This window comes from Symphalangus syndactylus, chromosome 13 (assembly GCF_028878055.3).
Source record: "Symphalangus syndactylus isolate Jambi chromosome 13, NHGRI_mSymSyn1-v2.1_pri, whole genome shotgun sequence".
NCBI lineage: Eukaryota > Metazoa > Chordata > Mammalia > Primates > Hylobatidae > Symphalangus > Symphalangus syndactylus.
The window spans coordinates 114875116-116028548 of NC_072435.2; the positions used below are offsets into that span (position 1 = coordinate 114875116).

At 45.3% G+C, this 1153433-nt stretch overlaps 14 protein-coding genes, 3 long non-coding RNA genes, 4 other non-coding genes and 1 pseudogene across 68 annotated transcripts; 11 read left to right on the plus strand and 11 right to left on the minus strand.

Annotated features, from left to right (window-relative positions):
- Window positions 1-4269: 4269 nt before the first annotated feature.
- On the plus strand, window positions 4270-20214 carry HSPB8 (heat shock protein family B (small) member 8). The gene is made up of 3 exons (XM_055238228.2): window positions 4270-5151; window positions 12494-12557; window positions 19172-20214. The coding sequence occupies exons 1-3, from the start codon at window positions 4785-4787 to the stop codon at window positions 19329-19331; spliced, it is 591 nt and encodes a 196-aa protein (XP_055094203.1). The 5' UTR covers window positions 4270-4784; the 3' UTR covers window positions 19332-20214.
- On the minus strand, window positions 7391-80425 carry LOC129460424 (uncharacterized). Of its 6 annotated transcripts, none has more exons than XR_010114986.1 (7): window positions 80326-80425; window positions 51346-51567; window positions 18265-18318; window positions 17115-17241; window positions 16789-16987; window positions 8368-8515; window positions 7391-7666 (listed from the first exon to the last, which is right to left on the minus strand). It is a non-coding gene; the product is annotated as an uncharacterized lncRNA (long non-coding RNA). The 6 variants fall into 6 exon arrangements; XR_008650219.2 differs by having other exon boundaries at window positions 7391-7689; XR_010114983.1 differs by having other exon boundaries at window positions 7391-8515.
- A 76260-nt stretch (window positions 80426-156685) lies between these two features.
- CCDC60 (coiled-coil domain containing 60) lies at window positions 156686-360771 on the plus strand. 6 transcript variants are annotated; one of them, XM_063614687.1, is made up of 14 exons: window positions 156686-157267; window positions 248638-248717; window positions 291704-291874; window positions 298770-298877; window positions 308117-308224; window positions 319402-319492; window positions 324401-324635; window positions 335685-335769; window positions 339132-339203; window positions 341954-342016; window positions 342708-342833; window positions 348054-348185; window positions 350281-350470; window positions 360339-360771. In XM_063614687.1, the coding sequence occupies exons 1-14, from the start codon at window positions 157178-157180 to the stop codon at window positions 360438-360440; spliced, it is 1653 nt and encodes a 550-aa protein (XP_063470757.1). In that variant the 5' UTR covers window positions 156686-157177; the 3' UTR covers window positions 360441-360771. The 6 variants fall into 6 exon arrangements, with proteins under 6 accessions (XP_063470757.1, XP_063470758.1, XP_055095748.1 ...); XM_063614688.1 differs by lacking the exon at window positions 348054-348185; XM_055239773.2 differs by lacking the exon at window positions 339132-339203.
- On the minus strand, window positions 221110-480987 carry LOC134732071 (uncharacterized). Of its 2 annotated transcripts, none has more exons than XR_010114997.1 (3): window positions 480788-480987; window positions 373344-373441; window positions 221110-221225 (listed from the first exon to the last, which is right to left on the minus strand). It is a non-coding gene; the product is annotated as an uncharacterized lncRNA (long non-coding RNA). The 2 variants fall into 2 exon arrangements; XR_010114998.1 differs by lacking the exon at window positions 480788-480987 and adding an exon at window positions 413800-414251 and having other exon boundaries at window positions 221190-221225.
- On the plus strand, window positions 413251-456485 carry TMEM233 (transmembrane protein 233). 2 transcript variants are annotated; one of them, XM_055239780.2, is made up of 3 exons: window positions 413251-413652; window positions 443120-443256; window positions 454108-456485. In XM_055239780.2, exons 1-3 carry the CDS (start codon window positions 413467-413469, stop codon window positions 454112-454114), a joined length of 330 nt encoding a protein of 109 aa, XP_055095755.1. In that variant the 5' UTR covers window positions 413251-413466; the 3' UTR covers window positions 454115-456485. The 2 variants fall into 2 exon arrangements, with proteins under 2 accessions (XP_055095755.1, XP_055095754.1); XM_055239779.2 differs by lacking the exon at window positions 443120-443256.
- On the plus strand, window positions 480701-493927 carry PRKAB1 (protein kinase AMP-activated non-catalytic subunit beta 1). The gene is made up of 7 exons (XM_055239778.2): window positions 480701-481260; window positions 485145-485308; window positions 486806-486899; window positions 487182-487296; window positions 489387-489520; window positions 492240-492308; window positions 492555-493927. The coding sequence occupies exons 1-7, from the start codon at window positions 481102-481104 to the stop codon at window positions 492630-492632; spliced, it is 813 nt and encodes a 270-aa protein (XP_055095753.1). The 5' UTR covers window positions 480701-481101; the 3' UTR covers window positions 492633-493927.
- A 4162-nt stretch (window positions 493928-498089) lies between these two features.
- CIT (citron rho-interacting serine/threonine kinase) lies at window positions 498090-689956 on the minus strand. Of its 17 annotated transcripts, none has more exons than XM_055239764.2 (49): window positions 689875-689956; window positions 688699-688807; window positions 681602-681743; window positions 670115-670290; window positions 662743-662844; window positions 646746-646888; window positions 645457-645550; window positions 637948-638151; window positions 635620-635773; window positions 615718-615901; window positions 597451-597556; window positions 596399-596542; window positions 595009-595128; window positions 589593-589763; window positions 589278-589328; window positions 588706-588759; window positions 585177-585317; window positions 583193-583318; window positions 579470-579565; window positions 573289-573405; window positions 570946-571055; window positions 569754-569928; window positions 564428-564625; window positions 554846-554899; window positions 547332-547529; window positions 546337-546530; window positions 542659-542794; window positions 540665-540769; window positions 533480-533620; window positions 532624-532731; window positions 530840-531002; window positions 530386-530550; window positions 526378-526515; window positions 525653-525833; window positions 525387-525478; window positions 524766-524870; window positions 524350-524519; window positions 523211-523255; window positions 522702-522782; window positions 522413-522548; window positions 520362-520501; window positions 516570-516662; window positions 514059-514167; window positions 513833-513961; window positions 512980-513060; window positions 510217-510295; window positions 509900-510079; window positions 502451-502754; window positions 498090-500549 (listed from the first exon to the last, which is right to left on the minus strand). In XM_055239764.2, exons 2-49 carry the CDS (start codon window positions 688792-688794, stop codon window positions 500526-500528), a joined length of 6255 nt encoding a protein of 2084 aa, XP_055095739.1. In that variant the 5' UTR covers window positions 688795-688807; window positions 689875-689956; the 3' UTR covers window positions 498090-500525. The 17 variants fall into 17 exon arrangements, with proteins under 17 accessions (XP_055095739.1, XP_063470680.1, XP_055095741.1 ...); XM_063614610.1 differs by having other exon boundaries at window positions 502451-502751; window positions 530840-530957; window positions 689875-689939; XM_055239766.1 differs by having other exon boundaries at window positions 530840-530957; window positions 689875-689939.
- A 55103-nt stretch (window positions 689957-745059) lies between these two features.
- On the plus strand, window positions 745060-780067 carry LOC129460075 (uncharacterized). The gene is made up of 5 exons (XR_008650156.1): window positions 745060-745128; window positions 764045-764126; window positions 773326-773386; window positions 774079-774156; window positions 779888-780067. It is a non-coding gene; the product is annotated as an uncharacterized lncRNA (long non-coding RNA).
- Window positions 780068-791258: 11191 nt separating this feature from the next.
- On the plus strand, window positions 791259-904650 carry BICDL1 (BICD family like cargo adaptor 1). Of its 3 annotated transcripts, XR_008649952.2 has the most exons (11): window positions 791265-792556; window positions 801370-801585; window positions 871743-871859; window positions 875061-875207; window positions 881943-882122; window positions 882841-883059; window positions 884751-884894; window positions 891203-891333; window positions 900102-900222; window positions 901061-901169; window positions 903152-903278. XR_008649952.2 is itself a non-coding variant. In XM_055235756.2 (10 exons), exons 1-10 carry the CDS (start codon window positions 792128-792130, stop codon window positions 903311-903313), a joined length of 1866 nt encoding a protein of 621 aa, XP_055091731.1. In that variant the 5' UTR covers window positions 791266-792127; the 3' UTR covers window positions 903314-904650. The 3 variants fall into 3 exon arrangements, 2 of the variants coding, with proteins under 2 accessions (XP_055091732.1, XP_055091731.1); XM_055235756.2 differs by lacking the exon at window positions 901061-901169 and having other exon boundaries at window positions 791266-792556; window positions 903152-904650; XM_055235757.2 differs by lacking the exons at window positions 884751-884894; window positions 901061-901169 and having other exon boundaries at window positions 791259-792556; window positions 903152-904650.
- Window positions 853820-853921, plus strand: LOC129461371 (small nucleolar RNA U13). Its single transcript, XR_008650519.1, has one exon. It is a non-coding gene; the product is annotated as a small nucleolar RNA U13 (small nucleolar RNA).
- A 597-nt stretch (window positions 904651-905247) lies between the features above and the next one.
- On the minus strand, window positions 905248-927024 carry RAB35 (RAB35, member RAS oncogene family). 2 transcript variants are annotated; one of them, XM_055235758.2, is made up of 6 exons: window positions 926764-927024; window positions 918542-918592; window positions 913967-914090; window positions 909184-909308; window positions 908963-909087; window positions 905248-907531 (listed from the first exon to the last, which is right to left on the minus strand). In XM_055235758.2, the coding sequence occupies exons 1-6, from the start codon at window positions 926813-926815 to the stop codon at window positions 907403-907405; spliced, it is 606 nt and encodes a 201-aa protein (XP_055091733.1). In that variant the 5' UTR covers window positions 926816-927024; the 3' UTR covers window positions 905248-907402. The 2 variants fall into 2 exon arrangements, with proteins under 2 accessions (XP_055091733.1, XP_055091734.1); XM_055235759.2 differs by lacking the exon at window positions 908963-909087.
- Window positions 927025-937703: 10679 nt separating this feature from the next.
- Window positions 937704-1006773, minus strand: GCN1 (GCN1 activator of EIF2AK4). The gene is made up of 58 exons (XM_055236055.2): window positions 1006492-1006773; window positions 1002087-1002189; window positions 994652-994715; window positions 993941-994072; window positions 993399-993507; window positions 989515-989613; window positions 989288-989422; window positions 988349-988417; window positions 988112-988220; window positions 986808-986882; window positions 986411-986539; window positions 985819-985869; window positions 984747-984845; window positions 984327-984500; window positions 980865-981017; window positions 978927-979019; window positions 975449-975524; window positions 975139-975298; window positions 973878-974067; window positions 973655-973779; window positions 972692-972870; window positions 972305-972398; window positions 970659-970772; window positions 970342-970540; window positions 968972-969127; window positions 968365-968546; window positions 967430-967510; window positions 966978-967121; window positions 966108-966235; window positions 965761-965950; window positions 965490-965560; window positions 964244-964409; window positions 963748-963942; window positions 961868-962114; window positions 960648-960769; window positions 960332-960446; window positions 958592-958771; window positions 957475-957695; window positions 955666-955734; window positions 955343-955481; window positions 955058-955254; window positions 954725-954867; window positions 953254-953371; window positions 952925-953140; window positions 951275-951439; window positions 949098-949259; window positions 948726-948818; window positions 948305-948448; window positions 947952-948221; window positions 947613-947726; window positions 946910-947140; window positions 944967-945160; window positions 944724-944838; window positions 942367-942463; window positions 941636-941784; window positions 941084-941191; window positions 939712-939930; window positions 937704-938404 (listed from the first exon to the last, which is right to left on the minus strand). The coding sequence occupies exons 1-58, from the start codon at window positions 1006507-1006509 to the stop codon at window positions 938279-938281; spliced, it is 8016 nt and encodes a 2671-aa protein (XP_055092030.1). The 5' UTR covers window positions 1006510-1006773; the 3' UTR covers window positions 937704-938278.
- Window positions 995136-1001634, plus strand: LOC134732090 (prostaglandin reductase 2-like). Its single transcript, XM_063614827.1, has 2 exons — window positions 995136-995152; window positions 1001407-1001634. Exons 1-2 carry the CDS (start codon window positions 995136-995138, stop codon window positions 1001621-1001623), a joined length of 234 nt encoding a protein of 77 aa, XP_063470897.1. The 3' UTR covers window positions 1001624-1001634.
- Window positions 1006774-1008521: 1748 nt separating the features above from the next.
- Window positions 1008522-1013319, minus strand: RPLP0 (ribosomal protein lateral stalk subunit P0). Its single transcript, XM_055237620.2, has 8 exons — window positions 1013270-1013319; window positions 1012917-1013018; window positions 1011457-1011632; window positions 1011265-1011352; window positions 1011001-1011147; window positions 1010701-1010886; window positions 1009130-1009270; window positions 1008522-1008754 (listed from the first exon to the last, which is right to left on the minus strand). The coding sequence occupies exons 2-8, from the start codon at window positions 1012968-1012970 to the stop codon at window positions 1008593-1008595; spliced, it is 954 nt and encodes a 317-aa protein (XP_055093595.1). The 5' UTR covers window positions 1012971-1013018; window positions 1013270-1013319; the 3' UTR covers window positions 1008522-1008592.
- Window positions 1013320-1021390: 8071 nt separating this feature from the next.
- PXN (paxillin) lies at window positions 1021391-1079216 on the minus strand. 12 transcript variants are annotated; one of them, XM_063614652.1, is made up of 15 exons: window positions 1079047-1079194; window positions 1034943-1035169; window positions 1034510-1034625; window positions 1033645-1033781; window positions 1033331-1033532; window positions 1032407-1032542; window positions 1029985-1030872; window positions 1027748-1028080; window positions 1027237-1027545; window positions 1026524-1026625; window positions 1026065-1026235; window positions 1025788-1025961; window positions 1025097-1025178; window positions 1024802-1024950; window positions 1021391-1023525 (listed from the first exon to the last, which is right to left on the minus strand). In XM_063614652.1, exons 1-15 carry the CDS (start codon window positions 1079057-1079059, stop codon window positions 1023259-1023261), a joined length of 3306 nt encoding a protein of 1101 aa, XP_063470722.1. In that variant the 5' UTR covers window positions 1079060-1079194; the 3' UTR covers window positions 1021391-1023258. The 12 variants fall into 12 exon arrangements, with proteins under 12 accessions (XP_063470722.1, XP_055093121.1, XP_055093123.1 ...); XM_055237146.2 differs by having other exon boundaries at window positions 1027805-1028080; window positions 1079047-1079181; XM_055237148.2 differs by lacking the exon at window positions 1027748-1028080 and having other exon boundaries at window positions 1026524-1026619; window positions 1079047-1079180.
- A 13572-nt stretch (window positions 1079217-1092788) lies between these two features.
- Window positions 1092789-1092964, plus strand: LOC129461392 (uncharacterized; annotated as a pseudogene).
- A 2328-nt stretch (window positions 1092965-1095292) lies between these two features.
- On the plus strand, window positions 1095293-1095944 carry LOC129460150 (nucleoside diphosphate kinase B-like). Of its 2 annotated transcripts, XM_063614745.1 has the most exons (2): window positions 1095293-1095554; window positions 1095668-1095944. In XM_063614745.1, the coding sequence occupies exons 1-2, from the start codon at window positions 1095327-1095329 to the stop codon at window positions 1095686-1095688; spliced, it is 249 nt and encodes an 82-aa protein (XP_063470815.1). In that variant the 5' UTR covers window positions 1095293-1095326; the 3' UTR covers window positions 1095689-1095944. The 2 variants fall into 2 exon arrangements, with proteins under 2 accessions (XP_063470815.1, XP_055093791.1); XM_055237816.2 differs by having other exon boundaries at window positions 1095293-1095944.
- Window positions 1095945-1102074: 6130 nt separating this feature from the next.
- Window positions 1102075-1102215, minus strand: LOC129461400 (U4 spliceosomal RNA). Its single transcript, XR_008650534.1, has one exon. It is a non-coding gene; the product is annotated as a U4 spliceosomal RNA (small nuclear RNA).
- A 1285-nt stretch (window positions 1102216-1103500) lies between these two features.
- Window positions 1103501-1129487, plus strand: SIRT4 (sirtuin 4). 5 transcript variants are annotated; one of them, XR_008650176.2, is made up of 5 exons: window positions 1103501-1103701; window positions 1114807-1115304; window positions 1123367-1123661; window positions 1123795-1124007; window positions 1129104-1129487. XR_008650176.2 is itself a non-coding variant. In XM_055237788.2 (4 exons), the coding sequence occupies exons 1-4, from the start codon at window positions 1103532-1103534 to the stop codon at window positions 1123945-1123947; spliced, it is 1116 nt and encodes a 371-aa protein (XP_055093763.1). In that variant the 5' UTR covers window positions 1103501-1103531; the 3' UTR covers window positions 1123948-1124159. The 5 variants fall into 5 exon arrangements, 2 of the variants coding, with proteins under 2 accessions (XP_055093763.1, XP_063470785.1); XR_008650175.2 differs by lacking the exon at window positions 1129104-1129487 and adding an exon at window positions 1124287-1125482; XR_010114973.1 differs by lacking the exons at window positions 1103501-1103701; window positions 1129104-1129487 and adding exons at window positions 1113017-1113062; window positions 1124287-1125482.
- On the minus strand, window positions 1103504-1103644 carry LOC129461402 (U4 spliceosomal RNA). The gene has a single exon (XR_008650535.1). It is a non-coding gene; the product is annotated as a U4 spliceosomal RNA (small nuclear RNA).
- LOC129461295 (U6 spliceosomal RNA) lies at window positions 1124148-1124251 on the minus strand. The gene has a single exon (XR_008650453.1). It is a non-coding gene; the product is annotated as a U6 spliceosomal RNA (small nuclear RNA).
- A 13243-nt stretch (window positions 1129488-1142730) lies between the features above and the next one.
- PLA2G1B (phospholipase A2 group IB) lies at window positions 1142731-1148891 on the minus strand. Its single transcript, XM_055237818.1, has 4 exons — window positions 1148829-1148891; window positions 1146791-1146950; window positions 1145855-1145982; window positions 1142731-1142933 (listed from the first exon to the last, which is right to left on the minus strand). The coding sequence occupies exons 1-4, from the start codon at window positions 1148860-1148862 to the stop codon at window positions 1142809-1142811; spliced, it is 447 nt and encodes a 148-aa protein (XP_055093793.1). The 5' UTR covers window positions 1148863-1148891; the 3' UTR covers window positions 1142731-1142808.
- Window positions 1148892-1153433: the final 4542 nt, after the last annotated feature.

Below are 1153433 nucleotides of genomic sequence, written 5' to 3' on the forward strand. Positions count from 1 at the left end.
AAAAAGAGCATGCTTGGGAAGCCTTGGTGCCCGGCATCTTCGATGGACTGCAGAAATTAGTTAATATTCTGATGTTGTTACTGCGTGTGGAGTCTACCCAGCAGGAGCTAGGCAATTCAGACCCAGGGTTGCTGATAGGACGTCATCTACTCGTCCAAGATATGCTGGGCTTCTACAGAGCAGCAGGCACCCTCTAGGCGCTGGGGATGCCGCTATGAACAGGACACCCAAGGGTCCTGCTTTCATGGAGCCAAGTGCGCTGGGAATTCCATTAGTGTCATTGTCCTACTTGGTCCCAGCACTACCTGTGTGGCTTCAGACCACCACCGTCCCCACCGGCTGGGCCCCAGTTTCGGGTGTGCAGGGTGATCTCCCCCTCCTCCTGGGCTGTTTTGAGAATTAATAGTGGTATGCCTCGTATGAAAGCTCTACAAGGATGGCAGCCAAGAGAAACGTTGCTCTGGTCCCCAGGATCTAACATCCTTCCCCTGTACCACAGTCCCCTCTAAGGTCTCTTCTTCCCTGGCAGAACCAGCTTGGAGGCCCCTTCTTCTCCTGAGCCTCCCCTGAGCCTAGCGTCATATTTTCTTTCACCTGACTGGTGACAGCCCATGGGGTTTAGTGACTGCTTTCCTCATGTGTTAGCGACTCCTCACCAGGTGGCCGAGTTAGCAGGAGCAGCTGCCTCTCTCCTCAGCTTCCTGAAATGAAGGGCTGGCCGGATCCGGAAATGCAGTGAGAGCCCAAGGGGGAACAGGACACCAGGCAGTGTGGAAGGATCGCTGGGCAAGGCTTGGCCAATATTGTCCCATAGTGGTTATTACCATGCACCCCAAGTGCCCCCTGGCTTGAATTCCAATCCTTGGTCAGCTGTGTGGTCCAGGGCAGGTGGCTTGACCTCTCTGAACCACAAGGATTCCATGAGGTCATGGATAAAACTGTTGACCACAGGGCCGGGTACATGGTTGGTGTTCAATAAATGTGAGCCATGACTTTGACTTCAGAGGCAGTGTAGCAGATGAGACAGGAACCAAACTGCCCAGGTTCGAATCCCAGCTCTGCCACTGACATAGGCATATCAGGTAATCTCCCTGTGCCTCAGTTTCCTCATCTCTAAAATGAGTTTAATAAAACATCCTTCCTGATGGGCATGGTGGCTCATGCCCGTAATCCCAGCACTTTGGGAGGCCGAGGTGGGTGGATCTCCTGAGGTCAGGAGTTTGAGACCAGCCTGACAAACAGGGTGAAAACCCATCTCTACTAAAAATACAAAAATTAGCCAGGCGTGGTGGCAGGTGCCTGTAATCCCAGCTACTCCGGAGGCTGAGGCATGAGAATCACTTGAACCCGGGAGGCAGAGGTTGCAGTGAGCCAAGATCATGCCATTGCACTCCAGCCTGGGCAACAAGAGTGAAACTCCATCTCAAAATAAATAAATAAAAATCCTTCCTAATAGGATTGTGGGGAGAAGTAAAAGAGTTTAGGCACATACACTTATAGTGCTCAGAACAGAAGCTGGCACGGGGCAAGTGCCCCATAAATGCTAGTGATTGTTATTTCTATTTTCCACCTTTGCATCCTCCCTTTCCTCCCCCTCATCCTTGAAATGAGAAGGTGGATTAGGTCATCACAGTTCAGTTCCCTGCTCCTTCGCCAGTCTTCCCCTCCTTCCAGGTCCCCTGGTCCCAACTGAGCCTCGTTTGAGGCAGACGGGTCCTCTAGGGGTTTGGGGATGGCCTGGGAAGGGAAAAGGAGGGGAGTTTCTTCCTGAACATAACCACCAGCAAACTCGCCGATAAACAAACACAGCGCCATCGGCGCTTAAACACACACTCACTCCTGCACCCACTCAAATCCACACACAAACTCATTCCACCCTGTCCCACCCACTCAGAAACCTCACCCCAACCCCTGCCCAGGTCCCAGGCAGGGCCAGGTTTCTCTAGCGCGTCATGCGGCATGCAGTGATTCTCCCCACAACTGATTTCCAACTCAGCCGGCCCCGCCCAGCTGTAATTACAGAGAGAGCTGAGGCTTCTGTGCCCAGCCATGACGTCAGCCTGAAGCTTCCAGCCTGATGAGCTCACCCCACATCCAGTGGGGGCCCAGTCACTCGGGACATGTCATGCTGTGGGGTCCCCACCATTCTTTCTCAGCTGGGGAGGAGGGCAGGAGTCTCTGTCTGTCAGTTAAGCACAGATCCGGGATTCAGAACAACCCAGGTTCCCACCCAGGCTCTGCCACTCCATATCTGTGTGCAAGGGCCAAGCCTCTGCCCCCTCATCATGGGGGTGATGATAATAGTGACGTTTAACTATCGAGTCAGGATTTAACTCAGTAATGTCTGAAATGTACTAACTCTAAAAGCAGATGCACAGGAGGCAATGGGCGACAGTGATTGTTTTTCTCCATATTATTATTTTTAGCAAACTGCCTCATGCACTCACTGTTTAATATCAAAACAATTTCTCAACCTATGACTCACTGAATTCCTTAATATCCTCAATTTACCCTCATCTGGTGAAGAAGGCAGGGCTGAGACCCGAAAGCCCACGGAGGGAAAACAACATGCCTAAAATTGTCTACCTGTTGCGGACAGATCAAAGATTAGAATCCAAGCCGAAGAGCCCTCCAGGCCAAAGGAGGATTTGTGAATTCATTCTTCCAGCTGCATGGGAAGAGCAGGAAAGTCTAGATTTGGGGCTTTGAGTTTCAGACAGACATCCTGCCTGAGTATAACATCTTTCAATAATTATCAGTATTAACAATAATAATAATAATAGAAGCTACTATTCATGAACACTTCTATGGTAGTTTTCTCATCTGTAAAATGGGATAATACTGGTACTCTTACCTTACAGGATTGCTGGTGAGGATTAAATGAATTCATATTTATAAAGCCCATAGAGCAGGGCCTGGCATATAGCAAACATTATGTAATTGATAACTCGAAATTGAAAATACAAAGAGAAAGAGAATTACCTCATGTATTCCTCATGGTACATCTGTGAGTTGGCTACTGTTATGTCCATTTATAAGGAGAAAAACTGACAACCTGGAGGTGCCTGGGAATAATGTTACTGCCTATAAAGATGCTTTGCTTGACCAAACATTCATCGGATTTCTGAATCTTCTCCTAAGCCCATCTGTGAGGTTCCTTATAAAAATTCAGTTTTGGGCCAGGCGAGGTGGCTCACGCCTGTAATCTCAGCACTTTGGGAGGTGGAGGCAGGTGGATCATGAGGTCAGGAGTTCAAGACCAGCCTGGCCAAGATGGTGAAACCCAACTCTACTAAAAAATACAAAAATTAGCCGGGCACGATGGCAGGCGCCTGTAATTCCAGCTACTTGGGAGGCTGAGGCAGGAGAATCGCTTGAACCTGGGAGGCGGAGGTTGCAGTGAGCCGAGATGGCGCAACTGCGCTCTAGCCTGGGGGACAGAGTGAGACTCCATCTCAAAAAAAAAAAGAAAGAAAAATTCAGTTTTGGCATGAACTCTGCTAAGTCTGTTTAGCAGCAATCACCCATCTTCGATTTCTGATCACCCTCGACATCTGATTAGTTTCCACATCCTCCACCGTCCCCCAGGTGATGTCTGAGCACCCTGGCCTGTCTTCAGCAAGAATCCTCTTAGGTTAGCTAAGCCCGAATCCCTCTGACCCCTGGACTTTCCTCCTAGTAAATTTCCATTCGCTGACCCCCCCACCCCACCTGCTTCTTGGCTACAAATTCACACTTACCCATGACCTGCTGGGAATCAAGTCTAATCTTTCTCCCTCACTGCAAAATCCTATTGCAGGGGTCCCCACATCTATGGAGAAAGTTTCCCTGCCCAGTAAAGTCTTGCTTATCATACTTTAACAAGCGTCATATGAATATATATATATATATACATTAAAAAATTTTTTTCTTTCCTTTACCACTCTCCCCTTAGGGCATTGAGGCTCTAGGAGCTTGGCCACCTTGTAAGTCGGGATTCCAACCCAGGGCCATCCTTCAAATCCACTGGGCTCCTGTTTCTCTCTTCCCTTTCTGCAGGTCCCCAGGGGGAAGGCAGGATACGACACGCTCTGGGGAAGGTATTTCCAGAGGATGACCTGAGCCCTCAGCCAGGCTCGGGGTTATTAATAGCCAGGCCTTAGTACCCCGCTCGGGGAGGGCGGCTCCAGCTCCCGGAGCAAGCGGAGGGCGGAGCTGAGCGGAGTGGCCAGGGGAGGAGAGAGTGTCCGGAGAGGCCGGCTGAACTTGCACGCGGCCCCTCCCAGCTCCCCCCACAGCCCAGCTGTTCCCTCAGCGGATTCTCCGGGGCTGGTTCATCACCTCCGAATATTCTTGTGACAGGAGACGCTTGCAAAACCCGCCTCCAGCCTCCAGCAGCAAATAAATAGAAGGCTTGCAGCCCAGGCGGAGCCAGAAGAAGTTTCTAGGCGCGCGTGCCCTGGGTTTATTAAGCTCCTGGCTCCGCTCTAGACCTCAGCGGCTCTGGCTGCCAGCCTGGACAGCCTGGAAGGACGGTGGCTTGCCGGTCTGTCGTGAGGCAGTTCGGACGGGGACCCTCTGGGATTCTGCTGGACCTGCCCGGGGGTTACCTTTGGGGGCTGGGACCCCAGCCGAGGGGACACAACCGTCCCTGGCAGTGGTTGGTTCTGCTTCTCCCTGCAGGAAAGCAGCATTTTCGGAAGCTGAAGAATAAGCTAGCCCAGCCACACCACCTTGTTGTGTGACCTTGGGCAGGTGGTTCTGTCTCTCTGAGCCTCTGTTTCCCTCTGAGCTCAGCAGCCACCATGGCTGATGGTCAGATGCCCTTCTCCTGCCACTACCCAAGCCGCCTGCGCCGAGACCCCTTCCGGGACTCTCCCCTCTCCTCTCGCCTGCTGGATGATGGCTTTGGCATGGACCCCTTCCCGGACGACTTGACGGCCTCTTGGCCCGACTGGGCTCTGCCTCGTCTCTCCTCCGCCTGGCCAGGCACCCTAAGGTCGGGCATGGTGCCCCGAGGCCCCACTACCACCGCCAGGTTTGGGGTGCCTGCTGAGGGCAGGACCCCCCCACCCTTCCCTGGGGAGCCCTGGAAAGTGTGTGTGAATGTGCACAGCTTCAAGCCAGAGGAGTTGATGGTGAAGACCAAAGATGGATACGTGGAGGTGTCTGGTAAGTCAGGGGCAGGACGGAGAGAGAATGGGGGGGCGGGGGTGTAGGCCTCAGCCCTGGGAATGGCCAGGAGAAAGTTTCCTGAGCGTAGACGCTGGGACAGTGTGACACAGGTGACCTCAGGGCTCAGGAATGCAGCCCGCAAAGTTATCTTTATGGAAAACTTCTCTCCCGGCTCCCAGCAGAGATCTTAACCTGCCTGACTCAGCTATCGGGGCCTCTGAGTGCTGATCAATCAGGGTACAGACAGGAAAATAGAAACCATGTTGGATATTTTGACAGAGGGCATTTAATATAAAGAATAGGTTAAGCAGATATCAAAGAATTAAAAAACAAAGAAGAAACGGGATTTTGTGCACTCCAGCATCACAACACAGAGTCTAGAAGTGCACGTTAAGGCTGAACAATGATAGTGTTAATAACCACAACTGGTTTCCAGTGAAACACCTCTCCTTGTCCTAGACGTGGAAACTGAGGCTTACCAGTAATTGTAATAACACTAACTGGTAACTCTGAATGCTAACTATTCGCTCAGCACTTTGCTAAATGCTGTTGCCTATAATATCTCCGCTAATACAACAACCAGAGGAGGTGGGTGCTGTTTATCTTCTTTTTTTCAGATGAGGAAACTGAAGCACGGAGAGATTAAAGTAACTTGTTCAAGGCCACCAAGGATTCAGACCCAGGCTGTCTGGGAATTAGGAGGCCAGAAAGAAGAAGTGATGATTTACTGAGCACCTACTAGGTGTCAAGGGCTGGGCTGACATTCTTATACGTCTTCTCCAAAAGAGAAGGTGTGTCTAGGCCCATCTTGCAGCTGAGGAGGCTGAGGCCTAGGTGGGACTCGTTCACAGTCATGGCATGAGTCAGCAATAGGAGTGGAGTAGGGACTGGGCCTATCCAGAGCTTTAGGCCTGGGGCTCTTACTGCCACATCCCCCCCTGGGAGAAATAAACATACTAGGGGGAAAAAATGAGAGAAGACAGGAAGCTCAGCCCCTGTTAAGCTGGGCAGTAGAAAAATCTTTCTTTTCCTTCCCTCCTGATTAACGCTCCATTAAAAAGAATGTGTTCCCGGCAGAGGCTTGCCTTCCAGAAAATCAGTCAAAGCCACTGCAAACACAGGCTGGGCAGGAACAAGCCCCAGCAGCGTTCAGGGGAGGTTTCAAGCCAGTCATGGTACAATTATAAACATCAGAGGCTCCAGCGGGTGTGGTGGGCCGGGAGACACACTGGGGCCACGTGCTGATGACAGGGTCAGCCAGATCTCTGAGTTGGCTAGGGGGCAGGGCACGAGTTCCAAAACTGGCTCCAACTCTAACCAGCAGGATGTGCAGATTACTTCACTTTGTGCTTCTGTTTTGTTTCCTCATCTGGAAATTAGGGTTCAAATGGTTGTACCATAAGGATTGTTGTTTTAAGTGAAGCGATGCTGTAAAATGTGTACACACCTGTGAACCCAGAAAATCTGAGACAGATCTCAGTTCATTTAGGAAGTTTATTTTGCCAAGGTTGAGGACATGCCCATGACACAGCCTCAGGAAGTCCTCCTGTCACATGTCCAAAGTGGTCTGGGCACAGCTGAATTTTATATATTTTAGAGAGACCTGAGACATCAATCAATATATGTAAGAAGTACACTGGTTCGATCTGGAAAGGCAGGACACCTTGAAGCAAAGGCAGTAAGACTTGAAGCAGGGAGGGGTTTTCCAGGCCACAGGTAGGTGAAAGACAAATGGTCACATTCTTTTGAGTTTCTGATTAGCCTTTCCAAAGAAGGCAAGCAGATATGCATCTATGTCAGTAAGCAGCGGGCTGACTTTGAATAGAATGGGGGGTAGGTTGGCCCTAAACAGTTCCCAGCTTGACTTTTCCCTTTAGCTTAGTGATTTGGGGGCCCCAAGATTTATTTTCCTTTCACATTTCTATGACCTGGAACACAAGGAATTAGTACTATTATTGCCGTCGTTGTTGTTACAGTGCCAGGCATCCAGGAAGGCCCCAATAAATAATGAATAATAGATGTTCTTTGAAACCTGGATTCAGATCCCAGCACTGCTGGTCACTAGCATGGTGGATGTGGACGAGAAAGTCTTTTCATCCCTCTGAGCCTCATTTCTCCTATTCGCAGAATGGGGACCATAATAATATCTGTCCTGCAAGAGTGTAGGAAAGATTAAACATATGCAGACTATCTATGATAATATATGCAGAGGGTCTATAAAATGGAGCTAATAATAGTGCTTGCCTGGCACTCTGTAAACAGAACGATTATCACCATTCCTTCTGTCCTCGTTTTAATTAGGGTCTTAGATGCTTCCAGCCCAAGTCCAAGGGTCTACCCCACCCTGTAGCCCGTCTAGGAGACCCTCTGTCCAGCCTGGAGGGCTTTTCACCATCCTCTTTTGTAGGTGCTTCATAACAGGTGGGGTCTGGCAGCTCTATGTTGAGATCTCAGCTAAGTATCTTACTAATCCAGAGGCTTTGGGTGAGTCACGCAGTCTCAATTTCCACGTCTGTAAAATGGGGTCATTGGGAGCTTAAATAAGACAAAGACAAAGCTTTTCAGATGTGCAATTAGTGACATCGGCTAGACAGAATCCAAATTCCCTGAGAGTCCATACAAGGGCTTTCATAAAAGGGGTTTAAAAATAAAATTGATATCAGGAGCTCTATTTAAGAAGGAACTTTCGGGCCGGGTGCGGTGGCTCATGCCTGTAATCCCAGCATTTTTGAGGGCCAAGGCGGGAGGATCACTTAAGGTCAGGAGTCTGAGACCCCCAGTCTGGCCAACATGGTGAAATCCCATCCTACTAAAAATACAAAAATTAGCCAGGCGTGGTGGCGAGTGCCTGTAATCCCAGCTACTCAGGAGTCTGAGGCAGGAGAATCGCTTGAACCCGGGAGGTGGAGGTTGCAGTGAGCTGAGACCGTGCCACTGCATTCCAATCTGGGCAACAAGAAAGAAATTCTGTCTCAAAAAAAATAAATAAATAAAAAATAAAAATAAAAAGCAATTTTCAAGGGAAGTTGGAAGTCAGATCCAATTTCCCACCCTATACCACAAAATGACAAATCCGTTCCTCCACAAGCACGTGCGAAAGGCCTACATGTGGTGTCTCAGTGGCTCCTCACAAGGACCTCCTAGGAAGTGTGGGTAGGTTTGTTAACCCCATTATACAGGTAAGGAAGCCGAGGCCCAGAGAAAGTAACTGACCTGAGATCACCCACTTCTCCCTGGCAGTGTCTGACATTCAATGTCAGGCCTCTCTGGCTGGTTCTGAGTCAGGATGGCTGGATCTACCTCTGGCGGTGTGGCCCTGAGCAAATCCCACAGCCTCTGGAACCTCAGTTTTACTGTTGGTCTTATGAAGAGGTAGACAAGATCAGAATTTACCAATGTACTTCAAGCTGTTACTAGGCATCTAGAAACAGGAGCAGGAGAGTTCAAGGTCTTGTATGGTACCAGTAAAAACAAAATTATAAACAGGTCTTCTCACTGCAGGACTTATCAGAGCCTTGAAGTCACTAATGTAGTTTATGAATCTCTAAGAGGCAGCTCTATCTTATCTGACCACGTATGAGTGTCTCATTCAAAGAAGTGTTTGGAAAATGCTGGACTAGACAATTTCCAGCAAGCCTCAGATTCCCCTGCCCCCATCCTGCAACCACCAGCCAAGAAATGTTCCCTTCATGGGCCACTGGGCCAGACCCTGGCTAAGATAGAGACTGGAAAGCCCCAAGGCCTTATTTCCACCCCTTCTCCTTAGTCCCAGGGCCTCTGCCTTCCCTGGAAACAGCACTTTCTTTCTTTAGCTGGGCCAATAGTGTTCCACCTACATTTCTCTGAGGCATGTTGAAAAAAGCATGTCTGCAAGGGGTCTCTGACTTCTCCTAGCCTCTGGATGTATTTCTAAAAATCATAATAATTACTTTTTTCAGTTTACGAAAATAAAATGTCTTCATGATAGAATATGTAGTTAGGAAAGCAAAATAAGAAATTACAAATCACTCATAATCCTTAAGCTGCCCCAATCTAAGTAGGCAAATGATAAGCAAATTGAGTTTCAAGATGATCCTCCTAGCAATACTCTCTTTAAGCGAGGTTAACCCCACCTCCAGGCCCCTCTTTTGGAAATCTTGGAGCTTTCCCTGCTCAGAGATCCTCCCTTCCCTCACCCTAATACCCTATTTTCAGAGCAGACAGAGGCACCTAGTTTCTGAGGAGCAGTCCTTTCCCCAAACATCAAAATAAACCACAAGTGTTTACCTTCACTTGGTACTTTTACAACTTCCAAAGCCATTCTGTGACTCGCTTTCATTTGCTTCCTACAGTAACCCAGTAAGATAGGTGTCATCATTCCCATTTCAGAGAAGAATAAACTGAGGCTCAGAGAAACTTAGAGATGTGCCAGGAAATGTCAGAGTAGAGACTTAAGTCCAAAACTCAGTATTCCAGAACCTGTCTGCCTGCTTTTGAATCTTTGCACCAGTCACTTCCAAGCTGTGTGACCTTGGGTACAGCACTTAACCTCTCTGAACTTCAGGTTTCCTATCTACAAAATGACAATAATGAAAGTGCCTGCTTATATTATTATTTTACTATTATTATTTAAGGTTGTTGCCAAAATTAAAGGAGTTGATATAGATAAGGTGCTTAGAACAGTGGCTGACACCAAGGAAGCACTATATTACTTTGCTATTATTATTTATATTATCAGTTTTTATTCCCAGACACCAGCATGCAGGAGGATTCTAGGATGCAAAAGGGCTGAGTCAGAGGCACTGGCCTGTCCCCAGGGGCAGCAGGTCTCCCGGCGCCCTGGCTATGGGGAGGGACCAAAGAACAGACAGTGCTCTTCTGGGCACAGGCCTGTGCTAGAGCCAGGCAGTTGGTGGACACGGAGTTGGCAGCACAGGACAGACTCTTTAAGCGGCCACACATTCACAGGAGAGCATGTTCTGGTTAGCCAGACACTCCAGTTTAAAATGAATTTCTTTTCCTGAGAGCAATTTAGCAATATAGATTAAGCCTTAGAAATTCTGGAAGTTGCATTAGTCCTCAGTTAATCCTAAAGAAGTCATAGGGCCTGGTGTGAAGCTCTAGGTACAAGAATGTTCAGGGCCGTGAAGTTCTCTCCAATGTTGGAAACTCTTCAGGGCCCCAAAGGAGGGGATTGGTTAAATTAGCTCTTATATATTCCTCGGTAGAACACTGCAGCCATTAAAAATTATGTTGTCAAAGAGTATTTGGTAATATGGAAAAGTAATTATAATGTGTTAGCGAGAGAGAAAAATAAGTTCCAAACATAATGCAGAGAACTATCCCATTTGATAGAATACCGATATACATGGATACTATGTAACATTTACACATTCTGAGAAACATAGAAAAGTCAGAAAATATAAAAGATATTATTAGTAGCTTCCTTGGGGTGACAAGATTATGGGTCGTTCTGATGGCTTTTTTCTTTTTTTTAATTTTTTCTTCTGTTATTGTTGTTTTTAAATTTAGAGACCAGATCTCACTCTGTTGCCCAGGCTGGAGTGCAGTGGTGCATTACAGCTTACTGTAACCTCAACTCCTGGGCTCAAGCAATCTTCCCACCACAGCCTCCCAAATAGCTGGGACTACAGGCATGCACCATCACACCTGGATAATAATAATCATAGTAATTATTATTATTATTTTGAGACAGAGTCTCACCCTGTTGCTGGGCTGGAGTGCAGTGGCGCGATCTCGCCTCACTGCAACCTCTACCTTCTGGGTTCAAGCAATTCTCCTGCCTCAGCCTCCCAAGTAGCTGGGACTATAGGCACGTGCCACCATGTCCAACTAAATTTTGTATTTTTAGTAGATAAGGAGTTTCATCATGTTGGCCAGGATGGTCTTGATCTCTTGACCTCATGATCCACCTGCCTCGGCCTCCCAAAGTGCTGGGATTACAGGCATAAGTCACCAGGCCCTGCCTATTATTATTTTTTTTTTTTAGAAACAGCGCCTCTCTATGTTGTCCAGGCTGGTCTCAAACTCCCGGCCTCGAGTGATCCTCCTGTCTCAGTCTCCCAAAGTGCAGACATTATAGGAGTGAGCCACTATGCCCAGCCTATTTTCTGCATTTTCTAACATACACATGCATTATCTTAAAGCACAAAAAAAAGCTATTAACAAGGAAATAATTAAAAGTAATTAGCTATAAGTTGTCAGTTTAAAAAAATTTGGACTGCTATATTCAACAAAGTTGTTTACATTCTAGATTTCAAGGCCCCTCAGAAGCACCTCCCTATGTAAATGAGAGTTCTTGCCTCCAGAAGGTGTCCCCACAAATGAGGAGTGAAAAGTAACAGCCAAATGGCCCCAGTGTTGTACTAATCTTGTTTGTTTAAAAAGAAACTACAGACACTCTCTTTATTAAAGAAAAAAAGAATGAGGAGCGGCCAAGAGAATCAGAATGTGCTATATACATTACAAGATCAAAACCAGTTTAGGCCCAAGTCTTCTTGTAATTTCATCTTTTTCCTCCCTAAGGGAGTTGGGAAGCCCTCTCTTACCACAGGTTAAGAGGCAAGAGGGCTGGTGGAATTTCACATCCACAGTGCCCTTAGGAAAAGCTGGGTGTTTTTGGCAGATTGAAGCATTCTTTTTCCAGGCTGTGCTTTCACTACTGGGTACAGATAACGTGGCTTAAAGAGCTAAGCGGGAGCTGGAACAGACAGGAATTCAAGAGCAGAGAGACATCAGGCCCTAGAACCTGGCCTAGACTCAGTGAGAGCTGATTCAAAGCTCAGAGCCACCAGGGACCTGCTAGGCGACCCTGGATCCAACACCAGGCCTCAGTTTCCATGTCGGAAACAAACAGAGAATGACGTCTGGGCCCAGAGTTAGGAAAGCTCTCTGTTAGCTATAAAGCAAGCTACATGGCAGAGTCGCCCTCAGCACGTGACCCTGCTTCAAGCCTGCCACCCAGTCTGGGACATCAGCCCCAGGGTTCTACTGGCAGGTTAGAGAAGAGGAGTCACGTGGGAGACTTGGAAGATTTGGTACAACACATGGCCCAGTTTCTGTGATTTCCTCAGACTAACCCTTAATTACCTGCAATCCACGGTCTACGCCTCCTTTCCATCAATTATCTTATTTCACCTTCATAGCCAGCCTTGGAAGTGGACTTAAGTGGGTCTGTATGGCAGACAAGGTCCTTGAGGCTCAGATAACTGGAGTCTCTAGGGTAGGCGTAAGCCACACAGCAAGGCAGGTCCAGGGCCAGGATTTGAACCCAAGCCTCAGTCCTGAAGGATGCCCAAGGAACATAGATGCTGACACGCCACACTTCTGTTCCTTCCAGGCAAACACGAAGAGAAACAGCAAGAAGGTGGCATCGTTTCTAAGAACTTCACAAAGAAAATCCAGTAAGTAACCTGGAGTCATGGAGTTCAGGGTGGGAGTGGAGGAGGGGGCACACCTGGGACCCATGATCTGGGGTTTCTCCCTCTTGAGCATCTCTCTTTTAAGACACCTCCTTAGGGCAGGGAATTGAACCCTCACACCTAACGAGGAGAAAATGTCCCAGCAGACCCGTAATAGGGTCCCGGAAGGGGGAGCACATAGATTGCATCATCTCATCTGCTCGGTGCCCTGTGAGGTGGGTATTAAAAACCCCATTTTATTTATTTATTATTTATTTATTTATCTCGAGACCGAGTCTTGCTCTGTCACCCAGTCTGGAGTGCAGTGACGTGATCCCAGCTCACTGCAACCTCCACCTCCTGGGTTCAAGCGATCCATGTGCCTCAGCCTCCCGAGTAGTTGGGATTACAGGCGTGTGCCACCATGTCCGGCTAATTTTTTGTATCTGTTTAACAGAGATGGGGTTTCACCATGTTGCCCACACTGGTCTTGATCTCCTGGGCTCAAGCGATCCACCCACCTCAGCCTCTCAAAGTGCTGGGATTAGAGGCTTGAGCCACTGCACCCGGGGAACAACCCCCTTTTATAGACTAAGCATCTGAGGGCAAGCAAAGCAAGACAATGACTTGTCCACAACCGCACAGCTCCTACCCACGGGGCATAGCTGAGGGAGGACCCCGTCACCATCCAGAAAGACCATCCCCTGATTCCCAAAATGCCCCAGCAGAATATCTTGCAAGCTGCTTGCTCAGCCTCTGCCCTGCCAGGAGAATGAGCACCTTCTCTAGAGCATCCACAAAAATGAAGTTGGAAAGTGTCCTGAGAGCGTGCATACTACCCAGAGAGGTTTGGAGGCTGAGACATTGGGACAGAGGAAGAGCTATTTTGCTGAGGGGAGGGAGTAGAGGGGATTCATGTTTAACAGGGAAAGGGAGCCTGGGGGAACCATGAGAGCAGCCAAAGACAATCAGGCTGAGGCCATGAACCAAAGCCACCAGTTACTACCTAACTGGCAGTACCTATAGGGAGAAGAGTTGCACAGTGTGGTCACGATGGCTGCACTTAAACAACTGCCAGGTGCTTCATACATACCTTCTCTCTAATCAGCAATCAGCATCACTCCACTATGTGCATTTCTGGCCCCTAAACTCTCTCTCTCTCTCTCTCTTTTTTTTTTTTTTTTTTTTTGAGATGGAGTCTCACTCTGTTGCCCAGGCTGGAGTGCAGTGGCACGATCTCAACTCACTGCAACCTCCGCCCCCTGGGTTCAAGCAATTCCTCTGCCTCAACCTCCCAAGTAGCTGGGATTACAGGTGCACACCACCATGCCTGGCTAATTTTTGTATTTTTAGTAGAGACAGGGTTTCACCATGTTTGGCCAGCCTGGTCTCCATCTCCTGACTTCAAGTGATCTATCCGCCTCTGCCTCCCAAAGTGCTAGGATTACAGGTGTGAGTCACTGCGCCTGGCCCCTAAACTCTTTTCCAAGCCATTGTTGCATTTAGCCTTTGCAGCAAAAGTGTGCATCGGGGAGAAGAGACATGACCCTCCTTGCAATACGGGGAAACTAAGTCTCCCACAGGTGAAGGGACATACCCAAGGTCTTTACAACTAGAAAAGGCCCAGAATAGATCCCTGACCTCTGAGTTCCACGCTTAGTCCTTGAGCAAGGAATGCTGTTTCCTCATCTGTGAAAGGGATGCTGATTCCAGCCTTGCAGAGTTCCTGGCTGAAAGTGACATGAGGTCATGGCCCAGCGTAGGTCCTCATAAGTGGCAGTTCATTATTACTATTGTTATTGTTGACTCAACTTTTCCATCAGCCTTTGCAAAGAAATTCTGTGTATGGAGAGATCCCACTAGCTGAATTCCGAGGCTTCTTCCAGCTTTGGGATTCTACATTCCTGTCTCTTCCCCCACGGGTCTGTCCCTGGCCCTCCCAGAGCCTCTGCAGTTCTTGGAAGCCTGTGGACACTTCCTGATAAGGCAAACGCCGAACCATTTGTTCTTCGTGTTCGCTGGCTTGCCTGGCATCTCCGTGCCCCACACCTCTCCCTGGTACAGCAAGCAGATTAAACATTGCTGAGGGAGAGGAAGGAAGGCAGCGGGGCGAAGCTGATGTCAAGGCTCAAAAGAGGTCTCAGGGTGGAGTCACAAGCAGAGCATAGCTGTAAAAGGGACTGAGTAAGAAAGAAGTGAATTAATCATCTTAAAAGGGGTGTGTGTGTGTGTGTGTGTGTGTGTGTGTGTGTGTGTGTTTCACATGCTCCAAGGCCTTAGGGAGATAGCTTGCTAGAGGTAACCTGATGAGAAATGCCTGAAATTGCTCCAGGCTGGTGCTTAGCTGCTGAGCTGGGCTAGTTGTTAAAATATTCAGCGGTCCCCAACCTTTTTGGCACCAGGGACCAGTTTCGTAGAAGGCAATTTTTCCATGGACTGAGGAATGAAACTGTTCCACCTCAGATCATCAGGCATTAGATTCTCATAAGAAGCATGCAACCTAGATCCCTCGCATGCACAGTTCACAATAGGGTTCAAGCTCCTATGAGAATCTAATGCCACTGCTGATCTGACAGGAGGCGGAGCTCAGGCAGTAATGCTGGCTGAACTGCTGCTCACCTCCTGATGTGAGGCCTGGTTCCTAACAGGCCACAGATGGGTGCCAGTCCATGATCTGGGGGATGGAGACCCCTGAATATTGGCTAGCTATTGACCTGAGCCCTCCCTAGCCAACCCCAGTCACTCTGATCCTCTAAACCTCTCCACCTTCCAACAACTAAAGGGTCCCAGGACCCTCCTCCATCACTATGACATGCACCCATCCCTTCTGAATGGTCAGTGCCCAGCTGCACCAGTTGTTAACTATTTTGAATCTCAGCTCCAGGTGCAGGCAGTCCTGACTCCATGAGAAAGTGAGTGGGTAACTTGGGGCAACTTGATTAACTGCTCTGACCTTCCATTCCCGCATCCCTGCATGGAGGGGTTGTGATGGGAGTGAGAGGATGTGTATAACGCATTAAGCGTGGAATACAGACTCAGGGCTTGGTCCATGGGAATTAATATTATGAAAAGGCTTCACAAGGCTGGACTCACACTCCAGCAGCTGGGACTCCTGGGAGCTCCTGGCTCTGCCCAGACTCTAGACACCAAGGAGTCGAACTGGAGCCTGGGACACCTCTGGACCAATCTCAGGAGGCCTCGTTGCCTCTCCCAGGGAAAACTCCAGTCATTAGAGGACAGGGAGATTCCTTCAGCGAGGCTGAGATCCTTGGAGATTTCCACCTAGGCAGGATGCTGCAGCTGTTTGCCTTAACCATGGCAAGGAAATTCATCCCAACACATCCATCTCTGTGTGACAAGCCCCATTTGGACTGAATAAGGAGGAGAAGGAGAGGTCTTGGGTCTCAGCTTTCAAAATCCATGATCTTCCTATTTGGTTAGGGGAAACCAAATTACAGTCATTTGCAATACCATCATTCACATCCTATCTTCACTATTTTTTGCCTTATATGCATACATTGCTGTACCATGATTTACTAAAGGTTTTTTTTTTCTTTTAGGTCATCTCATTTTTGATAAAGTTAAATTCTCATCACTAAAATGTTCACTGAGGAAGGCAATCATGAAATAAATCCAATGAAAGCAAACTGTGGTTAAATTCTAACTAGATAATATTGCCTGCCTAAGGGCCTCAGCTCTCTCATTGTTAAAAAGGGAAGGTAGCAAGTGATAGAGGCTACAGGTGTTAAAGGCATATTAGTACTTAGCAGAGACATTCCTTCAGATGTAAGTAGAAGCACTGAAAGATAATTGAAGAGGAATTACTTTCCCACCAAGTGGGTTCAACATGGAAGTCACCTGGTGAAAGACCTTGGACATGTGTGTCTCTCTGAGCCTCAGTTTCCCCATAAGTGTTATGACAGCATTGTCATAGACAATCAGGAAGATGCTTTGGGGCCCTGATACTCTGTGGTTCAATGATCCTGCAATTTGTATGATACTCCATCTTGCTGTCAAGATGCCAACATGTAAGGCCAAAGACTGCATCATAATTCTCACTCCACCCTAAGAGGTGGGTACTATTATTGCCCCCTTTTTTCTGCAAAGAAATAGGTTCAGAGAGGCAAGATCACCAGCCCCATGTTGTGTGGTCAGGAAGAGTCCGAATTTGAATGCAGGTCGGCCTGCCTGCAAAACTCATGCTCTAGGCCATAGCCACGCTGTCACACCGTACCTGGTGTGCATTGGGTTGGTGTGCACATGGTTAAACAGTCAGCCCATCCCCAGCATTTGGAGGGAGGTCTAAACTTTTGACTTTGTCTCCGCTTCAAAATCTTGACTTGGCAGCTTTCTAGTTCCCTCTTTTTCTTCCAAATGGGCTTCCCAGAAGCACCCTTGTTCATCTCCATGGTTTCAATTTGGCAAGAAATCTCCTGGGAAGATATGGCTCATGTGGCTACAGGTTGCTGTACCCACAAAAAAAGAAAGAAAGAAAGAAAAAAAAAAAAACTCCCCAGCCCCTCCAGAAAGAGTCCTGCCCATGATCAGGAACAGGCTTACCTCATGCCTTGGTTCTTTCATCAAGTCCCTTGTATTTATAGTAGGCAGAGCCAGCATGGACCAGTGGAAAGATTTTGATTGAACTTCCGGGCCTTCCTGCCATAGTCCTTCTTTCAAATGTCTGGTGCTGGGGGAGGCAGGAGAGCATCACGATCAGATACGCTGAGTTTGGAGACCAGGATTCTGATTCCAGTTCCTATCTGCCATTTGCCAGCTGAGTGACCTTGGGCAAAGCAGTTCACTTCTCTGAGCCTCAATTTCCTCATCTGTAAGATGGGGATAGCAATGGAATCTGCCTGGTGGGATTATTGTTAATACCAAAATGATATGACTCAGCTAAAGTACCTGGCACATAGAAAGTACTCAGAAGGCCATGGATTTCATGATTAAAAAAAAATAATGGCACCCCAATGAGACCACTAATATGTCCTCACAGTTTTAATAGTTTGTTGAAGAAACCAAATTCTCAATAGTCTCAGTCACCCAAAGCAATCCAAAAATCATAAAAATACCTTATTAGAATTTGGACCAGATTTAGGTTTAGAAATTCTATCTTCGATGCTTTCTCACTAAGCTTGTCACTTGATTTCCCCCAAGTCTCTGTTTAGTGATCTGTAAAATGGGCATATTAATTCTTACCTCTTAATCATCCTCTTATAATACTCCAACCAGGTATTATCTATAATTGAGTTTTAAGAACAAGATAATTGGCTGGGCTTGGTGGCTCACGCCTGTTATCTCAGCACTTTGGGAGGCCGAGGTGGGTGGATCATGAACGAGGTCAGGAGTCTGAGACCAGCCTGGCCAACATGGTGAAACCCCATCTCTACTAAAAGTACAAAAATTAGCCAGGCATGGTGGTGGGTGTCTGTAATCCAAGCTACTCAGGAGGCTGAGGCAGGAGGAGAATTGCTTGAACCTGGGAGGTGGAGCTTGCAGTGAGCTGAGATCATGCCACTGCATTCCAGCCTGGGTGACAGAGTGAGACTCTGTCTCAAAAAAAAAAAAGGAAGAAGAACAAGATAATAATGATCTGCTAAGTGATTGTATTAGTCTGTTTTCACACTGCTGATAAGGACATACCTGAGACTACGTAATTTATATATATATATATATATATATATATATATATGAGGTTTAATGGACTCACAGTTCCACGTGGCTGGGGAGGCCTGACAATCATGGCAGAAGGTGAAAGGCACGTCTTACATGGCAGCAGACAAGAGAGAAAATGAGAACCAAGCAAAAAATCTTATAAAACCATCAGATCTTGTGAGACTTATTCCCTACCATGAGAACAGTATGGAGGAAACGGCCTCCTACCCATGATTCAATTATCTCCCATCAGGCCCCTCCCACAACACATGGGAATTACAGGAGCTACAATTCAAGATGAGATCTGGGTGGACACAGCCAAACCACATCAGAGATACTTAGGGTATGAACAAAATCAAGGCTTATTTTGAATACCATCAAGTATGTTGCCATCTGAAATCTACATGTGGCCAGCTTGGCCCCTTTTATCCGCCCAGGTACCTAGTGCTTGCATCACCATTAATGCGTTTTGTAGTGAAGCACTCTCCAGCAAGCACATGTCAGATGAAAATGTGTTGCCTGCTATGCATAACACCTTACTTGTGCTCTATAAAGGGATGGTAATGGTGCCATTTCTGCTAGTAATTGTGGTCAGTAGTGGGTATTAAGGTGATGACTTCAACCTGGGACCAAATATGTGGGCCACAGCTCTCTTTTAAGTTAAGAACTGCTGTTCAAACAGCATTTTACCATTTGTAAAGCATACTCAGACTCTGAAGTTCAAATACTCTACAAGTTCGGTATTATTATCCTCATTTTGCAGATGAGAAAACAAGCTCAGAGCAATTGAATAATCTTCCCAAGACCACACAGCTAGAAAGGGGTAGAGCCAGGGTTCAAACCCAACATTGTATGTCCCCAAAGCCTAAGCTCTTATCAAAAATATTTCCTCTCAAGTGAATAAAAGAATGTTTAAGCTATATTAACAATAATAAATGAATAAAATCATCTGTTTCTCCTAGGCTTCCTGCAGAGGTGGATCCTGTGACAGTATTTGCCTCACTTTCCCCAGAGGGTCTGTTGATCATCGAAGCTCCCCAGGTCCCTCCTTACTCAACATTTGGAGAGAGCAGTTTCAACAATGAGCTTCCCCAGGACAGCCAGGAAGTCACCTGTACCTGAGATGCCAGTACTAGCCCATCCTTGTTTTGTCCCCAACCCTAGGGCTTCTCTGATTCCAGGATACATTACTTTAGCTGAACTCAGATTTAGTGCAAGTAAAATGTTAGGGGGTGCAGGGGTGGGGACTGACCACGGATTCCCTGGATAGTGTAGTGGTAGATTTGTCCACAAGATAGCGCAATTGGCAAATCATGCTTGGTTGCGTTAGGCCAAAATACTAGTTTTTCTTTCTTTACCTTTTCTATCTTGATGAAAATGTTGCACATTCTATAGTTGCAAAACACATAAAAGGGGACTTAACATTTCACATTGCATCTTACCTTGCAGCAAATGCAAGGGTTACTTTTCTCTGGGGACCTCCCCCATCACCCGGGTTCCTACTCTGGGCTCCCAATTCCCATGGCTCCCAAACCGTGCCGCATGGTTTGGTTAATGAAACCCAGTAGCTAACCCCACTGTGCTTCCACATGCCTGGCCTATAAAGGGTGATATACAAGTCTTATATCCCCATATGGAATTTATCCATCAACCACATAAAAACAAACAGTGCCTTCTGCCCTCTGCCCAGATGTTTCCAGCACGTTCCCAAGGTTTCCAAGTTAGCACTCCCTAAGGACTCTGGGAGCCTCTCAGTTTATGATCTGGCCAAGGTCCCCCCTTTCTTCTGTCCCCTATGTTTCAGTCGGGATTTTTACAGAGGGAGCTGTCTCCAGACAGCTCCATCAGGAACCAAGCAAAGGCCAGATAGCCTGACAGATAGGCTAGTGGTATCGTGTATATGGGCAGGACGTGTGTGTCATTGTTATTTGAGTTATGCTGTTGTTTAGGGGGAAATAACAGTAAATAATTAATAATAATAATAATAAAGGAGCTGATGTTCTTAGCCTTGTGTGGTTCTTTTAATGAGGAACTAAATGTAATACCACCTAGATATACAACATCAGTTAGCAATGCTGTGGCTTAAAGTAATGTTACTTGATGAATAGTGGCTTAAATGATATAAATAGCTGTTTTCTAACTTCACAAAAAGTTTACAGGTAAGTAGATACAGAGTTGTTTTTTTCAGCTGTTATGCCACCAAGAGCCCCAGATATTTCCATTTTTTTCTCTGCCATCTCTGACAAGTCACATAGTCACAATCTATCCTCATGGTTGCAAGATGGCTGCAGCAGCTCCAGGCATCTCATCCTCATATGACAATGTATGAGAATAGAAGGAAGTCATGAAAAGGTATTATCCCCTAGCTTCTTTTATCAGTGAGCAGAATATCTCCCAGAAGCTCCCAGCAGACTTCTGTTTCTATCTCATTGGCCAAAAGTGGGTCACATGCCTACCCTGAGACCAATTTCTGGCAAAAGGGAAAAGGATGGTCATGACAGGCTTGGATCAACATCTTCTGAGGCCAGGAACATTGCTGCCTGAACAAAACAAGGTTCTGTTAGGTAGGAGGAAAGAGGCCTAGCAGCTCTGAGGGCAGTTAACAGTGCTGTGGCTGTCACAGGTTAGGATGCTGCCAGGAACACAGATCCCTGACTGTAGGGCGGGAGGGAGAAGGGCTGCCGTGGTAAGTGCCAGGAGACCCAACTCAAACTAATTTAAGCCAAAAGGGGTATTTATTGGTGTACATAGCTGAGAAGTCTGGGATAAGAGCTGCTTGCTGGTACAGCTGGATTTGGGGCACTAATGATACCAACAGAATTGTTTCCCTCCATCTGACATGGCCCTGCAGTGGTGGCTTCATTCCTGCTCTCTCTGTTGCCCCTGCTTCCCACGCTCTCAGCCCTCCATGCCCCCATGTCCTCTCACTGGGGCCACAAGGTAGCTGCAGTCACTACAGCTCCACATCCACATTCCAGTCCTGAGGGAGAAAAGCCAGTCTTTTCCCACAGCATCTGCTATTTTGGATAGTCATTCTTTTTTTATTTATTTATTTTTTAGACAGAGTCTTACATTTTGTGGCCCACGCTGGAGTGCAATGGAGCTATCGCTGTTCACTGAAAGCTCTGCCTCCCAGATTTAAGCGATCGATTCTCCTGCCTCAGCCTCCCGAGTCGTTGGGACTACAAGCGCCCACTACCACACCCAGCTAATTTTTGCATTTTTAGTAGAGACGGGGTTTCACCATGTTGGCCAGGCTGGTCTCGAACTCCTGACCTCAAGTCATCCGCCTGCCTCGGCCTCCCAAAGTGCTGGGATTACAGGCATGAGCCACAGCACCCTGTGCCTTATTCCAGAGAGTCATTCTTATTGGACCAGCCTGATCATATGATCATCCCTGGGCCAAGGGCAGGTCAAGAAATCAGTACTTTGATTGGCCAGGCCTGGGTCACATGCTCCATCCCTGCAGCCAATCCCATTTAATCCCACAACATTCTGGGAAGTGGATGTTATTTTTGCAATGATAAAGCTTGAGGCCAAGAGAGAGGTGGCTTAAGTAAGTCACGTGATGACAGCAAAATTCGAACTTACATGTTTTCTTTTGGAAGGTCAATAAGGAGCTCCTGGGCTGCTTCTCAAGGGCACCTCCAAACCCCCAAAAGACAGCAAAATCAGTGACTGAACACCCACTGTGCTGGGGCCTGTATTGGGAGCCAAGGGCATAGCAAACCATGAGCCGCAATCCCAGCCTGCAAAGTGCTCTCAGTTCATTAACAGAGACAGGCAAATAAAGAGTGGCCCTCACTGAATCTTTGATTTGAGCAGACACCATGCTGGGTGCTTTATGTATATTTAATACATTTAATTGCACTACAATCATACGAGGTAGGTCCAATTTTCTTTTCTTTTCTCTCACTCTTTTTTTTTTTGAGAGGGAGTCTCACTCTGGCACCCAGGCTGGAAGGCAGCGGCACGATCTTAGCTCACTGCACCCTCCACCTCCCAGATTCAAGTGATTCTCATGCCTCAGCCTCCCCAGTAGCTGCGATTACAGGTGCCCCACCACGCCTAGCTAATTTTTATATTGTTAGTAGAGACAATATTTTCACCATGTTGGCCAGACTGGTCTGTAACTCCTGACCTCAAGTGATCCACCCGCCTTGGCCTCCCAAAGTGCTGGGATTACATGCGTGAGCCACTGCGCCCAGCCAAGGTAGGTCCAGCGTTTATCTCCATTTTTCAGATAAGCAAAAGTGCCCTGCCCCAAATCATATACCTGGTAAGCAACTGGCCCAGGCAGCCTGACTTCAGGACCTTCACTCTTCACTATTACTCTGTTCTGACTTTCTCCTAACAAAGCAAAGATGTGTGCCTTAAGGGAGTCCATCCAAATTGTGGGAAGAGAAGAGAGGTGTTTCAGATTGGGGCTTTGCGGAGCGCAGGGGGATCAGGGGTGTCTTCTTAGAGGAGGGTTCACTCGTGGCAGGCTTGAGGATCAAGCACAGATATAGGACTTGAGCAAGCAGGGTTTGGGGCACGGAGGTGCCTCGCAAGCAGAAGAAAACACATGAGCCAAGGCCAAAGGCATGTTCCTTTTAAAATCCTTTCATCGTTCCCCATTGTTTACAGGATTGAGTGCAGACTTCTTTGCAAGACTTATTAGGCTGCTGGATCAGTCCCTGGGTGACCTTTTTCCACTACAGCCCAAACCCCCACTCTCTCCCTCCTGCCCCACCTAACTTCCCTCTGTTCCTCCAACCAGACAGGCCCTTTCTTGCTACCGGGACTTTGAATACACTACTCTCTCTCTCTTCCAAGGATTACTGTCCCATCCTCTTCATTGGCTAATTCTTTGGGGTCTCTGCTGGGCCTCCTACCAGGCTGGCTAGAGCCCCCTCTCATTTATTCTTATCCCAACACAACACATCATACCGTAACAGCCTAGGCATTTGTGTAGCAGATAAATAATAGTAACAATAACAAAAATCAAAACTGATCCTAGCTACTCTGCTTTCAAGGAAGGGAGGAGGAATAATTTCAAGCCTAGGGGAAAATCCTTACCCATCTGATATTTGTTCAACAACATTTACTGGACACCTACCACGTGCAAGACACTGGGCTGGGTGTTAGATACTGTTTCTTCTCACTTTAAGAGCCTGGTGAAGGAGGAAAGAAAGATTGTTATTTCCAAGTTCTCTAGTTCTAGGCCACTGAATGGTGAGACCCCAAGCAGGTAGAGTAGAAGCCATCCATGAGAGGGTTCCCGAGCCAAGGGCATGGAAAACCACACAGATCCGCCCAAGCAAGTGAGCAAGGGCTCTAAAGCAAGGGGGCCCCTGGCAACGTGTTGGATGGCTGGACTGTAGTGATGTAACCGCCCAGTGGGTTCACCTGCTGCCTAGATAGAGGCGATTTATCAAGACAGGGGAATTGCAATAGTGAAAGAATAATTCACGCAGAGCCGGCTGTGAGGGAGAACTCAAATCAGTCTCTCTGAGCATTCGAGGATCAGAGTTTTTAAAGATAGTTTGGTGGGTAGGGACTTGGGTAGTGGGGAGTACTGATTGGTCAGGTTGGAAATGGAATCACAGGGTGTCGAAGTGAGGTTTTCTTTCCTTCCTTTCCTTCCTTCCTTCCTTCCTTCCTTCCTTCCTTCCTTCCTTCCTTCCTTCCTTCTTTCCTTCCTTCCTTCCTCCCTCCCTCCCTTCCTTTCTTCCTTCCTCCTTTTTTCCTTTCTTTCTTTCTTTTTTTAGAAGGACCCTCTCTCTGTCACCCAGGCTGGAGTGCAGGCACACTGCAACTTCCACCCCCCAGATTCAAGTGATTCTCCTGCCTCAGCCTCCTGAGTAGCTGGGATTACAGGCACCTGCCACTGCGCCCAGCTAATTTTTGTGTTTTTAGTAGAGGCGGGTTTCACCATGTTGGCCAGGCTGGTCTTTAACTCCTGACCTCGTGATCCACCTGCCTTGGCCTCCCAAAGTGCTGGGATTATAGGCGTGAGCCACCACACCCAGCCAAGGTTTTCTTAATGTCTTCTGTTCCTGGGTGGGATGGCAGAACTGGTTAGGCCAGATTACCATCTGGGTGATGTCAGCTGATCCATCCAGGGCAAGGCTTGCAAAATATCTCAAGCACTGATCTTAGGTTTTACGATAGTGATGTTACCCCCAGGAGCAATTTGGGGAGCTTCAGACTCTTGGAACCAGAGGCTGCATGACCCTAAACTGTAATTTCTCATCTTGTAACTAATTTGTTAGTCCTACAAAGGCAGACTGGTCCCCAAGCAAGAAGGGGGTCTTTTGAGGGAAGGGCTGTTGTCAATTTTGTTTCAGAGTCAAACCATGAACTGAATTCCTTCCCAAAGTTAGTTCGGCCTACGCCCAAGAATGAACAAGGGCAGCTTAAGGCTTAGAAGCAAGATAGAGTCAGTTAGGTCTGATTTCTTTCACTGTCACAATTTCCTCAGTTATAACTTTGCAAAGGCAGTTTCAGTGAGAGGTGATCAGTGAGAGGTGATCAGTGAGGAAGGCCAGGTGGTGGGGGGAATCAGAACCTAAAATACGGTGCACAATATTTAATTTTAAATTCTTTGCATTGTGGTATAAAACTCATATGCCAGTACAACTTTAGGGGAAGTCTTACACACCCATAGGGGCTTTGTATGAGTGGTCTTGCTGGGTGAGGATGGATCAAGGTCAAGGATAGTCCAGAGCAAGGTAAATGGAGAGAATTCTTCATGGGCAGGAACTTGGAGACGGAACCACAAGAACGGTCTCCTGAGAGGCTCTTGGAGAGGGTACTTGATAGGGGTATGAGTCATTTTTATTTAAATATCTCAAAAGAGTATGATTTTTCCCAGATACCCAGACAGTTGCCCTGGTAGACTACAGACAGAGAACACACTTTCTGTGCTTCTTTCCAGTATCCCTAACTCATAACACAGTGCCTGGTGCGGACGAAGCATTTCATACTTGCCAGATGGATACATGAATGGATTGATTGAACACATAAAATCCAAACTCCATTCTACTGCCTTCACAGTCCCACATGATCTGGCCCCTGTCCGGTCTCCAACTTTATCTCTTGGCCACCTTTCTGTTCCTCAGACACCGTGGTCCTTCTCACCCCAGGGCCTTTGCATTTTCCTTTCCTTAGGTTGTGAACACTCGGCCCCCAGCTCTTTGGCTGCCTTCTTCCTATCCTAATTTCCTCAGATCTCCCCTCCCCAACCCTACCCCTGCTTGCTCAGACCTCACAATCACCACCTCCAACCACTGACTATTACATAGATCACACTGCTTTATTTCCATCAAAGCACTTCTGAGAACTGTGCTTGCTTGGTTGGAAACACAGGTGCCTATTAAAATGTAAGCTACCCTCAACACTCATCACTTACATAGATACACCCTGGAGCGGAAGCTCCAAAAGAGTAGGCATTTTATTTGTCTGTCTTGTCCGCTACTGTCTTTTATGCTAAATGTAATGCTTGGCACATCAGAAACAATAAATATTTATTAAATGGATGGATGAACGAACAAATGGTGAGTGTGGGTCACCCTGGGAAATTAGGCTAAAGGCATAATTTCAAAACCCAGAAACCTGGCTCATTTCCATTCTGAGAGGTTCAAGCTCAAAGACACAAGACTTGGCATCAGAATAGATGACCTGACCCTTCCCTGGAGATCTTCAATCAAATGACAGAGAAGTATTGTTCCAGAGCTCCCACTTTGATGATACTGGGAGAGGAGATGCCCAGAACCTTCTTGCAGCCCCCTGCCCTGACCCAGCTCTGACAGAGCTTTATCCACAGCACACTTCCACCCCCTCCCAACTGCCTTCTAGCCAGCTGGCTGCCAATGGTGATGTATAGAGATGACTTGATTTGACCTTGAAGGGGAGAAACAAATTAATGTGTCTCAAAATAAATTCCGGGAATCAGTGGCTGGCTTCTCCTCCAACCCCTCCCTTCAGCGCTTCACGAGTAGTGCATCGTATGTGAAAATCAATACTGTCTCTTAAATGAGCCAACACCTGGAGCTGGCAGGATGTGGGGCTGCCTGGAGGTCCCCTCCCACCCAATGTCCTGGGCCCAGGAGTTGTTAGAAGCAGTGAGAGTCTCAAGGCCTGCTGTGGGCCCAGCTCTCAGGTTGCTGAAGGCTGGCTGAGCAAACCCACCTGTCCCATAGCTGGAAGGCCTCCCAGGTATAAGCAGATGTGGATTACCTGGTGGATCCCTTGGGAAGGAGGAAGGGCAGCCATGTGGAAGGGCATTGCCATTGCCATTCTCTAAGGATGACTTGGATATGGGGGAGCAGGGCAAGAGAGACTCCACGTCTCACTACCCAACTCAGCAATTCAATGTATATTTACTGAACACTTGTGCTTGGCACTAAATTCAACTGGTATGCCCAGGTATAGTATGCCAGTGTTCGAATAATGAAATACCTCATTACCGCTCGGTGAATAGCACTGCCTGAGCCTCTCAGGACCCCCAGGGTCCTGGCCTGTATTAAGCATGTTTTCTTATTCTGATGCTTTGGCATTTGGATCCTAGCTAACCCTGGAGGGACTGCCTGTCCCAGGGCCAGCCAATTTCTGGAGATAGAAAAGGACTCTCTGGGAGAGGAGCACATTTTTCATATGCAAACCAAACCCTCCAGAACCCAGACCCCCAACCACCTCCTTTATTGTGCTTTTCAGCCCTTGGGTCACTCTCCACCTGCCCTAATCACCCAGGGCCAGGAACCAGAGAAGCAGAGACAGCCCCTATGTCCCAGAGCCTGCTGCAATTATTCAAATGAGCCAATTCAAAACCTGCATGCCCTGCTTCACCCTTTCCTTCCGGCAGAAGCCATAATAAAGGCTCTTGCTCACATTTTCTTCTTACTCCCTCTGCCTCCTGAGGGACCCTGGAGTTTCCCTTTGTGGCTCCCCGTGGCGTGGGGTGCCCTCGCTTCTTAGAATCTTCGAGTATAACAAGCTATGTTTTCAATGGCAGTCTTCTCCTTTTCTGTTGTCCACATCTAAATAATGATAATACCCACAATTTCGTTTTTTCCTTTTTTTTTTTTTTTTTTGAGACAATCTCGCTCTGTTGCCCAGGCTGGAGTACAGTGGTATGATCTTGGCTCACTGCAACCTCCACCTCCCAGGTTCAAGCAATTCTCCTGCCTCAGCCTCCTGAGTAGCAGGGACTACAGATGCCCGCCAACACACCCGGCAAATTTTTCTCTTTTTAGTAGAGACAGGGTTTCATCATATTGGTCAGGCTGGTCTCGAACTCCTGACCTCAGGTGATCCACCCACCTTGACCTTCCAAAGTGCTGGGATTACAGGCATGAGCCACCGCGCCTGGCTACAATTTCAAATATAGCCACCGCCCCCATCACCTGCAACTCCCTCTAAGAATCAACAGCTGAAGTGTTAATATCTCTTCAGCAGGAGGCCTTTAGACCAGTGGCTGTTCTGAAAGATCAGTGCTGTGTCCTACCAGTTAAAGATTTTGAATATCACACGAACACACACACACACACACACACACACACACACACACACACACTGGCCTACTATGTGGCAGCTATAGCACTGGGCCTTTGGGGAACACACACATGGGCCTCTGCCTGCACCCAGCCTGGATGCGGTAGTTACTGGGGGCTTCTAGGAAGAAATGGAAGAAATGATGTCCAGTTGAAACCTGAAGGGGGAGTATTAATAATAATGTTATTGAATGTTATTAGCTGCAAGGCACTGTCTATGCTCTTCACACTCATTTAATCTGTAGTCAATCCTGGAAGGCAGTTGATCCAGAAATGTGCCCAAGATCCCACAGCCTGGAAGTGATGAGCCAGTTTTAAACTATAGCAGGCTTGTTCCAGACCAATGTGTTAGCTAGGCCAGGGAGTGGGGAGGGTGAAAAGAAGGGTTAAGAGTTTCTGGCAGAGGGAATGATAATGAGTGGATTTAGTAGGTGTGTGTATTTTAAAACAAAGGAAACCCTTAATTCTCACTCACAGCTTCAGTTTCTCTATCCGTAAAATGGGAATAATTAATAATCACTTTTAATATCCCCCAAAGAATTGCTGGGATGATCGCAAGTTTGTAAAATAAACAGGGCTATTGCTTAGTTATTATCACCATCCCAGCAGCTGAGAGAAGCAGAGAGAGCAGAGGAATGACAAGGACCAGCTGTCTTGGAAACGTTGCCTAGTGACCTGATATGGGACAATTTCATTTTTCCTGTGCCTGCATGACACACCAGCTTGTTCTGGATCTGACAGTGACAGCTTACAAAATCCACAGCAGACAAGATGACAGAGCTTACTGCCAATAGTCAGGCATGTACACACACACACACACACACACACACACACAGGCCCATGCACACCTCAGATCTAAGCCAGCACAGACACAGTTGTTGGAGAACAAAGAATGTCTTTGCCGAAGGGACAGAAATGGAGACTTTCTGGCTGTGTCCAAGATTTCATGCTAGATCAGCAATTCCTAGAGTGGATTCTATCAGCAGAAAAGGAGATGGGAAGAGTTCCGCAGTCAGATAAGTGTGGGAACTGCTAGGTTAGACAAAGTTAAATACTCCTCTTTAGTCTGGTGATGTGCATTGTGAACCTCCAAGAGGAAGATACAGCTGGTAGCTGTCATTGCATAAGAGATTACCCTAAAATTTAGTGACTTGAAACAGTTATGACTGCAGTTCTGAGGTTCAGGAATTCAGCTGAGGCTCAGCTGGGTGAGCCTGGTTTAAATGAGATTGCAGTCAAGATGTTAGCGGGGACTGCAGCCATCTGAAGGCTAGACCAGAGCTGGAGGGTCTGCCTTTAAGCTCATTCTTGTGGCTGTTGGCTGGAGGCCTCAGTTCCTTACCACGTGGGCCTCTCCATGGGGATGCATTAGAATCCTCATGATATGGCAGCTGACCTCCCTTAGAGCAAGTGAGCCAACAGAGCATGAGGTAGAAGCCCAATGTGTCTTTTGTGATCAATCCTCGAAAGTGGTATAGCATTATTCCTGCTATATGCTTTTGGACAGCACCACTATAAAGAAACCCTAGAGTGGATGTGAATTTGTTCCAACCTCAGGCAAGAGAGCTGGGCTTTAATGCTTCTGCACCCAATACCCATTGTCTAATGTCTGCCCTGGGGTGGAAGTGGGGCTGTAAACTCCCAGTCAGGACATACACATCACGTCCTTTGACCCTGTGCCTAAAATGGCTCTAGTAGCCCCAGGGAAGTCCTCCACAGAAGAGTCACAGGTGCAAACTCATGGAAACAAAAACACCCAGAGGCCAGGGGAGGCATATACAGAAACAGTAGAAGGGAGCTGGGGGATGCGGGCTGCTGTGTCCGCTGCTTTTATATGCGTGAATAAGTGGAAGTCAGAAGTGGTTCAACTGCAGGGCATCAGCTGGACAAATGGCCGAAACAGTATGCAACCACTAAATAACACGCTCCTGAAGATGATTTATTGTCACAGAAATAACATATGGGAAGAGCCAGCCTCAAATAATCGGTATGTATGATATTCCATTTAAAATAAATAAATATAACTTTGCATTTCTATTTTGTTTTAAAATACCACTATTTCTTGGCCGAGCACGGTGGCTGATGCCTGTAATTCCAGCACTTTGGGAGGCCGAGGCAGGCAAATCGCTTAAGGTCAGGAGTTCAAGACCAGCCTGGCAAACATGGGGAACCTCATCTCTACTAAAAGTACAAAAATTAGCCGGGCGCGGTGGCTCACACCTGTAATCCCAGCACTTTGGGAGGTCGAGGCAGGTGGATCAGGAGGTCAGGAGTTTAAGACAAGCCTGGCCAAGATGGTGAAACCCTGTCTCTGCTAAAAATACAAAAATTAACAGGGCACGGTGGCGGGTGCCTATAATCCCAGCTACTTGGGAGGCTGAGGCAGGAGAATCCCTTGAATCTGGGTGGCAGAGGTTGCAATGAGCCGAGATTATGCCACTGCACTCCAGCCTGGGTGACAGAGTGAGACTCTGTGTCAAAATAATAATAATAATAATTAGCCAGACGTGGTGGCAGGCGCCTGTAATCCCAGCTACTCGGGAGGCTGAGGCAGGAGAATCACTTGAACTCAGGAGGCAGAGGTTGCAGTGAGCCGAGATCGTGCCACTGCACTCCAGCCTAGACAACAAAGTGAGACTCTATTTCTAAAAAACTTTTAAAAATTAAAATGAATACAATTTTCCTTTCTATTTTGTTTTAAAATCCATTATTTCTTTAAAGAAGTTGAGTGTTCACATTACTTTTTCCTTTGTGCTTGTTATGGACTGTGTCTTTTCTGTCCCACCAAAAATCACACGTTGAAATCCTAACTCCCAATGTGATAGTTTTAGGAATTGGGTCTTTGGGAGGTGATTAGGCCATAACAATGGGGCCCTCGTGAATGGGATTAGCGCCTTTATAAAGGGGGCCCCAGAGAGCACTGTCATCCTCTTCCTGCTATGTGAGGGCACAACGAGACGCTGGCAGTGTACAACCTGAAGAGGGCCCTCACCACCACCGGACCATGCTGGCAGCCGGGCCGTGGGCTTCCAGCCTCCAGAACAGTGAGGAATAAATTTCTACTGTTTATAAACCACCCAGTCTGTGGTGCTTTATTATAACAGCTCGAACTAGGAGCAGTGCTTTTCTGTGTTTTTCAAGTATTCTTCATAGAGAACGGATTGCATTTCAAACAAGAAAAGTAAACGTAGCTGTTAGGTCTAAGAGATTCTCATAAGGAAATCTTTGATTTAATATATCACCTGATGCAAATTTTATTTCCTGTCCTAGAACAAGGCATTGGTGTAGCCGTGTGAGGTTATCCATACACACTCCAGAGCAAGATGGCCCTAGTTTGAATTCTGTGCTATCATGTATTAGCTGGGTGACCCTGAGCAGATTTCTTAACTTCTTTGTGCCTCAGGCTCCTTGGCAATAGCATAGGAGTGATGATGGAGTACCTTGTAGAGGTGCAGAAAGGAATAAATGAATTAAGATACGTAAAATACTTAGAGCAATTGCTGGCAAATAAAAAGCACTTTGGCAGCACAGACCTACCTTCCCCCACCCCTCCCTCATCTCTAATTAGTCTAAATGGCTAAGGCCTTTTTTTCCTCTCTTTTCCCTCTCATTAAAGCTATCCTGTTCCACCTTCTGTTGCATTCCTTGGGGATCCTGCCAGGTGTAAGTGGGTAGTGATGAATTAATCAGGTTGGCCAATCACATTCATCTGTGTTCAGGCCTTACCTCCTCCAGGGAATGCCCTCTAACCCAGTTTTGAAGGCTCCAGAGAGCCCTGTACAGGCCTGGGGTGGAGTGGGGGGTGGGTAGACACCTGTGGCTTCTGCCTGGCAGCATTTATGTGTCTTTACTCTGGTCATAGTCCCTCGATACCTCTTTGGGCCATCTTTCTCACCACTTTGTGCAGATTCACTGGGAATGTCCATCAAAGGACGTCAACCTTCCTTCACTAGGGGTGGGCACATGGCCCAAGCTAAGCCAAGCAGAGCCTCTCTCATGGAAATTTGAACCTCATGCAGAGAGACTTGAGGATGGGAAATAGTTGAAGCTGATGCATTCCAGAGACAGTGTCCTGAGATGTCCATTTTCCTTGCTCCAGATCCCCAGAGTGGCCCCATTCTGTCCTTCCTGACATCTAAATAGTGTTCAACTTTTCTTTTCAATTAAATGAACTATCCCACATCCCTTTCTCCCCAAATTACATAAAGTCTGTTTCTTTCACTTAAAAACAAAGAATACCAGCTGCTATGCTATAGTAAGTACACTAGGAGAGAGGGAATGAGAGAGAGAGAGAGAGATGTCAGGCTAGGCAGCATAGCATCTCCCATGCTACCTGTAAGGTGACACCTGAGTTCTAAACCAACCAAACTGCTCACCCCTTCTGTGACCCTGGCCAAGTCCTCTCGCCTCTCCCCATCTTCCCCCAACCCCCATTCTCCTTTGCAGAGTTCTCTTCCTAGAGGCGTCCAGTGAATGCAGTTGTGCTGGAGTCCCCTCCTAAGGCCCCCATGCATTTTCCTGGGAGTATCCCACACATTCCATAGCCTTCTCTAAGCTAACACACCCAAGTCCCTTCCAGATCAGCTCTCTGAGGCTTCAGGTGGCTCCTAGACATCACCACTCACAGGATTCTCAAACTGCACATCTCCAAAGGAGAATCCACTATCTCTCCCTGCAAACTGCTCCCTTCCCTTCCTTCCCCCAAGTTAGTACTCAGCACTAACACATTACCCGCAGAAACCCCAGAGCTCTTCGAGACTTCTCTCCTTGTCAGCCTGTCACCAACGTGCTGTCCACACGCTCTGATCTGTATCTGCCAATACTGTCCTCTGCCATATGAGTTCTCCTGTTGTCCAGCAATTGTCACTTTACAAAATCCAGTCATCCATTTATTACTTAACCCTTACAACAAGTCGAGGAGGTGGATGGATGGTATTATCTCAATTTAAGGAAACGGAGGATCAGAAAAGGAAAGCCATCTGCTCAGGGTCACACAGGAATTAGAAAGTAGAGCTGGGGTTTGAACCTAGAGCTGACTGAGCCTAAAACCATGCTGGTCCCTCCAGGACCTCCTCTGTCCATGGTGCCTGAATGCAGGAGGAGCAAGATCTGAGCCCGTCTCTCTCTGGCAGGTTACTAAGGTCCACGGCGCAAACAGCAACAGTGTTGTTCATGAGCTCATCTGCTCCATCTTGCTCCACCGGGTCCTAATCCAGGCTCGTGACCTGGGAATTCATCTCCCAGGCAACCAGAGTGATGCAACAAACAGAGGAGCTGCCCAGGCAGGATTGGTGCAAGCCCAGGACCGTGGCTGACGTTCAAGGGCTCCAGCCCAGAATGCCCCCTCTGTGGAATTAGCACCATGTGCCCCTGATGAGCCAGAGGAATCCAAAACCCAGTCCTGGCAAGAACAACAGAGGCTGGAAACATGGGGAGGCTTGTGACCTGCAGTCATCACAAAACACTCATTGTCCATCCTGGGATACGGGGGAGGGTTCAAGAGACCTACATTTTGTGTCTTGCCGCAAGAATTACTAACTCTGCATACAATTCATCAGGAAATCCTTCGCTGCCAAATGTATCCAGTGTCCAAACACTTCTCACCACCTCCCCTGCCTCCACCTTGATCCAAGCCTATGTTACAGCAAAGGTTGTTTCCACATTTCTCCCTACAGTCAATTTTTTTTTTTTTTTTTTTTGAGACGGAGTCTCGCTCTGTCACCCAGGCTGGAGTGCAGTGGCGCAATCTCGGCTCACTGCAAGCTCCGCCTCCCAGGCTCACGCCATTCTCCTGCCTCAGCCTCTCCGAGTAGCTGGGACTACAGGCGCCCGCCACCACGCCCAGCTAATTTTTTGTATTTTTAGTAAAGACGGGGTTTCACCATGGTCTCGATCTCCTGACCTCGTGATCCGCCCGCCTCGGCCTCCCAAAGTGCTGGGATTACAAGCGTGAGCCACCGTGCCTGGCAATTTTTTTTTTTTTTTTTTTTTCTGAGACAGAGTCTCGCTCTGTCACCCAGGCTGAAGGGCAGTTCAGGTCACTGCAGCCTCTGCCTTGCAGGCTCAAGTGATTCTCACGTCTAAACCTCCTGAATAGGGGGGACTACAGACATGCGCCACTGCACCCAGATAATTTTTTTGTATTTCTAGTAGAGATGGGGTTTCGCCATGTTGGTCAGGCTGGTCTTGAACACCTGGCCTCAAGTGATCTGCTCTCCTCGGCTTCCCAAAATGCTGGGATTACAGGCGTGAGCAACCATGCCTGGCCAATTTTTTTTTTTAATTTTTATTGTAGTAAAATACGTAACATGCAATACACCATTTAAATAATTTTCACAAGTGAACAACTCAGTGGCATTAATTACATTCAAAATGCTGTGCAACCACCACCACTGTGTTCCAAACTTTTCATCGACCAAAAAAAAAAAATAAAACTCTGTAAGCATTAAGCAACAACTTCCTCATTTCTCTCTGCACCCAGCCCCTGGGAACTTCTAATCTACTTTCTGTCTCTAAATTTGCCTACTCTAGACATTTCATATCAGTGAAATCATACCATATCTGTTCTTTTGTGTCAGGCTTCTTTCACTTAGCTTAATGTTTTCAAGGTTCTTTCATGTTATAGCATATATTGAAACACCGTTTCTTTTTATGACTGAGTAATATTCCACAGTAATATTTTATACAATAAAAAATATTCAATATATGCATGGCATATATTGAAACATCATTTCTTTTTATGACTGAGTAATATTCCACACTGTATGGATATGACATTGTATGGATATGACATGCTGTGCATACATGTATCTGTTGATATATACCCTGCAGTCAATTTGAACACTACAGCTGGATTGACCTTGTTAAAATATTACTCAGTACAAATATAACTCAGATCAAAGCCTCTTAAGGCTTCTGTGTTCAGCAAAATCTATAGTCCTTATCATGGTTACAAAGCCCTAAAAGATTCTCCCTACACACATACACACACACACGCATACACATACACAGGCACACACACACATGCACTCACGCACATATGCACACACACCCTTGCATGTACATCCTGTTCCCTTTGTGCCCCTTCAGCCTCATCACTTTCCCCCCTCCCCATCCCCACTCCACTCCTTGCTGCTCCGGAATGCCCCTGGCACACCACCACCCCAGGGTCTTCGAACATCCTGCATATGCCCTTCCTCAAGACGTCTGCATGGCTGAGCCCTTCATTTCCGTCAAATATTTGCTTAAATATAATCTCAGTGAGGCTCAGCCTGAACACCCCATTTGAAACTGTAGCTGTTCCCCTTTGTTCATCATTCCTGATATCCCTTATCAGATCTGTTTTTTTTTCATAGCACTTGCCACTTTCTGACATATTCTATAATTTATCTATTCATGACTCCATTCTTTGTTATCTCCCTCCACTTCTAAAACGCAAGCTCTACAAGCGCAGGGATTTTTTCACCTGTTCCATTCATCAACGTGTCTGAAGCACCGAAGACAATGGCTAATATCCAGGAGGCACTCAGTATAAATATTTGTTGAGTGAATAAATATAAGCTGGGATGAGTTGCTGCACTTCTGTGGGCCCCTGTATCTGTGAATTAGGGATTACAATCTGTCCCTGGAGCAGTGGGTGTTAGGGTGGGAATCATGTTAGATGACGATTGTTACCACCCACCCTTCATACATCATAAGGTATTATACAAGTAAGAGAGGGTGGAGGAAAACTGATCTTCCTTGAGTACCCTTGACGTCAGATACTTTCCATAATGTATCTCGTTTCATTATTGCCATTTTACAGATGAGGAGACTGAGGCTCAGAAAGGTGAAGTAACTTGTCCTGACATCACAGTGTGTAAGTGTGGGGTAGTCTGAGCTTCAACACAGCTTCTGGGATTTTTCTTCCTTTTTTTTTTTTTTTTTTGAGACGCAGTCTCGCTCTGTCACCCAGGCTGGAGTCCAGTGGTGAGATCTCAGCTCACTGCAAGCTCCACCTCCCGGGTTCACGCCATTCTCCTGCCTCAGCCTCCCGAGTAGCGGGGACTACAGGTGCCCGCCACCATGCCTGGCTAATTTTTTGTATTTTTAGTAAGTAGAGAAGGGTTTTCACCGTGTTAGCCAGGATGGTCTCAATCTCCTGACCTTGTGATCCATCCGCCTCGGCCTCCCAAAGTGCTGGGATTACAGGCGTGAGCCACCGTGCCCGGCCTAGGGCTTTTTCTGTAAGTTGAGTCCAGCTCTGGTATTTCATAAGCCTGAGAGCAAACTCCTTCTTCACCAGGGACCAGTGCTGGACCCAGGAGAATAATAAGAATGAAGCTATGAACAATAACCACCTTTTATTAAGAGCTTCATACATATGTCAGGCTCACTTTTCTAGGTGCCAGGTGCTTTCTATGTCTCCCCTCACAAGAAAGCAGGGAATAGGTATTATTACGATTCCCTCATAACAGATGATGGAGAACCTGAGGCTCAGAGAGGTCAGGCCATTGACTTGAGGCTACACAGCTAATAAATAGCAGAGACAGCATCTAAGCTCATAGCAATTTGATTCCAATGGCATCTTGAAACGGGAGATGATCATAGGAATATGGTTTCTCTAATGCTATGTATGTCCCCCACCTCCACGACCACCCCCAAGGACCTCCCCACCCAAAGCAGACCCAAGATGGTGCTTCTGTAGGCGGGAAGGTAAACGACACCAACCCTCATGCCTGTGCCCTCCATGTGAGCAGCAGGATGCGAAAGGAGAAGGCATGGGTGGGAGCTGGGATGGGGATCCCACGGGCCTGCATTGTCAGCCTAGATAAATGAATGAACCACTCAGCAAACCAGGGCACTTCCACCCCAGAGCAGAACTGTCACTGGTAAATAAATCACTGAAGCTCTACCCTGGACGTGCCAATTTCAGCGGGAGACGATGAGTGCATTTATCTGCTTGGCGACACACTGGATGTCTTCAGGCTGTGAGGGCTATGAAAATACTCCCCAGCATGCACTCCGCCCGAGGCTGGTTCCAGGGCATGGGTGGCGGGAGTGGGGAGAGGATCTCCTTCCAAGAACTGTGTGCATCTTAAACTTCCCACAGTTCCCCTGATTCAGGGGCCTGATGCTTTCTATGCCTTTTAAAATAATAATCATAACCATCATCATCATGATAAGTAGCATGTATTGAGTGCCTACTATGTGCTAGGCATTGTGATTTTAAAAAATATACATTATCTCCCTAACTGGCTAAAATGTTGAGTCTCTGCTGCATAGGAAAATGACTTCTTTGAGGTTGTCTATTCTTTACAATGATTCCCAAACATTGAGTGATGTCTGAGAGAGGTGGTCCAGCTCCAGGTCAGAGCTTACCTTCCAAGAACTTCCCCAACTTCCCACTATCACCAGCAGCGGTAACCACCACCACTCCAAGCCTCCTCTCTCTGGTTAGACTCCCAAAAGGAGACAGCAGAGGATAGTGAAAGGAGACCAGTGGGAGGTGGGAGAGAAGAAACTGGAACTGGAAAAGCCCAGCCCTTGGGGAGATAAAGAAAGTTGAAGCTCAGGAACTTAGGAACCAAGTTCTTGCCATTCAGAGGAACCTGATCACAATGTCCCACCACGTTCCGCTGTGCCCTGCCCCAAAATTATTGTCTTGGGAAGTAAAGCTATCAAAACTCTATTATCTTTGGGAGGGGTTGGCAGAACACTCCTGGTGTCTATGGAGACGTGTGTTAGATAAATGGAGTGAAGGAGGAGAAGAAGGAGATGCTGTCTAGGCATTAGCCTGCTTCTTTCAATCAATTCTTGAAATGACCCATTTGACAGAGGAGGGCACTTGGCTGATAGAGGGCTGTTATTTTGAAGTCCCAAATGTTTTCCATTAGAAGTTTCCAAGTTATTCCAAGCCCTCCTACATCCTGTGGAAAGACCCCTGGCCCTGCAGCCAATGGCCCAGTCAGCCACAAAACACTTCTCCACCTCTCACCTCTTTGAAAACAAGAAATAAATAACCAACAATCAGAAATCTGCAGTTGTAAAAATCAAGTTGTGAAATTATCTTTATTTATATCATCGCAATACATTGAAAAGATCAGCTTACAAAATAGCAGGTACAACAGGATACCACTTAAAAATTGCGTAAGAATGAAAGTGCTGGAAAGAAATATACCCAATATTAACAATGATTTTTTTTTTGGAGTAAGGGAGAGCAGATGTATTGGTGATTTTTATTTTATTAGTTTAGCTTATCTATAATTTTCTAATTTATCAGCAAGGTACATGTGGGGTGTGTCTTAACTGAATAATAAACAACAAAATAAAAGGTTGTTTTTTTCTCAAAAGAAAGAATGGAATAAATACTTTGGAACCCGTATAAAGTTGCTGCAGGGAAACGGTGTAAACATCTACACCAGTGGCCAGCCTTGTTCTTCCACAGTTCTTTGTGCTTATTTTTATTTATTTATTTATTTTATGTTTCAGGGAATCTAATACAACTGGATCTAAGCTTAAGCAAACACGTGATGAGGGAACAAGTAAATAGGCAGGTGGGTCATCAGGATTTCTATTGTGTTTGTTTCTACCAAACACAGAAAAAAGAAAGGGGCCTGTGCTTTTGACTCACAATTGCCTCCCCCTGCATCGCCTGGTTCCTCTAATGTCCAAATGGAAATCCTGTCAAGCCCCGTTAGAGCTACCCAGCTTCTTCACATCCAGCCCTCATCCATTCAGTTCCCACTAACCGGGCACCACCTCACCTTTCATTTCTTTTTTCATTGATTTGGTGACGTTCATATGCCAGAGTTCAAATCCTCGCTCTGCTTAGTTCAAATCTCCACTCTCCCTGAGTTCAAATATCTACTCTACCTGAATGCAAATCCCACTCTACCTGAGTTCAAATCCTCACTCTGCCAGAGTTCAAATCTCTGCTCTGCCTGAGTTCAAATCTCTATTCTGCCTGAGTGCAAATCTCTACTCTGCCTGAGTGCAAATCTCTACTCTGCCTGAGTTCAAATCCCCATTCTGCCTGAGTTCAAATCGCCACTCTGCCTGAGTTCAAATATCTACTCTACCTGAATGCAAATCCCCGCTCTACCTGAGTCCGAATCCCCACTCGGCCTTAGCACAAATCTCCACTCTCCCTGAGTTCAAATATCTACTCTACCTGAATGCAAATCCCACTCTACCTGAGTTCAAATCCTCACTCTGCCAGAGTTCAAATCTCTGCTCTGCCTGAGTTCAAATCTCTATTCTGCCTGAGTGCAAATCTCTACTCTGCCTGAGTGCAAATCTCTACTCTGCCTGAGTTCAAATCCCCATTCTGCCTGAGTTCAAATCGCCACTCTGCCTGAGTTCAAATATCTACTCTACCTGAATGCAAATCCCCGCTCTACCTGAGTCCGAATCCCCACTCGGCCTTAGCACAAATCTCCACTCTGCCTGAGTTCAAATCTACACTCAGCCTGAGTTCAAATCTACACTCTGCCTGGGTTGAAATCTCCACTCTGCCTGAGTTCAAATCTCCACTCGGCCTAAGTTCAACTCTCCACTCTGTCTGAATTCAAATGTCTACTCTGCCTGAATGCAAATCTCCACTCTGCCTGAGTTCACATCTCCACTCTGTCAGAGTCCAAATCGTTACCCTGCCTGAGTGTAATTTCCAACCCTGCCTGAGTGCAAATCCCCACTCTGTCCTCAACTAACTAGAGGATCTTAGGCAAGTCACTTCACCTATCCAAACCTCAGCGTCCTCATTAGTAAAGGGGTAATTTTCATTACCAACCCCTCGAGTTGACTAAGGGAGATAATGCTCACAGTGTCTTTGGGACATGGCAGTGAGTGGCAGGCAACATGAACCCCTCTCTCCCTTTTCTCTTCTGCTTTTTTGTTTCCTCTCATGAAGGTGCCCAAAGGGTCAAAATGGTGTTTGGGGACACAACAGTGCTTTCTTATCCTCTGAGGCTTCAAATGCAACTCATAGCCTTTGAATAGGGTTGTCATCTCATGACTCCCGTGGTGATTGCAGGATGCCTGGCCTCAGACTGGCTGAAAGCCAGACAGACCACCAGTCCACCAATTTCTGAATTTGCCAAAAATGTTCTTGAAGACTAGCCTTCCTGAATATATTCAATGAATATTAATATGGTCTTCTTAATATATTAGTCTTGAACATATTCAGAGAACATATCCTTCTCAGCAGCATTTTAAGCTTAATTTGTCTAACACTAAATGTCATGGGGGCTGTTTAGCTTTCTTATGACTATCTTCTAATGAAGAATAGATTATTGAATATCTTAAACAGAGTCTTGAATATGATTAAAATATCCTGGCTACATTTTTGGATAAGAGTATTCAAGAAGCATAAATTCACTGAGAATTACCATTGAACTGATTAAAAGAGCGTATTATGAGAATGTAGTCATTGACTATGTTCAAAAGCAGGATGTTCGTCTTCAGTAATTATATTTGGTAAGTGTTTTCCTTAAAATACGGTTTTGGAAAACTGGCAAATTTAACCGATTGGATCGATTGATATCAAGCATCTTGATTATTTTAGGGAACTGCTGATCATGGAGTTGATTTTTGATAAATTGGCCAAATTGACTGTGAACTGCTGGGGCAGACAAACAGAGTGCCCCCTGTGAGGTCTGCGGGGAGGTCCACAAAGATTCACCTCCAACTTCCTTTGAGCCCAACTTCGGCCAAAGCCCTAACCTTCCAGCTCTACTCCAACTCTCTGGAGCACCCCTACTCTCTCTGGGCACTGAAGGCCACCAACATTTTAAGAGGACCCTGTCCTCTTTATTAGCTTCCACATACAAGTATGTATTTTTTCTTTTTTTTTTTTTTGAGACGGAGTCTCGCTCTGTCGCCCAGGCTGGAGTGCAGTGGCGCAATCTCGGCTCACTGTAAGCTCCGCCTCCCGGGTTCACGCCATTCTTCTGCCTCAGCCTCTCCGAGTAGCTGGGACTACAGGCGCCCTCCACCACGCCCGGCTAATTTTGTGTATTTTTAGTAGAGACGGGGTTTCACCATGGTCTCAATCTCCTGACCTCATGATTCGCCCTCCTCGGCCTCCCAAAGTGCTGGGATTACAAGCATGAGCCACCGCGCCCGGCCGTATTTTTTCTTTTTGAGACAATGTCACTCTGTTGCCCAGGCTGGAGTACAGTGGTGCTATCTCGGCTTACTGCAACCTCTGCCTCCCGGGTTCAAGCCATTCTCCTGCCTCAACCTTCTGAGTAGCTGGGATTACAATCGCCCGCCACCATGCCCAGCTAACTTTTTGTGTTTTTAGTAGAGGTGGGGTTTCACCATGTTGGCCAGGTTAGTCTCGAACTCCTGACCTCAAATGATCTGCCCATCTCAGCCTCCCAAAGTGCCGGGATTACAGGCGTGAGCCACCACACCCGGCCCTCAAGTATGTATTTATGCTCCAGGAATGTGGACCATGGACTAAGAGCCAAAACTCAAACACGTAACTCTGAGTTTGAATCCTATTTCTGCTGCTGACTGGCTGTGTGATCTTAGGTAACTGACATAACCTCTCTGGGCTTTAGTTTCTTCTGTAAACCAAGGTGAAAATAGTTCCAATTCTAGAGAATTGCATCAAGGATTTCATGAGATCAGCACTTAAAGTGCTGAGCACAGTGCCTGGCACATAGTAAGAGCTCAATGCATGATAGCTCTCATTGTCATTATTGTTGTAATCTGACAAATTTGCTTCTAGTTTTAGGGAAATCCCTTCATGTCTCTAGTCTTTGGTTTCCTTCCCTGTAAAATTAAAATGGTAAAGACAGACTAGATCCGTCCTTCTCAAACAGAGATTAGAGGCTTCCAGAGGGCTCCCACTACACTTTCAGGAGGTCCACGAGATCAAAACTATTTTTTGTAACACTACTAAGGTGTTATTTGCCTTTTTCACTCTCATACTCTCACGAGTAGACAGAAGAATTTTGCAGAGTCGACATGACTGGTGATATCACAATAGAATGAAGGCAGGAGCAGCAATGAGAATCCAGTCATCATTGAATGTTGAACATCTGAGAGATTTGCAAAAATATAAAGCAATGTACTTCTTCTCGGTTTTTTGGAAAATATAGTTATTTTTCATAAAAATATGATATTTTTGTTAACATCACATGGGTTGCCTATTGTTTTTAAATGGATTTATAAATAAATATTTAAAAAATGTGTCCGTTTTAATTTCTAAAGTAGTAAATAATGATAGTTATATCTATACAAACACATTCTTTGGGGTCTTCAGTAATTTTTAAGAGTCTAAAGTGTTGTTACATGCCAGGCCCTCAATATATGTTGCTCATTCATCTTCATTCATTTATTCATTCTGCAACTGACATTTAAGGAGTACTTCCTATGTGCCAGGCACTTTGCAAGTTGCTGGAGGTATAATGGAGAAAAAGACACAGCTTCTGGTAGGGAATACATGAACATACTTGTTCATTGAGTGATACAGACACCCAAACCCTGTGATAGTCCTTATGAGGCAAGAGGAAGACAGGCTTGTGTGAGCTTAGAAGTAGGGTGGCAGGAGCAAGATGACACCACAGGCAAGGAGACCAGTGTTAGCAAAGAATGCTCAATCACATTTGCAGGAACGCGCTTGGAACTAAGAGGGAGACTTGGGCGAGGAATCAAGGTGGAGCTCAGAGGGGCACACAGGGGTTGAGGGTTCAAACATCTTGGACTGTGATTCAGGAATGATGACCTCTGTCTTTGAGCCAGGTGAGAACAGCACCTCAGAGAGAGACAGCCACAACGGACATGGGTTACCTAGGAGACATCTAATGCTCTGTCTTGCAGCTGTCCATATGTGTGCTTCTTTCTGCCTGCAACATTATGGCCTGTCCTCAGTTTTCTTCAGGTGGCCAATGCTCCTACCTTTAGCACTCTGCTTCTTCTGGCTGTCTCCTCTAATACCCGGGGCTCCCAAGACAGACTGCATAACCATCAATGCACCTGTCACTGGATCATCCACACCTACTTCCCTCCCTTACTAGACTGTACGTTTCTTTTTTTTCTTTCTTTCTTTTCTTTTTTTTTTTTTTTTTTAAGACAGAGTCTCTCTCTGTTGCCCAGGCTGGGGTGCAGTGGCACAGTCTCAGCTCACTGCAATCTCCACCTCCTGGGTTCAAGCAATTCTTGTGCCTCAGCCTCCTGAGTAGCTGGAATTACAGGCGTGCACCACAATGCCAGGCTAATTTTTGTATTTTTTGTAGAAAAAGGTTTTCACATGTTGGCCAGGCTGGTCTCAAATTCCTGACCTCGTGATCTGCCCTCCTCAGCCTCCCAAAGTGCTGGGATTACATGCATGATCCCCTACACCTGGCCCTTTAGACTGTAAGTTTCTTGAAGAATAAAATGGTGCTCTGTCCCCATCATACTTGCAGGGAATAGCTCAGAACTTGCATGCAATAAGTGTCTTCAGCAGCAGCAGCATTGCCATCATCATTATTAGAGCCATCATTTGGGTTCATGTATTTTTTTTTGCACTGTCACCACGTGCTAAACATTTTACAAATATGAACTCATAAAGCTTAACTCTTTTAGTCATTATCACAATACCCAGGTGGTATTAGGTCACACTCTATGAAACTGCCATTTTTTGTAGGTTAAAACAGTCCAATATTAACAGTTTCCTGTGGTTCGATCAAATGTCTTTTAGTGCCCCCATTTGACAGATGAGAAAAGTGAGGCACTAAAAGACAATTATTTGATGAGTAATGAATAAATGAATGAATATTGGGGGAAATTCACCCCCTGATATTTCACGTAGGTTCTTTTCTATTTTCCCTAAGTGTCGGCCGGTCTGAGAAATAAAGGGAAAGAGTACAGAAGAGAGAAATTTTAAAGCTGGGTGGCTGGGGGAGACATCACATGTTGGCAGGTTCCGTGATGCCCCCCAAGCTGCAAAACCAGCAAATTTTTATTAGTGATTTTCAAAAGGGAAGGAAGTGTACGAATAGGGTGTGGGTCACAGAGATCACATGCTTCACAAGGTAATAAAATATCACAAGGCAAATGGAGGCAGGGCGAGATAACAGGACCACAGGACTGGGGCGAAATTAAAATTGCTAATGAAGTTTTGGGCATGCATTGTCATTGATAACATCTTATCAGGAGACAGGGTTTGAGAGCAGACAACCGGTCTGACCAAATTTATTAGGCAGGAATTTCCTCATCCTAATAAGCCTGGGAGCGCTATGGGAGACCGGGGCTGATTGCATCCCTTATCTATGACCATAAAAGACAGCTGTCCCCAAAGCGGCCATTTCAGAGGCCTCCCCTTAGGGATGCATTCTCTTTCTCAGGGATGTTCCTTGCTGAGAAAAAGAATTCAGCGATATTTCTCCTATTTGCTTTTGAAAGAAGAGAAATATGGCTCTGTTCTGCCTGGCCCACAGGCAGCCAGAGTTTAAGGTTATCTCCCTTGTTCCCTGAACATTGCTGTTATCCTGTTCTTTTTTCAAGGTGCCCAGATTTCATATTGTTTAAACAATTTGTGCAGTTAACACAATTATCACAGGGTCCTGAGGCAACATTCATCCTCAGCTTATGAAGGTGACAGGATTAAGAGATTAAGGTAAAGACAGGCATAGGAAATCTCAAGAGTATTGATTGCAGAAGTGATAAGTGTCCATTAAATCTTTACAATTTATGTTCAGAGATTGCAGTAAAGACAGGTGTAAGAAATTATAAAAGTATTAATTTGGGGAACTAATAAATGTCCATGAAATCTTCACAATTTATGTTCTTCTGCCATGGCTTCAGCCAGTCCCTCCATTCGGGGTCCCTGACTTCCCGCAACACATGAATGAATGAATCCTTAGAAATGAGAAAACTGATCTATGGTGAGCCCCTACTGTGCACCAGGCCCTTTGCAGGCATTCTTTCATCTATGTAATGTGGCCTCATCCAAAGAGATTTTTAAGCAGGGCAATGATCAGTCAGATTGTGTGCAGATGCATTACTTCATTTAATTCTCACCATGTCCTGAGGAGGGAAATAGGCAACTGTTACCACTATTGGAAAGATGAGAAAACTGAGGCTCAGAGATGTGAAGGGGCTTTCCAAGATCACACAGCCAGGCAGTGACAGAGGTAGGATTTGAACCCAGGTCCATCTGATTCCCTTCTTCAAGTCAGACAACACATAAGGGGAGCTTCTCATTGTTGTGTAGCAGGTGGGAAGCTCAGAGCCCCTCATTATGGAGGGAGTCTGTATTAGTCAGCTCTGGCTGCCATAACAAAATTCTCCAAATGGTTTTGTTTAAACACAACTGAAATTTATTTTCTCACATTTCTGGAGCTGAAAGTCCAAGATCGAGGTACTGGGAAATTCAGCTTCTGGTGAGGGCTCCCTTCCTGGCTTGCAGACAGCCACCTTCTTGCTCTCAGAGGGAGGGAGAGAGAGAGAGAGAGAGAGAGACAGATTCTCTTCTTATAAGCCTACTAATCCCATTGGATCAGGGCCTCACACTCATGACTTCATCTAATCTTAATGACTTCTTTAGAGGTCCCATCTCCAAATACAGCCACATTAGCAGTTGAATTTTGGTGGGACACAAACACTCAGTCAGGGTCATTTCCAGTTACCCCCACCTCCCTGCTCTGAATTCTACAATCCACACCCCACTGAGAGAGAAACTGCTAGCGGTGAAAACAAAAGCCTCCTCACTCCTAAAGGGGAGAGAGAGTAAAGGCAAAAGAACGATTCACCCAAGCAGCAAATATTTACAAACTTGCCAAAACCCTCCCTGACTTCCCACACAAACGCAAACAGACACGGAGGCTTACTGCTGCTCAGTTTATTGTACTAAAAATATTTGCCAGCACAAGGTTTTTATTAGTAGTGTGATTAGGATTTTTTTTTTTCCACAGACAAAATCATTACTGGAGTAGGAGGCTGCGGACATCTGAAAAAATACCACAGAGGAAGCCTACACTGCCATCTTTTCTCACTTTTTCTGACAGATCTATATCAATTCCTTTTTTTTCCCTTCCTTAATTCTATTACTTTTAACTACATAAAACATTTTGTTACAGGAAAACCAGAAAACTCAGAAGAAAATGAAAATCATTCACATTCCCTCCTTTCAGAGAAGGCTATAACTATTACATTTTCATTGCTTTTTTCCCATCAACTTTCACATGCACCAACATATAGAGAGTATTGTTTTTAATATTATTTTACAGAAATGGTGTCAAACTTGGTGTATTTCCTTCTCTTTGTTAGTACATATCATGAATGTCTTTCCTTGCTAATAAATATAGATTGAGTTAATGTTTAATGGCTGCCTACTATGAAATTCTGTTGTATGGATGTCTTATAATTTATTTAAGAACAGTCCTATTGATGCACCTTTAGATTGTTTCTAAGTTTTCATTCTTATAAACCAAGCTGAGATAAGCATCCTGGCAGCTAAATATCTGTACTCATTCATGCTTTCTTTCTTAGGATAAATTCCTAGAAGTAGTATTTCCAAATAAATAGATATACATAGTTTTGCTGGTACTGTATTGTTGCATGCCCATAAAATATATATATATATATTACATATGTAATATATATATATATATACACATATATATCAAAATGGAGAGTTTTCATTTCTCCCTTTCCTTTTTCATTGTTGGGAAACATCTCTGAAAAGTCAGAAGTTTTTAAAAACATAATAACTGTATTAGTCTGTTATCATGATGCTAATAAAGACATACCTGAGACTGAGTAATTTATAAAGGAAAGGAGGTTTAATGGACTCACAGTTCCATGTGCCTGGGGAGGCCTCACAATCATGGTAGAAGACAAAGGAGGAGCAAAGACATGTCTTACATGGTGGCAGGCAAGACAGCATGTGCAGGGGAACTGCTCTTTATAAAACCATCAGATCTCATGAGACTCACTGTCACGAGAACAGCACAGGAAAACCTACCCCCATGATTCAATTACCTCCCACTGGGTCCCTCCCACGACACGTGGGGATTATGGGAGCTACAATTCAAGATGAGATTTGGGTGACAACACAGCCAAACCATATCAATGACATATCAACATTATACTATGAGAGTTAATTGATCATTAAATTGGAGTTGCATCGTGTATATTTAACTAACTTGAATTCAACTGTCTTTCACTAAATGTAAAACATCATCAACTTTAAGATACACTATTATTTTATGTAAAATTAAGAAAGAAAATTAAAAGCTCTTTCAATTAAACTATGACCCAATGCCTTCTAGTCCAGTGCCACACATTGATTGATCACAGCATTCCTCATTTGAAATTCTTTTCATCTATTCTAAAGGATCGCCTCTAGTTGCCTGGCTCAGTGTATAAAAAGAAACCCTTTTGCACATATTTCAGTGACATAATGTAACATAGCTTCATCTACTTGTGGTTTCTTCCTAGGGGTTCAGCAAAGATTTGGTTGTTGCTTTGCAGGAAAATATGAAACTGGAGTCATTCCCCCAAACACAAGAATGTGATTCACTAATATCAAATTTCCACACCACTGCTCTGTTTGGGGACCTTTCTGTATATACACAGGCTTTCCATTTCAGTGCCACATCATATCAGTATAATCTTTTTGAAGACATTTTAAGTGGCAATTAAAATCAACATGTGAAGTACTTGTAATGTGCATAACTCAGTTGAAGTGATGACAATGTGAGCAGCTAGGACTGAGTTTGCTTGGGCACAGGGAATGAAACTGTATCATGCCTGCTGGCTGGCTGATAGCAAATTGTAAAATACATCTCAATTTCAGGGATGTGAAAATTAGAAAAAATGTGCATATTAAAATTGATGAAATGTCATTAAGGAAGCTTCAAAAAGTTCAGATAAAAAAGGGAGGAATTTCAGTACAAATAGGTGGGCAATTATGCTTCCTTCTTCCACTTGGTAAATGTGTGTCCCATGACAGGCATGAGACAGGACAAATACGTCTGTCTAACTCTCAGCTGATGCCATTTCCCACTTGCAAAGAGAGGGCATCTCAGCCACATTGAGAGTGGTTCTAGAATTTAAAGATACAGTTACATATAACTATTTATTTATTTTCATTTTTTTTAGAGACTGGGTCTCACTCTGTCACCCAGACTGAGGTACAGTGGTACGATCACAGCTCACTGCAGCCTCAATCTCCTGGACTCAAGCAATCCTCCTGCCTCAACCTCCCGAGTAACTGGGACTCCAGGCATGTGCCACCACGCCCAGCTAATTTTTACTTTTTTAAGTTGAGAGAGGGTCTCGTTATGTTTCCCAGGCTGGTCTTGAACTTCTAGGCTTAGGCTATCCTCCCACCTCGGTCTCCCAAAGTGCTGGTATTACAGGTGTGAGCCACCATGCCCGGCCTATATACAAATATTTAGATAGACAGATGAGAGACAGAGAGAGAGAGAGAGCACACAATAGATATAACGCAACATGATCCCTAAACACAAACCCAAGAAACAGCCATCTGTTTTAATTCTGGAGAAAAACTTAGTGAGAGACAGTATATAATTGCCAAAAGTTAGACGCAATTAAGATGTCCTTTAACAGGTGAATGGATAAGTAAGTTGTGGTACATCCAGACAATGGAATATTATTCAGGGCTAAAAAGAAATGAGTTATTGAGCCCTAAAAAGACATGCAGGAACCTTAAATCTACATTGCTAAGAGAAAGGAGCCAATCTGAAAAGGTTACATGATTCTAATTACAATACATGACATTCTGGAAAAGACAAAACTATGGGGACAATAAAATGATCAGGGGTTGCCAGGGGTTGCAGGGAGAAAGGGATGAATAAGTAGAGCACAGAGGATGTTTTTTCTTGTTTTATTTTATTTCAATAGTTTTTGAGGGTACAGGCGGTTTTTGGTTACACGGCGAGTTCTTTAGTGGCAATTTCTGAGATTTTAGTCCACCCAATACCCAAACAGCGTGCACTGTACCCAATATGTAGTCTTTTATCTCTCACCCTCCTCCCCCTGCCCTGAGTCCCCAAGGTCCATTATATCATTTTGTATGACTTTGCATCGTCATAGCTTAGCTCCCACTTGTAAGTGAGAACATACGGTGTTTGATTTTCTATTCCTGTGTCACTTCACTTAGGATAATGGTCTCCAGCTCCATCTAAGTTGCTACAAAAGACATTTATTTTCCTTTATATGGCTAAGTAGTATTCCATGGTGTATCAAAGACTTAAATCTAAGACCTGAAACTATAAAAACTCTAGAAGATAACATCAGAAAAACTCTTCTGGACACTGGTGTAGGCAAATAATTCATGACTAGGATTTTTAGGGCGATGAAACTACTTTGTATGATGCTATAATGGGGGATACACATCCTTATACATTTGTCCAAACCCATAGAATATATAACTCTGAGAGTGAATCCAAATGTAAACTACAGGCTTTAGTTGATAATAATGTCCCAGTGTTGATTCATCCATTGTAATAAATGTACCACGTTAATGTGTGGGGAAACTGCATGGGGGTGGGGGTTGGGATGGGGAGTGGGGGCTCTGTATTTGCTGCTCAAGTTTTTCATAAACCTAACTGCTCAAAAATGGTCTATTCATTAAATACAAATATATACATCATATAAATAGGAATTAAAAAATATGTATGGATATATATCTTTTAAAAACCACTGCACAGAAATAATCACTATTTAGTGGTGAAACTTCTAGTCTTGTTTCCATGCAAATATATTCCTATTTAATTGAGAGCATCCTCAACAAGGCATGCACATTTTTAAGAGATTCAGTAAAAATACACAAATTTTCCTGCACAGAGGTATGGATTTCCATTACCCACATAAAGCACCAGTGCCCTTCTTCCTGCACCCTGACCAACACTGGAACCCCAGCCAGGTTCACACGCAACCACTTGGCTTCTTATGTTTGTTTTATTTCCCACGGCAGGTGAGGAGGTGCTCAGGGATGCCCCTCCGCTGTCCACCATACCTCGCTGTGCTGGGAAGGAGGAGATGGCATTTGCTTTGTCTGCCTGTCCGAGCCCCAGGACTTGCTGTCTCTGCTACAGAGAATGCAAGGAGTGGAGGCTGAAAGGCTCGTGAGGCAGGATGAGATCTGACTTTTTGCCAGGATGAGATCAATGAAGCTGTTGCAGTCTTGTCGGGATCAAGTCTCGTCCCCCTACGCCTGCCCCAAACTCTGGTTCTCTTGAGATAAAGCCAAAGTCAATTCTACAGAGCCTCACACTCGATTCCAGCCCAAGAACAAGACAGCCAGAGGTTAGGAGAGAGGCTGGGAGTCAGATTGACTCTGCTGGGGTTGCAGAACTAACTGTATATGACTATGGATAAATAATCTTCCCCAACTTGTACGGTTAGTAAATATAAGAAATCTAAAATACTGTAGGCTCTACTGCTGGCATTTAAATGCTTCCAACATTTAGTAGCTGTGTTATCTGGAGCAAGTTACTTAACCTCTCTGAGGCTCAGTTTCCTCAGTTATAAAATGGGCATAATAATGCTCACCTCAAAGGATTCTGGTAGGAATTAAAGGAGATAATTCATGTAGAGTGCTTAGCACATCAGAAGCCCTCCATAAAGAGCAGCTGTTGTGAATCTTCAAGGACCATCGAGTCCACCCCTCCTCCCTGCCAAACTGGCTTGTGTTTGGGGTGGCAAAGGCTCAGAAAGGAAATACCTTGCCCATAGTCACAAAGTGACTTGCTACTCATGTCTGGAAGCTCAGTTTTTGAAGCCTCAATCCAGTGCCTTTTTTGTTACCCAAGCAAGAGCCCCTCTTGCAGGACATAAAGTGCGGAGACCATGACCTCCTTTCACTTCCTTGGCTCTCGTCTGCCTCTTGAGGCGCTAATGAACCACCAGGCACGTGGAGTCAGGCTCTCAGACAGTAGCTCTCTAACAGGGATGTTATTTAGGACTTGAGTCAGTTCAGCATGAAATGTAATCACTGGATCAATATTGTGACACAGCTTGTCAGAGAGCCGGGGACTGGTCAGGAATACTCGGTTGCCAAGGATGCTTTTGTTTGGTTGGATTCTCCTTTGGATCTTAAAAAGCCAGTCCTGAAGTGTGGGGAGCAAAGAGGCTTCCATTCCCTGAGTAGGGCACCTTGTCTCCAACTAACAGCAAAACCCCTAAGCCCTCATTTGCACTCATCTCCCTCCAGTGAAGCCTGGCTCTCCATATTCTCTCACGATTACTTGTGTAATCTCACCTCTGCACCTTTGCCCACTAAGGTCCCCCAACCTTGAGGGTCATCCCTTGCTAGATCTTTCTAACTTGTCTCTCTGCTACCACTGTGAGCCCCTCCTTCCTTAATTCATAGAATGACACCAGTAGCGGATGATGGATGCATTGACCAAATCTTCCTTCAAGCATGAATAACTTATTTCCCAAGCTGACCTTTCCAAGGTCACATTCTCTTTCCAAGACAGGTTGTATAGAGACTGGTCATTGCAGAAGCAGAAAGGCCCAGTCTCCTTGCTCAATTTGGGATAACTCTGAAGGGCCATCCCAGGCTCCAAGCTTCCGGTGGCATTGGCTGAGCCCTTCCTTGCAATGCATCACATCCCGACTTCCTTCTGCTTAGTGCTGCTTCTTTCACTTACCTTCTACAAGTGTGGATCCCAAGAGCATCTCTCAATAAGCTTCCTGAAAAATGATCTCTATCTCAGAGCCTGCTTCTCAGGAACTCAACAGCAGAGTGATTCTTTTAGGCACGGATCCAAGTGTCTTACTTCTCCATTTAAAATCATCTGATGGCTTACCACTGCACTTGGAAGAAAATTCAGACTGCCCATGAGGATTGTAGGGCTCCAGGTCAAGGCTGCCTAATAGCAATACACATAGGTAGGTAGCACATTTAGAAAGTAAAAAAAAAAAAAAAAATCAGATGATATTAACTTCAATAACATGTTTTATTTAATATATAAATATATATTTTGTTTAACCCCAAAATCAAACATATTATCATTTTAAAATGTGTTCAGTATAAAATATGAATCTTTTACATTCTTTATTTTTCATTCTAGGTCTGTGCAATCTGGTGCATATTTACAATTACAGCACATCTCAATTGGGACTCCATGCATTTTTTTATTTTTTATTTTTTTTTGAGACAGAGTCTCATTCTGTCACCCAGGCTAGAGTGTAGTGCCGTGATCTCAGCTCACTGCAACCTCTGTCTCCTGGATTCAGCGATTGTCCTGCCTCAGCCTCCCCAGTAGCTGGGATTACAGGTGTGCGCCACCACGCCCGACTAATTTTGTATTTTTAGTAGAAACGGGGTTTCTCCATGTTGGTCAGGCTGGTCTCCAACTCCTGATCTCAGGTGATCTGCCCACCTCAGCCTCCCAAAGTGCTGGGATTACAGGCGTGAGCCCCGTGCCCAGCCAGGACTCAATGCATTTTAAGTGCTTGATGGCCACACGTGATTAATGGCTATGAAGGGGACAGGGAAGCTCTCAATGACCTGGTCCCTGCCTTCTTCTCACCCTCATCTCTATTACAGTCACTGCTGCTCTCTGTGCTTGAGGCTTCCTGCTTTTCTTTCAGTTCCTTGAATACCCCAATCCCATTGATGCCTCGGGGACTTTGCACCTGCTATTTCCTCCACCTGAAATACTATGTTCCCAGCACTTTGCACAGCTGGCTCCTTTGTATACTTAAGTCTCCACTCAAATGCAACCTCTTCCAAGAGGCTATTCCTGAAAACTCCATCTAAAGAAGTCCCCCTCCCCCAACATCATTCATCAAAGACTCATGCCAAGATACTGTCCACATAGCATGTATCACCTTCTGAAATGATCTTATTTACTATTTTTTCATGTATTTTATTGCCTGTCTTCCTCTACCAAAAAGTGAGCCCCAGAGATTTGAGTCTGTTTATTCATTCTGCATCTCTTTTTGGGCCGAGGACAGAGTTTGTCATTAGCACTATCTCTTATCTCTTAATACTTATTAATGCACAAAAAACTAAGAAAGCATACATTAAGAATAAAATACACATCTACAATATTTGCATATATAGGTTTGCTGGGGGAGAAATTTCTTTTTATAATCACAGATAATCTAGTGTCTGAAATACCAGGCATGTGCAGTCAGCTAACACAAGATTCAGTATTTACTGGGTATTCATCACAGATTTCACTCATTCTTACTTCCTCACAATATCACCTATAACCCGATGACTCCCACATACTTATCTCTAGCCACTGACTCTCACCTCCAGTTTCCAATTATCTACCGGATATATCAGTGTTGCCATCTTCTCTTCTAGTTATCTCTATTGTAGCACTTATCCAGGGCATAATAACTCCATATTCTCCTTTGCCTTTTACTACCAACTGCTGGATGGCTGATTTACCTCTATCTCCGTAGTATTTATGTTCTTGAGTCATACATTTGATGTTTTATTAATTAAATATAATACATTACCATGCTAAAGAACAAACTTCAGAGATAAAATTCCATAACTTTCTCCTGTGTGCTTTATTATAATCTTGCTTGATATATAATTATATATGACAGACTACTGTCATTAGGAGATTAACAGTTTGTGTACATACACATATATGTCCTATACACGTGTACACATGTGCACACACACGTATCCGACAGAAACCCTGCTTTCATGAAGCTTACCCTCTAATGGAGGAGAAGGACAATAAGTCGTATACACATACACGCACACGCACCCAGGCACGCAGACATATACACAGATGCTCCTTGATTTACAATAAATCCATCATAAGTTGAAAATATTGTAAGTCAAAAACGCATAAATAGGCTGGGCACAGTGGCTCACACCTGTAATCCCAGCATTTTGGGAGGCCAAGGCTGGCAGATGACCTGAGGTCAGGAATTCGAGACCAGCCTGGCCAACATGGTGAAACCCCATCTCTACTAAAAATACAAAAATTAACCAGACGTGGTGACAGGTGCCTGTAATCCCAGCTACTTGGGGGGCTGAGGCAGGAGAATCGCTTGACTCTGGGAGGCGGATGTTGCAGTGAGTTGAGATCACGCCACTGCACTGCAGCCTGGGCAACAAGAGGGAGACTCCATCTCAAAACAAAAAAAAACGAAAACAAAAAAAACCCGCATAAATACACCTAACTTACTGAACATCCTAGCTTAGCCTAGCCTAAATTTAACGTGCTCAGAGCATTTACTTAGCCTATAGTGGGGCAAAATCATCTAACACAAAGTCTATATTATAATAAAGGGTTGAATATCTGATGTATTTTATTGACTACTAATTATTACACCAAAATTGTATACATGTGCAAACATGTATACATATATAAACATGTATACCTATGTATATGTATATATGTTGGTAATATGTACTATGCAGAAAAATCAGGGGAAGGAAGTCAGAGAGTATCAGGGGGTGGAGTTGCCTTTTTAAATGGTTGGGGTCAGAGAAGGCCTGGATGAGAAGGTGGCATTTGAATAAAGACTTGAAGGAGGTGAGGAAATGACGGCTAACTGAGAAAGAGTGCTTCAGGAAGAAGGTTCAACAGTGCAAAATCCCTGAGGTAGGTAGATGCCCGACATGTTTGAGGAAGGCAAACAAGACAGTGTGGCTGGAGGGAATGAGCAAGGAGGTGAGTGGGAGGGGATGAGATTAGAACTGGGTGGTGGGTGGGGTCATGTGGGGCTTGATAAGCAGTTCCAAAGACATTGGCTTTTACTCCAAGAGCACACCAGAGGCCACTGGGGAGTTCTGAGGAGAGAATCACATTTTAGCAGCAGTATTGTTTTCAAAATACACTGATTAGACTGCAGGTTTGTCCAACCCCTAGCCCGTGGGCCACATGCAGCCCAGGACAGCTTTGAATGCAGCCCAACACAAATTCATAAACTTCCTTAAAACATTATGAGATTTTCTTTGGATTTCTTTTTTTTTCTTTTTTTTTTTTTTTTGCTCATCAGCTATCGTTAGTGTTAGTATATTTTATATTGTGTGGCCCAAGACAATTCCTGAAGCCAAAAGGTTGGACATCGCTGGATTAGAGCAAGGGTACAATTGACAGATTATTACAATAACCCAAGTGAGAGACTAGGTCCAAGACAACAATAAAAACCACCAGTTTTCCAACAAACTCCATTCTCTCTTTCTTCCATAGCGGTAAGTGAACCGTTGCTGCTCAACAGGGGACTACATTTCCCAGCCTCCCCTGGGGCAAGGTCGAATCATGTGACTAAGTTCTAACCAATGGAATATAAACAAAAGAGATGCTTGCAACACTGCCTCACTTGCTTGAAAAAAATGGTGGGTCGTGTTCTTTTGCCCCCTGCTCGTTTATACAAAGGCACAGGAATGTGCCTGGATGCAGCTGAATCATGCCCATGAGGACAACGGAAGGAAGCTGCGTCCCTGTGTGAAGGTGTGGAGCAAAGTCTAATATACTCCTAGGCTGTTCACCTCAGGACCATTTCATGAATAAGAAATAAATATCTGTCTTCTATAATCCACTGTATTTTGGCATTCTTTGTTACAGCAGCTTAACCTTTACCTCAATGAATACACAGAATTTTATGGAAGGTTTAGCAACATCAGAAGTGAATTACATCACAGTGTAGAATAGGAAACAACCTACAATGTAATACTCATCGCCTCTATCCTTAAAGCTCCTTAACCAAACCCTGCAGGGAATTTTTCAGACTGTCTTTTACTTTTCTGATACATGTATTTCTCCAACTTCCCAGGGCCTGGGGACATCCACAAAATTTTCTTTCATTTTATTAAGCAAATGAATATTTTCTGAATCTCTATCACAAACTCCAGGAACTTCCTTCGCATTACTCAAAAGATTTGGTGGTGCACCTAACCCAGGTGAACATCTTGACACGAATAATTATTGAAAGTAATGGCAAAAACCTCAGTTACATTTGTGCCACCTAATAGCAGAAACTTTGATATCAACAGTTTTCCTCTCATTTGCTTTACAGTAAACTTTTCAGCACTTCCTCGTTCCCTAAAAATACTCTCAAGAAGTAGAAGTGGAGAAGGAGGGGAAACATATATTCCTCTAACCTGACCAAACCTTAGCATTTGCTTCTGGGGTTTTAGATGATGCCTTCTCCCATTTACTCAGACCCAAATATTTATACGACAGGCACCCCACATATGCATCCACACGGTTCCTTCTTAGAGACACACACTCAGGCACACGCAGACACACAGACAGCTGAGTCATGCTGGAAGGTCCCTAGTTGTCCATTCTGTTCTTTTCTGCCTTCAAACACCAGCCTTCAACAACACTTCCCAAGACCGTGGCTCTGTGTCCTTCCCACTGGTTAATTCTTTGGGTTTCTCACCAAAATTTCACAGTGGGAACGTTATGCTGGCTCATTTCCTCCCTGCTTTTATGGTCTGTCCTATTCATTAGTAACACTATGAAGCAGCTTGTAAAATGCATCAGAAACAAGGTCTCCTCTGGAGGACCTGAGAAGCCAAGCCCAGGTGTGGCACAGTCAGGCTTTGCCCTCACGACAGAAGGGGTCATATTTCTCCCCTGAACAAGATGAGACATCTAATAGGGTTACCTACTCATGGGATAGCTGTGGCCGGCTGAGTATTCACACCACCAAGGAAGTACACGGGGACAGAGCTTCATGGGATCTTGGAGAATGTCCTCCAAGGCCCTGCTCAGGTGATCTGATCAGAATTAACCCCTTCTGCTGCCTCCCTGGGGTGTGGAGGGAGTCAGGGAGAATCAGTGAGGAATTAATCATATGTGGTTTCTTGTGTCCCTGTGTGGATAGATGTGTATGCGTATTGTGTGTTGACTCGATGAATTGTTAAGTGCGTGCAAGTCTGGATTGGCCATATATGTTAATGTCAGGGTGTTGATCTCGTTCTCTGTGGGTATGTATTCATATTTCATTGTTCCCTGCTTATTTCTCTAGCCCATCTCACACCGTTCTATCTTCTAAACATAGGCTCTTCTTGAATTCCTTACTTCTCTCCAATCACGCTGTCCCTCCCTCTGACACTGTCTTTGCATTTTTCTTTGACTCTGTTAGCTCCGTTCCTTTATCTCACCCGCCTTTCCCTCTTCCCTCTTCCCTCCTCCCCCTCCTTCTCCTTGTCATCTTCCTTCTTCTTCTCATTCTCCTCCTCCTTCTTCCTCCTTCTTTCTTCTTCTTCCTCCTCTCTATCCCTTTCCCTCCTCTCCCTCCTCCTCCTCATCCTCCTCCTTCTTCCTCCTCTTCCTCCCCCTTCTTCCTCTCCCCTCCCTGCCCTGTCACTTCCACACACTATTTTCTTTCCTCCTTCCACACTCACCTCACCTGACGAACCCCCCCTTCCCCCCTCAGCATGGCCATCACTTCTTCTGGCCTGAGCCCCTAGATGGTAACTCTTCCTGCTGGGTAAGCACCCACAAATGCCTCCCTTCCCCGTTTGGAACTCCAACTAACTGTACTGCCACTGCCTAGTTCACTGCGTCTTCCCTGGCCAGAGTGGCCTTGCATTGTGTCATCTTAGTTAAATTGAAAGCATTTCCCCAAATTCCCTTTCCTGCAGTGTTCTGTGTTAAAGTGGGCCGACCAACTTGGGTGAGCTTTGGAAAGTGGGTGTGAAGCAGCAGTTGTGTTTATGCTCCAGGGGTCAATGTGAGCTGAGGCTCTGCTGCATCTCACACTCATTGTCGTGGATTTGATGGCTCATCTTGTTGGGAGATTGCAGACAGCAGGCAGGGCTGGGGCTCCTCCATCTCCTGCCAATCTCCTCTTTTACTTTTTCTAACGTCTGTGCCAGATTTGGGTGCAGCTCCGTGGTCCTTCCAAAGCTCACTGCATCACTAAGATTAGAAGTCTGGAGGCACTGAGAGACTGACAGGTTCCAGGGAGGGACAGAGGCAGGTTCCAGTTTTCCTTGGTATGTTCCAGCTCATCCTCATGGGTTCCATGTTGTTCTTGCTCTCTCGCATTTCATGTCCGTAATCACTTACCAATGCACAGCCCTGCTGAATGCAGGTTCAGCATCCAATGCAGGCCAATAGGCTTACATAAGCAGCACCACCAACCGGCACAGTCACGTAAGGCCCAACCCTATCATGAACCCCTTATATCACTCATACTGTTTCTGCTTCTTTGACCTGATAAACAGCCTAAAACCTCCCAGAGGACAGGATTTCAACTCAACTCGCAAATTAACATGATTGTTTACTGTTGAATTCCCAGAATTGAGAATGCACCCACCACTTGGGAATAGCTCCATAAGAATGCCCTGCACTAAACCACAACATTGATGTACTCGCCTAGTGGTCTATGCGCATGTCTGCACGCCTAGGCATTTCTATAGTTCTTATGAGATCAGCTGTCATAAGAACTGGCAGTGGATCTCATATTGGCAGCCCTGGATCAAATATGTTCTACTTATAGGTTATCCTTGATCCAGAGGGCTTTTAAATTTTTGAATTAGTTGTAACATTTAGAAGTCAAATTTCACATACAAAATCCAGGTTTTAAATTTTTCTTTATAAAACTGGGCCAGGTGAGGTGGCTCACACCTGTGGTTCCAGCACTTTGGGAGGCTGAGGTGGGTGGATCGCTTGAGTCCAGGAGTTTGAGAGAAACCTGGGCAATATGCTGAGACCCCGTCTCTACAAAAGATACAAAAATTAACTGGGTGGGGTGGCACAAGCTTGTGGTATCAGCTACTCGGGGGGATGAGGTGGGAGAATAGCTTGAGACTGGCAGGCAGAGGTTGCAGTGAGTCATGACTGCACCACTGGACTCCAGCCTCAGTGACAGAGCAAGACCCTGTCTCAAAAAAAATTAATAGCTCAAGCAACATGGAGCCGACTTTCCCCATGGCAATAACTGTGTAAAGATGGAGAACTGATGTACCCTTTACATGGGACTTGTGCCCTCTGCTTCCCACCCCCACCCAGTCCCCTCATTTACATTCCTTTCTGTCCCCTCTAGAACACTGAGTTTGAAAAGTTCTCCCTCTGGCTTCTTTGTCATGGAAAAGAATAAGCTACTTGTGCTAGCCCATATTTCTATGTCTCTGTAACTTGCAGCAGAATATAATCCTAAGTGACAAAACCGGCATCATCGTATTACACTATTAAGAGTCCAAAAAGAGGGATATACAGTATTTGATCGAAATGTCTTCCCTTGCGTTAGTTGCGCACATGTTCTGAATCCAAATTAACATACGCAATGGTCTTTTTCCTTAAATTTAAGCCATGCATCTCCATTTGTACAGTCTCCCCAGGGCAGGGAGATGGGAGTGGTTGCTCCCCTTTGTTTAGCTTGTTCCCCAGCTCTCTAAAAGGCGTGAGAGCTTTATTCTAGACTCATCAGTTCCCCATCACCATCTTGGTGCTCTCTTGCTTGGCTCTCTCTCTCGCTCACTCTGTGTCCCTCTCTTCTCCCTGTAGCCGATGACATTGGTCCCTCACTACACACCTGCACATTGTCTCTGGCACTGCTCACAAGTGCTTGCGACTCACCACATGCTGCCTTTACTGTAGCTTGGCTTCTGGATGGAGCAAATTCAATATGACCGAGCCCACCACTCAGCCATGCTGTTAGCATGACAAGCCAGGGGTGTCCCGGCCTCTTTCTCTGCCTTGAGTTGTATTATTTGGTTAGTACAGCTTTATTAGATGCCCAACATAATTTCTATATGCACATTTATATGCATCTTCATTTCTATATGCAAGCTTAATTGTGTACACATATGCACTGGTGTTGCCTATAGCATATATATATATATGTATATATTCTGTCATTTTTTAATACATTGAGTATGTGTGCAGTGCTGTGCGTGAATACATTTATGAGAGAATATCTGTATATTCAAGTGTTTTCTGTAGATTTTGATCTCATTTAATTTATATAAACATCTTATAGATAGCATGATCTGCATTTATAATGAGATCATTCAGGCTTAGAGGGGAAAGTCCTTTGGCTACAGTGACACAGCTTTAAGTTATTTGTTGCAGATGCTCTTGGTGCCACCCCTTTCTCACCCTCACCCCCTTAGCAAGTGCACCTGTCACCTAACCACTGCAAATGGAGTCTGCTAACAGGTCACACCTGCACGCCTTGCTCACTGTCACCCGGAAGTTCACATCCCTTCGCGGGGGACACCCTGGGCTAATGTCTCCCTGATGTGGAGGCATAAGAGCCCACCAGTTCTTACCTTCCAGGAGAAGGTGAGAGAAACATGTTCAGGCAGAAGGAGGAGTTCGACTAATGGGATTTCAGGAGCAATCTAGTCTGAATCCCTGTCTTTGGCTCTGTCGTTTGGGAACCCGATCTAGACATCACTGCATCAGAATTGGAGCATGGGTTCTATCTAACTACAAAGCCCGGGGCGGTTCCTCCACACCACACTGCATCCTCCCTGGCTGTTTGTGTTACAATTCATGCTCATCCAAGATGATTTTCCTGTACCTTTCTCCAGAGGTAGCAATGAATAGGAATTGTTTGTTTGTCTAAATGCAAAGCGGAAGCTGTTTTAGACTGTGACGCTGCATAATGGACATTGTGCCTGTTACATTACATTTTATGGTTTTATAGCAATTACATTGCATTTTATGGTGTCATAACATATTACATTTTATGGCTTAATATCAGCTTTAATACAAGACACCATGGCCCAGAATTTTAACAAGCGAAAGCGTCTCCTGGTGAGATGGTAATGGGCTTTCTGCATGACCACATGCCTGCCAGCAGGAGGCCAGGGAAGATGAATCAGGGGACAGATTTCCCTCAAGCCTCCATAGCCACCCCACCCTGTGCCCCCTCAGTCAAGCCTGGCTTTCTTGCTAGGGGTCCTTGTGCAAACTAGTTGAACTGATGCTGCTCTAGGGGCGCAGCCCTTTGTCTCTCACTCAGCCCCATTTTCTTGTCCAGGTAACAGATAGGATATAATCCTCTTAAAGCGCAAAGCTACTCATGCCGTGACTCTGCTTGAAAGCTGTGTATAATTCCCATTGCTATTGGAGCCAAGTCCAAGCTAAGCCCATGGCTCACGGAAGGACTTTCATGTTCTTATCCTCAGGCTTGGCTCATTTATCACCCACCATGTACCCTATGCTAAAGCCACAGTGAGCTTCCTACCATTCTCAAATGTGCCGTGCCCTTTCGCTCCTCTGTGCCTTTGCACATGCTGTTCCTTCTGCCTGGAACCCCTTCCTGGATCTTTTTTTTTTCTATTCACTCATTCAGTAAATATTTATTGAGCACCTACAATGCTTGGCATTGTTCTGACAACTGGGAATCCAGCAGTAAATGAAACACACAAACCCTCTACTCTCGTGGAGCTCACTTTCTAGTGGAAAGAGGTGACATGGTTTTAGTCTTTCAAAACTCAACTCATGTCGCCTCCTCCAGGAAGGCTGCCCTGATGGGCCCAGGTAGTGAGATATGCATTCTATTCCATGCCTGTGTCATAACACTTATCACAGCAATTGTAGTCATCCATTCACTTCTATGTCTTCCCCAAGGGCAGGGACAATCCCTTACCCATTTTTACTTTTGTATTGCTATCACCAAGCAAGGTCCCTGGTTCAGCAAGTTGATCAAATAAACGAATGAACAAAGCAAGAGGAAAAAATGGTTAGTGTGCTTTAGGGGTGCCAGTGAGATTCCACTGCCACCAGGAAACATTTCCAGTACAAATGCAGCAAATCCTGCCACTAGAAATTCACCCCTTTGGGTTAAGCATTGCCTGTTCCCAGCAGCTCCTTTGAATTCCAATGGCCCTGGGAGTAAGATGTTTGCATGAATAATTCCATCAGAGTTCTTAGGAGCTGGCTGGAGAGAACAGGACTGAAGCAAGCTGCTCACCTGCACTGGAAGATAAAAAGAGGAGACAAGATAAAAAGAGGAGACAAAAAAGGAGGCTTTGCCCAGGGCTCTGGCCTGAGTTCTGGAAATTTGTTGCAGATGTTGACAAACACATTGGCCAAAAAGCCTTGGAAATCTCAGCTGTTAGAGGGGTGCTGTAGGAGAATGAAAAGAGCTTGGCATCAGGTTCCAGCCCTGGCTCTGCCACTGACCTGCTGTGTAATCGCTCTGCGAAACCCTCAATCTCTCTTGGCCTCAGTTTCATGAGCTATAAAACAATGAGACTGAATTAGATATAATCAGATACCTTCTCAGGAGTCAGCAGAGCTCAGTGCTTCAAATCCCAGTGCCGCAGTTATCAGCGGTGACCTTGGACAATCTACTTAACCCTATGTGCCTCAGTTTTCTCATCTATAAAATAGGGAGAGGTATAATATGTTATACATTCCTCAAAGGGTTGGTTTAAGGATTTAATAAGTTAATACAAATAAAGAATTAGCACAGAATCTGGGGTACTATAAATACTCGATAAAGGTTAGTGATTATTTAATAAACCAAAGTGTGAACATTAGAATCTCTGCAAACCACAGAAGGCCAAAGCTGGAAAAGACTAATACAAATAACAGCAGACCTGTATCGGGGCTCACCATGCACCAGACACTGTGCCAAGTGCTTTATAAGTAGTATCTCCTCGCAGTAATCCTATGATGTTAGTGTTGTTTTCCCTGATTTACCAATAAAGACCAGAGCAGGTGAATAATGTCCCCAAATTCACAGAGGTGGTAAATGGCATAGCCAGGGCTTAAACCAGGCTCTACCTGATGCCAAAGATTTTTATCTAATATGGGAATTTTCAGCCATTCTAGCCATTCTTTCTCTAGCTTTTTTTTTTGAAAGGGTCTTGGGTCTTGCTCTATCACCAGGCTGGAGTATAGTAGTGCAATCATAGCTCACTGCAGTCTCAACCTCCTGGGCTCAAGTGGTCCTCCCACCTCAGCATCCTGAGTAGCTGACACTACAGGCATGTGCCACCACACCTGTCTAATTTAAAAAAAAAATGTTTTTGTAGAGATGAGGTGTCGTCTCGCTATGTCACCCAGGCTGGTCTCAAACTGCTGGTCTCAAACTCCTTGTCTCAAGCCATCCTCCTGCCTTGGCCTCCCAAATTGCTGAGATTACAGGCATGAACCACTGTGCCCAGCTAAATATTTTTTTGATCCCACGACTGTCTCCTCTCCCTTGGTGACTTCAATTACACATACATTATTAATAGACTGCTTGAAGTTGTCCCACATCTCATTGATGCTCTATTCATTTAAAAAATATGTTTTCTTTGTGTGTTACACTTTGGATAGTTTCTATTACTAAGTCTTTGAGTTTTCTCATTTGTTCTTTGGAATATCTAATCTGCTGTTAATACACTTCTGTGTAGTTTTCATCTCACACATTGTAGTCTTCACCTCCAGAAGTTCAATTGGGTATTTTTTATGTCTTCTATAGTTCTACAGAACATTCTTTTAAACCTATGGAATATGGTTAGAATAACCGTTTTCATGTCCTTGTCAGTTAATTCTAACATCTGTGTCTGTTCTAGGCTGGTTTCAATGGGTTGATTTTACTCCTCCTTAGGAGTCATGTTTTCCTGCTTCTTCGCATGCTTGGTAATCTTTGATTTAATGCCAAACAGAGCTGGTCACATGACCTAATTCTGGCGAATGAAACACGGACCCAGGACAGTAACAGTTCTAGTCCGCTAGCCATCGATTGGCTTAGGAATGAACACGTCACCCAACTCTGCCGGGAGCTTTTTGGGAAAGGCTTCCTCAATCTTAGGAAAGAGATCGGTTCCACTGGATGTGGCCATTTCCTGATGAGACAACAGGGACTGGTGCATTTACTGAGCACTTGCTGTGTGCCTGGCCCTGTGCTAAATGCATTAAGTCATGTGATTCTCAACAGCAAGCTTTTGTAGTACATAGTATCGAGATGTCTATTTTACAGATAAGGAAACTGAGGTTCAGCATGGTGAGTGCCCTTTGCCAAGGTCACATGGGTAGCCAAGGGCAGAGGCAGGATGGGAAGCCAGGCCTTTCTTACTCCAGAGCCTGTGACCTTAAAACCCTCTTCTATACTTCCTCTGAAAAAAAAAAGCCTAACCCAGATGAGCCCCCTCATCCCACTGACCAATATTCCTGTTGCTCAGAACCAAGTAATTGGGGCTGACAAAGGGTGCCAAGAAGTCCCCCTAATGAGCTTGTTCAGCTCCTCTTCTAAACGGTGTTCCCTGCTGGGCCCGGGGGCCTCTTCTTTCAATATTGACGTCTGTCTGAGACACTCGGAACCTGCCACGGACGGAGGAACAGATGCTGCTAAGATTTAAAGAGAGAAAGGAAGAGAAAAAACACAAATCCCCTCAACAAAGCTACTACTCAGAACCGCAGGCCCAGCAAACCCCTGTACATCTGGAGACACTGCAGTAGAAGCAGCTAGATCAGAAGCCAGCAGACCTACAAGGTGCTTGGCTGGGCTCCTGAACCCAGGGTCTGCTCAGCAGCGCCCTGGAGAGCTTGCTAAGCTGGGCAAGTCTGCTCTGGCAAAGGGGACGATGCCTCCTTGCCAGGAGTGCTCCTGGGGGAGCTGAGATTCTAGATTTCTCAGCCTGCTCCCAGGTCCTGCCCAGCCCACAGCCCCTTAGAGGACTAGAGTCAAGCTCCAGGAAGGCATGTTTCTGGACAGTGATAAAGAGGTTGGGACAACAAAACTGTCCTTTTCGAGAAGGGCAATGCTATGTAAGGAGTCCTGGCTGTGGAGTCAGATAGTTCTGGGTTCAAATCCATAATAATAAATCTGTAATCATCCATAATAAGGGGGTTATCCTCTCTAGCAAATGGGGATTTCTGCACTCAACAAATGTTCATATGCCTGGAGATTACGACATACAGAGTCATAGGGATGCAAATAAAATGCCAAACATAGAGTCTGACGCATTAAATGTCCTTAAGAAGTACAGAAACTCCTGATGCATATGCAGGTGCCACCACCCCATAGCTGCCCTGTCCATAAAGACAGTGTTACATGGCTGTGTAAAATGGGCTTCGGTGACAGAGTTTATTCTCTAGCCTAGCTGCAAACGCGGTCATGCAATCTTGGGTAGTTAATCCATGTGAAGGGTAATTTTGTGTGTCAACTTGACTGGTCCACGGGGTACCCAGACATTTGGCCTAATATTATTCTTAATGGACCTGTGAAGATTATTTCTGGATAAGATTGACATTTTATTTATTTATTTTTTTTTTATTTTTTGAGACGGACTCTTGCTCGGACACCCAGGCTGGAGTGCAGTGTCGTGATCTCGGCTGACTGCAACCTCTCCCTCCTGGGTTCAAGCAATTCTCATGCCTCAGCCTCCTGAGTAGCTCGGCTTACAGGCACATGCCACCATGCCCGGCTAATTTTTTGTCTTTTAGCAGAGACAGGGTTTCACCATGTTGCCCAGGCTAGTCTCAAACTCCTGACCTCAGGCAATCTGCTAGCCTTGACCTCCCAAAGTGCTGGGATTACAGGCGTGAGCCACTGCGCCCTGCCTGAGATTAACATTTTCATTGGTAGATTGAGTAGAGTACACTCTCTAATATGGGTAAGTCTCATCCAATCAATTGGACCAATCCAATCCAACCCAATCCAGAAATTGAGGACCTGAATAGAACAAAAAGGCTGAGTAAGAGGGAACTTCTCCTCCATGACTGCTTGAGCTGGGCTATCCATCTTTTCTGGCTTTGAACTTGAACTGAAACATAGGCTCTTCTTGAGTCTCAAGCATGCTGGCTTTCAGACTGGAACTTACTCCATCAGCCCTCCCGGTTCGCAAACGTTTGGACTCAGACTGGAATAATGCTTCCGCTCTCTTTGGTCTCCAGCTTGCCAAGATCTTGGGACTTCTTGGCCTCCATAATCATGGGAGCGAATTCTTTGTAATTAATAAATCTTTTTCTCTCAGTGAGTTATGTTTCTCTGGAGTATTCTGACTAATACACTGTACTTTCCTAATTCTGTTTCCTCATCTGGAAACTGATGAGGATCTTTCTTACTTCACGGGTTGTTGTGAGGACAAGCAGTTACGGTATAAATTACAATATAGTTTGCAATGTGCTATGAAATGGGTAAGAATAGGGAGTTTGGGGCCCAAAGAAGCACGTGACTCAATCTTAAAGAATAGCTTCTTATAGAAGGAGAGCAGAAGGAGTGGTTGATGTCCAAAAGAGAGTATGGAAAGCGTGTTTCAGGAAGTGGGAAAAGCATATGCAAAGCCTTTGAGGCCAAATAGTGCATGGCCTCATCAGAAGGTTGAACGTAGCTCAGTATTTCCAGGGCCAAACCATGGAAACCTTGTAACCAAACCATGTAACCCTTTCTCATTACATTAATGGTTTGGTCTTTATCTCGAAGGAAATGGAAAGCTACTGAAAAAATTTTAGGCACAGCAGTGACGTGAATCTAGGGATTTTAAAGAATTTATTTTAAGCTCTCTGAATCTCAGTCTCTTTATGACTAACGTCAAAAAACAGTTCCACCTGCTTCACTGAGTTTTTGCGAAGACCAGCTGAAGTTATGTACCTTAAAGTGCTTTGCAAGTCATTGAGTGCTTGGCAAACAGAAGGCAGGGTTATTAACCAATAAGTCAACATTGTTATATCAACTTCAAGGCTTTCATCCCCAGAAGTTCCTCTAACCAAAGCCACAAGTCAAATAAGATATGGGGTAAGAACTTATTTGGCAAACTCTAAAACTTTTGATGAGAGTTAGAGATTTGCTAGTTGTCTTTCCAATATTTGTGTTAATTTGGGTCTTACAAGAAGCAGATGCCCAGATGAGGTTAAACATGCAAGAAGTTTATTAGGGGAAAATACCCGTGAGGGAAAATGGGAAGGGAGCCAGGGGAGAGGGGAGCTGGGACATTCACCAGCCCGATGCAGTTCTAATCCCAAGTGAGGGGTAGAGAGCGAGAAAGAAGAGTGGGTAGAGGCATCTTGGACTGCAATGCAAGGTTGTTCAGCAAGGCCAGTGGGGAGTCCTTGAGCCAAAGTCACCTGTCAGGGGAGTCGTGTCTCTCCAGAATGGAACTGCCTTAGTATTCCTGTTGCACTCAGCCACCGGCTGGAAGCAGCCCTGAGGGGACGTGTGGCCGTTGCATAAATGCAATGATGGATTTCAGAGCACAGCAGCTGAAGCCCTAGATCCATCATGCTCCCTGCAGCAGAGATCTGAGAGGTGCATGCTCACAGTTGCCACAGTACCCAATACCCTTCTTGATTTTTGTTTAGGAATCTGCTCCTTTCCTGCTCTCCATCCTCATACCCAGGCCTGAGCCAATCAGAGCATCACAGTGCCCTAGGTGCAGCCATTGGTGCATTCACAGACACATAACCTAAGCTGATCCAATCAGAGAGAATTCAGAGTTTTAAGAGGTGCATTGGGGAAAAGACGCTCCTATCTTTTCTCTGGATTTGAACCTGGAAGGATGAAATTCAGGAGTCTCCGGGCAGGGCAGCTCACGCCTGTAATCCCAGCAATTTGGGAGGCCGAGGCAGGCAGATCACTTGAGGTCAGGAGTTCGAAACCAGCCTGGCTAATATGGTGAACCCCCCTCTACTAAAAACATAAAAATTAGCCAGGCATGGTGGCGGGCACCTGTGGTCCCAGCTACTCCAGAGGCTGAGGCAGGAGGATCGCTTGAACCAGGGAGGTGGAAGTTGCAGTGAGTCGAGATCTCGCCACTGCACTCCAGAGGGAGACTCCATCTCAAAAAAAGAAAAAGAAAAAGAAAAGAAAAGAAAAAGAAATTCAGGAGTCGAGGCAGCGCCATTGATCACAGGAGGAGAGCTCCACAATCGGAGAAAGAGAAGTTGCACACCAACATATCATTTGACCTCTTTTTTCTCAGACATGCTTGAAGCCAGGATTACTCTCATGACACTTTAACTTTGAAAAATCTGTGTATTCCAACTTTTTCATTTAAAAAAATGTAAGAGCTTTATTGAGGTATAATATGCAACAAACAGCATAGACTTAAAGTGTGCAACTTGATGTTTTGACATATGTATACACCAGTAAAACCATCTCTACGATCAAGATAAAGAACATATCCATCACTTTCTGAGTTTCCTCCTGCCTCTTTTAATCCTTCTCTCTCAACCCCTGCCTTGGGCAATCTGATTTCTGTCACTGTGGATGTTTTCATTTCTAGAATTTCATATCAATGGAATCATACAGTATATACTTTTTTTGTCTGACTTCTCTCATTCAGCATAATTATTTTGAGATTCATCCCTGTTATGTGTATCAACAGTTCATTCATTTCTATTGTTAAGTAGTATTCCATCGGATGGATACGTCAGTTTGTTTATCCATTCACCTGTTGATGGACATTTGGGTTGTTTCCAGTTTGAGGCTATCACAAACAAGGCTGCTATAAGCATTGTGTGTAAGTCTTTACAGGAACACACGCTTTTATTTCTCTTTGGTATATATTTAGGAGCGGACAAGATGAATCTGATGGCAGATATAGTTTACTTTTTTTTTTTTGAGATGGAGTCTTGCTGTGTTGCCCAGCCTGGAGTGCCATGGCGAAATCTCAGCTCACTGCAACCTCCAAGGTTCAAGCTATTCTTCTGCCTCAGCCTCCCAAGTAGCTGGGATTACAGGTGCGTGCCACCATACCCGGCTAATTTATGTATTTTTAGTAGAGGCAGTATTTCAACATGTTGGCCAGGCTGGTCTCAAACTCCTGATCTCAGGCGATCTGCCGCCTTGGCCTCCCAAAGTGCTGGTATTACAGGTGTGAACCACTGCACCCAGCCTAGTTTACCTTTTTAAAGAAATGTCAAACTGGTTTCCAAAATAGTTCTACAATATTACATTTCTACCAGCAGCATGTAAGAGTGTCATTTCTCCCAGCCTGGTGCAGTGTCTCATGCCTGTAATCCCAGCACTTTGGGAGGCCAAGGCAGGCAGATTGCATGAGCCCAGGAGTTCAAGAGTAGCCTGGGAAACATGGTGAAACCTCATCTCTACTAAAATTAAAAAAAAAGAAATTAGCTTGGTGCAGTGGTGCATGCCTCTAGTCCCAGCTACTCAGGAGGCTGAGGTGGGAGGATGGCTTGAGCCTGGGAGGTTGAGGCTCCAGTGAGCTCTGATCACGCCACTGCACTCCAGCCCGGGTGACAGAGTGAGACTGTCTCAAAGAAAAAGAAAAAAGAGTTTCAGTTCTTCCACATCCTTGCCAACACTCAATATAATTTCTTTTAATTTTAGCCATTCTAAAATAGGTGTGTAGTGGTATCTCATTGTTGTTTTAGTTTGCATTTTCCTAATGACTAAGGAGATCGAGCACATTTTGATGTGCTTATTTGTCATCTTTATAGCTTCTTTGGCGAATTATCTGTTCAAATACTTTGCCCAGTTTTTTTTTTTTTTTTTTTTTTTTCTTGAGACGGAGTCTCGCTCTGTCGCCCAGGCTGGAGTGCAGTGGCGCAATCTCGGCTCACTGCAAGCTCCGCCTCCCAGGTTCACGCCATTCTCCTGCCTCAGCCTCTCCGAGTAGCTGGGACTACAGGTGCCCGCCACCGCACCCGGCTAATTTTTTGTATTTTTAGTAGAGACGGGGTTTCACCGTGGTCTCGATCTCCTGACCTCGTGATCCGCCCGCCTCGGCCTCCCAAAGTGCTGGGATTACAAGCGCGAGCCACCGTGCCTGGCCGCCCAGTTTTTAACTGGGTTATTTATTTACTTATTATTGAGTTTTGAGAGTTCTTTACATATTCTAGATGCAGATCCTTTGTGTATGATTTGCAAATTTTGTCTTCCAGCCCTTGGCTTGTCTTTTCATTTTCTTCACAATGTGTTTGAAGAGCAAAAAGTTTTAATTTTAATGAAGTTTAATTTGTCAATTTGTTCTTTTATAGATTGTACTTTAGGTGTCAGATCTAAGAAATGTTTGCCTATACCAAGATCACAAAAGTTTTCTTCTATATTTTTTTCTAGAACAGAGTTTCTCAACCTTGGTACTCTTGACAAATGGCTTTAGATAATTCTTTGCTGTTGGGGTCATTATGTGCATTATAAAATGTTTAGCAGTGCCTCTGGCCTCCACCCACTAGATGCCTATAGCATGCTCACTCCACTTATGACAACCAAAAATATCTCTAGACATTGCCACATATTTCCTGGGTGGTGGGGTAGGGGGTGTAAAATTGCCCCCATTAAGAACTACTATTCTAAGAATTTTATAGTTTTAAGTTTTGCATTTAGATCTATGATCCATTTTGAGTTAAATTTGCTTTCATACAAGGTATGGATCCAAGTGCTGTTTTGTTTTTTGTAGTGGTTTTTTTTGGCATCTAGATATCTAATTCTTCCAGCACCATTTGATGAGAGGGCTTCCTTTTACCACTGAATTATCTTTACACCTCTGTCAAGACTCGATTGTTTATATATGCATTTGTGTATTTCTGGACTCTCTATTCTGTCCCATCAGTGATGAATATGTTGGTCTATTTTTTTTTTTTTTTTTTTTTGCCAATGCCATACTATTTGGTTACTATAACTGTAAGAGTCTTGAACGTGATTCTTCTTTATCAAAGTTGTTTTGGCCATTGTAGATACTTTGCATTTCATATGAATTTTAGAATCAGTTTGACAATTTCTACCCAAAATAAAGCCAACTGGGATTTTGATTGGGATTGCATAGATCAATTTGGGGAGAACTGACATCTTATCAAAATTGAGGCTTCTCACATATAAACATGACATATTTTTCCGTTTATTTAAGTCTTCTTTAATTTTTTCTTTAAATGTTTTGTACCTTTCATTGTACAGTTCTTTCACCTTTTTTGGTCAGATTTATCCCTAAGTATTGAATTTGTTGTAAAGGGTATTTTAAATTTCAATTTCCAATTGTTTGTTGCTAGTGTATAGAAATAAAATTGATTTTTGTATATTGATCTTGTGTCCTGCAACTTTGCTAAACTCATTAATTAGATATGGTAGTTTTATGTAGATTACATAGGATTTTCTACATAGATAATCATGCTGTCTGCAAATAAAGATAGTTTTACTTTCCAATCTGGATGCCTTTTGTTTCTTTGTCTTGCCTTATTTCACCAACAAGGACCTCCAGCATATTGTTAAATAGAAGATGTGGTAGTATATCCTTGTCTTATTCTGATCTTAGGAGATAGTATCTAGTTTTTACCATTAAGTATATTGTTAACTGTGGGAATCCCTTTTAAGATTTGTTTAGTGTTCAGTCTAGGGATAATTATTCCCCACCAATGAGTGAGACCCGTCTGTAGTCTATTCAATGTCCTGAGATCCATGAGGTTTTCCAGTCTAGCAAATGGGAACAGACACTGTTCTTGGTCCTATGTAAATGCCAACACTGTTATTTCTAATCCTTTCTGATAATTCTTTCCCCAAACTTGGGTCATTTCCTCAAATGTGCAGGCTGATCCCTCCTGTCTTGAAAATCCAAGGATACTCTTTGGCCAATCTTTGGCTTTCTCCCTCTGTGCAACTCTCTTCTCTCCACTATTCCAATCTGGGTCCTCCAGACACCTTGGCCTCCCCAAACTTTCACTTCTGTCTCCTTAATTTAGGGAGTCTCCTCGAATCCTCCTCTTCAGGCTGTAGCGTGGAAAGTCTCTCAAAGCAGTATGCTGGAGCAAACCCAGGGCTCACTTTGTTTCCTGTCTTTCAAGGTTAACTGTCCTCTGTTTCCTGAGGTCCAAAGTTGGAAAACCATTGCATCATACATTGTATCTATTTTTTGGTTGTTTGAAGCAGGAGGAAAAAAATCTCATCCCTGCTACTCCCTTCTCATGAGGAGCAGAAGTTTGTTCAATTGTTGAACTAGTGTATTCCAAGTTTGTGTTGGGATTCCCATTGTTGCTTGCAAAAACATGCCAATTATTATAGTTACATAACCTGTCTGGCCTGGGAAAGATTGAGCCAGAGTCTTATCCTGCTCTAGATAAAATGCCAGAGAATGGCCAGAAGTGATGGTAATTCTTTTCAATTATTCCAAAATAAGGGGTTTGGACAGAAAGTGTTTGGGTGGTATTGAGAGGTGGTAAAGCCCACAGAATCTGGAATTACAAAAGACTTGGGTTTGAATTCTAACCCAGTGACCTTCTAGTCATGTGTGACCTGGGAAAAAGTTACTTACATTCCCTGATCTTCAGTTTCCTTATCTATGAGATGGGAATTAATTATAACCGTACCTAACTGATAATGAGATTGTTTGAAGAGTCATTAGAATGATATCTGTGAAGCTCAGTGCCTGGCAGGTAGTAAATTATATACTATTATATGAAAATTGATAGCTGTTATTATCATTAACATGCTATGTTATACTGATCCAATCCTTTTGACAATGATCTAACTTTGATTTTGCCTTGTCTGCATCTATAACCCTAATAAAGCTTAGATTTGTTATATATTTGAGTTGGATAGGCCTAATACCCTGTCCCCCAAAATTGTGTGAGCTGTGATGTCAGCCCCAAAATCAGTAAGAATCAACAGTGGCCTAATTTAGTTGATCAAAGCTGAGAACAAAGACTTGGGATCTGGTTCCCATGCAGATATTTGGGCGCTGAATTATTTAAATTATTTGATTGGACTGTTGTGCTGAAGATGTCTATCACTGGGACTGCCCAACCACAGAGCATCCTAAAGGGAAATGACCCACCTCCATGCCCTGGTTAAGATATGAGCCCAGTAACCCTTGACTCTGGCCCACTGCTGATTGGACCACACCTGATTGGATATGAGCCACCAGATCAGGTCTGATCCAGTCAGTGACATAGGCCTTGGCCTGGTAAAGAAGAGAGGAGTCTCTCTCTTCTGGAAATTTGGACTATGTGTAGTATATCCAGAGAACTAAATATACCCGGAGACCAAAATAGTTATACTTTGGCACTGAAGTAGCAAAGTCATGAGATTGACTTCTGGCTGGAGAGGCTCTGATAGACCAGAAGCAGGCAGAGGTTTGGAGGCAGCAGAACCATGGGTAAGCAATGAAAGGGTGCCCCCAAATCTCAGATTGAAAGGTAATCCCCAGTGTTGGAGGTGTGGCCTGGTGGGAGGTGAGTGGATCATGGGGGTGGACTTCTCATGAATGGTTTAACACCATCCCCTTGGTGCCTTCTTTGCGATAGTGAATGAGTTCTTGTGAGATCTGGTTGTTTAAAAGTGTGTGGCACCTCCCCTTGTTCTCTCGCTCCTGCTCTCACCACGTGATACATCCCCTTTCACCTTCTGCCATGATTGTAAGCTTCCTGAGGTCACCCAAAAGCTGAGCAGATGCCAGCCATGCTTCCTGTATGTACAGCCTGCAGAACTGTGAGCCAGTTAAACCTCTTTTCTTTGTAAGTTACTCAGATTCAGGTATTCCTTTATAGCAACCCAAGAATGGCCTAACACACCCAGTAAGTAGAGAGAGTAGAATGAACCCACAGAGGAAACATGGCAGGCTAGAGCCCAGCTAGTCCCCAAGCCTGCTGAATTCCCAACAGTTTCCATTTCATTTCTGGCTCCTGTTCACAGCTATCTCTTTTCAAAACAGCTTTTTCTGTTTTGAAAATAACAAGTAACACATTATCACTGGAAAAAAAAATCAGAAGAACCCCAGAGAAGAATCTAAATGTAACACAAATTCTCATCTTCCCAGAACAGTGCATTTCCTTCCTGTCTTTTTTCCATGCAATCACAGATATAAATTTTTTTTCAGAAAATTTAGATCATATTATTTATTAGGTATTTTATTTGTTTACTGTAACTTAACAATGTATCATTTCCTACCACTTTAGGAGGCCAAGGTGGTAGGATTACTTGAAGTTGGGAGTTCAAGACCAGCCTGACCAATATGGTGAAACCTCGCCTCCACTGAAAATACAAAAATTAGCTGGGCATGGTGGCAGGCACCTGTAATCCTAGCTACTGGCTGAGGCTGAGGCAGGAGAATCGCTTGAACCCAGGAGACGGAAGTTGCAGTGAGCCGAGATTGTGCCACTGCACTCCAGCCTGGGCAACATGGCGAGACTCCACCTCAAAAAAAAAAAAAGTATAATTAACTGTTCCCCATCTCAATAAATATTCTCTTCTAATATTCTTTTAAATGATTTTCTAGTATTCCATCCTAAGGATATGTCATCATGAATTTATATAATTCCTTGTCATTGAAAAATTAGGTTTTTCAATGATTTTTTTCTTTGCTTTTCTAAATAATGTTGCAATGAACACAGCTGCAGCTAAATCTTTGCACATATAAGTGATTATCCCCTTATCATAAATTATTAGTAGGCCAATTGTTGGGTCAATGGGCATGCACATCTCTTAAATCTCTTACACATATTGTTCAATTACACTCCAAGAAAGCTGTAAAAATTTATATTCCTACCAGTAGCGTGTGAATGAATCTCACCCAAGGAGGTTTCTGATTGATTCTGCCAGACCTTAGAGACCACATTTCTACTGTCTGCTATATGTCTGGTATACTGTAGGCACTCAATACCTGTTTGTTGACCCAAACTGAAGTGGTTAGGTGTCCTCCTTCTATCTCAAGGAGTGACTAGAGAGTTTTCTTTCTGTTGGGCTAAGTTGAGGGACCTGTGCTCCTTGCAGCCACCACAGCACCTAACACTTTTCCCTGCATGCTCTTCTTTGGGAAAATCATTTCTTTTTTTTTTCTTTTTTCTTTTTTTTTTTTTTTTTTTTTGAGATGGAGTCTCACTCTGTTGCCCAGGCTGGAGTGCAGTGGCATGATCTCAGCTCACTGCAACCTCCGCCTCCTGGGTTCAAGCGATTCTCCTGCCTCAGCCTCCTGAGTAGCTGGTACTACAGGGGTGTGCCACCAGTCATGGCTAATTTTTGTATTTTCAGTAGAGACAGGTTTTCACCATGTTGGCCAGGCTGGTCTCAAACTCGTGACCTCAAATGATCCATCTGCCTTGGCCTCCCAAAGTGCTGGTATTACAGGCATGAGCCACCATGCCGAGCCTGGGAAAATAATTTCTAATTTCACCAGGGAATGCAGAACCCCTGGGCAGCAGATCCAAGCCAGAGATCCTCCCCTCTTTCAATCTGTGACCTCCCAAGAGTGGAGTCTGTTCTTTTCTCTCACTAAAACCAGTTACTGAGTAGAGAAAGACAGAAGAAAATGAGACAGATGGAGAGCTCATTAAAACAATCAGTTATTTCAGTGCATTTGGACATGACAAAAGTACACCAGGGTGTGCGGATTTTTAATAATGCCGGTGCTGAGAGAGCAGCCGCGGGACCGACAGGCAAAGAATGAGACATTGCTTTCTAGAAGGCACCTACTGTGATAATGTTACCTGCCATTTATGCTGCGGCAGAAAATAGACACAGAATCAGAGAACATTAAATCTGAGATAATGGGTTTTTTAATTGTTTTCAAATTTTGGATGAGCATTTTAATTGAAGTGGTTTGGAGGTTAATACAACTTTTGTATTTGATTATCTGGCAAGAAGTGGGGGGGGGGCGGAATAAAAGAAAAGTGGGGGAAATTGAGGTAGTCTTAAAAAAAGCCTCTCATAATATGTAGCATGATAAATTCCATTTCTGTACAATCGTTTTCATTATATGTGTCAGAGGCAAAATGATTTCTGTACATAATTAGCGCCAAGATCAGAGAAATGCTGACACCCTGAGGTTCTAAGTTAACCCTCTGCAGGCTGAGAGGGAGAGAAATTTTTTACTCTTTCAATAAACTTTTATTAAGAGTTAGAAGGGATCTCATACTTTGGAGTTGCCCACACAATGCCAGGCACTTTTTATAATTCTTTTTCAATCTCACAACAACTCTATGAGAATTTTCTTTTTACTCTTGTTTCAAAGATGAGAGGACTAGGGCTCAGAAAGGGTAAATGACTTGCTCAAGGTCACACAGCCGGTTAGAAAAGGCTAAGTTTTGATCCAAACCTAATTGATTCTGAGGTCACTGTAGCAGAATGAAATCTTACATACCTGGGTTCAAATCCCCACTCTTACAATTTAGGAGCTCTGTGAGGCTGGGTGCAGTCACTCACGCCTGCAATCCTAGCACTTTCGGAGGCTGAGGCCTAAGGAACGCTGGAGCCCAAGAGTTCAAGACCAGCCTGAGAAACGTAGGAAGACCCTGTTGCTACAAAAAAAAAAAAAAAATTTAAATTAGCCAGGCATAGTGGTGCATGCCTGTAGTCCCAGCTACTTGGGAGGCCAAGGAGGGAAGATCACATAAACCCAGGAGATCTAGGCTCTGTTAGCCAAGATCGTGCCACTGCACTCCAGCCTGGGCAACAGAGCAAGATCCTGTCTTAAAGAAGAAAAAGTGAGCTCTGTGATTTTGAGCTTATTATTCAATGTCTTTGAGCCTCAATTTTATCTTCTGTAAAATGGTAATAAAAATCTTAAAAGAATAGATAGACAATAATAGCATAGTTGTCTATTCATCGCTGCTTTTTTGTCTTTTGAGAATTTACTAAGGTAATTATGAAACACTTATTGTGGTTCCTAGGATAGGGCAAGTACTCAATAAACATTAGCTGTTAGTATTCACAGCAATGTGCCCCCTGTATAAAGCTTCTTACTATTTCCAAGGTCCTATGGGGAAAAGATTTCCGAGGCATGATCCTCACCTTCAATAGAGCTTACAGTCTATTGAGATAATGGACCAAGATCTCCGAATTTCCAGGCAATCTAATAAGTGGACAAAAGGCTGGTGACCAAATATTCCTCCCCACTTTCCCAGGATTTCAAATATTATTTCAAATAATATTTTCAAATATTATCGAGGATCACTTGATGCCAGGAGTTCAAGACCAGCCTGGCCAACATGGTGAAACCCCAGCTCTACCCAAAATACAAACATTAGCTGGGCATGGTGGCACACAACTGTAATCCCAGCTACTTGGGAGGCTGAGGCAGGAGAATCACTTGAGCCTGGGAGGCGGAGGTTGCAGTGAGCTGAGATCGCACCACTGCACTCCAGCCTGGGTGACAGAGTGCGGGTCTGTCTCAAAAATAATAAAAATATAAAATGAAGAAATAAACCTCTCTCTGATCCTCTCTCATTCCTTGCACTTTATTCCCAACCCCGCTGACTCCCCACTTTGGCTTTCCCTGGGTCTCCTATCCTCACTCATCAGCTCCTACAGGCTCCTTGATTTTCCTCCCTTCCTGCTGCTCAGGGAAACAATCTAACTCAGCAGGCCCCTGGGACCCCAGCCTGCATCTCCACTGGGTCTCCCTGACTCCCTGGAAAAGCAAATCATCATGAATCACTTCCTCTCCGGACCAAAGACCAAAAGCATCCTTGGCAACGTGAGCTGGTTCTGGCTCCCGACAGACCTTTTCAGATGGGACAAGCTTCAAATCAATTCCTATTTCTTCCAGGTGAGAGAGATGGCTGTTTGGTGACCCAGGAGCCCCCATGAGTCTCCTCCAAGAAATCACTTTGACTTCTACTTTTCTGCTTAGATGAGCTGCCAGCTTCTCTGCAAACTCGGATCTTTCTCCAAATAATTCACAGAAATGATTTTCCCCAAAGGCAAAGACAGGCCCATCCCCTTGTGCTGGCATCCTGCAGCAGAGCGGCATTCAGTAATTAAAGTAAAAATAATAAAGGAATAATGCCAATAATAATAGCTAACCCTTATAAGCACATACTAGGTGCCAGACTCCAGACATATAGTAGCTTATTTGGCTCGCACCACAAACTTTTGCAGTACATAATATTCCCGACTTTGTCGATGAAGAAATGAGACACAGAAAATTGGAGTAACTTGCCTGAGGGTACACAGCTAGTGAGTGAAAGAAGCTAAGATTTCTACTCAGGCAGTCTGGCTTCAATTACCTCGAGCTGATTCTATGGCCAGGCACTGTGCTGGGTGCTGGGAATATAGGAAGGGACAGCAGAAGACACAGCCCCTGCCCTCAAAGACCTTATGGTCTATGGTAGATCAGGGAGAGAGGCATTCATTAAATGCACAAACAAATCTATAGCTACAGGTCGTGATGAGGCCAGGAAGGGAAGAGGGTATGAGATTATCCTCGGGCTCCCTCTTAGAATAAGAGGAGTTTATTTGGAATTTATCTTCAGGAGAACCCAGTGGTAGCTTTTAGACCCTAGAAGCCTAGGCTTAGATAAGCCCAATGGCTACTGTTTCTTGAATATCCACCAGGTACTAAATGGCATGATTTATGCGCAAACTTCTTTCCATCATTACGAAACAGTAATCATTCTTTGTCCCTTCTCACAGATGGAAAACTGAGACTCAGAAAGATTGAGGGACTTACTCAAGGTCTTCTGCCTGAGACAGAGAGAGCCAGGACTGAATCCAGTTAAGTCCAATTCTTTCTACCATACTCGAAATCAGATTTCTCATCCTCAACATTTACTGGCATTGTAGGCCAGATAACTCTTTGTAGCGAGTGGTGGGACTGTCCTGGACACTGCAGGATGCTGAGAAGCATCCCTGACTGATATGGTTTGGCTGTGCCCCCCCTGCCTCCCCCGCAAATCTCATCTTGGATTGTGGTTCCCATAATTCCCACGTGTTGTGGGAGGGACCCAGTGGGAGGTAACTGAATCATAGGGACGGCCTGTCTTTCCTCTGCTGTTCTTGTGACAGTGAATAAGTCTCACAAGATGTGATGGTTTTACAAAGGGCAGTTCCCCTGCCCATGCTCTCTTGTCTGCCACCATGTAAGATGTGTCTTGCTTCCCCTTCGCCTTCTACCATGATTGTGAGGCCTCCCCAGCCATGTGAAACTGTGAGTTAATTAAACGTATTCCCTTTATAAATTACCCCGTCCCAGGTATGTCTTTATTAACAGTGTGAGAACAGACTAATTCACTGACCTCCTCCCACTAAATGCCAGCAGCACCTACTCCTCTTGTGACAACCAAACATGTCTCCAGACATTGCCCAGTGTCCCCTTAGGGGTAAAAGGAAATCACTCCTATTTGAAAACCACTGTTGTAGATGCCAGCTCGCCTCCAGACTGTTTCTTATCTATCTTTGTGTACCTGGTACCCAGCACTGTAGCTCAACTAAAGTTTATTTAATAATAGAATGGAAGAAAGGAGGAAAGAAAAGAAAAGATACAGGAAAAGAAAGAAAAGGAGGGAGAAGGGGAGGGAAGAAGGCCTAAGTTCACCCAGTATGTATATTATGGAAAGCTTATAGATAAATCAACCTAAATGGATTTTGTAACCCAAATTCTATTTGAACTACCTGGAGTGGAAACCAGGGCTTTAGGGAATCATGTGATAAATTCGTACATTAAATGATCAGTCTTTCTGATATGAACACATACATCTGCACGTCTGCATGCACACACGCAAATGAACATGCCCTGTGGGGCCGGGTGCCGTGGCTCATGCCTGTCATCCCAGCACTTTGGGAGGCCGAGGTAGGTAGATCACTTGAGACCAGGAGTTCAAGACCAGCCTGGCCAACATGGTGAAACCTCATCTATACTAAAAATACAAAAATTAGCCAGGCATGATGGTGGGCACCTGTAATCCCAGCTACTCAGGAGGCTAAGGCAGAATCACTTGAGCACAGGAAGCAGAGGTTACAGTGAGCCAAGATGGAGCCACTGCACTCCAGCCTGGGCAACAGAGCAAGACTCTGTGGCAAAAACAAACAAACAAACAAACAAACAAAAGAACGAAAACAAAAATGCCTTGTGGGTTTGGCATTTCCACATTAAATTTACATTGAGACCACTCCCCAAAGTGGGGTGAACCAAGCCATCGTTGTTCCCTCCCAGCGGGGAATTCAATTACCCATTTGAAACAACACCCCAGAGGTCCTTCCAATCTTCTTCATGAAACAATATTTATCAGCAATTGTTATTATTACCAAGAGGACCCCCGCTGGCCTGGGATCTGCTCCTCCACCACCCAAGAGTTCTCCCATTTCCAGCTCTTCTGGGTGTGGCCAATAATACCACAATCTCTTCAGCTCAGAATTTCCCCCGGACTGGAAGACGGCTTTCCTGTGTGTACATTTCAATCAACAGAAGCACCGGCGTTTCCAAAGCAGATGTTTCCTGTCGCTACTTACTGTGTCCTGAGCAGGTGGCCCTGTTAAAGCTATATTGTCGGACAAGCCTTTCAATCAAGGCTTTCATTCCTGGATATGAGTGACGGGCGACAGGAAAGGGAGTTCTGCTGTCAAATTCAGGCCGCAGAGAATGGTGCAACCTACTGTCTTCCCCATGCTTCCACATGCGACCAAGGTGTGTTCTTCTTGCATGGGGCACCTGGTTAGCTTAGCAGCATGGCAGGTGAGAATCACAGACATGGACTGAAATCCCACCTGCAACATTTGCCAGTTGAGTGATTTTTGGAGGAGCAACTGTAGTTTTCTGAGTCAGTATCCTCATTCATAAAATAGAGATACTCATATTACCTACCTCATGGGGTGGCTGGGAAAAATAATTAAATCACCCGAAGCACATAAAATCCTTTTAGCACAAGGCTTCACACCCGGTAAGTTCTCAATAAATGATCGCTCTTGTTTTGACAACAATCTCACATCAAGGGCACAATCTGGTTGCCCCAGGAGATCCAGACTTGAAATGAATAAAATCCTCACAAAGCTTCAGTCTAGCTGGGGAGCTAGACCTCAGCACAGGCGATACTGTCCTGACACTGTCTCTCCCCAGCTGTGCAACTTGGGACGTGGAATCTCACCTCTCAGAGGCTCTCATCACCTTGGAAACAGTGAGGGCAATTCCTGGCTTAAATGGTTGGAAGAACTTTGGTATATGGCCAATAGCTCAGAGGAACTCAGGACATGCTGGTAGCTAGAGGTACTGTCGGCCAGTTCCAGGCATCATAGTAGGAGATGATTCTTATTAAAGTGAATTGGAATCTTGGGGAAAGCAGCACGACTGGGGAGGTCATCGTCATGGTGATTTGATTTGTGATGTGAGGAATGGACTTGCCTACTTTAAATCTCAACTTGACTTGGAAGGGTGTGGATCTGTGAAAAAATAACTGAGACTTGCTTCTGTCAAGCTACTTCCTGTGACAACATTAGAGGGAATTTCTTTCTTTTTTTTTTTTTTTTTGAGACAGGTTTTCACTCCCACAGCCCACGCAGGCTGCAATGGGCGCAATCTCAGCTCACTGCAACCTCTGCCTCCCAAACTCAAGTGATTCTCCCACGTCAGCCTCCCCAGTAGCTGGGACTACAGGCACACGCCACTGCACCTGGCTAATTTTTGTAGAGACAGGATTTTGTCATGTTGGCCAGGGTGGTCCTGAACTCTTGAGCTCAAGGGATCCGCCCACCTTGGCCTCCTAAAGTGCTGGGATTACAGGTGTGAGCCACAATGCCCGGAATTGGAGGGAATTTCTATGCATGAAGGAAAATGTCAACAAGTCTCACTTCCTCTATTATCTGGAGTTTGGGCTTTTGTGTCTTCAGTAGGCGTGGACAGGAATTTCCTGGCTCAGAATGATACCAGGGGTTTTCCAGTGCTTTTCTAAGAACAGAGATGGTAGATAAGTATGAGGATGGCGGGAAAATCCTTCAGTTTTCTAAGGAAGCCTCATGTTTATGGTAGAAGATTTGAGACAAAAAATTTATATTTTCATCCCACCAGTCATAATTCGTGTGACTTTGACATGTCTCTTAACCTTTCTGAACCACCGTGTGATGGAATATTGGGTTGTTCCCCCAGATCATTTCCCTCCTTCCTACCATGCACTTACGTTTCCTGTAGGTAACTACATTAATTAAGGATTTGATATAGGTTCCGTAGGTAACTACTCACCATCTTCAGCTCTGCTGTTTTCACTGAGATTGATCTCACCCCCAGCTCTAGAGCAGGTCCGGATTGGCTTAAGCCAATAAGTATCTACTATCCCTTGTTCACTGTAGTTTGGCTGAAGGATGGGCATCTGACCTAGTTCACACTAATGTGACATGCGAAAAGGTTTTCTGAAGTTTCTGGGACAGACAAGTGCTCCATCTTCCAAAAGACCTACCAGAAGCATCTGTCTGCTTTTTGCGCAGTATGATGTGAGGCTATGAGATTAAGAGGCCAGAAATATTGTACTATGGAAGAGTCAACCTGAAGAGGAAGCCAACAGGGCAGCTGAAAGAATCATCCAGGAACAAAGCCAGAGCCTTAATGGTAGCATGAACCCCTGGATCAAACCATTCCTGAATCAGAATATTACAGGGCAATTCAGTTATGTGAGCCAACAATCTTCTCATTGACCCCTCTCCCCATTTCTTTTTTCCTTACTATTTTAGGTTGGATTTTTCTGTTGCTTGCAACCAAAATATTCCTAACTAGTACACTGTTTTCTCTGCCCTCTCCAAACTTCTGGAAGAATAAAATAAGATAAAAAGGTATGTGAAAACAATACTGTTTTGCCTTGGGCAGGCCTATGCAAACCTACCCCAAAGCCTGAGGAAGCTGAGAAGCTGAAGAAACAGGCTGAAAAACCCAGTTTCTTAGGAAGAAATATTTAATAGGGGCTTAGGAACAGAAACCATGCCTGTGTCTTGAGTGGTGGCAAGACAAGATGGTGGATCCCTGCAGCACTAATAGCCTCCAGACCCAGAGATTATATAGTCTAGGGGAGAGGCACACATGTTTCACAGAGAATAGGTAGGAAATTGCCCTGAGGGCAGGATTTGCAGGAAGTACAGTCCTCTTACACAACCAACAACAGATAAACTGGAAATCTCAGAGGCCTTCCCAGAACGGGTTAATCAGAAGCTAACATGGCAGATTAGCATCCAAGATGGAGTTGATTCGACCTTCACAGATATGTAAACTGTAAATCACAGTACCAATTAGATGTGAGGATTATCAGAACCATTATTATCACCACCTCAAAGACTTCCTAGCTCAGAATAATCCAGTTTACAGATGTGTAATATTTCCTTCCATTCCTCTGAAATGTATCAGTTTCATTATGTTGAAACTATTAGATCATGCATTGATAATGGTGCTTAATGAAGCTAACAGTATTATTCTCCTGTAAACAGAAATGTATATAATTAATAACTCTCTTAAGGCTTTTGGTATTCACTGGTACTAATTACATTCCAGTCCTCATCAGTGAGAGTCCAATCAGAGTAGGCTGAGTGAAAACAGACACTCAGTCCTCAAGGAGAGAAATACGAGGTCTCAGTATCTGCCTTGACGGTCAGTTGGCCGCACTTTTGTGGAGAAGAGAGCACTAGTCTGTGTTCCAGCTCTGCCACTGAGTCTCTTTGTGACCTTGGACATGTCACTTAACTGCTGTGTGCCTCAGTTTCCCCATCTATAAAATGAGGAGGATAGACTTGCCAGATTCTTAATTTTTGTTGAATGCCTGTGAGAATCTGCTGAAAACTCTGCATCTTCTCCAGAGAGGTCCATTTCTCTATATAATCTATGTCTATAGATATAGATATGTATCTTTGGGATGGAGTCTCGCTCTGTGGACCGGGCTAGAGTGCAGTGCCACAATCTCAGCTCACTGCAATCTCCACCTCCTGGATTCAAGCGATTTTCCTGCCTCAGCTTCCTGAGGACCTGGGATTACAGGCACCCACCACCACTCCCAGCTAATTTTTGTGTTTTTAGTAGAGACGGGATTTCGCCATGTTGGCCAGGCTGGTCTCGAACTCCTGACTTCAAGTGATCCTCCCACCTCAGCCTCTGAAAGTGCTAGGCTTACAGGTGTGAGCCACTGTGCACAGCCTTCTGTATTTTATATATTGAATAATTTATATACAATCACAAGAGGCCCATGGAAAACTCCATTTGCCTTTTTTTTTTAATCAAGCCAAACCAACAAGTAAGAAATTCAAAATTAAATGACCTTTAGGGGCCCTGTAAGCTCTACATTTTCAGTGCCCATAATTCCATGATTCCCCTAGAAGTAGCAGTCATAAATGAGTTCTAGAATGTCTTTTTAACTAAAAGGTAGAAATTCTTTGAGCATGGGCATTGGTGGGGAGGGGCTTGAAAGCCGAGGGACAGTAAGGAGGTTCTTACAATCACCCCAGCAAAAGATGATGTGGCTCAGACAAGGATAAAAGAAGGAGATGTACTGAAGAGATAGCCAGAATGCAGAACTTTGTATAAGAGTAGATTTAGGGGAGGATTCCCAGAATCCTATCACTTAGGATTTGTTTCAGCTGTGAGGAACAAGAAATCCAATTATAATGACTTAAATAGCAAGAAGAATTTGTTTTTCCTCAGGTGAAAGTCATCTGATGGTAGATAGTCCAAGCCTGTTTAGAAGCTGTTCAATACTTGGTTCTATCTATTAACTACTCTGCCTCATTTGTTCTATCCTCAGGGTCCAAGGTGGCTGCAGGAGTTCCAGCCATCACACCTGTGTTTCAGGGTATAAGAAAGAGAATAAGTGGAAGTGCAAAATGGAGCTCCTTTAAAGAGCTCTCCTGGAAGCAAAGCTTCCACTTACATCTCATCAGCTAGAACTCAGTCACTTCCAGCTGTGGGACAGTCTGGGAAATGTGGAAATGTAGTGTTTTGCTAGGCATATTACCCAAGATTCTATTACTAAGGAGAAGGAAGAGGCAACTAGCAGTTTCTGCTACAGTTTCCATTTAAAAGAAATACAGTGTGGAGGGGACAGTGGAGGAGAGTCAGGTTTGGGGAGGAAGATCAAGAGTTCAGTTTGATACATGCTGGGTTTGAGTGCTTGGGAAAAAATCGTGAGAGTTGTCCTATAGACAGTTGAATATACATGTATGAAACTTGGAATAACGGTGTGAGCCAGAGCTAAAGATGTGAGAGCCACCAGGATACAAAGGACACATGGAACCCTGGAACTTTTCTCCACAAGAATGATCTCAAAACACCAACCTGACGATCTCAAGCCTCTTTGTCATTTTTAAAATAGTTCAAGGTCTTCTTACAGCTCTCAAGATAAAGATGAAAATCCCTAATGTGAACTACACTGATTTTCATTATTTTGACCCCAGATTACTCGTTTCATCTAAACTCACTATTACCTTTGCCATCTCACTTCAAGGCCTTTGCAGGTGCTGGCCAATCTCCCCTCTCCATCTCCACCTCCAGCTCTGCATTCTGCAATATGATCTCTGTTGGCCTTTAAAAGCTTTAGAATGTTGGAAAATTGGAATCTTCACCCCAGTTTTATAGATGGGCATGACATCAGCTCAAACAGTAAAGGCACTTCTCTAAGGTTACACAACTACAGTAAGAGGCAGAGTAGAAATCAAAGCCAACGTCTTCTAGCAGCTGGTACCTTCTCTCCACTCAGCACAGCAGGCTGCTACTTTTGGGTGGCTCTCCATGCCCTCACAAGAAAGGATAGACAAGAAGAAAGAGGGAACAAAAAAAAACCCAGACGTTCAGAGCTGACTTCATGGAAGGGCTTATTCAATCAGTCTAGACAAAAGCCTGCCCCATTACTCCTTTCTTCCCTCCCTCCCACCTTTTCTCCCCACTTCCCAGAGGAACTTGATTAATCCATTAGGTTTAACCTCCATTTAACTTCCTGATTAGTTACATTTATAAACTCCATTTGTTTTTGCTTTCTCATCAAGCCAAACCAACAACCCCAGAAAAAAAAAAAAAAAAAGGCCAATTTTCAGTGACACTGATTTACTGCAATTTCTGAAAATCAGACCGAACTGAGGAGAAACATGACTAGAATTTCAACTCCCCCTTTTCACATTGCAGGTATCTTTGCGAATGGAAGAGAAGCTCTAACAGAGAGGGAGAAAACTCAGTGATGGCAAGATCCCAAATCTGGCCAAAGTGGCAAAATACCAAGTCTGTTAATGAAGCAGATTAATAAATTCTGTAATTTCCATCTCCTAGTTGAGTAACAAAGCTACAAAGTACAACAAAAAAGTAAAAGCTGAAGCTAAGGGATTATATGTTTTTATCAGCAAAGTGAAATACTCAAGATACTTCCTTGCTTCCATTTTCTCCCTGTAGTCTGTGATGTAGGATATTTAAACTTTTAAATAATTTTATTTTAACAAGACTAATACATGTACATAGTGAGAAGCTATGTACATGTATTTGTTTTTTCTGGGGGTGTTGGTTTGGCTTGATGAGAAAGCAAAAACAAATGGAGTTTATAAATGTAACTAATCAGGAAGTTAAAGAGAGATGAAACCTAATGGATTAATCGAGTTCCTCTGGGAAGTGGGGAGAAAAGGTGGGAGGGAGGGAAGAAGGGAGTAATGGGGCAAGCTTTTGTCTAGACTGATTGCAATTTTGTTATAAAACTTGTAACAGGCTGGGTGCAGTGGCTCACACCCGTAATCCCAGCACTTTCAGAGGCCGAGGTGGGCAGATCATGAGGTCAAGAGATCGAGACTATCCTGGCCAACATGGTGAAACCCCGTCTCTACTGAAAATACAAAAATTAGCTGGATGTGGTGGTGCACGCCTGTAGTCCCAGCTACTCAGGAGGCTGAGGCAGGAGAATCCCTTGAACCTGGGAGGCGGAGGTTGCAGTGAGCTGAGATTGCACCACTGCACTCCAGCCTGGTGACCAAGCATGACTCCGTCTCAAAGAAAAAAAAAAAAGTATAACAAAATTTCAGCAATCTCATGTATGTCCCTATGCAACATCAGCCCCTAATCTTGCTCCGCAGAGGCAACCACATTTAGTATTTTAGGCTGCCTTTTCTGGTATTCATTTCCACATTTTAAGTAACACACTGATACTACTATTTATTGAGTTATCAACTGTAAGCATCAACTATTATATTTTCTATTTTTCTATGGAAGAAAAATTTTAATTATTTTACATCATGATCCCTCAGTCACATAATCTACCTCTGTCTCTCTTTCTCTCCCCCACCCCCAATTCTTCCTCATAATATCTCAATTTTTGTTTAAACTAGTATATAGTGTTATATTACAATCATGTAAATAATGTTAATTCCTTAGGTAAGTATTGTACTATGACTACATGTCTTTTCTTGTCTTTTGTTTGTTTTTTCTAGAGATAATAATTGCCTCAAAACCACAACAAGATACCATCTCATGCCAGTCAGAATGGCTAGCATTAAAAACTAAAAAAGTAACAGATGTTGATGAGGTTGCAGAGAAAAGAGAAGGCTTATCGGAGAGTTCTCAAAGGACTAAAAACAGAATTACCATTCAACCCAGCAATCCCATTACTGAGTATATACCCAAAGGAAAATAAACTATTCTACCAAAAAGACACCCGTACCCATATGTTTATCATGGCACTATTCACAACAGCAAAGACATGAAATCAATCCAGGTGCCCATCAATGATTGATTGAATAAAGAAAATGTGGCACATATACACCATGGAATACTATGCAGCCACAAAATAAGAATGAAATCATGTCGTTTGCAGCAACATGGGTACAGCTGGAGGCCATTGTCCTAAGCAAATTCACAGAAGACCAAATGCCACATGTTCTCACTTAAAAATGGAAGCTACACATTGGGTACACACAGACACAAAGATGGGAACAATAAACCCTGGGGATGCCAAAAGTGGGGAGGCAGAGAGGGAGGCAAGGGTCAAAAAAACTACCTATTGGGCACTATGTTCACTATGTGGATGCTGGGATCATTAGAAGCCCAAACTTTAGCATTGCACGATGTACTCTTGTAATAAACCTGCACATGTACTCCCTGAATCTAAAACAACAATAATAATGTCCTCTTGCTTTTATTTACTATGTACTTATTATTAGTTACTCCTAAAATCTATAACGCAAAAATCTTAATACTATTTTTCTACCTGCTCAAAGCATCATAAAATCTACCAGCTCCTACTTTCCTCTCTCCCTTCTTGCCATCCTTCCTTCCTTTCTCTTCACCCTGCCCCATCCTCTTCTCTCTTCCTCCCTTTCTCACATCCTCCCTACCTCTTTGTCTTTCTTTCCTCATTCTTCTTCTTTCCTTTTCTTTTTTCCTTTCTCCTCCTCTTCCTCCTTCTCCTCAATGTCCCCTGTTCCTCTTGCTCTCCTTCTCTTTTCCTGGACTCTCCATTCTCCTGCTTCAAAATGAACTGGTTTCATTTAAGGCCTGAAGCATGACTACTGTCTTGGGATTTTCCTTTGTAATTGTCCTGAGGCTTTCACTTCTCTGCTGGATCTCCTATCCAAATATCCTGTCACTTTTTTGGATTTCCCACTTGTTTTCCTGGAACAGTTCCTTTAGCAACGTTTTGAGAAAGGTACTTAGGAAATATTGGATACTTTGCAGATCTGAAAATATCCTTCTTCCATCCTTGAACTCGACAGACAGTTTCCCTAGATATGTAATTGAACATTGAAAATAACATTTACTATGAATCCTGAAAGCATTGATGCATTTACTTCAGTCTTTGAGTACTACTGTTGGTTGACTGATGCCAGTAAAATTTTTATTCTCACATACCAAGGTGATACGGTTTGGCTCTGTGTCCCCACCCAAGTCTCGTGTTGAATTATAATCACCAATGTTGGGGGCAGGACCTGATGGGAAGTGATCACGGGGGCAGATTTCACCCTTGCTGTTCTCATGACAGTGAGTTCTCATGAGATCTGGTTTTGAAAGTGTGTAGCTCTTCCCCCCTTCACTTCCACTCTCTCCTTCTGGCCATGTGCTTGCTGCTTCTAATAGCATATGCTCATATGTGTTCACAAAGAGATGGTCTGAAATTGGAACTTATATTTAAATGGGAAGAAGAATATAAAAGTTTGGCAAATTTGCAGCCTGACCATGTGGTAGAAAAGAAAAAACCATTTTCTGGGGAGGAGTTCAAGGCTGCATAAATTTGCATAAGTAAAGAGAAGCCACATGCTAATAGTCAAGACAATGGGGAAAATGCCAACAAGGCCTTTCAGAGACCTTCATGGCAGCCCCTCCCATCACAGGCCTGGAGGCCTAGGAGGGAAAAATAGTTTCATGGGCTGGGCTCAGGGCCCCTCTGCTCTGTGCCGCCTCAGGTCAGGATGCTCTGCATCCCAGCTGCTCCAGCTCCAGCTGTGTCTAAAAGGAGTCAAGGTACAGCTCAGGCCCTTGCTTCAGAGGGTGCAAGCCCCAAGCCTTGGCAGCTTCCATGTGGTGTTGGGCCTGCAGGTGCAGAGAAGGCAAGAGTTGAGGCTTGGGAGAGTCTGCCTAGATTTCAGAGGATGTATAGAAATGCCTGGATGTTCAGGCAGAAGTCTGCTGCAGGGGCAGAGCCTTCATGGAGAACATCTACTAGGGCAGTGCAGTGGGGAAATGTGGGGTTGGAGCACCTACACAGAGTCCTTACTGGGGCACTGTCTAGTGGAGCTGTGGAAAGAGGGTCACCATCCTTCAGATCCCGGAATGGTAGATTCACCAACAGCTTGCACTGTGCACCTGTTAAAGCCACAGGTACTCAATGCCAGCCCATGAAAGCAGCCATGGGGATTGCACCCTGCAGAGCCACAGGGCAGATCTGCCCAGGGACTTGGGAGTCCACCCCTTGCATCAGCATGCCCTGGATGTGAGACACGAAGTCAAAGGAGATGATTTCAGAGCTTTGAGGCTTAATGACAGCCCTGCTGGGTTTTGGACTTGCATGGGGCCTGTAGCTGCTTGGTTTTGGCCAACTATTCCCTTTGGAACAGGAGTATTCACTCAATCCCTGTACCCCTGTTGTATATTGGAAGTAACTAACTTGTTTTTGATTTTATAGGCTCATAGGTGGAAGGGACTTGCCTTGTCTCAGATGAGACTTTGGACTTCGACATTTGACCTAAGGCCGAAATGAGTTAAGACTTTGGGGGACTGTTGGGAAAGCATGATTGTGTTTTAAAATATGAGAAAGGCAGGAGATTGATTTGGGAGGGGCCAGGAGTGGAATGATATGATTTGGCTCTGTGTTCCCACCCAAATCTCATGTTGAATTATAATCCCTAATGTTGGGGGAAGGACCTGGTGGGAGGTGACTGGATCATGTGGGCAGATTTCCCCCTTGCTGTTCTCACAATAGTGAATGAGTTCTCATGAGATCTGGTTGTTTTGAAAGTGTGTAGCACTTCCCCCCTTCACGTTCTCTCTCTCCTGCTGGCCATGTGAATATGTGCTTGCTTCCGATTTGCCCTTTTGTCATGATTGTAAGTTCCTGAGGCCTCTCCAATCATGCTTCCTGTACAGCCTGTGGAACTGTGAGTCAATTAAATCTCTTTTCTTTACAAATTACCCAGTTTAAAGTAGTTCTTTATAGCAGTGTGAGAATAGACTAACACACAATGTATGTGACCTATGCTATTTTAAAATTTCATTTCTGGTCACCTTTTTTTGTTTCTTTTTGAGACAGGGTCTCATTCTGTCACCCAGGCTGAAGTGCAGTGACATGATAATGGCTCACTACAGCCTCAACTTCCTGGGCTCAAGCGATCCTCTGCCTCAGCCTCCTGAGCAACTGGGACTACAGGTGCATGCCACCACAACTGGCTAATGTTTAATTTTTTATAGAGATGGGGGTCTCACTATGCTGCCCAGGCTGGTCCCATACTCCTGGCCTCATGCGATCCTCTTGCTTCAGCCTCCCAAAGTGCTGACCTTATAGGCATGTGCCACCATGCCTGGCCTCTAGTCACTTTTAAGATTTTCCTTTTATCCCCTCTGTTTTAAAAATATCATAATGATGTGCCTTTGTGCAGGTATTTTTTCCCCTTTAGGATGCAGATTATTCAGTAGACCCTCCTAATCTGTAGTCTCATATGCTGTAGTTCTTGGATATTCTCTTGTACTTTGATTATCTCATTCTCTCCACTTCATTTTTCTGTTTTCTAACTCTGTGACTCACTTACTCCTGTTTTGAATCTCAGACTAAGTCTCTAATTTTCTTACTTCTTCCCCTTTATTTTCCAGCTCTTCATTTTTTGTTCTACTTTATGGGAGATTTCTTCAACTTTACAACCTTTCTATTGATTTTTTTAGCAGTATAATTCATTTTATTCTACTTTTAATCATTGTAGGTTGTAAACATCGTATAGAAAAGTGCACAGAACAAATATGTAAACTGAATTATTTAGAGTAAAACAAACATTCATGTTCTTTTAAATTATTTCAATAACTCATTCTTAACTCTCATTGCTCCTTTTGGTGACATTCTTTTCTTATTTCATGGATGTAATATCTTCTCTTAACTCTACAAGGATATTAAGTATTTCTTTTGTTTCTATTTTACTTTATTTTCTGTTCCTATGTCATCTCTGTTTTCTCCAAGTTTCTCATTTCTGTTTGTTAACTTTGGTATCTGTATTTTCATCTTACAACTTTACTTAAGTCTTGTCCAGTCCTAATATGTCAAGACATATGAATAGATTTAAAAACTAGAAAGCTAATTGGAATTTTTTACCTACAAGCAGGATACTTCAACCAATGGATCTCTTAATTAAGGGTGACTAGATAGGAATCTGTCCCATCTTCTTTGGTGGGTCACCCAAAGGTCAGCACCAAAGAGTATATAGTTGATTCTCCACAATTATTTACTGAATGACTGATATTTAATGCCATGTTGTTTATACAGTGGAAAATTGAAACTCTGTAGCCTATTTTCTAACTTTGTATTCATGAAAATCTCAAACACAAAAAAGTATGGTCTCATGTACCCATCATATTTGGTCAAGCTTGCTTTGTCTATATCCCACTCTTGAGGGTATTTTAAAGTAAATCTCTGACAGTAGATCACTCCATCAAAAAGGAAGCCCATTTTAGCCAGCCATGGTGCTCATGCCTGTAATCCCAGCACTTCAGGAGGCCAAGGTGGGAGGATCACCTTAGACCAGGAGGTCAAGGTTGCAGTGAGCCATGATCAGGTCACTGCAGTCTAGCCTGGGCAACAGAGTGAGATCTGTCTCAAAAAAAAAAAAGAAAAAGAAAAAAAGAAAAAGAAAGCCCGTTTTGACCTCTTGCCTTTGCATATGAAAGGAGTATCTCTGGTTGGAACGCAAGACTGCAGTGACTTTTATTCTTCAGTTACCCCTTGTATTAGTCCATTTTCACACTGCTAATGAAGACATACCCGAGACTGGGCAATTTACAAAGAAAGAGGTTTAATGGACTTACAGTTCCACATGGCTGGGAAGGCCTTGCAATCATGGTGGAAAGCAAGGAGAAGCAGTCATGTCTTACATGGATGGCAGGAGGCAAAAAAAGAGAGCTTGTGCAGGGAAACTCCCCTTTATAAAACCACCAGATCTTGTGAGACTTATTCACTGTCACAAGAACAGCATGGGAAAGATGTGCCCCCATGATTCAATTATCTCCCACTTGGTCCCTCCCACAACATGTGGGAATTCAAGATGAGATTTGGGGTGGACACAGCCAAACCATATCACCCCTGGTTCCACGAGTAGCTCTTAGTCTTTCTCTATAATGCTGCCTGCAGTGATTTCAGGCCTGACCATGGAATGTTCTTGGAAATATTAGTCCCGAGGAAATAATAATCAGTTTCAGAAGAATCGGGACCTATTCTCACCAGGTATGGATATTAAGGACAAGTGCAATCCTGGTAGCAAAAACTTTCAAAAACTTTATAGTCCTCATGAAAATCTCTGGTATCAGGACAACTGTCAATGAGATGTTTCAAGCTAAACTCCCAGGAAGAAACTTAAACCAAGTTTTGTGAAGCTTAATCTACAAGGCCACTTTGCACAATCCCCATTACCTCTTTTGTCATGATAGCAACCCATATTCCATAATAAGTAGTAAAGGCATTATCAGAAGAGACAAGAGGCTGACAAATGTAGACTTCACCCCTAGTCACTCTCAATCCTTATATGTTTTCTTCTTCTCATAGTTACTTGGCATCTTGTGATCTGTAATAATCACCTGTTAGTGTTTGGAAGCATCTCCAGATAAATCAGGATGCTCATAATATCTTGACATCAGGCCAATTCACACCCAAATTTCTCAATGAACCCAGTAGTCATGCATAATGACTAATCCAAGGAATTTAGTTCAGACTTTCTATCTACATCCCAATCACAAAAGCCTAAGATAAAAGTGAGTGGAAGCAGGGCACAGTGGTTCACGCCTGTAATTCCAACACTTTGGGAGGCCAAGGAGGGTGGATTGCTTGAGCTCAGGGGTTTGAGAGCAGCCTGGGCAACATGGTGAAATCCCATCTCTACAAAAAATTAAAAAATTAGCCAGGCATGGTGGCGGGCACCTGTGATCCCAGCTAATTGGGAGGCTGAGGTGGGAGGATCACCTGAGCCTGGGAGGCCAAGGCTGCAGTAAGCCCTGATCACACCACTGCACTCCAACCTTGGGTGACAGAGCGAGACCCTGTCTCAAAAAAAAAAAAGTGAATGGAAAATAGATTATTAGGAACAAACAGCCTCTCAGTTCTTCGATTCTTTAATCATAAAATAGGAGTGATATCATCTCCCTTACCTCTATCTACAGCTCAAGAAATTTCCTATGAAAGAGTGACCACTAATCAGGCACTAGTCTGTACAGCAACCTGAGTGTTAGTTCCATTTTACAGAGGAGAAAACTGAGGCTCCAACACTCCTAGTACTTTATCCTAGTACTTTATGGCACAGCTAGAAAATGTTGGAAGTAAGGTTTGAACCTGAGTCTCTCTTATTCCAAAGCCTTCACTTTTAATCTTCGTGCAGAGAGACTGGATGGGCGGGCTATCATGATTTCCATTTGTAATTGAAATGATCAATTTCTCACCAATGTAGCTATTATTACTATTTTCAGCTCTTCTTTCAACCAGACATACCTTATCCCCATTCCAGCTGAACATAGAAACCAATCTTCTAACAGTGGACAATCTGTAAGATGCAGCTTCTACACCTGCACTTCTCAAATTATCTATTGTGAAAGACTAATTTTTTCCCGTGCTTCATAAGCCAATGCTTGTGGTCTAAACCCTGTTCAACAAGATGAGTCCACTCATCACACACTTGGATGTTGTACAAATATTGAACTTCTCACAAAGTTTCTAAATGCTTACTCTCAATTACTCTTCTCATCTCATCCTGGAAAATAACAAATGGTTCATGAACCAGCATGGCCTCTATCAATGCCAGCTGTCATTCATGGATGGAGTGGCATCCATCACATGTTCACGCTTTCTAGCATCTATTCCCTCCCCTCCCAACTTAACCTTCCTAACAGCTCTCAATTCCCATCTGAGAACTCATGTTACTCTGGGGAAGATGGTACCATCCCTGGTTGCAGGCATGGGACATGTGACCCAGGAGAAACCAATCAACGGTTTCATCCCTCTCAGTGATTGGTTCTGGGGTTGACATGTGACCCAAAATGGTCCAGTTGGAGTGAATGTCAAAACAATTCCTTGGAATATTGGAGACAAGATGCTCTCTACCCCTGGATTTGTGGTGTCTGGGAATGAGATCTCAGCACCTATTTTTTCTACCATGATGCAGATCTTCCCCAGAGGACAAGGACACAAAGAATGGCAGATCTGAGAAGACTAGAGAAATGAAGTCACAGCCAAGATCATATCATACACCTCTGGACCAATGCTACAACCCCCCTTACCCCTGAACATTTCTCTGTCTTTTTGCTGTTGTTAAGCCAATTTGAGTTGGATTTTCTGTCAACAACAACTGAAAACTTCCTTTTTTATTACTTGGCTGCATATATTTCTTCAACAAGCACCTATTAAGTGCCTACTTTGTATCAAGTACTGGGTTAGGTATAGGTATAGTGCTTCTCACAACAGGTATTGTAAAATGAGTCAGAGGAGGGATGAGTGCTTAATAGAGCTGAAAGCATTTAGACATGTCAACTGGCTCACTTTAAGAGAGTCCTGTGTAATTTTAAGGTAATATTTAAAGCATAGATATTTGCAATTTATTTACAAATTATTAACTTTGCAAGTAAAAAAAAAATACAGTGATTTTAAGATTATCCCTGGAAGAAGGACAACCTGACTTCCTTGCATCACAGTATCTGCTAATGTCATAATCTTCACCATTTTTACATACTACCTGCTCATTTTTATGTAATATTATCAAATTGATTGACTTACAGAACTTACATAGATGTATTTCAAGACAAAATTTCTATAATACCACTAAAATGGAAAACTAGTACCACTTTACACGAATAGAAGGCAATCATAAAATAAGTACAATGAAATTATAGAATGTTACTAACTACTGAGAATGGTGACCTGACAAAAGCCCCTGACCCTGTGGACTGCTCTGTCTTTTGCCAAAAGGGAAATTAGCAAGTGTCCAAAAGGTGTTAAAGACATGTTAGCACCCCAACTGAGACTTTGTCCTTGTTATGTTTGGAGGGACTAAAAGAAAATTGAAAAAAGGGATCAATTCCTCACCAAGTATTTCATTGTTATTTAATGCCGCCTCTGCACACAACGACAAATTACCTCCTTTGCACAAAACGTACTGCCCTTACCACTCTTTGAGAAACACTATTTTAACCAAATCTCATTTGATAGCTGAGCAAACCGAAGCCTGGAGAGATAATGGGACTCTCCTAAGGCTTCCTGATTTCCAGCCTGCTCAACTCCCCCGTATTCAATAATATTTTATTACTTTCATTGGATTTATTTTGTGATTACCTTCTAATTAAGGCGAGTGACTCTGGGTTTTTTTAATTTATGGTAATGATATCAAGTTTCCTTTTTAAGTAAGCTTTGGTTGCTTTTAAACCATCCCATTGTTGAGAACAATTTGAAATAAGGCCCTTAGCAACCCTAATGGCCCTGTGTTCCCACCACTGATATGGCAGTTGGGGCAGGGAAGTGCTGGGTAAAGAAGAGCAGGGTCCCTGGCAAAGGATTCACCCTTGGGCCTGTGCCCACGGACCTGGGTGAGGACAGGCACTCCTGTTTTCGCGCCCAAATGGTGCATTTTCCAAGACCACTCTGACCTGCCACACACCCCATCCTGTGCCTATAAAAACCCCGAGACCCTAGCAGACACAGACACAAACAGTTGGAGGTCGAGAGGAACACGCCGGCAGAAGCACACACCAGCAGACACCAGTAGACGCCGGCAGGCCATCTACGGTGGGACAATGCAGAATTCAGTTGTGGGCGGTCGGAGTAGAGTCCAGCTGCTGAGCATTCTGACTCCAGGGGAAGACCACCTTTCCACACCACCCCCTGCTGGCTCTCCATCCATCTGCTGAGAGCTACCTTCACCCAATAAAACCTTGCACCCATCATCCAAGCCCACGTGTGATCTGATTTTTCCAGGACACTGGGGCAAGAACCTAGGATAAAGAAAGCCCTCTGTCCTTGTGATAAGGCAGAGGGTCTAATTGAGCTGATTAACACAAGCCACCTGTGGACGGCTAAGCTGAAAGAGCACACTGTACCACCCACCCACTGGGGCTTCGGGAGCTATAAACACTCAACCCTAGATGCTGCTGTAGGGTCAGAGCCCGCGCTCCCCACGACCTGCACATCTGCATGCTCCCTCTAGGGGTTTAAGCTGTGGGGCACTCAAGAAGAGAGCCACACCCCCATCCCACACCCTGAGAGGGGTAAGGGAACTTTTCCCGTTTCACCACTACCACTTTACCCCCAAGCAAAGGCAGGCACAGGGATTTATACCATCCTCTACTGCCCCATGCTGGAATCCCCAGATATGCCCCCTGATTCAGATCCTTCCCTCCCCAAGCCTAGGGGGATAAATAGAAGCTAGGATAAGTGATTCCTCTAAAGCAGGGTTTCTCAATCTCAGCACTATTGACCTTTGGGACGAGATAATCTAGCTGCTCTGTGGATGTTGAGCAGCATCCCTGGCCTCTACTCATGAGATGCCAGTAACACACCCCCCCACACACAAGTTGTAACAACCAGAAATTTCTCTAGACATTGTCAAGTGTCCCCCGGAAGCAAAATCACCCCTGGTCGAAAACCATGGGCTTACTCATGGCTGGCAGGTTCCTATCCCAGCCCTCCAAATTTTCACAATAAACTTTAAATACAGAGCAGTCCTTCGCCACTACAGTTGAGGTAATTTGAGATCACTTTTTTTTTCTAAGACCAGAATATTTTCTAAGAAAAAAGGAAATAATATGAACTCTCCACCAGCCATAAAGTTTACTCTTTTTAGACAATTCATGTACACTCTCCCAGGCAAAGGAAGCTTAAGCGATAGCACCTTCAATGCGTCCCTTACATTTGCCCACTGCTGGGTGCTGTCTTAATATTACTGAGCAGAGCCAATAGGTGGTACCTGCTGAAGTGGGCATTCCATTTTCTCATAACCCCTTGCACCTTGACTTTGGACATTTAAAACCAGGTGCATTTCCATGCCTCATTTTGATATTTGGGGTCCATGCATAGCAATAGTGTCACTGACTAAATGCTGTGCCTGAACAAGTTTGAGCAGGACTTAGTGCCCCAGAAAGCAAATGTGCCATTCTTAAAGGAATCGTTGATGTTAAAAAGTCAAGTAACAAGGGATAGCATCAATGAATGAGTGAACGAAAACCTGTGTGTATTTTTTTTTTTTTTTTTTGAGATGGAGTCTCGCTCTGTCACCCAGGCTGGAGTGCGGTGGCACGATCTCGGCTCACTGCAAGCTCCGCCTCCTGGGTTCACGCCATTCTCCTGCCTCAGCCTCTCGAATAGCTGGGAATAATTTTTTTTGTATTTTTAGTAGAGATGAGGTTTCACCTGTGTTAGCCAGGATGGTCTCAATCTCCTGACCTCGTGATCCACCTGCCTCTGCCTCCCAAAGTGCTGGGATTACAGGCATGAGCCACCACACCCAGCCAACATGTGTGTATTTATCCATTTATCCATGAGTACGAAATTATAGTAAAATGCTACTGTCTTAGTTCGGGTACCTTTAAAAACAGACTCTGAGACAAGGATTTGGGTTCAAAGAGGTTTTTTGGGAGTGATCCCAGGAAGCACTGTGAAGGAGTGGGGAAGTCAGACAGAGAAGGGAAGACGGCAATCCAGGATATCTCAATGAGCTGGTCACTCCCCCTGGACTGCTGGGGTTTAATCCTTCAGGATACTTCTAGTAGACAATGTAGAATATGCTTCAGAATTGTCCCTCCAAGGGTCAAGGAGGCTGGGGTATTTGTCCTCACGGGTTGAGGAACACTCATGTGGTGTCACTCCTCCGGTGCCTCCTACCTGCTCTGAGAGGTTCCAAGCATACTACCATGGCCTAAGGACACCCTTAGGCTGAGAGACACTGGAAAGCATCACAGCGTACTGGAAGTCATCAGCACATCCAATAACTGCCGCAGGCAATTGAGGCCTAGGCAGTGCAGGTTGGGTACCAACTGCACCTCCCAACAGCATCTGCCTGGAGTAGGCATATGTGGCTGCACAAACCTTGGGGGGATGAAGGAAAGCTCCCACCCCCTAGTTCAGGCTGCAGGTCTCTGGAATTATTTTAACAGCCTTCTAATAGTCTCCCTGTTCCCCTTTGTCTGCTCTCCACTTGGCAGCCAAAGTGAGCTTCCTGAAACACAAATCTGATTATTCCACCCTTAAAACTCCTCAGTGCCTGCAAGATAAAGTTCAAACCTTTCAATGCTCTAACTTTACTTACCTCTGTGGACTTATTTCTCAGCATTCCCATGCCTTCTCAACTGAACCTGAAGTTCCCAAACAGAGGACCTACTAACTCTCAGAACTATGCCAAACATGGGGGATGAGAAGACAATATGATACGATATACTCCTGCCTTCAGTGATGTCATTGAGAGCTATGATGTGGTCTATCGGGGTCAGGGAGTGGAGGGTGTGCAGGAAGAACAAGATGGAAACGAAGAATTCCAGTCCTGTGTATACCCAGGAAGCTACCATGGAAGGCACACATTACATAGCTGTCATCCACATACAGAGATTTGGTTATTTTAAGATTAACCCTTTCATGTCTGGAGTTAGCTAACAGAAAGTCATGGATGGGAGACAAGGCTGCTAACTTTGGAAAACGAATGTCTCCGTGATGTGTGCAACAGGTAGCACAGGGCACTGGGAACAGGAGGAGGTACTGGAGGGAACCAAGAGGGAAAAATCGAAGTTGCAGGACTATGTGTTTTTCTCAGCAGCCTTTACAGCCCCAGATGACAGCCTCTGCAGTCAGTGTCTGTGGCCCCTCTACAGCCTTCTTGGAACCTTCAGAGCTCAGCAGATGCATAGACCTTCAGCTGATTAGCCTCAGAGGTGGCTGGGCGGCTCCAAGAGGCTAGAAGCAAAGAAAGAGCAGGGAGCGTGGAGGTGGACGGGTCTAATTATGCAGGAGCCATTTTCTGTTTACATAAAAATACCTTAAGTAATCAGCGGTGATGAGCAAGAGGAGGAAAGAGACTGCCTGAGAGTCTGAGGATGTTACGATCAATTAACTACCATCTTTCCAAATGTTTGCAGGGGGGAATTTTAAGGTGGAACTGATTTTAATTTGACAAAGAAAACCTGAAGCGCTTTTCCTTGGGGCTCCAAAATGCATGCATATTGGCCTAGCCTGTGTCACTTGCTTCACTAAGAGTATATATTCCCTTCATGTTATCACTCCTGTATTTTCAGGATGACTAAACAAAACAGAAGAAACCCTCTTTAAATGATGAGTGCCTACTCTGTGCCAAGTGTTTTGCAAATATTACTTCTAACCTTTGAAAACCCCATAAAAGTGGGTGTTACTATTAACTCCACTTTGTGAGCAAGGAAACTGAGACAGCAAGAGGGGAAGCGACTTGCAAAATGGAGGTCTAGAGTCAGTTTCACAGCTACGTAAAGTTGGTATGACTTCCATGTATCTATTTCCAAAGTCAGAGGCAGGGATGGGGATCACTACTATCCCACAGGACAGAAGCAGAGCTTGGAGCAAGGCTAAGAAGGTCCTGGACTCTGCCTCCAACTTCACTGTAAGGTTAGGCTGGACTAGATGATAAAAAGCCCCTCAAAACTCCTGCAATCTTTGCTTATCGGTGGGTTTGGCCATGGCCCCGTTGCTTATGAGAAGTAGACACTCCTGGCAATAGAGCAAGGTGGAGAGTATGTGCATTTTGGAATCAGACAGGTCCCACTTGCAAGCTGGGTGGCCTTGAGCAAGTTGTTCAACCTCTCTGAGCTCCAATTTTCACACGTATGAATGGGAGGTAATTTTTTTTCTGAATAATTAGTGCAAGATTCAGTGTGATGATGTCCATTAAGTGTCTGGCACAGAGTGGGTATTTATGAAAGTTATGCACCTTCCTGTTTCCTCCATCATTCTCCTCAGGTCAACCCCATGCTTGAAGTCCTAATCATGCAGTAATACCTGCCTCATGGAGCTGCACTGTGTTCAGAATGGGTGCAGGTCTGTGAGCCTAGCATAGACACATACAGAGCTCATAGAGCACAATGAATAGTAACACCTATAATAAGAATTATTCCAATTATCATTGTTTAAAAATATACCCCTATCATCCAAAGATAATCCCTGTTAACATTTTCCAATATATCCTTGCAGATATACTGAGCGAGAGATATCATGTTACACATATTCTCTTCCTTACTTCATCCACTTAGTTTGCATTGTGAATTTCTTCCTGTGTATAAATATGCAGCTACATCGTTGCTTTAAGAAATCCTGGCTGGGTGCAGTGGCTCACACCTGTAATCCCAGCACTTTGGGAGGCCGAGGTGGGCAGATCATTTGAAGTCAGGAGTTCAAGACCATCCTGGCCAACATGGCGAAATCTGTCTCTACTAATTACAAAAAAATTAGCCAGTCGTGGTGGCGTGTGCCTGTAATCCCAGCTACTTGGGAGGCTGAGGCAGGAGAATCTCTTGAACCTGGGAGATGGAGGTTACAGTGAGCCAAGATCGTGCCATTGCACTCCAGCCTGGGCGACAAGAGCGAAAATCCGTCCCCCCCCACAAGAAAATAAAAAGCAACTCTATAGTATTCTGGTGTATTTACAAATCCAAACCTTTGCTGTTGGATATTTAGGTTTATATTCTTTTTGCTCTTGTAAAGAAAGCTGCAGTAAACACCCCTGTAGCTAAGCACATTTTTCTTTGTATTCATCAGAGATACTGCTTTAATGCCCAGAATGCAGGAATGTCATAATTTATTTATTTATCTATTCATTTATTTAAACCAGTGTCCTACTGCTGGATATTTAGATTATAAACAATTTTTTGGCTTTGATAAATAATAATATGAATGCCTAGATACCACACCTTTACATCTTATCTGATTATTTTCTTGGGATAAATTCTTAAGAAGGGGAAAGAATGGGATCAGAAAAAATTTACATTTTTAAGACTCTTGACACTCTTAGTAAAATCACTCCTGGAAAGGATTACGGGAGTTTATTCACTCACCATCTTACCCAGTCACTTGCATTCATTCAACAAACATTTTCTTTGTTAGGAGGGGCTTCTAACCTTCTTTCTCCTCAGCACAGTCATGCAATGACAACTGGGACCCAGCTAGATCTGTACTGGGGGGTCTGGCTCTGCTCCTCTTTAGCCTGTGTGATTTTTGGCAGTCACTTCACTTCCCTGAGACCCTGCTACTACCAGCTCACCAGCTTCCAGGTTTGTTGTGATGGTCACATGAGACACTAGATTTGAGAGGGCTTTAAGGGCTGAACAAACAGAAGAGACTTACTGCTAACACAAAGCAAATTTCTCATGCAGTATTCTCATTATTTTGTTTTTGCACAGAACTTCAGGTTTGCCTTGAGACTTTTTATTAGGTTTCCTTAACTGTCCCCTGCTGTGGTTACCAAGACACAGATCGAACATAATTTCTTAAGGAGGAAACAGGTCCAGAGAGACTTGGTGGCTTTCTCTAGGCGCCGTGAGCCTCAGGACTGCTACCGAGCCCTTCGTCAGACTGCTGTCTGGGCCATATTTCCTTTTTCTATATCAGCAACATAAAAATGGCTATTACCCCAAAAAGATGCGGTTGTATTCATAATGAATCTGATGGTGCCAGCAATTCAAAACATAGAGGCAATTTACCATTTAGTGCTTTGTAACCAAATAAAATGCAGTGACTATTTCTTTCTCTTTCCAGAAGATTTGGAATCTTCTCTGAGGGATGATAAAGAGGAGAGGGAGGAAACAAGATTGTTGATTCCTTGAGCATTCAGATCACTACTTACTTCTGTATGCAGCCGAGCACCTAGCACAGAATGAGGCCCTCTCCAGAGGCAGCAACTGAGCCATAGAATAGGCATTCATCTCAAAGCTTGAAACCTAGGCTTGCATCACAGTAGGTCACTTACTATCTGATCGATTAACACATAACTTATTAGTTGCCTACTAGATGTCAGACTTTGCACTAGGTGCTGTGCAGCTTTGAGTAAATTAGTTCACCTCTCTGAGCCTTTGTTTCTTCTCCTGGATAATTACCGGAGAATCTGGAGAAAGGCCTGGTCACACGGTAGAGGTTCAATGACAAATGACACAGCAACACTTCTTTGTTCAAATGTGTAATTGTGCATGATTTATAGAGACACCCATGAGATGCACCCCAAAAACTTCGACAAAGGGAAGTGTGATTGCCCTCCCAGAGTAACTCTTCGAATCATATAAATAAGGCAGAGTCAATAATTCATGTCCACATGCCTCTGTCATCCTTCCCTCACCTACAGCAGACATTGCTAATCAAACATGTCGATCTTTGCTGAAATCCGTCTAAAGGAATTCCAGCCAGTTAAAACCAACAGAACAGGGTTGACTAATTTGATGACTAGCCAATCCCAGATTTAGCCCATCAGAGCACATTTATGTTCAATAATTATCCTCAGGTAATTTTCTTCCTGTAGTTGCTAAAACACAATGCCCCTTTAAAGACAATGTTATAGAAGTACCATTTCCTCTGCACTGAAGGTCATCAAAACCACCCATCTAAAAGTGACCTTGTAACCCATGGGCTGCAGAAGTAGCTTCTTATACATATCAGGAAATGCCACATACCCCTCAAGCTGGAAATCACCCAAAATTGGGTTTAGAAAGGACAGGGGTTTGGTTTCAGCTCAATCCAAGTGTCCTTATGTTCTGCCCTTCCTCTCCTCCTCTAGAAAATGTGTTCAGTCTTATGTGAAATTCGCCTTTTCTACTAGATGTTTGACCTTAGACAAGTTGCTTAACCTCTGTGCCTCAGTTTCCTCAACTGTAAAATGGAGCAATTAACAGTACCTGCCTCATAGGGTTGATAAGAACACCAGATGAGATATTATGTGGAAAGCACTGGCCCATGGCATCTGCTCAGTAAGCTCTAATTATTAGCTATTATTATTAAGCACTTACCAAGTGCTACGCTTCATTGAGCATTAATTCTGTCTTGAAAACAATCCTATGAGGTAGGTTTTGTGTTATTAAAATTTTTAAACCAATTGTTGTTGATTGATTTGCACAAGCATATGGTGTTTGTTGATAGAAAAGCATTTAATGATAAGTTGGCTTCGTTCATGCCCACATGATCTGGAAGTCACAGACCAGTGATAGAAGAATATTACATGGTAAATATGACAACGTTAATTGCACATGGCTTTAAACAGGTGGTGCAACAATTACATGGCAGAGTCAAGATTTAAACTTGTTTCGGTTCCATGCACCATGAGGCCTCCTCTGGTCCCTTTTTCACTACTCTCCCCCTCCACCCACCCCCTCGACACTTTATTAGGAAACAAAGACACAAACAAACATAAGATAAACAAAGCCAGCATGTGTGCTGTTATTGTGTGCCAGGTAATCTCTTATATGTTTACTTCCCTGACTTATGTGATTGTCACAGCAGCCCTGTGAGATAGGCGTTGTTAGTATTCCCATTTTCCAGGAATCCTAGAGGCACTCCGAGGACTAAACGAAATAATGGCACCTGAAAACAGCATTTTTGGCTTAAAGCCCCTCCTGCCACTCACTAGCTGTGGAAACGTAGGTTAGTTACAGAACCTCTGTTTCTTTATCTTGAAGAGTAGTCAGCTCCACCTCACACGATTGTCATTCATTCATTTGTTCACGAAACATTTATTGAATGGGCATCACGGCCAGACATGGTGGCTCATCCCTGTAATCCCAGCACTTTGGGAGGCCAAAGTGGGAGGATCACTTGAGCCCAGGATTTTGAGACCAGCCTGGGCAACATAGTGAAGCCCCAGCTCCATAAAATATAAAAAATTAGCCAGGTGGCTGGGCGTGGTGGCTCACGCCTGTAATCTCAGCAATTTGGGAGGCCGAGGCAGGTGGATCATCTGAGGTCAGGAGTTTGAGACCAGCCTGACCAACATGGAGAAACCCCATCTGTACTAAAAATACAAAATTAGCTTGACATGGTAGTGCACGCCTGTAATCCCAGCTACTTGGGAGCCTGAGGCAGGAGAATCGCTCGCACCCGGGAGGCAGAGGTTAGAGCCGAAATCCCACCATTGCACTCCAGCCAGGGCAACAAGAAAGAAACTCCATCTCAAAAATAAATAAATAAATAAATAAATAAATAAAATAAACAATAAATAAAAAAAGTAGCCAGGTATGGTGGCACACACCTCTAATCTCAGCTACTCGAGAGGCTGATGCAGGAGGATCGCTTGAGCCTGGGAGGTCAAGGCTGCAGTGAGCCATGATCACACTACTGCAATCCAGTCTGGACAACAGAACAAAACCTTGTCTCAAAAATTAAAAATAAAAAAAACCAAGCATCACCCCTGATCTGAGGGAGCTTCCTGTCTAGGAGTAAATGAGATTTTTTCTATATAAAACTCACAGCACAGGGCCTGGCAAACAAAATATGCTCAATACAAGTTAACATTATTATTAGTATTATTTCTATGGCCCAGTTGGGATTTGAACAAAAGTCTTTTTGACTCCAAAATCTTTTCCATAAAGATAGCGTTTTGTAGGGGGCCCGCTGAGATAGGAATAGAAGGGAACTTGAGGATGGTCAGAACAGACTTCAAATGCTAGATTTTTAATACATAGAGCAGCAAGCTACTGTATATATTATACTTCCAAAGCATTCTTAGATCTTCTCGTTCTCTTTCTCATCATCCATCCCTGCCTGATGTGCACATGTCTTTACATTTCCATAAACACACTCCTCTCCATGGGAATAAATTTATTTCTCCCTTGAATGTGGACCCCGTGTGTTTGATTTGCTTGGAAAGGTGTGGAAACCACCCAGACACAGTGCTAATGGGATGTGACAGAACTCACAGCTTCTCCAGGCCTGGAAGGAAGAATGTTGACAAAGGGGAGCTTAATGAGCTTCCACCCACATTTCAATTATCCCAACAAGCTGCCAGAGGAATCCTTGTTTGCTGTACTGCATTCTGGAAAGTTTTGACAAGCCCAGGAGGAATCTATCCAGGCTGAAGCTGAGGGTGCCTAAAGAAAAGAAAAACAGTCTTCCTCCAGAAGGGATGTGCCTGGATGACAAGGCCAAGCCAGCAGTCAGCTTTGTCACCTGATATTTGAGAGGGTCCTCTGCTCAAAAAACACTTCCTCATTAGCTACCCAGTACAGTGTATCAGTTACCATAATGCTGCATAACAAACAACCACAAAGCCTCAGTAGCATACGGTAACAATCAATTATTTTCACTCGCAAGTCAGTGGGTCAGCTGGGCAGTTCTGATCATCTGAGCTGAGCTTGGTGGGGTTTGCATATGTCTCTGTGGTCAGGCTAGGTGGCTCTGTCAATCTTGGTGGGGCTTTCTCGCATATCTGGGACAACTGAGCTGATTCTGCTCTTATTCACATGGTCTGTCATTCTACCCACGGGTTTATTCACAGGACAGCAGGAGAACTCCAAGAGACAGGCCAAAATCATTCAGGTTCTCTTGTTCCCAGGCGCAGAAAAGGTATAATGTTCCTTCTGCCACATTCTGTTGGTCAAAGCAATCACAAGACTAGCCCAAATCCAAAGATTGGGAAATAGACTTCAACCCTTGATGAGAGGGGCTAACAAGCCATGGCAAAGAGTGTGGATACCATTGATGAGGTCCATCAGTGCAGTAAATCTCCCACAACAAAGTAAAAGTTACAAAGCACCATGGATTGAAAAGCAACTGTATGCATATAACAGGATGCTAAAATGGAATATTTGGGTCTTGGTTTCAGCTGAGGCTCCATGGGCCAAAAACAAATGAAATGTTCAAATACCTGACATTTCCAACCTTGCAAAGGGTCTAAATGGAAATAGTTTTCTGACTCTTGGTCCAACGGCCATCTCTGAAAAGGCTGAAGTTGGAAACTCAGGAGAGGATTTTTCTGGAGAAAGTAGTCCAGTATGAAGTTAGTCTCAGTCCCCTTGGAAGAGGAGAGAGGCAGTGACTCCTGACCACAGCCTTGCCTGGTGAGAGGAACTTACAGGAACTATCTCTAGTTTGCTGTGAATTCCCTGAAGTCTGGGTAGACTAGCGTCTGACTGAGACCTGAAAAATGTATAGATTAGTCAGACCGTGGCTGGAGCCTATCAAGATCTCAGGATGAGGATTGAGGATAGCACTAGAAGCAGGACTTACCCTGATCCAGGTGCCAAGGATGCATGAGCTTCCCATGAGTCAAGCAGATATGCAGAAACTGGAATGGAGGCGTCTTAGAGGCATCCCACCCAAAAGGAGTAGAAAGAGGTACTCACAGCTACCACCTGGCATGGGATCTGGGAAGGAGGCACCACAAGAAGGGAACTGAAGAATCCCCACTTGAACACAGTTCTCAGGTGAACAACTGGGGGACTGTGCAGTGTGGATGCCACTAACAGGGACTTCAAAGAATCCACAATACACCTCAAAGAATTGACTCAGCTTTGATCACTTGCCAAACCTGAAGGAACTTTAAATACCTCCCAGGCAGAGAGCACCAATGCCAAACTGTGACACTACTGGTCAAGAGAGCCCTTATCTGCCCTCACCTCTCCTCCTTCTGCTCCCTTGGGCCTTTGGCTAGCAATCAGAGAAAAGGTGAGGACCTAGGAAAGCCAACCAAAAACCCCTTCCCCAACATCTGAGCTGAGAGAGGGGTGACCAGGGCTACTGCCCTGAACTAGAAAAAAAAGTGCCCCCTCCAAGAACTTTACCTCCATTTATCTGAAGTTTGTCATTATATAATCTATTTGTTATCTATTACTGCATAACAAACTTCCCCAAAACTTGGTAGTTTAAAACATTTATTATCTGACAGTTTCTATGGGTCAGGAATCCAGGCACAGCTGAGCTGAGTCCACTGGCTCAGGATCTCTCACCAGGTGGCAATCATGGTATTGGCAGGGCTGCAGTCTCAGCTGAAGGTTTGAATGGGGAATAATCCTCTTCCAAGCTCATGCGAGTGGTTTTTGGAAAGATTCAATCACTCCAGGGCTGTTGGCCAGTGGTCATGCTGTCATTTCCTTAATGTGTGTCTCTCCACAGAGTAATTCACAACAAGGCAGCTTGTTTCTTCAGAATAAGCAAGAGAGAAAAGCTGGAGAGAGATAGTGCCAGACAAAAGATAGTATTTTATAATCTAATATTGGAAGTGGCATTCCGTCATTTTTACTGTATTCTATTCATCAGAACAAAGTCACTAGGTCCAGCCCCAAGGGGGTGTGATTACATAGGATGTGAATACCAGGAAGAGAAGATAATTAGAGGGTTATCACAGAAGTTTATCTACCAGTATAATAAAATGCTGATTTTATTAAAGCAACAGACCACTGCCATCCACCAAAGAACTGTTATAATAAACACATAGATTGACAATGTATATTAAATAAACAATACCCACTAGACTTTTGTGCTATACAACCTGCCAATTATGTAAGGTTGTTTAGGAAAGATGCTTTAAAATCTTTTTCAAACTTTTATTGTAAAGTTTTCAAGCACTTATAAAAGTAGGGGATAGGATAACAAAAAATAATAAGATAAATATGATCGTTCTTGTTTCACTTATAACCCAACCCTTTACCCCCAAACCACTAGTTATTGAAAAGCAAATCTCAGACACCACCTTACTTCATCTTTAGTAATTCAGTGTAAATATCCACATATCATATGTACCATTACTCAATTAAGAATACCTTAATTTCATCTACTATTCAGTTACTGTTCAAATTTCTCCAATTATTTCAGAAATGTCTTTAAAAAAAAGCAGTTGGTTTGTTTGAAAGAAGCTTTAACTTTAAATGAAACTCAGAGTTTTAACCATTACTTAAAAGCAGGCATTTTAATTACTGACACAGAACTATTCTGTGAGAAAAATGACTTCAGGACATTTTATTATCCAGGAGTAACCAGCAAAGTGATGGGGGCTGCTCAAAATTTTACCCACGGGCAGAGAAAGCTTCAACTCATCAAGGCGTTGCCAATGGACAGTGGAGAAAACAGTGAGGGTGTCTTCTCACACTCTACCATGTCCCGCTTATTCACCAGGTGAGTGATACACAGGCTATCTCTAAGCCTCACTACAGTCCTTCGGTGGGTGTTATAATCCTCATTTTAACAGACGAAAAACTTAAACACAGGAGAATTAACTCGTCTAAAGTCACACAGCTATTACTGGGTAGAACCTATATTCCAACTCAGGTCTGTCTGACCTCTCCAAGGGGCTCTGGAAGTCACCTACCAAGTAACATCGTCGTAGTCTTAGGACATTAAGACACTGTGAAAGCCTTTTTTACAGTTGTGACAGAAGTTAGCAAGAACCAAACCACGTCTTCTATTCATTTCTGTTTCGTGGGACTTGACACAGAACTGGGTACACAGTAGGTGCCTAATAAATATAAAGCCTCGAAGCCACCATAGCACAGAACCTTATTTAAAGAAACGTCCATTATGGCAGCCAGACAGTCAGTCTGAAAAGCAATTTCCGCCCGCTGCCCCATCTACCATCAGCTTTGTCCCAACTTGTTTTCTTGACAATAGTGGCAGGGGTAGAATCAGCTGCAGAGGTTGGGAGCAAGACAGATTCAGGCCCACATTACAGGAACTCACCTGAGAATATTCAATTTCATTGAAACTAGAAACTAGATATTGAGAAGAGTCTGGTGGAGAAGTTCACAGCATTGTTACTTTTGATGGGACAGCTTTGGCCAATAAACTGGATTCTTTCATTCCATGAATCCCTCTAAAAAGCCACTACCTGTGTCTGAAACTGTCCGTACTCCCCACCCGCGTCTCTTTGCCTGACAAACTCCTAATCCTTCAGAGTTCAACAGAAATCTCATTTGCTCAGTGAAGGCTTCTCTGCCTTCCTAGATGAAGTTCCATCCTTCTCATATGTGTACCTGTCATGTATTCAGTCCTCTTTCCCTTGGAACGACATGCCAGATAAGGAAAAGATTGCATCTGTCTTGTACCTGGAACTTAGTAGGCATTCAATAAATATTTTTTGACTGATTGATTTTTTTTAAGCAAGTTTAAAACTGCAATTACAGCCGGGCGCGGTGGCTCAAGCCTGTAATCCCAGCACTTTGGGAGGCTGAGGTGGGTGGATCACGAGACCAGGAGTTCAAGACCAGCCTGACCAACATGGTGAAACCCCATCTCTACTAAAAATACAAAAATTAGCTGGCCATGATGGTGCGTGCCTGTAATCCCAGCTACTCAGGATGCTGAGGTAGGAGAATCGCTTGAACCCGGGAGGTGGAGGATGCAGTGAGCCAAGATTGCACCACTGCACTCTAGCCTGGACAGCGGAGTGAGACTCCATCTAAAAACAAAAACAAAAACAAAAAACTGCAATTACTGAAGTCTCTTAAAAAATATCACAGAGCACAGAGGCATTCCATTCATACAGTAGAGCAAAGCTTGAAATGCACTTCCTTCTTCTCATTGTGTTCCCCACAAAACGCTCCACTACATTCTTCTCTTCTCTTTTATAAACTCCCTAAAATCTCCGAACCTAGCCGTGCCCCCTGGCTTGTGTTCCCTAGTCTTCTCTTTCTATGCAGCAATTTATCCTATGAATCTACTGAGCCTTTCTGTCTCTTCTGAGTTTTCACATGTATCCATTATCCAGATTCTAGAAAGCAAAGAAAGCCTTGAAACTGACCCAATAATCTTCCCTCCTTGGAAAGTGAGACAGGACCGTAAACTCCTAAAGGCATGGATTTATGCCCATTTTCGTTCCCTGCTGTGTTCTCAGTCTTTAACTGATGCTCGATCAAGATTTACTAGTTGAACAATATAGTTCTCTTAAGCTTATCATGTATTTTTGTTGTTGATGATGAATAAGTAACAAGAGGTGTTGCCGGAGTGAAAGGAGGAAAGGAAAAGTTTAATAAGGAATTGTTTCTCTATTTGGAGGTCTAAGATGGGAAGTCTGCTTGAAGAACCATACCAAGTGGGACACAGCCCCTGGTCATTCCCAGACTAGACGAGCCGCCGTGTGCTGCTGAATTAGCAGGAAACAGCACGGGGTGCATGAGCGAGTTACAGCTCGGCAGCATGGCAGCAATTTGGCTGACAATTTCCTTCTATGTTTCAGCATAATTGAATTAGCATCCATGGAGACTGTCTCCCAGACATCGGCAAATGCAATACTGTGGAGCAGGCGCTGCAATTCATTTGGCATTATGAGGCATTGAATTGCCATCCAATCCCGCACCTCTCCTTGTTGCTTTGTGTGTGCTCGTTAGAGAAAATTATGTGGATGCGACAAGCCTGGGAACAATTAAAATCTTCCCACTTAGCCAATTCCCAGCAGTGGTGTCCAAGTTTTCCTGATAGGCACTCGGCTTGCTCAGCTAGTATGTGCAACTTCCTGGATGTGCTTTCAAATTTTAAGCAATGGATAAAAATTCATTTTGCTCCAGCTGAGGACAGGAATTGTTAGGGCATAGAGGGACAGCCATGGTATGAACCAACCAGAACATCATCCATAGTGGATAGTATCAAGACCAGGAGTCCTGGAACTCAGTCCAACTAGGAAGAGTATTTCTCAAGACAAGTCTAGGGCAATGGAGCTGGATGGTGAGTCAAAGTCAAGGGCCAGGGAGACAGCATCCAGCGTTGCATCCAGAGGGCTAACAGAAACTAGATGTTGGGGGTATTAAAAGCAGGATGCAACGGACAGTGAGGAATAGCATTGAGCAAATGATTCAGAACCAAGGTTCTGAACGTCAAGAAAGTGCTAGATTAAACAGAGGCTATGGGTGGCCAATTAAAGAATCGTATTCTGCTGGCTGGAGGGAATGGCTTACAACTGCTAGGGAGCGGAGTGGTGTGAGGAAAAGAGCATATTTTTGGAATCATATAGATCTTCTGCTTCCTCATTGGAGAAAAAAAGAAACCCATCTTGAAGAGTTAGGAAAGGATTAGAGATGTGCTAGGAATAAAGGTATTATCTGAATAACAGGGCTTTGTCTTAGTTTGAGTTCCACCAGAAAGGGATTGTGTTCATCCATTCTCACACTGCTAGGAAGAAATACCCAAGACTGGGTAATTCATAAAGGAAAGAGGTTTAATTGACTCACAGTCCCTCATGGCTGGAAAGGCCTCAGGGAACTTACAATCGTGGCAGAAGGTGAAACGAGCATGTCTTACATGGTGGCAGGTAAGAGACGTGAGTGTCGTGCAAAGGGGGAAGCCCCTTATAAAGCCATCAGATCTTGTGAGAACTCACTCACTGTCCTGAGAACAGTATGAGGGTAACCACCCCATGACGCAATTACCTCCCACCAGTTCCCTCCCATGACATGTGGGGATTATGGGAGCTGCAATTCAAGATGAGATTTGGGTGGGGACACAGCCAGACCATATCAGGGATCCTGAGATCAGGATTTGAGTACAAGTACTTTATTTGGGAGGGGAGTGAGATGTATTAGTCTGTTTTCACGTTGCTGATAAAGACATACCCGAGACTGGGAAGAAAAATAGGTTTAATGGACTCATAGTTCCACATGGCTGGGGAGGCCTCACAATCATGGCGGAAGGCAAAAGGCACTTCTTACATGGTGGCAGCAAGAGAAAATGAGGCAGAACTGAAAGCGGAAACCCCTTATAAAACCATCAGATCTCATGAGACTTATTCCCTACCATGAGAACAGTATGGGGGAGTCCCCATGATTCAGTAATCTCCCACCGGGTCCCTCCCACAACACATGGGAGTTACAAGAGTACAATTCAAGATGAGATCTGGGTGGGGACACAGAGCCAAACCATATCATGGGGGAAAAGAGTCAGGGAAGAGAAAAAGAACCTATACAAGGTTCTTAAAATCAAGCCAACTATCATTTTGGTGGGCATCAAAAATAACTTCCTAGGAACTCTGGGAAACTATGCAGAATACATGCCTCAATGTGCTTCCAACTCAACAGTGAGGGATCTCAGAGCCTTATATACCAACTCCCATCAGTCATTGGCTGATGGCATCTCCTGGTGGATGTTAATTCCCTGGCACTTCTGGTCTCCTTGGGAATGGGCATACTGGTCTTCCTCATCTTCAGAGAAAGCCCCCAAGCACAGAGATGGCGATACTGAGAGATGACATTGGCCTTTCAGGGTTGCTATGATAAATTCTGATGGGGCACTGGCCACTTCTACTGCCAGTTTTGGGAGAGAACATGTCACAGAACTCCATCAATTCTATCTAAAAAATCTCCCTTCCAATTTCCTCCCCTCTCCACACTTCAACATGAACCCTCTTTTGCCCTCAAATTAGAGGAAAGGCTAAAGGGACATGAAACAAGTTCTGGCCACCTCCTTTGCTGGTCATGTTGACAGTCCTGGACCTCACTTTGGAGCATTGGGTGGGTTGGCATTTACTGTTTTGTTCTTGGCTTTCTTAGAGCAGGGGTCCCCAAGCCCTAGGTCACACTCTGGTAATGGTCCATGGCCTGTTAGGAACAGGGCCACATAGCAGGAGGTGGGCAGGGGGGGAGCGAGCAAAGCTTCATCTGTATTTACAGCTGCTCCACATCCCTCTCATTCCTGCCTGAGCTCCACCTCCTGTCAGATCAGCAGCAGCATTAGATTCTCATAGAAGCACAAACCCTATTGTGAACTGCGCATGCGAGGGATCTAGGTTGTGTGCTCCTTATGAGAATCTAGTGCCGGATGATCTGTCACTGTCTCCCATCACCCCCAGATCAGACCGTCTAGTTGTAGGAAAACAAACATTCTGGTGAGTCATATAATAATTTCATTATATATTAAAATGTAATAATAGAACTAAAGTGCATGATAAATGTAATGTGCTTGAATCATCCCGAAACCATCCCCTGACCCGGTCTGTGGAAAAATTGTCTTCCATGAAACCAGTCCCTGGTGCCAAAAAGTCTGGGGATGGCTGTGTTACAGGACTCAGTCCAAACTGAGACAATGTGTCCCATTTTAATACCAGTAGTAGAAGTGTTCAGTGCCCCATCAGGATTCATCATATCAGTGCAGAAAGGCCAATGTCATCTCTCGGGGAGAGAAGAGGTGCAATCCTCCCACCTGAAGCCTAATGAAAGGGGCTTTGCAGAGAGGCCTTGGAGAGCTTGATTTCTGTCCCCTAATGATCGGGGAACCCTGTGGACTGGAGTCTGACTTGTACCTGAGAAATCTAAGGGGCCCAGGGATAGCTGAAGAGGGCTTCAATTTGGCAAGCAGCTGCACTTGCACCAAAGGCCAGTGTTTTCTGTGGGGGGCAGGGGATAGACAGGGGGCATGCACAAGCAAGCTGACCTAGGGATATTTGAAAGATGTTTTGCCTGATCTTCTCAGGTATGATGAGCCTCTGTGAAGGGGATGTCATGCATGACTGGACAATAGGAACGTGAAGCTCGTGCAGCTCCAGTGCCGGAGAACTACAGGTAAGAGATGTGCCTACAAGGTCCTGAAGATGAACGTGTCGTCAGTGCACTGAACAAAAGCTCTCGCTCAAGAGTGTTGCAGACATCCAGCCATGTTCTGCTCTTAGGATGTACATACCCATGCGGGCTTGCAGAAACCTAGAAAAACGGAAAGACTTTTTCTTTTTTTTTTCTTTTTTTTTTTTTGAGACGGAGTCTCCCTCTGTCGCCCAGGCTGGAGTGCAGTGGCGTGATCTCGGCTCACTGCAAGCTCCGCCTCCCGGGTTTGCGCCATTCTCCTGCCTCAGACTCCCGAGTAGCTGGGACTACAGGCGCCCGCCACTGCGCCCAGCTAATTTTTTGTATTTTTAGTAGAGACGGGGTTTCACCGTGTTAGCCAGGATGGTCTCCATCTCCTGACCTCGTGATCCGCCCGCCTCGGCCTCCCAAAGTGCTGGGATTACAGGCATTAGCCACCGCGCCCGACCGGGAAAGGCTTTTTCTAACTTGCACAAGACAACATCCATTTGCCAAGCTGAGCATACATGAGGCTGTGTCTGATCCCTTTTTTCTAATCCCTACGAAGACCTTGTGTTTCGAAGCCAATGGAGATGGAGTTTCAAAGTTCACACGAACTCCCCAGGAGAGAGTGGCATCCTGTAGGACCCAGCTCACAGCAGCAGTCCCAGTTAAGCGAGACCTTTTTCTACCCATTGTCTCTTCCCACTGTGTCCTCACCAACCTTAAAGGGTCAAGGGCAGCCTGGCTGAGGAAGAGATTGGAGGGCAAAATTACCACTCTTTTAGAGAAAACTCACGAAGCTGACGGTTCCCATTTCCCACTGCAGCTTCTGCCTGCAGCAAGTCTGAGAAAATGAAGTCAGAGGCGTGACCCTGCACTGGACTGGACACATTAATCACTGAACTAAAGTGGTTTGGGGGACCACAGATGCCAATGACATTTTTATTACCTACACATAACAAATTTGTAGCAAAGTGGCCTGGCTGACATTCATTCGGAGGCAGAGAGGACAGGTCCTGAGATACACAACAATAGGGGAGGGGGCAACAAAAGTAGCTTTATGATTGTATCCCACAGCCCTGCTCTTTCAGCATACAGGCTCTTTAGAGAAAGCATACAATAAGCCTCCGAAAGACACTCAGTAAGTGGTTGCTCTTGTTATTATGAGCTGCTTGTGCAGGTGAAGGTTAAACCAGACTTTCAGAGCTAAATGCCAAGGGGGTTGCACTTGATTATCAGCCCGGTGCTGGACAGTCCAGGAGGAGGAAATGAGTGGCTGAGAGCAAGGTCTACATACCAGAGTGGAGCATGAGGGGCCCCTCCACGCCACCACTGCTGGGTCATCAGCCACAAGAAAACTATGTATGTTGTGATCACGATGCTGGCTCCTGGGAGAGCATCTTTCTAGTCCCTGTTGGACAGCAATTCGAGAGGGAGATCTGCTAATTTGTCTTTCTGAAGCTAAACATCAGGGTGGGTTGGGGAGGGAAGTTGGGATGGGAGCCAAGACTGTCTGCTGCCTGCACCAGCATCATAATGCAAAGAGGACTGCTCACCCAGAGCTCAGGTCCCAGGCACAGTACAGATACAGGTAGAACTTCCGTTCCTTTGGGGTTTAGGGAAAGTGCCCTGGAATGCCTCATGCAGATGATAAAAAAAATAAAATCAGAACTAAGACGAAGGGATATCCACACACAACCTATGCATTCACTGGTTTCTTTCTTTACTGAAGGGCAATGGAGATGAGCTGTTATATTTATACCTGATTCACATTTCAACAGGGAACTCTAGCTGAGCTAGCTCCTTTTCCTGTAAAACACAGAAGCTACTTGAGAGCAGGGACTGTGTCTCAACTCATCTTTGAATCCCTAGGACCTAACCCAAGGCCTGAGTAATATAACAGAAGGTGAGTGGGCTTTAAGCTCATACAAATTAGGGTTTGAATTGCAGCTCTGTCGCTTACTAGCTGTGTGACCTCAGGCACGTCGCTTCACCTCTCTGAAGTTCAATTTCCTCATCTGAAACATGGAAATAAAAATATCTACCTTCAAGTTTTGGAGAAGCAGAACTACATTTAAATTAAATATGCTGATTATGATAACTGGCCCCCAGAAAAATAGTAATTATCACCATCATCATCATTATTTTCCTTTGACATCCTCTCAATTCCTCAGTTATGTTCAGACAGCTCTGGTCCTCTTACAGAATTTACTGCAAACATTGCCAGATCATTTATATACTGAAGACACCTCTGAATTTTGGCACAAATCCTTAGTTACACAGTCTGTAAACACAGTCAGAGCTGAAAATACTTTTTCATTATCAGATAAGAAGATTCCTTTCTCGTCCTTTCTGCTGTCTCCTCATGCTCCAGTTCTGCCCCCAGTGGGTCCTGAGAAAGGTAATCTTGCGTGACATGTGAGCTTTATATCTGAAATCAAATTTGGCATCCCAGTTCCCAACGGGGCAAGTGTAGCATTTTCACACATTTCCAAAATGTCAAAGAGAATAGCTGCCCCTTTTGTTTCATGCCAGTTTCCTCCAAATCAGTTTTCTACTCAGTAATTCATCTGAGATTCAGTTGCTCAATCTGCAAAATGGATCTGTAAAGTGATCTAAAAACACTATTCTCACACATAGGAATGCTCTGAAGATGGATGAGTGGCCAGAGAACTCAGCTTACTTACTCGGCCACTTTCATCCATCCCCACTGTACCAGTGGAGGAAATCAGTGGGTCTGTCCTTCCCGGCGGCTGGCCAACATTATATCCAGGCTGAGCTTGATCAGACTTGCTCTGCTGAGCAAAAGGAACCAACTCTAGGACACTTTTCATGAATTCTAATCAAATGCCCCACCCAGTGTAGCTACGGGGTCTTGCTGTGTTCTTACTGTTTAACCGTTTTGGAACTCTGTAAGTTACAGAAGGCATAGGAGAGGAGAGTGTTTTGGCGGGGGAATGGAGGGACCTGTCACAGGGTTTGTGAGTGGCCGTGGTTAGAGACAAGGCTGAAAGGAAGCAAGACAGGACTGTGAGGGTGAAGAAGCTGCAAGTGGAGGTGTCTAAATATCATGCCTTAGGCATCAGGATGGGGGCAGGAATCAGAACAGAAAACAGTATCTTTCTCGTCTGACTCCATCAAGTGACCACACATGGAAAACTGGATTTCTGGTGTGGAAAGTCCCCAAAAAAGGAAAAAGGAGAGGTGAGCGGGAACAACCATTGCAGATATCACTTACTGAGCACTGTGCTAGGCACCTTACATAGAGTATATATTTAATCCTTCCCGTAACCCAAGAGGTTGGTATTATTATTACGCTTTTTATACAGAGATGGTAACTGAGTCCCAGAGAAGTGCCTTCCTCGACATTCCCCAGCTCACTCTATCTGCCAGGCCTATTAATGTTTCCATCATTAATTCAATCTTCAACCGTCACCGACTGAGTGTTAGGCTCTGTGCCAGGCACTAGAAGGGTTCCAGTCAGGTAAGCAGAGAGAAGAGAGGAAAATAATTTCAGATAAAGGGTAAAGGGGTGAACAAAGCACAAAGCCAGAACGCAGGAGAGTGTTGGAATTCAGCAGGTTCTTAGCATGCCAGGGAAGCAAGTGGGTCAGGCCCACCTAGAACGTTCCTCAGGGAAATCTTCCCCGTAGTCCCACCTTCTCCCCAGTTCTATTGTCAGAGCAACAACAGAAGCCTGTGGGGTTATGGAGCAGCTTTTGTTTTTTTCCAAAGTCCCAGGAACAATGGTGCCAGCAACCCGTGCCCCAGTCAATCAGAAACAGAAACAGAGCCACAGTCCCTGGGGGGAGCAGGCGTCACCTAATCCCACCAGGAAGATACAAGTCTCCCTAAATCATGGTTTTCCAGAAACAGTCATGGTGACAACAGCCAGTAACACTTACTGAGCAATTTACCTTGTCATGAGCTCTTATATGCATTTCACACACATGAGCCCATTTAACCCTCACTCCATGAGGTAAATAGGTTAATGATCCCCCATTTCACAGATGAGCTAGACGAGGTTCGGGACTTGGAAGTGGCAGAGTCAAGATTCAGATGCAGATTTATCAAACTCTGAAGGCTTTTTCTGAACCCCTGTGCTAGGCCATCCCTCCCACCGTCCTGCAACTGTGAGCTCACCCCACTTCTCTATGGACATGGGTTGGCCTACTCCTAAGACGGCTATGGCAGGAAAACCAGCATGGTAGCCCTGCCCCTTATGAGCTAGGTGACCTTGGGCAAGTGACTTCACCTCCCAGAGCCTCAGTCTCCTCATCTGTACAATAGGAACTATATCCTAGAGTTCTTGTGAGCACTTTACACAGGACTTTGTGCATAGGAAATGTGCACACTGGAGATGATGCATCCCTCTTAGGAGTCTCCAACACCACCCTCACTGTTCCATTGGAAAAACAAAGCCGAGCAGACCCTGGAATGGTAAAGAAAAGGCCACAACTGTTTGCAACACCCAGAGAGTGAGACCTAGCAGCCAAGGTTGGATTTTGCTCACCTTTTTTTTCCCAGAAGGCTGGTCACATGACCACAGGCATTGAATAAATATTTCTTCTGAAAACATACACACACACACACACACACACACACACACACACATACAGCAGAAAGGAAATACATCAGCATGTTCTCCCTGGTTATCTCCAAGCTGTGGAACTTTATCTTTCCATTTGCTTATCTGAATTTTCTGATTTTTCTATGTTGAGCATGTATTATTTGTGGCACTGAGATCTTGAAAGACACACATCTCACTATAGATTACCTCTGGGAAGTGAAAATGGGAAAAACTAATTAATTAGGAGGGCTTTTTTAAAGCTTTGTGTTCTTTCTTCATTTTCGTGTTACTTTTGAAATTTTTTACACTTTCTTTTTAGTTCAAATTTATTTCCTTCTTTTTCTATTCCACCAAAAAGTGTTCCTCTGGATGGAATATTCACCAAGACCCTCTCCCCAGCCCCAAAAGATTACGAGGAAGTGAGCTTCATTCCAGATATGACAGTGGAGTCCAGCTAATCTTTTCTTGTGTCTTTGGGAATTTGCTTACCGTTTAACCCAGATGCTCTACACATGCTCATAAAAACCTTCTGTCAAACTTCATTAGCCATTTAGGCTGCTGTGGTGCTATTCTGAGTACCTCATCTTCTGGCATTAATTTGAAGCAACATTATCTTACCTCTGTAGGCATGCTTCCATGAGTTAGAGGCTTAAAAACTAGACTGCAATGGATTTTGTCAAAAATTGCCGAAAATCAAAATGTCTGGTTTCATCTCCTATTTCATTTCCAAATGATTAGTAGCAACTGCCTGTAGCAGTTAGTAGGAAGGACCCTGAGACCATTCCCAGGTAGAGCAAGAATTTAAAAACACCTGCCAGGCACGGTGGCTCGCCTGTAGTCCCAGCACTTTGGGAGGCCAAAGTGGGTGGATCATTTAAGGTCAGGAGTTCAAGACCAGCCTGGCCAACGTGGTGAAATCCTGTCTTTACTAAAAATACAAAAATCAGCTGGGCATGGTGGCATGTGCCTGTAATCCCAGCTACTCGGGAGTCTGAGGCAGGAGAATCGCTTGAATCGGGAGGCAAAGCTTGCAGTGAGCCGAGATTGCCCCACTGCACTCCCACCTGGGCCACAGAGCAAGACTGTCTCAAAAAAAAAAAAAAAAAACCACACCCCATAGCCTTTATGAATTAATGTTTTCTGCCAATGGATTACTGATGTCCGCCATGGCATGAAATCAAGGGCTATTGGCATATCTGATATCCCAAATCTAATGAAACACGTCCTCCTTTCACTCCAAAGAAGCAAACTGGTGGGATTCCCATGTGGTACAGTGTGGCAATAATACAGCTATTATTTGTGGAGTGCCACTTTGATATTTTATTTTATTTTATTTTATTTTAATTATTTTATTTTATTTTATTGAGACAGAGTCTTGCTGTGTCATCCCAGGCTGGAGTGCAGTGGTGCAATCTCGGCTCACTGCAACCTCTGCCTACTGGGTTCAAGTGATTCTCCTGCCTCAGCCTCCCAAGTAGCCTGGATTACAGGCACCTGCCACCAGGCCCAGTTGTTTTTTTCATATTGGAGTGCCCACTTTGAGCAAAGGATTTTCACACCTAATACATCTTATAGCAACTCCCCAGTTATCAGGACAGTTTTGGTTACAAGTGTCGACAGCCAACTCACACTAGCTCAAGCAAAAAGGGTGTGTTTGGGCTCATGTAACTGAGAGGAGAACTGAGTTAGAGCTTAAAATCACAGGAAGAGCTTTAGGACTGACATTAGTGACGGGTTCCAGAAAAGACTTCTCTTTATCTTATCTCTGTTTGTATTTGCATGTTGATCTCTCATTTCCTCTTTGCTATGGTTTGAAGGTGTCCCCCAAAGTTCCTGTGTTGGAAACTTGATCTCAAATGCAGCAATGTTGGGAGGTCGGGCCTAATAAGAGGTAATTGGGTCATGAGGGCTCTGGCCTCATGAATGGATTAAGGTTGTTATTTCAAGAGTGGCTTTGTCTTTTTGGTTTGTTTGTTTTTGTTTCTTGTGACGGAGTCTCGCTCTGTCACCCAGGCTGGAGTGCAGTGTTGCAATCTCAGCTCACTGCAACCTCTGCCTCCCAGGTTCGAGTGATTCTCCTGCCTCAGGCTCCCAAGTAGCTGGGACTACAGGCAAGCGCCACCATGCCCAGCTAATTTTTGTATTTTTAGTGCAGACAGGGTTTGACCATGTTAGCCAGGATGGTCTTGATCTCTTGACTTCGTGATCTGCCCGCCTTGGACTCCCAAAGTGCTGGGATGACAGGCATGAGCCACTGTGCCCGGCCGAGAGTGGCTTTATTATAGCAAGTTCCAGACCCTCTTGCTCTTGCACTTAATTACCCTTCTTTCATGGGATGACACAGCACAAAGGCCCTTGACAGATGTAGGCCCCACTACTTTGGACTTCTCAGCCTCCAGAACTGTAAGAAATACGTTTCTTTTCTTTATAAATTACCTGGTCTGTGGTATTGTTATAGCAACACAAAACAGATTAAGACACTTGTACTACAAACAGGCCTCTCCCATGTGAAGAGGAACATGGTTGCTGTTTTCCCAGGGCATAGAGTGCTAACTTTTCCCAACATGTGTTTATCAGTCCCAGGGGAAAACTCTGATTGGACTGTTTGCGTCATATGGCCATTCTTTGGGCCAATCACTGTTTGTTGTCACATAATTTGGTCAGAATTCAGCTATATTCCCATCTTTTTTGGCCAAGGGGTCTGTGTCTACCAATAAAACAAAGGTTTAAAAAGCTTAACAGTCAGTTAAAAATCAGGGCCACTGTGAACAGTTGCGCAGGTTGCATGCTGCACAAGAAACAGCACCACCAGCTGAGTGGACAAGGAAGGGATAAAAATCCTGCCTGTGCCCTGCTTATGGAGCAAGCCATAAACTCTGGCCCCAGGTACATCTGCTAGAATTGTTCTAATTCATAACATGGTGTCATGCAGGCTAGCATTAGCCCAAGGAAAAAAGGCAACAGCTACTGCAAGACACTGCAGTCCCTAGGAAGTAAATAATGCTTATCCCATTTTTAAGATGAGGAAACAGAGCCCACAGGGGCCAAGTGAATCACCCAAGGCTTTACAAGAGTCTCTCCTTATTCCGAACCCCCAGTGCATGCCTGAAACCATGGATAATACTGAACCCTACATACATACATATTTTTTCCTACAACACAAGCCTATGATAAAGTTTAATTTATAAATTAGGCACAGTAACTAATAATAAAATAGAACAATTATAACAATGTATTGCAATAAGTTATGTGAATGTGGTCTATCTCTCTTCTAAATATCTCACTGTACTGTACTCATCTCTGTTCAGACAGCAGCGGACCACAGGTAACTGAAACTGGGAAAAGTAAAACCGCAAATAAGGGGGAACTACTGTACAGCAGGAAACAGAGTCAGGATTCGAACCCAGGTCTATGTAGCTCCAAAGCCTATGTTTTGCCTATCATAACCCACTCAACAACTGTAAGAGAAATGGGACCCAGCAGGCTCCTAACGGCATGAAGAAGAAGTGAGAGAAGTGGGTTCTTGTGCCTCTTCTCTCTGAAAACCCAGTTAACCCCACAGAAACAAACAATCCACTTAAGAAAGCCAACCCAAGCCCAAGACGGAACACTCCAAAGAAAAAAAAACTGTGTTTGCAAACAGCTTGCAAGTCATGGTGTTCCACTTAAAAAGGTAATTTCTTGCTTGGAACAGTGAGAAATTAGATGCAATCTGTTTTGATTTCTTCGCAATTTAGGACACGCTTTAGTGACCAATCTGCAGACACGCCAGCATCCTTCTGTCCTGAGGGTGTGTTGGCTTGGTTTGTGTCTCTGTTCATAAAGGAAGTCTAAATCATCCCACAGGAAAAGTGGCCTAGAATTTATACCACAGGCATGGAGACAGGCTGAGCAGCCTCTTCCTCGATATTATTAATAATAAGAATAAGAATATTTACCACTTACTGGGCTTTTACTGTGTGTCAGGTCTGGTGCTGAAAACATCCATCACCACAAAACCTTATTGGGATGGGGTTGGGGGCATATTTCTGGGTACTCAGCCTCTGAACACGCTTCCTCTGTAGGAAGAGAATCCCCCGCTGGGCAGTTCTTGGTAGGAGCTGGACCTGTCTCCCTCCATGGGAGCAAAAGAGGCCAGAAATCCACGAGCTCCCCATGATCCTTTCAATATATTTCATTGCTAAAAAATAGACTTTATTGTTTAGAGCAGTTTTAAATTCACAACAAAATTGAGAGGAAGATACAGATTCCCCATATATCCCCTTCCCCCAACATCCTCCCCCACTGTCAACATCCCCCACCGGAGTGGTCCATTTGTTACAACTGATGAAACTACATTGACACATCATCACCCAAAGTCCGTAATAACATGTTGCCCACCAGCACAGTCTCATGCAGAGTCGTTTTGCTGCCCTGAAAATCCCACCTACTCATCCCTTCCTCCGCCCTAACACCTGGCAACCCCTAATCCTTTTACTGTCCCCATCGTTTTGCCTTTTGCAAAATGTCACATCACTGAAATCATACCACGTGTGGCCTTTTCAGTTGGCTTCTTCCTCTTAGCAATATGCATTTCATTAAGTTTCCTCCACATCTTTTCATGGCTTCATGGCTCATTTCTACATTCTATTTTTCTTACATTAACCAAAGTCTATTTCTGTTGTTGGCATCCAAGCACCCTGCTACAAAAAAAGTGTTGTTATCCCCATTTTACAGATTAAAACAAAACAAAACAAAACAAAACCCTGAGACTCAGAGAGACAAGACTAGGTGGAAGAGTAGAAAAGCTACAAAGGGCAGAGGAAAACTGCAGGAGGCACGATGCAGGCGGCACGATGCAGGAGGCATGATGCAGGCGGCACGATGCAGGTGGCATGATGCAGGTGGCATGATGCAGGTGGCACGATGCAGGTGGCATGATGCAGGAGGCACAATGCAGTCGACGTAAGTGCAGTTTTATAGTCAGGAACTCGGATATGAGGGCCGGCTTCATCACTTACCTGCCGGCGAGGGGACCTCTGGAAAGTTGCTTAACTTCTGTCCATTTCTTCATCCACAGAGAAATGGGTCTCCATTTCTTCATCCACAGAGAAATGGGTCTCCATTTCTCCACCCATAAAATTCAGGCTACTGTGCCTGCAACAAAAAATTCTTGAGAGTATTAAAAGAAATCATGTATCGGCCAGGTGTGGTGGCTCACACCCATAATCCCAGCACTTTGGGAGGCCAAGGTGGGTGGATCACTTGAGGCCATGAGTTCAAGACCAGCCTGGCCAACATAGTGAAACCCTGTCTCTACTAAAAATACAAAAATTAGCTGGGCATGGTAGCATGTGCCTGTAGTCCCAGCTACTCAGAAGGCTGAGGCAGGAGAATAACTTGAACCTGGAGGCGGAGGTTGCAGTGGGCCGAGATCTTGCCACTGTACTCCAGCCTAGGCAACAGAGCAAGACCCTGTCTAAAAAAAAAAAAAAAAAGAAAGAAAGAAAGAAAGGAAGGAAGGAAAGAAAGAAATCATGTATATATTGCACTTAACACAGTGCCTGGCTCAACATGTGTTAGCTGTGGTATCTGTTATTGTTATTATTTGTGTTCTGTGTTCATTAACCTAATTCTATCATACCCTGTTATAAGGCAGGATTATCTGGCCATCTGGAAGGATTCTGTGTGCTCTATTTTGTCCTCTCCTCAACCCCCAGAGTCGCAGGTGCGGGAAAGGAGAGGATGAGTGACCCTTCTGCCTGGAGATTCTTGACATGAGGTAACTTCTGAAACCAGACATTCCGTCTGCTTGTTTCCATATCTCAGGGGAACCCTAGCACAAGGCAGTCGGGGCTCAGCCTGTGCTCATTGATTACGCTAATGATGATGGATTTCCTCCCCTTTGGCACTTGATCAACAGCTGCCCAGTGTTTTATCACCATTTCCCAGGGCAGAGCAGGCCACCCCAACCCCTGCTCACAAGGGCCTATTCTTTCTTACTCCATGTGACCCAGAACAGAGCCCATTAAAGAACTCACTCATTTCTCTACCCTCCACCCCTTTAATTACAAACAGTGCTGAGAGTTGAATAACGCAGAACAAAAGACAGATTTATTTAGCCCAGGACATAAACAAGATTATCAGAAACAGGCATTCAGAAGCCCTTAGCTCCTGGGAGAATTTTAATTTGCTGACCCCTGGCTTACAGAAATCTTAGGTCTTTTCACATAATTATAAAACCCGGAGAGTTTTGCCTGCTTGAGTTATTTATTGGCACGCAGCCCCAACCCGGCTGCTGGCTCTCATTGGCCAGTTACAGGCATCTCCACTGGGGCTTTAAACCGGGCTCTTTTGAGACAATGCAGGAAGGCTGAAAGAAATTCTCTTTTCGTTGGCGAAGTTGTCCTACTGGCGGCTTCCTGGAATGACCGAGGTACAAAAACAGGAGGGAGGAGGAGGCATAATTACATTCATTAGAACACTTTGGGTTACAAATCACTTAACCCCACATCGAACTGGCATTAAACCAAAAAGGGACTGTGTATACTAACTGAAAAGTCCACCATTAAAGTTACCTTCAGGCACAGCTCAATTCAGGGGCTATTACCATGCCAGTGGGTTCAGTCTCACTCTACATCTCTCACCTGTTTGCCTCTAGGTGGTTGGCTTCTTTCTCATGGGAAAAATGGTCCCCAGCCCTCCTAAGCTTCCAACTTATCGGCTCCTACAATTAAGTCTCATTGGTTCAGCTTTGGTCATGTGCCCAGAGGGAACCAATCACTGTGGCTGGAGGATGAAATATGCTGATTGGCTAGACCTGGGTCATACGCCCAATTTTTTTTTTTTTTTTTTTTTTGAGATGGAGTCCCACTCTGTCACCCAGGCAGGAGGGCAGTGGCAGGATCATGGCTCACTGCAACCTCCACCTCCAGGGTTCAAGTGATCCTCCCATCTCAGCCTCCCGAGTAGCTGTGATTACAGGTGCCTGCACCATCACCCTGGCTAATGTTTTTGTATTTTTAGTAAAGAAGAGTCTCACCAAGTTGGCCAGATTGGTCTGGATCTCCTGACCTCAAGTGATCCACCCCCTAGGCCTCCCAAAGTGTTGGGATTACAGGCGTGAGCCACCATGCCCAGCAAGCATACCCTATCTTGTATCTGGGGTGGGACCAATTCTATCTGAACCATATGGGCTAAGGGCATCACGGGGTGAATCCTCAAAGAAAAGTCAGGGTGTGTACCCAGGAAAACAGAGACGATGCTGAGCAGATAAAAGCAATGAAATGCTTTGCTTTTATCTATCCATCATAGTATTCCTCTGGGTTAGGGGTTACAGGACACCCCACACTCTTCCTGGAGTAGCTTGGAAGTGGCCACTTTAGCATCTGTTAGGGGATAAATTGTTTTCTCCCCCTAAATGTATAGCTTGACATCGTAACCCACAGTACTTCAGAGTGTGACTGTGATGGTTAATTTTAGGTGATGTGGAGGGGAAAACTCTCCTCAAACTGCGTTTTCCCTTTACTCTCACACTATGGCAATCTTCAACACAGAAGGCTTCTGTGACCAATGTAGGGGGCGGTTTCCCCACATACCAAGCAGCGGACACCAGCTGGGTGTCCTCTAATTCAGTTCTGACACCATCTACCTGGAGATAGTATCATATCCCACAGGTTGAGGGCTCAGTCCCCAAGACTGCCTTTCTACATACACACACCAGTTGCAAGTTTGGAAATTCTGTCAGACCGGCTTCAAGTTGGGGTTCCCCCAACCCCCACTTTGGATTTGATTAATCTGCTGGAGTGGCTCACAAAACTCAGGGAAACACTTACTTACATTTACCAATTTATTATAAAGGATATTGCGAAGGATTTAGATGAAAAGCTGTATAGGGCGAGGTAGGGGTAGAGGTGCAGAGCTTCCATGCCCTCCCTGGGCACCACCCTCTGGGAGCCTCCATGTGTTTGCGAACCCCGAAAATTTGAGACAGGTGCTAGTTAATTTAGAAAGTGTATTTTGCCAAGATTGAGGACTCGCGCCTGTGACACAGCCTCAGGAGGTCCTGACAGCATGTGCCCAAGGTGGTCAGAGCACAGTTTGGTTTATACATTTTAGGGAGACATGAAACATCAATCAACATATGTCGTGAGATGAACATTGCTTCCTTCTGGAAAGGTGGGACAACTCGAAGGTGGGGGAGGCTTCCAGATCATAGGTAGATAAGAGACAAATGGTCTCATTCTTTTAGGTTTCTGATGAGCCTCTCCAAAGGAGGCCATCAGATATATATTTATTTCAGTAAGCAGAGGGGTGACTTTTAATAGAACGGGAGGCAGGTTTGCTGTAAGCAGTTCCCAGCTTGACTTTTCCCTTTAGCTTAGTGGTTTTGGGGGGTCCAGGATATTTTCTTTTCACATGTTCAACTACCTGGAAGCTCCCCAAACCCTGTCCCTCTTGGGTTTTTCTGGAAACTTCATGATATCACCATTCCTTCCCCTAGGTTATAGGGTGGGACCCTTTAGTGGAAGAGTCTTAAGATCGACGGTCAGAAAGATGGGGAAACATTAGAGTGAAAAGAGGACAGGAGAAAGTCAGAGGCCCATCCACGAGGCCACCCACAAGGCCGATACCCACCATTCTTAAAACAGCCTATAACAAGGGCTGTGGGAGTTATGAGCCAGGAACCATGGACGAAAACCAGTGCATATCATAACACCACAGAGGTCAACTTGGCTGCATTAAGGAATAACTAGAAACCTGGTGAAGCATTACTTTGGGGTATGTCTGTGAAGATATTTCCAGAAGAAATTACCATGTGAGTCAGTGTGAACTAGATGGGGAAGAGCCATCCTCAGTGTGGGCAGGCACCATCCACTCTGCTGGGGGCCCAGAGAGAAAAAACCAGAGAAAGGCAAATATGTCTGTCTGTCTGCTGGACTTGTATCCACTCCTTTTCTCCTGTTTTTGGGCAACTCTAAGTTCCCCAGCCTTTGGACTCTGGGACTTAAACCAGCACCCCTCCCCTCGGGCCCCAGGTTCTCAAGCCTTTGACCTCAGACTGTGAGTCACACAATCGGCTTCCCTGGTTCTGAGACCTTCAGACTTGGACTGAGCCATGCTACCAGAATCCCAGGGTCTCCAGCTTGCAGACGGCTTGTCGTGAGACCTTTCAGTCTCCATAATTGTGTGAGCCAATTCCCCTAATAAATTCCCTCTCATCTATCTATCTATCTATCTATCTATCTATCTATCTATCTATCCATCCATCCATCCTATTGGTTCTGTCTCTCTGAAGAACTCTGACAAATACAGTGACCCTTAGGTCTTTTAAGAGAGAATCAAGTTAAGTCCTGGTGCGGTGGCTCACACCAATTATCTCAGCACTTTGGGAGGCTGAGGCAGGCAGACCTCTTGAGCCCAGGAGTTCGAGACCAGCCTGGCCAACATGGCAAAACTCCATCTCTACTCAAAACGCAAAAATTAGCTGGGCATGGTGGCACATGCCTGTAATCTCAGGCATTTGGGAGGCTGAGGCAGAAGGATCACTTGAACCTGGGAGGTATAGGTTGCAGTGATCCAAGATTGTGCCACTGCACTCCAGCCTGGGCAACAGAATGAGACTCTATTTCAAAAAAAAAAAAAGATAATCAAGTTAAAATAAGGTCATTAGAATAGGTCCTAATCCAATATGACTGGTGTCTGTTTAAGAAGGGGGTATTTGAACACAGATATGCATACAGGGAAAATGTCATGTGAACATGACAGTGGCCTTCTACAAGCCAAGTAGACAAGCCTGAAACAGGTTATTCCCTCACAGCTCTCAGAAGGAACCAACCCTACCAACACCTTGATCTTGGACTTCAAGCCTCCAGAACTGTGAGACAGTAAGTTTCTGTTGCGTAAGCTATCCAGTTGTGTGGTATTTGGTTAGCCAAGCAGCCCAAAGTAATACGGCATCCTTTGAGGAAGAAGTGAGGTGAAGTGTTCAGGTTCCCCGAGCGCCTGGCTCAAGCCTCACTCCATGCTCTAGGAGATTCCAAAGCGCTACGGGGATTCCTGTAAATCCCTGGGGGGTTGTGCCACCATGGTCCTTCCTGGTTACAGCCTCCTGTTTCCATGTGGGTTTTCTCTATTAATCACCATTGATTTGGATATGATATTCAGCCCTTTCCTGTAACTGCCACCCAGAAAACGAATCCATTCATCCAAGACATGTCTGTGCACTTTGCTGAAGTCTCTCGAATTAGGGAGAGAAGGAGGTTAAATGGCAAGTTCACATGAAGCTACGAAATTGAACGATAAGAATCATGTTCATTCATTCATTCATAAAAAAGTATGTATTTATTTATGTATTTATTTATTTATGTATCTATCTGAGACAGGGTCTTGCTCTGTTACCCGGTCTGGGGCATAGTGGTGCGATCATTGCTCACTGCAGCCTCAAACTCCCAGGCTCAGGTGATACTCCTGCCTTAGCCTCCTGAGTAGCTGGGACTGCAGGAGCATGCCACCATGCCCAGCTAATTTTTTTTTTTGAGACGGAACCTCGCTCTGTCGCCCAGGCTGGAGTGCAGTGGCGCAATCTCCGCCCACTGCAAGCTCCGCCTCCCGGGTTCACGCCATTCTCCTGCCTCAGCTTTTCCGAGTAGCTGGGACTACAGGCGCCCGCCACCACGCCCGGCTAATTTTTAGTATTTTTTAGTAGAGACGGGGTTTCACCGTGGTCTCGATCTCCTGACCTCGTGATCCCCCCGCCTCGGCCTCCCAAAGTGCTGGGATTACAAGCGTGAGCCACCGCGCCCGGCCCCAACTAATTTTTGTATTTTTTGTAGAGACGGGGTTTTGCCATGTTGTCCAAGCTGGCAAAAAAAAAAAAAAAATGTTTATTGAAACCCACTTTGTGCCATCACTGAGGCATGAGAAGACACAGTGAAGAACAAAATAGACAAGACCCCTGTCCTCACAGAACTTATATTTTAGTTGGGAACACAGATGATAAACAGGAAAAATAAGCAAGAGCATTCCAGACTGTACTAAGTGTCATGAAGAAAATAGCACGGTTGGGGGCCAGGCATGCTGGCTCATGCCTATAACCCCAGCACTTTGGGAGGCCCAAGGGGGTGGATCACTTGAGGTGAGGAGTTCGAGACCAGCCTGGCCAACATGGTGAAACCTCTTCTCTACTAAAAATACAAAAAAAAAAATTTAGCCAGGCATGGTGGCAGGGTCCTGTAATCCCAGCTACTCAGGAGGCTGAGGCAAGAGGTTTGCTTGAACGCAGGAGGCGGAGGTTGCAGTGAGCCGAGATGGCACCACTGCACTCCAGCCTGGGTGACAGAGTGAGATTCTCCATCTCAAACAAAGGAAAAAGAAAATAGCAGGGTCGGATGGTGGCAGTTATATGGGAATGAGCACTTTGGACATGACATTTTTTAGCAAGGGTGAGGGAGTCAGAAAATGACTCTTGGAGGAAAAGAAAGTGGGGGTGACTCTAAAAAAAAAAGAGAAGAGTGAGCCATGTGCCAGTGATGAGAAGCTGGGCTCAGATTACAAATGAGGCTGTGATGGTTAATTTCCTGTGTCAGTTTAACTGGGCCACAAGGTGCCCAGATATTTGGTTGAACATTATTGTTGGGTGTGTCTGTGAGAGTGTTTCTGAATGAGCGTAACATTTGAATCAGCAGACTGAGTAAGAAAGCCCTCCCCAATGTGGGTGGGCTTTCTCTAATCCACCGAAGGCCTGAATAGAATAAAAGGCTGAGGCCCAGTGTGGTGGCTCACACCTGTAATCCCAAAACTTTGGAAGGCTGAGGTGGGAGGATAACTTGAGCTGAGAAATTTGAGATCAATGTGGGCATCATAAAGAGACCTTGTCTCTACAAAAAAATTTTAAAATCAGCCAAGCGTGGTGATGTGCACCTGTAGTCCCAGCTACATGGTAAGCTGAGGCAGGAGGATCACTTGAGCCAGGGAGGTAGAGGCTGCAGTGAGCCATAATTTTGTCACTGCACTCCAGCCTGGGCAACAAAGTCAGACCCCATCTCAAATAAATAAATAAATAAGAATAAAGGTTTTTAAAACAGAAAAGGCTGAGAAAGAAAGAACTCTCTCTCTCTCTCTCTCTCTCTTTCTCTCCCCTTCCCTCATTGTCTCTAAGCTGGGACATCAGTTTTCTTCTGCCTTCGAACTGGGATGTAGACTGGAACTTATACCATCAGCTCTCCTGGTACTCAGTCCTTTGGACTCAGACTGGAACTATGGGATTATACCATCAGTTTTTCTGAGTCTGGACTTCTCAGCTTCATAATCACGTAAGCCAATTCCTTATTATAAATCTACATATGGAGATACACACACACACACACACACACACACATATATATATAGAGAGAGAGAGACTGCATATCTTCCGTTTCTCTGAAAAACCCTGACTAATACAAAGGGCCCCAGGGCAGCATACCCCCTGACAATAGGGCCAGATTTTTCCCGAAGGGAGTGGAAATTTCCACTGCCAGCACTCTGGAATGAGGTCAGACAATGGGGCTGCAGAGAGGCAGACCTTCCACTGGGCAGGCCTTCGACTAGGCCGTGGTGGGCATGGGCTCCAAGAAATTCGTTGCCCTGACCAGCCAGGCGCATGCCCTGTGAACGTGTGTGCCCAGTGAGGGCCCTGGGCTCTAAGCACGTTGCCTCCAGGAGTAGTTGGGAGCAGCACTTCATGCCTCCTTCCCTTCTATCATCCTGGAACTTTCAGTAGACTCAGCATAAAAGCTGCGGCCTGTTCTTTGCTGGTGCTGTAGACAATGAGGAGAGGGTCTGTTCTGGATCCAAGGGGAGGGGAAGGTGCACCTGGTGGAGCAGCAGTAGCTGGAGGCAGAAGGAGGGGAGCTGAAGCACGAAGAGAGCCGCGCCTCGTGGGAAATGTGAGGCAGTGGTCCAGAGAGCGCAGCTGGCTGCAGTGACAGGCAAGATGGATCTGCGGAGCACGCCGGTGCTCCCCAGCGAGGGAAACCAGGTCGCACAAAGGAAAGTGAAAAGGAGGAAAAAACAAAAACCAGAACAAAACAAAAAAAGCAAAAGGAAATGAAGAAAGGGAAAGGGGAATGGAGAGAATCTTCTGGAAATCCAGTGGGATGGGAGCCTGAACATCACAATTAAGGTCTTAAAAAAGAGAGCAGGCTGGGCGCCGTGGATCACGCCTGTAATCCCAGCATTATGGAAGGCGAAGGCAGGAGAATCGCTTGAGCTCAGGAGTTTGAGACCAGCTTGGGCAACATGGCGAAACCCCATCTCTTCAAAAAATGCAAACATTAGTCAGGTGTGTGTGGTGGTGCACCCCTATAGTCCCAGCTATTAGGGAGGCCGAAGTGGGAGGATGGCTTGAGCCCAGGAGGCAGAGGTTGCAGTGAGCCACTGCACTCCAGCCTGGGCAACAGAGCCAGACCTTGTCCCAAAAAAAAAAAAAAAGAGAGAGAGAGAGCAGCACCACAGATGGGTAAAATTTGAGGTCTACTGATAAATAGTAAAAATAAATAAATAAATAAATAAATAAATAAAATAAGAATAAAAACCATTTGCCCAGGTACTGGACTGAGTCCTCTCCATGGCTCAATTAATTTGTACCTTGTAACATCACTGAGCCCAGTATGAATACTTCATGATATACATGCGGATATTGAGGCTCAGAGAGTTGACATAAATAGCCCCAGGTCACATAGCTAGGAGTTGGTACCCTCAAGAGTTAGACTTGGTTGTGTGTGACTCCAACCCTGGGCCCGAGCTTCTTAAGAGGTGTTCTGCAGAACACCAAACCCAAAAGGTCTCTGTATTAAAAAAGCAGGGGATGGGGAGAAAAGGAGATGAGGATCTTTCACCTCCCTTTCTCCTCATTTCAATTCCAAATAGAATTGGAATATGAAGCATATTACTAGCCACTTGGAAAGTGGCGACACACACGGCAGCTGTGAGAAGCTGTCTTGGTTACCTGCTACTGCATAACCAACCGGCCTGCAAGGGTTAATTTCATGTCAACTTGGCTAGACCATGGTACTCAGATATTTGGTCAAACATTAGTCTAGATGTTGCTCTCAGGTATCTTTTTAAATGAGGTTAACACTTAAATCCGTAGACTTTGAGTAAAGTAGATTATTCTCCATAATGTGGGTGGGCCTTATCCAATCAGTTGAAGGCCCACAGAGGAAAAAGACTGACCTCTCCGGAAGAAGAGGGAATTCTGCCTGCAGTCTGCCTTCAGACTCAAGCTACTGCCAGCCTCCAGAATTGCGTGAGCCAGTTCCTTAAAATAAATCTTTCTATATGGTGGGGTGGAAGGGATTCTCCAAAGAAAGAGACCAATAGGAGATACATATATTCTATTGAATATGTATATCCTGTAGAGATTCCATATATAGACGGAATTTGATATAGCTCTATATCAAATTTTACATAGATTGATATCTGTAGACCTATATCAAATTACGTATAGATCTATAGATCTATATATAGATCCATAATCTATATACATATAGATACAGATATAGATGATATCCTATCGGTCTGCTTCATTGGTGAACCCTGATAAATTGACAGCCTTAACTTAGTGGCTTAAAACAATATCATTTTATGATGTTCATTAATTCTATGGCTCAGGACTCAAGGAAGGCACTGTAGAGGCCTCTTGCCTTTGTTCTAGGATATCTGGAATTTCAGCTGGGAAGCCTCAAATGTCTGGGTTCAGAAAGGCTGGGCTGAAGGGTTCATTCAAGTCCCTGGTATTATAACTTGTTAATTTTTTATTCTTATTTATTTATTATTTATTTGTTTTTTGAGGCAGGGTCTCACTCTGTTGCCCAGGCTAGAGTGCAATGGAGTGATCACAGCTCACTGCAGCCTCAACCTCCCTGGGCTCCAGCGATCCTCCCACCTCAGCCTCCAGAGTAGCTGGGATTACAGACACACACCACAATGCCTGGCTAATTTTTGTATTTTTTGTGGAGACAGAGTTTCACCATGTTGTTCAGGCTGGTCTCAAACTCCTGAGCTCAAGCGATCCTCCCACCTCAGCCTCCTAAAGTGCTGTGATTACAGGCGTGAGCCACCATGCCTGGCTAGGTAGCTTTTTTTTTTCTTTTCACCCACGATGGAGTGCATGATACCATCTCTGCTCACTGCAACCTCCGCCTCCCAGGTTCAAGTGATTCTCCTGCCTCAGCCTCCTGAGTAGCTGGGATTACAGGCACCACCACCATGCCCGGCTAATTTTTGTGTTTTTAGAAGAGACAAGGTTTCACCATGTTGGCCAGGCTGGTCTTGAACTGCTGACCTCAAGTGATTGTCCCACCTTGGCCTCCCAAAGTGTTGGAATTACAGGCGTGAGCCACTGCACGTGGCTCAGCTAGGTAGCTTTTTAACTCACCTGTCTGGCACTTTGGCAGGATAGCTGAAGGGCTGGGCTTAGCTGAGACTGCAGGCTAGAGACTTTACATGTGCCTCTCAGGGGGATGGCCTCTTGGTATTCAAATTTCTTATATGACAGCTCAATGTTCCAGCAAACAAGGCAGAAGTGGAATAGCTTTTTAGGACCCAGCCTTAAAAGTCACATAGCCTCATTTCCACCATATTCTATCAGTCCCAGGTTCAAGGGAGGGGACAGAGACCCCATCTCTCAATCGGAAGAGTGTAACAGATTTGTAGCCACATGGTAAAACTGCCACAGAGGCCCTGAAGTAAAGAAATCTGTTGAATTTTGCTTAACTCAGCTTTTCTCAAGATTTCGCTTAGGTGTTGTTATGGGTTGAATTGTGTCCCCTCTCAAAATCCATATGTTAAAGGCTTAACCCACGGTAACTCAGAACATAAGCTATTTTGGAAATTGGGTGGTCACAGATTAAATAGTTAAGGTGAGGTCGCACTAGAGTGGAGTGGGGACCTCAATCAATATGACGGTGTCCTTCTAGAACGGGGAAATTTAAACAGACATGCCCACCGGAAAGACACCATAAGAAGAGAAGGCAGAGATTGGGTTTATGCTTTTACCAGTCAAGGTACACCAGAGATTGCCAGCAAATCCCCAGATGCAAGGAGAAAGGCTTGGAACAAATCCTTCCCTCTCAGCCCTCAAAAGAAACCAACCCTACCAACACCTTAATCTTAGATTTCTGGCCTCTAGAACTGTAAGACAATACATTTCTGTTGTTTAAGCTACCTAGTTAGTGGTACCTTGTTGCAGCAGCCTAAGCAACTGAATACAAGTTGTCAAACTAAATAATAAACAGAAAGAGGCTCTCTAAAAGAAAAGATGTTTACCTGGGAATATAGCACAGCAAAAGGAATACATATATCATAGTAAACTATGTGCATATTCAGGGAGGTAAAAGAAGAGAAAGGCTTTTTAAATGAAGAGGATCACATAACTGTTTAGAAATGATTATCCTTGGCCAGTGTGGTGGTTTATACCTATAATCTCAGCATTCTGGGAGGCCTAGGTGGGAGGATCATTTCAACCCAGGAGTTCGAGATCAGCCTGGGCAACATGGCGAAACCTCATCTCTACAAAAAAAATACAAAAATTAGCCAGACATGGTGGTGTGTGCCTGTAGTCCCAGCTACTAGGGAGGCTGAGGTGGAAGGATCACTTAAGCTAGGGAGGTTGAAGCTACAGTGAGCTGTGATTGTGTCACTGCACTCCAACCTGGGTGACAGAGCGAGAACTTAAAAAAAAAAAGAGAGAGAGAGGAGGGAAGGAAGGAAGGAAGGGAGGAAGGGAGGGAGAGAGAGAAAGAGAAAAAAGAAAGAAAGAAAAAGAAAGAAAGAAAGAAAGAAAGAAAGAAAGAAAGAAAGAAAGAAAGAAAGAAGAAAGAAAGAGAAAGAGAGAAAGAAGGAAGGAAAGAAAGAAAAGAAAGAAAGAAAGAAAGAAAGAAAGAAAGAAAGAAAGAAAGAAAGAAAGAAAGAAAGAAAAAGAAAGAAAGAAAGTAATTGTCTTTGGCTACAAAGTCCAAGGTTGGACAAGTAATGGCTGAGCAGATGTCCTTTCAAAATATTTTTTTGTGTAAGGTTGCAGTGGCTTTTGTATGAGGTTGTGGTTTTTACAGTCTTTTGTGATGGTTTTTGTTATCAGGCATACACGCTTGAGAACTCTCTCTTCATGGCCTTCCTGGGCTCCATTTGTCAGGATTTTCTTAACACTAGTGACTCCCTGTTGATTCTGACAATTTTCACAAGGTGTTAGCTTCCTTCATTTGTTCATTCACTCACTCATTCAGCCAAATTCAAGGCCCTTCACAGCACGGCCTCTGCCAATCCCCACTTTCACCTCCAACTCCCTTTCTTTCCCCTCACTGAGCTACTTTGTGTTCCCTGAAACTAAAATTTTTGTAAAGATTAAATAAAATATACAAAAGCCTGGTAAGTAGGAACTCAGCAATAAATACCCATCCCTTTTCTTAGCTGTTTATTCTCTCTCAAATTGTTCCTTCTTATTCTGCTGTTCTCGCCCTTGGGTTTTCTTCTCTTGCTGCATTCTGGGCCTCTCTTCCAGACACCTGAGATTCTAGTCTCCTAAAAAGGCTGGAGTCTGACCCCTCCATGCCCATGCAAGCTCCTCCTTCTGGCTCCGTGCAGAGCTCCCAGGCAGCCCCATGGATAGGACGAAGGGCTTGCAAGGGCAAGTTCAGGGAAAGAAGACTTTGGATGTTTCCAGGTTTCATAGAAGCGGCAGAAGAAAGGGAATGCTACCTGAGCCAGGCAGAGAAAACTGCTGAGACGTGGGCAAGACGTGGGCAAGACATGGTGTTCAGTCCTGGCTCTAATAATAATTAGCTGTGTGACTGTAGGCAGAGCTCAGAACCTCTTTAGGCCTCGGTTCACCCATTTAAGCAGCCCAGATAGCCACAGGGATCCTCTTTCCCTTAAGATCTAGATAAAATGGATAGATACACTTCGTATAAATCATAGAAAATCTGGCACCTTCGGCAAGAATTCTGTGCACTCCCAGCTTTACAGCTCTTCTTTTGGTCTTACTTCTATTTAGGGATCATCTTTCTGTCTCATCCGTGGGGTCCGATTCTGCATTGGGGAAGGCAGAGGAGGAATCCAGTTTCTTTCTTAATCTCCACCAAGCTAACCACTCGCATGAGGTATCTGTGTGAATGAGCGTGTTGCAGTCACATACTGTGCGTGCTGCCCACCATTGAGTCTCCTTATGTGAACCCACTTTTCCAGTAACCACTCCTTCCTTGCCCACTTCAATCCAAGTGGAGATGGAGGTGACTCCGTGGTTAATTCCAAAGGTGAACACATGCTACACTCCTGGCCAAGCAGAGCATTCCATCCCCCTGGCCACAATGATTGGCTCAAAGATAGTCATGTGATCCTAGGCAATCAAACGACAATTAGTACTGGTCTTTCTGGAAAGAAAGTATGTATTGGGGCTGGGCGCGGTGGCTCACGCCTGTAATCCCAGCACTTTGGGAAGCCGAGACGGGCGGATCACGAGGTCAGAAGATTGAGACCATCCTGGCTAACACGGTGAAACCCCGTCTCTACTAAAAATACAAAAAAATTAGCTGGGCGCGGTGGCAGGCGCCTGTAGTCCCAGCTACTCGGGAGGCTGAGGCAGGAGAATGGCGTGAACCCGGGAGGCGGAGCTTGCAGTGAGCCGAGGTCGCGCCACTGCACTCCAGCCCGGGCAACAGAGCAAGACTCCGTCTCAAAAAAAAAAAAAAAAAAAAAGAAAGTATGTATTGGGAATCAATACAAAGCGAAGTCAAAATAGAAGATATATAAAGTGGCCAGACATAGTGTCTCACACCTATAATCCTAACACTTTGAGAGGCCGAGGGGTGTGGATCAACTGAGGTCGGGCGTTGGCGACCAGCCTGGCCAACATGGCGAAACCCAGTCTCTACTAAAAATAGAAAAATTAGCTGGACGTGGTGGCACGTGCCTGTAATCCCAGTTACACAGGAGGCTGAGGCACGAGAATTGCTTGAACCCAGGAGGCAGAGGTTGCAGTGAGCCGAGATGCACCACTACACTCCAGCCTGGGCAACAGTTAGACGGTCTCAAAAAAAAAAAAAAGAAGAAGAAGAAGAAGCCATATAAAGAGACATAAAGTTTCTTTTTGTGTGTGTGTATTTTGTTTATTTATTTATTTTTAAATAATTTTAACTTCTGGATTCAGGGACACGTGCAGGTTTGTCACTTGGGTATATTGCATGATGCTGAGGTTTGTGGTACCAATGATCCCATCCCCAGGTACTGAGCATAGTACCCAATAGTTAGTTTTTCAGTCCTTGCCCCTCTTCCTCCCTCCCCCACCTAACAGTCCGCAATGTCTATTGTTGCCATCTTTATGTCCATGTGTACCCAACATTTTACTCCCACTTATATGTGAGAACGTGAGATATTTGACTTTCTGTTCCTGTGTTAATTTACTTTGGATAATGGCCTCCAGCTGCATCCATGTTGCTGCAAAGGACATGATTTTGTTCTTTTTTATGGCTGTATAGTATCCCATTGTATATGTACCACATTTCCTATCCACCATTGATGGGCACCTGGGTTGATTCTTTATCTTCGCTATTGTGAATAGTGTGCTGTGATGAGGCACACTAAGTTTCTATGGCATTAATTGAGGCGTTGGATCCAGTCATCCCTGTTGTACTCAATTTCACAAGCAAACAAACATTCCTAACTTTTTTGTTCTTAATCCAATTTGAGTTGTTTTTCTATCACTTGCTCCTGAAAGAGACCTCACTAAATGTTAAACCTTACTGAAAACTACTGAAAATTCAGTGGACAGATACATTTACAGCACAGCAAATAATATAAATTCAATATTACATATTCTTGTTTATAAAGTCCTTTGTCTTAACTCAGGTTCTGCCCTCCCTCTGTGCTACTTGGCTCAATGCTGTCTATTCCAAATTCCTGTTTATTCCTTGTATAGCTTAGTTCAATTACTCACTCCTCAGCAGCACCCCTTTCAATAAGCATTTATGAAGGTATTTCCCTAAACAAAGAAAATTCCCTCTCTGCAGGGAATTCCCATACCAGCTATTGCTAAAGTTAAATTTTCACTTCTCTGCATATAAAATGAAGAGGCCTGGACAAGACCTCCTCTGTGACTCCATACAACTTCAAAACTCTGGAGTTCAAAATATAATAAAGCCATTAAAATTGTGACATAGGAGAATGTTTTCCAGAATGCAAGTCACAATCCATTAATGGGTCTTGAAATCAATTTACTGGGTCATAACCAGCATTTTTTTTAAATGAAAGAGAATAAAATAGAAAATAACAGAGTATATCACACATAATGGAAGTGAGAATTGGTTTGTGAAACTTTTATCTTGGTTATAAATATATATGCAGCATACATACACTGTACTGGATCATAGTTTAAAATGTATTTCTCACAGTGTGTACAACAATTTTGAAAGCCAATGAGGTAAATCAGCACTCACTGAAGGAAAGATGTCATTAAGTTAAAGAGTAATATACTTAATATGATGCAAGTTTTGTTTAAAAAAAAAAAACAGAAAGACTAAGCTATACATTAGATATAGAAATATCTGAAAAAATATGGAATTATATATAACAAAAAGCTAAATTATTATGCCGTCAGGAGGAGGGGTATTTTTCCTATTCGTACGAATATTTTTGGGTTTATCTAATTTTTTTTTTTGGAAAGATGGCGGGGTTTTGCCATGTTGCCCAGGATGGTCTCCAACTTGTGAGCTCAGGTGATCCACTTGCCTCAGCCTCCCAAAGTGCTGGGATTACAGGCGTGAGCCACTGCACCTTGCCAATCTAATTTTTTTAAAGACACATTTTACTTCTACAGTCAAAAAACATTTAAAGCTTGTTTTCATTTTGAAAGATAAGTATTTAGTCACGTATTGTTTAATGACAGGAACGCATTCTGGGAAATGTGTCCTTATGTAATTTAATCATTGTGTGAACATCATAGAGTATACTGACATAAGCCTAAACGCATAGGCCACTCCATATAGAATATATAGCACAGCCCATTACTCCTGGGCTACAAACCTGCATACAGCATGTTATTGTGCTGGATACTATAGGCAATTGGAACACAAAGGTAAGTATTTGTGTATCTACACGTAGGAAATATGGTATAAAACATAAAAACAGTACACCTGCATAGGATACTCACCATGTATGGAACTGGCGGGACTAGAGTTGCTCTGGGTGAGTCAGTGAGTGGTGAGTGAATGTGAAGGCCTCGGACATTCGTGTATGCTACTAAAACTTTATAAACGCTGTGTGCTTATTTTTTCTTCAATAATAAATTAGGTTTATCTTATCGTAACTTTTTAACTTTATAAGCTATTAATTTTTTCACTCTTGTAATAACATTTAACTTAAAACAAATAACTTTTACCTCTGTACAACCTATTTCACTATACAAAAATATTTACTTTCTTTATATCCTTATTCTGTAGGCTTTTTTAAGCTTAAAAATTTTTGATTTTTACTTTTTAAACCTTTTTTTTTTTTTTGAGATGGAGTCTCGCTCTGTCGCTCAGGCTGGAGTGCAATGGCGTGATCTCGGCTCACTGCAACCTCTGCCTCCTAAGTTCAAGCTATTCTCCTGCCTCAGTCTCCCAAGCAGCTGAGATTACAGGCGTGTGCCACCATGCCTGGCTAATTTTTTTTATTTTTAGTAGAGACAGGGTTTCATTGTGTTAGCCAGGATGGTCTTGATCTCCTGACCTCGCGATCCCACCCACCTTGGCCTCCCAAAGTGCTGGGATTGCAGGCGTGAGCCACTGCACCCGGCCTACTTTTTAAACCTTTTTCGTTAAAAACTAAGGTGCAAACACACACATTAGGCTAGGCCTCCACAGGGTCAGGCTCCTCAACATCACTGTCTCCCACCTCCACATCTCATCCCATTGGGAGGTCTTCAGGGGCAATGACATGTGTGGAGCTGTCATCTCCTGTGATGACAATGCTTTCTTCTGGATACCTCCTGAAAGACCTGCCTGAGGCTGTTTTACCGGTAACGTTTTTTTTATAATAAAATATATTATAGTAAACATATAAACCAGTAACATAGTCATTTATTACCATTATCAAGTATTATGTACTGTACATAGTTGTATGTACTATACTTTTATATGAATGGCAATGATATTGTTTACACTGACATCACCACAAACATGTGAGCAATGCCTTGTGCTGAAACATTTGATGACTACGACATCACTAGGTGATAGGAATTTTTCAGCTTCATTCTAATCTTAGGAGACCACTGTGGAATATATGGTTTATTATGGATGAAACATCATTTGCAGCGCATGACTACACTTCTAAAAACCATCTAAGAAGAGCATCTGAAAGAAATATACACAAACATTAACAGTGCCAATTTTTAGATGTTTTTTATTTTTGTATTTTTCTCTTTTGTTAACTCTTTGTATTTTCTACATTTCTCACGATAAACAAGTGTTATTGTAAAAGTAACAGGGGGAAAAGTGTGTTTTGTTTTAATTCCAAGATTCTTCAGTAGGAGAAAGAGGTTTGCAAACAAATCTTGAAACTTCAGAAATCAGGCTGGGCGTGGTGGCTCACACCTGTAATCCCAACACTTTGGGAGGCCAAGGTGGGCAGATCATCTGAAGTCAGGAGTTCAAGACCAGCCTGGCCAACATGGCAAAACCCCGTCTCCACAAAAATACAAAAAAATTAGCTGGGCATGATGGTGGGTGCCTGTAATCCCAGCTATTTGGGAGGCTGAGGCAGAAGAATCACTTGAACCAGGAGGAGGAGGAGGAGGTTGCAGTGAGCCGAGATCACACCATTGCACTCCTGCCTGGGTGGCAGCGTGAGACTTCATCTCAAAAAAAAAAAAAAAAAAAAGGAAAATTCAGAAAACACAGTGAAGGGGAAGAAAGGCTGGGTGGAGCTGGGTGGGAAGGGCGGGGTAGGAGGATATGCAAATACTTTGCATTGATTTTCCACATCAGTGAGTTCCTTTTCTCCCTTTAGCTACTATCTGATGAAGGTATATGTGACAATGTACTATTATATATTCCAAATGTCATGTTCCTCAACATCTGTTTGAAAGAGCATAATTTATTGAGAAAGAAGTGTCACTGAAGCTCAGAGAAAGACAGTTTCTACCCAAGCGCCCCAAGTCTGGTGACAGCTAGGCTGGAAACACTGGTGTGCCTCTGAGACTGTCCTTGAGCAGAATCCAGACAGCGACAGAGGACGAACCAAAAGAGGGGGCAGAGAGAGGCACTCCAAGGAAGATATGTCAGGAAATTGAAAAATGGCACCACCCCATCCAGATTATCTCAACAATGGTGCCTGAAACAAGGTGAAAGTGAAAGTGTTGCCACCCCAATAGTTCATCCAATTGTTGAGTTCAAAATCGTAAGTTATAAAAATAAATTAGAAGGAAAAAACAGGAGGGAGAGAGAAAGAAGGGAGAGAGATAAAAAGAAACCAATAGTCGTAAACTAAATTCTTGCCTGTCATGTTTTCAGAAGAGCAGGTCAAAGAAAAGAGATGCATTTGGGAGAGAAACACACAAATGTAAACACTCCAACCTTGTCTTGGTGATCAATACAGCAGCCTCACATAGAACACTTAGCCCTCTGGGGAAGAAACGGTTGTGCCCAAGCTTTGTGCCTGGACTAAGTCATTTGTTCTTACCTCTTCATCTCTGAGGATAACACTTTGCTCTTTGCTTCTGTGTGCAAAATGAATAGAACTGACATTTATTTTTATTTGAGTATTTTTAAAATAATGCACACATGTGGGTTAGAAAAAAAACCAAACAGTATGAAAGGCAACTAGTTTAAAGTAAGTTATATTCTATGCTAGACATTTTCCACTTGCTCTCAGATCTACTTTCTACCTCCATGGCACCAACCAGGCTCACATGCCCCCTGGCTTCTATGGGGGTTGAGTCAATAGGAGGCACTGGCAGGAGATTAGAGGAAAGGATCAGGATGTGTCCTGGGCATTTATTTCTTTGGCATTCTTCCTGCAGCTTTGCCTCAGACCAGCTGAATCCTTCAACTAGAGATTACTGCTTCTCTCCAGGAGCCCTCACGTGATCTTCCTCCTGCATGGTGTTGGTAGCCACTCTCTCTCCTTGTCCCATGAGGATTAGGGACAGCTTCATTGAGTCTATCTCCAGGTTACTTCACTGTCTGCTGTGTTCCACTGCACCCATACTTGTGTAAATGGCCCCTTTGTAAATGATCCCTCCTCATATCATCTCAATATGAGTCTGATATTTGTGTCCTGCTGGGGCCCTGACCGACATACCCCCCCATTCCTCATCCTTCCTCAGTGTGACTGTTCCCCACTTTAAGGTAACCACTGGTACAATTTCTTGTGTATCCTTCTATCCTTCGAGATCTCTCTCTCTCCCTCTAATGTTAATGTATGATATACTTTATTTATATCTTTTTTTTTTTTTTTTTGAGACAGAGTTTCACTCTTTTGCCCAGGCTGGAGTGAAGTGGTGTGATCTCGGCTCAATGCAACCTCTGCCCCCTGGGTTCCAGCCATTCTCCTACCTCAGCCTCCCAAGTAGCTGGGATTATAGGTGCCCGCCACCATGCCTGGCTAATTTTTGTGTTTTTAGTGGAGACCGGATTTCACCATGTTGGCCAGGCTCATCTCAAACTCCTGACCTCAGGTGATCCACCCGCCTTGACCTCCCAAAGTGCTGGAATTACAGGTGTGAGCCACCGCACCTGGCCTGTTTATATCCTCTTTTAAGAAAAACTTGATATATCTTGCAGATTGTGCTGAATACTTTTTGCATACCTATTTGCACAACTTCTGCCCAATCCACTCACCACTTTTCTCCACCTTGCTCTGTGTTTCTGGAGGCTGACCCGTATGGACTTTGTCACTGGAATCCCTTGCCCTGTGGCATCTAGTTGGGCTTTGATGATTGGAGGCCCATTGGCAAGGGAAGGAACTCACAATAGACAAGAAGTCAGGAGAAAAGTGAGCCTGGGTTGTGGATTTCTTCTCCCTCCCTGCCAGGTGGTCATGGATGGCTGCTTTCCTCTTCAGAAGGCTCCTGCTTCTGTTGGCAGCTTTATTCTACAGGTTCTCATTCTGCTAACTCTTCCTTTCCTTTGTCCCTTCAGGTCTAGGAGTGGTAACAGCTTCCCACCATCGCCAGCCTTGAAATACTGCCCAATCTGTTCATTCTGCCTACACCTTTGTAAGTAACCCATCACTTAAACTCTCTTCAATTATTTCTTTATGACTACATCATGTCTCCTTCTGGTGCCCTGACTGACATCTAGATAATCTCATAGCCATACATAGAGCATGACTTCATGATAATTTTAACAACTGAGTGGTATTCTCTTGTAAGACTATAACACAATTTATTTAACCAGTTCTCTATTAATGGATATTTCAAGTTGGAAGGAGTACTTTTTCACAACCTACTAAGTGCCAGGCGTATTTTTACATAAAATACCTCATTTGGCCCTCACATCCAGGCTGTGGGATAGGTAATACCATTATATCCATTTATGAGAAGAGGGAACTGAGGTTCAGCAAGGCGATGAAAGGGCTCAAGGTTATATATGTAGTAAATGTAGACGCAGGATTTAAACCCAGCATTTGATTCAAGCAGACCAGAATCCAAAGCCCGTGGGATACTGGATCCTGGTATAAATCTTAAGATTTGCCCTCAATAACAAATATTGCCATTTGTTTTATTTTTATAGCTTTAATGTATTTTAAAATAAACTTAATTGTTAAAGTGTCACATACATATGTACAGAAAAGTACACGAATCAGAATCTACAACATTTAATGTTCACAAAATGAGCACACTCATAGAATCACCACCCCAAGCAAGAGATAGAACATTATCAGCAGCACAGACACTCCTAGGGTCCCCTTCTCAGTTACCGTTGCCCGCTTTCCCAAAGGTCATATCTATTCTCTTTTCTTCTTGGTTTAATATAATGTTACATCTATCTACCGAGTACTTAAATTTAGTTATTACACTATATAATTATAGACTTTCTGGCCTGGATGGAGTAATAGAGAGTGAATGTACCCTTCTGCCCAAAATACTAAAAAATCAAACAATATTTACATTAAATAAGAGTTTTTAGCCAGGCGTGGTGGCTCATGCCTATAATCCCAGCATTTTGGGAGGCTGTGGCAGGTGGATCACCTGAGGTCAAGAGTTTGAGACCAGTCTGACCAACATGGTGAAACCCCATCTGTACTGAAAATACAAAAATTAGCTGGGTGTGGTGGTGCACACCTGTAATCCCAGCTACCCAGGAGGCTGAAGCAGGAGAATCGCTTGGACCTGGGAGGCAGAGGTTGCAGTGAGCCAATATTGCACCACGGCACTTCAGCCTGGGCAATAAATAGAGACTCTGTCTCAAAAAAAAAAAAAAAAAAAGAGTTTTTAAGGCATTGGACATTAGCCAGTGAAGGGCAGTAATCTCTGAGAGACAGAAAACAAACAAGCACAGCGAGCCCTGCAGTTTCTCTGGTTTAGAGGCTGGAGGGTTTCCAGACTGCAGCGCAGGAAGAGAGAACGACAGTCTCTGGGCTGAGGAGATGAAGCTGGCAGTTCAGGGAGGCCAAGACCTCTAGAATTTGAAGGAAAAAGTACTAAAGAGGATAGGGCTGCACAGCAAAAGGCAATCCTCAGAAGGTTCCTCTTGAGTCTCCAGCTACGTACTGACCAGCGCATGCATGTGAGCAAACTAACGGCGGCCACAGAAGAGCCATCCACAGAGATTACAGAGAGCAATATCCAGATCTCATGTAGGCCCAGGAGGAGTGTCTGTTCCAGCTCTCCAGACTGGAAAAGCTCACAACTTATGAGGCATCATAAAGGCTTGTCTCAATAACGGGGCAAGATGAGTCCTAAGTTAAATCTGCCTGAAAGGGCTTAAAAGCAAGACTTGAAAGGATCAAACTTAACTATGTCCCAGAATAAAGCTCATAAGCATACAAAAATGTCCAGCACCTAACAAGGTAAAAGTTTCAATGTCTGGCATATGATAAAAAATTACCAGGCATACAAAAAAAATAGGAAAATATAATCCACAAAAATATAAAAGTCAAACAATGAAAACTGACTCTGAAATGACAGCTGTTAATAGATGAGTATGTTAAAACTGTTAAGTAGCTAGAAGAAAGATTGAACATGTTAAGTAGAGTCATGCAAGATAAAAAGAAGACTCAAATCGCACCTCTAGAGAGAAAACTACAGCATCTGAGATAAAAATACACTGAATGGGATTGATAAATATTAAAGAGGGAAAGATTAATGAACTTGATGACATAGAAATATCTATTTTCTTGAATATGTTAGCCCCAGTTATTTTAAAGTCTGTGCCTGATAACTCTAATACCTGGATCTTTGGGGATTTGTTTCTATTGTTTCTTATTGCTCTTGATTTTCTGTTATCTGGGCCTATCTCCTAGCATACTGGTAATTTTTTACTGACTGCCAGACAATGTGCATGAAAAAATATATATATTTATTTTGAAGCTCTGTATAGTATTATCACCTTTCATAGAGGAATAATTTTGATTTCTGACAGTCAGTTATGGAAGAGAGGATCACCTTAATTTAGTCAGGGATTGAGTTGAATTAAAGTTGAGTTTTAGTCTTTGCAAAGGCTGATCTATTCCCTGTTTACCTTCGTTCTTAGAGTAGAGCCCATCAGTGGATTCTAACTGGAAGGAAAGAAGGAAGGGAGGGAAGGAGGAAGGGAGGCACTTCTGGAGGACAAAGGACTTGGAAACTAATAATGATAGCTACAATTTATTTGTACCTATTTTATGTTATGTTTTATACCTAATACATGTATTAACATATTTTATGTGTAATCTATGTTTTAATATATGTTTTATATCTAATGTATGTAGATGATAGAGACAGGTATACAGACAGATAGATAGATAATGTCATTTAACCCCCCAGTGGCCCTACAAGTTTGGTGGAAATTTTGATTTTTAGTCTTCATAATGGAGAGATTGAAGCTTGTATAAGTTAAGAAATTTACCCAAGGTAACAGGGACAACGTATGTGACGAAAAAGCAGAATTTGAACTCAATTCTGTTTGGCTTAAATCCCAGGCTTTTCCTCCCCACACCCATAGTGCCTTTCAGCCTAATGCACGCACACCCTCAAGTCCAGCTCTCTTGAGTCTACAGTCAAGGTGGCCTACCTCTTATGTGAGAGTCTATTTTAAAATCCCAAATAGGATTTTCAGAGTCTGGGGTGGGAAACTGGGTAGAAAAGAGTTAAGCTAGTCAACTGTTTCCAATGCAGATGACAAAAATTTCAACTCAAATTAATTGAAGGAGGACAGTAAAACCAACCACAGCTGCAACAATAACAAAATGGTGTTCATGGCCTCACATAAATACAATTTGGGGATAGCACTAGCCTCAAGCCCACCTGAATTCAGGCACACAAACACATTTCATTAGAATTCAATCTCTCTCTTCAATCTGCTTTCTCTCTAACAGAAAGGCTTCTCTTTGTGGCACACACACAGAATGCCCTCAGGCAGAGCATATCTTTCTAGTTCCATGACCCGAAAGGAAGTCCCCTTTCCTCGAATGTCTGACAAAAAAATACTCTGGAAGACAATTCTGATAGACCCAATTTGGGTGACATTCTTACTCCTGATCCAGTCACTGTAGTCAGGAGGAAATAGGGTTTTCTAGTCTATGGGCTTAGATGATGAGCTCATTCCTGTGAACCTCACAAGAATCCCAGGATAGGAGTAGAATGGGACCAGTTCCCCAGTGGAAGTGTAGATTCTGAAGAGCAAAAGTGGTCAATGACAACTACATGAGGTCTTGCCTATATGTGCTGGCACTAGGCACCCACGATATCCACAGGTGTAGACATTGAGCTAAAGTCTAACTCAACGCTCCAAAACCAACAAAATATCACCATACCTTCAAGATACTGCCCAGTTGTAGAGTCGAGATAAAAACACACCATTTCCTGTCCAGTAATAAGAAGCCAGTTGAACAAGCTGTCGGACAGTCATAAACTGGAACTCCATTCTAGCAAGCATTCATTTAAGAGCCAAAGGTAAAATACATCTATAGAAATGGAAGGTGTTTTTATCTTATTATGTGAAAAAGCAGGTTACAAACAGCATGTTTGACAAAGGTGCTTACCCCTACCTGTGTGTTAGACTCCCCCAGGAACTTTATTTTTATGTCATTGAAAATCCAGTGATGCCTAATATCTAATTTTAAGTTACTGACTCTGCAGAGCTGTGCTGCAGTTTTCCTCTGTTATCCCAAACCTCCACTAAAGTCCTACTATACACCGCCCTTGGAAAATAGCATTTTGAGGGCATAAATAAATTGGGGTGGACAGGGAAATGAAGCTGCAGCCAAGAGGGGTGTTGTATTAGTTTCTTGGAGCTGTTGTAACAAATTGGCACAAACGATGTGGATTAAAAAAACAGATATTTCTTGTCTCGGTTCTGAAGCTAGAAATCCAAAATCAAGACATCAGCTGGGCCATACTCTCTCTCTCTGAAGGCTCTAGGGAAGGATTCCTTTGCCTCTTCCTTGCTTTTAGTATTTCTTGGCAATCTTTGGTGGGGTTTTGTTACTGTTTTTTGTTCATTTGTTTGTTTATTATTATTATTTTTTTTTTTTGAGACAGAATCTCGCTCTGTCGCCCAGGTTGGAGTGCAGTGGCACAATCTCAGTTCACTGCAATCTCTGCCTCCCAGTTTCAGGTGATTACTCCCACCTCACTCTAATGAGTAGCTGGGACTACAGGCACACACCACCACACCCAGCTAATTTTTGTATTTTTAGTAGAGATGGGGTTTCACCATGTTGGCAAGGCTGGTCTCAAACTCCTGACCTCAAGTGACCTGCTCACCTTGGCCTCCCAAAGTGCTGGAATTACAGGTGTGAGCCAGTGTGCCCAGCCTGTTACTATTTTTTGCTAGTGTTGTTTTATTTGCTTGTTTGTTGGCTTGTAGATGTATCACTCCAATCTCTGCCTCCACCATCACTTGGCATTCTCCTTGTGTGTCTTCTGTCTCTATGTCTAAATTTCCCTCTCCTTATAAAGACATAAGTCATTGGGCTGGGGGCCATCTTAATCCAGGATAACGTCATCTTAACTGGATCATCTGCAAAAATCCTATTTCCAAATAAGGTCACATGCACAGATCCTGGGGCTGAAGACTCAAACATATCTTTTACAGGGTGATATCATTCTACCTATGCAGTTAGAAAACTGGCTGGAGGGTATACTGAACAAGAAATTGTGAGCTACTTGGAAATTCATGGGAATACTTGGAGGGAAGTGCCTTCCTACCTGGGACTGGGACTTGAGGTGTCTTATTTGGATGTTAAAGTCAAGACTTCCTCCAAAAAGCTGTAGAAGATCATCTTCCAGATGGCTTGGAAATCCCAATTGTCTTTGTTTCTTGGTTACTTGCAGAAGTAACCTCAGATTGTTCTGCTGAACAATACACACACACACACACACACACACACACAAATACACACTCACCTTTAAATAAAAGAACATTAAGACAGTGTGACAGAATGCTGAAATAAATCACTACGTTTGGAATTGAAAAAACAGGTTCTTGGACAACCTCCACCACTAACAAATTACTACATGCCAGAGCTTGCTTCAATGTCTACATTTGTGAAATGGGATTAATAGTGCCATAAATCCAATCTGGCCTACCTCCCAGGACACTGTGGCAAGAAACATATACAGATGGAAAACATCACTCATGGAGGTAGCTTGGATCCCATCCTAGGACTCCAATAGGACTCCATATTCACTAAGAATATTCCTGGAGCCACACTTCTTCCTCTGCTACTAGGCCAGGTGATATGGTTTGGATCTGTGTCCCCACCCACATCTCGTGTCGCATTAGAATCCCCACAGTTGGAGATGGGGCCTAGTGGGAGGTGATTGGATCATGGGGGTGGTTTTTCATGGTTTAACACCATCCCTTCTTGGTGCTGTCATCGCATCGCAATAGTGAGTTCTCATGAGACCTGGTTGTTTAAAGGTGTGTGGCACCACCCCCCACCTTGGTCCTCCTCCCACCATGTAAGACACTCCCTCCCACTTTGCCTTCCACCAGGAGTAAAAGCTTCCTGAGGCCTCCCCAGAAGCAGATGCTGCCAAGCTTCCTGTACAGCCTGCAGAACTGTGAGGCAATTAAACAAACCTCTTCTTATTTTTAATGTAAATTACCCAGTCTCAGGTATTTCTTTATAGCAGTGTGAGAACTGACTAATACACTGGACATACCAAAGTTAAAAAGAAAGTAGAGTAGAAGCAGGTTAACATTACATTTTCTTCTCTTCGTTCTCAAAGATCCAAATTCACCTCTCACCTGGGGCTGTGGTTTGGAGGATAGAGTAGGAATGGGATGTTGTAGGGCCAGAGACCCTACAGGGGCACTGTAGCATTTGGTAATTCTTTAATCTAACGAAGGACAGGAATCCACGAGGTGGTACAAATACACATTATCCAGTGGTATTTCAACCTGGAAACAATTCTTCAATAGATTGCCAGCTACCAGATGTCAAGGGAGCCCCAAGTTTTACTCTTGCCCTGGGCCCCATAATTTGTAAATCTAGTGCTGACATTTCAGTAAAAATACCCAGGAGTTTTCTGGGTGCTAGATGCAACACACAAAAAAAGCATATTAAAGATATTCCAAAAATGATGACTTTTCCAATAGGTTTTTAATGCCAAACATATGTATTACTGACTGAAATTCAAGTGTTTACCAGATTTCAAGCTTTCTCTTCAGCTACCCCAGCTGGCGTCTGACACATTCCAAAATTTTTCTTCTGCTTGATATGTCTATTTTTAATCCCTTCAGATACTTTTCTTTTTGGCAAATCAGGAGGAGAGAATGCCTGTCGTTTCACGTCCTTCAGTTAATATTTTGCATAAATCAATCAGGAATTAAGCATTAAACAATCACTTCGTATCTCGGTTGTCAAATATTTCACCGTTGGGGGATGTATTTACGTATCTGAAAACATGTTGGCCTCTCCGTGTTTAAGGGAGGTGGAAAATATCAAGAAACTCTTTATGATAAACTTGAGAGCAATGGTAAGAAGGAGATTCGGGGACAAGGTGATCAAAGGAGGTAGGAACCCCATGTAATGAGATGAGGGAGAGGAAAAAATTCAGGTGTCCTGACAACGCACTATGGCTCAGTGTCAGAGCCTGATTCAAGTCTGACCTCCCTGGATTATTTCAGTCAACACTAACCTAGGTTGGTTCCCCAGGAGCAGACCCAGGGAAACAGCTTGGATATAAGTAGTTTATTGGGAGGCTATCCAGGAAGTACCAGAAGGGGAGTGGGAAAATGAGACGGAGAAAGGAAAAAAGCCAGTGTGGGTTGTTTGGGTGGAGCAGGCAGTGACCGTAGGCAGTGGTGTTTCCTATAAGTCAGTCCTGCAGGGGACCACTGGGGGCAGTGTAGACCATACTCCAGACTTGTCCTACCCAAGGGGTGAGGAGGCAGAGTATTTATCCACTAACTCCCATTAGTTGTTGCTTTATGGCTATTCCCATGGGTGTTAACTTCTTGCACTTCCAGCCTGCTCTACTCAAAGGCAGAATGGATCAGGTGCTGTGGCTCAAGCCTGTAATCCCAGCACTTTGGGAGGCCAAGGTGGGCGGATCACAAGGTCAGGAGATTGAGACCACCCTGGCTAACACGGTGAAACCCCTTCTCTACTAAAAATACAAAAAATTAGCCGGGCATGGTGGCATGTGCCTGAAATCCCAGCTACTCGGGAGGCTGAGGCAGGAGAATCACTTGAGCCCAGGAGGTGGAGGTTGCAGTGAACCAAGATGGTGCCACTGCACTCCAGCTTGGTTGACACAGCAAGACTCCATCTAAAAGAAAAAAAAAAAAAGGCAGAATGCATTACTATAGCCCTGTGGTTCCCAAACTGTGTACCAAGGTGCCCGAGAGTGCCACAGCAAATTCATAGAAGAGGCTACATGTATTTTTAATTTTTAAGGGAAACACAGCAACATCTATTGAATGCCATATGAACTACTAGTGACACATAGTTCAATGTTGAGGGCTACACTGTGCCCCTCTAAGATTTATGTGTTGAAGTTCTAACCCCTAATACCTCAGAAGGTGGCCTTATTTGGAGACAGGGTCTTTACAGATGTCATGACATTAAAACGAGATCATGAGGTGGGCCCTCATCTGGGCTCTGCAGGGTGAGAGGTCCAGGTTCCCAAAGTGGGTACACTCTCGCCAGGGGACACAGCATGGATTGTATTAACTCTTAGCTACAGCTGCCACAAGACACTTTGAGCTCCTTGTGTCCAGGAACCAGCAGGTGAGAAGAGGAGTCACAATTTTGACAAGGACAATTGACCCTGATCAGCAGTTACACAGATAGGAGCAGGAAGGAACACATATGGAACCTGAGTGATCCACTTGGGTGCTTCCTAGTAAGTACTCTCTTGATCAGGACTGGAGTCCTTAAAAGAAGGGGAGATTTGGACACAGATGGGTGCGGAGGAAAGACCATGTGAAGACGCAGGGAGAAGGCTGCTGTCTGCAAGCCAAGGAGAGAGGCCTGAGAAGGAGCCAAGCCTGCTGATACCTTGATCCCAAACTTCTGCCACAAAACTGTAAGAAAATAAATGCCCATTGTTTAAGCCTCCCCATCTGCAGTGCTTTGTTACTGCAGCCTGAGCCGACTAGTACACTCAGTTTCAACAGTAGATTCCACGACATTCCTTTCATGAAATATCTTTGAAAAAGCTGGATTTGGGGCAGTTGCTGTGACAAAAAGTGAGAACTGCACAAAAATTAACGTCCTACAGAAAATGAAGGTGATTGTGTCCAAAATGATTCCAAGGTTTGAGAAGCTGCACAGTCGCCACCAGGGGCACATGCCACACTGGTAAGCAATGGCGGCTATTTAAGAAGCAAATACTGTGCTCACTTCAGCAGCACATATACTAAAAATGGAAGAATCAAATACAAATACTGTTTTCTTTCTACTTGTATGTGTTAGTTTTCACGTGATTAGGATGTAAATACTAAGTTGTGCAGGCCTAAGGACTTCATAAATGGGATTCTCAACATGTTTCTTTTAGCTTAGAGGTGGCGTGAAAAATATTACTGGGAAGTAAAGGGTACCAAGAGCCACAAAAGTTTGGGAATTTCTGCTGTAGCCAGAGAGGAAGGTCTCAGGCAAAATGGCAGCAAGGAGCTGTCCTTAGGAACTGTGGGTGTCAAGGGAGCATGGGCTGGGTCTGACAATGTCTGCCACCATCACTGCCCCTCTATGCCCATGGAAACCCTAGGAACTAGAAACCACCTTCACAGTGGTCATGGGATCCAGCAGTATCACATACCACCCCACCCAGAAGCAGCTGGTGTCACAGAGTTCTAGATCAGTCTACTGAAGCAAGAATGGGCTATCCTATAGTTTGAAGCATATGCATCAAATCAGACTTCTGTACAACTTTGTGTTCCCAATGGGAATGAAGATCCAGGAACCCCAGAGATCCAGGATCCAATAAGTGGAACCAGGAGTGGTTCCCACTGCCCTCATGCCCAATGAGGCACTGAGGGAGTGCGTTCTTTCCATTTCTGCAACTCTGCAGCTATGCAGGGTGAGAGGTCCAGGTTCCCAAAGTGGGTAGACTCTTGCCAGGGGACACAGCACGGATTGTATTAACTCTTAGCTATAGCTGCCACCAGACACTTTGTGTCCAGGAACCAGCAGGTGAGAAGAGGAGTCATAATTTTGGCAAGGACAATTGACCCTGATCAGTGATTATACAGATAGGGGCAGGAAGGAACATATATGGAACATGAGTGATCCACTTGGGTGCCTCCTAGTAAGTACTCTCTTGATCAGTTTTAACTAGGAATGGATACATGCAGCAACCCTGAGACAATGAGGAGAGTAGATTTACTTAAAGGCTCAGAATTCTCAGGAATAAAGATTTTGGTCACTCCACTACATAAGCCTAGACCTAGAGAGGGAAGAGCTAAGCGTGAGGGGGAATTTAGAATGTATAGTGAAGGAGGAAAAGAACAAACACCAATTTCAGCCCCCAATGCCAGTTGCAGTGATGGAGGCTATAGTTGGTCCCATTAATTTCCCTTTTCTAAGTTTTCTGTCAGGAAAGGATGTCCACAGGAGCCAGGAGGGAGGTACTGTTCCTTGGGCATGCATTCTAAAGTGAATCTGTGCAGCTTAAAAATGACCTGGTAAGGCCATGGAGGTCTCCAGCTCAGATGCCTCACCAAGAAAATGCTGCAGGGAGCATAGTTGACTGACAGATGCTGCATCTTTGAATCTACTGTGTACATCCCACACCCAGCTGTTCCTCGTTAATCACTGAGCAGAATAGGCGTCCTAGAACCAGGACTTTCCTGTGCAGTGGGAGATTCATCCATTGGGCAACTTTGGCTCAGGGTCTCCCTGTCAGCCTGGCTGAGACTTTCTCAGAGCTGTGTCTCAGTGCATGGCTTTTCCTACCCAATCCTTTCTTCCTTCTCCTCTTCAACAGACTCTCCTTATGTACTCCTTCTTCCTTCCCCTTTATCCTTCACGACCATTTTCCTCTATAAATCCCTAGCACATCTAATCTTATTCTGGCATCTTCTTGGAGGATCCCAATCAACACCTTATATACTGTTTCATTGTGTGTGTGTGTGTGTGTGTGTGTGTGTGTGTGTGTGTGTGTGTGAGAGAGAGAGAGAGAGAGAGAGAGATTCTTCTCCACCCAGCTACAGCTAGATTGGGAGATGCCATAAGACCAAAGAGCTTTTCTTACTAATTCTAGTTGGCCCCCCAAAGCACTAAATCATTCTAGAAAATATTTTTGTTCATACGATTGAAAAAAAAAAACAGCTAGCATTTATTGAGCATTTATTATGTGCCAACTGTACTAAATGTTTTATGTGCATGATATCATTTTCACGAATGTACTATTATCTTCACTCTGTAATGAGAAAACCAAAGCTTTGAGCAGATAAGTTACTTAGTTAAAGTCACACAGCTGGTAAATGGCTGAGTTGGGATTTAGACAGTGGCTCAACTCGTACTCCATATAGTCTCTCAATCTCGGTTTGGAAAGAGCCTTAAATATCATCTAGTCTGACACCCCCAAGTGATCAAAAATCCAAGAAGCCATATAGCATTTAGTTGAACACCTCTAGTGCTGGGTAGTTCATTCTCTCTCTAAGGAATATACCCCTTCCTAGACAGAGAAGGGAAATTCATTATTTTGCTTCATCCTCCTGGTAGCAGGTATAAAACAGGCATAACCATTCACTACACATGAGTTTTATACACGTGAAAAATTGAAGCTTGGAGAAGTGAACTTGACCCAGGTCTTATTGGTAACAAATGGCAGAGCCAGGAATTGAACGCATGTCTTTTCAGTTCTAGAGCCCTTCCTATTTCCAGTTCTTACATGGCTCTGACAGGTGAGTATTATAAAAACAAAAAGGGAATAAGGGCTAATATTTATTGAGCACCTCCTCTGTGCTAGGCATTGTGCTTTGCATGAGATATCCCATTTGGTTTTCGTCACAGTCCTATGAGAATAATTATCACTGAAGCTGCTCAGTGGCTAATTCAGTTGGACCCCAGAGGTCACACCTTTTAAAATTATGTTCTGCTGTGTACACATTTCTTCCTATTCAGCCCAAAGCTCCTCCTATTCTTTGAGTTAATACAGAACTAGCTGAGTTCCTCTTTGCCAAGCCTGTTCTACAAAACCATATGAAGACAGCTTTTGTCTGTTCTGCTCAGGGCTGAACATTTCCCATCCTGCCTTGTTTTCTCATCCCCCTCATCCCCAGCCCTATCTCCCAGACATGATTCCCTTTATCTGCCTCATTCTGAAAGTGTCTGCTGATTGCTTAATGCTGCCCACAAAGGAAGCCAGAGAACCAAAACTTCCTGTGAAAGGGAAGGCCAGGGTCAGTCTTTAGGCAATGGTGAGAAAATAATGACTTTCAGGCATCAGCATCTAGAGTTACATGGCTAGGTATTTTGCATCTGTAGAGTGTCATCTTGCAGTAGATGCCTTCTACAGAGAAGATGAGCTGGGCGCCATGGCTCACACCTATAATCCCAGCAGATCACTTGAGTTCAGGAGTTTGAGACCAGCCTGGCCAACATGGTGAAACCTTGTCTCTACTAAAAATACAAAAATTAGCCTGGCCTGCCTGGTGGCATGCCCCTGTAATCCCAGCTACTCAGGAGGCTGACGCAGGTGAATAGCTTGAACCCGGGAGGCGGAGGGTGCAGTGAGCCGAGATCATGCCACTGCACTCCAGCCTGGGCAACACAGCAAGACTCTGCCTCAAAAAAAAAAAAAAGGAAGAGAAGATGCAGCCATAATGATATCATAATCCCCAGCAGCTCAAGGTTGAGGGATAAAACATGAATCAGATCGATCCAGTGTGAAACAATGCCAAGGATAAGGCATTCAAATCCAAACATACGAAATAAACCTGCTGCAGGCTGGGAACCTACCCCATAGGGTTATTGGAAGGATTAAATGAATTAATGTATGCGAAGTGCTTAGTACAGTACCTAGCACAGAGCAAGTGATCAATAAATATCATTTAGTACTAACATCTGCTGTGAAATGAACCCAGCACGGTGAGAATGCCTGATTCTTCCTCGGGAAGTGATGTCAGGGAATAATAATAGTACCACTTCGCTAGGACTCCCCATGGGCTCAGCCTTCATATGCACCATCCACTTCAATTCTTAACAACCTGTGGCAAAGCTATTATCCCCATTTTAAAGACATAGAAGCCAAACTCAGCAAAGTTAGGCATCTAAGTGGTTAAAAGCTTGCTCTTTAGACTCAAACAGTTCTGGCTTTGAATTTCAGCTGCAGCACATGTATGACTTTAAACTTGTCATTTAATGTCTCTGTGCTTCAGTTGCTTAGGCTGTAAAATGGGGTAATAAAACACCTTCTTTAAAGAGGTGCTGTATGGATTGAGTCAATATGTGACACTTAGAACAGCGTCTAGCACATCCTAAGCACTCAATAAATGTCATATGCATACATGCCCACACACACAAATACGTATATACACACACATATACATGTCTATATATGTATATTTATATGTGTATATGTATGTGTGTGCATATATCTATATCTATGTACAGCTGTCCCTTTTCTTTGCACCCACAATACCCTATGATACTTCCCCAGCACATCATAAATCATCCTGCCTTATAACAATGTTTCTTATCTTTTGCTCCGCATCCCAAACATACACACTATATAGATTGTGAAATCCTGAAGGTCTCATTTTTTTAATTTCATTTTTACTTTATTTTATTTTAGCAGAGTCAATAAATCTTTGCCAAATAAATGGAATAACAATACTTCATTTTATGAAATGAAGGGCTTTGAAGGATGAGCAGGAGTTTGTCAGGTGGAAAAACGGGAGAAATAGGCACCTCAGGTTAAGAATTGCAGGACTACAGGCCACCCACCCCAAGGCACAAAAAATTACTAGTGGGTTAGCAGCAGGACAGAGCAGAGTTTGAAAGGAAGGACTCGCTTGTAGTTAGGCAGAGAGAAAGGGTATGGTCCTCAGGCCTAAAAAGAGAAACCAATTTGTTTAGAGAATGCAGCTCCCGTGGCAGCCGGCTGCTCTGAGCCGGCGTCCCAGCAACCTAGGAGAGTTCACGACCCCCGCGACCCCGCCCCCACCAATTCCAGCCAATGAGGAAGCCCTCCTCGGCGTCCCGTTGCCAAGCAACCGGTTCTCCCCACCCCCACATCGCCCAGGGGTTAGCAGTTGCCTACTTTCGCCACAGTGCGATAAACCCCTCGTTGAGGCCACCTTAGTTCTCGGCCGCTCTTGAAGGATGGAGATCTGGGAGCCCCTCCATGGGACCCCTCTCACACTTTGTCACTGGAATTTTATTTATTTTTTAGTTCATATTTTATTTTGCTTATAGAAGAGAAAGATATCCCTTCCGAAGAGGAGGACGCTTACAGAAGTTTATAACCTTTCAAAAAGTAAATAAGTCCAGGCTCGCCTGATTCTGCCCTACCCGGACTTCCTTATCCAGTCTGTGGGAGACCCAGGTGCTTTCTCATTACTCCTCAGAAGGAAAACCGCTTTGGAATTCGTGTAATTGGGACTTGGGGATCAGGGAGAAGTTGCCGAAACCTCTCATACCAGTGACTACTGAAGTAGAAGATTCTGGAAAAATCCTTGCCTTGGGGGCACAGGCTAAAACCTGAAGGATTTTTAAGATGACCAAGGTTCCAGCCACCAAGAAGCTTCAGAGTTCCCCCAACGAGGGGGCTGTCCGGCCCTTTTATGCCTCGGAGAACCTAAGGCAGGTAAGTCTCCCCTCTGCTGAAACCAATCATGTTTTCGAGAACAAGTGAAATAGGAATTAGCCTCGAAACCAACAAGGGAGAGGGAGAGAGAGGAGAGTCATGGTGTAATTAAATTGTCGAGACACATCCCTGTTGCTATCAATGGTTGGTTTCTCTTAAAGAATGAAAACGTGAACCAGAGCAGTGAGCTGGGCCATCCTATTAGCCAGTAATTCCAAAATGATGGAATAAATCAGCAGTGACACTGTAGAACATCAGAAAAAAATTAAGATGAATTGTAGGTTTGCCGTCTGCAGGACTTACTCTCAGAGATCTGCTGGTCTCCAGAAACAGGCATATCCCCTCTCTCTATGGAGAGGCTGCAGAGGGTCAACTTTTGGGGTTCAAAGGCTAGGTTTGCCATGCACCAGCTGTGTGACTTTAGATAGATTAATTGCTTAGCATCTCTGAGGCTTTATTTCCTTGTATCTATGAATTTAGAACAGGAACATCAACTAGGCAGAAGCAGTGTGAGGACTAAATGGAATAAGCTATGAAAATTGTCCACTGTGATGTTAATGCTGGATAATGTGTTTATGGGACATGAAACAGTGTTGTTGATTTGAAAAACAAAGAAAAATCGATACATACTGAATGACTGGAGTTAATGGTTCCTGTTTTTAAATGATCATAACTGGATGAGCACAACTGTAAGTGTGCATTTGTTATTGTATCCTCAAATCCCACTTTGCATGGATTGGCCAAGGTCAGCAATGCTTGTCCACTCTGGTGCATCCACAAGGCACATTTGTGGCTCACAGTCATGCCCCAGGAAGGAGGGCCTGGCAGGCGGTCAGTCCGTGAAGGAGAGCTTAAAACTCACAAGGGCTCTCCATGTAGTCCAAAATGTTCCCAAGCTGCTCTTCTCTAAGGCTTAACCTATCTCTGTGCACTCCTCATTACTCAGCCCTCTTAGCAAGACCACTCTGCAAGATACAGCATTTTTCCATCTCCTTTCATCTCAAAATACCACACAGAAGGATGTTCAATCCAGAACAGCCCCCTCTGGGACTGAACTTCCCAGCATAGCGGTAGGAGAATGAATGAGGGAAAGAATGAAGAGGGAAATGAACACTTTAATAGCGAGGGTGAGCATCAGAGCGGGAGCAGCAGACAGAATAACCCTGGGTTTGGATCTGCCTCTTCGCACCCCTGTGGCCTTGGGCAAGCTGCGGAACTGCTCCGCTTCAGTGCTGCCATCTGCAAATCGGGAATGTCTTAGAGCTTCCTCATGGGATTGCTGTGAGCATTAAATGAGTTAATGTACACCAAAAGCTACGAGCACAGTTCCTGACATATAGTAAGCACTTTAGGTTTTAGTTCTATTGTTATTTCATTTATTTAGTAAAGATTTATTGAACCCCTGTTAGGTGCTAAACACTTGTTCTAGTTAAAAATGAGACTCGCCTTCAAGAATCTCACAATCTATAGTGTGTATGCTTGGGATGGGGAGTAAAAGAGATAAGAAACATTGTTATAATGCAGGTTGATTAATGATTTGTTGAGGAAGTATCAGAGGGTGTTGTGGGAGCAAAGAAAAGGGACAGCTAATTTAGATTCGTGCGTGTGTGTGTGTGTGTGTGTGTGTGTCTGTGTGTTGGATTTTGGGAAGAAACAAGCCATGTACTCAAATAGATGCAATAGAGTTTTTCATCCTACCAGAGAGAGATGTAGAGGGTGGAGGAAGATGTAGAAGATGAAATGATCATCTCTTTCTCGGGAGGAGGGTAGTGGGACTCAGGGAGGTCAAGCGATGGGAAGAAGGCTTCCGGGGAACTGTTGGATAGACCAAGACTTCTGGCCCAAAAGCCTCATTGAAATCCTTCTGCACCCCTCTGTACTTTCTAGGAAATAATGAAGACCCCAGGGGGTTCCTAGCTCACATTCAAAAGATCATGCCCTTAGGAATTTCAAGGTTTTAGAGCTATAGTAAAGCATTAATTAACCTAATCTAAGGTCAATAGAAAGTGACAAGCCACAAGGAAATATGTAGAGATCAGGATTGATGTGTGGGGTAAATCAAACGAATAATAATTGCAGTCATGATCATGATCATGATGATAGTTGGCATGTATTGAGTATGCATGCATCATGTGCCATGTATTGAACTCAAAAAACTCTTAAGTGTGATATTTTCAGAACCTTCTACAATCCTTCAAGCTATGAACTGTTACCTCTTCATGAGATGGCAACACTGAGGCTCAGAGAGGACAGGTCCCTTACCCAAGGGCACCCAATGGGCAAGGAACAGAACTGAGATTTGAATTCATATCTGTCTGGCTCTGAGCGCAAGTCCTCTCCATCTCACCATTCTAGTCAAGCTGTGATAAATGGTTGTTCTGTTCAATGTGCGCAGCACCACAGGGGCTACAAAAATAAGGTGTAAGACACAATCATTGGCTTCAAATAGCTTCCAGGTTTGTTTGGAGGAGGAAAGGGAACGACACCTAAAAGTAGAATCACAAAATGCCAGGCGGCCTGGTAAGTGTCCAATGAGGAGGAATATGAGGAGTGGCCTCTGCTGGGGGAAGGTATGGCCGCACTGGCTGCGTGGTAATATTAAGAGTCCCCTGCATACTAGTATAATGAATGACTGTTGGAAAAAACTTCAAAAGGGTCTTGAAGCCCTCTGAACTGGCCGTTTTCCTTTCTCACAGGGTTGGAGATTGCTATATCCTAACGAATGTTCCACTGGCAACTGCCTTGTACAGGCTCTTCATGGTTTTTTTTTTTTTTTTAAACTGACGGAATATAAATAACATATGCAAATCCTCTGTTTGAAAGTCTTTTGTTAAAGAAACAGTCTAGCTTGCTCTTATGTTGGGTTCCCTAATCTGCTTAGGGAGTCCGTTTTCCCTTTGTTTCCCAAGGAAGCAGAAGAAGTCTAATGGGATCAGACGTGGGGGAGGGGAGAAGCAGATTGTGTGTAGGATTACCACGGACCCACGATTTCTGCCTTGGAAAAGGCTGAAAAAGAGAGGTGCTTAGAACATCCCCCTTTATGTTCTAGAATGAGAACTCAAAAGTAGCATTTGGCAAAAACTGTAAAGGTTTGCAATCCTTTATACAAGCTCTGTCTCTTAGTGTCTGAACTTTCCACCTCGTTGTCATTAAAAACCCAGAGAGAAAAGCAGCATCCCTAATTTGGGCAGATCCTGAAACTTCCAGGAACCATTCTGGGTGCCTTGCTCATATCCTAGCTTTTAGTGATTATAGGAGCAGATTCTGCCAGGCACAGTGGCTCACGCCTATAATCTTTGGGGGGCCGAGGCAGGAGGATCACTTGAGCCCAGGAGTTTGAGACAAGCCTGGGCACTCGAGTGAGACCCCATCTCCACAGAAAGTAAAAAAAAAAAAAAAAAAAAAAAAAAACTAGCCAGGTGTGGTGGCATATGCCTATGGTCGCAGCTTCTCGGGAGGCTGAGGCAAGAGGCTTGCTTGAGCCCAGGAGGTCAAGGCTGCAGTGAGCTGTGATTGTGCCACTGTACTCCAGCCAGGGTGACAGAGCGAGATCATGTCTCAGTAAATCAACCAACCAATAAAAGAGCAGATTCTTCACAAACTCTGTGCTCCAGCTGGGGTGACAGAGCGAGATCCTGTCTCAGTAAATCAACCAACCAATAAAAGAGCAGATTCTTCAGCAAACTCTGTGGGTTCGAACCCCAACACTGCCACTTACTAGGTTGTGTGATCTTGGGCTACTCAGTTCCTCCCTGTGCCTCAGTTTGCTGCTCTGTGAAACAAGTGTATCACGTTTTATCTAATTCAAGAAACCTTCCATTTCCAGATGCATCACCATTTTCTTGTGCTGCTAAAAAAGAAAACTCAACAAATTAAACTATCACCTGTTTCAATTATGTGTCCCAGTTTCAGAGGTATTAAAATGCAGAAAGAAAAGGTGCATCTTAGAATAGATGAAATACATGTAAAAATGCTTCCCCGTCAAAGGGGTGTTGTGGGAATTAGATGAGTTAATGTGGGTAATGCTGTTAGAACAAAGCCTGGCATAGAGTAAATACCATTAAATGGTAGCCACCATTACGGCGTTGTTTAATCCTTTCAACAACTCTATAATAGAGGTATTGCTAATAAGCTTTAGTACCTAGGTAGACTGGGGCTTGAAGATCCCTAGGGTCTAGTTCTCTGCTGAGAGGTAAGTTGGAAGGTACCTGAAGAAGGGGGCAAACCCAGGTATGGAAAAGACCTGGGCCTGACGGTCTCCATCCTTCCTGCCGCCTCACCCCCTGCCCCCACCACCAAGTGATGAGGATGGATGTCTCCAGAGACAGCCTTGGAAGCCCAATCCAGCATACACCCAGCTGGGCTGCCTGGAGTCGGAAAAGGAGAACCAACATATTTGAGAAACATTTTCCCCAACAAGAGAAACCTGGACTCCCAGCACAATACGTTTCCACGGCAAACATAAAACGATTTTCCTCCTTGTCCACATAGAAGAAATTGTGACCTGAAGAGATAAATGGCGGGCTGTAGTGAGTCATTGGTTTTTGTTAAAGGTGACGTCAGCGCTCAGTGATCTCTCTGGCCTCTAATCACTGAGACCACGCCGCCTGCATGGAATCACTGATTACCCTGAAAATATAAAACAAAATAAAATATCTAACAACCACTTGAGATTCCATTCTAAAGAATCTCAGCTGGCTGTACCTCCATTTTTATATTGCTCATGACTTAAGCCAGGAAAAGAGCAATGAGGGAGAAGGGACTCTTTTCTCTCTCCAAGGGGTTCTTCTAGCTCCATTGCTACTGCATGAGATAAATTGCAGAATTCATGGTTTTTGTTTAGGTGGTTTGTTTGTTTTTTTGTTTTGTTTTGTTATCTTTGTGGCCTAATGCTTTGGACAGGCAATGCTTGCCTTAGCGAATCTTGCTGTGTCTAATTGCATGGGCATGTGACAGTCGGCTCCTTTCCATGATAAATCAGGATGCAGGGAAGGAGTGTGTTCATTACCTCCTGAAATGGGAAGAGCGATCAGCACTCTTCATGCTGGACAAAATGAAGCAGGCTATTTGTCCCATCTACAAAGAGGCAGCTGCTCTGTAGGGGGAGGGGAGGGTGGGAGAGGAGTGAAGAAATGATCCAAGAGTCTTGTTGATGGGATAATAATCTTTGTAATTAGTTAGAAGCTCTGCCTTTGAAGTCAGGCAAAGGTGGGTTCAAATCCTCTTTTTGACACTCTAGTGTGAGTTTCTGGTAAATGGGGTTGAAGAACAATAAGATCTATGGCATAGATGTTTTGGAAGGATTAAATAAAATAATGCATGTGAAATACTGAGCACGATACCCAGTTAGCCTCCACTAAGTGGTGACAGTGGTCATTATTGTTACTTGTGCTCCTCTCCCTTCTCTGATTGGACATGAGTGCTACCATGACTGTTTTGAAGATACGGCCAACCCAGAGATGAAGTCTAGAGGAAACTGAGTATTAACTGTAAAGTCACATAGTGAGGTCCATCATTAATGAGGCCAGGCCTCAGCTTAAGGGTAGAAGGGAAGAAGCAGGTCCAAAGATATTTTTAGAGTTGGTATGAGAATATATTTGCATGAGAGATGCAATGTGTTAGTTGTAGAGAAGGGGGTGCTCCTGAACATGGTTTGAGTTCCTTGGATTTACCTCTCAGCTCAGTCCCATTATTCATCTTTTAATCCCATAGAGAGCCAAAGGGTAGTGAGGAAAAATAAAAGGAAAACACCGTATATCAATTAGGGTTGTTTTTGGCTGCAAGTAAGAGAGAAACTGAAAAGCAGTGAAGTAAACAAATAGGAATTTATTTTTCTCATGTGAGAAGTCTGGAGGTGGATAGCTGTTGGCATTGGCTCGAGAGCTCACTAGTGTCAGGCTGGCAAAGCCTTTTCCCTCATGGTCACAAAATGGCTATCCCAGATCCAGGCATCACATCCATATTCCAGCAGAAAGAGGAAAATGCAGAGAGGAAAAGCTATGTTTGTCCCTTTTATGAGGGAAACAGAAGTTTTCCAAGAAGCTTCCTGACCTATTTTCTCTATTTCTAATTTTCCAGAACAGTGTCACCTCTCTTTTCGAGCAGTAAGAGTGGCTGGGAAAGTCTGCATCTAACATGAATATAGAAAGCAGGGGCAGGGAAGCAATGGTGATATTGAAGATGAGTACTTGATTGACTATTCAGCAGTGACTTGCACAGATGATTTCACAAAAACTCAAATAATAGGGATCCCAAGCCATGCATTGACAGAGGGTAACCCAAACAAGAGAGTCATCCCTATCCCCTACCCTACACAACAACTGCTTGGGAATCTCAAGGGCACTTGTCCATAGTTGTACCCATCAAAGAGCTGCAGGGGTGAGGGAAAAAGTAGACTTCCCCCAGTGGGAACATTTATTCACTCAACTAACATGTACTGAGTTCCAAGTACGTGCCAAGGGTGGTTATAGGTGGTGGGGACACAGAAGTGAATAAAGAAAATCAAATGAGACACTCTGGACACTCTGAAAAACAGGGAGAATAACAGGAGCATGGATCTAAACTAATGGAATGTGTGCCATCTTTATTCCTGTGACCCCCATCTGTTTCCACTGTTTGGTGAGGCTTAAGGAAATTCTGGTTAGATAAGCCTTTGCACAACTGTGGAAAGAAACTTATTCTTGACTTCCTTTCAACATCCCCACAGCCTCCAAAGACTCAGCCATCAGCTGTTAAATTCAAAAGCTGCAAAAATTCATATGGGGTTCAGTGGCAAATAGCACTTACATAAAATCTGACAGAAGCCAATTAAACCTTTCTTGGACTGAATAAACCAACATATTTTTTCTCAAAGATATTTCTGACAGCTAAATTCAAAACCATAATCATCATAATGGGATACCTTCTATCGTGAGATGGTGGCATTTTCCCTTCTGAATTCCTGTTTTCAAACTCTGCTGAGAAAATTTCTTGCGGGGCTCAATTTTGATCTAATGTATTTCTGCCTAAATTGGAATTTATGCAATCGGTAGTTTTATTTAATAACTTGAAAATTAGCCGCGTCTGGCAATCGGCTTGCAAGCCTGGAAATGCCTTGGGGTTTCTGGATTTCACAAAGCGGGGAGATTATACAACTGGGACAGATTCTGGGGTAGGTTCAGCATTGTCAGTGGTTTTGTAGTGGGCTGTAGATCAGGGGCAAAACAGACAGAGACTATCCCCCACTGCAGCCTGGTACATGATCAGGGTCATCTTTTGAGGTATATATTGAGCACCTCCCATGTGACAGATGTTTTGAGGGTGCTAAAATGCAGCAGACTTGTGGTCTTCTCCCAAGGAACCCACAGTGCTGTTGGAAAGAACATTTATAAATAACTATGAATCAAGATGGTGAATAACAAGTACCAAAAGAAAGGCAAACTGTATATATATATAAGCTTGAGGTAGAAACAAGTTCTATCGTGGAAAGACAGGTGCAGTGAAGCTATCTGAATCTTGAACGTTGGCTTGATATAGACCTGGGGTGGTACTAGACACTGAGCCAAACCTAGAACCCATTTTCTAATACATCAGGGAGGAAGGGAGGGGGCGTATTACCATTCTCCTGCAAAAAAACCAGTCCTTTCTTGGTATCCTGTCTGACAAAATGCTCCCTCACAGCTCCAGCAGATCACTCTTTTCATACTCTCCCTCTCCATACCCAAAGTTACCCAAGTTTCTGTCCCAAAGGGTTGTCAAATTACGGAGGACTTTGCCCCATGAACTCCCACTAAAGCTTTAAATAATTGGAAATATCTAGTGTGTTACTTCTTTCCAGGCTTTACGTTTCAGCAGAGTTTCTCAAATTTGGCACTATTGAATATTTGAGGCCAGACAGCCTGTCCCTTGCATTGCAGGGTGTGAAGCAGCATTCCTGGCCTCTCCCTATTAGATGACAGTTGCAGCCTCGCCATGGTGACAACCAAAAACTTCTCAATATTGCCAAATGTCCTCAGGGGGCAAGACCATCCACAGCTGAGAATCACCAGCAGGAGGATACTAAAGTCTTGACTACCCTTCCCCAGTCGAATGCCTATCTGATGGTAAAACCTTCCCAGTCTAAATAAATGATGCCATCGTGTACCCAGTTGTTCAAGTAGAAACCCAAGCTTCATCTATGACCTCTTCCTCTTCATCACCCCATATATCCAATTAACTACCATAGGATGGGTGTTCAGTGGATGCTGCCTCCTTCCCCAAGGTTACCACCTGGTCCACAGCACCATTATTTCTTGCCTGGACCATCCCATTGGCCCCATAACTGTACTTTTTATCTTCCATCTGACCCATTGTCTTTCAATGCAAGTGTGATACTGTCATTCCCCTTGTTAAAACAATTCAGTGACCCTCTATTGTCCTCAAAATGAAGATGAATATCTTTAATGAAGTTTAAAAGTCTCTGCACGATCTGGCCCATGGCAGGTTCTTCAGCCTCATCTTTCTTCACTTGGTCACCACTAAGGAGCCACACTAGTTTTGGAATTTCTGCCTTATATCTTCTTCCTCCTCTTAGAACATTGTCTCCCTCCCTCTCTCTCTCTCTGTCTCTCTCTCTCACACACACACACACACATACACACACACAATCTCTCCTACTTCTTTCAATGTCAGATTAAATGTCATTTCTTTTGACAAGCCTTCCCTGGCCACCACCTCCCCATCCAGGTCACATGCTTCTTTTGCACCGTAAAATTCCCCTTTGTAATACTATCTTCCCTAGGAAACTGTAAGCTCCTCCAGAGCAAGAAACATGGTAGCTTTTTTGTTGCTACCACTTTGGCATCCCACAGGACCTGCCACATGGTAGATGTACAATTAAGACTTAGATGAGTAGGATCTTTCTAGTGCTCTCTTGTCTCATAAGCATAACATTAAAGCCAAACCAACCCTGCTTAAGACAGAAAAAGGAGGCTGGGCATGGTGGCTCATGCCTGTAATCTCAGCACTTTGGGAAGCCAAGGCAGGTGGATCATGAGGTCAGGAGTTCGAGACCAGCCTGATCAACATGGTGAAAACCTGTCTTTACTAAAAATACAAAAATTAGCCAGGCTTGGTGGCATGTGCCTATAATCCCAGCTACTCAGGAGGCTGAGGCAGGAGAATTGCTTGAACCCGGGAGGCGGAGGTTGCAGTAAGCCCAGATCGTGCCACTGCACTCCAGCCTGGGCGACAGAGTGAGACTCTGTCTCAAAAAAAAAAAAGAGAGAGAGAGAGACAGCAAATGGGGCCTGCAGTTTAGATGGGACATAGAAAGGAAGGTACCTCTCAAGACCTCTCCTCAAACAGTCAGTTTAGATGGGACATAGAAACGGAGCTGCCTCTCAAGACCTCCCCTCAAACAGCCAAATCCTTATGGTTTTTCATGGCAATACCTTTCCAGAAATTTGAATGGTGGTGGAGCAGGCATAGCCCTTACCTGGAATTAAGAGGCCTGGTTCCCAGCTCTCTCACTATCTGGCTGTATGACTTTTGTTTTTGTTTGTTTTTTGTTGTTGTTTGTTTGTTTGTTTGTTTTGAGACAGTCTCACTCTGTCACCCTGGCTGGAGTGCAGTGGCACGATCTCAGCTCAATTCAATCTCCACCCCCTCGGTTCAAGGGATTCTTTTCTCAGCCTCCCAAATAGCTGGGTTTACAGGCACATGCCACCATACCTGGCTGATTTTTTTTTTTTTTTTTTTTAGTAGAGATGGGATTTTGCCATATTGCCCGGGCTGGTCCCGAACTTCTGGGCTCAAGAGATCTACCCACCTTGGCCTCCCAAAGTGCTGGGATTACAGGTGTGAGCCACTGCACCTGGCTTGGCTGCATGACTTTGGACAAATCACTTAACCTCTTTGATTTCTTTGTCTTCATCTGAAGAAACAGGGAATCTTAACCTGGGAATTGCTAGGCTCCCTTGATGGCACATGAAAAAAAAATGGCTACCACTTACTGAGCATCTATTTTGCACCAATTTCTTTGCCTATATTATTAAAATGAACTCTTCAATCCAGTGTGGCAGATGCTATCATGACATGTAACCTCTACTTGTAGAGACAAGGAAACTGAGGCTTGAAGAAGTTTTGCAACCTGTCCGGAGACACCAGAGAAACAGGTGATGGAGTTAGGATTTGAATCAGAACCAAATAACTACAGAAAGCCTGTGCTCTTAAGATGAGCCTGGTAGGTTGCAATAAGAAGGGGCAAGTATCTCTCTAAAAGGGGCATCTATTGGTGCAATTTTTAAAGAATATATTTTAAAAGTCTCTGGAAGAAAGGGGAAAGTGCCAATTTTAGCTGTAGGCAATGCAAACAAGAATGTGACTGTGCCCGTGACCACAGACAAGGATATTTGCATTTTCTTGAGCTTTTGCTAAAATATGCTAGCAGGTTTCTGCCAGAAAAAAACACAGCTAAGGATGAGAAGAAGAGGGGGAAAAAAACCTGCATGTGGCTTAGACTCATCTGTCTTTCTTTCTTTCTTTCTTTCTTTTTTTTAGACGCAGTCTTGCTCTGTCACCGAGACTGGAGTGCAATGGCATGATCTGGGCTCACTGCAGCCTCTGGGTTCTGCCTCCTGGGTTCAAGCAATTCTCTTGCCTCAGCCTCCTGAATAGCTGGGGTTACAGGCGCACCCCACCATGCCCAGCTAATTTTTGTATTTTTAGTAGAGATGGGGTTTCACCACGTTGGTCAAGCTGGTCTCGAACTCCTGACCTCGTGATCCACCCACCTTGGCCTCTCAAAGTACTGGGATTACAGGCATAAGCCACCGTGCCCAGCCAAGACTCATCTTTCTAAATAATGTTCATTTCAATGAAGATTTATAAGCCATTTCTAATTAGAGTCACATTTCTAAGAAAGGCATATTTTGATACGGGGTCAATATACTGCCAAGAACTGCTAGAAAAAATGGAGAGGAAGACAGGCCCAATTAATGAGAGATGAGGCTCTGGGGTGTGTGTGGCTGAAATGTTGATAATCATAAACAGCTTAATTGGGTTGAATACTTTGAGTAAATAATCAAGTTAAATGGATTCACTCTGAATCCAAGCTCTGACCCACTGAAATTTTTATTTTCTCCAAAAAAATTCTGTATCATAATTGCCTGTTTATTTTTCTAATCTCATCACTAGGCTTGTAGCTCCTTGAGGAAGGTGACACCATGCATTGCTCATGATTCTATCCTAGAGCGTAGCACAGGGGCTGATACTGGCAAAATGTTCAATATTCTCTAGTCTCTCTTCTCAGGACCAAGGATAGCTCCACATAGTGAGGCAACACATTCCTTAGGCAACTGGAAATTCCATCTGGACAAGGCCTACAAATGTTTTATTACTGTATTCCCAGTACATGCTGGGTTCTCCATATATATATGAATACCATTCTAATACTTGCTATGTAACCTTGGGCAAGTTACTCTCTATGCCTCAGTTTCCCTCTCTTCCATACAAAAATAATAACAGTTCCTGCCTCATTGGGTTGTTGGGAGGATCAGGGACAGCCCCAGGCACGTAGTCAGTGCTCACAAAATGTTATCTCTTAATATCCTCCTTCAAAATCGAAGCCAATGGCTCGCAAATATCAAGAATTAAAACATTTAAATACTGACATTTCCAGAGATGACGATTCTTATGCTGATCATTTTTATGCATTCAGGAAAAGGCAGCAAAAAGGATAACATGACTAAAATGTTTCACTTCTAAGAGCCCTTGAAGAAAATGCCCAAAAGGCAATTAGCACATAACTGTCACCCGTGTTGCTATTACTTATTAGCTGATCCCATCCTCTGCTAATCAAACTGCTTCTTTGATATTTTTAGACCTCTTAAAAGAGGCTCCTCAAAACTCAGGAAGCAATGCTTGTTGGCAGGTACCAAAAAATTTGAGACATCATGAATATGGCATTCTCATAGGGAATGTGAGAATGGTGAGAGCCTTCTGCAGGGTCTTTTAGAACCAGAGTAAGCAGTTTGGATGCTTCTTTAACCCTAACTAGCTTCCTCACCTTTTCACTTCCTGCCCCAACCGACAAACAGCCCTCCCAGTCCCCTTTTTCTTATGTTCTATGGTTCAGGATTTAAATTGCCCCAGTAAAAGCACATTTGAGTTTCCTTCACTAAATAAGCTCTAGCCAGAGCTGATTGAGTTAGCACCTGGGTCATGGGCTCATTCTAGGTTTTGAGTCCCAATTCTGATACTGTTTGCCTGCTCTGTGACCTTACACTACCCTTTCCACTTCTCTAATGCTGAAAGCTCTCACCTGTAATTGAATCTCGTGAAGATTCAAGATAATATTCATAAGGACTGAGTCCAAAATAATAGCTAAGGTTGACTTGTGATTGACATTTTTCAATGCTCTTGATGTTTTATGTACATCCCAGCCATCTCCATGTTCTGGTGTATGTAATGCCAAATTGGCTCTTTTGTCCAGAAAAAGATGGCATCGTATTGAGAATAGAAATCTCCTCCTGATGAATCATCATTCTCTCAAGGTCGTCCTAGAGGTATGTTTTTGTACTGTCCATGAGGTTAAAAATGATGTCGATGTTTTAAGAATAAGTAAATAGTACATTATATAGCCATGATCATGATAATAGAAGTAACTGATGTTATTGGCTGAGTACTTAATTGTGTGCCTTGTGCCATGCAAACCCCTTATGTGAGTTATGCAATTCCATGCACTCTACAGTGCTGAGGCAGGCATTATTAATTCCATGTTACAGATGAGAAAGCCTGTCAACAAGGGTCATACAGCTGCTGGTTAGTGGACCATCCATCATTTTTAACCATTATGCTGTATTTCTTAACAAGGTAAACTTGACTTTTCCCTAGGGGTGGGTGGGTTGAGAGAAAATATGCCCCCACTCTCAAAAGAAGAGCAGAAGGAAGGAAAACCACCCACTTTGAGAAGGTTTGGGGGATAGAAAGAACATTGACTGCATCTTATAACTGTTCACTTCTGGCTTCTCTTCACCCACCAAGGCCAAGGTCCAGGGCGTGTTCCTTTTTTTTTTTTTTGAGACAGAGTCTCTCTCTGTTGCCCAGGCTAGAGTGCAGTGGTGCAATCTGGGCTCACTGCAACCTCTGCCTCCCAGGTTCAAGCAATTCTCATGTCTCAGCCTCCTGAATAGCTGGGATTACAGGTGTGTGCCACCTAATTTTTTTGTATTTTTAGTAGGGACGGGGTTTCACCGCATTGGCCAGGCTGGTCTCAAACTCCTGACCTCAGATGATCCGCCCATCTCAGCCTCCCAAAGTGCTTGGATTATAGGTGTGAGCCACTGCGCCTGGCCCAGGGCGTGTTTCAAGGACACCCTATTCACCCCAGTAGTCCCTGAAGTTGACAACGGACAGACATTCCACAGGACTCTCAATCCACTCCATCTCCTCCAAGAACCCCGCGAAGTCTCCATCCCATCTTTTGTAATGTCAGTAATCATGAATATACCCTGTTCATTGAATGAAGCCTGGGATTATCTAATCAACACAACTTTATCTTTGCCTCTCATTACTCCCTTCAGATATTTTCAGTGCAGGAAGCTCTTCTCTGGAGCCTGCATAAAACTGGTGTACCCAGTGCCTTTTCTGCTCACCCTTGGGTGACAGCCACTCTTGTAGTCTCTTTAAGTCAAAACACAGCCACAATTCAAAAACCAAAAGCATTGACGTAAGATACTAAGCAACATTTCAACCTTCCCTCAAGGAGAAGAGTGGTCCTGTTCTCTTCCCTATTAAGGATGGTTTCAGGCAGGCCACCCAGGAGGGAGATGTGGGGTGTGTCCCTATCTTGAACCAGGGAGATCCCTAGCTCTTCTTTGCTTTATTATTTATTTATTTATTTTTATTTTTATTTTTTTTTTGAGACAGAGTCTCACTCTGTCACCCAGGCTGGAGTACAGTAGCATGATCTCGGCTCACTGCAACCACCGCCTCCTGGGTTCAAACATTTCTTTCGCCTCAGCCTCCCAAGTAGCTGGGACTATAGGCACATACCACAACACCCAGCTAATTTTTTTGTATTTTTAGTAGACACACAGTTTCACCATGCTGTATTTTTAGTAGAGACAGGGTTTTTCAATGTTGGCCAGGCTGGTCTCAAACTCCTTACCTCAAGTGATCTGCCTGCCTCGGCCTCCCAAAGTGCTGGGATTACATATGTGAGCCACCATGCCCAGCCTTTCCTTTGCCTTCTAACTGTATTGGCTGGAAAAGAAAATAGGAGACATGGGAAAGCTCTTATCAGCACTGCCATAAAATGGTTCTATTCTCTCTGGGTCCAGCACATGCCTAAAATTGGCTCATTCTGAAGGTAATTTTGTTGGCTTTTTCAAAGTTCTCTACTACAGTGCTGTGGTTCCTGCTCTCAACATATTTTCTACCAGCTGTGCACTCCCCTCAGATCCTAGTTTTTCAGAAGTCCACCCCATTCAGACTAATGATATTGGGGTGTCCTGCATTACTAGTAGGAGTCATTATGGGCAGGATCCCAGGTTGCTGTTTCTGCCTTTGGTGTCACATCTGATCCCCAGGTTTCACACACCCCTGACACACCACTGAAGACAAGCACCACTTCCTGATGCAGCAGCTATTCTCCATCTCTCTACCTTCCTTGCCCCAGAAGCACTTCCTAGCCTGCCTCTGTTCTCTGGATTTTCCAGGAGGGTGTCAGAGACCAGCCCACCAGTCACCAGCTGCAGGGATCTCATCTTCAACTCTTGAGCAATCCCAATGGTGGCCTCTCCCTCATTCATTTGGAGGTGAAGGATAAAGCATCCTCTTGCCTTTGGGGTCAGGATTCAAAGCATCACAGAAGCTGTTGATGAAATTGCTTCACAAGTGCCTCTCTCCCTTTCCACTCTCTAGTTTTCTATTCTCAAAGTGGGTAAGAATTGAGAGATCCGTTCTCCCATAGCTACCTTGAAGATGCCTTCAGGGTGGTCTTTCTCACTTTTACTTGGTGTCTGATGCCTGTATTGAGCCCTCAGTCTATATTATCTGTATTAGTTCATTCTCACATTGCTTTAAAAAAAGAACCTGAGACTGGGTAACTTATAAAGACAAGAGGTTTAATTGGCTCATGGCTCTGCAGGCTGCACAGGAAAGATGGCAGCATCTGCTTCTGGAGAGGCCTCAGGAAACTTTTACTCATGATGGAAGGCAAAGCGGGAGTAAGAGCCTTACATGGCAGGAGCAAGACCCAGAGAGAGAGGGGGAGATGCTACAGACCTTTAAATAACCAGATCTTGTAAGAACTTTATTTTGAGAACAGCACCAAAAAGTTAGTGCTAAACCATTCATGAAGGAACCACTCTTTGCTAAAGCATAGCAAGAGTGACCTTTACTCCAGTTCCCAGTAAGTTCCTTGTTTCCATCTGAGACCACCTCAGCCTGGACTTCATTGTCCATATTACTATCAGCATTTTGGTCAAAACCATTCAGGAAATCTCTAGGAAGTTCCAAACTTTCCCTCATCTTTCTGTCTTGTTCTGAGCCCTCAAAACTGTTCCAAACTCTGCCTATTACCCAGTTCCAAAGTCACCTCCATATTTTCAGGTATCTTTATAGCAATGCCTCATTCCCAGTATCAATTTTCTGTATTAGTCAGTTCTCACACCGCTATGAAGAACTACCTGAGATTAATTTATGAAGAAAAGAGATTTAATTGACTCTCAGGAAGCATGGTTGGGGAGGCCTCAGGAGACTTACAATCATGGCAAAAGGGCAAAGGGGAAGCAAGCACATCTTCACATGGCCAGCAGGAGAGAAAGAAAGTGAAGGGGGAAAGAGCTACGCACTTTCAAAACAACTAGAGATCATGAGAATTCATTCACTATTGTGAGAACAGCAAGGGAGAAATCCACCCACATTATCCAATCGCCTCCTACCAGACCCCACCTCCAACATGGGATTACAACTCAACCTGAGATTTGAATGGGGACCTGGGTCCAAACCATATCACTATCCTGCCTGTTAGTCTATCCTGTTATCCTACCATTTACTAAGGGTTCACTGTGTGCCAGGTGATTTACAAACAGTGTTTAGAAACCTGAGGACAACTTTGTGAGGAAGGTGTTATCACCTTCTTTTTACAGATAAGAAAACCAAGGCTCAGAATTTAAATATACTTATAAGATGTTGCACTGCTAATGGATAGAGAAGCTAACCCTGAAAACCAGCCCAGTCTGGCCCAAAAGTCCCAACATTTCCCTCTGCAGGATGACCAGAGCTGCTAATAATTGTTGGGATGGAGTCTTGGCTTCATTCTCAAGTTTCTCAAAATTCACTTCCCAGCCAGACGTGGTGGCTCATGCTCATGCCTGTAATCCCAGCACTTTGGGAGGCCGAAACAGGTGGATCACTGAAGGTCAGGAATTCGAGACCAGCCTGGCCAACATGGTGAAACCCCGTCTCTACTAAAAATACAAAAATTAGCCGGATGTGATGGTGGTAGGTACCTGTGATCCAAGCTACTTGGGAGGCTAAGGCAGGAGAATCACTTGAACCAGGGAGGCGGAGGTTATATTGAGCCGAGATTGTGCCACTGTACTCCAGCCTGGGTGACAGAGTGAGACTCTGTCTCAATAATTAAAATTAAAATTAAAAAATAAATAAATAAATTCACTTCCAGATGATGCTCATACAGCCTGTATGAGCCCTCCTTGCTACCAAAGACTCTTAAGCTCAGGAGAAGTTACAGGAGCATTTGAGAGGGTGGAGTGTGGGTGAGGGGGTTATGACACTGTTCACATCAGATGCAGCTGTCTCAGGGTCACTCACAAAACAAAGTGTCCCTTTTCTCCTTTTTTTTTTTTTTTGATATAAGAACATGGACCTCCTGCAAATTGACTTGAAAGGAAGCCAGATTCCACTGTTCCTTGTCTGCCTGTGAAGGAAGATAGCCTCTTTCAGCACTTAAAGGACCTTAATCCATGATAGGGGACTTCATGAAATGGCTGGGGATGTTGATCAGAGGTCAGATGGCCCCTAAGTAGCCAACCCAGATCCAAAGGAAATCAAATAATGTCACTCCCCAGAAAGCAGTTTTTATTTCACCAAAGGTTTGGAAACTGTGCATTAAACAAATCTCTCAAAATCTCTGTCTCTCTCTCTCTCTCACTCTCTGTCCATCTCTCTCTGCCTCTGTCTCTCTCTCTGTGTCTGTATTTCTCTCTCGCTCTGTCTCTCGTTCTTTGTCTCTCTATGTTTCTCTCCTTCTCTCTCCCTTCTCTCCTCCTCCTCCTTCTTCTTTTTTTTTTTTTTTTTTTTTTTTTCCGATACAGAGTTTCACTCTTGTTACCCAGGCTGGAGTGCAGAGGTACAATCTCAGCTTACTGCAACCTCTGCCTCCGGCGTTCAAGCAATTCTCCTGCCTCAGCCTCCCAAGTAACTGGGATTACAGGTGCCCACCACCACTCTTAGAAGGTGAGATAAAGGGGTGTGGCTGGGTGCAGTGGCTTACGCCTGTAATCCCAGCACTTTGGTACTCCAAGGCGAGTGGATCACCTGAGGTCAGGAGTTTGAGACCAGCCTGGCCAACATTGTGAAACCTCGCCTCTACTAAAAATACAAAAAATTAGCTGAGTGTGGTGCTCACCCTCTTCCTTGCTATCAGCTCTCTCTCTCCCTGCTCTCTCGCTCTCCTCTTTCTCACTCTCTCTCACCCTCTTTCTAGCTATCTGCTCACTCCCTGCTCGCTCGCTCTCATTCTCTCTCTCTCTCTCTCTCGTCTCTCTCCTTCCTCTTTCCCTTCTTCTCTACTTCTCTCTCTCTCTTTCTCTGTCTACCCTCCATCATGATACCTAACAATATTTCTTAGTTCTTCCTATGCTTCCTTTTAGCTTTTTAAATAATTGTAACAATTTTATCTGTTTAAAAAGTGAACAGAAAAACCCTAGACAGCCTGTTCATTTGGACATCAAGGAAAGCAGACTTTCAGACCAATTGCTAGGCAATCCAATCCCACAGACTCCTCGTTTCATTAATGTGCTTTCGTCTGCCTGGATTGTAATGGGTGTCTGTCTGTAATTGTGTACTTTAGGTAAATAGATCATTAGATAAGACTGATAACAGAGTGGCTTAGGTAATGTTTTAAACCAAAAGCAGAAAATCATCAGGGTGTCTCCAGCTGCAAATGACAGGACCACAATTCATACAGCTTCAGTTAAGAGTCTGTCAGGGTTTTTCAGCATAAATCGCCATTTTCTGAAGGTTCACCTTTCTGCTTTAACTAAGAAACGGGACGACTTTCTTCCCAGCTACAGCACAGTGCATGGGGCTCCAGGCAAGTGGATGTGGGTTTGTTTGGATAAAGAACTTGCTCTCTAGTTACTGCTCATTCATGTAGACCACAAAATATTTTTACAAATAATTTCTTCATTTTGCAAAGGCTGGTTCTCAGCCTTTGCTGCTGCTTCAACCAGGGTCACAGAGCACTCAGACACTGTCTTTGTGTTCAAGTAGCAGTAGAATTCAGGCCAACAGAGACCAAGCCAGAGAAATCTCTTCTTGGGTTAAAGAGGCAGAACAATCCAAACCAATAGATTCTCCCAGTTCTGAAGATGGGGCCTCATCATCTAGAGCCACAGAGTCATAGAGTAACCTTGCAGGGCATCTAACCAGCTTCCTATCCAAAATGGGAGGATATGTAATGTTTCTGGCTGTCAGGCACGGTATGAGCCACGGCTCTGCTATTTCCTTGCTGTATGACCCTTGGACAAATCACCTCTCATGCCAAGCCTCAGTTACCTTATCCACAAAATGGAGATAAAGACAGTGCCTACTTTTAAAAGTCTTGAAACTTGGGTAACCAGGGTAACTTGGTCTCTCTAAGAGAGGGCTGGCCTGAGGTGGGCACAGTACTAACAGGTGGTCTGATCTTCTATATTGTCTTCCTATGTGTTGGTAAAATTGTTGGCCTGGGTTCAGGCACATACTCAGAGCTCATTAAAACCAGACAGATTAGGAAGTTCCTGCCTTTAAGAAGCTTTCTCTAACTCTGTCCTTGTTTTCTTCCTCCCTAACTCTGTGGGGCTCCACAGTCATAGCCTTCATCATGCAACTGCTGATACATCTGTATCACCACCAGCAGCAGATTCATCAGAGTAGGAACAGCTATTAATGATCTTTGAATTCATTCATTTATTCAAAAACTATTTGCAGCACACCTACTATGTACTGACTCAGGGCAGACGAGCCTCAAAATTGGGGCTTAGCCCGGGAGGGTTCTTGGCTTTACCCAGGAAAGAATTCAAGGTCAAGCCAGTAATGTTAGACAACAATTTTTATTGAAGTGGCAGTGTACAGCAGCAGCAGAACTGCTGCTCCTTGCAGAGCAGGGCTGCCCCATAGGCAGTGTGCCATGAGTAGCAGCTCAGAAAAAACTGCTTCTGCCTTGTCCCTGTTTTAGCTAGTCCTCAATTTAGTCCAGTGTCCAAGTCCCACCTCCTCAGTCAAGTCCTGCCTCCTACCTCAGTACCAGTTAAGCCCCATGGGAAAAAACATAATAAATATTTGTTGAACTAATTAATGCAACATCTTCCCCAAATAGTGGACCTATTATCTCCTTGTACAGCTACTTGCTCTAAACAGTACAAACTCTATTTAAAATGTATTGTTCTTTTTAAGTTTCCACTCATTCTTAACTTTAGATTTTCTGGATAATTCCAGAATATTCTAGAGGGCTATTTACTCCTGGAACCAGCCATCTTCAGTGAAATCTCTTTGAATATCTGAGATGAGGTGTTCTGTGGAAATCAAGATTCCCTAGGTACTGCACCTTTTGCTTTGTTATTAGAATGATATAGTTATCCGTTTCATTTTATTTCATTCATTTCATTTATATTCATATTCATTCATTCACTCATATTTATTTCATTTTCTAGAGTTCCTCACCCATCTAATGCCATATTTCTTTCTAGAGACTTTAGCAAAGAACTCATGTCAATCTTTTATGAGATTGTTCAGACCATTTCCCTCCAAAATCTAGTGCAGAATATGACCAGAATTATCTCCTTCCCAATACAATATCAGTCCCCAGATACAGGCACTGCGGTGAACTTTCCCCAAAGTTTCCATCCAATTTTCTTCCTTTATTGGCTCTTGGTCCATTTTTCACTTTATTCCTGTGTTTGTCCAAAGATAAAATTCCTAGCAATGCAAATGAGAAATATATCAGATGTTTCACTTCAGGTTTGCAACAAAGGCCTGAAAAATTGGCCTTTCATCATTGCAGTATCTTGCATCAGGACCAATTTTGCAATGTCTTGCATTTCTCTCTGTGTTCTGAAGTTCTTTTCCACTAGTAGAATTTTTCTAAATTATTTTATTCTCACCCAAATGCTTTAAAAAACAATTTTATTAAAGTATAACATACATAGAGAAAAGCACACAAATATAAGTACATAGTTTTATAAGTTTTTACACAGTGAAAATATCCATGCAACCTCTTCACCAAAATCAAGATACAGACCATTACCAGTGCTGTTGTTTCAACCTTTGTCCTCTCCAAAACTCATGTTGAAATTTAATTGCCATTGTAACACTATTAAGAGATGGGGGCCTTTTTTACTGAAATGTAATATTTGTAAATATGTCAATAGGTACAGGTGATATTTTGCTACACACATTGTATGTGTAATGATCAAGTGAGGGTACTTAGGATACCTGTCACTAGGACCATTTATCATTTCTGTTTTGAGAACATTTCAAGTCCTCACTTCAAGCTGTTTTTAAATGTACAACACATTGTTGATAACTATTATTGAACTACTCTGCTATCCAACATTAGAACTTATTTCTTCCATCTAACTATATGTTTATACCCATTTACCAACCTCTCTCCATTCCCAACACCCACACCCATATCTTTCCCAGCCTCTGCTATCATTCTATTCTCTACTTCATGATCAGCTTTTTTTTTTTTTCAGATGGAGTTTCACTCTTGTTGCCCAGGTTGGAGTGCAATAGCATTATATTGGCTCACTGCAACCTCTGCCTCTCAAGTTTAAGCGATTCTCCTGCCTCAGCCTCCCAAGTAGCTGGGATTACAGGCATGTGCCACCACGCCTGGCTAATTTTGTATTTTTAGTAGATACGGCTTTTCTCCATGTTGGTCAGGCTGGTCTCGAACTCCCGACCTAGGTGATCCACCCACCTCAGCCTCCCAAAGTGCTGGGATTACAGGGGTGAGCCACCATGCCTGGCCGAGATCAGCTTTTTTAGATCCCAAATATGTGTGATAGATATATTAGTCCTTTCTCACATTGCTATAAAGAAATACCTGAGACTGAATAATTTACAAAGGAAAATGGTTTAATTTGCTCATGGTTCTGCAAGCTGTACAGGAAGCATTATGCTGGCATCTGCTCAGCTTCTGGGGAGACCTCAGGAAACTTACAATCATGGCTAAAGGTGAAGAGGAAGCAGGCATGTCTTACATAGCAGAAGCAAGAACAAAAGAAAGTAGCAGGCAAGGCGAGCTACACACTTCTAAACAACCAGATCTCATGAGCACTCACTATCATGAGGACAGTACCAAGGGGGATGGTGCTAGACTATTCTTGGAGGATCCACCTCCACAATCCAATCACCTCCCACCAGGCCCCACCTCCAACACTGGGGATTACAATTCGACATGAGATTTGGGTGAGACACAGATCCAAACCATGTCAGGTGGTTACATGCAATATTTGTCTTCCTGTGGCTGGCTTATTTAACTTACTGTAATGACCTCTAGTTCCCTATAAGGTGATTAGACCAGGAAGGCTCCACCCTCATGGATGGGATTATTGCTATTATAAAAGGGTGAGTTTTGTCGTTTCTCACCCCTCTCTTGCCCTTCCGCTTTCCACCATGGGATGACACAGCAAGAAGTTTCCCACAAGATGCCAGCCCCTCAATCTTGGACTTCCCAGTCTCCAGTATTTTGAGCCAATACATTTCTGTTCATTATAAATCACCCAGTCTCAAGTAGTCTGTTATAACAGCACAAAACAGACTAAGACAACCAGAACCCAAAAAACCCCCTCAAACATCCTCCCAGACATAGTCCTCCTTCTCCCCAATGGTAACCACCATCCTGACCTCTATCACCATCAATTATTTTTGCCTGTTTCTTGAATATCATATAAATGAATAATATGGGGTATACTCTTTTGGATCTGGATTCATTTGCACAATGTTATGTTTATGGGATTCACTTATATTTTTGTGCATAACTGTCATTTGTTCATTATCATTGCTATATAGTATTCTACAATATGAATGTACCACAATTTATCTGTTTACTTCTTGAAGGACTTTTGGGTTGTGTTTTTTTTTCAGGGATAAGATGGGAGTGGAGCTATTACAAAATGCTATGAATGTTTTTTGTACAATGCCTTTTGGTGAATAAATGTAGATTTCCCATGAGTGGAATTGCTGGCCAGAGGAAATGCATATGTTCAGCCTTATAAGCTTTATATGCTGCCAAACATTTATCCATAGGGGTGGTTCAATTTATACTACCACCAGCAGTGAAGTAAATTTCCAGTTGCCCCACATCCTCAACAATCTTGGTATTGTGAGTGTTTTTAATGTCAGCTATTCTGGTGGGTGCTTAGTAGTATCATATTGTGGAAATGCTTTAATTTGCATTTCCTTAATGCCTAATTAGGTTGAGCACGTTTTGATAGGTTTATTGGCCATTTGGATATATTCTTTCATGAAATGCCAGTTCAAGTCTCTTGTTCATTTTTCCGTTGTTATACACATCTCAGATCTACTTCCAGATGTGGGAAAACAAGCACTGGTGCAGGTGAGAGTGAAAATCTGTACATTCTTGGAACATGGTTTTAAATACACCATGACCCTTTATGTAGGCATTTCACTTTTAGGTGTTGATTGCATGGAAATATTCCTAATAAGTACTGTCCTCAAGAATAAATATTGAGAATATTGAGTACTTATACATATATTTTTAAATATATAGATAGATGCTTATCACAGGTCTATTTTATCAAAAATCTTTTAGTTGCAAGTAACAGAAAACCCTCTCAAATTTACACAAGCAAAAAATATTGGAATCAGAGGTTCACATTACAGAAACTCTGAGGTTTCAGGCATAGCTAGATCCAAGAGTTTAGACAAAGTTGTCAAGAATCTGCCTATATTCATTGTCTCTATTTCCATTTGTGATGGTTTCATTCTCAAGCAAGAGCTCTTTATTGAGTGTCAAAATGGCCACCAGCAGCTCCAGGTTTAAATTCTTCTGGCTTAGGAACAGCAGGGAAAAAAAAAAAAAAAAGCTTCTCTTTCTGTAAAGAAACATCAAGGGTCCCAAAAGAATCACCCCTGAGTTATTCACTTGGAGCCCAGAGACCAGGTTTAACCACATTTGAGCAACATGTACTGAGGATGGAGAAGGGATAAGTCTCGAGATGAAAATCCAGGTGCTTTGATAAAAAGAAGGCAGCCCAACTGTTGACAAGACAAAAACAGTTAGTGTCTATTCCATCAGCATTAATCATATTTTCAAAAAACTGGCAACAGCCCAAAATGTGCACCAATAAGAGAATCAAATAATAAGTCATGTCCATGCATACTGTAGAATATTATGCAACCACTAAAATGAGCAAGGTTAAGTCCATACATATAAACATGGAAAGATGGCCATTGTGCATAGTTTAATGAGGGCAGTGATTATTATATGTATAGTATAATGAATATGGCCATATAATTTATTGCCCAACTTGGACACTTTTCAGAGTAAAATGAGGTGCATAATCAGTTATCCTGGAAAAATACATATAAATTAAGATTGTCCTGGACAAACACATATGTATTGTGGCCAGAATTCTAATCCCATTTTTATTTAAACATCTATCTTATATCCATAGCTGTGTCTATATCTATCTATTTACCTACTTGTATGTATTTATAATTTGGTTTTATTTAAGACTTGGAGGTTGATCCTAGGACGCATGAGAAGGGGCTTAGGGGAGACTCAGCCCCTTTTAAATTAAATTTGAGGTGTAAATTACATGCCGTAAAATGTTTAAAACTTAAGTTACAGCTCAATTAAATTTTACATATCTATATACCTGTTAACGATGACCTTAATAAATATATAAAACATTCCAGAAGATTCTCTCATCTCTTCCTAATCAATACTGCACCCACTTCTCCCTGCAATAAATAAATAAATAAATAAATAAATAAATAAATAAATACTACAACCACCACAGAGGTAACCAGTATTCTAACTTACAATAGATGAGTTGTGTCCATTCTTGCTCATCATGTAATGAAATCATAGGGTATATTCTCTTTTACCTCTGGCTTCTTTTGCTCACCATTACATCTGGGTGATTTAATCCACAGTGTTGCATGTATCAGTAGTTTATTATTTTTCATTGGTAAATAGTATTTTCTTGTATGAATATACCATAATTTATTTCTTTACCCTCTCATTGATAGACATATGGAGTGTTTCCTATTTAGGACTATTATGAGTAAATCTTCTTGGACATTCTTTTACATGTCTTTTGGGTGAACATATACACTAGGTTTTCTTAGCTGGGTCATAGAATAGGAATATGTTTAATTTAATCAGAAACTGGCCCACAAGGTAGCTCAGGCCTATAATCCCAGCACTTTGGGAGGCCTAGGTGGGCAGATCAGTTGAGGCCAGGAGTTCGAGACCAGCTTGGCCAACATGGCAAAACCCCATCTCTATTAAAAATATAAAAATTAGCGGGTGTGGTGGCACACGCCTGTAATCCCAGCAACTCGGGAGGCTGGGGCAGGAGAATCGCTTGAATGCAGAAGGCAGAGGTTGCAGTGAGCTGAGACTGCACCACTGCACCCCAGCCTGGGCGAGACAGCCAGTCTCCGTCTCAAAAAATAAAAATAAAAATAAAAATAAAAAAATAAGAAGAAATTGGCAGGATTCCAGTATTCCAAGGTGTCAGCCATGTATGAGAGCTCCAGTTGCTCCATATCCTCATCAAAATTTAGTCTTCCTTATTTTAGCCTCTCTGGTGAGTGTATAGTGATACCTCATTGTGCTTTTAACCTGAATTTTCCTGATAAGTAATGATGTTGAACAGCTTTTCATGTTGTTACGGATCGTTTGGATTCCTCTTTTGTGAATGCCTGTTTGAGTCTTCTGTTGCAAAATTTTGTCCTTTATTATTGATTTGTAAGAGTTCTTTATATAGTCTAGGTATGAGTCCTCTGTGTGTGTGTGTGTGTGTTCACGAAGTGCCTTTTTATTCCTTTAACGGTGCCTTCTATAAGCAGAAATTCTTAAATTTAACAAAGTCAAATTTATCCATTCTCTTTATTATAGTTGGAGCTTTTTTTCTATATTTATTAGAAAGCCACAAGACACAGCTATTAATATTGTTTTAAACAGTCAGTATTCTATCCAGGCATTCACACATTTGCTCCATCTGGTCTCTTTGTTCTATTCTGTGGGTACCTGTTTCCATCTGGGATTAACTTCCTGCAGCCTGGAGAGCTGCTTTAGTATTTCTTGTAGTGTAGACCTGCTGGTGGTGAGGAATTTCCTGAGCTTTTGTAGGTGCGAAAATACCTTTATTTTGCTACCATTTTTGAAAAATACTTTTATTGGAGACAGAATTGTAGGTGAGCAGGTTCTTGGGTTTTGGTGTTTGGTTGGTTGTTTGGGGTTTGGGGTTTTCATTGTTTAGCACTTTAAGTATGTCATTCTGTTGTTTTATGTCTTTCATAATTTCTAAGCAGCACTCTTCACTCTGAAATTTTAGTTCTTCTTTTGCTTCCATGGCTCTCCAGTGCCTTCGAAAATATGATCCTTGTAATCTTGTTGTTGCAATGAAAACAATAGGCTTTCACTAAGTGCCACAACCTACTCAGAAATTGAAAACAAGCTTTAATTTGGGGCAGTTTCGAGCTAAGATACTTGCTTCCCTTCCTTCTTCTCTCCTTTCTTCCTTCTTTGTCTTGACTTTGATATACTCATTTATTTTTAATCAACTTTTTGAGGTGTAATTTACATACAATCAAATGCACACATTTTAAGTCTACAGTTCAATGAGATTTGACGATTGTATGCACCCATGCAACCACCATCCTAATCAAGATATAGAGCATTTTTATAGTCCCCAAAAGACCTCTCATACCCATTTGAAGTCAATCCCCTCCTCCTACCCTAAAACCCAGGCAACCCTTCATCTATATTCTATCACTATAAGTTAATTTCTTTGTTTCTGTTTTCTAATTTCCTATAAATTGAATCACATAGTATATGCTCTTCTGCGTCTAGCTTCTTTCATCCAACATGTTTTTGAGACTTATCATGTTGCTGGGCATATCAGTGGCCTGCTCTCTTTTATTACTGAATAATAATATGAATCATATGAATATAACAGAGTTTATCCATTCACCTGTTGATGCACAGTTGGGTCAGTTCCAATTTTTCTTCCTTTTAAAAATCTGAGAAGATAAAAGTAATTTGCCAGTGCATCTTACAATTGTTGCCCACACTGTTAACAGCACAGACTCCACTGGTAACAGGGCACAGAGGAGATCCACGGGGCGATCTCCCTTTGGACAACCGGAAGCATGATGAGAAAGGCAAGCACAGGCTGTCACAGGAGCAAATAGCAGGAAGACCTCATTTTGTCCAGGGATTCAGGAAAAGCTCCCTGAAAAAGCATTTGAGATGAGAGCCAAAGATGACGGAGTGAATGATGTGAAGATTGAGACAGGCTCTGAGATGTATAGAAAACTCAGTGGACATGGAAGGCAGATGGAAATTAGTACATCATCGAACATCTACACAGTGAGGCAGATGTTATGATAGACATTTCTTAAAAATATTGTTCCATTTAATCCTCAGAACACCTGTGAGAAGTATACTAAGCTCCATTTTATGAACGATGAAGCAGATTCAAGGAAATGAGATAACGTGTCCCAGGTGACAGCATTAGTGGTCATAGCAGGATTCGAACCCAGCTCTCGCTGGCCTCAAAACTCATGCTTCCTCCCTGTCCTGAGACCAACCCTGGTTAGACTGATTGCAAAGGAGATGGAACAAAAGGGACAGATTCAAGAAGGATCAACATGTTCCTGGCAGTAGTGAACACTAAAAAAAGTTCTATTTATTGAATGAATAAATGTCCGTGGAAAGGAAATCCTTTAGCATATTTTCTATGTTTTCTCATTTGTATTTAGTTCATTGTTTAAATTAAAAATAAAGACACTGATGACTGACAAATTTATTAAATCCTATGCAGTCTACCCTGAAATTGTCACATTATACAAATATAGACTTTTGTGTGTATGTGTTTTTTGTTTTGTTTTGCGGTCAGAGGCAAGGGCTAAAAGAAAGCAAGATCAGAGAAATACCAAGAGGTGTTTACTGACTAAAGGGCAAAGGGATCTATCAGTTAACCAAAGCAAGATAAATAGAACTGCCAATTAACTTTATATTCTCAGAAGCAGTGCGCAAAGAACGCTGCCTGAACAATGAAAGTGTTGCTGCAAGCTTTCATATTTGGTGTTGTCTGCATGTAATTTGTTTCCTTTTACATAGAAATATGTGGTATTAACGGAAGAATGTGATTAGAATACCAGCGGAAGCTCTCTTTGATAGGAGACACACAGGCAGGCGCCTAACAGCCTATGGAGATCAGGACAGTTTCTCTCCAGTAAACTCACAAATTGTGGGGACCATGATCTGCTTAATAAGTAAAAGGGCAATGGGGTCAAGATTACAATGTTGAAAACATCCAGGCTTCCCACCTGGAGTCCTGGCCTCACAGTAATAATAAGAATAAAGATGTATTGAGATATATCTAGAGCTAACTATATAAATAGACAGGTAGATATACACACATACACACACGGCGCTAAGATGCTTCATGTGAACTCCCTCATTTCAACCTCAAACAACCATAGGGTAGATGATTTATCCCCATTTTAGAGATAAGAAAACTCCAATTAGTACGTCACTGAAGATCTACACAGTGACGTAGATGTTGCGATAGACGTTTCTTAAAAATATTCCATTTAATCCTCAGAACACCTGTGAGAAGTATACTAAGCTCCATTTTGTGAATGAGGAATCAGAGTCAAGGAGATGAGATAACATGTCCCAGGTGACCGTATTAGCAGTCATAGCAGGATTCGAGCCCAGCTCTGTCTGTCTTCAAAACTCATGTTTAGGAGACTCTCTGCTTTCCACCAAAGCCCTTGATTTTAACCTTTGCTGTCTCCTGAATCCACACTTCTCCTGAAGGAGGAGCAAGGTGGAGATGGGATAGGGCACAGGATGACTGACTTGCAGACTGGAGGGCCTGAGAAACCCCACTTTCACACACACACAGAAAACTGTGCCCTGGGTGGGGGTGGGGGGCTCCATGAGAAAATCAAGTAGCAAGAGAGAGTCTTAACATGCTTAGATGGCACGTGCCTGTTCTCCTGACTTAATGGATGAGAAAACTGAGATCCAGGGCAAGGGCAGTGAGACAGTGAGGGTCTCTGAGAATGAGTACAGCCTTCAGGGACCCACCCCATATACCCATGGGATCAAGACGAGCCAGAGGACACCTCCTAGGTAAGAACAGAAGGAACAGAAAACACTTAGGGAGGTCTGAGTCCCAGGTTTGCCCTTAGCTGTGACCTGGGGTAAGCTTAGTACAATGTAGAGGTCAACATGACAGATCTGCCCAAAAGTCCATGAAGTGACAAACAGATAAACAAGATATAGCACATCCATACAGTGGAATATTATTCAGCCGTGAGAAGGAATGAAATACTAATACAACCTGCAACATGGAAGAACCTTGAAAATGTTATGCAAAATGAAAGAAGCTGGTCACAAAAGGATCCATATGACATGAACCATTTTTATTAAACTACAAACCAGGGAACTCTATAGAGACAGAAAGTAGATTTGGGGTTTCCAGGGGCTCAGAAGGCTGGGAGGATAATGGAGTAATATATAAAGGGATTTTTTTTTGAGCTGATGAAAAAGTTCTAAAATTGATCATGGTGATGGTTGCACATATCTGTGAGTCTATTAAAAACTGTTGAACTGTACACTTTAAATGGGTGAATTGTATTGTGTGTGAATTATATGTCAATAAATCTGTTTTTTCTGAAGAAAAAAAGAACAAGAAGGAGGAGGAGGAGGGGGGAGAAGGAGGAGGAAAGAAGGAAGAAGGAAGGAGAGGGAAGAAGAAGGAGGAGGAGGGGGAGGAGGAGAAGAAGGAGGGGGGGGCAGGAGGAGGAGGGGGAGGAGGAGGGAGAGGAGGAGGAGGGGGAGGAGGAGGAGGGGGGGAGGAGGAGGAGGGGGAGGAGGAGGAGGAGGGGGAGGAGGAGGAGGAGGGGGGGAGGAGGAGGAGGGGGAGGAGGAGGGGGAGGGGGAGGAGGAGGGGGAGGAGGAGGAGGGGGAGGAGGAGGAGGAGGGGGAGGAGAAGGAAGAAAAGAAGAAGACGGCTCTGATAAAAGAATTCCTGGGTTCAAGCCCCAGAGCTGCCATTTTATAGCTGTACAACCTTGAGCAAAGGTTGTACAGCTGTAAAACCTCATTTTTCTTGTCTAATAAATATTAGCTGAGAATGATAGTAAATGATATTAAAATGTTTAGCAATCAATATGGCTAGGACACCGGACCCGCCATTAACCTTTTGTTGCTGGATCGTGTGAAAGTCCAAGGAGCTTGCTGGAGAGGGACTGGAGTGGTCAGGGGAACACAAGGCGGTACTCTCAGCCTCACAATAACGAATTACGCCTTCCGACTTCTGAGCTGAGAATTTGCAACCATAGGGGAAACCATCTGAAATTGGGTTTGTCATCAGCAGCTTCTAAAGGTTGTACCAATGGCCTCAACTTTCAAATACATGCCCTCTTGCCCTTAGCACCATTTTGCAGTGCAGCTATTTCCATGTAATTAACACAAGTTCATAAATGTGCCCACCTTGGGTTGCCATGACAATCCCTGCTCGTAATTAACGTGGCCCGGTTGCATCTCTGTGCTTCGGTTCAGGCCAACCTCCACTTAGTCACCACTCTATTTGTAATACCCCAAATTTAATTGGTGCTAATTATTTCTCTTTCTATGCTGGTGATAACCTGATCGTTTCGTAGTTCTTTTACCCCTTTCCTCTTGCTTTTCTGAACTAACATCTAAAGAGGATGAAGAAGGAGGAGTTGGTGGGGAGAGACAATGCCTATTCTCTTTGGTGACAGAGGAAGAATTGTGGAAAGATAAGAGTCTCAATATCCCACCACACAGTGAGGTCTCAGCTGGTAGAACTCAAGGGTGCAGAACTAGGGATACAGGAGGTAAAAGCAGGCAGGCAGGTTGGTACAAGAGAAGAAAATAACACAAGCATGACCTTACACGAGGCCTTCCTTGCCTGTGCTGGAGGAATGAACGCTAAATCCAGGCCTGAGAAGTAGCCATATTTGGAGGGAAAGACGCTTGCAATGTAGGTTTTAAAAAGATTTACAACGCGCAAAGCACCAAGCTCATCTCCAAGGAAGTCTCCCCTTTCAGCCCAGAAAAGGGTAAACACTGCAAGTGGAGAGCTGACAAACAGCATTCCTGGGGGATGGGGGAAGCTTTCTAGTTTTATTGCGTTAGAAAAAACACTTGTATTGCATTAAATTTCTTAAATCTGCAGAGTGCCAGAGATTCAGAGGGCTGCAGAACTTTAAAGCCCACTGAATCCTTGAAAGCTAACGTAAGCTTCCTGGAAATCATCTTGCCAGAGAAACAGTGATGCATAGTGGTTAAGAACATGGACTTGCTCGCTAGCTGTGCATCCATAGGCAAGTTACTTTGCCTCTCTGAGCCCCACAGTCTCCATCTACAAATGGAGAAAATAATAGTACTTAGCTCGTGGGGTTGCTAGGAGGATGTAATTAGCTCGTGGGGTTGTTAGGAGGTTAATGTGTTGAAGCAGCATTCCATATGTTGTGTTTGTTAATTACTATTGCCTGCTGCCTCCCAGTACCTAGCACAGGGCCTGGCATGGAGCAGGTGCCAGTAAATGGTTGTTGAATGAATGAATATGGTGAAATGGGGGTTCAGAGGCTTGCCAAGGGCATCAGTAAGTGCCTCAATTATTCAGAATTTTGCCTTTCAGTCCACCACCTGAAGTCAGGGATTTCAAATGTAAATGTCTTCAAGACCCAGGCAGGAAATACAAATGAGTAAATTCAGCCTGGGGATAAGGACGTATACCTCCCTACCAAACACAAGAAGAGACCAGGCCAGACCAGCTTTGAGGCCACTTCAGGAAAGGTGGCCACTTAACATGTTCCAACGTGCCTGAACCTGTCCAATGCCTGATTCAGTCCCATAAGCCCAACCCTGCACTTAGATAATTCCAAACAACACAATCCGTTTTTAAAGTTCAATTTCTCTCCAACCCACAGAATCCATAATGAATTAAGGAAAGTATATCAAGTATAATCATGCACTATTGTTAAGTTCTTGGCAAAGTTGCCAAGTGTCAGGCAGTGTGCCCCGTGGTGCATTCCACATCCGGGACTATGGCTTAAGTTGTCGTGATAATGAATTGCCATGCTCACTTAGGCTTGGGAATAGATCCAGAATATCATGTCGAGTTGAGAAAAGAAGTGCCTCGCAAAGGTGACACCTTATACCTCATTTGCAAGGCAACAATCCCAAACACACATCACAGGTATGGATGGATGAGAGAAGGTTATTTTCAACACAGTTCTTTAAAACTGTTCTTGAGGGCCTGAAGTCTACGTGAAGGGGTCAAGTGGATGGAGCAGTCCACTCCCTGCTCATCTCAGGAACAGCTCTGACATCTCACCAACAACCTAGGCCTTGAAGGCTGAAATGCAGAAGTTCAGTAATAATTTAAGCCTGGAAATGGTGGGGGCATTCATCAAAAACACTTACTCTTCAACAGTTTGGTTTAGAATATGAGGCAGGCATAGCGGCTCATGCCTGTAATCTCAACACTTTGGGAAGCTGAGGCAGGAGGATCACTTGAGCCCAGGAGTTTGAGACCAGCCTGGGCAACATAGACCCCATCTCTACAAAATATTTTCAAAAAACTTAGCCAGGTATAGTGGCATACCCCTGTAGTCCCAGGTACTTAAGAGGCTGAGGTGAGAGGATCCTTTGAGCCCAGGAGGTTGAGGCTGCAGTGAGCCATGACCATAGCACTGCACTCCAGCCTGGGTAACAAAGTGAGACACTGTCTCTATTTTAAAAAAAACAAAATAAAATAGTAGCTTTTTAATCACCCTAGGCCTTGGACCCTAATGCCTCAGCGATTGGATGGGTTGGTTCTCTCTACCTGATTCCATTTCTTGAGACAGCCTTGTATTTCTTCATTAAACCACCACCACTGGGGACTTGATTCCTTCTGTAGGAGAACAAGATCAGATCATGATGTTGTGTCTCCATCAGCAAAATAGATACTTGAGATAATTAATAAAAAATGCAAGACATTGCCCCCACCCCAAGTGGTACCCATGTCCAATAGGAGAGGGGGAGGAAGGGCTTAAAGCCAGAAAATTCCAAGGATTTTTCTCCAGAGCCCAAATCTCATAGTTCCCAACCTATTCCCAAGGCCTGGATAGAGCAGTGGCTCAATAAATAGTTATGGAATGAATGAGTGAATGAATGACTCAGTCTGCTTTGTGTCAGAAAAAAACAACTACCCTTATAGTCAGAGCTGGGTTAGAATCCCATGTCTACTGCTTAAAGGCCATCAAATCTTGGTCAAGACCCTTCTCTTTTCTGAGCCTGAAGTTTTCCCATTGGTGGAATCTCAGAAGCACTCCCAAGTTGCTGTTTTGATTTTCTAAAACAAACCACAGCATCCATCCAGTTCTCCAGGCAGCTGTGTTTCCTAACCCCAGAGTTGTTCATTTCTTTAGGAATAGGCTTTTCTCCAGGCTTCGAGAAGCAAACCAGCTTGGAATTCTTCCTGCAGAGCCTGGCCAGGAATTCCCCTCCCTGGCTCTGGGAAGAGCCCATCCAATACAGCCTACATCCATTATTAAAAGGGGCTTGTGCTGAGTCCCAGTGATGATCCCACCCAAGGACTCTCTCAATCTGGTGATCCCAGGTGGGAGGTGGCATTAGGACAGAGCTTAGAATGGCAGGTAAGCACAATCTTAGGCCGGGCGTGGTGGCTCACCCCTATAATCCCAGCACTTTGGGAGGCCAAGGCGGGTGGATCGCTTGTTGTCAGGAGTTTGAGACCAGCTGGGTCAACATGGTGAAACCCCGTCTCTACTAAAAATACAAAAAAATTAGCCGGGCGTGGTGGATCGTGCCTGAATTCCCAGCTACTCGGGAGGCTGAGGCAGGAGAATTGCTTAAGCCCAGGAGGCAGAGGTTGCAGTGAGCTAAGATCGCACCACCACACTCCAGCCTGGGTGACAGAGCAAAACTGTGTCTCAAAAATAAAAAATAAGCCACCGAGAATGGCGTGAACCCGGGAGGCGGAGCTTGCAGTGAGCCGAGATTGTGCCACTGCACTCCAGCCTGGGCGACAGAGCGAGACTCCATCTCAAAAAAAAAAATAAAATAAAATAAAATAAATAAAAAAAATAAAGAATGGCAGGTAAGCATGATCTTTAAGAGTTAGGCTAGCCTGGGCTTGAAGCTAGGCTCCTCTACTTAATGGCTGTGCCACTTTGCCTCTCTGAGCTCTCACCTGCAAAACTGGGGCATAATGTCAATCTTTCAAGAGACTGTGAGGTTTAGAACTGATGCATAGAACCCTGGTAGCTAGGAACCACCCTCCCATAGCAAGGCCTCCAGGGTCCCAGGGTAACATAAATCAAGACAGAGACAATCACTGGGCAAAATGTCAGAGATTTGATTGACACATAAAGAATCCCCCACATTGTGGAAGTCAGGCAGTGCCGTAGTCCAGAGCTGCTTCTGGAAAATGCTTCAGTGTTCAGCCTCCACCTATGAATCCCCACTCAGAGAGATATCTTGGTACTTGAGTCCCCCCACCTTATCAGCAGGCATGACATAGATTTCACACAACACCTGGGCCCTAGAGATGGTTGCACAACCCACTAAACAAGCCACAATGCCTGGGCCTTAGACGTTGCTACACACGCCATGGTGACATGCAGGGTAATTTTAAACGGACAGCCGCTTTTACTCTTCATTGTTTATGACGTGTTAATTTCAATAGTGCATTAGGAAAACTCTAACAAGCACTTTCAAAAGCATAATGTCGTGGATATTATTGCTTAGGAGAGAACTAAAGTAGATACTTAAGATTGTTTGTTTAATGTTACTGTAAAGAAAAATATTAATAGTAAAAGGGGCAGTGCATGAGTACCACAATAGATTATGATGATTGTAAGTGAAAGTTTGAATTTTGGAAAATGTGGAATCAAGAGGAGGGGGAAATGTCAGGTTTAAGCTGCAGAGTGGGTGGTGTCTCCTTTACAAAGTACTGAAATGCAGTCAAGGTGGCTGACGACGATCTAACCCTGGAGCAACTTTAACTTCCTGATGCTAAATGGGCAACTCAGAATATAATTCCAATTCCCTTACAGTCATAAAATGCCTAGCACATAGCATTTACTCAATAAATAATCTGTGATTCTTTTGGTGGTGCTTAAGAGAACACTGATTGACCTAAAGAAAAGCTGGCTCCAATCACTCTAAACCCCACCGGCAGCTGTGTGACTCTGAGCCAGTTACTTAACCTGTCTGAGCCTCAGTTTCCTCATTTGCAAATAGGAGTTTTCATCAGTCCAACCCTGCTTATCACAATTGAGGCACTGTCAATAGAAGCTTTCTGCCAAACCACTTACTACGTGCCTCTGAGTGTGGGACCGTGGCTGGCACCGTGCTGAGCAATTTCAGCAAAGGGGAGCAGTATGGTGGACTTGAAACCGCACTGGTGAAAGTTTATGCTTTACTTTTGCCACCAAAAATCTGTGCAAACTTAGGCAAGATACTTTCTCTCTGGGGGGGTCTCAGTTCCCTTATCTGTAAAATAAATTGGGGGGCGTCCCCTTCATTTTCACAAGTTCTCATTAATAGAAGCTTGGCTTAGCCTCTTTTCTAGCCATCCAGATGTTTCTAAAATATACCAGTTCTGACATGGCAGAGACCAAACATGTGAATGATTGACTACATTTTTCACGTTTCATTTGTCATCTAGACAGGCTTTAAGTACATGGATAATGAACCTGGAATTTCAAATGAACTTAAGCCAATTCCTTTCTCACTCTCTCTTTGAGGCAAGAAAGGTTTCTTTGAAGGAAATGAAGAGAACTTTATCTTTTTATTTTTCTGCTCCTAACAGAACACCAGCTCTTGCTCAGGGGCTGAGTAGTAGGAAGCCCACTTGCCAGAGGGAGAAAACCTATGCTGAAGAGGCAGTTTTCTGTGCTGGTTAGATACACAGACTTTGAAATTCCAAAAGCTCTGGGTTCTAATCCCAGCTCTGCCACTTAATGGCTGTTAGACTTTCATCTAGAGACTTAAGATCTGAGGGCCTTCCCGTCCTTATATGGATAATAATACCTTTGTCACTGGGTTATTGTGAGGATTAAATAGATTAAAATATTAAATATAATGTATTACACCATTCCTCCATGGCAGCCATGAAGAAACTACCTATAAGGGTCAATGCTATTACTCTCCTCCATTTTACGGATGAGAAAACTAAGGCACAGAGAAGTTAACTGACTTGTCCAACTTCAGAGGTAATAAGTATGGAGCCAGGAAAGGAAACCTTATAGAAATAATAAAGACAAATACATAGAAAGTTACAATCTGGACGGGAAAGGGTATGATGAGAAATGCTATAGAGGGGTGGTAGTGTTCCTGGAAAGGGGTCTTCATCGAGACCCCAAGAGAGGATTCTTGGACTGCACATAAGAAAGAATTCGGGGCAAGTCCATAGAGTAAAGTGAAACCAAGTTTATTAGAGAAGTAAAAAAACAAAAGAATGGCTACTCCATAGGCAGAGCAGCGGCATGGGCTTCTTAACTGAGTGTACTTATAGTTAGTTCTTGATTATATGCTAAACATATATTTCATGAGTTTTCTGGGAAAGGGGCAGGCAATTCCCAGAACTGATGGTTCCTCCTCCTTTTAGACCATATAAGGGTCATTTCTGGTTGTTGCCCTGGCATTTGTAAACTGTCCTGGCACTGGTGGGAGTGTCTTTTAGCATGCTAATACATTATAATTAATGTAAAATGAGCAGTGAGGACGGCCAGAGGTTACTTTCATTGCCATCTTGGTTTTGGTGGGTTTTGGCTGGCTTCTTTACTGCATCCTGTTTTATCAGCAGGGTCTTTGTGACCCATATCTTGTGATACCAGTCCTGCCAACTGCCTATCTCATTCTGTGACTGGGAATGCCTAATCTCCTGGGAATGCAGCCCACTTGGTCTCAGCCTCATTTTACCCAGTCCCTATTCAAAATAGAGTCGCTCTGGTTCCAGCGCCTCTGACAGTGGGGTTTAGGGTCAACGTGTCTTAAGAATGTATCTACATGGACAGAAACTTTTGCCCCAGTGATGTGCTGGTAAATGTTTAACAACCGGCTTTCTGGGAAAAACAAACAAGCAAGCAAAAAACCCTAATTTGTAATGTTTGTTTGCCAATTTCTGCGGTGTAAATATTCCCACTGTGGCCAATTTCAAGCTATTGATCACTGAACAAAGAATTGAGAAGCAGATGCATACAATCAGCTCTCACGCAATCACTCTCACCAGCTAGTACACCATTGCTTTCTCCCCACTGGACTTGAAAGATCCCCCTGAGCTGTCTTTGCTGGGCCACATCCCTCCACCCTAGCTACTGACCTGTCAGAGAATGTCCCCATACAAATAAAATGGGTCCATGAGCCCCTCCCCCCAACTATCTCTCTATGAATAGCTCACTGACGGCTGTGTTTTATTTAATCAATCAAAATAATGGGGTGTGGAGTCAGGAACTGAGAGACCAGAGTCCTTCCTCCACCTAAACTGCTCCCTGTATATGACAAAGACAGTTTTCAGCAGAATGAACAGAAATAGAGCCCTGGAGGGAAGTGGCTTGGATGTCATGAAAATTTCATGTGTTTCTGATGCATGCAGGATGCAATGTGGGGAAGTGGGTGAGCCAGAAGGCCCCAGGGCCAGTTTTCAAAATGACTCAAGTCCTCAGCTTCTTCCTGCAACAACCAGCCCCTCCCTCGAAGCTCCTAGTATAAAGTCTGACAAACGTGGAGCCACCTGTCAACTTGCCCGTTGTCTCTTTAAAAGACCTCCTCTCCGGACTTTCCTCTGGTGAAAAGAGCAGAGTGGTAATCAGACAGAAAGGTCACATTATACCAAGAAATGTGGCTGTTGGAAGAGAGCCCGCACACCCACGCCCATCCGGATTTGTGTGTTGGACACGTTTTCTCCCTGTATTTCATTAATAACAAAGAAAGCATGGCCACCTTCAGAAAAACCCACTTGCTAATACCCCAGTGAAGCTTAGCCCACTCAGTTGGAACAGCAGAGTCACCCCTCTCTGAGCTGAAGATTGGGGTTTGCCAAAAACTGCCTTACACTACAAGGCTCTTCCTTGATCACTTTGACCCCTCCTGTCCTACCTTTCCAGGAATACCTGCAGGTATCCAATTAACCAGAATGAAGAAACAGGGCCAAGGGCGGTGGCTCCTGCCTGTAATCGCAGCACTTTGGGAAGCTGAGGCGGGCAGATCGCTTGAGTCCAGGAGTTTGAAACCAGCCTGGGAAATATGGTGAAACCCTGTCTCTACAAAAAATACAAAAATTTGCCGGGCATGGTGGCACACACCTGTAGTCTCAGCTACTTGGGAAGCTGAGGTGGGAGGATTGCTTGAACCTAGGAAATGGAGGTTGCAGTGTGCCAAAATTGAGCCACAGCACTCCAGGCTGGGCAACAGAGTAAGACTTTGTCTCAAAAAAATAAAATAAAATAAAATAAAACTCAGGGGATGGTCCTAAGTACACAGCAGTAATCTCAGGATGCTGGCTTCATCTGGTTCATTCCCAAACCTCTCTTAGGCTCCTGTTCTTTAAACAGTGTGCCCCTGTATATTTCCAACAGTATGGCTAATTTATAGGCAATGGTATAAGTAGTTGGGGCTGGGGTCATTTACCCATTTTGGAATATTGGGGGATGTTCTGTAGCTGCAGGGATTTAGGGCTAGAGAAAGGCCTTGTGTTTCTCTGGGCTGGGTAGTATTTGCAAGCTGCCACCAGACTATGTGGATGGAGGCTAAGCCTTCAATATTCAAACCCAGGCCAGACACAGTAGCTCACACCTGTAAACCCAGCACTTTGGGAGGCCAAGGCAGGCAGATTACTTGAGGCCAGGAGTTCGAGACCAGCCTGGCCAACATGGTGAAATCCCATCTCTACTAAAAATACAAAACTTAGCTGGGTGTGGTGGCACGTGCCTGTAATCCCAGCTACTTGGGAGGCTGAAGCATTAGAATCGCTTGAGCTTGGGAGGCAGAGGTTGCAGTGAGCTGAGATTGTGCAACTGCACTCCAGTCTGGGTGACAGAGCAACACCCCATCTCAAAAAAAAGAAAAAAAACAGAAAGAAAGAAAGAAAGAAGAAAGAAAGAAAGAAAGAAGAAAGAAGAAAGAAAGAAAGAAAGAAAGAAAGAAAGAAAGAAAGAAAGAAAGAAAGAAAGAAAGAAAGAAAAAGATTCCAACCCAAGTCTCAAGAGACGGAGAAGTAAAATAAGAAATATCTTCCAATTGTCGTAAAGCCTTGTCTCTGTGATCACAGAAATCTAGTAAATTCAAATAATCAGTTCTGTTTTCTTTTTATTCTCAGTGTTTACATGCACAAGTAATAACATCACTACATTAACTCTGTAAAGAGTTACAATATTATAAATAAGGTTAAAAGTATCATTCGCCATCATCCCAAACCAGTTTTACTCCAGAAGTAATAACTGGTCACTATATAGTTATTAACTAAACTAACTAGTTAATAACTAGATAGTTAATGACTAACAAAATAGTTACAAAATAGTTATTAACTATTTAGTGTGAGTCCTTCCATATCCCCACTTCTACACACAACTAGTAAATGAAAAAATTTGGAATCAAACCCAGGAAAATTTGGTTTCAAAGTCTTTTCATTTTACCTCTACACATTTTTTTCTACACCAAATTTAACCGCTGTGTGAACACAGGCTCTTAAACCCTTTGCTGAGGAGCATAAGGAAGTGCTTGCGGTATGCCAGGCACAGACGTGGCATCGTTGTCTGGGGTAAATACTCGAGGTTCGCTGTCTCACGCCAGGGAAATCGAGGACGCAGACACACAAGAAGTGAGTTTAAGAGCGGAGATTTCATAGGCGAAAGAAAGAGAAAAGAGAATAGCTCTCTCTCCTGCAGAGAGAGAGGACGTCCTGAGTGGGACTTCCAGCTCCATGGTGAAATGCACGGGGTTTTATAGAAGAGCTTGGGGAGGCGGTGTCTGATTCACATAGAGCCCGAGAGATCAGTCGGGCCAGGTATGACGTTTGCATAGTATGCAAAGAAGCAGGTCATCCCACCCTAATCTCTTACTAGCAGATGGGTTCTCTACCTGGCGGGTGCCATGTTGTCTGTTCCTTACTGTACACGTGGTTGACAAAGAAAAGGGAAGATGGAGCCGCCATGTTGAACATGCCTGGCCCTCAGGTAGCCATTTCTTATTGACACAGCTGCTGGCATTCACCCGTGCAAGCTTCTAGCTTGCCTTTCTATGTCTGCAGCTTGATTTTACAGGCTGCTCTTTGTTAGAAAGGAAATGCTTTGGGGGCTGCCTTTTATTAAAAGGGAAACCTTACCAAGGACTCTCTTACCCTCACTATCTGCCTAAATAATTTCTTTCTAGCTCCTGTATCAGCACTATACCAAGAACCTCAATTAATCTTTACAGCAACATCATGAGGGCAAGTGCAATTGGTCCCATTTTTGCAGGTCCACAGACTGAGGCCCAAGAAAATTAGATAACTGGTCATAGAGCTAATGAGCATCAGGGATAGGATTGGAACCCAGATCTGTCCACGCTCTTAACAAACATGGCACCTGCCTCCCCAGACACAGCTGAAATTTGCTGTCCCTCCAACAGTTGTAAGTGGATTGCTGAAATTGCTTTTGTTTTTGTGAAGATCCTTAAGGCACAAGCCTACATAATATCACAGGCAAAGCCCTAAGCACAGGCCAAGATTGACACAGGCTTGTCAAGACAGCAGGCAGTGAGCCTGTTGGACATGTGCAGAGAGCCAGACCCATAGACGAATCTTCCCTCTGTACATGGTGGGTAAGCCACCCGTCTAAGATGTTGATAACAATCAATGCTCAGGCCAGAGCCAACACATTCTGGTGGGTCTGGGACAAGAGGGCATCAGCTGTCATACAGCTGTCATCAGATGACAGCTTCATTCAGCAGTTCTCCACTCATTCTGGAAGCCCCCAGCTCGGCCTGGCTTGGTTGTACCAGACAGAGGCCAATTCCAGCACTGAAGGGGAGAAGAAAAAAAGAAAACACTAGGAGCTCATGCCAGACCTTTGCTAGGAAGCTAAAAATAGTTGTTGCTGCGGATGGCCACAGATCATGAAACACATACACCAACATAATAACCGTGTATAAAATCACCCCATGTGGAGTGTCCTCCAAACTACTCACAATTAGGCTTAAGCAATGATATATAGAACATCATTTTCCAGGTGGAGGACACTCAAATGTTTTGTGGCCTGGACACCCAGGAGATGTTGAATGGGCTGGGCTGGACTGGACTGAAGACCAGCCAGGACTTGCATCTGGAGCCATAGGCAGCCTTACTGCCATGCATGAATGTTGACTGGGGACCCACGAGGTCCACAACACTGTTCTGCACTTTGTTAAGTTACAGGAACAAAAAGGAAGCATGCCATGGCATGGCAGAGGTGGGTAAGCTTCTTATCTAATCCTCATAGCAACTTTGAAATAGACACTCTAATAATCATATAGTGCCTGGCACATAATGGGTCTCAATGCAATGTTACTTAGACCCAGGGTTTTCTTGAAAGTATGTATGGTGAAATGTGCAAACAGATCAGATGAAGATTTAATTGCCATAGTCATACACAGTAATTCACCTGCAGATGGTAATTGATATGCGGGAGATGCTAAATATGGAAAGGTGATGACTGGTTTGAACTGATCCAGGGAAGCTACTGGAGGTAGGGTAGCCCTTTGGCCATGACTTAAAAGTTAAGTAAGCAGAAGCCTGAACACCCTGCTTGGATATAAAGCAAAGCTACCATTGAGAATACCCAGCAGGCGAAATGCAGATGTTAATTAAATATAGATGTGCATATACATACAGATGTGTACAGTGGACAATTGAAGGTCAAGCCCAACTCAGTGGTTACTGAAGTGTTTGTGTGGAGGTGTAGGCAAGAAAGTATCTCAATGCCTCTATCTCTGAAATGGCCACAAATGGAATCAGATTGTGGAGCGGGACTGCAAGAAGTCTTCTAGTTCATCCCTCACACACACATTCTCTAGGAGATGGCCAAGTGTCTCAGAGGGTTTTTCAAGATTTTTCAGTATTAGATATAAATCCCTTGAATGCAGTTTTGTTTTATATTCTTAAGAGGACAACCACAGTTGGGTGGGAACAGTCATGTGTGCTAGAAGCAGCTCATACTGAACCTATTGTATTCATCTCCTTCCAACTCTTGGTCGGAAGTTGGTGATCTCATATTGGTAGAGTAAAATCAACCATGATGGGAATATTTACACCATGGGAATTGGCAAACATTGTAAATCAGGGCCTTTCCTTCTCCTCTGGAGAGCAGATTGTTAAGCATTTGCCAGTGTTTGGTGGGAAATGAATATCAAGAAAGTATAGTGAGAACCTGATGTCATAATATCTCAGAGTTGGAAGGGATTTTAGATCTTCTCTTACCTAACCTCAGATTTGGTGCTAGAATTCTTCTCTCAGGAGTTTCTCTGAGGATGGAGCAGTTACTAACGGCAGATGGTGAAATGATTTTTCAGTGTTACATAGACGTTAACACGAAATCGCATAGCAGAAAAGGTACTTGTTTTTAAATTCTCTTTTGTCCTTTTTTATTATGCGAAGGAGAAAGTCTCAATTTAGTGCTATTCAATCTTTAACGCCTCTCTAAGGACTTGTTGCTCTCCCTTTTAACAGAAAGGGCAGGCCTCAGGCTCAGAGCCTTGTGAAGATTAGTGCCTAGCTGTAATTGAATAGCTTGTTTTATTTTTATTGTATTTACTTTTATGTTACTTTCTATTTGTGACATGCAGAAATGGCTTTCTTCCTAATGTGATAGCAGTAAGTTTTCTTTTTATCATGTTTCTAAAATGAGCTCACTTAGAGACAAATATTAAGTAAATTATAATAAAAGTAGTGTAGAGAGATGGCAAATATCCTGAAGGTGGTTTGTGAATGAACAACGCGTCCGGAACACAGATGTACCCTAGATCAGGCAGACTTTGCCTGAATATGCCCAGTGACAGAGAGGTCACCACTCGGTAAGGCACTTCTGTTACGGTAATCAGTGAAACACTTCATTTGAATTAACAGGGACTTTTGTTTCTTCCTCCCCACGACCACTGCCATATTTAAATTAAGTGTATTTCCTACAATATTCTCATATTGGGCCCAAACTACTCAGTCCGCAAGGTTTCCAGTTTCTATTCTTGGTTTGCCTTTGGCTCAAGATCTCCATTAATTGTCATGGGCTTAGGGTCTTTATGATGAACTGAGCCATGATGACCTTGAAAGTCGAATTCTATCCTTGGTGTGTCAACATTTCTCCAGTTGAAGCTGTTCTCCCTATACAGGAGGAATTGGAGTCTGTGGTTGCCAAGCAAAAGTGGCAGGATAATTTGTTTCTGTGCCTTAAATCTCTGGAATTACCGTCTCTAGCTCCCTATCTTTGTCCTTCGGGAAACCAGATCCTCAGTGTGATACCCTGATACTCAGACTCAGTGGTAGTAATCACTGCTCCCTACTGTGGCCTTCCTGTGCACCAGGCACCAAGCTGACAGCTTCCCATGCATTCTGTCACCTGCTATTGCCACCCCATTCTAAGGATGAGGAAGCTGGAGCTCAGAGAGTTGAAGTCACTCAAGGTCTCCTGGCCAGCAAGCAGTGGAGTCTGGACTCTTAGATCTGTGGCCCCAAAGTCAGTGCTCCAAACTCATGAGAAGGATTTCTTATCTCAGGCCCTAAGATCTACAATGGAAAGTTGAAGCAGATGACACGGGGAGGTGCCTGTGCTACAACCAGAGACCCTTTACGAAAAATTCTTGTTTTCTAAAGTCAGAAGAATGTGCAGTAAGTGAGCACAAAGCAGGCTGGCTCTTTGCAGGCATCTGACACCTTCTCATGACCTTCCTATCTTTATCGTTAGTGTTTGAGAGAGAGAGATAAGGCAGGGCAGGGGCAGAGCCAGGGAGAAACCCTATTTGACCCCATCCAGGCAAATGCACACCTCTCTTCTCCTTCCACAAACATGAAGCTGATTTTCATGTGCTGTAGCCACAAAACTTTTAGCCACAAAAACTCTTTCCCTTGTCAATGTTCAGTAATTAAAATTTTCTCAAAACCTGCAAATGAGCTTCATAGCGATCTTTAGCGTTTTGCCATGAGGCAGAGATTTGTCTTCCAGGCCTTTTTTTTGACATTAATCCATTCAGCAGACTTGGCCTGATGCTCGGCTGTGTGACAGCCAGCGCACTGGTCACTGAGGGTACAGGGAAGCAAGATGAGCACTATTTCTGCCCTCTGTCTTCATCCCAATAAGTCCTGACACAGAAGGGGAACAGGGTACAAAGTTCTGTGGGAGCACCTAACTGATGAAGGGGTGGAGGGAAAAGTGTTCGTAACAGGGGGAGGAGCATCTGTGAAGGCCCTGAGGCATGAGACAGCAGGAGCTCAAGGAGGCCCAGTATGGCCTGTACTACTGGGCTGGCCCATCACAGGCATTCAGAACAGAGGGAATGAATGAATGAATGAGCAGAGTGTAATGGGGCACACTGGGAGATGAGGATGGAGATGTACACTTAGGCTGATTCATGAAGTCTTTGAAGTCTGTTATGAGGAATTTTGACCTTGAGTCTAACTGTGAGGGGAGGCCACGGACGCATTCTACACAATAGTGATGTGATTATATTTCATGTTTCCCCAAACATGCCGGGCCACCAAGCTGTGACTATCTCACCACCCACCCATCCCAACACACTCAATGTGAATACAAAGCTTTACTTCTCCCCTTTGCTCCCAAAGAGAAGAGGTGCTGAAAATGCAGCACACCCAGGATAATTGGAGCTCTACTGATGGGGGAACCTCTTTGTGCTTGCCTGTTAGCCATGCTCTTGAAGCTGGTCTTGCAGGCATAACCCTGGGTGGGCACTGCACTAGAAATTAAATTAATTAAAGAAATTAAATGATTGATCAAAGGTCTGGAAGTGATTGGATGAATAGAGATTTAAATCCAGATCTGGGATGGCTCAGTGGCCCACACCTATAATGCCAGCACTTTGGGAGGCCAAGGCAGGAGAATTGCTTAAGCCCAGGAGTTCAAGACCAACCTGGGCAACATAGTGAGATTCTATCTCTACAAAAATAAAATAAAAAATATATTATCCAGATCTGCTTTTGCCTCTATAGCATCTCTTTCTGGATGTTCTAGAGAAGTCTTCTGGCCCCACCCATATTTCCTATTTCAGAGACAGGAAGCTATATAGACCACATGGTCCCACCCTCCAGGCTACAGATGACTGGACCAAAGGGAAACACCTGATACAAGCTGAACCAATCAGATTTCCTTATCTGGAACTTGGACTTTGGACACTGAAAGATGGATCCAGATAGCCACAGAGTATGGAGATGAGGGCCCCATAAACTCTAGGGCCAGGGCAGCTATGATGGGCTGTGTGGGAGAGCAGAAGGAACAGGATAAAGAAAGAAAGAATAAAGAAACGGGCCGGGCGTGGTGGCTCACGCTTGTAATCCCAGCACTTTGGGAGGCCGAGGCGGGTGGATCACGAGGTCAGGAGATCGAGACCGCGGTGAAACCCCGTCTCTACTAAAAATACAAAAAATTAGCCGGGCGTGGTGGCGGGCGCCTGTAGTCCCAGCTACTCGGAGAGGCTGAGGCAGGAGAATGGCGTGAACCCGGGAGGTGGAGCTTGCAGTGAGCCGAGATTGCGCCACTGCACTCCAGCCTGGGTGCCCGGGTGACACAGCGAGACTCCGTCTCAAAAAAAAAAAAAAAAAGAAACGGGTGTGCAGAAAATAGCATATCTGAGCATCTGTGCCGTTTTCAGAGCTCAAGAGACACAGCAAATAGTTGAGCCTTCCTGTCATTGGATACCATGAGATTTCCTACATTTTTAAAAACTTGAGCTGAAAAAACCTGTTTGTTTCTGCCCACCACAGATCCCTGATAAAACGCAACCTAGACAACACAAGAGACCTTCAAGAGGGAATGTTCATGAGATGGGTGAGCATGTTATAAGCAGATGAAAAGATTTGGGGTGTCCATGGGTTTCTTTGTAATATCTCTGCCTAGCCACTTTAAAGAGACAGAGCTAGGCCGGGCACAGTGGCTCACACCTGTAATCCCAGCACTTTGGGAGGCCGAGGTGGGCAGATCACGAGGTCAGGAGATCGAGACCATCCTGGCTAACATGGTGAAACCCCATCTCTACTAAAAATACAAAAAATTAGCTGGGCGTGGTGGCGGGCGCCTGTAGTCCCAGCTACTTGGGAGGCTGAGGCAGAAGAATGGCATGAACCCAGGAGGCGGAGCTTGCAGTGAGCTGACATCGCGCCACTGCGCTCCAGCCTGGGGGACAGAGCAAGACTCCATCTCAAAAAAAAAAAAAAAAGACAGTGCTAAGATATTGTGCAGCCAAGGGAGAGTGAAGGCAGAAAGGTGTCAAAGCACAGGGCTGCAAAATGAAACATGCTTCATTAGGGGTGGGTTTGGCATCTACTTCTTAAGAAAAGAAGAGGAGCACAGCTCAGGCCTTCTTCCTCCCCGCAGCTTCACCACCAATAAAGGCAGCTGGGTGATGAGTTTCTGTATCTGGCAAATCTACTTCATTTTTCGTCCCTCTGTCGACTGCAATGTAAGACAGCTCAAGAAGAAATTAATACTCGGAGTCAGTGTCAGCCCCACTGACAGCAGATCAAGGCTGAAAGACAAATTGCTCATCACAGTTCAGGGAGCCGGAGCTGGGAGAAGACAGACCTGCCATTCCCTGCGAGCTCCGGGCAGCTCCCACTGGTGGCTAACTTTACAAGGGACCCATTCTGGCTTCTGCCTACCTGTGAAGTTTGCAGGGAGCTGCAAGGGGCTGGTCCTGAGAGAGCAGCTTTTTGGACATCCTTGGGGCCCTTTAATGACCCTGTGTTTGCAGCATGTCACCATGTCACTGGTATGACCAAGCCTAATGCCCTAGAAAAGCTATTTCTGTGCATCACCTGTCACCGGCTCATTCCAAGTCATGGATTCTCAATTTTCTTTATGACACCTTGACCACTTGGCCATGAAGGATATTGTGTTTTGTGGGTGGAGTTCTGCACAAGCTCCTGACCAAACATTGAGTGGGGGGCTGATATTCAGCCCTTGCTTCACTGGCTAAACCATGTGCCCTGGCACAGGGCTGCATCCATTTGGAGAGAGGGTGGCTTTTTCTAATTTGCACAGAGGTGCTGCTTAGATTAATGAACTGCTGGCAACATTGTATTGTAGAGCTATGGGCTTATTTGTTTATGATCTGTGTCCCATAGGTAGAATATTGACTCCTTGGGAACAAGGACTGTGCTGGAAATATTCCGTTTGCCTCTCCAGAGCCACTTGCCACCCTTCTCCTCCCTGCTCTGTGCCCCAGGAGAATGACAACTTAATGACCTCCCTTGCTCTCCAGCCTCCAGTTGGATTGAGTCAATAGAAAGCACTGCTAGGAGATCAAAGGTGATATGGTTTGGCTGTGTCCCCACCCACATCTCATCTTGAATTGTAGCTCCCATAATTCCTATATGTGGTGGGAGGGACTTGATGGAAGATAATTGAATCATGGGGGCAGTTTCCCCCATACTGTTCTTGTGGTAGCGAGTAAGTCTCACGAGATCTGATGGTTTTATAAAGGGTTTCCCCCTTTCACTTGGCTCGCATTCTCTCTTGCCTGCTGCCACGTAAGACGTGCCTTTTGCCTTCCACCATGATTGTGAGGCCCAGCCATGTGGAACTATGAGTCTATTAAACCTCTTTTTTAAAAAATAAATTACCTAGTTTCAGGTATGTCTTTATCAATAGCCTGAAAACAGACTAATACAAAAGGGCAGGGGGATAGAAAGGTTGGAGTCTCTGTTCCCAGTCTCATTTCTGCTACATGGACTTGGTTGTTTGTGATTCTCTGGTCCTGGCTCCTGTCACACGGCGTCTCCCTACCACTAACCTCTTCACTGCCAGTCGCTGCTCCCCCTCTATGCCCCTTCAGGGTGGTAACAGCTCCCTGCTGTTGCTAGCCCCAGGGGACTGCACCATCCCTTGTAGGGGGATCTATGCAAACAGTCTGTACAAATAGTCCCTTTATTCAACTCCTCCTCCAATTCCCAATTTGAGTGCACCATCTCTTTCCTACTCAGAGCCCAGTTAAGATATAGAGACGTTGCTTGGTTCATTGCTGTGTCCCCAGCTCCTAGAAGAATGTCCAGCACAGAGCAACCACTAACCATTCAATCATTTATTTGTTGAATGAATAAATTATGATCCCTGAAGGCAGCAAGACTTGGTTTTTCGTTGTTTTGTTAAGGACTTACTGGCATCCTCTTTATTCAGCCTTGCAGCTCGGCTGTTAGAAATCAGTCATGAAGACCATTCCTCCCACCTCATCTGTCCCTGTTCAGCAGTCCTCAAACCTCCCTGTTTTCATTTATTTCAGACAACAATTAGACCCTGTTGGAAAAATTTTTCTTCTGCTCTTGCCCTGGGTAGGTTGCGGGGGTGGAGGGAAAAATAAGTAACCCTTAGAGAAGCATCCTTTTTGATTTCTGAAAACCAATATTTTTCCTGCCATTCTTCTTTTCTTTACACCCATTTGTCAGACTCAGTCTCCTAAATTAGTGCTAGAGGGTGCTTGCTGACCAGGGTAATTCCACTCTAAAAAAACAAAAACAAAAACAAAAAAAAAATAACGTGAACCAGTAACAGTGAGCTGTTTGGTCTGGGGAGCCATGGTGCAGTCGCCCCAAAGGTGCACATCTTTAGGGGTAGCTGTCTGAGGGCTGCTGGGCATAATGACCAGGTGGCAGCATTCCAGTCCCAGAAAATGTGTAGTACTTTCTCTCCAGGGTTTTGCAGAAATGACGCTGTCAGAGAAAACAATGATTTAATGGCCACATGACAGGAGCCTTGAGACTAATGGTACCCAACTCAGAAAAATGTAGGAGACAACTGGAAGGCAATTACGAAACAGTCCGTGCCTACAACTCGGTCATTACCAACCGAGCATTGCGAGGAAGGCTCTCTCCTTTGGAAGGTCAAATTCTTATGGTTCCAAGTGGTTGGGAGCAGAGCCGGTGCTGGAAAACACAGGGTGAATATTTCTATGGAGAATTCTCCAGAATCGTGTACATCACACAGAGCACTCCATCCTCCTCCCCTCTTCCCCCTCAACTCTCTCTCTCTCTCCCTCCCTCCCCCTCTGCCTCTCTCTCTCTCTCACACACACACACTCCAATTTAAATGCTTCCTCTTCCACTTTCCAAACCCAGTCCTCACAAATCTTTGTTTACGCAGACTAGGCAAAGTGACATTGCCTACTTGACAAGTAGCTTTTGATTAAAAACACTGAACTCTGCCCAAGTAATTGTGCCACACACATGAAAATCATTTGAGGATCTGAAGAGAAGTTCCTCTTTGCCCCCAGGAAACCTGAAATAGTGTGTTTTTCTAAACAACAACAACAACAAACCTCTGTCTTGCATGGTTTGAACACAACTTACATCTGTGCATTCTAGTATTTGCTAGATTTTTCTATAATGAGCATGTGGGCTATTTTCCAAACATTATCTTTTTATGACAAAGCCCTAAATTCACTCATTTGTGTTGCTAAAAGGACAAATGTCATACATAAAAAAGCACAAGTTTCTCTTAACTCTCACCCCCTGCCCACCTCCCAGCTCCAGAGGTAAATGCTTTTATGTATATGATGTGATTCCTCCCACCCCCCTTTTTCTATAGGTATGAATGTGTATATATATGAATCTTTACACATTTTATTTTAAGGATTATTTTGTTTTTCATAAATGGGATTATACCATATGTATTTGTTTCACAACTTCTTAAAACTTAAATGTCTTAGCGATCTTGGAGATGTTGGGATCAGCACATAAAAATTTACCTAATTGCTTTTAACGGCTGCCTCAAATTCCATAGTGTTACTGAATCACAGTTTATTTCCCTAGGTCCCCTCTGATGCACATTTCAGGTTACTCTTAATGTCTCACGATTACATGCAATGCTATAATAAAATACTTGTACATTGCCTATTTGGACACATAAGCCCCCATTTCTATATGGGAGAGATAATTATATCAGTTAAGATACTTTTGGCTGCAAATAAAAGAAGATCCCAGTGGCTAAGCAATAAGGGTTTTATTTTCTCATGTGAAGGTGAACTCTGAAGGTTAGAGTAGCACAAAGATGGTTAATTCAACGGCTCAATGTTATCATCCTGGAGCCAGGCGCTTTCTTTCCATCTTTCTTGGTCTGCTTCTCTCAGAGAGTTGGGAATGCCTCCCCCAGGGATCACATGATGGCTGGAGATGTTCTAGGTGACATGTGCAGACATGCCTTTTCAGCAGTCCTTGGATCCCCTTGGGCAGGATTAAGCTGCAAACTCACACATACACCTGCCACTGGCAAGAGGAATGAGATGACCATGACTGTCATGGACCAATTGTGATTCTTGGAAGAAGACTCTTGTTCTTGGAAGAAGAAAGTGAGAGGAAACAGATTTTATTAATCAAATAAACCTCCAGAAAATTTGTACCAAATCACGTCCTACTTGAATATCCAAGTACCAGTCACTTCGCATCTTCATCCACCCTTTAATAAGGCATTGCCAGTGTGATGGGCAAAGAGGACATGTTGTTGTTTTCTTGTACTTACCTGATTGTCAGGATTGAGGATCATCTATATATTCATTGTTTATTTATATTTTCTCTTTGGAGAATTACCTTATTTGTATTATTTGCCTTATTTTCTACTAGGTAGTTTGCTGCCTTTTCATTGATTTGCAAAGTTTCTATATGTACATCTTGGAAACACATATAATCAAGACATTTTAAAAGGTTCTTAAGAATAAACACTTAAATTATGTATCTTTGTTCTTACTTTGATTCTCAAGTGCTTCTGTAACAGTTTGGGGAGCAGAAGAAAATCCATTTCATGGAATAGGTTATGGTGACATGCTTTCTAAATGGTGTGCTTCAGAATAAAAGTTCCTAGACAGATGTTAAAATGCAATTGGAAAACACTGCATAAAATTTCCTACTTTTAGAGTGTCACCATGTACAAACAGCACAGGGATCAGCTCTGTTTTGATCATGCCACTACCTTCCTTGTGACCTCATACCATCATTTGCCCTCTCTGAGTCTTACTTCACTCATTGTAAAATAGTCCCCCGTCTTGGTTCTTCCCATGCTCATGCACATTCATAGCTTCCCACAGTAGCACCTGTGGCTCTCTGTCTGTGGTCTGGGGCAGTTCAGAAGGGACAAGAAGGCATGTGTTAAGGAGCATCCCTCTACCAATGGCAGACAAATGATAACATAAGTACCTCAGTTGCCTTGCCTTCAGATGCAACAACTCTGAGACATCTTCTATATCAAGAGTCAACAAACTACAGTTCACCAGCCAAATCTGGCCCACTGCTTGTTTTTATAAATAAAGTTATATTGGAACACAGCCATGCCCATTTCTTTACATATGGTCTACGGTTGCCTTCATACTACAAGGGCAGAGTTGTACAAGAGACTGTATATCCCCAAAAGCCTAGTATTTATGGTGTGGCCCTTTCTAGACAAGTTTGCTGATTCCAACTCTATATTATTCCCCTGTGGTGCCAGCAGGGTTGAGCCCCAAGTTGCCCACAGTGGTCACCTGCTTGCTCATTAACACACCTTCCTCTCCTTGTCCCACTCTCCTATGGGGGTTTCCCAGGATCACCTCCCAAATACACTACTTGTGCTCACAAAGCTGTAACATACTAGACAGGCTTAGAAAAGAAGCAAGTAGAGTGGGAAATGGCAGGGGATTGTAGATCATGGTGAGTCTTAGCCCCTGAGCCCCAGACCCAAGGCATCTTTAGGGTTAGCCCCCCTACCCACCTCCCATCACTTCCACAAATCACCACCAACACACAGGCATGCACACACACACACACACACATACACAGAGCAAGCTTGCCATTCATTTGGGTAGTGGCTTTGCACACATTACCGTTAGCGGCTGATGAATTGAAAACTAAATGGAAAATGCAAATGGAAGACAAAGATGACTTTCTCTTCTCTGCATCAAGGAAAACACCCCGACTCCTGGTCGGTGTGTGGCCACATGAAAGAAGTAGACTTTCTGCAGAGGGAACTATGTCTGTTTAGGCTGTAATGATGCATATTTTCATATATAAAATAAATAGATCATCAAATATCTCTCCTAAGGAGAGAAGGGCTCCTAACATCTCCCTATTAGATGTAATGCTACCATAATGCCATTCTCAAATCATAGAGGACAAGGCTTCAATATACCTCACATCTTCCCACCTCCAGGCATGTGCACAGGCTATTCCTGCTGCCCAGAACATTCCCTTAATAAACACACTTTTGTCCTTCTTTGGGTCTGTTTAGATACCACTTCCCCAAAGACACTTTCCCTAATCCTCCCTGCAGGTGCTCCCTGTCAGTAAGCAGATCAGGGCCCTATAACACTGTGTTTGTTGTTCTTACTAAATTTATCTATCCTGCTACTTACTATAATAACTAAATAAATGTTTGTTTAATGTCTTTCTCTCCCACCATTCTATACATCACATCTCTCCTGTTTACAGTCATAGCCCCAGTGCCTGACATTTAGTGGATAATCAATATATTTTTTAAATAGATGAATCAGTGAATGGGTGAATGAATGAATGAATGGACAAATGAATGAATGTGGATGGACCCCTCAGAGAATCCAGTGGCCATTCTTTCAGTATAATGACGCCAAGAAGAGTTCTTTGATGACCGAAAGAAGCTCTCTGCTTCTCAAATTCTAATCTGCAAGAGGAATCACTTGGAGAGCCTTGTGGAAATGCAGATTTGAATTCAGCAGCTCAGAGTAGGGCTGAGACTTGCTTTTCTGACAAGCCCCCAGGTGACACAGATGCTTCTAGTTCCCGAGCCACACTTTGAGTAGCAATGAGTTAGATGATCTTAAGCAAGAACAGTGGCAGGTGCATTTATTTTTAAAGAGCTCATTCCTTTTTGCCCTCACTGACATTTATTTTTACAAAAGTTCTAAAAAGCAGCAGTGCTTCCAGGTGGGGCAGCCATGCCACTTGGCTTAATTTCCTGCTGTTTAACCTCAGGCCAACTAGTCAGACCTCAATACACATTCAGGATTTTGTGTGATGCCATTTCTCATTTTGGATTAGGTCTTAACCACGTTCCTCAATGAAGCACCCAGTTCTGCATGACTTTACTTTTTATAAAATGTGAGGGGAGGATTTGAGGATGCTGAGATGAACCAAATTCAAGAAGCATCAGAAAATGCACTGTTACCCACACGTCCCTCTGGCTATTCTGAGCTCCTCTAAGCCACAGTAGGACCAGCAGCACCTACTGTCACCATTCATGCCAGTGTGACTTCTTTTTCCAAGTATGTGTGTACATGTATGTGTGTGTGTGTCTTTTCTTAAAATGTCATCCACGTCTGGGTGTTTCAGGACTTACAGAGGACATTCTGAGCTGCAGATCCTGAGGACTTCAACAATAACCATCGAATTGCTGAAATACCAGACAATGCCTTAATGTCTTAGGCATGGATATAATGTTAGAACTTGAGCTCTAGCCTCAGACTGATCTGGATTGGAGAGTCACCACCCATACCTCATAGCCATGTGCCTTTGGGCAAGTTACTTGGCCCTCTTGGGCCTCAGTTTCTGCCTCTGCACAATGACAGCAATAATAACCTCTACTTGAAAGGGCTGTTGTGGATGTCAAACAGAAAAGTGCATGTAATTTGCATGCTGCAGAGTAATGTGCATGTCGTGTGATGCTGCGGTGTCTGGCACCTACCAAATGAGAGCTATCGTTAGCGCTGTTATTACTGTTGTTGTTGGTACCCATAGAGAAAGCTAAAAGAATTTTGTTGTGTAGGTTGACAGGGCTTTTCTGTATTAGGATTAGCGAAGGTCCAGTATCTTTTTCTTCTTTCTGAGCCCGGCAGAAATGCTTGGTCTGAAGTGGCCACCTTCTGGAAGCTTTCTGCAGTGGGGTCCCGCAGCATACCAGTGAGTTGTGTGGCATGTCTGAGTGCTCGAGACAGCTGTGCATTCTACTGCTTTACTCCAGTGTGCAATTCGGTGTGCAATATTGCAGAGGTCAGGGGCCAAAATCCAGGACAGGGCTCTGGAAGTATTCAGCAATCTGTGATTATAAGACCAGCTAATTCAGGCCCCCTCAATCATTAGTAACATAAACCCTTTCAGAGATCAAGAGAGGGGGATTTATTCTAGAGACAAGGGGTGTCCTGTGGCATTCAGAGGTAGGAGATGCTGTGGGACCTCCCAGTGCAGTGGTCCCAAGACCTAGGATATCACTGGTCTAGGATATCCATCATTTCATCTTTCCCCAAATCCACCCTCTGCAGCCCAGCAGACATGGAAGAAGGCAGCTATTCACAGAGACCCTGTTTGTCTGAGAACTGCCTCCTATTGGACTGTAGCCAGCTTTGAACTAAGTGACACAGCTCCACTCTCTTCACCTCTGCTGTGAGGAGAAGTGGACACTTGACCCAAGCTAGGCCAATAAGGTTCTTCCTGAGAGTTTGGAATTATGGCTGAATTAGTCCTGGCTGGTTTTCTCATCTGTAAAATGGTGATAATAATAGTAACATTTGCCTAGTAGAGTTGTGGTGGAGATCAAATGAGAGATGCCACGCCAAGTTCTCACCCAACACAGGGTGCATAATAAGCACTCAATAAAATGACTGTTATGATCATTGTTATCCCCAATACCAAACATCATAGCATAAGGCCTAGCACAAAGTGGTGCTCAGTAAATATTTACGGGATGAATGAATCAATCAATCAGGGAATGCCATAGGCTGCAATCAGCCATGCTAGCTGATGCTCAATCATAGCAATGCATGAACCACATGTTCGTATAAAACCTCTCTCTGGAGAACAGAGGACTTTGCCTCCCAAACGAAACCAAGTTGAACATCCTGACCCTGGGTCTCGTGTTTGTGAGGTGCAAGTGCTATATAACAGTTTTGTGGCCAGGTGCAGTGGCTCACGCCTGCAATCCCAGCACTTTGGGAAGCCAAAGCAGGAGGACTGCTTGAGACAAGGAGTTTGAGACCACCCTGGGCAACATGGCAAGAATCCATCACTACAAAAATACAAAAAAATTAAAAATATCAGACAGTCATGGTGGCACACGCCTATGGTCCTAGTTACTTAGGAGGCTAAGGTGAGAGAATCACCTGAGCCCATGAGGTTGAGGCTGCAGTGAGTTGTAATTGCACCACTGCACTCCAGCCTGGGTGACAGAGCAAGATCTTGTCACAAAAAAGAAAGAATTCTGAGGGTTGCCTGGTACTCACCATACATTTTACAGCTCATTAAATCTCTAATTAGACAAACTCAATCATGTGTTTTTGTTAAAATGAGATTTGGGCCATTTCAAAGATTTCATCGTGCAGGAAATATGGTTTAAGTTTTCCTTTGAAGGGGAGGAGGGGGAAAATGCATTTCATAATAGCATCCAAGAGTTCCAAAGCGTATTTCTGATTTTATACTTCCTGCAGTCATTCTCTCTTTCACAAATGATTCCTTGTTTTGCTTTCGCTGCTCCTGAATAGTATTTATTTTGTCTGCATCTCCACCTACTCCCTAGGCTCAAAAATACACATCCTGGAGATTTGTACCTGCATTAAACAGGAAGCATGTTTATATTTTTAAAATGTAGCTGCAGTAAACAACTTTTGAAATGTACATGGAATAAATGCAGACAAACATGCTTAATCAACTCGCCCTTGGAGAGCAAGACACAGGGAAAGCTTTGCAAATGAAATTTTCTCCCAGTGGCTTAGAAAAGAGCCTTCAAAGTGGCAACTCGTCCCCACACCTGGATAGGCTTCAAGAGGAAAGAAATACCAGTCTGGAGCCTCCTGCTTTTGTGTGACATTTTCAGTGAAGGGATAGAGCAAGGAAATAAGGATTCATTTAATAAATGACACAAGGTCAGATGACCTTTTCTGGTGCAACAGGGCTACAATGAAGCCATCAGACTTTAACCAGCACCTTCAGGAAGTGAGCACTTAACACACGCCATCTCTGGTGTTGTAAAACAGTGTTTAACAGCTCTGATCATCTTGAGTTTAAGCATTTTAGAGTTTCAAGATGCTGGAACTATGACAGGCCCTTAATAGGCCCCCAGAAAACATTTGTGGAACTAATAATCATCATGCTAGATAAAAAATGAGATTCCATTTACCAATAGCTTGCTACATGCCAGGCATTCTGTGTTCACTAAGTTTAATTGTTACAACTGTACCGCAAAGCAAGTATTGTTATAAGCACCTTCACCATGGTAGAAATGAGAACACAGAGGCTCAGAGAAGATAAAGGACTTGTCCAAGGCCACTCCACTGGGAAGCAGAAGCTTGAGGATTTGAAACCTATGTCTGTCTGATACTAAAATCCACATTATTGTCTCTTGTCTCGCCAACATCTCTCCTTTTTCTTCTTAAAAGCATTTTCCCTAGTTCCTTCTACCTGTTACAAAGGAAACGGGGGGTAATTTCATGCTTCAAGGGATCTACATGCTTAGCATCCACCCACCATGTGGTAGTCCAGGCAGGGACATACTCCGGGCCTCTGGCAAAGCCCAAGGAGACCTCTCACTACCCGCCAGGCACCCCCTAAAAGCACAATTGCACTTTCTAGTTACTCCCAGAATGAATACCCCCGTGGATGCACAGAAAACAGTAATTCTCATGGGTGACTGAGGCACGGCATGCACGACCATACGGGCAACTGGTCTCCCCAAGACTGAATGGGAAAATTGAATATCTTTGTCCTTCATGTCCTTTTTGTCCTTGCCACCTTCCAGCTATTGCATCTCCTGTTAAATAATGTCATTTTCCTCCAACTTTCATTTAGCCAAGCAACAAACACTCATTGATCCCTTACAAGGTCAGCTCTAATCTCAGGATCAGACTCCTACCTGAATAGGGGCAGATGCATAAAACAAGTAACTTTAGTGCATGAGCTCAGTGTTCCAAGAAGAGAGACTTGATCAATATGCTCTGGAAACACAGAAAAGCATGACTAATTCAGCCAGTGGAGGGAGAACTGAAGAAGAGGGTGCTTACGAAGGCTTCATAATGGTGATGATATTTAAGTTGGGTCTTGAAGGATGAGTAGTTTTCCAAGTGAGAGAAGAGAGAAACAGCATTGCCTACAGAAGGTATAATGTGTTTCCAGGAGTTCAGTGTGTTTCAGAAGTATTCAGAGTGGCTGCAGAAAAGAACGTATCTGGGCAGAGGTGCAACCAACAGATGCAAAGTCATGAATGACTCTATAGAACACCCTGAAGAATTGAGGCTTTCCTTTGTGATCCATGGAAGCCACTAAAGGGTCTTGAGCAACAGCATGTGTATTAGTGCATTCTTGCACCACTATAAAGAAATACCTAAGACTGGGTAATTTACAAAGAAAGGAGGTTTAACTGGCTCACAGTTCCACAGGCTGTACAGGAAGCATGATGCTGGCTTCTAGGGAGGCCTCAGGAAACTTATAACCATGGCAGAAGGCAAAGGGGAAGCAGGCCCGTCTTACCAAAGGGGGAAGAGAGAGAAAGAGGGGAAGTGCCACACACTTTTAAAAGACCAGATCTTGCGGTAACTCACTATAACGAGAATGGCACCAAAGGAGAAATCCACCCTCATGAACCAATCACCTCCCACTAGGACCCACCAACATTGAGGATTACAATTTGACATGAAATTTGGGCAGGGACGAAGACCCAAACCATATCAGCACAGTAATCAGTTTCACTCTATACAAAGATGGTACATTAGTTTTCAGGGCTGCCATAACCAATGATCACAAATGGGTGGTTCAAAACAACAAACATTTATTCTCTCCCAGCTCAGGAGGTGAGAAGTCCAAAACCAAGATGTCAGCAGGGTTAGTTCCTTCTGGAAGCTCTCATGGTCCATGCCTCTCTCCCAGCTTCTGGTGGCTCCTGCAATCCTTGGTGTTTGTTGGCTTGTAGCCTCATCACTCCAGTCTCCACTTCCATCTTCACATGGCATTCTCCTCCATCATGCATCCTTTTCTTTTTTTTTTTCTTTTTTTAGATGGAGTCTCGCTCTGTTGCCCAGGCTGAAGTGCAGTGGCTTGATCTCAGCTCACTGCAACCTCTCCCTCCCAGGTTCAAGCGATTCCTCTGCCTCAGCCTCCCAAGTAGCTGGGATTACAGGCACGCACCACCTTGCCTGGCTAATTTTTGTATTTTTAGTAGAGACCGAGTCTCACCATGTTGGCCAGGCTGGTGTCGAACTCCTGACCTCAAGTGATTCCCCCACCTCAGCCTCCTAAAATGCTAGGACTACAAGCGTGCACCACCACACCTGGCCTTATCCTCTCCTTTTCTTATAAAGACACCAGCCATTGGACTTAGGGCCTAAGTTAGTATGACTTTATCTTGCCTAATTACATCTGCAAAGGTAACATATAAGGTCCCATTCTGGGTGGATGTGAGTTTCAAAAGAACACTATTCAACCCACTCCAGATTGTATAGAGGTGAGAGTGGCGGTGAGAACCTAGGAGACCAGCCAGAAAGCCAGTCCCACAGAGGGGGAATGGGTCATGGATGCAGCAGTGGAACAGGGACCCACTATCACACCAAGGGCTTTGGTGTGTGCCCTTTCCCAGAAAGAAGGGGGTCATAATGACACAGTGAATCCCATTAGAAGAGACCTCAAAGATCAAATTGGGCCAGACACGGGAGCTGATGCCTGTAATCCCAGCACTTTGAGAGGCCAAGGCAAGAGGATCACTTGAGGCCAAGAGTTCAAGACCAGCCTAGGCAATATAGCAAGACCCAGTCTCTACAAAAAAATGTAAATAATTAGCCAGGTGTCTGATGTGTGCCTGTGGTCCTAGCTACTCAAGAAGCTGAGGTGGAAGGAACACTTGAGCCCAGGAGTTTCAGGCTGCAGTGAGCTGTGATAACACTGTGTACAGAATTGGCAGGTTCTTGGTCTCACTGACTTCAAAAATGAAGCTGTGGACACTCGCAGCGAGTGTTACAGTTCTTAAAGATGGTGTGTCCGGAATTTCTTCCTTCAGATGTTCAGATGTGTCCAGAGTTTCTTCTTTCTAGTGGTTTGTGGTCTCGCTGGCTTCAGGAGTGAAGCTGCAGACCTTACAGTGAGTGTTACAGCTCTTAAAGTCAGTGTGTCTGGAGTTGTTCGTACTTCCCATCCAGAGTTGTTCATTCCTCCCTGTGGGTTCATGCTCTCGCTGGCTTCACGAGTAAAGCTGCAGACCTTCATGGTGAGTGTGACAGCTCATAAACGTGGTGCAAACCCAAAAAGTGAGCAGCAGCAAGATTTATTGCCAAGAGCGAAAGAACAAAGCTTCCATAACGCGAAAATGGACCTGAGCAGGTTGCCATTACTGGCTCCCGCAGCCTGCTTTTATTCCCTTATTTGGCCCCACCCACACCCTGCTGATTGGCCCATTTTACAGAGAGCTGATTGGTCTGTTTTACAAAGAGCTGATTGGTCCGTTTTGATAGAGTGCTGATTGGTGCGTTTACAATCCCTGAGCTAGACACAGAGTGCTGATTGGTGCATTTGCAATCCTCTGGCTAGACATAAAAGTTCTCCAAGTCTCCACCAGATTAGCTAGATACAGAGTGCTGATTGGTGCATGCATGAACCCCGTGGTAGACACAGAGTGCTGACTGTTGCATATACAATCTTCCAGCTAGACGTAAAAGTTCTCCAAGTCCCCACTCAACTCAGGAGCCCAGCTGGCTTGCCTGGTGGATCCCGCAAGTGGGGCAGGAGCGGAGCTGCCTGCCAGTCCCCGTGCACCTGCACTCCTCAGCCCTTGGGCGGTCAATGGGACCGGGCACCAGGGAGCAGGGGGCAGAGCCCGTCAGGGAGGCTGGGGCAGCAGGGAGGGGGGCGCGGGGTTGGGGAGGAAAGGGGGAGGGGAGTTGGAGGGCAGGGGGGCAGAAAGTGGGGCAGAGAGGAAGGGGGCGGGGTGGGGAGGAAGGGGGTGCAGCAGGGGAGGAAGGAAGGGGACAGCATGGGAGGGGGCGGAAGGGGGCGGCGGGGGTGGGGAGGAAGCGGAGGGGGGCTCAGGCATGGCAGGCTGCAGGTCCCAGCCCTGCCCCACGGGGAGGCGGCTGAGGCCTGGCGAGAATTCCAGTGTGGTGCAGGCAGGCCGGCAGTGCTGGGGGACCCAGCACACCCTCCGCAGCTCCTGGCCCGGATGCTAAGCCCATCACTGCCAGGCACTGGCGCTGGCCAGCCGCTCCTAGTGCGTGGCCCTCCGAGCTCGCACCCACCCAGAACTCACGCTGGCCCGCGAGCATGGCACACAGCCTTGGTTCCCACCCGTGCCTCTCCCTCCACACCTCCCCGCAAGCAGAGGGAGCCACCTCCAGCCTCGGCCAGCCCTGAGAGGGGCTCCCACAGTGTAGCTCAGGCTGAAGGGCTCCTCAAGCGCCACCAGAGTGGGTGCCAAGGCCAAGGAGGCGCCGAGAGCGAGGGCTGCTAGCATGTTGTCACCTCTCAGCACCACTGCCCTCTAGCCTGGGCAGCAGAGCAAGACTCCATTCCTTTAAAAAAATCAAATTGCTCACTTTTCCTTTTCGCTGATAAAAGTGGTCATGGACACTATTAAGTGGTGAAACTGGCATTTTACAATTAGATAATCTATCTTGAGGATCCCTTTATAGTCTTAAGATTGTTTATGCATACTGACTCTTTGTAGTAAGGTTTAGTTTAGGCCTTCAAGAGCTAAGGAGTTTATTGGCAGAGCCCGGAATTGTCTTAATAGACAACATTTATTAAGCACACACTAAATGCCAGGTACTATGCGAGGTACCTAGAATTCATTAGCTGTAATTCTCACATATCTAAAAAGAAAGGCAATATTATGAATGTCTTTTTACAGATGAGGAAATTGATGCATGGGGAGGTTCTAACTTGCCCAGAGTCACACAGTAATGACACTGACGTGCAATTTAGGGCCATGCAATGCCAAAGGAAGTTTTTCAAACAAACAAAAACTATGGAGAGAAAAATATAGGATGAAGGGCAGTGGGATATGAATATTTCTTCAATTCAAGAGGCCCCAATTTATCTTGATCCCAAGGAAGAAGTCTTTGTGTCCCTGACTTAGGATAAAGAACCAGCTCTGGAAGCCTGGATGACAAACTGGGGTCACCCTCTTAGTTCATGGGGTGCTCAAAAGGAGATGCACCCAGGACCCAGATGGGCATCCTCCTGTTGAAAGAGGGACCTGGGATCCAACTTAATTAATCTTCTTCTCACTGCCAGCATTTCCCTTGCCCTCCCATCTGTTCTTTTCTCCAGGGATTAAGGGACCTTTACAGTTCCAGCTCATTCAGAATAAAGTTCCTTCAAATGAGCGGCCAATTTCTTTTTTTCCTTTGAGCCTGACATGCAGAGCCAGCTGTTGACTTAGGAAACTCTGCCAACACCGCATGTCGGGTGCAGACCTCATCTGGTGTCTACTTGGGATTTTCCTTTTAATTATAATTATACTTCAAAGGGAATCTGGAACTTGCAGAGCCAAAGATCAAAGCCTCAAGAGGGGCTACGTTCTCCCTAACAGTCCCCAACAGGGCTCTGAAGACAGGGGGGAAGGGAAGGATGTAGGTGATGCCATCAGCCTGGCTAGCCTCAGCCCTCCCACATCGCACCTTGTGTTCATGTGGCTGCCACTGGGCATCCAGCTTAGCCAACTAGCCCCTTCAGTGTGGCCAGAGTAGGAAATTACCTATGGGGTATGATCTGAGGATGGAGCAGCATAGTCCATACTAAAACATATGCCTACACACCAAAACTTGCTATATGCCTAATATTACACCACTTGCCAAACATCCTTTTAGATTAAGTATCATGCACTCCATGCTCTCCATTTTCAAAGTGAAAATGCTACTAAGCTAGTGATGCCATGTGTCACTCCCACCTTAGTATAAATTAGCCTACGGGTTGGTTTCCTTTTTTTTTTTTTTTTTTTTGAGATGGAGTCTCGCTCTGTCGCTCAGGCTGGAGTGCAGTAGCGCAATCTCGGCTCACTGCAACCTCCGCCTCCCCAGTTCACGCCATTCTCCTGCCTCAGCCGCCCAAGTAGCTGGGACTACAGGTGCCCGCCACTGCGCCCAGCTAATTTTTTGTATTTTTAGTAGAGACAGGGTTTCACCGTATTAGCCAGGATGGTCTCGATCTCTTGACCTCATGATCCACCACCTCGGCCTCCCAAAGTGCCAGGATTACATGCGTGAGCCACTGCGCCCAGCCCGGTTGGTTTCCATAGGTCAGAGCAGCATGAGGATATTTAGCACGGGATGGAGGAAGATAATTGATGGAGAAGAGTAAATATTTCAATATGGCTAAAAAGGGAAAGAAATGAAGGAAGCCAACATGTATTAAGCACCTACTGTGTGATAGTCTTTTACATATGTGATATTATTTGTTTTCTTAGCAACCCTCTAAAGTTGGCATTATCACCTGTATTTTGTAGTTGTCCCTCCCCTCCCAGTTGAGTTTAATCCAGTGGTTCTCAGACTTTAACAGCCATAGGAAGGCCTGAAAGTGAAGATTCCTTGGTCCACACCAGAGGTTCTGATTCACCTGGTCAGAATGTAGTCCATGAATTTGCAGGCGTAATAAGCTCCCAAGTGATGCTGCTGGCGTTGGTTCATGGACCATGGCTTGAGCCGCACTGGACTTGGCCAGTCATAGCTATCTTATTTGCTTAGCCAACAACTGGTTCGAATGATGGCCATCCCGGAGCCCATTTGGGCTAATGGGTGCAGGAAAGAAGCCTTGACCCTGGTTGCTGCCAGAAGCCACTTTACAACCATGAGGGAAAGATGTCTAAAGATGAGGCTGATTCTGTGGGCAATTCACTCTGTGCAGAGCTCAGCGACATGACAGACCTTCAGAGTCAACCCTGAAATCCCAAATCCTACTCTGTACTTCTTCTTACGTGGAGTAATAAATTTCCTTATGTGTAAGCAAGAGTGAGTGGAGTTTCCTGCTACTTTTGGCTCAAAGACATTATCAACATTCTCAGATGAAGAAAGAGGGGCTTGGTCCAAGGCCCATGGTCACAGAGCTGGTTACCCAGGTCTGTGTGATGCCAAGTGTCCTTCCAATTTACCACACTGCCTCAGTGGTTTTCTCTCCAAATACCTGATGTGACTCCCCATCTACTTTGGCACAAGCATTTGAGACCAGACCCATCTAATCTCCTATCACCAAGAGGTTCAGGATCCCATTGATCCATCCAACTGTCCATCCAACTGTCCATCCATCTGTCCATCCATCCATCCTTTCATTCATCAAGCATTTATCCAGCACTTGCCATGTATCAAATCCTGTACTCAAGGCTGGGGATCTACTGCAAGACAAGATGCAATCTTAGCCCTGAAGGAGCTCAGATTTAGAGGAAGAGACAGCCCAACAATCTCAGCATCTGTTTCTACGTTCAAGACATGGGCATTGAGATCAGCCTATGGATGTCCAGATGTCCAGTTGTTGTGGGTTTCTAAGGTGTTGGCAGATAATAAAAGCCCAGTCTTCTTTTGTTTGACTCAGATAGATTTATCCACTTTTGGAAGGTTGAATTTATTTTAACATCAGTAAAGCAATTCAAGATATCCTCAATAATGGATATCATATAAATATTCAACCATCACATTTCTCTGTTTATAGAGCATCAAAGTGCAAAGCACATTGTAAAGCTGCTAATTATTTCTTGTAACGCCCTGGTGTCAAGAGTAAAAGGAGGATGATAACCCTATTTTACCAGTGGGACCAATGGCTGCTGTAATTCAGCAACTAGCCTGTGGTCATGTGGCAGATCACCTGCATTTCATACCTTCATTAACAGCACAGCTTATTAATTGTAACAATTACATTCACAATTAACATTTATTGAGAGCCCCCATAAACCTGACTCTGTCCTGAGAACTTTATACACACATCACCTCCATCACAGGAGGTGCAGCCTCATGTTCCTTCCTCAGACTCATGAAAAAATAAGATCCTCCCTGCAGCCAGGGAGGTGGAATATTCTGATTGGCTGGGCCTGCATGTGATGTTGTGTTGATTCTCCATCACAAGCCTATGAAGTAGGCTCTGTGATTATTCTCACCTTGCACACAAGGAAACTGAGGCTCAAAGAGTAATCTTATCTGCCAAAGACCCTGGCTGGTGAACTCAGGTCTGTATAACTCCAAATCCCATACTCTGCCCTTTGACTTATTGCACCTGCTGGGTGACATGTTGGAAGGAGAGGATCGTGTATTCTTGTCCTGAGTCTTCCATTCCTTTGCTGTGTGACGTTAGGAAAATTCTCCAGCTTCTCTGAGTCTTGGATTGCACATCTGTTGGTGAAGCAGAGAGAGTAAAAGTTTTGGAGCCAAAGTGCGGTTTGTGTTTGAACCCCACCTCTGTTCCTTACTCTGTCGTGTAACTGGAAAGTAACCTCTCTGGACCTCTGTTTTCTCATCAATAAAATGAAGATAATAGCAGTCCTATTCCACAAAATATATTGCAAGGGTAAATAGAATTAATATGTGTAAAACTAAGTGGGTAGCACATAGTATGCACTTAGTAAGACACTTAGTAGGTAAACGGAAGCTGTTTTCAGTGTGTCTGTTATGTGATGGAGGTGTTGTGTTGGGCAATCTCTCAACGCTGATGATCTCTGATAATTTCAAAATGAAAGATCTCCCATGGATTTTGGTTTAGCCACAGGGAACTAGTGTAACTCTCCAGAGGTGTAGTTTGGGGTTGTCTTGACAAAAATATTTGCAATATGCTAACAAAATTATGGTCAAATCAAGATCCTGCGAGTTGCAAATGATAGAAAACCCCAATTCAATATGGTCTACACCAAAGAGAAAACTAATTATCTAAGATTAACAAAAAGTCCACAAATAAACCTAGCTTTAGGAATAATGAGTTCCAAGTATTCAAACATTATCTCCAGATACATACTCTTCTTTCTTCTGTGTTGCCTTCATTCTCAGGCAGGCTTTACCAAGTTGATGGCCAAGATAGTCGCCAAGAGCTGTAGGCTCACATTCTTCCATGGGAGCAACCCCAGCAGAAAGAGATCTTCTCTTTCCCAAGAGCAGCAGCAAATGTCCTGAGACTAAATACCTTGGTTTTTCTTTGGGTCTCAGACTCATGAAGAAGTAAGATCCTCCCTGCGGCCAGGGAGGTGGTTATTCTGATTGGCTGGGCCTGCATCCCGTGTTCACCTCTGAAGCCACATGGATGGAAGGTGAGAGAGGAAGGCTCCCATGGGGATGACTGGAGCATCTATGCCTGGGAGGAGACTAGTACAGTCTAGCTGCCAGTCTGCAGATTTCCTGGGCTTGCAGTCTAAGAGCATAACATTGGGCTTTATTCACCCAGCTACAAATTGGTGTCCCACTCCCAATCACAGTGGCCTGAGGAGAGTCCCAGCAGCCACACTCAAACCCCTCAGCCCCATCTTCCCCCTGTTCCCTCGGCATAAAATCCCAGATCCCAGCTGTCGTCGCGTTCATGATTTGGCCCTTCCTACAGCTCCCTCGTTCCTCACCCCTCCCCTCCACCAACCCTCTTGGTATGCTCCAGCTGGACTGAGCCACCTTCGCTATCAAGTTCTCACTCATGTCCATCCCAATCTTTGCAAATCCTGTCCCCTCTGCCTGGCACATCTTCCTCCTTCCTCTTCTTTTATTTATTTTTTAAATTGAAAAATGAAAAATTATATATATTTATGGCATACAACATGATGTTTTCATGTATGTATACATTGTGGGATGATTGAATCAAGCTAATTAACATATCCATCACCTCACATACCAATCATTCCTCATCCTTCAGAACTCTGCTAAGACTTAGAAGTCATTTCCTTTAGGCCGGGCACAGTGGCTCATGCCTAGAATCCCAGCACTTTTGGAGGCCAAGGTGGGCAGATCACTTGAGGTCAGGAGTTCGAGAACAGCCTGGCCAACATGGCGAAACTCCGTCTCTACTAAAAATACAAAAAAGTTAGCTGGGCATGGTTGCACATGCCTGTAATCTCAGCTACTTGGGAGGCTGAGGCAGGAGAATCACTTGAACCCGGGAGGCTGAGGTTGCAGTGATCTGAGATCATGCCACTGCACTCCAGCCTGGATGACAGAGTGAGACTCTGTCTCCAAAAAAAAAAAAAAAGAGTCATTTTGTTTATCCTTCTGACTGTCCCTCTACTCTTGCTGGGTCAGTTGTGTGCTCACACCCCCAGCTCCCTCACTCCCACCACAGCTACATCATATGGTATCATAACTGCTTAATTATCTGCCTACCTCCCCCCCACCACCCTGCCATCAATGAGACTCTGAGAGGGAGTTTTGGGGCAGGTGTGTGTTTCCTAGCTCTGAGCTGGGACCCCCAGAGGGGCTCAGGAAGACCTTTTTGAATGGAGAAATATCTGGACAGTGAGGATGATTTATTGACAAGTCCTCAGGTCAAAAGAGCAAGGAACAAGGCACCAAGTGTGAGATGGACTTGAGAAGGTCCTGGTTAGTTGCCAAGAGACCCCAACAGGGATGAGGACAGGTAGGTCTGTCAGAAGTTAGGCAGATAGGGCACTCTTGAATCTCAGCTCTAGATAAGATCTTAACTCAGCTCCAAAACCGTGAGAGATCTAGAAGGTTCTGCCCAGCAGGGCCCCTTAGAGACAAAGATCCTCACCACTCCCTCCCCAAAGGCACATGGAGATGGTTTGAAAGAAATCTTTGCAGTTCCCACAAAAAGCTTGTGCTCTGCAAACAAAAATGCTCCCTCACCTACCTTTGTGGCATTTGGCTCACCTCCTTCTAATTTGCATGATGAACCTGCTTGGGTCTCTGATTAGCCCCAGGAAAGCATGAAAATGAGCATTTGACATCATCAAGGGCATCCATGCTTGCACCTCTTTGGAGAAAGGAGCTCCTCTATTCAGGCTTTCACGTTTGAAAATAATAAGCAAGTTCAGCTCATTTCTCCACCCCAGGCTGCAAACTGCAGTCTTCTGTCTCCGCGCACACGCCCAGGAACCTTGTTTGCTAACGATGAAGAGGAAGGTGTTCTGCTTTTCAAACAAGCCTGAACCCCAATTAGTTTCTCAGCGACTTGATCCTCATTGGTGGCAACTGTGGTTCCTCATCCAGCATTGTTATTGATTTGGTCCGAAGTAATTAAGGAGATAATTCTTACTCAATTACATTTCCCTGAATTTCCTGAGGTTGCTAACTCTGTTCCCCGGCTGTATTTTCTTTTCCAAATTAATTTTGTCTTGACTCTGAAATGAGCATGGATATTACAAGGCTTGTTGTGTTTGTTGATTTTCACAGGAACAAAGTAGGGCTCTGTATTTTAACTCCAACTAGGCTCTCAAACTCTCTTAGTTTTTAGAAAATTAATGTAAAACATACACAGATTAAAAAAAAAACAAAAATCTTCTACTGTAAAGCAGGAGTCCCTCTTCCCTGCCCTCTTCTCATCCTTGATGCCATCCCTCAGGGAAGCCATGTCTAACACTTTTTGCTACTTCTTCCAATGACCTGCGCCTCTAAATTATATAAGTTTTACCTGTATTTCTTAGTTTATGCATTTAAGACTTGAATAATTTTCTGCTGTGAAAGATGAGGATCTAGTTCCCGCATCCCCACACCACTCCCCACCCCTAATTCCCACCCTCCAAAAGTAGCCTTACCTTCAGCTACCCTAGTGGTTAATTCTGTAATTAAAAAACATAGATGAGGCCGGGTGTGGTGGCTCACGGCTGTAATCCCAGCACTTTGGGAGGCCAAGGCGGGTGGATCACCTGAAATGGGGAGTTTGAGACCAGCCTGACCAACAAGGAGAAACTCCACCTCTACTAAAAATACAAAATTAGCTGGGAATGGTGGCACATGCCTGTAATCCCAGCTACTCAGGAGGCTGAGGCAGGAGAATTGCTTGAACCCGGAAGGTGGAGACTGCGGTGAGCAGAGATCGCGACATTGCACTCCAGCCTGGGCAACAAGAGGGGAATTCTGTCTCAAAAAAAAAAAAAATATATATATATATATATATATATAGAGAGAGAGAGAGAGACAGAATATATATATATAGAGAGAATATATATACATATATATAAAGAGAGAATATATATATATATAGAGAGAATATATATATATAGAAAGAATATATATATAGAGAATATATATATAGAGAGAGAATATATATATATATATAGAGAGAGAGAATATATATATAGAGAGAGAGAATATATAGAGAGAGAGAGTATATATATATATATATATAGAGAGAGAGAGAGAGAGAGAGAGAGAGAGTTGGGAGTTGGGGTCTTCTTGCCTCATTCACCCTAGAGAGTGTCTTTGACTCCTTACTTTGTGGAAGAGATGAGGATCTCATCAGCTCCCCTTGCGTCTTTACTACTATTTTTATGTTGTCAAGATCAATAGCATTCACATTCCATACACATAATTCAGTTCCCAGGCTTTGTCTCTGAGTTGTCTAAAAGTTGAAAAATCAACACATATTGAAGTTTTATTTTCATCCCTTCATCCACCCACTGAACAAATAACTGCCAAGAAGCCACTCTTTGTTTGGCATTGTGCCTGAAACCAAAAACACAATGTGACAAGGTCATACTCCTTGCACACATTGCAATGCTAGAATCCAGAGGAGGAGAGAGAAAACAGCATTTACAATGTAAGAGAAATAGCTGCTTAAGTCAGTGGTTTTGAATATGTTTAAAATATGAATACAAAACATAATAAAAAGGTAAGCTGAATATAGCAAAAAAAAAAAAAGGTTTTAAATTGGATCTGCTTGGTTTTCGTTTTACTTCATGAATATAAGCCAAGTCTTGGTGCTCCAGCCTCACCCACTTACCTACATACCCCCACTGATCCTCAGGCTGAAGCCGGAGCACCAGAGGATGCAATACACTAGGGTTTCTGTACTTCCTCCAGGGACTGAGAGATGGTGACAGGCATCACGGCTGCATTTTGGTTTCATGTTTGTAAAGTTCCTTCATCAGCAGTGAGTCTTTACAGCATTCAATATTCATAACACACTGGCTGGAAATATCACTTTAAGGACAGCTAAGGACAAATATCTTCTTGTCATGAGAGGTGCCAGAACAGTCACCACAATGCCAGTGGGGTCAGCAGAGATCACCGAGGGGACATCCAGGGCCATAGAGGGGTATATTCTGACTGCCCTTGGCATGAAATGTCCCATCCAAGTGGGGTGTGTGTACATAAATGGAGCATAACAACACTAGAAGCCAGGTGACCAAGTGCAGTGGGAAAATTAAAATTATTATCTGGCCAGGCACTGTGGCTCACACCTATAATCCCAGCACTTTGGGAGGCCAAGGCAGGACAATTACTTGATGCTAGGAGTTCAACATCAGCCTCGGCAACATAGTGACAAGTCACCTCTCCAAAAAAAAAAGAAGAAAAAAGAAAAGAAAAGAAAGAAATTTAATTAGGCAGGCATGGTGGCACATGCCTGTGGTCCCAGCTACTTGGGAGGCTCAGGAAGGAGGATCACTTGAGCCCAAGAGTGCGAGACTGCAGTGAGCTAGGATCATGCCACTGCACTCCAGTCTGGGTGACACAGCAAGACCCTGTCTCAAAAATAAATTAATTAATTACTAAAAATATGTTGTATCTATCCAAGCACACATGCATGCATATGTACCAATTAAGAAAGCCCGAGATTGTTGTTCTACTTCTTTACCTTGCAAACCACCCAGTAGTTTCTTTACTTAACAATCGCCACTGGGTTCATTTCCTGACTCTGTAGTTATATGCAGTCACTCTGCCCCTCCATGCCTTGGTAGTGACTTTTTTTTAACCTATAAAATGGGCACTCCAGAAGGTGTATTTCTTATGGCTCTTGCCCAAACTAACAGTTAGCAAATGGCAGAGCTGGGATTTAAAACCAAGTCTGTCTGATTAAGTCTGTGCTTTTCAATACGACAATCTACTGTCTCCTGTGGTAGTTCAGTTATGGAATGATCTTGTTTACAACCAAGTCATGCCCAGGCCGTGGACAAAAAATTAAATTAAAAATAAAAAGGTTTTCTATGCTTTGTTTTATTAAAAATAAAAAGGTTTTTTTTTTAATGCATATGGGAGCCAGATAATGGCTCACACCCTGAAACAGACCAACGCATTTTTCTTGCCAGTAGGGGAGACTGATATAATCAAAGAAGAGCTATTAATTTTGTGACTAGCCCCTAAAGAGAAAGTAAATGAGTTTATGTAACCCAAATCATCAACTGTTTTTGTGAGGAGTTTATTCCTGTATAGCTGTATTTCAGTTACATATTTCTATGCGACAAATTACTCTAAACCTTAGCAGCTTAAGGCAACAAACATTGATTATCTCACAATCTCTGTGGGTCGGGAATCTAGGCATGGCTTAGCTGGGAGCCTCTGGTTCAGGATCTCCTGAGGCCACACTGAAGATGGCAGCTGGGCCTACAGTTATTTCAAGACTCAACAGGGAGACGGCTCACTCCTGAGCTAACACACTTGGCTATTGGCTGGTATCAGGTGCTTTCTGGCTGTAGGCTAGAGATGTATTAGGCTGGGGCAAACGTAATTGTGGTTTCTGCCATTTAAAAGTAATAGCAAGGGCCAGGTGCGGTGGCTCACACCTGTAATCCCAGCACTTTGGGAGGCCAAGGCGGGTGGATCACGAGGTCAGGAGATTGAGACCATCCTGGCTAACACGGTGAAACCCCGTCTCTACTAAAATAAATACAAAAAATTAGCTGGGCGTGGTGGCAGGCACCTGTAGTCCCAGCTACTCGGGAGGCTGAGGCAGGAGAATGGCGTGAACCTGGGAGGCAGAGCTTGCAGTGAGCCAAGATCACACCACTGCACTCCAGCCTAGGCGACAAAGCGAGACTCCATCTCAAAAAAAAAAAGAAAAAAAGAAAAAAAAAGAGTAATAGCAATAACCGCAATGACACTGGCACCAACCTAATAAGTTTCTTGCTATGTGGACCTCTCCCAAAGAGAGGACCTCTCCCAAGGAGAAGCTCACAACTTGAAAGCTAGTTTTCCTCAGATCAAGAGCAGGTACCCAAGACAAAAGCCATGTTTATCCTGTAATCTCATCTCAGAAGGGACATTGCATCACTTTTGCCATATTCTAGTCATTAGAAGTGAGTTACTAGGTTCAGCCCAACCTCCAGGGGAGGGGATTACACAAGAGTACCAGGAGGTGGGTATCATGGGGGATATCTTAGAGGCTGCCTACCACAGACTGCGGTGTAGGGGAAAGCAAAACCTAGATCCTGATCATCACCAACCTAGGTGCTGGGTGCCCTGGGATCTCCAGGCGAAATAAAAACACAGCACTTGTCTTAGCAACCGTGTTGCTCAACCTCAGCACTCTTGACAGTTTGGAGCTGATAGAGCTTTGTGGGGGAAGAAGGACTGTCCTGTATATTGTAGGATGTTTAGCAGCATCATGGGCATCTACTTACTAGATGCACCACACACCCCCTCCCCCCCCAAGCAAGTTATGACAGCCAAAAAGAACTTCTATAACACCTTAGGAAGTTGCCTGGTTATCTACTGAAGGTCTCCCTTGCAGTGAGGAAGAGGAGGCATTGCAGCTACTAGGCAGCAGCAAGCCCTTAATGAATGACATCTTTATTGTCCCCAAAATGTGCTGCAGCCCTCGCACCAACAAACAATTAAGAAATGCAAAAAGATAAATGATTTGAGATTTTGCAAACATAGAAGACTGGGATTTCACTCAATATCCATTTTCTGTGTTCCAATAAAACTTTATTTACAGAAACAGGCAGGCTTTTTTGTATCTTCTTGGTCCTCTGTGTTCCTTGACAGTTTCCCCCTGTGTCTTTGGCCTTCTAATCTTCATAATCTTAGTATCCTCTTCTCCCCTCCTCCAGAGCCCCCCTCTCTGCCTCTGTCTGCCTCTCTCTGTGTGTCTCCCTCTCACTCTTTCTCTCTCTCTGCCTGCTTTCCCCACCTCCCTCTCTGACAGTTAATTCAACACTCCCTACCTTAACTTCCAATTCCATCCTCTTCTCAGAGCTCCAATCCATGCATTAATGACAGCCTCTTAGCCACCACTCTTGTTCCCAGATTCAGCTCCAAAGACTCAAGAGTTTGGCATCAACCTGCTCCAGCCTCCTTATAGTCCCGCGATATTCAATACCCTGACACTCTCCAAGATAACATTGTTACGTAGGGGGAAATCAGGGCGCAAACAGTGCTACCATGTGTATTTGTGTGAAACGTAGATGCTAGTGTTGGAAAGAGTGTGTGTGTGTGTGTGTGTCAGTGTGTGGTTTCCAAATCTCTCTGGAAGGATACACAAGAACTTGATAACACTAGTCATTTCCAGGGAGGGAAATGAATGGTTTGAGGACAAGGTGGAAGTAATACATTTTAAAAAGTGACGTACCTTTTGATATGTTTTTTAAACCATTTGAAAATACTACTTGCTTTAAAAAAACTAAAGTAATAAAAAATGAAAAAAATGCAATGCTTCATCTTCAGTCCTTCACTGGGCCCTCACCCCTAAGCTGATTTTGCTGAAATGGCTTCTCAACAGCATTAGCAGCTTCAGGAGTGTTCTCTCCTGCGTGGTGACATCAGGAAAACCTTCATCACCACTCCCCAGTACACACACACACACACACCCCATACTCTGCATTCCAACCATTCCAGCTCCTTCTGGTTCCTTCTGTCTGAAACACCTATAGGGCAGAAAAAGTAAAACCCTTTACCTCACCCATCACAGTTCTTGGATGACATCCCCATAACAAAAGACATATTCATGAGAGAAAAGCATAACATTTTTTTTTGAGACGGAGTCTCGCTCTGTCACTCGGGCTGCAGTGCGGTGGTGCGATCTTGGCTCACTGCAGCCTCCGCCTCCCTGGTTCAAGCAATTCTTCTGCCTCAGCTTCCTGAGTAGCTGGGGCTACAGGTGCGCGCCACTACACTCAGCTAATTTTTGTATTTTTTTTAGTAGAGACAGGATTTTGCCATGTTGGCCAGGCTGGCCTCAAGTGATCTGCCCACCTCAGCCTCCCAAAGTGCTGGAATTACTGGCGTGAGCCACTGCATCCAGCCAAATTTATTTTTTTAACCAAAATTTTACATAACATGGGAACCTTCAGAAATGGAGGCCCAAAGACCTAGGGAAAACTGTGTGTTTTTTGTTTGTTTGTTTGTTTGTTTTTTGAGACGGAGTCTCGCTCTGTCACCCAGGCTGGAGTGCAGTGGCGCAATCTCGGCTCACTGCAAGCTCCACCTCCCGGGTTCACACCATTCTCCTGCCTCAACCTCTCCGAGTAACTGGGACTACAGGTGCCCGCCACCACGCCCGGCTAATTTTTTGTATTTTTTAGTAGAGACGGGGTTTCACCGTGGTCTCGATCTCCTGACCTCGTGATCCGCCCGCCTCAGCCTCCCAAAGTGCTGGGATTACAAGCGTGAGCCACCGCGCCCGGCCGAAAACTGTGTGTTTTTATGCTAAGTCTGATGAGAAGGGCAGATAGTGGTAGAGAAACATGATTGAACAAAAAGGGGTGTGATCTAAAGGTAGTAAACCTAAGGGGAGGTGCGCTTAGGAAGGCCTGTTTGTTCAGATTCTTTTCTGTGTCTCTATAAGACATTTGTTCCTCCAGGTATGGGACCAGAAACATGTCACATAGAACCATCAGGGTGGAAGGGAGAAGGCCAGACAGTAGCCTTTCTAGGTTTTATGGCTTGCTTTGGGAGAGCGAAATTCTTTTTTTTTTTTTTTTTTTTTTTTTTTTTGAGACAGAGTCTCACTCTGTAGCCCAGGCTGGAGTGCAGTGGTGTGATCGCGGCTCACTGCAAGCTCCACCTCCTGGGTTCACGCCATTCTCCTGCCTCAGCCTCCTGAGTAGCTGGGACTACAGGCACCCGCCACCACGCCTGGCTAATTTTTTGTGTATTTTTAGTAGAAACGGGGTTTCACCATGTTAGCCAGGATGGTCTCGATCTCCTGACCTCATGATCCGCCCAACTCAGCCTCCCAAAGTGCTGGGATTACAGGCGTGAGCCACCATGCCCGGCGGGAGAGCGAAGTTCTAGTTTCTATGAGCCACCTTGGGGGTGAGAAGCCTCGTTCATGTTCTGAACCCGGGAGGCGGAGGCTGCAGTGAGCTGAGATCACACCACTGGACTCCAGCCTGGGCGACAGAGCGAGACTCCATCTCAGAAAAAAGAAAATTGTTATGCTTTTCTCTCATTAATATGTCTTTTGTTATGGGGATGTCATCCAAGACCCTCGTGATGGGTGAGGTAAATGGTTTTACTTTTTCTGCTCTATAGGTGTTTCAGACAGAAGGAACCAGAAGAAGCTGGTTCTCACCTTGTGGGTGAGAAATTCCAGTTTCTATGACCTTCTCGGGAGAGAAAGAGGAGAGATGGAAAGAAAGTCAGAGAGACCTTGTTTCTGAGCCCCTCCCCATCTCTTTCTATCCAAAATACTTAGCATGCCAAGGCACCATGTTTTGGGGTATCATGTTCTGAGCCCTGACACACCCTCTCCCCCAAGTTTTGTGTTCAGCACAGTCTGAATCGCTGCCAACAACCCTTCCAGCCCCCACACTGTTTGGTGCCTGCACGTTCCTACATTGTAGTTAAGTGTCTCCTACTAGATCACCAGATCCCTGAGGAAAGGATGGTCCCTTGTTCAGCACCATAACCTCAGACATTTTCTAACTCTTAATAGATATTTAAGAAATAAGTGAGCTGCTCTTGCCCCTCACTGAGCCTCAAAAGGTAATCCAAGTAAATTTCCATTGAATGGCATCCAGGGGACAGCATCGTAGAATTCATATCCCAGCATCCCAGGTGTCACACTAAAGCTCAGCCCAAGAGTCAAGCCTCATCCAGCCCCGACCAGCTCTCCTGAATCTTGGCTCTTTTCTCTTTCACCAGTGGCTTAAGCTCAGCTCTGCTTCTGCTCTTCACATTAAAAAAAAAAAAAAGACGTTAAAAGTTATTAGCCAGTGGGAGGCTGTGTTTCTTTGGACCTTCAGGGGGTTCACTTGATTGTTGCAGAGATGTCAACTTTATCTTCTTCCAGGGAGAGAGAAAACGGATGGAAGACACATGGGGGCTTAACCACCAACACACATTCTTCTTATCAGGACATTGGCAATGTGAAAGGATACTTTCTTAGGTCACTCTTTGTTTCATTTATCCAGGATGAATTGCCAAATAAATTTTTTCATTTCCAAGAAAGGAAGCAAACTGTGGTGTAATATGCAATAAAGGGAGCCCTGCAGCCAACAGGATACGTTCGAACTTCTGGTTCTAGCCCCTACTCACTCGTTGGGTGACCGCTGGCAAGTTACTTAACTTCTCTGGGTCTCGGTTCTATTAATCAGAAAATAGAGATAATAATAATCACACTACCAACTTTTGGAGTGGCTGTGAATATTTAATGAGAAAAGACAGGTAAAGCCCCCCCATGCAGGAATGGCAATGGGGCATCATTGATGCTGCTGTTCCTTACTGGGTCTGTGGCAGACATGCTAATCAATCACAGATATTTCTTCTGATAAGACTGGACTGGAGGACACTCCAGACAGAATGACTACTCACGGGTAGATTGAAGCTGGCCCTCAGATTGGAGCCCATTTGCCATCTCAAGCCTCCCGCATTTCCAGACACGCCATTTGCAAGGTTCAAGATACAGAATAGAGTGGTTGTCACATCCCGGGGCTTCTGTTTCCTGAAGCTCCTCCAGGACTTTGAACAGCAGTCCCTAGCCCATCATACAGATTCCCATTAGCTCCCGGGGTCTGACAGCTGGACTGCTGGCCCCTCATACCTAGTCTTTCAGAAGAGCTTATGAGATTAATGCATTTGATTAATTTTTTTAACTGGGTGGATAACACATTGGCTGTTAGCATGCCAGCTCAGTCCCAGGGCTGCTGGGGGCTCATTGATGCTGGCAGCCAATTTCCATTTCAATCAAGTCAGAGAAGAGGGAGGCAGAGAAAGAGATTGAAAGAAACCAGGACATGATTGAAAGCTATGGCATCTAGCGCCACCTACTGTTGTATCGCTGCATCGCTACTTTTGCTGACCATCGGGTCACAGTCATACTTGGCCCTTAAGGCATTGTGGGGGGAAAATTTTCGTAATCTCACACAAGTTATATTTTTCATTCATAGCTCATAATTGATTCAATGTGTATAAACTACAGGTACTCCTGGTATAGTGAGAGCAATAGTGACATTTCCTTGGTTTGTTTTGGTTCACAAAGCGCTGTGTACCAAGCGGGCCTCTTAGCATCCTCACGGCCCTTGCATGAAGATTAGGCAGTGCCAGGTGGGAGCCCGGAGGTACAGAAGAGATGACTTTCCTGGGGTCACGCAGGTGTGGTGCATGGAGAGGGGATTCCGACTCCACATTCTTTTCTCCTGAATCTGTCCCTTGTCCACCTCTGCTCCCCCAGCCCACCTTGGGGCCTGGCTCATCAAGCCCCTCAAAGCGCAGTCCCCACTCCGTATGTGCCAGCGCATAACGGGGATTTTACTGAAGGGTTCACAGAAGAGAGGGGGAAGGTTACATTGCACCTCACACAGGAAAAAACAATAATACAGTCCTTTAGCAGCTTGTGGGTTCTTTTCTGGATGTCAGTTTCCCCCTCCCTCACCTCTTCTCCCAGGCCCCCTCCTAACCCTGCACTGTCTATCACTCTGGTTTGCTTTTTTTAAGATGGTATCTTGCTCTGTCACCCAGGCTGGAGTGAAGTGGTGCGATCTTGGCTAACTGCAACCCCTGCCTCCTGGGTTCAAGCGATTCTTCTCCCTCAGCCTCCCAAGTAGCTGGGATTACAGGCATGCACCACCACACCCAGCTACATTTTTTCTTTGTAGAAGAGACGAGATTTCACCGTGTTGGCCAAACTGGTCTCTAACTCCTGACCTCAAGAGATCTGCCCGCCTTGGCCTCCCAAAGTGCTGGAATTACAGGTGTGAGCCACCACACCTGGCCACTCTTGTCTTTATTAGCTGGAGTCATTCATCCTCACTGTGTGTCTCCCTCAACCCTCTTCATACTCACCTTCCTTCTCAGCGAACCCTTCTTTAAAAACAGGGAGGAGTTAAGCAACAAAATAGTGGAATAATGTCTTTCCTTTGAGTTCAAAGGATGGGAAGACTGAATTTTCAGGGAGGCTTAATGGCTGAGGACTCAAGTTTTTTGTCTTGTTTTGGTTTTTGTTTTTATTTCATTTTGTTTTGTTTTTAGAGACAGGGTTTTACTCTGTTGCACAGTCTGGAGTGCAATGGTGCAATCATAGCTCACCACAACCTCAAACTCTCAGGCTTAAGTGATCCTCCTGCCTCAGCCTCCTGAGTAGCAAGGGTTACAGGTGCATGCCACCATGTCCAGCTAATTGTTTTGTTTTTCTGTAGAGAGGGAGGTCTCACTATGTTGCCCAGGCTGGTCTCAAACTCCTGGCCTCAACGGATCCTCCCATCTTGCCCTCCCAAAGTGCTGGGATTACAGGCATGAGCCACCACACCTGGCCTGAAACCTAGTTTTAAATGCAGGAAGACCAGGGTTCTCATCCTGGTTCTGACCACTGACTAATTGTGTAACTTTGGACAACTTCATCTATTCTTCCATTTCTCCTTCTCTAAAAGGGACAGTTATTTTTTAATAACCATCTCATTGGTTTGTTGGAAGAAGTAAATGAGATTGATAATGCAAAATGCTTAGCACGGTGCTGATGTGTAGCAATTCTTCAATAATTTGTCAATTTCAGTGACTTAGACTCACCTTTTTTTCCACTCACTGATTAAAGGGAGATTCCATTCACTTAAACTAAAATGCAAATAGTGTATCTCTCCAGAGTTGTGCAGTGTCCAACCTGCACATCCTTATATGACAGCCTGCCAGGCTTAGAGAGAGCAAGGAATGCATCCCAGCAAAGAGTTAAAGGATAAACCACAGCTAACAAATTGAAAGTGAAGGGATAGCACAAAAGCATTCCAGGAAAAGAGAGCAGCAGGTGCAAAGACCTGTGATCAGAATGAGCAGGACACTTAAGGGAGGCTCCTTGGCTAGACCATAGAGATCAGGACAGGGGAGCAATGCAAGAGCACACTGAAGGCAGGAGCTAGATCACACAGAGCTGTGTAGTTCCCAGCAAGGATATTGGACTTTAGTCTAAAAACAATAAGGAAAATTTTAGGCAATGGAGTCATGGGATTGGGTGTGCATTTCGGAAGGGTCAGCTATGTGGACAATGGACAAGGAAAACAAGAATGGAGGAGAGAGGTCATCGGAGGCTGTGTCTGTTGCCCAGGTGGCTTGCAGCAGCGTGGGAATGACACTGGTGGGAAGACAATGGAGAGAAGAGATTGGAGAGCTCTCTAGGAAGCAAAGTCAATGACTTGGTAAATTAGCTCAGGGCTTAGTAAACTTTTTCTGGAAAGGGCCAGATAGTAAACATTCTAGGCTGGGCAGGCTGTGCAGCCTCTGAAATAACTACTAAACTCGCTGTTATAACAGGAAAGCATCCACAGACAATAATAAGCACACGGGTATGACTGTGCCCAATAAAACTATAATATACAAAAGCCAGCCGCAGGCTGTAGTTTGCTGATCCCTGGATTAGATAAGGGTAGGGGAGGGTATCAAGGATTGGAGGGTGCTGAGCTCTCCCACTTCCTATCTCTGTGACCTTGAATAATTGACTTAACCTCTCAGACACTGGGTTTCCTTTCCAGGAAAACAGGAACAACGATTCCTCATAGGGTTGGCGTGAGGATTAAATAAGGCAGTGTTGGCCAGGCGTGGTGGCTCACGCCTGTAATCCCAGCATTCTGGGAGGGCGAGGCGGGCAGATCACCTGAGGTCAGGAGTTTGAGACCAGTCTGACCAACATGGAGAAACCCCATCTCTACTAAAAATACAAATTAGCCTGGCGAGGTGTTGCATGCCTGTAATCCCAGCTACTCAGGAGGCTGAGGCAAGAGAATTGCTTGAACCCAGGAGGCAGAGGTTATGGTGAGCCGAGATCACGCCATTGCACTCCAGCCTGGGCAACAACAGCGAGACTCTGTCTCAAAATAATAATAACAACAATAATAATAATAATAATAATAATAAGGCAGTGTCTGCTGTGGGACAAACAGCGAGGTCTCATTCACAAACACACTCCAGTGAGGAATACCCAGCTACGTTCAAAATGGCCATCGAGGGTAGAAAATGAAGTTCTTTATTACTGAGGCCCCTACACAAAGAACAAATAGAAGTTACACAGAAAAATCGGAATCTTTAGGAAGGGGAAAAAAATCCCTGCTGATTACAACTTTCCTCACACAGCTCAACAGATTTTTTTTTACTTCAAAACAGCTCTCTAGGTGGGAAGAGGGCTCCAGCCTGAAGCAGGACTGAAGAACAGATAAATTGCATGGCATTAAATAGAATGCTTATTTTGCTGTTTATCTTTTTCTTTCAGGTGCCCTGAGTTTTTTCAAAAATTTCCCCACAAATCAAGGTTTGGGCCAGGATTTAGAATGGAGTCTTTATAAAGAGATTCCCGGCTGGTCGACGTAGCTCATGCCTGTAATCCCAGCACTTTGGGATGCCGAGATGGGAAGATCACCTGAGGTCAGGAGTTTGAGACCAGCCTGACCAACATGGTGGAACCCCATCTATACAAAAAATACAAAATTAGTCGGGCGTGGTGGCACATGCCTGTAATCCCAGCTACTTGGGAGGCTGAGGCAGGAGAATTGCTTAAACCTGGAGGCAGAGGTTGCAGTGAGCCAATGTTGTGCCATTGCACTCCAGCCTGGGCAACAAGAGTGAAACTCTGTCTAAAAAAAAAAAAAGGGGGGGAGATTCCCACCCCTCCCTTCATCAAAGTTTAACTCAGTAGTGTTCTCAATTGAGGGTGATTCTGCTTCCCAGAGGACACTTGGCAATGTCTGGAGACATTTTGATTGTTGTAACTTGCAGGAGAAATGCTACATTGTATGATGTACAAGAAAATCCCCATCAAGCTACCAATGACTTTCTTCACAGAATTGGAAAAAACTACTTTAAAGTTCATATGGAACCAAAAAAGAGCCTGCATCACCAAGTCAATCCTAAGCCAAAAGAACAAAGCTGGAGGCATCACGCTACCTGACTTCAAACTATACTACAAGGCTACAGTAACCAAAACAGCATGGTACTGGTACCACAACAGAGACATAGATCAATGGAACAAAACAGAGCCCTCAGAAATAATGCTGCATATCTACAACTATCTGATCTTTGACAAACCTGACAAAAACAAGCAATGGGGAAAGGATTCCCTATTTAATAAATGGTGCTGGGAAAACTGGCTAGCCATATGTAGAAAGCTGAAACTGGATCCCTTCCTTACACCTTATACAAAAATCAATTCAAGATGGATTAAAGACTTACATGTTAGACCTAAAACCATAAAAACTCTAGAAGAAAGCCTAGGCAATACCATTCAAGACATAGGCATGGGCAAGGACTTCATGTCTAAAACACCAAAAGCAATGGCAACAAAAGCCAAAATTGACAAATGGGATCTAATTAAACTAAAGAGCTTCTGCACAGCAAAAGAAACGACCATCAGAGTGAACAGGCAACCTATAGAATGGGAGAAAATTTTTGCAACCTACTCATCTGACAAAGGGCTAATATCCAGAATCTACAAAGAACTCAAACAAATTTACAAGAAAAAAACAAACAATCCCATCAAAAAGTGGGCAAAGGACATGAACAGACACTTCTCAAAAGAAGACATTTATGCAGCCAAAAAACACACGAAAAAATGCTCATCATCACTGGCCATCAGAGAAATGCAAATAAAAACCACAATGAGATACCATCTCACACCAGTTAGAATGGCCATCATTAAAAAGTCAGGAAACAACAGGTGCTGGAGAGGATGTGGAGAAATAGGAACACTTTTACACTGTTGGTGGGACTGTAAACTAGTTCAACCATTGTGGAAGTCAGTGTGGCGATTCCTCAGGGATCTAGAACTGGAAATACCATTTGACCCAGCCATCCCATTACTGGGTATATACCCAAAGGACTATAAATCATGCTGCTATAAAGACACATGCACACGTATGTTTATTGCAGCACTATTCACAATAGCAAAGACTTGGAACCAACCCAAATGTCCAACAACGATAGACTGGATTAAGAAAATGTGGCACATATACACCATGGAATACTATGCAGCCATAAAAATGATGAGTTCATGTCCTTTGTAGGGACATGGATGAAACTGGAAAACACCATTCTCAGTAAACTATCGCAAGGACAAAAAACCAAACACCACATGTTCTCACTCATAGGTGGGAATTGAACAATGAGAACTCATGGACACAGGAAGGGGAACATCACATTCCAGGAACTGTTGTGGGTTGGGGGAAGGGGGGAGGGACAGCATTAGGAGATATACCTAATGCTAAATGACGAGTTAATGGGTGCAGCAAACCAACATGGCACATGGATACATATGTAACAAACCTGCACATTGTGCACATGTACCCTAAAACCTAAAGTATAATAATAAAAAAAAATAAAATAAAATAAATTTACATGAACTAGAAATAAAAAAAAAAAGAAAGAAAAGAAAATCCCCTACAACAAATAGCGATTTGGTCCCAAACTTCAGTCACCCTGAGGAAGAGAGATCTTGTTAACCAGCCTGGGATGTTGCCTGGAGGAGGAAACAGTTTATCTTTACTTTTTGGAATACATCAGCAAGATTTTTCTTTCTACCCCTCTTTTCCTTTTGCTCTTACTTTGTCTCTTTTATTGGCTTTTGGCTGACAGGCATACAATCCTCCTTCCTAGAGCACCCACTTTCCTTTTATGGAGTTACTTCTGCTCTATTAGATACAATCAGGCTCTGTCCTCCTAGTTATTTAACTAACACCTGGGCCTGAGCAGGTGCATAGTGGCCCCAGAGAGCCCAGTAAAGGAAGTGGTTAAGGTGTGACCTTAATTAAGTCCTCGAGAAGAGGGACTGACTTATCTAGCCAGGGCCTCAACACTTAGCCAAAACAAACAAATCAACCACAAAACTATGTGTCAGGTGGTCACTTGTATGCTTTGCTGGGCCACAATTTCTCCAGCCTCAGGGGCATGGGTCCTACCTTTGTTTCCCAACTTCATCCAAGCTCCCACCCTGAATGTCAGCAAGAAGCCCAGACCTTTCCTTTATTCCCAAAGCATGGCTTCCATAAGGCAGTCCTGCTTCACTAACATTTATGGAAGACCCAAGCAAATTAATTGCAGCAAAGGAAAACCTGAAACTGGGGTTTCAGTCACTTCATATTTTTTCCCCAACTTGTAAAAGATTGTAGAAGATTTCAAACCTACGGAAAGTTTGCAAAAATAGTACAATAGGCAGTCAAATACCCTTATCTTAAATTCACAATGTTATCTTTTTGCCATGTTTTTAACATGTTGCCATATTTTTCATATGTATGTATGTGTGCATACGTGTGTATATATGTATATATGTACTACAAACATAATATGTGTGTATACTTACAATTTTTTAAGCTGAGCCCTTTGAAAGTCAGTTGCAGACACTTCACACCTAAACACTTCAGCATGTATTACCGAAGGACATTCTCCTTCATAGTCACAATACAGTTAACACAGAAATCTCACATTAACTCAATGCTATTATCTTTTTCTTTCTTTTTTCTTTCCTTTTTTTTTTCTTTTTTTGAGATGGGGTCTCACTCTGTTCCCCAGGCTGGAGTGCAGTGGCGCAATCTCGGTTCACTGCAGCCTCTGCCTCCTGGGTTCAAGTGATTCTCCTGCCTCAGCCTCCTGAGTAGCTGGGACTACAGGTGCACGCCACCACACCCAGCTAATTTTTGTATTTTTAGTAGAGATGGGATTTCACCATGTTGGTCAGGCTAGTCTCCAACTCCTGACCTCAGGTGATCCACCTACCTCAACCTCCCAAAGTGCTGGGATTACAGGCGTGAGCCCCAATGCTATTATCTAACATAAAGTTCATGTGCAGATGTCCCTAGTTATCCCAGTCATGCCCTTTATAGCCTTGTCTCCAGTCCAGCATTCAATCAAGGGACCATGAAATGCATTTAGTTGTTGTGTCCCCTTGGTGTCCTAAAGAAACAGATCTTCTGCCTTCTTCCTCTTTTATGACATTGTTAGAAGACAAAGAGGTGTATCCCTTGGATTTCTCTCCAAGAAAAAACTTGCCAGCAGGCGGCACGGGTAGCTGAGAGTCTCCAGCTGTTGACACTGCCAGCATCCACAGCAGCTTTCATGCAGCGGAAGTCAGAAGCTTCCCCAGAAATTCCCCATCAGTGGGCACCGGCCATTTCTGCCTTGTGCTTGGGCTCAATCAAGCGATCTTTGCTCTGGATCTCCCTGTTGCATTGGCTGGACTCTGTCAGATCTGCATCATGGTCTAGGGATCCCCTGCCAAATCCCACTTCCTCCCCCTTTTCTCTTTCATGGGCTTACCCGCAATGAGCACTTTGTACTCCTTTCTCCATGTCTGCTTCCCAGAGGCCCCAGTGGACACAGACATTGACATCTTTTAAGAGTCCAGGTCACCTATTTCGTAAAATGACCTTCACTTTTTATTTTTCTGATTGCTGCTTTCTCATGATTAGATTCAGATTGGACCTCTGGGGCAGGACATGTATGTAGGTGAAGTAACCATGTAGGCGATGCTGTGCCCTTCCCAGTGCATCACTTCAGGTTCACCTGATAAGAGTTTGCCCTGTCATTGGTGATGCTAAACATAGCCGTGATGGTTAAAGTGGTGTCCGCCAGACCTCACCGTTATATGGGAACCTCGTTTCCTTTGTAACGAATCATTAACCTGTGGGGTTAAACCTTGAGACTGTGATGTATTCATCTTCTCATTCATTCAGCAATGACAGAAAGAATGCAGAGCCAGGCCCTGTACCAGGCACTGAGTATCAGAAGCTTCCTTCCCAGGGACCATTGTTCCTTCTCCTCTTCTTCCCAGAGGACTTCTGCTGCTTTGTCTCCCCTAAGTTCTCAGTAGAGGACTTGCTCGTCTCCCCAGATGACAGTCTCTTCTTCCACCACCTCTCCCTGACAATCCACAGACCCCCAACTTCTTTTTCTCCTGGGTCCGTAAGAAGATCGGGGGGAAAGGAGGTTGAATCAAAATATCCTATAAAAGATGCAACCTGTCTTCAACAAGGAGAGCTGTTAAAGAATTCTTTTTTTTTTTTTTTTTTTTTTTTTTTTTTTTGCGACGGAGTCTCGCTCTGTTGCCCCAGGCTGGAGCACAGTGGCACGATCTCGGCTTATTGCAACCTCCACCTCCCAGGTTCACGCCATTCTCCTGCCTCAGCCTCCCGAGTAGCTGGGACTACAGGTGCCCACCACCATGCCCAGCTAATTTTTTGTATTTTTAGTAGAGATGGGGTTTCACCATGTTAGCCAGGATGGTCTCTATCTCCTGACCTCATTATCCACCCGCCTCGGCCTCCCAAAGTGCTGGGATTACAGGCGTGAGCCACTGCGCCCGGCCTGTTAAAGAATTCTATAGTATATTTCCTATTTCAATTTGAAGGATCTGTGTGTGGATGAGGTCACTAATTCTGGGTATCTCTGTGTAGGCAGGTACACATCTTACATTCTTATGACAAAAAAAACACCTCACTCTACCCAAAAGGAACTGCCCATCATCACCATAAAACCACCAAAACAGAGTATTATTCAGCTCAGCTACAAAAAAAAAAGAATGAGCTCCAGTTATTTGCAACAACACGGATGGAACTGGAGATCATTATGTTAAGTGTGTTAAGTGAAACAAGGCAGACACAGAAAGACAAACATCACATGTTCTCACTTATTTGTGGGACCTAAAAATCAAAACAATTGAACTAATGGACATAGAGAGTAGAAGGATGGTTACCAGAGGCTGGGAAGGATAGTGGGGGATGGGGGGCAGAAGGTGGGAATGGTTAATGGGTACAAAAAAATAGAAAGAATGAATAAGGCCTGCTATTTGATAGCACAACAGGTTGACTATAGTCAATAATAACTTACTTTTTAAATAACTAAGAGTATAATTGGATTGTTTATAACTCAAAGGATAAATGCTTGAGGGGATAGATACCCCATTCTCCATGATACGCTTATTTCACATTGCATGCCTGTTTCAAAACATCTCATGTAGTCCATAAATATATGCACTTACTATGTACCCACAAAAATAAAAAATAAAATATTATAACCACCAAAAACTTAAACATCCATGTGCAAGCTAAGGTCTCTGGGTTCATGTGTGTACTCCTGCCATGATCCCGCCTACTCTGTTCTTTACAGCTTCTCCATAATGAGTCTGAAATTCGTTAATCAGCGTGCTTGCTTCTCAGTCTCCCTTCCCCCTCACCCCTCAACAGAGCATCCCAGCTGTTTCCCTGATGTCTGTATCAGCCCGGGCACATTTAACAGGAATTCATTTCCATTTTAATCTTATTCTAGGAAGTAGATCATATTTTAAGGAATAACAAAGATGAGTTCAGAACATTCTTTCATAAAACACAGAGAACAACACATATTTAGAAAATTGGCTTTCCGGCCGTGACCTTCAACAAATCATTCTGATTTTCTGCCATATTAAATTCTTTATGATGAAATCTAACAAAATTCAGTGGAAGAGTTTTGGAGGTAGTATCTGTAAGTCAATAGCTAGCAAATGCTACCCCTCAGGTAGTTCCCACTATGCAAAATAGGGCAAGGTGGGATGGGGATGCAGAATGGAGTAGTGAATAAGAACACAGGCTTCAATGTCACTTGAACACGAGTTCAAATCCAGGCTTTGCCACTTAATAGCAAGTCAGTTTCACCTTTTTAAGCCTCCACTTGCTGTCCTATAGAATGGGAATAATAATATGGCAAGGACTCAATGGACTCATCTATTTCATATAAGAACGCACTTGGGACAGTGCAGAGCACATAGGAGATTGGCATTAGTTCCATTTCACAGACAGGGATTGGCAGTAGTTCTGGTAGGATTGGCTTTAGTTCCATTTCACAGACGGGGAAACTGAGATTGGGGAGTAAAGGTACCTCACTCAAGGTCACTGAACTTCTGAGTGACAGGGCCAGGACTCAAACCTAGTTCTTTCTGACAACAAACGTCTTTCCATCCATTCTTGCCACACTTCACTTCTCAGCTGTCAGGTTAAACCACATCACTTCCGGATGTTACTATTTAAACAGCCCCAGCACATGAATATTAAATGTGAGTATACCTGCCAAGAAAACCATCCCTATCTAAGAGTCCACTGTGAGTCCGTGCGTGCTCCACCCCTCCCAGACCCCCACCTCTTCTTCCCTTAATTCCTCCAGCCCTGGAGATGGTAGAGGTTTCCTTTTGCTAATCTCTAGCTTGCCTCATCATTCCTTATGTGACTTTTGAGCTCTTCCAACACCTTTGTAACCGCTCCCCTGTATTAAATTCCCTTTGTTGAACTACCTGTCATGAGCTCTGATTTCCTGCCTAGACCCTGCCTGATCCAGTATGTTAAAATAAACTATTAGCTTATATCATTCCAGACTCTTAGATGACTCAATTTAAATTGGCATTAAACATTTCTACTTTGCCTGCCTTGAGAGAATTAGTCAAAATTGCTTTACAAACATGAAAAACGCTATTATTTTATTAAAATTAATCTATGTGAATTGTAGAAAAATTAGGAAAAAAGATAACCAAAACAAAAATTATTGTTTAATTGCCTATAATTCAAATGCCCTGAGATAACACCTCTATTAACAATTTATTGTATTTACTTCCAGCTTGTTATATTAGTACATATATGCCTTGTCATATGTCAATACTTTAAAACCTAATTTGTATCAGATGACATACATTTCTGGAAATTTCTATAGATTTTATAAGCATAAATCTTAGAGCTTCTCTATGATCTACTATCTTTACGTTTTGTAGCATGCATTTTCATCTGAAATTACATTCCATTACCACCTTTCCACATTAGTAAATAAACAGCCATAGCAGCACTAAGTGGTAGCACCAAGACTCAAATGCATCACATACCACTGCAATGCCTATGGTGGGACATTTAGGTATTTTTCACTATTATTCACACTGCTGTGATAAATATCCTCGGGGATAAATCTCTTCACCCTGGCGACATAATTTCCTTGGCTGGGGCAAGAGGATATGTATTTCTAAAGCTTGTAACACATATGTCTAAATTGCCCTCTAGAAAGGTTGTAGAGAGAGTGATTTTTGAATGTTTTATAAACTTTTTAATCTATTTAACTTATTTAACTTATTAACTTATTAACTTTTAATTTAACTTATTTTTTCATTTAATATCAAATGATGTTTGTAAATGTCCTGAGAACTAGTTATTTCTGCTGGCTTATTATAATTTTAATTAAACTATAATTATAAAGTTATAATCATAAACTTACCTTACCTTTATAATTATAAAATTACACTTTGACAAAAATGGTTTCCTGAGAATCCATTGAAATGCTGACATAGTTGTGAGGCTTGGGGGGGCGTGCATCTCATGCTTCTAAAGTAGGTGTCAAGTTGAGGACACAGTTCAGTACCAATCCCAGTCAATACAAATCCACTCTTACACAATGATGTGAATTCCTGGTGCACAGGCAACTATCACTAGGTGACATTTGAAAAAAAAAATGCTTGAATGTTGGAATGCTTGAATTATCATAGTTGTTTCATGAAGAAGGTGAAATTTAAGATGTTTAGGAGAGTGGTAAAGACATGACCGTGGCATAAAACAGGGTTTCAATCATGTGTTTTCAAATTATCTGGCAGGAAAATTTCTGATGTGCTTATTTTTCCTTCATTTATAAACATGCGTAGTTCACAGCATCTTTTTGGAAAGTTACCTTCGGCCTGCAGGAAATATATAATGAGGTTCTCCAAAATAAGTGGGATTAGAAAGACAGGCAACCTCATTTTCAAATATTTGATCTCAACATGGCCAATCTCATTACTTTCACTGTAAAATACACCAGAATGGGGGTCATCTGATCTTGATACCTCAAAAGCAGTGTTGGGAAAGGAAGAAGAACTAGTTAAAAGAAGTCTCAGTCTCAGCTGTTTTGCCACTCCCAAGAGAGGGATGTATTTCAGATAGAATTTTGTGGCTGCAGGTAACAGAAAACCTAATTTAAGCTGTTATAAATAATAAGGGAAATGTTCATGAAGAGTCAAGATTCCAGTGAAGCTTGATCAGTTCAACAATGCACCGTGGGACGAGTTTTTCTCCGACTCTTCTCTGCCTTTCCTCCATATCATCTTTGCCCAAGGCTGGCTACCCTCATGGGCACGAAATGGCTGTGAGCAACTCCCAGGGGTTATCTGCTTCCCCATTTCTAGTCAGTAAGGAAAGAGAACATCTCTGCCTGTGCTTCCCAGAAGCCCCTAGAGAATGCTTGCATCTCATTTGCCCAAACTGGACCACATGACCATCCGTAAACCAACCACTTTGACGGGATGGTTTGTGCTGTTTGGCTTCAGTCATTCAGGGCCTCCCCTGCTGCTGGTGCCATGAGCATCTCCCAAGATGCAAGTGCCGAGCGAAGGAAAGGCAAAGCGCCTAACCAGGGAACTAACTGGTATCAACAGGGAGGGTGAACAGATGTTGGATGTGTGAGACAAACGAATGTTCATTATGAAAAAGCTTGGGAAAGTACTCCTGGAGTTCCTTGCATGCCTCGTCAGAGGGTGGTCTCTCCACCTGCTTCACCCATCCCTCAAGATGAACACTGATGGGTCTGCCATCAATTTCCAGCCAAGGGGTTGAGGCCCCCTGGTATACTGAAATGAGCAAGATAAAGTACCTGTAATTTACTACTAAGAATAGCCAAAGAGACAAAGTTTTTAAATGATTTCATTGGCCAGGCACGGTGGCTCACGCTTGTAATCCCAACATTTTGGGAGGCCAAGGTGGGCAGATCACTAGGTCAGGAGATCGAGACCACGGTGAAACCCCGTCTCTACTAAAAATACAAAAAATTAGCTGGGTGTGGTGGTGGGCGCCTGTAGTCCCAGCTACTCGGAGAGGCTGAGTCAGGAGAATGGCGTGAACCCGGGAGGCGGAGCTTGCAGTGAGCCAAGATGCGCCACTGCACTCCAGCCTGGGTGACAGAGCGAGACTCCGTCTCAAAAAAAAAAAAAAAACGATTTCATTGTTTCCTATCCAATTGGCCTGATTCAAGGCCATCCATATGTTTTGTTTTGTTTTGCATCCTTTATACTTTGCTTTGTTTTTCTTTTCTTTCTTTTTTTTTTTTGTTTTTAGTTTGTTTGTTTGTTTGTTTTTTAGACAGGGTCTCACTCTGTCACCCAGGCTGGACTGCGGTGGCGCAATCTCAGGTCACAGCAGCCTTGACCTCTTGGGCTCAAGCGATCCTCCCACCTCAGCTTCCTGAGCAGCTGGGATTACAGGCATGCACCACCATACGCTTGGCTAATTTTTTTGTATTTTTTGTAGAGACAAGGTTTTGTCATGTTGCCCAGTCTGGTCTCGAATTCCTGAGCTCAAGCCATCCTCCTGCCTCAGCCTCCCAAAATCCTAGGATTACAGGCATGAGCCACCGTGCCTGGCCCCACTTTGTCAAGTGGGCAAGTAATAGCTGCAGTTACAAATACTCTGTGGAATTGCCATAGACTCTTCACCCTTCATCTGTGCTGCCTTACGTGGTAACGTGTATTGGCCAACCCAGGAGAAAAATGGAATCAAGCAGGCCAGAAGCAGTTCCTTCTTCCACTTCATCTCCCACTCTGACTCCCACCCAACTCTTCCACAAGCATCATTCAACTTTGAAACAACTACGCTTCTCAACTTTCACTTTACACTTCAAAGCCCCAGAGCAGTAGGCACCATAGCCCAATTTCACTGATGGTGACTGCAGAGAAAACACTTTGCCTCCTCCCACACATCGACATTGGGATTTCTGTTAGTGAGCAGCCAACCTGTTCTCACCCTGCCTTCAAAAAACACTCTCAGTACAGTACTACCAACCAGGCTTTGTCAAATTTCACTTTGCCGTTTACTTTTTAAATCTTTTCTCTTTCCTTATGTAACTAATTAATATTTATTGCAAAGTTATAGGAAATGCACATCAGCTAAGAAAAAGAAATGAAACCTGCCATAATCTCACCCCTAGAGAAAATCACTGCATTTTGGAGCTATGTCATTTCATATCTTTGATATGTGTATATCCACATAGATCATTTTTCAAAAACCAAAATAGAATCATGCTATAAATATTACTTTGTAACATGTCTTTTGACTCAAAAAAATCAAACATCTTTATATACCAATAAACATACTTACATTATGTTGCCATTATACTTAATTGCTGCATTGTATTCCATTGTGTAGATGCACCATAATTATTTAACCTGTCTTCTATTGTGAGATGTAAAGTTGTTTTCCAATAGTTTGCTATTACAAGCAGCATGCTGGTGAACAGTTTTGTTGATGAGTCTCTATGTCCATGAAAGGATATTTCCTTAGGATTCTTGACAGCAGAGTTGTTGGATCTAAGGACATGCTCATTTCTAAAGCATCTGGTATGCATTGAGAATTGCCCTTCTGAAATGCCAGCACAAAGTATTTACCAGCTTTATCTGAGAGCACCCATTTTCCCATAATTTCTAAGTATTTTTTTATTTAAAAAAAATCCTAAGGTGCAGGAAAATTTCAAGACAAGATAATCCAGGTAATATTCTGATTATTGTTTCTCCAAACTGCGGGTTGAGAAAAATGACTTTTACACTTGATCTTAGCCAAAAGGCCGAGAAGCGATGAGAAAAATGACTTTTATACTAAAATATAATTTGCCAAGTATGATGGCTTGAACCTGTAATCCTAGCCTTACTTGGGAGACTGAAGCAAGAGGATCACTTGGGCCGAGGAGCTCGAGGCTGCAGTGAGCTGCACTCCAGCCTCAGTGACAGTGTGATCCTGTCTCTAAAAAAATAAAAAAAAATAAAAATATAATATAGTTAATTTATCCCTCTTCTTTATATTGAGCATGTATCAACTTCTGAGTAATGCGAGGTTTCCCCTAGGTATAGACAAGGCAAATTAATAGGGAGAAAGAAAAACCCACGAACAATTATCTGGATAATTCATTCATAAACCTCCGCTATGGGGGCAGGAAGAGAGGCAGCGTACATTTGCATCTTTACATTCACAAGATTCAGCTCTCCAAATCAGCTGCTAAAACCACCAATAATAATTATCTTTAATGCCTCATTTTTTGCTCTAAAGTGTAATGCTAATAGTAGTAGCTTCCATTTATCTAATGCTTGCTATCAGTGAGGAATTTAGCAATATTTAATTCTCAAAACAGAGTAGGAGTTATTCCCGATTCTACTGAAGAAATTGAAGCCTAAATTCTTCAGAGAGGTTGAGTAATTTGTTCAAGGTCACACAGCTGGTCACCAGACAGAACCAGGGTCAGGGCTCAGGTCCACTTGTCTCCAAAGCCCTTACCATGTCCACTGTGTCGCACAGCAGCCCCCTCTTTGATGTCAAGGTAGACTCTGTGCTGCCCAGGACCCCTTAAACCTAGCCATACATCTCAGATAAACCCATGAGCCTCCTATCCCTATCTCCATTTGGAAGCATTGTATTAACACTCCTTTTATTTTCACCCCTTGTCGTCTCATCAGGTCCCAGACAAGCCAATGAAGAGCATCAAGTATATGGACAAGGAAATAATAAACCTCAAAAAGGACCTTATACGAAGCCGGTGAGTGAGCCCAGCAGGGAATGATCCATAGACAACCCAACAGGCATGAGCAGGCTATGGGGTGTTGCCTACAAGACCTTGCCCAGTCCCAGCATCCCCCAATTCTGAACACTGAGCAGAAGACTTACAGGAGGGTAACCCTGGGAGGAGCAGAGGGTAGGATCGCTTTCTCGGCTGGACTTTCCAGGAAGTACCCATGCCATGCCAGCCTCCAGCCGCCTGCCTAGAATTCCCTCTGCTTTTCTTCCTGGACCTGAATCCAACTCAAGAGAGTTCCCCCATGCTCCAGAAAACCTTCTCTTTTTTACTCCAGACACACATGACGATACCGTGGAGTCAGAGTCGTTCTCAAATTCTGGTCCTGTTACCTGCTAGCTGGGATGCTGGAGGAGTTATTTAAACTCTCTGGGACTCTTTTTCCCTATCTGTAAAATGAGAATAATAGGAGGTTGTTAGAAGAACCGAGGGAAATAAAGCAGATAAAGTGTCCCTCATATGGCCTTGAATACAGGGCTGCTCCTATCTTTCCTCTCCTCACTCCCCATTCCTTCCCTCCCTGATGGTTGAGGCCCAGGACCATGTTTCGGCCATCTCTGTCTGGTGAGATGGAATTTTTTTCCCTTACCTCTTAACTGTTTCCTGAGACCTGGAACATCCCAAGGTAGGATCCTAAAATGAGACTTTTGGTAAAGCAACTCAAGACAGAGTAAGAGATGAAGACTCTTTCAGCACAAAATACATAAGACGTGTGCTGAGAGGGGTAATCTAGGCAGTGGGGAAGTTCTATTGATCTTAGACATCTCCCACTCTGAGCCAGATGCAGTGAGAGGCAAAGTGAGACACCTTCTCCCTTCACCTCCATCTTCTGAAAGCCACCCTTCTCCACCGCTACCGGAATCTCCACCCTGCCCCCTCCAGAAGCACAACTTCATGTAACTGATGACTGAGCCCAAGAGGACTCCTGGGAGGTGGAGGAAGGGAAAGGAGTTAAAGGGCATAGGGGAGAGGTGAAGAGAGGGCCCCACTGACTGCAGGGGGTGGCTGTGTCAGCTATTGGAGGGTCTCTAGACACTGTCTAGTGAAATATAATTTGAGCCTTGTGTATAATTTTAAGCTTCTGAGTATCCACACTAGGAAAAGTAAATAGAAACAGGTGAAAGTAATTCTAATAATATTTTTAACTCAGTACCTCCAAAATATTATCATTCAACATGTAATCAGTATTAAAAATAGATTGATGAGATGCTTTTCATTATGTTTTTTTAATACATGATGAAAAGTAATGAAGGGATGAAAAATAATGAATGATGAAAGATCTGGGATGTATTTCATACTTAGAACACATGTCAATTTGGACCAGTAACATTTCAAGTGCCCAGTAATTGTCATGGACTAAATTGTGCCCCTGCCCCCTCGCCCCCGCCCCACACACACACAGACACGTTAATATGTTGAAATCCTAAGCCCCAGTGTAATTTTTTTGGAGATACAACCGTTAAAGAAACAAGTAAGGCTAAAAGAAGTCAAAGGGTGGAGCCTTAATCCAATGTGATTGGTGAAAGAGGAAGCGACATCAGGCATAAGCACACAGAGAAAAGGTCACATGAGGCCGCACGCGGTGGCTCAAGCCTGTAATCCCAGCACTTTGGGAGGCCAAGGCGGGCAGATCACGAGGTCAGGAGATCGAGACCATCCTGGCTAACATGGTGCAACCCTGTCTTTACTAAAAATATAAAAAAATTAGCCAGGCATGGTGGCGGGTGCCTGTAGTCCCAGCTACTCGAGAGGCTGAGGCAGGCGAATGGCATGAACCTGGGAGGCAGAGCTTGCTTTGAGCCGAGATCACGCCACTGCACTCCAGCCTGGGCAACAGAGCAAGACTCTGTCTCCAAAAAAAAAAAAAAAAAAAAGTCACATGCGGGAAATAGCAGGAATACAGCCGTCTGCAAGCCTAGGAGAGAGACCTCAGGAGAAACCGACCCTGCTGGCACCTTCAGCTTCCAGCCTCTAGAACTGTGAGAAAATAAATATCTGTTGTTTAAGCTGCTCGGGGTGTAGTATTCTGTTAGGGCGGCTCCAGCAGACTAATACATAAGAGTCAATACAGAAGAGTCAATGCTGAGATGTTCTTGCAGAGAATGATCCAGCTCAAAGAGGCCAGCGGGGCTCAGTCTCATATTCCTTTGCAGAGCTGAGCTCAAAGGCAGCTTTTAACTTGGATCTCCAAATTAAGGGCTTAGAGCCACAAGGATCCTCTGTTAGTTTCAAACAATACTGGCCTCTCTGTAACTGCCCAGTGGATTCACCTTACCTGAATTTGTAACTGCCCAGTGGGTTCACCTTGCCTGCTGCCTAGACAGAGCCAATTTATCAAGACAGGGGAATTGCAATAGAGAAAGAGTAATTCACACAGAGCCGACTGTGTGAGAGATTAAAGTTTTATTATTACTAAAATCAGTATCCCCGAGCATAAGGGAATCAGAGTTTTTAAGGATAATTTGGAGGGTGGAGGAAGGCCAGTGAGTCAGGAGTGCTGATTGGCTGGGTTAGAGATGAAGTTAGAAATGAAGACATAGGGAACTGAAGTTATTCTCTTATGCTGAGTCAGTTCTTGGGTGGGGACCACAAGACTAGATGAGCCAGTTTATCCATCTGCGTAGTGCCAGCTGATCCATCAAGTACAGGGTCTGAAAAATATCTCAAGCACTGATCCTAGGAGCAGTTTAGGGAGGGTCAGAATCTTGTAGTCTCCAGCTGAATGACTCCTAAACCATAATTTCTAATCTTCTGGCTAATTTTTTAGTCCTACAAAGGCAATCTAGTCCCCAGGCAAAAAGGAGGTTTGTTCTGAGAGAGGGCTGTTATCATCGTCATTTTTTGTTTTTCTATTTTTTTTTGTTTGTTTGTTTTAGTTTTGTTTTGTTTTGTTTTGTTTTTTTGTTTTGAGACAGAGTCTCGCTCTGTCGCCCCGGCTGGAGTACAGTGGCAGTCTCAGCTCACTGCAACCTCCGCCTCCCGGGTTCGTGCCATTCTCCTGCCTCAGCCTGCTGAGTAGCTGGGACTGCAGGCGACCGCCACCATGCCTGGCTGATTTTTTTGTATTTTTCGCAGAGACGGGGTTTCACCATGTTAGCCAGGATGATCTCGATCTCCTGACCTCATGATCCACCCGCCTCAGCCTCCCAAAGTGCTGGGATTACAGGTGTAAGCCACCATGCCCGGCCCTTTGTTTTTAAACCATAAATTAAGTTCCTCCAAAGTTAGTTCAGCTTATGCCCAGGAATGAACAAGGACAGCTTGGAGGTTAGAAGAAAGATGGAGTTTGTTAAGTCAGATATCTTTCATTGTCTGTTACAATTTTGTAATGACAGTTTCATCTACAGTGTTTGAACCCAAGTTAGAGGGCTTTTAAGGCTGATGCCTTGGGAAACTTGGAGCCCCAGGGACTGGTGACACGTAGGATCAAGAAGCCAAGAGCCATCTGAGTAGGGACAGCAGCTGTGGCAGGCAGCTGAGAAATAAGATGGCATGGCGGGGGATGAGCCTCCCAAAAGGGAATTGCACTCTGTTCCACAGCTTTGCCCGGAGGATGTTCCAGGCTTCACAAGGAATGGTGCAGCAGGGACGTTGGATCAGAAGAGAGGTTCCAAATACAGAATTTCATGGGCACCAATCAGTCATAACAGACACTGGCCATACCCAACCATTATGACCATGTTAGTTCTCACTAGCTGAATATTATCAGCCTCCAGGTAGATGAGGCCAACCAAGAGCCCCAGATGCAAAGACATGTCAGAATCTCTAGAGCCTGAGGAATGAGGGTCTCCACAAGAATCTGTACACTGTAGACAAATGGCTGTTGATGAAATAGACCCCAATAGATGCCTTGACCTAGACTTGACTCAGCTAAGGAGGGCGACAAAGTAGTGGTGTGCCAGCTTGTAACTAGAGCCCACTGCTAAATTTTCAGTGGAAAATTATTGAACCAATTATTAAACACAGCTATTGTTAAAGATTAATTATATAAATGTATATCTATAATTGCGAACTGATCGTTAAACACAGCTATTATTAGAAAATTAATTACATGAATTTATAATTAAATACAATTAAATAAGTTATATTAAAGCACAAGTAATAAATACTTAGAACTCATCCCTTCCTAATTGTTTTATACAGTTTGCTAATATCTATGCTCTAGAGGCTATCAATGGTTGTAGTATCTATGTGGTGGAAATAGTATATAAGGAGTGCTACAACAAATCTTTTCCCAGCTCTGTGTTCACTGACGTCACCACTTTGGTAGCTCGAAAGCAACTGGTGGGAATATCTGCACCGTGGTGACAATATTTGCACCGTGGAAATCAGCAAACACTAGAAATCAGGGCTCACGTCCCCCGACAGAGAGCCGGTTGTTAAACATTCACCAGCACACCACGGGGGACGTGCCCCAAGAACGACAAAGGTTCCACCTCCCACTAACCCGTAGAATAGAGGGGATTAATTATTAATAAAAGGTGATACAGGCAACAGTTGTTCTGCCACTCTTCAGTTGGCCAGCTGAGTCTGTCACTCCCAACAGACGCATTAAACGTTAAAGCTGAGTTTAACGTTCTCCTCGGACATGCTTAGCCTGTCCCACTGCTGGACACAAAGGAGAATGGGGAAAAGGCCAGACAGAAGAGCCCCAAGCAAGCAAGAAGGAAACGACAATGAGATGTTCCATCTGGCCACCCCTCTGGATCCCACCAACATTAAGGAAGGAATCAGGATTCCCTTTCAGAAGGAAATACCGTGTTTTCCAAAGGAAGTCATCTCTCCAAGTGGCGCAAACTCCCTGACCCTATATCCCAGTATTAAATGAGGCGAATTGTTAACAAAGATGATGTTGACTTTTCCATCCATTGTTTCTTAACTGTTTCCCCTCTTGTTAGAGACTAGCCCACCTTGAGCCAAACTACTTTACTGTCTCCTGGATTTTTATGTAATATTTTAGCCCTCTTGTAATTCAATGGCACCATCCCTGGTTTCATGGCCAATTTAACCTGATGCTAAAAAGAATACGATTCTAACTGCTTTCCTCCTTGCCTGTTCCGTCAGATGTTCAGTGGCACTAAGCAGCACCCTACGCACAAACTTGCTGAATTTCTAGCGGAAGTTGACAATCAGGGTCTCTTTGCATGTGCCCAGTTCTTGGTTGACTCTTTGAAGTGAGATAACATACCTTCCTGCAAAGGTGCCAGCGCTTTTTATTGTGAATGTTTTCAGGAAAATAAACATCTCTGCAATGAAAACAACTGCAATGTTGAACATGAAGCCGTGATTAACCCTTGGCAAAGTTTAGTTAGGTCCAGGCAATTGCAAATAAACAATGATGAATTATCCACTCTCCCCTACCCCCAGCAGAGTCCAGGTGATACACATGTTTACGAGGTCTGAGACTTTGCTTTCCAGCTGCGTTTGGTAGACAGCTGAAGCAAAGTAATTAGAAATAACAAAGGTGGAATTTGGGGCAGAGAAAGAAGCTGTTCTTTTTTTTTTTTAATTGGGTTAGGCACTTCTTCTTTGTACCTATTTAGCCCTCTGTACTCATTCATTTTTTTTCGGCAAATATTTATTGAGTATGAGATATCACCAGGTGTACACCAGGCATTGCTGTATATATTGGAGATGAACAAAACAGACAAGACTCCTGTCTTTGATGAATAAGGGATGATGACTTGCATTATAATGAGGTAAAAACAACAATCAAATTAACAAGTAAATAAGCAGAATTTGAAGGTGGGGATCTAAAACCGGGTGATATATAAATAGTGGTGATGAAGAAGCTGCTGCTTTAGCTACAGCCATCAGAGAAGAGTTGTTTATAAAGGGAACCCTGGGCCCAATACCTGAATGGTGAGAAAGAACCATCCCAATAAAGACATAGCAGGGTGAAAGATGGTGTATTTCAGAGAACAACAAAAGAATGGGTACCAATGTCAGAACAAGCTGGAAATGCTGTAAGAACTGAGGTGAGCTGGGTGGCCAGAGCAGAGTGAGAGAGGATAAGAGAGACAAGAGATAAAATTGAAGAGCTGGGTAAGGGCTGGCCCACACACTGCCTTGTAGGCTGCGATGAAAAGTATGGGTTTTAGTCTAAGTGCCACAAGAACCATAGGAGCATTCTGAGCAAGAGATGGATATAATCTGATTTTTTAAAAGAGCATCCCATCCACTGCATAGAGGCTATGGTGAAAGATGACAATGGCTTCAGTAAGGGAAATGGCAGTGAACTGGGAAGAAGTGGATGGATTCAGGATTCCTTTGGAGATAGAGCCACAGGACTGGCTAATGGACTGGATGTGGGAGCCTAAGGAAAATGCTGCATTGTGCATTCACATTCTACAATGACCTGTTTCCATCTCTCACACTAGCATGTGAGCGATCTCACAGTAGGCACCATGTCGTGTCCACTGTCATGGTCCCAAGAAAGTGTTTATTGATGGGATGAATTAATTATCTTGTCCATCTCTAGAATTTATCAGTTGAAATAAGGGGGAAGGCTTATTAACTTAGGGAAAGTGAATAAGTGAGGGGGCTTATAAATTAATTTGTGGGTTAATCAAGAGATGAGATAGCTAGCCCATTGCTTTAGGCCTTCCAGGTGAGCCTGATAACTTCTCCCTTTTCCATTGCCATTCAAACAGGAGTGTCCACTTTGACTTATCGATGACTGGTCTATGGCTGGAAGGAGGAGGTAGTAATGTTGCCCTACAAAAGAATTAACCTGTCTTGCAAATCCCCAGGATCTAGCTCAGTGCTTGGCATAGAGTGGGCACTAAGTAAATATTCTGAAGTTTATATTTACATAGCATCTTACAATCTTCCCTGAGGCAGGCAGGAAAAGTCTTGTTGATTAATTCCTCAAATGAGAAAACCAAGATTCAGAGAAGTTCAGAGATCTACTCAAAGTCATTGTATCGGTCAGCTATTGCTGCATAACAAACTACCCCCAAAACTCAGTAACTTAAAACAATGAGCATTTATTAGTGATTATGAGGCTATGGTTCCACTGGGAGGTTCTCCAGCCTCAGATGGGCTCCCTTGTGCACCTGTAATCAGCTGAGGGTCAGGGAGATGGTTTTGCTGATCTTGGCTGGATTCTCTCATATTTGGAGATCAGCTGGCTCTAGGCAGGTCTAGGATAGTCTTGGGCAGAACAACATGGTCTCTTGCTCTCAAGTAGGTCAGCTAGGACTTGTAGTCCTAAGAAAGAATGAAAGTATGTGAGACCTCTTGAGCTTTAAGTTAGGAAATGGCAAAACATCACTTCTGCCATATTCTTGTGGCCAAAGCAAGTCACAAATCCAGACCAAGTTAAAGGTGGAAAAATAGATGCTACTTCTCAGTGGGAACAGCCGCAAAGTCACACTACAAATGATGGAGATTTGGGGCCATTTTTTCAGTCTACCACAATCATACAGCTAATTCTGCACTGGCCTTGGAGATATGAGCTGGCATCATTAGATAATCTGTACAAATCAGAGTCTCACTCTTGGGAATGTAAAGTGGAAAGCACATCATTTAAGCAGACAGCAGTGGGAACAGAGGTTGAAACACTAAGAGGAAGGGAGGCCAGAGGGTCCATGGCGAGCTGTTTGGAGCCAGAGGTTCCAGGGAACAATGACTATAGGTGAGCAGATGTTTTAAATTAAGGAAAGATGGAGAAGAAGCCAACTAGGAAATTAGAGAACACAGCAAGCAAAGGGAAGCAAACGAGTCCCCTTGAGTGATGCCAATACTTTTTTTTTTTTTTTTTTTTGAGACAGAATTTCTCTCTTGTTGCCCAGGCTGGAGTGCAATGGCATGATCTCGGCTCACTGCAACCTCCGCCTCCCGGGTTCAAGCGATTCTCCTGCCTCAGCCTCCTGAGTAGCTGGGATTACAGGTGTGCACCACCTTGCCCAGCTAATTTTTTGTATTTTTAGTAGAGACGGGGTTTCACCATGTAGGCCAGGCTGGTCTTGAACTCCTGACCTCAGGTGATCTGCCTGCCTCCGCCTCCCAGAGTGCTGGGATTACAGGCGTGAGCCACTGTGCCCGGCTGAGTGATGCCAATACTTTCAGCTGCATTACTCAGGTCCCTGAAGCTATCTTCTATAGAAAATCTCCAGTTCTTCTCTCTGTGAATTTCTGATCTTGGATTTCCATGAGACCTTTCATATCCCTTATGACTCCAACATGTACTCTTAAAATAATCACCTCTCCAGTAGGCTAGTTCGCCAACCAAGGAGCCCAACAAAAATGATTTCCTTGTTCATAAAGTGCAGAGAAATCAGGAGGACATGTGGCACTTTTATCATCCCACCAGCCCTATTTCTCAGGCTTCTTTTCGCATTAATAGTGTTTAATAGTGTTAATCATGGTCACTTTGAGATATGGTTTGTGTCTTGGCTGGCAGGTAGGGTGAGCTTCTCCTAACTTTTTTTTGAAATAAGAAGGGATAAAACTAATAATTGCGTCGAAACAATGCAAGTTCGATGACAGTTATGTGGCACATGTACCCCACTTTTCTCTCCTCTTCCCAGGGCAGACATCACTAATGGATCACAGCACTCTTTTATTCGAACCCAGATTTCCTAAAAACCTCAGCCTAGCATTCCAGGCAGCTACCACCATGGAGTAGAATGATTACACGGGATTTAATTTGTTTGTCATCTCTAAATTAGAAATCTCAAAAGGAAACTTTGATATCTATAATGGCATCTTATTAACTCAAATTGAGGCTTGGAGTATGAGGGACCAGCAGGAGGAACAGACCTCACCCAAATCCCTTTATGAATGAGGCTGCCTTTAAGTGAATTTAAGTAGTTGGAAAAATTATTGTTGATCTCAGGCATTTACTGACTGCTCTCGGTCGCTTCTGCATCTCATCGTTCAACACTCAGGATCCCCACATCCATAGCCAGTAGCCTAGAACTTCATTTAGAAATTCAACCCTGGTTCTTCCCACCATTCCCTCTCCTAGACTTGAGACCTTGCCTCAAAGCCCCGGGATTGTTTAAGATCATGGATTTATATGTTGTTCAATATCTTGGAAGCAGGCATGGTTAAGGCTTCTGAAATGTATCTTGTGAATCATTCAAAGAAGACCTTAATCCTCCTGAGTCACGTCTCCCTCACACCCTGCAGACAGCAAGTGGCCATTAACGAGTCACTAGTTTGTCCCATAAGGACAAACACTTGACCTCATGTTCTTAGCCCAGAACTGGTAAACACAACTGCACACACCACAGGTAGGTTGCTGCTATGGGTTGGAGGGACCTGTCTCAAGTTAATTGCGGTTTTATCATCTTGGATGTGACCCAGAGGCCCTACCCATTTTTCTCTGTTTCTAGTATCTTCATGTATCTTTGACACCTGTAGTTAACCATAGTTTTAGGGTGAGTTTTTTTCTCCGCTTTTCTTATGCTACTCTCTCCTGAGGATAAATATCTTTTTTATTCCTTTCTTTGTGTCAAAGTCTGCCTTGGAAGACCCCAGTAAAGGAGAATTTAACTAGAGGACCATGCTTTAAAATTTAACCATCAAAAACATTTTGAACTTCTGAACCTTTTGTTACACAGGGCTTTGCACAAAACTTTGTTTTCCAAAATTCTTTTCCAAATGACAAGAAATGTGCTCAGTTTTATAGCCAGGCTTGGCAGGCTCACAGAGCATAGTCAAAAGTCTTCTGGCATTGGAGTCAGCTGTGTGTTCAAATCCTAACTCTACCAGTTATTAGCTGGGTGGCTGTACACAAATGAATTCACTTCTCTAGACCTCAGTTACTTTATCTATGTTATGGGAGAGAGACATAACAAGATCTATTCCACACTACTGTTGGGACTTTTGAGAACAATATGGATGAGGAATATATGACTAGACCAATAAAAGGAAGTCACTGTCTTTTTTATGCCAGCTGTCTTGAAAGTATCTGAAAATATTCATGGGTGGCAACAAAGAACATGAGCTATGCAGACAGAGAGACCCAACCAGACTCCTGTCAGCTGGGTGACCTTGGGCTGGTCATTTCACCTCTCTGAGCCTTAGTTTCTCCTCTTGGGATAGGACTGTGCCTTCCTACAGGGATTTTTGTGTATGAATAAGGACAGAATGAGATGATGTACATAAAAACCCCTGTTCTGCTTCCCTTTCTTAGATCCTACAATGCCTGGAGAACAGAGATGAGGCCAAGGAATTCAGAGCCCAGTAGCCCCACCTATCTTTAATTAACTAGAGGACATCACTCCAGCATCTTCTGCTCTCTAGGCTTCCATGGTCCTGGACCATGAGAATACATGCTCCTCATCATTGAAGATGCAGGATGAGATCTTACTCTGTAGAGCACAAACAGTATATACATCCCTCTTCTGGGCAAAAAAAAAAAAAAAAGAGTTAGCTCAGTCCCTGCATTGCCCTAGGAAACATTTAGCTATATGGGTCCTTAGGTGAATTTATTCTGTTGATCAAACTTGTGTGTGTGTGTGTGCACATGCATGCACACACATGTGAGAGAGAGAGAGAGTGTGTGTTATCCAAAGTAGACTCCACACTATATGTAACTCCCCTAGACCTGGAGGGGAGAAGGGGGTACCCAGGTCAGAATTTGATTCATTTACATCCTTAATTCACCAGCGGGAGAGTCCAGATCAGCTACAGTCAGAAAGGAAATGTCAGGAGATAAAATGCTGACAGCGAATGGCAATTATCCCTCTTCTATCATTTTCAATATTGTTGCAACAATGCTGGCCTCTGTTCTCCCAAGTCATGAACAGAGAGAGCCAACGACTTAAAGAGACCAATTAGATTTTAGCTCCATAAGCAAACAGGTCATCTTGCTCAAAGTTTCCCAGTGTATACAGAGCAGGGCACCCATCCTACAAAATGCACTGTGAAGAAAAGTGTTCTGTAGTCACAGATGCTTAAGAAATGCCGTGAACTGCACCCCCATCCCAGAGACTCTTAATGCACAGTGATATTTTCAAGCTCAGTAAAGTCCAATAGTAAAGAAGCCTACTTAAATTAAATATAGGTAGTCCAGCATTCCCTGGTCATGAAGGCATGACATCCATTTCTGGCCATATAGCTGACTAGATACCTTGTATGATTCTCCCAATTAGGGAAAAATAACTACAGGGACATGGATGAAGCTGGAAGCCATCATTCTCAGCAAACTAACAAGGAACAGAAAGCCAAACACTGCATGTTCTCACTCATAAGTGGGAGTTGAACAATGAGAACACACGGACACAGGGAAGGGAACATCACACACCAGGGCCTGTCGGATGGTCGGGGGCCAGGGGATGGAGAGCATTAGGACAAATACCTGACGCATGCAGGACTTAAAACCTAGATGATGGGTTGATAGGTGCAGCAAACCACCATGGCACATGTATACCTATGTAAGAAACCTGCACGTTCTGCACATGTATCCCAGAACTTAAAGTAAAATTAAAATAAAAAATAAAATCTGGATATAAAATCCATTGACATTTAGTATGTGTTGTAGGATGGGTTCCCAGGGAAACAGCATCTGAGATGGAAGTTTGTGTGCAGGGGTTTACCGGGAAGTAGTCTCAGGATCGACACCTGTGAGGGAGTGGGAATACAGAGTGGGGCAGAAGGAGAAGGTGAACTGTGATGGAGCCAAAGAGACCTTGGCCAATCCCAAGGGCAGCTCTGAAGCTGGACTGCCCTTTAAAGGTGTACCACACTGAGACACAGCGATGAAAAAGCTGCCTAATTTCTCTGATCTCCAAAGTGGAGATTGCAAAGTACTCTCTCTCCCAAGGCTGTGATGAGGATTAAATAAACTAATACATGCAAAGCACTTGGAACAATGCCTGACACACGGTAAGCGCTTGGTAAATGGCGGCTGCGTGTATTACATCATTCATGTTCCCTGAATGGCTGCAACTATTTTACAATATGATCATGATCTCATGAATTTCTCCCTGACCCCAGCTGTGGGGCTACAGGCAGAGCTCAGCACCAGATCCGGTGTATTCACCAGATACCCCATATTCCGAAACTTGGAGGTCCATGTTTTAGGGACAGCTAGAGCAAACATGATACGGGGTGGGGCAAGTCAGGATGTTCATAAGCAGAGGCCGTGCAAATGCAGCCGTTCATCCAGGATTTCCATATTTAATTTTAAATCTCTTCCTGTTGGGATTGTTGAACAAGCCATTACACTAATGGATGTAACCACAGGCTTGCACAGTAAAGCACCAGTTCACCACTTAGCGTGGACACTACACGCAATAAGCTCTATAATTTTTTTGAACTTTTAATTGAAATATAACAAAATGCAGGAAAGCACACAAATCATTCAGCATCCAGCCCAATAAATTTTCATGAAGCAAACACACCCATGTAACCCACATCAGCGTCAGGAGAAGGAACATTACCAAGGCCTCCCAGGCAACCTCCTCACGTCCCCTTCCAGTCTCTAACACGCCAAAGAAAATCACTCTCCTGACTTCTAACATTTAGATTTGTTCCTCTTGTCTTGATCTTTAAATCAATGGAATTATTCAGTTAGCACTCTTATTGTACCTGGTTTCTTTCACTCAATATTGTCTTTCTGAGATTTATCCATATTGTCTCTATTACTTGGAGTCTGTTCTCTCTCAGTGTCTGCGTAGTATTTATTGCATGAGGATAGCACAACTTATCCACTCTAGTATTGATGGACATTTGGGTCCTTTCCACTTTAAAGCCATTATGAATAAAGCTGTTATGAACACTGTTATACATTTTTTTGCTGAATATATATACATCCTTCTTTTCAGAAGATACCTAAAAGTGAAATAATTGGCTCATAGAGTTTGCATATGCTCAGCTTTAGAAGATACTGCCAGTTTCCCAAGCCCAGTTTTTTTTAAACGTTTAAAATGTACAAATAATACAATCTAGAAAAGCTAGAAAATATCTATTACTATGTATGAATAAGTAATAAAACTATCCATAATTACCCCATGCAGGAATAGCCCCTATTTTGGCATCTCAACTTTCAACAATTTTCTATGCATTCATGGATCCACATGTATTTTTTACAGAAAAAAAAATCATTCCGTATAGACTACTTGATTTTTTATTTAGCAAAAGATTATGAGCATCTTTCACAACCTCAATAAATGTATAGCTATGTGTGACTTCATTTCTTTCAATTTTTTAGTATAAAAATGTTCAAATATCTATGAAGGCAGACAGAATAATACAACAAATGGGCCAGGTGCGGTGGCTCATGCCTATAATCCCAGCACCTTGGGAGGCAGAGGGGGGTGGATTGCTTGAGCTCAGAAGTTCGAGACCAGCCTGGGCAACATGGCAAAACCACATCTCTATGAAAAAGAATAATATAACAAACTCCTATGCACCCATTGCTCAGATCAATAATCATATCATAGCCAATCTGATTTCATTTATGCATTATCCTCTCTCCCATTATTTTGAAGCATTATATCATTTTATCTGTAAATATTTTAAACAACTATTTAGAGAAGATAAGGACTGTTTAAAACTATCACCACAATAACATTATTATATCTAAAAAAATTCTTTACTATCCAATATCCACACAAACATAATAACTATCTTTGCATGGATGCATTCTATTTCATTGTAAGAATGTAGCATTATTTATCTAACCAGTTTAAATTTTAAAGCATGCAGCTTTAAGACTCTCAATACTTAACTGAAGTTGTCTAAATTTACAGTGCTTCCATTGCTGACAACTTCATAAATGCCTGAAACAAAATAAACTTTTCTCATAAGAAATGAAAGAAAAGCCAGAAATACGGTGTAAAGAGGTTGAAAGTACTTCAGACACGACTTTTCGCTCTTCTGACTTTAGCATAGTCATCAGCAGCAAATAAGCAGTTTATGGAAAGCAAAATGAAAAGAGACAGTGTTCATGAAAGTAACTCTCCCCCTAAATTTACTGGCAATGCCCAGCTGAGCCACACAGACAGTGCCAACGTGCATCAGGAATATCACTTTCTACCTGTAGGATTCTTTACGTAAAGTCTTTGTCCTACTCAGTAACATCCCAGGCTCAGCCTTTTCTTTAATACCAGCACCTTCATTAATGATTGCTCTGATGGTTTTTACTCCATTGAGCTAATTGCCAATATCTCCAATCTATTTGCCTTTTTCAATGCGGGTGGAAACTTCTATTTTTCCTGAAAAGACTGTAGCCTTTGAATACTTCCTTGTCTGGGTCTTCTCTGTCATATTAACTGGTATTTTGCAGTCACGATTTTGCTTAAAAGTAAAATAAAACAAAGTTATATTAAAAAGCCAGAAATCTCACAAGCTCACCAAGCTAACCTCAGAATACCTGTATAGTTCTCAGGAGTAACAACTGGGATGCTAGATGGGAAATGGCCTTGCAGCTCACTGTGGGGAAAGGGACGCATCTGTCACTTTTCCATCCCACAACCTACAAGAGTTCAAAGTCATGATAATAACAATAATAAAATAGCAGGCAGTTTAAACCCGTTGTTCCCAAATTATTGCTTACAAATATATTTCAACAGGTATTAATTTCCTCATGGCTCTATTCCAAAGTGCATGAAAACAAAAACTGTCTTTAAAACCAGCCTCCCAACCACCTACCTGATCTAATGTATTCACGGGCAATAGAACAAATCATGGCTTTTGGAGCCAGCATGAATCCTGACTGTACCACCTACTAGCTTTCTGAATATGGATGAGTTACCTAATCTCTGAGTCTCACTGACCTCATCTATGAAATGGGGATAATAATAAAGGCTGCCTCACAGGGTTGTGAATTAAATGAGTTAAGATGCACATACCTGGCACATAGATGACATAAGTGTTACACACAGGCACACATACACACACGCATACACCAAGAACAGACAATATCTCTGAAGGCTGGTGTTTACACCTCAATTCCAGCTGCTTAACTATGCCATCAGGACTCTGTCCACTCTGCAAGTGAGATTTTCTTATTATCTGTGCAGGGACCCAAAGTTGTCTCATTCCTGTCTGATGGGAAAATCAGATGCCAGAAAGCATACAGCTAAGAAACTTAAGGTTCTATAGTTTGTTCTTTGCCTTGAAAGACAAACAGCTAGATACTTTTCAGACATCATTTTCAGGATAACGTTAGTTAACACAATGAAAGCGTTTAGAATAGAGTTGTCACAGTACGTGTTGGCTCTTGTCATTATCAGAGTTCCTCTTATTACTATTTATTGGAAGTAGAGCCAATGGCTTGAATCAATGGGAAGAGAGAAAGCTAGATAAGAGTTAATTCCTTTCCTTTCTCATAGTCTCGTCACTGGGAGAAAAGTGAGTAAGAACATCATAAGGGCCATTTCTTTTGTAACATGAACTGACCTACAAATTCAAGTCTCGCTTCTTTTATTTTTCCAGTTAGCCATAGGCCATTGTGTGAATTATTCATGGGAAGTCTAGAGTCTCCCTCTAGGAGCCTCATCTTTCCCTTGAATTGTCTAATGAGCTGAATTTTTTTGTCCCACAGAAAGTTGGCGCTGTGTCCTCCACTGCCATTGCTTCTAATGGCCACAAGGTGGCGCTGTAAAAAAAAAAAAGCAGGTCCTCCAAGGTCTTAGAGACCACGCTGGCCACTCTTCTCTAACATCTCGCTGATCCACACCATCATGGCTCTCAGAACCCAGAGGGTTTGATTAAATACCTTCCCCCAGACAACCAGGCTACCTGGACAAGGGAGGCTACCTTTAGGAGCCCCGGGATACCTTATCCCTGCTCGAACTAAGGGAAGTTGCTCTAATGTCTAACCAAAGAGATTTTCTGGCCCTTTCTTGCAGAAAAACTTACAGGAAGAGCAAAATGGCTCTTTTTTTTTCTATTAGGTGCCCCGATATAGTACATAAAGCATTTTAATAGATGAACAGTGATGTGGAAGGCAATGTTTCCCCAAAGTGAAAATACCCTCAACGTCACCACAGCTGCACTTTACCATACAACTGGAATAGAAAGATCTCTTAAAAATATACCTGAACTTTATCTTCCCCAAATTTCCCATGAAAATGAGAACAAAGTCAATAAGAATGCCCTGAGGCCAGGCACGGTGGCTCACGCCTCTAATCCCAGCACTTTGGGAGGCCGAGGCGGGTGGATCACTTGAGTCCAGGAGTTTGAGACCAGCCTGGTCAACATGGTGAAACTCCGTCTCTACTAAAAATACAAAAATTAGCCAGGTATGGTGGCACATGCCTGTAGTCCCAGCTACTCAGGAGGCTAAGGTGGGAGAATCGCTTGAACCCGGGAGGCAGAGGTTGCAGTGAGCAGAGATCACACCACTGCACTCCAGCCTGAGTGACAGAGCGAGACTCCATCTCAAAAAAAAAAAAAAAAAGAATGCTCTGAGAAGCATTTTTCTGCCCTGAGCTAAAAAAAAAAAAATGCAGGACAACCAAATCAAACAGCCTGCAAAGTGTTGAGAACAATTCTTCAACAAGCTCCCTTAGGTTGCATCTGAGGCAGACAGAGTTTGGGGGTCAGGAAATTCTGATGTCATCGTGCCTTCTGCGTCCCATTTTTAAAAAGTGAATGGCCCGACCCTTCAGCACCTATGACTATGTGTTAAGCTTTAGAAATTATTCAGGGTTGGATTAGCTTCAAAAGAGTGTTTCCTGGAATACTACTCAGCCATAAAAAGGAATGAATTAGTGGCATTTGCAGCAACCTGGATGAGATTTGGGACTATTCTTCTAAGCGGAGTAACTCGGAAATGGAAAACCAAATATCGTATGTTCTCAAGCTAAGCTATGAGGACGCAAAAGCATAAGAATGATACAATGCACTTTGGGGACTTGGGGGGATGGGGAGAGAGGGGTGAGGAACAAAAGACTACAAATATGGTGCAGTGTATACTGCTCAGGTGATGGATGCACCAAAATCTCACAAATCACCACTAAAGAACTTACTCATGTAACCTAATACCACCTGTACCCTAATAACTTATGGAAAAATTTAAAAATAATAAACAAATAGTGTTTCCTGGCAGAATATGGGTGCAAAGTTAAAGAAACCAAATAGAGCACTGTTTTGCAAGACAGTCTCAAAAAAATAAAAGCTTATGTAGGAGTCCATTAAATAAAGCCATATCTAAACAACTAGTTAAAACAGGAATCTGAATCTCCATCCTTGCTCTGAGACAGCTCAAAATGCACATTAACTGAAAAGAAATTCCTAAATCTCATGAACTTTTCCTGAAGGTCTACTATTACACAAGCACAAGGATTGGGTGGAGATGGGAGCAGTATATGTTCAGGGCAAGACTGCCCTTTTGCACAATTCCAGGGGGCGTCATTCACAATATAAACTCAAGGGTGAATGTCGCCACAATTTGTAGAGTACAATGTCAATGGTGCCTCTGGGGCCGTACAACTGAACAGCCCTTTATTGGTAGTTATACAAAGATAAAAATAAAAGCTTAAAGAGCTGGGTTGGGGGGGTCACAGAAGGATGTGGGAGGAAGGATATAGGAAGAAAAAAAGGGAGAGGGAGAGGGAAGGTGGGAGACAGAGAGAATGAATCACAGGCCAAATTATGAGTCAGAGTGTCTCTGATGGTTCACTAGATACAGCTTTAAAAGCTGTGTGTGCCCGTGTGAACGTGTGTGTTTGGGCTCATTTACCTTTTACCTGCATGGCCCCTGTAAGTTTTTTTTTTTTAATTTGTACCCTTTGGATATTTTTGGTCTAGAAAAGATAATAGGTAATAATCAGATTTTTTAAAAGTCACAGGGAGTTGGGGGAGATATCACAGACAGAGAAAGCAATCTGCACATGATCACAGGCAAGGACCTGGAAGGCTGGGTGCCTTCTACTAAGCTCCTGCTGTGAGTCAGGCACTGGGCTAGGATTGATGTAAGGTCATCTCAAATGTGAGAAGAAGATGAGAGACGATAGCTCAATCCTGGGGATCAGGCAGTTAAGGGAATAGCTTTCATACTGACACAGCTCAGCAAACTCTGGAAGACGGGGAGAGAGCTGGCCCGTGGTCCTGGAAGGAGGTTTTACAACTGCTGGGATCCCTCTGAATATATCGCAGCGAGGACGAGTTTCAGGTAACCACCCCATGTCCAGGAGGCAATCAAAAGCCCTCTTTGCACAGTGACAGGCAAGACTCAAGTTGTAAACTCAAAAGGGAAGCTTTGACAACACCTCCTCACAACTGCATTGCGCCTCAGACCCCTCCCACTTCCCCTTGTACTGATGCTTAGTGAAGGAGCCATTGCGAATTCCTAAGGAGTTGTGGGTCTCCAGCGAGCAGTCCCTGCCATCAATCAGGCAGAAGAACACTGATCGAACCATCACAGGCTGGTGGTCTTTTGCCTTATTCCATTGTCTGTTGTTTGTCCTGAAATTACAAACCAGGGGGTGATTTGGAAATTGTTGGTGTGCCCTGGAAAAAGCCTCTCTCCCTGCTGATGCATTTTTCTATATCCACAATGGCAGGTCCACAAAAGCAATCCCTCCCATTCCATTTAGTCATTAAGCACAATAGGTAATAACAGGGATGGCAGGGTGGAGTTTGCATTCTCAAAAAAAACATATTGAACCGGTTTATCTCAGAACTGAAAACTGACTGCTGAACCACCGCTATGCACAATACTTTGCTTCTGTTTTCTCAGGTAGGGTAGCTGCCTGGGTGCTGACAGGTGGCAGGAAGGCACAGTGGCTAAGAAACTGGCTCCTGAGAATTGCTTGAACCCGGGAGGAGGAGGTTGCAGTGAGCCGAGATCATGCCATTGCACTCCAGCCTGGGCAACAAGAGTGAAACTCCATCTCAAAAAAAAAGAAAAAAGAAAGAAAGAAAAGAAAGTGGCCACTGAGTCTAATAGAGGCAAACAGGCAAACTCATCGAGACAGAGAGTATAAGAATTGTTGCCAGGGGTGGGGCGGGGGAGGGATGGAGTGGAATGGGGACATGTTTGTCAAGGGTACACATTTTCACTTATGCAAGATGAATAAGTTCTGGGGCTCTAATATACAGCATGGTGCCTATAGTAACAATACTCTACTGTATACTTGACATTTGCTTAGCAGGTAGATCCTATGTGCTCTTATCACCAAAAAAAGGTAACAATGAGAGGTGATGGATATATTAATTATCTTGATTGTGGTGATAATTTCACAATGTATACATATATGAAATCATCAAGTAGCATATCTTAAATATAAACAAATTTATTTTAAAGAGGCGATGACTCCAGGATTCAGACAGACCAGAATCCAAATCCTGGCATTGCCACCTTCTCATAGTGTGACTTTGGGCAAGTGGCTTCGATCCGTGAGCCTCAGTTTCTCCATCTTTGAAATGATAGTACCTAGCTGTAGGGCTCTTGTAGGAATGAAATGATGCAACCCATGTGAGGCTTCAGGGACTTGCCTGACACACAGAGAGTGATCTAGAAACAATAACTACTGAAAGCATGATTTTCCAAGCCTGAGCCTTCCCCAGGGCTTTTGCCCTCGAAGATATTTAGCTTCTTCTACACCCCTCCAAGACGTAATTTGCTTCTAAATATGATGGGGTAAATAGACAAGAATGGGGGTGGGGAGAGGAGGGGGACAGGAAGAGGCACATTAGGTTCCTTAACAAGGCAGACTGAGATTTGGCAATATTCTCTTTCCAGTGAGGTTCAGAACTCCTAATAGCAGTTGCCTAGAAACCAGAGCTGTGGTGGGCTTCTGCTGCCTTCCAGAAATCATCCTAATTGGGATGCATATAGAACTGTTTGTTGACACTTGGCAGGTTTTTATCCCTCTTCTTCCAGAAGAAATGCAGTCCTCTTACACAGCGTTACACAAACGCTGACTCACATTAATTAAACAGAAGCCCTGAGCCAAGGCACCTTTTAACCACATAGAAGTCAGGTGGTGAGGATTGCAGCCTGGTCAGCATCCTCTAATCCACTGGCCATTTTAGGTTGCTGTCACTGTGTTCCCAAGGTATGGGGTGACTTTTTTGGAGCAGGCAGGATGCAGTGTGGCCTGAGGGTCTATGTGTATGTGTGTGTCTATGTGAACAGGTCACAAAAGCTTGCCAAGTCCATGAGATTCTACCGTCAATCAAAGTACAACATGCACACACTTGTGTAACTTGATATTAAATGCCAGATCTGCCTTCCCTTTGTGGGGTTTATACACCACTCCTAGTCATGTGGCATAAGGTAGGTCAGAGACTGCATTACAAATGAAAGAAATAAGTTCCCTGAGAGGCATGTAGGGAGCTTGTTTCATTTGATCACTTCTTCCAGAACACGGCTATATTCTAGTTCCCAGTTGGAAAAAATATATATATATTTCAAAGGCATCCATTTATCTCTATCCTGTTTGGATCATTCAGCTTCTGCACATACAGTTCTATAACCTGCTCCATCCAAAGAAAATGCGAATATACCACATCAGTGTAAGAAGGTGCCATTATTACATGCCAAAAAACAGGCGTGTATTTCATGAGCATTAAATTCAAGAATTTCAAATGGTTTAGTTATTCATGCAATAGATATTTTTTAAGTAGTCTCTATGTGCTAGTCACTGTGCCAGGGTCTGAGGACACAGGAAAGACTGAGAAATTGCCCTGCATTTAAGGAGGTCAGTCTAGTGGTGGGTGTGGGAGGGGAGGGTGCATGGCCAGACAGGTCAATCAGCAGGTTCATGGGAGAGACCAGGGGTGTCTAACCTAGTCCGGGAAAAGCAGAAGTAACTTCTGGTGGCAGGGGCGGGCGAGTAAGCCTCATACCTAATCAAGTTCTAAAGGATGAATTGGGAAGAACTAAAAATAGATCTACCATTCAATCCAGCAATCCCACTACTGGGTATACACCCAAAGAAAAATAAATCATTATTTTAAAAAGATACCTGCACTCATATGTTTATTGCAGCACTATTCCCAATAGCAAAGTCAAGGAATCAACCTAGTGTCCATCAACAGATGATTGGGCCAAGAAAATGTGGTATACTACTTAGCCATAAAAAAGAATGGAATCATGTCTTTTGATGCAACATGAATGGAACTGGAGGCCATCATCTTAAGTGAAATAACTCAGAAACAGAAAGTGAATTATTGCATGTTCTTATTTATATTAAGCTAAATAATGTGCACACATGTACATAGAAAGCAGAATAATGGGCATTGGAGACCAGGAAGGGTGGGAGGGAGGGAGGAGGTTTAGGGATGAGCAATTACTGGGTACAATGTGCACTATTCAGTGATGGCTACATTAAAAGCCCAGACTTCATGGATATATATGCAATACACCCATGTAACCAAATGACACTTCTACCCCCTAAATCCATTACAATTTTAAAAAAAAAATTAAAAATAAAGGATGAGTAGAAGTTTGCCAGGTGGAGAAGAGCAGAGCATTCTAGGCAGGACAAGCAAAGGCACTGAGATGAAGAAGAGCATGGCTGTGCAGCAGACTATCTGGTACTGCTAGAGCATCAAGAGGTTAAAGAGATGAGAGGCCAGGCGCGGTGGCTCACACGTGTAATCCCAGCACTTTGGGAGGCCAAGGTGGGCGGATCACAAGGTCAAGAGATGGAGACCATCTTGGACAACATGGTGAAACCCCGTCTCTACTAAAAATACAAAAATTAGCTAGGCTTGGTGGTGCGTGCCTGTAGTCCCAGCTACTTGGGAGGCTGAAGCAGGAGAATCACTTGAACCTGGGAGGCAGAGGTTGCAGTGAGCTGAGATCACGCTACTGCACTCCAGCCTGGCGACAGAGCAAGACTCCATCTCAAAAAAAAAAAAAAAAAAAAAGAGAGAGAGAGAAGACAAATCCAGCTCTCACAGAGCCCTGCAGGCTGGACTGCAGTCTGGAAAGGGCGTGTACTATATAGGGAAGCATCATTGGGAGAAAGAGGTCTGAGGCAGGGGGACCAATTAAGAGGGAATGGCCCTTATGCAGGGGAGAGATGATGACAGCTTGATTTTCAAGCAAGGCAACCTGAATTGAAAACTTTTGTTACTCAGCCCCACTGGGGGCAGACTCCTGAAACAAAGCAAGATCCAGCCAACATAAAGGGAAGGGAACCATTGAAGGACTTAAAACAGGGATGCATTTTTTCACCAGATGTACATCTGCACCTTTAGGGAGATAATTGGTGCAAGGTGGAAGAGCAAAAAACATTTTGGTCATTACACTGCCAAGAGTTTTGAATTCCAAAGCCCCAGCTAAATATATCATGCTGTTCAGTTCCTTGAGTGGTGTGTAGGGTGATAGGGGGTTTAGAACAAAGTGCCTTGCACTGCGAATCCAGAGACCCCCACCCAGCCGCACCCCAACCCCTGCACCATTATTGTCCTAGGTCTGCCTGTAATTTGTCATGTGATATGTCACCTCTCTGGGCCTCAGTTTCCCCATCTGCAAAATGGGGGCTTGGGGCTTTCCCCAAGGGTCTTTTCACTCCAAAATGCTCAGTCTAGCTTCTGACTCAGGTCAGAACAATAATCCCTAATGCCAAGCCATGGACACCAGAAGTGGAAGTCTCTGGCCTTCAGATGCTATCTGGAATGTAGATTCTTTGGCGGCAAAGTCCAAATCCTCTCAATTTTTGTATCCTCAGCATGGCACAGCACCTTATACACAGTCAGTGTCCAGTAAAGATATCAGGAAGGAAGGAATTAAATGAATTGCATTCAAAATTAGGCAGAACACATGGAAATGGGATTGGCAAGCAGTGAAGAGATTTAGATTAGATAAATACTTACTGAGAGTACATTTGTGAATCATGAGAAATGTTGCCTGAAGATGTTGGTCCCTAAGTTTAGAGATAGATAAGAATAGAACCAGCCCTCACCAAGAGATCAAATTACCAACATCATCTTTTCTTCTTCACTGAATCAACTAGCCATTTGATCAAAAATAACATTAGGTCCCCACGATGTGCCAAAGGGATGAGGAGAGGGGTGGAAGAATGAGTATAATATGGTGTCTGCCTCCAAGGAATTTAATTTCTAGAGATTCGTTTAGCCAAAACTCTGAAGCTGCTTTGCATAGAGATATAGCTTTTTTGCATCTTAATTTCACTCATCACCTACTCATCTATGGGCATATCCTACACTGATAAGAGGGCTTGCTTTTCTAATTGTGTCCGTGACAATTAGTAATAATGTGATTAGGTGAAAAGAACCAGTCCTCCCTCTTTATAAAGCAGTTTTTAATATCCAATTTAGAATCATACTTTCTCTTTGCACGACATGTTTTAAGACCTTCCAAAGTGCTTTTGCATCTATTTTCTGATTTTTTGTCTTTCACAACTACTCAGTTAAGACAATATTGTCTTGAAGAATGGTTGAGCGAGACAGGCTTAGGCCCAAGAACCAGTCCAGACTCCGCTCCACCCAGACTGGGTATCTCTGCATTGATCAAGTCACTGAACCTCTTGGCATTTCAGTTTCCACACAATAAAATGAGGCTAGCAACACTATTGAGGGTTGCCTTGAAGGATTGTTTTCAGAAGTTAAAGAAATCAGTAGCTGCAAAAGCTTTCTCACAGTTACTGGCACACGGTAATGAGTCATATTCTAGTTGTGATGATGGTGGTGGAAATGGCGATAGTGGTGGTGATGGTGGAGATGGTAGTGGTAATAGTTATTCATTCCTAGATAACAGAACAGAGAGGTTCATGAATCTGTCTAAATCCCACAGCAATTTTTTGGTAGAGTTAGAGTTAGAATTTGGCTTGTTTTTTTTGTTTTTTGTTTTTTGTTTTTTTTTTTTTTGCGATGGACCCTCACTCTGTCACCCAGGCTGGAGTCCAGTGACATGATCTCGGCTCACTGCAACCTCCACCTCCCTGGTTCAAGCAATTCCCCTGCCTCAACCTCCAGAGTAGCTGGGATTACAGGCATGCACCACCATGCCCAGCTAATTTTATTTTGTATTTTTAGTAGAGACAGGGTTTCACCATGTTGGCCAGACTGGTCTCGAACTCCTGACCTCAGGCAATCTGCCCACCTCAGCCTCCCAAAGTTTTGGGATTACAGGCGTGAGCCACCACACCCAGCCAGAACTTGGCTTTTTAACTGACATTAATGTATATCCCACTTTGGCCTAAACCCTTAGATTTGATTGTAATTTACTGTTATCAGCAATGTCTTCCTGTGAAACATCCTGTGTGTTCACAGGCTGTGATATGGGATCTTCAGATTCTTCTTTCCATTTCTTTGTCCTCCCCTCTCCCCTCCTCCTCCTTTTCTTCCATCGTCATTTTCTTTAATGAATATCTGAGATAGAGATTAAATCAAAGAAGAATTAAGAAAAGAAAACCATTTAAAATAATTAGAAGGTTTCTGCCTCTCATTTCTTATCCAGCAAAGCAGAGGTTAATTCCTGGGCCCCTTAGCTTAATACATTTCATTACTTAACATGATAACCAAGCATTTGTCCTACCACCACTAGGCACAGTGGACTCACAGACCTTTGTGAATTACTTCATAATGCAATTTACTAAATCCCCAAATAATTGTAATCTAATTAGACTGTTCTTGCCATCACCCCCAGAGAAGAGAACCTCCTAGGCTCACCACTTGAACTAAGTGCCACTTCCCAGAAGCCTGTGGGGCTTACAGCCAAACCACCATCCTGGTCATGTGCAAAGCAAGAAAGTTGTACCAGAAGGCATTCATGGTGATGACTACAATGAAGAAGAAGAAAGAAGAATGAGAAAGAGGAGAGGGAAGAGGAGAGGAGGAGGAGGAGGAGAAGGGAAAGGGGAAGAAGGAGAAGGAGAAGTCGATGATGATAATTTGATATTGTTATGATGATGATGATGATGATGATGATGATGATGATGATGATGATGAAAAATGAGAAGAAAAAAATGATGATGTTACCATGTATTGAATGGCTCCAGTGTACTAGGCACCATACTAATTGCCTCTCATATATGATTTTCAACAATGTCCCAGGATGGGTATTAATGTATCCAAATTTTAAAGGTGAGGAAAGGGCATCTCAAAGAGGTAAGATGACTCACAGACATTGAGTGATAAGGAAATCATGGCCAGTTAAACCTAGAACAGACCATTTCCAAAACCAGTGTATTTTTCTCATGTAATACTTTGGAATTAGCCTGCCTGTGTTTAAATTTCAGTGCCATCTCTTATTAACCCTATGGTCAGACTATTTGACTTCTTTGAGCCTTAGTTTCCTCATCAGCAAAATGGGGATAATAGTACTTACTTCTATAGGATGTTGTGAGAGTTTGATGAAATAATGCATATAAAGTGCTTAGCTCAGTGCCTCACTCAAGCCATCACTATAGAGAGAAACCTCCTGTTTCTCTCTAACTGCAACCACCCCCTCCTGTCCCAGCCCTCATTTCTTACAGGCTCAGACTCACCTGTTGCCTATTTACCAGCTGCCCTGGACACCCTCAGTGGAGACTCTCCCAGGCCAAATTCTCTTGACGGAGTTTCATGTTTCTAAGTTTCCTTGTTACTATCCAATTATCTAAACCAGCCTCTCCCAATATCTTTTTCTGGCCCACGGCCATTGATTTAGCCAAGGACAATAGCATTTTAAATGTGTGAATTGTGATAGTTTGGTCAAGAAAAAAGAAAGAGGCAGAGAAAGAGATACTGTCTCTTGGAACTGTATTCTGCTGCATGGTAGCAGAGCCCTGAAATCACTATGGCTTAAACAAAATAAAGAATTACCTCCCTCACATAAAAAGGGTTTACATTTGGACAAAGGTGATCTAGTACTGGTATGGCAGCTTCCTGGTCATCCAGTACCTGGGTTCCTTCTAGGTTTTATCCACCATCCTCCGTATTTGCTTCCATCTGCCAGAATTCCTCATGCTCAGAAAATGGCTGCTGGAGCAGCAACCATTATAGCCAAGCTTCAGGCAACAGGAAGGAACTGAAAAGGGGGCTAATGGGCATATGTCACCCAGCTTGCCAATTTCCTTTAAAGAATTTTCCCAGAAGCCTCTTTAAATGACTTCCACTTGTACCTCATTGGCCTAGCCTATGTGGAAAGGCAGCTGGGAAATACAGTTTTTGTTTGTGGTGGTGGTTGTTTGATTTTGCTTTGCTTTGCTGGTTGTTAATCTAGGCATATTGATGCCCAAGATAATGTGGTCTATTACTAAAGAAGCTAGGCAAGTTGATACTTGGTAGGCAACTGGCATTTTCTGTCATTGGGAGCAATAGAGAGAAGTAGGGAAGGAAAACCAAGTGCTGACAGCCTTCTACATGCCAGATTCTGTCTTCAAGGAGCCCACAGACAGTAGGAAAGGCAGACAAGTCAATCAGCAATCACCATGTAGTGTGCTGAGTGCAATAATAGGAAGTACATAGATACAAGGAGCTGTGGGTGCACTTGACCTAGCCTGGAACTGAGAGGAGAGAAGGGAAGAGGTATTGAATGACCAATAGTTGATAGTTTTACCCAAACCTTGAAGGACAAATAGAAATCAAGCCAAGTGAAGACAATGGAGAAGATGCTGCAGAGAGAAAGAAAAGCATATGCAGGCGGGGCACAGTGGTTCATGCTTATAATCCTAAATTTTTGGGAGGCCAAGGAAGGAGGATCACTTGAGCTCAGGAGTTTGAGGCTGCAGTGAGCTATGATGGCACCACTGCACTCCAGTATGGACAACAGGGCAAGACCCTGTCTCTGAAAAAGAAAGAAAGAAGGAAAGAAAAGAAAGAGTGAAAGAAAGAAAAAGAAGAAAAACAGAAGAAGAAGAAGAACAAGAACAAGAAGAAGAAGAGGAGGAAGGAGAAGAAGAAGAGGAAGGAAGGAAGGAAGGAAGGAAGGAAGGAAGGAAGGAAGGAGAAGGGAGGGAGGGAAGGAAGGAGAAGAAAGAAAGAGAGAAGGAGGGAGGAAGGAAGGAGGAAAGAAAGAGAGAAAAAGAAAGAAAGAGAGAGAGAAAGGAAGGAAGGAGGGAGGGGAAGGGGGAGGGAGGGAGAGAGAGAGAAAGAAAAAGAAAGAAAAGAAAGAGAAAGAAAGAAAGAAAGAAAGAAAGAAAGAAAGAAAGAAAAAGAAAAGCATGTGCAATTTCAAGGGGTTAGAGAGATGCAAAGGAATGGCAGGGTGAATGGTTAGAAATAAATTCCAGATCTTAGATGACATTGCTAGGAGGAGAAGGAGGGACCCAGGACTTCATCCTGAGAACAGTAGGAAGCCATTAGAGGATTTTGAGCATTAAGACAGGAATGATGAGATTTGCCTTTTCAAAAAAGCCCTGGGGCAGCCAGGTGGCCAATAGGAAGGAAAAGACCTGGTGGGAAACTACCTAAAGTAAATGATGGTTTCTGGCTAGGTTAAGGAAGGGAGTCAACTAATATTCAGAAAATAGAGTTGACATCACTTCATGATCAATTAACTGGATATGAAAGGGGTCAAAAGACACAAGTGTTAGAGGACCCCAACACTTACTGGGGGTTTCTGTACTATAGTCCCTTCATGGTCACTAGAAAGATGTTACGTGAAAGGGGTCCCGATCCAGACCCCAAGAGAGGGTTCTCGGATCTTGCACAAGAAAGAATTCAGGGCAAGTCCATAGTGTAAAGTGAAAGCAAGTTTATTAATAAAGTAAAGGAATAAAAGTAAAGCCCCAAGGGCTAATGGTTGCCCATTTTTATGGTTATTTCCTGATGATATGCTAAACAAGGGGTGGATTATTGATGCCTCCCCTTTTTAGACCATGTAGGGTAACTTCCTGACATTGCCATGGCATTGGTAAACTGTCGTGGCGCTGATGGGAGTGTAGCAGTGAGGATGACCAGAGGTCACTCTTGTTGCCATCTTGGTTTTGGTGAGATTTAGCTAGCTTCGTTACTGCAACCTGTTTTATCAGCAAGGTCTTTGTGACCTGCATTTTGTGCCTACCTCCTATCTCATCCAGTGACTTAGAATGCTTTAACCGTCTGGGAATGCAGCCCAGGAGGCCTCAGCATCATTTTACCTAGCCCCATTCAAGATGGAGTTGCTCTGGTTTATACACCTCTGACACAATCTTTCTGTTCTACATTTGGAACGAACTCGTTTTTGCCACCCTAGAGTGATTTCTAAACAGCACACTTACCCTTAACCAAAGAAACACTCTAGGTTCTTCCAACTCAAACAGAAGTCTGCTAGGTGCATGTGCGCACTTTGCTCAGACCCAAGAATTTTGCAAAAGTGCCAGAGAGAATAAAACTGAAGCAACTAAAGGAACTTCTCCTCCATTGAGAGTCAAATTTTCTGGGCCATTATAAAAGTCCCAGTAGCATCTTTCTTCCATCCAATTTATGATCAAAAAGAACCCATTAACGGGTCTTTCTCTTTGGGCTGAGTCATTCAGAAAGGAGAGAAATCCATCTGAAACCTGATAGAGAGGTGAAATCCTGACTCAGCAAATTTCCCATTGTTGGGCATTACAATTAGCAAATGACCCAGGGATGGCAAGGAGATGTTTGGATGTGATTTAATAAGAATGTGGTTGCAATAAACACTCAGAATATGTTTGCAATCAATTTGCTGTATACACAATATGCTACCAGAGCAATCTTTTGTGTATGTAGTTGACCTTTATCTCTGGCAATATTGTCCTATAAAGAAGAGTGAAATCCTCCATTGCAAATCATTAGCACTCAGGAAATAGCTTTAATTTGCATGCTGACAAAGATATTAACTTGGTGGTGGGCGGGGGGAGAATAATACAACACGTCCTTTTGTCTGAAAGGCAGTTCAAAATCTGTGTTGTGACTACAGTTGACTGAAGTTCAATTACTGTAATAAATGTATTCCAAATTTCATCTCAATTGCATTTGCATTTTAATGAATGATTCTCACCTTCTTGTCAATTTGGCAGCCAGGCTAGATTTATTAAGTTATTGTATAAACAGGGCATTCTAATGCAAGAATTTAAATGCAAAATATTTGCTTGGTGCTTTTGAACTGGGGCTGCATTATTAATTTGCCTCTATGGGTTGCCTGAAAATTCAAGAACTTAAGGAGGTGTTTCAGATCCCTTCGTTCCATCATTTTTGCCCTCTCTTCCTCTGAAATCAATATGTCTGGGTGGGCTGACAAAGCAAGGCCTGAGCCAGCCAGATGAAGTGGGCTCCCCAAGCCTCCAGCCTCAACCAACTGGGAATAAACTGACTTAATTGCTATTATTTGAAAACAGTAAAATTTGTTAAATGAAAATTTCCCATGTAGGCAATTCCCTTCGGCAAGAGCAGGACATCCCTGAAATCGGATTGCCAAGAGTGTTTGTTCATCTTAATGTCATTCTGCCTTTCCCGTCAAAGCACTCCTGGCTTTATAGCCCCATATTTCTTGTAGGCAGAGACGGAAAATGTAAGTGAAAACCAGCTGGATGTAGAGCCATAATACCATTAAAAGTTTTTGTGTTTTTTTTTTAAGTACATCTGGGCTGTTAGTTTTTAACACAGTGATTTGTGGTAGTTAATCCCATGCCCCCCATAATAGAAAGGTTGAACATGAGTTTCCCTCACCGCCTCCCAAATCTTCAATACTCTGCAGCTTCTTGTGAGGTTCCTGAGAAGAGGGCTGGGAAGGTCTGTTTTAGATGATGTTCAATCCTAGTTTTATTTAGGGCCCTTGGGAGGGAGGTCAATTCAGGTCATGGGAAATGTATTCAGGCAGAGTGCCCTCAAGATAAGAATGTCCAATAGAGAGATTCTTTTTTTTTTTTTTTTTTTTTTTTTGAGACGGACTCTCACTCTGTCGCCCAGACTGGAGTGCAATGGCATGATCTCGGCTCACAGTAACCTCCGCCTCCTGGGTTCAAGAGATTCTCTTGCCTCAGCCCCCCGAGTAGCTGGAATTAAAGGCGCCCACCGCCATGCCCGGCTAATTTTTTGTATTTTTAGTAGAGACAGAGTTTCACCATGTTGGTCAGGCTGGTCTCGAATTCCTGACCTCAGGTAATCCACCCCCTTGGCCTCCCAAAGTCTTGGGATTACAGGCGTGAACAACCATGCCCAGCCGAGAGATTCTTAGAGAACTTCCAAGATTGATTGATTGCTAGCATGTGGCAGAGTTTTAGTTCAGACTTGCAGGAAGCGGGCTAGCCTTCTGGTAAAGCCAACTGGAAGATTTTTTTTCTGGAAAGAGTTCCTTTCAATAGGGGGGAAAAGGTATCCAGACAAGTGCATCTCAAACTTCAATGTGTATATGAATTACCCGAGGATCCTGTTAAAATGCAGATTCAGATTCAAGAGGTCTGGGGTGGGGCCCAAGATTCTGCAATTCTAACCCAAACCGCCTTTCCAAAAATTATAACAGTGAGAAAAATCTGACATAGGAAAATTATGACAATAAAAGAAATCTGACCTAACTGATTCCATCTTGCTTCTAACCTCCAAGATGCCCTTGTTCATTCCTGGGCATAGATCTAGGCAACCATAGTAGGAATTTAGTTTAACTTTAATACAAAGATGATTTGGAAAACTAGCAAATTAGCCACAAGATTAGAAATTATGGCTCCGGAGTCATGCAGCCAGAGAGCACAATATTCCTAACCGCCGCCATTGCTTCTATAGATAACGACTCTATTGTAAAACCTAAGACAGGTGTTCAAGGCATTTTACAGACCCTGCATTCTGATGGCCCTGCTTGCGTTACCCAGACCAGTAAACTGGTTCATCTGGTCTTGTGCCCCCCAACCAGGAACTGACTCAGTGCAAGAAGATAAGCTTCAACTCCCTATGGTTTCATCTTGGACCCCACCAATTAGCATTCCCCATTCTTTAGCCCCTGCCCACCAAGCTATCATTAAGAAATCCTTGACTCTGAATTTTCAGGGAGGCTGATTTGAATAATAATAAATTACTGTGCTGTCCTTCCACTTAGCTGATTACATTTATACAACCTTTTCTCTATTGCAATAATGCTATCTCAGCAAAGTGGCTTTATCTGTGCAGCAGGTAAGATGAACCCGTGGGGCAATTACATAACAAGCTCTCACATGATGCTGATGCTGCTGGACCACACTTTGATTAGTAAGGAACTAGATAGCATCACCTGAAGTAGGAGTGGTTAGTTAAAAGTTAATAGCCTTGTTGTTAATAACCAGCACCATGGGTAAATCCAATGCTCCAGAAAAGACTCTTAATCTCACAGAGAATATCAGAAAATTGCTCAGATATTTTATCACATTTGCTAGATACTTCTCAGAAGGAGCTGTTAATTACATCATGCTCCAGGTCCTACTCCAGGCCATCTTTCTTAGGTCTGAGGCAACTTCTTTCTTAATACTATATTTTATCATGTCTAAGAAGCACATTTTCTGCACATTTTATTATCTCTGAACTTGGAATGCAATGTACAATCATGTCTTAATTTAATCGACATGTGTTTTTGTGTTTTCTTCTTTGCGGTTCATAAAATAATGGTGCATTTTACGATGGATGATGCACCAGTCAGCTATTTTCATCATGATGCTGTGTAACAAGCTGCCCCCAAACTCAATGACTTTTGACACATATTTCTTTCTTGCTCCAGCCTTGGTTGAGCTAGGCTAGAATTGCTGGATTCAGAAAGGTCTGTTCCATGACTTTCTCACTCTTCTGGGTCCATCGTGGATTTTGTTCACATGGACCCAGCTGAGAAAGCTCATTTTATGTGTTCGTTCAATTCATATCTGCTAATATCCCATCGACCAAAGGAGACACATGTCCAAGTCCAAATTCTGGACACTGAGAAAATACATCCCAACCCTGAATGTAGGGGATGGGAGAGGAAGAGAGTATTTGCCCAATAATGACCTAATCTGCCACAGATGGTGCTTTGGATTGGGTAAAAACATGGTCTAAAGGGGGAAAAGGTAAGCCACTTGTTTCTATTCTACAGACCTGGAGATGAAATCTGCAAAACAAAAAGCCCAGAGGTACATAAACTCAAAGCCTTAAAGCTTTCTACTGAACATACCTATGGTTGGAGCATGCAATTAGAGAGAGAGAAATTCTGGAATCAACCCTACTGGCTTCTAATCTCTGCTTGGCCGTATTCCAGCTGTTATGACCATCATTTACCTAAACTTTTCTCTGTTTTCTCATCTGTAAATCACTCCAACCTCTCCGGACTGTTAAGCAAGTTGTCGATAATAACAACAGCTTCCCATTATGGAGCCCTATGTACTAGGCACTACAGTAAACTCATTATCTTTACTGTCTCATTTAATCCTCCCAGTAGCCCTTTGAGGAAGGAACTAATATTTTCCCCATTTGAAGATGAAGGGGTTGTGATTCAGAGAGGTTTAAAACCACCCTAAGTGAGTGAAAAAGTAGAGTCCATCCAGAGGCAGTCCCCTCTAACACCTTCCCATTGCCCACACTGCTCCTTAAGTCCAAAGGTGCTTAGAAATGGAACCTGGGCTTCCTTCCCTCTGTCCCTTTGGTCTGTCTCGGGCGAGCCCTGCTGAGAATACTCCTATTGCTGCAGTAAGCATCCTGCTCTCATCAGCTCACACAGACTCCCATAGAGAGAACATATGTCCCTTAATAATAACAACCCACCCTCTCCCATGCACTGGTTGAGAAGAAATTGTATTGGATAGAGAAAACTTTCCATTTTATAATCCGCTTTTTCCTCCACTTGCCTGATGCAGTTAATTATTTTACTCCCCATCGTTCCTCTCGTGATGTTAGTCAGGGGAGTTTTACATCGCACAAAGCAGTGAGCAGGAGGCCCCGGGTGAGTGGATTTAAAGGCGAAAACTGCTCTTCCCTGCAAATAGCTCCCTTCACACAAATAGCCTGGTAATCAGCAATAATGATGAAGAAAATGTAGGGAACACACAGGGAATTAAATGAGAATTTGCTAAAATATTAAGCGTCTTTAAATGGGCCTCCGCGGTATCAAGGGAGCACTTCCCAAGCTCGTTGAGTGAACATCCTGCAGCCTGAAGTTCCCAGAATAGACTGGTGTGTCTGACATGAAGGCCCAGACCCTCCCCTTAACCACATTCATCTGTCACTCGGGCCTTTCCAGAAGATCTGGCAGCTGGACATCTGACTGCCTTGCCTGAAGAGGGGCTGAAATTCCACCAGAAAATACGCTTGCTAGGTTTCTCAGATTGTCCAACAGTGACTGCCCTGTCTTTCTGTGGAGTTAATTGATGAGACAAGCATTTATCACTCTATTTGTATCTAGGGGTTTGCGACAGACTTGGCTTTTTACAGTATGCTCCCTGTACAGCTCCTTGAAAGAAGTCTTTTCCTAGTAGCAGCACCAGGAACAGCCCAGCATCTCCTAAACAGCTTTTTAAAAATCTTCAGCCATTAGGAATCACATTAGGATTGTGTTTCCCTCTTTGCCTCAGCCACTAGGATGCTCAGGGCCAAATTTATGTACCAGATTATGTGGCATGGGTTTTGTTACGTGTCTTACCTGATTTCGTTTTCTTGTTTTTTTTTTCTGCCTTCTGCCCGTCTCACTTAAAAAAAAATTTTTTTTGTTTCTAATTCTTTTTAGAATAAGAGCATGAATAAGTTGAAAAAAATCTCTTACCAACTTGTTAATTACTACAAAAAAGTAAATGACTGAAATGCAGAGGTAAAGACTGAGAATTTTTTTAGAGACAGGATTTCACTGTCACCCAGGCTGGAATGCAATGGCACAGTCATAGCTTACTGCATCCTCAAACTCCTGGGCTTAAGTGATCCTCCTGCCTCAGCCTTTCAAGTAGCTAGGACCATTGGCATATGCTACCATGCCCAACTAACTTTATTTATTTATTTATTTATTTATTTATTTATTTATTTATTTATTTATTTTTGAGACAGAGTCTTGCTCTGTTGCCCAGGCTGTAGTGCAGTGATGCAGTCTCAGCTCTCTGCAACCTCTGCCTCCCAGGTTCAAGTGATTCTCATGCCTCAGCCTCCTGAGTAGCTGGTACTACAGGCGCATGCCACCACGCTCAGCTAATATTTGTATTTTTAATAGAGACAGGGTTTCGCCATGCTGGCCAGGCTGGTCTTGAACTCCTGACCTCAAGTGATCCACACGCCTTGGCCTCCCAAAATGCTGGGATTACGGGCGTGAGCCGCCACGACTAGCCTCGGTGCCTGTTCTGTTCTCTGCCCCTACAGACCACAGTCTGTCTCGGGACCCAACAAGTCACTCTGACAGCCTTCCAATCCATGAGAGAATCGGGACAACAGCAAACCCCTGGCACCTACCAGTCAGTGATAAACCACCCAAGTTAGTCCTGGACCCAGTGGCTCATGGAAACTTCAAGATCAAGGCCCATGCTGGTGGGACTTCCAAATGGACAGGGTGATCAGCCACATCCAGAAACATCCTGACCATCTACCAATCAGCGCAGTGCACAGCTGAGCTCTACAGTGAACTCACCACTTGGGTTCGGACCTCAGCTCTGCTTCTTTCCAGCTCTGCGACCTTGTCTTTCCTGACCACAGTTTCCTTATCTTCAAATGGAAGTGATAATAATAGCACCTATAACATAGAGTCATTGTGAGGACAAATACGTTATGTGCCCAAGAATGGAGAGATTAGGAGAGTGAGGCACAAAACTGCTGGTAAGAAGCACTAAGGTCTACCACAGACGCGAAATCCCAACAGTGCCTAGTTCACCTTCAAAAGGGCTCTTATGTGAATGCTTTGCAGCATCTCAAGTGTACACTGGAAACATTTGCGAAGTCTCATTGAAGTCCAGTGGCAGAGAGGGACCTCTACAGCTCTGTTCCTAAGGCCCTGCACGTGAAGATGTTAGACTGAGTTATTAGAAATGAGCTTCTTGGCCGGGCATGGTGGTTCACGTCTGTAATCCCAGCACTTTGGGAGGCCGAGGCATGTGGATCACGAGGTCAGGAGATCGAGACCATCCTAGCTAACATGATGAAACCCCATCTCTACTAAAAATACAAAAAATTAGCCGGGTGTGGTGGCGGGCGCCTGTAGTCCCAGATACTCGGGAGGCTGAGGCAGGAGAATGGCGTGAACCTGGGAGGCGGAGCTTGCAGTGAGCAGAGATTGCGCCACTGCACTCCAGCCTGGGTGACAGAGCGAGACTCCATCTCAAAAAAAAAAAAAAAAAGAAAGAAAGAAAGAAATGAGCTTCTTAATTCGAATGGTAAAGTCTATGGCCTCCTGGAGTAGGACCCTGGAGTAAAGGAGTCGAGAGGCAGGTGCCCAGACCATCATTGTTACCTGATTCTCCCTACCTTTCCAGCTTAGGACACAGCCCACCCTTCCTTCTTTCCTCTCTTCCTTTCTTTTTTCCTCCCTCCCTTCCTTACTTCCTCTTTCCTTCCTTCTTCCTTTTTTCTTCCCTCCCTCCCTTTTTCCCTTCCTTCCTCCTTCCTTCCCTCCCCTTTCTTCTTCCTCCCTCCCTCCTTTCCATCTTTCCTTCCTTCCTTTTCCAGAGAAGAACCTTTCTGTCAAACAAAAGTCTTAAGTAGAACACTGTAAACTAAAAATAAAATCCTAAGCCCCCTCCAACCAGCTGAGTAGATCCCCTCTTGGCCAAGGGAACCCCAGAAAAACCTTAAAAACTGACTTCTTGGCCATGACAAGATGGGAGGTCAGACACACTTCATTATATTCCATCCCTTTTGGAATTTAGCCACAACAGCTGCCCAGCATTAATGTTAAAATAGAGATCAGAAGACTGATGAAACTGACTGTTTGTGACAATAAGATACCAAATTATAAACAGGACCTAAAGCTACACTGGACAAGGATTAAGTCATGCAGAACTACAGGTCACTCCAACCCAATGTATTATGTCTTGCTTTTGCAACCCAACTCTGGCAAAATATTACATGATGATGTGCAGAAACTGCAACCTACTGGATCCTGAAATGTGTGTGCCATGGATTCAATTGTGTCCTCTCCAAATTCATACATTGAAGTCCAACCCCCAGGAATTTCAACTTTCCTTTCTGCTGACTCCAAGTGTTTGAATAAAGTTCTTGCTCCTTTAACCAATTACGAATTAAATAAATCTCTAGGCCAGGCGCGGTGGCTTATGCCTGTAATCCCAACACTTTGGGAGGCCAAGGCGGGTGGATCATGAGGTCAGGAGATTGAGACCATCCTGGCTAACATGGTGAAACCCCCTCTCTACTAAAAATACAAAAAAAATTAGCCGGATGTGGTGGCGGGCGCCTGTAGTCCCAGCTAGTCGGCAGGCTGAGGCAGGAGAATGGCGTGGAACCCAGGAGGCAGAGGTTGCAGTGAGCCTAGATCACGCCACTGCACTCCAGCCTGGGCGACAGAGTGAGACTCCATCTCAAAAAAATAAAAATAAAAAAATAAATCTCTGAACCCACCTATGACCTATAAGCCTCACCTTCAAGATATCCCACCTTTTTTTGGGCCAAACCAATGTAAAACCTCTATTGATTTATGACTTTGACTGTAACTTCTACTTCTTTAAAATGTATAAAACAGACTGGACGATGTGGCTCACATCTGTAATCCCAGCACTCTGGGAGGCTGAGGCAGGTGTATCACCTGAGGTCAAGAGTTCAAGACCAGCCTGGCTAACATGGTGAAACCCCGTCTCTACTAAAAATATAAAAACTAGCCAGGCGTGGTGGTGGGCGCCTGTAATCCCAGCTACTTGGGAGGCTGAGGCAGGAGAATTGCTTGAACCCAGGAGATGGAGGTTGCAGTGAGCTGACACGGTGCCACTGCACTCCAGCCTCGGTGACAGAGTGAGACTTCATCTCAAAAAAAAAATGTATAAAACAGAGCTGCATTCTGACTGCCTCTGGGCCACTTACTCAAGGCTCCTTGGGCTTGTGTTTTCTCCAGGCCATGGCCACTCATATTGGCATAAACCTCTTTGGAATATTTTACAGAGTTTGGTTTTATTTCCATCAACAACACCAATTTCTAAAACATGCAAAGCCAATATTTTGGTAGCACACATCGTATTATATGATGTCATATAACATTTTATTCAGTGGAAACTAAACTTTTCTTAATTTAAAATTGTACTTGCTCAGAGCCTTTGCATATGCTGTTCCCGCTACTGGAATGCTCTTCCCCCTGCAAGTATGTGCATGGTTTACTCCCTTACCTCCTTCACATCTTTCTGCAAACATCACCTTCTGAGTGAGGGTTTCACTGATCATCGTTTTCTACATGCACTGACACCCCTCATCCCTGGCAGTCACTCTTCCCACTTGCCTGCTCTGTTCCTCCATAGCAGTTGGCATTTTGGGTACCATTTACTTCTTAGTTTTGAATCTGTCTCCACCCTCTGGAATACGAGCTTCACGAGGGCCAGAACTCTGCAGCTATTTTGTCTACTGCTGCATCCTCAACACATAGTGCTTGGCACGTAATAAGAATTCACCAAATATTTGTTGAATGTTTTCATTGAATGGTTGATAATGGCGCAGTTATTTAGGCAAACACACAAATTGGAAATTGGGATTAATCCATGTAATAAAGAATCTGACTCTATTCTTGATATTTGACTACTGATGGATTTCAAGCTCCAACACTCTATCTTCACCCCCTACACCATTCCCTTCTGCCCTATATCTGGGCAAGTTGATAAGAAAGCCCAGTTGCACCCTCCTTTGATGCTGGTGGGAAGTTCAAATCATCCCCAAATGTAGAACCACTACCTCACCCCCTAACCACCATAAAACCCCAAGCCACTGGCCCCTTCCTGCTCTCTCAGGCAGTTTCAAGACCTGCTTGGGAGAATTCCCCGCTCCCCCCAGAAAATCTAGTTATGTGAGAAATAACCCATTTCATATTCTCTCGGTGTGTGCATTGTGTTGAGGTAGGAGGTGGGACTCAATACCAGAGGTGGGCCTTGGACACTGGACCAAAGTGAGGACTAGCTAAAACAGGGACAGGGCAGAAGCACCTTTCCATAAGATATGTCCATCAGTTTACCATTACCATGGCAACACTCTGGGAGTTACTGCCCCTTTCTATGGCAATGACACAATGACCCAAAAGTTACCACCTTTTCCCTAGAAATTTCTGCATAAACAACCCCTTATCCTACATGTAATTAAAAGTGGATATAAATATGACTGCAAAACTGCCCTGAGCTGCTGCTCCCAGCACATTGCCTGTGGGGTGGCCCTGCTCTGCAGGTGCAGTCATGGAGCAGTAACACCGCCTCTTCAATAAAGCTGTTTTCTTCTACCACCAGCTCACCCTTGACTCTTTCCTGGGTGAAGCCAAGCACCCTCCCAGGCTAAGCCCCAATTTTGGGCATGCCTGCCCTGCATCAGTATCAGACTTGACTTCTGAACCAAATTTTCAGTGAAGGGTCTGTTACAGATTGAATATTTGTGTCCTCCCACCAAATTCATATGTTGAAATCCTTATCCACCTCCCAATATGATATTAGGAGTTGAGGCCTTTGGGAGGTGATTAGCCTCCACCTTCATGAGTGTGATTACTGCCCCTATAAAAGAGACTCTGGAGGGCTCTCTAGCTCTCTTCCCTCCATGTGAGGCTTCAGTGAGAAAATGGCAATCTCCAACCTGGAAGAGGGACCTCACCAGAACCCAATCATGCTGGCACCCTGATCTTGGGCTTCCAGCCTCCAGAACTGTGAGAAATAAATTTCTGTCATTTAAGCTACCCAATCTATGGTATTTCTGTAACAGCAGCCAAAGCAGACTGAAACAGAGTCCATCCCATCTCTGTAAAGTGGCATGACAATGAAAAGCCGTTGCTGTCACATCAGTCTCACCTCCCAGGTTATCTCTGCATTTGCTTTGTTTGTGCTACACAGAGAAAAATCCTCATGTGTGAAGTTAAGAGGTTGTAAATGCTAACGGTTTTCTTTTTATCAAGTTCCCTTGCAGCTTCAGGACTCTCGCTGATTCAGAAGCTCGAAAGCAAAATGGAAGCATATTTTTGTTTCAAACATGAATTCCACCTCATATTAACTTGCTCACATTCCTAAACTTAAAAATAAAGTCAGGCAGCCGGGCGTGGTGGCTCATGCCCGTAATCCCAGCACTTTGGGAGGCCAAGGTGGGTGGATCACAAGATCAGGAGTTCGAGACTAGCCTGGCCAATATAGTGAAACCTCGTCTCTACTAAAAATAAAAATAAATAAATAAATAATTAAATTAGCTGGGCGTGGTGGCACATGCCACCCACGTAATCCCAGCTACTCGGGAGAGTGAGGCAGGAGAATTGCTTGAACCCAGGAGGTGGAGATTGCAGTGAGCCGAGATCGCACCACTACACTCCAGCCTGGGCTATAGAGCAAGACGCTGTCTCAAAAAATAAAAATTAAAAAAAAAAAGCCAGGCAAAAGCACCTATAACTGACAATGTGGCATTGCTAAGTGATAACAGGTTACCCACCCATTTGCTTTTGCACAATTTTATACATAAGGAAACTGAGAGATTATTTTGCAATGACAAGAACATGAGCTGAGCAGATATGACTGATCCTTGCCTGCAACTGACTGTCTGGGATGGATATATGACATGTGGCACAAACATTCAAAAAATTTTACATGAGCTGAGAAGCAAGATTTAAATTTAGAAAACATTCAGTGGTAATCTTCCAGGAGCACATTCATAAAGAGCAAAAATACTGCATTTTATTGAGTCTAAATCACCATCAAATCTAAGATATGCCACTAAAAAAAAAAATTAAACAATGAAAAGAATTTTTTATTTAAAAAATTTAACCTAACAAAACAAAAACACTGCCAATTAACATAAGATGGGTCTTTCTTATCACTTAGAATTTTTAGTTTGTAAAAATATTTTAGGCCAGGTGCAGTGGCCCATGCTTGTAATCCCAGCATTTTGGGAGGCTGAGGCAAGAGGATCACTTGAGGCCAGGAATGTGAGACCAGCTTGGGCAACATAGTGAGACCCCCATCTCTACAAAAATTAAAATTTTTTTAAAAATTAAAAAATATATATATTATTTCCTAATTTTTAAGAAAAGCTCCTTTTTTACCTACTTAAATAATTTTTTAATATTCCATTTATATTTGTATATTCTGTTCAAACCAAAAGGAAAACACATGTAAAATACATTAGTTATGGTATTCCTCAAACTTCTTCACATTCAAAGCCCAACTCTTCAGAATCACTCTTCCACTCAGAGTCAACAATGTGCTATGGAACATTTCTTAAGAGGATGCTCCTCTGTTATCTCCAAGATTTCTTCCCAGCTGCGGACCCAAGTCTGAAAGTTTTAATAATGGCACTTTCTTGCTTTTTCAAAAAATTTTTTGAGATGGAGTCTCACTCTGTCACTCAGGCTGGAGTGCAGTGGCGTGATCTCAGCTAACTGCAACCTCCGCCTCCCTGCAAACTCCGCCTCCTGGGTTCCAGTGATTCTCCCTCAGCCTCCCAAGTAGCTGCGATTATAGGCACCCGCCGCCACCACCCTGGCTAATTTTTGTATTTTCAGTAGAGACGGGGTTTCATCATGTGGGCCAGGTTGGTCTCAAACTCCTGACCTCAAGTGATCCACCCGCCCCGGCCCCTCAAAGTGCTGAGATTATAGGCATGAGCCACCGCACCAAGCCTACTTTCTTGATTTTATAAGAATATGTCAAAGAAAAAGACTTTTCAGACTTCAAACTCCTGGCCCAGTGATTTATTGCCTAGCGGGGGCAATTGTGCAGTCAGGCTACCAGGAGTAACAACCAAATTTAAACCTATAGAGGCCACGACAACTGCAAGGCGACTGCCACGTGGCTGGTAGTGATTGTGAATGGCCAATGATTGTAAGACACGGTTTCACGTCAAGGACGTTGAGATGTGAAAAAATGGGCCTTTCAGAATTGGTGAATGCAGGCCGATGCAATAGAAATGTACAAAATGAATTGATCTGGTATATAACAGGATGTTTTGTGTTGTGGGTGTTGTTAATAGCTTTAAAAGCTGTTAATGAAAACTCAGACCTTTGCAGATTCCTGAAGCATTTTTACGTACAGTCCAAGCAATTCCCAAATCCAGGCTCACTTAAGAACCCAAGGCCCTGTGCCATGTTTCCTGCCTGCGCTGTTGGCTTTAGCTCTAGCCACTCTTCTGTGCTCCAGTGTTTTAAAGATGGTTATAGTTCCCTAAAGAGGCCATCATCAGACTCACCTTTTTGCATTTACACCTGATATTCCATCTACTGGTATGACATGTCCCACTTTGTTCTACTGGTGAATTCCTACTTAGCCTAAATACTGCCTCCTCCAGAAAGCCTTCCAAGATTTCTCTAGGTTCCTATAGCCCTTTGGTACATTAGATTGAGAGTATCTGTTTGTGGGTGTTCTTCCTCCATTATACTGTGAACTCCTTGGGGGGCAAATGTTTTGTCTTATTGCTTTGTGCAGCCCCAGTCCCCTGAACTGGTCCCTGGAATAGCAGGTTCTCAGCCAAGGTCAGCCAGAGGAATGAATGAATGAAATGTTATCACTTAGCTGCCACCCGTGTGATGTGATTTGAAAAATGCTGGAAAATCCCCACCTCCCGCCTCCCAGCATATTCCCAATGGACATTTGTAAGAGTCCCCCGATGAAATGAAATGCCCTTAATAACACCTTAACTCGTCCTAGCAAAGAAGCAGGGGTCAACTAATCATATGAGTCTGGCCATGACAGCTGGCTGGAAATATTCCCATGCAAAATTGAGCACGAGAGAGACACCAGAGGAGAGGAAGAGGCCACCTTCAAAGAGGGAAAGAAAATACTACTTTCTCCAGGAAGAGGTCTCCAGCCTCCCCCTAGTCTCAGTTAGGTGCCCCCTTCCCCAAAGCCCAGAGTCCTGCCTCTCCCATTACCCTGTGCTATTATTGACTTCATGTATCTCTCTCTCTCTCTCTCTCCCCTACTGAACCATGACCCCTGAGGGACCCAATGTCTTGTTCATCACCGTATCCCCAACAGTCAGTACGATACCCAACACACATTCGTTGCTTACTAGGAATTTGGAGAACAAATAAAATTGATGGTTGCTTTTTAGGAATTTGGAGAACAAATAAAACTGAATTTGAGAACCAACATTTACATCTAGGAACAAAGTGGGCAGACAGGCAGAAAGAAACATGTAGACACCTCTGCATCACTCCTTCTCCACCACAGGGCTGCTAACTCCAACCCTAAGGTGAAGACTGGCAAAGCTCAGGGAGGTATGGGCTGAGAATGCCTTCACATCAAGCCGGCATCAAGACATCTGATTAGGAAATAGTGGTTGAGTTGGCATGAAAAGAATAATGAAGTCCCAACATATGTTACTTGACACAGCAAGAACCCACACATTAGTACTTGAACTTCTGTAGCAGTCATGCTCACAGATGTGAGCATTTAGGCAAATCAAAGAGAGGGCAGACTTAGCCAGGAGCCTAGGCCCTTTAGTGCCTGCCATGCCATTGATTTTCATGGAAGAGCCCATCTTCTGTGCCAGGCACTTCACTGCTGACCCCTTCCCATGCATGATGGTATCCAATCCTGCGGGCTGTGAATTGTTATGTTCACTCCATAGCACCTAGCAGAGTGCCTGGTGCTGTAAGTGGGCACTCCATAAATATTTGTTGAGTGATGGGATGATGAAGGAAATGAGGCTCAGAGAGATTCAAGGACTTGGCCAAGGTCTTCAGTACAAGGTGGATCCAGAATTCAAACTCAGGTCTGGCTGAGTCTGGAAATCTGCAGGTGGGAAAGCTCCTGCCCTGCAGACATGAGTGCACGCTCAGGGATTATTGGTCCCAAGACAATAAGGGTCAACTCATCTTTTTCTTGATTTGTGTCTCCCTCTCCTCCCTCCCTCCCTCTCTCCCTCTTTCCCTCCCTCTCCCTCTCTCTCACTTTCTCTATTTCTACCTGTTTCTTTCTCTTTATCCCTCTTTATCTCTCTTTTCTCTTTTCTCTCTCTTTTTCTTTCTCTCCTTTTTTCTTTTTATTTCTCTCCTTCTCTTTCCTTCTCTCTCTCTCTCTCACCCTGCTCCCACCTTCCCCCCTCTCTCCTTCCCTGCATGTCTCCAGCTTTTTGATCCAGTCTGTGAAGATAGGCCATGGATATTTTGCTATTCTGAGGGAAGAGACTGCAAAGAAAAAGAAGAAACAACAACTTCAGAAACTGAAAGAGGAGGAAAGAAATAAATTCCAGCCAGCCGAAAAGATCTCAGAAATCCACTCTGGGGACATCTTATTGAGGTAAGTGGGTGCAGTAGCTGTGGCACTGAAGGTTTTGGGAATGACCACCGAGAGTGAACCCTGCCTGGTTAGGTCAAGCGAGGGCAGCTATCTCAGAGCAGGTGCCCATCTAACACCTTCTTTAGTGTGGTCCAACCAACCTTGATAGCCTCGCTTTCTGGTATTCACTGGAATATCTTCCACTTATAACTAACCACCCAGCTTAAATGCTGCCCTCTCCCAGTACTTCCTAGATTTCAGTCCAACCACCTCCTGCACCCATTTGCACTCCAGGTCCCCATAATACGTGTTTATATGCTAGTTTGTTTTATTCCACATCAGTATCTGTTCCATACCTTCAGCTGCAGCCCCAGGGCCTGGCTCATTGTCCACAGAAAGCAGGTGCACAAAAAATGCGTTTTGTTTTTTTTTGAGATAGAGTCTAGCTCTGTTGCCCAGGCTGGAGTGCAGTGGCATGATCTCGGCTCACTGCAACCTCTGCCTCCCAGGTTCAAGCGATTCTCCTGCCTCAGCTTCCCAAGTAGCTGGGATTACAGGTGCCCACCACCATGCCTGGCTAATTTTTTTGTATTTTTAGTAGAGATGGGGTTTCACTGTGTTGGTCAGGCTGGTCTCGAACTCCTGACCTTGTGATCTGCCCGCCTCAGCCTCCCAAAGTGCTGGGATTACAAGCGTGAACCACCGCACCAGGCCTCCTTTTTTTGTAAAGGACTTTCCCCTGGTTGGAAAAGGACTATCAACAGACTGTTCCATTATGAAATGCCCATGCATATAATAATAGCAATAACCACAATAAAAATAAATACAACCATGATGATGATGTTTACTGTGTGCTTTATGTGCACCTATTCGGCTAAATTTCAAAACATTCCTGAGATAGGCGCTATCATTGGCCCCATTTTAGAGATGGAGAAATGAGGCTTAGAAGTTAACTAGTCTCCCCCAAGGTCAGTAGTTAGAAAGCAGCTCTGAGTCCCAAACTCAGTGGCACCAAAATCCATCGACTGCATCATTTGGCGTGGACAAAATCCTGGGATACTTTGAGCTTGTGCAGACTGAATGAGGCACAAACCAAGGATGAAAAGGAAGTGCCAAGGCAGCCAGGGAGGAAATGCAGGGTAGAAAAATGGCCTGCAGCTGTAGCCACCCTCCCGTGAGAGCAGCTATTGCAACCCTAGCTACACATTAGAATCATCTGGCAAGTTTTTCAAAACACCACTGTCCAGGCCAGTTACATTAGGCTTTCTAATGTACATTAGCTGTTCATAGATTAAATTATTTTTTATTTCAATAGTTTTTGGGGAACAGGTGGTGTTTGGTTACATGAATAAGTTCTCCAGTGGTGATTTCTGAGATTATGATGCACCCATCACCCGAGCAGTGTGCACTGTACCCAGTGTGTAGTCTTTTATCCCTCACCCTCCTCCCACCCTTCCCCCAGGAGTCCCCAGAGTCCATTATATCATTCTTGTGTCTTTGCATCCTCATAGCTCAGCTCCCACTTATAAATGAGAATACACGATGTTTGGTTTTCCATTCCTCAGTTACTTCACTTAGAATAATGGTCTCCAACTCCATCCAGATTGCTGAAAATGCCATTATTTTGTTTCTTTTTATGGCTGAGTAGTATTCCATGGTGTATATGTATGTATGTATATATATACCACATTTTCTTTATCCACTCATTGATTGATGGGCATTTGGACTGGTTCTATATTTTTGCAATTGTGAATTGTGCTGCTATAAACATGCATGTGCAAGTGTCTTTTTCAGACAATGACTTCTTTTTCTCTGAGTAGATACTGAGTAGTAGGATTACGGGATCAAATGATAGTTCTACTTTTAGTTCTTTAAGGAAACTCCATACTGTTTTCTACAGTGGTTGTACTAGTTGACATTCCTGAAAAAAAGTGCTCAACATCGCTAATTATCAGGGAAATGCAAATCAAAACCACAACGCAATACCACCTTACTCCTTCAAAGAACAGCCATAATATAAAAAGGAATAGATGTTGGCTTGGATATTCATAGAATTTTTTTAAATTCCTCTAAGTGAGTCCAGTGTGAAGCCGCGGTTGAGAGCCGTTATGCTAAGGCTGCCTTCAGGAATCCAAACTGCCAGGTCATTTGCTGAAAATGAAATGGAAGCCACGACAGATACCCACTTGCCTCTGCACCATTTCCCAAATTCTGTTCTTCAGAATGTTAATTTGGAGAATGTGAATATGTGCTTCTTATAAACAAGGGTCCTGTCAATGGAATCATATAATATGTAACTCTTCTGTGTCTGGCTTCTTTCACTTATAGTGCATTTGAGGTTCATCCTAGACAGAGAACAGATTGGTGGTTGCCAGAGGCTGGGGGCAGGGGGAATGGGAAGTGACCACATGGGTCTGGAGTCCCCTTTTGGGAGTGATGAAAATGTTTTGTAACAACAGGTGATGGTTGTACAACATGGTGCAATGTACTAAATACCACTACATTCTACTCTTTAAAACAGTTAATTTTATGTTCTGTGACTTTCACCTTAATAAACTTTTTCTTCAGGCCAGGCGTGGTGGCTCACACCTGTAATCCCAGCACTTAGGGAGGCTGAGGCAGGAAGATCACTTGAGCCCAGGAGTTCAAGACCAGCCTGGGCAACATAGAGAGACTCCATCTCTCTTTAAGGAAAAAAAAGAAAAAGATATATAATTTTTTCAAGTAGAACAAGGGTTCTTGTCTGTGAGGCCTGGGGTATCGAGTCAGAGGAGAACAGGACCTCTTTAAAGCCAAGGGTTCCAGGTGATGGATGAGAACCCAGACTGCAAGACCTCATGGAGCTGGTATATTTCCAGTCACCTCCCCCAGAATCATGGCTGTTGGGATCCCAGAATATTGTGGAAATGGTCTCCTCTTTGATTCCTCATTGGTGTAGACCCTGGGATCAGCACAAATTGTGCCTTCCTGACCAAACTCAATGGCACCCATAGATTCTGATACTCCTAGTGACAGACTGGCAGCCTTTCCCTGGAATAAAGAGAAGGCATGAACTCATGGCTCTTTTTTCAGGAGCTATGCTCAGATTGACAGGCAAACCCAACAAGCACTGGGGAAAGGGGGTGTCTATGAAAGACACTCCTGTGCCTGTTTAAATGGCTCAGGTGTAATGTTCCACTTGTTTGGATGGAGTTTTTTATCCATGGTCATAGAACACAATTCTCCCCTCTCCAATCCATGTTTCAGTGTGTGAGACATGATTTATTTAAAGTTTAATAAGTTTAAATATGCATGACATCGCTCCTCTTGTAGACTTTCGTCTGGTTATGTCTTATCTGGTAGGTTCTATGAGCTGTACAAGGCTGGTTATTAAAATAAAACTGGAAGTCATTACAGCAATGTAGCCATCAAATGCATGCGTGGGAGGGTGTTATAAAACAGCATTAGGGATTGTCTACACCCAGACAGGGTAGTGGTGGGGAAGTACACAAGCCTTGGAACCAGTTAGGACTTCCCCCATACAACTGTTTAACTTCGAACAAATACCTGTACCTCTCTGAGTCTCCTTTTCTTCACGTACATAAATAAATGGTACCAAACTCCCAAGCTTATTATGAGGATTAAATGAAATGATACTTAGCCTAGAGTCTACGTGTAAGACATGCTCAGTAATTGTTCCTATTATGATGGAATAAAGCGAGTTTGAGCTCTCTGAGCCTCAGTTACCTAAAATCCTTAAATGTATGGCTAAAAATCTTAATTTCCATGAAAGCTGAAAAGCATCTCACATCTAACAGCAATGCTTCTATAGATAAAATTCCAATCACAAAAGTATAAAAAACACGTTTCATTTATAAATACTTTTTAAACAAAGTATTTGATCTTGTGCATCATAAAAGTGAAAGGAATTATTTTCTCCTCTCTGGATCTAAGACCATAGAATACATTCTTTTAGACAAAAATTTTAAGTCTGACAAACTATGCAGGGAAAAAAAAAATCAAGCACATCCCCAAACATTTCTGCCTGCAAGCAGTCTTTCCCACTGTGCTCAGTGACCTCATTTTTCAGCTGCAGATTCAGCTGAAAAGGTGGAAAAAAAAGCGACGGGTAAAATTTGTTTTATCATTGTGGTTGAGAGAAGACATAAAACCAGAGATTAGGGATGTAAAAGCTGGGTTAATTTCCACATATCCTAAACCACTGGAAGCATGGTTGAGCCAGTAAGAAAAGGTCACAGCAAGGTATTTGCTCGTGGTTTTCTCAGCTCTAGGGTTGAATAAAGAGTCAGTGGAAGTGAACATTGGAGGACCTAGATTCTGGTCCTAATTTTTGTTAACTCTGTGATTCCAGAATTATCCTCCAATTCCCAGGAGGAAGGTAAACCCCTAACTTGTGTCCCAGCATCATCTCCACTGGCCCCCTCCATCCCATTCCCCACACTAAGCCTCAAGCTAAGTGATCTTTTCAAAATATAAATTGCGCACAGCCTAACACCCTCCATGGTTGCCATTCCTCACAGGGTAAACACAAAAGTCTGAGCAGGGGTTCCAAGTCCCTGGATGGTCTAGCCTGTGGCTTGCCTCTCCAGCCCCAGCTCACAGCCTCCTTTTACTCCCTCTACCCCAGCCACACTCTCCTACTTTCTTACTCATGACATGGCCTCCTCTACAGAGTCTTTACACATGCTGTTCTCTCTGACTAGAAGGTCTTTCCCTCCTCCATTTACCCAGCTAATTTCCATTCAACCTTCAGATTTCAGCTCAATATTTACTTCTGCTACAGTTACTATTGCCATGAACACCCACTCTAAAATTTAACTCAAGATAATCAGAACTTCTTTCTCTCATAAATCTGCAATTTGAGTAAGGCTCAGAGGGGCAGCTCAAAGGACCCATTTCCAAGACAGCTCACTCACATGGGTGGCAAGTTGTATTTGGCTGTCAGTTCGTGAGCTTGGTTCCTTTCCCTGTGGGCCTCCTCACAGGCTGCCAGCTTCCCCACAGCATGGCAGCTGAATGCTAAGTGAGCATCCCAGGACACAGGAAGGAGAGGTTGCCAGTTCCTGATGCCTGGAATCACATGACTTCTGACATATTCTATTAGGTCAGCTGGTCACAGAGCCAAATGAACATAGACCTACCTCTCGACTGGAGAAGTTTCAAAGAATTTGGGGGACATGTTTTGAAATTTCCACAATTTCCTCAAGGAAGTACAGTATTCCCTGGCTTCCATTTCAGTCAAATTTACTATTCTAGGCTATTAAAGCACTTTCTCTTGGAACACTTATCACAACTGTGTGTTTGGTTGTACCCATCTCCCCCACTAGACTCAGCTTCGGAAGAGGAGCAGCTGCATCTGTTTCATACATTGCTGTATTGGCAGCCCCCAGCTCAGAGAAGAGGTTCAATAATTATTGGTAGAAATGAATGAATCAGGGAAACTGTCAATGATCCAATCAATGAAAGTACTTACACCATGGCTCAGAAAAACTAAAAGGCCTTCAGGTAACAGGCAGATGGCATGAATTAGAAAGAAAGGCAGAGAGTGAGAACAGGGATGCTTGTGTTTGGGGTAACTGAAGAAGCACACACGTCATTCAAAGCAGTCTATGACCCATCATTCTTGTGCAGAAACACAGGCCCCGAATGGCTAGAGCTTTCAATTTTTTGAAGGCCAAAGTTTTTTCATTTTTATGTGACATCTCCCAATTTTAAAATACAGACAATTGATTCAATTATGCACACGCACACACACACAGAGAGAGAGAGACAGAGAGAGAGTGAGTGAGAGAGAATTAATTAAAATATGTCTGTGGGCTGAATTTGGCCATGGACAAAAAAATATATACCCTACAACCAGGTGTGATGTCTCACGCCTATAATCCCAGCACTTTGGGAAGCCAAGGCAGGTGGATCACTTGAGGACAGGAGTTCAAGACCAGCCTGGCCAACATAGCAAAGCCCCATCTCTACTTAAAATACAAAAAAGTAGCCAGGCGTGGTGGCACATGCCTGTAATCCCAGCTACTCGGGAGGCTGAGGCAAGAGAATTGCTTGAACCTAGGAGGCAGAGGCTGCAGTGAGCCAAGATCACACCACTACACTCCAGCCTGGGTGACAGTGAGATTCTGTCTCAAACAAACAAACAATATATATCATATGACTCAAGCATGACAACAACCACCGCCCCCCAAAAAAAATCCTATTTTCTATAATGGAAATTATTTGCTCTGCTGTAACGGTGAAAGAAAAAACACCTAAATATGGTATTAAATTGCTGTTTCCAGAACACAGCTGAAGGTATACCTTGTCTGGCCCTTGAAGCAAACATTTCCAACCCTAGTATAATATACTAGTATACCGCATGATTTATCTTGTTTATTCTCTTGGCTCTTCTAGCAGATTATATACTCCATGAGGCAGGGACTTTTTTGTTTGTTTGTCTGAGACGGAGTCTCACTCTGTCACCCAGGCTGGAGTGCAATGGCACGATCTCAGCTCACTGCAACCTCCGCCTCCTGGGTTCAAGAGATTCTCCTGCCTTAGCCTCCCGAGTAGCTGGGACTACAGGCATGTGCCACCACGCCCAGCTGTCTTTGTATTTTTAGTAGAGACAGGGTTTCACTGTCTCAAGGTCAAGGATGGTCTTGATCTACTGACCTTGTGATCCACCCACCTCAGCCTCCCAAAGTGCTGGGATTACAGGCATGAGCCACCGCACCTGACTGAGGGCAGGGACTTTTATATGCTCTATTAAGGAACTGCATCTGAAACCCTCATCCCTCCAGCAGAAATTATTTGCCTGATACATAGTAAGTGCCCAGTCATATCTGCCAAATAGACCGTGGTAAGAGAAGAAGGTGTTCAAAGCTACTGCTCATTGTTCACATTGTTTCTCTGTCTGCTTGTCCTTCAGCACATATGATGATGAGAAGTTGAAGACGCTGGGAGCTAGAGTCACACGTCGCCCATTCACTCCCATCCACAGCTGCATCATTTCTCCCTCGCTACCCGAGGCTCACGTGTAAGTAGTCTCACCTCCGGCTCATTTGCCTTGCTAGCTTATAAATTGAAGCTGAACTGAAATGACTCAACGAGCTGTCATGTCAGGAGCTGTTCCTTTGTCCTCTTGAAAGGGACATGGAGCCTGGAGCTGGCAAAGCTATTTGGCATATAAAAATAACAGAAAGTAGACACAGTGGTTTACAGCTAAGTGGCAAATCAGCTGGGACTGAGTCATTTCATTTCTTACCAAGCCAGACGCTCTAATGTCAAATAGTTTGCAAAGCCTGATAAAATCTGTCTACAGCCCTCGTCGAGTATGTGCGAGAACATCTCAGCCTGTGCTCAGGGGGCACGTTTTCCCCAAGACTCAAGGAGCTGTTTCCCAGAGAAGCCCCTCCAGTTTTCTGACCTGAGGCATGAACTCATCATTGCGTGGTGCAATAGGAACTAATCAACCTTCCAAAGAACACTCTTGCTTTCTAAAGTCCTGACATCTTGTTCCCCTTGTGTCTATTCCAAATCTCAAGCCCAACTTTTTCTTTTTCACCAGTTAGCACTTTTCAGCTGGAAGATTTCAGGCACAGAGATACAAGCTTTGCCTTTAGGACAGGGTTTTTCAGCCTTGACACCGCTGACATTTTGAGAGAAATAATTAATTCTTTGTTGTGAAAGGCTGTCCTGTGTATTGTAGGATGTTTAGCCGCATCCATGGCCTCTACCCACTAGATAACAGTGTTGACAACCAAAAATGTCTCCAGACATTACAAAATGTCCCCTGGAAGCAAAAGTGCATGAGCCCCCACCCCACATCATACACACACACACACACACACACACACACACACGCCACATTGAGAACCACTGCTTTAGGGCAATGGATTCATTTAGAGATGTGATACAATGATTCCAGACTTCTCTGTCTGCTCATTTGTCAAATATTTATTAGGCTCCTACAGTGTTCGCAGTGATAATGGCCACTCCTTATCACTCTGTAGCATTATCTCACTCAGTCCTCTCAGCCTCCCTGTTGTGTAGGTGTATCATTATCCCCTCTCTGCAGATGGGAAAGCAGAAGCTCAGAGACATATACTCACCTATTCAGGGTCACAGAGGTCAGTGTGTTGCTGAGTCAGGTCGGTCTGACTGCAAAGCCCAAGCTTTCATCACCACACACTACATAGAACATATATCCCAAAGCCTTGTCTTTAAGAGCTCATAATATATTTGGCATCCAAGTTTCCTATACATGAAGAGTAAAAGAATGCAAGAGTGAAATCATAGGATAAGATGGCAAACAAAAGAAAATCACTAATAAGAGTACTTAATTCATGAATGAAAGATGCAAAAACCATCACCAACACCATCATCACCATCATCCTCACCACCATCATCATCATCACCATCATCCTCACCACCATCATCCTCACCACCATCATCCTCACCACCATCATCCTCATCACCATCATCCTCACCACCATCATCCTCACCACCATCATCCTCACCACTATCATCATCATCACCATCATCATCATCACCATCATCATCACCACTATCATCATCATCACCATCATCATCACCACCATCATCATCATCACCATCATCCTCATCACCATCATCCTCACCACCATCATCCTCATCACCATCATCCTCATCACCATCATCCTCACCACCATCATCCTCACCACTATCATCATCATCACCATCATCATCATCACCATCATCATCACCACCATCATCATCATCACCATCATCCTCATCACCATCATCCTCACCACCATCATCATCATCACCATCATCATCATCACATTGTGTTGGACACATCCTTATCCCTCCCTAATATTTCAGTCATTAATGAGCCCTATCCCACTCCATCCCATCCCACTGTCACCCTACCTCTCTTTGATTGGTATTATGATTATAATATTCCAGCCAGCAGCCTAAGCTTGATGTTCTTAAAGCATCTCCTTGCAAAAATAGGCCTTGCAATTTCTCATGATGTCTTTTGAATACACTTGCACTTCTGCCCATCTCTCCTATGGACAAGACTTCTGAAACCAATTCGTATAGAACCAGTGGGCTTTCACTTGCATCTGAATCATCTGGGGGTGGGGGAGAGCAGGGAGGAAATGTTTCCGAGAATGCATATCCCTGAGCCCCAACCACAATTTATTTGGCCTGAGCCATTGAGGCTTACTTAAATCAGCTATGAAGTAATGGAGAGAGTTTCTTACCCATCTTCTGTCAATGTCAGATGGGAAAACTAAAGCCCAGAAAGGGGTAAGAAACTGCCAAAAGTCTCACAACAGGAATCTTTTTTTTCTAAATTTTTTATTTCCATAGATTATTGGGGAACAGGTGGTGTTTGGTTACATAAGTTCTTTAGTGGTGATTTGTGAGATTTTGGTGCACCCATCACCTGGGCCATATACACTGCACCCAGTTTGTAGTCTTTTATCCCTCACCTCCTTCCCACCCCTTCCCCTTGAGTCCCCAAAGTCCACTGTGTCATTCTTATGCCTTTGCATCATCATACCTTAGCTCTACTTATGAGTGAGAACATACTATGTTTGGTTTTCCATTCCTGAGTTACTTCACTTAAAATAATAGTCTTCAACCTCATCCAAATTGCTGCAAATACCATAAATTTACTCCTTTTTATGGATGAGTAGTAGTCCATCATATATATATATATATATATGCCACAGCTTCTTTATTCACTCATTGATGGCCATTTGGGTTGGTTCCACATTTTTGCAATTGCAAATTCACAACAGGAATCTTGATCTCCTCACAGCTAAGTCAGATCTTTACACCAGGTTTGTTACATAGGCTATTACTATTATTATTATTATTATTATTATTATTATTATCACAGTGGATGTGGTTTATATTTGTATTGGACAGGGGTCAGCAAACTTTTCCTTAAAGGGCCAGACAGTAAAAATTTTAGGCTTTGCTGACCAGGTGGTCTCCCTTGCAACCACTTAACTTAGCTGTTGCAGCATGAAAACTACAACAATGGATGTGGCTATGTTCCAATAAAGTTTTATTTACAAAACCAAAGTGGCAGACCCACAGGCTGTAGTTTGCTGTAGTCCCTGTCCAGCACTGAAGGCTGCCTTTTCTTATCCTCAGCTGTTCAAAGGCTCTGGCTGCATTTGATGACTTTATTAGTAAGCTATGGCTGTATTACAGATCACCTCAACATGGAGTGGCTTAAAACAACGACCTAGTATTGCTCCTAAGTCTACATGTCAGCGGGGTGGTTCTGCTGTCAGGTTGGCTTGGCTGATCTTGGCTGAGTGTGCTTATGTGTGTACACCCAGCTGATGGGTGAGCTGGAGGTTGGCTGATCTCGAATGGCCTCATTCACAAGTCTGTTGGTTGGTTGGTTGGTGGCCAGGGTGACATGGGTGAGATGCTGAATGTCTCTCAATACCCAGCAAGCAAACTCAGACTTGTTCACATGGCAAGCAGAAAGGGTTCCAAGAACAAGATCCTAAGTACCCAAAGCCCCTTGAGGGCAATGACGGTGATGATGATGGTGCTGGTGATGATTATTGCATTTTCCATCTGTGAGCTAGGCTCAGATGAACACAGTTACCCTCTCACCACATTCCACTGGCCAAAGCAAGTCACCAGGCCAGCCTGGATACAAGGAGTATGGGGAAAGACTTCCCTTCTTGATGGGGGGAAGCAGCAAAGTCACATCCCAAAGTGTGCAAAGCAGAGGGATGGCATTGTTGTAATCAGTCTACCAAAAGGCACCAGGGCTGGCCCTGCCTGGTAATTCCTGAATTTTCAGTTGTCACATCAGCCAGTGTGGATCAGAGCCTGGTCAGTCCCTTCAATCCCTGTGTGATCGATCCCAAAAGTGGCTGATAATTCCAAATCGACTGTGTAGGGATCAATTCAATCATGTAACAAGAGACTGATCTTTATCTTTAAAAAGGGAAGGGAGTGGTCTCTAGGAATGAGAAGGAGCCCCTCGTTTTTCCCTCTTAGATGACTGGGCTGTGCCCCACAGCTTTTAATGAGTGATTGGGCAGCAAGTGCAATGCCTGCAACCTGTGTCCAGATTTGCCCTTGGCAATCAGCACGGGGTGCTTGGAATGGCTTTGAATGCATTTTCCCATTTCTCTTGTAAAAGAAAAAAAATGCTTTCTTCTCAGAGATGTTTATGCCCACTGGGATTCTGGTTGGTACAGCAGTTTTAATAGAGTGAGCTATTCAGGTGCGCTGACCGCTGGCACTCGCCCAGGGTTCTGAGCTCAGGGACTTCAGAAGCAGGCTTTGTGTATCCCTGTTCAGCATTTTCACCTCTTATTCCCTGCATTTAAAAAAATAAATGTTCCCTCTTTTAATTTGATAAAATCCAAGATACTATGCTCTGACCTGACACATGATCATTATGAGAAAAGACCGATTTCTACCAAGAATGCTTCTGGGGACTTTTTTTTTTTTTTAAGTTTGTTTCACTGCAGATTAGATGAGCAATCATCAGGTTTAGGGCACTTTTTATAAACAGAGAAAAAGGACCAGATCTATCAGATGAAACCCTATTCTGATGAAAAGGGAGTCTCTACCCTATAACAAGAGACAACATCCACATTGCCATTAAGAGCACGAATTCGGAAGTCAGACTGCCTGGGCTCACATTCCAACTCTGCCATTTGCTGTCTTTTGTGACCTTGGACAAGTCACATGGCCCTTTATGCCTCAGTTTCCTCATCTGCAAAATGGGGATAATAATAGTACCTTCTTCACAGGATTTTATAAGAATGAAATTAGTTAATGGATATTGGGCACTTAGAACAGTGTCTGGCATAGATTAAGGACTCTTATGGGAAGTATTTACCATTACTATTACTTTGTTGTTCTGTTGTTGTTGTTTTTGATACTACTCTTTATTATCTCGATGGTTCTGTATATAAGAATTGTGCTCAAGTACACGTGCAGTGGCTCATGTCTGTAATCCCAGCACTTTGGGAAACTGAGGCCGGTGGATCGCTTGAGCCCAGGAGTTTGAGACCAGCCTGGGCAACATGGCAAAACCCCATCTCTACAAAATACAAAAACTATCTGGGCAGGTGTCACATGCCCGTAGTCCCAGCTACTCAGGAGACTGAAGTAGGAGGATCGCTTGTGCCCAGGAGGCAGAGGCTGCAGTGAGCCAAGATCATGCCACTGCACTCCATCCTGGGCAACAGGGTGAGACCCTGTCACAAAAAAAAAGAATTGTGCTCAAGTTATCAGTTCAGAAAAATATCAGATCTGAACCAATTCATTCCCACCATTTTCCATCAGTAACTGGAAATCTATTGAGCCGACCCTGTGCAGAGCACAGAGCATCCTGTGGTGGACAAGACTCTGTAGGTTGTAGGCTCAAGGGCTGGAAAGTCAAGTAAACAGGTAGTTACAGTAGAGCAGGAGCCCAAAGGTGAGGACAGGGAGGACACACTGTAGGGATGGGGATGCTTTAGAACCTCCTTAGAGTGAGCCCAGCCCAGACCTAGAGCAATTAAGGCTTCCGGATGGAGATAAGAGCTGAAGCCCAATCACTGAGAGTCAAGAAGGAAGAGGAACAGGAATATGTATCAGGAGCAGGGAGCAGTGCTAAGCACGTCACCTCACCCTCACTCTCACCTTTTAAGAGAGGTACTGCAATTACCACTATTTTACAGATAAGAAAACTGAGGCTCAAAGAAGTTAAGTAATTTGGCCAAGGCCACAGGGCCAGTAGATGGCAAAGCTAGAAGTTTAACATGGATGGTGCAAAGAGCGAGCATGGTGAGCTTGAGTGACTGAGTGGATTTTTCCCAGGCTGCAGGTGGTAGCACAAGGAACAGACAGGACAACTCCAGGCTGGAGAGGCAGACGGGGCCTCATGTGTGTCAGTGCATTAGTTTGCTGGGGCTGCCACAGTAAACTCTACTCGACTGGGTGGCTTAAAGAACAGAAATGTATTTTCTCACAGTTCTGAAGGCTGAAAGCCCAGGATCAAGGTGCTGTCAGGGTTGGTCTCTCCCAACCCTCTCGAGGTTAGAGGATCGCTCTCTCCCTGTCTTCTCTGTGTCCTCACATGGTCTTTTTCTCAGTGCTCGCAGCCCTGGCGTCTCTTTAGGCGTCCAAATTTCCTCCTCTTATAAGGACACCAGTCAGATTAGATTAGGGACCACCATAATGGCTTCATTTTTAAGTGAATCCACTCTTTAAAGGTCCCATCTCTGAACACAGTCACACCCTGAGGTACAGGGGTTAGAACTTCAACAAATGAATCTGGTATGTCCACAATTCAGCCAATTACAAATTATTTAGGAAGTTTGAAGATTTTAAGCAAGAGAGGGAGAGGGTCAGGTTTGCATCTGTTGTTGTCATCTGCAGAAATGAATCTGATGCTCACATGCCCCACATCCCCTCCACCACCTTGTGACCAAGCAGACCCCATCTCACCAATTCACTTCCTTTGTTCATTTCCCTCCCCACCCCACATATCCCAAAGCCCAGGCCTGCAGGGGCTCCAAGTTGCAAAACAGAAGAACCCACAGGCCTCTCCCCCGGCCTCTCGCAACCTCCTGGGTTATGGGGAGGGTATAGTGAGGTGCTCATGGCCCAGTGCCAAGCATGTGGCACAGCTAGCTGCTGCTATTGCTAAATGCTGGACATGGCCTATGTGTCCAGACCTACCAAAATGCTGTCACCTGTAGGGCCCAAGAAGGTGTTATGGGAGAAGAAAGAGACAATAATTGAAAAGGGGTCAGGTGCAATAGCTCATACCTATAATCCCAGAGCTTTGGGAGGCCAAGGCAGGAGGATCGCTGGAGGCCAGGAGTTTGACACTAGCCTGGGCAACATAGGAAGACCCCATCTCTACAAAAAAAAACACTAAAACTTAGCTGGGCATGGTGATGCGTGTCTGTAGTCCCAGCTACTCTGGAAACTGAGGCAGGAGGATCACTTGAGCCCAGGAGTTGGAGGCTGCAGCCTGGTGACAGAATGAGAGCCTGTCTCTTAAAAAAAAGTTTTATTTAATAAAAAAATTGAAAAGGCTGTGGTCTTACAAGTCCTTTAAATTAGAAGTAAAGGAATAGTAGGCGCTTAGTGAATAATTTGTAGAAGGAAAAGACTCCAGGGAAGAAAGGAAAGAGAGTTTCTCACCGTAGTTTTCCAAAGACCTGGTGGATACAGCCACCCTTGTACAGAGAGGTGAGGGGATGGGGTAGGGCAGGGCTGTTCCCCTTCAAGCTAAGAAAATGCATGCCTCTCAGGGGATTAGCCGGGATAACCCTGGGCCAGCTCCACACTTGAGCCCAGGGACTGGGTATCACCTTCTGAAGTGGTGCCTTCCTGGAAACAGAGAGTACAGATACCTTCCTGCCCCTGAAAACACCAGGCCTAGGAACCCTGGGGAGTGTTGATGAGGGCAAGATGCAGTTTCAGAGAAGAGCAATTACACAGGTTCTTAATGGAGGCATCTGGCCCATTAGTGTAAGAGGAGAAATCTTGCGGGGAGGGGGGTGGCTGGCCAGGACTCCACCTTGTTTCCAGGAAAAAGGCAGGCAGCAGGTTAACTCTCTCCTGACCTCGCTCTTGGGTTGACCACTGCATCGGCTTCATCAGCACCTCCTCAGAGCCCAGGCCCGTGAAAGCACAGACATGGAGTTAAATTGACACTGGTTCAAATTCTCACTAATCCTAGCAGTGTGACCTCAAGTCACTCATTGCCCCTCCCTGAGCCTCCCATCCCCCATTGTAAAGAGGAGGTGGGAGTGGTATATTACCTAAAGGGTTGTTCTGAGCTTTCTTTTTTTTTTTTCCAAGATGAAGTCTTGCTCTTTTGCCCAGGCTGAAGTGCAGTGGCATGATCTCGGCTCACTGCCACCCCCGCCTCCCAGGCTCAAGCAATTCTCCTGCCTTAGCCTCCCGAGTAGCTGGGATTACAGGGGCCTGCCACCACACACAGCTAATTTTTGTATTTTAAATAGAGACGGGGGTTTCACCACGTTGGCCAGGCTGGTCTTGAACTCCTGACCTAGTAATCTGCCTGCCTCAGCTTCCCAAAGTGCTGGGATTACAAGAGTGAGCCACCGTGCCCGGCCTCGTTGTGAGCTTTAAATGAGATACTGAGAACCATCTCAGTCACCAACAAGCTCTGTGACCTTAAGCAAAGTGATTGCACCTCTCTGAGCTTCAGTTTCCCCTTCTCTAAAATATGCATAATAATTCATACTCCAGGAGGTTGTTGGAAGAATAAAATGATGTGTATAAAGTGCCCCCGTCAATATCTGCCTCCTTGTAGGTGTTTAATACAAAGTGTCCAAAAATTCAGAAAATGTAGGTGAGACATATGTGGTTGTTGTTGTTTAAGACAGTCTCACTCTGTCACCCAGACTGGCATGCAGTGGCGTGACCTTGGCTCACTACAGCCTTGACCTCCCTGGCTCAAGCGATCCTCTTATCCCAGCCTCCCGAGTAGCAGGGATCACAGGTGCATGCCACCACACCCAGCTCATTTTTGTATTTTTTTGTAGGCTGGTCTCAAACTCCTGAGCTCAAGCAACCCACCCGCCTCAGGCTCTCAAAGTGTTGGGATTACACGCATGTGCCATCATTCCCAACCTGAGACATATTTTTAAACAGTGTTTTAGTGAACATTTTCAAGTAATATGCTCTTTGTGTTTTTCTTCAAAACCCAGCTACATTTTCAGGCAAAGGACTCATAAATGTAAAGCAATGCATCCAATTTTTAATCCGGGGGGGAAGAACAATTAATACACTAGTTTCCCTGTATTTCCAGACTTTTTACACACTCTTAGTTTATTTATTGTACTTTTATCAGATTAACAATTGGATATACATAGGATGCTGGTTTCCTTGAAGCCTTTCATTTGCCTGAGTCAAGACTTCCAGCTGGGGGACCCCTCCTTGTTTCTCTCCCTGCTATATACACAAATTCTCAGCAACTGGCAGTGGATAATCTCATTTCAAATGGGCTCTACCACCTACTGGTCTGGTGACCTGGCACAATTTCCTTAAGTCCTGTGAGCCTCTGATTCCTCATCGGTAAAATGGGCTAAAGAATATCTCATGGGCCCACTGCAAAGGCCAAATGAGATGATACAGGCAAAATACACATGTCTGGAGCATGGTGCCCGTTCCCTCACTGGGAGCAAGTACCACTACTATTTCTGTGGCTATTTTTGCGAAGAAACTTGTTCTAAAAGGATCCCACTGTGTTCCCTCTCTCTGTCTTTGCAGCGAGCCCCTCTTCCGCCAGCTCTGTGCTCTCCACTGGCTTCTGGAGGCCCTGACTATCGACCACACCCACCACACCATGAAGCCTGTGATCACCTGCTGGAACCCAAAGTACACCTCAGCCCTTCAACTTGTCTTAGACTAGCAGTAGGCTGGGCAGTGGGGAAGAGATTCCTGTATGTTCTTCTACTCCCTCTGCTGTTTTTGGTGGGTGGGCTGTTTTAGGAGCTCTTCTACGTGCTTTGTGGGATCTGAACAGGGGAGAACTAGAGACAGCTTATGCAGATTCCTGGGAGCCGGTTGTGTGCATCTCCTTCCCACATCTCTTCCCAACTCCACATTCACTGACATCACATGCGTAGCTTGAAATCAGCCAGCCACATGGGAGTATTTACACCACAGAAATTGGCAAGCTATGGAAGCACATCACTGGATCCACAGCTCGACTGCTCTCCAACTCTCTTCTTGGACTGTGTCTCCCTAACACTATTCTTTATTCTTCTTCCTTTTCCTCCTCCTTTCCCTCCCTTTTAATCTTTCTTTTCTTTTTGTTTTTGTTTTTATCCTTTCTTTCAAGGTTGTGTTTTGTTTTGCTTTGGTCTTTTTGTTACTTAATATACATTGGTGGCTACTTCTCCACTTGGACCCAAGGGAATATTTGGTATTCGGTTCCCTGGAGCAGCTGGGTTTGTACAGGCAGAAGCTCCAGAACATGTTATCTAGGTCAAGAGAAGCATTAGGTGTCCCCACCAGAGGAGAGAGCTCACGCAAAAGCTTGGAGGCCACTGTTGCAGGAACAGCATTGACACAGGGCAGAACAAAGAACAGACAGGCATGTAAAGGCATTGGTTCTTTAAGAAGAGTCAGGTTGTTTGCAGGAAGAGGACAAACACAAGTAAAGAACCCTGACTTGAAGAATCAGATTTTCACTGGGAAAATCACAGGCTGAGTTAAATAAAATAGTTCCCCACCCCCGGTGCTAACCCATGCCCTCTCATAGTCCTGCCTCCCAAGCGGATCCAGTCTTCCGCTTCCCAAAACCTGAGTCTTTTTTTTTTAGACAGAGTCTCACTCTGTCACCAGGCCAGAGTACAGTGACGCAATCTCAGCTCACTGCAACCTCGGTCTCCCGGGTTCAAGCGATTCTCCTTTCTCAGCCTCCTGAGTAGCTGGGACTACAGGTGTGCGCCACCATGCCCAGCTAATTTTTGTATTTTTAGTAGAGACCGGCTTTCACCATGTTGGCCAGGATAGTCTCAATCTCTTGACCTCGTGATCTGTCTGCCTCGGCCTCCCAAAATATTGGGATTAAAGGCGTGAGCCACCGCGCCCGGCCAAACGTTAAGTCTCTAATTAACTCCTTCCTCTTGAAGACATTTATTACCCATCCCCTAGATTTCCTCCACCCCCAAGTCACCTCTTACACCAGGACCCAGAGAAACTAACCTCAAATGCAACCAGCAATATAAATCATGCATCCATTCATAGATCAGTAGCTCCAATCAATTCAGTGTTTTTGGTTGGGATAATTTTAAAACTATAGTCTCTTTTGATACAAGTGGTTGACAGAATTTATTTTTTTAAGCAGCAGACACTCACTTTTAAAAAATAGAAGCCCCTATAATGTAAAACAGACTTTTCTAAATGGAACTTCTTCATGAAGCAAGAGGTTTGGGAGCCTGGGAGACCTGGGACCCCTCCAACTTACTTCTATCCCCACCACGGCACCCTAGTTATTTCCAAAATGTCTTTGTGGCTTCCAGAATTTCTTTGAAAACCACAGCCTTAAAACATTTTTCATGCCTTCTTTTTTTTTTTTTTTTTTTTAAAGAGATGAGGGCTTGCTCTGTTGCCCAGGCTAGAGTACAGTGGCACAATCATGGCTTACCACAGTCTTGAACTCCTGGGCTCAAGCAATCTTCCTACCTCAGCCTCCCAGATAGCAAGTACTATAGGTGAATGCCACCACACCTGCCATCATACCTGGCTAATTGTTTTTTAAGTTTTTGAGAGATGGTGTCTTGCTATGTTGCCCAGGCTGGTGTCTAGCTCATGGCCTCAAGCAATCCTCCTGCCTCAGCATCCCAAGTAGCTGGGATTATAGGCTATTTATTTTTCTCTAAAATAAAACTGCTCAAGTAATAAGTGAATACAATTTATGCTTATGGAAATCTTTCAAAAAATGTATAAGTATATAAAGTATGAAAGCCTTTATTCCTTCCCTGAAATCCCCTTCTTAAAGAAAACTCCTTTTAAAAGTCTACGATATGTCCTTCCAAATCTTTCTAATGCCTTCCTTTTATAAACATACACAGTCACACTTTTTAACAGAAATAGGATTATATCTGCATATTGTTCTCTACATGATTTTCCTCTTTACAATAACTAATGGGCATTTTTCCATGATGGTATACACAGGTTTACACATTCTTTCAATGGCAGCAGAATATTCTATCATATGGATGGAGTATACACCATTTCTTTATTAACAGACACTAAGGTCATTTCCAAATTTTTGACATTTCAAGTAGTACTGCGTGGAAGATCCTTACACATCTCTGTTTGTTTGTTTGTCTGTTTGTTTGTTTTTGTTTTTGTTTTTGAGATGGAGTCGCGCTCTGTCGCCCAGGCTGGAGTACAGTGGTGCGATCTCGACTCACTGCAACCTCCGCCTCCTGGGTTCACACCATTCTCCTGCCTCAGCCTCCTGAGCAGCTGGGACTACAGGTGCCTGCCACCACGCCCGGCTAATTTTTTGTATTTTTAGTGGAGATGAGGTTTCACCACGTTAGCCAGGATGGTCTCGATCTCCTGACCTCATGATCTGCCCACCTTGGCCTCCCAAAGTGCTGGGATTACAGGCATGAGCCACTGTGCCCGGCCCCTTATACATATCTTTTATGCCCAGTTACAAGTGTTTCTGTTAGCTGGATTCCGGGAAGGAGAATTGCTAGGTAAAAGCAATATCTTTTTTTTTTTTTCCTTTCTTGATTGCTTACATTCTAAGAAAAAGGCCTCTGAGCCAGAGGGCTCCTGACAGCATTTCATCTCCCTAAACAAACCACCGACAGCAACATTTTCCTCCTACATGCGGGCACCCATTCTCCAAAACTGAGAAAAGAACATCATGTAGAATTTGAATTGAGAAGAGAAAAAGGGCCATGTTTCTTTCCTTTGGTTGGTTTTAGAGATATGCTCAGAACGTGACCAAAAATTGTTAACTGCAGTAAAAAGACATAGTGGTCACACTGAGAGTAGCAGATGTTCTACCATGACTTGTAGTGGCAGAATTCTATCAGCGCTCTGAGGATGCCCAGCTCTGTAAAATCAGAACCTGAACCAGACCTAGCCGCCTGAGGTGAAAAATGCAGTCCAGGAAGATTCACATAGGAAGTCACAGTATTTGTTGGGGTTTGTTATTTCTAGTTGACCATTTCTTCCTGGTGGGCATTTTAGTTTATGGTCAATGACAATGCTGGTAAATGTTTTAACAACCAGTTCTCTAGGAAGTGAACCAAAATTTGTGACAATGTCAATTTCCATGGTGTAAATACTCCCACTGTGGCTGATTTCAATCTTACCAACATGATGTCACTGAACTTGGAGTTGGGAAGATATGTACAGAATCCATTCTTGTGAGCCAGTATGAGCCAGCTCCAGCACACCACTGTTCGGGATTCATTTTTAAAAATTATGAATCTGGGGGGCAGTTTAAGTTCCCTATCAAGTGTAAGAAAACACCTTTTTAGTTATAAGAAAGCAGAAAGAGCTCTTCTCTTCAACGCTTAATCCCTATTTATGACGTTTCACCCTTATGCAGCAGTGTGAATTTCCTCAAATCTTCAAGTGCATTTTTTTAAACCCAGAGGGATTAGAGTGATTAAGAGCAAAGGGTTTAGCATCAGATGAACCCAGATGAGTCAAAGCTCTGCCACTTAATAGCTGTGTGACCTTGGGCAAGTCATTTGACATCTCTGGCCCTCTGTTTCTTCATCTGTTAAATGTGTTCCTGCCTCAGAAGTTATTGTAAGAATTAAGCAAAATCAAGTCCATAGAGCATTTAGCCTAATATCTGGGAATACAATGAATGTCCATTAAATAAGAGGTATAAAAGGTAAAAATCCCTATTTTAAAGAGAAGTTAGGTGTATGATTACCAGTACCATTGAGACTGAAGGCTAGGAAAGAAAGGAACTTCTGAGCAGAATTTTACCAACAGGTGAGATCTATGTTCACTGGGTGAACAGACAAGTATGCAAACAGGGAAAAAAGGCTACACAATGTCGCCCAAAACCTAGTTGCAAAGATAAACAACCCAGGTAATGAGCCCAAGAAGGTAATACCAAATCTCCAGTTCTCCTGACTGTGCTTTTCTGAGTCTCCATCATCAAGCAACCAGTATCTCCTGTTCCTAAAGCATTTTGACACTTAAACCCTGAGCCCTGACACCCACCATGCATTTTCCAAAAGGAGATATCCATCCTTGGGGACCTGTAGATCCCAGAGGCTCCATTTCGATTAGGCATAATGACAGCTATAGACCCAATTCCTCCCCCTTATGGATTTTATAGCAAGAAAGTCAGGGTGGTTCGATACCTCAATGAGGGCTTTCTACAGGCAGCAAAATTTCACTAACTGGCAGTTACTGTGCTGCAAGCAGAAGAACAATCTGTGTTAGTGGCAGGATGATCTCATATTTGGATGGATTGGTGGATGTTTGGGTGAATGGACAGATGACAGATTTTAGGATGTCATTATGAGTTGCATCTGAGTCTCTGCTTTGTGGAGAAAAAAAAAAACTCCTCAACTTCCCAATTTCATCATGTGGCAATTTAAACACATTATCATTATCATTTCTCAGCATCCTTGTTAATTCCACTGCTAACAAGAGAGTTTATTTCAATTGACAAGATGATCGGGTCCACAATAGAAATTGAAACCAACCCTTCAATAATGAATGTGCCAATTACGTTTCTCCAAGAGATATAAGCCTCTTTTTAGGCAAAGTAGGATCTGATTTTTTTCATGAATGCCCGTAAGTATTTATTCAAACCCTTAGGGCCAACTGCATTTCAGAATTCTGAGGGTTTTTTTGTTTTGTTTTGTTTTGTTTTTTCGCATTTTAAAAAGGAAATATGATACATGTGCCATACAGAACATCACACTCCCAGAGGGGCCTGTCACCAAACACAATATTTCTGCAGAAAACAAATAAGTGAATATTTATCTTAAGTGCATAACAAAGGTCAACAAAAGGCCACTAACAGCCTCCCATCAGTTTTTGTCATGCTTTGCTACCAAATAAGCTATTTAAATTGTTTTGGTTTAAAGACTCTTTGGATTTTGGAACTGGTTAAGTGGTTGTGAACCTGTATTGATTTTATTCTTATTAGAGACCAAATTTCCAAGAAGCAACCAGAAGACCTACCTAGAAATAAGTAGACTTTTACAGAGTCACAGAGCCTCCCCTACCCCAGTGGCCATCTTCCCTAGTTACAGTGGGGAAGAAACAGGCCAGACCCCTGGCCAAAGAAGGGAGTGAAGAGTTACCTACTAACCTTCCAGCAGGTACAGCACACACCTCAAAGGAGTTGTTCCAACAGGCTCGAGTCCCCAGAGTCTTGTGCTCTCCCCGGTGCCACAGAGGCAGTACAGTTGTCTACGTCTTATTGCTTCAGGCTGTCCAGAGAGACACCACTGGGCCCACTATTTAGTGGGAAGACCAAGTGGGTGTAATCCCTACACTTACAATCCTGATTCTTATAATCCTGACTCTTGTAATCCTTACTCTTAAGAGACGCCAGACATTCAAGGGCTGGGCTGTCCAGGCACAAAAAAAATCCACCCTTCCTTTAGAAATACACATATGAGTAAAAGGCAACCAACCGCACTTCGAGGTTTCAAATACGACACAAACATCGGCCAGGTGTGGTGGCTCACGCCTGTAATCCCAGCACTTTGGGAGGCCGAGGTGGGTGGATCACCTGAGGTCAGGAGTTCGAGACCAGCCTGACCCACACGGAGAAACCCCATCTCTACTAAAAATACAAAATTAGCCAGGCTTGGTGGTGCGTGCCTATAATCCCAGCTACTTGGGAAGGCTGAAGCAAAAGAATCGCTTGAACCTGGGAGGTGGAGGTTGCGGTGAGCCAAGATCACACCATTGCACTCCAGCCTGGGCAACAAGAGCAAAACATCAAACTCCATCTACTGTTTTATGATGAAAATGGCTGGCACTTGAGTGCTTTCTATGTCAAGCACTGCTCTGGGTGTATTACCTCATTTAAGCCTCATTCCAACTTACCAATAAGGAAACTGAGGCATAGAAAATTAATTTGCTCAAAGTTGCATAGCTAGCAAAAGGTAAGGCAGGATTTGAACCCAAGTAGCCTTGCTACAAAGTATGGGTGCTTCACCCCCAAATGGTTGTTTCTCTGTAGGTAAATCCCAAAGTCTTTAATCAATTTAGAGAATAATCTGATGCCCCGCTTCTAAGAAAAGAAGATCTTATTACAATGTAGTACTTTCTGGGAGGCCCCAGGATACAAAAGGGACTCGACTTACCGAGATGTTATCATATATAAACTGCAATTTTCTTTTATAAATAATTTCAAGTGCCATTTTGCACATACTGTTTTGAAACTAAATTTTTGCTGTTTGCCTTAATATATAAGGAGCATCTCTCCAGATCTGAACCTCTGCTGTGGAGCTGATCAGCATATGAATGTACTGAAACATATTTAACCAATATTCCAAGACCTTTAAGTCTTTTCCAAGTTTTTGCTTCCATGAAATACTGTCGCAATCGTTCTGAGCAACACTCATAATAGCATTTTTAAAATTTAAATTGTTTATATTTAAATTAATTTCCCCTTGTCTTGTGGTACTCCTCCCCCCACAACCAAGAAAATCTCATTTTCCTCAAACCCGCCTTTTCCAGGCACTAGTGGGAATACTGCCATGAAGAAAACAGACAACACCCGGCTCTCAGGAGCTTCCGTTCTACAAGGGGTGAGGGAAGCAACAGATGATAAACATGCAGTAATCAAGATACTCTGAGATAGCAATGTGTCATGAAGAAATTGATGGGTGATGTGCTAGTGATGGGCAGGGGAGTTTTAAATTGGATCATCAAGGAAAGACTCACTCAGATGGTGACATGTGAGTGAAGTCTCTGATTTCCCCTGCTCTCCTCTTTGCACTGATTTAATCACATGGCTCCTCCACTGTGGTACTCCAGTGGACATCTCTGTGGAGTGGGAGAATGTGGCAGGAGGATCAGATCATCACTCAGGAGGTAGGATGGAACCACCTGGTCCAGGAAGTCCCCAGAGCTTTGACCTCTGCCCTCTCCCTGGTGCAGAATCAGCAGCTCTTCCCCTCCATCATGGACACATGAGCACGTCCTAACCTAGCCTACAGCTTTCCACCCTGGGAAGCAGATGTTTTACCCCAGATGGGAGTTCAGAAAGAGAGCACGAAGTATTTGAGAAAATTACTCTGAATTGCCACTCTGGATAGACATCTTCAAGTGACTGCCTGGAACAAAATGTGCTTGGCGGATACCGTTAAAAGAGATTTGACAGTGTTCAGCACCCTAGTCCCTTGATTTCTGGCAAATAGGATCCCCTAGGAAGCTTCAGCAGGGGGAAATTACGGTCTGAAAGTTATAGCTACATCTCCCCCAAGGATCTACCCTAGTACCCTGTTGTCTACCATCAGCTCCTCCTCTAAGCCACAGTAAATCTCTGTTGAAAAGAGAAGGTTATTGTTGTTAATAGCTGAACTGTATTCAGCTCTCCGTACACAGCACCCATGAAGCCCTTCACAAGCCCCATTTCTTTTCATCTTCACAGCAATCCTTTGTCATAGCTGCTATTATTCCCCCATTTTACAGATGAGGACAGTGAGGCTCAGAGAGACTAAATTACTTATACCAAGTCACACATGTAGGAAGCAGTCAGGAAGACAGAGGACTTGAACAGCTGGTCCAACCTATTGTTAAATTCACTCTTAACCACTAAGATAACACTTTTCTGGTCCTGATACTCGGAGACTTGCCCGAGGTCACACAGACAGTAAATCACAAGGATATTAAATGGGTGAGCTAAGTAAGTTAGGCTGCCATAATGAACAACCCCCAAATCTCAGCAGTTTAAGGCAAAAGAAGCTTGTTCCTTGGCTCACCTTTCAAGTCCAACAGGGAGGCTCTACTCTCTGTAGTTACTCAGGGACTCATGCTGATAGAAGCTTCCACCATCAACGAGGCGGAAAAAAGGAATCTGATGACTTCAGGACTAGCTATTAAATCATCTACCCAAAGTCCCACATGTCACTTTCACTCATGTATTTTTGAACAAAGCAAGTCACAGTGCTACACTTGCCTTCAGAGAGCAGAGAAGGCCTGGAACTATTTGGTGGATGGCACTAATGCTTACCCCACCAGGCCAGGGGGAAGGACCACCAACCCACTTTGCCCTCCTCCACAAGGTATGCAATGGATGATGCAGCTTAGGTGGTTTTATTTTTTTCTTCCTTCCCCTATTGATCTTCCTTTTTGGGTTATTCGCTACTGAAAATGAAACATCAGAAAGACCGATTCTGTCTAACCAGGCCTTTTCTTTATCAATGGGTTTGCAAGAGCAAGGGCTCCGAGCTTTTTAAGGTCTGTGGGAATCTTGCTGCATTTTGAACTCGTTTAGCCTGCTGCTTGAAGCCGCAACAGATTTCAGGTCATCTTGGAAGTCAGCATTAGTGGAAAACTTCCATCTTCCCGATTGGACCTGAATATTTAAGATTTTGAAAGCTTTGCTGGGACCAGATTTAATTTTAAAAGGGGAAAGGGGGTTGCTTTTGAACTTCAAGAAGAAGGCTGGAGGCTCAGCAGGGGCTGCGTTAGCAAAGGGAAATGCGAAAAGCCCTGTGGTCTTGAAAGAAACGCTCCAAAGTGAAAAAAAAAAAAAAAAAAAAAAAACCCACTAAAGCTTCCATTGGGTGAACCTTAAATCAGACTTCAAAAGCACTGCTAGTTTAAATATTGTTTATAGGACTGAAGAATTGCTCCTTCCTCTGGCTGGATTTTAAATATCCCCTAATTTGATTACTCCGGGGAAAGGCAGGCAGAACCAACTTCAATGAGCTTCACTGTTAATTATTCAGAGGGCTTTTTATTGTGTAATCAAACATAAAGTCTTACGAAAAGCTTAGAGGCACATTCTCACCCCCTCTCCTCAGCCCGACTTCCACTTTGGGTCTGTGTGCGTTTCTGATGTGGTGGCTGCTCACTGGTAGATCTTCAGCAAAGTCCCACTGGTGAAGAGAGGACACCCCCAGCTCCTTATCTGGACTGGGAAAAGCCTTTGATTCTGCTACTCAGCTCTCCATGCCATGAGAAGTCAGCCTTGAGTTAGGTTTATCTTGATCACCTTTTGCCTTCTATATCTGAGCAGCTCCCTTCTACCCACAACCACCAGCACTCAGCAGCCCCTAACAAGCCTAGACCGCTGTCATTGTCTCCCTAAACCAAAGCAGTTCTGTTCGTCCTCTTTTTTTTATCTTTTTCTTTCTTTTTTTTTTTTTTTTTTTTTTTGAGACGGAGTTTCACTCTTGTCCCCCAGGCTGGAGTGCAATGGTGTGACCTCGGCTCACTGCAACCTCTGCCTCCCGGGTTCAAGCGATTCTGCTGCCTCAGCCTCCAGAGCAGCTGGGATTACAGGCATGCACCACCATACCTGGCTAATTTTTTTGGTATTTTTAGTAGAGACAGGGTTTCACCATGTTGGCCAGGCTGGTCTCGAACTCCTCACCTTAGTTGATCCGCCTGCCTCGGCCTCCCAAAGTGCTGGGATTACAGGCATGAGCCCGGCTCGTCTTCTCATTTCAAGTTCCTGCTCTCTGCTAGGTGAGAGCTAGACAAATAATTAAAAGGATCCTTGTGATATAAAATTCTTTCTGCAAAGAAAAAGGGGATAAAGAAAGAGATAGGTGGATGGATGAATGGATGAAAAGATATATATGGACAGTGAGATTGATAGACCAATCAGTCGATCAATAGATATGTAAAGGTAGTTGAGAGTCCCTGCTTTCTTATCAGTAGAGACCCACTGCCCCATAGCCACAAGCCCAAAATCCGCAAGCTCTGAAAACTCGGTTTTTTCATAACTCATTTGGCAGCAAAATCTGACATGAAGCAATCGAAGTTGGCAGCGAAATTTGACTTGAAGCTACTTCTGGTCTTTATTTCTACCACCTAGTGTAAATATCCATGTGTTTCATTGCAGAAATATTCATGTATGCTGTCCCCTTAGCTCCCTCAGAGGGATTACGTTAACCTATAGTATATGCAGCATGTTTCCTTTCCAAAATGCCAAAATTATTAATTTGGCAACACATCTGGTCCCACAGATTTCATACAAGGGATTATGGGTGTGTCACCAACAGAACCTACTGGGCTTCAGTCTCCTATCCAGAAAATTCCCAACCCATCAGAGGAGGATCCAGGTTTTGTGGAGCCTGAAGCTTATTTAACTGGGGAGAGGGCACTTTAAAAAAAAAAAAGTACAAAATTACAATACAAAATTAGGTACAGGATCCTGGAAGAGGGACCCACACAAGTGAGGAGCCCTGAAGCTTTAGCTTCATTCGTTTCACCGTAAGTAAGTGACTTAAACTCCCTTAGTTTGTTTTCTCATCTGAAAATGGGATGACAATGACTACATCACAAGGTTATAGTGATTGAGATGATACAGCGAGAAGGCACAGAAAGGTGTTGCACATAGCGTCATAGAGAACTTTTGCCCAGTCAACCTCCAATCAGTAATTTTCATTGTGCAATCCACCCCCATCAGCCCCACCCTCGATCCCACCCAGTAATATTCTCTGTGGGTCTCTCAGAAATGTCCCTGATGGTGGACTCCTTGGGCAACAGAAAAAGCAAAGATTCAGAAATGAACGTGCTTTTCAATTCACCCCCCAGGAGTAATCGCAGACCTGCCCAGGATTCTAGGAGAGGACCGAGTCTAAAATACAAATAGATACAAAAAACATGCAAATATATACCACCTCCCTCCTCCACCCAGTAAGCAAAAGTCTCTCCAAACCTCGATTTCACTCAAAAGAGCCAGCTATGGAGAACTATCCCTCCCATTTCTTCACAAGTACAGGAGTGGGGGCGGAAATCCTAACAGAGCCCAGCCACCATTCCTCCTCTATTTATTGCATTTCTTAAAAGAACTTGTAATAAACCGAGGCTCTGGAAACGGAAAACTCATTAAGCTGTTTCTCACTCAGGGACCCGGGTGGAAGCAAGAGCACCGTTAAAAAAATCAATAAGGACAAGTCCATGGGACAGAAATGGGAGCATTTCGTCACAGCGCCAAAGGTAACCAACCACACGCGACTCAACCCTTTAGCTCCTAGGTCCCAGCTTGTGTTGAGGAGTATTTTTGCCAGTCTTTTCTCTGATGGGAATTTTTTTTTCCTAGTTGGTTCTCAGAGTGAAGGGAAGTCGGAGCCACATGCTGTTGGATGGTTTTTGTAAATTTTAATTAAAACAGTTATCTAGGGATTATAGGAGAAATGACATTTGGCTGGACGCTACATAATGGAGACAGGAGGGGGTGCTAAGCAGCTGCTTAACAAGATGTCACCAGAAGGAAATGGACTCACCTCACTGTATCTTCTAAATCAATAACAGTCATTTCTTTCTCCTTCTCCCTCCCTCCCTCACTTCCTCCCTCCCCCTTCTCTCCCTCTCCTCCTTAACCCAGTCAGAAAATAAAAGCCAGGCACACTAGCTCATGCTTGTAATCCCAAAGGATTGGGAGGCCAAGGCAGGAGGATCGCTTGAGCCCAGGAGTTTGAGACCAGCCTGGGCAACGTAGCAAGACCCCGTCTTGACAAAAAAATTAAAAATTAGCTGGGCATAGTGGTGTGCACCTGTAGTCCCAGGTATTAGGGAGGCTGAAGTGAGAGGATCATTTAAGCCTGGGAATTGGAGGCTGCAGTGAGCTATGATCCCACCACTGCACTCCAGCCTCCCACCTGGGCAAGAGAGTGAGATCCTGTCTCTAAGAAAAAGAAAAGACAAAGTGAGTGATTCAACGGACAAGATTTTCTACAAACTAGAACGTGCAGTTATTAAGAGGACACCAAGATACAGATTCTTTTCACCCAAGGGTATTCCTAACCCAGGACCTCCCAAACTCATCTACTCAATAAACAAGCCTAATAATAATAATAATAATAATAATAATGGCAAAAGGTAATATTGAGATAGGTAAAGGTAATAGAGCACACAACTAGAGCGTTTGCTGAACCTGTCCCCTAACCCATGAAACGGTTATAATGCCCTTTCTTGCCTACCTCACTTTAGTGAAGAATCCCAGGAAGTAAATATAAGGCAAACACACTTTGAAAATGTGAGAATGCTTAGCATTACTGGGGTTATGTAAATTTTAGAGGCCACTGTTCAACATAATTGTAAATGGGCTAGGTTCTGTGCTAAGGAAGCTTCTGTAGGAATATTATCCAGTTATGCCCTCTTAATAACCCTATGGGACACTATTCTTACCCCCAGGTGAGAGAGGAGGAATTTGGGGGCTCAGAGAGGTTAAGTGACTTACGTAAGGTTACCTAGCTGGGTAATGGCAGAGCCAGAAGTTAATTCTGGGTCTGTTTATTAAACATAGTTTATTAAACATATAAACATCAATATGTTTATTAAACATATAAACATCCAATGCCTGGTCTTCCTGACCCCATAATTATAGTTGCCCCTCATGAAGAATTTTACTATTTTCTTACTCTTTCATCAGGGTGCTCCCAGATTTAAGAAGAGCCTTGGATTTTATGGCAGAAAGTTGCTATGGAGATACAGTGTGCATCCGTCTTCAGAAATGCACAGAAAAAGCAGCGGGAGCTACAAACCTTTTAAAAAAATCCTTCAGGGATATTCACCACTAAAATTGGAGGAGGGGAGGGGGAGAATGAATAGCTGTGCTTGAACTCTTTCAAAACTGAATTCAAGTTTGTGGGTCAAATCCTGGGCTGCAGCACGTTCCACTCTGGGCATGGGGGAGAACTCAATTAGGCTGCAGAAGACCTGGCTCAGCCATGGTGACTCAGTTCACTGTGTGACCTCAGACAAGTCCTTTCCCCTGTCCTGGGCCTCAGTCTGTCTACCTATAAAATGAGGACTTTGAAGGAGGGAATCTAACCAGCTCCCACAATACTCTTCTTTTCCCCTGATACTCTTCTGTATGTCTAGACAGTGTTCACAGGGGACCAGGCAAATTGTGTTATTAATAAAAGAAAAGATCAGGCTGAGTGTGATACAGTAGGGAGTGGTGGGGTCTGTGGCAAACTGGAGCACTCCTGCACAGCTGAAGGGAAGAATCTCTGTGCAGCTTTAGCTCATTTTGCCTTGTGAGAATGGGAGCCCAGAGCTTATCATTTTCAAAAGAAACAAAGAACTTACATTTTTATATAAAAGTCTCCCAATCTGTAAAATCCTGGGTAGCTAAACATGTCTCCCCATGGGCCACCAGTCTGCAACCCCTACTTCATAGAAAGTGTGAGGAACCTTTCAGCAAATTCTCTTCCTCCGTTGCCAAAAATCAATCCCTACTGAGATGGAACATAGCAACTGGTTAACACCACTGCTGAGTGAAATATAAAAAATAGGGAAGCAGCATTTAGGGATTTAAGTCCATTCAAAGAGGTTCAGTTCAATAAAAGGCAAGCCAGTGCCTGTCACATCTTCCCCCTACATTTTATTTTTCTGCCAGTTTCAATTAATCACAAGTGTCAGCCCTTCACTTTGGATTTCCTGGCTAGGATGGTTAATTAAATTTTAATTAATGGCAACTTTGGGAGCATGAGATGAAATCCTAGCTCAAGGAAGATACCCCTGGATATGGAAGGCTCTTCTGAGATTGTCCTAGGCTATCCCCTAGGTTTTATAAATGAGGAAACTGAGGCAGGGCAGAGTGACGTATTCAAGGCCCCCCTGAGGTCCCCTGATTCTGACTCCAGTGCTCACTGCAAGATTCCAAGCTGCCTCATGCCACCATCTGTCCACCCTTCAAAAATTACATTGATCTTACTAGGCACAGTGGCTTACACCTATAATCCCAGCACTTTGGGAGACCAAGGCGGGCAGATTGCTTGAGCTCAGGAGTTCAAGACCAGCCTGGGCAACATGGCGAAACCCCGTCTCTACCAAAAATAACAACAACAACAACAAATTGTCCAGGCATGATGGTAGGTGCCTGTAATACCAGCTACTTGGGAGGCTGAGGCAGGAGAATAGCTCAAACCTAGGAGGCAGAGGTTGCAGTCATCCAAGATTGCGCCACTGCACTCCAGCCTGGGCAACAGAGTGAGACCCTGTCAAATAAAAATAAAAATAAAAAAATTACGTTGATCTGAAAAGCCTGGTTTCTAGAGTCAGGAATTCATATTGTTCTAGATAAAATGGAAAGAGGCAACTTCTACATGTTTCATCCCTGAGCTCTGATATCATCTTTCCCCAGAATGACAAAGAGTAAAGGGGACTTCTGTCAGTTTTGCAAGCTCTTGACCAGTTGCAGTGTCAGGACAACAGGATCATTGTACCAAGCTCCTAATTTGTCAAAGGAAAGGACATGCCTGCTTTGGGTGCTTGGCTTTTCTTGATCAGTAATTTTGTAACTTGCATGGCCTCTTGAAGATCTGGTTAAATCCAGTTCAAATTCCATTTCTCCAGTCTATCATATTCTGAAGCATTCTGTCATTTGTATAGAATTTCACTGAAGATTTGAGAGAGATGAGGCAGGCACAGGGAGAGATCATATGTTAAGGCCCACAGCCTCTCCCTCCTCTTCTCCAACCTTCTCCCTCTCCTGTGCAACCAAGAAATCCCTCCCCTCTTCTAGTGCAAGAAGGCTCCACCCATATTCAGTGCCCTACAAGGTAGCCATTCAAAATATTGCTTCTGATCACATACAGTGGACTCCCTGAAATGAATTCTGCTGAATACAATTCTCTCCACCCTGCGCAATGTATATTAAATGTTGGTGTGGTCTTCAATGCTGTCTCTTCTCCCTGTCACCTTTCCCAGGGTATCAAACGCTATGAGTTTCATCTAAAGAAAACACCAGTCTGCCCATCAAGAGCTTTCATTGTAAATGTGCTCAGATAAAATTATTTCTATTAAGTGAATATAAACTATAGTTCACTCTGTGTTGAGCTCTTTCTCTGGGGCATCTGAGGGCCTATTCTTCCCCCGTATAAACCTGGCATTTTAAATGCCATAAAGAATCATCAGCACGGGATAAAGGGCATTTTCGATGCCACTGAAAAAAAAACTTCTGAAGTATTTTGAAGCCAGGCATAGTAATGAGCTTTGGCATTAACCTGACTTAGGTCTGAATTCTGGCTCTTCTATTTTCTTGCTGTGACCTTGAGGAGGTTAGGAAGCCTCGCTGAAACTTGGATCAAGAGTTATACGAGGACATAACCCCAAACAGTGCATTCTGAAGTGACAGCAATCTCACAGGAAGGTACACACAGACACGCACACAGACAGTATGTGTGTACTCTTTCTTACTCTTTTCCTTCTATAAATCCACAGGACTTTCCCTACCTACCTCTCAGTTCCTTCCAGAACTTATCATCCAATTCTCCTAGCCCACTACAACCATGGCTCCTCCCCCAAGAATGCCACTGCACCAGACAAATCTGCTTCCTCCCACTCACATCCTAAATGTCAGGCCTAGAATTTCCCTATTCTGTGTTCTTTAGAAAACCTCCATGATTACAAATTATTCTTTGAGGCCCAGGTGTCAACTGGGGGACTAGGAAGTGTATACATGGAATTTGGAGCCAAAACCAAGATGTGGTTAAAAAATTAAATCCATCCTCATATACAGTTTGAAAATCAACTCCAATAGTTATTACAAAAGAAAAGTCAAAACCTGTTCTGGACCTTGACATCATCATGGAAAACACATTTGGCTTCCTCTGGTGACTTCTTGGGCAACCATGAGTTCATTCAATAGAATACACTCCGCCACATTTGCTTCAAATAATACACATTTTAACATTATCTCGATTTGTGACAAAAGGTCACTCCAGATCCAGAATATATCTCATGGTGTTTGGAAAGAGCCAGAAGGAATTCACAGTCAGACCCAGGCTTTGCTTTTGTCTGCTGTCCCTCCCCACCTCCCTCCTTCCCTCCTTTCTTTCTTTTTTCCATCTTTTTCCCCCTCCTTCCTGAAACCTCTCTTTCTTCTCTTTCCTTTAGACCAAGAAATTCAAAATTCCCACAATGCGAGTCACCAACCGCAAACCAAGCCGGCGAGGCTCCACGCTCAGTCTGAGTCGGGCCAGTGGGGGATCCTCTCCCCAGAGCAGCATGATCTCTGTGAACCCTGGCTCAGATGAGCCCCCGAGTGTGAACACCCAGGTGACCAGCAGCAAGGACATTGAGGACAATGAGTCATCTTCAACCAAGCCAGATGAAGAACCTCTGTATATGAGTAAGTCCTGCCTGAGATCTGACTCATCTACTCTGACCCTTTGCCTTTAAGCCAGACATCAAGAAACCCTCCTGCCTCAAGTCCACCTCCACTTATTTAAAGGTGACATGGGATCCCGCATCCTTGTTCAATTTCCTTGGACCTCTTTGTTTTCCCCAGTGGAGATCAGAAATATACTCTATAACTTGGGTTGCCCTGAGCCATTTCTCCTACAGAGACAGCCTGTGGTCACCAACTGCCCTTTTCTAATTTTAAAAATATTTTTATTTAGTCCAGGCACTGTGGCTCATGCCTGTAATCCCAGCACTTTGGGAAGCTGAGGCAGGCAGATCATTTGAGGTCAGGAGTTTGAGACCAGCCTGGCCAACATGATGAAACCCTGTCTCTACTGCAAATACAAAAATCAGCTGGGCGTGATGGCACACACCTGTAATCCAAGCTACTTGGAAGGCTGAGGCAGGAGAATCACTTTAACCTGGGAGGCAGAGGTTGCAGTGAGCTGAGATCATGCCACTGCACTCCAGCCTGGGCCACAGAGGAAGACTCCATCTCAAAAAAAGCATTTTTTAAAATTTAGCCCAGTTTATACAGAACATTATCATTTCAATGTGTAACCAATGTAAAAATTATTAATGAGATATTTTATATCCTCTTTTATACTAAGTCTTTGAAATGCAGTGTCTACTTTCTTAAACAGCTTTATTATTGAGATATAATTTACATACCATAAAATTCTCTTATTTTAAATGTGCAATTCAGTGATTTTTAGTAAACTTGGAGTTGTGTAACCGTCACCACAATCTAATTTCAGAACATTTCCAACCACCCGAAAGAAAACCTTCTGCCCTTCTTACCCAGAGCCCCCAGGCAACCAAAAACTTGCTTTCTGTCTCTACTGATGTCTTTTCTGAACATTTCATAGATGGAAGTTGTATCACTCTGTGATCTTCACCCTGAAAAAGTATTTTCAGTGGCTCAAAATATGAAGGAGACAAGTCCCTTAAGAAATATCCAATTAGGCCAGGCATGGTGGCTCATGTCTGTAATCCCAGAACTTAGGGAGATGGAGGTGGGCAGATTGCTTGAGTTCAGGCGTTTGAGATCAGCTTGGGCAACGTGGTAAAACCTCATCTCTCAAAAAAAAAAAAAAAAAAAAATTAGCCATGCATGGTGGTGCGTGCCTGTGGTTCCAACTACTCAGGAGGCTGAGGTGGGAGGATTGCTTGAGCCTAGGAGGTAGGGGCTGACGTGAGCTGTGATTTGCTTCTTCACTCCAGCCTGGGCAATGGTGCAAGACCCTGTCTCAAAAAGAGAAAAGAAGAGAAGAAGGGAAGGGGGAAGGGAGAAGGGAAGGAAAATAGGAAAATTCATTGAAAGCTATGAGCCCTCACACAAGAAAAAAATTCAAACACACACATATACACAAGTTTGCACAATATTTTGAGTGGGGTGCTATGGACCTCTACTAGATAGAATCATGACTGGATTCCATAAGTCATATAAAACATTCATTTTCAGAACTTTCTGGCTTGAGCTTGTATAGTAAAAGGAGATAGGAAAAGCAAGAGAAGGATCCAGAAGGATTCACACAGAAAGATGGAGAAGGTAGAAAGAAGAGAGGGTAAGAGAGGGACATGAAGGAGGAATGGCCCACCACAAAATTCTTGACTCTGATGCATGGGACAACTTCCTGCTTTCTCCTCATCTGCTGTGTCCCCTCAGCGGTGTCCAGAGACAGAACTGAGACAGCACTGGTGGCCAGTGTTCTCTCTCACACCATCTGGAATGCCTGTAGCAGCTGAGGCTGGGCTGAGTGACAAGGATTGTGTGTCGCATAGATTCAAGGAGGCGAAAAAGGAGGTCAAGGCAGACCAAGAATCTGTGTGGGGCCCTGACAGTCAAAGACAGAAGTGAGCAGAAGTGCAAAAGTCCACTGGGTGGTCAGGGTTCAGAGTAAGGGAAAGGTCCCAAGCCCCGAAAAGCTGTTTTCCGAACAGAAGAAGTAGTATCTGAGATGGGAAGAAACTGAGATAGACCATCAGCAGATATGTGATTCTTATATATTTCCTTTCTTTTTTTTTTCTAGAGACAGGGTCTCACTCTGTTGCCCAGGCTGGAATGCAGTGGCACAATCATGGCTCACTGCAGCCTCAAACTCCTGGGTTCAAACAACCCTCCCACCTCAGCTTCCTGGCCACTTACGGAATTCTTGATTCTTCTTTCATTTAACACATACTTTTTGAGCACCTACTGTGTGCCCAAAACTGAGTTACTTGAGTACCTGCCCTTCCCAAACTTACATTTTAGAAGAGACAAATGATAAGTAAGAAATCCCTCAGCTGGGTACAGTGGCTCATGCCTGTCATTCCAATATTTTGGGAGGCCAAGGCAGGAGGATGGCTTGAGTCCAGGAATTTGAGACCAGTCTGGGCAAAATAGTGAGACCCCATCTCTACATGGAAAATTTTAAAAATTAGCCAGGCATGGTGGCACATGCCTGTAGTCCTAGCTACTTGGGAGGCTGAGGTAGGGGGATCACTTGAGTCCGGGATTTCAAGATTGCAGTGAACTATGGTTGTGCCACTGCACTCCAGCCTGGGCAACAGAGTGAGACCATGTCTATAAAAATAAAGTAATAAAAAAGAAAGTCATGGCATGGCATGGTGGCTCACACCTGTAATCCCAGCACTTTGGGAGTCTGAGGTGGGTGTATCACAAGGTCAAGAGATCGAGACAATCCTGGCCAACATGGTGAAATCCCGTCTCTACTAAAAATACAAAAATTAGCTGGGCATGGTGGCATGTGCCTGTAGTCCCAGCTACTCAGGAGGCTGAGGCAGGAGAATCGCTTGAACCCTGGAGGCAGAGGTTGTAGTGAGCTGAAATCACACCACTGCACTCCAGCCTGGCAACAAAGCAAGACTCCGTCTTGAAAAAAAAAAAAAAAAAAAAAAGGAAGTTGTAACTAGCAAGGCAGTTGCATATAGTATGAGCTCGGAAGAGAACAAAACAGAATGCTGGGATAGAGAGAGCCTATTGGTGAGCATGGAGCTAAATTAGCAAGGGTGATCAAGGGAGCCTCTCTCAGGTCTGATGTTTGAACTGAGACCTGAAGACCTGAAGCTGGGGAGGGAGGCAGGGGCCAGAGCATGCAGGGCCTTTGTGGAGCAAGTAAGACTTCAGAATTATTCCAGGTGCCAGAGGAAGTATCTGGAAAGTTTTCAGTACCGGAGGGACTAGACCTGATTTACTTTTCCAAGGTGTTTTTGTGGTTATTGGTGTTATATCCATGTCTTCATTTTTTTTTCAACTCTAAAAGTTTTGCTCTTAAATAAGAAGAGTAGAGCGATAGCCCAGCTTCAAGGCCCCACCCCAGTCCCAGAGCTTGCCCATGGTTCTCCTGGGGCAAACAGAGCACTGGCACTGGTGGCAGAAGGGAGTAGCAGAGGAAGGAGACTTTGCAATGAGGGGAGGGGTAAATGGAGCATCTCTCTAGGCACCTGCAACACCGCAGGCCTGTCCCCAGTGGCCACCTTCCTCTAACATCCAATCACTCACCTGCTCCGATCAGTGCTGTCTCCTAAAACTCCCTCACACCCTACCCTCTTCACACCTATTGCTTTTGTCTTGAAGATAGAAAACTAGGGGCACATACGGAGATCCTGACGCTTATGTTTTGTTTAGCATACACAAAAATTTGTGTTTTTTTGGAAAGTAGCTGTGACTTTTAAAGATTAAGATGTTTTACCTAAAACATCTGACTTTTTACAAACAAAACACTCTTGGCCAGATATGGCAGCTCACACTTGTAATCCTGGCACTCTGAGAGGTCAAGGCAGGAGGACCACTTGAGGCCAGGAGTTCGAGATTAGCCTGGCTGACATAGCCAGACCCCATCTCTAAAAATAAAATAAATTACTCCTTGTGGTAACAGTGGGCCTGCAACCCTGAATGACAACAATCAACTGGAGCTTGGTCCCTTTAAGTGGGGTTTGTGTTCTCCAGTTTTCCACAGTCTTCATCACTCCCTATTGCCCCACTCATTGCTCTAGTTGGCTGAGTGTGTGACCATTTATTATCACATTTGCCCTATTGTTTTCTTTAGAATGATAATGATGATGATGATAGTGATGATAAAACTATAACTAACACTTAAAAGTATTTTTGTATCAGCTCCTTTGTATGTATATTAATTCATTTAATCCTCACAAGAACTTCTTCATGCCTATTCTGCTGATAAGAACATTGGGGCACAGAGAGGTTAAGTTATTTGCCCTAAGTCACAAAGCTAGTGAGTGATGAAGGCATAATTTGAACCCAGGAAATCTGGCCCTCAAGTCAAACTTGATTGCTCTGCTTTACCCAAGTCTTCAGGAAAAAATAAAAAATAAAGGATAGACCAAGAGAGCAAATTGTTTTTTTTTTACGTCAACTTGTGTCACTCATTTTTGGTACCTGGCCCCCGAGTTTTGGACCTCTGGTCTAGAATCTCTTCACTTCTCACCTAGAAAACAACAACAGCCTCCTAACTAGTTTCTCTGCTGCTTGTCCTGCCTTTACCCACTTACTTTTCTCCATGTTGAGTCAGAAGGGACTTTCTAAATGAAAAATCTGATATAGCTCTCTCTAGCTCAACATTTTTCAATGACTCTGCCTTTTCTCTAATACATTACCTCTGATCTTGCCCCAGGCTGCCCAGGTCAGCTGTTACTAGTTCACACCTTAAGTGGGGCACTCCAACCTCATCAAAACACTTTCTTCTTTTTAAACAATGCACACTCTTGTATGACTTTCTCTACTTGAAATGCCTGTTCATCCTTGACCCTTCAGTCTGGTGGACTCCTGCTGAACCTTCAAGACCCAGTTCAAATGTTCCCTCCTCTGTGAAGCCTTCTCTGATTCACCCAGGTTTCCCCTTCTCTTGTCTCTTAGTAGTTGGTATTTGCTTTTATTGAATTATTAATTTTAACTTAAAATGCATCTCACTGTATCCAGTAGGACCTTCTTATGGCTCAGTACAGAGACCTAAAAAACAGTGGCTTAAAAAAAGATAAAAGCTTATTTTTTGTACAGATTAAAGAAGATCAGTCCAGGGCTGATAAGGTGGCTTCCACAGATTATCAGGGATCCTACCTCCCCCTCTTTCTTCTGTGTCATCCTTAACATGACTTCAGAATCCACTATGGCTGCCAGAACTCCAGCCATCAGACTCACATTCTAGGATGGAAGAAAAAGGAAGTAAGCAAAGTACGAAAGTGCCCATTCCCAGCTGAGTTTAAGCAATCCTCTCAGGAGCCCCATACCACACTTCTACTAAAATCTCATTGCCCAGAACTTAGCCACAGTTGCAGAGGTTGCAGAGTCACAGTTGCAGAGCTGCCCAGAACTTGCCCAGCTGCAAAGGATGTTGAAAAAATGAGCTAGCAAATGCTTCCCCTTATATGCATAGAAGGAATCACAGTTCAATTACTAAGAAAGAAGGGGAAAAGGAATGTGAGCTCCCTGCAAGTGTGCAACAGTAACATCTTATTTACCTTCATCCTAGCACACAGTAGGAACACAAAAATAACTGAAAAAAAAATGAATTTCCTCTGGGAGGAAAAGTTTGCTACTTTAGCCTCCCAAACCTTTTCCTCCATTTATATCTTAACCTCCCTCCAATTTGTCACAGCCTTGACAAAAGTAGATTAATTTCCCAGCCTCTCTTGCTTTCTAAAACCTCCTGAAATTGATTCTGAATTCATGAGTCCTATTCTGAGAGACACACTATTTGACCAAGGTCTAATTTCCAAGGCTTCTGCATAATGAACTCTTTGTGGATGCAAATCACTGGAGACAGCAGGTTGCAGCCTCTCTGTGGAATGATCCCCTCCCCAAATCAATGGCAGGGAGATTCCCAAGAAACAAAAGCCCAGGCTATTCCTCCTGCTGGTCTTGAAGCTCTGAGTCTTGGAACTATTAGAAGAGAAACTCACTTAAATAACAACTCAAAAATATGAGTCCTATGCCATCTCATGTTTCCCTTCAAACCAGCCCCATACAACAAGAAGACCTCCTCTATCTCCCTCCCCAAAAAGAAGAAATGGGTTTAGGCATTCAAGGGTAAGATTCTTAGACAGGCTGGGCATAGAAGATGGAGAAAGGAAGTCAGGATTTTTTCTCTGGGGATATAATTTGACATTTGGTGCTCTAGAAGGGCTGCTTGATGTGCCAGGTCACTGTGGTCATTTGCTGACATCCATATCCACCCACCCTTAGGCTGGTTTGCTTATGAGTTGGGGGTAGGAGTGGTGGGGCAGTCAGATGTTGCTGCTTGGTTCCAAAGAGAAGGGAAGAAACTAGGAGAACCAATCACAGCTCCCTTGCTAATAGGCTTCTGGACACACTCCAAGGATTCTAGGATCTGTGGCTCTAGGGAAGGTGGGCATGACAAGACAAAAATAAAGGTCAAGTTCAGGTTAAATGGAATCATGCCCACAAATTGAGAGCTGGAGTAGAAAATGGCTTAATGCTGACATTTATCACAGCCTAGATGGCTCCAAAGTCACTAAGGAAAGGCATTCTTTCCCTAGCATCCAGTAATTGTGTTAATATGCAAAGCTGGATGTACATAACACACAAATGGTCTTGGGAAGCACTGGACTTCACGCCTCCCTTCCAGGTATGGCTTTTGACACCTGAGCTTGAGCCAGCTGCAGGTACCCACTAAGGAATGAGGTGTCTTCACTGGTATTGTCATTGTTCATCGATATCCAAATCTAACTCATAGTCCCAAATCCTTCCCTCTATTTCCTCCCTAGTTGTTCACTTTTATGTTTAGCAACTATTGACTGAGACCCCACTTGCTAAGCATGCTGCCAGGTGCTATCAATAAAAAGACAAATAAAATGTGGCCCCTGACGTCAAGGAACTCACAGCCTGAGGAGAAGACCTGCAAGTGAACAGAAAATGGCTATCACATGAAATCAATGCTGTGACGGGGGTCAGAAGGACAGTGTGCTTCAGGAGTCCACAGGTGGGCACCCTACCAGGTGCAGTGGATGGAGATGGGAAGACAGCATTCTTCCAGAACCCCAGAGGAGGGAGGAAAATGTGATATATCTATCAAAAGTGCATTAAACGAACATCAGCCACACTGCTCTCTGTTCTGAGATGGTGCAAGCCACCAATATTTCCCACAAAGACAGAAAATAAAAATCAAAAATTATTTTATCCAGTGGAGACAGCCATCTAGCATATTTGTTCATTTTGAGATGCAATCAGGTTGCACCACTAAGAATATGTGTTTAAGGCTCTCCCTTTGGTTGCTCAAGTTCCAGTAGTTGGCTGTCATAGTTTTCTTCTTAGTTCCTGGAATTATTTAAAAACCATCTCAAAAGTCTCCTCTCTTTTATTTCTTGATATGTCTCTGATCTCCAATGGCTCTCTGTCTATTTTCTCCTCTTCTCACTCCAAGTCCCTTCTTCCCTCTTCTTGTTCATAAATCTGGGGAGAAATTCTGTTGTAGTCACAGTCATCAAGGGAAAACCTCACACTGTGATGTTTCAGCACCGTGGACAGCTACAAACATTAGGAAAAAGCAGTCAAAGCTCATGGTTTTGTATCAAAGCAGATTCCATGCTAGGGAGTGGAAATAATTGAGATATCCAGGGATTTGCAAATATGTATCCACATAAGACAGGACCATTCACTTCCACTGTCCCACTTTTCTTGAGGCACGTAGCTTACTCCATCTCTATTTCATTTTCCAACTTTTTGGAGTGTCAGTGTGTTCGTTTCCTACAGCTGCTGTAAAATTTCTGACAACAGAAACTTATTATCTCATAGTTCTGGATACTAAACATCCATACCAACATGTCCATAGGGCCATGCATCTTCCGAAATCCATAGGAGAGAATAGTTCCTTGACTTTTCTGGTGGGTGCTGGCAATACTTGGCATTCCTTGGTTCATAAATGCATCACTTGAATTTACAGCCCGTGTCATCACATAGCCACCTTTTTCCTATGTATCTCTCTTTCCTATTTATAAGGACACTAGTCATTGGATAGAGGGTTCATCATACCCCAATATGACGTCACCTTGACGTGTCACATAACAATGTTTCGGTCAACAATGGACCACATATACAACAGTGGTCCCATAAGATTAGAGTGAAGCCTATTGCCTAATATATCTTAGCCATCATGATATCATAGCACACTATGTTACTCACAGGTCTGTAATGATGCTGGTGTCAATAAACCTACTGCATTTTATACTGCATATAAAAGTATAACACAATTATGTACAGTACACAGTACTGTACTTGATAATGATAAAATGACTATGGTACTGGTTTATGTAAGTACTACACTTTATTTTCTATTGTAATTTTAGAGTGTATTCCTTCTACTTATAAAAAGAAAGTGAATTGTAAAACAGCCCTAGGTAGATCCTTCAGGAGATATGCCAGAAGAAGGCATTGTTATCATGGGAGATGACAGCTCCATGTGTGTTACTTGTTATTGCCTCTGAAGACCTTACAGGGGACAAGATGTAGAGGTGAAAGACAGCAATATTGATAATCCTGACCCTGTGTAGGCCTAGGCTAATGTGTGTGTTTGTGGCTGAGTTTCCTTTTCTTTTTTTTTTTTTTTTCCTGAGATGAAGTTTAGCTCATGTTGCCCAGGCTGGAGTGCAGTGGTGCAATCTCGGTCCACTGCAATCTCCACCTCCCAGGTTTAGGCGATTTTCCTGCCTCAGCCTCCCAAGCAGCTGGGATTACAGGCACCTGCCACCACATCTGGCTAATTTTTGTTTTTTGGATTTTTAGTAGAGACAGGGTTTCACCATGTTGGCCAGGCTGCTCTTGAACTCCCATCATCAGGTGATCCACCCACCTCGGCCTCCCAAAGTGCTGGGATTACAGGCATGAGTCACAGCATCTGCCCTTAGTTTTTAACAAAAATATTTTAAAAGTAAAAAATTTAAAAAATAGAAAAATGCTTATAGAATAAGGATATTAAAAAAGAAAGCATTCTACAGACATACAATGTGTTTGTTTTATGCTAAGTGTTATTACAAAAGAGTCAAGAAATTTAAAAAATGTAAAGCTTATAAAGTAAAAAAGTACAGTAAGCTAAGTTTAATTTATTATTGAAGAAAGAAAAATATTTTTAGTAAATTTAGTGTAGCCTAAGTGTACAGTGTTTATAAAGTTGACAGTAATGTCCTAGGCCTTCGAATTCACTCACCACTCACCTAGAGCAATTTTCAGTCCTGGAAGCTCCATTTATGGTGAGTACCCTACATAGGTGTACTATTTTTTATCTCTTATAGCCTATTTTGGCTGTACCTTTTCTGTTATCCCTAGATACACAAATACTTAACATTGTGTTATAATTGCCTTCAGTATTCAGTACAGTAACATGCTGTACAGGTTTGTGGCCTGGGAACAATAAGCTGTATATACCGGGTGTATAGTAAGCTATGCCCAGGTGTATAGTAAGCTATGCCATCTAGGTTTGTGTGAGTGCACTCTATAATGTTCACACAATGACAAAATCACCTAATGATGCATTTCTCAAGATGGGTCACCATTGTTAAATGACACAACAGTCATTACATCTGCAGTGACCCTATTTCCAAATAAGGTCAGCGACTGAGGTCCTGGTGATTAGGACTTCAGCATATCTTGGCAGAGAGGGTCACACAATTCAACCCATAACAGTCAGGTATGAATAAATATTTCTATACTATACAAAAATCAACAATATTCTTTTATTCTGAGACAGAGTCTCACTCTGTCTTCCAGGCTGGAGTGCAGTGGTGTGATCTTGGCTCACTGCAGCCTTGACTTCCCAGGCTCAGGTGATTCTCCCACCTCAGCCTCCTGAATAGCTGGGAATACAGGTGCACCCCACCATGCCTAGCTAATCTTTTTATATTTTTGTTTTAGTAGAAATGGTGGTTTCTCCATGTTGCCCAGGCTGGCCTCGAACTCCTGAACTCAAGCAATCCTCCCACCCCGGCCTCCTGAAGTGCTGAGATTATAGGTGTGAGCCACTGTACCCGGCCAAAATCAATACTAAATATGAAAATAAAAGTTAGGCCAAGGCAAGGAGGAGTGGTGCGAGTGTGGGGAGCTGGAGAGCACTCACCTATCTAAAGGCATGTCCAGCATGCAGCAGGAATGGAGGCAGCATAGTCCCATCCCAGACTCCTTTCTAGGGAAGCTGAAGGTCTGGATTTTCATGTGAAATCTTCCAGTGTTAAAAGGTTGGCATCCACATGGAATCAAATAAAACCCTTTTGTAAGCTGAATTCAGCCTGTGGATTGCTGGTTTAAAAATTCAGGCCTATGGAGATCAGAGAGGGTTTCCTGAGCAAGATGATTTATTCTCAGCTTTGGAAACAGTTCTCTCTGGCTGCAGTAGAGTTTAAGGTGGGGAAGGGAAGGGAGATAAAACCGGGGATAAAAAGAGCAGCTGGATCCTGGCAGGCCTCACAGGCCGTGTTGAAAGAATTTAATGTTTTAGTTTTTATTTTATTATTATTGTTATTATTTTGATTCAGAGTCTAACTGTATCACCCAGGCTGGAGTGCAGTGGCACGATCTCGGCTCACTGCAACCTCTGCCTCTCAGGTTCAAGCAATTTTCATGCCTCAGCCCGCCGAGAAGCTGAGATTACAGATACCCACCACCACACCCAGCTAATTTTTGTAGTTTTTGTAGAGGTAGGGTTTCACCATGTTGGCCAGGCTGGTTTCAAACTCCTGGCCTCAAGCGATCCACCTGCCTTGACCTCTCAAAGTACTGGCATTACAGGCATTAGCCAAACGTAACACAGAGAACCACTGATGGGTTTTAAGCAGGGGCGTGGCATGGTCAGATTTGCAACATGCCCAACACTATGAGCCACCTCTTCTGGACCCCAGTGGAATCCCTCTCCAGATCCCCAACCCTCAGGAGCAGAGGTGACCCCAGTTTGGGGGCTGCACCCTGTCCTGCACAATCCTGTCTCAGGGGTGGCTTCTGGTTAAGAGTGACCTCTCATATTCTCATCAGATCTGCAGAAGCTCCTGGAGATGGTTCGGGAAGATGCCCGGAGGACAGTCACAATAGAAAATGGGATGCAAAGAAAAGCACCCAGGTATGTGCTCTTGACTTCTGGGGCAAATAAAGCTTAGAATAATAGCAATCACATTAACAGTAGTAGTTGCCAACTGTTGAGCATTTTCTCTGTGACAGGCACTGAGCTGTGTTGTTTATGTGTATCACCTCTCTGAGTTCTTACAATAATCCTACAAGGTAGGTACTATTATCTTTATTTTACAAATCAGGAAATGAGGCTCAGAGAGCCTATGTGACTAGTTCAAGGTCACTCAGCTAGTGATTGATAAGGCCATGAGTCTAATCTAGACCTTTCTTACCAATTTATTTTTGTCTCTGAGACAGAGTCTCGCTCTGTTGCCCAAGCTGAAGTGCAGTGGCACAATCATAGCTCACTGCAGCCTCCAACTCCTGGGCTCAAGTGATCCTCCCAACTCAGCCTACTACGTAGGTGGGACTACAGGCACACACCACCACATCTGGCTAATTTTTTATTATTTTGTAGAGACAGGGTCTCGCTATACTGCCTGGGCTGGTCTCGAAGTCCTGGCTCAAGCAATCCTCCCACCTCAGCCTCCCAAAATGCTGGGATTACAGGTGTGAATCACCATACCTGGCAAATCCAGACATTTCTAATTCCAGAAACCATTCTCTCTGCCATTCTGCCACACTGCCTCTCAGGAATCTTCTGGTTATTCATTCCTCCTTTGAGTGAATACTTATGAACATGTATGGGCTGTGTACTCTTTATTATTGTGAGAAGTGTCCATTAAAGGAAAGCTTGAAACTGTGAGAACAAATAATAATGGCATTTGACCTAGCCTGAGTTGGGGATGGGGATCAGAGAAGTTTCCTTCAAGGAAGAAGCTTTAAGCTGAGATTTGGATAAAGCATGTAAATGAGCCAGCCTGATGAGGCTGGCATGGGTGGGTAGGGAGGTGGGGAAGACAGTATTATAGGCAGCACATGTGCAAACGTGGTCAAAATGGACCACAACACCTTCAAGGAACTGAAATGCAGCCAAAAAGGGATGAAACTCAAGGATTCTGGTTTTTATTCTAAGAGCAGCAGGAATCCTTTGAAGTTTCAAGCCGGCAACCGATATGATTAGCTCATAAGGAGGTACTATCAGACTTGAACCTAAGACATTCTCTTTCTGGTGGGAAGCCTCGTCCACAGACTTCTGACCTCTAAAAGCCCCAGAGAGCACACAGCCTAGAGCCAGAGTTCCCTTCCCAAGTGTGGATTCCTCTGAGTAAGCAAATTCCTTCCTGAAAATAAATGAGGCACTAGAAGAGGTTCATCATCGCCTTCAGCCCACTGGGATGCCACCTATGACTTATTGGTTATTGTTATTACCATAATTACAGTTCACTGCACACTTTCACATGCATCACACCTCCTCTCTGCTTGTGAATGATGAATTCGCTGGCTGCTGCCTCGACTCTCATTGGGGCTGCTCTTGGAAGGTGGCACTTGGAGGCACTCAGAGACAACGTTGACCCATAAGGCCCCCACTGCTGTGCCTGATTTATAAGCATTAGAGACAGACAATAATAATGAAGCATCAGCTCAATAAGGCTCCTTCCTTTGTGAGAACTCACAGCACAAGCACTGGCTTTGGAGTCAGACTGATGTGGATCCAAAACCTGTTGCCCTTGGACAAGTCACCTAGCCTTTCTCTAAACCTCTGTTTTCTCATCTACAGAATGAGATTGTGTCGCATCAAAGCTTGGCTTTGGAATCAGACAGACTAAGATCAGGCTCCACGGCCATGACTGATTGCCGGGTGATGTTGGGCAAGCTGCTTCACCTCTCTGAGTCTGATTCTCATTCTGTAAAATGAGGCTCACTAGCAGCCCATCCCAAAGGGTTGTAGTGAGAATTAGATAATATCATCCCTGTAAAATATTACTAATGTTATGGAAATAACATCTACTTCAATGAAACATTTTAAGCATTTAATCAGATAATGCATTTATTTAACACATTAGCATGTGCCCAGCATAGCATAAGTATTCAATAAATGGCAGTGAGGTTGGTGGTGGGGATGGTGGTGAGGACGGTTGTTACTTTTATCTCACACATGTTGCCCCACGGAATCTTCTCCTGCTGAGACAGGTACATTCACCATTACCATCACCCCATCTCATAGATGTCAAAGAGCAACAAGCAGTGACTTCCATAAGGTCTTCAAAGACAAAACCACTCTAGAACCTGGTTCTCATGAGACCCATCACATGGCATCTGCTTTCAATTTAATGATAAAATAACCATGGTTACAGGGCAAGAATGTGTTGAAGTTTCCCTTCCTCATTAAGTCCTCTGGGAAAAAAATCTCCCTAATCTTTTGCTAAGGCAGCAGACATTGAAGCTTCAGTGCAGAGCTACAGAGAGACGGTTATAGGAAAAGCTGCAGATTCTCTTTTGCCCCTCACTTTAGAAGCTGGATTCCTTTCTCACTTTAGATCCCAAATCTGCTCCCATCAAGGCTGACATCGAACTGTGGGGCCTTCAGAAATCCCTACAAGCCAACACATCCAGCCCCCAGCATCAAGGCCGGGCTGCCCCCTAGCCATCTAAAAATACAGCCTTTTCTTAAAATCTGGTAGCAGTGTCCCTGAAGATCAGAAGCAGTTGGGGTACTAGTGAAAAATACAAATTTCTATGCCTCTTCATCCCAGAACCCACTGAATCAGAATATCCAGAGGTAGTGATATATATATATATATATATTTTTTTTTTTTTTTTTTTGACAGAGTCATGCTCTGTTACCCAGGCTGGAGTGCAGTGGTGCGATTTCGGCTCACTGCAACCTCCGCCTCCCTGGTTCAAGCGATTCTCCTACCTCAGCCTCCCGAGTAGCTAGGATTACAGGCCTGCACCACCACACTCGGCTAATTTTTGTATTTTTAGTAGAGACGGGGTTTCACAATGTTGGCCAAACTGTTCTGGAACTCCTGACCTCAAGTGATCCACTCGCCTTGGCCTCCCAAAGTGCTGGGATCACAGGTATGAACCACGACGCCTGGCCAGTAGCTGTATTTTTTTAACAAGCACTTCAGGTGGGCATTATTTCACAGTATTTTGCTGTATGGCGGGGAATTTTAGGAGAGAGAGAGAGAGAGAGTGTGTGTGTGTGTGCATGTGTGTGTGTGTGTACCTGTGTGTGTGATCTAAATGCAGCTTCTGGGGCCCCCCTCCAGGCCCAATGTATTCAAGTCCCAGGAAATGTGGCCGAGGAATCTGTATTCTTAGCAAACTCCCCAGGTGAGTGCTGTGCTCAATAGAGTCTGAAGATTCTTGCTCTAGAGAGAGAACTCCCCCTCCTCCCACACGTAGTTACTGCACAAAATCTTCATGAATTCAGCGCCTTGTTAAAGGACTCATTTTGCCTTACAGCATCTTGTCAGTGCTGAAACAAAACAAGAGTAATTCTGCCTATAATGAAATGCAGACCACCCGCAAATCAAGGTAGGAAAGCCTGGAGCGAGCCTGCAGCAGGTGCCTCCGAACGCAGCCCACACTTACAGGGGCCACTGCAGGGACGCCGCTCCTCCCCAGACCATGGAAAGTGGGACAGGAAAGAGGGAACTTTTTCCTTCTTATGACCTAACTAGAAACAAGCCCCTTTACTGCAGGGCCAGGGGTGAGAATTCAGGTATTTCTCCCCAACAATTATATACCATCAAGTTAAAATCTTCTAGTCATGGAGAAGTGAGGTAAGGAGGACGTGGCACAAGACTACGTCTCTTTCTCTCTACTTGGGTAATTTATAATGGAGGAGGTGGCGATCTTACCCCAATTTATTTGTTCACTTAGAGAATATTCTTTTTTTTTTTTTTTTTTTTTTTGGGATGGAGTCTCATTCTGTCACCCAGGCTGGAGTGTAGTGGTGTGATCTCGGCTGACTGCAACCTCCACTTCCTGGGTTCAAGTGATTCTCCTGCCTCAGCCTCCCAGGCAGCTGGGATTACAGGCAGGCACAACCATGCCCTGCTAATTTTTGTATTTTTAGTAGAGACAGGGTTTCACCATGTTGGCCAGGCTGGTCTCGAACTCCTGACCTCAAGTGATCCGCCTCCCTCAGCCTTCTAAAGTGCTGGAATTACAGGCATGAGCCCAGCCCATTTAGAGAACATTCTTAGATTCCCCATCTGTGCCAGTAACTGTGCTAGGTTTGGGGGATTCAGCAGCAAATGAAACAAACACAAACACAGCCTGCCCTCATGGATCTCTGTGTCTGGGCTGGGGTTATAACCTTTTATGTGCCATAGACTCCTTGGAAGTCTGAGAAAACCTATGGACTCCTTTAAGAAAAATGTTTTTAAATGCATACTATACATTACAAAAGATCACTAAGAAATTTATAGTAATCTAGATTGCAATATTACAATCAAATTTGGAATATGGTAATCTATGCATGTCTTTCACAATGCATTATATAACAAGACTTAACTCCTGTAATTTTGGATTAGAGTTGAGTATAAATGATTTTTCAAATTATCTCTCAATTGTAATGTGATAGGCAAATACCTGCAATTTCCGTTTTGGTTGAAAGTTAGTTCAACTAAAGATGCAACTTTTTTCCCATCTGCATTCATGGACCCCTTGAATTCTACCCATGCTTAAGAATTGCCGATCTAATGGGAGAGTCAAGCATTTCTCAGATAATCCTACAGCTAGCCGTAACATCATGACTGAACTGTTCTGAAAAAGAAGTAGGGGTGTTGGGTGCTAACCAACACTGAGTCTGATGTTTAAGCTGAGAACTTAAGGACAAAGGAGAATTGACTAGGCTATGAGGTGGAAAAGGTGGGAATGCTGTTCCAAGCAGGGGGAATAGTGTATGCAAAGGTCCTGGGGGAGGAGGAAGCTTAGGCTCAGGGGCACCAAGCAAAGACCAGTGCAGCTGAAACTCAAAGAGGGCCAGGCGGGGGGCACAGAGTGAGACAGGCAGAAGGGTTTTTTGTTGCTTATTTCTGTCTCTTGCTTATCACTCCCTAATAACACCACTTTCTTTACCTCCCACCTCCTCCCTGAATCACTGTCAAAGCTCTTGAAGAGAAGAGAGCCATCTACAGAAGGAAGGTCAGGGCCACCATGCTCCCCCAAAGGATTCATCTGCAGGGATTAGGGCAGCTGGTTGGAATCCAAAATCAAGGCTTTCTGGATATTGTTAATGGGGGTCTGCTTCTTACCCAAGTAGGATGAGGATTTGCCTACTAGGCCTAAGACCTCCAGGTCTAGTCCTGTGAGCTTCTGGGGAAACTAGCAAAGGCCAGGACCTTTTCTATGGGGAGGGGTCTGGAAAATGGCCAGGCCTGCCTGCCTAAAGAAGTTCCAAATGCCACAGGGCTAGAAGCAAAGGGTTACCCACACATCATATTAAAAAGGAAAACAGTCTTACCACCCCCTCCCCCAGAGCCACAGATAAAGTGGTCAGACAGTTTTCCAAGCATTTGGAAGAAAGAAGGGGAAACAGGGTCAGAGAGAAGGTGTTAGACAATGGTGCTGAAAGCCCAAGTCCCTAAACAAGGATCCTGGAGAAAGGCATGGGGGGGTGGTGGGCAGGGGTAGGGGCTCTTCATCCCCCTCTAGGAAGCTTACCCAGGCAGAGTCACAGGAGGGGGTATCCATACGAGGATTCAATCATCCACACCTAGAAATGGTTGGATGGCATGATGAGTTGATGGGTCACAGATGAGGAAACTGATCATCCAGAAGGGAGCTGCTTGCTCACAGACTGACAAGGGGTAAAATGGATGTTGGGCTTCACTAAATCTGCACCTGGTCCAGTGTTAAGTGTTGGGCATGGAGAGGAGTGTGGAAAGGTCCTAAGACAATTCACCCTCCAGACGAAGAGAACAGTTTTACACAAATGAAACTGAGATCCAGAAAAGACGTAATCCCGACAATATGCAGAGGCGGAAGGTCAAAGTCAGACAGGAGAGTTCAGATATACAGGACTTGCTGTGGACCATAAGGCAGGGTAGGATTTAAGTAGGTAGAAAAGAAACAAAGAGGACACTCCAGGAAGGGATATGGCAGGAGGAAAGGTCAAGAGGTGGGAAGAAATTCATAGAGTTCTGTGACTGGTGCTTGATTAGAGCCACGTCCCCTGCCTGAATCCTGGAAGCTAGCAGGTGCCATGGAGGACTGGGGGCACTCTTTTCTTGAAAAGCAGACTCTGAGCAACTTGAAACCATCCTTTTGTGTTTCAGTGAGAGATCCAGCAGTACAAGTGCAGAAAGCCACATCCAACCAGTCCAGAAGAAGTCTAAAAAGTAAGCCAGGAGGGCAATGGAAGGAGCCACGCAAGAGGGAATGTCGTGACCACACCCTCTATCTTCCCGGGGGTGTAGAAATGACCCAATGCAGACTAGACTCCCTAAAGCCATAGAAGATGCTGAAGGACAAGGGATCCCCCAGGTTTAGGGACTCATAGTCAAGCAGCTGAGCAGCAATGCAGACAACGGCAAGAAACTCCTCCACTGTGCCAGGCACCATGAAAAGCATTCTGTCTTCATTACCTGGCTTGTTCCTCAAAACCAATCCTATGAGGCAGGAGCACTATCGCATCTTATAAAGGAGCAGGCTGAAACCTGGCCACGTGAAATGTCTTGCCCGAGGCCACACAGATAAGAAGTGGTGAAGCTGGACTTTGAGCCTGAATCTCTGAGCTCCAAATTCCATCTCCCGTCCTTAACATTTGCTGGGCTCCAGTGACCAGTTGTCCCACTGTGGGCTCATTTAATCAGGTCTGAACAACCATCCTGATGCTATTGGGAAGATCTGTCCTTTCTACATCCAGGGAGATTCTTAGGGAGGCTCCAGGTGAGGGCAGAGAACCCAGGTGGCTACAGGGAGTCCTCCATGCAGAGCACCTTGGGGCCAAGGGGGGCCAGAGTGGAACCCAGGTTACTAGGGGACATCCCTGGGCTCCATCCCCCAAGCCCTTCTTATCTGTGTCCACAGCCGCACTAATTGTGACATCAACATCCGCTACAAGAGTGGGGTGTGTAACACCATGAGGGCCAAGTTTTACAGCGTAGCCCAGGAGGCTGGCTTCTGCCTGCAGGACAAGATGGAAATCCTCATGAAGTAAGGGCACATATATATCCATTCATTCAAACAGCATTCACTGGGTGCCTACTATACGCCTGCCAGGTGCCAGGTGCTGGGGCTATATCACAAACAAGAAGAATTTGTTCTCTGTCCTCAGGGAGCTCACAGTCTCCTGGAAAATATGGGCAGAAACAAAATAACTGCATCCATAAATATATAGGTACAAATTCTAATCATTGTCCTACAGTAAGAGAACAGGGTGCTATGAGACAGAGAGATAGAGAGCATAGGTACCTAATCTAGATTGGGAAATCTGGGAAGACCTCTCTGAGTAGGTGACTTTTAGGTGAGTCCTGAATGATGAGGAAGAGCCAGCAGTGTGATGAGAAGGTGGAATGACATTCCAGGTAGAAGGAAAAGTGCGATAGTTTACTGAGAATGATGATTTCCAGTTTCATCCATGTCCCTACAAAGGACATGAACTCATCATTTTTTATGGCTGCATAGTATTCCATGGTGTATATGTCATTCTCAGTAAACTATCGCAAGGACAAAAAACCAAACACCGCATGTTCTCACTCATAGGTGGGAATTGAACAATGAGAACACATGGACACAGGAAGGGGAACATTACACTCGGGGGACTGTTGTGGGGTGGGGGGAGGGGGGAGGGATAGCATTAGGAGATATACCTAATGCTAAATGACAAGTTAATGGGTGCAGCACACCAACATGGCACATGTATACATATGTAACAAACCTGCACGTTGTGCACATGTACCCTAAAACTTAAAGTATAATAATAATAAAATAAAAAAAGAAGAAAATAAAAATGGCTAAAAAATTCTAAAAAAAAAAAAGAAGAAGAAGAAGAAGGAAAAGTACATGCAAAGTCCCAAGTCTAGAATGGACATGGAGAATTTGAAGAGGACGGACAAGTGGTAGATGAGGGCTGCATCATGCAAGCCACAAATGCCAGAGTTATGATGTGGGATTTGATTTTAAGAGCACCAGAAAGCCACTGAAAGTTTTTCTTCCCTGTTCTGACAACCCAATGACTTCTGCCCTTTCTAGCCTACTCCTTGACTCCAGAGACCATCCATCCTGACGAATGCATCTATACAACAAAGTTTGCATGATGGCCCATTGCACTCTCATTCTCACAGCACTGATGGGCTGAATGCTCTGGGGCTAGGGTTTGGAGAAGACTAATCCTTGCCCTTTCCTTCTGGGAGCTAACAGTCCAGTAGGGAAGACAGAAAAGTAAACAGGAAATTAGCACACAGGGGTCTGGAGGTTGTGGGAGGAAGCAGCCTGAACACAAAAGGGATGCCCCACCTGGCCCAGGACAGCCCTTAGAAAGATCTCCTTGGAGGAACAGCAGTTTCTTTTCTTTTTTTGTGTTTCTTTTTTTTTTTTTTTTTTTTTTTTGTGAGACAGGGTTTTGCTCTGTTACCCAGGCTGGAGTTCAGTGGCATGATCGTACCTTACTGCAGCCTTGAGTGCTAAGTTTTTTGGTTTTTGGTTTTTGGGGCTTTTTTACAGGTAGGGTCTTGCTATATTGCTCAGGCTGGTGTCAAACTCCTGGCCTCAAGCAGTTCTCTCACCTTGGCCTCCCAAAAGGCCAATGGGTTTGCAAGCATGAGCCACCACACACAGCTGCAAACAATATTTTCAGTTTAATAAACATAGATGATATTTCCAGGGCACTTACTATGTACCAGTCATGGATGTAAGAGCTTTGTATTTATGTATCATTTAATGCTCACAACAATCCTATGAGATAGGTGCTATCATTAGACTTATTTTGTAGATGATAAAAGTGAGCTCACAGATGCCTCTTGTCAAAGTTTCTCCAATGGCTAAGTAGTAAAGCTAGAATTCAAACCCAAAGAGTCATGCTGAACAAACTTGGAAAATATATTTCAGGATGTCATCCATGAAAACTTATTCAACCTTGCTAGAGAAGCCAGTAGTCAAATTCAGGAAATACAGACAACTCCTGCAAGATTCTACACAAGAAGATCATCCCCAAGACACATAATCATCAGATTTTCCAAGGTCAAAATGAAGAATGTTAAAGGCAGCTAGAGAGAAAAGGCAGATCACCAAAAAAGGGATCCCCATATGGCTAACAGCAGACCTCTCAGCTGAAACCCTATAAGCCAGAAGAGATTAGGGGGCTATATTCAACATTCTTAGAGAAAAAAATCTTCAACCAAGAATTTCATATCCAGACAAACTAAGCTTCCTACGTGAAAGAGAAATAAGATCCTTTTCAGATAAGCAAATGTTGAGGGACTTAATCATCACCAAAAGTGCCTTCCAAGAAATCTTGAAAGGAGCACTAAATGTAGAAAGGAAAGACTGCTATCAGCTAATACAAATACACACAAAAATACCTAGGGAAGTGAAAGATCTCTACAATGAGAATTACAAAACACTGCTCAAAGAAATCAAAGACACAAACAAATGGAAAAACATCCCATGCTCATGAGTAGGAAGAATCAATATCACTAAAATGGCTATACTGCCCAAAGCAATTTATAGATTCAATTATATTCCTATCAAACTACCAAAAAGACACTCTTCACAGAACTAGAAAAAATTATTTTAAAAATTATATGGAACCAAAAAAGAGCCTGAATAACCAAGGCAATCTTAAGCAAAAAGAACAAAACTGGAGGAATCACGTCACCTGACCTCAAACTATACTACAAGGTGACAGTGATCAAAACAGCATGACACTGGTACAAAAACAGGCACATAGACTGATAGAACAGAACAGAGAGCCCAGAGTAAGGCTGCACATCTATGGCCATCTGATCTTTGACAAAGGTGACAAAAACAAGCAATGGGGAAAACACTCTCTATTCAATAAATGGTGCTGGGATAACTGGCTAGCCATATGCAAAAGATTGAAGCTGGACCCCTCCCTTACACCATACATAAAAATCAACTCAAGATGGATTAAAGACTTAAATGTAAAACCCAAAACTGTAAAATCCCTGGAAAAAACCTAGGCAATGCCATCCTGGACCTAGGAATGGGCAAAGATTTTATGACAAAGACACCAAAAGCAATTGCAACAAAAGCAAAAATTGACAAATGGGATCTAATTGAACTTAAGAGCTTCCGCCCAGCAAAAGCTATCAACCGAGTAAACTGACACCCCACAGAATGGAAGAAAATATTTGCAAACTACGCATCTGACAAAGGTCTAATATCCAGCATCTATAAGGAACTTAAAGAAATTTACAAAAGAAAAACAACCCATTGAAAAGTGGGCAAAGGACATGAACAGACACTTTCTTAAAAGAAGGCATACGTGTGGCCGAGAAGCATATTTTAAAAAGCTCAACATCACTGATCGTTAGAGAAATGCAAATCAAAACCACAATGAGATACCATCTCACACCAGTCAGAATGACTATTATTAAAAAGTCAAAAAATAACAGATGCTGGCAAGGTCATGGAGAAAAAGGAATCCTTATACACTGTTGGTGGGAGTGTAAATTAGTTCAACCATTGTGGAAAGCAGTATGGCTATTCCTTAAAGAGCTAAAAGCAGAACTACCATTTAATCCAGCAATCCCATTACTGGGTATATACTACCATTACTGGGTACATTCTACCATAAAGACACATGCATGTGAATGTTCACTGCAGCACTATTCACAATGGCAAGGACACAGAACCAATCTAAATGCCCATCAATGACAGACTGGATAAAAATTTGTGGTACATATACACCACGGAATATTATGCAGCCATAAAAAAGAAGGAGATCATGTATTTTTTGGGAACGTAGATGGAGCTGAAGGCTATGATCCTAGCAAACTAACACAGGAACAGAAAACCAAATACCACATGTTCTCACTTATAAGTGGGAGCTAAATGATAAGAATTTATGAACACAAAGAAGGAAACAACAGACACTGGAGTTTACTTTGAGGGGGGATGGTGGGAGGAGGGGGAGGAGCAGAAAAAATAACTATTGGGTACAGAGCTTAATACCTGGGTGATGTAGTAATAGGTACAACAAACCCCTGTGACACATGTTTATCTATGTAACAAATCTTCACATGTAGCCCCAAATCTAAAACAATTTTTTAAAAAGTCATGCTGGAAAAGTAGGGTGGAAGGGAGTTTCAAGGAAAAGCAACAGCTAGGTCCCAGAAGTCAGAGGGGCACAGAGAGCCAGGGAACTGCCAGTAGTCAGGTGTGGCTGGGGCATACGGTGTTTGCAAGGTGATCAGAGAGCTAGACAAGCCAGATTATAAAAGGCTGTGATAGCCCAGCTGTGGAGGTAGAGCTTTATCTCAGAGACTTTGTTTTTCTTTCTTTTCTTTGAGACGGAGTCTCACTCTGTCGCCCAGGCTGGATGCAGTGGCGCGATCTCGGCTCACTGCAAGCTCCGCCTCCCGGGTTCACACCATTCTCCTGCCTCAGTCTCCCGAGTAGCTGGGACTACAGGCGCCCACCACCACGCCCGGCTAATTTTTTTTTGTATTTTTTTAGTAGAGACGGGGTTTCACCGTGTTAGCCAGGATGGTCTCGATCTCCTGACCTCAGCCTCCCAAAGTGCTGGGATTACAGGCATGAGCCACCACGCCTGGCATCTCAGAGACTTTGATCATGACCAAAAGGATAAAATTCTGGAAAAGAAGGGATGGAAAGGATGAGGATAAAGCTGGAAAATGTGGGGGCTGAATAATTTAGAGTCTTGGAGAAGAATTTATTCTGAGTAAACTGAAAAGCCATTGAAAGCTGTATGCAGTGGGGTGACATGGTGATATTTATAATATAAAGTCTCATTGGAGAGACAGAACATAGGCACAAGATGATAAAGGGAGTGGGGAAGAGAGGAACCAGCACGAGTTAACACCTACTGTGTGTCTGGCATGAATCTCAACAGTTTACACCCATTATATCATTTAATCCTCACCTCTGGCAAATAGGAATCATCATTATTCCCCATCTTAGAGACTGAAAAGCTATGTAAATACAATCAGAATTAGGAAGAGAATGAAAGCTAATAAAAAGTGACTAGATTTAACTGTGCTTAAACAGTGCTTCAGGACCTTGGAGAGAGCTGTATCCTCTTGTGGCAAAAGCCAGAACCTAAGTTAAAGACTAGCTGACAGGGTTAAGAAAAGCCTCATGAATGTTTAAGTCAGATCTCAAAGGGCAGCTAAGATGGTTACAGGAGGAGGGGATCTTATTCTTCTCTCTCTTTCTCATACAACCTTGTAGGCGCCAAGAAGACAGAGGTATCCAGAAGTTCCGTGCTTTTGTCCTTGTCTCAAATTTTCAAAAGGACATAGCAAAAATGAGACATCACATATCTGTAGTAAAAGGAGATGCAGAAGAAACTGCAGACCACTGGTAAATACACTAAGAACCACATAAGATGGTCCCTGGAAGAGGACAGGGTGTTGTTATTACAAGATCACTATTGATTCCACTGTCCTTCAAAGCATAGACAGGCATTACTCCAAAACTGTCACTGGCCACCAATAGGATCCCCCACCCCCCAGACACACTAAATCCAGAGCACAATCAGGCCCAAAGCTCCTGGTTTCTGAAATCACAGATAATCCAACCCATTGTTTTCTCCATATTTACCTGCTGTTTGATTCAGACTTGCAAATAAGGACAACCTTGCCAGGCCCTGTGGGACAGGCAGATGAGGCATATCAACCTGAAAATTTCTACAGATTCTGAGGTCTATGGGGTGATCACTGCATCCCCCCAAGTAACATAATCCCTAAAAAATGCAAAATCGGGCAGTCATATCCTAGAAACACTGTGCCACAGCATAAGGGTGATGATAAGTAACAACAAAAAAAGCAACATGAATTGAGTGATTACTGGATGGCAGTCACTACATAAGCAATTTTCATAAATTGTCTATTTTATCCCCCCCAACAAAATAATACATATTAACCCGCATTTCACAAACAAGGAAACAGAGACTCAGAGGGGTAAATTCACTTGTCCAAGGTCACACCATCAGTTAACTGGTGAATTTAAGATTCAAACTCCTGTCTAACCTCAGTCTGTATGCTCATTTGCAATACAGAATTGGAATCTACTGAACTGTGGTGTCCTGAACCCCATCCTAGCAGGGTGAATACATTAATATTTAAGAGTAAGATGAGAAAGTAAAAAATGTACCCAGAATCCCTTCCATGAGTTTTATAATGTGAAACGGGAACTTACGAGCAGGTTCCTGGAGTCTTTGCAGAGGTGTTGGAACTTCTACACCTCCTCACATCCCAGAACATCACTCTCACAAGCAATGTCTGGCCCTGAAGATACTTGAGTCTTCTAAGAGGGACCCTCTTATGAAAGGGAGTAAAGGGTCTTCTGCAAACCCTCTTCCCTCTGTGGGAGGGAAGTTGGGAGGAGGAGGAAGGGTGTTATGATCTAACTCACATAAAGGTATTACAGAAGGAAATTAATGCTGGTCCTCCCACAGTGAGATTCAGCCCACAAATCTAATGGTGGAATTTCTGTCATTATTATGGGGGAAGTAATTGCCCTCCATAGTATTGTTAAAATCAAGTCAAACAGACCACAGCCTAGTAAGGACGATGCTGAGTTGTAGTTGTTCATGCATCCAATTACTCATTCAGTCTTTCAAATGATAGTTATTGAGCACCTACTATGAGTTAGGCAGTATTCTAGCAATCTGAATACTGAATAACTCAGACAAGTTTCCTCTTCTCCTCAACGAGACTTTATTCTAAACAAGGAGGCAGGAATCAATATAATAAATATATATCCTAGAATATAAAGCAGTATGAGAAGCCCAAAATATAAAATGGATGATCAACTTCATCTTCAAAATTTTCCACAACGGGCACATATATAGCAAGGGGTGAGGGAGTTTTTAAGAGATCTACCAGCCTTAAGACCTGATCACATCTGAACCATCTCCTTAGGTTAGACCTAAGGTAGATGAGACCAAGTAGGTTCTTCAAGGATGGATTCCAAAACTACTCTCACATTCACATAACACTGAAATACACAAAGCTTTGACCCAACCTTGCTCATTAATCAAAGAGATAGAAAATACACACACACCATCTTGTGTGTGAGCGCATCCTGCATCCTAGTAGACATCCCACAGATGTGTGTACATCCACTCCGACCTGATTAACCCTCAGAAGTTTCAGATCCCAAAGTCCATTTCTTTCTTCTAACATTTCACATTGTCTGATAGAAAAATTACAAATACATCCCTTGAAATCGTACCTTTGTTTTATTTTTTAAGGAAATGCAAGTCATTCTCCATCTTTTCCTACACCTAAAAGTAAAGAAGTGCCTGATCTGTGGGTCACAGAGGAAAGGTCCCTAGATAAAGAATCCTGCTGCCCTGGAGACATCACAGAGAGCAGAAAGTGCAGGTGGATGGCCAGAGGTGCTCAGATCTTCCAGCAGCTGCCTAACTTGTCCTCTCCTTTTGGAATTGAAGGTACTTTGATCTGTTGTCCAAACTGCCAGAGGATCTAAAGAACTTCCGCCCCGCCAAAAAGATCCTGGTGAAACTGCAGAAGTTTGGAGAAAACCTGGACTTGCGGATTCGACCCCATGTCCTCCTGAAGGTGCTGCAGGATCTGAGGATTTGGGAACTGTGCTCCCCTGACATCGCTGTGGCTATTGAGGTAAACACCACCTCCTTCCCCTCCACAGTGTTTCAGGTGTCCTCATTCAATCACCTCTCAACATTCAGGCACTGTTTAAGTGCTGGGGACACAAAGGCCCCTCATTTATGGAGCTCATATTCTAATAGTAGAGGGATTGTCCCATTACCTGGTTGCCCAACTCCAATTGCAAGGGACATTATATTCTATATAAATGGTACCCCCTGGAAACTCAGAGGCTTCGGGGTGGCATAAAAAATGGGCAGTAATAAGGAGTCCTTTATCTTGCTACTAAAAGTGTAGTCCATGGATCAGCAGCATGGGCCTCACCTGGGTGCTTGTTAGAAATGCAGAACTGCAGGTTTCAAGTCAATCTGCCAACTCCAAGTTTACATTTGAATGGGATTCCGGGTGTCTATGCACGATATAGTTTGAGGAGCCCCGTATGTAAGTTTGAGGGATCTACCTTAACTCAGGCAACTGGAAAGGTGAATTTAAGGCAAGACCGGAACCATGAGAAGACGGCACCATGAAGAGAAAGGGAAAGAGCAGATGAAGAAGAGAAGACAGTGTGTGCAAAGATCGCAAAGCAGCACACGACTTGTTGGAAGAACTCACTGGCAGTCAGTGAGTGTGAAAGGAAGCAGGCAAGGAGTGCATAGTTCCCAGGGGATTGGAGAGGTCAATCTGTGCAGACCTTTGAAGGTCAAGATAAAAATTTAGGAGCCACTAAACAGTTTTCCGTAGTCATTCACCATCATCACCAGAAGAAGTTCCTGGTGCTTTGTCAAAATGTATCAGCAATACAAGGACTCCACAGTAAGGTGTTAGCAGAGGTTAATGAAGTCACTTCTTTAATTTTATCAGATGGCATACGTGCATTTTAACAGGGCCTTCAATGCCTCCCTCCTGGTAAAGAAGTGACTCAAAAGGTCAAATTCCCAGGCCTTGACAGGCTATGGAGCGTTTGACATTTTCATACCAGGCAGGCCCTTCCACAGAATCACCTGGGTGTGTTAATGAGGGCAAGGTTAGGAGTGGAAGGAGGGGGATGACCTTGTAGACAAATTCAAATGCCAAGACTCTACTCCCCCTGACCTGTGAGGCTCCTTCAGGAAAGATTCTAGCAGGTTAGGCCAAAACCAACTCTAGGGCACTTCCACCTTCTACTTACCAGTTATGGGGTCCAACTTCCACTTGAAGTTATGGAGGACTTGGAAAAGCTAGTCCCTGCATGGGTAAGAAGAGGGAGTACTAGGGGCTCCTCTTTTATTTGAGGTGAGTTCTCAGCCCTGACTAATAAAATTTAGCAAGCTCTTTTCCTAGAGAGAACATCACAGAACTTATTATTATTATTATTATTATTATTATTATTATTATACTGTAAGTTCTGGGATACATGTGTATAACGTGAAGGTTTGTTACATAGGTATACATGTGTCATGGTGGTTTTCTGCACTCATCAACCTGTCATCTACCTTAGGTATTTCTCCTAATGCTATCCCTCCCCTAGCCCCCCATCCCCTGACAAGCCTCAGCTTGTGATGTTCCCCTTCCTGTGTCCATATGTTCTCATTGTTCAACTCCCACTTATGAGTGAGAACATGTGTTTGGTTTTCTGTTCCTGTGTTAATTTGCTGAGAATGATGATTTCCAACTTCATCTATGTCCCTGCAAAGGACATGAACTCATCCTTTTTATGGCTGCATAGTATTCCATGGTGTATATGTGCAACATTTTCTTTATCCAGTGTATAACTGATGGGCTTTTGGGTTGGTTCCAACTCTTTGCTATTGTGAATAGTGCTGCAGTAAACATATATGTGCATGTGTCTTTATAGTAGAAAGATTTATAATCCTTTGGGTATACATCCAGTAATGGGATTGCTGGATCAAATGGTATTTCTGGTTCTAGATCCTTGAGGAATCACCACACTGTCTTGCACAATGGTTGAACTAATTTACACTCCCATCAACAGTGTAAAAACATTCCTATTTCTCCACATCCTCTCCAGCATTTGTTGTTTCCTGACTTTTTAATGATCGCCATTCTAACTGGCATGAGATGGTATCTCATTGTGGTTTTGATTTGCAATTCTCTAATGACCAATGAGGATGAGCTTTTTTTCATTTGTTTGTTGGCTACATAAATGTCTTCTTTTGAGAAATGTCTATTCATAACCTTCACCTACTTTTTGATGGGGTTGTTTATTTTTTTCTTGTAAATTTGTTTAAGTTCCTTGTAGATTCTAAATATTAGCCCTTTGTCAGATGGGTAGATTGCAAAAATTTTCTCCCATTCTGTAGGTTGCCTGTTCACTATGATGGTAGTTTCTTTTGCTATGCAGAAGCTCTTTAGTTTAATCAGATCCCACTTATCTATTTTGGCTTTTGTTGCCATTACTTTTTGTGTTTTAGTCATGAAGTCTTTGCCCATGCCTATATCCTGAATGGTACTGCCTAGGTTTTCTTCTAGGGATTTTATGGTTTTAGGTCTAGCATTTAAGTCTTTAATCTATCTTGAATTAATTTTTGTATAAGGTGTAAGGAAGGGATCCAGTTTCAGCTTTCTACCTAAGACTAGCCAGTTTTCCCATCACCATTTATTAAACAGGGAATCTTTTCCCCATTGCTCGTTTTGGTCAGGTTTGTCAAAGATCAGATGGTTGTAGATGTGTGGTGTTATTTCTGAGGCCTCTGTTCTGTTCCATTGGTCTATAATTCTGTTTTGGTACCAGTACCACGCAGTTTTGATTACTGTAGCCTTGTGGTATAGTTTGAAGTCAGGTAGTGTGATGCCTCCAGCTTTGTTCTTTTTGCTTAGGATTGACTTGACAATGTGGGCTCTTTTTTGGTTCCATATGAATTTTAAAGTAGTTTTTTTCCAATTTTGTGAAGAAAGTCATTGGTAGCTTGATGGGGATAGCATTGAATCGATAAATTACCTTGGGCAGTGTGGCCATTTTCACGATATTGATTCTTCCTATCCATGAGCATGGAATGTTTTTCCATTTGTTTGTGTCCTCTTTTATTTCGTTGGGCAGTGGTTTGTAGTTCTCCTTGAAGAGGTCCTTCACATCCCTTGTAAGTTGGTTTCCTAGGTATTTTATTCTCTTTGTAGCAATTGTGAATGGGAGTTCACTCATGATTTGGCTCTCTGTCTGTTATTGGTGTATAGGAATGCTTGTGATTTTCCACATTGATTTTGTATCCCGAGACTTTGCTGAAGTTGCTAATCAGCTTAAGGAGATTTTGGGCTGAGACAATGGGGTTTTCTAAATATACAATCATGTCATCTGCAAACAGGGACATTTTGACTTCCTCTTTTCCTAATTGAATACCCTTTATTTCTTTCTCTTGCCTGATTGCCCTGGCCAGAACTTCCAACAGTATGTTGAATAGGAGTGGTGAGAGATGGCATCCCTGTCTTGTGCCAGTTTTCAAAGGGAATGCTTCTCGTTTTTGCCCATTCAGTATGATGTTGGCTGTGGGTTTGTCACAAATAGCTCTCATTATTTTGAGATATATTCCATCAATATAGTTTATTGAGAGTTTTTAGCATGAAGGGCTGTTGAATTTTGTCAAAGGCCTTTTCTGCATCTATTGAGATAATCATGTGGTTTTTGTCGATCGTTCTGTTTATGTGATGGATTATGTTTATTGATTTGCATATGTTGAACCAGCCTTGCATCCCAGGGATGAAGCTGACTTGATCGTGGTGGATAAGCTTTTGAATTTGCTGCTGGATTCAGTTTGCCAGTATTTTATTGAGGACTTTCACATCGATGTTCATCAGGGATATTGGTCTAAAAATTCCCTTTTTTTGTTGTGTCTCTGTCAGGCTTTGGTATCAGGATGATGTTGGCCTCATAAAATGAGTTAGGGAGGATTCCCTCTTTTTCTATTGATTGGAATGGTTTCAGAAGGAATGGTACCAGCCCCTCTTTGTACCTCTGGTAGAATTTGGCTGTGAATCCATCTGGTCCTGGACTTTTTTTGGTTGGTAGGCTATCAATTACTGCCTCAATTTCAGAGCCTGTTATCAGTCTATTCAGATTCAATTTCTTCCTGGTTTAGTGTTGACAGGGTGTATGTGTCCAGGAATTTATCCATTTCTTCTAGATCTTCTAGTTTATTTGTGTAGAGGTGTTTATAGTATTCTCTGATGGCAGTTTGTATTTCTGTGGGATCGGTGGTGATGTTCCCTTTATCATTTTTTATTGCGTCTATTTGATTCTTCTCTCTTTTCTTATTAGTCTTGCTAGCGGTCTATCAATTTTGTTGATCTTTTCAAAAAACCAGCTCCTGGATTCATTGATTTTTTGAAGAGTTTTTTGTGTCTCTATCTCCTTCAGTTCTGCTCTAATCTTAGTTATTTCTTGTCTTCTGCTAGCTTTTGAATTTGTTTTCTCTTGCTTCTCTAGTTCTTTTCATTGTGATGTTAGGGTGTTGATTTTAGATCTTTCTTGCTTTCTCTTGTGGGCATTTAGTGCTATAAATTTCCCTCTACACACTGCTTTAAATGTGTCCCAGAGATTCTGGTGCGTTGTGTCTTTGTTTTCATTGGTTTCAAAGAACATCTTTATTTCTGCCTTCATTTCATTATGTACCCACCCAGTAGTCATTCAGGAGCAAGATGTTCAGTTTCCATGTAGTTGTGCAGTTTTGAGTGAGTTTCTTAATCCTGAGTTCTAATTTGATTGCACTGTGGTCTGAGAGACAGTTTGTTGTGATTTTTATTCTTTTACATTTTCTGAGGAGTGCTTTACTTCCAACTATGTGGTCAGTTTTGGAATAAGTGCGATGTGGTGCTAAGAAGAATGTCTATTCTGTTGATTTGGGGTGGAAAGTTCTGTAGATGTCTATTAGGTCTGCTTGGTGCAGAGCTGAGTTCCAGTCCCGGATATCCTTGTTAAACTTCTGTCTCCTTGATCTGTCTAATATTGACAGTGGGGTGTTAAAGTCTCCCATTATTATTGTGTGGGAGTCTAAGTCTCTTTGTAGGTCTCTAACACCTTGCTTTTTGAATCTGGGTGCTCCTGTATTCAGTGCATCTATATTTAAGATAGTTAGCTCTTCTTGTTGAATTGATCCCTTTACCATTATGTAATGGCCTTCTTTGTCTCTTTTGATCTTTGTTGATTTAAAGTCTGTTTTATCAGAGACTAGGATTGCAACCCCTCCTTTTTTTGCTTTCCATTTGCTTGATACATCTTCCTCCATCCCTGTATTTTGAGCCTTTGTGTGTCTCTGCACATGAGATGGGTCTCCTGAATACAGCATAGTGATGGGTCTTGACTCTTTATCCAATTTGCCAGTCTGTGACTTTTAATTGGGGCATTTAGCCCATTTACATTTAAGGTTAATATTGCTATGTGTGAATTTGATCCTGTCATTATGATGTTAGCTGGTTATTTTGCCCATTAGTTGATATAGTTTCTTCCTAGCATTGATGGTCTTTACAATTTGGCACGTTTTTGCTGTGTCTGGTACTGGTTGTTCCTTTTTATGTTTAGTGATTTCTTCAGGCACTGCTGTAAGGCAGGCCTGGTGGTGACAAAAATCTCTCAGCATTTGCTTGTCTGTAAAGGATTTTATTTCTCCTTCACTTATGAAGCTTAGTTTGGCTGGATATGAAATTCTGGGTTGAAAATCCTTTTCTTTAAGAATGTTGAATATTGGCCCCTACTCTCTTCTGGCTTGTAGAGTTTCTGCTGAGAGATCCACTGTTAGTCTGATGGGCTTCCCTTTGTGGGTAACCTGCCCTTTCTGGCTGCCCTTAACATTTTTTCCTTCATTTCAACCTTGGTAAATCTGACAATTCAGTGTCTTGGGTTTGCTCTTCTCGAGGAGTATCTTTGTGGTGTTCTCTGTATTTTGTGAATTTGAATGTTGGCCTGCCTTGCTAGGTTGGGGAAGTTCTCCTGGATAATATACTGCAGAGTGTTTTCCAACTTGGTTCCATTCTCTCCATCACTTTCAGGTACGCCAATCAAACATAGCTTTGGTCTTTTCACATAGTCCCATATTTCTTGGAGGCTTTGTTCATTTATTTTTACTCTTGTTTCTCTAAACTTCTCTTCTCACTTTATTTCATTAATTTGATCTTCAACCACTGATACCCTTTCTTCCACTTGATTGAATCAGCTATTGAAGCTTGTGAATTCTTCACGTAGTTCTTCTGCCTTGGTTTTCAGCTCCGTCAGGTCATTTAAGGTCTTCTCTTCACTGTTTATTCTAGTTCGCCATTCGTCTAATCTTTTTTAAGGTTTTTAGCTTCCTTGCAATGGGTTCAAACATCCTCCTTTAGCTTGGAGAAGTTTGTTATTACCGACCTTCTAAAACCTACTTCTGTCAGCTCGTCAAAGTCATTCTGCATCCAGCTTTGTTCCATTGCTGGCAAGAAGTTGCGATCCTTTGGAGGAGAAGAGGTGCTCCAGTTTTTAGAATTTTCAGCTTTTCTGCTCTGGTTTCTCCCCACCTTTGTGGTTTTGTCTACCTTTGGTCATTGTTGTTGGTGACCTACAGATAGGGTTTTGGTGTGGATATTCTTTTTGTTGATGTTGATGCTATTCCTTTCTGTTTGTTAGTTTTCCTTCTCACAGTCAGGTCTCTCAGCTGCAGGTCTGTTGGAGTTTTCTGGAGGTCCACTCCAGACCCTTTTTGCCTGGGTATCACCAGTGGAGGCTGTAGAACAGCAAATATTGCAGAACAGCAAATATTGCAGAACAGCAAATATTGCTGCTAGATCCTTCCTCTGGAAGCTTCGTCCCAAAGGGGCACCCACCTGTATGAGGTGTCAGTCGGTCCCTACTGGGAGGTATCTCCCAGTTAAGCTACATGGGGGTCAGGGACCCACTTGAGGAGGCAGTCTGTCTGTTCCCAGAGCTCAAACACCATGCTGGGAGAATCAGTACTCTCTTCAGAGCTGTCAGACAGAGACGTTTAAGTCTGCAGAAGTTTCTGCTGCCTTTTGTTCAGCTATGCCCTGCCACCGGAGGTGGAATCTACAGAGGCAACAGGCCTTGCTGAGCTGTGGTGGACTCCGCCCAGTTCAAGCTTCCACGGCCACTTTGTTTACCTACTCAAGCCTCAGCAATGGCGGATGCCCCTCCCCCTGCCAGGCTGCTGCCTCACAGGTTGGTCTCAGACTGCTGCCATAGCAGTGAGCAATGCTCCATGGGCATGGGACCTGCCAAGCCAGGCACACGATATAATCTCCTGGTGTGCCATTTGTTAAGACCATTGGAAAAGCACAGTATTTGGGAAGAAGTTTCCTGATTTTCCAGGTACAGTCTGTCCCAGCTTCCCTTGGCTAGGAAAGGGAAATCCCCCAACCCCTTGTGCTTCCTGGGTGAGGTGATGCCCTGCCCTGTTTCCGCTTGCCCTCCATGGGCTGCACCCACTTCCCAACCAGTCCCAATGAGATGAACCAGGTACCTCAGTTGGAAATGCAGAAATCACCTGTCTTCTGCATCAATCATGCTGGGAGCTACAGACTGGAGCTGTTCCTATTCAGCCATCTTGGAACAGACTCCTAAACTGGTTATTCTAGTTAGCAATTCCTCTAACCTTTTTTAAAGGTTCTTAGCTTCCTTGCATTGGGTTAGAACATGCTCCTTTAGCTCAGAGGAGTTTGTTATCACCCATCTTCTGAAGCCTACTTCTGTCAATTTGTCAAACTCATTCTCTGCCCAGTTTTGTTCCCTTGCTGGTGAGGAGTTGTGATCCTTTGGAGGAGAAGCAGCATTCTGGTTTTGGGAATTTTCAGGCTTTTTGTGCTGGCTTTTCCTCATCTTCATGGATTTATCTGCTTTTGGTCTCTGATGTTGGTGACCGTCAAATGGGTTTTTTGTGTGGATGTCCTTTTTGTTGATGTTGATGCTATTCCTTTCTGTTTGTTAGTTTTCCTTCTAACAGTCAGCCCCCTCTGCTGCAGGTCTGCTGGAGTTTGCTGGAGGTCCACTCCAGACCCTGTTTTCCTGGTATCACCAGTGGAGGCTGCAGAACAGCAAAGATTGCTGCCTGTTCCTTCCTCTGGAAGCTTCATCCCAGAGGGGCACCAGCCTGATGCCAGACAGAGCTCTCCTGTATGAGGTGTCTGTCGACCCCTGCTGGGAGGTGTCTCCCAGTCAGGAGACACGGGGGTCAGGGACCCACTTGAGGCAGTCTGTCCTTTAGCAGAGCTTGAGCGCTGTGCTGGGAGATCCACTGCTCTCTTCAGAGCCAGCAGGCAGGAACATTTAAGTCTGCTGAAGCTGCACCCACAACCACCCCTTCTCCCAGGTGCTCTGTCCCAGGCAGATGGGAGTTTTATCTATAAGCCCCTGACTGGGGCTGCTGCCTTTCTTTCAGAGATGCCCTGCCCAAAAAGGAGGAATCTAGAGAGGCAGTTTGGCTACAGTGGCTTTGCTGCGGGCTCTGCCCAGTTTGAACTTTCCGGTGGCTTTATTTACACCGTGAGGGGAAAACTGCCTACCCAAGCCTCCGTAATGGCAGACGCCCCTCCCCCCCCACCAAATTCCAACATCCCAGGTCGACTTCAGACTGCTGTGCTGGTAGTGGGAATTTCAAGCCAGTGGATCTTAGTTTGCTGGGCTCCGTGGAAGTGGGATCCAATGAGCTAGACCACTTGGCTCCCTGGCTTCAGCCCCCTTTCCAGGGGAGTGGCAGTTCTCTCTCACTGGCATTCCAGGTGCCACTGGTGTATGAGAAAAAAACTCCCGCAGCTAGCTTGGTGTCTGCCCAAATGGCCACCCAGTTTTGTGCTTAAAACCCAGGGTCCTGGTTGTGTAGGCACCCGAGGGAATCTCCTGGTCTGCGGGTTGCAGAGACCATGGGAAAAGCATAGTATCTGGGCCAGAATGCACTGCTCCTCACAGTACAGTCCCTCACGGCTTCCCTTGGCTAGGGGAGAGAATTATCTGACCCCTTGTGCTTCCTGGGTGAGGCAACACCCCACACTGCTTCAGCTTGCCCTCTGTGCTGCACCCACTGTCTAATCAGTCCCAATGAAATGAGCCAGGTACCTCAGTTGGAGATGCAGAAATCACCCACCTTCTGTGTTGATCTCGCTGGGAGCTGCAGACTGGAGCTGTTCCTATTCAGCCATCTTGCTAGCCACCCAACATCACAGAATTTCTAATAACCTGGATGTGGGGGTCTACATGAAACTCTTAGGCCTTTTGTGTGTCTTAAACCCTTTCCAGGAAAGCAAGCCCATAGCTGTCATCAATTCTGAAAGGGATTTACAAACCAAAAATGTTTTTTTTTTTTTTGAGTCTCACTCTGTCGCCCAGGCTGGAGTGCAGTGGAGCAATCTCGGCTCACTGCAAGCTCCGCCTCCCAGGTTCACACCATTCTCCTGCCTCAGCCTCTCCGAGTAGCTGGGACTACAGGCGCCCGCCACCACGCCCGGCTAATTTTTTGTATTTTTAGTAGAGACGGGGTTTCACCGTGGTCTCGATCTCCTGACCTCGTGATCCGCCCGCCTCGGCCTACCAAAGTGCTGGGATTACAAGTGTGAGCCACCGCGCCCAGCCAACAAACCAAAAATGTTTAAAGACAAATGATTGTTTGAAAAGATATTAAGGAGTAGAAAAGAAAGAAAAATGCAGATAGCTGGGACTTCCTGTCCTCCCCAAATTTCCTTGCATCAACAGCAACAAGAAGGGGCTTAACATTAGCCTGCTGAGCTAGGAAGCTGGAAAGGGGTCCTCTTCACCAAAGAACCACCCCAATCTGATGCTCCAAGATTATGAATGCCTGAATGGTATTCCTGGGGCCACCAGTCTCAATCACAAATCTTCCAGGATCTTGAGGGGAGGGAGAGAAGGTGGAGTCTACTTTTCAGACCAAATTCTGAGATTCCCACTGTGTCTACCTCACAGTTTGTACGAGAACATATCATCCATATGCCTCAAGAGGATTACATCAGCTGGCTGCAGAGTCGGATCAACATACCCATTGGGCCCTACAGTGCCCTGAGGTAGGCTGGGCCTGGGTTGACCAGCTGTCTCAGTGGAGGAGTGTTTGCCTATATCATGTTCCTGTATCCTGCCTGTGTTCCTGCCTCCTGACTACCCTCATGGATGCTCTTTATGGATGACCCTTTACAGTAGGGTCATCTGGAGACTGACTTCCAGCAACATTTTTAGAGGGGGATGGTCCCAGGTGGCCCTCCCCTCAATTCCACACCTCAGACACAACCTACCAGTCTCTGTTCTTCAATGATCCAGCCTGACTCTACCTACTTCCTCTTTGGATTCCTTCACCCTATTTACCTCCCTCAAATACTGGAGAATAAAATTGAACTGAATGTTTGATGTCTGTCTGGGAAAGAGCTGGGGCCATGGAATTCAGGTGTGGTATTTAGATCCTAATAACAACAGTTACCATTTATTGAGCTTCTGTTATGCAATAGATCCAGTGCTGAGTGCTTTACCTAGATAATATTATTTCAATCTCATGATAACTTAGTTAAGTAGGCACTGATACTAACTTAATTTCACACTGATTAAGCTACAGCATATTTCTCAATATTATATATATTGCTTTGGATGGATGATTGGGTGGGTGGGTGGGTGGGTGATGGATGGGCAGATGGGTGGATGGGTGGGTGGGCAGATGTATGTATGTATGTATGTATGGATGGATGGATGGATGGTTTGTATAGTTGCATGGTTGGATGGTTGCCTGGTTGGATGGATGGATGGATGGATGGATGGATGGATGGATGGATGGATGAATGGATGGTGGATGGATGGATGGATGGATGGATGGATGGTTGGATGGATGAATGATGGATGGATGGATGGATGGATGGACAGATGGCACATTCCCCAACAAGGCAATGGTATGCAAAAAAATTTTAGCCTTGAATCCTCGTATATTTTCTGTTGGTCTTAGTTATAGAAGGAAGCTTATCTTCCTGTCATCTCAAAATGTGTGTAGACTCATAACCTCTTCTCTCATATCGGTCTTATGCTCACCTACATTCTCACTAAGTTATAAGAACTGTAGGCATTTTAACTCCCTTAGTGATGGCCACGCTGAATTAACAATTGGACAACTGGACTTGATTTGCTCTTGTGCCTGGATTAACAGAGCATTTATGTAGACTAGGCTTGAATCTCTCCGTCTGGCAATCTAAAAGTGGGGAGGAGAGTTAAATTCGAATTATTCTTTAGTCTAAGCAATCTCACACTCATACATTCACCTATTCAGTCATTTATTCATTTAATGAATATTTATTGAGAGCCCAGTATACACCAACCAAGTTCTAGGTGTTAAGGATACAGCAATGAACAAGGCAGACAAGGTCTCTGTTCTCTGGGAGTTTGTCATTTTTTTAAATTTCTTCTTTTTTGACACATGGTCCAAGATGAGATCATGGAGTTCACATAAAAACAGAGAAGTCAATAAAATGCGACAGGGAGGCAGAGGCATTATGTAACATCCCATGTCCCTCCACAGAGATACCCTATGTTTAACAGTAAACCTTGAAAAGCTATTTGGGGTGCAAATGTAAGATACACTCTACAGAGAAACTATGAAATTAAGATACCCTACAGGTCTGTGTATTAAATAGGAATTTGAGTGAGGGAGGAGCAGAAAAGAAAGAGGGAGCAGCTAATAAAGGAGAAGAAAAAGGACAAAGGAGGTAGAGGAAGAAAAGGGAGCTGAGTAACAGGAGAGTGAGAAGGGACTTCAGGAGAAAATCAACTGGGGGGAAAAAACAGGGCAGGGCTGGCTGGTGGATCCCTAAGAACTACAATGCAAACCAACCCTCTTCATCCCTCTGGACCTTTAGTAGTTTCGGTTACATACCCAACTGTCTTCTGTGAGCAATGCTTTGAAGAAATAAAGAAAAGGTGCTGTGTTCTATATCTGGGTTGCTGGCGGCAAAAAAAAAAAGGCCTTGAGGTACTCAGACCCTTAACGCAATAAAGAGTTCAGGGCCTGGCAAGGTGGCTCAGGCCTGTAATGCCAGTGTTTTGGGAGGCCAAAGTGAGAGAATCCTTTGAGGCCAGGAATTCAACACCAGCCTGGGCAACATAGTGAGACCCCATTTCTACAGAATATAATTGTTCTTAAAGTTAGCTGGTGGAGTTTGAGACCAGCCTGGCCTATACGGTGAAACCCTGTCTCTACTAAAAATATAAATAATTAGCCAGGCATGGTGGCACGCCCCTGTAGTCCCAGCTACTCAGGAGGCTGAGGCAGGAGAATCGCTTGAACCTGGAGGCGGAGGTTGCAGTGAGCCAAGATTGCACCACTGTACTCCGGCCTGGGCGACAAAACGAGACTCCATCTCAAAAAAAAAAAAAAAATTAGCTGGTGGTACCACCTGTAGTCCCAGCTACTCAGAAGGCTGAGGCAGGAACATCCCTTGAGCCCAGGAGGTCAAGACTGCAGTGAGCCGTGATCATGCCACTGTACCCCAGCCTGAGCAACAGAGCGAGATCCTGTCTCAAAAATAAAAGAGTATAGTAGGAACAGGAAGTCAAAGTTATTACATGAGATCTCTACGTTTGTAGAAATCTTAAATGGACATTTGGCTTCTCACTAGACATGGGACAGGAACCCAGCCAAATTATATCTCAAATGTCAGGTGACCATCACAGCTGACATTTAATTACACAAGATAATCAGTGCAATGGTGCCAAATTAAAGCAAGCACAAAAAGATCCCAGTGGACACGAGGGAGGGGAGCACTAACTCATACCTGAGATGTCAGGAAAGGCTTTGAGAAGAGGTGATTGATACCTGTAAGTTGAGCTAGAATTAGCCAGAGAGAGATGGGTGGGCAGATAAGGAGGGAAGAAAGAATGTTCCAGGCAAAAGGAACAGCATGTGTAAAGGCCGAGAGGCAAAAAAGAAGCTTAATTTGTCATTTGAGGACCTAAACGTAAGTCCAGCTGGGCCATATTTCAAATTGGGAGTGCAGGACAGAGAAAGGGAGGAGGGGGGTTGGGGAGGGAAGTAGAAGCCAGATCTTTCAGATGCCTTATAAGCCGTGTTAGGAAGTTTGGGCTTTATCTGCCTGGAAATAGGAATCCATGGAACGATTTTGAGGAAGGGAATAATTGCACTTGCTTTCAAGGGAGAAAAATGGCACTCACAAGGAACAAGGAGCTAAGATGAGGCTGTGGCGATGATTGTGGGGAGAACAATGGTGGTGGAGACGGGGTGAAGACACTCATTGGAAAGATATTTAAACAGAAGAATCAACAGAACTTGGTGTGACAGATTATAAGTAAGGGGTGGGAGGGCAGGAATATCAGGAATCACGAGTGGAAGGTGATGCCTTAAATGTACCAGTAGAACAGGAAGAAAAGAAATTCATAATGAGAAGGTGAGGAGTTATGTTTTAAGCATATTGAGTTGGAGATGCCTGAGGGGACAGTCAGGTGGGGGGATGCATAACTCAGGAAAGGAGGCTGCACCGGAGACAGAAACATAGCAGCAACATCCCATAGGTCAAGATGGTCACAGGAAGAAATCAGAAGAGAGGCAAGAAGAGGAGAGGAGAGAGAGAGTCTTGAGGACAGAATAACAAAAAGCATAAAGAAGCCTACTCACAAAATAACATTTACTGACTGGACGCAGTGGCTCAAGCTTGTGATCCCAGCATTTTGGGAGGCCGAGGTGGGCAGATCACCTAATGTCAGGAGTTCAAGACCAGCCTGACCAACATGGTGAAACCCAGTCTCTATTAAAAATACAAAAATTAGCCAGGTGTGGTAGTGCATGCCTGTAATCTCAGGTACTCAGGAGGCTGAGGCAGGAGAATCGCTTGAACCCGGGAGGTGGAGGTTACAGTGAGCCGAAATCATGGCATTGCACTCCAGCCTGGGTGACAGCGTGAGACTCTGGCTCAAAGGAAAAAAAAAAAAAATTTTAAATAACATTTACTGAAGGGCTGCTTAGTTTCAGACCTCGTGCAAAATGCTTGGCATATATGATCTCATTCCATCTTCACAAGCCTGCAAAGAAGGGCTCTTGTATCCTTCCTGTTTTGCAGATGATGAAATAGAGGCTCTGAGAAGTGTTTTGTACGCATGTCCAGCTGACTACGAACCCCCTCCCCATTCCTGCCCTCCGACCTCCAGCCCCCTCTGCTATGAAACAAGGAGGTCACGAGAGTTATTGCGCTTTTGGAATTGAGCTCATCTAATGAGGAGGCTTTCATGAATTGTATTAGCTACATTTGTACTGTATTCCATTGTTTCCAGAGTGCCTTCTCCAGTATTATCTTATTCGATGCTCACAGCATCCCTCTGAGGTGGGCATTATTATAATCCCCATTTTGCGAAGAAGGATATCGAGACTTAAGATTGTCCAATAGTCACATAGCAGGTAAGTGGCAGAGCCAAGTCTAAATTGAAGTCTGTCTGTCCCAATCAGGGGCAATCTGAAATTGGAAGACTCACTCAGCCCTCCCGCTTGGCAGTTTCTGAGCCTGTTTCTCAGAGCTGTAGCTCCATCTAGTGGCCATTATTAGCATTACTCTCCCACCCTGCCCTCCAGCAGAATGTCACTTTCCTGCCAAAAAAAGAAGACAAGTATTAAACAGCAGCAACAAGACCTCTTCTGCTTAGACAAAGAGTGTTTACTCAAAGAAAGACCTTTTACTACTAAAATAGATTGGGGACCAGGACGAGGCAACACATCCCCTGCCAGCTTCCATGTTCTAAGAAGAGCCACAGGAAGAAATTCTTTTGCTTGTTAGCCTCTCCATCATAATCTTAATTGAGCACCTACTAGGTGTTGGGTCCCCAGGAGTCACTGTCCCACAGCTCTGACCAAGCCATCTAAGTGGTTAACATGAGAGCTTTTTAAACTACATGTGCGCTAGAGAAGCTTTTTTCTGTAAAGGACTGGATATTAAATATCTGTTGCATGTTCTTTTTATTTATATAGTCCTTTAAAGGTGTAAAAACTGTTTTTTTACACCTTTAAACTTTTAACTGTAAATTAGAGGTCACACAAAAAGAGACCATCGACCAGATTGGGGCCATCAGTCATCATTTGCTGACCCCGCTTGAGGATAAATTTAAGAGTGAAGAGGAATGTTCTAGTCTTCCCCAAAAAACAGAGACAGGGAGGGCTGGTGAATGTAATATGGTAAATATGCAGATGAACGGGGGGGTTGGCACTACTCAGAATAGTTTTTGTTATTTTTGTGGAAAAGGAATGTATGCACAGGATAAAAATCCTGCAGTGCAAAAGGATATCCACTAAGTAGTGAGTATTCCTCCCCCTCCAACTCTCAGACCCCCATTCCAGTTTACAGAGGCACTCACACTATACCCAGTAACTTGTATTACTTTCCAGGGATATTATTTGCATGTATAAGCAAAACATTTTTAATTAATTAACTAAAATGAAGCATTCATTGTGTGCTTACCGTATACCATGCATTGTTCTAAGTACTTTGCATTCAATTATAGTTTATCCTCACAACAGCTCTATGAGGTAGATATCACTCTGACCCCCACTTTATTGTGGAGGAAACTGGTGTGTAGACAGCTGAGAAACCTGCCCAAAGCTACATAATTGGGGTAGGTAACTTTTTTCTTTTTAACAGACATAGCGAGCTTAGTATACAAACTTCTGCATTAATTTGCTATGAAGGTGGTCATTTCACTTCCTATCTTCCTACTTTATATGAAGGAGGAAAGAGGCTGAAGGTTCACACCGGTGCATTAAAACCAATATCCAGACTGTTGTCACCACCCTGCCTCAGCATTTCATTTAAAGGTTCTCAGGTAAGGGGGGACCTGGACCAAAAGCTATGACCAATTGTAAAGAACGATATCAAAATAAAAGTGCAAGCTAATGTTAAAACAACGCCTGCATCACTTCCTCTTTACCCAATACTGCTCATTTCAGTCCCTGAGCTTCACCTGCATGGCTGAGGTTGAGTGTCCTTCCCTGTTTTGGGATCTGGAGGTAGCCAGGGGAAGTCAGATAAAGATAATGTAGAGTAAGAATTTAATAAATATGAAACTTTTCTAAGTGCCTTATGCTAACCACTATGTAATTCATATGCATTTGCTGGTTGATTCCTTGTAATTATCCTGTGAAGCTAGCATTATTATGCTTATTCACATTTACAGATGACAGAAAATTGAAGCTAAAGGCGGTGAAGTGGCTTGTCCAAGTCACATGCCTTCAAGCAATTAATCAAGAGTTCAAATCGTGGTCGTCTTGAAATTTTGCAATATTGTTTTAACCACATTACACTGCCTCTCTACTGAAAGGATCTTGTCTTGGGGTTCAAATTGGTCATCTTTTGGGGGGGAATCAGAGCTCGAGCTTTAGTGATAATAAAATTTAGAAACCATTTACATTTTTGGAGGGCGTTCACATCCATTAGCACCATGTGATCTTCAAAGCAATCCTCTGAGATGTGCAAAGCAAATCTCACCCACATTTTGAAGACATGACACACCAAGTAATTTGAGATTTGGGCCTGGCTATTTAACTCTGTAGCTTTCTCCAACACACTACTCTGGGGCAAAGGAACCACACTAGTGAAAAGTGGAGAGGGGACAAATTCCTTTCTGGCCTAGTCTCAAAACAGCTCTGAATTTTTTTGTTTGTTTGTTTACTTATTATCTGTCTTCCCAACTAGATTTATCCTTCATGAGGGCAAGGACTACATCTGCTTTATTTGTTATTGTATTCCCAGAACATCTCATAACATTTCTGGCATCAGCTGAATGGATGGATGGATGGATGGATGGATGGATGGATGGATGGATGGATGCATGGATGGACGGATGGAAAAATGGTTAAGTGGATGGATGGATGGATGGATGGATGGATGGATGGATGGATGGATGCATGGATGGATGGATGCACGGATGCATGGATGGACGGATGCATGGATGGATGGATGCATGGATGGATGAAAAGTTGAGTGGATAAATGGATGAATACTTGAGTGGATGGATGGATGGATGGGTGGATGGATGGATGGATGGATGACTGAGAGAAACTAAAAGAAGCCATCATCAGGGTTAGACTCATCAGGATTCCCCAGATCCCCACTGCCTTCTAGGAAATAGAGATGTCCAGGAGGCTGGCTTAGATGTGAGACTGCCCATCCTGGCAAAGGTGGAGCCTGATAGTATAAGAAATAAGCTCACAGCTCAGTGTCCTAAGGCAAGGCCAGCACAAACAGTTCCCTCAATGACCCAACAGGTTGGCGAGAACAGAGCTGAATCATTCCTTTGACCTTAGACTTTTAAAAATAAAAAGTCTACTTTCAGAGCTTGGGGCAGGTTTTCTATTAAACATCACAGAGCTAGTCCCTTCCATCACATGCCTTAAGCCAGAAATACCCCCATCCTTTGTCCCAATTAACTTCTAATGTTCTGATGAAAAGTCTCTCCCACTTGCCTATTGGGATTATATCTATCACCACGGATGCTATTCAACAGCCATTTCCCATTCTTCTTTTGCTAGGAGTCCTGATTTTGTTCAAGTGTCCACTCCTTCCCATGTGAATCAGGATAAATCTTGATTGGTCTAAATCTATATTGGCAATTCCATTCCCCAAGCTAGGGTTGATTTATAGGTGGTCATGTGACCCCAGGTTTGCAAGAGGAGGCTCCTGAGAAAGGTTTGTTTCTTCTTAAAAACAAACACAGAGGAGGCCAGGCATGGTGGCTCACGCAATCACTTAATCCCAGCACTTTGGGAGCCAAGGCAGGTGGATCACCTGAGGTCAGGAGTTCAAGACCAGCCTGGCCAACCTGGTGAAACCCCATCTCTACTAAAAATACAAAAATTAGCTGGGCATGGTGCTGGGAGCCTGTAGTCTCAGATACTCGGGAGGCTGAGGCAGGAGAATCACTTGAACCTGGGAGGCGGAGGTTGCAGTGAGCCGAGATCATGCCATTGCACTTCAGCCTGGGTGACAGAACAAGACTCCATCTCAAAAAAAAAAAAAAAAAAACACACAGAGCACAGAGGAAAACAGTCCTTTCCCGGAAGTTATCATGTCTTCACTAAATTGTGCAGGCACCTTGCTGCCAACAAGGGGTAGACTCAAGAGAATCACCTTGGTTGGAACATTTTGAAGTGAGTTGATACAACCTTCATTGCCCAAAGCAGTTGAGTCTGGATTTTCTGCTGCTCAAAGCTGAAAATACTCAGTTGCATAAACCAATAATAATATCATTCTCACGCCTCGCCCTTAACTAACATCTGCTCTTTTGATAGCTGTTTGAATGATAACTCCCTAGTCTGCAAATCTCAGAGAAAGCCTTTGACTCTTTCAAGCAAGATGTCATCATGCCAAAGAGAACCCAGATTTGTTATACTTGGGACTCCACAAAAAGGCTGCAGTGTGTCTTGCAAATGGCAACATTAACTCTGCTAAAACCTTCCCAAAGATGTGAAACTCAGGGGTCACCAAGGAGCTGGGGGTAAGGCAGAGAACATATGACACAGTACAAAGCCCTTCACGAGGCAGAGACATCTTCATCCCCAAAGTCAAAATAATCTAGGAACACGGGTGAAAATGAAAAACTGGTGACTGGGGAAGATTTTCAACATTCATTTTAAGGTGTTCACGGGAACAGGGGTGTGAAGGAGGTGAAGAATAGTTTATATTGATTAGATGGTAAGTCCTGGAGGTAACAAGTGGGAGAAGGGGGCTGAAAGAAGAAGGGCTACAGTTTGACGGGTGGAGGTAGGAAACTCATAGACTGTTTGAGCCAGGTGAGACCTTGTCATCTACCTGAGCTTGCATATCATTGAGTACCTACAATGCTCCAGGCTATTTGAGAGATGCCAGAGGTATAAAGAGAGCCTGTGTCCTCCAAAGGTTAAATAGTGGTGTTATAGTGTGATGGTTAAAACAGAATGTTCAGGTGTCAGCCTGAGAAAGTTCAGATCCTAGTTGTGTTCCCATTGGCTGTATGACCTTAAGAGGTATCTTCACTTCTATATATCTCATCTGTAAAATGAGAACACCACTAAAGAGTCAATGAGATAGCCTGGGCCAGGCTTGGTGGCTCACGCCTGTAATCCCAACACTACGGGAGGCCAAGGTGGGCAGATCACTTGAGGTCAGGAGTTCAAGACCACCAGCCTGGCCAACATGGAGAAACCCTTCTCTACTAAAAATATAAAAATTAGCCAGGAGTGGTGGCAGGCACCTATTATCCCAGCTACTCTGGAGGCTGAGGCAGAAGAATCGCTTGAACCCAGGAGGCAGAGGTTGTAGTGAGCCAAGATCGCACCACTGCACTCCCGCCTAGATGACAGAGTGAGACTCCATCTCAAAAAAAATAAAAATAAAAAAAAATTCAGTGAGATAGGCTGTGTAAAGCATCCAGCTTAGAGTAAAGACTCAATACACCTTTGCTATGACAACAATGGCAGAGAAAGATGGAGCACACAGAAAGCCACCACCCGAGTCTGGCAAGTCAAAAAAGGTACATCAGCCAATGTCTTTATATGCAAGCAATAGAATCTGATTCTGGCTAATTTAACTGTGAGCCTCTGAAAACATAAAAATCCGATTGCAAAGCCTAAGTCATATGATCATATCCTAGTTGACAAAAAAAGCTGAGAAAGCAAGTATCTGGATTTTTTGACTTTCATAATAGGAGAAATATTAATCTCATAGAGTGAAAGTTTCCCAAGAAAAGGAAAAGGACTCAGATGCTACTCACAAAAAAACAAAAGTGTCCTCTAGAGAAGGCTTCCTGGAAGAAGTAACAGCTGAGTTGAAACCAATGCACATCCTACATTTACCAATGAAGAAACTGAGACACAGAGAGGTGGACTCTTCCAAAGTCACTAGCTTTGGGAGGAAAAGAAAGAAGGGCTTAGAATAGGGGACAGTAGGGTTCAGGAGGAGACCCCAAAGGAGACCTCTGATGGGCTAAGGAAGAGGCTGAAAGCCTCGGCCAGAGTTGGTGTTGGGTCCAGAAGTGGTGTCAGCAGAGGAGACAGTGAATATTGGACAGTGTTAGTTTCCAGGCCTGGGAAGAAGTTGGGATTCAGCATAGAGGAGTGGCGTATCATAAGGAATTGGTTTGGTCTTTATCTCCAGTTTCTGGGAGGGAGCCTCTAAACCCTTAGAAGTTCCCGAGTGAGAAGAGTTTCTTTGTTATTCATGGTGGGCCCCACAGATCACCCCTGAGTTTATGCTAATGAGGCGATCCACAGTGGGTCCCTAGATAGTTTTTGGCTGGAAGCTGGTCATGCCAGAAAGACCAACAATGTGATTAGAGGGTTGGGGTTTTGAACCACGTTATATCCTTTCATCCTCCTGTGCTCTGGGGACAGGAGGAGGGCTGGAGATGGGGTTCAATCACATGGCCATTGATTCAACCAAGCATGTCTACATGATGAAGCCCTAATAAAAACTCTGAACATCTGACATTCCAGTGAGTTTCCCTATTCGATAATCATACATCAATATCCTGAAGACATGGAAATGCCACATCTTGGACTCTCCCACACTTCACTCTGTGTTACTCTTAATTTGGATCATTTTGATTTATATCCTTTATAATAAAATTGTAATCATCCATATCATATTTTGTTGAATTCTGTGGGTTGTTCTGTCTTATAAACAGATAAGAACTCAACAAAGTATGATATATATGATAGCGAATTAATGGACCAGATGGGCTAGTGGGAACCCTCAAATTGTAGCCAGCTGGTCAGAAGTATAGGTGGCCTGGGACCACTATGAATGGTGTCTTAATTGAAGACATTCTTGTGTACCCTTAATCTGAAAGTTTTGACCTGCCTCCAGATAGTTGGCATCACAATTGCATAGCAAAATGAAAGCTGTAATTCAGGCAAAGGACTGTATCGTACCCTGTGGTTGAGCCTCTGTCAAGGAAAGTCCTCACTCAAAGGTGGAACACATGTGTAGCTTGTGTCTACCCACTCCCTCTTCTTTAGGCAGCAACCCCTTCCTCCTGACTCTCATTCATTGTGGATTGAGCAGTGCTTCAATCCAGTGCCAGGTGTGGGCATGTGACCAAGACCTGGATAATGCAAGCATGACATTTCCCTAATCATAGCAAATGGCTCAGGATGGACACCCAAAGTATCCAATAAAGCTCAATTCCCGGACTTCTGTTGGAACTGGAAGAGAGAACAAGAAGCCCTCTTTCTTCTGGAACTGTTGACACTAAGGATAAAACAAGCCTACTGCTTCTGGGAACCAACACACAGAGAGAAATTGCCAACAAAGGGAGGAAAACAAAGCCAAGAAATGCAGCAAAAGAGAGATCAAATATTGGTCACATCATTCGGGCCCCTGGCTCTCTAGCCAGATCTTTGAACTTCTGGTTAGGTGGCTAACAGCTTCTCTTTCTGTGGAAGCCAGATTTAATTTGACTTCCTTCACTTGCAACAAACTGATTCCCAATTAATGCAGCAGGAGAAAGAAAAGAGATCTGTATATAAGCATAGTCAAATTCTAGACACCTCTTCCTCTAAGAGGGCGAGTGAGGTCATAGAGAAAGGCACTGCTATGGGATGTATCATGCAGGTAATGCTAAGACGAAATCCTGAGTTAAATTCACAACATCAATTAACAGAAAAGGGAACGACTAAGAACACAGATGTTTTATCACTCCGTTTTACAGCAGGTGTGAAAGTGCCAATTTGGATTTAAAAGAGCATGAAACAAATGCAAGGTGGGGACTGTTATCAGAGCCAATCCTCATGTCTCTAGCACTGTGAAAAGAGGTGCTGGGTAAGTAAATTTCCTAGCTCAATGGTCTTCAAAGTGGAAGGGTTGCACAAGATGATCCATTAGGGAGCAGAAAAAAATATTAGAACTTATATTTATAGCTATCTTAGCAAAAGTCTATTTGAAGTTTTACAAGTAGTTTGGGTGTGGATTGACCCTGGCACCCTCATTCAGTCTATACTGAGAAAGAGACCATGTGTCTGGTGTCAGGCAAGCCAAGAAACCCAGGAGAAGCTGGGCATTCCGCAATATGAAAGGGATAATAGTGGCATTCTTGTCTTCTCATCCCCAGTGTTACTTCTGATAAGCTTCTAATGCCTCTTCTTTAAATCTCCTAATATTAATTCTAGAGCATCAAGGGTACCTTGATGGCATTCCTCTCTCTGTACCCCGGTGATGCTCTCAGATACTGAAAGATTAGTTATCTTCCCTTGCATTAAATGACCCCAGGCAACTGATATCCTAATTAACCCTTCCTCTATCTCCTCCTTGGTTCTGTAGCTTCTCTCCCAACAAAAGTGAGTTTGCCAAGAGAAACAGTGCACCTAACTTGTGCATAAAAACAACTTTACATACATGTTAAAAACATTTACATGTTTTTTTAAACATGCAATTTCCAGTTTAATGGGAGTCAAATGGCCAAGTGCCTAAATCAAGGAGCATGAAATAATGCTCTGCAATGTTCTTTAGTTCACCCCACAAACTGGCTGTTTTGAGCACATTCTAAATATCTCTCTCTCCCTTTCTCCCCACCCCGACCCCATGATAAAAAAGAGAGCTGAGGCTTCAAGCGATCAAAGAAACAGATCATCCACCCCAAACCATTTTTACTTGGGGTGACACAGAAACATCGCCATCCAAGTTTGCTAAAACAGCAGCTGGATCTCACTTGTCAAGCAGTTCCAACAGGGGAGGAAAGGGATACAAATTTACGAAGACAATAAATTTAACACCCTTTTCTCATTATACCAGAACTTGTAAGAGGATTGCATTACAGGTCTAGCAACTCTAGGGCATCTGAAATGCAGTCTCATTTACAAACATTTTATTTACACTTTATGATTTCATGAGCCACTGATTGCATAAAGCAGGCCAACTGGCCTCCTCCTCTCTTCTGCAATTTAATGCCATTTTACATTTGCAGAAAACTCACCAGTGAAGAACAGCAGATAGGTGAACAGGCTAGCCAGGAAGTGGGTCAGATGGTAATACATTTAGTCTTCTTTTCCTCTAGGGCTTCAGTTTCCCCATCTGTAAAATCAGAGAGCTAGATTATGAGGGTCCCAAATCAACATTTCAACCAAGACTAGGCAAGTAATACAAATTAATGGAGGGAATGGGGTCTAATATTATGTGTCGAATATTTGACAGGCACTGAGAGAGAAAGGTACTGGGAGCAGAAAGGGAGACAAGCCATGATCCTTGCTCTGGTGAAGCACTTGGCCTTGTGAGAGATGTGAGCACATAGGCAGCTACCAACAAATATGATAAAAGCTGCATTCAAGGTTCCATATGAATGCACAGGACAGTTGGACTAATCCATCCCAGATGAAGCCTTGAAGACTTTTTAAACAAATGAGAAGGCATTTGAGGGGAAGAGGAGTGTTGTAGGTGAAGAAGTGGAAAGAACAAGAGAATAGGAATGATCTTTCAGGTGGAGAAAACCGCCTGTGCAAAGTCACAGTGACCTGAAAAACAATTATGTATTTGGGGAGAAAAATGAAGTTTGATAGGGCTGGAAGGTCCCTACGTGAAGTTACGGAAAAATAGCCTAAAAGGGTAGGTTGGAAATAAATCACAAAGAACCTTGAGGAATTTGTCTTGAGAGTAATAGGAAGCCAAGGATATGTTCTAAACTGTTGAGAAAACTGGTGATATTTACATTTTAGAAAGTTTGCTCTGTCTGCAGTGTGGGGAATGGGTTAGAGCTGCACCATCCAATATGGCGGTCATTAGACACGTGTGGCTATTGAGCACTGAACACATGGCCAGCCCAAATTGAGATGTGCTATGTAAAATAAAAATAAAATCTTAAGCCCCCTGCCCCACTGACAGAACAGACCCCCTCTTGGCCAAAGAGACCCCCAGAAAAACCTTAAAAACTGAGTTCACGGCCGTGATAAGAACCGGAGGTCCGACACACCTCGTTATACCCCCTCTTTTGTGTAGTTTACACACAACTGACCAGTGTTAGTGTTAAAATAGAGATCACAAGACCGACAAAATGAACTCTGTAGCAATAAGATACTAAGTTATAAACAGGGCCTAAGGCCATGCCAGGAAAGGGTTAAATCACACACTCCTTCACTTAAAGAATAAACTATATTCTAACTGCCACAAGGTTTTTCTTTTTCTCTAGCAGCTAAACAAGCACTGGCCTTGAGATAAGCAGTGTTAAAGCAACTGCAACAAACCAACCACCAGACACTGACTAACTGATCCTCCCCCGCACTGTTCCCTTTCCACCAGCCATAACTACAGCTTTGATTAGGCAAGAGACTGATTTCAATAACTTTCTCCTAATAAAAAAGACCACCAACCATGGACTGATTCCGGCCAGTTTACAGAGGCTGTGCACATGAATGCCTTTGTCCTAAAAAGACCTTTTGACATATCGGATCTAATTATAATACATTTAAATATCAAGCCCCACCCCAAGGTAGGGTGATATGTCACATGTCACATGCATATTTGTTCAATACACGTGTCATAACTGCCTTCATAAATATTTATAACTCCTCTCGTAACCTGTTGAATATGTATACTTGGCCACCCCAGTGAGCTAAAATTCCTGTCCAACCCCTCCTCCTCCTGGCCGGGCCCAGTGGCTCACACCTGTAATCCCAGCACTTTGGGAGGCCAAGGTGGGTGGATCACGAGGTCAGGAGATCAAGGCCATCCTGGCCAACAAGGCGAAACCCCGTCTCTACTAAAAATACAAAAATTAGCCAGGCGTGGTGGCGGGCACCTGTAGTCCCAGCTATTAGGGAGGCTGAGGCAGGAGAATGGCATGAACCCGGGAGGCAAAGCTTGCAGTGAGCTGAGATCGCGCCACTACACTTCAGCCTGGGCAGCAAAGCGAGACTCCATCTCAAAAAAAAAAAAAAAACCAACCCCTCCTCCTTCAAAATGCCTGCTAATGACTTTGGCCAGAAGTACGGTTCCCAGCCTGTGGGATGGCCACCTTGTAGACTGTAACCCTTTTTAAAAAAATAAAGTCTCTTTATCTAAATGCATAGATTTTTTGTGATTTTTCAACAACTATAAGTATAAAATACACACGGGACTTTGAACATTGAGTATGAAAAAAGGAATGTAGACTATCTCGTTAATATTGTTTAATATTGATTATGTGTCAAAAGGATATTTGGAATATATTGGGTTAAATAAAAGATGGTATTAAAATTAATTTATCCTGCTTCTTTTTACTTTTTTAATGTAGCCAGTGGAAAATTTAAAATTACATATGTGGTTCCCATTATAATTCCATTGGACAGAGCTGAGTTAGAGAGCCTGAGACTCAAGAAAGAAGACCAATGAGGAGACTTCAAAATGTCCAGGAGACATCATGAGAGCATGGGAGTTTGAACAAGATAGTGGGATGCGTACAGAGAATAAGAATAAGAGAATATGCAGGCTTCTCAATGACAGATTGGATAAAGAAAATGTGGTACATATACACCACGGCATACTATGCCATCATAAAAAAGAATGAGATCATGTTTTGCAGGAACATAGATGGAGCTGGAGGCTCATTACCCTTGGCAAACTAACATAGGAACAGAAAACCAAATACTGCAAGTTCTCACTGATAAGTGGGAGCTGAATGACAAGAACTCGTAGACACAAAGAAAAGAACCACAGACACTGGAGCCTACCTGAGGGTGGAGGGTGGGAGGAGGGAGAGGAGCAGAAAAAATAGCTATTGGGTACTTAATACCTGGGTGATGAAATAACCTGTACCACAAACCCCCGAGACACAAGTTTACCTATTAATGTACAACAGACCTGCACATGTACCCCTGAATCTAAAATAATAATTAAAAAAAAAATAAAATTTGGGAAATAGTAGGAAAAAAATTAAAACCAGAAGACTACATATAATAGCATGATCTCATTTTTATAAAACAAGAATAAGCAAGAGTAAAACACATGCTGTGTAGGTATACATACAAATATGACTTTCTATATGCAAAGCAGTGATACACTCTCAAACTCAGGATAACGATGACCTCTGTGGAGGGGACCTGGGGCCCTGGACTGGGAAAGAGCATCAGGTGTATGCCTTATTGGCAATGCTCTAGTTCTTTGGTTGATGGGGCCACAGATTTTCATTATACAATTAATCTGTATAACGTAAACACATCTGCAGGATGTGTGTGTGTGTGTGTGTGTGTGTAAACAAATACTTTCAAGATAAATTTTTCAAATAAAAAGAATATGCAGGCTTCTGGTTATAGGTTTTGGTGATTAAAGGCATGAACTCTGGGACCATACAGCCTGGTTCAACACATGGCTCTGACATCTGTCAGCTGTGTGACCTTGGGCAAGTCACTTACTTAACCTGTCTGTTGTGCCTGAGTTTCCTCTCTTATGCAACATGAGTAGTAGCAGCACCTGCTTTATAAGGTGTTATGAAGATTAAATGGGTTCATTCCCTGATTCTCACAGTTGACTACATATGTGAGTCACCTGGGGAGTGTTTAAAACTCTCAATTTAAGAGAGTCTGATTTCATTGGTGTAGGGTGTGGCCTGAGCATCAGGACTATTTTAAATTACCCATGTGATTCTAATGTGCAGGAGAGTTCGTGAACCACTGCATTAGTATATGTAGATACTTGAAAGAGTGTCTGACACAGTGTAACCATGATTTAAGTATTTGAAGTTATTATATTTTAGTATCTTTAAAATGCATAATATATTTAAAATCCACAATTGAGAGTCTACTATGTGCCACTAAATTCCACTGCAGGGACAGAATATTTCTTAAATGAATTCACAGAGCTCACAGGGAAGGTTTCAACATGTCCTCTCCAGTGAGCACAGGTGGGCCAATTGGAGATCAAGTTCGGATCTGGCAGCTCATTCAGCAATTCCAACTTTTTGAAGTCTCGGTTGGTGAAATATTACAGACAATTTCCCAAAACACTTAACTCCAACAACAAGGTTTTAGTGTTTGGCAACATACAAGCAGAATGCAATTAAGTCTTGGAACTGTGTACTGAGTGTCTATCAGCTGGAGCCAAAGGGGAATGTAGTGAGGCGAGGCGCCTTTCAGAGTATGGAACAAGCCCATCTGTGTCTCAGGCCCCCAGAGTGGAGACACCTTAATGAGAACTGGCTAACGGTGGTGAGAACTCCTTGTCATCAATGAAGGCGGCATGTCTGGGCCTTACAAGGACATAAAGCAAAGAGGTACTAAAATCATGAAAAAAAAATGGCCCTTCTCTCTTGGACAGAGCTTAAAGGAAAATCAGAGCCATCTCTATCCTTATTTGATAGACTTACATTCTCATTCACATCGTCTCCAGGCACTATGAATGCTAATTCAAATAGTAATCATTGTTAACATTTATTGGGTGTGTATTATGTGCCAGGAACCATCATAAGCATTTCATATGCATCAAATTTTTAAAATATGAGGAAGGGGTCATTATCAATACTTTATAATGAGGAAACTGAGGCCCAGAGAGGTGCAGCAATTTGGTTGCAAGTGAGAGTCTAAACTCTAACTTAGACTAAACGGGAATTTGTTGCCTTGAGGAATACAATGAAGTGTTGAAACATCAAGCTCTGAAAGGGACAAAGATACAGATGGATCTTTGATGCAACTGGCACCAGGGGTTTTTTCTCTCTGCTCCTCTTCTCTCTGTGCATCAGCCACATCCTATTTGGCTGCATGCCAGCTTCTAACACAGGTGGCAATGTGACTTCTCAACTCCCCAGGCTCTCCTCTCTGTTCTGGTTTCAAAAAACCTAGGGCAAAGCTCTGATTGGTCCAGCTTGGGTCAGGTGTTCACCTTGAACCAATCAACAGTAACCAAGAGAGCAAGATCATGTGAAAACATAGAATTTCACTCAAATCACATGGGTTGGAGTCAGGGAAGAAGAAAGAAAATGATTTCCCAAAAAGAAGAATAATATGTTCCCAGAAGAAAGAAAAAACTACCTATCATAGTCCACCACTTCCAAGAATGAGAGCCAACAAGACTATTAAGTAGGGAGGAAACTGACTCCTCCTTAAGGTTACACACTCTCAAAATCCTCCGAAAACTTGAGGTCCAGACCACATATGGCATGCCAACTCAATTGAGCATTAATTGACTTTTTACAGTGTACTGGCATTATATTCCAGGCTACCACATAGTATGGCCTCAGTAAATATTTGTTGGATGAATAATGCAAAGATGAATAAGGCAAGGTCCCTCTACTCAAAGAACTTACAGCCCAGTAAGGGTTGAAGGCAAAGAGCGAGCCCCAAAGGGGCATGGAGCATAGTCTGAGAGCTCAAACAAATGGAAGATCACATTGGTTTGAGAACACATAGGGAGACAGTAAGTCAGAAAAGTCATCAAGGAAGGAGGTCCTATTTGAGATCAGCCTTGAAAACAGAATGAGATTTCAATAGGCAAAAATGTAAGAAAAGTGTTCCCCAGCAAGAACAAAGCCATGTGAGCAAAGGCATGGAGGCAGGGATGGACATATCATCCAGGTTTTTTTTTAATTGTACCAAAATATACATAACATAAAATTTGCCATTTTAATCATTTTTAAGTTGACAATTCAATGGCATTAATTACATTCACATTGCTGTACCACTATCATCACTATCTTGAAACTCTTCCATCTTCCAAAACTCTTCCATCACCCTCGCAGAAACTCTGTACCCATTAAGCAATAACTCCCCATTCCCAGGAACATGGTAATCTCTAATCTACTTTCTATCTCCTTAAATTTACCTAATCTATATATTTCATGTAAGTGGAATTATACAACATTGATCATTTTGTGTTTGGCTTATATCACTTAGCATAATGCCTTCAAGTTTCATCCATGTTGAGGGATGTACTGTATCTTCATTCCTTTGTACACCTAAATAATATCCCATCATATGAATATTCCGCATTCCCTTTATCATTTCATTGGTGGATGGACATTTGGTTTGTTTCCACCTTTTGGCTATTGTGACTAATGCTGCAGTGAACACTGATGAGCAAGTATCTGTTCAAGTCCTTGTTTTCCTTATTTTCGGTCATCTATCTAGAAGTGAAATTGCTGGGTTGTATAGTAATTCTGTTTAGCTTTTTGAGGAACTATCGTATTGTCTTCTGTAGCGGCTGCAGCATTTTACATTCCCACCAGCAATGTACAAGGGTTTCAATTTCTCTGCATCCTTGCCAACACTTGTTATATTCCATTGTTGTTATTGTTATTTTTAACAGCCATTCTAATAAAGGTGAAGTAGTATCTCATTGTGGTTTCGATTTGCATTTTTTGTAATGACTAAGGGTATTTAGCATCTTTTCACATGCTTATTCAAGCCATTCAGTTTTACGAGTGCACAACCAACCATCATAAATCCAAGATGTTTAGGTTTCATTGTGTAGGCAGTAGGGAGCCAATGATAGTTTGGAAGCCGAAGAGTGGCATGACCAGAAATATAAAATCTTGGCAGAGGAGTATAAAATGAAGCCAGAGGACTAGTTAAGAGGCTACTTCAATGGTCCAAGCAAGGGACTGCCACCTCCGAAGCTTGAGCCAGGGAGGTGGTAGTGGCAATGTAAGGAAAGGGACAGTTTCCAGACACATCATCTTTTCAACACAATGGAAGCAACCTATGTGCAATCATAAAGGACTGGTTATGTAAGTATGGTATAGCCTATGTGATGAATTGCTCTGCATCTGCAAAAATAATGATGCCAATGAATGAAACAGAAAGATGTTTCCAAGTAAATGAAAAAAATAAAGTTACAACACAGAGTGTACATCATGATCCCATTTTAGATAGGTGATGCATAATTAGATCAGAATGCAAAGAGGACAGACACTAAAGGTAAAAAAGACCCTGAACACCACACACGCAAATGTGAACAAGGATCACCTCTTGCTAAACTAACCTCCCACCAAGATACTTGTATGTTCTCTTTTATTTTCTTCCTTGCCTTTATCACTATCTGAAAATATCTTATTCATTTGTTCATCTGTTCATAAATTCCAGGAAGGAGGGAGGGTGTCTGTTTTGTTCTCTCTCTATTCCCAGAACCTGGAATCTAGCCACAGGTGAAGCTCCATGGATATTTTTTGATGAAATCTTTTAGTGATGGGATCCATTTTTATTCTCTTACGTATATTTTTTAAATGTAAAAAAGGAATCTATGACTTTTATCATAAAAAAGTAGCAAAAAAAAGAGACATAAACAGGCATTATTCTCACCACCATCACAATGGCACTGGTTCTTTGATCACAGCTGTTACCCCCAAAAGAACCTCAAAGCCAGATTCTAACACCAGACCCCACTAGCACATCAAAGTACTTTTCTCAGCCTGTGAACCCACTCACTGCCTCCCTTCCCTTCCTCCAGCTTCCTGGGTATCCACTTCCTCCACCTGTGCCCACTCAGCACAGGATGTTATTAACACCATCGCACCCCCACAGACTTAGGAGCCTAGAATAACCCGCTACCGGTAGGGCAGATACTTGGAAGACTCTTCCAGGAAGAGGAGGTCATCGATCAATGCCCACACTTGTCCCATCCTCTCTTCTCACCTCCCTTGCCCCCAGTCCTGGGGACTGTGGAGATCATTTTTAAACACTAGAGCTGGCTAACATTGGAGGAGGATACCAGGCTGTGGGCATGGAAAAGTATGAGTGAAGCCAAGAAGCCCAATCAGAAATTCATCTCATAATTTCAGGCATCAGCACCTGGCTGTTAGGCCCAGCATTTCTTAACCAGAGATTAACCAAGGCTGGGTCTGGATCCCTATGAAGAAAGACATGAGCCACTAATAATAAAGTATCAATGTTTTTAGGTAATTTAATATATTATTTTATTTATTTATTTATTTTTTGAGACAGAGTCTCGCTCTGTCATTCAGGCTGGAGTACAGTGGCACAATCATAGCTCACTGCAGCCTCCAGCTCCTGGGCTCAAGCAATCCTCTTGCCTCAGTCTCCCAAGCAACCAGGACCACAGGTGTGCACCCCTACACCTGGCTAACTTTTTAAAATGTTTTGTAGAGACAGGGTCTCCCTATGTTGCCCAGGCTGGTCTTGAACTTCAGGCCTCAAGTGATCCTCCCGCCTTGTCCTCCCAAAGCACTGGGATTGCAGGCATGAGCCACCATGCCTGACCCTATAGTATTTTACTGTATGATATACTATATAGAGAAAAGTACATATATTCATATACTACATATATGTGCTATATAAAATTATACAGAGCATTGTATTTACCATATACATATATATATATGTAGATAGAGGAGGTTCATTCATTTATTCATTTGTACTGTGAAACTGAACTCTGATATTTTCTACTATCTTATAGGCTCAAAGTGGGAGACAAACAGGTATTTTAAAGCCACCAGCACCTTTTTCAGCTACTCGTCAGACAGAGGTTGAGTTCATCACAGTGGGTCTGAAGAGAAGAGGAAGGAAAATTTCCGTTCTGTTTTGGGAGAACGCTCTTGGACTCCTGGAGGCATTTCAGTTAAGCGAAGGGGAAAGAATCTCCTCTTTTTTTTTTTTTTTTTTTTTTTTTGATTTGGAGTCTCGCTCTGTCACCCAGGCTGAAGTACAGTGGCTCAATCTCAGCTCACTGCAACCTCCACCTCCCAGCTCAAGTGATTCTCGTGTCTCAGCCTCCTGAGTAGCTAGGATTATAGGTGCTCACCATCATGCCTGGCTTAATTTTTGTATTTTTACTAGAGATGGGGTTTCGCCATGCTGGCTAGGCTGGTCTTGAACTCCTGACCTCAAGTGATCGGCCTACCTCAGCCTCCCAAAGTGCTGGGATTACAGGTGTGAGCCACCGCATCTGGCCGCAATCTCCTCTTCTGAAAAGGTCATGGAGGGAAGAAATGCATCTCTCTAAAGAATACTTTGTGTGACAGAGAGGAAAGGCTTCTCCTTCTCTCTCTCTGGAACCAAGTGGAAGTTGGGATTTGGAGGAGAGATAGTCAAAGACACCGACAAGGGAAACAGGATGAGCCCACGACATCATGGCAGGAGAAAAAGGTTCACCAGTTGGGGTGATCATGAGCACAATGCATGAGCTCTAAAATATATGAAGTCTGGGATTTAGGGTCCAGATTTTCCTATGACGTTTTTCTGCTCTCACCTCCAGGTCTCCAGTAAAAGAAGTGGGGCTAATTAGGGCAATGAAAGATGTCCAGCAGAGAACTTAGGAGGAGGCTCCAGAGGAATACTCTTAAAACAGATATGGGAATGGAATGGAAGCATTCCTCAAGGACCCCCAGAAATGCCTGGGGAGGACTGCATGGTACAAAACTGCAATTTTTTTGGATCAATGCAAAACAGAGCTCAAACAATTATATAACAACTGTAATGGAAGATGACCCATGAAAGCTGGAAAATCCCAAGACATCTGGGTTACAATGAACTCCACAGAAATGACTGAGATTAATTATGTATTCAGAAATAGAAAGACAATGGTGAGCCGGGCGCAGTGACTCATGCCTGTAATCCCAGCACTTTGGGAGGCCAAGGCAGGTGGATCACAAGGTCAGGAGTTTAAGACCAGCCTGGCCAACATGGTGAAACCCCATCTCTATTAAAAATACAAAAATTAGCCGGGCATGGTGGTGGACGCCTGAAATCCCAGCTACTGGGAAGGCTGAGGCAGAAGAATTGCTTGAAACCGGAAGGCAGAGGTTGCAGTGAGCCAAGATCGCCCACTGCACTCCAGCATGGGCAAAAGAGCGAAACTCCATCTAAAAAAAAGAAAGAAATAAAGAAAGAAAAAGATAATGGTGAGCAAGATGGACATGGTCTTGAACCTCACAGATAAAACAAATATTCAACAGGTATGTACTTGTGGATTCCAATGGATGTGACAGTCTAGTAAGAGTTTTGGCAAACTTTTTCTGTAAAGGAACAGAAAATAAATATTTGAGACTTTGTGGGTCATATGGTCTCCGCTGCAACTACTCAACTCGGCCATGGTGGTGTGAAAGCAGTCACAGACAATGCATAAACAAATAGGCAATGCTGTGTTCCAATTAAGCTTTATTTAAGGATACTGAAATTTGAATTTCATACAATTTTCACATGTCAGAGACTATTATTCTCTTTTTTAGCTACTTAAAAATGCAAAAATTATTCTTAGCTCTCAGGTCATACAAAACCAGGTGGCAGGATGGATTTGCACCACGGGGTGTGGTTTGGCTACTCCTGGTTGAAAGTTAGGCCTAAAATATACATAATAATAATTAATTGAAAATAGGCTGGGCGCAGTGATTCACACCTGTAATCCCAGCACTTTAGGAGGCTGAGGTGGGTGAATCACCTAAGGTCAGGAGTTCGAGACCAACATGGCGAAACCCCGTCTCTACTAAAAATACAAAAATTAGCTGGGCGTGGTGACGGGTACCTGTAATCCCAGCTACTTGGGAGGCTGAGGCAGAGAATCACTTGAACCAGAGAGGCAGAGAGTGCAGTGAGCCGAGATCGCACCACTGCACTCTAGCCTGGGTGACAGAGCAAGACTCTATCTCAAAAATAATAACAATAATAATAATAATAATAATAATAATAATAATAAAATAAAAATAGCTTATGGTCTTCAGCACAAGTCTAAGTGCCAGGTGCTATGCCAACTATGCTTTGCTATAATGATATTACACTTATAATTTGGATTTTTTTTAGAGCTCTGTCACTCAGGCTGGAGTGCAATGGCACAATCAGAGCTCATTGTAACCTTGAACTCCTGGGCTCAAGCGATCCTCCCACCTCAGCCTCATAAGTAGCTGGGGCTACTGGCAGATGCCACCATACCCAGCTGATTTGTTTAAATTTTTTGTAGAGATGAGGTCTATGTTGCCCAGGCTGGTCTTGAACTCCTGACCTCAAGCAATCCTCCCACCTCAGACTTCCAAAGCACTGAGATTACAGGCATGAGCTACTGCACCCAGCCTATAATTTGGCTTTCTTCTGGACTTTCTGGAGTGAGAAAGAAGAGAGGGGTATTGCACTAATTTTCCAAGAATTTAGCATAACTGGATAGTGTCATCCTGTCTCTTCAAAGAAAATGTCAAAATGACTGCCCTAGGCACCTCCTCTCAAGCTCCCCAAATGCCAAGCAAGAAAGGATCATTGGGTCCAATCTTGCCACTCTCTCTACATATGTTTTAAAAACTATTTAGTGGCTGGGCACGGTGGATCACACCTGTAACCCCTGCACTTTGGGAGGCTGAGGCAGGCAGATCACCTGAGGTCCAGAGTTGGAGACCAGTCTGGCCAACATGGTGAAACCCAGTCTCTACTAAAAATACAAAAATTAGCCAGGCATGGTGGTGTGTACCTGTAATTCCAGCTACTCGGGAGGCTGAGGCAGGAGAATAGCTTGAACCCAGGAGGTGGAGGTTCCAGTGAGCTGAGATCGCGCCACTGCACTCCAGCCTTGGAGACAGAGTGAGACTCCATCTCAAAAAAAATAAAAATAAATAAATATATCTATATCTATATCTATAGCTATATATCTATATAGACATAGATAGATAGATACATGTGTTTTTAAAAACCTGTTTAGACAGAATTAATGGAAAATGCACCCAAACATAGCAACCATCCTGCCACCTCTGGTGACTCCATTTACCACCACTTCCCCTCGCCCCAGTGACCATCTAACTTCTGATCACAAATTGGCAAAAAGGATCACAGAAAACCAAGTGGCCTTGGGTCACCAGACCATCCTGCCCAACAAGGCAATCTTTGCTAAGAGTGACTCACTGTGGCGGAGAGGCAAGTTTAACAGGCATCTGGGCAGGAAGCACTGCCCTGTTTATTGATGGCAAACTGTTTGCCAGAGTAAGAGCTCTTTGGGGACTTCTGAAGATGTTTGGCAAGCCCCAGTCCCGAAGGCTACTGTGTGCTAAGAAAGGACCTGTGGGCCTCTGAAAACTTAGCCGCTAAAAGGTCACCTCCTCAGAAGCCTGTTAAGGGAAGAGCATGAAAAGTTCTCCATCCCAGAAGGATGCATGGGAGCGAGCTACCATGTCTCTCTCTCTCTCTTGTTTTTTTGAGACGGAGTTTCGCTCTTGTTGCCCAGGCTAGAGTGCAGTGCTGTGATCTCAGCTCACTGCAACCTCCGCCTCCTAGGTTCAAGCGATTCTCCTGCCTCAGCCTTCCTGAGTAGCTGGGATTATAGGCATGCACCACCATGCATGGCTAATTTTGTATTTTTAGTAGAGATGGTGTTTCTCCGTGTTGGCCAGGCTGGTCTCGAACTTCCAGCCTCAGATGATCCACCCGCCTCAGCCTCCCAAAGTGCTGAGATTACAGGCGTGAGCAACCAAGCCCGGCCTACCATGTCTCTCTTTAAGAGATGCTCCTCCTCTAGGAGTAAGTCACGCCCTCCACCCCATTCCCTGTAACTTCTCCCTTGGAGAAGTTCTCCCTTAGAGCAATTTGCAAAACTGTAATTCAGTATGTGTGTATATTTTATACCCACACCGCTTCAAGTTCTGTAAGTGTGTTTGCTGTGCTGTAATCCACTTAGCACAGTGCCAGAAGCATGATAAAAACTTGTTGACCACATGAGATATCACCTCACACCCATGAGGATGGCTATAGTCAAAAGAAATTGAAAATAACAAATATTAGTGATGATAGGGAGAAACTGGAACCCTTGTGCACCATTAGTGAGAATGTAAAATACTGTAGCTGTTACAGAAAACAGTATGGCAGTTCTTCAAAACATTAAAAAGAGAGTTGAAAGCAGGGTCTCAAAAAGAGACTTGTATACCTATTTTCATAGCATTATTCACAACAGCCAAAAGGTGGAAGCAACCCAACTGTCCACTGACAGACATTTAGTTTTGTGGAACAAAACCCAATCCAAGCCCACTCAAGCAAAAAAACAAAAATTCATTGGCTCAAATGAAAAAAATGAAATCCAAAGATAGATGTTTCAGCCATAACAGGATCCAGGTGTTCAAAATGAAAGATTTCAACACATACCTTGCAGTAACTAAGTCTTTGAACAACACAATTTAAAAATTTGATTTAATAGATATATACAGAACCCAGTACCCAACAATTAGAGAACACACATTCTTCTCAATTACATATGAAACAGTTACAAAAATTGACCACATTTCAGGCAGTAAAGTGTTTCAACAACTTTCAAAGAATCAATGTCATATAGATTATGATCTCTGATCACAACATAATGGAGTCAATAACAAAAAGAAAACAAAAAATGTTGACCTTAGAGAATGTGCTTCTCAATTTTAAAAAGAACATGCTTCTGTATAACATGAATCCAAGAAAAATCATAATAAAAATGTACAAATACTTACAATTGAAAATAATGAAAATGCTATAAATTAAAGTTTATGGGATGCACCTAGGGAAGTACTTCAAAAAATGTATATTCTTACATTTTTACATTAAAAATAAAGGCTAAAAATTAGTGAACTAAGTATCCAGGTTAGGAAGTTATAAATATAACAAAGTAAGCTCAAAGAAAGAAGGAAGGCAATAGTAATAGTAAAAAGAATATAAATTAATAGGACAGGTGCAGCGGCTCATGCCTGTAATCCCAGCACTTTGGGAGGCCAAGGCAGGTGGATCACCTGAGATCAGGAGTTCGAGACCAACCTGGCCCACCTGGTGAAACCCTGTCTCTACTAAAAATACAAAACATTGGCCAGGCATGGTGGCGCACACCTGTAATCCTAGCTACTCGGGAGCCTGAGTCAGGAGAATTGCTTGAACCCGGGAGGTGGAGGTTGTGGCGAGCCAAGATCATGCCATTGCACTCCAGTCTGGGCGACAAGAGCAAAAACTCCGTCTCAAAAAAAAAAAAAAAAAAAAATACACATATATATATATATATATATATATATATATATGAAAGAGAAATTATTTTTTAAAAAACCAAATGTTGGTTCTTCAAGAAAAAATAATAATAGATGCAGGTCTCTGGTGAGATTGATATAGTAAAAAGAGAGAAAAAGCACAAATGGGGAATATGTCTAAAAATACCTAAAAGAGAGATTTTAAAAGATAATGAAATACTACGAAAAACTTTATGACAATAAATTTGACAGTTTAGACTACATGGAAAATTATATATGGAAAATTACATATTTTACAAAACTGGCTCAGAAAGAAATGGAAAACAAGAATAGTTCTAAAACGAAAAAAATGTGTCAGTAATTTAAAATATTTCCTCAAAGGAAAGAAAAAGATCTAGTTAGAATTGTAAAAAACTTACAGCAAATTTTCAAGAAACAGATAATTCCAATTTTATACAAGCACTTCCGAAGAATTCCTGAGAGGAAATGTACCTGTTAATCTAACATAATTCCGATACCAAAACCAGACAGAAAATGAAAAAGGAAAGTTACAGGATAATCTTGCAAATAAATATATGTGCAAAATTCCTAAATATAGGAAAGCAAAACCTAGCTATATGTTCATGAAATATATCACTCATATGTCATATCATAAACTATATCATATAATAAAATCCATCATGGCCAATTTGGCTTATACCAGGAAAGTAAGATTAGCTTGACCTTTAAAAATCCTTTAATGTAAATTGTCACATTTTCAGATCAAAGGAAAAAACTATATGATCTTGTCAATGGATGAAGAAAAGGCATTGGATAGAATTCAACATTCATTTGTAATTTGTTTTAAAAAACAGAGAACACTTAGCAAACAAGGAATAGGAGAAAAAAATAGTTAACTTGATAAACGTATCTACCTAAAACCTGTAACAGAAATCATAATTGCAGGTGAAATTTAGAAGTATTCCCTTTAAAGGAGGGAACAAAAGAAGGGTGCTCATTCTCACTTCTTCCATTCAAAATTGTACTGGATACCCCAGCCAATGCAATAATATGAGATGAATTAAACCAAGTTAGAATGATTAAAATATGGCAACAAAATGAATTATTTGCAATGAATGTGATTATTCACATAGAAACTGCAAAGACTCTATAAATTATTAGAATAAATTAGACAATTTAGCAAGGTAATTGAATATAATAGTGATATAACACTTAGCTGTATTTCTCTGCATCAACAACAAACAGAAATATAACATTTAAAATACCGAACAGGCCAGGCACAGTGGCTCACGTCTGTAATCCCAGTACTTTGGGAGGCCAAGGTGGGCGGATCACTTGAGGTCAGCAGTTCGAGACCAGCCTGGCCAACACAGCGAAACCTCAGCTCTGCTAAAAATACAAAAATTAGCTGGGCTTGAACCCAGGAGGCGGAGGTTGCAGCGAGCCGAGATCATGCCATGCACTCCAGCCTGGGTGACAGAGCAAGACTCCTTCTTAAAAAATAATAAATAATAAAATAAAATACTCAACAATGATGGCAAAATAAACTGGTAGCCAGAAATACAGATATTTTAAAAATAAGCAGAGCCTCAAGTGGAAAATTATACAACTATACAACTCCCTTGAAAGACATTAAAGACATATTTATATCAAGAAAGATATTTCTCCCCAAATTGATTATATAAATATTCAGGCAATTTCAAATGAAACTCTAATAAAGTGTTTTGTGAAACTTGAAAAGCTAATTCCAAAAGAGAAAAAAGCCAAAGACAGCCACGACATTTTTCGGAAAACAAAAAGAAATCAAGACTTATCTTAGAAAACTATAGCAATTAAGATAGTACTTTATTGGTGCAAAAAAATTAAAAATAGTTTAAAGAAACAGAGTAGAGAGTACAGACACAGTACTACACATACGACAAAAGAAATATCACAGGTCACTAGGAAAATATACACCTAGTCTATAAACACCACTAGGACAATAAGCTATCTGTAAAAAAAAATTTTTTAATTTGATTTCTACTTCACACTATTAAAAAAACAGCTCCACTTGCAGTGAGCCGAGATTGCGCCACTGCACTCCAGCCCGGGCGACAGAGCGAGACTCCGTCTCAAAAAAAAAAAAAAAAAAAAAAAAAAAAAAAAAAAAAACAGCTCCAAATGGATTAAAGACTTAAATGTGAGACCAGGCATGGTGGCTCATGCCTGTAATCCCAGCATTTTGAGAGGCTGAGGCAGGTGGATCACTTGAGGTCAGGAGTTCAAGACCAGCCTGGCCAACATGGCCAAACCCCATCTCTACTAAAAATACAAAAATTAGCTGGGCTTGGTGGTGTGCGCCTGTAATCCCAGCTACTCAGGAGACTGAAGCAGAAGAATCACTTGAACTCGGGAGGCGGAGGATGTAGTGAGCCGAGATCACCCCACTGCACTCCAGCCTGGGTGACAAGACTCCATCTCAAAAAAAAAAAAAAAGACTTAAATGTGAAAATAAAAGTCTAAATTTTTGAAGAAAATATGAATGACCTTGAGTTTAAGAAAGGATTTCTAAACAAGTTTTCATAAAGGAAAACTGAGTTCTATGCTCAGACATATTTGGCAATATAAAAATTACTTACAACATCACAAATAGGGGACTTCACTTCTGGTTCTGATGAACTAGCCTGTATCAGAATGTTCCTGGCAAAAGCGATTTGAAAAGATTAATAAATGCCCAAAAAATCTATCTGAAGGCATTGCAAAGATATTAAGGCAGCTAGGGCTTAAGAGGTTAATGTTCTCTGCGCCCGCTGAGGTTAGTCTGACATTCTGTGCCATTTTCTGCCAATTTGTCAATAGCACCAAGCTAAGAAACTGAGAAGAAAGTGGATATAAGAGGTTGAGAAGTTTAGCAAAGCTTTCCACCATCACAACAGGACTGGAGAAGCAATATAAGAGCTCAGGATCTAACAAGGAAAAAGCTCACCCGTTGTATTAGTCTGTTTTCACGCTGCTGTAAAGAACTACCCGAGACTGGGTAATTTATAAAGGAAAGAGATTTAACTGGCTCACAGTTCCGACTGGCTGGGGAGGCCTCAGGAAACTTACAATCTTGGTAGAAGGTAAAGGAGAAGCAAAGGCACATCTTACGTGGCAGCAGGAGAGAGAAGTGAGAGAGAGCAAAGGAAAAACTGCTGCTTTTAAAACCATCAGATCTTATGAGAACTTCCTCACTATCAAAAGAACAGCATGGGGGAAACCGCCCCGTAATCCAATCACTTCCCCTCCTCCATACATGAGGATTACAGTTCGAGATGGGATTTGGGTGGGGACACAGAGCCAAACCATATCACAGGAAAACACACCCAGGCTTTCACTTGAATTTCAATGAAAGGGCTGTCCCTTTCACTGAAAAGGGCTATATGCCAAGAGTGAGGGCAAACCAGAAATAAGACAACCCTTGTGAAGACTGAACCCAGTGATGTGCCAGAGCTGGCTCATATCAACTTCTGAGGAGCCAGTTGTTAAATTTACATTAATTCTGTGAACTACCTGTTAAATATAGCCATTATTTAAAATGATTATATGAACTTACAATTAAATAAATTATATTTAAAACAAAGATGATGGCCAGGCACTATGGCTCCCGCCTGTAATCCCAGCACCTTGGGAGGTGAACGTGGGTGGATCGCTTGAGTTCTAGACCAGCCTGGCTGACATGGTGAAACTCTCTCTCTACTAAAAATACAAAAATTAACCAAGTGTGGTGACGCATACCTGTAATCCCAGCTACTCCGGAAGCTGAGGTGGGAGGATCACTTGAGCCTCGGAGGCAGAGGTCGCAGTGAGCTAAGATTGTGCCACTGCACTCCAGCCTGGGCAACAGAGTGAGACTCCGACTCAAAAATAAATAAATAAATAAATAAATATATAAATAAATAAAACAAAGATAATAAAAATTCAATGTTTTCTAATTATTTTATAATATTTTATTATTATTGATGCTTTGAGGTTATTTCTGTCTATAGCATATACATGATAGAAATACTATATAATGGTGTGCTAACTATACATCTCTTTCCAACATCACACTTAGTGACCTCAGGTTGGTGAGAATATTTGCACCAGAGAAACTGGTAACATTACAAATAATACTTTGATTATTATTACAAATAATACCTTGATTAACTGTTTTGTTGATTGTCTAAGCCAGGGACCAGCAAATTGTTTCTGTAAAGAACCAGACAATACATATTTGCAGTTTTGTAAGCCACACAGTCTCTGTCACAACTATACAACTCTGCCATTGCAGTACAAAAGCAGCCATAAACAATATGTAAACAAATGGGTGCAGGCAGATTTGACCCACAGCTGTAATTTGCCAACCCAGATCTAGACTTTTAAGAGTGATACATAAAATATTAACAATGTAGATTAAACTTAAAAGGAGTCATCACATTATGAATAACAAAAAAGAAGAAATACTCTTCCAGTATTGAAACTATTATCCAATTTAGCAAAAAAGTTGCTCATATCATTGACAAATAAGTGAAATTCCCATGTCTTCATTGTTTCATTTTTGCCTTTCTCATTAACCTAAACAAAAATATCAACTAACATTCATGTCAAAACTACACTCATTCATCAACGCAACCCTAGGCTGGCTAAAGATATAAGAATTTGACAAAAATCAATAAGAATTCTGTGAGAACTGGATATTTGAAACTTACTACTAAAATATTGTGTATTTTTAATTATTTGTAAGTTGAATGTTACACATCCTTTATATCAGGAAATTTATAATAAATATATATGTAATTTATAATATATGCATGTATGTGTGTGGAGATATGCATATATAATATATATTTATATATTAATAATACATGTATATCACTACCCAGAGAAACCACTACAAAAACTATACAGAGAGATATTGAAAAATACTAGAAATAAATCAAAATGGAATCTCAGAAAGTATTCAAGTAACCTATAGGAAGGCAAGTAAAGAAAAACAGAGGCAGCTGGGCGCAGTGGCTCACGCCTGTAATCCCAGCACTTTGGGAGGCTGAAGTGGGTGGATCACCTGAGGTCAGGAGTTCTAGACCAGCCTGGCCAACATGGTAAAACCCTATCTCTATCAAAAATACAAAAATTAGCTGGGCATGGTGGCGGGTGCCTGCAATCCCAGCTACTCGGGGGGCCGAGGCAGGAGAATTGCTTGAACCCGGGAGGCAGAGGTTGCAGTGAGCTGAAATCATGCCATCGCACTCCAGCCTGGGGGACAAGAGCAAGACTGGAAAGGAGAGGAGAGGAGAGGAGGGGAAGGGAGGGGAGGGGAGGGGAGGGGAGAGGAAGAAGGAAGGAAGGAAAGAAGGAAGGAAGGGAAGAGAAGAGGAAACAAACAAAACAAATAATAAAATGGCAGACTTAAGTTCTAGCATAGCAATAGATTAGGGCCGATCCCACTGACCTCATTTGAATGTAATTCCCTATTTCAGGGCCCTATCTCCAAATATAGTCACATTCTGGGATACAGAGACTAGGACTCCTACATACAAATTTTGGGGAGAGACAGTTCAGCCCATAACGTAGGCATTAGATGACTATATGCTAAATAATTGAGTGAATGAATGAATGAGTGAATGGTTGAAGCCTCCATTATAACATGTCTTTTGTGAAAGGAGATGTGAATCTCAGATGCCTGAGATGAGGATACATGGGCTTTTTTTATTGTCCTGAACTCCTCCCATTAAACCAGTGAAGCAAAGTGTAGGGTATGGCCATTCCCAGTGGGACACCAGGGAGCCAAGCTAAGTGCTAATACAATCTACTTATTGCTAGTGCTCTGGTATCTTCAATCTTCTAGCACTAAACATTGAGGTCAATTCTCCAAGCGCCAAGGAGGCTCCTCCAGTCAAATTCAGTCACCTTTTGAAACTAACCCTTACTGATCCCTAAATGTCAGAGAATGATCCCTAAATGTCATTTAAACACAGACAACCACCACCCTAATGAAGGTTTTTATTGTTGGGATATGTTGTAGAAAGAGAGTTTATCTGGTCCAAAACCTGTGGCCATTTATTCTCAATTTTTCCATGTCAGTACAACCACTGTGGCCAGAGTCCTAATTTCAAATATGTAGTTCCCTTGTCTTCCTGTGTACCCTTGCCCAAATCTGGACACCAGAATACTAAGCCCGGCCCCAATCTCTAAAAATGCCATTACCTATAGGCTGGGCGCAGTGGCTCACACCTGTAATCCCAGCACTTTGGGAGGCCGAGGCGGGTGGATCATGAGGTCAGGGGATTGAGACCATCCTGGCTAACATGGTGAAACCCCGTCTCTACTAAAAATACAAAAAAATCAGCCGGGCATGGTGGCGGGTGCCTGTAGTCGCAACTACTCGGGAGGCTGAGGCAGGGGAATGGCGTGAACCCAGGAGGCGGAACTTACAGTGAGCCGAGATTGCACCACTGCACTCCAGCCTGGGAGACAGAGCAAGACTCCACCTCAAAAAAAAAAAAAAAAAAAAAAAAAAAATGCCATTACCATAAAAAAAAGAATGCTTTGAGGTTAATCATCTTAATGGTTCCTTCAAGTCCTAAGACTGCTTGTCTTTAGACACCCTGATTTCTTAATAAACAATTATGTCTTTGACATTTATATGTCACTTTATTCATTCACTCACTGATTTGCTTGATATTAAGTGGATGTTTACTACATGCCAGGCACTGTTCTAATTCCTGGGATACAATAGTAAAGGAAGGTTTCTGCTTTGTGAGGCTTATATATTAGTGAGGAAGACAGACGCTGGGTAAATAATAGTAGTGATGATGATGATGATGATGATGATGATTGTTGATGAGGAGGAGGATAATAGTTGGAAAAGATTATTTCAAACAATATTAAGTGCCTGGGAGGGAGATGATGTGATAGTGACTTAGTGGCTACATTAGCTCATGTGCTAACAGGAGGCTTAGCTGAGCAGGCAACATGGGAGCTGAGGCCTGAATATCAAAAAGGAGCCAACCACATAAAGATCAGAAGGATCATATTCCAGATGGTGGAAAGAGCATATGCAAAGGCCCTGTGGTGGCAACAAGGGTATTTAGATGAACAGAAGGAAAAAAAAAAAAAAAAGACCAGTATGTCTCCCAGTATCAAAAGTTCACTAAGTGTCCAGAATAATATTTTCTGTCTCATAGTTTAAGCTGAATTCTCCCAAGTGTTTGGGAATTAGGAAAGGGCGTTCATTCTTGTAAACACATAACACCTTCTCCATTATTCTTTTCATGAGTTCAGATTTTGATAGCAACTATTCTCAAGTTTCCACCTTCTAATTTGAAGCATCCCGATGGCTTTGGCTTACCTCATGCCACCTCAAATCCTCTTGATAAAAGTCACTTTGTCCTTTTAAAGCCTCCAACAACTAAGACTTACTGAGTACTTATCACGTGCCAGGCACTGTGATAAGCACTTTACATGCACTGTCTCCTTTAATCATCACAACAACTGCATTAGGGTTGGCATTATTGTCCCCATTTTATAGGCAAGAAAACCGAGGCTCTCACAGATTGACTTGTCCAAGGTCACCCAAATGAGAAGCGAGGGGACAGGGATTTGACTTATCCAGGCATGTGCTCTGCCATTTTTGGCTGCACTATATCAGCTACCATTATGCCAGACATGAGTATGTGACCTTTGACCTAAGTTAGTTTCTAAAATCATGGAGGATCTCAGGGAGTCCTCAGGCCTTTCTAAGGTAACTTACAGTTCTGCTGATACTGTTCCTAAAAGCCATTTGGGACCAGACCCAGATTGGCTCCATCTGAATCTCAAGGGAGGATTCTAATAAACAAAGATCCTAGGATTAGAACCCAGGGCTAAAAATACATCTTCCCCTTTTGAAAAGCTCCCCCAGGTGACTTTGGTGAGCAGCCAGGAAGAACACTGGCCCATCTAACCCAACCTCCCTAGCCTACACAACATCTTCAGAAAAACTTTCAGAGACCGGGAATTCATCACATTCCAATTTTAGCCTTAATATTGGAAACTTCTTTCTTCATTGCCTGAACTCTGCTCTTCTCAAACTTGGGCTGCCTGAAAAGAAACAGAAGTCATCCAAGGCCATAAGATTGAAAATTCTTATAACTATAAACAATTTCACATCCTATTTCCCGAAACTGATGTTTTGTTTTGGTTTTTGTAAGGAACACAAACCAACCAACCCAGCACCTCAGAGTGTGAGTCATTAAGAAACACATGTGTTGTCCCTCATCAGATTCACTGTGCAAAAAGATCAAAGAGACAGAAAGAACAGAGATGTGAAAAGGGAGGCTGGAGAAGGAGGCAGTTGACTATGATACAAAGAGAAATGAGAGGGAGAATAGGATCTGTGGCTCTTTTAAAAACCCACTTTCAATCTTTCACAAAAGAACAACAGAAAGAATCATCCCTTAGAAAATCATGTCGAACCTTCCTTGGCCAAAAAGATGCAGGAAAGTTTTAATTCTTAATGTACAAAAATTCCCTAGGAGCCCAAGAAGAGCTTTCTTGCTGGATTGTGATAGAAAGCCCACTCCTTCATGTATAATTGAAGACATTTAGGATGACATTACAACCCTTCCTGCTTATACACGGATCTGCCTCCCATCCCTGGCTAATGTGCAGTGCTCCCAGGAAGCTCTCTTAAGCAATTAAAAATGGTCAATTCTGCTGCCGAGCAAGAGTCTGAGCTCATCCCAGCCTCTGTGTGATCGCCACAACACATTTAGGAATCATTCACTTCAAGCATGCTCATTCTTCAAACTGTTCCCAAACCACATTTGCTAAATATGTAGGTTAGGGTCATCTTTTTTTCCAAACAACACAAATAACAAAATGATTGTTTTTGATAAGCATTTCCTCTTAATTTGTCCAGTTGGTTTCTAATTTACCAAGTATAGGAAATAAAACTAGATTATGTGTGGTCCCTACCCTTTGGGAACAATTTGCTTCTGAAAGTTTAATTCTGGAATCCCCATCTTCCACGTAGGAAACCTAATTTAATTCATAGCAAATACTGCACTGGAGTGTTATTTTGCATTACAGCTGTGATATACGCTGTCTCCAAAAAATGGGGAAGTGGGGAGGGAAGGCAGGAACAGTTACCTTTTTAGGTTGTATAGTTTAAAGTAGTTATTCAAAGTGTGGTCCACAGACCATTGGCACCTGAGAGCTTGCAGAAATACAAAATGCTGCTTTAGAGCAGTGATGCCCAACAAGGGTGATTTTGCCCCTTAGGGGACATTGGGCAATGTCTGGAGACATATTTGGTTGTCTCAACTGAGGATGGGGGTGCTACTGGCATGAAGTGGGTAGAGGCCAGGAATGCCGCTCAGCCTCCTACAAGGCACAAGACAGGCCCCCACAACAAATAATTCTCCTGCCCCCAAATGTCAACAGTCTTGAGGTAGAGAAATCCTGATTTAGAGGAAAGTGAATGGGAAATCGTGGGGTGTGAGGGAAAGTGAATGGGAAATAGTGGGTTGGGAGTAGGGAGAGTAAAAAGAAATTGCTTCAACCTGCTAAATAATAGAAGTAATAGCGAGTCATGGAATTGGGCTGTGATCATGGAGGTTGTGTACCCATAAGGAAGTCACTTACCCATTCTTGATTTCATTTTACACATTTATAAAATGAAGGGGAAAAATAAAATTGAGCCAAAAAGAATTACTATCTACAAGGTTCTTTTCAGGATAGATGCATTATAATTTAGGTAGTCTTTTGCAAACTTGAGTAATCTATAGATCACCTTCACTATGTTTTCCATATCTGAGTGCCATCTCTGTTAGTTAAGGTTTTACTTTAACTATTTTGTGTTTTTAAATTGTATTTTAAGAGAAAATTTTATGTCATTGCCATTAGTTTAAAGCCACTTCTACTTCACAAAACTGGAAGTAAACATAATTAATAGACATCCATGTTATTAAATTCTAGCTAAGTAACATTGTCTCCCAAGACTTTGAGACTCAGGCCAGCCCCCTCTTGATCAAAAGGAGATGAATGAAGGTTAGAAGGTTAAAGGTATATTTGCACCAACTTAAGACTTTCTGTACCACCTTAAATGGTCTTACATTCCATCAGTGGGATGCACCTACCCTTTGGAAAATCATGGTATGGAGACTGAGTGCGCAAACTTTGGAACAGATCCATTTGGGTCCGAGACTCAGCTCCACCATTCACTGGCTGTTGGATATTAGGCAAGGGATTTAACCTTGGTAAGCCCCAGTTTCTCACTGGGAGTTAGTAACAGGACAGCCACTGAGATGGCCCCAGTGATCCCCACCTTCAGACATTCATGCCCTTGCATAATCCCCTCCCCTTGAGTCCCCTTGAGTCCCCTTGAGGGTGTGCTGGACTTAGCACTTACTGATTTGCTTGTAACCAATAGAATACAGCAATAATGATGAGATGTCACTTCTGAAGTTAGGTTGCAAAAGTCTCTCTCTTTCACTCCCTCTCTCTCTTTCTCTCTGCTCTGGTTCTGCAAAAACAAGCTGCCATGCCGTGAGTACCCTTATAGAGGCCCACATAGCAAGGAATTAAAGTCTCCAGCCAAAAGTCACCAAGAACATGAGGCCAACCATAGCTAGGTGAGTAAGCTTGGACATGGATCTGCCACCCACACCACCCAATCAAGCTTTGCAATGGCTGCAGCTCCAGCCTTGTGAGAGATCCTGAGTCAGAGATATCGATCTAAGCTGTGCCCAGATTTCTGACTCACAGAAACTATGAGATATTACCTACATGTGAGATGATACATATTTGTTATTTCAAGCTGCTACGTTTGGGGATAATTGGTTATGCAGCAGTATATAACTAATGTAGCTATTGTGAAGGTTATACAAGATAATGGCCTCCCATTCAAAGGAGAAGTCATACTGGAAACACTATTATACAATGTGGAGAAAATCCACAATGGCTGCTAGTATTAACCAATGAATTCCACTATGAATATGAATGGACAACCAAGCATCCTCAGACATTTGTGAACTAAGATGAACAAATAACACAACTGAACTTTAACCAAAAAAAGAGAAGGTATAAAAGAAAAAAACAATGTTTTTCTTTGAGACAGGGTCTCACCCTGCTGCCCAGGCTGGAGTACAGTGGTTCAATCACGGCTCATGATAGCCTCAACCTCATGGGCTCAACTGATCCTCCCATCTCAGCCTCCCAAGTAGCTGGGACTGCAGCTGCACCACCATGCCCAGCTAATTTTTAATTTTTTTGTAGAGATGGGGTCTCACTATGCTGCCCAAGCTGGTCTTAAACTCCTGGGATCAAGTGATCATCTCACCTCACCCTCCCAAAGTGCTGGGATTACAGGCATGAGCCACCACACCCGGCCAAGAAAATTTTTTTAAGTTATAGTTAGTAGTATCTTCAGAGAGATCCAAGAAGATATTCTTCTTTTTTGTTGTTTTTGTTTTTGTTTTTGTTTTTCAGACGGAGTCTCATTCTGTCATTCTGTTGCTGAGGCTGGAGTGCAGTGGTGTGATCTCAGCTCACTGCAAGCTCCACCTCCCAGGTTGACGCCATTCTCCTGCCTCAGCCTCTCGAATAGCTAGGACTACAGGCACCCGCCACCACACCTGGCTAATTTTTTTGTATTTTTAGTAGAGACGGGGTTTCACCGTGTTAGCCAGAATTGTCTCGATCTCCTGACCTCGTGATCGGCCTGCCTCAGCCTCCCAAAGTGCTGGGATTACAGGCATGAGCCACTGCGCCCGGCCAAGATACTCATTTTAAAATAATAATTAGTGTTGACAATTATAAGCTCTACTGAAAAGACATTATCAGAAAATAGGAAGGAGCTCTAAAAAATTAAAAGTTATACTACCTAAATTTTTAATTTGGTGCACAGCCTGGAAAATTGTCAAGAACCTAAGGGGAAAAGACATGCAAAATATAAACACTATGAGACACAAAAGACAATCCAGCAGATTCAAAATTTATTTAATAAGAGACCCAGAAAAAGAGGAACAGAAAATAAAAGTGATAAAAATAATTACCGAATAATAGAATAATTCTCAACTCATGCAGAAAAGATAACAAAATCCAACAGTTATAAATAATTCTTACATTAATAAGCTAATGGAAACTTTCTTAATATGATTTTTAAAGAGCCAAAACAACTACAACAACTGATTATAAGACCTCACTCTGAATCACCTAGGTTTACTTATGTCGATTCTGGCCAAATGTGAATGATATTCATGTAAAGCTATATTTTAAAATTATAACAAAACTTCAATTAAAAAGTAAATTAACATTTTCTTTAAAAATCTATCACAAATAGATTTACTGGTGAAACTCTAGAAGCATCCCCATTAAAGTCAGTAACAAGAAAATAATATTTGCTTAACATTATAAAAATTATAATTAAGAAGAATAAATGATGTTTAAGAATAGGAAAAGAAGCTTCTTCAACCAATATGATTAGCTATACAGAAAATGTAAGAGAATCTGTAGAAAAACTGTTAGAACCAATAAGAGTATCCAGAATAACAACATACAAATATCAGTATAATTTCTACATTCTAAGAACTACCAGTTAGAAAATGTAATAGAAAAAAAATCCCACTTAAACAGCAAGAAAAACTATAATGACTATAATTATGAAGAAAATGATAAAACATTATTGAAATACACAGATGAAGCCTTGAATAAATACAGACAAATTTGAGAAGACTTAATAACTTTTCCATTTTTTTCCATCCATGGAATACACGTTTGTGCTTCACGAAACTTATTTAAAGACAATATGAATTGTCTATGCTAGTTTTTTAAATAAAAGCAATGGGGAACAACACACACTGGGGCCTAGCGGTGGGGATGGGAGGGTGGGGGTTTTGGGGTGGGGGAGGGAGAGCATCAGGAAGAATAGCTAATACACACTGGGCTTAATACCTAGGCCATGGGTTGATCTGTGCAGCAAACCACCGTGACACACGTTTACCTATGTAACAAACCTGCACATCCTGCACATGTACCCCTAAACTTAAAAGTTGAAGAAGAAAAGCAGGGTTCACCCTATCAGATATTAATACATCATACAAATGCATGGCAATAAAAAAACATGCAGTAGTGGTGTGGGAAGTGGCTACTAGAGCCATGTATAATCATGGATGGTTTGGAGGAAACTATTAGGTTGGTTCAAAAGTAATTGTGGTTTTTGCCATTGAAGGTAATGCGAAACTGCAATTACTTTTGTTCCAACCTAATAACTCATTGTTTGAACAAAACTGAAAGTGGATCCCTGACTCACACCTTTACAAAGATGAGCTCCAAATTCCTTGAGGATGTAAATGTAAAATGTGAAACCAGAAATCTAATAGAAGCAATTGTCAGGGAATATTTTTGTGACTTCTAAATGAAGAATGGCTTATTAAATAAAATTTAAAACCTATACCATAGGTGGAAAACTGGTGGTACATCAAAATTAAGTTTCCCTGTTTAAAGAAATATCACATAGTTAACAGATAAATGATAGCCTGAAAGAAGGTATTTGCAACATATAAAAAACCACACATTCTGCACATGTAACCCAGAACTTAAAGTATAACAAAAAATAAAAATAAAAAAACAAGAAATTAACATCTAGAAAATAAAAGAAACACAATTAACAAGAAAAGAAGAAAGCCCCAATAGAAATAGAAAAAAATCAGAAGAATATATTGACAGAGAATTTACATATAGGGAAATCTGAATGGCTGAAAAGTAAATGAATAAATGTTCAATCTCACTAGTAATCAAAGAAATGCAAATTAAAACAATTAGATACCGATTTACTCCCATAAGACTGGCAAAAGCTGGAAAGTAAGCTAATAACAGGAATCTCCATGCATTCTGATGGGCATGTAAACAAGTACAGTCATTCTAGAAAACAATCCAGCAATAGTTAGTGAAAGAAAATCTGTGTATACCCTAGGACTTAGCAACGCTGCCCCGAACGTATGTACTCTATAGAAACTCTCACACAGAACTCTAACTGGCATTTATAAGAATGTGAATTGCAACAATGTTTGTGCTGTAGGGAGCTAAAGACCACTAGATGTCCATTACTGGAGAAATGTAACAGTAAGTTGTAATAGATGCATGCTTTGAAATAATATGCAACTGTTAAAAGGAATTAACTAGATGTACATATAGCAGCAAAAATACATCTGAAAATCATATTGCTTTTAAAAGGTAAGAAACAATGGTCTCTTACAAAATATTGTTTTTATCATTTAAGCACATATACACGTAAAATAATGTATTGTGATACACATGTATCCAGATACATACGCCAAAGACATTTAAGTGGGTGCCTGAGATTGGGGTATGGAGGGGATAAAAAGAATCAAGCAAAACAAGGCCAGAGCCTTGAATGGACCAATGACAGTATGTAAAATGAAGTGAGGAATACCATTAACTAGCCCTTTGCACCTGAGATTAAAAAAAAAAAAAAATGCATGTCCCAAAGAAGAACAAAGGGCCAAGAATAGCCAAAAGGATATGAAGAAAGAAAGCATGGGGTTGGATTTGTCCTATCAAATGTCAAGGCTTTTAATAAAGCTATAGAAATTCAGACAGGAGTGCAATAAAATCAAGTCTCAGGATGACACGTATGCAGTGGGCATGAGAAACAAATGGTCTAAATTAGATCATAATTTTAGAGAACTCTAAAAACAAAACAGATAAATTATATATTTACAAATAATCTAGATTAACTTGATGAAATTGAATGGCATATAATAGAAATAACAATAGCTGTATGGTTACAGTATGCTGTATCCTCTTGATATGGTTTGGCTGTGTCCCCACCCAAATCTCATCTTGAATTGTAGCTCCCATAATCCCCATGTGTGTGGGAGGGACCTGGTGGGAGTTAACTGAATCACGGGGGCAGTTTCCCCCATAACGTTCTTGTGGTAGTGAATAAGTCTCACGAGATCTGATGGCTTTATAAGGGGTTTCCCCTCTTACTTGGCTCTCATTCTGTCTTGTATGTCACCATGTAAGATGTGGCTTTCGCCTTCCACCATGATTGTGAGGCCTCCCCAGCCACATGGAACTGTGAGTCCATTAAACCTGTTTTTCTTTATAAATCAGCCAGTCTCAGGTATGTCTTTATCAGCAGCATGAAAATGAACTAATACACTTCTGCCCTCCCAATGATCCTTTCTTCCTTCCAATTTTTATTAATTATATTCTCCTCTGAAGGACTCAACTGTAATGAAATAGGATTAGGTCCCTCTCTATAAATTCAGTCATGCTACTTGATTCTGCAGTAAATCATACTTGGGTAACACTATTGAAACTATCCACTGACGATACCACCTTTGGACAAAGCCCTAAAGAATTACATTCTCTATATCATAGAAAACAAAATTTACATGTTGTAAACCTTGACAACGCACGAATAATGTCAAAGAACAATTAGGGGGTAAAGAGATTTGGGTGTCGTATTTAGAGGAGCAGATGACAGGTGTATAAGGCACAAGCTCTGAGAGGAAAGTTGATGCTTTATGGAAAGTGCCCATCATCATTTTGACCAGTGGAAGATGGTGTAAGAAATTAGAGGCAAAGAGAGAGGGCAGAAAGGAGAGGCTTCAGGGAACCAAAGAGCAAAGCCAGCCGGAAAGGATGAAAGACTGCGCTCTTCCCTGTGGTTACAGGATAGCAGACATCCAGCCCAAAAGCGCTCCTCGACTTCATATGACCCTAAGATTAGGTGCTTTTGCTCTGAAATCTTTCAGAAACAGTAAGAGTGAGTGTGGGAAGAAAAAAGTTCCACCTTCCTCAACTCTGAAGCACTAAAATCCGTTGTGAAAGCCCATTTTTAGGGTTACTGCAATTTAGTCATTCACAAGGCAACTCACTTTACAGTTAGTCTACTTGAGGTTCTGAATTAAAGGATGCCACAGCCATTTCCAGAAATGCCTGTGGAATTACACATTTTGGAGGGGATATGTCTAGTTCACATCAGTTCCACTTTCCCTAAGATATATGTGCATGTCTTATGCGTCGTTAAGCACTTTCTCACTTCAAATCCTCGGGTCATTCTATTCCTCCTGCCTAACAGGCTTAAATCCCTACTTTTCACATGCCTTCTTCTTTTCATGCTACAGATCTCTGCTTAAACGTTAACATCCTAGTGAGGTCTTCCCTTAACATTCTATCTAAGTACCTTGCTACTATCGTCTGTCTCAGGCTGTCAGTCCACTAATCTTAGCTGAACACCTACTATGTGCCAGGCACTGTTCAGTCTTAGGACATACAACTGTGACCAGATAAAAGCCCCGCTCTCGAGGAGCATTTTGAATTTACTTGTTTGTACATCTTGAAATAACTTAATTTTTGTTTGCTTTTTTTTTTTTTTTGAGGGAGGGACTCACTTACCCCTAGAATATAAGCTCCACAAAGAGCATGAGCAAGGTGTGTTTTGTTCATCATCTTAAGCATCCCCAGCACCTAGTACAAGGCATGCATTCACACAGCGTTTGTGAACAAATCAAGGAATAGATGATCCCTTCACTTCGCATGCTGACTACCAATTGATTGGAATCCAAGGGACACTAGACTTGAGTTTGGAGTTTGATCTACAGACACAGATTAGTGATTGGGAGCCAGATGAGAAGAGATGAACTTTTATGGTGAGGTTCCCACATCTGCCCTGTCTCATTCCTGCCTGTCCCAGTGCCTAGTAGTCTAACTCTTCTAGGAGCTGATGAAATAAAGCTTCCTTCCCATAAATTTCTCGAGGTCAGTTTTAATTACTCTCTATATCTGACAATTGATTAATGCAACTGATTAGCAAAAAAGAACATTAATCAGCTCACATCCGAATCTGGTTTAAAATGCTTCAAGGGCAGGTGCAATGGCACATGCCTGTAATCACAGCTACTTGGGAGGCTGATTTGGGAGGATTGCTTGAAGCCAAGAGTTCAAGACCAGCCTGAGCAACATAGTGAGACTCTAAAAAAAATTTTTTAATAAACAAATTAAAATAAAATGTTTCCACGTTTCCTGTTCTTAGAATAAAATCCAGACTCTTTACTGGTGCTGGAAAGGCCCTACATGGCCTGGTTGTACTTACCTCTTCTATCTTATCTCCTACTCTCAATGGCTTTCTGTTTCTTAAGCACTCTGAGTTCTTTTCCACCCCAGAGCCTTTGCACATCCCATTCCCATTGCCTGGAATGCTATTTCCTCAGCTCTTCAAATGTCTGGCTTCTCCTTAGTTACCAGATCTCTGCTCAAACATTACATCCCCAAGGAGGCATTCTCAATCAGTCTTGCACCCAGCAGGATTCAGTCAGCACATTCACAACAGGAACATTAGAGGAAGGACTATTTACAAAAGCATGGGGAACCATAAGGGATAGTGAAGCACCCCAGGAGCAAGAGAGGGGCTGTTACCCCTGTTAGGCCTGAAGCAAAGAGGGCAGGAGCATTCCAGAATACAAAGGAGAGCTCTATGAAGACAGCTGCCCTTAGAGGACGTGTGGCCTTCAACCCAGTGATTCACCCAGCTCAAGGCAACTCAGAAAGGAGGGGGGCCAAGGAGGAAAGCACCCTGACATCACTCTCCACCCTCCCTCCATTCTTCTCCATTCTCGAGGACTCTGCGTTGGCCAAACCCATCTGACACTAGAAGGCAAGAAAGCTTGTTGATGCAGAATAGGGGTTGACAAATGTTTTCTAGTAAGTATTTTCAGCTTTTCAAGTCATGCAGTCTCTGTCATAACTACTCAATTCTGCCATCGTAGCGTAGACCATACATAAATAAATGAGTATAGCTGTGTTCCGATAAAACTTTATTTACAAAAACAGGCAGCAGGCCATCATTTGCTGGTCCGTGATGTAGAACATTCATGATGGTCTTCTGGGGCAGAGGACAAGGTAGAGAAAGGTGGAGCATAGCCCTCGGGTTAAACAGAATTTGTCTAGCATCCCTTGCCTGGGCATCCCAAGTCACTATCACATTATCCCTTTTTTTTTTTTTTTGAGACGGAGTTTTGCTCTGTCACCCAGGCTGGAGTGCAATGGTGTGATCTTGGCTCACTGCAACCTCTGCCTCCCGGGTTCCAGCAATTCTTCTGCCTCAGCCTCCCGAGTAGCTGGGACTACAGGCACATGCCACCATGCCTGGCTAATTTTTGTATTTTTAGTAAAGACAGGGTTTCACCATGTTTGTCGGGCTGGTCTTGAACTCCTGACCTCGTGAGCCACCTACCTCAGCCTCCCAAAGTGCTGGGATTACAGGCGTGAACCACCACGCCAGGCCATTATCCTATTTTATTTCCTTCATCACAAATTATCTTATTTGTTTGTCCATAAGGGTAGGAATCATGGCTTTCTGGCTTATCATGCTATCTCTGGCACCCAACCCAAATACTTCCTGACACGGGGTAGCCAAATACATTTGTTTTTTGTCTTTGTTTTTGTTTCTGTTTTGAGATGGAGTCTTGCTTTGTCACCCAGGCTGGAGTGCAGTGGCACGATCTCGGCTTACTGCAACCTCTGCCTCCCAGGTTCCAGCGGTTCTCCTGTCTCAGTCTCCCGAGTAGCTGGGACTACAGGCACATGCCACTACACCTGGATAATTTTTGTAGTTTTTAGTAAAGACCATATTGGCCAGGCTGGTCTCGAACTCCTGACATTGTGATCCACCTGCCTCGGCCTCCCAAAGTGCTGGGATTACAGGCATGAGCCACTGCGCCTGGCCCCAAATAAATATTTTTTAATGAATAATAACGTAACTAATAAAGTACGATACAAGCTGACAAAAAATCCAGAGTATCTATTCTCCTTAAGTTAGGTGCACCAAATAGTGTGCTCCAAACAGGAACTCTGTTCTCCCTCTCTAGGCCACACCAAAGTGCAGTTCTCGTCTACTCCCTCGCAGTCTTCCGAGCACCCTCTCCAGACCAACTCTGCTCATCCACCACTCCCAGTGCCTCCACCATCCATCACTCTGGTCGCAATTCCCTGCCCAACTTTCAGTCCTTCAAGCCCTAAGTGGTTTGGAGTTCAGAGTCTTTGGAACTAATTCTGCTTCATGAGACCTCTCCCCCAACCTCCCAGCAAAGACAGACTTGCTTTGAGTGTCTCCATTTCATCTGATGAGGCCACAGTACCTTCCTGGGTAGGTGGTGAGGGAAGAGAGAAAGGAAATAGGGCTTAGAAGCCTCTCTAAAATTCCTGCTCTGTGTGTGTGTGTGTGTGTGTGTGTGTGTGTGTGTGTATGTATGTATGAAGGTCTCACTCTGTCACCCAGGCTGGAGTGCAGTGGCACAAACATGGCTCACTGCAGCCTCAACCTCATGGACACAATCAATTCTCCCACCTTAGCCTCCTGACTGGCTAGGACTACAGGCACACACCACCAAGCCCAGTTAATTTTGTTGGTATTTTCTGTAGAAACGGGGTTTTGCCATGTTGCTCAGGCTGGTCGCAAACTCCTGGGCTCAAGCAATCCTCCCACCTCGGCCTCCCAAAGTGCTGGGATTACAGGCATGAGCCACCGTGCCCAGCCATGCTTTCTTATTTTTAATACAAAAGATGACAGATTCCCCAAAAGCATCCAACAAAAGGAAAACAATTATATTATCATACAATTTTTAAAGCGATCAGAAATGATTATCATCAATTTTTAAAGCAATCAAAAAGAATCACAATTTGCAAAGGATTTAGTATAGAGCATTAAGTTTTAAAAAAATCAAGATACCAAATTGTGTGTGTACTTTTATTGCAAGCATATGAAAATTGCACCTGGATCCAAGGACTAGAAGAGTATGAGGAATGTCAATGCTAGTATATTAGAGTATAGGTGATTTCCCTCTGATTTCCATTACCACTGCTATATTTGCTAATTATTATGAGCAGCTCATCCATGAGCTACAGAGTATGGTCCAATACACAGCATTTTGTATCATCAATTCAGCAAGAAGAGTGACAGGTGGACGCTTTCTTAGTATCTGGTACAATGAAAGACAAATAGGGCAAGAATTGCACTTTAAGCCTGAAAGGCTGAGTTTTATTTAATATGGTCCTCTGTCCAGAAATAGTTTCATTAAAAAGTATGGCTTAAGAAATTAACGAGACCAAGTGTGGTGGCTCATGCCTGTAATCACAACACTTTGGTAGGCCAAGGCAGGTGGATCACCTGAAGTCAGGAGTTCAAGACCAGCCTGGCCAACATGGCAGAACCCCATCTCTACTGAAAATACAAAAATTAGCCGGGCATGGTGGCAGGCGCCTGTAATACCAGATACTCAGGAGGCTGAGGCAGGAGAATCACTTGAGCCCAGGAGGAGGAGGCTGCAGTGAGCCGAGATCACACCACTGTACTCCAGCCTGGGCAATTCTGACTCAAAAAAAAAAAAGGAAGGAAGGAAGGAAGGAAGGAAGGAAGGAAGGAAGGAAGGAAGGAAGGAAGGAAGGAAACCAAATCTGTTTCCCCCTATACTTCCTCTCCTCTGTTTTTCCTTTTTTTTTTTTTTTTGTAAGAGGACCAAAGTTGTTGCAAAGTGGAAAGGTAAATGGTTTTCTAATAATATTAGCCAAAAAGACACTGTTATTTTGTAGCAAACCCCTGAGACCACAGCAGTTACTTTATGACTTTATGACTACTAAAGGCTGGCACTTGAGACTAATGCGAAATTTGGCAGCCAATGCTTTCGACCTCTTACCATTTCCTGAAGATCTGGACTCTTTCTCTTACATTCTCACAGATCAGCAGAATCTCTCTCTCTCTCTCTCTCCCTCCCTCCCTCCCCTACCCCCCACCCCTCCACCCCAGCCCACTTTTATTTTGGCCACCCTTCCACCCCAGCCCACTTTTATTTTGGAATCCTAGACATAGCTAACATCAAATGCATAGATTTCCGGCACACATTCATAGATTCAACACCAATCCATTGCCATTGAATGTTACAAATTCGGGGATCCATTTGGCATTGGGAAGTTGTTCTTTGAATCCATCTCATTTCATCTCTTATGAAGCATCTCATGTCTGTAGTCTATTGAATCTATAGTTGTTTCCTTGGCCTAAATTTTAATTTTACCTTTCGTACATATCTTATGATACAACTTCTCAACTAGCCAATCTGAATTTTTTCTCTGCTCTTTCAAAGACTGATATCTACCCTGTAAGATCACAATTCACAAAGAAAAGATCACGAATGCAGACACTCAGATACAAAAGAGATTCATCACAGCAATTTTTAAAATAACAGTGTATAAACACTAAAAATAACTTCAATATTTAGTGATAGGGCATGGTGACATAAATAATAATTCATTTAATCAATGGGAAATTACTCAGACCATGAAAATATCTGCAAAGGATGTTAACTGTCATATAATGTTGAGTGAGAAAAAGAGGAAACAAAACTCTATATAATTCCATTTTAGTGGAAAATAATATATACATATAGAAAGAAGACCAGAAGGAAATAGTTCCTTCTGTTTGTAGTGGTTACTTGGATGATACCTCTTTCTGTTTATGTTTTTCTTCATTTTCTCAATTTTCTTAAATAAATACGTATTACTTTTCCATTTGGAAATAAACTTGTTTCAAAGATCAAAAAGGCAAGTTGCTACACTAGAATCCAGAAAGTTACAGTAAGCCTTTCCCCTATCCTAGGCTGGCTATTAGAAAGTTGCTTTCTCCTCTGTCTCTTTTAAAGAGGGTAGGTATTGCCACATTATTAAGCAATCAGCCAGTGGGGTTCATCCAAGAACAATAAACTGACCTCTTAAGAGAAAATTAGTGAAGCTCAGGAAATTAGAGCTGGAAACCCCCACTGAGTGATCTAATGCATCCCTCAAGAATCAGCGCCATATACATTACACTTTCTGGTGTAGGCACTTTCTTTTCAATTTAATTTGAAAAGTTTCAAGTGATGGCAATTTCACTGCTACATCTTAGACCAGTCAACAAGCTATTAATCCATCTTCCCTGAGCAGAGCATAATAACTCCAATGAACTTCAGAGATATCCGTTTAACTTTCTGGCCCGGACCTGCCAGCTGAACAAATATCCCAGACCGAGTTCAAATTCTGGCACCTCCTCTTAGCCAGAAGACTTTACACAAGTCCCTTTACCTATCTGTTCCTAGGTTTCCTCATTTGGGAAAAAGAAAACCTCATCACCTCCCTCAGAAAATTTGCTGTAGGAATTAAATGAGATGATACACACAAGGAATGCACTTAGTGCAACAGTGGTGCTCGGTCAACGTTTGGCGATTCTAGAGTGCTCGGCTCATGTTAAGCAGTTGTTTTCCTGGCAGAAGAAACAGTCTACAATGAGTCAACAATCCCTTCTTTTGGCTTTCCCTAGATGACACTAGTGGGTTACAGTGAACAATATAGTTCAAAACTTTGAAAAGCAAAATTGCATTTGGTACCCAAACCTTGGGCTACTGGCACCATCGAAATTAACCAGCCTCATCAACACCTGTGAAAAGAAGGGGGAAAAATAAAAATAAAAATACTTTAAAAATAAATTAGGCTCAGATCACGAATATGGTTCAGAGAGCACTTTTTCATTGTGAATAAGAGCCAGAATTGGAAGGCCAGGAGGATGGGAAAAAGAAGACATGGAACGAAGAGTCACATTTGAGAATGAATCAATAGTTTGATGAACAGTTCATGGAGAGGCTGAAGGAAAGAGAAGAAGAATGCTGCCAGGTGCCTAACTTGGAGGACTAAATTCACAATTTATTCATTCAATGAATTATCTGTTGAGCACCTACTAAGGGCCAGGCACAGTTCTGGGTGTTTGGGATAACACAGCAAACAAAATGGAAAAAAGTATCTGCCCTTGTGGGGCTTCCTTTCTAGTGGGAAAGACAGTAAATAAGAAGACAAATAAATAAAAAAAGACTATGTCTGACATAGAAAATAAACAAGGCAATGGGACGGAGAATAAGAGGATGGGGTCCACTTTAGATATGATGGTCAGGGAAGGCCTCTGTCAGGCGGTAACATGTGAGTTAGTGGGTCCTGGAAGATGAGAAGGAACCAATAGTTAGAGGGGAGAGGAAGCATTCCAGGAGGAAGGAACAGTAGGTACAGAGACTTTGGGGTGGGAAAAGGTTAGGTATGTTAGAGAAACGGGGGAATATGTCTATGTAATTGAAGTGCAGTAAGAAAGGAGAGAATTCTGGGCATGGTGGTGCATGCCTGTAATCCCAGCACTTTGGGAGGCTGAGGCGGGAGGATCGCTTGAGGCCAGGAGCTGGAGGATGTAGTGAGCTATGATTGCACAACTGCACTCCAGCCTGGGTGACAGAGCAAGACTGTCTCTAAAAAATAAATGGTAAATAAATAAATAAATAAGAAAGGAGATACTTGGCAGAAGAGATTGGAAAAGTGAGCAGGGTTCATTGACCAAGGACCAAGCCTTGAGAAGCAAGTTCTTAGGAAAGACAATGAGTTCCTCTTTGACACACTGAGTTTGGGACACCTGAGAGGATCTCCAAGCGAAAGATCCTGCACTGTGTCCTAAGAATTAGAGACAGAACTGGGATCTGAGAAATTGCTCAGTTGCATCAGAATCACCATGGAGTATTCTAAAAATACAGTTTTCTCAGGCATTAAAAGTACAGATTTCTGGCCAGGCGTGGTGGCTCATGCCTGTAATCCCAGCACTTTGGGAGGCCGAGGCAGGCAGATCACAAGGTCAGGAGATGGAGACCATCCTGGCTAACACAGTGAAACCCCGTCTCTACTAAAAATACAAAAAAATTAGCCAGGCGTGGTGGTGGGTCCTGTAGTCCCAGCTACTCGGGAGGCTGAGGCAGGAGAATGGCGTGAACCCAGGAGGTGGAGTCTGCAGTGAGCCGAGATCGCACCACTGCACTCCAGCCTGGGTGACAGAGCAAGACTGTATCTAAAAAAAAAAAAAAAAAGTACAGATTTCTGGGGTGCTACCTGAGAAATTCTAATCCAAGTAGGTCTTGATCAAGACCTGAAAATCATTTTTTTCAATACATCCGGCTAATTTTCGTCAATTCATTCATTGGACAGGTTATAGTCTAGAGAAAGAACAGATAATGAACAAGTAAAGAAATAAATTACAATTGCGACACACATTACACACATACAAAATAATAAACTGGCAAGTATAAAATAAGGATGGAGACCTACGCTAGATAATCTACAAGGAAGACCTCTCTTTGAGGAAGTGACTTGAGCTGTCACCTGAGGAATAAGAAGGAGGAGCCTCCCAGCACTTCGGGAGGCCAAAGCAGGTGGATCATGAGGTCAGGAGTTTAAGACCAGCCTGGCCAAGATGGTGAAACCCCATCTCTACTAAAAATACAAAAATTAGCTGGGCGTGGTGGCAGACACCTGTAACCCCAGCTACTTGGGAGGCTGAGGCAGAGAATTGCTTGAACCCGGGAGGTGGAGGTTGCAGTGAGCCGAGATCATGCCACTGCACTCCAGCCTGGGCAACAGAGTGAGACTCCATCTCAAAGTAAAAAAAAAAAAAAAAAAAAAGGAGGAGCCATGTGACAGCCAGGGAAAAGCAGCCGAGGCAGAGGGAACAGCCAAAGCAAAGACTTGGTTGAGAATTCAGTAAATGAATCTAATCTTTTAGTTATTCCCATTTCATTAACCCATCAAAATGAGAAAGAAGGCATGGCGGAGAATGTACTATTTCATCTTTGTGTGTTTACCCAGCAAGCTATACTAAGCACATCCCTTGTACCAGGAACTGTGCCAGATGCTGACACAAAGATGAGCCAGATGACCCCTTTTCTCGGGGAGTGTGCAGTCCAATGAGGGAGGCAGATAACAAAATAAGTATGGCTCATGAGATAAGTGAGAATCTCCCAGGCAATCAGCTTATATTCTGAGAAAGCCAAGAAGATGATTAATAGTTTCGAGTATGATGATGTGAGCAATTGCTTTTGACACTGCTTGATCAAATTATTTTCATTTCTTTGTGGTCCTGCAGCTCAGAATACCTGATTTTTGGTGAAATCTTTGCAAGGGATATCAGGTTTAGGATACTGTATAATGCACTACATGTTTCAGAATATAAGGAGAAATAATATGCTAATAATAGCTAATATTTATTGAGCACATGGATTGACCTGGATAATGTACCATCTCACAGAAGAGTCACTATGACTTTATGAGGCAGGGACTATTATTATTTCCCCTTTTTCAGATGGAGAAATAGGGGCTTAGCAAGATGAAGGGGCTTTCCTGAAGTGACAATTTCCGAGTTCTGTCTGGATTCAAGCCTCAGTTCTGGTCCATACGGCCCTCTCATGAATAGCTTAGACACTGATACAATTGCTTTTCTCACTCTAGTCCCCAAAGTGGATACCTTGTTCTTCTCCCCAGCCCACTCATCCATCTAGGTTGCCTAGGCCAGCCTGATCTATCTGCATTTCTCCCCAGGGGTCCTGCAGGTGGAAAAGTGGAAAGAAGAATTCCTTGTTTCCACACTGGGGAGGGCACCTGGATGGGCATGGACCAGGCAGTGCCCACTGACTGACTATACTGGACTCCAGTCTCTTGAGCCCCAAGTAGAATGTGAAAAGCTTTGAGGCCAAAGCTGGGCTCCTGGTTCCCACCCCACCTGGGGGAGGGGGTTGGGGGGAGGAGAAATTCATGGGGCTCAGTGTTCAAGGTCTGAGGCATAGGAGACAAATCAAATGCCCAGGCACCAGTTAAGGTAAAACGTTGAAGTCAAGTGGAAGTAGTGAGTCTGTTGCCAACTGGATAGGGTTGGTCCTGTCCCATCTAAATGTATTAGAATTAAGTGGCTTTTAAAAATGAGCTGGTCATCTCCAGTCCGCAGGCTGGCCAATTTGGAACTTAATGGGCCTTTGCGTCCTTCCCTGAGCCTCCTTTTATTCCAGACTTCTCAGCGTGAGTCTGTGCGTCCTCCGACGATCTCAGGGAGTGGGGTGCCTTCATCTGCCTGTTCCCTGTTTCTCAGGCTGACGTTCCCGCTGTCCTCCCCGCCTCCCCTCACTCCTTTTCTCCCTCCCTTCCTCCTTGTGGGGAGGCTCTTGGCCCGGGTCCCTGAGCCCGGGCGGGTGCTGGCAGAGGACGCAGAAGGGGTGAGGTCACGTCTCCCTTGAGCCCCGAGCCACTGGCTTTTCAGAGCCTCGCCACAAGCCGGTGGCCAGAGCCCCAGACCACACAGACCGTGCATTCCTCCACCCTCCCCGCGCCGCCGGCCTCGCCCATGTCTCAGTACGCCCCCAGCCCGGACTTCAAGAGGGCTTTGGACAGCAGTCCCGAGGCCAACACTGAAGATGACAAGACCGAGGAGGACGTGCCCATGCCCAAGAACTACCTGTGGCTCACCATCGTCTCGTGTTTTTGCCCTGCGTACCCCATCAACATCGTGGCTTTGGTCTTTTCCATCATGGTGAGTGAATCACGGCCAGAGGCAGCCTGGGAGGAGAGACCCGGGCGGCTTTGAGCCCCTGCAGGGGAGTCCGCGCGCTCCCTGCGGCTCCCTTCCTTACGGCCCCGCCCGCGCTAGGTGTTCTTTGTCCTCGCACCTTCTCCTCACCTTTTTCGGGCTCTCAGAGCTCTCCCCGCAATCATCAGCACCTCCTCTGCACTCCTCGTGGTACTCAGAGCCCTGATCAAGCTTCCCCCAGGCTAGCTTTCCTCTTCTTTCCAGCTCCCAGGGTGCGTTTCCTCTCCAACCCGGGGAAGTTGTTCCGTGGACTTGGCTGACTCCTCTGACCTTCCTAGGCACTTGCCCGGGGCTTCTCAACCCTCTTTTCTAGAGCCCCAATGCGCGCCACCCTAGCGAGCGGCAGTAAGCTCATTCCCCGAGCGCGCAGGCTCTACGTTCCTTTCCCTGCCGCGCCGGGGGCTCCTGCTCTCTAGCGCCCAGGACTGTCTCTGTCTTAGCCTGTGCTCCCTTCTCTGTTTGCTGCGCCCAAGGGCACCGCTTCCGCCAGTCTCCAGGGGGTCCCCAGGCGATTCCTGATGCCCCCTCCTTGATCCCCTGTTTCCGCGCTTTGGCACGGCACGCTCTGTCCAGGCAACAGTTTCCTCTCGCTTCTTCCTACACCCAACTTCCTCTCCTTGCCTCCCTCTGGCACCCCTTTTTAACGCGCCCGAGGCTGGCTCACACCCGCTACCTCTTTAGGCCTTTCTTGGGCTCCCCGTGTGCCCCCCTCACCAGCAAAGTGGGTGCGCCTCTCTTACTCTTTCTACCCAGCGCGTCGTAGTTCCTCCCTGTTTGCCGCGCACTGGCCCTAACCTCGCTTCTCTTGGTGTCCCCCAGGGCTCCCAGGCGCCCCTCCACCGCTCTGTCCTGCGCCCGGGGCTCTCCTGGGAATGAACTGGGGGATTCCACGCAACGTGCGGCTCCGCCCGCCCCCTGCGCTCAGGCCTCCCGAGCTGCCCGCCTCTCTAGGAGTGGCCGCTGGGGCCTCTAGTCCGCCCTTCCGGAGCTCAGCTCCCTAGCCCTCTTCAACCCTGGTAGGAACACCCGAGCGAACCCCACCAGGAGTGCGACGAGCGAGCGCCTGCTAGGCCCCCGCCTTATTGACTGCAGCAGCTGGCCCGGGGGTGGCGGCGGGGTGAGGTTCGCACCGGCACTGTCCCGGGACAACCCTTGTGGTTGCGCTCCCTCCCCCACCGGCTCACCTCGCCTGTAGCTGGGCCACGGAACTCCCCGGCCACAGACGCAGAGCCCTGATTCAGCGCGGTGAAAATCGCGAGCCACCCGTCCCCCGTCAAGTCCGCCCACACTTGCCCACGGGTGGTGGCACCATATTCGATTCGTGGGCACGTGCAAGGCTCCATTTGCACCCGTAACTTGCCCTTTCCCAAACCCGGATTGTGGACGGCGTCTGCACCAATATGAAAGCGCGCAGCCGCTGCAAGTTCAGACAGGTCTGTATTCAAATCCCAATTCTCCCACTTTCTAGCAGTGTGATCTCTGAAGTCACTGCATCTCTGAACCTCAGTCTCTTTGTAAAACCGGAATAATCATAGCCATGTTTCTTGGGGTTGTTGGGAGCATTCATGACATAATAATTGTAAAGTGCTTAGAACAGTGACCAGCATGGTATCTTTACAAAATCTTTACTCAAATGTCACTTCATGAGGCCTTCTGTGATTACTGTTTAAAATCAGGACTCCCACCCACCCACCCCGCGCAAGCTCTGTTCTTCCTTCCCTGCTACCTTTTGACCAAATTACTTCTCTCCATCTGATACAGTATTTTAATTATTTGTATGTTTACAGTCTGTGTCCCTCTCATTAGAATATAAGCTCCATGAGGGCAGGAATATTTGTTGGTTCCTGTATCTTCAGCATCTAGAAGAAAATCTGGCACGTGGTAGATGCTTAATAAGTATTATGAAATGAATGCATGCATGAATGAATGGTGTGGATGAATCATTGACCTTTTTTTCCCATCCTGGAGGCCCAGAAACCGTCGCATCCGGTTCCTTCCCACCAACCAGCCAATTTCCTCCCTTCCTTCCTCTCCCCATATATCCGGTCTTGACTTTTTTTGCCGAGAGTCTGGAAACGATGCTGCAGCCAAATTCTCCAGGCAGCAGCAGACTGTCTGGCTGGCACTGGTGCCCACATTCTATCCTGGTTTATTAATGAAGCAGCCAATTCACTCCTTTCCCAGTGCCACTTAGAAAACTGCCTGCAAAGGCTTTTTCCCTCATTGGTCTGAAATGAGCTGGCACTCCACCTGGTAGTGACAGGTCAGATATTAATGATGCTGCTTGGTATGCCCTGGGAGATGAGGTTTGCACATGCTTTGAATTGAAACTTCGTTTTCTAATCCCCTCTTCCCCATTCCCTCCCCCACTGGAGATAGTTTACTATGGACAAGTTTGTATCTCTTTTTTTTTTTTTTTTTTTGAGACGGAGTCTTGCTCTGTCACCCAGGCTGGAGTGCAGTGGCACAATCTCGGCTCACTGCAACCTCCACCTCCCGGGTTCAAGCGATCCTTCCACCCCAGCCACCCCAACCAGCTGGGACTACAGACGCGGGCCACCACGCCCGACTAATTTTTGTATTTTTAGTAGAGACAGGGTTTCACCATGTTGCCCAGGCTGATCTCAAACTCCTGACCTCAAGTGATCCGCCCGCCTCAGCCTCCCAGAGTGCTGAGATTACGTGGGTGAGCCACTGCACCCAGCCAAGTTTTGTACCTTTTTAAACCCTTGGTTTCTTCATCTATAAAATGGGAATGTGAAAGCTGTTTTAAGTTGAGCAAAACTGTTGTAAGGATGAAACAAAACAAAGCATTCTAGCTCTTAGCACTATGCTAGGTACATGCAATAGTTGTCAGACAGATGTATAGATTTGGAACCTGGAGATATCATGTTACATATGAAAACAAACAGAAATTCTAAACGGTGTGTCCTACACCCTTCCTGTTGCACTGGAAGTCTTTTCCCATTGATATAGTGCAGCTCTGGGCTTGATCAGTTTCATCACAAGGACTCCAAAGGACAAAGGACAAAGAGGAAGAGGAAGGATGTGCAGTAGGAAGGTGGGAGACCAATTCTGCCAGGCGTTTGTTTCCCCTAGGGTCTCTTGTGATGTTTAGTCCTGGCAATTTTCAACTCTCACTTCTCTGTAATTTATGATTTGTGGTGCTCTCAATGATTTGGGGTGTTACTGGCATTTGGTGGAAAGAGCCAAAGTACTAATGTCTGCCATGCTAGGGGCTGTCCCCCAATGAAGAATGGACACATGCCCAATACCAAGACCATCCCAATGAAGAAGCACTGTAGGATGATGCAAATTGATATAAACATGGATGTGAGGAACATATTGACAAGGCTCAAAATAATTAGTTTCCAGAATGGTAAAAAAAAGAGCCAACAATCTCAAAACAATCAATACTTAAATATTTATTACAACAAGCCTGAGAAGCTTTCTATAAAATCACCAAATTAGAGTAGGTGCTGGCAAAGAAAACTACTTTGGAAAAATACACATTCAAGAAGAGTGTTCTTCGAGTTGTGGATTTCTGTGTTCTTTCTACCACCCCATGTAGATCGAGAGGAGTCCTGGGGTCCTGGGGGTTAGGAGATGGCACACTACAGATGAGCTCTAGTCCAACATGTCGTGTGGTATTGGATGTTGATGGGTCAAGCATTGTCAAGGACACAGAAGTGTTTCTTCCTCTATGTATTGTAAGTCTATTTATTGAAAGCATACTTAACTTCAATTTGAGGGATGCACGTCTCAAGAATTTCCCCCTAGACTGGGTTCCTAGTAGCTCATATTGCATCTTTGTGCGAATTTGAATATGGCACATTTTCTCCATGCAGACACAGCCCTCCACCAGGGCACATAGCTTGGTGAGGTGCACAAGCTGGCTTTCAGGCCTCACTCATCATGATCCCACCCATCCCTGGCTATCTGTTTATTCCATGTGAAAGAACCCTATAATTTCCTAATGTGGCCCTCGACCTTGGAGAAAGAATGTTTATTTGTTATTCAGCATGTATTTATTGAGCATCTATTATGTGCCAGGCTCTATTCCAGCTATTCCTTTATCAAGTGGCAAATAAGATCAGCAAGGTCTCTGCCCTCCTGGATCTCAAAGAAGTGGGGCTCTAGGCAAGTTGCAAGAGTGTTGGCAAATTTAGGGTTAGTTCACTCTCAGGTAGCTGGAATTTGCTACCTGACTCAGAAGACGAGTTTGTGCCAACCCTCAATTCTTGATGACATCATGATGTAATCATTTGCAAAACTGAACCAACTGGTCACTCTAATCATGGATACAAAATAACCAATGACTTTTGACTGGGTGGCTTATGAGCTTTTCATTAGCGTGTCTGTCTCACACCTACCAATAGGTGTGTGGGGATTTGCCCATTCTTCATTGGCGGACAATTCATAGCATGGCAGGACAGCAGTACTTTGAGTCTTTCCACCAAATGCCAGTAGCACCCCCAAATCATTGAGACCACCACAGATGCTCCCACATTTCTAAATGCCTTCATGGGGAATGGTGCAACCCCTAGTCGAGATTTTCAAGCACACCATTGCCTGAGATGTCTTACACACATCCCTGTCTAGAGACCAACCATTAAGGTTCAAATCCTTTTCTTTGATGTGCTTATGATTTTATGCAAGTGCCTCGATCTTTCTGAAGCCTGGCTTTTCCACCTTGTAAAATGGGGGTTGTGACAGTATTTACCCAAGTGCAATTGTGGAGACTAGATAATAAAAGTTAAAAGTTTTCAGGTCACTGCTTAGAACGCAGCTAGAATTCAATAAGTATTGATGTTGATGATGGTGATGTAGATGATGGAAGATGTGTCTATTCTAGAGATACAAGCCATTATCTTTCCAGTTTTTCTGTTTTTACTGAGACTAGCAAATTTGATAAGAATAAAAACAATGACCAGTAGTAGACATGTCACTGGAATAAAAATTTGTTGCAGCATAAAGGTAAATATTGTTGCCAAACGGAAACACATACAAATAAGCAAAGAGGACTTTTGGTTAATCGTGAAATATTGAACATACCTGTTTTGCTCCCACCCCTTCTGAGATCACTTAAAATGATAGTAAGTGCTATTTGGTAGCACAATAGGGTGACTATAGTCAATAATAACTTAATTGTAATTTTTAAATAACTTAAAAAGTGTACTTGCATTGTCTGTAACGTAAAGGATAAATGCTTGAGGGGATGGATACCCCATTCTCCATGATGTGCTTATTTCACATTGCATGCCTGTATCAAAACATCTCATGTACCCCGTAAATGTATATACCTACTATGTACCCAGAATTTAAAAAAGAAGTGGTAGTAAATGAATTTAAAAGGATACAAACACTCAAGGACAAATTAGGAAAACAGAAGAAGAAATGAGATGGTGACAAAATCTTAGATGATGGAAAACAGCTGGTTGGGCATCAACTAATTTTACGTAGTAGATGACACTGAAATCTAAATCCTGCACAAATAGTAGCCAACAAGAAGAAAGTCAATTTTCTCTGCAAAACTCTAGGAAAGCTCAGAAATTGGAGGTACTAGCTGAAGATACTGCCTTTGATGTCAGGAATAAAAGGTAGGGAAAATCTTTGAAAGTCTGTTTATGAAGTCGTGGAACTGCCAGAGATCACCTACCACCCCACACAGCCAGGCCCCCACTTCCTCACCAACTCAGACAGAAGATTAGAGATTTTCTCTCTGGTAAGATTAAACAGAATGACTCTAGACACCAGGCACAGCTGAGAGAAGGGTTTAGGTGCCAAGCTGAAAACGAGATTAATGGAAAGCTGCAATGTTGAACAAGGACGCTCCTTCCCCAACTTGGTTTCCTGGACAGAAATCGGAGAATTTCTCTCCAAGGATGTGACCAGTCCAAAAGTAAAAATCTTTAGGAGTCCTCCAGAGAGAGGATGCAATCCACCCACCCATTAACAAGCTCCATCCTCATGCGAAAAACTCCCAAGCAGCTTTTCAGTGTCTCACTTTCAAATATGATGAGTCAACTAAAGATCATCAGACATATGAAAAACTCTTCTGAAATAAAAGACCTGCGGTTTACAAAAAAAAAAAAAAAAAAAAAAAAATGAAGTATAAGGTAACAAATAATACAAGATGTAGAAGAAAACTTCAAGAATAGGTGAGTAGCATCCCCAGAGAATAAGAAACTATATTGTGTCCACAAGACAAGAACAGGCTGAAAAAAATAAAACAGCCAGAGAAGCAAAACAGAGCTCTTGGGAATTAAAAAATATGTGGGTAGATTTAAAAAAAAAAAAAAAAAAGTAGAAGCTCCTTTGAGCTGGAGCTGAAAAAATAAAATAAAAATAGAGAAAGATTGCAAGTTAATGTCGAGGGAGCCTGAAGAAGTAATGCGAAAATCAAAAAGACGGAAAATATGGAAGTCACCCAAGTGTCCATCAATGGATGAATAGGTAAACAAAATGTGTTATATACATAAAATTGAATATTATTCAGTCTTTAAAAGGAAAGAAATTCTGACATGGGCTACAACCTGGATGAACCTTGAAAATACTAGGCTAAATACAAGAAGCCAGTCACAAAAGGGCAAATATATGATTCCACTTATATGAAATACCTAGAGTGGTCTAATTCTTGGGACAGAAAGTAGAATGGTGGTTGCCAGAGACTATGGGGAGAGGGAAATGGGGAGTTACTGTTTAATGGGTACGTAGTTTCAATTCTGAAGATAGGAAAGTTCTGGGAATGGATGGTGGTGATGGTTGTACAACAATGTGAATGTATTTAATGCCATTGAACTGTATACTTAAAAACAGTTAAAATGGTAAATTTTGTTATGCATATTTTACCACAATAAAAAATAAAGGAGGGAAATATTCTCCAAAAAAGATAAAAATAGTCAAAAATATATATAATAAAATTTGATACTCATTCCCAGAAATCTAACATCTAAAAGGAAAGTTCCACAAAAAGGAAAGAATAAAGAGAATTAAAGAGAGGAAATTATCAAATAAGTAATATAGAAAAAATTCCCAGAACTGAACGCATGAATTTCCAGATTAAAAGAATCCCCCAATACTCAATAAAGTGAATGAAGCAAGACATACCAAGGCACATCTTGGTGAAATTTCAGAGGTTCAAGGGTAAAATTTCTCTCCAATTCTGTAAACTTTGAAAGAAAGGGAACATTATTAATCCACATATGGATTAATAATGGCTTCAGAATTCTTATCAGGAATGCTGAAGGCTAAACAACAGTGAAAAGATGACTTCAAAAATCCTGAAAGAAAATTATTACTTCAATTCTAGACCCATCTAAATAATCATTCAAGGGAGAGAGAAGAATAAAGACATTTAAGATCTCAAATAAATTGCCTAGCATACATCTTTTCTCAGAAAGTCATGGGCGAATGTGCCTCCCAAAAAGAAGGGAGTAAGTCAAGAAAAAGATATGGGATCCCAAAAAGGGATTCAACACAGAAAAGAGACAGAGAAATGCTCCTGAAAAAAAGGCAACCAGTCTCACCCCCACAGAAGATGCAGTTGATAATGGATGGTTGGCCTGAAGGCTTTGTCACAACCCATTATCTGGTTGTGGGCTGGCACCGTAAGCCACAGCCATGCCCCAAGTCTGACCATACCTGCTGTGGATGATAAGGTCAGTGGTCAGTAAATACTCACAGGATGAAAAGCAAACCAAACCACATGTTTTTTCCATCTGACCCAAGCTCCACCAGAGCTTGAAACATAGTTTTGACTGCTCACCCATCAAAACTGCTTCAGGTGGACTTCAGCTAGGTGTAGGGTGAAGATCATGTGTGTCTGTGAACTTGGAAATAGCAGGTCTTGGTGCAGGCAACTGATCTAGTGGGCTTGACGCTGCCCACTAGTTGGAGCACCGAATGCTGATTCATTGGATCTCTCCCTGTCACTTCTCCCAATGTTCTCTGGCTCTTTCCACAGCTGAGATTGTCACCTGAGAAATGGGGTATTAAAATTACAGACCCCTGTGACTTATTTCTTGTGAATTTCTTGCTTGAAGCTCTGAAGAGCATTCAGATGGTTCCAGATGATGAAGACCCTGTCTGAAGTGTATCATCATGGGAAGGCCGCGTTCCAGATACCCATAGATTTTGCAAATATGCACATTTCCCCCAGCAGCCCTGCCTCATCGGTTACTTTCATAAGTTTTGCCACTTGGTGGCCACTGACATTTGGTATTTGGGAACCTAGAATTTAAACTGTTTTTAGAGTCCTTTCAGATCATTAGCAGTACAGACTATGTCTATTTCAAGATGTAAATCTGTGTGCTCCTAATTTTAAAAAATACATTTTAAGAGCCATTTAAATTTACTGATGACGTGCTGTAACGGCTGGGTTTGTTGTAACATAATATGTGGGGATAGAGATAAAACAAGATTGGCCACTAATGCATGACAGTGGAAGCTGGGTTATGGGAACGTGGGGATTTATTATATTACCCTGTCAAACTGCGTATACATTTAAAACTTTCCATAATAAAAAGTAAAAAGAGGGCCAGGCACGGTAGCTCACGCCTGTAATCCCAGCACTTTAGGAGGCTGAGACGGGTGGACCACCTGAGCACAGAAGCTCGAGACAAGCCTGGGCAACATGATAAAACCCCGTCTCTACAAAAAGAAAAAATTAGCCGGACACAGTAGTGAGTGCCTGTAATCCAAGCTACCCAAAAGGCAGAGGCAGGAAAATCACTTGAGCCCAGGAGGCAGAGGTTGCAGGGAGCCAAGATCACGCCACTGCACTCTAGCCTGGGCAACAGAAGGAGACCCTGTCTGAAAACAAACAAACAAACAAAGTAAAAAGAAAGAAATTCAGATAGAACCTCCCCTCCTAAGTCATTATCTGCCCAGATGAGTGGCAGATAAGGCAACAAGACAGGAGCTATTAAATGAGTTGGCCAAAAAGGCCGTGGTTGAGATAGAGCTTGTCGTTAATTAGTAAGAAAACTGTTTCTGGCTTATGTGTGAATGTCAATGACAACTTTGAAGAATATCTTCAAATAATCATCAAAGGGAGCCCAGGTAGGACTCACATCCTAGAATTTTAATCACCTAAGGATCTTGTTAAAATGCAGACTCCACTCCTCTTTCAAGGCTCAGCTAGAAAATCACCTCCTCCATGAAGCCTTTTTTGATTGCCTCCTCTCTTTCACTCAAGATTGTGCCCTCTTTACTCTGAACAGATTTCCTCTTGGATCATCTTTACTTCCTTGCACTGATTTGTGTATGTGAGCCCCTTAAGATTACACTGTTAGCCCCAGCACCTAGCACAATGTCAAGCATAAAGTCCACATGTAACGAACATTTGATGAATGAAGAAATGAATTAATGAATGAATGACTACATAGGCCAAAGTCTGCTCCTACCTTTATCTCTGAGGGTTTGCTTCCCTTCCCCAACTGTGCTCTGCATTCCTGCCAAAACCTTTTTTGGAAAACATCCAGGAGACTCAGGGTCACTGAGAGGTTGGCCAAGGCTTGGTTCACAAGGATAATTTTCCTGGCTGGTCCAGAGCTCACCAATATGCTCACACTGCAGACAAGTTGGTCCACATTTAGAAGTGTGTCTTTATTCTCAGCTTGTTAGTTCAGGGCAGGACACTCTTCAGCTCGAAGCCCCTCATCCAAAAATGTAAGCCTGAACATACCTGAGAATGTCCAGGTCTGCAAGTTCAAGAATTAAGCCAGACTTTCCAACATGGTGCTTCTCAGAAAACTAGTTGTGTGTGGTGGTAACAAATTTTACCAAAAAAGGTACAGGTGCAGGAGAGGATTAAATTGAGAAACCAGGCCGGGCGCGGTGGCTCACGCCTGTAATCCCAGCACTTTGGGAGGCCGAGGCGGGCGGATCACGAGGTCAGGAGATCGAGACCATCCTGGCTAACACGGTGAAACCCCGTCTCCACTAAAAATACAAAAAATTAGCCAGGCGAGGTGGTGGGCACCTGTAGTCCCAGCTACACGGGAGGCTGAGGCAGGAGAATGGCGTGAACCCCGGGGGCGCGGAGCCTGCAGTGAGCCGAGATTGCACCACTGCACTCCAGCCTGGGTGAAAGAGCGAGACTCCGTCTCAAAAAAAAAAAAAAAAAAAAAAATTGAGAAACCAAATGCTGAGTTGAGCAAAAGTTAAGTCTTTGCTTTCCTTTGGAGCGTTTGACAAACCCCTGTGCATTATGGCTCTTTAATGGAATAATATAGTATGGGGCATTTACTAAGCATTTTCCCGGATTCTTGGATCATAAGGCTAATATGCCACAGCATACATTTTGGGAAATACTGTTCTTAACAATACCTTGGTTCTCACTTTAATGAGTACAGCTGCTATTGATATGGGAAGATTGCATGGTACTCCATCCTTAACATTCTTGCATTGTAGAGCCACCTCTCCCCCTTTCCTCCAACTTGCTTGTTTTTTGGTTTGGTTGGTTTTTGTTGTTTTTTGTTTTGTTTTTGTTTTTGAGACAGGGTCTTACTCTGTCACCCAGACTGGAGTGCAATGGTGCAATCATGGCTCACTGCAGCCTCAATCTCTGGCTCAAGTGATCCTCACACTTCAGTCTCCAAAGTGCTGGAATTACAGACATGAGCCACTATGCCTGGCTAATTTTTTGATTATTTTTTAGAAACAGGGTCTCCCTGTGTTGCCCAAGCTGGTCTCTAACTCCTGGCCTCAAGTAATCTTCCCGCCTCAGCCTCCAAAGTGCTGGGATTACAGGCATGAGCCACCATGCCTGACTAAGTTGGGTGTTTTTAATGAGTCTCCCTAGCCAAACTTTTGCTAATTTCCTTCTTCCCTCAATCTCTTTTTTTTGCCATGGGTGAAATTCAGAAACTTGTCTTTCTGTTTCCTTTACCCTTTGTATCATATCTTCTATTCCCCAAACTAAAGGAGACTTTCTCTATTTTACTCCTTCTTTTGATAACTTTATTTGTTCTTTGCTGTGGGTAATTTTTATAGTAGTTTAGTATTTCTATTACTACTGTTATTATAACATTTATACATTTGTCTTTACTTTTTAAAGCATTTCATATTGACACAATTTCACTTGTTCCTTGCAAAAATCCCAGCAAGGGACATAAGAAAGCTCTCCTCCTTATTTATCCTTAAGAAAACTGAGGCTCAGAAATGTGGTAAGCCTCTCCAACAAAATCAACCATGACAGTCCTTACCCCCATGAAGCATTATAATCAGACAGCTATGCCTTTCCTTTTTTTTTTTTTTTTTTTGAGACAGGGTCTCACTCTGTTGCACAGGCTGGAGTGCAGTGGTACAACCACAGGTCACTGCAGCCTTGACCTCCCCAGGCTCAGTCGATCCTCCCGGTTCAGCCTCCTAGGCAGCTGGAACTATAAGCACGCACCACCATGCCCAGCTAAACTTTTTTTGTATTTATTGTATAGATGGTTCACCATGTTGCCCAGGCTGGTCTTGAACTCCTGTGCTCAAGAGATCTATCCCCCTCAGCCTCCCGAAGTGCTGGGATTAGACACATGAGCCACCACGTCTGGCCCTGCCTTACCCTTTGATAAGAAACAGCTTTGATTGTTCTGGAAGCTTTCTCTTTTAACAGATTTACCCCCATCAATATAAGAAGCATCATACAATACTCTCAATCAAGCCTGGCAGAATTCCTCCCTAGCTTTTGGCTCTAACGATAGACAGCCGAAAGGACAATTCTCACTTGTCCTGAAAATATTTATGGAGAGAAAAAGCCCAAAAGCCCAAGAAGAAGAGAGACGAGCATGAATGAATGAACGGCGCTGAAGAGGAAATGCACCTTGTAGTCTGGAAGCCCAGTCTCAGAATGCCCAGCACGACTTTTAGGTGTAGAAACAGGAGCAAGCAAAATCTAAGCTAGAAATCCCAAAGTCATCCAAAAACTCAGATGTTATTCCTAAAAATATTTACTAAGTGCCCACATACATCAAGCTATTTTGATGGGAGCCTGCTATCTAGGAGTTTGGAATTTAAAACAATATTGATCTACTTAAAAAGAGTTTCTTGCACCTGGAAAACAGTATCAGACTATGTTCAGAAATTTATGTAAGTCTACAGATGGAGGGGAGTATAAGGAGGGGACACTGGGAAAGAAAGACAGAGACAGAGACAGAGAAAGGGAGAAAACTCACTTCTCACTAACCAAGTACGTACCAGAGATAAAGGAATGAAGATGATGAGGATGGTTTTGAAAGAGAGAAGACATGGTTTGAAGAATAAAAAACATGTTCTAAAAAAAAAGATGTTCTAAAATTTGAAGAATTAGAAGACGTGGTTTGAAGAAAAAAAAAGTTCTAAAAAAAAAACATGTTCTAAAATTAGGATTTCAGTATTGACTGAACTCAACAGATCAGAATATTGGCATTAGCAATAGCAAACAAAATTTAAATTTCCCGAAAAAATTTAGGAAACACACAAGGTTTATACAAAGAAAGCCTCACCAAGAGACTAAAATGAAAAACCATGAGCTAAAAGGAGCATAGTATTTACATATTAGATGTTCATCCAGCATTAGTTATGAAATAAATTATAAAATGAGTTCCTAAACATGAAGCATGGTGCCTAGCACGGAGTAACTGCTTAATATTCATTATTGTTGCTATAAATGTAAAAGAGACATAAATATTGATTGCAAAATAGGAGATTGGCAAACCAAATAATAATCCATCTATTTATAACATAGAGTGTTACAGCACAGTTAGGATAGTGCTTTTGAAGAATTTTTATGATACAGGGAAATGCTTGGGTGAAGGGCCAAGTGGAAAAACAGGACAAAATACAAAATTGTCTGTGCAATGAGATCCTTCATTCTTTATCAATTAAAAGTAGCCATATACCCATACATGCACCCTCAAAAGTATGAACGTGCATGGGGGAAGAAAAGGCTGGAAAGTATTTCAAACTGTCTACAATGATTTCCTCTAAGTAGCAGGATTCTGGACAGTTACAGTATAAAGAGTTATAATATGTAGAGCACAAACTCTATCATCAGACCCACCAGAGTTTGAATCTTGGCACTACTGTTTATTGTTAGGTGACATTCATTGAATTATTTAACCTCTCTGAGTCTCTATTTCCTCATCTGTAAATTGGAAACAATATCACCTACCTCCAAGGGATTGTTGTCTGAATTAAATGGGATAATATATGCAAAGTTCTTGACAAATCTTGCCTATTATCATTTCAAATATTCCTATCCAAAGTTTTAATATTTTCCAAAGTTTCTGTAAAAGGTATGTAGATCTCATTTCTACTCTGAAATGAGCATTTTTCTAAAGATAAAAAGGAATTCAACAAGGAGAACAAGGTTAGTAATTAGATGCAATTTTTTTTTTTTTTTTTGAGACAGAGTCTCGCTTTGTCACGCTGGCTCCCAGGCTCAAGTGCAGTGGTGCAAACGTGGTTCACTGCAGTCCCCACCTCCCGGGCCCAAGCGACCCTCCTGCCCCATCCTCAGGCCCCCAAGTCCCCAAGTAGCTGGGACTACAGGCATGCATCACCACACCCGACTAATCTTTATATTTCTTGCTGGTCTCCAAACTCCTGAGCTCAGGAGATTCTCCCACCTCAGCCTCTGAAAGTGCGGGGATTACAGGCATGAACCACCATGCCCAACTTGTAATTAGATGCATTCTTATCCACCCCAAAAGGTGATTCTTGCTCTAAATCATATATCATTCCAGAGCTGAAATGGTCAGCTCTCTAGTTAACTTCAGAAAAATGCTTTTATTCTGATATTTTATTCTAGTCTTGAAGATCATTGAGGACAGAGAAACTACAGCTTAGCACAGCTCCTGCCCCAAAGTTAATGCTTGGAGAGTTAACAGAAGTTTTGCTCTTGTTTTTGTTTTGTTCCAATTCCAGTGGGGTTTTTTAGCCTGAAATGGTAAGAAGTAGCTCTTTCTCTACCCAAGTAGAAGCTCACTCTAATATAAGCCCACTTTTTGGATCTATCTCCCAGCCAGAGAGAGGGCACCTGATGCTCCTGAGATAAATTCTTTATGTTTTTGAAAGACATGTGGCCCATGATCTTTTCCCTTGAAAAGATTCCCTTTACTCACTATTCTGTAGAAAGTATCTACCAAAAGGAGGAAATGGCAGACAGCAGCAAGAATGTCTCCATCACTTCAAACATCTCCCCAAATTGCTTGTCCACCTTCATATTTGATTATAGCAAAGTCCAAGGCTCATTTTCAATGAGAAGGAAAATGAAGGAGGCTGAAGGAGTGGCAAATAGAAATCTGCAAGGCCAAAGATGGAGAAAGCCTGGGCCTCCAGCCTTCTCTTCCAATGATGGCCATCTCTAGCCCCTGCCGCCATGGTTAAGAAGCTGGTTGGGGTGACAGTTGACTCTTATATTTAAAGAGCAAAGCTGGGAGAGGGAATTCAGATGAGGGGGAAGAGCTTAAAGTCAACATGAAGAAGCGTCACTTGAGTGTGCAACAGGGTGCTTGGTCCCCAGAGAAGGTTCCACAGCATCTGGGAAACTTTCTACTGCCATCCTTCAAGGGTGAAAATCAGGGAGGGACGTTCTCCCACATTCATTTATTCATTCAAAAATGTTTGAATACCTGCTATATGCCAAGCACTATGGCAGTCCTGGAGATAAATGCCAGCCTTTCTTGGGTATTTCTTCATAGCAGCATGAGAATGAATTAATAGAGTAAAATTGGTACTGAGGGAGTGGGGCGCTGCTATAAGGATATGCAAAAATGTGGAAGCAACTTTGGAACAGGGTAACAGGCAGAGGTTGGAACAGTTTGGAGGTCTCATAAGAAGACAGGAAAATGTGGGAAAGTTTGGAACGTCCTAGAGACTTGCTGAATGACCAAAATGCTGATAGTGATATGAACAATAAGGTCCAGGCTGAGGTGGTCTCAGATGGAGATGAGGAACTTTTTGGGAACTGGAGTAAAGGTCACTCTTGCTATGCAAAGAGACTGGATGCATTTTACCTCTGCCCTAGAGATCTGTGGAACTTTGAACTTGAGAGAGATGATTTAGGGTATCTGGCAGAAGAAATTTCTAAGCAGTAAAGCATTCAGAAGGAAGTAGAGCATAAAAGTTTGGAAAATTTGCAGCCCGGCAATGCAATAGAAAAGGGAAAGCTATTTTCTGGGGAGAAATTCAAGCCGGCTACAAAAATTTGCATAAGTAACCAGGAGCCAAATGTTAATCACCAAGACAATGAGCAAAATGTCTCCAGGGCATATCAGAGACCTTCAAGGCAGCCCCTCTTATCACAAGCCTGGAGGCCTAGGAGGGAAAAATGGTTTTATGGGCCCAGGTGTGCAGCCTCAGACATGATGCCCTGAATCCCAGCTGCTTCAGCTCCAGCCATGACCAAAAGGGGCCAAAGTATAGCTTGGGCCATTGCTTCAGAGGATGCAAGCCTCAAGCCTTGGGGACTCCCACATCATGTTAGGCCTGAGAGTGCACAGAAGTCAAGAATTGAGGTTTGGGAACCTCTGCCTAGATTTCAGAGAATATATGGAAATGCCTGGATGTCCAGGCAGAAGTTTGCTGCAGGCGTGGAGCCCTCGTGAAGAACCTCTGCTAGGGCAGTGTGGAAGGGAAATGTGGGGTCAGAGCCCCCCACAGAGTCCCCATGGGGGCACTGCCGAGTGGAGCTATGAGAAGAGGGCCACCATCCTCTAGACCCCAGAATGGTAGATCCACCAATAGCTTGCACCATGCACTTGGTGCAACCCACAGACACTCAACACCAGCCATGGAAGCAGCCAGGGTGGGGGCTATACCCTGCAAAGCCACAGAGGCAGAGCTGCCCAAGGCTATGGGAGCCCACCTCTTGCATCAGCGTGACCTGGATGTGAGACATGGAGTCAAAGGAGATTATTTTGAAACTTTAAGGTTTAATGACTGCCCTATTGGATTTTGGACTTACATCCTTTGTTTTGGTCAATTTCTCCCATTTAGAATGGGTGTATTTACCCAGTGCCTGTACTCCCATTGTAACAAGGAAGTGACTTACTTGCTTTTGATTTTACAGGCTCATAGGCAGAAGGGACTTGCCTTGTCTTCGATGAGACTTTGGATCTGGACTTTGGGGTTAATGCTGGATGAGTTAAGACTTTGGGTGACTGTTGGAAGGGCATGATTTTTGTGTCTTGAAATGTGAGGACATGAGATTTGGGAGGGGCCATGGATGGAATGTTGTGGTTTAGCTGTGTCCTTACCCAAATCTTATCTTGAATTGCAGTTTCCATAAGCCTCACCTGTCATGGGAGGGACCTCGTGGGAGGTAATGAATCATGGGGGGTGATTTCCCCCATGCTGTTCTCATGATAGTGAGTTCTCACAACATATGATGGTTTTATAAGGGGCTCTTCCCCAATTCACTCGGCACTCATTCTCTCTCCTGCTGCCCTGTGAAGAGGTGCTTTCCACCATGATTTTAAGTTTCCTGAGGCTTCCCCAGTCATGTGGAGCTGTGAGTCAATTAAACTTCTTTTCTTATAAATTAACCAGTCTCAAGTATTTCTTTATAGCAGCATGAGAATGGACTAATACAACTCATTAGTAGTCACTACTCATCCCCACAACCCCTGGCAATCTCTAATCTACTGTCTATCTCTATGGATATTTCTTATAAATGGAATCATACAATATGTGATCTTTCATATATGTCCTCTTTCGCTTAGCATCCTGTTTTCAGGGTTTATCCATGTTGTAGCATTAATCAGTACTTCCTTCTTTTTAAGGCTGAATAATATTCTGTTGTATGGATATTCTATATTGTGTTTTTCTATTCATTCATTGATGGACATTGGATTGATTCCATTTTTGGCTTTTAAAAATATGCTGCTATGAATATTCATGCACAACTTTTTTGTATGAACTTATGTTTTCAATTTTCTTTGGTGTAGCGCTAGGAGTGGAATTGTTGGGTGGTATGATAATGATATGTTTAACTTGTTGAGGAACTGCTAGACCATTTCCAAAACACCCACACAATTTTGCAATCCCACCAGCCCTGTACAAGGGTTCCAGTTTCTCTATATCCTCAATAACACATGTTATTATCTTTTTTGCTGTGGCTATCCCAGTAGGTGCAAAGTGGTATCTTTCTGAGGTTTTGATTTGCATTTCCCTAGTGACTAATGATGTTGAGCATTTCCTGTGCTTACTGGCAATTTGTATATCTTCTTCAAAGAAATGTCCATTCAGAGACTTTGCCCTCTTTAACTGGGTTGTTTGTCTTTTTATGGTTGAGTTTAAGATATATATATGTGTGTATATATCTTAAACTCAATATGTGTATATATCTTAAACTCAATAAATATACATATATATTTATTGTTGAGTTTAAGATATATATATATATATATTCTAGATACAAATACTTCATCAGATATGTGATTTGCAAATATTTTCTCTCCTTTTTGTGGGTTTTCTGGCCCTTGCTTCTTTCACTGCTTTGTGAACCTTTTTTGAGAGGTCTGTTTATGTATCCCAGAGTTTTTCACAAAACTGCTTTCCATTTTTGCTTGTATCTTCTCCTTTGGCTCCCAACGTGAACACTGGGCGGGAGTACAGATTCAAAGGCAAACATCATGTTGGGCCAGGCTCTGAACTCAACTCCTAAGTCTGAATCCCAGCTCTGCTCTTATCCTAGCTTCTCTGAGACTAGGTTTTCCCACCTATACAATGGAAACATTAATGTCAACCTCTCTTTCAGTTTTCAAAATTAAGTGAGATAATGCTGGGCCCCTTTTACCACCATCATCTCATTTAAGCCCTCACAACCAACCTGTGCACAGATATTCTTTTTTTTTTTTTTTTTTTTTGAGACAGAGTCTCGCTGTGTCACCCAGGCTGGAGTGCGGTGGTGTGGTCTCGACTCACTGCAACCTCCACCTCCCGGGTTCAAGTGACTCTCCTGCATCAGCCTCCTGAGTAGCTGGGACTACAGGCACGTGCCACCATGCCCGGCTAATTTTTTGCATTTTTAGTATAGATGAGGTTTCACCTTGTTAGTCAGGATAGTCTCAGTCTCCTGACCCTGTGATTCCCCCACCTCGGACTCCCAAAGTGCTGGGATTACAGGTGTGAGCCACCATGCCCAGCCCTGTGCATAGATATTCTTATCTCTATTTTACAAATGAGGAGGCCAGGTGCAGTGGCTCACACCTGTAATCCCAGCACTTTGGGAGGCCAAGGCAGGTAGATTGCTTGAGCTCAGGAGTTCCAGACCAGCCTGGGCAACATGATAAAACCCCGTTTTCAAAAAATACAAAAAATTGGCCAGGCGCGGTGGCTCACGCCCATCATCCCAGCACTTTGGTAGGCCGAGGGGGGCGGATCACGAGGTCAGGAGATCAAGACCATCCTGGCTAACACGGTGAAACCCCGTCTCTACTAAAAATACAGAAACAAAATTAGCCGGGCGTGGTGGTGGGTGCCTGTAGTCCCAGCTACATGGGAGGCTGAGGCGGGAGAATGGTGTGAACCAGGAGGCGGAGGTTGCAGTGAGCCGAGATCACACCACTGCACTCCAGCCTGGGCGACAGAGCGAGACTCCATCTCAAAAAAAAAAAAAAAATTAGCCAGGCGTGGTGTTGTGCGCCTGTAGTCCCAGCTACTTAGGAGACTGAGGTGGGAGGATCACTAAAGCACAGGAGGTCAAGGCTGCAGTGAGCCGTGATTGCACCACTGCATTCCAGGTGATGTAATGAGACCCTGTCTCAAAAAAAAAAAAAGAAAAAGAGGAAAACTAAGGTTTTCTTTGTTTTTGTTTTTTTATTATTATACTTTAAGTTCTAGGGTACATGTGCACAACGTGCAAGCTTGTTATATAGGTATACATGTGCCATGTTGGTTTGCTGCACCCATCAACTCGTCATTTACATTAGGTATTTCTCCTAATGCTATGCCTCCCCTAGCCCCCCAATTGTTAGGTCAACCAAGCATTATTTTTACATACCAGTAATCATCAACTGTCCAAATGGCTAGATATTTGGGCAAATTCCTAAGAAGCCTGTTTCAAAAAAAAAAAAATTAGGGCTAAAGGTTGGAAAATGAAAACCTGGCTGTATTAATTTTTTCTTTTTTATTAGGAATATATATTAAGGGAATGCTAGGTGTCAGACCCTCCATTAGGCACTGGAGCAATGAATACAATGAGATATGGTCTGTGCCTTCACGAAGCTCACAGTCAGGTGGCAGAACAAACACTCAAAAGTCAACAGGCCACTGAATCAAACGACTGTGACTTGCATCAAGAGCACAAAGGAAATAAAACAGGAGCTGAGTCAGAACCCACTGACCATGGTCACAGGGCATACTTAAGATGTGGGGACCTGGCTGAGTACAGTGGCTCATGCCTGTAATCCCAGCACTTTCGGAGGCTGAGGCAGGATGATCACTTGAGCACAAGAGTCTGAGTTCAGCCTGGGCAACATAGCAAGACCCTGTCTCTACCAGAAAATGAAAAAATTAGTCTGGCGTGGTGGCATGTACCTGTGGTCCCAGCTACTCTGGAGGCTGAGGCTGGAGAATCGCTTGAGCCCAAGAGTTTGAGGCTGCAGTGAGCTATGATTGCACCACTGGGCAACAGAGTAAAACCTTGTCTCAAAAAATAAAAAATGAAGAGATGAGGAGGCCTGAGAAGGCTGCCCTGAAGGTGCCAACATGTCAGCCAAGACCAGAATGAGCAGATGCTGGCCACATGAGACAGAGAGAGAAGAGGGCCACAAGTAGAGAGGAGATGACCTGGACACAGACGGGGGCAGGAAACGGGGAGACAGCGAGCAAGGGAAAAGGCTCCAAACGAGATAGGAGAGGCTGCAGGGGCCACTCCTGCAGGGTTGGGAAGGGCAGAATGAAGAATGTGAGCTTCTCCCAGGGAAATAGGGAGCCATGGAGGGCTTTAGCGCTGAGGAAGCACAATGTTCCAATCCCATATACCCACCAGTAATCCCAGCAGGGATTACTTTGGGAGGCTGAGGCAGGCGGATCACCTGAGGTCAGGAGTTCAAGACCAGCCTGGCCAACATGTGAAAGCCCATCTCTAATAAAAATACAAAAATTAGCTGGGTATGGTGGCATGCATCTGTAATCCCAGCTACTTGGGAGGCTGTAACCTCAAACTCCTGAGCTCACTCAATCCTCTCACCTCAGCTTCCTGAGTAGCTGGGACTACAGGTACATGCCACCATACCTGGCTTTTTTGTCTTTTTTCTGAAACAGGGTCTTGCTCTGTCACTCAGGCTGGAGTGCAGTGGCACAATCATAGCTCACTGCAGCCTTGAACACTGGGACTCAAGCAATCCTCCCACCTCAGCATCCCCAAGTAGCTGGGACTACAAGCACGTGCCACCACGCCAGCTAATTTTTTGTAGATAGAGGGTCTCCCTATCTTGCCCAGGTTGGTCTTGAACTCCTGGACTCAAGTGATCCTCCTGCCTTGGCCTCCCAAAGCGTTGGGATTACAGGCATGAATCACTGCACCTGGCATCCAGCTAATTTTTAAAATTGTTTTGTAGAGACAAGGGTCTTGCTATGTTGCCCAGGCTGGTCTTGAACTCCTGGACTCAAGTGATCCTCCTGCCTCAGCCTCCCAAAGTGCTGGGATTACAGGTATGAGCTGCTGCACCTGGCCTATTCATATGCTTAGAACAAAGAGAGAAAAAAAAAAAACACAAACTCCTGTGTGTCTGTGCCTGTGTGTGTGTGTACAATCACTGTACCAAACTAGCCATGTGACTACGGACAAATTGCTTTGACTTCTTTGTGCTTCAGTTTTCCCATCTGTAAAATGGAAACCGCAAAGCACCTAGCTCATAGTGTTGTGAGGACCAATACAATAATCTTGAAAAACATTCAACACAGTGCCCGGCATATACTAAATGCCTCATAAATAGTATCTGTTATCATTGTTATTTTGTCAAAGAAAGACTTAAGGCCAAAACATTTAGAAAAGAAAAGATTTTACTTCAAAAGAAATGCAAGATAATCCACCTTCAAAAAGACCAGCTAGCCAAAGCAAAACACAAGTATTTAAAAGAAAACAGATGCATAGTTGTCAAGGTGACCGAGTTGTTTTATATTAATCTGTTCTTGGAAAACAAAACAGTATCTTTCTGAAGATATTACACTATCTACAAAGGAAGTAACCTGTGTTTAGACATCATAGTTGCAAAAGGTAGTGATGAAGTTGTCTTTGCCAAGATTTATGGGAAGTACTCAAGGTTTTAATATTTGAGGGATCAGGACTAGACAGACTGACTGTTATTCTTAGTTTATCTCAGGGTGAAAATTGCTGTTTCTTTCTCCTGACTATGATACATGATGTGCTTAGTCATAATGGAAGCAGGAGAAAGTGTCAGTTTTCTTTTCATATTATTCATGCGGGGAAAAATCTAGAATCAGATGCACCAAACTGCTAATAAGGGTTATCTCTGGGAAATAAGATTAGGGAAAGAGCTTTACTATCGACTGTATGCGCTTCTGTAGCATTCAAATGTTTTACATGTTCACAAATTGCATTAGTAATTTTTAAAAGAACAAATAAGATCATATAAATTTTGAGTATCTAAAGCTGCCCCGTTTCTTCCTAGTTCTTCCACTCCAGATGGAATAGTTTACATTCTAAGCTCTTCAGAAAAAGATTTATAAACCATGCGTTTTCTCTAAAATCCATTTCCACCGCTTCAGTCTGTCACATCTGCCAGGAGAACCTCAATATAAAATTCCAATTAAAAGAGGAAAAGAATTACAGTGACATGTTGGGGAGGCAGGGAAAGAATTCTTTCTGCTTCATTGTTAGTTCTGTACCCTTAAGCCCGAGACCCCCCAGCCATGGAAATCCTTCACAGTGAAATCTCAGAGTTGGAGTCTCCCACTCTCGTCCCTCCCCACATCTTCTTACTTTTACCCAGCAGATCTACCCGTGGGCAGCCCTTTTCCCAAGTACCAGGGGAGAAAATGGATTCAGGAAAGGATTTGTGGGGAGAGGAAAGTCCACACTTAATACTGAAAGAGGCTTTTCATCTGTTTTTCAAGCCAACAGCAGCCCCATTCCTAGATTCACTCAAGGTCTCCCTTACATGTCCCTGGAAAGATGGTGGTTTGCAAAGAGAGGAGGGTCACATACAAGATGCCAGAGTGGCAGCAGGTGATGAAGGCGGGGCAGGATTCATCTGTGGCTTGCACTCAAATCCCCTTCAGCCAGGTCACCAAGCACAGCCTCTCTGCCTTGTATCAAATAACTCAAATGGCCAGGGACCCTCATTTCAGACTGTGCTCATGGGCAATGCACAGGTGATAGATGTACCCTTCTACATGACAGACTGGCTGTTCTTCCCATTTTTTTGGTCACTGCTACTGAGAACATGAAACTGTTCTTTCATCCAAACAGCCTGGAGTTGCCATTTAGAAAAGAGAGGGGACTTCATTATTTTTCCTATGGTTACAGCAACATGAATGCATCACCACAGCTATCATCTCAGAACTGTGTTTTCCAAGGCAGCACAATAGGTCGGTTTGGGAAAGTCCGAATTTATATAATTCTAAACTGGATTATGAGCTCAGAATTTAGGGTTCTAATATTCTATGCAGTGATTTTGATTGTAAAGCCTCTAAAACAGCTTCTCAGCACTTTGGGAAGCTGAGGCAGGTGGATTGCTTGAGGTCAGGAGTTTGAAACCAGCCTGGACAACATGGCAAAACCCCATCTCTACCAAAAATACAAAAAAAAAAAAAAATTAGCTGGGTGTGTTGCTATGCACCTGTAGTCCTAGCTACTCAGGAGGCTGAAGTGGAAGGATTACTTGAGCCCAGGAGGTTGAGGCTGCAGTGAACCAAGATTGTGCCACTCCACTCCAACCTGGGTGACAGAATGAGACCTCGTCTCAAAAAAAAATTTTTTTTAATGATAATAATAATGCAAGAGCAACCCAAGCATCTATCAATAGCTGAAGGGATAAACAAAATGCAATGTATCCCTACAATGGAATATTGTATATATCCCTACAATGGAGTATTGTTTATCCTTAAAAGGGGGAAAAATTCTGACACATGCTATAACATGGATGAACTTTGAAGACATTATTATGTCTAAGTAAAAGAATCCAGTCCCCCCAGAAAACAAATACTGCATAATTTCACTTGTATGAGGTACCTGGAATAGTCAAATTTATAGAGTCAGAAGGAATTGTGGTTGTCATGGGCTGGGGAGAGGGTGAATGGGAGTGAGTATTTTACAGGTATGGAGTTTCCACTGGGGAAGATGAAAATTCCAGAGATAGATGGTGGGTCATGGTTGCACAGCAATGCGAATGTACATAATGCCACTGAACAGTATACTTAAAAATGGTTAAAAGATTAAATTGTAGGCATATTTTATCACAACAAAAAAATCACACACAAAAACATGTGCCGCCTGGTACCCACATCAGCTAAATCAGAATCTCTCCATGATAGCGCCTGGTTCTCTGTATTTTTTTTTACTACCCAGGTGATTCTAATGAACACCCAAGATGGAGAACTCCAGAATTCACGACTTAGAATTCAGGAACTCCCCTTGCTGGAAGTCCCTAACATTGTTTTTAGTTCTCGCTCTCTCATTCACACAAGAGGCCTGAAAGCAATTCCTCTTCATTGTTGAGTCTTCCTGCCTGTTGCTGACTAAGGTGGCCCAGATCCAAGAATTAATGGAAGGTTCCGGAAGCAGAAAGCTCTGTGGTATACTGGGTATTTCTCTGGCTTGTAATTATCTGCATATGTTTAATCCCCCTTAATAGTCCAGGAAGAGGAGCAATTATTACTGAAGTGCTGTGATTTCAGAATCAAGGAAGAGGTTCTTAGTGAAATCTGTAATTCACAGCACCGATGGAGTCCTTCTGTACATAACTTCTTCCTTTTTTTTTTTTCTTTGATACAAGGTCTCACTCTGTCATCCAGGTTGGAGTGCAGTGGCACGATCATAGCTCACTGCAGCCTCAAACTCGTGGGCTCAGGTGATCCTGCCACCTCAGCCTCCCGAGTATCTTAGACTACAGGTGTGCGTGTACATAACTTTTAAATACATATTTCCAGTCTTCTTTGGGCTATAGCACAACTGTTGGGTGACTCTTAGCCATGGGATGATAAAGAGAGCTTATTTTTCAAAACCGTGTGTTCCTTTTATTTTGAAAAATTGCAGGCCTCAAATATAAGTGAGCAAATAATATAATGACCTATATAATCACCAAAATGCATCAATAGTTAACATTTTTTGCCATTTTTATTATTATTTTGCTGAAAATTTAGGTACAGGTTGCAATAATATCAGTTCTAGATAATGCAGCCTATATCTTCTGTAGAAAAAATAATTCTGTTGTGTAACTAAAATACAAATATCACACTCAAGAAATTTAACATTATTATTATCTAACATTTACTCTACATTCAAATTTCCCCAATTATCCTGAAGATATCTGTAATTGCTACTTATTTATTAATCCTAGACACGATCAAGGATCATACATTGCATATAATTATTAGGTTCACCTAGTTTTCTTTAATCTAGGAGACTCTCCTGATGTGTGTGGGTGGGTGGGTGTGCATGTCTTTCACGACACTGACTTTTTAAAAATAATTTCAAGCCATTTGTCTTGCAGAAAATTGCTCAAATAGAATTTACCCTATTATTCCCTCTTAATTAAAAAAAGCTAGGTATATTGAGAAAACTACATAGGGCCAGGTGCAGTGGCTCATGCCTGTAATCCCAACACTCTGAGAGGTCGAGGCAAGTGGATTGCTTGAGGCCGGAAGTTCGAGACCAGCCTGGCCAACATGGTGAAACTCTATCTCTGCTAAAAATACAAAAATTTGCCACGCATGGTAGCAGGCAGCTTTAGTCTCAGCTACTCAGGAGGCTGAGGCAGGAGAATGACTTGAACCCAGGAGGCAGAAGTTGCAGTGAGCTGAGATCACGTCACTGCACTCCAGCCTGGGCAACAAAGCAAGACTCTGTCTCAGGAAAAAAAAAAAAAAGAAGAAGAAGGAGGAGGAGGACGAGAAGGGAGAAGAAAAGAGAAAGAAGAGAAGAGAAGAGAAGAGAAAAAAGAAAAGAAAAGAAAAGAAAAAACTGCACAGGTAAAATGTCCTTGCCAGGGTATTTTATCAGAAGGCACATGATGTCATTTGGTCATGATTCTCTTATTATTAAAGGGAGAAGAACAGTATCTGGCCTTCATCTCAGCAGCAAGCAGTCTCTGAATACCTCTTCTTTGCCTGGCAGTGTGCTATGTCCTGCAGACCTCAAAGATGCCCTCAAAAACTTCACATTCTGTGGGGAAACAGACATATTCATGCTCTCATTCAGTCAATAACATATTTCTTGAGCTCCAACAATGTGCCAGACACCACTCTAAGTACTAGAAACAAGGATGATATTTAAATATTTAACAAGTTTGGCATGAGCACAGAATCAGAGAAGATGCTCTGCTGAGCCCGATAACCCTTAAGTTGCTGGATCATGGGAAAACGGGAAAATGCAGAGAAGAAGTGGGATGGCTGGGATATTGGGGAAGGCAGACAAGATTCAGAGTAGCTGCTATTTATCAATGAGTACAGAGTATTTCAACATTTTAACAGCTGGGAATGAGAGCCATGGTTTGGCCATGGAAATGAAAAATTCAGCCAAGGTCCGTGACCTCATGGATTGATCTTCTAGTGCAGGAGTGGACAAACTTCTTTGGTAAATGACCAAATAGTAAATATTTTTGGCCTTGCAGGTCCTACATTCTCTGGACAGAGAGACAAAGTCCCAACTACCCAACTCTGTCTTTGTAGCACAAAAGTAGTGTGTCAGTCTGTTTTGCACTGCTATAAAGAATTACCTAACACTGAATGATTTATGAAGAAAGGAGGTTCGTTTGGTGCATGGTTCTGCAGACTAAACAAACATGGCGCCAATATCTTCTTCCGGTGAGGACTCAGGAAGCCTTTACTCATCGTGGAAAGCAAGGAGGAAACAACTGTGTCACGTGGTGAGACAGACAGAGCAAGAGAACGATGCCAGGCTCTTTTAAACAACCAGCTCTCACATGAACTAACAGAGTGAGAACTCATTACTGCAGGGAGGGCACCAAGCCATTAATGAGGGTCTGCCCCCTGACCACAACATCTTCCACCAGGCCCCACCTCCAACATTGGGGATCACATTTCCACATGAGATTTGGAGGGGACAAACATCCAAACTGAGGTAGGAGGTGGGACTTGACTCCAGACCAGATTGAAGACTGGCTGAAACAGGGGAAATGCACTCAAAACTCCTCTCCATAAGACATGCTCACCAGTGCCATGACAGTTTATCATTGCTATGGCAACACCCAGAAGTTACCACCCCTTTCCAGGGCAATGACCCAGAAGTTGTCACTCTTTTCAGGGCCACACCCAGAAGTTACCACCCCTTATCTAAAAATTTCTTAACAACCTGCCCCTTAATTTACATAGTTAAAAGTGAGTATGAATCTGACTGCAACACTGCCCTGAGCTGCTGCTCTCAACACACTGCCTATGGGGTAGCCTTGCTCTGCAGGAGTAGTCATGGAACTGAAACTCAGCCAGGGCTCTAACGCTGCTGCCTCAATCAAGCTGCATTTTTTTTTTTTTTTTTTTTTTTTTTTGAGACGGAGTTTCACTCTTGTTGCCCAGGCTGGAGTGCAATGGCAAAAATATCGGCTCACTGCAACCTCTGCCTCCCAGGTTCAAGCAATTCTCCTGCCTCAGTTTCCCGAGTAGCTGGGATTTACAGGTGCCTGCCATCATGCCCGGCTAATTTTTTGTATTTTTAGTAGAGACAGTTTCATCATGTTGGCCAGGATGGTCTCGAACTCCTGACCTCAGGTGATCCACCTGCCTTGACCTCCCAAAGTGCTGGGATTACAGGCGTGAGCCACCACATGCCCGGCCTAAAGCTGCTTTCTTCTACCGCCAGCTCATGCTTTTTTTTTTTTTTTTTTTTTTGAGACGGAGTCTTGCTCCATCACCCAGGCTGGAGTGCAGTGGCACGATCTCGGCTCACTGCAAGCTCCACCTCCCAGGTTCACGCCATTCTCCTGCCTCAGCCTCCCGAGTAGCTGGGACTATAGGCACCCACCACCACACCCGGCTAATTTTTTTGTATTTTTAGTAGAGACAGGGTTTCACTGTGTTAGCCAGAATGGTCTCGATCTCCTGACCTCGTGATCTGCCTGTCTCGTCCTCCCAAAGTGCTGGGATTACAGGCATGAGCCACTGCACCCGGCCCACCAGCTCACTCTTAAATTCTTTCCTAAGAGAGGTCAAAAAACTTCCCAGGCAAAAAACACATGAAAAAATGCTCATCATCACTGGCCACCAGAGAAATGCAAATCAAAACTACAATGAGATACCATCTCACACCAGTTAGAATGGCCATCATTAAAAAGTCAGGAAACAACAGGTGCTGGAGAGGATGTGGAGAAATAGGAACACTTTTACACTGTTGGTGGAACTGTAAACTAGTTCAACCATTGTGGAAGTCAGTGTGGCGATTCCTCAGGGATCTAGAACTAGAAACACCATTTGACCCAGCCATCCCATTACTGGGTATATACCCAAAGGACTATAAATCATGCTGCTATAAAGACACATGCACACGTATGTTTATTGCAGCACTATTCACAATAACAAAGACTTGGAACCAACCCAAATGTCCAACAATGATAGACTGGATTAAGAAAATGTGGCACATATACACCATGGAATACTATGCAGCCATAAAAAATGATGAGTTCATGTCCTTTGTAGGGACATGGATGAAACTGGAAAACATAATTCTCAGTAAACTATCGCAAGGACAAAAAACCAAACACCACATGTTCTCACTCATAGGTGGGAATTGAACAATGAGAACTCATGGACACAGGAAGGGGAACATCACACTCTGGGGACTGTTGTGGAGTGGGGGTAGGGGGGAGGGACAGCATTAGGAGATATACCTAATGCTAAATTACGAGTTAATGGGTGCAGCAAACCAACATGGCACATGGATACATATGTAACAAACCTGCACATTGTGCACATGTACCCTAAAACCTAAAGTATAATAATAAAATAAAATAAAATAATAATAAAATAAAATTTGGCAAGTAAATTAAAAAAAAAAGAATACCAGTGATTTCTTAATCCAGTTTTGCAAGTACAAACAATGACTGTGTATTATAAAAAGGGCTATTCAGATTTAGATTTCTTCATAGTTCCAATAAGGCAAAGATCAAATTTTAATGTCAAAAAAAAAAAAAAAAGACAAGCAGACAATGAGTGAGAATGTTCTAAATACTTTAGGGACGGTTTAACTGCTTTTTGGTTATGTTGTTTCAGACTGTAATTCTTACGAATGTAAAGTCAATTTGCAAAATTGAGTTAAAATATAATAGTTATAAATGTTTTTACTCTCTCATGTTAATCTAAAATAAAATAAAGCCTATGCTTTTTTGAAAAAAAAAAAAACTTCCCAGGCTAGGCCCCAATTCTGGGGCTCACCTGCCCTATAACAAAACTATATCAAATAGCCACAGACAATAGTAAACAAATGAGTGTGACTATGTTCCAAATAAGCTTTATTTACAAAAAGAGGCAGCAGGCTGGATTTGGCCCATGGGCCATGATTTGCAAACCCTTGTTCCAGTGAACAAGACAGACATACTCATTTGTCCTTTTACGCTACAAATACTTATCCAGCATCTTCTACATAGCAAGTATTGCACTGGACACTGCTATGCCGAACAAGACAGATGGCTGGGCCTGGTGGCTCATGCCTGTAATCCCAGCACTCTGGGAGACCAAAGTGGGTGGATCACTTGAGGTCAGGAGTTCAAGACCAGCCTGGCCAATGTGGAAAAACCCTGTCTTTACTAAAAATACAAAAATTAGCCAGGCGTAGTGGCAGACACCTGTAATCCAAGCTACTTGGGAGGCTGAGGCAGGAGAATTGCTTGAACCCAGGAGGCGGAGGTTGCAATGAGCCAAGATTGTGCCACTGCACTCCAGCCTAGGCGACAGAGCGAGACTCCATCTCAAAAAAAAAAAAAAGAAAAAAGACAGACGATGACCCCTGCCCATGTTGCACTTACATGCTGGTGAGAGAGACAAAATCTTGTTATGTAAATGCTAAGACAAAAGTCATCAGGAAATATAGAGGGGGCAGTTAACTCATCCTTAGAGTTTAGGGAAGGATTCCTGGAGGAGGGGATGACTGTGTTGTTTGCTTAGCAGCCTGTCAGTGAGATGAGCAAAGTCACCAGAGAGCTCTTGGAGCCTTTTCATCAGGACAGCCTGAGGACCTCCATCCCTTTCCCTGTGGGTTATCTGTCATCACCAGCTCTTCCCTTGTGTCCCCCAGTCTCTGAACAGCTACAACGACGGAGACTACGAAGGAGCCAGGCGGCTTGGGCGGAATGCTAAGTGGGTAGCCATCGCCTCCATCATCATTGGCCTTCTCATCATCGGCATTTCTTGTGCAGTTCACTTCACAAGGAAGTAAGTAGGCTTTTTGAATCCCTCCCCGTGTCAAATGCCCTTTCTCGAATGCCCGTTGGAATCTGTTAGGATAGGTTAGATTATGCTCCAGTAACAACCCCAAGCCAAAGGGTTTTCATGTTTTCTTCTCAGAACAAATTTGTCCCAGTCCAGAGGGACACATCAACAGTGTGGATCTTCTAGTGCAGGAGTGGGTGAATGTCTTTGGTAAATGACCAAATAGAAAATATTTTTGGCCTTACAGGCCCTACATCCTCTGGACAGAGTGACATAGTCCCAACTACTCAACTCAGTCTTTGTAGCACAAAAGTAGTGTGTTAGTCCATTCTGCATTGCTATAAAGAAATACCTCAGACTGAGTGATTTAATAAAGAAAGAAGGTTTGGATCCTTCTTTGGATCAGATCAACAACATGGATCCATTACATAGATCACATAGGTCAGTGGAAGGTCTCTCCTCCACAAAGTCATGCAGGGTCCAATGCTATACAAAGCTCCACCATCTTGTAGCTGCTCTATCTAGAACAGAAGTCAACAAACTTTGTCTGTAAAGGGCCAGATAGTAAATCTTGTAAGCCTTGCAGGCCATATGGTCCCGATCATGGTCTCTGGCACAGCTACTTAGCTCTGCCATTTTAGCACAAAAGCAGCCATAGACAATATAGAAATGAACAGGCGTGGCTGTGTTCCAATAAAACTTTATTTACAAAAACAGGCATCTGTCTGTGGGCTGTAGTTTGCCAACTTCAGATCTAGAACATGAGGTGTCCTCAGGCAAAGGCGGGGGAGAGGAAGACTGGAGAATCCCACATGGGCTTTTTACTGCCTGGCGACAAATGTCGCTTAGGCTCACATTGACTGAAATCAGTCACGTAATCCCACCTAACTGTAAGAGGGTGGGAAATGTGGGAGAGTAAATGGGATATTTAGGATTGCTATTTGCTCTGCCCTAGCACATCATCTGCTAAATAAACTCCTACTTGCATCAAACTAGCATAACTGATTTAGTTTAAGGGCAGAAGGGTCACCACATATTTTTGGTATTGACAATGAGCTCTCATCTCATAAAGAGATGGATGCTGTTGATGTGTTGTCCCTCTGGACTGGGACAAATTTATTCTGATTTCTCTCACCAGCTCAGATGGGCTCCATCTGCTAGACTCAATAACACTTTCCATCAGAGGTTTGACAGACAGCAAGGTCACGTGACAGGCAACCCAGACTGGGAAATGACAAGTCTAGATCCATCTCTGTCTTGCTATGTAATTTCTGGTAAGACAGATAAGAATGCTGAGAAATTCTTTTACTTTTCTACCAGAGCGGCATGGCTACTCCTATACCCTTGACCAAAGTCCTACACCCATCGAGCTGAGAAGGTCAACTTCTTTCTCTTGGTTGACAAAGGAGGCTCACCCAGATGGGTGAGGGAGGAAGGAGACCTCTTTTGACATTCCAGATCAGCCAACCCAACCTTGGCAACCAAGATAGTAGCAGATGTCACGGTAGATCCACTTCCTATCAGACAAGGCAGACCCAGGAACAACCAGTGGCAGCTGGGTAGAGGGGAAGATGTCAAAACAGAAGTGTCACAAAAGAAAATTAAATGGCTTTGGCCAAATGAAAGAGAAAAGGACACTCAAACATGAAAGGAAGCTCAAGGTTTCTTGCCTGCAGGATGGCAAATTTGATGTTGGCCTATGAAGAGGAAGATGGTTGGAGAATGCATGTGAATGAACTTGACTATATTCTTAAGAGAAGGTGTAAGGTGCTTGTGAACTTGTGAGCAGGGGAGCCACAGAGTGTGTGTTTAATGGTGCAGTTTTGGCACCTGACTGCATGGACCCAGGTCCCAGCCACCACTTATTCACTGTGAGACCTTCAGCCAATTGTTTAACATTCCTAAACCTCAGTTTCCTCACCTGTAAAATGAGAATAATAGTAGTACTGATTTCATAAAGCTATTGTAAAGGTTAATTGGATGACCCACAGAATGTGTAGGTTGGTGTCTCTGTTCTTTAGTAGGTGCACAAAAATGTAAATCATTTATTAATCTCATTATTACTATTATTATCAATGTTACTGGGAAAGGACCTCAGAATTCAAGATGCCATTAAATAGAATTCAAGGCTTTATACTTACGAGCCAAACAAAGGACAGTGTTCTAAGGGAATGAAGCCAAGCCTTGGCTTGACTCCTGGGAACTTGGGAAAATGCATACTGCCTAGATTAGTGTTTGACCTAAGTGGGTTATAATAATAGCAGCTGACACTAACATAGACCTTGATATATGCCGGGTACTGTTATAAGCTCTTACCTTAATTAATCCTCACTGAGTCTTCACAGCAACCCAAAAAGGTAGATAGGTATTATTATCCCTATTTTGCAGATGAGGAAACCGAGACTCAGAGAGGTAAAGTGACTTGCCCAAAGCCTCACAGCTAGTTAGTGGAAAAGGTAGGATTTAAAACCAGGATAGTGTCACTCTTCAGACTGTGTTCTTAGCCAAACTCCACACTGCCTCTAAGTCAATATGTTCCTGCTAGTACACCCAGTAACAAAGGCCAGTAAGTGGTACTTGCTTTGTGGCTAACTCCAGGATTGATTTACAGGGGAATGGTATGGTGAGGTTTCATCCTACAGAAATGTGTGATGAGTCAGGGCCAAGGTTCACAAAATCAAAGGAGTACAGGGGTCAGGGAAAGGACATACATGAGGCAGCCTGGTTATAGGACAATAGGAAGTGGTGGGGACCATGGTAATTTTAAAAGCACAGTTTAAAGGAAGCAGCCGCCACTCTGCTCCAATTGTAACCACTTAGCATGCAGGCCTCATGGGGCTCATTTTTTCAAGAGATGTCGGAAATCTGGGATTTTATGTAAAATCTCCTGATTTTTAGATGTTGACAACCAATTCACATTACTAAAACACACGGTGAGCAATTCACATTACTAAAACACACGGTGAGCAATTCACATTACTAAAACACAAAAACAATATTTGCAGCCTAGACACTATCTACTTTGCAGTCTCTAGTGGACAGTTTGCTTTCAAAGATCCGTTTGCTCATGACAACTCCATCCAAGAAGTGTTGGAAGGGATCTAGAAGCATTCATATGTAGACTTTCTCCAGGCTTAATATAAGTGTTTTTTTCTGGGGATGAAGTGTTGATGTCTCTGCTTGTGACTGAAGCTTTGTTAGGAATAAAAGGTATGAGAAGGAGTTGCCTCTTTGATCCTTCTTCCTAGAAGGCATTGTTCACAACAGTTAGAGCCTATGATTTAATATCAGCTTTATCAGGATTCAGATCCTACTTCTACCACACAGGCTATCTGGGCAAATTATTAAACTCTCTGTGCCTCAATTTCCCTAACTATAAAATGAGAATTGAATTATTTCCCCATCTGTAAGGTCAAATTCCTTCTAGATGCCTTTCCCTCTGTTATTAAAGAAAACAGGCCAGGTACAGTGGCTCATGCCTATAATCCTAGCACTTTGGGAGGCAAAGATGGGAGGATCTCTTGAGGCCAGGAGCTCCTTGACCAGCCTGGGCAACATAGCTAGACCCCATCTCTACAAAAAAAAATTTTTTTTTAATTAGCTGGGCGTGGTGGCACACACCTGTATTCCCAGCTATTTGGAAGGCTGAGATGGGAGGATCACTTGAGTCCAGGAATTCAAGGCTGCAGTGAGCTATGGTCACACCATCGCACTCTAGCCTACGTGACAGAGTGAGACCCTGTCTCAAAAAATAAATAAATACATAAATTTTAAAAGAGACTCAAATTTAAAGCCTTTGTCATATGCATGTATGGGCAAGAGAGAGAAAGAGACAGAGAGACAGAGAGAAAGAAGGAAGGAGGCAGAAAAGAACTAGCCATTAGAGAATGAAATCAATTCTCTCTTCCAAGTAACATGGCCAATTTCTCAGTAATCCTTTGAAATTAAATCTCCCAGCCCTCATTTATGGGAGTAACTAAATGGCAATGTGAAACTTCTAAGGCAAAAGTGCCCAAGCTTTAGACTCCATAACAGTTACCTGGAGAGGTTTTTAAAAAGTTAGCATCCGAGCCTCACCTCAAATGATTCCAACCTGCTAGATCAGAAGTGGGGTTCAAGAACATCTGCATCTTTCAGCTGCCCCTGCTCCCAACCTGATGATTCAGATGCAGGTGGCAGGCAGAACGGTCTTTGCCAAACCTTGGCAAATATCCTGCCACCAAAGTCCACAAGGAAGAACGTGCGGATGGTGGCCATTCATGGACTTGTCAGTTTTCATTTATAGCAGACTCATCATCCTAATCTGCTATGTCTAACCGAATGCTAGGAAGGGGAATGAAATTGCCACCTAGCAGGTCTACCCACAGGAAGCCTCCTTTGTAACAATCTATTTCCACAGAGGGGCTGGAAAAATCTGACATTAGAGGAGTCAAAGCCTGAAGATGAGCCCAAAACCCATGAATCTGTGAGTTTTCTGAATTTATTCATTCCAAAATGCTGTCTGGGGGCCGGGTGTGGTAGCTCACACCTGTAATCCAATACCTTGGGCTGAGGTGAGAGGATCTCTTGAGGCCAGGAGTTTAGGACCAGCCCGGGCAACATAGCAAGACCCTGTCGCTCCAAAAAATATTTATTTTAAATTAGCTGGGTTTGGTGGTGCACACCTGTCATCCTAGCTATTTGGGAGGTGGAAGCAGGAGGATCTTTTGAGCCCAGGAGATTGAGGCTGCAGTGAGCTATGATCACACCACTGCACTCTAGCCTGAGCAACAGAGGGAGACCCTGTCAAAAAAAAAAAAAAAAAAAAAAAAAAAAAAAAAAAAAAAAACCTGTCTGAAGTAAACTACTGCCTTTTAAAAATTGTAAATTCCCTGTCTCTTTAAAAAAATCATTCTTTGTCCTTATCAAGAAAGCTGTAACGAATGTGTTAGAGAACAGATTGAAATCTCAAATGGTTGAAATCCCGGGTAGTTTACTTCCTTGGCATAGTCTCAGATCATGATAGTCTTTACCCAAACTCATAAAAAGCTCTCATTCATCCTATTTTACAGGATATCTACGTAAGCCACATGGTGGGGCAATGAAACACGGGATTTCATGACATCAAATTCCTAAGAGCTGGGAATTATTCAACTGAAGTATTAAACCATTTTGGATAGAATCCTGCATTGACAGCAGGGAATTGTTCTTGTCCAGACAGAATCATGAACTTGCAGTCTTTCAAAGTCAGAAAACTCTCCGCCCTCAAGTTGCTAGGGAAAGTGAAGAAATAAATCACATAGGTGAAATGTTTAAATATAGTAGCTGTCCATTTATCAATCCTAGTAATTCAAACCCCTAGTCAAAACCAACCTATTTGCAGGCTTTTGCTTCCTGCTAATACCTTGAGGACTCAAGCAAGGTTAGGTTGTTGTAGTGATGTTTCTCAAAGCACAAATCTCAGAGCCACCTACGACAGATTCATCTGGGATGTTTATAAAAATGCAAGTTCCTGGACCCCATTTCCTGAGTAGCCTGGAAATATGACAAGCCACCTTCCCTCAAAAATGATTCTAAATATTCTGAAGTTGCAGAACTACTATCCTAGGGCCTTGCATTTAATGAAGAACATTCTTGCCTGTGTGGACATGTGCCAACAAACAAGACTTTTTTGCATCCCTAAGATAAAAGATAAACAGTTTTTCTTCTCTTACACACTCAACACAACACACAGCTGTGACCAGGTGTGTTTTGTTTTCCCCACACACCAAGCAATTGTCCAGTGACTACCAACTGGGTATTCTATAATTTAGCTCAATTATGACACCATCTACCGGGAATTAGAGTCAGATCCCACAGGTTAATAGTTTGGTCCCCCAAGACTGCCTCCCATTTCAGATGCTAATTGCAAGCCCCAGGTTGTGACCTGTGCTTCTGACTGGCTGGCTCTTAGTTGGAGATTTTCACGACCCTCTTCTCAGTTTCTATTAATGTGCTAAAGTGGCTCACAGAACTCAAGGCAACACTTGCTTATGTTTACCCATCTATTACAAAGGATATTACAAAGGATACAGATGAACAGTCAGATGGAAGAGATGCATAGGGCAAGGTATATAGGAAGGGGCGTGGTGTTTCCATTTATGCCACCTTCCAGGTCCCACCACACATTCAGCAATCTAGAAGCTCTCCCAACCCTGTCCTTTTGGGTTTGCATGGGGGCTTCATTACATAGGCATGAACAATTACATCATTGGCCATTGGTGCCCAACTCAAACTCAACCTTCAGGCCATTTCTCCCCCCTGGAGTCCAGGGGATGGGACTGGAAGTTCCAACCTTCTAATTACATGGCTGGTTCCCCTGGCAACCCACCCCCAACCTGTGGCTATCCAGGAGACCACCAAGAGTTGCCTCATTAGAACAAATATAGTCCTATCACCCAGGAAATTCCAAGGAATTGGGGAGCTCTGTGTCAGAAACTGGAGTCAAAGACAAAACATCAAAAGATTCTCCTAGTACCCAGTCTACAAGGGTGTTAGGAGCTCTGTCTCAGGAACCAGATGCAGGGATCAAATATTTCTTATTCTTATTATATCACAATATCACACCTAAGGTACCTGGTAGAAGCTTCAGTTATTGCTGCTTCCCTGGAAAGTTTACACACCTCCCAAATTTTCTCTTCCTCCCTCCCTTTTGTTTTTGGTTTTTATTTTTGAGACAGGGGTCTCATTATGTTGCCCAGGCTGGTCTTGAACCCCCAGCCTCAAGTGATCCTCCCACCTCAGCCTCCTGAGTTAGCTGGGATTACAGGGTTGAGCCACCACACCCAGCTCTTTTCGTCTCTCCTTGAGATTAGGCTCGTGGTCACTTATCTGACACTCTGTGGAATTTGGCGGAACGTCCTTAGCAGCAGAAACAGTTGACCATGACAACGTTTGGGTATGAGACAAATGTCCTCTGTGACAAATATGACATTCTCGGATGACCCTGCTAATACAGTGGAGCTTCATGTTACTCAGGAGTAAGGTTCTCATGTCAGGGCACAAGGTGAGCTTTGAGTATAATCAAACTTAATCTTGGAAGTATCCAAGGAGGGCACCCTACTGGAGACTCACACACGGTATCTTGATCAGCCCAGCATAGCCAGTGAATGTTTCCAGTGTTGGAAGAGGTGACTGTTCCTTGGGCTGAGAGCCCGCTGAAGTATGTGGCTGGGTTTAGGGTTCATGGCATCTGTTTCAAAACTGGAACCACACTCTGGGCTCACATAGAAAGAATAGACATGACATCCCCATTCGTGCTCATGATCATTGAGCAGGGCGGCAGTCAGAAACTCCAGCTCTATTTAAACTGTTGCTTTTTTTCTTTTTGAGGAACATAAATAGTTGATCTGCCATATGTTAAATGCACATGCAATGTAACTCCCCTGAAGGTACATCTCTGAGTGGTCTTTTGAGGTATAAACAGCCAGGTACACACCTGTGTGTTAAAAATGCTTGTTTGCCATTCTTAACAAAAACAGCCTTTGTGCTCCAAGGTTTTCCTTAAGGACAAACTTACCTCTAAACAGGGGTAAGAGTCCCATGACTGTGTCTCATTAGCAGGCACAGAGTTAGAAGATCTTGACCCATTCTGTACTGGGAAAGCGTCTCTCTCATAAGCAAATTGAAATGAATCCTTTCCTGGTCTCAAAATATCCTTCAATTGCATCAGAATTGGAAGGAGACATACATATCAAGGTGGACATGAGCAGGAACTTGACCTTTTTGCAAAAGCTTAAAAGCAAATCCCTCTTCTTTTCTATATTGTTGGCTGGGGAAAGGCTTTCTGGGAATTGTTTTGATCAGAGAATTTTTGTGATTCCATAATGAAAAATGGGAATCATTACCTATTTCTAGAAGGGTCTTTCTCTGTTGGTTCAGATAAGTTCAGGTAAAGACAAATCAGACCTAAGTTGCCAGCAACAATGGAAGGATTTTTGCTTTGAAAAGGATATAAGCTAACAGCACATTGATGAAGAAATCAGAATGAACATTAAAAAGATGTTCAACCTCACTGGTAATCAAGAAAGCACAAATTAAAGCAACAACAAAAAAAACCTACATATTTTTGTCTGGCAGATTGCAACAATTAAAAAGATGGGTAATATCAAGGTTGGCCAGGATGTGAAAAATTGGACAGTATACTGGTGGTGAAAGAGAAAATTGGGACAGTCTTTTGGAAAGTCAATTTGGATGTATCTAATATAAAATCCAGGCACCCACCAACCCAGCAATTCCACTGCTCAGTATCTCCCTTAGAGACAGGTGCACAAAAATGCATGTAACACAGTAATGCTTCACCCTAGCTACGTGTTAGAATCACCTGGGGAGCTTTAAACATATGCCAGTGCTGCTGGGCACTGTGGTTCATGCCTGAAATCCCAGCACTTTGGGAGGCAGAAACAGGAGGATCACTAGAGCTCAGGAGTTGGAGGCCAGCCTGGGCAACATAGCAAGATCTCATCTCTACTAAAAATTAAAAATATATATATCTGGGTTTGGTGGCATGCACCTGTAGTCCCAGCTACTTGGGAGGCTCAAGTGTGAGGCCAGCTTGAGCCCAAGAGGTCGAGGCTGCAGTCTGCTATAATTGTGCCACTCCAGCCTGAGTGACAGAGCAAGACCCTGTCTCAAAAAATTAAAATAAAAAAATTTTTAAAAACAATGCCCAGGGCCCACCCTGGACCAATTAAATTAGAATCTCCAGTAATAGGGCCAGGAATTGGTAGACTGTAGGGCTCTCCAGGTAACTCTAATGTGCAGCCAGGGTTGGGAACCACGGACGTGCAATGATGTTCATTGCAGCTTTGTTTGCAATAGGAGAAAGCTTGGAACAACCTAAATGTCCATCAGTAGGCAGGTTAAATTAGGAGTGATGTATTCATACGATGGGGTACCACACTGCAGTTTAAACATGAAGACAGGGCCAGGTGCCCTGGTTCATACCTGTAATCCCAGCATTTTGGGAGGCCGAGGTAGGAGGATCACTTGAGCCCAGGAGTTCAAGACCAGCCTGGGCAATATAGTGAGATCCTGTCTCTATTTTTTTTAAAAGTATACACGTGGAGACATCCTTCTTACTATGACTTTACAATGATCTGGCTGCCGCCTCCCCATCCTCATCTCCTGTCCCGCATCCTCATCTCCCCTCTCTCTCCCTTTCACTCCCTCCACTTCAGCCACATCAGAGTCTTCTCTCTGAGCAATGCAAGCATATTCCTGCCTCAGGGCCTTTGCACTTGCTGTTCCCTCTGCCTGGAACTCTCTTCCTTCTAAAAGCCAAACAGCTGGTTCCCATCTCTCCTTCTGGCACTTGTTCATATATTATGTTAGCAAAGAGACTATCCCTTTAGCCAGTTTTACTTCTCTTTCTTATCACTCCCTGACTAATTATATATCTATGGTCTGTTTCCCCCCTACCGGCATGAGAACTCCAGGGACATTTTCGTTTCTGTTATTGCCCATAATAATAGAACATGGCCCTTAAGAGTGCCTATTTATGGCCGGGCACGGTGGCTCACACCTGTAATCCCAGCACTTTGGGAGGCCGAGGCGGGTGGATCACAAGGTCAGGAGATACAGACCAGCCTGGCTAACACGGTGAAACCTCGTCTCTACTAAAAATACAAAAAAAAAATTAGCCGGGCATGGTGGTGGGCGCCTGTAGTCCCAGCTACTTGAGAGGCTGAGGCAGGAGAATGGCGCGAACCTGGGAGGTGGAGCTTGTAGTGAGCCGAGATCACACCACTGCACTCCAGTCTGGGCGACAGAGCGAGACTCTGTCTCAAAAAAAAAAAAAAGACCTATTTACAAGCTAGACTGTTGCAGTTCCAATCCAGGTCCTTCCTCTAAGTAGCTCTGTGCCATTATATCTTTTAAGCAGTCTGTACCTCTGTTTTCTGGTACATAAAATGGGGATAATAACAATGCCTATCTCACAGGGCTGGGAGGGTTAAATTGCACAAACTACAGGGCCTGGCACACGGTACTCACTAGGTAACTGTTGGGTATTATTACTATCATCAGCACCTAGAGCAGTGCCCAGCATGTAAATACGCATTGAATAAATGAGTAAAACAAAAAAAGAAATTGCAGCACGATCACATTATGTAAACACGATGAGTATATAATTTCTACATGCTTATTGATCAGTTTCAATGCAGAGAAAAACGCCTGGAGAACTTACACCAAACTGCTAACAGCGCTACTATACTAACCCTTGGGGAGGAGAGTGAGGTTCAGAAATGCTCAAGAGGCATTTTTCCATATCTACATTATTCGTTGTTTTGTTGTTGTTGTTGTTGTTGTTTGAGACGGAGTCTTGCTCAGTCGCCCAGGCTGGAGCGCAGTGGTGCAATCTCGGCTCACTGCAAGCTCCGCCTCCCGGGTTCACACCATTCTCCTGCCTCGGCCTCCCAAGTAGCTGGGACTACAGGCGCCCGCCACCACGCCCAGCTAATTTTTTTTGTATTTTTAGTAGAGATGGGGTTTCACTGTGTTAGCCAGGATGGTCTCAATCTCCTGACCTTGTGATCCACCCGCCTTGGCCTCCCAAAGTGCTGGGATTACAGGCATGAGCCACCATGCCCGGCCTGTTTTTGTTTTTGTTTTTTTGCATGTACCACATGTAAGATAAAATAAGTTTTACAAATAGAATATGTTTCTCAAAAAGAAGCCCTTGCTTAGAGTCAAAAGTGTGCATGCGGGCTGGTACGTTTCAGCATGTGTTTAACCAGAGTCATCGTCATCAAATAAGGAAGGCATCGAGCTGGGAAAGCCAACCACAGAAGCTCAGCCCACGGTCTTTCTCTCTTTCTCTCTGTCTGTACCACACAGTGCCTGAGGAACCAGCGGTCAGTGGGCTGTGAGCATGGAGGATGGACCTCATCCACACACACCCCAAAGGAGTTTCTAAGGAATGGATCCTTGACTTCAGACTGTGAGATCTTTTCCTCCAGGACTCTCCAGAGGCAGGTCCCTGGCAAATGAACGAGAAAAAAAAAAAAAAAAGTCCAAAATTTAGGCAATCCAAGCTGCACAGCCGGATCAGCCAAAGTCATTGATTTGTAAAAATGAAAAGAAAACAGAAAAAAGAAAAATGAAGTCTCACTGTCTCAGTTTAGCGAATCCCGTTGTCCACTCCTCCAGAGGCGAGCCTCAGGAAATCACATAACTTTTCACCGAGGGGAGCCAGGGGGTCTCCATATAGGGGGAGATGGAGGTTTGTAGGAAGAGCAGCGGGTGCTGGTATTTACGATGCTGAGCACAAACATTTGCAGCATGTTTAAAATTGTCTAGTAGAGTTCAAGTTGTGGATTTGCTTTTCCTTTTATTCTTACAACCTTCAGTAACTCCTCCTCTGGGAGTCAGCACTCCCATGCCCAGAGTTCACCCATCTGGTCATCAAACACTCAAAGAAGGGGCTTTTCTGACCTTTTGTCTTGATCCTTACGTTTCCAAATAGGCCCCCTCCCTTGCTTGCATCCACGTTGGTCAACTTGACCAAAACCTCACTCTTCGCTCAAACAGGCTCTGAGAATGGACTTAGTGGCCAATTCTAGGTACATGAGCACTTCCTGTATCCCAGTTTTGGGAATAAACTGGCTGTATTTATAGAATGTGCTTTTTTTTCAATTTCTCGCTCTCTCTCCTCTCTCTAGCAAGTCTCAGGCAAGAGCTTTGATTTTCCTGGATGCCACCTGGAAATGCCACCCATTGTATTTCTTTGCTGTCAAATGTAAACCCTTTAGATGTGAATGTACTGGTTTAATGATGCCATTATTCTGCCTGCCAGAGCACAGTAGCCCAGTGTCTCACAGAGCACAAGGGGTGTGCCACTGGTGGCACACAAGATAATTTTTAAGTAGTTTCTAGGAACAATGTTAAGTAATACCAAATCACAAAGAATGTTTCCCCTTTTCTATTCTTTTTTCATCCTGATTACAGCAAGGAAAAAGTCTCTGTTTAGTGCTAGCAGGTCCTTTACACCTTTCAGACACTATGGCTCTTCTCTTTAACAAAGAAAGAGCAGGCCTTAGGTTCAGCGTCTTCTGTCTAGATAGAATTTAATGATATTGTTTTATGTCGTGGTATTTATTGTATTTATTACCTTCCATTTACAGCTTCCCACAGTGGGGAATGTGATATATTGTTTCTGTTCAAATAAATTAAGAAAAATAAGAGAACTCAAGAAAATATCAAGTAATTAACACACCAGATATGTATATGTGGCAAAAGTCACTTCAAAGAATTAATGTCAAAAACATGGTGATAATGAAGCAAAAGAAAGGCAGATTATGCTGGCCAGGCATGGTGACTCACGCCTATAATCCCAGCAATTTGAGAGGCTGAGGTGGGCGGATCACTTGAGGTCAGGAGTTTGAGACCAGCCTGACCAACATGGTGAAACACCATCTCTACTAAAAATACAAAAATTAGCCGGGCATGGTGGTGCATGCCTGTAATCCCAGCTACTAGGGAGGCTGAGGCAGGAGAATCACTTGAATCCGGAAGGCGGAGGTTGCCATGAGCTGAGACTGTGCCACTACACTCCAGCCCGGGTGACAGAGCAAGACTCTATCTCAAAAAAAAAAAAAAGAAAAGAAAACGAAAGAAAAAGAAAAAAGAAAGATTTTTCTAATTGAATGAATAAGAGGCTGAGAGTCAATACCTGACTTCCAATGCCATTTTGTTTTGCAGGGTTTTTATTGGCCACTAACTAGCTATGAAAGCTGATTTTAGGCAAGTTTCTTAGACTCTCTGTGCCTAAAATTCCTTCACCTGCAACACGGGGATAAGAATGCCTGCCTACTTACCTCACAGTGCTGTTATGAGAATTGTTGTAATAGTTGTGACTAACCATTGGCGGGGAGAATTCTAAGTACTATACCAATACAAATTTCAGCATTTTTTCATATACTGAACCCTAGCAAAAAAAAAAAAAAAAAAGAAGGCTGATGAACATCAGATTCTACCTGTCATTTTACCCGGATGTTGTGATGAGCCAGCACTTGTCCCAGGAGGACGTTGAATCAGGGACACGAAATCTCAGCACACAGAGATTCTAGCATCATTCCAATAGATTGGATCCTGACTTCTGTTTCTGACATCCTGTTTTTTGTTTGTGCGTGTTTGGGTCCCTGGTCTTTTACCCAAATCAAATGAAAAGTGTTGCTGAGAGGCAGAATAAAAATGGTTTTAAGTAAGCCTGTGTACCACAGTGTGCAAATTGTGTTTTCTTGGGGTTCCCCACCTTCCAGAGATTTCCGTAACCAAAATAAGCTCATCTAGTCCAGCCTCAGTCCCCAGGGAAGAGCCCAGAGAGGCCAGAGGTGGCGCTAGAGAGGCATCACTCTGAACTAATTTATGGCCAGAAATGTCCCTCTGTGAGGCACTAAAAATGTTTGTCCCATTAAAGTAAAAAAATAAAATAAGAAAAATCTTTTCATTAAATGTGCTCCTTGGGGTCAAGAGGGCCACTGATTTTTGTTGGGCGTCCCCCAGGTCCTAAGCTCTAAGAACGACAAAGTGGTCTTTGTTGGAATGATGGGCTTGTCCAGAGCTTCCTCCAAAGCTAAGATTGCCCCTGCTCCACTCGCAAAAGCACAGTTTAAAAGGGGATTGGTGGCTGGGCGCGGTGGCTCACGCCCGTAATCCCAGCACTTCGGGAGGCCGAGGCAGGCGGATCATAAGGTCAGGCTAGTGAGACCATCCTGGCTAACACAGTGAAACCCAGTCTCTACTAAAAATACAAAAAATTAACCGGGCGTGGTGGCGGGCACCTGTAGTCCCAGCTACTCGGGAGGCTGAGGCAGGAGAATCGCTTGAATCCAGGAGGCAGAGGTTGCAGTGAGCCGAGATCATGCCACTGCACTCCAGCCTGGGCAACAAAGTGAGATTCCGTATCAAAAAAAAAAAAGAATTGGTGTATTATCAACCAAGAGACTCCTTCATCAGCCAGTTACAAAAACTGGCTAAATAGAGCAGAAAAAGTAGAGTTTACCCTCACAAGACGGAAAATTCCAGGGATAGCTTCAGAGGCCGCTGGATCCTGGTGCGCAGGGTTTTTGGAAACGTGTCCCTTTCCATGTCTCAGCCCCAACTTGCTGAGTTCATTTTAGTTTAATAGAGACAAGACAGCCAACAGCTTTGGACGTTTTCCTACCAGCTTAGCAATGCCTGTGGAAAGACAGTGCTTCTCCCCAATAGCTCCGGTGGCGGGGGGCGGGTGAGGGGGGGAATGGTTCAATTCAATATAATGAACAATTGATACAAAACAGAAACTGACCTATCAAAATGGATACCAGTCATTAACAAACAGGTGTGGCCACTGTACCAACACAAATGGATGCTGTGGCCAGGGGCATGTGGTGCCCTCATTGGCCAGGCTTGAAGTCAGGATTCAATCACTGGAACTGAATGTGAGGTCAGCTCCACTCAGACTTTATAGATTGAGGGTGCGGGAAGGGTGATTCCCCAAAGGAAAACCAAAGTGCTTTTACCAGAAAAAGGAGAGAGATTTGCTAGGCAAAAAAAAAAAAAAAAACAGTGTCCACATTAAGCATACTGCTTCTTACTATACCTTCCATATTGTCCATATGCAGGGCAAAGTAATGTAATAGCTTTTCCTTTTTTTTTTTTTTTTTTTGAGATGGAGTTTCACTCTTATTGCCCAGGCTGGAGTACAACCTCTAACTTTAGCAGAGTTAGTGCTCTGCTAACTGCAACCTCCACCTCCCAGATTCAAGAGATTCTCCTGCTTCGGCTTCCCAAGTAGTTGGGATTACAGGTGTGCACCACCACGCCTGGCTAATTTTTTGTATTTTTAGTAGAGACAGGGTTTCACCATGTTGGCCAGGCTGGTCTCGAACTCCTGACCTCAGGTGATCCACACACCTCGGCCTCCCAAAGTGCTGGGATTACAGGTGTGAGCCACCACGCCCAGCCCCCTCATAGCTTTTCAATTTCCCTGTGGTGTTGTCACTCTCATCCAGCTCCTTCTCTGACCAATATTTATAGAGCACCTGCTCAACCACAGAAACTGGGCTGGTCTTTGGAAATTCCAGTATGTTTAAGAGAGACCCCTGAGAAGGTGGCAGTAGTCTAGTGGGGGGAACAGACACACACAAACAATGAGAAGGAAACATGAGAGTGCCCAGACAGAGGCATGAACAAAGTATTATGCCGTCACTTTGCAGGTGAACACACTGGCTGTACTGAAGGGAAGGAAGGCTCAGTCCCTGTCCTACCATTCTTTGCGCTGCTGAGGCTGATAGACTCTTGAAGTTGCCCTGTCTCTGCCCACAAGTTATAGGCAGAAACAGATGCAGACATAAAATCGCTGGCCTCAGCTCCTGGATCAGCAAATTACCTTTGGCCTACAGCAGGACAGCTGCATTCAGCAAAACAGCATGATGCATGTATCTTGATATGTAACCCTAGATTCAGACTTCTAAATATAAGAGACAGTTCTGGGCCACCAATTACCAAAAAGCAAAAAATCTTGTAAGATAACGTTCATACTCATGGGTTACAACCAATTCTTAAAAAATACTCATGAATATTGAATATTTAAGTCTGGGGAATTGCCCTATAAACATAGGTCCCTCCACCAAGACACTTCGAATTCTGGTTTGGAAAAGCACAGAGAGGCATAAAGACGACTCAGGCATCACTTACACTTGCTGGAGAAGCCACAGAAAGAAGGAATTCCCTTTCCAGTACATTCATTCATTCATTCCAGTAGATATCTATTTATCAGGGGTCAGTAGAGGGAAGTGCAAAGTTGCCTCTGTGCATTGCCTGCATGAGGCATCAGAGAGTTTCATCTCGAGTACCTGTTCCAAACCTCGGGTGAGCACCCAGTCAAACCTGCAATGACCCGGTCATGGCGTTCATCTCTCTTCCTGTTCCAGTGTAGACTTTCCCAGTTTGCACCCACACTGGTTCACTGATGCATCCAAGCTGTCTGCTCCTGGCACTGTGACCAAGTATTTACTCCCCCAGGTCACGTGGAATCCCATGCATGGGGACTAGTTGTACTTTGGAGCGAAAGTATTGGGAGGAACTCATAAAAGGCCAAATTCTGCCTATGTAGAAATGGCCTGATCACCCCCAAGAAGGAGGACCTAACGCACGCCTAGGAGGGAAGGTAAATAAGTATTTCTTGAGCCATTACCAAAGCTCATCTAAACAATTACAGTAGCTTTTTTTTTTCTTTGAGACAGAGTCTTGCTCTGTTGCACAGGCTAGAGTACAGTGGCATGATCTTGGCTCACTGCAACCTCTGCCTCCCAGTTTCAAGCAATTCTTCTGCCTCAGCCTCCCGAGTAGCTGGGACTACAGGCGTGCACCACCATGCCCAGCTAATTTTTTGTATTTTTAGTAGAGACGGAGTTTTGCCATGTTGGCCAGGCTGGTCTCGAACTCCTGGCCTCAAGTGATCCGCCCACCTCGGCTTCCCAAAGTGCTGGGATTAAAGGCATGAGCCACTGCGCCAGTCCTACAGTAGCTTTCTTACAGGGCTCTCTGGTATAACAACTATTACAAACTTAGTGACTTAAAACAACCAAATTTATTATCTTGCAGTTCTGGAGGTCAGAAGTCTAAAATGGGTCTTGCTGGACCAAAATCAAGATGGCAGCAGGGTTGGATTCCTTTCTGGAAGCTCATAGAAAGAATCCTTTTTCTTGCCTTTTCCACCTTCTAGAAGCTATCTACATGCCTTGACTCAGGGCCCCCTTCCATCTTCAAAGGCAGCAAAGTCACCATTTATTTATTTATTATCTTCTTTATTACCTGTCTCCTCCCCTTAAGATGCCTTTTTCATGCTGCATCTCTTTTGTTCTGACTCCTTTTCCTCTCTCTTCCCCACTTAGGGACCCTTGTCATTACTTTGGGTCCACCTGGATGATCCAGGATAATCTCCTTAAGGTCAGCTGATTAGCAACCTTAATTCCATCTGCTCCCTTAATTCCTCTTTACTATGTAACCCAACATATTCACAATTTCCAGGTGTTTGTATGGGGATATCTTTTGGGGAGCATTATTCTGTCTACTGCATCTTGCTTTCACATCCATTCACTTAAAAAACACACACAGCAGCCAGGGTTATCTCAAAACCTAGACTTAATCACATCATTCCTCTGCTGAAACCCAACTCACACACCCAGTGACTGTCCATGGAATTAAAACTCAAACTTTTTTTTTTTTTTTGGAAGACATGGGAGTCTTGCTATGTGGCCCAGGCTAGTCTCAAACTTCTGGCCTCAAGCAATCCTCCCACGTCTGCCTCCAAAAGTGCTGGGATTATAAGTGTAAGCCACTATACCCAGCCTTTAAAATCCAAACTTTTTTTGTGCGTCCTTAAAAAGGTCTTTATTATTAAAAGCTGGAAGGTCAGTCTTTAACCCCCAATCACAAAATGCTACTTTGCCTCGACAAGCAGGCTTTTTAGTTGAGTTGGTGTTTCTTTTGTAGTTAAGACAAGCATTTGCCCTCATTGACCAGTGATCAGGAACCCGTTCTTGTAATTTTGCCCTTTCATCCTTGATAGGTGAAACCAGTACATTTTCCACAACTTTGTTTATTCTTCATTTTTTTGTCTTCGGAATAAAAGACCAAGGGACATTAACGAGCTGATGGTCCCCTAGATATGGGCTCTGGTGCCAGCAAGTCTGTTCTCTTCTTCAGTGTCAAAAGGACTGCTCATTCTGGAGCATCTACTCTTCTGGACTAAAATCCAAACTTTTTTTATTTTTTAACTTTAAGTTCTGGGATACATGTGCAGAATGTGCAGGTTTGTTACATAGGTATGTGTGTGTCATGGTGGTTTGCTGCACCTATCAACCCATCACCTAGGTTTTAAGTCCTGCATCCATTAAGTATTTATCCTAATGCTCTCCCTCCCCTTGCCCCCGCCCCAACAGGCCCCAGTGTGTGATGTTCCCCTCCCCGTGTCCATGTGTTCTCATTGTTCAACTCCCACTTACGAGTGAGAACATGTGGTGTTTTAAAATCCAAACTTTCAGTGATGCCCCGCCAAGCCCTACATGATCAGACCCTTGGCTGCCTCTCAGATCTCATCTACCTCGCCCCCACCCTACTCAGCTGCAGCCACACACTGGCCCCAAACATGACAAGATCATTCTGGTCTCAAGGCCCTGTGTGTGCTGTTTCCTCCATTCATAACACCATTCTCCAGGTTTTCACATAGCTGGTCCTTTCTTCCCCATGCCCTAGGTCACAGCTGCTCAGAGAAGACCAACCTAACCCCATCCCTAAGGCAGCCACCCCACCCCTCATCACTTGCTATCACACCACCCTGTTTTACTTCCTCCATGGGGTTTGCCACCACTAACAATATTTTTGTTTATTTAACTGTTTACTTATTTATTATCTTCTTTATTATCTATCTCCTCCCCCTAGGATGTTGACCTTGTGAGGGCAGAGACCTTGTCCGTTCTGTTCACTGATGTGTCCCCAGCATCTAGGCTAGGGCTTGGCCCATGGCAGATACGCTATAGCTATTTGTTGAATGAGTGAAAGGTTCTTTTCCCCATGTGCCCTTCCTCCTGGCTAATGTCCACTCCTTTATCTCAGATTAAGTGCCTCTTGTTCAGAGGTGCCTTCTCTGATATGCCAACTTTTCAAGAACACGAGGGTCTCCCTTTTGCACGCTCACACTTCCCCATGGTTTCACTCAAGGTCATATCACAATGGTAGTTAGATACAGTTTGCACAATTACCGTTTAATATCTGTCTTTCCCAGCAGATCATGAGCCCCCATGAGGGCAGGGACCATGTTCATCTTGTTCTCCTCTGTCTTCCTGGTCCCTAGCTTGGTACCTGGCACATAAGTTTCCAATAGTTATTTAATGAATGAATGAACGAATGAATGAATGAGGGTGTAAAGGTAGAGAGAAATGGAAGAAGAAAACTGAGTCAAAGCTTCCTCCATCATCATAGCTTTATTTTTCCAGTGTTATCTGACAAGATTTAAACTTGAATTTTAAAGCAAGATGAAGCTAACCAAGGTATTGGCTGTAAATCCTGTCTCAAAACTTTCTCACATATTCCTTATCGTGATCGTTTAGAAAAAGGAAGAAATGAAAATCGACTTATACCAAAAAATAATTTCAAGAAGATAGAGACCCGGCTGGGCGCGGTGGCTCATGCCTGTAATCCCAGCACTTTGGGAGGCCGAGGTAGGAGGATCACCTGAGGTCAGAACTTCGAGAACAGCCTGGCCAACATGGCGAAACCCCATGTCTACTAAAAATACAAAAATTAGCCGAGCGTGGTGGTGCATGCTTGTAATCTCAGCTACTCAGGAAGCTGAGGCAGGAGAATCGCCTGAACCCAGGGGGTGGAGGTTGCAGTGAGCCAAGATCGTGCCACTGCACTCCAGTGTGGGCCACAAGAGCAAAACTCTGTCTCAAAAAACAAAAGAAAAGAAAAAGAAAGAGAAAAGGAGAAGAGAAAAAGAAAAGATAGAGACCCAAATGAACCCCAGCCTCCTTTGTGCCTGGGATGCCCCCTAGTGGGAAAAATGGTGAAAGACAATTTAGAGTGTTCCCTAACAAATCGACAAATACCATATTTCTTTCCTTTTATACTCTCTGAGTTAGTGTAGGATCCAGAAACAAACTGGAAGAAAATCACACAGCTTTGATGAAGCAAAGAAGCAAGATGTTCTAGAGTAATAAACTTTCAGTAAAACAAAAACTGAGCAACTGTTGCTTTGGAACCAGATTTTTGGCTGATCTCTGATGGTAATTTTTGGGCTATCTCACTCTAAGACTTATTTCTGATCAGGAACTTTTCAAAAATGATGTAGATTCAATTAGTCACACCTCTGTTCCTTAGAAATTCAAGGTGGATAAGATCATCAAATGCCAACACTGGCTCAGTGGGGCTTGTTCTTCAGTCTCTATATTCTACAATTCTAAACTTAGCTCTTCTGCCCCAAAGTAGTTGTTTAACTATTAAAAAAAAAAGAGGGGGGGCTGGGTGTGGTGGCTCACGCCTGTAATCCCAGCACTTTGGGAGGCCGAGGTGGGTGGATCACGAGGTCAGGAGATTGAGACCATCCTGGCTAACATGGTGAAACCCCATCTCTACTAAAAATACAAAAAATTAGCCGGGCGTGGTGGCGGGTGCCTGTACTCCCAGCTACTCAGGAGGCTGAGGCAAGAGAATGGCGTGAACCCAGCAGGCGGAGTTTGCAGTGAGCAGAGATCACGCCACTGCACTCCAGCCTGGGCAATAGAGCAAGACTCTGTCTCAAAAAAAAAAAAAATAAGTGGGTAACTATAATAACAAACATTATGGATAACTATAAAACAAACATTATTATAATAACAAACATTATGGCTTTTTGCCAGGCATTCTGCTAAAACTTTGACATAATCTCTCATTTGATCATTATTAACAACCCTAGATATAAATACCATTAACTTCTCTTTGCATCTGAGGAAACTCAGTCATGGAAGAGTTAAATAATTTGTCTGAGGTCACACAACTGCTGAATGTTGGGCCATTTGATTCCAAAATCCATGATCTTAATCATTACACTCAATTAACTCCCATAAATGATAAACTAACTCTCATAGTTCATAACTAAGCAAAAATAACAGAACTACTTTCTACACATAACAGTATGCAATGACCTAATAGTCTATTACCCATTGTCCCTAATTTGTTGCAAGCTTGACATAAATTTCTGTGAGATGAACTTTTACAGCAGATTTGCATTAATTATAACACATTCCTTTTGGGATTGCTTATTTGATCTGTTGTTGTTGTTGTTGTTGTTGTTGTTTTTGAGACGGAGTCTCACTCTGTTGCCCAGGCTGGAATGCAATGGCACAATCTCAGCTCACTGCAACCTTCACCCCCTAGATTCAAGTGATTCTCCTGCCTCAGCCTTCCCAGTAGCTGGGATTACAGGCATGAGCCACCACGCCCAGCTAATTTTTGTATTTTTAGTAGCCACCGGGTTTTGCCATGTTGGCCAGGCTGGTCTTGAACTCCTGAACTCAAGTGATCTCCCCACTTTGACTTCCTAAAGTGCTGGGATTACAGGCACGAGCCACTGCTCCCAGCCTGCTTATTCGATATTTAAGAAGCTCTGAGGTCTCACTTCAATGTCTAAGATATATTTTCTATGCACAATAATTAATATACACAGGAAAGAAAAGAAAAAACAGCTACATTTCTACTGTTGAAGAATATGAGTCCATCCGAGTATATGATTTAGGACGCTTTGGGTTGTAAGCAACAGAAAATCCAAATCACTTTAATAAGGGCAGTTACCAGTTCTCACAATGGAAAATTTCAAATAGAAGACAAACTTCAAGGTTGGTTTGATTCAGCACATCACAAATTCAATAGGCTATGGCTCTGTTTCCCTTTGATTTTCTCAGCTTTGTCCACTTTGTGTATTCTTTGACCTCAAAGTGGCTTCTCTCATGGGAGTAGCTCTTGAGGCTACAAACTTCCTCATCAATGTCCCGAGAGAAGGAGGTCCTCTCTACCCTAAACCTTCAGACAAAAGCCCCACTGTATTCTCACTATAACAGTTAGTTCATACAACCATTCCTGAACCCAGTGCTCCAGTCTGGGTTATGTGCCCATTCCGAAAAAAACTGCAGCAAGAAGGGTAGGATTGTCCAGTCAGGACCTGCCTTAAGAATTGCTCAGTAGGCCAGGTGCGGTGGCTCACACCTATAATCCCAGCACTTTGGGAGGCAGAGGTGGGTGGATCATGAGGTCAGGCAGTCAAGACCATCCTGGCCAACATGGTGAAACCCCATCTCTACTAATTATACAAAAAAAAAAATTGGCTGGATGTGGTGGCACGTGCCTGTAATCCCAGCTACTCAGGAGGCTGAGGCAGGAAAATCACTTGAACCAGGGAGTCGGAGGTTGCAGTGAGCTGAGATCATGCCACTGCACTCCAGCCTGGTGACAGAGTGAGACTCCGTCTCAAAAAAAAAAAAAAAAAAAAAACTGCTCAGTAAACAGTAGCTCTCAGAAATTTTTATTCTAATAAATGAAAATTTCTGTACCCAAGTAAAGTATAAGTAGAATGACTAATAATGAAAAGTTAGTCCACCTCACTCATAAATCAACAAAAGCATAGGAAACCAATGGCATACAATTTTTATTAATCAGACTACCAAAAAAATTTTAAAATTAATACTGCTTAGTGTTGAGGAGGATGTGAGAAACAGATATCACAAACATCACTGCCGCAACACTTTTGGAGATAAATTTGACAATTTCTAGCAAAAGCGTAAAGGTATGTACCCTTGGACCTAGTGATTCCATATTAGAAATTATTCCCATTATTTTACTCAGAAAACTATGATATGTGAGCTAGGATATGTGAATCAGTCACATTGTATGGATATACCAAGGCAGTGTTATTTGCCAAAGTTCGAAATGAGAAGCAAAAATGTCCATCAATAGAAACTAATTAGATTTCTGGATTTTAGTAGTGGAGGAGTAACTTATATTGGGCGAATTCCACCGCCTAGTGCAGCTACAAACTCTGAACAAAACATTTTTACAAATTGAAGACACTTGAGAACAACTAAAAACTAGAGAGGCAATAAGAATCCTCATAAAATGGGAATCATCCACATTTACCCAGCTTTTCCTCTGAAGGGTCACCCAGTCTGTATAGCACACAGAGAACAGAGCTCAAGCCGAAAGCAATAGTCTTATTAGGCTGCAGAATCACAGGTTAGAGTTTGGGGCCCCCATGGTGGCTGGAATTTGATGAGAGAAATCCCAGAAATGATAGAGCCACAGAAAAGGGACCTAAAAAATCTGTATATAAACTCCCCTCAAATCCTTGGCTGACTCTTAAACTGTATTTGTGAAGCCCAACAGAAAACAAAACAGAACAAAAAGGCTGGAGGAGAATGCAAATAACTGCACTGATCAGTGCTGGGGAGGCAGAGTTTGGAGCTCAAGTTCTATCAAATTAGAGGAGCTTAAACTCCTCAGTCTGTCTGTTAAAACCCAGAGGGGTCACAAATTAGTCAGAAAGACCACATCCAAGAACTAGTATGTAGAAGGCACAAAACCAAAATGGACCCACCCAAAAGAAGCCCCAAACCATGCCTTCGTAACATAAGAACGAGTCACTAGTAATTTCACTACCAGTTAAAACAAAACTCAACACTTTTCTGAGAAAGATAATAGAATCCAGAGCCTCTGCTTTGTTATCTACAATGTGCAGTATAAAATTTTAAAATCACTGGGCCAGGCGCGGTGGCTTACACCTGTAATCTCAGCACTTTGGGAGGCCGAGGTGGATGGATCATGAGGTCAGGAGATGGAGACCATCTGGCTAACACGGAAAAACCCCATCTCTACTAAAAGTACAAAAAGTTAGCCAGGCAAGGTGGTGAGCGTCTGTAGTCCCAGCTGCTTGGGAGGCTGAGGCAGGAAAATGGTGTGAACCCAGGAAGCAGAGGTTGCAGTGAGCCGAGATCACACTATTGCACTCCAGCCTGGGTGACAGAGCAAGACTCCGTCTCAAAAAAAAAATAAATTTTATTCACTAAACATGTGAATGAGCAGGAAACTGTGATAGTCAAGAGAAAAAATAGTTAATAGAAACAGACCCAAAGACAATGCAGATGTTGAAATGAGTAGGCAAATATTTTACAATAACTCCAATATGTATGTTAAAGAATCTAGAGGAATAGATTAATATAATAGGTGAAGAGGTGGTGAGTTTCATGAAGCTATGGAATGTAAAAAAAAATTTTAAAAATTTTAAAAACCCCTGGAAATCCTAGAACTAAGAAAACAAATCCTGAAATAAATTATTTGCATGGGATTAAACATACAGAAGAAAGGAGCAATGATCTTGAAGACAGGTAAATAAAAATTATCCAAACTGAAGCAGCAGCAAGAAAAAAGATTTAAAGAAAAAAATAAGCAGAGCTTCAGTGATTTGCAGAAAAGTGTCAAGCATTCTACCATATATGTAATTAGAGTCCTAAAAATAAATGGAGAGAAAGAATGGAGCATTTTAAAAGTTTAAGAAAAATTGATTTAAATGTTTCCAAATTGTATTAAAAATATCAACCTACATATCCAAGAAGCTAGAAAAAAAAACAATCAGGATAAATTCAAAGGAAAACATACCTAGGCAAATTACTGGAAAAAGAAAAAATCTAAAAGGCAGCCAGAGGGCAAAATGATACATCACATACATGGAAACAAAGGCAAAAATGATTATTGACTTCTCTTTTTTTTCAAGTCTTGGAATCAAGATAATTGGCTTCTCATCAGAAACAATTAAATACGGAATAGAGTAGAATGACAACTTTAAAATGCTGAAAGAAAAAAGGTGTCAAGCTCTAGTGAAAATATTCTTCAACAACAAAAGCAAAATAAAGATATTTTTAGTTAAAAACTTAGAGACTTTGTTGCCAGCAGATCTGCATTACAAGAAATGCTAAAGGAAGTCCTTTGGCCTATAGGGAAATGAAACCAGATGGGAATTAGTATTTAAAGGAAAAAAAATGAAAAGTAGTAGGAATATTAAATTTGTGAATTAATATTAAAGACCATAATTCTATGGTCTAATCAAAATCTCAGCAAGACTTTTTGCAGAAACTAACAAGTGGGGTCTAAAATTTATATAGAAAGGCAAAAGAACTGGAATTGCTGAAATAATATTGACAAAGAAAAGCAAAGTTGGAGAAGTCACACTGCCTGATTTCAAGACTTGCCATAAAATTACAGTAATTAAGACAGTGTGAGGCTGGGCACAGTGACTCACACCTATAAGTTTTGGGAGGCTGAGGTGGGAGGATCATATGAGGCCAGGAGTTTAAGACCAGCCTAGGCAACATAGCAAGACTCCATCTCCACAATTTTCTTTAATTAGCCAGACATAGTGGTACATGAATATAGTCTTAGCCACTTAGGAGGCTAGAGCCTAGGAGTTCAAGGTTACAGTGAACTATGATCATGCACTGCACTCCAGCATGGGTGACAGAGCGAGACCCTGTCTCCAGAAAAAAAAAAAAAGACAGTGTGGTATTGATAAGACAGACACATAGATGAATGAAACAAAATAGAGACTTCACAAATAGACCTACACATATATGGTTAATTGTTTTTGCTTTGTTTTGTTTTGTTTTTGAGACAGAGTCTCCCTATGTTGCCCAGGCTGGTCTGAACTCCTGGCCTCAAGTGATCCTCCCACCTCAGCCTCTCAGGTAGCTGGGACAAGTATGAGCCACCACTAGACTAAGTCAATTGATTTTGTTTTTGTTTTTGTTTTTGTTTTTGAGACAGGGTGTCTCTCTGTCTCCCAGCTGGAGTGCAGTGCGATCATGGCTCATGGAAGCCTCCACCACCTGGGCTCACACAATCCTCCTGCCTCAGCCCCACAAGTAGCTGGGGCCACAGGTGCATGCCACCATGTCTAGCTAATTTTTTTACTTTTTGTAGAGATGGGGTATCACTGTGTTGCTCAGGGCTGGTCTCAAACTCTTGGGCTCAAGCAATCCTCCCACCTCGACCTCCCAAAGTGCTGGGATTACAGGCATAAGCCAAGGCACCTGGCTGTAAATTGATTTTTGGCAAAGGTGCAAAGGTCATCCAATGGAGAAAGAATAGTGTTTTTAACAAATGATGCTGGGATAACTGGACATCCATATGCCCACAGATGAACTTCAACCCATAGCTCACACCATACATAAAAATTGATTCAAAATAGATCATAGAGCTAAATGTAAAACCTAAAATGATACAATTTCTGAAGAAAATATAGGAGGATATGGAGAGACTGGAACTCTTGTGTACTGTTAGTGGGAAATGGTACAGTGGCTATGAAAAACAGTATGGCAATTCCCCAAAAATTAAAAATAGAATTACCATAGGATCTGGCAATTCCATTTCTGTATACCCAAAACAATTCAAAGGGACATGAAGAAATATTTGTATACCTGTTTTCTTAGAAGCATTATTCACAATAGCCAAAAGGTAGAAGCAACCCAACTGTCCATCAATAGACGAATGGATAAACAAGCTGTGGTGTATACATACAATAAAATATGATTCAGCCTTAAAAAGGAAGGAAATTCTGATACATGCTACAACATAGATCAAACTCAAAGACATTATGCTAAGTGAAATAAGCCAGTTACAGAAGGACAAATACTGTTTGATTCCATACATCTGAGATACTTGCAGTAGCAAAATTTATACAGACAGAAAGTAAAATGGTGGTTGCTGGGGTCAAGGGTAAGATGGAATGAGGAGTTACTGTTTAATGGGCATAAAGTATCAGTTTTGCAAAATGAAAAAACTTCTGTGGATGGATAGTGATGATGGCTGCAAAACAATGGAAATGTACTTAATGTCACTGAACTGTACACTTTAAAATGGATAAAATAATAAAGTTTATGCTATGTATATGTATTAATCACATTTTTCATTCTTTATATCTTATGAGGCTTGACATCTTGGGGACTCACCAACCTGAAAGAGACTGTCTGTCCCAGGGTTAGCTCATTCCGAGAGATAGCAGATGATCTTCCTGCAATACGTAGTCCAACCAATTCAGAGCTCATACTCTGAACAACCTCCTCTCTCTGGCTTTTCCACTCGGAGAGGCAAGTTTCCTCTGCCCTAATCATCCCAGGGTCAGGTGTCAGACAGTTAGGGACTACCCCTATAGCCTACAGCTGGCCTGAATTATTCAAACTATCCAATCCTAAGCCCTAATCATCCCAGGGTCAGGTGTCAGACAGTTAGGGACTACCCCTATAGCCCACAGCTGGCCTGCATTATTCAAACTATCCAATCCTAAGCCCTAATCATCCCAGGGTCAGGTGTCAGACAGTTAAGGACTACCCCTATAGCCCACAGCTGGCCTGAATTATTCAAACTATCCAATCCTAAGCCTGTTCAGCTGCTTACCTTGCCTCGCCCATTCCTCCTGGCAAAAACCACAATAAAGGCCTTTTCCTAGGCTTTCTTCTCATCCTCTCTGGCTGTGACCACCCTCAAAGTTCTCTCCTGTGGTTCTGCATGGCATGGCGTGCTCCTGCCCCTTGGGAACTGTATTAGACTGTTCTCACACTGCTATGAAGAAATACCTGAGACTGGGTAATCTATAAAGAAAAGGAGTTTAATTGACTCACAGTTCCCCATGGCTGGGAAGCCCCAGGAAACACAATCATGGCAGAAGGAGAAGCAAACAAATCCTTCTTCATAAGGAGGCAGGAGAGAGAAGTGCCAAGCACAAGGGGAAAAGCCCCTTATAAAACCATCAGATCTCATAAGAACTCACTATCAGGAGAAGTGCATAGAGGTAATTGGCTCCATGATTCAATGACCAAATTCCCACGACACGTGGGAATTATGGGACCTACACTTCGAGACGAGATTTGGGTGGGGACACAGCCAAAGCATATCAGGAACTGTAAGCAATAAAACTATATTTTTAATGGCAATGGTCTTCCGATCCATTGGCCTTACCATACATGAATAAACCCAAAGTCCCAGGTACATTCTAGAACAGTATATCCTATGACATTTTAAAAAATACATTAAGGAAATGATAGATTCAGTACATTAAGGCAGCAGTCCCCAATTGCCAGGCCACGGACCAGTACCACGGCCCATTAGGAACCAGGCTGCACAGCAGGAGGTGAGCAGTAGGTGAGCAAGTAAGGCTTCATCTGTATTTACAGCTGCTCCCCATCGCTCACATTACTGCCTGAGCTCTGCCTCCTGTCAGATCAGTGGTGGCATTAGATTCTCATAGGAACACGAACCGTACTGTGAAGTGCGCAAGCGAGGGATCTAGGTTGCATGCTCCTCATGGGAATCTAATGCCTGATGATCTGTCATTGTCTCCCATCACACACAGATGGAACCATCTAGCTGCAGGAAAACAAGCTCAGGGCTCCCACTGTTTCTACATAATAGTGAGCTGTATAATTATTTCATTATATATCACAATGCAATAATAATAGAAAAGTACACAATAAATATAATGTGTCTGAATCATCCCAAAACCATCCCCCCAACCCTGGTCCATGGAAAAATTGTCTTTCACGAAACCTGTCCCTGGTGCCAAAAACATTGGGGACCATTGCAATATAGTACATCTATGCAGCAATAGTTTTGCATGGTGGCTAAGAGCATAGACTCAAGAGTTAAATTTCCTGTATCTAAATCCTGGCTTCACCACTTACTAGCTTTGTGCCATTGGACAAGTTACTTCTCTACTTGTGCCTTAGTTTTTTCTTATGTAAAGTTGGGATGATAACAAAATGCACCTCTTAAAGCTTTATAAGAATTAAATGGCTTAAAGCAAGGAAAGTGCTTAGGCAAGTATACAGTAAGAACTCTGTAAATGGAACTCTTCTTGTTATGAAATCTGCAGCCATTACAAAACTGAGGTGGCAGGACATGGTGGCACACGCCTGTAGTCCCAGCTACTCAGGAGGCTGAGGCAGGAGGATCACTTGAGCCCAGGACTTTGAGGCTGCAGTGAGCCATGATTGCACCTGTGACTAGCCACTGCACTCCAGCCTGGGCAGTATAGCAAGACCCTGTCTCTTTTAATAAATTTTTTGTTTACTTAAAAATTTTTTTAATTAAAATTTTAAAATGAGGTGGAGCTGTATATGCTGATATGGAAAGATATGCTAAGGGAAAAAGTACTAATTGCTTCCATTTTTAAAGAAGAGTGATGTAAGTACTTTTTATATAGTTATAATTATAGGAAATTATAATTATAATAATTATAACAAAATATACCCCCAAAAAGTATACAAGAAATTCTCAACAGGTTATTTGAGGGGAAAGGAATTAATGATGTAGGAGAAGGTGTGAGGGAGACTTTTGTTTTTGATTCTGTACCCCCTCCCATACTGCTTGAAGTTTTTAACCATGTTCATCCATACTTTAAAATACATACATTTAATTTTTTGAAAGGCCATAGGAATAATCTTTGTTGCTCTTTATTGCCACCTAGGGGATGCTAGGGGCATTGCCTGCCATGATCACTGTCATTGCTGTTAACCCTATTGACTATTTAATAATTGATTCCACCTTCTCGATCAGTACGTTACACCAAGCAAGTCATGGCTTCCAACTTTCAGATTTTTATTGAGTTTTGTAACAATAAGAAACATGGTTGAGAAATTGATGCTCTTTTGAAAAAAGAAACAAACATGGATTCGTAGTTAGAAAATTTTTCATTTTTTTAATTTTTATTTTTTAAAATATAATAAAGATGGGATCTCGCCAGGTTGCTCAGGCTGGTCTTAAACTCCTGGACTCAAGCTATCCTCCCGCCTCAGCCTCCCAAGCTGCTGAGAGCCACTGCATCTAGCCTAGAAAATTCAATAGATGTTAAAACAATTGAACACCTAGTTTGATCTCCTTCTCTGAATGACCATTCCAGCTTTATACTTATAATCTAGATCAGCCTGATCCATTGACCTGCCCAAAATGATTTCATCCCTCACTCAATGATCTGTCCATGGTGCCTAAAATGTTGACATCTGTCTGGTTGCCTGCATTTGAATGCTGGTTTCGTGACTTTCTAGTTGTGTGACCTTGAGCAAGTCACTTCATCTCTCTGAGCCTCATTTTCTCCTGAAAAATGCAAGTGGTAATAATAGTAGATCTCTCAAAGGACTGTTGGTGGCACTACATGAGTTCATACATCAAACACAATGCCAGGTGCATAATAAAGGTTGATAAACAACTTTCACTTTAACACCTACGATCTTCAAATCTCAACTTGATTGTCACTTCCTTCAGCAAGCCTCCTCTGACCTCAGGACTTGGTCACATCCTTCTCACTAGGTCACGCTTCTCCTTCATAGCATTTGTCACAGAAGACTGTTGGATGATTGTTCGATTAATGTGTCTCTTCCCTACTAGATCATAAACACTCAGGAGAGAGCCTGGGTTTCATTTTGCCCACAATTCTCTCCCCAGTGTCTACCACAGTGCCTGGTGGATAGAAGTTTTTGCCATAAAAAAATTATTGATAAAGAAATGAATTAATGCAGTTAGAAAACTGAAGACCTCTGAAAAAATAAATGTTAACTAGAACAAGTGCCATGAACTAGTTAGGCTCTGATGGGCTAGATGACATGAGTCATGAGACACTTACAGGGAAGGACAGGGTGGGGAGAGGTTTATTTTGTAAGACAGTTGCAAAAAATTAATTGGAGAAAAGATAAACCGTACACCTCTACCACTTGTTCTGGGACCAACCCTATTTTCTTTGAGGTGAAATTCATACAACATAACTGTTAATTTTAAAGTAGACATTTTTAAATAAACAATTCATAGACATTTAGTACATTCACAATGTTGTGCAACCACCATCTATGCCAAGTCTTAAAACATTTTCCTCATTCCAAAAGAAAGCCCTCATTCCCTCTTCCGCCAAGCCCATGGTCACCGCCAATCTGCTTTCTATTGACATGGATATACCTATTCCGTATATTTCATGTAAATGGAATCATACAATATATGACCTTTTGTGTCTGGCTTATTTCACTTAGCATAATGTTAATATTTTTGAGGTCATCCACATTGTAACATGTAACAGTACTTTATTCCTTTTTGTGATAGAAGAATATTCCACTGTATGAACATACCACAATTTGTTTATACATTCATTTTGTTATTGTTGTTGTTGTTACAGAGTCTTTCTCTGCTGCCCAGGCTGGGGTGCAGTGGCACAATCTCAGCTCTCTGCAACCTTTGCCTCCCAGGCTGAAGCAAGTCTTATGCCTCAGCCTCCCAATAAACTGGGATTACAGGTTTGCGCCACTACAACCAGCTAATTTTTTGTATTTTTAGTACAGACGGAGTTTCACCATGTTAGCCAGGCCGGTCTCGAACTCCTGGCTGCAAGTTGATCTACCCACCTCGGCCTCCCAAAGTGCTGGGATTACAGGTATGAGCCACTGTGCCAGCCTACAAACTCAGCTCTTGGTGGACATTTGGATTCTTTCCACCTTCTATTATGATAATGCTGCCGATCCCTGTTTTTTAAAAGTCTCCATGGTTCATCATATCATGAAGAATGATAATCTCACAGTACCCTGGACCAGAAACCAAGACACAAGATCCAAATTGTGATCTATGACCACTAACATTTTATATAATTCAGCAAGCTATTGTCCCTCCTCGTCTGTAACCTATGTAGTTGAACTAGGATTTTCATGCAAGTAGTTTATCTTGGGAGGTGTTTCTGAGTATTTATTTTGGAAGATGCTCCTAAAAAGAGATAAAGAAAAGGAAAGGAAGATAATCAATGAATTCCTTGATCCAGTAACTGCTGTGGACATCTAGGGTGCATTTCCACTGGGGACCTCTGAGACACTGTAGGGAATATATCTTAGTTATACGAGAGCTAAAAAGAAATTATTTAGACAGTTAGTGAGGGTAAGAGAGTCCTCAGTAAGGTTTTTCTTTTAATAAAAAAGCAGCCTCCAAATCATTTCTTTTTTAACAAAAAGCAGCCTGAAAAATCAAGCTACAAGAACAGATAAGCAGGCTAGAGGCTTGCATAGGTGAATACCAGCAGCTGTGCCAACAGAAAACAGATCGCTGGAAACCAGGTATATTCAACATGGAGGTTCCCTCTTCCCTTTTCTTTGTTGCCACGTGTGCAGATAACATGGCACCAGCCAGGTTTTTTAAAATCCCATTTGCATAATAAAAGATTAGAGTGGGATGGCCAGCCTCTTCATGGGCTATGTAAACGGCACATCTGGTCCAACCAATCCACTACGCCCCATGTAAATCATACACCGTCTCCTCACACTCATCCATAAAACCAACCGCGTCTTGCCCCAAACCAGGGAAACCCACTCAGGACCCCTTCCTCTGCACGAGGAAGCTCTCTTCTTCTTTTGTCTATTTAACTTTCCACTCTTAAACCCACTCCTTGCATGTCCGTGTCTTCAATTTCCTTAGCGTGAGACATCGAACCTCGGGTATTACCCCAGACAAATGATGCTGCTTCATTAGAGTTAGCACATCCAAGGGGCAAGGGAACTGGCTCCTCTGTCATTGGCTGAGGGCTTCTCTCAGGGTGTCTGCTCTGGTCCCCTTGGGTTCCCACATGTGTCAACCAAGCTTTCTCTAGAAGGCCCTCAGGGTTGCACCTGCTCACAGTTAGGAAGTTTGGGGCATGCACAGAAGGGCACATGCAGATGGGGTATGATGGTCCCAACAGCATATGTTAAAGTGATTATGAAACTTTGATCTTCGAATCCCTGGGAGCTTACATTTTAAAGAGATGAGACAGAGACAGACTTCCTCTCATTGTTTTCACCTCCGTTGGATCTTTGCCCGGATACTGCTTTAGTTTGTCAGTTATCCTCTAGAAAAGGGGTAGAAAGTATACATCCTTTTCTCCTCCATTCCTTCAAAGCTCTTAAAAGAGGATAGAGAGGCCAGGTGCAGTGGCTCACACCTGTAATCCCTAAGCACTTTGGGAGGCCGAGGAGGGCGGATCACCTGAGGTCAGGAGTTTGAGACCAGCCTGGCCAACATGGTGAAACCCCGTCTCTACTAAAAATACAAAAAGTACCCAGGCATGGTAGGGTGTGCCTGTGGTCCCAGCTACTTGGGAGGCTGAAGCAGAAGAATCACTTGAACCCGGGAGGCGGAGGTTGCCGTGAGCTGAGATCGCACCACTGCACTCCGGCCTGAGAGACAAGAGTGAAACTCCATCTCAAAAAAAAAAAAAAAAAGAGGATAGACTTGAGGTGAACTTTATTAAGAATACTATGTTACCTTGAACTGGGCACTTCTCCCTTCTAGGTCTCAGCTTACCCTGTAAGTGAAGCTATTTATTTAAAAAAATCTTTATTGAAAATAAAATAAAGATACAGGAAACTACACAAAAGAAATGTATGGCTTAGTAAGTTACTACAAGGCAAACATGTTAATAACTACCAACCTAGGTCAAGAAACAGAATTTTCTCAGACAACCTAAAAGTCATAAAATGAGGCTATTTGCCAATTAAGGTTGTGGACCAAATGCTGTAGAATGAACTTCTTTTACTTCTATGTTGATGACTCTCTGTCACAAAATTTGCATCTCAGTGAGAGACGAGAACACAAGAATGCCTAGCAAGAAAAGATAGACAAGTCTCTCAAACATTGGCAGTGTTACTTACATTGGCTAGGCAAAATTCAGGCCTGGTGGAAATCTGGTTAAGCCCTAAAAGTGAGCTTGTAATTCTATCCTAGCAGCCCACACACACTTGAGTCTGTCTTAGTCAGCTCAGACTGCTATAATAAATCATCAACTGGGTGGCTTAAACAACAGAGATTTATCTCTCCCAGGTCTGAAAGCTGGAAGTCTAATATCAGTGATATAATGTGGATAATTTTCCCCCTAAATCTTACACTGAAATGTAATTCCATGTTGGAGGTGAGGCCTCCAACATGATGGGAGGTGACTGCATCATGGAGGTGGACTTCTCATGAATAGTGTAGCACCATCGTCTTGGTGCTGCCATCACAAGATCTGGTTGTTTAAAAGTGTGCGGCACCTCCTCCTCCTTTTTTTCTTGCTCCCACTCTTGCCATGTGATACATCAATACATCGGCTCCCCTTGGCTTCCTGAGGCCTCACCAGAAACCAAGCAGATACCCAGAGCCATGCTTCCTGTACAGCCTGCAGAACCATAAGCCAAGTAAACCTCTTTATAACTTACTCAACCTCAAATATTTCTTTATAGCAATACAAGAATGGCCTAATACAATCAGGGTGCCAGGATGGTTGATGTGTGGTGAGGGCTCTTTCCCTGAGTTGCAGATGGCCGCCTTCTTGCTTTGTCATCACATGGCCTTTCCATTGAGCATGGGCATGAATAGACAGCATGCGAGCAAGCTCTCCAGCGTCTCTTCCTCCCATAAGCACCCTGATCTCATCATGGGGGCCCCACCCTCATGAGCTCATCTAACTCTAATTACCCCTTGAAGGCCCCACCTCCAAACATTATCAAATTGGGAGTGGGAGTGCCAATGTATGAATTTTGGGGGATACAATTTAGTCTACAGCATAGTCCAAATGTGAAATTTCTTCCTCCAGCTACCGATGTTTAGTGAGAACACTGCATGTTCTCACAACATGTGCATATGTGTGTGGACTCTTTCCTCTGGAGGGCAAGAACTTGGTTTTATTCACTGTTGTAACCAAGAGTGTGCAACAGTGCCTGGCTCATAATTGGCACTCAATATTGCCATTGAGTTATTTGTGATCAGAGCCCTGGCTGTTCTTAGATGGGTAGGGTTCTTCAGAACAGTACAAATGTTTGTAGACAGGCCAGCTGGGGAACCAAAGGTCTTTTTGATGAGGTGCCATGACCATGATGTAGTGGGGAGTGGCCAGGTGATCCAGAGTTCAGTCTCAGTATGAACTATGACCATCTGAGTGACCTCAGGCAAAACTGTTTGATCTCTGGGCCTTAGACTCTTCCTTATATAAAACAAATGGGTTGGTCAGTTCAGAAGTGCTACACTGATTCTAATCCATCCTATGGAGGAGGCCCCAAAACATTATCCCTAACCCTTTAATCATAAATTTAAGGATAAATGAGATTTTTATCTCACTCTGGGTGACTTTTAAGGACTTGAAAACCTATTTCTTTTTGTGCTTGGAGCTGGAGTGAATTTGAAGTCAGGGTTGCGGGGGTGAGGGAGGGGTGTTCCTGGCTGTGGCTGTGTTAAAATTGCCCTGGTTTGTTTAGGGGAGAATCTAGGGTATTTGTCATTTGTCTTTGCCGTGGTGCCAGACAGACAGCAGTGAGTAGATGATGCCTCTTACACAGCAATGTGCTAACAGTTGTACTTCCTGGCACACCTCCAGCCCCCAAGATGGAATGATCTGACATCCATATCAGCAGAGAATCAGAGAAAGATGAGACGCTCTGATGCTTGGGAAAGTCACAAACCATTGTTACATAGATAAGTAACACAAAATGACCCATGAGAGACACAGCTGGGACCCAAGTAGACACTTGTAATTGGAGAGTCTACCCTACTCATGATTTTCAATATGGGGTCAATAGCTGATAGATACCAATGTTAGTTTCTTTGTCATGAAATCTTGATACAATGTGGTAAGACTTTCCAATCAGCAGTTGGCAGCATCCTCAGGATATTGTTGATTGTATTTGACATCAAGGGCCACCCATGCTTTCGCTGTTATCATATTCAAGCTAGAGCAGATGTCTTAAAACTTTCTTCGTGCATCAAAGCATCTGCATAGCTCAGATAAAGAATCCACAGCTCATGTGTTCTTTCTTATCTCTCCAGCTGTTTGGGAGAGATTTCAAAACTCAACACCCCACTGTCTCATGTAACCAAGTCAGGGCCACTATTAGAAAAGCAGCTCAAAGAAGATATCCTGGGTCATCCACAGTATCTTAGCTTATTTAATTCAGCAAGCACATTCAACATTTCTGATTATATTGAATACATTCAAATTCTCAGTCATCAGCTCCAGGAAGACCCTCCTGGCTCCAATCCCTTTTCCTAGCCTGGCTTAAGTCCCTTCTGGGCTCCCACAGAATCCCTTACCTATCTATATTATTGCCTTTCTGTGGGTCTGTGCCAGCCTTTACTGTATTAATTCCTTTGGGGCTGGAACCATATCTTATTTTTTTAAATTAAAAAGTAGTACATCCTCACAATAGAAAAATTTTCAAATACAGACCTATATAAATGAAAAAGTGAAAGTCCCTTTTCCATCTGCTCCTATTTGCAATCTCCCTCCTCTCCCCAGAGAAGACCACTATAAACAATGTGTTGTATACCCTTCCAGAACTTTCCATTTGCAAGCCTATAAATAATAAAAATAAAAGTGTTAACAAATAATAAAAATAATAAATAATAAAAATAAAAATAAAAAAATAAAAGCATTAACAGTTATTGAGTGTTTACTAAGAGTCAAGTGCTATGCTAAGCATTTTTATGCACATTCCTGATTAATTCACAAAACAAGCCTATGAAGTAGGTGTTATTTTTATTCCCATTTCACAAAAGAAGAGACTAAGGTGACAGTTACTAAATGGTAAAGCCAGAATCTGAACCCGGCCAGGCTGAATTCAGAGCTCCTGCCCTTGAACATGTTCTCTCACTTGCTTCCGGACCTTGCAATATCATAGACACTTCCCCATAGTGACCTAAAAATTGTTTCTCCCTTTTTAAAAATTGCTTGGTATTCTACAAAATGAATATATTCCGTTCATTTTGCCATTCTCCTACTGAACAACTTTTAGGATTTTGTAGTTTTTCATTTCCTTATTTCACCAAGTGTAAGATTCCATTATTGTAAAAAGCATCCAATTTCAGAAATTAAAATATATGGGGGTATGGGGGGTGACAAGTGCATCTTAGAATATATTTTTGCATGTAAATATTTTGTAAATAATGCTTGTAAATAATTTTCATGTGTGTATTTCTGCACAAGTTTCCTAGGAGTAAAATTGTGTCAAAATGAAGGTGCATTTTTAAATTTTTGATGCATACTGCCGAATTCCCTCCAGGAAACCTTATCTTAGTCATCTTGTGTTCCTCATTTCCTTAGCACAATGTCTGGTACTTTTTTAGGTACTAAATAAATGTTCAGTGGGTGAAATGCATGACCTGACCCGGCAAATGCAAAGTATTTTGAGATACTCACACACCAAAAAACCCACAAAATATGACAATGGCTGACAGTGAGAAGATGAGAATATTTCACTACCATATTTGTATGCACTTCTTGTTGAAGCACTGACCAGAATAAATGACAAACGCTAATGCATCTTATGCAGAGGATGTTTCCGAAGTGATTACAAGATATCTTGCAAAATTACCTATCAAAAGATTGCACACTCAATAAAAATACACTAATAACTCCAGCATTTTACAACCCTCAACCTACTAGACATAAGAAATTTCCAGAGATCTTATGGTCTGCCATTTTCTCAAATACCTGCAAGACTGCCTGCACCCCCACCCTAATCTTCAGAAATCGTGATTCTGCATGTCTGCAGTGGGGGATGCATTTAACAAGCGCTCCAGGTTAACCTTAATGCACTGTAAAGCGTGAGAACACGTGCATTAAAAGGGCTTTAAGAAGAGGAGTTTCTGAATCAGATTTGCATTTTAGAAAGATCCCTCTGGCTGCTGAGTGTAGAATCAACTAGAAGTGAGCAAAGATAGCTAAATGGCATTATTCAGCCCAGCACGTAAACGGCTCAGATTGCCCGCGCGCTGGGGTGCCCCCTGCCGGCCCTCAGCAGCGCCTAGTCCTGGGCCGGGCCCTGGGCGGCCGGCTGCCGACTGCGACTGCGCGCTCCGAGGCCTGCGGAGAAGCCCCGGGGCACCTGTTACAGCACCGCTCAAGACCGGAAGCGGAAATGGAATCGAGATAGCCTCGCGCGTTTAGCAGGCCGCCGCCACCTCCACGCCCTAGGCCGGGCCGACTTACGGAGTCGCCGGAAGCGGAAGTCGCTGAGAGGTCGTGGAGCGGTTGGGAAAGTGTGGGTTTATCTTCGCGCGCCTTGCGTTCTTGCTGCGGCTTGCCTGGGCGGGTAAAGCGCGATTGCGAGAGGTCGGCAGCGCTGCCGACTCGGCCAGAACCGGCTCCCGGCCCGAACCTTCGCCCGAGGGGCGTGGTATCCTGGTGCTCCGACTCCTTCCGCAGGCTCCCTGGGACCCGCGGTTCCGGGAGTCCCTTGCCCAGGGTCCCTTTCCTGCAGTGAGGCTCCATCCGGCTTCCCTGTGTCCCCGCAGACCCCTATCATGGGCAATACTAGCAGTGAGCGCGCCGCGCTGGAGCGGCATGGTGGCCATAAGACGCCCCGGAGGGACAGCTCGGGGAGCACCAAGGACGGGGACAGGCCCAAGATCCTGATGGACAGCCCCGAAGACGCCGACCTCTTCCACTCCGAGGAAATCAAGGTGCGAGCGGTGTGGAGGAATCCGATTCCCCTTGACTAATGTTGAGGAGAGGAGTCCTCCACTAGATTCCCGTCACATCCTTTCGAAAACCAGAACGGGGAGGGAGGTGGTACATTACCCGGTGCACTTAAAAGCCAGACGGTCCTGTAAGAGTCCTCTTAGCGGTCCAAGGACCTGTGTCTAATTACCAATATGAGAAAGTCACCCTGAGGGAGGAGGCACTCACTTCGTTTAACATCATTAAGGAGAAAGCAGCTCTGGGACAGAGTTTCAAATTCTTAATTAATTCAGAGTCGAGCTAACAGTAATTGAGCCCCAGCTTCTGCTTTTCTCTTAGGTGTAATTAATTGCACTGCTTTGAGACAAATTCCCTCACCTTTACACAAACTGGAGCTTTTGTAAAAGTTAGTTTGGGAGTTTATCCATTTTGGAGGCAATATATACAAGCTGAAAGTAGAGCGGAACAGCTGACGGCAGTTGCCAGAAGTGTTTAGTTCTGCCCAATACTTTTGATTCATCCTACTTATTTTTTAAAAGACGGTGGTCTCACTAATTAGCCGGGCTTGGTGGCGGGCGCCTGTAGTCCCAGCTACCCGGGAGGCTGAGGCAGGAGAATGGCGTGAACCCGGGAGGCGGAGCTTGCAGTGGGCCGAGATCGCGCCACTGCACTCCAGCCTGGGTAACAGAGCAAGACTCCTGTCTCAAAAAAAAAAAAAAAAAAGACGGTGGTCTCACTATGTTCTCCAGGCTGGTCTCCCGGGTTCAAGCAATCCTCATGCCTCGGCCTCCCAAAGTACTGGGATCGCAGGCGTGAGCTACGGTGCTGGCCGGTTCAGCCTACTTTTTTTTTTTTTTTTTTTTGGAGACCGAGTCTCGCTCTGTCGCCCAGGCCGGAGTGCAGTGGCGCGATCTCTGCTCACTGCAAGCTCCGCCTCCCGGATTCACGCTATTCTCCTGCCTCAGCCTTCCGTGTAGCTGAGACTACAGGTGCCCGCCACCACGCCTGGCTAATTTTTTGTATTTTTAGTAGAGACGGGGTTTCACCATGTTAGCCAGGATGGTCTCGATCTCCTGACCTCGTGATCCGCCCGCCTCAGCCTCCCAAAGTGCTGGGATTACAGGCGTGAGCCACCGCGCCCGGTTTACTTTTTTTTCTTCTTCTTCTTCTTCTTTGAGATAGAGTCTGGTTCTGTTGCCCAGGCTGGAGGGCAGTAGCACCATCTCGACGCACTGCAACCTTTGTCTCCCAGGCTCAAACCATCCTGCCTCAGCCTCCCGAGTAGCTGGGACTACAGGCGTGCGCCACCATGCCCGGCTAATTTTGTGTATTTTTGGTAGAGGTGGGGTTTCGCCATGTTACCCAGGTTGGTCTTGAACTCCTGACCTCAAGCGATCCGCCCGCCTGGGCCGCCCAAAGTGCTGAGATTACAGGCATGAGCCGCCACTCCCAGCCTCACCCTGCTTTTTTTTTAAAGCGTACTTAGAAAAGTCTTTCGACTTCTAGAGGTCAGTGGGCAGTGAGGGTCTGTCTGAAGGAGGCAGCCAGCAGCTACTGAACTTCTCTCTAGTGTTGTTTAAATATGACTTAATCACACTTAAGCAGGCCAGTGCAAACATTTTTCTTCCTGCTGCAGCCTGTTTAAATTCAAAAACTCAGGTGACTTAACTCCTGCTTCAACCACACTCCTGGTAACCACCTTCATATGGTGGATATTTCCAGCCGCAGGGCTCAGTCCAAGGACACTTAGTGATTCTGGCAGCTGGTATTTATGTGTTATGTCCAAAAGGAACTAATTGTTTCAAGGAACAAAGTAGGTTTAGGAAAGATAAAGCTGCCTTCTGCCCAACATACCCTGTTAGTATCCAATTTCATGTTAATCATCATCCATTTAATTGCCTGGCAACTCATTCCATCTGTGTTTGTCCTCATGTTGAGCGAGGTGATCACATCTCACACCTTCTTTTGGATCTCAGTTTTGAGCCTAACTACAAAGAGCCTGCTTTTATGTGGCCCTACAACCTGTGGTTTGAACTTGCTTTCTGAATTTGTTGCATTCTTGAAGAGCTGTGTGCAAAGTGAACTTTAGAATCATGTTTCTCTTGATGTCCTTTCCCTAGGAGGTAATTTTGGTCCCTGGTCCCAAGAAGGCTATTTAAGACACCAAAAGAATCAAAACTACTTTCTTAAGAAGTATTTGTTCTGTTACTATTCCAAAACTCCTCCAGGAGATGTTGAGCACACACATAATCTATGGGGAATGATTTCAAGCAGCGTCCATTCTCACTTCATTAGAAGTTACTGAAATCCCCAGATACCAAAAAAGTCGTGAATTCTTTTAACTACACTAGTGTGCTATTTTGGGTATAATTAGTTATCCTTAGTGTGAAGTGATTCCAGTCTGTTATTTAATATGTAGATCTTGTTAGAATTCAAAGAATGCAGGCATTATTTGGATAAGCTGAGGTCAGTATTTGAAATGAAGGTGCTAGAAGCCTGCTTAACTCCCTAAAGAGTCTTTTCCAGCCTGAACCTCCTGCTCTTTTTAAGTCTTTGGCTTCTGACTGGGAAAAAATCTAAAAGGTGCGTGACTACATATGTCATCCAGATAGAGCTGGATGACTTTATTTCTTATTCTGGAATACCTCACTTATACGGAGCTTACCACACTGGAGGTTATCATTTATCCTAATGAGGGTTCAGTCTTTGTCTTGCTTTATTCCCCAGTCCCTAGACAGAACTTTGTGAGTGGTTTTTCCCTTCCTCAAAATCTGGATTTGCCCATTTTCAAGTTGACAGTTCTAGAATTGTTCCTCTTAAATTTTCATGTACAGTCATACATCACTTAACGACAGGGACATGTTCTGAGAAATACATCATTAGGTGATTTTATCATTGCGTGAACATCATAGAGTGTACTTACACAAACCTAGTCTGCTAGTCCGTTCTCATGCTACTAAGTAGAAATACCCGAGACTGGGTAATTTATAAAGAAAATAGGTTTAATTGACTCAGTTCTGCATGGCTGGGGAGGCCTTAGGAAACTTACAATCATGGTAAAAGGCACCTCTTCACAGGGCAGCAGAAGAGAGAATGAGAGCAAGCAGGGGAAATGCCAGACGCTTATAAAACCATCAGATCTCATGAGACTCACTCACTGTCAGAGAACAGCATGGGGGAAACCGCCCCCATGATCAATTACCTCTACCTGGTCCTGCTCTTGACACGTGGGGATTATGGGGATTACAATTCAAGGTGAGACTTGGGTGGGGACGCAGAGCCAAACCGTATCACCTAGTGTATATGTTGTAACCTGTTGCTCATGGGCTATAAACCTGTACAGCATGTTATTCTACTGAATACTGTAGACACTTATTCCACAAGTGTATTTAAGGATTTGTGTATTTAAATATATCTAAACATAGAAAAGATACAATAAAAATATGGTATAATCTTATGGGACCACCATATACACAGTCCATCGTTGACTAAGACCTCGTGCACATGACTGTACTTCAAATCTTGCCTGATTAAGGGAGGAACATGACATTAAGCTAGTCTTGGATTGGTAGTAGCCCCTTCCAAGTGTGTTTTATAGCTTCTTCTAGAATTTTGATGTCAACTTCTTTAATGACAACAACAGCTAATAATTAGCACTCACTGTGGCAGACACTATGCAGAGCACTTACATGGACTGTCTCAGTCTTCACAACTTTCAAAAATATATTTCTATTTTGCGGGCAGGGAAACTGAGGCACCACTGGTGAGTTTCCGATCCTAACCATGAACCAAGATAGTAACAGCTGCCTCTTTAGAATGAATTGTCAATATTGTCTGTTGTAGGGAGCTCGCTTATGGCTTTCTGAGTAAACTGCTCTGCTTCTAGGCACCAGAGAAGGAGGAATTCCTGGCCTGGCAGCATGATCTAGAAGTGAATGATAAAGCTCCCGCCCAGGCTCGGCCAACAGTGTTTCGATGGACGGGGGGCGGAAAGGAAGTTTACTTATCTGGGTCCTTCAACAACTGGAGTAAACTTCCCCTCACCAGAAGGTAATTGCCTGGGGAGTGGTCACATATTTGTCTTAACATAAATTCTCTTCTTTCTAAAACATCTCTGTGAGAGAACAGAAAATGGATGTTTCTATAAGATGGATGCCTAGTGGAAAGATAATTGTGCTTAATAAGTCTTAGGGTTCAAATGTTAAACCTTAGTGGTCTATAGGTTTAGAGTACAGAAGAAAGAGAATATTTCTGTGTCACAGACATCTTTCACTTCAGATCCTCAGCTATCTGTTCAGTCAGGACTTTTCCACAGAAACACAAAAACCTATTCTTAATGCAGTAAGGGGGCACTGGGCTGGGAATCTTAGAAACCCACATTTGAGCCCACATTGGCCATGCTGTCAGTCTGCTAACACCTGAGCCTCAGCGTTCCTTTCTGTAAAGAGGGAACATTGGACCAGATGGTCTCTGAGGTTTCATCTAACTTTGACTCTGCATAATACTTTGTTTGAAAAGTACATGTTGGCTGGGCCTGAGGGTTCATGCCTGTGATCTCAGCACTTTTGGGGGCTGAGGCAGGAGGATTGCTTGAGGCTAGGAGTTCAAGACCAGCCTGGGCGACATAGTGAGACCCCCATCTCTACAAAAAAATTAAAAATTAGCTGGGCATGGTGGTGCACACCTGTAGCGCCAGCTACTCGGGAGGCTGAGATGGGAGGATTGTTTGAGCCTGAGAGGTCAATGGTGTAGTGAGCAGTGATTACACCACTGCACTCCAGCCTGGGCAACAGAGCAAGACTTTGTCTCCAAAAAGAAAAGAAAAATAAGAAAAATACATACTATGTAGGTGTCATTAGCAAGGATTATAATAAGACATTTTATCAGGAACCCCAGCATGGACTTCTGACTTAAGTTGTCAGTGAGAGAACACCTTTAGTGAGTATTCTTGATAAAATGAGGGAGAAAGTGTCAGGCCTGTTGTCAGGGGCTGCCTGCTTTCCAGCGGTTCCATTGGAGAAGGAGCCACTCAGCACAGCAGTCACAGGTCAGTTCCAGTCAGGGGACAAAACAGCCCAATGAAAGGGCTCTTCCAGAGTTTGGTTTTTCAGTCGTTAGGCAAGTTTCTTTAGAGAACGTTTGAGCTTCCTATTCAATTGATCCCTTCTCCTGCCCGAGGCAAAGTGACAAAGGGTAAAACGAGGCAGCTTGCTGTTTATCGTGTGTTGTCATCCTCCTTGGCATCCAGGAGCCTTGCAAACTTGAGAAGCACAAATGCCCGACTGTTGACCTTTTAACATTAGGGATGTGGTTTCCTGGTATTTGAGCAAGGTGAGTTTTCAGGAAACTGTCACACTGCTGCTTCCTTATAGCCTTTGCAGATTGAGATCATTATGCTGAATTGTCTAAATGGGCTAAAAATGTTTGTTCTCCTGCAGCTGAACTCTTGGTTTTATGTGGAAACGTTTTGTTCTGTAGCTGGTTTGGCAAGTAAGCTCGGGGGGCAGCCTACCCCACTGAAATCCTCTGCTTCCTTTTTCCTCGCAGCCACAATAACTTTGTAGCCATCCTGGATCTGCCAGAAGGAGAGCATCAGTACAAGTTCTTTGTGGATGGTCAGTGGACCCACGACCCTTCCGAGGTACTCTTCCTCCCACCTCTGGTCCTCTGGGTGCCTGCATATTCCAAACAAATCACCTTCCCAAGAGATTGCCGCCAGGTCCCTTTGCCCAGCTAGTAAAAGTGCCCGTGTGTGGCAGAGCTGGATAGCAGCACTAACTGTCAGACAGTTGGCATACTTGACCAAGATGAGCAGGGTGGCTAGCCAGGAGATGAGGCCTTCCAGCCAGGAATTCCAAGTCCTCTGAAGAATAACTCCGCAGACCTTCCACGTTATGATTTCTGCCTGTCTGTCTCTTCCCAGCCCATAGTAACCAGCCAGCTTGGCACAGTTAACAACATCATTCAAGTGAAGAAAACTGACTTTGAAGTATTTGATGCTTTAATGGTGGATTCCCAAAAGTGCTCCGATGTGTCTGGTATGAACACAGTTATTTTATACCACATGCGTGCAGGTGGGGGCTGTACAGTCTAGAAATACTCTTGTTTCTCTTGCCTCTCTTGAGCTGAAGCTGCCCAGTCAGATAGGCATTTATAGCCCCCACTTAAAGGCCACAGAACTTAATTCCTAACTGTCAGGTTGTTGAAATTTAGCCCCAAGGGAGCTACAAGTCATTTCCCTGGTCATCTCAGGTATTCAGTAGGTCTGCTTGGCCACAGAACGCAGACAGCAGAAATGGAACCATAGCTTGATCTCGTGCCAAGGGCAGAGCTGAAGAGGCCCTGGAGGGTCACACTGAGTCAGTGACAGCCCAGCACTGGGGAAGCCTATGTCTCATCCCACTTGTGGTGCCTGCAGAATTTCAGCCTGACAGGTGTAAATGGACACCTCAGTGACCTTAGCGGTCACTTGTGTGGTACATTAGCACCTTGTCAGAATCCCTTTGGGGAGGATGTGGCTCCCCACGGGAAACAGCCTGCACAGCGCAACTCTCCTTGATGGGAAGCTATTTGGTACAGAAATACAGACCCAGTAAAACTTCTCCATCTTGTAAGAGCCTTTCAAGCATTGAGGTTTCAATAAATTGCTTTCCATCCAAGCCCCACAGGAAGAAACTACCTGGAACATGATTCGTACAGTGCAGGGGGAAGAGGGTTACAATCTAAAGTGTTCCCCTTCTTGGAGGCGGGGGCTTAACAATTCCTGGACTCTGAGGGAGGCAGTGGAAAGATGCCCCAGGAGAATATCTGGCGCACTGAGAAAACAGATTCCGTTCGTTGACAGGACAGTTCTTCATCATTGTCTAGTTGGGCCTGGAAGTTCTGCCACCAGGATTTCTTGTTACTAGTTCAGAAATCACAGCGGTAAAATGATCACAATGGGCTCACTGTGGTTGACAGTTTGTTGAGCAGGACTTGGAAATCCAAAATCAGTGTGCTTTGATCTGGGTAATTAGTCTTTTAGAGATATCATCTAGTTTTTTTACAGATAGTTGAGAATCAGGGAATGGAGGAAGTGTGCCCAAATATCCTCCAAAATATATAACTTACTGATACATATAATTTTAAGCCACTTACAAGCTTTTTAGTCAAGTTTCCACCTAGGGAAAGAAAACGGACCCCTCACTGATAAGAAGCTAATTCCACGTTCTCTACAGACTTCTGTTTCGACACTTACTTCCTCACAATGTTGTTTACTCCTTATGGCTCAGTTTTCTGCACTTAATGCTTTTCTCAGTTTCTTGCTGTGATATGGTTGGGTCACATAAACAGGGCTTGTCCCTAAAACATGACATCGAGGGAATTGGCAGAGCTGGGGCATAGCAGATTTTCTCTGGACCAGCCCCAGGATCTGGCGACCAGAACCATCCCACGCGTTCTTTGGATGATGGCTTGGTACCTTCTGGCTGGCCAAATGTCACTATCCAGCTGTTCTAGCATTATGAAATCCTGCTCTTGTAGCAGCTTCTCAGTGTATCTGAATAATCCAGATACTCAGGCAAGAGTTTGGAAGGAACTTGAGTGTAATGGAGTTAAACAGCCTTTAGATACTGGGCTTTCAATTTTCCCCCCCATTTTGAAATGTGCCTCATTTAGCCTGTTTCCTCCACTGCCTCTGTGTAAACAGACTGCCTTATCTTCTGTTGTATTGCGGCTGGGGGTGCCCATAACTTGGACTTAGCTACTTAATCCTCACTTAGCCTCCAGCTTCTTTGTGGTTTTGCCAGCCCAGCCTGAAGGGAGAAGGAAGTCTTATTCTGCCGTGCATGTGGGATTAAGTTATCGAGAACAGCCTCCTTATGATCTGACCCAGACTCACTGGCTAGGCCGTGTCTTCCACCAGGGCATCTGAGTTGACTACTGAGTTGTATGCTAGTCACCCAGATTCCAAAAGGGTTTTCTCCTCTCCTCTGTTCTGCACTCTTGGAACCAGTGCATCCTTCAAGAGAATGTAAATCTGCATTGAGGGAACAAGAGACAAGGAAAATGAGATGATGACAACAAAAGTAAGGCTGCTCCTAGAATGCCTGATTTTCAAAGTAAATGTCCTGTTACCATCTCCCAACAGAGCTGTCCAGTTCTCCCCCAGGACCCTACCATCAGGAGCCCTACGTCTGCAAACCCGAAGAGCACTTTCGGGCGCCCCCCATTCTCCCCCCACATCTCCTCCAGGTGATCCTGAACAAGGACACGGGGATTTCCGTAAGTACGTGGGCATCTGCCCGGACCGTCCTCCGTGGGTCATGTTCAGTTGCTTTCTTTCCTGTGTCCCCCTCTTGCAAAGCAGCTGGTGAGCAAGCTCAGTGTCACCCCCTAGTGTGCACTGTGCCATTCACCTCTGCCGTGGGGATGGGCTGATAGCAAGAGGTTCCCGGTGTGGACACCGCCGCCTCGTCTTGGAAAGCCTTTCTGCACTTCTCTTCCTTGTCTTTCACGCCTGCCTCAGCCTGAGCCCTGTTCAATTTAAATTTCATGACAAACTCTATCACCATCCCTTCTTCGTAAGCTACATATTGGAACTCATGCTCTGGCCTCCACATTTTAGAATCTAGTTTTAATCATTCAATTGCTTTTAGAAATATCAGTACTCCTGGATCGAAATGTGGGATATCTAGGTAACACACGTTTCTCCTCCAGGAAATTATTACATGCAGAAAAGAAGTGTGTGTCCTCCTGGATCCTGAAGAACAGCCAGTTCTGTTGTGATTCTGTTTTCTGTTCCATCTAACCTGGATTGCCTGCCCAGTCCACCTAGCTCTGGGATGCATGGCACAGCCATAAATCTTGGGAATCCAGGAATTCAGCTTGGTCCAAGCTACCTCTTAAGAGGCATTGTTTATGAGGTGCTTAAAGTGACCATGCTGCTACTGAACACCCCACCCTGAAGTGGAGGGCGTGTGTGCTGAGACGAGGAATGAACGTGTACACATGCAGGTGTCCCTACGGCGGTCCCTGCCGGGCTGCCAGGACAGGGTCTCAGTGCTTGTTACCCTACTCCCAACAGGGCTTGCCTTTCTCAGGTCACCTCCTGTGCTGGGAGTGCCCCTGCAGCTGGGTAGCCATCCTGGTATAGGCCCAGAAGAGGCCAGTGGTAAGGACAGCACGCCTCAGCTGGCAGGGCCCACCATCTTTCCAGCACTGAGTTGGCAACAGTCTCAAATAGGTCACAGGTGAAGAGTTGCAAGGACACGTAGCTTCTGCTTTAGAAGCACTTAGTTGACACTGCTTCCCTTAGCTCTAACTTTACAAAGGTTGGTGGGTAAGATGACTTTCAGTGCCCTCCTAAGCTAGTAAGGGTTTTTTTTTGTTTTTTTTTTTGAGACGGAGTCTCACTCTGTTGCCCAGGCTGGAGTGCAGTGGTGCGATCTCGGCTCACTGCAAGCTCCGCCTCCCGGGTTCACACCATTCTCCTGCCTCAGTCTCCCGAGTAGCTGGGACTACAGGTGCCCGCCACAACGCCCGGCTAATTTTTTGTATTTTTAGTAGAGATGGAGTTTCACCATGTTAGCCAAGATGGTCTTGATCTCCTGACCTTGTGATGCACCTGCCTTGGCCTCCCAAAGTGCTGGGATTACAGGCGTGAGCCACCGTGCATGGCCAGGTTTTGTTTTTTCTAGAAAAGGGAGGCATCATAGCCATCTTCTCTGATGGAGACTGCTGCTGGGAATAGACCAGCTGAGAGTGGCCCAGGGGGGCGGGAATATGAGAATGTCAGGACCCCTCTGTCCAAGGTAGCACCAAGCTCTAATGTAAGAGATACACCTACATTGATTCCACGTCTTGGCTATTATGAATAGAGCTGCAGTGAACGTGGGAGTACAGATATCTCGACATGCTGATTTCATTTCCTTGGAGTATCTACCCTGTAGTGGGATTGCTAGATCATGTGGTAATTTTAGTTATAATTTTTTAGGAACCTTCATGCCATTTTCCATAATGGTTGTACTAATTTACATGCCCATCAGCAGTGCACTAAAAGTAGCTTTTAAGTGTTCTCACCACAAAAAAAAAATGGTAAGCATGTTATGCGTGTGTTAATGAGCTTGATTTAGCCATTCCACAATGTATCCATATTTCAAAACAACATATTGTACATGGTAAATATACATAATTTTATCTGTCAGTCTTTGAAATTGATTAATTTTTTAGAAACACCTCTTAGGCTCACGCAGTAACTGGCTGAGCCAGCAGTCACATCAGGCTTGGCTGGTGCCAGATCCTTGGTAGTTGGTGCTCTCAGCAGCCACCCTGAATGGCCTCCCAGTGGGAACTTGCTGAGTATTTGCCGACACAATGATTGGCCCAGGCTCTGGGATCCTAAGCCTACAGCAGTTGTTCTACACTTTATTCCATTTGAATTGCATTTATAAAAGTTGGGGGTAAACAATGAAAAAATAAATCCCCATTTCTGGCTTCTCTTAAAACTTAGGAAGGCGCGGCGGGCAGCTCTGAGTGCAGCCCGGTGGGAGCTTTTCCAGAGTAGTGGTGTCTTGCCCAGGTATCCGTTTCATTCTTCAGGTTCATTGAGTCTTACAAGTTTCAAATCCATTGCTCAGGAGTGTTTAGTGCAGACGGTCTCTTCCTGTGTTCCCTGAAAGTGCTTTTAATAGCCGCTTTCTTCCTGCCCCTCCCTCCGTAAGAGGACAGGGCCACGGCCCACACTTGAAAGAGGCCGGGGCAAATGCCTGGCCAGAGACACACACCGATGCCTCCAGCCGCATGCAGGGAGCTCCCTTCAGGTCAGAAGGCATGACCTTCATCTCACCTGTCGTCTTGGACACGCCCTTGCGCTGCCTGATTTGGGAAGAGAGGTCGGCCTGAGCACTGCCTCCTGTCCTTTGATATCTGGTGCTGTGAAGTAAAGGGGAGAATCTTGGTTTCCAAATCCCAAATGCTCACCGCTGCCTTTGTTCCCTCACAGTGTGATCCAGCTTTGCTTCCTGAGCCCAATCACGTCATGCTGAACCACCTATACGCTCTGTCTATCAAGGTAATGACATGTCTGTCCCCGTGAGAGCTGTGTTGCCCAGTGTGTGCTCTGAGGACCCCCAGCAGTGGAATGACCTGGGGGGACTGACTTAAAGGGCAGCTTCCAGGGTCTGACACAAGCCATCAGGCTCAGGTTCTGAAGTTGGCTCGGGAATTTGTGGTTTTATGAAGCCCTTAATGATTCTCATGTACTCTGAGGCTTGAGCCCCTTAGTCCAGCCTTTGATCATTTCCACCTTGTTCCTTAGGATGGAGTGATGGTGCTCAGCGCAACCCACCGGTACAAGAAGAAGTACGTCACCACCTTGTTATACAAGCCCATATGAAGAGCGGGGGCCGATGGTGACCCAGGAGACAGCACACCACCAGGCTCCACGCGTGCATGCTTTCCCCAAGAGGGAATGGACTGTACATTGCTCATTTCACACTCTTCAGAAGACATTTCATACCTGCCCTGGTCCTGCTTAAAGGTTTGTCCAGGCAGAGCAGCTCCTGCAGCGCCTCGGTCTGTGACAGTCCTCCTAGCACCCCCATGGCTTTGAGCCTCGGGGACTCATCAAGTCCAAGAAAAGAGGGAGGGGTGGTAGAGGATCTGCAGCTCTGGCCCCGTGATGCAAGAGGCCGGGTGTAGTTCTAAACCCACATTCTCAGTTCTTCTTCAACCAAAAATGAATGCTAACTCCTTTGCCAGTAAAATTCTGGGAAACGGACTGAGGCCACACATCATTTCCAGTCATGTGTGTGTGGTTTTAAGGCCAGCCACTTGTCCCTGTTGAGGCCTGGCTGTGGAACGAAATACAGTGTTGGTCTTGCCTCTCCAAAATCAGCAATAGATTGTCTCTCGGCTCCAGGGAGGTGTCATTTCTATAGAAATTAGAAGCTTTCTGATTTCTAGTTGAAGTTTTACAATTGTTTCTTACAGTCACGTGCACTAAGTACTCTTTTTGTAACCAGAGGTGGCTGGCTCTGCAGCCTTAAGACCATTTTTTAAGTCACCACGACTAGAAGTCACATGAACTCTGCTCAGCAATAATCTGTTCTCAGAACAGACTTTTCAACCTGCTGCCGGATTTCTCCATTCAGCTGGATGATCCTGAGGACTGACCAGTTAGCTGGCAGGTCGTCCAGCTTTTTATTCCAGTCATAATAGGTGACAGTTAACCGTGAACACTTGAGAGACACTCCACCCTTCTCCCTATAAAATCACACAGTGTGATTTTACAAGGTCCCGTGGCACCTTGCTCAGGACCTCTGCCCCTAGTTGGCAAGACTGCAGCAGTTGCTGTTGCTTATTCTGAAAGGAATGTAGAACTTGACAGCAGCCTTCTGAGTTTGGGTCAGGAAGATGTCCTTTGGACCAAAGCAGACTTCTTTACACGCAGCTCAGTTTCCCGGGAATCGCCACAGATGTGCCCACTAGCCCAGGTTCCTGTGAGTCAGCGGAAGCTCCCGTTACGCCCTTTGCTCCTGGTGGGAGAGGGAGGAGTGAGCTCCCTGGGTTCCAGTATTTACTTGGTATACCTGAGTTCGGGGGTACCCTTTTTTGTTACTGTTTTCAAAACAGTGAATTACTGTCACCTGGATGTACAAGTTTCAATAAAACTTTGTAAAAATAATTGGACATGTGCCTGGAGGAGCTCTGATTTTATTCAGTCCCTTGGAGAAGAGACTGGAACTCTTCGAGAGTTGCAGTTCAGTACCATTCTTGTGATTCTGAGCAGACAGGGCTACTCCAGCTGCCCAGGCCTGAGGACCATTCCTGTGACTCACCCATTCACACAGTTTGGAAGCCTGTTAAGGGACCCCTAAAACAGCCCCTCTGAACAGCTCAAGTCACAAGGGGAAGCTGAAGAGGGGTAACAGCAGAGGCTCCTGGCTTTGGCAAGTTGGTGGTGTCCCCAGGCCAGAGGATTTGTTTCCTTTTGCTCCTAAAGCCCCATGGGACAGCCCGGCATCGTGACCCTGGTGTGTGAGATAGCAGGACATTTGTGGAGTCAGAGCTGTTTTCATCCACTAAAAGAGGCTATGTCCCTCCTCCAAAAAGGTGGAAGGTTATGGGTGTCCCTTTAAGCCTTTTCTTCTCAGGTATCAGGAAACATTTTAAATTCAGCAGAAAAGCACGCTAGTGAGCTCTACCCACTGGTGCAGAAAACCCAAGCTGAAAATGCTATGTAAAATAAGACTAGTTTACTGGAGCCAGTCACCCCATGAGTTCTCCAAGCCCTGGGGCCACAAGGGACTTCCAGGTGAAGTCACTGCTGAGATGGAGGAGACACAAAACAAGAGGACATGGTCAGAGAGAACACATCTCTGTGCATATTCAAAGGATTTCATTTTCTTTAAAAAGCACATTATAGTCGGAAAGCCTGCCCACCAAGTGAAAGCCTCCATACCCAAGAAGCTAAAGGTTAATGGTGATTTTACAAAGGTGGAAAAGGAGACCTTGTTTTGCCCAAATCGCAGGGGCAAAGCCATATGTCAAATCGTGTCCTATGACCAAGTAATCCTTTCTTCATGAGCATTTCCTTTATGGGTGAGGACTTACAGTTAGTTAAAGCTTAACTCAAATTGCTTTTCAATGAAGATATATTTTTCCCTCTAGAAGCTGATATACAGGTGAATTTATAGAGCCAAATTAAAGCCTAACAATTACTAAAATGTAAATCAGTATTGCAGGGCTAAGGCCACAAACAGGAAGTCAAAAGGCCAGACGAGAAAATTGTGCCTGCACCTCAACTAGCTCAATTAGGAAATCTCCAAGGCTCCTAAGGCTGAGAGAAAAAACCTGGAACATCATGATACGATCTATGGCTGAGGTCAGAGACTGAACGAGCCAGTCTAGGAAAGAACAAAATTTCATTTTAATTCAGTTCCTTTTGTATGAGCACAATTTCACTTTCAAGCATTTACTTCCCATATCTGATTCTCCTCTGCTATTGTGTCACCTTCAAAATTCAAATGTCCCCAGTGCGATAGTATTAAGAGGTAGGGCCTTTAAGAAGAGATTAGGTCATGAGAGCCCCTCCTCTCATGAATGAAATTGAGGTTCTTACCAAAGAGGCTTCAGGCAGCATTCAGCTCATGTGCCCTGGAACCTTCTGCCACATGAGGACACACAGCTTTTCTCCCTTCCAGAAGACCCAAGCACAAGGCGCCATCTTGGAAGCAGAGAGCAGCCCTCACTAGACAAGCAAACCTGCCCACGCCTTAATCTTGGACTTCCCAGCCTCTAGAACTGTGAGAAAATGAATTTTTGTTCTTTATAAATTACCCATTCTCAGGTATTTTGTTAAAGCGGCACTAAATGGGCTAAGACATCCACCAATGTTTACAAATGGTTTGAATGAATTGATGAAGACCCAAGACATAGACCACTCATCAAATCATAAAGTTTCTGAGGAATAAAAGCTTCAGCACTTCTCTTGACCAGCAAATTAGTGGAGAAACAAACTAGAGCCTTTTGCCCCAGTATGCCAACTGTAATTGTCTTCAGGAGAAAACACAGAAGTTGTAGATATGTATACATTTCTTCTAAAACCCCAGTCATCCCTATTAATTGTAAAAACATCCACAGGGTCCTCCTAAGAGTCATCATCACTATAGTGAGTCAGACATTTGGAGAAGATCCCAAAAGCTGGAGCAGCAGCCTGAGCCCCATCTCTGGGACCCCAGCCACTGGCTCTAGGACGAGCCACTGGGCTCTGCCCTCAGGGTTGGCTCCCACAACTACATTGTCGTCTTGTCTTTCACACAACTAAAGGACCTTTCCCCAGATGAGGATGCCAGCTCTTACTGCTACCTCCCCCTAGAGTGAATTCACCCGTCCCATCTGAAATACTCAATGGCCAGTGAGAACAGGCCAAGATGTGTATACCCTTGGTCGATTTTATGTTTTCTTTTTTGTGGCTCTCTGAAAGACAGCCTGAGTTATGCAGAGTAATAAAGTCATTTTCAAGGTTCTTTCATCTACCTCTAACAATCTCTCTAGGGCAAATAGAGTTCCGTTCATCATTAATAGACTCAAGGGAAAACAAAGTGATCAACACTGGACTCTATTTCCACTACCCCCACCCTCCCCAGCTTCAGGAAACAGCTTCAGCATTTGAGTGGGCAAATAAGAAACTATTTTTCTCATATAACACTGTAGGCCTAGAGCCACAGTCTACATGCTTTAGACATCACTAGCAGTATTTAAATTGCCAAGGAAGACATGGGACTAAAACTAGAACAGACCAAGGTTTCTCAACCTTGGCACTATTGAGGCTTTGGGCCAGATAATGCTTTACAGTGGGGCCGTCCTTTGCATTGTAGGATGTTGAGCAGCATCTCTGACCTCCACCCACTGGATACCAGTAGTACTCCCGAGTTGTGACAACCAAAAATGTCTCCAGACATTGTCAAATGTCCTCTGGGAGGAGGGAAGCAAAATCTCCCCATGGCTTAGAACCAGTGGAACAAGCCAGTGTAACCACTGTATTCTGAGAATGGAATCTGAGCTGGCCCCCACAAATGCTTTCTATAGCAAATCCCATTCAAGAGGTCCAATTCTGAAGACAGTCCTATTAAGCAAATTCTCTTTTGGCCTAACCCTCCAAATCCTAAAGTTCCATGGTTATGGAATTTGCTATGCAATCAACCTCTTTAGTCTGGTGACAAGTTGTAAGTGCAGAAAACATGACATCTAATTTTGTGCTTATGAAACAGGAGTGGCCAGCATGAAGGGTTAGGCCTCATTTTATGGTGTGGCTGTGGAATTGGTTGGTTGGTTTCTTTCAGGCTATTCCTTAGGGTTCAAACACTCTTCCTTGGCACTTCCTTTTGAAACCAAACTATGTTGACTTAGCTTTGAAGTTTTCTGTGACCTCTCACAATCCTCTGGACAATCACTGAAATGCTTGGTTGATATTTAACAGACATTTTTCTAATGCTACGAGGAAAGAAAGGTTCCACATTTCACTTCTTCATCTTCTGAATTATTTTCATTCTTACAACTATGACCTTGTGGCAGATTTTCATGCCCAACAGTAACATCGAAAAGAACAGAATTGCATCTGTGGTTCCCATCACAAGCAACGAATGACGGATACGACTCTGCGAGTCCAATTTTGACCATGGTCAGACAACTTCATTGGAAAATAAAAATTCAAAGACTACAACCCACAGGAACCATGAAAACAAAACATCACCATTTGCCAAAACCCTTGTTTGTCTGGATCGAGCAAGTTTATACTAACAAACTAAAGAACGAGAAAAAATTTATCTTGCAGACTGTAAAAGTTCATCTAGTTAAAAATGGAAGTATTTTCATTTTTAATTACCTTTGATTTGAATTCTTCTCTACAAAGAAATCTACATTATTAAATTGTAGTTGGCCTTTTAATAGATGAAAGAAATCTTGAGGTGACCTGTTCCTGGTTAGCTGATTATAGAACTGGGTAATCCATTCTTGAGTAATCCTTTCCAAATGGCCTGTGTGACTGCTTGAAGAGCTTTCCAGCTCTGCAGTCCTATAAAATGACCTTAATAGCCAATTCATGGTTCACTGGAAGTACTGACCAAATTTCCACAGTCACACTCTTGGCAGAGAATGTCACCAATCGCTTAATTCCAGGATAGCAGTGTGCCCTAACCACCACGTGGCTTCCTCTATCCCACTCCAGAGGAAAACCCTCCCCACAACGTAAAGAAGTTCCCATCCATGATAATACACCTACACTGACACGCTGGTGATAGTTTTTCTTTCACAGTCTCTCAAAAAAAGAAGAGGTCATTGCACTAAAGCACACATTTTTAGATCATTGCTTTATTTCACTAATTGTTCAACAACAAAGTTCATTCCTCTCAAGGTGGATCTTGAATCATTCCTTGTGTTCTCTTCCTCGTTCTGAATAAAAAAGGTAATGAAGAAAAAGCCTGTACTTTTGGAGACCTAGAATCTTGATTGATGCTAATAAGCTTTTGACAGCAATTTCATGTTAACGGTATTTCCTGCTGGCATCTTGGTGGTCACACGGGGCTCCCCACCCTCCAGTGAAGATGGCTGTCCACAACTACCACCATTGAAACCAAAAGTAAGTGTTGAAAAATGCACCTTTTACAATAAAAAAGTAGAAACCAATTCAATTTCCTCTTTTTTTTTTTTTACGAATATAAAGTTTCTTGTAAATATGTACAGTCTTTTGAGCTAGTTCTATATAGCAGGAAGCAGTTCACAGATGAGACACACAATATACATTTTCAGGGCTCAAGAAGCCCACTTCTCATGGAGATCCTAAATGAAATGCCAAGACTGAAAGACCAATTTTCAGTGACCTTTCCAAATACTGTGGACCAAGAGACAAAAACTTCAGCAAATCTGCCCTGGGGACGGGAGGGGAGGGAGTACAACCCCACAGACTCCAAGCAACACATAAAACGCCACAGCAGGACATTTGCCAAAGGAGCTACCACATGGAGGTTTGTAGGCGTTTCAAACAAGAAAGCACTTAGGTTAAGACACGAGCAGGAAGGAGCTGGGATGCAGGCCAGGTTGCGATCTGGAAAGGGATCTGAACTGTGGACACAGTTGAAAACACGGTCATGTTCACCTGCTGCGGTGGAAACAGGTCTACCTTTGAGCCTACCTAGGAGGTGCCTGGGTTGTTGAGGCGGGCCTAAGAGTCATGGAGGACCCAAAGCAACAGATGCCTTGTGGGAGATTAAAGGCAGAAATAAGGCCGCGAGTTAGCTTGCCAACTGCAAAGCCTCTAGGTTGGTTCTATACCAGTTGCCAGGAATTTCGTACTCTTAATAGGAGGGTCCACAGACCCAGTGGGAGCCGCACTGCACCTAAGGACTTCCCAACCCGGGCGGAGCTGGAAGAGTTGAGCTGCGGCTGCTTTCTCAAACTTCCTGGTCTTAGGTCTAGCCCTAGGGAAAGGCTCATTTGGAAAGTCACAGTTTCAGGGGGTAGAACCGCGCTGGATTGGCTGTGAACAGAGTCATCCTCTGCAGGCAGGGAAGTGTGAAGTTTGGAGGGGACACTGAGTGGGAGGTGGTGGTTTGCTGAAATCCTTCTCTGGTCGTAAGGCTTGAGCGTTTTGTTTTTTGTTTGTTCAGTGCTACAGACTGCAGCTTGTGGTGGCCAGTTAGTCGGCAAGTCGTCAGAGGGTCTCGATTCGGCAGGAGCTATGGGTTGGTATTAATACATTGGCAGAGCAACCCAAGGGGGCAGCACATGCAGTGAACCGCCATGCAGAACTCCCGACGGGCCTCTTCCCCATCCCAGAGTGGGGAACAACACGCCGTCACAGACAAGAGGTGGGTGCCCCCGTCCCCTCCCTGACCCCGAGACCCAGGAGTGCTGGGCTCCGAGCAAGTCTATTGCATGCTTTCCTGGCCAAAGCTACATGGAAAGCGGGAACAGCAGGCTGGGGAGATGACGCTGAGGGGTGGGGAAGGAAAGCATCTCGAGGTCCCTTGGCCCCAAGTCACTGCCTCCTAGCTGAGGCCCCGATGACCTCCATACATTCTCAGCTGGTGGGAGGGGAAGTCGTCAAGGCCATAAAAGGCAATGAAAACAGTAAACATTTGGCTACGATGTCACCCTGGGGAAAGCAGGGCCATCTATGAGAATGAACAGGAACAAGGATGAACCTACTTGGCTGAGGGAGGTTGGCCAACTGACCGGGGACTCTTCTACACTACGCCTCGGTAGCAAAGACCTGATGATGTGATCTAGCTAAAAATGACTACAACAGGAAATACGTTGCTATTCAAATCTATTAAGAATTCTGTGTCTTTAAAAAAAAAAAAAAAAGGAAAGAAAGAAACAAAGGAAAAAAAAAAGAAAAACCAACCAATCCTAGGATCTTAAAGTAGCTAATTAGGATTCTAACCATGTTGTAGTTAGCATCCCGGTTGGTTTCCTTTGATGAACTAACTGGTACAGGCTAGAGCTAGGTACAAAAGTTTGTGAATGCTTTGAAAGAGTAACAAAGTGCAAAGAGATGACTGCAGGGAGGTGCCCAGGGCAGGCACCGGGCGCTGACAGCTCCGAAGAGCTTCCGCCACCTGCCCCTCCTGGAGACAGGGGTGTCCGTGCCGAGGTGGGTCTGGGCCCCGCTGAGCCAGAGGGTGGCTGAGCACGTGGGCGCTTGGGTCCCCATCAGCAGAGTTCCATAGTATGTTCGGTGTTTTCCTGCAGATCAAGATGAGGAGTTGGTTTTTCTGGCTGAGATTTATACTGAAGACTGGTCCCAGACCTAGGAGTGAAATAAGGAGGAGGAGTGTTAGCCATCCGAGGCCAGAAGTTGCTGTGCTCACCTTGCATGATGCAAATGGGAATCTGCAGCCCGTGGGCTATCCCCTTCAGCAGCTAGCAGTGAGTGCTCGGCAGGGCAGCACCCGCTCCAGAGCCTGGGGAAGCCAGGGAGTGAAACTCACTGGAAAATCCCAAAGCCGTGTGTGTACCTGCGATGCTGTAAGCATGTTACACACACACATGCACATACACAGTTTCATCGGTCAATCGGGGGGGATAAGAAGCCATATGGATGGTGTTTCCTTCTTTCTTTACCAGCAGGTGAACTGCAGGTGGCATCAGAAGGAGAATGCCACCCAGAAAATCAGCCCCATTGGCAGAAAGGTGGCTCCTTGGCTTACTTAGCTTGCTAAGGAGGCACCAAGCGCTTGAGCCATGCCCTGCCTGGGGGAGCCCCTGGTCTTCAACACCCATCCCTCTCCTCGATCACGAAGCTAAAAATTACACAGATCATTCATGCACATGATTTAAACATTTCCAAAAGTTCAAAGTTCTTCTGGAAGGCAACCACTGTGAACACTTTCTGTGTAGCCTTCCAGAAAAACAATTTATATATACACATGTGTGGGCTGAGCGTGGTGACTCACGCCTGTAATCCCAGCATTTTGGGAGGCCAAGGTGGGAGGATTGCTTAAGCCTAGGAGTTCAAGACCAGCCTGGGCAACATAGCAACATTCTGTCTCTAAAAAAAATAAAAAGGGCGGGGGGTGGGGGTGGGAATTAGACAGATGGTGGCTTGAGCCTGTAGCCGCAGCTATTCAGGAGGCTGAGGCTGAAGGATCACTTGAGCCCAGGAGTTCAGGGCCATGGTAAGCTGCATGGCCTTGAACCACTGCACTCCAGCCTGGGCAACATAGTAAGACCCTGTCTCTAAAACAAAACAAAACAAACAAACAAAAAGTGGGGGAAAAAGTTAGCCAGACACGGTAGCTACAGCCCATATTCCCAGCTACTCAGGAGGCTGCCGTGAGAGGATCGCTTGAGCCCAGGAGTTTGAGGCTGCCATGAGCTATAATCATGCCACTGCACTCCAGCCTGGGTAACAGAGCAAGACGCTCTCTCAAAAAAAAAAAAAAAAAAAAAAAGCATATGTGTGTATGTGTGTGAATCTATATGTATGTATGTTTGAAAAAAGCATGGAACATTTCATATAGGATGCTATCATTTGGGTTTTAAAAGGAGAGCACGCATATATATTTGCTGGTATGCACAGAATATCTCTAGAAACTACTACCACTTGCCTCTGGAGAAGGGAAAGCATTTTTTGGTAGCTATTATATTTTGAGTTATACACATACATATTTTCCTTTTTAATTACACACACGTTATCCATTTGCTTAGGAAGCTCTTTTTTTTTATTTTTTATTTTTATTTTATTTTTTTTTTTGGAGTTGGAGTCTCGCTCTGTCCCCCAGGCTGGAGTGCACTGGCGCGATCTCAGCTCACTGCAAGCTCTGCCTCCCGGGTTCACACCATTCTCCTGCCTCACAGCCTCCCAAGTAGCTGGGACTACAGGCGCCCGCCACCACACCCAGCTAATTTTTTGTATTTTAGTAGAGACGGGGTTTCACTGTGTTAGCCAGGATGGTCTCGATCTCCTGACCTCGTGATCTGCCCGCCTCGGCCTCCCAAAGTGCTGGGATTACAGACGTGAGCCACTGTGCCCGGCCAGGAAGCTATTTCTTAACGTACATTTTCTTCCTAAACTCCTGTGTCTCAGAAAGTCTGAATTACAGTCATGGAGTTCCTTTTTTAAACAACAGTGGCCCCGTGGGGGCCCCAGTTCCCCAAGTCACTCCTCGTCTCCGCAATAGACACACAGACCTCGGAAGGTTGCCTCACCTTGTTCACCTGGGACAGCGGGGTCCTCACGGCTCCCGCAGGCAGCCGGCCCCTGCTGCTGTCTTCAAACAGCCTCCCGGGGGACCGCTCTCTCCGCGTGCTGAGCATCCGGCCCGGGGACTTCTCTCGCTCCAGGGGGCGGCCAGGAGATTTGTCCCTGCGCAGCTCGGTCCGCCCCTCGCGGTAGCGGTGGGGTGTGCTTGGCTCTCGCGGGTGGCTGGGGCCTTCGGGCGGCGCTGGGCTGGAGGCCACGCGCTTGGTGATGTGCTCGTTGTACGTGGGCGGGCCTCGCTTGTTGGGGCTGCTGGCGACATAAGAGGAACGTAGGGAAATGCGAGGCCACAACCCCAGAGGGGCATTTTCCTTCTTCCCTGAGCAACTCCCTCCTTGACCCAGCCTCACCACTGATTATCAAGAGATTAGACCTGGAGTTCTTTGGACTTTGCCGGCATTTGATTTTGGCAGCAAAGACAGGGAAGACAGCAAAGATGGCAACAAAAGACAACCCACCTTCCTCAGTGCAGGCTTTCATTTACTGAGCACCTACTGTGTGCCAGGCCTGTGCTAAGCTCTTCACGTGCCATCTCTCACTATCTCATTAAATCATCACAGCAGCTCTTGAGCTACGAACAAGCATGACCCTCACTGTACAGGCAAGAACATGGGGACAGACAGGAGTTAGGTGACTTGCCTGAGCTAATGAGTGGTAGAGCTGGGATTCCAATAAAGACCAGTTTGATAGGCCGGGTTCAGTGGCACACACCTGTAATCCCAACACTTTGGGAGGCCGAGGCAGGTGGATCACGAGGTCAGGAGATCGAGACCAGCCTGGCCAACATGGTGAAACCCCGTCTCTACTAAAAATACAAAAATTAGCCGGGCGTGGTGGCGTGCGCCTGTAGTCCCAGCTACTCAGGAGGCTGAGGCAGGAGAATTGCTTGAACCCGGGAGGCGGAGGTTGCAGTGAGCCGAGATCACATCACTGCCCTCCAGCCTAAGTTACAGAGCGAGGCTCCGTCTCAAATGATAAAAACTGACCTACTATTTCCCAGAGCCTAGAAGGCACAGAAGGAAGTCTTCAACTAGGAGTTCAGCCTGCTAAGACCCAGAAGTCAGGGACCCACAAAGACCCTCAGTGCAAGGAAGCAGTTTGGAGAAACCCTGTACTGATCACTGTTAACCACCACGTCTGTCCCACTCCTGGGCCTGGTGTTTGGTCACCTCTGCCCCCATGCGGTTTTTCCAAGAGTCTCTGACACCTGATGCGAATGCAGATGCTCAGAAGGTTGATGGTTCTCAGTCATGGCAATAAGACGACTGAGAGGTGTAGGGATCAGGCCTGATAGAGTCAGGAAACTGCGCAGGGCAGACAAAAACAGTAGAGCGGGCTGAGAAAACGTCCCAGGCCTCAGAGGTTGATCATTCGTAACCAAACAGTTGAAAACACTGGGGCCTTTTTGTACAACCCAACCCAATCCTCCACGCACTCCTGGCCTGGATGTTTCAAATGAAGATTTCGGCAGACCCAGGGCCCAAACTCCCTCTCTGAAGATGTAGTAAGACCTAGAAACAGAGAGAACTGAAATGTGGCCTTCTGAGTCAAGTCTTTCCCACCCTTGATCAGCTCTAAAAGTACTAGAGTCCCTGTTATCTCAGCATAATTTGTGCTTGGAAAAGGCCCTACTTAAAATGGGGAAAAAAAATTATAGTGAATATTACTTGAAAACATATTTTGTTTGATTGAGGCTTTATCTTGGAATATAAACTTATTTTATGCTAGATATTTTTAGTATTTAAATTACAATGCAATTACATGCTGATTCCAAAAATGAACCAAGTATGAATCACAGAATGATTTGTTTTGTGCTAATTGTCTCAACAAAATTGTTGCTAACATGCTCTGACATCAACGTTGGACACATTGGACTTTTGCAGTGAGATCCTAAAGAAGGCTCTTCAAAGATATTTGAAAAAGCCGGGCACAGTGATGCACGCCTGTAGTCCCAGCTATTAGGAAGGCTAAGGAAGGAGAATTGCTTGAGCCCAGGAGTTCAAGACCAGCCTGGGCAATATGGCAAGACCTCACTTCTAAAAAACTAAAAACTAAAAAAAGAAAAGTGTTTTCCCAAAGGACTATCTTAATGCTTGATATTTAAATCCTTCTTGTTGGAAGAGGCTATCATTTTATCAATTTGTTCATTTCTTTCTTCAATTATTGGTCTAACTGTATCAGAACCTCCACTGTCAATGTCCATAATTGAGAGGCGACAGCAAAGACAGTGTTTATTGTGAAAGGAGAGACTCTAGAACAGGCTTGAGGGCCAAATCCGGAAGATGCTTGTTTTTATAAATAAAGTTTTATTGGAATGAAGCCATGCCTATCTGGTTATGCATTGTCTTACAGCTGCTTCCGTATGACACAACAGGGTTGGGCAGCTGAGACAGAGACCATATGGCTCACAAAGCCGAAAATATTTACCATCCAAACCTGGGCAGAAAAAGTTTGCCAATTCCTCCTCTACAATATAACAGAGAAGTTGGTGTGCAGAAATAATTTCATAAGGGCTCAGTTCATAGTGAATAGTTTCATGCCATGCTCTTGCTTTCCCATGTAACTGTAACGTTTGGAGATTCAGACAGCAAATGCTCAGAAGGTCAGAACCCCTGTCTCTGCAGCAGTAAGATTTAAGATAACTCAGATTTCAACATCTTGAAATCAAGGTTTATATTCATCTCTAGCCATATGGCTTTGAAATCTGGAAGACAAATAAAAAAATAAATTCCAAATAGGAGAACTACATTAAGCCTACTTGTAATGGAAAAGAAATGATAAGATGTGTCCACAGGGAACTATCATAAAACAAATGAGAGGGTGCTCACTGCCCAGGGGAAGAAGGATTGCTCAAGGGAAGGCCATTCAGGACGTCAGCTGAGATTAACGGGAGGAAGGAACACACCCATCATTCCAAGCCAAGTGGGCAGTCTTCCATCTCCTTATCCATTAATGACCCATAATCTACCACATCAATTTTATGGTTTTTTGGCAAGGAGTTACGTTTCCTGCTCTGCTAAACAGACCAGGGCAACGAAGCCTGCAGTGCATCAGACCCAGAAAGCCAACCTTCTACATTCTCAACTGCCCAAAGAAGTCAGCGACCAAAAGATCGTTCTGTAAGCCAAGAGATAACCAACTACTGATTTTCCAGACATGCCACAGGAAAGCAAACACTTTTCTGCCCCTCATTCACAGGAACTGGAACTGTTTTGATCACACAGTAAGCAACTCCTTTAAGAGACTATATAGTCTCAAAAGCAAGGTACCTGGCCACCTATCTAGTGAGGCAATGGAGGAAAAAAATCTAATTACAATACTTCAATGTGTTTCTGGCATGACTTGGGAACTACTTAAAGAAGACCTAGACATTTTCAGGGGAGGACTGTGGCGCACTAAGCAGTCACTCTTGAAGCAGGGCCAAGCCAAGAGTTAGGAGCATTTAATTATTGGCACTTCTGGTTTTTCAGTAAGTTCCTCAGGTTAAAACCACACTAACCAAATATTTCAGATTAATTAACTCCTATATATCAACAAAAGAGAGACTATTCATTAGGACAGTCTTGCCCAAGATCTTGGTATTTTGTAATATTAGTTGTGGTTCTTCCACCAAATTATGGGCCCCTGGAATATAAGAACAATGCTTTCTACATCTCTGTGTCCCCAGCCATAGACATTATGTCAGGCACATGGTATGGAGTCCACATAACTATTTATAAGGTAGACACACGGGGCTGGTAAACCAGTCCACAAGATTATCTTAGGTCATTTATTCCCTGGGTTAAATAATCTCAGACCTTCTTTGCAGGCCAAGGTTTCAAACTTCCTACACCTCGAGCTGGATCTAGCTCCTAGCACTGTGTCAAGACGAGGCCAGTCCCACTTCCACATGCAGCTGGTGGGATTGCAAATGGGAGAAGCCTTCAGGGCAGAAAACTCCACACTGTCCATCAGATTTACAAATGCACATCAGCCGTCACCCATTCACTCCTTTTCTAAGAATTTATCCTACAGATAGATTGCTCAGCATGTAAAATGACGTAAGGAGAAAGTCATTTACTGCAGCAACAGACTGGAGACAACTCAAACAGCCATTGATGAAGAAGCAGTTAAACGAATTAAGGTACAGCCCTGATAAGGAAGGTTGTGCAGGCATCTGGGGAGAAATGAATGAAGAACTACTTCTCACACCAACATGGCGCAATCGCCAAGACACATCAAGGTACAGGAGGGTATGCAGAATGTGCTGCCACTTGTATTAAAAAGGAGGGGTGGTTGCGTGCAGTGGTTCACACCTGTAATCCCAGCACTTTGGGAGGCCAGGGCGGGCAAATTGCTTGAGCCCAGGAGTTCAAGACCAGCCTGGGCAACGTGGTAAAACCCTGTCTCTACAAAAAATACAAAAATTAGCCAGGTGTGGTGGCGGGCGCCTGTAGTCCCAGCTACTCGGGGGGAGGCTGAAGTCGGGGGCTCTCTTGAGCCCAGGAGGCGGAGGTTGCAGTGAGCTGAGATCACGCCACTGTACTTCAGCCTGGGCAACACAGTGAGACCCTACCTCAAAAAAAAAAAACAAGAAGGGGAAGGGCACTTCCAGAATGCCAGACTAGGGACCTCTGACAACCTGTTTCTCCATAAAAGCAACAAGATCACTGGCAATTGTCAAAATCAACTTTTCAGAGCTCTGGAAATTAACCCTAGCCCTCTGCACGGCCACTCTTGAGGAAGGGTCAAACCAAAAGAGTCAGGAGCACGTGGGTATTTGGCACCTCTGCTTTTCCAGCAAGTTCCTGGGATCAAAACCACACTGAACACGCATGTTGCAAAAAAGGCCTGCAACAATTCAGAGTGTTTATGCAAGAAAAACAAAGGAATCTCAACAAGAACCGAATGGTTTGTGACATTTTAACTTGCCCTATACCTACTCCCCTCTCCCCAGATCTGCGGAAGAGTTGAAACCAATGTCCTTGGAACCACAGTAGCTGTGAAAAACAGCAGTCTAGTAGCCACTGGAGGGAGCAGATCAGGATTGAAGCTCCCCAAAAAGCCCCATCCCCAGAAAACTGTCGCTATCTGACCTGCCTAGCTACGCTCCGTGGAAAAGACCCATTCTCAGGGCAGTGGATCTGACTCTGTACATTTGGTTGTACAGTTGTCCCTTGGTGGCCTGGGGGACTGCTTCCAGGACTTCCTGTGGATACCAAAATCTATGGATGCTCACATCTCTTATATTAAATGGTGTAGGGCCAGATGCAGTGCTTCATGCCTATAAACCTAGCACTTTGGGAGGCCAAGGCAGGCAGATCACTTGAGCCCAGGAGTTTGAGACCAGCCTGGGCAACGTGGTAAAACTCCATCTGTACAAAGAATACAAAAATTAGCCGAGTGCGGTGGCGCACACCTGTAATCCCAGCTACTCAGCAGGCTGAGGTGGGAGGACCACCTGAGCCCAGGGAGGTCGAGGCTGCAGTGAGCTGTGATGGTACCACTGCATTCCAGCCTAGACGACAAGAGACCCTGTCCCAAAAAAAAAAAAAGTAGGGGGAATGTATTTGCATATAACCTACACACATCCTGTTGTACACTTTAAATCATCTCTAGATTACTTATAACACCTAATACAATGTAAATGCTCTGTAAATAGCTGTTATACTGTATTGTTTAGGGAATAATGACTATTTGTAAAAGCCTGAAATGTGCAGTACAAACACAATTATTTTTTCAAATATTTTCAATCCATGGTTTATTAAATCTACAGAGGCATAACCTATAGACAGAGAGGGCTGGCTGTATCGGCATAAAGGATCCCTAAACGGAAACACAAAAACTTCAAAAAATTGGTTCCTTCCCAGGTGGGGACCTGGGGAGAGGGAGTGAGGAGAGTTAGGAGGCAAGAGAGACCCAGAAGAGAGGCTCTGTACTGTACATCTTTATCCTTTGAATTCTGTGCCCTGTGATTAGATTATCAATTCAAAAAGAAGTAAAATTTAAAAAATAAAATTTAAAAAGAATGCCTTTTAAGAAGAAGCCTTTTTTTGCAACATGCTTGTTCAATGTGGTTTTGATCCCAGGAACTTGCTGGAAAAGCAGAGGTGCCAAATAACCATGTGCTTCTGACTCTTTTGGTTTGACCCTGCCTCGAGAGTGACCACTCAAAGGGCTAGGGTTAATTTCCAGAGCTCTAAAAAGTTGATTTTGATAATTGCCAGTGGTCCCGTTGCTTTTATGGAGAAACAGGTTATCAGAGATCCTTACTCTGGCATTCTGGAAGTGCCCTTCCCCTCCTTTTTTGGTTCTGAGTTAGGGTCTCACTCTGTGCCCAGGCTGGAGTATAGGGGCGTGATCTCGGCTCACTGCAACCTCCACCTCCGGGCTCAAGCAATCCCCGCCACCTCAGCCTCCAGAGTAGCTGGGATTACAGGCACACACCACCACACCTGGCTAGTTTTTGTATTTTTAGTAGAGACGGGGTTTTACCACGTTGCCCAGGCTGGTCTTGAACTCCTGGGCTCAAGTGATCTGCCGGCCCTGGCCTCCCAAAGTGCTGGGATTACAGGCGTGAGCCACCGCACCACCTCTCTCCTTTTTAATACAAGTGGCAGCATATTCTGCATACTCTCCTGTACCTTGATGTGTCTTGGCGATTGCTCCATATCATTGCGAGTTCTTCATTCATTTTTCCCCAGATGCCTGCACAACATTCCTTCCCAGGGCTGTACTTTAATTTATTTAACTGCTTCTTTATCAATGGCTGTCTGAGTCCAATCCTGTTCAGGAGGTCTCGCATTCCAGGGAAGGCACCAGGCTGGCCAGGAGTCCCTGACCCGCTCTCACGACCTCACACCTCTGGACCTCCAGGCATGGCTTGCCTTCCCTCCTGCCTGAGCACCCCTCACTGGTCCCCCTGCCCCCACCTCACATCTGATGGGAAATCCTCCCTCACCTCCACGTCCAGGCTTTAAACCACCCCACCAGGGCCTCATCCTTCCATGCTCTAATCTCTGATTGCCGGCATCTCTCCCACTGGGCTGTGAGTGCCATCAGGGAGGGGCTACGTCTGCTTTATTCACCATTCTCCCTCCCCCACAAGCCCAACAACTAGCACCGCTAAAGCAATAAATGCCTAATTTGTGCTCCATTTCTCACCAGCCAATGAAAATACCCAGGAGAGAAAGATCAGACCTCTCCCCTCTGACTTTTACAAGGTGGTATTTTCTAATTCTCCTGATGCCCATAAAGGTCTGTGTCATTTCAATGCTGCAGATCGCAAACAAATGAGTGGTTTGAGCTTAAGGACAAAGTGAAGATTGGGAAACATTCTACTGGTTTAGTATCATTTCCTTCTGCCTTGCAGAAAAGCACGTTGCCCCTGGTACGGAGGAAGAGGACAAGCTGGTTACCTGCGGGAGGTGGATGGGCCCCGGTGGTGTTCAGTGCCGGACTCCTTCACGAGGTTTCCCTTGCAGCAAATGACCCTTAATTTATCCTGGTATGAGGACGCCAAGTAAATCGCTCCCGAGGAAATGGCAGGGCCCAGGTAGCGCGGGTTCGGGATGTCCAGGTACGCTCGGGCAGGGGTCCTGCAGAGTCCCAGAGTTCCAGTTACCTTCAGTGCAGGCTACCTCCATTGCTAGGCAGGTTAGGAAGGAACACGCAGCCGGCCCCAACACCTACCCCAAGAGCTGAGGTTTTCCACGCATGGGAGGACAATGCTTACCCTGCCGAGGAGCGTGCCTGGATCTCAATTACTTCGAGTGAGTTGAAGTGGGTCACAAACAGATAGGGTTCTCTGTAGGCTGTGTAATCACCATGCAGGCACAGTGTGGGCCAAAGAATGGTGAAAAGAGGGAAAATCAAAATCTGGCCGCAATGCATTCTTTGACCCAGCAATCCTGCGTAAAGCAACTCACCCAACAAATACATATCTATGCGCCAGAATAGTCATGCATGTTCGAGGATATTCACTGCCATGTGGTTTGTTACAGCAGAAGATGGAAAACAACTCAAGTGTACAGTGTAGGGATCGGCTAAATAAGTTATAATACATCTGGCTGGGCGTGGTGGCTCACGCCTGTAATCCCAGCACTTCGGGAGGCCGAGGCGGGTGGATCACTTGAAGTCAGGAGTTCAAGACCAGCCTGGCCAACATGGTGAAACCCCATCTCTACTAAAAATACAAAAATTAGCCAGGCATGGTGGTGTACACCTGTAATCCCAGCTACTCAGGAGGCTGAGGCAGGAGAATCACTTGAACCCAAGAGGCAGAGGTTGCAGTGAGCTGAGATGGCACCACTGTACTCCAACCTGGGCAACAGAGGGAGACTCCATCTCAAAAAAAAAAAAAATTATAATACATCTATGGAATTCTGTGCAGTTGTAAACATGCATGAAAAGGCTCTCTTTGTACAGATATGAAAGAATGCCCAAGGTACACTGCTCAGTGCAAAAAGCAAGGTTCAGAATCATGTGGGAAGTATTCTGCCTTACTGATTTTTAAAAAGCTGGGAAAAAGAATATATATATTTTACGTGCTAGTATTTGCATAAAGTACTGGAAGGACAAGAAATTCATATGAGCTTTTTTTTCTTTGGAGGAATAGGGATGGAGAATTTGGGAGATGGACTCTCTGGGTGAGACTTTTCATTGTATACCTTTTAAAACTGATTGTAAACATCTTCAAAGAATTCGATTTTAAAAAAGACTGGGTTCGGGCTGGGCGCGGTGGCTCATGCCTATAATCCCAGCACTTCGGGAGGCTGAGGTGGGTGGATCACCTGAGATCAGGAGTTTGAGACCAGCCTGGCCAACATGGTGAAACCCTGTCTCTACTAAAAATACAAAAAATTAGCCGGGTGTGGTGACAGGCGCCTGTAATCCCAGCTACTTGGGAGGCTGAGGCAGGAGAATCACTTGAACCCGGGAGGTAGAGGTTGCAGTGAGCTGAGATTGCGCCATTGCACTCCAGCCTGGGCAACAAGAGCGAAAATCCAACTCAAAAAAAAAAAAAAAAAAAAGACTGGGTTCTATTTTTAAAAAAAGACTGGGTTCACAGATATTTAGACATTGCTGGTCTTCTTAATACTCTATCTCTGTATGACAGTGTCACTGAAACTAGAGCAGACAGGACTGGAAATGTTTTCTGCCTTAAAGGGAAAAAGCACTATTATTCCTTGTGGCAAGACTTGGTATTAGACTTTTAAAGTCATGGGTTCTGGTATGCGTGCCCTGGTGCAGTTCCCTGGCCTTGAATCTGGGCTGACTCTGCGGTCTGCTCTAACCAGTAGAGCGTGGTGGAAGTGAGCAGGCTTGCCAGCTTCTGCTTCTATATTCTTGGAAGAAGCCAGCGTGGAAAGCAACAAGGCCTCTAGCCACCAGCCGCAGCTGAGCGCCCACATTATGGCCAGCACTCATTGCGCGCCATGTTTGTGAGCCTGTCTTGGGCTTTCTAGTTGTCCCAGTGGCCCTGCTGACACCACATGAAGCAGAACTGTCCAGTCAAGCCACGGAGTTGGGGCCAATGATAAGCTGTCGTTTGAAGTCACTAAGCTTTCAGATGGCTTGTTATGCAGCAAGAGAGAAACAAAATAGCCTCGAAGGGTATTTGGGCCAGGACAGCATTTCAGAACATTCACACAGATATGTATGTACATATTTGTATGTATGTGTGTGTTTAGTCTTTGATCCAACAGTTCCACTTTTAGGAGCTTATAATCAGGGGGTGCTATCTAACAAGTGCAAAAAGATTAGTACAAGGATGTTCATCGCAGTGTTGTTTACACTTACAAACAAAACAGGCATGGCCTTACCGCTTTGCCTAATTAGAACCGGTTAAGTGAACAGGTGTTCAGCTATGCCATGGGACACTCTGCAGCCTTTGGAAATGACTGAAATAAATCCACAGGGAATTGGGCTCCTTTCTATCATGAGAGCCTAGCAAATATTTCCCAGGGCTGGGACTGTGGGCTGGTGAATCTGGCGTAGGCAGCTCTTCATCGAGCCTCAGAATCTTTCCATGAACAGTTCTCCGGGTGACTGTTACACATGGCACTTGGCATCTAATGGAATTCACACGCACAGTGCTTAGGCCAAAAAAAAAAATTTCCACTTGCAATTGCGGTTTTTTTTTTTGTTTTTTTGAGACAGAGTCTCGCTTTGTCACCCAGGCTGGAGTGCAGTGGCGTGATCTCGGCTCACTGCAACCTCCGCCTCCTGGGTTCAAGCGATTCTCCTGCCTCAGCTTCCTGAGTAGCTGGGACTACAGGCACACGCCACCACGCCTGGCTAATTTTTGTATTTTTAGTAGAAACGGGGTTTCACCATGTTGGTCAGGCTGGTCTCAAACTCCTGACCTCATGATCCACCCGCCTCGGCCTCCCAAAGTGTTGGGATTACAGGTGTGAGCCACCGCACCCGGATGCAATTCTTTTCCAGGACACCAGCTGCTGGCAAAAGAGAAGCCCCCACACTGAGCCTCACGTACCAAAGGCCAAAGGTAAGCGACTCCACTTGAGATCATCTGTGCGGCTACGTCTTCCGTAAGAATCCACAAACACTCCAAATTCTGCAAGGTGTCAAGAGCACGCTGGCATTAGCACAGACAAGAGCAGGGGCATCAGCGACACACATGGTGATGGAAGAACGAGGAGCAGAGCCCAGGGACCCCTGGCCAGATGGGACTGAGTGTAAAAACCAGAGGCCCTCTGCTGAGCCAGCTCTCAGCTTTATTAAAAATGAGGGACTTTTAAAATTTAATTTATTTTAATTTATTAAATTTTATTAAAGAAAGAGAACTCAAGTGAAAAGAAGGAAAGGAATAAGAGGAGGAGAGGGAAAGAGAAAGAGACAGAGAGAGGGGAATGAAGCGATCAGGAGGAAGGAGGACAGACAGGGAAAGACGGAAAGACTCAGGAAAGAAGGGGAGGGGAGGGGAGGGGAGAGAAGGGGAGGGGAGGGGGAGGACCCAAGAAAGAAAGAATGAAACAAAAAGACAGATAGAAGGATGGGAAGGGATGGGAACGGAGGGGAAGGGAGGGGAGGACGAAATGAGGACAGAGTAAGAGAAAGGAAAGGGAGAGAAAGAAAGAAAGAGCAAGGGATGGATGAGGAAAAAACTGCCTGCTCTTTGGAGAGAATGTGATAGAGTTAGACCACGCTAGTATCTGGTGGTGGAGAGGAGCATCACCAAGGGGACTTGGTGGTGCTGGAAGGACATTCTCTGTACCCCCAGTCAAACCTGTTCTGCCCCAAAGCTCCACGTACCCTCCCTCCAACCCCTCATGGGTCCCTAGTGTCCATGAGGACCCAAAAGGGCAGTGGGCGCAGCCGTGACTCACCGTGGAAACACAGCAAGTACTCCTCTCGCTGCCCTGCGCTGTTCACCTGCACAATCGAGACAGGGAAGCTGTTGGAAGAGGCGGCAAACACAGCAGGTGCCAAGGAATGGTCATTCTTATCCAGGAATTCTGTAAAGGCAGACGAGAAGTGGGGCTTCAGGAGTGAGTTCTGAGTCTCAGCGCGGCCTGAGCCATGGGTGGGTGGGGAAGAGGGGGTGGGTCCTACCCTCGAGCGTGTACTGCTTCATGTCGATTTCGTAGAATTTATTGGTTCCAATGAGGATACTGTAATTGGTGAAGTGGATACAGCTGCAGGGCTCTGAGGTCTCTATCTCCTGAGACATGAGAGCAGAAGAGAAGGATGTGAGAGGTAACACAGGGCAGCCAAGGTCCACAGCTGTTCTGCTTCTGCCTACAGCATCTAGCCAAGCCCTGGAGAACACTGTCACCAAGCTTGTTCACATTGTCATAGAAAGCCATTCATCTTTTTTTTTGGAGACAAGGTCTCGCTCAGTTGCCTAGGTTAGAGTGCAGTGGTGCAATCATAGCTCACTGCAGCCTCAAACTCTGGGGCTCAAGCAATCCTCCCACCTCAGCCTCCCAAAGCATTAGAATTACAAGCTTGAGTCACTGCACATGCCCCGTTCACCTTTCATGCCTCTCAGGATGAACAGTGATCCATTTGCTATCTCTTCCTGTTGTTCCATGCAACCCAAAACTAAGAAAACAAGGTCAAATTGCAGCCAAAAAAAGGCGGGGTCAGAAACACCATTCCAGGCTGGGCGCAGTAGCTCACACCTGTAATCCCAGCACTTTGGGAGGCTAAGGTGGGTGGATCACCTGAGGTCAGGAGTTCGAGACCGGCGTGGCCAACACGGTGAAACCCCGTCTCTACTAAAAATACAAAAAATTAGCCAGGTGTGGTCGTGTGCACCTGTGATCCCAGCTACTCAGGAGGCTGAGGCAGGAGAATCGCTCAAACCCGGGAGGCAGAGGTTGCAGTGGGCTGAGATAGTGCCATTGCACTACAGCCTGGGCGACAAGAGCAAAACTCCGTCTCAAAAAAAAAAAAAAAAAAAAGAAAGAAAGAAATAGCATTCCAATGAAGAAACAGAACTTGAACAATACAACATTCTTATCAGAGGAAAAAAAAAGACAGGAAAAATACACCAACTATTAACAGTGGTGGTCAGCAGCAATGGTTTTGGTTTCCTTCTTTTCGCTAGCTTCTAAGTTTCTAGTTTGAACCTATATTACCTATGCAGTCATCATCATGATCATCATTATTGTCATCTTAATTATCTGCTTCCTGATTATTTTTAGTTGTTTTTAGGCCAATCCTAATGTTATCAAAAAACCAGGCACACCTATTCAAAATGTGTGGCCAGGAATCATAAAGAAGCAATGATTTCTGAGAATTTTCCGGAAGCTAACAGTTCAAATTCTAGTGAGCATTATCATCATCACTGAATATTTCTTGGTCACCTACTAAGTATGGGAAAACTTTGAGGAAGCATGATATAGTGAAATGGTAGAAAAAAAAATCAAACTTCAGTTTTGGTCTCAACTTTGTAACTGAGGATTTTCTGCCAGCTTCAGTTGTCTTACCTGAAAATTGGGAATAACCATCTCTGCTTTTCAGAACTGCGATGAAAGGTGCTTGTAAAACAGCCAGTTCAGTCCCTGATAGGGTGGGCACTCAAAGAACACACCAACTAAACTAACACCACCCTGCTCAGAATGGAACAGTCTCTCTAACAGGTAATGACCCTTATATATTATTCACCCTTCATTTCACTTTTTTTTTTTTTTTTTTTTTTGAGATGGAGTCTTGCTCTGTTGCCCAGGCTGGAGTGCAGTAGTGCAATCTCGGTTCGCTGCAATTTCCACCTCCCACGTTTATGCAATTCTCCTGCCTCTGCCTCCCAAGTAGCTGGGATAACAAGCATCCGCCACCATGCCCGGCTAATTTTTGTATTTTTAGTAGAGACAGGGTTTCACCATGTTAGCCAGGCTGGTCTCAAACTCCTGACCTCAAGTGATCCACCCTCCTCGGCCTCCCAAAGTTCTGGGATTATAGGCGTGAGCCAACGTGCCCAGCCTCATTTCATTTTTGAGACTAATCATGAAAGCACCAGAAATATATCAGGCTTAGGAGGAGTGGGACACTCCTAGGTAGGGACATCAGACAGCATTCTCCAGAAGCCAGGCAGATTTAAGGATCTAACACACATCTCGTCCACACTGCAGTCATCATCACAGCTCACTCTGCTCTGAGGAGAGGCAGCTCCCTAATTACATATCAAAATAGTGCTAGCACTGGTTATTCCAGAAGTTATATTAATAGACACCTCTAGAATTTGAGAAAGATTCTGGTAAGTGCTACCTGGGACTGCTAGCGTCTTAGAAAGAGCCCACCCTTTTTTTTTCCACTGGTTTTTCCTATCAGTCAACTTTCTCTTCTAACAAAAGGCTGAATTCACTGGGCTGGATGGGGAGGCAGTTTGCAAATGTGAGAAGAAAAGCAGGAGGGAAACCGCAGCTCCTAGTGGCCCTGGAGGATCCTCCACAAAGGAAGGATCTCGCTCACGACAGAGGTCACCCCAGGCTAAAGGCCTGCAGGGTGGAAGGAACCCAGTACAGGCTGTGTCCCAGGACAATGCACTTTCCATACTGGCTCGCTGAGAGAGTAGGACTGGCTTTCCCACGTTCAACCAAGGCAAGGCCCAGGACTTACTTTCCGGATGCAGTATTTGCTGAGGTTTTCGTTGTAGCGGAGAATGACGACTTTGCTGGGCATGGCTGCACAGATGCAGAGCCCGTTCTCAATCTGAAAAGCAACCAAGAAAAGAAAAAGACTGTCACCAGTGTGATAACGGCTGTGGGGCAAAACTAGGAAAAGCTCTCAAGCTCAGCGCTATTGATGATTCAGACCACATCATTTTGTGTGGTGGGGGGAGGGCTGTCCTGGGCATCGCAAGATATGAGCAGTATCCCTGGCCTTGAACCACTAGATGCCTGCAGCACTTCAATCTGTGACAATCAAAAACGTCTCGAGCCATTACCAAATGTCCCCTGGTAAGGCAGAATTACCCCTGGTCGAGAACCAAGGCTTCACCTGGGATCCAGAGAAGGCCTCAGGGAGGCACCTGACACCACACACCTTTCCCACATATGTGCCTTCTGCTGGAGACAGAATCTTTTGACAAGCTTACCTTGTGAGGAGGGGGAGGAGACAGAATGAGGGAGGGGAGAGGAAAGGTGGTAGAGACTGCTAAACAAATTTAGAGAAAATTTCTTTTTTTTGAGACGGAGTCTCACTCTGTTGCCCAGGCTGAAGTGCACTGGCATGATCTCAGCTCACTGCAGCCTCCACCTCCCGGTTTCAAGCGATTCTCCCACCTCAGCCTCCCAAGTAGCTGGGACTACAGGCACACACCACCATGCCTGGCCGGTTTTTGTATTTTAAGTACAGATGGGGTTTCATCATGTTGGCCAGGCTGGTCTCGAACTCCTGGCCTCAAGTGATCCACCTGCCTCGGCCTCCCAAAGTGCTGGGATTACAAGTGCGAACTACCACACCTGGCCCAAATTTAGAGAAAATTTCAATCCAAAAGGAAAAGTTCTTAGCTAAGAACTCATACACGTGCAGAGTTCTACATCAAAATGCTCTTTTTCTAGAACTGAAACCCTTTTACTTCTCCTGCTACAACCAGATGTTTATCATTCACCAAATGAGGCTTACTGCTCAAATCAGTCCTGGCATGAAGGTCAGCAGCTGGTACAGTGGGTAAATGAAGATGGGCCGGGATAAGGGAGGAACACACAGGAAACAGGAGGAAATTGTTAGCAATGTTCTATTTCTTGGACTGGGTAGTGAGTGTGTGGATGCTTATGACATTATTAGGCTTTATGATTTACATCTATGTTCAATACATTTTTTGAACAGTTCAGATATTAGAATGAAAATAATTTCTAATTTAAAAAGCAAATTTTTATTAGCTGGGCATGGTGGTGCACGCCTGTAATCCCAGTTGCTCAGGAGGCTGAGGCAGGAGAATCACTTGAACCCGGGAGGCAGAGGCTGCAGTGAGCCAAGATCGCACCACTGCACTCCAGCCTGGGTGACAGAGTGAGACTCTGTCTAAAAAAAAAAAAAAAAAAATTTTGGCCAGGTGCAGTGGCTCATGCCTGTAATCCCAACATTTTGGGAGGCCGAGGTGGGTGGATCACTTGAGGCCAGGAGTTCGAGACTAGCCTGGCCAACATGGTCAAACCCCATCTCTACTAAAAATACAAAAATTGGCCTGCCATGATGGTGCGTGCCTGTAGTCCCAGCTACTTAGGAGGCTGAAGCAGGCGAATCGCTTAAAGCCGGGAGATGGAGGCTATAGTGAACCAAGATCGTGCCGCTGTGCTCCAGCCTGGGTGACAGAGCAAGACTGTGTCAAAAAAAAAAAAAAAAAAATGTTGATTGACCGGCTGAATGAACAAATGTGCAGTGTGCTCTCTTCTGAGGGGCAAAATGTGATGGTTTTCAACAGCAGAATGCCGGTAGCCTCAGGGGGTCTATAAACACCTGATTTAGACTTAATTAAAGTTATACATGTACATGTATATAAACCCGCAAACACTCTTTTTTATTATTTTCTACTTTAACTTTTAAGTTCATGGGCACATGTGCAGGTTTGTTGTATCAATAAACTCATGTCATGGGGGTTTGTTGTACAGGTTATTTCATCACCTGCGTATTAAGCCTAGTATCCATTAGTTATTCTTCCAGATCCCCTCCCTCCTCCCACCCTCCACCCTCTGATGGGCCCCAGTATGCGTTGTTCCCCTCTATGTGTCCATGTGTTCTCATCATTCAGCTCCCACTTATAAGTGAAAACATGTGGTATTTGCTTTTCTGTTCCTGCGTTAGTTTGCTTAGGATGATGGGCTACAGCTCCATCCATGTTCCTGCAAAGGACATGATCTCATTCTTTTTTAGAGCTGCATAATATTCCATGGTATATATGTACCATATTTTCTTTATCCAGTCTACCATTGATGGGCATTTAGGTTGATTCCATGTCTTTGCTATTATGAGTAGGCTGCAATGAACATACACATGCATGTGACTTTATAATAGAATGATTTATATTCCTTTGGGTATATACCCAGTAATGGGATTGCTGGGTTGAATGGTATTTCCGCTTTTAGGTCTTTAAAGATCCCCACACTGTCTTCCACAATGGTTGAATTAATTTATACTCCCATCAACAGTGTATAAGTGTTCCTTTTTCTCTATGACCTCACCAGCATGTGTTATTTTTTGACTTTTTGATTAAAGAAGCAAACAAAGGTATTTTATGTGCCACTTTTCAATATGCCAGAAGCTACAAATGAATTAACTTGAGTTTGTTATGTAAATGTCATAAATTTGAATTTTTAAATTTCTAGTAATTAAACATACTTTCATCTAGTTCAGACATGGAGATCCACATTAGATTTTTTTTAAGGTTCATCTCTCTCTCACAGACACAGCAGACACACACACGCACATGCACACACACTTATTTTTAAATTATGGATCATCCTTCTAGTTTTGTTAATTTTATTCCCATTTTGCTCTCAGACATTTATTTTAGATTCAAAACCTGTACAAATTTCATGGCTACACAAATTATTTCACGTGCCTAAAGGAGGCAACAGAAATTTAACCTAGTCTGAGGATGTACAATTGTGAAAGTTGTCAGAATCAAAATGGAGTCGCCAATGTTAACAAAACCCTGACATTAGAGCAGGAGGAGGCCATGAAGAGAGGGTTCTCACACTTGTGTGCCTGAAAAAAAAAGAGACTCGACGAAAACCACAAAGGCCATTGCAATCTGTTTTTTTTTTCCCTGTCACCAGGCTGGAGTGCGGTGGCGCAGTCTCGGCTCACTGCAACCTCCGCCTCCTGGGTTCAAGTCATTCTCCTCCCTCAGCCTCCCAAGTAGCTGGGATTACAAGCGCCCGCCACCGTGCCCGGCTAATTTTTGTATTTTTAGTAGAGACAGGGTTTCACCATGTTGGCCAGGATGGTCTTGATCTCTTGACCTCGTGATCCACCCGCCTCAGCCTCCCAAAGTGCTGGGATTATAGGCATGAGCCACCGCGCCCAGCCAGGCCATTGCAATCTTACACAAAAAATACTTCTGCAAGGACATCCGCCCAGTGACTACCTGTCCAACCTCAGACAAGCGTCAGTCTTGTTATTAATCTTTGCAGCCAAGGATAATTATTTCAAAAAGATTATGGAATCCTCACTTATAAACCTCTGTCTTCCTTTATCTCCCTAGATACCCACATAGTTTACAATGGCACATGTATTCCCATTGCAAAGCCCTGTTCCCAAATCAATCTCTTTTCTTTCAGAGAGCCCCTCTCTGTTTGTTATTTAAGTTGACATTATCTTGAAGGTCAAATCAACGAGCTCTGTGGGAAGAGAGGTAGTGTCAATTTCCAGAACATTCCACCAGCTAGGACTCTGAGGGGAGCTTACCTTGCCTGCCCCAAACAAGTGGCAGCCCTTGACAGCTTCAAAAATGTTGGGTGAGATGTCGGGCTGGGCGGGCAGGTGGGACTGCGCCAGGGACTGTTTCACTTTCTTCACATCCACAAGACACAGTGCCCGCTCTTCTCCTGAACAGGAAAAGGAACAACCTTTCTTCAGCGTGAAGCCGTCAAGTAAAGGTACAGGATGGTGGTTCTAGTTCTAGTCACAAGTAAAAGTCACAAGAGGCCACACAGATGATCTGAGTTTTCCACAAATCCATATAAACACATTTGAGGTCCATGATTTTTTTTTTTTTTTTTTAATTTTTGAGACAGAGTCTTGCTCTGTTGCCCACACTGGAGTGCAATGGTGCGATCTCGGCTCACTACAACCTCTGCCTCCCGGGTTCAAGTGATTCTCCTGCCTCAGCCTCCTGAGTAGCTGGGATTACAGGTGCATGCCACCACGCCTGGCTAATTTTTTTTTTTTTTTTGTATTTTTAGTAGAGACGGGGTTTCACCATGTTGGTCAGGCCGGTCTCGAACTCCTGACCTCGTGATCCACCCGCCTCGGCCTCCCAAAGTGCTGGGATTACAGGCGTGAGCCACCATGCCCAGCCCAGGTCCATCATTTAAATCTAAGACAATAACATTTGGCCTTTTAGTCAAGATTCTGAGGAGGGTGGAATTCTGCAGACATAAAATTGGAGAATGTGAACTGTACTTTCAAACATGCTCCGCAGCAAAGTAAAGAAAGAATGTGTGAGGGAGGAATGAGGGGGCATTCTATGAAAAAACAGACTTAGACTATCCAAATATGTGGATGTCAGGAGAGACAAAAGGCTGAGGAACCATTCAGATTAAAGGAGACTAGAGAGGCATGATTAAATGCAATGCAAATTCTGGGACATTATAGAAGCCACAGGTAAAATCCAACTATGGGTAGCATAGTGGATACTTGTATTATAGTCAGGGTAAATTTCCTAAATGCAAAAAGTATAGTATGTGAAACTATTCTATATGATACTCTATGTGTGGTTACATGTCATTATACATTTTTCAAAACCCATAGAATGTATACCCCCAAGAGAGAACTCTACAATGTCAACTATAGACTTGGGGTGACAATGATATGTCACTGTCAATGTGTCAATGTAGGTTCACTGACTCTAACAAATGTATCACTCTGGTGGGGGATGTTGGTAGTGGGGGAGGCTATGCATATATGAGAACGGGGGTATATGGGAACTCTCTGTACCTTTCAATTTTGCTGTGAATCTAAAACTGCTCTAAAGAATAAAATAAGGAAGCGAGGAAGAGAGGGAGGAAAAAGAGCTGAGATTAAGAAAGGCCAGTTCTTGTCCACAGTATGTCAGTCCCTGGATCCAGCCATGCCTGAAACAAGTCTAACTGTTGATGTTTTAAACACTGAATCGATATATTACTGTTTTCCCCCTTTAAAAATAATGTCACTAACACAGACAGAGAGAAATAAATTGTGCCCTGGTTATGTGACAGAATGCCTTCAATCCTTAGGTTGATATACTGAAGAACTTGGCATCATACCTGCAACTAACTCTCAAATGGTTCAGGAAAGAGTGAGTGAGTGTGTGTGTGTGTGTGTGTGTGTGTGTGTGTGTGTGTGTGTGTTTTGAGAGAAAAAAAATTATGACAAAATATTAGCAAATGGTGACTTGAGAGAGATCACAGAGTAACAGAGCAAGCAAGCTCTCAGAAGGTCAGGGCCCACCGTGGTTTCGTTGCAATCAGGACAAAGAGTTTGGCTTTAGAGAGTCTTTGAGGCTTAGCACTCTTCACTTGGCCTAACAGTGGGATGTTCTTTGGGAATGCCAGACTGTGTTAAACTGGATACTGGAAGGGAACTGAATCTGGACAGAGGGGGTCCATTAGCTGAGGCTTGGGCATCTATGGGGACACAGAGATAAGAGCTACAACGGCTCCCCTCTACTATTTTGTGTTTTACGAGCATGAAACGTGGCTTCAACATATTGGCTCCCTTGAAAGTAAAGAAAAAGCACCGTGTCCTTGGCCTCACACCTGCTATCATGAGTAGCTTCTCCAGGTCCTTGATTATATAAATTTGGAAGACTGCTCCAATTCCTGGGACATGAGTTAGGGAGTTTTTCAAGACATTCAGGGCGTAGAGCCCTTCCTCGGTGCCCACCAACACCACCTGCAAGGGCAGAAGTCCGAAGGCAGAACATAAGCACGGTCACGTCACCAGAACAACCTCTAGTAAGAGCAACAAGGCCTCCACAGCCCTTTCTTTCTTGATGGGGTGTGGCTGTAACCAGATACCAGTTGGCCGTGCCCACGCAAGCATTACCTGGTCACTGAAGGGCAGTGTGCAGTTCATGTCTAGACGGTCATCACCTTCCAGTTTCAGCAGGGAGTTTCCAAGCAATTTCTTTTCATAGATGAAAGAAAAGAAAAACAGAAGACATCGCGAGGCTGATCTGTTTATGACCAAACCATCCAGAGAGACCAAGAGAAGGTTAAGGCAAAGTTATTCCTGGAAATGCTCAGAAACGCACATATGCTCTTAGCTCAGCCCATATTTTGATCTGAGCTCCAAATGCAAAATGCAAGTGCTATTGGTATCTCTGGGGCAGCTGTTGATTAGCATGTGAGTTATAACTTGGCTGGGATGCAGAAATAAGGGAGCATAGTAGACATGGAAAGCTATTCTGTGATAAGAAATAAGCTGAAGCTAAGGAGATTTCACCTGCGCAGGGTTAATAAGACACATGAAAGACTCCTTCCCCGATAAGGCTGCAGCAGAAGTGCAAAGGCGCCATGTTAGCAGCGAGCCAGCACGCCTCTGCATCTCTTTACCTGAACCCAGGCAGGCAGAAGCTCGTGAGATACACAGTCTCGGGCCTATTGTACACATATTAACAAGGATTTCAGTAAAAGACTCACGTGTGTAACAACAAACAAGTCATCCAAACAGGTCTAACCACTGAGTAGAGCCCTTTTCAGGAGGCTTGTGGTTAAGAATCTGCCAGTTGCTAACACATAAAGTGTTTATTAGGAGTGAAGAGTCTGAAAAGAGCTGTTTGGTCTTTGCTGGAGCAAACGTCAATGAGCAATGAGCACTGTTTGTATCCTGGAACATTTTAGGTGGGGTGATGCCAATCACAGCACACCTACGTTTCTAACAGCTTAAGGGTAAGTAGGACTCCAAACCTGCCTACGGAAGAGCAAATACTGCAAAAACAACTGAGATGCTTATGAAAAGCCTTCCTGGAGGGGACGCAGCTGCCGGCAGCCTATTGTGCTGCTTCGTGGCCAAAGTGCTTCTAACTCAAGCCTTCAAACCAGACAAACTCATTTGAGTAAACAGGAGAGAAGATTTCCTTATAAGTACATTTGCTGTTGCATCGCCACAACCAAGGTCTACAATGCCACCAGAGTAGGCTACTGATGCCGATTCCCCCATTCTTTTTCCTTTGTTTTGTTTTTACAGTCCATGCCTTGCTCTGTTGCCCAGGCTGGGGTACAGTGGCACAATCGTAACTCACTGCAGCCTCAAACTCCTGGGTGATCTGCCAGCCTCAGCCTCCCCACTAGCTGGAACTACAGGTGCATGTCACCACACCTGGCTAACTTTCTTTCTTTCTTTTCCTTTTTTTAAGAGATAGGATCTTGCTATCTTGCCCAGTCTGGTTTCAAACTCCTGGGCTCAAGTGATCCTCCTGCCTTGGCCTCCTGGGTCACTGGGACCACAGGCATGAGCCACCGCATCCCTGATTCCCACATTCTAAATGGCTCATGATGCCACACAAGCTACCTTGGTGCTTGTGCCTTCATCACCACCAGACTCCTGGCCACGACACAGTCTAGAGCCATCAGCCCTCAGAGAGAGAGCCCGAGGGGAATCAAGATGGCCAATGGGATTCTCGCCGTTAACACCAGTTACCAAGTCAGCCCCCTCTACAAAGACAACCTCCAGGGCCCGTTTTCATACTCACAGCATCAGCTTCTGCTTTTTCCCTAGAAACTCTCCCACCTGCGACAACTGATTCTAAGGCGGTGACCCAGCGCTGTTTGTCAGGGAAGCTGGGAGCTAGCAAGTAGAGGGTTCTCCCGGGCCAGCAGGTGGTGTGAGGGTGAGATTCCATCTTCAGTATGTATGGGACATCTAGGAGATTTCACAGAGAGCACAAGATTGGGTGTGGATTTCCCTCGTTCCCACTGGGAGGGACGGGCCTGAGAGATCAAAGAATGCCCACCAAACCACGCAAATCCCAGTTACCGCCAAGGCGGGGAGTGGAGGAAGACGGGCCTCCTTTGCAGAGCCAATCTTCCCTGTACCACCCCTTCTGTCCCTGCTGATTGGCCAAGCCCGGCCCACCTCCAGGGCGGGGCTCCTCCGGCTCCTCCTCACCTGCTTTGGCCGTATTTGCGAGTTCGGAAGCACCAACGGCACCATGAATAGATACATCCCCGTCGGGAAGGCACAGCTCAAATTCTTCCACCGGCCTCTGTCCAGCTTGGTGCAAAGAGGAAGGGCAGAAAGAAAAACAAAAGAACAGGAACAAGAACAAGGGGAGAAGAGAGGAGAAGAGAGAACGAGAGAGACAGCAAGGGAGAGAGAGACAGGGTACGTGTGTAAAGAGAGGCGCACGAGAACAAGGAAGGGACAGAGGTGTGCAGAGAAGGCAGAGAGGGAAGATAAAAAAAAATAAATGTGTCAGATGAGTAGCACAGTCAAATTTCTGATGACGATGCGGATTTATGGGTTAGTTGACTGAGGCAGAAGTTCTCGGAAGGTGTATTAGCAGGTGGAATCTTCAGGGCAGCGCCCTGCGGGTTCTTCAGGGGGGAGACCTATAGATGTGAGTATCGCACCAATAACCTTTAGAGAAGTCATTTGGTTTGTAAGTTTCAAAAATGGAAAAGCGTAGAAGGCTTGCAAGGCAGTCCAAAAAACAAAGCCTTCGCGCCAGCACTGGGGAGACCTGGGTTAGCCACGTGCAACGACCTTCCCCCCGAATTATTAATTTACCTTCTCTGGCTTCATTGTCATAAATAAGGACTTTTGATCCCTCCAGGACAATGTACTTCCTGTCCCAGCCTTGCTGTCCTCGTTTGTTATTCCTGGGGAAAGAAAGATGGAAAAGAAAAATGTCTGAACTCAGAAGAAACATCAGGCTGGAGGATAGGATGAGGGGGTGGCAGAGTTCCTAGAAAAGACACTTCTCTAAAAAACATCAGGGACAGAAGTGGCTTGTGTCAGCACCTGCTCCAGCCCAAGCCACCTTGCCACGGTACCTGGGCACCTTCATCCACCCTTCCAGGTGCAAGCTGCTGCTGGGCTCCTTGGTCTGGAGACCTGGGGAGTTCATTTTGTCACGGCAGAAGGCCTCAGTGAAGTGTGTGGCGTATTCAGCAGGCAAGCCGCAGGTGGCTGGCAAGCACGTGGAGCACTTGGGGTGACACATCACCTGACATTCTAGGGAAGAACAGTGAGCAACCTGAGGGCATGCTCAGCCAACCCCGGACCCTTCCCTTCCTCTGCCAGCCAACTCCTGGGCTTCTCTACCCCAGCCAGGCCCAGAGAGTCTGGCCCTGACTTGCAGGTAGTCTCCTGAGCTTCCCCTGGTGCCAGGCCCCTGCAGAAAGGGAAAACAAAAGTGCCAAGTGCTCTTGACCCAGTTTTCCAGGCTTCAATCCAGGCCACCCACAAACAGGTGTGTAAAGAACACGTTTGCATGTTTCAGTTGGAGTCAGCGGAAAGGGAGAGACCAGCCTGACAAAAAGGGGCTGGAAATTAGCAAAGCCTAAGGTACTTTGAGCAGCAGGCTGGAGTCATGAGCTGCAGACATATATAAACTCACAGCTTCAACAGGGGAAAAATAGCATCCTCCTACTGAAATAAGAAGCTCGAAAATGAATGCACTATATGATGAGTTAGAAAAAAATTACCTCCACCTGACAGACTTTTTTAGCTGGAAATGCACAGGTGCCCAGCACAGATGCACAACTACTGATCTTACCGAGACATTTGGATGCCTGGCGTCCAAAGTGCACGGTATCCAGACACACAGCACACTTTGTGGCTCGCATGTTCAGTCCTACGTTGAATCGGTGAGGAATATTGTGGTGCATGCGTTCCTTAAGACGCCGACTAAATTCTGGAGGAAAATGTTTTAAAAAATCATTAGAGTACTGCAAACGATCCCATCAGGAAAGTGAAAAGACAACCCACAGAAAGGGAAAAAATACTTGCAAATCAAATCTCTGATAAGGGACTCGTATCTAGAATATATAAAGAACTCTCACAACTCAATAATAAAAAGACAACCCAATTTTAAAATGGGCCAAGAATTTAAACAGACACCTCCCCGAAGAGGAAAAATGGCCAACGAGCACATGAAAAGATGCTCAACATTATTAGTCATTAGAGAGATGCGAATCAAAACCCCAAGTAGACACCACTTCACAACCACTAGGATGTCTACAGTCTAAAAAAAGGCAGATAAGTGTTGATGAGGATGTGGAGAAACTGGAACCCTCACACATTCCTGGTGAGAATGTAAAAATGGTGCAGCCACTTTGGAACTCAGTCTGGTAGTTGCGTAAAAGGTTAAACATAGTTACCCCACGACCCAGCAATTCCACTCCTAGCTATATACCCAAGGGGACTGAAAACATATGTACCCACAAAAACCTGTACATAAATGTTCACAGCAGCATAATTTATGACAGCTAAAAAGTGGAAACAACACAAATGTCCATCAATGGTGATATGGTTTGGCTGCGTCCCCACCCAAATCTCATCTTGAATTGCAGCTGCCATAATTCCCATGTGTTGTGAGGGACCTGGTGGGACATAACTGAATCATGTGGGCGGTTTCCCCCATACTGTTCTTGTGGTAGTGAATAAGATCTGATAGTTTTATAAGGGGAAACCCCTCTCGCTTGGTTCTTATTCTCTTTTGTCACCACCACATGAGACATGCCTTTTGCCTTCCACCATGATTGTGAGGCCTCCCCAGCCACATGGAACTATGAGTCTATTACACCTCTTTTTCTTTATAAATTACCCAGTCTTGGGTATGTCTTTATCAGCAGTGTGAAAATGGACTAATGAAAATGGATTAATGGATAATCGGATGTGCCATCTACACAATGCAGTATTATTCAGCCATGAAAGGAATGAAGTTCTGATACATGCTATAACATGGGTGAACCTTGAAAACATTACATGAAAGAAGCCAGACACAAAAGGCCACACGCAGTATGATTCATCTATATGAAATGTCTAAGAGAATCAGATCGACAGAGACAGAAAGTAGATTGGTGGTTGCCAAGAGGAACATTAGTGGAAGGAGAATGGGGGAGACTGATAATGTGTACGGAGTATTTTTTGGGTTGGGGGGTGCCAAAATTGTTCAAAAATTAGAATGTGATGAGGGTTACACGATCCTGTAAACTTACTGAAAAAGACTGAATTGTACATTTTTAATGAGTGAATTGTACGGTATGCCAATTACATCTCAATAAAACTGTTAAAACCATTAGAACAGGTTAGTTACAGATTTTGAAACTATTAACACTAACAGATGCATCTAGATTTATAAGACTCAACTTAAAATCTCCATTATCCAGTGATTAGGAATCAGGTTTTAAGAACATGTTACTGGTAGGAGACTGACTGCCTATATGGTAGGCTCTCCTTACAACACCACCCCCCTTCCTTTCTTGGAAAGATGCGAGGAATAAATAACAGGAATGCACTTTGAAACTGTTTGGTGCAGTATACACGAAGGAGCAATATACTGTAGTATTATCACTATTCAGGGAAGTTTCAGTGGACACCACAGCCAGAAGCAATGCTTTCCTCTATCTTGTCATCACCATTTTAATGACTTTAAGAGTAAAGCTCTTTGGCTGGGCACAGTGGCTCAAACCTGTAATGCCAGCACTTTGGGAGGCCAAGGCAAGTAGATCGATTGAGGTCAGGAGTTCAAGACCAGCCTGGCCGACATGGTGAAACCCTGACTCTACTAAAAACACAAAAATATTAGCCGGGTATGGTGGCGCATGCCTATAATCCCAGCTACTCAGGAGGCTGAGGCATGAGAATCGCTTGAGCCTGGGAGGCAGAGGACAGAGCGAGACTGTCTCAAAAAAAAAAAAAAGTAAAGCTCTTTGATTCAAGGAGTTATATAAACACAGGAGGAAGAAAATGACTTCAGGCTAAAGAAAAACAACAGCAACAAGAAAACACCATCTGGTTTACAACCAAAACAAGTTTGATTACAATGCCATGATGCTAAACCACAGCTCTACCCTAGTGTTCCTAAGACATTCCAAACAGCTTCCTTGGCCTTTTCTTAAGTCCTTTTAATCTCTAGGTAAACGGAGTACATTTGAGACCAGAAAGAAAACTCCTCACACTGTTGGTAGAAATATACATTGGCACAAACTACCAACACTCAAAATGTACATGACCTTTAACCCAGTGATTCATTTCCCACAAATTTCTCCAGGCACAACACCCACAGAGGCATAAGATGTCCTCTGCAAGGTGTTTACAGTAACAGGGGATTGGAAACAACCTAAATGGCCATCAACAGGAGCCTGGCTTAACAGGTGAACTGCATGCTCACACCACAGAATACTGTGTGGTTCTCTGAAAGAATGGGTTAGGTCCTTATGTACTAATGTCAAACCTCTAAGATACCACTTTAATGAAATGAAGGTGTCTTGCAGTGTATACTATAGTGTGCTATGATATTTATAAGAGAAAAAAGGCCTGAGAGATGTGCTTATTTTTTCTTGTTTTTGTTTTTGAGACAGGGTTTCAGTCTTGTTGCCCAGACTGGAGTGCAATAGCTTGATCTCGACTCACTGCAACCTCTACCTCCCAGGTTCAAGCAGTTCTCCTGCCTCAGCCTCCCAGGTAACTGGGATTACAGGCATGTGCCACCACGCCCGGCTAATTTTGTATTCTTAGTAGAGACAGGGTTTCTCCATGTTGGTCAGTCTGGTCTCAAACTCCCGACCTCAGGTGATCCGCCCACCTCAGCCTCCCAAAGTGCTGGGATTACAGGCGTGAGCCACCACTATAATATTTATAAAAGAAAAAAAGGCCTGAAAGAGAGATGTGCTTATTTTTTCATATTCTTTTTTCTTTTCTTTTTTTTTTTTTTTTTTTTTTTGAGATGGAGTCTCACTTTATCACCCAGGCTGGAGTGCAGTGGGGTGATCTCGGCGCACTGCAACCTCCACCTCCTGGATTCAAATGATTCTACTGCCTTAGCCTCCCAAGTAGCTGGGACTTCAGGAGCATGCTACCACACCCAGCTAATTTTTGTATTTTTAGTAGAAACAAGGTTTCACCATGTTGGCCAGGCTAGTCTCAAACTCCTGACCTCAGGTGATCCACCTGCCTCAGCGTCCCAAAGTGCTGGGATTACTGGCATGAGCCATCACACCCAGCCTATTTTCTCATATTCTTTAAATATAATCACACAATGTAAGATACATGAATGATATAGACACGTGGTCACATACATGAACCAACACTGGAAGGATATAATGGCTGAAAGCAATGGTTGACTCTGGTAAGGGATCTAAGGATGGGGAGCCAGGAGACTGACTTTTTTTTTTTTTTTTTTTTTTTGAGATGGAGTTTCACTCTTGTTGCCCAGGCTGGAGTGCAATGGCGCGATCTTGGCTCACCGCAACCTCTGCCTCCCAGGTTCAAGCGATTCTCCTGCCTCAGCCTCCCGAGTAGCTGGGATTACTACCCAGCTAATTTTGCATTTTTAGTAGAGAAGGGGCTTCTCCATGTTGATCAGGCTGGTCTTGAACTCCCAACCTCAGGTTATCTGCCCACCTCGGCCTCCCAAAGTGCTGGGATTACAGGTGCGAGCCACCATGCCCGGCCAAGACTGACTTCCTAATCTTTATCCCCCAGTATTACTTGTAATTTTTACCATATGCCTGCATGTCTTAGTCGACTGAAAAGAAATTTCCATACAACTCCAACGTACCCTCTGGAGTTGAAGACTCCTTTCTGCGGCTGGATGGCGGGGCCAGCAGGCTCATGGCACTGGGCTGGTGCTCTGGCGACCGCACGATGGCAGACATGGCGATCTGCTGCCTCGCGGTGGCTGGCGTGGATGGGTGTGCGTGGTCCGTCGCTTTGCGGTGGGCAGCTGCAGAGAGACCAGGACAATGCCTTTTGGTTAGCTGGGTCGCCTAGAGGACCAAACTAAGCGGACTGTCCCTGGGCTGTCTTTCAAGGACCCAAGACCAAAAGAATATGCATCACATCAACTTGGCAACGCACAGGGGCCATACGTTTTTCAGACACGGGATGTCTGGTCTGAAAGCGTATGGGCCATAAACAAAGACACTGAGCTAGTTAGTCTTGGCTGATCTCACTGAGATCAATCCTTTGCCTTTTCCACAGCCTTGAGCACTTTGGAGAGAGTGAGCCCCTACCTTCCTCCCGGGCGGACCGGAGCTCGATGCGGGTCTTCTGAAGGGCTTCCTCTAGCTCTGCACAGCGAGCTTTCTCCTTCTCCAGGGCCAGCTTCAGCTCATTGTACTGCAGAGGAACCTGTGTGGGCAAAGCAGGGTCCTCTTTCCGTCGACTAAATAAACCCTAGCAATGGAAACAGAGATATCTCCTAACTCCTGGAAACTGGCACTTGAAACTAGCTAAAGGAAATCTGACTCGGGAGGAGCAAACCACAAAAGCCAGGAGCATACTCACTGTAAGTGTATTTAGTAAAAATGGCATGTGAAGGGGGGGAAGGGTAGGCTGAGCCACAGCCCGTTCCAGCCAGCTGAAAAAAATAGGGGTGCGGAAGTTTTCACCAAGAGGATTAAAGATGCTTGAATGGCCACCACCTCTTCCTCTAGCATTGCCAAGACAGGAGAGTCATGTCCTGAGTCTTTCCCATTCAAAAAATGGAATCAGGAGAGTATGGAGTATGGAGTCAGGAGAGATGGTTCAGAGGTCACTCTTGCCTTGGAATATGTCTCATGATGCTCAGTTACAAGACACAGAGATGAGTGTTTTGTAAAAGGAAGCAAAATTTTAAAAGGAATGCTAAAATGAGGTCAAAACAAGGGGCTTACTCAAAAAAAAAGCAAATGAAAATATTTACTATACATGGAAAAAAAGGAAAACGGAATAATGCAACTTAAAAAAAAAAGTTAACTAAAAAAAATAACAAATGGAAACACCCTAACTAAATCAAGTGACATAACCAGATAACAGTTCACTGCTAAAATAAAAAAGATTAAATATCATAAGCATAACAACCATATATAGTCACGCAGCATGCAAGAAAATCCTTCCCGTGCAGCCAACGTCTAGTGGGAGGCGGCCTCTGAATGTTGTGCTCATCCCCTTACAGCGAAGATGGCACCGGAAATATTGAGGCAACTGTCGACTTCAGCCCTCCACTCCTTCCTCCTAGGTATTCTAAGTCATCAAGGCCTCTCCTGCAAAATCACTGCCACTGCCGCTATGGTATGCTTCTGCATTTGGAAGGAAACTGCAAGCTTCTTCAAGACTTTTCTGGAACTGAGAACACCTGGCCAAACCTAGTATGAAGGCTTTAGTGGTTTGGGAAAGCATGTATAGATCAGGCTTACGAAAAACAATCTTCTCATGTGCAATATGTATAACCCTGCCCCTAGTTTGTAATTTGTTTCCTGCAATCTAAAAGGGATGTTCAGTACTTGGCAGAGGGGAGAAGTGTCCAGTCAGACACTTCAGGCAGGTCACCCCAGCTCCCTGAGTTCTAGTCTCTTTGTGAGCCAATCAAAAGGACTGGACTAGATCACCGTTAAAGTCCTTTCTGGAGTATGGTACGAGAGACCTGAACTGCTGAAGCCCCATACTTGTGACTTGCTAACTCCCTCTAGAGCCATGTATGCATGACTTAGGTATAAATCTTTCTCTCTGCATACACCCCCTCTGCCCCAGCTGCTATGTGTGTGGGCTGGGGAGGGATTACTTCTTTAACAGAGAAACATACTACGATTTGAATGGTCATAAACAAAAAATAGTTTGTTAGACTTGATCACTGATATCTTTCAGTAAGACCTATTATAATTATCTCAAAATCTATTTTTCAACCCAAAATAAAACAAAAAAAAAGTGTACTTTGTTTTCTTCTGTGTTCCTATGATTATATATCACAATGGTGTCCACTGAGCCATGAATGATGAATGAAACTGACAATTCCCACCTTTCAAACACTTTGACTCACCTTTTTCTTTTTAGCAGGTTGGTCCATTTTGGCTTGCAGAAAATCAATGAGTTTGGTTTGTTGAGAAATAGTGCCTTCCATTTTCACCTTTTCATGAGAATAGAGAACCTAAAATTCAAGAAAACAAACTAACCTCAAACCCAGACAGAAGTATAATTTTAAAGTTGATACTTTAAGAAACTAAAAAGTGAAGTTGTTAGGATACTAACATATGAAAATCCAACACAAACAGTACTGAGTATTTATTTAGTCCCAATTTTACTGCAAAAGGAAAAAAGATGTATTTATAGACATATATGTGAAAAAGTAAAAATAGCAACAGGTTCCTTGTAGGTCATGGTCACTATAGAAATCTTCCAACTTCTCTGAATGTTTGAAATCTTTGAAAATAAAATCTTGGGGAAAATACACACAATATGCAGCACAAAGATACTGACCATTTTACCAGATGACTGTACCATCGTGCTTTGCCTCTGCAGACCACTTTATTTATTTATTTATTTATTTATTTATTTATTTATTTATTTTCTTGAGACAGAGTCTTGCTCTGTTGCCCAGGCTGGAGTGCAATGGCGTGATTTGAGCCCACTGCAACCTCCACCTCCCGGGTTTCAAGCCATTCTCCTTCCTCAGTCTCCCGAGTAGCTGGGACTACAGGCACCTGCCACCACGCCAGGCTAATTTTTGTATTTTTAGTAGAGATGGGGTTTCACCATGTTGGCCAGGCTGGTCTCGAACTCCTGACCTCAAGTGATCTGCCCACCTCAGCCTCCCAAAGTGCTGGGATTACAGGCATGAGCCACTGCGCCCAGCCGTGCAGACCATTTTTAAGCAGATTCTCTCTGCCAGTCCTCACCTGAATGTTTTCCAGCTGATACTCCAGGTCACTTCTTTCTGTCTTCAGCAGATCAGCCCGATCTAGAGCTTCTTGTAGTCCTTGAGTCAGACGGAAAATGTGATTTTTCTGCAGGTCCATCTGCTGCTGTAATTTGGCTTGCTAGTGGGGAGAAGGGCCAGGGAAATGCTTGATACTGCACACAATACAATTTGTTCCCCTGCTGTTCCTATTTCAAACTAATTTCAGGCATGGCACCAGAAGTACAGCTTTTGAAATCATCTCAATTCAGAATTACCAATTGTCATCTATTCCAAAAGGATGCAAGCACAGTTAAAATGAATTTGCACAGAAACCTCTGCTGGCCAACAAGTCCCAGGATCTCTACCGTCGCAGGAAGTCCAGGCTGCAGGGATGGCCTTCCCAGACAGAGTTCCAATTGAGGATATTTTGGTACATTAAGGTGAAGATATTTTGGATGGCATGAGCCATCCGAGTTGACATCTAAGGCAGTTCGACTCAGTGCTATAACAACTAAGTTCCAATGTGTCTTTATTTTCTGTTTTCAAGATCTTAATTGTTGCTATGAGAAATTACTCCATGCAGGCAGTGTGGGATACACAAAGAGAAATCATATCATCCCTTACTTAATAAGGGTCCCATCAGGGTGAGAGACCCCAACAAGTACATGAATAACCACAATCATGAGAGATATTTCTACAACGTTGGGGGAAAAGAAGAAGATCCCAGTTACAGTAAAGAGTGTTGGTAAAACCCAGAAAAGAAATTCAATTGAGTATATTGAAAATAGTTTTGTGCTGCAAATCTCGCTCCGATTTTTATAATGGAAGTTAGCCAGAAAATAGGACAGGCTATAAAGACGCTGGTTTTGTGGTTCTTTTTCCTAAAATGCATCCATTTCTATAAAAGCAGGAGAGAGCAGACATCCTGATGAGACAGTGCTTGATTTTATCCAAACCCTGGATTATAGCTTAACTACACTTACTATGGCCCAAATAATCTCTTCCCTGGTAGCCTGGGTCCTCTGCAGACTTAGGGACAGAGAGCTACTCAAAGCAATAAACATCACCACTGGAGATTCCAAAAGGCCTATGGCAGCCCCCAAACTCCTCCATCCCAGCAGGCCCAGAGCCACTGATAATCTGAGCATTTCTGGCCCTCTCTGTCTCTTTGCTTCTCTCTACCTCTGTTTTTCTTTCCATTTATATTCCTCACCTGCCCTTCCTCTTAACAGGTAGCTGATTCCCTAAGGCATCATGTTGCAGTAGAAAGACCTGGATGCTGGATTCTTACAGACCCTGGTTTAAATCCTGACTTTCACACTTATCATATCACTGATACCTGTTAAAGTCTGTATTTATCACCTCTCAGAGCCTCAGTTTCTTCATCTGAAAGTGGGTATACTAGCTTGCCTCACTGGATGACATATTAAACACAGTGCCCAGTATACAGTAGGTGCTTATTGAATGTTTGTCCTATCTCCTTTGTCCTTCTTTCTTCCCTCCATTCAGTTAAGGTGCTCCCTCTCATCCTCCCATCTGCCTTTCCCTAACAGTACTGCCACAAAGGAAGAGCTACCAACTAAAGATCACTTGGGGCCGGGCACAGTGGCTTACACCTGAAATCCCAGGACTCTGGGAGGCTGAGGTGGGAGGATCGCTTGAGCCCATGAGTTCGAAGTGGCAATGAGCTACGATTATGCCACTACATTCCAGCCTGGGTGACAGAGCAAGACCCTGTCTCTAAAAAAATAAAAACGAAAATTAAAAAAAAAATCATTTGGACCGTGTGCGTAATCTGGAATTTCTCAGTCAAACCACAGAGCCCCCTAAAATACAGGAAAAAAGGAAAGAAACAGCTAAGATACCCTCCTCCGCAGCATGAGTGATTTCTTCTGCAAATTACCCTCTTTAGTTTCTTCCCACTATTTTAGGACAACATTAATTACTAGGCAGAAACCAGAGAAACAAGTGCTGGGGATGAGAATCTGTTTGGTGACAGCCGAGCCCAAAATATTTTTCTAGAATAAACGCATCAACCGTCCATTAGCTTTCCAAGAAATAAGCTGGTTATTCCCTATAAAAAAAAAAAAAAAAAAAAGTAAGGGGCATTTGTACTCTATGAAATGTTTTTCAGAAGCATTTACTGCTTCCCAGAAAGAAGCAAACAGAGGTATATTCGTGGGCCAGTGTTAGACTGAAAGGGGGGTCTTAGCTGTGTGTTTAGACCTGTCCAACAATTTCACAAGGAAACCGTGAGGAAAAAAGACAGGAAACTGGGAGGAAAAAGAAAAGGCCTGGATGATAGAACAAGAGCATGAAACAACCCCAGGGGACTGGAAGAATGGATCAAGACCAACAAGAAAAACTTCAGTAGGATGGTATTTTTTAAATTGTCAGTGGAATAAATCTAGAACATAAAGATGTTTTTAAGAAAAAGCAAACTTGTGGAAGGGTAGGTAGTGATTTAACAGACCAATGGTGTCAATGATGTGATCAAAACTACCCAAAGAGCACAGGTAATTGGTAGAGGTTTAGAGCCCAGTATGGAGACGGAAAGATCTCAATGTATTCAGTGCTATTCAGACCACATGGACTTGTAAAAACTCTCTGTGGAAAGACAAATCTACCAGAAAAGAACATCCAAAGCTTGAGGGGATCTAAAATGTTTCACTTAAAAAAGAGAAGGTGGCCGAGTGCAGTGGCTCACTCTTGTAATCCCAGCATTTTGGAAGGCCAAGGCAGGAGGATCACTTGAGCCCAGGAGTTTGAGGGCAACATAGGGAGACACCGTCTCTACAAAAATACTTGAAAAAATAAAAGAGAAGGCAATTTGGAGTGGGAGAGCTATTTGGATCTCTAGTTGACTGTCATAGAGATAATAAAACTAGTTATCTCCCAGGAACGTTACAAGGACCGTAAGAGTTAATTCATGTACTCAGAGAGTCAGTCACATGGTAAGTGCTAATTAAACATTAGTTATTTTAATTATTAATCAAGTAATCTGACTATTAATCAATATTAATCTCCCATTTTGGTTGGAGATATCAGACTACTTTCTAATTTCATGTGTTTCAACGTAATAGAACCAATGGGTAAAAGTGGAAGGTTTTTAGTTCAAAATAAGAATGTTCTAAGAATGAGAGTTGCTGAAAAATGGGTTGGGATGTCCAAAGTCATTGTAAGTATTTAGGCCAAGGTTCAATGGGGCCTACCTATGAGGACTGTTGGGGAAGGGATCTTCTACCTTGGATGAGAGATGAATTTGACCAGGACTAGCAAATGGACTTTGATCACTGATATTACTTCCAGTGAACAGATAGTGGCTATAAAGTGTCATGTTGGCCAGACGCAGTGGCTCACACCTGTAATCCCAGCACTTTGGGAGGCCAAGGTGGGTGGATCACAAGGTCAAGAGATCGAGACCATCCTGGCCAACATGGTGAAACCCTGTCTCTACTAAAAATACAAAAAATTAGCCAGGCGTGGTAGCGGGCACCTATAGTCCCAGCTACTCGGGAGACTGAGGCAGAATGGCGTGAACCCGGGAGGCGGAGCTTGCAGTGAGCCGAGATCACTGCACTCCATCCTTGGTGACAGAGCGAGACTACGTCTCAAAAAAAAAAAAAAAAAAAAAGTGTCATGTTGAGAAAGCTTCTGAAGCCATTTTGGGCCCAGGAGGAAAAATGTGAAAGAAAGATCCATTAGTAAAGTTTGTCAGGAGCAAGGATAAAGGGAATAGTGCTGGAAATTCAGACTGGATGGTATAAAAATTCTTTCAATTCTGAGATTTTGATTCTGGCTCCATTTAAAAGTCTCCTTATAGGCCAGGCATGGTGGCTCATGCTATAATCCTAGCACATTGGGAGGCTGAGGTGGGCGGATCATTTGAGGCCAGGAGTTCGAGACAAGCCAGGCCAACATCGTGAAACCTCGTCTCTACCAAAAATACAAAAAAATTTAGCCAGGAGTGGTGGTGTATACCTGTAATCTCAGCTACACAGGAGGCTGAGGCAAGAGAACTGCTTGACCCTCGGAGGTGGAGGTTGCAGTGAGCCGAGATCATGCCACTGCACTCCAGCCTGGGCGACAGAGCAAGACTCCGTCTCAAAAAAAATAAAAATGAAAATAAAAAATAAAAGTCTCCGTACCTACGAAGAGGACACTTAGGTGGAAGCCTTGGGCACATATGCTTATACAGCACACACCAACCAGGAGGCCCAATCACAACGTGGACAATAAACAGCATTCTTTGTTCCAGAATGGCTTCAACTGCTGCTGAAATCTGCCTCCGGCTCAATGTCAGCCAGATGTCTGTGCTCAAAAATCTTTCTGTGGGGAACATCCTGAGAAACTGGAAATGTTCTCATGTAGGTTAGAAGTGAGAAGGAGGGAACTGAATTGGGATCCCGGCACTCTATTCCTAGAGTCGTCACTGACTCACCACATAACCTTGGACCAAAGTACTGCGCTGTCAGGGCCAACTCGCCCTCTCAGAAGGAAAATAGGACAGGCAAGAGCATCGATTATTCCTGTTCTTTCTGTTTCCAGGATGTGCCTAAAGTGGGAACACTGTCTATTCATCTCAGATAAAAGACCCTAATTCTCTATTTGACCACGAGGTACATTTAACATTTCCATTGTAGTGTTGTTCTTAAAGCCACAGGGTGAATTCCTATGTGTGTTCACCAAATAAACGTGTGTGTGTGTGTGTGTGTGTGTGTGTGTTTAGTATTAATTTTATTTTTTAAATTGTTTACAGAGGCAAAATACACATGACATAAAATTTACCATTTTAACCATTTTTAAGTGTATAGTTCAGTGGCGTTAAGTACACTGATATTATTGTGTAACCACCACCACCATCCATTTCTAGAACTTTCCCAAACTCCCACCCATATTTTTCATTTTAATTTTTAATTTTTATTTTGAGACAGGCTCTCACTCTGTCACCCAGGCTACAGTGCAGTGGTACCATCAGAGCTCAATGCAGCCTCAAACACCTGGGCTCAAGTGATCCTCCCACCTCAGCCTCCTGAGTAGCTGGGACTAGAAGTGCACACCACCACACTTGGCTAATTTTTTTTTTTTTTTTTTTTGTAGAGATGGGGTCTCACTGTGTTGCCTAGACTGGTCTCAAACTCTCGGCCTCAAGCAATCCTCACGCCTCAGCCACCCATATTTTTTAAAGTATCATTCAATAAAATATTTTATACTCACCCGCAAAAATTTCACTATACTTTTCAAACTTAACAGCATAACAATATTATTTCTATCAGCAAAGTGCCTCAGGAGCTATGGGTATCATGGGACAAAACCTCATCAGCCAGAACAGGGCATTCTGGTTAATTAAACTGTCAGGCTCACTAAGAGTTAAACAGAATACTCTTTGGAGTCCAATTTTTCATTATAAAGTGCATTTGTTCTTGCACGTCAATCCTAAAGAAGAAAGCAGAATCATCAGTGATTCAACACAAAGGGCTCTGGTTGGGGAGTGGGAGATAGTTATCAATTTAAATAGCCATTCTCAGAGTTCTGTGAAAAGGTACCAGCCATCACGTAAGGGATGGGTTTAGAAGATCGGTCTGAGCTTGTCTATTATGCTTCAAAAGCAGGGCACACATTATTTTTAACTAAATTACCCAATGTTCAAAAACCTTCATGAAATTTGGTACTCAGAATAATCTGATAAAATTCCGCCCTGTGCAGGAAGCTAATTTGCACGGATGTCCTATCGGCATGACACTTAATATACTTTGGATATTAGCTCTAAAGAACAATTTAACTCAATATTCATTTACCCATGTATTTAATAAACTTCTATTTGGCACACACTTACTATGTGCTTGACACTCTATTAAGCATCACATAGAAGGATAAAAATGACACAGACCCTCTGGCCTTCATGACATAGTCTTTTAATGTGTTAAATACCTTAAGACAAGTATTATATGACCCCCATACTCTTACTTGAAAATTCTAATTTCAAAATGTCTAATTTGGATCTGACAAATTGTCACTTTCAAAATTCCACCTGGAACGGAAAGCTAACTACTGCACGTTCTCACTTACAAGTGGGAGCTAAGCTATGAGTATGAAGGCATACAAGTGGTATAATAGACACTGCAGATTCAGAAGGGGGAAGGCGAGGAGGGGAGTGAGGGATGCAAAATTACCTATCGGGTACGATATACACTATTTGCGTGACAGGTACACGAAAAGCCCAGACTTCACCATCACACAATTCACCCATGTCACCAAAAAAACACTTGTACCCCTAAAGCTATTGAAATTAAAAAATCTTTTAAAGAAATTTGTTTACAAGTCCAGGCAGGGCATGGGGACTCATGCCTGTAACCCCAACACTTTGGGAGGCCAAGACAAGTAGATCACTTGAGCCCAAGGGTTTGAAACCAGCCAGCCTGAGCAACATGGGCAAACCCAATCTCTACAAAACAATACAAAAATTAGTCAAACATGGTGGCATATACCTGTAGTCCCAGCTACTCAGGAGGCTGAGGTGGGAGGATGACCTGAACCCAGGAAGTCAAGGCTGCAGTGAGTAGTAATTGCACCACTGCATTCTAGCCTGGGCAACAGAGCAAGACCAAAAAAAAAAAGACTCCAGAGAGAAATGAGCTACCAGCCATGAAAAGACATGGAGGAAACCTGGATGCATACGACTAAGTGAAAGCAGCTGATCTGAAAGGCTACATACTGTGTGATTCCAGATATGCAACATTCTGGAAAAGGGAAAACTATGGAGACAGCAAAAAGATCAGTGGCTGCCAGGAGTTGAGGGTGGGGAGGAATGAACAGGCAGAGTACAGAGGGTTTTTAGGGCAGTGAAACTGTCCTGTATGATACGGTAAAGGTGGATAACTGTCTTTACACATTTGAAAAAACCCATAGAACGTACAACACCAAGAGCAAACCTAATTTAAACTATGCATTTGGGGTGATGACGATGTGTCAGTGCAGGCCCATTGACTGTAACAAATGGACACTCTGGTACAGGGTGTTGATAGTTGGGGACACTGTGGGAGGAGGAGACAGGGAGTATGTGGGAACTCTCTGTGCTTTCTGCTCAATTTTGCTGTGAACCTAAAGCTGCTCCAAAAAAATAAAGCCTATTAAAAGAAAAAAAAAATCCACTTGGCCCTTCTCCCAGGTGTTTCACACTCACCTCTTCCAGAAGCCTCTGTTTGAGCTCTCGTTCAGTCTCCAGCTTCTGCTGTAAGCTTCGGGCATTCATTTCAAGCATAGCATGCTTCTTCTCCAGGTCATTGAGCTAGACATTTGGAAAGATTGGCATAATGCCACATTTAGGAATGTTAGATGCTGACAATGTTTATGAATGTCCAAGAACCTTCACGAAGAAAGAATATTGAGTTCTAAAGGTCAGAACATAAAGGTTGCTTTTTTCTAAATACAGAAGTCTATGTCACTGGTGAGTCTTCCATAGGTTATTATATGAGGATGGAAATTATTTCTAAGGGATGGCTCTTAAATATGGCCGTGACAAGTTCTAGGAGGATGACTGCTCAAGGACTTATTTACCTGACATGCTTTGGCTGAATTTAATTAAATAATCATATGCTGAATGCTTACTACCCGCATTATAGCTTTTAGGATGAAGGGATAACCAAGCTCTCAAGGATCTTATAGCAAGTCAGAAAGGCCCATAACTAGACATGTACTCAAATAATGACTGCTTTGTCAGATTAAAAGTTTGATAAGAAAGGCTTGGGAAAGAAATTCATCCCAATTAGGAGAAGATCAAGACAATAAGGTATTGCAAAGTCTGGAGCTTTAAAAGATATGAAGGACTTTGCTGCTTAACATTTTAAGAACAGTCAACTAGAAAAAAATATTTTTCACATTAAACATAAGAGGCCTCACATAGCGCTAATAAATCTAGTTTCCTCATGCTTAAAAAAAAATGGTAACCCAGTTTCAGGGAACTCAGGAGTGTTCCTGACTAGAGAGCTCTGGCCTTAAATCTAATAATTCTGCTTCTATTAATATAAGTATCTGGTAAGAAAATAATCATGGATGCCCACAAAGATTCATGTTTATCATATTATTATTTATATGCCAAAATACAGGAAGCTCAAATTTCCAATACAAGTATAATGATTAAAGTAGGTACTTCCATGCAATATATTTTTTTTAGAATCACATATTCAAAAAATATTCAACTCAGAAAAAACCTGCAGTGAAATGATTTTTAATAAAAACACGTAGAGCTGTATACATAATGAAAATCCAATTTATAAAAATACATACGTATGTCTATGTATGTGTGTGTATGCATAAACATAAGCACAGAGACTGCAAATAAATACACCAATGAAACAACAGCGATGGGTGACCCGCCATTATTTCCTTTACTTTTCTGTGGTTTCTGTATTTTCCACAATGACCCAAATAATTATTTTTCTATCATGAAATAACAAAGTTATAGAGAATATAAAATCAGATTGTTATTTTATTTTGTGTGTGTGTGTGCATGAAAAAGAGTGTCTATATATGCATCTGTGTGTTCATACATAAAATTTCTCTGATCTTCACTTTGGTGATCTGTAACACTGAAGCGCCTATTCTGTATCTCTCTCAAGATTATTAGCTAAAATCTCCAAAACATCGTTTATGACCATAAATGTAATATGGAGAGGCACATGGATGGAACACGTGTATTTCCGATGTGAAATACTGAGAACCGGCATGCATCATCAGACCCTATCATGACCCTGAACTTGGAACACGGAAAAGCTGAGCTGCCTATTACTGCAGCAATGGGATGAGCATTAGTCACTGCCACCAAGAACTTCCCAAAGATGCACAGCATTCAATCCATAAAGCCTTCTGGAAATAAGATGCCAGACAACCAGAGAGTAGAACACCCAGATCAAAATTCGAACTTCAAGGGCCTAGGCACACAGATTTTAAAAAGTCACTGGCCAACTGTGATCACTGGGTACCCACCGCACCCACCCACGCTACTGCCAACCAAAAATGTCCCATGGTAAGGCAAAACCATGGGACATTTTTAGAGTGCATGAACATATGTTTATGAAATATGTTTGCCATGGATTGCATTTGAATTTTTATCAAGCGTGCCTTTAAAAGAAGGAAACGAAAATGTTTTCCTAAAAAGCAGAAGGGGTGGGCGCTGACCTTGTCAGAAAGGCTCTCGGCCTTCAGCTTCTGCTCTTTGAGAGCCTGCTGCAGAGCGAGAATCTCGGCCTTGTGCTCCTTCACTGCCAGCTCCACCACCTGGCGAGACTCGGTGATCCGCTGATCGGCTCTCGCCCTGCCAGAAAAACACAGGTCAGCTTTTGGTAGCCCCCCAACAGCTGACCTGCGGAAAGAAGGCTGGTCCGTCTCTAATCCTGACGAGCAACTAAACACGCTGCAGGCCAGAGAGATGCCCAACCTTGACTCTTAGTTCCAAACTGTCTTCCTTTCCAACAGCTTACCAAGCAAAGATTTGACCCATGTTAGGCTTGGGTAAGGAAAAACAAAACAGGCCAGACGCGGTGGCTCACGCCTGTAATCCCAGCAGTTTGGGAGGCCAAGGTGGGTGGATTACCTGAGGTCAGGAGTTCAAGACCAGCCTGGCCAACATGGTGAAATCCTGTCTTTACTAAAAATACAAAATTAGCTGGGTGTGGTGGCGTGAGCCCCTAATCCCAGCTACTCGGGAGGCTGAGGCAGAAGAATCACTTGAACCCAGGAAGTGGAAGTTGCAGTGAGCCGAGATCACACCACTGCACTCCAGCCTGGGCGACAGAGCAAAATTCCGTCTCAAAACAAAACAAAAACAAAAACAAAAAAAAAGTTAAATGTTTTTGGGTACTCATCAAGAAACTGAAACTTGAGGCTGGGTGCGGTGGCTCACACCTGTAATCCCAACACTTTGGGAGGCTGAGGTGGGCGGATCACCTGAGGTCAAGAGTTCGAGACCAACCTGGCCAACATGGCGAAACCCCATCTCTACAAAAGATACAAAAAATTAGCCAGGCATAGTGGCGCATGCCTGTAATCCTAGCTACTCAGGAGGCTGAGGCAGGAGAATTGCTTGAACTCGGGAGGCAAAGGTTGCAGTGAGCCGAGATGGCGCCACCGCACTCCAGCCTGGGCAACAAAGCAAGACTCCATTCTCAAAAAAAAAAAAAAAAAAGAAAAAACGAAAGTGAAACTTGAACCTGATGAGTGTCTCCATAAATAATGCTAAACAATAGAAAAACCAGAAGCAAAATGGGAAAAAAAATCACTTCCCTTTCCCCATTTAGGTATCATGTTTCCTACTTCTACACTTTGGCTTATACAGTCTCCTCCACTGGCCATCCCCTCCTTTGCTACTCTGCAAACTCAAATCTTACTCAGCCTTCAAGGATAAATTCAAATGCTATGATCTCCATAAAACTATTCCCACTTTCTCTTCTCAGGAGCAACCTCACCTTGTTCTGTAACCAAAGCATAACTGTATTTCTCTCCTAAATATATATATATATATATATATTTTTTTTTTTTTGAGATGGAGTCCCACTCTGTTGCCCAGGCTAGAGTTCAGTGGCGCGATCTCAGCTCACTGCAACCTCCACCTCCAAGATTCAAGCGATTCTCCTGCCTCAGCCTCCCAAGTAGCTTAGACTACAGGCACGTGCCATCAAACCCGGCTAATTTTTATATTTTTTGTAAAGACAGGATTTCGCCATGTTGGCCAGGATGGTCTCAAACTCCTGACCTCAAGTGGTCCACCCACTTCGGCCTCCCCATCTCTCCTAAATATCTGAATCCATATCTCCTCCAGTAGACTCTTAGGCTCTTGAGGACAAAGATTAACAATTATATTTTACTCATCTCAGTATCCCATATAATACCAAAACAGAAAAAAGAAAAAAAAAAGGAAAAGAAAGGCACGATCTTCCACAATTGCCCTGAAAGCAGACATGAAATGAAAGCAGACTAATGCTAGTCTTCCTGAGAACAGTTCATAATTATACCTTCCATGTATGGTCGTGTATTTCTTGATGCTGAAGCCAGATCCTACCCCAAAAATGATCTCCGTAGGTCCCTAGAAACAGCTAGGATAGGAGCTGGACTTGAGGGTGGGAGGGAAGGGGTCTGTGGGAAAACAACCAGAACTTACAATGAGGATGGGGGAGTCTAAGGATTCAGAAGGAAGCTGGAATAGGAGACTTAAACAGCAGTCCCTCACATCAACAAATATCCTGAGTGGGGAAGCTGGGAGGATCTACAAAAAGGAACCATTTCTACCATTTCTTTTGAAATGTAAGGGTTCTCATCTTTTACCGCCAACCTTTCGGAGTTCAACTGAACTTTGCATAATCCATCTGACATATTTAGTTGAGCTTACTATGGCCAAGCAAATGTGAGAGATACCCAAGTGAGTGTGATACAGACTAATTCATTGATCGATATTTCTATGGATAGCTAATCTTGCTTAAGGAGTTCAGAGAATCACAGGAAGGTCAGTTTCAGAGGAAGGTGACATGAGCAAGTTTATGAAAAATGGATCCAATTCAGCTGCGCAGACAGGAAGTCACGGGGCACACACTAGCCCATATCGTGCATTTGTACAAACTGGAAAGCGGCACCCGTCCTTCTAGACCATTTCTTTCCATCTGTGAAATGTCATAACGTACCAATTTTGTCAGAAAGAAAACACTTTTCTGCCATGAGCTGTGTAAAACTGTCATAACAACTCTTCCAGTCTATGACATCTTTAATGTGACCAGCAACCCTTAGCGCTATGGAGTACGCAATTGTGCCACTGTGGCCCCGCAGGAAGGGAAATCTATACTAGGGGAACTGTGGAAACAAAAGGGAGAAAGCAGAGGAACGATACTGCCTGAACCGATTATTATCATTTCCTACTAAGAAAGGAAAAAAAAAAAACCAGCCAGGTGTGGTGGCTCATGCCTGTAATCCCAGCTCTCTAGGAGACCAAGGCAGGTGGATCACTTGAGGTCAGGAGTTTGAGACCAGCCTGGCCAACACGGTGAAACCCCATCTCTACTAAAAATACAAAAAAAAATCAGCCAAGCATAGTGGCGCGCACCTGTATTCCCAGCTACTTGGGAGGCTGAAGAAGGAGAACTCCTCCCACCCTGGAGGTGGAGGTTGCAGTGAACTGCGATGGTGCCACTGCACTCCAGCCTGGGTGACAGAGACTCTGTCACAGAAAAAAAAAAAAAAAAAAAAAAACACTAAACTATTCTTGTACAGCAGTGGTTCTCAACTGGGGACAATGGAGACACAGGAGATATTGGGGGCAATGCCTAGAGACATATTTGTTGTCACAACGTGGGAAAGGGGTTGTTGGTGGCATCTAGTGAGTAGAGACTAGGGATGCTGTCCTGTCCCACAATGCACAGGACAGCCCCCATAACAAAGAATGACCCAGCCTGACATGTCAATAGTGCCAAGGTTGAGGAACCCTGGGGTGGAGGGAAGACCAGGATTAAAATGACCAGGATTAAAATGGTAATTTTAAAATGGTCTTGCTATGGTCACTCTGACAAGAAACCTCATGTGAGTGTTTCTGCACAGAAAACAGAGGTATTTCCCCTGATGCCGAGGCCTCTGCATGGGGAAAACAGATACCAGTCATAGCCACAGAATCCAACTCACACTATCTACGTTTACAACTAGGGTGACCACCCTATCCTGGTTTGCCAAGAGTCTCCTGGTTTTTGGCACCAGGAGGCTTGTGACCCAGGAAACTTCTCAGTGTCAGTGGGAAGAGCTGATCACCCTGTCCACAACTCTCAGGCCGATCCTCCTGTAGTCACCTGTCATGAGCTTTCCACAAACACAAAGCCCCACCTGCTCTGTTTCTCGGTGTCCAGCATCCTCTGCAGCTCTCGAACCCGACACTCAAACTGGGATTTCTCATCACCCAGGACGCTCCTCCAGGCCTCCCACTGCCGCTCTTTTTCTAGCAGCTCATCGTTTAGGGCCTCCAAATCCATGACCTGTTCCTCCAGCATGGTGCACGTGGTCTTCAGAGCCTCCATCGTCTGCAAATCAGTACCACTGATTTGTGCCTTGTCTTTAAACAAGGATTTCCTGGAGATTACTTTGGTCGGGTCAGTTTCAGAAAAGCACAAGTTTCTAACTACAGTTCGAAATGCAGTTTGTCTTTTTCTTCTGCAGCCCAAGGGGACCAGGCAAGAATGGATGAAGGGCCAGTTCTGCAGCCACCTTAGAGGCAGAACCCAAAGCAAAGCCAGGGGAAGTGACCAAGCTTAAAATCAAGCCATTTACATTGATCCCCCAAAGCATTTGATTTTGTTTTTATCTACCTTTATTTTTTCGAGACAGGGTCCAGCTCTGTCACCCAGGCTGGAGTACAGTGGCATGATCACAGTTCACTGCAGCCTCGAGCCCCTGGGTTCAAGCATTCCTCCCACCTCAGCTTCCTGAAAAGCTGGAACTACTGGCATGCACCACCAAGCCCAGCTTATTTTCATCTTTTTTATTTTTTTTTTTAGAGATGGGGTCTCACTATATTGCCCAGACCGATCCTGAACTCCTGGGCTCAAGTGATCCTTCCGCCTCAGCCTCCCAAAGTACTGGGATGACAGGGAAGAGCCACCACACTGGCCCTATTTTTTAAAATCAAAATTAATAAGAACTACACACTTTTAAAAGCCATTTTTAAAACCCTAAAGACTTGGAAACAAGACATGATTTTAAAAAGAGCTCAATTACTGTATGAGGTTCAGTGTTGGAACCCTTGGGAGAATGCACCAAGCGCTCCTCCTAAAATCCTTCTAAAAGTCCTCTAGGGATCTCACGACCTTGTTAACCCTCCTTACTTGCTTCTGGCTGGTAAGTTGCATCTCTCGTTCCGTGATCTCCCGGCGGAGATGGTCCACTTCACTTCGCAGTTGTACAATCTCATCGTTGGCGCCAGAAGCCTCATCGAGTTGTTTGGACAAGTAGAAGTTTTGGTTGTTGAGTTCAGCATTGTCCTCGGTCAGCTGGTTTAGCTGCTCCTCCAGGTCTGTGATTACCTAAAAGAGGAAAGGAATCCAGTTACACGCCAAGCACATTCATTTCAAATAAGAAATTGCTTCTAGGGCTATGAAGTTCTGAACCCATGTGACACTGGCAATCAACGTGCCGCTCGTGAGTTTGCCCACCTGACCTTGAGAGCCATGTCCAAGCTCCTATGCACACCCACTTAACTCTAAACACCAGCAGTGGAAGAAAAAGACTCAGTTTCTCTCTAATTCAGGACACATCTAAAAAATATGGCAAAAGCAATCAAAAGTAATCACTGCATGAAACGGACGACTTCTAATGAGATCAAGTTGGAGGAAATAATATAATGTGGAAAGAAAATGCAAATTAAGAATAGACTGGTATCACCATCCACTAATTAAACTAAAAATGCCCATGACACTATCTCTAGGACCTTATTATTGGAGATGGCCATAGTCCTAGAAAGCAAAATGAAGTTCTTATCAAGGAAGACCGACAGGGAAAGACACCAGGAGTTATTTCAATAATATCACAAGCAATAAATTTAATTTCATACAACAAAGGAAAAAAACTTAAGAAAAACTCTGAAAATACAATACACTGTACTATAGCATGACTTTAATGGATTTTACTACACAGTTGCCTATCAGACAATGGGAAGCCATGTATATGAAATTGTTATTTTATTGAGAGAGATTTAATCGGGGTTTGCTAAATTACTCTCCTGCTCAGTAGCAGAATGACTTCAATTTCAGAACATTTAGCTTTCCTATTCTCTTTGCTGAGATTTAGTATTACGGCTTGCAGAGAGCTTTCATGTATAATACTTTGGAAGTTTAAGGGCAATTTTCTAATAATAGTTGGACTGAGGCACACAGGCAGTAAATTAAATTTTATGTAACAAAAAGAAGGAAATTAAAAGGAAATGCCGTTAAGCCTACAGTTATTAATTGTTTCCAATTTTCAAACCTAGAGTCGATTTCGTTTATGAAATGTTGCCATTGCTTTCATGACTAATTCCCTATTTTAACCCTCTTTGATTATCAATTTAAAAAAAAAAAATCTTCCCAGGCACATGAAATTAAAGAACATCAATTAAGTACACTTGTCCACAAATGTGCTCAGAGGAGATACAACTTTTCATTTTGTTAACTGAGCTGATAACCTTTTAGTGTATGGTCTAATGGTCTAGTAATTTGTTTTTTAATGTCAAAAGCCACATTAATTCCTAATGTACTATTTTGAGGTACACTGTCAGCTACAAGAGGGGGAATAAAAGTTATCTGGTCAGGTTCTTAGCTCAGATACCTTCTTTATCAAGGAAGACAAATAAGGAAAATCTGTACATTTGCCATTCCTAGCAGACACTTATGACTTACAGGGTCCCTGCCTTTCCCTTTGTGTGGCATGTTAAATCTCCTAAAACCAGAAACAATGAATAAACAATGCCCACTAGTTCAACTGGTCTCCTTCCTGCACATAGTAAACCCATTCCTTAAGATGTTTTTCTTTTTTTTTTTTTTTTTTTTTTTGAGACAGAGTCTCGCTCTGTCGCCCAGGCTGGAGTGCAGTGGCGCGATCTCGGCTCACTGCAAGCTCCGCCTCCCGGGTTCCCGCCATTCTCCCGCCTCAGCCTCTCCGAGCAGCTGGGACTACAGGCGCCCGCCACCACGCCCGGCTAATTTTTTTGTATTTTTAGTAGAGACGGGGTTTCACCGTGGTCTATCTCCTGACCTCGTGATCCACCCGCCTCGGCCTCCCAAAGTGCTGGGATTACAAGCGCGAGCCACCGCGCCCGGCCAAGATGTTTTTCATAATGTCTCCATTTAACTACTAATGCTTCCCCCTACCTCTTTCCCAAAGAAAAATAAGACAGGCAAGCTGGCTTGGAAGATATAAAATGGATTCTGGAACCCCAAATAAGCCATTTGACCTTTGCTGGGTTAGTTTCTCCATCTGTGACATGGGAGTGAACACTGTATTTACTCATCTGCTTTTACTTTTTTAACTTTTTGAATTTTCTTGCATGCTATTTGACCTTAATGTATCATGTGAACATGAGGTCAGGAGATCAAGACTATCCTGGCTAACACGGTGAAACCCCATCTCTACTAAAAATACAAAAAATTAACTGGGCATGGTGGCGGGCGCCTGTAGTCCCAGCTACTCGGGAGGCTGAGGCAGGAGAATGGCGTGAACCCAGGAGGCGGAGCTTGCAGTGAGCCACAATTGCGCCACTGGACTCCAGCCTGGGTGACAGAGCGAGACTCCATCTCAAAAAAAAAAAAAAAAAAAAAAACCTCTTGGGGAATAAACAGACTAGACTATAGAAAGTCTACTCACATGAAAATACATCATTGCCAAAATAATTTACTTGCCATTCAAGGACGTATTTAAGACTTTGGGTACCTGCTTTCTTTGATTAACGAAAAAATGCAATTCATCATTTGTGATGGTAGCCCATTTCTGCCACCTCTTCTTTTTCTCCCAAAGTTATATTATAAAATGCTAAAGAAGAAACACTTGAAAAAGGGCAATTTGGTATCACTCAATTGAGATGGGCCCATTGGAATAAGAAGGGTCTTTTTATTTCCCTGTCGTTATCCAGTTTTCGAGGGTTCTCATGCCTCCGATTATATTTCTGGTTTGTGACTGCTGGTTCTATGTTTGGTCATCATCTCTATTTTGCCCATTTGACAAGAGAAGTGTTACATGTTTTTGTAAAGTACCCATGCCGAGATTTAAGGCATTTTAATTGATTTGGACTTTTTATACACATATTCTATCTACCCAAGTCATAACACATTTAGCTTGTGACCTTGTTTCAAGTTGCTGGAGTCATGATATTAAATGTTGGACACACCCACACACACACACACATATGTTACTGAGTTTACAGATATTAAACTGACTTATGACATAGGCAGTAAATTAATGGTCTCTGTGGGTTTTTTTTAAAAAAAAGCATAATAACATGCAATGTTCACTGCTGTCCTTTGAAGTAGGTATTATTTTACTTCTATTTTATAGATGGGGAAATTGGGGCAACAGAGATGCTAGGTAACTTGCCCAAGGTCACTGCTAGTAAATAACAAAGCCAGAATTTGAACCCAACATTAAAACTCAAGAATCTACATTCTTGCCCCCTGAACTATACTGCCTGTCTAAAATAGGGATAGAAGTGTTTATTCACTTTTTTATTCAGATCTTTGAAAACTGAAATGATGGAGGTAAGATATATTGACCATTCAGGACAACTCTTCTTGATTTTGATCCAGGGAATGTGCAAGGAAAATTGTTAGGTCTACTTTCTGGTCCTGGGTATATTCTCTACCCACCAAGCACAAATGATTTGTTTACTATGAGTCTGTTAACCTTTTAACCCCAAAGATAGAAGGTAAAAAAGAGAAACTGAAAGGCTGATTCCATCTTAGCAGTAAAAAAATTTGAGCAAGATATCTTCACAACGCAGGGGCCAGCAGAGCTTTCTTATATGCTGTTTTTACAGATGAGAGGTCTTGGCACAGTTCTAAGAGAGAAGAGAAGATATAAAAAAAATGATCTAAGCTGGATGTGGTGGCTCACACCTGTAATCCCAGCACTTTGGGAGGCTGAGCCGGGTGGATCACCTGAGGTTGACAGTTCAAGGCCAGCCTGACCAACATGGAGAAATCCCATCTCTACTAAAAATACAAAATTAGCTGGGCATGGTGGCACATGCCTGTAATCCCATCTACCCAGGAGGCTGAGGCAGGAGAATCACTTGAACCCAGGAGGTGGAGGTTATGGTGAGCCAAGATCGCGCCATTGCACCCTGGCCTGCAACAAGAGCAAAACTCCATCTCCCAAAAAAAAAAAAGACCTACTCTCAGTGTCAAAAAGAAAAAAGAGAACTCTGTTTGGGCTTATCTGTTGTTTTTCAACGCTACCATGGTTCTGAGAAGAAGATGTGAACCTCTCACACCTAACTGGAAGACCAGTTAAGGGGTGAAGAAACCAGTCAGACAATGAGCATCAGGCTAAACAGACACAGGACTGAAATCCTATTTTAATGCCTGGTTCTCTTCTGAAGGCAGCTATTTGCATATTATTTATTTTTAATCTTATAGCTGACAGATTGATTCATAATTAAAACTGTGTCATATGTTTGCCCACCAACTCCCCTCTAAAACAGACTTAGGTAGGGTTTTAGGTGCCAGATTGAATCAAATCCTTTTTAAATGTCTTCAAAATATAGAAATGGTCTGAGCTTGAAAATCTTACTGTGCATGAGCTTTTTGAAAGCTGAAGAGAGCTCCTATCAATTGAGTTATTATGGGAGTTGTGGGAACTCCCATAATAACTCATTTTTAAATGACAAAGATGACATTTCCTAGCGGAGACAATCTTGGGCAATGCCAAAAAAGAAAGGAACCTCCAACACACTCCTCTGAAGTGTCTTTAAAGCGGTCTTGAACTTGCAAAAGTATAATTGAGACCTACTATTGTGGCCAAATGTTGTTCTAAAGTAGTGGTTTTCAAACTTTTTAAAGTAGCAGCAGAGCCATTTTCCAAACAAAATATTATATTATAAGCCCAGGAGAATAAAATAATAATAGTAACCAATGTTGTTTGGTACTTTCTATGGATCAGGCCCTGTGCAAGCAGTTTGCAAGTATCTCATTTAATTCTCGCAGCAACCTTATGAGGGAGGTACTACTACCAAATCCCATGACTCAGTGTTCCATAAGTTGTACTGTTTCTGAAATGTGGATACGTGGTATACTGGAACCAGCAGCTCTCTCTCTTCCCTCACCCAGCCCCCAAAGAGCAGTTATTAAATAAATTATGCATCCTACAATCAATGAGTGTATTGATTGGAACTGAAGGTATACAATGTTATCTCCATTTTACAGACAAAGAAACAGAGGCTTAGTAGGATAATACACATAAGTTACTAAGAGGCCAATTTATAATCTGAACTCTATCTGATTCCAGAGCCCATGGCTTAGACTACTAAATTACACAGCTCCTCTGGCTGAAATGTGGGTGAAGGGCATCTCTCTCAGGTTCACACACGCACACTTGGGAAGGCCCCCATAGGCTTCGCCACAGAACACAGAGGTAAATGAAGCAAAGATTAGAAGTCACCGTTCAGAAAATGCAAATTTGGAGAGCATTAGAGTTACATGAGAAAGTAATCAAATGCATTCTACATACTAGCGTATTCCACTAAAACTAAACTTTCAATTTTTAAAATGGGGGACAAGATGAATTACAAAAGGGTACAAGGAAACTTTTGAGGGTCATGAATACAATAAATATTTTGTTTTTATCGCTCAAGAATAAAATTTGGATAATCTTATTATCCAAAATAATAATAAAATTCATCATTTTGATTGTTTTGCTGTTTCACAGTTATATACACATTTTAAAATGCATCAGATTATAGTACACCAATTATACCTCAATAAAACTGTAAAAAAAAATGTTTTTTAGAAAGTTCTTATGCCAAAAGACTAAAAAGGGAAAAATGAACTCCAGATGAATGGAACAGGATTACTAATGCACACATTTTTTAAAATCCAAGCTTATATAAGGAAAAAATAGTAATATAAAAAATTCCAGCCATAAAATGATCTACATTTTATTCAGTGATCATTCACGCACATGTATGTAATATAAGCAAATAACTCTTGTGTAAAATAAGAAATGAAGACAACAAGAAACTAAAATCCTAGGACAGAAAACTACCAGAATGTCACCCCACAACTCCTCAAGGAAGGGAGGAGGGATGGAGGAAATCCACAGACATTTTAAGGCAGGCCCATCCCAATCCACCATCACATCAGAAAATACAGACCAAAAAACTGGTCTGTCAGTTCCCTACTAAAGTCAAACAGAGGCAAATCTCATGACCTAGTAATTCTTGGGGATATGTTCACCAGAAGTAAGTGCTCACAGCCACCAAAGGCCTTGTGTAACGGGGTTTCCTAACAGCTTAATCCATTACGGAAACAATCCAAACTTCTACCAACAAGGAGAATGGATAAACAAACTTAGTTCTATTCATACACCAGAAACACCACACAGTGATAAAAAAAAAAAAAAAAAAAAGAACAAATTATTGATAGGTACAGCAACATGGAGGAACCTCACAAACCATTTAAGCGAAAAAACAGCTAAGCCCCAGAGAGCATATCCTCTGTGATTCCATTTACATGACGTTCAAGAACAGGCAAGACTAAACTATGGTATCAGAGGTCAGCATAGTGGTTACCCTTTGGGTGAAGGATGATGATGGGAAGGGGACATGAGGGAGCCTTCGGGGACTGAGAAAGTTCTGTATCTTGATCTACATTGGGGTTACCCAGTTGTCTATCTGTGCAAAACTTTTATTGAGCTGTATACTTAAAATTACTACATTTTTATGTGCTTTACTAGATACATTTTATATCTAAATTAAGAAAAAAATACCATTAGGACTTAATATTTCATTTACAGTAGCTAAAGAGGAAAGAAAGAGCTCATAATAAGAAAATAAAATGTGTATGTGTGTGGAGGCTGGGAGGTGTTTCTGGAAATTCACAAATGCAAATAATACAAACAAGGACAAGATCACTGAGGACTAAGAAGGTAATAAAGTGACAAAAAGGCCAAAGAAAAGAGAGGGCACATGAATAAGGAGAACATCCCCATCTTCTGAAAGGGGCCTATTTCAGTCCCTCACTCTGATCAAAAATAGACTGAATTCCCACTGACCCTACTCTATTATATAACCTATGGAAGATGCTTATCCACTCATAGAATTTACTTCTCTCAATATAAATAACATCTCCCAAAGAGTCCTAGATTTTGAATTTGCATGTTAGAAAGCCAAATTTTGCCTGGTAGAAAGTTACAATTTCTAGGTCTCCAGGAGAAGAGCTCATTGGTCTTTCCTCTGCAGGGGCAGCAATCTGGAGAAGTCTCACAGATACAACTGCCCTGGTGACAGGAAAGTCTCTGACCCGGGCTAGCCATGGCACCTTCTACATTGGGGCAGGAGGGGGAGCTGCCTGGGGATTTTTGTTGCAGCTGCTGAAACCTATTAGTTGTTCCACTAATAGTGAGAATTATTTTGACCCTTCCAACTATCCTCTTCCCCCAAACATGAAGAATGGTTTCAGTTTTTGAAAACTGGAAGAACCCCCAAAAACAGGTTATCTAGGGCTCAAAAACTCCAAATAAGGTTGATTGCATTATCTTCTTCAAGCTGCAAGTTCATATCAAAACTCAGTCACCAATATTTTAAAGAGATTTCCCCTTTTCCTTCTCTGTTTTAGTTTCATGTTATTTTAATCGTCTTTGGTTAATTAATACTCACAGTACAGCTGTTACGAAGAGCATCAAATTTGCGCTGGATTTCATCTCTATGTGCCTAAAAGGTAAGAAGTTGATTATAAATTTTTCATAGGGTAGAATACAATTCTACATGCTACGGGTCAAATATAGAGAATAGCAATTTTCCTGGAAAGCCGAGAATGTGGCACCAGCATCTGTTTTCAAAGAACTAATTAATCAAATCATCCCCAACACCAGAAATAAGTTACAGGAATACACAATGCTGTGTTAATAACAATTAACTCTTTAGACCACACATGCACACCCTGTACAAATATTTTTAACATTTATATTAACACCTAGAGACTATTAGGTGAACAGGGAAAAAAAGCAATAAAGGATGAAGTTTTACTCTCCTTCATTTGTCCTATTCCCATTCTGAAAAGATGAGTATTTTCCCTCTTCCCTCCAACTGACTCCTCCCCAGCCTACCCCCTGACACACACATACACACAGAAACACACACACAGGACAATAGCCAAGACAAAGGGACTTTATGTGTGTGTTGTTTTTTCATTAAAAGCTGCAGACATTCAGAAAACTCTACATCAGCCTTGAAATAAATATATATAGGCTTTCTCCAGGACAAAGCTGCCTTAAACCAGCAGCATCTTTTCCGTTGACAAGGACTTTTTTAGTGCATACTATATGCTTGACACCGTGGAAGGATATAGACATCCATGACCCATGCCTTCATTCTGGTGAGGGAAGATCGGAAATGATTAAGTGTGTGATTACAGACTGGGACAAATGTTATAAAGAAAACAAATAGGGACCATTTAAAAAAAAAAAAAAGAATAAGAAAGGTAGGTAGAAACTTACTTAGATGGGATGGTCAAGGAGGGCTTCTCTGAGGAGGTGGCATGTAAGCTGAAACCTATAGGATGATGAGGAGCCAGCCATGCAATGGACAGGAGACGGCAGAGGGAGCAGCATTTGGAAAGACCCTGAGGCAGGAAAGGGTCTGGTGCATTTGATGAACAACAACAACCAATAAAACTGAGTGGCTACAGCAGAGTTTTTCAAACTGCAAGCTGTGACCCAATAGCAAGCATGGCAAGTGGGGTTTTTTGGTTTGTTGTATCCAATAAAGTAGAATAAAAAAGATAGAATTGAAAACATCAGAATGTGCCTTGAGTAATAAACATGAGGTCTGTTACAGGAAACTTCTGCTTTAGGTACTATAACTCATCAAATTTAAGGTACTTTCCATTGTAAAACCTATGACTATTTTATGTAACATTAAGAAAGAAAAAGTGCTGTTGAACTATGACATGTTTATGTCTGTATATGACTGTAATATGCACCTTGATTTCAGATACCTTAGAATCAGTGAAATACAGTATATATACTCCCTTCTATTGGATTGCAAGTAAAATGTATTCTGTGGGTTGTGGTCAACTTTTGAAAAAGCACAGCAAGGACGAAAAAAAGTAGCCCAAGATGACGATAGGGACCAAGGCAGAGACCAAGAATCTTGAAGGTCCAATAAAGAATTTAGGTTTCATTCAAAATTCAATTAATTGAAAACCAATGGAAAATTTTAAGAAAGAAAGTGACAGATTTTACGGTTGTTTTAAGATCACTGTAGACGTCATAGGGAGAAGAGGATCAAAATAGAACAAAGGTAGAACGTAGCAGGGAAACCACTAAAGGTATTGTTACTGTCATTCAAGCAAGAGATGATGGTGGCTTGGAGAAGGATGGTAGCAAAAACAAACAAACAAACAAACCAAACAGAGAAAGTGGATGCAACTGAGATCTCCTTTGAAAACATAAGGAAAAGGACTTACCGATAGATGTGTGGCCAAGAGGAAAGAGGAGTCAAAGATGCCCTAACAGACTTTTCACTTGATAGACAAAGTGGATATGGTCCCATTTGCTTATGTATGAAAACCCAAATAAGAACCCAGAACCCAGTTTAGGGCAGATGTAAGAGTGATCCTTCTATTTAATTATAAAAAAAAAAAAAGTCTCCATAAGAAGGTCTATAAGAGGCCAGGCACAGTGGCTCATGCCTGTAATCCCAGCACTTTGGGAAGCCAAGGCAGGCGGATCATGAGGTGAGGAGATTAAGACCATCCTGGCTAACAGGATGTTCTCTACTAAAAAAATACAAAAAATTAGCCAGGTGTGGTGGCAGGTGCCTGTAGTCCCAACTACTCAAGAGGCTGAGGCAGGACAATGGTGTGAACCCGGGAGGCAGAGCTTGCAGTGAGCCGAGATCACGCCACTGCACTCTAGCCTGGGCAACAGGGCGAGACTCTGTCTCAAAAAAAAAAAAAAAGTCCATAAGATAACTGAGTCAGAAATTTTAGAGCTGTGATGTTTTTTTCTAATATGTCTATTTTTCCATAAACACTATTGTAAGTTTATAACGGCAGATTAGATACTTTAGAAGAAAAGATTAGTGAACTTGAAGACAAGCAGAAACAAATAAGTAGAAGACAAGAAGTAGAAACCAAAATGAAACACAATGAGAAAAGAAAAAGGCATTTTCAAAAAATGCAGAGCATCAGGGAGTTGTGGACAACTTCAAGTAGCCTAACATACATGAATTAGAGTCCCAGAAGGAGTACAGGAGACAGAGAAAATATTTCAAGAAATAATGGCCACAAATTTTCCAAAGTTGATGAAAGCCATAAACCCACAGATACAAAATATTCAAAAAGTCCCAAGCATAAGAAATGTGAAGAAAATTAACCTAAAGCACACTATAATGAAACTGTTTAAATCCAATAATAAAAAGAAAATCTTAAAAAAAAAAAAAAACAGCCGGAGAAAAATACATGTTACATTAAGAGAAACAAAAATGAGAAAGACAGATTTCTCACCAAGATGGGGAGAAGGAGTGGGCATGAAAAGCTAGAACACAGTAAAGCAATATCTTCAAAGTGCTGAAATAAAAAAATAAAAGAAACAAGCAAAAAACAAAAAACAAACAAAAACTGTCCACATAGAATTCTATACCCAGCAAAAATACCTTTTAAAAAATGAAGGTAATATAAAAACTTTTTCAAACATACAAAAGTTGAAGGAATTTGACACCAGCAGACCTGTGCTATAAGAAATGTTAAAGAAAGTCCTTCCGACAGATGGAAAATGGCAACCAGACATTTGGATCTACACAAATGAATGAAGAGCCCTGGAGAGATGGTAAAACAAAACAAACCAAAACTAGATTAGTTGCTGAAAATAGCCAGAAGAGAATTATAATGTTCCCAATATAAAGAAAAGATAAATCTTTGAGGTGATGGATATCCCAATTACCCTGATTTGATCATTACACATTGTAGGCATGTATCAAAATGTCACATGTATCTCAAATATATGTACGACTGTGATATATCAATTAAAAAATATATAAAATACCAAAAAATAGATAGTTGCATAGACAGAATCACAGACAAATTTGTAAATAAAAAGTTATTTTAGAATTGACTTCCTAAATAACTAGCCTATATTCTATGGACTAATTTAACAGATCTTAATTTTTTTTCTAAAAATCTATCTGCTTTTTGCCCAGCAATAATGAGAGATTTATTCCTTTGTTAAGATAAGAATACTGCGTATCCAAAGTAAGACTGTGGCTATCTGCACTATGTCAAAATCTCATCTGTGACCAAGCAGCAGCCTAGACCCAAGGACCACACAACCCCCTTTACTGTCTTCCATGATCACCAAAAACCAAAGGCAAGGATTCTTCCTAGAGAAAGAATAAGGCCCTTATGTTAACAGACTCTTGGTCAGGAATCAGCAAATTTTTTCCTTAAAATGCCAGATAAGAAAATTTCCTTAAAATTTCCAGAGCATCCAGTCTTGGTTAGAACTACTTAACTCTACCCTTCTAGAGCAAAAGCAGCCACAAACGATAGGTAAACAAACGGACATGTTTGTTTCTAATGTGTTCTAATAAAACTTTATATTTACAGAAAACAGGTGACAGACTAAAATTTGGCCTGTAATTTGCCAGTCTCGGCTCTAAGTGACCATTTGGTGTGAAATCTCTCAAAAACAGAAACAGGAAGCTGAGAGTGGAGTTAGCTCCTTCAAAGCATAAGTGGTGACCATAAAAAAGCTCACTGGCTTATCCACAGGGACAGAAGCCCTATTCCACTTTCTTATTAATAGCAAAGTTTCAAATAACACAGCACCATTAAAAACTCATTTAACTCTCCCACTGGAGTCTGAAATTTCAGTCATTAATACTGATCCATTTCCATTAAAATTAACCATTATGGGGCCTTTGGATCATGTCAAGCAATCCTCTCTGAAGGTTAATATAATGAACCACAGTCATTATGGCTTTTGATTTATTACTGTTTATGAAATATAAACACAAAATGTAGAACTGACCCTGCTGTGGTTGCTAGACATACTGTAAGCATTTAACTACTGAACTAGTCACAGTAAGAAAATGGTAAGTCATATGTTTTATGTTTTTTTGAAATAAGTTATAAAACAAATACACAAAAAGGCAAAAGCTCATGGAATAGAATATATACATAAAGACAGCAAAACACAAAAGACAAGCTTTGGATGCTCTCAATGAAATGTGTGAGTGTTAATTAGATATTAGGTGCTACAGAGAATAAATATCTACACTCTTAAAAATTACTGAGGACCCCAAAGAGCTCTTGTTTATGTAGTATTCACCTACACTTGCAGCATTAGAAATTAAGACTGAGATGGCCAGGGGCAGTGGCTCACGCCTGTAATTCCAGCACTTTGGGAGGCTGAAGCAGGTGGATCACGAGATCAGGAGTTTGAGACCAGCCTGACCAACACGGTGAAAACCCTTCTCTACTAAAAATTTAAAAATTAGCTGGGAGTGGTGGCGTGTGCCTGTAATCCCAGCTACTCAGGAGGCTGAGGCAGGAAAATCGCTTGAACCCAGGAGGTGGAGGTTGCAGTGAGCCGAGATCGCGCCATTGCACTCCAGCCTGGGTGACAGAGGGAGACTCCATCTCAAAAAAAAAAAAAAAAAAATTAGGCCGGGCGCGGTGGCTCAAGCCTGTAATCCCAGCACTTTGGGAGGCAGATGCAGGTGGATCATGAGGTCAAGAGATCGAGACCATCCTGGCCAACACGGTGAAACCCCGACTCTACTAAAAATACAAAAATTAACTGGGCTTGGTGGGCGAGCACCTGTAGTCCCAGCTACTCGGGAGGCTGAGGCAGGAGAATCGCCTGAACCCAGGAGGCGGAAGTTGCAGTGAGCCGAGATCACACCACTGCACTCCAGCCTGGCAAGAGAGTGAGACTCTGTCTCAAAAAAAAAAAAAAAAATTAAGACATAGTTTTCAAATATTTATTTTTTATTTCTTTTAAAATAACACTAACATTGCTTTTGCACCATCACTGCAAATATTAACACAGTGAAAAGTGTCAAATGACATCTTAGTATTGTTATGGAAACAGTCTGACAGCCAGGCATAATGGCTCATATCTGTAATCCCAGCACTTTGAGAGACCAAGGCAGGAGAATTGCTTGAGCCCAGGAGTTCAAGACCAGCCTGGGAAACATGGTGAAACCTCTTCTTTACAAAAAAATACAAGTTAACCAGGTGTGTGGCATGCACCTATAGTCCCAGCTACTTGGGAGGCTGAGGTGGGAGTATCACTCTTGAGCCTGGGAGTCAAGGCTGCAGTGTGCTGACATTGCACCACTGCACTCCAGCCTGGGTGACAGAGTGACACCCTGTCTCAAAAAAAAAAGGGAAAAAACCATCTGATCTTGGGAAACCCAGGAGTCCACAGATCCACTTTGGGAACCACTAACCTAGGAGTTGGGTGGCAAAAATGTGGACAGACAGGCTGCAGCCAGTCTGCCCCTAAGACCAGAGAGATACTTTCTTCTGGAAGTATTTATGTCTTAATTTTCAGGAAAGTTACAAGAAGAAGAAAGAAAAGTAAACTACAATGTAGCCTTGAGGGAGCAAAATATCTGCAGAACTAAAGAAAGGAAACAAGCGTGTAGATGTCTGACCACCTTCTGGGATCCATGGTCAGGATTCTAGAACGCTTAGGCTTCTGTGCACCCACCCCCTTTCTGGGTGAAGGCAGGCACCAGGCAAGAATGTCACCTTACGTGCCCCTATTTCACATCTTGGCTATCATGCCGATGGCTTACTAATTAATTAAACAGAGGGCTTGATATTTATGTATGAGAATGAGAACGTGCACTGACTCATGATTTTAACAAATCAAAGAGGATGACTTTGGGATCCCATCATCACGCTATGCAGGGAGAAGGATTCCTGTCGTTAGTGCCTCTAGCTTTCAACTCTTGATTATTCAACATTAGTCACTTGACAGAATCAGTAAAAGAACAGAGGGGCGAAAACACAAAATGTGTTCGTGAGGCCTGGCCGGTGTACACGGAGCATACAGCACGCCTCTTGCCTGGTGGTCCTCTTCAGAGTGATGCTTATACCACATCACGCATCATGTGCTATAAGGTGTACATACTCAAATTCTCCCCCTTGAGATGGAGTCTTAAATATCAAGTTCAGGCGGAAATGTCTCTTTTCCAGCAATAAGTATGGAAGTATCTTAAAAGCATGTTTCTGTTTAAATTTGATAGGATGCATGAAGTGAAAGTGGAGAAAAGGCAAGCATTAGAAAGGGCAACAAAGGCCTCCCACCTGCACCGCCAAGACCCTTCAATGGAGAGCTTTAATTTAACTGTGCTCCATCTAATTTGGCCCAGGGATGGAGGCCAAACATCCTCTTACGGCTGCCTCTTACAATTAAACAATAATAGCACATTTGACTATTCCCTTTTATTGATAAAACAGCCTGCTGTGAAACTCACAAATCTCCTAGGCGATCATTTTAGATCCAGCTGACTTAATTTGACTGATGCTTGTGCAGGGTCTCAACTTGGGTCTCAAACAATGAGAAAGTTGGAAAGTATGGCATTTTGGGACCATTTTCTCTTTTTCTTGGAAAAGATATACTTTTGAGAACAAATTCAACTAATCCATTCAGGCAACAAACACATGCTGTCCATAACCAGGTTTATGGAACATAATCAAGAGAAGGGGGAAGGAAAAGCCCACAGCCTTGAAACTGAACGGAAGCAAATGGAAATGGAGTTTGGATTCCGTATGATGGGTTTGCAAACAGCTGTTGGAGGAAGGCACTTCTGCCATCATTTGAAGAAGCCCTGTTTTTTCCACAGCATCTTCATCTGCAAGAGCAACAGAGCCCTAGTTTCTAAACCAAGGGAGGTTTGTTTCTTTATTTTTTAAGAAGATGCTTTGAGGCAGTGATCTCATCTAACTAAATTAAGTCGTGACTTGCTGCTGTGCTCAGATTCCAGCAGCCATCAGACACAGCACATTCCAACCAGCAGCAAGAAAGGATTTAAAGGACTAATTTCCCCATAGATAAAGAGCAATGACACGTACTCTGTTTTATGCCCTCTTCCTTCCAAACAGGGCCAGGATAAGATACACAGTCACCCCTCCTTCCCAATTCCAACAGAGCAGCAAGATAAATGTGTCCTTCTCAGCTGCTCCGAAAAAAACGGATTTGAGGAATTACAGACCAATCCCCTGGGGAGAAAAGGCTAAAGACACAGCACTGGGCCCATAGCAAGGGCTTATTAAATATGGATTAAATTGCTGATGTCTCTTTTTCTTTCAGAGGTTGGGTATAGGTACAGGAGGAAAATATTAATATACAATGCATTAAATATAATAGTGGTTGAAATTTAGGTGCCTCCCTTTAAAAGCTAAGAAATGTTATCTGTCTCTCTCTCTCCGCCCACCCAACTCCCAACTCCAGCAAGTCTATAAGCCTTCTTGGCATGAACTCTTATATATCAACTTCATTCCTAGCTCCATTTTTTCTTCTACAGACTTATTTTCTCTTTGCCTTTTGTTTCTTATTTTGTTCTGTTTTACTGTGTTGCATCTTTCCAAGTGGTTTTCAGTCCACTGTGAAACAAGACAGTATACACAAAGACATACTGTGGTTATTTTTTGCCAAAGCAAATTTTGGGGGCATGATGTGGCATTATTTAATGAGTGTTCTCATAGAGACTACGGAACCTAAATGTGCAGTCAATATCTGAACTTGGTGTAAGTCCTAGAAAATCTAGGATGCACAAACATACTGGAAGCCACTAAACTTTGGACTGGTCCTATACAGACCCTGGCACTGTCAGATTACATTCCCAGTTTGGTTCAGATACTGGGATCCCCAAACCCAACAATGGGCAATAACTTCTAAGAATGAAACTACATTAAATATATATAGATACAGATAGATAGATAGATAGATAGATAGATAGATAGATAGATAGATAGAGATGTACATGTGCATTACATCTAGGTAAATTGTAAGCAATGAATGTACATGGCCACTCATTCCACGGAAGTAACCCCAATCAAAGAGAGGTTTAGAGATGTTCACTGACGGAAATGGGGACAGCATCCAAGTTGAGTCAGAATGAATAAGGTACCTATTTAGGTGGCTTATTAAAAAAACACTAAACCCAATCAGCTGTATTGTGTCCAGCCCACAGGAGAGGGCACCCTGACCAGCAGGCAGGTGTGTGCCTGTCTGCTTGGCAGGTACAGTATGATACTATGAGAAATTATGAGCTTGGTTGACACCAGCCATTAAAACTCATTTGGCCTTCTATGCTCACAATCTAGGTCCTCCAGGGAGCCTTCCAAGATTAATGGGATTTTCTAAGTATACTTCCCTGAATGGGAAAAAGAAAATGTGAAGATTGGCCACCCAGAGTACCCTAGTCAACTTGGCAGTTGCATTTCCCCCTTCAAGTTAAGTCGGCATTTCACATATCAGATTTTTGTGAGTCTTGTTATTCTGGGTCAGTCTCTGTGGGAATGATCAAATGTGGGGAAAATGGCCCCACAAAAAATCCATTTCAGACTTCTAAAAAGAACTAAGGTTTAAATCCAGTAACACCCCCGCTCCAAGTTCTACCTCCTGAGAATACTCTTCAGCTAAGTAAACTAGTCTCTCAGGAAGAGCAAGGAAGCCAGGTCCCTTTTAGAGAAAGAATCTTTCATTCAGTAGACTTTTTCCCATCCAGATCATACCAGATGCATACAAAAGACAGGAAGCAGAATCTACAGCATGAAAAAAAAAAAAAAAAAAAGAAGTAACACAAGTGAGGTTAACCCAAACAAAAAATAAAAATATGGTAGAAAGACTACTATAAGATATAAGATTATTATTATTATTTTAAATGATTACTGAAAACTAAAGTAGAAGGCCAAGGTAAACAGACTTTGGCTGAAACCAAACTTTAAAATATAATGATGATTTTTTTAAAAGAAGGAAAATACATAAATAAAGGAAGAACTTTTCAAGATACTAAGAAAAGTTTGAATATAACCAACCAAGCTCATCTATCAGTTCCAATGAAGAAGCAGCCTATGTAAGCCAATTTCCTGGCCATTGAATATCCTTGTGGATCACGTTTTCCCTCCTGGAATTTCTAAGAGTGAGCCAGTATCCTCAGTGCCACACTCATCCTAGCTGAGGCCTTTAGCAACCTGAAGATGTTGCTCCCCAGACCTACCGTGAGCGCCTGGATCTCCTCTTCGGCTTCTGCTGTGGTCTCTTCCAGCTCTGTCTTCGCCTGGCGAAGCTGGCTCTCCAGGGCCGCCCGGGCAGCCTGCAGGGCTGTCAACTGTGACTCGCGCTCCTGCAGGGAGAGCTGTAGCTCTGTGAGCTGGCGCTTGAGCTCCAGTTTCTGCTCCTCATGCTCTAGACTGACCTGAGAGAGAGAGAGAGACAGAGAGAGATAAATCCTTGGTTGGTCTGAACAAAAGAGAAAATGAAGACATGACCTGCTACTCAACCTGCAGCTGAAACTGGTCTTGGAACCATCTTCTTGGCACTCGATAGAGGAGAGGAAAATGCAACAAAATGGGCCTGACTTCCATGCATCTCCGAATTCAACAGGAGTAAGAACAGGTAAGGGCTATATCTCCTAACCACCCCTTACTTACATATATTCAAATGCCTGGGAAGACTTTAAAAGGAAAAGCCACACATTAAGAATCACGAATGAAAATGATGACAATTACTCTTATTAGAAAAACATTTAAAGCTAAGCAGATATAAATAACATCATATTAGTAACAAGGACATCTTTTCAACTTGACTGTAAATGAAACAACAGACTGAATTCTATTTATTTTAAACACGCTTTCTCTGATGTGTCCTCATTAGGTAATCCGCTTTAATGTCACATTAGAAATTAATCATTCTTCCCTCTATCTGCTCATCCATCCAACTATCTATTCAATCTTTCATCATTCATGTAACAAAAATTTACTCAGCAATTTCTGTGGAAAATGGAATATGGAGATGAAAGACAGTCTCTGCCTTCAAGTGGGGAGAAAAATGAAAACCAACCATGACCATATATCATGGTCAAGTGCAACGGTCAGGACATGTAGGGATGTTGCAGGAATACAGCAGGGGGGTAGAGGAGCTAACTCTGGATCTGTTAAATTCTGTTGAAGAATATGCAGGAGTCAAACAAGCAGGTAAGAGGTGAAAGAAAATTCCAGGCAGGGGAAGCAAGACATCCAAAGGAAGGGGGTGAGGGAGACCATGGCACATCTATTGACCTGACAAACATGGACAGTGTGGTCCTAAAGATCAATGTAAAGCAACTCAGAGATGCTTGCTGCCCTCAGAGAACCCACTGTCTAAGGGGACTGCCAAGAAGAACACACTGTGATGAGCTGTGCCCTGAAAGCCATGGGGATAAAAAGGAGACCTCCAACCCAGCTTCAGAGGGTCGGAGAAGGCTCCCTAGGAAAGGTGGTACCCACATCCCAAAGCCCATAGGGGTGAAGAGAAGAAACACTTGCAAAAGACGTAACCTGGAAAACCAACAGGATTTAGTGGTTAATTTGATGTGGGGCAGAGAACAAAGGAAAGAAGTGAGTCAAAGATGACTCCTGGCTGGGTGCAATGACTCACACCTGTAATCCCAGCACTTTGGGAGGCCGAGGTGGGCAGATCACGAGGTCAGGAGTTCGAGACCAGTCTGCCCAGCATGATGAAACCCCGTCTCTACTAAAAATAACAAAAAATTAGCTGGGCGTGGTGGCACATGCCTGTAGTCCCAGCTATAGGCTGAAAGGCTGAGGCAGAAGAATCACTTGAACTTGGCAGGCAGAGGTTGCAGTGGGGCAAGATTGCACCATTGTACTCCAGCCTGGGCGACAGACCGAGACTCTGTCTCAAAAAAAAAAAAAAAAAAAAGAAAAAAAAGATGACTCCCACATTTCTGGACAGGTGAATTACACAAAGAGTGAGACCACTGCTATGACGGAATAGGAGAGAAAGGGCCAGTATGAGGCAAAAGATAAGAAATTCAGTCTTAACATGCTGAACTTGAGCCCTGTGGGAGACATCCAAGTGGAGATGTCTAATGTCTACTAATAAGTAGTCTACTAGTAAGACAGTGGGTCAGAAAATCAAAAGAAAGGTCTGGATTGGCAACCTGGATCCGGGAGGCCTTAACAAATCAGTGACAGCTGAAGCCATGGCTATTATCTCTCTCTGGTGATGGTGGTGATGACGACGATATCACAGCAGCAAATACGGTCCTTACAACACACTGGGCCCTGAATTAACTCATTTCATTTTCAGAACAACTCACTGAGGGAGGTACTACTACTACCTCCATTTTACAGATAAGCAAACTGTGGCACTGAGAGATTAGGTAACTGAGCAAATGTCACACAGCTATAAAAATCTTTTTAAAAGGCTGGACTGGCATTCAAAGCCAGAAAGTCTGGCTCAAGAGTTCATGTAACATGTTGCTGTTTTCCTGCAACATCCCTACGTGGACTGACCATTGCACTTGACCATGTACAGGGTAAATACTGTAGCCTTCAGTCTTACTAAAACACCAGCAGTCACAGCAGGGTGGGCCTCTACTAGCAAGCCTGAAAATGCTTCTGACGCCATTTGGCAAAACCAAGAGAGGTAGGTGACAGTGACTCAAGGGGAGGAGCGGGAGCCGGAGGCTATACAATGAAGGAAGAACCTGGGAGCCTGCATCTTTGTGACTCCACATACCTGGCTAGAGAAGAGCTAACGCTGCACACACAAAGTTGGGGGAAGGCCCAGGTCCTTTAAGGCAGATCAAACTCCAGGTGGAGGCCTCTGCCCTCAATCTCAGTAGCAGCATGTGGCCAAAAGAAGAGGGACTGATCTGGTTATATTTAGAGCTGAACTGCAAAACTCCCAGGGAGAATATAGAGCCTGAACCTCTCATGAAACGTTTGAAGTTTCTCTTACCAAATCCTTGAGGGGCTGGCTCTACTGATTCAAGTGAAAAGCAACAGCTTCCCTGGGACACTTTAATAGCCCAGATGAGCTACAGCAGCAGGGCAGGCTCCTAAGAGGAACATTTGTGCAAAGGGAAGGCAAGAGACAGCCAGTCAAGGGCCCCAAGCTAGAGAAGTCCATCTGGATTGTTTAGACTCACAAAGTTAAAGGCGAGTCTCCCGTGATCTTGCCGTTAAACGTACAGAAGAGTGAAAGTATAGCCTGGATAATAAAAGTTAAACCATCGCCTAAGGCTTAAGGCTCATGCCTGTAATCCTAGCACTTTGGAGGCCAAGGAGGGAGGACTGCTTAAAGCCAGGCGTCCTCCTTCTGAGAAATCCTGACCTAAGAAATAATAAAAGAAAAATAAATAAATAAATAAGTAAAGCCAGGAGCTCAAGACCAGCCTGGGCAACATAGCAAGACCCCATTGCTAGAAAAAATGAAAAATAAAACCAGACACTCCAGGTGACCCTAATGGAGCAGTCCACCCTAAAAAACATGAGATAACACATTGTTACTGTCCCTTGGAGAAATGACTTCATTTTAATACTCCAAGACAAATAAAGACATGCATAAACATGAGTATTATCCAAGGCTTAGACCTCAGACTGCTGTCTGCTTAACAGGACCTTCCTTAAGAAAGATCATCTGCTTTTTGAAGAATTCCATCACAAATATTTGAGCAACTATTTTACATGAGACACTGTGTCTTCCCTTCCAGCCTGGGTGTCCAGCTTCCAACAACCACTATCCTGAACTCCAGTTGTGCCTCTGCTGGTGCCAGCGAACACTGCTGCTAGGCTAAAAGCCCTCGTGTCAGGAACAGGTCTGTCTTGTCACCACTGTAGACCCAGGCTACAAATCGGCACACAGCAGGCATTTGACAAATATACAGTGACTACACAAATGTAACCTTATGGCTTCAATCAACCTCAACATGTCTACAACCCAATTTGTTGTGTTTTCCTCCCCAAAACCTGGCCACTCTTCCCAGCTTCCTTGTGTTTTTGAAGAGAGCTACCTTTCATCAATCACACCTAAGTTTGGTTTTGTCTTTTAATCTCCCACTGTCATTATAAGACAGACCTCTGCCACCAGCACTGGGCCACCACGGCTAAGTTCTGACTAGGTCACTGGGCTGTCATTACATCTTGATAAAGGAGGAATTGCTCTGCTCCCATTTGACAGATGCACAAATTGACACACTCCCCACAGGACCCTATAAAGGAGATACATTATCACTGACATTTTACAGATGAAGAAACTGAAGCCCAGCAGAGAGATGAGGCAGCTTGCAAAACTAGTAAGAGGTCATAAAACCAGTAAGGAGTGGAGGTGGAATTCTAACCCAGAACCCCATGGCCCAGTCTGTTACCAGAAGGAGGGCCTGGGGTCTAAGTTGTCTATTTTGAACAAAGAATTGGACAAAATGCACAAAGTAACAAAGGAACAAAACACAGGAATGAAGCAGCGAAAGCAGGGATCTATCAAAGCAAGAAAGCACTCCGCAGGGTGGGAGTGGCCCCGGCAAGTGGCTCAAGGGCCCAGTTACAAAGTTTTCTGGGTTTTAAGTACTCCTTTTGGGGTTCCTATTGGTTACTCCTTATCTGAATAAAGGATTTGGTTTGTGGCTAATTAAAGGCTGAGGTGAACTGACGCCCTATGCAGACGAAGGGATAGTCCCTCCTTGGCCCGCGGCCCATTCAAGCTGCTCTCCCTTTCCATCTGAGCAACGGTGGAAGGTGGGGGCAGGGGGTTGCAGGGAGAGTAGCCTTCCATCTTTTGGAGCTTTGCAGGGAGAGTAGCCTCTTCCATCTTTTGCTACTGGGGCGTGGGAAGATGAGGATTTTCCCTTTGGTTCAGCTTTAGGAAGTTTGCGTTAATTGGCCTCAGGTTCCCTGCCCCCAAGCCCCAGGTGTTTTCCTTTTGATCCAGCTCTGGGAAGCCCACAGGAACGGGCCTCAGGTTCCCTGCCCGCAGACCCTGATGTTTTCTCTTTTAGAAAGCTAGCACAAATTGGCCAGGCATGGTGGCTCACGCCTGTAACCCCAGCACTTTGGGAAGCTGAGGCGGGCCGACCATTTGAGCTCAGGAGTTCAAGACCAGCCTGGCCAACATGGCAGAACCCTGTCTCTACAAAAATTGGCCGGGTGTGGTGCCAGGCGCCTGTAGTCCCAGCTACTCGAGAAGCTGAGGCATGAGAATCGCTTGAACCCGGGAGGCAGAGGCTGCGGTGAACCAAGATCGCACCACTGCACTCCAGCCTGGACGACAGAGCAAGACACTCTCTCCAAATTAAAAAAAAAAAGAGGTTAGCACAAGGGCCTCAGATTCCCTGCCCCTAAACCTTGGTGTTTTTCCTTGATTCAGCATGAATTGGCCTTAGCTTCCTTGCCTCCAGACCCTTTTCTCCTGCCTCAAGTCTGCCCCCTTAACCACCAAGCACAATGTCTCTTGTATAGATACTGATTTGTGCTCGAAAGCTGGCTTGTTCAGAGCCTGAATCGCCCAGCAAATCCTCCCAGGAGATCACCCCTCGCTCTCACCTCCCGCAATCTTGTCTCCAGTTCCAGCAGCCGATTCTTGTCACTGTGGTCTTGGTGGCTGATCTTCTCCAGCTGCTCCTCCAGCTTTCGGTTCTGGGCCTCCAACTTTCCAGCCTGTGTCTCCAGGTAAAATTTCTGTTGCCTGAGTTCAGAAATCATCTCTTCTTGGGCCTTCCTGGTGGGGGTGGTGGGAGGATCCAAACAAAATCACAGTCTCGTTAGAGTTGAGCCCGTTTCCACGGAAGGTAGACGGACAGGGAGTGAGACATGTGTCCTCACTAAGTGGACTAGGGCCATTCCTGGGTTAGCTGTCTCCTGATCTGACCTCATAAGCATGATCCCGGCATGACGAATGTGGGGACCATTTACTCATCACCACTGGAGGGATGCAAGAGATACTAACATTTCATTCCTTTGACAGGCCTGTTTATTTCTTCTTTGAGTCTGTGTATCTGTGTAGGGGCAGAAGGGGGCCTCCTTAGATTACTGTACAAGGGCACCCCAGTAACTCATGAAGGCAGGCCCTGGAGAAAAAGGAGCAACAAGGAGAAAGAATGGTATTCCTTCTAGTTCTCTGTAGATCTTCCTCACCTCTCCAGCAAACTGCTTAGAAGTATCAAAAACCAGAACGACTCAAAGACCCAAAACACAGCCTACTAAGCTGGTTTAGATTAAGATGGGACTGTTTTGGGAGATCTCTGAAGAGAGAAACCTGAGGGGGAAAAAACAATCCTGGAGATTGTAATTCTCTGGGGGAAAAGATTCAGATCAAAGTGCTCCTGGAACACAGTCCTTGCTGAACCCCAAACTTCCTTCCCTAGGGTCTAACCTAGTGACAACTAAATGGATGGCCCGACTGGGCACACACAATTTCACCTCTTACTAATTACAGGACGCAAGTCTGGGGAACAAGAACTGCAGCTTTCCGCAAGCAAATTATAAATAGCCTCATTAGAGAGAGCAAAACACTCTGTAATGTGATGGTAATTGAAGATATTTAAGAAAACCCGACTCAAAAGTGGCAGAGTGAGACCACTTAAGACAGGGCAAAATGACGTAAGTATCCGAGGGCTGGGCTGAGCTACAGAAGTCATTCAATCCATTCCACCTCTGTCAGACAGAAGCGAGTTTATGCCGCAGGAGAAAAGACCAAAGTGTAATAATGTAGGGCAGTTAGAATTTGGATACTTACATGTTCCTTTGGGTAAAAAGACTGCTATTTGCTGCAAGTTTATTGGCTTCAGACAGTTCCACAATCCTCTGTTCCAGGGATCTGATCTTGGAATCCATAGCATTGATCATCTGAAACACAGGGCACCTATGAAACCTCACACAGTTATACCAGAACAGAAGTAATAGGGGCAGTGCAGGCCAGGGTAAAAGTTTCATCTGAAATGACGGCAATTTGGCTAGAGGTAACAAGGCACTCAACTAGTCTGTACTCTGAGGACCACAGATGGTACCACTCAAATGGATGGTACTTGGTTGTTTTTTCAGTGATGAAATCTCCCCACACTGGCTAAGTGGCTTGCATTTAAAACAGACATAAGGACCTATTCAGGAACCTAACATCCTGTGAGTAATCAGGCCTTGTTAAACCCCATCTCATCTGCATGTGACCCGGGCCTGCAAGAGTCTCTTCACTCGAATATGCACATTCGCATTTATCACCACCCCGAGGGTTGTCATTTTCTGAGTGATTCCTTCTCACCCAGCCACTATTGCTCTAGAATCCACAGCAGGGGTCTCCAACCCCAGGGCCACAGAGCAGTACCCTATTACCAGTCTGCCACCTGTTATGAACCAGGCCGCACAGCAGGAGGTGAGTGGCCTGCGAGCGAGCATTACTGCCTGAGCTCTACCTCCCATGGGATCAGTGGCATTAGATTCTCCTCAGAGTGTGAAACCCATCATGACCTGTGCAAGCGAGGGATCAAAGTCGTGTGCTCCTAATGAGAATCAAATGCCGCGGGCCGGGCGCAGTGGCTTAGCCTGTAATCCCAACACTTTGGGAGGCCAAGGCAGGCGGGTCACCTGAGGTCAGGAATTCGAGACCAGCCTGGCCAACATGAAGAAACGCTGTCTTTACTAAAAATACAAAAATTAGCTGGGTGCAGTGTCACATGCCTGTAATCCCAGCTACTCGGGAGGCTGAGGCAGGAGAGGCACTTGAACTTGGGAGGTGGAGGTTGCAGTGAGCTGATATTGCGCCACTGCACTCCAGCCTGTGTGACAGAGCAAGACTCTGTCTCAAAAACAAAACAAAACAAAAAGAATCTAATGCCTTAATGCCTGATAGTCTGAGGTGGTACAGTTTTATCTTGAAACCATCCCCCCACCTCTGTGGAAAAACTGTCTTCCACAAAACCGGTCCCTGGTGCTAAAAAGGTTGGGGACAGGCATGTCTCTACAGCAAAGTTTCCCCAACTTAATGAATCATAAGAATTGGAGTGTGGGGGTACTAACTAAAAATTTAATTTCCCAGGATCTCCCCTCAGAGATCCTGATGTGAGGTCGGGTGCGGTGGCTCACACCTGTAATCCCAGCACTTTGGGAGGCCAAGGTGGGCAGATCACTTGAGGTCAAGAGTTCGAGACTGGTCTGGCCAACATAGTGAAACCCCGTCTCTACTAAAAATACAAAAATTAGCTGGGCGCGGTGACACAATGCCTGTAATCCCAGCTACTCGGGAGGCTGAGGCAAGAGAATCACTTGAACCTGGGAGGCGGAGGTTGCAGTGAGCTGAAATCATGCCACTAAACTCCAGCCTGGGTGAAAGAGTGAGACTCCATCTCAAAAAAAAAAGAGATTCTGATATGGTAAGTCTTGGTGGGGTGCAGATAAATAAGCACCACAGGTAAACCTTAGGAGCAACAAGTTTCTGAAACAACTGCCTATGTGGATTAGAAAAGAGACAAACAGGCAAGTAAAAAGAAGTGAAGGGCCAGGAGTGGTGGCCTGTAATCCCAGCACTTTGGGAGACCAAGATGGGAGGATTGCTTGAGGCCAGAAGTTTGAGACCAGCCTGAGCAACATAGCAAGATCTCGTCTCTACAGAAAACTTAAAAATTAGCTGAGCATGGGGGCACGCACCTGTAGTCTCAGCTACTTGGGAGGCTTAGGTGGAAGGATCACTTGAGCCCAGGAGTTGCAGGCTGCAGTGAGCCATGATTGCACCACCACATTGCAGCCTGGGCTTCAGAGCAAAACCCCGCCTCAAAAAAAAAAAAAAAAAAAAAGCAGGAAGACCAAGAGCCACTGGCCATTTTGTCAGGGGCATTTAGAAGGACAGTATTTTAGCAGATAGCAGAACAGCATGAGTTCTTGAAAAACACAAAACTGGCCATCCAGAGCCACCACCTCAGTTGCTTTTAGGAAAGGAAACAGTTTCAGAGAAAGCATCCTATTACCAACAACTCCACAGGATTCAACAGAAGGAATTTCGCCAGGTGAAATAGTCTTATCAGGGGTGTGATTCTGGGCATATTTCAAAAACCCTCCTTTGAACACTGGCTTGGCAACTCCTTCTACCTACCGCCTTCTGTTCGCTGAGAATTTTGCCCTTCTCATGGGCCTCCTCCTCGTGTCTCTGCATCATGTTCTCCAGCGTCTCCTTGTCGGCCAGGTCTTTCTTTATCTGATTGTCCAACACCTACAAAAACAAAAGCAGCAGCAAATGTTCTCAGGAGCCAAGCTGAGGAGGGAAGACTAAACGGGGACACTTGAGAAAATCTAGGAAAGAGGAGAAAAGCAGGGGAGAGGCCCGAGGTCTCCAAATTCTGGGGCAAAGAGAAGGCAAAAACTGGGAGTCCGCTTATCAATCAGGATAAGATTAAAAAGTCAAATATTACCATCCAATGGCAAGTAACAGGTTGACTTGAACCAAGAACTTATTTTAAAATCAGCAGCCCAAAGACCAGAGAGATATATTCAAAATGAGGCAGACTCCAGAATGAGAAGGGAGGAGGAAACAAGATTGCTTTAGATCCAGACCTAGAGAATAAATTTCTTATAATCTGCAGATATTACCTGGGGACAACTTTTTCTTCGCCAGTGCACCCGTAGTTTTCAGAATATTCCTCACTCCTAATTTATACAAATTAATTCTAGATACTCCTGGGCTGTGTGCAAGAGGGAGAGAAGCCGAAGACAGAGGAAGTCTATGTGACCAAGGATGATGCTCGGAAACAACCAGGGACAAGAGGATTTTGGCCACCAATAACGTAGGTGGATGGTCAACAGATTAAAAAGACAACATAAAAGAAAGAAAAAAATGCCTCTTTCCCTGGTTCTTTCCTCTGATCCAACTAGGGGGAGGAAAAAAAAGTCACTGGGAAAAGAAACCTTTCCCAGGGGAAGAGAGATCATGTGTTCTCAGTGCTCAGAATGCCACTGTAAGCACCTACTGTTCCCAAGAGGAAACATAAAACAGTAATGGTATCACCAATCGCCAGCTTGATCTAATGTTCTTTGGGGCACACACAGCCCTACGAGTTGCCAAAACAACAAGCAAAAGGGAAGGAAAAAAGAAGACAACATCATAACATGCCCGAGCCTTTGACCACAACCCTACGTTTCTCACCACAGAGGCTCCATTCTGCTTTTCCAAAGAACACCAACAACATCAAGGAGGACAACAGGATCCTGGGAATAAAGCTGAAAGAGCTGGGGTGACAGATAGGGCTAAAATCTGCCTTTCCCACAATGTCTATTGTGAAAGGACCGTCACAGCTTATGGGGACATCGTCCGTAAAAAGAGCCAGTCAGCGGGGAGGGAGTCCACAGGAGAAAGAAAGGAAAGAACAGATTTCAAAGAGGTCTTTAAACTAGAACTGACTGATGAAAAAAAATAGAATGGAAGTTGGAAGAGAAGACCAAAAGGTGGGAATAGGGTCATGAGAGAAAGGAACAAGCTCAAAAGGATGAGAAATGGCCCACTCTCTTGGATGTCTGAGCATGATTCTAAAATTACAAGCAAGAACAGGGTAGAATCGAGGGTATGATCATAATTATTACTAAAATGGCCTGATAGAGGCTGGAACAGGAAACACAAAGCAGAACAGGCTAAAAAGAAATGGTTTCTTAAAGATTCCAGTAGGGAAGAAAGACAGATCTTTCCCTGACATTCCTCGGGATCTATAAAACAAATTTCTTTCCATCTAGCAGTTAGCAGAGACCACATAATATCTAGACCACATACGCTCTTTATTTTTATGAGGTGCTAAAGCAATGAAATACATTTTCAGGATGCCTCTGCTCAAAATAAGACCTCAACTTTGGTCAAGAAGGATACCGATAAGAGGTAAGTATGAGCTAGAAGGGATAAGCTTCTATCAAGAATGTATGCATTAGGCCAGGCATGGTGGCTCATGCCTGTAACCCCAGCACTTCGGGAGGCTGACACGGGTGGACATCGCTTGGGGACAGAAGTTTGAGACCAGCCTGGGCAAAACAGCAAGACTGCATTTCCACAAGAAGTATAAAAAATAGTAATTAGCTGGGCATGGCGTTGTGCACCTGTAATCCCAGCTACTCAGGAGGTTAAGATGGGAGGATTGCTTGAGCCCAGGAGTTCGAAGCCTCACTGAGCTATGATCACACTACCACATTCTACCCTGGGTGATGGAGCAAGAACCTGTCTCAAAACAATAAACAGATAAATAAAAGAACATATGGGTCTCTCTTAGCTTTCGTAGGGTTCAACTGGCAAAAAGATGAACAAGATGTATGGGGGAGAAGGGGAGCAAAATGTTTATTTGAAATAAGAGATTCTACTAAAGACATCTGAATCAATTTAAGATAGAATATGGCTTTTGATAGGAACATCAATATAATCACCAAATCACAGAATATGTTTCACAAAGGGTTACTTTCATCATGCAAAGGTGCCAGTGGACTACTGTATACATTCTCATAATTTTCTAAAAATTGAAGTACCAGGAGTCACAGGAGAACACTTTGAGGTCATTTCTGGGTTGTTTTCCCATATGTCTTTCCACGGATCACTGCAGCCTCAACCTCCTGATTACAAGTGATCCTCCCACCTCAGCCTCCCAAGTAGCTGGGACTACAGGTGTGTGCCACCTGCCTGGCTAATTTTTGTATTTTTTGTAGACAAGATGAGAAGGATGTCTCACTTTGTTACACAGACTGGTCTTGAATTGCTGGACTCAAGCGATCTGCCCACCTTGGCCCCGCAAAGTGCTGAAATTACAGATGTGAACCACTGTGCCCAGCTTCCTATATTTCTTTTACTGAAAAACAACCAAAAATAACACCAGCGGTAAAAGATGCCAGGGTGGTGATGGTGATGATGCTGTGTGAGCATGTACGTGTTAGATTCTCCAAGAAAGGACCACTCAATTCTTTGAGAATACCAACCAAATCAATAACAAGATTATCACAAAAATTGAAATCCCCCTTCAATGTCTGGTTGGAAAGGGGAAGCGACAATATTCAAGATATAATAAACAGCATCTGATTCTCAAGAACATAAGAATGAATTAAAGGCTTGATCCAAATAATAATGAAAATGTGATGTGATTTTAAAAGGAAATTGATAGAGTGGCAGCCATTTCTAATAGTATAGTGGGCTACGTGTCAGGCCAGCCCTTCTCTTGAAAATGATTTAAAATGCTAGATAAAATATAAAAAACATTTTCCCCAAAGCACCTACAAGTTGACAAGAGAGTAAGAAATTACCAAAAGCTAAGTAAAACAGAAGCAGGGAGAGGTAAGAAGGGTTTAACCTGAGGTATTTACTGAAACAAATTAACTTGAGTTTCAGTTTTTATAGCCTCAGTGGTCAAGAAAAGGTAGAAATGAAAGCCCCCGATCACCCACCAAGGTGGGCACACATTTCATCCAAGACCTCAAAGAATTTCCATTAATAATTCTCCAAGGAAAATAAAACAGTCACCATGACAAAGAATCAAGAGAAACAACCGAGCACAAACAGACCTTCAAATACTTCACATAGTGGAGTTGTCAGGTACAGATAATAAAATAACTATGCTCAATACATCTAAAGAAAGAAAAGTTAGGCTTGAAAATGAATGCGCAGAACAGAAGATGACTGTCTTAAATAATCTAGCAAACTTGGGAATGACCCAAATAGAATGTCTAGAAGTAAAAAATATAACAACCGAAATTAAAACTCAACAGAAAATTTAAAAATTACCCAGGCGTGGTGGCATGCACCTATAGTCCCAGCTACTCAGGAGGCTGAGGTAGGAGGATTGCTTAAGCCCAGGTTGCAGTGAGCTATGACTGCACCACTGCACTCCAGCCTGGGTGACAGAGTGAGATCCTGTCTCAAAAAAAAAAGAAAAGAAAAAACTCAATGGAACAGCAGATTAGACACAGCTAAGAAAGAATTTGCAAATTGGAAAATATGTCAGAAGAACGTACCCAAAATATTGCACAAAGAAACAAAGAAATAGAAAATATTTTAAAAGGCTAAATTGGAGCTGATCTAACTGATGCCCAATCAAATTCTTTTTTTTTTTTTCTTTTTTGAGACAGAGTCTCACTCTGTCACCTAGGCTGGAGTGCAGTGGTGAAATCTTGGCTCACTGCAACCTCTGCTCACTGGGTTCAAGAGATTCTCGTGTCTCAGCCTCCCAAGTAGCTGGGACTACAGGTGCACGCCACCACGCCTGGCTCATTTTTTTGTATTTTTAGTAGAGGCGGGGTTTCACCATGTTGGCCAGGCTGGTCTTGAACTCCTGACCTCAGGTGATCCACCCACCTCTGCCACCCAACTGCTGGGATTACAGGTATGAACCACCATGCCCAGCCCCAATCAAATTCTTAAAAGGAAAAGAGAGAAGGAGGAAAGAGACAATATTTGAGATATAATTACCACTAACTTTCTAGAATAAATAAAAAGATATGAATCTATTCAAAAGCCTGGGAGACCCCATTTCTAGAAAAAACATTTTTTAAATATCCAGGTATGGTGTCATGTGCCTATAGTCCCAGCTACTTGGGTGGCTGAGGAGCCTACTGCACTGAGCAAGACCATGTCTCTAAATATATGTATATATATTTAGCCCAGTAAATCTCAAGCAGAGTAAGATAAGTAAAAAGAAATGGACTTTTTTTTTTTTTTTTTTGAGACAGGGTCTCTCTCTGTCACCCAGGCCGGAGTGAAGTGGTGCAATCTCGGCTCACTGCAACCTCCACCTCCCAGGTTCAAGCAATTCTCCCAACCCAGCCTCCTGAGTAGCTGAGACAACAGGTGCATGCCACCACACCCAGCTAATTTTTGTATTTTTTGTAGAGGCGGGGGTCTCGTCAAGTTGCCTAGGCTAGTCTTCAATTCCTAGACTCAAGTGATTCACCCATCTCGGCCTCCCAAAGTGCTAGGATTATAGGCATGAGCCACCACACCTAGCCAAGAAATCCACATTTAGACACAATACAGTAAGCCTCAGAAAAATTAAAGGCAAAGTAAAACTGTAAAGAAAAAGCCAAAGAAAAATCGAGTTATCACATGATCCAGCAATCCCACTGCTGGAAAGGAAAGAAAAGGAAATCAGTATATCAAAGAGATATCTGCACTCCCATGTTTGCTGCAGTACTATTTACAATAGCTAAGATTTGGAAACGACCCAAGTGTCCATCAGTGGATGAATGGATAAAGAAAATGCGGTATATGGACACATGGCAGGGAACAACACAAACCCTGTCAGTGGGGGTGGGGTGGGGGGAGCATCAGGAAGACAGGAAGAATAGCTAATGCATGCTGGGCTTAAGACCTAGGTGATGGGTTGATCTGTGCAGCCAATCACCATGGCACACGTTGTTTACCTATGTAACAAACCTGCACATCCTGCACATGTACCCCAGAACTTAAACGTTGAAGGGAAGAAAAAAGAAAGAAAATGTGGTACAGATACAACAATGGAGTACTATTCAACCATAAAACGGAATGAGATCCAGTCATGTGCAACAACGTATGATGGAACTAGAGATCATTATATTAACCGAAATAAGCCAGGCACAGAAAGACAAACATCACATATTCTCATTTATTTATGGGATCTAAAAATCAACTTAATTAAACTCATGGACATAGAGTATAGAAAGATGGTTAGCAGAGGTTGGGAAGCGTAGAAGGGGTTGTAGGGAAGGTGGGGATGGCTAATGGCTGCAAAAAAATAGAATGAACAAGACCTAGTATTTGAGAGTACAATAGGGTGACTATAGTCAATAGTAATTTAATTGTGTATTTTTAAATTGGATTATTTGTAACTCAAAGGATAAATGCTTGAGGGGATGGATACCCCATTCTCTATGATGTGCTTATTTCACATTGCTTGCCTGTATCAAAACATCTCATGTACCCCATAAATATAAACACCTATGTACCCACAAAAATTAAAAATTTTTTTAAATTAAAATTAAAAATTAAAAGGATTATAGAAATGATCATGGATTCAATGACAATGAGTTTAAAAAATCAATTTAAAGATGAAATTGAGATCAATGATGACCACATTTAAAAAAAAAAAAAAAGTTTTTTTTGGAACTTCAGATTTCCAATCCTTCACATAAGTAACACCCTGAAATCTCCCACCATGGAATAAGGACATTATTCACCCCAAACAGTACTTTGGTCCAGCAAGAAGTGGCCACAAGGGCCCAGGCAGAGATGGGAGCTACATGGTATTATAGGAGCAAGGCCAGGGAGGATCATAAAATGTCTTTACTTTAATCTTTTCCTCGTAGTGCTGCTCTTTCTGTTTCAGGTGCACTTCTAGGTGCTGGGCTGAGACTTGGGCCTCCCGATGTTTCTCTTCGAGCTCCTAGACACAAAAGAAAAGACAGTCAGGTGTGCAGTGGGCAGGACACTGCCAATGCACGTTAGACATTCACAGGAAACATGACTTTGGTACAGGTACCACAGGTCCTCCATTACTAGCCTAAGGCTCTTGGGAAGGAAACCACCACCGTGCCTTGGCCCTGGGTTTTCCAAGTCCAAGTATTCGCACACACATACACACATAGCTGGTGGGCTGTAAGGCCTGAGACCACAAATACGTCAGTGTGACAGGTCAAACAAAGGCAGCTCTTCATCTTTGCACAGAGAAATAAGAGTAACAAGGCAACATTGGAAAGTTTAGTACATGACAAAGCCCTGACCACTATCTTGAACCTCAGGCCATTTTCACTGTGATGATAGCCTTAAATGAGAAAAGTCATTTTAATATATGATTATGATTTTAAAAAATACTTTGTATTTTCCTCATTAACAGAATTATTGCTCAAGAACCCTAGCTAAAAAGGAAAACTAATGTTACGATCCAAGCACTTCAAGTTTTGAATGATTTTAACTGACTGGTAAGTGGCATATGTGACTATCTGTAGATGTGCATGTGATATAATGTTCATATGATACAATGCAAATGGGGACAAAGACAAACATATAATACACTGATAATAATGACATAAAAATGTACACAGACATATTAAAGATTAGAAGAGAATCTGGAGTAATATAAATACCCTACATTTAATGTCTTCTTAATTCTTTTATTGTTAAGTTTCCAGCTTTTTTTTTTTTTAGACGGAGTTTCACTCTTGTTGCCCAGGCTGGAGTGCACTGGCGCGATCTAGGCTCACTGCAACCTTCGCCTCCCGGGTTCAAGCAATTCTCATGTCTCAGTCTCCCGAGTAGCTGGGATTATAGGCATGCGCCACCATGCCCGGCTAATTTTTGTATTTTTAGTAGAGGCAGGGTTTCACCATGTCAGTCGGGCTGGTTTCAAACTCCTGACCTCAGGTGATCCACCTGCCTCGGCCTCCCAAAGTGCTGGGATTACAGGCATGAGCCACCAAGCCTGGCCAAGTTTCTAGCTTTTAAACAAAATTGTAATTCACTTGAAAATGACAGCAGTTCATTTGCCAGTGTTTTATAAACTGACCTTATAAAAGGCAGCATTCAATTCACTAAAACATTCTGTAAATGCACAGATAGCTGCATCTATATTAATTCTTATGAATCTGGACCCATCAGTTAATTACTAATATCAAGTCATTACTCCAAGTTTTCAACTCTTTATACTATTATGAAATTTTTCTTTGAAGTGGAAGCAATTATGAGGGTTTTGAAGAATGAGGAAATTATATAGGATATGTTCATAAAATGGGGGTGAAAAAGTACTTTGAGATTCACATGCACTTAAAATATTAGTGATTAAGCTTTTGAAACTCTAAAGTCTACAAGCATTGGCTTTGCTTTGCGGGCAATTAAAATTCAATCTTAACACCAGGTGCACAAGATCTACTGCAATTCAACAGATGTGATCTTGAAGAGTTGAAAATAAACAGGATTAATAAAAGCATATTTTAAAATGTTCTGTATGTACTTGGCTAAAGGATCTCTTGCAGTAACTTCTTTTATTAAGGCCACAGACTCTACTATACTGAGTGTACCATTATCTGTTTTGAAAGTTCTTATCAGAATAGCAAATATTTTAAAGCCGATGACATTTGGCGATCTATGTTCAGGCATCATCATTACATAATGGTACTAAGGACCACTCTTTGCCCACATCCTAGATACTTTGCAGCCTAAGCACAGGGTTCTTGAGCAAAAGGCACCTTCTAATAAATGAAGTCACAACCACAAAGGTACTCCGGCAGGTGGCAAGATACACTCTGATAAAGAAATCCGCTTATTTTTCCTTTATGTTAGAAATCATTTGATAATCATCTTTTTTTTTCCCCCCCAGTTTCGGTCTTCATAAGATAACACAGGAATGGAAATCAGAATCTAAAATTAGATAAAAAAAAAAAACCCCCAGGTATCTGAGACTGACAACTTTAAGACCAAATTTCTGGTCTATTTGTGAATGGGAGTTTATAACACATAATCGAAGAATGCAGAACTCTCTACTCCTCCATTTTAATTGTAAGTGAACCTTAGGAAGAGCAGATATTCTAAAAATATGACTCCTTGGTGGTTTGGCATTTTTTGTTGTTGTTGTCATTTTTTAAACAGGTATTTTCTAGATGTATTGGATCAACTCTTCAGTCCTCTTATGCAAATACTGTTGTTTGCTGCTAAATTTCCAGCTCCTAGAACAGTGCCTGGCACATAGTAGAAGCTCATTAAATATTTGTTGAATGAATGAATGAACACATCACCATTAAACAGAGAAACACTTTGCAACCACAAGAGAGTTAACCACTTCATTTATACCAAGCAAGGGACAGCAGCGGTGGGATCTCAGTGGGATCTAATTTTATACTCACGATAAAATTCAAACACTTAACAATAGCCAAGAGAAACTTCGATGACGGAACAAGAGAACAGAAAGGGCAGACTAACAGTCACATTTGTCTTTGTGTGCAGACATATATACAAAGACTGGGTGTCTTAGCAAAACAATTTAACCCATTTTTCTTTTACCTGTTGATTCGAGAACATCCATATATTTATAAATATACACAAACAGAAATGTAAAGTTGTAAACAGTTTGATTTGGTATTAAGTATAGACCTATAAGTTGGCCACTCTGGAATTCCAATAGTTGCTGGTGACTCATTTCCCAGAAGTGATGTGAAGAGAGAGAGATGAAGTGCCCTGCTCACCACCTTGCCTCCTTAGGGTGGAGAGGAATGACCAATGACTTCAGAGACTCTCCCCAGGTGGGATAGGAATGGACTCCAAGTCATCCTTGAGTCTCAAACATGATGTCAAATTTCTGGCTGTGGGACTGAGGTCCAAGGAGAGCCCTTCAAAGGTGCTGTCTTCCACCCTGGCAGGGGCAAAAAGTCAACACATCTGCAAATACCACCCAAGCCTTCCTTGATCAAGTTAATTTGGTGATCAGAGCCTGAGACAGAATCAGGATGACTACAGACCCTAAAAAAAGACCTGCTATATCTAAGGAAATTGAAAAAATAATAATAACAATAACCAACTGTAGCAGAGAAAGTGAGTGGGTGAACACAGATCTATGACAAATACTACTCCTAGCAAAACAATTCTGTATGACTAATTGCTTCCTTCTCTAAAAGCAAGAATCTGAATTTCGGTCTTAAAGGTCTAAACCCCTACAGCTTTTTAAATTGGCGTTGCAAAGTTGACAGCTATCCAAAGCTCTGCTGATAGTAGTATGTCAACACGCCTTTAAAAATGTATTGAAAATGATAGATGCACGTTCTACTAAAAAAAAAAAAAAAAAGCCAGGCTGTAGCAAACAGAGCAAAAAATGATATTTACGAATCTGTTACCAGTGCTGAAATGTCTGTTATTTGGTTATTCATACTACTCTACGATGTGGTATATGCTGAAACCACCTCACTTAATTCATCTACTTGGAGATACCTCCCTTATTGTTGTGGTTAATTCTTCTTCTTACCCCCTTCCCTTTGCAAACTCTAACCTGTTATCTTTTAACTTTGCGACTTTCATTCCTGCTCACCAGAATTTTATCAGCCATCTGCTGGATCTGTTGGGATTTTGTCTGGATGTCATCCTTCAGTCTGTTTTCTCTACGCTCCATGGTCTCTAGTCTCTTTACCTTGTTCTCCAGAGAATGGCGGCGTTCCTGTAGATCATGAATCAATCAGAGAGTTTTAATGGAGTAACCGCTATGGGCATAACACCTGCACCGAGGGAAAGAGCCCTCAAGAAGCATACACTCGAGTCAGGAAGAAAAGTGTCAAGCACCCGAAGCAACAGCAGAGAAAATAAGACTCTATAATCCAGGTACTCAGTTGTGTAGGTTACAAGAGTGCATTCATTCATTCAAATATTTACCAAGCACCTACTATCTGCAAAGTGCCACCTAGGCATCACGGAAAATACAGAGGAAGATGGCATCATTCCTGCCCTTGGAGGAGATAAGATAAACACAAATAATCGTAATATAGGTTAAGAGGAGGAAGAACCATAAAGCAAAGAGGTACAAAGTGCTGCAGGAGGTTGCAGGCAGGAAAGAGGACTTTTAATTGGACAGTTGAGCAGAGACATCAGAGAGGCGTGAGCTCTGGAGGGGGGTGGTATATGGTGTTTTGCAGGAGGAAGGACAGGAGAGGAGGGGGAAGATGTTTCAGACAAAAGGAGACACACTAGCAGAAACAGGAGTAGTCAAGAGCCAGTCTGGGCCCCAAGGGAAGCCTGGAATGGCTATAGCACAGCACATGTTAAGGGGAAGGGCAGGTGAAAAGCAGAAAGGTCAAAGGTTGAGGGTTTCAGACACCAGGCTCAGGGGTACACCTGAGCATTATGGAACCCCTGAAAGGTTTGGGATGGGGCAGGGAATGCTGAGAACTCTGGTCCTTGAGGTCCATGAATCTTTCACTGTGTGAACTAGCTGGAAGGAAGGAGAAGCTGGAGGCAGATGGCCAAGAAATTATTAGATTTGCTCAGCTAAGAGGAGTGGGCTTGGACTACAAGGAGGGCTACAGAAATGGGAAGCAGGAGATGAACAGGGGATGTATGGCTGCATTTATAGGATGGAGGGACTCACTGAATGGTGGGGTCCAGAGAAAACGAAATGACACCAAGGTTTCAAGCCTGGAATGACCAGATGAATGATGGTGGCCCTGCCTGGCATGAGGAGAGTGAGAAGGGAAACCAGCTTGCCGGGGAAGAGACAGCTCATTCTAAATCTGATGCACCATTCAGACACCCAGTTGGAATTTAGGGGAGCTGGGGGAAATGCAGACGAATGTGGGTGAGGATGGCCCAAAAGAGACATGTACCAGGAGGTTCACACCAAGAATGTGACAGGAAAAATCAAAAGATCCAGCAATAGGAGGAGGGTGAAATCGACTATGGCACACCCCTTCTGTGGGACAAACACCAAGGGGCAGAGGAGGCAGATACGAGTAAAGGAGAAGAATTGCTTTTTATCCTATATTCTTCTGTACTGTTTTAAGTTTTTTGCAATGAAAAGGCATTCATGTGGTTCTGGTAAAATTATACAAATGATTTCAACAACAACAACAACAAAGAATTTGAAGTAGAGAAGAGGCCCAAAAATATAGATCTGAGAGTCATTGACACGCAGGTAATAGGTGAAGCCTTGAAAATTAATATGCTATTAATATCGTGGAGGGGAAAGGCAAGGAAAAAACAGAGGGAAGAGAAAGAAAAAACCAGTGATGGAGCTTCGGTTAACCTATAAAAATCAAAATTCTCCCAGATTAGTGAGTAGGTCAGAGGAAAATAAACAGAAAGAAAAAGCTTCTATGAAGACATCTTTCTACTTGAAGCTGCTATGGCAAATCTTTCTTTCCCCTGGGGGGAAATGATTCCCAGCCTCTCAGCTTTCAAATTGATCTTCAAAAGGGAAAGCAGCTTTGGTCAAACATAAGCAAGTGATGGTCTGGCAGTTTCTTTCCTTGGCCACAGCCAAAGGCCGAGGCCGCTGGGGCCTGGGCTGGAGGTTCCTGGCTCACCTCAGCTTCCACCAGCTTCTTTCTGATGCCTTCAGAAGAATCCTCTCGGTTCTGCAGCTTCTCCAGCTCCCTCTCGGCTCGCTCCTTTGCCTGGCGGATATTCTGCAGCAGCTCGGTGGCCTCCGTGCTGGCTTTTACAGCCTAGGAAGAGAGGAGGAAAAGGAGATAGGTGGCCAAATTTATTCATATAAAAAGATGGTGGCCGGGTGCGGTGGCTCACGCCTGTAATCCCAGCACCTTGGGAGGCCAAGGCGGGCAGATCACGAGGTCAGGAGATCGAGACCATCCTGGCTAACACAGTGAAACCCCGTCTCTACTAAAAAAATACAAAAAATTAGCTGGGCACGGTGGCGAGCGCCTGTAGTCCCAGCTACTCGGGAGGCTGAGGCAGGAAAATGGCGTGAACCCAGGAGGCAGAGCTTGCAGTGAGCCGAGATAGCGCCACTGCACTCCGGCCTGGGCAAAAGAGCGAGATTCTGTCTCAAAAAAAAAAAAAGATGGTGACAGTATGTTCTGCGCACGTGTATCCCAGAACTTAAAGTATAATCTTAAAAAAAAAAAAAAAGATAGTGACAGTGTCCTAAATAAAAAAAGCAGGTAATACTGAATTTACCATTTGTCAAAACAAATACACAATCATTTAATTCTGTATTTCATTATTCTTAGGTGAACTTTTTTTAACATCACTGAATTTGAAATCTATCCTACAATTAAAATTGATGTAATTTTCTTTCTTGGGGTATATAAGAAAATGGTGTATCTGACAATCATTAGCATCTTCAATTCCTTCAATTCGATGCAACGTAGTGAATGAAAATAGAACTAAATGGATTGATCTACCCAGTTATCAATGTATTTGCCTCTAAGCATTAATTTTCTCCTTATTTTAATTATCTCATTTTTTTTTTATTTTTTTATTTTTTTATTTTTTTGAGACAGAGTCTCGCTCTGTCGCCCAGGCTAGAGTGCAGTGGCGCAATCTCGGCTCACTGCAAGCTCCGCCTCCCGGGTTCACGCCATTCTCCTGCCTCAGCCTCTCCGAGTAGCTGGGACTACAGGCGCCCGCCACCACGCCCGGCTAATTTTTTGTATTTTTAGTAGAGACGGGGTTCCACTGTGGTCTTGATCTCCTTTGTTAATTTTCCTATGGGAAATATTGAGATATACTGGGTTAAAACAAATATATCATTCAAATGACTTCACCTGTTTTGCTTTTTTTTTTTTTTTTTTTTTTTGATACGGAGTTTTGCTCTTCTTGCCCAGGCTGGAGTGCAACGGCGCAATCTCAGCTCACTGCAACCTCCGCCTCCCGAGGTTCAAGTGATTCTCCTGCCTCAGCATCCCGAGTAGCTAGGATTACAGGCATGCGCCACCATGTCCAGCTAATTTTGTATTTTTAGGAAAGACGGGGTTTCACCATGTTGGTCAGGCTGGTCTCGAACTCCTGACCTCAGGAGTTCGCCTCAGCCTCCCAAAGTGCTGGGATTATAGGCATGAGCCACCATGCCAGGCCTGTGTTTGCTGTTTTTAAATGTGGCTACTAGAAAATTTTAAATTACATCTGTGAGTAATATTTGTGGCTCCCTCACACTTTGATTGGAGAGCAGAGTTCTAGATGGAGACATGCGTCCTCTCATAAGCTTTCAGCTAAAGAGGGCCATGAGGGCTTTCATTAGAGAGCTCAAGAATAAGGAAGCAGGGAGCAAATAGTGGATAAGCAAAATGCAGTATATCTATAAAATGGAATATGATTCCACCTTAAGCAGGAAGGAAATTCTGATACATGCTACAACATGAATGCAACTTTAGGACATTATGCTAAATGAAATAAGCCAGTCATAAAAGGACAAACACTATGATTCCAGTTATATGAGGTATATAATGTAGTCAAAATCATAGACACAGAAAGTAGAAAGGTAGGGGGATGAGAGGAATTCCTATTTGGTGGTTATAGAGTTTCAGTGTAACAAGACAAAAACGTTCGAGAGATCCATTGCCCAGTAATGGGAATAAACTTAGCACAACTGAACTGTACACTTAAAAATGGTTAAGATGGTAATTTAATGTTACGTGGTTTTTTTTTACCACAATTTTAAAAAAGAAGAAGGAGGAGGAGGAAGAGCTCTATTAAACCAAGCCAGCAAACACATTCACAAACATTCTCGATGCCAAAGGTACGTCCCACAACCACATTCATTCTGGCCCTTCCATTAAGCATTTCCAGTGTTCAACTAAAGAAAGGGCTTGAAAATTGCTCTTAAATGTTCTCATCACAAAAAATTTAAGAAGAATGTGAGGTGACAGATCTGTTAGCTGGCTTGACTTAATCATTTCACGATATGTGTGTGTGTGTGTATATACATCACATTGCATACTATAAGTATATGCAGTTATTATTTGCCAATTATACCTTAATGAAGCTAAGGAAAAAATTAATAAAAATTTTAAAAACAAGATAAAATGGTCAGGTACAGTGGCTCATGCCTGTAATCCCAGCATCTTGGGAAGCAATGGCAGGTGGAACACTTGAGTCCAGGTGTTTGAGACCAGCCTGGGCAACATGGCAAAATCCTATCTCTACAGAAAATACAGAAAATCAGCTGGGCGTAGTGGTGCACACCTGTAGTCCCAGCTACTCAGGAGGCGGAGGTGGGAGGATCACCTGAGCCTATGAAGTCAAGGCTGCAGTGAGCCATGATCATGCCCTGCACTCCAGCCTGGATGACAGAGTGAGACCCTGCCCCCAAAAAGTTAAATAAGTTGGCCAGGAGCAGTGGCTCATGCCTGTAATCCCAGCACTTTGGGAGGTCAGGAGTTCAAGACCAGCCTGACCAACATGGTGAAACCCCGTGTCTATTAAAAATACAAAAATTAGCCGGGCGTGGTGGCACACGCCTGTAATCCCAGCTATTCCGGGGGCTGAGGCAGGAGAATCGCTTGAACCCAGGAGGCAGAGGTTGCAGTGAGCCAAGATCGCACCACTGCACTCCAGCCTGGACAACAGAGCAAGACTCCATCTCAAAAAAAATTTTTCTTAATTAAATAATTAATGAAATAAAAGGGCCATTAGCACAAACTTTGCAGGATGCTATAAACCAAACCCACGTCCCTTCCCAGTCACGTGACAACCCCATGGCTCCTCCAGCCTTCTGCAGGGCAGGCCTCCTGCTGGCAGAAAGCAGTCTGGGTGGGGAACTGCTTCTCTTACAAATGTGCATAAATGAGGTGCCAGGCCCCCTGAGGCGAGAGATGCAGGCCTCTTGGGTTCTGTCGTAGTATAATTAGAACTTTTACTTGAGAGTCTCACACAGCTTGGTTTTTAAAAATAAACACTGCTGACATGTCTCAAAAGGAAAAACTATATTCAGAACTCTGATATTTTCAGGTAATCGCTCACTCCCCCTTCATTTTCCTCAGCGCTGGGTGACTAATTCTGTTTCTTTCATCTTTTGTGCTCTGGGACAAGAAAGATGTTTGGAAAGGAGGTGTGGTGGGGGGGTAAGTTCCTGAAAAATCACCTTGGGCTTACCTTCTCCAGTTTCTCTTGGAGCTCCTGAATTTTGAGCTGCTGCTCAGCATTGATCTATAATTAAAATCCCAGGAAATAAAGCAAAAGGCAAATCAGCATTAACATCTTGCTACATTTATTGCAGTCCTATTCTCTTGAGGTTTCTATGGGGTCTTTTTCTTTGGGTTTCCAGAACCTACTAAGGGAGAGGAAGAACAATGGCCTCTCAGGGAAGACTTTGTCCCAGTGCAAAGCTCCAAGTTGATGATGCATGTAGGACCAGCAACATACAAATGGCAAAAAGAGAAAGTCGCTCAGTCCTTTAAGACAATAACAGTTTTCATATATGTTTTACTAAGTGTCTGGGTTTGTTGCTGTGGGCAGGCATGACAAAAATGAGCTGTCTTTTACCTCTTTTAGAGCCATAAAGTGAAATGTGGTCACCCAAACGTGGACTATCAAAATAAGCCTCGAAGAGAGGTCTCTATTCATTGACGAAGAATACTCTTCATCAATGATGGGCCACTGATAATAACATGAAAAAAGTTATCTACCCAAAATATTAGTAGCAAAACCAGTCATGGAAAGTATACCTTCTCCAGTTTCGCATATTCTCCCACTTCAGGCTTCCCTTGATCTTTAGCCTGTAATTAAAAAGATACAACATATTGGGAAATTTCAACAACCGAAAAAAAGTCGTGTAGACTACTTTCTTGGTCTCTGTGACCAAGATAATAATAGTAAATAAGAATAATGTTATCTTCTGTAAATAAAGACCAAGAGTTTTCCAAGGTATCCTACTATTTCTCAAACTAGGTTGTTTCTCATTAAACTAGGTTCTCCTTTTTCTTGCTAAGATCATGTACGATTTTACCCAAAAAGCACCCTCCTGGAGGGTGGCTGACTACCTTCAACAGTTTATGCTGACATTCTGTTGCTTTCCGCTTGAATTCTTCAGCAGCAAGCCGAGACTCTCTCAGCTCAGATTCGTAGAGATCACTCCGTCTTCTTGCTGAGACAAGGTCCTCTTCCAACTGATTCATCATCAACCTCATTTCTTCCACTTGAGCCTGGTACTCCTAAAGAGCAGGCAATGGAATAAAAGAGAACTTTAGAACTCCAAAAGGAATAGACAGGCAGTGAGGATGGAAGAGTATTAACCACACAGGGAAGATGCACAGTGAAGAGAGATTGGCAAAGAAAAGACCTGGCCGGGTGCAGTGGCTCACACCTGTAATCCCAGCACTTTGGGAGGCCAAGGCGGGTGGATCACCTGAGGTCAGGAGTTCAAGACGAGCCTGGCCAACATGGTGAAACACTGTCTCTACTAAAAATACAAAAATTAGCTGGGTGTGGTGGTGCGGGCCTATAGTCCCAGCTACTTGGGAGACTGAGGCAGGAGAATCGCTTGAACCCGGGAGGCAGAGGTTGCAGTGAGCCGAGATCATGCCACTGCACTCCAGCCTGGGCGACAGAGCATGACTCTGTCTCAAAAAAAAAAAAAAAAAACACTATTTTAATGTAAAGCATATGTCATTAGCAAAACCACTGGGAACACACAGGCAAATCACACCATACAATATGCATATAACCTTAAGGCATAACACAGGAGAGCCGAAAGGGATGTTCTTTAAACAACAAGGATAAACTGCTTACGTGTAGTTTTCCGCCAAGGGTAATCATTTATATAGATTTGTTCTTTAGAAGTCATGTGCTCCTAACACAAATTAGATATGGTACTAGTTTTAAAATTAACCTTTCAGACAGCACAAGAGGGTAATTGAAAATCTCAGTGGAAAGAATTCTGGAAGGTGAAACTCATCATGTCAGTTTCTCACCATTAATTTTTCTGGGCCCAAAACTGAATGATGACCATAACGTCGCTCCTGCAATGCAAGTCACCCTGAAATCTGGAAGAGGCACAAAACACTGGCTTCGGTCAAAATAACTTGTGAGAAAAATTCCAAGGAAAGAACCCTCCTGTTCCCTTGAGCAAACCCTTTAAGTGATCCAAACAGCCCAACCTTTTCCAAAATGCATTTCTAAAAGCAAAACATTTATACTGAAGTTCCTCAGAACTGAGCTCACCAGAAGAAATCGCCGGTGATTTTGAAAACTTTTGGACAAAGTATAAAAACATTCTGCGTTAGCAAAAATCAAGGCTAAGTATAAGGATTATGAATGAGCATTTATGTAATCCAAGGTGACTTGTGGGGTGAGGACGAGAGAGATACGAAATGAAATGAACAAGGAATTGAATCAAGAATGTCTTTGAAAATCACAATATTCAGTAACATCTCTGAGATCCATTCTCCCAAGTAATAATTGGTGAGGAATATTTGAATATTTCTCCCAAGAAATAATCGATTGAGCAAGGATATTCTTTTAACTGATAAATTGCAATTTTTGAATAACAGGGTATAAAGGAAACCTTTTATCCCATTGTAGTAGGCGACCCCCCCAGAGCGTATTAAAGGGGATGTGCTGCTCTTATGAAAATTGGATGGTTTCCATGCAAGCACACCTCTCCCTCTATTATCTGTAAACGGGAAAGGGAAAAACAGCCCAAAATGGAACACGGGTCTCATTTCACTCTCTCCCACCCAAAACCATACTGTTATTGAAGGTCAATCCTCAGAATCATGGGGCACACAGGTTTCCTGGGTCATGCATACTAAGCAGGCGATGCTGGATTATATAACTAAAGGTCTTTATAACCTGTTCACAATTATCTAAACTCACAGGGCAGGCCAGGCACGGTGGTTCATGCCTGTAATCCCAGCACTTTGGGAGCCCGAGGCGGCAGATCACTTGAGCTTAGGAGTTTGAGACCAGCCTGGCCAACATAGTGAAACCCCATCTCTACAAAATATACAAAAATTAGCCAGACATGGTGGTGGGCACCTGTAATCCCAGCTACTTGGAAGGCTGAGACAGAAGAATTGCTTGAACCCGGGAGGCAGAGGTTGCAGTGAGCTGAGATTACGCCACTGCCCTCCAGCCTGGGTGACAGAGCAAGACTCTATCTCAAATTAATTCATTAATTAATTCACAGGCCAGAACATGAGCTGTATGTGAAATGGAACATTGGTTTTTCTGGACTCCCTCAACCAGAGCCATATTTGGCTTTCATAGCTGTGGGCACTGAGCCTGTCTTGCCTTCCTCCATAAAAATTAAAATTAAAAATTACATTTTACAGTTGTGCTCCTATAAATACAAAAATATTAACATCATCTATGAAAACAGTGTCTTTGACCTAAGCCCAACTTTTTTCTTCTGATGAAAAAATTAAAACATTTTGTGAGACCCTAAAAGTAAAGTGGTCCCTAGATACTGTGCCTGCTAGAGCTTATGGGAAAGCCAGTCCTGGCTACAGGCATCGACACCAAATCTTGAGCATCTTTTGTCCTCAAGCTCACTTTTCTTTCTTGAATTTATGTCGGCAAGAAGGGAATGTAATTTTTGTGTTTTGTCAAGAGCCAGGACAGAGTGTCTGTTCCTTCCCCCCAACATCTCTCTTCCCTGAGCTGTCAGCACATAAGAGGGAGGAAGGCAGGAACCAGGCAACCACTCTGTCAGCTCTCCAACCTCTCGGGGCACCCAGTCTGCTACAAGCATCAAAAGAAAATTCTAACTCATTTGTGGATCCTTTGATATTGTGCTGGATACTTCAAGGAAATCCTATAAATCTAGCAGCTAACCAAATCCCTGCTTCAGGAAAAACCTGAGAGGTGATCATCGGGTCTGTTTGCAAGATCAGCTGAGAGAGAGCTGTGGTATCTCAGGATGGAATGAAAGACTGGTAGGTGTGAGTCAGGTCAGGATGGGGAACTGCAGACAGGTTTCAAGGCCCGCCTAACGCAAGCCTTCTGAATGGAGCTTCAGAATTTTGTGGGGAGGAAGGATCAGGTATGATCCAATTCACTCAGAAACCATGGAACACAAGTGACTTCTGTGTTACCCACACTTTTGTCTCCTTTCCTGAGTAGGGGAGCAAGGAAGAAGCTGAAATTGCTAGCAGTGATCTAGGAATCACATTTCACATGAGTCTTTGAAGTGTTTTTCTTTTAAACCAAATCTAAATATTCTAGAGGGGGTAGCTAGGTGGAAGTAAAATATTTTTTTAAAAAATGAAGAGCCGGCCAGGTGCAGTGGCTCATGCCTGTAATCTCAGCACTTTGGGAGGCCAAGGTGGGCAGATCACGAGGTCAGGAGTTCGAGACCAGCCTGACAAACATGGTGAAACCCCGTCTCTACTAAAAATACAAAAATTAGCTGGGTGTGGTGGCGTGCACCTGTAGTCCCAGCTACTCAGGAGGCTGAAGCAGGAGAATCACTTGAACCCAGCCGGTGGAGGCTGAAGTGAGCCGAAACTGCACCACTGTACTCCAGCCTGGGTGACAGAGCGAGACTCCATCTCAAAAAAATAAAGAGCCATATAGAAAGTTAGATCTTTAAGAGAAAGATCAGGGAATAAATCCCAAGTCTAGAAAAAACCAATATGCCACAAACCAAATACTGAAAGTTTGCTGCAAGCATTAAAAGCTTTCTCCCGGTCTACAAACATCCTGCTCTCACAAAACTTACCAAAAGTCATAAAATAAATCGTTGTTCCGATGAAAAATCAAATCTGAAACCACGTTTCTTCCCCACAATGGAACTTTTAGCAGTCATTAAATCTAAGACTCCACATGCATGCCAACTGTCGTATGAATCATAAAAGACACGTCTTTGAACTCGGCCACCAACATACACCTTTTCAAAACGTCCTGATAATTCCGTTTCTAAGGAATCTGTGGACACCAGCTGCTCCCTCTGGTGGCCAAACACAGCTTTCATTTCCCCAGGATGTCACCAAAAGTAAATTTCCAGGTATGTTGAACTAATGGGAGAAAATGATTCCTACCTCTTGAAACTTTTGGGATGAAAAACTATGTTGATAAAAGGAGCATGAGTCAACTGTCAAAGCAGATTTCTCAAAGCCAATGTGCAGCCTTCAAAACCTCTAAGACTGCATTATTCAGAGATCTGATAATCCTTTACAGGGTTTCCTTCCTATGCACATTTATTTATAATGTTTTTATCAAGCAACAGAATATTAACCGATCACAACTTTAAAATATTCAGATGATAAATATATTATGCCAACAAAACTCCAAAGACAGTAATTCTTTTTTTAAAGAGTAATTAATGGATAGAGTTATTTGCAGAAGTTTCTTGCATTAGCTCCAGCCAGATGGCTAAGTTTGTGCTACCCAGAGATAGAAATGTTCATTTCTATCAATGTTTCCATTAGATTTTCTGAAGTGAATGAGAGTTGCCTGGCAGCTGATAGTTCAGCTCTCCAATTGCTCACTGCCATCTCTTCATTAAAGTCTCTATTTACAGTTTTTCAAGACACAAAAACCCATGCTAAAAAGGAAACAATGAGGCAATACAAAAATGAGCCATTTAGAAAGAAAACCCATTTAGAAAGAAAAAAAAAGAGTGGGCTTTTTAAAGGTCTCGATTCTCCTTTCTGAAAACACAGAGGACAGCCTTCTGCACTCAGATATGCAGTGTTAATCCTGACTTGACCTTGACCAGAATGGTTCAAACTTCCCTTCTAGAATATTTCTTTATATAAGTAAAACTATGAATTAGCCTGGCTTCACTCAAAAACTTAAAGTGCATCTGAGAAGCTATTAAAACATTTAATTGTTTTTAACCATCTAAAGCAGGGATTGGCAAACTTTTATTGTAAAAAGCCAGATAGTAAGTAGTTTCAGCTTTGCAGGCCACATGGTCTCTGTAACAACCACTCACCTCTGACTTTGTAGCCTGAAAGCAGCCAGGGCCGATATGCAAATTACCAAGCATGGCTGTGTTCCAAAAAAAAATACTTTATTTATGGAGACTGAAATTTGAATTTCATATAAATTTCAAATGTCATGAAATATTGTTTTTCTTTTGATTTTTTTTCCAACTGTTTAAAAACGTAACCCCATTCTTAGCTTGTGGGCCATAGAAAATAGGTGTTGGACCAGCTTTGCCCCACAGGCTGAAGTTTGCCCACTCTTGCTCTAAATCTACATCTTTATTTTTAAAAGCAGACATTATGGGGTATCAGCTTCAAAAGGAGCTGGAACAAGCATTCTATGATGTATATAAATTATGAGAAATCTGAAGTTTCTGAATGACCTACATACCTGTCTCTCTTCCACTCTGCCCCCACCCTTTCTCTCTCTCCCTTTCTTCCTGTTTCTCTCTCAAACATGCCTCTCCTGAAATTAGAGGTCCAAGCGAGCCGAGATGCCGCTGTGATCCCAGGCAAGCAGGCCTACCTGCTCTTTGATTTCTTGGAGCTTCCGGCTCTGCTCTCTGATATCATGGAGAAGCTGCAGTGCTTTGTCATCCTCCTGGGACACCTCCATCCGTGCTTGCTCCAAACTTCGCTTTAAGCTCTGCAGAAAGCAAAAATTTTAATAGGGATGCCCTGTGGATCCTGCTTTGTTTGAAAAGACTCATTAAGAGAGCTGCAAGCTGCTTCGCAGACATCAGGACGGTTTCAAGTGACGGACCACAGTTCACAATTTCCAGTTGGTTGCCGATTCCGGTTTCCATCCTGTAAAACCCCTTGGTTCAAGAAACATCATCTCAACCTGGTGACCTTAGGGATCCAGCTGGAAACTGCATCAGCCTGTCTCCTGCCACCATTTACCTGTCCTAGGAGATACTTACTTGCATGTTCAGGACTAAAACCTATTAAGACCCAGTAGCTATTACAGCCACCATGTGGATGGCTACAAAGTGTTTTCTACAGTTATTTGTGGGCCCTAAAGTACATATGCCTCTTTCAGAGTAGCAATGACTTCATATCCTCTGCCCAGTTGTCGTTTAAGACTCCAAGTGGTCTATTTCTACCTCCTGGCTTATTTTTCCTGGACACCTTTCATCCATAAGAATCCCTTAATGCTTCAATGGCACTGAAATCTATATCTGAAATACATAGCTGAATAACTTCACCCACCACTGAAAGGCAGCCAAGTCTGGAATGGAAACATAGCAGTTATTCTTAATCAGCCACGTTCTATAGATTTCCTCTCCCTTGTGAAAAAAACTTTAGAAATGTGTGATTCAACTTCTTAAGACTGTTTAATTGGGCACATTAAAAAAACACCTGAATGAAAAATTTCACAAGACAATGGAGAAGAAGACAGTCTGCTCTTGTGAAGGAAAGAAAAAACGAAAGTCACATGGTAAATAATGACAGAGGGTCTGAGTTTTCAAGGCTATTTTCTTGTCACTACACTAGTTCTGGCCAATGGAAAATTTGATGTCAGGAAGATTGAAAGTAAGTTTTCTTGTACATAGTTGGGAGTCTGGTTCTCAAGGCTGCTCATGTCACACACAACGCAGACCAGAGAGGCTGGGATGGGAGATGTTAAGATCTTCTGCAACTTGCGGCAAAGATGGATTACTCCCATCTCCAGACTCCGTGTATCAGCAGTCTACCTGCACTTTCTGCTGGAAATGAGTCCCATCTCATTTCTTGGGGACCTTACACCTGGCTCTCACTACTCTGCAAAACACAGATCTTGCTTTTGTGCTCTCCCTCTCTCTACTCTCTGCCATTGGCTGTGATGTGCCTCATGGAGCCATCATGAAACAGGATGAGACACACACAACAGGAAGTGCCACCTTCAAGGGAAGGGGGCTTCAGGGAAGGCTCACACTGCATTCTGTGATGTAGGTAGCAAGGTCCTGCTCCAGGAGGGATCTCTGAGTCTCAGAGGCCTTCAGCTCCACCTCCTTCTGACTAAGCACAGCCTCCACCTCTGACACTCTCCGATGTAACCGGGTCATTTCCTGCTCCATCTGAAATAAACACATCGACAGGTTAAAAAGGCCCGTGGAGGTTCATTAGGAGCAATCACATCTCAAGTAGCCTCCGAAACCACCTGGTGGTCTGGGCTAAGGCTAATTCACCAAAAGTTAAGTTGGGATGGAAATACCATTGTTTCTTCGCCCAGGAGCGCACAGTTCTTCGTTAAGGACAGTCACCAAATGCTAAGTCACTCCTCTCATTCAAGTCCCGGTTCACACTTGATCACTTCTCTAACCCAGTTAGCAAGGAAGCCACAATCATCATTTTTCACCTGTTTGCTTTTGTTTTTGTTTTGTTTTTGCAGACGTCACTTTAATTTTATCCCAAATCCATCTTGATCCCCCCCCATCTCCTTGCAAAGATCTAGAGGACAAATCCAGGACAGGGCAAGGAGATATTTACTCGTCTGCACTCTTAGGAGTCCCAGGCAAGCAGTGACTTATTAGTTTCCAGAGCGTTGCCTCTGGGCAGGAACAGTGAATGTTAAGAGACGTTGAGCGTAATCAACACAGTGGCCGCAGTGACATAAGCAGGAGTTTTAAAAGACTAGGAAGAGAGACTTCGCAACACTCAAAGCAGATGGGATGTATCTCAGCCACAGGTGAGGACCCAGGCCACCTGCCGGAAGAAGCAGACATCTGGCTGGGTCATGCTGAGAAACGGACTGTTTAAATCCAGGGCCTCCTCTGGTTTACATTTAAATGATTTACAGCAACGGCAAGGCCCGAATTCATCTCCCTCTGAGCTGCTGGAGGCGCGACTTCAGCGAGGGCAGGAGCGCCTCACTCTCTACGGATCAGGCGGCTCAGAGCCAGCAGCGGCCCCGGGCGGATCCCTTGGCATATACGGATGGGAGGATCCTGGAGCAAGGAAGGAGGCCGGCTGCGGAAATAAATACCTTGTGACACTTGTCCTGAGAGTCTTGTAGCTCTTTGCTTTTGATGAGAAGTTTCTTTTCCATGGAGCTAGTCTTGGCAGGGGAGTCCAGACCCGACACAACAGACCTAGGTAGAGAAAAACCAGTGTCAAGGGGGCCAGCAGGTGGGCCTAAGAAGCTGCATTAGGAAGGTGCAACATTTGTTTCATTTTACAAAAACATCTCATGCTCTTGGTGTTAGGTCAAATAATGCCCCCTTCCGTTTCCCAAAGATGCCCATGTCCTAATCTCTGGAAGCTGTGAATATATTACCACACATGGCAAAAGGGACTTTGCAGATGGGATTTAAGTTATGGATCTTGGCATGGAAAGATTCTCCTGGGATATCTGGATGGGTACAATGAAATCACAAGGTTCCTTATAAGATGGAAGCAAAGATCAGAGTCACAGAGACCTGAAGATGTTACACCAATGGCTTTGAACACGGAGGAAGGGGCCACAAGCCAAGGAATGCAGGCAACCTCTAGAAGCTGGAAAAGGCAAGGAAACAGATTCTGCCCTAGAGCCTCCAGAGAGAGTGCAGCCTTGTCTACACTGATCTCAGCCCAGTAAAACTCATCCCGGACTTTTTTTTTTTTTTTTTTTGGAAACAGGGTCGCGTTCTGTTGCCCAGGCTGGAGTGCAGTGGTGCAACCTCGGCTCACTGCAACCTCCACCTCCTGGGCTCAAGCAATTCTCCTGCCTCAGCCTCCTGAGTAGTTGGGATTACAGGTGCTCGTGACCATGCCTGACTAATTTTTGTATTTTTAGTAGAGATGGGGTTTTACCATGTTGGCTAGGCTGGTCTGGAACTCCTGACCTCAAGTGATCCTGCCACCTCAGCCTCCCAAAGTGCTGGGATTACAGGCTTGAGCCACCACACCTGGCATCATCTTAGACTTCTGACCTCCAGAACTGTAAAATAATAAATGTGTGTTGTTTTAAGCCACTAAGTTTGTGGTCATTTGTTACAGTGGCCATGGGAAACTCATACACCTATTGGGCACTGGCTGCATACCTGGTTCTATTTGAATGCTAGATATATTTGAACTCTTTTTATTTTTGTTTTTTTTTCTTTTTTCCTTCACCGACAGACACATTTGAACTCTCTACTCCCCACAGCAACTCTATGAGGCAGATACAATTTATTATCCTCATTTTATATGAGGAAATTGAGGCCCAGAGAGGTTACGTAAACTGCCAGTTGATAAATGGTTTCTGCTGGTCTCAAGAGGGAGCTGGGGTAGACAAGTTGGCTGGATGCACTTGCTATATAACTCTTAGGAAAATATCACAAAAATAACATAGGATGCCCTCCTGAGAGTGGACAAAAAGGATGCTCCCCCCACAGAAAGGGCAAACTTACCCACACTCATCTATGTAACTCATGCACTGTGCCCAGAAGCAGTTAATTATGGGCAGAGATGAGAGAGAGATTCCAGGACAGCTGCCCTCAGTGGTTGGTACACTGGATATGAACACTGGGATTGGTGAAAGACAAGGCCAGAGCAACAGTGGCCAAAGGTTCTTATGCACAGAGAGATGTGGCAGAGCCCAACACTACCCCCAGGCCCATCTTTGTTGCCCTGGTAACGGGGTTGCGGAGCTGGTTGTCAGTGACCACTCAGATCTTACCAGCAGGTGTAAGTTCTGCTTTCTGCTGCCCCAAACTGCTTCCCTGACTAAAAGAGGTCAGTTCCCTGCAGCAATGCAAAACACCTCTCTCCCCGCAGCTCCTGGCAATGACAAGGGCTGGCTTGATAGTGCTGACTTGCTGTACTCCAGTGACAGCTTTCCACACTCACATTGTAGGACAGCCAAATGAGTCAACGCCCAGAGTCATGCTCCTCTGTTCAAAATCTCAGGCTGGGCACGGTGGCACATGCCTATAATCTCAACACTTTGGGAGGCTGAGGCAGAAGGATCACTTGAGGCCAGAAGTTCAAGACGGGCCTGGGCAACACAGCAATACCCTGTCTCTATTTTAAAAATAAATAAATAAATAAATAAATTATTTTTTGAAAGACAGTCTCACTCCGATGCCCAGGCTGGAGTGCGGTGGTCCCAGGTCACTGCAGCCTCGACTTCCCAGACTCAAGTGATTCTCCTACCTCAGTCTCCCAAGTAACTGGAACTATAGGCACGCACCACCACACCCAGCTGATTTTTGTATTTTTTGTAGACACGGGGTTTCTCCATGTTGTCCAGGCTGGTCTCGAATTCCTGGGCTCAAGCAATCCGCCCGCCTCAGCCTCCCAAAATGCTGGGATTACAGGTACCACACCCAGCCGTCTCTATAAAAAATGTTTAAAAATGAGTCGGGCATAGTGGCTCATGCCTCTAGTCCCAGCTACGTGGGAGGCTGGGGTGGGAGGATCGCTGGAGCCCAAGAGTTCAAGGCTACAGTGAGCTACGATTGTACCACTGCACTCCAGTCTGGGTAACACAGCAAGACCTTGTCTCTTAAAAAAAAAAACAAATAGGCCGGGCGCGGTGGCTCACGCCTGTAAGCCCAGCACTTTGGGAGGCCGAGGCGAGTGGATCACTAGGTCAGGAGATCCAGACCATCCTGGCTAACACGGTGAAACCCCATCTCTACTAAAAATACAAAAAATTAGCCAGGCGTGATGGCAGGCGCCTGTAGTCCCAGCTACTCGGGAGGCTGAGGCAGGAGAATGGCGTGAACCCGGGAGGCGGAGCTTGCAGTGAGCCAAGATGGCGCCACAGCACTCCAGCCTGGGCAACAGAGCAAGACTCTGTCTCAAAAAAAAAAAAAAAGCAAATAAATTGTAAAAAAGAAAAATCTGACCCCACTACTGACTAGTTATTTGACATCTCCAAACCTCAGTTTCCTCAATTGTAAAATGGGCATAATTACCAACCTACTTCAAAGAGTTCTTGGAAGGATTAAATGAAATAATGCATGTAATGCCCTCAGCACAGTGCCTGGCACACTGCAAGTGTTTGATAAATGTCACCTGTTACTACTGTCACTGTTGTTTTTTCCATTACTACCCATGCAGCTTCATAAACAGTACATGCCTCACAGGCCTAAAGCAATTGCTTAAAATGGTAAAACTCAGGGGGCTGAATTTGCTCTGTGCTATTATTCACGTTAAAACAAATGGTGATTATTCATAGAAATGGGCAACAGGGATTGGATCCAGAAATAAATCTTTTTAAAAATCTTACTTTTGGCTAGAAATTTTAACCAAGTTCTACGCTTCTCACCAGCCTGTTTTCTACCTAAATCTAGCCAACACACACACACACTCTCTCTCTCTTTTCCTTTTCATGTAAGATGAAATGCTTGGCATGGCCTTGAGCAAAATTCCTTTGCTATTTCCTTTATTCCTAATTGCACCTGGCTGGGTGGGCTAGAGAACAAGACCCAAACCACCCACGGAGAGAGTGATGATCCACAGACTGGGTCCCTGGTCCTTCAGAGATCAAAAGTCACCCACATGTCACGAAGTCACATGCATGACATGCATCAGGGATGACAACACAGGTCACAGCTCCTTCTGCTTAAGCAAAAAACTGGCACCCTTTAAAAGAACGATGACATGGGTGCATGATGATAGGTAGGATGTGGCTTGAAAAACTTAATGACACACAGAAGGCTGGCCCCAGTGGGGCTTCCTGTTTAAAGTGCACTGCTATGGGTACAAAACAGATTGCTTTTTCACCCCCCACCAAAAAAAAAGAAAGGCACTTTTAGGTCACTTATCAATGGGCCCAGAAGTGAGGAGATGTGCAGCCCCCACCCGCCGGCACTCGAAGGAGACCATGCGACAGCCCTCCTCACCCGAGGTCCAACCCCTTCATTCTGCTATTCTATGTTTGACAAATGCTCACTGTTTAGAAGTTCTAAGTACAGCAATTAAGAGCTCTTCAGAATAAAGGTGCTAAAGAAATCTTTTTCTTTAAGAATAAATAAAAATCGCATCTAAAAAAAAAAGCTAGAGTAAGAATGCTATGACTAAGCTGCGTGTGTAGCAACAATCCCATAAACAATCATGGGATTAGAGGACGAGGCTGGAGAGTAAAGGTTATCAGGCTTCCTACACCTTCCCTGGTGCTCAATGCAGGTACACATTAGAATCACTTGGAGACCTTTTAAAAAACACCTGATGTGTAGGCCCCATTCAGACGAATTAAATCAGAGAGTCAGACAGATTTGGGGTGTGGCCCCCGGAAGCAACATTTGTATTAAGCCACTGAGTGATTGTAATGTACAGACAGGATTAAGAACCATGGTGCTAATTCGAAGAAAGTGCTTCTGATTTAGGGTCTAGCCACTTAAAACTCATTGTATGACCATCCCCAGCATTTAGTTCCATGTGGTATTTTGGCCAGACCATTTGATACTGGTGTCTTTTCGTCACTCTTTAAGAACCCAATTTTGAAATTAATGGCAGTGGGCTATGAATTGCAAAACAATATACAGGTATTAGATAATGATTAAAGCCTATTCTCCCCAGTGTTAATAATTCAGTTAAAATATACCATTTCCATGAATTTCTATAAAAGAAATATAATACAGATAGACATGGCTTAATTTAAAATGTTTATATTCTATTCATTTTTCATGTAGACATGGGGCAATTCAATCTCTAGCATCAATGGTAAGTTCTCAGTATGTATTTCTTGAGCACATATATCCTCCCCAACAAATATTCTGAAATATTACAATTTATTTCCTTTTTCTAAGATTTTCTTTTTTTGTTTTTGTTTTTGAGACGGAGTCTCACTCCGTCACCAGGCTGGAGTGCAGTGGCACAATCTCGGCTCACTGCAACCTCCACCTCCCAGGTTCAAGCGATTCCCCTGCCGCAGTTCCCGAGTAGCTGGGACTACAGGCCCACGTCAGCACTCCCAGCTAATGTGTTTTTTTTTTTTTTTTTGTATTCTAGTACAGATGGGGTTTCACCACGTTGGCCAGGATGGTCTCAATCTCCTGACCTCGTGATCCACCCGCCTCAGCCTCCCAAAGTGCTGGGATTACAGGCATGAGCCACCACGCCCAGACTGTTTTCTTTTTCTAAGATTTTTATTAGCCATCTTTCTGACTTTCAAAGCAACAGCAAGTGATTGCTGATAATTGCATTATGCTAACATTGACCATAATGTAAATCATAGCTTGAGAGGTTCTATCAAAGACTGGCGTCAGAGCCACCAGTTACACCAAATATTATTGTATATTACATGATAATAATATTACATACATATTATCACATATATATAATTACCAAATATAGCCCTGTCCTCTTCAAGCAGCAAGTCTGCTGGTCTAAAATTATGCCGAAAAGTACCACTTCATCAAGCATAGTATTATTTAAAGAGCTGATACTATCACTGCTTTAAGGAAAGTTTGCAAGAAAATCCTCTAACTGGTTGGAACTCTAAAATCATGGGCAATGGGGTGCAGAGTTGCAGTAAACAAACTATCCAATTATGAAGTTCTGTTGACCATGGACTGGGACAGAGTCTATCTGTTCATTAAAATGCCTTCCAAAATTTTTCCTTTGTTCTCAAAATTCTCAAACTTCAACAAATTTTTTTTAAACCACCTTCTCTGAGCCTGTGTGTGAGAGAGAGAGACACCCAGAGAGGGAGATGAGAGAGAGACAGAGAAGAGAATATAAAAGCCCTGCAATCCCCAAGAGAGATACCTGCAGACCAGTGGTTCTCACCCGGGGCAATTTGGCAATGTCTAGACATTTTATTTTCATGACTAGGGGTGCTATTAATATGTAGTGAGTAGAGGCCAAAGATGCTGCTCAACATCCTACAATCCACAGGACAGCTCCCACAACAAGAATTATCCAGCCCAAAATGTCAATAGTGCCAAGTTGAGAAACTCTGCTGTAGAGGCTATTAAGGAAGCCACAATTCCTGTCCTCAAGGAAGTAACAATCTAGGAGACAGAATTAATGCCACAACCTTTGTCATCAGTACAAGTGCTCATTTATTGAGCACACACTCTGTGTCAGGCATGTGTTTAGTGCTTCATGGGTTACTTCACCGAATCCTCCCCGCAATCCTATAAGATGGGTATTATTAATGGCACTAAGGAGGGGCTTACCCTATACCTCTACGTTCTCCTACCACGTTACCATGATTTGTGCAGGGGTGCCAGGCAGTAGAACCCCAGTTCAAAGCTGAGGCTCTGTCACCGAATAGTCATGGCTTCAAATCCCAGTTCTGCTACTTCTTGGCTAGATGGCCTTGGACACACTCAAGAAAGTGCTACAGAGGCTCAGAGGGGCAAGGTCATGGAGGAAAGGGAGAATGGAACATGTGAGATACGGTGACCTCTATCCATGACTGGCTGCATTCGGTGCTAAGAAGCTGACTCCAGGCCTGAGTCCAGGACAGCTCTGGATACCCAAGAACATCCACATGCCAGGTTGGTTCACAGCCACCCCAGGGAAAACTCACCCCACAAGAGCAACTCTCCCTCCCTCACTTTAGGGTTCAGGGGAGTAATTAGGTGGGAAGCAGGGTAGATATTAGAAACCCAGGCCAGTTCATGCTCTGGGCTCGACGAGATGCAGTACAATGAAGAGGCTAATAAAAGAACATGCAGCCTGCCCACACGTTGCTTGCCTACTCCTGGCCACATCTCGGATACACAGCCAGTTATCCCCATGGAGAGAAGAGGCACTTCTGAGCAGCGGGTGCACGCAGCCACCCGCCCACACACAGCAGTGCTGTCTCTTCGAACACGAAGCCAAGTTTGGGTTTTCCTTTTTTTCCAGCTTCTATTTTCTAGAAAAACTTACTCTGAAATCAACATCTCTCCCTGATATACACATCTGCTTTATAATTATAGAAGCCCAAAGAGTATTAATAGGGATAATGGTATATGACACAGAAGAAAGAGCAGGCTTGGTCATTACCGCTCTAACAGGAAGACAAGTTTTCTTAAAATGTATTAGATGTGACCTAAAAATTGCTTTACATGTAACCTCAAAATTTAAGTGAAAATTATAAAATACAGTTTTCCCAATGATGTGCCTGTAAATAATCCACATAACTTTGTTTAAAAACATTACTTAATAGGGCTATGAATAGAATATTGCATATCAAAAGAGAATACAACGTGTACTCCTTCCTACAAGCAAGTGTGTGTGTTGAATACTCTCTAATCACTACTGTGATGATTAAGCTCGTGCTTAAGCATCAAGCCATCCATTTATTCCCTTAGGAATAGGACCCTGTGCCTGCAAAATACGACACCAAACCACAGATAACACAGATCACAAATCCCACATATTCTTGGGAAAACCAAGAATGAGTATACTTGAAGCCAAAATGAGGGGACTCAAAATTAGCTCAGCTGAGGGCCCCACCTTTAGTGCTGGCCAACAGCACTAAAAATACATGAAACTGCAAGATGTAATATGCTGCAAAAAATAAAAAACTCATCAGCATTCCGTTTCCAAAAATATACTGGCTTTTAAGATTGAACACTCTGAAATTTGTGAACTTATTTTATTTATTTATTTATTTATTTAGAGATGGAGTCTTGCTCTGTCACCAGGCTGGAGTGCAGTGGTGTGATCTCAGCTCACTGCAACCTCCACCTCCCAGGTTCAAGCAATTCTCCTGCCTCGTCCTCTGGAGTAGTTGGGACTACAGGCACGCACCACCATACCCAGCTAAGTTTTTGTATTTTTAGTAGAGACGGGGTCACCACGTTGGCAAGGATGGTCTCGGTCTCCCGACCTCGTGATCCACCCGCCTCGGCCTCCCAAAGTGCTGGGATTACAGGCGTGGGCCACCGCATCTGGCCTCTGAACTAATTTTATAAGCGCACTTTAAAATACACAATGGTGGCCGGGTGTGGTGGCACGCGCCTGTAGTTCTAGCTACTCGGGAGGCTGAGGCAGGAGAATTGCTTGAACCTGGGAGGTGGAGGTTGTCGTGAGCCGAGATCGCGCCACTGCACTCCAGCCTGGTGACGGAGTGAGACTCCATCTCAAAAATAAAATAAAAATAAAATAAAATATTCAATGGTGCCCATCAGGAACACCTGGAAATATCAAAAACACTATTCCCCTAAAGACAGTCAGAGTCTGTCTAGCTTTGGGGCACCCCTCTCCCTGACAACACACACACAATATATATATATATATATATCACACACACACATACGTACTGACACACACCACACATACTCATATACATACACACATATGCACTCACACACACAACCAGCAGTGGTCTCTAGTTACATTAGAGCACTTGCTTTGAAATGATTAATATGTAGCTCCAGAATAATTTATCAAAAATCATGCTATTAATAAAAGAATAGCTACTCCCATGATTTGTAATTCAGTTCCCACCTCTAAGCCAGTGCCTCACTTTGCAGGTTAATTTTGTTGCCTCTCACCTGGATGACTGCAATAACCACACTTATGTCCCTGGATCCAACTCTTGTCCCTCGCTATCCACCCTCCACACAATGGTCAGAGGCACCCTTTGTGATATAACACCCAGATATTCCACATCCCTATTCAAAATCCTGCAAAAGCTTCCTACTCAGTGCAATTTAGAGCAAAGTCCACACCTAAAGGCCCTGATGACCTCAACTCAGACCACGTTCCTTGTGTATCCTTAAGTTCCCCCTACCCAAACATGCCTTTTGTTCACTGAGCACCCATAGGTTAGTGGCAGCCTCAGGGCCTTTGCCCTTTTTTCCTCTCTGGAATACTCTTCCCACTTATTTTTGCTAACCGACTCCTTATTGACATTCTGGAAGAATGCACTCCGTGTGGGCAGGGATGCTTGCTCCTTTGCATTCACTGTTACTTCTTCAGTGCCTAGAAAGTGCTTGGCACATAGTAGGCTCTCAAATAGCTGAATGAAATAATGAATGAATGAACAAATAAATGAATATGAATCTGCCCCCATCATGTAAGCTCCATGAAGACAGGGATTTTTGTCTCATAGTCAGTGCTATATCCCAGGTTCTCGAACAGCCCCTAGGACCTCAGAGCTGCTCAGTGTGGGCTTAAAAGCTGTGTCACCTTGGGATGCAACTCAACCTTCTTGAATAAATACTCATGCTCAGCTCAGAGAACCTTTCCTTGGGGACCCAGTCTAAAGTGGCCACCCCCAGGCAGTCTCAATCCCAATTCTGCAGACCACCATCTGCAATTGCCTCACATGTGCACAGTAGTTATTTCTCCTTTGTTTCTCCCCACCAAATGCTAGCTTCTTGAGAGTAAAGACCTTACCTGTCTTGCTCAGAGTTGTGCCTTAAGGACTAGAAGAATATATTTGTTGAGTGAATAAATGAATGAATGAATGAATGAATGAATGAATAAATAAATCAATGGTGTGCCAGTACTTCTGTGCCCACAGGCAGCCAGTTTAAAGGTCACCGTGGGATAAAGGAATCCAAAATGAGAAGTGTGCTGCATGTACGCTGGCATGAAAAAGCTTTCCAGTACCTGCAAGTAGAGATGCCCAGCATTGGTTCTGAGACAGGAATGGCACAATGACACACAGACTTACCCATCCAGGGGATACCCAAGTGCTTCCAGGGTGGGTGGGAGCATGTGACATCTAGGCTGGGAACATGCACACTTCCCACTGGCACTGGATCCTACCAGAAGCCTGGAGAGCATTTTATAGAAAGTGCAGGTTGAAGTGATACATCACAGACTCCATTCAGAGTAAAAAATTGGATGGAGATATTAGGACATCTGTCAGGCCCCCCACGTGGAGCTGGATTCTCTCAATGGGCAGAAACCAGCAAGATGTCTTTATAAGGTGGAAGCAGGGAGAAAAAGAGAGTCAAAAGCACCCCATACCCGTCCTCGGACCTAAATAACAGTAACAAATATGAAATGAACACTCACTCTGCTCATGGCACCAACACTAAGTGCGCTTCATGTCCCCATGGCAAACCTATAAGATAGGCGACCTTACACCTTCCACTTTATAGATGAGGGAATTGAGGCTGAAAGCAGTGAAATGTCTCATTCACACAACAGGCAAGGGGTGAAACCCAGAGTTCAGCCCACGTCTGTCTGATTCCAAAACCTGGACTTTGAACAGGTATGCTACAGTCAGTCCCAAAAAAATAGACATGTTTTTATCAGTTCTAAAGTTAAAAGTTGAGCCAGGTGTGGTGGCTCACATCTGTAATCACAACACTTTGGGAGGCCAAGGCTGTCAGATCACTTGAGGTCAGGAGTTCAAGACAAGCCTGGCCAACATGGTGAAACCCAGCCTCTACTAAAAATACAAAAACAAAATTAGCTGGGCGTGGTGGCAGGCACCTGTAATCCCAGCTACACGGGAGGCTGAGGTACAAGAATCTCTTGAACCTGGGAGGCAGAGGTTGCAATAAGCTGAGACTGGGCCACCGTACTCCAGCGTGGGCAACAGAATGAGACTCTGTCTCAAAATAAATAAATAAATAAGTTAAAACTTGGAAAAGTTGACCACCCTCTGCCAGGTGTGAGCTGAGTGAACCTAAGAAGTAACCCAAGCATCATGATCATCATTTTCTTTATCTGTAAAATAATGAGTTATTGCTGGGGCTACATGAGAATGCTTGTCAGGCACTCACAATAGTACCTGGAAGAGTAGATTCTCAGTAAAACCAATTCTTTTACCTTTATTATTAGACAAGTCCATAACTCCTGCATAATCTAGCAAAGTCATGACTCTTAGAGGCAGGGTAGATAGTACAGTGGTCTAGAAGCAACCAGATATTGCTCCAAGTCTTAGATGTGTTTCTACCTTCAGAACCTCAGGAAAATAATCTAATCTTCTTGAATCAGTGTCTTCATTTGTAAAATGGGGATAATACCAGCTACCTCATAGAGTTACAGTGAGATTGTGAGGATTTAATGAGATAATGCACATAAAGTACTCACATAGTTCTGGGAACACAAGAAGTGCTCTACAGAAAACAGGTTCCATTAGCAGTTGTCTACACTGTGCAGACGGAATTGGTATAATCCCTGGCCATTTTAGTCTAATTCAATTCGACAAATGTTCACTGAAGGCCTGCCAGGGGCAAGGCACTGTTTCAGGCAAAAGAAGGAAGACCTGGTCCTGTCCTTAATGAGCCTTGAACAGCTTGGCCAGACAACACTATTGAAGTGATTCAGTAGGGGACAAGAAGGAGACACAAATGAGCGGGCAGGCTGGGGTCTTGGCATACCAAGACTAAATACCAAGTTCAGGAGCAGCCATTAATTCTGAGCACACTGGGATGCTGTTGAAGGTGTAAGCCAGCGAATGACATCATCCAACCTATGCTTTGGAAGAATTCCACCCTTTGTGGAGAATGGATTACAGCTAGGAAAACCAGAGGCAAGAGAATCAGTGAGGAGGCTACTGCAATAGTCTAAGCAAGAGTCCATGATGGGTGTCAGTGAGGACAGAAAGATGGGCATGGATGCAAGTGTCATCCTAGAGGCACCACTTAGAGAAATTGGCAACTGATGGGATGGCGGGGGAGGCAGAAAAGAATTTACGATGACTCAGCTTTCTTGCCTGGAAGGGTAGGGAAGGTGGTAGTTTCTTACATAAAATGAGAACGCCAAAACTAGCACCTAGTGGCTTACTGAGCGAGCGAGTGGGTCTGTCTATGTAGGAAGGGAACAGAGGATGGGATGGTGAGAAACTGGTAAAACATCCTGGTGATGAGGAACACAGTGTACAATGGGAGGAGGCCATGGGGAGGTGAGAACTAAAGTCAAGGAACTGAATGAGATCACCAAGAACCAACTAGAAAGATAACTGAGGATGGAACTTGAGGAGATGGTACGTACATTGCAAGAGCCTGATGGCAGCCACAAAAGAGTGAGAATGACAGTCAGAGAGGTAGGAGGGAAACCAAGTGTCCATAATACAGAAGAGAAGAAAGTAGAAGGTTGTCCCAAAGAAATGTAGTATTAATGGTATCACATGGTGAGATGGAACTCACCAGATTTGGTGGTTAGGTATAATCAACAGCTTCTGAGACAGTCATTTCAGTATTGTTGAAAAGGTGGAAAAAAAGAGGTGTTGAGTGCAGGCTCTTTTTTTCAGGAAGTTTGTCGGAGAGAGGTCAGGAGATGAACAGCAAGCAAAGCAAAAAGAACTGAGAGAAATTCACGTAGGCAAAGGAAGAGTTGCCAGACTGGCGCAGAGCTTGGGAACATGTAGCGCCATTTAGTCAATGACTGTCTTCTTAAGGGATCCCAGGCAACCATGCAAATTAGCATGTGTAGGCCAGCAAAAAACACACTTGACAGATCTTCTGGAGCCTAATCTTCAGGACTGGGCTAGGATCATCTGGATTAGATTTCCTAAAGGTATCTTTAAGACAAATGAGAAGGCGGTGGAATGGTCCTGCCAGGGCTGCAAGGCAGGCACGCACAGTCTAAATAGAGAACAGAATAAGGCAAGTAGGAGAACAAGCTGTGCTTGGCTAAGAGAAGGAAGAAATTGAATGAGCAAGAGGAGAGGAGAAAATCCAACACAACACACAGAGGCGAATGTTAAACATCTAATCCAGATAATGAGGGGATGGGAACAACACAAGGCACTTGAGAGCAATAACTATGGGCAGAAGCTAGTTAAGGTTTTTGAACTTGTCTGGGAAATACAGCAGATGCATGCCTTCGTGTAGCAGAGAAGACTCTGTTATTGCTGCTATTTAAAAAATCAAATTGCAGGCAAGACTCTTTCCAATAGGGATCTAGGTAGCAAGCACAAAGACCAAGAGCCTTTGGCTGGATGTAGAAAGGAAAACACTTTTTAAGGGAAGATCCTCCAACCTCCAAGTATTTCATAAAAAGGAAACAGGACTGATTGGAGAGTTCAGGTTGTCTTCCACTGGAATCAGCCATCCCAGGACACACGGGAGGCAAACAAAAGTACAAAATGTAGATGTGAATAGACATAGATAGTAGAGTCATCAACAAAATGAGAGTTGCGGCCATAAGAATGATTTAGATGGATTAACCAAATGCTTATTAAGCAACTTGTGTATGATCAGCCTGAAGATATGGTGGAGAGTAAGGTCAGTGCAGTTTCCTCTCTTTGCCAGGCTTAAGCTTTAGCAAATAAGAACATTCAGGGAAAGAGTATATACGCGTGGGTTTATGTATGTGTGCGGGCACACACACACCAGATAAGAGTCTCTAAATGAAAAGAGGAAAAAATCTGAGAAACTCAAGAGCTATACAGTCTACCTACTCAATAAACACAGAGACTGAAAACGAATCCCAGCATTTAGACCTGCCTGTCAGCTCCCATCACACCCTGCCCCAACCTCATCATTCATGATTCTCTACAAATGGCTTCCGCTTCTGACAAGCACATGAACCTGAATACCCCACACAAATTTCCTAACTTTTCCCGTCTGTGGAGTCTATACCCACAGGGTTCAAATCTCAGCTAAGCCACTCAAAGCTACATAACTTTAGGCAAGTTGCTTGATCTCCCCATGCCTCAGTTTCCTCACATGTAAAATGAGAATAATAATGGTACCTTCCTCTTGGGCTGGCTGTGCAATTTAAATGAGTTAATCTGTGTAAAGTGGTTGGAACGGAGCCTAGAGCCTAGAACGGAGTTGGTGCCCTGTAAGGATGGGCTGTTGTTAGCACCCTGCCCACCTGAAATTCCCTCTACCTTCCTCTCCATTGATCCAAATCCACTGTCTTTTTAAAAAGCCAACCCAAATATTTTACTTTCCATTAGTATGCTTATAAGCCCAGTCCCAGCACAAGTATTTACTGCTCCAGGAAAACCAGGATGAATAAGACCCAGCCTTGCCTTGAGATCACAGTCTACTTGGGGGAATGGACAGACATTCCAAGGAAGATCAGCAATGTAATTTAACAAGAATTGTGAATTGGCATTACCCATTAAGTGTCCCTCATTGGATTTTGCCTTACTCTGCTAACTCCCAAAGATGTCCAATTTGTAACCATGATATTCTGCAGCAATGGTGTTTGCTTTACTTTCTCCAATTGTCTCAACACAACCTGCTTTGACTTGTTCAACTTGATGGGAAGGTACCCATTCTGGGACCGGACCTTCTAATTCTGTTCCCCAATCCACTCCTCCCCAACATCCACCTTTTATCAACAGGTATTTGGTAACTGCATATTAACCCTTTGTAGTTGGTCAGAACCGTGAAGTGTCTCTAGCAGAAAAGCCCCAGGGCCTGGGAAGCTTGGTTTCCAATCTGGTATGACTTTGGACTACCTAATCATTGCTGAATCCTTTCCATAGTCTCTTGGTGTGTATAGGAGGACACTATACATACATGGACTAGTGTATTAGTAATAACAAAAATAACAACAGTGTATGTTTATCAAGGCTTTTCCATGTGCCAGGTACTAGACCAAGTGCTCTACGTATTTCATCCATCCCCCTAAAAGTCCTGTAAGAAAAGTATCGCTGTCCTTCCACTTCGCAGTTGAAGAAACTGACATGCAGAGAAGCCCCAGTAGAGCCAGGAAGAGGCACCAAAAACTGGTTCCCCGAAAATTTGGGAAGCAATGGCAACAGCCACTCTTCCTTCCTCCATGGTGTTTGAATGGCTGGATCCATCGCTGTGTTTTCAGAACCACCCAAAAAGAAAGGAAAAATCTTTGAATCAAAAGGAAGAGAGTGTCCCTTCCTAAAAACAGCCTACCCAGACACCATCTTCCCACAAATTCCAACCCCATCAAGATCCCATTACCCTCGGTGTTCTCCAACTCTTCCCAAAGCATACAACCAGCATGTTTAAAACAAAAACATAAAACCAACTGATTTTTACCTTCTACAGCAAGCTTGTCCAACCCACGGCCCCAGGGGGCTGCATGCAGCCCAGGATGGCTTTTAATGTGGCTCAGAACTTACAAGCTTGTAAGCTTTCTTAAAACTTGATGAGTTTTTTTTTTTTTTTTTTTTTTTTTTTAGCTCATCAGCTATCATTAGTGTATTTTATGTGTGCCTCAAGACAATTCTTCTTCTTCCAATGTGGCCCAAGGAAGCCAAAAGATTGGACACCCCTGTTCTAGAGTTTATACTTATGGTTTGCAGAAATGCACGGCTTCACCAAGAACTTAAACGAGGTATTGCCTCAATCTAGAAGGAAAAACCTAAAGAAATGTACCCCTTTTTAACGGGAAGGAAAAGAACTGAGATCTATTTTATTTTTAAAACTTTAACATGCTGTTTCCTGTTACTACCCTACTATAGTCAAGTTCAAGCAAAGAAAGGCTCAGAGGAACAGCCAGGCATTCAGAGCTTGGGGATTCAGTTTGAGTTCTTGCTGGTTAAAAAGGAAAAGAAGCATCAGACTCACTCTCCAAGACTAACTTCACCATAACTCCACCCCAAAGACAACCAAACCTAGTTCTGTAGAAACTCTCCGGCTCCCACCAACTCAAGCTGCAAGGAACTCCCACTACGTCTCAGCCATTGAAACGCTGTCATCAAGATTCTTGCTCAGCCTAAAATAATGATGCACTCAATGGCTTAAAAATAGTCTGGGGTCCCAAAATAAGGATCCCAAAAAACGAGGAGCTATCACAGAATTTAAATCATTCTCACTGCCAATTTCTCCATGAAAACTCCTCGTTCATTCAGCTCCACCTCTGAACATTTCATTCAATTCACTGGTAACAAATCTGAGGTCAATTTACCTAGCACAGTACAGCAGCATCTGCAATTTCCTCAGTGGTGTGAAGAATGAGTAACAGCACAGGTAATCAATGTGTGTAAATAAAAACCTGTGATGCTGAAAACGGTGAGAAAAGAAAAAGAAACTCAAGAAGAAACACAGGGTCGCTCGTGGCAAAGGTGGTACCCCCAGAAAATGTCTCCCCCTCTCTCCAAGTAAATTTTGTCAATAAAACTGCAGGAGATGCTAAGTAATTTCATCACTGCCTCTCTTTTATTATATTTCTAATTAATCACAATCTGATATGTCCAGGGTCATCTATATCCAACAGGTGGATGAATTTCTAAAATGATGCTTGTAGGTATCACTCACAGGGCTGCCTACAGCAGAGTAGTCAAGTCCAATAGCAACATCACATAACAAGACACAAGATGAAAGAAAATCTTTCTGATTCCAACCCCGTTGCCAAGCTTTGAAAAAACGTTAAAGTTCCCCAACGATAGGAATACTCTGATGCCATCGTCCAAATAAGAAACACACAGTTTTATCTGCATGGACCTTTTTTGAAATAAGAATCTTATTAAACATTCTGTTGGGTCAGGAACAGTAGCTCGTTTTGTGCTCTAAGGATATAGTTTAAACTACCAGAGGTGAGATAGCACATCTTCAAATACAATAAGCAATATAAACACTTCTGGAGGAAAGGATCATAAGCAAATTATATCAACAAATATTTATCGAGTGCCTCAGCCTTAATACTGAGAGAGCTCCCGAAACTGAGCTTTCTGTGAGAAACAGAAAGATGTCATTCGAGTCTTCCTGAAAAATAAGCAATTAATCACACACTGCTTCAGATTAATTGCAATGCCTAAGATCTCCCATATCATTCTGCCTCTTCCCCTGAAATCTAACTCCCTCGAATCCTCCCTGGTCTTTCAGATCACTGACTAACACCCTAAGCAAGCTTGCATTCTGACCCAGCCAGCCCACTGCTAACCAGAACTAGAACTCTCCACACATGTCCTTCCAGTCCGACGTGTGACCTTCAGTATGCTGCATGTGTCAAGGTTATGCTGCCCACTAACCATGCATCTCTCAACATCAGGCCTCCACTTCTGCCCTGCTCTTTGATGCCAATGGCAAAACCTCCCAATCCTGCTGAGCCATTTCAAACCCATCTGACGGCACATTCAACAGCTAGTTAGCTCTCTGCCTCTCCCACCACCATCCAGATTGCTTTGGGGTTGTGGAGCAAATCAGACAGAGAGGCACATCTAACACTACCAAAATCCAACCCGAATTTGAAACCCAGCCCCCAGAGAGGGGATCAAGAAAGACCACTTCAACATCTTGCAACATAAAAACCTCTCTCACATTCAATCACAGCCCACGACCTTATTTCGTATCAAATGCCCAATTCCCCACAATACTCTGAAATCTTTTCAGGAACATTACTGTCAAAATAGCACCCATGGGGAGACACCATCCAGGAAGCAACATAACATCCATATAAATCGATATCTAAGCTACAAATACCACAAAGAGGGAAAGATGCTGCCAAGAAGAATATCAAATTCTGCTCGTCTCCTAAGTGGGCAGCAACTAACCCAACATTACCCTCTGAGAACCTGAAAGTGCAGGGACCAGGGTGGCTGGCAAATAACACCATCAGTCCAAGATCTTCTGGGGAACTCATTCCTCTGAAAACAGAATGTCATTGTATCATGAGAGAATGAGGCAAGATACTGACCTCCCACATCCACAGAAGCTACTGCATTTTACAGAAATTCCAGGAGGCTCCTGGAAGCCTGGACCCTCTAATTCCAAGTGCTATGTTAATGCATTTTTCAATAGCTTTTATGAGAATGGAGAAAGACCTACCAGGTCAAGAGGTTTACAGTGATATTTATATTTCCATTTTCTAGTCTCCTGGTTTTTTTCCCCCTATGAAGCCCAGTTTCTTGAATCAATGACTCCCTCCTGGTGGCTCACAGTAACGGGGCTTTCTCTGGCCGCCAGCGCTCCACCAGCTCAGAGAGGCTCAGCTGCCAGATCCCTGATCTTGCAGCATACTTGGAGAGGAGCCGAGCACCATCTCTCTGTTAGAGCTCTGGTTCAGCCACTTGCAGCTCAGTTAAACCCATCAGGAAACCTCTAGCTTATGAGACAAGGTTTTTAGGATTCTTCCAATACAGCCAAGATAGCAACCCCCATCCACCCACTTGAGAGACAGATACATAGATGGTTAGATAGATGGGCAGCTCATCTTAACTCCTGCACATTTCTCCTTTGACTGGGGATCTGCACTGCTGGAAATCTCCCACTCTCTCCCCTCTAAAGAAGACTAAAGATTGGAAAACTAACCCAAAGTACCCAACTGACAATTATGATACCACAGACAGGAACAGGTACCTTACACACTGCAAAATGAGAATATTAACAGGCTACCCCCGCAAAGCCCTAACAGGTAGACTGCTTTCCCAATGCAGGCGACTAGCAGCTTCCCTCCACTGCACTCCCCCCACCTATTCCCCCACCCCGCCACCACCACCTTTGGCTCCAAAAGCCTTGCATCAATGCAGGTCCCTTTAGAAAGTCAAATTTTCACTTACTCAGATCTACCAAGAATCCCCAGTGCCTTGCTGTACGAAAACCCCACAAACGGCAGTTCTTCACCCGAGAAACCTGAGGGGCTCAGCTGGCACGGAGAGGATGAAACCCACGAATTCTTCTCTGGTTCATCAAAATTGGAGGTGTCATCGTCAGACTTGAGGGTGGGAACGAAGGGGGGAGGAGCTGGTTAAAGAAAAACAAGAAAGGAGGGGGGAGGAAAAAAATTTCAGCCGGATTCAACACTGTTGCGGAGAAGATCGTCTTACTCCTTAGGCGCTGGCGATGGCACTGCAGCGCCTGCTTTCAATCTAGCTCGCAACCTCGGCTCCTACAGCAACAAGAGATTAACCCCTTCTCTGCCAACATGGCCACCAACCCGCAGACAGGCTGCCTTCCCGCCTGGGGTAAACTGAAGAGCAAACTCAAACAGGTCACTTGGGCCAACGAAAGCACTTGGGCCAACGAAAGCACTTGGGGAACTCGTGGGGAAGCCGCTCCTTCCGGCTGTTTCCAGAAGGCTCCTACAGAGCAGCTGCTGGCTAGTGCCAGGATGCTAGGAGACCTAAACATATGGATTCCCTTCTCCAGACAGGTCTAAATTATTAATGATTAGCACTAATCGTTGAAATAAGATGGAACTTCTACATTTTGTGGATTAACCGGGATGAGAGGAAGGACCAGGAAAAGCGATGTGTGAGCTTCTGGAACTCCTGTTAGGATACCACTGCAGTCTACTTCATTCATACCCGGACAAGTCCACTCCGAGATCTTATTAACCACTTTTTTTTTTTTTAGTTCATTATGCATCTTCCCCAGCGCAATCATGCCCATCAAATCCACTGCAGTTTAATCAGCATAATGAAGCACCAGCCAAATAAAGTTCCCACCGGTGATCTACAGCACCCCTGCGCGCTGACGGTGGGAATGCACGGATGGACATATGCGGTTCCTACCTCCTTAGGGCTTCACTCCCGGCTGGGGGCGTGTTACATCCTCTCCACTTCCTGCCGACCTACTAAGCGCTCTCGGTCAGGGAGGTGGACACTCGTCCATCAGTCACCAGGAGGCTGCCCATCGCGGTGGGCTCCCGGGGGTGTCCCCAGCCAGAAGCGTTACCATGGTTGCAAGCTGAGGCGTCCGTGGCGGGCCAGCCAGGCGAGTTGGAGAGCCGAGCATCACATCCCCCGCAGTGCAGGCTGCATGCTACCGGCTCCGTGTGTGCGTGCTCTGGCTATAACCCCACCTGGCTGCCGCCTGCGTGCCAGGGGCCAGTGCTGATCCCAGTGACAGAGCAGCATGAGTCACTGCCCGCCAGGGCTCGCTAGAGCTCCCCCTAGGACAGTTGTCACAGCCCTTCGCAGCCCAGACTTCTTTTTAACTCCTCGTTTTCTGGACAAAGCTGGGTGCCAAATATGAGCAGCAAGCAGTCTGTTTTCTGCTTACAGACTCCAAAAAAATCTGGCTGTTTCCAAAATTCCCCGATGACAACAACATCCGAAGTGGCGCTAGGAAGTAATTGGAGCAGGAAAGGGATGTAGAGGGGAGAGGAGATGAAGCCAGAGGTCTGGCTGTTCCTGAGAAGTACAAAAGAACATTCTCAGAGCTTCGGGTACATTGAGATGAGGTGGGAGAGTGAGGAAGATTTAAGATGTAAAATGTGCACTACCAGAAAATTATTTAACACCTCCAGCCTCTCAAGAGAATTTAAATCTTCCCTGTTAGTGTCAGAATCTACTTGCTTAATACTTTAAAAATTAGCTGATGGAAAGAAAAATTAGATTGAACGCTTCAGCCCACATCCCATGTGTACTTCCATCAACAGAGGCTCAAATCCAATCTGATTTCAATTATCCAGTACATTTTTTAATAGCAAAAAAAAGTTTTAATGGAAATTGTATTTCATAAGGATCAAAAAGAGAAGTTTTCCTTCCTGAAATAAGGAAACTCAGATAAAGACTGAGGAAATTTATGGAGAGAGATTTGCAGATGATACTAATATGGAAGCAAAGTGGTTAATGGCAATTGTTCTGGAATCTCAGTTTAAATCCCAGCTCCACCACTTACTAGTTCTGTGACACTGGGTAAGTCACTTAACCTCTCTGAACCTCAGTTTTCAACATGGCAATATCTATTTCAATGGACTATTAGGAGGTTTAAATAAAATAATCCATATAAAAGTGTTTAGCACAGTTCTTAGCGTACAGTAATCACTCCACAAAGATGACCTGCTATTATTGCTACTGCTCACCGGAGTTGCATGTTTAGGAGAGAGCCTGCAGGTCTTGAAGGCTACTGACATACAGCAGAATCTGTACTGAATGTTCTTCCTTCCTGCGCAGGGCACAGACACATCCATGTGGATGTTTGTGTTAATCATATCATTTAATTCCTAGTAGAACTTCAATTCCTTTCCACTATTTACTAATTTATCTTTAGCAGACCAAAATAGAATTCCATTTCTGAGTGAGAAGTATAATTAATGGAGGGTAAAAGCCACCCTCAGTGAAATAAGTATGATTTTGAAATCCGGTACTATAAAATAAGATTCATCTATAAAACTCTTGCCACGCCCAAAGCCAGCTTAATGTGGTTGAGATTAGAAAAAGGGACAGATAATCTTCAAGTTAAAAGGAAGAAGTAGGCCAGGCACAGTGGCTCATGCCTGTAATCCCAGCACCTTGGGAGGGCGAGGCAGGTGGATCACCTGAGGTCAGAAGTTCAAGGCCAGCCTGGCCAACATGGTAAAACCCCATCTCTATTAAAAATACAAAAAAATTAGCCAGATGTGGTGGCGCATGCCTGTAGTCCCAGCTACTTGGGAGGCTGAGGCAAGAGAATCGCTTGAACCTGGGAGGTGGAGGTTGCAGTGAGCCAAGATCGTGCCATTGCACTCCAGCCTGGGGAACAAGAGTGAAACTCCATCTCAAAAAAAAAAAAAAAAAAAAAAGGAAAGAGAAGTCAATGTGAAATATACTAGCTGGTAACAGGTAAGATATTCACAGCAAAGATTAAAAGCTAGGGATATAAACCTCTAGACAGCTAGTCGGTCAAGTACAACAGGAAAGTTTGAAAAGAAGGGCTTCTTAGGGCCACATTCAGGCAGAGGAAAAAGCCACAGCCTTAAGCCAAAAAGAAGTGGGGGAACTGGAAATATTCTGCCCTCCAGAAAGTGATGAGATGTTTACCCTTGTCCAGATGTTCCCTTCAGTGGGAAAGAAATAAAGCAGATAGGAAGAAGCAGCAACCTCAGGTAGAGTGTCCACATTTACAGTATCCTGTTACAATTCAAGAAATTAACACAAATACTGGTCCAGGACCACTGAGCCCTTGGAGCGCTGGCAGATACAAGTGGAGAACTTGTAGGGGCGTTTTTGCAACCCAGGGCACACAAGATTTTCTCCCCACCCCACCCCCACCCCAACACCCTCCTTCCGATCCCTACCAGAAATAAATTCACAATTAAAAAGTAAAAATCAACAACTACACTTTACGGGTGCAACAACAGATACAAGAAATGGGAGAATTAGCCCTCCAAAAACTGCAGATAAAAGAACAATCTAAAATGAGCCATAAAATTTTTATTATCAAGGTAAATTAGTAGAAATTCGTATCAAAGAACATGACACTTTGAAAAAGAACCAGGTACATTTGAAAGGAACCAAACTGAACTTCCAGAAATAAAAAGTCTTGTTCTTGAATTTAAGGTTAAAAATTCACTGAATATGTTAAATGGCAGACTAGATACAGCTGAAGAGAAACTTAGTGAACTAGCAGTTAGATCTGAGGGAATCACATAGAACCTTGATACTTAAACTATGGTCTGTACACTGGCATTATCACCATCACTCAGAAGCTGGTTAGAATTTAATTCTCTAAGAATCTCAGGCCCTGCCCCATACCCACGGAATCAGAACCTACATTGTAACAAGGTCCCCAGGTGATTCATGGGCACACCACAGTTCAAGAAGCACTTGTGTACAATGCAACACACAGAGACAAAGAGACAGAAAACGTGAGAGGTCAGAAGACAAAGACAGAATGAGAAGATCCAATATACATCTAATGGGGCACAGAAAGGGAGATTAGAGAACTACTTTAAAATCTGGATGCTGCATTTTTTAAGGATAGTGTAAAATCTGGTCATGTCCAAAAACTAACAAGTATGTGATCACATATAACTTGGGGATATAATTCTTCTATTTCTTGTACCTTATATAAAATGTCTCTTTTTTGATCCTTACAAAATGTGATTTTTTTTTTGCTTCAATAAAGGTATTTTTAGTTCACTGAAATCATATTGATCTTGAGTCTATGTTGATGGAGGTACACATGGCACCTCAGTACACAGGACAGTGCCAGGTACCTAGTAGGTGCACAGTAAATATTTGCTAAGCAAATACATAATTAAATGGCAAGAAAATAGGTCTTGTAAAGAGAGCACCTGACATAACACAGGCCACAAACAGGGTACTTGATGTTGAATTAAATGAAGAGGTTTTAAAAGTCGAGATTGTTCTGTCTGAGAAATATGTTAATGAGTACCTACACTAATCATTTCTGATACAGTATTATGAAATCAGCAGCTCCCCCCACTGCCACACCACATTCACTAATGACAAATAAGAAATCATATAGTAAGATCTATTGTCCACTGGGAAAAGCCACTAAAAAAAATAGAAAAAAATGTTTCCATATATATATATTTTTAAATATTTTAATAAATCAGCCTGTTTGAGGTAACATCAGAACACAGTCTCCTTAGTGGCAGAGGCTATACAAGTAACTTCTTGGGTTTTTTTCTTTTTTCAGTTATAAGATAGATAGCAGAATCAAGGCTTTCAGAAACAAAGAGCTATTTTAGGAGCTATAGTTAATTTCTCTTCTATAAATTCTCTCTCTCTCTTTTTTAATCCTAACATTCATTAAAACCTTTTGGGGGAAAAAATTATCATCCTCAAAAATATTTAAAAAAAAACAAGGAAAGAAGAACCAAATGGATTTGTCCTCTTGGGACTCCTTCTAACATGCTCCTTTGAGCTCCAGCTGCCTCATTCCCACCTTTGATTTTTTAGCATAGCCCACTAACACCTCAAACAATACCTGGCTGTCCTTATTCAATGTTTAATATCTATTTTTTAAGAGAATGAATGAAAAACAAGAACCTTACGTGGGGGATAATTATTTAGACCTAATGCGCCATTCCACGCAACATACCACTTCAGGAAACCCAGGAAATGATATGCTTCAGAGTACCCAATGTATTCATGAAGAACTAGCATATTAAAAAAAAAAATACTGAGCCTAGTAAAACTCCTAAGACTTTTAATCATCACCATGGATTGCAGAAATGGAAGATGAATAAGAGCCAGCACTGTGTCATAAAGGATGAAGGCACACAAATAATTATTGTGTGATGATATAATGAATCAGGACTGTGCCTAGAATACAGTGGGCACGCGCTAATATTCAACCAAAAACACGTTCAACTTCATTCTCTCTACCATGATGTCCCTCACCCTTTTAAAAAAATGTTAATTGACTACTTAGACGCTATGTTCAAACTTAAAGGAAGAGTACCAAAAAATAGCTATCTTCCAGTTGCTTAAAATCTAGAGCACTAATGTGATCATACTTATCAATGTTATGAAGACAGAACTGTGAAATAAATGAAGAGGAGAATACGTGTGTTGTTTAGAGGTCAAGATATGGGTGTGAAAAGCAGAGAATACATAAAATGGCTGATGGCAAGTTTTGCCAGGGGCGAATGCAGTACTTTTTTGCAAGTTCCTGCAGGAAAGTGTCACGGAGGGGATTTAATCTCAAGAGCTGGTTAAAAGGTACCTTCATGGGCTGGAGTGGGGAAAAGTGCTACTTTAGAAAAGCCCCAGAAGCCAGAGCAATGGCCCAACAGCATAGTGAATAATGAGGCAGGAAAGAAAGTGAAAGTGAAGTCTTGGTGGATTGACAGATGTAAAACCAGAGTGCTGGGTTAGTGTCAGTACTAAGACGGATACAATCATTTCAATAGTGATGGGTGGAAGAGGCTAGTGCTAGAAACTCTAAAAGACAAGTCTACAATAGCCAACATGACAAATTCTACACTAAGGAAATGATAACAGAAACACAGAGGATGGGATTAACAGGAGACAGGTTTGAAATATTATGAGATATATATATATATACATATATAGGTTTTCGTCCACGGTTCCTGGCTCATGACTCCCATAGTCTTTTTTACAATCTTTTGTTATTTAGGGGCGCTTTAGGCTTTAGAAGCAGGCCTTGAAAAACAGAATCTCTCTGTCTCTCTCTGACCTCCTCCTGCCCTCCTTTCATCTGCTCAAGGCGGGACTCTAATCTTCCCCCACCTTTCTGACTTGGAGCTGGCCATAAAGAAATTTCCTCTGCCTTGTCTGATTATAGGTCAGAAGACCCCATTTCAGAAGGGGTCCTGCCCCATAACCTGGAGGAATGAATGCTACAGAGAGGCCAAGAAGGATCTGAACAAACAGGCCTTGCTGGGATTCCCCACTCAGCCTATGAGGATTAGATCATAGCCTTTTTGTGCAATCCCATTCTACATGGTTGTTGATGATGCCTATCCAATGGCGTCTCCATGAAAGGCCCCAAGAGGACAGGGTTTGGTGAGCTTCCAGATAGCTGAACACGTGGAGGTTCCTGAAGGGTGACCAGGGAGGGCGTGGAAGCTTGCAACCCTTCCCCCATACCTATGCATTTCTTCATCTTTATCCTCTGCAATGTCCTTTAGAATAAAACGGTAAATGTGTTTTCCCAAGTTCTGTGAGCAGCTCTAGCCAATTAATTGAACTCAAAGAGGGGGTTGCAGGAACCCCAATTTGAAGCCAGTCAGCGAGAAGTTCCAGAGGCCTGGACTGGCAACTGGTGCCTGAAGAGGGGACATTCTTGGGGACTGAGCTCTCCGCCTGTGGGATTGAGCCCTATCTCCAGGCGGATAGTGCCGGAACTGAACTGGAGGACGCCTAGTGGTGTTCACTGCAGAACTGACTGCTTGCTTGGTGGTGGGGAGAAAGCCCCCACACGTTTGGTCACAGAAGTCTTCTGTGGTGTTGACAGTTGTGGTGTGAGTGGAGGAAAGACAGTTTGAGCTTTTCCACATTCAGGTTATAGAAAGAAGTTGCAAAATGTGGCTGGGCATAGTGGCTCACACCTGTAATCCCAAGGCAGAGACAGGCAGATCATTTAAGGTCAGGAGTTCGAGACCAAACTGGCCAACATGGTGAAAGCCCATCTCTACTAAAAAAAATATAAAAACTAGCCTGGAGTGGTGGCGTGCTCCTGTAATCTCAGCTACTCGGGAGGCTGAGGCAGGAGAATCCCTTGAACCCGGGAGACAGAGGTTGCAATGAGCCGAGATGGTGGCACTGCCTCCAGCCTGGGCAACAGAGTGAGATTCCATCATCTCAAAAAAAAAAAAAAAAAAAAAAGAGTGGCACAATCTGACAACTGATGTTAGAGCAGAGATTTTGATGGGAGCCTTATCATGGGAACAACTCTGAGAGAAAAGGCTGCAATGGGAAGAAGAGGAAGATATCCCATATCGAAGTCTCATGGGAATGAACGAAGAGAACAGATTAGGGGATCAGCAAATAGAGCTGGCTACTAAATATACATAAGTAATTGATCCCAAGAGAAGAGATTACATTGCCTAAAGCCTCAGGCAAGCCCCCTAGTTTCTCCCCTCCCACTAGGAAGTGGTCAGGCATGACTTGCCCACATAACACACTGTATATACGAAGTTCAAGACCGGGCCTCGTGGCTAACACTTGTAATCCCAGCATTTTAGGAGGCCAAAGCAGGTGGATCACTTGAGTCTAGGAGTTCAAGACCAGCCTGGGCAACATGGCAAAACCGGGTCTCTACAAAAAATACAAAAAATTAGCCGTGTGTGGTGATGCACATCTGTAGTCCCAGCTACCGGGGAGACTGAGATGGAAGGATCACTGGAGCCTGGGAGGTCAAGGCTGCAGTCAGCTGTGACTGCGTCACTGCATTCTAGTCTAGGTAACAAAGCAAGATTCTCTCTCAAAAAAACAAAAAAGGTAGTTCAAAAAGAAGACAAAGGAAATCCAGTTTGCAATAGACTTAAATAAATTAAAAATTATCCCATCTATTTGCCTCCCCAAAAAGTCATAAAAATACTTCAGGGTAACATTGATTTGGGCTGGTGATCAATTTTTACAGTGCTGTCTTTAAAGTCAATGAATAAGGAAGCCAGCATTCCCAAAGTAGTCTTCCATCAATCAGTCTAAACAATGCCAGGGTCTGGCTGCCAACACCTAAGCAGATAACCTCTCTGGTGGTGGATTCCAATGGAGATGTGAGCTCTAGCTGCCTCTCGCCATACCCAAAAGCCATGTTCCTATGAGGCTGCTTAATATTAAGTTTTTGGTAATCAACTTATGTTTCCCTACAGATTCATACTTTAGAGATGCTTTCCCCGACTTCTGGATTGCACTTTAACCAGACTTCTTAACATTTTAGCTTTACTTTGTTTTTTTCTCTCCCTCTCAGTCTAGGTACTCAGCAATCTGTGAAACACCTACATAGGCTAGAAATACTCAGAAGAGGAACGTTTCAAATTGCAACTAGTCATGAGTGCATTTCTTTGCAAAGCTGAATTTGGATATACCCAGTTTTTCACCCTGGTGGATATCCCCCAGGAAATTTTTTTTTTTTTTTTTTTTTTTTTTTTTTGAGACTGAGTCTCGCTTTTTTGCCCAGGCTGGAGTGCAGTGGCGTGATCTCGGCTCACTGTAACCTCTGCCTCCCGGGTTCAAGGAATTCTCATGCTTCAGCCTCCCAAGTAGCTGGGATTACAAGCACCTGCCACCATGCCCAGATACCTTTTTTGTATTTTTAGTAGAGACGGGGTTTTACCATGTTGGCCAGGCTAGTCTCGAACTCCTGACCTCAAGTGATCCATCCAACTTGGCCTCCCAAAGTGCTGGGATTACAGGTGTAAGCTACCAAATCCGGCCCAATCAGGACACATTTAAATAATAGCAAAGGAGCTAGTTCATCAGCACCTGCTTGCTGTAGGCCCAGGCAACCTTCCCTTTCAGCACCTTCCCCCGTGAATTACCTACACCCAATAACACATCAGACTAGATTCATTCTTTGCTGCCTTCCCGATCTCTTTAGTATCCTTTTCTCCAACTTTCTTCTTTTAGAGACAGAGTCTCACTCTGACGCCCAGGAGAGAGTGCAGGGGTACAATCATAGCTCACTATAAGCTTGAACTCCTGGGCTCAAGCAATCCTCCCACCTCAGCCTCCCAAGTAGCTGGGATTACAGGTGCACACCACCATACCCAGCTAGCTTTTTTAATTATTATTTTTTGGTAGAGACACGGGTCTTCCTATGTTGCCCAGGCTAGTCTCGAACGCCTGGCCTCAAGTGATCCTCTCACCTCAGCCTCTCAAAACTTTTCTCCAACAGTGAAAAGATTTATTCTTAATTTTTTTTTTTTTTTTTTTTGAGACAGAGTCTCGCTCTTTCGCCCAGGCTGGAGCCATCGCACCCAGCTAGTCTCACCCTTCTACTCACTCCTCCAGTAAGGAAGAAGGAGATTATCTGGCTCATGAAAAGTAGACATTTATTTGGCCATGTTTTACTAGAAGGCAGAATTACTATGTCTTGAAAGTAAGGGCCAAATTTAAAACTTCCCCTTTTACTACCTAGGCACAGGCGTAGCAGGCACTCAACCAACTGAACACTCTTGTCCTCCTTATTTCCATCAGGCCCCCTGTTGTGGCAAGGGCCCCCCCGCCAGCCTCCACCCCGTTCATGAGGGAGGGCCACCATTCTTCTCTGTCGGTAGGATGGGCAAATTTACCAGAGTCTCGCATCAGAGCTTACTGGGTGCTTGCCCTGCCAAGAATAAAGTGGGTATTTTGGTCTCTATCTGGCTATCTGTTCTTTGTGTGTGTCCTTTATAAGTCAGAATTTTGAAGTGCTGAAAGGGTGGTCTTAGATCCCAAACTGCCAGTGCTGTAGTTGAATGTTCCATCACCACGGATGAACAGAGTTGGCTATATTTATTTTCTCTGAAGTGAGACACCAGAAATCATTTCCAAACTCTCAGTTATGAACCACCTGGGCCTCTAACTCTTTGTCCTGAGGCTTTCATCTCTTTTGATTCCTGCCAACCGCCCTTTTTAGTTCTATCCAAACTTCGCCCTCAGAAAATGAGCATAACTGCAATCACCACACTCATAGAATTGATTAGAAAGTTGGCTGCTGAATATAGTCCCAGATGTTTAATATAATTTTGAATCTTTGGCCAAATCATTTCCACGTTTGCTTGGTTGTGAAAGGTTTTCCCGCAAGTGAGAATTTAAGGGTTGAAGACTCCAATTTATGGGCTCTCCAACAAACCCACTCTGTTTCCCATCTTCCCCCAAAAAAGGCATTAATTTATCTCACTTAGAATTGATTTACCAAACTTGGATTTGGCATTGCACTGCTGGCTTGCACTAAGAGGCCCAGAAGGAAGCAGTCCTATGGAAATGCCAGGGTACGTTTCCGAGGGATGGGGCCCGCCAGGTCACAGGGGGTCTCATTTATGGGAAACCCAATGGTGAAATTCCTCAGGGATCAGTATTCAGAAAATAGGTCTCCTCTGAGCAGAGCATTCTGGACTTTTTTCTCATGGAACTGGGGCTCTTGTAACTGTTCATATTCTCCTTTCTGCTTTGGTCACTGGGAGACTGAGAGTCCCAAATCATTCTTCCTTTGGCAACTTAACAGGAACTTCCTTGTTTTTACTTTTAACCCTGACTTTATTTCCCTATCCTCATACTCCTTTCATCTGGATTTCTCTATTTATTCATTGTTAATTTTTAATATTGCAATTATCTCTAGAATAAGTTGCCCTCAATTTATCTTGGAATAAAGTAGAATATTACATATTTTTGACATCTCTGGAAGTAGCTTCTAAATTCAGACTAGAGGGGGAAAATCCTATAATCCTAATTCATAAGCATTTAGCTCTTTTTGGACTATTTTTTCTTATCAATAATTTACCTTCTAAAAACAGAACAGCCCCCAAGAGACACATAAATATTTGTCTACATATCCCATAAGAGATTATAAGACTATATCTTATATTACTGACTAGATCTCTTTATTGACTGACTAGATCTCTTTATTGACTGACTAGATCTCTTTATTATTCCTTTTTTGTTTTAGTAGGTGGCGCCCACACGCTCCTGGTCTAGTAAGTTGAATTTCTACCATCACTACTTTACCATCCCACCCCTCTTGCTCCCCTTCCCGCCCACGCTGATACTCCAAACACCCAACTCCTCTTCCTCACTTCCTCCTGCCCCTGAAGTAAATGAGTGTCCAAAAGGAAGATACATTTAAGGGCCAACCAAGTCTAACAGAGAAGCATATCTACCATCCTCATGAAACTAGCTTAGAAAACAAAACATGACCAGATAACCCTTCAAATGACAGGAAGCCCCAAACAAGAAGAACGTTAAAAGGCCCCAAACAAATGAATACACAAAGGAGATGAACTTTAAAAGGCCCAAAACATCACGCCTGTAATCCCAGCACTTTGGGAGGCCGAGGCGGGCGGATTACCTGAGGTCAGGAGTTCGATACCAGCCTGGCCAACGTGGTGAAACCCCGTCTCTACTAAAAATACAAAAAAATTAGCCAGGCGTGGTGGTGCATGCCTGTAATCCCAGCTACTTGGGAGGCTGAGGCAGGAGAATTGCTTGAGCCCACGAGGCGGAGGTTGCAGTGAGCCGAGATCGTGCCACTGCACTCCAGCCTGGCTGACAGAGGAAGACTCTGTCTCAAAAAAAAAAAAAAAAAAAAGGCCCAAAACAAATACGTGCATGCTCACATACCACACACACACACACACTAAATGCACAAGCCATTGAGATAATGCAATTCTAAAGGCAGGACACTAAATAAAATAAATGAAAAAATAATGTCAAAACCATGATATTAGCTGTGGCCTTGTTAAAAAAAAAAAAAAAAAGCCATAAGGGGTTTTCATTTGAGAAGAGCGCTGCTTATCAGAAACCAATGGCTACGTGGCAGATTCGAAGGATTAGCATGGTAGGGCCATGCTTAAATGAATGAAGTATAAAGATTGCTTCATTCATTTCAATGATGCAAAAAAATAACCTGCCAATAAAAATTACTGAATTTGGCCGGGTGCAGTGGTTCACGCCTGTAATCTCAACACTTTGGGAGGCTGAGGTGGGTGGATTACCTGAGGTTGGAAGTTCAAGACCAGCCTGACCAACATGGAGAAACCCCATCTCTACTAAAAATACAAAATTAGCCAAGCGTAGTGGCACATGCCTGTAATCCCAGCTACTCGGGGCTGAGGCAGGAGAATCACTTGAATGCGGGAGGCAGAGGTTGCGATGAGCCGAGATCACGCCATTGCACTCCAGCCTGGGCAATAAGAGCAAAACTCCATCTCAAAAAAAAAAAAAATTACTGATTTCTTGGGAGGCAGCATAAAGATGTTGTTAAGAGGATAGGTTGGCTGGGTGCGGTGGCTCACGCTTGTAATCCCAGCACTTTGGGAGGCCGAGGCGGGTGGATCACGAGGTCAGGAGATCGAGACCATGGTGAAACCCCGTCTCTACTAAAAATACAAAAACAATTAGCCGGGCGTGGTGGTGGGCGCCTGTAGTCCCAGCTACTCAGAGAGGCTGAGGCAGGAGAATGGCGTGAACCCAAGAGGCGGAGCTTGCAGTGAGCCGAGATCGCGCCACTGCACTCCAGCCTGGGCAACACAGCGAGACTCCGTCTCAAAAAAAAAAAAAAAAAAAAAAAAGAGGATAGGTTGTGCTAGTGTTATAGGAGCATAGAATATTCTGGAAAGTTCTATGAGAAACTGACAATAGTGTTTTGCTTGAGGGAGAGGAGTTGGACGTAGGGTGGGAAGGAGGCATTTTTCACCGTATAACCTTCTGTATAATGTGAATTTTCTGCTACAGGCTATACCACTTTTTCAAAACAACAAAGGCAAAGAGAATTTAGAGTCAGAGAGACCTGAGTTTGATTCCTACCACTGCCAACTTCGGGCTCCATGACCTCATATGTATTGTGGACTAGTGATAGGACCTGACTCACAGAGGTTTGGGGAAGAATAAATGGAACAATAATAAGAATAAAGCACTTTGCAGAGCTCCTGACACATAGTAGGCACACAATAAATGGCATGGTAATATCATACATGTATAAACATGCTAGTGAAGAACACTTATTCATTCCTTAATTAAAATCCAATATGGGACAACAGTAAAGTGGGGTTCAGGGAGTCAAGGAAATGTCTTTTTGCTATCAGAAGGCAAAGATTAGGTCAAACCACCATTTTGAAGTATATGAAGGATGTAATGTCCATCTAAGAGAAAAGCTTTAAATTCCTCAAAGCAAGGCCTAAAACCCAGCAGTTCTAAGCAGTCCCATTCACCCATAGGAGTCCTGAGCCAAAAAATGGCCTCCCCATACCTTAAGCCCGAAGACAAAACGAGGAAGACTCACAAAGATAAGCAAGAAATTCTGAGGCTAGCATCTAATTTCTTCCTTTTGCTGGGTTCCCAACTCGAATATGCACAGAAATCCCCTGGGGATCCTTATTAAAATGCAGCTTCTGACTCAGCAGGCCTGAGTCTCTGGAGCTCTAACAAGCTCCTAGGTGATGCCGATGCTGCCGGTCCATGGTCCACACTCTGAGTAGCAAGGTCCTACTGCCTCCACGTAATAGTTTTGCTGTTTGTTAACAGTAACAGTGGCAGAATTGAGAGATTCACATTACTGTGATGTTCCCTCTCCTGATAATAACCTGGCCAATTCTTCTAAATCAATGGTTCTCAACTGAAGGTGACTGTAGCCCCCAAGGGGAGACTGGGCAATGTCTAGAGTCGTTTTTGGTTGTTGCAACTGCAGGGGGAGGATGCTACTGGTATCCATGGAGAAAGCACAGCGATGCTGTTCAACATCCTGCAATTCACAAAACAGCCCCCACAGCAAAGAATTATCTGGCCCCAAATGTCAACAGTGCCAAGGCTGAGAAACCCTATTCTAAATAAACAGAAAACAGGACACATCCTGAGTCTTCTCAATTCATCTTGAGACTAGAAATCCCAAGATTAGAAGTGGGCCATGGATCCAACACTGTCCTTTCCCAGGCTAGATCTGAGACATGGGGAGAGTTATAGGTTAGCAGGATGCTGTACGTGGAGAAGGGATCACCAGGTCACAGCCTATGGTCTGTATTTTGCTTAAAATCAAGCACATGTGGGGCCGGGCACGGTGGCTCATGCCCGTAATCCCAGCACTTTGGGAAGCCGAGGCAGGTGGATCACGAGGTCAGGAGATCGAGACCATCCTGGCTAACATAGTAAAACCCTGTCTCTACTAAAAATACAAAAAAATTAGCCAGGCATGGTGGCAGGCACCTGTAGTCCCAGCTACTCGGGAGGCTGAGGCAGGAGAATGGCATGAACCTGGGAGGCGGAGCTTGCAGTGAGCCGAGATCATGCCACTGCACTCCAGCCTGGGCAACAGAGTGAGACTCCGTCTCAAAAAAAAAAAAAAAATCAAGCACATGTGGTTCAGTAAACTAGTGAGGGGAGGCCTACGAAGCATTAAACTTCCCACCATTTGGAGGTACAGCAATTTAACAGTACTACAGCTCTATTCAAGCAAAAGACCAGTTAGGCTCTTAGACTCTAAATTCAATGAAGGTAGGGCCATACCCAAATGTGTTCATCAATGAAGCCATAGCACCTGACATTGCACTTAACATACTGTAGAAATTCAAATACCAGAATGAATCATCAATTCAAAAATTCCTGCAATTCTAGGCTGGGCATGGTGGCTCATGCCTGTAATCCCATCACTTTGGGAGGCAGAGGGAGGATGATCACTTGAGCCCACAAGTTTGAGACAAGCCTGGGCAGAGATGGCAAGACTCCATCACTTAAAAAAAAAAAAAATTCAATTCCTGCAATTCCAAATGTTCTTAAATAGACCTAGAGATTAAATCACTCTCTAGTGTGACATGGTTTATTATTTGCCATCATCACAAATATTATTACTAATAACAATAACTTATGCAAAGGCATATACGGTATTGTAGAAAGAGGATGGGCTTTGGAATCACACAGACCTCCACCCAAATCCAGAATCCCTTATTCACTTGCCATATAACCTTGGCCAAGTTACCACGGTATCCACATCTGTAAAACGGGTATAATAATCCTTATATTTGACAGAAGTGTTTTGAAGGAGCTTAGTGTAACGTACTTGAATGCCTGGTGGTTAGCACAGAATAGGCACTCCCTAAACAATATTGCCGACCACACTAAAGGACTAGGAAAAAAAAAACCCAAGGAGGTACATGGTGCTTATTTCTACACACAAAAATTTGTAAGACTTTCACCTGAAGCTAAGTAGGCACAGAATCCCTATCCCCCAAACCAAAGACTGTCTTCCCTCAGGATTATTGAGCAACCATATTATACACCTGAGGTTTCATTGGCACTATTCAGGGCCAGTTAGCAAATAAGCAGCAACAATCAAAACGATACCTATTTGGAAGAAGACTATCTCAGCGTTTCATCAGCATGGGACCACCACTGAGTTACTGCCGGATGGAAACAAAATGTACTTTCTGCTAACAAATGCTGAGGACCTGAAAAATCAGGATCATTTGGCAAGAATTGTTCCTTTCTGAGAATAGCAAAAGAAAGACAACTCAAGAGAAAAAGCCCATGTCAGATGCAACAGACCATCCAAGTTCTCCAGCGCATTAGCCATAAATGTCCTAGGAAATAATCCGTGATCACCACTTCCATTATGCATTTCTCACCGTTGAGACATGGCAGTCTTGGATAAAAGGTACAAGTGTGCTGGTTCCGTTGACGTCACGATGCCTTGGGGGAAGATATCTTAAAAGATGTTGATAGAAGACAGTACCAGACGGCAAAACTTTCCCATGGATGGGAGCAGGTACACGATGCCAGGCAAGGTAAGCATAATCCCGAAGGCATGAAAGAGGAGCTCTGACTGGCTTCAGCTTTCCTGAAGCCCAGAAAGATCAGGCTGGGTACAGCCAGAATCCGGCCCAGCATCTGAAACATCGCCGGAATTGCACAGCCAGGGCAGCTGGTACGCTTAGGAAACCCCCCACTGAAACTTGGAAAGCAGCCTTGAAATAATGATAATAATAAATAAGCAGCTGAAAAACCAATCTTGTGGGAGGCTGGAAATGAAACAGAATAATGAGAGCCTGGTGACCCATAAGCATGGCAGTCACTCATCACAGAGTGTTCGACTTGCTGGAAGAATAAGTATCCTGGAACTGGGTCAGATGCCTGGTTCATGGGGTGCTGCCTGCAGCAACCCCAAGGGGCAGGACCCAGAAGGGTACAGAAGCTACACCTGACCTCAGTGTCAAAGCAAAGGCGCATCCTAGTTTCTCTCAGTAGCCACTCCCAGTTCTGTCATTCATAAATTTGCCAAGACCTGTCTTAAATTGCGTTTATATATCCTGCCAGGACCACCTCTTGAGATAATGAGTTTTAGAAGATTATTACCTGCTGTGTTAAGCAGTACTTTCTTTCACTGGTTACAACAAGAAAAAGAAGAATTGGGGGTGAAACTGCACAAAGGCTAATGTTGCTTTTAACAAGGGACAATCTCTTATTGCAGAAGGCGGAAATATTCGACAGCCTGGAACCATCAGGCATTTAAGCAGCAACCATGAACTTGGGAAACTTAATGATTCGAAGTATTTTGGTTGATGAAAATCACTCAACATGTGTTTATGAAAAACAGTACTAGATAAAAGCATAATTTATGTCACAGTTACCTAGTCAGAAAATAGCTTAAAGAGCATGGAGTCAAGCAATGTTTTCAATCACAAATCTCTGAGTTGATTACAAATAACGCAGGGATCAGAGGTTGGTGAAAAACAGGAAAATTTGCTAGGAGACACTGAAGTTAATACCATGCCTCTCTGCATAGTCGGAAATGCCATAAAACCACCAGGAAAACGCACTACCAATCCTCGGTGGGCATGAAGATCCCACCTGCTGGCTGAGCTACACTAAGTATCTAAACTAGGACTAGTCCCATCAAATACAAATACCCTAACTGGAATATGGTACCACGGATTGATTGCTGAAACAGAAACGGGACATGAGTGGGAGAATTGGTAAAATTCAAAAAAAGTCTGAAGTGTAGTTAACAGTAATGTACCAATATTAGTTTTGACAAATAGTTTTTCAAACACTTAGTTTGACAGTGACACTGTTATGTAAGAGTTAACACTGGGGGCTGGGTGCGGTGGCTCACGTCTGTAATCCCAGCACTTTGGGAGGCTGAGGTAGGCGGATCACCTGAGGTCAGGAGCTTGAGATCAGCCTGACCAACATGGTGAAACCCTGTCTCTACTGAAAATACAAAAAGTAGCCGGGCATGGTGGTGCACGCCTGTGGTCCCAGCTACTCGGAGGCTGAGGCAGAAGAATCGCTTGAACCCAGGAGGCGGAGGTTGCAGTGAGCCGAGATGGTGCCACCACACTCCAGCCTGGGCAACGGGGAGACTGTGTCTCAAAAAATAAATAGATAAATATAAAAAAGAGTTAACGTTGGGGAAAACTGGGTGAAGGGCATGTGGGAACTCTTCCATACTATCTTTGCAACTTTTCTATAAATCTAATATTATTCCAAAATAAAAGATTTATTAAAATTAGGGCTGGGTGCAATGGCTCATGCCTGTAATCCCAGTATTTTGGGAGGCCAAAGCAGGAGGATCACTTGAGCTCAGGAGATCAAGACCAGCCTGGGCAACCTGGTGAAACCGCATCTCTACAAATACAAAAAAATTAGCAGAGTGTGATGGCACACGCCTGTGGTCCTAGCTACTTAGGAGGCTGAGGTGGGAGGACTGCTTGAGCATGGGAGGTCAAGGCTGCAGTGAGCCGTGATCATGCCACTGCACTCTTGCCTGGCCCACAGAGTGAGACTCTGCCTCAAAAGTAAATAAATAAAGATTTATTTCAATTAAAAGAATTTTTTGGCCAGGCGTGGTGGCTCACACCTGTAATCCCAGCACTTTGGAAGGCTGAGGCGGGCAGATCACCTGAGGTCAGGAGTTCAAGACCAGCCTGACCAACATGGAGAAACTCTATTTCTACGAAAAATAGAAAATTAGCCGGGCGTGGTGGTGCATGCCTATAATCCCAGCTACTTGGGAGGCTGAGGCAGGAGAATCGCTTGAACCCAAGAGGTGGAGGTTGCAGTGAGCTGAGATCGCACCACTGCACTCCAGCCTGGGCAACAAGAGCAAAACTCCGTCTCAAAAAAAAAAAGAATTTTTTAAAGCAAATACATTTGTGAGTCTTCAGAGTCACTACACTGGGAGCTGGGAGTCAAATATATTATGCCTAATTTATAAGTTAAGCTTTATATAATATAGGTATGTATGCACAGGAAAAAAGGTAGATGGGTTTCAGTACTATCATCAGTTTCACACATCCACTGGGAGACTTGGAACATACGCGCCACAGATAGGAGGGTTGGGGGACTACTTTAACTTTACTCAGGTAATCACCATTCACTGACTTACTTAAGTGGAGATACATTCTTAGGCAAGTTCATGAATAAAAAAAAATTAACTGCTTATTCAAGAAAATTACAGAGATAAAAAGGCAAGACAAGAAAAGATTAAGTACTTGAACAGCATCTAAAAGAAAGTCTATAACATCTTTCTAAAAGCATAAAAGGAAGAATGCCCTGAAAATATATTACTGACTAAAAGGTCTGAACCTTGGAGATTTGGGGGGAGATGCCTATTTATTTAGAAAAATAAAGCAATGTGGCCACCCAAATAATAAAAACATTTGCCAAGAAAGATTTATGGAAATGCGACCTACTTAAATATTTCAGCAGAAGGTTAGAGAAACCATCAAAATGGTTTACAACTGGACAATACTGATTTTTTACCATACTATGTCCTAGCTGAAGGTGCAAGCAATTATAATTATAACACATCTCCAATCAGAAGCCTGGTTTTGACACCTAGAAACAGGTTCCATTTCCCAACCTCCCTCCATCACCAAAAACAAAACACATACTCAAACAGCACAACTGCTTTCCTACTGGCTCTAATCTGTGCTGATCATTCGGTAGAACACATTCAATCAACAACACATCCAAGAATTAAAAAGATTTTTAAAAGATCACCAACTGGTAAAAGAAAAAAGAGCATTGCGTGGTTTCTGTTGATAATAAACCAGGTCTTTGTTTTTAATGAATTCATTCAGTTTGCACTAACTGATTATAAAAAGTGATGTATGAATGAATCTACTGTGCATATACATTATAGGTTTTACATGCTTGTGAGCAAAGACAAATATTATCGAGCGAAACAAATGAATAAACACAGGGAGGTGTTTATGGTTTTTGTTTAAACTCAGCCATTAGCAGAACAACCTGGGCATGTTGCCTAATCTGAGTCTTTTTCCTGATCTGTGAATGAAATACCTAGATCCACTTTTTTTGGAAGAAACTGGCAAACCAAGTGACAACCTTTAAACTCCATTAATCTGTGCCTCTAACTTACTGAGGGATAATATTCTAAAGGCCACATAAACACAGAGTTTGATAAATGACCCAGTTCTACACAAATAATTTTAAAGCAGAATTATTACTCAAAGACAGCTATATCATTAGCCTTTACTACTCCTGTAGATAATTAAAGCCTTTATTTATGTAATTTACAGAAGCTTCTTTGGACCAGAATAATCTCAGATCTCTCTTGCGTGTTTCATAATCCCAACATCCCGAATTAAGGAAAACAGCCCTACTTACAGTTACGAATGTTATTCCACTCGATTTTAGAGAAGAAAGGATGGCAGCAAAGACCTTCAAACTTCAGTCTCTCTTTCTGGCCACACAACAAGCTTTGAATCAGATCAAGAAAGTCACTGCTCACTTTGGGGTCATCTGGAAACTTCAAAAACCGCTGTTCCAAAAAAAAATAAGAGAATTATTTCCTTAGCAGGGATTCCGTTTCTCATGCCCCAAAGTGAAGAAAGTATTTCTCATATATGCAAGTTTCTCTTTTTTGTTTTTTAGAGAAGGAAGTTTCGTGCCCTCTTCCCTTTGGACCAAAGGCATGTTCCCAAAATAAGTGGCCTGTTCACATCAATAGGCTTAGTTCCTTTGTAGGGGTTCAGCGTCCTCCATGGCTTGACCCCGGCTCCCCTTCCCATCTCATCTCGCCACGCTCCCCATCTCTCCCTTTGCTGTCCAACAATGATGAGCTATTTAAAGCTCCCTGAACAAATCATGCTGTTCTCACTGCTTTCCTTGGCTACCTTTTCTATCCTATAACTCCTTTCTGCATGTTCCCTCTGCACTCTACTTTTGCACATACACAATGCACTGCGATTTCAGTGTGATGAAAAAGAAAGAAGGCAGAGAGGGCCTGCTTCTTCTGCTCATCCCTGTAAACCTGGTACCTAACAGTGCCTGGTATGATAATGCACTTGTTATTGAATGATTGAATGAGTGAGTGAGCTAAAGGGAAGGAAATAAATTAGCTCCAAGAGTCATCTAAGGGGAAATTTTCACTCAAGAGGAGGCTCAAGAATAACAAATAATAGATGTACATAAAAATATGTATTAAGCATTCCAGAAAGATGAAAATTAGGTGAGATACAAAAACCTAGGAAATACGTTCCTTTTCCTTTTGGTTGAAACTAAAAAATATACATTTTTCAGAGCCTTAAGAAATGAGCTTCATGGGCCGGGCACAGTGGCTCATGCCTGTAATCCCAATACTTTGGGAGGCTGAGGCAGGCGGATCACCTGAGGTCAAGAGTTCAAGACCAGCCTAGCCAACATGGTGAAACCCCATCTCTACTAAAAATACAAAAATTAGCCAGGCATGGTGGTGGGCACCTGTGATCCCAGCTACTCAGGAGGCTGAGGCAGGAGAATCGCTTGAACCCAGGAGTTAGGGGTTGCAGTGAGCCAATATTGTGCCACTGCACTCCAGCCTGGGTAAGAGAGCGAGACTCCATCTCAAAAAAAAAAAAAAAAAAATAGGCTTAATGTAGTAGAAAGTACAGTTATTAGAAAATAGTTTTACTGTATATATATATATAGTAAAACACATATCTATATGTTAATTGTATTTCTAATTCATTTCCTCATTCAATTTTAATACCATATTCAATAGTTAGTACTAAGGAGTATATCGAAAAATCAAGAGCACGGACTTCAGGGCCAGACTGCCTGTGTTATTTAGTGCCAGTTACTTCACCTTCAGTGCTTTGGTTTCCTCATCTATAAATGAAAATAATAATACTTACCTCGCAGGGTTGTTTGAAGATTAACTAACTGACTAAACTATATCTCCTCAATTCTAAGACTCACAGTTATTCACAGTTAACAGCACTGAAATCAAGATGCATTTATTTTATAATCAATAAAAATATTATAGACTCACTGGCAGCAGTTTTTCTTTCTTAGCAGTACATAAAATAATGGTGTAGTCTTATCATTACTGGCAGCTGAGATTCCACGAAATACAATTAATAAAATGTTTAGAATAGCCTTTGGCACAGAGTTAAGTGCCATATAAGTATTTGCTATTATTATTTTCCAGCACTGCTGAAACACTCATTCACACAATTTTTAAATAACATCTAACATTCTATAAACATTCATTCACACGATACGTATAAAATATTCATGCACACAATTTTTAAACAACATTCTATAAACATTCATTCACACAAATTTTTGTTTTTTTGTCTTGTTTTGTTTTGTTTTGTTTTTTAGACAGAGTCTCACTCTGCTGCCCAGGCTGCTGGAGTACAGTGGCGCAATCTTGGCTCACTGCAAGCTCTGCCTCCTGGGTTCATGCCATTCTCCTGCCTCAGCCTCCAGAGTAGCTGGGACTACAGACGCCCACCACCACAACTGGCTAATTTTTTTGTATTTTTTAGTAGAGATGGGGATTCACTGTGTTAGCCAGGATGGTCTCGATCTCCTGACCTCGTGATCCACCCGCCTCGGCCTCCCAAAGTGCTGGGATTACAGGCGTGAGCCACCACGCCCAGCCTCATTCGCACAATTTTTAAATAATGTTTCTCAATATGACTTCGAAATCTTCTAAGGACTCTTTACCTGGAAATTCATGATGTTATTGAAGGTTCTGGCAGAGGTTCCCTCTGCGAAGGGGGATCTCCCATAAATCATCTCATAGGCAATCACGCCCACTGACCACCAGTCACAGTCCAGGCCGTAGGTGCCTTTTCCGTCCCCGTTCATCACAGTCAGCACTTCAGGAGCCATGTAATCTGGGGTCCCAATCGGGAGTTTGGCATTCACCTAGAATCCCATCAATAAAACGAATACAGCAAACTTTCAATTATCCTCAAGTAGACTGCCAACAGCCACATTTCAGACACAAGCTGATTTGCCACTGATTACTATTCTCCCAGGCACTTAAACCAGCTGTCAAGTGGCACACTGTCAGGAAACGCAAACGCTTTACTAATTAAAAAAAAAAAAAAAAAAGCACACAGCATATAACGCAATTCAAGGGCAAAAGGGCAAGAGTTGTTGATGATATACATACACCCTTTGGTTATACGAATGAGAGTTGGATATACCGGGAATGGAAAATGTCTTTCCTAATACAAGTTATTGATATGATAGAACTTCTCTTATGATAACAGCAAAATGATAATAAATTCTAAAAATGAATCTAAAAGATCAACCTAACCACTACTAGAAAACTGGTGGTTGGCCAGGTGGCCCATGCCTGTAATCCCAACACTTTGGGAGGCCAAGGTGGGTGGATCATTTGAGGCCAGGAGTTTGAGACCAGCATGGCCAACATGGTGAAGCCCCATCTCTACTAAAAATACAAAAATTAGTCAGGCATGGTGGTGCAAACCTGTGGTCCCAGCTACTCGGGAGGCTGAGGCACAAGAATCGCTTGAACCTGGGAGGTGGAGGTTGCAGTGAGCCAAGATTGTGTCATCACACTCCAGCCTGGGTGACAGCGAGACTGTAAGAAAAGAAAAGAAGAAAGAGAAGAGAAGAGAAGAGGAGAGAAGAGAAGAGAAGAGAAGAGAAGAGAAGAGAAGAGAAGAGAACAGAACAGAACAGAATTGGTGGCTAACTGGCAATATAATATTACAAATCTCAAGTTCAAAAATTTGGAAAACTGCCTTTGGAATTAACGTTCCTACTTCAACCCACCCGCAGGGCAAGACATGATAATTAACTTCCACCCAGGGCCCAAGGTTAATGAGTTCCTTTTCCTCACCCCTAACCCTTGTTCCTGTGATTCCCTCCCACACTGTTCAGAAACCCAGGGGCTTATAATCCAATGGCACCCAAGCACTTGACCTTGGCAAAGAAAGATTAGGACAATACAGGAGGGCATTTTATAAAGCTAAATGTAACCCATTTAAAGGACTGTCCTTTTTTTCTGAGAATTTGTCCTTCTGACTTTTTTAGTGTTTAAATGTCCTTTGTTTCTTGATATGCTATTGATGAAAGAAGTAGGCTTTCTTCCCCTCATACCCACCCCTGTCTAGGCAGCCTAGTAAGCTGGCAACCCCTTTGGTCTTCAAAATTATTTTGACGTTGTACTGAGCCATGAAATTTGAAGTCTAAAGATTCCTTCTCTAATTTTTCTCCCCATCAAAACAGAGAGGCCCTGATTTTAGTTATATAGTGTGTTGACCAGCTGTCCCATAACTCTATATCATAATGGGCTTCTCTCAGGTCAGCAGTTATATGGTACAAAAGAACTTTTTCCTCACTAAACGATGGTAAATGCCCCTGAGTAAGGCAAGCGATTTTGTGGGTAAGTCCACATACCTTGAAGGCTGGGCTTTACATCAAGAAAGTAAATTTGCTTTGCTTTAACTGGGTGTGGAGAGGAAAGTGAATGTTTAGTGAGGACATGATGAGGTCTCCTCTCCCCGGGGCTGATTCTGGATGAAGCTCTTCCAGCCTGTAACTTGAATCTCATCCATTCCTCTGCCATGAGACTTTCTCATTATATGAAACAGACCTATTCTTCCCTCTCCTCTCTTTTCACCCCTTCCCTTGGGCCCACACTCTGATATAGGTTTTTCCAAGCCCTAAACCCAGAAAGCAGTGTCATACAATCATTCCTGACATGGACTGTCCACTGGTTTGGGCAATAAAACTTCCACTGTAAGTGCCCCTTCAAGAAAGCCAGATGGTCACACCATCCAAAACCCACAGGCAGGCTTGGCTTGATGGACAGAAGGGGAGACAAAGGGGAAAATATTTGACCTAAGACAAAACCACAGGGTTACTTAAGCTTGAAGAACTGAAAGTAGCTTAAGTCAAGGAGAAGCCTTAATATGTTGGGAAATCTGGGCTGATTCTGTTTTTTAATATGTATGTAAATATTAAAGAGCTCAGCACAGGTTAGAATTAAACTAAAGGGTTTTAGTTAAAATGCACTGACAATAACCAATAGATTTTTTTTTTTTCTAGATGGAGTCTCGCTCTGTCGCCAGGCTGGAGTGCAGTGGTGCGATCTCAGCTCACTGCAACCTCCATCTCCCAGGTTCAAGCAATTCTCTTGCCTCAGCCTCTCGAGTAGCTGGGACTACAGGTGCGTGCCACCACACCCAGATAATTTTTGTATTTTTAGTAGAGACGGGGTTTCACTATGTTTGGCCAGGATGGTCTCGATCTCTTGACCTCGTGATCCACCCATCTCAGCCTCCCAAAGTGCTAGGATTACAAGTGTGAGCCACGGAGCCTGGCCGCAGTAGATATTTTTTAGATAACAAAACAAGAGAAGGAAAACCGTACCATCTTGATTTGACTAGGTAATGAAAATGCTACTATATTATTGATTAAATACTTATCCTTTATGTCTAATTACCTTGCAGGACCTAACTACACAATTGTTGAATACGTACCATTTGCACTTACTGGATTTTGTTTTATTGCCACAGACTGTTCGGGAATATTCAGTTCTCCTTATTTGCAGCTCACAGGGCACAGTCACTTGTTCACAACCAAAGAGTTGCAAAAACAGAATTGACTGGGGCGTGTTTCTCAGGATGACCCAGCCAAACAGTATGAATTGCCAATGCCTCATTTTCAAACTAATGATAAGACTTATCAAAGAAAGATAATTCCCCAACTAATTTTTGCCCCCTAACAGATACATGATTATACACATTTATGCACAATCATTTTCTAAATTTTATTAATTTGTACTAGAAAGCTATGAAGGGAAAAATACCAACTGGCTTCCTCTTAAGTGCATAATAGTGATTAGCAAAGGCATTATTCTTTGTTAATTAACAAATCTCTAAGTGCATAATAGTAATTAACAAAGGTTTTCAATGACAGTTAATGACTGCTAAGTTCCCATTAGTCACTGACCCCAAGCACATTAAACCTGTTCAACACATAATCTCACATGTCCTGATTATGATTTTGCAATATGCTTTCACTCTCCTCTGGTGGCAATTCAGCCAGCTAATCTGGGTGAGATATTAAAAGTGAACCTGTAGTAGGGGCCCAGCCTGCCTGCAGGAGGACACTATCTGATAGGGCCCAAGTACTACTTAACTTAGTTAATTTTTTTTGTTTGTTTTAAAGACTGTTGCTCTGTTGCCCAGGCTAGAGAGCAGTGGCGCGATCTTAGCTCACTGCAACCTCCACCCACTGGGTTCAAGCAATTCTCCTGCCTCAGCCTCCTGAATAGCTGGGACTACAGGTGTGCACCACCACACCCAGCTAATTTTAAAAATTTTTTTTTAGTAGAGACAGGGTTTCACCATGTTGGCCAGGCTGGTCTCAAACTCCTGACCTCAGGTGATCCGCTCGCCTCGGCCTCCCAAAGTGCTGGGATTACAGGCATGTGCCACCACTCCTGGCCAACTTAGTTAATTTTTACTGTATTAACAGGGAAGAAAATAAACAAGTTCAGAAGACTATATGAGAATGACTAGGGGACAGAAGAGTCTGCCATATTTTGGGAGAAAGGGGGAGAAGGAAAAGGAAGGAAGGAAGGAAGGAAGGAAGGAAGGAAGGAAGGAAGGAAGGAAGGAAGGAAGGAAAGAAGGGGAGAAGAACTGAAAGAGGCAGAGAGGGAGGGAGAAAGAAAAGAGTTAGCTTAGCAGATTCTTTTACTAACAAAAAGCAGATGAGGAAGAAAGAAAACCAATGTCTTCCTCCTCCTAACCCCTTTCCATAAAATGCTTCAACATGGTGAAACCCCATCTCTACTAAAATACAAAAATTAGCCAGGCATGGTTGCGGGCACCTGTAATCCCAGCTACTCGGGGAGCTGAGGCAAGAGAAACTCTTGAACCCAGGAGGCGGACGTTGCAGTGAGCCAAGGTCGCCCACTGCACTCCAGCCTGGGTGACAGAGCAAGACTCTGTCTTGAAAGAAAAGAAAGAAAGGAAGGAAGGGAAGGGGAGGGGAGGGGAAGGAAGGAAGGAAGGGAAGGGAAGGGAAGGGAAGGGAAGGGAAGGGAAGGGAAGGGAAGGGAAGGGAAGGGAAGGGAAGGGAAGGGAAGGGAAGGGAAGGGAAGGGAAGGGAAGGGAAGGGAAGGGAAGGGAAGGGAAGGGAAGGGAAGGGAAGGGAAGGGAAGGGCTTACACATAAAACTATTTAAACCTAACTTTACCCATCAAGTTGCCTAGGGCATGAGTATATACCTGCAGAAGCAGGGGGAAAAGGAGTTCTTACTATGTTGTTCCTCTTGTGGAAAATAAAGCTTTTCACTCCTACATAAATCTAAAAAAGGGCTATCTCTTGTGGGGTTGCAACTGCCAAATGGGGTTGATTATCACTTACTATGCTATATAATGTGGTTTATCTACAATCTCCTTACGACTGTTTTCATGAGAGCCGAATGAGACAGATTGGAACTCAGCTGTTCACCATTCTTTGAGATTCTAATAAAGTGAAGTGGGTGACCTAAGTCACACAGCAGGTCCTAGAGTCACTTGGCCCTGTGTTTACTAACAGAAAATACTCCAAAGCAACATTCTGAATGAGAAGCTTGAAATAAGACAATGGATAATGGAAAACTGAACAGATCTAAGATTCACAGGTATCCAAAATACGAAGATATTATGTGGGGGTGATAGGGAAGGGATTGATTGATTTGGGGTAAGTAATATACGGCAGTTCCAGTAAATGTGGATTATATTTTATATGGTATACTATGAGTACAGGCAACATTTAGAACCTACTTTAGGCCTACAGACATTTCATTTAAAGGAAATATGTTTAGCCCAACACCACTATTAAAAATATCCCCCCAAAAATTATAATTTTATATCCACACTTGACTTGATCTAGTGTGCAGATTATTGCTCTTCTATAACAAAAAGGACTTTGCACTTAATGCAAAAAATTCCTTCTTATCTGCTTGTCACGTTCCAACCCAAAAAGCTCAAGAGAAAAAGAGAGGCAATATTCTCAAGTGTGTAGTATTGAGTGTCATATCTCCTTGACCAAAATAATCAGAGATTGAGCCTTGTTGTGAAGGTTGTTACAATTATAACTGAAAAGGGCAGTTTGAGGCACTAAAAAATAGAAACTGGGAACCCTGTCTCTCCACCAAGAGCTCCGAAGAGAATGACCCCAGACACAGATAGGGTCTTATTCTTAATTCCTATTTATTTACCAAGCAGTAACTTTAGAACTTGATTAGTTTGCTGCAAACACATATTCCTGTCTAATTAATTAGCTTTCTGATGCTTCTCAACCTACTGCAGGCATGATCAACTAAGGGTTCTCAAACCCCACTTCCCCCAACCCTCCCATTCCAGGCACATCTGGCAATGTCTAGAGACATTTTTGGTTATCACAGCTGGAGCGGAGGGTGCTAATGGCATCTAGGAGGTAGGAGTCAGGGATGCAGCTAAACATCTTATACAGCGCATCCCCCACAACAAAGAATTATTCAGATCGAAATGTCCGTTGTGCTGAGGTTACACTGTCAATGTACCTATGCTTCAATTTATTTCTAAATCCATGATTTTTTTTTTAATTTCACGAATGCAGCATATAAATTTGTTTTAAGACAGGGTCTTGTTCTGTCACCCAGGCTGGAATGCAATGGTGCAAACATGGCTCATTGCAGCCTCAACCTCCTTGGCTCCAGTGATCCTCCTGTCTTGGTCTCCCATGTGGCTGGGACTACAAGCATGTACCACCATGTCTGGCTAATTTTTTGATTTTTTGTAGAGACTAGGTCTCATTTTGTTGCCCAGGCTGGTCTCGAACTCAAGCAATCCTCCCGCCTCGACCTCCCAACGTGCTGGGATTACAGGTGTGAGGCACTGCACCTGGCCCATATAAGTGTTTTAATCCTAAGTGATAAAACTGCATTATTTTAACTTTTTTTCTGTGCTTTATTCCACTAAATTTAATACCTAAGTTTTCATGCCTGTTTCTAAATTGTATATAATTTTTAAAACATAAAATGCTGTGTAGTTATAGCAATATAATCTAATTCTTAATGTAATGATCAAGTGAACAGATTACAAGAAAATAACCTGAAAAAAAGAATAGAGCTGAGGATGAGAAACTTTGACACGGGACAACATAGGGAACTTATTTTTCCAAGGGCCTGAACACCAAGAAAATTATCTCAAGGAGGTCTCAGGTCTGCAGAACAGACAGGCCAGATGCTAGAGAGCAAAAAGTTAATGCAACTCCAAGCCTTTTCTTAACATCAACCTAATAATATCCACTTTTCTGGAGGCAGTTTAAGAAAAAAAGAAAATTTTACATATTGTCCTTTATATAAAGGATTTAACTCTCAGACTGGGGGAGGCATTTTGAAGAGCAGCTTCTCTAACCTCTTAAATTATGCATTTTAACTAGCATCAGTTTTTTCTAGAGAAAGTATAAAAGACAAAGTTCCCAAGGATTTGTCTAGGTCACCAAGTGGCTCAGTTGTAAAATCAGCCTTAAAACCTAAGTCGATTTTCTCTTAGACCTATCCTTTTTTGCAGAGTTGACTTCCAAATTCATATTTTAGCACATACCAACTTTATTAGAAGATTTTTAAACTCTAATCTTTTTTTTACTTTGTCATCTTTTTCCTAAAGTAGTCTCACTTTTGATCTCAGTAGCTACCCTCCTGCCGTCCTACTTAGCATGTGGAATACAGTTTAATTTCTACCAAAGATCCAAGACTTAAAAATGATATTTTGAGCACTTGGTTCTTAACACTTAAGGGTATTTGGTTCAAATGCTCCAGTGATTAATTTCAATTTTGCTGCACAGGAAATAGAGGATTTGACATACAGGAGTTTCCATTTCATTGAAATATTTTAAAGCAAAAAAGATAATATAACAAAAGACAGTCTATAACAGGCAAGAAAAATGAAGAGAGAAACAAAATTAGCATTTTCCTTTATTTCTAACCAAACTATAAGAATGCTCCTAAAAATGTCCTGTAGGGTATTAACAGGCACTATACATAAAAAGGTGGCACTGTCTGGGAAATAGTTCTGTGTCCCTGTCCCCATCCCCATACACTGCCAAAGGCTCCAAAACATTGTTCACCATTTTATCCCAACACTTCCCAAACTTAGGAGGACCAAGAATACTTTTTAGTATAAACTCTATTAAGCTATCTTATTCCATTTTTTACCATCTTGTTTGAGTTCATTTTCGCGGCGGATCCAAAATCCACCAGCTTGATGTGTCCTGTGCGGTCAATGAGAATGTTCTCAGGCTTGATGTCTCTGTAAGAAAATCAGGACCATGAATTGCCTCCTCCATCCCAATCAGCAAGCAACTGCTAACCTAGAATCTCAATTGAGCCAAAAATCTTTGTTTATGTATTCTGTTATATAGACCTCCTCTATTGGTGGATATAAATGATTAGCATATATTTTGCAAAACGAATTTAACCAAAAGGAAGGAAGAGAGGGATGGAGGGAGGGGGAAAGAGAAAGAGGGAGAGAGGGAGAGAGGAAGGATAGGAGGAAAAGAAAAGAAAGAGAAATGAAACACATATTATTCAATGGATTATTTCTCCTAGAGACACACATTTCACATTAGGAAAACTAAGGCCAAAAGGAGCTATGAAATTTTCCCAAGGTCATGTAGCTAGCCAATGGAAAAGCTGAGACTCTATCTCAAATTTTGTGATTCCTGGCCTAACAATCATTGTATTCCCACAACATTCTCAGATGTATACAAAACATCAGATGAATGAAGACATGAAGAATCACTAATCAACTGAGGATTTTGTAAGCCAGGCATGGTGACTCATGCCTGTAATCCCAGAACTTTGGGAGGCCAAGGTGGGTGGATCACATGGTCAGGAGATCGAGATCATCCTGGCCAACCTGGTGAAACCCCGTCTCTACTAAAAATACAAAAATTAACTGGGCGTGGGGGCACATGCCTGTAATCCCAGCTACTTGGGAGGCTGAGGCAGGAGAATCACTTGAACCCAGGAGGCAGAGGTTGCAGTGAGCCAAGATGGTGCCATTGCACTCCAGCCTGGCAACAGAGCTAGACTGTGTCTCAAAAAAGAAAAAAAAAATTGTAAATTCTAACGGGCACAGTTAGAGAAGTACATACACTACTATGTGGTATGACATTTCCTTCTGCAAACCAAATTCAGTTCTTTTATCATATAACCCAAAGAACCCATGCAAGAGTTCCCAGTCTTATTTAGCTACACTAACAGATCTTACTAGCTAACTTGAGCACATTACAATCCTAGATCTATTGCACTGCTGGATAGGCAAGCTGAAATGTCCTCCATTTTGGAAAGTTTGCTTTCAGCCAGTTATTGGTAGACTGACTAAAAATTGGATGGGGCATTATCTTGATCCTGAAATCATTCATCCACTCATTTCCATGCAGGAACTCTTATGCGACACAGGAAAATCCTCAGCATAAAAATGCTACCAGAGTCTCACTTACCGATGCACGTATCCCATCAGATGAACGCTGTGAACAGCCAAAATCAGCTCAGCTAGGTAAAACTGAATCAGATTCTCATCTAACTGGTCCTCATATCTATTCAAAAGTGACAGCAAGTCCCCTCCAGGCTGATATTCCATGACCTGTATAGAATGCCAAAGTTATTAATTCTTCACACACCCAAAAATAGGGAATGCCTCAATTAGATCCTCAAAGATCACCTGATGTGTTATAATAACAAGGTCTCCACAAAGCAAAGAAGATGTGTAATGCACACTGTAAGTCACATAGGATGAAGTCCCTGCCCTAAGGAAATTACATCTGTAACCCAGGGGCATCAATATAATGAAAGACTAGTCCCAGACACCATGCACAGTGTTTGCAAGGCAAGCTTGAAAAGTTGAATTAAATCCACCCACTTCCCCACCCACAAGCTGACACCCCAGACATTCCCTAGGATTAGGTACAGTGTAGACGGATATTCCTAGAGGGCAACCACTCTCTTATATCCTTTCTGTATTCCCCTCAGCACCCAGCAGAATACAGAAGGCTTGCAATAAATGTGATACAATCTTTTCCTTTTATAGTCAGCGTGGAAGGCAACTGACAGCCTCTATTCAAAATTTAAATGTGAAAATATCCCCTTTGACCTAGTAATTCCACTTCTAACAATTTACTTTACAGGTACTTACAATAGTTTGCAGATAAATAGAAAGATAAATAGATTCTTTGCAGTATTGTTTGTAACAGGGGAAAAAACCATGGAAATCATTCAGCTATCCATCAGTTAGAGACTGGCTAAAATATGACATATGCAAACAATGGGATAAGACAAAGATATTAAAAACAAACAGATTCCATTTATTCATACTGCCATGGAAAATTGTCCACGACAATATAAAGTGAAATCTTATAAAGAATAAAGTACAACCCCTTTTTTGTAATAAATAAGGAATTATTACATGTGTTGGTACATACACAGGAAAAAAATCTTGAAGAAGAATATGAAGCCTCAAGTAAAATGTTTTATTAGCAAAAAGAAAGTCTTCTACCCCAAGGAACTGAAATCCTTTCTCCTTTTGATGATAAACAGGTGTGATATTCCTGAGTCCCTAGGTGGCCATAAGGCCAGTTAGCCTTGGTGGCTTCAGCCTCCTGCTGGTGACTTCACCTCTCTGCCTTTCAGTTTCATCCTCTCTAAAACAGGGATAAGACTAATCCCCTTGCAGTGCTGTGTGAGGATTAAGTAAGACAAGGTCCTCGGAGGGCCTGGCACAGTGCCTGGCACCAACAAGAAGTCTTCACCTACCATTCAATTCCCATCCTTCCCCCCCCCCCACTTTACTGCATGATCCTTTCTGCTCTGGCCAGCAAAAAGAACCCATTTAGACAATCGCTGTAGCCATGTTAACCCTTATTGAGTTCTCCTGTCCTTCGCCCTGATTTCCCATTTTATTAGCCATGCTATAAATGTCTTGGAAGTTGTCTCATATGCTTTCTGGGAAAAAGGCAAGATCTGAATATACTTCTTAAAAAAAACACTAAATCTCACAAACTACTGCATTCCAAAAGCCAACTCGGGGATGTGAATTCTCACCATCATCCTCCAAACTCCTGCTTGCTTTTAGTCCAGAATTAGAAGAAAGCTCTAGACAAGTCAGAAGTAGAGCATCTGCACAGAGCCCCAAAGGCCTCAGGCTGGTCCAGTAAAATCTCCAGGAAGCGTGTCCAGCACCAAGGCAACCCCAAACCAGAGACCCCTGGAGAAGCCAGTGACTCGCGCATCCTCCCCGGGGGCTCCTTCTAACCTGAGAATCTACTCCATTCACATGGTTTCTGACAACAGCAGACATTAAGCCAGACACTGGACAATTGCATTTGAAGAGTAAGGTTCCATTTGTACAACAATTGCTGAAAAAATTTTTATTTATGGGCCGGGCACAGTGGCTTATGCCTGTAATCCCAGCACTTTGGGAGGCCGAGGAGGGCAGACCACGAGGTCAAGAGATCGAGACCACCCTCGCCAACATGGTGAAGCCCTGTCTTTACTAAAAATACAAAAATTAGCTGGGCATGGTGGTGCATGCCTGTAGTCCCAGCTACTCGGGAGGCTGAGGCAGGAGAATCCCTTGAACCCGGGAGGCAAAGGTTGCAGTGAGCCAAGATCACGCCACTGCACTCCAGCCTGGCAACAGAGCAAGACTCCATCTCAAAAAAAAAAAAAAAAAAAAGATTTATGAACAAGAGGAACACTTAGAAGGGGGCAGCACCTAACATACACACTTTCTTTCCCCCAAGTTCCTAGCAGACATTAGTTACTCACCCCAGTCCTCGAGGAGCCCACAGGAGCCACCTGGCTGCCTGTAGCTCACCCACTCATCCCAACCTGGTTCTCCACAGGCCCTGGGTATGTGGGTGAATGCTAATTTATGTCTGTTTTAAATATATATTTTAAAATATATATTGACATTAAAAAGGTCTTAAATATCCAAAAAAAGAAAAAGGAAAGAAATTCACAGATAATAACAGAAGTACTTATACTTTTAGTACTGAAATGTCTTAAAATAAGAACAATGCATATTTATGACGACACATCACAGTTATAAATTTCCTATGGCTGTATTAAAGATGTGAAAAAAAACAGTATGGCTTGTAAGTTTAAGGCTGAGAAAGTCATATGCATAGCAGGGCAGCCACCGGCAACTCAGTGACAAACTGAACACAACTTAGTATTTGGCAGCTACTCCAGACATTCCATTTGCAATGACCAGTAAAATAGTTCAGAAAACAAGAGCCACCTTGTAAAGTGGCAAAAAGACATGTATTCTTTGCTTCCATTCAGAAGATCCAACTTCCTGAACTGAAAATCCCCTCCCAAATCAGATCAGTCTAAGAGTGGAACAACTTCCCATTTCTTCAAAACCAGGGTTGATTGAGAAAACAAGCAACAAAAATTACAACAGCTGCTACACAGCATGCTTCACACGAGGCCAAAACAGACACACTCAATGACAAACCTCTAAATAGACTGGGTTCTTATCAAAGATGCTAATCAAACTTGACCCACCAACACTATTCCAGGTTACCACACCAAAGATTCCAACAGTGCACCATTAGGAGAATGTAATCCAGACATTTACTGAGTAAATGTGGCTATCCCAAGATGTTACCCATATCCCAAAACTATACTACTGGGGTATAGCTGCTCATTCTAGTATGAATGGAGCCCATGGGGAAGATGGCTTGTGTGTGGCCAACCAAGGCTTATTCAATCATCATGCTGTTATAGCTTAAAGATACAATAAAGACCCAGGACTTGAGTGCTTTCAGAAAATACGTTTGGATTGTTAAAATGGTACCAAGAGGTTCCAAAAGCATCATCTAAAGTAACAAACTGGGAGTCTTCGAGTCTTCTTATCAGGTGACTTGCTGTGAACCAAAGAACAGGGTGAGCAGAAAACGATGAAGAAGTTAAGGACCAAGTCGCCATCCAGGTTGTGACCGAGAGTCCATTCACAGCATCTGGTTTTGTCCAAAAATGTAACTCTGTCCCTGACTTTTACTCTTCAGGGATGCCCAGTAAGGCACTGATTCTAAAAACCAGGATAGCCTTGGCTTCTACCCCAAGACAACTGTAGGTCCTCTAGGTTAGAACTTCCCAAGCCTGATTGTCCATCAGAATCACCAGAAGTGCTTCTTAAAAATAAGACAAGCCAGGCATGATGGCTCATGCCTATCCTAGCCCTTTGGGAGGCTGAGGCAGTACAATCGCTTGAGGCCAGGAGTTTTGAGACCAGCTTGGGCAACAAAGTGAGACCCCACCTGTAATAAAAATTAAAAATTTAAAAGAAAATAAAATAGACTCATCTTAATCAATATTTGAGTGCCTATCATGTGCCAGCCACTATTCTAGATATTAGGGAAACAGCAGTGAATAAAACAGAAAAAATCCCTGCCTCCATACAGCTGACGTTCTGGTATAATGAAAAATAGTTTTGTTTTTTGGGTTTTTTTTTTCTTGAGACGGAGTCTCACTCTGTTGCTCAGGCTGGAGTGCAGTGCCATGATCTCGGCTCACTGCACCTCTGCCTCCTGGGTTCAAGCGATTCTCCTGCCTCAGCTTCCCGAGTAGCTGGGACTACAGGCACATGCCACCACGCCCAGCTAATTTTTGTATTTTTAGTAGAGACGGGATTTCATCATGTTGGCCAGGCTGGTCTCGAACTCCTGACCTCAAGTGATCCACCCGCCTCCATCTCCCAATGTGCTGGGATTACAGGTGTGAGCCACTGCGCCCAGCAAGAATTTTAAAATAATAATAATAAGCAGTATAGTAAGGTAAAGCATATCTCTTTCCTATCCCAACCACTTAGGGAGCTTAAAGGATTCCAGGGAATAACCCCAGACTTCATGGATCACATTCCATGGGCGGGACCCAGGAATCTACAGTTTTAAGGAGCTACTGGAGTGATTCAGATGCAGCTAGCCCAGCACTGTGTTGGGACCCACTGCTGAGGAGGCTGTGGAACCAATATGGCTCCCTACTCCAAGTGAATTAAAAGTTTCCATAGCAGCAATGCCCTTGATGAAACATGGCTTTCATAGAGCCATCACCTCTGCTGCGTATATGTTTTTCAGTGGCTACCTGGAGCCTTTCTGCATATCAAGACAAGATCACTGACAACAAAGGGCTAGAAAATAACCAGTCCATCAGCACTGAAGCCAATGATCTTCCCTCCTTGCAAGAACTGGAGATGTCTCCTGAACACACAATGAGCAGCTGCAGGTCACCCAAATGAGGATCACCAAGGCATAGTAATCAAACCCTGGGGGCACAGGAGGAGGAAAGAATCCTAGAGTGAAACAGCCCAAAACAATGTGGCAACCCCGCTGATGGCAGAAAAAGCACAGCAGCTGACAGACGAGCCTGGTTTGGAGCTATAATGGACTTGCTCTTTTAAAGCAAAGACTTTCAGGCCAACAGAGACAGACCCTTCTGATGGCAGCAGCTGCAGATGCTAATTAAAGGGCAAATCTCACATGTGTTCAGTTTGGAAGTAGCGGCTGCTTCTCTGTTGGTGTTTGCATCCATACCCCAGTACTAGGAAGGCAATTTCCATCCATTGTGTTGCATTTGAAATGAAGGACAAATGTGTGTGTGCACACGTGCACACACACATATACAATGAACCCACGTGCATGCTTGCCTATGTGGGGATGGGGTGAATATTGAACAGTTCTTTATACTCTATTCCAATTCACATAGGGCATTAGAGGCATGCTGTGCTAGCCACCTCTTAGAAATGTCTCCTTGAAATGTTTGCACGCTCAGCACAACTGAAAGTGCCATGAAAATGTAATGACGCTGGCGACATCATTATCCGCTTTGCCCAATGTTCCTGATCTTTGGCATGAGGGAGGAGAGAACGGGTCCTCAAAGCAGAGTGGCCTCTGAGCAGAGTGGCCCCGATACTATTCTTCTTGAGAATAAAAACTCTGTTATTTTCTTCTTGGTCAAAGTGACCAAGAGAAAAAGAGAGAAGCCCCTTTATCTTAGAAAACATGAAACCCAGCCTGTTTCATCCATCTATGCGAAAATCCTCTTTGAGTACTGAATCATCCAGAGTCTTGCCAAGAAACAGACAGGACACGCAAACCAGGGAATTGAGGACATTCATTAGGGAAGGGGTTATTTACAAAGGTTCGGGTTAGGAGAAGAAAAATAAACTTGGGATGATGAAGCACCCCAGGGCTAGCAACAGAAGGGGACCAGATACCATGCCTGGGCCTGAAAGAGAAAGGACAGGGATTTCAGATGTGTATACTATCACTGAAGGGACAAAAGGAAGAAGCTATAACGAGCAACTAACTATAGCTACAGCTATAGGACAATGGTTCTCAAAATGAGGTCCCTACACCAGCAGCAGCATTACCTGGAAACTAGTTAGAAATGCAAAGTCTTGGCCAAGTGCAGTGGCTCATGCCAGGAATGCCGGCATTTGGGGAGGCTGAAGCAGGAGGATCGCTTCAGCCCAGGAATTCAAGACCAGCCTGAGCAACACAGTGAGACCCCCATCTTTAAAAAAATTAAAAAGGTGGTAGGGCATGGTAGTATATGCCCTGGGAGGTGGGAGGACGGCTTGAGCCCGGGAGTTTGAGGCTACAGTGAGCTACGATCGTGCCACTGCACTCCAGCTTGGATGACACAGTAAGACTCTGTCTCGAAAAAAGAAGAAGAAATGCAAATTATTGGGCCCCACCACAGACCTACTGAATCAGAAACTCTGGGGATGGGGCCAAGCAAGCTGGGACAACATAATTAAATTGTGGCTCCTAAAATGGTAAAAGTGTAAATGCACTCACTTGAAACATGCCTCAAAACACCAGAATAAAAAAAAAACAACTATTTCAAAGGCACAGAAAACTCAAAGAACCTCCCAAAGGCAACAATACACTCAGCAATTGAATTGAAGTCAATAAGAGGAATTAATATCTCATTTCACCAATAAGAAAATTGAAGCCGAAAAGGCCAGTGACTCTGGAGAGACCAAACAAGGAAAGGTAATAAAACAAGAACCAATATTCTAAGTCACAGCCTCATTCTGATGGGCAGCTGGTTTCCAAACCCTGGCTTCAGAAGCAGCAGCATGTGAACAGGCCTGGTGAGTTTTGAGACATGCCTGAAAAATCAGATAATCTTAGCTGAGAGATCAAAACAGCACATGTCTCACTGTCAAAACTATCATAAGCTGCCACATTTCACTAAAGTAAACAATGAAGTTGTGTTCATTAACTCCCTCCAGATTCCCAATGACAGCATAGGCTGCTATTCATGAAAGCCTAGAAACAGCCCACTTTCAAATTGTTCCTATATAGGAAACAAACGCTGCCCATAAAATTACACAGGTGTGGGTTGAAAGCAAGATAAGAAATATAAAGAACTCATCCCAAGCAGGGCATCCTAGTAGCAGTGGTTTCAGATCCAGAAGTATAATGCCTTGAGTAAGAATATGGAAGGTGAAACTACAGGCCTGGCTTCAAAGCTTAGCTGTACCTTGTATCACCTACAAAAGCAGCTGTTTATTTAGCTTTTTTTTTTTTTTTTTGAGATGGAGTCTTGCTCTGTCGCCCAGGCTGGAGTGCAGTGGCGCCATCTTGGCTCACTGCAACCTCTGCCTTCCAGGTTCAAGCAATTCTCCTGCCTCAACCTCTGGAGTAGCTCGGATTACAGGTGCCCGCCACAATGCCTGGCTAATTTCTGTATTTTTAGCAGAGACAGGGCTTCACCATGTTGGCCAGGCTGGTCTCGAACTCCTGATCTCAAGTGATCCACTAGCCTCGGCCTCCCAAAGTGCTGAAATTACATGTATGAGCCACCGTGCCCAGCCAAAAGCAGCTGTTTTAGCCTCTGTGACAGATTATTAATTGTGCCCCAAATCCATCCTTCCCCAAATCCATCCTTCCCATTCTTCCAGTAATAAGAATTTTAGCTTGACAGAGGCTACACCGCCGACAGTAAATTCCCAGTCTCCTGAGCAGCTAGATGTGCAGTCACATGACTGCGTTCTGGCCCAGAAAATGTGAGAGGAAATGATGTGTCCAACTTCCACATCCATCTATAGAAAAAGAATTTGCTTACTCTGAATTTCTGTTCTTTTTTCCTACCAGCCAGCTGGAACAGAGACAGGAAATGGCCCAACTTCAGCCATGTAAATGAAGACAACATCCTAAGGAAGGGGGGAGTCACAACATGGAAGGAACCTGGGTCCCTGAATTAACACATACAGCAGAGCTGCTCTACCAGCCTGGGTTGTACATTAGAGTCTCTTTGATACAGCAGCTAAGCATGTACCTTAGCTAATACATCTCTACATGCAACCAGGGAAAAACATTTGGAGTGAACACAAGGAAGTCATTGTAAGGTTACAGCATGGAAAAGAAGTTCATGAGTCAATTGCAGGCTCAGAGCAAGGGTAATCTGAAGAAAACCACAGTAGGAAAAACATCAGCACAAATAATTTAGACAAAACAATACTGGCAGGGCGCAGTGATTCATGCCTGTAATCCCAACACTTTGAGACGCCAAGACAGGCGGATTATGAGGTCAAGGGTTTGAGACCAGCCTGACCAATATGGTGAAACCCTGTCTCTACTAAAAATACAAAAATTAGCCAGGCGTGGTGGCATGCACCTGTAATCCCAGCTACTCAGGAGGCTGAGGCAGCAGAATCACTTGAACCCAGGAGGTAGAGGTTGCACTGAGCTGAGATCATGCCACTGCACTCCAGCCTGGGTGACAGAGCGAGACTCCATCTCAAAAAAAAAAAAAAAAAAAAAAAAAAAAAAAAAATACTACAAGTAGTGGGATGCAAAACTATGTGCTCTTTGTGAAGATCAGCTCCTTCATGGAAGGACACTGATGAAGGCATCTGTTATGCAGAATTGAACAGATTTCTTCACGAACCAGGTCAACAGAGCACTGTTTCCATGAGCCACATGCAGAATACAGGACTAGCTTTGTTATATAGAACCAGACATTATGACAGTTTGCGACAATTTTCTATAGACCAGAGAAGAGTAAGCCACATTCACTGGTATGTCACCACAAATGGGAAATTTTTAACCATCAAAATGCAAAAGAACTCAAGTTCAATTTCCTTGCACTGCATTCCAAATTTTGAAAATCCCACTGAGTCTATTTTGAATTACACACGTTAAAGAAAATAACTCCACTGAGAATATAATGCAAGTTCTGTAATACAATAAGTAAATTTGAATGTACATCAAATTTCTATGAAATTAATCACACATTCATCCAATAAATATTGCTTAAGCATTGACTTGGTAAAGCTCTACTCTCCCTTTATGGATGAAGTAGCCTAGTGGGACAGACCAGCACCCACTCATGAAGGAGAAGTACAGGGTGCAATGAGCATACAGTCAAAAGGCACCATTCCAGAAGTATAGGGTCTAGGAGGGGCTTCTGGAAGAAGTGAAATCTGATCCAACCCAGAAAGAGAAAGAGGAGTTAGCAAGGTGAACAGGGAAAGAGTGAACAGCATGGAAAAAGGTCAGAGGCAAGGTCAAAGAACGAAAGGAAGTTCAGGATGGATGTAAGGAAGAAAGAGAGAAACAGTAAGTGACAAGGCTGGGGGCGAGTGCAAGAAAGGCCGGGTAAGTCATGTGGAAGAGTCTGGACTTCATCCAGAGGACAGCAGGGAGTCTTGAAGGGTTTCAATAGCGGGCTGACTTGGCTGCAGTATGTGGAAGACCTGGGAGGAGGGCCAGACAGATGGCAGGGAGAATACTTCAGAGGTTATCACAGTAATTCAGGGTAGAGAAGATGGATGCCTGAAACCCACACAGCAGAGGCAAGACTGGAGAGAAGAGACAGCCAGGAGGGATATAACCATAGGAGGTAGAATCCTGTTGTTTTTTTCATTGATTTAAAATGTATCTTCAGGGCCAGGCACGGTGGCTCACGCCTGTAATTCCAGCACTTTGGGAGGCCAAGGAGGGCGGATCACAAGGTCAGGAGTTCGAGAACAGCCTGGTCAACATAGTGAAACCCCGTCTCTACTAAAAAGACAAAAATTAGCTGGGCATGGTGGTGCACGCCTGTAATCCCAGCTACTCAGGAGGCTGAGGCAGAAGAATTGCTTGAACCCAGGAGGCAGAGGTTGCAGTGAGCTGAGATCGCGCCACTGCACTCCAGCCTGGGCAAAGCAAGACTCTGTCTCAAAAAAAATTAATGTTCAACTGCCAGGGGAGCATGATATGTTAAGTTTCTCCAAACTTCAAAGGTTTGTTGATATAAAAGTGGCCAATAGATAGGATGGAATTTCAGGACTGTACGGAACCGATATAAATCTAGGATCCCTTTATCTTGAAGCAGAATGGGCTTCCAGATTCAGAATTTTTCAGATTTTAGAAAGGTAAAGGTAAAGTGGTACATACACTTTTTTTTTTTTTTTTTTTTTGAGACAGATTCTTGCTCTGTCGCTCAGGCTGGAGTGCAGTGGCATGACCTTGGCTCATTGCAACCTCCACCTCCTGGGTTCAAGTGATTCTCCTGCCTCAGCCTAAGGAGTAGCTGGGATTACAGGTGCCCACCATCACGCCTGGCTAATTTTTGTATTCTTAGTAGAGATGGGGTTTCACCATGTTGGCCAGGCTGGGCTTGAACTCCTGAACTCAGGTTATCCGCTTGTCTCGGCCTCCCAAAGTGCCGGGGTTACAGGTGTGAGCCACCGCGCCCAGCCATACCTACACTTTATATTATGTAACACCCTCAGTAGGGTCTGGGACATCACCTTGTAATCAAACACACTCATAATTTTATAGCAAAATGGGAAGTCACACTAAAGGTAATGAATAAAGACTAAAAAGAGCCTTAAGAGAGCTTGGATCAAGTTTTGCCAAAAACGGAGTTCAAATCAGGTTTTGCTGATAAACAAGTAACAAAAGAATTTGAGGTCATTCAGAACTCTAGGTATTTCAGAATTACAGATAAGGGATGGGAGACATATGATCATATCTTAATTTCCATGCTAAGTTTGAGCTTTTATATGAAAACTATACCCTTAGCAAGCATGTTACTCTAAAGCAACAAAGTACTTGAGAAGAAAATGGAGACAAGAAAATATTAATAATTACAAAATCCCATCAGTAATACCCAACTGAGCTACAAAACAAGGGAGTAAAATGTCATTGACCCAAGTAGCAATGTGCTGAGGCAACCAGAACTCCAAAAAACAGCTGCATTAAGAACCCTCCTAGGCTGGGCATGGTGGCTCACGCCTGTAATCCCAGCACTTTGGAAGTCCGAAGCAGGCAGATCATGAGGTCAGAAGATCAAGACCATCCTGGCTAACACGGTGAAACCCTGTCTCTACTAAAAATACAAAAAATTAAACGAACATGGTGGCACATGCCTGTAATCTCAGCTACTCCAGAGGCTGAGGCAGAAGAATCACTTGAACCCAGGAGGTGGAGGTTGCACTGAGCCGAGATTGCACCACTGGCGACAGAGCGAGACTCCGTCTCAAAAAAAAAAACAAAAAACAAAAACAAAAACAAAACAACCTTCCATCTTGCAAGACGGCGGATGGAAAAGCTGAGTAGAAGCTAAGGATGCCAATGCCAGTGGTGAGATCATCGGGGAAGCCCCCTACATCTGGGAGCCTGTCCTAGCACAGAAACCCACAGACAGTCCCAATCCAAGAGGTACTCCAGGAAGGCTATGCCCAAGCAGATGTCCACAGCAGTTAAATCCACAATTAGGAAAACAAAGGTAGCCAGGCGCGGTGGCTCATGCCTGTAATCCCAGCACTTTGGGAGGCTGAGGTGGGTGGATCACCTGGGGTCAGGAGTTAGAAACCAGCCTGGCCAACATGGTGAAACCCTGTCTCTACTAAAAATACAAAAATTTGCCGGACATGGTGGTGGACACCTGTAATCCCAGCTACTCAGGAGGCTGAGGCAGAAGAATTGCTTGAACCTAGGAGGTGGAGGCTGCAGTGAGCCAAGATCCCGCCACTGCACTCCAGCCTGGGCAACAGAGCAAGACTCTTGTCTCAAAAAAAAAAAAAAAAAAAAAAAAGGCCAGGCGCGGTGGCTCACGCCTGCAATCCCAGCACTTTGGGAGGTCAGGGTGGGCGGATCACGAGGTCAGGAGTTCAAGACCAGCCTGGCCAACATGGTGAAACCCCATCTCTACTAAACATACAAAAATGAGCCGGGCGTGGTGGCACGCGCCTGTAATCCCAACTACTCGGGAGGCTGAGGCAGGAGAACCTAGGAGGCAGAGGTTGCAGTGAGCCGAGAACACGCCATTGCACTACAGCCTGGGCGACAGGGCAAGACTCCATCTCAAAACACACACACACACACACACACACACACACACACACACACACACAGAGAGAGAAAAAGGGAAGTTATTTCTACTATGACAAAACTAGGTGGTGGTAATAAGAACGGTGACATCAAAGTGAGAAATTATCAAAGTGCCCAGATAGTATCCTCCTGAAGATGTGATTTGAGAACTGTTTAGGCATGAAACAAAGCACTCCCATCAACATGTAAGAAAACTACATTTGGGCATTCCTGCTGGGACTCCTCTGATCATCCTCACTGGCCACGAGGGAGGCAAGCAGTGGTTTCCCTGAAGCTACTGAGCAGTAGCCTGCCACATGGACCACTAAGTCCTCAACTGAGTTCCTTTACATGGAACACTCAAAACTTGTCAATGCCTCTACCAAAATGGACCTTGGTGGTGTGAAAATCGCAAAGCATTTCAATAATGCTTACTTTTAAGAATAAGCTGCCTGAGACTAGACACCAAGAAGGGGAGCTCTTCAGCTCAGAGAAAAGAAATATGAGTTTACGGAGCAGTGCAACGTAGACCAGAAAACTGTGGACTCAACTTTGGTCCAAAAAATCAAAGCCCTTCCTAATTCCAGGACCGCTTAGATTCTGTGTGGCCTTGAAAATGAACTTTATCTTCACAAGCTAGTGTTCTAAACCTCTTGTAGAGCTCGAATTAAAATATCTAAAACAGGCTGGGTGTGGTGGTTCACGCCTGTGATCCCAACAATTTGGGAAGCCAAGGCAGGAGGATGACTTGGGGCCAGGAGTTCGAAACCAGCCTAGGCAACATAGTGAGACCCCAGTCTCCATGAGAAATTTAAAAATTAGCTAGGCATGGTGGTTTGTACCTGTTGTCCCAGCTAATCAGGAAGATGAAGCAGGAGAATCACTTGAGCCCTGCAATTTGAGGTTACAGTGAGCTACGCCACTGCAACAGAGACATCATCACTTAAAAGAAAAAAATGCATATCTAAAACAACAATAACAAATAAACATGAACCAAAACAAACAAAAGCCCTATTGTTTCAAGGGTACTTCTTTTCTTTTTTTTTTTTTCTTGAGACGGAGCCTCGCTCTGTCACCCAGGCTGAAGTGCAGTGGCGCAATCTCGGCTCACCGCAAGCTCTGCCTCCCGGGTTCACACCATTCTCCTCCCTGAGCCTCCTGAGTAGCTGGGACTACAGGTGCCCGCCACCATGCCCGGCTAATTTTTTATATTTTTAGTAGAGACGAGGTTTCACCATGTTAGCCAGGATGGTCTCGATCTCCTGACCTCGTGATCCGCCCCACCTCAGCCTCCCAAAGTGCTGGGATTACAGGGCGGATCACGAGGTCAGGAGTTCAAGACCAGCCTAACCCACATGGCAAGACCCCGTCTCTACTAAAAATACAAAAATTAGCTGGGCATGGTGGCATGCGCCTGTAGTCCCAGCTACACAGGAGGCTAAGACAGGAGAATCACTTCAACCCAAGAGGTGGAGGTTGCAGTGAGCCAAGATTGCATGACTGTACTCCAGCCTGGGTGACAGAGAAAGACTCCATCTCAGAAAAAAAACGAAAAGAAAAGAAAAGGCGCAGTGGCTCACGCCTGTAATCCCAGCACTTTGGGAGGGTGGGGGGGGGCGGATCATCTGAGGTCAGGAGTTTGAGACCAGCCCCACCAACATGGCGAAACCCCGTCTCTAATAAAAATACAAAAATTAGCAGGGCATGGTGTCATGCACCTGTAATCCCAGCTACTCGGGAGACTGAGGCAAGAGAATCGCTTGAACCCAGGAGGTGGAGGTTGCAGTGAGCTGAGATTGAGCCATTGCACTCCAGCCTGGGTGACACCAGTCTGGGTGACAGAGTGAGACTTTGTCTCAAAAATAAAAAACATAAAAAATAAAAAGTCTGTTAATACATTCAAACATGAGAAGCTGCTTAAGATGCAGAGAGCACAAGCTAAGTACTGCATCTGCAACAAATGTCCTGGAACACCAGCAACCCTAGAAACACACCAAGGTCATCTGTGAAGGTAAGGGTTCCATGCCCCACATCTCAAGGAAGGAAAGCTTCTAAGGCAATATTTAAGGAAAGGGTGTTTCAGGCCATAAACCTAAGAGCTGTGGCATTGGTTCCAAAGGCACGTGTGGTCAGTCAAAGCCAGTCTGCCAAAAGATTCATATGTGAATGTCCTCACTCAGAGGATAGGGAAAACTTCTCTCCAGGCACTGAGTTCTCAACAAATATGAAACCAAGACAAATAAACTTATTTATTTTAGGTCAGAAATAAAAGCAGCAAATTCCCCAAAAACTGGCCAGTAGAAGTTTAAGATAAGTGGGAGTTCATCTCTCTTACCCTTTTCTCTTACGTGAGCCTGTTTATCTCCATTCAGGGTAACATGATAGTCTTCTTTTAAGGGCTGAATCAGGAACAAAAATTGTTTCTAGGATACACTTTTTAAATTTAAGAATTTAATCCCTCAAGAACCTAAACAAGACCCCAAAATGAATTTTAGCATTCTCTAACTTATGATATATACACATCAGGGAAAATTATGCCACTGTTCAAAGAATAAAGTAGACCTGCGTTACTGACAAGGAAGAAAGGATGTCTAGGATACACTGGTGAAAGGCAACAGCAAGCTGGAGAGCCAAGCACAGAGTAACATACCATTTTTATAAAGCAAACTATACACATGAGGATACAGAAATATCCCCCACTGGGGCTGGGCATGGTGGCTCACACCTGTAATCCCAGCACTTTGGAAGGCCAAGGCAGGGAGATCGCTCGAGCTCAGGACTTCGAAATCAGCCTGGGAAACATGGCAAAACCCCGTCTCTACTAAAAATACAAAAATTAGCCAGGCGCAGTGGTGTATGCCCGGGAGGCTGAGGTGGGAGGACTGCTGGAGGCCAGGAAGTCGAGGCTGCAGTGAGCCATGTTCATGCCACTGAACTCCAGCCTGGGTGGCAGAGCGAGACCTGGTCTAGAAAAAAGAAGAAAAGAAAAGAAATATTCCCCACCACGCTCCCACAGAGCACAGTTAAGGGTCAGAAAGGAAAAGCTTCTGTAACCATTTAACATTTCTTCCCCTAGGGAGGAGGATTAGAAAATAAAACGGAGGGGCCGGGCACAGTGGCTCACTCCTGTAATCCCAACACTTTGGGAGGCCGAGGCAGGTGGATCATTTGAGGTCAGGAGTTTGCAGCCAGCCCAGCCAACGTGGTAAAACCCTGTCTCTACTAAAAACACAAAAATTAGTTGGGCATGGTGACACATGCCTGTAATCCCAGCTACTTGGGAAGCTGAGGCAGAAGAATCTCTTGAACCTGGGAGGCAGAGATTGCAGTGAGCTGAGATGGTGCCACCGCACTCCAGGCTGGGTGACAAAGCGAGACTCTGTCTCAAAAAAAAGAAAAGGAAAAGAAAACGGGGGGCTTTCCCTTCAACTTCATGCATGTCTGCAGTGTTTGCATTTTCTTATAACAACCACGCATTATTATCATTTTTTTAATCCTAAGCAAGCTAACACAGGAAGTTTTTAAAAATTAAAGCAAGATTATCTTATACATAATGACAGACTATTCCCCAATAAATGATTTCCTATTATTGCCTTAAAGCCACAGCTATAATATCCAACAGTCAATGGGGCTGTTTCTTTTTTTTTTTTGAGACACAGTCTCACTCTGTCACCCAGGCTGGAGTGCAGTGGCGCAATCCTGGCTCACCGCAAGCTCCGCTTCCCCAGTTCAAGCGATTCTCCTGCCTCAGCCTCCCGAGTAGCTGGGACTACAGGCACCCGACACCACGCCCGGCTAATTTTTTTGTACTTTTAGTAGAGACGGGGTTTCACCGTGTTAGCCAGGATGATCTCAATCTCCTGACCTCGTGATCCACCCGTCTCATCCTCCCAAAGTACTGGGATTACAGGCGTGAGCCACCACGTCGAGCCCAATGAGGCTGTTTCTAAATGGGTTCGCTCTTGATCTTTATAATGAGGAAACCAGGAAGACACCTGTAAGGCAAGAAAGTCTTTGAATGAATGAGACCACATGGGCAAGAACCACATTCAGTTCTACCACCGGTATCTGAGTGTCACAGTGCTAGGCTAATTCCAGAGAGACAGATGGAAAGACTCACCAGATAAAGGTGATTTTTGTCCTGAAAGGCATACTGTAATTGGGGGATCCATGGGCTTGTGCTTCGAGATAATATGTTCCGCTCTTCCTCAAAAAATGAAACCTAGGGAAAAAAGAAACTGCTTAGACAATTATAAAGAACTGTGAGAGGAAAAAGAAGCCTTTTCCTCTGTCTTTATGCCTAAACTGATGTTTCTAGCTTTAAAAAAAAAAAAAAAAAAAAAAAGCAAAGGAAAGAAGGGAAAAGAAAAAGGAAGGAAGGAAGGAAGGGGAGGGAAAGGGAAGGAAAGGGAAGGGAAGGGGAAGGGAAGGGAAGGGGAAGGGGAAGGGAAGGGGCTGTCACTTAGCCCAGAATTGCATAAATCTCAATCATTCACCTACTTTGGTCACAATTTTTGCCAGCTCCGTATATTACCTGCTCAATTATTTACCTAACATATTTCTTTAAACTCCCTTTCTTTAAATATAAATATTTTTCTCTTCCTCTTCTCTTCCTGAAGCCATTCGCTGGTATGGAACAAGGTAAGCATCCACGCTGGTTATGAGAAGAGTCATGGTGGTCCAGGACACGGTGCCAGTCCCAAGCAATGTGAGGAGGGCAGCACCCATGTGTGGGGGCAGCCCAGTATCACAGGCCCACACAGGGTGAGGAAGACATCCACATGAAAGGGCAACCCAGAGCAGATTATCTGGACCCACCAAGGGGAGGTGGGATACCAACAAAGACAGTAGATTGGATGCACACAGAAACATAAAATAAGTAAACACATTAAGGGTATAATATCAGAGAAGAGAATTACAAACATGGAAAGGGTGAAAACGAAAATGAACCCTGTGAAGTTGGATTGGAACTGGGGGCACTGGTGTGAACTTATGGTTTTCCCGTTTTATTTTTGTAGAGACAGAGTCTCTCTGTTTCCCAAGCTGGTCTTGAACTCCTGGCTTCAAGCGATCCTCTTGCCTCAGCCTCCCAAAATGCTGAGATTAAAGGCATGAGCCACTGTGCCCAGCCACAGTTTTCAATATATAGACATAGATACATAAATATAGATGTAAATGTATATGTGTGTGTGTGTGCACGAATGCGCATGTGTGTGCACGAATGTGCATGTGTAGGTGGATATATTGTATATACATATGTGTATTCCTTAGTGCTGTCCACTGAAAGGGATCTGGGAGTAGTGACACCCCAGTAGCAATGAAAACACCCAATGTCCAGATCTTGGCCTCTAAACACCATTGTCCACTGAAAGGAACAGGGCTTCTCTGAGAAATGACTGATGCCAGAGCCAGGGCACAGAAAGTAAAAGTACCAAAAGAACCCGAACATCTTGCTATACCAGAAAGCAGGAAAGTATTCAATGAATCTTGGAGATATGTGAAAAGGACACAAAAGCTAACCTAAAAAGGTTCTCAGTGGCCAAGTTGGGAACAATTTAAGTATAAAACTAGTGACAGAAATGGATTATAACTCACTGACTGAAATAGGAAAATGCAAGTCCACATAGATATAAAATATTTCCATCATTTGAAAGTAACTGCCCATAAAATACTTTTTTAATTACAAAGGAGGCTGGGTGCAGTGGCTCATGCCTGTAATCCCAGCACTTTGAGAGGCCAAGGTAGGAAGACTGCTTGAGGCCAGGAGTTACAGACCAGCCTGGACAACATAGTGAGACCCCATCTCTACAATACAAAAGGTAGCTAGGTGTGGTGGTGTTCGCTTATAGTCCCAGTTACTCAGGAGGCTGTGGCAGGTGGATTACTTGAGCCCAGGAGTTCTAGGCTGCAGTGAGCCAAGATCCTACCACTGCACTCCAGCTTGAGCAATCAAGCAAGACCCTGTCTCTAAGAAAAATAAAATAAATAAAATTACAAAGGAGGAAGGAGTAACCCCACAAGTAGAAAAGCATAACTGGCACCACCTTAATCAAGTGATCAAAGTGAGCATCAATATAAATGTGATCAACTGAAACGGAGAGTCACCTGCTCTGATGCAATAAGAACAGAGCATCTTGTCTGAAACATTCCAGGCAAAGATCAAGACCCTGAATCTAAACATGAGCAACATCAGACAAATTCAAATTTTATAAAATAACTGGCCTATAATCATCAGACCTGTCAGGGTCATGAGAGTCCAGGAAAAATCAAAGAACTGCTCCAGATTGAAGGAGACTAAAGAGACAGGACAATTAAGTGTCACGTGTGATCCTCAACTCGATCGTTTTATTCTAAAAGACATTATGGGAGCCAGGCGTGGTGGCTCACGCCTGAAATCCCGGCACTTTGGGAGGCCAAGGCAGGCGGATCACTTGAGTTCAGGAGTTTGAGACCAGCCTGGCCAACATGATGAAACCTCGTTTCTACTAAAAAAAATACAAAAATTAGCTGGGTGTGGTGGCGTGCTACTTGTGGGGCTGAGGCAGGAGAATCACTGGAACCCGGGAGGCGGAGGTTGCAGTGAGCTGAGATCTCGCCACTGCACTCTAGCCTGGGTGACAGAGCGAGACTCTGTCTCAAAAAAACAAAAACAAAAACTGTGTAAATCAACTGCTTAAAATAAATAAATTATATATATGCATATATATGTAAATATATTCTGTGCATGTGTACATATATATTTCTGTGTATATATGTTCTGTATGCAACATATATTCTATGTGTATATACATTCTGTGTGTGTATATATATATTCTATGTATATATTCAGTGTGTGTGTATCTATCAAATGGTTCAAGAAAAAAGTTGTTAATACTGTATGTGACGGAGTCTTATGTGTCAACTTATAATCCTAGGAGATGATTATATATCTATCTCCTACTGGTTCCATTTCTCTTAAGAACCCTGATACGGTACTTGCAACTTTTCTATAAATTTGTGATTGTTGGCCAGGCACAATGGCTCATGCCTGTAATCCCAGCACTTTGGGAGGCCAAGGCGGGTGGATCACTTGAGGTCAGGAGTTCAAGACTAGCCTAGCCAACATGGTGAAACCCCATCTCTACTAAAAATACAAAAATTAGCTGGGCATGGTGGAGTGCACTTGTAATCCCACCTACTCAGAAGGCTGAGGCAGGAGAATTGTTTGAAGGCAGAGGCTGCAGTGAGCAGAGATTGTGCCACTGCACTCCAGCCTAGGTGACAAAGCAAGACTCTGTCTCCAGAAAAAAAAAAAAAAAAAAATGGTTTCAATTTTTTTATTTAAAATTAAGTAAAAAAATTGTTTAGGTTATTGTTAGAACAAGTTACAGGGGATTTGTTTATTTCTTTGTTTGTTTTGTTTTGTTTTGCTTTGTTTTAGAGACAGGGTCTCGCCATGTTACCTAGGCTGGCCTCAAACTCCTGGGCCCAAACCATCCTCTCGCCTTGGCCTCCCAAAGTGCTGGGATTACAGGCATGAGCAAAGTCACAGGTTTTGATATGCTAGTTAATATTAAACTATTAAATGTTTTTACATAGGTTGTCCATGTACTACCTAAAATCATGAGATTTAACACTACCAGGGATAAATCTAACACATTTGGGAAACACCAACCTAACCCCAGTAATTTACTGCACCTGATATGCTGATCCTTCTTTTGTCTGGCACATAAAAGGTGTCCAAGGAAGGCTGAACTGAACAGTCAACACCTTTGCTTGCTCACCACTGACTCTGTCTGACCCCTGAAGCTTCCATTAAAATAAGAAGTCTCAAAACAAAAAAAAATAAAAAATAAATAAAACAAGCAGTCTCAGCCAGCAGGGGTGGCTCATGCCTGTAATCCCAACACTTTGGGAGGGGGAGATGGAAGGATCACTTGAGGCCAGGAGTTCAAGACCAGCCTGGGCACATAGGGAGATCCCACCTCTACATAATTTTTTTTTTTTTTGAGACGGAGTGTTCGCTCTTGTTGCCCAGGCTGGAGTGCAGTGGCGTGATCTAAGCTCACTGCAACCTCTGCCTCCCGGGTTCAAGCAGTTCTCCTGCCTCAGCTCCCAAGTAGCTGGGATTACAGGTGTGCACCACCACACCCGGCTAATTTTTTGTATTTTTAGTAGAGACAGGGTTTCTCCATGTTGGTCAGGCTGGTGTCAAACTCCCGACCTCAAGTGATCTGCCCCCGTCGGCCTCCCAAAGTGCTGGGATTACAGGCATGAGCCACCGTGCCCGGCCCACAAAATTTTTTTTTAAAGTTAGCTGGAGGCTGGGCACAGTGGCTCACGCCCGTAATCCCAGTACTTTGAGAGGCTGAAGTGGGCAGATCACTTGAGGTCAGGAGTTTGAGACCAGCCTGGCCAACATGGCAAAACCCCATTTCTACTAAAAAAAATACAAAAAACATTAGCCGGGCATGGTGGCACCTGCCTGTAGTCCCAGCTACTAGGGAGGCTGACGCACAAGAATCACTTGAGCCCAGGAGGCAGAGGTTGCAGTGAGTGAGATCGGGCCACTGAACTCCAGCGGACTCTGTCTCAAAAGTAAATAAATAAATAAATGTTTTTAAAATAATAAAGTGGGCCGGGCACGGTGGCTCACGCCTGGAATCCCAGCACTTTGGGAGGCCGAGGCAGGCAGATCACAAGGTCAGGAGTTCGAGACCAGCCTGACCAACATGGTGAAACCCCCTCTCTAATAAAAATACAAAAATTAGCCAGGTGTGGTGGCAGGCACCTATAATCCCGGCTACTCAGGAGGCTGAGCAAGGAGAATCGCTTGAACCCGGGAGGCGGGGGTTGCAGTGAGCCGAGATCGTGCCACTGCACTCTAGCCTGGGCAACAGAATGAGACTCATTCTCTAAATAAATAAATAAATAAGTAATAAATAAAGTGAACTGGGTGTGGCAGCACATGCCTACTGGTCCCAGCTACTTGAGAGGCTGAGGCGGGAGGGTTGCTTAAGCCCAGGAGTTTGAGGATGCAGTGAGCTATGACCGCACCACTGCATTCCAGCATAGATGACAGTGAGACTCTCTCTCTAAAATAATAGAAACAGTAGGCCAGGCACAGTGGCTCACGCCTGTAATCCCAGCACTTTGGGAGGCCAAGGTGGGTAAATCACGAGGTCAGGAGATCGAGACCATCCTGCCTAACACGGTGAAACCCCGTCTCTACTAAAAATACAAAAAATTAGCCGGGCGCGGTGGCGGGCGCCTGTAGTCCCAACTACTCGGGAGGCTGAGGTAGGAGAATGGCGTGAACTCGGGAGGCGGAGCTTGCAGTGAGCTGAGATCACGCCACTGCACTGCGGCCTGGGCGACAGAGCAAGACTCTGTCTCAAAATAAATAAATAAATAAATAAATAAATAAATAAATAAAAGAGAAACAGTCTCTGAGGACCCCTTCCAGCTGTCAGAGAATGCTGGGTGGGTGTGCGGGCCTCTCCCAGGTGGCAGGCCTTGTCTGCAGAACAGCACCCCTCCCTCCTCTCAGGCACTTCTTTTCCTTCACTCCTTGTGCTAGCTTCTCTCCTCTCATGCCCTTAAATTCCAAATGGCTCAGTTAAGGACCCTACTTTTCTTTTCTATGCATCCTCTTAAGGAATGAATAGGCGGCTTTAATTAGCGCCTGTATGTGTATAATTTTATAAGCCCCCAGCCCACACTTCCACACGGTCACTTCAGGCCATTCGCCTGGAGTGAAGCATACCTATTTGAATATCTCTATTGTTTGCCTGCCATGTGGTCTGTTGGATTATTTTCTTTTTACACACACTATTTCCCATCAAAAACATAAGCATCACAAGGTCAGGGCTACATGTAATGCCTCTTCCCCAGGACCTAGAAACACACCAGATACAACAGATGCTCAGGTAGTGTGAACTGATGAGACAGTCCTTTCTCAGGAGCTGGGAGGCTGAGTGAGCATCTTCCATTCCTCTCTTCCAAATTATCTGCCATGTCCTGTTACTTTTCCTTTCTATTATGTTGCTCACATTTTATTGCTAAACACAGAAGCCACATCCCTCTCAGATTCTGACAAGCAGATTCCTGCCCTCCGCTGCTTCTCTGATTGGAGGCCACACAAAGTCATTGAAGTCCACAGGGCCAGACTCTGATCCCAACCTCCTCCTTCCAGAGGCCAAAATAATCCCCAACAGCCTCACAAAGTAAACTACAATTCAAAAACTGGTTCTTGGGGGAATGGGGAGGTATTGTATAATGGATAGAGAGTTTCTGTTTGGGATGATAGAAAAGGTCTAGAAATGGATAGCGGTCATGGTTGTACAACATCATGAATGCACTGAATACCACTCAGTTGCACGTTTAAAAATGGTTAAAATGGTACACTTTATGTTATATATATTTTACCACAATTTTTTAAAAAAAGGTTCTTGAGTTTCCCACCCATTTCCCCCTCCCCACCCAAATGTCCTCATTTCGCCATTTCCCAGTCTGTTCTGAACCACTGAACACACACACACACACCCACACACACACACTTGCATAGCATTCTAGTACTCCAGAATGTCACACTTCTACCCAACATGTTCTCATCACTTCTCTCTGCCGAGAACCTACATTTCCCCCCATCAGTGAGAACTGTCCCTAACTGTCCCTTGCTCACCCACAACATCTCCCCTCACATCATCGTTAATTAATTTGCTAATTGCTCTCCTGCTTCTGTGATACTTTAGCTGGTAAGCACCTGCTTTATACATTTGCATTTTTCCTCCACTTTCCAAGGTTGTTTTTAAACCCTGAAAAGAGCAGCCATGGGACTTCTATTCCTTCTGCAAGCTTCCTGCAGAGCTGGGTACATTATCAGACATATCATGTGCACTAAAATGTCTGTAAGTAATAAATTACTCCCTGAATTCCAAGGCTGATGGCCATGTCTCTAAAACACAGCAAATGAATCAATATGTCTAGAGACAGTAGCCTTGTTTAAAAGAAAGAAAAATACCACAACAAAAAAGATAACATTCTACCTGCTCTCAAACAAGCAACTCCCTAGCCACATAACAAAGAATTTTATTTGATTTCTTCAAAGGCCTGTTTTAAAACCAAATCCATACGCCCACAACACAAATACCTAAAGCGTGTACAAAAGCAATCTGATTCACCCCACCATACGTATATCCTGAGTCCCCAGCTAGTGGTCATAAAAGATCATCTTAAATTCATTAGTTAAAAGGCCAACTTGGTTCTGAAATAAATTACAACGATAGAAACATGATACATCAAGAGGCATTTGTGAGCCTTCAAAATTAGCCAACATCAGTTCAAGAAGATGAGCTAAGAACACGAGAGACCTTTTTGCCCCAACCATAATTAAATATAGAGTCACAGAGGAAAACGTGCTCGATCCTAGATGCCAGTGCAGCAGATTATCGTCTTTGCAATGAACACTCCGGTACAGAAAGTGGAAAAGCATGATGTTAAAATCCTCCTACCTGCTCCTGGGCCAATAAAGCCTTCTTCTTCATCACTTTCATAGCATAGATGTCCCCGGTTGCTTTCTCTCTTACCACCTGCACTTCAGCAAAGTGACCACAACCTACAAGACTTCTGACTTCGAAGTCCTTTGCCGAAGGCTGGAGCTCCTGTAACTCAGCTATGGTGTCGGAATCTGCAAAAGATGCAAGAGTTAGCCCCAGGTAAATAAAGCATGCAAATATATGCATCTTTATGAAAAAAAAAAAAAGAAAATAGCGTTCGGATAGCTTCCCTCACTGTCAAAGACATTCACTTTCTCATCCATCATGAATAATTATAAAATCAGTACAAAAGTGTTTTTATATGTTAAGTTAAAATTAAGGGCTCCAGAAATTCCAAAGTACAGTTTCCATGGCAGCTACAATTTGAATCCCATAGACTCAGAAAATAGGGAGAGAGGATACAAATTATGTTTTCCCTCTTCCTCTCTGAAGGCTGCAGGGCAGTGTTTGGTCAAGCACGCTTATCAGCATTTAGAGTGGTTTACAGTGTGACATAGTCAACATGAGTCTAATTTAGACCAACTTGGGACCTGGCTTCCAGATCATTCCATTCTAACTACACGCACTTAGTTTTATCCCACTAGCCCAAGGTTCATCTTCCTTGGATTATATCAGTAAAGCCTTCGTAGATCTAATACGTGGCAGTGCTTAAAGGGGCAGAGGGGGCCAAGCATGGTGGCTGACGCCTGTAATCTCAACACTTTGGGAGGCCTAGGCAATTGGATCACTGGAGGTCAGAAGATCGAGACCAGCCTGGCCAACATGGCGAAACCCCATCTCTACTAAAAATACAAAAATTATCCAGGTGTGGTGGTGCACGCCTGTAATTCCAGCTACTCAGGAGGCTGAGGCACAAGAATCACTTGAACCTGGGAGGCAGAGGATACAATGAGCTGAGATTGTGCCACAGCACTCTAATCTGGGTGACAGAGTGAAACTCTGTCTCCAAAAAAAAAAAAAGCGTGGGGGCTGGGAGCGGTGGTTCACGCCTGTAATCCCAGCACTTTGGGAGGCCGAGGCGGGTGGATCACGAGGTCAGGAGATCCAGACCATCCTGGCTAACATAGCGAAACCCTGTCTCTACTAAAAAAATACAAAAAATTAGCTGGGCATGGTGGCGGGTGCCTGTAGTCCCAGCTACTTGGGAGGCTGAGGCAGGAGAATGGCGTGAACCTGGGAGACAGAGCTTGCAGTGAGCCGAGATCGCACCACTGCACTCCAGCCTGGGCGACAGAGCGAGACCCCATCTCAAAAAAAAAAAAAAAAAAGCATGGTGGGCAGAAGGGCTTAGCACTCAGAGAACCAAATGGGGCTCTGACATCTGCTCTGCAGGGCTGACATACTACATGACCAAATGGATTTGCAACTGTCGTTTTCTTACCATACAGTCTTATACTCCTTTCCAAGTCTAATATTTCAGTCAGAGATCCTCAATGTATGAAGTATGGACTAGATGGACAGTAGATTTGGAATCTAACATGTTTATTAACACTCTAGATACACTGATCTGAGACATTGCTAGATGTGCGATGACTCTAATGACCTGCAGGAATGAAGGGGAGCAGCAGTGGGTGACCTAAAAATTTAATCCTGCACATTACAAGGGAACAGCATCATACACAGGCATTACACACCAAGGGCAGGCAAGCAATGCTTATAATCAAAATTATCCTGCAGAATCCTGCAGAAAGATGCCACACTGAAGACCAAGAGACTGTCTTAAAATCCCATACACACACTGGAATCTTCTGGGAACTGGAAGGGATGGCCATTTCAATGCCTGGGCAGCAGATAAGGTTAGGAGCTACATTCTAGAGTCATACTCAGCCCTACAAGTAGCTCACACAATGAGACAGACTCGGTCCATCAAAGGGAAAGCCATTTCATACCACAGTCAGTGAGTGGCATTTTAATGAATTAGCCAATGTCATTTTTTTCATTTTCTTATTTTTTTTTTTTTAAGAGACACAATTGGCTGGGCCCAGTAGCTCACGCCTATAATCCCAGCACTTTGGGAGGCCGAGGCGGGTGGATCACCTGAGGTCAGGAGTTCAAGACCAGCCTAACCAACATGGTGAAACCCCATCTCTACTAACAATACAAAAATTAGCTGCGCACGAGCGGCAGCTTTTAATCTTAGCTGCTCAGGAGGCTGAGGCAGGAGAATCACTTGAACCTGGGAGATGCAGGTTGTAGTGAGCGGGGATCGCGCCATTGCACTTCAGCCTGGGTGACAGAGTGAGACTCCGTCTCAAAAAAAAAGAACACAATCTTGCTCTGTCGCCCAGGCTGGAATGCAGTGGTGAAATCAGAGAATCATAGCTCACTGCAGCCTGGAACTCCTGGACTCAAGGGACCCTCACCCACCTCATTCTCCCGAGTAGCTGGGACTATAGGCATACACCACCATATCTGCCCAATTTATTAAATTTTTTTGTACAGGTAGAGTCTCATTATGTCGCCCAGGCTGGTCTCAAACTCCTGGACTCAAGCAATCCTCCCACCTTGGCTTCCCAAAGCACTGGGATTACAGGCATGAACTATCACACTCAGCCTGCAATTGTAACTGCTCTTGCCCACCCTGTTCCTTTGTTGCGCGGGTGGAGTTGAAATCTCTTGGGTCAAAGGCTTATAATGAGCGCCGCAGTACCGAGAGTCTTCTCAGCCACAGACCCCACCCCTCACTTTAGCAGTCAACCTGAATACACCTTCCCTTGGTCCCTTGGGGAACCAGGCAAGAGTGGTGGGTGGATCCGCATGAAGTCGTGACCACTGTAAAAAACAAATCTAGGGCACCTACATGGGGAATGCCATGAAGAAGCAAAATTAAAAGCTGCACAGGATTTTCCTTTTGCCCTGACAATGCTGTAACAAGCCCGTCTTCCTTCCCTCTTTCCAAGTTTCTTCCAGATCAAGTATTTGAGTTTTGAATTATAATTCCCCAAAAACTTGCTGGATTGAACTTGATTTTGTTATTGCTCATATACAAAGCCAATCTCTCCTAATTCTCTATTATGCCTTGGATTGTTTACAAAGTTGCTTAAAGCAGTGTCCAACTTAATAACACTGGGTCTGTCACTGGCGACCACCAGCTTTCTCAACTGCACAAAGAGACAGACCACGGTGCTTTGCAGGCAAAACCATGACGATACTGTCTTGGAATTCTGAGAAGCCATTCCAAATCTCCATTTCTTTATCTAAAGGCTTTTGGATTATTAAGGTGAACAGATGAGAGGCTACATTCAAGCCTATGATTATTTAAAAAAAAAAAAAAAAGACTGGGCGCAATGGCTCAGGCCTGTAATCCCAGCACTTTGGGAGGCCCAGGTGGGCGGATCACCTGAGGTCAGGAGTTCAAGACCAGCCTGGCCAACATGGTGAAACCCTATCTCTACTAAAAACATAAAAGTTAGCTGGGTATGGTGGCACATGCCTATAATCCCAGCTACTCGGGAGGCTGAGGCATATGAATCACTTGAACTAGGGAGACAGAGGTTGTGGTGAGCCAAGATTGAGCCACTGTACTCCAGCCTGGGGGATACAGTGAGACTCTGTCTCAAAAAAAAAAAAAAAACTTCACAACTTCTCTCTATACCAGCTGCTTCTGTGACCCCAAAACCATCACATCACTCTTCACTCCTGTGCACTTTTAGCTGCAGTATCTAAGGGCCCAGTGGGCACTGAATATTGAGGTACTGAGGTAGAGATAAGGACCCAAAGCACTGTGAAAATGCAGTCAGAGGGCCAGGCACGGTGGCTCACACCTGTAATCCCAGCACTTTGGGAGGCTGAAGCGGGTGGATCACTTGAGGTCAAGAGTTCAAGACCAGCCTGACCAATATGGAGAAATCCCGTCTCTACCAAAAATACAAAAAATTAGCTGGGTGTGGTGCGCATGCCTGTAATGCCAGCTACTTAGGAGGCTGAGGCAGGAGAATCGCTTGAACCTGGGAGGCAGAGGTTGCGGTGAGCCGAGATCGCGCCATTGCACTCCAACCTGGGCAACAAAAGCGATACTCTGTCTCAAAAAAAAAAAAAAAAAATAGAAAAGAAAATGCAATCAGAGAATAAATTTGTCAGATAATCATCTGGACCCAAGAGCAAAAGCCAACATAGCTGGGGGTATTGCTTCCTTTTTTGGAACACAGTAATCCAACCTTTCAATTTCTAGGAATCATCCATTGTCCACAGAAATACTTGCACATGTGCTCAAAAAAGATGCATACAAAGATGTGCATGATGAAAACTGTTGTAACAGAAAAATAATCAGAAACCACCTAAAGGTTCATCAACAGGAAAGTTGAAACAACCTACAAGTCCGCCCATATAAAAGAACATTAGGCATATGTTAAACAGAACAAGATGGCTCAGTCTCCACTAGAACACATATTCTTTACAGGCAGGGAGTTTTCTCTGGTTAGTTTGTTTGTTGGTTGGTTGGTTTGTTTCTGGGATGGAGTCTCACTCTGTCACCCTGGCTGGAGTGCAGTGGCATGGTCTTGGCTCACTGCAACCTCTGCCTCCAGGGTTCAAGCAATTCTCATGCCTTGGTCTCCCGAGTAGCTGGAACTACAGGTGCCCACCACACCCAGCTAATTTTTGTATTTTTAGGAGACTGGTTTCACCATTTTGGACAGGCTGGTCTCAAACTCCTGACCTCAAGTAATATAACTGCTTCGGGCTCCCAAAGTGCCAGGATTACAGGCGTGAGCCACTACAACTGGCCACCTTGGGGTATGTTTTTAAATTTCCATAATAAATATTTTTAAGGCACACACACATACACACACACAAAATTGGAACACTATACAGCAATCTGTTGGCAGTGATTGTCTCAGGTAAGATTCTGAGGGATTTTTCTCTCACTATGTATGTGATGTGCTATATTCTAAATGTTTGTGCCCCTCACCTCTACAAAATTCATGTCGAAATGTAATCCCCAGTGTAATACTATTAAGAGGTAGGACTTTCAGGGACTGGCCACAGTGGCTCACGCCTGTAATCCCAGCATTTTGGGCAGATCACTTGAGGTCAGGAGTTCAAGACCAGCCTGGCCAACATGGTGAAACCTCAACTCTACTAAAAATACAAAAAAATTAGCCAGGCGTGGTGGCAGGCACCTATAATCCCAGCTACTCGGGAGGAGAATTGCTTGAACTCAGGAGGTGGAAGTTGCAGTGAGCCAAGATTGCACCACTGCACTCTAGCCTGGGTGACAGAGCAAGACTCTGCCTCACAAAAAAAAAAAAAAAAAAAAAAAAACAAGGTAGGACTTTTAGGGAAGTGATTAAATCACTTCCCTAAAAAAAGAGGCTGACATTGGGCCGGGCGCAGTGACTCACCCCTGTAATCCCAGCACTTTGGGAAGATGAGGACGGCGGATCATGAGGTCAAGAGTTGGAGACCAGCGCGGCCAGCATGGTGAAACCCTATCTCTACTAAAATACAAAAATTAGCCTGGCATGGTGGTGCGCACCTGTAGTCCCAGCTACTCAGGAGGCTAAGGCAAGAGAATCACTTGAACCCAGGAGGCAGATGTTGCAGTGAGCCAAGATCGCACCACTGCACTCCAGCCTGGACAACAGAGCGAGACTCTATATCACAAAAAAAAAAAAAGAGGCTGACATTATCCTTAGCAAACTAATGCAGGAACAGAAAACCAAATACCACATGTTCTCACATATAAATGGGAATTAAAGGATGAGAACACAAGGACACAAAGAAGGGAACAACAGACACTGGAGCCTACTAGAGGACAGAGGGTGGGAGGAGGGAGACAATCTGAAAAAATAACTATTGGTTACTAGGCTTAGTATCTAGGTGACGAAATAATCAATAACAAACCCCAAGACGAGTTTACCTATATAACAAACCTGTACATTTACCCATGAACCTAAAATAAAAGTTTTCGTTTTTGTTTTTTATTTGTTTTGAGACGGAGTCTTGCTCTGTCGCCAGGCGAGAGTGCAGTGGCGCAATCTTGGCTCACTACAACCTCTGCCTCCCAGGTTCAAGCGATTCTCCTGCCTCAGCCTCCTGAGTAGCTGGGACTGCAAGCGCGTGCCACCATGCCTGGCTAATTTTTGTATTTTTAGTATAGAGACAGGGTTTCACCATGTTGGCCAGGATGGTCTCGATCTCTTGACCTCATGATCCGCCCACCTCGGCCTCCCAAAGTGCTAGGATTACAGGCGTGAGCCACCACGCCGGACCAAAAGTTTTAAACATAAAAAAAAAAGAAGCTGAAGGAATCATGTTTGCCCCTTCTGCCAGGTGAAGATGCAGCAAGAAGGCACCATCTTTGAAGCAGGGAGCCATCACCAGATACCAGATTCACTGGCGCCTTGATCTTGGACTTCCCAGTCTTCACAACTGTCAGCAATGAATTTCTATTGTTTATAAATTGCCAAGTCTAAGGTATCTATTATCGCAGCCCGAACAGACTCAGATACACGTTTAACCTTCTATATTTAACATTGTATTGTGTATTATGTTTGCAATAAGAAAGAAAAAAAAACTTTTCAAAAGTTATCATTTGCCCATTAGTACTGAAGTTGTAAATATATTGAAGGTCTTATCTATAGTGAATATAGCTCAAATGGTAGTAATTCAGCTACTGTCAAATTGCCAATAACAGCCCAACTTTGACAATTATCAACACTTTTCTGTGTAAGTTTTTTGTTGTGGTGGTGGTTTTGGATTTTTTTTGAAGAGGGTGTTGTTTTGTGTTTTGAGATAGGGTCTTACTCTGTCACGCAGGCTGGGGTGCAGTGGCACAATCTTGGCTCACTGCAACCTCCACCTCCCGGCTTCAAGCAATTCTCCAGCCTCAGCTTCCCAAGTAGCTGGGACCACAGACATGCACCCCCATGCCCTGGCTAATTTTTGTATTTTTTGTACAGACAGGGTTTCGGCATGTTGCCCAGGTTGGTCTCGAACTCCTGAACTCAAAGATCCGCCCATCTTGGCCTCCCAAAGTGCTGAGATTACAGGCGTGAGCCACCGCACCTGGCCTCTGTGCAAGTTTTAATATCACACTGCTGTATATTTTTTACACAAATTATCTGATACTGTGCTTAATGTTTGCCAATTATTTTGTTCACTGAGCAATACACTTATTCAACAAGTATTTATTAAGCACTTAACATATGCCAGACACTATTTTAGGCATTGGGGATGTAAAAGTAATTAAGAAAGACAAAAATCCCTTCCCTGGTTCCCAGATGCTCATTCCCTTCCCTTCCCTTCCCTCCCTTGGCCCAAGGCTAGGGGTACTTCTGCTGGAGACATCCTTCAGAGCTACGCTCTGTTCCATTTTCTCTAATAGTCCCCAAAGAAAATCTCCATCCCTATAGGAAGATTCAAAAAACCTGGGCAGAAGCAGCTGATGGACCCTTCTCTACATGGAAAAACAAAGCTTACATTCCAAAATAGACACTCAAAAAGAGGAGGAAAAAAAAACATACTAATGTAATCACCCATTTTCAATCGTGGCCTCTTAACCACTCCCCAGGAAACCTCTTCAAAAATACGAAACACTTCCCTGGAAGAGGGTTCTATTACAAAAAAATCTACATTCCACTAAACCAAGTCTTCTGATCACTAAATGATTCTAGATAATTCACTGCTGTTAAGTAACCAGAGGACAGTCTCAAGACTAATGAAGGTGCCTGCAGATGGCTCAGTAAGCTAGCCTCGTCACATAATTTCCTTCCCCTCCCACTCCCTACTTATAAATTTAAATATTCACAAAAAGAAGGCAGGAGCTTATTCAAACAAAAACAGAATGATGAACAAACACCTCAAGTACATTTTGAAGATATACAATATATTAAATGTTGTTGAGGTTCACAGTTATGAATACTGGGTACCATTTATTGTTTCCTATGGGCCAGGCAACATGACAAGTCTGGTCTGTGCATTATCTCTTTCAATCTCAACACAGCCTCATTAGATATACATTATTCCCACCGGGCGCGGTGGCTCATGCCTGTAATTCCAGCACTTTCGGAGGCCAAGGCAGGCGGATCACTTGAGGTCAGGAGTTTGAGACCAGCCTGGCCAACATGGCGAAACCCCATCTCTACTAAAAATACAAAAGCTAGCTGACTGTGGTGGTGCATGCCTGTAGTCCCAGCTACTGAGGAGGCTGAGGCAGGAGAACCACTTGAACCCGGGATATGGAGATTGCAGTGAGCTGAGATTGTGCCACTGTACTCCAGCCTGGGCAACAGAGCAAGACTCCAAAAAAAAAAAAAAGGATATACATTATTCTCGTTTTACAGATGAGAAAACTGAGAACAACGTACATGTAAAATACTGAAGGGCACTATAGTGAACATATGCTGATTTTTTTCTACTCAGCATCCCTGGCTCCTTTGCATAACCACGCATCCCCCATCCCATGAGGTCCCGGTAATCACACTACCGTGACCCCTTTGGGCACTCCAACAAAACCAATCACAATACCTCACCTCCAGGGAGGCAAATGACCCAAAGCAGAGCCAAGTTAGAATCTTCCCTGGGATTGTATTAATCTAGATAAGGGAAGATTACCATTGGGCAGGGTGTGGTAGTCTCCAAAAATAGCACCCAATGCCCCAGTCCTCTTGGGATTCATGACCTTGTGTAGTTTCCTCTCAGGTGGAATTTGAGCAGCCCCAGAGCATGCATCAAACAATACAATGCAGTCAAAGAGATCCTATGTCCCTCCTGGGATAACCCCTAAGAAAGCCTGGCAGCTTCCACTTTTGTGTTTTGGAAACCTGAGCTACCGTCCAGGCTGTCTAGCTAGAGAGACCAGGTAGCTCAGAGGTCAGCAAGCCTTTTCAAAATGGGCCAAACAGGAACTATTTTGGGCTTTGTAGGCCATTTGATCTCTATCACAACTACTCAAATGCTGTTGTGGGCTGGGCACAGTGGCTCATGCCTGTAATCCAAGCATTTTGGGAGGCCAAGGTGGGAGGATTTCTTGCGGCCAGGAGTTCAAGACCAGCCTAGGCAATCTCACAAGGTCCCATCTCTACATAAAATTTAAAAAGTAGCCATTAGTGGTGGCATGGGCCTGTAGTCCTAGCTACTGAGGAGGCTGAGACAGGAGGATTGCTTGAGCCCAGGAGTTGGAGGCTGCAGTGAGCTATGATTGTGCTGCTGCACTCCAGCCAGAGTGAGACCTTGTCTCTAAAAAAATAAATAAAATGAAATAAAATGCTGTTATAATGTGAAAGCAGCCATAGGCACTGTACAAACACATGGGTAGGGCTGTGTTCCAGTAAAACTTTGTTTACAAAATAGGCATCACAGGCTGTAGTTCCTTGACTTCTGATTTGGAGACCACATGGAGGTGCCATGTGGACAGCAAAAGGCCCTGAGACTTCATGAAGAGAGAGAGGCCCAGCTGGGCCCAGCCTCCAAGCCAGGGCACCAAACACTGAGTAAGCCGCCTCACACATTCCCACCCAGGAGAGCCCCAGGTGACTGCAATCCTGGCCAATGTAATACAGAGCAGAGGAATCCCCAGCTGAGTCCAATCAACCTACACACACGAGAGGTAATACGATAACTTTTTTTTTTTTTTTTTTTTAAGACAGACTCTCACTCACTGCCCAGGCTGGAGTGCAATGGTGAGATCTTGACTCACTACAACCTCCACCTCCCAGGTTCAAGCGATTCTCCTGCCTCAGCCTCCCAAGTAGCTGGGATTACAGGCGCCCGCTGCCACATTCAGCTAATTCTTGTATTTTTAGTAGAGACAAGGTTTCACCGTGTTGGCCAGGCTGGTCTGGAACTCCTGACCTCAAGTGATCCACCACCTCAGCCTCCCAAAGTGCTGGGCTTACACGCATGAGCCACCGCGCCCGGCCACGATGACTATTGTTTTAAGTCAGTAATATTTAAGGTGGTTGGTTGCACAGCAATGTTGTACAAGGCGGGGTTTCTCAAATTCAGCACTACTGGCATTGTGGGCTACATAATTCTATGTTGTGGGGGCTGCTTTGTGCACTGTAAGGTGTTTGGTGGCATCTCTGGCCTCACCCATTAACTGACAGTAGGACCCTTCCCCCCAAACTCACACACCACCACCCCCAACTAGCTCTGACAACCGAAAACGTCTCCAGGGGGCAAAATCACCCACTGGTTGAAAAACACTAATGTAAGAGTATGAAACTGGGACACTGACAGCCAACTGCCCCATCGCATAGAAGTCAAGCAAATCAGAAACAGGGTGAAGGCAAGGCCAATATATGACTTCATAGACCCTAGGTACTTTTGCCTTCCTCAGCCCCTTCCTCCATTAAAAACAAAAAAGAATTCAAACATTATATTTTATGGGGCCAGCCATGGTGACTCACACCTGTAATCCCAAAGCTTTGGGAGGCTGAGGCAGGAAGACTGCTTGAAGCCTGGAGTTTGAGACCAGCCTGGGTAACATCGTAAGACCCTATCTCTACAGAAAAAAAAGCAAAAATTAGCTGGGCGTGGTAGTGTGAGCCTGTAGTCCCAGCCACTGGGGTGGAAGGATTGCTTGAGCCTAGAAGGTTGAAACTGCAGTGAGCCATGATATACCACTGCATTCCAGCCTGGGTAATAGGGCAAGACCCTGTTTCCAAAAAAAACAAAAATTATATTTTATGACCACATTGGTATAAAGATGAATGTAATCCAGAATCATTATACATTATTACATTCATTTTTCCTATAATTTTAAAACAAATTAAAATTTAATTCAGTTAATTAAAACTAATTAAATTCATTAAAATTAAATATCACAGATCCTAAGCACCGTGCCTACTCTGCCTAATAGAAAGTCAGTCCTGAGTGAGTATAAGGATAGGGGCATGGGATATTATTGAGGTCTCTGGAACCAGCTATGCCTAAAGCTAAAACTTAACTCATTCCTGGATTTCTCAGTTTCATAAGTCAATAAATTCACTCTTATTCACACAGGGTCTCACTCTGTCACCCAGACTGGAGTGCAATGGCACAATCACGGCTCATTGAGCCTCGACCTCCCGGGCTCCAGGGACCCTCCCACCTCAGCCTCCTGAGCAGCTGGGACCATGGGTGCAAGCCACCATACCCAGCTAATTTTTGTATTTTTTGTAGAGATGGGGTTTCACCATGTTGCCCAAGCTGGTCTTGAACTCCTGGGCTCAAGCGATTCACCCACTTCAGCTTCCCAAAGGGCTGAGATTATAGGTATGAGCCACTGCACCTGGCCTAAATTCAGTCTTTGAATTGAGTTTGTCGCTTGCAACCAAGAAGCCCAACTTACCTGGTCTCCCAGCTATAAGAGGTGCAGCCTGAACTTGAACCTGGATCTGTCTTATATAGAACCAAAGTTCTTACCGACTACTATCAACCAGTAACTCATTCTGCCTCAAGCATCTTTCTAGTTTTCTCTCTCAGGACGGTTTTCAAGAGAAAGTTCCCCAAACTTACACTTCCGGACAAAGTTGCTCACATGCTTAATCTTCATCAGAGCAGGCTGACTGCATTCTTCAAAGAGAACAAAGAGGGCATCTAATATCCCTTCTCGGGAAAGAGGAGACATCTGCTGTTGAGTCATAAAGGGTGGTTTCCCCTAAAAACAGCAAACAGCAGATGGAGACACTGTCAATAATGAAAAGCTTTGATCAATAACATCCACACAGAGTAAATTACAAGCCACCAACTCAACTAACTGCTCACGACATGCTAACAGCACAATTCTGTGGCTTCATTCTTTAAAGCAACGTCAACTGACAGTCATTATGGTATCACTTCCATGATTCTAAGCCTGTGGGTTTCTTTCACCAGCACCTGCGAAGGAAAACTACACAAGCATGGCCATTAACAAGAAAAGGTCCCTCACTCCTGAGGGTCTGAGGCTAGTGAGAATATTTCCTCTGGATCCTCTGGCTCTGACATGCTTCCATGTTTCTACAATAGGAAACAATGGGTTTTTCACTTCTTTCATGTGTGCCCAGGGGTTTATTCATATAATTTCAGCTTTTTTAATTCATTTGAATAACCTAGAGTAATGAGAACTGAGCGACTATCATAAAGCCAAATTTACTCATGATCTGGAGAAATAGTTGCAAACTGGCAGACTGTCTCTAGCCCACAGATATGTTTTGTTTGGCCTGTAGTGTTTAAGATAATTTGAATTATCTGCCAATATTTCAAAATCAGGAGATTCCACACAAAAAAATAAAAATGGAGTCTCTGGCTTCTTTTGAAACACTGGCACATCCGGCAACACTGCCTCGCCTTCCTGCCTGATGACTCTGAGCTGGAGCTGAGTAATGCTGCCCCTCCCAGTAGCAGATGTGTTTGGGAGTTCACTGCAGGTCTGACTCCATCTTCCAACTGGCCCACTTGACTCATTTATACCTCACTGCCCAGCCCCCAAAGACATGAGTCTGCAACCCTGGTATAGAGCAGTGACTCTCCCATGCCAAGCCATGGATAGTGGTGGTCTCTCTTCAAAGATGGCCTCCAACAGTTCCTCCAATTCTGTAGGCACATGCTACTCCTTCCTTTAAGCGCTGGAGTCTATTTCTCCTGCCTTTGAATCTGTGCCATCTCTGAGACTCTCTTCAACCAAAAGAATGTGACACAAGTGACACTGTGCCAGTTCAGGGCAGTGCCTTTAAGAAGCTTGTCAAGCGGCCAGGCACGGTGGCTCACGTCTGTAATCCCAGCACTTTCGGAGGCCAAGACGGGTGGATCACTTGAGGTCAGGAGTTTGAGACCAGCCTGGCCAACATGGTGAAACCCTGTCTCCACCAAAATACAAAAATTAGCCAGGCATGGTGGTGGGCACCTGTAATCTCAGCTACTTGGGAGGCTGAGGCATGAGAATTGCTTGAACCCGGGAGGTGGAGGTTGCAGTGAGCCGAGATCACACCACTGCACTCCAGCCTAGGCAACAGAGTGAGACTCCCTCTCAAAAAAAATAAAAATAAAAATAAAAATAAACATAAAAAAGGCAGCTTAGCAGCTTCCACTTTTGAGAAGCCAGCCACCATGCACAGATGCTTGGGCTAGACCAGGGGTGTGCAATCTGTAGCCCTTGGACCAAATCCAGCCCACGGACTTATTTTATAAGTTTTACTGGAACACAGCTACACCCATCATTTAGATATTGTCTTTAGCTGCTTTTGTGCTACCATGGCCAAGTTGAGTGGTTGCAACACAGACTACACGACTCACAAAGCCTAAAATATTTATTACTTTCAAAAAAAGTTACGAGTCAGCCAGGTACAGTGGCTCACATCTGTAATACCAGCACTTTGGGAGGCCGAGGCAGGCGGATCACGAGGTCAGAAGTTCGAGAGCAGCCTGACCAACGTGGTGAAACCCCATCTCTACTAAAAATGCAAAAATTAGCCGGGTGTGGAGGCACGTGCCTGTAATCCCAGCTACTCAGGAGGCTGGGGCAGGAGAATTGCTTGAACCCGGCAGGCGGAGGTTGCAGTGAGCAGAGATCGTGCCACTGCACTCCAGCCTGGGCAACAGGGCGAGACTCTATCTTAAAAAAAAAAAAAAAAGTTACGAGTCCTGGGCTACACTACTGAAAGACCTCATGGAGAAGACAGGCCATGTGAGAAACACTAAGGTGCCCCAGCCAGCAGTCAGCACCCACATGTTCCAGTCCCAGACATAATCCCAGCTGAATGTAGCCCCAAGAGTGACCCCAGCAGACATCACAGGATGAAGCAGAACTACCTAGCTGAGTCCAGCCAACCCACAGAATCCTAAGAAAAAATAAATCATTGTTGCTTTAAACTTTGTGAGTGCTTTGTTACACAGCACTTGATAACAGAAACAGACCGGCTGCATTCGAATCACAACAGCACTGGAGAATTTAAGAAAAAAAAACAAACACACACATTCTCTGGTCCTATACCCCCCTCCCCCACAACCAAATGAATTAGAATTTTCCAGACTGTAGCCTGGAATCTGTTTTATTAACAAGTTCCCCAGCAGGGCGTGGTGGCCCACACCTGGAATACTAGCACTTTGGGAGGCCAAGGTGGAAGAATCACTTGAGCCCAGGAGTTTAAGACCAGCCAGGGCAACACAGCGAGACCCCATCTCTACAAACAAACAAAAAAAAATTAGCCAGGTGTAGTGGCATGGTCCTGTAGTCCTAGCCACTCGTGAGACTGAGGTAGGAGGATCACTTGAGCCCACGAAGTCAACGCTGCAGTGAGCCAAGATTGTGCTGCAACACTCCAGCCTGGGCAACAGAATGAGACCCTGGTCCCCAAGAGAGTCAGATCTCAATCAGGTTTGGGAAGCACTGCATTCAAGGCCACCATTCTGTCACTTTAGTAATAGTTGCTAGTAACTCAGAAAAATAAAACGCTTTGTTTCTTCTATTCTTCAAGAGTTTAGATCAACTAAAGCAAGGGTTCCCAAATATAGTACTGGTTCTTAACAAAGTTTTCAACAGCCTGCAGTGAAATGAGAAAAAATGAACACCACATGATATCTTTTTTATAAAACTAAATGTATTCAAATTTAAAAATGGTCCTTTATTCTGAGATGATGTTCTTCCTGTCTTGTTGTTTCTTAAAATGCCCTTTATGAAATAAAAGGGCCAGAAAATAATAGGTTTTTCTTTTTATTTGTTTTTTTAATATATCCTTAATTGGCAAAATAAAAAGTTGGAAAACCTGTGTCTACCCAGCAATTTGGGAAATTTTGCTGGCTCTGAAAGTCTGACAATCACTGACCTCAAACATGTCAGGAAATCCTGTTGAGTAGAAGTAAAAAAGTCAAAATGACACTCAGTCTAAAGTACTCACCTGAATGGAAAACAAAATTGCTACTGTATCTCAACCTCATTCAAACAGCACTATATGGGAAAAGAACAAACAGCATCCTTACCTGATCACTCAAGGCAAATTATAGGTATATACTACACTTGCAATAATAGCTTTACTGGGTGGGGGGAACTCAGCATTAAAAAGAGATGAACTGAGGATTTACCCATAAGTATTCCTGTTATAATGACTAAATACAAGATATACTTAATAAATTCTGACGTGCACAGATGGTGTGGCCCAATGGCTATGTGGTCAGCCTTTGGAGTCAGACCAACCAAAGATGGAGTCTGATCTTGGCCTCATCTGCAAAACCCAACGTGTATGATCTTGCGCAAGGCCTTACCTACCTCCACATCTGTCTATATCTGTTGCCTCCTATTTATGTATTCATTTAGAAACAGGGCCTCGTTCTGTCGCCCAGGCTGGAGTGCAGTGTCGCAATCTCAGCTCACTGCAACCTCTGCCTCCGGGGCCCCAGAGATACCCCCACCTCAGCCTCCTGAGTAGCTGGGACTACCGGCACACACCGCCATGCCTGACTAATTATTTATATTTTTTGTAGAGATGGGGTTTCACCATTTTACCCAGGCTAGTCTTGAACTCTTGGACTCAAGCAATCCACCTGCCTCAGCCTCCCAAAGTACTGGGATTACAGGTGTGAGCCACCATACCTGGCCTGTTGCCTCTTATTTAAAGTTTAAATAAAAAATAGTCCTTACCTCTGTCATGAGGCTGAAGTGAGATACTCAGAAACATGCCAGTTCCATGCCAGACACATTGGAAGCCATAACTATTATTTAATCAGCACATTATAAGCCCTTAATAAGTAAGTTGGAAATTTTTTTTCCTCTTTTTTTTTTTTTTTTTTTTTTAATTTACGGGGTCTTGCTCTGTCGCCCAGGCTGAAGTGCTGAAGTGCAGTGGCACAATCTTAGTTCACTGCAACCTCTGCCTCCCGGGCTCAAGCGACCCCCCTGCCTCAGCCTCCCAAGTAGCTGGGACTACAGGCACACGCCATCACAGCCAGCTATTTTTTGTGTTTTTAGTAGAAACGGGGGTCTCACCAAGTTGCCCGGGCTGGTCTCAAACTCCTGACCTCAAGCAATCCGCCCACCTCAGTCTCTCAAAGTGCTAGGATTACAGGCGTGAGCCACCACACCCAGCAAGTTGGAGATATTTTGAGGTAGCATGATAAAGGGGCTGAAAAGTGGCAGCACTCCAGCCATCTAAGGTTAAAGACAGACTATTCATTTGAGAAAAATATGTCAAGACTTAAAATGCTGATGGGGATGGTCCCACAGAAAAACCTAAGCTTTCAATTTGTTTCCACTCTCATCTGTTTAAACACCCAATACCAATATTTTGAAAAACAAAAAAAAGTTATCAAGAATACTTCATTGTTCATCATCTTACAGGTATCTTACATAACTACCTTCCTAAATATAATTACTATTAAGGAAACAAATTCAGTGTTAATTTTTTTTTTTTTTTTTTTTTTGAGTCGGAGTCTCGCTCTGTCGCCCAGGCTGGAGTGCAATGGCGCGATCTCGGCTCACTGAAAGCTCCGCCTCCTGGGTTCACGTCATTCTCCTGCCTCAGGCTCTCCGAGTAGCTGGGACTACAGGCGCCCGCCACCACGCCCGGCTAATTTTTTTTGTATTTTTAGTAGAGACGGGGTTTCACCGTGGTCTCGATTTCCTGACCTCGTGATCCGCCCGCCTCGGCCTCCCAAAGTGCTGGGATTACAAGCGTGAGCCACCGCGCCCGGCCAGTATTAATATTATAACTAATACTACTCTATGTTGAGTATTAACAGTAATTACCATTTTTTATAAGGGGTTTACTAAGAGCCAGGCAAGGTGCTAAGTGCTTTAAATGGAATATCTCATCTAATCCTCACAACAACCCTGTGGATTAGGTACTACAACCTCTATGTTATTTTTTTGTTTTCTTTTGTTTTCTTTTGTTTTGAGATAGAGTCTCACCCACTCTGTCGCCCAGGCTGGAGTGCAGTGCATGATCTCGGCTCACTGCAACCTCTGCCTCCCGGATTCAAATGATTCTCCTGCTTCAGCCTTTCAAGTAGCTGGGATTACAGGTGCATGTCACCACCACGCCCAGCTAATTTTCTATATTTTTAGTAGAGACGGGGTTTCACCACGTTGGCCAGGCTGGTCTCGAACTTATGACCTCAAGTAATCCACCCGCCTCAGCCTCCAAAAATACTGGGATTACAGGCTACAACCTATTTTAAAGAATAGCAAATGGACTCAGAAAAGGTAATTGACTCACCCAAAGTAACGCAGCCAACTAGTGCTGGGACTGGGATTCAATTCTAAATCTTCATGGTCTCTATTGTCCCCCTGACTTATGAATACATAAATCAACAAAGATTTCTACTTCACCAGTGTTCCATATACATCAGAAACAAAAGAATTAAAAATCTATTTGGAAGTAATCTTATGACATTAAGTTTTAATGCAGCTGGGGTGATGGAAATGTGTATCTTGAGAGGAATGAGGGTTAAACAGGTGTGGTATTCATCAAAACTTTTTTTAAAATCTTAAAAAATAAACATCCCTGCAATGAAAATGAATAGGATTATACCCACAGAAATTGTAGTTTTAAAAAGCATCTTTGTTCATTTACTTTTCTTTCTTCAGTAAAAGGACAAACTTGCCCTGGTACAGTGGCTTACGCCTATAAGCCCAACACTTTCAGAGGCTGTGACAGGTGGATCACTTGAGCCCAGGAATTTGAGACTTGCCTAGGCAACATGGTGAAACCTCATCTCTACAAAAAATACAAAAATCAGCCAGGTGTGGTGGCACACACCTGTGGTCCCAGCTACTCGGGAAGCTGAAGTGGGAGGATCGCTTGAGCCTGGGAGGTCAAGGCTGCAGTGAGCCGTGATTGTGCCAATGCACTCCAGCCTGAGCCACAGAGCAAGACCCTGTCAATCAATCAATCAATCAATGAACAAACTTTAGTACAGAAGTGTAAAGTGTGAGAAATATGAAAAGATCTCCCTTCTAAGGCAAGTTCAGCTATCTACTTCTGCACAGTGTCTTTTTTCCAAAAGAATCAGTGCATATGAAACTCCAAATAGAGGGCCAGGTACAGTGGCTCACACCTATAACCCCAGTGCTTTGGGAGGCCAAAGCAGGAGGCTCACTTGAAGTCAGATGTTCAATATCAGCCTGGGCAACACAGTGAGACCCCATCCCTACAAAAAATTAAAAAATTAGCCGGGCACGGTGGCACAGGCCTAGAGTCGACAGAAGACCTTGTTTCAAACAAAACAAAACAGAATTTCCCCTAAAATATTATCCTTGGTCCTATAATAAAAGCAAGCCGGGCATGGTTCATGCCTGTAATCCCAGCACTTTAGGAGGCCAAGGCAGGTGGATTGCTTGAGGTCAGGAGTTTGACCCCAGCCTGGCCAACATGGTGAAACCCCGTCTCTATTAAAAAAAAATACAAAATTTAGCCGGGTGTGGTGGCAGGCACCTGTAGTCCCAGCTACTCTGGAGGCTGAGGCAGGAGAATCGCTTGAACCCAGGAGGCGAAGGTTGCAGTGAGCCGAGATTGCACCACTGTACTCCAGCCTGAGCGACTGAGACTCTAAATAAATAAACAAATAAATAAAAGCAAAGGAGAGTGACAAGGATATTCCAAGGACACACACAGGTGAGCAAAGTTGGCAGGGTAGGCTGTTACCTGGAAGAACAGATTCAGCCTGGAGGCCCGGCTGGCAATGGGTGCAGCAGCACCAGCATCCAAAGGATTCCGCGCTCCATATTTGAACTTCAACATCTCCCCACTGGTGCTGAAAGGATATCAGAAAAGTCAAGTGTGTCCTATGTTTTGAGCAGGAAGGGCTTGAGAGATCCTGATCTCCCTCAAGATATCAGGGACAAGGAGGTGAAAATCAGCTACCACTCCAGTTTTAGGAAGCTCAGTCTAATCATGGAGATTAAACACCAGATTTTAACTCACTGTAACAGGAAGTGATACACTTATCTGACATACTCTCTTATAAATGTGTCTATTATCTCCCCCCTTAGAACGGAAGCTCCACAAGGGCAGAGATGTTTGCCCCCATGCAGTGGGGGCACACATAGCCTGGCACAGAAATAGGTGCGAATAAATAGTTATTAAATGAATGACTGAAATAAGCAAACTATATAGCTTGTTGGAAGGTGTTAAGTGCTATGGGGTAAAAACAAAACCGAGCAAGATAAGGACAATGGGGGTGAGACGGTGCAATTTTTAGTGTGGTCAAATAAGACTTCACTGAGAAGCCAACATTTGACCCAAGACTTGAAGACCTGAAGCGAGTGACCAGCAAGCCATGTTGATATCTGGGGAAAGAAAGATATCTGTAGCAAACGAAACAGCCAAGCCAAAAGCACTGAGGCAGGACCTGGCCTCTCCAACAACAGCGAGGCCAGAGGGACTGGAGCAGAGCGAAAGAGGCGGGGGCATCAGGAGGTGATGGGGTGGGCACGGGGTATGAAGACACTCAAACAGAGAGGTTAAGTAAATTGCTAAGATCACGCAGATAATAAGGAACCGGCCGACTACACTGGGCAGAATAATGCAGTTAGTGCTGACAGGAGGCAGAGCTGAAGAGACATAGGACTCCGCCTGGCTTAGGGGAGGAGCAAGCCTCCCGCCCCGGCACCACCCGGCGGATCCCTCGGCTCCCGAGTGAGGTGGACGCGCGCACAGCCAGCCCGGGAAGACCCTCCAGGCCTCCCGCAGCCCTGGGGGTGGAATCGCCGCCCTCCCCGCGGCGGGAGGGAACGCCGGGACTGGTACGGGTGGAGGCGGCCCTCCCCTGGCCTTGCAGAGCCGGGTGCGGTAGAATTGGGTCTGGGGGATCAGACTCACGCTCTGCGGACCCCGCTGGTCTGCGATCAGCTCCGCCCCGCGCCTCCCGCCGCAGCGTTTGAACCCGAGGAACGGCGCGGGCGGGCCTCAGCCGCGTATGGACCAATCAGCGTGTCCGTTCCTATGATAGACATGGGCGTCTCAGCCAGGCCCAGCCCATATCCTTAAAGGCATGGAGGAAAGTGAAGGGGAGAGCCAATCAAATTGCATCTTCCTTTGACTCGCGACCAACAGGAAAAAGGGAAGGGCAAAATCAGCAGGGCAGGTCTTGGAAGTTTGAAATTGGCGGTTACGCAGGATGCTGCGTTTGGGGACGCGACTTTTAATCTAGGATCCCTGAGGAGGTCGCCCGGGCGCTGTCTCCTGCTCTCGGCCACCTGCGAGGAGGAAGGCAGCCAGGCTGCTCTGCCTGGTCTTCTTTCTCTCTCATGTGGCTAAGGTAGAAGTACTTGTTACCTGGGGAAGCCCAGTGGTTCTCTGCTACAGCTGAGGCAGCGAATGTTTTGAGCTTGACTTCAACCTCCCTTGATTACTCTATCTCCCGGCTGACTGCCCTGCAAGGAGTTGGTGAAAGTCATTGAGACTGTCTGAAAGGACACTTTAAAATAAATTATAGGCGAGATACTTAAACCGGCACTTCACCAAAAAGGAAATCCAGATGACCAACAAATGTATGAAAGTTGTCAACCTCTTTCATAATCAGAAAATATGAAAAATAAAGTCACGATGAGAAAGAATAACACTCAAATTGGAGAACAACAACAAAAAAAGGATGTGACAGTGTTTGCGAAGATGTGGAGGTACACACACTTATACAGTACCCGTAGGCGTGTAAATGGATACAATCTCTTTGAAATTTGAAAAAAAAGTTTGGCATTATTTGCTAACATTGAAGATTTGTGCATTCCATGACTATTGCTAGAAGTAGTTTCTCTACCTAAGAAAAATTCCTATTTAATTATTTATTTATTTATTTACTTATTTTGAGATGGAGTCTTGCTCTGTCTCCCAGGCTGGAGGCACGATCTCGCCTCACTGCAACCTCCACCTCCCAGGTTCAAGCTATTCTCTTGTCTCAGCCTCCCAAGTAACTGGGATTACAGGCGCACGCCACCATGCCCAATTTTTTGTATTTTTAGTATAGATGGGGTTTCACCATGTTGGCCAGGATAGTCTTGAGCTCCTGACCTCAAGTGATCTGCCCACCTTGGCCTCCCAAAGTGCTGAGATTACAGGCCTGAGCCACCGCACTGGCGAGAAACTCCTACTTATGTACACCAAGAGATGTGTATAAGAATACAAAATAGTGTTGGCAAAAAACTGGAAGCAATATAAATGTCCATCAGCAGAAGAAAAGACAAAATTGTATATTGCAGTGTTTTCACAAGCAATGAAAAAGAATAAACTGCAACTAACCACAATGACATAATGAGTCTCAAAACAAGGCCTAATGAAGGAAGCAAGACAATAACATATGATTCCATTCATATAAATTCCAAAACAGGACAAAACAAAGCAACATTGTTTAAGGAGGGATGTATTAGGTTGATGCAAATCATTGCAGTTTTTGCCATTTTTTAAAGTAATGGCAAAACCATAAAGAAAGCAACAGTAAGAATAGTAGTTACCTGGGGTTGGGATGGAGGCCTTTCAGGGTATTGGGGTGCTGCTATGATCTATTTCTTAACCTAGGTAGCAACAATATGGATGTGGTTTTATAATGATTACATTGTGTGTATATGTGTGCACGCGCGTGTGTGTGTATGTTCTATTTATATATGTAAAGTCATTTTCGTACTCTCCTAATTCTACAGTAGACAGAACTAGAGATGTGTTCTTTCTCTCCCTCTCTCTCTCACACACACACACACACACGCACACCAGCACATAATTAAAGCTACAGGCTTGCTTAATACACATTTGTTCTTTTTTCCTTCCCCAAACATAACTTACTTCTTGTTCCCGGGGCCAATAATGGAGAGCTACTATTTATCAAGCACCTTTCTTTTTTTTTTTTTTTTTTCTTAAACAGAATCTCACTCTGTCACCCAGGCTGGAGTTCAGTGGCACAATCACGGCTTACTGCAGCTTCCACCTCTCCAGGCTCAAGTGATCATCCCACCTCAGCCCTTCCAGTAGCTGAGACCACAAGCATGTACCACCATGCCTGGCTGGTTTTCTTTTTGTTTTTTTTGTTTTTTTTTTTTTGGTAGAGATGGGGTCTCCTTATGTTACCCAAGCTGATCTCAAATTCCCGGACTCAAGCAATCATCCTGCCCCAACTTCCCAAAGTGCTGGGATTACAGGTGTGAGCTCCCGCACCCAGCCCAGAAACTTCTATATAAAGAAAATAACTGGCCGGACCCAGTGGCTCATGTCTGTAATCCCAACCCTTTGGGAGGCCAAGATTGGCAGATCACTTGAGGTCAGAAATTTGAGGCCAGCCTGGCCAATGTGGTGAAACCCCATCTCTACTAAAAATACAAATTAGCCTGGCGTGATGGCAAGTGCCTGTAATCCCAGCTACTCAGGAGGGTAAAGCAGGAGAATCACTTGAACCTGGGAGGCAGAGGTTGCAGTGAGCCGAGATCTCACTTGCCACTGCACTCCAGCCTGGGTGAGAGAGTGAGACTCTGTCAAAAAAAAAAAAAAAAAGAATAATTATCATTAGCTGAGTGCTTTCTAGGTGCAAGCCATATTCCTTCAATAGCCCCTGAAGTAGGCACTATTATTAACATCCGCCCCTATGGAAAGGAGCCACTCACGCTGGCTCAGATGCAAATATCCCAGATATTCCCTGTTTCCCAAAGATGTGTCCCCACAACTGGTATGAGCAACACTTTCAAGTGGCAAAAAAAGTCACTTATTGTTAAATTATATATTTTACTATGTGTTAGAAAAAACTATAGCTAGCCCATCAAACCAAGAAATTTATAGATGATACCACTTGGAGTGAGACCAAAGGAAATATTTAAGAAGAAAAAATGAGCCAGTAAAGGAAATATTAAGTAAACAGTAGTACAGGTTGCACATGGGTATAGCTTTAGAACAAATCTTGAAATTTGGGAAACACTGAATCATTTGACATAATTCTCAAGCAAGCCTCTGAAGTAGGCACTATTGTTAGCAACCCCATTTTACCAGCAGAGAAATTCAAACTTAGACAAATTAAGTCACACACTAGTAAACAGTGGAGCCAGGACCTGAATTGGTTCTTTCATTCTAAAGCCCATTTTGATAACCACCAAACTGTATTGACTTATGTTTATCCCAGCACCTAGCACATAATAGTTATAAATATCTGTGGACTAAATGATGAAATCTAACTCCATGTCCATTTGATTACAATTTACTTCTTTCCAGCCTACCAACAGTCAACCTTGTAGGCTCTCAATAGAAGTGTACTGAATTTACAAATGAATTGCCTTCTGATTCGACACACACCACTTATTATACCTTCTCATGGTGCAGGTATTCCGGAAGCAGTGCTTCACAACCTTGCATTCACATTGAGATCACCTGGGAAGCTTTAAAATAACATTGATACCTGGGCCCCATCCTTGGAGATCTTCATTTCACTGTTCCAGAATCAAGCCTAGGAATTGGGAGATGATCAAGCTCCCCAAGTGATATGGTTTGGCTGTGGCCCCACCCAAATCTCATCTTGAATTCCCACGTGTTGTGGGAGGGACCCGGTGGGAGGTAATTGAATCATGGTGGCAGGTCTTTCCTGTGCTGTTCTTGTGATAGAGAATAAGTCTTATGAGATCTGATGGTTTTATAAGGGGGAGATTCCCTGCACAAGTCCTCTTCTCTTGTCTGCTGCCATCCACGTAAGATGTGAGTTGCTCCTCCTTGCCTTCTGCCATGATTGTGAGGCTTCCCCAGCCATGCGGAACTGCAAGTCCATTAAACCTCTTTCTTTTGTAAATGCCCAGTCTCAGGTATGTCCTTATCAGCAGTGTGAAAACAGACTAATACACCGAGTGACCCCAGTGTGCAGCCAGTGTCATGAACCACTTGCCTAGAAAGGGCAAATATACTGCTAACCAAATGTCACAGCGTATTTTTCATTGTAATTTAATAAACTGACAACGTGGCTTTATTATCAGTCTTTGTTAACAAGAGTCTGCCCCTATGGAGAGGACCCACTCTCACACTGGCTCAGATGCAAAGTGGAGACCTCACAATGGGCCTTCCAGTCCTTGCTCTATGATCCACCATGGTGAAACCAAAGAGGGTGATGGCTAAGTAATTTAACAGAAGGAGACCAGGGAGTACGGGTTATACTCAGCTTAAGTAAGGACTGAATTCTAAAATAAGCGTTTCATGTTTTCATATTTGGAGCCTTAAGTGAAGATAGGTATACAAAAGGAAGAGATTCCCAAGCACTATACACAAGCAAAGGACATACAACTTGATTACTTCTCCTCTTTCTTCTCTCCTTTTCTCTTCTTTCCCCTCACTTTCTCTCATTCCAGTGGTGTTCCATTTGAGGTTTTAAACTGAAATGGAAGCCGGGCATGGTGGCTCACAACTATAATCCTGGCATTTTGGGAGGCCAAGGCATAAGGATCACCTGAAGTTGGTCAGGAGTTCAAGATCAACCTGGCCAACATGGTGAAACCCTGTCTCTACTAAAAATACAAAAAAATCGGCTAGGCGGAGTGGCACATGCCTGTAATCCCAGCTACTTAGGAGGTTGAGGCAGGAGAATCATTTGAACCCAGGAGGCAGAGGTTGCAGTGAGCCAATATCTCACCATTGCACTCCAGCCTGGGTGACACAGTGAGACTCTGTCTCAGAAAATAAAATTAAAAAATTAACTGAAATGGAAATCAAATTCTAGACACTTGATCTTCTTTCTAGCCTAGCAACAGTCAACTTTGTAGGCTCTCAATAAAAGTTTATTGAATTTACATATGAACAAACTTCTGATTCTACACACATCATTTAACCTCTGAGCCTAAATTTATGCCTAGCTATAGAGAGATTTAAAAGCTTAGAGATGTGAAACACTTTGTAAAATCTAAAGCCAGCAACTCACAAACTGGGAGAAAAATGTGTAAATCAAATATCTAATGAGAAACTAGTATGCATTATGTATAAAGGATTCCTACAATCTGACAATAAAAAACAAATAGCCCAATTTAAAAACAAGCAAAAGATTTGAAGAGACAATTCTCCAAAAAATATATGCCAATAGCCAAAAAGCACGTGAAAAGATGCCCAACATTAGTCATTAGGGAAATGCAAATCAAAATCATAGTAACACTTCATGTCCCCTAGGATAGTTATAAATAAACAGAAAGACAATAACAAGTATTGGTGAGGGTGTAAGAAAATCGATCCCTCCTAAACTGCTGGTGGGAATGTAAAATGATGCAGCCACTTTGGAAAACAGTTTGGCAGTTCCTCAAAAAGTTAAACATAGAGCAATCGTATGACCCAACAATTTCCTCCCTAGGCATATAACCAAAAGAAATAAAAATGTGGCCGCGGGCGCAGTGGCTCACGCCTGTAATCCCAGCACTTTGGGAGGCCGAGGCTGGCAGATCACGAGGTCAAGAGATCGAGAGCATCCTGCCTAACACGGTGAAACCCCGTGTCTACTAAAAATACAAAAAATTATCCGGGGGTGATGGAGGGCACCTGTAGTCCCAGCTACTCGCGAGGCTGAGGCAGGAGAATGGCGTGAACCCGGGAGGCGGAGCTTGCAGTGAGCTGAGATCGCGCCACTGCACTCCAGCCTGGGCGACAGAGCGAGACTCCATCTCAAAAAAAAAAAAAAGAAAGAAAGAAATAAAAACATATATCCACACAAAAACTTGAATACAAATGGTCCTGACAGCACTATTCACAATAGCCACAAAGTGGAAACTACCCAAATGTCCGTCAACTGATGAATGGATAAACAAAAGATGGTATCACCATGCAATGGAATATTATTTGACCATAGAAAGGAATGAGCCACTTAAACATGCTAAGATGTGGATGAGCCTCAAAAACATTATGCTCAGCAAAAGAATGCAGGTGCAAAAGGCCACATATTGTAAGATTCCATTTACATGAAATATCTAAGAGTATGTAAATCCATAGAGATGAAAGGTAGATTAGTGGGCTGTGGAGATAGGGAAATAGGAAGTGATTTACTAATGGGTACTGGGTACTGGGTACAGAGTTTCCTTCTTTCTTTTTTTTTTTTGAATTGTCAGCGTATTTTAGTTTAGCGACTTCAACAGGTGTGTAGTGGATCCACTGTGGTTTTTGTTTTCAGATTTTAAATTTTTAGAGAAGTTTTAGGTTCACAGCAAAATTGAGAGGAAGGTACAAAGATGTCCCTTACATCCCCTGTCCCCACACATACATACCCTGCCCCATTATCACTATCCTCCACCAGGGTGGTACATTTATTACAATTGATTAATTGAATGAAACATTATTATCTTCCAGCAATTTGAGAGGCTGAGGTGGGAGGATTGCTTGAGCTCAGGAGTTCAAAACCAGCCTGGGCAACATAGCAAGACCCTGTCTCTACAAAAAAATTTTTTTAAATTAACTGAGGCATGGTGGCACACCCCTGTAGTCCCAGCTACTCTGGTGGCTGAGATGGGAGGATCACTTGAGCCTGGGAGGTCAAGACTGCAGTGAGCTATGATTGCATCACTGCACTCTAACCTGGGCAACAGAGCAGGAGCCTATCAAAAAAGAAAGGAAAGAGGCCGGGCGCGGTGGCTCATGCTTGTAATCCCAGCACTTTGGGAGGCCGAGGCGGGCGGATCACAAGGTCAGGAGATCGAGACCATGGTGAAACCCCGTCTCTGCTAAAAAATACAAAAAATTAGCCGGGCGTGGTGGCGGGCGCCTATAGTCCCAGCTACTCGGAGAGGCTGAGGCAGGAGAATGGCGTGAACCCGGGAGGCGGAGCTTGCAGTGAGCCGAGATTGCGCCACTGCACTCCAGCCTGGGCGAAAGAGCAAGACTTCGTCTCAAAAAAAAAAAAAAAAAAAGAAAGGAAAGAGAGGGAAGGAAGGAAGGAAGGAAGGGAGGAAGGGGAGACGAAAGAGGAAGGAAAGGACGGAAGGAAGGAAGGAAGGAGGGAGAGAGGAAAGCGGAAGGAAGGAAAAGAGAGAAGGAGAAAGAGGGAGAAAGAGAAAGAAAGACAGAAAAAAGAGAGAAAGGGAAAGAAAGGAGAGAAAGAGGAAGAAACATTATTATCACTCAAAATCCATGGTTTACATTCTTGGTATTATACATTCTGTGGGTTTGAAGGTGTATAATGACATGTATCCACCAATATAGTATCATACAAAGTCTTTTCACTGCCCTAAAAATCCTCTGTGCTTTGCCTATTTATTCATTCTTTTGTTTCTCCAATCCCTGGCAACCACTGATAGTTTTACTGTCTCCATAGTTTTACCTTTTCCAGAATGTCATATAGTTGGAATCAGTATGTAGTCTTTTCAGATTGGTGTCTTTCACTTAGGAATACACATTTAAGTTTCCTCTGTGTTTTTTACATGACTTGATACCTCGTTTCTTTTTAACACTGAATAATATTCCTTTGTCTGGATATACCACAATTTATTTATTCACGACCTGCTGAAGGACCTTTTGGTTTCTTACAAGTTTTGGCAGCTGTGAATAAAGCAGTTATAGACAGCCATGTGCAGGTTTTTGTGCGGACATGTTTTCATTTCCTCTGGGTAAATACCAAGGAGTGTGATTATATTGTATGAATATGTTTACTTTTTTTTTTTTTTTTTGAGACAGAGTCTCTCTCTGTCGCCCAGGCTGGAATGCAGTGGGACGATCTCAGCTCACTGCAAGCTCCACCTCCCAGGGTCATGCCATTCTCCTGCCTCAGCCTCCCAAGTAGCTGGGACTACAGGCGCCCGCCACCACACCTGGCTAATTTTTTTGTATTTTTAGTAGAGACGGGGCTTCACCGTGTTAGCCAGATGGTCTCGATCTTCTGACCTCGTGATCTGCCCACCTCAGCCTCCCAAAGTGCTGCGATTACAGGCGTGAGCCACCACGCCTGGCACTTTTTTTTTTTTTATAAGAAAACACATAACTATCTTCCAAAGTGGCTGTACCATTTTGCATTCCCACCAGCAATGACTGAAAGTTCCTGTTGCTCCACATCCTTGCCAGCACTTGATATTGTCAGTGTTCTGAATTTTGACCATTCTAATAGGTGTGTACAGAGTTTCTTTTTGGGGTGACAAAAATGTTCTGGAATTAGATAGTAGTGATGATTACACAACTTTGTAAATATACTAAAACTCACTGAATTGTACACTTTTCGAGAGTAAAATTTGTGGTATGTGAATTACATCTCAATTTTGAAAATATTTTCAAATTTTGAAATATTTTTGAAATTTTGAAATTTCAAATTTTGAAATTTTGGAATGGGGTCTCACTCTGTCACCTAGGCTGGAGTGCAGTGGCACAATCATAGCTCACTGTGACCTCGAACTCCTGGGCTCAAGTGATCTTCCCGCCTCGGCCTCTGAAATAGCTAGGACTACAGGTGCATGCCACTATACCCAGTTTGTTTGTTTGTTTGTTTGTTTGTTTTTGCAGAGATAAGATCTCGCTTTGTTGCCCAGGCTGGTCTTGAACTCCTGGCCTCAAGCAATCCTCCCAGCTCAGCCTCCCAGAACATTGGGATTACAGGCATGAGCCACTGTGCCTGGCCTCAATTTTTTTAATGTAAAAAAATTTCTAAAGCCAGTATATAAATGTGAAACATCATTTTAACTCAGGGTTTCTCAGTCCCGGGATTGTTGATATTTGGGGCTAGATAATTCTTTGTTGTCGAGGCTCTGTCCTGTGCATTGTAGTATCCCTGGCCTCTGCCCACTAGCACACACACCCCAGCCATGGCAACCGAAGATGTCTGTAGACATTGTCAAATATCCCCTGGAGGACAAAATCATCCTGGATTGAAAAGCACCTGCTATAACTGTATGATGTGAACATTCTCAATTAATTCATTAAATATACTTTAAGCCAGCAGAGCTCACAAAACAACCAAAATACATTGCCCAATTTTTAAATATTATGACAATTTTAACCAATTATTAGAACTTTCATTCTGATCCCATCACTTTCCCAGTGTTTTCTCCAAGTTTGAACAAATGATTTCCGATGGTTTTTTCCCTCTTTGACCTGAGACAAAGTTTTTAACGAGAAAAGCTAAATTTTCAAAACTCAATTAAATGGTAATTAGCCTCCCTGCCATTTGATTTAGGCAATTTTTCTACGGCGCTTGGGTACGTTCACTAATTGTGTTTCTTCAAAATGTTATAAGGTATAAAAACATACCTCTAATCCTTCAGCCCACTGACTTCAGGAGTGTTTTATAATTCCCAATCCATTTATAATGCAAGAAACTCAGGCACCTGATTCACACCAACTATTCTCTAAGGACAGCTTAAAAAAAATGTCATCAGGCCGGGCGCGGTGGCTCACGCTTGTAATCCCAGCACTTTGGGAGGCCGAGGCGGGCGGATCACGAGGTCAGGAGATCGAGACCATGGTGAAACCCTGTCTCTACTAAATGTATAAAAAAAAAAATAAGCCGGGCGCGGTGGCGGGCGCCTGTAGTCCCAGCTACTCGGAGAGGCTGAGGCAGGAGAATGGCATGAACCCGGGAGGCGGAGCTTGCAGTGAGCCGAGACTGCGCCACTGCACTCCAGCCTGGGCGACAGAGCAAGACTCCGTCTCAAAAAAAAAAAAAAAAAAAAAAAAAATGTCATCAAATTCATACAGTGATCCGGGTCCCCGCTCTGTATAGTTAACATAATTGTTACTGATGTCTAATCTACTAGAAAGAGACTAGATTAATGTCAATCTCTCAAAATTGATGCAAAGCATATACTTACTGGAAACTGTGTCTCATGCCTTGGCTAAGCTCCAACAAGCCAAATATCTTGTCCTAGGAATATGATTAAACATGTCCTACATCGGATGGGCACAGTGCCTCACACCTGTAATCTCAGCACTTTAGAAGGCAAGGTGGGCAGATCACTTGAGGCGAGGAGCTTCAGACCAGCCTGGGCAACATGGCGAAACCCCATCTCTACAAAAAAACACAAAGTTTAGCCAGATGTTGTGGTGTGTGCCTGTAGTCCCAGCTACTTGGGGGGCTGAGGTAAGAGTATTGCTTGAGCCCCAGAGGTGGAGGCTGCAGTGAGCTGCACTCTAGCCTGGGTGACAAAGCAAGATTCTGTCTAAAAAAAAAAAACTTTTTTATTTTATATATATATATATTATATATAATATATATATATTTTATATATATTATATATATATAAAATAAAAAAGTTTTTTTTATAAGATATATGCCGTATATCTTTCATCTGGGCTTATCTTAGGCCTGCATATAATAATAACTTTTTAATAAAATTGACTCTCAGTCAGGCATGGTGGCTCATGCTTGTAATCCCAGCACTTTAGGAGGCCAGGGCGGGTGGATCGCTTGAGGTAAGGAGTTCAAGACCAGCCTGGCCAACGTGGGGAAACCCCCTCTTTACTAAAATACAAAAAAAAAAAAAAAAGTTAGCTGTGTGTGGTGGCAGGCGCCTATAATCCCAGCTACTCAGGAGGCTGAGGCAGGAGAATCACTTGAACCCAGGAGGCAGAGGTTGCAGGAAGCCAAGATTGTGCCACTGCACTCCAGCCTGGGTGACAGAGTGAGACTTCATCTCAAAAATAAATTAATTAATTAATCAATTAATTTAATTGACTCACAACCTTTCCTGTCAACCCAATATTTATTCTTTAAGTCCCTCTCCTATGCCCACACACTTGAGCTGCACGAGAGAATCCTTTTTTCTTTTCTTTTCTTTTTTTTAAAGAGATAGGATCTCACTATGTTGCCCAAGCTGGTGTCAAACTCCTGAGTTCAAGTAATCCTCCCACCTCATTCTCCCAAAGTGCTATGATTACAGGCATGAGCCACCTCGCCCGGCCAAGAGCAAGAATCATGCCCGTCTTGGTGAAGGCAACAATCCTCAATATCTTGCACAGTGCCTGGCCTTTGGTAGGCTCTCAATAAATTTGTATTCTCTGAATTAATGTGTGAATAAATGAATCAATTCACCTATAATTCAATAAAGTGATAGATATAAAGGTCAGGTGTAAAAGCCACCCTGCTTTAAATTTTCATGTAAGAATTTTGTCACTGTTGATGGGTTTGAATTGGAACATGGAATAAATATCTAGAAGCAGTCATCCTGAGGAAGAACAAAAAAACACAGGAAGATATCAGTAAAAGCCCTTCAAGAGACGAATAGAGGCCAGGCTCAGTGGCTCAGCCTATAATCCCAGCACTTTGGGAAGCCAAGGCGGGCAGATCACTTGAGGTCAGGAGTTCGAGACCAGCCTGGCCAACATGGTGAAACCCTGTCTCCACGAAAAATACAAAAATTAGCTGGGCATGTTGGTGGCCACCTGTAATCCGAGCTATTCAGCAGGCTGAGGCAGGAGAATTGCTTGAATCTGGGAAGCAGAGGTTGCATTGAGCCAAGATCACCCCACTACACTCCAGCCTGGGCAGCAGAGTGGGACTGTCTCCAAAAACAAAAAACAAGAGAAATGAATAGAAAATACAGGGATTAAAGTAATGGGACTATTTAGTAGGAAAAATAGGAAGACTTTGTCAGACTTCAATCATTCATTTCTCCACTCACTCACTGGACAAACATTTATTGAATGTCTACTATTTGCTGGCACTGTTTCAGGTGTTGGAAAGACAGCAGGAGATAAACTGTACAAACATCCCCGGCCTGTGGAGCTCATGTTCCAGTGGGTGGAGACAGACAGCAAGCAAGATTAAGAAGTAAAATAGCCTGTGATTTCAGTGTTTTGGGAGGTCGAGGCGGGTGGATCACTTGAGGTCAGGAGTTCGAGACCAGCCTGGGCAACATGGTGAAACCCCATCTCTACCAAAAATACAAAAAATTAGCTGGGCATGGTGGCGTGCACCTGTGGTCCCAGCTACTCGAGAGGCTGAGGTGGGAGGAGTGCTTGAGACTGGGAGGCAAAGGTTGCAGTGAGCTGAGATTGCACCACTGCACTCCAGCATGCGGGACAGACTGAGACCCTGTCGCAAAAATAAAAATAAAAACTAAATAGAGGTAAAATATGTTATGGGGGGGACATGAACCAGGAGAAAGTCTCCTGGAGTACAGGGGAGGGTTGCAATCTTAAACAAAGTGGTCAGGAGCAGCTTGATGGAGTAAAGATCCCAAATGTTGGAAAAAGCCATGCAGGTACCTGGGGTAGAGAAGGATCAGCAAGGAGAAAGGTCACGAGGTGGGAGGGAGGCTGATGTACTCAAGAAACAGTAAGGAGGCGGGTGTATTCGCTTCCTGTAGCTGCTGTAACAAATGACCATACATTTAGTGGCTTAAAGTAACACAGTTTTTTTGTTGTTTTGTTTGTTTGTTTGTTTTGTTTTTGAGACAGAGTTTCGCTCTTGTCGCCCAGGCTGGAGTGCAATGAATGGCACGATGTTGGCTCACCTCTGCCTCCCAGGTTCAAGCGATTCTCCTGCCTCATCCTCCCGAGTAGCTGGGATTACAGGCATGCGTCACCACGCCTAGCCAATTTTGCATTTTTGGTAGAGACGGGGTTTCTCCATATTGGTCAAGCTGGTCTCAAACTCCCCACCTCAGGTGATACGCCCGCCTCGGCATCCCAAAGTGCTGGGATTATAGACGTGAGCCACCATGCATGGCCTTGTTGGTTTTTTTTTTTTTTTGAGACAAGTTCTCACATTGTCACCGAGGCTGGAGTGCAGTGACAAAATCATAGTGCATGCCACCATGCCCAGCTAATTTTTTTCCTGTAGAGATGTAGCAGGACGAGCCACAGACAAAACTCCTCAGACACCAGATTAAAGAAGGAAGGAGCTTTACTCTGCCAGGAGCTTCAGCAGACTTTCGTCTCAAAAGCCCAGTTCCCCAAGCTTACAACTCTAAGGGGGTCCGCGTGAGAAGGGCGTGATCGATTGAGCAAGCAGAGGATATGTGGCTGAGGGCTGCATGCACTGGTAATTAGAGCAGAACAGAACAGGACAGGGATTTTCACGATGCTTTTCCATACAATGTCTGGAATCTACAGATATTTCTTTATTTTTCTGGACTTCCTCCTTTCTTCTTTCTTAAAAATACTTTTTATTTTGTTTATTTATTTGTTTTCTGAGAATCTTACTCCATCACCCAGGCTGGAGTGCAGTGGTGCTATCTCAGCTCACTGCAACCTCTGCCTACTGGGTTCAAGCAATTCTTGTGCCTCAGCCTCCCAAGTAGCTGTGATCACAGGCGTGTGCCACCACACCCAGCTAATCTTTTGTATTTTTAGTAGAGATTATTGACCAGGCTGGTCTCGAACTCCTGACCTCAAGTAATCCACCAGCCTCAGCCTCCCAAAGTGCTGGAATTAAAGGCGTGAGCCACTGTGCCCAGTCCCTCCTTCCCTCTTATAAAGACTCTTGTATCTCATCTGGATAATCCCGAATAACTCCCCCATCTCAAGATTTTAAATTTAATCACATTTGCAAAATCCCTTTTGCTATAAGGTAATATACCCATGGGTCCTAGGGAATGGAATGTGGACATCTTTGAAGCACTAATATTGGGCCTACCAGAAAGGTTGAAGAAAAGTTAGTGCAGGCAAGAATAGGTGAGGTCAAAGATATTCCTTTTTTTTCCTTTTTTTTTGAGACTGAGTCTTGCTCTGTCGCCCAGGCTGGAGTGCAGTGGCGCGATCTCAGCTCACTTCAAGCTCTGCTTCCCAGGTTCACACCATTCTCCTGCCTCAGCCTCCTGAGTAGCTGGGACTACAGGCGCCCGCCACCATGCCTGGCTAATTTTTTGTATTTTTTAATAGAGATGGGGTTTCACCATGTTAGCCAGGATGGTCTCGATCTCCTGACCTCGTGATCTGCCCGCCTCATCCTCCCAAAGTCCTGGGATTACAGGTGTGAGCCACCACATCCAGCCTTAAAGACATTCCTTTTTAATGACTAAATGTTTATCCATTACAAAGAATTATCTTTGCAGTTTCATTCTTTAAGACTAACTGAATTGGCCTTTTCCATGATAAATAATATTGGGTTGCACTGTTCTACTCCTTTTGCTTGTAGACTGCTTTTGTAATGTTTTCTCTATTTTTCAACTTCTAATTAAGTGAAAACACTTGGAGAGGTTGAATGCAAGATGCATTAGTTCAGCTTTCTGTGTGAGAAAGATCTACAGAACCCAAAGATTTCTATTTGGGGCATGTATATATCGGCAAAAATACTGTCCGGCCTTGCATAGCTCTTTGCTTAAATTAATTTTTTTTTTTTTTGAGACAGAGTCTCACTCTGTTGCCCAGGCTGGAGTGCAGTGGTGCAACCTCAGCTCACTGCAACCTCCAACTCCCAGGTTCAAGCGATTCTCCTGCCTCAGCCTCAGCTGGGACTACAGGACCATGCCCGGCTAATTTTTGCATTTTCAGTAGAGAGGGGTTTCACCATGTTGGCCAGGCTGGTCTCGAACTTCTGACCTCAGGTGATCTGCTGACCTGGGCCTCCCAAAGTTCTGGGATTAGAAGTGTGAGCCACTGCACCTGGCCCTGGCCCATCTTAACACTTTTCTTTTTTTTTTTTTTTTTTTTTTTTTTGAGACGGAGTTTCAATCTTGTTGCCCAGGCTGGAGTGCAATGGCGAGATCTCGGCTCACTGCAGCCTCCACCCCTGGGTTCAAGTGATTCTCCTGCCTCAGCCTCCCAAGTAGCTGGGATTACAGGCGCCTGCCACCACATCTGGCTAATTTTTGTATTTTTAGTAGAGATGGAGTTTTGCCATGTTGGCCAGGCTGGCCTTGAACTCCTAACTTCAGGTGATCCACTGGCATCAGCCTCTCAAAGTTCTGGGATTACAAGTGTGAGCCACCACGATCGTCCCTTCTTAATCTTTTTTTTTTTTTTTTTTTTTTTGAGTTGGAGTCTTGCTCTATTGCCTAGGCTGGAGTGCAGTGGCACAATCTCAGCTCCCTGCAACCTCTGCCTCCCAGGTTCAAGCAATCCTCCTGCCTCAGCCCCCCTAGTAGCTGGGATTACAGGCACGTGCCACCATGCCCGGCTAATTTTTGTATTTTTAGTAGAGACGGGGTTTGGCCATGTTGGCCAGGCTGATCTTGAACTCCTGACCTCAGGTCCTCCACCTGCCTCAGCCTCCCAAAGTTCTGGGATTACAGGCAAGAGCCACTGTGCCCAGCCCCCATTCATCTGTTGATGAGCACTTGGGTTTACTTCTACCTTTTGGCTATTGTGAATAATACGTACAAATATCTCTTTGAATCCCTGATTTCAATTATTTTGGATATATCTCCAGAAGTGGAATTGCTGGATCATAAGGAAATTCTATTTTGAGTTATTTAAGGAACCACCATTCTGTTTCCCACAGTAGCTGCATCATTTTACATTCCCAGCAATGCACCAGAGCTCCAATTTATCTACATCCTCGTCAACACTTGTTGTTTTCTGTTGGCAGTAGGCGTCCTAATGGGTGGGAAGTGGCATCTCCTTGCATAGTTCTTCGAAGCTGTCACATCAGCCCTTTACTTCCCATGTATTACATAAAGGGAGAGTGCCAGCATATGCCCTCCACGGCCTTAATTCTGAACTCCTGACTTCCATTTCTTGGTCCACCCAGGGAGAACTGGACAGAAACTGAAGGAGTCATGATGTTCTCCAAAATTAAGCACAAGGAAATAGGTTTAAGCCAGCTGATTCCCAAGCTAGGCTAGGAGACTTTACAGATGATCAAATTTCCAAATGTATGTGTGTGTATGTCTGTGTGAGTGTGTGTGTGTGACTGACATAGGATTTCAACAACTTATTTTGCAAAATAAGAACATTTTAAAAAATGTTTAATGTTATTTTATAATATTTTTGTTTTATAATACTTTATTTTGTTTTATTCAGAGACAGAGCCTCACTATATTGCCCAGGCTGGAGTATGGTGGCTATCCATAGGAATGATCATAGCTCACTGTAGCCTTGAACTCCTAGGCAATCCTCCTGCCTCAGTCTCCCTAGTAGCTGGGACTACAGATGCATGTCACAGCACCTGGTTCTATTATTTTATTGTATTTAAAAATAATATTTATTTTAACATTTCTAAATGTTCAAATAATTTTAAAAGAGCATCTAGCATCTATTATCATGACTTCATAAAGGCAATGAAATTAAAATGACAAAAAAATGAGACTATATTATTCAGGGTTCTCCAGAGATGCAGAGATGCAGAATGAATCAAAGATACATACATGCATACATACACACCTATTATACATACACACCCATATATATACACACATACATATGCATATGCACACACACATACATACATATCCATATACTTACACACATATACACACACACACATATACATACACACATGTATACACACATACATATTTATATACACATATATACACGAATATACACACTTATGTACGCATACACTATATATATACATATATACACATGCATATATATACATGCAAACATATCTGTACACATATATACATACACACATATATACATACACACACACACATATACACATATACACAATATATATACACACCTATATACACACACACATGCATCTCTGAAGTTGGCAGACCTGGGTTTAACTTCTAGCTATGCCCCTTATTACCTGTGTGTAGGCAAATTATGTAACCTCTTTTTTGTCTCCATTTCGTCATCTATAAAATAAGATCATAACACCTACCTCCCTGGGCTGTTGTAAGAAATATGTTACATAATTTGCCTCCGACCTGGGTTTCTTCCAGGGGTCTTTATCTTAGAGAATGTCCATCTGGAAGTATACAAACCTGAAGCCAGGCAATGAAGCTGTAAAAGTTTTTCTGGGGAAGTGCTCTCTGAGCTGATATCAGAAGGAATGGTGGGAGTTAACCAGGGAAAGAGTGGGAGAAAATATTCCAGGCAGAGGGAACAGCACATTCAAAGACCCAGTAGTGAAAAGGAGCCCTGACAGGAAGATGTTGGTCAAAAGGTACAAAGTTTCAGTTGATAGGATGAATCAATTCAGGAGAGCTATTGTACTGCATGGTGACTCTAGTTAATAACAATTTATCGTATGCTTGAAATTGTCTAAAAAATCAGATGTTGGCTAGGCGTGGTGGCTCATGCCTGTAATCCCAGCACTTTGGGAGGCCGAGGGCAGGAGTTTGAGACCAGCCTGGTCCATCCTGCTGAAACCCCGTCTCTACTAAAAATACAAAAATGAGCTGGGCATGGTGGTGGGCACCTGTAATCCCAGCTACTTGGGAGGCTGAGGCATGAGAATCGCTTGAACCCGGGAGTTGGAGGTTGCACTGAGTTGAGATTGTGCCACTGCACTCCAGCCTGGGTGACAGAGGGAGACTCTGCCTCAAAAACAAAACAAAAATTAAAAAAAGGGTAGATGTTAAATGTTCTCACCGCAAATAAAGGTGAGGTGATGAATATGTTAATTCGTTTGATTTAATCATTTCACAATGTATACGTACGTACTTGATCAAAACCTCATGTTGCACACTGTAAATGTACACAATGTGTATTTGTTGATTATACCTTAATAAAGCTGGAGGAGGAGGGGCAAGAGAGCCCTGAGTATCAAATTGAAAGAAAGCAGTGTCCCTAAAGCTCTGAACACAGTGAGGGATGAAGATGAGGGCTTAGTTGAATACTTTGGTTTTGAAATGCGTGTCCACTTCTAATGGCTGCTATAACAAATTTTCAGCAATGTTGTGGCTGAAAGCAAACGAAATTTATTCCCTCACAGTTCTAGAGGCTAGGAATATGAAATCACTATTGCTGGGCTGAAATCAACACGTCAGCAGCGGATATATCCCCTCAGGAGCCTCTAGCGGGAGAATCTTTGCCTTTCCTCACTTAGCTCCTGGTAGATGCCAGCATTCCTTGGCTTGTGGCCGTTTCACTCCAGTCTTCAAGCCTAGCATCTTCAAGTCTCCCTCTGCTCTGTCTTCGTGTCACCTTCTCTGTTTGTTGTCCAATCTCCCTCTGCCTCCCTCTTAAAAGAATATATGTGACTGGGCACGGTGGTTCACGCCTCTAATCCTGCACTTTGGAAGGATCACTTGAGCCCAGGAATTTGAGACCAGTCTGGACAACATAGTGAGACCTTGTCTACAAAAAAATCAAAAAATTAGCTGGGCTTGGTGGTGCACACCTGTGGTCCCAGCTACTTAGTAGGCTGAGGTGGGAGGATTGCTTGAGCCCAGAAGGTGGAGGCTGCAGTGAGCCACCATTGCACCACTGCACTCCTGCCTGGATGGCTGAGCAAGGCTCTGTCTGAAAAAAAAATACATGATAGAATCCAAAACAATATCTCCATCTCAAGACCCTTTTTTTTTTTTTTGAGACAGAGTCTCACTCGTTGCCCAGGCTGGAATGCAGTGGTGAGATCTTGGCTCATTGTAACCTCCGCCTCCGAGGTTCAAGCCATTCTCCTGCCTCAGCCTACTGAATAGCTGAATAGCTGGGATTACAGGCACCTGCCACCATGCCCAGCTAATTTTTGTATTTTTAAAAGAGACAGGGTTTTGCCATGTTGGCTAGGCTTGTCTTGAACTCCTTACCTTAGGCGATCCACCCGCCTTGGCCTCCCAAACTGCGGGGATTACAGGCATGAGCCACCGCACCTGGCCATCTCAAGATCCTTAATCACATCTTCAAAGAACCTTTTTCTCTCACCTTTTTTTTTTTTTTTTTTTTTTTGGAGAGGGAGTCTGGCTCTGTCACCCAGTCTGGAGTGCAGTGGCATGATCAAGGTTCACTGCAACTTCCGCTTCCCGGGTTCAAGCCATTCTTCTGCCTCAGCCTCCCGAATAGGTGGGACTACAGGCATGCGCCACCATGCCCCGCTAATTTTTTGTATTTTTTATTAGAGAGGGGGTTTCACCGTGTTGTCCAGATTGGTCTTGGACTCCTGAGCTCAGGCAATCCACCCGGCTCAGCCTCCCAGAGTGTTAGGATTATAGGCATAAACCACCGTGCCCGGCCATTCAAAGAGCCTTTTTCTAAATAAGGTAACATTTACAGGGATTAGGACATCGCCATCCTTTGAGGGACTATTCTGCAGCCTACCACATAAAAATTTGTTTTATAATCAAGGCCTGGCATACAGAAAGCATTGAATAAATATTGGCTACTAGTATCATTACCAATGTCAAAATCATTACTATCTAAGATATCTTGTTTGCCTTTTCACCTTACCTCCACGCAACTAGCCTTGAGCAAAATTTTAGGGATTAGTCATCTGCTTTTTCATTTATTTACTTATTTTTGGGCAAAATGTACATTTACAAAGTTCAAACTCAAAAGGCACATCCAAAGAGAATATCTCCCTCCAGACTACCATTTCCTTTTCATGGAGGTATCAATGAGCGACTTTTATGTGATTCCTCCCAGAATTATGTTCCATAGAAAAATCACATATTTGACCAGGCACAGTGTCTCAGGCCTGTAATCCCAACACTTTGAGAGGCCGAGGAGGGAGGACTGCTTGAGCCTAGGAATTTGAGACCAGCCTGGGCAACATACCAAGACCTCATCTCTACTAAAAATAAAAAAAATTAGCCAGGCATGGTGATGTGCTCCTATAGTCCCAGCTACCTGGGAGGCTGAGATGGGAGGATCTCTTGAGCCCAGGGGTTCGAGGTTGCAATGAGCTGTGATTGTGACACTGTACTCCAGCCTAGGCAACAGAATGAGACTCTTTCTCAAAAAAAAGGAAAAAAAAAAAGAAAAATTTTCATGTGTGTATGCAGGAGGCAACACTTATTCAGTCTATAGCTGGTGATGACTTCCCTCGATTTCATAGAGTTCTTATGACTCTACAACCCCATCCCTGGATTACATAGGACACAATCCCTGTCCTCAAGGGGCTGATAGTTTAGTCAAGACAATGGTTGCCCCTCCATGCACTACCTTTGTCTTAACACTTCAGGGCATCTCTTATGAAACATTTGCACATTTGATCACGCCTTTCTTTGATCAGTCTCTATTGCTCTGATCACTCCCCATCACCTCATCCCTAACGCTCATTAAACCAGAAGTTTGTAGCCAGGTGCAGTAGCTCACCCCTGTAATCCCAGCACTTTGGGAGGCCAAGGTGGGTGGATCACTTGAGGTCAGGAGTTTGAGACCAGCTGGCCAACATGGTGAGACTCCGTTTCTACTAAAAATCTCCCCCCAAAAATTAGCCAGGCATAGTGGCAGGCACCTGTAATCTCAGCTGCTTGGAAGGCTAAGGCAGGGGAATCGCTTGAACCTGAGAGGCAGAAGTTGCAGTGAGCCGAGATCATGCCACTGCATTCCAGTTCAGGCAATGGAGTGAGACGCTATCTCTACATAAATAGTAAAATAAAAGTAAAAAGCAAAAAAAAAAAATATATATATATATATATGGCAACTCTATTACTACATAAAGAGTTTCTAGTTTTTTCCTGCTTTATTTCCTTCTTTTTTTTTTTTTTTGGAGCGCGGGGGGGTCAGGGTCTCTCTCTGTCACCCAGGCTGGAGTGCAGAGGCATGATCATGGCTCACTGAGACCTTCTGGGCTCAGGCAATCCACCCACCTCAGCCTCCTGAGTAGCTGAGACTTCAGGCACCTGCCACCACAACCAAATAATTTTTGTGTTTTTTTGTAGAGGCGTGGTCTTGCTATGTTACCCAGGCTAGTCTTGAACTCCTGGGCTCAAGCGATCCTCCTGCCTCAGCCTCTGATAGTGCTATAATTTATTTATCTTTCATAGCTGCATAGTAGTCCATGGAATGGTTGTATCAAACTTTATTTAATCAGCCTACAAATGATGGACATTTAGGTTGTCTCTAATGTATCGCTACATCAAACAATGCTGCAAAGAGTGACTTTTATGCATATGTTTCACACTTGCAAGTTTATCTGTATGATAAATTTTTTTATTATACTTTAGGTTTTAGGGTACATGTGCACAAGTTGCAGATTTGTTACATATGTATACATGTGCCATGTTGGAGTGCTGCACCCATTAACTCGTCATTTAGCATTAGGTATATCTCCTAATGCTATCCCTCCCCCCTCCCCCCTCCCCCCACCCCACAACAGGCCCCGGTGCGTGATGTCCCCCTTCCTGTGTCCATGCGTTCTCATTGTTCAATTCCCACCTATGAGTGAGAACATGCGGCGTTTGTTTTTTTGTTCTTGCGGTAGTTTGCTGAGAATTATGGTTTCCAGCTTCATCCATGTCCCTACAAAGGACATGAACTCATCATTTTTTATGGCCGCATAGTATTCCGTGGTGTATATGTGCCACATTTTCTTAATCCAGTCTATCACTGTTGGACATTTGGGTTGGCTCCAAATCTTTGCTATTGTGAATAGTGCTGCAATAAACATACGTGTGCATGTGTCTCTATAGCAGCATGATTTATAATCCTTTGGGTATATACCGAGTAATGGGATGGCTGGGTCGAATGATATTTAAAAAGTCAGGAAACAACAGGTGCTGGAGAGGATGTGGAGAAATAGGAACACTTTTACACTGTTGGTGGGACTGTAAACTAGTTCAACCATTGTGGAAGTCAGTGTGGCGATTCCTCAGGGATCTAAAACTAGAAATACCATTCGACCCTGTATGATAAATTTTTAAGTGCAATTTCGCTGGGTCAAATGTTCTCTTCAACATAGTTTGGTAGATTAAAATGCCCTCCAGAGGGGTAGTACTAGTTTATAGCCCTACTAGAGTTGTATAAAGGTGTCTTTTATTCATCTTTACTGATGCAGCATGTTATTTAAACGTGTTGTCTATGCTATGTGATAGATGAAAAAAATGCTATCTCAGTATAGTTTTAGTTGAGCATCTTTTCAAGTATTTAAAAGCCATTTGTATTTCTTTTCTCTTTGTTTTTGATTCTTTTGATTGTTTGTTTGTTTTTCAAGACAGAGTCTCAGTCTGTCACCCAGGCAGGAATGCAGTGGCACAATCTCAGTTTACTGCAGCCTTGACTTCCCATGCTCAGGTGATCCTTATGCCTCAGCCTCCCGAGTAGCTTGAACTACAGGCACGCACCACCATGGCGGCTAAATTTTGTACTTTATGTAGAGATGGAGCTTCACCATATTGCCCAGGCTGGTCTCAAACTCCCGGCTCAAGCGATCTGCCCACCTTGGTGTATTTTGATTATAGGCCTTTACATCCAACTGCAAGTTAGCTAATAAAATGTCAGGAGCAGCTATCTTAGCCAAGAACAAATATCAGAGGGCATAGCTTTATTAATATTTTTTTTTCTTTTTTTTTTTTTAGATGGAGTCTCACTTGTTGCCCAGGCTGGAGAGCAGCGGCGTGATCTTGGCTCACTGCAACCTCCACCACCCAAGTTCAAGTGATTCTCCTGCCTCAGCCTCCTGAGTAGCTGGGATTACAGGCACGTGGCACCACACCTGGCTAATTTTTTTTTCTTTTTTTTTTTTTTGAGACGGAGTCTCACTCTGTCGCCCAGGCTGGAGTGCGGTGGCACAATCTCGGCTCACTGCAAGCTCCGCCTCCCAGGTTCACACCCATTCTCCTGCCTCAGCCTCCTTAGTAGCTAGGACTACAGATGCCCACCTAATTTTTTGTATTTTTAGTAGAGACGGGGTTTCACCATGTTAGCCAGGATGGTCTCGATCTCCTGACCTTGTGATCCGCCCGCCTCAGCCTCCCAAAGTGCTGGGATTACAGGCGTGAGCCACCGCACCCGGCATGTATTTTTTTTTTTTTCAGTAGAGACAGGGTTTCACCATGTCGGCCAGCTATTTATTTATTTTTATTGTGGTAAAGTATACACAGCATAATTTTTTCATTTAACTATTCTTTATTTTTTTACTTTTATTTTTGAGACGGAGTCTTGCTCTATTGCCCAGGCTAGAGTGCAGTGGTGCAACCTCAGCTCACTGCAACCTCCGCCTCCTGGGTTCAAGCGATTCTCCTGCCTCAGCCTCCCGAGTGGCTGGGATTACAGGGGGGCGCCACCACGCCCAGCTAATTTTTGTATTTTTTGTATAGACATTAGCTTTGCCAAGCTGGTCTGGAACTCTGACTTCAGATGATCTGCCCACCTCGGCCTCCCAAAGTGCTGGGATGACAGGCGTGAGCAACTGCGCCCGGCCTATTTAACTATTCTTTAGCATACAATTCAGTAGCATTAAGTACATTCATAATGTGCAATGAATCATGACCACTGCCCATTTTCAGAACTTTGTCATCATCCCAAACAAACTCTGTACCTATTAAACTACATCTTTTCATTTTCCCTCGGCAACATCCATCCTGCTTTCTGTTTGTTGTTGTTGTTGTTTTTGTTTGTTTTTTAAACTGAGTCTCCCTCTCGCTCTGTCACCCAGGATGGAGTGCAATGTCACAATCTTGGCTCACTGCAACCTCTGCCTCCTTGGTTCAAGTGATTCTCCTGCCTCAGCCTCCCAAGTAGCTGGGATTATAGGCGTGCACCAGCATCCCCAGCTAATTTTTGTATTTTTAGTAGAGACGGGATTTCACCATGTTGGCCAGGCTGGTCTCGAACTCCTGACCTCAAGTGATCTGCCCGCCTTGGCCTCCCAAAGTGCTGAGATTACAGTTGTGCTCCACCGCACCCAGCCTCTGCTTTCTTAATCTCTGTTCTACTTTCTGTATCTATGAATTTGCCCATTTTAGGCACCTCATATAAGTGGAATATCATACAGCAGCCTTTCGTGCCTGGCTTATTTCACTTAGCATGTTTTCAAGGTTCACATGTTGTAACATGTATTAGAACTTCATTCCATGTATGACTGAATAATATTCCATTGCATGTGTATGCCACATGTTGTTTATCCATTCATCTGTTTGTAAACACATGGGCTGCTTCTGTTTTTTGAAAGAATGTTGGTGTACAAATGTCTGTCTGAGTCCCTGCTTTCCATTCTTTTGGGTATATTTACATACGTAGGAGTGGATCATACATCACTTCTGTTTCACTTTTTGAAGAACCACCAAACTGTTTCTCAAAGTGGCTGCACCATTTGAAATTCCCACCAGCAATGAATCAGGGCTCCAAATTCTCCACATTCTAACCAACACTTAAATTATTTTCCATTTAATATATAACAATAAATATAAATAATATATAATATAATAATTACATTATATAATAAATATATTATAAATATATATCTTATATATTATAAATAATATATATTATTTCCATTTAATACCTATATTATATTATATATAATAGCCATCCTAATGGGGATGAAGTGGCATCTCATTGTGTCTTTTTAATTTCCTTGTTTAGCAATGTAAATTTTTCCTATGGAATGCAAGCGATTTTCTAGATCATACTCATTCCACACTGCCTAATGAGCACCTGTACTTCTCTTCCAAATAGGCTTTTTAAGAGTCCTGCCCTGGAAACTACCTCCGTTAGTTGCTTCCTTATCTTTAAACCATCTAAAGGACCATTGCTTGGTTTAGCATTTTACCTCCTCGAAGCAGAAGCGCTATCTAGTGGCCCAATAGAGTAGCTGCAGGGGCAGCCCCCATTTTCTCTAGTGCCTGTCTTAATAACAAGGTCCTTGATATGCTTTATCTGGTGCTGCCAATCTGGTAGTGCCATGAAAGTCAAGATCCAAGTCTGACTCAGAGAGGGATGCCTCTACAAAGATGAGATATATGGGGTTTTGCCCCAAATGACAATGTCTTCTCTGGTCTTAATTGCACCCTTCCTAAAACAGGGATGATAGAAATACAGTTGATATTGTAAAAACAACTGGTTAAACATTATGTCCAAAAAAACTCCCGATTTATTATTTTTCCAGTCTCTTCCTTCAACCACTCTCTATTGAACCTTCCTTTTCCACCCTTAAGAGACATCCCTAGCAAACCCCGTGGCTTTCATGTCCTCAGTTTTCCCAAAGTCCCCCCACCCCACCCCCTTTATTTGAAATACGATCTTGCTCTGTTGTCCAAGTTGGAATGCAGTGGTGTGATCACAGCTCACTGCAGCCTCGACCTCCCAAAGCTCAAACAATTCTATCCTCTCAGCCTCCCGAGTAGCTGGGACTACAGGCACACGCCACCACTCCCAGCTAATTTTTTTTATATTTTTTGTAGAGATGGGATCTCACTTTGTTATCCAGGCTGATCTAGAACTCCTGGGCTCAAGCAATCCTCCTGCCTTGGCCTCCCAAGTGCTGAGATTACAGGCAATGAGCCACTGCCTCAGCCCCAAAGTCCCTGATAGTGTGTCTGATGCATCATCTCCTACTCCCCTCCCCGATAAGCCCAGCTTTGGAGTGGAGGGAAAGAATGATCTGTGGGGCGTTCTCTGCTCTTACATGCTGTCCCTCCCTCCTTCATTCAAAGCTCCTCTGATGCTTGGGGCAGAGACTAGAAATAAAGGAAAAGGGCCACACCTTGTATAATTTTCTGACATAGGAAATGGACTCTTGCTTGGACTTTTCCAATTACCCTTCTCTCAGCTAAGCTCCAGGGAGTCCACTTAATTCATTCTTGTCCCACCCAACATCAGTTCAAGCTGCTTCATTTCACCTCCTCTCTCTCTCTACCCCTGTACCCCAACCATCTCCCTCCCATTTTTCTCCCTTTCCTCAGAGATTACACGTATAAGAAAAAGGAGTAAGTATCACTCTTAGAAAAGGAGATCACAGCCCGGGGAGGCTGAGGCAGGAGGATTGCTTGAGTCCAGGAGTTCGAGACCAGCCTGTGCAACAAAGTGAGACAATATCCCCGCCCCCACCTTCTCTACAAAAAAATTAAGAATTAGCCAGGTGTGGTGGCGTGCACTTGTAGACCAGGCATTCCAGATGATAGCCCAATATAAGACGAATGCACATACACACAAAATCAATAGCTTTCCATTATACTAGCAACAACCATTGAGCTAATGTTAAAGAGAAATTATTCTCTTCCAGTAACAACAAACTATCAAGTTCCTAGAAATCAACACAATAAGAAAAGGGCAAGGGGCTCATAAAGAAAACTGTAAAGCTTGACTACAGACTTCAAAACAAGGCCTGAGTAAGAAAAGACAGGGATGATCTGTTCCTAGATAAGAAGGGCCAACGTTGTAAGAATTCCTTTTCTTCCCAATTTAACATAAAAAGGAAAAGCAGAATAAATAAATGGTGGTCTAGCCGTACAGTGCAGTTCTACTCAACATTAAGAAGGTATGTGCGGCCAGGCACGGTGGCTCATGCCTGTAATCCTAGCACTTTGGGAGGCCAAGGCAGACGGATCACCCGAGATTAGGAGTTCAAGACCGGCCTGGCCAACATGGTGAAGCCCCATCTCTACTAAAAATACAAAAATTAGCCAGGCATGGTGGCGCACGCCTGTAATCCCAGCTACTCAGGAGGCTGAGGCAGAAGAATCACATAAACCCTGGAGGTGCAGATTGCAGTGAGCTGAGATGGTGCCACTGTACTCTAGCCTGGGTGACAGAGTGAGACTCTGTCTCAAAAAAAAAAAAAAAAAAGAAGGTATGTACTATTGATACAAACAATACAATAAATGAAAATAAATGAATCTCGGCCGGGCACGGTGGCTCACGCTTGTAATCCCAGCACTTTGGGAGGCCGAGGCGGGCAGATTACGAGGTCAGCAGATCGAGACCACAGTGAAACCCCGTCTCTACTAAAAATACAAAAAATTAGCCAGGCGCGGTGGCGGGCACCTGTAGTCCCAGCTACTCGGAGAGGCTGAGGCAGGAGAATGGCGTGAACCCGGGAGGCGGAGCTTGCAGTGAGCCGAGATTGTGCCACTGCACTCCAGCCTGAGAGACAGAGTGAGACTCCGTCTCAAAAAAAAAAAAAATAAAACTAAACTAAAATAAAATAAATGAATCTCAAAACCATTAGGCTAAGTGAAAGAAGCCAGATTCAGAAGAGAGCACAAAACTGAAGGCAGTGGCTCATGCTTGTAATCCCACCACTTTGGGAGGCCAAGGCAGGAGGATTGCTTGAGCCTGGGAGTTTGAGACTAGCACGGGCAATATTGTGAGACCCCATATCTACAAAAAATAAAATAAAAATTAGCTGGGCATGGTGGCATGCACTTGTAGTCCTAGCTACTCGAGAGGCTGAGGTAGGAGGATCCCTTGGGCCTGGGAGGTTGAGGTTGCAGTAAGCTATGATCACACCACTGCACTCCAGCCTGGGTACCAAAGCAAGAATCTGTCTCAAAACAACAACAACAACAGCAAAAGAATACATGCTGTATGATTGCATTTATGTAAAATTCTAGAGAGGGGAAAAAATGACGGCAGCTAGAGTTGGGGACGAAGGTAAGGATTCATTGCAAAAGGATCTCCGGGGGTCTAACAAGAATGTTCTATAGCTTAATTGCATTGGCAGTGACATGGTGTATACATTTGTCAAAACTCATCTAAATATAGCCCTAAAATGGTGCATTTTATTGTATGTAAATTATGGCTCAATAAAGTGGGAAAAAATGAAATGTAATTCAAATTGAAATGTGGCCAGGCATAGTCGCTCATGCCTGTAATGCCAGCACTTTGGGATGCTGAGGTGGGCAGATCACCTAGGGTCAGGAGTTCAAGACCAGCCTGACCAACGTGATGAAACCCTACTAAAAATACAAAATTAGCCAGGCATGGCAGCGTGTGCCTATAATCCCAGCTATGCAGGAGGCTGAGGCAGGAGAATCGCTTGAACCCGGGAGGCAGAGGTTGCAGTGAGCTGAGATCATGCCACTGCACTCCAGCCTGGGTGACAGAGCAAGATTCCATCTCAAAAAGAAAAAAAAAATTGAAATGCAATTCAAAAAAAAATTCCAGGCTGGACGTGGTGGCTCATGTCTGTAATCCCAGCACTTTGGGAGGCAAAGGTGGGTGGATCACTTGAGGTGAGGAGTTCATGGCCAGCCTGGCCAACATGATGAAACCCTATCTCTGCTAAAAAAATACAAAAATTATCCAGGTGGTCCGTGCCTGTAGTCCAAGCTACTTGGGTGGCTGAAGTGGGAGAATCACTTGAGGCTGGGAGGCAGAGAGAGTGAACGGAGATAGCACCATTGCACTCCAACCTGGGCAATAGAGCAAAACAAAAACAAAACAAAACAAAATAAAAAGAATTTTATTTTATTTTTTTGTCTCAAAAACAAAAATAAAAAGAATTCCAACTTCAAGGTTTCAGGGAGAGGTATGGCAGAGACATGAGAACTGAAAATAAAATTCTTCAGGAAGAATAAATGCATGAGAACAGACAAGAAAAACACCATGAGCCCAGAGAGTCCATCGACAATTCTGCAGCCGAAGTAGGCAGCCACTCTGGCCACCCTAGGAATGGGATGCCTTTGGTTCTCACTTCTGCCAGGTGCCCTCCATCTCAAAGAAAAGTTTCTAGATCACGCTTGTAATTCCCAGCACTTTGGGAGGCTGAGGAGAGTGGATCACCTGAGGTCAGGAGTTCGAGACCAGCCTGGCCAATATGACGAAAACTTGTCTCTACTAAAAATACAAAATTAGCCGGGCATGGTGGCTCACTCTTGTAATCCCAGCTACTCAGGAGGCTGAGATGGGAGAATCACTTGAACCCCGGCGGCAGAGGTTGCAGTGAACCAAGATCACGCCACTGCACTCTAGCCTGGGCAACAGAGTGAGACCCTGTCTCAAAAAAACAAAAACAAAAACAGAAAAAAATAAAAAATAAAAAAACATACATCCCTAAGTTGTTTTTCAAAAACCTAGACCCCTACCAAATGGAATTCAGGGGCGCACAGAACTCAGATGAGGGGAGACTGATGACCGACCTCTGACCACCACTCTTCGTTCTAAATTTCTTCCTGAAGGGCCTGGAGGAAGCCAGGAGCTAACGTTCTTTTCTGCTGACCCCAAATTTTTAAACAAAGCGTCTCTTCCTTAACCAACTGCAAATCAGAAAATCTTTGAATCCACCTATAACCTGTGGGCCCCACTTCAAGGTATCCTGCCTTTTTAGGCCAAAAACCAAGGTGTACCCTCCGTGTATTGATTTACAATTTTGCCTGTAACTCTGCTTTCTTAAAATTTACCCCTGCTTTTAAAAACTCTTACTTGCAAGCCATCAGGGAGGTCAGGACGTAAGCATTAGCTGCCCAATTCTCCTTGCTTGGCACCCTGCATATAAATACCATCCCTTCTTCTGCTGCAAACCTCCATGTGGGCATCTGGCCTTACCGTGCCAGGCGAGCAGAACTCAGTTCGGTTTGATAACACCTTCCCTCCCCCAATACACAGGCTGGGATGCAGGATGGGATAGAGTGAGGCTGTGGATAGCGAAGTAGTTTGGTTACTTTTTATTTTTTATTTTTTTTATTTTGAGACTGAGTCTCACTCTGTAGCCTAGGCTGGTGTGCAATGGCTCAATCTTGGCTCACTGTAACCTCTGCCTCCTGGGTTCAGGCGATTCTCTTGCCTAGCATCTCGAGTAGCTGGGATTACAGGTGCATGCCACCACAAACAGCTAATTTTTTTGTATTTTTAGTAGAGACGGGGTTTCACCATGTTGACCAGCCTGGTCTTGAACTCCTGACCTCAAGTGATCTGCCTGCCTTGGCCTCCCAAAGTGCTAGGATTGTAGGCATGAGCCACCATGCCCGGTCTATTTGTTTACTTCTTAATAGAAGAGGGGACTCCAGTTATTTTCTTCTTTCTTTGGAACATGGAGTCCATGAAGCTTTTTTATCAGCTTTTGAGCCTTGGCCGCCTCCTCCAGAGTTGTTCTGTCACAAAAGGCAAGAAAAAGGATCAAACTCCTATGGCATGCACCTTATGTCATGGAGGTCTTCAAGAATATATTATTTCATGGCATAAAAACATGGACCGGCTGCAGTGGCTCACAGCTGTAATCCCAGTGCTTTGGGGGGCCCAGGCGGGAGGATCACTTGAGCCAGGGAGTTTGAGACCAACTTGAGCAACATAGCAGGATCCTATCTCTACAGAAAAAAAAAAAAAAATTTTTTTTTAATTAGCTAGGCCTAGTGGTACACACCTGCAGTCTCAGGTACTCATGAGGCTGAGGCAGGAGGATCGCATGCACATGAACCCAGGAGTTTAAGGCTGCAGTGAGCTATGATCATGCCACTGCACTCCAGCCTGGGTGACACAGTGAGACCTTGTCTGTAAAACAAAAACAAAGTTAAATAGGCCAGGCTTGGTGGTTCATGCCTATGATCCTAGCACTTTGGGAGGCCAAGGCAGGTGGATCACCCGAGGTCAGGAATTCAAGACCAGCCTGGCCAACGTGGTGAAATCCCATCTCTACCCAAAATACAAAAATTAGCCAGGCATGGTGGTGGGTGTCTGTAATCCCAGCTACTTGGGAAGCTGAGGCAGGAGAATCGCTTGAACCTTGGAGGGGGAGGTTGCAGTGAGCCGAGATCACACCATTGCACTCCAGCCTGGGCAACAGAGTGAGATCCTGTCTCAAAAAAAAAAGGTAAAATAAATTCTAAAAATTTAAAAGCAGAAATGTGAGAACCTTAGATAGTAGGGCAGATTCTAGCACATACTAAACAGGAAATAAGAGAACAGCAATGAATTGATTTTGTGAACTCCCACAGTTTGCTGTTATCTAAGATGAAACTCCTGAAAAGGGAGAACAATGGGTTGATGCATTAACATACATTGTGTTCACAGCAGATAAAAGCAAGACAGGACCTTAATGTGACCAATTTCTCTGGGCATAAAGATTTTCCACAACCATTAGGCATTTCTCTTTCAATTGGCGTGCTTGGTAGTGTATTTTTAGAATTGATATTTCTCCTTCAGGGGTGGTGTGGTTTGAAGATGATTGCTCTTCCAAGGCAGTTTTCTCTCTGTTTCCCATTAGCAGGGTCTGAAAAAATAGCCTTTGAAAAATCCATGTTTTGTGCCTTCAAGAGCACAATTTCCAGCTCCCTTTCCTTTGCCAAGTAAAAACTAATTCTAGCACTAACAAAAGGGTAATTCACCTAAGATTCTCCACCAGTTTTTCATTCTGTGTAACTAAAATTCTTCAAGGAACAAGAAATCATTAAGATTGAACATTTTTGTAAAGATTTATGGCAGCCAATCAATGACAGAAATTGGGGTCTATCCATCATAAAATAATGTATGGAGAGAGTCTTGTGTTTTCTAAGCTACTAAAGTGTCTCTCTATTCACTGATACTAGTCAATAAAATGAGAACAACCCTATAAGCTGCTCTGAATGCCTGCTGAAAATTAAATGGACATATCACTCAGGTCTGTCTGTTTGTTGTTGTTTTTAGACAGGGCCTCATCCTGTTTCCCAGGCTGGAGTGCCGTGGCATGATCATAGCTAACTGGAACCTTGAGCTTCTGGGCTCAAGCCATCCTCCCACTTCAGCCTCTTGAGTAGCTGGGACTACAGGTGCACACCACCATGCTTGGCTAATTTTTAATTTTTTTAAGAGATGGGTCTTGCTATGTTGCCCCGGCTGGTCTTGAACTCCTAAGATCAAGCACTCCTCTCACCTCAGCCTCCCAAAGTGCTGGGATTACAGGCATGAGCCGCCACTCCCAGCCAGATCTATCCACATTCGTTATCTATTGCCATGTAACAATATTGCCAAAACTTAGCAGCATAAAACGACCTGCATTTATTATCTCATAGCTTCTGTGAGTCTGGAGTCCAGGCACAGCCTAGATAGGTGCTCTGCAAAGGTGCAATCAAAGTCCCAGCCAGGGCAGTGGGGTCTCATATCAAGGTCTGACTGGGGAAGGATCTGCTTTTAAGCCCACATGGTTGCCGGCAACATTCAGTTCCTTGAAAGCTGTAGCTGTAGCTGTAGCTTCTTGCTCACTGTCAGTGGAGTCCACTCCCAGTTCCCTTTGCCCCGTGGCCCTGTCCACAGAGCAGCTCACAAGATGGCAGCTTGCAAAGGAGAGAATCTCTCAGCAAGGCACACATGACAATCTTATGTAACGTGATAACCCATCACCTTTGCCACAGTCACCTGGTTAGAAGAAAATCACAGGTCCTGCCCACACTCAAGGCGAAGGGATCACACAGGATATGAACACCAGGAGATGAAGATCATGGGGACCACCTTGGCCACCTTACAGCCTGTCCTCTACACTGTCCAAACTGGTTGCTGACATCACTTTAGCTTAAACACCAAGATCTCCATCCCATGGCTGACCATCCTCTGCCGTGAATCCTTTAATTCCAGTATAGCATTTACCCCAAATTGAGGACGATCTTGGATGATTGTATTTTCTTATCTGCTCCCTCTTTCTCCTTCCCTTGTCTACCTCTCCTCCAAATACCAGGAATCCACACTGCTGCTCTGGTGGACACAGCTCCCTGAGCATTGCTTGGATGCTTCCCAGTGGAGATGTGTCCATCTCTAGAAATGTAACTGTGTACATGGAGGTCCCCACCATCGCCACTGTCATCACCATTACTGCTCATTGGCTCCACGGGCCAAAGCACAGTGTCAGACATGGACAGTGACACAAAGAATAATGAGGCACGGTACTCAAGATGTATATAATCCAGATGAAAACTGCTTTAAGTCTTATCCAAGGGAGAACTGTCAGCCTAAAGGGCACAGTGGACAGCTCTTGAAGTTATGAATAATCTGCATATGTCATTTGTGTAATAACAAATTTTTTTTATATATAAATTACTTGCAACTGAGAGCATAAGCTAAGAGCTGAGAGTCGACGTCCCTTACCCTACCTTCTGAAACAGAATCCAAAATATCCTGTGTGGGCCCGGCACGGTGGCTCACGCCTGTAATCCCAGCACTTTGGGAGGCAGAGGTGGGCAGATCGCCTGAGGTCTGAAGTTCAAGACCAGCTTGGCCAACTTGGTGAAACCCCGTCTCTACTAAAAATACAAAAATTAGCCAGGCATAATGGTGCACGTCTGTATTCCCAGCTACTCATGAGGCTGACAGGAGAATCACTTGAACCGAGGAGGTGGAGGTTGCAGTGAGCTGAGATCGTGCCACTGCACTCCAGCCTGGGAAACAGATAGAGATTCCATCCAAAAAAAAAAAATCCTGTGTGAAACTCCCCTCTCCCTCCCTCCCTCCCTCCCTCCCTCATCTTCACAGTCATAAACTTTAGGTGATATTTATCCAACTCCTTCTCTAGGGGTGGGCCCGTATCCAGCATCAGCCAATCAACTTATCCCATACATTTTCCCAGTGGTGATTGGTTCACAATTGAAGCAGAAACCCAACCAAAGCCAACCATAGGTAAGGAGATGCTTGCTGTAGTCTTTGGGAAAGAAAAGTCTCCTCTCTCTTGAGGAAGATTTCAGAAGAGGTTCTTCTCTTACACCAGTGCTATCCAATAGAAATATAATGTGAGCTTCATATTCAGATTTCAATTTTCTATTGGCTGCATTTTAAAAAGGAAAAGGAAAAGGTGAAATTAATTTTAATAATATATTTTATTTAATCCAATATAACCAAAATATTATCATTTCAGTGTGTCAGTAGTAGAAAAAAATCAATATTTTACCTTCTTTTTTTTCATAATGAGTCTTTGAAATCTGACATGTGTATTTGATACCTACAGCACATCTCAAATCAGACCTAAACAGATTTCTCAAGAGCCACGTGTGACTAGTGGCTACTGTGAAGCTCTGGACAGTAAAATATAAGGATATGAAACTTGATCTGCTTTACTCATAGCACAAGTAGGTGGAAAAGGAGGACTTTAGGATGAAACTGACCACAACTAATGGGAAAAAAAAGAACTGGGTCCTCACTGACATCATTGGAGTCATTGGATCAAGCTTCACTTGAAATCAGCATGACCTCAGAAACTCAGTTATGTGAGCCAACAAGCTCAATTTATTGTTTAAATGTATTCAAGTTGAAATTCCCATCACTTCCAACAAAAGAACCTCAACTGACACACACAGAGAGTGATCGATAATATAAAGCAATTTATTATGTGCCAAAAACTGAAGAATGGACGGTAAGGATCAAGCGTGCAGAGAAAGGATAAATCAACTTGAGACTAGCCTGGGCAACATAGCAAGGTCCTATCTCTATTAAAAAAAAATTGTAGCAGAGTTTCTCAACCTCAGTACTTTTGACATTTTGAGCTGCATAATTCCTTCTTGTGGGGCTGTCCTGCACATTGTGGGATGCTTAGCAACATCCCTGGCCTTCACCCACTAGATGCCAGCAATACCCTTTACCTCTGGTTCTGACAACCAAAGGGGTCTTCAAGTATTTCCAGTTGTCCCCAGTCGAAAGCCACTGCGCTAGAGGTGGTATTTGTAATAAATCTGGAAGACTTGGTGGGATATACAGATATAATAAATCAGGAAGACTTGGTGGGATGTACTTAGAGATAATGATGTGAGTAAAGGTACCAGGGAAAGAGAACAAAAGGCTCATGAGGAAATCAATCATCATCACTACTAAGTCTCAGCTATGGTTGCCAACAGCAATTAGAGCATTAAATCTTATCTAGAAAATCCTTGTTAAAATGTTTTTTACGAGATGGGGTCTCACTTTGTTGTCCAGGCTTGTCCCAAACTCCTGGCCTCAATCCTTCTGTTTTAGCTTCCCAAAAGGCTGGGATCACAGGGTGAGCCACTACACCTGGCCTAAAAAATATATATTTTTTTAATTCTTATCATACACTGTTGGTAGAAACCGAAATCAGCACAAACCTTTTTGGAGAGCAATTTGGCAACATCTATGAAAATAAGAAATGTTTTAACCTTTTGTCCCAACAATTCTTGCTCTAGAAATTTGCCTTACAGTAAAAAAACTTTTCCTAACATCATAATAATAACTGGGCCAAGATCATGCCACAGTACTCTAGCCTGGGCAACAGAGCAAGACTCCATCTCAATAAATAAATAAATAATGACTGTGTAAACAAAGAAAAATATCTAAGATACATGTGCCAAGGTATCTTATGGGATGTACAGTGTCATCCCATACAAATAAGATAAAGATCTATTGACATATGCTTGGAAAAAATTACGGAAATATATATAAACTGTATCAGTGGTTATCTTGGGTGAAATGCATACTGTGGTATGGGAAAGAAATGAGGATTACACTCTATCCATTACATACAAAATGTAAAAATAAGTAATTCAAAATCTAAGCCATTGAAACTCTATTTTGAGCCTTAAAGGAATGTGATTATGGGGCCTGAGTCATGTGATAGGCAGCTGTAACCTAGACAGCTGTAACCTTTGTTTCTCTGATTATAAATTAGCCATCTTCTTTTTTTGTTTTTGTTTTTGTTTTTTTAGTTTTTTTCCTTTTCTTTTTTTTTGAGACAGAGTCTCACCCTGTCGCCCAGGCTGGAGTGCAGTAGCACAATCTCAGCTCACTGCAAGCTCCACCTCCCAGGTTCACACCATTCTCCTGCCTCAGCCTCCCGAGTAGCTGGGACTGCAGGTGCCTGCCACCACGCCCAGCTAATTTTTTGTATTTTTAGTAGAGACAGGGTTTCACCGTGTTAGCCAGCGTGGTCTGGATCTCCTAACCTCGTGATCCGCCCACCTTGGCCTCCCAAAGTGCTGGGATTACAGGCGTGAGCCACCGTGCCCAGCCTTTTTGTTTTGTTTTTGAGACGGAATCTCACTCTGTTGCCAGGCTGGAGTGCAGTGATGCAATCTCAGCTCACTGCAACCTCTGCCTCGTGGGTTCAAGTGATTCTCCTGCCTCAGCCTCCCAAGTAGCTGGGACTACAGGCGCGCACCACCACATCCAGCTAACTTTTGTAGAGATGGGGTTTTGCTATGTTGGCCAGGATGGTCTTGATCTCTTGACCTTGTCATCTGCCCACCTCGGCCTCCCAAAGTGCTGGGATTACAGGCGTGAACCACTGCACCCCGGTGCCTAGCCAGATTAGCCATCTTCCTAAACTATGTTGGTTGTAAAACGTTGCAAATGACTAAAGAGCACCAGAGAAGATCCTTTGCCTCTTTATTGTTGATTTTCATTATAGATTAACTTCCTGCTTACCTTTCTCACACAAAGATTTCATAGCTATCACATTGTCTTAAAATGGAATGCTAAATATACTCTTTTAAATTGGAAAGGAAATGCAAGCCAGCTGTAAAGAAAAGAAAACAAGCCTTAAGGAAAAGAAAACAAACTGTAACTAATTAAATTGTTGTAACTCATAAATCAGGCTTGTGTAGAAAATGTTACCATTCTACTAGACTCTGTTTTCTGCTTATAACCAAGAACTTAACTTTCAATTTCTGAACTCTCATCTCACTTCTCTGGAGTCTGTGTCTCCCAGATTGGCTATTCCCAGCTCTTTGCTTGAATAAACTCTTTAAGACTAGATTCTGATGCTTCCAATTATTTCAGTTTGGCATCAAAAATTATTCCCCACCCAAGACCCTGCCACTGACTTCTGCAGAACAGGACCTATTTGTTAGGTAAAAACTTTGGGCGGGGTGCATTGGCTCACACTTGTAATCCCAACACTTAGAGACGCAGAGGCAAAAGGATAGCTTGAGCCCAGGAGTTTGAGTCCAGCCTGGACAACATAGCAAGACCCCATTCTCCACAGAAATGAAAAAAAGACTTTGATGTGCATCTTGCAGAGTGAGTCAGTTGTATGCTGGTAATTGTTTAAGAAGTAACTCAGGCAGGGCACAGTGGCTCACGCCTGTAATCTCAGCACTTTGGGAGGCCGAGGCAGGTGGATCACGAGGTCAGGAGATCGAGACCATCCTGGCTAACACAGTGAAACCCCGTCTCTACTAAAACATACAAAAAATTAGCTGGGTGTGGTGGCAGGTGCCTGTAGTCCCAGCTACTTGGGAGGCTGAGGCAGGAGAATGGCGTAAATCTGGGAGGCGGAGCTTGCAGTGAGCCAAGATCGCGCCACTACACTCCAGCCTGGGCGACAGAGCGAGACTCCATCCCCCCCCAAAACAAAAACAAAAACAAAAATAAAAACAAAACAAGGGCTCACTATGTTGCCTAGTCTTGTGTCAAACTTCTTGACTCAAGCAATCCTCCCACCTCGGCTTCCCAAAGTGCTGGGATTACAGGAATGAGCCACCATGCCCCGCCTGATTTATTTAATAATGAGCATGTATTATTGGAGTAATTAGACACAGTTCTCTCAGAGAGACTGTGTATAATTACTCCAATAATTCTGTCAACACAGAGTTGAGAGAACTTTCTTACCATACTCAGTAGAACATAGCAGAGATCCTTTAAATGCAAGGGGGCACTTATAGGAAGTAATCAAGTCCTGGAATGTCACCTAAACCAGTTGGGTCTGTTTAGAGAGAGGGTTTTTGTTACAGAATATAACCTCCCAAAAACTGCTTTTTTTTTCAATTCTGTTTTGGCTGAAGTATATGGAAGCAAATCCATTCCAATCATAACTTTGGGCAAAAATGACTCCTATCCATATCATAATAGGACCCAGGAGTATTGCCTGCTGATCCCAGCAAAATGTAGAAAGAGAGCATCTCTGATGCAACTTAAACTTAGATTCAAGAAGGGTTGGCCAGGCCAGGTACAGTAGCTCACACCTGTAACCCCAGCATTTTGGGAGGCCAAGGTGGGCAGATTACTTGAGCTCAGGAGTTCAAGACCAGCCTGGGCAATATAGCAAGACCCTGTCTCTAGGAAATAAATAAAAAGAAGAAGAAGAAGAAGGATAAGGAGAAAGAAGAAGAAGAGGAAGAAGAAGAAGAAGAAGAAGAAGAAGAAGAAGAAGAAGAAGAAGAAGAAGAAGAAGAAGAAGAAGAAGAAGAGGAAGAACAAGAAGAAGAAGAAGAAGAGGAGGAAGAGGAAGAAGAGGAAGAGGAAGAAGAAGAAGAAGGTTGGCCATTATGTTTATATTTGGAAAATAAATTTTATTTATTTCTTAAAACAGTCTTGTGTGGTAAGTACTATATATTCCATTTTATAGATGATGCAGCTAAGAACACCAAGAGATTAACTGGCCATCCTGAGTGTAGAGTTTAATACATTTTGGGAAGTTTGCTGAGTTATGCAATCATCACCATACCATTACCAGGTTTAGATTTTTTTTTTTTTTTTTTTTTTTTGTTTTGAGACAGAACCTTGCTCTGTCTCCCAGGCTGGAGTGTAGCGGTGCAATCTCCACTTACTGCAGCCTCTGACTCCCAGGTTCAAGTGATTCTCATGCCTCAGCCTCCTGAGTAGCTGGGACTGCAGTTGTGTGCCACCATGTCTGGCTAATTTTTTCTATTTTCAGTACAAAGTTGCACCATATTGGCCAGGCTGGTCTCGAACTCCTGACCTCAAGTGATCTGCTCACCTCAGCCTCCCAAGTGCTGGGATTACAGGCGTGAGCCACCACACCTGGCCAGAATATTTTTATCACCCCAATAAGGTCTCTCATGCCCGTTTACAATTAATCCCCATTTCCACAGCCAGCTCCAGGCAACCACAACTCTACTTTCTGTCTTTATAATTTGCTTTTCCTGGGTATGTCATATAAAAGCAATCATGTAATATGTGGTCTTTTGCATCTGGCTCCTTTCACTGAGCATAACGTTTCTGAGGCCCAGGCACGTCGTAGCATATATTAGTACTTCATTTCTTTTTATAGATGAGTAGTAAGGGTAGACCACATTTTGTTTACACAGTAAACATTTTGAGTTGCTTCCACATATGGGCTATTATGAATAATGTTGCTATGAACATTCACACGCAAAGCTTTGTATGGAGGTATGTTTTTACTTCTCTTGGGTAAATACCTAAGAGTGGGATCGCTGGTGGGCAGCAAGATTCTAGAGCCTTGGAGGGTGTTATATACAATGCTGTGTTGAATAACGGGGCTTTGTATTCATCCATGATTATTCTGACGTCCAGGGATGTGGTTATGACTCTTGTTCACTCTCAAGTTCTATTTCTATTAAATCAGGGTTTCTAAACCTCAGTACCATTGCTATTTTAAGCCAGATAATTCCTTGTTGTGGGGGGATGCCCTGGACGTTGAGGAACCTCCCTGGCCTCAGCCCACTAGATGCCAGTAGCACTCCCACCCGCTGCCTAGTTGTGACAACCAAAACTGTCTTAAGGCCGGGCGCCGTGGCTCACGCCGGCAATCCCAGCACTTTGGGAGGCTGAGGTGGGCGGATCACCTGAGGTCAAGAGTTCAAGACCAGCCTGGCCAACATAGCGAAACTCCGCCTCTACTAAAAATACAAAAATTAGCTGGGTGTGGTGGCGGGCACCTATAGTGCCAGCTACTCGGGAGGCTGAGGCAGGAGAATCACTTGAACCCGGGAGGCAGAGGTTGCAGTGAGCCAAGATCGTGCCATTGCACTCCAGCCTGGGCGACAGAACAAGACTCCATCTCCAAAAAAATTAAAAAAAAAAATGTCTTCAGACATTGTCAAATGTCCCCTTGGGAGCAAAATCACCCCTGGATGAGAATCACAGAGTCTGAATTCACTCAGTAAGTGGAAGTGCTGCCAATCCTGCTTCTGACCTGAGGGTGCATGGTGGTTTAGCACATGGTTTGGCCTGTCTTCCACACTCAGAGTAGGTGTGCTGGGTCCTGTCTTGGAGCGTGTGGTGTTGACATCCTACATGTTACTTGATTTAATTGGTTCTAAATCAGTCGTTCTCTTGTGGTTCGGTGTGTATGTGTTTGTTCTCAAATTGGGCCAAGAGAAGTGGGGGACTGCAGATGGTACAAACCGTAGTCTCTGTCTATTTAATTCAAATCAGCCCATCCTGGTGGTATTTATTTTCAAAAGTATGAGTTTAAGACAACATGTAATAGGTATTTGGAGTGTTTATACAGCTGTGCTTACAAAAGCTCAAAGCAAAATAGAGTGGATATCTGTTGTTTTTGAGCTGCCAGGTATATATATTTTTCTCTTCCAAACAGCACCCTGCTTGCATTTTGAAGAACTGCTTCTCCCTAGCTGTGGGAAATTCACAGGGCAGAGAGTCTAAGTACGCAGCCCTCACACTGTGGAAGCCAAAAGACGTTTCTAGAGGCTTTTCCCAGCAGATCCTTTCTCTCCAGGCCCAGGGGGATGGGCGTGTGTTCCAATTATTGATGCTGTATAACAAACAACACCAAACTCAGAGGCTTGAAATGATCATTGTTAATTTCTTATGGTTCTAGGGTTGGCCGTTTGGACAAATCTGCCGATCTTGCCTGGGCTCATCCACATGGCTACATTCAACCGGAAGTTTGGCTGAGCTAGAAGATCCCAGACAGCCTCCCTCAGTACCTGGCAGTGGGTGCTGACTGTCCCCTGAGGAGCCTCAGTTTTCCTCCGTATGACCGCTCGTCCCCCAGGAGGCCAGGCAGAAGCTGCGAAGTTTCTTAAAACCTGAGCTCTGAAGCTCAAACAGCATCAAGTCTGCCACATTCTGTTGGTCAATGCGAGCCATGAGGCCAATTTCAATTCAAGGGAGTAGAAAACTAGAGTCTACCTCTTGAAGGGAGGAACAGCAACATCACATTGCAACGAGGGGTGGATAAACGGCCATTAATTATTTACTTTTCTTTTTGAGCAGGGTCTCACTCTGTCTCCCAGACAGCAGTGCAGTGGTGCAATCATAAGCTCACTGCAGCCTCAACCTCCCAGGCACAGTGGTTCACCTCTGTAATCCCAGCACTTTGGGGGGCTAAGGTGGGCAGATCATTTGAGGTCAGGAGTTTGAGACCAGCCTGGTCAACGTGGTAAAAACCCATCTCTACTAAAAATACAAAAAATTAGCCGAGTGTGGTGGTACACACCTGTGATCCCAGCTACTCGGGAGGCTGAGGTGGGAAAATCATTTGAACCTTAGGGGCAGAGGTTGCAGTGAGCTGAGATGGTATCAGTGCACTACAGCCTGGGTGACAGACCAAGACTCTGTCTCAAAATAATAATAATAATAAAATAAAATAAAAATAAAAAGGGAAGCCTGAGAGATGTTTACTCCTGAGAGCTTTCTGATCCCTAGTTCTTATCTCCTGGCCACAGCAATTGGTTCAGGAATCAGCAAATGACTGCATTCAGGTCAACAAGGGAGAGTGAATCCTAGGACTAGCATAAGAGATATCAGAAAATATATTATTTCTTCCCCTGGATAGTCTGGTAGAGGTGGGCGGATCACCTGAGGTCAGGAGTTCGAGACCAGCCTGGCCAATATGGTGAAACCCTGTCTCTACTAAAAATACAAAAACTTAGCTGGGTGTGGTGGTGCGCGCCTGTAGTCCTAGCTACTCAGGAGGCTGAGACACCAGAATTGCTTGAACCCGGGAGGCGGAGGTTGAAGTGAGCCGAGATTACGTCACTGCACTCCAGCCTGGGTGACAGAGTGAGACTCCATCTCAAAAAAAAAAAAATGAGAGTAAAATCTGGAGCAGCCATAAGACCACTGGGTGGACTGTGAAGATGACGTGAATACTATGGAAGTTAGAATGGAGAGGCCAGAGCTGAGCTTGGTGGCTCACACCTGTAATCCCACCATCTGGGGAGGCTAAGGTGGGCAGATCACGTGAGGCCAGGAGTTCAGGACCAGCCTGGCCAACATATCAAAACCTCATCTCTACTAAAAATACAAAAAATTAGCTGGCCGTGGTAGTCCCAGCTACTTGGGAGGCTGAGGCATGAGAATCACTTGAGACCAGGAGGCAGAGGTTGCAGTGAACCGTGATCATGCCACTGCACTCCAGCCTAGATGACAGACTGAGACCCTGTCTCAAAAAAAAAAAAAAAAGAAAGAAAAGAAAAGAGAACACATAAAGGTCAGAACTCATTTTTTTTGTACCCCTGGCCATTGATAGACACAACTTTCGGCCGGGTGCGGTGGCTCACGCCTATAATCTCAGCACTTTGGGAGGCCGAGGCAGGTGGATCACGAGGTCAGGAGATTGAGTCCCTCCTGGCCAACTTGGCGAAACCTCATCTCTAGTAAAAATACAAAGACTAGCTGGGAGTGGTGGCACGCACCTGTAATCCCAGCTACTCAGGAGGCTGAAGCAGGAGAATTGCTTGAACCCGGGAGGCAGAGGTTGCAGTGAGCTGAGATTGCACCCCTGCACTCTAGCCTGGCGACAGAGTGAGACTCCGTTTCAAAAAAAAAAAAAAAAGATAGATGCAACTCTCCTCTGCGCAATGCTGATCCAGAGGCTCAACCTGCAGGATTCGGAAGTGATTTTGGACCTCCAAATGTGACCTGAGGAACTTCTCAGCTTGTGGGAGTTGATCAGATAACTCACTTTATTCTCCTGCTATTGGTAACTTAAAAAAAACGATGAGAGCTCCATCTTATAGATAAGACAACTTGAGGCTTACGGTGGTGGTTTATCAGCTACAGTGACAAGATAAGAACTAGCAAAGGTGGTGGCTCACACCTGTAATCCCAGCACTTTGGGAGGGTGAGGCAGGAGGATCACTCGAGGCCAGGAGTTCGAGACCAGCCTGGGCAATATGGTGAGACCCTTGTCTCTACAAAAAATAAAAATATCAGCCAGGAATGGTGGTGCATGCCTATAGTTCCAGTTACTTGGGAGACTGAGGTGGGAGGATCAGCTAAGCCCAGGAGTTCAAGGCTGCAGTGAGCTATAATCACGCCACTGCACTCCAGCCTGGGTGACAGAGCAAGACTCCGTCTCAAAAAAAAAAAAAAAAAAAAGAACGAACGAAAATTTAAATTTAAAAATTTTAATTATAAAAAAGAAAAAACAAATAACTAGCAAGGGCACTCACATTTATGCTCTGCTGAGCTCTTAAATCGCCTTTGTAAATCACGTATTATTTACCTACCTAGACACCTAAAAACAGAACTGGGGGCTCCCCAGAAGCCAAGAGGAGCAGCCCAAAACAGAGGAAAAAAGGCCAGGAGCATTTTGAAATTATACATCTAGTTTAAATGATCAGGACTTGGATTATAGTGATACAGTGCAGGGACCTCATTAGTGACTGACTTCTAAAGCGGTACTAAAATTGTCCAAAAATGAAGACTGTTCCCTCCACAGTTCCACACATAGAATCAAACACCATGAGTAAGTATGCAAATTAGCAGGTGCCCACAGGCCCAGGGTCTAAAGAAAATAAATCAAGCAGCTATCCTAAGATAACTTCCAATAAACTTTGCTTTTCCCTTTATTAGCATTCAGTTCAGTTGAGTTCAACAAGCACTTTTTGAATGCTTGCTACATGACGTGCAACGGGCATTGCATTTCCATTTGCATGATGGTCAGCTGTCACCTCATTTTCCCCTTTAAGCGCTTCCAAATAAAATACTGTATTCATTTCCTAAGGCTGCCATAACAAAGTAGCACAAGCTGGGTGGCTTAAATAATGGAATTTTATTCTCTCACAGTTCTGGAGGCTGGAAGTCCCAAATCAAGGTGTCAGCAGGGGAGGCTTCCTCTGAAGGCTCTAGGGGAGGATCGTTCCTCAGCTTTTCCAGCTTCTTGTGGTGCTAGCTGTTCCTTAACTTGTGTCTGCATCACTTCAATCTCTCCTTATGTCTTCACATGATCGTCATCTGTGTGTATGTCTCCACTCCTTATAAGATACTGGGCCGGGCATGGAGGCTCATATCTGTAATCCCAGCACTTTGGGAGACCGAGGCAGGAGGACCACTTGAGACCAGGAGTTCAAAACCAGTCTGGGCAACATATTGCGACCCTGTCTCTACAAAGGGAAGAAAAGTAGCCAGGCATGGTGGTGCATGCCTGTAGTCCCAGCTGCTTAGGAGGCTGAGGCAGGAGGATTGCTTGAGCATGGGAGTTTGAGGCTACACTGAGCCATGATTGTGCTCCTGCCCTCCAGCCTGGGTGAAGGAGTGAGACCCTGTCATAATTTCACCTTGAGATCCTTAAGTAGTTTCATCTACCAAGACCCTATTTCCAAATAAGGCCATATTTCGGAGTTCCAGGTGGACACTATTTAATCCACTACAAATACTGTGTCACAAAATGTGAGTGAGCAATGTTAATTTCACTGAAGTTTTTGAAAGGAAGGAAGAGAAGGTTGAGGTTACTCAACCCACCGTAGACACCTTGAAATCCCTATTGCAGGTTGGGTTCCCGGGAAGCTGACTCTGAGATGGAGATTAGCATGCAGGACATTTATTAGAGAGTACTCTGGAATCCCAGTCCTTGGGAAGGTTGAGGAAGGAAGCAGGACTTACAGGTGGAAGTTGAGCTGTGATGCAGCCGCACCAAAGTCTTTAGATGACCCCTCAAAAAGCTCTGGAAGGCTGGGCATGGTGGCCCACGCCTGTAATCCCAGTACTTTGGGAGGCTGAGGCGGGTGGATCACTTGAGTCCAGGAGTTCAACACCAGCCTGGACAACATGGAAAGACCCACATCATTACAAAAAAAAAAGTACAAAAATTAGCTGTACTTGGTGATGCAAGCCTGTAGCCCTAGCTACTTGGGGGGGCTGATGCAGGCGGATTGCTTGAACTTGAGAGATTTACATCCTCCATTGATTACTGGTTGTGGGCCTCCCAGGAAGGGGGTGTGAACTTGAGTGAAGCCACTCTCTTTAACAAAGGCAGTCCCCAGAGGAGGCTGCCAGCCTGCAACACTCCCAGCATCTGGGAGAGTTAAGTCCTGCATCCTTGAAGGGGGATCTGGGTAGGGCATCATGGTGTCTTCAGCATCTCCTTAGTCATTCCTTCTGTTCTTAGTCATTTCTCTCCCACAGTTGTCAGAAGGGAGAGTTCCCTTTTGCTCTTGCCTCTTCACGGTGCTAATGGACTCTCACATTCCTGGCTCCCCTTGAAGCTTTTTTCTCCAAACGAACAAATGCAAACCTATCTACAAAGAAAATGCCTGCACGCCACCTCGAGGTCACCTTCAAGGACATCTACTTAGAAGATATCAAAGGGAGTATTTATTTATTTATTTTGAGACAGAGTCTCGCTCTCTCACACAGGCTAGAGTGCAGCGGTGCAATCTCGGCTCACTGCAACCTCCGCCTCCCAAGTTCAAGCGATTCCAAAGGGAGTAATTAATAGCAACCAAGGTGTTTGTTAATGCTGCTTGTTGTATTATGGAATGAGTGCTGGATTTTGTGTAAGAAGCCGCAAATTCAAGTGCTAGTGCTACCTCGAGCAAATCACTAGTCTCTAAGACTGGGGGCAAGAACTTTGTTTTATCACTGATTACGGAGCACCTAGGATAGTTCCTTGCACAAAGCAGGCTTTAAATAAAGATTCCCCTGACTGGGTATAGTGGCTCACATCTGTAATCCTAGCACTTTGGGAGGCCAAGGCGGGTGGATCACTTGAGCTCAAGAGTTTGAGACCAGCCTGGCCCAACATGGCAAAACCCTGTCTCTACTAAAATTACAAAAATTAGCCGGCGTGGTGGCACGTGCCTGTAGTTCCAGCTACTTGGGAAGCTGAGGCACGAGAATCAATTCAGCCCAGGAGGTAGAGGTTGCAGTGAGCCGAGATCACACCACTGCATTCCAGCCTGGGTGACAGGGCAAGACTCCGTCTAAAAAATAATAAATAAATAAATATTCCCTGAGCACATGAAGGAAGGAACAAGTTTTGCCTAAGCTTTGATTCCCTTGGAGTAATACCGAATTGGTAAGGGTAGGCTAGGTCGTGCTTCCCAAAGTGTTATACTGGCATTAGCAGTAGCAGCAGCACCCAGGAACTTGCTAGAAATGCAATTTATTGGACTCCACCTCAAACCTGCTGAATCAGGAACTGTAGAGAAGGGGTTCAGCATTATTCTCTGTGCTATAGACTGAAGGTCTGCATTTCCCTCAATCCATATGTTGAAACCTAATCCCCAATGTGATGGTATTTGGAGGTGGGATCTCTGGAGGTGACCTGGTCAGAGGATGGAGCTCTCATGAAGAGGCCTTTCTTTTTTTTTGAGACAAAGTCTACCTCTATCGCCCCAGGTTGGAGTGCAGTGGCACAATCTTGGCTCCCTGTAGCCTCTGCCTACCCAGTTCAAGTGATTCTCCCTCCTCAGCCTCCCAAGTAGCTGGAACTACAGGCCCCCACCACCACATCTGGCAATTTTTTTTTTTTTTTTGTATTTTTAGTAGAGACGGGGTTTCACCATGTTGACCACGCTGGTCTCCAACTCCTGACCTCAAGTGATCCACCAATCTCAGTCTACCAAAGTGCTGGGATTACAGGTGTGAGTCACTGTGCCCATCCTAGGATTAGTGCCCTTAGAAAGGAGACTCCCTGGCCGGGTGCAGTGGTTCACGCCTGTAATCCCAGCACTTTGGGAGGCCCAGGCAGGAGGATCACTTGAGGTCAGGAGTTCCAGACCAGCCTGGCCAACTTGGTGAAACCCCGTCTCTACTAAAAATACAAAAATTAGCCGTGTGTGGGGGTGGGGAGGGGTGGCACGCACCTGTAATCCCAGCTACTTGGGAGGCTGAGGCAGAAGAATCACTTGAATCTGGGAGGTGGAGGTTGCAGTGAGCCAAGATTGCACCATTGCACTCCAGCCTGGGGACAAGAGCGAGATTTTGTCAAAAAAAAGAAAGAAAAGAAGAGAAAAGAAAAGAGAAGAAAGGGGAGCAGAGGGGAGGGGAAGGGAACAAACCCCACAGAGCTCCCTTGCCCCTTCCACCATGTGAGAATGCAGTGAGAAGATGGCTGTCTACGAACCAGGAAGTCTTGTTCACCGCCTATAGAATGTCATCTTCCTAAGAGGAGGGACCTTATATGTCTCCTTTATCCCTGGAACCTAATCCCCTAGAACAATGCCCGAAGCATACATCTGCACCCTATAAATGTATGTGGAATGAAGGGCTCAGGGCTCTGCTTCTCTTCTGAGATACTGACACTGTGCTCTGTGGGAGGAAAATACCTTCTTTATAAACTAAAGATAACAATTTCTGCAGCAGCCACATTTTCCACATGAAATCAATAGATCCAGAAATGAAGTGCATCTGGCAGCCATGTGGCGAGGAAGTGCCATTTTTAACAAAGGACTTACAGGGTCACTGTTTCAGCTGATATGCTTTGCAACCTCGCTGCAGATGCCTAGCAAAATATTGTACAAACGACCAAATTATTTTTGCACATTACTACATTGGAACTATGCACAATGTCCTCGTAGTCATGTGTAGATGTGCTTTCAGGAAGAAAATAACATTTATTGTAAGTTTTTAGAATTTCTAATTTCAGAAGAATCACAAGCTCATTGCAGAAAATTTGGAAAATAGAGACAGGCACAAAAGGAAACACCGGTCTTGCAAACAGTGAAACATTTTGATGCGTGTACTTTCCAGTCTATTTCTATGAATGCCTTAAAAATGAATTTGTATCATATAAAATGTTTCGGAGTAGAATTTTTCACTTAGTGGCATATCATGGATATTATTATTTATTTAATATTGTTCTTTAAAATGTTTATACATTATAATCTAGTTAAATACTTTTAAATTATATAAAAATATCATGGTAAAAAATACTACATAACGGAAGAGCAGGAAGGAAAAAAAAACTTCATAACACTTCTATCACTAAAGGTTTCTTGCATTGTATATCTTTCCAGAATATTCTAGGCTTTTATATACACAAAGGGAATCACACAATACATACAGGGCAAGGGAGCTCTGTGGGGTTTGTTCCCCTCCCCTCCCCTCCGCTCCCCTCCGCTCCTCTCCGCTCCCCTCTCTTCTCTTCTTTTCTTTTCTCTTCTTTCTTTCTTTTTTTTGATGAAGCCTTGCTCTTGTCCCCAGGCTGGAGTGCAACGGTGCGATCTTGGCTCACTGCAACCTCCGCCTCCCAGATTCAAGTTCAACTCATTATTTAATGTAACAACGCATCGTAAACATCTTTCTATGGCTGTATGGTGTTCTGTTATGTAAGTATGCAATATATTTTATTTTATTTTTTTTATAAATAGAGACAGGCTCTTGCTTTGTTGCCAATCTGGACCTGAACTCCTGAGCTCAAGTGATCCTCCTGCCTCAGCCTTCCAAAGTGCTGGAATTACAGGACATGAACCACCATGCCTGGAAACTTGATGAAAAATTTATATTTCTTAATTCTTTGATATTACATACAGTGATGAAATGTTTGCGCTGTCACTCTGTCTCTATATATACACACATATATTAAACATATATATATAACTTGTAAAATGCTTACAACAGTGCCCACATATAGTAACATGCTGTGTGTGTGTGTGTGTGTGTGTGTGTGTGTGTGTGTTTCTTCATATATATTTGTAGGTAATATATATATGGAGATGATCAATTGGGCAATATTGGCTGGGCATGGTGGCTCACACCTGTAATCCCAGCACTTTGGGAGACCGAGGCAGGCAGATCAGTTGAGGTCAGGAGTTCAAGACCAGCCTGGCCAACATGGTGAAATTCCATCTCTACTGAAAATACAAAAATTAGCCAGGCCTGGTGGTGGCACTACACACCTGTAGTGCCAGCTACTCGGGAGGCTGAGGCAGGAGAATTGCTTGAACCCGGGAGATGGAGGTTGCAGTGAGCCAAGATCTCACCACTGCACTCCAGCCTTGGTAACAGAGTGAGGCTCCATCTCAAAAAAAAAAAAAAAAAAAACTGGAAATATCTAATAAAATTTAAATTGCATATCTCCTTTGACTTAATTATGAATACTTTGCAAATCTATAAATTTTTAGGTACAAAATTAATAAGTTGATAAAATGCAAATTTCATAATATATTTTTAATTTTGTTAGATACTGCCAAATTGCCCTCCCAAAGCAGGTGCCAGCTTTCACTTTCACCAAGAGTATGAAAGTGCCTATTTCTCTACTGTTTTGTCAACACTGGGTAGTACAAACTTTTTTAAATATTCATTAATCTAAAAGGTGAAAAGTTATATTCTATGGTAACTCCCTAATTTTTTTTTTTTTTTTTTTTTTTTGAGACGAAGTCTCGCTCTGTCGCCCAGGCTGGAGTGCAGTGGCGCAATCTCGGCTCACTGCAAGCTCTGCCCCCCGGGTTCACGCCATTCTCCTGCCTCAGCCTCTCCGAGTAGCTGGGACTACAGGCGCCCGCTACCACGCCCAGCGTGGTCAATAATAAAATATATTGCATACTTACGTAACAGAACACCATACAGCCATAGAAAGATATTTACGATGCATTGTTACATTAAATAATGAGTTGAACTTGAATCTGGGAGGCGGAGGTTGCAGTGAGCCAAGATCGCACCATTGCACTCCAGCCTGGGGACAAGAGCAATTGTATTTTTAGTAGAGACGGGGTTTCACCGTGGTCTCGATCTCCTGACCTCATGATCTGCCCGCCTCGGCCTCCCAAAGTGCTGGGATTACAAGCATGAGCCACCGCGCCCGGCCCTCCCTAATTTTTTTTTTGAGCCACTGCCCCAGCCTTCATCTCTCTAATTGTTAGTGAGCTTGATTATGTTTTTGTTTTATTTTATTTTTATTTTTTGGAGATGGAGTCTCACTCTGTCACCCAAGCTGCTGTGCAATGGCATGTTCTCGGCTCACTGCAAGCTCCTCCTCCTGGGTTCAAGCGATTCTTCTGCCTTAGCCTCCTGAGTAGCTGGGATTACAGGCGCCTGCCACCGCACCAGTTAATTTTTGTGTTTTTAGTAGAGATGGGATTTCACCATGTTGGTCAGGCTGGTTTCGAACTCCTGACCTCAAGTGATCCTCCTGCCTTGGCCTCCCAAAGTACTGGGATTACAGGCATGAGCCACTGCGTCCAGCCTCCAAGTTCTACTTCCGATGGTGAGAACTTAACCTATTATCCTTAAATTGGGTCTATGTTAACAAAGTGAGCAACAAACAAGTAATGAATTTGCCTATGAGTTCAACTTGTATAATAAAAATGTTGAAAGGGAGCAAAGATAACAGGTGAAAGCAAGAGACTATGTCACCCAAAATACTATCCTGAATGCCCAGCTGCCTAGAATTTTATCAGCACACCATTTCGTGTTGTATAACCTAACGTCAGACACTTTCCTTCACTATGGCACTTGCAGCCTTGAGCAGCTCCCTTAAATTTCTGTGCCTTGTTTTTCTTTCATGAACTGGGCAGGAGAAGAGGTATATTATTTCACAAGGGGGCTGTGCAAAGCAGTCCATGCACATCAGGCCCTGCAGAAAGGCTCAGAGCCATCTGCCCTCCTGATTAACATGAAGTCACTGAATGTTAAGTTGCAGACTCCAGCTCTGCCAACACTCAAGACAATCTCAAGACCTTAATAATTATCATGCCTAGCACAGAATAGAAATGCGTGACTTGACTGGCTATGCAGTTTCCTACTGACAGCAGTAAAAATAAGAATGGGTTCTCTTCCTTCCCAATAAAAAAGCAACATATGAGATCAGGTCCCAGAGAGAAAACTGCCTATTAACTCCAGTAAACATTCCACTCCATTGTTCAGGGACTGTTTAACCAGTTTAAGAATTTCCTAAACCAGTAGTTCTCAAACGTGACTGCAAATTAGAATCACCTAGGGAAGTTTTTAAAAATGTGGATGCCGGCTGGGTGCAGTGGCTCCCGCCTATGATTCCAGCACTTTGGGAGGTCGAGGCGGGTGTATTGCCTAAGCTCAGGAGTTTGAGACTAGCCTGACCAACATGGTGAAACCCCATCTCTACTAAAAACACAAAAATTAGCCAGACGTGGTAGCGCACACCTGTGATCCCAGCTACTTAGGAGGTTGAGACATGAGAATCGCTTGAACCTGGGAGGCGGAAGTTGCAGTGAGCCAAGATCACGCCATTGCACTCCAACCTGGGTAACGAAAGCAAATCTCCATCTCAAACAAACAAACAAACAAATACATACATGCCAGCTGGGTGCGGTGGCTCCCACCTATGATCCCAGCACTTTGGGAGGCCGAGGGGGGTGTATCGCCTGAGCTCAGGAGTTTGAGACCAGCCTGGGCAACATGGCGAAACCCCTTCTCTACCAAAAATACAACACAGGTGCACACCTGTGGTCCCAGCTACTAGGGAGGCTGAGGTGGGAGGATCACTTGAGGCTGGGAGGCAGAGGTTGCAGCGAACCAAGATCATTGCCACTGCACTCCAACCTGGGTGACACTCTGAGACCATGTCTCAAAAAAAAAATTGTAAATGCCTAAGCCACACTCACACGATTCTACTTTAAGTGATTTGAATGGGGTCTAGTAATCTGTATTTTTTAAAACTCTCTAGGTAGTTCTAATGTGCGACAAAGTCTGAAAACTTTAATGTGCATTCAAATCCTTTGGAGGAATTTTAATGTGAGGCTCTGGTTCCCACCCAGAGAGTCGAATTTGGTGGGTTTGGGGTAGAAGCTCTGGAATGTGCATTTTAAACGACCAGTCCAAATAATTCTCATGCCTTCTTCTTCTGTTATTTTAAGGTTTTGTTTTTTGGTTTTTGTTTTTTTTTTTTTAACGTACCGAATCACAGTTGCAACAGAGAGGAAAAGGAGTTGACATTTGAATCCATTAGTTTTGCAGACATGCCAAAACACATTGAGGGAGCTAGGTGAAGCTATTGACTATGAAGAGGATGGGACCATTGCACTTATCCGTGCTCTCAACCTAGCAGGACACACACTACAAATGGACACACACACGTACTTCTGCATGAATGGCTACATTCACCCAGTATGTTCTTACTGATGATTGTTAAAATGCAGGAATACTTCCATATCAACTGATAAATAGCTGCTACTTTCTTTTTTTTTTTTTTGAGACAGAGTTTTGCTCTTGATGCCCAGGTTGGAGTGCAAAGGCACGATCTCGGCTCACCACAACCTCCTCCTCCCGGGTTCAAGTGATTATCCTGCCTCAGCCTCCCGAGTAGCTGAGATTACAGGCATGCGCCACCACGCCCGGCTAATTTTGTATTTTAAGTAGAGACGGGGTTTCTCCACGTTGGTCAGGCTGGTCTCAAACTCCTGACCTCTGATCTGGCCACCTCGGCCTCCCAAAGTGCTGGGATTACAGGCATGAGCCACCGCACCCAGCCAATAGCTTCTACTTTCAAGACCTTATTCCTCCCTATCCACTTCCATGCCAGGACTACTCAGTCCCTCGTGGAAGGACTCTCCCCACAAACCAGGCACAAGAGTATCTCAATCTTCTAAATTCTCATGGGTCTGGTCAATGAGCCATACTGTTGTTAAATATTTTAAATAGCCCTTGAGGCTGGGCGCGGTGGCTCATGACTGTAATCCCAGTGCTTTGGGAGGGTGAAGCAGGCGGGTCACTTGAGGCCGGGAGTTCGAGACCAGCCTGGCCAACAAGGAGAAACCCTGTCTACTAAAAATACAAAAATTAGCTGGGTGTGGTGGCTTGCGCCTACAGTTCCAGCTATTTGGGAGGCTGAGGTTGCAGTTACCCAAGATCACTGCATTCCAGCCTGGGTGACAGAGCGAGAAGCCATCTCCAAATAAATAAATAAATATCCCTTGGCCGGGTGTGGTGGCTCATGCCTACAATTCTAGTACTTAGGGAGGCTGAGGTGGGAGGATAGCTTGATCCCAGGATTTGAAGACCAGCCTGGGCAACATAGTGAGACCCTGTCTCTACAAAAAATATTGTTTTTAATTTTCTGGGAGTGGTGGGACACACCTGTAGTCCCAGCTACTCAGGAGGCTGAGGCAGGAGGATCTCTTGAACCCAGGAGTTTGAGGCTTCAGTGAGTCATGATCGTGCCACTGCACTCCAGCCTGGGTGACAGAGTGAGATTTCGTCTCAAAAAAAAAAAGAAAGAAAGAAAACATATCCCACCCACTGCTCTCTGTAACAAGTTTTTTTTTTTTTTTTTTTTTGAGACGGAGTCTTGCTCTCGCCCAGGCTGGTGTGCAGTGGCACGATCTCAGCTCACTGCAAGCTCCGCCTCCTGGGTTCATGCCATTCTCCTGCCTCAGCCTCCTGAGTACCTGGGACTACAGGCACCTGCTACCATGCCTGGCTAATTTTTTTGTATTTTTAGTAGAGATGGGGTTTTACCATGTTAGCCAGGATGGTCTCAATCTCCTGACCTCGTGATCCACCCACCTCAGCCTCCCAAAGTGCTGGGATTACAGGCGTGAGCCACCGCGCCCAGCCCAACAAATTTTTCATGCTGGATGTTTGTACACAGCAGTATGAAAATATAGAGAATGATTAATTCTACCTGGAGGGGTCAAAGAAGGATTTGAAAAGTAAGTAGCCTTAAAGTAAACCCCCAAAAGATAAGGGGCTCTGACTACGTAGGGAAAATAAAGGCATTTTAGACATGGAGAATGAGCAAAGATAGAGGGGTAAACAGTAGGGACGAGGTAGTGGGTAGTATGATGTCATTACAGTGTGGGACAAGAAAAAGGTCTAAAAGGTGGATTGCAGCCAGGTCTGCAAGAAAATTGAATGTCACGTTATATTTAGCCAGTATTACACTGTTTCTCAACATATGGTCCAAGAATGACCTAACAAAGAATTACCTGATGCTGGCTTAAAAGGCAGATTCCAGGCTGGGCCTGGTGGCTCATATCTGTAACTCCAGCAATTTGGGAGGCCAAGGTGGGAGAATCACTTGAGCCCAGAAGTTCAAGACCAGCCTGGGCAAGATAGTGAGATCTCATCTCTACTAAAAATAAAAAATTAGCCAGGAGTGGTGGTGCCTACCTGTGACTCCAGCCACTCAGGAGGCTGACGCAGGAGGATTGCTTGAGCCCAGGAGTTCAAGGTTACATTAAGCCATGATTGCACCATGGCACTCCAGCCTGGATTGCAGATCTCTCATCTGATAGTAAATGAGGAAAGCCCATCTCTGCAGTGGGACCCAGAAATCTGTACTTTTTTTTTTTTTTTTTTGAGACAAGGTCTCACTCACTCTCTTGCTCAGGCTGGAGTACAGTGGCAAGATCACGGCTCACTGCAGCCTCAACCTCCCAGGCTCAAGAAATCCTCCCACCTCAGCCTCCCAAGGAGCTGGGATTACAGGCGCGCCCCACAATGCCTGGCTAATTTTTGTATTTTTTTGTAGAGACAGGATCTCATTATGTTGTCCAGGCTAGTCTCAAATTCCTAGGCTGAAGTGACCTACCCACCTTGAATGCTGGGATTACAGGTGTGAGCCACCGTGCCTGGCACAAAAATGTTTTGCTTTTGAAAGCAGAAAAAAGCAAATAAGTAGAAGAAGAATGAATCCAGTCTGGATTACAATGCAGTCATAAAATATTACTTAAAAAAATTTTTTTTGAGATTGAGTCTTGCTCTGTTGCCCAGGCTAGAGTGCAGTGGTGCAATCTTGGCTCACTGAAGCCTCCGCCTCCTGGGTTCAAGGGATTCTCCTGCCTCAGCCTCCTGAGTAGCTGGGATTACAGGCACCCGCCACCACACCTGGCTAATTTTTGTATTTTTAATAGAGATGGAGTTTCACCATGTTGGCTAGGCTGGTCTCAAACTCCTGGTCTCAAGTGATCTGCCCGCCACGACCTCCCAAAATGCTGGGATTATAGGGATGAGCCACCCCACCTGGCTTATTTATTTTTATTTTTATTTAAAACAATAGAGACAGGGTCTCACTATGCTGCCCAGGCTGGTCTTGAACTCCTGGGGTCAAGCGATCCTCCTGCCTTGGCCTCTCAAAGTGCTGGGATTACAGGCGTGAGTCACCTCGGCTGGCCAAAATATCATTTTTAGTATCTTTTAGAGAAGATGGGTTCATACAGGCAACAAAAGTGCTTCAGGCCCACAAAAGTCATAATGTGGCCTTGAGTCCACCCAAAGAGAGACGACTCAAAGCGTAGCTCAAAGAACTCTTGAGTTTTGCATGCTTTTTTTTCGCATTTTCTATGTGTGAATTCCCTTTGGCAACCCTGTGAAGCTGAAGGACTCTTCTCAGAATAATGGGTTTTTTGTGTGTTTTGTTTTTGTTTTTGTTTTTGTTTTTTTGAGACAGAGTCTCACTCTGCCACCCAGGCTGGAGTGCAGTGGTGCGATCTCAGTTCACTGCAAACTTCGTGATATGGTTTGGCTGTGTCCCCAACCAAATATCAACTCGAATTATATCTCCCAGAATTTCCACGTGTTATGGGAGAGATCCAGGGGGAGGTAATTGAATCATGGGGGCTGGTCTTTCCCCTGCTATTCTCGTGATAGTGACTAAGTCTCACGAGATCCGATCAGTTTATCAGGGGTTTCCGCTTTTGCTTCTTCCTCATTTTTCACTAGTCACTGCTATGTTAAGAAGTGCCTTTTGCCCCCGCCATGATTCTGAGGCCTACCCAGCCATGGGGAACTGTAAGTCCAATTAAACCTCTTTTTCTTCCCAGTTTCGGGTATGTCTTTATCAGCAGCATGAAAACAGACTAATACACTCCACCTCCGGGTTCAATCGATTCTGCTGCCTCAGCCTCTGAGTAGCTGGGATTACAGGTACCCGCCATGACGCCCAGCTAATTTTTTGTATTTTTTTTAGAGATGGGGTTTCACCATGTTGGCCAGTCTGTTCTTAAACTCTTGACCTCAGATGATCAGCCCACCTCGGCCTCCCAAAATGCTGGGATTACAGGCCTGTGCCACCACACCCGCTCCTGGTCAGAATAACAGCTTTAAATGCCAAAAAGAAAACACACAGGGTTACAAAGGAACCAATTATATTGAAATACAAGTTATCAAAATACAAAACCAACTTGGGACATAGCAACATGGTTTTTTTTTTTTTTTTTTTTGAGACGGAGTCTCTCTCTGTCGCCCAGGCTGGAGTGCGGTGGCGCAATCTCGGCTCACTGCAAGCTCCGCCTCCCGGGTTCACGCCATTCTCCTGCCTCAGCCTCTCCGAGTAGCTGGGACTACAGGCGCCCGCCACCATGCCTGGCTAATTTTTTTGTATTTTTAGTAGAGACGGAGTTTCACCGTGGTCTCGATCTCCTGACCTCGTGATCCGCCCGCCTCGGCCTCCCAAAGTGCTGGGATTACAAGTGTGAGCCACCGCGCCCGGCCAGCAACATGATTTTTATATTGCTATAAACAATTGCTATAAACACATTTTATAGCAATATGTGACTCTATTAACAAACTAAATAATAAGATCTAGCAGCAAGTCTAAAAACTGCCGTGATTTTAAAGTAGCTATGAGCATTAATTTTGAGACATCAGCAGCAGCTGTACATGTAGTGTACAAATATCTGTGACTTCTACTGGTGACAAAATCACAGGCACTGCCAGGAGTTCCAGACCAGCCCTGGCAACACAGTGAGACCCCTGTCTCTACAAAAAGTTAAAACATTAGCTGGGCGTGGTAGTGTGTGCTTGTGATCCGAGCTACTCGGGAGGCTGAGGTGGGAGGATCACTTGAGCCCGGGAGGTGGAGGCTGCAGTGACCTGTGATCACACCACTGTGCTTCAGCCTGGGCAACAGAGAAAGACCCCCTGTCAAAAAAAAAAAAAAAAAAATCACAGGCGTGGTTTGTTGTCTGCATTCACAATGGAAGGAGAAATGCTATCTTTCAGTTAGAACTTGGTGAAAATAGAGAAGTGATTTTCCCCCCATCCACGTTCTTGGATGTCTGAATTTTTTTTTTTTTGAGATGGAGTCTCGCTCTGTCGCCCAGGCTGGAGTGCAGTGGCGCAATCTCAGCTCACTGCAAGCTCCGGATGGTCTCGATCTCATGACCTCGTGATCCGTCCGCCTCGGCCTCCAAAAGTGCTGGGATTACAGGCGTGAGCCACCGCGTCCGGCCCTGGATGTTTGAATTCTATCCACTGTCCCCTTTTGAGGGTTCATGGATCTGAATTAGGAACTTCTAGTTTAATGAGTGTTGGAGATGAGGTGACGGAGAGTGATCAGAGGAATAGGGACAGATCCAAGAATAACATGCCCAAACATGCAAATGTTTCATAAGAGATGCCCTGAAGTGTTAAGACAAAGGGAGTGCACGGAGGGGCAACCATTGTCAGGACTAAACTATCAGCCCCTTAAGGACAGGGATTGTGTCCTATGTATTCCATGGACTGGGGTCGTACAGTCATAAGGACTCTATGAAATCAATGCAACCCATCACCACATTTATTTATAGACTGAATAAATGTTGCCTCCTGCACACCCACATAAGACTTTTTTCTTTTTCTTTTTCTTTCTTTCTTTCTTTTTTTTTTTTTGAGAAAGGATCTCATTCTGTTGTTCAGGCTGGAGTACAGCAGCATGATCACAGCTCACTGCAACCTCAAACTCCTGGCATGAATGATCTTCCCACCTCAGCCTCCCAAGTAGTTGGGACTACAGGAGCACGTCATCACATGTGGCTAATTTTTTATTTTTAGTAGAGACAAGGTTTTGCTATGTTGCCCAGGCTGGTCTCGAACTCCTAGGCTCAAGCAGTCCTCTAGCCTTGGCCTCCCAAAGTGTGATTACATGAGCCACTGCACCCAGCCAATAATTTTTCAAAATGTGTAGATGATGTTATAATAAATAAAACAGGAATCTGAAGAGTCCTTAAATCATGGTAGCTTTTAGTCATGTATTTTCTCAACCAGAGTGCTCTAAAATTACGTGGAAATCCCTGGACCTTCAAGTACCCTGTTCCCTCAGCCTAGAGGGCTTAGCCCACTCCCTCCCCCTCCTTCTTTGCCAACTCTTACTCATACTTGAGTCTCACCTTAAACATCACTTTCCCAGAGAGGCCTGTCTTGACTCTTTCCAAAAATTAGGTCACCCCATTACACGTCACCGTGGTCCTGGTCCCCTCCCCATCCTAGCCTACATCACATGTGTAATTAATTACTTCTCTAATATTTGTCTTCCCTGTTTCCGTGAGGATTAAGCCTGTATCTGTATTCCCAAGTCAGGAATAAATATTTGCAGAATGGATGATGGGTGGATGGAAGGCCCACCTGGGACAGGCACTTACAGCATAAGTAATCTGTTTAAATATTTTCATTCTTTCCCATCGCCTCATCCATTTTCACTCATTTTGCCTGAAACATGTTTTGTGAATTCCTCAGGTTTAATCCCCATTGCCAGAACACATTAACTTCAGGCTCTGAACACAAAGATTGTTGTCACTTTCAATTTGCCCCTCAGTGCATTTTAAAGAAATCTTTCCCAGGGTAGAAATTGGGAGAAAGAAAAAAAAACACACGAGTGGGTTTGAGGTAGGGAAGTGTTGAAGAGGAGGGGAGGAGTGAGCGATGGGGAATCAATTTGATAGCAATCAGGGAGGGGCCAGTCATGGTGGCTCACGCCTGTAATTCCAGCCCTTTGGGAGGCTGAGGCAAGAAAATCACTTGAGCCCAGGAGTTTGTGACCAGCCTGAGCAACACAAGGAGACCACCTCTCTACAAAAAATTTATGGCCGGGCACATTGGCTTATTACACCTGTAATCCCAGTACTTTGGGAGGCCAAGGTGCGTGGATCTCTTGAGGTCAGGAGTTCAAGGCCAGCCTGGCCAACATGGTGAAAACCCATCCCTACTAAAAATACAAAATAGCTGGGCGTGGTGGCGTGCACCTGTAATCACAGCTACTCAGGAGGCGGAGGTTGCAGTGAGCCCAGATCGTGCCACTGCACTCCAGCCTGGGCGACAGAGCGAGACTCTATCTCAAAAACAAACAAACAACAACAACAACAACAAAAAATGCAAAGAAAAGAAATCAACCATTTTCTTCCCCCTGTCAAACCCCATGGGCTAACCAGAGGGAACTTCTGAGGGGAAACTTGCTCTTTGCTGCCATCTGGTGGCTGTTACTGGAGCAGTTCTCACAGGAAAAACTTTTATCCAACAATTATGTGGCACCTCCTGTGTTCGAGGTTCTGTACCAGGCAGCCTATAAATACTTTCTTACATTTTCATATTCCTTTACCAATAATGAGGCATTTTCTTTTTTTGAGACGGAGTCTCGCTCTGTCACCTAGGCTGGAATGCAGTAGCCCGATCCTGGCTCACTGCAACCTTCACCTCTTGGATTCAAGCGATTCCGCTGTCGCAGACTCCCAAGTAACTGGGATTACACCTGTAATCCCAACACTTTGGGAGGCTGATGCGGGCGGATCACTTGAGGCCAGGAGTTCAAGACAAGCCTGGCTAACATAGCAAAACCCTGTTTCTACTAAAAATAGAAAAGTTAGATGGGCATGATGGTGCATGCATGCAATCCCAGTTACTCAGGAGGCTGAGGCAGAAGAAGCACTTGAACCCGGGAGGCAGAGGTTGCAGTGAGGCGAGATCGCACCACCGCACTCCAGCCTGGGTGACAGAGTGAGACTCTGCCTGGAAAAAAAAAAAAAAAAAGAGCTGGGCGTGGTGGTGCACACCTGTAATCCCAGCTACTTGGGAGACTGAGGCATGAGAATCTCTTGAACCCAGGAGATGGAGGTTGCAGTGAGCCGAGATTGCGCCATTGCACTCCAGCCTGGGCGACGGAGAGAGACTCTGCCAAAAAAAAAAAAGTCTGCAGTCATTGCCATTGTCCTCTGGGGAGGCAAAATCTTCAGTTGAGAACCACCAGTATAGATCAATGACAGCTTATAATTCAAGGATGCCCACCACCATCTGTTTGTGGGAGTATATATTGGCACAAATCTTAGATGGGTGATTTCGAAAGTAGGCTTTGGAAAGCAATCATTAAAATATTCAAAATATTTGCATTGGAGGAATGGGAGAGGATTTATTATTTATAGCCCTGGAAGTGTAATAGATTCATTAGGAATAAAGGTTTGACAATGTATAAGACTGTAGTTTCCCCAAGCGATAGACACAGATGCGATGGCTGCCAGCTCCCAACAGTCCTCGAAGTAGCTTCGTACATGAGAAACTGGATAATTCATTTGAGGTGTGGGCGTCAGTCTCACCTGGCTCAGACTGCAGTGATTGGTTCAAAGATGAGCCAATCAGAGTGCTTCTCTAGAGTTCTTCTAGTTTAACCTGAGGGGTCAGGGTCAAAGAAAAGGGTATCTTTTCTCCTTGGTCACAAGGCTATAAATATGGAAGCCCAGCATTCAAGAGCCATGCCCCCACCTAAGAAAGAAGTTGTTCTAAGGAAAATGAAACCAGTATACAGACAGCAGGATGGGTAAGCAGCACAGAAAATCCTTGCGATGTTCAAGTCTGGAGTTTGGCCATCTGTGGCTAGCTCCAACCGGGACATTCCCATAGTTTCCTCATGTGAGCCAATAAATACCCCCCCTCCTCTTTTTGTTAATAGACAGGGTCTCACTCTGTCACCCAGGATGGAGTGAAGTGGCACAATCGTGGCTCACTGCAGCCTCAACTTACGGGCTCAAGCGATCCTCCCACCTTAGCTTCCTGAGTGGCTAGGATTACAGGTACATGCCACCATGCCCAGCTAATTAAAATATTTTTTTTGTAGAGATGGGGTCTTGCTACGTTGCCCAGGTTGGTCTCAAACCCCTCAAGCAATCCTCCCCCTCAGCCTCCCAAAGTGCTGGAATCACAGGCACGAGCCACTGCACCTGGCCCAATTATCACTTTTTATTCAAGCTAATTTATATTGGATTTCTGTATCTTGCAACTGTGAGGTTCTTACTAACACATCTTTTTTTTTTTTTTTTTTTTTTTTTTTTTTTTTTTTTTTTTTTGAGACGGAGTCTCGCTCTGCCGCCAGGCTGGAGCACAGTGGTGCGATCTTGGCTCACTGCAATCTCTGCCTCCCAGGTTCAAGCAATTCTCCTGCCTCAGCCTCCAGAGTAGCTGGGACTACAGGCATGTGCCACCACACCCAGCTAATTTTTGTATTTTCAGTAGAGACGGGGTTTCGCCATGTTGGCCAGAATGGTCTCCATCTCTTGACCTCGTGATCCACCTGCCTCGGCCTCCCAAAGTGCCAGGATTACAGGCGTGAGCCACTGGGCTTGGCCACTGACTAACACATCTTGACAAAGATGTAGAGAATTTATGTAATGACCAGGAGCACTGGTAAAATTTTGACTTGTAAATGTCTTGAGGAAAGAATCCCTGTGCAAACTAGACGGATCAAATTCCCCTGCGAGCCTACTGTGTAAATCCTGGTGTGACGCTTGCAAACTCAGTAGATACGGCTGCCTTGTGGCATATCCAGACAGCCACCACACCGCCTCCATTCCTTTAAGATTTTATACTTCCCCAGGCTTTCACAATCATTATCTCATTTGCCTTCCGCCACATCCCAACCAGACAGAGAAGGAGATTTTACCATCCCCATTTCCAAGTGAGAAAATGAAGACACCATGAGGCTAGATGATTTTTTTTATGTAATTCAAGGATTTGGGAAGAGATCAGCTGTTCTCAAATTCGATTGGTCATGACCTGTGCCATGAGTGATCTGATGCTAATGGTTAAAGTACCATTAGCTAGAGGATGATTCGTATATTTTTAAAGAATACATTATCCCTATACCAACCTAATTCTTGCCAGCATTTAATATGCTTTCCCTACTGGGAGAAAAAGGAGCAGTTACAGCTGGCATATTGAGACTTCCCCCTGGGAGTGTTATGCATATGAATGCCTGACCATGTGCAGCGTAACAGAAAAAAAGGTGGAGAGTCCATGGAATAGCCAGTTCCGAAAGCTGCTTCCAGCTCTACAATGGGATGATTCACCCAAAGTAAGCAATGAGTTGATGGCATTCAAATCAAAACTAACCACTTTTCCTTGTCCATGTATCTGACCAAGGATCACTCACTTCAAACAGTTGTAGGATGGTTATAAAATGTGTCATCGGGGCCGGGCTCAGTGGCTCATGCCCGTAATCCCACCACTTCGGGAGGCTGGGGCAGATGGATCACCTGAGGTCAGGAGTTCAAGACCAGCCTGGCCAACATGGTGAAACCCCGTCTCTACTAAAAATAGAAAAAATTAGCCAGGAGTGGTGGCAGGCCCCTGTAATCCCAACTACTTGGGAGGCTGAGGCAGGAGAATTGCTTGAACCCAGGAGGCAGAGGTTGCCATGAGCCAAGATTGCCCCACTGCACTCCAGGCTGGGCAACAAGAGCAAAAACTCCATCTAAAAAAAAAAAAAAATAGTGTCATCCATCAACACCTGTGGAAAGAAAGGGGGAAAAAGTGTGTCATCCAGACCAGGATACTTTTTTTTTTTTTTTTTTTTTGAGACACCATCTTGCTATGTTGCCCAGGCTGGAGTGCAGTGGTATGATCTCGGCTTACTGCAGCCTTGATCCCCTGGGCTGAAGCAATCCTCCTGCCTCAGCCTCCCAAGTAGCTGGGACCATAGGTGTGCACCACCATGCCTGGCTAATTTTTTTGTATTTTTTGTAGAGACAGGGTTTTACCATGTTGCCCGTGCTAGTCTTGAACTCCTGAGCTCAAGCAATCCGCCCGCCTCAGCCTCCCAAAGTGATAGGATGACAGGCATGAGCCACCATGCCCAGCCAAACCAGGATACTCTTAAGACAAAAGGGAACATCTAGGGAATGGAATACCAAGGCCACATATTAAACAGGAATTGTGTTGAGCAAAACAGGACTTAAGTTACCCTACGTCTATGCAACTCAGGAAAAGTAGATTTACAAAACCAGAAACCAACAGCCCTGCCCCTAGGAACATGATTCTGAAGGCAAGTTGGATATGTCTTGGTTTCAGCTCCCCCAGAAGCACATCCTGAGACAAGGATTTGGGTTAGTTTATTTGGGAAGTGAAGAAAGCACCTTGTAGGGGAGTAGGAAAATAAGATAAGGAAAGAAAGGCAGCCAATAAGAGTGTGGCTCACACCTGTAGTCCCAGCACTTTGGTAGGCCGAGGCGGGCAGATCACCTGAGGTCGGGAGTTCGAGACCAGTCTGACCAACATGGAGAAACCCTGTCTCTACTTAAAATAAAAAAAATTAGCCGGGTGTGGTTGCACATGCCTGTAATCCCAGCTACTCGGGAGGCTAAGGCAGGAGAATCACTTGAACCCAAGAGGCAGAGGTTGCGGTGAGCTGAGATTGCACCATTGCACTCCAGCCTGGGCAAAAAGAGCGAAACTCTGTCTCAAAAAAAAAAAGAGTGTGTTGTCAAGCTAGCTGTTACTGTGGGCAACTGCCACGTGATCCCTGTGCTGGCCACAGAGCTGGGCCACCCACATGCCCCCTCAAGGGAGGACTTGCTATCCAGGGACTGCAGGGAGTGCAGTCAGCAGACAGACTGCAGCTGTCACCTCCTTCAAGGTCAGCCTCATCTGCAGAGCCCTGCCCAGCCCAAGGCCATGCCCTTCCCGGGGTAGCCTGCATCTGTTGACTGGGCAAGGAAAGTGTTTTGTTTTGTTTTGTTTTTTGAGATGGAGTTTCACTCTGTCGCCCAGGCTAGAGTGCAGTGGCGCGATCTTGGCTCACTGCAACCTCCACGTCCCAGATTCAAGCGATTTTCCTATCTCAGCCTCCTGAGTAGCTGGGATTACAGGCACTCGCCACCATGTGCAGCTAATTTTGTATTTTTAGTGGAGACGGGGGTTTCACCCATGTTGGCCAGGCTGGTCTCGAACTCCTGACCTCAAGTGATCCAACCACCTTGGCCTTCCAAAGTTTGGGATTACAGGTGTGAGCCACCACACCTGGCCAGGAAAGTCATTTATAAAGGTCGCCCATTCCACCTGACTTGGAACACTTTGACAGGCAATCCTTGCTCTGGAGCTCCCCTCTGGGCTAGCCAAACTTTGGTCAAGCCTGCACTGTGGCTAGGTATTTCTCTCTGCCCAATCCTGCTTCTTCTCATTTTTTTCATAGGGACTGATTCCTTTATTTACTTATTTATTTTTGAGATCGGGAGTGCAGTGGTGGGATCTCAACTCACTGCAGCCTCAATCTGCCAGGCTCAGGTGATCCTCCCACTTCTGCCTCCCAAGTAGCTGGGACTAAGGTGCACACCACCATGCCTGGCTAATTTTTGTATTTTTTGCAGAGACGAGGTCTCACCATGTTGCCCAGACTACTCTTGAACTCCTGGACTCAAGAGATCCACCCCCAAAATGGAGAAACCCTGTCTGTACCAAAAATACAAAATTAGCCAGGCAGGGTGGTGCAAGCGTGTAATCCCAGCTACTTGGCAGGCTGAGGCAGGATAATCGCTTGAACCCGGGAGTTGGAGGTTGCAGTGAGCCGAGATTGCACCACTGCACTCCAGCCTGGGCAACAAGAGCGAAACTCCGTCTCAAAAAAAAAAAAAGATCCGCCCCCTTCGGGCTCCCAAAGTGCTGGAATTACAGGTGTGAGCCACTGCACCTGGCCTGACTGATTCCTAATGAGCATTTTGTACCCCAAACTCCATGTAAGCATCTGCTTCTAGAGAACCTAGCCCCAAACCATGCCTATGGGGAAATAGGGAGTTAAATAGAACATGTTCCTCAGAGATTCATGGGATGTAAAGCAATCCCTCAATTTCTAGCATATGAGGTTCCTGGGGAGCTCACTTTCCAGCATTGCTGGTAATTCTTTGCTCAATAGGGGTGTTATTAAGAACAATTTGCCAGGACATCTACAAGCAAAGATTAGGCTCATAAACAGACTGCCTCTGAATTGCCATTGGGTGTTCTTAGACGCACATAGCCTGCTGGGTATACATTTTAAAGCACCATCTCTGGATCTATCTTTAGTCCCTACCCCTCAGCTTGTGCTCATGAAATTAAGTACATCCACATGATAGTAATTTCAAGGGCAACCTTGACCTTGCAAAAACTGCAATTCTGGCCAGGCACAGTGGCTCATGCTTATAGTCCCAGCACTTTGGGAGGCCAAGGCAGGTGAATCATCTGAGCTAAGGAGTTTGAGACCAGCCTGGGCAACATAGTAAGACCTTGTCTCGCCAAAAAGAAAAAAAAAATTAGGTGTGGTGGCGCATGCCTGTTGTCCCAGCTACTCCGGACGCTGAGGTGGGAAAATCACTTGAGCCCAGGAGGTTAAGGCTGCAGTGAGCTGTGATCATGCCACTGCCCTTCAGCCTGGGTGTCAGAGTGAGACCCTGTACCAAACAAACAAAAACGCAACACAATTCCGGTATGTTGATGGATTTCTAATTGGTGGTCTAAGGGAGGCCTTACTGTACGTATGATATGGTCTGACTATGTCCCCACCCACATCTCATCTTGAATTGTAGCTCCCATAATCCCCATGTGACGTGGGACGGACCCAGTGAGAAGTAATTGAATAATGGGGCCAGGTTTTTCCCATGTTGTTCTCATGACAGTGAATAAGTCTCATGAGATCTGATAGTTTTATTATTTTTATTTATGTTTTTATTTATTGATTGATACAGGGTCTCACTGTGTCACCCAGGCTGGAGTGCAATAGCACAATCTTAGCTCACTGCAACCTCCACCTCCCAGGCTCAAGTGATTCTCGTGCCTTAACCTCCCAAGTAGCTGGGATTACAGGCATGTGCCACCATACCCGGCAAATTTTTTGTATTTTTAGTAGAGATAGGGTTTTGCCATGTTGCCCAGGCTGGTCTCGAACTCCTGAGCTCAGGCAATCTGCCCACCTTGGCCTCCCAAAGTGCTAGGATTACAGATGTGAGCCACTGCACCCAGCCAATCTGATGGATTTATAAAGGGCAGTTGCCCTGCACACACTGTCTTGCTGACCGCCATGTAAGACATGCCTTTGCTCCTCCTTCACTTTCTGCCACGATTGTGAGGCCTCCCCAGCCATGTGGAACTGTGAGTCCATTAAACCTCTTTTTCTTTACAAATTACCCAGTCTTGGGCATTGCTTCACAGCAGTATGAAAATGGACTAATACAACGTAGGTCGTATAAGTCTCATTAATTCATTCAACACATATTTTCTGGACACCTATACTATGTGGCAACTGCTGTTCTAGGCACCGGGTTTAAGAAGTCAGAGGCCAGAGAGGACTGTGCCTCTGTATCTGTGTCTGGTCACAGAGTCAGCTTATAAACCATTATGTGTATCTTTGTGCTGCCTGTTATTTTACAGAACAATAGTCAAATGCTTTCGACGTGCTCAACACAATGCTAGGCACAGATGAATGAGAGTCTGTTCCAAGAAGACACAGAATGGGGGGAAATGGTCAAAAATAAAGGTAAAATGTTACTCCTCACTAGTATTTATTTATTTATACCCTGCTGTGTTCCAGAAAAGATTTAAGGCAGCTTACAAGGATACATAAAACATAGCTAGACAGCATAAATTATACATAAGAGAGAAGGAAGAAGAAAAACAAAACAAGAGTGAGGATTGAAATGGGGCCAGAGATGAGACTAACACAGGGATAAATATGATCAATTCCTCTGTGCCCACAGCCTGGTGCAATCACGGGTGTGGTGGATGCTATTGGGGCCCTGGCCAGTGCCCCTCAACACTCATTTCTAAACACCAAAGAATGTTCCTCGTGACTCTCTGAATGAAGGCTTTGTTCTGGTTGTGGACACACACCTGGTCTGCAGGCAGGATAGCCTAGAAGTCCCGGAAAGTTCAAGTCCCTAGAAATAGCCCTCACCCAGTGAGGGATGGGAGTTGTTAGATAAATACCCCAGCTCCTGGCCAGGCGCGGTGGCTCACGCCTGTAATCCCAGCACTTCGGGAGGCCAAGGTGGGTGGATCACTTGAGGTCAGGAGTTTGAGACCAGCCTGACCAACATGGTGAAACCCCGTCTCTACTAAAATTACAAAAATTAGCCAAGCATGGTGGCGCATGTCTTTAATCCCAGCTACTCAGGAGGCTGAGGCAGGAGAATTGCTTGAACCCGGGAGGTGGAAGTTGCAGTGAGCTGAGATCGTGCCATTGCACTCCAGCCTGGGCAACAGAGCCAGACTCTGTCTCAAAAATCTAAAAAAAAAAAAACACCAGTTCCATATTTATCCTCCACTGAGATAACCCTGAGGCATGTTCTATACAGTCTTCCAGGGCTCCCCAGTGAGACCGAGTTCCTGCTGCCCACAGTGGTAACCTGCTTGGTAACACACCTTTTATAGGCTGACTTCCTTTCTCTGTCTCCGTTTCTCCGTCCCCACACCGTTGTTTCTTGGGATCACCTCCCAAATAAACAACCTGTAATTGAATTATTGTCTCGGCAAGGATTCTTGGGGAGCCCAACCCAAGACAATGCACTATGCCCTCATCTGCTATTTGATGTAGAACTCCAGGCTCCTGCAAAGTTTGTTCCCTGTCAGAATTTCCAGGAATGCACAGGAGAGGATCACACATAGAAACGAGTCTCGTCGGCCTCAGGTTTGTGGGTTTTTCCTCCTTTCCTCCTGTTCTGGATATACTGACATTAACCAGGCATGCTGCTATTTTTGCTGGGTGTTTTTTTGTTTGGTTGTTTTGTTTTGTTTTTTATTTTTTTGAGACAGAGTCTCACTCTGTCACCCAGGCTGGAGTGCTGTGGTGCAATCTCGGCTCACTGCAACCTCCACTTCCAGGTTCAAGTGATTCTCCTGCCTCAGCTTCCAGAGTAGCTGGAATTACCGGCATCCGCCACCATGCACTGCTAATTTTTGCATTTTTAGTAGAGATGGTGTTTCACCAGGCTGGTCTCGAGCTCCTGATCTCAAGTGATCTGCCCACCTCGGCCTCCCATAGTGCTGGGATTACAGGTGTGAGCCACCATGCCTGGCCTATTTCTGCTGGTTTTGACTATCTCAGTTGACTTCCACTTTATCCAAAGAACATCTGCACCCCGTACCATTAGGTACCATCTTTGCTATCAGGCACTGTTGGCTTTTATTGGGTACTAACTGGCCCAAGATGCCAAAGCTATATAACGTTCAATGGTGATGTTCAGTAGAGGGTACCCATACTGTGTTCTGCCATGTGGACAAGATGCCAGAACAACATTGCTTGGGGGCCAAAATGTGATTTTCATTAAGCAATCCTGTTTTCATTAAATAACCCCTAAAGTTCCTTTAATTTTTTTTTTTTTTTTTTTTTTTGAGACGGTGTCTCGCTCTGTCGCCCAGGCTGGAGTGCAGTGGCGCCATCTCTGCTCACTACAAGCTCTGCCTCCTGGGTTCACGCCATTCTCCAGCCTCAGCCTCTCCGAGTAGCTGGGACTACAGGCACCCGCCACCACGCCCGGCTAATTTTTTGTATTTTTAATAGAGATGGGGTTTCACCGTGGTCTTGATCTCCTGACTTCGTGATCGGCACCTCGGCCTCCAGGTTCCTTTAATTTTTACTTACAGCCATAATCACATAAAACTGAAGCATGGGTTAGGCAATAAGGAATGGTCCTGATAATCTGAGTGACAGCTACCCCACTGTCCTCAAAAATCACTCATTCAAACTTAGCCAAATAAGTCTTGGTGGTTTTTTTGGTTTGTTTGTTGTTTGTTTGTTTGAGACAGACTCTCGCTGTGTTGCCCAAGCTAGAGTGCAATGGCATGATCTCAGCTCACTGCAACCTCCTGGATTCAAGTCATTCTCTTGCCTCAGCCTCCTGAGTAGCTAGGACTATAGGCACATGCCACCACACCCAGCTAATTTCTGTATTTTTAGTAGAGACGGGGTTTCATCATGTTGGCAGGCTGGTCTCGAACTCCTGACCTCAGGCATGAGCCACCGTGCCCAGCCTAGGTTTTGTAATTTAAAATGGAAATTAATTACAATATGCTAAGCCTAAGATGCCAGATACAAAATGCCACATATTGTGTGATTTCATTTATATGAAATATCTGGAATAGGTAAATCCATAGAGACAAAATATAGATTGGTGGTTGCCAGGGGCTGGGAGGAGTGGAGAATGGGGAGCAACTGTTTAATGAGTATGGGGTTTTCTTTTGAGGTGATAAAAGTGGTTTGAAACTAGACAAAGGCGGTGGTTGCATGACATTGTGAATGTACTAAATGTCATAAAGTTGTTCATTTTAAAATGGTTCATTTTGTGGCCAGGTATAGTGGCTCACGCCTATAATCCCAACATTATGGGAGGCCAAGGAGGGCAGATCACTTGAGGTCAGGAGTTTGAGACCAGCCTGGCCAACATGGTAAAAACCCTTCTCTACTAAAAAATACAAAAATTAGCCGGGTATGGTGGCACGTGCCTGTAATCCCAGCTACTTGGGAGGCTGAGGCACGAGCATTGCTTGAACCCGGGAGACAGAGGTTGCAGTGAGCCATGATTGCACTACTGCACTCCAGCCTGGGTGACAGAGCGAGACTGTCTCAAAAAGTTAATAAAATAAAATAAAATAAAATAAAATAAAATAAAATAAAATAAAATAAAATAAAATGGTTTGTTTTGGGCCAGGCATGTGCCTCAGGCCTATAATCCCAGCACTTTGGGAGCCTGAGGTGGGAAGATCTCTGGAGCCCAAGAGTTCAAGACCAGCCTGGGAAACTTAGAAAGACCCTCTCTCTACAAAAAAAAATTCCAAAATTAGCCTGGCCATGATGGCGCATGCCTGTAGTCCCAGCTACTCAGGAGGCTGAGGCCAGAGGATCACTTGATCCTGGGACGTCAAGGCTGTAGTGAGCCTTGATCTGCCACTGCAGTCCAGCCTGGGAGACAGAGCGAGACCCCGTCTCTAAAAAAATACAAAAAATAGGCCAGGTGCGGTGGCTCGGTGGTTCACGCCTATAATCCCAGCACTTTGGGAGGCTGAGGTGGGCGGGTCACCTGAGGCCAGGAGTTCGAGGCCAGCCTGGCCAACATGGTGAAACCCCGTCTCTACTAAATATACAAAAATTAGCTGGGCATGGTGGCGGGCACCTGTAACCCCAGCTACTCAGGAGACTGAGGTGGGAGAATTGCTTGAACCCAGGAGGCGGAGGTTGCAGTGAGCAGAGATCACGCCACTGCACTCCAGCCTGGGGGCAACAAAGTGAGACTCCTTCTCAAAATATATATATATATAAAATAAAAATTTTAATTAATAAAATTTAAATAAAATTCCAACCTCAGTTTCTCAGTCACAGTATAGCCACAATCCACGTGCTCAATAGCACTAGGCTATGGCATTACAGGACATGTGACTTGACTATTCCTATGCAACGTGTATAGCTTTTTAAATCATTTATTTCTGTTTTGACTTCCCAGCACTTGCCAAAAGCTTTCAAGGTGAAGTGTCCCAGTTTATTTAAGCACCACCTGGCAGCCACTGAAGTGTCACGTTTCTATTTCACAGGAGCTAGCCATGAATCTGATTGCTACTGTTCCACATGATTAGCACGTTTGTGGTGACAGATTGTTGGGTTTGCCACACTTCTGAGCAGGTTGTGATTCTGTAATCGTTTTTTCTGAAGGGCATGAAGCATCAAGAAGCTACTGGTCTGGACCGGGTGCAGTGGCTCACGCCTGTAATCCCAGCACTTTGGGAGGCCAAGGTGGAAGGATCACTGGAGCCCAGGGGTTCAAGACCAGCCTGGGCAACATAGGGAGACTCCATCTCACCAAAAAAATTAGCCAGGCATGGTGGTACATGCCTGTAGTCCCAGCTACTCAGGAGGCTGAGGCAGGAGAATCATTTGAGCCCAAGAGGTTGAGACCAGCCTGGGCAACATGGTGAGACCCCATCTCTACAAAAAAAAAAAAAAAAGCCAGTGGTCTGTGTCTCAAGAAGTGACATACCATGTTTCCCTGCAGCCCTCGCCTCTAGAGAGTTGCAGAATAAGAGAAGAGGAATGCGCTCACACAGAGGGACCGTGCTGGTAGTAAGACATATAAAAAGAGCAGTTAAAATGATTAGGGATGTCAAATCTTAAGAACCCCAAGGATAATTCATTAGACTCTGAAGTATCTGATGAGCTCACCTGGTCCATCCCAGATGAATAAGAGCAATTTGCCCTTGTCTCTCAACTCCCAAGAGATAAATATCCATACCAGCCCTTGTTTTCTCATTGCACTGAATCATACCTCTCAGGTGTCAAGAAGTGTTTCTCTAAGTCTTATCAAAACCTCTCCTATTAGCTGATCTTTCAAACCTCTCTGCTAACTCAGATATCATTTAATGATGGCTGCTCCCTGAATGTCAGGACCTTTTACTTGGAAATAACTCTTTAGTATTTTCTCATTTTTGATGCTTCTACATCTCAATATAATTATCCAATTTTTGGCTGGGTGCGGTGGCTCACGCCTGTAATCTCAGCACTTTGGGAGGCCGAGGAGGCGGGCAGATCACCTGAGACCAGCCTGACCAACATGGAGAAACCCTGTCTCTACTAAAACTACAAAAATTAGCTGGGCATGGCGGCGGGCACCTGTAATCCCAGCTACTCGGGAGGCTGAGGTAGGTGAGTCGCTTGAACCCGGGAGGCAGAGGTTGCGATGAGCTGAGATCATGCCATTGCACTCCAGCCTGGGCAACAAAAGTGAGACTCCATCTCAAAAAAAAAAAGAACTATCCAATTTGTAAATTGCCTGACTGTTTCTCCTCATTTGTCTTTCTTGCTTGCCCTTTACATTTTTTCCCCTCTCTCTACTTTATCATTTTTATTTTTATTTTTGAGATGGAGTCTCACTGTGTCGCCCAGGCTGGAGTGCAGTGGTGCAATCTTGGCTCACTGCAACCTCCGCCTCCGGGGTTCAAATGATTCTCCTGCCTCAGCCTCTCAAGTAGCTGCGATTACAGGCATGTGCCACCACACCCGGCTAATTTTGGTATTTTTAGTAGAGACAGGGTTTCACCATGTTGGCCAGGCCGGTCTCAAACTCCTAACCTCAAGAGATCCGCCCACCTCGGCTTCCCAAAGTGCTGGGACTACAGGCGTGAGCCACTGCGCCGGGCTCTCTCCTTTATCAGATTGGAGAGAAGAGTAAAATAAAATTTCCATTGGCCACTTTTTTCTTGGCCAGCCCAATAGTAGAAATATATTCAAATTATGCCTTTCTGGTCAGGAGCGGTGGCTCACACCTGTAATCCTAGCACTTTGGGAGGACAAGGCGGGTGGATTGCATGAGCTCGGAGTTCAAGATCAGCCTGGGCAACATGGCAAAACCCCACCTTTACTGAAAAATATAAAAATTAGGCGGATGTGGTGGCACATACCTGTAATCCCTTGAACCCGGGAGACCGAGGTTGCAGTGAGTCGAGAAAGCACCACTGCACTCCAGCCTGAGTGACAGAGTGAGACAACGTCTCAAAATAAAAAATCTGCCTTTCTAATATTGAGGTAAGAGCTATCAGCATAAATCTATACCTCTCTTACTTATTCATAACATAGGCCTTGGATAGTTTCCTTAAAAACAAGAACAACGATAAAATACAAACCATGGTAGCACATTCAATCCTGTTGCTGATGAAAGTGATGGTTTTATAGATGCCTCAGAAGAAATGGCACATATTCCCAAAAGAGTTGCTGTCATTTATGCCTCTTTCAAGGTTAAACTTGGCTGTGTGCAATGTTTTGTTTGCAAGTTTTTGATTGCAAGTAATGAAATGTCCTATGGCTAGCATAAGGAAAGAAAGGGAGGAGAAGGGAAGGGGAGGGGAGGGGAGGGAAGGGGAGGGGGAGGGGAGGGAGGGGGAGGGGAGGGAAGGGGAGGGGAGGAGAAAGGAATAGGAAGGGGAGGGAAGAAGGGAGGGAAGGGAAGGAAGAAGTTAATGAAACGATGTTGGAGGCATTTTATGGAAGCAAAGGAAGAGGTGGACATCTAAACCTTCCTAGAAAAGGAAGAAACCAGGCCAGACGCAGTAGCTCATACCTGTAATCCTAGCATTTTGGGAGGCTGAGACGGACAGATAACCTGTCAGGAGTTCGAGACCAGCCTGGCCAACATGGTGAAACCCCATGTCTACTAAAAATACAAAATTAGCCAGGCATGGTGGCATGCACCTGTAATCCCAGCTACTAAGGAGGCTGAGGCAGGAGAATCACTTGAACCCAGGAGGCAGAGGTTGCAGTAAGCCGAGATCATGCCACTGCACTCCAGCCTGGGCCACAGAGCAAGACTCCGTCTCAAAAAAAAAAAAAAAACAGCCAGGCGTGGTGGCGGGTGCCTGTAATCCCGGCTACTGGGAAGGCTGAGGTAGGAGAATCTCTTGAACCTGGGAGGCAGAGGTTTCGGTGAGCAGAGATCATCCCACTGCACTCCAGCCTGGATGGATCCAGAGGGAAACTCTGCCTCAAAAAAAAATAATAATAATAAAATAAATAGGCCAGGTGTGGTGGCTCACGCCTGTAATCCCAGCACTTTAGGAGGCCGAGGTGGGCGGATCACGAGGTCAGGAGTTCGAGACCAGCCTGACCAACATGGTGAAATTTTGTATTTTGTAAAAATACAAAAATTAGGCCGGGTGCGGTGGCTCACGCCTGTAATCCCAGCACTTTGGGAGGCTGAGGTGGGTGGATCACAAGATCAGGAGATCGAGACCATCCTGGCTAACATGGCAAAACCCCGTCTCTACTAAAAATACAAAAAATTAGCTGGGCGTGGTGGCGGGCGCCTGTAGTCCCAGCTACTCGGGAGGCTGAGGTGGGAGAATGGCGTGAACCCGGGAGGTGGAGCTTGCAGTGAGCTGAGATCACGCCACTGCACTCCAACCTGGACGACAGAGCGAGACTCCATCTCAAAAAAAAATTAGCCAGGCATGTTGGCGCATTCCTGTAATCCCAGCTACTCAGGAGACTGAGGCAGGAGAATCGCTTAAACCCGAGAGGTGGAGGTTGCAGTGAGCAGAGATGGTGCCACTGCACTCTAGCCTGGGCGACAGAATGAGACTCCATCTCAATAATAATAAATAAAGTCATCAGTTCCACTCCCATGATAACCCATTAACCCATTAATTTATTAATCCATGAAAGGATTAATCTGACCTAAGAATCTCCTAAAGACTCTCAATACTGCCACTTTGGGGATTCAATTTCAGCATGAGTTCTGAAGAGAACAAATATTCAAACCATAAAAGCAGCCTAATCTTGAACCCTGTCTATGGACTAGCACATAAAAAATAAAGAAATTTCTAACTTGTTTAAGCCCCTGTATTTTGGAGTCTGTTTGTTACAGTAGCTTATCTATAAAATAATAGAGCTGGGATTGCTGTGTTGGATCTGAAGGGCCTTATGGTTCCTGCACAGGATGTAGTCATTCAGAAACCCAGTAGGATTCAGGTTTGATACACTGAGGGAGGCTGAATTGCACACTTTTACCTGAGTTCCCATGAGGACTGGCAGCCTTTTGAAATCCCTGCCTTCCTTATTTCCATTAATATCCTTACAGTAATAGGAGGCCATCTGTTTCTTGGCACCAAAAACTCCTAAAACAAACTCTCCCCTTACATCCTGCACTTCTCATTTAGCTGCATCCTTTCTGTCTTCTCTGCTAAACAGTGAGCTCCAGGAAGAAAAGGATCATCATTTATCCTTCCATGCTGTGTCTTTAGAACCTAGTGTGGTGCCCGACACATAGAAGGTATCCCAACAAATAGGGGATGGAGGGAGGGAGGGAAGGATGAGTGCATGGATGAATAGATGGAAAAAAAGAAAATAATAAAACTAGTTGTAGCTTATAGGAGGGAAGGCTTCATGGAACTTCTCTCTCCAGGCTCTGAATTCCTACTGTCCTGACTTTCTCTGTGTCACTGTCACATATGACTGAGCCACCTCCCCATTTTCACCTCCGCTCTGGAGGCATACCTCAACAGAAGTGTTAGGTCACAGAGATATGCCTTTAGGACCTTTCTTTTTAGTGGTCTCTACAATCTTACAACCATCTTTCTAAGCATCTAGAGGCCTAATACTATAGACCTTTCCTTTAACATACTCAAATAATTATCTTTCTCGGACCTACTTTGCTAGCCTGATTAGAAAACAGAGCCTGAGACAAGATTAAAGTGCTAACACTTTATTTAGGAGTTGAAAGCCTATAGAGGTGAGAATGAGGAAGAAAAGAGGAACGAGGTGACGTGAAATACAAATCAATGTGATGTGTTGGCCAGGCATGGTGGCTCTCATGCCTATAGTCCCAGGACTTTGGGAGGCCAAGGCAGAGGGATCACTTCAGGAGAGGAGTTTGAAACCAGCCTGACCAACATGGTGAAACCCTGTCTCTACTAATAACATAAAAATTAGCGGGGCGTGGTGGCATGTGCCTGTAATCCCAGCTACTCAGGAGTCTGAGGCAGGAAAATTGCTTGAACCCAGGAGGCAGCGATTGCAGTGAGCCAAGATTGTGCCACTGCACTCCAGCCTGGGAGACAGAGGTAGACTCTGTCTCAAAAAAAAAGATGTGTTTCCAAAACTTTCCCTGTGAACTTAATAAAATTAATCAAGGGACCAGATGGAGTGGCTTACATCTATAATCCCAGCACTTTGGGAGGTCAAGACAGAATTGCTTGAGCCCAAGAGTTCAAAACCAGCCTGGGCTACATAGGGAGACTCCATCTCTACAACAAATAAAAAAATTAGTTGAGCATGGTGGCTCACACCTGTAGTCCCAGCTATTTGGGAGGCTGAGGTGGGAGGATCACTTGAGCCTGGGAGGTCAAGGCTGCAGTAAGCCATGATGGTGCCACTGCACTACAGCCTGGGTAATGGAGGGGGATCCTGTTCCAAGAAAAAAGATTTAATCAGGCCAGGCACGGTGGCTCACACCTGTAATCCCAAAACTTTCGGAGGCCGAGGCAGGCGGATCATGAGGTCAGGAGATCGAGACCATCCTGGCTAACATAGCGAAACCCCGTCTCTACTAAAAATACGAAAAAAAATTAGCTGGGCATGGTGATGGGCGCCTGTAGTCCCAGCTACGTGGGAGGCTGAGGCAGGAGAATGGCGTGAACCCGGGAGGGGGAGCTTGCAGTGAGCTGAGATTGCTCCACTGCATTCCAGCCCGGGCAACAGAGCGAGACTCCATCTCAATTAAAAAAAAAAAAAAAAAAAAAGATTTAATCAGGGAGAGAGAAGGAGAGATGAAAATAAACCAAGCTTGCAGCACACTCGGCACTAATCATTGGGTAGCTTGGTCTCTGACCTGCTTCCTCATACCTGTATGTCTCCTATTGTCCTAGAATCGTATATACCCAGTTAAAAGATTATAGTTCCCGGCTGGGCACGGTGACTCATGCCTGTAATCCCAGCACTTTAGGAGGCTGAGGTGGGTGGATTACCTGAGGTCAGGATTTTGAGACCAGCCTGGCCAACATGGTGAAATCCCGTCTCTACTAAAAATAAAAAAATTAGCCAGGAGTGGTGGTGCACAGCTGTAATCCCAGCTACTCGGGAGGCTGAGGCAAGAGAATTGCTTGAGCCTGGGAGGCAGAGGTTGCAATGAGCCAAGATCATGCCACTGCACTCCAGCCTGGCCAACAGGGTGAGACTCTGTCTCAAAACAAACAAACAAAATTATAGTTCTCCTTAACTGCTTTACAGGTAACAACTTGAACACGGTGAAATGTTAAGTTTTCCCTTTGAGATATTCTTTCAGGTCCTGCATACCAGTGAAATTACTGACATCAGCTGTACTGAAGGACCCCATTGGAGCTGAGTCACAAAAGAATTCAGTTTCCATGTCCTGATGATTTTATCCCCCTTACCCTGATCAATGACCCCAATTTCCGTGATCCCCTTAAAAACCCCAGTCCAGAGCTCCTTGAGGAGATGGATTTGAGTGTCTCCTTTCATCTCCTTCCTTGGCTGCCCTGCAACCATTACACTCTTTCTCTGCTGCAAGCCCTACTGTCTCAGTGTAATTGGTATGTTACTGTACATCAGGCACATGAGCCTGTTGGTTATATAATATTGCCGTACTGGCCACCAATCCCAATCCTGCACAGCAGGTTACTCACCAGCCTTGTTTGCTTGGTGCATAGTCTTTTCCAGAGAGACCATGAGGAGGAGCCACATCTAGGAACAGATCCTCTAAAGTGAGAAAGGAGAAGGAATGTATTTGCTTAGCTCTCTCCCATCTTCCATTTCTCAGTGGCCAAGATTCATCCCTGGGGAAACTAACTCCCCTATACTCTTTGGTTGTGTAACCTAGCACCTTGCAGCCATCCAGGCTGGCAAATTCCAATGGCGTGGCATCACAAATGCAGAAGTAGAGAGGTAATTCAGTGTGGGTAGGGTGCTGACTAGTAGAGAAGAAAGAAGATAATCAAAGGAATCTGGGAAAATTTCTTTCTTTATTTCTTTTCTTTTTTTTTTTTTTTTTTGACAAAGTCTCGCTCTTGTCGTCCAGGCTGGAGTGCACTGGCGTGATCTCAGCTCACTGCAACCTCTGCCTCCCAGGTTCAAGTGATTCTCCTGCCTCAGCCTCATGAGTTGCTGGGATTACAGGCATGCGCCACCACACCCGGCTAATTTTGTATTTTTAGTAGAGACAGGGTTTCTCCATGTTGGTCAGGCTGGTCTCGAACTCCTGATCTCAGGTGATTTGCCCACCTCGGCCTCCCAAAGTGCTGGGATTACAGGCATAAGCCACTGCACCGAGGGAAGAATATTCTGAATTATCCAGGTGGGCCCAATCTAATCACATTAGTCCCTAAAATCAGAGAACTTTTCCTAGCTGTGTTCAGAGACACACATGACAACAGAAGGGCCAGAGTGATGCTTCATTGCTGGCTTTGCAGATGGAGAAGGGCCACTAGCCAAGGGATGGGGGCAGCCTTTAGAGGCTGGAAAAGGCAAGGAAACAGATTCTCCACTAGAGCCTCCAAAAAGAAATACAGCCCTGATGGCACCTTGATTTTAGTCCAGTGAAATCTATGTTGAACTTCTGGACTATAGAACTACAAGAAAATTAATGTGCATTGTTTTCAGCCATTTATGGTAATTTGTTATAGCACCAAGAGGAAATTGATACACAGTCTCTAATGCTATAGCTAGTTCTAGGGCCACAGTTGTAATCACTCAATGGGTTCATTTTACCCTCTGCCCAAATAGAGCCAATTTATCAATACAGGGGAATTGCAATAGAGAAAGAGTTTAATTCACACAGAGCTAGCTGAATGAGAGACTAGAGTTTTATTTCTCAAATCAATCTCTCCAAAGATTTGGAGGTTAAGGTTTTTCAAGGATAGTTTGGTTGGCCAGGGAATGGATGCTACTGATTAGTTGGGGATGCAATCATAGGGGTGTGGAAAATGGTCCTTGTGCATGCTGAATCCACTTCTGGGTGGGGCTGCATGACCTGTTGGCAGGTCTGGGTGGAACCATTCGTTGCCAGAGACGCAAAAACCTGAAAAGACATCTCAAAAGGCCAATCTTAGGTTCTACGATAGTGAGGTTATCTGCAGGAGTCATTGGGGAAGTGGCAAATCTTGTGACCTCTGGAATAATGGCCAGCAATCATTTACACCTAGATCTTAGCAGAATTCAGGCTCCCCTCATGCTCCTATTCTAGTGGTCTTTCATTAGCTTTACAAAGTGGTTTAGTTTGAGAGAAGGGCAATTGCCATGTAAACAATAAGCTAAATGTCTCCCAAAGTTAGCTTGATTCAATCCCAGGAATGATTAAGGGCAGTTCAGAGGTTAAAAGCAAGATGGGGGTTGGTTAGATCAGATCTCTTTCACTGTCATAATTTCTCACTGCTATAATTTTTGCAAAGGTGTTTCATAATTGAAATTTATCATCTCTGTCTTCCATGACCCAACTGGGGTTACTCAGACATTCATCCCCAAGGAGTATAGGTGTTTAGGAACCCTTGCGAGGTCACAGTTGTTGTAACTGCCCATTAACAGTCATCCCAAGCATGAAAGTATCAAATGACACACTAGTGAATCTTCTGGGTTCCAGACATTTTGTCTCCTGCCCCTGTTGAGAAGCAGCTACCTTAATTCCCCAGAATAATCAGAAATGATTATCCCAGGCAGTGCAGTAACTCCCTTCTCTGCTTGTCACTTCAATAATACGAGGAACTCAAACTAAGTACTATATAGTCACAGCATCCAATTCAGTGGAATGCTTACTGTGTCCCCAGGCCTAAGAGTTCTTCCAGAAATTAGAAACTCTTATCCCACAGAGCCCAAGGTTACAGGGATGAGAAGCACAAAATCTGCAAGTGGGTCACTGGGTGCAATTGCAAGAAAGGTCAGCCCCTGTTTCCCAACCCCAATATACTAACTAGAGAGGCACAGTACAGTATATTACTTGTTAGCTCAAGGAATAAGCCACATCCTTCAAGATAGCCCATAGCTGGGTGCATTGGCTCATGCCTGTAATCCCAACATGCAGGGAGATCACTTGAGGCCAGGAGTTTGAGACCAGGTTGGCCAACATCGTGAAACCCCGTCTTTACTAAAAATACAAAAATCAGCCGGGCGTGGTGCGGCATGCCTGCAATCCCAGCTACTCCAGAGGCTGAGGCATGAGAATCGTTTGAGGCCGGGAGGTGGAGGGTGCAGTAAGCCAAGATCCCACCACTGTACTCTAGCCTGGGTGACAGAGTGAGACTCTGTGTCAAAAAAAAAAGATAGCACTACCTGCAAGATAGACTTTTCCAGCACGTTAATTGGGCCTTCAACAGATGCTATTAAATGTAGATTTTATTATTATGCGGATACGGTGAGGCCAATATAGGAGGCAATTGACACTGAAAAGATAGTGTCTCACTATGCCCAAAAGGAGGGGGCACACCAGGCCATACATGGCCACATGGCCACATAGGGGAAGCACCAGTGTCAGAGGCATTTGAACCAGAGTGACTCAATCTTTTTTTTTTTTTTTGAGACACTCTCACTCTGTCACCCAGGCTGGAGTGCAGTGGCACAATCTCACAATCTCAGCTCATTGCAACCTCCGCCTCCCCGGGTTCAAGCAATTCTCCTGCCTCAGGCTCCCGAGTAGCTGGGACTACAGGTGCACACCACCACACTCAGCTAATTTTTGTATTTTCAGTAGACATGGGGTTTCTCCATATTGGTCAGGCTGATCTCGAACTCCTGACCTCAGGTGACCCGCCCACCTTGGCCTCCCAAAGTGCTGGGGTTACAGGCATGAGCCACCGTGCCCCACCTGGGAACAGGACTTCTAAAAGGCAAATATGTCTGGAAGGCTGTGGTCCTAAGGCCATTTTTGCTGGCTATAAGCAGGGTCTCTGGAACCAAAGGGAGCACACAGCTTTCCTTAAAATTGAAGATGTTGGCTGGGCGCGGTGGCTCACGCTTGTAATCCCAGCACTTTGGGAGGCCGAGGCGGGCGGATCACAAGGTCAGGAGATCGAGACCATGGTGAAACCCCGTCTCTACTAAAAATACAAAAAAATTAGCCGGGCGTGGTGGCGGGCGCCTGTAGTCCCAGCTACTCGGAGAGGCTGAGACAGGAGAATGGCGTGAACCCGGGAGGCGGAGCTTGCAGTGAGCCGAGACTGCGCCACTGCACTCCAGCCTGGGTGACAGAGCGAGACTCCGTCTCCAAAAAAAAAAAAAAAAAAAAAAAAAAAAAAAAATTGAAGATGTTTATGCCCAAGATGAAACTGAATTCTGTTTGGGCAAGAGGTCTGCTTATTTATACAAAGCAAAGAATAACACAGTGACTCCTGGTGGCAAACCAAACCAAACCAGAGTAATCTGGGGAAAGGTAACTCAGACCTATGGAAACAGTGGTGAGGTTTGTGCCAAATTCCAAAGCAAACTTCCTACTAAGGACTAGACACGGAATCCATGTGATGCTGTACCCTTCAAATATTTAAACTAATGTAAACTAAATAAATAAAAGTGAATTTGTGCTCTTGTAAAAAAAAATTGGAAACATACAGTTAATACAATAGGCCATCCCATTATTCTATCAGACCAGTTATTTCTGAGTGATAGGTACATGGTTAAGACCAGTGAAGCCCATGGCCATAGGCCCATTATCACATCACACCACACATTCTTTGCTGTAAAAGGGGTCTCTTGGTTCCCAAGATTGTGTGTGACAGTGATATGGTTTGGCTGTGTTCCGACCCAAATCTCACCTTGAATTGTAATAATCCCCAAGTGTCAAGGGTGGGGGCAGGTGGAAATAATTGAATCATGAGGGCATTTTCCCCCACACCGTTCTCATGGTAGTAAGTCTCATGAGATATGATGGTTTTGTTTGTTTGTTTGTTTTTCATTTTTATTTTTATTTTTTGAGACGGAGTTTCGCTCTTGTTGCCCAGGCTGGCGTGCAATGGCACGATCTCAGCTCACCGCAACCTCCGCCTCCTGGGTTCAAGTGATTCTCCTGCCTCAGCCTCCCAAGTAGCTGGGATTAGAGGCATGTGCCATCACGCCCAGCCGGCTAAGATAGCTCCTGGGCCAAGATAGCCATCTCTCTCTCTCCCTTTTTTTTTTTTTTTTTTTAACTTTTTTGTTTTTCTGAGACAGGGTTTCACTCTGTTGCCCAAGCTGGCATTCAGTGGCATGATCACAGATCACTGCAGCCTTGAACTCTGGGGTTCAAGCAATCCTCCCACCTCAGCCTCTTGAGTAGCTAGGACTAAGGCGTGCACCTCCACACTCGGCTAATTTTTTAAATTTTTTGTAGTGACAGGATATCATTATGTTGCCCAGGCTGGTTCTGAACTCCTGGGCTCAAGCAATCTTCCCACGTTGGCCTCCCAAAGTGCTGGGATTACAGGCATGAGCCACTGCACACAGCCTAGCCATCTCTTTATATGCCCTCATCCTTCAGCCCAGATGCAGGCTGCCCTAGGAAGGGCCTGACCTTAAGTGAGGCTGACCCTAAAGGAGCTGCCAGCTGGAGGCCATCTCCTGACCACACTCCCCACAGCTGGGTGGCAAGTTCCTCCTTAAAGGATTTGAGTAGCCCATGTCTGTGTCTACCAGAGTCCACCTCTTGCTGTGCACAGATCCAGGTCTCCATATACTTTCAGGGACTAGCCCCTCCCTTCCATGGGTCCAGTGGGCCCTTCTTCCTTTTTTTTTTTTGAGACAGAGTCTCGCTCTGTCACCTGGGCTGGAGTGCAGTAGCACAATCCAGCTCACTGCAACCTCTGCCTCCCGGGTTCAAGCGATTCTCCTGCCTCAGCATCCTGAGTAGCTGAGACTATAGGTGTACGCCACCATGCCCGGCTAATTTTTGTGTTTTTAGTAGAGGTGAGGTTTCACCATGTTGGCCAGGCTGGTCTTGAACTCCTGATCTCAAGTGATCCACCTGCCTCAGTCTCCTAAGTGCTGGGATTACAGGCATGAGCCAAGCATCCAGCTATGGGCCCCTCTTCCTACGGAAGAACTCAGAGAAAGAAGATACTGGGATGAACCACAGCCTTTGCCACTGCGATCGGTCTCAAGCTTACAATTCACACTCATCCTCCCTTTCCTCCACTACCCATTCTAGATGCCTCCCCAAACCTCAGCTACTACCCTTGCTGGCTTTAGTGTCTTAGCTGGTGATATGATTCGGACTCTCATCTCTAGAGCTTAACACGTAGGACATTTTTTAGGGAGCATTCTCAGCATCAACATCTGTGGGGGAAGTGAAGGAAGTAGGATTGGACAGAAAGAGAAGTTGGGATGTATCACAACTAGATTTCAGCTGATGCCACAGGGAGCTTTGAAGCTGTGCTCATCTATCAAGCTGTCTCTGCTGGGACAAGAGGAGCAGGCTTTGATGATCTCTACATCAGCCTTTCCTTGAATACAGGCTGCCATGGGAGATTGAATGTGGTGCTGGGTGCGATGCCTTTCTTCGGCCAAGGGCAATTTCCAGAAAGGGCTGACAGCTGAGGCTGGCAACTGTGGCATCTGCCAGCAGCATTCCCAGAGGCTAGGGCAAAAGTCCTTCAGTCCTAAAGGGGAGATTGGAGTGGCACCAACCACAATAAACCCCATCCGTGTCCACGACTCAATTCTTGCCTCTCTTTGCCTCTCCAGCTCCTCATCGGAGTTGTCCCTCACCAACACCTCTTTCCAGACTTCTTTTTTATTGTGGTAAAATACACACAACATAAAATGTATCATCTTCATCATTTTTAAAAATGTATTTACTTTTTCTCTGAGATAGGGTCTTGCTCTGTCACCCAGGCTGGGGTGCAGTGGCATGATCTTGGCTCACGGCAATCTCTGCCTCCCAGGTTCAAGCAATTCTCCCACCTCAGCCTCCTGAGTAGCTGGGATTTCACCAAACGGGGTTTCACCATGTTGGCCAGGCTGGTCTTGAACTCCTGACCTCAAGTGATCCAACCACCTTGGCCTCCCAAAGTGCTGGAATTACAGGCATGAGCCACCATGCCTGGCCACCCATAATTTATTATTTACTTTTTAGAGACAGGGTCTCCCCCTATTGCCCAGGCTGGAGTGAAGTGGTACAATCACAGCTCATTGCAGCCTCAATCACCCAGACTCAAGCAATTCTCCCACTTCAGCCTCCCAAGTAGCTGGGACTACAGGCACAAGCCACCACGCCCAGGTAATTTTTGTATTTTTTGTAGAGACAGGGTCTCGCTATGTTGCTCAGGCTGGTCTTGAACTCCTGGGCTCAGGCAATCCTTCCACCTCGACCTCCCAAAGTGCTAGGATTACAGGTGTGAGCCACCATGCCCAGCCCATCTTAACCATTTGTAAGTGTACGGTTCAGTGGTGTTATGTGAATTCACATTGCTATGAAACAAGTCTTCAGAGTGCTTTCATCTTGCAAATCTGAAACTCCACACCCATTAACAAGAATTCCCCGTTCTCCCTTCCCCCAGACTCCTGCAACCGCCATTCTACTTTCTGTCTCTGTGATTTTGACCACTCTTCATACCTCGTGTAAGTGGAATCCTACTATAGTAATATTTTTGAGAATGGCTTATTTCCTCAGCATAATGACATGAAGTTTCATCCATATTGCAGCTTGCTAAAAGTTGCCTTATATTTAAGATGGAATATTTTATATATATATATATATATATATATATATATATATATATATATATACACACACACAGACACACACACACACACACACATTTTGTGTATCCACTTATCCATTGAGGTACATTTGGGTCACTTCCACCTTTTGGCTACTGTGAATAATGCTGCTATGAACATGAGTATATATCTCTTCCACGTCCTGCTTTCAACTCTTTTGGATATGCCTGTATTGACAATGTTTTTATCCAAGATGGGTTTATCTCTCATTGGCTTAATTTCTTTTAGGCCCAGATAGAGGTGAGGATGAACTGTCTACTGTCTCCACAGAGAGGCAAGTCTGATAAATCAGAACACTCTGGGCTAGGCGCAGTGGCTCACACCTGTGATCCCAGCAATTTGGGAGGCTGAGGCAAAAGGATCACTTAAGGCCAAGAGTTCAAAACCAGCCTGGACAACATAACAAGACTGTGTCTCTACAAAAAAAGTGAACACTCTGGTTGGGTCAGGTTGATGAATATAAAACCTGGTTCATGATTAATTTTGAGCCATCATATGCCATCTAATAATTTCTGTTTTTTCCACCAAAGAAAAAGAAACCACCCATAAAGGAAATTTCCCACATGCTGCTGGAACCTGCTTCACCTTTTGTTATCCCAACTCCCAAGGTTAGTTAATCACAAACAGGACTTTGAGAAACAGCCTTTATGATGAAAGAAAATAAGGCTAAGAGACAGGCTCATTAAATGAGACATTAGGCTGGGCACAGTGGCTCGCACCTGTAATCCCAGCACTTTAGGAGGCCAAGACTGGTGGATCACTTCAGCCCAGAAGTTCAAGATGAGTCTGGGCAACACAGTGAAACCCCATCTCTACAAAAAAATACAAAACTTAGCTGGGGGTGTTGGCATGAGCCTGTAGTCTCAGCTACTTGAAAGGTTGAAGTGGGAGGATTGCTTGAGCCCAGGAGGTTCAGACTGCAGTGAGCTGAGATTGCACCACTGCACGCTAGCCTGGGCAACAGAGCAAGACCCTGTCTCAAAATAAATAAATAAATAAATAAATAAATAAATGCAGGCCAGGCTCGGTGGCTCATGCCTGTAATCCCAGCACTGTGGGAGGCCGAGGCAGGCAGATCACGAGGTCAGGAGATCAAGACCATCATGGCCAACATGGTGAAACCCCATCTCTCCTAGAAATACAAAAATTAGCCGGGCGTGGTGGCGTATGCCTGTAATCCCAGCTACTCGGAAGGCTGAGGCAAGAGAATCACTTGAACCTGGGAGTCGGAGGTTGCAATGAGCCGAGATCGTGCCACTGCACTCCAGCCTGGTGACACAGCGAGACTCCATCTCAAAAAAAACAAAGATATTAAAAGAGACAGACCAGCTCACTAAATCATACTGAAGCCAATGAAGGTATCTTTGGAGTGATGAGGGAAAAGCAGGAGCTGGCAAAGGAGAGAAAAACGCTGGGTGAGGAGGTTGGGCAGAGTTAAGAACGTTTTGCCAAGAATCTAATGGTACATCATTTTGTTGCCCAGTTGTAGACCTAGGCTAAGCAATGCCTTAGATTTTTTCTTTTCTTTTTTTTCTTTTTCTTTTTTTTTTTTTTTGAGACAGAGTCTTGCTCTGTCACCCAGGCTGGAATGCAGTGGCATGATCTCCGGTCACTGCAAGCTCCGCCTCCCAGGTTCAAGCGATTCTCCTGCCTCAATCTGCCAAGTAGCCAAGACTACAGGCCCATGCCACCACACCTGGCTAAGTTTTGTATTTTTAGTAGGGATGGGGTTTTACCATGTTGGCCAGGCTGGTTTTGAACTCCTGACCTCAAGTGATCCACTCACCTTGTCCTCCCAAAGTGTTGGGATTACAGGCGTGAGCCACTGCACCCAGCCAGCCTCAGATTTCAAACAGCAAAAAAATGAAAAGTGTGCTCCTTATGAATTTTTAAAAAACAACTCAGGCTTCTGGTCCAGGATCTATAAATTTGGAAGAACACATATACTTCAGGGTTTATTTCTTCTGTTTTTGTTAAGGTTAAACCTAATCGGCATGACTCAAGCCAAAAGTTCAAAGAGGCATCAGGTCTTTTGAGCTTTACTTCACTGCAGGTAGCCAGCTGGAATGGGAAAGTGATCAAAGTAAACTTAAAACCTTAGAATTCATTTTCTTAAGGGAATTCTTAACTCGGAAATTCACCCACACAGAGCTATGTGCAAGTGGATAATTGATACTGAATACATTAATGGCAAAATCGTATTCATGCTTCCTAAAATAGCAGAATTGTACCATGGGTAGTTGGGAAGAAGGCTAAAAAATAAATAACAGAAAGATCTTCATACCGCAAAAGACTCATTTTTTTTAGAGACAGGGTCTCACTCTGTCATCCAGGCTAGGGTGTGGTAATGCAATCCTCCTGCCTCAGCCTCCTGAGTAGCTGGGTTTACAGATGCATGGCAGTTCTCCAAGATAATTATTTTTTACCTTTTTTTTTTTTTTTTTGAGATGAGGAGTCTAATTATGTCCCAGGATGGTCTCAAACTCCTGGCCTCAAGTGATCCTCCTGCCTCAGCCTCCCAAGTAGCTGGGATTACAGCAGTGAACCACCAGCTTTTTTAGCCAGCCAGCTAAAAAACAAATGTATTTTGTGAGACAGGGTCTCACTTTGCCGCCCAGGCTGCAGTGCAGTGGCACGAACACAGCTCACTGCAGCCTCACCCTCCTGAGCTCAAGCAGTCCTCCCACCTCAGTCCCCAAAGTAGCTGGAACTACAGGCACGTATCAGCATGCCTGGCTAATTTTTTCTATTTTTTGTAGAGACAGAGTTTTGCCATGTTGCTGAGGCTGGCAAAAGACTAATTTTTAACCAGCATTTGTAATGATACTAGATGATTATGCTGGACCTCTCAAGAATGTGTTCTGAAAAGATCAGTCAACCCTAAAGGTTACATTGTTAGGTTTCAATTTTTAGCGAGCTGTAGGATACCAACTTTGGTAAAATTATCTTCTTGGGGTACCCATTTTTGTGAGAGCAATTGTATGTGCTGCTGTACCTGTTCTCAGTTTTGTGTTATGGTTCTATACCTTAGATGATTTGCCTGAGGTTCATTTCAGTAAGAAAAAGAAATTAGCAAATAATAATAGAACACAAACAAGAAAACCCAGTACATCTCTTGACTTTCTCCACAGTTCTCCCTTTCAACATTGGCCTAACCATGGACAAACTTAAAACACTCCCTTTAGCAAAAGTGAGATCATCTGTCATTTTCAAAAGAAGCTATTCCAGTAAACAAATGAAATACCAAAAGCAAGAAAAAAAAAAAGCCAGGTTGAAAAATTTAGGTTTCTGAGTTTCTGATCTTGTGAAAGCTTCCTAGCTTACTGAGACAGTTGCTGCTGATTTGACAGCCTACTCAAACAATTTCCTCATTGAATTTTTCTGCTCTTTCTCCTTTGATTCCTGTATTTGCAACCACCCAAAAGTGGGTACCAGTCATGGAGAACTTCAGGAGAAAAGTGAACAAAAAGCAAGTGAGGTTGGCAGCCCAGGCCCATACAAGTAATGTACTCTTCACTCTTCTCCAGGTAGCTTCAAAATAGAAAAGCTTCCCCCCGCACCTGTAGCCCCAGCTACTCGGAAGCTGAGGTGGGAGGATCACTTGAGCCCGGGAGGTTGAGGCTGCAGTGAGCTATGATCTCACCACTGTACTACAGGCTGGGCGACAGCGTGAGACCCTGTCTCAAAAACAAACAAACAAAAAAGCTTCTTCCTTCCTTAGGAAATTGTCAAAGTTGGTTTCCTATAGCAACAATTTGTGGTCATACCAAATTTGGAACCTGTATTACACAAGAGTCTAATGAGATTCCACAACCTAGCTTGAGTCCTGGAGACTTAATGTTAGCCTTTAAGTCAAATTCCATTCCTATAAAAAGAAAAGTAATTTTTATCATGGAAGTTGCAGCTGTCTTTGATATAAAATTGTATCCTTCACTTTTCACTTTCAAAACTTCCTCTCACTGAAACAAACTATCCAGATTTATTTTTAGACATCTCAAAGAAGCCCAGTTACCATAATAACCTAAGTGTTAAATTAAAGGCAAGAACTTTCTGTAAATATTGTTACCACAGGTTGACATAAATTACCAATATAACAGATGAGCTTAAGTTATCACACATTAAATTCTGCTTTTATGGTTAATTATAATTGAATAAGCTCATTTGTGTATCATTCATTCAAATCTGGATGTTCAACAGAACCACACCCAAATCATCCTATTTAAACCACACTATAGCCTACCACGCCAATTTTTAAAAGCAGCCCAGAGCCTGTAAAGTCGGTCAATAATTCCAGTGTCTGGACTGGGCTCAGTAGCTTATGCCTGTAATCCCAGCACTCGGGGATGCCAAGGTAGGTGGATCGCTTGAACCCAGTAGTTCAAGACCAGCGTGGGCAACATGGTGAAACCTGGTCTCTACAAAAAATACAAAAATTAGCCAGGTGTGGTGGTGGGCACCTGTAGTCCTAGCTTCTTAAAAGGCTGAGGTGGGAGGATCACCTGAGCCTGGGAGGTCAAGGCTGTGGTGAACCATGATTGTGCCACTACACTCCAGCCTGAATGACAGAGTGAGACCCTGTCTCAAAAATAAATAAAATAAAATAAATAATGATTCTAGTGTCTGGCAACCAGCATTTCAGAGAGTGTTCTTTGATATTTAATAAAATCCTTCAGTGCAATTAAAGAGTAATTGAGGCTGGGCACGGTGGCTCACACCTGTAATCCTAGCACTTTGGGAGGCTGAAGCGGGTGGATCACTTGAGGTCAGGAGTTCAAGACCTGCCTGGCCAACATGGTGAAACCCTGTCTCTACTAAAAATACAAAACATTAGCTGGAAATTGCTTGAACCCAGGAGGTGGAGGTTGCAGTGAGCCGAGCTTGGGCCACTGCATTCCAGTTTGGGCAACAGAGCAAGTCTTCATCTCAAAAACAAAAAAAAGAAGAGTAATTGATCACCACCTTCTGTAAAATAACAGAGTATGTTATGACTGGGCATGGTGGCTCACGCCTGTAATCCCAGCACTTCGGGAGGCCCAGGCAGGTGGATCACGAGGTCAGGAGTTCGAGACCAGCCTGATCAACATGGTGAAACCCTGCTTCTACTAAAAATACAAAAACATTAGCTGGGCATGGTGGCACATGCCTGTAATCACAGCTACTCAGCCTGTAATCCAGGAGGCTGAGGCGGGAGAACTGCATGAATCCAGGAGGCGGAGGTTGTAGTGAGCCAAGATCACACCATTGCACTCCAGCCTGGGCAACAGAGTGAGACTCCATCTTAAAAAAAAAAAAAAGAAGGGGAGGGAGGGAGGGAGGGAGGGAGGTAAGGGAAGGGGAAAAAAGGCCAGAAGGAAGGAAGGGAAAGAAAGAAGGGGGGAAAAAAAAGGCCAGGCGCGGTGGCTCACGCATGTAATTCCAGCACTTTGGGAGTTCGAGGCAGGCAGATCATGAGGTCAGGAGTTCAAAACCAGCCTGGCCAACATGGTGAAACCCCGTTTCTACCAAAAATACAAAAAAAATTAGCTGAGCATAGCGGTGTGTGCCTGTAATCCCAGCTACTCGGGAGGCTGAGGCAGGAGAATCCCCGAACCTGGGAGGCAGAGGCTGTAGTGAGCCGAGATCAGGCCACTGCACTCCAGCCTGGGTGACAGAGCAACACTCCGTCTCGGAAAAAAAAAAGCTTCTCTATGTTGACTTATGCCTTTTGTTTTTTGTTTTTAAAGCTGAGCTGTTTTCACAAGGCCAATACAGCAGCTCCTATATTTGCCCTCATATTGTAGTGCAACCGGTTTGTCCTGTTGAATTTCATCCAGTCTGAGACTCCCTATTTTTTTTTTTTTTTTTTTGAGGCGGAGTTTATTCTGTCACCCAGGCTGGAGTGCAGTGGCGCGATCTCAGCTCACTGCAACCTCTGCCTCCCGGGTTCAAGCGATTCTCCTTCCTCAGTCTCCCAAGCACCTGGGACTAGGGACTACAGGCCTGCGCCACCACACTCAGCTAATTTTTGTATTTTTAGTAGAGACGGGGTTTCACCATATTGGCCAGGCTGGTGTCGAACTCCTGACCTTGTGATCCACCCGCCTCGGCCTCCCAAAGTGCTGGGATTAGGGGCGTCAGCCACCACGCCCTGCCTGAGACTCCCTATTATATGGTGTCATTGTATCAGCTATACCATAGAAATGTGCAACACGGAACACAGCATCTCAAAAATACAAACAACATTGTTACTACTTGCCAATTAAAAGAACAGACTTTCAATCAAGTTTCATGGTTGATAAGGCAATTGGATATTGGGTTGACATTAACTTTGACAATTTTAACATACTTGTTTTTTTTTAGATCTGCAAGAAATACATCTACCAGCTGGGTGCAGTTGAACAAAATCATTACAGGATTAGCAGTTTTCTGACCCACTTACTAAAAAGAAGCTGAATCGCTGAATCGAGACCCCAGGGAAATGCAGATTTATACCTTTGATGTATTTCTTGATTTTTCTTAAATTAGATTATATAATCAGTTTTTGAGTCTTTGCCATCTTTCTTTTAATTGGGTGATTTCATATGTCTTCTTGAATATAAGCCTTTTCAAAGTTTTGATTTTCTGTAAATGCAAATGCATAATAAAACATGCATATAGCTTTGTTCTATGCAATTATTTTCTAAACCCATCAGGAAGGCCTGCTTCTTTCCATAATCCCTTCCTTTATTAGATAGGGAGTAGGTGGGAGAAGTTGGCTGTCAGGAAGAGGAATCCCATGCACTTTGCTGTAGATGGGAGTTGAGGAAAATGGGGAAATGGTCACTTGACCCCTAGGCACAGAACCCTGTTTAGTTCTCTGTCCCACTGCCAGATCTACCCCAGTGGGTTTCCAAACACAGGGGGCGATCTTCCTCCTCCTGTCAAGTGTTCTCATTTCTTCTCCTGCATCAATTGTAGTTTTCTCTAGGATGCTTTCTGCTGGATGAGGAAGAAGTTTGCATTTTCAATCCCACTGATACATTTGTCATCAACTCACTCTTTTTTTGTTTGTTTTGTTTTGTTTTGTTTTGTTGAGACAGGGTCTCATTCTGTCACCCAGGCAGGAGTGCAGTGCTTACTGCAGCCTCAACCTCCTGGGCTCAAATGATCTTCCCACCTCAGCTTCTCAAAGTACAGGGATTACAGGCATGAGCCCCCGTGTCTGTCCAAAAAACTCACTCTTATCATTGTTGTGTATATTGATTTCACGCTTGCTTTTTTTCCCTATATAGGTGAGAGGTCCTTGGCCATAGCCAAATCAAAGGGCCTAATTATCTGATTCTTGCTATTTTTCTGGTTTTCCTGTTTCTGGCAAGACACCATCATTCTGTTTGTTGTCCACATTGGTAACCTCAGAGGCATCTCTGAATCCTCCTTTTTCTTCACTCTCACTCTCTAATAGCTGATCAGACTCCAAATTTAGCAATTATTTCTCTTGTTTACAACATCTCTGACCTCTGTTTTCCATTTCCATCAGAACTTCCATATAGATTCTTCTAGCAGTGTTGTAATTGTTCTCCCCGACTCCTGACTCTCACCTTGAATCTATCTTTCACACCAGTGCCAGGTTAGTCTTCCTGAAGTACAGATTTATTCAGATTTCCTCACAGTTTCAACATGTCCAGTTGCTCCCCATTGTATCTAGCACTATCTCCCTTCTCTGAATTTATTATTATTTATTTATTAATTTATTTTGAGAAAGGGTCTCACTCTGTCTTCCAGGCTGGATTGCAGTGGCACAATCTCAGCCTGTATATATATATATATATACACACACACACACACACACATTACTTAACGGGAAAATTAACTATTAAGATAGTTGCATTACACCAACTATCTTCCCAGAACACTTAATATGCATATATATCCCACACCTACACATGTGCCCCCCACACAAACATAGCTATATTTTCTAGGACGTGATTAAATTTTGACCCTTTAGAAGATGACAATTCCTCTGATCATAGGCAGGCACCAAGAAACCCAAAAAGGCTTTTTACATAAAGTGAGAAGTGTAGCAGTAGCAATGCTAACACGAACCATGGAAAACTGATTCACGGGACATTTTACCTACCCACCAGCAAAAGTTTTTAGTTATCCTGGAAACTGGATGATATACAATTTCCATAATCAGTATACTCTGAAATTGACAAAGAACACTAATGGGAGGAAATTCACTTAAGAGACAGTGTTAGTATGAGCAGTATCAATAGGTATAAATAACTTGCCTGCCAACAGATTACACCAGAATGTAATGCAGAAGGAACAAGATATAACAAATGTTTGGCAAATTCTTGAGATGAAATAAAACTAGGAAATGTTTTAAAATAGCTCAAGATGAATGATATATGTAGCAAAACACATCAACAATGTGTTTAGAGCCAAGATCATTGAAAAGAAGCAGGAAAATATGAGCACATAGGAAATGAAACCACAAATCTTTCTAGATGTGGGCATTGGAAGAACCAAAAATAACCAACCAGAGCATAAAGCAGTCATTTTCTGATGAATTTGAGCAACATTGACAGCCAAATCATTATAAGAGGGTAGGGGAGAGTAGAAAGCAATTTAGTCAATGTTGGGAGCAATTGCCTCAAAGCAGAGGAGCTTTTTGGTTATTTATTTGCCTAAGTGGTATGGCTGTGTTACGGGCTGGTTTTCCAGAAGAGAATCCCGAAAAGAAGCCAAAGCACCCTTGGGCTCACATCACAGCCCATCATGCCTGTAACCCATTTATATCTTTCTCAGGCAACAAACCTCATGGTTAAGTTGTAGAAGCCTGTTACTATTCTATTTTATTTTATTTTATTTTTATTTTATTTATTTTATTTTATTTTGTTTGAGACAGGGTCTTGCTCTGTCATCCAGGCTAAAGTGCAGTAGCGTGATCACAGCTCACTTCAGCATCGACCTCCCCATACTCATGTGATCCTCCCACCTCAGCCTCCCTAGTAGCTGAGACTATAGGCATGAGCCACTGTGCTTGACTAATTTTTGGATTTTCTGTAGAGGCGGGGTTTCACCATGTTGCCCAGGCTGGTCTTGTACTCCTGGGCTTAAGTGATCCACCCACCCCGACCTCCCAAAGTGCTAGGATTACAGGTGTGAGCCACCGCGCCCGGCCAAAGCCTGTCATTCTGTCTTTTTTTTTTTTTTTTTTTGAGACAGAGTCTTTGTCACCGAAGCTGGAGTGCAGTGGCCCAATCTCACTGCTAACTTCCGCCTACTGGGTTCAGATGATTCTCCTGCCTCAGCCACGTAGCTAAGACTGCAGGTGCATTCCACCACACCAGCTAATTTCTGTATTTTTAGTAGATATGGGGTTTCTTCATGTTGGCCAGGCTGGTCTCAAACTCCCGACCTTAAGTGATCTGCCCACCTCAGCCTCCCAAAGTGCTGGGATTACAAGCATAAGCCACTGCGCCTGTCCTGAAGCCTGTCATTTTAAACTAGGGTTTCTAAACTCAGCACTATTGACATTTGGGGCCAGATAGGCTGTCCTGGACATTAAAAGATGTTTGGCAGCATCTCTAGTCTCCATCCATTAGACGCCAACAACACTTCCTTCCTCCCAGTTATGACAACCCAAAATGTCTCCAGACATTGCCCAATATCCCTAGGGTACGAGGAGGAGGTCAGAATCACCCCCAGACCAACCACGGTGGCTCATGTATGTAATCCTAGCACTTTGGGAAGTAGAGGCAGGCAGATCATGTGAGGTCAGCGGTTTGAGACCAGCCTAGCCAACATGGTGAAACCCCGTCTCTAATAAAAATACAAAAATGAGCTGGGCATGGTGGCATGTACCTGTAATTCCAGCTACTCGAGAGGCTGAGGCAGGAGAATCGCTTGAACCCAGGAGCTGGAGGTTGCAGTGAGCCGAGATCATGCCACTGCACTCCAGCCTAGGTGACAGAGTGAGACACTGTCTTAAAAAAAAAAATCACCCCCAGTTGAGAACTACTGGTTTAGAGCATAAAGGGGTGATTACCAGGCCAACTTCATACCATACAGATAAGGAAGCCAAAGGCTGGGCACATTAAATGCCTTGTTCAATTGTACATAGCTGCACAGCTGGTTAATGAGAGATCTAATTCAGAAAGCACAGATTGTTTGTTTGTTGGTTGGTTTTTAGAGACAGGGTCTTGCTCTGTGACCCAGGCTGGAATGCAGTGGCACGATCGCAGCTCACTGCCTCGCTGCATCCTCAAACTCCATGTCTCAGCCTCAGGAGTAGCTAAGACTATAGGTGGGAGACAGAGGATCTCTCTCTGTTGCTCAGGATGGTCTCAAACTCCTGGCCTCAAGCGATCTTCCAGCCTCGGCCTCCCAAAGTGCTGAAATTACAGGAGTGAGCCACTGCACCTGGCCTGCCAGGCTCCATTTTAAAAGCTTTACATATCTGAAATATTCTTGTCTTAAGACTGACCTTATTAAGTAAGTATTACTTATTATTATTATTATTATTATTATTATTATTATTATTATTGGAGACACGGTCTTGCTCTGTCACCCAGGCTGGAGTGCAGTGACGCACAGCTCACTAAAGCCTTGACCTCCTGGGCTCAGGTGATCCTCCCACCTCAGCCTCTCCAGTAGCTGAGATGAAAGGCACACACCACCATGCCTGGCTAATTTATTTTTTATTTTCTTGTAGGGACAGGGTTTTGTTATGTTACCCAGGCTCTTCTTGAATTCCTGGGCTCAAGCAATTCGCTCACCTTGGCCTCTGAAAGTGTTGGGATGACAGGTGTGAGTCACCACACCTGGCCTGTCAGGCTTCATTTTTAAGAGCTGTACGTATCTGAAATCTTTCTGTCTTAAGACCAACCTTATCAGGTAAGTACTACCATTATCCCCATTTTATAAGTGAAGAAACTGAGGCATAGAGGTCCCAAGTCATCCAACTCCTAAGTGGCAGAACTAGATGCAGCCCAAGAAGTCTGGTTCATGATCATTAAGGGGAAAGACTGAAGATGCCTAATCAGAAGGGAGGAAAAATGGGTAAGAAGCTGGAAATGACAGTGGTCAGAAAATAACTGGCAGAGGTAACAGGGCAGCTAGACCTGGGGTATTAGGCAAATCCCTGGGAGAGGGCAGTTCTCACCTGGAAGGGAAAAGTTGGGCAGGGATGTTGGGTAGGAAAGGATAGAAGCTGGAGGAGAGGAAGTTGGGAACTCACACTGTGTATCCATGTAGGGACAAGATGAGGCTTCTATTTACCTTCTGAGTAGCAGAGAAGGAACTTCCCGACATCAGGCAGGGCAGGGTCTCTGCTGAAGACTGACACCGGTGAGCACCAGCCACTGATGTTAATATTTTTCCCCTAAAAACCAACTTGAGAACCACCAGGGGTATACACACCACATTCTGCAAAATGTTGAGATCACTCCTCTCTAAAAAATATAAAGTGCTTTGGGTAACATTTGATGAATTTCCAAGACTTGTATGTTTCCACAACTATTTCATGGACAAAATATACAACTTAAAACACGCATGATCTGCTCATGCACACACACACACACACACACACACACACGTCATAGCTAAATGAAAATATCAAGCATAGAACTACTTTATCACACATTTTGCCAGTTCCTCATGTTTCTTCAACACTTGGCTTTTCAAAAACAAATTTTCGGGACATGTTTTGTCTTTTACACTTTCCAGTTTTCATGGACCAAGATGTTAATAAAAGTAAACAACTTGGGGAAATCGGATGAGTGTTGTCATATTTGCAGATATCAGGATCTCTAAGAAGGAAAAATGTCATGTTTTGCCCTTAGTGATGTAATAGCACTTATGTGGAAATTCACTCATAGTATGTTAAGTATGTAAACTGTGGTCATACTCAAGTTTGCCAGACTATCCAGGTACTAAAACTAACACTAATGCAAATATATTTTAAAGGAATACATAAGTGATAAAAAGTGAAGTGCGGCAGAGTAACTAAGAGCAAGTCCGTTAGAGACAGACAGGTCTAAAACACTAGCATCATAATATCATATACTAGTATATATTGGTGTAACACACTACCATTATAGGGTTATTGTGAGGATTAAATGAGATAGTGTTACATAAAGGATTTAAGGAGCACAGTGTTAAATGTATTTTAGCTGCTATTGTTCTAGCATGAAGAAGAATAAATTTAATAAGCTTCTTAGAAGTCTGATGGTTTTCATAACTTGGCTTTAATGAGTTTCAAATCCTGGCACTAATTTCCATGTAGGCAGGTATATATTCATTCTGCTACCTCAAGGCTGACCTAATGGACTTGAATCAGCAGTTCCCAGAGTGTGGTGCACCAGCTCCTAAAGGTCCTAGAGTCTTTCAGAGGGCTACCAAGAAAAGAACTATTTTCATAATAAGTGTAAGGATTATCATTCTAATGTTATTAACAATAGCAAACTAATTTCATAATAATGCTAATTGTCTAATACTATTTTTGTTTGTAATTATGTTGACATTTGCACTGATAGTGCAAAAGCAATGGTAGGTAACACCACTGATACCTTAGCATGAGTCAAGGCAGTGTTACCCAGCTGTGCTGGTACACATGGTAGTCTTCACTTTCATGTGCTCATAGAAAAAACAGAAGCTGGTTTCATTAACCAATGTCCCTGACGAAGTAGTACTTCTATTAAGTCCAGACCCTTGAGTGCACATCTTTTTAATATTTCATGTGATGAAATGGGAAATACCCATAAAGCACTTCTGCTGTGTACTGAAGTATGATGGTTATCTTGAGGTGAAGCACTTGTACCTCCGTTTGAGTTGGGAACTAACTAGCCACATTTTTCACAGAACACTGTTTTTACTTGAATGAATGACACAAACTGTGGTATTCAGATTTGGGTATTTGGCAGATATTTTCTCAAGAATTAATGAAGTAAGTCTGTTACTTCAAGGAAAACAACTGAAAATATTTGTTACTAATGATAAAACTCAAGCTTAATAGCTTCTCAATACTTAAAGACTTTTTTTTTTTTGAGATGGAGTCTCGCTCTGTCGCCCAGGCTGGAGTGCAGTGGTGCAATCTTGGCTCACTGCAAGCTCCGCCTCCCGGGTTCACGCCATTCTCCTGCCTCAGCCTCCCGAGTAGCTAGGACTACAGGCACCCACCACCACGACCGGCTAATTTTTTGTATTTTTAGTAGAGACGGGGTTTCGCTGTGTTAGCCAGGATGGTCTCGATCTCCTGACCTCGTGATCCATCCGCCTCGGCCTCCCAAAGTGCTGGGATTACAGGCGTGAGCCACCGCGCCCAGCCAAGACTTTTATGATGAGATCAATGGTGGTGATATTAATGAATGTGATTAGGCTGATATTGTGTAATGACATGTGACAATATTTGTAAGATCTGCATAACTCAGACATTTTCCAAATGAAAATACACGCTGTTATACAATCAATCATACATATGTAAAAAATCCATTCAAAGTGAAAAATAGCTCAATGGGATTTCCTTGACATGGTTTTAGATTTCACATTGCAACTAACCTTTAAGAAACTACAACTTGTCGTCTGGGCACAGTGGCTCACGCCTGTAATCCCAGCACTTTGGGAGGCTGAGCTGGGCGGATCACCTGAGGTCAGGAGTTTGAGACCAGCCTGGCCAACATAGTGAAACCCCATCTCTACTAAAAATACGAAAATTAGCCAAGTGTGGAGGCACATGCCTGTAGTCCCAGCTACTTGGGAGGCTGAGACAGGAGAATCACTTGAACCTGGGAGGTGGAGGTTGCAGTGAGCCAAGATTGCACCACTGCACTCACTCCAGCCTGGGCAACAGAGTGAGATGCCGTCTCAAGAAAGAAAGAGAGAGAGAGAGAGAGAAAGAAAGAAACTATAACTTGTCAAGTTTGGGTGTAATATCAAAGAAAAATATCCAAAATGAAAAGGCTACTAAAATATTCCTCCTTTTCCCAACCACATATCTTTGTGAGTCCAAATTTTCTTCATATATTTCAAAATATCATACATTATAGATATATCCAAATACAAGAATTCACTTTTCTACTGTTAAACCATACATTACAGAGGTTTAAAAAATGAAGAATAATGCCATTCTTCTCACTAGTTTTTTTTTACATTTAGGACCATATAGTTACTGTTCATAAAAATTCATTATAGTTACATATAATAGGTTTATCATAAATATTTAAAATGAATTAATTACTTAAAAACATTTTTTTTTGGAGATGGAGTCTCACTCTGTCACCCAGGCTGGAGTGCAGTGGTGTGACCTTGGCTCACTGCAACTTCCGCCTCCCAGGTTCAAACGATTCTCCTGCCTCAGCCTCCTGAGTAGCTGGGACTACAGGCACATGCCACCATGCACAGCTAATTTTTGTATTTTTAGTAGAGACAGGGTTTTGCCATGTTGGCCAGGCTGGTCTTGAACTCCTGACCTCAAGTGATCTGCCTGCCTCGGCCTCCCAAAGTGCTGGGATTACAAGCACGAGCCACCATACCCGGCCCAAGAGTGTAATGAGATTCTGAGACCAAAAAGTTTAAGAACCACTATTTTAAATAGTTCTGCAAAGTTGGGCTGGTTCTCCTAGGAAGACAGTGCTTAGAGCCAAACCTACTGTAAGAAGTGAACATTTCCTAGTAAGGTTCAGCAGTGGAACATTGTTAGGAAGGAAATTCAGAAGCTGGAGTTAGTATTCTAACAGTTCATTTTCACATTAACAGATAAGTGGAACAGATTAGGACCATTGGGCTCAAGGAGGGCAAACAAAGTCATTTTTTGAAAGATAGGCTGCATAAGGCCGGGCGCGGTGGCTCACGCTTGTAATCCCAGCACTTTGGGAGGCCGAGGCGGGTGGACCACGAGGTCAGGAGATCGAGACCACAGTGAAACCCCGTCTCTACTAAAAATACAAAAAAAATTAGCCGGGCGTGGTAGCGGCGCCTGTAGTCCCAGCTACTCGGAGAGGCTGAGGCAGGAGAATGGCGTGAACCTGGGAGGCGGAGCTTGCAGTGAGCCGAGATTGCACCACTGCACTCCAGCCTGGGCAACAGAGCGAGACTCCGTCTCAAAAAAAAAAAAAAAAAAAAAAATAGGCTGCATGTCTGCATTAAGGAAAAAGAGCTGAAACTCTTTTTTTTGTTTTTGACAAGTTCTTGCTCTGTCACCCAGGCTGGAGTGCAATAGTATGATCAGGGCTCACTGCAGCCTTGATCTTCCAGGCTCAACCGATCCTCCCATCTCAGCCTCCTGAGTAGCTGGGACTATAGGCACGCACCACCATGCCTGGCTAATTTTTTTGTAGTTTTTGTAGAGATGGGGCTTTGGCCATGTTGTCCAGGCTAGTCTCAAACTCCTGGGCTTATAACATCCTCCCACTTTGGCCTCCCAAAGTGCTGGGGTTATAGGCATGAGCCACCCAGCTGGTGGAGAGACAGGATCATGCCATGTTGCCTGTTATAAGTAAGATGTTTATTTAGAAACAGAATGCTTGTTCCTTGGTACCACAAGGAAAAATCAGCACTTAGACAAAAAGTTTTCCCAGCAAGGCAATTTTACTTTCTGCAGAAAGGGTGCTCCTCGCAGCTGGAACAATGGCGAGAGCACACCTGAATAAAGGAAAGAAGCAATTTTTATCCCTTACGCAGTTTGTCCCTGTTACTGTGTCTTGTCTCCATTGGCTGGAGCCAGACCTTACAATTTAAACTGAACCTGATAGGCTAACAACTTAAAACTTTTCTAAATAGGTAAAAGCAATGGAGAACAAAGGAAAAGAGGAAGTTATCTATGAAAAGACTTAGAAAAGTAGTAACATTCCCAGATAAGGAAGGGGCATAGGCTGCGAGCTGGGGCATGCCAGTGAGCATGTCCAGCACAGATACCTTGGTTAAAGTACATGGACATAGAATGTACTCATTCCCTTAGATCTAACAGCTACATAGGAAAGGGCTTAACAGACAGTTATTAGCATAAAGTAAGGTGGCTTGAAGGAAGTTAGTCTTTAAAAGAAACCATTATTTCTAACACTTATTATTCATTCTTTAACAAGAAGAGAAGCTTTGAAGAGGAAACTTTTTACTTTCTACATTGCCCAAGCTGGTCTTGAACTCCTGGGCTCAAGCAATCCCCCTGCCTCAGCCTCCCAAAGTGCTGAGATTATAGGCAGGAGCCACAGAGCCTGGCCCTGTTTGTTCTTGATGTGTCTCCAGACAGATTAGGGAGAAATTTGTCCTTCTGTGATTCAAATAAAACAAAAGGGAGTGGCAATTGGATCTCACCTCTGGCCCACAATTCCAGCTCAAGGTGGGAGGTCATAACAAAAAGAACATTTCCTTGCTGGAATGGTAACAGGGTCAACTGCAGAAATTTAGCTCTAAGATTGATGTGGGAACCCCTCAAATGTCTGTCTCCTTTCCAGTCAACAAGTGAACAATGCCAGCCCTGAGGCCCAGGAGCTTTTCAGATTCTGGCCTTCAGTCTAAGGGTAACGATGTTAAAACTTGAATATTGTTTAGGCTCTGAATTTAATAGGCAATAAAAACCATGAGAAACTATTTGACCCATTTCAGCCTCTTGATGTTCTGAAATTTCCATCTCACTGGGACGAAAAGAAGAAAGGCATGATTCAAGTAAAAAATGGGTTGTCTGTCCAAGAGGAAAAGGAAGCAATAGGGACAAATTCTAGCTTTAGATGGTATTGTTTCTGGAAATAGGAGACACGTAGCACCACCAACGAGGTCAACGCCAAGGAATGACTGGAAGTCACCCAGTAGGCTCTCCAAACCTTCCTTTAATCATTGAGGAAGTGTTCCTTCCATATCCACCCAATCCATCTTGGTCACAAAGGACCATTTATCTTCCTCAAGACTGCTTCTATGTGAAGAAAATAAAGAATAATGATTCACGTGATCCCTGGCATCGGCCTGGCTAGATCTCAATCCTGACTCTACCAGTTGTAATGAACTGGGCAGACGATGCCATCTCTCAGGCTTTAATTTCCTTCTCTGTTAAAATGACAAGCGGCAGTACTGATTTTATAAGGTTCTTGTGAGGATTATCTAAAATAATGACTATCAAGCACTTAAGATAGGACATGGCACACACTGAGTCCCGAATAAACGGTAGTTATTATGAGGGAGGTTGCTTCGTATTCCCATCTGTGAGCAGTTTTTTTCCGTTATTTCTCCGCAGAAACCCTTTCTCTCCAGGCTGCTGATCTGCGAAGCATCTGGTCCTTCATATCCCTGAGTCATCAGCATGAAGATGTCTGGTTTCCGAAGTCCTCCCTCCTCCTACTGCTCTCTAGGGCTCCCTCTCCTGACTGCTTAGTTCTCCTGGGGGCCCAGACCTAAATTTCGTGATGGTATGTCTTTCTCCGGGCCGGGCCACCAGTCTTGAAGGAATGTCCTCAGTCCCCCTTGCCCCAGAGACCACCAGAGATGCGCCGATAGAACTCTGAGGCGCGCCCCGGCTTCCAAGTAGTTGGGGGCGGGGCCGCGCCCGGAGGTGAGCGGCAGGCGGTGGGCGGGGCCGCGCTCCGTCCGAGGTGAGAGCGAGGCCGGGTGCGAGGCCACACCCCGAGGTACGAGAGCTGGGGGCGTGGCCACACCCGAGCTGTGAGCGAGGCTAAGGGCGGAACCGCACCCTCAGCCTCAGTGGGTGCAAGGCTGGGGGCGTGGCCGCGCGGTGAGGCAGCCAGGACCGTTAGGGATGCGCCAGCGCGGCGCGCGCAGCCGCCCGCGGGGCGTGAGGCAGCGCAGGGGTTAAGGCCGCTGGCGCCACCTGGGCGTCGCTGAGGAGACCCGCGAGCCGGCGAATCCCGCGCGGGCGGGGCGAACAGGTGCCCGCGCGCGTCAGGCGCCGGCAAGGGGCGGGGCGAGGGGACGCGGCCGGAAGCCCGGGGCGGGGCGCTGCCGGCCCGGTGAGCCGGGGGGAGCCGGGGAAGGCAGGAAGGAGCTCGCCGGGTTGCGCGGCGCGCGATGTGGAGCCGCCGCCTCGGCCCCTGCAGCAGCAGCCGCCGTCGCCGCCGCTGCTGCTGGGGCTGCCGCCGAGCCGGGGGTCATGGAGTGCGGCTGCAGAGAGCGGCCGCCGGCAGCAGCAGCAGCAGCAGCAGCGAGCGTCGCGGCGACAGCGGAGCGCAGCCCGCCCCGTGAGGCGCTGCTCGGCCGGCGGCGGCAGCAGCAGCAGCAGCGGCAGCGGCAACAGGGCGGCTGAGAACCCGGCGGCGGCGTTCCTCCTCGCTTCCTCCCCTCCCGCTTCGCCGCCCCTCAGTCTCCGTTCCTGAGTCCTCCCTTCCCCAGCCTTCCCGTTCCCACCACCTCCTCCGCCACTACCCCCACCCCCTCCTCCCGCGCGCGCGTGAGCAGCTGAGCCCGGGGGCGGGGGAGGGGGCGCGTGCCGCCGGCGCGGGGGAGGGGCGGGCCGGCGCGCGCCGCGCCCAGGGCTCGCGGGGACCCGGGGACGCGTGCCGCGGCGCGAGGCGAGGCGCGGGGCGCGGGGCGGCGCGGCGGGGCCCCTCCCCCCTGCAGCCTGGCGCGCGCGGGCCGGGCCGGGCCGCACCGCTGCGGGCTCCGCGCGCGCGGGCCATGTCCGCTTTCTGCCTGGGCTTGGCCGGCCGCGCTTCAGCACCCGCAGAGCCGGACAGCGCCTGCTGCATGGAGCTGCCCGCCGCGGCCGGGGAGGCAGTCCGGAGTCCCGCCGCCGCCGCCCTCATCTCCTTCCCCGAGGGCTCCGGGGAGCTAGAACTGGCGTTAGAGGAGGAGCTGGCGCTGCTGGCGGCCGGGGAGCGGCCGTCCGACCCCGGGGAATACCCTCAGGCCGAGCCTCGGTCTCTGGCCGAGGGGGCCGGACCGCAGCCGCCGCCCTCCCAGGACCCCGAGCTGCTGTCGGTGATCCGGCAGAAGGAGAAGGATCTGGTGTTGGCGGCCCGGCTGGGCAAGGCGCTGCTCGAGAGGAACCAGGACATGAGCCGGCAGTACGAGCAGATGCATAAGGAGCTGACAGACAAGCTCGAGGTGAGGACCTCCCGCCCGGGATGGGTGGGGAGCAGGGGCCGCCCAGGCACGCGCCCGGCCCTGGGCAGTTTGGGGAACCACTTACCCCCACTTCGTTGCTCACCCTACCTCGCAGAAAATCTGGAATGAAGGGGGGAGGTAGGATGGAGGATGCAGGATTATCAGATTTCGTTGAACCCATTTGACTTCCCCACCCCGCTCACAGCAAATGGGTCCATGCGTGGCTCCAGCCGCTGTGGGCCGTTCTATATACGTACTGTACCCAGCATCTAAAATAGAGCTTACAGTATGACTATACAGCACTGAGGTGATGTCTGCATACAGAGAAATGAGAAAGTCAGGAAGCATTTAAAATATGTCCCAGGTTTTCAGAGTAGTTAATCTCTAATCAGGGTGTTAGCCTAAAGCTTTCCAGTTTGGGCGTTAAGGCCTTTAGATGCCCTTGTCTTAACTTCCTGGCAGCTCAGAGTTGTGGGAAACAAGTGCCCCTAAAGGAGCTTTATATAGCCTTCAAATGCTCAGGGATTAGGAAATGTGGTTCCATTGCAGAAATCAGGCGAGCCAGGGCTCAACATGTGACCGCTGGTAGTGGATTTAATTTGGGCCTCAGTGTTTATATGTATTTAAACAGTACTTTTCTGTGTTCTGGGTCTCAGGCTTGCAATTGAATGACCAAATGCAACGTATGAGAACCATATTACTTTAACTTCTGTTATAAAATACCTCTTAAGCTATCTGTAATATTTCTGCCAATTCTCTAGGCAGTCTTTCAGAGTTGTTTGTTTTCTTGCCCTTAACTAGAAAAGGGCCTTGAATGCAGTACAGAATGCCAGCATTTCTAAAAATTAGATTGCAAAAAAAGGGGCAGGGGGGTGGGGAGAGGGAGTCACCTGTGACTTACCTTTCCTGCCCGTGCATTTACTATTATTGTTATCTAGTTTGGTTGCAACCAGCTCTTTTCATTCTTAGTTACAGCAAGAGAATAGCACAGATCTGAATGAGGTTTGAAATTGACCCTAATCAGGTTCCATATCACTGCTACTGGTTGAACAGTCAGAATGGAAATTCAGAAATATTCTGTAATAAGATTTAAGTATGCCTGTAGTCCAGCGACGTAAAAGTAAATCCGGGAGAAAAAAAGGAAACCTGTGAGTGCCCTGTAGTTCGGTTGGCCTATTAACTAGGTCTGCCAGTTGATGAACTCCTGAGATACCTCTCTGAAAAGTCGTTTGTGAAACCTATAGGTAGACTGCCAAAAAGCAGCCTAATGAATTGAATTGTTTAATTTTCACTTGAAGTAGAGGTCTAGAAATAAAAAGCCTTCTTTTTTTTTTATATAAAGAGATTCAATTATACGACTTTGTAAAGAAGTACAACTACAGAGATTTATACTTGTGATTTGAAATTTCTTCGGTGAAGGACTTGATTGAAGAGACAGCTAACTTGAAAGGAGCACCGTATCAGTTTGATTAGTGCCAGATTTCATAGTAATCCTGAGTGTGCAATTACATACATTCTGGGTCCCATGTGGAGCCTTTATACATTTCTTCAACAAAGGGCAAAGATTTCAGAATTGTAACAAAAAAAGGTTGTATTGTAAAAGAATAAATCATCTTTGATATTTTGTTATTTTCTTAACGGACAACAATAGTTTAAAACTCTTTAAACTGTTTTTTAAAATCTTCATTCCTCTGCAGGTCAGCATATGAACTCTAGTTTTAAAAGTTCAATTTTAACTTCTGCAGATAGTCGCACAACAATGTGAATATAACTTAACATATACTTAACATATACTTACAGGCTAAATATTAATCATTGTTGAAACTCGATGAGGGGAGTCAGTTACATTATTTCTTCTAGGTAGGTTTGAAAATTATAAAAAATTTTAAAGTTTTAAAAATGTACATTAAAGATACTAAGAGAGTACCATTAGTTGCTTGTTAATCCTTCTAGTGTTAATGTGAGAGTGACAAACCTGGTTTACAGAGTACTCTTTTATTTGACACCTCTTGTTTAGTTTTCCCCACAGTACATTTTTTGAACAACCTAGGTTTTAGAATGTCTGTTTAGGCAAAGTACTTTCTAACATTCAGTACAAACTACTGTACTTTGTACTTTTTTCTTTCTTCTTTCTTTTTTTTTTTTTTTTTCCAGACAAGATCTCACTCTATCCCCCAGGCTGCAGTGGAGTGGCTGATCATGGCTTACTGCACCCTCACGTGACCCTCCCACTCAGCCTCCTGAGTAGCTGGGACTACAGGCGCCTACTACACACCTGGCTAATTTTGTAAAAATGTTTTGTAGAGATGGGGTCTCACTGTGTTGCCCAGGCTGGTCTCAAATTACGGGGCTCAAGCAGTCCTCCTGCCCTGGCCTTCCAAAATGGTGGGACTACAGGAGTGAACCATTGAGCCTGGCCTGTATTTTCAATTAAATCAAACACTTGGGAGTATAAAACCAATACTTTAAGACGCATTTATTCATGAGAGAACTTGACCAGAAAAAAAAATTTATAATCTTCCACAAACTGTCAGACATTTGGAGTCAAACACATTTTCTTACAGGGTGGTTTGAAAGAGAAACATGTGAGTGGACTGAGGGAATGCCACTTTCACTATTGAATAATGAGACTGGTTTTATTTTAATCCCATCTTCTCTACTACTTCAAAATTGGCACCTTTCTTCCACCCCCCCCCCACCCCCCAGATGGAGTCTCGCTCTGTCGCCCAGGCTGGAGTGCAGTGGCACAGTCTCGGCTCACTGCAAGCTCCACCTCCCAAGTTCATGACATTCTCCTTCCTCAGCCTCTTGAGCAGCTGGGACTGCAGGCACCCGCCACCACGCCTGGCTAATTTTTTTTGTGTGTGTGTTTTTAGTAGAGACGGGGTTTCACCGTGTTAGCCAAGATGGTCTCAATCTCCTGACCTCGTGATCCGCCTGCCTCGGCCTCCCAAAGTGCTGGGATTACAGGCATGAGCCACCGCGCCCGGCCAGCACCTTTCTAATTGCAGGACAAACAAGGCATTTTCAAGATCTTTTCTTTTCTTTTCTTTTTTTTTTTTTGAGACGGAGTCTTGCTCTGTCACCTAGGCTGGAGTGCAGTGGCGTGACCTCGGCTCACTGCAAGCTCCGCCTCCCGGGTTGACGCCATTCTCCTGTCTCAGCCTCCTGTGTATCTGGGACTACAGGCACTTGCCACCATGCCCGGCTAATTTTTTTTGTATTTTTGGTAGAGACGAGGTTTCACTGTGTTAGCCAGGATGGTCTCGATCTCCTGACCTTGTGATTCGCCCATCTAGGCCTCCCAAAGTGCTGGGATTACAGGCGTGAGCCACCGCGCCTGGCCAAGATCTTTTCTACCTATTCATTAGTTAATACTAAATACCTCTCTGGTTCTGTGTGCCAAGCCCAAGATTTTGTTGTTTTCATTTCAAACATTAAAGTACTTGATGCTACACTATTGTGTCATTAAAGGCATACTATTAATATTTAAAGTCTTCAGTGGTTTAAAGGTTAACATAGAAGTTTTTTAGTTATATGTCTCTTGGGGTTAAAATGAAAATTCGGGTTACTTGGAAAAACTAAGGTTTGGGCCATTTTTTCCGCTCTTGAATTGACTGTATTTTATCACTCCTTCACTGAATCAGATGCTTAAAGTTCTTTTTTTTTTTTTTTTTGAGGCAGAGTCTTGCTCTGTTGCCCAGGCTGGAGTGCAATGGTGTGATATCAGCTCACTGCAACCTCTGCCTCCTGGATTCAAGCCATTCTCCTGCCTCAGCCTTCCAAGTAGCTAGGATTACACACACCCACCATCATGCCTGGCTAATTTTTGTATTTTTTAGAGATAGGGTTTCACCATGGTGGCCAGGCTGGTCTTGAACTCCTGACCTCAGGTGATCCTCCCGCCTCAGCCTCCCAAAGTGCTGGGATTACAGGCGTGAGCCACTGCACCCAGCCCAGATGCTTAAAGTTCCGAAGGCATTTTTAAAGATTTCTTTTCATCTACAATTAGCCGTTTTGCTTTAAAACTTCTATCTAGTCATGTCCTTAGCTTTTTCCCCAGAATATGAAGTAAGACAGTAACTTGTATTTATACACTTTTTTTCTTCAGGAATTAAATATTTGTTGTTAATGTACAAGATCTCCGTTTTTTCCATCATGGCTGAGTGGATTATCTCTTTACTGCAGAGATTGTTCTCTTCCCTCAGTTGTATTTTCCTCCTCCTTCCCCAGGCCAGGCCAATTCTCATTAGTCCAGTACTATTTTTTTAAGAGGAAGAACAAAAGATGAAAATGAATACATAATGGGAGTCACTAGTGGATTTAGGGAAGAAAACCCAGGGGTTCTGATTTGCATTTAGTTCTTGGACCTTTTAAAGAACAGTAGTTTTTCCAGAACCATGCACTGGACTTCTGAGCATATTGTCAGTTTTTTGGTCCTTTTTTTTTTTTTTTTTTGGCAGAAATCCATTTCTGTAAAGACCTGTTTTATGTAAGCTAATGATCTTAATTTTGGGTGGTGAGGTTTTTTTAGTTTTAAATAGACTTTTTTTTTTTTTTATTTTTTGAGACAGAGTCTCACTCTGTTACCCAGGCTGGAGTGCAGTGGCGCCATCTTGGCTCACTGCAACCTCTGCCTCCCGGGTTCAAGCAATTCTCCTGTCTCAGCCTCCTGAGTAGCTGGGACTATGGGTGTACACCACCATGCCCGGCTAACTTTTGTATTTTTAGTAGAGACGGGGTTTCACCATCTTGGTCAAGCTGGTCTTAAACTCCTGACCTCGTGATCCACCCACCTGGGCCTCCCAAAGTGCTGGGATTACAGGCATGAGCCACTGCGCCCAGCCACAGACTCTATTTTTTAAAATGGTTTTAGATTTCCAGAAGAGCTGGAAAGATAGTACAAGAGAGTTTGCATATACCCTGCACCCAGCTTCCTCTTATTAACATCTTACAATAGTGTGGTGCATCTGCCATAATTATTGAACCAGTACTTATATGTGATTACTAACTAAAGTCTTCAGTTTATTCAGATTATCTTAGCATTTATCTAATACCTTTTTCTGTTCCAGGATACCATATTACATTTAGTTTTTGTGTCACTTTAGGCTCCTCTTAGCTGTGACTGGCAGTTTCTTAACCTTATTTTTGATGACCTTGACAATTTTGATATTAACTTTTTGAAATACTATATAACCCTGAGAGTCGAAGGAGAGCATAAGCAGAACTTGACCTTCACACTTCCTGACAGTCTCCCTAGAGTTTTCCGGTTAATTTAGCACTTAATTGAAAATATAATTCTAGGAGAAACTTTTCTCAGAGCAGATGCTAAATTCTGTACAAAATGGTAAATTCTGTATGTTTATTAATAGGAAAGCCTGGAATTTGTCAAAGGATTGGGCAACATGAAATACAAAGTTTGTCTCATGTCCAAAGAAATAGAAGGACTGAATAGACTGATCAGCACCACCTGTCCTCAGCCCTGCCCCCAAGTGGATTGGATTGTTTCAGTTGCTTGGTTGGGCTCTTCACTAACAGCTGTTTGCTGAATATTTTTAAGTCACTCTGTTCTTTTAGAACACAAGCCTAATTTATCTGGCCTCTCAGTAACACTGTGATTACTGAGTTCTTGCCATTGCCTTCTGCTCAATCTTTCTCATTTTGAAAAAATTGAATAAAAGCAAGTATCACAATTTTAGGATTGCAATTAGCATTTGTTTCTGCGTTCCATCTTGCTGAAGTTTCTACAGTGACTAAAACATTCTCTGGCCGGGCACGGTGGCTCACGCTCCCAGCACTTTGGGAGGCTGAGGCAGGCGGATCACGAGGTCAGGAGATCGAGACCATCCTGGCTAACACGGTGAAACCCCGTCTCTACTAAAAATACAAAAAATTAGCCGGGCGTGGCGGTGGGCGCCTGTAGTCCCAGCTACTTGGGAGACTGAGGCAGGAGAATGGCATGAACCCGGGAGGCGGAGGTTGCAGTGAGCCGAGATTGTGCCACTGCACTCCAGCCTGGGCAACAGAGCAAGATTCCATCTCAAAAAAAAAAAATTCTCATTTTTGGAAGTTAAGCAATACAAGGGATGCATAGAGCAAAAAATTCTCATACTGATGAGAAGGCCCTCCCTTGTCATTTCTTTTCCCACATTGCCCCAAACAGACTGTATAAAATATAATGTGTCTTTTTCAACAGAGACACTTGATTGGCTATCTCCAAGTGAGTTGTCTCCTTAAAGTTGTCAACTTGAGAGTTTTCGGTGAAAACTGCCTTTGCCAGTGTGCTCAGAATGTTAATTTTCTATTGCTGTTTTTATCTTTTGGCACATTCTTTTCACTGCTCTCAGTCGTGGTAAATTTTCATCTTTTTGGGGTTAATGACTTTCAGAAACATTCAAAAGTCACTCAACAAAGTAAGGAGAATAAGATGGCAGGATGAAGGAGGCTAATCTCATTTTTTAGACACACCCCAGATGTGAAGTAATGGAACTTATTTTCTTGCATGACTGTAAGCTGTCCCTTAAGGCTTTTCAAAAGAAGCATTCTGAAAGATATTTTGAATGGTGAGAACTTCAGGAGAGTAAGAGTATAGCCTCTCAAGATAAGGAGATGACTGAGTAGTCTGAAAGAGAAGATTCATATGTGCATTTTAGCTCATTCAAACAATCTCAGTGCTTGATGTCAACCTTCAGTGTGTCAGAATTTCCTGTAGAACCCAGTATATATACATATACAGATATACACACACACAGACACGCATAGATGTCTTAGACTTCAGTCTATTCTTAACTGAATCACAATCTCAGGAATTGGGGTCCAGGGTGTATTTTGAATAGTTACAGCAGAATGTTTCTGAGAGCACCAAAAGTTCAGGACCATTACTTTCACTTAGATTTCCTAGAGTCCTTGAAGTATAGATTTGGCTGTTGTACGTACTGTGCTTGTTAAATAGGAGAACATACTCTTTTCAGAGGCATGCATATTTATCTCAGAAACAAAAAGATTTTTTTTTTTGAGACGGAGTCTCGCTCTGTCGCCTGGGCTAGAGTGCAGTGGCGCAATCTTGGCTCACTGCAAGCTCCACCTCCCGGGTTCGTGCCATTCTCCTGCCTCAGCCTCCTGGGTAGCTGGGACTACAGGCCCTTGCCACCTCGCCCAGCTAATTTTGTATTTTTAGTAGAGATGAGGTTTCACCATGTTAACCAGGATGGTCTCAATCTCCTGACCTCGTGATCTGCCCTCCTCAGCCTCCCAAAGTGCTGGGATTACAGGCATGAGCCACTGCGCCTGGCCACAAAAAGATGTTTTTATTTCCCTCAATCCAAAGGAATCTTGTTTTATTGAGCTGCTACGTTAAACCATATGTACTTTTCCTGCATACCATCTTTCATATGCAATTTGTTGTATCAGTCTCTCCCACTAGAATGAAAACTCCATACAGGCAAGGACCATGTCTGTTTTGTTCATTAGAATGTCCCTAGGACTGTGCTTGCCTCATAGTAGGTGCTCAAGAATGAATGAATGTATCAAATAAATATGCAAGGCTTAATGGGCCATGATTTAAAGTGGCCCTGAACCTGAACTTGCCCTAATGATGAATTACATTGCTATATATAGCAACAAATATTTATTGAGCTGTGACTTAGAGAACCAGAGTCAACTAACTTAGACAATCCACGCTTTGCCGTTTACTAGTAGTGACCTTGAGATTGTCACTTAACCTCTTCTGTTGCTTCATTTGTTTTTTTGTTTTTTTTTTTTTTTTTGAGACGGAGTCTCGCTCTGTCGCCCAGGCTGGAGTGCAGTGGCGCAATCTCGGCTCACTGCAAGCTCCGCCTCCCGGGTTTACGCCATTCTCCTGCCTCAGCCTCTCCGAGTAGCTGGGACTACAGGCACCCGCCACCACGCCCGGCTAATTTTTTGTATTTTTAGTAGAGACGGGGTTTCACTGTGGTCTCGATCTCCTGACCTCGTGATCCGCCCGCCTCGGCCTCCCAAAGTGCTGGGGGTTGCTTCATTTGTAAGAAGAGATGGTTAATTGAAAAGATCTCTGGAGTTCTTTTCACCTCTGAAAAATTCTGTGATAGTAAGAATCTGGTATTATGCCATGGATAATAGGTGACTCCAAAGGAAGCCTCCTTAAAAACAGTAAGGAGGGGGCGGGGCACGGTGGCTCACACCTGTAATCCCAGCAGTTTGGGAGGCCAGGCCGGGGGGATCACGAGGTCAAGAAATCGAGACCAATCTGGGCAACATCGTAAAACCCCGTCTCTACTAAAAATACAAAAATTAGCCCAATGTCATGGCGCATTCCTGTAATTCCAGCTGCTTGAGAGGCTGAGGCATGAGAATTGCTTGAACCTGAGAGGCGGAGGTTGCAGTGAGCCAATACCGCACCACTGCACTCCAGCCTGGGCGACAGAGCAAGACTCCATCTCAAAAAAAAAAAAAAGGATTTTAGTTATGGGACTCATTTTTAGTTGTTTAAATGTATAGTTCACCAATTGATTAGATGATTGGCAAATTTCAAGTGAACTCCCTAGTCTAGAACCTCATGCCTAAGGATAAGAATAAACATAATAACTTTAAGTATTTTCAGTAAGAATGGCGTTCTCTTTGTGAAACCAACTTCTTCCCTGCTCTGGAAGAAGGAATATTTTTGTAGCTGTGAATTGGGCAACTTGTCGTACGTGGTAGGGTGTTTTATTGTGTCTACTGACTAGGGAAAAGAAAAGTTAGGAGAGCGCGGAGAGAAAAAATAAAAGGCTGTGGAATTTTTATCAGTGTTTAAATCCTCTTCACTTTTCACCCAGCACTTAGAGCAAGAGAAACATGAATTGAGAAGACGATTTGAGAACCGAGAAGGGGAGTGGGAAGGCCGAGTGTCAGAGCTGGAGAGTGATGTGAAGCAGCTACAGGATGAGTTGGAGAGGCAGCAGGTTCATCTGCGGGAAGCAGATCGAGAAAAAACACGGGCTGTCCAGGAACTGTCAGAACAGAACCAAAGGCTATTGGATCAGCTCAGCAGGGTGAGTCACAAATTAAGAATTTAAGATGTAAAATACTAAAAGTTGAAATAGGCTGGGCATGGAGGCTCATGCCTGTGACCCCAGCACTTTGGGAGGCCGAGGCGGGAGAAGCACTTCAGACCAATCTAAGCAACATAGGGAGACCTCATCTCTACAAAAGTTTTTTAAACATTAGCCAGGCATGGTGGCACCTGCCTGTGGTCCCAGCTACTTGGGAGGCTGAGGTGGGGGGATCGCTTGAGCCCAGGAGGTCAAGGCTGCAGTGAGCTGTGATCAATCATGCCACTGCACTCCAGCCTGGGCGACAGAGTGAGAGCCTGTCTCGAAAAAAAAAAAAAAAAAAGTTGAAATAGAGCTTCTGTGTAATGTCAGTCATGTAGATAACAAGAGCAATTCTGATTTTGTATGCCTTCGTTTTTAACAAAGTTCAGTATTTCTATCTACAAGAACTTTGGTATTACTGAACTAGGGGTCAGGAGCCAAGATGCATGCTTGTGATTAACAAGCCACTGACTTTGACAATGACAACTTGGGCGTTTTCTCTTTTTTTTTGAGTTGGAGTCTCACTCTGTCGCCCAGGCTGGAGTGCAGTGGTGCAATCTGCGCTCACTGCAAGCTCCGCCTCCTGGGCTCATGCCATTCTCCTGCCTCAGGCTCCGGAGTAGCTGGGACTACAGGCGCCCGCCACCACGCCCGGAGAATTTTTTTTTTGCATTTTTAGTGGAGACGGGGTTTCACCGTGTTGGCCAGGATGGTCTCGATCTCCTGACCTCGTGATCCACTCACCTCGGCCTCCCAAAGTGCTGGGATTACAGGCGTGAGCCACCGCGCCCGGCCGAGTTTTCTCATTTTTAAAATGAAGGGGTTGTGCTGAATGACTTCTGACGTTTTTATAGCTCTAAAAGTACGTGATTACTTTACCTACAAAAAGTCTATCACTGGCAAAATTATGTTAATTCATTTAGTTCAAATATTAAAAGGTACTGTCTTTAAACTTTTTAAGCTTAGGGAAAATTTCTAGAGCAATTGATTTTTATTGATGTTGCATTTGTGAATGTACATTTTTTGTATTGTTTAAATATGAAAAGAAATGTGTATCTGTATTGAAAATTTGTTTTATTTCCACATTTAGTAAACATTCTTTATCTGTACCTTTCTAAGGTGGTGTCATGGAAGTATTAACCAAAGTCAAGGCTGTAAAATCATTTCAAGGAAGGAGGTTGAGGCTAAATAGATGGAAATCTAATTTAAATACAGAACATACCTTTTAAATAAATGCAGGAATGTTATTAATGCCCTGGTCTATACATCCACCTATTTTAGAAAATTAAGGCTTAGATTTATTGTTGTACCTCAGCGCTTTTTGTATATTGAAAATAAAACTACCAACTCTTCAGTTGCCGGAGGAAAAAGAACTTCTCTGATATCATCCCTCAGCACTGACGTTCTCACGGGAGCAGTGCCGTGTCTGCATGGGTAGTGTTTGGTGCTTTGGTCTTAGGGAAAAGTGTAAATAGGGCAATATTTCATAAATTCCTGGATCTTCCACTAATTTGATGGGTGATGCTATATGAAGTTATTTCACTAGTTTGTGTTGTAGTTGCTTCCTGTGGTTATTCTGAGACCAATGAAAAAACGTGTCTCACAAGAATATGGGAAGTAAATGTCACCAGTGGGGAAGGGAGGAGAAGAAGGAAAGGTAGAGGAGAGGGAGGAAGAAAGAAGGAAAATGATGCTTAGTAACTTGGAAAATAGTTGCAGGAAATACCAGAATGTTTGTAAGAGGTGAGGATTCAGGCAATAGGTAGAGCTAAAGATCTTGCCTGCAGGTTTCCCATCTGGAGAATACAGTCGCCATTTGATTGTCTGGGAAGTAGAAGTTGGACAGTTCAGGAAGTCACTTCACAGAGCCAGCTCAGTAACAGGATTTCTGATTCAGTTCTAAAACCTTTTTTCAGCAACTGGGAATGGAATCTCTATCCTTGTACAAATTTTTATGTTTTTGACTATTTTCATTCATTATTCATGAAAGATTCAACCAGAGAGGCCTGGCTAGATTGATTTATTTGTTCAAAAACATTTAATACATACTTTGAGCAAGTATTTCTTATGGAGACTTATAGAATGAATGCAACAAACCAGAAAAATTAAAGGGGAAATTAAGATTTCTTGGGGCTAAGTTCATGTTACAAAATAACATGAGCTAAAGCAGACTCTGCCCCGTGAAAGATAGGTGACCAAGGGAGATGAAGGGAAAAAGCAGATCTCAACGTGACATAGCAAAAGCTCACAGAGCTTGGAATCTGACTCTGTTACTCATTAACTGGGGGACCTTGTTTGTGCCTCAGTTTCCTTTTCTTTAAAATGGGTGTAAAAATTATGCCTCATACAAGTAGTAGTAAAATTAAAAATGAGATACTGTGTTTATGTTAAACAGTGTATGAAGGTAAGGATTTGTTTCAGTGTTGACGGTTATTTTACTAAAGCAGTGTCTTTATAATTTGTTCACTTTGCCTAATTTCTTATAGAAAATCCTGATAAGCTGCTCCTAAAAGAATGTAGGAAGATAACATTTCTACTAGATCTAGATTTTTGTTATCTTCTCTGGCCTTGAATATAGGCCCTTGGTGAGTTTTATAGCTTTTCCCCTTTTTTCAAGCAGGACCAGCCCCTGGGGTTTCCATCAGCAGCAAGTTTAGATAGCGTTCTATTAACTGAGTATCCAGGAACTAGAGGAGTTAAATATTTTAAAGTGAAGTAAGATTCTCCTAGGACAAGATAATCAACAGAGGTAGTAGAAGGCCATACTTTTCTTTTTCTTTTTCTTTTTTTTTTTTGAGACAGAGTCTCGCTCTGTCGCCCAGGCTGGAGTGCAGTGGCGCAATCTCGGCTCACTGCAAGCTCCGCCTCCTGGGTTCACGCCATTCTCCTGCCTCAGCCTCTCCGAGTAGCGGGGACTACAGGCACCCGCCACCATGCCCGGCTAATTTTTTGTATTTTTAGTAGAGACGGGGTTTCACCCTGGTCTCGATCTCCTGACCTCGTGATCCGCCCGCCTCGGCCTCCCAAAGTGCTGGTATTACAAGCGTGAGCCACCGTGCCCGGCCTTTTTTTTTTTTTTTTTTTTTGAGACGGAGTCTTGCTTTGTCGCCCAGGCTGGAGTGCAGTGGCGCAATCTGGGCTCACTGCAAGCTCCATCTCCCAGGTTCATGACATTCTCCTGCCTCAGCCTCCCGAGTAGCTGGGACTATAGGCGCCCACCACCACACCTTGCTAATTTTTTGTATTTTTAGTAAAGACGGGGTTTCACCGTGTTAGCCAGGATGGTCTTGATCTCCTGACCTTGTGATCCGCCCGCCTCGGCCTCCCAAAGTGCTGGGATTACAGGCATGAGCCACCACGCCTGGCCAAAGGCCATACTTTTCTTAGAGTGTTTATAATGTGTTTTTATAAGTATGAAATGTATAATATCTAAAATGTACAATATTTCTTTGATACCTTCGTCCAGAGTTTACATACATCTCATTGGCTTCCTTGGCCTCCAGGGCTGCTCTTCTCTTTATTAATAACAGCTTTATTGAGATATAATTCACATACCATAGAGTTTACCCTTTAAAAGGGTACAATTTGGGGCTTAGCATGGTGGCTCATGTCTGTAATCCCAGCACTTTAGGAGGTTGAGGCAGGAGGATCACTTGAGGCCAGGAGCTTGAGACTAGCCTGAACTATACATTAAGACCCTGTCTTTACAAAAAAAATGTTTTTTAATTCTCCATGTGTAGTGGTGCATGCCTGTAGTCCTAGCTGATTGCTTGAGCCCAGGAATTTGAAGCTGCAATGAGCTATGATCACACCACTGCACTGCAGTCTGAGTGACAGAGTGAGACTTTGTCTCTTAAAAAAAAATTTTTTTTAAGTGTATAATTGGGTAGTTTTTAGTTATTTACAGAGGTGTGCCACCATCACCATTATCTAATTAGAGAACATGTCACCCTCCCCAAAAGAAACTCTATACCCATAGCAATCACTCGTTTCTCCTAACCTTATAAGGACGCCAGCCATATTGGATTAGACCCACCCTAATGACCTCATTTTAATTTGATTACCTGTATAAAGACCCTGTCTCTAAATAAGGTCACATTCTGAGGTACTGGGTTTTGAACTTCAATATATGGATAGGGGAAGGGGAACATAATTCAACCCATAAGAAACGTGTTAGGGTTTTCTTACCAACAGATACAACTCTTGGATCTTAATCAGTGCTGTCTGTGGGAGGTGTTCACAGTAATGTCACTTTTCTTGGGGGTTCCATATACTTAATAACATATTTGCATACCAAAGATACATAAGCCTTTGGCCATATGACTAAGAGCTGCCATGGTTCATGAGAAGATACTTAGAACCCTTAATTTTATTCTTTGAAAAGGTCCCAGTCCACCTCTCTCATTACCCTCCTCTAATGACTAACCTGCATGCTATTCCTTGGAGTAAAGTATGAAAGCCTTTATTATTTTGTTAGATCTTCTTTAATTCAACATTCAGCAAATATTTATTGATCAAGGCACTGGGAATACAGTGGAGAACACAAGTCCTCTGTTTTATGAAGCTAGTAGGAGAAGATGTATAAATACTGAACAATCCACAAGATACAGATCGCAGTAGGTACTATGAAGGGTGATTTGATGGAGACTGACTAGAAAGCAGGGAGCTTTTCTACCTTAGAAAGACTCGGTAGGGGGCCGGGGCATGGTGGCTCATGCCTGTAATCCCAGCACTTTGAGAGGCCAAGGCGGGCAGATCACCTGAGGTCAGGCGTTCAAGACCAGCCTGGCCAACATGGTGAAACCCTGTCTCTACTAAAAATACATAAATTAGCTGGGCATGGTATCGTGAGCCTGTAACCCCTAGCTACCCGGGAGTCTGATGCAGGAGAATCGCTGGAACCTGGGAGGCAAAGGCTGCAGTGAGCCGAGATTGCGCCACTGCACTCCAGCCTGGGCAACAGAGCAAGACCCCATCTTTAAAAAAAAAAAAAGCCAGTAGGGAAGGCTTCTGTGGGGAGACAATATCTGAGATGAGACCCCAAGGATGAGGAGCCAGCTGTGGAAGAGCCAAGGGAACAGCATTCTTTGATGAATACTGTTAGACTGTAAACTCTATGAGAGCAGGGACTCCATCTGTCTTGTTTATTGTTGTAAACAGGTATCTAGCAGAGTGGGCATTCAATAAACGATGGTTGGGTTTTGTTGTTGTTGTTAAATGATTATCTAAAATACCCAATAAGGAGATTATTAGAACTATAACTGTCAAGAATACACTACCCCTCCATGTACTCTGTAGTCAGTGTGCACTCCTGACTTTCACACTCACTCTTACGCTGCATGTGTGCTGTTTGAAAACCAGTTGTCAAAGGTGCCATGGATGTCAGTGCTTTGATAGGCAACCTATAGCTAATGGTGACTCAGTTGCCTAGACACCTAATATTATTATCATAGATACTCCTGGAATTGCATAAAAAGCCAGTCTTCAATGAATTGAGAAGAGTGACTACATATGAGAATGGACAGAGCTTTTGTGCATTGATTTAAAGTCTGCAGGTCCTTTTGCATCGCACTGTGCTTCTGCATGGTCTGCAGGTTGGTCAGTTACAGAGCGACTGGTTCTGTAATTCTCTGACTCTGCTGATGGGTATGGAAATGAGCCTTTTAGCTTTTACAAAAAATTCTCGTCTCATGGGACAATTGGCCATTATTTGGGTTTAGGTATCATTATGGCTTTCCTGTCCTTCCTGGGAGTGTACACTGGACAAAAGGACTCCCTGTCTGCAACTCTGTGTCATCTCATCTGTTCTCATGCTCCAAATGGTCTGTAGTATGGAGAAGGAGGCAGCCAGAGGTTCTCATTTGGAAAGCTGAATGGTGATTGCCTCTGAGCAGAGCCTCATGTAGGATATATAATTGCTTACTGTGCAGCCCTGATGGCTTCTTCAAAAGTAAAACTCTCGAGAATTCACCTTACAATAATTATTTTTTCTTTTGTTATTTACTTAGGTATTGTGCTATATTCTTTTTGCATTTGTTTTCCCAGAGCCCCCTCCATTTATCCCTTTCCCCCCATCACAGTGCTACAAGTGTCTCTAACAAACCTCTCCCCAATTTCTCACGTCCAGAATTGGGGTCATGTGCCTTCTCACTGTGGCTTTGGGTATTACTCCCTAATACCCAAAAGGAGAAGCTGTATTGGGAACATTGTATAAAAAGGGCTGTTTCAAAGGCTAAATGAAGCCAAGATGGGTTTCTACTATAGAAACACTGAGATAGGGAGGGTGATAATAAAGAGCATTCAACAGGAAGTTAGGCCTAGGTCCAAGGCCAGGAGAATCCAAAGCCTGTACTTTAAACTAGAAAGGATTAGGCCAAGAGATACCTGGAGGAATGGTCTAAAGATTGGTGAAGGAGAGACTGAAATAAAGAAACAAAGATCCATTATAGTTCAGGTGAAGCCAGGAAGTTTGAAATCTATGTCTATGAAAGATTGGCTCCCAATGGGGTGTTCTTTTTATGAACTTTGATTTATCTGGCTAGGATAGGGTCGGCTTCTTAAGGGAGTTAGCTTTACTGAATATTCCTTAGTAGATATTCAGAAATTCTAGTTTTGCCTCTATCCTAAGTTTAAGTTTTATAGATTTGTTTGTTTGTTTGTTTTTGAGACAGAGTTTCGCTCTTGTTGCCCAGGCTGGAGTGCAATGACACAATCTCAGCTCACTGCAGCCTCCGCCTCCCGGGTTCAAGGGATTCTCCTGTCTCAGCCTCCTGAGTAGCTGGGATTACAGGCACCTGCCAGTATACCTGGGTAATTTTTGGTATTTTTAGTAGAAACGGGATTTCACCATGTTGGCCAGGCTAGTCTCAAACTCCTGACCTCGGGTGATCCACCCACCTCGGCCTCAAAAAGTGCTGGGATTACAGGCATGAGCCACCATACCTGGCCTATAGATTTTTAAATTTAAAAAATGTTTATTGTGTTTCCTGATGGCAAAAAGAATTCGTGTTCACTGTGAAATAATATTGAAACAGTAGAGAAATATTCAATGTAAACAGTGAAAATCTCCCATGATCCTTTTCCAAAGAAAATACTAGCCACGGTTTGGTGTTAATTTTTTTTGTATTTTTTCATATGTGATACACGCACACATGTTGTACATAACTTTTCTACTTATTTTGCTTTCTTTTTGTTTGTTTTTTGAGACAGAGTCTTGCTCTGTCTCCCAGAGTGCGGTGACTGGAGTGTAGTGGCACAATCTCGGCTCACTGCAACCTCCGCCTCCTAGGTTTAAATGATTCTTGTGTCTCAGCCTCCCAAGTGGCTGGGATTACAGGCGAGTGCCACCATGCCTGGCTAATTTCTGTATTTTTAATAGAGATGCGGTTTTGCCATGTTGGCAGGCTGGTCTCAAACTCCTGGCTTCAGGTGATCTGCCTTGGCCTCCCAAAGTACTGGGATTACAGGTGTGAGACACCACGCTGAGCCGTTTTTGCTTTCATTTTAAACAAAATTTTTTTTGAATTTTTTTTCACTTACTATATCTCGGACTTTTTTTTTAAAGTATTTTAAATGGTTGTATATAGTATTCTATATAGCACATATGGAGGTACCATGGCTAATGTAACAGCTATGCCATTGAAGGGCATATGTGTTGGTTATAATGATTTAGTGTTACAAACACTGCTGCAGTGAACATCCTTGTTCATATATTTTTGCACTCTTAACATTTTTCTAGGATAGATTCCTACAAACAGGATAGCTAGGTCAAAAGGTATGTACATTTAAATTTTTAATACATACTATCATATTGCTCCGAGAATGTTTTAATAGTCTATCCTCTCCTCATATCTACCTTCATCAAGAGTGCAAAACCTATCATTCTGTGTGCATACATAGAACAACTATAAAGAAAACAGGTAATTATCATCACAAAAGTCAAGATAATGGTTACCTGGGGAATGTGTGTGGTTGGGGGGGAGGATGCCTGTCATCATGGAATGGTTCCTGGAGAGGAGGCTTCTGGAAAGCTGGCAGTGTTCTGTTTCTTGACCTTGGTGGGAATTATGTGGGTGTTTTCTCTGCAATTATTAAGCAAGACATATTTGTTTTATGTATTTATCTTTATATATGTTATATTTCACAATTTGAAAAAATCATTCATTCAGATACTTATAATGTGCACCTACTATGTATGACGTCACTGTTCTGAGTAACAGTGATACTGCAGTGAACAAGGTGAATTCCCTGTCTGAAAATAATGCAGGAGGTTGACAGTAAAGAAGGAAATACATAAACAGACAAATCAGCTAGTGATAGTACTATGAATAAAATAAAACCAGGTAAGGAGGAGAAAGTGGTAGCTGTAGAGACAACTCAATTTTTGATAGGATTCTCAGGAAGGAGGCTTTGGGGAGGTGAAGTTTGAGCAGGATAAAAAGGAGCAAAAGAGTATTCCTGGCAAAGAAAACGACATGTAAAAGCCTAGGAACAGTGGAAAGAAGGCTGCTATGACTGGGGTGTGGTTAGCTTGGGAAGGGTTAGGAGATGAGATCAGAGAGGTAATCAGCAGCCAGATCTCACAGGGCCTTGCCAGCAACCAGGGGTTTTATTCAGTGTGCTGGGAAGCCAGTGGTATGTTTTTGGCAGGGGATCATCATGACCTGATTGATAAGAACTTTTAAAAGATTACTCTAGTTACTCTAGGAGGATGGATTATCGGGCTGAAGGTGGAGGGATAGAGATGGATGAAGAAGCAACTCCCAAGGTAGAGTTGATGGTAGCTTTGATTATGGAAGTGTTGAAACGGGTTAGGTTGGATATATGTTTTGAAGGTGGAACTAACAAGACTTACTAATGGAATAAATGGTTGTGGGAAGGAAGGTTAAAGAAAAAAATAATCAAAAATGACTCCTAGGTTTTTGTCTTGAGCTACTGGAGGAATAGTGGCATCATTAACTTGAGAGACCAAAAGCTAGAGGAAGGAAAGAGGGATAGGTTGGAATATAAAGTCAAATAGTTCATCTTAGACTGTGTGGATAATTAAGGTTGAGATGCCCTTTACATATCCATGTTAGTTTCACATAAGTGGAACAAATGATAATTCTGTTGTATTGAGGTGAAATACTGAATTAAATTTCTGCAGCTCTCTCAGGACCTGAGACTCTATTCTAGTACCTTTCGTGAGGTTGTCACCAAGAATTTCCTCATTCACAGTGATGGAAGCTGAATTTAGACAAGAGTGTCCCCCACCCCCCACGTACACACTCTCAGCTCCTAGAAGAACAACCTTCTGAGTTCATGTCTGTGAGGTGAGATGTGTAGGAGGACATTAATGCAAACAGGTGCTTTGTCTGTTTCCTGCCTGTTTGGAGCTGTTTTCCTCAGTCAGCCCCTAATGCCTTATCCACACACAAAGAATACAGTTTGCGTACTAGCTAAAACTAATCTTCTCTGAAAAGACTAATTTTCCTCTGAAGGGTAAACAGATCCTTGTTCTTTAAACAGCTCATTTTGGATTAGCAACTCTGCATCTGGTACACTTGAAGCAAATTTCTCCTAGGTTGCTTTCTTGGAGTTAAAGACATTAATACAGTGTCCATAAGTGTCACCACCACTCTCTGCCTCTGTTGAGTGATGCAGAACCATTTTTGTTTCTAGAACACTTTACAGTGAGCAACAGCTGATCATCAGAAGTAGTTTTAATTGCTGAGTGGGCTTTTGTTCCTTTTGAGGTGGGGGCTGTATTATTTGTTTTTTTCTTAAAAATCTGCTTCGTTTACAGAGGCTGGCAGTTTTTAGTCATCCTATTCTTGAAAGAAGTTATGAAAACCAGATAATTTCTCAACCAAATAACAGCAATTTAAATTTCCAAAGGACATTCTCATATGTGACCTCTTCTGATCCCATTCCTGCCTATGATGAAAGCGATGATAATTACTCTTACTTTTTTTTTTGAGACAGGATCTCACTCTGTTGCCCAGGCTGGAGTGCAGCAGCACCATCATGGCTCACTATAGCCTTGACCTCCTGAGTTCAGGCGATCCTCCCACCTCAGCCTCCCATGTGGCTGGGACTACAGCTGTGCACCACCATGCTTGGCTAATTTTTTATACTTTTTATAGAGATGAGTTTCACCATGCTGCCTGGGCTGGTCTTGAACTCCTGGGTTCAAGCGATCTGCCTGCCTTGGCCTCCCAAAATGCTGGGATTACAGGTGTGAGCCACTGTGCCCGGCCAGTAATTACTCTTTATTTGGCAGATAAGGAAACTGAGGGTCAGACAGAAGTTTGGTGACACTTGCTCAAGGCCTTGCGAAGTTTACATGTTAACCACTGGCTTGAGGATTGGCTTTTTGTAAATTTTCCAGGATGGGTAGTCAATCGGAAATAAAAACCACTTCATATGTATTTCTATCTCATTGATTTGGTTGATTTTTTGGTTGATATTTGCTGGATGGTATTGTTTTGGATGCCATTTACATCACTAGGTAAAATGAATCCAAAAGTTTGGAATTCATTCTTAGCAATGTTTGTTATATTAAGGATGTACTAGAAGGATTAAAAATGGTATGCTGAGAGGACCACTTCAGCTAAAACAGAAAAGGGCCTTTTACATAGGAGCTCTCTTCTGTGAAGACAGATTTTCTAGCATTTCCAGATTGTACTGTTGCTAATTAGTAGGTTAAACACATTAGGGTGGTAATTGCTTATTCTTCTGGCATAGGGGTGTTTTTTTTTTGGTAGATTCTTGTATTGATTAGTTGAGCCTGTTCTTTTTTTTTGAGATGGAGTCTTGCTCTGTCGCCAGGGTGGAGTGCAGTGGCGCAATCTCGGCTCACGGCAACCTCCGCCTCCTGGGTTCAAGTGATTCTCGTGCCTCAGCCTCCCGAGTAGCTGGGATTACAGGCACACACCACCACACCCAGGTAATTTTTGTATTTTTAGTAGAAATGGGGTTTCACCATGTTGGCCAGGATGGTCTCCATCTTCTAACTTCATGATCCACCCACCTCGGCCTCCCAAAGTGCTGGGATTACAGGCATGAGCCACTGCGCCTGGCTGAGCCTATTCTTAATTATTTACCGAGAGAGCCATGCCTGATTCAAGAGTCTTCAGGTTGGTTGTGTGGGCTACAAGTATCTAGTTCTGGTTTCTTTTTCAAAAGAGGAACGCCTAAAGTTCTAGTATATTGGGCCTAAATTTTGGAGGTTTTAAGGCCCAAGATTCAGATTAATTACTGTAGGGGTAGATCTTTTTAATGCTTCTAGATTTGGCTTAATGTGGCAGTCAGTCTTCCTTTTTACCTTGAAATCTGGATTCACTCAATCCCTGTAGACAGCTTGGTATATTGTGTAGGAGAGATAAAAATAGAGTTTAAATGAGCTGCCCTTGCAAGCTGATGTGAGGTGGGGCCCCCAAATTTTGTACTTGGCAAATGGTAGGAAGGTTGCAGATGGTAGGAAGGTTGGAGTTGACAGGCAGACAAAAAGTTGGCAGCATGCTATATATTCTTTTGTTGCTTATGCTGGTTAGCCCATAGTTCTGGTTCCTAAGTATTGTTGCTTTGAAAAACAAAATATCTGTATCCAGTGAATGAACCATCAACAGAAAAGCAAGTAATGTTTTGACACTGGTAGCATCTTCTCCATTTCTCTTCATTGGCATCTGGGCCAATAGTCCAGTGCTACTGTAAGTGTTTTAGAGCTAAAAGAATTTCTGGTCTATCTGGACTAGTGGTTTGTGAAATGTTTGCTCTTCAGGGATTCTGCAAACTTGAATGTGTTTTTAAAGTTTGTAACACTCCAAAGAACCATTGCCAAAATAGTCATGATGACCCTCTTGAGATAGATGTCATATAGAACACAGGCAAGACCACTAGTGCCTCAGCCTGTGCTGCCAGCTTTGCCTGAATGTGTGGAGGCACCAGCCTGCAGCCTCCATGCCACTTCTATTAACTAAAGAGTATGCAGTTGTAAGGTGGACTGAATAAAACTGGTTGCATTTGTAACTGCTTCACTGGGTGAATAAAACAATTTGTTTTCAATATTTAAAATCAACTAAATTCACAAATACATGAATACTGAGTAAGATTGCCACCATCATCCTTATCCTCCAATTTCAAATTATTTTGAAAAGGTCTAATTGTTGTTAATTGAGTTTATAAATTTTATACATTTACATTATAAAATACTTAATAAAAGATTACTTTATCTGTTCTGTTTTTCTGTTCTGTTTATTGAGGCTTCACATAAGATTTCATATGGAAAAGGGCTGTGGGTGCCAACAAAAAAATCCCATATAATTTGGAAAACCATTGGTTTAAATCAGCGGTTCTCAAACTATGTTCTGAGGAGCCATAGATCTCTAAGAGGTGCCTCAGGGAATAGCTGTAAGGAAGAGCTGAAGGGATTGTTAATTTGGTGGATTCCTGTCCCCTTCCCCATTTTCACTTCAACCTGACCATTTTAATGTTTTATGTATTGAAGTTCTGTTTAATATTTATTTGAGGGAAAAAGTGTTTTTTTTTTTTATCTGAGTTTAAAGAAAAATGATTTGCAGTCACTAATCTATGACTAGTTAAGGAAGCTGAGCCCCGGGGAAGTTAAGTGATTTGCCCAAGTCTGCAGTCCCAGTCCTCTGCTGCTTCCACTGGGGCTCTTACTGGCTCAACAAGTAAAACAAGCCATCTCTTTGGTAATAAATGATATTATACTGATTAAGAAAAAAAGGGGTGTTATTCATTATTTGTAGAAGAGTAACCCTAGTTACAGTTTTATTCATTAATACTGAAGTTGTTGTGACGGATCAGTCACCAAATTTTAGTAGCCTAACAGGAATTAAAAGCTGGTATTCCTGAGTGGTCAGTGACTCTCAATTCAGGCAGTGATTCAGTTCTCCTCCAGCCATCTTCCATCTTGTGACTTGGCTGTTTTCAACAGGTGACTTCAAAGGTCGCAGCAGAAGGAAAAGAACCTGAAAGATTTCTGTGGGCCATGCCTGGAAATGGTGCCTGTTGCTTCTGCTCATTTGCTGGTCAGAGCTCAGTCACATGGCCACACACAGTTACAAGAAAACCTGGGAAATGTAGACCAGCTTTGTGCCCAGGGAGGAGAAGAAATGGGTTGGTGAACAACTAGCCAGTGTCAGCCATAACGGAGTCAGTAGAAAGAGTCCTGGACTCTCGTTTTCTGGGCTTCAATTTTCTGAAGATATTAGAGTGGCTGATTGCTAAGATCCTTCCAATTCTAACTAGGTAGGATTCCAAGGGAGATATAGTTGTAATAGTATCACCTTTTTTGGTACACATTTACCATTCTATCCCAGATAGAGAAGCTGTTTGGTCTTTTTGTACTCAAGTAATATCTTTGATAATCACAGAGTTGGGGAAATTCCTTTGAAGTTATAACTTGATCCAGAATCCCCAAAATAAAAAAAAGTTGGTATCTTTTTCAGGGATTGCCTTAGGGTGGGATAGACCCTTTCATGGTTATATTTGGTAGAATAACATTAACTGAGGAAAAATAGCATTGTGCTTTAATGGAACGAATTGACCTGGAGAACAGAAGACATAGGTTCTAGCCCATGTTCTGTCACTAACTTTCTGACTTTGAATAAATCCTCACTCTGGGTTTCAATTTCTGTCAGTAAAACACGGAGATTGAACGAGATGATTCCTTCGCTCTCTAAATGTCCACATGTACATATGCGATCTCTGTTGGAAAAAAAAATTATTAGAGAGATGTTCTCACATGATGTGGTATATCATGTCTAGTAACTTTGTAATGCTGCCTTCTTTGCATGCAGAACATATTCATCCTTCTCTGGGACCAGGGGCGGCTTCTCCTCTCACCCAAATTTACTCCTTTGTGTAATGAGAAATAGAGAGAGGTTGAGATGATTGGTGCCACAACAAAATTTATTTTCCATTCCAGTCATGACACATAAGGTACTTTCCCTGCACACGACTGACGGTGTGGGGAATGAGGAGGTGTTTATGTGCTTTTCCTGTTTAAAATTATGCATCATAGTACCAAGGTTTTATGAGGTTGACATTCTGTAATTCTCCACGAATAAGTCAGATTTTCCGCATTGCCCTGGTATGATTAGTTGCATTCAATGCTGTATGTTTGTCATTTGCAGAACTGTAAGACTTCCCCCATACACACCTCTCGTCATCAGTTGCTAGGTTACGGCTTTTCACATTGTCCCAGTCTGGTGATGTTGCCATGGATACCAGTTATACCTCCTCCTGTGACACTGTCCTGGTCAGGCTCAGAGGGCGGGCAAGACGTAACTATGATGTCAGAGGTGTTTTAGCATATGTCTTTCCCTTTACATTAATGATAAGATCTAAGTAATAGATATTAATTCTATGTGTTCTCATATATGAATTAAGGAGGTATTAGCTGAATCCCTCAAACAGTCCACCACTTAGAACCTTTATTCCATTATGTATTTTTTTTTCTTTTTTAAAGGAAAGGGAAGGGAAAGGAAAGGAAGGGGAAAGCCTTTATTCCATTATAATTCTGCAGAAATGGAACTAACAGATAAAATATGAATATAAGACCTGCTACACTGTGTCCAGCTCATTCCCTACACAGACCAGTATCCCACCTCCTATAGGATGGGCTATACATGGAATATTATCCTTTACATTGTCTTCAATGGTAGGGACATTTGGGAATGCTTTTTGTCAAACTCTTAATTTATCTAAATTACAAAGCCTGTGGGCCGGTAACGGTGGCTCACGCCTGTAATCCCAGCACTTTGGGAGGCCAAGGTGGGTGGATCACCTAAGGTCAGGAGTTCAGGACCAGCCTGGCCAACATGGCGAAACCCCGTTTCTACTAAAAATACAAAAAAAATTAGCCGGGTCTGGTGGCACATGCCTGTAGTCCCAGCTACTCAGGAGGCTGAGGCAGGAGAATCGTTTGAACCAGGGAGGCAGAGGTTGCAGTGAGCCAAGATCACACCACTGCACTCCAGCCTGAGGGACAGAGCAAGACTCCATCTCAAAAAAAAAAAAAAAAAAAAAAAATTACAAAGCCTGTGGTCCAAATTTTATTGTCATTTAATGTCACATGATTATATTTCTTCTCCTGCTAGATTTTAGACACCATGAATTGCAGGGACTGTGCCTTTAACGTGTGTGTGTGTGTGTGTGTGTGTGTGTGTGTGTGTGTGTGTGTGTGTGTTTGAGACAGTCTCACTCTATCACCCAGGCTGGAGTGCAGTGGCGTGATCTCAGCTCACTGCAACCACCACCTCCTGGGTTCAAGTGATTCTCCTGCCTCAGCCTCCGGACTAGCTGGGATTACAGGCGCCCGCCATGTATGATGTGTGTGTGTGTGTGTGTGTGTGCACGCGTGCGTGCGCATGCGTGTGTGTGAGACAGAGTCTCACTCTATCACCCAGGCTGGAGTGCAGTGGCGTGATCTCGGCTCACTGCAACCTCCACCTCCTGGGTTCAAGTGATTCTCCTGCCTCAGCCTCCTGAGTAGCTGGGATTACAGGTGCCCGCCACCACGCCCTGCTAATTTTTGTATTTTTAGTAGAGACAGGGTTTTTCCCATGTTGATTAGGCTGGTCTTGAACTCCTGGCCTCAAGTGATCCGCCTGCCTCAGCCTCCCAAAGTGCTGGGATTACAGGCATGAGCCACTGTGTCCAGCCTTTAACCAGTTTTTATCCCCAACAACACTTAGTGCCATGCATATTATGGCAGAGATCCAGAAAAGTCTCATTGATTTGTTCTGAAGACTGAAATGTAGGTAATAACTAATTTGACTTTAGATTTCTAGCATAGTGTTTTAAGATGGTGCAAACCCCCGCATATTACAGTTGTTGAAGGGCAAGGTTAACCCATGTTATTTAGCTCTTGTCTAGTCTGACCCTTTGATCTCACAGTTGAAGAAAGCACTAAGGCCGTAGGAGGATGTGACTCATCTAAGGTCACAGCCAGTAAACCTGTGGTTTAGGTAAATGTGTGTTATAAAAAATCTTTGAAAAACAAGGTGTAAAAATCTTTGCAAAGTAATTCTGTTTACTTAAACGATCATGTTTTGTTTTATGCAGTCTGTTTACTTAAAAACCTAGCAGACAGAAAGCTATTATTAAGGAAGAACTTCAATATTCAAAAGGAGCCCTACATAGAACCTACCTACCAGTTACTTCAAGTCAACTCAAAGCCTTGCATTCTGCTTAGTATTTGAATTATTCCTCAAAAACCAAAAAAAAAATTTCATGTAGCATCGGATTGAGGCATCTTTCAAAAGTAACATCTATTTTGAAAACAGCAGAATTTGAATTAAAAAAGCATTCTTGCACCAGCGCAGTGGCTCACACCTGTAATCCCAGCACTTTGGGAGGCTGAGCCGGGCAGATCACGAAGTCAAGAGATCGAGACCATCCTGGCGAACATGGTGAAACCCTGTCTCTACTAAAAATACAAAAATTAGCCAAGTGTGGTGGCCTGTGCCTTTCATCGCAGCTACTCGGGAGGCTGAGGCAAGAGAATCACTTGAACCCAGGAGGCAGAGGTTGCAGTGAGCCGAGATCACGTCACTGCACTACAGCCTGCGACAGAGCGAGACTCCATCTCAAAAAACAAAAACAAAAAAAAAACATTCTTGGCTGGGTGTGGTGGCTTACACCTGTAATCTCAACACTTGGGAGGCCAAGGTGGGAGGATTGGTCCCAGAAGTTCGAGACCACCCTGGGCAACATGGTGAGACCCCCATCTCTAAAAAATAATTAAAAAATAAAAAAACATTCTTTGTATGTCATGTAACTTCCCTAAAATGAAAGGAATTTATTTACCAAATAGAATCCTTTGTTTGAAAAAAAAAATGAGTGAAAACATGTCTTCTGAAAATACAGCCTGCTAAAGTTACAGGTTATGGACTTTTAACTGTCAGTGGGAGAGACAGACAAATATCATGAGAGTCAGGGAAAGTGACAAAGCTGAAGCCCTCAAGAGAGGACACATAATTCAAGATGCATCTTCCCTCCCTTGCCCCAAGACCAGAGAATTGAAGAGTCTGCCCCTTCCCACTTGCAGTGGAAAGGGAAAGCTTGTTGAAGCTTTCTTAACTTTATGCAATAACCTGAAACATCTCCTTGCCTTTAAGCCCTGCTCCTCCATTTTTTCCCATTGTCAGATACCTTCCTCCTTGGAAGCTCTAAACAACTCTTACTGCCTTTAGGGGACCCCCTTGGCATAACAAATAGTTAAGAAAGGGCATGGCATTCAAAGCCCTGTACCTTCTGGACCTAGCACACATTTCCAGCCCTGTCTCTCTTGCTTTCTACTTGTACCACCGTTGGAATTTCCCCCAGTCCTGAAGACCAGGCTCAGTTGCCACTTCCTTCATGAGAACTTTGCTGTTCTTCTCCCACCAGCTTTGATCTCTCCTACTTACCAACTAGAGTGCTTTAGTACCTTTCTTTTGTCATTTACATTCTGTCATCTCTTACGGTTAATTCATGTATTTGACTCCGTTGAGTCAAGGACTGTGCACTCAGGACACCTCCCCCACAGGGCTGAGCACTTTATCTGGAAACTTCGTATGTGTTAGAACTAGATTCACAAGCCAGCTAAGCATATGTTACTTAGTTATGTGGTTCAAATGTATAGCAAACTTGACCATTTACTGAAAGGTTTAACCCACCCAGAGAATTATTTCACTTCTCTTAATATAGACTCACTCTTGCTGAATTCTTTTTCTGTTGTCCAGATCACTGGTTCCCAGTCTTTCAGTGTAAGGAACCCCCTTTTTAAAACCTAATCCAATGACCTACAATGTTTTGAAACAGCCTTATTGAAGTATAATTTACAGTTTATAAATTCACCCACTGTAAATGTATAATTCAGTTTTTAGCATATGTATAGAGTTGTGCAACCATCACCATAATCCAGTTTTAGAACATTTCTGCTACCCCAAAAAGTTCCCTCGTATCTTTGTGCATTCAGTCTTCACTCCAGTCCCCACCCGCAGCCCCAGGAAAACACTGATCTGCTTTCTGTCTGTATTGATTTTCCTTTTCTAGATATTTCATATAAATGGAATCAGGCAATGTATAGTTTTTGTGTCTGGCTTCTTTCACTTAGCATCACATTTGTGAGGTTCACTCATGTTATAGCACATAATAGTCCCTTTTTTAGTATTCCATTGTGTGAATATTCTGCATTTTGTTTATCCATAACCAGTTAATGGAGATTTGGATTGTTTCCAATTTTCAACTATTAAGAATAGTGCTGTTAGGAACATTCATGTACAAGTCTTTGGACTTATACTTTCATTTCTTTTGGGTAGATATTTAGGAGTGGAATTGCTATATGGTATGTCTGTAACTTTTTTTTTTTTTTTTTGAGACAGGGTCTCACTGTCGCCCATGCTGGAGTACAGTGGCGTGATCATGGCTCACTGCTCTGGTGATTCTCCCACCTCAACCTCCCAAGTAGCTGGGACTACAGGCATGCGCCACCATGCCCAGCTAATTTTTGTATTTTTTGTAGAGACAGTTTTGCCATGTTTCCCAGGCTGGTCTTGAACTCTTGGGCTCAAGCCGTTTGTCCATCTTAGCCTCCCAAAGTGCTGGGATTACAGGTATGAACCACCACACCTGTCCTGTCTGTAACTTTTTAAGAAACTGCCAAACTGATTTTCAGAGAAGCTTGTACCAGTTTATATTCCTACCAACAATGCATGAGAGTTCCAGTTTCTCCACAAGAGAACCCCTTTATGGTATGTTAAAAAAAAAAAAAAAAAAAAAAAAAAATCTGTAGACCTTCACATGATAATAGATTTATTTTATTTTTATTTTTATTTTTATTTTTTGAGATGGAGTCTCACTTTCTCTCCCAATCTGGAGTGCAGTGGCGTGATCTCGGCTCACTGCAAGCTCTGCCTCCTGGGTTCACGCCATCCTCCTGCCACAGCCTCTGGAGTAGCTGGGACTACAGGCGCCCGCCACCACGCCTGGCTAATTTTTTGTATTTTTAGTAGAGACGGGGTTTCACTGTGTTAGCCAGGATGGTCTAGATCTCCTGATCTTGTGATCCGCCTGCCCTGGCCTCTCAAAGTGCTGGGATTACAGGCGTGAGCCACTGCGCCCAGCCTAGATGTTGTTTTATATCAGCAGATTGATAAAACGATACAGGGATTGAGTAATACTTCTAGAAGGATTTATATTCTAGAATCACAACAGCATGTATTAACATGATGTGTTCAGTATATAGGCAGTGCTCTTAAAGCAACTCAGTGTCCCCAAAGGATTCATGGTTTATAAGTTGGGAGCCACTGGTCCAGATGACTTGTTTAGAAATAAATGTAAGTTATTTTGTGTCTTTTTATGCATCATCTGTAAAATGGAGACCTGCCTCATAAAGTTGTTTGAAGACTAAATGAAAATATATCCCAAGGCAGGAAGATTGCTTGAACCCAGGAGTTGGAGAACAGCCTGGGAAACATAGCAAGACCCGTCTCTACAGAATTTTTTAAAAAATAAGCTGGGCATGGTGGCACAGGCCTATAATTGTAGCTACTTGGGTGACTGAGGCAAGAGGATCACTTGAGCCCAGGAGTTTAAGGTTGCAGTAGGCTATGATTACACCATTGTACTCCAGCTTGGGTGACAGAGTGAGACCCTGCCTGAAAAAAAAAAAAAGAAAATGTGTCAAGATTTGGCCCCAGAATAGTTGCTCAATTAGTGGCAGCTAGTATTAGTAGAAAGCAGTATGATTTAACAGAGTATAGGCTGTGGAGCCAACAGCTGAGAATTCTAACTTAACTTGAATTAGGTGAGATTAATAGTAGTCTGCTTTTCACAAACTTTTTTGAAATGGGGGCTGTGTGGATACTTGCAAACACCTGTTTCTGTGCTTGATTCTTGCTGACTTCAGATTGCTGTTTATATCTACCCGTTTCCTTCGGTTTCATCTTTTTGGATAGGAACCTTCTCCTCCCCAGCAGCAATCTGTCAAAGTCATTTAGTAAATGCTATTCCTGTATTCTAAAGCTGTAATTCTCATCCCTGATTGCATATTAGAATCACCTGGGCAGCTTTTGCGCTGGATACTGATGTCTTGGTCCCACCCTCAGAGATTTGACTTAACTGCTCTGGGATGTGATCTGGGCATCTAGATTTTTAAAAGCAGGTGATTATAATGTGTAGGCAACGGTGAGAATTACCATTCTAATGTGAAACCAGGATTGGAGACAGCTGTTCTTGCCTAATTTAGTATCAGTAGCCAATGTTACAAGTTAATTCCTTCATCGGTAAGGAAATTGAACAAAATGGACTCTCTCAGATTCCCTGTTAGAATCTGAGAGTTCCAAGGCACTGGAGGAACCTTTCAAGTAAGCCTTCCTTCCACCTAAGTAGCACAGTCAGTGTATGAGAAAGAGATTGTGTGGAATGAAAGCAAAACCTTAAATCTTGAAGTCAGGGTATATTTCATCCATCACTCTTTATAGGAGGCTGTATGTTATAGTGAAATGAATGCGGGTTTTGGCACTAGATGAACTTGGGTTTATTTTGGCTCTGTTGATTACCGGTTGTGTTGGTTGAGGTTCAGAAAGTTTGCAGTTGCACATTTTCCTCATCTGGAAAATAGGAATTGTTAAAAAAAAAAAAAAAATCATACTATATACCTTACAGGGTTGTTAGGGTTGTAGACTACATATAAAGTCTTGTGTTGGCCAGGTGCGGTGGCTCACACATGTAATCCCAGCACTTTGGGAGGCTGAGGCGGGCGGATCACAAGGTCAGGAGATCAAGACCTTTTTGGCCAATGTGGTGAAACCCTGTCTCTACTAAAATACAAAAAATTAGCTGGGCGTGGTGGCACGTGCCTGTAATCCCAGCTACCTGGGAGGCTGAGGCAGCGGAATCGCTTGAACCCGGGAGGCAGAGGTTGCGGTGAGCTGAGATCACACCACTGCACTCCAGCCTGGCGACCAGAGTAAGACTTCATCTCAAAAAAAAAAAAAAAAGAGTCTTGTGTCTTGTGTCCATGGCCTTAATATGGTGACGTCTCGGGAATGGGGGACCGCCAGCTTGCTTAAAGTGAAGTGAACCAGCCCAGGTTAGAAACAGAGCAGGTCAAAACTTGCGTGCTGATTAGTAGTGTGATTGTGCCTGTGAAAAGCCACTGCACTCCAGCCTGGGCAACATAGTGAGACTCTGTCTCTTAAAAAAAAGTCTATCTGGCTTAGTGAATTGTAACTGCATTTGTACTGTTACTCATTTATTTATATTTCTTTTTATCCTCTGACTCTACTGTAACTCATATTGTGTCTCATCACCTGGGCATTAAAGCTGAAAGGACTATGAAGTTAGAGATTGTATTTTAGAGTCATTTATATGTCCAGTGCCTATAATAGTGCCCTGTGTGCAGAAGGTTATAAAGTTTGATGATTCAGAAAACAGAAAACTTAATTTTTTTTTAAATTTTGCTGATTTCATAGGTAAATAACAGAGATGTGGCATTATATCATTAGTGCTCAGCAAGTAAATCTTGCTACACATCGTTTTTTGTTAGTTTTTTTTTTTTGAGACGGAGTCTGGGAGTCTCTCTGTGTTGCCCAGGCTGGCTTGGAACTCCTGGGCTCAACAGATCCCCCTGCCTCAGCCTCCCAAGTAGCTGGGACTACAGGTGTCCACCACTGCAACTGGCAGACATTATTTTGATGGCGATATCCCTTCATTTTTGTCTACTGAGATTCATGGTCAAAGTCATGCAATATCATACACCCAAGAACAAAAATAGTAGCACCTTAGTATTTAGCAAGAGAGGCTTCAGTAATTACAGCAAGTATGATGTAAGCAAGGGAATGGGTTTGAGGAGCAGCTGTGATGAAGAACTAGGCAAGCAATGGGAGGTCAAAAGAGGTTAGGATGTATAGGAAGACCAGAATCAGAATATAGAAGTGCTGTTCATATATCTTTTTTTTCTTAGTTCTGTCCTCAAAGGGCTTAGAAGCAATGAAATAGTAGTGGTAATGAGCACCCCCAGTGCCCATATTTTAATTTCTGAATAACCAGGGCTCTCTAGAGAAACGACTAATTCCAGGTCTGAAACAGGAACTTGATAGGGCGAGCCTGACACATTATCTTGTGCCAGAAATAAGAACACTATTAAAATCTAATGGAATAATTATACCGCAGTTTAAAACAGATGAACTAATGGAGTTGTGACAAAAGGACAGAGAAGCCAGTTGGAAGGGACTCTTAATTGGCCAAAGGCGGGACAGCTGGAGAGTTGGCTGCAATTGATTTAAACACATGAATATATAAAACTCCAGTCTGTTATATTGTAATAATACTCAGAAAAGAGAAAGCTTCCCCAACAGTTGTCAGAACTAAAAATTACTTAAATATTAACTCCTTACTCTAAATATTGATAAAAAGAAAAAATTAAGCATTTTTCTAGGAGCAACCTTTTTTTTAAGGTAACCAAATAACTCCAGGTGATGAGGGTATGATCTTTACATAAGAATGCCTGCTCATATTTATAGAAGTAATGATATAATTGGGGAATAACCATTCCAACTCCTAATAAAATAACTGATTCAGGCAAAAATCATCTACAGATGATAAAACTATTAGGTGAAGAGTAGATGGAGAACTGGACATATCATCCCACGGGTTATTTGATGATTACAAGGAGAAAGACACAGCTTTACAATGGGAGGGGTTTACCTTAACATAGCGCTCCATCTTGGCATCATGAATGGTGGGGACAACCAGGCAGTATGAAGTAAACAGCTCACCTATGCTGTGTTCTTGTGAAAATTATTTCACCTGAATCTATTCAAGGCTTTAGATAGGCCTTGTGCTGGATTTGGCCATCTTTGTATGGCCCTTGAGCCAAGAATGGTTTTTACATTTCTAAAGGACTTTTACAAAAAAAACACTTGTCTCATGGTGTCTCACACCTGTAATCCCAACACTTTGGGAGGCCAAAGCAGGCAGATCACCTGAGGCCAGAAGTTTGAAACCAGCCAGGCCAACATGGCAAAACTGTCTCTACTAAAAACACAAAAAATTAGCCAGATGTGGTGGCACGTGCCTGTAGTCCCAGCTACTTGGGAGGGTGAAGCATAAGAATTGCTTGAACCCAGAAGGCAGAGGTTGCAGTGAGCAGAGATGGTACCAGAGCACTCCAGCCTGGGCGACAGAGTAAGACTCCATCTCAAAAAAAAAAAAAAAAAAAAAAGAATAGGCAGGGCACGGTGGCTAACATCTGTAATCCCAGCACTTTGGGAGGCCAAGGTGGGCGGATCACCTGAGGTCAGGAGTTGGAGACCAGCCTGGCTAACATGGTGAAACCCCATCTCTACTAAAAATACAAAAATCAGCTGGGCGTGGTAGCACGCTCCTGTAGTCCCAGCCGCTAGGGAGGCTGAGGCAGGAGAATCGCTTGAACCCAGAAGGCAGAGGTTGCAGTGAGCCAAGATTGCGCCACTGCACTCCAGCCTGGGCGACAGAATGAGACTACGTCTCAAAAAAAAAAAAAAAAAAAAAAAAAGAGGCCGGGCGCGGTGGCTCACGCTTGTAATCCCAGCACTTTGGGAGGCCGAGGCGGGCGGATCACGAGGTCAGGAGATCGAGACCACGGTGAAACCCCGTCTCTACTAAAAATACAAAAAATTAGCCGGGCGTGGTGGCAGGTGCCTGTAGTCCCAGCTACTCGGAGAGGCTGAGGCAGGAGAATGGCGTGAACCCAGGAGGCGGAGCTTGCAGTGAGCCGAGATCGCGCCACTGCACTCCAGCGTGGGTGACAGAGCGAGACTCCATCTCAAAAAAAAAAAAGAGAGAGAATCGGCCAGGTATGGTGGCTCATGCCTGTAAAGCACTTTGGGAGGCTGAAGTGGGCAGATCACCTGAGGTCAGGTCTCCAGTTGGAGATCAACCTGGCTAACATGGTAAAACACTGTCCCCCCTAAAAATACTAAAATTAGCTGGGCGTGGTGGCGCATGCCTGTAATCCCAGCTACTCGGGAGGCTGAGGCAGGAGATTTGCTTGAACCCCGGAGGTGGATGTTGCAGTGAACCGAGATTGCACCACTGCACTCCAGCCTGGGCGACAGAGCGAGGCTCTGTCTCAAAAAATAAAATAAATAAAATAAAGGACTTTTACCAAAAAAAAACAAAAAGACAACCAAAAACCAAAGAAGAGTATATGACAGAGGTAGTATGTGGCTCACAAAAACCACAGTTTTGCTTTCTGGCTCTTTACAGAAAGTTTTGTCAGCCTCTGGGTTGGAGGAACAAGTTAATTGACTTAACGAGGAAGCCATATCAGATAAATCCAGAAAGTGGACAACCTGTAGGAAAACTAGGTCTATTCAGCTTCACAGAAAGGCAGAAATATATGGGATGGAAATTTGTTAAAAATTAAAAGTGCCTGGGCACAGTGGCTCATGCCTGTAATCTCTGCACTTTGGGATGCTGAAGCAGGAGCATTGCTTGAGCTCAGGAGTTCGAGACCACCCTAGGCAACAGAGTGAGACCCTGTCTCTTAAAAATATGTATTTTTATATATATATATATTTTATATAACATGTGTATTTTATATATTATGTATTTTATATATTATATATGTATTTTATATATTTTATATTTTATATATTATATATAATAAATTTATATATTATATATAATATATTTATTTTATATATTTGTGTGTATATATATATATATTAAAGGAGACTTAAGAGGCATGAAAAACAAATGCAATGTTTGGATCTTTGTTTGAACAAATTAGCTTTATAAGGCATATCGGGGACTTCTGCTTCCAGTGAAGCTGGCATAACAGAGACCAGGTTTACTTTCCCACTTATAAAAACATACACAAACTATATGAAACAATGTTTTCAAGACACTAGATATCAGGTAATGCAGGACAGTGATCCCCGAGAAATGGGGAAACAAAAGAGGTGAGGCCTACAATTGCCCCCAGACTGCCTTGACTTTCAAAGCTGTAGCACCAGAAGCAGAAAATGAAGCAGAGCCCAGTGAACTCTCTAAGTTGACATAGTACTGTGAATCCAGTGAGACCAGTGCAGCTACCATTCATAGGAGGGAGTAGCAGAAAGAAGAGAGATACACAGACAGAACCCCAGAGATCTGCAGGTCTCTTGAGTATTCATCAGAGACCAATCAGCATAAACATGTGAGCAAACTATTCAGGACTGGCGATTTGAAAGAATGCGTCCCATGCTCAGACAGTAGTTGCAACAGTGCTTGTTGCAACCGGCCAGTACTTGGGAAGGTGTTGCCTTAGTAGTAGTGAATAATTAGCTCAGGACCAGGGGTATCCAATCTTTTGACTTCCCTGGGCCACATCAAAAGAAGAATTATCTAGGACCACATATGAAATACACTAACGATAGCTAATGAGCTAAAAATAAAAAATAAAAAAAATTGCAAAAAAATCCCAATGTTTTAAGAAAGTTTATGAATTTGTGTTGGGCCACTTTCAAAGCCATCCTGGGCTGCACACAGCCTGTAGGCCACGGATTGGACAAGCTTGCATCTAAACAGTACTTCTCTGGGCCTACCTAACAAATTTAAAAGCAAGATTGAAAAGGATCAAACTATATCCAAGTAATTTAACTCTATCCATAATAAAGATCAAAAAAGGCAATGGGAACAGAACAATACTGAACACCTAATGAGGTAAAATTCACAATATCTGACAACCAATCAAAGATTCTCGAGTATGGGCCCAACACAGTGGCTCATGCCTGTAATCCCAGCACTTTGGGAGGCCGACCTGGGTGGATAACTTGAGGTCAGGAGTTCAAGACCAGCCTGGCCAACAGTGGTGAACCCTGTCTCTACTAAAAATACAAAAAATTAGCTGAGCGTGCTGGCAGGCACCTGTAATCCCAGCTACTCGGGAGGCTGAGGTAGGAGAATCGCTTGAGCCTGGGAGGCAGAGGTTGCAATGAGCTGAGATCGTACCACTGCACTCCAGCCTGGGTGACAGAGTATAATTCCATCTTGAAAAAAAAAAAGGAAAAAAAAAAAGATTCCCAGGTATGCAAAGACGCAGGAAAATATAGTCTGTAATAAAGAGAATAATCAATCTGTTGAAATTGATGCAGAGCTGATACACATGTTAGACTTAGGATAGAAGAACATCAGGAGAGTTCTTATAACTGTACTTTGTATGTTTAAAACTTAAGTAGAAACATGGAAGATATAAAACACAGACCTAAGGCCAGGCGTGGTGGCTCACACCTGTAATCCCAGCACTTTGGGAGGCCAAGGTGGCCATATCACCTGAGGTCAGGTGTTCGAGACTAGCCTGGGCAACATGGTGAAACCCTGTCTCTACTTAAAAATACAAAAATTAGCTGGGCATGGTGGTGCACACCTGTAATCACAGCTACTCAGGAGACTGAGACAGGAGAATCACTTGAACCTGGGATGGAGAGGTTGCAGTGAGCTGAGATCGCACCACTGCACTCCAGCCGGGGCAGCAGAGCAAGACTCCATTTCAAAACAAAACAAAACAAAAAACACAGACCTAAATAAAACTTCTAGAAATGAAAATGACAATGTCTGAGATGAAAAATGCACTAAATGTCATTAATAGCAGATTCGACATTACAAGAGAAAAGATTTCATGAATTTGAGGACATAGTGGTAGAAATTATCCACAATGAAACACAGAAAAGAAAAAAACATCTAGCAGTGAGCTATGGAACAACTTTTGAACAAATAATGGCTGAAAATTATCCAAAGATAAATATAAACCCACAGATCCAAGAAGTTCATTGAATGCCAAACACAAGAAACATGAAGAAAACTACACTGTGTCATTTATCTAAGTTTATTGCTTCTCACCGTCCAGTGTACTCTTCAGTATGTACTCTGAAATATAATAATTTCTTTAAGTCCTGTTTCTTTCTTTCTTTTTTTTTTTTTTTTTTAACAGAATCTCACTCCATTGGCCAGGGTGGAATGCAGTGGCACAATCGCGGCTCACTGCAACCTCTGCCTCCCAGGTTCAAGCAATTGACAGGCATGTACCACCACACCTGGCTTTTATTTTTTTGTATTTTTAGTAAAGACGGGTTTTCACCATGTTGGCCAGACTGGTCTCGAACTCCTGACCTCACATGATCTTCCCGCCTCGGCCTCCCAAAATACTGGGATTACAGGCATGAGCCACTGCACCCAGCCAAGTCCTTCTTCTTTAAAGTGTGTGTGATATTATATTTTCTTAGTACAGGGAACTGGAGGGACAGTGTAGGAGACAGAAGCTCTTGTTTCTGGTATAGACCAGGGGTCAAAGTTGTGGGTATGAGGACATGCCATGGAGCCTGCCCCAGAACATGGTCCCTATGTGGTGTTTGCATCCATGTTCTCTCTTCAGCTCGCTCAACCTGTCCTGCGCGGCTTCCACATGGCCCTACACTATGAAGGCTTCCTTTTCCCACTGGCACTCAGACTCCCTACTGCATAGCATTGGCTGCTGATCACCTTCACTCCATACTGTATGCTTTAAATATGTACAGGTTACCATATATCAATTATACATCAGTAAAGCTATTTTCAAAATAAGGTATAGTATAGTTGGAATTTTAGTCTTCACTGGGTATCAGGTATTAAGGAATTATTTTTTATTTTTGTATGTGAAATATTAATAGTATTGTATATATATACCACATCCCTTTTACCACTTTTTTTTTTTTTTTTTTTTTGAGACAGAGTTTCGCTCTGTCACCTAGGCTGGAGTGCAGTGGCTCAGCCTCAGTTCACTGCAACCTCCACCTCCAGGGTTCAAGCAATTCTCCTGCCTCAGCCTCCTGAGTAGCTGGGGTTACAGGTGTGCACCAGTATGCCCAGCTAATTTTTGTATTTTTATTAGAGATGGGGTTTCGCCATGTTGACCAGGCTGGTCTCAAACTCCTGGCCTCAAGTAATCCACCCACCTCGGCCTCCCAAAGTGCTGGGATTACAGGTGTGAACCACTGTGCCCGGCCCACATTTATTTATTTAGAGTTTCATATTGAAGTATTTTTTGTAGAAATCAACAAGTGCAGTTCATCAATTTGTTCTGAAATTTACATGGAAATGGATATAAATATGCATTTATAGAGAAGATTATCCTAATGTCTGTGATTTATTTTTAAATACTTTAGAAAAAATTTACAAAGCAAATGGAGGAAAATGTTAACATTAACACTTTTAGGTGAGGGACATATGGTCATTTGTATAGTATAATATTTACTTTCCTGTAGGCTTAAGTTTTCCTAACAAACGTTTTTAAGTGAAGTTCAAAAAAAAAATAATATTGTCAAGTAGAGCAGTGGATGAGAAGCTAGGTAGATAAGAACATGGAAGATAAAATGGAACAGAAGGCTTTGCCAAGTCTAGACCAACAGGAGCTAATCACTCTTGAGGGAAAAGGACAAAAACTACGGAAGATTTATTTAAAGTACCTATAACAAGGAAATACATTAATAACGGAGGCAAAAGGCTGCTTCAGCTCAGAGGGTTCTATGGGTTTCTGTGGCAGGAAGAACCATTGCCTGATGCAGCTTCCCAGCACTTGTTGGCATGGATTGTGAGCAGGAGTTTTCTGCTGCAGTGTCATAGGCTTTAGCTTGTCAGCCATCTTTTTTGCTCTCTTTACTGCCTCTGTGGATGTGTTCCGCTAACCTCCCCAGCATTACTGTGAGGTCTCGGTGCTGTGGCATGACAAAGACTTGGCAGTATAGGAAGTTGGTTCACCCTACCACCACATCCAACTGAATTGGAGTTGGTATTAAACTGAGATGGGAATTCCATGGGAAAACTGGGATCATAGAAAGAATATGAATTATTGGCTATTCCAGTACCTGAAATGAGAACGAGAATAATGATGTAATTTCTTTTTTTTTTTTTTGAGACGGGTTCTTGCACTGTCGCCTGGGCTCGAGTGCAATGGCACAATCTCGGCTCACTGCAACCTCTGCCTCCTGGGTTCATGTGATTCTCCTGCCTCAGCCTCCCGAGTAGCTGGGATTACAGGCGCATACCACCACACCTGGCTAATTTTTTGTATTTTTAGTAGAGGTGGCGTTTCACTATGTTGGCAAGGCTGGTCTCAAACTCCTGACCTCGTGATCCGCCTGCCTTGGCCTCCCAAAGTGCTGGGATTACAGGTGTGAGCCACCACACCCAGCCGGGGAATAATGGTGTAAATTTCACATCCTTTTGTGAAATAAAGTTGAATCTCACCCTATTCCTCTTGAGGCACCACTTTACCTTGAAAATGCTCAGTAATAATAACATTTTTGTTTTCATATATTAAATCTCATTTGAGACTGAAAATGGTGGTATTAGATATTACCCTTTTCTACAGGTAAGGAGATTGAATTAGGTGCTGTTATCCCAGTTTTACAGGTTAGGAAACCGAGACCCAGAGAGGCTTTGATTTGCCCAAAGTTGATCATCCGGGTCCTGTGCAAACTCATACTGTTGTCACTTTCTTGTATTCTATCATGGCTGTTTTTCCTCAGATTTCTTTGAGATCTTTAAAAATCCAATTTGCACTCTACAGGTGATGATGAAAATATGACTTTTCTTGTAGAACAATTTATGTCCTAGAATTTTCTCTTGGGTATATAGTGTAGTAAGCATCCAAAATACGTTTGGTTCCCACAGAACTAGGTTAGCTATTTTCATCTTAAGACAGAGGCTAACATCACTTAACACCATCATTCCTAATTAACAGATCTGTTTACTCTTAATTTGCAATTATAGTGTAGTACAAGATAGGCCAACAGCGAGAAGATTCAGTCCAGAGGCACCACAATGTTGATTGTCGTGTTCCTAAATGGGTGTTTTTAAGGCAGAGTTTTAATTGAGGTAATGGTGGGTATTAATCTCACTCTGCATTACCATACCCTTATGCTGTTAATGATTCAGAATTCATTGGGAAATTGGCTGTTTTGAAGGCTAGCTGTTAAATGGCTTTGTTTTTCTCTCAATGTCTGATCATCAGGGTCATGACTGTCGATTTAATCAAGGATCTAGAATTGGAATGTAGCTCTGTCATTATCTGGGACTACACGCTTTATTAGAAATACTGATTTGGTAGATCTTCTCCAAGTTTCATTTTCACTCAAGTTTTAATTAATAAGAAAATATATCTAATTTTATTTTGTTCTCTACTTCTTAGGCTCTTCTGTTTCATTGGCCTTTACAAAGGCCCATTGTCAATCACATATCCAAGAACTGGTTTCCAAAAAAATAATACATATTGGCTGGGCGCGGTGGCTCACACCTGTAATCTCAGCACCTTGGGAGGCCGAGGCAGGCAGATCACTTGAGGTCAGGAGTGTGAGACTAGCCTGGCCAACATGCTGAAACCTTGTATCTACTGAAAATACAAAACATTAGCTGGGTGTGGTGGCAGGCGCCTGTAATCCTAGCCACTCTGGAGGCTGAGGCAGGAGAATCACTTGTACCCAGGAGGTGGAGGTTGCAGTGAGACGAGATCGCCCACTGCACACTCCAGCCTGGACAACAGAGTAAGACTCAGACTCAAAAATAATAATAATAAAATAAAAAAGAGATATTGAAAATTAGCGAGAAAATAGCTGAGTGTGGTGTTGTACACTTGTAGCCCAGCTACTTGGACGGCTTAGGCTAGAGGAGCTTCTGGCTTGATTGAGCCCAGGAGTTCAAGTCTAGCCTGGACAACATAGTGAGACCCTGTCTCTAAACAAAAAGAAAAAACCAAGAAAATGTATTATTTTATGAAATAGGCCACAGAGAGTTAAGACTGGCCAGAAGCCTAGCTATTTAGGCAGAATCTACAGATCCCTTAAGTTATAGGTAAGCAAGGAGTCAAATGGGAGGGCAGCTAACTTAGGAAAAAGCAGGCAGGTAACAATGATCATTGAGGTGGTGGTGATTTAAGAAGTCAGTGAGGAGCCTCTAACGTTGCCTGCTGAGCAAAAGCAGGCCCTGAGCTGAGGGTGCAGGGCCTTTAGACCCATGGCTCCTAATGCATGTGGTTAGAGGCCCAAAGTGTACCCTGTTCTAAGTCATACAATGGAAGACATGTTGAGATCTCCACAGGTATGAACAGAATGTACTATGCAACCCCAGGGCGGTATTCTGCTCTGTGCCCTGAATTGTAGGGCTATAATTTTACCTAAAGGTTAGGACCATTTTTTCCCCCTCAATAGGACAAAGACCCTTCAGCTTCATTCTATAGAACACAGTCTATGACTTCTTGATTATTATAACTTAGTGTTCTTTTTTATTTTTAACTTGGTTGCCATTCATGGACCCTGAATTGAAATGTAGATCTATTTAGAATTTTCAAAAGTATTTACAGCAGCTTTCTTTAATAGCATCAATTTCAAGCAGTGTATCTCAGAATTAAAAATGTCTTATGGTCAAATAAATCGATCTCTTAAAGATTTGCAGTATATATTAGTACACTAAAAGCTTTTGTAAGTCTTAGTAGTAAAGAAATCTGTTTAATCCAGTGTTTCCCACATTTTTTTGACACCAGAATTATTATTATTATTATTTTTGAGACAGAGTCTTGCTTTGTTGCCCAGGCTGGAGTGCAGTGTCACGATCTCACTGCAGCCTCCACCTGCCGGTTCAAGTGATTATCCTGCCTCAGCCTCCCAAGTAGCTGGGATTACAGGCACCCGTCACCTGTAATCTTTGTATTTTTAGTACAGATGGGGTTTCGCCACATTGGCCAGGCAGGCCTCAAACTCCTGACCTCAGGTGATCGCCTGCCTTGGCCTCCCAAAGTGCTGGGATTACAGGAGTGAGCTACCATGCCCGGCCCAGAATTTTGTTTTTTGTTGCTAATACCCATCAACCTTCTTTTAAAGTAATATTTTTTCTTCCAGTTTTATTGAAGGATAACTGGCAAAAATTGTATATATTCAGTGTACAACGTGATGAGTTGGTAGATGTATACATTGCAAAATGATTACCACAACCTAATTAACACATCTGTCACCACACTTAGTTACCATTTGTGTGAGTGAGTGAGTGGTGAGGACACTTAAAATTGTCTCTAAGAAAATTTCAAGTAAACAATACTGTATTAGTAACTATATTTAGTAAACAACTGTTGGGGCAGAACATACTCTGGAAATAATAGCTATATGACAAGTAGATTGATCTGGAAATGAGGCGAGATGTAGATTATTAATGTAGCCCCATGATTTAGAGGAAAGGTCAACCCTTCATTAAACCCAAGAAAGAGCCTAATAATGACTATCTGCGCTATTTTCCTGAAGAGATGGGTGTATTTTGGAAAATGAGACAGGCTTGGGTCACTTGGAGCTAACAGGTTGATGAAGATACCTCACATTTGTATTGTGCTTTAAGATTTACAAAAAATGTGCATTTCCGTGAGCAGAACCCCAGGAGGTAGAAAGGCTTATATTGTCTCCTGTTTTACAAAAGAGGAACCTCAAACTAAATGACTTGCCCAAGGTCACATGACATGATTGATGAGTAGCAAGACTGATGTTGTCTGGAACCCTGGGCTTCAGGTTGCAAGTGCAGGATGACCCACATCACTAAAGTAGTCGCCTAGAACTATATGCTAGTAAGTGTTTCTTTTATAGAAATATACACATCTCGTATTCACTTTATTTTTCTTCCTTACAATACTTCAAGTTGCTTTTCTATCCCTGGGCTATTTTTTGTCTTTGCTACTTTCAGCGGTAACTGAGTAAAGAGCACAGCCTGGGCATGACAAATAACCAGTTTGCCTCAAGGCATGAGTTTTGGCCTCAGAGGATCAAAAACCTTGGACTTGACCAAATTTCAAATTTCTCTTATAGAACATGTTTCTAGAAATGAGTTTAGAACCTACTGTGTTTAACCTGTTTTGGTTTTCGTAAATTCAACCAACATTTATTGAGAACTGACCACCAGCTACAGGCAAGGCACCAAGGTATACGTATTTTTCTCCAACACTTTATTAAAAAATTTTTCAAGCATATGGAAAAGTTGAAGGAATCATTCAGTGAGCACTATATACCTATCACCTGTATTTTATAATTAACATGTTCCTTTTTTTTTTTTTTTTTTTTTTTTGAGACAGAGTCTTGCTCTGTCGCCCAGGCTGGAGTGCAGTGGCGCAATCTCAGCTCACTGCAAGCTCTGCCTCCTGGGTTCGCGCCATTCTCCTGCCTCAGCCTCCTCAGTAGCTGGGATGACAGGTGCCCACCACCACGCCCGGCTAATTTTTTTGTATTTTTTAGTAGAGATGGGGTTTCACCGTGTTAGCCAGGATGGTCTCTATCTCCTGACCTCGTGATCCGCTCACCTCAGCCTCCCAAAGTGCTGGGATTACAGGCTACTTTATTATTTTTTATCACACATCTATCCATCTGTATTCATCAATCACTTCATTTTATTTTTTTTTTTATCTATTTCAGAGTAAGTTGAAGATATCAGTATACTTTATTCCTGCATACTTCAGTTTCCTTTTTGTGTGTGTAGCTCTTTGTGCACCAAGCACTTGATGGGTACTTATCAAATGTCTGTTGAATGCATAAATGGCTTAATCAGATCAAAAAACAGTCTGCACATTCATGAAAGTGGTAGATCCTGTGTAATTCGAAAAGGCCATTTTATGTCTGCTGTCTTGACAGTCTCAAAAGAAAATTACTGTCTGGGTGCATTGGCTCATACCTGTAAACCCAGCCTTCAGAAGGTCGAGGCAGGAGGATCGCTTGAGCCCAGGAGTTTGAGACCAGCTTGGGCAATATAATGAGACTCTGTCTCTACAAATAAAAAAAATTAGTCGGGCATGGTGTTGTGCACCTGTAGTCCCAGCTACTTGGGAGGCTTAGGTGTGGGAGGATTGCTTGAGCCCAGGAGTTTGAGGCTGCAGTGAGCTATGATCACAATACTGCACTCCAGCCTGGGCAATAGAGTGAGACCCTATTTCAAAAAGAAAATACTTCCCACTGTGTCTTCCCTTCACCCCATTATGTGTATATAGGACCTCACACCTACCTGTGTTAGAACATTCCATTTTTAGAAGTCAGGAAGAAATCTTTTTGAGAAAATGAGTCCAGAATAAGTTGGTGCTCCTCTTCCTGGTGGTGATGAATTGGAGCTCTGGGGTCCTGAAGAATGTCAGAAACAAGGAGCAGCTAGCTAGGATTTAAAGGGAGATTTTTAAAAATTTTTCATTTTTTGGCCTAAGTATCTTATGGCCTAGCCAAGTTGTCACAGCCCTGTCACTTTTAGGCTGACTGGTGGGTTAAAGAATTGACAGTTTCTGCGTGTCCCATTTTCTAAGACCAGATGATAAATTAATTCCATGAAGGCTTTCCTCACCATTGTAGCCCACAGTGATTCTTTCACTTTCTGAAGTCACTATCATTTATATGGCACTGCCTTGGGAAATTTTGTTTTATTTAACTTATTTTTAACCTTTTATTACAAAAGCAGTACGTGTGCACTGAAGAAAAATTAAAAATAGAGGCAAGCCAAATAATTTAAAAACATCATATTTCCACCTTCCAGAGATCGCTACTGAAAACAGCTTAGTACAAATCTTTAGGGACCTTCTTCTAGGTATACCTAAATACATCTATAATTTTTTTTTTTTTTTTTTTTTTTTTTTTTTTTTTTTTTTTTTTTTTTTTTTTATTAAATTTTTTTGCATACAAAAACAATAAACATTTTCTAAAAATACATACAAACAAAAAGATGCGTATCAAACATATTAGGAAGGTTGCACATGGGAAGTCGGGGAATAGAAATGGGGGTGGGAGTTAAAATAAATGAGAGAGGGACTTTATATGGATAAGTGATAATAACTCAATCCTCTATTTGACAAAGAAGAGGGAGAAGGAAGAGGAAGAAAAAGAAAGTGGGATAAAGGATCAGAAAGGGAGGAAAATAGAAAAAATTAGAGTATGACTCCAGGGTAGACCTGTTTTGTTGTCATTGAGTTGGTTGGTTGGTTTGTCTGTTGTATTCTTCATGTTTCGCCAAGTTGGCCAGACTGGTCTTGAACTCCTAGCCCGAAGTGATCAACCCGCCTCGCCCCCCAGAGTGCCAGGACCACAGGCGTGAGCCACCACGTCCAGCCCCCACATTGCTTCTGGCCTCCGTGGTAGACCTCCCAGACGGAGCGGCCAGGCAGAGGAGCTCCTCACTTCTACCCAGACATGGGGCGGCCGGGCAGAGGGGCTCCTCACTTCCCAGACGGGGCGGCCAGGCAGAGACGCTCCTCACTTCTTCCCAGACGATAGGTGGCCGGGCAGAGGCGCTCCTCACTTCCCAGACGATGGGTGGCCGGGCAGAGGCGCTCCTCACTTCCCAGACGATGGGTGGCCGGGCAGAGGCGCTCCTCACTTCCCAGACGATGGGCGGCCGGGCAGAGGCGCTCCTCATCTCCCAGACGATGGGTGTCCGGGCAGAGGCACTCCTCACTTCCCAGATGGGGCAGCCAGGCAGAGGCGCTCCTCACTTTCCAGATGATGGGTGGCCGGGCAGAGGCGCTCCTCACCTCCCAGACGATGGGTGGCCTGGCAGAGGCGCTCCTCACCTCCCAGACGATGGGTGGCCGGGCAGAGGTGCTCCTCACCTCCCAGACGGGGCGGCCGGGCAGAGGCGCTCCTCACTTCTTCCCAGACGGGGCGGCCGGGCAGAGGCGCTCCTCACTTCTTCCCGGACGGGGCGGCCGGGCAGAGGCGCTCCTCACTTCTTCCCGGACGGGGCGGCCGGGCAGAGGCGCTCCTCACTTCCCAGACGGTGGGTGGCCGGGCAGAGGCGCTCCTCACTTCCCAGACGATGGGTGGCTGTGCAGAGGCGCTCCTCACTTCTTCCCGGATGGGGCGCCCGGGCAGAGGCGCTCCTCATTTCTTCCCGGACGGGGCGGCCGGGCAGAGGCGCTCCTCACTTCCCAGACGGGGCGGCCGGGCAGAGGCGCTCCTCACTTCTTCCCGGGCGGGGCGGCCGGGCAGAGGCGCTCCTCACTTCTTCCCGGGCGGGGCGGCCGGGCAGAGGCGCTCCTCACTTCTTCCCGGACGGGGCGGCCGGGCAGAGGCGCTCCTCACTTCTTCCCGGACGGGGCGGCCGGGCAGAGGCGCTGCTCACTTCCCAGACGGGGCGGCCGGGTAGGGGCACTCCTCACTTCCCAGACGGGGCGGCCGGGCAGAGGCGCTCCTCACTTCCCAGACGGTGGGTGGCCGGGCAGAGGCGCTCCTCACTTCCCAGACGATGGGTGACCGGGCAGAGGCGCTCCTCACTTCTTCCCGGATGGGGCGGCCGGGCAGAGGCGCTCCTCGCTTCTTCCCGGATGGGGCGCCCGGGCAGAGGCTCTCCTCATTTCTTCCCGGACGGGGCGGCCGGGCAGAGGCGCTCCTCACTTCCCAGACAGGGCGGCCGGGCTGAGGCGCTCCTCACTTCTTCCCGGACGGGGGCGGCCGGGCAGAGGCGCTCCTCACTTCTTCCCGGACGGGGCGGCCGGGCAGAGGCGCTCCTCACTTCTTCCCGGGCGGGGCGGCCGGGCAGAGGCGCTCCTCACTTCTTCCCGGGCGGGGCGGCCGGGCAGAGGCGCTCCTCACTTCTTCCCGGGCGGGGCGGCCGGGCAGAGGCGCTCCTCACTTCTTCCCGGACGGGGCGGCCGGGCGGAGGCGCTCCTCACTTCCCAGACGATGGGTGGCCGGGCAGAGGCGCTCCTCACTTCCCAGACGGTGGGTGGCCGGGCAGAGGCGCTCCTCACTTCCCAGACGGTGGGTGGCCGGGCAGAGGCGCTCCTCACTTCCCAGACGGTGGGTGGCCGGGCAGAGGCGCTCCTCACTTCCCAGACGGTGGGTGGCCGGGCAGAGGCGCTCCTCACTTCCCAGACGGTGGGTGGCCGGGCAGAGGCGCTCCTCACTTCCCAGACGGTGGGTGGCCGGGCAGAGGCGCTCCTCACTTCCCAGACGGTGGGTGGCCGGGCAGAGGCGCTCCTCACTTCCCAGACGGGGCGGCCGGGCAGAGGCACTGCTCACTTCCCAGACGGGGCGGCCGGGTAGAGGCACTCCTCACTTCCCAGACGGGGCGGCCGGGCAGAGGCGCTCCTCACCTCCCAGACGGGGCGGCCGGGCAGAGGCGCTCCTCACTTCCCAGACGGTGGGTGGCCGGGCAGAGGCGCTCCTCACTTCCCAGACGATGGGTGGCCGGGCAGAGGTGCTCCTCACTTCTTCCCGGACGGGGCGGCCGGGCAGAGGCGCTCCTCACTTCTTCCCGGACGGGGCGGCCGGGCAGAGGCGCTCCTCACTTCTTCCCGGGCGGGGCGGCCGGGCAGAGGCGCTCCTCACTTCTTCCCGGGCGGGGCGGCCGGGCAGAGGCGCTCCTCACTTCTTCCCGGACGGGGCGGCCGGGCAGAGGTGCTCCTCACTTCCCAGACGATGGGTGGCCGGGCAGAGGCGCTCCTCACTTCCCAGACGGTGGGTGGCCGGGCAGAGGCGCTCCTCACTTCCCAGACGGGGCGGCCGGGCAGAGGCGCTCCTCACTTCCCAGACGGTGGGTGGCCGGGCAGAGGCGCTCCTCACTTCCCAGACGGTGGGTGGCCGGGCAGAGGTGAATTTTTTTTTTTTTTTTGAGATGGAGTCTTGCTCTGTCGCCCAGGCTGGAGTCAGTGGCGCAATCTTGGCTCACTGCAACCTCTGCCTCCCGGGTTCAAGTGATTCTCCTGCCTCAGCCCCCCAAGTAGCTGGGACTATAGGAAGGCACCACTATGCTGGCTAATTTTTTGTATTTTTAGTAGAGATAGGGTTTCACCATGTTAGCCAGGATGGTCTCGATCTTCTGACCTCGTGATTCGCTGGCCTCAGCCTCCCAAAGTGCTGGGATTACAGGTGTGAGCCACCATGCCTGGCCTATAATTTTTTTAAGCCAAAATCATATAATATGCTGCATGTATTACTTTGTATCACTGCTTTTTAAGTCAGTGATCTCCACATTTCCGCTTCAGTAATTTTTCATTATTGTAATTCCAAGTCAAATTGACATTTCCACAGTGGACCTCAAAAGATGTCCTTTACAGCTGGTTCACATATCAAGACCCAAACCAGAACTGTTCTATGTCTGGTGCATTATGCCTGGTCTTTTAAGTGTTATTTATTTTATTATAATCCTTTTCCTTTTTTATGCCAATGACATGTTGAAGAAACTGGGCCAGTTTTCCTGTGGAGAGTTCTTGCTTTTTTTTTTTTTTTTTTTTTTTTGAGAGATGGAGTCTCACTCTGTCGCCCAGGCTGGAGTGCACTGGCACAATCTCGGCTCACTGCAAACTCCGCCTCCCGGGTTCACGCCATTCTCCCGCCTCAGCCTCCCTAGTAGCTGGGACTACAGGCACCTGCCTCCACACCCGGCTAATTTTGTTTTTTGTATTTTTAGTAGAGACGGGGTTTCACCGTGTTAGCCAGGATGGTCTCCATCTCCTGCTCCTGACCTTGTGATCCGCCCGCCTCGGCCTTCCAAAGTGCTGGGATTACAGGCACGAGCCACTGCGGCCGGCCAAGAGTTCTTGCTTTTAAATTTACCTGGTTGCTTCCTCATAATGACGTTTAGTTCCTTCTTCTATTACCTGATATTTTGTATTAACTGGAGAGTGTATATATATATATATGCTTGATAGATTTAGGTCAAACATTTTTGGCTAGAAGATGTGCACTTCTGATGTATTACATCAGATGACACATAGCTGGCATCCCTCTGTCACCAGTGCTGAGACCCCTGGACTCAGTGGTGGTGATGTGAGATCCTCCTTATTCAGTTTTTTCTCCCCATTGACAAGAAAAGTAATCTATGGAGTGTTCAGGCATTGGCTTTTGAAAGATACTTATTTCAACACAGCCAGATACAGGCATACTTTCTCATCTTTTGTAGTCGAGCATTTTGATGAAAGTTTTCACAAGTAACTTTAATACATGGTTTTTGGTTCATAAACTTGCTGTTCTCATTTTGGAAAATGAATTAGTATTAGTTATAGACTAATAGAAATGATACTTTATCCCTATGAATGAAATTAGGAAGGCTGCAAATATGGATGAGATCTGCCATCTGTAGAAATAACAAACTAAGAATTGTCTTTTAATGAGTACAGATTTAGGAACATGCAAAATACAATCAAGGTTACTTGAATGTAACTCAAGAAGGCGTGACTGGACTATTTTTATAACTAAAATTATGATAGTAAAATTAACACAGAGGGGTTTGAGAGCGGCTGTCTAGCAAGTGGGTCTCCTTCCTTGGAATGGGGCACTGAGCTTGAACAGAGGCATCTGTTCTTGGGCAGTTAATCCCTGGAGAGGGCAGGACATGTGACTTTATGACCCAGTTTGGGATGTAAGATCATCCCAGAAATTCCCTTATTGGGAATTGGCTTCACAGACCAGTTTCTTTCGAGGGATGCAGGAGTCAGCTAACTATTATCTCACCATTGCCAAGAATCAGGAGTTAGCATGGCTTAACTGGGTTCTCTGTTCAGGGTCTCACAATTCTGCATTCAAGGTGTTGGCCAGGCCAGGTTCTCATTTGGAGCTCCATGTCCTCTTCTAAGCTCATTCAGGGTGTTGGCCAAATCCCATTTCTTGTTGCTATAGGACTGAGGCCTGTGGCTCCTAGACGTTGACCCTGTCCATAGGCAGTTCACAACACAGCTGATTGCTTCCTCAAGGCCAGCGGCAGTGCAGGCCTGCCACTTCCAGTCTCTGTTTTATGTAACCTTTAAATTTTTATTTTTTATGATTGTCTGTCTTAGCTCCACTTGCTGTGTGTTTTTCCCCCATAGCTCTTAGTATAATTGTGTTATGCACAAAGAAGATACTTAGGTTGTTTCTGTAATTGTTGCTCCAGAGTAAGAATAAAAGGAGAGGCTGGGCATGGTGGCTGAGGCCTCTAATCCCAGCACTTTGGGAGGCCAAGGTGGGTGGATCACTTGAGGTCAGGAGTTCAAGACCAGCCTGGCCAACATGGCAAAACCCCATCTCTACTAAAAATACAAAAATTAGCCAGGTGTGGTGGTGCGTGCCTGTAATTCTAGCTACTCGGGAGGCTGAGGCAGGAGAATTGCTGGAACCCGGGAGGTGGAGGTGGCGGTGAGCCAAGATCACACCACCGCATTCCAGCCTGGGTAACAGAGTGAGACTCCATCTCAATAAATAAATAAATAGAGAAAAAGTATTGACTGCTGATTGTGTACCAAGCATTGTGTAAGATACCACTTTCTCTCATTTGATCCCATGTTAACCCTATGTGATATGTAGCCTTGTCTTATTTCTTTGAAATGAGAAAAATGAAGCTCGGAGATGCTAAATTTATCACCTAAGGTCACCACATATAGTGAACAGTGGCTGAACTGGGATTCACATCAAAGGCAGCTGACTCTAAAACCCTGCTCTTAAACCCCTGCTAAACTACTTACTGTAAATAGAGCTCTGAGAAATGCCCTTGTGTCAAAATCTTTTTTTAAGAAATTTTTTTCAAAAAACCATGCTCTATACAGAGGAGTATAAAACATAAACATACATATTAATGAAATGTCATAATAAAAGAAAAACCTATGTAACCACCACACAGGTTAATAAATAGTGTTGCCAGCACAACTCTATTTCCCCTCCATAAGCACAACCTCTTCTTCCCCCAAGAGGAACCACTAACCTGACTTTTATAATAATCATTCCTTTCCTTTGCTTTATAGTGAGTTTTACCTGCTAAGTATATGTTCATAAATAATACCATTTTGTTTTGCCTTTCTGGAATTTTATATAAATGGAATCATACATTGTGAATTATTTTCTGTCTTCTTTCACTTAACATTTAGTTTTTACAATTTATGTTTATGTATGTAGCTTAGTAAATTCTTTTGCTTTGGTGTATTATATTTCATTGTATGAATATTAACAGATCTGTTTCAATGGTGATGGTTTATAGGTTTTATCTATTAACAAATAATGCTGCTATAAACAGTCTTGGACATACAGTCTGGTGCACATAAGCACACATTACTATGGGATATACACCTAGGGAATTACTGGGTACATATATCTTTGACAGCTTCTCCAATTATTTTCTAAGGATAGATTCCTAGCAGTAAAATTAATGGATCGGAAGGTGTAACCATGGAAGGTGATTTCAAGACTTTTATGAATTTACTCAGTTATCCATGGGATAGCCTTTATTCTAGTTTAATTCTTTCTGCTGCAGTGTAAACCAGCTATACTTTGTTCAGTCTGTGGAAACAAGCTATAGAATCAGTAAGCCATTTCCTTGTGCTGGGAGTGTTAGACTTGTTTAGACTTCTCTAAATTTTATCCGGAATTGTATTTCTTTCATCTGGTCTAAAGCCTGTTCTTTCGGGTTTAGATAGTGATTATGGCTGATTGGCTGGAAAGCTTAGAACTATTGGTGAATCTTAGGCCAGGCACAGTGGCTCATGCCTGTAATCCCAGCACTCTGGAAGGCTGAGGTGGGAGGATCACCTGAGGTCAGGAGTTCAAGACCAGCCTGGCCAACATGGTGAAACCCCATCTCTACTAAAAATACAAAAATTAGCCAGGCATGGTGGCATGCGCCTGTAGTCGCAGCTACTCAGGAGGCTGAGACAGAAGAATCACTTGAACCCAGAAGGCAGAGGTTGCAGTGAGCCGAGATCATGCAGCCTGGGAGACAGAGCGAGACTTTGTCTCAAAAAACAAAACAAACAAACAACTATTGGTGAATCTTATTGCACAGACATATATGAAAGTTTACCAAAATCAAGTCTATAATGAAGGAATTAATTCAGTATGCTTTGAGGATTCACTTTCCAGAACTTAAGTTCTATCAGTTGAGTGTTTTAATATATGTGTTTCTGTGTTGTTGCTTTTACATTAGCAAGTGTGACGCCTAATTTGTTTCACTTGGGTTTCATGTCCTGCATGAATGCAGTACTACAAGTTGCTCAGCGCCTAACATGTTGTCTTGCCTGTGGTAGGTGTTCAGTAATCATATGTTGAATGAAATAGGTACAGCATTATTTGGAATTATTGCCTTTGTTGTATTTGTGCTCTTCTCTGGTATGTTAGTTTTATTAATAAATGTTCATTTTGATTTCTAAAGCACCTTCTCTCTCACCTAGAGATCTGAGGAGACAGGTTATTTGGAACTGGTTCTTTTTTGCTTGAAATAATTTTTCTAGCCTTTAAATAAGCCTTGGTCTGGAGGTTTCACATATTCATTTCTGTCTTTTTAAGCTTCCCTGCTCCCGAGAATTTTCAGGCTTGTAAGACCACGTGCAGTTCATTAATATTCTCCGTCCTAGCATCCCAGATAGACATAAGAAGTTGACTGACAGTAAGGAAGCAGAGAGGAGTTTAAATAGAATAGTGCTCAACAGTGAGAGAGAACTTTATACCTGAAAGCTTCCACAGACATTAATCAATTTCCAACACCTTGGAGAAGTAGGAAATTGATTTTTATTATGTATTTAATAGCTGAGCAAATGAGATATGCTTTTAATCTCCTAACTCTTCCTGAGACGGTGATGTTCACTTAGAAGCAACTATATTTGTTTAAAATCATAAAGACATTCTTTGTAGCCTGGTCTACATAATACATTCCTACTTTTTTAAAATATGAGTTTGTTTTAACAGACTCATCCTTTGACCTTCCATCCTTCTCAGAAGTAGGCAACTGAGTTAATCAACTTCAGAGTCTACTGGTTTCATTTCCACAAGCCAATTCACTTGGCAGGGAGCAAACTACTCTTGCTCCCTCACTATCCTAGAGAAACAAGAAAACAGATGCCTGCTCAGAACATTAAGCAGTGTCTAATTGCCCCGGAAGGTGACCTGGAAGTGGGTAGTTTGTCCCATGGTTTTGAAGCCCTGGGTAGACAGAGGCCAGATTCTTCATGCATTGCTCATATCCATCCAATGAGCCAGCAGCAGTTGGGAATGGAGTCCAAAAATAGCTGATCCCTGTCCCAATACTTATTCCTAAAGCAGTGGTTCCTAACCTGTTTTCCACCAAGACACATGCTCAAATGCTTCTGTTACCTTCAGTTTGCCCAAAGGGCTAGCCGTAACTACACCTTTTCCCTTCCACCTGAGAAAACATAGTGAGCATTTTGAATTTGCTCTTAGTGATATTTTTTGAAGTAAAGGATTTATTAATCAGTAATAAGAAATGACTTATAACACGTCTTACAGTTGATTATGACCAAACATCAATGCATTCATAGAGCTTTATATAAGTGTTTGTATTTTTTTTTTTTTTCAAAATAGTATGTGGACATTGTTAGAAGTCTCTTGATAGATTTGATTTCTTTTTTAAAAAGTCTCTCCCATCCCACCTGCTCACATTAAATGTAGTGAATTTTTTTCATTGTTGGTTTTCTTTAAATCATTATGTTGATTTTTTTCTTTAAATCATGTTTTGATTGATTGACTGTTGTGAGCCAAGACTTTTCTGAATGCTGGAGAGGTTGCAGAAGTTGAGCAACCCTTTTCTTTGAGGAGTCTAATGCTAGTAATAAGGCCAATTTTAGGGAGATAACTTACTGTATTGGGAAAGTCATAACCTCTTTGAAGTTCAGTTTCCTCATCTAAAGAGTAGGTTAATAATACCTGTCTAACAGGGATTATTTTGAGGATTTAATGAAATAGTTCATGTGACACCAGTTGGCACTGGTGCCTGATTCAGGGTGGGTACTCAGTACAGTTGTTAATTCCACTTGCATCTAGAGAACCATGCAAGAGACTGTCATTAGATTCTTAAAATATATGAAGTCTACTTTTAAAAATATGAATTAGAAGACAAAAACAAGGCCGGGCACGGTGACTAACACATGTAAACCCAGCACTTTGGGAGGCAGAGGCGGGCAGATTACCTGAGGTCAGGAGTTTGAGACCAGCCTGGCCAACACGGTGAAACCCCATCTGTACTAAAAATACAAAAATTAGCCAGGCATGGTGGCACATGCCTATAGTCCCAGCTACTCATGAGGCTAAGGCAGGGGAATCGCTTGAACCTGGGAGGTGGAGGTTGCAGTGAGCCAAGATAGTGCCACTGCACTTCAGCCTGGGCGACAGAGTGAGACTCTGTCTCCAAAAAAAAAAGAAAAGAAAACAAGAACTGACAGCTGGAGTTTATTAGAAAAGGCTTCATGGGCCAAGTGCGGTGGTTCATGCCTGTAATCCCAGCACTTTGGGAGGCCAAGGTGGGCGGATTATGAGGTCAGGAGTTCGAGTCCAGCCTAACCAACATGGTGAAACCCTATCTCTACTAAAAATACAAAAATTAGCTGAGCGTGGTGGTGCATGCCGGCAATCCCAGCTGCTCGGGAGGCTGAGGCAGAGGAATTGCTTGAACCCGGGAGGCGGAGGTTGCAGTAAGCTAAGATCACGCCACTGCACTCCAGCCTGGGTGACAGAGTGAGACTCCATCTCAAAAAACAAAAACAAAAACAAAAAAAAAAAGAAAAGGCTTCACGGAGGATGTAGGATTTAAAGAGGCTCTAGAGCTTAGATTATCAAACTGTAGGTATTATAAGGATAAGGAATGGACGGATTCTGGCCTGGAGGAGGAGTTTGGGCTCTTCTACCCTCCCCCACTTTCAGGGAGTGTCACCAATTTCTTAGCCCCACATACCGTATTACCTTTTCAGTGACTTCACAGAAAATAATTCTGTAACCAGTGTGGTAAAACCCTATGGGGCTAATCCATATTAGCATTACTACTCTTTCCATGGCAACCGTCAGTCAGTCCAGAACCTTATAGTAAGGCAAAATGTAAGAAGCATTTTCATCAACAAATACCCAGTTTTACTGGTAGAATGTCCCACTGGGATGTTACCAGACTACCTAGCCGCTATATCCAAAATCAAAACTCTGTTATTCCATATTTCTTTTTCTTTTCTTTTCTTTTTTTTTCTTCTGAGAGTCTCGTTCTGTCACCCACGCTAGACTGCAGTGGTGCAATTTCTGCTCACTGCAGCCTCTGCCTCCTGGGTTCAAGCCATTCTCCTGCCTCAGCCTATCGAGTAGCTAGGATCACAGGCACCACCACGCCTGGCTAATTTTTGTATTTTTAGTAGAGAATCGCTGTTGGTCAGGCTGGTCTTGAACTCCTGACCTCAGGTGATCCGCCCATCTTGGCTTCCCAAATTGCTGGGATTAACAAGCGTGAGCCACCGAGCCCAGCCTTCTTTTTCTTTTCTTTCTTTTTTTTTTTTTTTTTTTTGAGACAAGGTCTGGCTCTATCATCCAGGCTGCGCCATCTTGGCTCACTGCAACCTTCACCTCCCAGGCTCAAGCCATCCTCCTACCTCAGCCTCCTGAGTAGCTGAGACTACAGGCATACACTACCACACCCGGCTAATTTTTTTGTATTTCTCATAGAGACAGAGTTTTACCACGTTGCCCAGGCTAGTCTTGAACTCCTGAGCTCAAGCCATCTGCCTACCTGAGCCTCCCAAAGTGCTGGGATTACAGGTGTGAGCCACCGCACCTGGCCCTATATTTCCATGTTGGAACATTTAATAGGAAATACTTTTTTTTTTTTTTTTTGGAGACAGTCTCACTCTGTCGGTCAGGCTGGAGTGCAATGGCATGATCCCAGCTCACTGCAACCTCTGTCTCCCAGTTTCAAGCAATTCTTGTGCCTCAGCCTCACGAGTAGCTTAGATTACTGGCATGTGCACCACACTTGGTTAATTTTTGTATTTTTAGTAGAGGAGGGGTTTCGCCATGTTGGCCAGGATGGTCTCAAACTCCTGACCTCAAGTCATCCACCTGTCTCACCCTCCCAAAGTGCTCAGATTACAGGTGTGAGCCACTGCTCCCAGCCAGCAGGAAATACTTTTAAGAACAAATCTTGCTATGAATTTTTTTCTGTAAGGAAATAGCATTGTGTTTGAATTCTTGTTGAATAGTTTGTATAAAGTGGATATAACAAATAAGGTAAAACTGAGAGGGAGAAGAAAGATTTTATATCTAATTATGTAGAATTTGTGACTATTGATAATAGTTAGGGGCAAGGGCCAAAAATCAACATGATTCCTCTTCTATCAGTTTTACTCTAAAGGGAAGATTGAAATATAAAATTCTTAATATTTAAATTTTACCGCTGAAACCTGAACTCGTTATGTAATATGGGGGTTTTACAGACTGTTTCGTTCCCCGTTACAGACAACCTTAAGCCAAAAATGAGTTAATATAGACATGTTTTCCCTGTATTCAAATTTGTCTGCTATGTGCCTGGCCCACTTCCGAGTGCTGGGGTTATGGCAACAAACAAAACAAAGGCCCAGACCTTTTGGAACTTACATCAAGGGCAGAGAGGGGGTGCAATAGCTCGATTAACAAAGAACTATCTGTCAGGTGTAATAAGCGCTACAGAGAAAAATTAAACAGAGGAGAGGAATGGAGGTCGGCACAGGTAGGGTTAGAGTGAACAAAGGAGGCCTCTCTGATAAGATGATATTTGAGAAGAGACCCGAGTGGAGTGCAGGAACAGGCCTCGTGAATGTCTGAGGAAAGCATGTTCCAGGCAGAGGGGAATCATATGCACAGATTTTGAAATAAGAGTCTGCTCAGCAGGTCTGAGGGCAGCAAGTAGGCCAGTATGAGTGGAACAAAGAGAATGCAGCGGAGAAAAGAGGAGATCTGAGATAAGATTGGGATGCAGGGAGGAATCCTGTAGAATCTTAGAAGTCACATGGTAAGGACTTTATTATATTTTATTCTGAGTAAGAAAGCTTCTAGAGGGTTTTGAGCAGTGACATAGTCTGACCTGAGTTTCTGAGAATTGCTCTGCTGTAGAGAGTAGGCTGTAGGAGGGCAAGGGTAGGAGCAGGGAGACCAAGTAGGTGGCTCCGCAGTCAGTAGTCTTGGTGGGTGGCGATGCTGGCTGGGACTAGGATGGGAGAGTGGAGGCGGGGAGAAGTGATAGCATCCTGGATATTAATTTTACTCAATAAATCTCATATAGCACCTATTATATGCCAGGCACTGTTCCAATGGCTTTGTAAATATCAGCTCATCTCATACTCAATAGTCCTCTGAGGTATATTTCAACAGTAGAGTCCACAGGATATGTGGATGGGTTGGATGTGGGGTGTGAGGGGAAAATCAAAGATGATTCCTGTTTGGGGCCCAAAACTCCTAAGAATGAAGTTGTCGTCTCCTGAGAAGGGAAGAGTCAAGGAGGAGCATGTTTGGGTGGAGGCCCTCAAGTCAGGAGTTCAGGTTTGGACATGTTGAGTGTGACACACATTAGTGTTCCAAGTGGATGTGGTAAGTAGGCAGTTAGATATAAGAACCTAAGTCAGGCTGGGCGCGGTGGCTCATGTCTGTAATCCCAGGACTTTGGGAGGCCAAGGCGGGGTGGGTCACCTGAGGTCAGGAGTTTGAGACCAGCCTGGCCAACATGATGAAACCCTGTCTCTACTAAAAATACAAAAATTAGATGTGTTTGGTGGTGGGTGCCTGTAATCCCAGCTACTCAGGAGACTGAGGCAGGAGAATCGTTTGAACCCGGGAGGCGAAGGTTGCAGTGAGCCGAGATCATGCCACTGCACTCCAGTCTGGGCGACAGAGCGAGACTCCACCTCAAAAAAAAAACAAAAAACCAAGAACCTAAGTCAGAGAAGAGGTCAGGGAGGTCAGGGCTGAGGGCTGGAGATAAATTACAAACGAGATCTCAAAGCATTCAGGAAGAAGTGCCCGTCTGGTGTCTATTTTTTTGCTAAACCTAACCAGAAGTGGACACAAGGGCTGTGTTTTCCCTTGGGTGTGGTGGTGTAGTAGCACTGTCATTGGCTTTGGGGTCAGACCTACATTTGAATCCTAGCTCCATCATTTACTAGCTAAGTGACCTCAATTATGTGACCTAATCTCGGCTAGCTTCAGTTTCTTTATCAATGAAATGGGGTTAACAATACTCATCCTGTAGCATTGTTAAAATAAAATGAAGTAGCCTAGATATGTTACCTAGAGCAGTGCTTGCACCTAGAAAATGCTAAATAATATTCATCTTCCTTTTCCTTGGATTTAGTTTGTTGAATTCAACCCAGACTAACAGAAGAAGAGCTTCTCTTCCAGGATGAAGGAAGTCTGAATTTACAGCCTATTCCCGTGTACACATATTGTGGGGCGTGCCTATTTAATGACAAGCTCCAAAAAAAAAGGATTTGAAATCCATCTCTTATCAAATGAGAATGACTTTATAAAAGAAAAGACTTTCGTGAGATTTATAAAGGGAACAGAGAAAATAGTCGTCAGTTCTGAGTATTAAAAGATTGCACATGCAAAAGCAGGGTGAGGGTATAGGTAGAAACACCGAGCAGCAAATCCATGGATCAGTCATGTGTAATTTACATCAAAGGCTAAGTAAATCTACTTGAGCCATGGAGATGACCTATAGGAGGAAATAGTGCCCTTTCCTGGGGTTGAGCTATGTAAATCAAAGGGAATTATCTCATTAATTCTCTGGTGATCCTGGTGGAACCTTGCGAAAGGGGCATTTGTGGGCTTAAAGTTAATCCCACTTCTGTTTTCTACAGTCATAGCTTGACTTTGGCAAGAAGCCCTGACTTCAGGTGTTCAGATTTTATCTCATACAGTACACATTTGAATACTTGCCATGTGCCATGTACTTTATTAGGGAAGCAAAGATAAATAGGAGATATAATTTCTGCCCTTAAGTCCTTTCCAGTCTAAGAGAAAACAGACATGTAAACAGAGTGTGTGCCAAGTTCTCTAATAAGAGTATTGCAGCACTGCAAATAATGTAGTCATTTTACCCGGGGATCTTACAATGGCGATATGGAAGTTATGTCTGAGCTGGGCTGTTAAGGTTAAGAATTTATCAGGTGAAAATTTGAGGAAAGACATTCCAAAAGGGGCTATATCATGAACAAAGTCAAAAAGACATGTTCAGGGAAGAAAAAGCCATACTGTGATTAATAGTCTTGTTTTTATGGTGGTGGGAAGAAGAAATTGACCACCAGTTTGGAAAGCAGTTTTTCCCTAACCCTTCTCCAGTTCCAAACAAGAACATTTTAACTTTGTAACCTTCTTTTTGGGTCTAAGAAGTCTCCTGGTGAGCCATATGACCAAAACGGGTCACCACCCGCGGGGTTGGGGGGGCGGGGGAAGTATTAAAAAGTATTAAAAACACTAGAGAGTTTTCTTTCTTTATTAGGATTAGACATGACTGCTCTTTCCTGAGAGAATCCTGAATGTGTCCCTGTGTCATCACTTGTCTCCAGTGAAAGGTTCCTCAGGGTACACGCCAGCCCGTTTCCATCCCTGTTCTAAGTTAAAGTTTGCTGAGTAGAATGTCATTTCAACTGCCTGTCTTTCCCTAGCCTTCCTGTTTATTACAAAAAGGTTCTCCATTTCTTTCCCAAGCATTTTCATGCAGTCTCCTTTTGAAAGATGTGAATAAACATTTCACATTCCAGGAAGCCCAAGACAGTCATAGTATTTCCACCCTTGAAGAAACAGAAGCCTGTTCCAAGGTGGACATGTTCTTAGGAACTATGCAGTGCCTCAGTTGAGCTGGGTGGCAATTATTTTAGCTTGGCTGCATTTTCATATCCACTCTCCCCCTTTAGCTGCAAGACCTTTCAAGTCCTCTCTGTTACTACTACCTACCATTTGTGGATGAAAGCAGGTGCCTAAACTCCCTACAACTCTGCCTCTGTTAGGGATGTCCTTCTCTCCATCCTCCATCAGTCCCTGTGCCAGATTTTCTTAAGCTGTGTCTTCAGGCTCTTTAAGGTCTGCTCTTATTTACATTTAATCTGTTAGACTTTTCTGTGCCAGTGACTTAAACATCAGCTCTAAAGTCAGAGTTGATCTTTCAGGTTATTAGAGCTGGCTTATAATAATGATGAAGGTGAATACAGTAACGGCAACAGCTAACACATGTACTGCCTACTGTGTACTAGACACTGTTCCAAACACTTTACATATATTTATTTCAGTCATACAACCTTATGAGATAGGTACTACTTTCTCCTAAATGTAAGGGAAGAACCTGAGACACAGAGAATTAAGCAGTTTGCCTGTGGTCACACAGTACAGTAACTGATAGAGAAGAGACTATATTATTTTTAGACCTTGAGTTTTCCACAAAAACTATGTCTTATTTATTTCTGTATCCCCAGTTCAAAGCATAGTAGTGTTCCATCCATGTTGGAATTAGTGCAAAGTGCCAGGCCATCAGGTTAACATAGGAGATAGTGTCATTTTGGTTAAGAAAAAAAGACTGAATCAAAAGCTCCAATTACGAGTACAGTGTAGTGTATTGGGAGTATCTGGGACCTGTTTTATTATGAGTCCTCATAGAACATTTAAAAATAAAATTAAAAGATCTATTCTGACTTCTGAAATGTTTTATTAACCAGCAGTAGGGATCTGACATTGAATAATAGTCCTCTTCCAGAAACAAAAGCAGTATTAATATTTGTCCTTTTTTTCTTTTTCAATTAAAGCTGGTGCTGCTGGAGTTGCTGGTCTTTGATGCTGCGGGATTACATTTCTGATAGTGAGCGAAAGGATAATAACAAAACTTTTATTGTGCTCTAATTTAGACATTAGTTCAAATGAAACAAAATTAAACATGCCCCTATCTAGTGGATGTATACCTTCTAAATGGCACGTAGTGGCTTTTATACATGCCTCCTATAAACAGTATGACCAGGAAAGCATTGACTTTATCAGGCATTACCTCACAATTGTTAGGGGCATCAGACCATCCTCATTCCAGGGGATGAGTTTTTGTCATCCCTGGAAATCATCCAATATCTATTTGTTTTTGACTTAAAAGGGGTAATGAAATGGAAAGAAACTGAAATGGGAGTCAGAAGCTAAAAAGTTCTGTGATCTTGGGCAGGAACCTTCATGCAAATTGTATCTTTATGGGCCTAACTTTGTTGACCCGTGCCTCAGTTTCATCACCTGCAAAATTAGGATTTTGAACCAGATTATCTCTGAAGTTTCAACTCTCAAGTTGCATGTTTTCCTTTGAGCTAAAGCCAATATTCTATTTGGAATTTTCGCTTTATCATAAATAATTATAGCTATAGTGTATTACATATAGCTATAGTGTGTTACATATTTAACCTGTGCTAAACATTTCATATATATTATTGCATTCTAATGCTAGCATAACTTAATCACCATCTTTCAGATGAGGAAACTGAGGTATAGAGTGGTTAGATAATTTTTGAAGGTCATACAGCTATGTACTTTGTTTATTCTTAAGATAATTACTATATTTTTGCCTTATTTGTGTACTTCTCAAATCACCTGCCAGTTTATACAAATATTTATTCTGTGTTTTATATTGGCTGCTTCATAAGGGCTCATCTCATCTTCAGCTACTTAAGAATGAAGATTGTGTCTTATACTTTATATCTCTCACAGGGACATGAAACTGTACATTTCCAAAATGGAAGGTCTTTTAAAAATAAAAAAAAAAAAGCAAATGACTCCTTTCCTCCCTCAATCTTTCTAAGCTTACACTTTCTGAAATTTGTTGTGATTATTATATCACTCTCCCCAGCCTCATTATTACTGAAATTCCTGATCTTTGTTTGATGTTACCAACACAATTTTTTTTCTTTCACCTTTCTCTCTAGATGTTGATGTCTTACGAATTTACCTTTTTTTTTTTTTTTTGAGACGGAGTCTCGCTCTGTCGCCCAGGCTGGAGTACAGTGGCGCAATCTCGGCTCACTGCAAGCTCCGCCTCCCGGGTTCACGCCATTCTCCTGCCTCAGCCTCTCCGAGTAGCTGGGACTACAGGCGCCCGGCTAATTTTTTGTATTTTTAGTAGAGACGGGGTTTCACTGTGGTCTCGATCTCCTGACCTCGTGATCCGCCCGCCTCGGCCTCCCAAAGTGCTGGGATTACAAGCGTGAGCCACCGCGCCCGGCACCTTTTTTTTTTTTTTAAAGAGGGAGAGGTCTCACTGTGTTGCCCAGGCTGGAGTACAGTAGCTATTTGCAGGCACGATCATAGCTTGCCGTAGCCTTGAACTCTTAGGCTTTATTTCTCCTGATTATTAAGATAATACAACCTCCATATTTGCAAACATCTGGATTCTGCTAAGCCTAAGTTTTGTTTTAGTTTCTTCTCCTTTAGCCTTTCACTGTCAAGTGCGTTGTTGTTAAAATTACAGGTCCTTGATCTTTTTGTAGTTCATAAACATGATGATTGGGCTTTCACACTTGTTTGAGGTGTGTCTTCCTCAAACCTTATTATAATGTCAGCACATTACCTGTCTGATGTGGGAAAAAAAAATTACAGGTTCTTGTTTCCTGTGATTTGCTTTTCCATTTTTTCCCATCGCATTTGGTTACCTATCCCTCACTCACTCTGTGACCAAGGCATCTCCTCTGGGCCTCAGTTTCCTCATCTGTGTAATGAAGGAGTTCACATAACTGATTTTCTTTTATTTTGGTAAGGCCCAGCTCTGACATCCTTGAAATCTAAGATGGTACCAGATCTGTCTTTTCTGTTTCATACCCAGTACCTAGGATAAATCTAGCCACACAGAAAGGCTTATTAAACTTTTATTGACATTTATTTTAAATTTGGGGTCGTGTGTCTACTCTAGTTTCTTGGAGATTTTTTTCTTATTTTCATTCTGTAGTTACCTACTGTATATTTAAACTTTTATTTCTCAAGGACAGTTTGTTTCAGCCTTGAAAGATGCTTCATTCAGTTCAGTTCAGGCATTTCTTGGCCAGGCACTGGACTAGCTACTGGGAATGCAAAAATGAATTAGACGCTGTCACTGTCCTTAAAAAGCTTCAAATGAGGTGAAGGACTCATAAGAAGATAACTCATAAAATGTAATATGTCCTCTGCTAGAGTTTGTGCCTGGGGTGCTATGAGAAGAACGCAAAGGAGGGTCCCTCTGGAATGCCAAGGAGCACAGAAAGCTTCTGGGAAGAGATGATGCTATAGCTAAGTCTAGAAGGACAGAGTTAGTCCTGTGAAAAATAGGGAAGAAGCATGCCTAGGGAAAGAACAAGGATAAAGGGGACAGAGTTACAGGAGATAGAAGGTTGGCAGGGGACTGGCCTTGGAAGGCTTTTTGTGCCTGTTTGTAATAGGGAACTACTAAAAGATTTCAGCAAGAAAATGTCTTTTCATATTACATTTTTATATGTGTCTTTATTTTAAAGAGATCTGCTAACATGGGCCCTATTCGTGGTCGTTAGGGGAACCAAGTGTTTTCTCTGGAAAGGTCATCTTTTATCTTCTTTTTAAGATTATCTTACTTAGTCTTTGGCATTCTGCAGTTTCTTTATGATATATCTAGGTGTGGATTTCTTTTTGTTTCTTCTGCTTTGGTTTCATTGGGCATCTTGAGTTTGTGAATTGGTGTCTTTCATTGTTAGGAGATTATCAGCCATTATCTCATCAAGTATTGCCTCAGTCCTATTCACTCTGTCCTTTCTGGAACTGCAGTTTAAACTTACGGGGACTATACTAACATAGCGCTTCTATTTTCCATCTTTATCTCTGTATTGTAGTGTAGATAATTCCTTCTGACTAGTCTTCCAATTTGGTAATTTTCTCTTCAGTTGTCACATGTGTTCTTTTTTTTTTTTTTTTTTTTTTTTTGAGACGGAGTCTCGCTCTGTCGCCCAGGCTGGAGTGCAGTGGCGCGATCTCGGCTCACTGCAAGCTCTGCCTCCTGGGTTCACGCCATTCTCCTGCCTCAGCCTCTCCGAGTAGCTGGGACTACAGGCGCCCGCCACCACGCCCGGCTAATTTTTTTTGTATTTTTAGTAGAGACGGGGTTTCACAGTGGTCTCGATCTCCTGACCTCGTGATCCGCCCGCCTCGGCCTCCCAAAGTACTGGGATTACAAGCGTGAGCCACCGCGCCCGGCCGTCACATGTGTTCTTAAACTCTGTCCATTAGGTTAAGAAGAAACTGGAAAGCTTTTTATTCCGCCAAAGTAGGTTATGCCATTTTACACTCCCACCAACAGTGTGTGGGAATTCCAGTTGTTGACATTCCCAGTATTTTGTGTTGTTGTTCCTTTTAATTGTAGCCTTCTTATGAGTATGTAGTGGTATCTCATTGTGGTTTTAATTTACATTTCCCTGGTCACTAATGATGTGGAGCACTTCTTCATGTGCCTATTGGCCATTCATTTATTTTTGTCTTTGAAGTATCTGTTCAAATGTTTTGCTCATTTAAAAAATTACGTGTCTTTAAACAACCCCATCAAAAAGTGGGCAGAGGACATGAACAGACACTTCTCAAAAGAAGACATTTATGCAGCCAAAAAACACATGAAGAAATGCTCCTCATCACTGGCCATCAGAGAAATGCAAATCAAAACCACAGTGAGATACCATCTCACACCAGTTAGAATGGCCATCATTAAAAAATCAGGAAACAACAGGTGCTGGAGAGGATGTGGAGAAATAGGAACACTTTTACACTGTTGGTGGGACTGTAAACTAGTTCAACCATTGTGGAAGTCAGTGTGGCGATTCCTCAGGGATCTAGAACTAGAAATACCATTTGACCCAGCCATCCCATTACTGGGTATATACCCAAAGGACTATAAATCATGCTGCTATAAAGACACATGCACACGTATGTTTATTGCGGCACTATTCACAATAGCAAAGAGTTGGAACCAACCCAAATGTCCAACAACGATAGACTGGATTAAGAAAATGTGGCACATATACACCATGGAATACTATGCAGCCATAAAAAATGATGAGTTCGTGTCCTTTGTAGGGACATGGATGAAACTGGAAACCATCATTCTCAGTAAACTATCGCAAGGACAAAAAACCAAACACCGTATGTTCTCACTCATAGGTGGGAATTGAACAATGAGAACTCACGGACACAGGAAGGGGAACATCACGCTCCGGGGACTGTTGTGGGGTGGGGGGAGGGGGGAGGGACAGCATTAGGAGATACACCTAATGCTAAATGACGAATTAATGGGTGCAGGAAATCAACATGGCACATGGATACATATGTAACAAACCTGCACATTGTGCACATGTACCCTAAAACCCTAAAGTATAATAAAAAAAAAAAAGAAAAAAGACTGGAAAGAAAAAAAAAAAAAAAAATTACGTGTCTTTTTATTGAGTTAGAGGTTTTTATATATTCTGAATACAAGTCAGATATATGTGTTATGAACATTTTCTCCCAGTCTGAGCTTTATAGATCTATTCTATTTTTTTTTTTTTTTGAGATGGAGTCTTGCTCTGTCGCCCAGGCTGGAGTGCAGTGGCGTGATCTCGGCTCACTGCAAGCTCCACCTCCCGGGTTCACACCATTCTCCTGCCTCAGCCTCCCAAGTAGTTGGGACTACAGGTGCCCGTCACCACGCCCGGCTAATTTTTTTGTGTTTTTAGTAGAGACAGGGTTTCACCGTGTTAGCCAGGATGGTCTCGATCTCCTGAACTCGTGATCCACCTGCCTCAGCCTCCCAAAGTGCTGAGATTACAGGCATGAGCCACCACAGCTGGCCTAGATCTATTTTCTTAATGATGTCTTCTAATGCTTAGAAGTCTTTAATTTTGATACTACCCATTGGGTTTTGTGACATTTTTTGTTTTTGTTTTTGCTTGAGACAGAGTCTTACTCTGTTGCCCAGGCTGGAATGCAGTAGCATGATCTTGGCTCACTGCAACCTCTGCCTCCCAGGTTCAAGCAATTCTCATGCCTCAGCCTCCCAAGTAGCTGGGATTAACAGTTGTGTGCTACCACGCACAGCTAATTTTTATTAGAGACAGTTTTTCAATGTTGCCTAGGCTAGTCTTGAACTCCTGGCCTCAAGTGATCTTCCCACCTTGGCCTCCCAAAGTGCTGGGATTACAGGCATGAGCCACTGCACCTGGCCTGGGTGTTTAATTTTAAGTTATTATTTTGTATTTCTAGATATCTTGGATCTTTTCTAAATCTGAGAAGGTTGTACTTTACATTTTCCTCTTCCCTGGAGATTTTTTTTCTTTTCCCCCGAGACAGAGTCTTGCTCTGTCGCCCAGAGCTGGAGTGCAATGGCGCGATCTCGGCTCACTGCAACCTTCACCACCCGGGTTCAAGCAATTCTCCTGCCCCAGCCTCCCAAGTAGTTGGGATTACAGGCATGCACCACCACACCTGGCTAATTTTTGTATTTTTAGTAGAGATGGGATTTCACCATGTTGGCCAGGCTGGTCTCAAAATCCTGACTTCGTGATCTGCCTGCCTCAGCCTCCCAAAGTGCTGGGATTACAGGCGTGAGCCACTGAGCCTAGCCCCCTGGAGATATTTTTAATGTTTTATTTCTCTAAACATAGTAGCATTGTCTTATAATCTATATCTGATAATATCAGGATGTGAAGTTTTTATGAATCTGTTTCTACCAGTACTTCCTAATGAGTCCTTGTTTCCACGGATACATGTTTGTTTTTAATTTTTTTACTATAATATTGTTTTTATTAGAAAACTATTTATGGAGATTATTTGATCTTTGGATTGAAGGTACCATCCTCCAAAGAGGATTTGCGTTTTCTTCTGTTAAGTGTCTTGGGGGCACAACTAGTCTAGGATTTTAAAAAGTTAGACTTAAAAAAGAAGCTACACCTCTGCCTGGCCGCCCATCGTCTGGGAAGTGAGGAGCGCCTCTCTCTGGCTGCCCCGTTTGGGAAGAAGTGAGGAGCGCCTCTGCCCGGCCGCCCCGTCTGGGAAGTGAGGAGCGCCTCTGCCCGGCCGCCCCGTCTGGGAAGTGAGAGGAGCGTCTCTGCCCGGCCGCCCCGTCTGGGAAGTGAGAGGAGCACCTCTGCCCGGCCGCCCCGTCTGGGAAGTGAGGAACGCCTCTGCCTGGCCACCTATTGTCTGGGAAGTGAGGAGCGCCTCTGCCCCGCCGCCCCGTCTGGGAAGAAGTGAGGAGCACCTCTGCCCAGCCGCCCATTGTCTGGGATGTGAGGAGCACCTCTGCCCAGTCTCCCCTTCTGGGAAGTGAGGAGCCCCTCTGCCCGGCCACCACCCCGTCTAGGAAGTGAGGAGCGTCTCTGCCCGGCCGACCCGTCTGGGAGGTCTACCACGGAGGCCAGAAGCAATGTGGGGGCTGGACGTGGTGGCTCACGCCTGTAGTCCCAGCACTCTGGGAGGCCGAGGCGGGTTGATCACTTAGGGCTAGGAGGTCGAGACCAGCCTGGCCAACATGGCGAAACATATAAAAAATACAACAGACAAACCAACCAACCAACCCAGCGACAACAAAACAGGTCTACCCTGGAGTCATACTCTAATTTTTTCTGTTTTCCTCCCTTTCTGATCCTTTATCCCACTTTCTTTTTCTTCCTCTTCCTTCTCCTTCTTCTTTGTCAAATAGAGGATTGAGTTATTATCATTGATGCATACAAAGTTCCTCTCTCATTTATTTTCTTTAATTCCCACTCCCCGTTTCTATTCCCCGTCTTCCCATGTGCAACCTTCCTAATATGTTTGATATGCATCTTTTTATTTGTATGTACTTTTAGAAAATGTTTATTGTTTTGTGTGCAAAAAAAAATTAATAAAAAATAAAATAAAATAAAATAAGCTACAAAAGCAATATAGATTCTCAAATACTCTTCATCTAGCTCCCCCTAATGTTAACATCTTTTGTAATCATAGTGCAGTTATCAAAACCAGGAAATTAATATTGGACACTACTGGCCGGGCACGGTGGCTCACGCCTGTAATCCCAGCACTTTGGGAGGCCGAGGCGGGTGGATCACGAGGTCAGGAGATCGAGACCATCCTGGCTAACACAGTGAAACCCTGTCTCTACTAAAAATACAAAAAATTAGCCAGGCGAGGTGGCAGGCGCCTGTAGTCCCAGCTACTCGGGAGGCTGAGGCAGGAGAATGACGTGAACCCTGGAGGGCGGAGCCTGCAGTGAGCTGAGATCACGCCACTGCACTCCAGCCTGGGTGACAGCGAGACTCTGTCTCAAAAAAAAAAAAAATTGGACACTACTATTAACTAATCTACATATCTAATGGAATTTTGTCAGTTTTCCCAAAAATATTCTTTTTCTGCTCCAGAATCCAATTCAGGCTTCCATGTTGCACTTAGTTGTCATGTTTCTTTTCTCTTCTCCAATCTCTGCCAGTTTCTCAGTCTTTGTTGTTGTTGTTGTTGTTGTTGTTTTGAGACACAGTCTCACTGTGTTGCCCAGGCTGGAGTGCAGTGGCACGATCTCGGCTCACTGCAACCTCTACCTCCCGGGTTCATGTGATTCTCCTGCCTCAGCCTCCCAAGTAGCTGGGACTACAGTTGCCTGCCACCACACCCAGCTAATTTTTTGTGTGTTTTTAGTAGAGACGAGATTTCACTATGTTGGCCAGGCTGGTCTTGAACTCCTAACCTTGTGATCTGCCCACTTTGGCCTCCCAAAGTGCTGGGATTACAGGCATGCCTTGTTTTTCTATCCCCTCCCCTCCCCTTCTCTCTCTCTCTTTCTCACTTTTTCTTTCACCTTCCTTCCTTTCTCTCTTTCTCTCTTTCTCTCTTTCTTTCATTTTAATTGATGACAGTTCATTCTGAATAGTCTTTGTTTCTCTTGAACTTGATACTTTTGAAGACTATTGATCAATTATTTAGTACAAAGTCACTCATTTGGGTTTGTCTAATGTTTTGTCATAATTAGATTGAGGTTATTCAGTCTTGCCGAGAATAGCACAAAAGTACAGTTGGGCCCTTTTCAGTATGTCATATGGAGGACATGTGATGTTGACTGCTTGCTTAAGGTAGTGTTTGCCAGGCTCCCCACTATAAATGATTTTTCCCTTTGTAATTAATAAATCAGTAAATCTTATGAAGAGATACTTTGAGGATATGAAAATATCCTGTTTCTCATGAAACTTTTGCCACAAATTTTAGCATTCATTCTCTAGTCTTGCCTGCAGCAGTTACTGTGATGCTTGCCTAATGATGATTTTCTTTTTTCTTCTTTTTGAGACAGAGTCTCACTCTGTCACCCAGGCTGGAGTGCAGGGCACAATCTCGGCTCAGTGCAAACTCTGCCTCCTAGGTTCAAGCAATTCTCCTGCCTCAGCCTCCTGAGTAGCTGGGCACTACAGACTACAGGCACCTGCTACCACACCTGGCTAATTTTTGTATTTTTAGTAGAGGTAGGATTTCACCATGTTGGCCAGGCTGGTCTCAAACTCCTGACCTCAAATGATCCACCTACCTTGGCCTCCCAAAGTGTTGGGATTACAGGCGTGAGCTACGGCAGCCAGCCTGATTTTCATTTCTTTTATTTGAGATGGAGTTTTGCTCTTGTTGCCCAGGCTAGAGTGCAATGGCGCAATCTCGGCTCACCACAACCTCTGCCTCCTGGGTTCAAGTGAAGCGATTCTCCTGCCTCAGCCTCCCGAGTAGCTGGGATCAGAGGCATGCGCCACCACGCCTGGCTAATCTTGTATTTTTAGTGGAGACAGGGTTTCTCCATATTGGTCAGGCTGGTCTCGAACTCCTGACCTCAGGTGATCCACCTGCCTCGGCCTCCCAAAGTGCTGGGATTAGAGCATGAGCTACTGCGCCTTCTATTTTCATCATTTCTTCTACATTTATTCTGTAAGGGAGAAGAGCCCTTTTCCCCCTGTTTGTTGATTGAATTGTTTATCAGTGTAGACTCATGAATATTTATCCTATGTGTTATAATCCATTACTGTCATTATTTGTTTATTGATTAAATGGTCCTTGCCTTAGCCATTAGGAGCTCCTTCAGATTGACTCCTGTGTCAACCATCATTTTTTCATGTGCCACCATCATTTTTTGAGCACTTTCTAACTTTCCAGTACCATGAGATATTCCAGGCTCATCCTGTATTTTTCCTGCCCCAACCCTGAAACTAGCCTTTTCTCCAAGGAGCCTTCATTCATTTATTAGAGAATGGTATTTGGAAAGCAAGATTTGAGCACTATGTGTGTATTGCTACTAGAGTGTCATTGTATGTAGGTCCTCTCAGAGGACAGAGCTAGGGAATAAGTATATGTATGCTCATAAACACATGTATGTTTATCAGACTCCTCATTTGTGTATATAAAAAAATTATAAGGCCAGGCGTGGTGGCTCACCCCTGTAATCCCAGCACTTTGGGGGGCCAAGGTGGGCAGATCACCTGAGGTCAGGAGTTTGAAACCAGCCTGACCAACATGGTGAAACCCTGTCTCTACTAAAAATACAAAAAAAATTAGCCAGGCGTGGTGGTGGGCACCTATAATCCCAAAAAAATCGTAACTTTTTTTTTTTTTTTTTTTTTTTTGAGACAGAGTCTCCCTCTGTCGCCCAGGCTGGAGTGCAGTTGTGTGATCTCAGCTCACTGCAACCTCCACCTCCCAGGTTCAAGTGATTCTCCTGCCTCAGCCTGCCGAGTAGCTGGGACCGCAGGTGGGCACCACCACCCCTGGCTAATTTTAGTGCATTTTTAGTAGAGATAGAGTTTCACCATGTTGGCCAGGGTGGTCTGGAACTCCTGATCTCAAGTGATCCGCCTGCCTCAGCCTCCCAAATTGGTGCTGGGATTACAGGCACGAGCCACCTGGCCAGGTTTTCTTTTCTGAAGAGTATTACTCTACCTTGCTGATACAGTAAGCTTGTCCAGTCTACTTCTACTCAGGTAAGTTTTTCTACCACTATGCCAGTGACATGTCTTCATCAATGCATTATAATTGCAAAATATGGGGAAATCCCACGTGCCTAATAATAAAGGAATGGTAAAGGAAATACTTGATGGAATATTACAGTCCTATAAAATGAAGATTAATAATAATAGGCCGGGCGTGGTGGCTCACGCCTAGTCTCAACACTTTGGGAGGCTGAGGCGGGCAGATCACTTAAGATAAGGAGTTTGAGACCAGCCTGGTCAACATGACGAAACTCCATCTCTACTAAAAATGCAAAAAAAAATTAGCTGGGCATGGTGGCACACACCTGTGGTCCCAGCTACTCGGAAGGCTGAGGCAGGAGAATCATTTGAACCCGGGAGGCGGAGGTTGTAGTGAGTCGAGATCGCACGACCGCACTCCAGTCTTGGCAGCAGAGCAAGACTTCATCTCAAATAATAATAATAATGTAGAAATGCTATTGATATAATGCTAAGTAAAAAATTATAACAGTAGGATTGTAAATCATTGTACACACACATATATGTAGAAAGATTGGGGAAAAAATAAAATGCTAGCAGCATTTTTAAAATACCCATATTCTGCAGTGGGATTTTGTTACATTTAAATTTTTTTTTTATCTTGTGTAAAATGTGATTGTGATGATATGATTATAGTAACTATAATTATCATCGCTATAGTATTACCTATATCACAGGATTGAGAGAATAAAGTTACATAATACTTATCACTTGGGCATGATGTGTAACTCTTGGAAGAGATTAAGTGACTGTAAAATATTGATATTATTATTCCTGTACATATTCTTAAAGGAAAGCTACATCTAAAAATCTCATAACACATTTTTTGAAGATATAAAATACATTTTAATAATTATCTTAGTTTTATTAATACTTCAAACACCATACCTTCACAGTTGCAGACATTTTCACACAAATGTATTAATTCATGTTATTCTTCCAAAAATGTCGTGAGTCAAACCAGTTAGGTTTGAGTGACTTTCTTATGACCATTCAGTTTTTACAGATTCCACATTTCTGTTACTCCATGCTCTATCATCTAAGATTCTCAAGGTTTACATTTTTTTCTGAAATGGAAAAACAAGCTTTTAAAGAAATTCATCATAATTGCCCATGAATCCAATAAGATTGCATTATATAATAACGTAAAGCCTCTCTTCTTCAATTTTTTATGATGTGTTATATGCAATATTAGAGTTTCCTTGTATATTTATGCTAGTCTTGCCAGATCTAACGTGAAAATATTTTTACCCCAATGTTATCCATACTACTTATGTGTAAGTGTTAGACTATGTTAACATTTATCTCTAACTTCTAAACTTCTTTTGGGAGACGGTTTGTAATGTCAGTTTTCAACAGGAAACCTCAACCTTTTAAAACAAAGTAGAACAACAAAATATTACTAAATAACTTTCTCTATGTGAATGAATTTATACATCTGTCCTGATCATATATCTCCTTTCAGTGACAGTTTCATTTAAATTTTAAAATAAATGTCATCATCCTCATTGTCACTGTCACTGCCACCCCAAAAGGTGCCTATTATCCATCATGCCCTGGCAAAAGAAAGTTTAAGAATTTTATCTCTTAAGGTAAAACTCAATTATTCAGGCAGAATATTAAAATAGTAGATCTTTCCTATGATAATTTCTAAGTTTATTAGTTCATTTGTTTTCTTTCAACAAATAAGTAAAATGGATGATACTCATGTGTAACTAATGCAATTTCCTTCCCTCCATTTAACAAGAAAGTGTGTAGTGAACAGTTCTGCTTTGGCAAGTTTAAACAAGCTTAATCTAAAGGTTTTAGTTTGGGGAAATGTTCGTATGTTATTAATCATGTCCATAAGCAAAGTAATGATGGAACAGCTTTGTTCAGTGGGGAGGAAGTAATCTGTCCTAGATGGTACTCTGACCAACAGGGAAAGGAACACACTGTTACTTTGTTTTGCCAACTTAAGGATTCATTAAATAATAGTAGCCCAAACAAATTATAAAAAGAGTTTATTTCAGATAGTTGGGAGTGTGCGTTAAAATTTTTAGCATTCTGTAACAGAACTAGAGATTTTTCAAATGTTTTTTGTTTCGTCATGCAATCTGTATTCAGTGAAAGTAAAAGAGACTTAAGTTTTGAAGATATTAGAAATAAGTATCTACAAACAAACAAAAAATAAGTATCTAAAGATTAAGGCCAGGCGCGGTAGCTCAAGCGTGTAATCCCAGCACTTTGGGAGGCCGAGGCGGGCGGATCACGAAGTCAGGAGATGGAGACCATCCTGGCTAATACAGTGAAACTCCTCCTCTACTAAAAATACAAAAATTTAGCCGGGCATAGTGGTGGGCGCCTGTAGTCCCAGCTACTCAGGAGGCTGAGGCAGGAGAATGGCGTGAACCCAGGAGGCGGACCTTGCAGTGAGCCGAGATTGCGCCACTGCATTCCAGCCTGGGTGACAGAGCGAGACTCCGTCTCGAAAAAAAAAAAAAAAAGATTAAAACATTTCATAATACCCAATGGTGGCAGAGTATTGAGAAACAGGCATCAGGTGTATTTGTACTGTTGATAGGGATATAAATTGATGTAACCTTTTTAGAGGACTGTTTTGCAATACCTTGTTCAGAGTGAATGTGCACATTCTTTTACCCAGTGATTCCACTTATGGAAAATTACCCACAAGCACAAAGATGGGTGAACAAAGATATTTTTTGGAGCAATGTTTATAATAGCAAAAAAAATTGGAACACTCGAAATGCTCATCAGTAGGGACTAGTTATGATATAAATACTAGATAACCATTAACAAGAATAAGGTAGATCTACATAGATATATATGAATAGAAAATTTCTTGAAGGACTCCCAAGAAAGATCTAATAGTGATTACCTGTGGTGGGTGGCACTAATACTGGGAGTAAGTAGAGATTTTAGCTTTCATTTTAATTCTTCAATTTTCATTTTTTTTTTTTTTTTACTCTGAACATTTGTAACTTTTATCATAGAAAAAAACCTGAGTTTAAAATGGAAAGAAAAATGCTTTAACTAAAGTCTTGCCATCTATTTTATATTCACCTATGATTTCAAATGTTTTTTGCCACAACTAATTACTGGCTGCTTAGTTAGGCATGGTAGCCAAAACTCATCATTTTGATAAGTAAACTGTAAGACTTGTGTCTGCCATTTTCTGCTATAAGAATGAATTGAGGCCGGGTGCAGTGGCTCATGCCTGTAATCCTAGCACTTTGGGAGGCCAAGGTGGGCAGATCATGAGGTCAGAAGTTCAAGACCAGCCTGACCAACATGGTGAAACCCCGTCTCTACTAAAAATACAAAAATTAGCTGAGCGTGGTAGTGCGCCTGTAATCCCAGCTACTCAGGAGACTGAGGCAGGAAAATTGCTTGAACCTGGGAGGTGGAGGTTGCAGTTAGCCGAGATCGCGCTACTGCACTCCAGCCTGGGTGACAGAGCGAGCGAGACTCCGTCTCAAAAAAAAAAAAAAATGAAAGAGTGAAAGAAAGATTTGGGCAGAGTGTCATAGATGGATGTGGAGACCTGGCAGGAGAGTGGCTGCAGCTGGGGAGCCTGAGCATAAGCACTGATCCTGCTGGGCAGTGAATGAGCAGTCTGTGGCCTGGGCAGCAATGCCTCCTCCCGGCTGACCGCCTGCCCTTGATGCAGGTTAGGGCTCTACAGAGCAGAGGGGAGGCTGGGCCCTGCGCCAAGCCCTGGGTTGGATAGCCCAGTGGTCCTCTTACTCGCGCAGGTGGGAACGGTTAACAGCAATGGATGCCTTAGAGGAAGAGAGCTGCAGGCTGTCCTCCTTCACCTCTAATGCAGAATTTGATGCTGTGGTTGTATATTTAGAGGACATTATCATGGATGACAGGTTCCCAATTATTATAGAGAAATTTCATGGACAAGTGTGGCCGGAATTGGTGGGTTCTTGGTCTCACTGACTTCAAGAATGAAGCTGCGGACCCTCGCGGTGAGTGTTACAGCTCTTAAGGTGGCGCGTCTGGAGTTTGTTCCTTCTGATGTTCAGATGTGTTCGGAGTTTCTTCCTTCTGGTGGGTTCGTGGTCTCGCTGGCTCAGGAGTGAAGCTGCAGACCTTCGCGGTGAGTGTTACAGCTCATAAAAGCAATGTGGACCCAAAGAGTGAGCAGTAGCAAGATTTATTGCAAAGAGCAAAAGAACAAAGCTTCCACAGTGTGGAAGGGGACTGGAGCGGGTTGCCATTGCTGGCTCGGGCAGCCTGCTTTTATTCTCTTATCTGGCTCCACCCACATCCTGCTGATTGGTAGAGCCGAGTGGTCTGTTTTGACAGGGCGTTGATTGGTGCGTTTACAATCCCTGAGCTAGACGCAAAGGTTCTCCACATCCCCACTAGATTAGCTAGATACAGAATGTGGACACAGGTTCTCGAAGTCCCCACCAGAGTAGCTAGATACAGAGTGTCGATTGGTGCATTCACAAACCCTGAGCTAGACACAGGGTGCTGATTGGTGTGTTTACAAACCTTGAGCTAGACATAAAGGTTCTCCATGTCCCAACCAGACTCAGGAGCCCAGCTGGCTTCACCCAGTGGATCCTGCACTGGGGCTGCAGGTGGAGCTGCCTGCCAGTCCTGCGCCGTGCACTGGCACTCCTCAGCCCTTGGGTGGTCAATGGGACTAGGTGCCGTGGAGCAGGGGACAGCGCTCATCAGGGAGGCTCAGGCAGCACAGGAGCCCACGGAGGGGGTGGGAGGCTCAGGCATGGCGGGCTGCAGGTCCCGAGCCCTGCGCTGCGGGAAGGCAGCTAAGGCCCGGCAAGAAATCGAGCACAACGCCAGTGGGCTTGCTCTGCTGGGGGACCCAGTACACCCTCCGCAGCCGCTGGTCTGGGTGCTAAGCCCCTCATTGCCCGGGGCCGGCAGGGCCGGCCGGCTGCTCTGAGTGCGGGGCCGCCAAGCCCACAACCTCCCGGAGCTCCAGCTGGCCCGCAAGCGCGACACGCAGCCCCGGTTGCCGCTGGTGCCTCTCCCTCCACACCTCCCTGCAAGCTGAGGGAGCCGGCTCCTGCCTTGGCCAGCCTGGAAAGGGGCTCCCACAGTGCAGCGCTGGGCTGAAGGGCTCCTTAAGTGCCACCAAAGTGGGAGCCCAGGCAGAGTAGGCACGGAGAGCGAGCGAGGGCTGTGAGGACTACCAGCACGCTGTCACCTCTCACAAGTACTACTAGGAGTTTTAAGTTTGTAGAAACAGGGTTTCACCATATTGTCCAGGCTGGTCTCGAACTCCTGAGCTCAAGCGATCCTCCCACCTTGGCCTCCCAAAGTGCTGGGATTACACTGCGCCTGTCCCATTTGACTCAATTTTTTGTCTTTCCACGATATCCCTCCTCTCAGGAGCACAATATATCCCTTCAGAGAGACTGCTGTTACCCTGGCCAACTCTCCCACTTCTTCAAAGGTTCTTCAAAGAACCTCTGAAATTCATTTCAGAGCTAAGGCTTCCTTATTTAGCATTTAACTTCCAGAAAGCATTTAGAACATAAGAGTTATATGTAAACTCAAGAGGTTATTATTTAATTTATGTGCAGAAATAGCTAATATTCATTGTGTTAGTCAAGTCCAAGGTGTGAACCAGATTCTATCTCTGAAAAAGAAGGAAATAATTTACTTTGGAAGGTGCATTAGCTCCTTGCAAAGGGTAAGTTTATAACTCAGATTGATCTATCCCCTCCATCACCATCACAGGCAATTGATTGGCCCCCCTGGCTGGAAGGTGGCTGTGGTGTGGTGGCCAAAGGCCAGTGCAGTACACACCCTTGGAGCCTCTATCTCCCTGCCTGCAAAAGGAGGCCAGCGATTCTTGCTTCTTAAGGCTATTGTAAATTCAGATGAGAAATGGCGGTTAAAAGCTTTTGCTGTGCATATCCCTGGGCATAGTTGAAGAGTCAGACATTTAAAGGGAGCATTATAGCTTAGTGCTTAACAGCTCAGGCTCTAGAGTTTAACTTTCTGGTAGGAAGAGACAAATTTCTATTTCTAAGAAGATCGCTTTGAGAGGAGGTAGTCTGCAGGAGCATTTCATACCAGCTGGACTAGATTTGCAGCCCTCAGTGCATCTCTGCGGCTTCGTTGTTGAGTGATTCATGTCAAAGTGGTGATGGCAGGAATAAGATCAGCTACCTGAATTACCCAGTGCTCTGCAAATCTAAGTGTGTTTGAAATCTCAACAGTCAACTGAATTCAGTATATGCACTCAAACTACAGCATATGATTTCCTGATGGGCCCTACCTTCTGTTAGAAGATTTTTTTTTTTTTTTTTTTTTTTTTTTTTTGAGACAGAGTCTTGCCCTGTGGCCCAGGCTGGAGTGCAGTGGCACGATCTCGGCTCACTGCAACCTCCCTCTCCTGGGTTTAAGTGATTCTCCTGCCTCAGCCTCCTGAGTAGCTGGGACTACAGGCACCCGCCACCACGCCCACCTAATTTTTGTATTTTCAGTAGAGACGGGGTTTCATCATGTTGGCCAGGCTGGTCTCAAACTCCTTACCTCAGGTGATCCACCCACCTCGGCCTCCCAAAGTGCTGGGATTAGAGGCGTGAGCCACTGCAGCTGGCCTTAGAAGAAATTTTAATAGTCTCAAATAAAATGCCTAGCATTAAAAAAAAGAAAGAAGAAAAGCCTTGCTAAATTGGACTCGTGTAAAGTTTGGTTTTAGTAGTGAGCAATAGAAATATGAAAAACTATTTCAAAATACAAGAAGATAGTATTACAGTACTAATTTGAGGGTAAGACAGCCAAAGTTGGTTTTTTATTTATTAATTTTTTTTTTAATTTTTTCTTTTTGAGACGTAGTCTCGCTCTGTTGCCCAGGCTGGAGTGCGGTGGCATGATCTTGGCTCACTGCAACTTCTGCCTCCCAGGTTCAAGCGATTCTTCTGCCTCAGCCTCCCAATAGCTGGTACTATAGGCACGTACCACCATGCCCGGTTAATTTGTTTGTTTGTTTGGTTTTTGAGACCGAGTCTCGCTCTGTAGCCCAGGCTGGAGTGCAGTGGCGCAATCTCAACTCACTGCAACCTCCACCTCCCGTGTCCTGGTTCAAGCAATTCTCCTGCCTCAGCCTCCCGAGTAGCTGGGATTACAGGCACATGCCACCATGCCCAGCTAATTTTTGTATTTTTAGTAGACATGGGGTTTCACCATTGTGGCCAAGCTGGTCTTGAACTCCTGACCTTGTGATCCGCCCACCTCGGCCTCCCAAAGTGTTGGGATTACAGGTGTGAGCCACCATGCCCGGCCTAATTTTTGTATTTTTAGTAGAGATGGGGTTTCGCCATGTTGGCCAGGCTGGTCTCGAACTCCTGACCTCAGGTGATCCAGCCACCTCAGGCTCCCAAAGTGCTAGGAGTACAGACGTAAGCCACCCTGTCCAGCCTATTTATTTATTTTTGAGGCAGGCTTTCACACTCTGTTGCCCAGTCTGTAGTGCAGTGGCAGCACGATCATGGCTCACTGTAGCCTCGACCTCCCCAGGCTCAGGTGATCCTCCCACCTCAGCCTCCTGAGTAGCTGGGACTACAGGCACATACCACCATGCCTAGCTAATTTTTGTATTTTTTCTAGAGACTGGGTTTTACCATGTTGGCCAGGCTGGTCTCAAGCTCCTGGGCTCAAGCAGTCCACCCACCTCAGCCTCCCAAAGTGCTGGGATTACAGGCATGAGCCAGCGTACCCAACCCAGCCCAAAGTTTTTACCATCCTGATTCTGTCACTGAGATGTTGGGCAAGTTCCTTCACTTTCCTGAGCCAATTTCCTTGTTAATTGGGGGTAACAATCAAGATAATGCATTGAAAGCATTTAGCACAGTTCTTGACACATAGTATGTACTCAGGAAATATTACTAATATGATTCTTAGGCAAAAGTGAATAACTAATATGTTTTTAAGTGATTGAGGAGTCTAAAACAGCCTAGTGGGTATCTGAAATTAAATTTAGAATACGAAGGAGAAATAATATAGGGGAAATATTCCCAGGAATGTTTACTGCCAGAATTGTTCACAGGTTTCAGGGTGTGTAGGGTGGGGTGAGGGAGTTGGCGGCCTAATGCTGATTCCTTGCATCATAAAACCAAGCTATGAAATTGTTCATTTCAAATAAGTTACTTCATGTAGCTCTGAACTTCTAAGTTTTTTAAGGAGTCAGTTGTATATCAGAATCTTATTAGCTCATTACTTCACTGACTGAAACTTGGGAAACAAAGATGATTCATAGGAAGGAAAATTTAAAGGTCAGAGGGTATTTAGATGAAAATCAACTAGAGTATGGTTTGATTTTATTTTGTTTCGTGTGTTGTAATTGTTTTTAAAATAGATTCTGTAGATTAAGAATCTTCTGTGGCTCTGTAGTCCAGTGAGGTAACATTTGTTGAATATGTGGAACCAAAAATAGAAAAGATGGACAATTGATTATATAGTACTTGAAGATAAGAAGAACTACTGAATATGTAACCATTACTGTGAGAGCCCCACTGAACAGCTAGCCTACCATTTCAGCATCATCACCAACCCACCTCCTCAGAAAGCCTTTCCTGGCCGTTCCAGCACACGGTGATCTCTCCCGAGAACCCATAAAGCTTACTGACCCCATTTGGCCTCAAAAAAGCATTGAGGCAGTTACTTAATTTGTCCCGTGGCTCTCCTCTCCACAGGACAGTGAGCAGGGCTCCCTCGGTAGGGTCTGGGCTAGGACCCTCAGGAGGAGGGCTGGAGTTTGTGTTACCAAGTGAGCCTCCTACAACACCAAATGGTATTTGGTGTTTGCTGTATTTTGGCATTAGATCATAAATGGATTGATGTGGGAAACAGGCACCTCTGCTGGCACTCCCCAAAGAATTAAAAGTTGCAAAAATGTCCTATGTCCTTGAGGAATGAGTGGCAAAAATCTTAACAGGTATGACAAGAAATTTCAAATAGTGTTCATGTTAAGTAGAGGAGAGAAATGCAGGTGCACGTGATTTGACTGAGCCCACTTGAGGAAATTGATGGGAGAAATAAAGGAATTTCTAAGGCAGTAGGTATAACCATCTTATTCTTTTACGTAAAATATTCAGACTTTCAATTTATTAGATATTTGCTGAGTTTCTGCTATATGTAGAGTAATAATGATAACTAACATTTGAGAGCATACTATTTCCTAGGGCTGTTTCCTCTGATCAGTAAAGTGGTCTTGGACCTAGACAGAGTCATTAATGATAGAGATAGGGGTGGGAGTTTGTCCTGTTTTGGCACTAGAGAACAAATGGATGGTGCATGGGAAACCAGCATCTCATCTAGTGCTCCTTATAGAATAGAAAGTGCAAAGAGATGCTTGATAAATGAAAGGCAGAAATCTTAACAGACTTCCTTTGCATAACCTCTGAATCAGCTCTGCAGGTCTCCTCTGTTTCAGGCATCAGAAGTTGAGAGACAACTCTCCATGCAGGTCCACGCCCTCAGAGAAGACTTTCGGGAGAAAAACTCGTCAACCAACCAGCACATCATCCGGCTGGAGAGCCTTCAGGCCGAGGTGAGCCTCCCGACACAGCAGTGCTGGAAGGTGGAGTGCTTTTCTCACTGGGAGACAAAAAACTGCTCTATGTAAAAGGGCCTAAAATCTCTACAGAAAGACATTTCTCTGCGAAACTAAATGGGGAACATTTGATCTGTTTCTCTGGGTAGCCTGTTGTCTGGAAAAATGAAGTTGCTCAGAGTTACTGCCGGGTGTGTTGAAGTCACGAATGACCTACATTTTATTGAATATGTTGATCTCTCCAAAAATATCCTTGCCAATCCCAAATAGGAGGTGGGAAAGGGCATCTCGCCTTTCTCTATTCCATTTAGGCCCAGTTCAGTCCATCTTAGTAAGGTCTACTGTTATTCTCATCTGCAAAATTAGAGAAATAGAAGTTTCTACTTCATAGGTTTTTGCAAGGATATTATGGGTTAATGCATACAAGGCACTTTATGTGATACCTGAAACACAGTGATGTTATTGAAACCATAGGAGAGGCCAGAATGTGAAGGCCAGGATGAGGGGAAAAAGAAAGTATTGGCAGGGGAACAATACTGTGAGAATCTGGTTGTGGAAGGTGAAGAGAGGGTAAGGATCTTATCACCAGCGGAAACCAGGCCTCCCCCCAGGGGAGGCTTCCACCTGGTCTGCTTTTGAGGACCCTTTAGCCAAGTATCTGGACAGCAGCCCCTTTGCTAAGTCAGAGTTTGGAGGACAGTCTAGAGCCAGGTTGAACAAGTAACCTTCCACTGCGACGAAGCGATCTGCCATCATGGTCAGGCCAGAGAAACCCAGATAGCCTGTTCCCCTGCTCGGTAAATGACCTGAGGATGTTTTTCTTAAAGTCTGTCAATATCTTCTCTTTTCTCCTGCCTCCTATTGCCTTCCTTCCCCCTTTCCCTTGGAATGCCTACTGGTATTGAGCAGCAGGTCCTTGAAGTAAGTAGAGTTTGTTCCAGTGGGGTTTGGCATGCCTGTGCGTGACCATTTGTGTGCATGACTTGCCATTCACCTGCCTCTGCCAGCCTCTGACTCCTTCAAGTTTCCTGTCTTCATCTTTCCTCACCCATTCACTTTTTCTAGACCCTCATGGACCGGGTCATCCCCAGGAATGTTTATTGCCAGATTTTTTCACAAGTTTCAGGGTGTATAGGGCTGGGTGAGGGAGTTGGCGGCCTAACACTGATTCCCTGCTTTGTCCATGAACACTGCTACCTTTAAAAGGCAAGCTATGAAATTGTTTGTTTCAAGTAAGTTACTTCATGTAGCTCTGAACTAAGTTTTTTTAGGGTCAGTTGTGTATCAGAATTTTATTACCCCATCACTTCACTGACTGAAACTTGGGAAACAAAGATGATTCATGGGAAGGAAAATTTAAAGGTCAGAGGGTATTTAAATGGAAATCAACTAGAGTAAGAATTCTCTTCACATGGGTAACTTTGCTTCAGTGTAGAAAATAGTGGACCCATTCACAAAAGGGGCTTGCTCCTTTTGGTCCCCTACCCAGGTGCACACTTGAGAGACAATATTTCATTGTTTGGCCAGATACCTGATCTCTCTGGACAAAGGCCACATACTTCGTTTCCCCAGGACAACATCCTATCTGATTGAATTGGTGGCCAGAGAAGATCTGTGCCTTGTGAGCAGAATTCTAGTTCAGAGAGTGAGAACAGCTAAAAAGTAAAGGGAAAAGTGTATCTCATAGGACTTGAAACAAGCTAGACATTCATTTCAGGATTTCCCCTGGAGAAGTTCTAAGGTTGGTCCCCAAAACTTGCCCAAGTAAAAGCCTTAAGGAATTGTTATCAAAGCTGGACTAAAGAGCCTGGAGAATATTTCAGCCATGTCAAGAAAATATTTACAAGCAAGAAACTGGTTGAGAATCAGTACAGCAGGGCACTGTAAATAAATGGGAGGATCCACGAGGACCTCCAGGATTCCAGAAGGTCCCCTAAGAGTCAGATCCAATTGGCAAGGCTTTCTGGAGCCCCTGAGCCAGGGTGGTGATTTTTTTTTTTTTTTTTTTTGAGACAGAGTCTCGCTCTGTCGCCCAGGCTGGAGTGCAGTGGCGCAATCTCGGCTCACTGCAAGCTCCACCTCCCAGATTCACGCCATTCTCCTGCCTCAGCCTCCCAAGTAGCTGGGACTACAGGCGCCCGCCACTACGCCCGGCTAATTTTTCTGTATTTTTAGTAGAGACGGGGTTTCACCTGTTAGCCAGGATGGTCTCGATCTCCTGACCTCGTGATCCGCCCGCCTCGGCCTCCCAAAGTGCTCGGATTACAGGCGTGAGCCACCGCGCCCGGCCAGGGTGGTGATTTTTGAGTGAAGCATCCCTGGCCTTGGGGAGCACTGGCTCAGCTTCTCACCCTGCAAACCTTGAGGCCAGAGGATACTTGGCATCTCTTTCCTCTTTGCCTCTGTTTTCTCACCGACACTGAGGAGATTAGACAGACCTTCCTAAAAGAAGATTTAGTTATGTAGAGACTGACTAGGTATTCAGTGTATACGAACATATATCAACCTGTTTCATAAAAAGAATTTGCGCCTCTTCACGAATGACTCGCTTAGGTAAAAGTTACTGTGAGTAAAGTCAGCATTCGCTTGTATCTGTGTCCTGCTCCGTCCCAGGACACAGGCTGATGCAGGCACTACTTTGCTTTCTATACCCTGGGAGCTCTTCCCTTAACTCAAGGCACTGGATCTGAGCTGTGACCTCTAGTGCCAGAGGGGCCAGGAGCGGGGAAAGGAAGACGGAGGGGAATCCCGGGGTGTGAAAACATGGCGCTCCAGAGGATTTCCCGGGCATTTTCTTTTGCTCATGACTTGAGGAGGAGAAGTAGTGCAGCAAGTTAGGTTCCACTCCTCCTGCCAATTGTAAGGATGGGGTAAAGTTGAGGGCAGGCAAGGTGGAGACTTTTTTTTATCTTATCTCTGGAATTTCCAGAGCACTAGCCTTCCCTTCCTCTGCCTGGCATCCCACATTCCAGCTTCCCCAGAGCTCAACTCCTACTCCTTCCCAGACAGGTTTCTAGAGGGGAGGGGTTTTCTCTTCAGCTTAGGGTTTCATAGCTATTCTCTCAGAGATGGGGGTACCGTGACATTGGGCAGAATACTGAAAGATACTTGCCTTCATGTTTTGGGGCTAGTCCCTAGTTCCTACTTGTCAGCCCGGGTGTAACTCCACACCACCCCTGTGGCTCTCCACCCTTTCAGATCAAGATGCTGTCAGATCGGAAACGGGAGCTGGAGCATCGTCTCAGCGCTACTTTAGAGGAAAATGACCTGCTCCAAGGGACCGTGGAGGAGCTACAGGACCGGGTGCTAATCCTGGAGAGGCAGGGCCATGACAAGGACCTACAGGTACTGGGGTAGAGAAGCTGTCCTGCAGGACTAGAGCCAGATAAAAGGAGCACTTAGCCAAAAAGAAAAGGCTGGGAGGCCAGCATCACTGCTGGGGTAAGCCGGGAGTGGATGCTGAGGTCTCACTGTGGGGCCTGGGGCATTCACTAACTTGGCTCTTCCGACTCTGCCTAAAGGAAGTGCACCGCTACCCACAGATCATTTCTCCATGTGTTCTGAGCCAGTGGCCCATGGAGCAGTTTGACAGAGTTCTCTCTGGGTTCTTAACATGGCTGGAACACCAGGAGTGCTATTCTGGCCTCCTAGCATTTGCAAAATCTGCTAGAAGGTTTCAGAGGGAGCCTGTGACTCTAACTCAGCTCATAATGCTCTCTGCTGCTGTCTTCCCAAGCTCATGGATTTGGTTGGCTGGCATGGAGCAGAAACCTGAAGCTGCCCACTGAACACAGCAAGATTTATATGCTGCTTCTGCCAGTTGCCAGAAAAGGCATAGACTGACCCCTTTGTGAGCCTAATCAGTCTCTTTTTTTTCTTCCTGAAGGAAATTGCTTCATGGCCATATTTGTTCTTATTTGGGAACGGCTACCGGGCCTCAGCTTAATCCCCAAGCTCACACTTGACAGGAAACAACTCCCAAAACAAAAAGATATCATCACTCCAGTCTTCCCAGAAATAGAGTACAGCATCTGCTATCAAGATGCTTTGCTGGGCTGGCCTAGGAGGACCTGGGGTCAGAAACTAGGAGTGCATTGCTTCCCTTTGGCGTTCTCTGTGCATGCCAGGGAGCGCACTAGATTGCAACAGTGATGTTTGTGCAGAGGTGGTCAGCCAGGTGTACTCAAGCACCAGGTGGGTCTCTGCCCAAAGGCTAGGCCACAGAAGGTCCCACTGGGCTCATAGGTAGGCTGTTTGAAAGCCTTGGGGTATGGGATAAGGAAATACAATGTCTTGGACTAAGTTTACTTGTCCCTGGCACCATCAGCTAAGCTGACACCTGAGTGATGAACCTCTTTGAGGGAAAATGAATGGCTTTTATCTCTCCATGTTTTTAGTACCTTCAGCTAGTAACTTTCCATATATTAATAGCAGTGCCTCAGTAAATGTTGAGTAGAAAATGGTGCTGGCTAAAGCCTTACAGCAGTTTTCAAGATGGAAAAGAATTTGCTCATTTTTCAAGGTTGATGATAATAATAGCAGTGAACATTTGTGTGCCTCTTTGGCATACGGGGTGCTTTTAGCATACATCATAAAGCTGAAATTGAGAAAAACTGAATTGTTTATCCACAGTCACATAGTGAGTCTTTGGTAGAATCAAGACTGGAACCCTCTCACCTGCTTTACCCATAGCTCAGTGATAACTTCTTGGTATCACTTGCCTCCGAAAGTCAGTTCCTGACCAGCATTTATTACCCTATCAAGCTGCTCTCCTGAGGGTTGCTGACATACAGTATGGGAGGGGAAGGAAAATAAGTATGGAGAAAGAGAAAAATGGCCCTTGCCTAAAAGAAACTTTCAGTTCAGCATGAATTTACAGTGAAAAGTCCTTATTTCAAATCAAGAATTGGGGACCTGGGTTGGGGGAAAGAGGCAGGACTAGTAGGCCTTCAGGGGCCTGACCAGCACTGTGGGCTGTACATTCTTTAGCAGCGAGAATCCCGTCATGCCACATGCACTTGCTCACCGTGTGCACATCCACTGTCTTCCTGTTGAACTTCAAGACTGAGAAGGTGTCATTCACCTAAGGACCTGCAGTAAGTCAGGCAGTACTCAACTGATTTGGAAAATCTGCATTTATAGGCTGAATTCTCATCTTCCCTAACAATTTATCATTATAGTCCTTCAGTTCATGTGAAACTCTCAAGTTGCCACTAATTACCAGTGTCCTCCAGAAAGTCCTTTCTGTTGCTAAAATGGCCTGTACTGATACAGAAATAAAAAATCCAGCTTACTCAGCAGCTGAATGATCCTAAACCATACTTGTAAAATGTAAAGCTAGTGGCCTTGGAATGTACTTAATCCCTTGATGTTAAATCCTCAGACAAGGGTGAGGGATGGCTGAGCAGGCACGGCAACAGGCCTGTCACAACCAGGGGAGCCCCCTTTTGATCTCTGTCACTATATAATTGGGGTCCTGCTGTCAAAAACAGATTTTCAAACAACTGATCAAATCCAACTCTGAATTTTTTCAGACCTGAGAATAAGCAAAAAAATTATTATTCATTGAGCACCCAGTATATATCAAGTATTTTGCCAAACTCTTACTATCCAGTAAAGGAAATCTATTTGTCCCTCTAAGGGCCAGTTAACTGCCCTGTCTCATACTCAGTTGGGCATTTACAGATGTGTGCAGGGCCTAGTCCCAGCGACTGGGTGGATTCCATCAGCAGAGCACAGGCCCTGCTCACTGTGGGGCAACCCAGGAAGCAGGTGACCTGGAGCCTAGACCTTGCTCTAATGCTGATTGTGTACCATTAGGCAAATCACGTAACATCACACCATCCCAGTTCCCTCAGATGAGCATAAATGTACTATACAAACACAAAGCACTTGGTGTCATTCTTACCCATACATATAAGTATACTTAGTGTCATCTTTGTCATATAAAGGATGATGTTTCTTATTTTAAAGGGCTCTTAAATGTAATAGACTCATCTTGTTTGGTTTGGTTTTTCTGCCTGTGTCTGTCCATTTGGTGAATCAATTGTTGACTGGAGAGTGCAGATCTCTCCTGGTCTTTTGTTCCCTTGCTGTTATCATTAATTAAGCACCTTTGAGTGTGCATGAGTAATTGAACTAATTTTGTCCAGTACATAAGAACTTGTACTTGTCTGTGCCGAACTTCCTCCTGCTGAGATGTGTGTGGAGTTGTCTAAAAAATAATTGTGAAGCATTTTGCCAGTTTAATATTGCATTTGTAATTGTGCCAAATGCTTCCTAGGAATGTCTCCTTTTTTCCTGTAACCCTAATGTTTTTCTTTCTGAGTCTCCTCAAAACTGGAGTTGGAGAAGTTCCCACTGGACCAGCAGGTATTGCTGATCCACCAGAACTACGCAGAGCAGGCTTGCCAATCCTGTCTTCATTCTCTGGGCAGCCAGGCTCCAAACCTTTCCTCGTTAGGGCTATTCCAGATCACTGGTGCCGTTAGCCAGTCATTTCCAAGTACTGACGGTGAAGGTGAGGCTCCCAGGGCACCTAAGTGATTGGCCAAAGGCTCTGCAAGGCAGCTTTCTCCCTTCATGAGAACTATAGAGCTCTAAGTGGCTGCCAGCCACCCCAGTCTGCACTTCTGCAGGAGCCACAAGCCAGCTCGGCCACAGGTCTGAAAAAGACCAGTGCAGTGTCTACTTTCTTTTTAATGGAACAGAGATGACCCCAGAAATGCTGTTTTATAAAAGAATAATGTAGCTTAGTTTAAATCCCAGGAAGTTCTCCCCACCACCACCACCACTTCCTGAAAGTCTTCTAAGGACCTGGAGTGGGACGTTGCAGTCCACAGATATGAAGAGTGGGAAACATTGCTTCTGGGCAGACGTGGCGTGTGGCATGTGGTCATGTGTCTAGCTGCTAGCAAACTGATGACAATTCTGCAACTAGAGTCTGCTGTATTAAAAGCAAGTTAGTGATGGAGTGCACAGATAAGAAGATAGCATTTAGGCCGGGCGTGGTGGCTTACGCCTGTAATCCTAGCACTTTGGGAAGCTGAGATGGGCAGATAACTTGAGGTCAGGAGTTCAAGACCAGCCTGGCCAATATGGTGAAACCCCATCTCTACTAAAAATACAAAATTTAGCTGGACATGGTGGCGCATGCCTGTGGTCCCGGCTACTAAGGAGGCTGAGGCAGGAGAATTGCTTGAACCCAGGGGGCAGAGGTTGCAGTGAGCCAAGATCGTGCCACTGCACTCCAGCCTGGGTGACAGAGACTCAAAAAAAATAGCATTTAGCAGTTGTGGTTGGGTTGTCCCCTTATATTCAGCAGTAGTAACCTCCCCAGGGAGTTGTACCCTGTTGTGAGCTCCACACAGAAGGGGCCATGGAGAATGCAGTGGGGTGGAGGGGCTGAAGTAGCAGCATGGAGAGAGAAAGAAAGAGCACTGCCCACAATTCCTGACCCCTGCACTGTTGTCCCCTCTCTACCACTGGCGTCATTCCCCTTTGCTAAGCTTCAGTTTTATCCGGACATAGTTGGACTCGTTGATCTCTGTAGCTCTGCTAGCTCTAAAAATGTAGGCTTATGTGAAAATCTCTGAGATCACTTAAAAATCAAGAGAGAGGCTGGGAAAAGTCTAAAGGGCATATAATATATATATATTTGGCTTGCAGAATAGAGCTATTTGGAAGGCTATTGAAAAGGAATGTCTCCAAGTAATTAGCTCTTTTCAGTCTTCAGAAAAGGACTGAGAGAGAACAAACAGGTGAACGTGCAGGATGAAGGACTGATGTTAGACATGGCAAAACTGTGGACATTTCTGCCCGTGAGAGTTAGAACTGAAGCTGTGGGACTTCCTCCCTCAAAGATCTTCAAAATAAGTTACTATCTCATCTGTTAATATCTCTCTGGGACAAATGAGGTATATGGAAACTGGAAAGAACCCTGGACTGGAGGTCATGAGCCCAGTTCTGCTTCACAAGGGTTTTAGGAAAGTCACTTTTCATCTGTGACTCAACTACCTGATGTGGAAGCGAGGGGCCAGCCTAGGGCCTTGCCTCTAATGGTTGGGTGGGGGTAGAAACTCTTGGTATTACTATCCAGATGCTACTGCCGTTTCCACCTCTGGCTCCTTTCCAAGCTACTGTTTTTCCCCTTAATTTTTTTTTCATGAAAATGTATATATAGTAAAGCATACAAATCTTAAGGGGACAGCCCAATTAATTTTTACAAATACATACCTGTGTAACCACCATGGAGATCAAGATACAGACCACAATCAGCACCCTAAAAAGAATACCTGCCCCTTCCTCAAAAGCAAATCTCTACTCCAACGTTTTTCTACCTCAGTGAAGTTTGGGAACGTTTTATAGACTCATGTATATTTTTCATGTCTGGCTTTTGTTCAACATTGTGTCTATGAAATTTAACCATGTTGTGGCATATAGTAGCAGTATATTCTTTCATTGCTGTATAGTATTCCAACACGTGAACATACCACAATGTATTTATTTTATTTTTATTAGCATTTGGATTGTTTCCCATTTGTGGCTATTTGAACATCTTGTGTATGTCTGTTGTACACATTTCATTTTTGTTGGGTCTACAGCTAAAAGTGGAATTGCTGGATCATAGAATATAGATTATATTTAACTTTATTAGAAACGGCCAATTTTCCAAAGTATTTGTACATTTTCTACTCCCACCAGCATTGCCCCACATCTTCATCAACACTTGATATTATTTGTATTATTTATGTTAGCCATCTTGGTGAGACTCTAATGGTATCTCACTTTGTGTGCCTGTGTGTGTTTGATTTTTTATTGCAAAAGATTTCAAACATTCCACAGTGGCACAGTGTAATGAAGCCCAGCTGTGAAAACCACCAATCCCTGCCCAGTGCTGCCCCATCTTCATAACATCCATTTCCTTTTCTCTCACGTTATTGTGAAGCAAATCTCAGATTTTAATAAGTTCATCTGTAAATAGAAAGTACTAACTCTAAAAGATAAGAACTTTAAAAAATGTAACTACAGTACTATTATACCAAAAAATTAGCGTATTTTCTTAATATCATAGAATGCCCAGTGAGTGTTCAGATTTTCACTTATAAATGTCATGATTTTTTCACATTTTTGTTTGAATCAAGATACAGGTTAAAATGGGCCTACATAGTGCGATTGGTTGGTATAACTCTTTTTTTTTTTTTTGAGACGGAGTTTCATTCTTGTCGCCCAGGCTGGAGTGCAATGGCGCAATCTCAGCTCACTGTAACCTCCGCCTCCTGGGTTCAAGCGATTCTCCTGCCTCAGCCTCCCGAGTAGCTGGGATTACAGGCACCCGCCACCATGGCCAGCTAATTTTTGTATTTTAGTAGAGACAGATTTCACCATGTTGGCCAGGCTGGTCTTGAACTCCTGATTTCAGATGATCCGCCCTCTTTGGCCTTCCAAAATGCTGGTGTTACAGGCGTGAGCCACCACTCCCGGCCTGGTTGGTATAACTCAAGTCTTTTTTTTATTTCTGTGTTCCTCCTTTATCTGTTTTTTCCCTTGCAATGTTTTTGTTAAGGAAATGGAGTTGTTTGTCCTATAGAATTTTCTTTTTTCTTTCTTTTTTTTTTGGAGATGGAGTCTCGCACTGTCACCCAGGCTGGAGTGCAATGGCGTGATCTCAGCTCATTGCAACCTCCGCCTCCTGGGTTCAAGCGATTCTCCTGCCTCATTCCCCAAGTAGCTGGGATTTCAGGTGCCCGCCACCACGCCCAGCTAATTTTTGTATTTTTAGTAGAGGCGGGGTTTCATCTTGTTGGCCAGGCTGGTCTCATACTCCTGACCTTAGGTGATCTGCCCGCCTCGGCCTCCCAAAGTGCTGGGATTACAGGCATGAGCCACTGCGCCCAGTCAGAATTTTCTAGATCTGGATTTTGCTGAGTGCATCTCCTGATGTAGTTTAACATGTTCCTCTCTCCTATTTATTTTTCTGTAAATTGGTGGTTGGATCCAGAAGCATGATCAGGCTGAGGGTCAATTTGTCTTGGTTTTTGTGTTTGGTAAACCTCAAACCATTTGCTCTTTCTTTGAAAGCTGCACCAAAGCCAGCTGGAGCTTCAGGAGGTGCGTCTCTCCTGCCGACAGCTGCAGGTGAAGGTGGAAGAACTCACTGAGGAGAGGAGTCTGCAGAGCTCTGCCGCCACCAGCACATCCCTCCTGTCAGAGATCGAGCAGAGCATGGAGGCTGAGGAACTGGAACAAGAGCGAGAGCAGGTGCTGACCTGCCTGTCACCCCACAGGCGAGACTACCTGGGTTGCTTAGGGCTCATCCTCCTCCCTAGTGCTCAGCTGCCATCCTGGCAAGGCTGTGCCCCTGTGCCTATGTCAGCCCCTTGGCCTGCTGGCTAGAGTGTCATGAAGCAGGCCCTGATGGAGCATGTCCCTGGCCCTCCATTTTCCACCCACCTTACCCATTAAGACATTGAGCAGAATTGCTAGAGGACAGAGTATCATAGGCACAGCCAATTCCCACTCATTGTCACCCCAGTTCCTCTTAGGAAATGCTTGTGCCATCAGCTCCATACCTGTTATACTGACAGAGTTCCAGAGCAGTCATGATCCATCTTCTCCATCTAACTGGTTTCTTTTCACACTTTTCATAATACCCAGAACCATTCATTCCCCTGATTGGTTTCTGACTCCCACCAAAGTAACTGATTACATAAAGAAGTACTTTATATTGCAAATGGAAGAAGCTAGAGAACAGGGAGAATAAGAATTTGGAGTCTGTATAAATGTACTTGGTTCAGAATAAGTATTATTTCTTGGGACCAATGAGTTTAAAAAAAAAAAAAAAACACAGAACAAAAAACCCTTTCTTCTAGAACTGCTATCTTGGGTATCAGTATTTTGGGTTCAGATGCTAGAAAAAGATGGCCAGGTAGCAGTCTTCTCTAGAGTCTGTAATGAATGGTAATTCTCTGTGGAACAGCTGAGACTGCAGCTCTGGGAAGCCTACTGCCAGGTTCGCTATCTGTGCTCACACCTTCGAGGCAATGACAGTGCTGACTCAGCCGTCTCCACGGACTCCTCCATGGACGAGTCTTCAGAAACCTCGTCCGCCAAGGATGTGCCAGCCGGCAGCTTGCGCACTGCCCTCAATGAGCTCAAGAGACTGATACAGAGCATTGTGGATGGCATGGAGCCCACGGTAAGAGGCCGGTCTGAGATGGTCCTTACCCCACAGGAGCTGGCCGTTGGGAGGTTAGAACCCAGTGCATAGGGTGAGGTCAGCCCTGGAACTGGAACCCTATAAAATATCTGCAATAATTCCCCTGAGCCCTTATTGGTTGTTTTGGATTTTGTTTTTGAGACAGTCTCGCTCTGTTACCCCGGCTGGAGTGAGGTGGCACAATCTCGGCTCACTGCAACCTCTGCCTCTCAGGTTCAAGTGATTCTCATGCCTCAGCTTCCTGAGTAGCTGGGATTACAGGCGTGCACCACCAACCACACCCAGCTAGTTTTTGCATTTTTAGTAGAGACGGTTTTACCATGTTGGCCAGGCTAGTTTTGACTCGACCTCAAGTGATATACCCATCTCAGCCTCCTAAAGTGCTGGGATTGCAGGCGTGAGCCACCACGCCCACCGTGAGCCCTTATTTGAGAACACCAACTACTGCTGTGATGAGGCAGAGGGGCCAAGTGCCAGGGCTCCAAAGGCAGCTTCCTGCACACACCAGGTACACATAGACCCTTTTTCTCCAGGTAGTGATGTACAGACAATGGCGGCTTCCAGTTTAAGGGCTTTCCTTGGAAACTTTGCATATAGAAGTTTGTATCCAAGTAAAAACTGCAAGTTGCTATTTTATAGCCCTTTGGTCCTAGTGGTAGGGTTAGCTGTGAATTGGCAAAAGTAAAAGATCTGAAGCTTCCGCCAAAAGAATGTAAGTGAGCACAGGAAGTTGGGAATGTCAGCTCTAAGGGCCTTTTAGAATCCTAGATGTGGCCACCTGTGGAGGAGAGGACTGTTCCCATGGGCATCCTGGGCAGTCTGGCATTTCTTCCAGCTTCATGACACATTTCTCCCTGACTTACCCTCCACTCATGCGCCCAGCTTTTTGGCTATTATTTCTCCTCACGTTTCATCCTCCTACAGAAAACTTGTGTCTTTCTGCCTGTATTGGGTAAAGTAATATGAAGGGCAGCTGTTCTGTCTGACCACGCCGTATTGATTTGTGGGAGGTATTGTACTATGAGGCCAGGTCATTGTGGGAGAAGAGAGCTGTCAGAATGTCGTGTGCTATTCCCACCACACGGCTTCCTTTCTCCCAAGCCTGAAACAAAAGTGAACATCTGTTTGTAGGTTGAAATTGAGCAATCTTTTTTTTTTTTTTTTTTTGAGACGGAGTCTTACTCTGTTGCCCAGGCTGGAGTGCAGTGGCGCCATCTTTGCTCACTGCAACCTCTGCCTCCCGGGTTCACGCCATTCTCCTGCCTCCCAAGTAGCTGGGACTACTGGCGCCCACCACCACGCCCGGCTAATTTTTTGTATTTTTAGTAGAGCCAGGGTTTCACTGTGTTAGCCAGGATGGTCTTGATCTCCTGACCTTGTGATCTGCTGCCTCAGCCTCCCAAAGTGCTGGGATTACAGGCGTGAGCCACTGCCCCGGCCACAGTCTCTCTTCTTGACCCCTTCTTCCTTCCACCTTTTGTCTCTTCCCTCCTCCTTTTCTCCTTCCCTTCATCTTCCCTACTATCTTTCCCCACTATCTTTCCCCACATCATTCCTCCACTCTCACCCATTTCTCCTCTCCTATCCCCCGACTAACCATCTCTCTCCCCCTTCCCTATCTCTCCTGTACCCTTACCATATCTGTCTGGCTGTCTTTGTTTTGCTGTCAGAGCTCCCGGAGACTTGATGATGACTCCTTAGAAGAACAGATAAGGCAAACCAGTGAGGACTCGAGAGCCCTAAGGGAGCTCATGGAGGGAGAGAGGGGTAAACTGAGGCAAAGCCTAGAAGAGCTGCAGCGACTCCACAGTCAGGTGAGCACCCCGACCTTCAGTCCAGTGCAGGGCATGTGCACCTGCCCCTGGCTCTCTTGGGACCCTTTTGAGTTTCTCTCTCCCATTTCTGTGTGAGAAGTGGCTCTCCATCAAATCAACAGGGAATGGTGACCTGAAGTTGAGGTATACTGAATGTCTTCAAGAGAAGAACCCAGTCCTTTAGCCCAAAGTAAAATTGGCAGGGATGAGAATAGCTGGTCCTCCATTTCCTCCAGTGACACTCTGCCTTATACAGAGCCAAAGTTAATCTGACTGGTAGATGCTGACAGCCCTCTGGCTACTTATGGGTGCTTTTCCAGCAGCTGCTGGGCAAGGAAGTTTGCAAACCAAGGGACAATTGATCTTTACAGCACAGTTCCCTTTTGTAAGTGCCATCACTTCTCTCAGCCTGTTCTTCTGCTTTAGAAGAACTTACTGCTACCCTTGCTGTTCCTTTCTCATTTGATCATGATTTCATCTCTCTAGAGAACACTGAAGAAAGACATTTATATTCTGATCTGAGAAACTTTAAAGGACTTATAGGCAGCCCCACCCAAAAAGGAGCTTCTAAAACCTATCCTAGGAGATAGATAAAGGCTCTTCCTGTTGACTGTGGTCATGTGTAGAGGTTCTGTGCTGCTTAGGAGTAGGGGCTGGGGTAGCACCAAGCAAGTAGCATCTAAACCTTGCTCCTGCCCCTCTCCTTTCCTGGCTCAAAGCTGTTCATGCCTTGCTGGTGCGTGAGGTTTCTTTGAGATGGAATTTAAGCCTGCCTTTCACTTCAGTCAGTATTTCCTCTTTTTTTTTTTTTTTTTTTTCTTTTTGAGACAGGGTTTCACTCTGTTGCCCAGGTTGGAGTACAGTGGCGCAGTCACAGCTCATTGCAGCCTTGACTTCTAGGCTCAAGCAATCCTTCCACCTCAGCTGCCCAAGTAGCTGGGACTACAGGCGTATGCCACCATGCCCAAGTAATTTTTTGTAGAGATGAGGGTTCGCCATGTTGCCTAGGCTGGTCTCGAACTCCTGGGCTCAAGAGAACCACTCACCTCAGACTCTCAAAGTGCTGGGATTACAGGTGTGACCCACCACATGAGGCCCCAGTCAGTACTTCCTACATTTGAAGTAACTTTATAGAAAGAAACTCCCCTTTTTTGGGGGTCGTCTCGTTAGTCTTCCTGATATTTTCTTGGAAAATATTGGGAGACCCACCTCCAGCCATCTACTGTCCTCTTCCTTCTGTGAGTGACCAGATAACAAGGACACAAATATGCCATTTCAATCTGTGGCTTGGCCAGGCACGGTGGCTCACGCCTGTAATCCCAGCACTTTGAGAGTCTGAGGTGAGTGGTTCTCTTGAGCCCAGGAGGCCAAGGCAGGTGGATCACTTGAGATCGGCAGTTCGAGACCAGCCTGGCCAACATGGCGAAACCCCATCTCTACTAAAAATAGAAAAATTAGCCCAGCATGATGGCACACGCCTATAATCCCATCTACTCGGGAGGCTGAGGCAGGAGAATTGCTTGAAACCAGGAGGCGGAGGTTGCAATGAGCCGAGATCATGCCACTACACTCGAGCCTGGATGACAGAGTGAGACTCTGTCTCAAAAAACTGTAGCTTGCTCACAGCCAAACGCTAGAGACTTGGGTTAGGCAGCCACAGGCATTCACCCGCCTGAAACCTAAGTTCTTCAGTGGGTAATTTGGCCAGAGAGTGATTCAGACTCAGAGGCAGATCTTCTAAAGTGGAAAATAAAAATGCAGGAGAAAGTTGAATCTGTAAGGTCTTTGGATTAATAAAAGTTTTGTTTATTTTAAAGCCTATTTAAATTTCCATAGGGTGCTTCTGTTTATGAGTTCTTTAATATTAACTGGTTTTGTTGTTTTGTTTCTCAGAATTATAAAACTAGAACTCCACAGTGGATGCAGGGGGCATTGTTTTATTCAGAAACATAAGCAAATTGTAGGTTGCCAAGATTCTATTGTGAATATTTAGGAACCCATTTCCATTTCCACCTGGAAATTTTTCTTAGAAGTTCAGCTGATAATGGTTTAGGCCAATTCCTGTGGATTCTCTTTCAAATGGTTCACCAAGTGGAAGGTTGTACTCATGTCCCACACGGGGTATAGAATTGGACTTCTGTAGGCCATCTCTTCCCAGATGCTCAGTCAAAGCAGAAAACGTCTCAGCCACACTGCACGTAGCAAAGCCACCTCATGGGGAGTAACACTGGCCTCCCAAGGCAGGGGTAGGGTGCAGATTGAGTCCCAGAATGACTACAGAAATTGCTGTGTCTGCATGCAAGGTTGGTTCAGCATCCACTGACACCCACTGCGTGCCTAGTGCTGCACTAGGCCCTGAGAGGCACCAGATGGATGTGCAGGGCCCCTGCTCTCTAGGACCCCACAGTGCCAAGAGGACAGTCAGAGCCATCTCTGAGCCCTTTTGGGGGCAAGGCCCAGACATGGTTAGGTGGGACTGAGGTTCTAGCACACAGCTCCTGGACTGGGCTCAAACCTCATCTGATGGCTGACCCAGCCTCTGAGCCTGTTACCTGAGAGTGTTCTTTTCTCTCTTGAAAACTAGGCCAGAGGTCAAAGGTGTGGGGGCTGGAAGCCTACCCAGACTTTTAAATAAAGGAAAGCATAGGTTTAATTTGACTGGTAATTATTTTTTAGAAGCAAAATCCATAGCCAGACCTGAAGACTTGCCGGCACCTGTTACTGTGCTTAAGGAACAAAGTCCTTCATGTGGTGGTGTGCTGCCTCCTACCCCACTCCCATCAGTGGCAAGGAACTGCCTCCTCCTCTGTTCCCCAAGTGGCCCACCCCTCAGCTCTGGTGTGTGTGGAGCAGCTGCTAGGACGCAGGGGGGTATTCTGCGATTAGTCTGTAGAATATGAACACGTTATCAGTGAGGCCCTCAGCCAGTTCTCAGGCCTGTCACCCAGGTGGCAGGAGGCTCAGTTAGAAGCATCCCATTTCTGTTGTTTGGATCCTTCATGCTTGACTCGAGTGCACACTTGTTACTCCCGAAGGGGCATGAACATGCAGAGAGTGCTGGGATCCTCTGGGCTTCACTCGCCAAATCTGGGCGCCTCTCCTCTGAAATCTCAGCATGGCCCTGTCCTCCATCCTCCATCCTCCTAGTTCCTGCCCTATTTCAAGACCTGCATCCTTTCACACCCTGGCTATGGTCACCACTTCCCAATTTATCTGCCTTCCCCCAGCCCGCCCACCCTCACATGCTTTGGATTGATCTTCCTGAAGCGTGACTTGAAACTGGGACGCCCCTTACAAGTTCTGGGTGGGTTCCCATTATCAAATGGCAGGAAGCCTTGAGCCCTTGTGGCTGTGCAGTCTGGCTGCATTCCAGCCGCATAGGTCCCTCTGGTTTCCCTCTTGCCCCCTTTGCTTTAGCAGAACTGAACATAGGATATAAAGGGCAGTGGCACACGCACCCCATGCTACCCACATCTGGGCCTTCTCCCCAGCTTTCTCTGTGCCCAGAAGGCCTTGCCTCCCACCTGCTCATATCTCCATGCTAATCAGCCTTCAAGTTCCCAATCTAGCGTCACTTCCTCCTGAAACCCTCTTGATTCCCTTCCTTGTGGAGCACCCCTGGCTCTGTCTTGTCACAGTTACCCTGCTCACATCTCATCTTCTCAGTCAAACCCTAGACCCCATGAGGATGAGCTCAAGGTCTGATCTAGCTGTGTCCTCTCCTAAAGCATCTAGCACAGTACCTTGTTGAGAATAAGCATTCAAATGTTGTTGAACAAAAGAGCAAATTAAGCCTTCAATATGTTTTCTTTGCTATTTAATTGCGGGGACACCCACCATATTTGGGAAAAGTGGATTTGGGGGTGGATGTAACCTAAGTCTTTGTATAAACAAGCCAGATAGGTTATCATGACAGCAGTGATTAGGTCCCACCTTGCGGGAGGGAGGAGAGAGTAGAGCTTACAACCATATGCCAGGCACTGCATTGAGCCCTTGATATCATTTATCTCGTAATCCTCAACGACAACTTAGTGGTGAGAAATAGTTATTTTTATTCCTGCTTTTTATGAAAAGTATGTATAGCTCAAAGAGGGCAAGTGCCTTGTCACCTCTCCTAAGGCACATGTCTGGTAGGCTGTAACTCGACCAGGTTTTTTAGGCCAAAGTAAAAAGTTCTTCTGAAGTTTTATCTGGAGCATATTAAATGTTGGCTTTTCCTGCCTAGCATGTAGTTTTACCTGTCCCTTACTCTGCTGGCAGAACGTCTAACTGGCCCACAGCTGGCCCAAGGCCACGGCAGGGCTCGTTTGGCCTAAGAGGAGGTCTGGCTGTCTCTTCCAGGCACTTTGTGGGTCTTGAGTCCTGGCCTACCAGGCTGCAGAGTCTGCTGCTAAATAGGGAGAGGCTGGGCTCTGCCCTGGTGCCTTGTCTGCCTCAGGGCTAGTTGCATGTGTGTGCTGGGTAGCCGCAGGTGCTCCAGCCTGTTCTTCCCCGAGGCTTCCGCCCTCCTCACCCAGCTGTCCCTACCAGGAAAGCTGCTGCTTTGGGCTGTTCTCAGTACAGAGCACCCGGCCCTGATGTTTCCTGCCAGACTCTGCAGAGTATAAAACCCATTGCTTATGGTGGCAACAGATTGTCCTTCTGTCCCTCTTCACTGTTGGGTGTCCTCTGAATTCCTCCAGAGTGGCTGCTACCCCAGGGGCTGGCAGCTCTGCCGTCTCATTCTGGGGAATGTCTGAAGTGTATTGATTTTCAGACACTTCAAGATCAAGGGAAGCTTGATCTTCAGCCTTACACCTGGGGTCTTTGCTCAGTTTCATTCTAGCTGAAGAAGATTAGACCTGGGACTTGAAGAACAGAGGAGTATACTGAAAGGTGGCATCTGTCCCCTTGTGGGAGGGAGGCAGACCTGTATGGATGGATCCTCCCTTGGAAAAATGTCAAAGTATGTGTAATATTTAACATGAAGGCAGGGTTAGGCATCGTGACTCACGTCTGATCTTATCAACTGAGAAGAAGGGGCTCCCACCCTTTCATTATTCAATAAATATTTATTGAAAGCTCTACCAGGCAAGGTTTCTGGTTGCAAACAGCAAAACATGTACTCTGCTTAATGTAAGCAGAAAGAGAATGTGTTAGACCTGAAAGCTTACAGAATCAACAGGAAAGTGGGAGAACTCAGCTCCAAAACAAGAAAGGGCCATGGGAAAAGGGACAACAGAAACAAACTGCTGCCCGTGTCACTAATTCCTCCCTTGCCTGAGGCTTTGCTGTGCTCAGAGCTGCAGTCCCTGGAAGGGGTTGTAACTGGCAAGTTTGGTCATAGGCCCATGCCCAGACTGCCTGGGAAAGGAAATGTCTATTCCTTGTTGGCTTCTTTAGTTGGAGGTCGAGCCTTGTGTCACACCAAGTCTCACACAACCAGGAGTGTCCCCAAAATGGGAAGAGATTTCGGATGATGACTAGCCAAAAAATTACAATTGTCTACTGCTTTGGGATTAAGCACCCTACACAGCCAGGCTCTGGGATGCACAGATGGATGTGACATGCTTCCTGCCATCACACAGATCATGGTGTACACAGGGTTACCGTACTGTGGGGCAGGGTAAGCTGTGGTCCCTGACGGAGCCCCTGGAGGGGTGCCTCACTGCCAAAGGTTGACTCCCAGCCGGGGCACAAGGACCTGAGAAGGCGGTGGTGCCCTTTGCTGAAGCCTGGGCCACAGAAAAGGTAACAGGTTTGAGGTGGAAGATGATAACGTCACTTAGGTGTCTAAGTTCCCTGTGGCTTTCACCTGGGGAGCTGAATGAGGAATGAAAGAGAGCTGGGCTGTGCCAAGGGCTGTCACGGGGGAGCAGGGTCTCCAGCTTTAGAACCATCCGGGGCTCTGTTGATAGCAGCATCCATGTTGAGTGGGAGATGGTGGGAAAGGAAACGGGATTCCCTACCCTAAAAACCGTGTGTCATGATGACTTATGGTCTTCATTCACTTGTTACCTGGAGTGCCTGGAGATGGAGGAGGTAATTATGCTGTGCTGAGTGCAAAGGGGATCTGGCCTACGGCTGCAGGTCCGGAGCTAAACTCCCTTCAGCTCCCTTGATGCCGAGCTCAAGCCTAGCATGTGATGTGGTACCCTTTCTTCAAGAGAGACAGGCCCTCCCTTGAAGCAGGATGGCAGTGGAATGCTACCAGCCTGCACCCCCACACATGTACCCTGGGCCTGCCTGGGGTCTCTGTTCCTTTTTCCCTCTTGGAGGGAAAACCACCCAGGACAGCAGCAGTGATACCATATTCATTCTCCTGTTAGGTGACATTGCTGAGTGTGGAGATGACTGCCCTAAAAGAGGAGAGAGACCGACTCAGAGTCACATCTGAGGACAAGGAGCCAAAGGAGCAGCTTCAAAAGGCCATCAGGGACCGCGACGAGGCCATTGCAAAGTGAGTAGGGATGGCTTCACTTTATTCTTAAGATAAAGTTGAGTATATAGAATTGAGCATATGCTCAATTTTTTAAATTAAATCATACAAAAGAATACAAAGGTAAAAGTTAGTTTCACTGCTACCCACCCCCACCCCCATTCCCATTCTCCTCCCCAGACACATGCTGATATTGAAAGTTAGCTGTGCATTTTTTGCAGCTCTTTTTCTTATGCATATGTAGGTGTGTAGGCAATGTAGTTATTATGTGTTTTTAGACATCAATAGGATGATACTCTACATGTCTTGCCCTTTTGCACTTGTATCTTAAAGAGCTTTCCTGTTTTTTTTTTTGTTTTTTTTTTTGAGACTGAGTTTCACTCTTGTTGCCCAGGCTGGAGTGCAATGGTGTGATCTTGGCTCCCTGCAACCTCTGCCTCCGGGTTCAAGCGATTCTCCTGTCAGCCTCCCAAGTAGCTGGGATTACAGGTGCCCGCCACCATGCCCAGCTAATTTTTGTATTTTTAGTAGAGACAGGGTTTCACCATATTGGCCAGGCTGGTCTCCAACTCCTGACCTCAGGTGATCCGCCCGCCTTGGCCTCCCAAAGTGCTGGGATTACAGGCGTGAGCCACCACTCCCAGCCTCCAATTTTATCATATGTATATCATATGTATATATCTACCTTTTTTTTTTAGTTTTTTTGTTTTTTGTTTCTATTTTTTTATTATGGACATTTTCAAGCAAACACAAAAATAGAAGACATAAGATGACTTCATCTCTCAGCCTCAATACTAATCAGCAAATGGTCAGTGTTATTTCATCTATATCCTCACCCACTTCCTCCACCTGCCTGTTGGATTATGTTAAAACAAATCTCAAGACATAGTGTCATCTCCTCCATAAACACTTCAGTATACATCTCTACCAGAAAGAATTAAAAGAAAAAAAAAAACACAATACAATGTTCACACTTGAAAAAAATAATTTCTTAATAATATCAGAATCCAGTTGATGTTAGAATTTCCCCAATTGGCCCATAAATATCTTTTTATAACTGATTCAGGATCAGACTCCAAAGCCTACATATTCCATTTAACTGATGTGTCCCAAAAGTCTGTAACATCTCCTCTTTCTTCTTTTTCATATTATATTTATTTGTTGAAGAAAGTGGATCATTTGTCTCAGAGATTTGCTGCATTCTGGGTTTGATTGCATCCCATAGCGTCACTTAGCATTTTCCTATGTCCCATATATTTCCAATAAACTAGGTCTTTTTTTTTGGAGACAGAGTCTCACTCTGTCACCCAGGCTGGAGTGCAGTGGCATGATCTTGGCTCACTGCAACCTCCCCATCCTGGTCTCGAGCGATCCTCCCACCTCAGCCTCCCGAGTAGCTGGGACCTCAGGTACACACTACCACGCCTGGCTAATTTTTTGTATTTTTGTTAGAGACCAGGTCTTGCCATGTTGCTAGGGCTGGTCTTAAACCCCTGGGCTCAAGCGATCCTCCTACTTCAGCCTCCGAAAGTCCTGGGATTACAGGCATGAGCCACTGTGCCCAGCAAACTAGGTCTTTTTAAAAATGTTTTGTGTTTTTTTGTTTGTTTGTTTGAGACAGGGTCTCTCTTTGTCACCCAGGCTGGAGTGCAGTGACACAATCATAGCTCACTGCAGCTTCCACCTCCTGGGCTCAAGTGATCTTCCCTCCTCAGCCTCCCAAGTAGCTGTGCCACCATGCTGGGCAGATTTTTGTATTTTTCGTAGATACGAGTTTTCACCATGTTACCCAGGCTGGTCTTGAACTCTTGGGCTCAAGTGATCCACCCACCTTAGCCTCCCAAAGTGCTGAGATTATAGGCGTGAGCTACTGCACCCAGCTGTGTTTCTTTTATTTTACTTTTTTTTTTTGAGAGAAAGTCTCACTCTGTCACCCATGCTCACAGCTCACTGCAACCTCCACCTCGTAGGTTCAAGCTGTTCTCATGCCTCAGTCTCCCGAATAGCTGGGATTACAGGCACACGCCACCACGCCTGGCTAATTTTTGTATTTTTAGTAGAGATGGGGTTTCACCATGTTGGCCAGGCTACTCTCGAACTCCTGGCCTCAAGTGATCTGCCCACCTCGGCCTCCCAAAGTGTTAGGATTACAGGCATGAGCCACCACGTCCAGCCTGGCCACATTTTCTTCATAAACACATTCTCTTACATTCAGAGACTTTGGAAACAAACATATTTACATATCCCCTATTCCTCTGTGAATTACTTTTTATGTATTTATTTTTTTGAGACAGGGTCTTACTCTGCCACCCAGGCTGGAGTATAGTGGCCCAGTCACAGCTAACTGCATCTTTGACCTCCTGGGCTGGAGCAATCCTCTCACCTCTCAGCCTCCCAAGTAGCTGGGACTACAGGTGCACGCCACCACACCTGGCTAGTTTTTGTTTTTGTTTTTTGTAGAGACGAGGTTTTGCTCTGTTGCTCAGGCTGGTCTTGAACTCCTGGGCTCCAGGGATCTGCCCAAAGTGCTGAGATTATAAGCATGAGCCACCATGCCCCGCCCCACCCTGTTCAAGGAGTGTGAGGAGATAGTTACCAAAAATGTGTCTACTTTGGGGTCATTTACAAAATATTAATAGTAATATTTATTTATTTATTTATTTATTGAGATGGAGTCTTGCTCTGTCACCTAGGCTGGAGAGCAATGGCACGACCTCGGCTCACTGCAACCTCCACCTCCCAGGTTCTAGCGATTCTCCTGCCTCAGCCAAGTAGCTGGAATTACAGGCATGTGCCCCCATGCTTGGCTGATTTTTGTATTAGTAGAGACGGGGTTTCACCGTGTTGGTCAGGCTGGTCTCGAACTCCTGACCTCAAGTGATCCATGTGCCTCAGCCTCCCAAAGTGCTGGGATTACAGGCGTGAGCCACTGTGCCCAGCCAATAGTAATATTTATACATCACTTTATAGTTTACAAAGCACTTTTATTCTTTTTTTTTTTCTTTTCTTTGAGACGGAGTCTCACTCAGTCGCCCAGGTGGAATACAGTGGCGTGATCTCGGCTCACTGCAAACTCCGCCTCCCAGGTTCAAGCGATTCTCGTGCCTCAGCCTCCCGAGTAGCTGGGACTACAGGCATGTGCCACCATGCCCTGCTAATTTTTTGTATTTTTGGTAGAGATGGGGTTTCACCGTGTTAGTCAGGATGGGCTCGATCTCCTGACCTTGTGAACCACCCGCCCTGGCCTCCCAAAGTGCTGGGATTACAAGCGTGAGCCACCGCACCTGGCCAACACTTTTATTCTTTAATCCTCCCAGCCACAGTAAGAAGTAAAAATTTTTAATCCCAATTTTACAGATGAGGAAACTAAGAAATACTTTGCCAGGGCCACAGCCAGCAGTGACTCATGAGCCTCCACCTCGTCTTCTGATTCCCGTCTTTCTGACACCCTTTTCCCTCTGCTACACTGCTACTTGTTGGGAAGCTAAAATGAGCTACCTGGAAACAATTTGTAAATAAGATACTGTATGCCTTTGTAAAAAAAATAATATGACACACATTTTAACTTCTGACTTTAAAATTCCTCATACTCAGGCCAGTTGCGGTGGCTCACACCTGTAATCCCAGCACTATGAGAGGCCGAGGCAGGCAGATCACCTAAGGTCAGGAGTTTGAGGCCAGCCTGGCCAACATGGTGAAACCCCATCTCTACTAAAAATACAACAATTAGCCGAGCATGGTGGCAGGCACCTGTAATCTCAGCTACTCGGGAGGCTGAGGCAGGAGAATCACTTGAACCCGGGAGGCAGAGGCTGTAGTGAGCTGAGATCGTGCCATTGCACTCCAGCCTGGGCAACAGAACGGGGACTCTGTCTCAAAAAAAAAAAAAATTACTCATACTCTAACTTCACTTCCACGCACACTTTCCCCCTCCCTTCTGTTCTCTTTCATCATTTTCATTACCTCCATTTCCGTTTTAACTTTGGGTCCCCTTTTCTTTCTGGTCAGAACCTCATGTCATGGTGTCTGTCAGTTTCTAGTTCATTTTAGAAATTATTCCTGGTGAATCCCACATAACGATGTATCTTTGCTGCTTGGATTTCCACTATATTTAGTTCATGGATACCTAAGTAACAGTGTGATAAGGCTGGGGTGCGGCAGCTCAGGCCTGCAATCCCAGCACTTTGGGAGGCTGAGGCAGGTGGATCACTTGAGGTCAGGTGTTCGAGACCAACCTGGCCAACATGGTGAAACCCCATCTCTACCCAGAAAAAAAAAAAAAAGAAGTAGCCAGGTTGGAGGATCACAAATTCAGGAGGTGGAGGTTGCAGTGAGCCAAGATTGCACCACTGCCCTCCAGCTTGGGTGACAGAGTGAGGCCCTGTCTCAAAAAAAAGTAAGTGTGATAGAGGAGGCAGCATACCTTTATGAATAACAGTGAAATTGTGTGATGGAATAAAATGGTAAAATGACGATGCTTATCGTGGAAGTCCATTAGAAATCAAAAGCAGGAGGAGGCCAGGCAAGGGCGCCTGTAATCCTAGCACTTTGGGAGGCCAAGATGGGAGGATTGCTTGAGCCTAGGGGTTCAAGACCAGCCTGGGCAACATAGTGAGACCCTGTCTCTACCAAAAATACAAATAAAAAATTAGCTGAGTGTGGTGGTACACTCTTGGAGTCGCAGAGGTGGGAGGATCACTTGAGCCCAGAAGGTTGAGGCTGCAGTGAGCTGTGATCATGCCACTGCACTCCAGCCTGGATGACAGAGCAAGATCCTGCCTCAAAAAAAAAAAAAGGCGAATGAAGATAGAAGTACACATGGGTTGGTTACCTTCTCTCAGACAAGAAGCTGAACACTAAGATCATATTCTGTCATCAGCATGGAAGGTGGGATGGAAGGTGGGGGATACAAACAGAGAAAGTGTCAGGGTGCAGGAGAGAAGAAGCAAGTTGTCCAGTCTTTCTCCCTTTAAAAAAAAAAAAAAAAATGAAAACCTAGCTCTGCCACCTGGGTGAGCAAATCTACATGAAACCTTGTAATGCATGCTCTTGCCTGCTTTCAAAGGAGGCCCAGTTACTATTCAGGAGTCTGATTAGACTTGCAAATTCTCCCCTCCGGAAGGATGCCCCCAGTAGGGAGAACTCTGGAGCAAGGGTCCTGGCCTTCCTGGACTCCTATAGAACAGGGCTGGCTGGGCAGTTAGGTTACTCTGGGAGGATAGTTCTTTTCCCATACCTTAGAAATGAATTTTTGTTATACAAGAATTGAGACGACAAGCCTAAGGAATCATTTAAAGAGGAAACCACACCCCCCCAATTTGTATAGGAACTTAGTTTTACCATATGCTTCTTCCATATCCGTTCTCTCTGATTCTCCATCCTGGCCGCACATTACAATCATCTGGGGAGCTCTCAGACACCAGGAAGCTCACCAGAACAATACAGTTGAAATCACTGGGTGGGGTCAGTTGGGGCCCACTTCTTTCCCCCTTGATTTTAATGTGTAGTCAGGGGTGAGAATCCCTAAGAATCCCACCACTTCCTTCTCGTCACTGGGCTGCAGAAACCTTAAGGTGCACCTTCTCCTATACAATAAATGAGTTTCAGGAAAATTAAGTAGCAATTTTTTATCTCCTTGCAGGTGAAAGGCCTTCACTAAAACCAAAAATCTTGGGCTAGCAATCTGCCTTACAAAAACAAGTCAGTTACTAGTGGTTTCATTTGGAAAAAGGAATTATTCGAGCCCTTGGAATATTCTTATTTTTAAAATGTGATTAATGTGTTGATCCTGGTCTGGGGTTTCCCATGAATGACGAGCACTTATTCCTTGGTGAGCAAATGTCCCAAGGGTGCAGCGCGTAGCCAGGATTGGAGGTCGTCCAGGCAGCCCCTGCCTCAGGGCGTTTTTGGGAAGGAAGGGAACCTCACTATGCCCGGCGCTGCGCCGCCGCTGTAGCCCTGGGCCCATCTGCCCCTCGGCGGCAACGTTAGTCAGCACATTCCTGGGGCTCCCGCTGCTCTCGGCGCCACCTGCCGGGGGACGCCGGAAGCTCAGGAGGCTGTGGCTGTCGTGGGGCACCACGGGTTCTGACGCTACTGGAGGGGTGTCCATGGCAACCGATGCCGCGTGAGGATTTCCGCTGTTTGCTGCCAGCCAATAGCAGTGGGTGTGACGGAGGCAGCCTTCTGCATCTGAGCCCTCAGCATCCATTGGACGGGCTCGGGTCCTGTCGCTGCCGCAGTGGGCGGGGCTGACGCGGTGGCTGAGCTGTCTGGAGCGGTTTCTCTAGGGACGGCAGGTGGGCCGGCGGGCGGGGCACACTTGCCATGTCGGCACAGGTGACTAATTGCTCGGTAGACCTGAAGCCAAAGAAGTGCTGGTCGCAGCAGTGGCCTGAGCAGTTTGCAAGTGGGATCAATCAACCTGTTCCTTTTTCCGGCCGCACTTCGGTTAGTGCAGTCGGTGTTGTGAAGCTCGAGCTAGGCAGCCTCTGCAGGCGGATCCTCTAGCTGCCCTTGAGCCCTGCACATTAGTCGCTGGCCCTGTACAAGGAGCACGCTTTTGTTAGCTTTGCTGTTTCGAGTGCTTAAGGGAGCGATTAGTGAAGGCAAGGACTAAATAATACAGGTTTCTGCAGTTGGGCAACCAGGGCTGCCTCTGCAGAGGTCCTTCCACCTTTATTCCCGTTCCCCTGCCCTCGAAAAAAATTAATTTTCTTTTGCATTGAACAGCCGTGATTTAGGAATGTTGGGAAAGGTGAACAAAGTAATACGTGAAACACAAATGTGAAAATAAAAAATGCAAAATTATGTCGGAGGAGTTACCCATCAGTAATCATCACCCAGAGATAACCAACTAGACATTTTTGTGCATCTCCTTGAACACACAGGCAGTTTTTTGTTTTGTTTTGTTTTGAGACAGGGTTTTGCTCTTGTTGCCCAGGCTGGAGTGCAGTGGCGCGATCTCGGCTCACTGTAACCTCCGCCTCCTGGATTCAAGTGATTCTCCTGCCTCAGCCTCCCGAGTAGCTGGGATTACAGGCATGCGCCACCACGCCCGACAAATTTTTGTATCTTTAGTAGAGGCGGGGTTTCTCCATGTTGGTCAGGCTGGTCTCGAACTCCCAACCTCAGGTGATCCGCCCACCTTGGCCTCCCAGAGTGCTGGGGATTAGAGGCGTGAGCCACCGCACCCTGCGGACACAGGCAGTTTTTGTTTTACAAAACTAGTATTATACTAGACCTTGTTTTCTGGTGCTTTTTCCACTCAGCAATATGTTATGAACCGTCAATAAATATTCTACCTCATGGTTTTTTGTGGGGTTTTGTTGTGGGGTTTTATTGCCCAGGCTGAAGTGCAGTGGCACAATCTGGGCTCACTGCAAGCTCTGCCTCCCGGGTTCACGCCATTCTCCTGCCTCAGCCTCCCCAGTCGCTGGGACTGCAGGCACCTGCCACCACGCCTGGCTAATTTTTGTATTTTTAGCAGAGATGGGGTTTCGCCATGTTGGCCAGGCTGGTCTCGAACTCCTGACCTCAGGTGATCCTTCCACCTTGGCCTCCCAAAGTGCTGGGATTACAGGCACGAGCCACTGTGCCTGGCCACACTTTATGGTTTTTGGGGTTTTTTTTGTTTTGTTTTTTTGAGACGGAGTCTTGTTCTGTCGCCCAGGCTGGAGTACAGTGGCGCAATCTGGGCTCACTGCAAGCTCTGCCTCCCGGGTTCACGCCATTCTCCTGCCTCAGCCTCCCCAGTAGCTGGGACTACAGGCGCCTGCCACCATGCCTGGCTAATTTTTTGTATTTTTAGTAGAGACGGGGTTTCACCGTGTTAGCCAGGATGGTCTCGATCTCCTGACCTCGTGATCCGCCCGCCTCGGCCTCCCAAAGTGCTGGAATTACAGGCGTGAGCCACCGCACCCAGCCTATTTTATGGTTTTTACTGGTGACTGTATTCCATCCTATCATTCATGACCATTTGGCTACTCTGATTAGCTAAGCTGTAATGATCACCACTGTGTGGCTACCTTCGCACACCTCTATATCTTCAGAACAGTTCCCCTAAGGGGGGTTGCTAACTACAAGGAATCCCTTCTATACCAGCAGGACAAGGTTCCTGCCTTCCAGTGGGGAATGGGCCATTTTGGGGAAGGATGAGTAGCTCCTTTATGCTGTGTGAAGCTTTTGATCCCCTCTGGGTTCCAGTCCTTATTTTAGTATTGTCCTTTTTCAACTTCTATTTGTGTGTGTGTGTGTGTGCGTGTGTGGTGTGTGTGTGTGACGGAGTTTTGCTCTTTTTGCCCAGGCTAGAGTGCAATGGCGCGATCTCGGCTCACTGCAACCTCCTCCTCCCGGGTTCAAGCGATTCTCCTGCCTCAGCCCGAGTAGCTGGGATTACAGGCATGTGCCACCACGCCTGGCTAATTTTGTATTTTTAGTAGAGACGGGGTTTCTCCATGTTGGTCAGGCTGGTGTCGAACGCTGGACCTCAGGTGATCCACCCGCCTCAGCCTCCCAAAGTGCTGGGATTACAGGCATGAGCCACCACGCCCGGCCTCAACTTCTGTTCCTTTATCCGTGAGGTGGGGATGACTGAGAGAATATATGTGAAAACATGTTGCAAACTAACCCTCTGCAGGCAACATCATAGTTATTGTTACAGCTGCTATTTGTTGTGGGTTCAGGGTCAGAGCCTGTTTCCTCATCCTGGGACTCCAGGTGCCCCAAGTAAAGACCAAGATGCCTCTGGCACAAGGTGTCCATGTTCACCCTGGCTTGTCTGTTCTCAGGAAGAACGCTGTGGAGCTGGAACTTGCCAAGTGCAGGATGGATATGATGTCTCTCAACAGCCAGTTGCTGGATGCCATTCAGCAGAAACTGAACCTCTCACAGCAGCTGGAAGCTTGGCAGGTAAACCGGAGCCTGAGATCCAGGGCGAGAGGAGACTCCAGGAGGAATCTCTGAACCCAGGCAGAGTGTAAGGAGAGTTTGCCACTGGAGGGTCCCATGTGACTGGGTGAACAGCACATCCCAGTCTTCACCTGGCAAGATCCAGAGCTCATGTCCCCTAGTCCTTGGGGAAGAATGCTTAAGGATGCTTTTGAGCAACAGTGCCCAGGCTGCTGCTGCCTGGAGATGTAGTGATCTCCAGACTTGGCATGGGGCCCCCTTTCAGCTGGTTGTCTGGGCTTTAAGCTGGAAAGAAACAACTGGTTAACATGGAGGCCCAGGAAGCTCAGTATAATTGCATGAAAATTCACAGCTGGATGCGGCTCAGCAACCCTCCTGCAGCCAGCAGCTGCTGCCCTTCCCCTTCTCAAGGGCCAGCCTCCTTTTTCCAAAGAGCACTGTGCTGGCGCAGGCCCTGGGGAAGAGGAGTCAGTGGGTCCCTCTCTAGGCCCACTGTTTTCAGGGTCCAGCATGGCTCCCCACTGGACTGGGCTGTGGCTGGCTGGGTTTTGTTGGTGAGGTTGAGGTAGCACAGTTTTAGGATATGGGTATAAACATTAATATTTCTCCCCAAGAATTCTCATCCAGACAGATGAAAAGCCGTCTGTGGCTTTACAAGGTAAGCCCCCTGTGGAGGGCAGGTTGTTGGTGACCATTACTCCCAGGGCCCCATGGGGCTGGCAGCCAGAGCACTGGCCCCACCGCAGGGTGCCCGTCCCTGGCTCCTCGGCTCCTGCATGGCAGCCAGCTGGCCGCGCCCTGGCTGACCGCTGCTCTCTCTCTTCTCTCCCGGCTACAGTTTGCTTCCTCAGGGCTTTTTACTATCTGGCTCCTTTGGTTTCTGATCTAGTGGCCTTTCTCAGTTCCCGTATCAACAGCTTTAGTTGTACACCCCTCCTGCCTTTGAGGTGAGACTGAGCCCTACATCCCATCCACCCTCTCGCCCTGCCATTGCTGTGCTGCCCCGCTGCCTCCCCTCATGGCCCACTGTGTTCTGTGTGCTGGAGCCTGGCGTCATCTCTGTGCAGTGTGACATGCCCTCGAGTCCCAGCTCCCTCCTCCATCACAGTCGCGTCCAGTGAGCTCTTCGGCAGCGTGTGGCCCAGTGCTAACAGCTGGTGCCGTCTTCTCATAGATGGCTGTTCCGTCCACTGAGGGACCAGCAGGCCTGGAATGATGAGCAGCATGTGTCTGGGAAACTCTAAAGGGCAACCTGGACAGACCTGATTGCTTAAAGTTAAAAAATGCAGTTTTCAGTGTGCCAAACAAAACATTGGCAGCTTTGAAAGGTTGGTTTTTGAAAGGCCCTTTAGCATTCCTACATTGGATTTAGCGTAGATTTTACTGAGCACATCATAAGTGCAGGGCACTGTGTCAAGGATCATACACTGGAACCTTATAAGGAGGGACCGTGTGTTGGCAAATACCTGGCACAGTGTCAGCTCTGAGGGGCAAGCAGAAAAGGGGATGGAAGAGAAGGGAAGAAGACAAGGGCAAGGAGAAGACCAGGAATGAGCTGAGTCTGAAAGACAGGGTTGAGAGGATGGGGAAGCTGGAGAGCAGGCCCTGAGTCAGAGCGCGTGAGGGGTCCACACTCACTGCGACCCCACGATGACTCAGGAAGGCCCCTTTGTTTCATGCTGAAACCTGCAGAGATACTAGAATGACACCCATGGGTATGAGGGAGGAGGAGTAGACAAGCTGCTCAGGTGGAGGGGCCCGGCCAGCCCAACTTCGTGCCCTCATCTCGTCAGTGGCTGCTCGGAACCAAAGAGGTCATCTGCCCTGGCCACAGGGAGCCTGCCCCGAACACAGGCCTCACCTGTCCTGTGCTTGGACACCACAGGCTGACTCACTCAGGGCTTTAGCCAGAAAAGCTTGGGGTCTTACCAGGATGCCGCAGAGCCTGCCAGGTTCAAGTAGTGAAGGAATCGAGCAGACGCATGTTACATTTACTGATGATGCTAATTACACAGGCTGCTCATACTTCTAAAGCAGGAGTTTTCAAACTTTGCTAGTGGCAGAACTTTTGTCAAATGGAGTCTTACCCAGAGTCAGAATCTAGCCACCAGAATGGGAAGGGAGTGGAGCTGCCCTGTCCGCAGGCTTCTCTATGGGAGAGGCTGCTGTTCTGTAAAACATGGTGGGGCGGGGAGTGGGGAGGAAGGCATTTTCTGGACCACATGAACGAATTCGGGTTGGGGGATGGTCCTACCCCAGTGAGGAAGCTGAAAGAAATGGGCCTGATTTGGTGCAGGACAGCCCCTAAAGACCGTGAGGCCCCTGGCCTCTGCCGCAGATGGGAGCCTTAGCAGCGGGGTCTAGGGCAGCACCCAGGGCATCCTTGCCACGTGAGGCTGCTGTTGGCGCCTGGGCATCAGCAGCTCAGGCTGGAATAATTGGAAAGGAAAAAAGGGCAGGAGGGGCCCCCGAGGCCAGGCCATTGGGCTGGGGAGCTGTTAAGCTGAGGTGGCCCTAGGGCCTGCCGGGGCTGGGGGTGGCAAGCCAAACTGGAGGCACCAGCCAGGCCCACAGGACACAGGAGGCAGAGCCGTGAGGCCCGGTCAGAGCAGGTGGAGTGCTAGTGTGGAGACTGTAGGGACAGACCACCCGAGCCATCAGCTGAGGACCGTGGCGGTCCAGCAGGGGTAACACTGTTGAGGAGAACCCAGCCCAAGCCTGAGGAGGCTGGAGGTGCCATATGGCTCCTGCGTGCGCCTGGCGTCTTGCCCACGCTCACCGCTTTCTTGGTCAGGGCAGTCCCGGCTGCAGCCTCTCACTCATCACATCCTCATCCCTCATCTGTCTGACGTTGCCACCTCCCTGTCCACCCCCAGGGCTAGGTGAGAGCAGCTACTCAGTCCTGGCCACTGTCCCCTCCCCTCTGCAGGATGACATGCACAGGGTCATTGACCGGCAGCTGATGGACACGCACCTGAAAGAACGGAGCCAGCCGGCTGCCGCCCTCTGCAGGGGCCACAGCGCTGGGCGGGGGGATGAGCCCAGCACCACTGAAGGCAAACGACTCTTCTCATTCTTCAGGAAAATTTAAGTTGGGAGGAGTCAGGCCACCAAAGATGGGTAGACTGGAGGCAGCTGGAAAGGCGGTGCAGGCGAGGCCTCCCCTGCAGCTTGCACTCAGCAGCTGCCCTGCCCCTCATGCTAGGGCCCCATGGGTCCGGGAGGGCCTGCTCCCTTTCGTCAGTGGGGATGGAGACCTAGAGGTGGGGGCCTGTCTTGGCCACTGAAGACTTCCCTCGGCCCACCGCCTGGCCAAGCCCACGCCTGGGCTTCTCCAGGACCCCGTGCTTGAGCAGGGTTAGGCCACCTCCCAGAGGGGCCCCTTGGTGTTGGGCTTTGCAGCTCACGCCCAACAGATCGCAGCCCACCCCCAGGCACTGCTGCCTCCTCGACTTTAGCAAATGGGGAACAGAAGGAATGGAGGCCCTTCTCTGCATGCCTCAGGAGGCCTGAGCCCCAGGGGCCTGGACCTGTGGGGGCAGCGGGCCAGGCCTGAGCCTCCATTCCTTCCCCAGCCCCTGGCCCAGGGTAGAAGGGGAGATGGCAGCCCCTCCCCCGCGTGCATGCACCTTGGCTGGCAGGAGGCCAAGCCTCTGGCCGCAGGGTTTAAGAGACGGGGCTTACCCAAGCTCAGCTGAGGCCACCCGAGCCCCAGGGAGGAAGAAGGCCCTGTCCCCCGGTCGCCACTGCTCTCCCTCCCAGCCTTCAGTCTCTGCCCCTTAGCAGAGCCGGGCCAGGCAGAGTGTTGTCACCAGTCATCTGCAGGCTTTAGCCATCCAGCCCTTTCCCCTGCTCAAGGCTGGGGCTGGACGGGGTCTCCTCCTCCCACAGCTCCCTCCTCTACCCCTCACATACGTAATTTCTTGGCCCAGCCAAACAAGTCCAGGCCACAGAATGGCACCAGAGGGATCTGTGGTCAGCCACCCCACCTTGAGGGCAGCACAGGCACCACGGGGTGGAGGGGAGGGGGAGGCTGCCGGGAGCCTCTAGATGCTGCCTGCCTGCCTGCCTGCCTGCCTGCAGAAGGCTGCAGCAGCTGCTGCTCCTGCCTCTGCAGCCGCCCCACCTCCTCCACCTAGGCCCCAACTCAGAGGCTCCATGGCCCGGCCAGCCCTCAGCTGCTCACAACTGATTCAGTCTCCCTCCCTCACGTGGGGAAAGCACAGCAGGGATGCGCGGCAAGAATGTACCTGTAGATGTGTACATACCACAGTGCTGTAATTTTGTATGTAGCAATCATGTAAATACATGTATGGATTTTATAATATACATATATAAAAATCTATAAAGGCATATTTTTAGAAAAACAGCACACCACTGCTTCTTTTGAAAATAGTCTGAATAAGAATAAAATGAATTTCTACAGAGCTTCCTGCCTCAATCTCTGGGTATTTGCGGGGGGTGGGTTTGGTCTGAATGCAGCTGACATGTCAGACTCACCACTGGCTGCTGCTGGAGAGGTAGCAATAGTGGTTCCCCTGCACTTGGGCCACCCCAGATGCTGGTACTTAACCAAGGGATTTGGCCAGGAAGGGCATCCTGCCCTGCCCCTCCCGCCTGGCACTGCCCCCTGCCAGTGCTGCAGCGTGCTATCTGCAAGGCAGACCTGCCAACACTGCTTCCCAGGCCAGCAGGGCCCTAAAGCTTGGCAGAAACTTCAAGCCAGAAAGAAACCATGCCAGGCAAAGGCTTCCACTGCATCCTTCCAGGCATGTGGAGGATAAACACGGAGCTTCCCCTGGCATCTTACCACACGTGCTCCCAGTCCAACTAGGGGGAAACTCAACCCTGGACCACCAGTTCATGGAGAAAATGGACCTGGCTTCTGGAAGTGTCCCAGGGCCTCGACAGGCTCCTGTGCAAGACTTAGGCCAAGAACAGGAAGAGCAGGACACGGTGGGTGGGAAGAAGCCACGCCCACTCTGCACATCTCTGGAGGGAGAGCAAACAGACCCTGGAAGAAAATTTGGCAGCTTGAACCTTTATTTTTAGTATTTTTTTAAAAAGCATAATTAGAAACTTTCAATACAGAAATACTCCTAGCAAACCATTTAAAAGTGGTGTTTGTTTGACAGGAATTTCACATCAGGTCCACTAGGATGTCGGTCCAGCCCTGAGTCCCCACCCCCACCCCATAACCCCCATTCATGCGTGTAACAGTGAGACAGGCACACTGTCATGACCAAAATCACCCCAATACCTGGGGCTGATGTCCAGCTGCCAGAAGCCATGGGGACTTCTAGCCTGGGCTGGAAGCTCCCAGGAACCCCCCCTCCCCTTATTGCTTGAATTTGCAAGCACACCCTCGCTGGCCTCACCTGATCGCTCAGAGGCCAGCATGCCCCCCACCCACCGGCACAGGAGCCCCAAGCACCGTGCATCCTCACAGGGCCCATGGCCAACCAGGACAGTCCCAAGGACGGAGACCCCGCTTCTGTTCCTGCCGCCCCCACCCCCGACCAGATGAGGCTGCCTGCTGGTCAGCCCTGCAGCCCCCTCCACAGCACCCTCCTTACCAGGCCCATGGAGGAGCTCCCCGACCCCATCCTGTGGCTCCAAAGTGAAGGCCTGTCCCAGAACCACCGGCTTCTGGCAGTTTGGGCAAGTGGAGAATCGGTGAGAAGAAACTCTCAGTTTTTATTGATTAAAAACCCATCCACAGTGCTAACATGGAAACTGCAGTGTGATCTGTGATGTGATTGTCCAATCAGTGCTCTCCCTGGAAATCGCCTAGGAAAGGAAATCTAAGGAAACACATCCTGGTGTTGAACTCAGTTCTTCCCAGGTCACTTGATCCCTGTAGGGGGAGGGGAATGAGGTGTCCGGGCTGGGGGTGGGGGAGCAGTCATCAAGTGCAGATGACCCTGGTTTTTCTCCAGGGCACTGGGGCGTGTTAAAACTGGCCACCCCAGCCATTCCTTCCCACCCGCCAGGAAATCCTCTTGCTACCTTTGTCCTGACAAAGGTTAGGACAGTGACCAGGGCCTGTCCACGGTCCCAACCCAGAGGCCCCAGGCATGCACTCCCCACGGTGCCTGAGGCTGCAGCGTAGACTCCTGACCTCCAGTGCGAGGCAACTCAGACAAGGGTGGGAGGCCCCTTCTCCGCTCCCACCAAGAAAAGCCCAAGAGCCCAGCCCCACAATGGCAGGAAGCCATTCATTTTTTTCTAAAAACAGTGGACACAAAGTGGGGTGGCCTCAACTTTTGCTGCTGTGCCAATCAAACCTCAGGGAAAGAAAATAATTGTGAGGAATTTAATTCACTTGATTTGGCTTCATTTTCTTGATCTGTTAAAATAATGCTCCCATAGCCCCCCTGCCAGCCCCATCTCTGCACGAACCTACCCCGACCTTTCTGTTGGAACTGAAACCTGTTGGTGTAAATGAGAAGCCATGGCTCCCCTGGGTTTGGAGCTCAGAGGCATCTAGAAGGCAGGACAAGAAATCTGTTGGCCAAAGGGCAAGACTGGCCACCTCTGTGGAACTGCAGGGCCTGCCTCGAGACCGGGTTCCCCAGCTCCCAGAATGGCTGTGGGGACAGGAGAACAGGGAGGGAAGGGAGCTGGCACAGGCCCTGGAGAAGGGGCAAGACCCTGCGCGCCGGGGACAGAGGCTGACAGCCTGTCGGAGAGAATGAGCACGGGGAACCCACTCCACTGGCACGGGCTGGCTGAAGACGCAGCTAGAACGTGCCGCTGTCTCCTCAGGACGCTGCTTGCAGTAAGATGGGCTGGGGAGGGACGCGGGGAGGGTCCGTTGCAGCAGGCTGGCATCAAGAAGGCAAAAGCCAGAGCAGGACGTGGTATGCGACGGGTAGAGCAATATACACTATGTACAGACTCTGCGAATCAGTCCGCTCGGTGGGCAGCGTCCTCGCCAGGTCCAGGCGCCTTGGCCGGGGAGGAGGGGGCACCAGTAGGGAAGGGCGGGCTGGTCCAACACCTTCTTGGCACTCGAGGAGGGCAGGGGAGGAAGTGCTGATGGCACCTCCCGATACAAAAACATGGAGAGAATTCTTTAAATAACGGCACGAAACTGAGACCGTCCCCCGAGGAACCTCCGCAGGCCTCGGGCTGGGGGAGGGACCGCAGTGCAGTCTCTGCAGTGGACTGGGCGCCATTAGCAGCAGCGTTTCTTTCGTTTACTGTTCTTCGTGAGCTTCACCACATCGTTCTGTTGTTGCTGCTGCTGTTTTGCCAGGTTGTCTTTCTTTGCTCGGAGGACCAGCTCCGTGATGCAGTTGAACATCTGTGGAGAGGAAAGAGGAAGGGCCCGCCTCAGACCTGGCCAGGAGGCCCCTGCTGGCCTGCACGGCTGCCTCCCCGCCTTCCGGGGCCCAGCTCTTTCTACCTGTGCATTTTTGGTATGTATATCTTCAAAGCCTATTCTAGAAGGAGGTGGTGAATTATTTTATTTAAAGGTCAAAAAGGAACAACATTGCTAAAACCCCACCTCTACAAAACACAAAAATTAGCCGGGAGTGGTGGTGCACATCTGTAGTCCCAGCTGCTTGAGAAGCTAAGGTGGGAGGATCACTTGAGCCCAGGAGATCGAGACTACAGTGGGCTGTGAACACACCACTGCACTGCAGCCTGGGTGACAGACTTAGACCCTGACTCAACAAATAAGTAAGTTCGAAAAAAGGAACACCATCAGAGGCCCATGGGCTGTGTGGACTTGGGGAAGTCAATCCCACAGGGGTTTTCCAGTCCTTCTTTTAGAGAGACCAACCCCTTTCCTTCAGCTGGAATCTTTTTTTTTTTTTTTTGTGAGATGGAGTCTCGTTCTGTCGCCCAGGCTGGAGTGCAGTGGCACGATCTCGGCTCACTGCAAACTCCGCCTCCCGGGTTCACGCCATTCTCCTGCCTCAGCCTCCCGAGTAGCTGGGACTACAGGCGCCCGCCACCTTGCCCGGCTAATTTTTTGTATTTTTAGTAGAGACGGGGTTTCACCGTGTTAGCCAGGATGGTCTCGATCTCCTGACCTCGTGATCCACCTGCCTTGGCCTCCCAAAGTGCTGGGATTACAGGCATGAGCCACGGCGCCCGGCCCAGCTGGAATCTTATGACATGACAGATGAAAGTGCCCCTGCTGTTCACAGACATAGGTGACCCGGGGTCTGCCTGCTCCACACCACCTCATGGCATGTGGGGCCCAGAGAGGTGAAGTCACCGCCCAAGGTCATACCAGCCTTGCCCACAGGCCCAGGTGGATAGGCCAGCATCAAGACACCAGCCTGACTTACAAAGGAGCCTGTGCTCCCCGCCGCTGTGTGGCCCATGTGCCCTGAAGCAGTGGGATCCTCGACTTCCACAGGCCTCTGGGCTCCACACACCACAAGGCGGCCAATGAGGCAGAGGACTGGAGTGGAAACTGTGCTTGGCTTTGGTGTGGGACAGAGGTTTACTCAGTCTCTTACTAGCCGGGTGGTGGTCCTTGAGTTACTTCAACACTTGGAGCCTCAGTTTCCCTATTTGAAATGTGGGAATAATTGTACCTACCTCAGAGGACTGTTGAACTATGAACTAAGATCATTAAAGGGCCCGGCACATAGTAGGCACTCAATAAATGGCAGTTACTATGACATTTTCTGTCGGTCATTTAGATGCCTCAAGCAGGCCAGCAGCAGGGAGAAGGCGGCCACGGGTGTGTGGCAGAGCCAGCGGCACAGGGCCTCACCTCTTCCACGTTGACGTTCTCCTTGGCGCTGGTCTCGAACAACTGGATGCCCATCTGCCCGGCGAATTTGTAGGCATCTTCCGTCTCCACCACCTTCCGCTCAGGGTCGTCATTCTTATTACCCACTTCAAACGAAGGCAGAGTCAGCGCAGCCCTGAGGGGCGCAGCCGGCTGCCTCTCTCTCCCACCCCACCCCCACCCGGCCCTGAGTGCAGCCTCACCTAATATTCGGCACACATCATCACAGTTCTGGTTGATTTCGTGAAGCCACCGCTTGACGTTGACAAAGGACTCGGCACTGGTGACGTCGTAAACCACAATGACCCCATGGGTCCCCCGATAATACCTGCAGGGCCAGAGTGTGCGGCAGCAAGTCAATCCCGACAGGAGTCACCCCCTTGCCAGGACCCGCCTGCCCACGTCAGGACAGTGACCCAGAAAAGGTGAGGGTGGCCCTGGAGCCTGGGCTCTCACCCAGCCTCGGCAGACGACCCCAATCCACACCAGGCCAGCAGGAGAGGCTACTACGGCAGCACTGGCTCCCCCTGCCTGCCCTGGGCGCCAGCAGGGCAGGAGGACCAGCCCCCGGCAGCAGAGCAGGTCTGGGGAGCCACCTCGTGCTGTTCCGAGCCTGCTGCAGGCTTGAAACATCTCTGAAGTTCTTGCTTTATTTTGGGAAATCAGGCAGTTTTTGTATTTGACATCATGTTATCACTGTCTTTGAACATTCAAAAAAATATTTTCTCCTCAAACCTGTTTTAGAGAACCTTTCCAAGAAGCCACACCATCATGACACCCTGGCAAAGTCTGTGCCCCTCCCCTGGGGCAGGTAGGCACCTCCCTTCCTGCTACTCTTGGCTCATCTGTGCAGGTGGCAGGAAAAGCATGGAAGCCACACAAGCATCCAGGGATGGCTGGGGAGAGGGCGCCCAGCAAAGCCATCACCCAAACATGCAGAGCCCAGGGCCAGCCAGGAGGGCCAGAAGGAAGGGGAGGCCCAACTCTCCTCTCCAGACCCCATGTCCCCATTCATCCCAGTGGCGCAGGAGGACATCAATCCCCGGAGGAGGAGGGGGACCACAGCCTCCGCTTCCCCAAGAGCTGTCGAAGAGCCGGAGGCCAGGCAGCAGCCCCGCCCCACACTGTGCAATCAGCCAGAGCTGTCCCTCTGTCCCCTCTCCCCAAAGTTGCAGGGACCTCCACCCCAGGGCTCCTCAGGACACCACACAGACAAACCATCAGTGGGCAGGCTGCTTCCTCCTGGCTTTCTGGCTGCCACCTGCCCCAGCCCTAATTACCTCCACCCCCGTGAGGTTCATGGGGACAGCCCAAGCCCCAGTTCAGGAACAGCCCAAGTCAGCGCAGGCTGAGCAAGAATGGGGCAGCCAGGCTGGTGGCTGCAGCTCCATTCCTGTCCACCTGCCCATCAGCTCTCTGGCCAGTGCTTCACATCTGAGGCCCGATCTAAGGACAAAGACCAACCTGGCTCCATCTCTGAAAGGCTGGCCTTTGGGAGGGTGCCTGCATTCACCCTGCCATGCCTTGCAGCTTCAACAACTATAGCACACAGGTGGCTAGTCCTTAACTGGGCTGGTCATGAGGAAGAAAGGAGCTAAGCATTACCCCAAGGGCGGGGAGCAGTAAACAGTCGGTATCAGTTCTTCAGCATCATCAATGTGCCTTCAAAGACAATCTGTGGTCCCAGACAGAGGTGGTGGAAGGAAACCAACAGGCAGCTTAGGGGCAGCCCTGAGCATCTTCCCTGATGCTGTGGAGCCACAGAAGCTCCTGCCCAGCCCTGGGACAAAGCCCAACCTGCCCCTGCCACTGCCCCTGCCCCATCCTTGCTCCATCCTCAACACGACTGCTGGGATCTCTTCCCAGGGCTTCATTCTGCCCACAGCTTTGCTTCCAGGGCAGCATCGCTCCTTGGCTTCAGGGTAGCTGTGACAATCAAGCTGTCTCGGCACTGGGCCCAAGAACTAGTTCTGGCCTTGGCAGCTGCTGCTGAGAGCGCTGGGTCAGCACATGGCACGGCGTGTCAGACGCCTTCCACAGCAAGGGCGCGCCAGAGCCACAGGAACAGGCGACTGTCCCCTGCCAGCAGAGGAAGCCCAAGGAGTGGATGGCTCTGCAGACTCTCCTTTGCTGAAGATGATCAGAGATGCCAAGAAACGCCTACAGCCATGGCCCCGGCGCAGAGCCCCCGCGGCTCCCTGGGCACCTCCGCCTTATCTGGGGCCCCGGAAAGGGGCTTTATCTGAGAGCAGAGAATTTGTCTGGGGATGAAGTCAGGGCTCAGAGCTCTGGCTAGGAGGAACCAGAGCACCGAGGCTTCCCATGGCCACCAGGAATCACCTTCACTCACAGGGACTCTGCTCTAGGCCAGGCACAGAGCTGGGGGCTTGGTATCCATTACCTTATTAATTTCTGCAGCCACCTGATCCAGCAGACCTCAGGATGGCCATGTGACCAGCGAGGACGTGAGGCTGAGTGCAGTGGCCAGCTGGATGTCCTGGCACCCAGGGCTGACTCCCAGGCCCAACGCCAGGGCCTTGCCTTCCTTGTCACTTCTCCCCTCACCTCCACCCCACCCGCACCTCTCAGGGCCGGCAAACCTCAGCTTCTGAGAGCAAGAACCCGAGAGGGGGTGACCACAGGGCTCTTTCTCGCCAGGCTAACAGGATGCGGTTTCAGTTTCTCTTTGAATGCCCTGCATCGGAAAAAGTCACGCTACTGCATCCTGACTGCCCCATTCCTGAAAACTCCTCACCTCCCCAAAACTCCTTCCTTCTTTGCCAGTGACCATCAAAGGGCGTCGAGACTTCCAGTGGCCCCTCAGGGTGCCCTGCTGGGCCTCCTGCCTCATGAGGGCCAGAGCGGGACTCTAAGATGGAGCTACCTGTCTGCTTCCCCAGACAGGTGGGACGGCAGCAAGGGCCCAGCCGCTGCCCACAGGCCGCCCCTTCCCAAGCCCCCCAGGGAAAAACCCATGTTGCTCCCAGGAAGCCGAGTGACTCCTCCCCGCCTCCCCACGGAATGGAGGAACCAGTTCACCCTCTTCCCGCCCTGCCCAGTCCAGAAAGCAGCTGACTGCATGGTGGCAGGGAGGGGCTGTGGCTCCTCCTGCTGAAAGAACCTCAGACCCCCCAGGCCCCACTGCCCTGCCCATGGGTTCATTCCTCATGGCCACGGGCCTCTGAACCTCTGCCGCCCTAAACCTCCGCCTGGCTTTAAGGCACAGGATGGGGCAGGAAAGCAGGGGCGCCACCTGCCCAGCCGGTGCAGGGCCTCGGCAGACTCACGGCCAACCCTGAGTGCCCCCAACCTCCGCCCCGCCGAGTTAGGAGGCTTCATCCTCCCTGGGCCTGTTTTCCTGTCCATAAAACGGAGATAGTCACAGGTCTCTCTACCGGGATTAACCAAAATAAAGCAGCTGAAATCCTAGTGACAGGCCCAACCCAGAGCAAGGATTCGTGAGGTCAGCGCCCAGACTAGCCAATGGCATGAGGGCTTGTCTCGCCTGGGCCTGCAGCCCCAGGCTGCCCAAAGCACTGATGCCAGCCCTGCCCCAGCGTCCTCCGCAGGTTCTCACTGGCAGCTGCCAAGACATGCAGGCCACAGAGCCCTCGCTCACAGGGCTCATCAACAGTTACCACACAGCACCACACCCGGGCGACCCCGGGACTGGGAGCTCCCAGGGATTCGGGGCATCACGGGCCGCAGCACAAATGTGCTCAGCATAGGGCGAACCCAGTGAGAAGCCCTCCGCCTCAGCTCCAGCCCCAGGAGCTGCTCGCCCAGTGCACCTGTCCCTCCTCCAGCAGCCCTGCTCTCCCCCATACTCCCAGCCACCCACAGGGGCACTGCACCCCACACTTCCCACCCTCGGGAGATGCCGAGGGGCCCGGGGTGGGAAGCCAACCTGGGGAGTGCCCGGCTTTCATGCTGTGGGGAGTAAGGGGCCGCTGGCTGGGACTTCCTCATTTGCCTTCCTGAGGTCACTTCCAGAGGAGCTGCTCGAGAAAGCCGAGGAGGTACCCGTGGAGCCAGACAGCCGCCCTCACCCTGCACAGGCCACTGTGTGGATCACCGGCTCGGCCACCGGGAGGGACCCCTCCAGGGCGCCCTCTGTCAAATGGGATGACAGCAGCACCAAGGACACGGAGCTGCCAGACACCACACCCCGGCACGCACGTTGGCGCCTGCAGCAGAGCACCCGGCACCCTCCACATGGAAGCCAATCCCAGAGGCAGGCCCTCCAGGAAACGAGCGCAGAGAGCTTCGGCAACTTGCCTAAGGACACAGCCCAACAGCTCCAAATCAGTCCCTTCAGACGCTCTTTCCTAAAAGCTGCTCCATTAACAACCCAATAACCAGGAGCCGCTCCGAAGGACACTGCCCATCTGCGCAGGAGCCCAGCTTCCCCCGGGCCTGCAGCTCAGCTACAAAGGCGGGCAACCGGTGGGCGGCCGGATTTCCCAGGAACAGCTTTAAGGGTAGGGAAGGGCCTGCTGACATGCACCAGTGTTCGTCTCTAGACAGCGTCACCTCCAAGGCATCAGTGCAGGTGACGGGAGCCTGCAAAGGCCAACTCCAGCTGCCATAACTGACACCTACCAAGAGGAATTGTCAGTAACTAAGTCCTGGGTGGGCAAGGCACTTTGCAACCCTCTAGCGAGGCAAATGCTATTCTGCTCTCTCTGTAAGGTGACGGCGCAGTGGGCCGGAGGGTCGGCTGACTCTCCAAGGAGACAGAACATGGCCACTGTCCGGCCAGACTCCAGCCAGGGTGCTCAGCGACTCCCCCACAGCACTTCCCTCACATCTTCAGGACCGGGAAGGGTGCAGCCAAACGCCACCTACTACAGCCAACGACAGGCTCACTTCCCGACAGCCTCAGGGACCCACCAGTGACATTTCCACCATGACCAGGCACCAGTCGCTCAACCGTGTCCACAGGTCAGTGGCGCGGGTTGGGTGGGAGTGGGCGGGTGGACTCACGTGGAGGTGATGGTGCGGAAGCGCTCCTGCCCCGCCGTGTCCCAGATCTGCAGCTTCACCTTCTCCCCGTTGATCTCCACGGTCCGGATCTTGAAATCCACTCCGATCGTGGTGATGTAGCTGCCTGCACACACAGGGCAGTTAACGAGGCCCAGCGCGGTATCCTCCCAGGCCCCGAGCCCCATACTGCACACAACACACCCCCAGGCTGCCCCACCCTCCCCACTCATTACATGTGCCTGGTACATTCTAGGTCCCAGGGACACAGCCCTGAACATCCTTGTTCACAAGGCCCCTCCACACACAAGTGAAGGAGGGAGACAGGATGCAAACAAACAAAGGGGACAATTTCCGAGAGTGAAAAGTGACACAAAGGAAATAACACGGAATGGGACCGGCGGGAGCAGGCTCCTTTAGAGTGGCTAGGTAGGGACATGCCAGCTGCGTCTGAGAATGGTAGACCTACAGGCGCTCTCGGTTTTTCTTTTCTATTCAATTCAAAGAAAATTTAGGGCCCTCAATTCACTTCCAAACACACAAATAGGTCATGAGCTGTAGTCTGAAAGCCACTGCTCCAGGCAAGGGAGACAGTAGCAAAAACAGCTGTGGGCAGGTCACGTGAGGTCAAGTCCACGGCCCAAGGCAGGCAGAACGTGGTGAGGCCAGATCTTGGACCTGTGTGCCACTTCCAAGAACGTGGACTTTCTCTCGTGTGTGCTGGGGAGGCACCAAAGGGTTTAATCAGGGGCATGAGCTGCTGCATTTTAAATAGCTCTCTTGCAGCATCTGTGGGAAAAATGGATTTTTCTGAGGCGGGGGGACAGTGTCTCATTCTGTCACCCAGGCTGGAGTGAAGTGGGATTGCACCTTTGACCCTCCCCAGGGTCTGATAATCCTCATCCTCCCACCTCAGCCTCCTGAGTAGCTGGGACTACAGGCACGGGCCACCACACCCGGCTAATTTTTGTATTTTTAGTAGAGACGGGGTTTCATCATGTTGCCCAGGCTGGTCTCGAACTCCTGACCTCAAGTGATCCACCTGCCTCAGCCTCCCAAAGTCCTGGGATTACAGGCACAAGCCACCGTGCCTGGCCTGAAAGATGGATTTGAGGAGAATTTCTAGCTGGTGTAATTGTCCAGTCCAGCTTTCCAAAGCCTGACACTAGGAAGGGCACAGCTTCTCACTCCGTTTGGGGCTTATGTTATAACAGTGCAGGAGACACCACACACACACACAATTATGTGAAATGTGGCAAGGGCGTAAGAAAGGTCAAATTCCAAGGTGGGGTGGGGAACAAGGCAGGCTTCAGGGAGGACGTCACATCTGGGCCTAGCTTGAAAGAACAGGTAAGACTTCAAAGGTTGAGATTAGGTAGGGGAACGACATCCCACTCAAAAGCAAATAGCTGAGGACGACACGCAACCAGAACACATTCAGAAAAGCGGCCAGCACCCAGGCTCTTCCAGCCAGGGGAATGCCAAGGAGTGCGGCTCACCGCCTAGCATAGTTAGGCTCCCCGCCTAGCATAGTTAGGCTCCCCAGAAACAGCTGGTGGCTAACGAACCAGCAAGCCAAAGAACAAAAGAATGACCAGGTGGTAGGAGGAAGCCAGAAAGGCGAACTGAAAACAGACTACGAGTGCAGTGGTTCTCAGCGGGGACGACCGTCCCTCCAAAGGACACTCAGCAATGTCTGGAGGCATTTTTGGTTGTCACAGCAGCGGGAGGGGACGTGTTGCTGGCATTTAGTGGGTGGAGGCCAGGGATGCTGCTCAACATCCGTCAACACGCTGGACAGCCCCACAACAAAAATCACAGGGCCCAGACCCGGCACGCTGACTCACGCCTGTAATCCCAGCACTTTGGGAGGCCGAGGTGGGCGGATCACGAGGTCAGGAGATCGAGACCATCCTGGCTCACATGGTGAAACCCCGTCTCTACTAAAAATACAAAAAATTAGCTGGGCGTGGTGGTGGGCGCCTGTAGTCCCAGCTGCTCGGGAGGCAGGAGAATGGCATGAACCCGGGAGGCGGAGCTTGCAGTGAGCCAAGATCATACCACTGCACTCTAGCCTGAGCGACACAGCGAGAGTCTGTCTCAAAAAAAAAAAAAAAAAAAAAAAATCACAAGGACCAAAGAGTCAACAGTGTCCAAGTGAAGAAATCTTACTGTAAACTCTGCGTGGGTGAGAGGGGCCACTGAGGTTTTTAAACAGAGAAAAGACCCTGCCAGACACACACGAGTGGTTCAGGATGGGTAGGGGTTGCCATGCTTCCAGGTAGAACCAACAGTAAACTGAGATGCTGGTAGTAGAAGTAGAAAGGTGGGAAGAGATTGCAACAACGAGCCCTCCAAGCACTGAACACTGATTGGGATGGGGAGGGAGGAGGCCATTAAGGAGGAAGAGGAGCATTTTTCAGTGTAATTAGAGGCCGTTAATCAGCTATCATTCTTGAACAGAAGGTTAACAGCCAGTCACAACAAATAGCTGGTATTTATTGAGCAACTACTTAGTCCCAGGCACTGCAACCTGCACTATCTCAGGTCATCCTATAACAATCCCATGGGGAAAGGACCATTATGATTTCTACTTTACACATGAACTGAGGCTTCTACTTTACACATGAACTGGCTCAAGGTCACACAGAGAAGCCATCTCTTTCCAACACCACACCACCAGTGAGACTGCAGGGCCATGTCAAGGAAACAAAGGGGGCAAAACCCACTTCTCCATCAAGAGAGACATCAGCTATGGAATCACTTTCTTTTTCTTCTTTTCTTTTTTTTTTTTGAGCGGAGTCTCACTCTGTCGCCAGGCTGGAGTGCTGTGGCAAGATCTCGATTCACTGCAACCGACTCCCTGGTTCAAGCGATTCTCCTGCCTCAGCCTCCTGAGTAGCTGGGATTACAGGCACACGCCACCACACCCAGCTAATTTTTTTTTTTTTTTTTTTTAGTAGAGACAGTTTCACCATATTGGCCAGGATGGTCTCAATCTCCTGACCTCATGATCCACGCGCCTGGGCCTCCCAAAGTGCTGGGATTACAGGCCTGAGCCACCGCGCCCAGCAAATGGAATCACTTTCTAAAGGCAGCCCAGCCATGTCAGAGGGAATTCTCCACAAGATAATCAGAGATGTCAACCCCACCCAAAGCATCTGTAATGAACCTGATTTTTTTGTTTGTTTGTTTTTTGAGATGGAGTCTCGCTCTGTCGCTCAGGCTGGAGTGCAGTGGCGCAATCTCAGCTCACTGAAACCTCCCCCTCCCGGGTTCAAGCAACTCTCCTGCCTCAGCCTCCCAAGTCGCTAGGATTATAGGTGCGCAACACCACGCCCGGCTAATTTTTGTATTTTTAGTAGAGATGGGGTTTCACCATGTTGGTCAGGCTGGTCTCGAACTCCTGACCTCATGATCCACCTGCCTCAGCCTCCCAAAGTGCTGGGATTACAGGCGTGAGCCACCGCGCCCGGCAGAACCTGATGTGTTTAACAAACAAAAATGTGTTCAATCTTACCAGTGATTAGGGAAATACAAATGTAAACAAGTTAGCCCTTTTTGCCTATCAGCTCAGCAAGAATGAAGACAGCTACTAAGATCCAGCACTGACCAGGGTTGACAAGGGGCACTTTCCACCCTTCAGTGGGACTGTGGATTAAATGACTCCAGCTTCTTTGAAAAGCAGGTTGGCAGTGCATACACCCTGTAAGCCAGTAACCCCACCTCTACAGAAACACGTGCACGAGAATAAGTATCAGCTGGGCACGGTGGCTCACACCTGTAATCCCAGCACTTTGGGAGGCCGAGGCGGGTGGATCACCTGAGGTCAGGCGTTCGAGACCAGCCTGACCAACATGGTGAAACCCTATCTCTATTAAAAATACAAAAATTAATCGAGCATGGTGGCAGGCGCCTGTAGTCCCAACTACTCGGGAGGCTGAGACAGGAGAATTGCTTGAACCCAGGAGGCAGAGGTTGCAGTAAGCCGAAATCGCACCACTGCACTCCAGCCTGGGTGACAGAGCATGACTCCATCTCAAAAAAAAAAGAATAAATATCGCCTATATCCTAAGTAGCTAAGCATCGCTGAAAACACAACCAGAAGTCAGGCACGAGGTAACAGCAGCGCCAGTGCACCATATGGTGTCTCCAAGCACAGAAAGCCCCACCGCACTCAGATGAACCACAAAGGCCTGCATGTGGAGCGCAGAAAGAAATCGGAAAGACACACGCTGACCACAGGCTGCCAGGGAGGCACAGGGGGCAGGAGCAGGGACCGTGTCCCAGGTGGCACCATAGACGCTGTTATGGGAATCTTCCTGTTTGGACCCTGGGTGGGAAAATGATGGGCCAGCCAAAGGGTTTTGGTGAGCAGGTGCATTAGACAGACCACAGAGGCTTCTGACAGAAGTGCCACAAGGTCCTAAGCCCCACTCCATCTTCTTCCCTCCTCTGGCAACCAGAATGAGACAGTTCCCAACATTAGGCAGAGGCAACTGTGTTCCGGTGCCAGGGAGGGGATGTCAACAAACAAACAAAAATGACACCCCTGCAGCACTGCAGGGGAGGACTCACCTGAGAAAGTGTTGTCTGCAAAACGCAACAGTAAACTGCTCTTGCCCACACCTGCAAGAGAGAAAGCACTGCGATCAGGGGGGCAGGTGGGCCCCCTCCCCACAGCCCCGGCCTTTCTTCCGGGAGAGGATGCCTCAGTCCCAACTCTTAAGAAGCTCAGTGGGACCCAGCTCACTTCTCAATGCTCTTTCCACCTCCCTGAGCGGCCACACACCAAGAATATCTCTTCCACTCGATCCCTGACCTTTTTCTTCGTCCTTGTGTAAGACAAGCTGCTCCCAAATCCCCTGGGGGAGAGATGAGAAAGGGACTGGTGCCCAGGCCCTGGGCTGAGGGCTGGCCCAAAGGGAGACGCCAGACGACAAAGCAGAATGAAGGTCAACCACATGAAATGGCCCCCAAGTGCATCTACAACACGGTCCCTAGAAAAGTGCACAGCACGTTATAGCACATCAGTTAGGCAGCCGCCCAAAATGAAGAGCTGTAGAGCGCGAAAGGACCCTTGAGATCATTAGGGCTATTTTGCAGGTGAGGAAAGCGAGGCCCACATAGCTAGAACTCAATGGCTACCATCTTTCTGGCTGATGTCCCTGTCGGGTGGGCTGGTGGAGTGCAGGGTGTGCCTCATACCCATCAGGGCAGCAGCCCACATGTGCTCAGACCACGCACAGCCACAGCAGCTCCTAGCTGCTTAGAGCACAAACAGGTACACATCTGGCCTCCCCCACTTTTTTTGTAAAGAAATGGGGTTTCAGGCCGGGCGCGGTGGCTCATGCCTGTAATCTCAGCACTTTGGGAAGCCGAGGCGGGCGGATCACCTGAGGTCGGGAGTTCAAGACCAGCCTGACCAATATGGAGAAACCCCGTCTCCACTAAAAATACAAAATTAGCTGGGCATGGTGGCACATGCCTGTAATCCCAGCTACTCGGGAGGCTGAGGCAGGACAATCACTTGAACTCGGGAGGCGGAGGTTGCAGTGAGCCGAGATCGTGCCATTGCACTCCAGCCTGGGCAACAAGAGCAAAACTCGGTCTCAAAAAAAAAAAAAAGAAATGGGGTTTCATTCAGTCACTCAGGCTGGAGTACAATGGTGCAATCATGTCTCACTGCAGCCTCCAACTCCTAGGCTCAAGTGATCCTCCAGCCTCAGCCTCCCGAGTAGCTGGGACCACACGTGCACACCATCATGCCCAGCTAATTTTTTTATTTTTAGTAGGGACAGAGCCTTGCTACATTGCCCAGGCTTTTTTTTTTTTCATCTTTTGTAGAGACGAGGTCTTGCTATGTTGCCCAAGTTGGTCTCAAACTTCTGGCCTCAAGCAACCCTCCCGCCTGGGCCTCCCAAAGTGCTGGGATTACAGGCATGAGCCACTGAGCCCAGACCTCTCCCCTTGACTTCAACTCACAGTGCTTTCAGCCTGCCTAGTGCACCTGTTCCATATCCTCCTATCCTGTCCCCAATCTCCAACACCCCTGAGGCCAGCCAGGTTAATTGACCACAAAGAATTCACATGCATTGGGCTGTGTGTGTGGTGAGCCCTTGGATGCCTCTTTGAGTATAATTCTGGCCACATCTCTTGAGATGAGGAAGCTCAGACTCAGAGTGGCTGGCCTAAGTGCCTCTGAGAGCAGCAGCAAAGCTGAGATCTGCATCCACGCTGGACTCCTCCAGAGTGCTAACACTCCTCCCAATACACATTGCTGGGAGTCTTGCGTCTGGTTCAGGAAGTTTGGAAAAAATGACCTGTGGGGGCTCCGACATCTCACTCCTGTTAGATTTTTAATGAAAATGCCATGAAAGCTATGAAACCCCCTGAAACAAAGTGCAGATTTGAGCCTAGGCGTCTGTTCATGGGAGAAGCCCATAGCATTTTTTTTTTTGGAGAGACAGGGCTTTACTCTATCTCTCAGGCTGGAGTGCAGTGGTGCGATCATAGCTCACTCTAATCTTGAAATCCCCAAGTACTACAGGTGTGCGCCACCACATCCAGCAAACTTTTAAAAAAATTTTTGTAGAGATGGCCTCTCACTATGTTGCCCAGGCTGGTCTCAAACTCCTGGCCTCAAGCAATCTGCCCGCTTCCGCCTCCCAAGGTGCTGGGCTAACAGGCCTGAGCCACTGCCTTCGGCCCCACAACTTTTATTAGATTCTCAAGAAGGGCACTGCCTCCACCTGCACTCTACCAAGTAACCAAAGTGGCAAGCCACCGTTGCAGTTGTATTTCCCTAAGCCTAACCCCAGCATCCTCTCTGGGCAATCCTCTAAAGATCTCTTCTGGGAGCTTCTCTTGGTGAGCGAGCTGCCCCGGGATGCCAAGAAGAACTTGTTTCACTGAGTAAGCCTGGGTCCTACTTTCCTAAAGACAGGCCAGGGTGAGGCTCTCCTGGGCAGGCAGATGCTGCTCAGCCCGGGCCTGCAAGGCTCATGCTCAGGGCCACTTCCTCCTTGCTCCGCCGTGAGGCTTCCTGCTGAGCTCAAGGAGAGCCCGAGTCCCGGGTTGGGCCCTTCACGGCGCTGTGCCCAACACCAGCACCCCACTGGCCTGGCCGCCTCCTCTGCTTCCTCCTGGAGCCTTCTGGGTCCAGCTTACTCAGCTAAAAGCTTGAGTCTGGGAGTTCCTCTAGGACAGAGCCCTCGCCTCACCCGCCCTGTGCATTCACAGGGCTGTAAGCCAGGCCCAGCACTTAGTAGGTGCCAACCAAACACTGCTTAATGAATTTCTGCCTAAACAAACGCCCGCCACACTGACAGCTCTGCTATCCAGCGCTCCCACTGCAGCACAGCAGGCGCCTCAGCAGGGGTTTCCAAACTTCTGCAGGGCAGCAGAATCCTTTTCTTCATCCAAGCTCTACCCAAATCCCATGTCTAAAACAGCTCTCTCTGCAATGACACAGCAGTATCCCCTCCAGCTTGGCCTCTCCAGGTCCCCATACTGTCCCCAGGCGTCTCAGCAGAGCAGTTAAAAGCCACTAGGCTGGCCAGGTGCAGTGGCTCACGCCTGTAATCCCAGCACTTTGGGAGGCCAAGGTGGGCAGATCACGAGGTCAAGAGATCGAGACCATCCTGGCCAACATGGTGAACACCCCATCTCTACTAAAAATACAAAAATTAGCCGGGCGTGGTGGCGTGTGCCTGTAATCCCAGCTATTCGGGAGGCTGAGGCAGGAGAATCGCCTGAACCCAGGAGGCAGAGGTTGCAGTGAACTGAGATCGTGCCACTGCACCCCAGCCTGGGTGACAAAGCGAGACTCCATCTCAAAAAAAAAAAAAAAAAGCCACTAGGCTGCAGAAAGACCACAACCATCACCACATTATCTGCTGCTTTGGACCTGACACCAACCTCTGACACTGCTCTCCCTTTGGGAGGAACAGAAACCCACCCCAAGAAACGCTACCTCCTAAATATCCCTGGAAGAGGCTTCCTCGGAAATACAAGCTGCAGCCATTACCCCACACCACCAGTGTCAGGGCAGGAGCAGAGGGCACCCGCCAACCTTCACCACAGCCACCGCCGAGGCTGCCCAAGGGCCACATCAGCATGACCCCAACCAGTCCAGCCTGTCATTCTTTTTTTTTTTTTTTTTTGAAATGGAGTCTCACTCTGTCGCCCAGGCTGGAGTACAGTGGCGCGATCTTGGCTGCAACCTCCACCTCCCAGATTCAAGCGATTCTTTTGCCTCAGCCTCCTGAGTAGCTGGGATTACAGGCGCCCGCCATCATGCCCAGCTAATTTTTTGTATAGTTAGTAGGGACAGGGTTTCACCACGTTGACCAAGCTAGTCTCGAGCTCCTGACCTCAAGTGATCCGCCTGCCTCACGCCTATAGTCCCAAAGTGCTGGGATTATAGGAGTGAGCTACTGCTCCCGGACTTTTACCCCGGCTGCTGTATCTGGTCCTCACCACGCCAGCCGCACACACGTCTTCCCTTCCCCCAGCTCCTGCCTGGGCTCTGGCCCCCTCACTCCTCTCTGCTTCAGTTCCACCTCCTGAAGAGCCCTAGACCTTTCAGTGAAGTGTTCTCGATATATTTTTTTTTGAAACAGGGTCTTGCTCTGTTGCTCAGGCTAAAGTGCAGCAGCGTGATCATAGCTCATTGCAGTCTTAACCTCCCAGACTCAAGAGATCCTCCCACCTCAGCCTCCCAAGTAGCTGAGACCACAGGCGTGCACCACCGTGCCCTGCTAATTTTCTTATTTTTTGTTGAGACAGGGTCTCCCTATGTTGCCCAGGCGGGTCTCAAACTCCTGGGCTCAAGCGATTCTCCACCTCGGCCTCCCAAAGTGCTGGGATTACAGGTGTGAGCTACCATGCCTGGACCTTTTTGTTTTTTTTTGAGACAGTGTCTCATTCTGTCACCCAGGCTGGCGTGCAGTTGTGTGATCCTAACTCCCTGTAACTTTGAACTTCTGGGTTAAAACAATCTTCCTGTCTCAGCCTCCCACATAGCTGGGACTACAGATGTGCACCACCACGCCCAACTGAATTTTTTTTTTTTTTTTTTTTTTTTTTTGAGACGGAGTCTCGCTCTTGTCCCCCAGGCTGGAGTGCAGTGGCACAATCTCGGCTCACTGCAACATCCGCCTCCCGGGTTCAAGTGATTCTCCTGCCTCAGCCTCCCAAGTAGCTGGGATTACAGATGCGTACCACCACACCCAACTAATTTTTTGTGTTTTAAGTAGAGACGGGGTTTCACCATGTTGGCCAGGCTGGTCTCGAATTCCTGACCTCAGGTGATCTGCCCACCTCAGCCTCCCAAAGTGCTGGGATTACAGGCGTGAGCCACTGTGCCCGGCCTTTTTTTTTTTTTTTTTTTTAGAGATAGGGTCTCACTATCACTATCACTGTTGCTCTCACTATGGTCTCAAGTTCAAGTGTTCCTCCCGCCTCATCCTCCCAAAGCACTAGGATGAACTACTGTCCCTAGCCATGTTCTCAATTTTAATCCTGCTTCAGCCACCACCTCACTGTATAACCTCACACAAGTCACGCCCCCTCTCTGATCCTCAGTTTACTCATCTGTCAAGTGAAGGGCTAACTCCATCTCCGAATGAGGATGGCTGGCCTGAGGGATGCAGAAGAAATGCTGTTATAAATCAAAGCCAGTGTCAGAGAGTGTAAGAGAAAGTATAGAAAATACAGAACTGGCCAGGCGTGGTGGCTTACGCCTGTAATCCCAGCACTTTGGGAGGCCGAGGCGGACGGATCACGAGGTCAGGAGATAGATGCCATACTGGCTAAAATGGTGAAACCCCATCTCTACTAAAAATACAAAAGATTAGCCGGGCATGGTGGTGGGCGCCTGTAGTCCCAGCTATTTGGGAGGCTGACGCAGGAGAATGGCGTGAACCGGGGAGGCGGAGCCGGCAGTGAGCCGAGATCGCGCCACTGCACTCCAGCCTGGGCGACAGAGCGAGACTCCATCTCAAAAAAAAAAAAAGAAAAGAAAATATAGAACCTCCGGCATAATGAAGGGATGCAGAGGTCGAGGGAATCCATTGCAGAAGCATCCACAATGTGCAGAGTGGGCAGAACTCTAGATTTATGAAGAAAGAAACCAGCATTCATGGAGGGCCTATTGTTTGCCAGCCCTGACATGAGCTGCTCGCACACGTATTAGCACTGAGGTGCAGTAGCTCCCGGCTTTGCCCCTGCTGAGCTGTGTGATTTGGGGCAAGTAAGTCACCTCCTCTGAGCCTCAGTTTCCTTTTTTTTAAGACGGAGTTTCATTCTTGTTGCCCAGGCTGGAGTGCAATGGTGCAATCTTGGTTCACTGCAACTTCCACCTACCAGGTTCAAGCGATTCTCCTGCCTCAGTCTCCCAAGTAGCTGGAATTACAGGCACATTCCACCATGCCCGGCTACTTTTGTATTTTTAGTAGAGACGAGGTTTCATCATGTTGCCCAAGTTGGTCTCAAACTCCTGACTTCAGGTGATCCGCCCGCCTCGGCCTCCCAAAGTGCTGAGATTATAGGCGTGAGCCACCGCGCCCGGCCTTAAGCCTTAGTTTCCTTATTTGACAAGTCACACAGGCCGCGGGTGAGAATAAGCGTCTGTGAAATTGTTCGATATATCTTAAGGAGGCATTCACACAAGGAGCCCAGTTCAGGGGAGTGTGTGATGTCAGTCTCTGGGCTCAGCTGCCAAAGCTTAATCTGGACTTCCATGGCTACCATCTCCCAGCTTTGAGTATCTCAATGCCGGGAGAAATCAAAAAGCACAGCATCTATCTCCTCTGCACAACCTACGCCTACATGGCTGACCTAGGAGCTAGACCACATAAATCTCGACCCAATGAGTCTTCTCCCACACCTGACTTCGGAGAGAAAAATCCATCCATCACACAAAATGTACTGTGAGAAAGCGGGCCAAACCCATCTCCTGGGCTTTACAGAGGAGAAGAGCCAACAAGCTGCATCTTCCTGCTGAGTTTAGGCTTTTCACTGTTGGGTATCATAGCAGAGGTCCAAGATGTCTTGCAGAGGGATAAAGGCTCCTGACCACGGCAGGCTGTCACTCCAAAAAGAGAGAAATGGCCCCAGTGCCAGTCCCTCAGAACCCAGGCCAGGGCTGCAAGGAAATCATGTAAAGGAAGAAGCCTCAAGACCTTGAAGAATACCAAAAGCCATCTCCAAGAGAACACTCCACAGCTTGCGTGGTTACCCTTCATTCAAACCATAACCAGTCAGTCCTCCACTTTTCTACCTCCTTCCCCAACCTCAGTTACTCTTCCATCTCCCTGGTTAGCCCCAAGCTTTCCCCCTTACCTCTCCCCTCCTCCAGCAACCATGGAAACCTCAGCCATCCTTCACCTGATCCAAACCACCAACCACATCTCCATCCAGCTTTACAAGGGAGGCCAAAACCACCCACTTTCTTGACCTAGCTCTGACATCGCTACCCAACACTCCTACATCCCAAGTCTCACCGCTCACTTGATTTGATCCCCTTTCCTTAACAGTCCATGGGCTCTACCACCAGCCTGGCCTCTGCCTCCAATCACAAGACATCCCTCCCCACACTCAGCTCAGGTCTGGTCTACAAACTGAGCATGCTCCCAAGACTCTTTCATGAACTTCGTATAACCCCAGCATCTCAGTTTCGCTCCCATAAACCTTCTGGGGCCTGCCTCCCTGACCTCTTGGTCACTCCATAAACCTGTTCACCTGCCACACTCCAAACAGCTCTAAAACCCTCCACCTTTTCCCAGAAACCAGTCTACCTTTTCGAAGGACACTTAATATTCATTCATTCATTCTGCAAATATGTCTTAAGCACTTACTGGGTGCCAGGCACTGTTCTGGGCACTGGAGCTAGAGCAGTGATCAGAGCTAGGAGCCCTCAAGCAGTGTGTGTGTGTGTGTGTGTGTGTGTGTGTGGCCAAAGCACTTTTATAATTTTGGCTGTCCCATCCCCAGGACCCCTCTGTATATAGTAGTGTAACAGCAAACAGTGACAACTCACTATGTGCCAGAAGCTGTGAGCAACACTGCAGAATCTCACTTAATACTCACATCAACCCCATAAGGCAGATCCAACTATCATTCCATTTTACAGATGAGGAAACTGAACCACGCAGAGATACAATAATCCAGCGGGAATGTGCCAGACCCTGTGCAAAGCCTTTTATCCGACTTACCTCATTTAAACCTCACGGCAATCCCATGAGGCAGGTTCTGAGAACGTCCTCATTTTAGACGGGAAGAAACTGACGCTTACAAAGGATACTGATGATAATGACAATAGTGAATATTTACTTCGAGCTTACTTAACCGGGTAGGGCGCTAAGCACTTTTCCTACTTTATCCCATCGAAGCCTCACACCGCCCAGGGAGGCACATCCCCACTTCTCAGATGAGGGAACTGAGGCTCAGGACGGCGAAGCAACTTGCCCAAGGTCAGCGCGAGGCAGGTGGTAGTCCTGAGACTCGAACCCAGGTCTCTCCAACTCCAGAGATCGCGCGACTTGACCAAGGTCACACGTGAGGCAGGAACAGGCGCGATGACTAGACCCGGCACGCTCGGCCCCTCCGCCCGGCGCCCCAACCTCCCCTCGGCGCGGCCCGGAGCCCCTCGGCGCACCCCTGGGGCCCAGACTGCCGGGCTGCCCCGCCCGCCCGCCCCGCACGGGCCGGCACCTCCCCGCCCTCCTGCCGCCCCGAGGCCCCCGCGGGCCGCGCCCGGCAGGGCCCGCGCCGCCTCCGGCCGCTGCGGCCCTCACCGCTGTCGCCGATGATGAGCAGCTTGAAGAGGTGGTCGTAGTCCCGGGCCATGGCGGGCGGGGGCGGTGCGCGCGGGCGGGCGGGGTCGGTACTGGCCTCGCGATCCGCAGCTCCCTCCGGGCTGCTCCGGCAGCGGCGGATCCACTTCCCGAACAAACAGCCGGAACTGACAGAAACACCTCCCTCCGCTCCCCCTCCTCCTCCTCCTCAGCAGCCGCCGCAGCTACCACCGCCTCCCTCCTTCCCGCCGCGCCCCACCACTGCGCAGGCGCAGCGTCTGGCACCGCCTTGCGCAGCCGCAGCCCGAGCCGGCCGCGCCCGAGCCGCGCACGCGCCCTGACAGAGTCCCAGCGAGCGCGGGTGCGTCTTTCTCGCGTCTACTCGGGGAGCGTCGCCGCCGCTGCCCTGGCCGCTGAGAGCTTGTGGAGCCGAGCCGCTGTCGAGTCCCAGCGGAAAGAAGCCCAAGGTGCCGGAGAAGCCTGGTCGTGGATGTTCTCGCTCCCTCATCTTCGAGACCCGCACGCCCTGCGGAGAGGAAATCACAGGCACGCCGCGACCGTGGGGCGGGGCTCGCGCGAGCTCCGGGTTTCCAGAGTCCGGGGCCGGGGCCAGGGCCGTAGAAGGCAGAGTCGCGCGGGGAAGGCCCGGTACCCCGCCCCTTCCGCACCGACCCCGGCCCAGCGCCTGTGGACTGGACGCAGAGGGCGGCGGGCGGCTGCCGAATTGGACAGAACGGGAGCTGCCGGCGGGAGCAGAGCTGCGAGGAGGTCGCCTTTGAGGGCAGCGCGGGGTCGAAATCCCATCCCAGTGCTGTGACCTTTTGGAGCCCACATTGCCTCTTTGGTGGAGGGGAGGGAGTGGTCCAGTTCGGAGCCGAGCCTGGGAGCTGAATGACCCAGTGTGCAAGGCACACCTCGGAGACCGAAAGCAACCGCTCCCCCGGCTTCAATTTCACACCACCTGCAGATAGACATCTCGGAATCTGCGGCTAGGAAGATCTGGGCCGCCAGAAGCTAAACGTGTGCATTTTATCATCAGCCCCCGGTTTCTCGTTTTAGAGTGAGTTCCCACCTGCCCTACCTAAACTGACCTGAAACGGAAGGTTGTATGCCCCACGGCCATCCTCACTGCAGAACTGCAGAGGGTTTTAAGCTCCTTATTACCTGTTTCTTATAACCCTGTCCCTTTCCAGGCGAGTATTTATTGGATATTTCTACTTGTTTTATCAAACTTCCTTTTCTTTTGACTTTATAAAAAAGCAATGCCGGGAGGCTGAGGCAGGAGAATCGCTTGAACCCCGTAGGCGGAGGTTGCAGTGAGCTGAGATCTCGCCATTGCACTCCAGTCTAGGCAACAAGAGCGAAACTCCGTCTCAAAACAAAACAAAAAAAACAATGCTTGTCCTTAAAATTATGTGCAGAAGTTTACTGAAAAGTACAAGTTACTATTTTTCCTTCTGAAGCACTCCTCACAGGTAACCCCTGATAGTTTCACAGCTAACCTTAAAATGCTTAACACATTTGTTGAATGAATAAGTGCCCCCCAGTGAATTTCCTTTGCCTGTACAAACATATATGTACATACCTTGCTTTTTCTCTTTAACAGTACACTTTTATCATTTAACATCTGCGTGGTATGGTACTCCATCCGATGTTTGTACTATTATTTAACCACTCCGCTATTAATAGACATTCATGTTGTTTATATTTTTTGGTTATAATAAACATTGTTGCAGGCGGGATCATTGAACAACACATGGCGTGTCTGACTCAAGTCTTGAGTTGTTTTTCCGGGAGCTGAGAATCAGTGTGGTGATGTCGAAAGAACATGAGCTTGGAATCTGAAGGTACTAACTAGGGAGAAGAGCTGCTCATGTGCTCCCGATAGAAAGTCCCCGTTGGTCGGGAAGGTTAGGGCCATCCTCTGACTCAGCAGTCTTAGGAAATAGAGGGGAAGAAGGAAGCCTCAGTGGAGCCACCAGGGAGGCAGGCCGAGCCCTAACCAGCCAGCTAGGCTGTAGGTCCTCCCAGCTCATTTTCACAACCTGGGCTGGTGTCGGGAAGACTTTCGTTCCAATGCTAGCTTTGGAATCCTGGCCTCCATCCCTTAAAAGCTTTGTGATGTAGGTAAGTCACATCACACTATCTCAAAGCCCCCGTTTCCTCACAGAATGGTTGTTTTAGAGTTACGTTTGTAAATTACCTGGCACATGTAGGCATGTGACAGACTGTAACCAATGTTACTCAAGGTCATTTTGCACCGATTCATACTTTGAGCCATTTCCTACTGTAGACTCTAGCACACATTTTCAAGGCAGCTTCCTGATAATAAGGCTGTAAGATATTTTTGGGAAATAAATCCAAACTGGCCATTAAAACCAGATTCCTGACTTTGCCTGGATGTGTCATCTGGAAAGCAATTGGCATGAATTCCTTCATTTCTTTGGTAACTATTTAATGAGTGTTTATGTGCCACGGATTGCAGAGGGTATAAGAACAGAGCCTTAGGCCGGGCGCTGTGGCTCACGCCCGTAATCCCAGCAGTTTGGGAGGCCGAGGCGGGAGGATCACGAGGTCAGGAGTTCAAGACCAGCCTGGCCAAGATGGTGAAACCCCGTCTCTACTAAAAATACAAAAATTAGCCGGGCACGGTGGCAGGCACCGGTAATCCCAGCTACTCGGGAGGCTAAGGCAGGAGAATCCTTTAAACCTGGGTGGCAGAGGTTGCCGAGATCGCACCACTGCACTCCAGCCTGGGCGACAGAGCAAGACTCCGTCTTAAAAAAAGAAAAAAAAAAAAAAAAAAAAAGAGGAACAGAGCCTTTTCTCACCGGTTTACAGCCTCATCAGACTTAAGACATACTCATGAGGAAATCGAAAGTATAAGACAATACAGTAGATAGAAAAGCTGTCAAATATGCAGTCTAGACCAGAGGAGGATAGCTATAGCTTTTAGTTAGAATGATGGGGAGGAGATTTTATCATAAAGATGTCATAATGGCACTGGAATAGGAGAGCTCTGAGTGTCTATTTAGACACTCCCTGTCACAGCCTATGAGAATCATCATTTGGCTTGAAGGGGAATTCTCTGCAGGCCAGGGTATGTCCCTGGCATCTCAAAATGAATCTCTCAGGACATTTTCTTCTGGAAACATTGTTAGACATTTATTTAAACTACAGTTCAATGATGACTTATGTTAAGCTGTCTTTCTCCTTCTCACTGTATACATATGTAAACTTGCGTGACCTAAAGGATCAGTGTGTCCCATAATGGGAAACTTTGTTCCACTGCTCTGAACAGCTAACTTAACGGATGAACTTTTGCAACACCACCTGTTTGCACATTAGAAACTATTTATACGATGAGGAGGCATTCAAAGTTTTTGAGCAAAGAAGCAATCTCAAACTATTTTAGTGAAGTAATCTGGCAGGAGTATGCAGGATGGATTTCAGCTGCAGAGCTTTAAAGGTTATTGCTGGCCGGGCGCGATGGCTCACGCTTGTAATCCCAGCACTTTGGGAGGCCGAGGTGGGCGGATCACGAGGTCAGGAGATCGAGACCACGGTGAAACCCCGTCTGTATTAAAAATACAAAAAAAAAATTAGCCGGGCGTGGTGGCGGGCGCCTGTAGTCCCAGCTACTCGGAGAGGCTGAGGCAGGAGAATGGCGTGAACCCGGGAGGCGGAGCTTGCAGTGAGCCGAGATCGCGCCACTGCACTCCAACCAGGGTGACAGAGCGAGACTCCGTCTCAAAAAAAAAAGAAAAAAAAAAGATAAAGGTTATTGCTGAAGCCTGGGTGTAAGGTAACAGCAGGGACAGATGCAAAAGACAATAAGCAAACTTATAAACTAGACAAAGCATCTTCCAAAAAAAAAATCACGTAATTTACCTGGTAACTGGATTCATTCCTTAATTCGGTAAATATTAAGTGGCCGGGTGCAGTGGCTCACGCCTGTAATCCCAGCACTTTGGGAGGCTGAGGCAGCTGGATCATGAGGTCAGAAGATCAAGACCATCCTGGCTAACATGGTGAAACCCTGTCTCTACTAAAAATACAAAAGAATTAGCCGGGCGTGGCGGCACTCGCCTATAATCCCAGCTACTCCGGAGGCTGAGGCAGGAGAATCACTTGAACCTGGGAGGCGGAGGTTGCAGTGAGCCAAGATCGCATCGTTGCACTCCAGCCTGGGTGACAGAGCGAGACTCCGTCTCAGAAAAAAAAAAAAAAAATTTGCACAGTTACTAGGTGTTAGGCACTGTACTGGGCACAGAGGCTAGAACATGAACAAAACAAAGCTCCTGTCCTCACGGAGTTTACAGTTTGGTGGGTGGGGAACAAGTCATTCACTCATTCGACAAATACTTGAGGGCCTACTATGCCAGACATTGATCTAGGAGCTGAGGATTCAGCAGTAAGTACAATTTTAAAATCCCAGCTTTCAGAGAGCTTATATTCCAATAGAGAATATAGGCACCAAGTATATCCAAGGGGAAAAGTAAAGCAAGGAGCATACTGAGGTTTGCAGAAGCAGGCAGTGGAGCCACAGAGGTGGCAGGAAGTTTGGCAGTGGATGAAAAGAGAAACAATGCTTGGTGGCGAGAGCAGTGGGGCTCATGAAGTGTTTTTCAGGATAGTGGAAGCAGAGGATTAGCAGCCAGGGAATAAGGAGTGAATATTTGGAGGGAAGATGAGCTAAGGGCACTTCAAAAGAGCTTTGGGAAATAAGGTGTCACCAACCAGAAGGCTAAGTGGGTAAAGGAGAGGGGGACCTCAGGCCCTCAAGGGTAGCAGTATCAGGGATGAAGGTCAGTGCAGTGGAGGTTGGAGGAACCTGTGAAATCCATTATTTCAGACAGCAACATGGACTTCAAAGCTGCTAAGTGCTAGGTAGCAAGGGAGGCAAAGTGTGTTGTGATCATCCAGGAAGGAAGCAGTGGGTGGTGAATCAGAATTCAGAGAAGGCAGGCAAACTGACAGGGACTTTAAATTAGGAGCAAGATGGGGACCACTCAGCATACTGGTCCAAGAAGGAAGGAAGAGAGGATATGATATGATGCCTGGTCTCTCCCTCTGATGGAAGTGGAAACGGGCCCTTTCTCCCACACCTGCAAGCCTGATGCCACACCAAGAGACTTGGCAGTGGGCCTTGCCCTGCCCTTGTGTAGCCCCCAGAAATCAAATGAATGTAAGTTCCATGATTGCAGGGACCATCTCTTTATCTTTGTATCCTCTGGAGACCCAGTGCCTGCTAGGTGCTTGATACCTGTTGAATTAAAGTGAAGCCCCACACCCAACGTGAGAGTTGGAAAGAATGTCAGACACAATTAGTTGAACCCTCTCTTGAGTTCACTTTTTGGGGTGTGGGCCAAACTTGGGGCCTAACTCAGGGTCAGCTTCTTCCACTGACTCCAAACCATTTAGCAGGAATTTTCTCTCAACTTTTATATTATTAAATCAGTGGTTTTGCAAGTGTAGTCTGAGGACCGCAGGGCTCCCTAAGACCCTTTCGAAGGATCTTCAGAGTCAAAACATGTTCACAATACTAACATGTGATTTGTCTTTTTCACTTCAATTTGCTTACGAGTGTACAGTGTTTGCCAGAGCCTACATGATGTGTGATACCACAACAGACCAAATGCAGAGCTGACATGCGAATCCAGACATTAGAAACCTGGAAAAACGTGGAACAATGCCACTTGAACAGTTTTGATTTGTTGTCGTTGTTTGTTTTTGAGACTGGGTCTCACTCTTGCCCAAGCTGGGAGTGCGGTGGTACGATCATGGCTCACTGCAGCCTTGATCTCCTGGACTGAAGTGAACTTCCCACCTCAGCTTCCTGAGTAGCTGGGACTGCAGGTGCACACACCATTATGCCTGGTTTTTTTTGTTTGTTTTTTTGTTTGAGACAGAGTCTTGCTCTGTCGCTCAGGTGGGAGCTGGAGTGCAGTGGCATGATCTCGGCTCACTGCATCCTCCGCCTCCTGGGTTCAAGTAATTCTCCTGCCTCAGCCTCCCGAGTAGCTGGGATTACAGGTATACGCCACCATGCCCAGCTAATTTTTATGTTTTTAGTAGAGATGGGGTTTCGCTATGTTGGTCAGGCTGGTCTCAAACTCCTGACCTCAGGTGATCTGCCCACCTCAGCCTCCGAAAGTGCTGTGATTACAGGTGTGAGCCACTGTGTCTGGCTGCTATTTTTTTTTTTTTTTTTTAATTTTTAAATTCTTTGTAGAGACAACAGTCTCACTATGTTGCCCAGGCTGGTCTTGAACTCCTGGCCTCAAGCCATCCTCCCACCTCAGCCTCCCAACGTGTTGGGATTATAGGCGTGAGCCACCGTGCCTAGCCTGGTTTTGACTCCTAAGATGCTAAATATCAATAGGTAAGATAGGTATACACAAGAACTCTTTGGTGTCCTCAAAAAAATTTTAAAATATAAAAGGATCCCAGCTGGGCACAGTGACAAACACCCGTAATCCCAGCACTTCGGAAGGCTGAGGAGGGAGGACGGCTCAAGGCCAGGAGTTCAAGACCAGCCTGGGCAACATAGTGAAACCCTCATCTCTACAAAAAATTTAAAAAATTAGCCAGGCTGGGCACGGTGGCTCACACCTGTAATCCCAGCACTTTGGGAGGCCAAGGCGGGTGGATTACCTGAGGTCAGGGGTTCAAGACCAGCCTGACGGATATGGTGAAACCCCATCTCTACTGAAAATACCAAAAAAATTTAGCTGGGCAGGGTGGCGGGCACCTGTAATCTCAGCTACTCTGGAGGCTGAGGCACAAGAATCACCTGAACCTGGGAGGCAGAGGCTGCGGTGAGCCAAGATCACGCCACTGCACTCCAGCCTGGGCGACAGAGTGAGATTCCATCTCAAAAGCAAACAACATTAGGCAGGTGTGGTGGTGCATGGCTGTAGTCCTAGCTGCTCAGGAGGCTGAGGCAGGAGGATCACTTGAGCTCAAGAGTTCAAGGCTGCAGTGAGCCGTGATCACACCATTGCACTCCAGCCTGGGCGACAGAGCAGTACCCTGCATGTAAATAAATAGTCTTGAGGGCAAAATATTTGCGAAATGCTAGATTGAATCCTGCACCCCAGCTTCCTAGCCCCCTTTTTTGTGGGAACCTAAGTGGTTAGAAGGATCTAATGTAAATACATTCAAAACCCACAGCTTTCTCTTGTGGGACTGCGGGGCACAGCCCTGAGGAATTATCATGCACTAATTGTCCCTGTGACCAGGCCGCCATCTCACTAGAGAAATAGCTCACAGGAGGGAACCTGACAGGGACTGGGGTATCCAGGTACAATCAGGAAGGTCTCACCTAGAAACCCCACTGAGGCAATCATCCCTCGGACCAGTTTTTCCAGTTTCTTGAGCTGTGTTGACATCAACACTCCCCTTCCCCTGGGGCAGGCAGCAGGGACTCTTCCTAACAGAACCTAGGGGCAACTCAGAGCACCCCGTGAAATAACTGGGCTCCATCTCTAAAATGTGAAACCTAGTCACAGGCCAAGAACGTGGGTTTCACTTTTGTTACATTCACCTTCCAAATTATTTTTGTAGAATGCCCCTGGGGCTTGGTGAGCAGAGAATCAAGAAATATGGGTTTTTCCCAGTTCTGCCAACATGACCTCAGAGATGCTCCTTTCCACCTGTACCTCAACTTTACTCTTCATAAAATAAAGACCGCGCCCTGCCGGCCTCTCTCACGACAGTGGGAAGCACCGATCTAACAGTGGTGGTAATGTGCCTTCCTGCCCATGCACAGTGGAGACCGTCTGTGTGCTGGTGTATGTACACTCAGCATTTTGGAGAATCAAACATAGTCATCATAATTTCTCAAAAGAAATCTCATTCCCCATCATCCTTGTTTCACTGTCACCATCTATGTATCCGGAACCTCCTATGTGTGCCTGGCTCTGTGCAAAGTGCATTATGTCATTCAACGCAGATGACAACACAGTAAGACTGCGCTGTCAAGGTGAGGGGATGCGCTCAGAGAGGTTAAGGAACATGGTCTAGGTCACACAGCTTAGTATTAAGCAGTAAAATTAAGGTTCCAACCTGTCCTGGAAGTCCCTGTGGCTCCACTATCCTGCACTAGAACTTTAAAGCGATATCTACATTTCCTTCACAATATTTTAGAACTTAGACCTTTTAAGTTAGATTGGTTCCTCTTTTTCCTCATTGAAGCAATCTGAGACACATCCACAGAGCCATACATTGAGGAAAAACATTCCTAACTGCCAATTGTGTTTCAAGATCTGTCAGATAATGTCTCCAATCCCTGCACCCAAAACTGTCAACTCTGCAGCCTCCCTGCCACTCTCTCAAGTCCTCCAGCATCACAGTGTTGGACAAAGAGAATGTACCTGAAGGTCTGGTTCCTTGAAGGGTTTTGTGAACCATGTTTTAACAATACCCCCCTCCCCCGCCTTTTTTTTTTTTTTTTTTGAGACGGAGTCTCGCTCTGTCGCCAGGCTGGAGTGCAGTAGCACAATCTCGGCTCACTGCAACCTCCGCCTCCTGCCTCAGCCTCCTGAGTAGCTGGGACTACAGGCGCCCATCACCAAGCCCGGCTAATTTTTGTATTTTTAGTAGAGACGGGGTTTCACCATGTTGGCCAGGCTGGTCTTGCTCCTGACCTGAGGTGATCCGCCTGCCTCAGCCTAATACCCCTCCTTTTAAAAAATCATCTTGCTGCCCGTGATTCCTGAGGCTCCCAGAGTTAGGTGAAGGTTTGGGAATGCTCAGTTTAGAACTTTTTCAGTTTTCTCTGGATAAGGGAATATGACTTTGTCACTGACTTTCAGACACAAGAAGAGAAAGAGGGACAGTTTCCTCTGGAGGATCACTGCGAATCTTTGAGAATAATCTGCTTTCTCTAAAGACTTTCCCAGCCAGTGTCCCGTTAGGTGGAGTGAGGTCCTCCTCCCCACAGCCTGCAGAGCCGCTGGTTAGGGCCTGGAGGGGGTGGCACCCCTGGGCAAGGCAGCTGGAGCCATTCACTTAGTGTGTTATACACGTACTAATTTCCTGTATGTACCTGGATGGAAAAATTCTGGAGGCTCTACTCTGAAGAATGAAAAATGCTGATGGCTAACTAGCCAGCATAGGAGAAGTTAAGAGAACGGCTAAAAATAGAGGTCTGGGGAGAGACTGCCATTTACTAGCCATATGACCCTGGGCGAGTGGCCTCTCTGTGCCTCAGTTTCCTCCTCTAGAAAATAGTATTGAGAACCCGCTTCATAGAAATGTTAAGAGGATTAAATGATAGCAAATGTCATCTGTTGTAAGTACCATTAACCTAGAGAGTACCACCACCTAGAGAATAACTTTGAGAATAAATTTTTAGAGCTTCTCTTCCAAATTCCTCATTGTACATAAGAGGAAACCGGCCCAGGGAGCTCAGACGACTTGCCCAAGGCGAAACAGCTCTACCAGCCTCCAGGACAAATAGCTTTTACTTCTCTGCTGCTAACCTCAATGTCCCCAGGGTGCTTGGTCTGGGCTGCTGTTCTCAGGATTGCTAGGACTTTGGGGTGACAAGGTCCTTTCTGCAGGCTCCCGTGGCATGTCCATAACAGCCCTTCATGGCTCACTTCCTGGGAGCTCACACCCTCCTTCCAGACTCAGAGAATGCAACTCAATATGCTCTGTGAGCCTTTGAGTCATCCCCGTCTGTCAGTCAAGCTCCATCCATTCCGAACAGAGAGCTCATCCTCCTCCGGTTTCTGGAACTGGAATCTGGTGTTTTTCCTTTGGATTTTGCTTAATGAGTGTCTGATACCTCTAAGTATGTCAGGTTCCCCTCCCAGTTGCAGAAGGGGGGCTAAAAGCCACAGGTGGATATCAGCATCTGATCCAAGACCCTGGAGGAAACAGTGAAGATGGTCTCACAGCTTAACAGGTTTCCCAGCCCATGCCCCTCAACAGAAACTTTTCCCGTATCTCCCCACAGCTGACTGGTGGAGGAGAACACATTTGCAGACAGCCTGATGGACACATGCCCTTGGCAGCTGGGAGGATGCTGATGACCATCTGAATCCCAGAGGCAGAGAACAGTTACCATGGCTACCAAAAGTTGTAGCTACTGGCTGTTTTGGCTGCAAGGACTCAGCTGACCTCTCAAGGTCCCTTCCAGCCCTGGGATTCTAGTTACCTCGAGCCAGCTGACACCATGTCTGCTGCAAGAAAACAGGGCTGAGAAGTGCCTTAGAGGTCACCTTGCCTTATTCATCAGAAGTGTTGAGTCACAGGCCTACTTTCTACCTTGGCTGCATTATTAATAACCAAAGTCTTGCTTTTTTTGGCATAGCATTTTTATACCTTTTATAAAGTGAGTTTGCCACTACCACTTATTTCTCTTCCTTTTACAGCTCAGGCCAGTAATTTTGACAGAGGTTTGTTCTGTATTGTGGCCAGGCAATAGCCCAGAAAAACTTGCGTCACTAGGCCCAGTAGGGCGTGCTCCATCAGACAGAATGTATGTGTCACGAGCCTTCTAAGAATCAGGAGGAAGGAAGTCATTCATAAAGGAGGCAGATGCTGAAATGCAACTTTGGCTTCCTCTTGCAAGTCCTTCAACGATAGGAATGTGGCCCTTTCTTATTCACAGAGGGGCTGGATTTCTTTTTACAACTGAGTACCAGAAGCTCCCTACCTTTCCAAGTCAGAACAGAACAGGAAAGTGGCTAATTGGACCTTTGCATTCTCCACAATGGGGGAGATCACAGGCCGGGCTGCACATCTCTCAAAACCCAACCTCAGGACAGAAGTCTACAGGGATTGCTAAGACTTTCGAAAGCAGGGGAGAGATACGTCCAGAAATCAGAGAACTGTGAATACTTACAAAACAGTTGCAAACCTTTCCTTATTCCTGATGCAGGAAGCTTCATGTTTAATGGGTGGAGATTTTTAAAAATCTGTTTATATCAAGATTAAATCAAAGCCTTTATTAAACATTCCTCTTTCAAACAGCCTTTCAAACCTATACCCCTCCCCAGACTTGGGAACTGCCAGAGCTGTGGATCATTTTCAACTGACAGGGGTCAGATCCAATCAGACCTCACAATATTGAAAAGCCAAGCCAGACACACCACACTGGGCAGAGGTCCGTCTGTGCCCCACTTGGGATCTAGGCAAAAGGTTGATAGCGCCAGCTCTCAAACCAGAGCTCAAACACAGGAGAAGAGGAACCCACAGTCTGACCCTGCTATTATAGTTCCAGACCTAGCCATGCTAAACTGGACAAACAGCTCCTGGGCTGCCATTTACTGAGGCGCATGCGTGCGCTTTTCCTTCTCTTCTCCACAGGAAAAGGTGAGAGATGGAGGAGGCAATTTTCAGTTGTGTGTGGGTTTAAGGCTTTGGCTGTGGTCTACTGATATATTAAAATACTTTCTGGGAACGCCATCTTCCAAGCTCCCCATCGGAACAAATGTATTTTCAAAAATGAAAACATTGAGCAAAGAAGTGGAGCGGCCATGCTGCTGCAGGCCCAGGCCTCTCATGTCAGGATGGTGTCGTCCACCTGCTCCGTGGAGTCGGCCTGGCTGGCCAGCTTCTTCAGGGACCTTCGGTTAACTTCATTCAGCACCTCCAAACTGGCCACATCCAGGATCTTGGAGAGGGACTGTGGGGAAGGATGAGCGGGAGGAAACATAGTCAGAACACACGGCTGCCACGTTCTCCAATCAGAGAAAGACAAAAATGAATGTCAACCCCAGAACTAGAGACACTGAGGTGGAATGTGGCAAAATAAGGGAATCAGATGGATCCAGGGAAAGCCAATGAAAACACTCATCATGCTTTTCTATTTTCCCCTTTTTCATAGAAACAGAGTCTCACTATGTTGCCCGGCTGATCTTGAATTCCTGGGCTCCAGTGATCTTCCCACCTTGGCTTCCCAAAGTATTGGGATTACAGGCATGAGCCACCACACCTGGCCCCATCATGCTTTTCATGAGACGAGGCAGTGGGAGTTGCAGCTTTTGGGCTTTTTTTTTTTTTTTTGGAGATGGAGTTTCATTCTTGTCGCCCATGCTGGAGTGCAATGGCATGATCTCAGCTCAACACAACCTCCGCCTCCCAGGTTCAAGCGTTTCTCCTGCCTTATCCTCCCGAGTAGCTGGGATTACAGACATACGCCACCACACCTGGCTAATTTTGCATTTTTAGTAGAGATGGGGTTTCTCCATGTTGGTCAGGCTGGTCTCGAACTCCTGACCTCAGGTGATCCACCCGCCTTGGCCTCCCAAAAGTGCTGAGATTACAGGTGTGAGCCACCACGGCCAGCCAGCTTTTGGGCTTTCAAGGCTGCTGGGGGCTGGGGACTGAGTGAACACAACTCTGGGTTTCCACTGGGCAGCTCTCCTGGGATCTGCTATGTCTGTTTGGGTGTCATATGAGATTATTTGAAGAAAGGGCCCTGCTTGGAAAGAAGTCTGAAAACCATGGGAATGTGTGTTTTCGGGTACTGGGCCAGTCACCCAAATCTTTTTTTTTTTTTTTTTTTTTGTTTGAGACGGAGTCTCGCTCTGTCACCCAGGCTGGAGTGCAGTGGCATGATCTCAGCTCACCGCAACCTCCGTCTCCTGGGTTCATGCCATTCTCCTGCCTCAGCCTCCCGAGTAGCTGGGACTACAGGCGCCCACCACCATGCCTGGCTAATTTTTTTGTATTTTTAGTAGAGACGGGGTTTCACCGTGTTAGCCTCGATCTCCTGACTTGGTGATCTGCCCACCTTAGCCTCCCAAAGTGCTGGGATTACAGGCGTGAGCCACCGCGCCCAGCCCCAGTCACCCAAATCTTAATCTGCTCCTGAAAGCTAGCACATCCATGGTGGCAGAGAAGAGCCTGTGGTTTAAATATTTCCATGCTGAAGAAGAGCTGAAAGACAAATGCTCACAGCACGCCCCAGTGAGGCCCCCAGGCTCCCACCTGAAACACCTCTTCGCCCTGCCGCATCTTGAGGAGGTTGACAATTGCCTGGTCGCTGTAGGCCCTGACCACGGTGTTCTTATCCTTGGTGTTGTCAAGAAGAGCCTTCAGGATGGGCTTGATGGCCTGGGGGTCCAGGGGAGGCAGCGGGTCCTTATTTGCCCACCAGATCATCTTCTCAGCCACCAGCCTGATGTCGCTGGATGGGTTCTGCAGACACTGAAAAGAACCACAAACAGGCTTCTGGATAGGCACATCATCTGTTCCTTGAAGCAGCCCAAATGCCCAGCCTCGACACTCTCCCTACAGCGTGGACACTGACCCCCCTGCTCCTGTGGGAGGGTCCCAGCATGACTCAGCCCTGGCTCCCTGCACCCTCATCTCATGCCACTCTCCCCTTGCTCACTACTCTCAGCCCGCATGCGTTTTTACTTTCTCGAACATCCCAGGGCCTAGGGCCTTGGGCCTCTGCCCTTGCTGCTCCCACCACTTGGGCCGTGCTTGCCCCAGATCCTCTCTAGGTTAGTTCCTTCCCATCCTGCAGGTCTCAGCTCCCATGTCATCCTTTAGAGGTGCCCCCTACCAATCTTATCTATATCAGGGTCTTCCCCATGGGCTCCAGGGATCCTGTCTGCCTTGTTCATCTCTACACCTTCAGGATAATGCCAAGTGAACAAGCAGATGCAGGCTGATGTCATCACAGACGAGGCTCAATCGAATCAGGCCCCTCAGAAACTCCGTGGTTTCCCGGTGCTGCGGGGGGAGGCAGTCACCCTTGGGAACCTCATTACTCAAGGCAAGGTCCACGCACAGCACCACTGACACTGGTGCTGAGAGCTGGTTAGAGTACCAGGCATGGCCCCATCTCACTAAAGTGCACTCTGGCTCTGATTTCTGTGCACAGTAACGCTTCAGAAGCACGCCATATCACACGGGCCACGGGAGCCCTGCTGGCACATTCCTTGGCTTTCCTAACTAGGGCCTGGCACACAGCATAGTAACCACACCAAGAAGTGCTGGGCCAGCTAGAAGAGGAGGGAGGGAAAAGAGGTATTAAGATGGGAACCCAGGTCTGTATCTAATTTTACAAAACTAGGGTGCCTAGAAAGAATGCCTAAAATAGCGATTCCTAACTTGATTCAGAGTCACAGGTCAATTTGAGAATCTGACAAAAAGCTAGGCTCTATTGCAGTGTAAAGCACACACAGAAACCCCCTACATTCCATCCCTAAGAGTTCAGCGATCTCCTGGAGGCCGTCCACGGAGAACTAGCACACAACTAGTTGAGGGTGCACTGCTGGTGGTCTCTGATCCTAGGACCTCCTCACAAACCAGGTGTTAGGGATTAAACACGTGCTTGGCCCCCACTCACCTTAACAAACAGGCTGGAAAGTTTGGCCGGCAACTGCCCTCCACCTGTCTCGATGTGGTATCTCATGAGAAAGCCCATGCCCCGGACCCCGCTCACCGCGATGGGGATCTGTGGAGAACAGACAGCGCTAGACAGGAGGCCCCCCGCCTCTTCCCCAGAGCCAGGAAAACCCCAGTTCCTAGTAATCTCTGGGACCCTCCACCATGTCACCCCTTACCAGGGACACCATGACAGCTCTCACTCAGGCAGGCTGTCCCGGCTGAGGCAGATGAGCACAATCACTGGTTCCCAGGAACAGGGATCCAAGACCTGACCCAGAAGGGGCATCTAGATTCTTCAACCCAAATTCCTTGTTTAGATGATGAAACTGGGGCCCAAAGGGATCAAGTGCTTGTCCAAGGCACAGCAAGTTACTGACAAAGGTAAAATTAGAACCAAGCTTCTTAAGCCCCAGTCTGGGGTCCATCCGTGCTGTGTCCACAAGGTGCTGCCTATGGGATATGGTCTATGGGATATGGCCTATGCCTATGGGATATGGCCCAAATGCCTTACCCTGTCCGCCGTGGCACTGCTCAGGATCATTTCCTGAACATCACTGCTGTATCTGCCAGCACAAAGTCTGCCAGGAGCCACATTCACAGCCACGGAAAGTGCCAGGCTCCGCCCGTGCCGAACCATCCAGTCAATGCCGGACACATCCGCTGGGTGGAAGGACACGAGTGGGATCAACTGGCATTTTACAGCATGTCCCCAGCACCCATGAGGCCCATGGGCCCACCCCGCTGGGGACCAGTGTGCTGACTTGGAGCACAAGGAAAGCTCCAGGCCACATTCACATGGACCTCCCTGCTATCTTGGCAGAAGCTCCCCAAAGCGGCACATTAAGGAAAGTAAGGAAAGCCTGCTCATGAACCACTCCAGGCTTACAGCTGTGTTCTTTGAGCAGAGACACTCAGGGCTACGGGACCACTGCAAGTTCAGTATTGTTTGTTTGTTTTAGAGACAGGGCCTCGCCCTGTCACCCAGGCTGGAGTGCAGGGGTGTGATCAAGGCTCACTGCAACCTCGAACTCGGGCTCAATTGATCCTCCCACCTCTGCCTCCTGAGTAGCTGGGACTACAGGTGAGTGCCACCACCCCTGGCCTGGATTTTGCTTAACTGCTGGATTCCCAAGGAATGGACAGTCCAGTTGCTAAAAGATCCTCTGAGGGAGGGAGGGAGATGCCCGTCGACTCTTCACTAGGGCTGAAGGTCCCTGAAGGGGAACTCTCCAGTGTACTTACCCAGCAAGCAGTGCTGTAGAACAGCACTAAGCTCCTCTTCAGTCAAAAAGGCACACAGTTCCCCTAGGCACCCAGCTGACGAGATGCGAGTGTTGTCCTGACAGGGAAGAGAAGGGAGTGAGGGGGTGCAGGGAACAGCACCAGCTGTGCGGGAACCAGGGCAGGCAGCTCTAGAGCCCAGGATGGACAGCAACAAAGAAGGTGGAACAAGCCAACTCAGAGACTCAAGATCCAGTCCTTCCTGTAGGCACTCGTGCTCTCCTGCCAGATTGGGCTGCCACTGGTATGGAGTTAAACATGGCACACCCAGCACTTCACTTAATTATAGAAAACCCCAGTGTGTATGCATATGGTAATCATCCTTGTAATAGCAGTAATAACTGTATTTACATAGCACCTTTCTTCTTAGGAAGGCTGAATGTTTCATATTTATTATCTCAATTACTATCAACAGCCCCGTGAGGCAGGGAGGGGCGGGAGGGGCAGGAGGGGAGGCACCTGCCTCCAGCCACCAGGGAAGCCAGCTAGAGAAGGCCACTCTGAGCTCCTTTCTCCCACAGAGCTTGTGTCATCTTGTGGCCAGAATGACTCCTGCTATCTCCCTACTGCATGAGTGCCCCACTGCCACCAAAATTACTTGGGTTCATCCTAGGAAGTCAAACTAAAGCCACTAATCAAGCCAAGGAAGATAAGGAAAGGCAAGTACTTCCTGTTCAAATCAGAGGCAGGTACGCGAGCGGCTCCGTGCTCCTCCCTGGCCAGCTAACTATGGAATACCAAGAGAGGATTTTAAGTTATGTTCCTTATTATATAGGTGCCAACTCAACATGTCCCCAAAACAAACCACCAACCAGGGACTCAATAACCCAAAAAGCTAATGCCAGGCTGGCACCCTGAACTGCCACTTTCAATCTGAGTGGAGGTTCAGAGGGTAAGAGAATGGGCTGCCAGCAGTTTGGGCCTCTGAGCTTGAAGCGGAAGCCCAGGTGCCAAGCTAAAGCTGGCTCTGACACCCACTCTCTTCAACTTCATCTATTTTAAGCTGCACTGTGGTAAAATGCAAATATGTTTCAATACTAATTTTTGCTTGCACTGTACACATGACTCTGTAGAAGCCCTGACAGACTGTGACCAAGACAGCAGACTTTCCCATCTGTCCCCACAGAGAAGGCTGGGGCTGGAGTCCGACAGCTGTCGCTTGGGGACCAGAACTAGGCCTTTGGAGCCATGGGAAGTGCAGCAGCAAGTGTGTGTGTTGGGGGTGTGGTCAGGAGGAGTGTGTGTGGGTGTGTGTGTCAATGAAGTGTAAAACCATGTGAGCCCAAAGGCCCTCTCCTCCTAGATTGGCCCTACAAAGTAAATTAGGCCACAACAGAGGCTGCCTGAAAAGGGAATAGAAAACTCTTCGTAGACTCAACTCCCTACTGGCCCCACAGTGCTCGCAGCCAAATATTTGACAGATGCTTCCAGACTAGGTGAGGCTGATGGAACTGGGACAGAACCAGGAGTCCAGGGCTTCTGGTTTGGACTCTGCTACTTGCTGGGTATGGCCGAGACAAGTCTCACCCTCGAAAATAGACCTCTAAGACTTCCCACCAGGACACACCCTGGAGACCATATATCCCACTACACACTAAGTTTCTTGAGGTCTGTGACCACGAGGTCTATGCACCTCTGGAATAGGCCCTTTAAGCTCGGCAAATGTTTCACAAAACAATAAATAAACCTCTTCATTTTACAAAAGTGGAAATGAGAGGCAGACAGAGAAAGTGACTTCTTTAAGATCAGAGAGCAAATTGGTGAGAGGTCTGGGTCTCTACAAAGCTTACGTGCCTCATCTATAAAACAGAAATAACTGGCTGGGCGCAGTGGCTCATGCCTGTAATCCCAGCACTTCGGGAGGCCGAGGCGGGTGGATCACCTGAGGTCAGGAGTTTGAGACCAGACTGACCAACATGGTGAAACCCTATCTCTACTAAAAGTACAAGTATTAGCTGGGTATGGTGGCAGACACCTGTAATCCCAGCTACTCGGGAGGCTGAGGCAGGAGAATTGCTTGATAGGAGGCAGAGGCTGCAGTGAGCCGAGATTGTGCCACTGCACTCCGGCCTCGGTGACACAGCAAGACTCAGCCAAAAAAAAAAACCAAACAAAAAAACAGAAATAACCAATATATCCACAATACCTGCCCCATTTCCCTTGAAACCTGAGGAAATATTGGTGAAGCATACAGAGTGATAGAAATGTCAGGAATGCTTATTACTACTGAGCTATATTGGTTCTAACACAAAGTGAAGAACTCAACCTAAGGAGGAGGGGGGAATCAGTGGTGCCACTAGTCTTGCCTGCAGCCGTACCTCATCGTGTCCCAGCATGCTCAGCAGGAGTGAGACGATGTTTTTCCGGATGATGGCATCCACTTTGGCCCCTGCTCCCTGAATCACAAACCTCAGGGCCTGCAGCATGGTGTCCCTGCAGAAGCGATGCACCGCCTTAAGCCCTGGATGCCTCCACCACCACCCCTCCTGCCAGCGCAGGTTCGGCCCACAGCAACCCCTGGCCTCCTGGAGGGCCACAGTGCTCCCTTGCCAGTGCCGTACCTGACACCTGGGTCCTCCATGGCGCGGATGCCGTTGAGCAGCTCTGTGAAGAGGGGATCCACCTTAATGTGGATGGAAATGAGCTTTCCCAGAGCATCTGCGGCCTTCAGGCGCACCCCCCGGTTGGAGTCCTGCAGGGCTTTGGTGAAAGTGGTCTGCAGCTGGGGCAGGAAGGGCTTCAGGGCAATCCCAACCTGTGGGAGGAACCCACATCCAGGAAAGACAGTTGTGGTGGACCCAAAGCCACAGTGTACCACAGGCATGAGAACAAATGACAATCCCAAGCCACCACAGCGAGTCCAGCTCTCACACAGGGCTGGGGACAGACAGCCCGTCAGAGAGGCCAAGCACAGACAGGTTTCGCCTGGCCTCCTGGTCATATCCAGCATGCTTTGATACACTGGAGGAGTAGGAGGCCGAGGAGGCGGCGGTCGCTATCTGAGGGAGCTGTCTCACAGCCTTGGCTGCGTTGGGGTTTGGCTTAGTGGAGACCCGTCCATATCGATAAGTGACTCAAAACCTCCTATGAATACATTAATGAGCAGGGCAGACTGTCGGCAGTGTTGAAGCACAGTTCTAATGCCAAGACAGGGAAAGGGACTCGATGTATAATAGCAGAGCCCATCTACTGAGCAACTGACAGTGGGATACGCACTCCACATTCAGCCCTCAGAACAAGCCTGTGAAACAAATGACCTTGGAAAATCCTCCCTGCACAAATGTGTACCCACCTAACTAAAAATCCAGTTCAGCCTGACTATACAGAAACACAGGCACACTTCTGATAAAATACAGGTGGGTCGAAGAGTAAAGATTTACTTACTGTTTTTTTTTTTTTTTTTTTTGAGACGGAGTTTTGCTCTTGTTGCCCAGACTGGAGTGCAAGGCACAATCTCAGCTCACTGCAACCTCCGCCTCCCGGGTTTAAGCAATCCTCCTGCCTCAGCCTCCTGAGTAGCTGGGATTACAGACACCCGTCACCATGCCCGGCTAATTTTGTATTTTTAGTAGAGACAGGGTTTCTCCATGTTGGTCAGGCTGGTCTCGAACTCCCGACCTCAGGTGATCTGCCCACCTCAGCCTCCCAAAGTGCTGGGATTACAGGCGTGAGCCACCACGCCTGGCTTACTTATTGTTAATTAGGAAAACCAGAGTGACTGTTCGGAGGTTCAGTGCCAATGAAGGTCTGGAAATGCTGGAGTTGGGTGGGTTCGCAGGCTGTGGCAGGCACCCAAAGGGGATGGGGGAGCTGGTAAATCTGAGCTGGGCGAGGTCAGGAGTTCGAGACGAGCCTGATGAAACCCTGTCTCTACTAAAAATACAAAAAAATTAGCCGGGTGTGGTGGCAGATGCCTGTAATCCCAGCTACTTGAGAGACTGAGGCAGAAGAATTGCTTGAACCCAGGAGGCGGAGGTTGCAGTGAGCCGAGATCGCGCCACTGCACTCCAGCTCTGGGCGACAGAGCTAGACTCCATCTCAAAAAAAAAAAAAAAAAAAGAACTGCAATATCTTTAAACAATGTTTTCTTGTATTTATGTGATCCTGAATTTTTTCCTTTGAAAAAGTAGTTTTTCAAAATAATAGCATTTCACATGTACTGAGTGCTTAGTATGTAGCAGGCATCATGCTGGACATAACCTCATCTAATCCCCACACCTAGCAGCCCTTCATGAGGCAGCTGGTATTATTAGTCTCACATTGTAGGTGAGGAAACAGGCTTGGGTTATACGGCTTTCCCAAGGTCATCCTGGTCACAGAGCTAGTAAGGACGACTTGGAATTGACCCCATGGTATAGCATGTCTGAAGTCCAAGGTCTTACCTCCCTCTGCTATGTTGCTCTCCACAATAAACCTGTTGCCCTGCTGTTACATGACACCTTATATCAGGCTCCTGCAGACAGACCTGTTCTCTAAGATCTGAACAAACTCATCAGCCACTCACCTTAGCCAACAAGAGGCTGAGTGTCTCGAGCAGAGCCGCCTTCACATTCCAGCTGAACCTGTCCCCCAGGATGCGGATCAGAGGGCCAGTGATGCTGACCACGGAGGGCCTCAGGGCGTCAGCCGAGGTCAGGCGGATCACCAAGCCTAAGGCTTTGGCTGCCTCCTCTTTCTGCTCAGGGCTGCCTGTCAGGACTCCTTCCCGCAACACTGGAAGGATGGAGGTCACTCCCTGACAAAAGAACCACAACTGAGAGTCAAATCTCAAACACCCTGGGCCCCAGTGTCTCCCATGCAAGCAAAGTGGTCCTGACAGCTGTCCTCCCCTCAACTCCATGGGAGATACTGATTCAGGCTGAATCTCAGGATCACAGCCTGAAAGGGCTGGCTATGGAACGGTCTTGGCAGAGAAAAGAAGACAAGGGCCCCAACAGGCCTATCACACAGAGGGAACATGCACTGCTGTTACCCTGTGGCCCGCTCCCTCTGGCCAAGGTGACCTGCAGAGCTTAAACCAAAGGCAGCGTGAACCCTGTCCCCATCTGACTGCCATGGAAGAAAACATGCTGTCTGTGAAGGTGCTAAACACCAACCACCACGGCTGCTGCTCCAGCAGCCCTACCACAGACCTGGGACAGGGGTAAGGGCCAGAAGGGCACAGCAGACTGCATGCCCACAGTCCCCTGCACGAAGCCCTGGCTTACCTTCTTCGGGAGGCAGAATCCTGGCACATGCTCGCCTTTGCTCTCGTTCCCTATGAGCCGGATTTCCTTGTGCAGCTCTTCAATGAGTGCCAACTGGTTGCCAGCATCCAGCTTCTACAGGAATCCAGGAAAAAGCAAGAGGATGTACAGCCCTCTCAGGACTGCTTCCAAAGAATGTATGGGGAAAGCGTGGGCGGGAGTATAAACAAGACTCGCCACAAGTGGGTAAACGCCAAAGCTGAGTGACAGGTACGTGGGGGATTCTTATAAGTCTATTCCTGTAAATGTCTGGAATTTTCTAAAAGCAAAAGTTGGCTGTGGGGTCAGCAGTCCCCTCACCTTAGTGATGGCATTTAGGGCATCCCAGCTCTCCTCCAGAACCACAGGGCTGGAGTCATTGAAGAGGCGGATCAGGCCCGAGACCAGGCTCCGCAGGTGGCTGGTGTAGTCAGCCTTCGAGCGGGAACAGTAGATGTTGAGGATGATGGCAGCAGCTTGCCTCATGCCCACCTCAGGGCTGCGGGTAGCCTCAAGCAGATCCTCGATGATGATCCGGTGCCCTGTGTCATCCTCTACGGAGAGGATCACAGCCTGACAATTGGCCATCTCCTGCAAACCACAAGGGACATGTGTGCTGAGCAGGGATCCAGGCAGACGGGACATGAGAAAGCAGGAGCAGGCTCGCCCCTTACCAGCTGCTCATCTGGGGTCCCAAGCTTTTCCTTCAGGGCCAGCATGACCGCTGGGAGGATCACGCCAAGATGACGGGTGAGGGCATCACCAGCCACTGACGAAAGGAAAGCCAGCACCCGGGTGTTGACAGGTGGTGTTGTCAGCTGGTGGAATGACAAACATTAACTCAGTGAATACTGTGCCAGGTGCTGCGCTAGGCTCTGGGAACAGACGGGTGGGCAAGAGAGCCCAAGCCCACTGCTCAGAGCCAAGCATCTACTCTAGCATATCTTAGAAGACAACAGGGGAAGGATGTAGTGCATGCACTGCACCCTCCTCTCCCAGCCCCCCAACATCTACGTTCAGAACTGGTCTTCATTGCAGGCCCTGGAATGTCAATGCCCTGGAGCCAGAGGGTGTTGACCACATGTTGGGATTTACCTTGGGCACGAGGTAGGGCAGCACCACACGACTCTTAATAGCCATGACTTGCTTCAGACCATCCAAGGCAAACTCTGACACCTCCTCGTCATCCTGCAGAGGGTGTTGGGGACAACCCTGAGGAATCTGCATCTCTGCTGTCTCAATCAGCCACCGCCAACTTCCTTCTCCACTTGCTTCCCTCCCTCCTGTTGCACCCACATTTCCTCACTGTCAAAGGCGAAGCACAAAGCCAAGTCTGATCTTGCTATACACACTCCCTCTGGAGGGCCCACATTGCAACTGCCTTGGCAGAATAATCGCCCTGCATTTTGCATCTACAAAGACAGCAAAAGCCAAACTGGTAGGTAGGTGTGTGGTAGATCCACTCACCAGCTGCTTTAGTAAAAATGGGAGAATGTCCTCCAGAGCCTGGTGGCCAATGGTGGAATGCAGCTGCTCGAAAGTCTTGGCTGCCGCCTCTCTGACCTCCTCCAGTGGGTCACACAAAGCCTTCCTTGCCGTGGGCACAAGGGATTCAGAGAAATACAGCACCTGCAATGGCAAGCTACAACTGTACCAGATGCAGGAAAGGCAAAGAAAGGAGCAGAAGCAGACAAGAAGCACAGGCAGGGGACTCTGACCCAGCTAGGCCACCCTAACTCTCTTTGCCTGACTTGTCTTTTAACTTAACTCTTTACTGTGAAATAAAAAAAAAAAGGAGAGAAGGGGCCAGGCATGGTGGCTCACGCCTGTAATCCCAGCACTTTGGGAGGCCAAGGTGGGCGGATGACTTGAGGCCAGGAGTTTGAGACCAGCCTGTTTCAATATGGCAAAATCCTATCTCTACTAAAAATACAAAAATTAGCTGGGTGTGGTGGTGCACACCTGTAATCCCAGCTACTCAGGAGGCTGAGGCACGAGAATCACTTGAACCCAGGAAGCAGAGGCTGTAGCCAACAGAGATGGTGCTCCTGTACTCCTGCCTGGGCGGCAGAGTGAGACTGTCTTAAACTAAAAATACTAAAAAAATTAAAAAGTAGAGAGGGGCCATGCACAGTGGCTCACGCCTGTAGTCCCAACACTTTGGGAGGTGGAGGCAAGAGAATCACTTGAGGCCAGGAGTTTGAGACCAGCCTGGGCAACATAGTGAGACCTCATCTCTACTAAAAATGCAAAAATTAGCCAGGTGTGGTGGTGCACCCCTATAGTCCCCAGCTACTCAGGAGGCCATAGCGAGGGGATCACTTGAGCCCAGAAGGTCAAGGTCACAATGAGCTATGATCGCACCACTGCACTCCAGCCTGCGTGACAGAGTAAGACTCTGTCTCAATAATAATAATAAAAAAAAAGCAGAGAGGATGTGATGCACCCCCATGTATCCTTCACTGAGACTTAATAATCAATAGCTTGAATCTTTTAGGTGAATTCTCAGTATACCTCCCATCTTCTCTAAGAACTGCAAACTCCTTCCCATGGCATCTGGCCCCCTCTCTCCCTGGACTCTTTCTTTTGCTTATTCTCTTGGAAAACTCCAAGTCCTTCTTCAAGTCTCAATCCAGACTTTGTGCTCTATGAAGGCTTTGGGTCTACACTGGAGCCAATAATGGCTCTGCTCCCTCAGTTAACGATCCCAGCACAGCAAAGCCCACTCTGCATTCTAATGACTGGCTGGCATGTGGGCCTCGCCATTGGACTGTGGGGACTTTGCAGACAAGAACTCAGCCTCTGTGGAACTCTATCTCTCCAATGAATCACAACTCTTTTTGATGACAGAATTTCTTTTGATTCCTTGCCAAATGTAAATTTTAAAAACCAAATGTAAGAAAACATCAATATGGGAGAAGAGGGATCCGTTATCCTAGGGATTCAGACAAGGATGCCTAAGCCAAGCAACTGGCTACTTGCTTACATTTCTAGCAGGCCATCCGCTTAACTGCTTTGGCGTTTTCATCCAAACACGAAGGCAGTGCCTATAAGCATTCCTAACCTACTCCCCAGGGGGGTCTCCAAGGATCACTTACCTCAGGAACCAAGTAAGAGCAATGGACTTCACACCCCTTGAATGTTGCTGCTATGGAAACAGTATTGTTGCCAGACACAATACGCTTCCTCCCACTGGGCACCACAACTCTTACCTGCTCCCCTCCTGCTAAGGGTGAGTGCACGCCCCCTCCCGCTCCCTCCTGCCCTACCCACTCACACAGCTGTCCACCCCCTTTCCCAGAAGGAGGTGCACACATTTTAACTGGACTTATACAGCATCACAAAAGGGACTGATCCTGAGCAACCTCCACAGTTGTAAGAGTGCGATCATCTCCAGTTTCCAAAGGCCACTCAAGGAGGCATCCAAATCACTTAGCTCTTAGCCTGCAAAACTGATAGGAAAGCTGAGAAGATGGAGCCTCAAGTCCATGTGGCCCAGCCAGCACCTCCCCAGAATGAGACTGGCTCATCCCTGAGGGCAGCGCAAACCCCCTAGAGGTGAACCTCCTTCAGTAACCCTCCCCGGCCCTCTGGGTCAGGTCGCCTGCAGTGCACAGCTGGTGGGATCCCTGGAAGATACTCACGGCGTCCCGGCTGGTGGACTTCATGATCTCACTTAGGCCAATGCACACACCCTGTCTCTCGTCGCTCTTCTGAGACCTCAGGCCTTCTTCAAGGATGGGGATGATCTCAGGGAGGATTTTCTCCCCTAACTTTCGCACAAGATCTCCCAATGTTCTAGCTGCAATCTGTCAACAGAGACCAGGCCAGGAAGTAAAGTCCCTGCAAAGCCCAGGGCACCCAGAGGAGGACTCCAGAATGAGCACCCTGAAACCTCCCAGCCTTTATCTGAATCACTGACTTAACTTCCCCAAATGCTCTTACCCCTAAAGAGCCCCCAAATACTCTCTGTAGTGCTTGCAAAACACTACCAAAAAATTATCTGTTTCACACATATCTACACAACCTAACATTAAGAGCCAGCACCTTACATATGAACAAAAAATTCATCATCTGCTGCACAATCAAGGGCCAATTTCTCTGGATGACTGAAGCCTTAACACTGTGCTATGGCTGAGCGGGAGCTGAATCTGGAACAAAGCTTTAAGGAAAAAAAAAACATCTACTTTCTGAGACCTCATGCAAATCCCTCTTTAGAGCCAAATACACAATTTGCTTGCCAAGGATGGGGGTTGGAAGTAGACCAAAGGAGACGGGCAGAAATGATCACCAGCCCATCTGGGCACCTCCTCCGGGACCACTGATCTGTCTGCCCCTGCCAGCGTGCCAGCCTGCTCTCACGCCGCACTGCTCCTCCCTGCCTCCTCACTCCAGCCACACTGGCTTTGCTCAGCCCCTACTGGTGCTATGTTCCTGCCCACCACGGGACCTCTGCATATACTGTCTTTGTATCTAAAACATTATTTATTCCCTCTGTCTGGAATGGTCTTTCACCACCTCCTCACCTGGTTAGCGCTTACTTACCTTTCATCTTCCAGCATCATTTCTTCTGAGAAGTGTTCACTAACACAGGCCCATCCCTCCCCAGCAGGTCAAATGCAGCTATTATAAGCATTTACAGTGCCACGCAGCACTGGCCACAGTCGCATTTTACATCTCTTTGTGTGGTTATTTGATTAATATCCATCTCCTCGACCAGACTACCTCTCACGAGGATAAGGAATGAAGCTGCCTTTCTTGTCCATTATGTCCCCAGGTGCTAGTCCCCTGCTTAGTGCACAGGAGATGCTAATAAATATTTGCAAAGGCCGGGCGCAGTGGCTCACGCCTGTAATCCCAGCACTCTGGGAGGCTGAGGCGGTCAGATCACAAGGTCAACAGATCGAGACCATCCTGGCTAACATGGTGAAATCCGGTCTCTACTAAAAATACAAAAAAATAGCCGGGTGTGGTGGTGGATACCTGTAGTCCCAGCTACTCGGGAGGCTGAGGCAGGAGAATGGCATGAACCCAGGAGGCAGAGCTTGCAGTGAGCTGAGATTGCGCCACTGCACTCCAGCCTGGGCGACAGAGCAAGACTCCGTCTCAAAAAAATAAATAAAATAAAATAAAAATAATAAAAAAATATTTGCAGAATGACTAAGTAAAGAGCACGATGTTCCTCTGTTAGGCAGGCTGGATGGGTACTTGACCAGGCTCTGCAGACCCAGCTTTCTAGGCTCTAAAAGGAGGCACTGGGGCTGCTGGTCCAAAATAAGGCCCAGGAAACTCACCGTTCTCTTATCTGCACACGTGCTGGCCAGGAAACCCAGCAGAAGTCCAAAGAGAGTGGGCAGGATCTCACGCAAGGTGCGGGGGGTATTGGAGACAACAATCTTCCAGACATGCAGGGACGCCTGCCTCACCACCAGCTGGGTGTCTGAGCGGCCCATGTACAGCCCTGCCAACACCCGGTTCCGCCGCTCTACCCCCAGGGCAGTGATGATCGCCTGCAGCCAGTAGAAGGGGACAGAGGACACAGAGTGGTGAAGCCTCTATGGCACGGGCATCAGGGCACACCCTACCATCAGCAGGGGCGGGAAAGCCATTGTGGGGCAGGCACCTTGTTGGACTGGGCAGTTCCAAAGTTATCATCCTCAGAGGCAGTTTCTGTGGTCATCTTCCCAGTGACTCCTGAGATGTGAAACAGGAGATCCCCAAGGAGCTGAACAGAGCTGAACCTGAGAAGGAGGCCAACAGCACAGTCACACAGCTGCAAGGAGTGGGCTAGGCACAACTGAGCACTGCACAGAAGATGGAAAGAAGTGCACCCAAAATACTCATGACGGTCATCTTGGAATGGGAAGAGTCAGGTGGTTTACATTTCTTTACACTCGCCCACATATTTTCCAAGTTTTCTACTAATGAACATACATTAATGTTGAGGGGAAAAAAAACCTTTTTTAAAAACACTTACGAATTTCTATAACAAAAGTTATAAAAAATAAAGTGAGTAAAAAAGGGGAAGCATTAACAGGCAAGTAGGAAAGACTAATCATCAGAAGTGGAGGAACCAGGAGAGGCCTTAGAAGGATAAACTATTTCAGGCCGGGTGGGGTGGCTCACGCCTGTAATCCCAGCACTTTGGGAGGCCAAGGCAGGCGGATCACCTGAGGTCGGGGATTCGAGACCAGCCTGACCAACATGGAGAAACCACGCCTCTACTAAAAATACAAAATTAGCCAGACGTGGTGGCGGGTGCCTGTAATCCCAGCTACTCAGAAGGCTGAGGCAGGAGAATCACTTGAACCCGGGAGGCAGCGGTTGCGGTGAGCCGAGATCATGCCACTGCACTCCAGCCTGGGTGACAGAGCGAGACTCCGTCTCAAAAAGAAAAAAAAAAAAAAAAAGACCACTGTATGAATGTGCTACATTTTTAAATCAACCTCCAATTTTTCAAATGGTAAGCAATACTGCAACATCCTTATGTCTAACAGCTTTAAGCACTCGACCATTCCATACATCCTTGAAATATATTCACATAAGTAAAATTTTTAGATTAAAGAGTACTTGACACTTAAAATCTGAATACAAATTGGAAGCCTGTATAGAGAGGACTTTTTAAAAAAGAATCAGAATAAAGACATTGCTACAGGAAACTGGAAAAGTTACAAAATGGTTAAAAGCAAGGGTCTGGAAAAAGTTGAGAGTTCTTGGCAACATTCTGCTCTTCATTTCTCAACTGGAGTTACCAAAATGCAAAGTTCAGCCCTTTGGATCTTTTTTTTTTTTCCTTTTTAAGACAGCGTCTTGCTCTGTTGCCCAGGTTGGAGTGCAGTGGCACAATCTTGGCACACTGCAACCTCCACCTCTGGGGCTCAAGTGATCCTTCCGCCTCAGCCTCCTGCGTAGCTGGGATTACAGGTGTGCACCACCATTTCCAGCTAATTTTTTATTTTTTATAGAGACAGGGTCTCACTATGTTGCCAGGGCTCATCGCAAACTCCTGGGTTTAAGCAATCCTCCTGCCTCGACTTTATAGGCATGAGCCACCACGCGTCATCCCCAGTGTGTCTTTCTGCCCAAGTTCTCACCTGATTCTCCAAAGGTCATCAAAGAGGCCTTGCTCTAGCTGGGGCAGCAGCAGGGCGATGGCTGTCTCAGCGTACATGGAGATAACCCGCTGGCCCGCGCGCAGGGCAGTGTCACGCACAAACTCATTCTCGTCAGCAAGAGCCTGGGCACACAGAGGGTGGGTCGCCCAGAGCTGCCACCCCCAGGCCCCCAGCCCAAAAAACATGGGGCTCACTGAAGGCTGAGGGCTGTGCCAACCAACCCCACCCAGCAGGGAACTCTACCTCTCTAGGAGAGCACTTGCCTCCTGCCCTCCTCATGGACTCTACCCTAGCCAAGGTCATGGTACCTACTTTGAGGATACAGGGGATGATGGGCCCCACGTAAGGAGTAAACTTGTCTCCAAAGGTGATGGGCAGGTAGTTAAACATCATAATGTAGCCATCTCGGACATGGGGTGCAATGTCCACTTTGCTGGCTGTAGCCACGATTTCTGGCATCAACTTCTCCAACTTCTCCACCCCCAAACCAGCCATGACCTCAGCCAACCCTGCAACAAAGGACAGAATGAGTCCACTGGATCTGAGGGCCCCTTAGAGCATTCCCAGGCTGGCCCACTGGACCTGCTCTGGCCTTACCCTGTGCAGCGCCTGAGCGATCCACAGAGCTCTGCTCGTAAGTCAGTGTCTCCATCAGCCACGGCAGCAAGTCCTCAAAGCACGACTCCCCCATGCCCTTCACCATGGCCCCGAGGGCCTTTGCAGATACGGTCCGCACCTGTCAGGTAACCGAGAGCAGAGATGGTGTGAGAAGATGAGGCTCAAAACAAGGTAGCCACATGGGAGCAGGGAGGGGCACCGAGGGCCTCTTTCCCTTTAGCAGCTTTGGGGAATTCTCAGGAATGCATTTATGGGGACTGGATGAGGGGCCTGGCCCATCCCCCAGCCTACCTCAGACTCACCTCAGGCACAGGGTCCAAAAGCGATGCTTTCAGGCCAGGCGTCACACTGGGCAGGTACGGAGCCAAGTCCTGCAACAACACAGGAGGCGGCTCAGGTGAGGCCCGACTCCTGCTTTCTCCAGGCCTGTTCCACTGTGGACCCTGACCTCCCCATTCTGCTGGCAAGGAGTGCTCGGCAGGGGCACCTAGCATGCAAACCTCACTGCCCACGGAACAGGGAGGGCAAGTAAGTCCCCTCTCCGACTGGTTCCTTGAAGGCCCTCTGCGATTGCTCGGGGACTCCTACAAGGGACCCCAGGCCCATCCTCAACAAACAGGAGTTCAATGCTCTTGCACCTCCCGCCCTTCTCTTAGGACCAAGGCCTGTCCAGACTCTGGAATCTTTAGCAAATTACTTCTGGTAATTTCCTTTCAGAATTTTATTAACATCTTTCCTTTCTTCATCTCAAAATGTTTATGTCTTTTGATAGAGCATTCAGCTTTAGGGAATAATTTTAAATACAGAAAATGCCTTATGTTCACTGCAGCATCACTTAAAATAGCCAAAAACCTTGGACACTATATGACCAATGATAGAATTATGTAAGTTATGGTATATAAACTTGTTGAGATATTGTATAACTATTAAAAATCAGTTTTGTGAATAACTTGTTATAACTTGGGAATAAGTTTTAAGTTTAGGAATGCCATTTTTAAATGTAATTTTAAAAATTAACAGTAATTGGCCAGGCACAGTAGCTCAAGCCTATAATTCCAGCACTTTGGGAGGTCGAGGCGGGTGGATCACCTGAGGTCACGAGCTCGAGACCAGCCTGGCCAACATGGTTTCACCCTGTCTCTACTAAAAATACAAAAATTAGCCAGGCGTGGTGGTAGGCGCCTGTAATCCCAGCTACTCGGGAGGCTGAGGCAGGAGAATCGCTTGAACCCAGGCGGCAGAGGTTGCAGTGAGCTGAGATTGTGCCAGTGCACTCCAGCCTGGCAACAGAGCAAGACTCCATCTCAAAAAAAAAAAAAAAAAAAAAAAAAAAAATTAACTAATTATTTTCATGGTAGAGAACTGTAGATAAAATATTTTGGTTTTCTAATTTTTTTAATTAATTAATTTACTTTTTAAGACAAGGTCTTGCTCTGTCGCCCCCGGATGGAGTGCAGTGGTATTATCACGGCTCACTGTATCCTCAACCTCCTGGGCTCAAGCAATCCTCCCATTTCAGCCTCCCAAAGTCCTGGGATTACAAGCATTAGCCACCAAGCCTGGTCTGTTTTTCTATTTTTTTTTTAATTTCCCAAATTTTCTAGGATTAATATAACTTTTATATATATTTTTGCCCATAGCCTCAGTAAGCAAAGCAGAGCTATGGCAGACAGTGAGACCACACATGAGAGCTCCTATGGCAGACGGTGAGACCACACATGCGAGCTCCTATGGCAGTGAGATCACACATGCGAGCTCTTGGGAGCAAACAAACAAACAAAATCTCCCAAACCAGGCTCTCCTGACAAGAATACAGGAGTATTCTTGTCAAGAGCAAGTAGTCAAAGTGACAAGCACTTCAACACTCTTGAGAGGTCAAAAGAGAAGACAGGCCTTTCTGGGCCTCAGCTGAGAACTAAGGACTTCAACCACTGCGCTAAGATGCCCAGAGAGCCCAGATTTCCACCCCAAAACAGCTCATTTCTCCCCATAAAAATAATTAGGGACTAACGCCCTTAACTTTCCATGTCTAATGTGGCGACTCTGCACCTCTGACTCTGTACTCAGCCATCTTCTGGTCTATCCCACACTAGCCTCAGCTGGGCTGCTACCTTCTGGTCTGTCAGGGAGTACATGTTGCCAATAATCTGGGCTGCCATCTTCCGCGTGTCCGTGGAACGGTCCTGGAAGGCTCTCTGGACAATGGGCATGATGAGGGCCAGGGATGGGGCATCAATGAAGTGGACAAACTTGGTGTCCAGCAGGGTCTGCAAGCACTTCTGGGTCTTCCTGGAGGGATCCGTCAGGGCATCCAGGAGGACTGGAGCAATGGCTGCACATCCAAAGAGAAGAGGGCCTGGATGATATACATCTATGCAGCTGCAAGGCCCCTGGGCCCCCAGAACTAGCATGGATCAGAAGAGAAGGGAGTCTGGCACACCTCTTCCCTGAAGCCCCACAAGTCACCAGCTGGGGAAGACAGGCAACCCACAAAGAGCAATCCTTGTTTCACTCCAACTCCTGACCTCAGGTGATCTGCCCGCCTCGGCCTCCCAAAGCGCTGGATTACAGGCATGAGCCACAGAAATGAAATTTTTGAAAAGCATGTATCCTTAGTAAATTTCTGGTTTGCCCTATCGGTAATGGAGAAGTGTGTTGAAATCTCCCATTATGATATAATGTATTTGTTAACTTTTCCCTGTAGCTTTATAAATTTTGTTTTAGGTATTTTGAGGTTATTCCACTTTCCAGACTGAAGTACTGACTGGGCACTGGCAGCTGAAGCTTAGAATTTAACAAGTGACATGCTGGTCAAGGTGGCTGGCTGGGTTTTATTCCTAGCAATCGACCTCTTCCCAGTACTTGAGAAAGGACCACATCCAGAGTAGTTAGGTTAATCCTAACCCTTCCTTAACCCTCTCCTGTATCAAAGGCCTCCTGGAATGAGACGGAATAGAAAGTTTTCACAAGTCCTAACATTTTGAATGGTGCTGATGTGGTCCAGAGAATGTCATTCAGTTCTGTTGACCTCATGATCAGCTTAGTGCACAGGGATCTCTTGGAGTCAAACTGCTCCTGAGCCAATGACTCAGTGTCCCTATTTCACTGTGAACATATTTGTCCTCGGAGGCAAAGATCTTAGCTGAATGGGTACAAGTTCCCTGCAGTGTCCAAAGGCTGCGAGGTTGGCGGGAGGTCAGGGCAAGCACCCTCACGGGAAAGGCCTACCCAGGATCTCCGGGTTCCTGATGACGGAGCCGATCTGCCTGAGCGCCTGCTGTCCAGCCTTCTGGACTTTGACATGGGAGTCGGTCAGCACCTCCGTAAGCTTGGGCACAATGTTGGGTAGACAGGATGACAGCTGCTTAGGAGCACAGTATGCCATTGCCCCAAGAAGCTCCACTGACCCTGTGGATAGCAGACATAAGCCCAGTACTGAATCACTGAGCACAGGCCAGCAACTCACCTGTGCTGGCTACATGAGCAAGGGACATCTACCCTGGCCCCTGCAGACTGTGCTCAAGCAGTCACTGGGAGGAGGGGAGAGGGGGCTGGCTCTAGCAGAGGAGTCGAAAAAGCTCTTGCGGCCTGCTGAACAGTGGGATCCCAGGTGAGAGGCAGGGCAGTATGGGAGAAAGAGACCAGGATAGGTAAGACCTGGTTTAATCCTTACAGTGAGATACAAGGCCAATTCACTGAATTTCTCTGAACTGTTTCTTCATCCACAAATGAGGAAACTGATTTAGATTTGTGTTGTTTCAAACTACAGGGTGAAGCCTGAAGGACTGAGAAGGAGGTTGAGTGGGAGGGCCTTAGATGGTGATCCTCCCCCAACTAGAGCAGCTCTACTTTTATCTGTTTGCTTATTAGGGTGCCAGACATTTTATTTATTTATTTTTGAGACAGGGTCTCACGCTGCTGCCCAGGTTGGAGTGTGGTGGCATGATCATAGCTCGCTGCAGCCTCAAACTCCAGGGCTCAAGTGATCCTCCCACTTCAGCCTCCTGAGTAGCTGGGACTACAGGCATGCACCACCACACTTGGCTTTTTTTTTTTTCGTAGAGGTAGGGTCTTGCTATATTGCCCAGGCTGGTCTAAACTCCTGCCCTCAAGAGATTCTCCTGCCTAAGGTTATTTTTAAAAAGAGCTTTCCTGGGGGGGGAAACTTTAAAGCCACAGAAGAGCTTTACAGCTCTAGGATTTCCTGACTTAGGGTTGTGGCTCTTGTCAGAGACCTGTTTCTTGGCATGAAAGCACACAAACTATAGAAAGATCCAACTGCCAGAGGGAGGGTTGGCCAGGCGTGGTGACTCACACCTGCAATCCCAGTGCTTTGGGAGGCCAAGGCAGGAAGATCACTTGAACCCAGGAATTCAAGGCCAGTCTGGGCAACATAGCGAGACTCCAACATTACAAAAAAAAAAAAATACAAAAATTAGCCAGGTGTAGTGGCATGCTCCTGTGAGAATGGTTTCAGCCCCAAAGCTAAAGACCAGCCTGGGCCGGGTGCGGTGGCTCAAGCCTGTAATCCCAGCACTTTGGGAGGCCGAGGCGGGCGGATCACGAGGTCAGGAGATCGAGACCACGGTGAAACCCCGTCTCTACTAAAAATACAAAAAATTAGCCGGGCGCAGTGGCGGGCGCCTGTAGTCCCAGCTACTCAGGAGGCTGAGGCAGGAGAATGGCGTGAACCTGGGAGGCGGAGCTTGCAGTGAGCCGAGATCGCGCCACTGCACTCCAGCCTGGGCAACAGAGCAAGACTCTGTCTCAAAAAAAAAAAAAAAAAAAAAAAAGACCAGCCTGGATGACAGAGCAAGACTCCATCTCAAATTTTTAAAAAGGCAGAGTCTTAACCCTATCCCTGGTCTAGGGAGCTCACAGGACAAGAGCTGTGGCTACCCAGGATCCTTGCTGAGGCTTGTTTTCACAACAGGAAGCTGGGAAGAGAAACAGAGAGAGTGGTCTTACCAGCTTTGGTCCGCCACGATTCCTCCTCCAGGGCAGCCAGTAAGGAGGGGAGCACTAGCTTCACCCCGTGAGCACTCAAGTTGCTCATCACAGCCTTGGCACAGTCATCTGCAGCCTCAAGGGAGGAGAAAAGACATTCAGGGGCCTCCTCGCCCAAGCAAGGGGCAAGGCCTGACACCAGTCCTTGTGTTCCTTCTGTGACCGATGCTTACTGGGGTTCTATTATGTCAGACCCTGTGCCAAGGCCTGTAGACACAGCTGGAAACACATCTCATAAAGTTTCAATGCTGTTCTCCCGAGCAGTCTGGGCACTTACCTCACGCACATACTGGTTTCCATCCCCAAAGCACAGGAGCAGATGCGGCAGCACGTGAACCACATATGGCTCAAAGAGCTTCCCCAGCATGGTGCAGAGCATCTCGAAGGCAAAGAGGGCTCCTAGGGGAAAAGAAGGTGGGACGGCTGGGAAGAGAATGTCCCCTGGGGGTAGCCACAGAGAACAGAAGGGACAGCAACCTCCCTGCCACCTCCCACCCCTCTGGAAACACTCAGAACAGCTGTGGAACTACTGGCTGCCCCATGAGGAAGCAGCACCCTCTGCCTCAGCTCAAGAAGCCCCAGAAAAGAAATGTGGCGGAGCGGAACGGAGGACAGCGCAGGGGAGCCACCTTCACTTCTTGGCACTAACAGTTAGAAAAGCCAAACCTTGGCCGGGTGCGGTGGCTCACACCCATAATTCCAACACTTTGGGAGGCTGAGGTGGGCAGATCACGAGGTCAGGAAATAGAGACCATTCTGGCCAACGTGGTGAAACCCCATCTCTATTAAAAATACAAAAATTAGCTGGGTATGGTGGTGGGCACCTGTAATCCCAGCTACTAGGGAGGCTGAGGTAGGAGAATCGCTTGAACCCAGGAGGTGAAGATTGCAGTGAGCCGAGATCGCGCCTGGAGACACAGTGGGACTCCATCTCAGAAAAAAAGAAAGAAAGAAAAGCCAAACCTCTCTCAGCTAAGGGTGTTGCTGAGTTAGAAATTTGAGGCCGGGCACGGTGGTTCATGCCTGTAATCCCAGCACTTTGGGAGGCCGAGGCAGACAGATCACGAGGCTAGGAGACCGAGACCATCCTGGCTAACACGGTGAAACCTGTCTCTACTAAAAATACAAAAAAATTATCCAGGCAAGGTGGCAGGCGCCTGTAGTCCCAGCTACTTGGGAGGCTAAGGCAGGAGAATGGCATGAACCCAGGAGGCTGAGCTTGCAGTGAGCCGAGATTGCGCCACTGCACTCCAGCCTGGGCAACAGAGCAAGACTCCATCTCAAAAAAAAAAAAAAAAAACAGAAAAGGGAAAAAAAAATTGCAAGTCCAAGGAAAGCAGCAAGGACACGGCTGGACTGGGTCGCACACAGCAGGGCCCTCTGTAGTACACGTACAAGCAGCGGCCTCCACCTGGGGCGCCAGGGTCGGATTCCTTCCTCTGGCAACCTGGGGACCGACTTCCCAGGCTGGGCAGCCCCAAGCTCAGAGATGCTCACCCTCTCGCCGGCGGAAGTTCTTCTTATCCTGGATGGCATCAGTCAGTGCTGCCATCATCTCCTGTTGCTTCAGCGAGAGGATGCCCAGGCCCTTCACCAGGCCCGCCAGGCCATACGCAGCCCCTTTGCGCTCTGCATACTTGTCTGACTCCAGCAGCTGCTGCATAAGCCTCTGGATCATCCCTCCAGCGTCCTCCTTGATGGCTGGCACAAGGGGTGGCAAGCAGCTGGCTACGGACTCCTGGACCTGGGGAAGGGCCCACCTGTCAATGCTGTGGCTCCACTGAAGCCGTTTCATGGTTGGTGGGGGGTCTGACCATCCTACACAGCACCCACCACTAGATGTCCCAAGCCCCATCTCAGCCACTGCCTGCGGGTGTCACAGGGCACCAGAGAAGCAAACAGGTATACACAGTGTTGTATACCTCTCAGGGTGTACACTACACTCTGCTGAAGACAAAAGCTTCGGCCCATATGGTGCCATTTCTGGTCTAAATGGAAAACCTAGGCCTGGGCAGTGGGGCAGGGGGCCAAGGAAGGGACTCTAAAGACTAAATCCACTCAGAAAGAAAGCTTCCAGAGAAGTGTGCTGCTTTGCCTCCATAAAAACAGCCCATGTCTCTGTTTCCAAACTTGTCAAAATCACAGGGAAATTGGGCAGGGCCTTATAGGACCAGGCACAAATTGAGTGGAACCAAAAGACATTCAATCCTGCCTCCCAGCTGCAGCTCACTAAGCCCAGCTTGGGAGCAGCAGCCCCGAGGCCGTGCTGACAGGTGCCCAGGTGCGACTCTTTCGCTGTTGGGGCTTTCTGACACCATATTTGACCACAATTTTGGAAACTGGTTTTCAACTGTGCATTTTTTTGGTAAAGTTTTTTGTTGTTTTTTGTTTTGTTTTGTTTTTAGAAATAGGGTCTTACTCTGTCACCCAGGCTAGAGTGCAGTAGCACAATCATAATTCACTATAACTTTGAATTCCTGGACTCAAGCAATCCTATTGCCTCGGTCTCCTGAGTAGCTAGGAACACAGGCATGGCCTCCACCTCTGGCTAATTTTTAAAGTTTTTGTACAGACAGGATCTCACTATGTTGCCCAGGCTGGTCTCGAACTACTGGCCTCAAGCAATCCTCCCACCTCACCCTCCTAAAGCACTGGGATTACAGGCATGAGCCACCACACCCAGCCCAACTGTTCATTTTATGAAGACACTCTAAGTGGTCCAAAATGCAAACCGCACACACACACAAAATATATAGATATAAATATACATAAATAGATATAAATATATATGTAAATATATATATATAAATTTATATATACATACATATAAATTTATATAAAAATACACAAATTTATATATATATATATGCATGTTTTTCAAAACAAAGAAAAAGAAATTTCTTTGCACTGTAGCTTAGAGGCCACATTAAAATGCACCTGTAACACATAACCAACACATGCAGAGGGCCAGGAAAAGGCTTGACATAAGAGAAAGCCTGACCTTTTATTTTTTTTCCCTTTGGATTCCCAGTGCACCTTAGTGAATAGAAAAAATGGAACTATCTAGGAGGTCTACTAGAACAAAGTAACAAAGAAACTCCCTCTCCAGGGGCATTCTTCACTATAAACCAGGTGAGTAGAAAAAAATGAAACTATCTGGGAGGTCTACTAGAACAAAGTAACAAAGAAACTCCCTCTCCAGGAGTGTTCCTGACTATAAACCAGGCTCTCCCCTGGGAGAGGGGGTGAATCCTTACCAAGAACTGGGCTTTCCGGGTCCTGATTGTCCAACTCCGCCCCTAGTATCCCACTGCCTAACCACAGCCGGGTCCCAATTCTCTAACTGGCATGTGGGTCCCAGGCCAGATGGCAGGTACCTGCTGGGAAGGGGTGGAGAGGGCAGCGATGAGCTTGGCAACAATGGGCTTCACTTTGGGGTCACTCTTGTCCAGGTGCTTGGCCAGAGAGCCCATCAGGACCACCACACTCTGTCGCACAGCATCGTAGCTGGCATCATTGGGCGCGTTCTTCAGGAACTCCTCGAATACTGGCAACAGCGAGTTGACGTTCTCCTGGAAAGCCAAACCCCTCAGAGCCTCAGGTCAACTCCATAGGCTGCATCTGGGGACAACAGTCCCCGCCCTGAGGACCAAGACCAAGTCTAGCTCTGGACAGGCATCGTGACATGCCAGCCAGTGGCTCTTCCAGTTTTCTGGCAGGACTGCTACAGACTTAAAAGAATTTAACATACTATCGTGGTCTTTTTGGCTCAAAGTGCTCTGCCAGGACTCCTGGCACTCAGCATCTCTGGCCCCTGCTCAGCCCTAGTGCCTGCCTCCCATGTGCCTCCTTAGCGGGCTGGGACCCCCTTACCTTCCCGTGAGTGTTGAGTGTTGCGAGGGCTGCATCCAACATGCACTTCCGTACATCTGGGTGTCGGTCGTTGAGGGCATCAGGGACAAAAAATTGAAAGAGTGGCTTGACCTGAGAGCTGTCCAAATACTGGGAGAGCTTGTTGAGGGCCAAGGCCAAGCCACACCTGGGGAAGAAGTGGGAGCACATCAGGAGGGGCAGCCAGGGGGCCTCCTCTGCCAGTGGAACCTCTGCTGGTGCACAGCAAGGAGAGGGAGCTTGCCTGAGGCAAACACCGTTTTGGGGGCAGAGAACAGCATGAAGCCCACCACCTAGTGCTCACCCAATGTTCTGGAACAACCCACTTGTCATATGGAGACTTGCCATCTGCGCTGATTTTACCTCCTATTGGGTGACCAGCCCTGCATTGGTTTCCCCAGAGAGGAATGTGAGTGCAATGCTCACCCCTCTACCTGCAAAGCAGGTTGTAAGAGAAGACAGAGGTAAAGGAACCAGATGTAGAGTCCTGTGGAAGTGAACACATTCTTCAGGGGCAAAGTGGTATTATTCTTTCCAGTCATGGAGCAAAGAATCTGTGTCCTATCCCTGGCTGATGGTCTGGAATGAAAAATAAGCCAGGATGGGCCCGTACACCACCCTACACTGACTGACACACAAGGCCTCACAGGAGTGGACATGGCCAGGATGAGCCATTCAGAAAACTAACACCCTTGCATGTTTTGCGCCTGCTCTGTGGGAGGCAAGCGTCTTTCAAGGTCCCAGTTGCTCCCAGACATCTGTCTAATCCTCCAACTGCTACTCGTGGGCTCTGTGGAGAAAGGCTGGTAGCTTCTGTTATTGTGCCCTGCATACAGATGAGGAAACAGAGGCCTGGGGAAAAGGAGAAACACGCTCACGGTCACGCAGCTAGCGCAGGAGGGGACACTCTAAGGAAACACTCTAAAGAACTTACTTAGAGTTAATTTTAATTGATTTAACTTTAGCCACATGCGGTTAGTGGCTACATCTTGGACAGTAGGGCCTAGAGAGAGGTGAGGAGGCAGGTCAGAGGCTCTTCTGAAAGATGGTGCCTTACACGGTCCAATCCCACCCATTCCAGGGGCTGATGGAACTCAGGCCTCCCCGGCTCTGAGGGAGGTCCTGCTCTTTCATTATCCCATGCTGGCTCCTCACAGCACCCACCCAGAAAACCTGCCACATCTCAGAAAGCTTAGAGTAGAAGAACGAGGCTGAACAATTGTTATACCTGGCTTCCCACTGATCTGGAGGAGATTCTGAAATAACTCGTCCCAAAGCATCCAGCACTGGGGGCGGCCGCTGCAACAGATAAGTTGGTAAATGCTTTGCAACGGGCAGATCGATGACCTGGGAACCAGGATTGTGAGGTGGGAAACTAGCCGCAGCTACCCTGAGCCACCATGAGCCCTGAGATTCCTGTCTGGAGCAGTAGGGGGCTGAGCAGAGACCCACCCAACTGCACACACCCAGACTGCATCAGGGCTGCACAGGTCACTCACGTAGAGCTTCTCCTGGTAAATCTCCATGAGCCTGCCCATAACCTCCGCCGCCTGCCACTGGTAACGTGCCACTGCTTGGGAAAGGGCTTCGGCCCCCGCCTGCCTTACAGCCGCCTCATGATAGATCACGTCGTCGATCAGCAAGGAGCAGAGGTCTGGCTGCAGGTCTAGGCCCATCATTGACCAGAGCCTGTGGGAGATCCAAGGCGGGGGCTGCTTACACGAAGATCTGCAGCACCTGCTCTGCCAGCCCAGGCCTTCTTCCCAGGGGAGGCTAAGCACACTGGGTTCAGTTATTTCCTAAACAGAGGATGGAGCAGGAGAAAGTGACATGCTGGCTCTCTCACCTCTCAGCCAGCTTCCGGATCTCCTCCTCCTTGTCAAACTTGACCACCCAGAGTCTCCGCAGAAGGTTCAGGCCATTCTTCTCATCGGTATCAGGTGCTGGCAACACCATGTGGAGTTCCATCAGCCCCTGGAAGGGGTGGGATTGGACCATGTGAGGCACCATCTTTCAGAAGAGCCTCTGACCTGCCTCCTCACCTCTCTCTAGGCTGTACTGTCCAAGATGTAGCCACTAACTGCATGTGGCTAAAGTTAAATCAATTAAAATTAACTCTAAGTAAGTTCCTTAGAGTGTGAGGTGGTAAAATGTTTTTTTCATGTGAAAATTAAAACGTTAAATAAACCAGAGAGATAAAACCTCAGAAAAAGCGTATTCCTTTTGTTTAAATAATTTTTAAGGAAAAATTTACTATATTGTCATCATTTTTCACATTTTACCAAAAGCTACTGAAAACTCTGTCACATATCAATAGCAGGAGGCTGTGGATCAGCAGGTAGGAACCACTGTCTTACCACTACAAGGGAATGATTTAGTTTTTGGTCCAAAAGCCATGAAGAAAAGCCAAGTACATGGCAGTGGGCTAAAGAAATGAACTCCTCCTGCAAGTTAGCTCTGTTTGTGGAAGTATCAAGGTCCACATTCCAGTTTAAAAATTAAGTGAAGTGTTCCAAGGTAAAGGAAAAAATACAGTGATACATCATGACTGCTTAGTGTTCTGATTCTCAGAGAGACCCCAACCATGTGACTTCTCTTTGCCTCTAGGCCTCCCACCAGGGTGAGGGACATTCTCTCAAATGCCCATCATGCAATTTGCACTTGCATAGAGTGACAAGGGACACTGCAGTGGCTCTGTGAGAGACTGAGCACACACCCGGAGCACGGTTTCCCGCACACTGGCACACGGGGACTGCAAGGCACAGAGCAGCACGTCCACCTCCTCCTGCTCCGCAAAGGCACAGCCATCATCACCACTGCTGCTGGCACACAGGGTGGTCAGGGTGTCTGAAGCCAGAACCTAAGGAGAATATCAATCCACTGGTTCAGTCAGCAAATCATTTACTACTAGGGGGCCAGAGAGGGATATGCACTGAGAACGCCCACCCCTACAGCACTGCAAGGGCTAAGACCCCAGCTCCAGTGGCAGGACCCAAGCAAAACCCCTCACTAGCTAACAACAGTCAGGCTGGCTCTCTAAAGCAGTCTTTCTACCAAAGTCCAAAACTAAGGGCTGAAAGGAAACTAGGACTCCACCCTTTATACTTGGGACCTGAGGTCTGGGTCACGAACTGAGTCACAGCAACAGCCAACTGAAAACCACATCACCTGTAAACGAGGCGAGCCTGTCCCAATCACCCAAGTCAGAAGACGCAGCATGGCTACGCGAGGCAGCAACTCCGGGCCATTCTAGGAAAGAATGGCAGGTAAGTCGAGATGAGGCTGTGGGGAGGTCTGTAACCCAGGCGGCCAATGACAGGGTATCCTCTCACCCACAGGGAAACATTCTGGATCATACAACCGGCCCCACCATAGAAACCTCATTAGGTTTACAATTAGGTCCACAGGTGCTAACCCCAGTCAACCATGATCCTCAGGAACTAAAAACTAAATTCTCAAACTTGCTTGAAATTCATACTATGAAATCCAGAAAGACCATAAATATATGAAGAGACACTCAACTTTACATGAAATGCAAAGTAAAATGAGATTATCATTCTTTCACTCATCACTGACGATATTAATACTATCTGCGGTTGCATTAGGCTTTGAGAAAAGAAAACTCTTGGTAAGAGTATAGCTCAGAATATGCCATATAATCTAGTAATTCCATGTCCAACAAACCTGTCCTAAAGAAATGCTCACACTGGGGAAGTAAGGGGCATATACATACAAGAGGGCACATCACAGTGCTGCTCAAAACAGGGAAAAGTTAGAAACAACCTTAAGAACTCAACAACAGGTAAAGAGTTAAGTAAAACATGGTACATCCATAGCCCAGAATCTCATGCAGCCAACAAAGTCAATCAGGTGAACTGATATGCACTGGCACGGCAGGAGAGCCAGTGTCTACAATCACGTGAAAGAAGCAGTCTGACCCGTTTTTGCCTTAAAAAACCCACAACACTTTGTGAGGCTGTTGTTGGTATAAACATACACTCTCTATTTCCCCACCAGAACTGTTCATGAGACAGAATGTGTCCACAGGCCCCGCCTCCCTGATCCCCTTTAAACCAAGGGGAGAGCAGAGCTTCCCTGCCAACCTCGTCCACCCGCCCAGGTGGGGTGCTGGGGGAGGCCCTCAGCTGGGCTTGGACAGTGAGGATCTGAAGAATCTGGGCCATCCGCTCCTCCTCCTCCTCACTGTGGTGGGGCATCTCGGTCAGCACCATCTTCAGAAACGGGAAGACTAAGGAGAAGGCTGGCGCGGACAAGGGCGCAGCACCTGTGAGAGCGAGAAGCAGGTAAGATCCTGCAGGCAGGGCAGGGACCCGGGCCACTGCTGCCTATTTCTATCCTCAGGGAAAGTAGGGAAGGGATGGACCAGAGGTCCGTTCTGACACCTGGAAGCACATGGCATGAGGACAGAGACAGCAGCTGGTAGTCCAGTTCTAAAACCAATTCTGCTTCTACCACCAAACACTGCCCAGTTCCAGGATGTGAGTTGAAACAGAGAAGGGGACACCAGTAACAAAAAGTAAACCCTCAACTGGGCTCACTGCAATTCACAGACTACCAAGGTTCAACTCAGAAATCCCATCTGGTCCAATCCCCCAGGCTCAGGAGGCCCTGGGTGACGCTGTGCCTCGAGCAGCATTCCTGGCACCAGCTCACACTGCCTGGTGCCCCTGATCCCGTCCCAGCCCTTACCTGGCTCCCCCTTGCCCACCCTGCTGGTGATGGTGTGGGTGTGCAGCAGCGTCACCGCCCTCTTCACAGCCACCGATAGCTCTTCCTGGCACCAGGACTTATCCAGGGCACACTCTGGCTTCAGCAGGCGCAGGGTCACATGGCTCACCAAAGTGCCTGTGTTGAAGAGGAGAGACCGGCAAGGGATGACATACAGAGATGCAGAATCCAGCCCAGGCTGAAACAGGAGACCCAGTGCCTCATCCTTCTGACTTAAAAAAATCTTTCTGCAGCTGGGCGCGGTGGCTGACGCTTGTAATCCCAGCACTTTGGGAGGCCGAGGCGGGTGGATCACGAGGTCTGGAGATTGAGATCATCCTGGCTAACAGGGTGAAACCCCGTCTCTACTAAAAATACAAAAAATTAGCTGGGCATGGTGGCGGGCACCTGTAGTCCCAGCTACTCAGGAGGCTCAGGCAGGAGAATGGCATGAACCCGGGAAGCGGAGCTGGCAGTGAGCCAAGACGGCGCCACTGCACTCCAGCCTGGGCGAGAGTGAGACTCCCTCTCAAAAAAAAAAAAAAAAATCTTTCTGCTTCGCCAAAATGTCCACAACCTAATTTCTCACTTGATCTTTGTGATAGCCTCAGAGGGCAGGTAGGCAGGGAGTTGCCCTTTGGACATTCAAGAAATGAGTATGCTGACAGGAGACAAGGGCCACCAAAGTCATTCAGCCAAGAGTACAGCTCTGTCTGTGCAGCATCTCCACCTCTACGCAACAAGCCCAGACAGCCAGGTGACACTTCTGGTAGATTCCATATGCACCAGCTGACTTTTCCACTCAGAAGAGTTCCCAGATTCTAGCCTCACCCATGGGAACATCACCGTTAGGCCAGGATAGAAGTCTGCTGAAGGCCACTAAACAACCCACAAAAGCAAGGCCACCAAAACTGCCAGCCATCCTATCTGGTGTTTGTTTCTCCAGAGCTAACAGGAAGCCAAAGGTCACAGGGGCCTCTGCTCACTGCTGTCATGTGGCTGTTGAGGAGACCTGGGCTGGGCTGAGCCACCACACTGCACCAAACCATCCTCACTGCCACTGAACTTCTGACTTCTTAGTTTTAAAACTGGTACACAAAGATCGAACACTGACTAGTATCTAAAACCTACTCCTCAGACGGAGGGCACGGATGTGAAGTGGGAGAGAAGAGGAGGCACTACGTCTCTCCTAAGCACATCCAGCTTGAGTCTCCAAGGCTGCTTCCACAACAAAACAAAACTCAGCAGCTGAGGTCACCACCCACCTCCCCACAAGCACTCAGGGGCACATCCTGTCCAAGCACTCAGGGGCACCCCTGGGCCATCCCTGCAGCCAGCAAACAAGGACTAACCCAAAGCCTTGAGCCTAGAGGGCATGACACAGGCAGCCAAGGACAAGAAGGGGTTCTTGATCCTGGGAGCAGCCAGGGGAGACTTCAGCAAGGGCAGGAAAGAGTCGACCAAAACAGGGATGTACTGGGTCAGGCCGGACGGGTTCTTGGCCAGGATGATGTCCAGCAGTCCAAGTGCCGCCTCCAGCTCCCCATCCAGCTGCAAGCAGAGTTGCCGAGAAGGCAGGTCAGCAGGGCCCTGCTTGTGACAGCAAGGAGCGGGACCAAGCTGCCCAGCACTCTTCTGACTTGAGCGTGTGGCGGAGGTGGCCACTCACCTCCTGCAGCCGCCTCCGGACCTGCGCCTCCCTGTCTAGCTGGGCCTGCAGCATCTCCTTCTGCTTGCTGGTCAGCTGCACCTCCTCTTTGATGCCTTTCTTCTTCTTTATCTCCTAAAGAGGATAGGCAAACCAACCAATCTCATCTCCAAGGAACAGACCTCTCTCCCCGACAGAGGAAGGTGAGCTTGCTTCCACACAAACAGCACCATACCAGCTCTAAGTCTGTGAGTTGGGCCCCTGAACCCACCATGTGCACCCCCAACCTCCCACAAAGTCCACAGCCACCTGGTTTCTATAGAATGGAGACAGCAATAGAGAAGTAGTTGTTTTACTGGATTCTCTACTGACAAAGGCTAAGAGGGCTTTTTATGTTAGAGAAATAAAGGTTCCTCAACGTACTCAAAAGAGTATTCTGACAGCCAAATGGATTCAGAATCAAAACTTTAGCCTCCTCCTGTCCAACCCCTTCCTACAGAAGCTCTCCCACAGGATAAGCTGAAGCTTAGAAAAGGCCTGCTACAGTGGCCTGAGACAACAAGCCACAGAACTCACTCACTCACTCAGCAAACATTTAGTGAGCACCTGCACTGTGCCAGGCACTGTTCCAGATGGCACAGGAATATCGTAGGAACAAGATAAAGTCCCTGCCCTCACGGAGCTCACAATCTAGCAGGCGAAGATAGATAATAAACAAGTCAACAAGCACATAAACAAGATGCTTTTGGGTTACGACAAATGTTAGTAAAGAAACGAATATGACGCTTAGTAACAGGGAGGAAGGGTGGGGTCTACTTTGGATAGGGTGGACAGGCTGGCCACCTCTCTGAGAAGCGCACATGTGGACTGAGATGTGAAAGACAAGAAGAATCCTGCCTTGTAAAGACAGAGAGAAGGCCAGGCGCGGTGGCTCACGCTTGTAATCCCAGCACTTTGGGAGGCCGAGGCGGGCGGATCATGAGGTCAGGAGATTGAGACCACGGTGAAACCCCGTCTCTACTAAAAATACAAAAAATTAGCTGGGCGTGGTGGCGGGCGCCTGTAGTCCCAGCTACTCGGAGAGGCTGAGGCAGGAGAATGGCGTGAACCCGGGAGGCGGAGCTAGCAGTGAGCCGAGATCACGCCACTGCACTCCAGCCTGGGTGACAGAGCGAGACTCTGTCTCAAAAAAAAAAAAAGACAGAGAGAAGAGCAAACACTGAGACAGGAAAGAGTCCTGTGTGCTCTGCTCCTGTCAGAACCCGCTCTGCCCAAAGCTGAATTCAGCAATCAAGTCATGATTCCCCAGAAGTCCCACTGCACCAGGCGCTGTGCCTGCTATCAGGAGTCTAGATGGGTCCCAGCCTTCAAGGAAGTGGAGGGACAGACATGGAATCCAGCAACACCACTTAGCAGAGGAGACATGTGCACTGCCGCCAGCACCCAGCAGAGAAAGAAACCGGTTTTGAGTTGTGGGTAGAAGAAGCTACGAAGCAAGGGTGAAGGGGAAATGTGCCAGACACCAGACACCAGTCAGGGGCATTGGAGGAGCGTGCCATGGGCCTCAGGATGATCCAAGTGAACAGCGTATGTGCAGTGGGAAAAGCCACCAGCCTGAGGCCACCAAGCTCAGCAGCCACATTCCGTGAGTGCCTCCGTGTACTCACCTCCTTCAGCTCCAGCTCGATGATCTGCTCTTTGAAGGAATAAGCTTTGTTCTCTCGCTTCATGTTGGCCTTTTTTACGCTGTCCTGCTGGGCACTGAAACACCAGAGTGGGTCATCAGCCAGCTTGAAAAGCACAAGTCCTGTCAACCTCCCACCAGCCATGAAATTCCAACTAGCTGTTAAGCACTGTGCACCAGCAAAGTGCCAGATACTGGACACACTTAAGTACCCAGGACCTAAGCACCATGCCGGGGACACAACAGGCGCTTCGCCAATGAATGGATAGGCTGTTGCATTCAACTCACAGGAGGCACTGGCTCCATTCTACACGCAAGAAAACTATGCCTTGGGGAGCAAAAGAAACTGAGCCCACAAGTGAGGTCTCACCTCTGGATGATGGATTTGTCATACAGCTCCCCAGCAGGGGTCTGCATAATGGCAAACTCCTCCCGCGTCACCAGGCGCAGTGCAGGGTTCTGCACGGAGGCGGTGATGGTGCTGATGAGCTGTGGGAGGACCCGGTCCGGTGACAGGATGGAAAGGGAGCCCATGGCATTCATGGAGGACTGCCAGACAAACGCAGACATGGTCAGTGTGTGCCAAGGCCGGCACTGGCAAGAGGTCCACCACACCTGAATGCCCCTGGCATTGGCTCCCCTTCTTTATGCCACTGCCTTGTTACTCCTGGGCACTGCCCATCACAGTAGCCGGCTGGAGTCTGTGTCTGCTTTCCTCACCAAGCAGTGCTCCTCTGTCTGACACAGCACCTGATGTGAGGTGATACACTCCTTCCCAATTCTCAATCTCCGTGGTTCAGGTGGAGCTGCCCTTTTTCCAGAGGTAGGCATGTGACCCAGAACAGAAGGATGGGCGCAGAGATGAGCATGGCACCCAGGTCAGATTAATCAGGGTCAAAGCGACCCCAAGCCAGTAGACATTATTGAAATATGCAAGCTATTCCCCTAGGAGCTGATGGGGAGACAAAGCCTGGAACTCTAGCAGCTCTTGTGCTACCAGAAAGGGAAAGCCTGAGAATGGAGCCCACATCGTGGAAAACAGAGACAAGAGACAAAGATGGATGGGACAGAGTAAGAGAGACATCACCTACAATATTCCAAGGGCAACATCTGAACCCCTGTAGCCAGTCATATCCTCGGACTTTGCAGGTAAATGAGGCAGTAAGTTCCCTTTTGTGCTTAAACCAGTTTAGATTTCTGTCACGTGCAACCAAGGGTCCAAGCCTACATTTCATCCACCTTCACCTGCTTCTTTGAATCCTCTCTTCCTGTACCCTGTGATGAGAGGGCCCCCTCCCCGACCTGAGGCCAGACCAGCTCATGTGCCCATCACCTGGTTTAGGGGACTCTGTGTGGTGATCCTGGGAATGATCTGATCCAGGTGCCTGGTGATAAAGGCTTCAGGATCGATCTTCATCCTGGCAAGAAGTGCTGGCCAAAGTCCAGACTGCACGGCAACTGAAGGGGAAGGGAGCTCCTTGAGGCCTTCTGCCTGGCCTGCTTTTACCCCATCCCCTAAAGCCCTGGGCTCTCCCACACCCACCGCAGCCACGGACCTAAGGATGGGTGGTGGGAGATGATCAGCATTTCCTGGGCCAGTTGTTCGGTGTCGGTGACATCACCCTTGAGCCCTGGCACACCGGAGATGACACACAGAGCCTCCTGCAGGACCCGTGGAGGCACGTAGGCCTTGCCCGCCTCAGTCATCTCTCCAGCATCAGTCACCAAAGCCTCTAAGGGCAGCACCTGTGTGGAGACACGTGAGATAATACTGCTAAGAGCCCTGTGCAGGCTTGGAACACAGGAACCAAATATGCTACGGACACAGCCGCCCCTCACTCAGTTCTTCCCTGGGGTCCTTGCTGGAGTAGAAATGGATGCCCAGCTTCCTGCAATGGGACCCACAGGCTGTGAGATGTGCCTGGAAGAAGGAAGGAAGCACCTGTGACTTTGCATCTAAAAAGCCTACGGGGATAAAGAAGGCAACAGGAACTGGTCCAGGAGACCCAGCCTGTGATGGCAAGTCTGTCACTGGCCCACATTCCTCAACAGGCTTAGGGAGGGAGGGAAGGAGTGGAACACAGCACAAAGAGCACAGAAATAAGAGCCAGGTCTTTGAGGGTCTCCCTCCGTCAGGGGAGGCCCTGTGCAAGTCATCTGAGCTCCTAGAACCCTGGTCAATTCACATGACACAAGAATAACAAGCCCTATTTGCCTTTGAAAGGCATTGTTAAAAAAAAAATCAAAAGGAAAAAATGGGTAGAAAATGCTTTAAAAAGTACAAAGTGCTTTAAAAACATAACGTGTTATTCAATTAATCAAGGATAAAGGGGGAGAGCATGGCGGCTCGTGCCTGTAATCCCAACACTTTGGGAAGCCGAGGTAGGAGGATCACTTCAGCCTAGAAGTTCGAGATCAGCCTGGGCAATGTGGCGAGACCCCATCTCTACAAAAAAATCAAAAATCAAAAAATTAGCAGCCACTGTAGATGGTGTGCACCTATAGTCCTAGCAACTTGGGAGGCTGAGGTGGAAGGATCGCTCGAGCTTGGGAGGTAGAGGTTGCAGTGAGCAAAACAAAACAAAAACCCAAAAAACCCTGGAAAAAAGGTTAAGCTACATGTGAAAAAAAGTCTCTGAAAAGGAAAAGGAATCCTATGCAAGATGTCACTGGAGCTCGACGGCAGAGCAAAAGATGCTGGCATCACACAGATTAAGAAAGAACACCCAGAGAGTGGCCCAGCCAAAACCCCACAGCATAAGCAGGGGCAGCTAAGTGGATCCAAGAGCCCCAGTTCTAGAGCCCAGAAGCCCTCACCTTGTGAGAACTGAGGACAGTCTTCAGTTCCTCCAGGAGTCCGTGCGCCAGCTTAAAGCCCCCAAGAGAGGACAGCAGCTTCCGAACTGTCTGCTGAGCCTGCCTGCGGACGTGCCAGGTGCGGCTCAGGAGCACCGCCACCAGAGCCCGGTGGTACTGCCTGCAAGCACAGGGACAGACAGGTCTGGGGGAAGGCCGGGAGCAGGGATTTCCACAGCCAACCCTTCCACCTGCCACACACCCTTTCTCGGGTTCCTGCCAGCCTTCGCTTCATTTGGCCCAAAAGAAAAGGTAAGCCAGCCTCACGTACTGAACTTTGTTGCCAGTGAGTCTATGCGGGTGGTCAAGGAAAAGTCTCTCTGTCAGATGCAACACAGTACACAGGGCTAGGAGAGAAGAAAAGGAGTGGAAGTGTTTTTAAAATAGTTAAGTGTACACATACATACCAATACCCAGAAATAACTGGAATGAACTGAAAATTAACACCAAAATATAAATGTGATTATCACTCGAAGTGAAATTACAGCTTGTTTTTTTCTTTTTTGCTTATTATGCACACATGTATTTTGGAATCAGAAAAGTATATACTATTTTTATTTTATATATATATATTTTTGAAACAGAGTCTCGCTCTGTTGCCCAGGCTGGAGTGCAGTGGTGCGATCTCAGGGCTCACTGCAAGCTCCGCCTCCCAGGTTCACGCCATTCTCCTGCCTCAGCCTCCCGAGTAGCTGGGACTACAGGCGCCTGCTAATTTTTTCTATTTTTTAGGAGAGACGGGGTTTCACCATGTTAGCCAGGATGGCCTCGATCTCCTGACCTCGTGATCCCCCCGCCTCGGCCTCCCAAAGTGCTGGGATTACAGGCGTGAGTCACTGCGCCCGGCCAAGTTTTGTATTTTTAGTAGAGACGGGGTTTCACCAGGTCTACCTGGTGAAGGTAGAGGTTCAAGGCCAGGTTGGTCTTGAACTCCTGACCACAGGTGATCCACCTGCCTCGGTCTCTCAAAGTGCTAGGATTACAGGCGCGAACCACCGCGCCTAGCCTATTTTTACTTTTTTTGAGACAGTCTCGCTCTGTTGCCCAGGCTAGAGTGCAGTGGTGCAGTCTTGGCTCACTACACCCTCCGCCTCCCAGGTTCAACTGATTCTCCTGCCTCAGCCTCCTGAGTAACTGGGATTACAGGCGCCCACCGGCAAGCCAGGCTAATTTTTTTTTTATTTTTAGTAGAGACGAGGTTTCATCATGTTGGCCAGGATGGTTTTGAACTCCTGACCTCAAGTGATCAGTCCACTTCGGCCTCTCAAGGTGCTAGGATTACAGGCATGAGCCACCATGCCAGTCCTATGTATTTTGTTTCTGTTGTTGTTGTTGTTGTTTTGAGACGGAGTCTTGCTCTGTCACCCAGGCTGGAGTGCAATGGTGCAATCTCGGCTCACTGCAACCTCCGCCTCCTGGGTTCAAGAGATTCTCCTGCCTCAGCCTCCCAAGTAGCTGGGATTACAGGCACCTGCCACCACATCCAGCTTATTTTTGTATTTTTAGTAGAGACAGGGTCTCACCATGTTGGCCAGGATAGTCTCGATCTCAACCTCATTATCTGCCTGCCTCGGCCTCCCAAAGTGCTGGGATTACAGGTGTGAGCCACCGTGTCCGGCCCCAGCCTATTTTTTTTTAATAATTAAAAATTACTGGCCAGGCACAGTGGCTCATGGCCTGTAATCCCAGCACTCTGGGAGGCCAAAGCAGGCAGGTCACCTGAGGTCAGGAGCTCAAGACCAGCCTGGCCAACATAGTAAAACCCCGTCTCTACTAAAAATACAAAAATTAGCCAGGCGTGGTGGTGTGCACCTGTAGTCCCAGCTACTCAAGGAGGCTGAGGCAGGAGAATCGCTTGAACCCGGGAGGTGGAGGTTGCAGTGAGCGGAGATTGCGCCATTGCACTCTAGCCTGGGCAACAGGGCGAGACTGTCTCAAAAAAAAAAAAAACAAAAAAAAAAAAAAAAAAAAAAAGCCTGATCCGGTGGCTCACGCCTGTAATCCCAGCACTTTGGGAGGCCGAGGCAGGCAGATCACGAGGTCAGGAGATCGAGACCAGCCTGGCTAACACTGTGAAACCCCATCTCTTCTAAAAATACAAAAAATTAGCCAGCCGTGGCGGCATGTGCCTGTAGTCCCAGCTACTCGGGAGGCTGAGGCAGGAGAATGGCGTGAACCTGGGAGGCAGAGCTTGCAGTGAGCCGAGATCGCGCCACTGCACTCCAGCCTGGGTGACAGAGCGAGACTCTGTCTCAAAAAAAAAAAAAAATTACTACGGCCAGGCACGATGGCTTATGTCTGTAATACCAACACTTTGGGAGGCTGAGGCAGGAGAATTGCTTAAGCCCAGGAGTTCAAGGTCAGCCTGGGCAACATGGTGAAACCCCCGTCTCTTAAAAAAAAAAAAAAAAAAATACAAAAATTAGCCAGATGTGGTGGTGTGCACCTGTAGTCCCAGCTACTCAGGAAGCTGAGGTGGGAGGATGACCTGAGACCAGGGAGGTCGAGGCTGCAGTGAGCCATGACTGTGCCGCTGCACTCCAGCCTGGGCAAGGGTGAGATCCTGCCTCAACAACAACAACAACAAATTACTATGAAGTTCTAAAAAGAGGCCAGGCACGGTGGCTCATGCCTGTAATCCCAGCACTTTGGGAGGCCGAGGCAGGTGGATCACCTGAGGTCGGGAGTTCAAGACCAGCCTGACCAACATGGAGAAACCCCATCTCTACCAAGAAAAAAAAAATACAAAATTAACCTGGTGGTAGTGGCACATGCCTGTAATCCCAGCTACTCGGGAGGCTGAGGCAAGAGAACTGCTGGAACCCAGGGGGAGACGTTGCGGTGGGCTGAGATGGCGCCACTGCACTCCAGCCTGAGCAACAAGAGCGAAACTCCATCTCAAAAAAAAAAAAAAAGAATGATGAAGTCCATTATATACTGATAGGACTCATTTCCAGGTCTAGAAAGCACAGTACATACAGCAGGCACACTACCATTTGTGTAAAAAAGGTAGAGAACAAACATATACAGGTATTTACTTGCATATATATAAAATATCAAGGCTACAGAAGAAGCTAATAAAATTGGTTATCTATAGCCAAGGAACTGGGTAGCCAGAGATCAAAGCAGGGGTATAATTTTCAATGTAGACCCTCTTGTATCTATTTTTGAATTACACTAGTCTATTTCCTTTTCAAAATTTAACTAAAAATTTTTCTAAAACCAGGAAATGACTAATAGTTGTAGCTCATTAATGGGATGTTGCGATTTATGAGTCAAAAGACTCTTCAAATCACCAATTAGTGGCAGACACCCCTAAGGCAATGTAGAATATTAAACACACATTTAAAATTCAACTGTTCCTTTTCTGCCAGGATAGAAACCAGTAGTTTTTGTGTCTCTTGGTGGGGGAGTAGAGCCTGCCAGACTCCACAAGAGCTTCTCAGCTGCCTTAACACAAGAAAACCTCCGAGACAGCACCAATTACCCAATCAGCTATAATTACAGCTCATATCGTAGCTCCACAGCCATTACTGCTCTGTCTCCACACATCTCCCAAGTCCCATTTCCCTAACCTTACATTCCCTACAGGAATGAATTTATTCCCACAACAGCTAAGCTGTTGGCCCGATCATGCTGGCCCAGGTTTTTGCAGACCTGACTGGCTGGTCAAGAAGGGGTCCTCTCTGAAGATTTTCCAAAGAGACTTTGCTTCAATCCCGAGTTCAACTAAGCGTAGAGTAACTTACCATCCTCTGAAGCCATGAGCAGGAATTTTTCAGAAGTGAAAACTTGCTTTTTCTCATCCACAATCAGCTGCCAGAAACTGCTCAGTTTGGCCTCTGCAAGAAACAAAAGGTTACCCCACGACGCAGCTCATCGTGTCCCCCAGAGCTGATCCACTCCATCCTGAAGCTGCTGGGGTGGGCTTTGCTGACAAACCCCCCTCTGCAGCAGGAGGCTCAGTGCTCTTCCATTTGGGGAACTGACCTCAGTCCTTCTGGTATCACCTCCTGTATGAAACTCTTCAGTGGTTCTCTGCTGCCTACAGCAGCCTAGGTGAACTGCTTCTCATCCGGAATTCCCATCCACCCCAGGCGCCAAGCTGGAATACCTGAGGTTTACAGACTCTGGCTTTCCCTGCCCTTCCCTGACTGGGGCTGTTTGGACTCATACTGGGCCATTCCCTTCAGGATAATGAAATCCTTCCCAGGCTTCAGGGTACCAGTTCAAATGTTTCCTCCATGAAGCCTTTCCCAATACCCATCCCCCCAACTAAAAGCAATCTCTCTTTCAAAACTGCTCTAATGCCATATTTTGTCTTAAGCTACGGATATATTTCTGTATTTCCTCGCTTCTACTACGAAGTAAGCACCCTGAAATTTGCTGAAGGTCATGTTCATTTTAGCATTCCCCCAGGTAGCCCAGTGCCTTGCATGGCCACAGTGCGCACATGATATTACATGAGGAGAGCTGAGCTCCATTCCTAACCAAAGGAGTAAGTTCAGGTGTGTCCCAGTGCAGAGATTGGGAGATGAAATAAAGCAAGCCTGGCCGGGCGTGGTGGCTCACGCCTGTAATCCCAGCACGATGGGAGGCCGACGTGAGCAGATCACAAGGTCAGGAGATGGAGACCATCCTGGCTAACACAGTGAAACCCTGTCTCTACTAAAAATACAAAAAATTAGCCGCGTGTGGCGGCATAGCGCCTGTAGTCCCAGCTACTCGGGAGGCTGAGGCAGGAGGCGGAGCTTGCAGTGAGATGAGATCGTGCCACTGCACTCCAACCTGGGCAACAGAGCGAGACTCTGTCTCAGGAAAAAAAAAAAAAAAGAAAAGAAAGCCTGAAATACGATGTAGCCACAAAAAATAATGAGAAAGCTCTTTTTGATGTACTGACTTGGAATCATTTCGAAGATATATTATATATAGTATATATATTGTATATAATATGGTATATAGAGTATGTTCCCCAGCATGTTCAATTACATAACACACTATCTCTGGACATAAAATTGGTAATACTGTTTTTTCTTTCTTAAGACAAAGTCTCGCTGTGCCACCCAGGCTGGAGTGCAGTGGTGCAATCCCAGCTCACTGCAACCTATGCCTCCTGGGTTCAAGTGATTCTCCTGCCTCAGCCTCCCGAGTAGCTGAGATTACAGGCGTGTGCCACCACACCCAGCTAATTTTTGTATTTTTAGTAAAGACGGGGTTTCACCATGTTGGCCAGGATGGTCTCGAAATCCTGACTCCGTGATCCGCCCTCCTTGGCCTCCCAAAGCGCAAAACTGGTAACACCGTTTACAGAGGGAAACTTAATGGCTACGGGAAAAGACAGGGCTAAGGGGAAGCTTCTCATGTTATATCCTTTTGAATTTTGAACTGTATGAATGTATAATCAACTGAAACAAACAGTCCCAATACTAAACCCTGGTCCATCTAGGTATCATCTACAAGCCCGTGTAGCACTGGAGCAACAGAATGAAGGAGGACAGTGACACAGTCCCCTGACTGTATTCCCACTGCCCATGCAACCCTGAGGTTCATCCTGCAGATGACGAGCAAACCTGTGGCTGATCCAGTGTGGTCAGGACCAAGCTAACCCTGAACATCAAGACACACCTCCCAAGGACTCTTGCCAGAGGCCCCTGTCTCTACCATCCTGGACACCTCTGGACTCATACCAGCCTGTGAGTCAGCCACTGACAGCTTCAAGAGCAACAAGGCTGCGGCAACCCCTTCAGTGACGATGGGAACCTGAGTGCTTTGGGAGGCTGCCTTCTCCACTGTTTGGATGAGCAAGGGCAGTAAGTCCAGGGCCTGCAGCAGTGTGTCACCTGCGGAGAGAGGACAAGCACCTTAAAGGACATCCTGATCCTTGGAAATGACAGGACTGAGAAAGGATTTATCTAACCAGCTGTGAACCAGACGACTAAAACCCTTCAGTTAATTTTTCAAATATCTCAAAAAGAAGTGAAGTGAAATCAAAACTTAAATCAAACTCTACAGCCACAAAATTAGAGGCAGAAAGATAATCCTTACAGCCAGGTGCGGTAGCTCAAGTCTGTAATGTCAGCACTTTGGGAGGCCGAGGCGGGTGGATCACCTGAGGTTGGGAGTTCGAGACCAGCCTGACCAACATGGAGAAACCCCGTCTCTATTAAAAATACAAAATTAGCTGGGCGTGGTCCAGTTATTCAATTGATGGATAAGCAGAGACATTAGGTGCGTTGCTCAAGGTCACAGGCTAGTTGAGGCAAGTCAGAGCCACCCTCAATCCTATCAATTCTCATCTGGTACCCTTCCCCCATACAGATGATCTTTGGACCCAAATTCTAAAACCAGAACCAATCTGCTGACCTCTGAACTAAACTCATTTTCTAAAAAAAAAAAAAAAAAAAAAAAAAAAAAAAAAAAAAAAGGAAGCCAAGCACGGTGGCTCAGGCCTGTAATCCTAGCACTTTGGGAGGCTGAGGCGGGGGGGATCATGAGGTCAGGAAATCCAGACCAGCCTGACCAATATGGTGAAACCCTGTCTTAGCCGGGTGGGGTGGCGCGCGCCTGTAATCCCAGCTACTCAGGAGGCTGCAGCAGGACAATCGCTTGAACCCAGGAGGCAGAGGTTGCAGTGAGCCGAGATTGTGCCATTGCACTCCAGCCTGGGCGACAGAACGAGACCCCATCTCCAAAAAAAAAAAAAGAAACCAGTTAAAACTATAGTTTGGCTGGGCGCAGTGGCTCATGCCTATAATCCCAATACTTTGGGAGGCCAAGGCGAGCAGATGACCCGAGGTCAGGAGTTCAAGACCAGCCTGGCCAACATGGCAAAACCCTGTCTCTATTAAAAAATACAAAAATTAGCCAGGCATGGTGGTGGGCATCTGTAATCCCAGCTACTCAGGAGGCTGAGGTTGGAGAATCACTTAAACCCGAGAGATGGAGGTTTCAGTGAGCTGAGATCATGCCACTGCACTCCAGCCTGGGTGACAGAGAGAAACTCCATCTCAAAAAAAAAACTATAGCTCAAGCACGTTTTCTCCCCCCCCACCCCCACACCTGGGTTTGTTGTTCCATGTTTCCATAGCTACTAAATGGGTACATCAGAACATTTCACAATGAAAGCAGTTTTCCAGACAATGTTTTAGACTTGAATCCAAGAAATCTTTATTACAAAGGTTTATTTTTGTTTTGTTTTTAAAAGGTTCATTTTATATTATGTTTATTTTAAAAGCAATGAGCATTGAGTTCTGGAACTCTGCATTCCTTTTTTAAAAAATAAATTAAAAATAAATGCAACAAGCAGAACTAGCTCAAGCTGAAGAGAGTAGGTAAAACCAAGTTTTTGCCATCTACAATTCAAGGTCTCACCTACAACTGATGGTCATTCAATGCAGCAATAATGCAAACTGATATATATAGTACATAAGACTTTTTATATAATCTTTGGTAGAGACAGAGTCTTGCTATGTTTCCCTGGCTGATCTTGAACTCCTGGGCTCAAGCAATCCCGCTGCCTCAGCTTCCTGTGTAGCTGGGACCACAGGCATGTACCACCATGCCCAGCTATTTTTTTAATTTTTTTATAGAGATGGGGATCTCACTTTGTTGCCCAGGCTGGTCTCAAACTCCTGGGCTCAAGCAATCCTCCCACCTCAGCCTCCCAAAGTGCTGGGATTACAGGCATGAGCCACCTCGCCTGGCCTCATAGACTGTTTTTAAGTCATGGATGTCAGTTCACTATATCCCTAAGGCAGCTGAAAATGTATTGAGTGTACCTTTCTATCCATGGAAAATCTATGACTTCAATCAGCACTACCTGTGGTTTGAATAAAACTCACAAACCACTGCACAAAGATAATCTATGATTCTGAGCTGGGAGACATATTTCAGAAAAAGATTTATTGCTTTCAAGTCAGTGCAAAAATCTCTTATGGTCAGATTCTTCTTCCCTTATCATTAAAAGAAATATGTGAGTACAAAGTTCATCAGACAAGACATTTCACACAGAAGGGGGTCCCCTCTCAAGAGGAGGCCCTGGAATCTCCCAGATATTTCTTTTTCTTTTTTGAGACAGAGTATCACTCTGTCACCAGGCACAAGTGCAATGGCTTGATCTCGGCTCACTGCAACCTCTGCCTCCCGGACTCAAGCGATTCTCCTGCCTCAGCCTCCCAAGTAGCTGGGATTACAAGCACCTGTCATCATGCCTGGCTAATTTTTGTAGAGACAAGGTTACACCATGTTGGCCAGGCTGGTCTCAAACTCCTGACCTCAGATGATCCACCCGCCTTGGCCTCCCAAAGTGCTGGTAGGCGTGAGCCACTGCACCCAGCCTCTCCTAGATGTTTCTTTAAATACAGCTCATAAGTTTAAATCTTTTTAAAAAGAAATACAAGTATATCTCTGAGATGGAAATCAGTATTAGAGGTTTATAGCTTGGAGACCAAGCTCCTATACAGATTTGAAAGTTTCCTCCAGCTCTGCTTGCCCAAATGACAGTAGGTTCCTCAACACTGAAGGAAGGGCGGTGGTCATTTTTAATAAGTCCAGAGTAAAGTTTACATGAAGTTGGATTTTTTAAACCAGTCTTTTTTTTTTTTTTTTTTTTTTTTTTCGAGACAGAGTCTTGCTCTGTTGCCCAGGCTGGAGTACAATGGCACAATCTCAGCTCACTGCAACCTCTGTCTACCGGGTTCAATTCTCCCTGCCTCAGCCTCCCATGTAGCTGAGATTACAGGCGCTCGCCACCATGCCCAGCTAATTTTTGTATTTTTAGTAGAGACGGGGTTTTGCCATGTTGGTCTTGAACTCCTGCCCTCAGGTGATCTGCCTGCCTCGGCCTCCCAAAGTGCTGGGATTACAAGTGTGAGCCACCGCACCCAGCCCTTAAACCAGTCTTATCTGAGTCATTTCTCCATGATTTCAGATACTGTAGTGACAAGTTCTGGTTCTGGTCCTCTCTGAATAAAGCTTTGTACTTTGAAAGTCTGACAAGGGGGAGAAGCCAGAATTTGTTGTGAAGACTGAATTCAGATTTTGGGCTAAGCCCAATGCTCTCATTTATTTCAGGAAGAAATAAATAATACCCTAAAGACTCGGTAACCTCTGCAGGGAGGCCTGGACACTAGCCCTGGGAGTTGTCTTACCCCGGTAAGAGGCCAACATGCACTGCAGGTAGGCGTGCCTCACCGCAGATGTGGAGGTTTTAAGGCTGAAAGCTTTTTTGAACCATTCAGTGAGCTTCTTGGGCACTTCCGTAGTGAATCGGTTACACCAGAGAGCCAGGACTGAGACAGCGTGTACCAAGGTCCCTTCATGAACTAAGGCAAAAAGCAGAAGTCCAGTCAGTCCAATGTCTTATAACCATGTCAAATCATTGCAAGCAGTGCAAAACACAAGCCAGAGTATAAGCGGGAGGAAGCAGTGATATTTCAGACAGCTCCGAGCCTTGCTCTCTGAGGGAGGTGTGTCTTCAGGAGAGGTTTATGGAAGGAAAGCACCAACTGTGAAAAACCACGGTCAAGGATGAGTACAGAACACATGCTCACCATGCTGCACAGAATTACCTTCCTGCTGAAGGAACGGGATGAACAGCTCAGCCACGATCCCATTCAGGACCTGACTGGAAGGTCCAGACACCACGTGATGACTGACGCTCCCAATCCCTAAAAGGCAGATTCCCTGTTCAGTCCCTTATCAGCACAGAACCACAAAGAGGCAAGTCTTCCTACTGCTGCCACCTCCGCACTGTGGGTCACAGACCTCTTCTGTGTCTCCAGCAGGCATACCTCTCCTTTGGCCATTGTTGATCTTCCCTCAATGCCCCCTCTACACCTCCTGCCTTCTGTAGAAGCCAAGCCTCCTGCTAGACCTGAACGAGTCCCTCTCGTCAAGCACGCAAGCAGCAGGGTCCTGGGAGGCAGGCTGGACCCAAGATGGTCACAGGAGTCAAGATGCAAAGAAGGCTTCACCTTACCTAAGAGTTATGTTAAAGCTTATCTACTACTAGGCCAGGCGCGGTGGCTCACGCCTGTAATCCCAGCACTTTGGGAGGCTGAGGCAGGCAGATCATGAGGTCGAGATCAAGACCATCCTGGCCAATGTGGTGAAACCCCGTCTCTACTAAAAATACAAAAAAATTTGCTGGATGTGGTGGTGCACGCCTGTAGTCCCAGCTACTCAAGAGGCTGAGGCAGGAGGATTGCTTGAACCCGGGGGGCGGAGGTTGCAGTGAGCCAAGATTGTGCCACTGTACTCCAGCCTGGCGACAGAGCGAGACTCCATCTCAAAAAAAAAAAAAAAAAGCTTATTTACTACTAGATCACAGCTCTACTCCTGGCAGAGAAATCCTGTACCTGCCTGTAATCCCACCACTTTGGGAGGCTGAGGCGGGCAGATCACTTGACGCCAGGAGTTCAAGACCAGCCTGGCCAATATGGTGAAACCCCATTTCTACTAAAAATACAAAAAAATTAGCAGGCGTGGTGGTGTGCACCAGTAATCCCAGCTACTAAGGAGGCTGAGGCATGAGGATCGCTTGAACCCGGGAGGCAGAGGTTGCAGTGAGCTGAGAGGGCGCCACTGCACTCTATCCTAGATGACACAGCAAGACTTTCTCTCAAAAAAGAAATCCTATACCTGAGAGGACGCTCATCTTCTGGGCTACAACAGTTAGTTTTCCTTCCGAGCCTGAGAGGAGAGACAGCAAAGATTCACATTCACATATGCCACATTTCCCAAGAGAGTGAACAATGCAGTCACGTGTATGATGCCACGATATGGTTTCTGATTCCGGAAGTAGCTTTTGTGTTGTGAAGCTGGGTTTAAAACAACTTTTACTAGCCTTTTGCTTTCTGACTCAGAAAGGAATGTCCCTACAAAAAACTTGAGAAACAGAAAAAATATAAAGAAAAACATTTAAAAGACAATCATGTTTCCACTACTCAAAGACATTTCTTGTCTGGCGTATTTCCTTTAGTTTTTTCTGCTATGCCTACAAAAATGTGTATCTTAAAAACGAGATCACTTAAAAACTGAGATCACCCCATCCACACCACCCTGTGCAGGGTTTTGTTCATTCACACACATTCACATTCCACTGTGATGTCCTCCTGGCCACACAGCCTTGCCACACACAGATTTGGAGCATCAAGTCCCCTTCAGATCCCAGTTGAGGGAAATACCAGGGGCCACGCCTCAACCACCCGCATGGCCAAGAAGGCTTGCTCACCTCCGAGGATAGCAAATAGGTGCTTGGTCAGGGATTCCATGGCCGAAGAGTCACTGCACTGGCGTGCCAGGTTCCGCAGTGCCAGCACAGCTTCATCCATCAGGCGGGGACTGTTGGATTTCAGGTGACCTGGACACACAAAGCCACTGCTCAGAAGCAGCCAACAACTGAGCATCCAGACTTTCGTCTTTGTCTTTTCCATGCCCCCATCTCTTCAGTACTAGCTGTTTGCTCTCATTCAAATAATCTCAAGAAAGAAACTGCCAAAGCCAATGTAGTTTAGGTTAGGGCCTTATTACTACCCTGAGCTGTCCCCTACCCCTGCTACAACAATTAGGACAAGTACAACCAAACCCAAGGTGACACTTATGGGCTGGAGAGGGGCTGGGATACTCACCAGCCAGTCCTTTCACGATGTCCATGGCATACTGGCTGAGGTCAAGCGTCACTGATGCCAGCAGACTAGAAATAGCTAAGGGGGACAGAAAGCACTGGCCATGTCAGTCTAAGCAATAAATTCAACAGATAGTTTTGTTCTCCTACTCCCCAGTAAATGCCACTAGGCCTGCTGTCTGGCCCTTCATCTCTACAGGCTACATGAGTAGTCCCAAAGCTCTGCTGAAAAGCTGTATACCTCCCCATCCCGATCAGCAAAAATTGCCTTTCCAACATCCCACCAACACATTTTACTAAGATACACAGGGACAGAGACTCAACCTTCAGATCCCATGATTTCAAGTGCCACCTCCATACTAAGTCCAGAATGACTAGAGAGGAGGTTCTTAACCTGAATGGTCTCCAGAAAGTTCTTTTGGGGAGGTGGAGAGGTAACAGGATATTTTGTTTTCTTCCACTCAACTCTGAAAGTGAATACTTGATATTTTCTGGGAATCAGAACAATGGCTAGCACCTACACAAAGCCATGAACTGATCCAGTGGGTTCTTGAACCCCTAAAATTATATGCAGTATTCTTAGTGGATATACTTTTGTGCATTCTTCTAACAAGAGAGCCCATGACTTTTTCTCTTTTTTTTTTTTGGACAGGGTCTGGCTCTTTTGCCCAGGCTGGAGTGTAATGGCGTGATCTTGCCTCACTGCAACCTCCACCTCCCAGTTTCAAGTGATTTTCCTGCCTCAGTCTCCCGAGTAGCTAGGACTACAGACATGTGCCACCACAGCTAACTTTTTTTGTATTTTTATTAGGGACGGGGTTTAACCATGTTGGTCAGGCTGGTTTCAAACTCCTGACCCCAGGTGATCCACCTGCCTCAGCCTCCCAAACTGCTGGGATTACAGGCATGAGCCACCGCGCCCGGCCTCTTGCTTTTTGAGATGGGGTCTCACTCTGTCACCCAGGCTGGATGGAGTGCAGTGTTGCCATCTTGGCTCACTGCAACTTCCGCTTCCTGGGCTCGAGCTATCCTCCCACATCAGCCTCCCGAGTTGAGCTCCTGTGCTCAAGTGATCTGCCCACTGCCGCCTCCCAAAGTGCTGGGATTACAGGTGTGAGCCAATGCATCTGGCTTTCAACATAATCTCAAAAGGTCCCCAATCTCTCTCCCAAGGTCCCAACAAGGTAAACAGTGAATACATCCCCCCTCCCTCCCCCCCCACCACACACACTTCTTATTGCCAAATATCGAGAACAGAGATATAGGCAACTCATCTCCCTCCCACTATCCTGGTTGACAGCAACCTACTTTCAATAACATTCTCTGGACTCCTCAGTAAGGACTTCTGTATGGTGGGCAGTATCAGATCCTTAAATTCTGAGTGGGACAGGTATCGGAGCAGAGGGGCACAGCTATCCTACAAAGAAAAAGGAATAAGGCACCTAGCCCTCATGGGAACGGACCAAGAAGCAAAAAAGAGTTCAGCATCCCAGAATTGAAAATAGGATCAGTTGTCCAGGTGAGTAACGTCCACCTCTCGCTCACCAACAGGTACTTCGGAGGCTTGACTTTGCTCATCAGGATGTTCCTCATGTAAAAGTCCAGTAGGGCGCTCTAGAGAACACAAAGCTCTGGTTAGACCCTGACATTCTCAAGTATCTCATCACCAGCCTAAGGGGTCCCCCTTGTAAGAGTGCCTCCAAAAAATACAAATCAATGCCCCAAATCTCAGTGTTAAGCATAGAGGTCTCACTGATCCTGCAACCCCACTTAAAACCCTTCCACAGCTTTCCATGGTCCCCTGGGATAAAGTCCAAAGTCCTTCGTATGGCTTAAAAGGCCCTGCCCACCACTCAGCTGGCTGCATCTCACTCTAACCCATTCCTGCCACTCCCACCCCGCTCACCTCCTCTCTGTTCCTGCCCACAGGCTGCTTCCTCTGCCCAAAATGCTCTGCCTCACCTCTTGACCTTGCTAATTCCTCTTCACTCTCAAAGTTCCTTTAGAGAGATGTGTTCTTTGACCCACAGCCTAAATCAGGTCCTTCTGTTGTGGAGTCTCACGGCTTCTCACACTTTCCCTTTGTAGCACATACTAGTTATAATTAGCTAGACTATCTGTTTAACGTCAGTTTCTCAGACTCAGTTCCATGGGGGCAGGGGTCATAGCTCCCTTACTCGCTGGTGTACCCCCAACACCGGGCACAGTGCCTAGAACATGGCAGCCGCTCAATTGGGATGAATAAGTGACTGCATGAACAAGCAAACTATCACCCATGCCAGAAACAGAACGGAAACTTTCCAACTCCTAGAAGTTCATGTATCATGGCAAAAGGCCAGAGTCTCACATGAGAAAACCAACAAGTTTCAGATGAGGTCAACAGCTAGGGTCACCAGGGCAAAACAGGTTCCCATTCCTTCCCTCCAGCGAGCTGCCAACATCCCCAACGTAGCAAACCCACAGTCACTCCGCCTTGGCACTTGCCTTGTGCTGACTGACCACGTCCATCTCCTTGTGGCTCGTGCAGAACTGCACCAGCAGCCCCAGCATGCCGGCATAGTTCTGGTTGGGCTCTAGGCTGAGAATGGCTGACAAGTACTGTTCCACCAGCCCGGGGTTCTGAAGAGGAAAGTGCCAGGCAGGTGTATAAGATGGCAGTGGGGGAGTGGCATGGAAGAAGCAATGCCCACCAGCCCCTGCAGTCCTGTCACCTCTTTCCACAGCTTCGTGAGTTTCTTCACAGCACCATCCACGGCATGCTTGTGGGAGCCACCCAGCACCTCCAGCAAGAGCAGGCACTGCACTTCCACCTGCCAGGACCAGGAAAGACTCAGGTCAAGATGGGACACGAGATGAAGGGCCCCATGGCCCTCACAACCTGCAAAGACCTCCATCAGCCCCTCCAAATCCTGGCTTCGTGTCCACTCAGCTTCTCCCACTCAACTCCAGCCAGATCCTCTTCCCTCCACCCCACACATTTAGTTCTGTCCTTTAATGACACTGTTCCCTCTAGTGCTCATTTAATAAATATTTGGTGATCACCTATTATGAGTCAGACAATGAAGGCACAAGGGGAGGAAGACAGACATGGTCCCTGCTTTTTTTTTTTTTTTAAGACGAAGTCTCGCTCTGTCGCCAGGCTGGAGTGCAGTGGCACAATCTCGGCTCACTGCAACCTCCACCTCCCAGGTTCAAGTGATTCTCCCGCCTCAGCCTCCCAAGTAGCTGGGACTACAGGTGCGTGCCACCATGCCCAGCTAATTTTTATTTTTATTTTTTATTTTTTTTTGAGACAGAGTCTTGCTTTGTCGCCCAGGATGGAGTGCAGTGGTGCGATCTCAGCTCACTGCAAGCTCTGCCTCACGGGTTCACGCCGTTCTCCTGCCTCAGCCTCCCAAGTAGCTGGGACTACAGGTTTCCGCCACCACGCCCACCTAATTTTTTGTATTTTTAGTAGAGACGAGGTTTCACCGTGTTAGCCAGGATGGTCTCGATATCCTGACCTCGTGATCCACCCGCCTCAGCCTCCCAAAGTGCTGGGATTACAGGCGTGAGCCACTGCGCCCAGGCAGTCCCTGCTTTCATGTACCTTAGAATTCAGAGGAAAAAAGAGATATTAAACAAATAAATACACAAATGAATATACAATTTCAGTGAGGTTTCAGTGCCATGCAGGAAAAGAATAAGGGTCCTGTTTCATTTACTTCTTATCTGCCTTGACCTGTCCTTCATTAATTCCACAAATACTTACTGACCACTGACTGCATGGCAGGCTCTATGCTGAGCACTGTGAATACAGAAGTGCATCTTGATATGGGGATTCGAACTGCATGCAGCTCACACCGTCCAACCCAGATTAACATACATAATAGGTCGTCGACTAAAAAAATCTCAGAGGCTGCCGGGCCTAGTGGCTCACACCTGTAATCCCAGCACTTTGGGAGGCCGAGGCAGGCAGATCACCTGAGGTCGGGAGTTCGAGACCAGTCTGACCAACATGGAGAAACCTCATCTCTACTAAAAATACAAAATTACCTGGGCATGGTGGCGCATGCCTGTAATCCAAGCTACTCGGGAGGCTGAGGCAGGAGAATCACTTGAACCCAGGAGGCAGAGGTTGCGGTGAGCCGAGATCACGCCTTTGCACTCCAGCCTGGGCAACAAGAACGAAACTCCATCTCAAAAAAAAAAGGCCAGGTGCGATGGTTCACGCCTGTAATCCCAACACTTTGGGAGGCTGAGGCAGGCAGATCACAATGTCAAGAGATCGAGACCATCCTGGCCAACACGGTGAAACCCTGTCGCTACTAAAAATACAAAAATTAGCCGGACGTGGTGGCAGGCGCATGTAGTCCCACCTACTCAGGAGGAAAATCACTTGAACCCGGGAGGTGGAGTTTGCAGTGAGCCGAGATAGTGCCACTGCACTCCAGCCTGATGACAGAGAAAGACTCTGTCTCAAAAAAAAAAAAAAAAAGAAAAAAAAATCTCAGAGGCTTTACGTGCCATAAATGCCCAAGGTCACTAGTGAGTCATGTGAACTGTCACCCTCAGAAAACAGATACACTTGTGGCCAGGCACGGTGGCTCACGCCTGTAATCCCAGCACTTTGGGAGGCCGAGGCGGGCGGATCACGAGGTCAGGAGATTGAGACCATCCTGGCTAACATGGTGAAACCCTGTCTCTACTAAAAATACAAAAAAATTAGTTGGGCATGGTGGCAGGCGCCTGTAGTCCCAGCTACTCGGGAGGCTTAGGCAGGAGAATGGCATGAACCCGGGAGGCGGAGCTTGCACTCAGCTGAGATTGTGCCACTGCACTCCAGCCTGGGCAACAGAGCGAGACTCCGTCTCAAAAAAAAAAAAAAAGAAAGAAAGAAAGAAAGCAGATACGCTTATGGAAAGCAATACTGATAAATTCCATTTGCATGTATACAAAATGGCATATGTACAAGGTTATTTTCTGCAGCACTGTTAGTAACAATAAAAAACTGTAAACAGCAGAGGACTCCCTATATATACTGTGATACAGAAAGGATTACTGGCTGGGCGTGGTGACTCACGCCTATAAACCCAGCACTTCGGAAGACCGAAGCAGGTGGTTCTCTTGAGCCCAGGAGTTCGAGACCAACCTAGGCAACGAAAGAAAACCGCATCTCTAAAAAAATACAAAAATTAGCCAGGCATACACCAGCATGCCTGTAGTCCCAGCTACTCAGGAGGCTGCAACAGAAGGATCGCTTGAGCCCAGGAGGTCACGGCTGCAGTGAGCTGAGATCATGCCACTGTGCTCCAGCCTGGGTGACAGAGCAAGATCTTTGTCTCAAAAAAAAAGAAGTCTGCAGAATCATGGTGTGTTAAAAAAAAAAAAAAAAAAAAAATTTAAATATATTTTTTTAAAAGTAGGCTGGGCACCACAGGCGCGGTGGCTCATGCCTGTAATCCCAGCACTTTGGGAGGCCAAGACAGGCGGATCACCTGAGGTCGGGAGTTCGAGACTAGCCTGACCAACATGGAGAAACCCCATCTCTACTAAAAATACAAAACTAGCCGGGCATGGTGGCACATGCCTGTAATCCCAGCCACTTCGGAGACTGAGGCAGGAGAATAGCTTGAATCCGGGAGGTGGAGGTTGTGGTGAGCTGAGATCACGCCATTGCACTCCAGCCTACGCAACAAGAGTAAAACTCCGTCTCAAAAAAAAAAAAGTAGGCTGGGCACAATGGCTCATACCTGTAATCCCTGCATGTTGGGAGGTTGAGACAGACGGATCACCTGAGGTCAGGAGTTTGAGACTAGCCTGGCCAACATGGTGAAACCCCATCTCTACTAAAAATACAAAAATTAGCCAGGTGTGGTGGCATGCACATATAGTCCCAGTTATACTCAGGAAGCTGAGGGTTCAGAATTGCTTGAGCCTGGAAGGCAGAGGTTGCAGTGAGCCAGCACCACACCACTGCACTCCAGCCTGGGCAACAGAGCAAGACTCCGTCTCAAAAAAAAAAAAACAACTCCTCATGACCTACACTAAGCCTACCCAGGCACATGTCTGCTCTGCTCACCTCCCAACCTGGTGAGCAAACGTGGAAAGAAAAAGAAGAGAATGTGGAAGGAGCAGGTAGAGAATGGAAAGAGGGAATTTAAGAACCAAAACCAAGACAAGAAATCCATTCCATTCACCAGTTCAACACTGAAATCAAACACAGAGAATGGAATGATTAGCCAGAAAAAAACCAAGAAGATTTACACTATGATATTTTCTAGTCTACTTGCTTTTTGGCTGTCTTCCCAACTCTGGCCTGTCACAGTTTCCACACATGCCATGAAATCAGGGGCCTCATTTCTGTTGTCCATTACTGCATTTCTAGTGCCTAGCACCATGCCTGACAGAGAAGCTCCAAAATGTCTAATACACTGAGAAATGTGATTATGCTGCACTCATGGCCATTGATCAAAGCCACATACCTCGGGACAACTCAAGAGTGTCTGGTCACCCAGAACCCAGAAAAGCACTTGGCACCAAGAAGGTGCTGAAACATGCCCTAACTCCTGGCAGAAAGCTGACCCTTGCTACTTCAGAGACACAGGGAACCTACCAGTTTGTTCCAGATGTCTCCTTGTCGCTTGGCTCTCGATGGAAAGACAATGCGCACCAGGAGGCAGGTCCAGGTCAAGGCCAGCAAGGCGGCAGAGCCACTGCTCTTACTGCAGAGCAGAGTTGGGGGTGAGTTCAGAGCAGCAGCCTCCACCTTGAGGACGAACACTGTCCCTAAGGCCCCGCCTGGTAATGCAGGCCCCTCCCTTGACCTCATGGAACAGAACCTGAAACCAGTTCCCCACAAACCATCTGTGGCAATTCAGGACAAGAAGTCCAGGCTTCAGTGCCCAAACTCCCATCTCTTGGCACTCACAACTATAAAAACAAACAGACGGCTTCCACCATTAGGGGCCTGGTGGGCAACTGTTCCCCTCAAAATGGACTTGCTTCCACTGTTTCCCAACCCTGCTCCTCGGGAAAGTGGTTTTCTCCACTAAGTTTGCTATCCTGGCTCCTCTCTCTGGTGCACAGTCAATTGCATCAGCTTCTCCTGAGCAGGACTGTACCAATTCTCAGGGGGCCACAACTTTTACCTCTTACCTGGGAACACCTGCTTTGGAGCCTATACCGGAAGACTGCAGAGACTGTAGAAGGTTCTTAGCAGTGGCTTCTGGCTGGGCCTCAGCCAACTGCTGGATGGCTGCCTGCAAGGCCCTGCGGGAGGCTGCATCTCTAGGGGGAGAGGCAAAGGGAAAGGTGAACATGCAGATCTCAGGCAGAGGCAGAGGCAAGGCTGCTCAGGCCATACACTGGTCTTTCTCAGGAGAAACTGATCACACCATATTCCAGTGGATCACAGAGGAGGGATTAGGAAATAACTAGATAAACTCACCTCCTCCTAGAGTTCTAAAAGTATCTCCTAAGGGTAAATAAGCCATTGAGTGTATAAGGGCAGCACCTACACTTATGGAGCAGTTATAAGGGTCTCAAAGTAGGCCAGACGATTTAACACACATGACTAATGGCAGCATAAACACACTGACCACTATGGCACAGCAGGCAACTGTTCCAGGCACCTCACGCTTACTAACAACCACCCATGAGATAGAGAATGGCATCATCCCCATTCTGCAGACAAGGAAACTGAGGCACAGAGAGGTTAAGTGACTTGCCCAGGATCTAACAGCTAGGATGTGACACAGCCCAGATTTGGCACCAGGCAGTCTGGCTCTAACCTGGGCTCTAACCACTACCCTAAATCCCCTCTCTGTACAAAGTGCTCCAGATATGGGGCCTTTGGCTGGGACTCACCTATATCGATGCAGAGTCAAGCAGAACAATTTGCAGAGCCCCTTCACTGCTCCCTCTGGCAGATCTGAAACCAAAGATTACACAGACCACAGTCAATAAACATGACTTGGTAAGCCGCTGGAGTCAGGTATTCTGCCAGACATGATCTCAGCCCACTGGACACTCCCCATATATTTAAGACTTTCCTCCCCAAGAGGAAAAAGCAACAACAAAACGAGACTCTAGGAAAATGCCTGGTACAGAAAAGTTTTGGGTAGACATTTGCTAAATGAACGAAACTAAGAAAATACAAGTGGCCTCGAAACCTCACATGCCATCAAGAGGAGGTTCAGGAGTGCTGAAATGATTCTACTTCTTGATCTGGGTGCTGGTTATACTGGTGTTTACCATGTGATGATTCAGTGAGCTGTTCCATTAGGAGGCGTACCTTTCTTCACATACATTCTAATAAACAGTTTAAAAAACAGTACAATGTTGAAGTACTATGAGGGACCAGAAAAGGTAAGAACATCTATAACTGGAGTGTCTCTGAAAGTCTGAAGGACACATAAGCTTGGCCTGACAGATTAGTAGGCTCTGGAAAAATGGAAAGAGAGGGAGATACATGTGGAGTGCAGGGTTAAGAAGGCATAATACCTATTCAGAACACATGAGGAAGAAAAGAGGAGGACTAATAACACCCTAGCTCTTGGTGCTTACAACACACCAGACCCTGCTCTAGATCATTCATACACAGTAACTCACTTAATCCATATAAAGTGGGCACTGTTATTAAGGCCCCCCCCCTTTTTATTTTTCAGACGGAGTCTCACTCTATCGCCCCGGATGGAGTGCAGTAGTGCGATCTCTGCTTACTGCAACCTCTGCCTCCCAGGTTCAAGTGATTCTCCTGCCTCAGCCACCCGAGTAGCTGGGACTAAAGGTGTGTGCCACCACGCCCAGTTAATTTTTGTATTTTTAGTAGAGACGGGGTTTCACCATGTTGGCCATGCTGGTCTCAAACTCGTGACCTTGTGATCCACCTGCCTCAGCCTCCCAAAGTGCTAGGATTACAGGCGTGAGCCACCGCACCCGGATTAAGCCCATTTTTAAATGAAGAAACCAAGTAATGGGAAACAAAGCCAGTCAGTCAGAGTGAAACAGATACACCCTAACTCTGGAGTGAAACAGATACACTCTAACTCTGGGCAGAAAGAGTTCAACTCGGCCGGGCGCGGTGGCTCACGCTTGTAATCCCAGCACTTTGGGAGGCCGAGGCGGGCGGATCACAAGGTCAGGAGATCGAGACCATGGTGAAACCCCGTCTCTACTAAAAATACAAAAAAAAAAATTAGCCGGGCGTGGTGGCGGGCGCCTGTAGTCCCAGCTACTCGGAGAGGCTGAGACAGGAGAATGGCGTGAACCCGGGAGGCGGAGCTTGCAGTGAGCCGAGACTGCGCCACTGCACTCCAGCCTGGGTGACAGAGCGAGACTCCGTCTCCAAAAAAAAAAAAAAAAAAAAAAAAGAAAAAGAAAAAAAAAAGAAAGAGTTCAACTCTTGGTTGAACAAGAGTGCTGAATATGGCTGGGCGCAGTGACTCACACCTGTAATCCCAGCACTTTGGGAGGCCAAGGTGGGAGGATAACTTGAGGTCAGGAGTTCGACACCAGCCTGGCCAACACGGCGAAACCCCGTCTCCAAAAAATACAAAAATTACCTGGGCATGGTGGCACGTGTCTGTAATCCCAGTTACTCAGGAGGCTGAGGTGGGAGGATCACCTAAGCCTGGGAGATTGAAGCTGCAAGGAGAATCGCTTGAACCCAGAAAGTGGAGGTTGCAGTGAGCAGAGATGGCGCCACTGCACTCCAGCCCAGGAGACGGAGCGAGACTCCATCTCAAAAAAAAAAAAGAGTGCTCAATAATGTTGGAAAGCCAACCTGTGACAAGTGCTGCATCACACAGTGAAGCATGCAAACAAAAGGAAGGAGCTTCTGAGGAGGAGGAAATTTAACGTGCAGTGTAAGACAGACTTATACTGGGTGTAGGAAGAACCTGAGAGCAGGAGGCCCATACCATTCCTCACACTTCAGGCACCTGAATGATGGGAGAGAAATGAATGAGGTACAGGGACGCAGTTTCCCCAGGGCCCTGACCACTGCATTGGTCCATGTGATTTGGGGCTATTTCAGTAACTGGGGAAAAGAATAACTGGAGCCAGAAACAGGTTGTGGCTAAGACAATGACAATAACAGCTAACATACACTGTGAGCTTACCATAGCCAGACAATGCGTTACATTTACTCCGACCTATCAGGGAAGTACTACTGCTATCTCCATGTTCAAAGCAAAGAAACAGGCTCAGAGAGGTGAAGTAACTTGAAGCAGGTCACACGGCCTGCAAGTGGCACAGCCCATCTGAGCCCTTCATCACTGACTGCTGCACTAGAGGCCTGTGACTGGAAAGATCGGTATCACACGGCTGCCTTTTCTCACTAGAGGGCTCTGCTGGGAAAGTGACCAGAAAAACCTTTGAGGATGCCATAAAACTCATACACTGAAGCATTAACACACAAGAGAATCTCTGAGATGCTCATAAATAGCAAGTTTACAAGCTTGGGTATATTACTAGGCATAAGTAGGTCAGAAGCAGCAAATGAGAAGTTGGGTGAAGTGGTAGAAATAGGAAGTAAAAGTGGACAGAAAGGGGGACCCAATCTATATGGCCATGATTTTCTTTTTTTTTTTGAGGCAGAGTTTCGTTCTTGTCGCCCAGGCTGGAGTGCAACGGCGCAATATCAGCTCACTGCAACCTCCGCCTCCCAGATTCAAGAGATTCTTCTGCCTCAGCCTCCCAAAGTAGCTGGGATTACAGATGCCCACCACCACGCCCAGTTAATTTTTTTGTATTTTTAGTTGAGACGGGGTTTCACCATGTTGGCCAGGCTGGTCTTGAACTCCTGACCTCAGGTGATCCATCCTCCTCGGCCTTCTAAAGTGCTGGGATTACAGGTGTGAGCCACCGAGCCCAACCATGGAAATGGTTTTCAAACTTTAGTAAACATAGGAATCACCTAAAGGACTTGTCAAAACACAAATGCTGGGTTCTGTGCCCAACCTTTTTTTTTTTTTTTTGGACACAGGGTCTCACTCTGTCACCCAGGCTGGAAAGCAGTAGCACAATCATGGACCACTGCAGCCTCAACTTCCCGGGCTCAAGCGATCCTCCCACCTCTCAACCTCCCAAGTAGCTGGGGCTACAGCACCTCCAGGATTTCTGATTTGAGTTGCTCCAATGGAGCTGAGAATTTTTATCTCTAACAAGTTCCAAGATGATGCTGATGCTGCCTGTCCAGGGACCACACTTTGAGAGCCAAAGCTATACAGTAAAAACAAACATACCAAAAGAAATGAAAAAAAAAAAAAAAAAAAAAAAAAAAAAAAAAAAAAAAAACTAGAATTTATTGAGTGAAGGCAAAATGGTCTTACTCTAATAAGTCATAGAGCTATCCCTTGGTTATGGTGCAGATCAGGATAATCAGATATGCTCAGCATTTCCCAAAATGTGTTCCCCAGACCCTGAACAGATTTTCAGCAAAAAAGAGGTTCAAAGAAAACACTGAATCCAAGGAAGCTTAATAAAGTGAAAACACCTTGTTGCGAATATTCCAAGAGGACATCAAAAACATGACCTCTAGGCTGGGTGTGGTGGCTGACGCCTGTAATCCCAGCACTTTGGGAGGCCGAGGTGGGTGGATAACCTGAGATCAGGAGTTCAAGACCAGACTGGCCAACGTGGTGAAACCCCATCTCTACTAAAAATACAAATATTAGCTGGGCGTGGTGGCAGGTGCCTGTAATCCCAGCTACTTGGGAGGTTGAGGCAGGAGAATCACTTGAACCCAGGAGGCGGACATTGCAGTGAGCCGAGGTCGCGCCACAGCACTCCAGCCTGGGTGACGGAGGGAGACTCTGTCTCATAAAAAAAAAAAACAAAAAAAAAAAAACAAAAAAAACCTCTCCCAACTTATTTGATCTTGGAATCCTTTATTGGCCAATCACCTACTACCATGTTGCTGACTTCCATGGAACACAGATTGGGAAAAATGATATCCCAAGTCATAAAAAAAATGTTTCTGGCCAGGCACGGTGGCTCACACCTGTAATCCCAGCACTTTGGGAGGCTGGGGCGGGTGGATCACAAGGTCAGGAGATCAAGACCATCCGGGCTAACACGGTGAAACCCTGTCTCTACTAAAAATACAAAAAATTAGCCAGGGGTGGTGGCACACACCTGTAGTCCCAGTTACTCCGCAGGCTGACGCAGAAGAATGGCATGAACCCAGGAGGCGGAGCTTGCAGTGAGCTGAGATCACGCCACTGCACTCCAGCCTGGGCAACAAAGCGAGACTCTGTCTCAAAAAAAAAAAAAAAAAAGTTTTTGTACTCTGTATACTACTTGAGAAAGGTTTTAGCTATCTTTTTAAAATATTTCTAATCAAAATGGTTAAAAGTGTAAATAGCTTTCACACCTGAATGGATAAACTCTCCACTAACCCAAAAGTTTTAACTGTTTCAATTCACACTATAGCAAGGAAATAAAGTAAAGGCAGAAGTTGTGCAGGGAGGGGGGAAAAAGGCCATGGTTCCTTTTTTATTTGAGACAGAGTCTTGCTCTGTCGCCTAGGCTAGAGTGCAGTAGCACGATCTCAGCTCACTGCAACCTCCACTGCCTCCCAGGTTGAAGCGATTCTCCTGCCTCAGCCTCCTGAGTAGCTAGGATAACAGGCGCACGTCACCACGCCCAGCTAATTTTTGTGTTTTCAGTAGAGACAGGGTTTCACCATGTTGGTCAGGCTGGTCTCGAACTCCTGACTTCGTGATCCACCCGCCTCGGCCTCCCAAAGTGTTGCGATTACAGGCGTGAGCCACCGCACCCGGGTTCTTTTTTTTGAGACGGAGTCTCGCTCTGTTGCCCAGGCTGGAGTGCAGTGGCACAATCTCGGCTCACTGCAACCTCCACCTCCCAGGTTCAAGCAGTTCTCCTGCCTCAGCCTCCTGAGTAGCTGGGATTACAGGCGCACACCACCACACCTGGCTAATTTTTGTGCTTTTTTTTTTAGTAGAGACGGGGTTTCACCATGTTGGCCAGGATGGTCTTGAACTCCTGACCTTGTGATCTGCTGGCCTCAGCCTCCCAAAGTGCTGGGATTACAGGCATGAGCCACCGCGCCTGGCCAAGGCCATGGTTCTAAAGAAAGACAATTTCAGCTGGGCCCAGTGGCTCGTGCCTGTAACCCCGGCACTTTGAGAGGCCGAGGCAGGCGGATCACTTGAGGTCAAGAGTTCAGGACCACCCTGGCCAATATGGTGAAACCCCATCTCTACTAAAAACACGAAAATTAGCTGGGTGTGGTGGCGCACACCTGTAATCCCGGCTACTGGGGAGGCTGAGGCATGAGAATCACCTGAACCAGTGAGGCAGAGGTTGTAGTGAGCCGGCAGCGTGCCACTGCACTCCAGCCTGGGCGATGTCGTGAGACTCTGTCTCAAAAAGAAGAAAAAAAAAAAAAGAAAAACACAATTTATTTCCGATATGGAACATTGTCGCTTGAGGCCAGCCTGGCCAACATGGTGAAACCCTATCTCTACTAAAAATACAAAAATTAGCCAGGCATGGTGTGGGCACCTGTAATCCCAGCTACTCGGGAGGCTGAGGGCAGGCAAATCACTTCAACCCAGGAGGTGGAGGTTGCAGTGAGCTGAGATCGTGCCATTGCACTTCAGCCAGGGCAACAGTGATAGACTCTGTCTCAAAAAAAAAAAAAAAAAAAGCTTCCCTCCCTCCCTTCCTTTCTTTCTTTCTTGAGACGGTCTCCCTCTGTTGCCCAGGCTGGAGTGCAGCGGCATAATCTCAGCTCACTGCAACCTCCCTGCCTCGGGCTCCCATGATTCTCCTGCCTCGGCCTGCCGAATACCTGGGATTGCAGGCGCACACCACCACGCCTGGCTGGTTTTTGTATTTTTGGTGGAGACGGGGTTTCGCTGTGTTGGCCAGGCTGGTCTCCAACTCCTGACCTCGACTGATCTGCCCGCCTTGGCCTCCCGAAGTGCTGGGATTACAGATGGAGTCTCGCTCACTCAATGTTGCCCAGGCTGGAGTGCAGTGGCGTGATCTCAGCTCGCTACAACCTCCACCTCCCAGCCGACTGCCTTGGCCTCCCAAAGTGCTAAGATTACAGCCTCTGCCCGGCCGCCACCCTGTCTAGGAAGTGAGGAGTGTCTCTGCCTGGCGCCCATCGTCTGGGATGTGAGGAGTGCCTCTGCCCGGCCGCCCCGTCTGGGAAGTGAGGAGCGCCTCTGCCCAACCACCCCATCTGGGATGTGAGGAGCGCCTCTGCCCAGCCGCTCTGTCTGGGATGTGAGGAGCACCTCTGCCCGGCCGCCCCGTCTGGGATGTGAGGAGCGCCTCCGCCCAGCCACTCCGTCTGGGAAGTGAGGAGCGCCTCTGCCCGGCCGCCACCCCGTCTGGGAAGTGAGGAGCGCCTCTGCCCGGCCGCCCCGTCTGGGATGTGAGGAGCGCCTCTGCCCGGCCGCCCCGTCTGGGATGTGAGGAGCGCCTCTGCCCGGCCGCCACCCCGTCTGGGAAATGAGGAGCGCCTCTGCCTGGCCGCAACCCCGTTTGGTAAGTGAGGAGTGCCTCTGCCTGGCCGCAACCCCGTTTGGTAAGTGAGGAGTGCCTCTGCCTGGCCGCTGTGCAACCTTCCAAGTGTGAAGTGACAGCCTTCGTTGTAGAATGAATGAAGACACTGACACTGATTATATAACACCTTGGCAGCTATCTCAAGTCGTTGATGGTGAAGGTATTGGAATTATAGAAAAAAGCAAACACACAAATTTGACTAAAGGCGATTTTATGACTTCTTTCTATCGGCCCTGGCAAACCAAAGTTATTCTGGATAGAAATAGCCTTGAAAAGGTGATATATATATGAACGTATCTGATTTTTTTTTTTCCCGTATAATTCTTAATTTGTGCATTTGATATTCAGTTGTGTTTGTAATCACGGAAAAATAATAGCATATATAAAAAAAAGAAAAAAAAGGCCGGGCGCGGTGGCTCACGCTTGTAATCCCAGCACTTTGGGAGGCCGAGGCGGGCGGATCACAAGGTCAGGAGATCGAGACCACGGTGAAACCCCGTCTCTACTAAAAATACAAAAAAAAAAATTAGCCGGGCGTGGTGGCGGGCGCCTGTAGTCCCAGCTACTCGGAGAGGCTGAGACAGGAGAATGGCGTGAACCCGGGAGGCGGAGCTTGCAGTGAGCCGAGACTGCGCCACTGCACTCCAGCCTGGGTGACAGAGCGAGACTCCGTCTCAAAAAAAAAAAAAAAAAAAAAAAAAAAAAAAGAAAAACAATGAATATTCTCCAGGGTATGTGTATGAAAAATAAATACCTTTTCCAGCAACACACTTCCCAAGTTCACTGAGGATTTCTCTCCGTTCCTTTACACTGGCTGTTGTCACCTTCCCTGCAAAACGCTTTAGTGTCTCGGAAACCTGTGAAGGCCAAGCAACAGAGAAAAATTTACTAGTCAGACTATAAAACAATGAGTGTGTGTGTTGACGGGTGGGTGTAGAATTTGGGGATCTCTCCCCTGGGGTTTCTCAGCCTCCCCACTCGTGACATTTAGGGCCAGGTAATTCTGGTTGTGGGGGCCGTGTTTTTAGCAGCATTCCAGGTCTCTACCCACTCGATGTCAGTAGCAGCCCACCTCCCCCACCCGCCCCAGTTGTGACACTGTCAAATGTCTCCTGGGAGGCAAAATCACTCCCACTTGAGATGTACTGCTTTAATTCAACTAGTCAACAAGTCAATATACCTTATTTAAACTTGGGCAATAAGAGGAAAGGCAAAGACCTCTGAAAAGAAAATATCCCTTCAGAACTACCCAAAATCTAGCAAGGGCCTAGTACGTACCAAGTATGTTCCCTTTACATTATCTCACTTTAACCTCCCCATAAGGGGAATGTCAGCATCCTGGCAACTCACTGGCAGAGGATAAGCACACTGGCTAAAAGGAGAAAGGTCAGGAGATTGGATCCCAGCTCTGCCTTTTACTAGCTGTGGAAACTTAGTCAAATAATGTCACTCCCCCAGTCTTCAATTTTTTCATCTATAAGATGCAGACAATAGCAGCTACCTCATCTGACTGTTATGGAGTTTAAATGAGATTGTGTGTAAGGGGCATCTACTCTCATCCCAAGCAAGAAGTTGGCTACTACTACCAATAAGCCTGCAAGGGAAGCATCAGTATCCCCATTTTAAAGGCGATGAAGAAACCATCTCCAAGAGAGGAAGTCACTGCTCAGAGTGGAGTCGAGAGCCACAGCACCTGCGTTTTTGAAACTAACCTTGAAACCAAACAGGTCGATAAACTGATGCTAACAAATCTTAAGCTTTCAACAGCCATCGAGTTACCACAGCTGCAGTCCCCCGCATAGGGACGTAAGCATAAGACCCAGTGAGGGGGGGCAGTTTGCAAACATCCCTGAAAATCTGCTCTTGAGCAATATTCTACAAGCTACCAAGTGGACAGGTTGTGGATTCATAAGCCGTAGAGCAGGGCATGATAAGGCTCATGTAACTTAACACAGTGGGGTTATCATCTTTTTCTTTTGAGGGTATTTCACAGGCAGGCCTTATCAGTAGTGTAAGAGTCAAGCATACACACAGAAATAAAATAATGCTGAGTTGTTCGTGCTTAAATCCCTGCCATAATTCTATTGGCAATGAATAAAAGAAACTGATGTCCAAAACTGTCTTCTACATAAATGATGTAGTTTTAACTTTAAAATGTCTTTTATTTTTAGTCATAGATGCACACAGAGTCAAAACCAAAGAGTTCTAAGAAGTCTGCCATAAAAACCAGTCCCTTGCCCTCACTCTCCATGGGCAACCCTTAGGTTGATCTGGTGTATATTTGGGTAGTTACCTCCACATATCTAAGTATCTCTAAATACGGAGGTAACTTGCATGTGCTTCTTGATTTTTCAGTTTTGCTACCTTTCCACCACAGCTCCCTTTCCAGCTCTGACCCCATCGCACACCCTCCCCATTTCCCCAGTGGAAGTCCCCAGTTTCATAATACAGGCTAGGTCAATAGTCAGTTATTATATTATACGTAAAGGGCATTCAACACCCATTTAATAAACTCTGATTCTTCCCAGCTTTTTTAAGCCCCTGGTGTTAATAATTACCCTTTCCTACCTCACTTCAGTTTGACTTGTTTTATCTGTTCTTATAAATAATTAAACCCCAAATTTTTTGCCATTTGTCTAAATCTCAGTACATTAAGGGAGATCATTCCACCTTTCTAAGGAAATCTCTCCCAGAGTTTTCTGACCTGCCCCAATTAGGCATGTGATCCTCTACAGCTGGGGCACAAGTTTATCACCCTGAACATGTACTTTCTCGTGTTTGTGTGAAGCACATCCTCCATTTTATAAACTCCTTGCACGTATGAAAATGTTCTGGCCAAATACAGAATTCTAGGTTGAAATCATTTTCCTTTAGAATACTGAAGACAAGGCTGGGCGCGGTGGCTCATGCCTGTAATCCCAGCACTTTGGGAGGCCAAGGCGGGCGGATCACAAGGTCAGGAGATCCAGACCATCCTGGCCAACATGGTGAAACCCCGTCTCTACTAAAAATACAAAAAAAAATTAGCTGGGCGTGGTGGCGGGTGCCTGTAATCCCAGCTACTCGGTAGGCTGAGGCAGAAGAATTGCTTGAACCCGGGAGGCAGAGGTTGTAGTGAGCCCAGATTGTGCCACTGCACTCTAGCCTGGGCGACAGAGCGAGACTGTCTCGAAAAAAAAAAAAAAAAAAGAATACTGAAGACAAGGCCGGGCACAGTGGTTCATGCCTGTAATCCCAGCACTTTGGGAGGCCGAGGCAGGCAGATTGCTTGAGGTCAGAAGTTCGAGACCAGCCCACCCAACATGGTGAAACCCTGTCTCTACAAAAACTACAAAAATTAGCCAGGCATGGTGGCGCATGTCTGTAATCCCAGCTACTCCGGAAGCTGAGGCAGGAGAATTGCTTGAACCTGGGAGGCAGAGGTTGCAGTGAGTTCACATTGCACCATTGCACTCCAGCCTGGGCAACAAGAGAGAAACTCCGTCTCAAAAAATAAAATAAAATAATAAAAAATAATTTCAGGCTGGGCGCAGTGGCTCATGCCTGTAATCCCAGCACTTTGGGAGGCCAAGGCAGGAGGATCACCTGAGGTCAGGAGTTCAAGACCAGCCTGGCCAACATGGAGAAACTCCATCTCTGCTAAAAATACAAAAATTATAAAATACAAAAATATTCTCCTGCACCACCCAATACAGTAGCCACTGGCTACATGTGGCTAACTGTGCACTGAAATGTGGCTGGTACAAGTGAAGAACTAATTTTTTTTTTTTTTTTTTGAGACAGAGTCCCGCTCTTGTTGCTCAGGCTGGAGCGCAGTGGCGCAATCTGGGCTCACTGCAACCTCTGCCTCCCAGGTTCAAGCGATTCTCATGCCTCAGCCTCCTGAGTAGCTGGAATTACAGACATGCCACCATACCCGGTTAATTTTTTGCAATTTTAGTAGAGACGGCGTTTTGCCACGTTGGTCAGGCTAGTCTCAAACTCCTGACCTCAAGTGATCCACCAGCCTTGGCCTCCCAAAGTGCTGGGATTACAGGGTGAGCCACCACGCCCAGCCAAACAATGAATTTTTTTATTTAATTTAATTTTAACAAACTTAAGTAGCCATGTGGCTGCCATACTGGACATTGCAGCTCTAGAGAAGATTTTTCCCTCAAGTGAGTATCAATGTTAAACATTCAGCATGTGTTCCCCTAACCCTCTCATACTAAGCTTTTCTTTCTAGGATTCAGTACAACATAACTTGAACATCAGCCACCTGCATAGGAAAGTCTCAATAAATGTCTTTCTGAATGCTTAAGTGGTCATTTTCTGGGCCTACACATAAAAATCAATCCCATCACCCTGGAGACCCTAAATCAGCCCAGCTGTCCTTTAGACACCTGTTCTTCCCCTGCCTCATGACAAAGTCTTTTCACCTTAAAACGTAACAACTGGGTGGAGGAAAAGGTTTTCCCAGGTCTTTCCTGAACTACAAGGTACCCACAGGTAACACTCAAGGGTGACAAGACTCTTCCTGGACAGGACAGTTCTTTTCACTAACCCTGGATCTAATAACAACCAACATATATCAAGGCCTTATTTTATCTCACTGAACCTTCACAACAACCTTTTAAGGTAAGTATTGTTTTAACCTCATTTTATAGATGAAAAGGCAGACTTGGCGGGGTTAAGTCACTTGTTTGGCATGTCACAGAAATCGACGAGCAGGAACTCAAGCCCAGATCTGTATGAATTCAAAGACTACACTCAAAGTCCCTGTTCATAGTAGGTGCTCAAATAACATTTGCTGAATACAAAGTTTAAGGAAGACTTGGCGTTGGCCCGGGGCTCACAGCCGGAGGGCTTTGGAGAAAACAAGTAGAGGCTCGGTAAAGTGAACTTTTGCGACTCTGGGGTCGGGCAAAGGCCCCACCGAGCTCCAGCTGCCGAAGTCGAGGCGGGAGCCCCGGACTCCTCGAGCCCGCGGTCTGCCTGCGCCGCCCGGGCCGGGCCAAGCCCGCAGCCGTGAGAGTCCAACCTGAAACGGCCCCGAGACTACGCCCTCCACAGCCACCACCCCCAGCGCCCCTAAGCCGAGGAGGGAGAGGGGCCCCGCCCGACGGCCACCGTCCGCACCCAGTCCCTCGCCGCGTTGGCGCCGCAGCCGCCCGCCTAACCTGCGTGTCCGCCGCCATCCTGCCGGGGCTGACTCCGGAACCGCTTCCGGAGCGCTTCCGGGTCACAGCGGGGCCCACGCGGCAGGGCGAGGCCGGGAGCCAGCTGGGGCAGGGCCCCGGGCTTGGCGCCCCCGGGCGGGACGGCGGCCGCTGCAGCCCGGGCAGCCGGATCACGGGCTTAAAGTTGGCCCGCGTCCGAGCCACAAGGCCTCCTCCCCAGGGCCCGCTCTTCAGCCCCGGGCGCCTCGTGGGAGACTAGTGCTTGTAACGTGGTGAGGCCGCGGTGTAACGCTATGAGCCCGCGTTGCAGCCCCTGACCCACTTCCAGCCCGCAGGGCCAGCCCTACGTGGGCCTTTCCAGAGTGATGACTAAGTTCTTTAGAAAAACAAGTGTTGCTTCCTAGATAGCAGGAACTAAAAACTAGGTAATAGAGTCGGTGAACTAGTCTTTTGTTCTCAGTTTGTAGTTCAGTTGGCGGATGACTTGTACAGGGTTAGCAAACGTGGGTGGATACAGAGGTCAGGGAAGGTTCAGAACTGAAGGAGGCCCCTGCCCTGGGGAAATGCTGGATGCCCCAGGTTGGGAGCTTTGAAGGCCACAGGGCAAGAGGCTACGTGCAGAAGTGGCTGCAATTTAGGGAATAGGGTCTCCACAGCTTAGTTGTCGGCCCTGTTAGCAGTGGCTTTCAAACCTTTGACACAGACCTAGTTAAAATGAATATATCACGTTCCAGCAAACAGATCTCTAAGTGAAATACAGGAATCACAACAAAACACCTATTCTCAGCAGATGCTGCTTTCTCTTTAAATACTGGGGCCAAGCATGGTGGCTCACGCCTGTAACCCCAGCACTTTGGGAGGCTGAGGTGGGTAGATCAACCTGATGTCAGGATTTCCAGACCAGCCTGGTCAACTTGACGAAATCTCGTCTCTACTAAAAATACCAGAAAAAAAAAAAAAAAACAAAAAGGCCGGGTGCGGTGGCTCACCCTTGTAATCCCAGCACTTTGGGAGGCCAGGGCGGGCAAATCACGAGGTCAGAAGCTCGAGACCAGCCTGGCTAACATAGTGAAACCCCGTCTCTACTAAAAATACAAAAATTAGCTGAGTGGTGGCACACGCCTGTAGTCCCAACTACTCGGGAGGCTGAGGTGGGAGAACCGCTTGAACCCGGGAGGCGGAGATTGCGGTGAGCTGAGACCATGCTATTGCACTCCAGTCTTGGTGACAGGGCAAGACTGTCTCAACAACAAAAAAAATTAGCCAGGTGTGGTGGCAGCCACCTGTAATTCCAGCTACTTGGGAGGCTGAGGCAGGAGAATCGCTTGAACCCAGGAGGCAGAGATTGCAGTGAGCCAAGACCAAGCCACTGCACCCCAGTCTCAAATATATTTGAGACTGTCTCAAAAATATAAATTGGTTACCACCTACTAATGACTTGGAGCACCACCCAGTTTGAAAAACTTTGCTCTAGGGAACCGGCCCCAGCATCCACCAGGTGCTGTGTCTCAGCTGACACTAAACCTACTCCAAGTATGCAGTGGCCATAGAAACAGTAATGCTAGTGTAATACAGTTACAACTGTGTCTAGAAAACTGTATAGGATGTTTGATCGGTAGCTTCGTTTAGATACCCAAACATCAACACCTAAATACAAAGCTCTGGTTTTACCATGGCTTTGGTTTCTAGCATATGGGACTATAAACCTCAAAATTAAGGGCCAGGCACACAGTGGCTCAAGCCTGTAATCCTAGTACTTTGGGAGGCTGAGGCAGGAGGATTCCTTGAGGCCAGGAATTTGAGACCAGCTTGTGCAACATCTCTACAAAAAAAAATTTAAAAATTAGTAGCTAAGTGTCATGGTGTGTGCCTGTAGTCCCAGCTACTTGGGAGGCTGAGATAGGAGGATCCCTTGATTTCAGGAGTTCAAGGGTGCAGTCAGTTACGATTACACCACCGCACTCCAGCCTGGGCAACAGCCAGACCCTGTGTCAAAAAGGAAAAAAAATTACAAAATTAAGAGTCCAGACTTTTTAAAGAAGTAAGCCTTTATTTCCTTGTTTTGCAAATAAAGCTGGCTAAGTTGGTTTCTTTTTGCTGATTAGTCAAAGAGACCAAATCCCATATCCTCGTCCGACTCCTCCGACTCTTCCTTGGCTTCAACCTTAGCTGGGGCTGCAGCAGCAGCAGGAGCAGCTGTGGTGGCAGCAGCCACAGGGGCAGCAGCCACAAAGGCAGATGGATCAGCCAAGAAGGCCTTGACCTGAAGGGAGGGAGAAGTGGTCAAAATGGTCATCCACACTCCTCTATTACCCACCACCCTCCTGCCTTGGTAGAGTTTAAGGACCAACAATATCAAAGTCCGTGTGAAGCCTTTCCTGTCAGAAGCAGCCCAAGCAGGACAGCTTGGGTATGGCCTAGTGAGGCGAGGTTCCTAAGGCCCAGCTCTTGCCCCTTTGGGTCTCTCGTCATTTCTCAAGTGAGAAACGCCTTCCCTGACTCCCAACCTCTCAAATATCCTCTCACAAAATTATCTGCTATATAAAATACAACTATAAAAGCACTAAGGTAGAAGGCCACATCACCCTGCTAATTTGTAACAGTCAGACCCACTGTGGTGCTGGTGGGATCCTTTTACCTTTTCAGCAAGTGGGAAGGTGTAATCCGTCTCCACAGACAAGGCCAGGACTCGTTTGTACCCGTTGATGATAGAATGGGGCACTGATGCAACAGTTGGGTAGCCAATCTGCAGACAGACACTGGCAACATTGCGGACACCCTGGGGGAGGGAAGATTTCATTTTACGTGAGATTCCCTACAGGAAAGTAAGTCCAACTAAAGCTGAATAAAGAGAACCCTTGGCAGACAATAATTGCCAGGTTGGCAGCTCAGTCTCAAAAGAGGCCATTTCATCTCATACCAAATGCTCCTGGCAGAGCAATTCAGACCCAACAAATAAATTTTGCCCTTATTCCAAACCCAGGTGTTCTGTATACCATGACTGATGGCATTTACTTCCAAAGCCACTACCACAGTGAAAAGCATAAACGAGGCCGGGCGTGGTGGCTCAAGCCTGTAATCCTAGCACTTTGGGAGGCCGAGGTGGGCGGATCACGAAGTCAGGAGTTCGAGACCATCCTGGCCAACATAGTGAAACCCTGTCTCTACTAAAAATAAAAAAAAAAAAAAAAAAAAAAAAATTAGCAGGGCATGGTGGCGGGCGCCTGTAGTCCCAGCTACTCGGGAGGCTGAGGCAGGAGAATGGCGTGAACCCAGGAGACGGAGCCTGCAGTGAGCCGAGATGGTGCCACTGCACTCCAGCCTGGGGGACAGAGCCAGACTGTCTCAACAAAACAAAACAAAAAAAAAACAAAAAGCATAAACGACTAACATAGCCATTTAGTTCCATGAACGAAAAATGTTCAACTATTTCCAGATGTGAATTTCATTCACTAGTCAAACTTTCAACAAGTAAATGAAGCTACCTAAGAGTAACTAACTATATACATTAATTTCAATTTTTCGTTTGTCCAAGAAATGACATTTTCTATCCCTATTATTATTTAAAGGGCATTTTTTTCGTGAGACAGTCTCACTCTGTCACTCAGGCTGGAGTGCAGTGGCACCATGTCGGCTCACTGCAACCTCCGCCTCTTAAAAGGCATTTTGATGGCAAAATTTGACAGTCTCAATGCAGGCCCTAGAATAACAGCCCCTCCTACAAGCCCAGCACTGTACATCCATTAATTCATTAAATCCTTTGGCCAGGTGCGGTGGCTCATGCCTGTCATCCCAGCACTTTGGGGGGCCGAGGCGGGCGGATCACGAGGTCAGGAAATCGAGACCATCCTGGCTAACACGGTGAAACGCCATCTCTACTAAAAATACAAAAAATTAGCCGGGCGTAGTGGCGGGCGCCTGTAGTCCCAGCTACTCGGGAGGCTGAGGCAGAAGAGCTGGTGTGAACCCAGGAGGAGAAGGTGGAGCTTGCAGTGAGCCGGGAGTTTGCACCACTGCACTCCAGCCTGGGCAACAGAGCGAGACTCCATCTCAAAAAAAACCCTTCAACAATCTTATGTTGTTATTGACATTTTACAGATGAGGTAGGTAGACAGATGAAAACACAGTCCTTGGTTACAGGGACTCAGTCTGAACCTTGTCATGCTCTCAACCATCAGTGTAAGAGGGGGCAAGGCTGCGAGCGTGTACCTCCAAGAAGCGAGAATGCAGAGTTTCCTCTGTGATGTCAAGCACTTCAGGGTTGTAGATGCTGCCATTGTCGAACACCTGCTGGATGACCAGCCCAAAGGAGAAGGGGGAGATGTTGAGCATGTTCAGCAGCGTGGCTTCGCTGGCTCCCACTTTGTCTCCAGTCTTGATCAGCTGCACATCACTCTGAAGAAGATAATAGTGGGGCAGTAAACACCTGTTGGACAACCAGCAGATCCATGGCCACTAAAAGCAGCTCCCCATTTGCCTGGCTAGCACAGGCAAACCAGGTCCACTCACCAGGATTTCAATGGTGCCCCTGGAGATTTTAGTGGTGATACCTAAAGCCTGGAAAAAGGAAGTCTTCTCGGGCCCAAGACCAGTGTTCTGGGCTGGCACAGTGACTTCACATGGGGCAATGGCACCAGCACGGGCAGCAGCTGGCACCTGACAAAGACAACAAACAGTGAGAAAAACCTCTCCACTCATACAACCTGAGAACGGTCCATTTTGCTTTAAGGAGCAACTACAAAGTCTCTTTAGCCAACCCAACTGTCCCCTTACCTTATTGGCCAGCAACATGTCCCTGATCTCAGTGAGGTCCTCCTTGGTGAACACAAAGCCCACATTCCCCCGGATATGAGGCAGCAGTCTGCGAAGAGAAGTTTATAGGAGACAATCACTTTTCAGCACCATTCTCCAGGAAGAGGGAGACGGGCACTGGGGAGAAAGGACAAAACTGCCAGGGGAACTGACTTCTCCAGAGCTGGGTTGTTTTCCAGGTGCCCTCGGATGGCCTTGCGCATCATGGTGTTCTTGCCCATCAGCACCACGGCCTTCCCGCGAAGGGACATCCGGATCTGCTGCATCTGCTTGGAGCCCACATTGTCTGCTCCCACGATGAAACATTTCGGATAATCATCCAATAGTTGCTACAAAAAACAAGCCAGAGGAGCCAAGTTTAACAGGAAGAAAGAGGGAAAAAATGCCAGGAGAAACTGAGCCCCACAATTTGTTTCCATCTCACTCCCTTTCTTCTAAGCTTTTGAAGTCAGAGGGAGATTGGGAGCTACGTTGTTAACACTGCCAAACTGGGTGATTGGCTAGCTGGGTATGAATGCTGAAAATTAGGTTTCTACATTCAATCAAGGAGTTTTTTCTTTTTTACTTAGTTTTTAATTTTTCCCAATTATGAGGCATGTTTCTGATTCACTAAAATGGTTAACAGGATAAAAAAGCAATGTTCCAGATAAGCTGGTCAAGAGGAGGGCTAGATTCACAGCATTAAAAGCACAACGTTAAGCAAATATAGCAACATTATTATTTGTAAAAACAATTTAGGCGTGTTTATCTGGATTGTTACACAATTCTTTTGGGTTTTGTGTCTGAAAACCTTCTAAGTGTGGGAAAATGTAATACAAGCTATGCTCTACAATGCTGCCTAATTGCTTAAGCACAGTACAGTCAGCATTTCTGGGCAAGGAAGACCCACCTCAAAGGCCATCCAAAAGTCATTGGACACAAGTTTCTTGGCTGACAGGTCCTAAATATGCAACAACTTGCTTCCTTACAATGAGTCATTCCTGGCCTCAGACCTTCTCAAAAATGGAGTAAAGGTGTAATGTGCGGCCGGGCGCGGTGGCTCACGCCTGTAATCCTAGCACTTAGGGAGGCCAAGGCAAGTGGATCATGAAGTCAAGAGCTCGAGACCATCCTGGCCAACAGGGTGAATCCCTGTCTCTACTGAAAATACAAAAATTAGCTGGGTGTGGTGGCGCGCCCCTGTAGTCCCAGCTACTCGGGAGGCTGAAGCAGGAGAATCGCTTGAACCTGGGAAGCGGGGGTTGCAGTGAGCCAAGATCAAGCCACTGCACTCCAGCCTGGACAACAAAGCGAGACTCCGTTAAAAAAAACAATAAAAAAAATAAAAATAAATAAAAAAATAAAAATAAAAAAAAGTATAACGCGCGCTCTTCTGGAAGCCAGACAGACCTGGATATGAATGCTGTCATCTTAGGAGCCACTTAACTTGCCTGAGCCTGTTTTTCTGCAACAGAAGGGACCTATCTCAGGAAACTGTTAACTAAACAGGATTTTCCCAAAAATGGCCTAATTCAGTAGCCGGTACTGAGTAGACCCTCAACACACAGCAGCTGACTGGTCCCTATTTGCGTTGGGGCAACATGAAGAGCAGAGGCGACCCACCCTGCACTTACGATGATCTTAAGGAAGTAGTTGGACTTCCAGGTCGCCCTGTCTTCCCTGGGCATCACGGCGGTGCGTCAGGGATTGCCACGCAGGGTTTAAAGACGATGTCACTGAGGAGAGATAGGGAGCTCAGGCCTGGTCACCCCGACACCCATCCCCCGGTCCCGGGCCTACGAGGAGCAGGACACGCGCGGGCGGCCGCCGGCCCCGCCTAGGGCGGCCGCCGTCATCTCGGGGCGTGTAAGCCGCCACCGAGGCCCCAGGCGGGACAGGATAAGACTCCATGTTCCCAAAGGCCCCCAAAGACCCCTCCATGCTTCCCGCTACCGGCCCCTGGCGCCCATCTGACTCGCGTACGAACCTTCCACGAGGACGCCTGGCGAAAGAAGGGCCTCGCGCCCGCGCGAGCATTTTATATGCGAAAAAAGTAGCCAATCAGAAACCGCGGTTAGCGCTCCTGTCTATTGGCTGGCGCCATCGCCCGTCCGACAAAGCTGAACGAATACAGGCAACCATTGGATAATATCGCTGCCACTCCAGCCAATAGAAAGCCGCCTTTAAGTAGGGTCGCGAAGGAAGGCGCTGCCTCGCGTTGGAGGAGCTTGCTCTGAGCTGCTGCCACCTGCTGGGCTGGAGCTGGAGCTGCGGATTCAGAGTCCCGGTTCCTTCTGCCACCTGGCGAGCTCAGCAAACTAAAAGGTATGACGTGGAGCTGAGACATAATTGCACATGCTTAGAAACAGAATGGTCTCTCTTTTTTTTTTGAGACGAGTGTCGCTCTGTCGCCCAGGCGGGAGCGCAGTGGCGCCATCTCGGCTCACTGCAAGCTCCGCCTCCCGGGTTCACGCCATTCTCCTGCCTCAGCCTCCTGAGTAGCTGGGACTACAGGCGCCCGCCACCATGCTCGGCTAATTTTTTTTTTTTTTTTTTTTTTTTGTATTTTTAGTAAAGACGGGGTTTCACCGTGTTAGCCAGGATGGTCTCGATCTCCTGATCTCGTGATCCGCCCGCCTCGGCCTCCCAAAGTGCTGGGATGACAGGCGTGAGCCACCACGCCCGGCCTCAGAATGGTCTCGTCTTCTCTAGTTTTTCCTCCTACCGAAACAGAGGGATCCTTTAAAATCTGGCCGGGCACGGTGGCTCACGCCTATACTCCCAGCACTTTGGGAGGACGAGGCGGGTGGGTCACCTGAGGTCAGGAGTTCGAGACTAGCCTGGCCAACATGGCAAAACCCCGTCTCTACTAAAAATACAAAAATTAGCGGAGTGGGGTGGCGCACGCCTGTGATCCCAGCTACTCAGGAGGCTGAGGCAGGAGAATCGCTTGAACTCGGGAGCTGTGAGCTCTGCAGTGAGCTGAGATCGCAACATTGCACTCCAGCCTCGGTGACAGAGTCTCCGTCTCAAAAAAAAAAAAACAAAAAAAACCTAAGTCAGCTCATCTCCTTATCTGCTCAAAACTTTCCGTTTCCTACAGAGTAAAAACCTAAAACCTAAACTACCTACAAGGCCCTACCTATCTGTCCCTCACACCCACTCTGATCATCTTAGATGTTTTCCTCATGACTTATTTGCTTTCCACCCAGATGATGCTCTGCTGCTTTTCCAGAGCAGGCTTTACTTGGGGGCTTTTGCTTTGGCCATTCCCGCTTCCTAGAAAACTAGCCAACAAACATCCGTAGAATAATTCACCTCCATCAAATCTTTCCTTTTTTTTTTTTTTTGAGAAGAAGTCTCACTCGGCCGGGCGCGGTGGCTCACGCTTGTAATCCCAGCACTTTGGGAGGCCGAGGCGGGCGGATCACGAGGTCAGGAGATCGAGACCACGGTGAAACCCCGTCTCTACTAAAAATACAAAAAAAAAATTAGCCGGGCGTGGTGGCGGGCGCCTGTAGTCCCAGCTACTCGGAGAGGCTGAGGCAGGAGAATGGCGTGAACCCGGGAGGCGGAGCTTGCAGTGAGCCGAGATTGTGCCACTGCACTCCAGCCTGGGCGACAGAGCGAGACTCCGTCTCAAAAAAAAAAAAAAAAAAAAAAAAAAAAGAAGTCTCACTCTGTTGCCCAGGCTAGAGTGCAGTGGAGCAATCTCAGTTCATTGCAGCCTTGACCTCCCAGGCTGAAGTGATCCTCCCACCTCAGCCTCCCAAGGTTGGACCCTCCCACCTCAGCCTCCCTGTAGCTAGGACTACAGGCGCACACCACCACGCCAGGCTAATTTTTTGTACTTTTTGTATAGATGGGGTTTCGCCATGTTGCCCAGGCTGATGTCAAACTCCTGGACTCAAGCAATCCTCCCACCCTGGCCTCCTAAATTGCTGGGATTACAAGAATTGAGGCACCTTGCCCAACCCTGAGATCTCTTTTTTTTTTTTCACTAAAACCTATGGAATTATGTATTAAACGATCCCCAAAGAATCAGCTATTTCAAAATTAAAAATTATTACAAAGAGCTTCATACATCATGTTATATCCTATATCACACACCATAAAACTGTCAGAAGTAGGCCGGATGCAGGGGCTCATGCCTGTAATCCCAGCATGTTGGGAGGCTGAGGCGGGCAGATCACAAGGTCAAGAGATCCAGACCATCCTGGCTAACACGGTGAAACCCTGTCTCTACTAAAAAACACAAAAGATTAGCCAGGAGTGGTGGCATGAGCTTGTAATTCCAGCTACTCGGGAGGCTGAGACAGGAGAATCGCTTGAACTCAGGAGGCGGAGGTTGCAGTGAGCTGAGATCGCGCCACTGTACTCCAGCCTGGGCAACAGAGCAAGATTCCGTCTCAAAAAAAAAAAAAAAAAAAAAGTTAGAAGTAGCTTGATTTCACATTATTGTTATTTCTTTTCTTTTTTTCTTTTTTCTTTTTTTTTTTTTTGAGACGGAATTTCACTCTTGTTGCCCAGGGTAGAGTGCAATGGTGTAATCTCGGCTCACCACAACCTCCGCTTCCCGGGTTCAAGTGATTCTCCTGCCACGGCCTCCCGAGTAGCTGGGATTGTAGGCATGTGCCACCATGCCTGGCTAATTTTGCATTTTTAGTAGAGACGGGGTTTTTCCATTTTGGTCATGTTGGTCTCGAACTCTTGAACTCAGGTGATCTGCCCAGCTCAGCCTCCCAAAGTGCTGGGATTACAGGCGTGAGCCACTGTGCCTGGCCTGGGGCCTCTTTTATTTGTCTTCTTGGCTATCTGTGTTCCATGGGAAGGATAGAAAATAACATGAATGAGATTTAAATGCTCTGTTTTGACAGGTTATGAAGATTCCAATCATGCCGGGCGCGGTGGCTCACGCCTGTAATCCCAGCACTTTGGGAGGCCGAGGCGGGCGGATCACGAGGTCAGGAGATCGAGACCATCCTGGCTAACACGGTGAAACCCCGTCTCCACTAAAAATACAAAAAATTAGCCAGGCATGGTGGCGGGCGCTTGTAGTCCCAGCTACTCAGGAGGCTGAGGCAGGAGAATGGCGTGAACCCAGGAGGCTGAGCTTGCAGTGCGCTGAGATTATGCCACTGCACTCCAGCCTGGGCGACAGAGCGAGACTCCATCTCAATAAATAAATAAATAAATAAATAAATAAAGTTGTATTGGGACATAGCCTTGCTCACCTATTCATTTACACATGTCTATGGCTGTCACAAGTGAGTGGTTGCAACAGAGACTGTATAATCCCCAAAGCTTAAAATATCAACTATTTAGAGCGAGACTCCGTCACAAAAGAAAAGAAAAGAAAAAAGGAAAGAAAGTAACTACAGAAAGTCATATAGCAACAAAACTCTCCAGGAAGGTATTTATTAGGATACCTGTTACAAGAGGCAGTGTGTATCGTAGAATGAGCATCAACTCTGAACCTAGATTTGACCCATATTTCTGCTGTTTATTGGGCCGAACAAACCTTGCCTCACAGAGTTATTATCAGGGTTAAATGTTATGATCTAACTCAACAGTCCCCAACCTTTTTGGCACCAGGGACCAGTTTTGTGGAAGACAGTTTTTCCACAGACACCGGGGTCAGAAGGGAATGTGATTTGGGGATGAAACTTCTACCTCAGATCGATCATCAGGCATTAGATTCTCATAAGGAGCACACAACCTAGATCCCTCATACGCAGTTTGCAATAGGGTTCTCGCTCCTGTGAGAATCTAATGCTGCTGCTGATCTGACGGGACGACGAGCTCACTCACTCGCCTGCTGCTTGCCTCCTGGTGTGCGGCCCAGTTCCTAACAGGCCACGGACCAGTACTGGTCCTTGGCCTGAGAGTTAGGTACCCCGATCTAACTGACAATACTTCGTACTCACTAAACTGTCGTGTTCTTCCTTCCAGTCTCTGTCTTCATCGTTTCCTGCACTGATCTGAGCACATCGTAAGCACAAGACCTGGACACCTTTACAATAAGAAGTAGCACCTGTCTGGAACTATATCTTGACTCTCACTGGTGCTTTTCCTTTGGTTGATGCAAAGCTTTTGAATCCTTTAGGGAGATGCCATTGTGAGTATCTATGGTACTATGCTACTAGTATCTATGATCATTGGGAGTATCTATGGTACTATGATACTACTATCTATGATCATTGTGTCTATGATAGTCTCCTGTGCCTTCAAAATCTTTGCCTTCTCCATAGAACTTTCCCAACTAGCTTGTAAGATCCAAAAGTGTGAGACACACTGATCCAGAACATTCAGGGAGTGTAGTGAGGGGAAGGAAATATAAATTGTCTCGTCAGCAGTTATTTTTTATTTTATTTTTTTTGAGACGGAGCCTCGCTCTGTCACCCAGGCTGGAGTGCAATGGCGCAATCTCAGTTCACTGCAACCTCCGCCTCCTGGGTTCAAGCAATTCTTCTGCCTCAGTCTCCAGAGTAGCTGGGATTACAGGCACCCACCACCATACCCAGCTAATTTTTTGTATTTTTAGTAGAGACAGGGTTTCACCATGTTTGCCAGGCTAGTCTTGGACTCCTGACCTCAAGTGATCTGTTGGCCTCGGCCTCCCAAAGTTCTGGGGTTACAGGCATGAGCCACCATGCCCAGCCAGCAGTTATGTTTTGATGGCCTTTTGAGAACGGAAGCCTGTGTGGGTTCTGTTGTCTGCATTGCTGTGGATCCTGAAAGGTGTTCTGTTGGCACTGGGCGCTGAGCCAGGGGCAGGCTGTGGTGGTCCAATGTTCAGTTGGCATATTTCCACTTGTACTTCAGGCGCCCAACTTCCGCCATAGCCTAGGGCTTCAGTCTTCACCCTGAGATCCCTGGTTCCATCAAGATGCTCAGCTCCATTCGGCAACCCGCGGACACCCGAGATCTCTTTTTAATGGCAATGTATTACTGCACACTTCGTATTGTCCTAAGTACTCTGTGCACATTACTGAAGCTAATCTTTGCCAACAATCCTCTGAGGAGATACAGTACTGTCAGTACTCCCATTTTATCGATGAGAATACTCACAGGAAGGTTAAATAATTTGCCCAAGTCTCTCAGCCAGTAAGTGATGGCTTTAGAACTGAAATCTAGGAGGAAGTTCAAAGCCCCTGGGCCTCACTGTGCTATACAGTCCCTTCCAAACCCTGAGTCGGCCTCCCTCTGAATGCTCTTTTCCAAGTATATACATATGCACAAGGTACATTTTCAAGGACCTCCTGGCTCTGATGATATAAATATCATTTCTAATTGTAGTACATCAGTATAACGGAATACCATGAAGCCATTAGAAAATGGTACAGATCTATATTTATTGACATGGGAAAATATCCACAAAGCAAAGCGAAAAGCAAATTATAATGAAATATACCATACCTGGCCGGGCATGGTGGCTCACACCTGTAATCCCAGCACTTTGGGAGGTCGAGGAGGGTGGATCACTTGAGGTCAGGAGTTCAAGACCAGCCTGGCCAACATGGAGAAGCCCCGTCTCTACTAAAAGTATAAAAATTAGCCTGGCGCCGGGCGCGGTGGCTCACGCTTGTAATCCCAGCACTTTGGGAGGCCGAGGGGGGCTGATCACGAGGTCAGGAGATCGAGACCACAGTGAAACCCTGTCTCTACTAAAAAAATACAAAAAATTAGCCGGGCGTGGTGGCGGGCGCCTGTAGTCCCAGCTACTCGGAGAGGCTGAGGCAGGAGAATGGCGTGAACCCGGGAGGCGGAGCTTGCAGTGAGCCGAGACTGCGCCACTGCACTCCAGCCTGGGCGACAGAGCGAGACTCCATCTAAAAAAAAAAAAAAAAAATTAGCCTGGCATGGTGGCGGGTGCCTGTAATCCCAGCTACTTAGGAGGCTGAGGCAGGAGAATCGCTTGAACCTGGGGGGCGGAGGTTGCAGTGAGCCAAGATCGCGCCACTGCACTCCAACCTGGGTGACAGAGTGAGATGCCATCTCAAAAAAAAAAAAAAAGAAAAAAAAAGAAATATACCATACCCATTTCTAGAAATAAAATAAATCCAATATGGGCTGGAAGAGTAAACTAAGTTATTCTCTTAAACTCCTGGGCTCAAATGATCCTCCCACCTTGGCCTCCCAAAATGCTAGGATTACAGGCATGAGCCACAGAGCCTGGCCCCCTCATTCTCTTTGGGTGAGCGTTGAAGGTAATTTTCACTTCTGAGCTCACTATAGCACGCGAAGGGTTTAAACTAGAATTCGACATGCTGCTTTTGGAGAACCGTTCCAAAGAACAGGGAAGCTGTGAAGACACAGCTCAAGGTTAAACAAAGCTGCCCGGGAAGCTCTAGGACAAGCTTGTCCAATCCATGGCCTGTGGGCCACATGTGGCCCAGAACAGCTTTGAATTTGGCCTAATGCAAATTTGTAAACTTTCTTTTCTTTTTTTTTTTTTTTTTTTTGAGACGGAGTCTTGCTCTCTTGCCCAGGCTGGAGTGCAGTGGCGCGATCTCGGCTCCCTACAAGCTCCGCCTCCCGGGTTCATGCCATCCTCCTGCCTCAGCCTCCTGAGTAGCTGGGATTATAGGCACCCACCACCACACCCGGCTAATTTTTTTGTATTTTTAGTAGAGACGGGATTTCACCCTGTTAGCCAGGATGGTCTCGATCTCCTAACCTCATGATCCGCCCGTCTCAGCCTCCCAAAGTGCTGGGATTACAGGACAAATTTGGAAACTTCCTTAAAACATTATGAGATTTGTGATTTTATTATTATTATTTTTTTAGCTCATCAGCTATCATTAGTGTATTTTATGTGTGGCCCAAGACAATTCTTCTTTTTCCAACATGGCCCCAGAAAGCCAAAAGATTGGACACCCAGCTGGGCGTGGTGGCCTATGCCTGTAATCCCAGCACTTTGGGAGGTCGAGGCAGGCAGATCACTTGAGATCAGCAGTTCCAGACCAGCCTGGCCAACATGGCGAAACCCTGGTTCTACTAAAAATACAAAAATTACCCGGGTGTGGTGGTGGGCACCTGTAATCCCAGCTACTTGAGAGGCTGAGGCATGATAATTTCTTGAACCCAGGAGGTAGAGGCTGCAGTGAACCGAGATCATGCCACTACACTCTAGCTTGGATGACAGAGTGAGGAGACTCCATCTCAGAAAAAAAAAAAAAAAAAAAAAGCCAGGAGTAGTGGCTTACGCCTGTAATCCCAGCATTTTGGGAGGCCAAGGCAGATCACTTGAGATCAGGAGTTTGAGACCAGCCTGGCCAACATGGTGAAACCCTGGCTCTACTAAAAATACAAAAATTAGCCGGGTGTGGTGGCGGCTGCCTGTAATCCTAGCTACTCGGGAGGCTGAGGTAGGAGGATCGCTTAAACCTGGGAGGCGGAGGTTGCAGTGAACCAAGATCATGCCGCTGTACTCCAGCCTGGGCAGAGTGAGACTCTATCTCCAGAAAAAAAAAAATTTGGACATCCCTGCTCTAGGGCCTAGGACTGGAGCTCTGGATCTGACCGGAGCAAAGAGGAAGCACACAAATCCGGACATGGCGATGAAGAGGCAGTAGAGACCCATCCTCAACTGTAAGTAGCTGCCTGCAGCAGGGAAGGGGCTAACCCAAGTTGTGTGGGCTCAGGCACAGCCGTGTCTGGTTCAGTGCAGGAACACAGGCAGAGGCAAGCCCTGGGTCCGCGTCATGGCTCTGCCCTCACTCAGATTGCCTTGTACATGTAGGTTCTTGTCTTGGAGCCTCTTTCCCTACTTCTAAATGAGTGGAAAGCCACCCACAGGCCGCTGTGAGTGAGGATGCCCTTGGTAAACCCAGGTGATCACACCTTGGGCAGGCCCTGCCCCACAGGGCCCCATCCCACTGCTCCCCAGCCTGTCCTCACCAACTGCCCAGGCAAGAGCAAAGCCCACGGGGAGGACCTGTGACCACAGGCAAGGACCACGGACCCCAGCCCCAGGGATTTTGACCTCAGGAAAGGAAACATCCACAATTTGCCCTCCATCTGGTGACCCAGCTGCATCTGGGGTGGGTTTGGTCTCTGCTGGGACCATGAGGTTCAGACCACCAAGAAACAGCACTAGCACAGGTGAAAATCATGGGCAAACTTTATTGGCATAAATCACAGGAATTGAAATGGGAAAAGCCAGGTTAGAAGTTTACAGAGAAAAAATAAAATCAAAATCAAATTTTCAAATAACCATTGACTCAGAGAATGGACCCCAGAAACCCCAGTCCCTCTTGGGGAGGGTCTAGGGTGGGTCACTATAAACAGAGCGGTAAGGCCTGTGGGTGAAAGTGGAGACATCAGACCTTTGGAGGGGCCAGGCTGACCTTCCCCCACAAAGGAGGGACCCTCTTCAGCACACTCGGCTGCTGCCAGAAGGCCAGTGGAGTGGTTTGGACTCTGACCGTTAGACCCCGGTGGGGCCCCTTTCTCTTGATCAGGAGCCCAAGGCCTGGCTCCTCTTTCATCCTCGGTAAAGAGCTCTGGGGGGTTTTGCCAGAGCAGCCTGTCCCTCTGCCCCAAATCCTATCAGGCTCCCTTATGACCTTCTTTCCAGACCCCCTAAGTGCCGATCCCACCTGTGAAAGGGGAGGAGCAGATCTGGGGAGAGCAGATCTGGGGAAGGGATATGCCCAGAGGAAATCAACAAGACCAAAGAGACATCAGAGTCCTGATGGCCAAAATCAGACAACAGCTTTCCTGAGAAGGCAGAAGAGAGAGCCCCACAGAAGCGGTGGGGGCTCGGAAGGTTCAGTGGGTTCACAGGGGAGCAGAGGCTCCTGAGGGCTTACTCAGACAAGCAGCAGCCCCCCAAAACATACTTCCCCTTCTCCCACAGAAACAGAACAGATGAAGTTCAGAATTCTAGGCCCAAAAGGGTGCAACACCCTTCAACCAGTTTCAGTGAAGAGCTTGCTGGCCAGGGAAGTAAAGGAGTTTCCAAATACAGCAGTTTATAAAAACAGTCCTGGTGAGCTATGAAGTGAAAGAGGGGGAGTCACAGAGCTGCTCCAAGTTCACCTGCTTGTGCTAAGAAAAAATAAAATACAAATTGCTTCCCCACCCCAACCCTCAGTACAAAGCAAACTTCACACCAGAGCCACCATCAGCGACAGGCCCAGTGGTGGTGGACGAGGAAGAGAATACAAAAGGGAACGTCTTTAAAATCTCTTCAAAATCATTTTGTATAGAGAAGTAAAAGCAACTCAGGTGATATGAATTCAAACCTCAGTGTAGAAATCTATCAAAGTCGGTACAGTGTCCAGGCACGCCGTCCCGGAGACGGAGGAAGTGACTAGAAAACATTATTGCTGGAGAGGCTTTTCTCAGTAGAACCAGAGCAGGTATAAAAGGGGAGGGCGGGTCTAAAAGGCAGGGGCAGTCGCCAGGCCTAGGGCACTGGAAGGGTAGGAGGAGCACAGAGAACCTTCCATGGCCCCTTGGGTTCTCTGCCTTTGGATGGATGGATTTATGCTGGCATTGTCTGGAGGGAGCCCGGTGTCCCCCAATAATCACAGAACGAAGACAATTAGGTCGGGGGAGGAATAAGGATAAAAAGAGACCCCAACAGACCCTGCCTGCCCTTCCCTGCCCCCTGGCTGCACTGCTAAAATATGAGGAAGAGATGGCTCCAGTGTGGGGTGCTGGCCAGGCCAGTTCATGGGGACGTACGTGGGCTGGGGTGGAGCCCCCAGCCTCTACCCCTGGGGAAGATGGAGAGTGGGCAGCCTAGGGAGAGCTGCAGGAGGGAGGAGGGGGCCCAGAGGCTCTGGCAGGGGTGAAGACAAGCAGGGGGACCCCTCACGGCCCTCTGTCCATCCCGCACCAGCGGAGGACAAGGGTTCCAGTTTCAGTCGGGCTTACCCCTTCACCCCCGGGCGAAGTCTCTGGGTCACAGTAGCAGTTGGGGATGCTGGCTGGGGAAGGGGGACAGAGACAGGGGCAGGGCGTCTAGCAGAAGAGCTTGAGGAAGCAGTTCTGACAGTAAGGCTTGTCGTTCTGCTCCTTGAAGGTGCCCTTGTTGAGCTGCTTGAGGCAGAAGGCACAGACGAAGTGCTCGGGGTGGAACTTCTTGGCCATGGCGGTGATGCAGCGGCCGGTGATGGGCTTCTGGCAGCCGGAGCACAGCGAGCCGCGCCGCTCGTGGTAGTGCACCTCACAGTAGGGCTGCCCATCATGCTCGAAGAAGCTGCCGTTGACGAATGGCGTGAAGCATTCCTGCCAGGCAGAGAGAGGGGCTCAGGGAGGTGTCCATCGGGCTAGAGCAGCACCCAGTGTGATGGGGCCGAGATGGGCATAGTGGGCACACTCGGAGTGACTCCTACTTGCTAGGCATTTCCTATGTGCCATGTTGTCCTAAACGCTTATTTTTCGTTTTTATTTTATTAAATTTTTTTTGTAGAGATGGGGGTCTCACTATATTGCCCGTGCTGGTCAAACGCGGCCTCCGGCAATCCTCCCACCTCGGCTTCCCACAGTGCTGGGATTATTTAGTTCTCCCAACAGGAGAGGCAACTGAGGCACACAGGTGAAGTAACTTGCCCAGGGTCATGCGGCTACTGAGTTCACAGCCTGGATCCATACACAGGTCTGACTCCTGAGCACTTAGCCAGGTGGCTGTAACAGTGTTCCCAGAAACACAGGTGTGACGCTGGTCTGTAGTCAAACTCTGCCTCCTAGATTCTCATTGGAGATTCACATCACATATAGATAGAAAAGCCTCTGAGAGGGGCTGGGTGAGGTGGCTCACACCTGTAATCCCAGCACTTTGGGAGGCCAAGGGAGGCGGATCACCTGAGGTCGGGAGTTCAAGACCAGCCTGGCCAACATGGTGAAACCCCGTCTCTACTAAAAAATTAGCCAGGCATGGGGGCGTGTGCCTGTAATCTCAGCTACTTGGGAGGCTGAGGCGGGAGAATCACTGGAACCCAGGAGGCGGAGGTTACAGTCAGCCAAGATCGTGCCACTGCACTCCAGTCTGGGCAACAGAGTGAGACTCCGTCTCAAAAAAAAAAAAAAAAAAAAAAAAAGAAAAGAAAAGGCTCTGAGAAGTCCTGCAGGGAACAGTGTTTCCCAAACTCATTTGGTCAGAGAGCCCTTGTTGAATCATTAATAACCCCTGTGGGGCCCCCAGAATGCAGTGGTTTTGGAAACCACTGCCCATTTCTGTTGAGTCTGCTAAATACTCGCATTATCTCATTTAATTCTCACACACTCTCCTCCCCAATAGGAATGGCCCAGGGCCGCTGCACAATAGGAATGGTCCAGGGCTGGACTGGGGGACACGCCTACCTTGCTCCTGATTTGTCCCAGCCTCAGTACAAACCCTGGCCCAGGACCTACTGGACTGGAGGAAGGAGATCCCCTGCCTGCTCCCCCAATTAATAACCCCAGATGAGGCCTCTGAGCTGGATCCAGACAGCACAATGAGGAAGACCCCTCTCTCCCCACTGCCTGCTCCTCGCCCCTCCAGATGTGGTCAGAGGCTCCTTACCCGGCACACGAAGCACTCAGGATGCCACAGCGTGTTGAGGGCTGAGATATAGTTCTCCAGGATGGCCCGGGCGCAGCCGCCACACTTGGGTGCAAACATGTCGAAGTAGTCTTTGCGGCAGTAGGCCTTGCCGTCCTTCTCGTGGAACCCTGGGGAGCGGGGGTTTTGGAGGCACAGTTCATTCCAGCTTCCAGAAGTGGAGCCACTCTGACTCCAACCTCAGCAGCATCTCCCACCCCCACCTCCCTGGCCCTCCTAAGAGGCAGTGGGTCAGTCCGCCGGTCCAGCCCAGTACCTTCGGGACCAAAGAAGGCTCCACACTGGGCACAGAAGAAGTGTTCAGGGTGCCACGTCCGGTCAAGGGCTGTCACCACTTTCTGTGAAGCAAAGTGTGGGATCAAGGCTGAGCTCTGGGCAGATCTCACAACTGAGACGCCTAGCAAGGCCATCCTTCCACCCGCAGCTCATAGCCATAGACAGAGCAAAACACTCCCAAGATGGGGGTCTCTCCTAACGGTGCTGCCAATGCCTCTAAGAATTCAGAGTTACTCAGGATGGGACAAGCCAGACACACACCCTCTCCTCTAATCCTCACCCCAAGTAGAGGGCACAAGTTCTACTGTGAGTCCCATTTTATAAGTGAAGAAACCTAAGCTCAGAGAGGCCAGGCATTTCCTAAGTTCACAGAGCAGTAGAGTGAGGCTGCTGGCATCCAACTCCATTTATCTCCTCAGGGCTCCTGAGTCCTGGGAGTCTCCATAGAAGGGAATCGAGATGGGAGCTGAAGGGAGGTGAGGCTGCCCGATGCACATCGGGACAGGCTGTGGTTCAGATGTGGGTGTGAATCCGGCCCCACTGTTCCCTATCCCTGTGAGCCTCGGGCATGTGACCTCTCTCAGCCTCCCACGGCACCCCCTGCACGCTCAGAGGACTGCGGTGAAGCTGGAATGAGTGGAAGCGGGCGCAGTGCCGGATGAGGAACTCACATCCAGGATGGGGCCGTTGCAGTAGTAGCAGCGTGGGGAGAAGAGGTTGTGGTAGTCCTTTTCACAGTAGGGCTGTCCATCCCGCTCGAAGAAGTTCCGTGATCCGATCTCCTCCTGGCAGTGGGTGCAGACGAAGTGCTCGGGGTGCCACGTCTTCCCCATGGCGGTCACAACCTGAGGAGGAGATGGAATGCGGTCCAGGGCCTCGGCCAGCCCCGGAGCACCCCCGCCCCTGCAGGAGTCCACTGGCCACAACCCTGCCCACTCCCCTCATCACCTGCCCGGCGATGGGCTTCTTGCAGGCCCCGCAGACTCCTTTGGCGACCGTGGCGACCCCCAGCTTGTTCAGGTCGGACTGCAGGCTCCCCAGCATGCTGTCTAGCTGGCTCCCGGGCTTCGGGGGCCCCACAGGGGGTGAGCTGCTCCCTGTCTTCCCCTGGGCCATGAACTGTGGAGACAGGGAAGGGGCTGGTCAGGACTACTGAGGCTCAGGGTACGGTGTCTGGCAGCACGGGGATGGGGGTACTTTTCTCCCTCCTGGACAGATGAGCTGATGGAGACAAGAAGTACAACCTCCTCCAGGGACCAGGAGCCCTAAAGTGGGAGTGACGTCAGCAGGACTCCTGGTGGTCACAGGGGCCCACTGGGGTCAGAAAGGCTCAGGGCACCCAGCAGGCATGGCCAAGCCCAGGGACAGCACGACACGCAGGACACCCAGCCCAGCCTTGGCACTGACCCCTCCCTCGTCCTGCCCTCCGGGGCTGCTCCGCCCGCCGTCCCGAGGCCAGCCGGCCGCCCAGCACCGCTCCCCATCCGCTCTTTGCTCCAGGCCCTGGATCTTAGATAGGGGAAGAGATGAGGATAAGAAATCTTTTTTAAAAATTAAGAAAGAATACAAGACCTTGTCACTGGACTAAAAGGGAATCTAGGATGAGATCTGAGGGTTTCTCCCCCACCGGCAGGACCAAAATTGGGGGAAAAAATCTGGAGAAAAAGAGCCCTGAGAGAGAGGCCCAGGGAGAAAGGAAGAAGGACAGGGAGAGGAGTCAACCAAAGGCAGAGGACATGGCAAGGGGAGGCGGCTGGGCTCAGTGATGAGGCCTCACGGCGCTGGGCCTGGGGGCTGGAAGGGAGGAGACAGGTTTCTGGTCTCCCTTCTGGAGTGGCTTCCTTCCTCGATGGGAGCCCGGGGCAGTACCAAGGACCAGTCGAGGAAGGAGCAGACATGGGTGGACCCACAGAAAAGCAAGAGGGCAGCGGACCTTCTGAGTGGGGGAAGACCGGGGTCAAGGTTTAAGGCAGGACTGTGGTTACTGTGCTGGGGCTTGTGGACGGAGGGATGGAGGGTATCTGAGTGTGTGTGTGTGTGTGCACATGTGTGTCTGCAGAGTGGGGGATGGTTCAGGCATTAGGACGGGACAGAAAGGGAGGGGCTCCTTTAAGGCCTGCCTGCATCGGGGGGAAGAGCGGGTCCTCATCGGTCTGGCAGCCCACGGACCTCATGGTGTGGGGTGCAGGAGTGGGAAGGGCAGGGCCCTGTACCCCCTCATCATGGGGCTCTTCCCCTGCACTCTGGACCCCAGAAAAACCACAGGTATAAGCTGAGGGCCCCAGGGGGGAGGAGGCGAGCAGGCTGGGCAGGGGAGAAGAGCTGCTGGCCGCGGCGTCTGTGCGATGCTGGAGCAAAGGGACAGAAGGAGAAGCCAGGACAGAGATGGTTCTTCTCAGGGGAATGGGAGAGCCAGGAGGGAAGACAACCTGGGGAGAAGAAAGGAGGGAGAGCGATGAGGAAGAAATCGCCAGCTCAGCCCACAGGGGTGGGGGGACCTCCCCAGGCTCCCCCTGGGCCTTCCCACTCTGCACCAAGAGTGGGGCCAGTCTTCCAAGGTCACAGGAGGCAAGAAACCCCCACCCTCTCCCCAGATCTCCCCTCCAGCCAGCACTGGGGCCAGGGAAGAACCTGAACCCCAGGTGCTTGGCTCTGGCCCAGCCCCAGCCATGGGCATCTCCTCGCCACCTTCTCTATGAGCTGCCCCCCGGCCCGCTTCCCACGTGGCTGCACAGTGATGATGATGCCCTCGGTCAGCCAGTCCTGGGCAGAGGGCCCCGCTGCCTCCGCCGGCTCCTCTGCCTCAGGCTGGATGCCCAGCCGCCCCTGCAGCTCTGCGATGAGCTGTTCCTGGGATGGGGTCCTGCTCAAGGTGGCAGGGTCCAGCCGGCGGCGAGGGGAGGGCTCCCGGGACATGGGGTGTGCGTGGCCCGTCTCCCGGCTCCTCCTGATCACAGATCGGATCTAGGGGGAGGGGGAGGGGAGGCTGTCACCATCCCACTCCCAGCTTGCACGACGCTGCTCAGGCCACACTCAGATGCCTCAGGAGAGGGAGCACAAAAGAAAACCACCAAAGAGCCAAGCGGAGGTGGGTGGAGGCACGGGGAGGGGGCAGATTGGACCAGCGGAGGTGGGTGGAGGCATGCGGAGGGGGCAGATCGGACTGGCTCCAGAAGCACAGGCTGCGAGTGAGACCTCTGACCCAGCATTCACCTCCAAGTTGGCCACTGACCTTGGGCAAGGCACTTAAGTGCCATGGGCCTCAGCTTCCTCTTCCTTAAAATGGAACCACAAGATTTTCTTGGCTTACCGCACAGGGTTTGCACAAGAATTATTCCAGAGGATGTAAGCGCATGCCATTGACAAGGCATACGACTTTTTTTAATTTATCATAGAAAAAGTCTTTCCTTCCAGGAACTTTTTTTGGGGGGGGACAGAGTCTTGCTCTGTCGCCCAGGCTGGAGTGCAGTGGAGCGATGTGGTCTCACTGCAACCTCCGCCTCCTGGGTTCAAGAGATTCTCCCGCCTCAGCCTCCTGAGTAGCTGGGATTAAAGGCATGCACCACCACGCCTGGCTAATTTTTGTATTTTTTTTTTTAGTAGAGACGGAGTTTCACCATGTTGGTTAGGCTGGTCTCAAACTCCTAACCTCGTGATCAGCCTGCCTCGGCCTCCCAAAGTGCTGGGATTACAGGCGTGAGCCACCGTGCTCAGCTAACCAGGAACTTTTTTAACTAGTTTTTTTTCTTATTTATATTATTATGCTAATATTATATTATGCTATTATACTTGTTGGTAGTGTTTTGGGGGTTTTTGGTTGTTTCGTTTTGTTTTCCAAAGAGGCATAAAGCTTGGGGGATTTTTTTTTTTTTTTGAGACAGTGTCTTGCTTTGTTGCTCGGGCTGAGTGCAGTGGTGCGATCACAACTCACTGCAGCCTCAAACTCCTGGGCTCAAGCGATCCTCTTGCCTCAGCCTCCCAAAGTGCTGGGATTACAGGCATAAGCCACTGTGCCAGGGTGAGGCATAAAGTTTTTTGTTTTTTTTGTTTTTTGAGACCGAGTTTTGCTCTTGTTACCCAGGCTGGAGTGCAATGGCGTGATCTTGGCTCACCGCAACCTCTGCGTCCCGGGTTCAAGTGATTCTCCTGCCTCACCCTCCCGAGTAGCTGGGATTACAGGCATGCACCACTATGCCCAGCTAATCTTTTTGTATTTTTAGTAGAGATGGGGTTTCTCCATGTTGGTCAGGCTGGTCTCGAACTCCCAACCTCAGGTGATCTGCCCGCCTCGGCCTCCCAAAGTGCTGGGATTACAGGCATGAGCCACCATGCCCGGCCCGGCATAAAGTTTTAATTAAGCAAAAAGCAAGTAATAAAAGTACTGTCAGCCACGGCCTATTGAGGGACCACATGCTGTGTTCGAAACACTTTCCAGGAATTATCTCATTTAGGTCTCTGGACAATCTTGATGGAAATTCTCCCCACTTTACAGATGAGAAAACTGAGGCTGAGGGAGGGGGTTGCCCAAGGTCACAGAGGTAGCAAGTGTTAGACATGTGGTTTGTATCTAGGTCTATCTGGTTCCAAAGTCCATGCTTCTAACCATTTCACCACATCAGAATGTCAAGGCCAGCTCATCTGAAAGGAAAAAGCCTTAACAAAGCAAAAGGTGGGTTGAGGCTATGAGAAATGCCGGGTCCACAGAGCCCACTGCCAAGTGCTGACTGTCAGGTCCAGCCACAGTGTCTCAGCATTTTCTGCCCAAGCAGACATGCGCAGAGTGGGAGGCTGCATGCATTTAGCGAGGAGCGGCCCACACTCAGACCCGCCAAGGGCCATGCCCAGCAGCCATGCGAGCTGGCGCCTGCCTGGCCAGAGGTGGAAATCCTCTCCGTGGTGCTGGGTGTGCCCATGGCCATGGCACATGGAAGCTCTGGCTGTTCCTTCCCGGCCTGGGTGGCAGCTTCGGTGGTGCCCTCTGGGCTCCTTGGGGTTTCAGGTCCCTGGGTTGGCCTGGCCACACTTCCCCTCTCGGTCATCTTTGCACCTAGCTGCTCCATGGTAACTGAGGCAGGGGAGCTGCTTCCCAGCCTCCCTGGCTCTGGCCTTGGCCTCTCCTGCTGTAGGCCGTGTTCCTCCGTGAGAGTCCAGGTATCTGGGAAGATGGCCTGCCGGTCCACTGCCACTACAGCTGGCTCTGCTACTTCTTGGAAGCTTCGAGCAGCTCCAGAGGGGGGCATTCTCTCAGGCCTGAATACCTCCGAAGCCCATGGCTGCTCCCATGTGGCAGCCAAGGCCTCCTCTGGGCACGAAGGGCTGGCTGGTGGCCCCTGGGGCTCCCCAGGCTCCTGGAGAGCTATACTTCCAGCACAGGGTACAGTGTGGCAGCGGGGAGCCCCAGAGAGCTCACTTGTGATGGTCGGCAGGTGCCTCCAATCTCGACCCTGGCTCTCTGTGCTCACTGCCCACAGAGAACCCTCCACAGAGGGAGACCTTGAGTTGAGGGTGTCAGGCATCACCCCAAGACCAGCCAAATCAAGCCAGCTGGGGGCTACAGGAGGTAGAAGGCCTCGTCCACTCTGCTCAGTACAAGGGAACTCCGGAGTGTGGCCCTGGCCTCGAGGGGAAGGTGTAGTGGTGAGTGGCAGAAATACAGATGGCATGGGAGGAGGAGAAGGAGGAAGGGAGCAGTATGAGGATGGAGCAGAGCTGGACAGCAGCCCCGGGGCACTCAGAGCCACAGTGGAGGAGCTGGTCTGGAGGAGAAGAGAGAAAGGCAGAGGGGAGACGAGAGAGAGAGATGAGGGGAGTGAGGATGGCTGCACCCTGCAGGAGGTGGGCACGGCCTTAGGGCTGACCAAGGTGGCTGCAAAGCTGACGCACAGGACTGACCCTTGAAGGAGACCCAGACCCCAAAAAGGCTTCCCTGGGCTTCATGTGCTTAGCCCTCACCAAACCCAAGCAAGAGAAAGCAGCCACCAAGCTGTGCCTGTGGAGCCACCCAGGGAGGGTATGAGAAAGAAAGACCACGGTGAGGTGGACACATGGGGAGCCAGGTGGCTGGGAAGACAGCCCCAGGCACAAATGGAGGGAGAGCCAGCCCCAGGGGGCTGCTGAGCCCGCCTCGGACACTGGCCCAATTCGGCCATGTCCCTCTGGACAATCCCAGCTTTCCTACACCCCAAGTCCTCTACGTCTTCCAAGTCCTTGCTCCAGGGATCTGACTAAAACCACTGCTGCTTCTCCTGGCATCAGGACACAGGATGTCTGAGAAAACGGCAGCCTTAAAAGCACTGGGGCACAGCTCCCTCAGGCCAGGCCCTGAATCCAACTTACTTGCTTCTGACCATGGCTGCTCAGAACCATTGGCCTGGAGCTGGAACTACAGCACGCAAGGGCCACAGGGCCAGGCTCAACCCTCCACCCCAGCCACACTCCCATCTCCCACCATGAAACCTCAGCTGAAGGGAGGCTAGGAGACACCGTCAGGGCGAAGGGTGCAGGGACCGTTCACTCCCCTCTCATATTCCCTAGGTCATGCCCCAAAGGTCTCCAGCTGACCCACGTGGAAGTGTGAAGTCAGCAACTGCTGATGAGTTCTGTCAATATTAATCCCCATGGAAACACTGAATCCTCTAAATTAAACATCTCAGGCCTGGCAGGACTGGGGAGGCCCGGCAGGGGAGGGGAAGGGCAGGTACCTTGTGCAAGGCTGGCCCCATGGTTTCCCACAGACACACTCATGGGAACTCAGAGGCCCTGGAGGGTGAGAGGGAAGGATGGGAGAAGGGTAGCAAGGGAGGCTTGTGGATTCAGGATCAGAGGCAGAAAGAAAGAGGATGTGTTGAGGACAGCTAGCGTGGGAGATGGGGCTCCAGGGCAAATGACCTCCCAGGCACAGGCTCCCAAGTCCCACATGGCCCAGCAGAGAATGCTCTCCCCCACCCAGAGCAGCCATCAACACAAGGTTCTTTGTCCCAGCGTCCCAGCCTCCTGATCCCCTCGACCTGAGTGGCTGGGAGCACCCAGGGAGGAAGGAATGTCCCAGCCGAGCACTTCTCCAGCTTGTCTGCCTTCACTGGCTACTGCAATCCTCAGGCAGGCTGACCTGGCCCTCCCTCCCCTGTCTCCTGGCATCACAGCAAGGCCAGGGCATGACAGTGTCCCTGGCTCAGGGGCAAGGCACCCAAACACTGAGATGCTAAGGTCCAGCTACCCACACTGAGGTAAGGGAGGAGAAGGATGAGGGAGGGGCGGCAGGGCAGGGAAGATGGAGGGTTCACAGGGCACCTTGAAATCCGACAGCGAAGCCATCAGCTCATCCAGCTCCCTGGTGGCAGAGGAGGCCGAGATGCGCGTCTGCTGTTGGGTGGAGGTGACACGCTGTGGGCTGCTCATCTCGCCCTGGTTCACAGTGATGGCAGGGCTGCAGGGTGGGCACGGCATCAGTGGGGAGCCCAGAGTCGGCCCCACACTTCCGGGGGATCAAATCGACCTCTCACCTCGGACACTGGGGTCTCACCATCCCCAACCCCAGGGAGGCCCACCAGCTCCCAGTCTCTCCTGGGGACCCATCATTGGGTCAGAAGAAAGGGCAGTTCAGTGGCACCAGGAAGTGCCAGGAAGACTCCTCTAGCCCCCAGCCCAAGTGAAAGCTGGCCTATGAAACAAGCCCAAGCGCCCTATGTTTCCTCCACAACACTGGACATGGAGGTGAGGCTACTGCAGTAACAATGGCACTGGTAAGAGCTTGCGTGTTGGGCACTCACCATGGGTGCCACGCACTACACACCAGAAACCATTCCAAGCACTTTACAGAGATTACTGGTTCTCACCCTTATTGAGGTAGGTGGTCTTATTCCAGTGATCCCATAAGTTCTTGTCCCATTTTACAGATGGGAAAACTAAGGCTTGAGAGCTGACAGTAACTGTCAGAGCCAAGATGTGAACCCCACTGTGTGGCCCCAAAGCCTGTGCTAAGAGCTGCTAAGCTCCAGGCGCCCTCGGCGTGCACAATGTCTGTCCTTTCTGACTGGCAGTGACTGGCTGAAGGCAGGGATGGTGTCCATGTGACTCACCACTATCCCCCCAGTGCCTGGCAAACGGCAGACACGGGAGGGAATGGGTGATACCAGGGCTAAGGGGACGGACACTGGACCCGGGCCAGGCTGGGCCAGCCCTTCCCCACCTGGGGAGAGCCCAGTGGGTACTCACACGGGGCTGGGCACGGAGCTCTCCAGTTCATCCAAGAGACTTTCCACACTGGGCCGCACGTCCTCCAGGCCCTGGCCCCCATTCCGCTTAGGCTTCTCTTTCGTCAGGGGCCCAGTTTTGCCTCCCAAGGGGCTGTTAGTCTCTGGGACACCATAGTGGGGGCTCAGGGCCCCAGGAAGCGGGGGGCTTGAGTTGGCCTCATCTTGCAGAGAGGAGAGAAAAAGGCTGCTCAGCCCTTGAGCCCTCCTGGGATCTAGAGGTCAGCAGATGGGCCCTGGGCCCTGGTAGACCCTGCCCCAGGGACCCGGTCCTACCTGCAGGGAAGCCCGGTGGGTTATGCTGCACAGCGTTCAGTTCCAGCAGCAGGCGGTCGAGTTCAGAAAGGTTGCTGCCCAGGGACGTGCTCATTACGGTGGGTGAAGGCTCGGCTGATTTCTGCTTGTTGGGGAAGCTTTGAGAGGCAAAGGAAAGAAGACAGTGAGAGATGCTCTCTGGCCTTGTACTGGCTTGGCAGTTCCCAGATTCCCAAGGAGAACAAGGCAGAGGAGATGCGAAGTCTTCCCCTGCAAGAGGACAGAGGGTACGGAAGGGATGTGGTAAGAAGAGGGGAGGAGGCCGGGCGCGGTGGCTCACGCCTGTAATCCCAGCATTTTGGGAGGCAGAGGCGGGCGGATCATGAGGTCAGGAGATCGAGACAATACTGGCTAACACAGTGAAACCCCGTCTCTACTAAAAATACAAAAAAATTAGCTGGGCGTGGTGGCGGGCGCCTGTAGTCCCAGCTACTCGGGAGGCTGAGGCAGGAGAATGGCGTGAACCCGGGAGGCGGAGCTTGCAGTGAGCTGAGATTGCGCCACTGCACTCCAGCCTGGGCGACAGAGCGAGACCCTGTCTCAAAAAAAAAAAAAAAAAAAAAAAAAGAAGAGGGGAGGAAGGAAGTCTTGCTTCAGCAACTCGGCTACACGGAGATGCTGTCATAGCCCAGAATGTCCACTGCATGGAGATGACACTGATGAGGTAGACGGGCCCACCGACAGGCCTTCTGCAGCTTAAACCAGAATAACCCCACAAGGCCCAGTCGCCATGCCTGCTCCCAGGCCTCCGCTGCCTCCCGCCCTGGCCAGGTCCCTGAGATTTCTAAGCAGGAGGGAAGGTGCCCTGGGCAGACTGGGGCAGTACCTGTAGACGTGCTCCTCCTCACCCACTCGGGAGCACGGAGAGCCAACGCCGTCCTGAGGGTTGGAGACACTGGAAGTTTTGGCACTGGAGCCGTACACAGGTGATGAGGACTGAGACTGCGAGAAGGAGAATGCTCAGAGGCTACCCCGAGGGGAGAAAAAGGAACAGGGGCCAGGAGCAGCTCCAGTCACCCCCAGGAGGCTCCTGCCCACAGCCAGTCTCACCAGGGAATTTCCACAGTCGGGCCAGGAGACCTGTGATTAACCACTTGGTCACTGCTCCACTCACGTGGTGAGTGGGAAGAGCAGTGTCTGGTTGGGAAGGGTCAACTGCCCCAATTCCACTCCATCCCCTGGCTCCCTAAGCCCCTGCCAGGTAAGTTCCCTCTGTCCCCCAGCCTTCTTGGCCTTCTCAGCCACTGTCCCCGCCTCACCTGCTGGTGGATGAATCGGGAGCCGCTGGGCTGCCACTGGTCTAAGGGGTCAAGGATTGTGCCATTGAGGGCCTCGCTGGATGGGGGTGGGGGGACGGGGGGTGGCACAGCAATCTCCTGGTATGTGTGGTTTCCAGTTGGGTATGAGTAGGGGGTCTCCTCCGACAAGAACACAGGCCGTTTAGAGATGTGGGAGGTGGTAGACTCCAAGTCCGCCAGCAGGGCGTCTGCAAAGAGAAGGCACGGGGAGCAGGTGAGAACCGGGATCCTGGGGACTCTCCCATGGCAGGGCCCTCCCTGCCTGCACCTCATGAGTTAACGCCTTCTAGCACCTGCCCCACCCATGGGAGAAATGACCAGCCTTGGGACAGGAAGCCACCAGCCCCGACCAGCCTAACCAAGAGCCGGCTCCCAAAGCTGACTTCTTCTGGCCACCCAGGACTGAAAGTGCTCTAGAGGCGGGCTCTGGGGCTGCCCTGTGGGATCTCCTACCTCTGGGAGTCAGGCACCTGGCACTGCGTTCCCTCCTGACAGGGCCACGCAGCGGCGAGTGAAGTGCCTGTCTGGAACTCTGAATCTGCAGGGCAACGCGGAGAGAATGGGCGGGAGGGGCCCCACGTCACAGGGAGGGGCCCTGGCAGTGCCAGGCCCTCACTTGATTTCTAAGAGCTTAGGCTTTCTCAGCCCCCGACTGGAGGGGGCACTCAGGATGGTCCCTGCCCTCCTAACCAGGTGGAAGCAGAAGCCCAGGCTCCAGGTTCCTCCTGAGGCTCCAGGCTTATGGGGTAAGGTGTGCGGGGAGGTGGGGGCTGGAGTGAGGCTGGTGCAGCGGTCCCCACCCCCTCAGTGAGCAGGGGGCAAGACTGCTCCATTGGCTGTTTCTGCGGAAGTCTGGCAAGCAGCCCAGCCCCAGAGGCTCCAGGCCCCCACTGTTCTGCTTTTAACAGCGGCAAGGGAGCCAAATCAGCCCTCTAGTGTAAGCTTCCATTACCCTGGCACCTGGCAGCCAACAGGGGGGCCCTAGGCCTCCCCAGTCTCCAGAAAAGAAGGGTATAGATAGAGGGGCAGGAATAGGACCTGCTGACCCCCACCTCCTCCGTCTCCTCCTGGGACCCTCAACAGCCCCACGGCTCAGACAGCCTGGCCCTGGATGCCACACCCTCATTCCTGCCCCGTTCACAACTTGCTTGCTCTCAGCTCCCTGGTAACCTGCTGGGTCCAGGGAGCTGACAGCTTGATCCCTAGCCCTCAGGATAATAAACATCTAAAAAGCAATGGCTGCGTTTATTGCCACTTATCAGTAGCAGGCACACTGCTAGGCATTCTAGCAGCATGTACAAGGTCTCCCTTAATCCCCCTAATACCCCCTGTAGCTGGAATTGATTCTCCCCGCAAGGATGAGGAAAGCGGGCTTGGAGAGGCAGAGGTCAGAGGTGTTTGCTCTGAATAACAAAGCCAGTGAGTGGCACAATTGTCTGACTCCTCAGAAGCCCCAAACCCCAAAAACCTGGCCTGTAAGAGGCCACTATGACTACCAGATGACGCCATACTTAAAGGGTTCAACTTCCTGAATGTTGGAGGCCCAAGCTGTGAGGCCTGCCAGTGTGATCCTTCCTTGTGGCCTTGCTCCCCAGTCCCCCAACCTGTTTTCAGAGGAGGGAATAGAGAAGCAAGGCCCTCACCCAGGGCCTCGGTCTATGGGGCCACACCTTCTCCCAGCTGCTTGTCCTGATCTCCTACCCTCAAGGCTGGCCACACCTACCCTAGGCTCCTGCCCAGATGGACAGACGGGATGTCTGTTCCAAGGCCCAGGACCCCGGGTCTGGTCTCCTGACATCCGAGGAAGTTCAGGTCCTACAGCCTGCCCCGCCCTCTGGGTCCCATGGAGGAGGCCTGGCTTCCTGTCTCTAGCAAACCGGAACTAGAGGGAGTTGGTAGGTATCTAGGTAACGGCAGAAAAGGAACCAGTGTCCAGGCCAATCCCCACGGCCTCTCCAGGGCCACACCTGCTGTCTTGGCTTCATGCAGTGTCCTCATTTCCTCTGGGCCCAATCAGCAATGGGCGGATCCCTCTTTCTCCACCATGGGCAGGGCCAGCTAAGAAACCCCATAGGACTCCCCAGAGCAGGCAATGAATGAGTGCAACCCCGGTAGGGGGCAGGAGCAGCTGCCATCGTTGAAGGCCCACTGGGGCCAGGAGCTTCACCTTTGTTACCTGCCATCCTCACAACGCCACTAGCACAGATGGTAAAACTGCGGTTCAGAGGCAGAGTCACATCCCACACTGCCAAGGCTGGATGAAGTGACAATGCTGGACTCTGAACTCAGGTCTCTTGGACTCCAAACACCCAACAGAAGACAAAACGGTCAGACTTCCTTGTCAAACATTTTGAATCAGGGACTCCACCAAACGCCCGCTCCACCACAATGTGATTCTGAGCCTGGGCTTTTGGTTTATGGATTAGATTCGGGTTTACAATGTCAACAAGCTCTTGGGAGCACAGATCCCTAGGTTGGTGAAGTATTGGTGAGAGGATGCAGTCCTGGGACACAGAGACACAAGATCATTCATTCTGAGGTCGAGCCAGACCTGATTTCAAGTGCCAGCTCCCCTCTCTATGATCCATGCCACAGGGCAAATCGCTCAGCTTCACAGGGCCTGTTTTCTCAGTAAGCTCTTCAATAACTCTGACCTCAAAATACTGGTGTGAGGTTTAAAAGGGCTAGCAGGTACACTGGAAGCTGCAAACATCAGTTGCAAATATCAGGCTCTCCAGACCCAAGTCACTCTGCAGGAGGAAGCTCCATAGCACATTGGAAGCTACAAACATCAGATCTGATTTGCTCTGTAAAATCCAGAGTAAGGTCTTCCTCCAAGGAGAGCAGTGTAGGTAGGATGCAAAGTACTGACTTCTCCTAAGTCTCCTAAGTCTTTTCTGGGTAGAATATGAGCAAAACATGAAAAGGGCAACCTTGAAAAGAAAAGCAAAGTAATAAAGTAACATTCAAAGTGTAGCATGTCCCAGCCTGGGCAAAACAGTGAGAGCCCATCTCTACAAAAAATTTAAAAATTAGCTCGGTGTGGTGGCGCATGCCTATAGTCCCAGCTACTCAGGAGGCTGAGGTGGGAGGATCACTTGAGAACAGGAGTTGGAGACCAGCTTGGGCAACACAGTGAGACCCCATCTCTACAAAAAATTTAAAAATTGCTGGGTGTGGTGATATGCGCCTGTAGTCCCAGTTACTCAGGAGGCTGAGGCAGGAGGATTGCCTGAGCCCAGGAGGTCAAGGCTACAGTGAGCTACAACTGCAGCACTGCACTCTAGCCGGAGTGACGGCGAGACCCTGTCTTAAAAACAAACAAACAAACAAATAAACCATAGAGTGTAGATGTCAGGGAGAAGGCACGTCATTATTCAGTTTTCTCCAAAGTTTTGTCTATTTGAGGGACAGAGAAAAACCCCAGCAAGCCCATCCACCAGCCACAGGGTCTCTGGTATGGCTTCCTCCTCTCTCTCCACCCTTCATCCTCACCTAGTGATTTGGACAGGCAAGGACTAGGCAAGAGGGATAGGGGTTGGTGCCTCCAAACCCCCCACAAACTCCTCAAGAAAGAGAACCAGAAATATAGGAGGCAAGCCAACAGTAGACTCCTAGCTTTACTTTGATTTCCAGTGGGTGCAAATACCTGAGACTTCCCCTTAAGGCTGCAAAATGGTTAAGGGTCAGAGTCCCCTTGCAAGCTCAGCAAATGTCCCCCCTGGCTTGAGCAAACAGAGCCGGCAGACGCTGCACACAGGAGTCCACTTGAAGGCAGAGCCCCATCCCAGCGGGGTCCCCCAGCGTCCAGCTCCAGCCTTTCTCACCATTCTAAATATTCCTTCTACTCATACCCCAAGGAAGGTGTCAGGCTATCCACTCTTCAGAGAAAATGGTACCCACTGAAACCATTCTAGACCAGGAATACACCCTCCCTTCCCACATGCTGGGAGGACAGATTCCAGACACACTGCTCGGAAGTAGTCGGGAGCCCTCATTCAAGCTAAGGAAGGCCTCAAATTTCCTTGGCATTACTCTACTAAGTTTCCAGGTCCAGGCCTGGGGCCCTCCAGACCCAAGTCACCCTGAAGGAGGAAGCTCTCTGGGGCTTCCCAACCACTTTCTGGAGGAAACCCACCCTGAATTCCGCAGGTTTTCTGTCTCTCCGGGCCAGCAAAAGTAGCAACATGAGGAGGTAGGCCAGGCTGTCTCGAAGCTGAGGGCGGGCTAGGTGCAAAGTGCCCAGCGAGCCATGGGCAAAGGCCACGGAGGTATGTCCTGGCTCCGCCCTGGAGAGGAAGGGGTGCAGACTGTCTGCTGCTCCCCACCAGAGGGCACCATTGGCCCGTCGGCTTCCTGCCACTGGGTAACCTCGTGCAATCTTGGATTTTTCTAGCTGGGGAAGACTGGGGAGCCCCTGGCCATGGGCGCAGTGGGGAAGTTTCAATCCTGAGAGAACAAGGCTGAGCTGGAGGAACACAGCAAGCTACTAGGAGGAACACAGGTAGCCTGATATCACTTGAAGGCGCAACCCAAGGGTGACATGCAGGGCTCTGGAGAACCAGAGGGGTGCACGCCCTCGCTTCCAGGGCCCTGTGCAAATGCAGCACCATGTGCGCCCCCATCTGCACCCCATGGCTGCACCTGGTCAGAGCAACAGCATGGAACAGCTGCAGCTTTGGGTCGGGAGGCCCCCCTGGGCAGGTGGCTGGGCAAAACAGCGCACCACGGCCAGGCTGAGAGGAAGAAGCCCTTCCCTGGGCCTCAGCAACTGACTGAGCGTAATCCTTACAACCAGTGGGAGCTGCTGGAGGGTTAAGGTGCAGACACTCTCAGCCCACTGCTCCAAGGAGGAGGGGACCGGTTCGCCTGCATTCCAGGGCAAGTGCTGCAGCTGCGCCCCTCACATTCCTGTACCCACCTAGGGGCTCAGGGTGGAAGGAAACCTGGGTCCCCTTGTACCTACAATGGGGGGATGTCCCCCAGACTGTGGCTCTGGGGACCCGGGTTGATCCACTGACACATGGCACTCAATACCAGATTAAAGAGAATCAATTAAACCCTTCCGCCCCCACCCCCAACTGCAGCATAGAAACAAGCCAGGCTTCTTCCTCCTACCTAAGCCCCTGCCACTTCTTAGTGTGTGATAAAGACTATCAAGACCAGAGGCCTGGAGCTGGACAGGTGCCAAGAGAGAGGAGATAAAGGTCCATCTCTCTGAGGGGGAGGGAGGACCCAGAGCAATTCCATTCTCTCCTCCCAGGCTCTGCGGACTTTCAATGTTACAACTTGTACGGTGAATCCTCAGTCACCTGGGCTCTGCTCAATGGCTGAATTGCTCGGATAGGCTGCTTAACTGCTTTTGTGCCTCAGTTTCCTTGTCTGCCCAATAGGAATTCCACCATTTTACTCACAGGATTGGGACTACATGAGAAAAATAGATATAAAGTGCTGACTTAGCACAGTGCCTGGAATAGAGCACACAGGAAATGGGAGTTGCTAAGTAGATACAAGCTTCTTCCCAGAGAGGTGTTGAGCCCTAGGAGGGGAAAGAAATCACCTCCCTGTCCTATCCAATCCCTGAGGGCAAAGGGTGCTGCCCTCTAGTCTCAGATCAGCAGGAAGCAGGTAAATGTGGGGCATGGAGCCAGCTTTTCCATCCCTTCTTGGAGTTTACAGGCTGCCCTGCCACATCAGCCCCAGCGCCAGGGCCCTGTGGTCCTTGCCCACCTTTGCCATTCTGGACTCCTCCACCAGCAGCCCCAGGCAGAATTAGAAGAGGTATAGTCCCGTGGCCCTCAGGCGGCCCCACCTTAGCATGCCTTGCATTCTCGAGGCCTGGCCCAGGAGAGGCCCACGTAAGAACAAGGTATTTTCCAGCCACCTCACCCACCTTCTTCTGCAGGCCAATTTCACTCAGCTTTCATTGCCCCAGGCAAGGAGCAGCCAGTGCAGCTTCCTTAGGAGCTGACAAGCTGAAGGAAGGAGCAGCAAACACCGCCCTGAAAGCTCCAGCACCAGCAGCAACGGGCTGCCATAGCACAGGGGCCTTCCCCGCAGCCCCGGGCCAGCTGCCCATCCCTGCCGTCTGATAGGAAACCCAGACTCCCAGAGAGACAAGTCCCTGTCCTAGGGGGGTCTGGGGACGCCCAGCCTCATGGCCTGTCTATCCTGTTGGGTCCAGAACTCTGGACAAGGCAGGTTCCCAACCCCCTGATGACCACCTGGGCAGCCTTGGTAGCTCTTGAGTGTCAGAGAAGCTGCGGCCTCCTTACAGTTGCCCACGCTCAGGGATATAAGCAGTGAGCAGGGCTTGGCCCTTCCTAAGGAAGGAGTTATGTAAACAGCAGGACCAGCTCAGGGATGGTCTCATCTCAGCCCCTTTGGCGAGACTCTTCCAGATTAGGAAGGAAAACAGAACGGGAAGGCGGGTCTCCCCCCTCCCCCTGGCTCTAAGTTCCCCTCCCCTCCCCCAGCCCGGAGCACATGAGAGCAGAGGTAATCTAATCCGCAGCGGGGTGCTTTCACTCGGTGAGTAAGTCCCCAGGAATGGTGAGCTGGGTATATTTATCCTGATAACCGTCCGTCCTCAGTAAGGGCCAATCCACAATTAGGCCAGATCCACTCTGCCCCACCCACCCCCAGCTCAGGGACCTGGGGCCTGGACACTAACTAGGAACTCAGTCTCCTTGAGGGGCCTTCCCTGCCAATTTGGGTTCTTGTCAACTGTCTCCTCTCCAAGAATTAAGCTCCAGAGAGCAGGGGCCTTGTTGGTCTTGTTCGATGCCATATCCCCAGCAGCTAGAATGAATGGCTGAATGACAGAGGGGCTGTGAAGAGGAGGAGGATGGGGAAGCAGCAGTGAGCAGAGCAAACAGCCAGTGCACAGGAGGGGAGCCGGGATGCCCTGATCCCAGGCCCAGCGGATCAGTGGGGGCCCCTCAGCGGATCCTCTAACCTCTCTGGATGTCTTCTCTATCAAGAAAATGGGCAGAACCCAATTTGTCCTCATTCCTAGTAGCACGCTCTGAGGAGGAGATAATACGATTATGGGTGAGATTTATGTAGCACCTTTGAGCTCTTCCGAGTTAGTCTAAATCCAAGATTCTGCTATTGTCTGAATCCCAGACAGGAACTGCTCTCCTAAGAGGATGGATGAGAAACGATCAATACCATAGTGTCATTTAAATATTTAATAGCCATGCCTGGAGGTTACAAAGACTCAGCCACCAATTCTCCTCCGCTGACTCATGCCTCACTCAACAGGAACTGCATTTTACCCTCAGCCCTGAAGGAAGTGTGGGCTGGGGGGTGACACACAGGAAGCCAGGGGAGAAGGCCCGAGAGTCTTCCAGTCAGCCACCAGGGGAGGAGGGGGTGGTCATTTGGATGAAGTGGTTCTTCCCCAGGCTTCCTACAGGCCTAACTTAGGAGGGTGGCTTCCTGTATGCTGACGAGCTCTTCACTGCAGAGGGTGACACAATATGAGTGTGCAGACAGGCTGGCTTTATTGGCTGCCTGGCTTGTGCCCAAGGTCACAGGGCACAGGTAACCGGAGACCCGAGAGCTGCAAGGCAACTCCAGCAGTCACCCTGAGCTCCAGGCAGAAGACCAACTGTGCCAGGCCCATCTGCACCAGGCACCCACACAGGGCCCACCCATCAGGCTCCTGGCTGCCGCCACTTCCCCATCAAATTGGGCTCCAGGAGCTTAAGCAACAGCAGGTGAGACAAGGCGAAGGCCGCCCAGGTTGACTCTGAGCACTTCTATGCATCTGCCTTAGGCTACAGGCACAGGAGTTCAGGCCAGGCTGGCCAAACACCAGAGTCTTTCTCTTCTTTTTTTCTTTTTTTGAGACAAGTCTTGTTCTGTCACTCAGGCTGGAGGCCTGATCACAGCTCATTGCAGCCTAGAATTCTTGGGCTCAAGGAATCTTCCTGCCTCAGCCTCCCGAGTAGCTAGGACTAAAAGCACACGCCACCACACTAGACTTTTAAAAACTTTTTTGTAGAGACAGGGTCTCACTATGTTGCCCAGGCTGGTCTTGAACTCCTGGCCTCAAGCCATCTTCCTGCCTGGGCCTTCCCAAAGTGCTGAGATTACAGACATGAGCCACCATGCCTGGCCCCAGAGTCTCTCTCATATTGTAAATAACTCATCTCTCCTGTCCAGAATCAGTGGGCCCCTCCCTCCTCCAGAGGTCCCAGAACATTATGGACACATTTCATTGGTCAGATGTCATCCACCTCTTTAGGTCACCCAGAGATGCTAGACCTTTTAAGGTTAAGTCTAGGGCCCCATTCCAGGCCCAACTCACAGCTCCTTCAATGGGTAAAACCCAGATTCACATACAAAAAGACAGCCTCAAACCCAGGAGACTCATGGGCTGGAAAGGTTCTTAGCTGTTCCAAATCGACCCTAGCCCATTCCTGCAATCTGGGCTCTTCCAGGCAAGTTGATCTGTTGCAGAGCAGGGCGGCTCCTTGGGCTTCTCACCCCTGCTAATCACCAACAGAGGTTAGGAGGGGCTCAAAGTGAGTCATCGTCCCACAGAGACCCGAACAAAAAGTTCAAAAGTTTGCCTGTTCCTGAGATGAGCTGCAGTTTTTTTGCGATGTTTGTGGATTTCATAGCATTAGTTACCCACTCTTTGCTAGTCAGGTTCTCACTAACCAGCCAGCACCTTCCCCTTTTTTCAGGCAGCAAGGTCATTTCCCTGAAGTCAGCTCTCGCTTGCCTAACTTCCCCAGTTCTCTTTTCTAAGTCCCTTTAATAGCTCCCACATTTAGCTGGTCACCAAGTCACATCAATTCTTCCTTCGCGGGGCCTCTCTCTGTCATCACTTGCCTCCCTTTCCTTTCATCACCACAGCTAACCACTTGGACTAGCATTCGAATCCATGCTCAGTGCCTATCTGAACTGGACTGCAGCCCCCTGCCCTGGGTTCTCCCAATCTAACCCTTCCTGCAGACACCATCGGCCCAAATTTCTTGGCACCCAGCCTTTTTGGGGCATGCCTCACACTTCACTCTGGCTTCTCCCCCTAGACTGCAGGTCCTCTGGGGGCAAGAACGTCCTCCTGCTCCTGAATCCCCACAGCATGGATACCCTCATAGGCCTCCGTTTTTTTTTTTTTGAAATGGAGTCTTGCTCTGTCAACCAGGCTGGAGTGCAGTGGCATGATCTCGGCTCACTGCAGCCTCCACCTCCTGGGTTCAAATGATCCTCCCGCCTCAGTCTTCCAAGTAGCTGGGACTACAGGTACACACCACACCCGGCTAATTTTTGTATTTTCTTAGTAGAGTCGAAGTTTCACATTGTTGGACAGGCTTGTCTCGAACTCCAGACTTCAAGTGATCCACCCACCTCGGCATTCCAAAGTGCTGGGATTACAAGCATGAGCCACTGTGCCCGGCCCTCACAGGCCTCTTAGAGGGGCTTGAATGAATGTGTGCAGAGCAAGGGGCGGAGTTATAGTACTCACCCACTGTTGCCCTCTCTGCCTATGAAACAAGGTCAGAAACCCTGGGGATGGCATTCTGTTCTTGACCCTCTCAGAATATGGCCCCAAACTAACATTCACTGCCTCCTTGGTCCCTCTCACTGCAACCCACGTCTCCAGCCAAACTGGGCTCCCCGCTTCCCTTTTCGCCAGTGTGCCTTTCTTCACAATACTGAATGTGTCCCACCACTACCTCTATCATCATTTACCTGGTTTGAGCCTCTCACACAAGGATATCCATGCCCCCAGGGGACAGATGGAAGCCAGGGGTACAGGAAGCCACCTCAGGATAAACCCAGAACACTTTGAGGATCAAATGTACTCAGGGGTAAGAAATGTAAATCATAGTCTTAAAACAAACAAGGCTACATTATGGAGTCAAATGCAAAATGCAAGTGAAATCGTAAGATTAAAAAGAGAGGCTTCAAGGCCTGCATGGTGGCTTATGCTTGTAATCCCAGCACTTTGGGAGGCCGAGACAGGGAGACTGCTTGAGGCCAGGAGTTCGAAACCATGTTGGCCTGGCCAACATGGTGAAACCTCATCTCTACTAAAAATACAAAATTTATCTGAGCATGGTGGTGCATGCCTGTAATCCCAGTCTCTTGGGAGGCTGAGGCAGGAGAACGGCTTAAACCCAGGAGACAGAGGTTGCAGTGAACAGAGATTGCACCACTGCACTCCAGCCCGGGTGACAGAGCAAGACTCTGTCTCAAAAAAAAACCAAAAAAACAAAAACAGGTAAGAGGACGTTTGACGTTTTGCACATGCTCTTGGGGACTTTGGCAAACAATTTTAAGCAGCACCACAAAGCCCCCACTGTCCACACATAAAACCACCCCTGCCAATATCACAGATTGGGCTGGTCTGGTGTCATTGGGAGCTAGGATGGTCACACAGTTCTTTAGACACCCTCCGGGCATCCCACCTGCATGGCAGTGTGGTAGAGTGGAAGGAATGGGCCGTCTAACAGTGGGGAGGATGGGTTCAAATCTGCCACTCACTAGCCTGGGTGACCAGTGACTAGATCATTCTGGGCTTTAGTTTACTCAGGCACCTCATAGTGCACATAGTGAGTAATGGATGAAAAAGAATGTGAAAGCCATCCTAGTGGCTGGGATAAAATAAACGTAAGCCTCCCACTCTGACACACAGGAGACACTCAGTCAATAAATCCACATCACTGATTTTCATCTCCCTTAAGGCCAGCAGGGGGAGGAGTCGGAGCCAGGGACTGCAGCCAAGGATCCTGGGAGCTGTGACAGGTTGTCACTAACTCAGCCTTCTTGCTGAGCAAACCACTGACCTCACCCTCTGTGTCTCGGGTTCATTCCAAGTCCTCCTTGGAGAACATCAGCTGAGCCCAGGCGCCTCCGACTCACTGCCTAGCAAGGACAGAGGCAAGCGAGGGAAGCTGCAGGGCCCCAACACCTCCACCCCCACCCCATCCCTACTGCCTGCCGGGAAGTCACAGCTGTCTGAGAGGCCTGTGGCTTTGAACCCAGAATCGCAACAATAGAAGGAACTGCCCAAGCTCCACGGTAGCTCCCAGAGGAACCCAGGAGAGAGCAGCCTCTGCTCCTGCCACGGAAGCTCTGAGCCCAGCAGAGTGCCAAACAGGGATCCAAAGACGGGGCTGCGAGGCCAGAAAGCAGCTCAGGAGGGGGTGAGGAGTGGAACGACCCTTCCTGAGCATCTACCAGGAGCCCAGCCTTGCAGCCCCATTTGTTGCCAGGGATTAGAATGCGGACACCCAGAGCCACTCCATAAGGCCCCACGAGGACAGCGCTGCCTGACTGCAGAGATCACCCATGTTCTTCCCCGGACACCCCACAAGGAGAGGAATGATCACTTTCAGCACCTATCCCTCCTCTGCTCATCACCACTCTCCACTCCCACAACACACATCCCCAGAGCCCCCAGGGGAATCCAAAAAGGCGGGCCTGCTGGGTTCTGCTCTACCGCTGCCCACTCCAGGTGTCCTGTTCTCTTTTCTTTCTGCCTCCTCCTCACCCTCTGCCTCAGGAGGGATCGTGAGCCACAGAGGAGCCCCTAGTGGTGATACAGAGAGCTCAAGAATTCTGAGACGGCTGGTGCACTCCATGTTCTGGCCTAACTTGTTGATGTGCAAGGTCAACGCGCACAGGTGTTTTCCCCCTGTGCTATGCTGCTTGTGGTCCCATCTGAACCCCAGGATGCAAGATGGGCCTGCCCCGGGAACCAACCTCGGACCTCACAGAGATGACATCAGAATCATTAGGAGACATACAGGCAGACAAGGGACTCCACTGTAGGCACCAAACCAGCCAACAGGGGACAGCCAGCCTAGATTTTCCAACCCACAGTCAGCATAGCTGTTCCCTTCAGTGGACAGCCACATGTCTCACCCAAGCACTTTTCCCGCTGAGCAAAAAAGTAGGCAGTTCCATGTCTTGCCCTCTATACTGCTGTTTTTACCTACTCTGTGTCTGGGTGCAAGAGGGCTGCAGAGGGCACAACACGCTGGGGAAACACAAGCCGAGCATAGAGCTGTCCTCAGCCGCTGGCTCTCGACCCTGACAGGCAATCAACCATGAGGTGTGCCACCAGTCCTTGGCTAATCATCATAATGTATGGACATCTGCAACTGATTTTTTTTTTTTTTTGAGATAAGGTCTCGCTCTGTTACCCAGGCTGGAGGCTGGAATACAGTGGCACGATCACAGCTCACTGCAATCTCCACCTCCTGGGCTCCCACCTCAGCCTCCTGAATAGCTGGAACTATAGGTGTGTGCCACCATGCCCAGATGATCTTTTTTTTTTTTTTTTGAGACGGAGTCTCACTCTGTCGCCCAGGCTGGTGTGCAGTGGCGCCATCTCAGCTCACTGCAACCTCCGCCTCCCAGGTTTAAGCAATTCCCTGCCTCAGCTTCCCGAGTAGCTGGGATTACAGGTGCCTGCCACCACAGCCAGCTAATTTTTGTATTTTTCGTAGAGACAAGGTTTCACCCATCTTGGCCAGGCTGGTCTTGAACTCCTGACCTCGTGATCCACCCACCTTGGCCTCCCAAAGTTCTGGCATTACAGGTGTGAGCCACTGTGCCCGGCCCCAGCTGATCTTTTAATTTTATTTATGTATTTATTTATTTATTTGAGACAAGGTCTCACTCTGTCACCCAGGCTGGAGTGCAGTGGTGTGATCATAGCTCACTGCAACCTCAAACTTCTGGGCTCAAGTGATCCTCCCACCTCAGCCTCCCAAGTCATGAGGGCTACACACTTGGCTAATTTTTCTATTTTTTGTAGAGGCAGGGTCTTAAGATGTTGCCAGGGCTAGCCTGGAACTCCTGGGCTCAAGCGATTCTCCTGCCTCAGTCTCTCACAGTGCTAGGATTATGGGCATGAGCCACTGCACCTGGTCATTGCTTGCTTGCTTATATATGTACGTGTATACACACACACACACACACACACACACACACGTACATACATACACACACACACACAGAATCTCATTTCTATTGCCCAGGCTGGGATACAGTGGCATGATCACGGTTCACTGCAACCTCTGCCTCTTGGGTTCAAGCAATTCTTGTGCCTCAGCCTCCCAAGTAGCTGGAATTACAAGCATGTGCCAAAACGCCCTGCTAATTTTTATATTTTTAGTAGAGATGGGGTTTCACCATGTTGGCCAGGCTGGTCTCGAACTCCTGCTGGCCATTGCTTTTATTTTGGAGAAAATAAACTGAAGTGGGTTCAAGATGACTCCATGACCATCAGCCCCACCCACAAGTGTTCCAGTGCATTTACTTGAGTGAAAGAAAGAGCTAGGAGTGCACAGAATGCCAGACACACCCTCAGTGTCATCTGAAGGCTATGTCCTGGCAGTGCACCATTTGAAACCACTATCATAGATGGTCACGAGTGCTGAGAAGAAGTGGGGGAGGGGAGTCAGACTAGCTGTCCCCGGAGTGCTCCCTGAGTTGACCCTCAGTGACCCTTTTGCCTCCCTAGAAGTGTCTATATCATCCAGCCCTGGGTCTTCTTAGGCACACAAGTTTTGGAAGCCATCTGCTGATTTCAGGGCTCTAGGAAATGCTGAGGCCCCTTGACAGCTGGCGTCCCCACAGAGAGTTGGCACCTCCTGAATAAGTAGTGGTCTCAGGAGGGCCCATCCCATGCACAGAAGCTCCAAGTCTCGTCTCAGTCCCCCCACCCCACTGAGCTTTGTAGGCTCCCCAGGCACAATCGTAGGCAGCAGGCCTGACCCAACCCAGGGCGCTGGTGGGATGGCATCACTGAGCTACAAAGGAGGAATGCCCCGGCCACTGTCCTGAAGAGGGCAAGGCCAATTTCTCTGGAGGCCCGGAGCCTTGCCAACTCTCCACATGGGGAAATCTGCCTCTTCCTGGACAGGGAGGAAGCAGATGGAGCTGCAGAGTCATGCTGGGAAACCACAATAGAAAAAAAGGACAGAAGATATTTTCCTGAAACAAAAAGCACCCAGGGAGACCTCTGGGCTTTCAGTCTGGCTGGTGGAGTTCACATGTAAGGATATCAAGGTGCAGGGGAGAGGGATAGGGTGGGAACAGAATTCAAATGAGACCATGTCATGGTTAGCCTGCAAGAAGCCCACTCACCCCAAAGCTGAGGAAGCAGGCCAAGCAGACGCCAAGCCTCATGAGTAAACTGAATGGAGGTGCCTGTGCCCGGGGGTTCATGCAGCAGAGAGGGTTCCAGGGCTCCAACCAGGCTTGGCTGGCCTGGCCTCCCTCCACCATGCCCAGCTGGCTATGCCAGGGATTGATGGGGGAGGGGGTACACACCTCGCCCCTGGTTTGGATTTTATTGCAGGAGACACTCTGGGTCTCCGCAAATCCAGCCCAGCAGAGCCAGAGGGCAACAGCAGTACGTGGCCGCAATGCCCAGAAACACCACATAGAAAGTCCCCATGTACACACATGGAGCATTCCAGAAGGTTGTTTGGAAGTTGGATTTTGAGCTGTGGAGAATGTCTTCTAATAGAAACAATACCCTGAGGGGAAACCTGGGTGACTGTTCAGGTAGACCATTTACATCACTAGCTCCAGTGGATGCTAGGTTCTGCAGTGTCTGCAGAGATTGCTCTCTTGCCATGAGGTGCCAGGGTGAACCCCATCATTCCTCCTTCAAGCAGTACCTGCTCTGTGCCTAGCTATGTATGGGGGGCACAGCTGTCCTTGGACGCTCCTAAGCTAAACTTCCCAAGGACAGGAAATCCCGTGCTTCTGCCCCCTAGCTACTGTACTGCACCACAGGGAGCTTCGTGGTCAGCTAGGGAACTTCTGACGGGAACCAAACTGTCAGGTCGGGCTGCTCCTTCTCCTCCTGCCCATCTTTATGTTCAGACAGGAAATGGTCACCAAAAAAGCCAGGGAGCTGAGCAAGTGCCTGTCCCACTACTGCCCTTCCTGGTGCCACTGGTTTCTCCTTTTTAAAGGGTGGAAGTTTCTGCCGGGTGTGGTGGATCACGCCTGTAATCCTAGCACTTTGGGAGCCCGAAGCCAATCGATCACCTGAGGTCATGAGCTCCAAACCAGCCTGGCCAACGTGGTGAGACCCTGTCTCTACTAAAAATACAAAAATTTAGGCCAGGCGGGGTGGCTCACGCCTATAATCCCAGCACTTTGGGAGGCTGAGGCGGGTGGATCACAGGTCAGGAGTTCGAGACCAGCCTGGCCAGCATGGTGAAACCCTGTCTCTACTGAAAATACAAAAAATTAGCCAGGCATGGTGGTGCATGCCTGTAATCCCAGCTACTCGGGAAGCTGAGGCAGGAGAATCGCTTGAACCCGGGAGGCGGAGGTTGCAGTGAGCCAGTATCGTGCCACTGCACTCCAACCTGGGCAACAGAGTGAGACTCCGTCTCAAAAACAAAAACAAAAACAAAAACAAAATTAGCCAGGCGTGGTGGTGCATGCCTGTAATCCCAGCTACTCAGGAGGCTGAGTGAAGCAACAGAATTGCTTGAACCTGGGAGGCAGAGGTTGCAGTGACCTGAGATCACACTACTGCACTCCAGCCTGGGTGACAGAGCAAGACTCTGTCTCAAATAAATAAATAAATAATAAATTAAATTAAATAAAAAATCTGAGCTAATCTGAATAAATTGAGAGATTTCACATGAAAGCCAGGATTCTGGCTTCCCAGGAACAGTCAGAAGAGCTAGCTAGCAACACTGGTCTGCTTGGCTGCCTTCTTTGGAACAACATGAAATCTAGCTCCTTTTTTTTTTTTTTTGCCCACTTCATCCATTCACATGACCTGCCTGGCCTCTGCAGGTAAGTGAGTATGCAATAAAAATGTAGCACAGGTTTTGTAGCTGAACTACGTGGTTTCAAGTCCAGCTCTGCCGCTTGCTAGCATGATACCTCTTTGAGCTCAGTTCCTTCATCTATAGAATGGGTATAATAACTGCCCCTTATATAATGGGGATTGTGGGATTCCCAAGCCTCACTCAAGCCATTTAGAGGAACAAACAAGATAACAATCATAAAGCAGTCCTGGTACATCACAAGCACACAGCCATGCATATCATTAGTGCCTATCTCACCAGGTGACAGGTGACAAATGGGGGATGAGGAGCTGTCCCACCCACAAAGCTGACATCCCTGATTGCCCCACCAGAGCAAGTGCATGCCCAGCACTGCAAGCCATAAGCAACTGCAGAGAAGGTGCTCTGACAGGTGTCAGTTAGGTAGTCTGACTCTCCCACAGTGCCTCCAGAGTCATTTGTTAGGACACCGGGACCAGACCATCAGACTGTAAACAAGATCTGGGCTAAAAAGCTGAGAAGCTTTGCAGGACCCAACCAAAACAGCAATCTCTCTCCCTGGCTTTGAAGCCATTCCCAAGTTCAAAGGGTCACCAAGCGGATGCATCTGGAGGCCCCTGCACTCATGGTGTGGGAAGCTCAGTGCACAAGCCAAAGGGAAGAATGGCACTGCTGATCCTCCCAGGAGTCCAGTCCAAAAGCCGGCATCGCAGCCCCACAGTGCTCCCAACAATGCAAGTGATGAGAAAAGAGTCCAGGGATGGCCCTTCTGAAGTCTCTGCCTCCTAACTCTGCCAGAGTGTTCAGCCATTGGAGCATCGACACTGACCCACCCAGGACTGACTCCAGAGGCCCTGAGCGTCAGGCATAACAGTGCCCACCCACTCAGGTCGGCCTGCACCTGGCCCCACAATCCACCCTCTTCCTGCTGGCTCAGTTTAGCTCCCCACCCCTGGAGCAAAAGTATTCCACATTCTCTTTTTTTCCCTTTCAAAGGGAAAGGGAGGAAGAGAGCCCCCCAAGGGAGCTAAACTTTACATCAGAAGTCTTCATCTGGCATCTGGAGCTGACCCTCCTGGGGATCTGTGGACCACCTGAAATTTCACTACCATGTCCCTACCACACTACTCTGGGGAGAGATCCCAATAGTCATGGCCCAAAGGGGTTGGGGATCTGAATGAAACCACTGCCCTGGGCAGGCCTGAGAGTGCACCACCCTGCCCCTGTTAGATCACGGCTTGGTCCTTTGAAGACAAGTCTGATCACTTGGGGCTGAAGCTGAAGCTGAAGCTGCCTCATCTTCACCTCAATCCCAGGTGATCGGAATTTCTGGAATGGGACCTGACTGGGCACTGACTCAAGCAGCAAACTCCAGCGAAGCCACCCCAATTCAGGAGGCACAAAACAGATGTGGCCTCACTTGGGTATCCAAGGCAGAGCCACCTGCACCTGTCTCACGTGCCTCCTCCAAGACCCTCCCTCCGACACTCTCACTGGGACAGCCTCACCTTTACTAGTGATGGCTCCAATCGTGTTCACAAACACATAGTGCGCACGGGCACTATGCTGGGCATGGGAGGGGCAAAGATACAATGCCTGTCCCCGGGGAGCACTGACTAGCGGGAGACTGTCATAAACGAGGGGCAGAAGGTCCTGAAAGCAGCAGTGGGCCAGGAGGAAAGGGGAGGGGCTTTCCAGGCAGAGGTGGAAAACGGCCTGGGAAAGTGCCCAGACAGAGGGGATGGGAGCTCCGAGGGCAAGTCCCAGCTTGATGGAAGAGGAGTCAAGGGCCGAGGGCCTACTGGGGAGTCTGGACTTAGAAGGGCAAGCCACGGAAAGAAGGCAGTCAGCAGCAGGACCAGGCTTGCACTTTACATCACTCAGGCAGGGGAGATCAGAGGGAGGCAGGGCTCAACTGGAGGAAGAGCAAGAGTTGCAATACTCTACATGAAACCAGGTAAAATCAATGTTACCTGGAAACTGAGTGGATATGGAGAAGGAGTGAGAAGTGCAGGATGCCTCCCATGTTTGTTTCCTGCAGGAGGGATGGAACAGCCACCAGATGAGACAGGGATGAAGGTCTGCGGCAGGGGTCAGGTAATGATGGTAACAAGGATCAGGAGTCACACCAAGGACAGGCAGAGCCACAGGGTTCCCTGAGCCAGGGCCCAAGGACGTTTTTCTCTGGCCAAGGCACCTATCTAAGTAACAGTTTGTTAAATGATATGGTATCCTTCTCCTGAACACAAGTTGTTCTCCCTGTCTGGCTTTGGGAGAACCTCAGGAAGTTGCATGCAGCCTGCTCTGGGAACTCTCAGAGTGCTCAGGAAGATCATGGGCTCCCTTCCTCTGCCCGCACCCATCTGCACTGAGTCTGCCTCTGAAATTCAAATACAAAGCCAGCCCCATCTCTGACAGCCGTCCTCGAGGAAAAAGAGGGGTCAGGCTAAGCAGGTTATCAGAGGAACCAGATCCTTCCTGCTACATGAGCATGCGGCTCACCACTGGGGCCAGAGGGCCCAGGACACAATCTCAGGCCCCAAACCCTCATGGAAATGCCCTTCAGAACTGACCCATGGCCCCAACCCCAGCTGACCACAGAGAGACTTTGCACAGATAAAGCTCATCTCATGGCCAAGCGTGGTGGCTCATGCCTGTAATCCCAGCACTTTGCGAGGAAGAGGCGGGCAGATCACTTGAGGTCAGTAGTTCGAGTCCAGCCTGGCCAACATGGAGAAACCCTGTCTCTACTAAAAATACAAAAATTGGTGTGGTGGTACACGCCTGTAATCCCAGCTGTTCAGGAGGCTGAGGCAGGAGAATCACTTGAACCTGGGAGGCAGAGGTTGCAGTGAGCCAAGATTGCGCCACTGCACTCCAGCCTGAGCGACAGAGCGAGACTCGGGCTAAAAAAAAAAAAAAGGCTCATCTCACTATAGGATAACAGATGCCCCAAAGGCCAGCCCCATCTCAGCTATCGTAGCAAGGTCATCCCCAAAAGGTCATTCCAATGAGGATGCAAAGCCTAATGACTGTCCTTGGCCTTGTGGCTCAGGATAAGTTTGATTAGCTTGAAAGATCCAACTGGACACAGGGCACCAAATCACTACCAATGAACTAAACACACATGCTTGCACACACACACGTCCTCCCTCCAGGCCTCTGCATGAGCTATTCCCTCTCCCTAGACCTCTCTCCTGTCTTCTTTACCAGGCTAAATCCTTTCTAATCCCTTGAGACTCATAATAGCTTAGTTTATCTTCTTCAACAAGAGGATAAAAAGGATCCATCCTGCCTACCTAGAGAAAAAGCAACATGTTGCTTTTATGCTGGGAAGGCCTCTTTCCAAAATCTTATTATAGAATGACCATTTAAGTAAAGGACAAAGGTTAGGGCCTTTTCTAAATGTTGAGGTTCTATTTAAACACACAACAAAGGGCTGGGCATGGTGGCTCATGCCTGTAATCCAGGCATTTTGGGAGGCCAAGGCAGGACGATTGCTTGAGGGCAAGAATTTGAGACCAGACTGAGCAACACAGCAAGACCCTGTCTCTATAAAAAAATTTTAAAAATTCGCCAGGTGCTATAGCACATGCCTGTAATCCCAGTTACTTAGGAAGCTGAGGCTGGAAGATGGATTGAACCCAGGTGTTTGAAGCTGCAAGTGAGCTATGATGGCATCACTGCACTCCAGCCTGGGCAACAGAGAAATCCTATCTCTTAAAACACACACAAAACAGAGTCAGTTTAGCATACCATTTCCTCCAGGAAGCCCTCCCTGACCTTACTCTCCTACAAAGGGTTTGAGGCTCCATTCCTTTGAGTTCCCAAAGCACTGTGCACTTCTCCTATGAGAACATCTCAAGCTGGTAGGAACTGTCTGCCTAAGAGGCCATGTCTCACAGCCTAGGAATAGCACATTGTGGGTAGGGAGTATGCCTATATTCATCTTCATCTGAGCATTGAGCAGAGCCTAGCACATAATAGGGGCTCCATGGATGATACCAAACAAATCAGCAAATGACCTGCGCCAAGCCAGTCTGCTGCTGAGATCAGCCTTGCCACTTCAGCTCATGCCACCTCCCGGTCCTCCCTAAGAGCTCACTATATGCAAAGCCCGGTTAGGGAGAGCAACACAGGAGCACAGGGCCCAAAGTTGTTCCTACTCTTCTATCCCAGAATGTCCCATCTACTGTGATCTAGTTGCCACCACCCCTCCCCAACCAGCAAAACTCCTACCCTAAAATAAAAAAAAATAAAAAATAAATAGCTGGTCATGGTGGCTCACACCTGTAATCCCAGCACTTTCAGAGGCTGAGGTGGGTGGATCACAAGGTCAGAAGTTCAAGACCAGCCTGGCCAAGATGGTGAAACCCCGTCTCTACTAAAAATACAAAACTTGGTCGGGCGCAGTGGCTCACGCCTGTAATCCCAGCACTTTGGGAGGCCGAGGCAGGCGGATCACGAGGTCAGGAGATCGAGACAATACTGGCTAACATGGCGAAACCCCGTCTCTACTAAAAATACAAAAAAAATTAGCCAGGTGTGGTGGCGGGTGCCTGTAGTCCCAGCTACTCGGGAGGCTGAGGCAGGAGAATGGTATGAACCCGGGAGGCGGAGCTTGCAGTGAGCAGAGATCACGCCACTGCACTCCAGCCTGGATGACAGAGTGAGACTCAGTCTCAAAAAAAAAAAAAAAAAAAAACTTAGCTGGGCGCAGTGGCGAACGCTTGTAATCCCAGCTACTCGGGAGGCTGAGGCAGAGAATTGTTTGAACCCAGGAGGCAAAGGTTGCAGTGAGCCGAGATCACGCCACTGCACTCCAGCCTGGGCGACAGAGCAAGACTCCGTCTCAAAACAAATAAATAAACAAAATAAAATAAAATAAATAATAAAAAAATAAAAAATCAAAGGAATAGTCCACAAGACTTTGCGGCTGGAGCATAGCCCCTTGAGGCTACTTAAGGTTTGAACTCACTGGGTGGCCTATCTGGCTTCCTTTGTGGGTGGGAAAGGGCAGCTCCAAGAGGTGGGCTCAGGGCATAGGAATGAGGCAGCTGGGAGGAAGTTGGGGACTGGGTGACTCTTTGGCTTGGTGCTGGGGAAGGAGGAGGAGGGGCATCACGTAGCAACAGAGCAAGAAGGAACAGGAGTGTGGCAGCCCCAGGCCCTGCAGATCTGGTCACACCTCTCCCCATGGAGCAGAGGAGGCAGGGGACATGAGCTGGAATGTGCAGATTTTCTCAAACGTGCACCACCGGAATGTGTCAGCAACACCAAGTGTGGGGCTGTGTAGCCCAGAGAGACTGACAGCATCGATTATCATGACTGAACTACAGATGGGATGAGCCACAAAGCACGCACAGATTAGTGAGGCTGAGGGAGTTCACAGGCAGGGAAACTAGCCATGGAGGAAGAAGATAACACGTTCTCAGACGAGAATGGGAAAAGGAGGGGAAGAAAAAAAACAATGTTTTCCCGACTTTTTTTTTTCTTTTTTTTCTTTTTTTTTTTTTTGAGACGGAGTCTCGCTCTGTGCAGGCTGGAGTGCAGTGGCGCAATCTCGGCTCACTGCAAGCTCCGCCTCCCGGGTTCACGCCATTCTCCTGCCTCAGCCTCTCCGAGTAGCTGGGACTACAGGCGCCCGCCACCACGCCCGGCTAATTTTTTGTATTTTTAGTAGAGACGGGGTTTCACCGTGGTCTCGATCTCCTGACCTCGTGATCCGCCCGCCTCGGCCTCCCAAAGTGCTGGGATTACAAGCGTGAGCCACCGCGCCCGGCCTTTTTCCCGACATTTTTGTTAACTTCTTTAAACTTTAAAAAAAAGAACGCGGCCAGGCGCAGTGGCTCACGCCTGTAATCCCACTAGTTTGGGAGGCTGAGGTGGATGGATCACGAGGTCAGGAGATAGAGACCATCCTGGCTAACACAGTGAAACCCCGTCTCTACTAAAAAATACAAAAAATTAGCTGGGCATTGTGGCGGGCACCTGTAGTCCCAGCTACTAGGGAGGCTGAAGCAGGAGAATGGCGTGAACCCGGGAGGCGGAGCTTGCAGTGAGCAGAGATCGCGCCACTGCACTCCAGCCTGGGCGACAGAGCGAGACTCCGTCTCAAAAAAAAAAAAAAAAAGAATGCTAGAAATATTATAGTAAATTTGTGGATAAATATAAAAGGTGGACTACATGGTACGGGTTTCATAATATATGTAGAAATAACACAAAAAACAGGAGGGGGAAATGGAAATATACTGTTCTTACATTATACGTGAAATGGTATGGTATGATTTGAAGGCAGATTGTGATTAATTTAAAACTGCAAACCACAGAGTGACCACTAAAATAATCAAACCAATGAAGTATAGCTAAATAAGCAAAGAGTGGAAATAAAATGGAACCCTAAAAAATACTCAATAAATCTAAAACAAGGCAAGAGACCAGACACAATGGCTCACACCTATAATCCCAGCACATTGGGAGGCCAAGGCAGGAGGATTGCTTGAGGCCAGGAGTTAGAGACCAGCCTGGGCAACACAGTGAGATTCCGTCTCTATAAAAATAAAAATAAAAAATTAGGCTGGGCACAGTGGCTCACGCCTTTAATCCCAGCACTTTGGGAGGCTGAGGTGGGCAGATCACTTGAAGTTAGGAGTTCGAGTCCAGCCTGGCCAACATGGTGAAACCCCATCTCTACTAAAAATACAAAAATTAGCTGGGAATGGTAGCGCATGCCTATTATCCCAGTTTCTCCAGAGGCTGAGGCATGAGAATCACTTGCACCTGGGAGGCAGAGGTTGCAGTGAGCCATGCACTCCAGCTTGGGGGACAGAGAAAGATTCTGTCTCAAAAAAAAAAAAAGAAAGAAAGAAAAAGAAAAGAAAAAAGAAAAATTTAGCCAGGCCAGGCACGGTGGCTCATGCCTATAATCCCAGCCCTTTGGGAGGCTGAGGCAGGCAGATCATGAGATCAGGAGATCGAGACCATCCTGGCTAACATGGTGAAACCCTGTCTCTACTAAAAATACAAAAAAGTAGCTAAGCGTGCCTGTAGTCTCAGCTACTCAAGAGGCTGAGGCAGGAGAATCACTTGAACCCGGGAGGCAGAGGTTGCAGTGAGCCAGGATTGCGCCCCTGCACTCCAGCCTGGGCAATAGAGTGAGACTCCGTCTTAAAAAAAAAAAAAAAGAAAAATGTAGCCGGGCATGTTAGCATATGCCTGTAATCCCAGCTACTTGAGAGGCTAAGGCAGGAGGATCACTTGAGCTTAGGAGTTTGACACTGTAGTAAGCCATGACTGCACCACTGCACTTCAGGCTAGGTGACAGCAAGACCCTGTCTCTGCAAAAAAAATTTAAAAAAGAAAAGAAGGCAATAAAAGAACAAACAGATGGCACAAATGGAAAACGAATGGCAACATGATAGACTTCAATCTAACCACATTGATAATTACTTTAAAATCTAAAAGGTTTATATACTCCAATTAAAAGGCAGAGATTGTCAGCCTGGGTAGAAATGCAGTATTTAATACATGCTATCTACAAGAAACATACTTTACATATAAAGACACAGATAGATTCAGTGTAAAGCAATGGAGAAAGATATACCATGCAAACACTAATATCAAGGCAGGCAGAGTGGCCCTTCGAGGGAGCCAGCTGGCAGCTGCCACTGAGCTCTGGTGTGCCCTCGCCTGCTCCCGAGTTGCCACTGTTTGCCCTCACCCCAGAACAAGTCAGCTAGGAAGCCACACCACAGCTGTGGTTTTCAGAGCCATCCGTGGAACTAGAGGTGGCAATTTATTAAATCAGAATTACCCTAGCCTGCCGCAACATCAAATCTCTGGAGAAGGTGTGTGCTGACTTGATCAGAGGTGCAAAGGAAAAGAATCTCGAAGTGAAGGATCAGTTCGGATGCCTACCAAGACTCTGAGAATCACTATAAGAAAAACGCCTCGTGGTGAAGCTTCTAGGACAAGGGATCGTTTCCAGATGAGAATCCGCAAGTGACTCACTGACCTGGATGGTCCTCCCGAGATTGCTAAGCAGATTGCGTCCATCTGTACTGAGCCGAGATTCAAGGTTAAAGTCACCACTGCAGATGTTTCAAGCAACTATTTTATTAAACAGAATAGCAGTTGTTTAAAAGAAAAAAAGAAAGAAAGTTGAAGTGCTTCTGTTAATATCAGACAAGGCAGACTTCCAGACAGGAATATTACCAGAGGTAAAGAGGGACATTTCATAATGATGAGTCAACTCGTCATGAAGATGTAATCATCCTAAATGTACACTCACTCAACGACAGAGCTCTAAAGTAGATAAAGCAAAAACGGCCAAAATTGAAAAGAAAAAGTGACAAATCCACAATCCTAGTTGGAAACTGGAGACTTTGACTCTCCAGTTGAGAAAGCTCAATAATTGAAAAAAAACTCTTCCAAAGGAAGCCAGGGGACGATATAAGCAAATAACCCAAGAGAGGTGAAGAGCAGGAGGACAGCAGGCTGCCAGACTGCTGGTCTGGGGAACATGAGGGACCCCAGCCTTTGCTCACGGTAGAAGAGGGGGCTGGTGGATGGCCACAGAGCAGGAAATGCTCCCTCCTCTGTGCACAGCCCACAGACCTTCCCCAGAGGGAAGCACGCCAGCTCACACCACACTTCTCCTGGGGTCATTTTCAGTCTCTGATAACCCTGGATAGGGGTCAGTGTTCAACAGCCCCTACTGCCCTCAGCAGACACCTGGTTGATTATGTTTCCTCAATTACTGCACCCCCAAGCGCACACCATATACGATCCACAGATGACTTTCACACACACACACACACACACACACACCAGACTGTCCCCTCTCTTCCCTCCTCCCCAGTGGCACCGCGTGGCATCACCCTCACTGGCAAGCAGGAATCAGAATAAAGTCTACAATGTGAGCAAAGAGCTGTATGGGACAGTCACTGAATCCAATCCCAGCTCCGCCATTAACCAGCAACTAACCTCGGGCAAGTTGCTCACCTCTCTGTGCTTCAGTGTCGTCATCTAGAATACCTACTTCAGAGGGCTGTTGTGAGGAAATGATAAGGGAATGCAAGGGAGGCATTTAGAACAGTGGCTGCCACAGAGTGAGTAACACTATATTAATGCTGGCAGTTATGGCCAGGTGCAGTGGTTCACGTCTGTAATCCCAAAACTTTGGGGGGCTAAGATGGATGGATCACCTGAGGTCAGGAGTTTGAGGCCAGCCTGGCCAACATGGTGAAACTCTGTCTTTACTAAAATTACAAAACTTAGTCAGGTGTGGTGATGCGCACCTGTGATCCCAGATATGTGGGAGGCTGAGGCACGTGAATTGCTTGAACCTGGGAAGCAGAGGTTGCAGTGAGCCAAGATTGCAACACTGCACTCTGGCCTGGTCGACAGAGCGATTCTCTGTCTGAAAAAATATCTATCTATCTATCTATCTATCTATCTATATAATTAAATAAAATTGTTAATTTTACACTGTGAATTTCACCTTAGTTTTAAAAAAATAACAACGAAGGGTATGCACATCATATCCATGCTTATATATTTATAAACGCATAGAAAATGATTGAGAAAGATGCACACCAAACTATTAATAATATTTACACCTGGTGAAGGAAAGGAAGAAGGAACTTTTGCTTCTGTAGCTTTTTTTTTTTCTTTTTACAATAAGCGTGTATCTTCTTTTTTTTTTTTTTTTTTTTTTAAATGAGACGGAGTCTTGCTCTGTCGCCCAGGCTGGAGTGCAATGGTGCCATCTTGGCTCACTGCAACCTCCGCCTCCTGGGTTCCAGCGATTCTCCTGCCTCAGTCTCCCGAATAGCTGGGATTACAGGTGCCCACCACTACTCTCGGATAACTTGTATTTTTAGTAGAGACGGGGCTTCATCATGTTGGTCAGGCTGGTCTTGAACTGCCGACCTCAGGTGATCCACCCGCCTCAGCCTCCCAAAGTGCTGGCTTATAGGCATGAGCCACCGTGCCCAGCCACATGTATCTTCTTTAACTTAAAAACTTTCATAAAAGTAGGCCAGGAGTGGTAGCTCATGCCTGTAATCTCAGCACTTTGGGAGGCCGAGGCAGGAGGATCACTTGAACCCAGGAGTTTGAGACCAGCTTGGGCAACATGGTGAAACCCTGTCTCTATAAATAATACAAAAATTAGCTGGGCATGGTGGCACATGCCTGTAGTCCCAGCTACTCAGGAGGCTGAGGTGGGAGGATCACCTAAGCCTGGAAGATTGGGGCTGCAGTGGGCCAAGATTGCGCCACTGTACTCCAGCCTGGGTGACAGCGCAAGACCCCGTCACAAAAAAACAAACAAACAAAAAAAGAAGTTAAGGAGAAAAACAACTTTTGCCGGGCACGGTGGCTCACGCCTGTAATCCCAGCACTTTGGGAGGCCGAGGCGGGCAGATCACGAGGTCAGATTGAGACCGTCCTGGCTAACACGGTGAAACCCCGCCTCTACTAAAAAATCCCCTAAAAAATTAGCCGGGCATGCCGGCAGGCGCCTGTAGTCTCAGCTACTCACTCAGGAGGCTGAGGCAGGAGAATGGCATGAACCTGGGAGGCGGAGGTTGTAGTGAGCCAAGATTGTGCCACTGCACTCCAGCCTGGGCAACAGAGCAAGACTCTGTCTCAAAATAAATAAATAAATAAATAAATAAATATCCACCATCCTGGCTAACACGGTGAAACCCCGTCTCTACTAAAAATATAAAAAATTAGCCAGGCATAGTGGCGGGCGCCTGTAGTCCCAGCTACTCGGGAGCTGAGGCAGGAGAACGGTGTGAACCTGGGAGGCGGAGCTTGCAGTGAGTCGAGATTGCGCCACTGCACTCCAGCCCGGGCAACAGAGCCAGACTCCGTATCAAAAAAAAAAAAAAAAAAAAAAATCCACAAAACCCCTTTTGTAATTGTGGTCTTAGATGGAAGCCCAATATATAAACAGAGAAAAAGTGAGCAGCTCTGACTGAAGAAGGTGACGGCCACAAACTCCCAACCATAGGAGGAAATGACATCCTAAGGATCCTTCCAGCTCTGGAAGCACAGGAGGAGTCTAAGAAAGAATGGATCAGTCCAGAAGCACAGAGGGGGAGTGCAAACTGATAATACCCAACAGGCCATGAGGAGGGAAAATCTCACAGACAGTCGAAGCAGGGAGAAGAGGAAGGACAGAGCCAGTATAGAGCCCAAGCCAGTGATGCCCAAAGGAGCTGTTACCAGCAATGCCCTCAATTGCCAGTGATCAGCCAATCAAGCATCCTCCAGGATAGTGACACCCCAGCCCCCATGCTTTGGCCAAAGTCAGGCAGATAACAGCTGTCTCCTGGTCACTGTTCCTGCTGCTCTACAGGCACAAACAGGATGTTTAGAAGCAGATGACCACAAGTGACCACAGGAAGCCATGACAACCGCCTCCAGGTGACGATCTTCTTCCCCAGCTTCTTTCCGGCTTGGCTGCCTCCGAAGACCAGACAAAAAGACTTCAAGTGCCAACTTCCAAAGAGAGAGAAGGGGGAGGAGTTCTTGGAAAGTTCAGGACATAGCAGAAGAGGCCATTTGAGGTGGTGAGGCAGGGAAGAAACGAGACCACCCAGCTATCCCAACAGCTACCTCACCTCAAAGACGCATTGAGGCTGATGATGCTAAGGAGGGGTGAAGAAACTGCACATCCACTGCTTGGGACAGAGGACCTTCCAAGACAGGCAGCATGTGACCAGGCAGGCTCAGGAGGGCTGCCAAGTCGGGTCTCTGAGGAGTGAGTGCAGTGTTCCAGGCATCACGACCACTCCTCCACACCCACCCCAGAGGAGCCCGTCCCACTCGGCTGTCCCAGAGCACATCAGTGATGAGAAACCGCCTTAGCCGGCCAGCCGAGCCAGGAGTACACAGGGGAAATGGCAAATCCAGAGGAAACCAAGTGCAGGCCATCGGACACTCCCATTTCCACCTAAGGAAGAGGAATGTTCCTGGAAACAGAGAGGGGACAAAGCTTGGCCAGGACTCTCTGAGCCACTTTAAACCTCCAACAGAGCCCAGGGTGGGTCCCACAGATCAACTGCCCCTAAAGGGGTACAGTCACTGGGCCAGCTTCATGACATGGCTGTGTCCACTCAGGGTACAACCACCAAGTTCACAGTCCAGAAAACCAACTCTCCTTTTTCCTACTGCTACTAGGAGCTGCAGGGACCAGACCACCCCATGAGGCTTTCTGGATTGCCTAGAGTGCTAGGAGAAGCCCAGGGCTGATCTGGGAGTGGATCTCAGCGCAGCTCCCTGTGGCAGCTCTCACTAATATTAGTGTTAGATGAGCGATTAGTATAAACCAAGCCACCAAGCCACCTCCTCCCCCACCACTTCCTCATGAAAGCCACCAAAGAGGCTCAGGGGAAATTAAAAGTCATATAACCAAAACCCAACTTAACACCACCAGCCCAGAGGTGTGGCCATTTCACCTCCACAGCAGAGTTCCAAACATTCTCTAACCCACGGCGCCATGAAGAGTCCTAAATCACATTCTTCCAGAAAATAACTGAAGTCAGATTCTTCGCCCAGGCCAAGCTAAGCAACCAAACAGGACCAACTGCACTAAGTGCCCACCACCAAGGCCACGGCAAATGCAGCCAACCTAAAGATGAAGTGGAGGCTTAAATTCGAAGAGTGGGCCGGGTGCAATGGCTCACGTCTGTAATCCCAACACTTTGGTAGGCCGAGGTGAGCAGATCACTTGAGGCCAGGAGTTCAAGACCAGCCTGGCCAACATGGCGAAACCCCATCTCTACTAAAAATACAAAAAATTAGCTGGGCGTGATGGCAGGTGCCTGTGATCCCAGCTACTCGGGAGGCTGAGGCAGGAGAATCGCTTGAACCCAGGAGGCGGAGGTTGCAGTGAGCTGAGATCACGCCACTGCACTCCAGCCTGGGCAACGGAACGAGACTCTGTCTCAAAAAAAATCAATTAATTAAAAAATAAATAAGGCCCGGCATGGTGGCTCATGCCTGTAATCCCAGCACTTTGGGAGGCCAAGGTGAGTGGATCACTTGAGGTCAGGAGTTTGAGACCAGCCTGGCGAACATGGTGAAACCCCACCTCTACCAAAACTACAAAAAATAGCCAGCATGGTGGCGCATGCCTGTAATCCCAGCTACTCAGGAGGCTGAGGCAGGAGAATCACTTGAACATGGAAGGCGGAGGCTGCAGTGAGCTGAGATCACGCCCCTGCACTCCAGCCTGGATGACAAAGCAAGACTCCATCTCAATAAATAAATAAACAAACAGGCCGGCGCGGTGGCTCACCCCTGTAATCCCAGCACTTTGGGAGGCGAGGCAGGCAGATCATTTGAGGTCAGGAATTCGAGACCAGCCTGGCCAACATGGTGAAACCCTGTCTCCACTAAAAATACAAAAATTAGCTGGGCATGGTTGTGGGCGCCTGTAATCCCAGATATTTGGGAGGCTGAGGCAGGAGAATCGCTTGAACCCGGGAGGCAGAGACTGCAGTGAGCCAAGATTGTGCCACTGTACTCCAGCCTGGGCAACAGAGTGAGACTTAGTCTCAAAAATAAATAAATAAACAAGCAAATAAATGCCAAGAGAATGATACCAAAAGCCAAACCCTCCACCCCAGGAGTTGTCAAGATTATTCCAAGAATGAACGATAACCGTCACCATTTACTGAGCACTTTGAAAGTATTTTGGGAAAGTATGTCAGGAAATGCACCTATTTCATGGATTAGGAGACCAAGGCTCAGAGTGTAAAGTGATCTGACAAGGTCACACAAGTAGTAGGTGACAGCATTGATACAGAACCAAGTGTGGCTGATGTCAGAGGCTGGGTTCTATGCCACCTCCCCACCCCGAAGCCAGAGTTAACTCAGGTTCTCCAGAGGAGGAAGTGGTTTGCTGCAGGCTCAGCATCACTGTGGGTGTCACAGTTCATATCCATTTAATCACCAACCACCATCAAGTATTTATTAAGTGACCATTAAGAACAGAGCAGTGCTTGGTGGCAAGAGATATTTGAAAGGCAGATAAAATCCCTGTCTTCAAGGAGCTTACGGGGCAGAGCGGGAGACAGAAGAAAGCCTAATTTACACAGATCTGTAAAATTTTACCTTAGTAGGAGGGTCAAACAGGCTGGTTAGTTTTATTGGGAAAAAAAGTCTTCTCAAAAAGGTGGATTTAGCTAAGATTTTAAAGGCAGAGGGTAAGGTGAGTCAGGAGAAGGCTATTTTCTGCAACTTGAACCAAGATCTAGACTCAAGGCAGAACTGAGTGGTTGGCATGGTCAGAAGTCAAATGTAATTCAGAGACTGCAGTACAAGATACCCCCTAGATCTGGCAACTGCATTTGTCATTAAATATTGAGCACAGAGCGTTCTTAGAATCCCCCAAAGCAGGGGCCAAGTAGGAATATGTATGAGGCAAGTGAGACCCAACGTAGGCAACAGAGAGGGTCAAATACAAGGCTGGAGCTATTGAGGTTAACCAAGCGGTGACACCGAGTACACGCATCCCATGAAGCCAGATCTGATTTTTCAAAAGAAACGACATGTAATGAAACTCCGTCTCTACTAAAAATACAAAAATTAGACAAGCATGGTGGCGGGCACCTGTAATCCCAACTACTCAGGAGGTTGGGGTAGGAGAATTGCTTGAACCCAAGAGACGGAGGTTGCAGCTGAACCGAGATCGTGCCACTGCACTCCAGCCTGGGTGACGCAGTAAGACTCTGTCTCAAAAAAAAAAAAAAGGAATGACATGGACTTTTTGGTGTAATCTCCTGATGTTTTAAATGTTGGCAACTAATTTGGAATATTTTAAATACCATGGAGACCAAGCAACAAGGGTCTGCAGACCAAATCTGACCCGTAGATTTCTGATTTCTACCTTGAGGTTTCCCATATGAAAAACCAGAAAGAAGGCCAGGCATAGTGGCTCACGCCTGTAATCCCAGCTCTTTGGGAGGCCAAGGCAGGTGGATCACCTGAGGTCAGGAGTTTGAGACCAGCCTGACCATTACAGTGAAACCCCATCTCTACTAAAAATATGAAAAGTAGACAGGCATGATGGCACGTGCCTGTAGTCTCAGCTACTCGGGAGGCTGAGATAGTAGAATTGCTTGAACCCCAGAGGCGGAGGCTGCAGTGAGCTGAGATCACGCCACTGCACTCTAGCCTGGGTGACGGAGCGAGACTCCATCTTAAAAAAAAAGAAAAAAGAAAAAAGAGACTGGGCTAGTTGTGGGAAGACCCACCCAAGGTTCAGGTTCTTGCATCATTGCCTGTGGTAACACTGGGTGTGTTCCCTTCCCCTAACTCCTCTGGGCTTCAGTTTAGCTTCCTCATTAATAATATGAAGACAAATACTATCTACCTCAAAGGGTGGCTATCAGAACCATATAAAAAATGATCGTGAATGGACAAATAATTAAAATGTGGTTTATACATCCATTGTATATAGACACAATGAATTTTTCAGCCTTAAAAAGGGAGATTCTACCAATTTGCCACAGCATGAAAGGACATGCTAAGATAAGCCAGACACAACAAGAAAAACATTGCGTGATCTCACTTGTATGTACTATATACATATATTTATTTATTTATTATTTTACTTATTTTTGAGATGGAGTCTTGCTCTGTCCCCCAAGCTGGAGTGCAGTGGCGTGATCTTGGCTCATTCCAGCCTCCACCTCTTGGGTTCAGGCGATTCTCCTGCCTCAGGCTCCCAAGTGGCTGAGACTATAGGCCCGTGCCACCACGCTCGGCTAATTTTTGTATTTTTGGTAGAGACGGGGTTTCGCCATGTTGGCCAGGCTGGTCTCGAACTCCTGACCTCAGATGATCCACCCACCTCAGCGTCCCAAAGTGCTGGGATTACAGGTGTGAGCCACCACGTCCAGTCCAATATATATATTTATATATCTATAAAGAGGTCAAATACAGAGATCGTGAATGAAACAGTAGTTACTATGGGTGGAAGTGGGGAATGGGGAGATGTGGGTCAAAGAATACTAAGTAGCAGATACATGGGATGCACAAGTTTAGAAATCTAATGTATGACATGAGGGTTGAAGTTAAGAAAATCATACTCGGGATTTCGGATTTTCGTTACATAAGTAGATTTAGCTGCTCTTGGCACACAGGAAAGTAACTGTGAGATGACTGATAGTTAATCTGCTTCACTTTAGTAACCACCTTACTATCTATATGTATCCTATAACAACACGTTGTAAACCTCGAATATACACAATAAGGTTTAGTGGTTCTTTTGTTTTTGTTTTGTTTTTTTTGAAATGGAGTCTCGCTCTGTCACCCAGGCTGGAGTGCAATGGTGTGATCTCGGCTCACTGCAACCTCCGCCTCCTGGGTTCAAGAGATTCTCCCGCCTCAGCCTCCTGAATAGCTGGGATTACAGGCACACGCCACCACGCCCAGCTAATTTTTGTAGTTTTAGTAGAGACGGGGTTTCACCATGTTGGCCAGGCTGGTCTCGATCTCTTGATCTCAAGCTCCGCCTGCCTTGGCCTCCCAAAGTGCTGGGATTACAGGTGTGAGCCACAATGCCTGGCCTAAGGTTTAGTTTTTTAAAAAATAAAGAAGCACATGAAAATATTTCCTCAAGCTTAATGTGCTACACAGATGCCCATTATCTAATACAGGCCCAGAGAAGAGAGGGGGCGCTAACAGAGAACAGGCAGTAGATGGGGCCTGGGAGAGTGAAAAGGAAATGAGAAGGGAGTAGATGAGAAGGGAGAGTGGAAAGGAAGTGAGTTGAGTCTCTGCTGGTGTGCAGACCGGAAGAATCTGGACAATAGAATTCACGTCAGGGGTGGAAATATAAATTTGGGAGTCGCCAGCACACAGGTTATAAAAGAGGTCATGCAGTTGATTAACTGACCGAGGTGCATAGGAGAAAAAGAAGGAGTTCAGAGAAATCCTTTGGGGAAACACCCAGGTGCACCTCCACTCAGGGATCAGAGGAGACTTGGGAAAAGAAGGTGGAAGGGTCTCTGGAGAAGCAAGCGGAGCTTAAGGAAGGGAGAAAAAAATATGCAGCTAAAGGGTGAGACAGGTGTCTCAGCAAAAGAGCAAACGTGGAAGAATGGGTCAGGCTGTGTTAAAATTTAAAAAGGAGCAGGCCAGGCGAGGTGGCTCACACCTGTATTCCCAGCACTGGGAGGCCGAGGCAGGCAGATCACGAGGTCAGGAGTTCAAGACCAGCCTGGCCACTATGATGAAACCCCCGTCTCTACTAAAGCCACAAAAATTAGCCGGGCGTGGTGGCGGGTGCCTGTAGTCCCAGCTACTCAGGAGGCTGAGGCAGAAGAATCACTTGAACCCGGGAGGCGGAGGTTGCAGTGAGCCAAGATCGTGCCACTGCATTCCAGCCTGGGTGACAGAGCAAGACTCCGTCTCAAAAAAGATAATAATAAATTTAAAAATAAATAAAATAAAAAGGAGCAAAGTAAAAAAGTTAGTAAGAGCAGGTCGGGCACAATGGCTCACACCTGTAATTCTAACACTTTGGGAGGCCGAGGTGGGCGGATCACCTGAGCTCAGGAGTTCGAGACCAGCCTGGCCAACATGGCAAACAAAACCCCATCTCTACCAAAAATACAAAATTAGCCAGGCATGGTGGTGTGTGCCTGTAATCTCAGCTACTGCGGGGGGGTGGGGGGGGGCAGTGCGGAGGCAGGAGGATCGCTTGACCCTGGGAGACAGAGGTTGCAGTGAGCCGAGATCATGCCACTATACTCCATTCTGGGCGGCAGAGCAAGACTCTCTAAAAAAATAAAACAAAAAACTGAAGTTAGTAAAAGCAGAAAAGTAAAAAGAGGGAAACAGGCAAGACTCATGGTGGCTCACACTTACAATACCAGCACTTTGGAAAGCCAAGGCAGAAGGATTGCTTGAGGCCAGCAGTTCGAGACCAGCCTGAGAAACATAATGAGACTCCGGCTGTATAAAAAATAAAAAATTGGCCAGGCATGGTGGCACGTGCCTGTAGTCCCAGCTGCTCAGGAGGCTGAGGCAGGAGGATCGCTTGAGTTGGAGGTTACAGTGAGCTGTGATCAGATCACTGTACTTCATCCTGGGCAAGAGAACAAGACCCTGTGAGAAAAGAGAAAGAAGAGAAGAGAAAGAGAGGAGAAAAAGGGAACCAGAAGAAAAAGGAGGGCCAGGTGGACCTGCAGATGGGGACCTTGGGGCCACATGGGGCCACAGCCATCTACACTGACAGAAGATGATGGCCATGAGGTATAAAAGGGGGTGGAAAGATGGGGACGTGGGGGGTGGAGTAAAGCATGAGCAAATAGAGGCCATCCTTGAGGATCTGTCTACTATGTGCTAAGCACCTCACTCAGTCTCCCAACAATGTGGCAGGCAGGCATTGTGCCCATTTCATAGCCTGCTTTCAATAGGGTTTTTTGTTTTGTTTTGTTTTTTTTGAGACGGAGTCTCGCTCTATCACCCAGGCTGGAGTGCAGTGGCCTGATGTTGGCTCACCGCAACCTCCGCTCCCAGGTTCAAGCAATTCTTCTGCCTCAGCCTCCCGAGTAGCTGGGATTACAAGCATACGCCACCACGTCCAGCTAATTTTGTATTTTAGTAGAGATGGGGTTTCTCCATGTTGGTCAAGCTGGTCTCGAACTCCCAACCTCAGGCCTCAGGTGTTCCACCTGCCTCGGCCTCCCAAAGTGCTGGGATTACAGGCGTGAGCCACTGCGCCTGGCCTCAGTAGGGTTTTTATGTTGTTAGAAGAGGCCAAAGTCTCCAAGGCTTATTCAAAATGATACGCACGGCCGGGCGCGGTGGCTCACGCTTGTAATCCCAGCACTTTGGGAGGCCGAGGCGGGCGGATCACGAGGTCAGGAGATCGAGACCACGGTGAAACCCCGTCTCTACTAAAAATACAAAAAATTAGCCGGGCGTGGTGGCGGGCGCCTGTAGTCCCAGATACTCGGAGAGGCTGAGGCAGGAGAATGGCGTGAACCCGGGAGGCGGAGCTTGCAGTGAGCCGAGATCGCGCCACCGCACTCCAGCCTGGGTGACCGAGCGAGACTCCGTCTCAAAAAAAAAAACAAAAACAAAAACAAAATGATACGCGCAGACCGGGATCCAGAAGAGAATCGGCCTGAAGTTCCACCCACCTTGCTCCAGCTCACCCAGAGTTCTACGATTCAAAACAGCTGGAAATGTGTGCCCTGCTCTCCCCAACAAGAAAACAGAACAGAACATGGCTGTTTCTGCCAAGCGAATTCTGAATAAGCTGCATTCCATTTCATTAAAACAATTACCTGAGCTCCAGCCAAGAATTACATAAAGCTTCCTCCCAGCACCACCCCCTCCCCCATAAAACACACATCATGCTGCTTTCAAATAGGCAGAGTGAAGCTCTGAGCCCTTGGTAGAAGACCTCATAGTCCTCGCCAAGTGGCCAGCCTCGGCATCTCTGCATGCTGACATAGATGACATGAGGCTGAAAGGAGACCTTGGCATGAAGCCCTCCCCTCATGAGAGCCTGCTGGCTGCCTGAAATGTTTCCAGTAGGCACCAGGGCCCTCACCTCTGCCTCAGAGCCAAGAGGGCCACTGGTGCCAGAATCCAGCTATTTCCCCAAAACAGACTGGAGGTCCAAGAGGGCCAGCTTTGAGTCAGCACAAAGTAGACAGGAGGGACCAAGGGAGTGGGGATTCCAGGAGAGGGAGCCTGAAGGCTGGAAAACTGGATGGTCAGACTTGAGCTACAAGCAAAAGCCCGGAGACACTCAGCCATCACTGCCCACAGGTTAATGGTGTTCCACTGGCCACAGATAAGCAGTTCATGATGTGAGGCAAAAGGCATCTCCTCCCCTCCTACAGGCCTCAAGCTGCCCAGAGACTGTTCCCTGAATTGTGTAAAGCCTTGCTGTGGCCGGGCGCCGTGGCTTACACCTGTAATCCCAGCACTTTGGGAGGCCAAGCTGGGCGGATCACCTGAGGTCAGGAGTTCAAGACCAGGCTGGCCAACATGGTGAAACCCCATCTCTACTAAAATCACAAAAATTAGTCAGACGTGATGATGCACGCCCGTAATCCTAGCTACTGGGGAGGCTGAGGCATGAGAATCACTTGAACCTGGGAGGCAGAGGTTGCAGTGAGCCAAGATCACGCCATCACACTCTAGCCTGGGTAACAGAGTAAGACTCCACCTCAAAAAAAAAAAAAAAAAAAAAAAAAAGTCTTGCTCTGCATCCCATCAGCCTGGACAACTCATCTCAAACTCCAACAGAGTTCAGCATCTCACATGCTTCAACCCTGGTCTGATTAATGTTATCATGCTCAGATAACTCATGGGGCTGCCTCCACACCTATGGACACACACTGTCTCTGGGCCTGTCTTTTTTCTGCACAGGTCACAGCACTGTGCTCCCCATTTCCCAGCTGATAGTCAGCAGTCACTGTCACCTGAGGCCCCCCCAGCTCCTGTCTGCTCACCCAGTCCTCCCACCACCTGCGCAATCACAGGAGACCAACAGTCATTCAGGCGAACCATTGGCAGGTGCAGGCCAGCACCTAGGCCCAACAACTCCAAGCCCACCACGGAAAAGCAGGGTTTCCTTACTTTTCTCCAACTTTTCATTATAAAAATGTCTAAGCACACAGAGAAGTTGAGAGGCCCATGTACTCTCACTTAGATTGAATGGCTGTCATTGTTTTACCATTTTGTGTAAATGCATGGCCCTTGTGCTCTCTGCCCTTTATGTGTGTATCCTTTTTTTCATTATATCATTTAAAACTAAGTTGAGCTGGGCACAGTGGCTCACGCCTGTAATCCCAGCACTTTGGGAGGCCGAGGTGGGTGGATCACTTGAGGTTGGGAGTTCGAGACCAGCCTGACCAACATGGAGAAACCTGGTCTCAACTAAAAATACAAAAATTAGCCAGCCGTGGTGGTGCACGCCTGTAATCCCAGCTACTCGGGAGACTGAGGCAGAAGAATCGCTTGAACCCGGGAGGCGGAGGTTGCAGTGAGCTGAGATCGTGCCACTGCACTCCAGCCTCGGCAACAAGAGCAACACTCTGCCTCAAAACAAAAACAAAAACAAAAACAAAAACAAAAACAAAATAAAACTAAGTTGAGGCCAGGTGGGGTGGCTCACACCTGTAATCCCAGCACTTTGGGAGGCTGAGGCGGGTGGATCACCTGAGATCAGGAGTTGAAGACCAGCCTGACCAGTATGGTGAAACCCCACCTCTACTAAAAATACAAAAATTAGCCAGGTGTGGTGGCATGCACCCATAGTCCCAGCTACTCAGGAGGCTGAGACAGGAGAATTGCTTAAGCTCAGGAGGCGGAGGTTGCAGTGAGCCGAGATCGTGCTGCTGCACTCCAGCCTGGGTGACAGGGCAAGACTCCTCCTCCTCAAAAAAAAATAAAATAAAAAAATAAGTTGCAAGACATCATGACACTTCACTCCTAAATACTTTAGAATGCACCTAACAATAACAATATGCTCCCATAAAACCACAATACCACAATCACACAAGAAATAAGCATTAAAAGGCCATCTTTAAGGGAAGATTTGGCCACTGGGGTTCCACTGGGCCTGGCCAACCGCATGTTCTGTCTACCACTGGCCCAGCATCCAAGGCCTCCCTGGAGAGGCCAACCCTGAGCACCACTGTTAGGCAATCGGTTAGTTAGTTGGAAGACTTATCAGGATATGAATGTACACTCAAGGCCAGATATGAGACTCCCAACAAGACCCAGACTGCAAAAGGCAGAGTGGACCCCGTGAGGCTGCAGATGGAGTCTCATGGCCCCTCCCAGGTGAGGAGGGCACCCTGAAGCCATTTCCATGACTTGCTTTGCGAACATTTCTGAGAAAACTCAGCTTCCTGATTCTTTCTCTTCCTCTCCCTCTCCCATAGGACATCCTTCATTCTCCACCATAAAGTTTTTTTTTTTTTTCCGAGACGGAGTCTCGCTCTGTCGCCCAGGCTGGAGTGCAGTGGCGCAATCTCTGCTCACTGCAAGCTCCACCTCCCGGGTTCACGCCATTCTCCTGCCTCAGCCTCTCCGAGTAGCTGGGACTACAGGCGCCCGCCACCACGCCCGGCTAATTTTTTGTATTTTTAGTAGAGACGGGGTTTCACCGTGGTCTCGATCTCCTGACCTCGTGATCCGCCCGCCTCGGCCTCCCAAAGTGCTGGGATTACAAGCGTGAGCCACCGCGCCCGGCCCACCATAAAGTTTTCAACAACTCCCTCCTCTGGATATGGGAAAGACAAGGAGCATGTTCGGGTGCAGTGGGGCTGGGGGCGCAGGAAGGCTTCTGATTCCTGAGCAGAGGAGGTGGGAAGGGACCACAGGGGACCTGCCCTAGGTCCTCCTTGGCAGTGGTGCTGTAAGCTCACTGCTCTGTCTCAAGAGTAACAGGTGACTGGAGAGGTGACCAGGGAGGGAGGAGTGGGGCCTCCCCTGCAACAGGAGACACACCCCCCAGGACCCTGCATCCCATCCTGAGTGTGTGTCCCTAAGAAAGAACAAAAAGGCCAGGTGTAGTGGCTCACACCTGTAATGCCAACACTTTGGGAGGCTGAGGCGGGGGAATCACCTGAGGTCGGGAGTTCGAGACCAGCCTGACCAACATGGAGAAACCCCATCTCTACTAAAAATACTTAGCTGGGCATGGTGGCGCATGCCTGTAATCCCAGCTACTTGGGAGACTGAGGCAGGAGAATCGCTTGAACCTGGGAGGCGGAGGTTGTGGTAAACTGAGATCATGCCATCGCACTCCAGCTTGGGCAATAAGAGTGAAACTCCATCTCAAAAAAAAAAAAAAAAAAAGAAAAGAAAGAGAAGAAGCTGCAGAGAACAGGGAAATGACAGACGTGGAAGACAACAGAGAACAGCGGGGGCAGAAAAATGTTAGTGTCCTAGAAACAGAAAACAGTCAAACCAATGGGCAACCTATATCAGATGCAGTATTATGAAAAGAAGTGTAAAGAATGCACCAGGCACAATGGCTCACGCCTGTAATCCCAGCACTTTGGGAGGTTGATGTGGGCACATTGCTTGAGGCCAGGTGTTCAAGAACAGCCTGGGCAACATGGTGAAACCCTGTCTCCACAAAAAAATTTTAAAAATTAGCAGGGCGTTGCAGCATGCACCTGTAGTCCCAGCTACTCGGGAGGCTGAGGGAAGAGGATCACTTGGGCCTGGGAGGCGGAGGCTGCAGACACTATCTCAAAAAAAAAAACAACACAAAAGTGTACAAAACAGTTGGCTGCAAGTCCTGCTCAGCAGCCAGACCACCTGGATTCAAATCCTAGCACTGCCATTCACTAGTTGTAGAACTTGGGCAAGTGGGCTCACCTCTCTGTGTCTCGGTTTCCTCACTTATAAAACAGGTAGTGGTAATACTACTACTAATAAAACCTGCCTCATATGGCCAGCTTGATCCAAACAAACAATGCATGTAAGGTGCCCAGCACAGTGCCTGCACATAATAAGTGCTCAATAAATATTATGGGAAAAAGTTCTGTAAACACTGTAAAAAAGAAAAGTGCCGCCGGGCGCGGTGGCTCGCGCTTGTAATCCCAGCACTTTGGGAGGCTGAGGCGGGTGGATCACGAGGTCAGGAGATCGAGACCACGGTGAAACCCCGTCTCTACTAAAAATACAAAAAAAAAATTAGCCGGGCGTGATGGCAGGCGCCTGTAGTCCCAGCTACTCGGAGAGGCTGAGGCAGGAGAATGGTGTGAACCCAGGAGGCAGAGCTTGCAGTGAGCCGAGATTGCGCCACTGCACTCCAGCCTGGGCGACAGAGCGAGACTCCGTCTCAAAAAAAAAAAAAAAAATAAAATAAAAAAAAAAAAAAAGAAAAGTGCTCCCCCAGGCCGGAGTACAGTGACGCGATCTCGGCTCACTGCAATCTGCGCCTCCCGGGTGCAAGCGATTCTCCTGCCTCAGCCTCCTGAGTACCTGGAAATACAGGCTCGCGCCACCACGCCCAGCTAATTTTTGTATTTTTAGTAGAGATTGGGTTTCACCATGTTGGCCAGGCTGGTCTTGAACTCCTGACCTCAAATGATGCACCCACTTCGGCCTACCAAAGTGCTGGGATTACAGGTGTGAGCCACCATGCCCAGCAGATTTTGTTATTATTAATGAAGGCACTGAGACTAGGACAACCCCGGGAAAGGCTGCAATGAGACTGGAAGTTTATTTAACCTCTGGAGCGAGGTAAAGACCCAAGAGAAGCTTCAGAGTCAGATACTCCATGCACAATGACTAAATAGGACAGGAGGGCTGCTCAGTGGCCCACCAATAACTCTGGCCTTCCATCAGCCTCTCCAGCCAAGGGTACACCCAGTCTCTTCAATGCATGACTATCACTAGGGAAGCTGGAAAAAAGGAATACTGAGATATTCCCTCAAAAGACCTTGAACCCATAGTGACAGGGCTTTGGGTTCCAGTAGGCTGAGCCTTTCTCCATCAAGCTATGTCCGCCCAGGCAGCAGACAGCTTCACGTATCAGAAAGGGTACCTGCTGAAGAATCAAATACACCAGGGTTTGAATCCCAGTTCTGCCCCTTACTAGCACAAAGCCCAGGAGAAGGTCTGGCACTGATGCAGAGCCCACCAGGAGGGCACCATCGCTGCATGGATAAATGCCGCCCCTGCCACAGGCCCAGCAGCTGGGTGCCCTGACTCTGCCCTAACACACAGAGGGACCATAGACAGGAAAGCCCAAAGTCCAGACTTTCCATGGAAACAGGGAGGCTCCATAGCTCCCAATGCCGCAGGCAACTCCTCTGCCCCCCTAGCACTACCCCCAAGGACAATGAGGCACTGTTTTCCAAAGGGTCAAGACTGCTGAGAAGTTGAAAGAAGACATGTCCAGATTCCAGCAGCAACTGGGCACTGCCAACAGCTGGCTGTTCCCCCTGCTAGAGGATGGGAAGGCAAAGCTACTGAGTCTTGCACTGGACACACCCTTTGCCATTTCCTGGGAAGGGCCCCTAGGGCAGAGATTGTTAAAGGTATCTATCAATTACTCAGCAGGCCCCAAGGCTTATCCCCCTGGTTAGTCACCAGCACCTACCACCTTATGATGGTTAAGATAACCGGATCTGGAATTGGATGACCCTGGGTTCAAATCCCAGTACTACCACTAAACTTCCCTGAGCTCAGGTTTCCACATCTATAAAGTGGAGGGAAAACACCTCCCTTTCTGAAAGGTTGTGATACAGCTCATAAAGTGCTGAGTACAGCGCCTGTCTCCCATGAAGCGCACGTGATCATGATTAGACCACAGTTGTGGTCAAAGCCCCCACCAAGTACACTGAGAACATGAACAGAAGGAGAGCAAGCAACCGGGTTAGAAAACACAGTCAGAGTGCATCTCAGTGTTGTGGGAACTCTGTCCAGGAAACTCCGGCCAGAACTCGAACAGAGCGAACTCTGGGCCAAACCAGCATCTAAACAGTAATAAGAAAAGCCACCAAGCAGCCACCCCAAAGCACAAAGTGGAGAGAACACACAGGGAAGGGCAGAACACGCTGTGTTGATATTTTTCTGCTCAGAGAGCTATAAATTTGTAACTTATTAAGCAGCACATGGCGAGTCTGTCATTGGCAACTACGGGGAGGAGAAGAGTTCCCCATTTTTTATTAGACCAAAAAACAAAGTCACAGAGGAGGTGATGCACCCTCTGGCCTTGCTACCGGACACACCATAAACTCTCCCCTGTGTTAGGGACAAGGAGGCACACGGCTGAGAGCACGCTCAGGAGAAAAATAAAAACAAGAGGTCTGGGCTTTGTGTCCACCCTAACTAAGGAAAACAGCTGAAGGGCAGCGTGCTGAGCCGCCATCCAGACAGCTGACGGGGCCCCAGTGCAGAGGCAAATTCCTCTCCCCTCCTGCACACCCCATTCCTCCCACCCCGGGCTCCGGTCAGCCAGGCGTGGCTTGCCCCTTGGGAGCTCAGGCCAAGGAAGTCGGGCAGCCCGGATGTAAGCAACTGGGAGTCTATGGTAGAAAGCAGCAGAAGTTACAGGTGACTGCCATCACCCAGTGGCAACCCCTCATTCAAGTGCCGTTACCTCCTGCCCAGGAAAAAAAGGCTTCTCAGTATACAAGAGCCTCAGATCTAGGAGCTAGGAATTAGGCTTCCAGTTATGGTTTTGTCATTTCATGGCTGTGCAGCCTTGGGCAAGAGAATCAGCCTCTCTTAGTCTCAGCTTTCTCAATCTGTAAAAAGGCAGGTAGTCATGACAGCATTGGCTTTAAGGCGGCATCTGATAAAAGGGTTGTTGTGAGAATACCACAAATCCAGGTACAGGAAGTACTCCACAAACAGCTATTTAAATCCCTACAATCCCCTCTCCCATATACAGTACTCTCTTTCCTTTCAGAACTCAGTTTCCTGGCCCTAAATGGAAGACTGTCAGAAGACAGGAATTCTGGATTTCGATGGCGAGCTCTACAAAGACTTTCTCAGTCCTTGAAACAGCACTGGGACTGCCGAGAAGCAACTGAACTGCACCAGCATTTCAGAAACTGTAATCCCAGTTCCCACTGGGAAAGCACTGAGACTCTTAGATCCTGGTTCAAAGAACATCCCCCAGCCTCCTTCCAGCTGAGCTATTTTTATGTGAAAAAAAAAAAAAAAAAAAATACCTGCCTGGAAGCCATGCCAACCTTGAGCACACTGGAAAAATGGGTGCCAAGCCTGACCCAAAGGCAGAACCATGCTTGGCAGCCATCTCACTCTGCAAAACAGGCAGGACCCTACACCACCCCCAGCTCCAGGATCTCGGGGGCACCCTGATCCCAAAAGGAAGCTGGAGGGGAGCAGTCAAGTCCAGCGCCTACAAATAGCCAGTCTTAACTTAGTGCCCGGCGCTGCTTGGTCGAGGTCCATCAGTCCTGTCTGCTGAATCTGCTCCTCAGAGCCTGGGACAGAGGAAGCATCAGTGGTCACACAAGCCACCCACAGTCCAGAGAGGAAAGACAAGGCTCCTACAGAGAAGAAACGTTGCCCCCCTCCTCACCTCCCAAGCTCAGGGCCCTCCAGCTACAGGCGTGAAGGGGAGGGAGAGACAGCGAATCCTCCCACTCCTTCGTTTGCACCACCCAAGGCATTCCTAGAACCCTGGCACCAACCCCCTTGGGTTTAGAGTCGGCTTCCAGGAGATACTTTCTTTCCCCCAACACCAGATCAAGACGAGACTGAAAAGAGTAGCCTTGGGGCTCCAATAACAGGAAAACAGGAAAACTCTGTTCTGGGCATCCTGTCCTCTTTTACCTGCGTGGCTTCCAGCAGGGCCTGACGCCGAGAGGGTGGAGGGGACCCTGCTAGCCAGGACACGTTCAGGGATGGTCGTACCTTGGGGCCCACCTCCCACCTCATTCCCCTGGCATTTCACCAGAATCTGGGGGTGGGGAGAGAATCAGGACTCCCAAATTACCGTTCTAGACTTAGATACCATGGAAGACGGACTGGTCTGTGAATTGAGGGGCTGGTCCACAGAGTGGGGAGGGCAGTGAGAGAAAATGAGTGATGGGTCCTTGAAACGGGGTGACCAGATTTGAGGTGGGGGGTCAGGACAGCAGGCAGACTGGGAAACTTGTCTTTGAAATGGGGGTGTGGTCATCACACGCTCACCTCTAGCTTTTGCCTCTGACTTGTGAAATGAAAGGGGTGGGCTCCGAGGGGTTATCCCTGAAGGCGGGTGCCAGTCTGTGAAGTAGGGGGCGGCCCTGGAGGGACGGGAGCAGGTCGAGGAAATAAGGGAGCAGCTCATGAGATCGGGCAGCTGCTCCCCGAGTTGGGCGGTCCATCTGTGAGGTGGGGGTGGGGAGAGGTCTGCGAGGTGAGGGTCCCGTAGCTGACGAGGTGGTCTGCCGCAGGAAGTCTCGTCCCAGCAGCGGACGGGGTGGGTCCCTGAGGCGGGGGCTGGTCCCTGGGGCCCTTCTGGGAGATGGGGGTGGGTCCCCGAGGTCGGGGGTCCAGAGGTGAAGCCGTCCCAGACGGGGGGTGGCTGCTGTGCGGTCGGTGCCGGGGCCTGCCTGGCCCGGGACTGAGGCCCGGTTAGAGATCCCGGCCCCGTGGAGCCCCGTCCGGCAGGGACGGGAGCTGAGGCCGGGGCCGCAGAGGGTGAGATTCCGCGGCCCCCGCCGCTCGCTGGCGCCCGCCTGGCCCCGAGCTGGGCGCCTCTCGCCTCCTCCTCCCTCGGCCTCCCGCTCACTCACCGAGGTCGTCCATGGCCGGACCACAGGCGCCGGCTCAGGGTCGCGCTAGCTGCCCGTCCCGGGGCCGCTCCTCTATGCCCCGCAACTTTTCCGCCGCGAGCCTCGGCCCGGAACGGAACGCGCCGCCGCCGCGCGCGCCCGCGCCCGCGCCCGCCGCGCGCCCCGCCCCCGGCCGCCCCCTTGTGCACGCGCGCCCCGCCCCCGGACACCCCCGCGAGCTTGCTGGTCCCGCCCCCGCCGCGAGCCCTGGCAGTGGGTGTCTCTGGGCGGGGCGGTGGCGCCCCCTCGCGGCTAAGCGGGCAGGTGGGCGGCTCCCAGGCCTCCAGCCACTCCCATCCATCTTTCTGTCCCTCTCAAAGTCACTTGCCTGACCCTGCGGATGACAAATCCGTCCACAGTCAGCCATGTGTCTGTGCATTCGTCAGCCACTCGGTCATCACATGCCTGTCCACTGGACAGTCAGTTTTGCCCACCTGTCCGTCTGTCACCTGTAGGTTACCACCCAGGAGGACCATAAATCAGTACCAGGCAAGGCCCGGAGCCCGTGGCTGACCTTTCCTGGGGTCGTCCTCTGGATCGACGGCAGTGCAGCTCGCAGTTCTCACCCCTTCTGGCCCAAACCCAATACCTGTGTGGTTCCATCTCTCTTAATATTACTTCCACACATCCACCCTCCCTAGACACTTTTCCAAAACTGCATGGGGCAGAGGAGACCCCAGATTAGACATTAAAGGGAAAACTACAGGAAAGTCACACCCAGGGCTCCCACACACTTGGAAATTGGGTAATAATAACAGCTACCATTTATTGAGTGTCTGAATAGACAGACACTATATAGCTATTCTCTAAATTAATCCTCCTAGAGGTAGTTATTATTATCCTATCATTGGTCCTTCCCTACCCGTTGGGATGGGTGATGGCAGTTTGTGGATTTTACATAAAACTGCTCTGCAAGTACAGCTTCAAGTTCCCCTTGTCCCTCAAGAATCCAGGCCTTCTGGGACAGGTCAGGTCCTCCAGAAAGCAGATGAGATGCTGAGATAAAGCTAGGGGTAATGCCTGTGACAGAGAAGGGGAAATAAGCAGGGTTGGGCAAGAAGACTCAGATGTGACAGACAGGTCAACCCATCAGGGAATTCCAGGACAAAAAAATGAGAAGTCCCGTTGGGCAGAAGTATCCGGGTTCCAATGCTCCCACCATGTTCAGTCATTTTGTAAAGGCAGATCCAAGCCAAGAATGTGGCTGCCACATTCTTCTATAATAAATTCAAGAGCAAAGACTGTTCCTCAAACACTCTATTGTGTGCGTTTCCAACATCTTGCACATACCTCTATTTTGTTTTAGTTTTTGTTTTTGTTTGAGATGGAGTCTCTCTGTCCAGGCTGCAGTGCAGTGGTGCAATCTCAGCTCACTGCAACCTCCGCCTCCCAGGTTCAAGTGATTCTCCTGCCTCCTCCTGGGATTACAGGCGCATACCACCATGCCTGGCTAATTTTTGTATTTTTAGTAGAGACAGGGTTTCACCATGTTGGCCAGGCTGATCTTGAACTCCTGATCTCAGGTGATCTCCTGCCTCCTGGTGGGATTACAGGCGTGTACTACCATGCCTGGCTAATTTTTGTATTTTTAGTACAGACGGGGTTGCACCATGTTGGCCAGGCTGGTCTTGAACTCCTGACTTCAGGTGATCCGCCCCCCTCAGCCTCCCAAAGTGCTGGGATTACAGGCGTGAGCCACCACGCCCAGCCTGTTTTTGTGTTTTTAAGACACAGTCTTGCTTTGTTGCGTAGGCTGGGATGATGAATAAGACTAACATGATGTCTACCTTCTTGAATCTAAAGGTGCACGCAAAAGAGCAAAGCGGCTAGCATGAAGGATGAGTAGCCTCGCCCCACTCCCAGCTGTGTGGAACAGCATGTGCAAAGATCTGTAGACAAGACATTTAATACTGACCACAAGCCTAGGAGATGAGCACTGTTAGCCCCTTTTACAGCTGGAAGAGTTGAGAGTCAGAGAGGTTGAGTTACTCAAGGTCATATAGCTAATAAGTAAGGAAACTGAGATTTGAACCTGGGGAGGCTTATGCCAAGGCCTCATTATGAAACGGCTAAGTGAAACTGCTAATAACTTAGACCAACCTCAGGGCATATGCTTGTCCACTTCTCCAAAGGTCTAAAACCTTTCTTTTTCAAAGCTGTGTGGTCTGGAAATGCCAAGGCACCCATTGAATGGGCAAGTTTCTCATTGGTATGTGGAGTTCTAAAGAGAACTGAAGCTTCAGAGATGAGTGCTGGTGAACTCAAACACTCAGGTCCCTGCCAGGGATTTCCTCATGTAAATCATTCCTAAACCCCCATTTCCTCCCTGGCTTCCTTCTTCCCTCAGACTCTCACCCCACAGCAATTAAACTTGGTGTCTAGTTCAGGCTGCTACAACAAAATACTGTAGACCGAGTGACTTATAAACAACAGAAATCTATTTTTTCACAGTTTTGAAGGCTGAAAGTTCAAGATCAGGGTGCCAGCACAGTCAGGTTCTGGTGAGGGCCCTCTCCTGGGTTGCAGACTGTTGACTTTTTGTATCCTCACATGCCTCAAAGAGGGTCCCTTTTATAAAGGCACTAACTAATCTCTTTCATGAGGGCCCTGCCCTCATGACCTAATCACCTCTCGAGGCCTCACCTCCTAACACTATCGAATTGAGATTAGATTTCAATATATGAATTTTCAAAGATATGAACATTCAGTCCCTTGCATTTGATAAAATCAATCAGGTTTTTTCATTCTTCCTAAAGATTAAAAGACATTGACAGAGCAGATGGACAACCCTGCTGACTTCTTGCTAGTGGTTCATCTTGGGCAATTTACTCTGTGCCTCAGTTTCTTCCCCTATAGAAAGGTTAATAGTAGCTACCTCTCAGAATCTTCATAGTACTAAGTAAGAAACTACACACCCAGTACTTAGAATGGTCCTTGTCACCACAAAATAACACTCTTAACTCAGCAGTAGAAACAGAACTCGACCAGGCGCCATGGCTCACACCTGTAATCCCAGCACTTTGGAAGGCCAAGGTGGGCGGATCACTCGAGGTCAGGAGTTCGAGACCAGCCTGGCCGACATGGCGAAACACCATCTCTACTAAAAATACATAAATTAGCTGGGCATAGTGGTGTGCACCGGTAATTCCAGCTGTTCGGAAGGCTTAGCAGGAGAATCACCTGAACCCAGGAGACGGAGGTTGCAGTGAGTTGAGATCGCGCCACTGCACTCCAGCCTGCGTGACAGAGTGAGACTCTGTCAAAAAAAAAAAAAAAAGAAGGAAGGAAGGAAGGAAGGAAGGAAGGAAGGAAGGAAAGAGAGAGAAAAGAAACAGATGCAAGCCGGATATGCAATCAAAACTTTTCTTTTTTTCTTTCTTTTTTTTGAGACAGAGTCTCACTCTGTCTCCCAGGCTGGAGTGCGGTGGCATGATCTCAGCTCACTGCAACCTCCGCCTCCCAGGGTCAAGTGATTCTCCTGCCTCAGCCTCCTGAGTAGCTAGGATTACAGGCACCCGCTATCACACCCGGCTAATTTTTGTATTTTTTTAAGTAGAGATGGGGTTTCACCATGTTGGCCAGGCTGGTCTTGAACTCCTGACCTCAGGTGATCCCACCTGCCTCACCTCCCAAAGTGCTGGGATTGCAGGTGTGAGCCACTGCTCCCGGCCCAATCAAAACTTTTTTAGCCAAGTGCAATGGCATATGCCTGTAGTCCCACCTACATGGGATACTGAGGCAGGAGGATTGCTTGAGTTCAGGAGTTTGAGTCCAAACTGGGAAACTAGCAAGACCTCCTCTCTAAAAAATATCTTTAAAAAAATAAAAGAAACAGGCCAGGCATGGTGGGGCATGCCTGTAATCCCAGCACTTTGGGAGGCCAAGATGGGTGGATTACCTCAGGTCAAGAGTTCGAGACCAGCCTGACCAACATGGTGAAACCCCATCTCTACTAAATATACAAAATTAGCTAGGTGTGGTGGCACATGCCTATAATCCCAGCTACTTGGGAGGCTGAGTCAGGAGAATCGCTTGAACCCGGGAGGCGGAAGTTGCAGTGGGCCAAGATCGTGCCACTGCACTCCAGCCTGGGGGACAAGAGCAGAACTCCATCTCAAAAAATAAAAAATAAAAAAATATGGCCGGGCATGGCGGCTCATGCCTGTAATCCCAGCACTTTAGGAGGCCGAGGTGAGCAAATAACCTGAGGTCAGGAGTTCAAGACTGGCCTGGCTAACAGCCTGATCTACTAAAAACACAAAAATTAGCCGGGCATGGTGGTGGGCACCTATAATCCCAGCTACTCCAGAGGCTGAGGCAGGAGAATCGCTTGAACCTGGGAGGTGGAGTTTGCAGTGAGCCAAGATCGCACCACTGCACTCCAGCCTGGGGGACAGAGTGAGATTCCATCTCAAAACAAATAAATAAATAAAATAGATAAAATTAATGTTAATAATATATTTTATTTAATTCAATATATCCTTAGTGTTGGCTGGGCACGGTGGCTCACACCTGTAATCCCAGCACTTTGGGAGGCCAAGGCGGGAGGATCATGAGGTCAGGAGATCAAGACCATCGTGGCCAACATGGTGAAACCCCGTCTCTACTAAAAATACAAAAATCAGCTGGTGGCACGTGCCTGTAATCCCAGCTACTCGGGAGGCTGAGGCAGGAGAATCACTTGAACCAGGGACTCAGAGGTTGCAGTAAGCTGAGATCGCACCACTGCACTCTAGCCTGGCGACAGAGCAAGATTCTGTCTCAAAAAAAAAAAAAAATCCTAAATGTTATCATTTCAACTTGTAATCAATATAACAAAATATCAGTGAGATATCTTATTTTTTTGTATGAAGTCTTCAAAATCCAATGTGTATTTTACACTTACAGCACATCTCAATCCAAATAGCCACATTTCTTTTTTTTTTTGAGACAGGGTCTCTCTCTGTTGTCCATGCTGGAGCAGAGTGGTGAGATCGAGGCTCACTGCAGTCTCAATCTCCCAGGCTCAAGTGATCCTCCCATCTCTGTCTCCCGGGTAACTGGGACTACAGGCACATGTCACCGCACCTGGCTAATATTTTTTATTTTTAGTAGAGATGAGATTTTGCCATGTTGCCCAGGCTGGTCTTGAACTCCTGGGTTCAAGCCATCCGCCCACCTCTACCTCCCAAAGGGTTGGGATTACAGGCATGAGCCACTGCATCTGGCCCAGCTAGCCACATTTTAAGGACTCAGTAGTCAAATGTGGCTAGCGGCTACTGCATTGAACGGTACAGTTTTAAATGTCAGCTGTCATCATTATTTTGGGTTTTTTTTTTTTTTTTTTGAGATGAAGTCTCACTCTGTCATCCAGGCTGGAGTGCAATGGCACGATCTCGGCCCACTGCAACCTCCGCCTCCAGGGTTCAAGCAATTCTCCTGCCTCAGCCTCCCGAATAGCTGGGATTACAGGCGCACGCCACTACACCCGGCTAATTTTTGTATTTTTAGTAGAGACGGGGTTTCACCATGTTGGCCAGGGTGGTCTCGAATGCCCGACCTCGTGATCCACCCACCTCGGCCTCCCAAAGTGCTGGGATTACAGGCATAAGCCACTATGCCTGGCCTATTTTGGGGGTTTTAACCTAAAAATCATTTCCTCAGAAAACTGTTCCCTGACCTGCTGAACTACATCAGCCCTGTTATTAAAATCTTTTTTTGGGACAGGTGTGGTGGCTCACACCTGTAATCAGCACTTTGGGAGGCCAAGGCAGATGAATCACCTGAGGTCAGGAGATCAAGACCACCAGCCTGGCCAATATGGTGAAACCCACCCCCACCGTCTCTACTAAAAATACAAAAATTAGCCAGGTGTGGTGGCACACACCTGTAATCCCAGCTACTCGGGAGGCTGAGGAAGGGGAATCGCTCAAACCCAGTAGGTGGAGGTTGCAGTGAGCTGAGATCGCACCATTGCACTCTAGCCTGGGCAACAGAACAAGACTCCCTCTCAAAAAATAAAAATAAAAATAATAAAAATAAAAATAAATAAAACCTTTTTTTTTTAGCATTCTAGAAGCACTCGTCATGATTATAATTAAATAATTCCTGGCCGGGCACGGTGGATCACGCCTGTAATCCCAGCACTTTGGGAGGCCGAGACGGGCGGATCACGAGGTCAGGAGATGGAGACCATCCTGGCTAACACGGTGAAACCCTGTCTCTACTAAAAATACAACAACAACAAAAAAATTAGCCGTGTGTGGTGGCAGGCATCTGTAGTCCCAGCTACTCGGGAGGCTGAGGCAGGAGAATGGTATGAACCCGGGAGGCAGAGCTTGCAGTGAGCCGAGATCGCGCCACTGCACTCCAGCCTGGGCGACAGAGTGAGACTCCTCTCAAAAAAAAAAAAAAAATAATAATAATAATAATAATAATTCCGGCCAGGCATGGTGGCTCATGCCTGTAATCCCAGCATTTTGGGAGGCTGAGGTGGGCAGATCATGAGGTCAAGAGTTAGAGACCATCCTGGCCAACATGGTGAAACCCCATCTCTACTAAAAATACAAAAATTAGCTGGGCGTGGTGGCGCATGCCTGTAGTCCCAGCTACTCAGGAGTCTGAGGCAGGAGAATGGTGTGAATCTGGGAGGCGGAGCTTGCAGTGAGCCGAGACTGCGCCACTGCACTCCAGCCTAGCGACAGAGCGAGACTCTGTCTCAAAAATAGTAATAATAATCATTCCTATTAACTTGTTATTTGTGTTTGTCTCCTACTAGACTCTAGGCTTCAGAAAGGTGGAGACCATTTGCTCATTGTTCTATCCCAGTGCTGGCATACAACAGGTGCTCAATAAAGATTTGTTGGGCGAATAACATTTATGAAGCACACACTTAATGAATTAGCCTTAGCACTGCATTAACTGAAGTTGGGAAGAAAGAAGTTAAGAGAAAAAAAGCAGCCGGGCACGGTGGCTCACACTTGTAATTCCAGCACTTTGGGAGGCCAAGGTGGATGGATCACCTGAGGTCAGGAGTTCAAGACCAGCCTGGCCAACATGGCGAAACCCCGTCTCTACTAAAAATACAAAAATTACTGGCCAGGCGTGGTGGCTCACGCAGCTCCCAGCACTTTGGGAGGCTGAGGCAGGTGGATCACCTGAGGTCCGGAGTTCAAGACCAGACTGACCAACATGGAGAAACCCCGTCTCTACTAAAAATACAGAATTAGCCAGGCATGGTGGCACATGCCTGTAATCCCAGCTACTCGGGAGGCTGAGGCAGGAGAATGGCTTGAACCCGGGAGGCGGAGGTTGCTATGAGCTGAGATTGCGCCATTGCACTCCAGCCTGGGCAACAAGAGCGAAATTCTGTCTCAAAAAAAAAAAAAAAAAAAAAAAATTACCTGGGCATGATGGCACGTGCCTGTCATCCCAGCTACTAGGGGTGCTGAGGCAGGAGGATCGTTTGAACCTGGGAGGCTTGCTGTAAGCCAAGATCGTGCCACTGCACTCCAGCCTGGGCAACAGAGTGAGACTCTGTCTCAAAAAAAAAAAAAAAAAAAGACAGAGAGAGAATAAAAGCAGATCCAGAAGAGTCAGTTCCAGAGCTTATAATATAGATGTGGACATTTTCTTTACAAAAGCAATAGTTGGTCATCGTGGGAAAACAGCTCAAAAACTCAAATAAATGGCCAAGCACAGTGGGCCAAGCACAGTGGCTCACACCTGTAATCCTAGCACTTGGGAGGCTGAGGCAGGAGGATCACTTGAGCTCAGGAGTTCCAGACCAGTCTGGGCAACATAGTAAGACCTCTTCTTTATTTTTATTTTATTTTTTATTGGATTTCCTTTCAGATTCAGACCTACAGATATCTTTTAAAGTAAAAAACATTTTAAAATGAATAAACTAAGATGAAAATTAAAATTACCCATAATCCAAAAATAAAAGAATGACCAGTTGTAGATTTTCCAGAGCATTCTTTTACACACAAAAAACATACACGTTTTTAGATATAAAACATTAAATATGCCGGGCGCGGTGGCTCACGCTTGTAATCCCAGCACTTTGGGAGGCCGAGGCGGGCGGATCACGAGGTCAAGAGATCGAGACCACAGTGAAACCCCGTTTCTACTAAAAATACAAAAAATTAGCCGGGCGTGGTGGCGGGCGCCTGTAGTCCCAGCTACTCGGAGAGGCTGAGGCAGGAGAATGGCGTGAACCCGGGAGGCGGAGCTTGCAGTGAGCCGAGATTGCGCCACTGCACTCCAGCCTGGGTGACAGAGCGAGACTCCGTCTCAAAAAAAAAAAAAAAAAACATTAAATATATATTTGAATATTTTTGCACACTGTTTTGAAACTTGGTTTTCTCATTTACGCATTTATCACTAGTTTGTTTTTTGTTTGGGGTTTTTTTTTTTTTTTTTTTTTGGGATAGGGTCTCCCTCTGTCACCCAGGCTGGAGTACAGTGATGCAAATATGGCTTACTGCAGCCTCGACCTCCCAGGCTCAAGTGACCCTCCCACCTCAGCCTCCTGAGTAGCTGGGACTACAGGTGTGCACCACCACATCTAGTTTTTTTTTTATTTTTTGTAGAGCCGGGGATCTCCCTATGTTGTCCAGCCTGTTCTTAAACTCCTGGGCTCAATCAGTCCTCCAGTCTTGGCCTCCCAAAGTGGTGGAATTACAAGCATGAGCCACTGTGGCCAGTCCAGTGTGAGCATCTTTTCATGGCATTTAACATTCTTCTGAAACATCAATTCCTTGGGTAAAACAGCATTGCATCGTATAATTGTACCAGGATTTACTTAGCCAATCTCCTGATAAAATTTAGTTAGTTACAAATTTTCACTATAATCAGCAATGCTAGGAGAACATCCTTGTAGTTAAATCTCGGAGCACTTCCTTAATGATTTCCTGCAGATCAGTTCTTAAGGAGTGGAAGTGTGAGGTTAAGTGTCGCGTTAGTCCATTTACTATGTGTTGACAAAGTGTGGTCTATAACAGCTGTATCTAGATAAATATATCATGTATATTTCATGAGTACTGAGTTGACACGCAACACTGTAGGGTGGTCCCAGGCATAATTCTCTCAAATGTAGTGTGACTAACTGCCACTGGTGGAATGAAAGGTTGTAGCTAGTACAAAGATTTATTTTATTATTTTATTTGTATTTTTTGCAGAGACAGAGAGGTCTCACTTTGTTGCCCAACTGGTCTCAAATTCCTGGGCTCAAGGAATCCTCCCACCTCGACCTCCCAAAGTGCTGAGATTACAGACATCAGCCACCATGCCCAGCTCAGCTTTTTTTTTTTTTCTTCTTCTTTCCAAGAGAGAGTCTCGCTCTGTTGCCCAGGCTAGAGTGCAGTGGCATGATCTCGGCTCACCGCAAGCTCCACCCCCCGGGTTCACGCCATTCTCCTGTCTCAGCCTCCAGAGTAGCTGGGACTACAGGCGCCTGTCACCACGCCTGGCTAATTTTTTTGTATTTTTAGTAGAGATGGGGTTTCACCGTGTTAGCCAGGATGGTCTCGATCTCCTGACCTCGTAATCTGCCCGCCTCGGCCTTCCAAAGTGCTGGGATTACAGGCGTGAGCCACCGCGCACGGCCAGATTCCTTACTTTAATTTATGTGTTAGAAAATTATCTAATTAGCACATAAAACCTGTGATGGCTCCAATATTATTTATTTATTTATTTATTTTAATTTTTGAGACGGAGTCTCGCCTTGTCACCAGGCTGGAGTGCGGTGGCACAATCTTGGCTTACTGCAACCTCCGCCTCCTGGGTTCAAGTGATTCTCCTGCCTCAGCCTCCCGAGTAGCTGGGACTACAGGCGACCATCACCATGCCCGGCTAGCTTTTGTATTTTTAGTAGAGATGGGGTTTCACTATGTTGGCCAGGATGGTCTTGATCTCTTGACCTCATGATCCACCTGCCTCGGCCTCCCAATGTGCTGGGATTACAGGCGTGAGCCACCGCGCCTGGCCCGGCTCCAATATTATTGTTTAGGATAAAGATAAGGTTTTTTTGTTTGTTTGTTTTAAAGTGGGTCCACTTAAAGAAAACTATGTAGGGGGGCTGGGCGTGGTGGCTCACGCCTGTAATCCCAGCAATTTGGGAGGCCGAGGCAGGCAGATCACGAGGTCAGGAGTTCAAGACCAGCCTGACCAACCTGGTGAAACCCTGTCTCTACTAAAAATACAAAAATTAGCTGGGCATGGTGGCACGTGCCTGTAATCCCAGCTACTTGGGAGGCTGAGGCAGGAGAATTGCTTGAACCTGGGAGGTGGAGGTTGCAGTGAGCCAAGATCATGCCACTGCACTCCAGCCTAGGCGACAGAGTGAGACTCTGTCTCAAAAAAAAAAAAAAAAAAAAAAAAAACAGAAAAGAAAAAGAAAACTATGTAGGGACAGGCACAGTGGCTCATGCCCATAATCCCAGCATTTCGGGAGTCTGAGGGCTGAGGAGGGTGGATCACCTGACGTCAGGAGTTCAAGACCAGCCTGGCCAACATGGCAAAACACCATCTCTACTAAAAATACAAAAATTAGCCAGTGTGGTGGTGCGGGCCCCGTAGTCCCAGCTACTTGGGAGGACCACTTGAGCCTGGGAGGCAGATGTTGCAGTGAACCGAGATTGTGCCACTGCACTCCAGCCTGGGCGACACAGCAAGACTTCATCTCAAAAAAAAAAAAAAAAAAAAAAGATTTGAGCTAGAATTCCAGTTTTCCTCAGTTCCAAGTTCGGGATCCTGGAAGAGTCTCTCTTAGTCTCAGTTTTCTCATCTGTGAGATGGGGATATTGAGAATTCTTCTCCATATGGCATGCCTGCCTGGAAGGGCTTATAAACAAAGAATTGTGGCTGGGCATGGTGGTTCATGCCTATAATCCCAGTACTTAGGGAAGCTGAGGTGGGCAGATCACTTGAGGTCAGGAGTTTGAGACCAGCCTGGCCAACATGGTGAAACCTCGTCCCTACTAAAAACACAAAAATTAACTGGGTGTGGTGGCGCACACCTGTAATTCCAGCTACTTGGGTGGCTGAGGCAGGTAGAATCACTTGAACTCAGGAGACAGAAGTTGCAGTAAGCCGAGATTGGGCCACTGCACTCCAGCCTGGGCAACAGAGACTCCCATCTCAAAAAAAGAGTTGAAGAAAACAAAGAATTATAAGGTCAAAAAGGATCTCAAGAGATTCTCCAACGTTTTCTCAGGTGAAGGGGGCTGGATTTCCACCTTCATTCTCCTCCCTATCACCTAAGGACCCTACATGTTGACCGGGTGTCCACCTGGAAGTCATCCTCTGTTCCTCCCTGTCCTCACTTTCCACACCCAGTTCTGCCTGCCCATCTGCAAAGTGTAGCCCAACTCCCACCCCTACCCCCTCATTTTCACCTCTGCAATTATATCTCTAGGTGCAGCCACGCACTACCCTCTCTTGCCTGGGATTACTGCATGAACCTCCAAACTGGACCTCTATTGTCAATTTTCTACCCAGAAGCCAATAAGCCAACGTTATCTTTTTAAAAAAATTTTTTGAGATGGAGTCTTGCTGTATCACCCAGGCTGTAGTGCAATGGCACAATCTTGACTCACTGCAACCACCACCTCCCAGGTTCAAGCCATTCTCCTGCCTCAGCCTCCCAAGTAGCTGGGACTACAGGCAAGCTACCACACCCAGCTAATTTTTCTTATTTTTAGTAGAGACAGGGTTTTGCCATGGTAGCCAGGCTGGTCCTGAACTCCCAACCTTGGGTGATCCACCCCCCTCGGCCTCCCAAAGTGCTGGGATTACAGGCGTGAGCCACGGCACCAGCCTAATGTTATTTATTTATTTATTTATTTATTTATTTATTTATTTTGAGACGGAGTCTTGCTCTGTTGCCCAGGCTAGAGTGCAGTGGCGCGATCTCGGCTCACTGCAAGCTCCGCCTCCCGGGTTCACGCCATTCTCCTGCCTCAGCCTCTCTGAGTAGCTGGGACTATGGGTTCCCGCCACCACGCCCGGCTAATTTTTTTGTATTTTTAGTAGAGACGGGGTTTCACTGTGGTCTCGATCTCCTGACCTCGTGATCCGCCCGCCTCGGCCTCCCAAAGTGCTGGGATTACAAGCGTGAGCCACCGCGCCCGGCCTATTTTTATTTATTTATTTATTTTGAGATGGAGTCTCACTCCGTCCTCCAGGCTGGAGTGCAGTGGTGCGATCTTGGCTCACTGTAAACTCCGCCTCCCAGGTTCAAGTGATTCTCCTGCCTCAGCCTACTGGGTAGCTGGGATTACAGTCACACTACACCACACCTGGATAATTTTTTGTATTTTTAGTAGAGACAGTGTCTCACCATGTTGGCCAGTCTGGTCTCGAACTCCTGACCTCTGGAGATCCGCCCCCCTCGGCCTCCCAAATTGCTGGGATTACAGGCGTGAGTACCCAGCAATGTTATTATTATTTTTTTTTTAATCAACTTTACTGGGCTAAGTGCAGTGGCTCATGCCTGTAATCCCAGCACTTTGGGATCTTGGCATAGCTGTTCACGTGCTACCTCTGTGGGTCCTGAACATTTTATCTAAAGTCTCCCCGTACCCTACCAAATCAGACTCCTTACCCTGGTATTTGTTGAGGTTCACCTTCTGCCAGTATATTCTGCGTTTATTTGTGTACTTGTTTATTATTTGTCTCTGCCTCCCCCATTAAAATGTCAGGGCTATGAAAACACAGACTATGTCTGTCTTGTTTGCTGCTTGTTCACCAGCATCTGGAATGGTAGGTTTGAGTAACTATTTTTGAACGAATGAAAGACTGGCGACATGGAGATGCCAGGAGATGAGTGAGCTGGGCTGCATAATTAGTTGTAGCATCAGGATGAAAACCCCAATGTCCTGGCCCCCCGCCCAAACCGCTCTCTTCTTTCTCAGCAGGCCATTCACAGATCTTCCCAGGACTGACACACAAGACAGTACAGGGGTCTTAACTGCAGTTTTTTTTTTTTTTTTTTTTTTTGAGATGGAGTCTTGCTCTGTCTCCCGGACTGGAGTGCAGTGGCGCGATCTCGGCTCACTGCAAGCTCCGCCTCCCGGGTTCATGCCATTCTCCTGCCTCAGCCTCCCGAGTAGCTGGGACTACAGGTGCCCGCCAACACGCCCGGCTAATTTTTTTGTATTTTTAATAGAGACGGGGTTTCACCGTGTTAGCCAGGATGGTCTTGATCTCCTGACCTCGTGATCCGCCCGCCTCGGCCTCCCAAAGTGCTGGGATTACAGGCTTGAGCCACCGCGCCCGGCCACTGCAGTGTTTTTGTTTTTGTTTTGAGACGGAGTCTCGCTCTGTCGCCCAGGCTGGAGTGTAGTGGTGCGATCTCAGCTCACTGCAAGCTCCACCCCTCGGGTTCACGCCATTCTCCTGTCTCAGCCTCCCGAGTAGCTGGGACTACAGGTGCCCGCCACCACGCCCGGCTAATTTTTTGTGTGTGTTTTTAGAAGAGACGGGGTTTCACCGTGTTAGCCAGGATGGTCTCAATCTTCTGACCTTGTGATCCACCCGTCTCGGCCTCCCAAAGTGCTGGGTTCACAGGCATGAGCCACCACGCCCAGCCCGTTTGTTTGTTTGTTTGTTTGTTTTCCCCGAGTTGGAGTCTTGCTCTGTTGCCCAGAGCTGGAGTGCAATGGCACAATCTTGGCTCACTGCAACCTCCGCCTCCTAGATTCAAGCAATTCTCCTGCCTCATCGCTTCTCGGCCTTTTGGCTAAGATCAAGTGTAGTATCTCCTGCCTCAGCCTCCCGAGCAGCTGGGATTACAGGTGTGAGCCACCACACCCAGGTAATTTTTGTATTTTTAGTAGAGATGGGGTTTCACCAAGTTGGCCAGGCTGGTATCGAACTCCTGACCTCGTGATCCATTTGCCTCGGCCCCCCAAAGTGTTGAGATTACAGGCGTGAGCCACCATGTCCAGCCGCAGTGCTGTTTTTAAGAGCAAGAGACTGGAAACAACTCAAATGTCCATCAATAGGGGGTTGGTTAATTAAATCACATACAGTTCTACAACGGGAAATTAGCCACAGAAAAGATCCCAGGAAGCTCAAATGTACTGATATGAAACAGCTTCCAAGATCTGAAAACATAACACTGAACAACGTAGGTAACGTGTGTATCATTTGTGGGAAAAAGTGGGATACGATATGTTTATAAGATACTTATACAGGCTGGGGCGTGGTGGCTCACATCTGTAATCCCAGCACTTTGGGAGGCCAAGGCAGGCGGATCACGAGGTCAGGAGTTCGAGATCAGCCTGGCCAACATGGTGAAACCCCATCTCTACTAAAAATACAAAAATTAGCCGGGTGTGGTGGCTCACGCCTGTAATCCCAGCTACTCGGGAGGCTGAGGCAGGAGAATCACTTCAACCCGGAGGGGGAGGTTGTGTTGAGCAGAGATTGAGCCATTGCACTCTAGCTTGGACAACAAGAGTGAAACTCCATCTCAAAAAAAAAAAAGGTACTTATACAAGGCTGGGTGCAGTGGCTCACGCTTATAATCCCAACACTTTGGGAGGTTGAGGAGGGTGGACTGCTTGAGCCCAGGAGTTCCAGATCAACCTGGGCCACATGGTGAAACCCCATCTCTAAAAAAAATACAAAAAAAGTTAGTTGGGCATGGTGGTGGGCGCCTGTAGTCCCAGCTGCTCAGGAGACTGAGGTAGGAGGATCACTTGAGCCCAGGAGGTGGAGGACGCAGTGTGCCACTATACTCCAGACTGGAGGACAGAGTGAGGCCGTGTATTTAAAAAAAAAAAAAAGATAAAAATGATACTTATACAAATTGGAACAACTCTGGAAGAATGCACACTACCAATGTTAACTGGCTAGGGGTGGGGCTGGAGGAATGGGGTGGCTGGGAATCAAGAGTAGAAAGGAGATTTCACTAAGTACTCTTTTGCATAGTTTGAATTTTTTGTGGGGGCACGGAGTCTTGCTCTATCTCCAGGCTGGAATCCAATGGCACGATCTCAGCTCACTGCAACCTCTGCCTGCTGGGTTCAAGCAATTCTCCTGCCTCAGCCTCCTGAGTAGCTGGGATTACAGATGCGTGCCACCGTGCCTGTCTAATTTTTTTGTATCTTTAGTAGAGATGGGGTCTCACCATGTTGGCCAGGCTGGTCTTGAACTCCTAACCTCAGGTAATCTGCCTGCCTTGGCCTCCCGAAGTGCTGGGATTACAGGTGTGAGCCACTGAGCTCGGCCCACATATGTAACTTAATCTATTGCTAAAACAAATTAATATTTTACAAAAATAGGCCAGGCGCAGTGGCTCACACCTGTAATCCCAGCATTTTGGGAGGCCGAGGCGGGCGGATCATGAGGTCAAGAGTTCTAGACCAGCCTGGCCAACATGGTGAAACCCCGTCTCTACTAAGAATACAAAAATTAGCCAGGTGTGGTGGTGCATGCCTGTAATCCCAGCTACTGGGGAGGCTGAGGCAGGAGAATCACTTGAACCCAGGAATGGGAGGTTGCAGTGAGCTGAGATCGCACCATTGCAGTCCAGCCTGGGCGACAAGAGGGAGATTCTGTCTCAAAAAAATAAAATAAAATAAATAAATAAATAAATAATTTTTTTTTTTTTTTTTTTTGAGACGGAGTCTTGCTCTGTCGCCCAGGCTGGAGTGCAGTGGCGCAATCTCGGCTCACTGCAAGCTCCGCCTCCTGGATTCACGCCATTCTCCTGCCTCAGCCTCCCGAGTAGCTGGGACTACAGGCGCCTGCCACCACGCCCGGCTAATTTTTTGTATTTTTAGTAGAGACGGGGTTTCACCGTGTTAGCCAGGATGGTCTTGATTTCCTGACCTCGTGATCCGCCCGCCTCGGCCTCCCAAAGTGCTGGGATTACAGGCGTGAGCCACCGCGCCCGGCTAAATAAATATTTTTTAAAAAGGACATTAAAAAAAATGTCACTACTGGCCGGGTGTGGTGGCTAGTGCCTATAATCTCAGCACTTAGGGAAGCCAGGCGGGAGGATCGCTTGAGTTCAGGAAAACAGCCCATCTCTACAAAACATTGAAAAATTATCCAGTTGTAGAGGTGTCAACCTGTAGTCCTAGGTACTGGGGATGTTGAGGAAGGAAGATCGCTTGAGCCCAAGAGTTGGAGGCTGCAGTGAACCATGATCACACCATTACACTCCAGCCTGGGTGACAGCGCCAGTCCTTGTTTCAAAAAAGAGAGGAGCGCAGCGCCGCCGCCCGGCCCCTCCAGCTTCCCGGACCATGGCCAACCTGGAGCGCACCTTCATCGCCATCAAGCTGGACGGCATGCAGCGCGGCCTAGTGGGCGAGATCATCAAGTGCTTCGAGCAGAAGGGGTTCCGCCTCGTGGCCACGAAGTTCCTCCGGGCCTTTGAAGAACACCTGAAGCAGCACTACATTGACCTGAAAGACCGCCCATTCTTCCCTGGGCTGGTGAAGTACATGAACTCAGGGCCGGTCGTGGCCATAGTCTGGGAGGGGCTGAACGTGGTGAAGACAGGCCGAGTGATGCTTGGGGAGACCAATCCAGCAGATTCTAAGCCAGGCACCATTCGTGGGGACTTCTGCATTCAGGTTGGCAGGAACATCATTCATGGCAGTGATTCAGTAAAAAGTGCTGAAAAAGAAATCGGCCTATGGTTTAAGCCTGAAGAACTGGTTGACTACAAGTCTTGTGCTCATGACTGAGTCTATGAATAAGAGGTGGACACAGCAGCAGTCTCCTTTAGCACGGCGTGGTGTGTCCCTGGACACAGCTCTTCATTCCACTGACTTAGAGGCAACAGGATTGATCATTCTTTTATAGAGCATATTTGCCAAAAAAGCTTTTGGAAGCTGGAAAAAAGAAAAAGAGAGAAAGAGAGAAGGGAAGGGAGGGGAGGAAGGGAGGGAGAGAGGGAGGGAGGGAGGGAGGGAGGGAGGAAAGAAGGAAGGAAAGAAGGAAGGAAGATAGGGAGGGAGGGAGGGACGGACGGAGGGGAAAGATAAATAGAAAGAAAGAGACACAGACCGGCCACGAGCGGTGGCTCATGCCTGTAATCCCAGCATTTTGGGAGGCTGAGGTGGGCGGATCACGAGGTCAGGACATCGAGACCATCGTGGCTAATACAGTGAAACCCCGTCTTTACTAAAAATACAGAAAAGTAGCCGGGCGTGGTAGCACGTGCCTGTAGTCCCAGCCACCCGGGAGGCTGAAGCAGGAGAATCACTTGAACCCAGGAGGCGGAGGTTGCAGTGAGCCGAGATCGCACCATTACACTCCAGCCTGGGCAACAGAGCAAGACTCCGTCTCAAAAAAAAAAAAAAATGTATATGTCAAACCTTCTCCAGATGTCCTCATATGCGATTTTTTGGGCAAATACATTGGTATAGTCTTAGGGGTGCCAGTATTGGGATATCCCTTAAAATGCAAAATGAGCATGGCCTTTGAGGAGGCAATTCTACCTATAGAAATTTTCCCCAGGCCCAGATTACCTGAGGCCAGGAGATCGAGACCAGCCTGACCAACATGGTGAAACCCTGTCTCTACTAAACATACAAAATTAGCCGGGCGTGGTGGCAGGTGCCTGTAATCCCAGCTATTCGGGAGGCTGAGGCAGGAGAATCACTTGAACCCAGGAGGCAGAGGTTGCCATCAGCTGAGATCATGCCACTGCACTCCAGCCTGAGCAACAAGAGCAAAACTTCATCTCAAAAAAAAAAAGAAAGAAAGAAAGAAAAAAGAAATTTTCCCCAGGCCTGCATGGTAGCTCACGCCTATAGTGCCAGCACTTTGGGAGGCTGAGGTGGGCAGAAAGCTTGAGTCTAGGAGTTCGAGACCAGCCTGGCTAACATGGTAAAACCCCATCTCTACAAAAAATACAAAAATTAGCTGGGCATGGTGGCACATGCCTGTAATCCCAGCTACTCGGGAGGCTGAGACAGGAGAATCGCTTGAGCCTGGAAGGTCGAGGCTGCAGTGAACCGAGATCACACCACTGCACTTCAGCCTGGGTAACAGAGCAAGACCCTGTCTCAAGAAAAAAAGAAAGAAAGAAAGAAAGAGATTTCGCCCCAGAAATATCCCAAGAGTAAGGAAAGATGACGTAGCATCAAGCGTATTCATTATAGCATTGCTTATGGGAAAAACTGGAAACAACTCACATGTCCAATAATGGGGGATTGGTTAACCTTGGTAGGTCACATCCATATGGGAAAAGGGGAATTAGGTGCTGGCATGGAAAATGTGTCCACAATGTATTGTATAGCAGAAAAAAAAGGAAGTAATAGAACTATATGTAGAGTATAATCCAATTTTTTTTTTTTTTTTTGAGACGGAGTCTCGCTCTGTCGCCCAGGCTGGAGTGCAGTGGTGCGATCTTGGCTCACTGCAAGCTCCACCACCCAGGTTCACGCCATTCTCCTCCCTCAGCCTGCCAAGTAGCTGGGACTACAGGCGCCCACCACCACGCCTGGCTAATTTTTGTATTTTTAGTAGAGACGGGGTTTCACCGTGTTAGCCAGGATGGTCTCAATCTCCTGACCTCATGATCCACCTGCCTCGGCCTCCCAAAGTGCTGGGATTACAGGTGTGAGCCACTGTGCCCGGCCAAGTATAATTCAATTTTTGTGATTATGTTGACCTATAAGTAGAACATTTTGGAGGAATAATCTCACCTACCTGTGACTATCTCCTTGGAGTCAAGGTGAGATTATTGTGGGAGCCTTTGTCACTGCTTCATGTGTATATTTGAATTTTATATACAAACATGCAGAAATTTTTGTATTCAGAAAAAAGAATTTAGGTTTGAAACAGAAAACAATGATACGTAAAAATCACGTGGAGCCCTCTCTCCCCTCCTTGCCTTGCAGAATAATAACAAAAAAAAGGATCCACTTTTATGGTTAAGTTTATGTTATGTAAATTTTACCTCAATTTTTTTGTTTGGATTTTCCTTGTGGGGGATTTTGAGATAGGGTCTCACTCTGTCGCCTGGGCTGGAGTGCAGTGGCGATATCACGGTTCACTGCAGCCTCGACCTCCTAGGCTCAAGCAACCCTCCTGCCTCAGCCTCCTGAGTAGCTAGGATTACAGGCAAACACTAGCACGCCTGGCTAATTTTTTTTTTTTTTTTTTTTTTGAGACGGAATCTCGCTCTGTCGCCCTGGCTGGAGTGCAGTGGCGCGATCTCGGCTCACTGCAAGCTCCGCCTCCCGGGTTCACGCCATTCTCCTGCCTCAGCCTCTCCGAGTAGCTGGGACTACAGGCCCCCGCCACTACGCCCGGCTAATTTTTTTTGTATTTTTAGTAGAGACAGGGTTTTCACCGTGGTCTCGATCTCCTGACCTCGTGATCCGCCCGCCTCGGCCTCCCAAAGTGCTGGGATTACAAGCGTGAGCCACCGCGCCCGGCCACGCCTGGCTAATTTTTATTTTTATTTTTATTTTATTATTTTTTTTTATATATTTTTTGAGATGGAGTCTCGCTCTGTCGCCCAGGCTGGAGTGCAGTGGCGTAATCTTGGCTCACGCAAGCTCCGCCTCCCAGGTTCACGCCATTCTCCTGCCTCAGCCTCCCGAGTAGCTGGGACTACAGGTGCCCGCCACCACGCCCGGCTAATTTTTTGTATTTTTAGTAGAGACAGGGTTTCACCGTGGTCTCGATCTCCTGACCTCGTGATCCGCCCGCCTCGGCCTCCCAAAGTGCTGGGATTACAAGCGTGAGCCACTGTGCCCGGCTTGCCTGGCTAATTTTTAAATTTTTCCAGGCACGATGGCTCATGCCTGTAATCTCAGCACGTTGGGAGGCCAAGGCAGGTGGGTGGCTTGAGCCCAGGAGTTTGAGACTAGCTTGAGCAATATGCAAAACCTCCGCCTCTACAAAAAATGAAATAAAATTAGCCGAGTGTGGTGGCACGTGCCTGTAGTTCCATCTACTCAGGAGGCTGAGGTGAGAGGATCACTTGAGCCTGGGAAGTGGAGATTGCAGTGAGCTGATATTGCATGACTGCACTCCAGCTGGGGTGACAGAGTGAGACCCTGCTCTCTCCAAAAAACAAAAACAAAAAGAACACCAACAAAAATATTCTCATATTTTTTGGTAGAGACAAGGGTCTCACGATGTTGTCCAAGCTGGTCTTGAACTCTTGGGCTCAAGAGAGCCTCCTGCCTTGGCCTCCCAAAGTGCTGGGATTACAGGCGTGAGCCACCATGCCTGGCCAAGAACCCATCTCTGATAAAAAATCTGTAGTAAACAGTAAGTCGAGTTTTCCTCTAGAGTGTGATGATGCTAATTATACAATGCTACATTTCTTCCCCTGCTGTTCAAGCTGTGGACCCTGGACCAGCACCTGAGAACTTTTAGAAATGCAGAATCTTAGTCTCCATCCCAGACCTCCTGAATTGGAATCTCTAGGAATGGGGATTCGACCTGTGCCTTAACAAATTCTCAAGGTTATTTTTATGCACACCAAAATTTACGAAATTGTAGTTTGATTTTGAAAGGACATGCACTATTCTTTTCACGTTATTTCTAAGTTTTGGATAACTTCTTGTTGTTGCTGTTGTTGAGACGGAATTTCACTCTGTCGCCCAGGCTGGAGGGCAATGGTGCGGTCTTGGCTCACTGCAATCTCCGCCTCTCGGGTTCAAGCGACTCTCCTGCCTCAGCCTCCCGAGTAGCTGGGATTACAGGCGCCCACCACCATGGCCGGCTAATTTTTTTTTGTTTTTTTGTATTTTTGTATTTTTAGTAGAGATGGGGTTTCACCATGTTGGCCAGGCTGGTCTTGAACTCCTGACCTCGTGATCCCCCCACCCTGGCCTCCCAAAGTGCTGGGATGACAGGCGTGGGCCACCGCGCCCGGCTTCTTCTTCTTTCTTTTTCTTTTCTTTTTTTTTTTTTTTTTGAGACAGAGTCTCACTATCACCCAGGCTGGAGTGCAGTGGCGCAATTTCAGCTCACTGCTACCTTCGCCTCCATGTCTCCAGACTGTGAGGTCCTTGAACTGGGGACTGAGTTTTTTTTTTTTTGTTTTTGTTTTTTTTTTTTTTTTTTTTTTTTTTTTGAGACAGAGTCTCGCTCCGTCACCCAGACTGGAGTGCAGTGGCGCAGTCTCGGCTCACTGCAAACTCCGCCTCCCGGGTTCACGCCATTCTCCTGCCTCAGCCTCTCCGAGTAGCTGGGACTACAGGCGCCCGCCAACACGCCCGGCTAATTTTTTTGTATTTTTAGTAGAGACGGGGTTTCACCGTGGTCTCGATCTCCTGACCTCGTGATCCGCCCGCCTCGGCCTCCCAAAGTGCTGGGATTACAAGCGTGAGCCACCGCGCCCGGCCTGTTGTTGTTTTTTATATGCTTTTATTTTTCCATGATTACAAACACAACTGAATATCAAATGCACAAAGTAAGAATTATACGGGGGAAAAAAATCAGATACGTTCATATATATATATATCACCTTTTCAAGGCTATTTCCATCCAGAATAACTTTGGTTTGCCAGGGCCAATAGAAAGAAGTCATAAAATCGCCTTTAGTCAAATTTGTGTGTTTGCTTTCTTCTATTATTCCAATACCTCCACCATCAACGACTTGAGATAGCTACCAAGGTGTTATATAATCAGTGCCAGTGTCTTCATTCATTCTACAATGAAGGCTGTCACTTCACACTTGGAAGGTTGCACAGCGGCCAGGCAGAGGCGCTCCTCACTTCCCAGACGAGCGGCCGGGCAGAGGCGCTCCTCACTTCCCAGACGGAGTGGCGGCCGGGCGGAGGCGCTCCTCACTTCCCAGACGGGGCGGCCGGGCAGAGGCGCTCCTCACTTCCCAGACGGAGCGGCCGGGCAGAGGCGCTCCTCACGTCCCAGACGATGGGCGGCCAGGCAGAGACGCTCCTCACTTCCTAGACGGGGTGGCGGCCGGCCAGAGGCGCTCCTCACTTCCTAGACGGGGTGGCGGCCGGGCAGAGGCGCTCCTCACTTCCCAGACGGGGCGGCCGGGCAGAGGCGCTCCTCACAGGAGACTGAGTTTAATTTGCTACCGGAGCTGTTTTTCCCAGCACCGCCTTTGACCTTGTAGGTATTGTTGCCACCCTTTTTGCCACCTCTTTTTGCTACAGGCTGGAGGAGTGTTTTATGGGCGGTGTCCTAAGCAGGTCTAGCTGGATCCGCCATGCCCAGGGTTGTGACTCCTGAGGACCTCTGTCCATGGACAGCCCAGGTCTTCGTAAAAAGATAAGACTGGAAGAGGCTGGTGTAGTGGGAACAAGTACCACACTAGGGGCAAGAGAACCTGATCAGCCCCAGCTCTGCCGAGGACTCCACAGTAGGACCTGAGCGAGTCTTCTGTGCGTTTTTCCCTCTTGGTCGCTTTAAAAGGAAGACTTTGGGCCGGGCGCGGTGGTTCACACCTGTAATCCCAGCACTTTGGGAGGCCGAGGCAGGCGGATCATCTGAGGTCAGGAGTTTGAGACCAGCCTGGCCAAGAAGGCGAAACCCCGTCTCTACTAAAAATACAAAAACGAGCCGGGCGTGGTGTTGGGCTCCCATAATCCCAGCTACTCCGGAGGCTGAGACAGAGAATCGCTTGAACCCGGAATGTGGAGGTTGCAGCGAGGCGAGATCACGCCACTGCACTCCAGCCTGGGCAACAGGGAAAACTCCGTCTCAAAAAAAAAAAAAAAAAAAGACTTTGGATGTGTTAGAGTTCCCCTTCCCTTTAAGTCTGTGACCTTCAGTGACAAAGGAAATGAAGTAGCTCACTCGCTAACCGCATTTGGATAAAAAAGATTAACGATAACTGTCCGATGAACCCAATTCCCAACATAAACGCATCATACATCTTGAAAAACAACCCTCGATACAGTATCCACATAAAACCCCTGACATCCAATAAATTACTACTCCCGAGAAAATAAAAAAAAAAAAAGAACAGCTTACAAAATGTAAAACCAGGAAACTCCATGACCTATGCTTATCCATAAGCTTTTTTTAGGACTTCAGATAACTCAGTCTCCGTAGAGACTGTCAAAAATTGCCAATGCCGACTATATTTCAAGTCGTCATGGCGGGGTATTGGGAAAAGTTTTCAATTAGCAATAATCGCGCCTCGGATAAACCTCATTGGCTACGATACTGCCACTGCGCAAAGCTGAAAGAATACGGCTCCCGCCCCACTCCCCCACGGATGATGACTCCCATAACATTGAGGGTGAGTGCCTGCCTGTGTGTCCGTGTATATAACGTGTTCCCACTCCACCAGCTGTATTTAAGATCCATCTGCATGGGACATTTCTTGTTGTTGGAACATCTCGTGTCAAACATTCAGATTTTGGAAACGATAATAACATTCGCTTGGGACGCTGGGGAATCTTATGCAAATCAACGTGACGTCACAGAGATGACTCGGTTAAGACTCGAATTTTGCGGGAGAAGAGTGAGCAGTGGGGAAAGTGAGCCTGGAGGGCGGAGGGACGACTAGCTGTGCTCAAGAGTGCGGAAACAGCGGGGGGCGGGGGGAGTTGGGAATAATTTTAAGACGTCACTGGGGCCGGGCGCGGTGGCTCAAGCCTGTAATCCCAGCACTTTGGGAGGCCGAGGCGGGCGGATCACGAGGTCAGGAGATCGAGACCATCCTGGCTAACACGGTGAAACCCTGTCTCTACTAAAAATACAAAAAAATTAGCCGGGCGTGTTGGCGGGCGCCTGTAGTCCCAGCTCCTCGGGAGGCTGAGGCGGGAGAATGGCCTGAACCCGGGAGGCGGAGCTTGCAGTGAGCCGAGATCGCGCCACTGCACTCCAGCCTGGGTGACACAGCAAGACTCCGTCTCAAAAAAAAAAAAAAAAAAAAAAAAAAAAAAAGACGTCACTGGGACAAAATCTGAATGGAGAACACGGCTGGGCGCGGTGGCTCACGCCTGTAATCCCAGCACTCTAGGAGGCCGAGGCGGGTGGATCACGAGATCAGGAGTTCAAGACCAGCTTGGCCAAGATGGTGTAAACAGGATCTCTCCTAAAAACGAAAAAAAAAAATTGGGGTGCGGTGGGCAGGTACCCGTAATCCCAGCTAGTCGGGAGGCTGAGGCACGAGAACCGCTTGAACCCGGTCAGCAGAGAGAGCCAAGATCGCGCCAGTGCACTCCAGCCTGAGCGACAGTCACACTTCGTCTTAAAAACAAAATAGAGCTAGAGAAAGAAAAACATACCAACCCAACTCGCAGAAAACTTCAATACTACCCTGAACTTACCTTAAAAGAGATCACGGAAGGCGCAAACCGAGAAATAAGTAACAACTGCATTTGATATATACGGAACTTACGGGTAAGTACTTCTCACCTGAAGCATCAACCAGCAAATACTTTGTACATCTCCTTAAATGAATAAAATGCATATGGGACTCACGAAACACACTACCTCTGTTCTTCAGTACCAGAAAGTTCAGTCTCCGTAGAGACTGTCAAAAATTGCCAATGCCGACTATATTGCAAGTCGTCACGGCGGGGTATTGGGAAAAGTTTTCAATTAGCAATAATCGCGCCTCGGATAGACCTCATTGGCTACGATACTGCCACTGCGCAAAGCTAACAAGCTACGCCCCCTGCTCATCACTCCCAATAAGCCAGCTTCCTATTACGCAAAGGTGAGTTTAGGGACTGTGGAAAAATCTTCACTTATTGCTTGTTTGAAAATTATGCAATCATAGAAAGATGTTTCTGAGCCACGTAGGTGGTTTCTGCATATTGTTGCTGATTTACTTAGCTAGGTTTCTGTTGATATGAAGCAAAGCATTATGGGAGGAACATGCTAATAGACTTAATTCAGAGACTGCAAGGGGCTTTTGAGAGAAAAGAGATCTAAATCAGGGTTCTGTTCACTTGGCTCCAGATTCAGTGTAACTGACTTCTCCAAAGACGATTATTGTTTTGTCTTTTTTCTTTTTCAGACTTTTTTTTAATTGTGCCAAAGTTTACATAAAATTTACCATTTTAACCTTAAGTATACATTCACTGGCATAGAATATGTTCACATTGTTGTGCAACCATCATCACTACTTACCTCCAGAACTTTATCTTTCATGCCCAAGAGTGGAAACTGAGACTCTGTACCCATTAAACCCTTACTCCCTGCTCCCTTCTCCTCCAGCCCGTGGCAACCTCTTTTCTACTTTCTATCTCTATGACTTTGTGAGTACTTTATATATATAAATGGAATCATACAATATTTGCCCTTTGGGGTGAGTCTTATTTCATTCAGAATAATGTTTTTAAGGTTCATCCATGTTGTAGTATGTATCAGGAAATCATTAATTTTTATGGCTGACTAATATTTCATTGTATGAGATGTTGTTTATCCTTTTTTTTTTTTTTGAGATGGAGTTTTTGCTCTTGTTGCCCAGGCTGGAGTGCAGTGGCATGATCTCGGCTCATTGCAACCTCTGCCTCCCAGATTCAAGCGATTCTCCTGCCTCAGCCTCCCAAGTAGCTGGGATTACAGATGCATGCCACCACTCTTTGTACTTTTAGTAGAGACAGGATTTCACCATGTTGGCCAGGCTGGTCTCAAACTCCTGACCTCACGTGATCTGCCCACCTCGGCCTCCCAAAGTGCTGGAATTACAGGTGTGAGCCACCTCACCCAGCCCATTTATTCTTGTTTTTTTTTTGAGACGAAGTTTTGCTTTTGTTGCCCAGGCTGGAGTGCAATGGCGAGATCAACCTCCGCCTCCCGGGTTCAAGGGATTCTCCTGCCTCAGCCTTCCAAGGAGCTGGGATCATTTTTAGTAGAGATAGGGTTTCACCATGTTGATCAGGCTGGTCTTGAACTCCTGACCTCAGGTGATCCACCCGCCTCGGTTTCCCAAAGTACTGGGATTACAGCCGTGAGCCACCGCACCTGGTCTTATTCATTCTTTTTTTGAGACAGCTTTTGGATCTGTCGCCCAGGCTGGAATGCAGTGGCGTGATCTCAGCTCACTTCAACCTCTGCTTCCAGGCCTCAAGTGATCCTCCTCCCACTTTAGCTGGATAATTTTTGTATTTTTCGTACAGACAGGATCTCACCATGTTGCCCAGGCTGGTCTCGAACTCCTGGGCTCAAGTGATCCTCCCATCTTGGCCTCCCAAAGTGCTAGGACTATAGGCCTGAGCTGTTGCCCAGGCCAACTGCTTATCCTTTTTTTTTTTTTTTTTTTTTTTTTTTGAGAGAGAGTCTCGCTCTGTTGCCCAAGCTGGAGTGCAGTGGCTCAATCTCGGCTCATGCAACCTCCGCCTCCCGGGTTCAAGCAATTCTTCTCTCTCAGCCTCCCAAGTAACTGGGATTACAGGTGCGTGCCACCAATCCTGGCTAATTTTTGTATTTTTAGTAGAGACAGGGTTTCACCACGTTGGCCAGGCTGGTCTCAAGCTCCTGACCTCAAGTGACCCGCCTGCCTCAGCCCCCCAAAGTGCTGAGCCACTGCACCCAGCCTATCCATTTATTTTTAGATGGACATTGCTGGTTTCCACCTTTTATCTATGGGAATAATGCTGCTATTGGTGTGCAAATATCAGCTTAAGTTCCTATTTTCCTTTTTTTTTTTTTTTTGAGACTGAGTTTCGCTCTTGTTGCCCAGTCTGGACTGCAATGGCGCGATCTCGGCTCACTGCAACCTCTGCCTCCTGGGTTCAAGTGATTCTCCTGCTTCAGCCTCCCAAGTAGCTGAGATTACAGGTATGCGCCACCATGCCCGGCTAATTATATATATATATAATTTTTTTTTTTTTTTAGTAGAGATGGGGTTTCTCCATGTTGGTCAGGCTGGTCTTGAACTCCTGACCTCAAGTGATCTGCCTGCCTTGGCCTCCCAAAGTGCTGGGATTACAGATGTGAGCCACTGCGCCCGGCCCCTGTTTTTTATTCTTTGGTGTACATACCTAGAAGTAAAATTGCTGGATCATATGTTAATTCAAAAGGGTTTTCTTTGGACACCTTAATTCAAAAAGAGGCTGAAATAATAAGGATTTATTTCCACAGAAATGTTCACAGTATCTAAAATTTGGAGCAACTTTCACTCTCACTGCCTGTTTTCCTTCAGGATGTAGAAAGCTGTTAGAAACCTACATCTGGTCTCGGTGTGGTGGCTCGAGCCTGTAATCCCAACACTTTGGGAGGCCAAGGCGGGTGGATCACCTGAGGTCAGGAGTTCAAGACCAGCCTGGCAACATGGTGACATTCCCCCACTGTAAATACAAAATACAAAAATGCAAAATTACAAAAACACAAAATACAAAAATTAACCGGGTATGGTGGTGCTTGCCTGTAATCCCAGCTACTAGGGGGGCTGAGGCAGGAGGATCACTTGAACCTGGGAGGTAGAGGTTGCAGCAAGCTGAGATCATGCCACTGTAATCCAGCCTGGGTGACAGAGCGAGACTCCGTCTCAAAAAAAAAAAGGCCGGGCGCGGTGGCTCACACTTGTAATCCCAGCACTTAGGGAGGCCGAGGTGGGCGGATCACGAGGTCAGGAGATCGAGACCACGGTGAAACCCCGTCTCTACTAAAAATACAAAAAAAATTAGCCGGGCGTGGTGGCGGGCGCCTGTAGTCCCAGCTACTCGGAGAGGCTGAGGCAGGAGAATGGCGTGAACCCGGGAGGCGGAGCTTGCAGTGAGCCGAGATTGCGCCACTGCACTCCAGCCTGGGCGACAGAGCGAGACTCCGTCTCAAAAAAAAAAAAAAAAAAGAAAGAAAGAAAGCAACATTTCCTCCAACATTTTATTTTTATTTTTATTTTTTTGAGACGGAGTCTTGCTCTTTCGCCCAGGCTGGAGTGCAGTGGCGCAATCTCGGCTCACTGCAAGCTCCGCATCCCGGGATCACGCCATTCTCCTGCCTCAGCCTCTCCGAGTAGCTGGGACTACAGGCGCCCGCCACCACGCCCGGCTAATTTTTTGTATTTTCTTAGTAGAGACGGGGTTTCCCCGTGGTCTCGATCTCCTGACCTTGTGATCCGCCCGCCTCGGCCTCCCAAAGTGCTGGGATTACAAGCGTGAGCCACCGCGCCCGGGTATTATAAAAAATTGTAAACACGAAAAGTTCAAAGAATTCCTCAGTGAACATTCATGTACTCATCATCCGTATACAAAAATGAGATTTTTTTTTTTTGAGACAGAGTCTCGCTCTGTCGCCGGGCTGGAGTGCAATGGTGCGATCTCGGCTCACTGCAAGCTCCGCCTCCCGGGTTGCCATTCTCCTGCCTCAGCCTCCGGAGTAGCTGGGACTACAGGCGCCCGCCACCACGGCCGTCTAATTTTTTCTATTTTTAATAGAGACGGGGTTTCACCGTGTTAGCCAGGATGGTCAAAAATGGCATTTTTAAAAGGCCTGTTTGATGCTGATGTGTTGTGTGATTATTTCTATCTTGTTTTTTTTTCTTTTTTTTTTTTGAGACGTTCTCAGTCGCTTACGTTAGAGCACAGTTAGAGTCGCGGCTCACTGCAGCCTAAATCTCCTGGGCTCAAGCGATCTTCCACCTCAGCCTCCCGGGTAGCTGGGACTACAGGCACATACCACCATGCCCAGCTAATTTTTCTGTATTTTTTGTAGATAACAGCGTTTCACCATGTTGCCCAAGCTGGTCTCCAACTCCTGGGCTCAAGTGATCCGCCCGCCTCGGCCTCCCCAAGGGGTGGGATTACAGGCGTGAGCCACTGCAGCCGACGACTTATTTAAGTCACTGGATACTGATTTTCCCTACACCAGCTAGGGTAGGGAAAATCAGTAGAAAAAAAAGAAAAGACTAGCAATGTGGTGAATTTAGATTATTTTACTTTGATCATCCAGTCAAGGATTTAGTCATTAATTCTGGGTGGGGTGGAGTTGTGAGAAAAACACTAGGCCAGGCACGGTGGCTCACTCCTCTAATCCCAGCACTTTGGGAGGCTGAGGCGGGTGGATCACAAGGTCAGGAGTTCAGGACCAGCCTGGCCAAGACGGTGAAACCTCGTCTCTACTAAAAATACAAAAATTAGCTGGGCATGGTGGCGGGCGCCTATAATCCCAGCTACTCAGGAGGCTGACATAGGAGAATCGCTTGAACCCGGGAGGCAGAGATTGCAGTGAGCCTAGATTGTGCCACTGCACTCCAGCCTGGGTGACAGAGCGAGACTCCATCTCAAAATAAATAAATACATAAATACATAAATAAAATAAAATAAATAAATAATGGGGCTGGGCGTGGTGGTTCACGCCTGTAATAAAAAAAAAAAAAAAAAGAGAGAGAGCAAGAAAAAGACTAAAGCCCTAATCCTAATGCCATGAGGGTATCAAAGGACCTTCCTAGCCCTTGAGAATTCTAGAATGGGTGGCCCATTACACTCTCTCAGTAGCTATCAAGTGAAATTGTGTGTTTCACCAGCTGACTTGGATGACAAAAAAAAAAAAGAAATGGAAACAAAAAAAACATACAACAATTAAAAAAAAAAAAAGAAAAAACAAAACAAAACAAAAAAGACTTGGATAACTTCACCTTCCAGGGATGATTTTCCAGCACTATGAGAAAAATTGAAAACTCAGCTAACTTTTCCTCAGAGCATGAGATTTTTGGGGGCCTAGAAGCACAATAGAATTCTCAACCAATCTCTATTAGTGATGATCATTCCACTTGGAGAACTGAAAAAATAACCTAGGTTTGAACTTTTTCATAGTAAAATTGGTGGGTGGGGAAGGAGAATGTCACTGTTTTCACATGTTTTAAAGTTATGATCAAATACCCAGAAAATGTGTGCAGAAAATGTGCTGGATTATAATTTTTAAATTTTGGGGGGGATTATAATTTTTTTGACAACGAAAATTTCAGTCTAGCTTCTGGTTCTTTCTTTCAGCAGATGTGGTCAGGTTAACTAATGCAGAAAGGGCTGTCAGTGGCTGGAGTGCAGTCAGAGGATCATGGCTCACTGCAGCCTTGAAAAAAAAAAGGGGGTGGCCGGGCGCAGTGGCTCACACCTGTAAATCCCAGCTACTGGGGAGGCTGAGGAAGGAGAATCACTTGAACCCCGGAAGCAGAGGTTGCAGTGAGCCAAGATGGCGCCATTGCACTCCAGCCTGGGCAACAGGAGTGAAACTCCATCTCAAAAAAACAAAAAAAAAAAAAAAAAAAAAGGAGGGGGGCTGTCATATGAGTTTCCCCGCCTAGTAGATCCTACAGCTACTGACTTTCGCTGTTGCTGGAGCTACTACTCCCTGTCCACTAAAGAAAAAAGAATCGGCCAGGCGCAGTAGCTCACGCCCGTAATCACAACACTTTGGAAAGCCTAGAGCCCAGGAGTTCGAGACCAGCCTGGGCAACGTGGTAAAACCCCGTCTCTACAAAAAAATACAAAAATTAGCTGGGCGTGGTGGCCCACCTGTAGTCCCAGCTACTCAGGAGGCTGAGGTGGGAGGATGGTTTGAGTCCAAGAGGTTGAGGCTGTAGTGAGCAGTGATGGTGCCACTGCATTCCCGCCTGGGTGAAAGAGTGAGACCATGTCCCCAAAATAAAAACATAAGCTTTTAAGTAACTAAAGTGGCGGGGGCGCAGTGGCTCATGCCTGTAATTCCAGCACTTTGGGAGGCTGAGGCGGGCGGATCACGAGGTCAGGAGATAGAGACCATTCTGGCTAACACAGTGAAACCCTGTCTCTACTAAAAAAAATACAAAAAATTAGCCAGGCGTGATGGCGGACGCCTGTAGTCGGGAGGCTGAGGCAGGAGGATGGCGTGAATCCGGGAGGCAGAGCTTGCAGTGAGCGGAGATCGCGCCACTGCACTCCAGCCTGGGCGACAGAGCGACACTCCACCACAAAAATACATAAATAAATAAATAATACTACTACTACTAATAATAAAAGTGGCAGGGTGCAGTGGCTCACTCCTGTAATCCTAGCACTTTAGGAGACTAAGGCAGGTGGGTCACCTGAGTTCAGGAGTTCAAAACCAGCCTGGCCAACATGACGAAACCCCATCTCTACTAAAAATACAAAAATTAGCCAGGCGCAGGGGCGGGCGCCTGTAATCCCAGCTACTCTGGAGGCCGAGGCGGAAGATCACTTCAGCCGGGAAGGCAGAGGCTTTAGTGAGCAAAGACTGCGCCACTGCACTCCAGCCTGGGCAACAGAGCCAGATTCTCTCAAAATAAATAAATTAATTAATTAATTAAAGTTAGTTTTACTTACAAGTCTTACTGAGGATTATAGACCGAGGGCTATAGCGTGGGAGCAGTTCCATCAGACTGGTCCAACACAGAATTTCAGCCTACTCATATACGAGTGGTGAGTGTTCGGTGCCTGCGAAATCACATTAAACTTGCTTGAAAGTTACATTAAAGCACAATCATATCAAAGTTTGGGTGCAAGAGTATATCTGGTTATGGATTACAGAGGTATCATCACTAACCCCATCAGACATTATCTTGTGCAGGAAAAGGCAAGGACTGGAGTCATTTATCTTTTAATGAATATAGTGACTTGAAAGAGACATGGAGGGCTGTGTGCTCTATTCTGTTTTGTCTTCAAAGCATCTTTCTGGAGAGCTGCATGTTGTCACAGAGCCAGGGGCTTCATGAAACGATGCTGGCAAGTCGAAATAAGCAGGCCCGGCATGGTGGCTCACACCTGTAATCCCAGCACTTTGGGAGGCCAAGGCAAGAGCTTTCCTTGAGTTCAGGAGTTTGAGACCAGCCTGAGCAACAGTGAAATCGTGTCTCAACAAAAATAAAAAATAACAAAATTTAGCTGGGCGTGGTGGTGGAGGCCTGTGATCTCAGCTACTCTAGAGGATGAGGTTGGAGGACCCCTTGGGCCTGGGAAGTAGAAACTGCAGTGAGCTGTGATGTCACAACTGCACTCCAGCCTGGGTGACAGAACGAGACCCTGTCTCAAAAAAACAAAAACAAAAACAAAAAAAAACCAGAAATGAGCAAACTACTAAATGGTCATTTTGCCAATATTACCTCCAAAGATACAATGATAGAACCAAAAACCTAAAAACTCTTTCTCAAGCTTCCATATTACTTCTCTGCACTTCAGTTCATCTTTATTTATTATTATTATTTTTTAAAGAGATGGGATCTCACTTTGTCACCCAGGCTGAAGTGCAGTGGCACAATTATGACTCACTGCAGCCTCAATCTCCTGGGCTCAAAGTGATCCTCCCATCTGAACCTCCTGAGCAGCTGGGACTAGAGGCACACACCACCACACCTGGCTAATTTTATTTATTTTTTGTAGTGATTGGGTCTCACTATGTTGCCCAAGCTGGTCTTGAACTTTTGGGCTCAAGTGATCCTCCTGCCTTGGCCTCCCAAAGTGTTGGTATTACAGGTGGGAACCACTGCACTCAGCCCATTCCCTTCTTAAAACGGGGGAAGGGAATCCTTAGGTGGTCTTCAAGGTCCCTGCTAGCTGCCCACCTTTATGTCCAAAGACACTTACAAATTTATTGATTTAGGTGATGCTGTAGAGCAGCAGTTCTGGTTGTCTACACATTAGGAACAATTAGGAAATGTGTAGATCAGAATCACCGGGAGTGAGACACAGGCATTGTGTTGATTAACTTAATAAAAAAAACAAGATGATAAATAAAATTGGAGAAGCCAAGCAGGTTAAGTACATTAGTCCATGTATAATATATTTGGCTTCATATTAACTGTAAAAACATCACTTTTGGCTGGGCGCGGTGGCTTACACCTGTAATCCCAGCACTTTGGGAGGCTAGGGTGGGCAGATCACGAGGTCAGGAGATCGAGACCATCCTGGCTGAAACCTTGTCTCTACTAAAAATAAAAAAATTAGCCGGGCATAGTGGCACGCGCCTGTAATCCCTGCTACTCAGGAGGCTGAGGCAGGAGAATCGCTTGAACCCGGGAGGCAGAGGTTGCAGTGAGCCGAGATGGCACCATTGCACTCCAGCCTGGGCAACAGACCGAGACTCTATCTCAAAAACAAACAACAACAACAAAAAAAAACTATCACTTTTTCAGATATGTATAAACACATTTCTTCACAAGTTCAAGGTATTTTACCAATAGCAAATAACTTGATACTGTCGCTGTGAATGAAAAGGATCACAAACTCTGATGTTTAGAATGAGTCAAATCTAGGCCGGGAACAGTGGCTCAGGCCTGTAATCCCAGCACTTTGGGGGGCCGAGGTTGGCGGATCACCTGAGGTCGGGAGTTCCAGACCAGCCTGGATCACTTGAGCTCAGGAGTTCGAGACCAGCCTGGCCAACATGGTGAAACACTGTCTCTACTAAAAATACAAAAACTTAAAAAAACGTCAAATCTAGATCCATGATTAATGACGTGCTCATTTCACATTGCATGTTTGTATCAAAACATCTCATGTGGGTAAAGCACAGATAGGCACAGAGAAAAGAAAGAAGGCAAAAAATAAGAGAAAAGATGGCCAGGCGCGGTGGCTCACGCCTATAATCCCAGCACTTTGGGAGGTCAAGGCATGCGGATCACCTGAGGTTAGGAGTTCAAGACGAGCCTGGCCAACATGGCGAAAACCCTGTCTCTACTAAAAATACAAAAATAATCCCAGCTACTCGGGAGGCTGAGGCAGGAGAATCGGTTGAACCTGGGAGGGGGAGGTTGCAGTGAGCCGAGATGGTGCCACTGAGCTCCAGCCTGGAGTTTCTTCAAACAAACAAAAAAAAACTCCGTCTCAAAAAAAAAAAAGAAAAAAAATCTTATGTACACCATAAATATATATACCTACTAAGTGCCCACAGAAATTGAAAACAAACAAACAAAAAATCCATGATTAAAAGCTTTTATATTAACAGAGGACCTCTGGTCAGAAAGAGCCGACAGGGGGCGTTCCTGGATGATCTGGGGCCGTCAATTGCGAGACGCGGAGGATTGTGGGACTTGTAGTTTTTCTCACATCATTTACGCTTTCTGGACTACATGTCCCAAGATGCAAATGTAATCAGACGGTCTCACTGTGGGGTGTGAAGTGTCCGTAGAGCTGTGAGAAGTAAGTGTGTTCTGTGTGTGCTGCGGGTTTCTAGAAGTTGTGGATTTCTTGTGAGGGATTCTATTTCTCCTCTTTGCCCTTGGTGGGACCTGGAAGAGAACAGTTGTTCCACTGATGCACGTTTTCAGCGGGAGTTTCCCTGACCCTTTGGTCTCGGGAAACCGGACTGTGTGTTTGTTCAGCTGTTCACGTGTTGCTGTGGAATGTCAAGGAGAAAGCGGGGTCCTGATCTCAGCTGTGGAAAGCCAAACATAAAATAATGTTTACAAACGGGGTGCATGTCACTAGAGGATTTATGCATTATATCAAATAATATGTCAAAGTTTTTTTTTTTTTTTGAGATGGAGTCTTGCTTCTTCGCCCAGGCTGGAGTGCAATGGCGCGATCTCGGCTCACTGTAACCTCCGCCTCCCGGGTTCAAGCAATTCTCCTGCCTCAGCCTCCCCAGTAGCTGGGATTACGGGCACGTGCCACCACGCCCGGCTAATTTTTTTTGTATTTTTAGTAGAGACGGGGTTTCACCATGTTGGCCAGGCATGTCTCGAACTCCTGATCTCAAGTGATCTGCCTGCCTCGGCCTCCCAAAGTGCTGGGATTTCAGACGTGAGCCACCGCACCCGGCCCTCTATTGTTACAGCTAGAAAAGCTGAGGGGCAGGGGTCTTGTCTCTTTGATGTGTCCAAGTAGCAGAGCTTGCAGAGGAGGGTAAACTAAGGGGGAAATGAAAAAATAAAAGGAATGCATGTGTGTGCTTAATTACATGAACAAAATCAAACAAAACCTGACTTATTAGGGCCAGACTCGGAGGCTCACACCTGTAATCCCAGCACGTTGGGAGGCTGAGGTGGGCGGATCACTAGAGCTCAGGAGTTCGAGACCAGCCTGTCCAACATGGTGAAACCCCGTCTCTACTAAAAATACAATAATTAGCCGGACACGGTGGCACTTACCTGTATTCCCAGCTATTCTGGAGGCTGAGGCAGGAGAATGACTTGAACCCGGGAGGCCGAGGTTACAGTGAGCCAAGATCATGCCACTGCACTCCAGCCTGGGTGACAGAGTGAGATGCTGCCTCAAAAAAGAATGAATGGGGCCGGGTGTGGTGGCTCTGTAATCCCAGCACTTTGGGAGGCCGAGGCAGGCAGATCACCTGAGGTCAGGAGTTCGAGACCAGCCTGGTCAACATGGTGAAAGTCCGTCTCTACTAAAATACAAAAAAATTAGATGGGGATGGCCGGGCGCGGTGGCTCACGCTTGTAATCCCAGCACTTTGGGAGGCCGAGGCGGGCGGATCATGAGGTCGGGAGATCGAGACCACGGTGAAACCCCGTCTCTACTAAAAATACAAAAAATTAGCCGGGCGTGGTGGCGGGCGCCTGTAGTCCCAGCTACTTGGAGAGGCTGAGGCAGGAGAATGGCGTGAACCCGGGAGGCGGAGCTTGCAGTGAGCTGAGATTGCGCCACTGCACTCCAGCCTGGGTGACAGAGCAAGACTCCATCTCAAAAAAAAGAAAAAAAAAATTAGATGGGTGTGGTGGCGCATGACTGTAATCCCGCTATTTGGGAGGCTGAGGCAGGAGAATCGCTTGAACCCAGGAGGCGGAGGTTGCAGTGAGCTGAGATTGCGCCACGGTACTCTAGCCTGGGAAACAGAGGGAGACTCTGTCTCAAAAAACAAAACAAAACAAAACAAATTAGAAAAAAAAACACCCCAGTTTCTCACATGAGGTTTCTTTTTCTCTAGAATGAAGATGAGCTTTGGGTTGACTTTCAGATCAGCAAAAGGCCGTTGGATCGCAAACCCCAGCCAGCCGTGCTCCAAAGCCTCCGTTGAGTTATTTGTGCCAGCAAGTCCTCCTTTGGACCCTGAGAAGGTCAAAGAGTTACAGCGCTTCATCACCCTTTCCAAGAGACTCCTTGTGATGACTGGGGCAGGAATCTCCACCGAGTCGGGGATACCAGACTACAGGTCAGAAAAAGTGGGGCTTTATGCCCGCACTGACCGCAGGCCCATCCAGCATGGCGATTTTGTCCGGAGTGCCCCAATCCGCCAGCGGTACTGGGCGAGAAACTTCGTAGGCTGGCCTCAATTCTCCTCCCACCAGCCTAACCCTGCACACTGGGCTTTGAGCACCTGGGAGAAACTTGGAAAGCTGTACTGGTTGGTGACCCAAAATGTGGACGCCTTGCACACCAAGGCCGGGAGTCGGCGCCTGACAGAGCTCCACGGATGCATGCACAGGTGCAGGAGGTGTACACGGTTTGAACGCAAACCCATGTGTTGTTTTGGGAGAGTAGGGACCTTGGCTATCTTGATCACCGCAGTCTTAGACTTTGAGAAAAGGATTTCAGAGCGAGTTGTTTATTTTGCAGTTGATTCCAGTAAATTCATTGACGGAGCGAGGATGTAAAACAGGAAAGAGAGGAAAGCCAAGAAAGGGTGTGTTAATGAGTGGGTTACTGCTTTAGGCACTGGGGTTCAGTCCTGTGAGGCGCCCTCCAACTGTCTAGGACATGCCTGAGGATTGTCTCAATGAAACTTGAGGACTGGGGCCAGGTGCAGTGGCTCACGCCTGTAATCCCAGCACTTTGCGAGGCCGAGGCAGGCAGATCACGTGAGTTCAGGAGTTTGAGACCAGCCTGGCCAACATCGTGAAACCCTATTTCTACTACAAATACAAAAATTAGCCAGTTGTGGTGGCACATGCCTGTAATCCCAGCTACTTCGGAGGCTGAGGCAGGAAAATCTCTTGGGAGGCAGAGGTTGCTGCAGTGAGCCGAGACTGCACCACTGTACTCCAGCCTGGGCAACAGAGCATGACTCCATCTCAAAAAAAAAGAAAAAAAAAGTTGAGGACGGTGCACAATGGCTCATGCCTGTAATCCTAGCACTTTGGAAGGCTGAGGCAGGAAGACTGCTTGAGGCCAACAGTTCAGGACAAACCTGGCCAACACAGTCAGACTCTGTTTCTATATAAAGTAAATTATATATATATGTATATATATATATGTGTGTGTGTGTGTGTATATGTGTGTGTGTGTATATATATATATATATATTTTTTTTTTTTAAAGAAAGTTGAGGCCGGATGTGGTGGCTCACGCCTGTAATCCCAGCACTTTGGGAGGCTGAGGCAGTCGGATTACCTGAGGTCAGGAGTTCAAGACCAATCTGGTCAACATTGTGAAACCCCGTCTCTACTAAAAATACAAAAATTTGTTGGACGTGGTGGCACACACCTGTAATTCCAGCTACTCAGGAGGCTGAGGCAGGAGAATCGCTTGAACCTGGGAGATGGAGGTTGCAGTGAGCTGAGACCATGAGCTGAGATCATGCCACCACACCCTAGCCTGGGCGACAGAGCAAAACTCCGTCTCAAAAAAAAAGAAAGTTGAGCAAGCTAGGGTGATTTTTTTCTTTTTTCTTTTATTTTCTTTTGTGTTTGTGCGTACACGTGTGTGTGTGTGTGTGTGTGTGTGTGTGTGTGTGTATGACAGGCTCTCACTCTGTCACACAGACTGGGATGCAGTGGTGTGATTATAGCTCACTACAGCCTCAATCTCTTGAGCTCAAGTGATCCTTTCACCCCAGCCTCCTAAGTAGCTGGGACTACAGGCAAACGCCACCATGCCCAGCTAATTTTTAATTTAATTTTTATTTTTTGTAGAGACAAAGTCTTACTATGTTGCCCAGGCTGGTCTCGAACTCCTGGGCTCATGTGATCCTCCTGCCTTGGCATCTCAAAGTGCTGGGATGACAAGTGTGAGCCACTGTGCTTGGCCTTGAAGCTAGGGTATTTATTCACCATCTTTCATCCCTCGTGGGTCCAGGATCACTCTAGGGGAATTAATTCCCTAACATTTTGACTCTGCTCCTCCCAAGGAGGCTTCCATGGGCAGAGAACATCCGAGGCAAGAGAGACACAGGAAACTGCTTGTAAGAAAATTGTGTGCACCAGGGTGTTGTGGTTCATATCTGTCATCCCAGCAATTCAGGAGGCCGAGGCAGGAGGATTGCTTGCGGCCAGGAGATCAAGACCAGCCTGGGTAACACAACCAGACTCCGTCTCTACAAAAAAATTTTTTAAGAAAGGAAATTGGCCGGGTGTGGTGGCTCGCACCTGTAATCCCAGCACTTTGGGAGGCTGAGTTGGGCGGATCACCTGAGGTCAGGAGTTCGAGACCACCTGACCAACATGGAGAAACCCCGTCTCTACTAAAAATACAAAATTAGCCGGGCGTGGTGGTGCATGCTTGTAATCCCAGCTACTCAGGAGGCTGAGACAGGAGAATAGCTTGAACCCGAGAGATGGAGGTTGCGGTGAGCCAAGATTGTGCCATTGCACTCCAGCCTGCAGCCTGGGCAACAAGAGCAAAACTCCATCAAAGACAAAAAAACAGAGAAAGGAAACGGACGGGTGTGGTGGCTCATGCCTGTAATCCCAGCACTTTGGGAGGCAGAGGCAAGCAGATCACTTGAGGTCAGGAGTTCAAGACCATCCTGGCCCACATGGTGAAACCCCATCTCTACTAAAAATACAAAAAATTACCTGGGCGTAGTGGCGCACGCCTGTAGTCTCAGCTATTTGGGAGGCTGAGGCACGAGAATCGCCTGAACCTGGGAGGCAGAGGTTGCAGTGAGCCAAGATTGTGCCACTGCACTCCAGCCTGGACAACAGAGTAAGACTCTATCTCAATAAAAAACAAAAAGAAAGGAAACTGTTCGAACGTGGCCTTTAGCATGTTCTGAGGAAAATATGAGCTGAACACCAATAGCCTGTGCTATAAACTGCTGGGTTTCCAGTGCCTAGGATGCCTAGATACATAGAACATAATGTAGCCGAGCAATAGTCAGAGCTCAATCAATAATGAGGGAACAAATACATGGGAGGGTATCATGCTTATGGGTCTGGCAATAATTGTAGCTCATTGGAGACTTATTTCTTTTTTTTTTTTTTTTTTTTTTTGAGACGGAGTCTCGCTGTGTCACCCAGGCTGGAGTGCAGTGGTGCAATCTCGGCTCACTGCAAGCTCCGCCTCCCAGGTTCATGCCATTCTCCTGCCTCAGCCTTTCCGAATAGCTGGGACTACAGGCGCCCGCCACCACGCCCGGCTAATTTTTTTTTTTTTTTGTATTTTTAATAGAGAAGGGGTTTCACCGTGGTCTCGATCTCCTGACCTCATGATACGCCCGCCTCGGCCTCCCAAAGTGCTGGGATTACAAGCGTGAGCCACCGCGCCCGGCTGGAGACATTTCTTTAAGCCCAGAGAGGCTCCTCTGAGGGCTGAAATCAGTCTGCCAATGGTGAAATATTTACTGGGTGCCTAGAATGTACGGTGTACATACATTACACTATGTAGTATACTAGAACACTAACTACTGTGCTTCTTAGTGGTCAAAACCAAAGTATAGGCTGGGTGCAGTGGCTCACACCTGTAATCCCAGCATTTTGAGAGGCTGAGGGGGGCGGATCACTTGAGCTCAGGCGTTTGAGACCAGACTGGCCAATATGTCGAAACCCAGTCTCTACTAAAAATAAAAGATTGGCTGGGCGTGGTGATGGGCGCCTGTAGTCCCAGCTACTTGGGAGGCTGAGGCAGGAGCATTGCATGAACATGGGTGGCAGAGGTTGCAGTGAGCCAAGATCGTGCCATTGCACTCCAGCCTGGGCGACAGAGGGAGATTGTCTCAAACAAACAAACAAAAACCAAAGTATAAAACATGGCCCACTTTATATGCAAGAACTTTGTAATATTTGGGGAGACACAAAAATAACATAATTGGCCGGGCGCAGTGGCTTATGCCTGTAATCACAGCACTTTGGTAGGCCGAGGCGGGTGGATCACCTGAGGTCAGGAGTTTAAGACCAGCCTGACCAACACGGTGAAACCCTGTCTCTACTAAAAATACAAAATTAGCCAGGCATGGTGGTGCATGCCTATAATCCCAGCTACTCAGGAGGCTGAGACAGGAGAATCGTTTGAACCCGGGAGGCAGAGGTTGTAATGAGCCGAAATTGCACCATTGCACTCCAGCCTGGGCAACAAGAACGAAACTCCTCCTCAAAAAACAAACAAGCAAACAAAGAAAAACACATAATTAATGATAAATGACAACGCATGATTGTTAAATTGTGTGGTTCTTGATTTATATGCTGTGCATGTTCAAATAAACATTTAGTAAAGTTTGGAATAATCGGTTGAGAAAGCTTTTTTTTTTTTAAAAAAAAAAAACTTTTTAAAAATAGAGACAGGATCTTGCTGTGTTGCCTAGTCTGGTCTCAAACTCCTGAGCTCAAGCCCTCCTCCTGCCTCGGTCTTCCAAAGTGTTGGGATTACAGGTGTGAGCCACCACGCCTGGCCCAAGCTTTTTTTTTTTTTTTTGAAACAGAGTCTTGCTCTTGTTGCCCAGGCTGGAGTGCAGTGGTGCGGTCTCAGCTCACTGCAACCTCTGCCTCCTAGGTTCAAGTGATTCTCCTGCCTCAGCCTCCCGAGTAGTTGGGATTACAGGCCCCTGCCACCACCGTCAGCTAATTTTTTGTATTTTTACTAGAGGTAGGGTTTCACCATGTTGGCCAGGCTGGTCTCGAACTACTGACCTCATGATCCGCCCGCCTCGGCCTCCTGAAGCGCTGGGATTACAGGCGTGAGCCACTGTGCCTGCCCCAAGAAAGCTTTTATGGGTACAGGGGTCTTGAGACTGGCTCAGGTTTGTCTAGGCAAGAGTGGGAAACAGGGCTTTCCAAATGAAGGGAAGTTGTAGATCCCAGAGGAGTCTGGCCTGGCCTCTGTAGAGGTTTGGACCTGGGACTTGCAGAAACCAGATTGTCTGGGAAAGTTAGGCCCAAATCATGGTTACATTTGAAAATCAGGCAGTGCAGTTGGGTCTGTTGTGAGACACCAAAGGGGTTTATTAGTGGTTTCTGAGCAAGAAAGCAACATGATAAAAATAGCATTTGAGGAAGGCTAGACAGGATAAAAAGAGCAGGTCAGGGAGGTCAGCCTGAAGGACCTAGACTAAGGTGGTATCCAGGGAATTTGAGTTAATGATGCTTATGGATTCATTAAAACAATTTTTTTCACCAGGCATTGTGGCTCATGCCTGTCATCTCAGCACTTTGGGATGCCGAAGCGGGCGGATAAGCTGAGGTCGGGAGTCAAGACCAACCTGACCAACGTGGAGAAACCCTGTCTCTACTAAAAGTACAACAACAACAAAAAATTAGCCAGGCATAGTGGCACATGCCTGTAATCCCAGCTACTCGGGAGGCTGAGGCAGGAGAATCGCTTGAACCTGGGAGGTGGAGGTTGCGGTAAGCCAAGACTACGCCATTGCCCTCCAGCCTGGGTGACAAGAGTGAAACTCTGTCTCAAAAAAAACTCACAATTTTTTTCGTGATGAAAATCTGTTTTTTTTAATAATGAAAATTTCAAACATTCACAAAAGTAAACAGAATAGTATAATGAATTCTCATATACCATCACCCAGATTCCAAGGTTTTATCAAGATTTTGTCATGTCTACTTTATCCATTCTCTCTGTCTCTTCTTAAGCATTTTAAAACAATCCAGGACTTCTTGACATTTCACAGGGGCCTTTTTTCTTTTTTTTTTTTGAGATAGAGTCTCACTGTGTCGCCCAGGCTGGAGAGCGGTGGTGCAATCCTGGCTCACTGCAACCTCCACCTCCTGGGTTCAACCGATTCTCCTGCCTCAGCCTCCTGAGTAGCTGGGATTGTAGGCTCCTGCCACCACGCCTGGCTAATTTTTGTGTTTTTGGTAGAGACTGGGTTTCACCATGTTGGCCAGGCTGGTCTCAAACTCCTGACCTCAGGTGATCTGCCTGCCTTGGCCTCCCAAAGTGCTGGGATTACAGGCATGAGCCACTATGCCTGGCTTTTTTTTTTTTTTTTGAGATGAAGTCTTGCTCTGTCACCCAGGCTGGAGTGCAATGGCACGATCTCGGCTCACTGTAACCTCTACCTCCTAGGTTCAAGCAATTCTCCTGTCTTAGCCTCCTGAGTAGCTGGAATTACAGGTGTGCGCCACCACACCCGGCTAATTTTTTTGTATTTTTGTAGAGACAGGGTTTCACCATGTTGGCCAGGCGGGTCTCAAACTCCTGACCTCAAGTGATCCACCCATCCTGGCCTCCCAAATTGCTGGGATTACAGGTGTGAGCCACTGTGCCCGGCCTGGCCTTTTTTTCTTTTTTAGACAGGGTCTGGCTCTGACACCCAGGCTAGAGTGCAATGGTGCCATCATAACTCCCTGTAACCTAGAACTCCTGGGTAATTAGAACTCCAGCTAATTAAAAAATTTTTTTTTGGCCAGGTGTGGTGGCTCACGTCTGTAGTCTCAGCACTTTGGTAGGCCGAGGTGGGCAGATCACAAATTAGCTGGGCGTGGTGGCAGGCGCCTGTAATCCCAGCTGCTCGGGAGGCTGAGGCAGGAGAATCGCTTAAGCCCAGGAGGCGAAGATTGCAGTGAGCCAAGATCGCGCCATTGCACTCCAGCCTGGGCGACAGAGCAAGACCCCGTCTCAAAAAAACAAAAAGACAAGCAAAAAATTTTTTTTTGTAGAGACAGGGTCTTGCTGTCTACCCAGACTGGTCTGGAACTCCTGGGCTCAAGCGATTTTCTCGCTTTACTCTCCCAAAGAGCTGGGATTATAAAGTGTGAGCCAACATACCTGGCCACAGGGGGCCTTTTAAGAGAAGAAAATCAAAATAATCTGATGGCTGACTAAAACTAAAAGGAGAAAAATGAGGCTGGGTGTGGTGGCTCACACCTGTAGTCCCAGCACTTTGGAAGGCTAAGGCAGGAGGATTGCTTGAGCCTAGGAGTTCGAGGCTGCAGTGAGCTATGATCATGCCACTGCACTCCAGGTAAGAGCCACCACGCCTGGCCAAGACCCTGTCTCTTAAAAAAATAAAAAAAATAGGCTGGGCACAGTGGCTCATGCCTGTAATCCCAGCACTTCGGGAGGCCGAGCCGGGCAGATCACCTGAGGTCAGGAGTTTGAGACCAGCCTCAACATGGAGAAACCCCGTGTCTACTAAAAATACAAAACTAGCCGGGCGTGGTGGTGCATGCATGTAATCCCAGCTACTCGTAAGGCTGAGACAGGAGAATTGCTTGAACCTGGGAGATGGAGGTTGTGTTGAGCCAAGATCGCGCCATTGCACTCCAGCCTGGGCAACAAGAGCGAAACTCCGTCTCTAAAAAATAAAATAAAAAAACAAAAACAGACACAAAGTGCTCTCCCTCACTGGCTCAAGCTCTGGTGATTAGAGAGGTGAGAAGGGGAGCCGGGTGCAGTGGCTCACACCTATAATCCCAGCACTTTGGGAGGCCGAGGCAGGCAGATCACCTGAGGTCGGGAGTTTGAGACCAGCCTTACCAACATGGAGAAACACCGTCTCTACTAAAAATACAAAAAAAATTAGTTGGGTGTGGTAGCGCCTGCCTGTAATCCCAGCTACTCAAGAGGCTGAGGCAGGAGAATCGCTTGAGCCCAGGAGGCGGAGGTTGCAGTGAGCCAAGATCATGCCATTGCACTCCAGCCTGGGCAATAAGAGTGAAACTCCCTCTCAAAAAAAAAAAAAAAAAAAAAGGTGAGAAGGGAACCAGGAAACACTGTGTCCTGGAAACCAAGAAGGAGAAGCATTTTAGAGGGAATGGTAATAGACTGTGGCAAATGCAGCAGATGAGCAAGGGAAAGGATAGAGGGAAAAACACAGGTTTGGGCATTAAGGAAATCAGCAGGCAAGGCATTTGCAGTCATGTTAAGGATAAAAGTGAGCTACAGCAGAAGGTTAGGAAGGAGTGTATAGGAAGGAAATAGATGGGCTGGGCACAGTGGCTTACACCTGTAATCCCAGCACTTTGGGAGGCCAAGAAGGGAGGATCACTTGAGGCCAGGAGTTTGAGACCAGCATGGGCAACACAGTGAAACACCGTCTCTACCAAAACTACAAACATTAGCTGGGCGAGGTGGCGCATGTTTGTAGTGTAGTCCCTGCTACTCAGGAGGCTGAGGTGGGAGGATAACCTGAGCCCAGGAGGTTGAGGCTGCAGTGGGCTGAGATCTTGCTACTGCATTCCAGCCTGGGCGACAGCCAGACCCTGTCTCCAAAAATAAAAAAAACAAAATAGAAAGTATGGCTAAAATGGGGTGGGGATGGTGTGTTAGGGAAAGAAAGCAGCGATGGAAGGGCTGAAAATGGTTGGGGATGAAACGTCTCTGACAGCTTTGTGCCTCCCAAGGGCATACTGTTCAGTCGGCGTCTTCCTTGGTTCCAGGGTCCTGTGCTTGGATTGTGGGGAACAGACTCCCCGGAGGGTGCTGCAAGAGCGTTTCCGAGTCCTGAACCCCACCTGGAGTGCTGAGGCCCATGGCCTGGCTCCTGATGGTGACGTCTTTCTCTCAGAGGAGCAAGTCCGGAGCTTTCAGGTCCCAACCTGCGTTCAGTGTGGAGGCCGTCTGAAACCAGATGTCGTTTTCTTCGGGGACACAGTGAACCCTGACAAGGTTGATTTTGTGCACAAGCGTGTAAAAGAAGCCGACTCCCTCTTGGTGGTGGGATCATCCTTGCAGGTATCTGACTTTGCGAGAGTGGTAACCTCCCCTTGTGCGGGATTGGGAGTCCTGGAGAGACCCCCTGTTTGGTTTAACTTTTTCTAGATCTAGAGAACCTAGACATTCTTATGTGTGTCTTTTCCCGGTGCAGGTATACTCCGGTTACAGGTTTATCCTCACTGCCTGGGAGAAGAAGCTCCCGATTGCAATACTGAACATTGGGCCCACACGGTCAGATGACTTGGCGTGTCTGAAACTGAATTCTCGTTGTGGAGAGTTGCTGCCTTTGATAGACCCACGCTGACCACAGCCTGATATTCCAGAACCTGGAACAGGGACTTCCACTTGAATCTTGCTGCTAAAGGTAAATGCCTTCTCAGATGACAGATTCCAGTTCCCATTCGACAGAGTAGGGTGCACTGACAAAGTATAGAAGGTTCTAGGTAACTTAATGTGTGGATATTCTTAATTAAAACTCATTTTTTAAAATAAAAAATTGTTCCGCTTTACATGAAATGCTTCATGAATTTGTGTGTCATCCTTGCACAGGGGTCATGCTAACCTCTGTATCATTCCAATTTTAGTATATGTGCTGCTGAAGAGAGCACTAAAACTAATTTTTTTTTTTCTTTTTTTGAGACAGGATCTGGCTCTGTCACCCAGGCTGAAGTGCAATGGCCTGACCTCAGCTCACTGCAACTTCTGCCTCCCAGGTTCAAGCCAGCCTCCCACCTCTACCTCCCAAGTAGCTAGGACTACAGGCATGCACCACCATACCCAACTAATTGTTTGTATTTTTTGTAGAGACAGGGTCTCACTTTGTCACCCAGGCTGGTCTCGAAGTCCTGAGCTCAAGCCATCCACCCGCCTCAGCCTCCCAAAGTGCTGACATTACAGGCATGAGCTACCACGCCCGGCCAAAACTTTCTTTTTGAGATAGTCTCGCCCTGTTGCCCAGGCTGGAGTGCAGTGGTGTGATCTTGGCTCACTGCATCCTCTGCCTCCTGGATTCAAGTGATTCTCCTGCCTCAGCCTCCCGAGTAGCTGAGGTTACAGGCACGTACCACTACACCTGGCTAATTTTTTATAGTTTTGGTAGAGATGAGGTTTCACCATATTGGCCAAGCTGGTCTCAAACTCCTGACCTCAAGTGATCTGCCTGCCTTGGCCTCCCAAAGTGCTGGGATTACAGGCGTGAACCACCGTGCCTGGGCGTTTTTTTTGTTTTGTTTTGTTTTTGAGATGGAGTCTCTCTCTGTAGCCCAGGCTAGAGTGCAGTGGCATGATCTTGGCTCACTGCAACCTCTGCCTCCTGAGTTTAAGCGATTCTCCTGGCTTAGCCTCCCGAGTAGCTAGGACTACAGGCGCCCACCACCATGCCCGGCTAATTTTTGTATTTTCAGTTCACCATGTTGGCCAGGCTGGCCTTGAACTCCTGGCCTCAGGTGATCCACGTGCCTCAGCCTCCAAAAGTGCTGGGATTACAGGCATGAGCCACCGAGCCCGGCCCCAAAGCTAATTTTTTAAGGTACATTAAGCTGTAGTGTTTGAAATACTATGGTTTTCAAATTCTAGACATGTAGCTCTTTAAGACACTAAATGTTCCAAAATCTGCCATTGCTTTTTCCCCACTTTTAAAAATAGTAATTTTGAAATAATAATTTACACAAAATAAAGCATATTCTTTAAAAGTGTACAATTGACTTATTTTTTGGTGCACTCACAGAGGTGTGCTTTGATCACTCCTATCTAATTCCAGAACATTTTTATCATCCCAAGAAGACATTTTGGGCCCATTAGCAGTCACTTCCTGTTTCCCACCACTGCCATTATCACCTGTTGGCCCCCGGCAACAACTAATCACTCTGTTTCTGCCTATTCTGAACACTTCATACATTTTTTTTCTTTTTTTTTTTTTTTTGAGACAGAGTCTCGCTGTCGCCCAGGCTGGAGTGCAGTGGCGTGATCTCGGCTCACTGCAGGCTCCACCCCCTGGGGTTCACGCCATTCTCCTGCCTCAGCCTCCCAAGTAGCTGGGACTACAGGCGCTCGCCACCTCGCCCGGCTAATTTTTTGTATTTTTAGTAGAGACGGGGTTTCACTGTGTTAGCCAGGATGGTCTCGATCTCCTGACCTCATGATCTGCCCACCTTGGCCTCCCAAAGTGCTGGGATTACAGGCGTGAGCCACCGCACCCAGCCACTTCATACATTTTTTTTGTTTGTTTTGTGTTTTTTTTGAGACTGAGTTTCACTCTTGTTGCCCAGGCTGGAGTGCAATGGCGCGATCTCGGCTCACTGCAACCTCTGCCTCCCGGGTTCAAGCGATTCTCCTGCCTCAGCCTCCCAAGTAGCTGAGACTACAGGCATGTGCCACCACGCCTGGCTAATTTTTGTATTTTTAGTAGAGACAGGGTTTCACCATGTTGGCCAGGGTGGTCTCGAACTCCTGACCTCAAGTGATCCACCCACTTCGGCCTCCCAAAGTGCTGGGATTACAGGCGTGAGCCACCGTGCCCAGTCAGTGGATGGCCTTTTCTTTTTTGAGATGGAGTTTCACTCTTGTCCAGGCTGGAGTGCAATGGCATGATCTCAGCTCACCACATCCTCCACCTCCTGAGCTCAAGCAATTCTCCTGCCTCAGCCTCTTGAGTAGCTGGCATTACAGGCATGCGCCACCACGCCTGGCTAATTTTGTATTTTTAGTAGAGAAGGGGTTTCTCCATGTTGGTCAGTCTGGTCTCGAACTCCCAACCTCAGGTGATCCGCCCGCCTTGGCCTCCCAAAGTGCTGGGATTACAGGCATGAGCCACTGCCCCTGGCCTTTTCCTTTTTGAGACAGTGTCTTACTCTGTCACCCAGGCTGGAGTACAGTGACATAATCTCGGCTCACTGCAACCTCCACCTCCCAGGTGCAAGCGATTCTCCTGTTGAGCCTCCTGAATAGCTGGGATTACAGGCGCCAGCCATCATGCCTGGCTAATTATTTGTATTTTCAGTAAAGATGGGGTTTCATCATGTTGGCCAGGCTGGTCTCGAACTCCCTGACCTCAAGTGATCTGCCCACCTTGGCCTCCAAAGGTGCTGGGATTACAGGCCTGAGCCACTGCACCTGGCCTGACCTTAAAAAAAAAATACACACACACACACACACACACACACACACACATTTATTAAGACAGAGTTTTGCTCTTGTTGCCCAGGCTGGAGTGCAATGACTCGATCTCGGCTCACTGCAACCTCTGCCTCCTGGGTTCAAGCAATTGTCCTGCCTCAGCCTCCTGAAGAGCTGGGATTACAGGCGCCCGCAACCATGTCCGGCTAATTTTTTTGTATTTTTAGTAGAGATGGGGCTTCACCATGTTGGCCAGGTTGGTTTCAAACTCCTGACCTCAGGTGATCCACCTGCCTTGGCCTCCTAAAGTGCTGGGATTACAGGCGTGAGCCACCGCGCCGGCCTTATGCCTTTGTTTCCTTATTTGACAGGCCAGGAGTTCGAGATCAGCCAGGCCAGCATGGTGAAACCCCGTCTCTACTAAAAATAAAAAAAAATTAGCCGGGCGTGGTAGTGGGCACCTGTAATCCCAGCTGCTCAGGAGGCTGAGGCAGGAGAATCGCTTGATCCCAGGAGGTGGAGGTTGCAGTAGCTGAGATGGTGCCATTGCACTCCAGCCTGGGTGACAGAGTGAAACTGTCTCAATAAATAAATAAATACATAAATACAAAACAATTGTCTGAATTGTCTGGCCATAGCGGCACAAACCTGTGGTCCTAACTACTTGGCAAATGATATGGGAGGATCGCTTGAGCCCAGGTGGTCCAGGCTGCAGTCAGCCATGATTGTGCCACTGCACTCCAGCCTGGGTGACACAGATCCTGTCTCAAAAAACTAAATAAAATAAAAATAAAAGATTTTTTTTATTATTTTATTTTGAGATGGAGTCTCGCTCTGTCGCCCAGGCTGGAGTACATTGGTGCGATCTCGGCTCACTGCAACCTCTGCCTCCTGGGTTCAAGTGATTTTCCCGCCTCAGCCTCCAAGCAGCTGGGACTACAGGTGCGTGGCTCCATGCTTGGTTAATTTTTTGTATTTTTAGTAGAGATGGGATTTCACCATGTTAGCCAGGATGGTCTCGATCTCCTGATTTTGTGATCTGCCCACCTCGGCCTCCCAAAGTGCTGGGATTACAGGCGTGAGCCACCGCGCCTGGCCAAAATAAAAGATACTTTTAAGGTTGAGGTGGGAGAATTGCTTGAGCCCAGGAGTTCAAGACCAGCCTAGGCAATATGGGGCGACCCCTATCTCTACAAAAAATATAAAAACTTACCCGGGCATGGTGGCGTGTGCCTATAGTCCCAATTATTTGGGAGGCTGAGACGGGAGGACTGCTTGAGCCCAGGAGGTCGAGGCTGCAGTGAGCCATGGTCCTGCCACTGCACTCTAGCCTGGACAACAGAGTGAGACCTTGACTCAAAAAATAAAATAAATAAATATTGAAATAAAATAAAAGATACTGGCTGGGTCCGGTGGCTCATGCCTGTAATTTCAGCACTTTGGGAGGTTGAGGCAGGAGGATTGCTTGAGCCCAGGAATTTGAAACCAACCCTGGCAACATAGCAAGACTCCTGTGTCTAGGAAAAAAAAAAAAATTAGCCAGGTAAGGTGGCACATACCTGTAGTCCCAGCTACTCAGAAGGCTGAGATGAGAGGATCTCTTAAGCCCATGAGGTTGAGGCTGCAGTGAGTGGTGGTTGTGCCACTGCACTCCAGCCTGGGCAACAGAGCAAGACTGTCTCAAAAAAATAAAATACACTTTAAAACTAGTTTCCTACTACTAGAATAATACATATTTATTGTAGAAAGTTAAATGGTGCGCCGGGCGCAGTGGCTCACGCCTGTAATCCCAGCACTTTGGGAGGCCGAGATGGGCGGATCACGAGGTCAGGAGATCGAGACCATCCTGGCTAACATGGTGAAACCCCGTCTCTACTAAAAATACAAAAGAATTAGCTGGGCGTGCTGGCGGGTGCCTGTAGTCCCAGCTACTGGGGAGGCTGAGACAGGAGAATGGCGTGAACCTGGGAGGCGGAGCTTGCAGTGAGCCGAGATCACGCCACTGCACTCCAGCCTGGGCGAGAGAGCGGGACTCCGTCTCAAAAAAAAAAAAAAAAAAAGAAAGTTAAATGGTGCATAGAAGAAGATAATACAAATTACCCATAATCTTACCACTGAGATAGCTGAAGCTTAACATTCTGGGATAACTAAATGTGTTTTTCTGAAAATTGACTCAAGCTGTGCTTCGTGTTTTATTACATCCTGTTTTCACTTAACAATACATAGTGGTCATCTTTCCATGTCCTAAGCACTATGGTATTGTGACTGATAGGCTGATGTTCACAAGCATTCCCTGGACCCCGCTCTTGGTTTATCTTTGCATTAACTTGTTTCATTTCTTTACAGATCCCTAAGGAGCATCCGTTTTTTCTCAAACTAATCGAAGCTTGCTGAGTGCAGCCTGTAGGGGGCAACAAACCAACATCTCTCTGCCAGCCCATTTCTCAACCCGGCAGCTTTCCCAGTCAACGAGTTAAGGTCTAGGCTGACGAGATTTGCCCCTGAACAAAAAGACTTTTTCAAAGAAGCAGCTGCATTCATTTCCTTTTTATCTCACCTGGTGGGAGAAATGGCCTGGGACATATGGAGGCCAGAGTGGTCTCTGGAGTGCCAACCCAAGGATCTCACTAATTTTGTGGGGTAAGGGTAGAAGGAAATGACTAAACTTATAATCCAAATGGTTAAGTGTCTTTAACTGAACCATTTTGATATAATTTTTGAAAAAAATAAGCAATGGCCATGAATGAATTTTTTATTAACCAAGGGATAAAGGAATCTTTTAAAAATAGCACACCAGCTGGGCGCAGTGGCTCACTCCTGTAATCCCAGCACTTTGGGAGGCTGAAGCGGGCGGATCACGAGGTCAGGAGATCGAGACCATCCTGGCTAACACGATGAAACTCAGTCTCTACTAAAAATACAAAAAAATTAGCTGGGCGTGGTGGCGGGCGCCTGTAGTCCCAGCTACTCGGGAGGCTGAGGCAGGTGAATGGCATGAACCTGGGAGGTGGAGCTTGCAGTGAGCCGAGATCTTGCCACTGCACTCCAGCCTGGGCAACAGAGCGAGACTCAAAAAAAAAAAAAAAAAAAAAATAGCCAGGCACGGTGGCGGGCGCCTATAGTCCCAGCTACTTGGGAGGCTGAGGCAGGAGAACGACGTGAACCCGGGAGGCGCAGCTTGCAGTGAGCTGACATCGCGCCACTGCACTCCAGCCTGGGCAACAGAGCAAGACTCCGTCTCAAAAAAATAAAAAAATAAAATAAAAATAAAAATAGCACACCAGGGCCAGGCGCAGTGGCTCACGCCTGTAATCCCTGCACTTTGGGAGGCATAGGAGGGCGGATCACAAGGTCAGGAGATCATCCTGGCCAACATGATGAAACCCTGTCTCTACTAAAAATACAAAAATTAGCCAGGCATGGTGGGACGTGCCTATAGTCCCAGCTACTCAGGAGGCTGAGGCAGGAGAATCGCTTGAACCCGGGAGGTGGAGGTTGTTGCAGTGAGCCGAGATTGTGCCACTAAACAGCCTGGGTGAAAGAGCGAGACTGTCTCACAAAAAAAAAAAAAAAGCAAAACAAAAAACCACACTAGGTATGTGGATTGTATGTTTACATATTTAATGATATATATATACATATATGTTTTATATATACATATATATTTATACATATACATATATACACATATATATTTATACATATACATATATACACATATATATTTATACACATACATATATATATATATATTTTTTTTTGAGATGGAGTCTTGCTCTTTCTCTTTCGCCCAGGCTGGAGTGCAGTGGCGCGATCTCGGCTCACTGCAAGCTCCACCTCCTGGGTTCATGCCATTCTCCTGCCACAGCCTCCCAAGCAGCTGGAACTATAGGCGCCAGCCACCACGCCCAGCTGACTTTTTTCTATTTTTAGTAGAGACAGGGTTTCACTGTGTTAGCCAGGATGGTCTCCATATCCTGACCTTGTGATCCACCCGCCTCGGACTCCCAAAATGCTGGGATTATAGGCATGAGCCACTGCGCCCAGCCTATTTTTTTTTTGAGATGGAACCTCGTTCTGTTGCCCAGGCTGGAGTGCAATGGTGTGATCTCGGCTCACTACAACCTCCACCTCCCGGGTTCAAGGGATTCTCCTGCCTCAGCCTCCCGAGTAGCTGGGATTATAGGCACATGACACCACGCCCAGCTAATTTTTGTATTTTTAGTAGAGACAGGGTTTCATCATGTTGGTCAGGCTGGTCTCAAACTCCTTATCTTATGATCTGCCTGCCTCGGCCTCCCAAAGTGCTGAGATTACAGTTGTGAGCCACCGTGCCCGGCTATATATATATATATATATATATATATATATATATATATATATTTAATCAGCTAAAAAGAGAATGAGGATTTTTTTTTTTTGAGATAGGGTCTAGCTCTGTTGTCCAGGCTGAAGTGCAGTGGTGCAATCTTGGCTCACTGCAACCTCCGCCTCCTGGGTTCAAGCGATTCTCCTGCCTCAGCCCCCCAGTTAGCTGGGACTACAGGCATGCAACACCATGCCCAACTAATTTTTGTATTTTTAAATAGAGATAGGGTTTTACCATGTTGGCCAGGCTAGTGTCGAACTCCTGACTTCAAGTGATCTGCCCCCCTTAGTCTCCAAAAGTGCTGGGATTACAGGCATGAGCCATGGTACCCGGCGAGAATGGGGCTTTATGACAGTTTTCTAAGGATTGATTTCTACTCCATTTCAGCTATCAGAATAGACACCTGGCTTGAACCTATTCTGTAGAGAGGAAACAGTTCATTCCTAAATGGGCACTTAAGTTGATTCATTTCTGCAGAGGAAAGAAGCAAGACTTGTTTGATGTCTGAGTTAGCCAAAAAGAATCAGTATACCAGGCTAAAGCTTTCTGCATAATCTCATCAAAAGTGAGTGGCAGCCCAGGTAACATAGTGAGACCCCATCCGTACAAAAAATTAAAAATTAGCCAGGCATGGTGGTGTGTGGCTATAGTTCCAGTTACTTGGGAGGCTGAGGTGGGAGGATCATTTCAGCCTAGGAGGTCGAGGCTGCAGTGATCCGTGATTGCACCACTGCACTCCAGGCTGGGTAACAGAGCAAGACCCCATCTTAAAAAAAAAAAAAAGAAAAAAAAGTGAGGTGGATGAAAGAATCACATTCCTGATACCCTATTGTCTAAAATCGGGGCAGGCAATACATGTCCATCCTGTACCTGCCCAGGAAGCAATTTCAGTCAACTAGGATAATCCAAGATTGTGGAAACACAGAGTTCTTTTCACCTGAACAACTGTAGGTTTGCTCATGGTCATTACTCTGAAGAGGTGTAAGGTTGTTGTAAGTAAATCTCTTTCCAGCTTTTTCTGTGGATGAGGATCCTGAATTTCTTTCAACCAGATTTCCTCAGTTACCCAAAGTCAATACCAACAATTGTATTAAAATCTGGGTCTTGAATCTCAAGCCATTGTCATCCACAAATCTCATCCACAGTTTTAAAAAAAGTATTATTTTGAGATGGAGTTTCACTCTTGTTGCCCAGGCTGGAGTGCAATGGTGTGATCTCGGCTCACTGCAACCTCCACCCCCCAGGTTCAAGCGATTCTCCTGCCTCAGGCTCCCAAGTAGCTGGGATTACAGGTGTGTGCCACCATGCCCAGCTGATTTTTGTATTTTTAGTAGAGATGAGGTTTTGCCATGTTGGCCAGGCTGGTCTCGAACTCCTGACCTCAGGTGATCCACCTGCCTTGGCTTCCCAAAGTGCTGTGATTACAGGTGTGAGCCACCACGCCTGGCTTAAAATTATTATTATTATTTTTTGTAGAGTCAGGGTCCTCCTCTGTTGCTCCTGGGCTCAAGCAATCCACCTGGCTCAGCCTCCCAAATTGTTGGGATTACAGGCACCTGCCACAATGCCCAGGCTCATCAAATTACTGACAGACACAGTAGTATTAAGGTACTAAGGATACAAAGATACAACTTGTCTTGTCCTCAAGTGGCTGGCAGAGAATATACTGTTTCGAAACCGCCACCACCACCCATCCCTCCTTATTCTCTTAACAGAAAACATCAGAGTAGTGCACAGAACAGAGTCAGAGAAAATTTACCCTATCCCCTCATTTTATTTCCTTTTTTTTTTTTTTTTTTTTGAGACAGAGTCTCACCCTGTCGCCCAGGCTGGAGTGCAGTGGCGTGGTCTCGGCTCACTGCAAGCTCCGCCTCCAGGGTTCATGCCATTCTCCTGCTTCAGCCTCCCTAGTAGCTGGGACTACAGGTGCCTGCCACCACGCCTGGCTAATTTTTTGTATTTTTAGTAGAGACAGGGTTTCACCGTGTTAGCCAGGATGGTCTCTATCTCCTGACCTCGTGATCCGCCCACCTCAGCCTCCCAAAGTGCTGGGATTACAGGCATGAGCCACCGCGCCTGGCCCATTTTATTTCTTAAGAAACTAAAATCCAGATTTACCTAAGGCCACACTATATAATGTCAGAGCCAGAACTAGAATCGAAGTAGACTTTCCTTCCAGTTTTTTTCTTTTTCTTTTTTTTTGAGACGGATTCTTACTCTGTCGCCCAGGCTAGAGTGCAGTGGTGCGATGTCAGCTCACTGCAACCTCCGCCTCCCAGGTTCAAGCGATTCTCCTGCGTCAGCCTCTCAAGTAGCCGGGATTACAGGCGCCCACCACTGCGCCTGGCTAATTTTTGTAGTTTTAGTAAAGATGGGGTTTCACCATCTTGGCCAGGCTGGTCTTGAACTCCTGACCTCAGGTGATCCACCCGCCTCGGCTTCCCAAAGTGCTGGGATTACAGGCGTGAACCACTGCGCCCGGCCTTTTTAAATTTTTTTTTGAGACAGAGTCTTGCTCTGTCCCCCAGGTTGGAGTGCAATGACTTGATCTTGGCTCACTGAAACCCCCAACTCCCAGGTTCAAGTGATTCTCCTGCCTCAGCCTCCTAAGTAGCTGGGATTACAGGCATGTGCCACCACGTCCGACCAACTTTTGTGTTTTTAGTAGAGATGGGGTTTCACTATGTCAGCCAGGCTGGTCTTGAACTCCTAACCTCAAGCGATCTGCCCGCCTCGGCCTCCCAAAGTGTTGGGATTACAAGCGTGAGCCACCACTTCTGGCACAGTTTTTTTCTTTTTTTAGCAATCTCATTTGTCTGCAGATTACGATTAGATTGTGGCAAAGGTGGCCAGCCCAGAGTTGAAGTAAAAACCAGTAGTACACTTGGCCAAGGAGACCAGGAATGGTTACAATGTAGTGGCCTTTCCCAAGATTTCTGCACTTAAAGAAAGAAGAAAATGTAATGGCCAATGGAGAGCAGATTAGGCAGCCAGGGAGGGAAGGCAGGCTCTTTTAGCACCTCAGAACTGGCACGAATGATGAAATCAAGTCTGGAGAGCCTCTGGGTATACATAAAGGTGAACTTTTGCAAAAGTGAACTAAAGTTTTTCTGAGTAGATCAAAGGAAAGGCCAATAGGAAATCCAATACTCCTAGGAAGTGTGACCAACTGTCGCAAATTGCACAGTACTGAGGGGTTTCACAGGATGCAGGACTTTCAGTGCTAAAGCCAGGATGAGTTGGTCACCCTGACCCTCATCCAACTCACCCAACAGAAGTTGCCCAGATATAATAATTTTTTTTTTTTTGAGACAGAGTCTCACTGTGTTGCCCAGGCTGGAGTGCAGTGGTGCGATCTCGGCTCACTGCAAGCTTCGCCTCTGGGTTCACGCCATTCTCCTGCCTCAGCCTCTGAGTAGCTAGGACTACAGGCGCATGCCACCACGCCTGGCTAATTTTTTTGTATTTTTTTAGTAGAGACGGAGTTTCACTGAGTTAGCCAGGATGGTCTCGATCTCCTGACCTCGTGAGCCACCGTGCCCAGCCACCCAGATATAATAATTAATTCAAAATATATTATCCTTGCTGAGATTCAATACACTGCTTTGAGATATATATTTTTTACTTAATGTTTATGTCACAATACAGGTAATTTCCACTTCATGAAGAAAGAAATTAAACCAACCCAAGAAAGGAATTTTTTTTTTTTTTTGGAGACAGAGTCTAGTTCTGTCACCCAGGCTGGACTGCAATGGCACGATCTCTCTCACTGCAACCTCTGCACCCCCACCCCAGGTTCAAGCGATTCTCCTGCCTAAGCCTCCCAAGTAGCTGGGATCACAGGCACGTGCCACCACACTTGGCTATTTTTTGTATTTTTAGTAGAGATGGGGCTTCGCTATGTTGGCCAGATTGGTCTTGAACTCCTGACCTCAAGCAATCCGCCTGCCTCGGCCTTGCAAAGTGCTGGGATTACAGGTGTGAGCCACTGTGCCCAGCCTAGGTTTTTCTTTTTTTGTTTTTTTTTCTCAATTTATTAGAAAAGGAATATAGCATGGAATTAAAACTCTTAGGAAGCCAGGCGAGGTGGCTTATGCCTGTAATCTCAGCACTTTGGGACGCCGAGGTGAGTGGATCACTTGAAGCCAGGAGTTTGACACCAGCCTGGCCAACATGCCAAAACTCTGTCTCTGCTAAAAATACAAAAATTAGCCAGGTGTGATGGTGCACACCTGTAGTCCCAGATACTCGGGAGGCTGAGGCACGAGAATCGTTTGAATGTGGGAGGCAGAGGCTGCAGTGAGCCAAGATCGTGCCACTGCACTCCAGCCTGGGTGACGGAGTGAGACTCTGTCTCAAAAACAAAATAAAACAAAACAAAAAAACTCGTAGGTTATAGATTGACTTGGATTTCAATGCCTCCACCTTTTTTTTTGCGACAGTGTCTTGCTGTCACCCTGGCTGGAATGCAGTAGCAGGAACAGGGCTCACTGCAGTCTCAATCTCCTTGGCACAAGGAATCCTCCCACATAGCTGGGACCACAGGTGCGTACCACCATGCCTGGCTAATTTTTTGTAGAGATGGGATCTCACTATGTTGCCCAGGCTGGTCTCAAACTCCTGGACTCAAGCGATCCTCCCACTTTGGTCTCCCGAAGTGCTGGGATTACAGGTGTGAGCCACCTTACCCATTCTCAATCCCAGTTTTTCTACTTACTAGTTAGAAGAGCTTGGGCAAGTTATTTTTATCTAACTTCAGGCTCTTTGTAGATGAAGATAATAGTGGCTACCTCATTAGGTTGGTTTCAAGATTAAGCAGGGCAATGAGGCATGTGAAGCTTGTAGCACAGTACCTGGCACGTAATAAGGAAATGCAGCCACTATCATTAGGAGATGGACAGGATGGCGGAAAAGGAAATCATCATATCTGCCTTTGGCCCACATTGAGTGCTTTTTTTTGAGACAGAATCTCACTCTGTCGCCCACGCTGGAGTGCAGTGGCATGATCTTGGCTCACTGCAACTTTCGCTTACCGGGTTCAAGCGATTCTTGTGCCTCAGCCACCGAATAGCTGGGATTACACGCGTGGGTCACCACACCTGGCTAATTTTAGTATTTTTAGTGAAGACGGGGATTCACCATGTTGAACTTCCGGCCTGAAGTGATCCGCCCACGTTGGCCTCCCGAAGTGCTGGGATTACATTGTGAACCACTGCGCCCAGCCTCTTTAACTAGCCTTCACAATCATCTTTCCCAGGGCCTCATTTCCTTTTTGCGTACCTGTTGGTCCCTTTCTTTTTTTTTTTTTGAGACCGGAGTGCAGGGGCGCGATCTCGGCTCACTGCAACCTCTGCCTCCCGGGTTCACGCCACTCTCCTGCCTCAGCCTCCCGAGTAGCTGGAACTACAGGCACCCGCCACCACGCCCGGCTAATTTTTGTTTTTTTTTTTGTTTTTTTTTTTTTTAGTAGAGACGGGGTTTCACCGTGTCAGCCAGGATGGTCTCGATCTCCTGACCTCGTGGTCCACCCGCCTCGGCCTCCCAAAGTGTACCTGTTTGTCTTTTTTAAAAAAGATTGCAAACGAGGCTCGGTGGGAGGCCGAGGTGGGCAGATCACCTGAGGTCAGGAGTTCCAGACTAGCCTGGCCAACATGGTGAAAACTGTCTCTACTGAAAATACAAAAATTAGCCGGGCATGGTGGCCAGTGCCTGTAACCCCAGCTACTCGGCAGGCTGAGGCTGAAGAATCGCTTGAGCAGAGGAGGCAGAGGCTGCAGTGAGCCAAGATCACGCCACTGCACTCTGGCCCGGGCGATAGAGCAAGACTCCGTCTCAAAAAAAAAAAAAAAAAAAAAAAATAATAATAATAATAATAATAGGCCCGGCGCGGTGGCTCACGTGAGTCTGTAATCCCAGCACTTTGGAGGGCCGAGGCGGGTGGATCACCCGACGTCAGGAGTTCGAAACCAGCCAGCCTGACCAACATGGTGAAACCCCGCCTCTACTAAAAATACAAAATTAGCTGGGCATGGTAGCCGGCGCCTGTAATCCCAGCTACTTGGGAGGCCGAGGCAGGAGAATCGCTTGAACCTGGGAGGCGGAGGTTGCAGTGAGCTGAGATAGCGTCACTGCACTCCAGCCTGGCAACAAGAGCAAAACTCTGTCTCAAAAAATAAAATAAAATAAAAATAATAGTAATAAAAAGTAAAAAAATAGAAAAAGATTACAAATCAAGGCTTGCTTAATGTAATAAAGACTTTCTAAAGAAAAAGTGCATTATCCTTTCCTCTCCTTCCTCTTAGGAAAATAGTATTTATTGAACATTTACTATACAACAAGCACTTAGGAAGCATTTATGCAACATATTTGCACACTTAATTCCCATAACCCTACGATAAGAGCACTATTATTTCGGGTAACCTGCCCAAGGTCACCAAAAGGGTGACTAGGCCAGAAATGAAGGCCAGTCCAGTTCTGAGTTCGCTCTCGGACTTTCTGTTGTAGAAACCCGGTGGGGTAACAGCAGCTGTACCTGGGGAAGAAGGGCAAAGCTCAAGAAACTTCCAGAAGTAACCCAGGCTGGGTTCTGAAAGAACCTGCCTTCACCAGGTAGGAAAAGGGAGGAAACCATCCATGCAAAAGCATGGCGGTTAGACCACCAAATCTCTTCGTTTTTTTTTCCCCTTCAATGCGGGGGTGGAAATTTAAGTGTAGATTTGGGGCGCCTCAGAGGCCTGTGGCTCGCCCAACATCCCCTTGCCTCTCTGCTTGGCCACCTCTCCTCTCAGCTCCCCTTTGTTCCCTGCACCCCACTTTCCCTACCCCCTAATCCGTTCCCGGGATAAAACCAATGAAGGCGATGCCCACAGGAAACCGGCAGGAGGAGCTGGGGACAGGAAAGAACGACCCGGAGAGTCACATCCACGTGAGTTCGCCCTCTTTTCACACTCTAGCGCCCATTCTGTTCTTCCTGCTGGATTCTGGCTCAGGAGAAGAGCGCCGCCAGGACCCCAGGAAGCTGCAGACAGGAACCGCGGCCGCCTCCACCTCACACTGACGCCACCTACGGTGACCATTACCAGTCACTGCGCATGTGCAGACACGAGTTTCCTGTGCGCGCCAGAGTTTCCTGGGCCGGAGAGGGGCAGAAGTAGACGGGGGGGCTGGGCCGCTATTCACCAATAGAAAAGAGAGATCGAGAGCCACGTGCTCATAAAATATCCAATCACAATCACATTCTGTGGCGGTGGATGGGGGGGCGGTGGACTAGAGGTTGATCGGATTGGGCACGCAGCATCACGTGATATGAAAAGGTAAATACGGCCACGTGGCTTTTTCTCTTTGGCTTCGGCGAAACATTATGTCACACTACCGTCTCTGAACAATTATTTAATGAACATATGTGATGTGCTAGACAATGTGAAGACACTGCAGTTGCTAGAATTTGTAATCTCTCCATCAAATTACTCTGTCCAGCTTATTTCCTTGTTTCTTCATTCAAATCATCCTAGACATTCAACGAGTTTTCCTTATCCTACTTTCATACAAATGCTCACTTAAAGATTATTAAGAGAATTTATTCTCTCTTTCCCAAGCCTTGATAATGAAAAAGAGGTAGGTTATTTTGTTGTTGGTTTTTTGTTTGTTTTCTTTTTTCCTTTTTTTTTTTGAGACAGGGTCTCATTCTATCACCCAGGCCAGAATGCAGTCTCACTGCAGCCTCAACCTTCTGGGCTCAGGTGATACTCCCATCTCAGCCTCCTGAGTAGCTGGGACTACAGCCATGCAACACCTTGCTGATTTTTTGTAGAGACGGGATTTCACCGTGTTGTCCAGGCTGGACTCAAGCAAGCCTTGGCTTCTCAAAGTGCTGGGATTTACAGGCCTGAGCTACCACGCCCGGCCCAAGAGATAGATTTTTACATCAGAGGATATCTTTAGAGCCTTTAGTAGCCCCGTGACTGCTTGCTCTCTGTCGTTTGTTCTGTCGTCTAAAAATAAATAAATAAATAGAAGAAGAAGAAGTAAGCACCATTTTCCTAAAAGCCCACTTTTCTTCCATCCAACAGGGACTTGGAATTTCTTTCCACTGAAGAAATACTTTTTTATGGCCTTCACAGTTCGTTGAAGATTAAGGCCAGGTCTAACTTTATTTTGCATCCCTTGAAATTCTTCATAGCACAATATGCAAAGAAGGGTTCTTCGGTTTATGCTTGTTGAATTTGAATTTGAGAATAGTCCCATTCTTGTCTGCCAAAGAATCAAAAAGACCCTGAGCGCTGATGACCAACACTTCATTTAGCATTCAGCAATCATTTATTGAGTGTCTCCTATAGGCAAGTAGAGAAACAAAAGTGGCTAAGACACCTCACTCTGCCTTCAACAAGTTCACAATCTGATAGCACTTCTCTGAATTATCTGGATTTGGGTTCCAAGGTCAGCTATGCCACCCAGGAATGAGTGACTTTTGGCAATCCACTGCGTCTTTAAGCCAGTTTCCTCATCCATCAGATGTGGATATAACAGTACCTACAACTATAGAACTTCAAGGATGACAAGATAATTGTGCAAAAGACATGACACCGTCTGGAGCAAACAGCATAATATATATAAGGATGCCAGTTTGAAGAGTAGGAAAAAAAGTCTCAGAGCAGACTGAATTGTAGACAGATACTAACACTAAATCATTGTCTTGTGGCCAGCCCCAAATACATTGTATCCTCAGCATTTTGTATGGTGCCTAGCCCAGAGTAAGTGTTCAATAAATAATCATTGAATGGATAAATAAAATGAGGGGCCGGGCACGGTGGCTAACACCTGTAATCCCAGCACTTTGGGAGGCCAAGTCGGGCAGATCACGAGGTCAGGAGATCTAGAACATCCTGGCCAACATGGTGAAACCCTGTCTCTAAAATACAAAAAATTACCTGGGCGTGGTGGTGCATGCCTGTAGTCCCAGCTACTCAGGAGGCTGAGGCAGGGGAATCTCTCGAACCCGGGAGGCAGAGGTTACAGTGAGCCAAGATTGCACCACTACACTCTAGCCTGGTGACAGAGTGAGAATCTGTCTCAAAAAATTAAATAAATGAATAAAATGAGAGAGAAATTATGCCAAAAGATAAGTCCACACACACTCCCTTCTTCAAATGGAAGATCTTTTACTGCCCACCACATACCCAGAAGTGGTGGCTGTTCTGTCAGTTTCCAGTGGTCTGAAACTGCTTAATGGTGCCTTTTGATAGTTCCTATGGTCTTTTCTCAACTTTGCTTTTCTTTCTTTTTCTTTTTTGAGACAGTCTCACTGTGTCACCCAGGCTGGAGTGCAGTGGTGTTATCTTGGCTCACTGCAACCTCTGCCTCCCGGGTTCAAGTGATTCTTCTGTCTCAGCCTCCCGAGTAGCTGGGATTACAGGTGCACGCCACCATGCCCAGCTAAATTTTGTATTTTTTAGTAGAGATGAGGTTTCGCCATGTTGGCCAGGCTGGTCTCGAGCTCCTGACCTGAGGTGATCTGCCCTCCTCGGCTTCCCAAAGTACTGGGATTACAGGTGTGAGCCACCATGCCTGGCCTCAACTTTGCTTTTCTGCTTCAATTCCCTTCTCTGCCTCTCCCCACTTGCTCTGGTGAATTTCTTTTTCTTTTCTTTCTTTCTTTGGCCGAGTATCACTCTGTCACCCACGCTGGAGTGCAGTGGTGCGATCTCAGCTCACTACAACCTCAGCCTCCCCAGTTTAAGCCATTCTCCTGCCTCAGCCTCCTGAGTAGTTGGGATTACAGGCCTGTGCCACCATACTTGGCTAATTTTTGTATTTTTTAGTAGAGACAGGGTTTTGCCATGTTGGCCAGGCTGATCTCAAACTCCTGGCCTCAAGTGATTTGCCCACTTAGACTTCTCAAAGTGCTGGGATTACAGGCGTGAGCCACTGTCCCTGGCCTAGTTCTGGTGAATTTCAATGTAAATGTAGTCCTAAATACTCATAGAGGAATTGGGCTGAAGTGACTTAGTGGTTAAAAGCTCGGGCACTGCCATCAGACAGACCTGGCCAAATCCTGATTTTGCCATTTGTGTGATCTTGGACAAATGTCTTAACTTCTCTGAATTTTTAGTTCCTCATCCATGAAATGGGAGCAAAAATATCAATATCACAGAGCTGGTTTGAACATTTAATGAGATGAGATGATCATGCAGTGGCATGATCACAGCTCACTGCAGCCTCCAACTCCTGGGCTCAGGGGATCCTTCCACTTCAGCCTCCCTAGTAGCCTGAAACAGGGTCTCACTCTTTCACCCAGGCTGGAGTGCAGTGGTATGATCATAGCTCACTGTAGCCTCAAACTCACGGGATTAAGAGATCCTCCTGCCTCAGCCTCTTGGGTAGCTAGGACCATAGGTGCGTGCCACCATGCCGGGCTTGTTAATGTTTATTATATTTCATGACTACAATGTCAAAATTAGCTTGTAGAGTGTGGGAAGTCTTTTATTTAGAAAAGAAAGTTGTGGCTGGGCGCGGTGGCTCATGCCTTTAATCCCAGCACTTTGGGAGGCTGAGGCAGGTGGATCATGAGGTCAGGAGATCGAGACCATCCTGGCTAACACGGTGAAACCCTGTCTCTACTAAAAATACAAAAAATTAGCCGGGCGTGGTGGCGGGTGCCTGTAGACCCAGCTACCCGGGAAGCTGAGGCAGGAGAATGGTGTGAACCTGGGAGGTGGAGCTCGCAGTGAGCCGAGATTGCACCACTGCACTCCAGCCTGGGTGACAGAGCGAGACTCCATCTCGAAAAAAAAAAAAAAAAAAGAAAGTCGTCGTAGAAAAATGGTTTAATACAGTTGAAAATGGAGGCAGAATCATGAGATGGGGGCAAGGTCTGGCTCAAACTAAAGCCTACCACTTCAGCCAGGGAAGGGCAATGGTTCAGTGTGTGTTTTCTGTTGTTAGACTTGCCAGGTTCAAATTCCTTCTCTGCTGCTTACTAGATGATAGCATTGGAAAAGTGATCTCTCCTATTGAGCCTCAGCTTAGGAAAATAAGATTTGCTAATAGTGCCAATACCTCATAGGGCTGTCAAGAGGATTTATGGACACACAGTCCTGGTACAGAGTAAATAATCAGTAGATGGTGATTGTTAATCATTACTCAGGTTTCAAGGTGCTTGCTTGCTTCCTGGAAGTGTCTTTCTAATTCAACTTAGCTTCCAAGGCTGGAAGAAATGATACTCACAAAAGACTAGGCAGAGTAGCCAGGTGCGGCGGCTCATGCATGTAATCCCAACACTTTGCGAGGCCGAGCCAGGCAGATCACTTAAGCTGAGGAGTTTGAGACCAGCCAGGGCAACATGGCGAAACTCTGTCTCTACAAAAAATACAAAAATTAGCCAGGCATGGTGGTGCATGCCTATGGTCCCAGCTACTCGGGAGGATGAGGCGGGAGGATTGCTTGAGCCTGGGAGGTGGAGGTTGCAGTGAGCCAAGGTCGCATCACTGCACTCCAGCCTGGGCCACAGAGCAAGACTCCACCTAGAAAAAAACAAATAAATAAAAATAAAAGACTAGGCAGAGACCTAGTTTATAGACAGAGAATGAAAAAATATCCAAACATGAGGTCTTTCAACAAGGCGCTTTATTGGAGGGCACAGTGTGAGATGAGGCAGATAGAAGTGATGCTTTTGAGAGGTGATATTCAACTCTGACAGTACTTCTTGGTGTCCAGGTTCTTGTGTTCCTTGTTATATGGAGCTTTTGAAAAGCAGATGGCAGCATTGCGGTCGCAGTTGCAAAGGAAGGCCTCACACTCTTTGTTTTTGCCTGGAGAGGGACGAAAGGAGAGGACTGAGCCAAGTTGGACCCTGTTTTATACAATCTGGGGCAAGAAGAATTAACTGGAATAAGCTGGCAGCCATTCCACTGATGCATATTTAGGGCTGACAGATTAAGTGAATACAAATACGTCAGGATGCCCAGTTAAATTTGACTTTCAGATAAACAATGAATGCAATATTTGGGACATATAGCCCCCCAAAAATTATCCATTGCTTATCTGAAAGTCATATTTATCTGGGCATCCTGTGTTTTTTTTTGTTTTGTTTTTAAGACGGAGTTTCCCTTTTGTCGCCCAGGCTGGAGTGCAGTGGCGCAATCTCAGCTCACTGCAACTTCCGCCTCCTGGGTTCAAGTGATACTCCTGCCTCAGACTCCTGAGTAGCTGGGACTACAGGTGCTCGCCACCATGCCCAGCTAATTTTTGTATTTTTAGTAGAGAGGGGGTTTCATCATGTTGGCCAGGCTGGTCTTGAACTCCTAATCTCAGGTGATCCGCCTGCCTCGGCCTCCCAAAGTGCTGGGATACAGGCGTGAGCCACCATGCCCAGCCTAGTTTCTCTACTTTAAAGCATGTACTTGGCCAGGCGCGGTGGCTCACACTTGTAATCCCAGCACTTTGGGAGGCCGAGGCGAGCGGATCACGAGGTCAGGAGATCGAGACCACAGTGAAACCCCGTCTCTACTAAAAATACAAAAAATTAGCCGGGTGTGGTGGCGGGCGCCTGTAGTCCCAGCTACTCGGAGAGGCTGAGGCAGGAGAATGGCGTGAACCTGGGAGGCGGAGCTTGCAGTGAGCCAAGACTGCGCCACTGCACTCCAGCCTGGGTGACAGAGCGAGATTCCGTCTCAAAAAAAAAAATAAATAAATAAATAAACATGTACTTTAAAAATTGTGGAACGTCCTTAAATGGAATACTACATAGACATTTAGAAAAATTAGGTACGCCTGCATATGGAAATTTTCCCAAATTAAAAAAGCTAGTGTATGCCCCAAAAATCTGAAGGAATATGTAACTGGTTATCTTTGGGTAGTAGGATTACAGATGCCTTCCACTTTCCATAATAGATATTTATGTAGAGTTTGAAGTTGCATTACTTTTGGCTTGTTTACTTTTGTAACCAAAATAAACAATAAGATTACAGTTAAAATGCATTTAAACTTTATTACATATGATTTATGTATCTCTGCTTACCTTCAGGAATCTTATTTTGTTTCTCTCCAATCCTTTATTTTATTTATTTATTTTTTTGAGACAGAGTCTTGCTGTGTCGCCCAGGCTGGAGTGCAGTGGTGCGATCTCGGCTCACTGCAACCTCTGCCTCCCAGGTTCAAGCAATTCTCTTGCCTCAGCCTCCCGAGTAGCTGGGACTACAGGCATGAATCACTACACCCAGCTAATTTTTGTATTTTTAGTAGAGATAGGGTTTCACCATATTGACCAGGCTGGTCTCGAACTTCTCACCTCAAGTAGTCCACCCACCTTGGGCTTCCAAAGTACTGTGATTACAGGCTTGAGTCACTGTGCCCAACTGAGTTATTTTAATTAATATGAACAAACATCCTCTAATGCAGGTTTCTTGTCCTAGTTGCAAACATTAAGAAGAAACTGTGTGTGTGTGTGCGTGTGTGTGTGTGTGTGTGTGTATTTCCCTGGGGAGAGGGTTCATAGCTTTCATCAGATTTGTAAATTTGGCCTTCTAAAGTGGAGCAAGAGGATGTATAAGCAAATTAAGCCATATTATTCAGTGATTAAAATAGTAACAATGGAAAAAACAGTAACAATAAAGGTTTGAGGCAATATGAAAAAGTCATGACAAGGTGATAAGTGAAAAGGCGGAATGCAAGATTGTATTTATTCTGCAAAGCTGTCAAGATTGTTTTAAAAAAAGAAAAAGAAAGTTTATATCTAGGCTATGCATTCATCAGTTATTTATTGAGCACCTACTATATGTCAGGCACTGCTCTAGATCTGGGGATATAGCAATAAAGAAAATAGACAGTAATCGGCCAGGCACGGTGGCTCATGCCTATAATTCCAGCACTTTGGGAGACCGAGGCAGGCAGATCACTTGAGGTCAGGAGTTTGAGACCAACCTGGGCAACATGGTAAAACCCCATCTCTGCTAAAAATACAAAAAAGTAGCTGAGCATGGTGGTGCAAGCTTGTAATTCCAGCTACTCAGGAGGCTTAGGCGGGAGAATCGCTTGAACCCGGGAGGCGGAGGTTGCAGTGAGCTGAGCGGAGTTTGCAGTAATGGAGTGAGACTCTGTCTCAAAAAAGAAAGGAAGAAAATAGGCAGTAATCCCTGTTCTGTGGATCTTACATTCTGTTGGAAAGATGGAATGTAAAGAAATAAGTGGCCGGGCATGGTGGCTCACGCCTGTAATCCCAGCACTTTGGGATGCCAAGGTAGGAGAATTGCTTGAAGCCAGGAGTTCAAGACAAGCCTGGCCAATGTAGTGAGACCCAGTCTCTACAAAAAAATTTTTTAAACTAGCCAGGCATGGTGGTGCACGCTTGTAGTCCCAGCTACTTGGGAGGCTGAGGTCAGCAGATCCCTTGAGCTCAGGAGGTTGAGGCTGCAGTGAGCTATGGTTGCACCACTATACTCATGCCTGGGTGACAGAGCAAGACCATGTCTCTACACAACAAAAAAACCCCAAACCATCACCACTTACAAGCTGTGTGATTTTGGGCAAATAGCTCAGCCTTCTGAGCCTCAGTTTTCTTATCTGTTAAGTGAGGATAATTGTACCTATCCCATAGTGTTGTTGTGAGGATTAAAGGAGACACTGCCCAGAACCAAGAAAATGATCACTAAATCATGGCTGTTGTTACTATTATTTCCCCCCGGCCTGCTGAGAACCTACTAGAATTCATAGGTCAAGGAAGGGGTAAACCTACTGCTACAGGTGATCTCCGAGTCCGAGCACGAGTATGAGTAGGTGTTGGTGTATGGGTTGTCCAGCAGAAATTTACAGCCGTCTACCTTCTTGGCCTGGTCGTAGCAGTTGTCATGTGTCTGGCAGCACCTGGAAAGTGGGAGGGGCAGCTGAGATAGGAGTAAGTGGAGAGCTAAATAGGTCAGCCCTCACCTGCCCACTCTCAGGAACAGGTGGGGATGACTTCACCAAGATGCTTCAGGAGAAATGATCCTATGGCTTGAAAAAAATATAAGTCCTTTTATCATATATTTATTGGAAGCATTTTTTTTTTTTCAGACAGAGTCTTGCTCTGTTGCCCAGGCTGGATTGCAGTGGCACGACCTTGGCTCACTGAAACCTCCAACTCAGTCTCCCAAGTAGCTGGGGTTACAGGCGCTCGTCACCACGTCCGGCTAATTTCTGTATTTTTTAGTAGAGACAGAGTTTCACCATGTTGGCCAGGCTGGTCTCGAACTCCTGACCTCAAGTGATCCGCCCACCTCAGCCTCCCAAAGTGCTGGGATTACAGGCATGAGCCACCGCGCCTGGCCTGAAAGTGATTTTTAACATGGTTGCAAGAATACAGTAAAAGCCTGTATTCAGAAGGTGCAGTGACACTTAACCACTGCTAGAAAATGACACGTGGATAGTTGCTGTGATGTTTACTGTTGCCACATTCTGCCACCGGAAGGCAGCATCGCCCACTGTTTTGCACGTCGGTCATTGTTTCCATCTCTAACGGGGAGGATTCGCTACAGGGTCCTCTTGGAACATATTTCTTTATTTGACAAGAGGTGAAAATATGTTATCCTTAACAGATATGCAAGTCCCCTTTGTATGCCTCCTGAGATCCTTGGCGGGTGCCCCGCCCCGCCCCCGGCAGGCACTCCAGTTTTCCGCCAGGCGGATCACTTACTTGTCCAATTCATCCACGGGGGTGCCTGAGCCCCCCAAGCCACAGTAGCAGCCGTAGTTGTTGTATTGCAAGTAGGGGTCACTCCCCGGGATCACGCACTTGATCAGTTTGCGGAACTGCCACACGGCCCGAGGGCTGATGCCGCTGTCGGCGGCGGCCACTGCAAGAAGACACAGCCAGAGTTCAAATCGCTCGGCCAGCACCCTGGGGACACACTGCCTTCCTGCGCCCTCCGGCCCCACGCTGCCTCCCTGACCCCTGCCAGCTGCCTCCTCTGAAGACCGTTGGACCCAGGAACCTGGTAAAGTGAAAGTGGGTAGAGGTTTTTTTTAATGAAAACTTTATATATATAAAGTTTATATATATGTGTGTGTGTGTATATATATATATATATTTTTTTTTTTTTTTTTTCTTCTTCTTCTTCTTCTTCTTTTTGGATCTCACTCTGTTGCCTTGGCTGGAGTGCAGTGGTGCAGTCATGGCTCACTGCAACTCAGCCTCCTAAGTAGCTGGGACTACAGGCAGGGGCCACCACACCCCAGTAATTTTTTGTGTTGTTTGTAGATACGGGGTTTTGCCATATTGCCCAGGCTGGTCTCTGGGCTCCTGGGCAATAGGGCAAAAGGGATCCTATCACCTCAGCCTCCCAAAGTATGCTAGGATTACAGGCATGTGCCACCCAGCTAGGCCTGATAGTTTTTTTTTTTTTTTTTTGAGATGGAGTCTCGCTCGTTGCCCAGGCTAGAGTGCAGTGGTGCAATCTCGGCTCACTGCAAGCTCCACCTCCCAGGTTCATGCCATTCTCCTGCCTCAGCCTCCCTAGGCCAGATAGTTTTAAACTATCGCATTGTTTATCCAGTGAATATTTATTGAGCACTTACTACGTGCCAGGCTCTGTCCTGGGAGCTAGAGATATAGCAGTGAACAGATATAATAATAATAATAATAATCTCTAATCTCATGGAGCTTACAACCTATCGGGAGAGAAAAACAATAAATAATAAATGTGATAAGGCCGGGCGCAGTGGCTCACACCTGTAATCCCAGCACTTTGGGAGGCTGAGGTAGACGGATCATGAGGTCAGGAGATTGAGACCATCCTGGCTAACACGATGAAACCCCATCTTTATTAAAAATACAAAAAAAATTAGCCAGGCATGGTGGCGGGTGCCTTTATTCCCAGCTACTGGGGAGGCTGAGGCAGGAGAATGGCGTGAACTGGGAGGCAGAGCTTGCAGTGAGCCGAGATCACGCCACTATACTCCAGCCTTGGCAACAAAGCAAGACTCTGTCTCAAAAAATAAAAAAAATAAAATAAATGTGATAAGTAAGGAAACTGGATACTGCATTAGAAAGGGGAAAAGTAGAGCAGGATGAGGAGAATGTAAAAGGGAGTTCACCCAGCCTGGCCAACATGGTGAAAACCTGTCTCTACCAAAAAAATACAAAAAAATTAGCCGGGCATGGTGGTGTGTGCCAGCTACTTGAGAGCTACAAGTCCCAGCTACTTGAGAGGCCGAGGCAAGAGAATTATTTGAACCCAGGAGACGGAGGTTGTAGTGATCTGAGATCACGCCACCGCACTCCAGCCTGGGCGATGGAGTGAACCCCCATCTCAAAAATAAAATAAAGTAAAATAAAAATAAAAATAAAAATAAAATAAATGGGAGATTGGCCTAACTACTTAGTTGACTAAGGTGGGAGGGTCACTTGAGCCCACGAGTTGGAAGCTGCGGTGAGCTATGATCGTGCCACTGAACTCCAGCCTGGGTGATAGAGCAAGACCCCGTCTGGAAAAAAGAAAATAAAGGCAAGCTTTCTTAGCTCAGGCAATCTGAGTTCAGACTTGCAGGTTGAAAAGGTGCCAGCCTTGAGGGAACCCCAATAGAGGAGCCCTTAAGCCCCACTGGGAACCTCGAATTGAGACTGTGGGGCTGGCCAGTCCTGTCTGCTGTGGCCTCTGGCCCCCATTCTGGAGGAGTGAGATCTTAGCTCACTTGGGAGAGAAAGGCGGGTGGAGCTGGGGAGACTTGCCTACCTGTGAGCAGCACAGCTAGCACAAGGAGTTTCATCTTGCAGTCAAGGAGGCGAGAAAAGAACTGAGATGACCAGTCTCAGGTGTAGTCTTATAGTCAGTCTCCACACACCCCCGCCCAGATAAGGCTGGAGTGTTTGCTTTGCTCTTGGCTGAGTCTGGGGCTGGCCTTGAATCTGTCTGTTGCAGGAATGACCCTGACGATTTTCCAGCATGGGATCACTGGAAAATATGTTATGCATTTGTCCTTAGGACTGTTAACCAAAGGGATGGTTTCTGGAGTTTTCAGATGTTACAATCTTGACCCTCATACCCACCACTTTGTACTCAGCCCAGCTTCATGGGCTGGTTGGGGAAAGCAAAGCTGTCAGTTCAGTTGGACCCTGGGATAAGGGAGACAAGAAGGAAGTGCAGCCTGGGCAACATAGAGAGACCTCATCTCTAAAAAAAAAAAACTGTTAACCAGGTGTGGTGGTGGATTGCACCTGTGATCCCAGCAACTCAGGAGGCTGAGGTGGGAGGATCTCGTGAGCCAGGGAGGTCAAGGCTGCAATGAACCGTGATTGAGCCTCTGCAGCAGAGTGAGACCCTATTTCAAAAAAAAAAAAGAAAAGAAAAAGAAAAAAAGAAAAGAAAAAAGATTGCTGCCTGCAGCCTCATGTCTTATCAAGTGCCTGAATCTGTGCACTGGGTCTAGTTGAATAGGCCCATCAGTCATGCACCTTGCAGATGAAGGGACAGGTTCAGAGAGTTGTGGTAACTTGCCCAAGGTCACACAGTTGGCAAATGACAAAATAGGGCTCCAGTTTAGATCTGTCTGATTCCAAGGCAGAGGTTTTATTTTTTTCCACCACTCCCCTCTGCAGTGTGGGTTTGTGAGAAAAACCTGGGCTTTGGATTCCAAAAGCCTGGGTCTGAATTATAGACTACTAAAGGGCATTAGAACTGTCATATCAGAGGCCAGTCGTGGTGGCTCATGCCTGTAATCCCAGCACTTTGGGAGGCCGAGGCTGGCAGATCACCTGAGGTGGAGAGTTCGAGACCAGCCTGACCAACACGGAGAAACCCTGTCTCTACTAAAAACACAAAATTAGCCAGGCATGGTGGCGCATGCCTGTAATCCCAGCTACTCGGGAGGCTGAGGCAGGAGAATGGCTTGAACCCTGGAGGCGGAGGTTGCGGTGAGCTGAGATCACGCCATTGCACTGCAGCCTGGGGAACAAGAGCAAAACTCCATCTCAAAAAAAAAAAAAAACCTGTCACATCACATATCTATTTATTTATATATATTTTTTGAGATGGAGTCTTGCTCTGTTGCCTAGGCTGGAGTGCAATGGCGCAATCTTGGCTCACTGCAAGCTCCGCCTCCCAGGTTCACGCCATTCTCCTGCCTCAGCCTCCCAAGTAGCTGGGACTACAAGCACCCACCACCACGCCTGGTTAATTTTTTTTTTTTTTGTATTTTTAGTAGAGATGGGGTTTCACCGCGTTAGCCAGGATGGTCTCGGTCTCTTGACCTCATGATCCACCCGCCTTGGCCTCCCAAAGTGCTGGGATTACAGGCGTGAGCCACTGCACCCAGCCAAATATCTATATAACATTGTTTAGCTGAAATTCACATAACATTAACCACGTTTAAGTAAACAATTCAGTGGCATTTAGTACCTTCACAGTGTTGTGCAACCATCACCTCTATGGGGTTCCAGAACATTTTCATCACTCCAGAAGGAAACCCTGTACCCGTTAGCAGTCACACTCCCTCAGCCCCTGGTAACTGCTAATCTGCTTCTCTCTCTCTCTTTTTGTTTTTGAGACAGAGTTTCGCTCTTGTCGCCCAGGCTGGAGTGCAATGGTGTGATCTTGGCTCACTGCAGCCTCCACCTCCCAGGTTCAAGCGATTCTCCTGCCTCAGCCTCCCGTGTAGCTGGGAATTACAGGCGCCTGCCAGCATGCCTGGATAATTTTTGTATTTTTAGTAGAGACAAGGTTTCACCATGTTGGTCAGGCTGGTCTCAAACTCCTGACCTCAGGTGATCCACACGCCTCAGCCTCCCAAAATGCTGGGTTTACAGGCATGAGCCACCATGCCTGGCCTCTGATCTGCGTCTCTCTATATAGATTTATAATTGGTTAACTTGGTGCTCTTCTGTTCCTATGTCACCTCTACAACAACCCTGTGGGATAAGGAGGGCCTGGTTATTTAATTTATTTATCTTTTTTTTTTTTTTTGAGACAAAGTCTCGCTCTGTTCCCCAGGCTGATGTGCAGTGACACGATCATAGCTCACTGCAGCCTCAACCTCCTGGGCTCAAGCAATCCTCCCACCTTAGCCTCCCGATTAGTGGGGACTACAGACATGTGTCACCACACCTGGCTAATTTAAAAAAAATTTTGGGGCCAGGCACGGTGGCTCACACCTGTAATCCCAGCACTTTGGGAGACCGAGGCGGGTGGATCACGAGGTCAGGTGATGGAGACCATCCTGGCTAACACAGTGAAACCCCGTCTCTACTAAAGATACAAAAAATAAGCCGGGCATGGTGGCAGGGGCCTGTAGTCCCAGCAACTTGAGAGGCTGAGGCAGAAGAGTGGCGTGAACCCAGGAGGCAGAGTTTGCAGTGAGCCGAGACCATGCCACTGTACTCCGGCCCGGACGACAGAGCGAGACTCTGTCTCAAAAAAAATTTTTGGAGACATGGCATCTCCCTATGTTGCCCAGGCTGGTCTTGGACTCCTGGCCTCAAGTGATCCTCCCATCTAAGCCTCCCAAAGCATTGGGATCACAGGCGTGAGCCACTGTGCCCAGCAACCTTGATAGTTTTGAGGAGTATTGGTCAGGATGACCCTCTCTTGGAATGTGTGTGTGTGTGTGTGTGTGTGTGTGTGTGTGTGTGTGTTGGAGTCTCACTCTGTCACCCAGGCTGGAGTGCAGTGGCACAATCTTGGCTCACTGCAACCTCTGTCTCCCAGGTTCAAGTGATTCTTGTGCCTCAGCCTCTGAGTAGCTGAGATTACAGGCACGTGCCACCATGCCCAGCTAATTTTTATTTATTTATTTATATTTATTTTTGAGAGGGAGTCTCACTCTGTCACCAGGCTGGAGTGCAGTGGTGTGATCTCAGCTCACTGCAACCTCTGCCTCCTGGGTTCAAGCGATTCTCCTGCCTCAGCCTCCCAAGTACCTGGGACTACAGGTGCACACCACCACGTCCAGCTAATTTTTGTATTTTTAGTAGAGACAGGGTTTCACCATGTTGGCCAGGATGGTCTTGATTTCTTGACCTCATGATCTGCCCGCCTCAGCCTCCCAAAATGCTGGGATTACAGGCGTGAACCACCACACCTGGCTCTCTCTTGGAATTGTCCTGTGTTTTTCTCATAATTAGATTAGAGTTATGGGTTTGGGGGAGGAAGACCACAGAGGCAAAGTGCCATTTCATCACATGGCTGCTTTATGTTTAATCGTCTCTTTTCTGGGCCGAGCGCGGTGGCTCATGCCTGCAATCCCAGCACTTCGGGAGGCCGAGGCGGGTGGATCACCTGAGGTCAGGAGATCGAGACCGTGGTGAAACCCCGTCTCACTAAAAATACAAAAAATTAGCCGGGCGTGCTGGCGGATGCCTGTTGTTCCAGGTACTCCGGAGGCTGAGACAGGAGAATGACGTGAACCCAGGAGGCGGAGCTTGCAGTGAGCCGAGATCGCGCCACTGCACTCCCGCCCGGGCGACAGAGTGAGACTCCGTCTCAAAATAAATAAATAAAAATAAAAATGAAATACCATTAAAAATTCAGTTTCTCGGTCACAATAGCCACATTTCAAGGCTCATAGACACGTGTAGTGAGTGGCTGCCAGACTGACAGCCACAGAATGTTTCCATGATCACAGAAGTTTCTGTTGGACAGGGCTGCTGTGGATTGTCACAGAGCCTGTCTCAGGGCTGCCCCATGGGAGGTGGGGGCTATGAGGACTAATGGAGGGGGACTTGGTTAGGTCAGAATCCCACATCAGCTTGACTGAATGGTCCTGCCTCTGCAGCCCCAGAATGAGTGGAGTCTGCCCAAGCAAAGGGAAGCCTTGCCCAGCAAAATGTTCAGTCCCTCTTATGTGGGTTCCTTGGGGTCATAACAAGACAGAGGACCAGGCACTGCTCCTAGATTTAGGCCTGAAGGATGCTAAGTGGGTGATTGGGGGTGGCTCAAAGAAGGAGAAGCAGCTGTGGTTGCAAGTAAAGTTATTAATTACCCTTTCTTTCCAGGCTGGAGTGCAGTGGCGCAATCTTGGCTCACTGCAACCTCCACCTCCCAGGTTCAAGTGATTCTCCTGCCCCAGCCTCCTGTGTAGCTGGGACTACAGGCAAGTGCCACCACACCTGGCTAATTTTTGTATTTTTATTAGAGATGGTGTTTTGCCACGTTGGCCAGGCTGGTTTCAAACTCCGGGCTTCAAGTGGTCCACCCGCCTCGGTCTCCAAAGTGCTGGGAATACAGGCGTGAGCCACCGCACCTGGCTAACGAGTTACTGTTAACTGAGCGCTAACTCCATCCCAGGTCCCATATGCTAAGAACCTGGCACAAAGGTCGAGGTAGGTCCAAGTACAAACCATTTTA

Coding starts and splice junctions, on each gene's coding strand:
- LOC129460150 (XM_055237816.2), top strand. CDS start 1,095,327: ATGGCCAACCTGGAGCGCACCTTCATCGCCATCAAGCTGGACGGCATG.
- TMEM233 (XM_055239779.2), top strand. CDS start 413,467: ATGTCTCAGTACGCCCCCAGCCCGGACTTCAAGAGGGCTTTGGACAGC. Junction 413,653..454,107: donor CTTTGGTCTTTTCCATCATG/GTGAGTGAATCA, acceptor TGTACCACACAG/TGCCTGAGGAACCAGCGGTC.
- HSPB8 (XM_055238228.2), top strand. CDS start 4,785: ATGGCTGATGGTCAGATGCCCTTCTCCTGCCACTACCCAAGCCGCCTG. Junction 5,152..12,493: donor TGGATACGTGGAGGTGTCTG/GTAAGTCAGGGG, acceptor TGTTCCTTCCAG/GCAAACACGAAGAGAAACAG. Junction 12,558..19,171: donor AACTTCACAAAGAAAATCCA/GTAAGTAACCTG, acceptor TGTTTCTCCTAG/GCTTCCTGCAGAGGTGGATC.
- SIRT4 (XM_055237788.2), top strand. CDS start 1,103,532: ATGCCGACTATATTGCAAGTCGTCACGGCGGGGTATTGGGAAAAGTTT. Junction 1,103,702..1,114,806: donor CAGCTTCCTATTACGCAAAG/GTGAGTTTAGGG, acceptor CTTTTTCTCTAG/AATGAAGATGAGCTTTGGGT. Junction 1,115,305..1,123,366: donor CTCCACGGATGCATGCACAG/GTGCAGGAGGTG, acceptor CCTTGGTTCCAG/GGTCCTGTGCTTGGATTGTG.
- PLA2G1B (XM_055237818.1), bottom strand. CDS start 1,148,862: ATGAAACTCCTTGTGCTAGCTGTGCTGCTCACAG. Junction 1,146,951..1,148,828: donor GCTAGCTGTGCTGCTCACAG/GTAGGCAAGTCT, acceptor GTCTTCTTGCAG/TGGCCGCCGCCGACAGCGGC. Junction 1,142,934..1,145,854: donor CTCGGAGATCACCTGTAGCA/GTAGGTTTACCC, acceptor GTCCCTCTCCAG/GCAAAAACAAAGAGTGTGAG.
- PRKAB1 (XM_055239778.2), top strand. CDS start 481,102: ATGGGCAATACTAGCAGTGAGCGCGCCGCGCTGGAGCGGCATGGTGGC. Junction 486,900..487,181: donor GGACCCACGACCCTTCCGAG/GTACTCTTCCTC, acceptor GTCTCTTCCCAG/CCCATAGTAACCAGCCAGCT. Junction 492,309..492,554: donor TATACGCTCTGTCTATCAAG/GTAATGACATGT, acceptor CTTGTTCCTTAG/GATGGAGTGATGGTGCTCAG.
- PXN (XM_063614652.1), bottom strand. Junction 1,034,626..1,034,942: donor CCCGATTCATCCACCAGCAG/GTGAGGCGGGGA, acceptor TCCTTCTCGCAG/TCTCAGTCCTCATCACCTGT. Junction 1,026,626..1,027,236: donor CGCTCTTCCCCCCGATGCAG/GCAGGCCTTAAA, acceptor CCCCTATCTAAG/ATCCAGGGCCTGGAGCAAAG.
- GCN1 (XM_055236055.2), bottom strand. Junction 970,773..972,304: donor TCGAGCTGGAGCTGAAGGAG/GTGAGTACACGG, acceptor TATCCTCTTTAG/GAGATAAAGAAGAAGAAAGG. Junction 955,482..955,665: donor TTTTGGACCCTGTGCCTGAG/GTGAGTCTGAGG, acceptor GTTACCTGACAG/GTGCGGACCGTATCTGCAAA.
- CCDC60 (XM_063614687.1), top strand. CDS start 157,178: ATGACCAAGGTTCCAGCCACCAAGAAGCTTCAGAGTTCCCCCAACGAG. Junction 248,718..291,703: donor AAGGACCTTATACGAAGCCG/GTGAGTGAGCCC, acceptor GCATGTCTCCAG/CTTTTTGATCCAGTCTGTGA. Junction 308,225..319,401: donor ATCACCTGCTGGAACCCAAA/GTACACCTCAGC, acceptor TTTCTCACTCAG/GGACCCGGGTGGAAGCAAGA.
- CIT (XM_055239764.2), bottom strand. CDS start 688,794: ATGTTGAAGTTCAAATATGGAGCGCGGAATCCTTTGGATGCTGGTGCT. Junction 530,551..530,839: donor CCGGTCCGCCCGGGAGGAAG/GTAGGGGCTCAC, acceptor GTCTCTCTGCAG/CTGCCCACCGCAAAGCGACG. Junction 524,520..524,765: donor CGCAAATACGGCCAAAGCAG/GTGAGGAGGAGC, acceptor GAAATCTCCTAG/ATGTCCCATACATACTGAAG.
- RPLP0 (XM_055237620.2), bottom strand. CDS start 1,012,970: ATGCCCAGGGAAGACAGGGCGACCTGGAAGTCCAACTACTTCCTTAAG. Junction 1,011,353..1,011,456: donor AACAACCCAGCTCTGGAGAA/GTCAGTTCCCCT, acceptor TTCTCTTCGCAG/ACTGCTGCCTCATATCCGGG. Junction 1,008,755..1,009,129: donor CCTTCCCACTTGCTGAAAAG/GTAAAAGGATCC, acceptor CCCTCCCTTCAG/GTCAAGGCCTTCTTGGCTGA.
- RAB35 (XM_055235758.2), bottom strand. CDS start 926,815: ATGGCCCGGGACTACGACCACCTCTTCAAGCTGCTCATCATCGGCGAC. Junction 918,593..926,763: donor GCTCATCATCGGCGACAGCG/GTGAGGGCCGCA, acceptor TCTCTCTTGCAG/GTGTGGGCAAGAGCAGTTTA. Junction 914,091..918,541: donor TGCAGACAACACTTTCTCAG/GTGAGTCCTCCC, acceptor CTGTGTGTGCAG/GCAGCTACATCACCACGATC.
- BICDL1 (XM_055235756.2), top strand. CDS start 792,128: ATGTCCGCTTTCTGCCTGGGCTTGGCCGGCCGCGCTTCAGCACCCGCA. Junction 891,334..900,101: donor CGCGACGAGGCCATTGCAAA/GTGAGTAGGGAT, acceptor GTCTGTTCTCAG/GAAGAACGCTGTGGAGCTGG. Junction 900,223..903,151: donor AGCAGCTGGAAGCTTGGCAG/GTAAACCGGAGC, acceptor TCCCCTCTGCAG/GATGACATGCACAGGGTCAT.